The sequence below is a fragment of the Hetaerina americana genome, unplaced genomic scaffold (assembly GCF_022747635.1).
Source record: "Hetaerina americana unplaced genomic scaffold, ioHetAmer1.1.p SCAF_7, whole genome shotgun sequence".
NCBI classification, from domain to species: domain Eukaryota; kingdom Metazoa; phylum Arthropoda; class Insecta; order Odonata; family Calopterygidae; genus Hetaerina; species Hetaerina americana.
The window spans coordinates 32,381,820-33,535,252 of NW_027287316.1; the positions used below are offsets into that span (position 1 = coordinate 32,381,820).

Below are 1,153,433 nucleotides of genomic sequence, written 5' to 3' on the forward strand. Positions count from 1 at the left end.
GTATGTAATTTCCCATACACAACATACCTCAATACCTGTTATATAGTTAGACATACAATGGCTCTTAACTTTTTAGTATTCTTCAATTACATATGGTATTATTCAGTAATTTTAATGTTATATCTCTGCATTAATGGTAGTCTTTTTCAATAAAAGAAAACCTTAAAAGTTATTCTCGTTCACTGCTGTTAGTTTATACAAATTGAAATTCTTTCATGTATGACTTGAAATTTTTAAATTTTATAAAAATCGCACATGGAGGCCATTAAAAAATCATGGTTGCAGTTCCTTAATAATTAATTTTTGATAAAGGCAACATTAATAAAAGTATGGAACTAAAATTGTATGCTCATTGCGTAATTACATCTGTAGCATGTTTTCAGACTAAATTATCTTTTTTTTAAAACTGTTTTCTTCCACTGTATGTAGCCTATTAAAGTAGAATAAATTTGCTAAATGACTGTGGGTTTATATAGAGGAATGCAAATTTTTGAGGCATAAGTGGTTTATTTGGTGTGTGTGTGTGTGTGTGTGTATATATATATATATATATATATATATATATATATATATATATATATATATATATATATATATATATATATATATATTTATTTATTTATTTATCTAACATGCTTGTTAATAAAATCTGTCCAGCAACATTCGAGTTGCTAAATAATATGTCAATTGGTTACCTGAAATTTTATAACCCCTGAATTCCCTGTTTTCATTTCTCAAACTCAAATTTGGATGTGGAAGGCCCGTGAAGTTTTGGATATATGCCAGACTTGACAAGATTTGCTTCATGCATCCAATTTTTGTGCGAGAACTACTTGTAAAGTTAATTTTCAGATAATTAACATCAAATGTGCAGGGATGGTTCAGTGTTCTCATAAAATATTTGGACAAGATTAAGTTGGGGGGGATTTCTCCTTAGTGGGGAACTTTCATTTGATATCTTTCAGGAATGTAAAGCATTTAGGTCCTAGCTTCTATAAAACGCCAGAAGTTTTACTAAAAGGATTTCTTGCCCTGAATGGATTCCCAGGTAATTGGCTGAGGTAATGAAAAATTTGTCTCAAAACATTGCATAAATATACATATGCAGATTGTATAAAACCTGTAGGTTCATGCTATGAAGAGGAGAGGGTTGTATAATTTAACTGCCAATGTAAAGCACAAGAAAGTATTGCTTTATTGGAATGGCTATTTGTAATTACAATCTGGAAATAAAGGCATTAAGTAAAAAATATATTTAAATATTTCTTGTCTAAGGCAGCATACATAGTTTCCTTTTTAAATGTTTACTTGAAGTTCATGATTGATGAATAAATATTTGTCTGGAGCAAAATAATTCGCTATGTTATGTATTCCTAATATTGAATAAGAGTGAGGCTACTTTGTATGTAGATGCAGTTTTCGAATTAAGGAAAAATTAAACATGACAATCAACTTAAAGATGCAATTAATGGGAATACAGATTGTAAAAAGAGGTTAATTCCAAATTTATTTAATCATCCAGTGAGTAAGTAGACTGGTATTCAATTCTCTGTCTTATTTGGGAATTCCCCTTTGACATGTTTATTGTTCATCACTGTGGTAATGTACAAATACAAATGGCAAGGAAAGTACGTCAAGCATAGTATCATCCATTTCAAGGGGTACCAAAATACATATAAGAGAATGAAACGACGGTATTCCAAAACACAGCTATATCCATAATAAAATTGGATCATATCGTAAAAAAAGTTATATCCAGCTAAATCATGTTCCAAAACCATAGCATTAAACAAACGAATTCTCGAAAACGTAAGTCTGAAATTCTTCAGATATCTAATGCACAGCTTAAAAAAATACATAATTGTAGACTAAGTTAAAGAATTTATATGTTGGGATGCAGCATTGTCTCCAAAATACACTAAAACGATTTCAAATAAAGTAATAGAATTAAAATCTCGGTGCAAAATCCAGCCAAAATAAAAATTATTACTATTACAAGGAAAATTAATCATATTGCCTTATGATTGCTATTATTCATTGGAAGATTAATCTATGGTTTGAAAAAGTACAATGAACACTAAACTCTGCCCCATAGCACTCTGATGAGCCAGAGAAATTTGATAACAACCAACATATGAAATTCTAATTAAGTGAAATTTAATGTTCGACAATCCGGAAATCTGAAATCAGGTTAATTTAAAAAGCGAAAGGCATATCCGAGTTGGTTTGGCGTAATGCGCTCGGTACATTCCAGAGGAGGTGGCAATACAAGCGACATTACCGAGTTTCAAATTTCGCGGTACAAAAAACCCGACGGATCTCGAAGCAACGAGCCCGAAAATTGGATTGCCGAAGACTCCTACCCGGCGCGCATAGCATACTAGGAGGTACCCTCGTAGATTGTCCCTCTTGACTTCAGCTCCTGGTACCGCGGGAAATTCCCCTTTGCTCACGCCCTAGCGGAACCTCATTGGCCGACAAAAACCTGGGAGGAGGAGTTGAAGGCAGAGGGAAAAGGGCATCAGCCAACCCGATGGTACTTCCCAGTTACCACCCCGAGAACTTGAAAAAAATTATGATTGGGCATTTTCCATGAGGAGCCTCGTGGATCCGCCTACTTGACCAACTAACCAATAGCCATCGACGAATGCCCGCCAGCGACCGGTGGTGGAATGGTGTGAGGAAATTTCCCCGTGGTATCAGGAGTAGGAGTCAAGTGGAACTATCCACGAAGATACCTCCTAGTATGTTATGCGCGCCGGTTAGGAATCTTCGAAAATCCCGATTTTTAGTCGCTATTTCAACTCTCCGGTTGCACTCTCGAGCATTTCCCCTTAATATTTGCCGCCGAATCAGTAATTATTCTTCTGAACTACACAATTATTGTTATTCTTTATAAATTAGTAACAGGATACGTATTATACGGTTAAATATTGTTAAAACTATTCTCGATTGCTACCATACTGTATCGCCAGAAAATACTTAAATGGACCATTTCAGATAAATATTACTCGTATAAACTTGTAATGTTCATAATGAAGTAGACGTAAAATTCATAATTTTGCATCTAAAGGACCAATATTATTTTGCAAGGTTGTTTACGCTTTTGAGCAACATTTTTTTCAGAAATGAGGAATATTTTTATGAAAAAATTATTTTTATGTTATATACAATGTTAGAACAAATATTTCTTTACCACTTTGCGACTTTTAAACGTTCGTTTTCGAGTGACCTAGTGTCAAAATCAGTCATTTCAAGTCGAAGAAGAATGAATAGTCACGTTAAAAAACTAGTTACTACTCATTTTAAATAATTATCGTTTTTTTAAATGCTAACCCCCAATTTGTTACGTTCATGAAATATTTCGTCCCTCTGCGAAGGAACAACTACATCATTTTAGACGTTAAACAAAGCTGACTAATGGTAATTATAGTTTTCATATTGTGTTTCATGGATTATTGCTCTTATTTGACATTGATATTTAAATTAATGCCAAATACTACTAGTTAGAGAAGAATAAACTCTAAATCGGGGGTAATTAATTACAAAGCAATACGCCAACATTACGAGGTCAGAGGGTAACCGTGAGTACCCTTCAATTTCGAATATCCGGAGATCCTACCCGGCGCGCATAATATCCTAGGAGGTACCCTCGTAGATTGTCCCTCTTGACTCCAGCTCCTGGTACCGCGGGAAATTCCTCTCCGCTCACGCCCTGGCGGGACCTCATTGGCCGACAAAAACCTGGGAGGAGGAGTTGAATGCAGAGGGAAAAGGGAATCGGCCAATCTGATGGTACTTCCCAGTTACCACCCCGGGAACTTGAAAAAAATTATGATTGGGCAGTTTCCATGAGGAGGCCCGTGGGTCCGCCTACTTGACCAACTGACCAATAGCCATCGACGGCTGCCCGCCAGCGACCGGTGGTGGAGTGGTATGAGGAAATTTCCCCGTGGCACCAGGAGTAGGAGTCAAGTGGAACTATCCACGAAGATACCTCCTAGTATGTTATGCGCGCCGGTTAGGAATCTTCGAAAATCCCGATTTTTAGCCGCTATTTCAGCCTCGTTCTTCTCCGGTTGCACTCTAAAGCATGCATTTTTGCATTTCCCTCCATATGTATTGCCGAATCTGTAATTAATCTTCTGAACTACATAATATTGGATGGTTGTTGAACAAGAGGTTGTAACAATTCTGTATCTTCTGAAACTATAATGATTTTCCATTTAAGAAAAATATTACTTAGATAAACATTTAGTTTTCATGGCTAAGCAGTTTTGAATTTGCTTCCAAAAGTATCCTGATGGCTTTGGCCATCCAACTTTATATGATGCCACAACCTTGCATATCGTACACTGGACTATTTCGCCTCTAATAGTATTTTCCAGCTTCAATGTTGACCAATGTATGTATTAAAATTGACGTATTCCCCTGACGAATAAAATTTTTCCAAAAATATAATTTATTTATTTGTTCTGTAATTTTGTGTAATTTCATTTACTCCCATATCTCCCCTTTGAAAATTGCTTACTAGTGAATTTGTTCTTCTGACTTTCATATGAAAGCTGATGCTGTTATCTTGCTATTTTAGACCAATTTTCTTCTGAATTCAGAAAATGTTATTTCAAAGGTGCTTTTAATTGGTTGCGTTTATTTTTTAGAAAATTTTTACACATCACAATTAAGTAATATAAATAAATAATATGCAAAATAAATATTTGCGTGGTTTGATGAATGCGATACATTCAGCCTTCCACGGCAATTTTTTCACTTTCCAGGTACCTTATTTATCACATTGAAAAAAAAATAATTTGTCATGGATGGTCACTTATGGCTAAATGATTACCCATCGCATCACAGAGAGAAGTTATAAAATGGAATCAATGTAAATGGAGTAAACTGTGATTAAAGAACATAAATGTGTTAAAAAAAAGCTAATCAATACTTTGGCTAAATACATATAGCAAAAATAACACAATTGTTACATGAATTATGAAGTCTGAACTGCATGATTGTTGTTTTTTAACAGTGCATTAACAAGATCTTGATCCGGAGTATAGAGAAATTGAATGGTTATGTGACCAATACATCAAAATTTAGAATATTTCAGTACAAAATTCTTGATATTGCTTAGCTTTATTTTACCATTCACTTGAATGAACTGAGTGCAGTAAGAGAGATTTTCTTTTCTGCTCTATTGACCACCACCAGAGCTACAAAAATGGATAACAATACAATGGATGCATATACCACAAATGACAGTAAGGTTCTTTAAAACAATACAGTTTCATTAGAACCTAACTACAATTAACCACATTACTTTTCTTGCCAAGACAGTTTCCATGGTCACATTATGCTTGTTAAAGTACGCATGTATCATTAAAAATTTTTTTCTTTGGCTTCCACATTACTGAATTTTAATTTTAATGGTAATGATTCTTAAATAGGAAGTAATACCAGTAGAGTAGTAGAAATCAAGACAGCAACTTGCTTTATGTATACAAACTCAAATGTCTATTTACAAAAAAAATATTGCTTCTTTACCAAGCAAGTCAAGCAATCAGTGGTGCTCATCATTTACTTCTTCATCGCATATAACTTTTTTTTTATATTCCTCTAATTAGAGGAATTTCCTTGAAGAAATATTGGCACATTTTTATGCTCCACACATTGATGTGGAAAACTCATTTATTTGGTCCATTTTTGTGAGACGCAGTGAAATCCACCCTTTCTCAAAAAGTGTATCTCATGAAATTGTTCCAGGAATTTGAAGTCCTTTTCCCTGAAAGGCCTGGAAAAACAAAGTCTCCTGACTGCTTAGGATGCACAGGGTGATCGCGTTGTGTATAAGAATCTGGGAACACAAAGTCCCCCTGCTGAGTAGGCACTTGGCGGTTGTGTTTTGTATGGTCATTGATTGATGGGTGATAAAGTTTCGGGGGCCTGTAGACTTGGTGGAAATGTGGAGTTTTCTTAGGGAACAAAGGATGCATTTTCATGGGTGCACTCATACTGCCTACAGAAACTGGCGTTGATGGCGTGCCTCCAGTCTGCTGGTCTAGTCAAGATGGTGGACCCTGTGGCCAGACTTTCTGTTCAATCCAATCTAGGTAGGAAGACACCCTTGTATATACACCTGGAAGACTTTGTCCACATTTACTGCCAAAGGATGTTATGCCGACCACAGTCAGAAGGCTTGATGATTCCTTACTTTTAAACTGGAGTGGACCACCAGAATCACCCTGAAAACCATAGTTGCTAATGATTAAAAATATATTTGATAAATAAATCACAAAAGTTTAACATTGAATATTCCTTTCATTTTTATAAAGTAACTTGTTTTGTCATTAACCTGATTATCTTAAAACAATATTGATTTGATCCTTCCAACATCAAAATGTATGAAATAACATAAATCTGATGATAGAATTTTCAAGGAATATCCAATTCCAATATAAATACAGGAAACATGAAAGTCACAGCTAATTTCATATTGTGTATTCTGTGAAGGACGTAAAGAAAAATTTCCCTCGGAAAACATCTATGAAAACTGAATCTCTTTGTCTTTTTAAAGATATCATTTAATTATATTATTAAAAAATGAACAGATAAGGGACATACAAGTTTGCTTTCTGAAATAAAATTCACCCCTATCCCATTCAGTATTGCCTCTTATTTTTCCACCTTGCTTTCAAGCTTCTCTGTGTGTTATTGAAGTACTTTTGATACTGTCCACAGATATCCACGAGGCACAGGTGTATGTCACATGACTGTCATATTAAAGGAGGGTGGGAAAAGAGAGAATGGGACAAAGAAGTGATGGTGGGAGAAGGAATGAAAAACAAACACGATGGAATGAGTAGGTTATGCATGGAAAAAATAAAAAAAATGAGTATCCATTGCAACATCATTTTCGGAAAAACTAAATTTTACAATATCTCCACAAGGAATTACTTTTGAAATAATGCTCAGAAACCATTTCTTGAAATAAATACATATTGCAGAATACATCCTATGAATTGGGAGTGACTTCTAAGAGCCAACTTTTTATTTCAATTCTCTTAGGAGTATAAATACGTGATACAGACTCCTTTAATTGTATTACTACAGTATAAATGCAAAGTTTGCAAGAGTTCAATTATTTCTCAATAACCAATCATCAACTATGATATTTAAAAATAATAAAATTTTGATGAACAAAACCAAAGTTCTTTAAATGGTAGTGTCCTTCGATATACATGTATATGGCCATTATTTGTTGAATTGGTTGATTTTAAATTAAGCTGTGAATTATTAGAAAAATGTCTCATAAAGACAGATGATATGCTACAAAATTCATGATAATTGGTAGGTGACTACCACTTGATGTGCCAAATAATGGATAACATATAGGTATTAGTAATAGAAAAACCAAATTTCAGCATAATGAGAAGTAATTTTAATAAAATGGATACCTGAAACAACCTAGACTTTAAAAAGTTTCTGGATAGGTCCACAACATTGTATTGACTATTATGAAATGCTTTGATATGCAGCTAAAGCTTGTTTTGGACATTAATCAGGGATATTTAACTTTGGAAAGTGAATAATATATAGTAAACCAAAAATCAGAGCCGACATATAGTAAGCCTATACACCTTGAGCATGTACATACCACACAAGTATCTTTCTTTCCATTTTTGTCTCCTGCGCACACCTGGACATCTGGGAAGATTCCTCTGGGAATTAGAGGAATGGACCGCCCAATGGCTTCAAAGAGACTAGCATTACATTCACCAGAGGAGAATGGCTCAATCTTGGCCATCAATAGCACTGGGCTTCGATCACCACCAGCTGAAAAAAGTATGAAAATAAATAAGTTTCACAGGGACAACATTTGAAATATATAAAGAATAAGAATATCAACTGCACATAAAACTATTGTACCAAACAGAGCTATACTGGACAAATCTGAAAATATTCTTATCTTTTAAACATTATATAAGTTTATCAATAGAAGTATTTACAATACACAGTAGATACCCAAGATTTTAATTCTATCATAACATGTTGTAAGCATGTGGTGACATTTTCTTGTAACTATTTTCTGACAAATTAGCTTACATCGACTTTTCTGGTATAGAATTCTGATATGGAATTCTGTTATTCAGCTTCTATAATTATGTAATAAACTTCAACTAATAATGTGATCAGTCAGTTTTATATATGATGGTAAGCATATTGGCAAAAAATTGGAAATAGGTGAATTGATGTTTCATACATGAACTTGCTATCATTGTACATTATTGTGCAATCTCTGTTTACAGAGACACTGTCAAAATTGAACTAATTTTCAAATATATGAATCAGTTGTCTGAGATTTATTCTCATAAAATTAATACTCACGAAAACTGGTTGCTCCCCATCCTGAGACAAAAAGGTTTTTGTCTCGCAAATCATCCTCATTATTTAACCTTGGCCCAACTTCCTCCCCATTCCACAACAAACGATTGCTCAACTCATAATCTGACGAAGCAGGTGAATCTTGTTGGAAAGAATCTGCACTGGTATCCTCCCCATTCTCCAGGTTAATACGATCAGCAATATCAAAATTGCCCCTTCTCCTGACACTAGAGGCTTCTCCCATGTAGAGGCATGCTGGGCAAATGAACTGCGAGAAGTTGACTGACCTCTCCAAACGCAGGAGAGCAATGTCGTTGTAGCTAGTATTAGATGAGTATGAAGGGTGCATTTCAATCTGGAAAAAAAATGACTTTGTTACATTTTCCTTTTTCTCACATGTAAGTAACCATGTCAGTACACAAGGGAATGACTGATACAAAAGATGCTCTCAAAATATCATATCAGTTCAAATCTATTTTTCAACAAATATTTTGTGAGGAAATAAAATTATATGAGACATGAATATAAAAAGAATTTCACTCTGAAACCATTTCTAGACTTTCACTTAAATGTGATGAGAACTTGAAATCACCTGTGTCTCTGCAAGCCATCAAAATACAAAATATGTCCTCAATATGGTGATATTGAAGGAGCATAATTTCTTGAAACTAATTGCCTTTGATACACAAAGGAGTTTTAATCAATCGATTAATTCATACAAACTTTTATTTGGAATAAGTTGAAGATTAAATGTCATTACTTTATGATGCTCAAGCATTTAGCTCAAGATTTTAAGCAAAAAGAATTCACATATTGTATTAGATTTTCTAACCTTCTCAATTGCAAAGTCAATGGGTGTGGCTCCTTCATCATCTCTTACAAGATCTTGATCTCCTAGCCGCACCACAACAGGGGCCCTGAAAAAATATAAGCAAGAAAATTAATTAGATAAAATATATATTGCAAAAAAAACAAGTAAAATTTTAAATCTTCTCTTCACTTTAACTCACTGAAGATCTTTTTTGTCATGTTGAATTCATGCAAGTAAAAGTTCCGCAGTATGTACTTATAACTGCCAATATAAAATACATTGGTAAATCTTTGTTAATATTTTATTGATAATTATGGATGCCATCATTCATGCATACTTATCAATCCTTAGTCATGATGTGCACTATTTAGTGCCATAAGGAAGAAATCCACCGGAAAGAAACAAGACGACTTTATGGAAATTTTTAAGGTTCCCCAAAGTATATAATTATTTGTCTGAAGGTTTAGTTTGAAAAATCATCCAAAAAAGTGAAATGGGCAGTCTTTATTGAAACATTTGTTTGATTAAGAGAATGGTAGCTCACATGAATGGAGTCACTATTCTTATGAGTCTTTTTCCACATCTGTTATGAAGTTAACATGTGTTAAATTTGATCTTAGACAACAAATAGGTGAGAAAAGTCCATGATTGCTTGTTTTTACACCTTATATAAGACTCAATCCAGTAGGTATACTGTGAATCATAGGTTCAGCTTTTTTTTGGGAAATACGCTCTCATGAAATGCTAAACATGTAACAGTCCCTCCATTGAACCTAATGGGTGTTTTAGATAGCATATATTTTGATTACTTCTTGAATGTGAATTTGGAAGTAACCACCTCCTTAGGACTTGTCCTTCTTCTTTGTCTCTACAGAGGAGGCCAGCCTATATTTGTGACATTAAATACTATACAGTGCACAACTAGATTCAACCGAAAGGTCATGATATATGAGTTCATATGATATATTCATATTTACTAGATTTTATGCCATGTGCTATAACATGAAAAACTGCTATCTCTCTAAAATCAGCAAACTTGTTGGAGGTCCTTATACTTTGACACTTGGATATGGCTGACCACACTATTAGTGTCTCGCAATTCTTAACGACCCCAAAATAGACACGACCAAAAACCAGTATTGGGAGAATTCGAAGAATGAAAAGTCCAAAGTTCAATTCTTCCTAAGACTATTTAATGGGGAATCGAATTCAAGGCCCAAAAATTCCAAAATGAGGTAAAGCTATAACCTTTGCCAATACATATACTTCTGTCAAAGAATTTGAACTCCTCCCATTGTACACTGCCAAAAATAGCATTTTCAACTAAAAAGGAACCTATGAAAAGGGGAAAATATGAACAGAAATGCATAAATATGTAACACTTATGATTTAAAGAAACTAACTGCAATCCTGAAAAAAACTGTTTATCATCACAGATTAAATTGAATTTCCCGGGAGTCTAGTATCTTCAACTTTACCATTCTATGTAAACATTTGTTGTAGATGGTTTAAATCTGGACAATGCGCCAATTCCTTTTATATCACAGTTCAATTTTAGGATATATAAAATATAAATTAGTTTCAGAGTGTCACACTTACCCATTCACCATTCTGGTGCAGTGAGCAGCAGTCATAACGTATCTGTCACTGATGAGTGATCCACCACAGTCCCATTTTAAACTTTTCTGTCCCATGACATTTTCATTATAGCCTAATGCAGCCTAAAAATATAAAAATTGAAATTAAAGCCTCAAAATCGAGATCCTCTACTTTAACATGCAGTTTTTTTAAGATACTCGTAAACACCCTGGGAAAATTGATTTTCTTAAGGATATTATCAATAAGAATATGAAAACCATTTAAAGTAATAATTTTATGATTAATCTGATGAAATCTTTATTTAAATCTAATTCGAGCTACTAGCTCATGGTCACAGCATGCTATATTTCTTAGGAATTAATGCAATTCAATATACTGAGAACTAAGGAATTGAATGAAGACTTATACTATTACAAGTAGTAGTCCACTGGCTTAGGGTATGTAATGGACCCTGGGAGCACACACTAATGCAGTCTTAAGCACTCACTATAATGGTACATCCTCAAACTCCATATTAAAATAACTCATTCTGTAGCTGTGCATACTTTCTATTTCCCTTACTTTTATCTAAAATGTCTGTTCTTTTCCTCCCTCTATCTTCACTTCCCAGCATTCTCCCCTCTATCACTGTCTTCAGTATTCCATGCCTCTCAGTATCTCCTGCAAACAGTTTTCCTTCTTTATTCAAATTTCTCCCAGCAGCCATCACCTCTCCTTTACGACACATCACTTTATCATTTATTTTCGTTTCTGTCCATTTTATTTTTTCCATTCTTCTCCCAACCCACATCTCTAAGGCCTCCAATCTACTCTTATCTTCCTGACTCAATGACCAAGTTCCTGAATTATATATTACTACAATTTGTATTAAACTTTCCACTAGTATTTTCTTAACATCTCTATTGAAGGTGTCTGCTATCAACTCCCGCCCCTTTGTAAATGCTTCTTTACCTAATGCAATACTCCTTGTAATGTCCCAACCACTCTGCTCATCCTCATGCAAAACAAAAAATTCCAAATAGGCAAACTGTTTACATGTTCATATGTCAAAACTTTTATGCTTATCTTAGCCTTCCTATTTCTTGAGAATCTTATTTCCTTTACTTTCTCATGATTAACTCTCATCCCATACGTATCACTCTGGATCTGAAATGTGCTATGCAATGGCTGTAAACATTTGGTTGACTGCCTAATTAAATCTTGATCATCTGCGAATGTAATTGATTATAATAGTTCCCCACCTTTTACTCCAGCCTCCAGCTCTTTGCATACCTTCCTCACCATTTTATCCACATGTATAACAAACAGAACAGTGATAATGGATGACCTTGTCTTACTTCTCTGCATAGCACCGCCTACAATCTCTGTATTTGACTCTCCATTCACCACTCACAACAGAGCAGTCTGGAACATGTATAGGTTTCAGATACGTTGTCTATCTCTCCAGCCTAGTCCACCTATTTTTTGAAAAATATTCATTAATTGTGCTCAAGTTTACTCTGTTCAATGCCTTCTCAAAATCCATGAAGCATTCAACATGATCTTGGTTGTACTTTTTGTTTCTTTCCATTAGTGGCCTCATTATTTCTATTGCAACATGCATTCATATCCTTCCTCTTTCTAAATCCAATCTGGTCTTCTCTCTCAAAAATTTATAGGCGAAGAAATACTAAATACCCTTCAAAATATACCCACCTATTATCATAAGGTTCCTCTTAAATGATGGATACATCATGAGTTAGAAAATTTTGTAATAAGTAGACATTATGACAACATTTACCGCAGTTTGGAACATTTTTCATCTTTGGAACCAATTCAAAATATGAAATTATAGAATTTTGAATAGAATAGAAGTCAACTATGAAAAATATTTACCATGTGAGGAATTTCACCCAAGCCAGCAACGGTGCCATCAATTATGTAGGGGCTGACATTGTTAGGACATTGGCTTGAATAGACACGGCAAGCTGAAATAAAAGAAATTATGTTACTTACAGTCATAAATAAAGGATAAATTAAAATTTCACCAAGTCAATTTCATTTAGAAGATTAACAGTTTTAATGCTTTTTCTATAAATCTGTGGGTTTTTACTTTTTGGGAGAAAATTATCCAACTAAGTGGATGAATTCAAAGGAAAAGTTATTTTTGAGGACTAAACTCAGTGTTTAATTAATGAAATCCACATGATCATTATTTTACTTTAATTCAATTTACATAAACTATATACTTTCATTAATGCCAATGCCTTAAAATATTATAAATCATGAAATATTAGCATTAAATTCCATTATCTCATTTTTATCAAATCTTACTCTGTCGTTCTTTATCAAAATCCATGAAGCATACAAATCAAATAAATCCCGGTTTTACTTGATGTTCTTTCCTATTAGTGGCCTCATTATTGCCCAGACATGCATATACATCCTCTTCCTAAACCCAAGCTGATCTTCTCTCTCCAAAATTTATGATTTATTCATTCACTGTTATGTCTGTTGTCATCATTATCTTTTAATCTGGATTCCGTGTTATTTTAAAAGAAAAACCATCTCAAAAACGTTAACTGCTCCCCCATAAAATGTGTCAAATTTAAATTTATTTTTTGAAAGACAAAATTGAATCTCAACATTTTCTCAAAATTCTTAAGTTTAAACCGTAATTGAAAATGTAAAGCATTATAAAAGGGGACAACACAGCTTTGCTGGAACTGCAGCGAGGAGTCAAGACATATCAATATCTGGGTACCTCTTGTAAATTACTGCATGCTACAAAGAAAATTACTATTTAAAAATTGTTTGGCTTCATTTTTCCAATGTTCATAATTACCCAAGCATTTAATCAAGGAAGCAATTTCTTTAGCTAAAATATTCCAAGATAGGCATCAGATTTCTTTAATTTCACTGTTGTTTCATACATGTTTATTATACCACATTAATAATTAATGATTTTAATTGCATTTAAATTTTATTTTTTTCATTCTTAAGGAGAAGGATGGAAAAGGTGAAATGGATACAAAGAAAAACAAACAAGTCAGTGAGTGGGTTGGGGGAGAGGAGATTGTTGGGATGAATCTAAGGGTAGCAGGAAAGATATACACAGAGGATTTAGATTGGCAATACAATGCCAAAGACGGTGCCAAGAGGGGAGAACGTTATGCAAGCATAGGAACAAGGGGTAGGAATAGGATAGTTATGTTCGATGGAATGAAGGGAGGAAGTATTCAGAATTGAAGAGGGTGTAATTGTAGACTAGGATTTTAGGTCATGATTTGTTACGAGAGACAGGGAAATATATCATTCCACAATTGTAGAGCATGTGATAATTGAAAACCTTCTGTAGAATACCAATAATCTTATTTCACCATTAAAATCTGTTCAAATTAACTCAATAAAGGAAATTAAACGATCCTAATGAAGTTATGATTCATAAAATGCATTATTCTTTAGTTTTTGAATAAATGATTTAATAAAAACTGATTTCATTGGAATTGTTTTTCGAAGTTCTAAAAATGCTTCATGAATCTAATCGAGTGACAATCACTTTCATTCCCACTGGAAGGACAAGCTGGAAATCAATGCTCACCTGCAGCCGCCCTCCTTTCTGATGTCTGGGATTGATGAGTAGTGGTTGGTCTTCCACCCCTGTTGGTGCCCGGCAGCCACTGGCTGTCATACTGGGGCCTTCCGCCACCCCCCTGAAGCCACGGTTTCCTTTGGCCCAAGTTGGGATCCCTGCTGCCCGGATTATATCGCACGCCTCCCGACTGCCGGTTACCCGAATCAGAACGAGGCTCGCAGCAAACTATTTCTATATTGCCCTTGAAGCCGCACCTCGGATGATTTGTGTTGGGCTGCCCTTGTCGGCTTGTTCGTCGAATGGCAGCCAGAGCGGAAGGGCACTCGGTGATTAAACGACACTCACCGCGGCGTCCACTCCCCAGTCTGCAAACCCCACCAACTATATGGAGTGGAAAGGAAGTTGTTAATATCAAAATCTAAATCGAAGGAGGGAAATTAGTCCGACGCTGATTCCACCACAAGGCATCGGTTCTACAAACCCTAAGCTGATCACCAATCTTTTGTTCAACGAATTTTCTGCACTAATATTATTGATTTTCTATAAATGCTAAGTAATTGACATAGTTCGTATTCTTTCATTATTGGTAATTAATGGTTTCAAGCGAACAATTCGATCGCTAATCACCGATCTCTTTCATTGATGTAATGAAAACAGTGGTCAAGTTATAAACTTATCAGCCATCAAACATTGAACGCTGTTGGTAGAACCAGGATTCGTAGGTCGCAGACTAACAATAAGTGATATCCAAATAGGGAATTGAATTGAAAAGGAACAAGGATAAGGTTATTACAAGTGTTTTGGGACAGTGGGCCTTATATCAGCCAGTTGGTATCATCATGATTGTAGGGGGTCAATAAAAAAGGAGTGAGCAAGCTCAGTGACTTCTCTTAAATTAAGGACCAACTTCTGGGAAAGATTCAAATCGATAACTTATTCATAACTGCGTTTTCCTGCGTAGACAAGTAGACAGCTAAAATTGGGGGAGGCGGCAAGTCCCCTGAACATACACGTACACATCAATACGCCAATGTTTCTTTAAATTGATCTGTAGCTATTAATAAGCAAAATAAAACTCAATTAGCAACCTGAAGATCGGGGTTGGATTGCGATTTGAAATACCTCCGGAAGCTCAATTTAAAAAAAATACAGTTGGGAAATGCTCGCATGCAAAAGTTAAGCTGAGGCATATTTCTTGTGTGTCAACCCACACTGAGTAATGGTCCAGAATTTGGGAGCTTACCATAGAACTAAACAAGATCCAAAGGAAAGCTGCATGTTTTGTTAAAATCAGAATAAACAATTGCAAAGCGTCACATGATGATCGGAAAGCCTAGAGTGGGAATCGCTGGAAGCATCGATGATGAGATGAACGACTACATCAACGACTTAACGCCCTGGAACAATACACATAGCATGAGCTCAATGTTGACTGAGAGGGATTAATTCTAGTCCCTCATTACATTACCTGGCGAGACTACTACGAGAAGTTGATTGTCGGGCCGACCGATAAAAAGGCTGTTCTATACAAAGCATTAAGTATACACCATGCACAAATTTATTCTCATCAATCCCTCCCATCAATGGGGCTCGGGATGGTGCGTTGGCTAATGTACTGGCTTCCAACCCCGAGGTCCCGGGTTCGAATACCGGTGTCAAGTTCCTTCAGTGGTATCCGGATCCCTCCCTGTGGTGCAATGTGAAGAGTATAAGTGAAGAACGCGGTCCATCGGAAGGAGCGTTAGACAGTGGTACCCCTTTGGTACCTTTCGTTCAGAGTGGGCTATTGCCGACGCTGGGTTTCTCTCTCCACACTTACTTCAATTCCTGACTATCTTACCTCTACCGCATTACCCGTCTAGCTGAGGTTAGCTGTTGTTTCGTCCCCCTAATAACGACTACTATTACCAAATATATTGATTATTATGTAGTAATGCTTGATTATTTTTTTATCGAATACAGAATGAAGTTGAACTAAACAGTCGGATGTTCAATTACTGATGAATTCCGAAAGAGTTAAATAAATTTTTATGCATTTTTTCGAGTCAATAACATCTCGACATTTGTGTGTATTGTTTTTTTTTAGTTTAATCACTCAGGCGATAAAAACGTGGAAACTATAGTAAGCACGAATGTAAACGATGGACGAACGTCTATAAGGCGTTTCTCCTAGAAGGAACGTATAGTGGTTACCAATGGCATTTCACCCACACAAAACCCGAGTATATAAAAATAAGGAACGACCAGCTGCGTTAAGGTGAGTTATCTTTGAAAAAATTGAGACTGATGGATGTTTATTTGAAATTCCACGATGAATATTTGAATTGATCCAGAACAAGATAAATAGAGAACTCATGCGCAAATGATATGCTGCGATATTTCTGATGCAACAGTTGTGATGTAATGAATTCATGGATGCCTCTTTTTATTGCCGACTTTCAGGCTGCCGGATGATGTCAACGGTCGTTGCGACGTGATGATAGGACACATGATCGAGTACAGTGACAGTGGAATAAAAGTATTAACGGTTCAAGGGCCTACTGTCCTAGACCTATTTAAGAACATTCATTTGCTTCTCATCAACTCTTTCTTACACCGCCCCTTAACCCGACTGAAATATCCGATTTCCATTCCGTTACTGAAGATATCCCGGCAGAGGAAGGTTTATCCAACGTTGGAGCCTGTTGTTGACGCCTTCGATGGCCTTGAACTATGACTTTCCATTGCGAAGCTCTTAGGCTAACCTCTTTATCTTCTTGCTTGGAGTCGGCCTTTTCTCTGGCTTTATCTCTCAACTAACCGCTAATCTTCTACCGCACTCTCGACCACACGCATTTCCCAGCGAAGAGGCGTCGCTTTCAGATATGTATGTATAGGTTCTTGGCTTACATGTAAGTCGGACACCAGCTCTTGATAAAAATTCCAGAGATGGATTAAACTCCCTAGGGATATCCCGTATTTCGCAGAGAGAATTTGTTTGAATAAACCCTGTAGTGCATCTTCATACAAAATAATTATGTAAACGCTCGTACACACTGCACAGGATGTAAGACAGCAAATTTTATCTGTAAATACACAACTGTTTATGGAAGATATGTTGCTCAGAGAAATTGATTACAGGTAAAAACCTCTTTTTTCGCTGCAATTGATTTATTCATGAAATAACTCCGATGCATGTCGAGAAAAAAACTTCATTATATACCCGGTTTGATGCAGTAATGAACCTGGATACTGTATCATTATACGGGAGAGTGAAATCATTTGAACCGTAATTACTTTGCAAACCGAACAAGCTCTACAGAACTATAAGTTCATTTCTAAACAAAAAATAATATACATCATGCCTCTCGAAAGGAATATGTCAATATTTCTAAAGACATTATCATTTCGCTGCATAATATGGTCTAGTTGGTCTCGTGCATTGCACATCACTGAAAAGTTAATGTCATCTTATACAACTTTCTTTATAAAATTTCTGCGCAATATTTATACTAGAAGTACGACGGGAAGGCGGTATACTCACGGCAAAATGTGTTGGGACAATTGACCTTGCACTAATTGTGTACCAATATCTTTCTAAAAATTGTAAGATTTCAAAAGTACGGAATCCTTACTCATATCCTCGACCCCTAGGCTACGCACCTGAATTTCAATCCGACCGACATGAATGAAATGTTTTTCAATTGATTAAAACAAATTTAATGCATGATCCAAGACTCCACATCACAACGAACTAAGTATTTCTCTGAAAGGGCACATAAATTGGAAAACTTTCTATTTTTGTAAATAAACCACTTTCTGAATTGAGCAGCAAAGACTCTTTTTAAACAGATGCAGGCCTTATGGGCATACTGTAAACCATTTCTTTTTCATTATAATTCATATATGTTTCCATTCAAAGTACATATTTGTGACATATTCTCTGAAGTAAATTCAAAAACGAAGAGCCATTTTATGTGTACTCGTACACACGTAAGTATTCTGTCCATAGCTGTAATTAAATAAGACGGTTCGTTTAGAGTGAGTGTAATATTATCTGTGCAACCATCATTTAGCATGCATTCATTTTGTCTGTAAATGTTAAAGCATTCGATTACCTCATCTCAACGAAATGTGTTTGAGTTACTAATGGTATTTACTTGCGTACATTTTCCGTTTGCGGACGTTCGATTCGAGACTGGTATTTTTGAATTTTTGAGTTCTTATTGACAATGTAAATTCAGTATCATGAAAGCTCCAAAGAAAACACGATTAAGTATTGAGGTTTTTAAAGTTTAGCTCGATGTTTGGAAGAGTTTCGCGGTCAAGTTTTGATGGTGAAACTTCAAAACTATAAAACTGATCCAAAATCTGAATACACAACTTGGCGCATTCATGTAAATCGAGAAACCACCGACTAGAGTAATCAACCGTAAGGTCGATTTGAGCGGTGAGGTGACCTCTTAGTATTAAACGAAGTCTAATGATTGAGAAATTCACATAATCAGAATAACGCGGCGGGTTTCTTTCCCCAATCCGCCCAATTAAGCGTCGATTCGGTAGGCCCGATGAATGTTTGGCAAAAATGTGAAAATGAACACTGTAATATTTCGTATTCCGTGTAATCTAGTGAAAAGGTCCATTTCATTATAAAAGATAAAATCATCCCACACGATCTGCAGGTAATCTTGTGGACAAATATTATAAATGAAGAGAAAAAGTACAATTTTAAATTAATCTTCACCGATACCAATTCAGCTAAAATTCATTCACGGACATATAACTTAACGGAAGAATGCTCAACGCCATAAGTGTAACCAGTCCTCTTAAATATTCGAAAGTATTTTCAGTCACTTTGGTTTGTCCATCTCGTAAAAATTGACTTGGTTCGAAACACACCCTCCATGTGTTAAACGCAGTGCTAACAGAATATTAATTCATTTCGGACTACCTAAGAATAAAGAAGTCTAGAGAGTTAAGTGGTCCTCAACGTTCGGCAAATTACCATTCTTAGTGATTCTTCTACCTGGCGATTCGTCCAGAAATTTGACGTAATCATCGGATATATTGAAATATTCCATTAGAAGATGACCGAAGGAGCATTTGCGGAAATATTTCTTTCGCAGTATGGAAAACACCAGGAATGTTAATGATATACCTAAGAGTTTGCACAAAACGCCATTGAAGTTTCATTCTAGAGATGGGACATATCGAAGATGTGGTAAGCGGCGCCCTCGCCTGGGAAAAGCGAAGGTCTTCCCACGATGTCTCACCCAAAAATAAGACTGCAAGGTTAAGGCATCGCCTAATTGCATCGCGTCCTTAACATGCCGAAAGTTTAAATGCAAATTTCGAAGTAGCACAATATCTCGGAATCGCACGGAACTCGGAATCCATTCCATTGGCACGTAAAGCAACCTTTTCCGCGACGGGAAAAACAGAAGTTAGCCACACAGATCGGGAAGTGCTCGTATATGAAAAGAAAGGCACACATCCGGAGGGTGGACGGCAGCGTCCGAAATTTGCTAAATGTTTGAGAGACAGAAAAATTTGAAAAATATACATGCATTCTTCGAGAAAAGATTACAACCCTTTGAGATTGGTCCTTTTGTCAAATGGGCTAGCCAATTTTTTTCGGACTGTTTCGGACGGACAGCAAGAGGTATCGTTCATTAAAGCAATTAACCCACTAGCATTTGATCCCCCTTGATGGTATCTTGAATATAGCCTTGTTAGTTCGTTAAACAGTCATTGAAACGGCAACGATATGTGTGTGCCGTAAGTAATTTCTGGGAGCGTTTGCGGTATTCTCCGAAAACGAGTAATAAACGGCGTAAGGAACTTATGGAGCATAGTGATGTGATGGAGGAAACTAAAAAAATACACTCTAAAGGCGGTAGTAACAAAAACGAAAAATATAAAAAATGGCAGTAAATATTCAGGAATTGAACACGAATATTCTCTTTTTAAAAATTTAGAAATGTCCAGATTCACTCTTAAAACATATTTAATTTTACATGTATATTCTCCTAAAATTAGAAATTTCTCTGCGACTAAATTTCGAACGTGTTTTGCACCTATTTTGGATTGTACGAGGTAAATGAGGAGAAGCGAAATGAAATAATACGAAAAAATGCTATTTTCGGCAAGGGAAATTTTATAGTTAACCACAAAAAGAAATTATTTTGTTTGACCCCAACGAAAAAAACAAATTCAGCCTTCAGCGTAAGAAAATTAGTACTGGTAACTCAATACGGCCAATGAGACTTAAAAATTTATCAAGCTACGCACCACCACAACTTTAAACATTTTCCACACGCGCCAAGAGTAAAAAATGATATATTCATCCAAAAAATAATTGGTTTGACATATCACGTTGCTGCGACAATTTAATGGCATAATAAATTTTTATCAAAATGCCATAGATTTGTTCGGATAATTACTTAAATTATCCAGTGGGAATCTAATAGACAGACATCGGGAGACCTACGTGAATTCCGCAGAAACAATGCGATACCTGAGACATTTTAATTAAGTATACGCACTTACCTCATTCGTTTCACAAGTAATTACTTGCACTTTTATAAGTTTATTCTTACGTGAACGATAAATTCTTTCATTGAGTCAATTTCGATAGCTATTCGTACCGCCTTCGAGTAACGGAAACAAAATTTGCATTTGACTTGAATGGAATTTTAGTCAAAAATAAGGATTTTATTTAATGGAAATGAACAAAATACAAATTACCTAGCACAAGTAGCACTACGTAATTGAGTGGTGGAAAATCTAAGCGTTTCCTGGAGTTATAAAAACGATTTCTATCCCCACCATCCCCAACCTGCCGCAAACTGAAAAATACTCTCCCCGAACACCGACATGAGACGCAATTATCCCTAGGGTCTTTCGGTTTTTTTAATTCCGAGTGGTCAAGATATCATTTGATTCAGAAACAGCGAGCATATAAGCAAACCTATCAACACTTTCAGCACTTCAGCATACTGGAATGAGACAACCACATCGCGAAGTTCTCCTACCTGAATTGTCCCTTGGTGCCACGAAGCGAGCCAGGGTAACCGTGCTGCAAAGGACTAGGGCCAGCAGCAGCGTGGTGGCAGTAGACTGGGAGGAGATCCGACCGGCTGGAAAAGCAGTCCCCATCGTGGTTTAAAGAGTAATCACTCTCCCGGATGAACCAACCCTCTTGACTTTCCAGAGGGATTGCACTTCTCAGTCGCTCTTGGGGATAAGATAGCAAGAGAGGTAAGGTCGGAGGATTTTACACCCTCTGAGTAGAGTGGGTCCGAGGAAAGAGACGAGTCGACTGGGCCAACGGCACTGGCTATGTTTCGACGCACGTGTCGCGGAGTTCTTTATAAAGGGAGCCAAGGCTTCCGGCTCTGCGGAAAGAGGATGGAGGGGGTTACCGGGCGACGGAAGGGAGGAGCACGAGGCGCGGAGGAGAGATGGGTGTGGGGGGGGGGAGTTAGCTGAAGTAGTGACGTGAAGAACGACTCACTCATCCATTCCCTTGCTTCGCTGAGCCGATGACGATGGTGAGCGCCCGGCAGTTTGAAAGCAGCGCTCCAGAGAGCGCGGGGAAATCCGCCACCGCCAAAGATATAAACAGGAAGCGCTCATTATTTCCCCTCCTTCTTCTGTTACCGTAGCTTCTTCGATTTCCATTTTTTGGACAGTTGTTCGGAAATTGACGCCTTTGGGCGAAGGATTTTGGGAACGTTCCTTAAATTCGAGGGGTGAAAAACAATAAAGGCCCGTAGTATTGATTGAGTCGGCGATTTATGTTCACTGAACTACATCCTTTTTCATTCACCCGACCCTTTCCTTGTTCGTGTGCAAAGTAAATTAGTCGCTTTTAAATCGATTAATTTGCTTTGGAAATATTTTAACCAATCTCGAATGAATGCTACGAATTTAAATTAAGCCATTACTTTAGAATAAATTATTTATTTGAATCACATTCCATCATCACCCTTAGTCATTACCCATTTTCCAGCCGCCAACCGAACCGATGATAACATTATGCTAGAAGAATAGGTTAGAAGCAATTATAAAATAAGGATACGCCACTTAACTCATCGGTGTGATTGCATTGATTATGTGAACCAGCGGAGCGCTAAAGTTTCAGGTCGCTAGTTGAGAATTCTGAGTATTCATCGACAAAAAACTTTTCCACTCGGGTTTTTAGCAATAATATCTCTAAGTCTCCCGGTTAAACCTCGGTTTCTCGATAATAGCCTCACATTATTTCTTGAAACTGCATGAATAAGTCGTCGCAAAATAAAATATTTCATGTTGAGCTATTGCATAATGAAGAAAACCTCCTGATACACCTCCAACATGTGGACAACTTTTGCATCAAATTTTTTTTTCAAGGGGCGAGCCATTGATTTTGAGAGAAAACAATGAAAGTTACGCTTTGTCGATTATTATTTTGACCCTTGCGGTATAATTACGACTTACATGGATTGTCGAACTCGATAGTTTTTGATAGAACTTTCAAGAGACAAGACTACAGACTTGGTCGTAACTTTGTAGAAATGAACTATTGTCGGTAAATATGTATAAATTTAAGAATTAGAATGAAGAAAATTTATTGATCGGGGAATTGATGGAATCCAATTCCTAAAACATAACTCTGCTTAAATCCCAACTTAGTGTTTTTCATTAAACTAAATTATTTTATTTTTAAAACCTGGATTTCAACACAATTATCGTTTTAGGTGGCCCCTTGTGTCTAGGAAAACTTAAAAATGGTACTTTTGTGTTGAAATCCGTGTTATGAGATCAAAATTAATTAGTGGAGAGTATTTAATTAGTAGTGAATAGTATTTTTTACATAGTCTCAAGGGAGATGCTCAAATCAGAAAAGAAATACGTCTAGAGAGCTTCTTCATTGTTTTATAGCGGCACTTATTACGAGGTCTGTTTATCTGAGATTTGCATTGATGTGTTTCAACCATTTAATAAGTGATTTAACTGCATTAAACCTCGGGTATTATTTAATATGCGTAGTTTGTAAGGAGTTTAACTTCTCATCGGAAGGGCCGGGGTTAAAACCAGGGTTCTACTACTAGCTGAACTCAATCTGTGTAACCAGCAGGAGATTGCGGATGGGACTGGGATTTTATTCCTTGATTTCTGCAATTTTTCGAGTCGTAAGGTTTTTACTCAGAGGCAAGAACTACCGTTCTCTCAACAAGTACTCCTCCAGGACAACGACCGTTTTTTAACCCGGCTAATATTTTTATCAGGGGTATTCTTAAAATGAGGAGACCGCTTTGAAACAGCAAGTTTTACATTTTGCATGTGGCCTAATCGAAAACATCCTTTTCAACCGTCTAGTGACAACGAAAGAGACCATACGAGACATCAAGTGCGCAGTGTGGAAAGATTAAAACGTGAAGTCAAGCGTCTGATTGTTGCTTAGAAGGTCATTGATGACGAGTTTCTTCAAGTCATCACCGAGGTATCTAAGTATTTGTGTTGCATTAGCATTTCGAAGACTATATAGTGGCTAAAATGATAGCGAAGAGACCAAATGCTACGGGATAAAAATGTCGGAACAAAACTCGGCAACCTGACTGGCCAACGGGATCTGAAAATAATTTTTTGACGTTTTTGGGCTGAAATATTTCCATGATTTCTGAAAATTATTTTAACTTTTTCCCTATCTCACCTTGATAGAATATTTTAGGAGTAATATTCGTGAAAAATAGTCCGAAAAAAAGCACCGTGGTCCTTAATTTTAGCCATACGGATAATTATATGCGATATATTGCGTTTCTATTGGCACGTTTCTTAGATGAGAAATTCCAAAAGCTTCAAATTTAATGTACAGCTGTTTACTACGTACAATTTTGAATTTATTTTACATTGCTCGAACAACTTTATCGCAGATAAATTCAAACGTTTGGAACTGAGAGCGGTGATCGATTTATTAAAAACTTCGCGTTCAATTTTTTATTCAGAACAGAAAAAATTAATACAGTTTATACTTTAAGATTACTCAACGACTAAAATTGTGGTAGATTAGTAATTATAAACTCACCGTACGACAGATTGCCAGGAATATACAGGGTTCGTCCGGAAAATAAGTGTACTGACTCCTGGGCTGGGCGCGCCGCTCCAGGCGCGCCCAGCACCGCTCTGACGGGCTGCGATTGGAGGGGGGTATGTTGGCAAGCGACGCTGATAAAGGCAGTCGGCTCTGAGCTGTGGTGTAGTGAGGAGCTCTGTTAACGCGAACCTCCACGCTCGACCCACGTCACGGAACGCGATGCCGAAGTTTTTGGATTCCATCAAATTTGCGGTAAAGCTTGGGAAATCGTCTACCGAAACTGTCGGTATGATTAACCAGGCTTACGGGGAGTCAGCCATGTCCAGAAACATGATCTTTCGGTGGCACAAGATGTTCGTGGAGGGCAGAGAAGAGGTCGACGACGAGTCTTCGAGAGGTTCCCGATGATGGCTTCGCGGGAGCGTTCCAGGAATGGGAACGCCGCTGGAACAAGTGTATCGACTCACAAGGGTCCTATTTTGAGGAATATTAGTTTAAGATATGTAAAAGTGTAATAAATTATTTTTTCCTGAGCTCAGTACACTTATTTTCCGGACGAACCCTGTATGTGCCAGTTGTCAAATAATTAAAGTGAAATGAACGATGATCGATCGGAAAAGAAACATTGTACGTCAAAGCTTTAACGTTCCATCCGTCGAGTAAACTGAGGCATTATCCATACTTACGAGAGTTGTGAGAATGCGAGCTATCTTACCGAACCCAGGCATCGGTAGAACAAACCAACGCAATCACTAATGTGATTCCCATTTGTTTAGAATATGTCCTCATGTTGTAAGAGAAAGAAATTTTTGTCAGCAGAAAAAATTCACATAATAAATGAATGGCAAGTCTTCCAGTTAAAGGCGATCTGAGAGATTCAAATTCATGGCTAGGTACCTGCCTGTGGGTATTTTTAAGAGCTCTAGTCTGATATTGGTACGTTTATATCGTACTATTTATTCGTACTTATTAAATTTGTGCTCTTAGATATTATTCATCTGCATATGGTCACGATAGCATCTTAATTTCATTTTATTTTGGAATTTATATACATATATTATATTATAATTTATGTTTCGATGCGAACTCTCTTTCTTTGTTTCGAATCGTACGAATTCGTACCGTTACCTTGCCAATTAAAAATAATATTTTGATCCTTGATTCATTCAAATACAAAGACATAAAATTTCATGGCGATTCTGTTTTTCCCATTAACTCACCATATTTTAATTATTATAATGGTCTCAAAGAACAAAAGATGTCCACCTATTTGGTGAAAATAATGTAAATTTAATCTTGTTTTAAGATATCGAATACACATAAATTCATGATTTAGCTTACTCTTCCCTTAAAACCACTTCCAAATTGATTACTTAAATGTGACAACTGTCATTTCAAACGCTATGACATTAATAGAATCGCGCTAGAGTTACACCGCACGGGCGTAAACCCAGCCACGCCGGTTGTGGTATAGGGCCTCAACAGCGTCAAAGAGGCAGAATGGAATCATGATAGTTGCGGTTTGTGGAAGGACTGAGTGGCCAATGATTTCGTGTTATGTGTGCGTTTTTTTCCTCCATAAGAGGTTTCCTTCATAAGAAATTGGCGTCATTCGTTGGCTGAAGGCGATAAATGGTTTGATGAATAATAATATGAAACGATTCCATTACCAACCCACATACGTATTTAGACCACCTCATAAAAGGTGGAAAAATAACGCATCGGGTAGAAGTCAACGGATTCAATTGGAGTGAGGAGAAAAGGAAGGAAGTAGGACTAAAGAGTATGTATAGAAAAAAAAGGTAGAAAATAGAAAACAATTAAGGAATTAGGAAGTGATTTACTCAGTAGGTTTTATTATATTTGCTAATTAATAATAAACGTTCATTAGATCATTTAGCTAATTTTAATCGAATAAATTGAAGTTAATCAATTAATAATAATTAATGTTACTAAAGTAATGTTTATATTTGTCACTGAGGCTACACTAAAAACTATTTCAGGTAACACATCTTTTGCCAATCATGAGTCTACTGAGCAATAATATCGTATTACTACCATCTCTTTTTTTACTTATTTAGTTGATATTTTTTAATAGTTTTTTTTAATTATACGTATGATGTTAAAATTCAAACACCGCGCATTCCTACCCACTACATTTTTGATATGAAAGCGCTTTGTGTATTTACAGAAATTGGACACAGAGCGTAAGGCCAAAACGTGGACCCTGACCAATAACTCCCGCACGCCGTATCAATTTTGATTAAACCAAGAGTCCAGATAGAAACGAGCCGGGTGGATCGGAAACAGTGACCTCGTGTATTTGATCTACAGTAAATGTCCTGTGATAAGAGTGCCTTAACGGTCTCGGCTGTACAAGTATATTTAACCAGCCAGGCCAAGTCGAGTGCGATTATCCAAATATTTTTAGCACGCTGAACGTTCACTACATTCCTCAAAAACTTCACAAATATATGTATTTTTTATTTTAGAATTACGTTGCAATTAGGCGATTTTCCGGGTGGCAACGGTTAAATTTGGTCAATGATCACTCATACAACGAAAAATACATGCATACACGCACTATAAAAACAGATAGGAGGCAAAATATTCTTACATACAATGACACTTCCACATCATATACAAAAAATATTTTAATATTATGGAGAAGATGAAAAATAAAATTGACATGAGTCCAAAGATTCGCGATAAGTGCACAGATTACATGAAAACATGAGCGATCTTTGACTGCCTAGCTTTGCTATTTCTCAAACCTAGCCTTAGTTTCTTGGTTTTGTGGCCACCATTCTTACTAATCCTGGATCCTTATGAAGGTAGTACCGAACAATTCGCCAAGGTTGGAAAAAACGTAAGAATTCTGGAATATTTTCAGTTATCTCCTGATTTCCTTGATTATTACAAGTCCGTCGTGAATGCTTGGAAGGTAGATAAAATATATTTTCATAAATACGTTTGTTTTATATTTCCGTTGTTTAATGCGTTTGTATTTTAGTAGCTTAGGAGATAAGTGTTTGTAACACTACTCTCTTTAAGTCCCTGCATTCGAACTAAGAGAACAGTGAGAGCTGGGGAAAAATAGTCCGGATAGAGTATATTAATGACCGTCTCCCACGAGATACCAATTCATGTTTCGTGTTAGCTGAGATAATTCCTTAAGGACGTTCCCTTGACCAGTTATACTATTGCTCAGTTTTTTGTTTACTCATTTGTTTTGGAGGCTCCTTCAAGGTGGTTCGTTCAGAAGCGAATACGATATTTCGTCAAGTGAATTCGAAAAATACTCAAACTTGGGCCAATATCTAAAATGGAGGGGCGGCGGTAAGATTGTTCCATTCTCAAATTACCCACCTTCTTCCCGTATGGTACCTGTCATACGATTTCAAGTCAACTCGATTAACTTTCCGCTTAATCTCCGTCGCCATGGAAACAGCATGCTTCCTTTATAAGAGGTTTCCTGAAGGTGATAACAAAGGGAGATTACTACATACTCATTTATAGAGCAATATTAGGTCAAGTATTATTCCTCTGTTTTCATGATTAAATGCATGAATTGAAGGATGCTTGTCTACATAGCCTTTTCATTTGCATGGTCATATTCATCTGGAAACATTTTTCAACAAAGTTTTTCTAAGTAGCTTCTGCGAGGAACATTCTTTAAGGCAGTTCATCACCATATCTTCTGAAACACAACGGGGTACAGAAGATAGAAGAACTCATTTAATTTATTTGAAAATGGTATATATTTATAAACAACAATTTAAAATATCCATAATTTTATGACCTCTCAGAAAACCAATTCGGATTGAGAAAAAACCGAGGAGCAAGAAAGGCAATTCTCAGCTTGAGAGTTCTGGCCGAAAATGTTAGACACGTAAATGAGCAATTATATGTGACATTTGTGGACTTGGAGAAGGCCTTCTACAACGTCGAATGGAACAAGATGTTCTAGACACTAGAAGCGCTTGGATTGGACTACAAAGACAGTAAAATTATCCATTACCTCTACAAGGATCAGGTTACAACAATGCAAACGAAAACTGGAAGAAAAATAGGAGCCAAAATAAACCAAGGAGTAAGACACGGATGCAACCTCTCGCCAGCAATATTCAACGTATATCTGGAAGAAACAATAAAATAAACACAAGAACTGGGTTTCAAAATAGTCAAGGTTAATGGAGAAGAAATCAACATGCTCCGGTTTGCAGATGACATCGCAGTAGTGGCGGACCTGCAAGCAACTCTAATTGCTATGAATCAAGTACCAGGGGGTTATAATATGAACATCGACAAGAAGAAAACTAAAGTTCTTGTGTGCGGAAGAAAGAAGCTGAATGCAGATATCACCATTCGAGGGGTGAAACAAGAGCAAGTGGAATCCTTCATCCACCTGGGCAGCAGTATAACATGGGATGGAAGACGTTCGACCGACACCAAGCGAAGAATAGCCCTAGCTAAGAACGCATTCATGAAGAGGCAAGAGGCACAGTTATGGTGATTTACACTTTCCCCCGCACCAAATGGCACCCAAACGCAGGTAAGAGGAAACTTCCGCGGGAATCTAACACACCTGACGGCCCAGGATGCTGCATTTCAAGGAGGATTGAATTCTTTGGGGTTATATGGTTTTTCCTTGATAACATCAGCCATTGCACTTAGTCTATGTTTAATATACGATGCTTAGAGGATATTGCGATTTTGGATCTTGAAGTTCTCAACTATGGTGCCAGAAACAATGGATAATTTGTAATTTAGAATTATTAGGTGTTAATTTTAGGACTTGATGTACGAGAGGTGGAAAGATAGGTCAATTTTACACGGTGCTTAAATATTGAAAGGAATATGTCTGTCCCTATTACCTTTTCTTTGATTTCTAAGAAGTTTTTTGTAACAGATAAAACAAAAAATATAATAGAAAGTACCTTTTCTAAGTCACAATGTTTTATTTTATGTAATGTAATAATTAGAGAGTTGGGAAAATCACAGAAAATCCGCATAGCCTGTGATTTCTTTGCCAGTTTCGTGACATTTGCGCTTCAACCACGTAACTCATTCATTAGAAAATTAGCTCCTGTAACAGAAGCAGAAGCGCACAATTTGTCGTGGTAGATATTATAAACCTTTGTTAACGTCGGCAGGTAATAACTTTGGGGACACTTGGATTTCCCTATTCCGTGCAGCCGGGCAAATGAAGGAAGTGGAAAAATACGTTACTCTTGATGGAAAGGATAAATGACTCGTTAAAATCACCCGGAGGTAATTTCACATCCAACACGAGAAGGAAGCGCTTAGAATATTTGAGAGGTTAAATTATGGTCTGTGCGGTGATAGGCATGTTTTTACACCTAAAGGCCACCCGTACCTCCCTCGGCCATGCACGTAAGATGGGGAAGTGGAGATCGGATTATTCCTGATAAATAGTATGCGCATGGTGGCCATCATTCTAGTTCTAGCATGGCTAGTTCTTAGTAAATTACGAATAACAAAAGTTTTTATAATTACAAGCATTGCTGAAAAATTCCAATTTTTGTAGTGCCAGGGAAAACTTTGATATTTGAGGTATTTAACTGGTCTAACTCGTTCCATTTTGTATGATTTAAGCAAGATATTTCCCTGATTTGTACTGCTCACGACGCATGAGAAAGTATGCGTGAGAGGAAAAGTCAGGATTGCTCTCTTGGACTCTTGAATATTAATTTTCTTATTTTTAATATGAAATATTATATTTAACGGAAAAATAATGGTCACCAAAATGCAGCAGTGTTTCCTAGTAGTAGATTTTATGGGAGGCGACCGACAGCTAAGGTCGTTTGCGCCATTAGGGATGGATGGGAAAGGAAGGATGGAGAGAAACCCGGCGTCGGTATTAGCCTACTCTCGTCGAAAGGCGCCAAGGGGTCCGCAGTTTAACGTCCCATCCGACGGACGTCATACTCACTCAAAGTGCTCTCCACAAAGCAACTCGAGTAGGGCCCGGGATACCTCTGAAAAATATTTGCTGTCAGGATTTGCACCCGGGCCCTCTCGGTGGGAAGCCTGTACGTTAGCCACCACACCATCCCGATCCCCAGTAGTGTTTCATTAATGCACACAAAGCATATAACACTGTGAATGAGGAAAGGTAATTTTTTATTTATTTATACTCAGAATTGTTAGAAAAAACTCAATAATGTATTGCGTTTGTACGCAGTGTTATTTTTTGTCTGTTATAGGGTAGGAGTTTTTATGAGGAAGATTTTTCTCGGAATGGGAATGTTATAAAATTCAACATTTTATTAATTTCAAGCATATGCCAAGATTTCGGTCATATAACAAATTTTGATTTTCCCATTTACATAAAATTTGAATTTTAATGCTTCCAAGTTTTATATTTCAGGAATGTTATTGCATGGTATTTTTTTACATATTTATAATCAAAAGAAGCTCACAGGAAATCTATTAAAATGATTAATACTTCTTAATCAAATTTTATAATTCATTTAGAAAGCCTTTATCTCCTTAGATAAACTCATAGACTCCTTAGACCAAGTGCAAAATCGGGCAGAGAGACAAACTAATGAAATTTATATTTTGCATCATAGATTTGCTAAAAGCATTAAATTACTCCGAAAATGACCATTTGATCCTAACAAGGTTCGATTGATTCTGCAGATGATTTTGTGATTAGAGGCAGGTCCTAATGTCTTGAATGATGGGCATAAAAAAAATAAAGAAGAAAGGTAGGAAATGAGTAGGTTGAGGGAAAACTGACTCGGAGAGAGACTACGCGTACTCGGATTTGCACACGTCGCCTTAGATTTAGAATTTCTTTAATAAATGAGAGTCACGCGTGCAAACATTTTGCGCACCACACTTCGAAGCCAAATCTCGTCCTCAAGCCACTCTTATCCCGGAGAGCTTCGAGGTGTAGGTGAGCATGGGAAACTTCCTATAGCTGGTGGTTTTGACCATAATTTTATGGAAGCCATTAAAAACATTTGATTTTTTCATTGAATTCCACAGAAGGGAAACTTCCTTCTGATATGTTCCTCCGATGAAAAAAAGATGTTAGACGCTCAAACCTCCATTGCTTTCACCTCGACCACTTAATGCCTCCAATTCGAACTGTGATTTTGAGCGCTTGGTTAAGGTTTCGAGTGTATAGCAAAATATTACCGCCCTCATCGCATTATACGTAACTTCGCATGTATAGCCAAGTCAGATTGAGCCGATCAGGTGAAAATTTTGACGAAAAACCGAAAACAGTATGGACCAGAAAAGGGAGTCCAATCCGGGCCTTTCTATTTATTGGTGCAATGCCCTTAGATCATGAACTTACTTGGAGTATTGAAGTCTTAGCGGATAGACCAGCGGAAGGAAAGTAAGCGGGTCGGTTTTAATTTTTCTATTTAAAGTAAGAGAGGAAATGTAAAACAAGTTGATTCATGAAGTATTCAATTATAGTGAAAATTGTAGAATAAAATATATATATCGAATAGAATTTTTTTAGTATGAACTTGTAAGGGCATGAACTGATTTACCTTCTGGATTATTAATCATTTTTAGATTCTTTTTCACCACCCGTTTTTATATATATTCTCATTTCTATTTATTTCTATGAAACCAAAAGAACGCTGGGAAAACGTGGCGGAAATTAAATACAAGCCAATTGAGCTAAGGATTGTGAACACTACTTGGGCCAAGCCCATTGTAAAAGTTTTTTTCCACTATATCCACAAACGTTGTTCAATGGCAACACATTAATATTCTCATCGAAATTCACTCATTAGTCTCCTTAAAATCAAAATATAGGCAGTCGTCAAAGGATTCGGATTTCCACACAAACATTACCCTTAAGTTCATCTGCTTGATGACACCATTATTTCTTGCAACCATCCTCTACATTTATTATGCATACAAATAAGAACAAGAATTTTTGAAACTTAGTTTTTTTGTCTGATAAACTGATTGCCTTATTGAGTTGGTTCTTAAAGGGAAGTACTTTAATATGTTTCTTTAAAATTTTGACCGAAGAAGAGAATTCCCACTGAGCTCTTCTCGAGGGACGATCGATGGTCAAGTCGTCATACTAAAAACGACTTTTATATCATTAATTTTAACACACTTAAATGAAAACGTGGAATAACAATTGTCGACAAGAAATAGGATCAGAACAACATGTTTATGCCGCTGTAAGTTAGCAATACACAAATGAGTATCATTCATCTTCGGGAAGTCAGAGGACCCAACCCCTGAGCGACGTATTTTTTGGAAAGTTAAAACCTTTTGAAATATTACTCTTGATAATCAGTTCGTTGGCCTATTCTCACTTTATAAGATATCTCGTTTGTAAAGGTACTCATTTGATTGCCCATCGTGCTATCTTAGTTTCGCGCCAGATAGTACGATGTTTCCATGGATAATTAGTATATTACTCAACACTATCCTATCGTCCATCACCAGTTTTCACATCCACTTACATAAATTCAATTTTCTACCAACTTCCAAAGTATTCTTCGACAAATGCTTCAACTTGCATTACCATTCGAAGAAAACTTGCACTTGAATCGTTCTTCACATGGTTCATAGGCGGAAAAGGGATCTAGACATTTTTAGAAAAGTTTCTATTACCGGAGGTAGAGATCTTAGACTGTGTGAAAGTTTTTACACATTACCCAGGACCACTTAAGCTCTTTTGCATGATGTAAGCACACATTCCCCCGTTCAATATTTCCTCCTTCGACCCTTCATACTTTATTTCCCCTTCGCGTCCAAAATGCATAGTCTTTTCTTCCCCCTAGTTCGATTGCTCAACATTCTCCTTTCCTTCGTAGCATTCATCATTCCATCACCCCTCCAAATCTTCTCCTAAAAACTTCCAATCGACGATTTACGGCTTCAGTTTAAATACTTATGATTATCCCGTACTCCCTGTAAATTTAATTCTTACTAATGCAATTATCCCTTTGATTCTTTCTCTAATATGTGGGTTTTCGTCAAAAATACTCAACGTGAATACTGATATGAACTGCTCAATCTGTTCTAATTTATCCCCCTTTTATATAACACGTAATGTTTTTTAAGAATCTCATTAATTTTGTCCTGAAGGCAGACCTTCATCCCATTATTCACGCAGTGACTGTAAAACTCTTGGCTGACTATCTTAATAAAGGCGATAAATCTAAAGGGCCTGACCAGCTGCACTCCTATTCTCGTTTCCACCCTTATTCCAGTAATTAGTAGTTTTTAGGGGAGGCGACCAACACTTAAGATCATTTGCGCGATAGGGGATGGATGGGAAAGGAGGGAGGGTTGTAGGTAATCCGGCGTCAACATTGGCCTACTCTTAACGAAAGGCGCCAAGGGGTCCGGAATTTAGCGTCCCATCCGACGGACGGTGTACTTACTCAAAGTGCTCTCCACAAAGCACCTTAAGTAAGGATCGGGAGACCCATGAAAAATATCTGCCGTTTCCAGGATTCGAACCCGAGCAATCTCGGTGGGAAGCCAGTACATAAGCCACCGTACCATCCCGATCCCCTTAATCCCTCTCTTATCATTCCTCCGATGTGTAAGTTAAAAATTGCTGTCAGTCCTATCTTATTTCTTTACATTTTCCATCATTTTCAATCATGATTATACATTCATTTCTCTTTCTTAGGGAACTGATTCATTAGGAGGTTTCAAATAGCTAGCTATCTCTCTAATTAGCAAAATTGACTAATCCCTTACTGTTGCCAGTATCAGGAAATTCTGCCACACACGATATACTGTGGATCCATCACGGGCTTTGAAAGAAGTGTAGACCAATACAGATGCTGCTGCAACAATTCGTTCTCACCCGTTCCTGTGGAAAATACTTCGTTTAGACTTCCTGGACAGTTTTGTTTTCTAGGGATAGAAATATCATGAGGGACGTGGAGGATTACGTTCATAAAATCGAACGTAATCGTCAACGGGCAACGTATTACGAAGACTGATAAACCTCTGAACTGGATATCAAGGGATGAATCAGGAAGGATGCATTGTCCTATTTTCTCCCTTCGAAGTGTATGCCGGCAGCGATTAAAATACATAGGTGGATATCAAATCACTCAATAAAATTCAAATCAGCAATGTTTGGGATGGACTCACTAAAAGTTGTTTTAATGAAATATTTATGAACTCTAGAGCACAAAATTACCTCTGAATGATAGTTGGTAGAAATTATATTATAATAAAATTAATTAAAATACGTAACTCTTCAATTCCTATTAACCATGAAAAATGAAAAGGAATCGGAAAAGGCTAACTACCACTTTTTCGAAGACGACACGGCACAGTTAAGAACAACAAATACCAATTCCCCTTCCAATCTTGTAATTAATATAGGCATGTGTACGCTGGCGGAAGTGAATGGAGCGTTGATTATCTCATGAAATAGTCGCTTAAGAGTATGTACGAGAGAATTAAATAGCATACAAGGATAAACTAGCTTTAGACATTCGCCGTTTACAGAGTCGGCTCTTGGGTCAATGCGGTTGAAATTGAACACATCACAATCCATCACTACAATTCTTCTGATGATCTGCCATTATATCATATTTTAGCTTTCCGATTTCCGCATCTTTCCGATCCAGGACATGAATGCAGTTTGCTTGCGGATTTATTTTCCTGAGTGAACCCGAATAGAACTCCCCCTTCAGAAAATATAGGCAAAATACTTAAGTAAGGCGCTCTCTGGAATATTCGCATATTCATTCTATGCCTTTAACAACCCAGTACAGAAAAATTACGAAAGTAAATTTCCCACAAAATTTTATTGGCGCAGATTTTAGTAGATTCCGCAATTAGTTTGAGATCGGGGAGCTATGACCGCGGTTCTATCCTAATCTAATAAGTTTCTTGGTTTGACACTGTTTCCAACTTTTAATGAAAAAAAAGCTATTACAGTTACTCGCTGACACATATTGCACCATTTGCTCGAGTAGCCCTTGTTCGAGTACTTGTTTGTTAACTGAGCATAACCAGGCAAGTGTCCAAAAATTAATAAAATTCTTAAAAATTATTTATCTTCAGGATTGTTTTATTTCCATTGCGGCAGCTCAAACTACCTCTATCGACTTTGATAAAACTGCGCGTATATCATGAGCATAATTTTTCTGCAGCATGGTACACCTCAAATTTTTATTTTCATTGCAACTCGCACATAAGCCAGATTTTAGAGAATTCTGTAAGTAAACTCAGTCGAAATTATGGCGAAAAATATAAATATTGTGTGATATAAAGGCAAAAATTTTGAAGCAATTATATTCAACAGTCATGGGTATGGCCCTGTTGAATTATAACCAGGACAAAACGATGAAGTGAATAAGAATGGGTATTGATACAAGTTTAATATTATTACTGTCTCATGGAGGCATCCATTGTGCTAATTAAAAGTATGCTGACACGTGAGTGTGCCGGCACATGAGTACACAACAAAATATCAGACACGGTACCAATGGAGAATGCCGTGGGTATGGAGGTTGGTTGTACTTCCCTGCTGTTTCTGTTGTAATCTCTATAAACGCGACCAACTCGGCTATCAGAGCTATTTAATACGTATTCGTAGCTCATCAATGAGTATGAATAATATTTATAACAATAATGGAAACGCATGTGGTCAACGAAAGTAAGAAAAATCGTCAAATAAATAAATCTTGCAAATAGTTTTCAGAAAATAGACTTAACAGATAATATTTTAAAAATCCAGGAAATATGGGGGAGTGAGAAAATGAAAGGATAGTTGTGCGAGAATCGTATATTGAGAAGGAAAATGCAATGAACTCTATAAATAATAAAAAATTGAATCCCATGATTGACATTTGGGCTAGATCAAATTTTACCCCAACGACAACGCCATGAATAAGTGATACTTAGTGATATTCACTATGAATTTCCTTCTCCCGACGGAAAATATCCTGCAGAAATAGAATTGAACCAATCAATGTGAGAATACATATGTATATTCAAATGTTTATTCATGCGATAAGGTATTCCTCTAATGAGGTTACTGGTGAACCTAAATTGGTTTCTTCGACTGGGAGTGAGAATCATTTTTGTGGTGATAAGTTGTGATGGACAGTCTTTCTTATCACCTCAAATTTTACAAGGACTTCGGCAAACAGCAGTGCTTCGCAAGCACGATGCACAGAGAGAGTTATCATAAGAGGCCGTTCTGTTTAGAGACGCTGTGTACAGCATGTCGAGCAGTCTCGCATATCGGGGTTTCCCCGCGCCTTTGTTCACAGTTTATTTACTTTATGGTGTTAATGGAAGACATTATTAGCAGTTTCTCTCAAACGGGGATTTCCAACGTTTTGGAAAAAAAGATATGCTCGTATTTCAATGGAATTCGGTTCATTACAAAAGACTCGCGGGTAAATTTTCCATTCTTTCATGTATTTTTCAAGAAAAGGAGTACACGTGGCCTCTAAAATAGCGAGGTGGTATACAATTTAAGTAAAGTATCAATAAAAATAACTGGTGACTTCAACGAGTGATATGAAATTTTAGTATCAACTCCTCTTCAAATTCAAAATTTAAATAAAAACCACTAAAGGAGACCATTTATATTTTAATTCCACACGAAATCATAACAGAAAAGGATTGAATTGTCGGGAGTAGTGCGGTAAATATTGCAAATTTCCAATGTTACCAGATAGCACTTTTTCAAAAGCATTTTCTTCGGAAACCTTGCATATTGATGTAACTACGTTTTTATTAAAAAGAGAGTACGGCTAAATATTTTTGTAGCCAGATAAGACGAAAAGCAATGTGCTGATCATACGCTTTGCTCGTGAATTCAATGTAAAATAAGAATGAATTAGATTAATTCAAGCATCGTAGTTCAATAGTTTAATATTTTAAATGTTCAAAGAAAATAATCTGTGATGTTCCAGACATTTAGTCCAATCTGATCAATTTCATCGCCATATTGTCAATTTCAAACAGTACGAATAAATCATAAACACAGTAATCAACCTTCGAAGATCGGTTTGGTGCGTAGCTGATAGAAAGAGTTCACCCAATACTAAGTCCAACGGCGTGTGATATTCATACATAAGGGTTGTGGGGTCAGCTCTGTGCCCTGTGCCGGCTATGGTTTTCCAGGAAGATCTGGAATCCACAGAAAAATCATACAGTTTGGGTGGAGCTACAGGTGCCCAAGATGCGTGCCTGGGAATCGAACCCGGGCCCAGGTCAGCATTCAAACGCATTACCTTTTAACTGCCGGGTCCCTAAAAATAGACTCGTGTTTGTGTGTATATATATATATATATATATATATATATATATATATATATATATATATATATATATATATATATAATATTTTGCAATGCTCACTATTCTTTTTCCTTTTCTCTATATATTCAAACAGATGAATATATATATATATATATATATATATATATGTATATATATATGTATATATATATTCATCTGTTTGAGTGTATAAAAATTTATTTATTAAAAATACACACTTGATTTACTTGAAAATGAGGATTTGGGGATGCTTAATGATTAGATAGAAAAAAGTATGGTGAGCATTGCAAAATATTTTATTTGAAAAATGTTTTGAACATTTTTCAACACAGTTAAGTATTAAAGAAACAAATATATTCGACATAGCGGAAAATCGTTGATATATTGCGTGGTTTAATTAAAAAAAGCGCCATTCCTTTGCGTGAGGAGAACTTCACAACAGACACGGTAAAGCTGAATTTTTCTAAATATTCTATATTCGTCGGTGAAATGAATAGAGTAAAAACTTCAAGAAAAATTTTTGAAAATAAGGTATATAAACGTGAAAAATGTAAAAGAGGGACGCATTTGCACGGACCAAGACCGCCAGTGGTATTACGACTCAAGGCACGCCCCCTCACAACAACCCCAACCCTCGCCGAGAGGAGGGAACCTATTCCTTCCTATCATTACGTGAGACGGGGGGAGGGGTGAGGACTGGCTCGCCGCCTTACCTCCAACTCCTAACCCTCCCTCAATTCCCCCCCCCTTTCTCGCCCCATCCCTCCTCCATCCGACCCGCAAAATCACCCCTCACCCTCCTGCCGTTTCCGCCTGGCTCTCTCTCCAATGCTTTGGACGCACGCGGAACCGGTTTGTGGAAAGTCATTCGTCCGTCTGACGCGGGTGCAAGTGACTGAAAAGTGAGTAAAAAAAAGTCAGCGGAGGCAGGCGAGCGAGGGGAACACCCTAATTCAGAGAAGAAGCATTCACTCCGTCACTCCCACACCTCAACAACACGCGAGGCTATTTTTAAGATAAGTGCGTGGGACGGGATACTTTGCACGCACAGCATACATACGCAAGTTTGCCCGAACGTTTCATTTCCTCTCCCTGTCTTTTTACCCCCCCCCCATCCCGAGCGTTCCCTCAATCCTTCCGATTGCCACCTGTTTCATTCTCCCTGACGTCCCCTCCCCATCGGCGGTTATTCGGTCAGCCAGCGCTTTTAAGACCGCCGTCACTTTATATCAGCGTCGTTCCATTGGTTCATTTATCGCTGCATAACAAACGTCAAGCCCATTCTTCAAATATGTGGAAGGCTTCGGTTTCAGATGCTCTATCGTAAAGGCTAAGGTTACGTCTCACCATAACCGATTTTAAAGAGGTACTTTGAAAAACGATTTGAGTGAGTTATTGGCTGGCATTAAGGCCATGAGAAGATACTCCTAAGTAGGCATATACGTGGATGAAACAGTGAAATATTAACAATTAGGAAACCTGGTGACCATATTTAGTGAGGAGGAAAACAATACCGAGTGGTGCTTAGGAATTAGACATCCAATTGGACAAAATGCATCTTTCATATACATATATAAATTCTTCACTGAATAAGATCACTAGGGGAACCGATACACTAGTATTTGTGTATTTTATTTAAATATACATAGAGTTAGGAAAATCTTCTATTGATCAAAACAAAAGGCACTTCATATTTCTCTTATGTTGATTTTGACCATATATATTCGGGCAGATTCGACCGCTTGAGACTAAATAAAAACAAGCTTCCTCTATGATAGATTTGCATCGTCGTTTCTTCCTACACCGTTGGCAACACCAACAAAACTAACACTATGTGCTGTATGTATGGGTATGATGTAGGTTAAAAATATAGAAAACAAGGAAAAAACATTCATACCCAAGGTCAGATTCGAAGCCAAAACCACTGGGCTACCGGTCCAGACTATTTACCCAATTCCAGCGGTTGGAAAGCAATTCCCCTTGGAACGGATATCGCTCCTTACAATTATTTTAAATTAAAATAAAAAAGCCCTTAAAGGTGGGAAAAAATTTTAACCTATAGAATACACTCATTTCAAACACGTTAGTATGTATATTCGCATAAAATCCTTCCGAAAAAGCTGTCCTTCCTCTTTTGACAGGGTTGGTGATGCTTTGACTACTGCTGCGCAACTTGATCTGTGCATATGAGTAAAAGGGAACAGCAAACTGTCATTGTCATTATTCAATGAAATTGCTGCATTTACCATTCATTTTTGTGCTCATTTAAATAGTTCTTACAGTTGTTATAAAAGTATTCTCCAAAAAGTGGTAACATTATGAAACAAAAATAATTAACGTTACTAATATGTAAATCTGAAAACCTCTTTGTTTGCTTTTTTGTTCCACCCTAATGTAAAAACAAATGCAAAATATAAGGCGTGATTTGTTATCTCTCTTATTTAAACCGTGGCTCTCTTATTTAAACTGCTAATGTAATGTGAGGGCTTCACGGAATTAATAATTCCCACAATGTCACAAGTAATGAAGAATTAAAGAAGAGATGTTTATGGATATGTAAAAGAGAACGCAAGAAGGGGAGAAGATGACAGGAGAACTGAGTAGTTGGCAAAAGTGAGAGAGAACTTAGATATAGAAAGTGGGTTGAAGGAGAAATTCATGGTTATGGAAAATTTTCATGCACGGCAAAATATTAGAATTATATAAATATTTTTAAATTTAACATATTTATGTTTACAAAGGAAAAACGATATCAGTTTTTGAGATAAAACAAGAATAAATTAAGGCAGCTTACATATAGGTTTAAATAGATAGATAGAACGGATAGAGAGATAAAGGATAGAGGGAACATGTGGAAAAATCTACATGGTCAAGTTACTTTGAACGTCAAGCAGGAATCTTTCTTGCGTTACAAAAATTCATTTCTGTACTTTTTAATCACTGAATCTTTGGCGATGTAAAATGAAACATATTTTTCCACTAGAAGAGCATTATATTTTTTCAAAGAAGATGTCATAGTTGCCTAAATATAGGTAAGGTCTAAGTGAAACCATTAACTCTTTCATTATAATCCCACCCGGCCGATGTTTAAGTTAGTATTACATAAACCGAAACAATTAACCCTTAGGTTGTTTTGATAGGTAAGGGTAGAGCTCTCCTTGGACAGCCCCAAGGAATTTCACACAGGCCTACGAGTGAAATTCTGTGGGGCTATCGTACGTGTGGAATTTCCGCACCATGGAATGAGGGGAATAATGGTGGCCTTCCCTCAGGATCTACTACCTAGGAGGTCATAAATTGGGAGAAGCTGGAGGGGTCCTCAGGCATCACCCAGAACTTCACTTCAGAAGACTAGCGATCAGAACAATGGGTTACCTCATGGCTATATTGAATTTTTAAATTCAAATAGTTCGCAGTGAGATATGGCACATGCATAAATCCTCGTTATTACATCATCTGAGCTGGTAAGGTATGCCCTTAAAAAATAAATGCTGGTGCTATTTTTTATTTTATATAGTAACCTTAATATTTAAATTTTTTCTTTTTCTAATTTGTCCCTTTCCTGAAAAGTTGTGGCAACGAGTTTCGTAATTAAAAAGCATGGTAACAGTGTCCGCCTGATCGTTAAGAGTATGAAAATTTCAACTAATCTGTATTAACTAATAATTGACTCCATTAATTCTTCGGATTCTGAAACATCCATGCTATCAATATATCCAATACAACGGCTCGTCAGGAGTACACCACTACACTAAGCTAAGCCAACAGCACAGTGCTTTATTCATTAATCAGGAAACCGAGTAATATAACTGTCAAATTTTTCAAGATGAATAATGTCAAATGCCTTTCGCTCGATATTCCGTTATAATACTTGCGTAGCGCCTTGGAAGGATGTTAATTGCCATAAATTGCCCAATACCCAATTCTTGATTTTTCCTTCATGTCGTAGAACACGTGATCTCCAAGACATCCTTCAGGGGTTGAAATCATCTCTCTCTTGGAGGGCATTGTCGATATTTTTGAGGGAATATTGATTATGAGAATCAATTGCAGAGAGAAATCAGAAAATAACGGAAAAAACGACATGAAATATGCCTTGGTTTTTTTCCTGTATTTATTGATTTTGTTTATCCGGAGCGTGCAAAAGTTGCTGCAACACACGCTATAATAATGCTTACTTCTTACACCGTTTTTTCATCAAGCAGTGACACATTTTCTGTGAAAATCGTACATTATTTCATTTTAATTCATGAAACAAATTTCATTTTATTTAGAATTTTATGAAGCAATCGTGTAATTTTTATTTTCATTGCCCATTGAAAGTTTTAACTTAGCTTTTAATATTAATGAACACATCCAAAAAACCATTCACTCTCGTGGACAAATGAAAAAGAAATTCAATCATTACCTATTGCCTTATATTTGGAATTTTAGCCATTTCATCCTTTCTCCATGGGGAAATAAATACTCAATACTCCTTTCCACATGACATCTAACATATTCGAATGAAGCGATGAGACATTACAGTTCTTGTATCTGTATTCCTATCCCTGAGTGGGGTTCAAATACCGCACAACTTTTAAAAAATGTTTTAATGGCATACAAATCCTCGTTGACACCATTTGAGGCACAATGACTTGATAGAGACTATTGTTGAAGTTGAAGTAAAGGAGGAGATCCACGGAGGAAGATCCTGGATGCGAAACACGTGGCATATAACGGCAAAAGTCAAAGCGAAGAAATATGAAGACGTTAAAGGTTAGCAGGTAAGGACAACTGATAGGAGAGCTGCATCAAACAGCCCTGAGTTGACGACCAATGACTATGGGAAATTTGTTTTTATTAAACACTCACTGAAGGTAGGTATATATGTTTGTCTTAGTCCGATATGGTATGACTTAAGGACTTTAGGGTATACATTTTAATCTAAGACCGATAAGAAATACACTTTGACGTAAAGAGCGAACTTTTCAAATTAATAATGTTAAATGATGATTTAGGAATTTATGACTTTCTCGTTAATGACGATAAACGTATAATAGAGCTATGGTACCGTAAATTTAACGCAAGAACTAATACACGGAGTAAAGAAAAGAAGAGTTTTAATATGCCTAAAGCATCACGACAGATTCATGTACTTATGTCTTCAACCTCACTTCTCAGCCAATTTACGTCCACGAAAAATACTTTTTTGAGACCTATAACGTTCTTCGTCTTTCTTCGATTCGGCCGAATTATTACGAAATGAATTCTTGTTTGTGTTTCGGTCCAATGACCTTATGAACGTGAAATGCACTTGTTGTAAGACTTGGGTCTAAGCTATTAGCATATTTTGGCCTTGGTATGACCTCGCTTTCCTATCGGTTCCTCCTCCCCGTTTCCTTGAGACAAGACCGCAGGATGGCCATGGAGAACGTTCAGTGCTGAAACTGACGCAAGAAGATTGGTTGGATCCATAGCCAGAAACTATTTCCCACCTTTTTGCCATTTCTCGCGGTCAGGTTTCTCACTGAATTTCGTTCAAGAAATATTCTCTGAAAATTTTTTAATGTGACTGAGTTCATGATCACGGCCATGTTTAATTCGGATATACTCGGGTGATTCAATTTGCATAAAGCTATCGAATGACAGTTTATATTTGCACAGCACGAACAGCGATACTTGAGTACTGTTGAACATCTCTGTAAATTGGAAGTGATTGCCTCTTTCATAGTAATTTTCCGGCGTCTTGAGCCAAAACTTATCAATTAGAATCGTTCTTCTGTCGTGTATGTTTGAAAGTCTCGGCAATGAGCAAATCACCAAACGTTTGTCACGTACAACACGCTTGAGGCCAAAGCAGAAACTATTCTCATCAAATATCCTTTGACCATATGAAAACCTAGTTGCGATTCGATCCTTTGAAGTTGTATACTATAGCATAAAACCTACTCTTGCATCCAATCAAACTTTCTCTTCGGATTTATATTGTACGGACTGAAACGGCCTTTAATCAAGCATCAATAGGGTCATCAGACCGAAGTGCAGAGGCAAGATCTGAACCCGCAACCACTAGGAAGTTGGTGTGTACCCTGGTTACTAGACCAGCATGTGTGGTCACTTCATGACCATTTATTACCTCTGTCAATGATTCGTGCTTTTGAGTAATGGGGATGATCTCGGTTATATTTCCTTTCATCAGATCAGTTATACAATAAAGCATAGGAAAGAGCTTGGAAAGACATTACAAGTGAGTAAATTATCAGAGTATTTATTATTACACGAGTGTCAGTGTTAGAATACCTTCAAGCATGACGTTATAAAGTCGTGCACCTCAATAAACAATATGAAATTTCCTTAAATTGTCATAATTTTTACAATTAAGATGAAATTACACCAAGTTAAGGACTTTGGAGTGAACTATAATATAATGTATAGAGCTTTCGTGAAAAAAGGTCCTTGTAAAAAATCAATTCGTTATTCAATCGATTCCAAAGAAATTATAGGGAGTGAGGGGGTAGTCGGCCATAGTCTTCAACCCATGATTGTCACTTATTTCATACTATTCTCTCAATAATCATATATGGTTCCTTGAGAAAAGATGGAGACCATATAAAATATCTCTATAATATTATTAATTTATCTTTATGAAAACTGTACTGAATATCTAATGGTATGTTGGCTTACGGGCAGGATATTCCCGTAGCAATATATCTGTAATTATGATCCACCCAAAAACATTAAAATGGCATTAATGTCAAAAGACAAAGTAGAGTCTATTCTCATTATCCGTATTCGTGTTTATATTTATTTTTTTAATTTTACGGATTATTTTTTATTTTTCAATGGATGCGTAAAATTATCAAACAGAAAAGGAGATAAAATTCTCTTCAATGTAACCATAAAAAAGTCTTTAACATATGGAAGCTAAATATCTAGGGAGTCGAATTACTATAAAAGAAGTATCATGCTACCTAATTATCATTCATGAAATTATTAACTCGATATACACAAAAGACTTTTTTTTCTTCGAATTTTCAAAGTGAGAGACAACAAAATCTGTGCTCTATTGTCAACTCCCCCTAAAGGAGAGGTTTGTACTCCGCCCCGAGCATAAATATGATGTGACAGGTTTTATTCTGTGTCCCTTGCAACGTAATATCTCCGTAGCCACTGAAGAACATATAGTAGATACTACGCAATGCAACTAGTCCATTTACATTTTGATGAATAAACAGCACGGGCGACAAAGAATTTTGGAGAGGTGAAATGTTGCCCGTCATTATATTGTGAAGCTATGATGTCAAAGAAGTTTTTTTCTAGGCGAACATAAGAAATGAATGAACTATTATTACCTACCAAGAAATCCTATTACTGGCTATATGTTTTAGTAAAGTGGCGAGGTAGCCCAGTAAACATTCGGCAACTGATCAGTAGTCTCGGGTTCAAATTTGGCGAAGCATTTGGAAACCGCCAGGTAAACATGTATTGTATTTTTCCAAAAATCAGATCCTTTTTAGGAACCGCCAAAATTGCAGGGAAAACCTTAGCTGCTCTCATGTGTGCAAATTTAATACACCTTCCGACTTAATACCAGGGGGACGTTCCTCGAAGCCACCATAGTGTAAAGTGCATGTAATTTGGATATTAGAGTTTGCTAGTGGTAATAATTTAGCCTTATTAATTGCTTACATTATACCATATTCGAATTCGAAATCTTGACATACTGCATTTAAGCTTGGTTTCTGAGGACTCTTGAGGTCAGAACTATGAAGCCAATGTTTGGGTTTGGCTGTGACAATAACTGAAATACTGTGGTTTGGCTTTATTTTTAGGTCTCAAATAACAATCTCATTAGATATGAGAGCTATCAGTTTCCATTTATATCGGCAATAATCCTATTACATTTTTAAAAAAGTAACAGCCGTTGGGCCTAATTATTATAACGGTCATACACTATTAGAGGGAATGACCAGCTGAAATCTTCCATTGTTGACTGATTAAGCCGTTAGATTTGCAGACAGAAATTACAAAATACTAAATCAGTACACATCAATCACGGAAAAATCTTCTTAATTCCAAGAAAGAAACGTACACAATGAGTGAAATAAATGCAAGAAATGACAAATCTTTTCCGAAACCATAACCAATAACACTCAATGGCCCAGAATTATTTTTCACTAGTCAAATATCACATCAAATTAATAAAATTTTCACTTTTTACAAGGTAGTAGTGCCGAGAAAAGTAATGAGATTGACGGAAGCAGGTTTGAATGTGACAATTACGGAGCATTAGCGTATGAAACATTCTTGTACTGGCAGCTGAGATGCACATTGTAATGGAGAAATTCCCATCCCTCACGGGGTAGTATCTTTTTGCTCATCATCACAAGCAATACATTTATTTTAACCTCACTTTTAATGGCATCACCCATCCTTAATAAAATTAGTAGTTTTAATACATAGTGCACCTGCTTCAGATAGACTAAACGTTAACTCGGTCCGAATATACAATATATCAGATTGATAATTCAGCTGAACAGAAAAAAATATTTACATTATGTAAAATGAAGGCCTACGGAGGTACGCCTTTCCATTTCCAGTGGAATACTTTTACCAACATCATGTGAGTTACTTCTTCCTTAATTTAATCTATGCGAGAAAGAATGCTGGTAATAATGTTTTTATTCTTCCTAGGCAGCGTCTGTTTTCTTAGTACATCCTTGGGTATTGGGCATTAGGGTATTGGGTATTTTCTTAGTACATCCTTAGTACATCCTTGGGCATTTCTTAGTACATCTCTATCTAAATACTGTCTCACCGTCTTTCCCTTGGTCTGCCCACACTTTTTCTTCCATCTAAAAGATTATCTCTGGCCATCTTAATTATTATTCTGTCTTCCATTATCTCAACGCGACCATTTCATTCCTGTTTTCGTTCGTTTACCAATATGTTGGAGTTCTCTGTATTGCAGACCTTTCGAATAATACCACTTCTCATTTTATCCAATAATTTTTTTCCATGAGATTATACGAAATGCATTCATTTCTTTGGTTTCTAAAAGTATTTTATTTTAGCTCATGGTAAATCCTTAACGACGTCAAATTGATTAGAGATATTCGAAATTATTGAAGACTTTTATCGTTCTTGATTTGATGTTATAAGGAGATAATTTTCCAAAAGATGACGAAATTAGAGATAGAATTTGAAATAAGCCTACCACTTCCGCATATCGTGTTCAATAACCATTTGCGATGGAGATTCTCTGAGGCGAAATTTTCCACGCGTCTTCTCTCCTCGCTTGAAACTCCAAGCAATTTACTCCTCCGCTGCGCGTTGATTTCCCGGAACGGATGGTGGCGCGCAGAAAAGGCATCAACTCGCCCGTCTCCTTTCAACTCGGATAAAAGGAATCCACTCGCCTCTCTTCTGGAAGGAATCCTAAGCGGACTCGTCCAACATGCCAGGACGAGTATTGTTCGCAGTGGGCAAGTGTGAGTGTTCGTATTGCAAGGTCACGTCATGGAGAGATGCTCACGGCCCTCGGCGATGGAAACGTTGACTTTCTTCGTGAATAGTTTCCAAGTTCAAGTGCTGTCATAGGACGCATCATGGAAACTAGTGGCTCTTTTCATGAAAATTATGAACTTTTTTTTATGCGTAATGCCTACCAGTTACATCAAAATGGATGTCAAACGAGGTCCGAAGGTTGTGAAGGGAATTTGTGCGACTCGGTATTTAGCTCTTGAAAATTGATGCGTATTAGAATTGATAATCCTACACGATAGCTGTCATTCATGGAATTCAGGAACAAAATGAAAATGTCGACTCTTTTGTTGAAGTAGCGCAGAACAGAGAGTACGATAAGTAGGCAATAGACATTTAGTACTTCGAGACATCTGAGTTCAAAATGCCTAATAACATCCCTTTTTTATTTAGCACGCTTATATATTAAACTTTTGCCATAGGGAGTGTCTACATAGGTCGTTCAATAATTCCTTAAAAAATTCAAGAGTTGGCCCTCGTAGTATCGGAAAAGGTTTGCTTTTAGTAAGCCCCTCTCTATCTAGCCTGTTAACGATTCATCGATATTCATCACGTGTTTTCATTTTCATATTAGATTGAAGAAAAATAATTTAGTTTACTTAGGAAAATGGAAAACATGAGTTTCGTGCGGTGAATAATTACTTTTATGTAAAAGACTTAATACTGAAAGAGATCAAAGCGGAGATGGATGAGGGGATCGAGATGGTGCGGGGGCTAACGTACTGGCTTCCCACCCTGAGGGCGCGGGTTCAAATCCCGGCGGTGTTGAATATTTTTTCAGAGGTATCTCGATCCCTACTTGAGGTGCTTTGTGGAGGGCACTTTGAGTGAGTACGGCGTCCGTCGGATGGGACGTTAAGCTGCGGACCCCTTGGCGCCTTTCGTAAAGAGAAGGCTAATGCCGACGCCGGGTTTCTCTCCACCCTTCATCCTTTCCTGTCCTTCCCCTATGGCGCAAATGACCTTAGCTGTCGGTCGCCTCCCCTAAAAACTACTACTACTACGGAGATGGATGAAGCTCAAGACACATTTGCTCCTGTGTTTGCGACTGTTTACAATTGGGTTAATGTGCTTAAAAGCGGAGGTACAAACGACGAATATCGTCCGTGACGTCCAGTGGATATGACATCTCCCGAAATGGTTGAAGAAATTTACGACAGGCTTTAGAGTGATTGACGAATCAAAGTTCGGGAAATTGTTAAGGTCACAGGCATATCAAAAGGTTCGTAGGTTGTTTTCCATTTTGCACGAAAAATAAGATGTGAAAAAATTTTCGGCAAGATGTGTGCCTCATTTTATCTCAGGTAAGATTAACCGCAGTCGTGTGGTCGATTCGTAGAATGGTTTGGCACTTTTAGATCCCAAGCCTTACGAGTTTCTGCGTCGATAAATAACTGTGGACCAAGTATGGGTACCCTGATACACTCCAAAGACAATGGAACATTTTTAACAGAGGGTTTCTAAGGCGATTCGGTTCCGAAGAGGGCGAAGACGGTGAAATCGACCGAAAAGGTGATGGCCACGCTTTTAGGGATGCACAAGGAATCATGTGCATCGATTAATTGCAAAAAAAGACTAATGGTGAGTATTATGCGCCGTTATTGTATCGGTTGAGCGAAGAAATCAAGAAATGACGTCCTAATTTGACAAAGAAAAAAATCTCTTCAAGCAAGACAATGTATGGGTGCACACCAGTGCAGTTTTAATGACGAATATTGTGGAACTTAAGTTCGCATTATTGCAACATCCACCGTATTCACCAGAATTGACCTCCAGTGATTTATTTTGGATTTCCAAACTTATTAACGTGACTTGGCAGAAAATGATTCACGTCGAAGTTCACGAGGAGTTCATGATAAAAGCCAATGTCTATTTTAAGGACCTTCCGAATTTTCACTTTTTGGACGACTTACAAACACGCATTTATATACCTACTAGCTGAATGCCCGGCTTTGCACGGGTTAGGGAGAAACAATAATATAAATATACTACATAAATGAAAACAACAAATTATAAAGTACAATAATACACTACTTCATACAAATTTAAGAATCTTTTTTATTTAACACCTGTTTATAAACTACATTTTTTGTTTCATATCCAGGAGAAAGAATATATAAATTTTTAGGCGAACCTACTCTGGAGCAAGCAACATAAAGTTGCCCGTGGCTAAAACATGGCGATCTTAGATCAACACCACAAAACTTTAAAGACTGTCCCTGTGATTTATTAATGGTAATTGAAAAAGCTAGCCGGACTGGAAACTATAATCTTTTAAAGTTGAAGGGAAGATCAGTTGGGATTAGAGGTATCCGTGGAATAAAATTTATTTCACCTTTTCCTTTTCGAGTTAAAATGACTGCCTGGATTATATTTTTCATCAATTTTGTCACACACAATCGTGTCCCATTGCAGAGTTTTGGTGGATCTAAATTTCGCAATAAAATGATTGGAGATCCTACTTTAAGTATAAGGCGATGTTGTGGCAATCCAGCTGGATCAAGTGAATTTAGGAATTCCGTTGGATAATTGACGGCTTCGTCAGCATCCACTATGGTATCAACCGATTTATATTCAATCACGTCTCCTGGCAGCATGGCTAGTATCTCCTTGTTAATTTCATTAACATCATCGTTCTTAGGAGCAAGAATGGCTCTTTCTCGAAACCATTCTAAATTTTTATAATTTTGATTAACGTTAGGATAGACTGCTTGTATCATATCGCGGACAGTTTTCACCGATACACATAAATCTGATGACAATTTTATCATACCAGATGCTTCAATAACTAATGTATCTTCTCCAATCTCCAAAAGTTTATTTGCAAAATTTTGAGCATTCCCATCTCTTAAGAGGATTCGCATGTTTTGTTTAAGGCTAATTTCTTGGACATGATTCCATAGAACAGAATGTTTTAAACAGGCATAAATTTCATCGGCTGGAGTCGATTTTGGAATGACAGGCAGAGTTTGACGGAAGTCTCCACACAGGAGTACCAGAGCTTCTTCCATTAAACTGCAGTTTCCTCTAAGATCTTGAAGTGTTGCGTTGAGGGCCTCAAGAGATTTTTTATGAGCCAACGTACACTCATCCCATACTATCAATTTACATTCTATAAGAACTTGTGCCTGGCCACTTGTTTTATTTATATGACATGTGGGATTTTCTTCTCGGGAAATATTAAGAGGCAACTTAAGGGCAGAGTGGGCTGTTCTTCCTCCTTCCATTAATGTCGCTGCAATACCTGAAGATGCAACGGCTAGAGCAATTTCTCCATGAACCCTGATTTCAGCGAGAACTAAATTAATTAAAAATGTTTTTCCCGTGCCACCAGCAGCATCAAGAAAAATGATACCTCCTTCTTGTTTATCTACTTGATCCATTATTGTTTCGTACGCGAATTTCTGATCTTCATTAAGAAGTGGCTTTTTATCCGCGATGTATGCTTCTAAGTCTAAGACATTGTAGCTAGTTTCACGTATATAATCTGGATAAAATACACCCTGTTGATCTTGTACAGGTGCAAAAAGACCGAGTTCCACTGAAGTCTTGTTAACCATGGTGATACACTTTTCCTCCAAAATAATCAAAGTTTTATTAAAAATGTCAGAGTTAAACGTAATACCCAATGTAGGATTTTCTCTTCGAACTTTAGTCAGTATATCCTCACTCATTGATTCTTTATATTTTTCCCATAATGTTTTTGGGTTAGATGGATTACAGGAGGTTATTATGATGGCAAACAAAATTCGGATTTGTCCTGGAAGAGAAATCAAACTGGCCTCTCGCAATGAGTCATCCCAGTATTGATCTCCTTCTAGCAACCCTAAATTCTGGCAAGCTTCTGTGAATGTCTCACATATTTCTCCGTTTACCGTTCTTAATTCTGCAAATGAGCGAGGTCCTCTAATGGTATGTAGAAGCATTCTTAAAAAATAACATTCGGCGTTGTTAAGATGGACTGTGTAGACTCGGCCCAATGCGTCACATTAATAAATATTATTCTCAGGATCAAAGTTGCCCATTTTTCTTCTACAAAAGACTTTCCTTGATGTATTCCACGTATAATATCTCGGCAATTCTGAATACAATAGTGTTCTTGCAAAAGTATCCTGCTGGCATAGTTGGAAAAATGCTGTTTCTATGACAGCAAAAAAGTAAACAAATTACATACATACAAACAAACACTCTCCTTTATATATATAGATAAATGCTTCCGAAGGTATAGCACATTTTTAAAGGGAAGTCTACCGAGTTTGATGGATATTCGAAGGTCTCTCGTACAACAGACAAAACCGCATCCCAAGCCCTGATTAGCATGACAAAATATCTTAACAATATCCTCTAATAACTCCTACTTTAGTTCTATATACTTTCTACCCCCAATTTCCATTCAATAAAAAAATTACTAATCTATTCTTCCTCTACCTCATTTCCCCAGCTTTCTCCTGCCATCTCACTGCCTTCAGCATCCCACTACCTCTCAGAACGTATCTCTTGAATCCACTTATCCTGTCTTCGTCTTATTTCCCACAGCCACTTTATCCATCCCCTACCATGCCCCAAACTTAATCGTTTGTTTTCCTTTCCGTCCGTTTTATTTCCTTCGTCATTCTCCTCGCCCACATCTCAAAAACCTCCAATCTACGCTAATCCACTTCCTTCTGCTACCGAAGTCCGCACCAAAAAAACAACTTTCCATGCCAAAGTTTTCACTCGTCTTTTCATATCGTCTGAAGGTGTCTGTCACCAACTCCCGCTTCTTTTTAAACGTATAATAATGGACTGCGAGGGAAAATAATGCATGTAACATATTTTTAGCTCTCGTTACTCAGCTAAGGGATTACAAGGATTGCTGAGGGTATTGAAAAATCAGTGTGATAGATATGGTATAAGAATCATTCTAAAAAAACGAAGTTTGCGAGATTTTTGAGAAAAAGAAAGGCTTGGTTAATCGTTAGAATAGTACCACGAAAACTAGACCAGGCATATCAGTTTACCTACGCAATCTAAGCGTAGTAGGGACATAGGAAGAAAAATTGCGTTAGCAAAGAAGTTTACACAAGGAGGATGGCATTAAACCTTGTGGATTGATGATAGGGACGTCAAGTAAGAATGTTTAGAAAAGACTCGTGAACACTTTGACATAGAACGTAGTTTTGCGCGGCGCGGAAAAATGGTTGTTGAAGCAAGCTTTGATATTACCACCAACGAAAATTATGATATAATATTTATGATATAAATAATGATATGATGATGTTAACCGAATGCTTGTGCTTTTCATGAAACATGTTGTTACAACAGCCAATTCATAGCTAGTTATCACTAGCCAGGAAGTCAATTAATGACTCTAATATATCATAATTTAAAAACTATGATTCGATTAATTGATCATTTCTCTATGGGTATTCATTTAATATTACTAGTATTAATTGTATATTTTTAGAAAATAACTCCCTTCGCACACCACTAGTAACCATCCGCACCAATTTATAGAGAAATATATCGGTACAATGCTTATTTTGGTAAATAGAGGAATTTATTATTTCAAATTTCTGGATAATTTCAAAGAGCAAGGATATAAAAAGTTGGCAATAAATTACACATCCCTTGACGTTTTCACTCAAGTGGGATGAATTTCACTTTTCTTCATATGATAATTCAAAAATTTCTAACATGATAGCTTTATTAAATTTTTTAAATTTTTCGTTCCTAGTTATAAAGATTTTCATATATATTAAAGAAAATGATGAATTGGATAATATAAAACTGATTCCGAGCCATCTAATATTTGGTCTTTCAAGTAATTAAAGTTAAAATTCAATCCTTGATTCATCTTTATATTCGGTCATTATTTTCAAAGGATAATTTGATATACGAGTTCATCGTGTGAAATTAAAAACAATGGCATACGCTCAATCTCTAAGAAAAATATGTAACTGTTTGTCAGCTAACCCCCTCCCGTGTTGATGGAATTCCAGCAACGTGGAAATGCACAGAAGAACCCAGTCACTGTATGGATCTGATTAATGCGGTGACTAGTGCACCAGCTTCCCATACTAAGGGCTTGGGTTCAGTCTACCGGGTTATAGACCTTTTATTGGTCCTAACTTGACTGCCTTACGGAAAGCACTTCATCTTAGTACTCTGCCCTTCTCATGGGATGGGATATTTTACTGTGGCATTTTGTTAAGAGCAAGCTTTACCTTCCTTTCCTCCTCATTTTCTAAAACCCCACCTATTTGATTATACACATATTCCAAAATCATAAATGAGTTCAGCTCTCGATAATATTTCCATAATATTCATTAATTCCACAGTCATCGGCATATCGGTGGTTCTCCGGTGCACGATACTTTGATGGGGCGGGTAGTAATATCAATTAATCGCTGCCTTGGCCCTCAAAAAGAATTGTGGCGGGGAAATACCTCGGTATCCGAAAAGAGATAAACTTAAAAGAGAATTTAATGAATGCCGGAAATAATAAAATTCCCAAAGCGTTCATCAGGCTTCATTAAACTCGATAAAATGTACGCGTACTACAATCCTCTCGTTAAAATTAGTCTCGGCGACTCATGCCTAGTGATTTTAAAAGAGCTTATTTATTAAAAGAGCTCTAGCTGCAAAACTGGATTTTTTTCATGGCATTAAACTGGCAAATGCATTTTCCACTATAAAAACCTGGTAGGTCAGATCTAAAATCAAGCCAAAGACACATTGCCTCTTTCAGAGGTATTCTCTCTCAAATATTAAAAAAGAATATCATATGGTTTATTTTATTTATTGATGTAACTTTGATAGGTGAAATGTTAAATAAAAATTAAGCATTATTAAAGGTTCTATTTCTGTAGGATTTGTTTCGTGGATAAATATCCTTTTTCTAGGAAATCACCGCTAAAAAAAAACTAAAACTCTTTAGTCTTACCGCATTGTAAATGAGTACCTATTTCGCGTGTTGAGTTCGTAAGTTTAGACTTTCCCTTGTCTTAATGTGCCATAATTCTTATGCGTCACCTTCCACGTATTCTGTCACCAAGAAAGAAAATCCACATGGCCAGGTGACACATGAACACCACGCCGAACGTCTATCCCCTTCATCTACGCCTAACGGTTGTCTATCCTCGAGATAGGTGACATTTTCGCTGCATTCGCTGATGGAGTGCCACTTTCGAGCAGTTTGCTCCTTTGCACTTAGCGCAAAATCCATTGTTTCCTTCGCGACTGACTATGATCTGAGAATTACATTCACAAACCATTCACCATCGGCAGCACTCGTTTTCTAATACCTTCGTCCGCCTACAATTGGTGTACTGTAAATAAATTAGTCTTTCCTGGTATGTAAAGAGTGAAGATGGGTTAAAAAAGTTTTGTAAATTGTGTGGGTGCTAAAATATTAATCAAATTTCAAAGTGCATGCATTTGATACCTCATTAGTGCCATTTCTGCAGAAAATGTTTCATGACAGAAAGAGACAATTCAATTGTTTGCCATAAACTTGATATTGAATACGTAAATATCATGAATACTTAAATATCATGAATACATGCTGAAAAGTAAAGTAAGTATAGTAACTATCAATGAAGTAACTTGACAGCTAGAAGAAATGTCAACTAATAGCAACATAGTTACCCAGTAAGTTTCCCCATGAAAATTTTTAAAGTTTAAAAAAAATACAGTCGGATTAAAAGAAAGACATTTAGCATTTGGTGTTTGGTCATAGACCACAGATTCCAAGGAAAAATATCTACAGCAATAGCCATGAAAATCAACTGCAGAGCTCAAGAGCAGCTCAGTTCAAAATTACTCAGAATACTGTAATTTGCCCATTAGGTGTATTCTGTGAGAGGAAACTACTAGTTTTTATCTTGAAACATTCATGTCATCATTTAAGGAAAAATACTATCCCATTTTTAGCTAAAAGAACTCGTTCTCAAAACGATATTTTTCACCATCTAACGGGTAAAACGTAGATGCAAACATGTTGAACTTTTCTATTTCAATTCCGGTTTGATATGATTGATTTTTAGAAGGAGCTCCTCAGACGTAAAGGTCGAAGTGCTGTTTTCGGACTAATGCAAAATAAATAAATTCTTTTAACATATTTCTTAAGTGTCAAGTTTAAATGAGCAATAGCAATGAGCAACTTGTTTGCCCGAGGAAACGCTGGATGCATACATGAGTCAAAATTACCCACGCCCTTCGAACGATCGTTAAATCTAAAGCGAATCCGCGCTACGCGTCCGTCCCCGGCCGATTTATGATCGCTCTAGGATCTCCGGGTAAGCGATTGTTATGCAGCGCCGCCTTGACTCATAATTCTGCTTTAAATTTGTAACATGATCCAGATCCTGAACGCCCACCCTCATTGACCATGAAAGAATGCAGGATTCAGCGGTTAGTCCTCCTGTTCGTTAGAATTTAACGGTGCCTTTTGAGTATTGGGCCGGAACTTAAGAAAGTCCGGCTTCGATTATCGGCAGCATAGATCGAGATATTAATAGGACAATTTTTTTTGCACTTCGTTCCGGGATCTTTTCTTCTCCCTTCATCGATTCAATCAATCAGCAACCGAAGGCAATTTCATGTCGGTCCCATGACCGACCGGCACCACACCCATCCTAATGGGAGAGTGACGTCCGAGATGAGAGGACGTCACCGTTTCGTATAACTGACGTCGTTCCCGCCTTCTCCAATGGCTTTGCAGGATGCGGCCCGGATTCCTGCGAATGGGCCAGAGATCGAGGAGCGTTCACCCCGCTCCCATCTACGATTTTTTTCATGTGTGACCTTGCTGATGCCCAAGAGCATGACCTTGATTGCCGCGGGATGGAAGAAAGTGGGGTCTTTATAAAAAAAAGTGGGTTTTGTGCTCGTGGCGGATAGCAATTGATGGTGAGGATGTGGTGGCCAATGGATTTTCGTCAGGTGAGAATACGTTCTTGGTTTCATTGTACAAGGAAAAGACTTACTGAGACCACGTTAGTAATTGTTAGAGACAAATTTCTTTCATTCAAACGCGGCAAACTCATCTTTGACGAGGAAAAAAATGAAAATAACGGACTAATTATGAATTGATGACGCATTTGTTTCGTTTTTTACGACAGACATAACTAAATTATTTCATGTATCGTGAATTTTAAATGTCTTATACATTTGAATGCTGCATTTTTCAGGGATAAAATATATTTATTCTCACTTTACTTATTCATATATCACTATTTTATCTGGAAATTAGCTCACAGTGTTAGAGGGTTGCTCGACTATTGACCTATCAGCGACCATTTTTCGCAGTCCCATCAATCACATGGCTTGCGGTCGCATCACTGTAGCGAAAAAACTGATATGCTGATATTCTAACTATCGTCAACGATGAGCTATTCATTCCTGTCTTAAAGACATTGAATTCGAGATTTTATTGAGCATTGTTGAACAATAGAAATGTAACTGAGAAGCACTTACTGCGGACTTCCTTTGAAAATGTAGCAACTTATGACGCTTTCCCAACAGCGGATGTAATGTTTAAAAGAATCCCTTCATCCATCCTATGAATCAAAATTAACTAATTATGAATGCAGGCAATTAAGTTACCTCCCTGCGTCTGCAGTAGAGGATGTCGTGTTGTCGAGAATAAAATTGATGACCTTGGCGATAAGGAATACATATTCTAAGAAATATCTTTGCTTTAGTGACAATCATTCAAATTTACCCATGACGTATTCAATTCTCCTGTGTCTGTTAATGTCGCAAAAATCTGCAGTTATTCCAAGATCAATACATATTAAGAGGATCGACATAATCAGGCATGGGCGGAATGACCAAACCGTGAAAATTTTACATGGATTTATGGTGATTCCCTTGAATCTGTACCGATATCAAGAAATTAAGGCAGATTCTATAATCAAATGTGGAAATAACATGTTACCCTAAATCAATTCTCGAAACAATAAAACAAAAATAATTTTAAAGAGTAATGGAGTGAAGTATTATTATAATAAAATGCAATTAAAATCTGAAGTTGGCATACACATAAGTATTCATCTATAGTGAAAAAAATAATTTACAAGACTAATGGATTAAGTAAGTAATGCTGGTAGTACTCACAAATTCATTCATATTCATTTGACTCAGATAGACGTCTGTATATTTTATTTAAATTTACATGTGTGCTGATACTGGCAAGAAAGAATCTTCAAGCACAAGGTGGGATTACAGATAGCGGTGCTCTTTAAATAAATAATCTATTTTAATTTAAGCAGCACACAACTTAACATCATATTTTCAGAGAGGTCATGAAAATCATTTAATCTCATTAAATAATTAATCTCGTTGAATAAACAATAAATCCCTTGTGAGCACATGTCAGGATGTTATGGAGGCAGTCTGCTTTCTATAGGCCGAAGATCAGGTAAACCTTGTGTGCGATCGTCCACTTCCAGGCCACATGCTTTCCGTGTGGCCAGGAGGACTGCGACGAAGCTTAACGATGTTGCTTCTCATGAGCTCGCGGTGATTAACCAGGCTTTTCCGAAGAGGAAGCACAAGAAGGTGAATAAATCAATTATCCAGAAGAGCGAGTAAATACATATTAATTTACTTAACAATTATAAGTGAAAAATATTGTGCGGAATGAAATACAAGTTGTATTCATGACATCGACCATTGAAAACTCCGACCAGAGGAGAAGAAAACCTTCAAAACCTGGCTAGTTGATTGCAAAGATACTCGTATGTGCATATTAATAGGTACATACATACAAATGGACGAAAAAGTGAGAAACGAAGAATTATACGGAATTTAAATAAAGCTTATTGTGGAGCCCTACAGGAAAAGGAAGAACCTGGTGGATTGAACACACATTTGGACAATACGAATTCATCGAGAGTACGATAGGAGAGGGGTGGGAGAAACACTTAGGCCAAAAGGGAGAGGGATGCAAATCGAAGGAGCTATCAGGTTGAAATAGAATTAGCATTACAAACGTAGAGAACTATAGATAGGAGCAGTTGACCCATCTCGGAAATAATAATTATGATAATTTATTCCATACTGCTTTGAAGAACAGTAAAATTGTCATATTTTTCCTCTCTCTCACCCTCCGGCGTTCTTTGGGACCTTGGTCACTGGTGCGAATCAAACTTCTAAGGTCGCTTCGTTCCTCATGTCCTCTCAACTCCATATTTTAAGCGCTGTTTCTTAAATTGACTAAATGTAAAATATATCTTATCGTTTGCAATCGAAAGTTGAAATATTTATTATGAAATCATCTTATATGATTTATTCACTTTTTCAAACACGAAATATTAGGGCAAAGACGATAACAAGTCTCTCGATCAAATACAAAAGGTCTAATTCCGTACGTACCCGTAAAATTGATTGATCACTTTTAAATTCTTGCTTTCCTGTATCTAAATCCCTGGGTCGTCTGTAGATTTTCAAGAAATGTATAATGGCCAAACTGTAGATATCTGCAAGCAATAAACGTGAAGTTGAATGTGAAAAAGCTTAAAGATAAAAGTAAAACATTTAGTAAAAACTATTAAATTGCTGCTCAATCAGACACTAGCCCAAATTTTTCATAATTTTGGGTTGCAGTGATCTCAACTTGCGCCTATCTACGAGACCTATAACACACTGGACTAACTCGAAAATTGAAAAAAATAAAAACCAAATAATTCCAATACCTTAATTTAAAAACCATTTCGTTAAATTGTGTATAAAATGAATGAAACAAGAGTTTGGTCTCATCGCGGCTCTACATTGTGAGGTGTGAATATAATGTGTCCCAAATATATTTTGAGGTTGTGTAAAGGTAGTTATAATTATTAATGGTAACCTACTGGTTAAAGAATTTTCTGATTGGAGACAGAGAATAACCACCGCTAACCACATGTCTAAGCCTCAACTAACAAGATATAACGTGACACTCGTTAACTGCAATAGAACCTCCATCACTTCCGCTTACCTTCTGACTCCCTTCATTTCGTGCAACATAGCTTTTGCACTACTCCAGCTACCTCGCTTGCCTGAAATCCCCCCCCCCCCCATCACAGACCTCAATGAAATTCCCTGCAATTCAGCGTTTCCTTCCTACTTCACTTTTTTCCCAGCAACCCTCTCTTCTGCCCAATCACTTCTTCATTTGTTTTCCTTTCCGTTACTTTTTCTTTTTCCATCCTACACGCCCACATTTTAAAAGCCTCCAATATGCTGATATTACCTTGCCTTAACGGCTAAGTTTCTGCACCGTATAAAACCTACGCTCCATATCAAATTTTCATTATTTTTTCTCAACATCTTATTCAAGGTCCTTGTCAATTATAACTTTATAGTGTTTGTAAGTGAAGTGGTTATATAGTGTGCCCTATATGTTTTCCTGGTAAAAGCGTTTTTACCTAAAGCATTTCTTTTTCTTATCCCTTCAATACTCTACTCGTTTGACTATTTAAACACTTCCTAATTAGGAAAATCGCTCTACCTGTTGTATTAAATACGCTCTATTTTTACTTTTCAACTCTTGTCTTCCTGTTTCTTGAAAACCTTACAACCTTCATTTTGTTTACATCGATTCTCATCCCACATCTATGAAACTGATTTTCTAAAGTATCCAGTCATAAGCTTGATCCGTATTCGACTGCTAAATCAAGTTTGATAATCCACAAATGCACATTAGATTGATGAAATGAATTACTCACCTACTCTCATTCCTGCCTCTAGATCTTTGCATGCTTCTTACACTATTTTTCACCACATATACACTGAAAACCACTCGTAATAATGGACAGTCCTATCTTACCCCCCTGCCCAACTCTACCCAACCCGGTTATCGGATCTTGTGCTGTCTGAAACAAGTACAGGTTTTGTGTAATTTGTCTATCCCTCCTGTCGATTGTCATCTTTTGAAATACATTCTTTAATTATAACTGATTCACTATGTCGAGCGCCTTCACGAAATCCATGTAGCAAACGAATAGACGCTGACTGTATTCTACATTTCTTTCAATCAGTTCGTGATCTTATAAATGTTATGGCATCACACCTACCCTGACCCCAAGCATCTTAATCTTATGTAATCCCCCTTCTCCACTCTTTTTATTGTTCTAAATGCTAAGTGGCGGTTATCTATTCCCGTAGCCTTTACTATTGGAGTTAATTTCCTTTACTGTATTTCCTATCCTGCAATCAAGTACTTATGACTGAATCTTAACTACTTCCATCGACATCATTTGCTCTTTCTTTTTCTGAAACCATAATATCTCTGCAGTTGACTCATCTACGTATTGTTTTCATCTCTCCTGAATTTTTTCCTGAGTCGATTAATAATTTTCCTGCCGGAGCGCTGATAGTGTGTACGTATTTTCCCATCTTACTTCCTGGCAGTGCTTTTCCTTTCCTGCCAGGGAACTTATTTACCCCTTTCTCAGCGAACTCTCCAAATCCTCGCACTGCTTCTTCCGCCATGCTTCTTTCACCTTATAAGTTTCTCGCCTCAATTTATTATGTATCTCTTTGTACTTTCTAAATCCGTTTTTGCACTTTCCCATTTCCTTTTCCTAATCATTTTTACTACAATCCATGGGTTCCGCAACATTTTTTCATGTACTCTTCCTACTGATTCGTTTGCGGCTTTGGGTTTCCGTTTTTTTTGTTGCAGGCAGAAGATGTTACTATGTCCGTGACGGCATAGTAACGTCCTCACCTGCCCACCCAGAGATCGCGTGTTCGATTCCCGCCTAGGTGAGTTTTCCTCCACCCAGGGCTTGGGTGTTTGTAATTGTCTCCGATGAAATGTCTAAGGGTAATGTGGAAGAAGGGACTATGAAATCTCAATCTCGCCCCAATAAAGTCTTTAAATACGTAATATTTTATCTTATCCAATCCCATTTCTCTCCGTCCGGATCTTTTGAATCCCTTCTGGTACGCCTTTAGTTTCGTCCCGATCAAAGCTTCTGCAATTAATTTCTCATTCGTCTTCCTTTATTTTCCCGAAATGAGAATATTTAATTGAATAATACGAACCTCTCCCAATGCCTAATTTTGAACGTAATGATCCAGTTATAACTGCGTCAATAAATGGAAATGATTCGCTTTGTATGTATTTAAATAAAAGGTGACCAGATGATTCTATTTGTCTACACAATTCATCACGACGTCTTGAAAAAAATGAGTGATAAGTAGTTTTTGAATACTTATCCCGAGGAATTGGACTTGTGCGGTTGCTATTGCACTGGCTATTCCTACCACGTGTGTCCAGCGTGCAGAAATGACGTCACTCATCGGATGATACACCAATATCACTACTAGTATTACTTCAGAATGCTAGGTGTAATAGAATTATAGTTGGTTTCCACGAGAAGAATAGGCTTCGATGCACACCTCTGGTCATAGTGCATTACGTGACGACACCAGGCGCCAGCTATTATTTTTAATCAATAAATTACATGGTAGGAAAACAGATTTAAACACTATTATTAGGTAGTACGACGCAGTGCTGTGAATGAAATATCACAAAGAAACCGACTCTCGTTTCCCGCGAGGGGAAAAGCCTGTTTTTATATTATTCATCGTCACGAATGTCAAGGGCATCACCGAGTTGCACGTGACTCAATAGCCGAGGGTTTCGCGACTTTCTTTCAATTACATAAATTTTACACAATAGGGGCCGTCCTTGATGGGGCCAGCCCATCCATTTAGCTTCGACAAAAGTACGCATGATGGCTCCCGCGACTCAAAGAGGTAAAAAATGGTAGCCCTATCCTTGAAATATGCCTTCCAGTAATACCGTCAAATATTACGCGTACATTAACACTTAGGAATTTATGAACGGTGGGCATAACTAATTCCCACGGGAGAAAGTTCGTTCTTTTGTAAAGTTTATTTTGGTAAAATCATCTAAATCGTCGCATTTAATTATCAATTCGGGAATTTTCTAGTGGCAGTACTGCCAAGCTTACATCTCATTGCCAAACTCTCCATTACTTCAACCCTAGGAGTATTTAGAATTAGTATTTCTAGTACCCTGCACGCCACCTCTAGGGTGTGCGGCAGGGGGTGAGTACATACCAGACTAGTTTTGAACCGAATATTTTCCCCTGAGAGCGGTCGGACGCTATTCTGATCCCTTATCGTTCGCGGGAAAAATGGCACCTTAAATGTATCGGTTCTACACTTAATCTCGGAACGTAGGGGCTAATACTACATTTTCAACATTATTTATAAAGGGATATCCTTCCAATTTATGTCAGAGATTTCATCGGTAATATAACCTTCCCTCCCAGCCTAGCTCCTCTAATAATTTTGAAACGCTACTGTGAAATTCAAGCAGAAACAACTATAATACAAAGATTGGAAGCATTTATCCTCGAAGAATTCATCTGGGGAGTAGATAGATAGATAGAGGTCTTTTTTAGGGAGTAGTAGAGCTTTCCAAATGAAAGTCTTTATTTTATTTCAAAGGAGCATGTACTTTCACACCCTCATGAAGATCATATCCTAAAGATTTTTGGTTGAGGACAATTTTGTCCAGACACATAAATGTATAGTTTCACGGCCACAGCTATGATAATGATACACTTCCGAATTTTTACGAAAACATTAATTGTCCGTAACATAGAAAAGTAAAGATATTTTAAAAACGCATGGGAGTGAGAGAACATTTGAATTTCTTGAAAATTGGACGCATGGAGCACTTGAGGCGAGAAGGTATTAGGCGAGCAATTTTCTTCTGCAATCTGATGAGTTTCATCGCTGTGGTAGCTGGTCTCCAGAAGACAATGCTCGTATTAATGTCGTATTTCCAAAGGCGATGATCTTCTTTTCGACGCTCCCGTCTTTACCGCCTCACAGTATAAAAAGTAAAATCTCTCAAATTAACTGCGATCTCTGAATCGTCCAGTTATACTCAGGATAGTACAATTTGTCTTTAATACTTGTGTCCTCTAAAGGAAACCCTAAAACATTCTACCATAATGCTTGCTATTTCATCATTATTTCCTACATCGCTGAGCCCCATCATAAAAAAATTCTTACACATTTTCAATTGAAAATTTTACTTCCCTAAAATTTATTTTAAAATTATCTTTGATAATAGAAAAAAAGATATAGACTTCGCCTTCTACATAAAATACAAAGATAAAGGTAAACTAGTTTCACTACACTGTAGCATATTTAGGACTAATGTTACATTCATGATAAACACACAAAGATATATTTATATAATTCGTCCAGTGGCAATGGCTGGAAGGATTGGGAGTGGGGGTGGAAACAGGGTGGGCGGGTGTTGTTGTGAAACTAGTGGGGCCAATAAATTATATTTTCTGTGGCACACAAAGTCTGTGTCATTTTACAATCATCATATTGTAAATCCAAAACGTATCGGCCTAAAATATCTATAAAATCATCTTTCTTACTTTAGATTAGCATTATTTTCATAATATTTTTTAAACCTCCCTTTTACATCCTTTTTCTATATGTTATTCTTGTGAGTCCTTCCTTCTCTGATTATAGGGATCACTTGATAGAGATATGAATGTATTTACATGTGCATGCTTCTTATAAACCACGTATTTAAGAGCTGTGGTTAATTTTAAATAATTTTTAGCTAAATTTAGGATTCCTAATTGATAATTCTGGTATGTGTGTATGCCAAAATTTCTAAACCACATACCATTATCTTATTTATTATCCAAAATCATGAAGTTTATTGTAACCGTATTTATTTTTAACAAAATTATTCTGGGCGACCTAGAACAGGGTTGAATATGTAACACATATTCGGTTTTCTTCACTAGAGCGAAATTTAGGACGAATTGTTTTGGCCAAAGTTAATAGCCTGGTGAGACTGGAAAGCTGGTTTTTGTAAAACGATGGACTTCGGAAGATTGAGGGGAGGAGAGGGGAAAACGGTAGGCAAGGGAGGTAGGGGTAGGAAAACGATTGGTTTAAGGGAATGAAGGAAGGCATAGTGTACGCGGAATTAAAGAAAATTGTATTGTTGTATGGGGTGACAGGTTGCGTCACGATATGGAATGCTTAGAAATGTAGAGGGTGTTATCTGTGTTCACGCAAAACCTACCTAAAACACTAGGCCAACAAATAACGAAAAAAGTAATAGCGTAGGGAACTGCGTAAGGATTATAATGGGACACTAAGGTCAAACCTTGGCCTGAGTTGTGAAGTTGTAAGGTTTTCGTTAACTAAATTTTATTGAAATATATTACTTCTAATCACATTTCCAAATTACTAGAATAAATAATGTTCACACTAGTTCATTAATTTTTAACGCTAATTACATTTGAGTACCAATTTGCACTATGTTGCACGCGCCTTAAGTGCCTGAAAAAATCACCACCATTAATTTTATCCGTAACCCCTGGGAATAACCCCGATATTTATTGTAGATTAAATTTAACTGCACTGCCAAAAATCGTTGAGAGACTATCTAAAGTAGGCTATGACAAAATTAATGATTATGCTCACTATAGGTATCGCCCAGGACTAGCCAAAGACAAGGTCTCGAGATGAAACAGATTGAAAAACCCCCAACATTCTACCGTAGATCCGAATTTCCTTACGAAAAGGTAGGTTCAATAAAAATAGCAACATCTAAAAAAGTAAAGAATTTTTTTTACACAAATGGATGTCTTAGAGTTTCAAAGATTCCTATTCTCGTCTGATCTGTCTTTATTTCTGGTGATGCTATTTTTTATTTGGATCGTCGTTTTTCTGTGCCAAAAAATTTGAGTCATTCAAGAACGAGCATTATATGATTATTTTAATTTCGTTCAATATAAGCTCTCAGTCTTTCTTGTGCGGCGGCCAGCGATGCCTTAAGTGCTCTTTAAATCGTCTCTCAGTCAGCAAGAAGGTATCTCACCACCAGGATAAACCATGGCAAGGTCCATCTTGCAAGAGGAAAATTAATATCTCGTCCAGCTAGCAACGTCTCCGCGTGCTGACGCTTCCTCTTTCCGCCGTCCTCTCGCAAGAATCACTAAATTGGTGCAGGAAGGTGTCTCCCTCAGACCGCATCTTTGAGGCGACGCCAGTCAAACGTAGGAACGGAAGTTCACGAAAGTGTCTTCCTCGAGTTGCGGTGGGAATGAGTGTGTGAGAAGGGGTCTCCACCTCTAGTTCCTGCTTCCTCGTTCCGAATAACAACACCAGTGCAGCCAACGCAAGCGGAGGAAGGTTTCGGCGTGAGGAAGAAATGCCACTTCCGGAGGGTTACTCTTGCGTCGCTGCTCTTTCGGGCGAACGGACCCGAGCAGTTCGATATGGATTCCCTTTACGGATCAACTCGAATCAGGTAGTTTTACGAGTTAGCGTCCCCGGAAGTTACAAGAGGAGAGGAAGGTGACGTCCAAATGGAGAAACTATTCATCGCGGCTCGCCTAAATATTTTGAACTTTTCCGGGAACTCCCTGGGACCTTGCCGGTTGCGTAAGAAAGGACGACGTAGAATTTTATAACTACATGAAAGAAATCCACGAATTATGAAGAGGTATTTTTTTTCGTCTGATCTCTATTCGAGAAATGAATTGAACGGAGGACTAACAGAGTTAACATGAACACTTCCGGATTTTAACGTTAATTTCGATGGAATGGTCGTTCCAGAATTAAACATGCACTACACCTTTTATGTGTTGAAATTTAACCCTGTCACAAATAAAATCCATTGACAGCAAAATTACTTCTCCAAGTTTCCGCAAAAAACGTTGGTTCTGTCTCCGAAATTTTTCAGGCACACATTGTCCGAATTTTCCCAAATAATAAATTCTTGATATTTTTCTTACTTAAATAATGAGACGAATCATCAGTACTAACTTCATAAACGAAATCATTGACGATATTTTTTTATTTCTGAGGATTCATATTTTTTTCTAAACTATGAATTACTCTCCCCCAAATAGCTAATCCCTCTAAAATTATCCTTGGTTCTACGATATTAGGGAGTGGGTGTATGCTTAAATATTCGAATTTTTCCTATAACTTTTTACCTTCGAAATATTAAATGGATATTTTACAACAAAATACAGGTTAAGGGCCAATAATCGGCAAAGGAATTACGTCACTTCCTTCACCTATATTTTATTTTCAGCGAAATTTAGAGCACTTTTATGTGAAAAGTAAGACCCCCATTCTAAGTTAGTGAAATTCCCGAGGTAGGCATAGAAGATCCGATGCCTGTATGATCCGTTTGAGTCTTCAAAGCGCCGGGATGGGAGGTAGCTGCCGTTCGGGAGACGATTCGGGTCATTTAGTGGTGATCTGAATTAGTCTACTCAAATCGTTGAGTTACTCCCTCCATCCTGCCTCCATTTCGCTAACTTAGCAGGCTGTCGCCCGGAACATCTCGGCAAGATGGGTGCCACGTTCGCTCTTAGTGAAGAAAAACGCAATCGTGTGTTCGATTTTGAGGCTGGTTTGCGCTTTTTCGTCGCAATCCTGACGACTTTCTGCGGCGATATACAGTATAATTGTGGACGAAGTATAGACACACTAGTACACTCCAGAGACAAAGGAACAGTTGAATGGATGCAAGCGGAATCATCCGCATCGCTTACTTGGAAAAACGACAAACGATAAATGTAGAGTATTATGCGTTGTTATTTCACCGTTGGAGCGAAGAAATAAAAAAAGTCCTCATTTGAAAAAGACAAAATTCTTTTCCATCAAGACAATTCACAGGTGTTCACAGGTGTACACCTGCCCAGTTTCAATGGCGAACATTATGACATTAAAGTTCGAATTATTAAAAAAAATTCACTGTGTACATCACATTTGGCTATTTTTTTGGAGACTTTTTTCATTTCCAAACTTGAAAAAATGACTCCGCGGAAAAGGATTCAAGACGAACGAGGAGGTCATTGCCAGCACAGATGCCTATTTTTAGACCGTTCCGAAATCCTACTTTATGGACGGCTTGAAAAATTTGGAGAATAATGCTGAGAATTTTTTTATCCACCCAAAACAATTTATTTTTATATTTTATTCTAAGAATTTATTGAACGACCCACGTTTCTTGAACATTTTGTTCCATTCGATATTTTCGAAGACCTCAAAACATGCATATTCAATATAAAATGGCTAGTTCACATGTATCATTTTTTCATCCAGTACCCTCAAGCTAAGCATTGCCTCTTGTTCCTCATTTTTTAAAAAATCGGAATTGGTTTTCCGCGAGGATTTCTTCTATCTTTCCTTCTATTTTTCGGATAATTATCCGAATATTTTAGATGCCTGAGACATCAGACTCAATGTTATGGTTCTTATTATATACCGAAAGAGTTTAAAATGAGGGAAGTCAAAAGGAAAGAAAAGTAAAAGGAGGAAAATAATCCAGATACCAGTTCATTTGATCGCAAGAGAATAATATGATGCACTGCCGGAATGGACGAGGGATAGATGGGGACGGAAAAGAGGCTTGCGCTATCGAGCCTCTTTTATTCCTACTTTACGTTGACGACTTCGACTAATCACAACTGAAAGCTCTTTCGTGAAAAAAGGAATTCAATCAGTTTTAATCAAAATGCCTGTGTTATTCTGAATTAAACTATACTACATTTCAGGGTTGTCTTGTGGTGATGTAGTGAAGTGGGTTGAGGATTAGGTCAAATTCGGGTGATAACTTTGGACGCCTCTCCTAAACTCAAGCTAAATGATTTTCTGGTTATCAGGAATTACAGGGAGACCATGCTGTTGAAAGGAAATGCCTGCCCTGATACATTGAATGAATGATTTCCGCACGCCGCAGGGTGTATGACCAAGTGTGCTCCGACCAACAAATCGACCTATTGGTTGAAGAGTAAGATAACTCATTTCAAATATTTCCACAAACTCGCCCTAATGAGCCATCATATGCGTGCATTTATAGTTGGTACATATGCACAAAATCAAACTTCAGTAACTCTAACCAGGAGTCTAAAGAAAAAGCCAAATAATTGGCCTTCTTTTTCGGCCTAAATTCAATAGAGGTAAATGAAGGTAAATGCACTAAACATTTTATTTGGGGATCGAGATGGTGCGGGGGCTAACGCACTGGCTTCCCGCCCAGAGGGCCCGGGCTCTAATCCCGGCGGTGCTGAATATTTTTCAGAGGCAATCTCAATCCCTTCTTGAGGTGCTTTGTGGAGGGCATTTTGAGTGAGTACACCGTCCGTCGGATGGGAAGTTGAGGACCCCTTGGCGCCTTTCGTAAAGAGTAAGCTAATGCCGATGCCGGGTTTCTCTCCACCCTTCATCCTTTACTGTGCATCCCCTATGGCGTAAATTACCTCAGCTGTCGGTCGCCTCCCCTGAATACTACTACCACCCATATCATTTTAAGTGTCTACGTTGGACTCATCGATGGTTCGATAGGTCCACCTCCACCTCATTAAAAATCCATTTATGATCATCTTGTGGGCTTTAGAAAGGAAGAAAGTTTCGAGTTTAAAACATGAACCTACTCTTCATAGAATTCTTCTTAGCTTACATTAAGAGGTTCCACTTACCAAAGTTCAGCGTGCTCTACCAGGTTGAAGACTGCGGTTTACAGCATTTTATAAAATTACTCGTCAACTCATGGGATCGATGCCAAACTGCGTGAATTTCAAAAAGGTAGATTTTCCTAGATATACAGGCCCACGTAACTGTACCAACGAACTGTTAGAATATGAGGCACGGAGATGACTCATGAAGAATTTGAAGTCAGGCTGTATGTACGGCTGCTCGTTCCTTTATCTTCCGTAAACACTCGTAAGCTGCTCCTCCAGCCGAGGACATGATTTGCGAAATTTATACAAAGGTCCAGTTTTCGCTAGCAATATGTGAATCGAAATTACAATGCAAGAATTTGCGTTGTTCAAATTTTAAAATACAATATAAATTGTCTTCTCATTACACATCACATTCACGTAAGGCCTATATGACGTTTAAAAATCTTGACGGAATGTCGATTTGTGCCCTCAACTCATGACGTAGCTACATTGTAAAGCTGAATTACGAAGAGAAAGGGTGAACAACACTACCAAGTTATTATATCGATTTAATAATCCAAACCCGAAATACCTCGGTAGGTTAAATAATAATGACACGATTAGAAAGATATAATGTCTAACCGTTAGCTCCCAGTCTTTGTTTTTCCTTCTGGAAAATTTCGATCAATACCTTGGGAAAGCTAAATACTAATTTATCGATCAAATCTTCCCCTAACGGAATGTGCTCACGATATCATTATGGCTGGTATCCAAACACCCCCTGTCACACGCCCCTGCGACAGCTCGTGGATTACTTATTTAAAAACGGAGACAAGGAGGAGCCGAGCAATTTTAGACCTATTTCCCTCACATTCATTTCGTGCAAGGTTACGGAATATATAGTTGCTCTTTCGATCTTGAGACACCTCGATAATAAGGAGTTATTAATGAAAAATCAGCACGGTTTCCGAAAGGGTAGATCCTGCGAGACACAACTTCCACTTTTTGTTCATGAATTCTTATTTCGGGAGAGGGCAATGTTCCAGTGGACTCCATTTTTCTAGATTTTAAGAAAGCCTTCGGCAAAGTACCTCATAGTCAACTACCCACATGGCTAGAAGCATATGACATCGATAAAAATATCCGGGATTGAATTAAAGACCTTTTGAATGGTCGGGCTCGAAGAGTAGTGATAGATGGAGATAGCTCAAATGCAATAGAAGTTACTTCAGGCGTTCTCCAGGGAAGTGTTATCGAGCCTCTTTTATTCCTACTTTACGTTGACGACATTGACTCCGTAGTCACTAGTAAGATACGTTTATTTGCCGATGATGCAGTGGTTTACCGAGATATCCGTCATCCTGAGGACACAGCAGCTTATCAAATGATCTTAATACTATAAAACGCTGGTGCGATACTTGAGAATAAGAATGAAACTGAAAAAAGTGCGTAGTCATAAATTTTTGGAAAAAGAGCAATTCCCTCCCAAATGCCTACTACATAGGGAACACCGAAAAGGAATATGTAGACTAAATTGAACACCTAGGCGTTACCCTCACTAACGATTCCTTCTGGGTAAAACACAAACAAGGAATATGTGGACAAGCTAACAAAAAATTGGGATGAATTAGAAGAATACTGGGTGAATGTGATGATAAAGTCAAAGAGAAATGTTATCTGTCGCTGGTTAGCCGTAATTTAGAATATGCTGTTAGTATAAGTGATCCTCACGAAGTTGGATTGATTACCGAATTGGATCGCGTGCAGCATAGAAGAGCTAGATTTGTAAAACGTTGCCATGATAAACTTGGTAGCTTATCCAAAATATTTGAGCAGCTACGCTGGGAATCACTAACGGCTGAAAGGTTAAATTACAGATTGAAGTTCTTGCATTAATTGGAAGGACGTCTCTTTAGCAATGATGTTGAAAATGTATTATTATCCCCAACGTAGGTATGTCAATAAAATTAAAGAGATCAATTGAAGAACATGTAGATTTAAGATGTATTTTTTTCCACGAACAATAAGGGATCATAATGACATTGTCCGACTGCCGTAGGGTCATGTTCCGGTAAAAATTATTCTGGTGTGTATTCACCCCCTGCCACACACCGTCGCTGTGGTTTTCAGGGTACATAAATAAATAAATAATGGATAGTTATAATGATTAAATGTGGAGTATTACAAGAAAATTTTATGGACATGCCCTTCTGAAAAAAACTACTTGAAGGTTGTTAAATTCGTCGTTAAGCGACCACAAATGCGAGGACTAAGCATTAAGGTATTAGAAATCCACGTAAAATGACTCATTGTTGCGAAATCGGATTTCTCCGAAGAGCGGCAGTGGAAACCTTGGCACTAAGTTGGATTTTAGAAAGTAAACAATAGTTTTCAAACTGGCCTGGTGGCAGAGCTGTATGACGACTCGTAACCTTGATCGTGGTGCCGAATTTCCCAGCTTCCTCTGGAAGTGGTAAAGTGAAAATGCTGCATTCTCTTAACTCCTCTGGCTCAAAATATTATTTTCACATAACTCCTAATTTTTCTTATCATCAGCGCCATTTTTCAGGGTAATATATTACACCACGCCATGTGTTGCGACATACATGCTTCCTAAAAGCCAAAAGGAAGTTTTTTTTCGGAATAAGACAGCTCTTCAGACGCATTATGTTGCGATATTAGAATTTCCGAAAAAAGTCAAATTCTGCAACCCCACATTTGAAGAAATATAGTTGTTTGCTCAGTCAATCGAACTTTGAACTCATCGTAAAATCTCTTATGGGTGATCATAATATTATTTAATTAATATAAATCAATATTAATATGAATTATCGACGTTAAAGGGGCCACCTTTTACCGTGTTACGTCCCCAGTGAATAATCGATGATAAAAGAGGGTAATTATTTCCCTTTCGATCTTTCCCTAGGTACATAAAGTATGTAAAATGTAAGACAGATATGTTGAAAGATTAAGACCAACTAATGCATCACGTCTTCGCGGAAATATTCATGCTAGGAATGGATTAAGTGCATGAACTAGACTAAAATATAGAACGTTATACTAGTATCTTCATCTTCCATTGATGGATTGGAAGTGTAGATTTGGATATGTTAAGTTCATTATGTACACCATTATTGGTTATCAATCCTTGAACCATCTTTTCTGAACGTTACATGAAGTAGGCGGAGAATTTTACTGTCAAAGTAAACCCTTGAGTTAAATGTATGCGATGGGCGTCCTGAATGCCATCCTTGTTTGCTCATAGCACGAGGGTCGCATACGATATCCTGAAAAAGAGAAATTATGTCTTCAGCCACGTGTTGGCATGTCTCATGGTAATTTTTATATTTATTTAGTGACTTTTGCAACTGTAGTGATTGTTTTAAACGGCAACGAAAATTGGCAACCCGGAAGCGTACGAAGTGCGTTCTTTTTATCAGTTTTCTGAATGCCCAAAAAGTTCGCTTAAAATAAATTCACCGTCAAGTTGCGGCATTCTCACGCATATGATTAATGATGGCTCAGTTAAGGAATCAATAAGAGATATTCCAAGACTGTAACCGACAGAAAACGTTGAGAATGAAAAAATGCTATAATTTTACGAGAACATGCAAGCATGGATATATTTAAGATTTTCCGGGACAAAATTCTTAAAAAAAATATGATGTTTTAGCGAAACTTGCTAAGGAAATTATTATTCTTGGAAAAAGTGATGTATGTGGAGCAGTCGAAATAAAATTCTATTCTATTGATACGTTACAGTTGATTAGTGCCTTTTGCTAACCGTAAAAACAATCATTACATCTCATGTGGACTAGTTGCATGAGTTAAAAAAAAAACTGATCACCGAAATGACTTCAGCCAACAGATGCCCGTTTAAAACGAAACACACTTCAAGCCGCTATTCAGAAGACACTATAAGGTCTGAGAGCTAAAATAAATATGCAATAATGTTTATAGCTTCTTCAAGATATTAATTTGAATGGCTTCCATATTATCCGCTTTTTTATGGACATATTAATGAGGCGTGGGCAGAGAGAAATGGGTGCTGATTCCCATAAATAATTCCATGCACTCATTTGAGGGTGTAAGAGTCTGTTCAAAAGACTAGCCACTCGGTCATTCAAGTCGAAACTAAGCTGTTTCGTCAAGTCTCGCAATGCTACCATCATCGTCAGCGCTTCTCCTCAGAAGGTCCACGAAAGGAATTTATTTATTTATACCCTGAAAGCCACCGCCAGGGTGTGTGGCAGGGGGTGAATAAACACCAGAATAATTTTATCCGAACATGACCCTACTGCGGTCGAACAATGTTATTATGATCCCCTATCGTTCGCAGAAAAAATGACATCTTAAATCTATCAGTTCTACTTTTAATATCTCTAATTTGATTAGCATATCTCCTACCGTAGTACGACGGGGGTAATGATACATTTTCAACATCACTGCTAAAGAGACCTCCTTCCAATGAAGAGAAAGACCAGGCGATCCTGCCGCCATATTAACTGACTTGGATCTGGCAAGGAGTTGGCCATGCTGAACCGAAACCCAATTTCGGGACTCCGGTCGAATTAACTTTTGGTTACAAGTAGTAGCAGCAGTTGTGAATTAGGTGATCGACAGCTGAGGACACTTGTGCCGTCACTTTCATACATTCACCTCCAAACCACCAAATAAAGCATGGGTTGCTTGGACAACGAGCATTTGGGGAACTTCGTCATTAACATTCGATTTCTTCACTCTTAAACATATTACTTACTTTCACCCTGGCCTTAATTTTACTCGTGGTCAACTTCTCACTAGTTTTATTGTTCTTCCTACGAGAATGAAAAATGGCAGATCTAATCAGAAATCTTATCAGGATTAAGGAATACTATATTTTCCCTCACAGTTTTTAGATAAAGGGCGAGCCGCCAATATGGTTTAATTTTAATTTACTATAAATAGCCACTAAGGGGTTTTATAGCTTATAAAGTATAACGTTCGTCAATACAGGGTTCGTCCGGAAAATAAGTGTACTGATTTTTTCCCGCCGCTCCAGGCGCGCCCAGCACCACTCTGACGGGCTGCGATTGGAGGGGGGTATGTTGGCAAGCGACGCTGAAAAAGGCAGTCGGCTCTGAGCTGTGGTGTAGTGAGGAGCTCTGTTAACGCGAACCTCCACGCTCGACCCACGTCACGGAACGCGATGCCGAAGTTTTTGGAGCAGCGTTATTCCATCAAATTTGCGGTAAAGCTTGGGGAATCGTCTACCGAAACTGTCGGTATGATTAACCAGGCTTACGGGGAGTCAGCCATGTCCAGAAACATGATCCTTCGGTGGCACAAGATGTTCGTGGAGGGCAGAGAAGAGGTCGACGACGAACCACGGCCTGGACGCCCATCAACGACACTCACCGACGAAAATGTGCGAAAAGTTCGCGATGTACTGAACTCTGATCGTCGTCTTAGTGTTCGGATGATAGCAGAGCAGTGTAATGTTCCAAAAACAATAGTGCACGAGATTATTAGGGAGCAGTTACAGATGCGAAAAATTTGTGCAAAGTTGGTGCCGAAAGTGCTCAGTGATGATCAAAGACTCAATCGTTTGGAAATCGCGACACAACTTGCGGATCACTGCAAAAATGATCCACATTTTTTAGAGAACGTTGTTTCGGGTGACGAGACGTGGATCTTTGAGTACGACCCGGAGTCGAAGAAACAAAGTGCGGAGTGGCACACCCCATCATCACCCCGTCAAAAGAAAGCTCGCATGAGCAAATCTCGGATCAAGGTGATGCTCATTGTCTTTTTTGACAAAAGGGGAGTCGTCCACTACGAATTTGTACCTGAATGACAAACTGTAAATGCTGCATTTTACGTCCAAGCGCTCGACAGGCTTCGAAAACGAGTCGCCCGCGTCCGGCCAGCGATCAAAAACATCTGGCGGCTGCATCACGACAATGCGCCGTCTCACACCGCGCTTGTCGTGTCGGACTTCTTGGCCAAGCACGGCGTGGCAACGCTGCCGCACCCGCCCTACAGCCCGGACTTGGCACCACCGGACTTCTTTCTGTTCTCGAAGATAAAGAGGAGTTTGAAAGGAACGCGATACGGGACTTTGGACGCCGTCAAAGAGGCCGTGATGACGTGTCTTCGAGAGGTTCCCGATGATGCCTTCGCGGGAGCGTTCCAGGAATGGGAACGCCGCTGGAACAAGTGTATCGACTCACAAGGGTCCTATTTTGAGGAATATTAGCTTAAGATATGTAAAAGTGTAATAAATTTTTTTTCCTGAGCTCAGTACACTTATTTTCCGGACGAACCCTGTAGACTTCAGGACCCCGGTTTCAAAACAGCCAAGAAAATATCACGGTATTAGAAAGTACGAAATTTATAATGCGTATGTTTCAAATTCGAAGACGCCGTTTTTTTTAGCATTTATTTGGGAGCCATCAATAGTGAACGTTTCAGTGGATTTGTGAAAATGGAGAAAATTGGTCATCGTTATGTGATACAGTACTTTTATTTGGAAGGCCTCAGCCCAATCAATATAAAAGCTGAACTGGATTCTACTCTGGGTGAGTCTGCTCCTTGCTTTACAACAGTTAAATATTGGGTAGGAGAGTTTGAACGAGGCCGTACGAGCTGTCAAAACGAGCATCGCATTGGTCGACCAAATGAGGTGACAACTCAAGAAACGATGAAGAAAATCCACTAAGTGATACTGGATGATCGGGAATGAAAGTGCGCGACTTAGCAGACATGGTAGGCATTTCATAAAGTGTGGTACATCGCATATTAGCTGAAAATTTGGACATGAGAAAGCAATGTGCAAGATGGGTGCCGCGTTTGCTCACACTCGAGCAAAATTAGTGTCGTAAAGATGTTTCAATTGAGTGTTTAGCAAAGTTTCACAGCAACAAAGCAGAATTTTTGCGCCGTTTCATAACCACGGATGAAATGAGTCCATCACTTCGCACCCGAGACAAAAGAACAATCAAAACAATGGATTCAAAAGGGAGAACCCCCTCCAAAGAAGGCGAAGACCGTTTCATGAGCAGGCAAGGTCATGGCGTTGGCTTTTTGGATGCACTTGGGATACGTTTCATTGACTATCTTGAAAAAGGAAAACCTTTCAACGGCGAGTATTATGCGAACTTATTGCGGCGTTTGAGCAAAGAAATCAAGCAAAAGCGGCCGCATTTGGCTAAGAAGAAAGTGTTGTTTCATCAAGACAATGCACCAGCTCACAAATCCGTAATTGCAATGGCCAAAATTAACTCGCAACTCCGAGAGGTGTGATCATTTGGTTACCTGAACTTCCTTAGAAATTACAGGTGGCACAAGAAAGGGGAGAATTGGCCCTTTCCTGTCATTTTCACGTAAATTAAACATGCTGTTGCTCAGTACAAATTGAACATCACTTAGGAAATCGGCCTTCAAGTCGAGCTGATAACTGTCGCATTTAAATATTGCCAATGTCCAAAAACAAAACGAATCACGTTTCACGTATATTTCATGTTTAGGCTAATTTCCCTCCTGATTCGCCAAACACTGAGGCTATGATAAGAAATAGGTCATTTTGGCTGCTGACTCAGTTGTCACTGACATCACACTTGTCACTTACAAATATGAACGACACAGTTTCAACGTTTTCACAGCAAAAAACCAAGTATTAATGACTATGTATATGCTGGCAACGTATTACCCCATATTACCCAATGAATTTCTTGCCGCTACAAAATGTCTCCTTAATTGTATGTATAACCCTCGCTGCTTCTACCATATTATAACACGACCATTTGACCATGTTAAACTTTCAAAACATCCCACTATTTTATTTATAGTCCACATTAGTCTCTTCAAATTTTCAACTTCTTCATAAATTTACGCAAATTTGAAAATTCGAACTATTTTTTAGAGCTTTGGGAAATTATCGTGTAATGGGCTCGCGGAACACTAGCGTCTTGTGAAATATTATATCGATTTATTGTCATCATCAAACTAACATCGGAGTAGTACTAGAATAAAAAAGTTAATAGAAAGGCATTAATTCACGTTAGATTCCTCCTCAAACACGCGTTGAGAAAATGCACAGGACCTAATTTCTGAATCAAATGAATACTGAGAAAAGCTGATCTTATTTTAGTGAAATCTTTTAAAGGACTTATCGAAAACGTCAAATATTGAAAATGCTAATCTGGGAGACCGCAAATTGCATGCAAGACTTACACCTCTTGACGCATGCTAATTGTATGAGTTTAACGCAGACAGCGACAGAATAATGCCACTCCCCATTTTCGCAGGTAAAATCGTGGTCGTAGCATTAGAAAACAATACGTACAACGATTCGGACTATCCGAAATTAAACTGTAATCTAATGTTCCTAAATGATAAAATTATTAAATGCTAATTAATAGTTAAGGTCTTAACCCCCCCCCCTTCGGAATAATCTTTTTGGCTGCATTCAGGACAATATGTGAACGCAAACGAACCCTGACTGGGAATGACTGCTTTAGATTGACGTCGATTTTAGCTGTCGCAACACTCCTGTGGCTTTTCAGTTCGGGACGACTATTTATTATTTTCGCAGGAGAGTGAGCCACCTTCCCCCCCCTCCTCTTGGAATTTCCTCTCCAGTGACAAAACGTGGCGCGGGTGATTTATCGCCCGAGTGAATTTCCGGTTTTCAGCGCGTCAGCCGAGGGGTCCCCGTGGCGCCAACGAGGGACGCCCCTCGCTTGCGCCAAAGAGCAAAGGGCGCCACGCAAATCGGAAGTGACCAAGAGGAAAAACGATGGAACGACTTTGAAGGTGACTATTTTTTTTAACAGTTTACTGCGTTACCAATAGCAGACGTGGTCCCATGAACACGTACGCATTTCGTTGTTCCCTCAGACCCTTAATCGTGGTGACAAAGGAAGCTGTGAGTGAGTGAGTTGTACCTCAAAGAGGATTATGACTAGATTCGTCAAATATTATTACGATCAGATATTAAGAGTTACAATTTTATTATAAAAACTAAGATCCCCCCCCCCCAGTCACGAGCAGACTATAGTACTAGGGCTGCGAAGTCAGAATAAAGTACAGGGCTGTGAAATATCTTCTTACCCTTAAGGAATTATAATGTTCCAATAGTATATCGGCATATCAACCCTAACTAAGATAAACAGTCTTCCACAAGGATATATATCAACACTCATTCTTCCCTCACACGAAGCCATAACAAACCAGAGTCAAACGCCTAAATATATTTGACAGGAAAGCCTTGTTGTCTGTTTTTTTATGAACCCTTCGAGAAGCTTCACCATTACATAATTACAGGTTTCCCTGACACCCTTCACCAAATTTCCTGTTACAACTCAAGTAGTATCATTTATTTATTTGTCTTTGGAAGGCAACTATTGGGACTTCAAACATGTCGCGCGTGTCGCTATGACAACTGCTGAATTTAATGGAGATCGAGTTATCTATTCTATACGCGGGAGCAGTGCACATATTTACGTGCATATGTTCGTATGTGCATAGGTCTAAGCGGTGTAAGTTCTCAGCACTTGTTGGGGTACATTGTCATTAACATGCATAATAATCCCATTACTACCTTAAATAAAAACCTAGTGCTCTATCAAAAATACTCATGGCCAGATTTATCCATAAACCAAACGAGTTACAGTTGGTTAGTTTTCACAGTATCACCAGGAAAGTCACTCTCGGTAATTTATTCTTTTACCGCATGTTTTATTCCCTATTCTCTGACGCCCTTATTTCAATATTAGTAATATTGAATTTCCTCTCTTTACATTTTTTCTCAAATTTTTCCGACGCTCAATTAATAAATTCTATTGGCAGACATACGAAGAGCTCCAAGAAGATGTATTTGGCCGGAGAAACCTTCGGCTGAATAAATAAAGAGTATGAAAACGAATAGTGAAAGCGAGCCCTGCAGTCAATGATGAGACATCGTTGTGTACAATATTCATGATGTTTTAAACAAATACCGTAACATTGAGCGTATGCAACGCATTGAATGTATGCAACGCGATGCTGTCAAAGGTTTTTATGTTATTTTGTTTATCAAACAATTTCAATTTTCAACCAGAAAATAAATATTTTCGAAGCAGGTGTCGCCTTTGCTTTGTTAACAGGAAAATTATTAGTTCAAACATTTTCTAAAAAATCAATATAACGAAAGCGATTATAAGACCTGGGATCTGAGATGAATTTGAGATCAAATACATGTACTTAGGGTGAGCTGCGTCCATTGAGGAAGTAGTTACTTATTCCTTCATGTGAAAAATTAAATTTGAAGATAGCAGCTTAAATAACAAGAAAAATAAGTTATAAAATAATTACCTACAAGGGAGGAGAAAAGGAAAAAATAGGTATTTCAATAAACCATTTGAAAATAGCCCACTGATCGCCACAAGTCTACTGCGGGAAAATGAGTCTAAAAGTTATGAATTTCTTGGAAGAATTCCTATGAAATGCTAAGTAAACATTTATAGAACCAAAAAGAATAGTCAATTAACAGAAAAAACAATGCATACGTAGAGAGCGTGCAAAATTCTTTATTTGAGGGACAAATATGCGAGGTTCAGATAATGGCATAGTGTACACCTGTGTATTATTCTATCAGTTTTCTATTAAATTCATTCTTTCGCCCTTCTTTCAGGCTGACATTCGGAATACTTGCAGCTTGAGCTCCCTACATCAGCACACGCCACTAAAAATGCACTTTGCAGAAAAATGTTTCAAAATTCCCTAATATGTTTTTACTATTAACAAGGCTATTTAATGGAGGCCAAATAATTAGAGATGGGCCTCGGGGGTTTTAAAGATTACCGATGCCTTTAGTTGCACAAAATGAACGAGAAACGAGAAATTACCGCGTTCCGTCAAGACAAATCCTAAACATTCCCACAACTAAAAGACCACGTGATACTTCAAATTTGCCCAGGAAACTAGAAACGGAAAACTAGAAATGGGGCCTTATAGTTAACACATCAAAAACGAATTGTGCAGTTGTGGGAGGAGAATCCATTGATATAAAGCTTAGTTGTGAGACTGTGAAAGGAGCTGACACCTATAAATGCCTGTGAGTAAAGATAAAAGATGGGGTGTGCGAAAGGAACATTAACGGCTGAACGGAACGAGGAAGAGTCGCTACTAGACAGGTGAATTGTTGGGAAAAGAAAATTAAGATATTTAGAAAGTGTCTCTAGCTGAAAGTATGACAACACTGAGCAGAAACCGCGACACTTAGCAGAACGAATGAGAGTAAAACTTCTTGCTACTGAAATGGGGTTCCAGGGAAGAGCGAGTGGATTGGATGAAAGAATAGACCCATAGGCTTAAGGACCACGATATTTGACACTATGCAAGCAAATACCCCAAAGCATATAAGACTCGTGAATCATGAGCGATTGCAAAGCAAGGTAATTCATTGAAGACCGACGCAAAGGAGAAAAAAAAGGATGCCCGAGAAGAATTTGGAAAGATAAAACACATGAAGCTAAGGGCATAAAGAAGAGCATTCTACAAGAAAACAATTAAGTTGATCGCAAGATATTGGGTGCAGTGCAGAAAACGACTATCGAAAACTATCAAAACCCACTAGATAGAAAATGCTACATAATAATTAACGTTCCTCGCATAAATAGAGAAGTATTTTGTTTTACTAGATTAATATAAATGACATCATTTCTGCATGAAATGACAAACATTTCTTTCTGGATAATTCTACCCCGATTCTCCTTAAGATACTTTAAACATAGCTTTTTATCAGCAACAAGATCACTTTTAATGCAAAAAGCACCAAGCACTAAGGAGTATTAAAATCGAGCGTTGCAAATAAATTAAATTATAAATAATAAAATGCCTCACATAAAATCATTCACCATAGAATATAAGAAGAAATCAGTAGTCAAAATAATTCATGAAAAATTTAGTTGCTAAAAATAATTTGATTTTATGGTATAGACATATATATATATATATATATATATATATATATATATATATACACTCTTAAAACTGATTTCTCCTCCTAATACCCTTAAAATTTATTTCGTTGACTATTAATCATATGATGGGCAGTCACTAATAAATGATTTTCCTATGCATTGCCTAACGTTAAATGAACTTTCGCAAAAAATGTAAGGTGTCAACATCTTCAGCCTGATTCTCCCTGCAAACTATGAACTCTTTTTTGCCCTATTACATGTCAATGCATTTTAGGCTCAGCAGAAACAAAGAGTGTAAATAAGACACGAAGTCATACAGGAAGCGGTTGAAGAGCTTTGTAAACTTTGACTTGTGAAATGAATCGCTCAAATCCGTTCCGAAAATCGAATTAACGAAAGAGTAAAAAGTAAAGTTCACAAGTTTGTTGCTAATTCGAAGTATGTCGTTGGGACAGGTAAAGATATTTGAGAACCAAAGCCAACAACTGTTCGATCGTATACATATTTTTATACTCCCACAAATTACATCAAACATTGAAAGGGCACCTAGTTCCGTGACTTCCTAGGCAAGAGGTGAACGTGCCGACTTCAGATAATGTCACGCCCTTGATTAACTCTCTATGCATCCCGTGGGGCACGATATTGAACCTCCACGGACGAGTAAATGCAGGGAAAATATTGAGTTCGTGCTACAGCACTGTGGAACACACGGTGATGATCAATCTGGGGCTAAAACCTTACAGAAGGTAACAATTAGTCAGCATAAATCTTATGCTTCGCTAGCTGAACTTAATTTATGCTCCTCAGGGGAAGGATAATATATATAATGAGCATAAGAAGAGGCGAAGAATGAACGACGTGAACAAGAATGGAAATGCCCATAAAATGATGTTCTGATTTTTTCGGCAGGTAAGATCTTATGACGAACGATTCAAGTCCAAGGCAGTAGCGGATCGAGAAAATAACTCAAGTAAGAGGGCTATCTTTAATAACGAAGAAAAATAATTCTATAACCTTAAAGAAAGTTGAAAATCATATTAAATCATGAAACGACTGCACTAATTCAGAGACTGCACCCTACAGTTGATAATTTTATGCTCGGGAGACAACAGGCATTCAAAAGTAGTTCCGGCTGTCTAATTAAGGAGGTTGAATCGTTACTTTACGATTTGATGTATCATATTAGATAATGAATTAAAGAATGAAAAGTACTATAAAACCCATTCATGCGCGGCAAATAAATGGATAGGATGCGAATATAAATATTTTAAGTAGTCTGAGGTTCATACTCATTTTTGAAACATGCTCTAAAACGTATTTTGAAATAATAATATAGCGCCAATTATATAAACTATACGATTTCGGCCGTTTTTACCACAATTTATTTAATATCATTTTTGAAAGAGAGAGGTGCTGATATGTTAACTCCATTTCAGCTATTATATAATTGCGGACGTGATATCAGTTTTTCGTAAGAACTACAAGTACATCGTATTTCTGCACCATTAACCGATAAATTCTTCTGTTATCAGTCCTTCACTACCATAAAAGCATGCCTACAATCTTGGATTTCCAACGTCAGTTTCTATAAAAACCAAAACATGTTTAAGATCCTGTTTTATCATCGCCACTTGATAGCATATTTTAGGTGATAAATTCAGAAAATGTCATTAAAATGGCACATACCTGACATCATGATGCAAACTCTTTAATATTTAATTTAAATATAATATAAAACCAAAAATATATCTGAGGGCAATCCCCTCCCCTTGAATCTACCCCTGGTCCACGGTTGCAGCCGTGTGGCTGGGAAGAAGTTCGGTCGTTTCTTCTCATTTCCAAGTGATAGATTAGTTCCCCCTCTTTTTAGCCCTGATCCTCAAACGAGTGTGGATAAGCCTAGCGGTATGCCTATAACTTAGAACCTTGCAGCATGATGGTAACTATACACTATAATAATTTCGTAGAATTTTCAATTTTATTGGACGATTAAATATTTCTTCGGAAAATAGCAGCAGGATACGCTTTTAATGACTATTTTTAGAAAGGTGCCTCCTAGAACAAGAGATTAAGGGGAGATGGCGACCCTCCTCTCCATATCTTTCAACGGGACATCTTCTCATATATCTTTCGATTCCTACTCGCCATACTCCGTTCGCGTCTTCCTTACTGTATCCACTTCAAGGAAGAATTTTAGTGCAGTTCATTGGATTGAGTTACTTCAAGAGTGAAAATACCAGCGTCCACCCATCTGATTGACCGGGGATTATGGAGAAATTAGCTTCGCAAATTCAAGTGAAATATATTCAATATGTTTAACGGGTGAAAATAATTCACGAATTTCACCTTAGCCATTTAGAATTAAGTTAAGCTACTACAGGCATTTCCGAAGTCTCTTAAAATTTGAGGAAAAAGCTAGCTTCAATGAAATGGACATGTAATTAAAAAAATAATAGTTGCACCGGAGTAACTTATTGAAATAACTCGACTTCATGTATTTCAAATTTAAGTAAAAATTGAAAACACCACCTTAGACAAAGTAAAAAAACATTGAACATACCATGGCACAGAAATTCAACATATAGCATGATTAGACGAAGATGTAAACAATTTTATGTTTCTCGTTATTTGACTAACCGAATCTAAATGAAAATACAAAGCAAAAGGGTTTGGATGTCTACGGCGCTGAGTAGACGAGAAAATCTCAACTTTTCGCTCTCGCGGATTCGTATAACTCAGATATCAGAGTGATATCAGAACAAATAATTAATGAATAATAGCACATAATACGCAAAATAATAAAATGTAATAATTTCACATCATGAAAAAATTTCTGTAAAATGTACACAAAAACCAATACATCTGAGATTCATGATGGACAACGCCCATATGTTAAAACTGAGATATTTGGAGATAGCTAATCTATGAATGTCAACGGATCCAAAATCATCAACCCGGAGGTTGGTTTGATCAATCTGACACAATTTGGCTTTCAAAATTAAGAAACAAAAACGGAATTTCATTGATGTTATCAGATGTACATGGGTTGTATTAGTAGGGGTGGTAAGGGAATACAGACTTCCTAGAAAAGGCTGGAAAAAATAAAATTTTTCAATTATCAAGGGAAAAAGAGTGATTAGGGATATCATTTTTCTGGATTGTGGCCACTGTTACCATAGATTTCCACCATATATATATATATATATATATATATATATATATATATATATATGATATAGGTATGTATATGATATATGTATATACACACACACACACACACATATATATATATATATATATATATATATATATATATATATATATATATATATATATACATGTACACATATATACACATAGTTCAAGGGTATACATTTTTATTATTAAGTATTTAATTTTTGCCCATGGGAAGAACTGGAGATAGGGATGAGAATAGGAGGGAATTTATAAAACCAGATTTTTTTGCAGATAATCTAGCCTAGGCTAGCAAGTCGGCCAAGGGGATTGTCATTACGCATTGAAACATCAGTCTAATGGGTATCAGATGAAGATCAATGTTCACAAAGCAAAGGTTACCCTCCATAAAGTTTCTATTCCCTTCATACCATGCGAAACAATAATTATCAATCACTTCAACACTCTCCATTACTTACTTGACAAACCGTTATATCACAACATCTCCTCCATCTACCCTTCCAGTCTATATCGAATTTCCTTCACAAACTTCCCACACCATTCCTAATCTTACTTATGCACTTCCACTCTACATTAGGCTTATTTTTTCCATCCTTTTCCATTCCCACATCGCAACAGTCTCCATTCGACCCTCGTTTCATCGAATCGCTGGTCCTTGAAAACAAACAGAACCCTATATAGAGGATATTCATAATTCTGCATCTCGTAAATGACAGGATCGCTCGCCCTTAAGACGATCGAACGAACGGCTTAAAGGAAAGTCGAGCGAGGCCACGCCTAGTGGAAACAGATGCCGGGGACAGGGACGACCATGAGGACCGGAAATTCCAGACCGATTCCGGATGCCCCATGAAAAGAAAACATTCGACAGGATGATGGGCAATTCAAAAGGAGAAAAAATTACAGGAGAGTACGTTGAAGGAAAACATTTCTTTTACATGCGAACCCACAATTTAAACTGACGCACCGGAAGGCATTCTCCATGAAATATGATGGAAGAGAGCACCGAGGTTAAAACATTTCACTCTTGGGATACACAATATACGGAGGCTAACCCAGTGCCTTTCTCTCGTTTTTCGTGTGCTTTATGTGTAGAAGCATTGGCTGGACAACGGACAGTCATGTGTCCAAGTTCAAGTGAGTCCTCACGACACGGTCATCAAAACCCAGGCAGTTTGATATTACGGGTGTCAAATTTATCTAAGTTAAAACGGGAGACAGTAGGAAAAAACGGCTCTCCGTGATTTGAATGATGCGTAAGGTAGTGCAATGGGTTTACACAGCGACGGATCAGCTTTGCATCCGGAGAATTTTTCAATGTTATCACCAATGACTTCTCTATCACTTCACCCTTCCCTCGCCCCCTGTAATCCCTTCTATTCCCAAATGACGCAAATAACCTAATCCACTGGTCAATTCAACTAGCAGCTCCCCACTTACCACAATGGCGGAGAAATTCAGCTAAGACTGACTTCCTTTCACAAAGTGCTTATCACACGAGAATTTCCTCTCCCTTTTACCATCGGGTATTTTCACGCTACCCTGCGATTTTTATGATTTTTACCTTCGACTGTTGACGTCAGCATTCCTACTCTTTGGTCCCTTGGAACTCTTGTCAAAGGTGGGGACATCCACCAAGAGCTTCACTTTGGCGCTGTCGTCACGGAATAGTTCGCCTGGAGGGAGATGTGTAATTATGTGGTCATCGGGCGAAGAGCATTTACCGCGCACTTTCCCCATTGAACCTTGGCCATCTTAAGATCTGAACACAAATCCGCTTGCCATTTCCTTTAAAATTTTGTCACTTCTACGCTTGATTTACCTTGGAGAGATAATATAGTATATATTAGGTAAAGTGATAGATAAAGAGATAAGAGAGACCTAAAGTAAACCCCAAAAATAATTTATGAGAGAAATTAAATTTTAGATAATGTAATAACAGTCAAGTACGTTTCAATTGAAAAAGAGGTGCTATAAGAAATTATCATTTTGAAAATCTAGACTCGAGAAAATTTTCGAAAATTCTTTTTTCAATTCAATTAAGACATAAAAAGGAAAACAAATAATTGCATATTAATGACTTACTGGAATACGCGTGAGTATTCTTTTACATGTGCTTCCCTATATTCTTGTTGGCTAATGCCATCTCGTTCCTCTGTTTGAATTATTAATCACATCCATGAGACTTCCATACAAGATACATGCATGTTGATTAATTTCATATGATTTGCTGTAGAATATTTATTGTGGCTTTTGGCTATACACATTGTACAGGCATTGCACATTCCTGTACATATATCCTGAAGAGTATTTTTCATATTCTTCTATTCAATGTGCATTATTCAATGTGCAATACCTCTAATAAAAGCAGGTGATATTAAATTCATTGAAACTTTAAATAATATTTTAATAAACAATAATTTGTCAGAAAATATAGAAAGAAATAAGAGAATCTGCTAATTTACCAATAGGGAAATGATTTTGAATTAGTACTTAACAGCTAATAAATATCTTAATGATTGATGCCCTTCACATATATTTGCGATAGTACGCACTTTCACTCATTTTCTATTTAATTAAAATCTTTTTCAATTGCATTTTAATATTGCTCAATATTGAAAATTTATTTATAAATTCAGTTTTGAAACTTACTATTTCCATATTTTTTTCATCAGTATCTCTTTGTCTTCATGTTTTAATTTCTGAAGAAACATTAATTCATGTGCATTTCAATGACTTAGGCTCTTTGAACTAATCAACTGATTCTCCTTATGGAAACCTGTCAGAAATATAAATTCAAATAAAATTTCATTGCACAAAACAAAGTTAAAAGTTTAGCTAAAAAGTAAAATACATCAATAGCCTTTAATCTAGTTTTAACTTAACACTTTCAAATTACCTTGTAAAACACTATATGCTCGGCTATTTAATATGTAATATTAAAACCATTTCAATAGTTTAAAAATATTTTCATAATTAATTTAAAATGAGGATGAAATCATGAAACTGATTTCAATGGGAAACTGTGTCAACCTTAATCACTGTTTTGCTAAAAACATTGCTCAAGTTTTGGAAAGAAAATTATGAAAATGGAACATTAAAAAGGAAACTTTCTTCCAAAACCACTATGCCTGTCTTCTTATCCAGTCATACACCCAACCAACCTCCATTCATCTTTTCAAAATCATCACCCCTGCCATAAACCCTCAACTCCTCACATTTCTCTTCTGATCCTACCCATTCCACAGCACATCCCTCCTATGTGGTTTTCCATTTCTCTCTAAATGAATATTAAAAATGATTTGACATGGCTCAGAACAACCATTTACCTTTCACATTGAACTAGTATCTCCATCCAGGGGTATATATAAAATGTATGCACCAACATCAAAAAATACTACCTCATTAGATATGTTTTCCAAATAATTTTTAAAAACACAGTCTTTACGCACTGACAAATTTACCCTTCATAAATCTTAACAGCAGTCTGATAAAGAAAGAATTCCTCAACATCTCTTTGTGTGTATAAACTATTAGTCCTATCACTGTGCAGGAAGAAATGGGAATCTTAATGCATGTAGATGTGTAAGATAATTATTATGATATCAAATTTCAATGATTTTAACTGCAAGCCGATTTTATTGTATTTATTGTAATATCATTATATTTAATTTGCATGGAGCACCTGCAGCTTCACCCAAGCTATGTGATTTTTTTGGGTACCAGATCTTCCTGGGAAACCATAACTGGGACAGGGAAAGGAACTGGCCCCCCTACCCTGATGTGTGAATTTCACACTCCGTCAGGCTTGGTACTGGGTGAACCTATCAAACCAACCTTTGGGTTTGTTGCTATGTTTATGGTTTATATTAAATTTTTCATTTTAGATCTGTAAATATAATGACAACATTTCTGTAAATACATTTAATTTTTAAAGGTAATGAATTTTCATTTAAACTTTGGTTCCTTTCATGAAAACACTAAAATTCTCCGTAATTGCACCCTAAAAAAGTATGATTAGTTTTTCAATGATGCTAAGGGTCAACAAGGAATTTTTAATGGGTTATAGATTTAACACACTGCTGATAGCAGGATTTGCATGTTGCATGGGTTTAATAGCAACGTCTTGGTTTGAATCCCTAGTTTATAAGCTTGGCTACAGTACTGAACCTGAAGGAATAACTCTTGAAAAATAAATAACAAAAAGATACTTTCTTAGCAATAGTGCATGGATTCCACTTCAATAATTGATGCGACACAACTTTTCAATTTCTCACTTTGATGATACAAGACAAAATAGATGTTTTCATGGTAACTATACAAGGAGGAGAGTTAGAAAATACAAAATTCACCGGGGCCTTTTGAAAATACACACTGGGCTAACTTCTTTCTTAACATCCCTTAACAAAGAGAATGAAATCTCATTTTAAAAAATACTGGGTCGAATGAAATACCTTGATATATTTTAAACTTATACATGGAAACCTACTCTCACTCTCAGTAATGAAAATCACACATTCCGAGTCATTTATCCTTTCATTAATTTTTCTAGCAATGATAAAGAATGGGCTGAAACAAGGGGATACACCATTTTACAAATAAGTACTTCATGAAGACTCGATTGAAGGTATGATTGCTCCTAATAGTTAATTAACTCAAAGGAGGAGACCAAAAGAGGGGAAATATGAGTTTATTTGCTTTTTGGGGAATAGTATACTGATACCCTGCAACCCATTTTTGCAAATATGCATGGAAAATGATGAACAGCCAACCCTGAATTCTTCAAAATTAATTGATGCTCAGAGACAATATAAAATTCTGATTATGCCTTTCTTTTGTGATGGTGGGCCAGGTAGTAATAACACAAGGAAAGAGTAAAAATTCCAGAAACTTAAATAAAAAAAATACAAGTAATTCAAAGAAGCCTGATGACTAATTTTTTCACCAATCTACGAATATGAATGGTGATCCCCAACTGCCTTCCAAACAAAACCTTTTTAAATGTGTTGAAACCGATTTATTTACACTTCATGGGCATAATAATATTTAAAACAAATTCATACAGATAACAACAGTTTTACACAGCTGTAAGACAGGCAGAAATATTCTTCTTTTAAATACATTTTTCATGCAGGTATTAAATATGCTTATTCAATCACTACTAATGACTCCATTCGATTCAAATTAAAACTTCCAACAGCATTTCCCTACAACCTCTAACCAAATAATGGCTTTATCCGCTGCCTTCTAGCAGATGCAAGAGCGCTCTTCCCTTCAGCTGCAACATCCATGAGCTCCTCATTTGCACTGCTCAACATATTCTTTTTTTACAGAGTATTGTTAGGATAAGGAGAAATATTTCAAAAAACAGAATTGAATAAAAATGTATGCATAACAAACTGTTCACAAGAAGGCATAGCCATTGTACACAACTCCTGCAACAACAACTGATATAACACATCCCTTTGGCTTGTTTTGAACTTCTTATTACAATAATAATAATAATAATGATGCATATGCTTTTATGAAGGTTTGTAAGTATACATATGCAAGTTCATATATATGTGTGTGTACATACATAAAAATACCTACGCACACACGTACATAAAAATTAAAGTCAGTGCGTCGCAACAGCATGGTAATTTTAAAAATGCTGTATACAGGATAGGATGGAATATGAGTTAGGATGGGACAGATGGGGGGACAGATTACATGCTTGGAAAAATTACTATAAGCTTTTAAATAATAATAGAATCTCTCGGCTAGGTCTCCCATTATTTTTCATCAGAATCCTCGAAAAAATTACTCGTTATTAATTTACAATGTGTTAAACTCCCTAAAAATTATACACAATGGTCGAACTTTACACTTCAAACCTGGATCCAACAGTGAGAAAGTAAGAGAGATTGACACTGTGTACAAAGACAGGAAAATTGAAAGAGACTTTTATTTTTCAAAATAATGCGGGGAAAAAAGAGCATTTGCATTTCCACAAGCTTCGAAAGCAGGGTCATAAGTTCTGAGTTCAAAAGCCCTTCAATTCCCTCTGCTAACGTCTAACAATTCCCCACAAATGTTCTAAAAATATTTCACCATGCCAGAATTAACAGTAATGCGAGACTAGCTGTGATAATAACACGTTGGCCATATTGCAATCACTGTTACTGTAAGCAGTCTTCAATGATATTTCTCTATAAAAAATATAACAAATTAAACAACTTCCTAATATGCACAGCAAGCCACCCAAAACAAACCTGAACACAGATCCTTCTGGCTTTATAGCATTCCTGTACCTTAGTAGAGAGAACTGATGTCAACTTTCAATGCTTAACAGAGCAAAAACATTGCCATATATAACACTCGCATTTTACATCATATTCTCAATACTTACCCTGCAACAGGAAAAATATTACATAGGAAATAATACGTACACTAGTTAAGTCATTCTGGGGGAAAGTATACAGGTACGCCTATAGAACCAAATTCAATTGATAAAAGAGCAATGCACATGCATTACTTTATCAAAGGACTGGTTCAATATTTGACATTAAATTGATGGATACTTCAGTCACAAGCACTCAGCTTGTATAGTTTAATTATGATTTTTGCCAGCAAAATATTAAAATATAAAAAAACAGTCGATGAAAATAAACTTAAAATTTCAGTCTGCATCTGGAAGAAGAAATCCTAAAAATGCATAATAATTAAAAAAAAATAACAAGTGTCAGATTCAACTTCTAAACAAGGCCATCATAATAAAGGTATCAAACAAATTATTGCTAGTAAAACGCTAAAAATGTATTGTGTGGACTAATTTCCTCTAATGAATGATTAACAGAAGCAAAAAAAAAATACTACCGTGAATTAAGATGCCTTGCTGTCAGCTGCAAAGTAATTTCATCTTAGCCAAAATGGAGAATACATTTACATTACCAAATCCGAGGACCTTCTGAAAGATTGGTAGCATGTTGGCAGTGAGATATCTTGGCCAGGCCATAATGAAAATTTTTTGTTGGCATAACCTTTATTTCATTTGCAAGAGAAGTAGAAAATGATAGGTAGTTAGATAGATGAATAGTTGGTACTAGTTTGTGAGCAGAAGCAGACTTTTTTTCTTAAATACAATGCAATACTTGATTGATGCAATTGGCAATCTCCATTCTCATTCCAAATGGTGTGAGGAGATTAGATTTTAAAACGAGATGAATGGAATAATGCAGTGAATGCAACTCTGCATCCAAAGTGTTTTCAATCCGATGTATTATTGTGTTTGGCAATCAGGAGGACAGAGAAAAATAATTTTTATGTAATTGGTTCTTAAACACTGCACTTGATTCTCCTTTTAACATACGTTCACACTCTCAATCTCTAATGCACCACATGGTGCTAAATAACATTTTCACCGAACAAGCACCAAAGAGATTGGACAAAAGGATGACTTTCATTTTTACAAAAATAATCCTTTTGCCAATCTAAATTTCCTACACTTTTACAGTCATCATCACAACCCAGAAGAAATTCCTGGGTCAGCTCCACGTTGACAGATCCATGATTCCAGTAAATTTCAATAATTCCATTTTTTTAAGTGATGTACATCATATATAGCATTCATACGTGACTTTCCACTCTAATGAGGAAGGTACCCTAAGTATACAACAGCAAGATAATTCACCACATATTCCATGTCATATTCCCAGTATGCATTAAAAATCTCTGGTTCATATCTTCTCCCTGCCAAGAGCACAGACTTTTAAGGCTGCATCTCACCAACTAAAAGGAGTTCATTACTAAGGGACCTTATTTCCTATGGGACATATGTGATGTGACCCATTAAACATCAGAGGTTTAACTTTCCTACATTAAAAAAAACACTCCTTTGTGATGGCAATTGAGAGTCATGCAAATCCATATTCCTTTGTGACTTATTTTCCGTAGAGTACAAAGATGGTGGGAGATGGGGAAACTGTCGGAGGCAAAATAGTCGTGCAAAAGGCTTTGAAAAGCCTCTCATTTGTACTCTAAATTATGTACAAAGGTAAAACAAAAAAAAACAATCATTCCTCCTAGCAAAAGGACAAAATATTTATATTTATATATATATAAACATTCCTGCTCCCCTGAAACCTAAGTCTAAAAAAATCTTTTCAAACCTTGCCACTTCAGAATTGCTTGCCACCACTCAATACAGCCTGTAATTAGAGTTTACCAACAGCATAAAATGAAACTTAAAAAAAAGTTAGCAATACACATAACTCTTTCATAGCCCACTCTTTCCTTTTGTGTTCTTGCTCTGGCCAGTCATAAAGCTAGGGTCATTTGTGGGGGGGAGGGCGGGATCAAGAGAGAAATCCAACTAGATTGGTCAACATAATCCATAATATATATATATACCACCATTTTCACATCCCAGTCGAGACTAATACTCAGGTATGACTGCTAGACAAACAAGTGGCCACGCCTGAGAGCAGGACAACTCACTAAAAATTGTTCCAAAAAGACACTTTCTTCCATGGTCGCTAACTCATCACCAGAGGATTTTCAACAAACATTTTTTCATTATAACTTCATTACCTTCTCCTCCCCCCCCATCAGACCGCTGCAAAACACATCACTCACACAGTTAAAAAAAAAACCTCACACGCATGGGGACTCGCAACTTCACCTCACCTGACTAATTATTTTTGAGAGACGAAAATCACAAGCATTCTTTTAAAAGAGTACAACTGGGTGCCACGTGTTAATAATGCTCACTCAAAAAAAAAAACCACCTCAGGTGCGAACTAGCAATATTGCACGACAGCCTCCATCAGTGGCGGCAGGTGAGGGACGCTCCACAAACACAGTTTGAGTGACCACCGACCTATCATCCGAGATGGAGGCCTCCTCCTCCTCATCCTCCTCACTAGTCCCTGCATCTTCCTCTTCCGCCTCACTCTCGCCATCCCCCAGCCCCACCAATCAGAGTCTGTCTTTCGATGGGACCCATATGGTGGGTCCTGACTGCTCATGAATCACTTCTTTAACCTTTGTGTATATCTCCTCAGGGGTGTCACCTTGAACGACAGCTGTCACAGGAACACAGCCAATGTTTCAGGAGAAAAAAGGGCAGTTTTTGATTAAAAACAAGAGTTTTCCATAAAATTACTCTCAGTCGAGTATTACAACTTTCGAGAACCTTCTCATACTATTTTTTGGTTTTAACATTATGCTCTACCATAGTTTCCCGGAGACAACTCATGAAAATCAAGTCGACAGAAAAATTAAAGAATGAATAGCTGGACTGGACATACAAAATGACATGCTCATTCACAAGGAACAAGTGAAAGTGAATGGAAATCCACAAGAGGAGGACCAGGGGATGAATACAAAGAATTACAACATTTAAGAATAAAGAACTTTCAGAGGGTAAGGAAATTATTAGGGAATAAAAAAGTATTGAAAATTGCCTTAAAGAAGAATTGGAAAAAATAGATGTTTCAGTTACTAGTCTTTAGAATGTAAAGGTTACACAATTGAACCAAAAATTGTAGACTTCCAATTACTTATTAGGTTAGGATGCAATAGTTCCATAGCAGTCACAGCCCTCATCTAGCTGCAATCCAAAACAATCTTCAACGAGTAGCACTAATACAATTTAAAAATATTATTATACAAAAGTATAACTAGTTAGAAAAGTTCACTGATTTAACAAATTCATTGCTCTTTGAGAAAAAAGCAATAAAAGTTGATTTTATTCTTGCTAGACCACCCCATGAATAGTAAAGTAAAATGCAACAACATTGACAAACAATGCATGAGTACAGACTTGATTTAATTTGAAATACCCTTAATCTATTATGTCTATTCTATTTATCCTAATAGTTTCTAGTAAGGAGAGAAATTGATGATGTTGAGCAATCATGAAAGAAGGAGTACGGAAATAGGTGTTTAGACCAATTGATGTGATACCTAGCAATGTTCAGATACTGAAGAAGAGAAATGCTGATTCTGAAGTTTTATTAAACAGCCATTCATTTAGTTCACTCATCATTATCCAACTCCTCTCCGTAAAATGTCTACCAGTCAATCAATATATAAAGATATATCTTTTCCTCAGGTCATCATGAGAGAATAAACAAATATCAACCAAATCATTTGGCAAGCTAATTACACAACCAACCATTTTAACATCTACAAATGCATATTATGAGTAATGGTAGAGTGAATACATATTATGAAGTAAATTTTCAAGTTATTTTGCTGCCCAAGAGATAAAAGTTTTCATCTTCTTCAACTTAAAAGCAAAAGTAAACAGAGGCCTGGCACATTTTCATAAGGTATAGTAATACCGACAGTAAGCTATTTTCTGCAAGCTTCTTCCTCTTCTAATTTCCTTTGACAAAAAGTTCTTAAAATAAAATCATTGAATGAATTCAAATCAAACCAAATTGAATCAAAATTCCAAATAGAAAGTAGAGACAAGAATCATTATTGACAACTAACAGACAAAATGGGCGCACATAAACCTCTTAAATGGCAAATAGAATGTTGCCATAAGGAAGAAGTACGACAATTTTTTCTTGATTCTTGGTTGAAGTATTAAAATATGTGACTACATTGATTTAGATGCTATGCAAACGTGAAAACCATTCATTGACACAATGATCTTCCAACCCACCTGTAAAATACTCCCCAAATTCCTGCTCCATCTTCATTGCCCTGTCAAATGTTTTCTTTGCAAGTTCTTCTGTCATCCGCTTGTTCATTTCCCTGTGAGCACAAAGATAAAAATTTACCACCATGATAGGGTAATATGCATATATAACAAGCAAATGTATGCCAATGGCAGGACTATTTGAACATATTTAGGCTAAATTTGGCAATATTAAAAGGAACTACGGTTTCTTCATTAAAAAAGATACACAATTATTTAAAACAATATAGACTGCACAAAATATAGAAATAAGGGTGGATTGGGAAAGAAATATGGGCATTCAATTCATATTAAACCATAAAAAAATAGACATAAACAACAAACCACTACTATTACTGTCAGTCAATTCAATGTGAATATCACATTAGGAGCCAGATTTGTAATCCATGTAGATAAATAATTCATTTTATTTTCCATAAAATATTTAGATTTGCTTATGCTAACATGATCACAAACATTTCAACAAGTACTATGCAACTATTATTAATTCATCTAAAGAGCTATTGCATGAAGCAACATTTCCCACCAAAACCAAATGAAAAACATTTTAGGAAGCTGATAATACTTACATAATGGACTCCACAGATTTAGGTTTAATAAAAATTGCTATTGGATAAAGCTGAGCGACTTGCAACCGTTTTATAGCATTCCCACTAACATCCAGTATGCAATGTTTCCCCTGGAACAGAAAAAATACAAAAAAACTTACTTTCCTCCAATTACAAAATATCTTTCTACATATTTCAAAAAATTCCAAATTCATTTGCACATTCTTTTGCTTTACATTTTCGTCACTAACAAAAAATATATAATTTCATTATTATGGTGGGTAAAAATAAGAAATTTTCAGAGCTTTTTACAATTTTCTTCTAATAAAAGAGTCCTGCATACTAAGATGCAGGCTATGCTTGTGGGATGTTAAAAGGAATATAGAATACTGAATGTGATTCTGGATCCACAGGACCATGGTAATCTAATTCATTCCACAGGGAAGGGCAGTGTAGCTTCTCTTTTTTCAATGCACATAGACATACAGTTATAGGTAAGCAACTAAATTCAACCATATATTTGTGGCAACAACTCAATATATTGGGAACACATTAGCCAAGTAGACAGAGATAACTTCATATAATTACTAGTTTAACTATCCCAGGTCTTTAATTGATAACAGAACATTTCCTTATGTATTAATAATCAGATATTCATAATCCTCAAAAGATTTAGTAACTGCTCTTGTGCTGGTGTCTTCAATGTTAAAATCACAACAATATGGTAGTGTTTGAAATTGAAAGTTGTGGACCATATCACTCATGATCCCAATTTGCTGGTGATTTCAGTTTGCTTACTTCCCTTAAGCAAAAAAGTAGAATGCAAATGGTTTAACAATAACAAAAAATGAGATCATTCCTCCACTCTAGCTGAAGAGAGCAGATTTCTACAACATGGGCATACAAATGTTCATCCCTAGGGAGAAATATACTCAATAATGACATGGAAACTATTTTATTTTCATATCTATCACTTCAAAAATTTTCAGATTAACTGCCAGAATTCATGAGGAATGATTTTTTCAAAGTTAATATATTCTATGACCATTAGATAAATAATTTTCAAGACTACCATAAACCCTGTTTATGTTAATGCAGTTGTAATTAGTCCTTACCTTCTCTGCCACCTGCCTGACTGAAGCCACTGAGGTTCCATACAAATTCTCATTAAACTGTCCAGCTTCTATGAACAAATGATTCTGAATATCACGCTCCATTTGTTCCCTCGATGCAACAAAATGGTAATCTCGACCATCAACTTCATATTCCCTTTTAGGACGTGTCGTATCTGCAAGAATGCAATTAATGAAAATAATAAATATGCAACTGTTTAAAATAACACATGGAATAAGTAATTTTAAAATGTGAATTGCATATCCTGGTAAATGAGTTGAAATTATTATTTCACACAATATTTTACTACAGTAATTTTTTTTTAGTCACCTCTCTGGCAGTAACAATGTGATTGAAATTTCAATATGCATTTCATGATTTATACCAGAGTGATCACAATTTTTAAAGAAGATTTAGAGATGTGAAATGAGTAAATTCTCTGAATGACGTTCACCAATGTACAAATGAAAACTTAATTTGCCGGAGAAAATACTTCACTTTGATATCAGAGGTATGAGTCACATTCCCAAGGTACTGTTCACATTCACTGTGATGATCAATAAATATGTGAATACAGACTCAATAAAATTACAAGAGCTATCTTCAAGAGTCAATCAAATTGGGAAACAATAGTACTTTTCTTAGATATGAAATAAGGAATGATCATGTTCATTTCCTTAAATTTTAAATTATTAGCTTCCAAATTTAGCTTGAATGAGAATTTAATCATCTTAAACAAAAATTAAAACTAAAGAAATTTCAATTGTACAGAAAAGACTCGTAAAAACTTTGATACGGAGCGTAGCTATGTACATGGTGGAAATGTGGTCATTGAAGCAGGAGGATAGACGTAGACTGGAGGCTTTTGAAATGTGGGTGTGGAGAAGAATGGAGAAGGAGAAATGGACAGAGAAGAAAACAAATGAGGAAGTACTTGGTATGGTGGGCGAAGAGAGGGGTTTGTTGGGAGAAATCCTATGGAGGCAGAAAAAGTGGATGAAGGAGGTATTGACCGGCAGTGGGATGTTGAAGACTTTAATTAAGGGGAGAATGTTGGGTAAATGGTGGAAAGGGAAGGACGGGATGTTGGACGGGATGAAGGGAGGAAGAAAGTACTAAGAGATGAAGAGGGACCTGATTTAGAGTAGGATACTGGATTTTGTGTTTTGTTAGGAGTCACAAATTATTTAATTAGTAGCTATGTCCATCCTAAAACCTACCTTAACCGGTAGATTACCTTATAATAATAACCATACACAAAAGTATTACCAAATGTCATAAAATTTAATGCTCTCTGCCTATTATGAGTAGGGCTCCAGATATAACAATATCTCTATTTTAGATCTGACTGATAATTTTTATTAACTGAAACACACCAACTGCTCCAGGATAATACTAATTAACACAATTTACTCATAAGGGGATACCATTTTTTCAATTAACTCATACATAATGAATTGCAAAAAAAGCTTTGCATTCTTTTTCAGCTTGGAGAATGAAATTTTATCGTGAAATTTCAATACTTAAGGTAGAGAAATATAATAAAAATTGGACGACAAAATGGCTATAAAAATAAAAATTTTTGACAAGAATCTTGCACATTTCAAATTTAAGGAAACTGTTCAGATAAGCACAAATACATTTAAGAACAAATAGATGTCTCACAGAGACTGGTTAACTCACGTGGGACACAACTTCCAAATTTGTCGGGGAACTCGGAGATGAGATCATCATTGACACGGTCTTTCAGAGGTCCAAGAATAATCACTGGCCTAGTGTAACTAATCTGAAGTTGAGTAACTGCTTCATATGAGAGCACAGCTTCCTCACCACCTGTGATAGTCACATTTATGAATGGGTCAATACAATAAAATGTTCCAACAATTTAGCAAAACTCAATTATCTCAATTGTAAAAATATTCATGACCTGATATTCAACACCTCTACAAACTACCATGCATACCATAAAGGAAAAGAGTACACTCTAGAAGAAATAATGATATCATAAATCCAAATCCATCTTCATGCTAGCCTTCCCAATAGGAAAATAAAAACAACACACACATTAGACAATTAATTCACCTTTCTGTTTTAATAATGATACTATGTTACGTTATATAAGTTGTATAATATTAATGGCCCATTTAATAGTTGTTAAAAATGTCCACAATTTAAGTTTTCCTCAGTACTGAAGCCTTAATAAAAAGCTAATTTCAATCATTAAAGAAAGTTTGCATATTACAATTTTAAGAAATGCTTTAGTGTTTATGAATTTCAATTGTTATCATTGCAAATTTACAAAAAAATTATGATAGTTTATAAAAATAAGTGAAACAAACATGTTAGCCTTCAAAACTACTGGTTTGCTATTTTGAAAGAAATTGTACTCATGCAATAGTTGCACATATATTGTACCACAATCTCATTCAGAAGAGCAACCAATGAAGCATTAATCACTTTTCATCATTCATAAAACAATGATCAATTAACTTCACTGCAATAATGTGATCACAATTAAACATATTTACATATCTACAAGTGAGTACCATGTGTACATCAATATAATGATGATAACCTGAGGATCTAAAGAGATATTTTTATTGCAATCTTTATGGAGCAATTCTAAAAAGTTCCAACCTGATTCTACCAACTTCAAGAATTTTTTTCTGGCATGAAAATGAACTGGGGCAGGGCTTATGCTGTCCATTGGAAGGCTTTACGTTGCTCACACACACACACACACACACACATTCACATTCAGCCTTTATAAATTTATTTTTTCCTTAAAGTATTTTACGTTTTAATATTTACCAACCTTTCATTGTGAAAACCTTATGAAATTCCCAACCTTATAACAACATTCCCTGAATCATTACCAATTCCGAACATCACAGTACAAACTTATCGCAAACATCTGAAATAATAATTACTCCCTTAAAATAAAACATGGAAACTCGATAAAAGGTTGAAAGAAGATTATTTAACAAATAAAAATACTGCAATGGAGGAAAATACAACAAAAAAGCACATGGAGAAGAATCTAGTGAACATAAAGGTATTTCTAGATTCAAATAAATTTAGATGCACATAAATATGTCATGATACATTTATACCTTTTCACAAATCAATTTAAACTAATAGCATTCAATTCAATCAGGAATTTTTTTTATCATTAATGGAATGTTATGCCCAGAGCAGAAGTACATCAAAATTTTTTTTCATTTTTTTGGCATTTTTTACAGTTTCATTTCATTTTGTACCATTAATTTGAACATTTTATGTGAACTGAGAAAAATTAATTAAATTCATCTCAAACTGGGAGGTTGATTTTACTATGAAAGTATTGGCTTCTCCATTTTTCTACATTTGACCAATACAGATAAATTGAGACAGTACATCAAAAGATATTCTTTTCACTGATATTTCATCATATAACTGGCAAATTGCAACAAAAGAGAGAGAGTATTTTTTCGTTAATTTGTATCTTTTAATATAGTTTCAGTATCCAAGGTAAATGATATGAGATACCCAATATGATCTTATGAGTACAGAACACGAAAAAAAAGCATTTAAATAAACTTTACCTTTGATTTAATTCATAAGTTCAAAAGAGAGATCGAAAATATATTACTTATGTATGAAATAGCTTCATAATAGTTTTTTTTGACCGATTCACTATAGTAAATTTAAGTGGATTGTTACACATCACTTACTTGACTAAAAAATAAAATTAAGTAAAATAGAGAAAAAGATAAAAATAAGACTATTAATGAGGTAAATTGACACACTTAAGGGATCATTAAGTCATGCTGGTGATACATAGGGATATGAAAGAATTTTACAGCTACATTGGATGAAAATAAAATAATATTCTCACACAGAAATTGACTTTGCATTACCACTGATCACCACTCCTACCCACTTTGAGGAAGAGAAAAGTTAACATTTCAATTGATTGTTATTGGAAACTTGTCAAGCAATTAATTCAATTCAAGTCAAGTAATTAAAGGTAACATATACACACAAAGTCTACAAAACATTTTTCACATATGATCCTTCAACATAAATAAAAATAAATGGTTAGCAATGACACACTATAAGTAAAGCTAAACCTCACAAAAATAGGTGGATCTGTCATGGCAAAATTTTACCTTCAGTCTCTCCAAGTATCACATCTTGCTGCTTGGCATTTGATTCCTTTGATTTTCACCACTTTTTAAACATGCTCTGGTGTTCAGTACTTATGTATACATACAAGTGCACTACAACATTATAATAATAATTTTTGAAGAATATCATATATTAAATTAGAAAAAAAAAAGGTTCGCTGATTCGGAGTAATATTCTCATTTAAATTATAATGTAACATCCCACTTACAGTAGGAGTTAGGAGGGAGTGAAATAAATTATGCTTGAATATAATTACACCAGATAAAAGCAGATGAAAGCTAATATTCCAACTATTTTTCATCCAAGGTGATGATACAGTACCATCTCTAACCCCACCAAATATACTAAAAAATCAATTGATAGATAAATTCGCTGTTTTCCATAAGGATTTAAAAAAAATCCCAAACAGTCTCAAGAACTAACTAAGCACAAAGTAGACATTGACAGATCTACTCCTTAAATAAGGCATTAAACTAATATTAGTTCTGACTGTGGAAAATTATATTTGAGGTTTATTGTATTGACGTGTGTGTCGCAGGAACTAATGATTAAAAATGGTGCTAGTCTATAATGGTCAAACATAGTCCTTTGAAATTTAAAGATTGTCCAGAGAAAACATACCTAAAAATAAGAACTGATTCGTTGAATGTGTAAAGTATGGACTAAAGGCTAATTAGCACCTAAATAGAGTTAGAAACCTACTTCTGGCTTGCTCCTTTAAAATTCTTTTGTAAGAACCCTTAGAACTTAGCAAAAGCATATCATAGGCTCTTCTCACCAAATAATAAGAAATTAAATTGATTTTTAAGTAAATTGAAGGGAAAAATAATTACAAAGCCTTCCATAGGAATATGAATGCATAAAAATAAAGATTCATATCATTTAAGAAAAACAAAATTTGCACTTTTCCACAGATTTATTGGTAACGTTCAATGCATTTCAGTACATCGAACCATCTTCACGTAAAACTAGAATAAAAGAATATGAAAGATTCAGAAGGAATTCTGTTGAAACATCACTCGAAGCTAAGCATCTACTAAACTAAGCATCTACTAAAACTATCCCACTCATGTAAATTTACTCCAGAAATTCTACGCAACGAAAACAAGGGCAAAAGACTTGATATTTTAGAGCAACTTGAAATTGTAAAATTAAATATGAATGTTCTTTTAAATGACAATATTTTTGTAAACCACTCTCCTCTCCTCAGAATCCTATTTCCACAGCAAACTGTGAAACTCCCTATCTCCTATTGACTCTTCCCATATTTCCCATCTAACCACCCCCTACCCTCCACTCTCCATACCTGTCAAACAACCCTTCCTGATTATGTCCTCATTAGAATCACTTATACCTCATCCCTAAACCTGCCTCTATCCCTTACATGTCTTCTTCCCGCTTGACCCTTCTTTATTCTTCCATCCTTCCTACCACTAGGATACCTGCCACCATCCTCTCAAATAATGACCACAAGTGCTTATCTCCTCTCCCACCTCTTTTTTCCTCTGCATTTCTTTAGTTTCCCTGTTTCTTTCAGTTTCCCATGATTTCCCTCTTTGTCCACAGCCACCTTACTCCTCACTCTTTTCTCCCCTTCCCTTCCTCAAACACATATAAATATGATGTATCACATGTTGAATCTTGTCTTGTACCTGAAGATGGTTCGATGAACTGAAACGCGATGTAAGTTACAAATAAATCTGTGGAAATGTGCTAATTTTGTTTTTCCCATAATGACAAACTTCCACTACATCTTGCCTGAATCTATAGAATATATTCATATCGCAACCCATGTAGACTTCCTACCGCAGGATGACTAAGGGTCACTAGCAATTTGAGGCACCTAACTATTCTTGTTCAGCTTCTGGATAAATTCAACCCTGAACCCATATGACATTAGTAGGCAGGTGTGAAAATTTACTTATTGAAAAGAAAAATGTATCCATACCCAATTTGAATACAATTCCATGAGAAATACTGTATTTGGTAATGCAGTGACATTCAAAAACACACTATCCCAAGTTAAATTTGCTCAGCACGAATTCATGTCAAATGGCAAACTGGAAAAATGCATTTTGTGTCAAGCAGGAAAAATCTATACATACCACATCTCAGGGAATGCAATCAAGAAATTCTACTCACGGACAGAACATTTTTAATGCAGCATAATGACTTAGCACCATTTTTGTGAGGTTTTAGCCTAAAAGCCAGCACATACAACACACACGTTCACAATCACACACATATACAAGCCATGTCCATACAAGCATGTGCAAAGAGGATTTCTCACAAAATTCCAACAATAGGAAGGGACATATATGTAGAGGCAGAACACAGAAAATTTAGTGCATAATAAATACATGATAGAGGTCCAATACCTTCGGTGTGGGAATCTTCCTGAGTATAGCACAGCATGAAGGCTGCAAGTACAAAAAGTAATATTCAATAAGTGGGGAGCAAGCCCCAAAGGAAAATTGCAATCAACTCAAACATTTGATCCATGGGGCCACGCAGACAATGAGGGAATAACATATACAATCCAACACTCAACCATCACATCACAAATGCACTTACCATACACTACTACACTACTCCCACTAAGAACCACTACAAATGCAGGCTGCCTCTGAGGCTTGTATAAGAGCTAAGTGATGTAGAATGGAGATCACATATGATGTCAGATGAGTGTGCCCTATGTGGACAGACAATGATCACACTTGACTGGACTAGTGATTTAATTATTTTTTTCTCCTCATTTCTGATACAGTGTATCTATCAAAATTGGGTAAATGTATTCCCTTTAAACATCCTAATTTTAACTTACATGCTCTATCCATAATTTAGCATATTAAAAACCTAAGAGTAGACAGTACTAACTGTCAAACAGTGGTGACGAAGAAAAAAAATAAAATCAACTAAATCCACCATTAAAGAAATGGCACAGCACTCATCAAAGCCATTCTTCAGAGAAAGGAAAAATTTTTTTAATGTGTATAATATTTTTTAAATTATGTATATACATCCATGCTTCCATCAAGTGCCAAAGTAAAGACTAGTTACACCACTTGGTGAGTGCATGTATAACACGCATTTTTGATTCATTGAAATTTATTAGAATAATCGTATTGTAGTGACGTAATAAGAACATATCTCAGATAATGATGTTCAACAATGGGACAGGTAATGGAGAAAAGCAGATTGGGTATAGAGGAAAATATATAAATAAGCATAAGGGTACAAGAGCTTTCTTAAAAAGGAGGGAAATTTTTCCAACAACAAAATAATTTCCCTCAAGTTAACTTAAGTTCATTTCAGTGGAATGGATTCCCAATAACCAAATACACATGCTTCACCAACCCTTATAGAGCTATGTAAACAGAAAATCAGCGATCAATATTTACTTAAATTTCAGGCTCTAACCTTGCTTGTGAAGCAATATCAGAATTTCTTCATAACTACCAAAAATGATATGGAGCATCACAAAAGTAAATAGATGGGCTCCATTATAGTTACTCGAACAAAACTTGATAAATTGACAATTCTATAAATAGAAGAATGTTTTCCATCATATTACAGTTAAAATGACAAGAGAATTGGATATTTAGAAACCTTAACTTGACGAAATATAATAATTAGGAAATAACAAAATAGTTTAAGAAAAGGAGATAAGGATGCAGTAATAAATTTTTGAGAGAATTGAAATAGTGAGCATTACAAAAATCCCTGACTATTACATTATATCACTTAATACATATTGCAGCAAATTATTCAATCAAATATAATTAAATTACAATGTTGCATAAAGAACCTAAAATACATTGCTACTAATGCCTCATCCATTAAATTTTCCAAAATGATTATTAAGCTGGAATCTGATCACCATAAACATGACTGAGCAGGTGTTCTTCACATATTAATGACAAAAACAAAAAGGAGGATGGGCTGATTGATGCCTTCAACAAAATATTAAGAGGAGGAGCATGATAGACATAAGGGTGATACAGGGAAAAATCCCAAATTCTGACCATAAAGTTCACTTTAATAGGGCTGCAGTGAATTCATATAAATAGATAGCTCTTTGGGAAGACATGGCGCAGAAAAAGACCCTAAGTAAGGGGCTGAGAACAATCAGAGTTAATGGTCTTTATGCCACAAAACATCTGCCATCAATAAAAACATGTTAATGACCATGTCATAATTGATATATACATGAAAAATCAACTAACCATTAACTGGTTACAGTTAAAATAAGAGATTTAGTTTGTTCTATTTAACTATTCTTTTGATTTCCATATGTTTTGATCACAATTTCTAAATACAGTAAGCACCAGCAGGTTGATACCTAGGTGGGAGAGGAAAGGTAAAGGCAAATGAAGCTTATTCAATGAACATTCCATTATCTTTCCTCGATTTCTATTAGTATATGTGTATCATTTCTTCCAGCATATAGCTGCGTTAACAAAATTAATAATTCAATATCTGAAACCAATATGCACACCAAAATTCAAGGAGGGAAGAGGAGAGCATGGCCCACACTTCTAATCCCCCTTTCCCGTCCCAATGTTTTCAGTTCATCAAGCTGCTTGATAATGAGATAAGCCTCAGAGCAAAACTTCAATTCCACCTTTACTTATGCTGAACCCTTTTACTGTCGCTGGTATTCATAAAATTTTATTTATCATTGCTATTTAATGGCACAGATCCAGAATAAACTGTGATTGGTGATCACTCTCTTCTTCTTTAACACTGTACAATTATAATTCCACTTCATATTTGTAAAATAATTGTGATTAATCTAAAGGGAAGCTGGATTTCTATTACCAATGACTAAATATATCATAATATGAAAATCTAAATGCATTTAGCTGTGATCAAATAGCAATAGAAATTCATTTTAGGTTTCATGGAGGGCAAGGGATTTTAAGCTTCATCAGGCTCCAGTTTTAAATGGCAATATAGTCAGCCTTAACAATCACGACCAAAACTGAATATACCAATAATACAGAGGCTTCTGAAGAAGAAATTCTATAGTATTAAATTGTTCTAGTGCACCAAGGATGTTAAGAGTTACATACTTTTCATTTTAGTATGGTAGATGTATAACTACAATTATCCTATATGCAATTGTCATTGTCATTTAACAGGATAATTACAAAACTAAGAAAAACACATTGATTACTTGGCGCGTTTCCTTGATTTTGGCACTCCTTGAGTGTGTAACACAATAGTCTTTGTGACGTACAAGGCCAAAAATTTTCTAACACTTTCCAGAAAGGTAGTTCTCCCAAAAATCCTTCAGTGCCCAGAGAAATACAATGAAAGCAAAAGTTAGCATGTTAGGGTATATCAGCTAATCAGATCCAAATCCAACTGTCTCACTTCAAAAAAGAAAAAAAAAATGCCACAATGACACTTCTTTTTGCACGGAAAATCAGAAGAGAAATAATAATATATGGCCATTGATAATTAATGATCGGACAAAAATTCTATTAAAAAATGCATTATATTGCCATTTTTGATAATGATCAATAATTGAATAGAAAGCATGTCTTCCCAGAGTACATAGGTACTTTTCAATAGGAGTCGAAAGAATCACTGTACACCAGAGTGAGCCATGATCTAAATCCATTGATTAGGTAATCAGAATGGGTCTTTATTTGGAATAATACAAGTGTAACAAATAACCTCAGAATCATTAGCACTATTAACCATGTCTGGATAATATGAATGAACTCTAATGTATTTGGTCAATGATTAAATACTGGATGTAAGTACAAGATAATTTAACTCCTGTTTTAGTTTTGAAGCAGTAACAAAAGTTGCAATTGAATTTATTTTTACCTTAATTCATACAGAGTAATAACTTACAGTAAAGCAATATTAAAACATTTCAAGGTTAACCATATATTTTTCTAATGCATTCCTATCTAATAGTGCTTTAGAAAACATCGACTTTGTTTTCCACCCTTAAAAATCATAAACATTCTTAGCACAATCCTGATGAAAACTGAATTTCAAAAAGTTTCACTGGGAAGCAAAACTTCCTTACTGGAAATTCATGAAATTATACATGCCTAACTAGTCACTTTCTTTCAGATGGAAAAAATTGCCTAAATCCATAGATTAAAACCAGCCACTAAGTCAATTAAAAAGTTCTTACTACTATATAATATGGGTTCATACAAATCAGGTTTACATAAAAATGAAAATTCTAAATCATTACATCTCCAAAGAATGATGAAGAAATGTTCTGCTTCTGTAAATATAAAAAACACCCTACACCCCTCTAATGATGAGATTTTAAATTTTTAAATTATAAAATGAATAAAAAGGCAAAATGTAATGATTATCTCTAGCAACAATTTCAGAGTGTAAAAATCATTTGCCTTGATCGGGATTCGAACCTGGATCCCTCAATGTCCGTTTGAGTGCTTTAGCCAGTTAAGCTATTGAGGGGTCCTCTTAAACTCTGAAATTCTGGATACGGGTTTGAATCCCGGGCGAGGCGAATTATTTTTACCCTCTGATATTGTTGCATTGAAATGCACATTAGCGGATGACTCGGTTAAAAGTTACTGTTGCGGCATCTCCTGCAGTTTCTTTGGATAATCTCTAACTTACTGAAAATACATAAATACATACATACCTAGATTGAAATCATAAGAATACATTTCATGAACAAGAGCTCTAATACTTGACTGAGAATAAGGGCTAACTGATTACCAATAAATTGATAAAGCATCTAAAAATAGAGAATGCTGGGTGCACACTAAGGGGAACTTCAAATAATGACTTAGGTTGAAGAAACATGAAACTGCATTCCTAATGCTTGAATGACTAAAAGTAGAAGTATGTATCCAGTATAATACCAAAAGCAAACTTGTTAGCACAGTAATAAAATGAGAAGGCTTGTCTGAGCAAGTTAAAGGCAGAAGCTCACCTACTAGAGATGATTATACAAGAATTAAGAAATTACAATGCATGGTGATCATATAATCTCACAAATACATTGTGCACAAAAATTTAAAAATTTAAACTTCATGTTAACTATCTCCTAAGGTAATTGTTATAAGAATATAATACAGATCTTGGGTAAATTGAATATCTTTACAAATGTTTGCAAATGATGCAAATGTCAGTCTACTAAAGATGAGAAATACTCTTTTTTTATGTTTTATAATTCAATAGACTATGGTTTCTGACTAAGACGTGTTTAATAGTGCAGTATTAATTGAATGAATCCATAGAAAGTTTTGTATATTTTAGATAAAATATTCATTTGAAAAATATGCAGGAGTGACATATTGAAGGAAATACAGTTTAACAAGAAACTAAATTGTCCATGCCTCTAATCTACAGGATGTATATTTTAACATAAAATCATAAAAGTTTAGCGAGAAGACGCATAGTGATATTTCATTATTTTAAAAATACATCTGTCAAGTTTTCTTAAGGAAAAACTGGTGAGAGAGTAAAAGTTTATCAATCCAGGTTGTCATCTTAAGTACAGTTATAAGAGATGATGAAATATAGAAAGAGGAGGAAGAGGTGGCATTCCTTGCAATAACAAAATTACACAGAGTAATTTACAAAAAAGTAAGCATCATATTACATTTTAATGCTGATAAATAAAAATATCACAAAAAGATGAAAATTTCTTCTAGGTTCAAGTCATTTAATGAGTGTTCAGCAACAATAAAAATTATGATTAAAAAAGTTATTAATCAACTATTAAAACACTATACAATGTTTACCACAAATAAAATCAATTAATGCTAAGGTCTTCTATACTATGAAATAATAATCCAATTTTTGAAATAAAATCAAGTACAAATTATGCATAAAAAATCATATACATATAATAAGTTGAAAGTGAACACATGCCCTTTTCGCAAGATGTAGGTGACATTTAATTTGAGATCGCTTCCTTGATGCCATTTACTTTCCATTTTTGACTACACAAAATGGAAATAATTTAAAAGCTATCAAGTGTCATGCATGTCTTCAGAACAGTAATAACTCAAGAAGTGACTAATATTACTCAAATCTTGCCCAAAACAACATTATATATTATATTAACTTTAAAAATTCGTAAAGTGTCATGAGAATATATCTTGATTGAATCCAAGTGCTCGTCAACACTGTATCATTTCTGAATACTGCATTTAATCAATCAATGGGCAATAGTTTCTGGTTTTATTTAAATCAAATGAATGCCTACCTTTGAATTAATTTGTGTACAGAAATAAGTTTACTTTTCCTGGCTAAAAGCAGTTGATTAGTAAAATTTTTAACTCAAGTTCAGAAATAAAAAAGTCTTTAAACTTTCAATGGATCTTTTCGGTTGTTTTTCACAGCTTTCAGAGTATTTAAAAAAAATAATTACTACTGTCTTTCTATATTCCTTGGTGTAGTTTTATTTTCATGGCGCATTATAAGACACTGATTTTTGTTCATTTTCTTCTCTTAAGACTCATAGAAGAACGAAGAATTTTAGTATGTTAGGCTGAATGCTACATGTATACTTTAAAAAAATGGCAAATCCATGGTAAAAAGCATAAATGAAGTAGCTATAGTACACACACTGTGAAACCTTATTGAGATAAATTACTTTTAATAATTTACCCATTTCTTCCAAAAAATGAGTAACAGAGAATATACCAATGCGTTTCTTTAGACATACTTCCTGTAGTAATTTTGGATGTCACTTGATAGCACTGTTACACAATTTATGTAAAAACCCTGTGTGTTACAGCTAATTAAGCTATGTTCAAATCCTATTGACTGCTTCAATAGCTGAAATTCATAGAATGCTTAAATAAATTATGATAAAATGCAAATGAGGTACATTCAGTATAACATCTTCCCACTACGTCTCTCTAGATACAATTATCCTCACTCAAAGAGTGACACCCATCACCTCAACCTATCAGGTAGTCTACTTGTTATTACATATGTAGCCATGATATTAAACTGTACCTAAATACACCCTTAAAAACAAAGTTTTGTTACTCTACCTTCAGTGAGAGAAAAATATTAAAATCAGCATTCAAAACTTTAAAATATAATTCATAACATCCCACAAGCAAAAAAAGAAATTTCATGGTGGCTACGAAGCTACAAATACAAAAGAGTGAAAAAGCAAAGCAATAAATAAAATGCAAAGTAGAGGAGAAGCTACAAAAGTGAAAGTAAAAAACAATGATACGCATGCATTGAAGTGTTTCTTCCATTACAGGGAAAATAGGATGTACTTACGCATTCCAGATGGGTCCCCTTCAACTGGTGTGGTTGGAGATTCTGATATGGTCGATTGTTTGAATCATGAAGAGGGTTAAGGCGAGGAATTTGGTGGGAGGGAAGAAAAAAATGAAAAACATTTGGTCACACAACGAGCAATGCAAGCAAAGTGTGGTTCTCTGGGGAGAGAGTGTAAACACAACAATAAGACAGAAACTAAACACGTTTGGCACAATATTTCGGCCATGATCCTAAAAGTAGGGTTTAACTAAGACACAAATAGTAACTATTTACGGACAGATACACAGACAGAAGATGTAATTAAGATTTTTCAGAACTAAACATGAGAGAAAAATTATGCAGCAGACTCATTCCTTATACAGATTACTAAAATATTTGCTCCGCATTTTTATTTGAGAATGAAAAAGCGAGCGGTAAAATTATTTCCATCGTGGCTAAGGGTCAAAGTTTCCTTGAGGACTTTAATACCAAGTTTTTCTCACAGTTGCACATCACAGTCAGAGAGGAGCGAAAATTGGTAACAAAAAGATTAAGTTCGACAATTCTGTTTTATATTAAGTGTAGAAAAACATATATCTTGAGCATTACATTGGTAAAATAATATAAACTATAAATTTGGAATATATTTAATTTTAGTAGCCTGAATCTATTTAGTACTTTCCGTTTCTAGATCAAATATGATCATGTTTTAAGAATGTTCTTTTATTGTAGGTAAAAAAACCCAGTTGATTTCTTATAAAAATTTTTCCTCTAAATATTTAGTCATCCATAAGGGAATCAATCCTTAATAGCAATAATTGATTTCCTGAGGCTCTAAGCTCTAGTGGGTAGAGCATAAATCTGGCAACTGACTGGTGAGTTTTTGGGATCTAAACTCTCATTGAAGCTTTTGGAAAGGTGCATCTAAAAATAAAAGTCTGATGTCATGGTAACTAGAACTTCAATGGTCCCAATGACACAGGGAAATTAACTGCTTCATTTATTAATTCACATGTCTTAGGGGCTTAATTCAGGGTTAAGCTCCACCCTAAACCAATCAAAATCAATCTAGTGGCTGATTACAGCAACTGAGTTGACAGATAATCCGTAAAACCAAATGCAGTCTTTTAGCAAAAATATTATGTTTCAAAACTCTCTCTCATCATATTTAAAAACAATATCTAACATTAGCTTGCGTATCGCTAAAAAAGGGGCACCAAAGTAGGGGAGCACTGGTGTCCTCCCAAACAAAAATAACAAAGTTTATAAGCGAGCTAGAATTAAATGCCATGGAAAGTTGAAAAAAATTAGATACCCCCCTGATTTGTACTGCTTATATTCGATACACTGAGATACCAAATAAGACTTAGGTATAGGTGGAAAATATTCATATAAAAATGAATTAATGAATGACCTAATGGATTTATGACTGTAGTGCCTTCAAGTAATCATACACCAAACCTTAGCTCACCAATTACAATCATAATCACAGGATTCGATAGCCCTGAAATCATTTTGGGCACACCACAAACAGAAGCATTAGCAAAAATTCATGTGAACAATAAGTCAAAAGGTAAGAGAAGAGAAAAATATGAATTTGAAAGTGAAAGCTTAAACATTATTTATGCTGCCAGAGAAAGCATCCATTTGGCAAGACAAAAGCATTAGTTTTTGTACCTATATCTTGAAATTGGCTAATTACTGTCCAATTTTTTGCAGTTATATCAACTTGATATTACTGCTTAACTTATAAACTTTATGAAAAATAAGATAAATATCTATGCTGCCAAACATACTATGCATTGGATACTCAGAAAACATCCTTTTGGCAGCAGCCATTCAATAGGAAAGGTGTCACAGTTTAGCAGTAAAAGGAATGACAAAGTGAGTGACAATTATTGAAAGTTATGCTATAGCAACAAAGACCATATTAAGTGATAACAGTTAAGGTGCCAATCACTTTGAATTACAATAACATCATGCTCAAAGGACATATATATATGAGAAAGTAAGCAATAAAAGGAAGCGATAAAAATGCCTTCCAATAAGACATTCTCTGTCTTTCGGCATAGACATACATGAGGCAGCCATTGGACAAGCAGAAAAATGACCACTGACCCTTGCCATGCATGGAATTTCATAACTAAATGTCGTGGTGCAATGGCATGGCCTTAAAAAGTATCTCTTCTGGAGAGAGTCAAAGCAAAGGGCACAGAGATGAGACACCACACTACAGAACAGCAACTAACACATTAATCAGTGACCTTCATTAAACGAAACAACCACCCCTTTGAACATAAGCTATTTGCTAAGTTTGAATGGAGAGACTAGTCTTCATTGGTATAGGAAAATGAAGTGCCTTTGAGCATGTATGAACTTGAAAAACGTTATGTCAAAACAATTAGAGAAATACAAAGTAGTATGGTAATGTTGACAAGAATATACTTAAGAATTTATGCGTGTTATAAAACGGTAAATTATATACTTATAATTTTTATATTCAACAATCAAAAAACTTTTCGTTGACTGACTAAGCAAAAGATTTCATTTAATCTATTTAAAGAGCTGAAAAACAATATCCCCCTTCTACATTGTTATGCTCATCAAGTTCATTCTGTAAGACTATACCTTTAGTAATTACATACAGAGTAAATAAGGTGCAAGACTGTTTTCTTAATCTATATTAAAAATATTTTGATCTATACATGCCTAGTTAAAACAAAGAAACAAAATTTTACTTAACATTTAATGATATTCTCTGTAATTGGCGTAAAAACCTTGGAGGTTCCATAGTCCCTTTTTAGCTTCCATTTTTTGTAAAACTTTTATACGTGAGAAGTTCTTCATTTCACTAAGTATATCGATCAAATACTGGCCCAAATATGAGGCGTAACTGAATTATTTTACTAATGAATGTCCAAAAATATCAGCCCACTTATACACAGATACATTATCCTAATAAAAGTTTATAGGCTATCCATGGGCAGCAAAATAAATTTCATTAGATATTACAAAATTTTACAGACTTATTTTTTTAACTATTAAAGAGGCAACAATGTATGTTTGCTTTATCTTAGTCATAAATCTAAAATTGACTAACTGAACAAATTTCCATCATTGCCCGATGGAATAATACTCCTACATCCTGAAGAAGCCCATCTTCCATAAATTTTCTAGATTAAAATGAAACCAACACCGTACTAGGTAGCAATTGAGTTTTTCCAAATATTTTACTAATTTGGAAACCTTTTTCAACGATTGTATTAGCCAGCAGTAAGTCATTTTCATCGGCATTTAATTTTCCTGTCTTAACCCAAAATTAAATTTGAATAATTGTTGCCAAGTCCCTTAAAAAGAATTTGAAGTCAATATTTATGTTCTTCACTGAAATATTTCAAGGTAGGCAAAATTTCATTTTTAAGAGAAAAAAGTATGCTAGGGTTAAAATCTAAATGCCACTTTTTGCTGCTTCCAGTTCATTTGAAGGGGTAAAATGGATATCAGTTAAACTTACGCTCTTGATCAGATCCATCTTCTGACTTGTCATCCTTGCTCTTCATGAAGGGGAACTTCCTGCTAAATGAAAAGTTCTTCTTCTTCCGATCAAGGGTAGATTGCTAACAAAAAAAATATGAGCACATTAGTGCCTATTACAAAATTAGTACAGAATCATTGAGGCAAAAGTTTAATCATCATGTTGTACACACAAGGGTAAGGAGCTACTGTAGGTTACAATTGGAAAAATCTTGCCAGTGGTCTTTCAAGCCCACACACGCACACATTGGTCCTCTCACCAGAAAGAATTTTTACCAAACAATAAACTTTTTATCAAATTAGAATATGCTTTCAACACATTTGAAACAGCAGTTGAATATGCTTTCAAAAGATATTAGAGGTTTTAGTTTTATAGGAATGATAAAAGTAGCAGTATAAAAATTAAGGGTTTAATACATTATAAATTTGCATGTATATTATATTTTCATGGCATTGGTATTTAACTTTTCCAAGTGCAAATTTGGCAATTGTTGCTGAAGAGCTGATGGAGATTGGATAAGTTTTACAGAAAACATTGAATAAATTTCCATTTACAAACAATGCTATACAACTCTTTCAACCCTTATCAGATTTTTCTGGTCATTCTTATGCCCCTGAAAAACTAGATTTATCAGATTCTTATCAGATTCTCGTGGGGGGGGGTTGAATCACCTCACTACAACTTAGCAGGTGGTAACCCACCAGAATAATACAGCCCGCAACCAATATGCCTGAGAATTTTAATGATGAAATGCCAAAATTCATACACAGTTGATTCACCTGAAAGAATACATATATACCTTATCCATTATAAGCGGCACATGCCCCTGGAACTTGACCGTGCGATCTCGGGCTCGCTGCTTCCTCTCCCACCTCCTCTTTGAAGGCACGATTCCCATCCAAGCTTGTGACACGCTGCCTCCTTGAGAATCACCATCCATGGCCCCACATGACGCACCCAATGCACCCGATGAAGTGGCTGGCATTGCCACCCCTGATCCTGAAGATATCCTCCTTGCCTGCCACCATTCATCATCGCTTGCATTCACTACATGCAGGATGTCTCCATGGCGGAAGGCTAGGCCTCTGCTGGGGAGGCCATCATCTTTGTTGGGGTCATAGTCAAAGAGAGCACTGGGAAAAGACCAAGTGAATTAGTTCCTTCTTATGAGAGTTTACCCTCTAAACCTCTAAACATTGCATTGAACTTTTGCTAATGTCATAATAGCACCCAAAACAACCATAATTCTAAATGAACTAAGTACAGCTGAAAACTACCATGGAATCAAAAATGCAAATAAAATTTGTGCCAGGCAATGGAACCATAAATTTAAAAGCATTAAAATAATGAAAGCATATGAAGTCTCCTCAGACCTTTGCACCAGGTCATTATTGGGAACCAGTCCCAATAACTGATCCGGTGGGAAACTCAAGACTTCACAGACATAATAAAGTGGGAAAATACCAATATTCCATACAATGAAAGTATTTGCATTTCCAATTATTTTTTTAACTTCATTAAATTTAAAGGGCAAACTGACATTGCTATCCTTGTTCTTTATTAAGGAGAACTTCTAAATGAAAAATGTCCATTAAATTAAGAACCCCATAGCCTAAGAAATTTGAGCATTGAAGTAAATTTTGCATTTATAAAGACAGACAGACTATGATAATCATTCCCTTTGCTCCAAGTTGAGAAATAATTATTCTTCATTATTAGTACCCTTTTTCTTCATCCATATTCTCATCTTATGGTGGATAATTCATTTCTAATGGAAATGGTCTAATTACAAAGTTAACCATATATAAGTTTTGTTTAGGAATTACCAGTCTAGATTACATGTTTTCAAAACTACAGCTTAATGACTGTATTTATCTGCAGGTATTTATCTGCAAGGTGATTATATTTGTCTACAGTTTCTTTAGATGTCTTAGATTGTATTCAGAGTTATTGCTGAAGAGGACACATAGCTATTAATATTGTGGCAGTTCAAAAAAATTGAGTGTTCACATTACTTATTGACAACTTTATTGCATTTCATACCACTCTAAGAAAACTGACTTGAAGTGTTGAATTTATTGAACTAAATGCCCAACTAAAATGTATCGGTGATTTGAATCTATTCAGTTGTATGATTTGTTTCTGTTAACAACGCTAGTAAAATAATTTTGTGTCCAGGAGTGTATGCAATAAGAATTAGTCTTAAACATTGCATACTATGACAATTTCTACAAAAAAATTATTTGACATCTTGAGCAATTGAGACCTCAATGCTGGTCATGTTTCCAGGAAAAGTCAACCATTTACTCTTAACTTACCGAAACACTAAACTGATTATTATTCATACATTCTTATTTGAAGGTTAGGAACAGATCTAAAATGGTCAGTCGCCGATAAACTCTTTTTGGTTATAATATTTTGGTGCTTGGTTTTTACTGAAAACCCTTTTAACAGTTCTGTACTATTTGTCACTATATATGATTGGAACAAAGGACGTCAACCGCTGAAGAAAAATATTTTGTCACCTAGAATTCAACATGGATATTCAATACATAATTCAACAGTTTCCTACTCACCGGACATAGAGTGACCTCTTTTGAGAAGTCCTGAGTAGTGTTCCGCCTGTTGATGGTATGGATGAGGATGAGGGGGCAAGGCAGGAGGATGAGGTCGATGTGGCATGGCCAGGAGCATGCCCACTTTGAAGAGATGATGAAGAATGGTGCAGCTGAGAGTTGCCATGGGAACCACTCGCAGAGAGTAGTATCTGCTGAGACATCTGCTGCTTCAGGTCGTGAATCTTGGCCTCAAAGCGGTTGTATTCTTCTGGCATGTATTGTGCAACCATCGTCACAGTTTGACCTGCTCCCTTTAATGAGAGAAGTTAAAATTTAGAATGCATTTTAATGAAAAAAAATTCTACAGCCTAATTTTGTGTTTCTTCTCTTGAAATCAGATAAATGAAAAAAATCATCTGTTTCAATAATTATGGCATAACGCTCATTTCAATATAGCAAATAATAAAATATTTTCAAGCAGATATCAATTTTAATGGGAATTCACATCTATCAGTCAACTATGGAGACATTATTAGACTTTTGGAGCATGTAAAATAACAATCTAGGACTGCCATTATGGTCTGAAATGGATGTTCGATTAACTATAAAGATTAACAACTATAAAGTTGAATTTCATAAGCTGACAACCTTCCAACAAATCACACTTAAGGTTAGATACATCAAAGGTGTTTTATCTCAAATTCCCTGCATACAGGTATTGACCAAAAGAAACCTGATACCCATCTAGGCCAATGCTATGCTATACCCATTTAGGTCTATGCTATCCTATATTATGCTAATCCATTTTTTCCAGATATAAATGAGGATTAAGACCTAAGTATGCTGCAAACAATGCTAAGTTGAATAGTCAATTAAAATAAAATAATGCACAATTGAATAAACACAATGCTTATATTTAACCAAATATAGTGCAATTTCATGTATTTTCAAAATATAGTATATTAAAAAGTGGAGCACTCTATTTTCTAGATTCCTATTCCTGACAAACATGGTGTCTTTTCCTTGATTTCTCTCCAGACTGAATGCAATCTAATAGGTAAATAATTATAGCGAATCATCCCTCAGCATTGCGAGTGCCACTGGTATCACCAAAACAGGCACTAGTATGACTATGGTCTTCGCCAGGGCTATCACTGGCCATAGTCAGTATCAAACACTAACTGGAGACAAAACTAAAAGGAACATCATCTCCATCGGCAATTCCCGATTCACAGATCATGTTCCCAATTTTTTTTTAAACGAACCACTTCCTAATTTTTTCCGGAATTTTTTTAAGAAGTCGAAATGCTTCCACTTTTTCTCCGACTGAGTAGCAACTCTGGATTAGTAGAACAATATGGATTAGTTCATGTGTTTTACCTTGAGAGCTTGGGCAGCTTCCTCGTGGGTGGCATTACGCAGATCGATGCCATTCACCGAGAGGATTTGGTCTCCGCGACGCAGTTCGCCACTCATGTCGGCAGGACCACCAGCCAAAATGAACGAAACAAAGATACCCTCACCATCTTCCCCTCCAACAATGTTGAAGCCGAGACCCGAGGATCCTTTAGAAAGCACCACAGTTCTGGGTTCTCTGCAATTATCAATTAAAAATATATATGTAATGAATGATTTAATCTTTACACTAGTATGACGAAGATTATTTAAAAGTGATACATACCACACAAAAAAATAAAAGGCTAGCAATTTACAGGAAAGAAGTTCTTATAAATGTAAACTACCACTATAATCTGTAATAAAGCCACTTGGTTACTCTGCAACTATTCAATCGATTTTTCCACTACCCAAACATTTCTTTTAATGGAAGGTAAAATTTCCCGCTAAAATCTTCACCATACAGCTGAAAGAAACCTTCTTACCTATAATTGCACACACAGATTTGCAATTTATTTCATTAATTATAATTTTCCGAAAGTTTTAAACGAACATTAATGTCACGAAGACAAATATTTGGAGTCATTATAAAAGGATTAATTGGTGGGAATGGATTTGCAAATACGTTGTTCTATTACTATTTATACAAATAATTCATACATCTGCACTAAATCAGTCAACTTATACTGAGTGACTCAAGTATCAGTTGACGAGAATGTAGTTCATTGGAATAACAACTGAGTTATCATGCAATCTAAGTAAAAAAAATTGGTTTTGGTACTGCTTACTCGCATTCATCTAATCACTCTCTGAAGAGTTTTAAGTTTTGATAAATGCTAATATTCGTATGCAATAGTTTATTAAAGTCAACTAGCAGAAGAAAGTGAAAGGTATTATGTACGTAGATGGACATCAAATGCGTACACCAACGTATACAGAGATATGGAAATTATTTAAAAAGTTAAGAAAGCATTTCATTAAAATTAGAAGTACTTATTGGGTCCTCCTATCTCAACCTCATAAAACAATCCTATGCGTATTTTCGAAAAATCAAAACATTTAGAAGCAAACAACCAAAACAGCTATTTAAAACAGTGAACATGAGCGCAGCAAGGAAGGGCGATTTCTTTCAATTTTCTTAGTTGTTAAAAGTACTTGATTTCGTGGATAGTGCACAAAAGGTGACCCGCGAGGAAATCATTCCCATTTATTCTCTGTGCGAAGAATGGAACCTCGAATAAAAGCCTATTGAGAGGTGACTTTTTAAAAAAAAAATCCCAAATTACGCTCGCCGGTCAACGCGTAATCACCTCCCTCCCACCCTCCCTCGCCCCTGCCATCCTAACCCTCCGAAGACACCGATAAGGTAGGAGAGCGTGGTGCGTGCGGGGGAAGCCCTCCCTGACGAGTGGGCGGGGCTCCACCCGAAGACTTAATCTCCCAAACATGTCACGCCCACTTTTAATGCCGTTAAAAGCGGGAGGAAAAAAAGAGGACGAGGGTTTCGGGTCTGGGGCGGGGGGAGAGAGGAATTTACCGACCCCCGCCACGTCGAACCCGAGCGGCCGACCACTTCGAAGTAACGTTAACGCGCGTTCCACCTCCCCTGACTTTACCCTCTCCCGGTTTTCGCAGAAATGCTCCAACTTGTCGTGTTTTTCTTCTTCACGGAACGAAATAATAAATCCCAAGGGAACGCAACTTGAAACTTATCGAAAAAATCCTATTGCAAATACTAAGGAGGTGTGTGTGGTACAATCACGAACGATTCGAAAATTTGGAAAATTTAACCGCTCGCAAAAACAATATCTTTTCTCACTGTCACCACTTCTTAGAACTCAAATAATAATTATTTCGAGCCCTTGCAAAAATCAATTCCCCGATGGAGAATATGATTGACCCTCTAATCGGGTTTATGACGCAATTAAGAACCCTCGTCATTTCGAGACAACCTGTCACAATCCAATTATGCGGAAAGATTGTGAGTGAGGGGAGAATGACGGTTCGGCACGGGTCCCCCATTAGGGTCAGGGTCTTTACTGGGGGCCGCTTTCTTCTTCGAAATCTAATTCTAGGTAAGACTTGATAGATGCTGTGATTACACTAATCCCATTGCTTTCGTAGTCTTATCTCAAAACAAAAATATTAGCGAAAACAATCTTCGAGTAATCACGACTACTTTCGCGTATTAATGTCTCCTTTGTTCCTGCATAGGAGAGCGGTGTCATGATATAACCTTCTTATGCATAAAAAAATACCATCCGGGAATTGATTTCGCTCACAGAATTTCGCGTCGTGTTGAAATCATAGCCTCTCAACAACCGCACACGTAAGGGGTTGTTTTGAGCCAAATTCACAATCCCATTCACCCTAAAGAAGAGGCAAAATTGAGATCGAATACGAAAAAGCAGGGGAGTACAGTCGGAGGAATATTTTTCGATAGAGATTAGAGCAAAGCTGTATACATTTCTAGAGAATACCGTCTCCACTCATTTGCTAATTGAAAGTAATTAACTTTAAGATCACACTCAATCTGCTATTCTACGTGTCGTTCGGCACGCAACAAATATAACCATCGAAAAATATGTTTAAATGAGGAAATAATGTTAAAATTAAAGTATTCTGCCAAACCCTACGCTGCTAAACACTTGCGGCACAAAAACAGACTTTGACAAGACGACGGTAACTCTGTAAAATCAACTACGACTACGCTACCACGATTGCTCATAGAAAATATGAACTCAATTAATTACATTAGAATCTTGAATAATTAAACATCAAATTCAATTCCGATCACCGCTAATAAAGAGTTAAGTCGTCACAAACATAACCAAAGGTCGCGGATTCGAATCACGCCAGCGAATCTTACCTCTAATTAGAGCATCGACAATGCCCCCATACTTTCTAATGTACTTCATTTATGTATTCCGTATTAAACAACCTTTGTGTTCAATAAGTTCAAAAATTACTATAAATGGCTAAATGAGGTTAATGAAGGCAGGCAGGCAGTAACTGGTAACTTGAAAACTTCATCGAAAACACAATTTCCTCTCCACATATTTACATTTAGATATGTGCCGTTCATTCGTTGACGAAATGCTGGAATTAGGTTTTCCATACTTTAGTCGAATCTTAATCTTTTAGTAATACGTATCGGTTTTTCTGTTGTCAAACTCGTCCTGATGGTCACCAAAGACATCCTACACCAGTGCATCACAGTGGCGACGGGGGGCGACGCAGAACGTCCTTTCGCATTCCCCCAAGGTAGGTCGACTCCCCTCCACTTCCCCTTCCACACTTGGCAAGAAAGGGAGCGTCGCAGAGACGTCCTTTCGCGACAATACCAAGGGGGTGGGGGGCTACGTCGGGAGTCGTGTCGCTCAAGGCAGGGTCCCCCCCCCACCCAACTTAACTATCCCTCTCCATCTCTTCCACGACTTCCCTCCCTCCGTCGGGTACTACACACCAGGCGTCGAGCTCCAGGCCCTAGACGCGCGCATACCAGGTGGGGGCCGCGGAAGGAATTTTCTCTACCGCTCCCCTTCGACCTTGCACAACCTGAGGTTTCAAAGACGCCCAGGAATTCAAAACCGATTATGTCACCCAGGTAGGGAGGAGGGGGGGGGGCGTGGCCCGAGTAGAGGAATCGGCGAAAAAGGCAGAGCGCCTACGTGGGCTTTCAAATAGTGTGCCGAGACACGAGAGCTGCGCGTAAATCTCGAGTTGGGGGGAGGGGGTGGGGGGCGAGAGGGAAGTACGTCGACAGCCACCAGCAGTTTGCCAGCGGTTGAACACATAATTATATGTTTTGTTTTATGGCTTCTTCGACTTTTCTCTACCGAATAAACGACGACGAACCTCCGCGTTCTCGGTTCCGAGGTCGAATTTTTGTCACCGTCATGGCCTGAAAACCCATTCGCAGCGTGAAACTTTTCTTGAATTCCAGTAATACATCTACATCTACATAATACCCCGCAAGCCACCGCAAGGGCGTGTGGCGGGGGGTGTTAGGTCACCAACCGTAAAAAAGAAAAATACCACATGCAAAAAAAAACAACACGGAAAATTACACCCACAGCAGCGCACACACTCATGCAAAAATCCCTTCATCCAATACTCATGCAAACACATAAACCGCAAAACAACTAAAAAACTGCACCCCATGATGCAGCACGAAAGACATCCTACAACACGGAAGCCAGGACACAACAAGCAAGAAATTGAAACATCACTACCACATGAAAATGCACCACGAAACACTCTACCCCCAAAGAGTCTCTAAATGGCAGGGAATGGGACCCAACGTTGCAGGTAGCAGGAATTTGCCCCCGCGGAGAGGGACGAGGGATTGAAAGGGAAACTTAAAAACAGATGAACAGAACATGAATGAAGTCATTCGGAAAGAATGGGTTATTATAGCAAAACACATAAGGTTAGTGGAAGAGCATGTATTTAAATACAACTAATTATTTTTTAGACGCTGAGGGTGGCAAGTGGAATTTTTGCTATCTATAACCCTGCAGTTGCTATCCCGTATTGTCCGTGGGAAGAAGGAGTCCTTGAGTCGGCTAGTTCTGGCATCTATTTCCCGAATTTTATATGCATGATCCAAGCGACTAATGTATGTAGGAGTACGAATAATTTGCGAGACCTCGGTGCTGAAACATGCGGATCTAAATTTATTTAATAATTTCAATCTTGCATTGAATCGTCTCTCAGCCAATGATTCCCACCCCAAATCCATGAGCATTTCGGTGACGCTTTGCGTTTTATCGTAGGAATTTTTTACAAAACGGGCTGCCCGGCGTTGAACCTTCTCAATTTCCCGAATGAGACCTTTTTCACTCGGATCCCACACGCTGCATGCGTATTCTAAATGAGGCCTTACAAGAGCGTGGTAACAACGTTCCTTGACCTTCGAGTCACTTTTGCCGACAATGCGTCTAATTAATCCCAATTTTTTAAATGCTTGACCGCAGACTTTACGTATGTGAGTCCCCCAAGTTAAGTCTTTGGTGAATGTGACACCTAGGTATTTTACCGTATCAACTACTGCTAGGTCACCTCCAGCTAATTTGTAAGCAAATCCCGTTGATCTTTTAAAGAAATTTATCACTGAACATTTATTATAATTTAGAGTCAATCCCCAGTTAGAACACCATTTAGTAATGCAATCTAAATCCTGCTCTAGATACTATCCAGGATACAACTGAAGTGACGCCACATACGCGACCTTGCTAATAAAAAGACGATCAATCTACTGAGGTCACTTCCAATGAAGATTATAGTCCCGATTTCACATAATGAAATCTGATGAAATCTTTAATCCTGTAAAAGGAATTTTGGAGGATAATTGGCATCAACGTACCTCATATAATAGGACAAAAAAGCATAAATTCTGACGAAAAAGAGAAAAAAGGTGAACACTTTGTTAAACTAATTACTTACTACACTCGTATCTCTCATTTCAAGGGAAATTTTCAACCAGAGAATAATGATCTTTCGACGGAATGAAAGAGAACGGCAGCAATCAAAATGAGAAAACGAAATAGAAGAATACAAGGGTAAGAGTTCACTTGGAAGTTTAAAAGAGGAAGATTATGATGATGGTGAAAATATAGAGTAGTACAGAATGGGCATATAATGCACAAATATGAAGACAATACTTTCATGTTCAACTGCATATTATGGAGAACTGCATCCTGAAGTAAAAGGTTCAACAAATGTACAATTTTACAACCAGTAAGCCAATCAAGAACTTACGACACTTTTAGATTTTGGCACATATCTGGACCGAGATCATTCTGAACACCATGAAATTGAATCTATGGTCAACAGAAGCATTAGAAAGAAGAGATGATTGGGGAATAAAATTCACAATAGACCCTTCTGTGTATAAAACTTACAGGGCCTGCGAGAAATGAATGTATGGATGGAATGGACTACGGGATCGTTGGAGAACTGCCTAAGCCTTCCCATCCTTCTCCGCACTCTATAAGGCTTGCAGGATTAGGATAATGGCAACCCTCCGTTAATCCTCCTACCACTTTCAAACCCTGGCCACGCCATTGAAGAGGGTTTTTGCCGCACCACTAGGCAGACTTGATCCTTTTGGCTGCCAGTACACGCAATTTGGATGGGAAAACCGAGACAAATGTCCGTTTATAAGATCTGGTTTCACTTAAAACCACACCCCAGTGCGTGACAGATGGATACCCCCTTAATGCAAACCCCCCTTAATGCCCGGGAGATGCCGTGGAAAGCCGAGGAGGACAGCACGAATGATCACCCTTGCAGTGGCTTTCACGGAAATTGCAATCCACAGGGAGGGAGTGAGGCTTTTCACGAATCACATAGATACTCGCTCTGAAAACCACAAAAATATCAGAGGTTAATCTGAAGTAGTCTATTCCAGAAGAGACGAAAGATAAATTGCAGTTTGACAAAAATAGTCATCTATTAATTCATTTGCCAGAATCGAATCGGTGCCAAATAGTTAAGGATAAGAGGAACAGAATAATTATGAAAAAACAGTATCTCAAACTATAACACACAACCGATTGCTGTTCATCTTAATTTCTTCAAGTTGTGGGTTTTTATTTTGTAGCTACGCTAAAGGCACGACAAAGGAAGCGGCCGTGTCAAATAAAATCGTAATTGAAAGGCTAATAATAATTTATTTCCACTACGTAGTGGAATGTATTTCAAATCACAATATATTTTGTCTTTTCATGAAAAGGTTTGGCATTAGTATGACCTAATTCTCTTCCAGGTTCTGCAAAATTAATGGATTTTTTCCCTCTTTGTCCGTTTGTCTTTACTAAGATGGATTTAACTTAGGATGCAAAAGAGACCTTGAGGTTAAAATTCAGAGTATACTTTGCATTTTCACGCATTTCTCTCTCTCTCCTTCAGATTATAAGTTTCCAAGCAAATTAACTAGCCATGTATGGTGATAGCCAAATACATAACATAAAATCGTATCATTTCCGGAAAGTTCAAAATTTTTTCCTGAAATTATTACAGCTGCTAATTTTTTGTACTCGTGTGTATCACTGAGCTATTTTCTGTTAACTGACCTCCGCCTTAATATTTGCAAGCACAAAAAATATTTTAAATCTCACGATAAGATATGAATCCTTAACAAAGGGAAACATAAAAAACCAGGTCCCATAAAAATTCTTAATTCATGACAATATATAATAGCCTAAATAAATCTGGGGTTTATTTTTGATACGCATTATTCGATGATTTTTTAGTTACATAAATTGAATTCATTGATATCTCGTCGATTTCATGAATTTCCATTTACGTGTCCCAATTACAGACTTCCCTGAGATATTTTTTTTAGTTTCTGATTCTGTCATCCCCTTCTATTATCCAAACTTACAATAGGCAGACAAAAATGCCCACATAAATTGAAAGGAAATATTTTTGAGAAAATAGATTAATTCTTTTTCTCAATAAGAACAAATTGAAATTTTAACTTACAATTAGTACTTATTACTTCTTATCATTCGTCTTATTATTCACAGTGTAAATATGACCATATCGGTGTAAGGTATGCTTTGAACAACCCAGAAAACCAATATAATTCGGCCATAGCACTTGTCTTATTTAAATATGAATTATTAGAAACCAACTCATTAAATTAATCGTTAAAAAATGAATCAACTATAAAAATTTAGCTCCACAAACGAGGCCATCAACAATAAAAAACAAAACACCAGGTCAGGTGACGGATGTACTTCCGTCCGGTGGTTTTCAAGAGAGATATTTTTAATAGAACATTTGTAAATATCCACTTAAGTTTATATCCCGAAAAAAATTCCGATATTCCTCGAGAATTGTTGACTTTCCGAATTTTATTGGCAGTCATACGTGCCGTTTTACATTGTCCTTTTTTTTGAAATGAAGAAAGTCATGATTCGCTACCGGTAAAGCGCTTCTAGAAACGGCAAACTTATTCTTCCCAAATGCGTATCCTGTCGGTGCCTTTTAAGAGCCCAATCAGTGGAATGTAGGGAAACCGGTTACAACAATATCAGCTCGGGCATTAGACTCCTGTAGAAACGATTGAGGGGGTGTGAGGAGGGGTAGAGTGCACGGCTCTGGCAGTGAAACAAAAAGTGAGCACGAAATTCGATCGAAAAATTCGTTAAATTCGAGTGCACAGTTTTTTTTACAACCGTTTCCAGGCCCAGAACATTCGTGCGAGCGATTTACCCGGCAACGGCATGACTGCAAAATTACTTTGGACTGTTATATCAATTATGGCGTGCAAATCGAGGCCAAGCGGATTGCACCCTTACGTGAATCACGCGATTCCACACGGGAATGCTAAATTTACATATGCATAAACGCGAAACATCGACAAAAACACCCCGAAAAGTTATTAGGTTACCTAACGGAAGAATCATTCTCGTTTTTCGCTCCGAGGAAAAAGCCTCACAATTTGAAGAGATTTGAAACGATCAATTGAAGGTAAAGATATTCACAATTACGAATGAGGCGGAGACCACTTAACTAGGTGACAAGAGAACAACGCCATCCATTTGGCTTTTTATTAGTTATTAAAGAAGAAGATTGGTAATCAAGATATTCGTTCTGCTAATAGTCTCATCCTTGATTGTGCTCTCAGTCGGAAAAAGCAATTTGGATGTGAGGTCGTCCAACAAATTTATCGCCAACATTGGCCCATTGAAGCTTGAGCCAGCTGATTAATTATCGGTAACTTTCAGTTCCAGTCTCAAATCATTTCGACACAAACTGCTTTCCGAGGGACGCTTGAGAGTTGAGGCCAATACTACTACTACGTTCATTAGGTTTATCATCAAAAGTAAGGAGAAAGTAGTGTTATCTGATGGTCGTCTCCCGCGTAGAAATCGAATTAGCCCTACGTCAGTTGGGGCTGCAAGACGTGAAAAATAACACTACCGAATACATGCGCGCGTCGAATTCCGGCTCATCACCGCAGGTAATCAGCGAGGAAATTCGTGAAAAATAACTTAATTTCAACGTAATTCGTTAAACAAGCAGAGCTGCAGACCCCCAAGCGGGAGAGTGGTCGGAGGGAGGTCAACGAAAAAATGGTCGAAGCACAGTGACGATCTGTGATCAATTCCTAATCGTGGATGTAAGTCCTGATTTACATGATGGAACAAAATGAATGGTTTAACATAAAATGTTATGCTTAAAATTTTATACCGGCATTTCCATTTTAAGCTGGGTAAATAAGGAACTTACTCGCAAGTTGAAAGTGAGCATGAAAACAAATATGTACAGTTGGGCGAAGTATTTCAAGAACCCTGTACCAAAAAATATTGTATGATTAACTACTAGGTACTTTTCTTACATACTGCATCGTCATCTATCAGACGAAGTTATTTTCACCCTTTTAATACGCATAATAGAATTTAAATAATATTTAAGCAATTGTATCTTCCAGCACACTGACAGCTAACAATTGTTTACGAGGAGAATTAATTCATTTTCCTCGGCTTTAGGTAGATACAAAAATTTCGATGCAAATCCAAGATAGTTATACCACATAGCTGTTAAGCGGACGTAGAATGAGCCATTGATGAACTCGCACATGTCCTATACTATTGTTTGGTATTCCACACCCTCAACACGACTGAAGAGATTTATAGGGTGATTTTATCGAGTATTCATAAATTCTAGGGCGGGATTATTAACCTCCACCCTTTGAATCCAACCATGACTGGCCATTTCCTTCGTGGCTGGGCGAATCTTGTTCACTCCCTGCGCCCTCACTTTCGAAGACGCCAGTGTTAAGGGGAAACTCCCTCAAAAACAGCCGCGTGATTTAGACCACCAAGGCTAGGACTGAGATGGGTCAACCCGGGAAACGATGCGCGGAGTAGGAAGGTGGAGGAAGACGTAAATTCACGTTTTCCAAATCCTTATTCGCTCTTCTGTGTAGGAAACGGGGCGGTATATTGTTTTTTGAGCACATTATTTTATGAGAACTCGTTAAACACATTTTACTTAAAACTAACATTAAGTTACACTTAATAATAAATTATCAACTTACACGATCATGTTAAACTACTTTAATTAAGACATTACTAATGAACGAATGTCACTTCCCAAATGTTCCACACTTGGTATTTATTCCAGAAAGATATAACATCTTTTCTCACGGGCTAATTGCCTTTTTAATTACCCCGACATTTTTTTTCCATTATGATACCCGTAAATTATCAATACGATGCTCGGGAAAATAAGAGAAAAAACTTGCGTAATTAACGTGTTTTTTTTCTTTCACTTTTAAGGTTAAAAGATACACACTAATTTTGCTGCAATGATCGCTCCAGGCATGTGAACATGGGAGTGATAAGGAAAATGAAACGTGGGAAATTATTAATATTTTTATCAATAGTCGCATTTCACTCATTTAACGGATCAAAATGAATTGAAATAATATTATAAGTACAGGTTCTCGAAAACTTTATGAAGCAAAAGTCGTATAATGAAATTTAGCATATAAAAACTCACTATTGAAGAACATAGCTCACAGTGAGCGATAAAAGAATTGCCTATATGCTTATTTTAGAAGAAATTAACATTAAAATGGTATAAAGCATTGCAGATACAAATTAAACCAACATGTTTTCAACAACTTGAAGTCTTAATCGAGAATAACAGCAAGGATAATGGATAAACGTACAGTCCGCTCCAGTGGAATCGGCCGAAATTTTAGCCGTAGTACATTTATTAAAATGATACATCGTGCGACGCAGATTATTTTATTACTTTTTCAATTAACTTTCCCCACAAAATCCTAATGATATATGCACATACACAGCCACAGGAATATGGTCAAGGCGTGTTCCCCCAAAACGAGTTCCTATATCTAATGAAACCACGATCGATATTTTCCACGAATACATTACTTTCCCGCACTCTACTCGAGTCGAAAGTAAAAACATCACAAAGCGAACTCCGGCTCTGGTCGACCTCGAGACAGAGCGAATGACGCCCTATGCATTTCAGAATTTCCATTAGGAGGAGAATCTTTGAGAGGCGGAGGGTCATGCACTCCCGTGACCCCCCTACCCCTCCCCTAGTGTACCCGCCTGCGTGTGCGACGGCGGGCAGAGAAGTCGAAAAAGCAGGGAGCTGAGAAATGAGTCTTTCCGTCCCTTGGATTAGGCCATCGGGGTCAAGGAGGAAGAGGCAAACAGCGATGAGAGTAGGCGGGGGGTCGAAGAGCGAGTATCCCTTGCCTTCCACTCTCTCTCCACCTTCCCCCCGGACTCTGCCGCAAAGCATGCGACACACGAGAGTGATTAGCACACGGCACGCAAGCTTTTGGGTCACCTCGGCCTCGGGCTGAAAGACCCCGGCAAAAGGGGAGTGTGCCCAGGAAGGAAACACCATCTTCACCATGCGGATATTATTAAAGCGTTGATTACAGTCTGGGAGTGGAGCGACCGAGCTAGACCAAAACATTTCACAATGCTCCAGCAATGGACTGATGATATTCTCAGAACATTCAAGATTTTCAAGTCGAAAACGTCACTTTTTCCCTATTAAAATTATGGTGAGGATGAAAATAATGTATTTGAACCTCCATTACTTCGTAAATTTCAAATACAAGCCCAATCACGATGCAGTGGCAATGTAAAACTTTAAAAACGAATACGCACTAAAACGTATGAATAAATATTTTTTTCAGTTTAAAAAGAATGAACCAAAAGTGTCGACGGAAAATATTTTTAACTATATTTGTTTTAATCATTGGTATACTACATTGAAGGTTGCATTTGGGTGGTCACAGACTGAACGAAGATACTTTTATTTACCTCTCTTAACAAAGCACGACCAGACAATTCCCTACAAATATTAGAAACTAAAACAAACCCATTTTTGACCCCACATACTTGTACTTCCTTCATCCCTTCATTCTGTCTAAGGTGCTTGTCCTATTCCTACCTCTCCTCACTTGCCTACGTTCTTCTCTCTATCAAAGTCTCCAATATGTCATTGCCAATTAATATGCTCTGCATCCATTCTACTTTTCTCCTTGGGATTTCTCCCAACCATCCAATCTCCTCCCCTACTATATCCAGCACTTCCTAATTTGTTTTCCTTTCTGTCCGCTTCGTCTTTTCCACCCTTCTCCCCAACCACATTTAAAAAAAATCCAATCTACGCCTATCATTCTACTTTTGTGACCATATTTCCTCGCTGTACAGAACTACGCCCCATACCAAAGTTTTGAAGAGTCTTTCCTTACTCAACGTCCCTGTCATCAATGCCCTCCTCCTTGTGAAAGCTTCTTTGCGTAATGCAATTTTCCTCCTTATGTTCCAACTACTTTGGCCATCATGGCACAAAAAACTGCAAAAATATCGTAGGTAAACTGTTCCACCTGCTCTAGTTCAAGAAATTCTATTTAAATATTTAACTCATATTCCCCCTTCTAAAAATTTAACTTAATTAATATATATCCTGCTCCTGCATTTCCCTTATTTTGTCTACTTAGATTCTCATCCCATACCTAACACACTGACTTTCGAACGTAATTCGTAGAGTTTGCAACCCCTTGGCTGACTGGCAAATAAAAGCTTGATCATCCGTAAAACTGCTTTTATCAATTGTCCTAGTACTGCCCATCCACCAATTGCACCTGAGCAGCCTGAGACAAGGTTGCGGATAAGTCTTATATCCCTCCCATCTACTCCTATCTTCTGCAGGATAATCATTAATTCTCCTCAATTCACTCGATCAAACACCTTTTTGACCCCCAAGTAATAACCATTTGCCCTCCTCTCATTGATGATCCTGAATTCCACTTAGCTGCGTGCGAAATCAAACTTATTGCTCTACTTTGCCCTCACACATTGTTGCCTTTCTTTTTTTTTGGGATGGGAACTAACACTGATTTGATAAAATCTACCTGCCAAATTTCTCCCTCATAAACCCTGCGAATTAGTCCATAAAGACTCTTCCTCCCACTTTTTCCTCAACTATTTAAGTAGTTCCGCGGGAATGTTATCCACTCCAACGACAATATTTGATTTCAATTCCTTTAATACCCTTTTCATTTCTACATCAGGTATACCTGGACCTAAGCTATCGTTATACTTCATATTCTCTTGCTCTCGAAACGATTTGGCAAATATTTATTATTATAAATCACGAGAAAGTTTGGGCTTGTTTGGGAAACAATAGCGGAGGATAGAGGAGTTGACTAAATAGGATATTTCGAAAAGGTATGAGCAATCGTCATTCGCACTAATATACATTACAGATTCAGGTGCGATGTGGTGGAACCGTTCCATGATAAACAAAGACGATCCACTTGACAATGATGCAGCACATCGAAACTAGTCGATAACAAATCTTTATTTAGTGGAAAATTGCAAGAGTTTCCGTCTCTGTTGTCATTCCCACTGCTGCCGAAATAAGATAGCGTTCATCATAGGCTAATGTTACCTTCCTTTCACAGGAGAACTATCTAAATTCCGTGTTCAAGTGATTTCTTTTTTTACAAAAAGGATCAACTATTAACGAAGAAGAAAGTGATAGAATTTCACAGGGATCATTGGGCGTTTCTAAAATACGCTCCAGTATTTTATTACTTTTAGTCACAAAAGTGAAGAGAAAATTAACCATTGCATAGAGTCCTGGGCGCCTATGATGAACAACATTAAGAATAGTTTTGATAAAAAGCATTTCCCCGAGCTCGAAGTAATTGGTTATAAATTAAATAAACTAAAAACCGGAGCAACATTTAGAAAATAAAACTATACACTTGATGAAATTACCAGTGCGTGAAAACCAAAATATGTAGGACGATATGTAGTTCCGAAATTAAAATAGTGACATCAAGTGAGCTCTTTTATAAATTCCCCGAATTCCGGGAAAATGTCTGCTTCACACGCATGTTACTGAGGGACGAATTCATTTCTATGTAGACTCAATGCCACGGCAAAGGATCCATAACAGTCTCGTCACCGCAGGAACCCTCCCTCCTCCAACCGCGGGTCTGTCGAGCCACGCAGCCTTTTTCTGCATCTGCTCCAAGAGGGGAGGGAGGCAGGAGGACTCGACTTTAAAAAGGGCCACGAGGGGGCATCTCTCTCTCTCAAAGGCTTTTGGTCTGGGGTGGGCGGAGGCGGTTCACACAGATAGGGAGGGAGGGTAATGCTCTGAATGGGTTCTGGATGGAGGCACCTTCCCACGGGCGGGCTGAGATTAGAAGGGAAAGGAAAGAGGGAGGAGAAAGGGAAACCGACCAGGCCGATGCATTCCAACGGATAACGCCGGAACTTCCTTCTTCCGAAAGCCTAGAGAGGATCGGAGCGAGGAGAAAATGAGACCGGTCGGAATTACATGGCGTGGGGGGGTTGCTGGGTGAGGAGAATGTAATTGGAGGATAAGGGGGTGGGGGAGAAGTTTCCGCCCCTCCCCCTTCCGAGATCTTAAGGGTCGGGAGAATCCGCGTTGCGGGAACTGCAGATTGAACCGCAACGCGACGCACAGTGCGTTTTTTAACAAAAAAAACACTGCCAAAAACCAATTAGTATTTCACTTCTGCAACAACTGATACATCAACCTTCTCATTACACAATAGAGAGAATTAAAAATCACGAAAGCATGGATTAGGTGTTACAGACTTAAAACCGAGACAAATTAACTCACTAGATACTGGAAACTTAAGCTAATCCAAGTGGAGTATACACCGCAAGAAAATAAAATTACCCTTAAGTTTATAATTCACATAAGACAATGGTTCCCACGCGTCTCGTCGCATTCTAAAGTGAAGACGTCGAGTTACACCAGGGGAATCGCACCAAATTTAATATGTCTAGGCTATTATAAGTTTAAATCCCTATTACATTAAAATTCATACGGCACCTTTCAGAAATGTTTTATGCATTTTGAATTAATAGTTTCTCATTGAATTAAACTCGTGTGATTTAAGTTTCTGCTGTCGCACCTGCTAATTACCCATTATATTTTTCAAAAAATATTAATTTTAACATTCATTTAACGTGCAATCAATTATTATACTTTGTGGACTCTTTGTTTGAACTCTACTTCAGGGAGACCTGCGCTTATATTTTACTTTCCAAGTGAAGTATCAGTTTAAAAGATGAGGGGAGTCCTAAATGAACATTTTTTTAGAAGCAAACGATCTATGACGTTGATGAATATAAGCTACGAGACCCTCATGAACAATCACGTAAAGCGAATATGTTTAATATTTGTAAATATTTACTCCATTTGGGTTTTGCCCTTTTTTTTGAAAGACTAACGGGTTTACAGCCCGGAAGTATACCGCTATATGTTCTCCCGTCACGACGGGAGATAATTTGCTCCCGGGGAGGACTCTCCAACCCCAACTGGTTAGCCGCCGGCGTATACGACGCCCGCGCTTCACCCCCTTCAGAGCTCCCATCATCCAGGGCCAAGAGGGTGGGACGAAGCGATCCGAGGGAAAAGTGTGCTCCAATGTGCAACGATGCAACCGGAGCACAGTACTAACGGTTAGTATTTTTTTTACAAATAAAATGGGAATATCTGGACAAGATAGTTCTCACTCCACGCTTTAGTACGTTGGGTGGCAAACATTTTGGCTCAATAAAATTGCAAGAGAAAATATGGTCAAGAAGAGTATGGTCAAAATTAAAAAACGAATGATGAAAATGTTCTTATACAGTAGTATTAAAAAGTAATAACGACTGGCTAGATGAGTGTACATTATTAAGTTCAGCTCACGCTTCCAACCTCAAGGCCCAACAAATCACACTATTACTATGTTTTTAAAGTTAACATATGCACTTAATATGAAAGTAATCTCTTAGTTACTCATTAGATGACAATATTGAGTTATTCCAACAGTTCACTCCGTGTTCTCAAATAAATATAACGAAACTAAAGTTAACTACACGTTAAGTGCCACAAAGGTCTTTTTTTAAATTTAAATACCAATCATTTAAATTTCATCAGGCTATTTAAGATTCTAGTTCTCCGTGATCATGTTACTTGGCTTATTCTAAACTGTTGGCGAAGAGGACCAAGCATCACAAAATTCTATTTAAAGTTGAAAGAAAAAATTCTAAATACTAATATTTATATCATCAAGAAATGACACCCTGGTGAAATTAACAAGAAAAACCCAATAACCTAGTTTGGTCCCTTTGATAGATTATAGACACAAACTATTGCCAAGCATTGAAAACAAAAACTAAATTATTCTGGTTACACATGATACAACACCGCAGGTAAAAAGGAGATAAAAAACTTATTAACTAGAACTGGGACTGGGAAAAAATATCTGCCACTTTCATGTGCAATTTCACACCACTTCCCTGCTCCCATATAAAATTATCAATGACAAAAAAATCCAATTTTCGCAGCAAAGAACAGGAGGTTCCATAATGGACAATTTAAAACACTTTGGCCAAGAGCTATCCGAGACTATTTTAATTATGAATCAGTTTGAGTTTACTACGTTTACGAAACCATTATGATGGTAAGGGTAAGGGCTTACTTTTTAACACTTTAATTTGAAATGATAACAATTTGAACGAGTTTTTAATATTTTACAGTTAACTCATGCCATCCAAATATGAAGTTACGGTATACTAAAAATTAACTTACTCTGGTTTCTTTGTTACGTACAAGTAAACGCACAACAAAATTAATTTTTAATAGCGTACCTAGAGAAGTATACTACGCAAATTCCCCCGACTCAAAAGAGATGGGTGATAGTAACATCACGGAGCCTCTCAACCGTAATGCGCAACAGAATGAAGCACATTCAACGGTGAAAAATCAGAAGACACCTCAGGATGGGCAAACCATATCCGACCATGAAACTGTGACGCCCTGTCAAGAGAAAACTCTACGATTTCCCCTTCTCACCTTGGAAACAACTTGTCTTTGAGGAGGCGCCGAGCCAGGGCGCCGTTGGGGGCCATTACTCCGTTCTCGGCCCCCACAGCACCCTTCTTCTTTTTCTTCGAGTCCATACGGTGGCTGTTTCGCGTCATCCTCCCGCCAGAAGGGCCCGAATCTGGGCGAACCCTCTCCAGAGCCGCGGACGAAAGGGTGGCGAGGTGAGAGGGGGTGCGAATGAGAAGGATTCGCCCTCACGACCGACGGAGATCGAACAGGAGACACAACGCACGGTCCGTGGCGGGCAGCGAAGGGATGATCGCACTCGACGCTCGCCTCTCCCTCAGGTCGGGCGACAAAGACGTATCTTCCAACGTTTTTTCCCTCACGAAAAAACACGGGCTAATGTGCGGCGTTCCCAGGCTTCTTGATCCCCTTCACTCGGGCGAATATACTGACGGAAAACGCAGCCGGTTCGACGCCGAACTCGAAAAAAGAGATTGGTTAAAACCTCGTTATCGCAGCGTGTTGGAGAGCTGACGTCGTATAGACGTAGGCTGTCAAGGAGCACGAATGCTGAACGTTGTCCTAATTGCTGAGGGGAAGCAGACCAAGTCGATGAATCAACACAAAAGTCGACACGAAATCGTAGCACAGCTTCCCCAAGTTTGGACGGAATTGGAACACTTTTTGACCGCACAAAGCTGCTGACTGACAGGTAGCCGTGGTCGAACCCCGCCCACCTCAAATACCACAGCGGTCAAGAACCGTGGAACTGAAGAAGTAAACAGTACTCTTGATCCCCCCTACCCTCTCTTGGTTTCCTTCCTGGGCTATTTATTTGGCTCTAAACTTCGAGCACGAGAGGGACTCGAATATTAAAAAAAAAACAACCCGGAGGAAGTGGGATTATTTTTTTTCTTCCCTTCGGGCTTTCCAAAAGACGGGACCCCACAACGAAATAACCCCCCAACGAGACGGGTTTGGAAGGTAAGACGTGGCGGGAAAAAACTCTCGGAAAGCCGCCAGGTGGGGACGGGTGGGAGGAGGGATTTTTGAGCTTCCCACTCTCCTCTCTGCACACACCGGCCTCTCCCCTCTTAAGCCGGAAGTGAATACACTCCCCCCTACGAGTCCTCTCCTTATTGCCCTGCGACTCGAAAAGGACGCGGGGGCGACGACGATTAAAGGAGGAGCGACGTCCACGCTGCTGCTATCGGGCAACTGAGACGTCACTGGGATGCCATTCGCCGGTTACACGCAGGCCGGCCGATGCTCGAGTGTGGAGGGCCCATCGGGTCCTAAAACGCACCAGCGGGTGAAACACCCTTGAGATTAAACACAGCATGGAAATTGTGAGGCGGGAGAGGGAGGGATGAAGGGGTGGGGTGCGGGGGGGGGGGGTGAGAGAGATGAGGGTTTTGAATGAGGCGTATTTGGCAGTCGTTCACCTGGGTGGTCCTCTTGCGGTATATTACGCATTCAAACGGCGGATTATTAGAAAATACCGCATTGGTTGCGGCTGAATCCATACGTCACGCTCTCCTCACTGATGTAGGTGAAACGGAAGGGTTCCGGATCGCGTGAGGGAACGTGAAATGAAAAAAAAAATATGAGGGGGTGGAAATGGGGAGAAGATTTCGAGTCGGACACGAATCCATAAATACGAAATTATTCAAATAAAGGAATTCGACGACAAGGTTGAATTTCATACGAATGAAATTCACGGGATATACGGTTAAAACGAATCCAGAAAGATTAAACATTGATTAAGTAATGTTTAAACATAAATAAGATCAATATTTATGAAGAGCCTTAACAAATTCGAAATCAGCAGTCAAATTTCAACACAGTGGTTGTGATGCTAAAAGTTGGGCAATATTTATCGCAAATAAATATTGCCAAACCTTAAGCCAAAATTTATCTCAATGTCCATCGCTGCGTGAAATTATTCATATCTTACTCTCGTTTCATTTCCAGAAAACCTCTACCAAAGAACACGATTATTAATGGTGTCTGTAAGCCTGTATTTGCCATTATCGAGAATGTTTACACTAAATAATTGGCAAACGAAGTACGCACCTAGTAATATAACAGCGAACGCCACTTCACTAAAAGAGCATCCAGAAATATGGAATTCGCACCGCGAAAGAGCATCCCCAATCACATTGACACAATCAACCACAAAAATAAGGGCTTGATTGGTTCAAATCGACATCAAAATTCAATTCCAATTCTCTTATCATGATTTTTAGTTCAAATTGGAAATATATGAAAAAGAACCTGGCTGCTTAAAGACTCCGTTTGGAAAACAAGTGAGGAGGTTACTCCGTAAAATTGTTAGAAAAAGACAAAATCTAAGCAAAATTGAGTCGACTATCTGAAGAAAGATTAAAATAAAACGTGCAACAATTTCCGAGTGTGAATGATTTTTACACTCTGAAATTGTTGCATTGAAATGCACATTAGCGGATGACTCCGTGAAAAGTTACTGTTGCGCCCTCTCCCGCAGTTTCTTTGGAAAAATAAAACGTACTGGAATTAGATAGAAAAAAATTCTAATGCTTCTCACTTTCTGTATTCCGCATATAAGTGTAGGTCGTACAATTATGTAGAACTTCAAAAAAATCATATTCTACGGTCACCCCGCATCAAAAGGACGGACAAAGTTTGGAGATTTCAATATTAGTATCTTAATATGTCGATATTTATGATACGACCCAATAATTCTAGTGAAAAACAACTCGAGCAATTTTTCTAATCGGGTATGAATAATATACTCGTAGCAGGTCTTACTCGGGAAGTTTGAAAGAGTAATTGAGAACAGAATCATACTTTAGGGCTAAACATGGGCATCGATTGGATTTAAAGTGACGGTCTTCCCGTATAGACCTGTTTAGGTGAAGTTCTGGAATAATCTTTGCATGAAACAAGTGAAAGAAGTTGCAGATACACATTTACTGCCGTGCATAAGTATTCATTCGGTCCCTTCATTGACTTTCTCCTTGCCCGCTATGCATCATTTACAGTTGTCTCTTGTGAACGGAAGAAATGGAGGTATGAGTCCACCGCTTTTAAAATCATTTTCTACGAGGCATAAATAAATAAAATTGAGCGCATGAAACACTTTAGAAAATTAAACATACCACAAAAGGATCAAATTCACTTACCATATGTAATTTTGACCCGATTCAACCAAAGATCGTTTCAATCACATTTCGGTAGAAACATTTAAGGCTACGGAAATAAATGTTTCTTCCAAAGAAATCAAAACATGGACATGGGATACACAGAAGAGAATAAGTCTATCATTATAAACTAATCCCGCTCGTGCTATAGGCCACTCAATTCCAACGGATGGGTTCTTTCCAGGGCAATAATTAATGCGGTGGGAAAAAATTACCAATAGGAGTGACTGTGAGATTCGGACATAAAAAAGAGGGGCCGCCTTCATTTACCCTCTTCTCATCCAAAAAAAATTACCCTATCTTGAATTTGGTAGAAATTTATAAAAATTATGCCGGAAACCAGAATGTGGACGTGAGAAAATCTGTTATTACCGAGCCCTATGGTGTACGGGATGTTAAAAAAAAATCTATTCTACGGTTGGTTGGCCTCATGAATATTCACACCTGGAACGCACCTCATATGAGAAAGTAGGCTCTCTTTTTCTTTCTAGGCTTCCGTAACATTCCAGCGTCTTCATGAAAACGGTGATGTACGAAGAGAAAATCAACGGCTTCTCTAAAGTATGGTAGGTCTTTGGAAATATTCTAGGGGAGCCCGCTGGACTGGCCATCTCCGCTCCACCGCCGTCTGTTTGTCAATTGCCGGGCAATTTAAAAATTCCGACAGAACGCCGGGGCGCTTCGAAAGTTTTTCTTTAATCGCATCAACAACTTCGTTCTGCCATCGACATTGGGCGGCCTTCCCGGGGGGATTCCGCATTAGAATCGGACGCCTCTTGCCCAAAGGCATGGGGAGTGGTGCTACAGATGTCGGCTCACGAGTCACGAGAGATCCATCCCGAGTCATTTCATGCCACTATATCTTTCCAAATCCTCGAGAAAATAATTATTTCAATGCATGCCGACGGAGAGATGGCCATTAAAATGAAATGTCCACTGGATTCCTCCATAGAGTTTTACGTCGCCGTTTTCGTGCTATAAACCCTCGAGGTCACTCTTTGATTTGAACAAATGAAAACTGTTTTTATTGACACTAGTTATGTTGTGGCATTGATTCGGTTTCATGAAAAGGAAATTCACCGCGAAAGAACTACTTTTTGTCGCGATTCCACCAAGAAACATGGCAAATTTCGCTGTTACTGTCGTGCTTCATGGTGCTACGTGTATGTAATGCCAATAAATCGCCATTTATTCGCATCGCTAGCTCGCCTTCATCGGAATCGAATTTCATGTATGCAAGGCACATGAAATGCATAAACCGTACATAGGCTTCATATGTTATGTTGATTTAAAAGTCAACTTGGTGCAGTTTCGAAAATAAATATTAGTATTATTTTGGGTCCGCTTTTTAAAACGTGATTCAAATACGTAGTGGGTATACGGACCCACTTCATCACCCTATACAGAAGGACGAAATCGCATGAAACCATTAAATTCCAAAACGAAAATCTTAGACGACTTCTTAAAACCCATATGCAAATACAAACAATGAATTTTTAAAAAATTAAAAAAAAAATAAATTCGATCGTGACAAATTTTATTTTTTAAATTATTTTTAATCAATTAAAACATTCCACGAACTACATTTCTCACCCATTTCCCAATCCAATGCACTCTCCATACTTGCAATCCAGATGTACCATCCCAAAATGCCTTCCTTGCGTGCTGTAGATGTTGACGACCATTTTCATTAAGTAGCGAAGATAACAGATAAACACAGTTCCTACTAGCACCCCATTTCTTAAGGGGGATATTTCAGCTAGTCATTCCACTGACGCGGTCAAAGATTGGAAATTGTCGACAAATCTCTGAGAATACACCAGACCAAATGCACACAATATGCTAAAACTATTTATTACGTTTATTATTTTTGACTCTCCTGGCCAAGTTCAGTAAACTACGATGAATAATAGAGAATATAATGGACCAAAAAGGGATGGAATTTAAATTATTACCAGCGATAAAACTACTGAACATGTGTGCACATCGTCCATGCCAAAACACATTGCAAGAAACCAACAGTAAATACAACTGGTGCGAAACTGAAAGAGCATTTCAACGGTAAGAAACTTCATACATCGGTACGCACCACATTAAAAATCCAAATGAAAAACGTACATGGATATCATATCCTATTACAACACGTCAGACATACCACAAAAGCATTGCAAATGAAATCAGTCCATCACATAAGGGACTACAACTAACGAATGCGTTCAGAGACAACAATAAACTAAGTTCAATAACTTACTCAAACAATCAAGAAGACACTGCTAACTATTTTTTACTGCATTGGTCTTTTGAGGAAATTTGATTTATTTCCTAAATGCCACCATTTAGGGATTACAAGTGCAGCATTGTGGAATCCAAGAGACCATCAAATTTCAACCCTAACGCGGTAGATAAATGCTGATGATAATCACTGGCATACTTCCGATTACCATTTAATGATTTTTAAAATAAAAAATTATAAGCTCACAAATTTAATCAATTGAATAGAAACGATCGCGGTTTTGACGATAAAAGGAATGTCAGTTTCAAATGAAGATAGCTCGAAATATAAGTGTTTTCAAGGCGCATCTATCGTTCCACTTCATATCACTGAACTTCCAAAATAAAAATACCCTTAGAATATATTATAATATACTATAAAATATGTCTACAAAAATGAGCCAGAAGGCTCGATCAATCCGATAAATAACATCCCACCTTCTCTCAATCAGTTTTTAGCACATATGACCGAGGGTTCGCCCCTCGGAAACTAATCTTGTATTAGTCTCAATATTCTAGAATCACGTTACACGTTGCGAATAAACCTCAGCTAAAGGAAAACACAACATTCACTACTGAAAAGCTTTCGTTTATGGATGTGAACCCCTTGATTTTCACAGACTGATTTAAACATTTGCTAATCTGCCGACATAAAATCGAGATGTAAATTTCCATTTTAACACAAAAGAACCCCTAATGCTAGGTAAACCTGATAATGCTGCTTATTACGAATATGTTTCCAGGCTGTAATTTAGAATCTGCGCTAGAAACGATGCATTGCGGAGAGGATGTGACAATTTAGCACCCGTGAAAGAACGGAAGGAAACCTTTAGCAAGGGTTGTCTGAGTGGAGTGCAGAGAAAATGACATCGGAGCCGCAAAGGACCGGACGACAAAACACTTAACATCGCCAAGTCGTGAATTACAGCAGGGAGAATTGAGGATGTGGGTGCAGTGGCCAGTCGTCCGTGAACGGAGTTGTACTAAAAAGTGCCTCCCACTTCAGGATAAAGTGAATTAGGGCATTACACCGAGGGTTTTTTGCAGCTACCTACCGACTATAACGTGCATACCTAAATTTAATCAATTACACTGTATCCGGCGAAACTTCGTGGAACTGTTTCATGATGAAATGAATTAGAAAATGTCACTTACTCTTTGCACGTAAATCATACAGAAAAAACATTATGTAGAGAGGGTACGTGAAATTTCCAATTTTTAGGTTTAGCATTTATTTATTAATATCAACGCCTCAGGATAAATGGGAAGATTGAGTAGCTTGGACAAAAGTTTTTGGATGAAATAAACTTAAATAAAATTAAATAAGTCCACGAATGCTTTATTCTCCGACTTACGATATATTATTACTATTAGGTAATCTACCGGTTAAGGTAGGATGGGCAAAACTACCAAATAAATATTTTGTGACTCCTGACAAAAAACACAACCCAGCAACCTAGTCTACATCAGGTCCCTCTTCATCTACGTGTACTTCCTTCCTCCTTTCATCCCATCCAACATCCCTAACCTGTTCCTTCTCTTTCCTCGTTTGCCTAACATTCTTCCGTCTATTACAGTCAACATGTCACTGCCGATCAATACGCCCTTCATCCATTTTTCCTGCCTCCATAGGATTTCTCCCAACAAACCCCTCTCTTCGCCCACCATACCAAGTACTTACTCATTTGTTTTCTTCTCTATCCATTTCACCTTCTCCATTTTTCTCCACACCCACATTTCAAAAGCCTCCAGTCTACGTCTATCCTCCTGCTTCAATGACCACGTTTCCGCACCGTCCATAGCTACGCTCCATATCAAAGTTTTGACGAGTCTTTTCTTAACATCCTTACTCAACGTCCCTGTCATCAACTCCCTCCTCCTAGTGAAAGCCTCTTTGCCTAGCGCAATACGATATTAATATAATTCAAGGAAGAACTATCAGAGAGATAGATTTAAATAATAGGGGTGTCAAATACAATTCCAAATGCTTAGAAATAAATTACGAGCATCATCATTGATAATATGCGGAATTAAAGGCAACCTTTCCAAGGTCACTAACAACTACGCAATAGGTTTCGCGCGGAAGTTCTATTGTTTGCCCTGTTTTCCTTTCCTCAGTTCTTCATACTTTCTACATGACTTCATTCTGTCTAAAAAGCCTACTCTCTTACCTAACATTCTCCCAGCTCATACGAACCGTAACTCCCTTCTACCTCTTAACATTACTTCTACCCACTTCTTCTTCTGACTTCACCTAGCAACGCCCTCCCTTCTCCTACCATATTTAAAAATTCACCGTTACTCTTCCTCCATGTCCAACTTATTTTCCGCTGAAGGAAAACTGTTTCATATGCATCAAATAAAAATTAGTAATGTTCACCTATGTTCAGATTATATGTAGGTACTATAAATACCTTATACTCTATTCATTCTATCGTATTATTGATAGAAAAGTAACTTACGAGTAATACAATATATTTTCGGTCAAAATAGACTGATTGTGAAATATACAAACTTTTAATGAACTTGAGGTTCGAAAAACAACTTTACCAATCAATGGAAATATCCATAAATAGTACATAAAAATATTCCCGCGATCGGTCCATCATGAGTATCTTTTCGCATCCTTTCGTTTGCAACGATCGGTATGTGACTATTTCTTAGTGGTCAATCTTTTCCAGATACGGAGAAACGCAATTGAAATTGTACATTTTGAAGCCAATTCAAGTAATTATGGCCGATGTAACTGTTATTTGTGGAGTAGTATATGATCTTCCAACATTACAAATTGTAATGAAAGATGAGGGCTACGTAATAAATTGTCTCCTATCGATTAGAAAGCAAATTCACAGAGACACTAAAGGTTAAGAGATATGATCGAGTCTCTACTCGAATACTGATAAACAATGAACATATCGTGCTTACTAAAAAAACACTCCTCCAATTTTCAAATGAAACCAATGCCTTTAGCTCGAGTGTTCGACTATCAGATCTCATTAGCGTAAATAAACGTAATACATGAAAGTATTTTTAACGCAAGCAAGTAACGGTATTCCGAAATAATAAAAATCGAGGGGAACATTATGGGATTTCATGGGGTTAAATATGTATTTTCGGTGTCATGATACATAAAAAACAGAGAAATAACAGAAATGAAAAGAAAGATGTAACGCAAATACGTTTTTCGTATACTCTATTCCCCGTATTTTTCCACAGCGCCACCTTGAAGCCATCACAATGTCAGCGCCGACGGAATTGAATTAATTCCAAGGAAATTAAGGTTTCATTCACACGAATAGAATACGAAGAGGGGAAACCACTGAAATGAATTACATCTCACAAACAGAACGAAGAAGCCCCGAGGGAAGGCTTCGCCACATGATAACATGAAACGAACGTCATCCGTCGACCAACGAGAATGAATGATAAATCATAGATTTCGTTGAATTACTAACATTATGATAAACTTAAGTTAATTCCTTAAATCAAAAAAATGTTAACATCAATGAATTCACACTTTTTAAATAAATATTATTGATGAAATATGCAACAATAAGATAAAAAAACAACTAATAATTAAAATCTCGTAACAAAGTTTTGACAATGACTACTGTTTTTTTTACCTTTTGAATATGACTCGTGCAGTAGCAGGAGGGAACTGCGGATCGTAAGAGGAATTTGAAAAATGCAAAGAATTGAGTGAAATACTTCCACCACAAACAAGGAAAAAACGACTCTGAGAACTTGTGAACCGCAGTAGAAAATTATTTCTTTAAAAAGAGAGCTTTGCGACCAAAAACAATACTGAAAAATCTATTGCTGGTTTTTCTCCATTATCATGAGACTAATTATATTTGCACTTATTTTTTTATAAAAATTACCCTACAACCAATACAAACTTTTTCAATTAAATTCATTACTGTGCATTATTATTGAACTTGGTTCAGAAAAGAACATTTCCATATCATACATGATTCAGTGAGGCTCTGCTTTTCAGCGAATGACACAAGAAAATCAATATTTCTCTTATGTTTATACATAACAGCTACCACCAATTCTGGTCGGTAAAACATTTTTATTCGATGGTCCCCTCATTTAAATCTATGAATATGTTTCCCACTTGAAATGAATTAGTTCCAATTTGACATTAAACCTTAAGATCTTTTCTCGATCAAAATATCTTCGGAAATTTTGGTCCAGAAAAGGAAAAGAAATGATCGACCTGGATCCGAAGTGGTTAGTTGAAGAGTGTCTCCCGAATATGAACCAGATATATTAACCCCATTGCTGCAACCTTCATTCTCATCTTGGATTTCATGGCAAACAAAGAGGTTCTTTGTCATGCCCGAAAGAGTAGGGGAGTTATTTTTTTTTCCTTTTTGCTTCGAACCGAATTCTTCAGACAATATAGCCCATCGCACTGGCACGGTCAAAATATACGATGCTAAACAACGAAAACAGTTCTTCGACACAAAAACAAATGTGCGTGTAATCTTTCATAATAAGTACAGTCGGATTTTACCATAACTATTAATTTACGTGTCCAAGTGCAACAATGTAAGTTCATGGCTGTTTCTTTATAAGTTCCGTCATTAATATTTTTAATTAATATACCAGATAAGAACAGAATTGTAAATAAAAATAAAACTCAATAATATCCAAAACGCATTCGCAGAACATTCATAGGTCAGCTGTATTTTACGAACACATCTAATATACTACCTTGATCAAAAATTTCCCGGAATTTATTCAGAAAATTAAAAATACAAGTTTATTCATCTAAATCTATATTGTCCCCTTCAAAGTAATCCCCATCGACTGCAACACACTTATGCCAGCGCTTGATCCAATCCTCGAAACATTTTTTATATTCGGTTTTCGGTATGTCCATCAGTGCTTCCTGCGATTTTTCCATTACTTCCTCTCGGCTGCTAAAACGCGTTCCCCGTAATGGTTTTTTAACTCGATTGAACAGAAAGAAGTCACAGGGAGCCAAATCAGGTGAATTCGGTGGCTGTTGGATGGTATTTGTTGCATTTTTCGTAAAAAAAATTACGAATAATGATAGCACTGTGCGACGGTGCGTTATCATGGTGCAAAATCCACGAGTTTTCTGCCCACATTTCTGGTCTCTTTCGGCGAATTGCTTCACGCAAACGTCTCATAACGCCCAAATAATACTCTTTGTTTACTGTCTGGCCTTCTGGCAAAAATTCATGATGCACTACACCGTTGTAATCCATGAAAACCGTCAGCATTGCCTTCTTTTTTGACTGAAAACGACGTGGTTTTTTTGGTCTCGGCTCATTTGGTGAACGCCATTCACTTGCCTGATGTCTGGATTGCGTGTCGTACTCATAAACCCACGTCTCGTCTCCAGTAATGATCCTTTTGATGAATGTGGGATCGGATTCAGCCTCGCAAATCATGTCTTTTGCGACGTCAACACGGTCTCTTTTTTGCATGAAATTGAGGTCTTTTGGCACCAACTTTGCTGCTACACGACGGAAACCCAAATCATTAACCACAATGTCTTGGGCGGATCCATAGGCAATGTTCAAGTCCTCCGCTATTTCTCTGATGGTTAATTTGCGGTTATTGACCAACATTTCTTTTACTTTATCAATTTTTTCACCGACTTTCGATGTCGATGGTCTGCCACTGCGTTCATCATCTTCGATTGACTCACGACCACTTCTGAACCGCTCGTGCCACTGGTAAACGACCGTTTTTTTTAGAGAATCGTTGCCGAAACACTTTTCCAACATTTCCAACGTCCGTGCGCCACTAAATCCGTTTTTTACGCAAAATTTAATACAAGTTCGTTGTTGCAAATTTAAATCCATTTCTGCGATTGTAAAAAATCGCCAACACACACAGAGATAGATGTACTCTTGGCTACGTAACTTTTGCAAATGTCAAGTTATGACACTAAGATTTAAAGGGAATATCAACAACAGATGTACCAATTTAACAAAAAAACAGAACTCAAATCGGAACGATGGGAGCGCCACACGGTGGTTATTCCGGGAACCTTTTGATCAAGGTAGTACATCTAAGCCGCTAACGGATACCCTGCAGAACACAGCCAATTGAGAAGGGATTAATAAATTAGAAATACTTTGGCGACAACATTTTACTGAACATTCCCCAAATATTTTCCCAAATGTAATGTTGAAAACTCACTCTAAAACACGGGAACTACCATCATATTTTCATACTGTACTTATTGTCAAAGGGATTTCTGTTTTGTGTCATTGCTGCAGAGATCGAAGGTCAAATATCTAAAACTGTCCGCAGTTCCAGCATAAGACACTTCGATAAATTTAAGCCAGCTACCTTTACTGCAGTAGTAAGAGACGTATAATCAGCATCTTTACGAACGTCAGATAAGAGTCATTGACTCTATATCCCGATACGAACTGCAGAATCTGCACTACAAACCCTGAGCTACTTATTGCACCGTCATGGCTAATTACGTTACGCAATGCCTGTTGAGAATCAGTCGAGAAACAGAATGATCTTAAAAGGCTTAGAACATTTGGAGAAGTAAAAAAAAGGGTCTAAATGGATGTCGCCTATGAATTCGGCAATTTTATTTTATTTTGGAAAATTATCGACAACAGGTGGGATTGGAAATTTGAAAATTGAGTAGATTTATACTCATAACGAGTCGCTGATGAATCCGGTTGAAGCAACAGCGAAAAATTATCACGATTTAACGAATTAAGTGCAATATGCGAGGTCGTAATAAATATTACCGATGCGTCTACCAATACTGAATCGTACACGAGGTCGTGTGCACTGTAATTTATTTCTACCGGAAAATAAATATGCAATAAAATCTTTTATCCACGCTAGATCGTGAATTAATGTAAGAGCTAAAATTTCAGATTATTCCAATAAACAACATACTTTACTTTGCTAAAGTGACGAAATGTAGAAAGAATTTCGATGATTACTTTCTTCGCAAAAACAAGCATCACCGTTACATCTACAACTATAAAAATCAAGATTTTTTCAAAATTGTTAAATTTTAAACCAATAAATTTTAAAATAAAAGTAATGAGATAATAAAATCTTCAGATTGGTCTTAAAAAGGAACTTTCTAGCCAGGCCAGTTTCAAGTTCGTGAATTATAAACCAACATTACTTCAGAGCGTTAAAAAGACAACTGAAGCACTAACCAGAAAAATTTGATATATAAGAAATTCCACACGATATTTTACTGATCGAATCCGCAGCAATGGATGTTTTCCGTGCAATTTCGGAAATTTCAGTAACACGAGACTTCCTATATCAGCCAGCACTGCAACTGGAAGCTTGATAAAGCATAGAAGAAACCTTTAAAAGCTCTTGTGGCCGTAGGAAACGATGGAAATGAACTGCTTTTTAAGGAATGGGATGTGAACCTAAGTACGACGAACGGATAAATAATTTACGCTGTCAAGTAAATATTTTTCTCTCAGATCAAACCTATTCGCAAATGTTACAACCACCGATCCATCTCAGCAGGCCAAGTTTTTTCTTTAACCACAGAAACAGAGGGCTATCAACGGCAAAAAAATATGATTCTTTTTATAACGAGCTCTACTTCCGGATTTGGTCTGTATCATTGAATAGGCCCAAGAGGCAAAAGCGTGTCTTGTACGAAAAAATTGGAGCCCAAAACAGCCTGCCGATCTGGTTAGGCCACGTCCACACCTGGAAATATTTGCCCGCAAACAATTCGGAAATAAGAAATATTGGATTGAAATAAGGATTCGGCCGGCAATGATCATGTTTTCTGAATGCAATTTAGTTACTAATGCCTTACAGCCTGAATGTAAAACCAATACATCTGAGTAAAATTTGTGGAAATCTGCTTGACACTGTTAGTCGGTCAGCAGCGGAAAATGGACAATGCAAAAAATATATTTCTAATTTCTTCAGAATACTGACGGACATCCGAACAAATAAGCAACACTTTTTGGACGGATGTATGTGGAAAATCCTTGATAAGCATTCGTAAATAATATCTTGGGGAAAATGTTTCTAAATGTGGACGAGGCGAATAAGGCAAGTGCTCATCAGAATTATTTATTAAGGCCCTCTTTCGTACTTCGTAGCAAACTCCACCGCGGATTTCGCAAAGCAGTGACGGAGCCGAAAGTGTTTTAATGTCCTCGGACACCTCAAGAAGTGATGAATTCTCGAAGTTATCTACTCAAGTGCCTTAGAAGGTATGCGAAAAAATTGGTTCAGAATTTATTGCCTCCAGAACTGATGACCTTGAGGTCTTCAGCTCAGGCGGCCATTGATATAAACGGCTCACCAAATGCTATAAAACGAACTTTCCTCTGGAAATATAAATTGCATTTTAATGGGACACGTTCATCGTCCAATGGAATATCGGCCAAAAAGATTCGATAATTCATTACCTTGAAAGTTCCTTTGATGCCAAATTCAACAAAGTAAAACTTGCAAGTTATTACGAAATTGAGATCCTTCACCCAACTCTCCGTGCTTAATAACTCTATTTGAAGCGAATTAAAGTCATGGTTCAAACATGCTTTTAGATGAACGATGAACGTTTTATTGCCTCTCATGATCATTCAATTACATCTACTTAGATCGAAAGGAACAACAGAGTTAATGAGAAAAGAATATCACCATATTTAACCCAATGAAAAGGAGGTAACAAATAAGGGTTTGCGTTTCCACAGAAACCTCGATTATCTCTAAAACATATTTTCTTGAGCCTCGAATATTGTTACAGTTAACCTATTCTATTAAAATTCCTCTCTTCAGCACTTTTCGTATTCTTTAATTCGTCATCCTTTCCCTCAATAAAATAAAATGGGTTAAAAATTTGGATCGTGAACTCGCACTCTTCCGTCGAATGGACGACTTACAGGGGAAATTTAACGGAAAAATGAAGCATTTCTTTGGCATGGGCTAGGACATTTATTGCCACTAGGAATTATTTTTCACGTTTGCAGCACGTCACGACGGAAAACGTTTCGTGTACTTACGCAGAAAATTGAATGTAAAAAGTACGTTGACCTCAAGAACATCCGATAGTGAGGTGCATCAAAACCTAACGGTATGATAATCACGCAACGGAATACTGGCACTTCCAAATAGCGAAATGAGTAAACAGTTCGCTCATCCTATTATTTTTTTTGCTTTTCTTTCCCTCTCCTTCTTCTGGTCCTTCTAATCCTTACATATTCCTCATCTGTGAACCCGAGTACGCGGAGGAGAGGGTGAAGCACTTGCGATACACGCCACTGACATCGCCACCGTCCAACAGAGATATCTGAACATTCATGACCGCGACTAAATGGAAATTTCCGAGCGGAGATTAAACACGGCCGAGGGGGGAGGATGGTATATTTCGGGGGAGGATGAGGCCGGGAGGTGGGCCAGAAATGACCCGAACGCGACCGGAATGGCCTTTCGACCGAGCTCGATTTTCAAGGAGTAGAAAATTACAGCCCACCGAGAGGAAGTGGAGATTAAAATCGAATCGCCTTGGGTTGGGGATTGGGTGGGGGGGAGAGAAAGAAGGAAACAGAAATATAAATGGGGAAGTGAAGGTTGAATACAATCACAGAATGCCACGAGGGTTAAGTCACACAAGGAGAGGCACTCAGGATATGCTCCCTGGCGTTTCATCCCTTTATCTAAGCAGCAATGAAATATCATAATTCGAATCTTGGGCTGTAATTGGAAGAGGAGGAGAAAGGGTTAGGTCCCCATAAGGGGAGCTCCTTATGAGGAAGTGACCCCGCTTCAAAATCTCTTGGAGTTTTGAACCACTTTTGCGAGAGGTTAGACAGGGTAGTCCCTATTATGTTTGAGGGATTTCAATGGCCAACGATAAGGACAGGGTGGCCCTTACCAAAAAAACAGGGTATGGCCCTCGTCTTATTTGCAATTCATTAGGATATTATCGATTCCCATTTCTAGCATTTTCCCAAATCATCCCCAACATTTGGGATCTGATCACGAATTTTTCGTGTGCTCGTGCCACTAGTATAAATTAAATCGGGCCCACTACAAATTCCGTTTTTACCCGAGCCTAAACTTGCGATGGCCAACACCAAACATTAACCAATACCAACACTCAAGACAGCACCGTTCCCATCGGTAATTCCAGATTAGCACATCAAACTTGAACGACTTTTCCAGAAAATTCGGATATTTTTCTCCCAAAATTAAAGAAGAAAATTGAGTAATTCTCGACTTTTTTCCCAATATTCCAAGTAAGTGGCCAACTTGTTTTGGGACAGAACGAATTGAAGTCAGGTCTCGACTGTGGCAATTTTTTCAATATTTCTCCGTTCCCTACTTTGATGTCGCTGGGAGAGCATTATAAAGTACATAAGTACTTCGCCGTTGCACCGGATGGGACTCGGAATCTAGTAAAACCGTCGGCGATTTCTGAAAAGAGGCCGTGGTAATGCAGGGTCTTCCTCCGCACTTCCTCCTGACCTTATACTTCTACACGCCCTGTCTCCCCAGTTTGATATACACATATTATAGAAGCCGAAATCTTCCATCCATACGTTTCAACTGAAAAGATCCACTGTTGCCAAAGTTCACACCGCATGGCCTCAGACTCTACGAACATATGAATGTTTACGATATACGTGCAACAACAATTAACAAACCATGGATACGACGCCATTTCCGCCGATACCTTACGATCGAAACTTTCCGTCGAAAAAGTTGAGGGGGAAAAGCAGAAAAAACATTGATCTACGAGGGTCATCCGGAAAGTAGTACCCGTTCGTGCCGCATGAAGTGCTGACGACGCGAGTAGCCGCTGGACGAGGTCAGATAGCTTCAGTGGCTTGTCTGCCTTCTCTGAGCCAAGTTGCGTGACGCTAGCATTGCCTGTGTTGTTTCTGTGATTGTTTACAATGTTTAAAAAAATTGAGAACGCCGCCAGTTGTGAAGTGAGGGCAGTGATTAAATTCCTCAATGCAAGAAACGTTCGCCCATGTGATATTCATCGCCAATTAAAGGAGGTGTATGGAGACAATGTAATGGACGAGTCGTCTGTTCGGCGGTGGTGTCGCAACTTCAACATGGGGAGGGGGAACACACACGACGATGAGCGTTCGGGGAGACCGTCTGTCATTACAGACCAACTGGTGAGCTCAGTTGACGAATTCGTGAGGAACGATCGGCGCGTCACAATTGATGACATCTGTGAGCATTTTCCCAATGTTTCTCGAACAATTGTTCATGAAATTGTTAAACACCATCTGCATTATGCAAAAATTTGTGCAAGATGGGTCCCTCGCGTATCTCAATGAGCTGGCGGCGAAGGACTATGCAGCAGGAATACAGAAACTTGTCACACGTTATGACAAATGCCTTAATTTGCTTGGAGATTATGTTGAGAAGTAGTTTAAAGTATCCTCTTTCAAATAAAATTTTTTATGTTTGTTAATATTTACGTTTGTGTCTTTATTTCACGAACGGGTACTACTTTCCGGATGACCCTCGTACATAAGGTGTGAATCCACAATGTGTTTTTTCCCCGATGGAATCAAAAGCAGGCACCGCAGGAAGAGAACCACGAGGATCTGCACGGGGTCAAGTGGTAGGTGGTTTGATCATCCACATTGGCGAGCACGTGCTAATGAGAACAGGTGGGGGATGTGGTATACCTGAGAATCGATCCGAAAGATCGATTGGCGAGGTGGAGGGTGAGATGCAGATGGGGGGGGGGAGAGGAGAAGGAGACCTTGGGGGATACCATCAATCCTATCCGACGACAAAGAGAGTGAGGAAGCGAAGGGTGGGATGGAGGCGGAATGAAAAAAGTAAGAGGGGGGAGGGGAGGCAAGGAGTAAATGGGTCACAGGACAACACGAATTAGGAAAGAGGGGGTGGGGGGGGAGGGGATTGGTCGGATATCACGACACCGCACCGCGGCTTTCCCCCACCCACACACAACCCCTTGACACCCTTTGGGGGAATTTGACGAGACGAGATTTCTTCGTGCGGCTGGGGACGAGAATTGGCCGACCGACAAACGGACGGGTCGGAAAATTTTCAAAAAGTTATGAACGAACGACCCTTTCATCCTTAAAACTTGCGTGCAGCACGGCGAGTAACGAACGACAACCCAAAAAAAACAAAAAAAGACACGTTCGGGTGCGCACTAGGATTTTTTTCGTGGAAGGCACTGCCGAGAGATGCGTTTTCACGGAAAAATGAGCAAAATCCATTCTTCCTGACGAAGCTACTGAATATTTCCCCTCCCCCCCACGGTCCCAACTCTTGCATCATTGCTTCTGTGTTACGATAAGCCACTTTTGGCTACCTGGTTTCACAGGGACGCGGCAGTTCTCGAGCATGTGTGCGACCCTTGGGTCAGCAGTCGGGTGCATTATTAACCACTAACCGAGCCCGAAAACTGAATTCTAACGTTCAAAGGAAAATATTCAGTCACAGGCACGTCTCCTTTCAGCAATGGACTTAATCGCCAAATATACCCATCACAAAATTAAAAAAAAACAATGGATATAGCACAAAAATATCCTTTGAATTACTTGGGATTACATAATATTTTGAAGGTCCCGCTTATAAATACTATTTCCACAGTTACGTTTTATACCTAAGAATGTAGCCCATATTGTCACCTGCAGTGATTTCTATAACTGTAAAAATTGGATTAAAATTAACTGCTGATGTAATGATGTCCAAAGAAGAAAATTCTAAGCAGTGTGGCATTCACTTTCAGATTCAAAATGTAGAGATTCAAAAGAAACTAGAAGGAGCGTACAGGAAGGAATACGATGAAAAATCGATTAATCGAGTATAACAAGGAGCAATAATGGTGACCGTTGAAACCGCGATCATTAATAATTATAGCAATGAATCAATATTCCCCTTTACCTTAACAAAGTTTCGAAACCGCTTCAGAATCCATCGTAAAGGGATAACGACGAGTTAACCTTACAAACGAAGCAACAAGAAAATAGATCCTAGGACATATCGGATATGAAAAGCTCAAAAAGGCCAATTTGGAAGTTGCTGAGAACCCTCTGAGGTATCTGTCGTTTTAGGAAATGCCCAATCTGTTTAAAGGCTTTTATCGACCTCTTATTTCGATTATACGGCATAAAAATGAAATAAAAAGAAGCCCAAGAAGGAAGTCACGAAATTCTTTGCCTTGACGGAAAAAGATGCGTTTAAAAATATATTTCCTTGGATTGCTACCTCTGGTTTTACAATTATACTTCACTTAAGGATTATACCATTGTAACAATAATTGCGGACACGACACTCTGCTATTAACAGAACATTTAGCAGATGTTCTAACTAGATATTTTTGCATATGGGGGCAGATAATGACAATGAACGACGATGTTATGAAGATTCCAGTAGCAGGGTCGTTGCGACCGGCAGAACATCAGCTTTTCAGGAGCCACTTCATTAAATCCAATGATTATAGTTAGTACTAGATATTAATCTAAAACAATTCGGCACCATTGCATGCATGGGTAAATTATCAGAATTTCACACGATATTATCTACGGCATTATCGTAAAAATCAATGATTTGCACCATAATTTGAATCAGTCCAAGGCAAAACAATGCCGATGATTCGAGGACTTTCCTAAATGGGATTTAAAAGAAAATGCATACATGTATGTATAGCCAAAATGGTAAACGTATTTATTTTTCGACAATTCGCAGCAAAGTCTATCTATTCTTGTTCTTTCAATGAAGCCACAATGAGATAGCGAGAGAGAAAGAGTTTAGCTAAATATTATAATCGAAGAAACATGATTCCCGGAATGCGAATGGATGGCGGTTTTGGATCAACGCAACGGGTAAATTTATCGACAGGCTTGATTCATCATCCCGTTTTCATCGAACAGCCTCGTAGAAAATATGCGATAAGGGGGACAGCTGTCACACTGGACTCTAGGGGTCTCAAAGCTCTCGTCTCCCTCATGAATCACGATCGGCAGAAATAGCTGTGCTCACATTATGGCTGTTATGACCGTAGAAAACTAGCATTAACCTTGGAAGTGCCAGACCGCTTAGCTCGATGGGTAGTAACATCTGTCCCTTCGACTGATTCTTCAAATCTCACTTACGTCTTCAATGTGGTAGAGTTCCAGGCATTTTGTCTCAAAATGAGTTAATGATTCGACGACCAACTCAACCGTCGGAATACCTTAACGACCAAATGATTACCATTACTAAAAGTGCTCATAGATAGAAAAATAAGGAAAAATAGAAAAGACATAAATCAACTTACATTATTTCTAAATCGCAATAATCTTACCCAACAGTTTGTTTCGTCGGCAACTTATTCCAATTAGACGAGTACGAGAATGTAGCCTGCACGGGTGCTTTTAAATGGTATACAGCTCCTTAGTAATCGATGGTTCGAGGGTTTTCACCCAGGGTCGTAAACGTTATACACAGATTATGGGGGGGGGGTAAAAAAATCGATTTTCGACTACCATTAAATACCTCGGGTCTCGCAAAAATGAGACAATACCTCTCACGCCAACACGACAATTTTATGAGAAAAAATTGTGAATCGACGCAATGATCGGCAAAGAGAAAAAGGGAGCAAACACTTTAAGCTCGTTTTTATCTTGGATCTCAACTAAGAGGGAGAACAACAGACTTTCTCAATTTTCAAACATGATCCACATTCACGATTTTGCGAGCGCAAATGTCAAGGGATTTCCAAACAACAATGCGCAACGATTACAGTAATTCCTAGGGCATTATTATAATGGACGAAACCTACTTTAATAGCAAGCTTCAGTAACACGCGAAAACACACGTGTTTTTCTAATGTAACCCCACACATCAAATGGCAATGATTAATAAAGGAAACTTAGTGATGGCATAGCATAAAACAGATAAGGAGATATATCCGCAGAATGGATCTGTAGAAGACAAGCAAAGGATAAGTAGATACGCACACTCTAAATTATGACATACTCGTAGCTAAAGGAAACGCACCCAACTCGAGGGTAGAAAGTGGAAAACTATAATTGGACAAGTCGTTCTTTCCGCTTTGTAACATCTATAGCGATCCAAAACTAGAGATTAACGAGGTTTCAGACAAAAACTCTCCGAGTATGTTTTTAAAAGCAATTCAAGTCCATCATTACCTTTCTTTTTCGCATTCAGACTTCGATATCATAAGTAAAATCCATTGGGAGTCCCCAAAAAAAAATGTTGAAAATAAATCCATTCTTATCCTCCCTTAATTCACCAATCGAAGTATAATGAGGTCCTAATGATATCACCGTCGTTAGCGGAAAACAATTTTGACTTCAATTTCCCCAATTTACTTCCGTCAACGATATTCGTCTTCCCCTAGAGATTCTAATCACCTAATGACTCACCCAACTTACCCTTCTATCTCAACGTTTACCACGAACTAAATATCTTTCCTGAATCGACGAAGTCGTCATTTAAATGTCTTCGCTCAAGAATTTCAATCGACTTTTCTTGGAAGAAATACCCCAGGGACGGTATCAAATGAACAGGATGAAGTTTATTACCTGCACGCCAAGACAACAAAAAATATGTGAATGAATTAACGTATCCGCTTCGTATTTCTTCACGAATAGGAGCTTAAGGTTTTGAAAAGTACGGATTTTGATTGGTTTTTCGAGGAAAGCAGTAGATGGATTAGGGGCGCGAATCATTCATTTCTCTCGTTCACTCGATGCACGCTGTATCCTTTCCTTGCGTTTTCGACCACGATACTGACGCCATTGCGTCCATCAAGGCTAAACGACAATCTGCATCGACACTCTGACTCGATTGGAACTCGAAGAAACTCCGTTACAGTAGCTCTCGTAGTGGGTGGTGGCTTTGAGGTGACGATTTCCGCCCTTGTAAGCAATAGCGAACGCACGGGACGAGTTGAGAATCACGAACAGGAAGGGGAGAAGAAGAAACCAGGCTAGCTTATTCTCAGTGAATCATTTTAAAAAGGCCACATCGAACAGATAGATAATTGACTTAATTCTTCGGGGCGAGATTGAGGGTGTAAGGATTCCTATCTCACCTCACCCTGCACCATTTCAGCTCTCTCAGTCAGCGACAGTTTGATTTCATAAAAGACCCTTTTGGGCCATTACCACCATCTTCAAATGCTTATATTAAGAGGACTCAGGCGCGATCGATTACGCCCGCGGAATCATTATATTCCAATTAAATATTTAGCGCAAATGGGTCTATTATCAATTTTTGTGTGAAATTGAAGATTAAATTTAGGAAGGAAGAATATCCAATCTCAAGAGGAATTAGAAAGTCTGCGGAAAAAAGCAGAAAATCTGCTCACCGTTTCACGTAAAAGATAAATGTTAACTAGAATCAAAATAGTGTTAGCCGATTTTCCGAAACCAAAGACAACGATGATACAATGATTTTCAACAAATTTGAAGTTTCTGCAAGATGCTCTTATTTTATCCGATTTGCGATACCAATCTAACCCACGGAAAATTATCAAGCGGAATATATAAAATAGGCTGAGCCACAATCCGCCTCATCAGGGTGAGATATGAAACGTGGATGCTAACATGACGGCCGAATTAAACTGATCCTTAAATAACAGTTAAGAGCTGGCAATTAAGTTAATTTCAAATTGTCAATGATAAAAAGTTGAAATGGCAAACGCACTATACGAATCTCCAAGTTAAAACCACATTACAGTCAACTGGAAGAAATTGAAATTCCCATCAGTTATCAAGCCTCAAGAAAATGCACGATGACTCAATGACTTCCAGGTATGGAACACACGAGAGAATGGAGCGGAAGGGTGACGAAGGAGGGGACGACACCGCCTTTCTTGGATAGTTGACTGGTCAAGCAGAAATGAACTGTACGATCACGGCTTTTTAATACTAAAGTCTTAAGGGTATGTTTTCAGAGCGCTGCACGCTACTTATACATACTATATATCGTCGAGGGAATGTAACGAAAGCACATGTGCACAATAAAAACATCTCTCTCCTAAGTTATTTTGAGCTTTCGTTCGGGTCTCGGCGCGGCCAATGATCGGTATCTCGAAAATAAATATTTTTGTCTGTTTACATTCAAGAGGCTAAGGTACCATGTACTTCGAAACTTTTACCTCGAGTCCTCAGCCGTGACAAAGATAAAAATAAGTCATAAAATGTTCGGAACCTTATAAAAGAATGCATCATTTCTTTTCCTTTCTTGGTCTCAAAGCTATCAAGCAAATTCCAAACTACTGTGATTCTAAGGTAGTGTGGGGAGGCCGATCACGCCATTCACCCACTCCTAGACTATGCCTATGCATTATTCCCTTCTTCGGTATCTCATGGTTTCTGCCACCTTCGCCAAGTCCCCAAAGCCACCTCTATTCCTTCCTTTCCCACGATCACCTTGAATTTCCTCTTCTACTAGACAGCCTTTCACATCATAATACCTATCAAAGTCTCTTCCATAAACTTTTACTTTCTTCCTCGAACTTCAACTTCTCCCCTTCTCCCGCAACTACATCTAACAACCTTAATTCACTTTTAGTGTCCATTCGGCTCTGGCTATTTAAATATTAAGATATGACAATCACCTTTTCATAAATGAACACAGCTTGCACTGATCATATGTGTGTGTGCGCGTGCATATACAGGGCGCGGCAACTTGACTTCCTTTTTTCACACGCAAAACGCTTTCAAAAAAGGAAGTTATGTTGCCGCACCCTGTGTGTGTGTATATATATGTATGCATATATATATACATATATATATATATATACATATATATATATATATAATATACTTTTATATATAAATGGTATTTTCTTACACTCTACCCTACAGTTTCCTATCAGTCATCAGCTTCAATCGTAACGATAATAATAAATAATATACGGATATGTTTATATAAAACGCTTTCAAAAAAGGAAGTTATGTTGCCGCACCCTGTGTGTGTGTATATATATGTATGCATATATATACATATATATATATAATATACTTTTATATATAGATGGTATTTTCTTACACTCTACCCAACAGTTTCCTATCAGTCATCAGCTTCAATCGTAACGATAATAATAAATAATATACGGATATGTTTATATAAAAAAAACCATAAACACAGCAATTAACCCGAAGGTCGGTTTGGTAGGTGATGGTAGAGTTCACCCAGTACTAAGCCCGACGGCGTGTGAATTTCACACATCAGGGTAGGGGGGCCAGTTCCTTTCCCTGTGCGGTTATGGTTTCCCAGGAAAATCTGGTACCCGAAAAATCACATAGCTTGGGTATATGTTTATATATATATATAACATTGAGATCACAAATATCGTCAGGCGTCAAGACGTGCGTTGAATACTAAATGAATACTTAAGAGGACATTGATGGTCGATATGGAATTATTCCCCGCCTAAGTGAACAAATAGCCTTTAATCTCATACCCTTCCCCTTCATGAAGTTTCTATTTCCGTACCTGAGGTCCGCTTGCACTATTTTTTAAATTTCTCTCACCAAGGTAGGCAAGCCTTGAGCGAAGAATTGTTTAAGAAGAAGAAGGTGGGTTTGATTTACGCTCGGGTATTTTAGAAACGGTATCGGAGTTCCGGTCGTCGTTCTTGTGTCCCTCCCATAAATTCGCCTTCTTCTATTTGATGAGTCTCCTCGCCTCCTTACCCCACGTCTCGATTCCTTGTGACACCCACGGCCGGAGTTCTCTCTTTCGCTCAACCTTTCCACGCCCTCTTGAGCACCGACCCCTCTCAACTAGAGCCACACTTCGAACGAGAGTCTTGTCACGCAGATGAATGCCTGAAGAGAACTGATCGTGAATTGAAACACACAAACACACACTCTGAGTAATTAATTTCAGTTGCGACAGCCGGAATTTCACGCACCATTAAAAACGGGTGCAGAGATTACGATTCCTCGCTCCAAGAAAAAACTCAATTCCAACAAGGGGTCTACTGTTCAAATGCCATTTCGGCGAAGGAATTAACGAGACACAGATGGAAGGGGTGGGGTTCAGATTTAACGGAAACTGCCAACTTGTTCACAATCTAAACAAGATAAACAGCAATACGTCTTAATGACGTATGGCAATAATGATAGAAGAGCATCGATTAGCCTCTTTTAAGTTCATGACTAAAATTGATTTTTGAAAATATCCGTTTCCAAAACGGAACTTTCAGAACGTACATCCAGTCATTTCAACGACGAGTTTAATATTTCTTTTTTAACAAATACCACTCACTTCATTTTTAATTTACATAGCACTCTGCAAGCTACCGCTACGGGGTGTGGCAAGGGGTGTTTTCACACCAGACTACTTTCGACCCAAAATACTTTACCTCCCCTATCGCAGTCGGACAACATTATTCTTATCCGTTATTGTTCGTGGTATAAATGACATCTTAAATTTATCTGTTATACACTTAATCACTCACACTTTACTGGCGTAATCTCTCCCTCCGAAATGCGATGATGCTAACAATAGATTTTCAACATCATCGCTAAAGAGACATCCTTCCAATTGACCTAAGAGATTTAATCTGTATATGAATGATCTTTCGTTATAATAATGACCAATGAGATGCTCTTTCACAAAGATGAGATTCAAAACCTGTCAAACATCCTGGAGTTTAATTATCTGCCGAAGTATAAGAAATATATATTTCACACTCAATAACACAATATGATTTTAGAGCACAATTTAATTCATATCCAGCACACAAACGACCGATTATTAATAACTCAAAAATATGAAAATGTCATTACGTAATTTGATAGTGGTTCTCCAATTCGTTTTTCTGAAACTAATGCATGAGCTTTTAGCTGTTATGTATTAGCATGTATCACACACCAAGGGCCTATAACTAAAGGGAACGAATGATCACCTCCAAGTTCGGGTACCCCACAAACCCGCGTATAACAATGCTCTCCATCAATTTTGAACGCCCAGGCAATCCAATTAAACGCGTCGAGCCGACATTTCACCGCGACCCGCTAATACCGCGCGACGCATCCGCGTGCCTCGAAGCCCTAAAACAACTCTTTTTTTCGGGCTCTTACGATTAGGTGTTGAAAAGAATCATGACCGGGACCCCATAGGCATGCGACCACCCTCTCGTCACCCATCCCCCCCTCTTTAGCTCCCAGCATACGAAGGCGGGCCGAAACGGTACGGGCGCCCGACACACAACGGTGGCACACCACCGGGCGCACGAATCCGCTGGGCGTGAGATACGGGGAATGACGACATTCCGAGGGAGGGACTGGGAGAGGTTCATTGGCATGGGAGAGAATGGGCATAGGAGAATGAGAGAGAGAGAGACATAGAGGCCCATGCCATATGAGGACGCCCATTCAAGGTGACGCGAGAGAGAGAGTGAGTGAGTGTGAGCGAGTGAGAGTGTGAGCGAGGAGGAGAGGCGTAGCTTCTAACTAAACGTTCTCATGGGATGCCGTGAGAATTTCAATTAAACCGCCAGTGTGACCAGCCTTCCCGCGAGTAAACAGACGCAGCTAGAAGTATTCCCCCGAGCCCGGGCGTATGTGTTCGAGCAGGACGAGGAACGGCAAGAATTTGTTTTTTTTTTCAGGCGCTTCGTTGTGAAGAGGAGAAGAAATTTTTTACCATGGACTAAATTGTCAACTGGTCACAAAACGGAGGAACGTGTACGGGAAACCTAAGCAAGATGAATAATTTAGAAATATTAAAAATATTTACCGCAAAAATAAAACGCACAAAAGGGGGGGGGGAACGTATTAAAGATCAGATTAAAGAATCAAATAAAAATCGCTAAAAAAAATTGGTGATGGTCCTCGTTGGGTAGCTCTCGATCCTAATTTTGCGCCTGTAAACATTGCTGGTGTCCCATGTGCCAATTGGATCTCGACATGGCTCACGTCAGATTTCCCAAGGGCTGAACGGCCAGATTATAAAACAATCACGTCTATTCTCAGGTGTCATAAAAAGAGAGGAGTGTGTTTGTATTCAAATTCTGCAACATTTCACACAAATATTTACTAAGGGTGAGAGAAAGTCAAAAAAGCTTGAGTCCTCATTCTGTAAGGAGGCAACAGATAAGGAAGTTTTTAAAAAAATCCGAATGAGACTGAAATTAGGAAATATTTTTCCTGAATTCAATAAAAAACCAATGGACCATTTTCACCACCGATTGGGACGATTTAAGAGATTATTAATTATTTAATTTCTGAGGTATTTGGCTCCAGCTCCTTCAAAAAAAACCTTCCCGAAAGAATTAAGTTTCGATAGAGCGTTCGGTGATGTAGCACGGAATACCGTGGTACGTAGTCAGATTACAAATTACGCGGGGTAAAGATGAACCAGGGTTTATTTATTCCATATTGTGTTTCTTATTTGAGTGTTGTTGGACGTAGTTAAAACGCATTTCACTAAACCAAAGTGTATTGCTAGAGATCGCACGGGTAGGGCACATCATACGATATTAATTCATTATTTGAGCAGATCAAGTTTTTCAGGAAACACAATATGGACATCTATGAATCTTTTTTCACAATCATGCGAAATACTTGTCCAATTACGTATATTCGGTTTATAATGCACATTATACCCCAGGACTCACAACTGGCATTACTCTCGTCTTACACGAGCAATAATGCATAAGGTCAACGCTCATCCAATTAAAAGCAGAATGCCTCATCATCTTTCAACGCAAGCCATAGATCCTGTTCTCGTGCACGCATTATCCAGTCTCATACCTGGTTGAAAAAAACTAAAACTCGAGTTTTTAGTCAAACAAGAGTTGAGGTATACTTGTTTGAGACTTGGGTACTGACATACATGCCCGGAGAACGCAACCTTTCTCGGGGAGAAAAAAGTGAAAGTTCGTGATACATTCGCTAAAATGGAATGGTAAATATTTAGTTGAAATGGGAAGCGTAAATTTCTGACTTAGGTTTCAACACCGTATACGACGTTATCCTCGAAAGATTTATACTGACGCCTCCGGAATGTATAAGACTAAATATGGTCACAAAAAAAATTCAACATCCATACATAGAGGTTATATGTACAAAATTTCATACTTACGACCACCTTAAAATGAAAATTCTTAACTATATAACATAATACACCAAAAATAACGAACTGATATGTCTGTCTTATCAATGCCATAATGGTCTGGAAGTCGACGTGAATTTCCAGCCCAAGGCATTCCGCATCGTAATCGCGACATAAGTGACTGACCCAAGTAAAGATAAAGAGTATGCGTGCCGGAATGGGAAACTTGAAGGAATTGCAGAGAGAAACTCGGACAAAGCGAAGTAGTTCGGGCACTTCGGTATGCAATAAAGAAAGGAAATAGAGGGATTAATAGGGGAAGAAAACAAGTGACGCCAGAAATAGATGAACAGGGAAACGTAGTGAACATAATATAACGCTATCACCGACTGGTATATAGTACACCGTTCGGCGAAAGGTAGCGGCCGATGCGCTAGTATCATCGTCAGCGCCAAGTGTCGCATCTATTACAAATAACTTCAACGGCTAGTCCAAGACAAGCAAACCTGGGCAGAATGAACGACTTAGGAATATTTCTCACAATGTGCTCATTCCATTGTATTATAGAGAAGGGCACTCACTCACTGGCGGTATAGAACGGGGTATAGATACATATTCATTGAGGATACGCCCGGTTTAAAAAGTTCTTCGCCATTTATCTCAGAAGTGGATACTCTATCGTATACAAAGGAAATAAATGATGGTTGACGCAACCAGAATGAAAAACGTCGAAGTGCATCATTCCGTACCGCCATGAAACCTGCCACATTTCATCGGGTCGCTAACTCGTCGAATGGCCTGTCGATTTCGTCGTCCTTTCCGAGGAGAGGCATTAATTTAACCCAATAACTGGATTGCAACGAGTACAGAAACAATTGTCGAGACTAATTCATTATTTATTACGTAAAAAGGCCACACATCAAAAGGAAGAAAAATTCGACCAACAAAAGCGCTATGACAGACACGACTTTCACAAAAGCCAAACAAGAACGCTCACGGTGTGTCACCTCTGGAGAAAAACGAAGGAAAAAAAAAAATCCAAACGATCATTTGTTCGGTCACAGGGAATTCCCGCGATTCTGAATAAGCCATTCCTTTCTTGTCTTCACTCATTATCCCACCGACCTCCAAAAGCAGAAGTCGCGACTTCCCCGCATGCCGCGAGTGAGTGAGTAATCGAAAACACGAGAAGCGTGGATATGTTCCGGCAGTAGAATCGATAATATTCTCGCTATTAACTACGCCTACGGTGAATCGCTAAGCACAGTAACCAACTTGAATGCTTATTTGAAAAAGTGAAACTTTATGGACATGCTGTACAAACCCAAAGTTTGCTCTTACCTCACTTTCGAGAAGTATTGCTTATAATTTCATTTCTTGCAATTGGTTGACGACCAAAAATACGCAAATGCGACCTGGAGGTACCCTTCCCTACCTATACGTCACTTTTCGTTTGCTGCCTATCATGGCTCATGTTGAACATTAGATTCGATGTTGCTTTTATGGACATTTCAATGCTTATTTTAAAACTATACTTTTAGCATGGGAAATTTAAGTCACGTACAAATTCTTCAATTCATAAACTGATGAAAGTCGAAAAACAACTTGGAAGACGCAATTCAACGATTAACACAGTACGAATATTTGTATTCGTTTATCTGTCATCAAACATTCCATGCTTTTTCACCAAGTGATATCAATCACCTTCGACGGCTAACGGAACTCACTAGTTAGCTAGCTAATAGGAGAGAGCTGGTATCTAACTCCAAATACCGAAATGAAATCGACACCAGCTTCAGGGTCTTCGCGGATTGCTTACTTAACAGTAGAATTTCTTTTGAGCCTTTGTATAAAGTTAAAATTTAACATTCACCATTGCGCCCATTTAAGCAGCATCCATTTCAATGCGCTATTTTGCCAAAATTATTTCCTTTGCTATCAACTTAGGAACTAAAAAATATCATAGCGATCGATCGGAAGGTTAGTTTTGATTATTGTAGAGTTCAGCTCATTACCAAGGTTTGAACAAAAGGTCCCTTCGGTGGCTGCCGAACGAATGGACCACAAGGCTCCCACCGATTTCTAAATTCCTAGAGATTTGAAAAAGATTACTGTATGCATGAATCTCTCTTCCGCCCCTCTCTTTTGAATCTACGCGCATGCTTGGATAGAAATGCCTCGTAGCATTAAAATAATAAATCCAATTATTTTTCCACATACTTCCAGCGATAAAGTCCAATATATAATCTTCACCTAAGTAAAATTGAGGAGCTAGGAGAATTCTTCAAAGAAAGGCCAATTAAGACCAGAAAACTTCGAACGAGGGAATGGAGTGTGGTCACAAAAAACATGGAACACATAAGCTATAAACGCACAGAGCGGCAGCCAGCGCACTTATCTCTTTTTGGGCCCGTAGATACTGATGCATCAGGCCCTCGTGCCCAGCCAGGTGTGCTGCTGCAGTTGGGGAAAAAAGACGGTCTGGGAACCCCTGCATCACCTGATGGAGATAGCACACATTGCCACCCTGTTGCCAAATGCTTAGTTACGGCGCTTCCTGAAGCCATAAGAGGATGAGGGGCAGGTGGAGTGAAAGACAACATCGTAACAAACGCCAGGAGTCAGTTGAACACGGTCAAGGCAGTGTGGGGAGCAAAATCCGTTTTGCGGACTGAATTGTTCGTTCAAATTGTTCTTAACTTTGAACTGCCGACTGCTCCTATTTTATGACAAGCGCACGATAATTGTTCGCAGGAAGGCGTGCGGCAGGGTCAATCGAAAAATTGTAACTGGTTGAAAATATATGTCAATCCCGCCATTCATGCAATTCTAACCAATTTTTCATCGATACAAAAATATCCATTTACCGCTTTAATTTCAGTCATGACTAAATTTCACTCATCACGGAATGAGCAATGGCAAATTTCAATACGACATAACTTGAACTCGAAGACAATGAACAACATGGTACTTAAGCCTTTTAAGGAGTTTGTAAATATTAAAGGACTATTTATAAACGACACTAAATTATACTTAAACGTCTTTAATCGATGAGCCTAAAATTAAATACAACCTAAATTTGTCAAATATATATATTAGAAAAACGTATATCTATAAAAACCATAAACACAGTAATTAACCTGAAGGTCGGTTTGGTAGGTGATTGCAGAGTTCACCCAGTACTAAGCCCGATGGCGTGTGAAATTCACATATCAGGGTAGGGGGGCCAGTTCCTTTACCTGTGTTGGTTTCTCACGAAGAGCTCTTACTCGAAAAATCACAAAGGTTGGATGGAATTACGGGTGTCCTAACGGGTGTCCTACGGAGGAATCTAACCCGGGACCTCCAGTCTATAGTACAACGCTCTATTTCTGGACTACCGCGACCCGCATACATTTATATACGAGGGCGGTTCAATAAGTACCCGTGCTGTGCTGGTGCGCAATCGCGGCACCCATCGTGTCGACAATTTTTTCATCGTCAACTTATCATGTAAAATATTAATTGCCGTTCCGGTCGACACACCCACGGCCTCTGCTACTTCGCGCACTTTCGTTCGTCGATCAGCGAGAATCATGGCGTGGACTTTTTGAATGATTTCCTCGGTAACCACGTCTGACTGGCGTCCTGGTCGCTCCTCATCAAAAACAGATGTTCACCCACGTTTAAATTCGTTGAACCAATATCTAACTGTGGTCATAGATGGAGAAGTGTCCCCATAAACAGCAACCAACTTAGCTTTTATCCCCTCACATTTCTTCCCATCCAAAAACAAAAAGCGAATTACCGAACGATACTGCTCTTTTTCCATCTTAGCGAAAGTCACGAAACACGTCTTACTCGAATGGCTGTCAAATCCAAACTGACCTTTAAATCAGTCTGAAATTTGTTTAACCGTCGTTTGATAGATGGCAGCACACGATGATAACATAAACTTCCCTCAGGAACGCCCTTTGTCGTCAAACACGGGTACTTATTGAACCGCCCTCGTATGTATGTATGTATGTGTATATATATATATATATATATATATTTTATCCATATAATTTATACCATCGCCAAATTATAAGTAATTAGCGAACAAAGCTTATTACTTAGAAGCCAAAATATTTGTTATCGCAATAAAATGATTCGAGGTTGGTCTACCTAAAACCGAGAAGCTAGTACAAATTCAAGAAGTGTAACTAAATTTTATGACAAAATCAAAGACAAAATTGGTTACTTGAATGGTCCTCGGCTTAACTTAAAAGGGACTTCATTTTTGTATTGTGAAAAATAAAAACTTTGTAAGTTGCACTGAATTTCATTTAAAAGGACCGGTTTCGTCGTACACTCGATATCATCAGGACCTAATGATGTCGACTGTTCGACGAAACCGGTGGTTTTAAATAAAATCCAGTGGAAATTACAAAGCTTTCATTTTTCGAAAGACAAAAATGATCTTCCAAATAACGCTTAAACAGGCATATTTTTTCTTTATAAAAACAAATACATTGAATCGATGATAAAATATTTAATAACACAGCAAAGCAGTAATAACTTTAAAAATTATGGAAAACTACATCCATTTATAAATATTACGTAAAAGAAGTCGTCATAACATATCCCAGGGAGATTTATTGCTATTTAAAAATCAACGTAGATACAAATTTAAGACAGAAGTGGCCGCTCCACAATTTGGCAAACACATGTAAGCAACTTCCCATTCCGGATTATTGAACTCTCGGATGACGCATTCCTACCTGAAAGGTGACTGTCGACACTCGAAACTTATTTTTTTTAGCATTTCTCGATTTTCTGATCCGGTGGTCGCGGTCTGCACTCGTTTCTTTTCAATACCTCTCCTCAATTCTTTCACTCCTGATTCATTTGTGCTGCTGATGGGCGTCACATGTCATTGGCACAGCGAAAGTAGAACCGACCGACCGAATCGCGGTTATAAATTTCCCCGAGCGGTGAACCGACGATACGAAACGAGGGATTTTTCGGGTCTGGGGAGCGGCTCGCGTTACCCAAATTACTGGGTCCACTTTCACCCGCCATTCAGTACCCAATCCATAACGGCAAAGAAGTCGTGGAAGTCACACATGATTTCCTCTTGCGGGGAACACACCGCCGTGACTTGGTGTTTGCTAAGATACTTGGGAAAAATTTTAACGAGGGCGACGTTTACATCTGATCGTTTTGCAGAGAGTAAGATAGTAAAGTAGAGAGAGTAGAGTGATTGCTCGGGAAGAATTCTCCCACAAGAAAACATTCGATTTCAAATTAAACTCACTGAGTCAGCGCTATACCTGGGGAAAAAAACTGCGTTACAATGGAAGCGTTAACTACAAGTAACCCAGAAACATTCAAGAAATTGGAAAGCTTTTATCATCCACGGACGTAGGACTTTCCAAATGACAGGAAAATGCTAATTAGGCGATTATGTTTTTGAGGTGGAGAACCTGTAAGCCGATAGTAGAGTTTCTCCGGTTTCATTGCAATTTCCAGAAATTATAATGAGATAGAGATTATAAGGGCAATATAAAGCAAGAGGAGAAGTATAAGGCATTTTTTCCCGAGTAATTATCAAACAAATTTTTAAAGACGGAATTAATTAAAAGGAAAATTTTACGTCTAATTAAACTGGTGATATTAAGCTGAAAAATAAATATTGCGCGGGGAATGAGGAATTTCCGTCACTTTAAATTCAAATAACAGTTTTTCTTTAAATTTAGATGCTTAATAATCACTCATACGAGATTTAATAAATACAAAATGTAATACTTGACATTACCGCATGATAATTTGGGTAATATTAAACCAAATCTTTGAATTAGCGGGCTCTTCCTCCCGAGTTAACTCCATGGCGTTGCCCGTGTTCGTAATTTTGCCTCTACACATTTTACTACCAATGGGGGACACTTTTTAATTCTCACATGTCGCAGATTCCCTCAGACGATGAGTCCATTTAACAATATCATAAATGCGTTAACCTATTTAAAACTGCTTTTAACGATAAATCAGCAGCATTGAAGGAGATTAAAAGGCTCCTTTTGCCAACCACATCCTCCATTAAGATGCCATTATCTAAAAATCTTAATTACTACTTTAAGAGCAATTCAAGTAATGCCACCAAGTGGTCGAAACGCCGTTTCCATTAAATGAATAAGCGATTTCGTTTTCATGGCGAAATATATGATGCCGGCATCATATTTAGTTCCATGCTCACGCATACAGCCCACGAAGATTTTAAAAATAGGTTTATTTAAGCGCACATCCGAGGACGCAATTCCAATGACTCATTTCAGAATCCACCTCGCTATCTACTCTGCCGATGGCCGTCTTGTCATGTATGTTTTCAGCAAAGGGTCGTTGGACTAAGCTAGGACAAAGTTTCACTGATAAATACGAACGTACGGTAGCGGGACGTTTAGGTTTGACGCGTGAAGGTGTTTTTTTGGGTGACCCGAGAAGAAAGGAGTTTATGAACGGCAAAACTGGGGCAGCTAATCTAAACTCTATCGCTATATGAATGTTATCACTTCTTCAATATATGAACTAGTCCAGAGTGGAGCGCACCTTAAACTACTTCATGACATTACTTTTCTGGGAATTCATACTGTCAAAGAAAACCTGATATGCAATTATGAAAGTAAACTTGTTCATCTAATATCTACAGATTAATTAATGCAACTGTGACTTTCCATTCTATTTCAATTTGCCTACAACACTGACCAACTTCTCATGACTTTAAGTCGTGTTACAGTACAGACGGGACCACAGGGGTAAGTGAGATTCTGTCTACATATAATTTTGGTCATTAGAGAGCCGAGATCATTGATATTAAAAAAAAACAACAAAAATATTAAACGACTCGAAACAAGTTTATTGTTTAAGTTAATGAATTATATGAATGACGCAACATCAACAAGTGCTGCATTTTTTTGTTTGCGATCGTTTTATACGGATCAAAATAAGGCACGCCATCGTACATGAGGTGAAAAAACAACCCTGTTTCGCCTAGAGGATGTCAACTATGACGATACAAACGGGAGGAGGCTGAAGGATTAACCACTAATGCGTTTTGAAAAATAAACAGGACATTAGTCCATCCACCCAGAAATATTTGCGGCGACGGAAGAAAATCGAAATCAATCACGGAAAAATCGTTATACAAATCTTTTATACGATGTGTTGCTTGCCAAATCAATTTTAAAGGACAAGGACGATTTGGCGTGTCTTGATCTCGTCAAATACCACCGAGAGAAAAGGTGGAGAAAGGATACTCTCGAGAAAGTTTCCGTTCGCAGCACCGAAAACGATCAACACGGGAAAACGGATTCGTTAAAAAAATTCTATACCCGAACGACAAGCATCACGTATCAGTCAATTTGCAAACTGGGTTGGGAGTAACTAAAGAAAAGAATATTTTTACGCAAAATTGAAGCTATCAATGAAAGGTTACATCGGGTGGGGTATTCCATGAAGTACAATCAATCATGTTATGTGAACTACATCTTGGGAGAAAGGTTTGCAAATAAATCCATTCGCAATTCGATAAACACACACCAGGACAAAAATATTCTAGAGACCTATTCATTTTTCCGCGAACGGCACGTGACGGGAATCAAGTTAAAGGGCACGCATATCTTAATCCACCCCATCCCCTTTAATAGGCACAAGCATACACGCATTGAGTGTGCCTCATTGATGTAAACACAGAACCCGGCGACCCTTATTTTTTTAGTCACTCGAAGTTGACGCCGGCGTCCATGCACAACGCGGCGACGACTCATCCTCGCGCTCTGTGACAAGTGACGCGAAAGTTCCGCTCCCTTCGGAGAAAAATGAAGCGCACTTTCCGCGAAGAAGGGAGGCTTTCAAACATTCATACATACATAAGTGAGCCGTATTGGCGGATTTGAATGAACAGGAAGGGCGCTTGGTAGAGGGAGGGACAGAGAAAGAGAAAGAGAAACGCCCACCTAAGTTGGGGATGGGTAATTGAGGGGGGGGGGGTGAATCTGAGCGATTTGGGCCATAAAACCGAGGCCATCAATGAAGAAAAATTGACTCGTCTCCTCCCGAGGGGTTGGGGTGGAGAAGAGGGAGGGGTTCCGGAAACACCCCTTCGGCAAGGCCAAATGTGACAGACGAAATGATCACTCGATGCGTCCGTCTGCATATCGATATCCGTCAACATCGATTACCAATAACAAACTCTTTCAAATTCCTACAAACGTAACCTGATGGGGTTTTCTAGGACACCATACGATTTTTACGAACAGTTAACATAGGATTGGATAAGATTTTTTTCCGTTTGGTGGATTGTTGAGGAAAATGACAAAACGAAACAAATTATGAAACGTTATCAGGATCCCTGCTACCATAATATACGGTGGGAGGCAACTCTTGACACCATTAAAAGTACAGAAATTAACAGGCAGTCTATACATTCGTCTCAATAAAACCGCGACAGTTAGTCATCAAGAATATTGAAAGAGCAGCCATTGGGAAACTTCTGAATCGAGTACCAACTGGTTTTTACTCGGTGAACACCGATGATCGTGGAAGACAGTAGACCCAAGAATCCTGGAAGACTCAACATACTACGGTCACCACGCCGACCGTAGTGTGGTCATGGCAATAAAAGTTTAATTCACTTCAACGTCTAAGGTGATATCGAACCAGAAACTCAAACTTCACAGCATAACATCCTTACGAACGAGGCGGAAATCGAACACACGACCTTCAATTTGGACTGTGAGCACGTTACCCACTGTGAGATACGTGGTTAGCCGTATCATAATAATCAGAACCGATTTTTTATTCTCATATTTTTTCATTTGAAACGTCGGGAGAATACGTATACGAAAGAAAAAAAATTGTATTTAAATCTCTTGTTTCATCAGTCTCCTATTGTTCATGAAGTCAGAAATGAATGAACTCGAGCGACCTTTCGACATACGCTATTAAGAAGAAACGAGATTGCAAAATTGTAATAAGTTCTCTTCTTACTACTACAGGAAAAAACGTCGCACATTCAATGACGATGCAGGTACAGAAACTTGAACTTGCAACTTCAGATCATGACGAAAGTATACGTCTCGGACGTCATGGGGTCCCATGGATCCCAAGTGAAAAACCCTGTGCACACGTCAATGATTTCAGGGCCTGAATTCTCCTCGTAGGTACGCATGTACATTATCACAGCATTTAGTTTCGGGATAATAATACCGATATAATACCACGTTAATGAGACAACTCGATCGCGTAGGTACGTGATTCGCATTTCACCCGAAAAGTTTCTTTCGATGCCATCATACCACTGGAATGGATCTAAACCATCTAAAAACAGCACAACGGTGTAATTAATGTTTATACAAGGCACTCATAAACGCCCATAAAAATTAAAATAAAAAGACGAAGAACGTAACGAAATCTTACCGGCGATAGGATTGGCAAGGCAGACTAATATTTTCAACAATATCCCAACACGAGCGGCGAACACCGGCGCCACTACTATAACACCATACAAGTTTCTACCCTTATTTCTTTAATTTTTCTCATCCCTCATGATTAAGGCATCCCAGAATCCTTGCCACATTAACACAAAACATTTGGAGAAGTGAATTAACAACGGCGATTCCCAATTCATCTTCTACTCTGTAAAACCACGTTATTAAAAACTCAATTAGCAATGATTTGTGCTTTTCAATGGATTTTGCACACTAAAGTGAGGGGAAAAATTTCATTGAACTTGACTGGGATTCGAAACCGGATCTCCGAACTCGACTTGAATGTGAAGCAAGAATCTCCCACACAAATTCGCCTGATAGAAAGATGGATTGGTGGTGATTTAACACACCCGACAAACATTTTGGGGATTCGTTCGAGTCGTTACCAAATCGAATTATTTTTTCTTGAACGTCGACCGTAAATTTACATAATTCATTTACATCGGTGGGGGCGTGATTGCTTGCAACACATTTGAATGTCATCGCTTTCACTATATTATTATTTTAAGTACCTATGACATAGATGAACAATTCTGGGGCAAAATTCGGTTTACCCTATTGCCAACACTTGGAAATGTAATCGAAACTGCCTTAAAGATGTGCCAACCTCAAACGTCATGCATGGGCTCACCACCTGGTGCCTATTAAATAACACGTGCTCCTCAACGAGCGCCCCAATAAAGAGGAAGATGATGATATGAAGTGCCGGAGATTCCTATTTATAGAATGACCTTTCATGTAAATAGCGGACAACTTCTCGTAACGGATATTCTTTCTTTTTCCAACTCCTTCCTAAGAAAGTCTCCCTCCATTCAGGGAAAAAAAGACCTCCGTAATCAGCCGAGAAGCCACCGTGCGTCGGTCTGCCAACGGCCAAATACGCCCGGAGGTTTGAACTGACTGCGCGCGTGAAGGCAGGCAGTGGGGCGGGATAGTTTGGTTTGAAAGGAAAGGTGCGAGTAAGGGATTGGGGGGGGGAGAACAGTCATCGTAAATGGCATGGGAAAGAGCTTACCTCGAGTATTTACGACTGGACTGCCGAATCCGAGAGGAATACCCGAAAAAAAACGAAAAGGAACCTTCGTTTTGTTTCGGATCACTATTTAAATACCTAATTTCTTTAAAGGCAAGGCGGAAATAATCACACCCGCACAGGCAGGGAAAAGAAGGAAATTTTGTAAAGAGATATCACTTTGAAGGCTTAAAACACATCTTCCAGGACACACAAGGGAAGCACACGGAGATGACACACGCACAACAACAACAACATCAACGACAATGGACAATAGCTATGCACGAACGAGAGATACGCGCGATCGCCCCAACGACCACCGGCCGACTGCGACTCGGGCACACACAACGAGTTCCCCGCCTGCGATACGGTCGACCGTTTTCCTTTCCCGCCGAGGGGAGGGCGTTTTTCTTTCCGATCCCGTCATGCACCTCGTGGTCTCTCTCGCAAGCCGGCTGAGCCTTGTAGGGCGGGAGGGAGGAGGGAAGTGTAGGGAGGAACGTGAGGGGGATGGGGGAGAGAAGGGGGACGCGTGACGTGTGATTACGGACGGAGGGGAAGCGATGGCGAGGAACGGACAGCGGGGGGGGGGGGATAGGAAGAAGAAATGGCGGAAAAAAAGAAGAAAGGAAAGGAAGGAAAGTAGGGAGGAGAAGAGAAGGTGCGTGTTCGAAGGAGGATATCGGGGGTAGGAGGGGAGAGAAAGTAGCGCGAAGAGAACGAGTAGCCCTCGCATGGACACTCGCCTAACTGGGGCCGAGACAAACTTTTCGGCGGAGGATATCCCCTAAGGCCGGAAAAGACCCCGACGGGGGTTATGACGGGGCGAACGATCTTTCGGCAATAACTACGGAATCTCCCTCATCTTCCGCGCGGGATCCCGTAAAGAAGCGTTTCGACGCCTTTAAATTTCGAGCACAAGATTGCAATTATTTCAATATATGTACAACCTACTGTTTTGCGTTTCAATTGCAACAAATTATTCACGGTCTAATTTTGTTTGACGAATGGATAATCGATATAATATTAGACAAAAACAAAAAAGTAAGAAATAGCAACAATTAAGACTTCACCCTCTAGTTCTGGAAAAGATAAACGGAAAAGTATAACACTATCTCATTCACCACGTTTTCACTTGCGCCAGCAATCCTTGCCAAACGATTGGGTGGCTTGTAGGCTATGCTTGTAGATCTTAAATGAATGATTTGCTTAAACCGCACATGGCTTTCAGTGGGTTGGCAATTCAATGAATAAATTGTTTAAAAAATCAAACTGAATGACACCCAGCACGAATTGATATTTTTTAATCGTTTCTATCATCATATGTTTGCATTTTTAACCACCACAGCGTGAATGTCACCTTGAGTGAAGGTGCAACCGGGAAACAAACCCGGGACCTCTCGTCGATAAGCCCAGCCTCCTCCCTCATGGACGACCACGGCCCCCTTTCACGTGCTAACGTGATATCAAATTCTTACGGATGATTCTCATAAATTTAAACACGATAAGCGTTAACTTAATTTCTACATGGAAATAATTTCTGTTGGGCCAATGAAGTTCGGAGCGCACAAAAATAGTCCTGTTTATCACATGCTATAATACCATTTTTTATGACTAAAAAATAAAAATATTTAATTATTTCTACCATTCAATCTGCGGCCTGGTTTATGCCATAGGGGGAGGTACATTAAAGCCCCCCTACAACCAGAGGGTGTGGCCATTGCTTATTACGTCATGAACATAATCAAGTAAGTCTATCCGAACCGAGTATTACTCAAAAGGCGCGATATTCCCTCTCCTTTCGCTTCCCTTCGCGTTCCCTCTCGCTAACGCCAAAGAGACCGATCAGGAAAACGTCTGATGACTTAATAGTCGAGCATTAGTGGGAAGCCCTCAATGGTATTTCCATTTTATGAGTCAAAGTCTGTCTTTAGAAGAAAAAAACTATGAAAACTATTTTTTGCGATCATCTCCAGAACTGGGAAATAAAAATTAAGATTTCGCATCAAAATGAAAGACACCACTCCTTTCCATTTCTCAAAGGGGACCTAATGGAACTCGCGATAATTTTAGTGACAGCCGACTATCAGTGCCAAGGTCATAAACGTCAGAGATCTGCAAATGTCGGCCAGGAGTTCCCTCTTTGGGTTTATTAAATTACCCGGGAATGTAATTAAAATATTCATAACTTAAGTTTTTTGCAAATGTTAACGATTTAACAGAATACTCAATTTTTAATGGGCTAAAATTAAGTTTATGTTAAATTGGTTGTCAATAGCTTTTTTCTAATTTTCCGGCTTTTGGTGCGGGTTAAAGTTTACAAATTGTGGTCCCAAAAATGCTTTTCAGAGCAGCAAAAGTTTTGCGGGCAAACTAAATTGTAAAAAAACCCTACCGCGAAGAGTTGGTAAAGCCGAACGAATTGCAGATAGGTTCAATCCTGGAAACTCCGGAACTGCCAAGAAAAGGTAAACATTTTCCGTATGCGAAGTTAAAACTCCGCTTGTTTAGAGGGACAACTGTAAATCGACCCATTAAATGTAACAAAATATTAAATTCAAATAGAATTCTCCGCCAAGGATTTTTATAAATACCATAGTCAAGGGTTCAAACGATCAAAAACTTAATTAATTTTTCTCGAAAATTACCAATGATGCATTAAAAATTCTCTGGGGTAAAGATAAATGAAATGGAACCATTGAGCTTTTGGATGGAAACGTATTGACTGTATTTCTTCTCCTAAAATACAAACTCGTAATGCAACATGGAGTGATGTCAGGATGGAACCATACTGCGAAACTACATAAACCACAAACAACAACCAGATGCCAAGGATATAACCTTTACTAGCATTGATGCCTTTCAACAATGTGTGCACTGTGAGATATCACGAGTCCTCAAACGGTTGTCGGTCGAAGGTAGCCGAAAGTGTCACCACCCACATATCAAACACAAGATGCGGGAGCCGAGGCCTCGGAAGCGCCGGAGTCACGCCATGTCCCGTAGCAGTCTGGAGAGTTATCTCGTAAAAAAAAAAATGGCGTTACCTGGCAAAGGAGAGAGGGGACGGAAAACGTACTATGTACATGGAGCACATACGCACGCACTCGTGCACCGTCTGGTTCGCCCACGCTTTGGTTGGTGGGGTTTGAGGGGGCAAACATTTCGCAACCACGTTAAGTGTGCGTGAGAGGGTGGGGCACGCATAAAACCTTCGCGCAACTGCACGACGCGCCGGGGTAGGGAAGAGGGGGGGAAGGGAGCGTCATCGAGACAAGTACGGCCGTAAATGTTTCACCGCAATATGACCCGCGCACACTTCTCGTGCCCAACCCCGAAAATTTTGGTCGAGTGCCGTGTTAAGAGGAGAGCAACGGCGGCGAGAGGGCTGACGTCCGACTCTGGTTGCGACAGTCCTCCCGCGCGACTATTTTTTCCCCTCCCGAAAGGAACTGGGAAAGCGATTTTTTCCGTGGATTACAAATCACATCTCGTTTGGTAACGTCACGTGTTAGGCCGTGTCCAACGAATGACACGGCGACGAATTTGGCCCGACTTCGCTCAAGACAGAAGAGTCAAACTCGAAATTAAAAAAAACAAGAAAAAGGTAGAAAAATAAAGCTTTGCATAGATCATTGCGATACTTTCAGATTAATTACTGACGAAGAAAGAGCTGGAGATCGCAAACATCATTTTCATGTAATGAGATGGAAGGCAACATGAAAAATGAAAACGTTCTTTAAATTCATTCTCCAACTAAACGCCATAGCTAAGCATGTGTTGGAAATGACAGAAATTAGAAAGTTTTTCTCCAATACAAGGAGCAGGGACTTCATAGCAGCCGTCTGGTATCTCTCCAAGTTATAAATTATCCCCCTACAAAATTGTCCCTTGAAGGCGGAGAAATAAATGTTAAGACGAAGAAATAAATGTCACTGTACTTGAACATCATTCGATATTACCAATGAAACACACATCTCCATTACGGAAATACATTGGAAAAGTGAAACAGCGAATAATAGACTGGAAGATTATGCAGAAGATTAAATGGATATACAAATGAGGTATGAGGAAATATAAAGAAGAGCAGAAGAGGAAAGGGCCACGTTGAAAACTCTACGATATAGAAAAACATGACGGATTGGACACACTTTGAGGGAAAATGGATTAATTAGATACATAATATAAGGGAAAATTGAAGGGAAGATCCCGTGAGGAAGACAAAGAGGCAACTACACAGGAAAAATTAAGGACGCAAAAGGGAGAATCAATCAGGGGTGAGGGAACTAACACTGAATAGAGAAGAATTGGGGGTTGCAGTGAAAAACTAAACTCAGGATTGAAATTATGATGATAACACTAAGGGAAGAACTGCTCCAGTATTAAATCAGACAGCGGCTTATACGAGGCTCGCAAAATAAACGTAAATAATCCCAAGTGACCAATTCCATTGCACTAACAAGTAATGGAATAGTGAATATGAACGAATTCCCTATTCAACGCGTAATTAAAGCTATACATGCATCACCAAGCATTAACTTTTAATGAAATAATATTTTGCGGCGAATTCGACAACAGAAATTCACGGATGGAAATATCTAGGACTAAGACATCACGCTAGGGAACGACCTTTTATGTATCTTAATATTCCTTTGAAAATGATGAATAAATTAAAAGTTAAAATTTAAAAATAAGTTTTTCCAGCTGGTGACTGAAGTTACCTTAGTGCTAGAAAGTGAAATACTTAACCCAACACTGTTATTATGATAATAGGGATGGGAATACCGGGGGATTCGATTATCTTGGGACTAAAGGCAGGGATTAGCAAAATCATATAACAAATGCACGGCAAATTAAAGTTAAGAAACATTTTCGCGCTACTACCAACTAGCACCATCACCGAAATGGAACCTAAGACGCCATATTTTCAATAAATTTCGTGTGGCGGAAATGAATAATGATTAATGGTCAAGTAATGGATGGAATTAGGTGAACATGCTAGTTCTTTCCAAGCCGACTGTGGCATCGTCTTTCCTGTTAATAAAATGCGGATATGCGCGAGTAAAGGGAAAAAAAGAGAACATTACACCGCCACATGCAGTCGTTCAAAAGCAAGTAATCAAGAAAAATAACACTCAATATTCCCACTAACAAGGTTGGCCGAATTTTCAATAACCAAACGAAACGGAACGCGACGAAAGAACCTTCAAAGAAAAACTGGAACGGAGTCATATAAAAAAAATTGGTGCTGACGTGAATTTATTGTGTCTGTTGGTTACATGTTGAGGGAGTGAAACGAACACATTTCTAAGTTTGGAAATTTCAATTTCCTTGCCATTTATAACTTTCTTACTCAGGTACAAACAGCAAACTTCAATTTATCTACTCTACTTTAAAAGACGGCATCAGAGAAAAAAAATGGACGAAATCAGCACATGGGAGACGAATTACGATTTTCTTTTGACTACCTGAAGTTATAAACTGCACAGTCATGCCTTGGAAACCTACATTTGGACTATGTGGAGTTTCTTTTCACGAGCAGGCTAGTCAGTAAATTTATTACATTTTGTTGAATAAGACATTTGCAAAAAAACATTTCAAATCACACGGGAAATTGACAAGAGAACATGCAGGCTCGTGGCGATTCTTTTTCTTTGGCATTCCGGCGATATCAAAGATAAAAATGAAATAACGGCTCTGCTGCATTGCGCAGCGCCCTTTCTATAAGAACACTTAACTGCATCTACGTAATTTCCTACTAACAAGAGACATTTCATCGTAAGAATTTCTGGATCGTGGTATAAAATCAAAGCAGAAGGTTTGCGATCCAATCGGAAGAGATACAGTGCACCTGATTTATTACTTTAATCATTAAGAAGCACTAAATTCCTTGGCGGAAATCTGAGTACAATTCAACAAAATGAGCGTAGGCTAAACAACTTCTATCAGCTACCAGTTGTCCCTCTCGGGAAAATATTATATACTAAAAAACTACCAAAACCTAAAACTTAAAATTAATGAACTTAGTGCTGTCTCGCACTACTTACGGAACAGGATACACTCACGGAATTTATGATTTCTCCGGATTGGGATGAATCCCCGCTTTGCCACGTTGTTAATACAATTAAACAATAGAGTGATTATAAAATCGTTGGGTATCTGCAAAGTGCTTGCCAAACAATTTAATTTTCACTGCAAATGTGGGTAATATAGGGAAACCAGAAATGAGGAAATAGAGAAGAACTGCAAAAACATGCGGCGTCGGCCATAATATATTAATAAAGTACCTATCCACTCAAAGATTCATAAATAAACATCGTATTCCACGGATGATGCACTGGACTAAAAGTGTCTTTTGCAAGCCGCGGCGTCTTAAGTGGGACTTCAAAAGAGGTCGTTCGTCAACTTCGTCGACGGAAATTATGCACGTTTTTCTCCAATCCTTACCAAGGACACACACATTTGGGATACAGTGCGATAGGGATCACAGAGGGAGGGGGGAAGGATAATAATATTCTGGAATGACTAGAAAATGTGGACTCTTTGACGGTGATGACGTCAAGGCATCGATGAATCCAGGATTTAATGCCACAAGGTTGGGTAATTATCGAATCTGTGACGTCAAAATCTCGGTCTTGTCGAGGGGACGACAATTGCGAGACCTAACTGAATGACCCACCAGGATCACTTCTTGACTTACGAGGGACGTGACTCCTGAAACCTTCGTGATATACGAACAACCCCACGGTGTGCTTTTTACTAGGATGAAGATGGGTTCCAGAACGTAAGAAAACGCGAGCATTGGAAACAGCAAACCTTATAAAGCTTCAGAATCCAATTCATTAATGTGGAGACCTAAGAAATTAACGATTATGGTTTCACGTCAGTGGCGGGAACAACTAAGGCCTTCTACTATTTTCAAAGAGTGCAGGAACGACAAATCGTGGTACACCGGAAATTTTTCACGTGGATTACGGGTGTTGCAACAGTTTCCGGTCCGCGAATTACACAACTTTTTCCCCAGTCTCCAGACCGAAATTAATATTTTTTCCCGATTTTTTTCCACTGGGGTGAATTCAGAATAGATATTTTGAACTCCATAAGCGTTTTACCAAACGAAAATATAAAAAAATGAGGCAACTAATCGAGACTAATTGTGAGAAAAATGGGTGAGCAAAAATTAAGAGAGTCCCAGTCGATATTACTTGGGAGCATATGATATTGAACTTCACCAACAAAAGAATCAATAAAATTCAATTGAGTTGCAGAAGGCTTGAAAGTATCTCATAACGTTCAAGAATAGATGAGGTCCCACAACAATATTTAACCATGTAGCGAGACATTGAATAATCACGAGTATTTTACAAGGGTTAAACTCCCAGTATCTCAGAATTGTAAAGAATTAAAATAAAACAATTAGACCCTACTCTCCAAGTTCCTCAGGACTTCCACCACATCATTTTCCTTACTTTTTCCGTTTTCCAGTAGAGTAGCGATCCTGATATCGCACGGTCCCTCATGAAAAGGAGAAAAAGAAAAAAATACGCACCATAACAAAATCAAACGGGATCTCAGGTGTCGAAAATCGGTGCACAGAGATGACCGCATTGACCCTACACCTAAGTCGTACTCAAGAGAAAAACGCGAGACGCGATCCATGAAAGGTGGACGAATAACAAAGAAGAAAGGGTGGGGCGGGAGAGGAAGTGCGAATGCAGGAGGGGGGGGGAGGAGATCGAAAGAGGAGGGGTAAGAGGCTTTCAGGGAGAGGAGGATTGGGTGGGGGGGTGCGGAGAGTACCTACGGCAGGTGAACGGGAGAATTGTGTCAGGGCCGACACGATGGCTGAGCACCAGAGCGAATTATGTCAACAGGGTGGGACAACAAAGGAAATGAACACAGAAAAGAAACTCAGTGACGGCAGGATTTAAGAGCATGGATGGGGGATGGGGGGAGGAAGAGGAGAAGTGGCGGAGGGAGAGAAACAAACCTTCGGACGAAACCGTACGAATTTTAAAAACGACTTTCGAAAGTGCAAACAGATTTCCCGATGTCTGCCTCGAAGTTATTTTATAATGAAAAAAAAGGAGGCGTCGGGACGTTCAAACATCATGTTTGTCCCGTCGCCTGTGATAAAGAGGCGAGTGGATCAACAATGTAATATAGAGCCGGGACCAAAGAGACGCACGGCCGTTCTCGAGTACACAATGCCGACCGGCCTGGAGGGAAGATGAGAATCCGTTTCAGCAAATCACTCCTTTCGTCGTTCCAATGGTAACATTTGCGAAATATCTCTGATGCTGCGGCATGTGACGGAAAAGCGAATACAACAAAACGGGAGGAAAACGCCTTAATTCTTCTTCATCCTTTCTCATTGGTAAACTGAAGATCATTTTACAATAAACTCCAACATACGTTCGTGTAAATTTATGATCATGAATCAAGAACATTCTTTGACCTCTCGGGAAAAAAGACTGCCTTTCAGAGTGTTCATGAAATAGCAGTGCAATGATACAATAAATAATAATCTTTGATAACCGATGCATTCATTATCGGATATGCGGGCATTGTTTAACGAAATTATAACAGGATAACGTCGGTTTCACCGTTTGGGTGAGACTGAGGCGCCGTGTTTTCATTTGGGAGTTCAATTTGCGTTCGAGGAATTAAGAACGTATTGGGTTGTTGGCACGTAATTGCGATAGTCGCTGCGAAATGATTTGAACTAACCAAGTACCATGTTCAATTTATTTAAAAGAAGATACATGTCATACCATTTGATAAAAGGTTTGGGAGAACGAAAGCTTCTAAAGAGCGTTCTTTGAAATGTAAAATACAACCCAACACGTAAGTAAGTAACTGGAACATAATCCATTAATACATTACTTTAGGTGCATATTCAATTTGCAGGTATTTTCACAAGCGCAGATTCGAGACAAGGAGCCCCCGGTCAGGGTGCCCGCATGTGCGTATCCGGTCTTCGGTTGTCCAAGTATTCGCTTTAAAGGGGGAAGCCCGTGGTTACTCGCAGTCCTTCCAACTCGCAACGCCAGTTCTCCAGAATTAAAAACTTCCGCAAAAAAGCCGAGTCAAGAGGTATTTCGGCGCCGTGGAGAGAAGAGGGGGAGGTGGGAATAGACAGAAGTCGGCGCAAAAAAAAACGTCTCGCTCCTCACAAGTTCCGAGAAAAGAAAAAACAGAGACGTGGATTCGCTAAATTACTTTTTCCCCTGCAGGCTGTAGCGGTTCCTAAAAAAAAATTAATGCATCAACAAACTGCCACCACCGTTACAAGAAGTGTTCCCAAAGAGCTTACTCTTCGCTTAGGAGAATTTGAGGCTTGGGATGCCTCCGCGGCGCACGCCGTAATTTCATAATCAGCACAAACAGCCTTTTAATGTGTCCTCTGCAGCCAAGCTCATTTTAAATATGCATCAAGGGATTGCGCGTTTACGTCCGGTAGACGTTGCGTGCAACGTAGTTAAACCAAATAAGGTTGGTAAAATTGGATCGCAAAAAAAACATTTTGCTCACAAAACGGTTGTGGGCAAAAGACTGCTAAACCGTTAAGAATTTTGGCGAAAGAAAAAATTTTGAGTGATACTCTACGGTAGTAAAAAGGAAATTTGAATGAAAGAAACGAAGGATAAAAAAAAAAGAAAACCTGTCCGAGTGAAGAAATTAGAGAATGCTCGCAGTTCAAGAATCACTAATTTACTCATATTTTAATAACTTTCCAAAACAATAATATTCTCACAGAAGAATACGCAAATGTAATCCAATTAGAAAACAAATATGTGACGAAATTAACGCGCACATCAAATAAGGCTCTATAACATAATCATTTAACTAATTAAAAGTACGTCTCTGATATTTTCGCGTTAAGCAAAATATTCACCGCAAGAAAAATACATAGTTACTGAAAAATGCGCTTCAACAAGAGGAATAAAAAATGTCAAGGCTACAATGAGGTGATTAAAATTTATCGGCGATTATTTTTTATGAAATTAGACAAGATTGGCACGAAACTCATCGCATATGTCTCACCTAAATAACCCTAGTTTTCAATGAAAAATCCTCTTCAAATCAAGGCTAGGATTGTGGATTATAAAATCGTAGGAAATAGAAGTTCTTTACGCGCAGTGGCTTGGCGATGTACTCGGTGACCTTGGGGTATTCCTATGCTCCAATGAAATTAAGACAAAGAGAAGCTGCTGGCGGAAAGTGAACCTTCATGCATGCACGCAATACATGACGTTCCACACACTTGGAACACTAATTCCTTTCGGAAATAAGCATGATTTCGAACGCTCAACGAGAGGAGAGGGACGCTATGCACGATATGACAAAAAGCACATCCGCTAATTGTCTATGAGAGTACAATATGCTTCAATCGCTCTTCAAGGCGATAAACTTCGGGAGTGTTCATACGCATATGGGCTGAAACTATTACGAAAGTATATTCTACTTTTCAATACGCAAATATCAACATGAGAACTCGGAAAGAAGTTTCCCTATTTAAGGCACGAATAAAAAATATTCACTTGCCCTAGCTATATTTGTTACAACAGAGTTGAATACAAAAGGCAGCCATTAGACTTTAAGATGAAAATACTAAGCGCATTTGGAATGTTCACTGGCCATAAGTAAACACAGTAACAGGCGCAGAAATAACTTCTTCGTGATCGGTTACCTCAGTATCAGTTAATGCATATTTTAAGAAGAAAATACTTGTAAAAGTAATCTCATTTATAAAGTGCTCGTACGATTTTGAAGAGTTTTTTTCTGGAGTAACATAATCCCAGTGCAAAAGAAGCTATGAACGAATTTTCGCCAAAATACGGAGTAACCCCTTTTGAAGAGGAAAAAACGAGCACAGCTGAAAATAAGTATTAACAATTACTATCTCAAGATAAATGATGTAAAATAAAACAATAGTAACCGCACTGGATCAAAAAGGGGAACGAGTTTGGGAAGGACAGAAAGAGTTAGGGACATCGAGGAAATCCACTAGACTAATTTCGAAATAAATATCGATTTATTCATGAAAAAACCAACGGTCATGCAAGATATACTCGATAAGCCGAGATTAATACTTTCAGAGGAGCAAATAAAATATCCCTAACACGTATCAGGTATAGACACGCGAAGCAGATGCAACGTTAAGCAACCGAAGAAATCACAGTGCGCGTTATCACGCCACGACGTCCAGCGAAAGTAGCATAACAATATGCAGTATAATTTACTACGAAATCCACTTCGAAAAATTTCCCAAAGTTTGGTAATAAACATTCATCCGATAATGGACGGTGACGAAACTGATTTTTTTTCGGAAAGAACGAAAGGAAACGGAAGTTTTACCCGGCTCAACTACACTCCATTACCAATCAGAAATAAACCACAATCGATAACCTTTCTTGCGACCCGAACGAATCCAAGAAAAGGGGAACTCCTGACAGCTGAACACAATTTAATTTCAAGGCCCATCGTGTCCACGGCAAAAGTTTGGTGCATTTCAAAGTAAATTGTAAGACTGGTGTCACTAATATATTCGAGACATCGAAACAGGAAAAACCATTATCACGATTTATCGTGATGAAGACGATACCCTGCATATTGAGCCACTATGTGGCGAAAAAGTAAGCACCATCTTGCTCTCAGATAAAACCCTAGACAAACAGACGATCGATCGCCTCCGATACTTGCGGCGGAATTTTTTTAATCGAAAGAACTCTGACGAAATAGAAAACACCGCTTAGGTGGATAACAAAGGATTGATATGGAAATCTGGCCAAAATTCATTAGGAAAAACTACCTACTTAATTATTTTTTCCACTATTCAACATACAAGTGGTTCATTTGGACCGATAAAGCAAGGTAACTTCAAATTTCTTCTTTTTTCGGATTTCAAATATTTTCATTTGCGACAGGCGATAACTGTGTCCATACTAATAATCCGTCACTGTCTGCCTTACTTTCGATCCCAAGGGAATTACTCATGCGTCTCCAACGGAAGAAGGGGATGATTCCCATCTCGAAGGTGCCGGTCTACCGGTTCACGTGGGAGTTTCACCGAGCACCCTATTTTCATTCCAGTACTCCCGATTTTCCCCAGATTACTTCGACGCTTTAAGATAAAACTCGACTCAGAGAAGCAGTCATCATGCAGCCGAAAAAAGTACAGATGTAGAAGTTTCAACGACAGTATTTTTATCCCGCAGAGTTAATACCTGCATATACCTCTATACTCGTATGCCTCATCATAATCAGTATTTCAATTCTAGGACTGGTTTACTGCAGCCTTCCATTCGACTCTATTTAATGTCAATGCCCTCAATCCTCGATACCCTCTCTGTTTTACGTCCTTCTTAATTTGTCCTATGTACATGTCTCTTGGTCTTCCTCGTGGAATCTTCCCTTCTATTTTTTCTTCTATTATACTCCTAATCAATCCATTGTGCCTCAATGTGTGTCCAATCCATCTATTTCTTCTTTGCCGTAGTAGAGTTCTCCATATGGTCCTATCCTCTTATGCTCTTCTATATGCTTCCTAGTTCGTTACTTTGTCTGCCCATTTAATCTTCAGCATTCTCTCCCAGCACCGTGTTTCAAAGGCTTCTATTCTTAGCTACTCCACGTTTCCAATGTTCCAAGTCTCGGAACCATAGAGCGCCATGCTCCACACAAAAGTCTTGACGAATTGGTATTCCTATGAACAAATAAATTCTGCTATTCGTCCAGTAACTCCTAAAAAGGTTCCTCAACAGAAGAACAAGATATGAAAGAATTCAAATGCTGGGATTGATTAGGTTCAGCAGAGTGAGATTCCTTGAAACTCAATAAGTTGTTGAGTTTCGGTCGAAAGCACTGTAAATAAATCAAAACTGCAGTTCCTTCGGCTTTTGCCGCTGTTTTCACAAAAAAGAGACAGCTCTAACGATTCTTATGGATGTAATTATATTCGTTTATACTTTTTTTGCCTTCCACGTTTTTCAAACCTTCTTACGAAAGATTTTCCAATCCAAGGAAACCGATGCATTAATTGGTAGTACGATTGACTATTTCTACGCGAAATCAAGCGCGAGAGAATAATATCTGTCGTAGTTAACGTATTATTCACGTAGTACTATTAACGTCGACCATTATTTAGCCATAAATGTTTTTTCCACGAGATATTCAAGAGGAGACATCAACTATACAGAAAATTGGACAAAATGCTAAATAAATAATAGAAACTGGGCCGTTAGAAGTAACTTAAAGCGATTCCATAATGCGCGTGTCCCAAAACCAGAGGAGGTAGATCACCGTCCAGACAAGAGATATTCCTACTACATGTAGATGAATTCCTCTTATTTACATTCTCAGAACATGAAGATGCAGATTCTCTGACCGAGTGGAATGCAAAAACGTCCCAATTTTTCCTTTCAAACGGGCAAGAACCGAAGAGATAATTATTCGATGCATTCGATGCTTTCCTGTGGGAAGCCCCCGGAAGCGTAACAAGCACCTGTTAGACGGGTTTGCCCCAGAATAAGGCGATTTATGTAGTATGGAAAGTAAGGCGAACGGTGATCATGAATTAATTCACTGCTTTACCCATCAATTGTCACCTTAGTAGCTAATCAATCGCTAACTAGATTTCATTCGGAAAAAAACGGAGAAATTCGAACTCGGCGGATGTCGTGAGAAAACAGAATGGTCCACCCAGCACACGATGTTATTCACGGGCATATTTTAGAAAGTCTGAAAAATCGTGAGAGAGAGAAGATCTCAGTCTCTGCAGCACGATGCGGATTCAACCGTGCGGCATCACGCGCAGATGGATTAAAAAAATGAGTGCTAAGCCAAGTTAGGGTTCGTATAATGAGATAGCGCGGATGACAGCCCCACGAAAAGTTTGCATAAAAATTTTAGGCATGAATAAAGTTGACAGGAAACGAAACTGGCGCCCGACGTGAATTCTCCACCGATAATTGAAATAAGCTAGTGCAATTCCCAGATCACGAATCCAGTTTTTAACTTTTTGAGAAATGAAGTTCTAATGAGCTACAAAACTTGATGAAGCAGTAAACGTCGATAAGGGAAACCTAAATTGTTTCACGACGAATAACCTCTGGTATTTCTGTCACAAAAGACTACTCTAATTGTACTCGTTTATACTAAAACTACGCTAATTTCTCATAGAGAATCAACTGTTAAGTTGAATGCCATTGCAATGATAATAAAATTCAACGACTAGGTGGATCAGAAGACAAAGAGACATTTCGGGGCAATCTGGGCGATAGAAGATGATAAACCTACCCGAGAGTAAGCCAGAAGAAGCTTGAACTTCCGACCTCTTAAGTCAAATCAAACTCAAACCAACTTCATCTCAAGGTAGGCAATTTATACTTTTTGGCAACACTGCCTTATTTCATGACTCAAGTCATTCAAGACCAAAATTCATTGAGTAATTTAATCTCAGTTGATTCACGAGGCGTGGACATTATGATGAACAGTTCGAACCTTTTGTTGATAAAATAAGTGGGACACCATTAAAGTGCTCTTCTCAAATAAACGGAAGCTCGTCAACTCAAACTCTTAAGCCAACTCCCCACAAAATACCACTTTAAAACCGGGCACTAATGGCTAACTCTCGCGAAAATAAAAAGGTATATTTTGAGATAACGTTTACCCGGAAAGGGAGTAATGCGCACAAGGACCCTAAATTCGCCAAGCATCCGCCGGTGTCCACGCCAAATCTACGAGACAGGATATGACCGTGACCTGATTTCATGCATCGCTAAAAGGTCCACTGCGACAGCGTTCACGGTACGTACAGTATTATGCACGACTCGGGGGGTTGAATCAAAAATAATGAATCGAGGGGGGTCGCTTCGGCTCTGATAAAATATGCTCAGAAATAATAAAAGTGCTTCAAACACGGACTGCATCCGGCCAGCTGCCCCTATAACACTTTTTACCCGCTGTAACAAGGTCACACGCGTCAATTTCTGAACTACCCCTGGGGGGAGAGGGTGGGGGGGGGCTTTTAAAGGAGGCGAGCTCAGAGAGTAAGAAAAGTAAATAAAATACATAAATGATACAAAGGAGAAAAACGTCGAGCTATAGCAGCAAACATAAAAAAATGAATTTATGCTGAAGGCATTCCCGTGAGAGTCAATAAATCAGGTCTTTACAGGTCTAATACAAAAAAAGGACTCCCGAGTGGTGGGTGGAGGGGGGGGGAGCTTCTGTTTCCCGGATATTTTTTCCTGGAGATAAAGGGATTCCCCTTTATGAGGAAGTCATTTGAGATTCCTTCCAAATCGGAGATGCCTTACACAAGGGAGCGCCAAAAAGGATTTTCTTTCTTCAATTTACCACGCGCTACTTCTGCTCAAGTCGATGGAATTTCTGGATGAAAATTACGGTATGATGGCTAGGAAACTGCTTTCGAATTCCCCTTCCCAGCTTACCGAAGTAATCCCAGGATATGCAAGTGAGCGAGGAAAAAAACGAAGAGAATTAAACGCATTATTAAGGTCGGATCTCTATTGGAAAATTAAAGTTGGCTCAAGTAAAGTTGTTACGTTATGTAGGAAAATTTTCCGAAGCTTAAAATTAACGAAAAGAATGTTTTTAATGGTGTTATTTCGAAAGAAGATTTGGTACGTTTTCACCGATATCTTTGCGCAAGACTTGTAGCCTCATACGAGGTAAATTAGAAGAATGTAAAGTCTTGAGTTTCGTATCATATGTACTTGGGCTCACATCGATCCTTTCCTTAAACAATGAAGAGCCTTTAATCAGAGAGCAAAAAAACCTCTCCCCCTTAATTGCATATATTATTGGAAAAATGTACATGGCTCGACTTGGAAAATGAAGCAAAATAAGATAAAAGTGGCCCCCATTCACATTTCCCTTAAATATTCTCATAATCCTTTGATTATGTGAACAAGAACAAGAATCCTCTGGGAAAGGAACAAGAAACTATGCTATCACCTAGAGCACGATCACGGATCATCATGACGCACGCCTGTCAGATAAGTCAACGAAGACGCGAACCGAGTTCTTCAAAATTTCGCGATATTTCTCAGCGCACCCATTGCAACGCGGGCCGAATTATCCGAGACCCCAAATGATGCGCTGGGGAGGAAATCGGCGTCAGTGATAGCGTTAGCAATTACATCGCAAAAGAAAGAACCGTGACAGAGCTCCAGGGACACATAAGCAGTTCTTATTTCTCGTCTTACCAGCCTAAATAGATAAAAATCGATGCACCACCAACAGTCTTAGACCTGGCTATAAGAAAAGAAATAGTCTTAATTACTATTTGGTAGTCAACCGTTTCAGATAGGTTATGGATGGACACCGACTTAACCTTGCTACATTTCTTAGCTTCATCTAACAAGAAACAACCTGACACCCCACACTACATTAAGCCCCTCTTTAATTCTGTACATATATTAACCTTCCTACCTTCATTCCGTCCCACATGCCTATCCTTTTCCTCCCTCTTTTCGTCCGCCTTGTTTGTTATCTCCTCAGGCAGAGGTCTTCCACATTCCATACCCTTTCAAATGCCGTAAGCTTAATAAGAACGAACGCTAAAACAGACAAACGATATATGATCAATTGTGGCACCTACTAAGAGAAAGTACGGCACGAATCCGAATAAGGTGTAAGTCCTTTGGTTTCCGTTTGAAGGAGAACGGATAGTCGATTATGATTTGATTCACTTGAAAATCGATTATTTTAATACTATGCTTGATTTTAAATAATTACTTTAGATTCCCAACTCGATTGGGCGATACTCCGATTCGCTCTGTTCTCGATTGGAATAGACGCGATTCGGAAAAACGGGATCACCCAATAGAAAGTCGTCGATTAGCAATTATCAGTATGAGGAAGTACAATGGGCCAAATTCGATATTTTACATTAATTTAAACATAACACTCCAATTCGAGCGATGTTATGTTCTTAATCAGAGGGAGTCAAGTAGTGGACTGCGGGTGGAAAACGGGCAACTTCTTCATAAACCTCATAGACATCGATATGGAGTCGATAATCAAATGACCATTAGCGGCCGAGGGCGAAGTAAGCAGAACTGGCTGCTGACCCCGCCAGAGGGCGGTGCGATCTTTCGATGTACAACTGTATGTACAACCTGTATGTATCAACTGCAATTCTCAACTCTGATTCTCATGGACTTTCGATCCATTAGTCGATGCGATGTTTCCTTGAGTTGTGCGATATTTCATTTACAAGAACAAACTTCGATATATCAAGGAATGAAGATTACTTTTTATGGAGTAGTTTGCCGGTCAAGTTAAGTTTTCTGATAGGTACATTAACTAAGCACTGGTACACTTCTAAGTATCTCTAAACTGGGCACTAAATAAAAATTTTAAGACTCCGCTTTATACCAAACCATTGGCCCCGTTCAATCCGTTCCACTTGCTTCTTCTTTTCCCTCCAGTAACTAGCTTGCCCAAAAATTCCACAATATGAGTAAATATACATTCGGTACATCTACCGAGCATATCGAATTGCATATTGAATTCTATATCAACATTGTAAACTAAGAAACGATGTTGGATGGAGCCAGAGCAATTCTATACAATTTCGTAAAGCTCTAATTAAGTGGCACATGAATAAGATCTGTAACGTTAAACGCGAAGTACCTTGGATTCACACAAGAATTACCAATTTTGAGGGCGCCGAATTAGACCTATCGCGAGGATTGCTGTGGTAAACAGCAAGGCTAAAAAACAGAACGAGCACGGTCCATTACTCCAATTCGAACGATTTTCCCAAAATGATTGGATTCAATCGAGATTACGGCTACGGCAGCAGGGAGCTTCATGAAAGCAACAGAACACGGATGCACTCGACGGCGAACTTGAGCAGGTAAATGGTCTGATACCTAAAGCCTCTAAAAGACGGCGGCCCCTCCGACGTGGTAGTGAGTTAACTCTTGCGAGTAATCCGCCCCTTTGCGGGCGCAGTGCGTCAAAATACCACCAACGGGAGGGGGCGGGAGACTTCCTCTTTTTAATTCGCGGTTTTTCACTTTCGGCTCTTCCGCCGGAAGACTCGTGGGGTTGTCTGGCAGAGAGGGACATGGGTGGAGAAGGGCCCACGGCCCGGCCGGCACGCCACTGCCTTCCGCCATCGGCGACGTCGGCGGGCGTGGAGGTGCATTCCTAAGTGGGCAATGCACTTGGCAACGCCGCATAGTCCCGACTCGAGGGAGGAAAGGAGAGAGAGAGGGATGGAAACGGAGGGAGGGGAGGTGTATCAGTACGTCGACCAACCGAGCAATCTCCCTGCGATGGAGAGCCGGGAGCGCGCGAAAGTCAACTACAAGCGGCACGGGAAACAAACGGGAACGCATTCCCGTATCGCAAATCAAATGTTAAGACAAGGTATAGAGACGTTGACATTTATAATAAAAATATACTGGAAATACCAGGAGGAGAGAGAGATAAAATGTAGCGATGAGAAAAGGAGGCTTAAGTCCGCCTATTCCAAGAAAGAGTAACTAGTTCCTCCCTGGGCTGGGGAGGGACTTCGCAACAGGGGCAAAACAAAGGCGTGCAGTCGTGAAATTGCTAATGTCTTCAGTAGTTTTTATACGAAGACTGATCTCAATAGCCGAGGGAACGAGTTTCGCCTACTTTACGACACTTATCTGTGCTGGAGCTGCCTAATGAACCTCGTGCTCATCGAGCTTCGACTGATTGGTAAAGGAAGTGCACTCACGATGGAGTTCATTGAAAAACATTTGTTTTCCAATTTCAAACAGTTTTAATACAAAACTCACTTTCCCATCATTGATATAATCTTTTTTTGTAACCAGAAACTTCCTCAATATTATTATTTTTTTAACTGGATTAAATTTTAAAAATTACTATCGACAACATGTGAAGTTTTAAGATGTTTGTGATACATTTAATATGTTGTTTTTCCCTCAATAGCTCTCTCTTGATTTTCTTTAATCAATAGATTTCCCAAAATGTGATATTCACACCACAAATCCAAAAGAAATAAACCACGGCAAAAAATATGTCACATAAGTTGTAGAACTATCATGAGCCCTACTCATATTTGTACGTATTTTCAGTATCATAACAAGTATAGTGTAGGTGAGGTATAATAGCAATAATTATAACAGGTATAGTGAGTATATCTTAGTGGCACAAGCCCCTTAATTATGCTCCCACGTGTAATAATCAGGACTTTTGAAAGTCATTAAAGAGATTTCAATAGAAATTTTTTTACTAAAGATGGACACTTGATTTTTATTGTAAAGGCCATTGCCAGATGTACAAGGGAATTTCAAAAGCAGTAGTTTGACTAGAGCGGTTAAGGTACAATGATCGCTCCTATTGTTGTTAACAGCCTACATATAGCAAACTGACTTCTATGGGATAGGGATGGTTAAAATTTAGCACCCAGCTGGAAATTCATCAAATCATTCAACTGTCGATTTAAATATTTTAAATGAAATGTAAGAGGCTAAATGCATATGCACGGCATAATGCATCTTTTTGTAATCATGGCAAAGCCAAAAGCACACACATATGTGCACATAAAATAAAAATTACTTTACTCAGAAATTGCCCATTTTATTTTATTGTTTCCCCAGATGCTAGAGGCTGCACCACAAGGCAAAATGAGTGGCAAAATATAACAATGAAAAAGAAATGCAAGATCACAGGAATAAGATCCAGTCTAATGTGGAAAGATTGATTTTTCCCATAAGAGGAAAATTTATTATTGCTTTGACCTGAAAATACTTCTTAACTGCACTCAATCTATGCTCTCCAGGTCCAAAAGATCATATCAGAAGAGGGAAAGGCAAGAAACCTGGAGCAAAAAACCCAAATTTCTCATCCATTGGGGGGGGATTTCAGTTGAGGAATATTAAGTCATGATCAACTTATAACACTGAAATTTGTAAATAAGTGTATGGTGGCTACTAATCGAGGACTTTAAAACAGAGTATGGACGTCATGCAGCCATATTCTATGGGCTATAAATCATATATATGGAGAAATGTAATGGAATAATTGACTTTGTAATTCCACGCCTGAGACAACAAATATATATGGAGTTTTGTGTTTCCAAAAATGTTTCCTCAGACGAAGTAGCCATTCACAGAGTTTCTGTTTATGGTATAAACCGTTGCTCAACCCCGATAGTTTATTAACTATAATGTTTATTATCATTTGATTCCAAAAGATTTTCTTAAAATATTTCAAGTTAATGAAGTCAATACTAAAGTATGAAGAATGATTATCAACTAATATGGCATTTAATCACCAAATACATAATAACAGCATTTTATGTACCCATTTATGTAAGAAGATAATCAAAACTTTCAATTAAATCTAGCGTCCAAACTAACAGAATTGCTCCTATGTGGTATTCTTGACTGCTGGTATTACATTATGGTATGGTACAAATAATATAATAGTATATAAATGTTGCTATAGCAAATAGTTTTTAGGATTCCTTTCCCTCACAACCACTAAGAAAGAGTGAAAAACATCGCCATAGGAAGTCTAGGGCCCTAAACTATTGTCTGCTCACAATTGCTTTCTTCTTTAGTTCTTCATACTTTCATGGCACCGGAAAACAATATTCTCTTTCATCCTGTTTCCTGCTCACCTAATATTCTCCACTACATCATGGACTGAAACATCCACTTCCTCTTGATATCTCATCCATTTACCAATTCAGCCTGTTCACAATTTTACTGAGAATTTACCTATATTCCCATATCATACTAAATAATGCATTGCTTGTCTTCCTCTCCATCCAACTTATTTTCTCTAATCACAATGAGAAGAACAGACTGTAGAAAAAATTCAGCCTTAAAAAACTTGCACTGATAGAAAAAATCAACTCATTAATTCATGTTTTTACTTCTGATTCAATGTCTTCAAGCGTTTACCGCTTTAATACCTCTCCAACAGCACTGTCTCCACCTCTTAAGAACTACCATGTGCTTGGCCGGGCTAGAATGTAAATGTTCCCATCTATTCTCTACTACAATCACCTTGATCTTGATGAATCCTGGGGAATAATTACAGTAACTGAACAGAGGAATTTGAAAGTGTGAGTACTTACCTAGTAAGCTCTTCATCACTAATGGCTCTAGCGGTTGTGCCTTGCAAAACTCCAAGGGACTCCATTAAGTTTCCATCAGTATTGGAGGCTGCAAATAAAAGCGAACACCATTTAGTACAAGGAGTTTCTCAGAGACACAAGTCTATTCTCACATGAGGGAGAAAAGAGTTAAACCTTCTGAGGCAGCAGTTGAAATTACACAAAAAAAATTAAAATTGATAAGGACTTCATTGATAACAATAGAATACATATGGGTACTCACAAAATAAATGTTAAAAACATTTCCACAGGATCACAGTCATCTTTCAATTTCCAATGATAATATCGTATGTATCACATAAGGATCTAAAGGCTGTTTACTTTTAGCCCATGAGCAATACAGAAATATGTATTAACTTTTACAAAGGTTAACTCAAAATGATGGAAAGAAAATTTTCTCTCATTTCACTAAGTCTTCAGTATTTTATAATATTTTAAAGGTCTCTTTCTAAAAACATGCTTTGCAAATTTAAAAGAGATATTGATTAATCCAGGAGGAAAATTGTATTTTAAAATAGATAATTTATTTTGTAATTCAAGAACAGAAATCGGTTGAAAGTAATTCATACACGTCATCGTTGGAAACAGCATACATCTGGTTTTTCTCATTAGTGAAAAAATAACTCCTTAAAAATTTAAAATATTTGTTTCCAATTAGCAGTTTTCCACCTTTACACTTCAACACTTACCATGATTTCCACAGTTAACTGTTTTAACCTGGCACAAATATATGCATGTGCAAGTATATACATATAGGTATATGCTTCAATTTATAGAGCAAGATAAGGAGATGAAACGAGGCTGGGAGAATTAAAAACAATTTCTTTCCAAAATGTTTCTTCTCATTCACAATGCATTGAGGTCACAAACAATAATGGCGAACATTTTTTAAAGGAGGCAGAAATCATTATTTTGCTTATTTTTTCCATCTCTAGCACATTACAAACATCTTAGTAGTGGAGTTATGGCATCTCAGAAATTCAACTTGGCGCCACTGATTGTAACCATAAAAACATTTCATTGTTTCAATAACTGCTCATACTTAAGTGCTGAATCTTATTTCAGACCTTACTAAACGTCAATTTTCTACAAAAGATGCACTTTGTTGGATGCTGTACAAAGGTTCCTACACAGGACTCGAATTTCATTGAAATTTCTTCAATCATCAAAACTGTTTTCTTCATAATTTCTAAAACTGGGATGTTTGGCAGCAAGACACTGTGACAAAATGGGAAAGCTTATATAAAAAGAAAGTGGTAATAAAATATCATTAGAGTGCATGAATAATCCTCTTAAGCCAAAATTCAGTTATCTGGTATTTTATTTTCTAAGTCTACTGACTCAATCAACAAAAATGCTGGTCTCTCATGAATATACCTTAATTTAACATTAATAATGTTAGTGCATTAATTATACATAGCATTTCAAAAGGAATATTGTGGTCTTTTGGAGAAGCAGCAGTAACTAGTGTTCCTTATCTTGATGCACTTGAACTATGGCTCTGTCCACAATTGGAAGAATCTGAACCAGAGAACTTCTTTGGCAGCAAGATGGTGCACCGCTTCACTGGCATAACTCATAACCGATTAGTGGAACTACGTTGTAACTAACCATTGGATTGGTTGCAGGGGGCTGACGACAGAGTTTGTTTCACATGGCCTCCGCATTCACCCAATCTCATACCATATAATTTTACCTTTGGTGGTTTATTAAGGATCATATGTATGTGCCACCACTGCCAGCTGACCTACCCGACTTAAGAAATAGGATTGAAGCAGTTGTGGGGGCAATTACTCCTGCCACACTGATAAAGGTTTGGGAAGAACTTGCCTATTGACTCGATGTGTGCAGTATGACAAAAGGTCACATTGAACACTTGTAGGAGAAACTACTAGAATTGCTCTTTCATTTGATATATTATTTATAATAGTAAGCTAAATGTTATAAACACCACAAAGTCTTAAAATCCCAATATTCATTTTGAAACACCCTGTACATTAAAATACAAACAACAAATGAACATTTCAACAAATGAAATGCACTATGCAATTCTATTTCCCAACAAATCTGAACCTGTGACACGCCAGGTGTCTATCAGAAGAGAATCAACATTAATGCCAGATGCTAGTGATGGTACAACAGATGTCAGCAGACCATAAACACATAGTTGCATGTCTGAGAATTACATGGCTATTCGTGGCAAATCAGGACTGATCAGAGATATGAGTGTGGAACACTTGACGGAAAATACTCTTCAACAGTTTTAGAAAATTTTCTCTTGATCAGACATTACAACTGGGATGAAACTATGCATTTTGCCAATTAATACCAGTAAAAATACTTGCATAAGATTAAGGTGGCAGAAAAATGAGCTAACGGTATGAGAGAGTGCTTCTAGAAACCAATGCAACCTGGTTTGATAAGCTGAGTATAATGATCATAGAAAAATCATGAAATAATGCCTAAAGGTGTTGGGTCCTCACTTGTGGAATATAATTAGAATAAGACATGAAGGGCGCTTAATTAGATATTGGAGAACCATTTTTCAATGCTATGAATAGAAGTGAGGTAAGAGAACCACAATATATTGCTCCTTGTGGATATTTGTAGCTCATTAATTAGATCTAACCTAGGATTGGTCTTTCATCCAGCTAATTGCATCAGCAAAGCGGCTCAGAATTACTGCAGCATGAAGGCTTGGAATCAAAGAAAGTTGGTCAAGGGAAACAACCAAACTGTGAAATAATAGCCAAATGACATGCCAAAGACAGTCTTTCATAATTTGGTACACTTTACACAACTATATCAAATGTTATTTGATGATTGTTTTAATGGAATTCCCATTATTTATGAAATGGCTGGGCTACCTTTTTAATGATTTCATTCAAACAACTTAGCTGCAGTTGTCTAGAAAGAGGTGAAGCAAGTCAAATTCCAATGATGACGGTAAGCATTATTAAAATGACAGACTAAGAGAATAGGGATGTTGGACAGCATAAAGGGAGGAAGGAAGTATATGGAGATGAAAAAGGACTTGATGTAGAGTAGGTTGTTGGATTGTTTTGTTAGGAGTCACAAAATATTTATTTGGTAGTTGTGTCCATCCAAAACCTACCTTAACCGGTAGATTACTTACTTAAGTCTTGACCTATGTGGCATGGTAAGCAAAATTACTTATAGTTTTACCTGGTAATACTCTGAAAACCTTGAAGAATAGTCAACAGAGATTTTACAAAATTTCAATTAATAACTGTTTTTGGAGGAAATCTAAAATAAGATATGTTATTATAAAATTAATTTCTACGCAAAACTTTAAACACAATCACTCCTTAATAATGAGGACTAATCAGCAGATTACAATCTAATAAATCACTAGTCATTTTATTAAAATGAGTGGCTACGGCTGATTAATTTAATTACCACAACAACAGAGAATGTAATTGATCCTCTAAATATAACTGAAAGATGCCAGGTATAATAAATACCCAGAGATTACCCTGACATTCATTTATTAGGTTCTCAGAAAGGAATCTATAGGGGTAGTGTGACTATGTTGGTCACTCAACCCATTATCAGAAAAATGACTGAAAATGCAAGCTTTACTATAAAATATGTGAAATGAAACGGCCTTGCAAAGTGTTCCACCGTAGAATTCTTTTTAAGGGAACTTTGAACATAAATAGCATTTAGGAAAAATTACAAGTTTACACTTAGCAATACAAGAGGTCAAATGTTAAACTCACAAGGTGGAGGTGGAGGGGTTGACGTCAGCTCCGTTCTCGCATCCACAGCATCCTCTGGGGGTGGTAAGTGCGGTTTGGGGTGGTGCTGGACGGGTGCTATGGCTGCTGGCGACGGAGAGCGAGGAGGATGAGGGGAGGGGTGGGGATGGTGCAAAGACGTAGGCGTGGGGCTTCGCGTTGGCGCATGGTGAGGCTGTTGGAGGTATGGCTTTGCGACCAAAAGCACAACCCTGTCGTGGGTGGCTTTCAAGGTGGCCACAGCCTCCTCATGAGTTACGTTCTCCAAATTCTTTTCACCACTCTGTAAAAACAACAAAAAAATCAACATTAAGAAAGTGATTATATTGGAAAGAGTTGACCTAACTTTCGCATAATTGGGATATGGTATCTCTGTTCAAGACATGGCAGCTAAAATTCAAATGGTAACAGAAAATTATTGCAATATGTGAGGAGGTGAAATGAAGAAGTTAGAGGAAGATGAACATTTCACCCCCAAATTGACATCAATTGTTTGTTGCTCAAATGTTTTTTTTTAATTCGTAAGAAGTTGTTAAAAAGACTGAGACCAAATAATGCTTAAATTGTTTTGACTTCAACTTAACCTTAATTTTATTCGTAGTCAATCAAGTTAAATACTTGGTGAAATAAGACACATGTATAGCTATGAAAGGTATTTAGTCAGATAAAATTAGAACTTAGAAGTTTCCATCTGGTTCATCAGCAACTTATCAACACGAACATTTAAAATATCACTTTTTTTCCACCTTTATGGGTTGGAGCTGGCAAATAAATTCATTTAACAAGAAACTGCAAGGGAAAATCTACAACTTTATCAATCTTAAATGGAGTTAATTTACCTACGTGAAATTTCCACTGATAATATCCTTATTATGTAAATATTAGAAATCAAATTTTCATAAAATATGCAGTCAGAATTATAATGTGCATTGATTTCATGAACTGGTTGCCTACCTCACATGACAAGCTTGAGCATGATTAAGTGGTTAATATGGGTCAATGCAAGAAATTGCATTACTATGCAATTGCAATACCTTACATGCCTCTGGGTATGATACCGGCCCTATGATCACACGGAGATTTTTGGATAGCACCAGAAGAGACTCACTAATCTTCCAAAAAAAATCTGTGATCCTCAAAAGCTTCTACAAAATTGAGAAAAAATGACCTTTCCGGAGAATAAGAAACTCCTAAGCGAATGCTGTAACTAACAAAGCAGCTTCAGAGTGCCCTGGATGTGGGTTTACATTAAGACCATTGAGCCAACCAAAAAGGGCATTGAGGAAGATTTGTGTATTATGACTTTGATTTGTTCATTATTTCTGAATTTGAATGTTTTTCCATGAACCAGGGAAAACTTATACCTTTTAAAAAAAAGTTTTCATGCCTGAGAGATCATTTCTCAGGCATAAGAATAACAATGAATTCTCAATTATCCATGTGCACATTATCCATTTTGTGGATTATTCATTCTAATCACTCTTCCCAGTACTGCAAAATTAAAATTATAATCGTAAAGATAATTAACTGCTTTGAAACATTGATATATTTAAAAAAAACAAGTTTGAAATACCTCAGCTTTCTAAAGAGTTTTTAATTTTCATCACAAAATCAAAAGTTTTAAACAGTACTTGATGTTTTAATTGAAACATTTCTGCACTAACCGTACTTTCCCATTAAGGTTTCCCTACAATTCAACACAAGAAAATATATAGTTTTACTAGGAAAGAAATAATTCATTAGCTATCCAGACTGCATTTTAATTGGTATCACATGACGAATATGAATTTGTATTTGTGATCGTTTGCTAACATTCATCTTCGCTAATTATTTGTTTTTTCCTGACTATGTGATTGGTTCTGCTTTCTGAGGAAAATACATTCCATTATTCCCTTTATGATAGTATTCTTGCAAAATTATAATTTAACCCAATTGAAAATGGCTGAAAAATGAAAAAAAAAAAACTTTCTATTGCCTAAAAAACACATTAATCACACGAAATGAAAAGGGAGCATTCATTTGTTTCCTAATTGCAGTCACTTATTTTTTATATGCATTTGATTTGTACAAATAAATCAGTTTATATTGTGATCACATTTTCCACATATTTAGGTTATCTGTTTTTTTAAATTACTCATACATCATTGTGCATCCATCAGCACAGATAATGGAGAATTTCCTGTACTTTTATAAGGAAGCATATAATATATAAGAAGGTTTTTGGAATGATGCATCATTTATTTTTAGGTTACTAAGACCTTGCACCTAAAATGACTTCAAAGTTTTCACAAAGACGAAACTTTAGACTCTCTGAGAATTTTGCAAGAAATAATTTTGGAATTAAATAGCTTAATAACTGAATTTTAGACTTTCCTTTTCTTTTCAGTACAAAATTAAATTAACCAACCACTACCTAACCAATATGATCATTTTTAATAATTGTTTTAAAAGAGCAAAGTGTGTCCAAAGAAGGGTGCCTTCAGTTTACAAAGAAATGATAATTTAGATAATTTAAAAAAAACATCAAAAATATATATTGGACAAGGTAAACACATGTGCACCTTTTTCTGAAATAAACTTTACTGATATGCTTGCACAAAAAAGGTATTTGAACTTCCCAGATATGTAATATACTCTAACTATTTCTAACGTAAGATCTTTTCTTGTTGAATTGATCATGTTTATAGAATATCACATACGATACTTTTCAATATCACCTGTATCTACTAAAACTAAATACCGAAACATAATAAAATCATGTATTCAGAAGGCATTTCTCGTGCAAAGAGGTTGGAATTGGAGTACATAAAGATACAAAGAAAATACTAGCAAAATCTTTAATTTGGAACACAGTCCTGTACCACTTGAAAACTTGGTTACCGAGAAAATATAAAAAGCATTGATTTGGCACTTTTCAGACATGGGTGTGAAGAAGGATGGAAAGGAAACCAAACAATGAAGTTCTATACAGGGGAAGAGAAGTATGGCCATAGGGAGTAATTCAGAGAAGGTATGACAAGTACATAAATGCGCAGAAGATACTGAGAGGCAAAAGGACGCTGAAAATGATAATAGAGGGGAGACCTGGAAAACATGCTCGAGGGAATAAAAGAGCAGGAATTTTGAATGGAATTAAGGGAGGCATGAAGTGTGCAAATTCAAAATAACAAGTTACTGCAATAGTTATTGAACCATTAAAAAAACCATAAAGACAGTAATCACGGTTTGGTAAGTGATGGCAAAGTTCAGCCAGTACTAAGCCCGACGGCGTGTGAAATTCACATATAAGGGTAGGGGGGCCAGTTCCTTTCCCTGTGCCAGTTATGGTTCCCCAGGAAGACCTGGTACCTGAAAAATTACATAGCTTGGGTGGAGCTGTAGGTGCTCAGAGTTCCTTGCCCAGGAATCGAACCCGGGACCCTCTCGACAGCAGTCCAATGCTTTACCCACTGGACTACCGCGATAGTTATAATGGGTTTAAAGATATTTTATGCCATTTTAGTGACGAGGTTAATAATTATTACTGTAATCCATAACTATGGGCTGTACACTTATGAGGATGAAAGGTATTTGATATTAAGGCTTATTATTTCCATGGATAATGAAAAATCATGAACAAGCAGGACGGAGTGGAAACATTTATGAATAAGGTCAGGGAGTCAGGTACATTAACAGAAAGATGGGGTAATTTCAAAAAAGAGATACTGAAAGCTGCAAACAAAATTGTATGAACACTAAATATGAAGAGGAAACCATAGGCTACAGGCAAAATGAAAACTGTGATAGGCAAGGGAATTAATGGAAGAATGTAAGCACTGAATTAGGTCAAATGCAGTTCAAAGAGATAAATATTAGATTGAGGTAGGCAACTAATAGGGCAAAAGAAGTGCGGTGGAATATGCAGCGCACGAGAAAGTGAAACTCTTATCAGGAAAATTAGAAAAAAAAAGTCCTTCTATACTAACACAGATATTCAGGAAAATTATTAACTGCCCCAGAAGATTCAAGAAAGATGGAAATAACACACAGGGGATATAGATGGCAAATATGTTAGGCCAGCAAGCTAAGTCAGCGAAACAAAATATGTTATTCTTGAAAATAGCTTAGGTTCAAGCATTCTTGATTGTTATTTAGATAGGGTGTAAAGGGATATAAAATTAAATAAGGCTATGGGAATAGATAACACACTTGCAAAACTACTTGAGGGTTTTGAAAAGCATGGAAAGAAGAGATTTTATTAAAAAATTCTCAGCATTAATGAGGGAGGAATTTAACTGGAAGACTGACAGATCAGTATCAGTTCCTATTCCAAAAAAGGTGATGACAACAAAACAATAAAGTTGGTTTCACCCACAGTTAAGGTGATACTTAGGATTACAAATAAAATGATGGAGAGGAGGGAAAATCATTACTCAGGTAATGATCAGTTTAGGGTCTGAAATGGGAGAGGTGTGATGACATAAAAGTCACTAATATACTAGTACAACTAAGATGTATTTGATTGCACATTTTGAGAAGGCATTTGACAGCGAGAATTTAGAATTAATGAATATATTTTGGAAGATAGGAGTTAATTGGAGGGATAGGCGGCACCTGCAACCTATAAATGCCTCACACTACTTAGCCATTGTGTGTGGGAGCTGGGAAAGGAAATGTTAGAATGAGATTAAGAGATGCCTGTCCACCATCACCTGTGTTTTCAATTTAATGTGAAGGAAAATATAAAAGAGAAATAATGGGAAGTGCAGAAAATAGAAATGAATATAAGGGGAGTTCAGAAAATCAATTAGGTTTGCAGATGACAAAGCTTTCCTTAGCTCATCAGTGAAAGGGCTATAATTATTGCTCAGTTCATTAAAAAACAGTGTGATAGGCATGGGATGAGATTTACTTTCAACAAAACGAAGGTTATCAGGTTTTTGAGAAAGATTAAGGCTGAGTAAAACATTAAAATTGGAGGGCATACACTTGAGGATGTGGAACAGTTTACCTAACTTGGAAATATTGTGGACCAAAATGGTCAGAGTTGTTAAGGTCAAAAGAAGAAGAATTGCATGAGGCAAAGAAGCTTTCACAAGAAGGAGGGGTTTTATGACAGTGACTTTGAGCAAGGATATTAAGAAAAACCTCGTTAAAACTTCAATATGGAGTATGGTTTTGTATGATGCAGAAACTTGGTTGTTGAAGCAAGATAATTGGCATAGGATGGAGACTTTTGAGATGTGAGCTTGGAGGAGGATGGAAAAGGAAATTGGGAGGAAAGGAACACCAAGGAAGAAGTACTAGGCATGGCGGGGAAGGAGAGATGGTTACTGGGAGAAATCCAAAGGAGGCAGGAAAGATAGATTCAGAGCATCTTGATTGGAAATGGGATGTTGAAGACTGATAGAGGGGAGGATAACAATCAAGTGAGGTAGGGGGATGCAAAGATTGGCATCTTGGATGTAAAGATGGAATAATCAGAAAGTGGTGATTGTAGCGTAGGATATCAGGTTGTCTTCTTAGGCGAGTCTTAGAAATGTAGGAAAGTTCAGTCTGTGTTCTTCCAAAAACTACCTTAAATAGTAGACTACCAAAACAACATTTCCAATCATGAATAAAACAAAAAAAAAATTTTCAACCCACTGACGATTTTTTGTTAATACAACTCAAATTTTGCCAAGTAACACCATCAACACCTGAACATGGTTCCTCACCTAAGATCTTCACTCAAAGATGTTGTATTGCAACAAAACTCGGGGAATATTGATAAAAAATCTTAAGTGGATTCAAAAAAGATTTTTTCATTAAATATGTGATAGCTAACTTCTGCAAAATAAAGCTTCAATTTCCTTCATTTACAATTCCTGCAGTTTTCTTTATGAATCGTGCGAATATGTGATATTTTAAATTTTAGAATTGAATTTATTTTGCAGCATCCAAATACAATGGAAAAATTGAGCAATTTATGGACAATTGTTTCAAAAGAAACTAATCATGTGCTTACATATAAAACTTCTATCACCAGAATTTCACCATCACCATGGCCAATTCCATTTATGCTTTTCTTGAAATCCTTTTTATGTCTTACTTTGAAGAAGAACAATGTAGGAGAAAATTACCATACTTTCTCACAATCCGGATCTAATAAAGTGGTGCCTTGCAGCACTACAGGCATTGATGCTCATCCAACGTTTGACAAATGTCACCCTAACAAGGAATATTTCATTTAAAAATACTCTATGCTAACAAGTGATGTATCATGATTAGTTATTGTATGAAATGCTCCCTGTGCCAAAAACAAACTAAATATTAATTACACACAGCTAATTTGTAAATATTTATCCCAATGATCAATTTCTACTCAAATCCCTAAGCAGCTGAATTATCAGCCTGGTCACCACTTTTCACAGCATATTTATATTTAAAATGGATGAATTCAAACATGCTTTGAAGAATATTTTGAAATGCTCTTAAATGCTTCAATATCAAAACATGGATTGGATCAATAGACATTATCTATTGATAAGAAAATAAGCTAATGCTGAAAAATATTTAACTTACAGGAGTATTAAGAACGGCAACCAATTTATCTCCCACGCAGAGACGTCCATCAGCCTGAGCAGCCCCCCCATCCATTATCTTTGTTACATAGATGCCATTGTCTCCAGGTATGTGCTGGTTACCAATTCCACCAGCAATGCTGAATCCAAGGCCTTTTGTCCCTTTGAGCAGTTCCAGCTCCAGCAGCCTTCCAGATCCAACTATTGATGTGTATGGAGTTCATAAGGGGCAATGATGATGATGAATTAGGCATAATTGAAAATATGTGACATTAACACAGTTCTTTTTACATAATTTGTTTAGGGAAACAGCAATAATATTAATTTGTCTGAATCCTCTGACACCAAATGTTCTTTGTAAACAAAAAGAATTTTCATGAAATTTAGTAAAATACTTTAAAGCACTGAAATCGTTTTCAGAGAAAAAATTCCATACTTTGATCCTATAAATCTATTTAAAAATTGAGGCTTTCCAACTGAAAAATGTCTAAATTATGGCTTCACATATAGCATGGGGACATCAAGACAAGAGTTAATAGTGAAACATAACTTGGTAGACAGTTTACCTGAAAGAGCTGTTGAAGACCCACCACCTGCACCGGCTGAAATAGGATGTAATGCTGATGTAGATGATGCAGATCCAGGTATGGGTTTCTTTTTTCTGCGAACTTCCTGCAAGGTTAACATTAAAGGCACTGCTTAGATGAGGATTGCTAATTTTTCTCTAAATACAAGAGATTGCTAAAATAAGCATTTGCTTTATGATTTTATGTCAATGGATTGAAAGATACTATTTTGTAAAGATATAATAGTTTCATGAATGAATTTATTACATCCCAAGCAGGAAAACTGAAAGAGCATTAAAGATTCTAAACTTTAAGCAAGATGACAGATGGAAAAATAATAATTTATGGATCCACATCTGGCTCCTGGTAATCCAGTCAATTTTGCGAGGAACAGCATTAAATATCTGCATAAGTAGACTAGGTATTACTCATTTCAATTCAGAAAAAAATGATTGGATGATACACATATGAATTATGAAGAGGAATGTGCTGAACATAATATGTAAAGACTCAGGTAGATTTTAATTAATGATATTAGGATAGGAATATTTAATGTGCTTCAAATTTTATTTGCTGTAATTTTGTAGTATCTTTTCCAGTAGTGTTATAAATACCAAACTTGTGATCAATGGCAAGGAAGCTTATATTCAATTTCAGCTGTGAGTTTTTTCAGTAGTATGATTCAGGAAGGTTCTGGAATTTAAGGGTCTTCTGCAGCTTGGGTCCCCAGCTGCTGTGCTGGCATTTTGAGTCCATCCCATGATACATCCTTACATCAAAGTCAGACCAACAGACAAGAAGAACAAGGAAATGCAGAATCTCCCCAAAGCAATATTAAATTAAAGATTGCTTGAGTAGCTTACTAATGATGTCTCATCCAAATGTGTTCATTAAAGGAAAAATTAAGAAGAGAGAAATTAATGCACATTTTCACCATACAGCTGTGCACAATTTTATAAATTTCCACTTAGAATAACACACTTTTCCATTGTACCTAACCCAAATTTGTGTGTGCACAAAAAAACCTGACACCCTAATCAAACTGGAGGAAAACATCCAGAGAGAATTAGATAAACCCATGGCATCAGGTTATTTCTATGAAACACACTATGTTGATATGTAGGTGACCCCACACAAAAAACTGACGAAATGCCACAAAATGATTATTATTTAGAATTACGTTTTTCTCAACTATGCCTCCTTATACAAAATACATACAGTGCTGAAATCAAAACACAGACAAAATCGACCCTTACGAGGCGAACGGTGTTTCCAGCACGTTTTAAGGCATCAACAGCAGCTGCATGGGTCACGTTAACCACTGACGTGCCATTGACAGCCAAGATGGCATCGCCGACTCGAAGGCGCCCATCAGCACTGGCAGCACCGCCTGGTATGAGTTTTGTGATCCAGATGGAGCACCAAACAGTGGGGTCCACGCCGCTCCCCCCTCCACCCCCTCCTCCGCCGATTCCATCTCCTCCTATCAATCAACCAAACAACCAACTATTAAAGATCGGTAAACATTGTTAATAGTACGTAACAGTAATCACAGAGGTGATTGCGGGGCCGGTTTCCGAGGTAATTTGTTTCAATGACGATCGAAATCATTGGAAGTATCGAATCATTAAAACGTCAAAAACCATTATCGCCACCGTCATCAGTTTAATCGATGATAACTGCAATGAAATTTCGATTTGAAAAAAAATCATTTATCGAAAATCGATCAATCGGACCATGGAGCATCATCAACTTATGACGGTCGTGCAAGCGACCCACGTGCGCAAACTAACATGAGGATAATTGGAATCTGGGAAAATGATTTTGTTTTGAAGTGGTTTCCGACCGCGATTTCACATGGCGGTGGTCAGTGCTCACCCCCGGCGTCCGTTGCGTGGAGAGGAGGGTGGGGATTGTCCGTTCCCCCGGCGATGCTGAAGCCCAGGCCGGCGCCCCCTCGCTCCAGCGTGATCTCCTCGTAGTCCCACTCGTCGCTGGCCTCGGGAGCGACGATGGCCGCCACAGTCGCGGCCCCATCCTCCGCGGGGCGCCGAACCACCTTCTCCTTGGCTCCACCGGGTTCCCCTCCATTGACCTGGCGAACACAACGGGGAAGAGTGTTAAAACCTGGTCGGATGCGCACATTGTACTTACTACTTCCAAAATCTAAATGCATAAGTGCCAAAACCTAGGTGACTGTTCTTGCGCAGATTACCTTATCCGCGCAATTCCACATATTTTACAAGAACACGCGTAATTTAAAAAAAATTAAAAAAGTAATTAATACAACGTATTTGGGAGAAATCATTTGTTCAGTAGAGTTAAGTCAGGCACTTGCATTTTGGGGAACTCTATTTGAACACACTTAAAAATATTTAAAGAAACTGCGGGTAACTCCGCGACGGTAACTTTTAACTGAGTCACTTGCTAATGCGCTACATTTTTAAAACCTTGTAAGACACTGCTAGTGTGTGTGGCAGGGGGTGATTACACATTAGACTAATTTTGACCTGAAATGCAATTATTTTCTTCCTAGCGCGGTCGGACAACTTTATTCTGATTCCTTATCGTTCGTGGGAAAAAGGACGTCGTAAATATATCTGCTCTACGCTTAATCTTTCTAATTTTATAGACGTGATCTCTCCTGACGCAGTACGATGGAGATAATAATACATTTTCAAAATCTTTGCTAACGAGACATTCTTCCAATTTATGCAAGAGATTTAATCTGCAATTTAACCTTCGGTCCGTTAGGGATCCCCAGTCTAGCTCCTCTAATATTTTGAATACGCTACTAAGTTTATCATAACAACGTTGTACAAATCTAGCTCTACTACGCTGCACGAGATCCAATTCGGAAATCAATAGGATCCCATGCACTGAGGATTCCATATACTAGCATCATAATCTAAATGTCTAACCAGCGAAATGTAACATTTCTCATTGACCTTTTCATCACGTTTACCAAATACTCTGCTGATAAATCCTATTTTTTGGTAGCCTGTCCACATATTCCTCGCATATAGTATGTTTCACCCAGGAGAGGTCGTGAGTGAGGGTAACGCCAAAGTACTTAATCGAGTCAACACTTTCTATTTCGATGTTCCTGATGCAGTAAACGTTCGTAAGAGAGTTGCTATTTTCCAAAAATTCATGAATACGCACCTTTTTTAAGTTAAATTATAATTGACAAGTCGCACCAGCATTGTATAGCATTAAGGCCATCTGACAAAGCTCCTGTGTCTTCAGGATCACGGATATCTCTGTAAACAACTGCATCTCCGACAAATACACGTATATTGCACGGATCGGTATTGCGTCGAGGAGGTCCAGTTCCTTTAACTTCTATCTAACTCCGAAAATGCTGATTTTTCAGAAATATTTAACTGATTTTTCGCGAAGAGTCGGCTTACTGGTGTCTGGCAGTCTCCAAAACGGTCGCGGGGGTGCGAATATGAACCACGCTGAGGAACGATTTTCTTTTACAAATTTGGAAAATTAGTGCAATACAATTTTACGTCATTTTGGAGTGGTTCGCTTTAACGTGAAGGAGTAAGAAAATTGGAGATGAATTAAAATACCCAAAAGTAGTATGAAGTGAGTTACGTATGAACGGCACCCAACAGTATCGGGTAATGCCACTTAATGTAACACAGTGTTACTTAACCTTTTGTTTAGCTGGAATTATATTATTATTATTAGGTAATCTACCGGTTAAGGTAGGTTTTGGATGGGCACAACTATCAAATAAATATATTGTTTCTCCCAACAACCAACTCTGCAAAAAGCCCCTCTTAATCTCTTTGTACTTCCCCACCCCCTTCATCCCGTCTAACATCCCTTTCCTGTTCCTGCCCCTTCCTCATTTTAGAACATTTTCCCCTCTATTACAGTCTTCACATCCCACATCCGATCAAAATCCCACTGCCGACCAATACGCCCTTTAAGCATTTTTCCTGCCTCCTTACGATTTCTCCAAACAATCCCCCTCCTCCCCCACCATACCTAGCACTTCTTCATTTGTTTTCCTTCCGGTCCATTTCACCTTCTCCACACCAGCATTTCAAAAACCTCCAACCTATGACTATCATCCTGCTTCAATGACCACGTTCCCGCGCCTTACATAACTACGCTCCACACAAGTTTGGACGAGCCTTTTCTAGACAGCTTTACTCAAAGTCCCAGTAATCAACGCCCTCCTCCTTGCGAAAGCCTCTTTGCTCAATGCAATTCTTCTCATAACGTCCCTGCTACTTTTAACATTTTGGTCCAACACTTCCGAGATACGTAAACTGTTCTTCCTGCTCTATATTTGGCCTTCTTATTTCAATTTTAGAATTAGCCTTTCTCTTTCCGGAAAACCGCATAACCTTTGTTTTATTTATATTGATTCTCATCCCATATCTATCGCAATGAATTTTCAGCGCACTGAGCAATAAATGCAGCCCCTTGGATGACTGACAAACTAGAACTTGGTCATCAGTAAACCTAACTGATTTCACGAATTCCCAGCCAAATTTCATTCCTATCTCCAAAAAATCATTGATCATTCTCACACCGAATTCAAAAGATTCTCGTTACCTTATATCGACGTTATCCAGACCACCAGCATCTAGCAACGGAAGGAGGTGGGAAAGTGGTCTGGTGAAAACCCAGGAGGTGATGGTAGAGACAAAAAAATACTTGCGGTTCAAAACGAGACCTTCATTCGCTGCTAGCTATTGTTAGCATCAAATAAGAAAAAAAAACACTACAAAATGAATGATAGCTCCACTCGAGTTACATGCATCAACACAACACTCCCGACGCACTGACATTTCAATATTTCTATTCGGAGACTTTGGGGGGGTCATTCCCTCTGAGATCCCCACTTTATACGCGCCGGGTCGATTGACCTTTTGAACAAAGGACTATATTTTTACTACCCATTGTCTTCCTTAGTTTCCTAAAATTGTTCCTATTGATAACATTAAAAAAGACTCAACTGCCTTCAATCACAGCCTTCAACATACTGCTAGCCCTGAATTTTTCCTGTTTGCATTTACTGACTATACTCCTTTTGTGCCCATTTTTACTGAACATTTTTGACTTGATAACATTGCTGAAATAATATATATTCCCATGAAATGGTCAATGTCAACAAAAAAATGGCGAAATGTATATTGCACAAATAGGATACACCATTTAAAGGTCTTGATGATCTAATAATAATGATGGTAGTCACGGAAAGACCCCATAAACTTGTCTTTTCTCGATCGCGTTCGTTTTTTAGAAAAAAATCACTCTACTTTTAATTTTAATTCCCAACTCACTATTTATAGTGAGTCATCAAGCTTCCTTTCCAAAGGTTCGATAATAGATAATAAAGAATTAACTTTCCCCTACATTTCCTTATCGGATACGCTAAAAGCTGATACTACTTCACCTTCGCCATACAAGCGCTAAGAACAAGTCAATCCACGTGCCACATTTTGTCACTCCAATCACATTGTGCAATCCATTAGCACACTTGGGATTTTTATCACTGCATAATGAACGGGCGATCTTTAATATCCTCGACATCCAAACCATTTAGCGAACTATTATAGCGTGGCATCATGGGGAAAGTTAAAAGAGTCGGCAATCATCGCTTCACAGGCATAAAACAAGAAAAGGAAAGGAAACTCCCGACTACTACGATCGATCGCTTATCTCACAGACCTTGAACGGAACGCCCCCAAAAGTTTTAATGGTTTCGATTCCAAAATTCGGGAGACTCTCAGAAGCACTCCTACTGAATTGCCCCTGGCTTGGAACAAGAAGTTCCCTCAGGGATTACTCTAAAATTACCGATTAACGCTGAGGTGGAAAACAAAGAGAGTAGCTAATTCATATATGTATGCTTGTGACAAAATATAGAAAAAAAGAGAGAAGTAAACCTTTAAATGAAAAATAAAATAACGTTTAAGTGGGTTCACGCATGATAGAGGCGAGAAAATAATTGCCATAAGTGAATTTAAGATAACTCCCAAATGAAACAATTTTTTCCGACGCGTTGGTACTCTCCTGTTCAATCTTGATGATTTTGAGTGAGACGATTGAACACATACAAAAATTATGTGAATTCTAAAGCAATAAAGGGAGCAGAAAAGGGAGTGATTTTCCAGATTAAATTTATTGATAAAATATTACTGTAGAATTAAAACAAATTGAGTAGTTTCAGGCGTGATGTGATGGAATTCGAACCTATTAAAGAACGGGCAGTAGCAATTCTCCACTTGATTACATTAATTGTACGACCGGGCGATGACATCATCTTCAGGTACCAAAATGAAGTCAAGCTCTGTCTTATATGAATTTAATCTAATGCATATAAGACGGCTTCATTTTGGTACTTGAAGATTATGTAAAACATCGAAGCCCGGTCGTACAATATATCTAATCTAGAGAAATATTACTACTATCCGTTCTTTAATAGGCTCGAATTCCATCACATCACGCCTGAAACTACTCAATTTGTTTGAATTCTACAGTAATATTAAATCAATAAATTTAATCTGGAAAAACCACTCCCTTTTCTGGCTACAGCTTTATTGATGCACCCAATCCTCTTTCGATGTTTATACCACGAATAATGTACACACGAAAAATTGGAATTCCTCCTAAATTTTGAACATGAAAAACCACAGAAACTGCGGGAGATGCCGCAACCGTAACTTTTAACGTTTAATTTCTAAAAATTAATAAATATAAATGGGAACGCGTAAATAGGAATTGAAATTGCTACGAGCGCAAACTAGGAAGGACAACCACGTCTTTTTCTTCTTAAATAAATAGTGACGTTATGCATGAACATTATAAATAACAGACATTTAATTATTTTCACATTTTAATCCAGAAATATCGAAACCCTTCGATGGGTATTCAGTTTCTATTTTTAACAAATAAATTAATATGCATTTTGGAGTGTGAAAAGAAACAATTTATTCAAAAAACTATAAAATTGAGGGGTTTGCTTCAGTTTACATTTAATGTATTCAATCCCCGCGGGAATGCGGCCCACCATAGACATGATGCTGTGTAATCTCTAGTGGTTGGAGCAGTGAGAAAACTTGACAAGGCAAAGCACGTGGGTAACCAATATTCATCAAAATAAAAACATGCATAATATATTATTCATAAAAACAGTACGTTAACAATCAAATCATATTATGGGATTCTGTTGCTGTTAATCATGCGCACACAGCATTAGATATATTCTTGACATATTATTTTTGTGAATTCTTATTTATTCAAATTTTATTCACTAAATGCACGTTCGTGGAACAATTGTTTCCACAGATGGGCAAAATGAATTTAATTTGCATATAATTATATTGTCGATGTGTAACATTGCCAAGGATAATATATTTTAAACACAAAATAAACGTTTTCACAGTGTATTTTTAATTGAAATTATTCTAAACAGGTACCATCATACTGTACTTAAATACTGTGCCTCAATGCTGTACTGTAATTCAGTGAAAACAAGTTACAGAGAGGAGTTTACTAGATGGAAACAAATACAGTACGATGCTAGTTATTTTCAAATAAAAATGCTTCATAATCTGTGCATTTGCAAAATGAATACAGCTTTGAAAGCAAAAGCACTTTTACAAGATGTGTATAAAAAGTATTGGTAACATCTTTTTCTTGACGTATACGCGAAGTGCTGAATTCAGACCGTCGGTTAAGTGTACGCACGATCGCAGATTGTATTGGCATTGAAAATATGACAGTGCACACAATTATCACACTAAACCTGAGGCGAGTGTCTACTTGCGAAGACCATCTGCAACGCGTCAAAGACCTTATGTAATCCCCATACAGTCCTGACTTGGCACCAGCAGACTATTTCCTATCCCCAAAAGTGAAATCCTCCAACAAAGAACACCATCATGGGACTAAGTACCGTCAAAGAAGCTTTTACGTGTACCCTTAAGGACCTTCCGGAATCCGCCTACCAGGGAGCCTTCGAGATGAGGAAAAGCCACTGGCAGAAATGTGTCGACACTCAAGAGATATACTTTGAAGAATGTTGAGGCATTGTAACAATATTTGAAATGAATCTATTTTTCAGAAATGTTCCCGATACTTTTTATACAAGCCATGTTTAAGTCATTAAGCGCATTTAGAGTTTGTTAAAATAGTAAATCCCCTCAGAACTTCAATGTGGACATAAAAATTATTTGGAATTCATGAATATGACACTATCATGTGTGTTGTAATACATAGGGAACATCAATGCGAATTTTATTAGTGGAACAGCCAAGGAATCACAAATTGTACATTGATTTAATTGACATAGATGCAGTGTCTGTTACGGATGTGGATAGGCATGCATCACAGCTAGGAATAACGAACGCTGAAAATACCCAGGCTGTTTCCACAAGGATGATGAAGTTTCCAAATTTAGTATTGATTTTAGAAAATACAAATATTTCGGTAAAATTTATTTTATGTATTCATTTCAATGTTCTTTGGATTCGATACGAAATGTAATTGCGTCGAAAATTTATATCATAGTACCTAGCTACTTTTTCCTTTTAGTTAATGCTCTTTCTGTATTTATAGCGTATAGAATTCATAATTTTGTAGATTATTTTAATTGATGACACAGATTCAAATCAATGTACGTAACAGCTTAATTAAACAATAAATAACTTCCCATTTAAGTAAGTTTATCTATTTAGAAACAAAAATCAAGGCCTAATTTTGGCATTGGTGAGATAAACACTAAATCCAGGCAGGCAATTTCATTTAGCCACTAGTTTAGCCAGAAAGAAATTAGTGATATAGAGTAGACAATGGTGCATTAACATTAATTAAACAAGGGCGAATAATTATATTCGAATCGAGATACATTCAAAAGATACGGGAAACTAGATTTTCCTATATGAATTTCAAATGTACGGAAGGAATTATTTAAATGAATTAGTTTTATGCTTGGTTAATTTATTCCTGTAAGTGAATTATAACCCACAGGTAATTCGTTATGACTCGAGTAGTAGTAGTAGTTTTGAGAGTTTTAGGGTGCGTCGACAGCTAAGGTCATTTTGCACCACTCATTAAATATAAAACTAAAATTCCTTTTTACTTAGGAATAAATAAATAAATAAATACGATTAAATATAAATAAATAAATAAATAATTGTTAAAATCAAAGGCCATTAAAATTATGAGATCAAAAACTATATCTGCCTCAGTTGCCCTTAAAAAATTTAAGACTCGATTTATGGACTCAGAGTCATCCCCTAAAATATTTTTTAAGTCTCCCCTTATCTTCAACATGTCTCTGGTCCCTTGGTATCTTCTACATTCTGTCAGGATATGTTTTATTGTCAGGGGTTGGAAGCACTCATTGCAGCGGGGCTGTTCTTTTACCTCCGCAAAGAGGTACGAATGAGTGAGGGCAGAGTGTCCTATTCTCAGGCGCGTAATCATGACCTCTTCCCTCCGAATTTTCCGGATGGAAGAGGACCATGGTGAAACGACCGGTTTTATTGCCCTGAGTTTATTATTTTGCAGAGACTGCCAAGCCTCCTTCCACTGTTGCAAGACCGAGTTCCGCAGGGCGGCCTTTACGTCCTCCATTGGAACCAAGGTGGAGTCGGTCTCGGGTTTTCGAAGGGCATCCTTCGCTGCCTGGTCAGCTTTTTCGTTACCTCTTATGCCGACGTGACCAGGAGTCCATATAAAGGAGACCCTGTTACCCTTTCTCTGAAGGGACAACAGGGTATAATGGATCTCCTGGACTATCGGGTGCACAGGTGCAAAGACCGATAAAGATTTTAGGGCGCTCAACGAGTCGGTGCAGATGAGGAGAGAGCCTTGCTTTCTTTTATTTCTCCTAGGGCCGTCCTTATGGCTGACAGCTCGGCTGTGAAAATGCTGCATGAAGTGTGCAGTTTTTTCCTCACGACTCCATGGTAGTGGGACACGACCGCATAGGCACTTGACAACTCTGACTTTGACCCGTCGGTGTAGACGGGGACAAAGTCAGAAAGTGAGCTGAGGACGGCACTGAAGAGCTGCTGGTATTCGGAATCGGTCGTCTTGGCTTTGCGGCGTGCACTGGCAATTAGTTTAATATCCGGCATTGGCGTTAACCAAGGCGGATACTTAGCATAGGAGACGGGGCATATTTGAGGAAATGTAAAATTTACCTCATTAATAAAATCATTAAAACGAACGGCAAAGGGCCTAGTTGCCCTTCTCCGCCTGTTAAATAAGTCTAAAAACCGTTGGTTAAAAACTATGTTAAAACAAGGGTGGTTTGTCTCTGATAAAAACAAGGGTGGTTTGTCTCTGATAAAAGTTTACAGGCATAATTGCCCATTAAAATCATCCTGCGGGTTTCCAACGGAGGCTCCCCTGCGTCTGCAAGTAAGCTTGGGACTGGGCTTGTTCTAAATGCCCCGGTGGCCAACCGTATCCCAGCATTGTGGACACATTTAAGTGGTCTCAAGTAAGACTCTCGTCCTGAGGAATACACTATGGAACCATAGTCCAGTTTGGATCGCACCAAGCCTCTGTACAATAAAAGCATGGTGGTGCGGTCTGCTCCCTAAGTGGAGTGAGTTAAAAACTTTAAAACGTTGAGGGTTTGGCGACACCTCTCGCGTAACACGCGGATATGCTCCCGCCAGTTCAGCTTTTGGTCCAGGATCATGCCGAGAAAGCTGACGGACTCCACAAATGGAAGGATCCTACCCAACAGGGTTAGGGTCGGGGTAACGTGGTAACCGCGAACACGGTGAAAGTGCACGCATTTCGTTTTCTCCACGGAGAACCGAAATCCGTTCTTTCGCGACCACTCTCCAAGTTTGTTTAGAGTCACCTGGGCTTGCCTGGAAGCGTTTGGCAGTCGTGTCGACCGGCAAAATATGGCTAGGTCGTCCACATAGAGCGATGCCATCACCGGGGCATTGATGCATTCCACCACGTCGTTGATGGCGATGGCAAATAACGTCACGCTCAGTACTGAACCCTGGGGTACCCCGTTCTCCTGTGTAAGAGATCGGGAAAAGTGCTTCCCAGTCCTTACTTTAAAAAGGCGGTTTGTTAAAAAATTTCTGATAAATAGGGCCATGTTGCCTCTAAATCCCCACTTGTGGAGCGTGTTGAGGATTCTCCATCGCCACACACTATCATAGGCCTTCTCCAGGTCGAAGAAGACTGCTATGACGTGTTGACGTTGGAGAAAGGCTTCCTGGATGAAGTTCTCAGTGCGAACCAGATGGTCTGTCGTGGACCTGCCACGCCGAAAGCCGCACTGAGCGTCGGAGAGCAGGTGTCGACTCTCCAAGCACCACATGAGACGTCGGTTTACCATCCGTTCCATCACCTTGCACAGGCAGCTGGTGAGAGATATGGGACGGTAGTTGTTCGGGTCATTTTTGTCCTTGCCCTGTTTTGGGATTGGTATCACGATGGACTCTCGCCAGGCATTTGGAAAACTGCCCTCGTTCCAAAGCTGGTTGAGGGTATTTAGGACCTCCCCAATCGCAGTTTCCGGAATGTTCCGGAGAAATGCGTTGTGGATTTCGTCCGCCCCTGGCGAGGTGTAATGGGAGTCTTCGATGGCGGATTTAAGCTCCCAGGGCGTGAAAGGCTCATTGTAATATTCCCGTGTAGGACCTGCACCAAATTTGAGATGGACTCTCTCGCAACTAAGCGATCATGGGGTGGCAGATGAAATAATTTAGTTGAATGATAGCACGCACATTTGTTTTTTTATAAGTTTGGTAGAGAGAATGATTAGGTCATTGTCAAACCATGGAAACTGGGAGTTTATAATGAGTATAATCTTATATTTTCTATAGTTTGGCAAACATCTAACGCTCTATGGCACATTTATAAAAAAGAGATAGCGGTGACATCACATGGCACAGTGTGTAAATAGTGTATTTGTACAGATCAGAAGAGTGCCTGCTTATGAGCTCCGCATGAAAGGGGTTACCAAAAAATGCTCGATTGACATCTCCCTTGAAATTTAAATGATTGCCACGCCCAGAAGTAAAATACAGTTTTAGGGAAACAGGTATTTAACTCTGAGGAGTGAGAAATTATGACAGTGGAAATGTTTCATATACTTTTGGGAATAAACTAAAGAGGAATTATACACGAAAATGAAAAACAAAAACCAAAAGCGACGACTTTTCCGATTTAAAATAACTGGTGAAAGAAAAGTACTCAGCACAAAAATGTAATGATTACATGAGGGCTATAGGAGGCAACGGGATTCATTCAAGAAACAGAAAAATTCACTTGAAAATTTATAGTTTATTCGGACATACTGAAGTAATTATAATTTCATTGAAAATATAATTATGGTTTTTCTCGCATGTACGAAATAAAGTAATATTTTTTGGTAAAACTTGTATCGTATATCCTACTTTTTGATAATTGTTAGAAAAATGAACTAAGCCACAATCTGCCTTTGGCTTACATGAAATAATGACTACAACTGGACTTGTTTTACATGAAATTATGCTTCATTTTAAATAGTAACTTTGAATGGACTTTTAGTAATTGTTTAGGACGAATACGCGTGGACACTCATACACACAAGAGTGACGTGTATAACTCGAAGGTGAACAATGTGATATTCTGTCATCTACGTTCTTTATAAGTTCAGCGCCCCATAATAAAAATAAGATGATTGGGACAAGAAAATTTGGATAATAAACATCTTAGGTTAACATACGGAGCAATACATCTTAACAGGCCACAATAATATCAACTATACTAAGTTTATAGAAAAATACTGGTAAGGACTCTAGAGATAGTTCAAATTATGTACGGTTTCTTAATAATATAGTATGATACAGGTTAACGACAGAAAAGCACATACATACGTGGAGGGCCGTTAAGACTTAAAAAGTTGATTAATAGCTTTCCTAAGTGAATGACAATTACAAATGATTTTGAGAAACAACTTTAAAATAACTACGAATACAAAATAATAGGATGGCAACAAAGAAGCTAAAGATCACAACGTTAGATTAGAAAATGACCTAATTTACTCAGAGATTGGCAACATGATAAAGGACTCGTATAAAGATGGAATTCGTCCTCGAAATTATTATTTCAGTGAAAATCCTGACACGATTTTATATCACACTTTCTGGTCGTTCTACGGAGGGCTCACACTGCTAGAAATTATAAGTAAATTACTTTTGCCCCAAATATTCGGAAGTATACGTTATGAGGTATAAATTACTCTCAAAAATCTCACGAAACCGAAGCAGATAAACAACGACCCTTCATCAATCACGAATATGATAACCGAAAAAATTTCCATTCGAGGGTCCAGTAGATAAATTTCATATAGACAATCATGCAAGAAGGAATTATTTTCAAACGTATAATGGTTTATTTTCTTCGATGATTTCGTTTAACTATGTAGAATACGAGTATACTGCCTCAGGACAATCAAGATTGAATTTTGAAGACAGATACCCCAATGTCAACATCACCCTACCTCAATCTACAAGCATTCGACCGAAAGGTTGGCTAATGATAGGCGAGGACAGAGACCACGCTGAGCTAAAACCCTAAGGCGCGTGTAAATTCACACATTAACGGGAAAGCGGGGTCAGTTTCGCCCCTTGTGTCACCATTCCATTTCCCACGAAGTTCTAGTCGACAGAATATCTCACAGATAGGATTTTTAGTTTGTCCAAAGGCATTTCTTTCCGAATAGAATCAATTTTTCAGTAGATGTTACCCATTAGGCCATCGTGAGTTTGTACCCTGATACCATTATTCCACAACGAGAGAATTTTCCCCGCGCAAGGTTTTTGAAGAAAGGAACCATAAGGGCAAGCAAAGGGATTGTTTGCGGATTTGGAAAACTTATATCAATTGAAACCATTAAATGTCAACCTTTCCTCATTTGCAGACTAAATTCGTTTAATTAAATGGCCTAAGAAACTGGATAACTCGACTCGATGAAAACATACTTTAAATTCGGGGATACTGGAATGCTTAATCGAATTTTGAATTTTAAATCACATGTTATTCCTATTGTCAACTTATCACATTTTTCCGCTGTAAAATGTTACTCTCTACATGTGGTTAGTGAGAAATTGAGGCCAGGGCAATTCTTGCCTGTTTTAGCCCCCTCTTCTCCAATGCGAGGTAACGGGTGGCCCGCCTCCATCCTCCTCCCTCGTCGCGCCATTATCACGTTGAATCAAGCTTGTTTCCCTTTGGCTACGTGACGTCTTTTGTGCACGAAGGGAAAGCATTAGGTATCTCGGTGTTAGTTGAACGTTATCACCGCAGACAAGTACGTGAGGGCCGGTGTTGGTAATATCTTTACACGAGAACTAACGTACGGTTACCGTGATAATGATGCTCACGATCGCCGTGGGTGCAGGAAAACACATTAGGGAGTAAAAGATGGAGAACCGGAAAAGATGATTACAGATTGTCAGAGAGAAGACTACGAAAGTAGTTTAAGCAAAGAAGCAGGATATGCCATAACCAACAACGAAGAAAACTGGCAAGTTCAATTAAAAAGCAAGCAGGACATGGCTATAAAGGATGGGAGAAATAAAGATAGAGGAAAGAGTTGGTAGAAAGGAACCAGCAGACTGATACGTGGACAAAGTGTTGGGAGTGGGAGAGGGAAGGGGTTAATTGGAATGATGCTCAGGGTAATGAAAGATAATTGAGTTGGGGGATTATAAAAGGGTTACGGAAAGGAATTAGGGAGGATAAGGGCGTTGGATGAATGAAACGAGACCTTTCATAAACGCGCATCTCCCCTATGGAGGCATCAGAAAAAAATTGAAAAGTTCTTTCATTTTTCTCAGTTTTCAATTGAGTCGTATGCAAGAATGGAAATACCTTGAAAACGGTATTCACACACTCACAGCGGCAATGACGAAAATAATGTATTGTGAAAGTTGTAAAATTTTCACATATTTTCCAAAATGTCCCAAGTTTTACTCCAGGAGAGAATTATATTTTACAAGCTGGAACCTTTGAAATTTTAACGTAGGATGTGAACATCGTGTGAATAGCGATACGACCGAATAAATACGCATTCGGTGTAGTTAAGTACCTAAGCGCAATCATGGGACAGGGCAGTGCCCACCTGGTTTTAATGAGATGGTGGTTTTATACTAATGCAGCTTATGCATAGCTTATATACAATTTTCTGCCAATTGAAAAAAATATCTCCGTACGTAAAATTTCTATCTATCAGGCGCACCAGTGGATTACTGAGAGCTGAAGCAAATGACTGTAGAAACTCGTATCTAAAAGGTAATCAGGGATTGATACATTGAACGACTCCGCCATGAGGCACAAAACCTACTCAGGTCCTATCTCTTCAATGTCTAAGCATCGACTAAATGCATTTGAAAGCATTTATTAGGAATAAAATAGATTTACACATTTTCAATTCAATATATTCCTTTCGAAATTTCAGCATAGAATCAAATTTGCATTTAAACTGGAATAATTCTTAAATTTATTATTACGTTCGAGAAATTCGCCGTCGATATAGTTTTAAAAACTCGAAATACGGAAAATTCATTAATTGTGGTAGGAATGCGCTGGAGCAGATGTGGTAACAAACGCATAAATGTCGGATAATGATAATGAATGGATTGATTGTGGGGAAAACGTCGTTTTTATTTTGTTTTTCATGTGAATAATTAATACTCTTGGAAAATATACACATACTTACATATGCCGACCGAATATGATAGAAATTTATGCAGCCACCTCGAAAAATTAAAATTCGAAACGGGAGCAAAAAATTCGGGAAATGAGCCGATTTTTGTCATTTTAAGGAACGATGTGCAATTATTTTACTGATTAAATTCTTTTTACGCCCGTTATTCACGTCAGTGAGTTTTTTTTTACGGGTTTTAACTCTAAGCTTAACAGTCCGCCACTTCGGATCCAAAAAAATAATTAAGTATGAGGTAGTCAAAGTGAACCAAGAAGCTTTAATCATGTACATTAATCGTAAAAAAAATAGATGAGCCACCTTGTATTAAGTGCTTTTTCCACATAATAGGCTGTCTATAATCATAGCGTCACAAGGCAGTTTCAGTTAACTTATAACCTCAGGGTGAAAGTGAAGAACCAAGGGATTACAGCGGGCCCGCATTATCAGGGGAGCATGTAAACGCGCCAATGGAATTTTAACGCACAGAATATATCCAAAGAAAAACGAGGCAAACGCCGGAGATTTCATAATGTTGCTTCAAAGATAATGAGTAAATTTACCTCCAAGCATTCCGAAGAATTATAAATCTCGTACTTAGAATCGAGAATAATTATACTTTCTTAATTTCACCCAATGCAGAGGGCTCAAAGGGGATATTCAGAAGTAAAAACTAATGAAAAACCTTAAAAACAAGTACGGATTAAAACGAAAGCGCAGGCAAACTAAATTGGATTATATTAAAATAACACAAAATCGTACCTCGTACATTTCACCAAGTTCCTCAGATCCAGAACGTGTAAAATAAAATGATGGAAGCTGAGAGTCTGTGCAGCTGCGATAACCCTAAGTGAGATTGAAAATTCACTAACAGGCACTCCGGCAAAGCTTCTTCTTCCATTCGCGCTGTAGCTGTCACACGCTCCAGCCGAAGGGCGCCGAGGACGTGAGTGAAACAAGACGGAAAGGAAGTGTGTTTTTGTGCCCGATAGTGGGGAGGGTGCTAAAGGCTGTGCATTCTCCCTCAAGCTAGGGCGAACCCCGCAAGAGCGGTTTAACGAAGGTGCACCTCGCGTAACAAAAGGGGTCGCGAGGGAGAGGGATGTGAACTGCGAGAGAGTTAATCAGTCAAATAATGGAACTGAGCGCAGTTGTGGTTTCTACCTCATGCCCAGGGGTCGCAAAAACGAAGGCTAAGGATACAGACCAGAGTTCTTTCAGTTTCACGACAATCGCCTCGCCCGGAATGAAACTGGTTTTAACGCGGGATAGCGCACGAAGGAAAAGCTTCCACAATGCAAGCGCGATTAACAAGATTAACTAGGAACGGTTTCTGGAATGATGCAATGGCGTTCTCGCAGCCCGTCCACCATTCGAATTCTCATTAGCGCAAGGCCCTCCATAGATTAAAATCCAGGGTGCTCCAGCGGGACAAAGGAAATGAAGGGTAGCCCAGCCAGGGCTCTACGTTTCCATTGTCTTCTTTCTATAGCTCTTTAATAGCGTTTATAGCGTTTATTACGCATCTAATATTCAAACCGAACATTTCGATTTATTTTTCTCGATACCAAGATAAGCATGAAATCGACTCAAATGTTGGTAACAACCTAGAAGAATCTAAGAACTTGAGGTCTTTCCTCACACCACCTTCTGAGCACAATCCAACCACCCTTAACATCAACCGGCAAAAACTATTTTTATCCCTTTGTATATTTAAAAGCAAAGGCCCAGATTAATTATCTTTCATTTCAAAATGAGTGGAATTATATTTAACGATACTACTTGCAGTCTAGAACAATAAAATATTGCAGATGCATCATTCTGTTATCATTTTAAAGCCAAAATCTTGGCCATTGCAGACAGTTAAACATTCCCGATATGTAGGGCACGAGAACTAATCATTAGAAAATAAAGGCAATGAGATTCTCAAGAAACGGGAGGGTTATGATAACAGTTGGGGTACATAGACTAGAACAGGTAGGACAGTTAATCTATTTAAGAAATGTTTTGCAGGGGGTTGTGCAGAGTAGATGAGCATTAGAAGTAGAATGGCTTTGGAAAAAGAGGCATTTCGAAAGCGGCGTGTGTTGACGACAGGCGTCTTTTAAGTGAAGATGTAAAGAAAATACAAATAAAAACTTTAATCTGGAACTTCGCTTTGTATGGGTCTGAAACTTGGTCGTTGAGACAAGGGGGGGAGGAGAAGATTGGAGGCTGTTAGGATGAGAACTTGGAGAAAGGAGAAAATACATTGGCCGGAAAGAAAATAAAACGAAGTCCTAAGCATGGCAGGGGAACAGAAACGGCAGTTTGGAGAAATTCGAAGAAGGCAGGACAAGTGGATGGAAGAGCTGCTGCGTGGCAACGGGATGCTGGAAACGGTAACAGAGGGTAGAATGCTGAGACAGTGGAGAGAAGGAAAGACAAAGGCATTTTGGATGGAATTAAGGAAAGCAGAAAGTATGGCGAGGTAAATAAAGAGTTATCATAATATGTAGTAGGGAATTAAAAGGAATTTTGTGCTAATTTAGTTGGAGCTTATCAGTATAGTAGTGTGTAGTGCCATGGCCTATCAAAAATCTACTCTAAGCCGTTAGACTACTGATAATATCAATAATCTTCACCATTCCTCTCGGACAAAATTAAAGAGCCCATTATTTTGTTATATAATATATATTACGTGTACACTAGAGAAAATGGCACACAAACAGGAGACAATTTGGACGGGAAACAAACTCAGAAACACACCTTGAAGCTAAAGAAAGAATATTGACATTCTGCAAGTTAAAGGGAATGGTGTTCAACGAATCTTATACGGGATATGGAAGAGCAAGACTTCATTCTTAAGAAATTTTGCGGATTTACTCGCATTTTAACGCTGAACCATTACGTATGCTGTTAACTGCATATGTGATCTCAATATAAATAAGTCAAAATAGGTAGTTATAACGAAACTTGAACTAAAATCTCACTTAAATCATGTTTAACTGCGGATATCTCGATAGAAATTGGATCCAAAAGGGGAATCATCATGTATACGAGAATCTCGTATATCTGCAGGACATGGCGAAACCACCCAGTAGCATATTTTATATCATAATGTATTTCGCGTTGCCATGCCGACATTTACTTTTCAAAAGTGACCCAAAGAATTTACTGACAGCATGCCGTCAAAGTTAATCTGATTTTTTGGAGAATTGAACATGAACACAAAAAGTGTATTGCATAGCCAAATGATACATATAATAAATTACAAGGGGAAAAGTTCATCGGGTACACATTTCTTGTGGTAAGAGTCTACTACTAAATGAATACAGTCATTGAATAAAAAATGTATGCAACAAAATCAATTGAAAAATGTACACCAGTATTTATCCTCTATGTTTTCCTTATGAACGTTTCTTATTTAAAACATAAAAAAATAATTATTAATAAAAAATGACAGAAAGAAAAACAGTGAAGGCGATGTAAACCCATATAACCACTATTTTTTAGCGGAGGAGGGGTCTAACTCCTTCGCATGCTTCTCCAGGGGTCGGTTTTGCAAGTCGTGGATTTCCCACAACCTAGGACTCAAGTGTTTGAAATCGTCGATTTCGTTTAATAACCTCAATGGCGTTTTTAAAATGTACCTGATTGGGTTTGTACTCGTGTGAATTTATTAATATATTATTTTATAATCGTGTATTAAGATAAAAAATATTTCTATCAATCTAATTCAACAAGAAAATTTAGGGAAAGTGCAATGCTGGATTATCCATCGAAATTGAAACCTATGAACGCTCTAATATTAAAATAACTGAACCACTAAAGTGGAAGAAAAATCAAGTACTGCGTGACACTGCAGAGCTAACATTTTAGGCCAAATTACCTATATTTGTAATATTAGTCAGACCATGGATGCTGCCTTTCAATGGACGTTCGTTTAAGACACGTCAACACAGCGTTATGAATATCTCACCGAGCTTTGGCTTGGGAAATTCGGTTTCCGAAAGAGAGGGATCGTGTTTACATCCTCGCGTCACCAGACAATAAGAGCAAATGAATGCTGCCTTTTCGTGTTGCAAAAGCGAGGCGCCTGCATGCCTTGGACGACGGCACACCGTGCTCCCTTCGAATCATATCGCCACCACCAGCTTCCTTCTCCCATCGGGGGAGGACTCCCAATAGAACTCCGCAACGTCACATCTCTCTTCGCAAATAATACCCTGCCCCAACACAAATTAGGACAAACGCAGATGTGAAATGGGAAAGGGGTCAGAGCCTCCTCCTCCCACTATGAGAGGACATCACTATTTCGCGAAAACCGATCCTCTAACCCCTCTGCGCGGCTTCTATTGCTCCGCAAAAGACCGGGAGGGGGGAGAGAGCCGGAGGGGGAGGTCCCACGGATTGCCGCGGTGAGGTGGTGGTGCGATGGGAAGCGTAGAGCGCGTATTAATCGTTTCGACGTTGGCGGACGAGTAGGGGGGATTGGGGGGGAGAGGCAGAGAGGGAACGAGGAGAGTCCGGGCAATTGTTCAAGGAGAGGAGAGAGATGGAGAGAGGCGGCTAGAAGGGGTTGAGTTGAAAAGGGGACGGGGGGGGGGAAGGCGGGGAAGAGTAGAACTTGCAGAGGTGAGAAAGGTGGCGGGGGAGGGAGTTTGAAGTGGCGCGGGGGGCGAAGGGGTGTGGGAGTGTTGTGAGACGAGGGAGACTCGCCTTGTGCATGGGGGTCGGGGTCTATAGAGTTACCAAGGTCGCGCCAAGGTCAATACAAATAGGCAGGACGATGAAATAAAAAAAAGGAGGCATAAACTGCATTCTCCGCAATCATAGCAAGAGGGAAATGGGGGAAGGATAGGGAGGGATCGGGTTAACGGCGAGGCGAGGCCGGGGAGTTGGTGGAAAGGTAGTGAATTTGAAACGGAAAGACATTCAAGGGATTGGAGGAAATGGAAGGAGATGGAGAAGTCACGCCATGGAGGTGCGCATCAACGCAGACGTCGCGTAAACCACGCAATTACTCTTTAGGTGCGAAGCACATGAGTGTTCACCGATTGACGAAGGAATAATAGGTCAATCAGTCACTAGGAACCGGAAACCTTTCCAAAAATCAGCTGCTACATCTATTATGATCCCAAATGGAAGTACAATTTCCCAGATCCAATTGATTAGCTTCAATTGTGTGATCCATGGAATGGCTTGGCAGAAAAGGAAAGATTTTCGAGTGTTAAGGTCTGCATGCGTGCTCCGGGGAAACAAACAAGCTCTTCTTAAACTGGTTCCAGAAATAAATGGGCTCTCATGGAATTGCCGAAGAGATGAAAAAAGGCATCTTTTGAGAAGTTTAGCCAGCTTTCCATATCGAGACTAGTTGCATGAGCGGTTCGGCATGAACGAAATCGAACGTGCTCACAGGTAGGCACGACTCAAAAATAAATACCATTACTATGCTATATGATAGCCGCCGATAAGTTCATACAAGCCTAAAGAACTGGGAGACGAGGAAGTTAGATGAAGTGCACGATTGGAATCAAGGGATTCTCGAGTGGTGGGGGTAATGCACGACCACACACCTGGCGCATAAAACGTATTTAATGATAAACATATTTAAGGTCAAGCACACGGAAATTAAAAGGATAATCCTGAAGCTGAGGTCAACCCATTGTTTGAATAATGCTAAAAAAAACCATCTACTGCTACCGACCAATTTTGTCTTACCCACACATTGCTATGCCCTTAAATTTTCCCCACATATTTTCTCACACGCCAAAATAATTAAATGTAAAATAATTAAAATTAACATATCCAATTTTTTCGGTAGAGGTTTTTTCATAACAGCATTTAAACACTTAAATTATGAGCGTAGTGTACAATTAACACCATTAAAATAATCTTCACTAATTCTTAAAAAATATTTAAATTCCATGGAAATATTTTGAACACATTATTAACAATAAAAATCATAGTTCCACGGAAGCAAAGTTAAGAAAAAAGTGCTGCAGATACATGTTTTTACTATTAGTATTTATGCAAGTTTATGCATATGATTATCCAGAATAATCTACCACCAACGTTGCGCTTTTTCCTCCAGTTGCTCACTACTATCAAACTTCCCTGGAACCTCTTTTGACACAGCAGAAATCTCGAAAAAATAAAATAAAAATGGAACTCCGCCATTCCTTTTCTTACGGTAATAAGAATAAACTCTTCAAGTGGCATGGAACCTCTTGTGAGCAGAATAACAGCAGAAATCTCGAAAAAAATGGAACACGGCCATCCCTTTTCTTAAAGTAATATACAACTTCAAGTGGTATCATTTATTTGCAAATTCAGACTAATCACAGAAAATTCACTTGGCTTAAATAATAGTGAACGCTGAACGAAGAAAAATTAAGAATGATTTAAGGCAAATGGAGAACAACAATATATTCCATTAAAACGTTTCTGGTATCTTTCGGGTTCAGAAAAATAACGGTCGTTATCTAGGAAAATCTTAAAAATTAGTTTTTGGCCGTCCGTTTTTATGCTGGTCGCTCTGAATGCATCATAACTTTATCTCTACGCTCTAAGGAGTATGGAGGGCGTTGGGAGGGTTGAAAAGGCACTGCATAACAAGGAGACACGACTTCCGTCACAAAAGGAAATTCGCTGTAGTGAACGGATATATTGTGTGTGTCTGTCCTCGGCAAATGAATAGTCGGGTGAGAAAATTGTATCGCGCCTGGAGGGTCATTTGTTGCGTGTCGGAAGGTATAATTTCTCTCGGGGTTTCCCCCCGTTAACAGTACATACATCATCAAATACATTAATAGGAGACTGTGACAGAAGGAAAGACCGGCGGACGACTAAAAAAACCCTTTTCAGGTCATGTCCCTGTACTGGCGGAATATTGTCGTGGATTAATGAATGCTGTTATTCGTCTGCACAACGCAAAACAAAGGTTCTGCATACAACAATTACAAAAACTGCGATTCTGTGAAGACATGCGTGCGCTTTAAATGAGTGAAAATCTATTATTTCAGTTTCTACTGCAAATTTTTTGCAACGATACCTATCCTTAAAACCATTGAATAACAAATTAGCATTAAAAAAAACAAGTTTCCAGCGTATTTATTACAAGTTAGCATAAACAGATACCTTGATGACAGCTTATTACGTCTCACCTGAGACTGGATGGAAATACCACTGAACAAGGGCATACGAAATTTTCAATAAATAATAACTAGAGTCAAATTTAACCGACTTAATCAAAATAAAGAATATATTAACGAAAAGAGAGTTCTATTTTTTATATTTGAGTATTAATAATTATTCCACAAAAACGAAGCGTATTGGGATGTCTATTAACAAAAATTAACATGAAAAATACCATCATGTGGCATATAAATGCCAATGAATTACAGGAGAGTACCCGATGAGGTAACCACGAGACCAGTTTCTATAAACTACTTTTTGGTAAATTCCTAGGAATACAACCATGCAAGACTTAATATTACTCGGTAATATAGTCTAAATATTTCTGACGTTTTTTTTTAAATGCTACTTACTGAAATGCTGGTTACTAGATCAAAATAGACCTTCATTAACCCTCATTTATTTCTTGAACATGCTATCAATTTCCATCACTTGAAAGCAAGTTCCATAAAGTCACGCCTGAAACACTCACCTTTATCGACTTTCCATTATTTTAACACGAGTAGAGACAATTGCTATAACTCAGTACACGTACTTCTGAACACAGGAAAACAGATTAAAGCACAACATATTTTGTCTTACATTGATGTCCTGTTAATCACCTCAGAATTTCTAGGCCTCACCTCGCCCAATCTTATGGAATGAGCTCTTCTTTTTCTCTAGTTGAGGAGTCGAATAAATGTTACATGGCTGGAGAGAGAGAGAAAAAGGGAGTAGGTGTGGCAAAGCGACATTGCCCTGGAGATGACGACCGAGTCGTCCATCGATACGTCGGCGGAGATGGAGGACCTAACTTAGCGGAAAACCCAAGAAGACTAATTCCGTTCTTTTACTCTCACAGCCAGTAAACTTGCAGTTACTAACATCCTCTCTTTCATCAGAGATTTAAGTATCCCGTTGACTCTCAGCACCTCCTCCGTCTGCTCTTTTTGTCTTCTTAGAACTCTCACCACCAACTTCTTCTCTCCCACAAATCATCTAAAAAAAATTTGTCTGTCGTTCTCCCTGCACAGCTTATTATTTTCATCATCCTCCACACAAAAAAATCACAAACGCTTCACAATTACACTGATTCTCTTTTCTCGACGGCTAAGTTCCTAAACCATACAGCGTTCTTCATAATTTTCCTTTTTCAAATAACTTTCCTTTAAGTCTCATTAGCGCACCCAACAGTTTACCTCCTTTCCGTAAACAATTCCTTGGCGAAAGAATTTTGTCGACAGCCGCAAATCTTAAGGAAAAGCTTCTAAGGGCTAACTGCAAGCAGTTATCTTCATTTACATAATAACAAAAATGTTCACCTTATAATAAACATTCAGATATGAATTCATAACAGCTATGTATTCATATTTTTTCAAAAAAATATTTAGTAACTCTGACATATATAGACAGGTAAACTGCCCACGGCTGGAAAATTTGGTGCCTCTGTAATGCAAAATAGAGCCCAGGCCTTAATTATGGCACACATTATTTAAAAATACGTAATGTAGCAAAGTAAGCCAACACTCATGGAGTTTCACTTCACTCTCTGGTTATTCTAACAAGGCTAATTCCAGTAATGATGCCGCTATTATCAAGAAACTCGTAGTTTTGGAGTGTTGAAAAACGCCCAAACGTTTGCTTTCAAAACTTCAAAGAAGTCTGGCATTATGACCACTTTTCGTCTAAATGTATTCCAGCGATCCCATAATTAAATACAGTAATACAACTTTAAAGGGGACGTCCTCCTGTCCTTTGCTCGAAAAATATCGAAAACACGGACACAACCAAGAAAATGGGCCCATCACTTACGGCAAACAGGTTACGTATCTCGATAGCTAAGAGAAATTATACTCTGAAAACAAATGAGGTTAAGTCAAAAGAAGTCACTTACGTGTTTTTCTGCCGACGAAATGAGAGGTGTGTGTGCCTGGAATAGAGAAGAGAACACGTTAAACACCAAGAGTAAAGATCATCATGAAGAATATTTAATGACATTGCTTTAAAAAGAGAAGTGGAATAGTGAAATATAAAAATTATATCCAATATCTGAGAAGTCATTAAACAAAAGTAATAAAATAAATATAATAATTGTTCTATAAAGCATCATGCATTGAAAAAAAAATCTTTCTAAATTATATATTTTCATTCAAACAGTCGATATTACATTAAGCGAATGTCAGTGCGTAAAATCAAATGGAAATGGGGTAAATATATATAAGGGCTCGATAAGGCTGCATCCGCCTTCACTTCCAATGAATGCGATTAGGGACAATATGGAAGTCATAAATATGGCAAGGGTATTGGAGTAGTAATATCGTTTATCTTGTTCAGGATTTCTAATGACAGCATATACACAGATAATCCTCTTTTATTTGGGTGAAATTGGGACCAGCAGAAACATTCACCCATTGAGTTTTTAAGAGCAGAGGATAGAAAAAATCTCGATCCTTATAGTCTGTGTCTATGCTTATTAAGGTTTTGAATCTCATGATATTCCAAAGGAGATTTTCAATAAAAAGCCACAGTTATATACCCGAAGGTCGGTTTGATAGGCGAGGACTGAGCGAACCAAATATTATAAACCTAACAGCAGGTGAAATCCACACACTCCTCAGAGTAGGAGGTCTAGTAGCAATCCGTGTGCCACCTATGGTTTCCCTGGCAGATTTGGCAGCCGATAAGTCACATGGCTTGGGTGATGCTAATGTTAACGAATCGCACCCGGGACTTCCAGAGAGTATTCCGGCGCTATAACCCCCGGACAACCACTTCCCTTTTCAATGCGTGGTGATTTTATTTTCCATTATTAATCAAATCCAATCATTGATATTTATGAATGGCATCTATTACTTAATTTAAACATGCTCAAATACCCTTTACTACAGCATAAAGTGAATATGCATGGGCGCACGAATCGTTTTATAATTAAGATTGCAATATTGAATATCAATAGAGGATGACATTTCAATATCGCAATATTGAAATGTCTTGCTCTTCGTAATGTTTCCGGCATGAGGGAGTCGTTTCAACTATCTCCACTAACCGTTTCAACCTGTACAAGGGGCTGGGACGGCTCGCGCGGTGGTAGTAAAGGGATAATTTATGTTTACTCCATTTTTAATAGCCATCCAATTCACAACAGTTTTCACATCCTCCTCCATTAATGACTAACTCGTTCTCTCCTTGAAGTTCAGTATGGAAGTTAAAAACTGTTAAAACTTTGACAATAATAACTATTATTTCCTTACAATTAAATGGTTGCGGATTATTACTTATGCAAAACGATTACTAATTACATTATATAAATGGTTTATTAATTAATGCTCATCAAATTTAAATTAAGTCTCCTTTCAATCAAAGTTTATGCATGTATTTGCATGTCAATTAAAGTTATAGAAAAATTGCTGCCCCAACTTTCACGGATGAGAAAAGAATAACGGTGTATAGATAAAACAATGACCTGCAGCCTCTAAGTTTGCATCCTAGCAAATCGCTCGTAGACGAACTAAAGGATACGATTTAAAATATTATTAGGTTATTTTTAATTTTCTTTAACCGTGGAGTTGCGGTTTTTCCAGACTTAGAGCCCTATAATATTACAATGCCTCTTTCAAGGAGGAATATATATATGTATATATATATATATATATATATATATATATATATATATATATATAGACACACATTCACACAGAGAAAACAACGAAATCACTTAAGTTACATCTCAGGCCTGATCTGTCTTTCGAAATTGAAAATAAGCAACAGGGCTTTTCCATGGAGAACATTTTTTTTACGACCTAGGTTTCGTCATGGTATAACATCGTCAGGTTGTACCTTAACGATACCTAGGTCGTAAATAAAAAAGTTTCTACGTGGAAAAGCCGAGTTGTTTATTTTCAATTTCAATGCGAAGATTTTCCACCAGGTCACGCCAGAAACTGTTTCACTGATGCCTGATTTTGCCGACATCACGTTAAAATAAAATTTTCCTCGAGGGAAAAGAGGATGAGCTGTAGTTGCATCCTTTTAACTAGCAAGCATTACGCTTTCACCACACTTTAAGAAGCGCTTTCAAATTTAGCACCTCACCTAAATCTCAACTATCAATAAATTAAAGGATTTATATAGTAATTAAAGTAATGGTCAATAAGCTACTTTGCAAGGAATATAGTAACCGTCTCGGGACAAAATTATTTTTCCGCTAATGATGAATTCATGGATAGTATTAGCTACTTTACATCTGAAACGCTACACATTAGATTGACACGGAGTTACAGATTTTTGCTTGCGGGTACCATCCAGCCATTTAATCAACTGAAAATAATGAGGCATCGAAAATAACGAAAATCGACATATGACTGCGAAATATTGATTGAAATCGGACAAGTCCCAAAGTTTATTTAAAAAATTTTTAATTAACTTAAAATGTTACCAATAACTCCCAGAACAACTTACATGCTCAAAATGTAACACATGAATAATGACCACGAGCATTGCAAAATGAAGATTACCTGTGCCTCAGTTGATGTTCAGTTTACAGAATATGCACCGATACTCATTGAGTATTTCTAAAATGTTTCACCCACCCTAATGTGAGTACCGATAAAACATCAAGTGAAAGAACAATTACCGTAGCACCATGACAAGAGCGTAGAGGATAAGATTTAGTACATTATTAATGTATAATTTAATATGTTAGGAAAGGTATCAGGGATTGGTCAACACTTTGAAAAACACTTTAGAAGCAAATAATGCGATAACGATTACTTTAGAAATGAGACTGAGCACATTACGTTGGCAAACTGGACCAATGTCAAGATGATTTTTGCCCATAAAATATTTGTGGTGTGATGGTAAATAAATCTTGCTTCACTTACGAAAATACTTATACGAATGAGAAAAAAATCCATTTCTACCAGACACAGTGGTTTGCTATCTGGCTTCAGTCGGCATACAATGATTATTCCATAATCGTACCAATTCGTTCGGCAAAAGGGAAATGATAAGCACATTTCCACGTTTTTCGTTATCAGCTGAGATAAAAGCACTCAGGAAAATCGTGGCGTTGCCGTAATAAGTCGTGGTTTATCTCTTTTACTTCAAATTGATAGAATATTTCCTACTTTCCGCGTCGCTTACCGGTATGATTAAGCAAATGTGTGCTGACCGCGGTAGTCACGTTGGTAGCCGGCCGGATGGCAAGCTAAATGTCGTGAATTCGAATCTCGCCTCGGACATGGATGTTACGTTTGTCCCACGATTAGCTGAATGGATAATGTTCAACAATATAAGTCGCTGGAACACCTGATCCCAATACCTACCACAACCACTTACATGCATGCATTGATTTACATCACTTAAATAAAAACTGTGCTCACATCAAAGACATTTTAGGCATTTGGAATGATGTACCTATACATTCGTCATCCCGCCCACAGGATGCACGTCCAAAATTATATCTTTTGAGTAAGGTTGTTTTTAAGCAAAAAATTCGTCAAATAAGGGAATCTACATAAAATCTAAGACAAAGTTCACTAGTAAGGCAAACGCACGGGGAAAAATAACCACTGAATTTTGAATATGAGACTGTCATGTAAAACCTAAACAAATTAGGAAAACATATTTTCACAACCAGACGCCGAGGCCAGAAACGCAAGAGCCATATGACGTCAATCGATCCGCTTTGAGCATCAAAACCTTGAAGAAAAAAAAGGCGACAGCGATCCGCACCAGCAAAACAGAGACAGCTTGCATGATGGAATTAAAAAAAAACATGATGAATTCTTTTTGTCCACACTTGATTCAGATATTTTCAATATGCACTTAAAAATCATGGTAATGAGGCCCTTAGTTCTATGAACGTAATCGAGTCAATAGGGAGTCTTGCAACTGGTTATGCTCTCTAAATAAACCTGATAAGTTCAAGGCGCATTAGCATTTATCATTTAGACGTTGAAACGGTTATGACCAAAACGAGAATGGCCCGTCAGGAATAGTAAAACAAGCAATGAACGGAATTATTATTATTTCACGTTTATGACTTCGCTGTGACTTAAAAACCTGGTCGATTTCCTTCTAATTGTAATAAACTAACCATTATATCACTATTCATTTCATGATGGATGAAGAAAGGAATTATCACATCAAAAGCAATCATAAATATTTGGAAAAATCAAAATTTTCAACTACATAAACAAGAAAGCTACAAGTCCTTTCAACTTCTCCCAGAGCTAATATACAAACATAGTTTTTTTCCACGGTAAAAATAGCACCTTGGAGTAAGAAAATTAACATACAGGTATGATTAAATATTTGCCCCGAATATCTTACGCTTGATTCAAATACACTGTGGGAACTTAATTCAGATATAACGATGTCTCCCGCCAATCGAGCAGTGGTCATCACATCCCATAATGAATATTTCGCTGTATTTCAGCGATGAAACGAGCCTAAACTCATCCAACGCAATAAATTAACCAATTTGCATAAGTATCCAGGGAACTGTAAACTAGAATATGGTCAAAACAAATTTAATCATTGAAGCAATTCTTAATATGTCCATCTCTCGAAGTTCCATAACGTTTAATTTTGTTGATTATGGCAGCAAAATGAGAGGCGGTGGGCCCCGTATAATATTATGCAGAATAGAGAATTTTATCTTTCGAAACCTTAATGACCGGTTGTGCCGTAGAAGGTGTTGTACAAAGGCGTGAGAATTTGAAATGTTTCCACATTTAAAATTAAAATCCCCCTCGCTATTACGATGGATATTTAGCATCTGTATAGTGACTATCTCGTGTACCGAATTAATCTCTCTCGAATTCCTCTTTTCGTGTTTCGCAGAGCAATAAAATGTAATATTATTCCTATGAAAACTGGTACACTGGAAGACCATGGGATATAACGTACTGTCGGCCTATTCTGATTAACCGTCACCAAAAAACTGACGCGAAGCGGTTAAAGCCAGATAAACATGGAACCATAATACTTTGAAAAGGGAATTTGCTATTATTCGAACAAAGTAATCATTTTCTGAAAGTTACTGTACAGCAAAAATGTTTTAAAAATCAGAATGAAAACGAGTTCAGCAGTCCTTCGGTTCGGCCTGTGTGTGGAATCCTCGACACGCAGAGGTGTAAAGCAATGGTTTTAACAACGAACAATAATTTACAAATATTCATGCTCAAGATTTTTTAACGTATTTTGGCCACTGTCCGAAATAGCTTAGAACACAAGTTTAGTCAATTATTCGCGGTGTAAGTATTTATTTCGATGGCTACGGGAAATTGGACAAAAACATAATGAATAAAGATATGTGACATCATGATAAAACCAAAGAGATCAAGACAGACGGAGACTTTTTGCAACCAACAAAAGAGTTCTCTCCTTGTTTTCCCAATGTAATGACAGCTTTCGTAAGAGAACACGCGCACAGGATGTTGACACCTTTTCGAAAATATGTACATTCAGTGCCTCGGTTACTGCTGTGTTTAATAAGATGCCTTGAGCGCATCGCACTCCCCAAGGAAACAGATGTATGTCCCATTTTTAGAGCATAAATGATAAAGAACACCTCTATAATCTACCGTTTACAAATAAACATAGGTTTAAAAATAGGCCCAAATAGAATGTCTCCCTGAAAATAGGTTAAAAACAATATACAAAACTCATACGGTTATCTGTACGTTGCGTCTACACTTCCGTCTATATGCTATGCGTAAACTAATATATTCGAGGTACTCTGCCACAGAAATGAGAGTCTTATCGCGTTGCGATACATCGCGGTGTCGTATGACTAAGATAATACAACCTTTATTGCCTAAGCTTCTACACCGTTTTTAACAAGAAAAAGGCAAGCGTGGAGAAATTAAAATTCGAAAATTGAGTAAATCACCTAACATCAAAGACTAACTCAGGGGTAAAATGTCCTGAATGAAATTAGTAGGTGGGTGTATGACAATTGGTGCAATTCAAGCTCGTTTACAGAAGTATTCACCTTCCAAGTGGAAAACTGTAGCCTCTTGATACATTCTCTTTCTTTTTCTGACCTTTCCAGTGGAAAAGGATACAAATGTAACTACGAGAGACTCGTTTTATAACCAGTATTTACACGTAAATATATAATTACCCTAACAAAATATTGGCTTAGCTTCTTTCAAGGCAATCCTTTTAAAGATATGATGAATCTGGAATAAGTAAAGTTGAAAACTATTGATTTTGTAGGCTACATCCAAGGATTGTTACATCAACGCCAAACATTAAGCCACCTTTGTTAGAGAAATGATTGCGAGGCTTCAGGCTCATTGTTTCACCAATCAACAATTTCACCATTTTGCACCCTGCACATAATGCATTTAGTGTAAATGCCACAGCATTGGCAAAATTCCAGTTTTGATTGACCTCTACAAATTACTCTTCACTTTAATTCAATCTGGAAGGGAAGCTGTTTCAAAATAAATTCGACAAGAAGACAAGAAATTAAGGGTGACATGACTATAAAATTAATTAAGAATAGGTCTTAAAATAGTTAAACCTAGTTGTTACTTTCAAGTTTTAAAAAGCCTTGGGAATGAAAAGACTAGCTTTCGCTTCATTAGCACAGAACTATGCCAGCGATTACTCAGAACTCTCCCATACGAACTTCCCCAATTTACGCCCAACAAGAGCTAAGGCTTTTATCCTTTCTATTACAAGAACGAGAGTAAATGTCACGATGGAAGGACGGACGTGATGACCTGGTTTTCACCCGGACCGAAGACCAGTTGACTAACTTCTACGTGCATCGTAAAGCCTCGTGACAGCCCCCCCTCCCGCCTTCGTGAATATCGCCGCCCTGGCCGATGGTCAATTAAACTAATTAACATAAATGGGGGAACGAGGTTACAGAGGGCGCCACCCACGTGACAGCAGGCGGCTTGCGGTCATGCCGCTTGGAAAAGAGTTCACGGGACGGAGAAAGAAGAAGCGACCGGATGAACAGCAGCATAGAGGGCGGGCCACTTCTGGCGTCACCCTACCCACGGTAGAAATAATTTTGGAATTTTTGAAACATTTTAAGGAAATAGTAGGTTTTCCGCATTTCTGGACGTATTTCTCCTACTCCATCACACCTTATGTTTTCCTAACCGAGATTAAAATTTCACGGTAGACAACTTATCAACGATTGTGGATAAGATTTCCAGAAAGGGATAATATCTATTACTGTACTCCACAAATACTCTGTGTCGAATCTTATAGGGGATTGGGTTGGTGCACTGGCTAGTGAACTAGCTTCCCACCCAAAGGGCCCGGATTCGAAACCCGGCGGTGGCAGAATTGTTCAGTTGCCTCTCGATCTCTCCTTGGGGGGGGGGGGTTTGTGGACAGCACTTCAAGCGGAGTATGCCGTCCGTCGGGTTAGAAAGTTAAATTGAGGACCCCTTGGCTCCTTTTGTTAGGAGTACATGAATGCCGACGCCGGGTTTCTCTCGACACTTCCTTCGCTCATTCTCTGAAAATTATACAAGGTGTGATCAAAAAAAGACAGGACTTATTTTATAGCTTTTTCATTTCGACGGATACAGCTAAATCGAAATTGTCGCCCTCAAAGTACATGCCTTGGCTGACGACACACCTTTTGCCAACGTTTATTCCAGCTCTAGAGCCTTACTTGAACTTCTAACAAACGAAGAACCTAGGCCTAATGCGCAAATAACCTTAGTTGTCGGTCACCTCACCTAATAACTACTTCTTCCAATGAATCTCAAAGTTGTTTTTTATCCCATTACGATCCACAGGACCTGCGCGTAAGTTCTACAGCAAGAAGAGATGACAGTTTTTCTTCTCTAATTAAAATTATCCAAATTTCTGCTTTTTTTGTTTCTACTGGCTTGACAAGTATACTACTAGTCTTCTGTATGGTTCTCATTCTTATAATTCGCGTGATACTGCGAAGTGAGGGAATCCAAGACAATATCATGGAAAGTCGCATGTGGGAAAATTGGATGGGGGATACCTCCATCGAAAAAAAATGCATGATTCATTGAGGTCCTGCACAAAATAATGACGCTTATAGCTCACCTTCGCTCTTTTCCGAAAAAAATGAATGAATCACAGACACGAAATGAAGTGCTCTTAGGCTGTTAGATTTCCTTAAACTTTTAACTGAATTTTTTACTCATTTTTGCGTTACAAGATATTGAATTATCATTTTTAAAATGCATATTAGATCTGTGCAATGACTCTGGAGCTCGCCGGTTTATCTTTGCCGTAGGTTCGTATCCCGACCGAGAGATGGTTTTTGCGCCGTCACGTAATTGTTATCCAGGATATTTTGGAGAACCTTAAAATCTCAAATGGGCAATGAGGATATTACGCAGACGGTCGTTCTTCAATTATATAAATTTTCTACTCATATTTTAACCGTATTTGAATGGCTAACAAGCCAGATCTGGCATAAATTAAATCATAAAAACCTTTTTTCTATAGGCTAATTACGCTTAGAAACTCAAAGCCATCCTATTTAAACGCCAGGGATTGAAATTTATATATATATATATATATATAATTTATATATATATATATATATATATATATATATATATATATATATATATATATATATATATATATATATATATAGGGTACGCTTCTACCATCCCAGGTTGGGAGTACAACCCATTACCAACTTTAGATAGGCTCTAAGACGAGAAGCGTCGGAAGGAACTTCTTACTACGGCTCTCTTTGAAAGCAAACCTTTCGTAGAAAATGGATTAGCATACCAAAGTCCTTGATGATTATCATTTGAATAACCCAAACTTTACAAAATATGACGGGCTGGAGCCAATGCATAACTTCTTGGCCAAGGGAAGATTGGGTTGAAAGGTCACAGAAAATTACATGATTTGAAAGGATCACCTCAAAGTAAGGAGGTTTTTTCAAGGTTCACTCTAATCTACCCTTTGACAGAAGATTTTAAAAGCTCCGGGAGACGTAAGCAAATTAGGCATCCGACCATGAAATTATAGACTCACCTCTTCTAACTTGATACAAAAATTACACACAACCTGCACTAAGCGGCCCACAATAAGAATTAAAACTTCTACGGTCGTTAATGGCTTGCTGGTTGGCGCAATTACTCACAGAAAAGATGGCGGGTATTGATGAGTGATGGTATTAATAGATTTAATGACAAACCCACTCAAGCTGGCTGTCCGCAAAAAAATTCAGCGAAGTGACAGATGATATAATGTTAAAACCGTTCGCTGCTTGAGATCCTACAAATTGATATAACTTGCTCGTGAGAAGGAGAAAAAGATGTTCCTTAAAATAGGCAGCAAAGAAACGCCATCTCCTCAGGTTTTATAGAGAAAAATTATTCATTAATCTACATTATGCAACGACTCAAGTCCTGAGGACAAACACTGAAACGCATTAGCGAACATCTGGAAGGGCCTATATTTGGGCATGCTCAATTTTATGTAACGAAAACACACGTGTTAAATAATTATCGACCATAAAATTTGCATTAATCGTAAAGCATAATATTTGGTAATAAGCTCATTTGGTCACCATCAATCCAAAGACCTTCAATAAATGATGACCTAATTTTTACGGAAAACTTGTTTCGGCTATAGAGAGAGGCTAGAAAATGGAACGCCATTTGTTCCATGGGTTGACCAACCGGAGTTGACCAAACAACCTCTGCCAAGAGGTAGGGACTCTTCTTGACATGAGATTTTTCGGCTACAAATACTAAACCGGCCGATTTACACAATTACTTGAGCTAAACAATACTATCCAATACTTCAACGGATATAAGATCCCGTCAAAAAGCGTGCTTTTTTATGCAGTCGTGGACAAGAGAATCCAGATACATCGTAGAAATCTGTCAACCTTGACTGTCGCTACAATAGAAAAGAAGTGTTAGAAAGTTCATGTGATAAGAGCACTGCCAATGAAAATTGTATACTCTTACTGCACTCTAAAATAACGAGCAACAACTCAAACACTGGAGTGAGGCAGCTTAAAATTACATCTATACGTAAAATTGCTTCACCTAACACTAAATTAAAATTTTAATGTTCCACGGGATCGCACATTTTAAAGGAATTATGAGCCCCAAAATACCTATTCTATCTCCATCCATCATATGCATAAACCTTAAAGAAAAAAACATTTTTATTCCATTAAAACTCGTCTCAACTTCATGGAACTTCATGATGAAATTTAAAAAATAAAAACTTCGTGAGTTCCACTGAGTTTTCTATAAACGACCGGTTTCATCGAAGTCGACATCATACAGTGGAACAGGAAAAGTTTTTAATTTTCAAATCACATTATTTTTGTTATTTGTGATAGTCTAAGGAGGAAATGCTGTTTGCATTTTGCTTCCCTTTAAAAAAAGCTGAAAAGGCATCGTAATTTTAATACCAACTTCGAGTAGTCTCAAACAGATGAGGTTAAGAATACTTCAGAAAGTGCTTGGAGGAAGGAAATTCGAAGGTGGAATTTGCAGACGAACCGCGTTGCCTTAGGTCACGAAGGAACGCGTCAGTATGTTAGTCACCGCTGAGGCAGCAGCCGACGAAGGGAGTTCGTCAAAAAAATATATGACTAATAGCTTCAGAATATTATGCTGAGAGTTGTTTAAGAAAATATAGCGTACCTCGCGAAACTTCTAGACGGGCAAAGTTAACTTGAGGCAACTACATTGTTATTTCAGTGGTGCTCGAGGGAATTAGATCGGTAAATATTTAATGTTAATGTTCCGCATTGCTCTTACAGATGATCAACAGAGAACGCAATTAGCTATTAAGTTGATCTGCCTGGGCGTCGGAAACTTCTCATTTAATCAAAAGTATATTTCAAATAAGGTGAAAGGTGAAAATAAAATATTAACATCAGATTTACAGAAAAAACTACGTTTTAATTTTATTTTAAATCAACTATGCTAGTCCGGGGTGACAATTATTACGATTTGCATTTTGGAAGAAATCGAAATTTGAAGCCGAGATACGAGAATTATTGGTAGTAGTAGTAGTTTTAGGGGTTTGTAGGGTGCGTCGACAGCTATGGTCATTTTGCACCACTGTCATAACGTAAAACTTATGTTCCTTTTAAACTAGGAATAAGTAAACAAATAAATACGAATAAATATATAAATAAATAAAATAAACAAAAAAAAAAGGAAAATGCTAAAATCAAAAGCATTAAAATTATGAGCTCCAAAGCTAAAGCTGCCCCATTAAACCGGTTGACCTTAAAAAACTTAAGACTCGGTTAATAGACCCAGAGTCATCCCCTAAAATATTTTTTAAGTCTCCCCTTATCTTCAACATGTCTCTGGCCCTTTGGTATGTTGTACATTCCGTCAGGATATGTTTTATCGTCAGGGGTTGAAAACACTCATTGCAGCGGGGCTGTTCTTTTACCTCCGCAAAGAGGTACGAATGAGTGAGGGCAGAGTGTCCTATTCTCAGGCGCGTAATCATGACCTCTTCCCTCCGAATTTTCCGGATGGAAGAGGACCATGGTGAATCACTACAAGTTCCCTATCAATCCCAACACACTAATTCCTGAAATGAAGCGAAGAGGAGAACATAAATATACTTTCAAGAAGGTTAATCCGTGTCAGGAAAGTATTAACACAAAAAATAAGAATTGATTACACGCTATTATTCGACCGTTGCGAGTACTTTTGATTAAGTAATGCATATATATATATATATATATATATATATATATATATATATATATATATATATATATATACATATCTTTCCTGAGGTAAAGTCACAACACAACCCTATCTTTACAATCCAGAAGTATTCTCTTCTTAGCTGAATTGAACCCCGGTCCTTCCTTAAGTCATTGCCTTTACTTATCGAATATTTCACGTATTCCGCATTCCTGTTAGCTACCAAAAGCGATGTTGGTAGAGGCTAAAAAAGCACAAAGTTGAAGGTATTAGGTTCAGAATTTTATATTTGATAAGAGCAAAGCTTAAACGTTTTCTTCCAGGAAGTTAATTCTGAACCGCGCACGGTACATTTAGTCTCTACTCGAGACCAAATTAATATCCAGAGTGGAAATGAAAACCACAGCTACCACCCGAAATTAAAAGTCTCTTTTGTCTTGAAAACGAGAGTATCAGATACGGTACCAATGGAGGTTGCATTGGGATAGCATATATTTAAGTAGGCCAGAGAAAACTGAATGAGCTCGAAGCATATTTTAATAATTTAACATCAGACCACTTCAGATAATAATGATTAAGCAGCCTATCTTCGCAACTGCTAAAACTTAACCCTCGAAGTGCGAGTTTCTAATTGAAAAATTCCGCATTGCTGGACCACTTCTACTGGCACATTCCACAGAATGTTAAAAGTGTCAGTTTGTCACGTGGAATTCGGGCAAACCATTCCTCTTCCAGCTATCGGTACTTTGACATTCACGAAAACCGGAAGCCAAATTGCGGTCAAGGGCGGACATTGGTGGCTTCATTCACTCCCGCATCCTGTATTGCGTCCCCTACCATCTGGTGGTCACTGGCATGGGCAATTGCAAACATTTGGTGGGCAAGAAAGACTAAGTTTCACAATAATGCCATCAACGAACGTGATTGTACACGAGGAAATTCATCACACACTATCCAATCATGCATTCAGATAATTGATATAGAGGGAGCTATAACATTAATAAAAATACCTCTTTAATCAATCAATAATCACATTAAGTTATCACTGTCATTTTGTTAACCGGTGTCGGCGAAAAATTATGCATGACCATTTCGGAAACAAAATTATCAGTGGAAATAGTTGCCTCCTACCTGCAGTGAAAATTGAGAAACCTGAACATACCGTTCCGCCCGCACTATGCTAAATAGGCGAAAATATTACATCCATATTTACTGCTTTGAAATACATTTTTACTGCCCGCAGAGCGTATACCTGGAATGTAATTACATTCTTTACCAGAAGTGCACCCTCATTGCGGATAAAATTACATCTGTAAATGAGTAATCAAAACAATAAATACATATAGTACATATTCAACGTTAAATACATACATGTACATATTCAAATAATGATACCTGGTACCGACATTTCTACCTTCGAATATTGGGGAATGAGCTGATAGATGGACAAGAAGCTTCATTTGGCCTCGACTTCATGAAAAACAGATTTGAGCCATGAGCATAGTATTCATCGCTCATTTATGATACAAACAGTTCTCAGATAATATTCACTTCTGAAAATTTATGATTATCAAGTTGAACGTTAGCATTAAATAAAATAGTGGGCAGAATGATACTTTCATAGGAAATTTCGACAGGCGATTGCGAAAAATTTCATTGAAATTAAAAGTCTTATTTTATCACTGCAACGATTTTAAACTTCTAAGGACAAAACAATGATTAGATTGTTTCATTTTTATTTAAATCTTGATACAAAATTCTAGAAAAACGAAACGATTCTCATACATTATGGGAATTTCCCGTTGCACAGCCACAACCACGACTCGAAGATTGCTTTCAATATACTGGGTGGTCCCAGAGGAAGGAAAACCTTTTACTATGTACTTTCCCTACGGCACGTGAAATTCGAAAATTCGAGGAGAGAGACATTTCCCTTTCCCTGCACCGCCTTCGGCTTTCCAGAAAGATCTGATATTCACATAATTGAATAGTTTGTTCAAGTATGCATTCAAATGCATGACCCAAGCTTAAAACCCAGGACCCACCGGTCCATAGCCAAACGATCTGCTCGCTGGGCTACCGCACCGCTTTACTGGAACATGCTTTACGACAAAAGGTCGTTAAATTATTGAGGAAACCCGCAAATGTTTTCGGAATTCCGTTGCGCTGGAGAGAAACCCTGTTCTATGCATTACCGCCGTTTGAGAAACTTCGCTCTAAATCTCCCACTCCCGAAATGTACGAGTTTCCCAATAAACTTCCCCACTGCTCCGTTTCCTTCCGTTGCAGTTTGGGTTATGAATAATGCATTCGCCTACTCCACCGAACAGATCCAGTCATATATTACCCCTTCAACCTATGCATTTTTCATGATGCATCTAACTATTTTCTCCTCACATCTCTCCGCGCAGTAAATTTACTTTTTTTCCCCCCCGAAAAAATTGTAGCCGCTCGCGGAAAAGAGAATGGGTTAAGTGGATGAGGCCAAGGGCCCCGCGCAGCGAAGCCCTAGTGCCGTAAAGTATTCAAGTTGAAGTTCTGACGTACTAAGGATGCCACGGAGGTAGTCCAAAATGACAAATCGTCCGCACTTCCACTGAAGAATTTCGGTGCACCATTAGAACGACTGGACATACTATATCGACATGGACATAGTATATCCAAAAATGGATCACTACTGAAAAGCTTACAAGCAGTCTTCAGTCGTTCTCCAAGGATACCGCTAATAGTGAACGGGGATATTGAAACTACTTTTTACCTTCCGGATAAAAGCTTTGGAAATTTCAGCCGAGTTGGAAGATTATAGTTCCCAAGAGGTTTACTTTTAAAAATTAACAAGAAAATGATCCAAAAGTGGATGACTCAAACTAAGTTTGACACACGTGCGACTTTTCGACCTGAATGGATCGCAATTTTCATCGCTAGCTTAATTATCAGTAAATGTTGCATTATTTCGACCTTGAACCACTGAAACTTTGCGTAAACACAAGATCGGAGAACTATAAATTACTATCTGACGAAGAATTTTTTTGTACACATAGCTTAAAACAATGAAAATACTTTGAAAGAGGTTATTTTCACTTTTCTTTTTCAGGAGCATATAGGGAGCACGTATCAGGTTGGGGCAATATTCCTCACTCACAGGCATCGGGCGATCGTTCACATGACATGAGGAGCATAGTTGCGCATTTTAACATCGTTTCTTTGACTTTCTATTGCTGGGTCCGTGACTCAATGATCTCATGCATAAAACATCTTAGGCATAACGCACGTACACGTTCCTAGTTAAAGAAACTATTCCACGCAGCGGGAGTGGACAGTTCAGTCTGGTTATTCCAGGAACGGCATTTTACACGAAATGCATGTACTATATTTCATTTCCAACTAGGGAAATCTTCGGACGTGCAACTCACTTGTATTCTGGTCCCATCGGATCAAGTCCTCGTTGACAGAGTTGGCACACAACAGTGATTGATCCATGCCATCGGAAAATCCAATCGCCATAAAGCGGAAGGCTTCAAAAGGCAGGCAAAAAAAATAAGACGACTCTACCCAATGAAGATAAAATAATGAAATCCATAAGTGGTTACTGAGGAGGAGCGGTGAAGCATTGGGAGAAAAGTCAAAGTATTTTAAATTATCATTTCCTTTCTCTGATCGATGGGAACAATAATGGTAGAGGGAGACTATTTTGAGAGAAAGATGGTAAACATAGTGACGATTTAATATACCGCTTGTATACAAAATTAAAACGAAGATAAGAGTTCCGCATCAGTGTGAAAAAAAGTCATTAAAATTGAGGCATTTATCATTACTATACGCAAGCTTTTCAATTCTGTCTCTGAAGATACCTGCCGCCTAACAAATGTTAACCACTTGTTTACAATAGCATGCAATTCTGCATCATTGTCAAAGCGTAGTGTTGCATTCCACGACTAGCAAGATACACGTAATCGTAAATCGGTGATTTTTACGAATTTGTTCGTCGATTTTCACCGTCATTTCATCTGTCACAAGGCTAGGCCGACCACTGCGGTCCTTGTCGTGAACATTGTTGCGGCCATTTTTCAACTGAATGCACCACTGCCTCACTCCGCCTTCACTCATTATTCCGTCTCCGTGCACTTCACAAAGTTGCCTATGAATTTCAATGTAATTGCGGTCTTGTTGCTAGTACAAATGTAATCATAGCTCGCACGTCACAACTCGCGAGATTTTCTATTTCAGCGTACATTTGAACAGTTCGCAGTGAGCAAAGTAGAAGAACCACAGTCTGAACATTACCACAGCAGGGTGCGTACTGAAGAGTAGGAACGCTCAGACTCCATGATGATGGCTCTGGACCTATCCACCGTCACACATCAGGGTATGGACCCAGTTTCTTTTTCGGTGCCTACTGTGGTTTTCCAGGAAGAACTGGCACACGAAAAATCACACAGCTTAGGTGAAACTGAGGGCACCCAGAGGCGTTCCCGGGCCCTCCAGGCAGTATTCCAACGCTCTACACTCTGGACTACCACGTCCCCAATTGAAATGAATAAGAATCTAAATTGAAATAAATTTAATTTCGATTTACAAATGGCGCATAAATTTACACTGATATGTAGCTGAAAAAAATTAAGGGAAAAAGGGGTTTGGGATCAAAGTGCATGTGAGTGGTAAGGGGGAGTTGTAAGAAGAGAAGGAAGGGTGGAAAGAAAGCAGTGGTTGGAAGCATCCTCATCTTAAGCTGCAAAAGGATATATCTACTGTTAAACTTATCTTCCGAGGAACGAAATTGACGAGCTCTTTAAGACAAAACCTAAATAGTGATGAAATTCACATCGAAACAATTCCCACCGCTGAGATATGAATCCATACCCTCGGCTTGATGATGCGTAGATAGATGATAGAAGCCAGGACGGAATTAAAAATGTAGAAAAGAAATACCATTTGAAGTAGCTTTGATTGACTTTGATTTGGAATGATTTGCAGTTATGACACCGAGGGTAATAAGTCACTGAGGATTGGTGACATCGAGATGGCTAAATATACGTCAGTTCGATACGTTAAAACTTATCACAAAATAGTAAACGCCATTACAACTCTTGCGTGGGAATCAACAAAGGAAATATTCAGCTTAAAAATATTTATCAAAATTAAATGGGATTAGATTTTCCCGTTGGTTCAACCGTAGTACACTTGTAGCTGGTCTCTTATCTGGTCTCGCTTTATCTACTCTACGCTTTATCTGATCTCTGTATAATCTTAGGATGACTCATAAAAACCTTATACACCATTTTTATATTTTCCATACTTTCATGAGTTCTTCGGGAAAATAAAATCTGGAAAAATACAGGAATGGTGATGGTTAGATGTTGACGGTTGTGATAGAGGAAATAATGTCGAGCAAGTGGGGAAGAGGTAGGAAAGGAGACAAATTCTCTCTTCGGACGGCATAAATGAGGGTAGAAATTAAGCAGGACTAAAGAAGCAAATGAAATTGGACGAGAGAGAGAGAAAGGTATTCCAGACCATGTTTAATATATTATAGTTGCAATCAAAATCAGAAAACTATTGCCTCTAATAGGTAAAAATACTTATAATGCGATGGGGGCCGTTTCCTACCCATCGCTCAGAGGAAAAATATCCTGCCGCCGCTCCATCTCGCTAGAGTTGAGTATGTATTGAAGCCTTAATTTTTGGATTACTCTCTTGTACGTATTAGGGTAATCCAAAAATCAAGATTTCTATTTTTTATAAATGTAAAGAAACGTTTACTTTCAATAGCTGATACATCAATGTAAACCTTGAACATTCCTCTACTTTTCTACATAATTGACATATCGGCCAATGAATTGTTGTAGGCCCTGGGGCAGTTTTTCTTGGCCCACATCAAACCCTCTCGCCACTATGTGGTAGAGGAAACATTGGATCTCATATTTCACTTCGTGGTTGTCGCGTGATCTCCCATCCAAACTGTTTCAGAATAGCGAATGTTTCAGCGAAGACGTGGGGGCAAGCGTTGTCGTGAAGACGGCTTATGCCCTTACTCAACATTCCTCTTCGCACCCGTCTCAGTTGTTTAAGAGTCACACAATACCTGTGAGCATTTATTGTGATGCCAGGGGCCATGCAGTCGACCAACAATACCCCGTATAGATCCCAAAACACAGGTGCCATGATTATGCGGGCATACTGTGTTCTCGTTTAAATTTCCGCGGCATGGGCGAAATGGAATGCCACTCACGTGATTGCTGTTTGGCCTCAGGTGAGAAGTGGAATACCCAGGTTTCGTCACCCATAACAAGCGACGAAGTGAGAGGTGAGGTCCAACGCTTCCTCAACGTCATGTCGGATAGCTGGGCATATAAATGCTAGCATGTGCTTAAATAAAATAAATAAAAATAAAAGCCTGGGCATGTAAAAACTAGCACAGCGCCTACTAAAATGCATCGACCGACATTACGATTATGTAGAATAATTGAAAAACTCTTTCCGATATGTCTAGACTAAGACACTTGTAGAAGTAGAAAACCTTAGCGCGGGCAAGAATATGAAAACAACAGTTGCTAGTAAGAAATGATGACGAATGATAATGGATAGCATTCAGCAAGGGAAATTTATCAAACCCGCAAGTACACACGCAAAGTCCTATCAAAGTACTCAGGTAAGATCAATCCACAAGAACTTTTTAGCACGATACTAAATCATTTGATATTAATCCTAAAATAATTTAAACTCTTAACACTGGCAAAAACTTCACATGTTACTGAGGAATATTCATACTTTTTTTTGCCCGAATTTTTACAAGGATATGTATGCTTTGATAAAGAGGATCCAGGTATTAAGCTTCACGCAAAAATTGAGCCTATTTGACTCGGGAATGCGAAAAACAACTTAAGGACTAAGTAGTGCATTCAGGCGTCTCCTCACCAACTCTCGCCGCACGGCGAACAAAAATATCCCCATTTCCCAGCGGAATCGCGCGACTCCGTTAAAGCCTTGCCCCTCACCCCCTCCCTCACTCGCCCCACGGGCGCGAGACCTCGCCCCTTTCACACGCGGCGCGGCTCCATCCGTGGCGCGTTCCTTCGCGACCTTTAGCGCGGCCGGCAGCAGCCGCATTCCTCAAAGAGAGCTGCCGGCACGGCAGGCAACCTCTCTCTCTCTCACTTACACACTCTCCCGCGCTCTTTGAGGAAGGGACGACGGGGGCGGGAGGTGGGAGGGGGGGGTAAGGGAGGCGGCGGACTGGCGGCAGGACGGTTGAAGCCGCAAGGGAGGAAGAAAGTAGACGGCAAAGACGGACAGAGACGACATGACCCACAAAAGCGGATTACGCACGCGCGGTGGAGGAGGCGATGCGGCGAAAGCGCACCCATGATGGGAGAAGGACGTGTGTGAGGCACGGGACGAAAATGGAGGAGGGCGGCGGCGGGGAAGGGGATGACTACTGCATCGTGGGTCGGTGTGTCGGACGCAGGAAAGCGTCCGCCTCCCTACCATCACTCACCCTAGGCATTAAGGCGTAGGCGTCGCGAGGACAATGTCGATTACAGAGAACCATTAGTAAGTACGAGTGTATACCCTTCCGGCTGCTCCCATTTCGGAGCGGGCAAAACCAATAAATTGCCTTATTTTAGATCATTTCACGAAAGTTACATATTTTAAACAATTTCTTCCACCCTCTCCTGGAGTAGCGTATTAAAACTATTAGAGGATCAAGGTTGGGAATCACTTACGGAGCAAAGGTTAAATAACAGATTAAATCTCTTTCATAAATTGGAATGATGTCTCTTTAGCAATGATGTCTGAAAATACACTATTATCCCCATCGTACTACGGCAGGAGAGATCATGCCAATAAATTCGAGAGATTTAGCGCAGAGCATATAGATTTAAGATGTCACTTTTCCCACGAACGATAACGGATCAGAATAAAATAACGTTTTTCCGACCTCAATAGGAGGAAAGGTTTTTGGTTCAAGGGTAGTCTGGTGCACAATCAACCCCTGCCACCCAACCCAGCGGTGGCACACCATAGCAACGTACTATGTAAATCTAAATCTAATCAATTCTGTATTCGACAGCTTCACTTTCATAATTAGTTTCATGCATGCATTCCTGCACCTGGAGAAGACTTCTATTACTAAAAATTCAACAATTTCAAAGTGAAAAAAAATCATTCGCCTTGACCGGGATCCGGGTTAGTATTCCATTCGGGATACTGAATGATTTTTACACTTTGAAATTGTTGCATTTAAATGCATATCAGCGGATGACTTCTTTAAATGTTACTGCTTTGACATCTCCAGCAGTTTCACACAATCTCTTTAAAACTCTGGATACTTTGCCAAGCAGATGTGGTAATAATAAAAGGTAATCTATACGTACTACTACTTTACTGCAAGTAAAATTAGGTAAGTACAGAGACAAAGTAGTACTAATTTATTATATGACCACCATTATATCAATGATTGTCGGTTCTAGTTCTGGTACTTATCAGCCCAACAAACTATCCTGTACTCAGCTAGTCTCTTCATTCTTTCGTAATTATTTCCACTTGTGTCTTCGACACTTCTGTGTCATAATTCTTCCTTGGCCTTCCTCTGAATGCCTCTTCTTTCACAGTCCATGTCATTAAACCACTTTCAGAAAGCTTTTGTGCTTTGGAATTCGTCTAATTAGTTTTCATCTTCCGTTTGTCAGTATTTTCAAAAGATCGCTGCCGTCACTAACTCTTCGGGGATCGTCTTTCCTCGCTAAATTAACAGTATTTTTTTCAGCATACGTAACCCAGTAGCAATCCAATCTTTGGTCCTAATGCTGTTTCACGTTGAAACTTCAATAGATACATAAGTGTCCAAATGGAGCAACACCTAGTTGACCGCCGAGTAAAGCTTATGTCATATAAATACTTACGAATGAATCATTTTTAAGCGTTTCAAATTTGTATGATTAAATAAAGTGTTCATGTTTGTTTTTAAAGTTGGGAGGAAGGGTGACGAGTTAACATTCACGGCGGATAGGAACGGACAAGCGGAAGAACTTTGGGAACACGAACTCAAGTTTTCCATGTGTTCCACTACGTCTGGCCGAGAAAATATATATGTACGAATACGAGTGTGCGACACGAGTTTAGAACCGTAGTCAAACGAGCGCTGGCTTTTCTGCCCTGCCTCTCGCTAACTGAACTCGATTCATCAAACTCTGTAATGCTGGATCCCATCAAGAGTGCAATCACGACTCTTTTCAGGAATAAACGTTGTGCACGGCGGGCGTTGTTACATCGCTCAATTTTTTTTTGTAAAAAAATGGAATGTCCAAAAGAAATGAAGTATTTTTAGATAAACGCCGTCTGCCAAGCAACAACACCTTGCTCATCGCTGATACATATAAATTTGCGGGATGAATGATATTAACTTAATAATTAAAATATTCAATGGAATACACTTACTAACAAATGATTATTTCATTAAGGATGGATCAAACATAACATAGAGTGAACATTATCAACTTAAAAACTCTATTTTCATGCCTAAACAATAAATGCATCTGCACATATAAAATAAAAGGCTAAAAGAAAGATCATTGTTTCACATTTTCATCAGAGCGCAAGTATTAAAACATAGATCTGAAGCTATTGGGAAAAAGGACTAACTTCATTTAAAACTAAACAATGCTAAGGCAACGTAAATCAACGCTTTATCGTCTCCCAATTAATCCATTGTTTCATTGTTTATTTGATTTCACCGACGAAAATCAGAGATAACTAGAGGTGGATTAATGGACTGTCTGCATGGCATGACCGTTGACGAAGAAGTGAATGTCAATAAGGCGATTTTCAATTAAGTACAGATCTGCGGAAACGATTTTACGAGCGTAAAAGTCTCCGCTTGCTCTGGAAATAAATTTCATTAAGTTCATTCCGGATGTAGCGGTAGGCTTCATTAGACAACTCGCGCAAATAAATTAGCATTCTTTTGGCATGAGAAGCTCAATAATAAATTGATACTAATCACGTGTCGATTCATTTTCTATCCAAGAACTGATTGGAATTAAACTTGGTTTAAGCAATATTTTAGTGTACTTACTCCCAATTCCACCTCGTAAAAGGATTATTCATTTAAGATGATAATGTCATTTTGCTGTCTGCGTCAGGGAAAATTTAAGTGCCTCCCCACTAAAATGAAAAGTTAATTCGACACACCACGCCATTTTCATGAATAAATCGTATGCGTGGGTAAGTTCGAGGACCGGCTGTACTACAAAGAAGCCTGAGTTCCACGAAAGTTTTTATTAGCGAGGGAGTTCAAATTGGAGTACCCACGTTCATCGTGCGAACGCAGGATATTTACAATTAGAGAGGCACTGGGTTCTTCTTTGCATTGCTTTTAACATGCTCCGGAGATGCACGGATTTTCGCTCGGAGAGCGCGTCGGCCGGCGGACCAATTTGCGGTTTCCGTCGCGCATCGGCAGTTTCGGTCACTTTTCACCACGATCATGACTCTACGCCGTCAACCCATCAATAACGCAAACATGGCCACCATCTCCGACATCGCACCGGAAATAAAAGAAACCTGACACGCTGATAGACTGAATGTAATCTCTCCCATTCTACATTAAAATAGAAGGATGTAACCTGTTAATCAATACAAGAGAATGATTAAGCGAAAAAAATTTTGGGAAATAATATTCAGCAACGTACAAGATATTATTCTCCATCATCATCTGCCTGAATCTAACGCTTGGGAATATTTCCTCTTGATACGTACGATCCTCTTTGACGTATGAGCAATGTGCTTCGGCCCGAAATGTTCATCATGCGAAAACCCAAAAGAAACTGACGAAACCATGCATATCACCCAACACCAAGTTTTCCAATGTTAACATTCCCACTCCACCCCACCCACAATATTTTGTTGTTAATAATTACATAAAATCTTTTAATGCGAACGATAATATGATGCTAGATTAATTATTTTTAATGTAAGTCTCAAGTATTATTCTCAAAAATGTTGCTGAACCTTTTAATTCTTTGCAATTTCCAGGTATAGATGCATACCTATACGAATGACTGCATGACTAAACGAAGTTTAAAACAACCCCATGAGCATATGGTTTACCTTCAAATATAACTGAATCAATAATTACCCACGGTATGAAATTTATTTGCTTGAAGGATCTAGAATAATGTCGTCTTTTTTTGCACAGCAGTTTATGCCCACGGGTTCGAATGAATGTTTGCTCATTCTTCAGGGACAATTCTCGCGGTGACAATGATAAAAATATGGAATTTGTAAACAGTAATGTTGCAGATAAAATGAAACAAGTTTTAATGATCAAAAAAATTGAAACAAAATTTTAATTGATCCAAATGAGGCGACCCCAAATTGTTCAATCTGGTGCGACGAAACGAATACGCCAATGCGGATTATTTTTGCAAAGGTTTCCAATCTCCTATAGAATTTACACCTAAAACCTTTTTCCTGAGATAAAAATAGTATTTATTCGTCAAATAATATATTATTCCGTACACAACTCAACATTTCTCAAATTAAGCCTTATTTCATTCCAAAAATCATGGGTTGATATTGATTTTTACCCTTACTTAATATATCTGAACTTTCTGAAATACCATCCTCTGTCGGGATAAAATTCATACAGATTACTGAAGAATATATGATTATCTAGGACGTCCTAGACATTCCTTCGCTTTGAATGGGATAACGTGCTTGAAAAGTGTCTTATTCACAGCTGGAGATCTTAATGCACGGCAGGTGAAGGTGCCACCGTGGACGACACGAATACAAACTGATATGGAAACAATAGACGACGAATGAGCTGAATTAGAAATGAATGGTAGTGAGATGCGAAGTTAGTAGAAATGAATCCGATAGGAAAACTCACTTTGGATTCGGGACGCAATGGGTGGACCACGGAAAGAATTCTCGAGCGAACTGAGCAAATCACTTAAAGGACACCACTGGGTCCTTTTAAAAGAGTTCACTCGCGTAAAAATGAGGAAATATATGATAATGGGAAGCAATAAGTAAAAAAGTGAACTCATAAAACTTTCCTTAGGGTAACAGGAAAGATCCCGAGATATACTTCACCATTAAAAGTACGGGAGATAACACGTCTATTCTTACCAACGTCGAAGTAGTACGTAATAAACGAGATAAGTACTCAGATATTACATACGGATATATATAGGACTATCCAAAAATCGTGAATTCATAGAAAAAATCAAAAATGAAAACAATCAATTTCGCCCAAATATTCCTCAACGAGGGAAAAAATAATGAAATACAAAAAATATGGCAGTTAGGGTGTCTAGTCGAAAATATATCTCTGTGTCACTCAAACTTGTTCACATTTTCCTCATGTATTTTGAATGTAGCCTGTAGTAAAATTCAAAGTGGAGGGCGCCTAACAACTTAATAACAGCAACATAACTTAATTCCTCAATGTGGTTTAACTATGATGCCAAATATCCTAATTACGTCCCCATCAACTTCTTGGAACACAACTAGCAACAATGACCTTGCTAATTAATCGATGAAATCGCTTTCGTGGATGAAAAGTAAGATTTTAGCTACCAAAAATGAAAGACTAGGATAAAAATGGTCGCGAATCATCAAAAAAAAAGAAAGAACATCAAAATTTGGATAAAAATAACATAATAATCAAATAGGTGCAATCCCTATCAGGCAGTTATAAAAATAACATACATTTGTAACCTGACAACTTCTGACATTTGTTCGACTCATCCACTTAGCAAGAATTTGAACATTCTCCCTCTACCAAGCTGTTGCAAGCCATCCCAATAAGATATGAGTGCATGCAGAAAATCCATGCAATGACGTACGGGCACGGAGATACTGAATTTAGCGACAAGAGATCGGAATTATTAATAGATATTTTCCAATGATTTCAGATGAATGCCAAAGAAATCCAGATATCATTTTCTCAGAAGATAATAAGGATAATCGCAGGTGGGAGATACGTGGGAGGTAGAGTAGGGAGCCGTCCATAAGCAAAAGCGCGTCAACTGAGAGCACGCCCACCCCGTTATCCTCCAATCCGTTCCGCTCGAGGCGTGATGGCATCCCGTCGCACGTTCCCGCTGTCGGCCTTATCGTTCGCAACTCCTTCCTCTCCGCACCTGCGCCTCCCCCCGGCCGGCGGCGGTTACGCATCTCGTCTGCCGGCAAAAAATGAAATCTGGTCACGGTCGCAGATGAGTGAAACGACGAAGACGTCCTCGAGGGTCGAGGCGCACTGCTCCGATATGAGCGTCAGCGAGGGGGTGGGTCACTCAAGAGGGCACCCACTGGGAGCGAACCTTCTCATCACTTCGTACCGGTGCGAAGTACGGCCGAACTACCCGACCGCTCGGCTGCGGCACACCTGCGTGCCGTGGTATGGTTTGACTTCTCTAGCTGTGTGATGAGGCGGCAATGCAAGTTGCATGCCCTGTGCCCTCAAAAGATGAATTTACCACCTTAAATGATGCAATTAATTTTCTCTGTGTAAGGATTCTTGAAAAAGAAATGTTTTTAGAATTATCTACCATATTTCAACGCTTTTGTTTGCGAAACAATTTAATAAAATAAGTAATGAGTCTAACCGCCATAAACTCACTGCACACACACTTATTTTGCATGAATCTTCCGTGTAATTGTAAAAATGAATACATATGAATAGATCAGTGATACATAGGCCAAACTGATTCACCTATATCTACACCGATTCTTTGATGGATTGTTCATAGTTTGCTAGGAGCCTTACAATTTAACGCTACCACGGAAATATCTATAGAAAATTCAATATTTCCTATGGAAATTCCGTAAAGTTAATGGAATCACACGAACAGATTAAGTCGCGTAATTAATGGATTATTATGAAACTGTTTCGAAAAATGACTAGGCCGAGAATCGAAGGTATCCTACCAATTAACAAGGAGGAATATTTTCCAGACTTAGCGGCGTAACTGCGATACGTATACATTTCTCTTTATAAACGAATTCAATGTCATATAAACACCACTTAAAACCTTTTTCACACCATCTTTTGAAACTGGGACAAACACAGTCTCCATAATTATGCTTGTAACCCTGGTTTACTCGGAAGCAATAGTTCTTTACAATAATCCGGCCTCTAACAGCTGGACAAAAGCATGGAAAATAATTATACGTTCATAAATATTCTTAGTTTGTTCCCTTCGCCCCTTTAGGTCACAACACAAGCTTCCGTTCCATGGAGCCAAGAACCAAGGGCCAAGAACCAAGCTCCCCACCAAACAATTTACGACATTTTAAATAACCCTGGGGCCACCGAAAGCCGAATTAATTTGACAAGGGTATCTGCACATTTCTAGAAAGAAAAAGGCCAAGCTTAACATTAAAATAGGAGGGCAAAAACTAGAGCAGGTAGAACAGTTTACGTATCTCGGTAGTGTTTTGGACCAACACGGTCAAAGTAGTAGGGACGTAAGGAGAAGAATTGCGCTAGGCAAAGAGGCTTTCACAAGGAGGAGGGAGTTGATGACAGGGACTTTGAGTAAGGATGTTAAGAAAAGACTCGTCAAAACTTTGATATGGAGCGTAGCTATGTACGGTGCGGAAACGTGGTCATCGAAGCAGGAGGATAGACGTAGATTGGAGGCTTTTGAAATGTGGGTGTGGAGAAGAATGGAGAAGGTGAAATGGACAGAGAAGAAAACAAATGAGGAAGTACTTGGTATGGTGGGCGAAGAGAGGGGTTTGTTGGGAGCAATCCTATGGAGGCAGGAAAAGTGGATGAAGGGGGTGTTGACCGGCAGTGGGATGTTGAAGACTGTGATAGAGGGTAGAATGTTGGGCAAAAGAGGAAAGGGAAGGAACAGGATAGGAATGTTGGACGGGATGAAGGGAGGAAGAAAGTATTCAGAGATGAAGAGGGACCTGATATAGAGTAGGATGATGGATTTTGTGTTTTGTTAGGAGTAATAAAATATCTGTTTGGTGGTTAGTTGTGTCCATCCAAAAACCTACCTTAACCGATAGATTACCTTAAAAAAAATCTGCACATTTAACATCACCGCTTTTATGGTACCTTCTTCAATTAACTAAGGTGTCAGTGGAATCAAGGGGAAAGTTGTTTTCTTATGCCTAACAGAGATTATTTAAAAATTACATCTTACCATATTTGTTCACAGTATTGTTTTTTTAATTCTTATTTTTTAACAAAAGCAACCTTCAAGTTAAAAAATAAAAAAACTAGCGCCAAATTGTCTTCTTAGAACAGAAATTGGAGAGTTAAGGAATAGGGCTCCCGCGGTACCCAGCCTAAAGACACGAGGGATTAGTACATTCAAGGTAAGGTCAGGAGATGATCTTTGGACATCTCCACGCAACTTGTAGCTTTTCAGAAAGATTCTGGTCTAGATGTAATACAATCTCCGTTTAGCTGAGATTTGAATCAGAGGAAGTCCAATCATTGGTCGAACAGACGGGGCTAACGAGCTACTTGCAGAAGTGTATAGCGGAAGGCACGTATTTTCCGGAGGAAATGCATCATTGCGCCTTCTCTAATTACGAAGAATAGTTAACCAACAACCTGGAGGAATTAACTTCATTTCCCAGGGAATTTTCTCTTCATATAGTTTCGAAGAAGCACAATATGGCGATCCAGGAGAAGAATATACGTCACTCCTAAATAACAAACATATCACAACGGCAGTTGAATCGGGAGTTGGTGGACTGGAAACAGCGGATTTGAATTTTTTTTCTTTTGTCGTGGTTGAATGGGACAACACAATCATTCTCCCCCCAGCACGGGGTACATTAAATAATTATTTAAAATTTGAAGAAAATGTGAAAACTTGAGTAAAAAAATACGAGAATTCTTCGATTCGACTGACGAGGTGTAAGTACACTTCGTGAAGCATATGAATGAGCTGCATCTTCATATGCCTTACCCTAGTTACTCAATTGTGTAAGAGAGGAAGTGCAATCACTATCGAACAGGGATTGAGAAATGAATTTTATCGGGAGCGGATAAATTTTAAACTTGAATCTGGTTTTTTTAATGCTTGCATGAAAAAATTTATTTCATTAATTAATCATTTCTGTATACCTAATTCTTTCATTTTACATCCATCGTCGGGACGGAAAACATAGACTCTTGGCCGGGAATAATTTATCGCAGTGTTAATGGCAACTCGTATCCTACATCCTTTATAATATAGCGTAAAATCGCTCTTACAAATTAATATTTTACACAAGCCTAAAAATATTTTAAACAATTTTCATCTTTTATCAGTAATTTTTTAAGTATCAAGTTGTTTTACGCTCAACTTGCTCGATATCAACACCACGAAACAAAACAGGAACCAAATTTGAAAAACATCCATCAATAATATGTTAGACTAATTCAAACTTTGATTCGACTATCCCCCTGAAATTTCGACGCATATGAGGAAGCATAAGATGAATTTTAGCATTAGTTACCACCAGACGGGACCGTATCTATCGATTTTAAGTGAACTCTTATCAGTTACCTACACAAAAACACTTTCACGGAGACTCTCTTTTACAGAAATTTGGCATTTCCTATCTAACAAAAGTGTCGAAAGCATTTAAGTCGAAGGATGAGATATAGGCATACTCTCGAGGAATGACTTTGACACCGAAGTTTGGTCGCGCCAAGAGTTTCACAATGAGGGTAAGCTTCCCAAACAAAAGGGAGGCATGCATTTGAAGGCAATTACGGAAGAATGGTGAGTATTTGGGAAAGCATTCTCGAGCGAGAATAAACAAAGAAAGAGGCTTGACTCGACCACAATTTGAGCTACCTGCACTTCAAAAGTGGATTCGCAATTAGTAAAAGGGTGAAATATTAAGGTCTCTGCCCTGAAATTCAACCACGAAATAAACGTGCCAAGGCCAAGCTTATACACTAGCATAAGGAAAATAGCCGGGAAGTCAACTGCATTGTCGGTGTTTCCACACAGTCAATGAGATCAGGTTATCAACGAAACTTCCTGTAGCCCAAGATAACAAAACCTCGCTCTTCGGTGAGCATTCGTTACGCAAGCCCCGATCTATTTTTGCTTACACTTCAATTTCTATCGCTCGAGACAGGGGTGTGTGTGAATTAATATACAGACAGAATATCGCAAAGTTGTTTATGCGTCAAACAAGCCAATGAAATGGAAGACATCGTATTTTAAACTAATCAATGTCATGCTAGGATAATGTGCATAGAAATTTTTCGTAGGGTTCAGATTTACACCCGTTTTTATTAATTGCGAAATATACAGTGGATTTAATATCAATAGGAACGACATTCTCAGCATTCATACTATCTTGTCATTTTTTAAGATAAAGAGTTAATAAAAACTGTACACAGCAAAGGCCATGCATAAATAGAGTACCGTATTACTTAGCGGCTCGATATCGAATCTCATTCGATGAATTAAAATATCTAACTGTTCTTGTTCGATATACTGGCAGCCTCGTTTTCCCTGCTTTAACGCGAGAGCATATACAATTTAAGCATTTTTTTAAAAGAAAATTACGAGTTTTTATGGCAAAATTTCTATATTTTAAAGCCAACTTTCAGGAAACACTTAATTAACATCAGCCACATAAGCGAACTTAACACGTGTAACTAACACTAAAATGGTTCTCAGAAATATACGCTCCTGGTTCAGTTATAAAAGCGATTTTAATTAAAACTCTTCGCCAAACAAAAGAAAGTTTGGTCAACATCCATGATTCACGCGCTGGCTGAAAAAATGATAATAAAAGAGCTCTCGCGGTCAGAATTCTTTTGTTGATGAATGCAATGCTTAGCTTTTCCCCTTTGTTTAAAACCTTCATCCTTTTCCAAAGCAATTCGTTGATTAGGTCAAGTTACGGACCTCTCTCAGTCTCGCTTTCAGTTCTGGCTGCGTGTGTTTCCGGGATCATTTTTCCGTGAAAGGGAACAAAATACTCCCTTCCGAGTGGTTTCTAAATGTCAGAATCCAGACAAATTCCAAGTTTTATTTAAAGAGGTGACTTATAAATTGGGGAACTTCATCACTTCCTAATTATGACGAGAGAACACAGCAGGAGCAGACGATGCATTCGTAAATAAATCAACCCAACGAACCTTACCAAAAAAAATATATTACATTGAAAAATACACACTACATGCCTAATGGGCGATAAGTTTCTACGATAGTTAAGTCTCAAATTCGACCACTTGTTCTACATAGATAAAAAATAATTGTTTTTGAGAAAGCCTACAGCAAATGACTTTAGAGATGCTATTCACGTCCACGATATTCATTTCCTGTATATATTGCGAGAGAAGTTTTTTTTTTTTAAACTATCGCTTCAGAGTTAGGGATATTTGGTGCTCCCAGAGAAAAAATTCAATTTTTAATTTTATCCCGTCATGCACATTAGAATAGTACACTTAATGAGGAGTTCATAAATATCATACTATGTTTCTCTGTGTTTTCATTTTTAAGATTTGCACAATAATTTCAGAGTGTAAAAATCATTCACCTTGACCGTGATCGAACCCGGATCCCTCGATATCCGTCGAGTGCTTTAGCCAGTTAAGCTGTCGTCCTCTTAAAAACTCTGAAATACCGGTCAAGGCGAATGATTTTTACACTCTGGAATTGTTGCATTGAAATGCATATTAGCGGATGACTCCGTTAAAAGTTACTGCTGCGGCATCCCCCGCAGTTTCTCGGAATTTTAGAATTTGTACGTATTCGGATCAGAAACGAGGTTATGTTTTCACTGTCCTAATAGAATTCGAATTCGGATCGCGTGAACACGAGACCTATTAAGAGGGTATAACAAGAATCTCTCGCGACTTGATACCGTATTCAAGCAGAAACTACGAATGTTTCGAAATGCTTTTCGTGTTCATCGGTCGTCCAAATTCACAGCGGTTCCCACTTAACTGTTCTCGAGCATGCGCCAGGACCATGAGATCGAGGAAGAAAGGATCACCACGGTGGACCAAACGGACGGCTTTCAAATTTCAGTGCGCAATCCGGATTCCATTCAACCGTTTCAGCTCCAACGTAAGATGGGCCACAGTCAAGTGTTTGAGGTGACGTTAAGTTCACCTTTAAATTTTAGCTGAAATTTGAGCACCAATCAGGTCTTCTGGAGACCATCGAGGCATGCTAATACTAGTTGCCTTGGTCAGCCAACTACAGCAAACGATTCCAGCAATGAAAATCACTTCTGAAAGTTCCTCCACAGGTAGAATTACTGCATTGAATTACACCGTCGCTCTTATTTATTTAATATGGAAACGTAAAAATGTTTAATGATGAAATTGTCTCAAGATCATGAAATTGGAGGCAATAAGTAGTTCTATTGTGAGATCAAAAGGACCCTTCAACTTTGCAAGGACTCCCATATCCAAAACCATCCCATCCAAACATTATTAATATTAATAATGTTTGGATGGGATAACATTATTAATTATGTGGAATTATAATTTAGAATGATTTCGGATGCATCCACTTCAATTCTAACGCAGCCAAATTTTGGTTCCCTATCCACTCCAACCCGACGCTGGAGTTCTCAATGTCTCGATCTGTCAGTAGCGTTTTCAATCCAGGAGAGCCCGGCAGTCGAGAAACTTCGGACCGGAAGTGCCTCAACTAATGACGCCGGATTCCGCTATTTTCTTAAGGACCGCTATGAATCATCCTTCGAGCAGACTTATCTAACGGAAATATTTTTTTGGCGCGTGAGGTTTGCGTGCCACGGTGGAATGCTCTGTTTACCCGCACCAGACTGAAAAAGCCAGAACGAAACTACATTTTGAAGATGAGAATTCGAAACAAAATAAAAACAGGAATCTGAATTCCACTTCCATAGCGAAATGCACGAAACCCAACTCAATAAAAAGAGGATCCAGGCCAATCCAAGAGGAAAGATACATTGCTAATAACATTTAAATATGAATGCTTCATTGCGCTTAGTAAACCTTAATGCGCGTAATAAAGGCACAAATATCATTATTAAGGCATTATCATAGTTAACTTAGGTAACACCTAGGTAATTTACATCGATTTTTTTGGAGTCAATGACGTTCTATACAAAAGAGTTTCTCACGTTGTAGTATGTGCGCCATTGGAGTCAAAAGAGATGTTATGGCAAGTCATATGGTTGATGGCTTTTATTGAAACAGCACTGTGAGCAATGTACCGCGAACAGTAAAACCGCTGCAACGAAAATATTATCACTTCACAATGAAATTTAGTATTCCATTTAACGGAAATAAATCACATGAAATCATATCTGAACCGACCTTCTATTGAAAAAGAGCAAACGATAACTTTTTCATGGGATCTTTACAGGAATGTTTCCTTTCAAATACGGAACACTTTCACATTGCTTTTATGAGAAGGCAGTAAAGCAAACAAGGTCCTGTTTTTTAGAAATTTTAACGAGAGAAACCTACGTTGAATGACACAAATCAACGGGAAGTGTTTCGAAACCTTTAAAAAGAATCTGGAGGGGTTATGAAAATCAAGCATGAATTTAATTTTTGGCAGAAATTCCTCTTTTACCTTTCTCCATATTTCATGAATTCTTAAGTATTAACAGATTTCATAGTGATACATTTATTTGCGTATAATACAAATTAAATTCACGACTTTTTGTCTGCATTTAGGTTCTACAATAATTTATCATTCTAAGGTATTTAAATACCACTACGTGATGCAAAAAAAGGGCAGCACGCTGTACTTGTCTTAGTGTGTCTATATCAATAAATTACCCTGTTAAACTATTTCAAATACGTATTTATAGTGAATAAGTATAAACCGAAACTTAATTCTTGATGTTGCATGCCTGATGTTGAATCACCTCCTGCCATTCACCTTAGCGGTTTCTTGTTGGGTACTACAATAAGTAGCAGTTCCTGCAGCAGCTGCTAGTAACATGTGATGTGTATGGCAAGGGGTGGTGTTACCGGGCATGTAACTACGAAATTAAATTTAAACTGGTTAAATGGTAGTTAAATATATTAGTTTAAATAATTCAAATGTTTGAAATAATTTTTATATATGTTTACATGATTTCTTTTAGAAAAGCTCGGGAGAAAAATGATATTTTAAACTTGTCAGTTTTATAGTTGAGCTCACTAATTTGATTTTCATAATCTTTCCTAACGCAGTGCAAACGATGGGGCTAATAATACATGTTAGCGTCATACAAAAAGGGACGATTCCAATTTCTGCAAGAGATTTAATCTGTAATTCAACCTTCAGTCCATTAGCACTTCCAAACTTAGTTTCTCTAATAGACTAGATAAGAATCTAAGTTAAATCAAAAAAACATTTTACGTACGTAAATCCTTTTCGTTGCACACGATCTCATTCGGGAATGAATCGGACTTCGTGAGGATCTCATTTAGAAGAGATATATTCAAAATGAGGCATAACTAGTGAAATCCAGCATCGCTCTTCTACCCTTTCGTTACATTTACTCTGTGCTCTTTTGAGAAATGTCAATTTTCTGCTACGTTATCCACACATTCCCTGCGTATGTTCACCCTCAAGATCGGTCGTGAGTCACATTCGGAGGAGACCTACGTTCGATTCCATAAATTCATTACTACGAAGTTGAGTTTAACTCTAATTGCCACGAGCCGCACTTACGCTGCGATGTTATCTATTAGGAGCTTCTTAACTGTGATCCTCAGAAAAGGCGCTTTTTCTGATGCTAGTTTCATACAAGTGTGCGAGCTGATATTCAATTAGATAGGGAAAATTTATCAGAGCTAATGGATTTCGCAGGTGCTCCATTCCGTTACGTGAAATTTCAATGACAGGCATCGGCCGGAGGACATAGCTAGCAAGGCTATCGGCGATATTCGGTGAGAATTTATTGAAAACGCTTTAAAAGAAGGTAGTTAGATACGCTAGCCTTTTCTGAAATCTTACTCCTCGCTACGTTACTCTCACGACTTAGCGAGGGTTGCCTCTTTCATTTTTGAGAGAGTGCACCACCCTGACACAGGAGCAAAATGTAAATGTACGTTATAAATATGAGAACACTAACCATATGGTTTCATTTATGCAATATATAAGGTGTCCGATATTTCCTCACATCAAATAAATAGCACTCGGACCCGAAGGTTTCCTTGTTATAATAAATATAGGTATTTTGATACGCTTCCAAGTGATGACTCTCCTAGTGGATAATAACACTCAATCGAGAGGAAAATTTCATGAGTAATCATTGTTTATGAAATATGACTCACTGCTTGCCCTTGAAGAACCTTTTAACTCCACCACAGTGAAAAGGAGGCAGCAAAAACTTATTTACAGCATAATTGTTGGGATTTAGCATATTTAAATACTATGAATTTTATGTGTGAATTCGGTGAATAACTCAGGAAATAGAATTCTTTTTTACCAAAGAGACAAGAATAAGTAACCAACTTTACGAAACTCTGCCTGATTCGGAATTACAGTTGAAATTTCAAGTTCAGTAAGCCAAGAAATGTTATTATTATTCACACAAATCTTTCGCCGTTAGCAACAAAGTAGGCGTATTTTCAAATAATGGCGATTTTTATCAGTGATCCATTTCCAGTTTCTTCAGTTCCCGGTGCAGAGTGCTGGATGAACAGACAGATGAAAGTAGTTTGTGACTATGGCGTCTGGCCAGAGATAGAATGAGTTTTTCTTATGAGGGTGAACTTTCCCACTTGAGGCATCACGCACATGAGAACAGATACATTTTGTCCCATTTTATAAAAATATCCTCTCTCTTGAAGTAATTCACTTGTCTCACGCGTATGGCTAAGAGACGACTCAGTTGAAATATCGTGATATTAAGTCGCCTTTTAAACAGAGAATCGACTTGGGATTAGGCCAAGGACATTTTGGAGTAACTATTCTAAGCTCTCATCTCATAAGATCCTCCTCAAACCGCTAATATGCGTGTTTTAAAACTTTACATCAAAAACATGTCTTTAATTATTGTCAATTTCACTAAGCAAATATAAATCGGATAAAAATGATAGGATTAAAAAATGTTCCAAAGGACAGCGAGAAATGTTGAAAAATATGCTGGGAAGAATAGAGGATTCTTCAATGACCCGACGTAACGAAGCATAGGCACTTCAATCACATAAATCCTAAAGTTTAACGTGATCTGCTGCCGATTCGGAACATTGACGACACAGAAAATAACTCTAGAAATGACCGAATACACTGCAATGCTCAATCATTACAAATAATTCACTGTCGAGTTTACTTGAAGTTTATTCGTCAAAAACGAAACCATGAGCCTCCAAAATGCATGGATCACTTAGGTGACATCTTCACTCGAGGACAGCGGGGGAAAACTTTTCAGGATACTATTTCCGCGAAGCATCTACATCTACATAATACCCCGCAAGCCGCCGCAAGGGCGTGTGGCGGGGGGGCGGGGAAGCATATCTCTACAAGTTCAGCCAACTGGGAATGTTTAAAGGAAGTCGCCACAAACTTTCTCACCGAACTATTTCATGCCAAGGAAATGAATACCAGCTCTGAAAAAAACTTTTGAGTTGAGCATATTAGAGTGATTTTTAAGATATTTTTCCCCACTTCCGTTTGCAGAATGATCGTACAATCATGCCTTCGCTCCCCAAGATGAAATTAATTACATTCGTGACACCAATAAGTTACAAAGAAAATCATTATTTAACAAGCTGGTAACAATAAATGATTAATTCTTATAACGATATGCACTGCCATTCGGATAGTCTGTCTGGGGCTTATTTAAGCTGACGAAATAGTTCACTTTTTGTATTTGGATGTTAACTACTTGGAAACTTACAGCAGCGTATTTAAAATGAGGATTTCATTATGCTACCAATATATTATATTATTTCCGTGACAAAAAATACCCTTGAAACAATTTAACTGCTAACAACGGTATTTAGTAACTTTAAGGTCCCTGGTATCATTGCAGACCAGAGATTACTAATTGAATTCATTGTCTTCAACAAAAGCCCCGCCATCATGCGAATTACATGTCTTCTAGTCGTCCGAGTATTCCAATTTTCCATATCTTAACGTTTCCTATTCCAGAGAATCAATTTAATCCACCATCAAACTCAGAAAATAATACCTTCCCCCAATGATCAATGATCTCCCTTCCCCTTCAGTTTTTCAATTGCCAAGCTAGGTCCGTCTATACACTTAGGCTTCCCATCCTTCAATTCCATATTTTTCAATATTATTTCCGTAGCCAAAATCATATTTTTTGTCAACAATGATTATTCAATTTTTAAATATCTAAAGGTTCATTTAATTATTATATTAGTCATGGAAACCAATCATATACACCATAAAGACCTGCGAGAGTCAATTCGTGATCATCACAAGAAATAGATTAATAATAAGACACTAATGTTATTATACTACTATTGGACCACATAATTTTACGTGGTTATTGACTCGTAGCAACATTACCAAACACCGGTTTCATATGTTTTCCCTTTACCCTCTTTCAAAAGTTCTCAACTTTTTAAAACGTAAATTCAACGACTGCACAGACCTGAAACTCCAGCCAAACTTACTACGACACGATGTATAGTATGCGAAAGATTTTTGTTTAAGATTTTTACTTTGACGACGATGGCATTTAAACTGCGAAGACCAATGGGAATAGTTTTGAACGTTAACCTCTAATATTGTGACTGCGGAAATTTGAAAGTAGGCATAAAACCCACAGAGTATTTCACGCGATGCGGTTTTTGCGGCCAGCGAGAACCCTGACATTCCCGAGGGCGGTGACGCCGGGCCGTTTGGCAGCGGCACCCGAAATTGGTGGGGCTGGAGAAAAGGACCGCGATGAGGTCCCAGAGGCCTCCTCGACATTATCGGCGCCATACATTTCAGTGAGACTCACCTGAAAAGCGGGCCGAGGCCTGCCTTTCACGGAGGGAGGGGGGGGGGTGGTGTTGGCCACCGTCCAGTACTGCCCGAAAATTGAATGGGACCACAAGGGAGGTTCTATCGATTAACGCTCGTCCACTAGGGCCCTTTTTATTTTATTTTTTCCTTTGAAGAGTTGGCCACCTGCCGAACTCCGACCTCCCACAGACCATGGGGTGTACCATGCCCCCAACCCCAAGTCCCAATCTGCCCATAGTGTCTTCACTTGCCTCCGCCCCTCAATACGCCCTCTTTCCAGGGCAGTGAAAAACCTGTTGGCTTATTGACGTAACCACGGGCGTAACCCTTCTGGGGGTAGGTAGGATGACCGCGAAGTGCTCGCATCAAAAAATCCAGTATCCCTCGATACCCCGAATTGACTATGCCACGTAATGCTACAAATACCCCCTCCAAAAGTCACCCGAATGAATACCATTCTGGTCACTTCGTAAGCGACGTCATTATGCTCTCTCATAATCGGATTAATAGACAAACGTTGCCGGCCGATTATTTCAAGGCACAATGGAACGGAGCATGGCGTACGAATGAAAACAATGTCGGCTCATAATTATGGAAACCTAGTTTGAAGAGACAAATAATAGGAAGACCCAGACTAAAACCCCGAATGGCGATTCGAGGTAAACTACATAAAACCACATAAACTACTCGATTTTTCTTTTTACTTGGGTCATTGCTCGTTCTTATTTCTGGCACAAGAATGTAATTTTTCCCCCACCCCCCAGAACCCCTGATTTTGAAACACACACGAGGGATTTGCACGAGGTGAACTACGTCATCACTTTTTCAAACCAACCTTCAGGCTGATTTATGTTTTTTTAACGAATATCTAATCAAGGATGAATTATTATCGTTATCAAATAACTTCATTATCAAAGAAATTCAATTAGCTAAATGCAAGGTCTAACTGATTCCCATCATGCCAATTGGCGAGATACTATTCACGCACTACACAATAACTTTGCTATCCCTCGACACCTCAGGTGGATTTACATGTCATTCTGAGCGTTTCAAAAGAGGGTTCACATCAGCGCTCTCGAAATCGAATTTAGAGGGCATGACCCCTTGGCTATATTAAATTATTGAGAAGGGTGCATGAATCAAATTTGCACGCACCAAGCAAAAAATGGGGTCATTGAAGCTGCGAAGCCATTCTTTATCATACAAAACATTTCCATTTTGATCCATGACGTTAAAATGCTCGCTGATTACCATGGGTTCAGAGTAAGATTTATCGGAAAATCTGTTTTTTACTGGCTGGAAGGAACCTGGAGACTAAAATTTCGTAAAAGCTATCCGACTGTGGACGCGACTTCTGATGAATTAACTCCTCGTCAATTGATTTGCGATTTTCTTCCAGTATTGGTTTCCGGATTAACTACGAATAAATGATGACATTTTGCCTTTTTTTAAAGAAATTCATTCGCCCAGAAAACTTCTGCGAGCAATGATTAGATCGATTAGACATTATTTAAATGAAAAAAATGATATATTTCTGCGTGTGCTGTTATAAAATTTAATTTCCATTATTTATATCATTAAACATTTTTACTTAACTAAAACTTAAGAAAGACTGATTTTACAAGCCACGTTTTGATATAACTCCCTTCCATACACCCTAAAGGATGAGTTAGATGTGGAACCAATGCGAATCATCACCTGTCCTTTAAAGTTTCATTAAATTCTCCCACAATTAATCTAATGAAGAAGGTATAGGGTGGGCAAACATATTGTTCTAATAAGTCAATATTCATTCGGGCTGAAACGTTAACTATCCCAGGATTTCTCCATTAGTCCGTACAGCCACCGGTAGCCGCTGGGAGTGAGATCGAGTGGGGAGTTCTGAAATAGATCGAAGCAAAATTCGCGAACTCATTTCTATGGGGTTTGAAGGTCATGTTATTCGCAGTGGGAAACTGTGCGTTACAATATTAAAACAAAACACAACTTCTTGAGCACTTTTGAAATAAATGTTTATTACTGTAGGCCTAAAAATATGTAAAATTATTTCTTGAGACATTCACCAAATTAATGTATACCACAAAGGTGGATTTATTACATTCTTCATTATCATAAATTACAGGTATCCTATCTTTGAGAGATACTTGAAGCCAAGACTTGGGGGAAATTTAATCATGATATTAAGAAAGTAACACAATAATACATGAAACTCGGAATAGGACGGACTACCCTCACCATCAATCCCACCGCTTAAAAAATATGTAGGCAATGTTCAATTAAAAATTTGATAAAGAAAAATATTCGGAAATGCGCTACTTTGGTACATAAAAGTGTCACAGTTAAGTGCAAAATCTCAAATGACAAGTTCTCCAAATGATACTTATAATATGTAATGGATTTAAAGACTGGAAGTCATTGCATAACCATAGAGTGCCTAAGGATCTAATATTTGTGACTTCCCGCTCGTCACAATTCAGAGAAAACAAGCCTTCCCCCACGGACGAGAGATGAGCCTGCCCATTTTACGTGACCGCTTTGAAGTTGTCGTCAACATTAGAATGGTGGCGTCACATTCTGAATTTAGCCGCTAATAATGTTTTGCATTTTTTTCTTCTTTCCTATGCGGTTGACCTCCCGAAGGAACAGAAAAACGACGCACGCTATAGCGAAATACAGCGGACTCTTTTGGATGACCTATGCAAAATCTACTCCCTTAAATTCGCTCGATTTTTTGCACACATTTCAAATAATTCACATTCTTTTCCACAAAGGAATCATTAGAAATGGCAAAATTTAGATTAAAATATAAATCTACCAATTTTTGCAATTGCATGCCAGAAAAAAATAAATTATATCCTCCAGCGTGGATAATATTTTGTTGAAATACGAAATTTCTCGCAGAACTACGTCAATTAATATTTCAATCGCATGTAAATATTTTAAGCGCTTCAGCTAAGCAATTGACCACATTTCCATGCATCTGTCAGACTTAGTGATCCTCGAATAAAATACACGACCACTAAATGTTACGCATGATGTTGTTAAAAAATCTTGTGACAAGTTTGGAAAGAGAATTAATAGAATATGGTACACTAAAAGCATGAAAATATAAACAATGGGAGCAGACTTGCGGACGGAAGCTAAGACAATAGAGGAAAAGATTAAACAGGATATCCAACATTTTGGCTGTATACGTCCCGGTTTAGGTGCAAAGAGAAGGAAAAGAATGGCTGAGACAGCATTCAATAAGAAGAAAAGATTGCCCTGGGGGCCATTTCACAAAGGATTAAGGAAGAAAATGGTACAATAGTTGGTCTTGAGCGAACTTTTACGGTAGCAATATGGGATATGAATGTGGCCATTATGAGCGGAGGATTGAAGAATACTGAAGTTACTTTAAACGTTGACATGAGGAAATACTGAGAATATTAGCTGGATGGGGTGACAAATGAGGCGGTCCTCAAGGGATCTGCAGAAGAGAGGAGCATAATAAGATTAGAAGAATAAGGAATTGGATAGGGTAGGAAGAAGTGCTTACTGGCGGATGCCCTGGAGGGATATCTGAAGGAAAAATTGTGTGTGGAGGCAGAAGGTGCCAGATGGTGGAGGATATCAAAGTTGAATGAAAATATGAAAGAACGAATGTGCTGGCAAAGGAAAGAGAGGCATTGAAAAATAGCGTGTGGAGACATGCCCCAATGGCAGATCTCATTCAACGAAAAACTCATCGTCCAAACGTAATGAAATGCCAGTGCACAGTGTACATTAAAATGCTTGATATTGCCAAAATTTAAAGACTCGACGATCCATTTACAAAGCTTGAGAAAGACGGATCCTTCTCGTTCTGGGAAAATCTACGACGAGTATACATGTAGAGAGCATTGAAATAGAACTAATACATACGTACTATCGTGACCCTCTGTCCCATAGAGATAAATGAAACTCTGATGGTGGAAGCTATACCTAGAGCATTAGTCAGTGAATGGATGGTTTATATGATGGGAGAATGAGGATAAATACGATTCAATGACATGAAATCAAGCTGCCGAAAATGAAAATTCGAATCAAGCCAAACTGGAAAAACAGTGGGCTTCTCGGCTCAGCTTAAGCGAAGATCACGGGTTCAAATGTTTCCGCACTCATGCACTGTTCTTTGTTTAATTGTATCTGTGATAATAGGACGCCCGCCATCGGAGCAGTCAATATGTAATCAGTACATGCTATGACACAATAGAATATATATATATATATATATATATATATATAAGACACGAGAGAGATTATCAACAGACGAACACCAAACTAATGACAGACTTTATCTTGTTATTACAAGTACACGGGTGCAATTATTTTCAATGAAATGCGCAATCTTATGCGTGAATTTTAATCTGAACAGGAAAGCAAAAATACTCAAAATAAATAGCAATTATCTAGAAATTCCAGAAATGTCTTCGGGTTAAGTAATTATTTACTCCTATTATGTAGGCCACAGATAATCAACTGAAAAAATTCTTATAGCTATCAGAAAATACCAGTCGCCAGGCGGACAGGAATATTACAACCGGAGCGTTGTCGGCCCGTAGAATAAAATAAAATAGAATTCCAATTCTTAAAACTCGATCTTACAGTTGATAATATTTATCAATAAGGTATCGACATTTATAAGTCCGACAAGTCATTTCCTCAGATCCATTCTAAAGCGAGAAAAAAATAAACGAAGCTTTTTGAAGTTTGTGATAAAGGTGTTCTCTTTTATCTATCATATGAAATTTTCTTTATAAAATAATTAAACAAGGGTGAATAGAACCATTAAATAATGGAAGAGAAAATAAATGCCCATGAGGTGCAATCAAATAAATAATTAAACTATGAAATGACCGCAATTGCTTTCGAATTTAAGAAGATTAAAATTTCGAAGGAAGTATTTGTCCAACTGGTTAGAGAGGTAATGGAAGTAGAAGATGCCTGCATTTTCATGTACGAAAGCCTCATGTCTCGCAGTAAGCATTGAAACCATTGCTTTGATGCTTCAAATCCACGCCCAGAGAAGCATCATGTAGGCAGCGTTACTTGCAGACAGGTAAAAAATTCCGACAGCTAATTATGATGTACCATGTAGACCCTAGTGAATTCTGCAGCCATTTTCGCGATATTTAAAGCATTCTTAATTCTGTTGCATTAAGAATTCTTTAAATATCCCGGAATCGTAAACTTTGGCTATTAATTAGACCTGGAATTAATATTGCTCAGCTGTTGTTGAGTTCAGAAGGGAAATGGAAACGAAAATTTTAAATTGCGAGGGATGCATTTCTCCGCGGTAAAATCATGTGGCGATTCCTTAAGCTTTTGCGCAATACGCAGCGAGCGCCATATTTAATCGCACGCAATAGTTTACTTTAAAGCAATTCTCTTAGCCCAGTTTTTGGTTAGTTAGGAAAAGAAAGCTGAATGTAATTGGCGAAATAGTTTCTTTTGTTTTGGGATGATGCAGAAAGTCTCGAATGCAATGAAATTTTTTCTTCATAATGTCGACTTTTATTAAGCTACAGAGTTTATTTTCGTGGAATATCTTGTATTTTTTTCGTTATTAAGTCAACATTTCCCAATGTTTTCGATTCCACCTATTTTTTTCTAGGAGATAGACAGTGAATTTAGATTTCTATAAAAATGTGCGAGGTAAATATAATTGCATAATGTGACACTAGCCCTTCGGGTGCGGACACAGTTAACCGCAAAAAATTATACCAACAAATTGAACTGCACAAACCGTATAGCGTCGCAACAGAGAGGCCATCAGCTTCCCCGAATGGGAGCCTCTTAAAGGAAGAAAGACCAGCGAAAGTGTTTTACTTACTCAGGAGATATTGACGCGAGTGCGTCTGCAGAAGAGGCCGCAACATAAATATTTCAAAACAATTTCAGTAAGTATGGCCAATACTTAGAAAAGATAAAATACACTGCATGGCAGAGTTATCCAATGCCTTTACCGACTATGATAGCTCAAAACTTAATCCAAGCAAAAATGGTGGATATTTATACCTAATGGTAGTGGTAGAGTTCATTCATGTAGCCGTATTGTAATTCTCCGCTCAATATTTCTGAGGTTTCTGTGTTTTTTTAGATTATAATTTATCCAATTTATTGAATAACTTTCATCCTTGACTTTTGAAATGTTTCCTCAATCACATTTAGGTTTTTCATAATTCTTTCCTTAAATAATTTTTACTTCTCACTAATGCAGACGCTACAACAGCAATCCATGCAGATTAGAGATATTTGATATTTACGTCAATTAACATCCCTGAGGTCATCAGTAATTGATCAAGCACAAAAATACAGTTTAGGTAAATTAAAGTTTGAAATAAAACGAGTGAAATTACGTTTACATAAAATACATACAATCAAGATCCAGAAAAATTATTATTTTAAACCAAAATCACCGCACGGCAGTGGATTAAATGCGAACGCTTCGAGGAAATTTCGAAAGCTGACCTCATATGACTAAAACCATCATTTGTTCATGGCCGGGTAAGACTTGCTTGGTATGCCAGACCTTCAGCAGCTGGAGAGTAGGCTTTAAACTGCTGACAACTTTGGGACTACGCATTCAAAGTGTGGTAAAATTAGGAAAATAAATGATTCGACTGAAAATTAAATATTCGAAAAAAAATACTGTGGTACTTTCTTAAAACTTAAGGGTTGATGCTTTAATAAGGCGTGGGTTACCATTTCACCACATCTTCAGCATTTTAAATCCACTAAGAGAGCGCTCTGAAGAGTTTCACCGCGTCTGTTTCAAAAGCGCTGTTGTTATAATGCGTGTTTATAACAACTCTTCCCACTTTGCTGGAATCCGCCGGCCCGAACCCATTCTTCCCTTCAACATTCTACTTCTCACTCCCACGCTCACCCTCCCCCTCGAACATCCCCTCCCCCATCCCACCGTCCGCTAGTGCCTCGCAGACTTCTCTCTCCCCGGCACCCTGGCATTCCCTCCCGCACCACATCAGCGCCACACGCTTCAGCAGCGCTTGCGACCGGAACTTCCCATCCTCCCCAGCCCCCCCTCCCGCCGAAACACGCCGCCCGGACGCTGCCTTGCCCCGCCGCTTGGCCGTGACGTCACGAATCGGCCGGCGGGCGGCGATCTTCTCGTGTTACGTGACGCCGGGTTGAGGGAGGGGGTGGTGGGAGAGAGAGACAAGAGAGGAGGGGAAACAGAGGTTAGGGAAAGGGAATGAGGAGAGGAGTGTGGGCGGGGGTGGAAAAGAATCCGAACGCGGCGCACGAAATCCTCTTCTGCAGCTCGAAATAAGCGATAATAATGGACGGGGGAGAGGAATGAATGGTTATCATGGGAGGGGAAACGTATCCGTTAAAATAAATTGAGCAAAAGCGCTTCGTCGGATGATGGCGACAACGATGGCCGGAGGTTTTTTGCACTCAATTCGGGAGGGTCGAACGGGATTTCCAACGGAATTGCGTTACAGCGTGATTTATTCATCGGTTACGGAATTGGCAGAAAATCATACGTTTTGTGACTAATCTCCGAGATTTCTCGATGAAAATTGGGCGCGAACTCGAAAATGGCTCATATCGACAAGGCATGGACAATTTTTTTTACAGCTAACACGCTCTTCGGAAGTGAATCTTTGATAAACGTGATTTTCGCGATAATACCACAGCGTTGCGATCTACTGGCACTTATTCCTACAGAATGCAATTTAAAAATTTTACAATTTTGCTTCTCGTCCACAAATTATATGAATTATGTCTCGAAGACGCATTTCCCCCCCCCCCCATATTCTTTACTAACATTGAATAATAATAAATATTATATGGAAGTGATAATGATTCGTATATGACTTAGAAATGCAATTTATAAACCGGTTATATTAATTCTCACTGTGTGCAAAGGTTAATAAACAAGAGACGATTTTAAAAGGTCTTGTTTGAATCCACTGATATTCTTACGAATACGTACGAGACGTTAGAAGAATTCAACCGAAACCGTTCAGCCCCTTGAGCATTTTCCCCGGTAGCATGATCAATATAAATTCCCTGATGATTTGCAGCGTAGTGTCGGTAACCGAGGTCATTCAGATTCCCATATACTGCCCGCTAAACGGAATGGTTAACGAAAACAATCAAACGCTCACCTCGTGCTTAAGGCCCAAGTCTTCCTGTCGTGGAATTTCACGCAGAAATGCGCACAACCAGATCCCCTTTAAAATAGCAAATCCAGCAGACATTATAGTATACAGACCTGTGCGTAGACCGCATATAATAATAGATTAATTTCGCCGGACTCGATGTTGTCTTCAAACGCATTTCAAGATATTCATACGAATCAAGGTGATCTCTGTCTCTGCCACGTTCGTCGAGCCCAGGATAATACAAATACTGCTATCTTGTCGTGCCAACGGAAGAACGTCTACAAGATGATAACTCAAGCGAATGTTTTTTTCTCTGTTTTCTTGGCATATACAATTATGAACCACGATAAGGAATATTGATGTTCGGATGTATCCCATTAATAACAAATAAAAACTGACACATTTAGAAGTATATAACTACGAAAGAAATAATTTCTTTGTAGCAAAGAGGCGCTTCTTCGTAGCAAAAATAGACCTTCCGCTGACAATATTTTTAATATTCACCAGTATTTTTTTGATCATTCAAAGGAATTTTCTTCAGTAGATCTGTACTGGCGCGCAAAAATTCTCCTGTTGCACCGCATGGATTTATAGTATTGACAGCAATTTTATGCGTTTCGAGTCTCGGACATCGGCCTTAATAGTACGTTGTGTTGAGATTCCGGTGTTATGGGAAAAAGATGCAATTAATTGGATAAATTCATCCCAAAATACATCCGATTCCAAAGGACGAAGGAAAATAATCGAAGATACTTCGTTTTGGACTACGATAAAAAACATCTATATGGACAGTGGGATTTATTGATTTTAACAGAAATCGAGCAAGTATACTGTACGTATACGCATGAAATATGAATTAAAGAAATTATAATCATAATTTAGGCACAAAAAGGAAGACAAATATTTATTATCACCATGAAACAATTGCTACCAAAGTAGTTTAGTGAGCAAACGCTTTACTAATGCTAAGAGGGCTATGACGTCCACTCTCTAGTAATATTACTGCGAGATAGGTCGGACAAAGTTAAGTTTTTATTACAAAAAGCAGTCGCTGTGAAACAAGATATAAAATCATTTTGAATATCATTCGATATTCCGAAAACTGCAATATTATCTATATGATTTTTCAAGATCACTAATAAAATCGTCATGTTATTGAAAAAATTAAACGAAACTTCCATAATTTGGAGAGTATCAGACATCCTGGACTCACGGTACTATCCCACCAGGAGAAGACTATGAGCGCTTCCCATATCGTAGCTTTAGACTCCAAATGCTGGGTTTGTGCCTCTCTTGCATTTTATGAAAAATGTTCATACCCTCAAATTCAATGCTAGTCGTACATTTTTCCGCTAAGAAACACAACGCAAACGGCCAAAACAATACTTTTTAAAATTAACACAATGCCATGGCACTAGGCCAAAAACGTTTTCATGAAAATGACAAGTTCATAAATTACATCCATTTACTATTGCGCCCAAATCTATTCACGAATGTAGTTTAAGCCATGTCACATACCGATAATGCTTCATTTTTCTTGATGCGGAAGTGAACTAAAATTAACACGGTTTTCAATAATAAACACATCTACAATCACTTTCCACTTGGTAAAACTGGGTCTTCTCTTGGCCTAATTGGTCGTACACTGGCGAAATGTTTCCCCTCGATGAGATATTTCGGTGGAAAAGACGTTATACATCAAAGGGAATTTAAATCAACACACCCCTAAAGGAATGCTGTTCCGATTTCCAATTAAACCCTGTTTTTAATCGTGATAGAAACTTATTTGTGAAGCCTGTAAAAGAAACATTAGTGGGTAACCGAGCACATCCAGTTCCCCGAGTACCGTTTAAGGATGGTGCAACTGAATCTGAGATACTCGAATTTGGTCTTACGGATAGCTACGATTTACCATTACTATCAGCCTATTAATGCCAAGTCGCACATTATTCTTACGTAAACATCGATGGGATTAGTCCTAGAATAGTCCCTAATGGTCCAAGAACACTCTTACCAGATCTTGACTAAGATTCTGTGGGCACGAAGGTTCAAAGGAAATAAAATCATGAACTAATTCCTAATTTGATCAATTCCTTTCTATGACAGGCTTCAAGAACCCTCCGTGTTTACCTCACTAAAAAAATCAACGGAAGCGGTATTTTCACCACTAACATTGACGCATACTCCTGATCATTTTGTATAAGAAGATATAAACGATGGGATTATCTATAGTAAAATGATCGAAAGAAAAACTATACAAAATGGAAATACCTCACTTAGGAAAACATTAGAGATAGATGGTGCTGCGTCAGACAAAGAATAAATCTATTGTGATTTCAACAAAAACATATAACTTATCGAATTTCAATACGTTCAACAATTCAGAGAGATTTTAATAATGAAACTACAAAATATAAATCCTGGATTTGAGCTTCACCTTCTAACACTAATTTATTCAATAACTGTGATGCTTTGACAGCGTAAAAAAAAGTTAAATGTGAAATGTCGAAACGAATGAAAAACTAATCTTAAAACTTTACGGATAATACAAAAGGATTTCCGCTCTCTTGAGTTTCTCTAATCGGACTTTCCTTTTCATATGGTAAAAAAATGCAGGAATTAATATTTTTAACAAGCAATTCTCGTTCTACAACAAATGTAGGACAAAATATTATTACAAAATAATTATTTGAATAAAATATATCATAATAATTATTATAAATATACACCATACGAATAAAGAAAAGTTTTCGTTTTCTGAGATCATTAAAACGTTTCCCTGACATTTCTCATGAGTAAAATTTTAATCAAAAACCAATAATAGTTTAGAAATTTCGATCGTACAAGAAAAATATTTCCCACCACAATAATCGAATTTGGAGTCGTACGTCAAACGAAGAAATGGGACTATTACAATTGAACGCTTAAGGAATGGAACTTATTTTGATTTTTTGCTCTTTCGGGACATACTGTTATCCGTATCCATCTAAGTTGAAGACAAGAGCGGGAAGTACTCCCTACATTTGCTTGATGAAGTACTCTTAGAAGAAGCATACGGAGAAAGACACACAATTAGAAAATACGAAATATGCTCAAAATATATAACCATACGTGGGGCTCTCGGTAGAAATCGACACCGTTTAAGTCATCATCCAATTCAGAAATCCAGAAGAAAGCGAGGTCGAGCGGATCAAAACTCAATACGATCCGAATCGTCCACACATCTCCATCCGATGGTCATAACCTTCACTTCATTTTTCACCTCATCGATACGATATTTGAGGATCGGTAGTCAAAGTTGGCTATCTTTCACACAGTACTTCCAGTTAGCGAATGAACCATTTTTTCATGCAATGCTACTCCCCGCATAAGACCAATAAATAAGCCCCGTTAAGCTTAAGGTCCCAAAAACATTCTTAAGGGTCTCAATAATCTTTCAAAGATCTTGGCACTGCAGCATTTTCCGCCGGATACTAAAAAAATCGATAAGTAAGCATTCGCATGGTTTAATCGTACTAAGGATGTGGGACCCTCGGCGAGGAAGAAACACTCCTATTTAGCCACAGACGCTGATGATGAGCGCCGACCACAGCATTCCGCTTAAAACCACCACCACCACCACTACGCCTTTCCTAGAATTACATTTAGTAACACGTTCGACTCCCCTTCCCATTCGACTCACACCAGAACAATTAAAGTACGGATGACGAACACGCAAACCCACCACCAATGGTGTTACAAATGGGGTGCCGAGTTCAAAATCGCAGGCGACGCTGAATGATGACGAAAGACGCATTCATGAGTAGACACAGAAAAAAAATTATTTTGGAACACCGAAAGAGCGCTCGATTTGGGATCAATAGAAGATCGGATAACACACGTGATAAGACTTCTGAGCTATCTCCTTCCATGCGAAAAAAAACGAAGCCCAAGGCGCGCTTGTGGGCATAAAAAATGAATGAATGACGCACCCGATTTACGACGACCATGCATTTATAAAGGAACAAGGAAAGGGCTGGCAAAGGAAAACAGGAAACCGTTAAAGACGAGTTTCTCTCCTCCTATGTCTCTTTTCCAAGTCAATTATTGCATTGCCTGAGCATAGCCGAATGCGCAATGATCGACACTAACCTAATAACCCAGTCAGGCGTGAAGGTCGACGATAAAGGTTTGAATGGACTGCAAAAAGAATAATGGAATAATAAGGCAAACGTTTCAGTTTATTACTATTAAATGTATTGTTTTTTCATGCGCACACCCTAAAATGTTAAATATGGGCGTATAACTTATGAAACATGCATGGATTTCCCGAGAGAAAAAAAAACTATGATCTGGTTCAGGGGAGGCGATATCTCCCAGGACAGCCTAAATCTTTAGCAGGCTGTATGCACCTCGGAAAGCTTGCAAAATTATTTTCCACCAGGTTGTCCATATTATGGAACCCAGGGGGGGGGGAGTAGAGTGCTCTGGGGAGCGCAGGTTAATTAGTCCTGGTGAAGATTTACCTTGGGAAATATCGTCATCAAATTATTATTTCTGGAAGTAATAGTAGGTTTGAGAAAATTTGAACAAAAAAATCATATATAGCATTGAAGAGAACTCCATTCGTCAGAAAGTATGAACACTCGTCTACATCAACGGAGCGAGCAGCTGTGAAGGTCCACACAGTGAAAATGAAGCAGACACAGGTTGACAGAAAAAATATTGATTGTTTATGGACCTCGCAATAGCTGTGATAATTTATGCGTGAATAATTCATGCTGAAATCGCTTATAACTGCTATTTTGCGTGTGCATCATTCTTACTTTATACGGGCCGTCCAAACCGTTCATAAGTATACCGTGAGGTCACGATAATTCCCTCGATCTAAGGACCTACCTCGTGTAACAAGGACCTCTTCAGAGGACTTACTGTCGTAATGACTTGCTCTCTTCGTGACGAGGGAATTCCGTCATATTTTTTCAACAACAAAACTTGCATTGCGTCAAAAATATTGGGTATTTTGCGGATCGTCTTCAAGATTTTTTTCATAAAGTTCCGGGCAGCATAAATGTGACCTCTCCATTACTTTTCAAGCCAGACATACCATTTTTCCCGCTGACGAAGACAAATTTCGGTAGCAGGTGACATTCCTGCTCAGTCTATTAAAAAATTAGAATCAGAAAAACGAATCTATCTTAATCCTCGTGAAATTAATTAGTTTATCCAAAAAATTGTTTTCATTGAAACATTCCCCGAAACCAGACCAGAAGTCATCCCGGGCTCCAGCGCTATTAATAGTTCTTAATTCCAAGGCAACACTTCATGGATTTAAACAGACCATGTATATTATGCATCTAGCTTTGCGACCAGTGAGGAATGGCTTGCACATGGGGTGAAAGACCTCAAACCCATCAACTTGACATCACAACGTGCGAAAATTCAAACAGAAATGAAGTAGGTACACGTGCACTTATTCAAACCCCCGGAGCACGTCTTGGAAAACGCGTGGATGCCATTCACGCAAAGGTGCGCATCTAATGTCGACTCAACAGAGAGAGGACGTTTATGATCTCCAATGGAGTGACCGCTATGGCTGCACTGCATCGAGATGCTTACGGCGCACCACGAAATCGACCACCGCCTTCCTGCCGACGGCGACGAATCGACGGCGGGATCAGATCACAATTGCCTCATCGCATACGTATGGCGACATCGTTCTCATGGGCGAAGCTGATGAGAACGGCACGGAAAACTGGCACAGGAGAACTCGATCGCCGCACGTACACGGGCGGGCGTCTCGGTTTCTTGCCTTCAAACGGAACGCGATCGCGACCGGATCCTAAGAGATTACCGGTGTACTTAGATGTGAGGGTAGGATCATCCCCCTCCCAACCCCTCAACTCTTTCTCGTAAGGTGCCTTTGGTGACTGAGACTCGACCCTTCTGCTGCACACATAGAATTCTTAACAACAAAACCAAGCAAAAAACAATAAAACATGTGACGCAGTTATAAAACAATTATTTATGCCAAAAATGGAAAAAACACCCTATAGACCTGAAAATTTTGGCGACAAAATGTGATAACAAAAGCTATGAATCAAGCTTAATTTAGAGACATCCTGGTTAATCCAAAAATTACTTAAATTGGATTTCAATGCAAAATAAAAATGATTGCATCAAATTGGTCAAGCATAGATTTATATGCTTTAAACATTCCGCGCCTTGCAACGAATCCAGTCGACGAATGCGGACTTGTGTAACAACAAAATATATTAATGCATCTAACCAAATAAAAAACCAGCATACCTCAAACTGATATAAATGATTATAATACAGTACAAAGGTATTACGTTGGGTTACGCTATATTACCGGGATCCCGGTCAAGGCGAATGATTTTGAGACTCAGAAATTGTAGCATTTTAATTGTTATGGTACTCTTGATACCAAGTAATATTACTAATAATTATATAGAATTTCAAGATGAAAGAAATAAAGGAATGTATGAAGACTCGAGTAGTGAATAAGTTGAATTTTAGTTGGAGCTGAATAACAGGAAAAGTCTACATTGGCCGAGTAAACTAACGCTACTACCATTATAAATTCTACAGAAATAAAAATACTTGTAATACTCTATCCGGAGACAAAAGGCGGTCATAAAACTCGAAAATTTAAGTCTACAAACTCTCCCGTAATGAAAAATACGCAGATGCAATAATTTTACAGGGAACATTTTCAGTGAAATTCGGTAATATTTTACATTGATTTAATGTAAATATAATGTCTTCCGGTAAAATTCTCCGAGACCAAACATTTTCGGAGAAATTACACGTGTTTTGGTGCACTATACATGGGAACTATTCATTCACTGACGAGCTTAACCATGCAGTACGATTTCACCAAACCCTTGCGTTTGGCACGAACACTCGCATATTCTTTGTATTTTAAAGTCACCAATATTGTCTAATTAGAGAGGGACTCACACATTTCGACTTAACCGAACTTATTCTTTCCAGATTTATATCTTAATATGTAAAGCAAAAACAGAAGGGTAGCATTTTCTGGGCCATTTGAGATATGATCGATGACACAGCCATCGTTATCATATGACGATTTTTAACACGTCATGTGAATGTTGTACTGAAAGCAATATCCTCCATGAGACATTCATATCTTTTGAGGTATATATCGTAAGTATTTTTTTTCAATACAACGAGGAACTGTGGGAGAGAATATGCGGAGGAAAGATTTTATCTCCATTTTTCGCGAACAATACGTGATAGCAATAAGTTAAGGTCTCCACCCTAAATCAAGCCCGTTATTCTGTTTCCCATTCACCCCTCTCTTTTTACTGTCGCTGAACCCCACACAATATATCACTTTACGATTTACAGAGTCAGGATTCAGATGTAGGTGTTTCAAAGTTTAACAGATATGAATGAAGGCAATTTTACTATTTTTCGATTTAAATAATAGAAAATTCGCATGGATCAGGTTTCATTGACAACGACACCGGCAATTTCCCTAGGGATTAAAAAGTGGAGGTGTTTCTCGTGAGATTATCACAATGGCCGAAGCAGAACATCTATATTGTATAGGGAAAAAAGCTGACGGAGAAAATCACCGAAAATTCAAGAAAAAACAGTTTAGATTTAATACTACAATTTTTATTTAGCTCTAGTAAGATTGATTCGAAAGGGTTTCTATTTGGATTTTCATTATTCCCATTTTCACGACAAATAAGCGAATAACACTAATGCTTCAATGGGCCTAAAAATAGAAGTGGGATATTGTCTCCAAATTCGTTTAAACAACAGACTGAAAGCTTAAAATAAAGAAAAAAACCGCGTATTTTAGCGTATCAATGCAGGAGTAAAATTATATGTACTTTTAATATCGAAATAAACTGCTTTAATCACGAGTGCCTACAAAGGCGGGCCGAGCAATATTCATTGCCATCACTTGCCTTTGTTGAGAGCAAGACTGAGCACTCTGTGACAATCTGAGAATATGACATTTCTTCACTGTAATCGTTTTGGGTAAGCATTCTGATCTCCAAGGTGTTCGCAGTCCCTGTAACGAACTAATGGCATGAGAAGCTGACTGGAATGGCTGGAGTCTACATGAGTTCACCACTTCACTGTGAAGGAGAATTTCCCATTGATTACAACGTGTACGTCAACCGGTCCCTCATTTATCCCAATTTATATAAACAGCAAAAAGTAATTAAAATTTAAATTCAAAGTGATTTTAATATTCACAGATGATTACGATCAAAACTATCTTGGATTCAACACATCATTTTTTTAGGCGAAAGGATGAGCTTATTAGATAAAAGTCTTTGGAGATGTGACCAAGGAGATCAATAGAGGAAACAATTGATACAGATGACGAAGAGAAAGGGTGACGCTTTGCCCGTGGACGAGAAAGAGAGGAAGCTTTTATGTGAAATACGAGGAACATGGAAAAAGAGGATGGTGGGGGTATCGAGAGGTAGCAGGGAGTTGAGAGCAGTGATAAATGGAAGGACGTGATCTCGGCGGGGAATTGGAAGGCAGAGAATAAGTTTTGTGGGTGACATGAAGACAAGGAAAACATTATCAAGAACCTAAGAAGAAAATATAGAGAAAACAAGGATTTAGGCTGGAGGAAGAGCATGGTGATACAGGGTTCGTCCGGAAAATAAGTGTACTGAGCTCAGGAAAAAAAATTTATTACACTTTTACATATCTTAAGCTAATATTCCTCAAAATAGGACCCTTGTGAGTCGATTCACTTGTTCCAGCGGCGTTCCCATTCCTGGAACGCTCCCGCGAAGGCATCATCGGGAACCTCTCGAAGACTCGTCGTCGACCTCTTCTCTGCTCTCCACGAACATCTTGTGCCACCGAAAGATCATGTTTCTGGACATGGCTGACTCCCCGTAAGCCTGGTTGATCATAACGACAGTTTCGGTAGACGATTTCCCAAGCTTTACCGCAAATTTGATGGAATAACGCTGCTTCGGCATCGCGTTCCGTGACGTGGGTCGAGCGTGGAGGTTCGCGTTAACAGAGCTCCTCACTACACCACAGCTCAGAGCCGACTGCCTTTTTCAGCGTCGCTTGCCAACATACCCCCCTCCAATCGCAGCCCGTCAGAGCGGTGCTGGGCGCGCCTGGAGCGGCGCGCCCAGCCCAGGAGTCAGTACACTTATTTTCCGGACGAACCCTGTATGTTATAGTTGTTAGTCACCGTTAAAAGCCTATCTCTAGTCATTAGATTTTTAAATTGATCAATCTATAAATATTTCTTTGAACCCGTAACTCGTATAATGGATTTTTTGTAGAAACCGCCAGTGGCCACCACACATCACAACTCTATCATGCACTCTGGGTTTCACAAGCGCTTCGCCGATTTTTTCAGTTCGGAGTTCGCGGAGCAGTTTAACGAAGAACATAGGACATGATTTAACAACAAGAAAATATTACGTTATAGCCAAGTTGACTCAAACGAAAGCCACAATTTTACCTCGGGTACAACGTTGCTGTAGACTTTAAGAAGCGGAAACACCACGCATGCCTAATATACACGTAATTTCACTTTAATTTGACGATTTTCTAGAAATAAGGTCCAACCAAAGCCCATGGCCCTAAAAATGAATATTAATAGGGAAGATATACGCGATAGCTCAGGGATTGGAGCGTTAGGCTATTGGCCGAAGGGCCTGGGTTCGATTCCCGGGTCTCTGGGAACCCTATAGCTTTATCTATGCTATTAAACCGTAGGCGGCACAGGAAAGGACACAGGACACTCTTATTTGAGTGTGTATTTCATATGCCGTTAGTCTTAGTACTACGTGAGCCCTACCCTCACCTATCAAACCAGAATCAATCATATCAAAATAGAGAATAACACGGCAATAATCCCCGAATGTGAAGCCTTATCGGGTAGGATACATTTCTTTCAATTTATAGTCGGAATTTTATTCATGAATTCAGGTAGACTTGCATCATAACACACATATCATTCTTCTCAACGCATAAATAAAATTTGAAATGTTTAAAAGACTCAAAGGTTCAAAACAGGAGAGATGCCAACGTTGGACGAGATCAGAAGAAACCGTCGTTACCTAAGATTGAACCTATAAAGCATTTCCTAAAAACAATGCCGTAAAAATAAAAAGTCAAGCAAGCCATTAATTTATCAAAGCACTTTCCTACTGCGGTGCTTCTGAGAATTTACAACGGGGATTAATACCAGGCCGTTTATGATGGAGATATGGATAGCGAACACTTCGCAGAATGCTGAGAGTTATTGAAACACTCCCCTTCTTCCTCTCCCTTCCCCTTATTTTCTCGAAACTCTCCCTGCATGCATGTGTTCCAAGAGAATATCGGCGGGAAGAGGTTTAAATACACAATTTATGCCTTCCCATACCGAGGATACACATCACGTTCTCCTGATACAACTGTGGAGGTGGAGAAAGAAGGAAACATGAATAGGACGCTGGGCAGAAGTTGATGAAAAAGAACCGCCTTAAAAAAAAACCATAATGATCAAAACATTATTCTGGAGAGGGATAGAACATTTATATGGTAGAGTTAAAGTTAAAACTGGAAGAGATTTATTTCGGGAGCAAGGTGGAAAAATTGAGGAGGGCACAGCAGAATATCATAAGGAAAAACTTTAAGGAATCTACCATAAACAATCCACACAAACGGCTGCATAAAACATCGTTGGAAACAACGTGTATATGATATATATACACACACAAAAGTACATGTATGCGTGTGTGTGTATATATATATATACATATATATATATATATCCGTAGTATTTATGAGGAGGGAATCTGGCCGGAAGACTTTGTTAGATCAGTTTTAGTTCCTATTCCGAAAAAGGTAAAGGCCACGTCATGTGAGGACTATAGGACAATTAGTTTGATATCCCACGCAGCTAAGGTTGTTCTCAGGATCATAAACAAAAGGATAGAGAGTAGGGCAAATGATTACTTAGGGGATGATCAGTTTGGGTTTAGGAAGGGGAGAGGTACGCGTGATGCCATTGCAGTAGTGAGATTATTAATCGAGAGGAATATAGAACACAACCAGGAGGTATTTGCCTGTTTCGTAGATTTCGAAAAAGCGTTTGATAGAGTAAATTGGGAAAAACTAATGAGTATATTGCAGAAAATAGGAATAGATTGGAGGGAAAGGAGGCTTATCCGCAACCTGTACATGTCTCAGACTGCTCAGGTGAGGGTGAGAAACGGGGAGTCAGGATGGGCAGTGTTAGGAAGGGGTGTAAGGCAGGGTTGCCCATTATCACCGTTGCTGTTCAACCTGTACGCAGAAGAAATGATCAAAGAGGCATGGGAAGAACTCGAGGTAGGAATGAAAGTGGGCGGGGAATTCGTAAAATCAGTTAGGTTTGCTGATGACCAAGCTTTAGTTTGTCAGTCAGCCAAGGGACTGCAAGCATTGCTTAGTGAATTGGAAATTCAGTGCGACAGGTATGGGATGAAAATCAATATTAATAAAACAAAGGTTATGCGATTTTCTAGAAAGAAAAAGGCCAAGCTTAACATTAAAATAGGAGGGCAAAAGCTAGAGCAGGTAGAACAGTTTACGTATCTCGGTAGTGTTTTGGACCAACATGGTCAAAGTAGTAGGGACGTAAGGAGAAGAATTGCGCTAGGCAAAGAGGCTTTCACAAGGAGGAGGGAGTTGATGACAGGGACTTTGAGTAAGGATGTTAAGAAAAGACTCGTAAAAACTTTGATATGGAGCGTAGCTATGTACGGAGCGGAAACGTGGTCATTGAAGCAGGAGGATAGACGTAGATTGGAGGCTTTTGAAATGTGGGTGTGGAGAAGAATGGAGAAGGTGAAATGGACAGAGAAGAAAACAAATGAGGAAGTACTTGGTATGGTGGGCGAAGAGAGGGGTTTGTTGGGAGAAATCCTATGGAGGCAGGAGAAGTGGTTGAAGGGGGTATTGACCGGCAGTGGGATGTTGAAGACTGTGATAGAGGGTAGAATGTTGGGCAAAAGAGGAAAGGGAAGGAACAGGATAGGGATGTTGAACGGGATGAAGGGAGGAAGAAAGTACTCAGAGATGAAGAGGGACCTGATATAGAGTAGGATGATGGATTTTGTGTTTTGTTAGGAGTAATAAAATATTTGTTTGGTAGTTGTGTCCGTCCAAAAACCTACCTTAACCGGTAGATTACTTAAAAAAAAAAAATATATATATATATATATATATATATATATATTTTTTTTTTAAGTAATCTACCGGTTAAGGTAGGTTTTTGGACGGACACAACTACCAAACAAATATTTTATTACTCCTAACAAAACACAAAATCCATCATCCTACTCTATATCAGGTCCCTCTTCATCTCTGAGTACTTTCTTCCTCTCTTCATCCCGTTCAACATCCCTATCCTGTTCCTTCCCTTTCCTCTTTTGCCCAACATTCTACCCTCTATCACAGTCTTCAACATCCCACTGCCGGTCAATACCCCCTTCAACCACTTCTCCTGCCTCCATAGGATTTCTCCCAACAAACCCCTCTCTTCGCCCACCATACCAAGTACTTCCTCATTTGTTTTCTTCTCTGTCCATTTCACCTTCTCCATTCTTCTCCACACCCACATTTCAAAAGCCTCCAATCTACGTCTATCCTCCTGCTTCAATGACCACGTTTCCGCTCCGTACATAGCTACGCTCCATATCAAAGTTTTTACGAGTCTTTTCTTAACATCCTTACTCAAAGTCCCTGTCATCAACTCCCTCCTCCTTGTGAAAGCCTCTTTGCCTAGCGCAATTCTTCTCCTTACGTCCCTACTACTTTGACCATGTTGGTCCAAAACACTACCGAGATACGTAAACTGTTCTACCTGCTCTAGCTTTTGCCCTCCTATTTTAATGTTAAGCTTGGCCTTTTTCTTTCTAGAAAATCGCATAACCTTTGTTTTATTAATATTGATTTTCATCCCATACCTGTCGCACTGAATTTCCAATTCACTAAGCAATGCTTGCAGTCCCTTGGCTGACTGACAAACTAAAGCTTGGTCATCAGCAAACCTAACTGATTTTACGAATTCCCCGCCCACTTTCATTCCTACCTCGAGTTCTTCCCATGCCTCTTTGATCATTTCTTCTGCGTACAGGTTGAACAGCAACGGTGATAATGGGCAACCCTGCCTTACACCCCTTCCTAACACTGCCCATCCTGACTCCCCGTTTCTCACCCTCACCTGAGCAGTCTGAGACATGTACAGGTTGCGGATAAGCCTCCTTTCCCTCCAATCTATTCCTATTTTCTGCAATATACTCATTAGTTTTTCCCAATTTACTCTATCAAACGCTTTTTCGAAATCTACGAAACAGGCAAATACCTCCTGGTTGTGTTCTATATTCCTCTCGATTAATAATCTCACTACTGCAATGGCATCACGCGTACCTCTCCCCTTCCTAAACCCAAACTGATCATCCCCTAAGTAATCATTTGCCCTACTCTCTATCCTTTTGTTTATGATCCTGAGAACAACCTTAGCTGCGTGGGATATCAAACTAATTGTCCTATAGTCCTCACATGACGTGGCCTTTACCTTTTTCGGAATAGGAACTAAAACTGATCTAACAAAGTCTTCCGGCCAGATTCCCTCCTCATAAATACTACGGATCAGCCCATATAGCCTCTTCCTCCCACATTTTCCCAAGCATTTCAAAAGTTCCACGGGAATGTTATCTACCCCCACGGCCTTATTTAGTTTCATCTCCCTTAATGCCCTTTCTATCTCATTGTCTAGTATGCCTGGACCTAAGCTATCTTCCTCTACGTCATGTTCCTTTTCAATGTCTAACTTTGTTGGTCTAAGCTCTTTACTATACAGTTCTTCTACATATTCCTTCCATCTCTCTTGGATCTTTCCTGCGTCAAATATTACCTTACCGGCCTTATCTCTAACTGCTATCGTTGATCTCCCTTTCTTACTTCCCGATAAAGATTTAACTATGCTGTAAAGCGCACCGATTACCCCCTTCCTCTGCAGACTTTCCATATCCTCGCACTGCGTCTTCCACCATGCTTCCTTTGCTTTATTTGTTGCCCGCCTCAATTTATTGTTCAATTCTTTGTACTTCATTTTGCCTAATTCTGTATTTATATTCTTCCATTTTCGCCGCTCATCCATTTTTGTAATCATCTCATCCGTGATCCATGGTTTACGAGTCCTTTTAGCGTTAACGGTTCCAATAGTGTCTTTTGCCGCTTTAGACAACCCTTTTTTGATACATTCCCATTTTTCTTCAATAGTACTTAGCTCTTTACCGTCCTCCATGATTTTCTCTACCGCCTGTTTGTATTCCTTTCTTTTCAACCCATTTAATGCTTCTACATTCCATTTTCTAACTCGCCGCCCCTGCCTTATCTTTTTAAAACGTACGCTACATTTCATAACAACTAAATTGTGGTCTGAGTCCGCATCCGCTCCCGGGAAGCTGTGGGAATTTATCACACTGTTCCTAAACCTGTGTCTAACCAGGATATAAAATAGCTGATATCTTCCCGAGTCACCTGGCATTTTCCATGTATACCTGCGTCTTTTGTGGTGTCTGAACCAAGTGTTGGTGATAACTAAGCCCTGTCTCCTGCAGAACTCAACTGCTTTCTCCCCGCGGTCATTCCTCGTGCCTAAACCGTAGTCCCCCACCTCATCACCATCTCTTCCTTCGCCTACCGTCGCATTCCAATCCCCCATCACTATCAAATGTTTCCCTGCAGGAACAAATGCAATCATGTCCTCTAACTGATCGTATATCCTATCGACCTCTTCTTCCTTATGGTTGCTCGGTGGCATGTATACCTGGATAATAACTAAGTTCGTCGGTTCTGCTTTTATCTCCACTAGTAGTATTCTATCCGTTACCTGCTCTATGTTGACTACGCATCTTCCTACCTCTTCATTTAATACTATGGCAACCCCTCGTTGGCTCTCGTCCCCACCGCTGTATATTATTCTATACTTATCACTCCAGTAATCCCCGCTATCTTTCCATCTCACCTCGCATAGACCTAAAATATCTATATTTCCCCTTTCCATCTCTCGCTTAACATTCTCCAATTTCCCCGTCCTCATCATTGTCCTAACATTCCACGTTCCTATTCTAACTAATTTGGTCTTCTTCTCCTGCGTCTTCTGTCCTGCTGCTGCTGGTTTTCCCTTGCAAGGGTTTCGTGGGATGACGACCGCGGAAGCCTTGCCTCCCCCGCTGCCGGGCACGACACACGGCCGATTGGGCCGAGCCCCGTGGTTGCCAGGACTCAAAATCTCTCTATTGTCCATCATATTTTTCTAGGGAATGATAATTGAGGTGGTTTCCCGTTGCCTTCCTCAATAGTGTTTTTAACGTGACACCATCACTTACTGGCCGCCCCACTGGGGTCAGACGCCATTGCAGCCGCCTCACTGAGGAACAGACGCTGCGTGGACTACCTTTCGTCTGGCTCCTAACCTTCGACCTATCTGGCATGGGTGACCCTACCAGGAGCAATTTTTATTACTCCCGCCAGTACAGCTCTAGGGGTCATCGGAACGCACAAGCCCTTCCACCACGTCAAGGTTGTAGTCCGGGGAGGGTATATATATATATATATACACATATATATATATATATATACATATATATACATATATATACATATATAAACATATATATATATATACATATACATATATATATATATATATATATATTTTACATATATATATTTTTATAAACACACACAAATGTGTGCCCTGTCTCTCGGGACGCAAAGAAATGGCAGGTGGCATTGGTTAGGGGAATGAGTCAAAGCAACTGATATGAATAAATCTAAAGGAGTATGATCAAGATAAAAAGGACAGATAAACTGATTAACGAAGTTCTGCTGTAAGTGTGCGAGTGAAGAAGTGTCTGGAAAACACGAAAAATAGGTAGGAATAAACTAATCGGATAATATTTTTCAAAGCCTTCGGTTGAGGCACATAGAACAGACATAATGACAGTCGCAAAAGCAAAACAAAATATCGAAGGCGAGAGAAGATTACCAGATGAGAGAAGTGAGCGGAGATTTGCGTCGAACCGATCTCGGGATTGATGACTACAGATTACGATGTCCGCGACCCTCTTTGAAAAGAAAACAAAAACTGATTTATCTTCGAAATCGCAACCTTCACAAATTCTAGCTTCTCTTGGGTTTTTAAACTCTCCAATAGGTTTGTTAGGAAATAGAGGAAGGCGCTGAAAGCGCAAATCGTTCGAAAATTTGCTTACAAATGACACCATAGAATCCTCGGAATAAAATACGCCACGTCTTCAAAGAATGCTTCTACTTTTGCTTGCCGGCACCCATTCCCTACGAGCTGCTTGGCAATCTCTCCAGGTTCTATTGCCGTGCCAAAAAAATGTCCGCAAGTGTATGGTTATGTATTGCTGGAGCATGGCCGTTACATGAGGTGAGTGGAAAAGGTTGAGACCTTAGTGGGACCTTTCTGAGGAGTGGCACCTACGTCCTTTGAATACAAAAGCGCAGAAATTGGAAACACAAATGCTAGGGTGTATGAGAGAAATACTGCTGGATGATTTTGAATAAAAAAATCGCTGTGGTCACCACACCTTCATCAGGAATACATTAGATGTTCGATTCCTGTTTCATGAAAATCACAACTATTTTTTGTCACTATGCTGAATTAGCAATCGAGCTAAATTACCTTGCATGAAAACTGCGGGCTCTGCAGGGATAACAAAGGGAGAGGGAAATTTATCCCCCGATTGATCGCCAAGTAATTATTTAAAATTTCTGCTGCTTTTTATTTATTTTAAATTCATGCTGCTGGTTTCTGCTGTAAAATATCTACAAAATTACTTCTTCCCCACTTGATTTAAAAAAAATTAGTCCATGATTAATATAATTAAATCGCCAATTGGAAGACAAAAAATATACCACACAACAGGCATAATTATTAGTTGATGAAACATTTTAATACATGATTCGAATAAATGAAAACATGTGCGCATAGTTGGTAATAATTACTCCTCGCTCTAAGACGGACGCAGGATACGACAAAGAAGAGTCAACAGTCGACTATCAACTACGCCATCGAAATAAGACTGAGGGGATGCGAAATGATAGCGATAACACAAAAGTAGCAGTATTGATGGTTTTAATAAAACAATTCTCTAGTAATATACAACTATCACAAATTTTAATTTTAAAATTAGTTAACTCATTAATAAGAATGGATTACAACACATATCAGTGGAAGGGTGAGGAATCGAAAACATTGATACACCTAATTGCCGGTATTTAAATGATTGCCACCAACTCAAGACTTCTGATTACAAACAAAATTGATCAATTTCATCTTTTGGCCAACGTTTGGTATTTAACCTTTACGTCTCAGTCCGAAAATCGTTTGATGGCAGCCATCCTTTCTTTCCTATCTAACGACTATCCCCAAAAGCTCTGTTTCAGACATTCCACTTTATCTGGACAACATAGTAATCCCTTGGTCTTCAGCTGGGGAATATTGTCTTCTCTTTTCCATTAGATTCGTTATCCAATTAACTTGCAAGTATTTACTAATCTACTGTGATTCAAGTTGCGCTCAATCCATTTTCCTTTTAGTGTGTACTTGCACTTCACGACGAGTCAAATGAATGAGACAACCAATTCCGTTTTCCGAAATACAAACAGAATGGATAGCTATCCCTGGGGTAATGGGCTCAGTAAATATCGAAGTATCAATGAACAAGTGTTTGTAATTGAGTAAAAGAGGCCGTTGGTTCGATAAGGCCCAAGGTCTGTGGTTACAACCTATCATCTTCGTTACCTACTTCCACTTTCCATTCTCATCTGCGATCTAATAGTCTCATCAAATGGTGCAATACAATGCTAACGTAGATTAGTCCCACCGCAAGACAAGTTGACATTATTGGTTCACATGAAAGGAGTAGAAAAAGAGAAAGTTATTGGAATCTTTCGAGTGACGACACGTGAGATAATAAGAAACGGCAGGTCGCAATCATCTTATATTAATGGACACGTGAATTTTCCTCGAGACCCGTTCTCTAGAAATTTACATAATTTCATTATTTCACCGCAAGCGAGTGTCTTCGGCAAAAATAATCTTATCCAAAGCTAATCATCTACGAATGATGAACCCTGATTAGAATGACCATAAAAGATTTAAGCGCACTTGCTTGGACAGCTATATGAAAATAATTCTAAATGGAGTAACAAGGACCTTAAAATGAAATATCAAACGGTTCATTAAAACAAATAGTTGCAAGATTTCGACAAAAAAGTTTTCACAACTACCAATTTCGATGTAAAACTTGATATCATAAATCGAAATAGGCAGTAAAAAAACTAACATTGACTTTAAAATATGTTAGGCTTGATTCCACTTTATATATTATATTTTATATATATATATATATATATATATATATACATATACATATATTCACATACATACATATATATACACATATAATACACACACACACACACACACATATATATATATATATATATATATATATATATATATATATATATATATATATATATATATATATGTAGAAATATATCACTCAAAAGAGCAATATAACGACACAATAGAACACAAAATAAAACAGGTACCCCATTACACATAGAGGACACATTGTTGATTGTTTGAGCTTTTATATATAAACATAACACACGTTTATAGCCTCATCCCGCAATGTTTATCTCCCAAAAAAGTGATTCTATCCACGATAGTACGCCTTTTCAGAAAAACTTTGATCTTTACGCCATTTACTAGAAACAAAATGAGGTAGAGGAGTCTCACGATAAAATATCATCGGGGCTATTTAACTGTTAATAACGAAATGAATCAGCAGCACATCTCCTGTCAGGAGGATGGTAAGCCGAATACCAATTTTAAGCCAGCCAGGTGTCACTGGCATTTTTTTCACAAAGATAGAGATTGTTTAAATCCAAATAGAAATTAGAAAAATGAATCGGCCGGCTAGACACGATGACACTTTGCCTCGTAGTTCTCGAGTTGGAGATCCCTTACCTAAATTTTGGGGGTTATAGATACTCCAAGAAAATATGACTTAATGTCACTTTCCTTTAAAGAGTGTAATCTAATATGTTTTATGACGCATGAGTCTTTAATAGCCCCTCGCACTAAATGCCGAGTCAGTTTAAGTCGAATAGCAATAGTAGCTTGATTTACAAGGAGCTCAGACGTCTGAGGTCACCTTCACCATTAACTCAGCAGAAAACCCATTGCATGACACCACGAAGACCATGCCCGAGACGGTATTCCACAAGTCCTCCTCCGGTACGCTTATTAGGGAATCTCACATGCTAACCGCAGAAATAAAGTTTGAAAACGAATAAAACAAAGTCAGCTTGAGGGAGATGGGCGGACCAATTAAACAGAAGGGTTAGGAGCAAAGCCGCAATGAGTGGAATGGATCTTCACACATGAACTTTGCGTTGTCCTACTTAAAATGCCTAATACTCCTCCACTTCATTGCTTCCACAGCCATCATTGGGAGCTATTTTTTTAACCTCAAGTATGTCCCAACCTCCGATTCATGTTGGGTGTTATTTTAAGGGACATTCATCCATTGAAATATCTCCAAGGGTAAGTGCAAATACTTGCGCAGTGTCGTGAGGTATCAGCTACCATCTTAAGGAACCGTATATTCTCGTTTCATCTCACACATTCTTCGAGGAATATATATATATATATATATATATATATATATATATATATATATATATATAACGATTGTCCGGAAAAACTCATACGAGCGGCACAATAATGGGCTGACACAACATAACACAAATAGAAAAGAATAGACACATATAAAAGAACACTTACACGGTAAATTGTTCGAGCTTTCGGCCCTCTCAGGGGCCTTCTTCAAGAGAGACTGTCTCTTTTGAAGTCTCTCTTGAAGAAGGCCCCTGAGAGGGCCGAAAGCTCAAACAATTTACCGTGTAAGTGTTCTTTCATATGTGTCTATTCTTTTCTATTTGTGTTATGTTGTGTCAGCCCATTATATATATATATATATATATATATATATATATATATATATATATATATAGCGTTTAAGTAATAATAATTAACGGTCCATACGAATGAAAATTTCATACTGTATTCCCCTATTACTTTCCCCAAATTTTTAAATATTACTGCGACAAAATTGATCTCCGAATCTATTCACTGAGCTATAAAAAAATATTTACAAAAAATAGAAGATTATGGCACAACAACTGATTTGGCATATTGCTATGATTAACAGAACAATACTTTTTTTTACAATTTTCGTTTCGTGCGGGAGCATTCCCTTTGAAATCCACGACGAATCATTCACCTTCTGAAAACAAGTGCTTGTTGAGCCTCGGCAAGCCAGCCAGTGTTAGTTGAATTACAGTGTATTAATTGAGTTTGTACTAAGACCTCTGATCAGCGAATAAATAGTCTAGCCTGCTCGTGACACTATGGGTCACAATGTGCGATGACCCTAACGTCAATCCCAGTCCAGGACCGGAAATAACGCGCACAACCCTTTGGTGTGCTACGCATGCGATCTATTTTTTCTGATGGGGCACGTTCAGGGAATTAAAGGGGATACTCACACTCACAAAACAAGAGAATCCACCATTTTTTTTCGATTGTTTCGATGTATCCGGACGAGCTTTCCCCCCACCCGTCTGTTCGTCAAACAAAGCTCGGACTGAATGGGGGACGCTGAACCGAAATAGGAGGACCGACCCACGATGTACCGAAATATAGAGATATAAAGGACCGACGATGCAAACGAAATTGCGAATTATTTGGAAATCCGGTAAAGGTCTTCGAAAACATACCACAATAGGCGATCGTCCACGACAAATGGGCGGGGCTCCACAGCGTTCTTCCCTTCCAGAATACTGTTTTTTTTTCTCGCAGGAGAATTGAAAAAAAACTACAGAACACCCACCGGTGAATTCATCAAGACGAAGTAAAAGATGTGGGGACTCAAAATCGAAACCAAACTTTTGTGCCATTGGCATTCGAAACCACTAATTTCGAAGATGAAACATTTGTGCTAACGATGTAATTAACAACTTTTAATTAACTCCAAAGAAAAAAATTAGATTTTTTTAAAAATCTCTCATTTTATTTAAGAATGCACATTTCAATCTTTCGCAGTTTGGACCATACATTTTGAGTACTTTTACAAGAAAATGATTCGATGGTGCTGACTAAGACCATCGCTGTGACCCAAGTGTATGCCCAATTAATTTAATTTTACCAAAAATATCTTTAAACATCACAAACCAGTTCCACAAAGCGAAGGCAGTCGGTGTTGACTTTTATTTGACGACAGCGCATTTACGCCTCTGCGTCTTGTTGTTTCTTCGTCAAGTTTCACCTTGGAATTTTCCGCAGCAACAAAAAAATCCAAGCTCTCGTGAGCTTTGAACTAAATATATGGAATTATTGAATAGCATTCATTGACTATTAAAAAACTCGTCTTTGAATAATTTATGAGAAATATGAAGTCGCGAGTTCCTTAAAAACCAATTTTCTTCATTTAGCAAGGAATTCTTGAAGCAATTCCTAAGCGAGGGATAATTGAACAGAAAGTTAAATAAGTGAAGTTTAACATTAATTCATCAGACGTAATGAAATGGGGGCTACGAGAGTATCTTCATGAATAAATCAATCACTGGGATAGAAATGACGTGTCTTGGAAATACGGCCCTTACTCTCTCTAACTGCCATAACGGAAAAAAAATTGACTGAAAAAGGAGTTCGTAAGGACATTGTTTTCAAACAACGCTTAGTATCACAGCATTTGGATTTATTTCGAGTAATCGCGATGCCGTAGTCAAGACTTCGTGCAGAAAGTTGGAGCTATCATCATCTGGATTAATGCTGAATTAATCATGTTATTAGCACGGTCGAATCCCTTCATCGGGATAAAAAAAACCACCGAGTGAATAAAAAATGTATAGGTACACCATTAGCCACATGAAATTCGCTTAACTGATATCGCCCTACCATATCAGCAACAGCTTTATTTCATTACTGGAAGCTAAAGAGTGAAGAAGAGTCATTTCGAAAAATTTCTCTTTTACCATCGGAAAATATCGCATGTGGGCTCCAATTACAGGTTTACTTCAAGTGGACGTAGGCTTTCATTTGAGGGAAGATGAACATTCCAAAAATGGTTGATATATATTTTTTTCAAATCTAACAACAAAATTACGCGGCAGGCCTCTTTGCCATCTTCACCTTATAGGGAAAAGTATTAAAGACTACCTATCGACTTCAGGCTTCTGAACTATAAGCAGATGGAATGGAGTGAAATGCAGAGCAATAAACAATAGCTATTCTGTTACGTGATCTAAATTCTTTTTGTTTATACTACTTCAAATTACTTACTTAAAAATATTTCAACGTAATTGATACGGGAACTTAAATTTACCAAAGACACTAAAAATAGATTCCAGCTTTTACACTCGCAAATGAAACCAATGAAACTTATTTTTTCGTTATCAACTTAAAAGAGATATTAGATATACAAGAGATACTACATGTTATAGGTGAATTTCCGAGTGAGGGTATCTTTGGTACCTAAACAAAATACATGTGAGTGGTTTAAAGAAGATATTTTGAAAATAACTAGAACGCAAAAAATAAATCTTGGAGAAGGAACATGTCGGTCTTGTAAATTTTAGAAGGGCTGGTCGGGTTTGAAGCAGAATATTGATGACAATGCAAGGGCCTCGGAACAATGCGCCATCACACAGTACGCATTCACAGAAGTTTTCGTCAAATGGAAACATCTCATCAGTTCACAAAATAAACACCAGCAGAAAGGAAGGAATTATGGGCCCAAAGTGGGGTAGTTCCACGTTCCGAAAGAAAGAAGAACACTAAATATTTTCCACAAAAATGTTTTTACGTGGTACATCTAGTTCCTCAGGTGTGCCTATGCATTTAAACTGGCTGTCCTTAATAAAAAGTTTTGTGGAAAACACCTACTATTACTCTTTCATTCGAAAATGAATTTCCACGTGGTCAAGCCTGATGATACCAACGAGTGTTCCACGCTGATTCACGCACACTACCGTTCCAGAAACTGAGTAAAAATAATATGCATCAGGAGTAGGTTTATTTTAATTTATGATACGTGGGAATTTACCGAAAAAAATGAAAAATATTCTACAGAAGAAAGGAGACTGAAAACAAAACAAACAAAAACCAAGATCTAAACACAAGAGTATTTCCGGTACGTATACATGCCTTGTAGTTGAGCAACATTATACATTAAAACTACAAGAGTCACGTATTTCAATTTCCTTATACCGTGTTCCATTGTGGGCTGATGAAACTACGTTACTTCCTAATTACAGCGGTTTTACTTCATATAAGAAAAATCAACTTCACGGTATACTACACTTTTCGGTTTAACATTATATATACTACAGCATTTGTTTTCATTAAAAAATACAAAATATAGACAATTGCACAGAAAAAGGAATAAGCTCATCATAACAGCAAAGGAAATCAACTTGCATGTTAACTACTCATACTAGTCCGAACCGTTGCAATCACTAAGTATATAAATGGATTTCCCCCTCCCCCATTAACATAAAGTACACGGGGTGGGAGAAAATTCTTACAAATTCTCAAATCCAAATAATACATTTTCCTCTAATGCAGTAAACGTTCCAACTGCTTCAACAATCGCAGGATTTCCAAATGTTTCGAAAAGGGCTTGTAGTTTAGGCTATGGTTTTCTGTTCCCTCACGCAAGAAAAAAATTATAAAATTGTAAACACCATTGCAAAACAATAAATAAAGAAAATCAAGACAGAAATAAGTTTACTCATTTCCCAAATTCAAAAAAAATACACTAAAAGATAGCTTAGAGAAATAATACAAATTTATTTGTTATCGGCGTTCACGCCAACTTGGTGGAGAAACTCCAAAGGCAACACCAAAAGAGAATATAAAGGAATTAAGTTTAAATGGCAGAAATGAAACACCAATCACAAATTAAAAATAAGGAACTGTTCAATCGAATCAAAAACTATAAAGTAAAACAATCATCTATCCTTAGATGCTCTTTATCTATGGCCAAGTTCATTCTATCTACCGCCAAAGAAGCACTGATTAATGCGAAAACATACAACGTCAGTCAGTGAGAAGCAAAGGTAAGCTAAGCTGTCTTTCAGCTTCCTGTACCCACATACGATTCTCAGATCGAAGCCATCCTATTTGCCGGTTTGGTTTATCTATGAAACATATGCAAGCATGTCCCCCATTCAGATGCATTCCCATTTCAAAATATGAACTACATCGAAGTACCTCCGAGGAAAACGTCAAAAGGCACTCTGGGAATTGGAATATTTCTTCGGAAAGCTGAAGGTCCACTTTATAAAACTTTAAAGGGAGGAGTGGGACATTCATTACGACGACTCTTACTGAAAGATATCCCCTCTCTCACGTAGCCTTTCCATTCCATTTTTGGCACGCAAACTGGAAAATAAAACTCCAGCCTTGGCTGGCCCAAGGCGAGACGAGCCCGCAAAAGCCGTCGTATCAAAAACCTATCGGTGTCATTCACCTGATTCGCACCGGCTCGCCCTAACCGGTTCCTGGTTGCATTTATGCGATAAAACGAGGAATGAGCGGGAAAAACTGAAAATATCCAAGCGGCCAAAGCGAGATTTTCAAATTCCAAAAGGGGATGCATGTTTGGATGGCGACGTTTGAATAAATCAAACAAGAGGAGGGTTAGGAATTAGAGGCAAATACTTGATAGAAGAAACTGAGCGAAAGGAACATCTTAAACACATTGGAAACACCTACGATAACAAATTAAATAGTACACTCAATGGAAAGGACAGGTCCCCGGCGAGACCGGAAGCCTACTTGCACGTACAATGAACAATAACAGTTTATTCAGGTGTGACAAGTAATGGGAGCACTAATCATGGGTCTCGGGCGGCAACGGATATAAACACATTTCTCTCCTACTCCACATGAGTGTGATTTCTAAAAGTATACGAAATAAGCCAGTCTAATTACATTTAAACAAACCTCTTTACCAATCAACATGGGTCACACATATCTAAACCACAAGATCCTTTCATTTTCAATTTTAATAGGAAATGAATTCAAGGTAATTAAACATTCCTGTCCAGCTAAGAATAACATAAAGGACAGTCTAAAGTAAACACCATCCTCAGACCGCAGCTCATTCATCGTGCTCCCATTTATAAGTTTACTTAGGAGAGGACTGCTATTCAGCAAAGCGGTAAGCACTGAAACTAGCACTTAATGGTTGTGTCAGACATATTAAGTGGAAGAATTTTGTTTACGCTACCAAAGTGAATGTTACTTAACACAAATGTGGGCCAATTTTTCCACGCGTAATGAACGTGAATTTCATAACAACTCTGAAAGACGTCGTCTGCGCATGCAGACAAGATTTATGAAACCACAATATATCCCAGTAGGACGGATAAACAAGCAATCTTCTCAGAAGATTGTCACCTGTAACTCTGAACTAAAAGGATTTTGAAGATACCCATCGAATACATTAAGGGTCATTTTCAAAATCATTTTTCATTAAAATCATGAAATTTTCCCATTCATGAAATCACAAATGATGCTTTTTGACTCCTATGAGACTGCTATTAAGCAAACTGGACTCATTTTCCATGCGAAAATATTTATCTTCGAAAATTGAAACTTCTTACGGGGCAGTAAAAGCAAAATTATTTTTATACATTATTGGGGAAATTGTATGTATGTATTTACAGTATCAAAGGAAATGCAACATTACACTGCTCGATTAGACTAATTTTTTAACAATGAAAATGAAAGAAGGGGAGTATAACTTGATAAGTGATTACACCCTTGTTTGCAAGAAAATTATTCAATTGGTCTTGGTGAGCCTTCGTCATAAGTTTCCAAAGATAAAATCCACGCACAATAAAACTAAAACGATAAGATTTAATAACAGCGGTACCGGTAGAATTATACTTGGGCGTAAAACGCGAGGAATGTGCACGTAACCATTTAACATCGTTAAACCACAGCCTAAAAACAGTAACTTCAATCCCGAGTGAAAAGCGAACCTGTAATCATTTTAGCGAACTATTTAGACTCATAGAAACACGAATAGGCACGAATATGGTTTCCTAAAAAAAATAATGTTAACAAAACCACAAAGACCAGAAGATTTAAAAACAGCCCAGAATTCTCTCCCATACACACATGACAATTCGAAACAACTAGCCCGTCAGAAATAGTTTGCTGAATTCGTATAAGAGATTTGGATCGTCTGCCACAAACATGCCGTATTTTTAGAATGTATAACCGTGGCAATTGCCAAGAAGGTATATCTTTCGCATAGAGCCGGGGTTTGAGATCACTATAGAGATCTTATTTCGCTTACCATTCCAGCAGTCCGCAATAAAACTTTCAGGTAAAACGAAAGAAGTGCGAGGAAGCTAACGTGGATGGAATTCGACGCAAGTCAATGGGGCGGTCGTCCTTCGCGCATACACACCCCAACCGCCACGGCAACTTTTCGGGAGGAGGGGAGGGAGGGAAGTTACAAAAAGGACCAACCCCTCTTCACCCGGCTCGATTCAATTCGCGGGCGGACTTACCGAGTCCAGGTTGAACAGCGAGGACACCTTCTTGATGAAACCATCTTCGGATTCCTTCCTCTTCCTGCGGGAAGTCATGGCGGCCACACGCTTATCGACCTTCTTCTGTTATATATCCCTTCTGCCGAGTGTATTTTGGGAGGGGCGGACCGGGGAGGAGGCAGGGCGGCGTCAACGCCTGCACCAAAACAAACTCGTCGCGGAGGCAGAGGGGGCAAGGGGAGGGGCAGGGCGGGGGGCAAAATAAACTTCCAGGGAAAAGATTTTCATACGCTGTCACGGTGAACTGATTCACTTCGCCGACGCCCACAGCATTGATCTCCGTAGAAAAAAAACAAACGAAAACCGACACGGAACACTCCCGCGATGCCGACGCACACGCAAGCCGATGACGGCGATGCACCACCACCGAACCGACAACAGCGGAGAGCACCGCAGCGAACACTACGGAGCGATCACGGAGAGGACGCTCGGGAGCGATGGCGAAACGGCCCAAAGGGTGGGAGGTAAGTGTCCCCCCTTCCCCTACCTAACCCCCACCTCTCTCACTCCCCCCCTCCTCTCTTATTCCCTCCCAACCCACCCCCCTTCGTATATCCTCGCAACCACCAAACACACTTACCACCCACCTTCCCACACTCTCTCAGCGGACGAATTCCAGCCTTCCGCGGGAGGAGAGGTGGGCCGCCGAAAGTGGAGGCGACAACTGCTCCTCCATTTCCTACTCCCTCGCGATGGGACTGAATGAGAGAGTTCAGAGCACACGCGCCTTTGAAATCGAAATTCCTTATCTTGGGCAAACAAGTCGAGTGGAGAGGAGCTTTTTTCCCTTCTCTCTCCTGACTGCGAGCAGAGCGGAGAACACCGCCGCCGCCGCCTTTGCCGTTAATAACGAGCCCTCTCGCCCTCCACCTCCTTCTACAAAACTCCCCGCCCCCCCCTCTCCCTCTCTCTCACCCGCCACTCCCCTTTCTTCCCTGCGCGGTTTAAACGAGAGGTCGAGAGAAGAGTAGATCTTAGAGGAATGAGGAGAAGCGGAGGAGAGAGGAGGAGGGATAGTAGGAATGGGGGAAGGGGGAAGAAGGATTGGAAAAGATCGCGCTCCGAGAGCCAAAGCCCGGGGAGAGGTAGGCAGGAGTATACCGCGAAAAAAAAAGCACACGAGAGGCGCCTAGCGCGTGAGGACGCGAACCAACACGTACGTAAGCACGGGAGCGGGCGCGTTGTCCGCAAGACGAGGCGAACTCTTTCACGAGCGCGGTGAAGTGACGGGCGATCGACGGAAATATTCGACACGATCGGTTTCCGTCGTTTGTTGACGTGGCAGTAGTTGGGAGGGGGGAAACAATTGCTCTACGGGTTGTGTAGGTGAGACGAGGGGGTGGGAAGGGGGTTGGGGCGAGGACAGGGGACAGACATTAGGCGTTGGCGATTTGAGTGGTCGTCGAGCAGGAGATAGCGGCCGGAGATGGTGTGTTGTTTTTTTGTCGGAGATTCCCTTTTCTGGAGATACCCGTTAACCGAACTTCCGTCACTATACCAACGCCCCTCTTCCACTTAAGACGAGCGGGAATGGAAACTCCTGAGAGGAATATCGACGGATAGGAAGCGCAAAATAGCGCCGACGAGAGCTGAGGGTGGGAGGGGAGTTTGAATCACACATTTGCTTAGCACAAAAGAGGAGACCTCAAAGAAAACGGTCGTATATTTTTTTTGTCAGTGGCGGTTAAGCCCCCGAATCCACGTCAGTCTCGATGCAGTGTCAACCCAACGCGTTCACGAGCAATCACGGCGAAGTCACATCCTCCCTCTCCTGCCGTCCGTGAAGCACACTGGAGGGAAGCGACCGGTGTGCAGACGCGAACTCTTCCCCTTGGATATAAATACATTCGCATTGGCGGCTCTTGGAAGGAAAATCGACTCGTATCCACCGATACGCAACCCACAGTCTCTCTCACATCCGGCACAAGATGCACCAACAAGAAGAGCACTCTCCACAACGGGGCTGGAAAACAAATTTAGCGCGAAGGCACAAAGTCACGAAAAAACCGCCGGAGGAAGTTGGGCGAGCTGTGGGAATAGCACACCTGTGGGATTCCTCACCTCTCTCTCCCTCTCTACCTCTCTCTTTGCCCACGTAGTCTCTCGCTCGAAGCCGCGGAAGACTATCGCTACCTCCGTTCGTGTGTATGTGTGTGTGGATATGTGGTTACGTCAACCGGCGGGGGAGGCGGAGAGGGCCGAGCGCGGGCGGAGAGAGCCGAAGCGACCGGTCCGCGGAGCGCGAGATTTTGAAACTTTCACAACTACTACTCTCGCTCCGCCCGACGGCAGGCTGAGGAGACTGACAATGAGATGGCCGCCGCCCACCGATCGACTCGGCGGCCTTGGGGACTCCGGCCGCCGCGATGCAAGCGGAGCTTCGATTCGGAGGGAAGGCGGGGTCACAAGGAGGGAGGGGAAGGCGTCGTAGTCGTTGAAATGCAAGCTATGGACGTGGGAGGAGAGGGAGGTTTGGGAAGGGAGCGATTCTTTTCCTCATAGCTGGTGGGATACTTCAGAATTACTCCGCATGGCGATTGGGGCACGTACCACAAAAATCATTCGATGAGGGAAGCATGAATTTCAGGTGAAATGCGCGTGGTTTCATTCCCAAGTATGACTCAATCGCGCTTGTCATAACTACGTGAACACCAATGCCAATTAATTGACCGCTTGGTGGAACTCTCTAGTTTTTTTCACACTTATTTAGCAGTGGCGAACATATTCCCACAAAACGCAGTTTAGTGAGTCCAAGTGTCGGTTAAGACCAATAACCCGTGGAACGCTTGAGCGCATTACCACATAAAACACTACAGCATTTAACGGACACGAGTCTAATTTAATTTCTATACAATAGGTATCACTGTGTTTAATTCCAAAAGAAATTTAATGTCTCTATGGTGCACCTTTAAGAAGGATTAGCTCTTTTTTAGTAAGCAACGACTGGCCCCAGAGAATTTGCTGAGTATAAACGAGGCAAAAAGAGAACTCAAACACTTAGGTACGTGGCGTCCACTCGTACCGGCTGGAAACTTGGACAACAAGCCAAGAAGATAAGAGAAGATTGGAAGCTTTTGAAATGTGGGTGTGGGGGAAGATGGAAAAGTGCGATGGGCAGAAAGAAAAAAAATATAAAGAAGCATCAAGTACGGTAGGAGGGTAGAGTGGGCCATTGGGAGCAATTCAAAGAAGGCAGGAAAAGTAGACGCAGAGCATACTTCGTGGCAATGGAATGTTGAGGAAAGTGATGGAGGGGGAAAGGCTGGGCGAACGAGGCAGAAGGAAGGAAATAATTTGGTCGGAATGAAGGGAGGCATAAGGTATGCGGACTTGAAGTGCAGTGCAGAGTGTTACGGTTTTGAGGGTCGCGTTAGGCGAGACATGGAAGCTCAGCAATGGTTGGGCTCCAGGTCCAATAGAAACTTACCTTAAGCGGTACAATATCGCGAATAATATTCTCTTCCGATGCTCTCCCTATATTTCCGTTCTAATTTTACCTTTCATTATCTAATTCCTTTCTCTGCAGTGCATATCATCATGGACCACGAAAACCACCATGTGGGGTGGATTAGCAGCTGGAATACGCTCCACAGATTTAATTACTTAAGCCAATATTAAGTTTGGGAGAAAGAACAGTATTCAACCTCACACAGATACATTCGCATTCGTGTAGGTAAGTATGCAAATCATTAGTGATAGTAACGATTCTGATACAAATCTCTGCTTGACAACGTGTAATTTCGCATAAAATCATTCCATGAGGCATAATTATTTTAGGAGAAACAAGTAGTCCAGAATTAATTGATTCACGGATGAACTGTGTACTCAAATATGTGGTAATGCATCAAAAATAAAAAAAATAACAATAAGTGATATAATTGTGGTAAAACCCAGCAGATTTGCGGAGCACCTTTTAGTACTGGCTTATAGAGCAAAGAATCATTTCAAAGAAGTCATTTTTTTCTCTGACGAATTAAAGGTCAATCTTTTGAAAATTCCTCGACTCAAAACACATTTTATTCAATTTTACATTGATAAGCTCAAATTATCACGGGCGTTTCCATAAGGGTAAATTCAGATCTATCCGCTTAGTCAAGGCTTAATAAAGAAATTTAAGAGAATTAAGATTCAAATATTATCACGTCTGGTATGAATTGTTTCGTTTTTCCCGTTTGTGAATTATTCAACAGAAAGACGAATGAACGGGACAAGAGACTTGGCAGTAAATTCGCATGTGAACATAAAAAAATACTATTTTTGAATTTATAAAATATCGTGTATTTTTTGATGGAAATAAACACTGCAAGAATGCCCTGTCATTTTACTATTGCAAAAACGGAAAAAATGACGATGAAAACAAGATTGCGAATACTTTATAATGAGTGGTGGTAAAGGGGTCAGCTACTTTTTACTTAGGATCCATCATTCCGGAAACTTTTAACGGAAAATGAGGGGATTTTTCCTGTTTTATTTCGGCTCTATAAAGTCAGATGAGCCTAAAAACTAGGTACTAATGAACCAGATATCTCCATAAAATATGAATGGCTAAGATAGTTTGGAGGTGGTTCGATTTTCGAAATATCACACATGTTAATAGCAACAGTTACTCTACTGGAAATTATAATTGATAATAATTTTTTAAAAAAAGTTCTTTTCTAAATATGAAAGAATTTAGAATACGTAGAAATTTGTGGTTAAATTTATGATCTTGCAACGGAGTTGTGAAAGTGTTTTCGGATTCATTAGTCCGTATCTTATCCGATCACGGATCTGCATACGCAATAGATGAATAGGAAGTTCACCGTATCCAGATTGGTGAATCCCATCAGTTTCGTCTCAGATATTATGATATGGACACCTTCTCTTAGTCCTCTTTAACTCTCTTCGCTTTAACGTGCTTCACCTTAGTACTCACGAAAATGTTAATCACTGTTCTCTTATTCCTGTACATCATCTTATCATATTGTGCGTTGAATTTGCGAGCGTATGAAATAACACTCATAATTATTCCCGTAAATTATATAAAGTTGACACACCCGAAAATAAACTCACGCTTACCTATTAACCATGAAATGACAACATCGTCCATGTCAGATGTATACGCCTTGCCCCACAGTACAAACCATAACTGTGCTTAAAAATAACGGCGTAAAATGGAGTGGAGTTGATCAAATTGGAAGAAACCACTTTTAAAGCGCCTTTCTCTCAATTTCTTGCATCAAAGGAGAAAAGTCGCAATAACTTCATTCCATTTATTGGTCATAAATTACGAAGGTTTATTCTCGATTGCGAATCGAAGAAATTAAATTCATGCCTTTAAGAGGTTTTGAAAAAAATTAAGAACGAAATTTTCCAAATAAAAGAGAAACTTGCAGTGACAGAACATAGCATTTGCACTTCTGCATAACAATTCCGCTCGCAATCCACATTGCGCGAAGCGCTCGAACAGGAATGCCCAACCCCATTACTTTGGAACGATGCAGAAAATATGATCTTGGGTTCCCAGTCGTCGTTCGCAGCTTACATCCCCTTTCCCCCAACGAAAAGATCTATATGGTACAGAGATTATTGTCGTCACATCATGCATGGCATACGTAGTCCACGGAACTACTATAGACAACAGACCATCAGTGGAAACTGCGTGAAGAATCAACGGAGGGGTCAATAATACTTCATGAGGTCATTCTTATTTAAAACAAATATTTTTCGAATTAGTATTTCTTAGTAACTTGCTTTCTGAAAAACTGAGTTATCTCGAATAAATTGTTGGAAAATAAAAACTCTAGTGGCATCAGCCAAGTTAATTCTTCCTAATTTATGTTAAATATGAAAGACCCACCAAGTAACGCCTAAGATTTTGAGCTATGCGTCAGATTTATGGATTTGAAAATAAATAAGTGTTGACTCCCGACTTTTATGAATGGAATTTAAACGACAAGATTGCCAAGCAATGCAACGTACACAGAGCAAGGAACACTCTCAGGTGGAACGATAACATAGAGTAAGTACTCAGAATTCATTCATAATTTTCTTTTGAAATTAAGGCAAGCAAAATTACCATCAACATGAATATTTTAAACAACAAATATGCATGCCATAGCATGTCCCGAAAAGAAAAGAAATGAATAGAACGTTTTTTTCTTAAGCGATTAGAACGACGACAAGAAGATTTTACTTAAGAGTGTACATTAATTTAAAAGATTCATTTAAAAGAAGAAATCGTTTTACACGGGCGGATTTGGAAGTGATATAACAACACTTGAAATTCATTATTCATGTACTCACACTATTTGTATGTTAATATTTATCTCTTATCTATTATTTAGGAGTTCGTATATCTTACTTATGAATAAAAATACCCATGTTCCACACCACCGTGATACTATCAGAGGAGGCGGAAAGCAAACAATAAAGCACGGCTGAGTGTATGGCACGCTACTCCACTCAAAATACGGAAATTTACATTCATTTTCGCCTCTATTTTAGAGATTACGAGGCGCTATATTCCCGAAGGCAGGCATAGTCATATGTTACGTGACAATCAAACAAAAATAATAATAAATAAAAATTAAATTTCTCGGTTATATTTCAGTAATAATTATAAGTTTGCGATACCCTCTCGTACTTGCACGCTAATGGTGCTGGCAATATCGTCGGACATGACTGACCGAATTTCAATCGAGGCTTCAGCGTTGATTGGAGATTAAAAAGATAACGCACTTCAAGTGTCATGCTGGTATTTGTAAGATAAGACCAGCGTTTGATTTGTCATTAATGCGACACTTCTACCACACTTAATGTCTCCTATCATAGGTTATATGATAATGCTAGCAATGATAATCATTATCTATATGTATATTGTAGCGCTGTCGTCGATACCATTAAATAGATAGGAAAAATACAAAAATAATCACAAGGTGTGTTTGTAGCATTAACACCACTCTCCTGGCTATCTTTATTCCAATCTCTTAATTCTGCCGATGAAAAATATATTCCTATTATATTTAGCGAAATGATTGCCGAAACGAAAATGTAACCAGTTCTTGATGTCAACAAAGGTATTTTGCTATGTTTCATGTAAAACAAACAAGTATCATTTTTAGCAGTTTATATTCTATAACTTGATGAGTTTGATTAACGTTTCTCGATTAGGGTGTTTCAGCTACAAAGATTTTGCCGAACATATTTTATCTCTAATCATTTTAATAATACTGACAGCCGTTAATATTTTGTTTTCTGGTAAGAATCACTTCAAGTACCTAGTCTCATTACGATGGACACAGTTGGGTTGTATTGTATTATAAAATATAACAAAAACGGGATTAAAATTAATGCTAGGCAAGCAATCATGACGTCCTGTCCTTAAAGACCAAATACAAATGAAGAAGGTGTAAACAAGATACAAAAAAATAGTTTAAGTAAGCTTACTGCAATCACTTTACTGAATCATTACCACTCGCAGTTAGTTATGATCTGATTTGAATAAAAATAAATATGCAATAAAATTTATTTTATCTTGCAATGCAGAGAGGGAAAGACCAAGTTAAATCGTAATTTCACACCGGAAGCGATGCATATTTCGGCCGAAAGAACATTCTGATGCGATATAATATGATGCCATATCATCTGAGCAAATGCCTTTGAAATCATCTGTATGGATCAATGCTGTTCAGTTGCCTTCGAGTGAAACAGTAATCCAATTAATATAAATCCATAACATCGAATCGATGACTCAACCAGGCAAAACTGTACCTGCTCATCCTTAATATAAATGTTATAAGCAAGCTATCAGGCGAAATACCTGTATGATACCACAATGTATTGACAAGTATTCTAATAATGTTCTACGGCCCACGAGACAGAGGATAGGTTGCATAGGTGATAGGTAGTTCTATAGTTCTTTTTAGTGTCTATATTTTAAGCCCTTATTCCTTGATAGCATTTTAATGTTTTTTTCCTAATAAAATCCGCAAATTTTTCTTATTTAACAATGTGATCCTTAAAACCAATTGAATAATTTCTCGAATTGTAATTTGTACATTAAAAAAAACTATTATGAACTCATGAGGATTCGTAAAAACAACTAACTCTTAATGGATAAGCAAAAAAACCACATTTTATGTTTTTAATTATGAGAATTAAATTAATAACCTCGCGGTATTTCGCGAGTAATAGGATTAGCACAAAAATTTATTTTGTAAAGTTCGGTTCTTCAAGAGTACAATTCATTCACATTGCTATACTGTCTCCAATCGTCTTAGACGACCAACCGCCTCAAAGGCCATTAATTTCAGATACCGTCAGTGGTCACCATAGATAGGTATTTTCTATTCATTTAATTTTGCTCCAGCAATTGGTGAATATCCTTATGTTAAAATCTGTACACCACATAACAACTCAAAAACATTTGACAATCGCGGCAATAGCGTCCATGGAGATCATCAGCCATATTATTTGTTGTAGCCAAAGCCATTTCACTAATGCACGTTAAAAACTCGCTCGTTATGTCTCGCACGAGATAATAACAATTTTTTTAACACCATTCACAAGAGAAAACGGTTTTAATCGTGCATTTACTACTTTTTTCAAGAGATTATCAGGTTAAATTGAAAAAAAAATCGGCATGGAGGAGGGAATGCCAATCGAAGGAAAGCCTTTTACCACCAGTTGATTAGATAGAATCGCGAGTTCGACCGGGAAAATCAATTCAAAGTGATTCATGTGATTACTGCGCACTTACTGGAGACACGTTATTCGAGTGGATAGACTCAAATGCCTACTTCACGCACTCACCAAATTTCTATTTGCTCTGGAGCATAAGTGACGTCAAGGCTGATTCACTTAGTGGAACCTCCCTTAAGTCTACAAGTTAACAACCACCGTCATGAAAGAAAAAGCACGAACGACAAGCGTTAACTCGGGCGCTAAAATTTTCAAGGACTTTCTTACTATGGACAAAAAGAAGGATGGGATTATTGCACAACATGGCAAAAGTTTTCATCGAGTGATGCACCAAAATGATTAAAACATGGTTGATTTAACTTCATGAAGGTAGTTGACTAAATTAAATGACTTCCACTGTAGTACGTTCAGTTTTCTATACTGATAGATAAGCGGCGGATAAAGAGAATAAAATTCCTTCAGCTACCATTTTACGACTAAAAGAAATCTTAAAAAACTAATTTGCTAATACTTCCTCCATAGAATCTGGAGTTTAAGTTTTTCTAGGCATGCACATCTGCTAGGTACGAAATAAATTTACAAAGATAATATATTTCGCTTATTCGTTGGGCATGGATTTAATTAAAAACCAAGTGATCGGTGGTTTCGAAAGATTCCGAATTAGATATATCAACCTAAAAGTGTCATTTTACTTCGCGAACACGGGTAGGGGAGGTAGAAGTTACGACATAATAAGAATTCATTTTCGCATCCATCCATAATCCCAGATGACCTAAAGCGTTAAAAAAATGAATAAAAAATGACATTTTCATTCATTTGAATGATATTGATAATAAAACAGAAATTTAAACCATCTGCTCGAAATGCCATAAAACTGGAAATAATTATTCAACTGACTTCGCAATTTATGGAAAAATCAATAAAAACGATCAAAATGTTATGAAAACAAAAAAATGAGAGGCACAACAAAATACCACGCTGTGTAACGGAAGTCCGAGTAGACAATGCAAATTTAAAACACGCAGGGATTTTAAACAGAAAAATGTTCATGCTGTACATGTATATTTCAAACACAATATGCAAATAAGGGCGAATGAAGATATTAGCACGAAAGATTCCTTTTTGTATAAATCCATTTTTTATAAATCATTCCTCGGATGAAGAAGTCGTTATCATAATTACGCAATTCTCTTTCTCACGTACCATACTTTTTCGCTTTTAGTTCTACCTAACTTTATACGACGGTTAATGAATAGAAGGATCCAACAGAGGAGGTCCCAAAGAATTATTGATTCATAAAAATTTGACACTCTTTCATAAAATACTAGCTCAATTTATTAATTTTACCGAAATATGAACACAAAGTGACCCAAACTTTGATGAAAGGTGGATGAAGAATAAAATGAAAATAGAGATGAGGTTGAGAAGGGACAGTTAAGCAATCAATCAGTTTCTAGTTACGTTATTTCATCAACGGTTGCATGATGAGTGAACGGGGGCAGTTGGACCACCAAACCTTACATACGACATGATCATATGGCTATTCAACTATTACTACTTGAACTGGTGAATTCATTACTCCATCAAATAAACAAAATATTAGTAATATTCCGAAATATAATGGATTTACACACACATACACCCATATTTATCAAAGGTTTCACATTAGGTATGTTGGTAATTGGGCCCACTTAGAGAGTATTCGTTTTTAGAGATTTGAATAGATTTTATTTTGTTTATAGGATACCGATTATCCTGAAATAATTATTTCCTTTCAAAGTCAAATTTTCAATATTGAAATATGGTAAAATTATGTCATAATACAATTTGTGTTAAACTTTAGATAATAAACGCACTAAGGTAAGACAGTTTCGGAAAGGGTGAAAAAACTTTTCCACGCTACAGAGTTCGCAACAAAGCTACATAAGATTAGGAAAATAAGAAAAAAAGATCAAATTAAATTGTACCCCTCAATTGAAAAATATCGGAGATTGAGAGAGAAAACTTGACTGTACATAATTACATTGCTGAATCGTCAAGAAAATTTCGTCAGAATCTTATCAAATTACGATACCATAGGTGAAAATTTAAAATCACCATTCTAAACAAAGCACAACTGAGAATAAACTAAACACAAAGTAAAATAACCAGAACCAAAGATTATAGGTTCGTACTTAGCCTCCATGAAGGATGTGATCAATCGAACGTGAACCAATCAAAGCCATTGGCCCCCATTAATCAGTGCGATTGATTACGGACCTTGCGATTACATTGGATAACCTATAGCCAACTTTTGAGGACGAAGTTTGCATCACTATTTCACAAGGATTTCCAGGTCAGGGGAATCCTTGCTCTCTGAGGAATCTGGGATGCTAAGGGCAGCGGAAGAGGTATTGCATTGCATTGGTTTGGAACGCTAGTTAGTAGCTCCGGGGGTCGAGAATGGGGTCGATTCGGACGCTTGTAGGCAAACAACGGTCCATATGAATACAGCAAAGTCACCGCGAGCATGTGGATGCGGCCAACTAAAATTGCAAACACTGGAATGGAGTATGAGAAAATCCAAGGAGGTACTCACCTGCTCGCTGTCGGAGCCCTGCCAACTCTCGCTCGCCTGAAAAGAAAAAGAGAGAGAAGTCAGTCACAAGGAGTTAGATAAGATTATAACCAAACACAACGCTACACATGGTTCAGTGAGGAAAACTTAAAAAAAAAAAGAAATTGTTTCAGGAGTGAAAAAATACAAGACATTCGATTAGAGCATCCATTCAAAAAACACAAATCAGAAATTTCAGTTTCAATAGTTATGCATAAGGAACTCGCTGATCAGACCATTAAAAATTTCCTACAAAATACGGTTTAGAATTCATACTCAAATTTAATTAAAGGGGGATGCAAATCAAAACAGAGAGAAAGTTATTTCGCCCTCGACTGAATGAAAGGAGGCATATTTTCCTAACTACCCTCGGCATATACGAGGGTCATCCGGAAAGTAGTACCCGTTCGTGCCGCATGAAGTGCTGACGACGCGAGTAGCCGCTGGACGAGGTCAGATAGCTTCAGTGGCTTGTCTGCCTTCTCTGAGCCAAGTTGCGTGACGCTAGCATTGCCTGTGTTGTTTCTGTGATTGTTTACAATGTTTAAAAAAATTGAGAACGCCGCCAGTTGTGAAGTGAGGGCAGTGATTAAATTCCTCAATGCAAGAAACGTTCGCCCATGTGATATTCATCGCCAATTAAAGGAGGTGTATGGAGACAATGTAATGGACGAGTCGTCTGTTCGGCGGTGGTGTCGCAACTTCAACATGGGGAGGGGGAACACACACGACGATGAGCGTTCGGAGAGACCGTCTGTCATTACAGACCAACTGGTGAGCTCAGTTGACGAATTCGTGAGGAACGATCGGCGCGTCACAATTGATGACATCTGTGAGCATTTTCCCAATGTTTCTCGAACAATTGTTCATGAAATTGTTAAACACCATCTGCATTATGCAAAAATTTGTGCAAGATGGGTCCCTCGCGTATCTCAATGAGCTGGCGGCGAAGGACTATGCAGCAGGAATACAGAAACTTGTCACACGTTATGACAAATGCCTTAATTTGCTTGGAGATTATGTTGAGAAGTAGTTTAAAGTATCCTCTTTCAAATAAAATTTTTTATGTTTGTTAATATTTACTTTTGTGTATTTATTTCACGAACGGGTACTACTTTCCGGATGACCCTCGTATGTGGCATGCATTTGGGATTCTCAATTAAATTATCGATAATATGAAAATGGATTGAGAGATAAAACACACCTAGATTTGCTAAAATATATTGAGATAAGAAAGTAAGTGGTACAAGTCAGCCACAAAAAATAAGATGGAATGTGTACATGTGTAGAATATTGTCTGAGGTATGCTTTTTGTCGTTAGTCTTGACATTATTTGAAATAATCGTTTTCAAATACAGAAGTGTCATTATTACAAGGCAAGGAGCTAAGGACCATACACCATGGTTCCTAAGGGGAATTTACAAATTAATATCTATTTAAAATGAAAATGGGACACTACTGGTATCGAACTGGTCCGCATGAACCAAGAAATTGGTCATCAGAAGTTAAATCCAGCTTGGCTAAATTGGGAAGTTAATTAAACGTAAAACTCCAAATAAATGAAAGCGTGTGAACATTGCGTATTATAAAGAGTACGTTTAAAACGTCATATATATGAAATTCTTTCTAAAATGTAATATTCTATGAAAAATTTGCATTTGGCGCATGAATAAAACATGCATTGAATTTATTTTTTTTAGGCATACGACATCGGTTTCTATATCGCATTTAAATTATCAACGTCAACAAATCCAGCAACATCTCGAATTTAAAAAAAACGATAGAAATGAGATAATAACAATACGTTTTTATTGAGGCAAGATTGAGAACAGTCTCTTCTTTCAGCTAACCCCAAAATTAAAAAGAATGATTAATGGATACACTCAAGAAATAATTAATCTACCATTCTGAAATGTACAGATTACTCTATTGGGTGAAATAAATAACAAATGGACAGGTGAACAGCTACAGCAATTCAATTCAATAAGGACGTCAATAGTTATGGTGATTATCCAATACTCGCATCATTACTAATACAGCGCATCATTTTTAGTCGAGATATTTTCAAGGATAACAGCTACAAACATATTCAACGGAAAAAGTTGTCATTGAATCGACGCTTCGGTATGACGCAGCAATTCCTCAGCTAATTACCACGTTCAACTATTGCCCATGTGCGTCAGTTCCGAGGTTTGAAATCACCGCTTAAGAGAACTTTTAAAACACTACAGATTCTCGAAGCTCCTGCTGCAGTGAGAATCTGCCGGAAATTTCACTCCAACGTAATAAAAAATGAAAGTCCCCCTCCTCCCCACTCCCATCGAGTAAATGTGGAGAACCACGGACTCTGTCACGCACCGAAAGCATAAAAGAGTGACTTCCTCGCCAAACAGCCACGGAACAGGAAGCCTGTGAATGATAATAAAGCACTCGAAGGCAAAAGCATCCACGTCCCTGTTGCGCTAACGCTGCCGGAAGCACGAAATTAGAAAGGGGAAAATATTTAAAGAGTAGATCGCAGAAGGGGAGACGAGAACATTCAATCAATCACGCTACGATGAAGGCCCCATTTTTATCTCATTTCGCGCATTTCCTCCGAGGGAAAAAATGATCGGCATTCTCCAAACATGTGAACATACATTCTTTTTTAAAGGGATCGGAATGAAGTGGTGGCCGGCGCTTTGTCTTCCCACGGCGTAGGCTCTGATTCAAAACTTTATGCGTTAGCTGACTTTTTCTGTGACAGTTTGGTGGTGTCCACATTTTCGCTTGGATGATGGTCGGAGAACAATTCAAACTTAGACAGCATCGTCATCGAAACCGAACCCTAAACTCAAGAACCGTTACATTTGTGTCCGGCTCTTCGAAATACTTGAATGGAGAAAAAGGGAACACGACAACATGGAAACTCCGGAAACCGAATGATGAGATTTTCCATTTAAAAAGTGTCACTGTTGCGTTCAGTTTCCGAATCAAACTTCAACTATTCCACCATTTACTGCGAACGATAACCATAAGAAGTACAGATTAGTTACTAAGAGGAAAGCAATTTTTCAGTTACCTATGAAATCGAATACTTTTTCATCTTTCGGTTTTCACTCTGAAGCGAAATACTAGTACTAGTATAACGATAAAACATCCAAATTGAACTCAGAGCCGTATCCAATGGATATATTCATTTTGGTTTTAATCCATTCTTCAAGCGCAGTACTCGGTTCATCCAATAGGGTAACAAGTCGTTGGAGCTTTAGCGTTCACATTGAAAGAGTAATTATATATATATATATACATATACATACATACATATATATATGTATGTATGTATATATATATTTATATATATAATATATATATATATATATATATATATATATATATATATATATACACATATATATATATATATACATACATATATATAAACCTCAACATGACATGAACATACAGATACATAATACAACAAAATTAACAGAACACTATGCCAGCTGAAATACTTCATCCAATTCATACCTCTACAAATCCGTAAAAGGCTAGTTGGAGTACTACTGTATACATACTTTGATTATTGTTTCATTGTTTAAATATATTTTTGTAAAATGAACCTTAAACTGCAGAGACTGCAGTACTCCTGTACTAGATACATATTTAATATGGGTTATGATGAACATGAAATACCATATTATCAGCGATTTCATTGGCTCAAAATTGAGCAGTCACAAAAAATAATTTATGCATAAATTAAAATATGTCAAATTATTGTTGGAAAATGTCAAATTATTTTTGGAAAAATGTTCAATGTAATGCTTATACTGAAATGAGTCTAGCCCGTAGCGTAGAGAAATTGTGCGTTACTAAATTATGAACTGTTTTGCATGAGAAATCACTCTCTATTAGCACTGTAAGATGTTAAACACATTAGCAGTACATTTGAAAAGTGTTAAATGTTCAAATCTACGACGCGTTAATTACAGATGAATGCTGATTATTATCAAGAAAATTTCAACATTGATGACAGAAACATCCAATTAGTCTTTTGACGAAAATGTTACCATGTACTCATTCGTACCTAATGACTCTCAAACGGGACCAGATTGGGCCACAAAGCGATGAATACATCTTTCATTCAACTATTCCAACAATTACTACCAATACTAACATGCATACTAATACAATTCTAATTATAATAACATCTTTCTGCTAAATGTAATCGATTTATCATTCCGTTACTTTCCACGAAAATCCGCCCTCAATCAATTGGTATAATGTGCTTATTTCCTTTTAAAATACTAATATCCCGGGATCATAACATATTTTTCATATTTTACCTAAATAATATTATCTTTCTCATCTCCGGCAGGTTTTTTCTAATAACATATTTGTGCATCTAAATCTCCCGAAAATTGACAAAAATCAGAACCCTATCAAAATGGCAATAAATTATTATAAATTGATTCGTTTAATAAGAAACCATTATTAATATACATGCCAAAGGCAATAATTTTCATCCACTTAAAAGGTGGTGGGTAACGCATCTTCAGCGCTCATCTTAGGTGACAAATGTTATTCTGTGCAGATTTTTTAAGAAACGAAAATAAAAAAAATCCATTTATAATCCATCGCCAAGTTATTTATTGCAAGTATTTCGACGGATTTCCGGCCAAGAGGGCTGAATTCCGGCATTTCTCCGCTTTGAAACGATTCTGTGACCACCATATACGCAGGACTCATTGAATCTAAGAAATTATACAATTATCTTTATCAGTAACTTAATAGTGATATTTTAGTTTTGGTTAGAATTATACGCTTTATGAATCCGTTTACGATATTTTCGTGGAAAAAGAACATTTCGTAGCCGGACTCGTGTGGAAGAAAAAATCCTCACGACTCCGAGAGATATTAGCTGAGGCTGTGAAGAGCTGAATTTATTTACAGCTATATTCATTGATTAATGTCAAAATGTTCGGGATTAACACTGCAAGATCACTTTTGCCCCTAAAAAAGAATGAATTCGCAGGTTTATAGACGTGAAGTTCTTCGGAGTAATACCCTTGAAAGCCATAATTCCAGTGGGTATCCGTAAAAATCGAAAAAAAGAAACAAAACTTAAAATGAACTGGCGCGCAGTCCTACTACGGCTGGGTACGCAAGCTACTCCAATAAACTGCGCTCTGAAAAGGAGGCCACATTTCACGAAGGCAGCATACATAGAAGCCGGGCTTCCAACAGCGGCGCGCGTTACCAAACTTATTGAACAACGTAAAATCCATGATTTAGGAGAGTATCCTCGGGAATAAAACCCGCATGAGGGGATCGATATAGGACTCACGGGGATTGGATGTGGAAAGTAACGTCCTCGGTGTGAACCGCGGTAAACGTACCGATTTAGGGGACCACCTGGTTCTCAGATAAACCCTAGCCCTTCCGAACAGCCTCGGTCGCCTTAAGCGGTTGCAGTGTCGCCTTCGGGGGAGTTGCAGGAGGTCGCCGTCCGGCTGCGACGGCAGCAGCGTCCCCTCGTCTTTCATGGCGCGTCCCGATTTCGACGAAGGGAACGTGCGCGAAGATCAGAAGGGAGAAAGCGATGTGGAGGACGACGGCGGAGGAGGATCCACCCACCCGCCACCACCACCACCCTTCTCTCCCTGGTCTTTTTTATTCCTCTCCCCCCCCCGCCCCAACTCTCTTCTCCCACCCCGAATAGAATTAGAAATCCCACCACTTGCAGGGTATCATCGAAACAGGACCGTTGGTCTACCCCGACCACACACCACGCCGGGTTTTTACATAACGATCCTCGCTGTTAAGTCCACAGTACACAGTCCGCTGAAATGACAATGTCAAAGATAGGAACGTGGGACAACACTCAGGCGAATATTTCCACAGAAACAAGCAATGGATCCCGCCAGTTTTGTTTTGTTTTGAAGGGGGTTCCACAACGTGTTGATCTGGTCGCCAGCACTTTAGGATAAGTTTACTTCGTCACCAAAGGAATATGTCCTCTCCCTCCCGAGTTTGCGCGGAAGGGTAGCCTCTACTTAGAAAGGAAATGGAGAAGTATTTATGAGTATTTTTTAAAGTGTGGGGCGAGAAACTTGGGAAAACCCAAGTGTATGCAGGGAAAAATGAGGTGTTCGGATGAAACTTTTTGAGTTAGGGAAAGGGAAACCGTGATTAAAGAGCAGCGATAGAGGGAAAGGTGAACAGGAATACCAACATAAACAAGCAATACGTTTTACCGAATGGATAATATAGATCAATATTTTATCATCGCATCTCCAAAATGTTTTCAAACGCAAACTTAAAATTTCATAATCATCAGAAATTACGATTGATCAACAAAAAAATAAGTATCAAAGACGACGTTCCGACTTGGTAGGCGGACAAAAACGTTATCACCTCTCTTGATTTTGAGCTAGGATAAAAATGAAAGAAAAACGAAGAGGACTATTTTCCCCTAGACGGAATACTCAAGTAAACAGACCTGCTTACTCCGTTGTTTTCGTGCACAACCTCTAATTTCACTCGGAAAGGCTCTAACTAGGGTGGAACGAGCCGACATTCATTCCCCGTTATCACCGAGAGCTATCCGTGAGCTTTAAGTCTGCTCAAGGCCCGAGGAAGGCTGATATTTTATTCATGTACAGCAAATTGCATCGCGAGATTCACGGGTGAAAAGGACAATCCAATAACCACGAAACCCACGTGTTATCCTGTTACGACCAGGAGGCTACTCTGTTGATCGACGGAATCTCTCCGGGGATCTAGTTATTTTTTCAGGAAGGGTAATGAAAAAAACTGATATAAATGCTTGATTAATACCAAACAAGCGAACAAAACCAGTACGTAGATTCAGTCAATGCCAAGTCGCTTCCGTTAAGTTGCTAATGGTTCTTAACGGTTTTCGAAGGATGTAAACAATATCCTATGATTGCGTTAGAAAAATGGAATTAGAATGTCCTCTTTATGATTTATGAACCACTTCACAACTTGAATTGGACGTAGGGAAGAATCTGGAGACTTGAAAAAATAATAAAGTGAAAGAGTTTCGCTGTTGCACCCTAGAAAAAGTATTAGAACGGCTCAAGAGAAATTCCGACGGAGACATTTGATAATGACGCTCGGATGCGCACGAAAATGACGTACTATCAATTAAATAAAATATATTCATTCGACCTCAAAATAAAAATAAAATATCTGGCACATCACACCGCTGTTATTAACTAATTTCATCTAACAACGTCATCGGAATCCCAATAGACAATTTTAAGGCATTAGTCGAAAAAAAAATTTTTTTTTCAAAATTTCGTAAATTGGAATTTTTTACTCGTGAAAGAAAGAAAAAGAGAAATTAATTTTTTTAAACCTCACAAGCTGAGCCCATATTTTTAGCGTTATTCATTACATAGAGCAAAATTACCACTAAAAGGAATAGAGAGCACACTACAAATTATGCTCTCGAGATATTCAGGGAGAAGACCAACGCTCAGCGATAAGGTTTTATTTCACGCGGAGGAGCAAGGCCTGCTGCAACTGCGATGCGGACAAAGTAAATCGTTCGGTCGCGCCGGGAATTCTCTCCCTCAGAGAGAGAAGTGCTCTTCTTTTTTAACTAAAAAAAGGAATAAAACACATGCGGAAGGCGGTCAAATGAATGGAACGGGGCCGAGGGCGTGGTGGCAGAAGGTATGTTACGTGTGGTAGAGACGGGGGCGACTAGAAAAGGGGGAAGGGGTGGGGGAGGAGCTATGCGACGGCAAGCCGAAGCCAATTCACGCGCTATGGCAAGTCGTATAAGGAATTAAGCGCAAACGACCGAGCGTAGCTGGGAGCGCGGCACTGGGAGCGGGAGGGGTAAAAAGGGGAAGGGGATGGGGACTGAAAAAAATAACACAAAAGGGGCGAATTTACTTTCCCTGCAACGAACAACGGGGCAAGAATTACTCGGAAGTTAAACTTCCATAATTTATCACACCCTCGCCTCCGATAGAGTTCATTTAATAGGATGCGCCTAGTTAACCTTTTAGGCGAAAAGGAAACTTTTAAATGGTTTGGAATATTTGCAACGACAGCTATGAAAAACTAACCCAATTATACAGTAAGTAAGGAAAAAAGCCGTCGCTTTTGAGAATGCTACTTTCTGACAGTAGATTTCGACTCTTAAATCAGAAAACTTGAATAGATCTAATCAGATGACGCGCAATGAAGACTTAAAGCTGACTGTCTTTCGCCACACACGAATCAAAAAAAACAACAAAGAAGAAGAAGAATATTCGCAGTCCTAACGTGACAATTGTTTCAGTAAGAAAATATTGGCACAAATATTAAATAGAAATGCGTATACACTATGATCGATGACCACTGATCAGAAGTACCATTAGACAAAACGACAAGGGGAATAGAAAACTTAAAATTTAGACAAAAATCCACGTGCGTTGCAAGCAGGAATTTATATTAGGATGTGTGAATAATTCAGAAACAGACCCGTGACGGAAAAGTTATGTAACCTACCACTTAACATGTAAATTATTCAAATTTATAATATAGAAATTTTATATTTCCTTTCATCCATAAAATTGGCATACGATTCTATTAATCAGTACACTTAGTGATTTTCGGTTACTTAGGCTAACGATGCTGAATGATATTGCTGATGAGCGATACTAAAAAAACTGTCCTGCTACTGTTATGCTCATATTTATTTCGATTCATTTGTTCTTCGATATGAACTGATTTACATCGAAGCAAAAAAAATAATTCTATAAGGTTATTTTACGTCAACTATTATCGGAGGGATAAACTGATGCTTAACACTATATTATATTTAAACAAATTCTTCCCCTCAGATTAATGAACTCAAAACTTTGGTTACAAAAAGGATCATATCACATCTGACGCCACTTGGATGGCTGCTTGTTTACGAATACTCGCCGTGTGCTCGTGAAACAGAAGGCGGATTCAATGCGAACAGGGAACGAAACTCTCCCTCATCGAGATATCAGTCATATCATTGAATATTGTTCCGAAGAGAAATTGAAATAAGTCGCTTGGATATCCACGGAGTCGTCAACAACTAGTGGCTTTTTGTGACGGAGAGAAAGGCTGCCTGGCGCCCAGCTTCAGCGACTTCCCGAAAATAAGAATGTATCAATTCTCCTGTCGAATCAAATGTCAATCGAATCCTTCGTAGCAGTTTACAAGAGAGGGATTGTTTTTGCCATCGAGTGTCGTATCTCAGGCTAGCTAAAACGTCGGCGAGACGGGAATGAATCAGAGACATCGATCAATTCTCGGAAAGAACGTACAATCAGGGTTTTCCCAGTAGTTTGGGGAGCATGTATCACGTGATACGGACTGAATACGATGAATGATAGAAGACGTTATCAATTATTTACAGAAATCATGCAACGAACGCTAGACTAAGATGCAACAGCGGCGAACGATTCTTGAAGCTCTAACCAAAACGTGAACATTAAAATTACTGGAATACATTTCAACAGCTATATCCTTCGAGCACAAATTTTAAGGTCGAAATATCTTCCGGTAATATCCGCTGAATTCATATACAACACCACTAAAAATGCACGAAAGTACGCACACTCACAAGGAATATGACGAAAGCGGAAATTTACGATTTAGAAGCGAAGTAAACATATTATGGAAGAGAAGGACGGATGGCTAAAGGTAGCACGATGGTGGGAAGAAGAAAAAGGGTCTGGAATATTGTGCAGTAGATTTCAAAGCGATGGAAACACCAGCAACCCAACGGAAGCACTATATCCGAGACGCGCCGCCGCTGAGAAATATTTCGGCACAGCTCTCCTTCCGATCCGGTGGCGAATGGTAACACTATTCTTGAAGAAGGTCACTGCGAAACGAAACGGTTCCACGCGATGGAATTCATTCCTCGGGAATAGCACTCTGGTGGGAAAACAACCGTTTCGGACACCCAACACTTTTAACACGTCACACACGAAGGAGGGAGAGAGAGAGGGAGTAAGAGAGAGAGAGAGAGATATATATATCGAAGAGGTGAAAAAGTGAATAAAATTCACGCGGACGAGAGTTCCTTTTTCTCTTCGAGCCAGTCAGTCGGTCGCGGAGAGTGCAGTAGAGCAGAGACGTCCCCTACAATCGATAAAACACACTTCGGTGTGCGCCGAGCGGGAGCGGTCGAAAGAGGAGAGAGACGGCTGTGAGATATTTAAGACGTATGGACGTCCGTCCCTGGGGAACGGACGGGGAAGATGGTGTGTGTGGAGAGAGAGATCGGGTGGGAGACAGTTCTAGGGTTCGACCCTTTCGGATGATGTGGGAAAACCTCGGTCGCCGGTGGAGGCTTTCCACGGACTGGAGGAAACACTGCGACGGGCGAGGGGATAATCCCACGAAACGGCAGAAACAAAATTTTCCAGAGTGAGAGAGAGAGGAGGGGGAGTTGCGAGGGGTAAGAAGCCGGAGGAGACGAGGGAAAGGGAGGGGTGGGGGAGAAGGAGGGAGTTAGGGAGGCTGGAATCCTACACTCCAGCTATGCACGAGTTTATGATGGCGGTGGTAACGGCGGAGGAGTCCATCGTGGAGATTTTGGACGGGTACCAAACCAGGAAGTAGAGCGCACTGGATAAGCTTGTTGGCATCTGGGGGAGGGGGTGAGGGGAGGAATGGAGTGGTGTTGAGGGGGGTTGAGAGAGGGGTTGAAGAGAGAGGAGGATTCGAAACGATCGAGCCGGAAAAATCGGTCGAATCTTCTTCCGAGGGTCAGGGAGGGAAGTGAAACGGGGAGGGGCCGAGCGCGACGCGGGAAATACGACTCATTTCCAAACCTACGGGAGGCGAGCCACGAAATGTGGCGAGGGATTTTCGTATGCGTTGAGGAGGAGAAGGGGATATAGGAGTGAGGAGGAGGAGAGGCAGGGAGAGGTGGTGGTGTGGGACGGGGGGAAAAACTACATCGATTAATATCGCCCGCGCCGATTAATATTCATATGCGACGCAATCAATTTGCATTATTTTTTCCCCCTTCCCCTTTCCACAAATGCAATCAAGAGATCCCGTCGCCGCCGCGGACGCAGTAGAGCCGTAACCACATGCGCGCGCCTGGCGAGGAGGGTAGGGGGAGGATCTGACGTCCCGAAAATAAACGGTGGGAAGGGGAACAGGGGGGAGCGATGAGGAGGGCCAACCAGGAGAGGAGAAGGCAAGGAGCGGTCCACGCGATTGGCGCAGTGGGCCCGGGGGGAGAAAGGGCGGGAAAACGCGTTTCCATGACAGCGGCGTCGCAATGAGGGTAAATTGCGGAAAACGGAGGGAGGGGCGATGGAATGGGGTAAAGGAGGGAAAAAAAGATCGGGCGGCACAAGTGGCGACGCAAGTGGAGCGGAAACAAGTGAATGAGGGAAATATGCGATGGCGCACTCGGAAATGCAAAAGAGAATACTCGTTCGGATAAAATTTAAACCTCTGGCTCAAAAATAAATTGAACACATTTCTTTACGATTATTCATAAGCGCTCATAATCATCGATTTCTATGCAGACGAATGAAATGAAAAATGATCGATAAATTCATAATACCCGACTGATTATGACGAAGGTTTTTTGAAATTCAAATAATAATTCTAGGAGATTGAAGTTCACAAGAAGAAAGCCGAAAATAAACAAATTTTCCAAGGACTTTTCAGTATCTCAGCTGAGGTAGAAGAAATACCAGTAAAAAGGAGGTAAAACGTTTTCGACTAAATACGTACCACATGCTCAAGATCTTTGAAAATTACTACTCAAAAGAAATGAATTCCAGCGGAGATTTGTAGGCCTTTATGATGATTAAAGGGTCTTTGTTTATACACCATAAGACTGAAGGATGTAGACCTAAAAATTCCTTATCACAGTACACCAAAGAGATGAATAAAAAATTACCAACGATATAAATACACAACAATTAACTAAATGTTCTTCCTCCTAACCTAAGTAGATACACGTACAGTGATTTAAGATGACTCAAATTTCACGCATCAGCCAGTTTTGTCTATTTTCACCGTAAGAGAATGCTTGAGAAATATTAATCGAATTATACGAGAACAATTATAAATTCGGGTTTCACATTTGACCACTTCGGATCAAGGTTCGGATCAAATTCGTAAAATGCGTGACCATAAAATTAGCAAAGAAATTGCTACTCAACCAAGAAGTCCACATTAAACAGGTTTAAATTCACTAATCCAACTTTCCTACCTAAAGTAAACATTTTGATGAAGTGACATTATATATCTTTTATTTGAAAAATTATTATTTAAAAATATGAATCATGATGCATAAGAAATGTTCACTTATAAGCAGACTAACATTCTCAAAGAAGTATTTCTATTACTAATAAAAGCTTAGATTTTTTAAACTTACAATCTAAAACATTTAACAAGCATTCATTTACTTTGGCAGAAATAGTTCATAAATGCTTAAAATACATTTTTTTCAGAATATGACATCCTAAATTATATCGTAATCCTACAACTTGGGGTAGTATTTTCTTGGAGAAAAGAATATCTTCTTTTAACATAAAACATTGGTTAATCTGTACATAAGATTTCAATGAGTCTTTAATTTTATCATTTATCGTTCTTGGCTGTAAAAAAATAGGCAATTGTAATTCCATAGGGAAGAAATTAAGTTTGACGATTAATTAAAAAAGCTGACTGGTCCTCCACGATTTAAAAGCTCGGAGGACGAGTCGGAGAAATTACGATCAAAGTGAAGAGTTACGTGATGATGTTAAAGCGAACTACTGTAAAAAATTGATAATTTTTTCCTGGTAATTGATATTATAAATGAACGGAAGTACCAAAAACATTTTTCCAATATTTTTTTCGTAAACCTTCAGGAAGTATGCTATTATTTAGAAATGTTTATTGTTTTGCAACACTATACATCCCTAAAACATGCGTAAATATAAATATGGCGTGTAATTTGAACGGAAACAAAAAAATATCTTTTATAATTACAATTTAATTTACTATATCGCACAATGCTACAAAATAATCGACTGTGGCACTCCTTGTCAGCGGAAAAAAACAATTGCCAAAAGTTCCAAATTATCTCCTGGACTAGTGAAAGAAACACACTGGAAGCCACCGCTCCCAGTTCAAATGCCGCGCCATTGACTATGGCGATAAAAGCTGGAGCTGAGACAAACACATCGGGCGGAAAACGTAGTTCATACCTTGACCGCAAAGGCGCTGAGCGACGGGGCCAAACCGCGAGGCTCAGTGGTGCACACGTCCGCCGGCAGAGGCGCGCCCGGGTTTCGCGACCCCGGTGGCGGAAGATGCTGATAATACTGGTGGTGGTGATGAACGGAAGGGAACGCTGGCGGTCCTTCGGGAGCGGAGGGTCCGGGGGTCATGTCTCCGGCCCGGGGCGGGGGAGAGGAGACGGCGGGGGGCGAGGAGGGCGAGGACGACGGGATGGAGGCCGAGAAAGTGTCCACGATCGAGTCGAAGCGCACGACCTTCTTCGGGGACCCGCCGACGGCGACGCCGCCTTGCGACGGAGTGGGGGGAGGAGACCCCCCCGAGAGAGGTCTCCGCTTGGGGCAGAGGAGAGAGCACATGGGGCGCGCCGCCGCGGGGGAGGGCGGTCATCACGTGGGCCGATCGCGTGGGAGGAGACGGGGGTCCGAGCGGGCCGCCAAGGACGACGCCGCGCGCCCCCGCCCCTCTGTGTGCGCTCCGAAAGGTCCTCCGCCTTCGTCCGCTTCCCGTGCGATGATGATGATGGCCTCCTCCTTCGATGCGGGGGTGTCGCCTCATCACCACGGGGGGAGTGAGGGCAACGGAGTTGGGCTGGGGCGCCGTCCTAACTCCGCTTCGTTTAAGCTACCCCTGTTCACGGACGGGGGAGAGGAAGGGAGAGAGACGGGGGCGTTTTTATTTTGATATGTCACGGCTCGAGGACTTAGTCGCACGCTCAGACTATAATTGGGGGTGAGGTCTCGTGATGACGTGCAGGCCAGGCGTCTTTACGAGACTGGAATAAATGGGTAGCGGTATCTCCCCACCAGCGGAGGCCAGTGAAATCAGCTGAGACCGTAGCGTCCGTTGATTAATGAAAATCAATAAATGTAGTAATGTTTAAACTATCCGATTCGACTTTTTCTTTAAAAATAATCCTGCTATATAACAGCTACGAGTCATACGAGTATTTTCCGCTATATCAATAATTGCACGCCGGATATAATACATTGATATATTAATATGCAACTCTTTAAGAGTGTAAACATCATTCGCCCTGATCGGAATTCCAGTCAAGGCGAATGATTTTTACACTCTTGGTGCATTGTAATGTAAATTTAGCGGATGACTTCGTTAAAAGATACTGTGGTAATTTCATTGATTTTTTCAAGTATTAAAAGATAATATTTCATACTTCACAACATGTTTCCTATGTCAGAACTAGAGTCCAAAAAATAAAAACGTGAAAAAGAATCGTCAGAGCCTAATGAAACTTGATCGCTCCCAGGGACATTATTTATTTATAGACCCCTATTCAACGTGGCACGAAGTTAATGTTAATTAAAACCTACCTGAGGTTATAAAAAATACGAAAATTTTCATCAAAAGTCGACATTTTATCGACATAAGTTATCAAAAAACACGACAAACAAACAGATCTCTTCCGAATTTAAGTATTATTTATACACAGGTACCTATTTCTTAATGCCATAGAAAGACGCGCATGATCATGACTGAAAGACACATGCTCACGCGCCAGTTCATCACGGTTTCTCAAAATTCAAAAGAAGTCTCAAATGAGTTGCGAAAAATTATATTTTTATTACCTGTTAGGTGAAAATGGCGGGATTCCTTAGCGAAACAAACACTTGTAACTTTCAAGGGTAGTCATCGGAACCCATTGGGACTACCACGTGACGCCAAAAAATTAAAATTTTTTAAATGAAATTTTTCAAAAAAAATTTCGTCAAAAAAATTTTTTTCCAAAAGAAAAGTTTCGTCTTTAACCAAGAATTTTCAGTGTACTTACACACGCGTGGGAAACGACCTATTCTTACCATTCCCTCACACAAATGAACTCCCATTAATGCGTTGATTTTTTCCCCAAACTTTCGATGATTTAATTTCATTCAAAAATGGTTTTAATGAATTTAGCATTGACGCTATGTTGGTATTTGAAACATCACATGGAGCAAAAATTACCCTCTCCACCCATCAGCATCCATCCGTTATCATTTTGGAATGAACTCATTCAAATCCTCTTTGAATATTAACTCAAGGAATTTATATTAAAATCCCTGGGAATACCATGACTACAAGAAAATCTAAAATTCCTCCAACGAAGATAACTTATTAATGAAATGCTGAGTCAACTCCACGGATAACGATTTGCATTTGATCTCAACATACTTCCATGCATCAATTCACAAAGTACTAAGACTTTTTTTAACGGAGGCACGCTCCTGTTTGACTGCAGAAATTGTGAGATTTTTCACTTAAACTGTAACTCAGTATTACATTATTCTCAGAAATCTGGGGGATGATGGTAAAAGAGAATTGAGATAAGCTTCAATGTCAGAATACTGACCCCTTAGAATACTGAGCCTTACTGACCTCATCAATGCTTTCCATATAATGCAGCCATCGGATCGGCAGAGATCACCGGACAATTATTTCACGAATATTAAATGACAAATCTATACAATTATCCATACTTCAAAATACGAAATTCAAAACACAAACGATACAATTAAATAACTCCCTAGAGAGACTACATCCACACGCAATATTTTTCTGAACTTATCTTCCGCCTTGACTGCTGGGAATCCCATTTAAAAGGAAATGGTCCGTTCCCTTTAAAATGTACGGCGTCTTTCGATCCATAATTCCAAGTTTAAGAACATTAAAAAACGAAATGAAGATTTACTACGTTGATATAGATGAGACTGTATATACACTATTAACCGTGTAAAATATTTGTAAAACAGTGTGTAGGACCAGGGATAGACCCAAAGGGGGGGGGGAGGAAAACGACCCACCACTTAGGGAATAATTTTGGCTTCAATAAAATCCAAAAGTAATATTACTCGTGCCCGCGACACTACTTCTGTTTACCTGTTGTCCCTCGAGCATGAAATTATCAACTGCACGATGCCAAGCAGTCTCTAAATAGGGCATTAGTTTCAAATTTAACATAACATACAGCTGTCATCGTAGAAAAAGTTATAAAATTATTTCCGTTCATGCATGAAAACTCCCCTACTACCACTTAAGGCATCTTACTAAATTTGCTACCATATGGAAATAAATTTCCCCTGCAGATTGGTGAGCAATAAGCAATTTAAATAAAAGGCCTTCACCGATACTCAATCCAAGGTCTCAAAATGGATTTAAAATTTTTTAATCTAAGAATACGAGAAGTAAAATGTGGACAGTAAAACACGATTCCATCGGAGAGCAATAAAAGTGCCAAAGGCTTACGATGTGCAAAAGTGGATAATGGCAACATAGGCCAAGATATAGATCTATCTCACCATCATTTTCTCCTAAATTAAGCAATGGAAGACAAAATACTTAAACTAATTAAAATTAAAAAAATACCCGAGACGGCAACCATTGGACTTCACCACGAGGATACGAATTGGTTTCCGGACCCAAAATATCCCTCTGCAATCTCGTCAATTACTTCCCCTCGGGTTACCCAGATAATCCGCGAAGGGAAGAACCCTTCTTAACAACCATTCAATTCCGGTTAGAATTGCAAAAAAAATACCACGTTAAACCAAATGGATTGAGGAAGCACACACTTAAGCTCACCAGCCCTTGCTCGAAGCTTTAGCTGGAATTGCTTTAAGCCAAAGAACCTAATGGACATTAATAACTTCTTGAACCACCGGAGTCGGATGAGTCGGAATGCCGCTTATTCCTAACATACCCACAAGGTAAGGAAAAAATTGGTCAAGGAAATGGGGAAGAAAACTCGGTCATCAGGAAAAAGAATCAGCCGTATCAAAGGATGACGAGTTAAACGTCAAATATTGCCTCCAGAAGGCTCGCAAAATAACCGTAGGAAATCAACCACGGTGCCTCAAATTTCTGAAAGCTGCAAAAATACTTAACTTCTTATGCACTATTAATCATTTGTAATTGCTGTACCCTCCAAAATAGTCAGAATGACAGAAACTTGAGCGCGACTATTAATATAGGAAGTCTACAAACATATCCACAATTTACACCCAAGTAGGTTACGGATGAGTCCTAAAAGCTACCGACCTCACAAGCACTTCCAAACGACAAACACAATATTTTCCCTACGCCATTAACTTTTTCTTCATCTCTCCACTCACACCGTCCAATGCCCATTCTTTTTGTTCCTTCCCACCCCTCAAGAGCGCACTAAACATGCTTTCTTTTGTCCCGGCCATCAGCACCCCACCACCCTTCAGCATCTTCTCCATCCACCTTTCATAACTCCACCGAACTTTCTCGAGCTACTTCCCCGCCCCCCTTCCATATCTAACACTTCGTTTGTCTTGCCAGGCCCTTTTTCTTCACGTTTCTCCATATCCTCGCACCAAAACCCTCCAAACTCTGACTCATCTTCTTTCCTCGAGGGATTGAGGCGGACTTTAGGGGACTTTTATATCTGCACGTCTCGAGTGATAAGGCTGAGGTCTAACTGATGCGAAATTCCGCAGGCATTGTCTTTGGTTTGAAGTGCATATGTTTCCAGACAAAGAGACAAAAAAGAACTCATTTCATTCGATAAAAAAGAGAGGAAAATTTCTGAGTTTCGGAACTGCAATATACTCTGCAAGTCTTTCGTTTACTAACCTCAACTAATAAGGCTAACAGTTAGAACGTATCTCCCTCCGCCAGTGTTTAATATATACATATATATATATATACATATACATATACATATATATACATATACATATATATATATATATATATATATATATATATATATATATATATATATATATATATATATATATATATATGCTTTCGTAGACGTAACACGGAAGTGCCGAATAGTACATTACACAGTGACACACAATATAGAACACAAAAAAAGGAACACTCACACGTTATTTCTTGATAATTTCGATGGAATTCTACTCCGTCTTCATCGGAAGATATAGAAGTAATGACTGCTGGAATTGTACTGCTGGACCCCTCACCTCTACAATTCCAGCAGTCATTACTTCTATATCATCCGATGAAGACGGAGTAGAATTCCGTCGAAATTATCAAGAAATAACGTGTGAGTGTTCCTTGTTTTGTGTTTCTATACTATATATATATATATATTTATTTATTTATTTATTTATTTTGCAACCATAACCAAACGAAGCACACTGTGCGACATAAACATTAAATGCTCGACGAATAATTCTACTGACCAAGAGAGATCATTTTGGAAGAGGTGTTCGATTCTCGTATACATATTGCGAAGACCCTCATTTTGGATATTTGTTATCAGAATAACTCGCTGGAGTTATTCTGATAACAAATCATCACTAACTAGATGGAGTTACGCTCGCAATATATATACTTCACGCGTGTCCACACATCCCGTTAGAGTTAGCATATTTCCTTTCATACGTGAGGGTATCGTTTTTTAATAATTATTACTGGGAAATAACCGAAAAATTTGGAAGAAATTTATTCCACGTATTAATTGATCCTAATGTACACAATGCTGTAAATTACAGCTATTGATGCTGATTTGTTTTGTCTCAGGAAACCATAGGTTGAAGTAACTCGAAATACGGGGAAGACAGAGGATCGCAGTGTGATCAAGTTTTTTCGTTTGAAAGGTAACAATTCCCGGCGAATCCACGATGGAATGACGACTTTTTGCGGAAATGATAGCCCTTCACATGATAATATGGTTGTGAGGTGGAAAAGGACTTTTCAAACTGGTCATATTTCCCTGACAGACGATCGAAGAAGTGGAAGACCATCACTCACGGACGATGCTGCCGCAGTGAAGTAAGTGAAGGACTTCATCCTATTTAACCAAACATATCATGCAAAAGATCGTGAATGAGACAGCTCTTAGTTAAGGCAGAGCGTAAAAACTTATTCACAAAGAACAGCACCAGTCAAAGGTGTCAGGTGTCTCCACGACTCCTTTACAGAAGCAAACACGGCGCGACCGGCAATCAAAACAAGATGTGGTTCTGGATGGTGACTAAGTAGATAGATAGATGAAATTATTTAATGTAGAGAAGTCTTAAGAAATGAAAATAAAGTTTCTATCTCGATTATATTTAGTAATAATTAAAAGTTTACAATATACCCTCGTATATTAGTGCAATAAAGGTATTGATTAATTGCAATTTATAAAAAGTCAAATAATAGAACAGGATGTCTGTACGATGATACATTTACAGTGCTACTAAGATTATTAACGCGTTAGACTGAAGACGCGCTTGATCCGACTCTTTTTAGTCCTAGTAATCTTGGGAAAGGCTACCCCGGAAATGCGTAGACATGATTTTATTGCTACGATTTAAAATTCTGCGGTTAAAAAGCTCAAATACCAGCCAAAAGGGAAGGTTATGAGCATTTTATTGGATTCTGTTATCATTACTTTCATATGAGATGTTTTCTACGGGAATTTCACACTTAAATCTCCACTCGACACAGAGATTCGATTAACAATACATCTGTGAGCACTATATACGAGGGTTAATCAATAAATAATTCGCAAACGTCAGCAAGACAAACGCAGGAGCTGTTACGACCATTTCATTGGAAACGCTAGGAACATCCACCGTATATTCCCAACTTAGCCCTCCAGGGATTTTCATCTCTTCACTTCCTTAAAAATCATTTGGGTGGCTGATATTTTGAAAGAGATGATGCCGTAGTCAAAGAGGTTACTCGTTGGTTGCGACAGTAAACAAAAAAAACTTCTTTGCTACCGGATATCGACGACTTTTAAAGAGATGGGATAATTGTCAGAACGTACAAGGTTTATATGCAGAAAAAGGACATTAATTTCAGGAAGTTATCTTGATAATTATTGTCTCTATTCAGTTTTGCGAGTTATTTATTGACTAACCCTCGTAGAATGAGCTGGGAACTACTGGTAAGGATGGTAGATGAGGTGAAAATTTCCTTGTAGTAAATGGCGGGAGTTGAAGAGATTTCCAATAGGCACAGTCTACACACCCTTCTCACAACCCACCAATGTGTTCTCTTCACTCTACTACAGGATAAGGGATAGAAACCTGAGCTCAAAACTCAAGTCATCTGGCACTTATAACTTTGGGTCCGGAAGTACAAAAAAAATTCCAACGCCATGGCGGGGGAGGGGGGGGGAGAATTTTGCAGGAAGAAGGGGAAAAGCTCTGCTTTAATGAGAGCAATGGGTGTGAGTTAAGGGGTGCCTCTGATGTCGCCCACTGGCGCCATAATGGCGGCAAGAGGACGAGAGGTAGGTGGGGGCGGGAGAGTGAGAGAGGTTCTGGCTTACGGAGAGAAAGCATGGAGGGAGTGAGAGCGTGAAAGGAGGATGGGAAAAAATGAAATCGGAAGGGGTTGAAATGGGCTAGGGGATGGGGGAAACGACGGCGGGGGTTGACTTCCGTAACGCAAGAAATGCTGCCTTCTCAAGAAAAAATCCTCGTCCTCGAATTCTTCCTTCGACCGAAGAAATGCCCTCCTCAACCCTCCACCCACCTCCCTCCCAAAATGCGAGCCAAGAATTTTCGGAAAGGTGAGGGAATTGCAAGTGGGAACGTCCAATAATGCTGAAAAATTACAGTTCAATGTCGATACTCGCCAATGGTAGAAATTTTACTTTAATACTGTCAAATTACCATTACTACGCCATTCACAATCACGATGCTACGGCAGAATTGATTGAAACCGAGTGCGCTTCTTTTTTGACTCCGATTTCAGCATCCATAGGTAATAATTTACACGTTATTTTCATCGAACGAGTTAATCTTAACCGAGTGGAATGCCTTCACGTAGTAAATAAATCACTTAAAAAATTCAACATTCATGTTTTACCCAAACATTAATTATTTGCCGCGATATTTAACAAAAAATGTTGAGGAATTGCTTAGGATTCTTCCAATCAGATTTTAGTGTTACTCCAAAAACATAATATGTGTTTTTAGTAAAACATATGACTTATGAAATCTACCAGTTTAATAACATTTATTTGTAAAAATTAGTCACTAGCCTTCTTATCGAATATCAATAGTGCCCCTGTTATTTGTCTTTGGGCAAAGACAGGACATTAATTATTTTTATTATGGAGAAAGGAGTGAATATACGTAGACGGGACCGGTGGAAAATGAGGTGCCGATCAAATTGAGGACTACTTGGAAAATAATGGCTTCCTCCAGGGGTAGAAACATACCAGAAATGTCTTTAAACAGGCAAGAAACTGGAATAATTTACCTCCACCGGAGCTGCGCCTGGACAGGAAGTAACGAAAAAGACCTACGCACCCCGGCGATCAATTAAGGCAACAAGACGCCTGAGCGGGAATAGGGTGACGAGGGTCGTGGGACGCCTTCCCCGTCGATACAAAAATCGATTCTCACGAATTAGTGGCACGAAATAGTTTCTATTTAGGGGCAGAAGATAAATAAGCGGTCCCACTTAAAATTTAGACGGATAGAATTAATTTCAGAACGAGAGTAACTATGATCATGTCGCACATGAAGAAGAAATTTAAATTCACCACAAATACAATGCGCAGGTGCAATTTAAAAGTAAAATAGCGGTGTTTTTCCTTAACTCAGTTCCATTTAGAATATGCGGCGAATATTTTGATACGCATTAGATTTTTTCACTCCAGACGTAGCATATTACAAAGTTAAAAATACTCTCTGAACTTGTAAAATTTGTTCCGAGATATACATGAAGTCAGAAGAGAAGTTTTTGAAAGCTAAAATGCATTATGGTTTAATTCTAAGCTGAGCGAAGGAAATGGTAACACATACTATATCGGCAGATAAGAAATTATAAAAAAAGGCTAATGCGAGTAGGAGTTGATAAAAAAATGAACGCCTATGGTGCCATAAACAGCGGTACATTGTAAAAAGCACTCCTCGTCACATTAATGAATATGCATTGAGCGTGGCAGGTTGAGCATAAATTTAGACTAAGCGAGGGGAGTATTGGATAATTAAGCTATTCATACGGCTAAAGTTCGGAGGAATCCGATGAGGAATTAATGAAACAATGTGCGTTGGGTGCACCGATAAAGACAAGAACGAAAGAGGTGGCGAAGTCTCGTTGAGAGAATGGTTGAGGGTCGAATCACCAAAGAATATATTGAATAAGTGACAGGATATGTTTAGAAAGGAATGTGTAGACCGTGAAAGTCATGCGTGAATGTGAAAGAAGAGAAATGGGAGTCTCAGGAACAGAAGAGTATGTCTGCAACAATGTATGACTGTGACAGCAGCGAAAGACGTAATGGAAGACATTGCCGTTTAGGTGAAGTTAGTCATGGGGAGCCAATTTCCAGATATAACTTTAAAACAGGCTTTTATTTTTACTCTGCCCACTCCGACAGGGAGAGGTTTTAAGGGCATATATGTAAGTTAGGGAAAATGACAGATTCAAACTTGAAAAAACCCATATTTCTTCATTTACTGACCTTTCTGGCATGAGCTATTTGTTATGAATGAATAGAATGAAAAAAACTATATTACTAATGGTTAAGTGTTGCAATTATTAAACCATATTATACCCTGAATTTCTTTATCTCAGGATATATTGTAAGTGTAGTAGGTGATATATAAACTCCCTTGTTACGTAAGTTTCGGCACTACACACCAGAGTAAATGCAAACATTCTCACCGAACAACGCCTTACTACGTTGATCGAAATGCTTTCGGGAAACTTGAACGGACAACTGCAAAACCTTTTGGCGAATTTTCGTAAGCGATGCTTTAGTGGCACTCCACCCGAAGTGTAAAATGATTGATAAGCCAAGCAAACCGAGTAGTCCCTTAGGCGAGACTGACATTATCTGGCGATTCCATCCATCTCAGTTTTCCGCACAAAAAACTTGCCTTTTGGGTTTCATATTTCTTTAACCGCATAATATGAGAATCTCATGCCAAAGTCATTCACTGCTCAACACGAAAAACCTCCGGAGAGCCACTTTGTATGCAATGTGGCTTTGAAGGGAAGAATTAATGAACTGTGCAACAAAAAAGAGTAAACAATCAGCTTCAACTCGATAAATCAGCCCCGAAGAGTTTAGATTCTGACGCAAGACAATACGATGCACCTTCGACAATTAAACATCTCCTCTGGTCGTATGCTAATATTTAATTCTGTCACAACTCCTCTGATAAGTTACTAAAATGCGTGAGAGTTATTAAATAAAGGCCAAAGTTGAGATATAAATTCGTTGTGGTGATTAGTGCAAGGTGGGACAGAGACGGAGTTATAAGCAGTCTTAAAAAAATACTTAAAAAATTGAAATTTAATACCGAAACAATACAGCAGTTTTAAATATTAAAATTTTTGTAATGCAAATGTAAATGAAATCGAAGAGTGGGCATTTCACCTGCCAGATAGATACGCAGGCCACTATGAAACCAACGTTTATCAATCCCATGACGATCATTATGCGCATTTATAGCTAAATTATCATGCATTTTCCTCTGGGAAACATCCAAAATGTCTCTAAACAGTGGCGTCGTAGCGACTAGCCATCCCCCGTGCCCGGAGGTAAATTACCCGTGGGAGAACAGCCAGGAAACATATGGAGAAAGAAACAAATGTTCTCCATAGCCAGGTATTATTATAAATTTTAAACTGGATTGACACTGCCATTAGGAATGCGTCGCGTTGTGGTCAGTGAATTAAGTCCCCGATTCGATTGAAAAAAATCTTATCCAAAGGATCGAGTTTTCAGTTAAAGTTATTATCATGGCTAAATTGCAATATTGATAGCAATGATTTTTTGAACATTTAATAAGATGACATTACACTCAAGTTACATACCTATTACGTCCAAACAAATAAACATGATTAAAGCAAAATTTCTCATCAACGATATACTCGATTATTCGGGAAATCTGACAATATTATTCTAGAGTTTTCACGAAGCCAATTATTCTGGAGGGCTTGGGATTGAGTTGAGGCCGAGCAAATTACGAAAGAGTACCAAATGTAACGATAACGATGCATCCCATTTTCCATTGAAATCAATACGCTTATGCATATACGCATTTCAATTGGAACTGAATGTGTTTCAAGCGAATGCAGGCAGACCTGTCCCAATGCGATAACAAAAATCAAAATAGCCAAACTCATGCGTCCAAAGCTAAAATAATATTTTCGATAATTTCCAATTATCTGATTAAAATAACATGAATGATTTTTACAATCTGAAATTGTTGCATTGAAACATTTTGAGTCTTTAGATAATCTTATTATGCTCGCAATCTTCAATAAACTGAATATCAACAGATTTTAACGCATATGATTATTGACCACAAAGCTTTTTAACCTAGAGCACTATTGGCATTAGTCTTTATCAGTCAATATACGAAATTTGAAGTGAAACGTAAAAGGATAGTTAGAACTTTACCATCACGCAATGGACTACTCGTGTTCTATGACCCGTCAGCAACCAGGTTACCACAACGTGCTAAATATTGTAATTAAATTAGTTTCGATTGCCGTCCACTTCACCATTAAAACTCGATAAATCGCACCTTAAAAACTGTATCTAAAAAATTAGCGCATGAAATTAAAAAGAAGGCAAAAAATCTGAACCCTTAAGGATATTGGATTAACGTTTGAAGTTTTATTGGATGTGACTGGCGGCTAAATTCACTTTGACACTATTATTTTCAGTTCAGTAAAATTCTCCACTTTAAACGATCAATTTGATTTATGAGGAAGGTACTCATAAACAATTGATCGTGAACACTGCCTGTGGAAGGCTGACCAAAAAAAACCACTATTAATTTCGGTAGGTTAAATTATTATAGCTTATTAAAAAATTAAATCAATCAATTCCAATTAAAAACAGCCAATTTAGCAGATACAACATGTGATTATTAAAGAATTAATTCAATCGATTTTGATTAAACTACAAGCCACATTTACAAGATTAAATTTGAATTTGGATTTCTAACTCATTGTGTTAAACCAAAATAAACACACAGAAGGTATAAATCGTTCCCGATTCAGCCATCTAATATATTTCAATTGAATCAAGGACAATAATTTACATGTTACATGACGGTGAAATGAAATTTATCCAGAACAAATGTCCTTAAAGCGTTCTTAAAATAATTAAATTTAAATAAGAATTAGAAAAATAATTTTTTCATTTCACCAAACTTCAGGACGCTACGACCGGTTTTATCACATATATGATATCCTCAGGTACCTATGAGACAATTAACGATATGTGATTAAAACGGTCGCACTGCAAAAATATTTAGTGAAATCTACACTTTTTTCCATGTATATTTTCTCGCAAATCGTCAAGTTACGATTTTATAAGGTGGAGACTAACACAAGAGAATTAATATAATTTCATGATTAGTCTACGAGCGCAAATAGGTTCCTCTATAAAATAACGTTTTTATTCAATTGAGTAAATGAATTTTTAATATCCAAAAATTACCTTGGATATACCCCAACTTTTATTTTCGAACTTGAATAAAAGTGACGCTGAATCTCAGGTGAATAAGGTTGCCAAAACAATCTTAAATCACATGACCAGACGATGTAAGATAAAATATTAAGCAATAATGATGAAATTGATTTCATTTTACCGAACTTTGAATATTAAGTTTCATTCACATATTTGGCCATTTGTTTGCATCGCATCAACATTATAAGGCTTAAACAAGACTAACTGGGCTGCCTATACCAAAGGTAAAAAATTCCAAAGTTAATAATCAATACCAAAGCACACGGACTATATATGCGTTAGGTGATAATTACGCGGAAAGATTAAGGATGAGAAGGTTTAAACTAAACTTAACGCGCCAACACATACGGTGAATTTCAACATAGTACTTTGTAAGAATTTTTTTACGATAGTTCGCGATAAAAACTATCGGGTCGGGTCGGGAGTAGAATTTGTGGAGCGACTCCGAAATTCGCCGCAAGCCTAACGCGCAGGCAGATCATTGGAGGCGGTATGAAGGATTAGTAGCGTGTTCTGAGAGAGCTCTGATGGGGTTCACCGTGAGAGATTAACGCCACAATTTCCAGTAGGTAATCGAAGAGACCGGCTTGTTGGAAGCCTGGAGGTGAAAATTGGCGAGGGTGGAAGCGTCTCTGCAAGAGAATCTCGCCCGACATACTGCGCGGAATATCTAGCCCTGAAGACTAAGGGCACACCAAAATCACCCTTCTCGAGCGAGGAAATACAGCAGCAACCAATCACGATACATGCATAACTTCAGGAGTCTGCCGGAAAACTTTTCCAGAAATAGCTCAACACTTTTTATGCATTTTAGAATGTAGCTTGGATTTTTAAAATCATGCATGAATCATTAATTTTACGTTGAAGAGTCACGTCTAAATGTCATTAAATGTTAAATACGAGTAATTTTTGCGCACCAGAAATTAACTGATAGTCCACAAAGATTTAGGGACAACTGTAATTGGTGGGTAACTTTAAAATAATAATACAAATATAGTGCAGTGATAAAATAATATTTGATAGTATTTTTCTTGGTTTTGGAAGTTTCGTGTATAATTTATGAATACAAATAGATCTAGTGCGATCTTTATAAAACATAAAAGTACACTTAAAATTACACCACTTGGCTTTTCCGCAAGAAAAAATTTTTATTTACGACCTAGGTTTCGTTATGGTATAACATCATCATGTCTATGTCATACGAAACCTATAACATCATCAGATCTATGCCATCAGGTTATACCATAACGAAACCTAGGTCGTTAATAAAATTTTTTTCAACGTGGAAAAGCCAAGTGGTTTAATTTTAAGTTCAATATGAAGAATTTCCACCAAGTGACGCCAGAAACTTTTATTTATAAAAGTACAGGATAAAATTAACGCCTGCGATCGGGGTTCTTACGCGGTTCGCGAATAAATACGCACCATGCTGAACTATTTTCCCACCAAGGGCAAAAGTAGGGACTCATGGTTCAATATTGAGAACTTTTACCTTAAATTACTAGAACATTTTATGGCAAAGTTTATCTATCATTTGCTAAAATTTGAAAATCAAGACCCTGTTTTTAGGAAGCGACGATGGCAGACAGTTTCATCAACTTTAATAATAAAGAAGACTGCGAACGTATGGGGGAAGCAATTCTCCGGTCGAAAAGCCAAATGATCGATCCCAATCGATGCGATTCGATCGATCCGTAAAATTAAGAGGACGAGTGGGCAAAAAAAAAGATGGCATTTGCGCACAGCACGTCGGCAGCCATTTCTCTAACTCCACCAAGGCATCAAGGTCAAGGCTGAGGGCTATATTTTCCGATTGTCACTTGAATTGGGAAAAGGCGTGGTCGCGAGCACTCGCAGAACTATGAAGAGTTATTGCCTTCGGTGGATGGCAGCTCAAGCTGGATTAAGCCTTCGAGCTGTATTCCAAAGCGATGAGAAATCGACTAATCCGAAAATAAAACTAATAAAATCCAAAAACATCGTAAATACTATAAATTCAAATGATATTACAGCACGCCACTTTTCAGTTGAGTGCCCTGTTGAATATAATAAAAGTCTCTTCAGTTATATGTATCACCACCGGCGGGTTAAAAAAATATTCGTCACGGCTGAAAAAAATTAATAAAACAATGAAATCTTCTACTTAACCTAATTAAATTGAAAAAATTGAAGGTTCTGCTGTACTCAAAATATCGATTGAAACTTGAAAATTAACACGTCATTCAACAAAGAAATGGGATTAACGAATTTAACCATATAAAACTCGACTAATATGAACCGAAGTGCCAAGAAATCGAAACGTGTCGAATTTTCACGCACAATATCAGAATGTTAAAAAAACAGTGACCTATTTTCTTCACATTTACAGCGTTAGGTATTCTGATAAATTTAAAGCATCTCGTAAAAGATCCTGCAGCACGCATTTTAAATCTGATTGGAAAACATCGACGCGGATTTTATTTCTCAAATCTCTTCAAAACCAATATCTTGTTAGCAGTCGTTAAATTATATTTACCAATGTCAAGGACGATTTCAGAAATCCCCGTGATGCATGGATAACGTAATAAATTCAAAAGTTATTGGAATCACACCCCGGCAAAATAGAACGTTCGTATTTGTTGGTGAAAGAAAAGTTATCGAAGTCACACAATCTTTTTTTCATGGGTAGTAGAACTGTGAAATCAGTTTTGGAAGTACAAACCAGCATGGCATCATAGCATCCTCGAAACAAAAGTCCGATCAACCTGATTATCTATCGGAAGATTAACCTCATTGGATACCGAAATAGTCATCAAGAGTAATGATAGGTTTAACTAACATATTTAACAAACTTCCCAAACGGTCAATCTTTCGATGCATATTATTTTTTCCCTTTTATTTCCTGAATTAATTGCCTAGTACATCAGTTTCAGCGCCTTCCTCTGTCATTTCTCTAAAGAACTTTGCCTTCCACAACTACCTTCAACAAACTCCCCTCCAAAAATCTCTCCACTGTTTCTGCGCTTTCAAAGGTTTATTTCTTCACCACCTCTTCGTGGAAGTCCCTTAAGACACTCTATCCGTTCCATTTATCTGTACCCATCTCTTGTGACAAGACATTTTACAACCCTTTAAATTTTCTTTAGCTATTCTGTTGCTGCCAACATCCAAAAGTTAAAGATTCCAACGGATGGGCATTTTCTATTTTATTCGCCAAATTTATTTTCTATTCCATTACGTTATTATTTTATGATAATAAGCGATTCCTTACAAGAAAGTTTGGTGAGTAACTCACTGATGAGATAACCCAAAGGTCACGGGGTTTAATTTCGCCTCGGGGATGCCATTATACCATCGCATGTTGAGTTTTCGCCGCTACGATACGCGGTGCGATACCAACATTGTGCTCCTAAGTAACTTGAGAAATTCAAGATAATCTACGACTACCATTAAATGCTATAATATTGACCAAAAATGTTTATTTTCATCTCCAGCTACATTAATTACTAATAATTTTACCCGAGGAAACCAGTTTTGAGCAGTCTCACTCTTCCGCTCCCACCTCTAATATTCCCTTCATTTCGGCGTCTCATTTTTCGATGAAAAGACTATTCGTGTCCAGAAGTAATAACGGAAAGAGTTGGCCGCAATCAAAGTCGCAAAAGTGAAACCAAAAACTGCCCCTGAGCTGAAGTTAATACGAGAACATCAGGACTAGCGAGCTCTGGCCGAGAGCACTCCCGTTTGTGAGGCGAAATAAAACGAATGGACCGGAACCAACTCCGTCGGGGGAGACCGCAAATTAAGAAGCCTCGACCAACCACCCCCTCCGGATATATCCAACCGCACTACCTTCTCCGTCCGGGGAAATGGAAATGTGTGTGGAGAGCCGAGGGGGAGGGGCACGGACGATGAAGGAGACAAAGTTTTGACGCACGCGTGGCAGCATCGAATTTTGCGAAATCCAATTTTCGGAAAAATTCTTCCCGGATCCACCCCACATACGCTCTCCCTTGACGCACGAGGTAATAGGGGAGGAAGGAAATTCCGAGGTGTCTCACCTTCCCATCCCACTCAAACCCTCGCTGGGGAACGAGCGGGGGTTCCGCCATAAAAGAAGTGGGGAAGGGGGAGGAAGGAAAAGGTCAAGGAAAAGGATGTGAGGGACAAGGTCACAAGGGATAGGGGACAATGAGGGGAAGGGCATGCGGGCTATGTGCTGGCGAGCCAAAGGAGATACGTTCCACGGACGGTCATTAGACAGAGATGCTCGCTTTAACGAAAGAAACGACCTTTAAAGATCCTCCACTCATCCAAAACAATTTCCACTTGAAAGGGTTTTTTGGGATGTACATCCACATCACACAAATGCACTCAAATCGGGTAATCAGTACTTGTAAAGGCCATGCCCTCTCTGAGACCCGTCACTGTAGGCAGGCCACGAAAGTCCCTCACGGAATGACCATAGCGTTAACGTTTTTCATTATAATTTAAATTTTATATAAAAATATTATTTGGATAAAAAAATTACGAACTCCGCATTTCAAGTATTTTAATCCCACACTACCGGTGGAGATTTCATGGGAACGAACCATTTTACACTGTTACTCACAGCAAGACTCATTATTACGATTTGTCCAGTTATTTCTGTGCCCAAAGCCTTGAGATTACACGAAGGCAAGAAGAGAATTTTCTTTCCTTCCCATCCCTCGAAAATTACGCCGACACGAACTCAGCGTTATCGTAAAATGAAAGATCGGTCTAAGCATAGAAACGATCAGACAACTGAGAAAAATTGGGCGATGCTATTTTTGGTCGGGGTCAAAATCAGAACTTGAGATTTACTTAAAACCATTTTAATCGTTTGAAAAACTGCACAATCCAAAAAAACGCTTATACTTGCCGTGCGAAAAACTTTGGGAACAATATCGCGATTTTGCATTTAAAAAAATCATTATGGCCAAAGAATATTCGCTGCAGGGACAGCATTTTTCACGATCTCGTGCCATTCGCCCATGTAGTTGGAGGGAGAAGGAGGCTGGATCGTATGCCTTTGAGGGCACAGGGGTAAACTCTCAACCCCACAAACCCTTGAGTAAAAGCTTTTGGAAAAGCCACGAGGAAAGGGCGACTCTCTCTCTCTTCGCTATCCCTCACCAAACGCTCTCCGCACCTCTTTCTCTCGCACTATCTCTCTCCGGGATAGGTCGATAGAGCCATCTCACACAAGAGAGAGAGGCGAGGGAAGGTGGTGGGGACTGAGTGAGGAGGAGGAGGAGGGGAGAAATAGCGGGGGTGAAGGACAGAGTAGAAGTGAAGGGGGGATTGAGAAGTTGACTAGCACAGGCGTGAGGAGAGGGGTTTCCGGAGGGGGAGGGTGGAGAGGAGGTTGGAGTCCACCGAAGGGGGCAGCGACGGGGACGAACAGCATAAATGCACTGGCTCAAAAGCAGGTGGTATTTGCGAGGCATTAAGGCCCAGGCATGCGCGAGTCTCGGGCGTATCTAGGAATCCGCCGCGTCCACCCCCAGCGTCATGAGGGCGAGGCTCCCCGTATTGACTGGGGAGAATTATCGTCCCGGTGACCCCAGCACTGGGGAGACTGAGTAGCCTACATTTTCCGAGCAAAAAATAAACAAATAAAAGAAAAAAAATAGGCTGAATCAACGTGGAGCTCAAATACTTTATTTTTTCAAGTTCACGATTATTTCCATTTATGACGATAAACTTTCCATCATTAACTAATTATGGGAAAAATACTAATCAAAATTGGGTTTTCGATTTTTATGATACCATTTGAAATTGCGGTTGTCACATTAAGGTCATTATGCTCTGGCCGATAATAAAATCACATCATTAAGTTTTAAGTTATTAAGGGTTAATAAGCAAAGGGTGAAAAATTAGAGCAATCGTTTTGAAGTCATTACTTATTCATCGACGTTTTAGTTCGGGTGGTTTATATACGAAAATATATTACGCCATTATTGCTCTCGATAAATAGAATCCTTAGAAACAATATCGAAATATCATTCCCTGATTCCTCGGGGAGCGGAGGACATTACCAAAAACACGAAGCAAACATACTATTTAATAGCGGTAGTCTACTGCTCAGGTAAGTTTTTTGATGGACTCAATAACTTAACACCTACAAGCCGCCACTGATGCGTCAATAAATAATCTAACACCATAAATAAACTATTGAGGATTTCGCCATAAATTGTACCACTCTTTAAACCGCCACATTTTTTTCCATTTATTTCACTTACCTCACATTCTCCCTTCTATCGTAGCCTTCAACAATCCAGTCCTGCATTTCTTTCCATTCCTCTCCTATCATCCTCCATTCTTTTCCGATCATTTTCCAATTTTTTCGAACAACCGTATCTCATTCCTTAAGATGACTGACACTTCTAATTCTGTTTACCTATCCAAAAATCTAACTTTGTCATTCTTCTCAACAAACCCGGTTTAAAAGCCTCATTTCTACGCTTATCCTCTTGATTCAACGTCTTTAAGTTTCACGGTAAAGCAAAACTTAAGCTCCATATTAAATTTTCAATAATAATTCACCTAAATCTCAAATGAATGCCCTCGTAAACAACTAACTAATTTCTTTTTTTAAAAAAAGCTTTTTCCCTTAACACAATTATCCTTTGATGTTCTCACTTCCTATGATCATTTCCGTTCAACACATTTGCGAAATAATTCAAAAGTAATAAAAGCTCTAATTAAGCCTTCCACATCAATGGAAGCAGACATAATTCAGATGTAACAAATACACACAAAAAAATAGTCATGAAAATTCAACCTTGGCAATTTGAGTACAGACGTGAAGTTTCATGCATTACATCAAGATTAGGCAAGGATAAACACCACCTCTCTCCTCTGATTTCACTAATCCTGTGCTTGGGGAACCAATTAACGCGAAAGCCTCCAAAATTGACCTCTTAAACTTTCTTCCACAAAAAATCGATGCAGTCATTCGTCAGAGAGTGTAATTATAGGATTAATAATTAAATCAGATCAAAGTAACCACCAGCAGGAAAAGGGCTCTTTAAGTGTAGAAAGTGTGCACACAAATTGAAGCAGTATTTGTGGTCATCATGGTTTTTATTAATAGCCAAACATTGCCTAAAATACGGAATTCTATTCACACCATTATCAGTGTAGTCTTAGGTCTTGAGTTAGATTACGGTAAGACCTTTGGAACCATTATACATCATTAATGACTATAGAAGCACTTTCTCCCTTACTTATCTTAATTTTTCCTAAGCTATTTTATATAAATATCCTTCCTAGGTTACCCATATTTTCTACACCGGTCGTGTCAGGCATATCCTTTTACAGCCTATTTCCCAAATATCCCTCTCCCATTGCTTTCAACAACAGTTATTCCCATACTCTTCAATTTATTTTATTTGAATTCCTACCGCCTTCATCGAACAACTACCTCTAATTTATTCCCAAAAACTACTTTCCCTCTTCCCAAAATATTTATAACATCCGTTCACTTGAATTTTTTTCACTCTGCCTATTTTTCTATTCCTCTCCGTCCTCTATTGCTATTGTGACCTTTGAAATTCTTCTTATCCCTTTTCGAAGCCTTTCATCTCTTCCATTCAAATATTTAATATCCTACACTTCCTTAAAAGTTTATGAAGCCTTCACTCTCCTGTAATTCTCTACAGTTTTAAGTTGCACTTCATGAGCACTGAATCTACACGAATTGAATGAGCACGAATTTTCACACGCGTCTCCGAATCTGTTTGAATTAATGATGCTGCTCCCAAATTAATTCCAACGAAAATGTAAAATCAATGATGCCCTCTGTATCTACAGGGATTATCAATGTGTACCGTGTTGAAACCTTTCTCTTGCAAAATCGATTTTTGCAGCAGTTTAAAACCCGCACCTACGTGCCTCACATCACTTAATTCACCCATCATTCAGCTTCAATCTGTCATTTTAATTAATTACTTTTAGTCTCTAAAAAAAAGGCGAACGAAAACCTAGGAGAATAGAGGCTAGTACTGAGGATACTAGTATAAGAAGAAATAATTCAAATAATAATTCATCATGGTGTATTCCATGGCGGCTGAAAGCGCTACTAATGACGTTTTACTATTCACGTATGAAAAATATAACTATAAACGAAAACTCAGTTTAAATAAGTCAATAAAACGAGTTTTATCTCATATGGCAACCATATTTCACAGTGCAATTTTGGGAAGTTCCGCCGAAAATATTTTTCTGCCAGTAAACTTCAATGAAAAGACTTGAAGGATAAAATAAATCAAAGGATTTGTAAAATACTCTTATACTTAACTTAAGATTTGACAAAACACGAGAACATTGATGGTTAGCAATGTACAGTTTTCGAGAATTTAAAAATCACGCGAATAATTCAAATCACTCAATACCTATTGTCATCTTCTCTGCTAAACACATTTTTTGCGCTTCATTCATTCAATTTTATTTTAGTCTCTTTAGGTTTCGCACTATGGACGAATGTAGAAGTTTTCCATTGGATGAAGGGAAGGATGAAGACATTTATCAAGACCACTTAATTGGGTAACTTATAACGTGATACTTGTACCACACCTTGTCACAATGAACTTTGAACTCATTACTCTTATAATACCAGCAAATGATAATATTATTATTACTACTACCTTTATTGAAATATATTTTTCGGAAAAATATTTCTAGTAAAGAAACAGGGGAAAAGGCACAGGGAAAGGGAAAGGATTTGAAGGCAATAGAAAAGAGATATTAGAGAAGGATAAAGCAGTCCTACGTAGAGTAAGATAGAAAATATGTCTTCCGAAATCATGGTGACGAACTAGCTCATTGGCTATTAATATTGCGTAATAGCCTAATTAAGACAGAAATGAGATGAGGAACGGATTAAAAGAAAAACCATCGTTCTATCAATGAGGAGGAATTAATGAAAACGAGAGAGCCGAGACCGTAAACTTAATCTCGTTTTCACTGCTTCGCGACCGTGGGTACGTTCATTTTAAATTTACAAAGCAAGGAACTAAACCTAAACACTTGGTGATGATTCCTCAGCGTAATGATAACAGGGGCACGTTTATCGAAAACTCGATTCAAGATACATGCTCTCTAAAATGTCGAAAAACTGAATCCATAACCGATATACTAGTTTTGTGTCGTTAACTGTACGGTGAGATTTAAGGTCGATAAGAGAAAGCTCAATTTGCGCACCAAATTTCAAAAATATTCCTCTGAAACAGGAATTTTCATGAAATATATGGATAATAACAGATTAAAGTTGATCCTTCTAACAGAAAACAAGTCTGTAGAAACAACTGAATAATGAGAACAATTAGGGATACACAATTAATTCGTTGAGAGGGGAGAAAGGTAATAATCATTGCAAGCTGTGAAGGCAACCGTTCATTTGAAATCCTCTGAAGAACATCGCAACTCAAGAAAATAATAGTCACAGTACATTAAGTGGCAAATTTAGACAGGATTCTACACGCAGTAAAAGTCTGTGAAACAGTCAAATCGACATAAAGAGAACCCCAGTAAAACTTGAGAGACGCGATCTAAAAATACTTGAGATAAAACGATGGAAATCTCCGCAGAAGGGAGAGAAGACTTTGGAAGATATTATAATTACACTACCCGCACAGCTTGCGAGCCATTACGATGTGGGATAAACTTCAGACAAATGAGGGTGGAATTGCATGGATAAATCCCCGAAACACCCAGTAATGCCATTCCACCACCTTCTAGGGAATCAAAATTTCCTCGTACTAACTCGAAATTACTGCCGTTTCTGGTAATGAACTAACTACCTTCCCTAATAATTAAACAGTTTGAAATTGTTGCCTTGCTAAATTCCATTTTTGGCATGATAATAACAGAGCAGGAAAATTTTAACAGGCTTGAGAAAAGCAACCAGAACAAGGAGTCACTTAGCAGGCGCAGGATATGACAATTAGGATATTATAATTGATAAGATCACCTCTGTGAATGATTAAATGGAAATAAGATGCCAATACAAGTCATCCCATTCACAGGAGAGCGTAAGGGAGGAATTTGGCCACGACGTGGAATTTAATATTGGGGAATTATTTACGGAAGTGTAGTAGTTCAGGGAGTGAAGCGTTGGGATACTGACTGGAGAGACCGGATTCTATTCCAGGTGACGCCTCTGGGCGCCATCAGGTTCATCCAAGCCATGTTATTATTCGGGTACCAGATTTTCACGGAAAACCACTCACGGCGTTGAGATAGGAACTGCCATAATGTTTGAATTTCACCAGCCTATTATAAGCTAGACTCTACCCACACCTTTCAAATCAACCTTCACGCTGATTATTAAGCATTTTTTCGATATAAATATTAGCAAAAACAGGGTAACGATGACTAGTTTCCTATAAAAACTATAAAAATTGTATGCATTTTACAAAATTACTTTTTCAACCCCAAACCTTCAGTTACACCGTAATAACGGGAGTTCTTTTTTTTTTTTTAAAAGACTAATACTTAATGTTTACATAAAATAATTTAAAAATAATGGATAATTTGTTTTATAAAAAACCTGTGCGCGGTCCATTAAAGGGATTTCCATCGCACACGCCCTATTCCCAGGGCTCTTTCATCGATGCACGTACCGCGCTCCGCAAATCGAATGGATGTCAGACCATCCCGGATGATGCCACAAAAAGCAAGAGATGCGAGTCGAGATTAGAAACGGGGGAAGAGGCAAACACGCATAGATAGCGCTCAACCAAAACCCTATCGTTTACATTCGATCGGGGGTAGGAACCGACTGGTATCCCCGCGCGCGGAGCTGGCCGCCTTGAATGGAACGCACCCGCTGCGGGACGGCTGGGCTCGGAAGAGTTGGGTCAAGGTCGCATGGAGGATCCTAAAAACGGGCGATGACGGGGGAGGTGGGGGGGTTAGGCAGGAGGGAGATTTCGTGGGGGGCAAATGGGAGGGGAAGCGTGGAAAGGGGATCGTGACAAAATCACACTCGTTGCGATGACGACGGCTGATGGCCGGAAAAAGGAAAATGAAGGAGTCGGGGGATGCTAAACTTAATGCTTTCTCACTTTCCTTTCCAGCGCTGGATGACGTCTCCGGTTACCTTCCGAGATAAAAATTGGCGAGAGGAAATCCCTGATTTCGCTTTCCGGGTTTTTGATGGGGTTTTCGGAGTGAAGACGATTGTACGAAAACGGAAGGGTCAATTCTTGTTCTCTGAGACGGTCGCTTTTACATACGCATATAGTATTAATCTCGGTGCAAAAATTGTCGCCGCGCAGTTTCGCTACGATGTACATTACAATTTTTGCCAAAAGTCCTTAAGCTGTGAATCTTGAACATTATATCTGGAGAACAATACTATTAACATCCAGCAACATATATATATATATATATATATATATATATATATATATATATATATATATATATATATATATATATATATATATATACTAATTAATTATTGAACTTGAAGTGTAAATAAGGACAGAGATGCAACGAAATCATACCTATGATATAATAACCCTTTCATTAGAATAATTTGCAATGATATTAAAAATAGGTATTAGATTAATTCTAACATCGGTGGAACACGCATAGCATTAATTGGTTGACTCTTTTATTTCCTCGTATCTTCTCACCAGTTCCTAAGATGTATCAATTTATTTTCATAATTTTCTATATTAATAAAATTTCTGGTGTAATTTTGGCGGAATTAAGGGCAAGCTGATCCGTTTGCTCCTAGAATATACCTATTAAAATGTACTTTCAATAGGAAACTACTAATAGCTCTGTTAGGAAAATCTGTAAGTGAATACGTCGTTTTGTGTTTCGATAAACGCTAATACGATTCATCCGGTACAATTTCCTCCGATTCAATTTTGAAAAATTAATCTCAAAATACGATTTTCATTTATATCGTTTCCAACTTTTCCTTTTTTTAATCCAACTTTTGTATTAAAAAATTCAAAATGTGCATTCATTTTCACAATCGCTCTTTTTAATTGGATACGTTGACGGATATACTTTTATGCATTTATTACAGTATTTTATAACGAATTACGATTTTTCAATAATCTCACAAAAGTTTTAAACACGACGGTTATCCAGAGGTATTGCTAATAATTGAAGCCATACGGCAGCTTATTGCCCATGTTCAACTGGGAAATTCAATAGGTCACACCATTGTGTTGGCCAACGTGTAGACGACCCACCACGACCTGCAAAAACAGCTTATCTGTCAATGGAAGTGGTAGGTCCAGGTGACACTGATAGGGTAAGTCGTGAATTAATGCTTCACGAAAAATTAATCCCATTTATATTTGGGTATTTAAAAATATCCCTTTCATTAAAATCCAACGATACGAGGTAACAAACAGCGTCAGTAAAAGGACAACAATTCAGATAGTTTTGATGACAGCAATAAGAAATATTATTGACAAAACCAAACGAAAAAAGGAGATATCTAAAAGCACAACAAGGACTAACAACTAACACAATGAGGTAGTGTGCAATAAATTGTGCAAACGAACACTTCCCCCAGTCCATTGAAACACGTTTAAAAAAAGCGATGAACCAATCAAAGGAAATTCCTACAAAGAAAGGAAAAATCTGGAACTGTAAACAACAACAGTTAGATGATATCTAACCTTTAAGCTTTCTGTCCTATTGCGTGAGTGTATATATTTTTTATTTTATTTATTTCCGCAAGAAAAATCACAAAAGTGTGAGTATGGTAAGCCATGGGCGTGACTATTGAATAAAACACTAGAAAACGAAACAAATTCAATCGCGACATTTTAAATTTCAATATTTAGGTGATTGTGTCACCGATGCTTAAAAAATCGTGTTCTTTTTTTGTTTTATTTTACTGTTTTATATGCCTATCAATCTATTCATATACATACATATATAGGTAGAGAGAGAGAGAGAGAGAGAGAGAGAGAGAGAGAGAGAGAGAGAGAGAGAGAGAGAGAGAGAGAGAGAGAGAGAGAGAGAGAGAGAGAGAGAGAGAGAGAGAGAGAGAGAGTATATAAGCTTTTAGTCATATAACGTCTTACAAAATATTTATATTATTTGGATACAGTCAAAGGCATGTAAAAATGAGTAATAATTATAGGAAATAAATAAAAGCTGTATACTACACCTTTAGAAGACGTGCACAATGAAAATTGTACACCTACGGACAGGCTTGTCTTCTAACTCACATAATGACATTCTGCGTATGAATAAAATTCTATCAGTGACAAACCAACGGTACAACATTGAAATTTATGAAAAAACGCGAATCCAAAACTACTTCACTATTGTTCCACCTCGTGGCATGATAATTAATTTCCAACTTTACTAAAGCCTTTGAACTCCAAGATGTTTTTGAGACGAGCGAATTCAATATCCGTTATTTGGAGAGTTCACCTTTGAAGTAACGCAAGGGAATGATGACGGCGACGTTCGTCAATTTGCTTTCAAAGATGTACATTAATCAATTTGACCGAGCGGAACGAATCTCACTTCGTTTTTTATAAGTTACTGAAGAACTGGGTTTCAAATGTCCAAACTCATTTTTAATGAAGTTTGGCCGAAAAGTTTGCGACAGGTTCTCATTTATTTCCCAGATTCAAACCTGATGGGCGTACTATCATGGGAATGCCGGTACGAGGGTATTAATAGTTCAAATGAACGATAAATGTACGTAGTCGAAACATGGGATATATTATCATTAGTACGAGTACGTAGCTGAAGCACAAAGCGGTTGTCTTACTTGGATTATTCGAAGTATGGTTTACTTAATTTTGGAAAATAATAACAGGGAATCTTTCAGGCGAACCATCATATGCAAGTGCGCCCTATCATTGATGTGGGTTTTTCATTATCTACCCCGGATATGGGAAGATATACTCAAGCAGGTAATCATTAAATCAAGCATTACTATAAGAAAAGAAGAGAAAAATTAAAGTCACCACTCTGCATTTCTGTACGAATGTAACTGACATTTCTCTTAAGAAAAAGCTCATTAAAACTTTGATATGGAGCGCAGCTATGTACGGCGCGGAAACGTGTTCATCGAAGCAGGATGATAGACGTAGATTGGAGGCTTTTGAAATGTGGGGGTGGAGAAGGTGAAGTGGACAGAAAGGAAAACAAATGAGGAAGTACTTGGTATGGCAGGCGAAGAGACGGGTTTGTCGGGAGAAATCATAAGGAGGAAGGGAAAATGGATGACGGGCGCATTGATCGGTAGTGGGATGTTGGATACTGTTATAGAGGGGAGAATGTTGGGCAAACGATGAAGGAGCAGGGATAGGATAGGGATGTAGGACGGGATGAAGGGAGGAAGAAAGTACACAGAGATGAAGAAGGGTTTGTTGTGGAGTAGGGTAGGATGATTGGTTATGTCTTGTTAAAAGAGACATAATACGTATTTCTTTGATTGCTATGTCTATCCAAAACCTACCTTAACGTGTATAACCAAAATTAACAATAATAACTGATATTTCAGATAGAAATACAGGAAATACCTGTATACTAAGAGGGGAGTCATAAAATTGCTTTAGATACTCTGACCTCACTATGTTTTTACCAAATTACACTGTTCGAACAGGAAATAGATAAGTAAGTAAATGGGGATAAATATGGCCCCAGGCATATACACCGCCTTAAAGAATACTTTTGTGTGAATTCTATAAGACGTAGTCCTGATAATAACCTATAAATTAAATAGCCAATAAAAATACTTTTTCACACGCAGTCATAAAAGCCGATCGAAAAACATTTAAATCGTTTAACAATCAATATTGGTCAATATATCGAAAGGGATTCAAGGTGATAGCTTTTAACATTTCATTTCGCGCGGTATATTTATGCTTATAAAGTGATCAAAACCTTTTTCTGCATTAAAAGTCAATACAATATGATGGAAAAGCCTTTAAAAGATAACCTGAGCTGCTTTCTACATTGAATTCATAGAGACATTATGCATTGAAAACATAAAAATTAATACCTACATATTCAAGATTGCTTCAAGGTCCGGATATATTTGGTGCTCGTTCTATAGTAGTTTAAAACTTGCATTAAATAAATCAAATAATAAAAAATGTATTTGAAGAAGAATCAGATTTTTTGAATGGCCATGGTATTTGGTTTGATACAACTATTCATTCGAAAACGCCTCGCCTAATGACAATTTGATAACGAAAAAACGTAGAACACACCGTAATGCAGTTTTTTAAGGTTGCAGGCTTCCGTGGATTTACCGATGGCAAACACTTCTGCTTCATTGACTTCGATTTCATCAGAAATCACTACCTAATCCCACCGAATTCCCTCAGTTTCAGGAAAAAGTTCAAAAACCACCCACTTAGAACGGAAGCCAATAAATAACCAAGCATGGACGCAGCGAACTTCACACAAACAGAGTCAGGAGAGCGTGAACGAGCCAGCCAAGACATGAAGCATATCGACTGCGAGGGAGTTCAAAGTCGGATCGACGGCTTGACATGAAAAGGCCATCAAAAAAGCAGGGTACGTATCGCGAAATGGAAAGAATATGCTGAATACAACTTAGGTAGGTATTTCAAACTCTAGCGTGAGCGTCAAAATGGATTATAGCCACAAAAATGCAAGAAAATTGCGCCATTTCCACGAAGGATAACGAGTAATGAGAAGTATGAAACAAGAAAAAGAAGTAAGTAATTTCACGTCATACTTGTACTATGCACCTGCATCAACACTCAAAGAATGAAAAACTAAAAGATAAAAAAGAAGACAAAAAGACCTCACCTTACCAACATAGATTTTATTAATATTTATTCTTACAAATGCAAAATTAGTGTATAATAAATAAATACTGTCTAATAAATAAATCTACTGTCTGTACTAATTTTTAGAATACCTATATTTTCCTACGTGAATACATTGTTTTGATATTTTAACGATATTATCTTTTTGTGACTACCCTAAAAAATATAAATTTTCCAAATGCATGGAAATGATTGGACTTCCCATCTGCTTCATTTGCAGGATTTTGTAATCCTGCAATGTCCAAATAAGTGACTTCAAATACCCCCATACAAAATTTAAAATAGTTATCTAATAGGTTCAACCGCAAGGAAGGAATTCGTCACCGTCCTACCAAAATTATAGTAACTGGAACTTGCTGCTCACAGATAGATTACAAGGCTGAGAGCATTAGGATACAACATCTTGGGAGAATATGCACGATGCGATAAAAAAACCTCGCAAAGCATTAGGTTGGGATAGAACAAGGATAAAAAAATTGACAAGTCATCAATTTAAAAATAATCGAGAAAAGCCTAGAGAGAATTGACGAGATATACATGGAGATTTCCATTTAATACTTGTAATTGGTATCAAACGCACTGAACCATCAGGATTAAAGAACTCGCAATATAATAGGTGTATGCTAAAATATTACATGAACCAGATAGCTCAAATCCATTTAAAACAGTTCCAATGGATATGAACCATATTCTGTACAGTAAAGCTTTAAGACCCTCATGGCATTACTCAAAATGGCATTTCGGTACCTCATCCCTATTTCGAAATTTATCTTCTTGACACGTGAGATAGCAGGCTGAAATCTGAGAAATGTCAGAGATGTCATAGAGGGACCGCAGAAGGCTCATTTAAAGGATCTCAATACAAGAAACAAAGCTCGGGGGGTCCCTATGGAATGCGAAAATCATTTCGTAAGAGACAAGGGCCGACATTCCGTGAATTTTACACCACGCCAACTGTCCCCCAACTGTCTGAAAGCGGAGAGGAGAGTTCTTAAATATTCTCCTTTACTGCCCTCTTCAGTAAATGGCACATCTTGATATCGGAAATTAAGCAGTGCAAGAATACAAAAAATTGTTACTCAAAGCGAAAAATTAAAACGATAAATCACACCCGAGTGAAATTGGATTATTCAGCTGTTCAGTGAAGAAAATAACCGTCACTCGAACAAAAAGGTGTCCCTTGGATGTAGAGAAACGAAAACTGCACTCTGAAAACCTCGCACCAAATACTATAATTGAAAATTCAATAAATATGGAGAGGATCCCAAAAATCACTTAACATTTTTGTGCTAATAGTGAACATTGATATAGTCACAAAAACCCATAAAAAATCATCGCAATCTTATTTTCACTAACAACAATCTCAGATAAACGGCAATTTACATAAATTTCGCGGTTTTTTTTCACCAGGATTAATAGTTGAAGCCAATCAACTCGTTCATTAATTCTACACCGATGAATACCACGATACCAATTAAGCCCTTTTTTCACTTAATTCAATTCACTTAATGTAGAGTGTATTCCAGTTATACAATTTCGGAGTAGGAGACTCAACAAAAGAATCTAGAATGAGTAGTCCCTTGATCCAAAAACGAGATATTGCCGTGGTTATTGCAAATGACGGAAAGCCGATTAGTGATCTGGATTGGTGGGTAATTTGAGAGAGGGGAAAAAAAGGCTTGAAGTTAACCATCAACATGAATTATAATAAAAATTCATAAAAAATATAGAAAAAAGTAGAATTTTTCAAACTCATAAAATTACAACAACCTTTCAATTGCAAGTAGTACTGATATTTTTGGGTTTTTCGTCAGCATAACCGCTTAAAAACAATAAAATTCCGAAAATCACCTATTGGATACACATTCACGGTCCTGCAATAAAAACCCTTGACCCTACTTATTAAAGTCCACCCAATCAGCCTTAGCTTGGGATAAATTAACGGTGGTAGATACCAACTGATTCACTAAATTGAAAAATTATTTTTTTCACTGGTATTATTTAACTTCCAGAGAAAACCGAAGTACCGCTCCTCTAAGAACAACTCGTTTCGAGGATGATATAACGAAAAATCGTAAGATTGGGGATTGGACCCAACGATTGAACTATTTTTTCCTCAAGAGGTACGTGACGGCCTTGCATCTGGTCGTTGCGTCAAATTCCAGGGTAAATCCCGGAGAGAGTTGAAGATGAGCCTTCGGTTAGTTTGGAGGAGGAGGATCGTTGTGGGGAAAGAAGGCTTGGAAATAGGGGCAAGGGAAGGGATCGAAAACGGGAGGATTTGGCGATCAGGATGGAAAGATTTCCTTCCGGGGAAATCTGGAGACTAGGCTGCTCCGGCCTTATATTTAACTCGCCGTAAAGATAACAACAACGACACACGAGAAGGGGATATCGTAAAGTAAAAGGAAATTTCGGGACGGACATTAAGCGCCGGAGTTGGTGAGAATGGGGAGAGAACGGCTCCGGGGGGAACAGGTGCGAGCGGTGGCGGTTTGGAGGGCACGAGGGGGGAGGGACAGCAATGGAGCAGGAAATGGGAGAGAAAGAGAGAGGGACGACGAGGACAAATGAAGGGGTGTGGAAGGAAATAGATGGGCGGGCGAGGGGTGGAGAGAGGAGACGGATAGGCGGAATTTGTAGAGAGGGGTGCGGGGATGACCGGGTGCTCACGAATGAAAAATGCGGACGAATGAGGCTTGGGGGATAAAATCCACATCTAAAAGAGGGTAAGAATTGGACGAAATCAAGAGGAGTCGAGAGAGGTTAAACTTATGTGCTGTTCCCGCTACGAGATCCATCCGTTTCAATCCAACCGATCTGCTACTGCCCACGACTCTACAAACAGTAATTACGCTAACACTAAATAAACAGTTATCTACATTAATGACGATGGCCTTTCAACAGGAGAGACGAAGAACTAGAGAACACAGACTCAACGATGAAAGCTGAAAATATTTTTGTACCCATATAAGTGTTTCGCAATCGCACTGACAGAGTTACTGAGGTGTTATGAGCTGGAACTGCTGTGGCCCGTAAATGTGCTGCGATTTTTATCCCGCCTCTCACATGTATTTTGTTTTACGCCTAGAATCATTCAACTGGGTTAGTTGTGACAAAAGGACCTACAGCCTAGGTCTATAACTTAGAAAATATATTTTTGGCAAAATATACTAGGAATATTATGTGCAATGACTATCTTAATAAGGCTAAGGTTTGGACGTAAGATTAAAATATTTATTATTAAATAAAGGTCTTCACGTCTTTAAATAAGCATAGGTGAGATTTTTCTCCCAAGAAGACGAGAAAAATAACTTAATTTTTAGATTATTTTTTCAAAATACAAGATTATATAATTATTACCATTATTACCATTTTGTAATTATTACCATTTTCCCTCCTTAGCTTCTATGCTTTACACATTAAATGTAAATTTTTGAAGAACTTTCGAGACGAAAAATCGAGTGTTTGAGAGAAATTCAAATAGTTTTGTAAATAATTTTATTTATAAATAACCAAAGTACTATCCTTCAATCAGTAAAGCAACAACTCATACAAATAAAAGTTATACAAATCCAACTGACGTCTTTTGAAAATAGTTTTTAATAGCCACTCCTATCACTTCCTTTACCACAAAGAAACAGTTTTGCAACAATGATACTTCGTCCTCCAAAAATGCCCTCCGTTCAGAAGAGTTGTGACAATTTCTACTAAATATTGAATCCTAGAAACGTTTTTAACTCAAAAACAATTTCAAATATTCATTCCGTAAGTACATGAGAAGTAAAAAGTGAATGAGATATTAGAGACATATCACATCTTCTGGAGGCTGAAACAAAGGTGGAAACCAAAGCAAATATATAAAATCGGAAAATTCTGAATTCAAATTCATTTGCGAAGAGTAGGGACGATATACTTATAACAACGAAAAAGTAGTCGCGCCAAATATATAAAGGGAATTTCGACATTATATCAGTTCTCAATGAACGCCAATCTGGAGAGTTATAGTGGATAATCTTCATTTTTATCGATTCGGTGATTTATCAATCTTTTTATGATTCACCCTTCGCACGAATATATCACTCTTCGTTACGAATTAAAAGTTTTTCACCTTCCTCAGCGGATTTTCCGTTTTAACTTCATAGCATATCAATTGACGGGGTGTTATCGAAGTTTAATGACAGTGAGCTTGTCATTGGTAATATACCAGCTAGAGATCTGGATGAGCCGAAAAGCCACCGTGATCTGTGACCCATTGAAAAAGCATTTGCAAGATAAGGTCTTAGTCATCAATTCATAACTGCAAATTATTCTTTTTCTGGAGAGATTCTTAAATTAAGGCCCTGTGGCTAAAAATTATAACAGTCATCAGTTTTGAATACTTTGTGCTCTCTTCATGCCGTTAAAAATTCTTATTATTTTCTTCCTCGTATTCGATTAACCATGCGTTCGCCATTGCGTTGCAGCCTTTACCATATCACAATTCTACTTTATTACTTGTCTTCTCTGTATTTCTCCTTTGAAGTCTCATTAATTTTATCCCATTAAGTAAGCTTAAATATTTGAAAGTGACAATATACTGATTAAAAAATGGAAAAGAATCGATTAAACACATTTGGTCAAGAGGGCCGTAATTACGCGAATGTCAGCGACTGAGAACCTCAAACTAAGGTACGAAAAGCTATTTAACCAAACTGTTTGGAACAGATGTTAGTACACCGCCCTTCACTACCAACAAACAAGAGTCAACTGTCCAAAGATTAAGAGAAATGTATTGTCAGTGACATTCCATTCCTACGAGTTTACGGTAAGTACGGTTCAACAGAATTGCGCACCATGCTCCCCAGATGATATGGGAAACTATGCAGCCCTCTGATAACTTTCGTTAAAACTGATGCAGTGTCACGGCTCGGTATCTGTTTGCCCTTCGTTCCACCCCATAATAACCATGCTAACACTAATTACACAGCTACCAAGAACGTGAAAACGACTTCAGACCTGAAGCACTTCCCATAAAAATAATTCCTCAGGAGCTCTTCGTTTGCGCTTACCCTTAACACGTTAAATTTATCAGTTAAGCCTCATTTTGCGTAGTACAAAGGAAATCAACGCAATAACATTCCTAATTGGTCATAGTGACGAAAAATTAGCACAATTCCCCGCCGTTAGTCGGCGAAAAATTAAGTCAGCAGAGAAAAAGCCTTGACCAGCCCACACAGTCAGCAGACATTAAGTTAGGGAATATTTTATAAGAAAGAAAAACTAATGACTCATCACCTATCCTGCTTTAACCATAGATCTTTCCTTTGAATTTCAAAAACACGAGATGAATAAAATACTATCCCTTGATTGCAATCAAATACTCGATTCCATAATTAATCTTTAAATGAAAGAAATAAAAATTACGACAAATAAGAAGTTGAAGGTGAAAAAAATTCCATTTTGTTTTAAGGTATTCATACTCGAGTAATGCAAAAATACGGGTTGTGAATCATCAAGCAGAGTACTCCGAGCTAATGATTATTTTCTTAAACAGGATACAACTTCAGATCCGTGGTTAACATAGCTAAAGATGACTATCTGGCGACGTGCCTAGCTGCCTCTAGCCTCCCCGGGCTACGCCAGCGGTCCAGCCCCCGCCGAAGACAGTTGCCTCGCCGAGCGGATAGTTTTGAGTATCACCAGCTTGAAGGAGGGAGAAAGGATGACGGGACGTAAGGAACGGGAAGGAGTGGGCAGGGAGAAGAGGTAAACAGACGGAGTAATACAGAGAGGATGAGTGGGTGAGCGAAAGAGGGAGGGTAGAGAGAGAGAGAGAGGGAGAAAATGACAGGTGTTCTCTGGCGCACCCTCGAATCGATACTGCGGAGTTTGCTTCTTCTACGTTCCCCTCCTCTCGCTCCATTCCCAACGCTCTCGCCGGACCGCGTCTCCCAGTCCTAACTCCGTAGGTTCCTCGTTCCCGCTCTCCAACGAACCCTTTCCGCCCTCTCCATCCCTTTACACTTCTTATTCTACCCTTTTCTCATCCGCGACGCCCTCTTCAAATAACCCTCTTCGTCCTCCCACCTTTAGGTTCCTCCCCTTCCGGCCAAACCCCCCTTCCCCCCCATCCACTCCTCTTTCCCCTCCGAGTCCACTTTGTAGCTCGTTGATTAAAAGGTGATATAAGAATTGATTTACGCAAACACTTGGCACACGCGGAGACAAAGAGGACGTTTGCAATTTTGTAGCCCTGCCCTCTTGCCTTTCGTACAGATGTCCCATATTATTCCCAAGTCGGTCCTATTCAATCGTGAAAAATTTCAAGTTAGTCACATTTGAGTCCTACATTATCTTCGGACGTCCTGAGGAGAATATTAGTTATACACAACGAAAAAGATAATGCTAGGATATTTGCTAACTCAGTAGGTGGAGTGTTCAGCTACTAACTAGAGGGATTTGGTTTCCAGTTTGGGTTATTTTTCTACCCAAGTCTTCCGATTCTCTACGCACAATAACTTTCTGGTGAACCACAAGATAAATAGGAAAAGGAACTGTCCTCTGGACATCATAGTTTTCACATACGGATGGAGCACCGAAAGACACCTACCATGACTGACCACACCGAACTCCTGGTGTGGCACCAAGTTTCGGATGGATTAGAAGTAATATTTAATTTATATTATGCATTGGAAAATAATTTTGGCATTGAAAAGACTTCAGCAATGCTTACTTTGGGTACTAATACAATCGTATTATTTAACAAATATTCTCCTAAAGTCCTACGGTACGAGAGTCACCATAGATCTCTTTAGCCCACCTCAAAAGGAAGCAGAAAGAAGAAGAAAACAATGTAAGTCTGCATTATAATCTTCCCACTTCACCTCAATTATCTTTCCTTGCTCCACATCCATGGACGGTATTTGCACCTTTCAAGATTTCAAAACCTGATATTTTTTTTCAGTCTTCGCTTCCCATTTCCTTTGTACAACCCTTTTTTATTCTCCTTGGCTAACGCGTTGAAGAGCCCCCATCTCAACCCCGTCTTTCACCCAGCTCGTCCGAAAAAGCAACGGGGTAAAGAGTGAAGAGGGCCCCCCTATGGTCTTAATCTGACTTATACAAAAGCCGTTTGGTTTCCTCCACCGTTGACTTTTGTTGTTTGGTTTTTTTGTGCTCCGGCCGACTCAAAAGTTTTTTTTTACGCCATTCGGAAGAAAGGGAGCCTTTTGGAAGGATTTTCTTTCAAGTCAAACAGAAATGCTCCGGTCCATTACTTCCTTGAAAATAATCTTTTTCGGTAATTTCGTTCTCGTTCCACAGTTCCACAGGAGGAGCTTGGTTGCCCACCACAATCTTCAACGTTTCCGTTTCTTGCCAAACCTTTTAATCTGCCGAAAATCTCTCCGCTCCCCCCGGCGGCGCTTATCAAAAAAAGGAAGAACCCAATGCCCCATTTGGTAACTAGTTGAGTAAACGGGGGACGTAAATTGCGAGGAGGACACAAGCTACTGAGTCGCAAAATACGGCGGAGAAAACAAAAAGAAAAAAATAAACATCTTCCTCTTTTCGCTCAAATGGTAAGGACGCGAAGCTTTTGGTGACGGGAGAGAGGGACAGAAGAGCGAAGCAAATATTGGGAACGATGTCACAAAGGCGTCAATCTCGCCATTGGAATGGTCACTTACAATCGTCTCGACGCCCTATTCTATATGCTCTATCTAGTCCCTCACTCTCTCGCCTTCCAGCTTTGGCTCACGCTGACAAACGAAAGAATACTTTTTTTCGAAAGGACCCTTTATTTGAATGTCTCTTTCCCATTTCATTTAGCTTTCGATTGTCTTCGCTGAGACATGACGTCGCCCAAATTTGCGGCATCCCTTTCCTTTGATATTTCTGATATTTCCCACCGGGAACGTACGTAAAGATGGGCGTTATTTCGTTTCTTTCTTCCTGACTTTTCAAATGCATATATTCTAATGTCCACCCACCTGTCACAACGCAAGCCGTCATACGATAGGAGACCGCTAACGGTTACGTGTAGGCTAATATGATTTGTGAAAGGGGGAATTTTTATGAGTCCATTTTGCAAGCTTCACTTTATAACACTGACTCATTCCGTGTTACTTGGACAATAAATATTCTCCCTTCTCTTCTGCCGTTCTCTCTTTTCCACTAAGTCCCTCTACATGCTTGATTAATCCCGCATCTTTGGACGGAAAACAGGCCATACACAGCAGTTTTGCCATTCGTCGAGCGAGGAGAGGATGGGAGGGATAGAGGGGAGACTAAAAAGCTGTACGACTACCCTCGTTTAAGAGCAACCTAATGCCGAGGCCCTGGTTTCTCTCCCTACTCTCACTCGGGCGTGTTTCACAGTGAGGCATGGTGGTCGTGCGACGAGCAGGGCAGCCTTTTCAAGGCAAAGCTTAGAAAGGCTAATAGCAGCAAACATTCTCGACGTCCGATAGGTTGAAAAGGGTCAAGACTACGGGCACGTTACGTGAGCAGTTTTAACGACGAAATAAACCCCCGGCAACTGCGAAAGGGAAAAAAAGAGGCGTATTTTTTTTGCGGAAAGAAACGAGCTGCAAGCAAGCTCGCGAACGATTGTAATTCAAAAACGTTCCCCTCGAAATGAAATTCACCCTAAATAAGTGGCCTCAATTTACACAAAATTAGTCTGAATAATGAAGAAAATGAGTAAAGAGCTCCTTCACATATACAACAGAAAATTAACTCACAATGCCATCCATCTAGCAGAAGAGGCAGCAGGTGTCCGACAAGGGAAAAAACTACCAAAACCCTATTTGCAGTTTTTAAAAATCCGACATTACAAAAATTATGGAAGGCGCTTCAATTAGCATGAAAGCTATATAACATAGATATATAACTATACATAGTGCTGCAATGCGTAAAGAAAGAATGACAGATTAACCATATTACATCTCTGACCAAATACAGGTATCTCAGGTTTTTTTGATAAACCTGAGATACGGATAAAACTTTAGTTAATAATTTATGAGCACGGGTTTAATTAATTTTTACGAATTAATACAGCTAATATTTATATAATAAATTGCAGAAATGTCACGAATTATGATAAGAAGATTACGTTTAAAGGCAACTGTAATAATTGCCACCCATTTAAGCAGGGAGAGGCCACCTCTATTTCCTTATATCACAATAACTAGCTTAAAAACGTTTCAGACTTAACACTGTAATGAGTTTGATATTGCATAAGTAGAGAAATATTAAGGTCGAAAAATATCCAACCAACTGTGGCACTTCGAAACTTAACAGCAACAGCAATCGAAAATTTCATGGAAATCGATGTATAGAATTGTTTAAACGGACGAAGCATGGGAAGATTTGTGGAAAGAGATAGAAAAGCCTAACTTTAAGGGAAAAAAACGACCATAGTTTCAAAATAAAAATAAGGACGCCAAAAACAAATAAGAAAATACTCTTTTTTAAATAGAACTATAATTGATTGGAACCAGCTGCCTGGAGGTTTGTTTGAGCCCTTTCCATCCAATTTTAGAAGTTTTAAGTTGAAATGTAAAGCAGCCATTGGGTAATAAACGTCATTGTAGTTATTAAAATATTGTTTGGATGTGATGTGGACGGCATTTTGTATGAGATGTAGAAGTTTGTTTGTATGTGATGTGGAAGTGTCATTGTATGTAAAAATATTTTGTCTCTTACCTGTTTTTATAGTGCGTGTATGCATGTAATTTTCGTTGTAAGAGTGATCTTTGACCAAACTTGACCGTTGCCACCAGGAAAATCGCCTAATTGCAACGTAATTCTTAAGTAATAATAAAAAAATTGAATACTCTGCCGATGGCATCGTTTTGTATTGGTCCTATATTACCCCTAGTATTGGTACGTTGTATTTTTACTACAAACCTCTTTCCCTCCTCTTTCATACAATGTTGTCGTGGGATTATTAGGCTAAGTTATAATGGTGGGAATGGCTATCAAACCAAAACCTATCAATACTTCTATACACAGGTGGCTTACGACAGTGACATATAACAGAAATTAAGGGTGTCAAGAGTGCATTAAAGGAGAAAAAATATGGACCTGTTTTGGAGTAATTATGCATTAGTATTCGTTTCCCATACGTATCAAAGACCTAGTTCCATAGTACCTTCATGATATATTCACACGAAAAACAACCAACCTGACACTATTAAATTGGTACATTCACTATCATGGGTGTGTCGCAACAAAAAAGACCCAAAATACAAAATTCATAAGATTACAACAATCTCGATCGATGCAAGATACGAACTCGTGACCTCTGGGCAATTCGGAAACCAGAGTCGACACCAAAATGCATTTCTAGAGCCAAAGGCTATTTATACATAGACGATCATCTGCAGGAAAGGGAAATGTATCATGTTATGCTCGAATTCATCAAAGTCTCTTTCTCTCAAGATTTCATATTTTTCGACGGCTAAGAATAATTCCTATTTTTCACTTCATGTCTTTGATGCAAACCATTGAACATTGGTGTCCACAAAGACGAAAGTAAGGTTGCAGATCAACGGTAAATATACGCACTCATCCTCATAATACTCTTTATCAAACTTGGAACCATTCATAAGTGTGTTTAATTTTCGAAAACGTGTTTGTGATCAACATTTGCACACAAATAATAATTTTCTTAGATCTAAAAGATAACACAATTCCATACTTCAAAATACCAAAATCTGGTTTCAAATTTTCTAATCTCCCTTAGCAACTAGGTATTGTTAAAAAAATTGTAAACTGATAAACTTAAGAATAGAAACCTTGCACGTCTCTGTTATTTAACTTTTCAGTTTTCAAATGCCCCATAATGCCCGTAAATATTAAAAAAAATCAAATCACGTTCAAAATCAAAGAAGCAAGTATGAACTGCAGTGAAAATAGTGAGGGTATCTATTAAAAATAGATAAGAGAACAATGACATTCAACGATTTGATTCCACTCGGATCCTACACGAAAATGAATCTATTTTTTTACATAGTTTTCTCTTTCTCATTTAATCTTTCAAGTTAATGTATTTCAATTAATGATACGCAATGTATATTTCCCATGCAACTTAATTTGATGACAAGTATTACGCCAAGGAATTATTTCCAATAGAAACCCAAATGAGGTCCAAAAATAGCAAACAAACCGGGCAACAAACCACTTTTTTCCTCTTTCCCTGACTTCCACCACTCGAGGCATTATCCCATGCGACATTTCCCTTTGCCTCAGCTCTTCTTACAGACCTGCCCCCGCCTCCCCCCCTAGGCCCTTTCACGGCCCCGCCCTCCTTTTCCTCCACATGGGCGCACACAATATTCCCCTCGGGGCGGGAAAAGAAACTTCCCCCGAGTCCACGGCCTTCCTTACTACGCCCTTAATTCTCACAAGCCAACATATTCACTCTCCAGATTAATGAGGGAGGTGTGTGCAGGGGGGGGGGTGCCCTTTAGGCCACTACTTCATTACTGCCCTCTCTAAGAATACAGCGTTGTACTTTATGCAAAAAAAATAGACGAGGAAAACTCTTCCTTAAAAGCTTTGAACGTTGTAGGGACGGGGGGAGGGGTTTTGGATGGGAGGGAGGCACTTTCGCACCGAGGGAACATTATACAGTTCCGCTCTAAAGCCTGGATAAACTAGAATGGCGGGATATAATGAACGTTGGTTAATTTTAAAGCACACCTCCTTCACCGCCCTTCCTTTTGTTCTGAAGATATTCTAAGATCCCTGCGGTTACAGCGGTTAAAAAAAAAACTTGTGGCTTGTGTAAACGAAGCGAGAGCAATCGAGTGCTTCACTAGTCGGAAAAAAAACAGTTATATTTTGAAAGAGTTGAACCAAAAGCAATTCTCTTTGTGCCTCCCAATTCTTATTGCCAAACGGAAAGCGGAGAATGGACTATTCATACCCTACCCCAGACAAGGTGTATCTAAATAAGACCTCTAGCTTAATGCCCCTTAACTTCTTACCTTGATTCTTAATTCTATTTTTATTCCTAGCAATGCACAGACGGTGACTGTCGCATGCGTTTTGAGCGCCTTTGTAATACCTCTCCATAAATTTATTTCTGGCACTACAATGAATGCATAACAGTTAACACTTGCGTGAGAAAAATGAAATAAAAAGGAATAACTATTAAGCGAGCTTTGTGGTACACTGGAGAACGTGTCAGGACATATTCTAGAGGAGGGGGCATTTGGAATTCTAAAACTTCAGGATTCATAGAATGTTGAGGCAACTCATTTACATTTGAAATACGAGTGCGGCAGAGAGGCAAAAATAGAGTTGGAATCAGTTTCCCATTTTTTTCTTTTTGCTGGAAAATAATATACGGGAATCCGGTAGGGTGGGCACGAAAATTAACATCCGGAAAAATGACGCTCGAATCTCTTTCAGGCATCCAGAATATTACAGCCCAGAATTCCTTTTTATGATAATATGGAATCCCCCCAAAAAAAAACCAAAGTTGAGTTTTGGGGAAAGTTGGCATGATTTTTAAACTGGACTAACTTGGGAAAATTCAGCATATTGAAAGTAAAATACTAAAATTATGAATTAAATCTCAGTTTCATTGCCAACACGTAATCTTCAATCATTACTATCATGTCTTTCTTCAATTGAACATAGTTATGAATGGAAAAATTAGACATTAATTAAAAGGTGCAGGAATGTATATTTAATTTAATGGTCACTTATAATATCGTGCTAGCATCATGTCTGTTGGTAGTAAATGTGGAAGATCACCCCTGCTTTAATCAACTCCGTTATATCTGATAAGTAACCTGCGCTAGGTGAACAATAAGCAATGCCTAAACAAGACCATACAAGGATACGGGAGGAATGAAACGACTTTAATACGTCTATTCACGGCAAAGGGCACATTGGCGTTGCGTCCCTTCAAATATGACTATATATCAAATACACTTACATTAGAACATGGATCCATATTTAGAGCTATTGATTCACCTGATGCCGTTCCCAGGGATTAAACTTGAAGCCTTCGTGCAGAAATAGAGTTCACCTTTCTCCGCATCAAGTCTATAGCCGCTATTTAAACAATTATGACTAAGATATAGAGCCAAGAGGAACGTCTTCGTTTGATAAGAGATGAAATATCATTTCAAACCATTGTACCACTTGATATAAATTAATTATAAATAAAATAGTGAATATGCGGACACAAAATTAGGTGAATTCGGAAACAAAGCGAAAATCTCGATTTTAAATAATTTTGACTGTGGTTATTTCAAAAGCTGAAATGAGTGAAATTACAAATATCAGTATGATCCATCTTAAAATACGTCTTCTACAGATGATTCAATAAGTAACAACTGATAGTGATTCACTGTAATTTTACGTGAGTTTTTAACGATTGTTTTTCACCAATCAACTGAATGTTTATTTGTCAACATGCAAATTCGTAGCGATAGAGATAGATAGATATGGTCTTAATTTTGGGGTAAGAGTTTTACTAAACACTTTTCAACCACTTTAGCCCTAAATCATCACTAAATTTATAAAGCGGAATCACCACGTCCAACACTGCCAGTGAAAGTTAAACCTTTATGAGGCGAAGTGATGGCACGAAATTAGACATTAATACGTAAAACTTAGTGAAGTTAACAAGGAGGTTGGTAGGATAAGGTTGTATTATTTATAAGGATTTAGTGCTATTAGTGAAAAATACATCGTTTCTTCATCAAGGTCATCTTTATGAAGATAAAATAAACTGTCAAAAAATAACTTTTAATAAATGCTCATCTACTTCAATAAGGTCTCAAATAGTAGAGGCATTAAGCATGTAGCGAATAATATGGAGGCCATATCATGTTTTTTGGCAAACTAAAATAAATTCAAAAACCCCGAATTTATGTATATCTACTATATGTAACGTCAACTAATGGCTTATACGTAAGAATTCATGGTGTCCTTCCGCGCCTCCATTTTGGGTTTCTTCCACCCAGAATTGGCCGAATTTATGCACAGGAGCATGAAGGACACGCCGAGGGCCAACGAAGGAGGAGCAGCCTCCAGAAAAGTCCAATTTTAGGCATGGGAGACTGCCAACGCGGGCGCTCCTGCTGCTCCGTCAGCTGAAGGCCTCCTAATTGATCCATGTGCCCCGGAACCCTGAAACCCTAAATCCACCAGGATGCTGAAAGGGAAAACAAATTCTGCAAGGATGCTCAAATAAGGGTGTGAGCAGCGACGTGAAAGCACGGGTTTTACACAAGTGCGAATTCACAGACTCGTGGTTCGTGTGTTCCACGGAGGGAGAGCGGGCGTAACTCGACGCTCAGAAGAGTGAAGACTTCAAGAGTCGTGTGAGATGGCCAGGGTAACATATTCGTCTCGACCTCCACGTTTTAAACGCAAGATCCTCGCACGTTACTTAAAGAGGAAAATCAGTTCGAAAATACCTGGCTATAAGAATCACGTACTACTTAACATTGAACTACAAACGTAAGTTCCAGGAATTGAATGTTGAGGAGCACAAAGGTCCAATCAATATCAAGAAAATTTTTAAATAATGGCTGAAAAGCAATTAAGGTATGTAAAATGATGATTATGGAATCATCAAGAGAAAAAATCGAGATTAGAAAAAATTAATTTCATAATTTTAGATAAGTTTTTCGGTTAAATAGATAGCCAAGACCCACATTGGTTTTGGCCACAGCATTGGTGGCAACAAAAAAAAAAAACAAAATGGAAATAGCATCCGTGACACACATGATACTTTTTTTTTAATTTCCGGCGAAATAAATTAAATCTGCAAGTCTATGAATGTATTGAGCCCTTTGTCATTACGGTCACATGATAGCACGTTCAGTAATGTTAGAGACGAAGAGAAAAGGTAGAGCAAAGGCAACGGAACTGCTGTTGCCGAATAAGACTAATTTACGGGCGTTTCGGGACCGGAGGGCAGAGCCCTTGTCAACGGACGAATGATATGCATCTATGTGCATGAATAAAGTATAGAATATGGTTAATAAAAACTTTATTCCGGTGAACTAAATTAGATAAATATGAAAATATAATAAATATAAAAATATAAAAACAGAATAAATATAAAAATATAAAAAATAAAAAATATAATAAATATAACAATATAATAAATATAACAATATAATAAATATAACAATATAATAAATATAACAATATAATAAATATAAAAATATAATAAATATAAAAATATAATAAATATAAAAATATAATAAATATAAAAATATAATAAATATAAAAATATAATAATATTAAAATAGCTTTCAAGGTTCCAAATGGAGCTTTCAGACGGATTAAATGAACTTCACCGCCCAAATGCAGTTCTAAAGACGGTAAAAAATTTAATGCAGCAGACGATAAAGCTGGATCAGATCAAATTCCGATATAGCACCGGTATTTTTTTAAGTCAGCGAATACGTAGAACGCAAAGAACTGAATTAAATCCGAATGAACAAAGAAGGGAATTCAAGGGATATTAGCTCTTCGGTTTTTTTCAATTCCGGAGTTAGATAACCGAGGCAAGACTAATGAAGGCTAATTTACTCACATATTAAAGCAGAAAGTCGTGACCAGAAAATACGACTGCGCAATTAAACACTTGGCTGCCGTTTAATTTTCCATTCTAAATCATTAAGTAGTAGAGATGAAGAACTGAAAAATACCATCAAATACGTTAAGAGCAAGGCTACTCGTTATCTTAAATCTACTTCATTCCATCCAAATTAATGAACCCGAATTTGGTCTTGATAGGTGAGGGTAAAAGACGCCCCAAATACAGCCTTAAGGAGCGTGAAATTCATATATCCAAGGTTCCTTTTCCTCTACCGCAATCCGGTTTCTCATTATAAAAATCATAAAATGCCAAAACTAGAATTTTGAATGGCGCTTTCGAAATGCACCCTGGTATTCGACTCCCGTGACCCACCGGTTACTACTAGCTACTACTCCGGTTGCTACGAAACAATCTTGCTCGTATACTAGCTGACCGCTCCACCCATTGGTGTAAAATATTGTCCTAAATAAATATATATTCATATTAAAATATTTAGCTCACTAAAACCTACCCGCGTTTCAATGGTTCAGCTTAAATGTTCCTCTCCATAAAATATTTTCAACCGTTACCATCGGATCTTACTACATCGATGGTTTGAATATTCTATAAGTCAATGGTAATGATCGAAATCACCAAAGAATTCAATTATCTTAACCTCTTAGATAACTTTTTTCTTCTTTACCTATATGTTTGTCGGCAGCCAGCACTAAAATTTCAGATAACCTCAAGAAAAAGACGTGTACTGAATGCCTTCATTTCGTTAGTATAAATAATTGACTATTTTAGACATCACCGAAGTAATAGACACACAATTATCCATTTAACTATATTCAAACAATTTCGTATAATTAAAAATGTAACATAACTAGCGGGCAGAAATAAAAACAAGGAAAAAATCTTGATGAGATTTTCTTTTCTCATGCCGTTCTATAGGCTGAGCAAATTATTCATACAGTCCAACGAGAGTAACATATTCTGTAAATATTAGAAGGCAAGCGATATATTAATTATGAATAAGCAAAGCACAGGGACAGGAAAAGTTAAGCTACATCTAATTGAAATGAATTTTTACCAACGCCAAGAGTACAGCAAAGGAAACTATTGTTACATAAACGACTTTGCATAGTGTCGCCATCATTATATCTCAGTGGACATTTTTAATTGAAATGTAGAAGGAATTCAAATCTGTTCTAGCGTTCCCAGGTGCAGGGCAGTCCCTATAGCCATTCATAATGAAAGGACTACACCGAAGCGGTCTGAAAAGAGTCCGAAATCAAACTTGCAAATTTCTTTTCTGCTCGCAACCGGTGCTCAGAAACGACAACTGCTTCAGAAGATACGGAATGATGAACTACCAGGCCAGCACGTAATGCCGAGCAGTCGAATAAAAATGTTGACCACCTCTGGGTGCAGAGGAGAAAAGATAAAAACAAATGCCACATCATATGCAGATTAGACCGATGGAGGCGGGTGAAACATTTTCAAAAACAAAATGCACACCTTGTATTAATTATGACAAAGGAGATTTTCCCTTAAACGTTAACGTTATTCCAGAGGCACGTGCGAAAGAATATCACGCAAACCATTGCAAACCTTTTCGAAGGTACGAAAAAAAGAACGCGGAGTCTCGCTTGAAAATTTTCCGCCACCTCTCTCAAAGAAATTAAATTCTGTCTCATTTGGGTAAACAAAAAAGACGCCAAAACCCCTGAAACCACCCTCACCCTTTTTCCACTCAGCTAACCGTCACAAAGGCTATCCTGGATGGGTGTTTCAGAAAACATCCTGTATTCAAATTTGAAATGAAAACAACACACGGCACAATACCTTACTGGTCATGAAAAAGGATTTAGGACTCCAAGTAAATACGAGATATATATGCAAGCAATATAATAAGGAAGCATGTAAGAGTGAGATTAATTTGCTAATGTTTCGCTTTCTTTGAATTATAGTTATGGATTGTACGAAGGATGAAGAAGAGGGATGAAAAAACCATTGAATCCATCTACTCTGTTCTCGCTAATTTTTCCATTTAGGCATAATAGACCGATGTAGCGCGGGACTTGCATTATATGACTGATTTCGCTGGTAAAAACGTGAGACTGATTCGGAAAAGTTCGCAAAACTCAAAACAAGTCCTGAAATCCATTTATCTAAAAGTCCACCATTTCATTCAGAGCGTCTACGTTGTGGATATAACGGGATGTATAAATAAACTAGCGTCGAGAGAATCTGTGTCACAGTCTCACACAGTAACGTGACTAGAAGCACAAGTTGTTATGACGGACGAGTTCACATCGAATAATTAATTAAACTAATGAAATAATCAATAAAATACAACAAAAAAGCCATGCTTGCGTCAGAACTTGAGTTTAAGATCATCTGGTGAGAGCGTATCCCAACAAGCAAAAACTTCTAATACCCGTGATTTTTTCCCCGGGACCTGAGTCTAGTTTTTTTTGATAAATCCTCAATTCTGTAGCCATTAACATTTGGGAAAGACAAAATGAGAGTTTTTCCAACGAATCTTCCCAGGAAATTCGTAAACGTTAGTAGCCCTACACAGTTTCATAGTGGTACGAGAGTCGACAAATTCAATTTGGCCGAATTCTTTCGTCGGCAAAAAAAACGGCATTTTATTCTCGCATTGCTGGAGCGCATTACTGTTCGCGCAGCGCCCTACCAATTTTCGTCGACGTTTTTCAATTAAGGGAGGCCAGTGCTAATGCTTCCCAAGCTCCCTAGAATTCTCCCCAGTTTCTGTTTGCTCGCAAAGAGCTTTGCGAAAAAGTTCAGAATCAATACGAGAACTCCAACTTATGCCTACACGTGCTGGTGCAACTTTTGTTCCGGCCAGGCGGATTCATACCAACTTTAGTATTAGATTTTCGCAATAAAGGCTATCCACGGTTTTAGAAACAGGCGATGTATCCAATAAAACATAAGAATCCGGGTGATTTACAAGCATAACGTCACTAATTTACATCATCTAGAGGAAGCATGTCGATGACTTTACATCATCTAGAACCTGAGGTAGAGAACGACAAAATTTACAAGTACAAACATACAATATCGTAGAAAAAATGAAAAGTTTACAAAATAAATGAAAAATATACCTCAATACAAACGTAGAGAATACATTTTTACGCACAGTTACAAACTTAATTTTCACTTGGTGGATGTGAAAATGAATAATTTAGTTTCATTCATGCATCCGCGGCGGTCTGCATTTTAAAATTTTAAGGATACTCGTACTTGCTCCATACTAATTTGAAGAGTGTCACGGTTACTGCGCGCCTAACGAAATTAGATATAACGACACAATAATTTTGCCATGGGCGTCGTTGCATGCAGTAAAAATTCAATGAGAATACAATCTCAGTAATTCCAAGAACAACTCGCGTGATGACATGCATTTCCGTAGAATTTATCTGTCGCAAAATTACACAGCATTGCGATCATGTGGATCAGAGAATTTCATAGCATTGACAGGACAATGATATCCTGTCACAGATAATATATCACGAAATGCCCACCTATGGTTGCATAGATTCATTTGGTACTAAGCATACAACGTATTAATTACTTTATCAATTAAGAAACCAAAAAGACACCAAATTACTAAGATAAATTTTCAAAAAGGTGATCACATTGAAATTAAAAAAATATATATTTCCGTTCATTTATTGAAAAGATCCCATGATTGACCCCAACATATTTTGCCCGAAACTATTGCTTATGTAATTTTGCACAGATTTATCGAGGTCACTTTGGTATGGAGCATGAAGATACTGAAAACAGCATGGTGGTGGAATCGCATGTATTTCAGTGCATGTTACAGATCCCATTCCCCACATCGCCCTCTTTACGTAACAGCCTCAGACTCAACTAAGGCCGAACGGTTCCATATTAGTCCATTCCATACAAGCACCAGCCAGTCTCGCCCAACGACGTCTCACTCCCACTGCTCAAAAACGCGCGCTTCCCCTTTTCTTCCCTCTTATCTCCTGCCTCGCCTCTCCCAGAGGTCTCTAATGCCTCGCCACTCTCTTCCCTCGCCTCTCAAATTTTCACGCTGTGATCACACACGACCCTGACGACGATGCCATTCACTCCAACTCCGCCCCGCCCGTCCACCCACTCCTCCGTTCCCGGATGGAAAAATGTGAAGTCCATGTGCAGCGTGCATATTCCATCCCCAATCCCTCTTCAACCCCTCTCGCTTCTCTCCCGTTGCCTGCCATGGAGGGAGAAAGAGAGAGAGAGACATTACACGTCGATCGATTCCCCTCGTGGGAGGGAGTTCTCTCTCTCCGCCCCGGAAGATGTGCGCTTCAAGGCAAATAATCAATTCGAGTTGCACGGAGAGAATCGGTTTTCTCTCGTAAAATCGTCCCCATATCCAATTCCTGCAGCAGGATACTAATCGATAATCACCGAATGAGAATTCCACATTTAAAAAAATCAATTGCTATGGGAAGACATGATCTCACGAACGGGAAGGAACGGAGAGAAAACGGAGAGAAAGAGAACATCCGGATATTTTTCCCACGAAAGATAAATGTTGAAATATTGACTAAAAAACGACCCAAAAATTGAGAGGAAAATATATCAACAATTTTCAATTGTTTTTTAACGAAAAAAATCTACATTTCATCAGAATGTGTCAAACCATTTTAACATCAAATTAATCCATGCATGCTCATATCTGGTGCACCAAAAATACGCAATGACATAACATTCGGTTAAATTTACGGGGTTTTGAATTTGAAAACACCAGCAATTTTTATTTGAAAACCTAATTAATATCCGTCTCAATGAAGTGTTCGTGCGTGAAAAAAGTTGAGAATTTTTCTTTTTCGGAAATTCATACTTCCAAGCGCGTATTAACATTCTGTAAAAATGAGTCTACTTGTCACATTCAGTGATTCGGGAAACAAACACAATAAGAGTCCCTAAATAAATAAACTTATGCAAAACATTGGTATGAAAAGTGCATTCGAGTCACATGGTTTCCTCTGATTTATTGGGCCATCGCGCTGCCTCTTTCGACTACTTCCATCGTTCGGAGGAATACTCAAAATCAGTCACTATACATTATCTGAGAATAAATATTTGTGAAACGAATTTGGGTTTTCTACCATCCAATTTCACCTCGCTGCGAAATGTTCCTCATTAAAATACATTTAATGTATTTTTCACCTCATATTTGAACATTCCAGATTTTACTTCAGATAGTTTCATTTGTCACTGACTAGCTTTATTCTACTCGAGTGTCCCGTCTTATCAACAGAGACCTCTTCATGACTGAAATAGCTCCATCCTTGTTTCTACAAATTGGGACACGAGAGATCGATCCAGAGATCGATATATTCGATAACTAACACAGAAACCTCCGTAATTATTAAATAGAACGTGAAAATTTTCTTCGACTACTTCGTATACCTAGAGTAAAATTCTTGAAGCTACAAATCTAATTACAAGACCAAAAAAAAGTATCATGAGAGAATAGAAAGAATTCCTAAATTAAATCACATTCAATGAGTGGATAAGTGATGGCTGTTTATTTTAACATAAATGCGAAACAAGTCTGGGTGTAAAACCTGCGAGCATTGTTATGAAAAGAAGTTCGGACTTATTTGATGAATGAACTTTCGGACAGATTTCAAACCCTATTTCAATCTATTTCCACACTAAAGAGCATGATCTCATCGAGGATAGGAGAAGAGAGGTCCACATGCGAAAGGAAGCGAGTGAAATAGTTTGGGGCAGGCAGTTATCAGCGCAGAATGTAAAACAAAAGACTCTCTCGACGCGAGTTTCAGTGGAAAGGGAATCGCTCTGGGGGAGAAAATGCAAAGGACGATGTTGAGGACGAGATGTACAGTGTTGCCAGCCGTGGGAATTTGCAGCCGGTTTCAGCGCCTCTGGCCGGCCGGCCCAACCCTTACAAAAAAAAAGTGCTGGCCGACGCGACGTGCCGGCAGGAAAATCTATAGCGAAATGTCACGATTCGTAGGACTTGTAGGATGCTGCCACACAAATACGTAAGTGCAATGAATTATGCACAGATCACGTTCCTGAGAATGGACTCGGAGTCAACGGAATATAACCCTACTTTCGCTCCTGACATAAAACGCCAGTTAAACTTCCGCCAACGAAGGAGATATATTGATACATTTTACAGCGTGTTCATTACAAGTTCGAATAATTGGGATTACACTGACATATATAAATTTATGTATATAAACACACAGGGGGCGGCAACATAATTCCCTTTTTTCAAACGCAAAACGCTTTCAAAAACGTTATGTCGCCACAACCTGTGTGTATATATATATATATATATATATATATATATATATATATATATATATATATATATATATATCTATATATATATCTATATATATATATGATTTCGTCAAAGTAACACGGAAGTGTTGAATAACAAACTTGGACAGCAACAAACAATATAAGAACACATCAAAAGATCACTCACACGTTATTTCTTGATCATTTCGACGGAATTCAGCTCCGTCTTCATCGGAAGAAATAGAAGTAATGATTTCTATTTCAGTAATGTCTCCTATTTCAGCAGTCATTACTTCTATTTCTTCCGATGAAGATGGAGCTTAATTCCGTCGAAATGATCAAGAAATAACGTGTGAGTGATCTTTTTATGTGTTCTTATATTGTTTGTTGTTGTCCAAGTTTATATATATATATATATATATATATATATATATATATATATATATATATACATACATATACATACACACACACATATATACATACATATGTATATAACTTTAAACGTTTATGTATATATGCATATATTTACACAATGTAACTTTAAATATAGATTTTAAACACAAAAGCTGCGGCGTTTTGAATAAATAAGAGAAATTTTAACAAAAATAAATCGTCATACATACATTTGCCTTTGTTATTAATTCTTAATTCCATTCCGATTACCCAGTTTCATTTAATAAAATTTTTTCAAGCTTGCATATCCGATGCAAAATTTATTTCAATATTGTTTTGATTAGGCTGTGAGTAGTCCCCATATGGGTTTTAAAATTGAGATGCACGCACCACTGAATCGATTCGCCAGCGGTTTTCCAAATACGAACTGCACATTACCTAGCGACGAGGATTCGGAAAAACAATTATGAGGTTAATGACTAAGGAGTGTACAACCGTGAGTCCCATTCCCTCCACCTCGTCGTCTTATTTCTCCATTGAGAGATACCTCTGCCTCGAAATCATCAGAGGACACAAAGCGGAACACTTCCTCCTAAAAATAAAATAATAAATACACGCGCCTTCTTCTTTACTCCAACCTTTTCGCATCGCCAGTTTTAGCTCAGTATCAGGCTCAGCAGCATCTCGAGTCCAAACGAGAAAAAAAAAACACGGTTAGTGGATATGGAGGAACAAGAACAAAACTGGAGGGCGAAAGAGCTCAACGCAAAAAACTAGGCGAGAGGGCATTGAGTTCCGAAATGATGGAAAAAAACTGTCGCAGTCGAAATTCACGAACTTCACATTCGAGATATGAACGGCTTAAATGAAGAGGTTAAACATAAAAATATGTCATTTTTATTGAATACATTATTATAACAAATATATTAGCCTAAGCGTTAAACTAAACTGAAATTTTATCAGTGGAACTTCAAGTTGAGATTATTTGATAAGGCTGCTCTGAAACAATACCCTTATATTTGTCAAGTAATAAATAATCAACACAAAATCTGGAGCGATGATACAGGGTTTTCATATTGTTTGAGATTTTGAACAATGTTTCGGATGGAATATTATCCTATCATCGACTGGGCAAATTTGAAGAAAGGTATTCAGCTTGAAAATTAGAGAAAAATAATCTCACTCTCAAAAATCACTCCCATAGAATGGAAATCACAAATAAGAAATACAAGTATTATAATGATGTGGGATTCATATGGGTTGTACAAAGACATCTCAGAAGTCTCTTTTCACAAAGTTTGACGAAAGTACTATCAATTATTATTAAAAACGTTGTTAATTCGTACAGCCTGTTTCGGATGATACACTAAAATTTTGTCCACATATAATGCAAACACAAAGTAATAGAACTATTTTTTATTAGCTCCATATTCATAGGTAGACCAGGCTAAACCTTTATTAGGATATTAAACTCTTAAGCTAGTGAAACTCCTGCTTAACCCAAAAACCCCTGCTTTGAAAAAATAAACCAATTCGAAATTTTTCAAAAATAAAAAATCTTTGATAAGAAGAGTAAAAAGAATTTCCTTTGCTGAAAACCCCTTATTCATGTACGAAAAGAATCTGTTAAAAATGCCTAATGCAATACTAAGGCTTTAAGTAGAATCTATCAGGTAAACCAAATTCACTCGTTTACCATTGGGCAGAGAGTTTAAAGTTTTGAACTGTTAATCTCACAGCAGATTAAATATTATGAGATTGGGTCATTTCAATTTTAAATGCGCCAAAAACGCAAATGTTCTCCTGATTAGTATTTTAAATTGAACACTGATATTATATATTCCTTTACATACGGCTAAGGAGAACTTTGTCTTGAAGGAAAAAAAATGACTGAATATGAAATCTCATTGACTGAATATTACAAAATTAAGCCGGATTAAACAATATCGGCATGCTTATTTAAGCGCGCCCTTAATTATTTAAGTATAGTTCCATGATGGAGAGTACGAGAATGGAAAAGGATACTATAAAAATACAAAGATTAGGAAAATGACAGCCAATGAAGAAAATTTAATATTGAAAGAGACAGTTCAGAAGGAAATATAAAATAAAATTAAACTTCACTGTGAGAATTATAAGCCATAATCGCTTGGGGTGAATTACAAGGCTATTTTTTTACAGCAGTCAACCGTTAATCAGATAATATCAGTAGCAGAGAGAAAACTACTACACGACCCTAAGAGCGCAAGATTTTCGGGCATTCTTATCGATTCAATTTTAAACAAAGAAGTTTTATATTTGCCTTCGGAGACATCCCACTAATTTCATAGAATAACGGAGAATCATATTCATATTAATTTCATTTGCGAATTGTAATAAGAATTTTCTGATGGATTCGCTAACATTTTTTAGTGATTATATGCACCCATTACTATTCTGTGAAAAAAAACATGTTTATGGGGATAAAAAATATTTAAAAACTAATTAAAAACAAACATACAACGGAAATGCCCTCAAAAATATGAATTCTCAGAAATTATAGGCATTAAATAGTAGCACATATGTTGATTTCATAACCGCTACCGATGCATACAATTTAAAAATAACCCTATGAATAAAAAGTGACCAAAGTCTATCACAGAATGCTATAAATATCAGACTTGTCTATGATGCACATGCACTGGAAAATCGAAAATGGAGTCTGAAAAGAAGACCCATCACAAAAGTATACACCAATACTTCAAGATTTATGGCATAGGCAATACGGCCATTTCGCGAAAGGAACTCGCATGTAAACATCAACTATTCTAAGCTAAATGAATGATCTTCCACTTCAATAACTCATTCTACACTGGAATTACGACCAAGTCGTAAAGACAATGTGCCACAAATTCGAGGGGAAGGGTTTAACGGCGGTTGAGAAACCAGCTTGGGCCACGATCCCTCCGCTATCGACCGCGAGGGTATAAACGCAATTTGGAGTCATCCACGCAGCTGCAAACACCGGAATATCTAGTTCTATCGACTTAGGCCTCGAATGTGACCGCTACGGGCGCCTTTCAAGCCGCTCGAAGGGTTGGCAATAGGATGTGGTTGAATGCTTACAAGGTGAAGCGGATCCGAGCGATAACGTGCTTCCAGTTAATGACGTGCAAATAAGATCCCAGCAGTCAACAAGCCGGTGGCGGCGGGGTAACGTCCTCGTCTGCCATTCCAAGGGTCGCGGGTTCGATTCCCGCCTGGGTGAGTTTCGCTCCATCTAGGGCTTGGGTGTTTGTAAATGGGACCATTGTTATCATTGTTAATAGTTCGATGTAAAGGCCAAAATGTGCTGTTTTCGGACTTATACTGAATAAATAAATAAAAATAAATAAGTTAGAGAATTCAGAGGATTTCATTTTATATGCAATCATTTTATTTTCCTATCTAGGTTATAAGTAAAGGGATAGCTGATAAACAGACATATTGGATTCTATACGATGAATATTAGTGAAATAGTGTTACGAGCATTTGTCGGTATGCTGTGTGGGAGTTTAAATGAAAAAGCCAATGTAATGACAAAATAAATATAAACAAGATTATTCTAAATAATGCTATTACTAGCACTATCCGTTCAATTCAGCTATCAATATAGTATTTTATAAATGGCCATCTTATGAATACGTCCTGGTATATCAAATAATATTATCACTTATAATATAGTATAATTTGGGTGTTCAAACTTGTTTGCATATAATTCCCATGCACCGCAGGATAATTAGGCGTTACTGATATACAAGGGTATTGACGAAAAAAAATTATAAGTTTCCGCGGAAAAGCAAAAACGAAAAAAAATAAAATCGATCTAAAATTTTCACGTGACTGCCATTTTGGTGTCCACCATGTGATGAATGTGAGATAACGAGGTATTTTCGTGTGCCTTTCAAACAACCAGGAAAAACATCGAGCCGCCAACTCAAAGCACTATTCAATCGGAGAGTGATCGAGCCCAAAAAGCGTTCTAATTTTAAGCCACGTGTTATGCTCCAGGTAATTACGCGGATATCGAAGAATCAAAAGGTTTAATTACTCAATTAGGTTTATCATGTGGACGCTTACTTTACATCTGAAATTCATTCACTCCTTCATCAAAGGCCTAAAGAGCCAATTCGGGAAAGAGAATTGTCTCCCGCAGAAATCCTTTCATGGCAAGGTAAAAACAAACCACGTGGCGTGAACCCAATTCAACGAATGCGGCTATTGAGTTAAAGCACATTTAAGGCCAATTACTGGCGTCAACTCGCTAGATATACCTGCTAAAGGCGCACTTCCACTTTGTAAGTTACTCCGCTTGAATTTTCACGTTGTCGTTTCTGCTAGTGTAGCTTGCAAGCACACTCCTTTGGGAATTCTAAAAAAATCACCAAATAAGCAGTACGAATTTGTAAATCAACCAACCTATACCAAAACCACATTGATTGACGTCATTTGACGAAATTTCATGAAAAATGTCGTGAATGCATCCCCAGGCTCAGTCAAAGCAGCGAGATATATACCGCTTCTCGCATCCCATCATTCTCCCTTATTTTTCCGGCGGCCTCCTGCACTCCTGGGATGCCAATTAGCCACCCTTGGCTAACCATCAGACTTCCCAGGGGCCACATCACTAAAGTTTACCGAGCCCGAAGTCACTCTGGAACCGGCGGGGTTTCAGTCAGCGGGCCTGTGCGATTCTCACCTGACTGGACTGGATTAAAATAAAAACCACTTTGGCCCTTCAAATTGGAAACATGGTTTGACAGAAAAATATAAGTGAGCTTTGGCTACAGCTTATAGCCCGGTGATCATATAGAACTTAGTACCACCATCAACATAAATATTTTATTCATAATCAATTTTCTTTCTCCTCTCCAGAACTAAGGATTACATTTCACGTTTTTTCAGAGTATTTGGTGCATGATCATTAATAAACAATAACAAACAAATGGCTTAGAAAGACTTCTTTAAAGAAAAACTTATGACTTGGCCAAAAATTAAGACAGCAGCAGGATAGAAATAAATTAAATCGAAGAAAAACGAGGCCCATGGGAAAATGGTGAGGGGTTTCTGGTTTTTACACATTTATACTATAAGGTAAAGAACAGGAAGGTGGAATTCCCTTGAACGTGAAAAACTTAGGAATTCAGAGCCCCACCTAGCGCGTGGGGCCATATAATTATCACAATATTGATCCAACAAAATAAAAAAAAAGAAACAAGGAGTGAAGACTTATCGCTTTTCATATATTCTCCAAAAAATGCATACTTTTCTCGATCCCAGCGATACACGTTGCGTGCCACACGCCACGGGATGAGGGAGACCTGTGCTTTTTTATCACTCCTGGAAAAAAGAGGTTATTCCGACACTCCGACCTTAAATTCGTATTTATTTCTGGACAAAATGCGCAATCGACCTTTAGGGCTATTAAGATGCCCACGCCTCTAAAAAAAAAACAAAATGAAGAAAAAAAAACGTAAAGGGAAACACGAGGGATGGTGAGGATTTTACAGTCAAAACACATTGTTGCTGAAATAAAATGCCTCCCGAAAAGTTATTTTAGCATCCACAAAAATGTCCGAATTCGAAGTAAGGAAGTTTATTCAAGTTGCCGGGGGGCACACAGGGATTTTGGGACTCCACGATCCCTCCTGAGGAACGGCAGATGCCACATCGTGAGTATTATGTACAGTTTCGGGGATTAACAAGAGCGGAAAGGTTTATCTCACGTTCAATCATCACAAAACCAACCAACCATCTCTTCGATTTTGGCATCCAGACTTGGGCCCGGATTATACGAAACGATTCTTCCTCCGAAACGTTGGGTGAACCTCAATAGGGAAAAAATCCTATTTTGGTCAGCCATGGAGTTGAACATATGCTAAACGAAGGTCGGAGCAGGGTTTCTCCCAACGCTGGACCTATAAGCGGTCACAAAACCTAGGTGACCCCGAGTTCTGCGGATCGGGAAGCGCGCGCAGGCGGGTTTTTTACGACTATGAAAACCCAGTCTATTTTGAATGAGTACCGACCGCTTTCAGCATTCGGAAAATGCGTTTCATTGTTTCTAGCATTCCGTTCTTATTTTATTATAACATAATGCGCACGTATATAGTCATTGAATTTAAGACGATGTTCTCGGAATAAGAAAAAATGAAAATAATTAATAAAACACTTCATTTATCAATACAAACATAGTTATAACAAGTCAAGAAAAAAAACCCGAGACAATTTATGCGCAAATAAAAGACGTTTTGAGAGATAGTTGATGTCGAAACTTAGGGGAAATCCATTTATGCAGCACGAAGGAAGAATCGTAAGGTTTTGCATTCCCACAGAGTCTATATAAGATGTTTCTGCAGGAAAGCGAAACTAGTCGACAGTAATGAATTCTTTTCTGGGGAAACACTATGTCTTCTGATTCCTCCTTCGTGATCCACAACAGATAATGCGCTTCAGTGTTGTGGACTAGTTCTCTTTAGTTCACAGGATTAAAAATAAATACATAAAGATATCTGGGTAATTTATGCTTGGTGAGTGTGTTTTTGACTGCATACGGAGCGTTTTTCTAGAGAAGAGCATTATAACCACTGTCGAATTGATAGCCACAAAAGGTCCTCTACACCAATAAATGAACATGGACGACTGTCTCAAAAGATGACTTCAACGATATATTATCAGATATATTCAGTCATTGAAATTCACCGGGTGACTCCACCATGGAAACGTTAGCAGCTAAATATCGCACGTTACCTAATGAAACCATTCCCATACTCTCCGTCAAGAGCGTCTAACACTCTCTCATTATTTTATAAAGAAAAAAAATGATAAGGAACAATTGAATATGGAATAAATGATTGGAGATGGGACATAATAATAGGTAGAGTCTACCTTTTTTATAAAAATTAAGAAAATATGACTCACATTTATGAATGCTTTCAATTGACCATTGAATGTCTCAGCAAGTCTAGTTCTTACAGCGAGTGTTCATATTCGAACTTAACCAGGCTAACTCGCCAGGCAAACGAAAATGGCAAAAACAAACCAATCGACGTTGAGGATCAACGAAGAGTTGGGAGGAATCGGGGCTAACTGGACAATCTCAGAAATAAAGATATGAATTTGAAACGAATTGTTGACGAAAAAACATTCTCCATATTTGCCCAAATTATATTACTGATGACTTACCACTTTCATTCGAAGAACCTATACGGATAACTCAGAAAATTAATAAAACCAGCACGAGGGCGTGGACTGGATTTCAATACAATCGGCGATGCGGAAGAATTCCAAAACAAATAACCCTACCGCAATAACAGAGAACCGCGAGAACTCTCTTTCGTTCCCACACTAAATTTTTACGCAAAAGTTCTCCAATTCTACATATTCAGCAGAAAAAAACTGTAGTGGTGGTGGATCTCATCCACCAGATTCTTGAAAAAGTATTGATTCCAACGCTTAGAGTGGGGCATATGAGCCTTTCTCCATCCATTGTACGAGCTCCGGGAACCATGAGGGCTTGGGTGAAAGCATCCTGTGCCCTATGGTACGTGAGCGAGGCGGGGGATGAAGGGGGAGTATTTCCCTTTCACTCCGCCGCCTTTTTTGTCGACAGAACACTGTGCTAACCATAAAATCCAACCTTCACGGTTTACCGTGACGCTACCTCCGGAATTTAAGCCCGGGGCCTTATTGAGCGACAGTACTGTAAGCTACGCTATCACTAAGAGGGGGACTGAAAAATTTGCAAAACCTCCCTACAAAACTTCTTGATAATGACTTGCACACATTATCGCCATGCAACGATAAGATTCGCTAAGCCAAACGCTCCAATCGATCTATCTCGCCGTGCGCCGTTAGAAATAGCGGAATAAGACGGAATTCTCTAGATATGACACAGCACCACAAAAACACGCAATTAAGGGATAAAAAACTACATTCAAACTCACGAGGAAGGGAAGCGGGCAACTTCGCATGCATTATTTAGAATTAATCGAATTTATCATTTGATGGAATTAAAACATCATAATGGATAAATCAATTGTAGGAACCGAAGTAGAAATTCCACCAAAAAGTTTTTTTTCAGGAATGTAGTTTTTTATATAATATATATACATCGTTTGGTTCATCCGATTTAATTAATTGATTCCCTAAAACCAAAATGTCCTTCAGTTATACCTACGACATCAATGGTATCACAAAAACACTTTTTAATCGATGGAGCAATGAAAATACAAACGAGTAAGATGAACTCTCGGCTTTCACTCAATAATGGATATCAAATGCGACAAACGATGAGTAAGGAAAACATATTTTTAAACGTGATATAGGATTGCAATTACCAAAGGTTACTAAACGCACCGAACAACAAAAGTTACTTAAGGTCGGATTTACGGCTCATTAGAGTACAATTTACAAATTCGAATGTTATTAGACAAATCTTTTTTTCTTCCAAAAACCATGGTTATCAACCCGAACGTTGGTTTGATAAGTGAGGGTAGAGTTTACATAGTACGAAGTTAGCGAGGCTAGTTTCTTCCCCTGTGCCGCCTATGGTTTCCCAGAAAGGCCGCCTATGGTTTCTCAGAATGGGTGAACCTGAGGGTGCCGAGAGGCGTCACCCGGCATCGAGCCAGATCCTCCGGTCAGTAGACCAACGATCTACCTACTGGACAGTTAAATCCCACCCTTTTTATCTTACGCATCGTTTCTTTCTCATAAGTGGATCACCGTAAAACAAAGTGATAAAAGGAATATTAGAACCAGGCAAATAAAAGAAAAATAAATGGAATTATGTTCCCTTGAATTCAATTTACAATTATGAAAATTTGAATGCCATTACACAACAAAAACCGCATGAAAACAAAACAACATAGTTATCACGGTGCATCAAAAGACTGGGAGAAGGGTAGAGGAGAAAGTACTATTTGGGAATTATTATTAACAGGAAACTTGTTGATGGCCCTACGTTTAGCAGGAAAACACCAGTTTAGGTGGAAATAATATGGTAAATCTACATAATATTAATAAAATTAATTGATTCTTCAAAATTTAGTCTACAGACAGTTTTTGTGTAAAGCTCATTCCTATTCAAACATAATGATAGTGTATTTCTTTTAGAAATAAACCCTCAGAAACGTTTGTCGAAAACTTTCCATTTTGAAAAATATAAACTTATATTAAAACATTTCTGTAAGGTATTCAATTACACGTTTTATTAAAAAAAGGCTTAGTATACGGAATGCATGTACGCGAAATATACGGGATGCGTGGATACAAAAGGAGTTATTTTAGATGGACCAGGGTGGTAGGACAGCTTACTGCAAGTGCACTCATTTCAATGCCCCCTTTCATATTTCCCATGCCGTGCAACCACTTATCCAGTTCAATTTATTAGACTGAATTGACGACGATTTTTGATAAGTTATTTATTGCGTGCAGAGCTGGTCGTCGCATGGCGAGGGTGAGCTAAGCGAGGAAACGAGAACGTGAAATCACGCACCAAGAGTGGGGTATCTTGCATTACTCCGATGAAAGGGTTGGAAGGGATTGAAAAATTCCACCGGCATGGGATGAGTCGGGGCCCTTGAGAATTGATTTGACCGCATCGATACGGTTATAAATAGCGGAAATAAGGTCAATTCGATAAAACTGATTCCCGGTCACGTTATTTTCTTTTTCTAAGGTTACCCACGCAAAGTATGCATGCACGCAAATTCACAACCAATACTGTTGCAAGTACCACAGAATTATTTCATTGCAGTTTCTTCTGAATTACAACCAACTTGCGAGTTTTTCCTTGCGAGGAAAATGGCACGAAACCATCAAATGTGGAATACCACGACGGTTGTTAAAAAGAGGGTCGCGCACTAATTTGCAAATAGTTTAATAATGTCGGTTTCGTATTTCATCGAATGGGACACCCATACGCATTTATAATAAAGACTAATACTTCAACTGTGATTTGTTTTGAATGAAACTCTGGTGTACTATTCATTTTGAGCACTGAAGTTAGTTCAATTTCAAAAATTCAAAGCACACCACAAGAATTGATAATCATAAAAACACGTCATCGCAATTCACGATCAAAATTGTGGCTAACGTTTTTTTTAATAAATGATCGGCTATTTCCACTTCAGAATAACGAAAATCGGAACACCAAAACTGTAAATCCACTACGCATCTCATAGAAAGTGGTGAACTGAAAAGCTATATCTTGCACCGGAGAAGCTAGGGGGTTCGTGTTTAACGTCCTACATGACGTCTAGGCATCCATTTTGCACACTCGAATCACTCAGAAACGTCGGCAGAGTGGACCGATGAGAAACTAGAGGTTCACTATCAAAATATCACCATCGTGGACGCTCCGTCAAAGACTGGTACTTGACACGTGCAAGCACAAACATCTATTTTCGATGAAATGGAAAGGACTTTCCGTAAGAACTTGACGATCCTTCGAGGAAATTCCTCGGAAATAAGAGTAATATGTTATCCTGGTATACGCGACGGAAGGCGGTGAATACTACCGAAGAATGACGATGCCTACACGAGAAAATTAACATTAAGTATAGCTGATTTTAAAAGGGGATTTTCAAGATTCTCTAATGTAGAAGCGACAGCACGTCTCTTCAGTGACGTTCAAGTTTTCCTTAAGTGATGTGTTTGCTCAAAATTATAAATGAAGAGAAATTAATGGGAATAATAAATATCGTCAATTTCAACGCTCAAATGGGAGAATTAATACTTTCCTCTTATTATTATCCATCATATACAATCACGGGCAGAACTCTCTCAGCTGCAGAAAGCCATAAAAATCCATTAATTGGAATATTTTTAGTTTGCCTTTATATACTGCTAATACTAAACTGAAGCAGTGCACTAAAACTCCTTTTTCCTTCAACAATATACGGAATTTTCTTCATTAATTTATTCGGCTAAATAAATTAAGACACACTAATTTAAATCAATAACAATCAACACATGTATTTATGAAAGACAATAGCGACGTTCAAGAAATACAATTGCAATGTAGAACGAAATACTTTTAATGTGAATGAAAATATAGGGATTTGACTCTACTCTGAACGTTTCTGATTTGACCCGAAACGAAAATGTCCGTTATGACGATCTATAGAATAAGCGCCTAAAATTGTTAAGGGTATTATTTGTGCGAGTTATTTGAAAAATAAACAAAATGCATCAGAGCGAAATAATTATAGAATTATGTACGCTCGGATGGTTATGAATACAGTGAGGGGTGGGTCTAAAGAGGGATGCTATCGACATCCTTATTCAAGCAACGAGTGATGAAAACAATGCTATGTTTCTTTGTATAAATACCATGAAAACAATTTTAACAAAATATCGCATCCACCGGCAGATGAAGTATATCAAAATTAAAATAACCATATAAACGTAGCTAAACGGCTACCGACTGCGATGACGGGTAAAATGCAACTGTTTGATCCTATTTGTGAAGATTCGATTCTTTCCGAAAACATATTTTAATTAGAATTATTTCTCCAATGCAAGGTAATTGTCTCTTTTAAATTTTCATCCAGGACATTTACCATTCTTCAGGTTTCTCCAATACACAAGACGATGAAAATCAACTGCTGATTCACACACAGTTTCCTTGGGTAACAAAATGAGAGTTTCATTTGCCTTTGAAATCGACAGTTTTGCTATCGCAAGATTTATTAACGAATTTCATTAAATTAATACCGAGTATGAAATTTTACAAACATTTTTCAATTCGATTTTCTAAAATCGATCCAATTTTGATTTCAATCAGCTTCAAAAAATGGAGACAATGAGCTGACTATTTCAATTATCAGTTTAAAAAAAATATTATCAATAATCATTTAAATTTCGAAAATTTTCTAGAGTAAAATTCGCCGGATGGGGAAGTGTCCCCCCACACTGACCGCCCAATTGGAAAAATTCTTTGATCGCTCTCCGCCCGTGGTTAAAAAAACAACATACACAATTGAGAGAGCTTCTCGTTTGCGTAGTAACTGCATGCGCGGGCTACACAATCATTTTATGCAGAACTAGTATTGATGTAATGCGAACGAGAAGAAATTTTATCTCATCATGAGTGCCATACACAGTTCATGAGAGAACACACTGCTGTAGTTACAGCATCCTACGTCATTACACCCGAACGCTCAACCAATAACACCGCTATCGCACGGAAGCCACAATTTCAATGCGCAATAGGACGGTCACTAACGTTTTACGGAAATAAAGCAACAGGCAATAGCAAGTGGATCCAATCAATAACGCGAACACCCGAGTCAAGCAGGTACCATATAAAAATACTCGATGTCACCGATGACTACGAATGGCGGACGTATATTTGGGAATCTCGACGCAAGCACAATTGAATGTGCAAATATACGCAAGGGTGGAAATGGGTAGGTATTGGCTGCACGTATGGCGGGGAAAATCCACACACTGAGCACGGTGCAGCGAGAGGTCATGTCATAACGACGAAGTGATGCCTTCCTTATCTGCGCAGCCGCAACACGGATGTACGGGCGAGAACATGACGAGAGAGTAACGTAATATTAGAATCAAGCAGAACCCCGGAGGTGAACAGTTGTAGGTCTCAAACCAAAAAATGCGTAGTTTATCGAGAAATATTGGCAGAACGGTCGCAATTATCGCACCCGATCAAGTTCACATTTCCAAAAAATCTTTTTCATTTTTCTTTCTCAAAAGCATGGTATTTCCTAATCTGATATGGCATTCCTTTTCGGCTACATTTAAGAAACTGCGGGCATTTCACGACGGTGCTTTGATAAGAATCTGGAGAGGTTAATAGCAATCGGCAGGGAATGGGGCGAGTTGGGATGGATTCAAGACGAGTTACAGTTGGATGGATGGATTTTGCTTCCAAAATTCAATCCCTAGCATTTCTGTAGCTCAGTTGAAACATTAGAAGCTGAGGAAAGAATATCAGGTGATAAGCATTCAATGTATGTGATAATCCATTATGCACATTAAGGTAATTTGTTAAGGCGCTTCTTCGTGCTAGTAGACATTCCTCGGCCATAAAGCACATACGTAGATACGAGAAAGAATAGGACTGCCGCTCTTGTGCATGAAGATTTTAATTTCACTCACATCAGTGTCCAATCTAGAGTCTTGGATGTATTGAAAGCGTCGACAATTACTGGAATAATTTATCCCACTATTACAAAAGGGACATTTCAGTCGACATTTCGATTATCCGCTCGATTAATGCCTTCAGGGCTCCTTGTGTCATATACAATCATAATTTATGCAAGCTAAACACACAGGACAGTTTCTGGAGCAGTAAATTACTAACGCTATTGTGTGTTAGAAATTAAGATATAATGTTTTTGGAAGAAAAAACATCATTAGTCATTAAGTATCACGCTTATTAGACAAGGGGGATATTTGCACAAGAACACTAATGGCACATTATTCCGGATACATGTCATGAAATTATCTCCCATAGGTGGCTCCTTTGGGCATGACATTTATGCACTTTGACCCAACACGCCTCCGTGCGGTTAAGCTCGTATGACCCAGTATCGCCCATCAGTCCGCCCTAAATTCTCCCGTCTAGCCCCGCCCCATTATTGCTTCGCGCAACATGCGGAGAGAGAGAGTAACTGCGCGGACAAAGAACGCTTCACAGCCGACGTGGAGTGCTGAACGAGGTGAACCCACCTCAGCACAACGCGTCGTTGAGACGGGAGCCTATACCGAGGGTGGTTAATCGTTTGCAAAGGATTTTCCAGACCCATACATCCTCGAGAATTCCAGGCATTTTCTTTAGACGTGCTGAAGGTGCAATATATTCTCAGGAAAACGGATAACGATAAAATCGCTCCCATCATATAAGGCTCTATTTTATACCGCGACGTTTAATTTTATATCCTATGACATTAAATAGATAAATTACGTGAACGTTTAAAAATAATAAACTACTTTCCACAAAAAAGAATGTTTCATTTTTCTTCCGCTGACTCATACTTGTACATTGTCAATAGATAACAACCGCAAAGCTGGGTGAGTTCGCCTTTCAGTCTTTTCTCGTCACGACAGAAGGCGATTAAAAGAAACTAGAATTTCCGTCAATCATTTAACCAAGAACAACACGAAGGAACCTGCTCTCTCTAGACTATGGCAATAATGAATTCTGAACAAGCGGGTGAAGACAAGACATTAAACATTTAGGACATACTTCTTTCCGGGATTTTTTAATGGCGACCCTCGTTTTTCCTAGACAATGGTACTTAATAGTTTATAAAGGGATAATTTCGCAAATTAGCCATTTTTAACTATGATAAAAACCTCTTTCAAGTGTAACTAGTTTCTTAAATAAACATAAAATGCATTATCAGATAGAGTAAAATTGAAAAATAACATTAGGTATTTTACATAATAACATTCTATGAATAAAACATTATTTTAAATTTAAGACAGTTACGTAGAATGTTATCAATTATGAAGCCAGTTCGCGACTACGTTAACTGAAAAGCTTTAAATTGCCAAAGTTGATGGCAAATAAGAATGAATTCCTAATATTTACAATAGCAATGGTCGATCTGACAGGATGAAGAACATACACGTGTGTCATAAGTTTCACATTGTGTACAGAGCAATTATGAGAATATATCACGTCCTACTAGCAAACGTTTGATGGAAAATATCATGGAATTTCCCGTTTAAACGAGCGTATACCATAATAAATAAACACATCCAATGACTTACCAAAAAGAGCACGTAAACAGACAAAACGTTTGGCATTGAAAGGAAGTAAAGTAAGAAAAAAATTTAGTGATAACAATCTTCAATTTCTAAAAAACATTGCCCGCAGCCTTTTGAAGTGAACTGAATTCGTTTTCCTTTTTTTTTACACATACGTAAAGGCTACAACACACAAAAGGCCGATATTTTTGCTGATTCTCTTCATGACGAAAAATTAAAATACCGAACAATGGCAATGTGGAATAAATTTCTACTGTAACCTCAGGTTTTCCGTAAATCATCGACACTTTCCAAACTAAACATTGTAGAAAGACTTGCATGCATTTTACATTAAGCACTCTAACACTACAATTACTGGAAAACTTTGCTATCACTTACTGCTAGGGATAGGCGATTAGGGGAGGATAATTAAATAGGGAAAGAAATTCAATTTATCCCTTTAAGTGGAATTAATTAGATGCCTGAATATATTTTGAAAACTGGATTTGATTTATCAACGCGGAATGAAATCTAACTGCCGTTCCAACCAAATTTAGTAGCCATCTCGTCGTATCACAGTATTTTAAGCCATCTTGTTTTACTGATGGTTACAAGAATATAATTTGAGATCGTAAGTGATCGTTTAGTAATAAAAATACTTATACTATCTTTGAGTAAAATCGTAATTTCCTTTACAACCTTGTAACTAATTTACTTCAATTTGAAAACGGATAGAACAAGTGAAATGGAGGTGCACAAGTAGACTACACCACTTCCAGCTGATAAGCGCTCCTTTTTTTACAGACGTAAGCATTTCTCTCCGTGACTGCTGTGGTTGAGAGTCGAGGGGGATTTTCAGTGGTGTCCAAACGTACCGCCCCGTCGGATTTTCACAAAGATATTTTGACTAAAGCATAACCTTTCCATTCTTGTCTTTTATTATATGCTAGAATCCCCCCTCGATCACATTTCGAAGGGAATTTCGACCGACCCAACTCATACGGTTGGGTGGGAACGGGGACGGATCCGAATCAATTTTCCGGACCATGCGATGCAACTCGGAAAGAATGAAACAAAAAAAGAGAAAATAAAACATGAATAAAAAAGATTACGGCTCGCTTCAATCACCCGCGGGGACCGAGACTGATCGAACACGGGACATCTGAGCAGATGAATCGGAGGAAAAAATGGAGTCGGGCGTATGAGTATGAGCTAGCGGCGCAATAAACAAGCGTCAGACTGAGGAGGTTGAGGAGAGTGAGAGAGAGAAAAAGAAGAGGAGGAGGCAGCAGTAGTCTGAGGGAGGGGAAGGGAAAAGGAAAGGGGCGGGGGTTGTTTGGAGTGGGGAGAGGGGTTTAGGGGGCGGTTGCGAGACGTGAACAATGGAACGTTTTTGCCCTGCGAGAGACAGCTCCATGGAACTGGGTGAGTAACTCCCCCTCATTCTGTTATCTACTTTCTTCGGGGAACGGGGGAGTGGGGGAGGGAAATGGAAGGAGGAGGGAGGATAGATAGAGGGAGGGAGGGGACCGGGGGGGCTTGCCATATGAAGATACCCAAGCCCCACGATTCCACCCCTCTCCATTCAGCTTCAACCCTACGCTTTTTGGCAAAGTGCCCCCCTTTCTGTATAGTTGAAGGGCGCAAAAATGTCCGATGCACCCTCACCTAAATTTATACCTTAATAATCTGTCATGTAGTTAAGTGAGCTTCCGTCCCGGGAGACGGGCGCAATTGCTCCCGACGAGCAGACGAATTAGTACGCGACAAGACAAAGTAGTACCCTACGTAAGAATTGAACGCCAAGGTTCTCCGTACCGGATTTCAAAATGCTAGTCAATTGCGGTCATTTAATTCAACGTACCGAATAAGAGCAAAGAAACGCAGTAACAGTTGTGAGTTAGCAAAGGCGTAAATTACATGCCCAAAACAATTATGCATTCAATTTTGGCGAATGATAAGCAAATTAAACTGTCACTCAAAAAAAATAACGTGCGAATTTATTCTACGAAAAGAGCTGACGGAAAAGACATCCCACATTTTTATGTAGTTGACGGCAAAGGCTCACATCCCATTTCCTATTACCATCAAAACACAGACAAAGTGCATGTAGCTAATTTTGAAAGCTATAGGGTTTGCATAACAAACATTGAGATGTGAAGTAGGAAAATGACACCGAAAGATATATCAAGCAACAGAAATACGAATCACCGGTTTTAAAAATGCTTCCATTTTAAATTTGCAAAAATAAATTCCAGAATCATTATATTCTCACATTACCGCCTAGGACTGCCATTGAAATCGCTGATGCCATCACATAAAGAATAATAATTAAACCCCTTTCGCTTTTAATACATTAGAGTTTTACATATAGTTTCATTGTAGTGAGTCAATGTGTTATTTTTAAGAGGATTTATAACCAACTGCATGAATTAGATGAGTTCTCCCAGTTACATGCTTAGATTAGCAGTTTACAGGAAATGTTAGCGCAGCAAGCGATAAAATGCGGACAATGTGACGTATCTTCATCAGTCCACCTCGGCACACCACTGGTCTCTCTCTACCTACGAGCAGCGAGTTCCTGCGATATCAACTTAATCGACACCGTTAATAATGCGAAGAAAAAAAAACAAATTAATGGAATAAAAGTATCGAGATACGTAGTTTCCGAGCGTTCACTACTCAGGAAATTATGAAGAGACACGTCCCACTGTGCTTGTGCTGCCGAGACATTCACAAAAGAGATTGGAAGGAGAGAAATGGAACGAGGAGGAACGGAGATGAGACCAAATGGGAAAGGCGAGGAAAGAGCTCGAAATAAAACACAGCCATCTCTCTGTGGCAGTCGACGTGGCAGTTGCATTCCCCAGGGTCCTTCGTCCTCAAGAGAATTGTCAAAGGCGTCACTTAACCTAATTGCCTCACAAAGACTGAATGACGAAATTCGATTTTTTTTAAATTAAAAAAAGGCTCACCTAGGATTTCCAGGAGGACGAACCTCATAGAAATTGGGTATATTTCGTACGAACACAGACTTCTCGTGATTAATATGAATGGAGAAGGAAGGAGGGATTGGATGGACGCAAGATGAAGACCCAAGTAAGTAAAAAATAAGTGAGTCGGATTGTGGAAAGACGTGACAGCAATAAAGTACGAGCACATGAAACCATTTGGAGAAGACGGGCCAGGATGTGTGTATAAAGCCTCAGCGGACATTTCGAAAGGAATTTTAAAGGTTACGAAAAGGGCACCGTCCCTCAGGGGACCTTCAAGTATCCAATTCAATTGCTCAGTAATTCTAATGTGCTTACATGAATTAGTCTCAGATGTGTTCCTTCTAAACGAATGCTACAACTCGAAAATTAGATTTTTACTCGAAACATACTTGATAATATACATGAAGTATGACTGCTCAAATAGCTTACGCCTTTTAATATTTTATGAATTTAAAATACCTCAAAGATTGCCCTATTTTACTAACATGCTACATATTACACCTAACATAGCATGAACCACGAAAATAGTTATCAAAATGTATGGCATACAACAATTGAAAAACTAATGCAAAATGAAAACGAATAAAGCACATAATATAAAACGCATTGCTCCTGTATATAGAACGATGAACTTTATATAATGTTAATAATGACAGTCTGTTGTCTAGAGCAGAAATAGAAGGCTGATATTGAGGAAAACATGATCAAAATTTGGAATTACCAGTACTTTCATAATTTACTACACGTATGCATATTACCCTACGTTAATGACAACCCATTAACATGGAACGAAGACGAAGAATGGTGAATTAAAGAGATATTAGGAGATGGGGTCTGTTACGATAGCATATGAATTATATTCCTCCCTAAAGATACATACGTTTTTAGTCCTTTAGAAAAACAAAATTTGAAACTGAGAATCATTCTACACATGTCCATCAAAAGGATATACAAACCTGTAAGACACAACAACATTAAAAATACATTCAAAATAAAGTAGTGTATGACATCAGGATACTTGGTTACTGAATGAATCTATTCAATAAATTCGTGAATCTTAAGCACATCCTCCTCTTAAATTTCAAGGTTTAAAATAACTTCCAAGAGACTAAGAGCGATTTCACACTATGACATAAACTAATCCGACCATCGGCTTACGAGCAGCCCCATAATGAACCACCAAGCTGAGTAGTACATATTTCCCACTTGATGCACTGATAATTAAGGTAGAAATACTAAACTAATAATTTATTTTGCGCTTGATTATACGACTGTAGCACATGAAACGGTCAATAGCAAATAAAGCAAATAACGGGCGAATCGAAGAATTAAGACATGAATTTATATTTATTATGCGATTGGGCAAATCTTTCAAATTATCAATTATTCATTAAAAATATACCACGTAGCCTCATTTTAAAATTAGAAAAAAGTGACTGACGGTCACGCATACACCATAAGTGCCTTAGCTATGGTAAGTATAATATATATATATATATATATATATATATATGTATGTATATATATATATATATATATATATATAATTTTAAGCTACCATAGCTAAGGCAATTACGGTGTATGCATGACCATCAATCGCTTTTTTAAATTTTAGAATGAGGCTATATATCTATATATATAAATATAAAACTGCAGACCAATACTGATAAAAAAGATCAAAGTGAAACAATATTAATCATCTATTACTCGAATTAAAGGGAAGATATTAATCTTAAACTTTAATAATATAAGCACTCGAAGAAAATATCAATAAGAAAAATAAGACGAACGCAAACTAAGTTCATTGGCGCTTTTTGCAACAAATTGAAACTAAACGAATAGCGTTCATATTTAAAAAAAATAATCACCATGCATGAAAAATTGTAGAAATGGTTTGAGCATTATTGTTCAAGAATATCAGCTGGTCGTTCATTCGTAAGTGGCCACAGTAAGTGTTTGCAGACACAAACATTAACTGCCGAAGCGGAATGAACGAATACGCTGTGGATACCAGTGATATATCTGAGGAAGCGATAAAATACGTCACTCGAAGACAAGCCATAAACTTAGCTTACGAACGACTGTCACATGTTACATAACGCATGGAGACGAAATATTTATTTCAGGATATCACTCCGCGAAAAATTATTTCTAAGGAATTACGAGGCCCATGAAAGGATATTTTTTTTAAGGGCTTGAACGGCGACTGAATCGAAATCGTGCACCATGAATCCCGTTCAAAACAAAAAGCCCGGTCAAACGTCAAGCCCCCACCCCAAGTCCGCCTCACTACTCTTCCCAAACTTAACATCCCCCCCTTCCTCCCCAGGTCTCCTTCCCCTCTCCTGTCACTCCCACCTCCCCCTACCCGATTTTCCAAGGCTGCACTGCGATCCTTGCCTTCCGCGCGGAGGATTTTCCGTGTGGATATTTCCAGGGGAATACAACCGCTCGGCGAATGAATAATAGAACGGGGTTTTCGGGCGAGAGGCGCCGTGAGAGAGGTGTGGCCAGCGCGGGAAAGGAAGAGGGTCGGATGTATAAGGTAGAAGAAAATGGAGAAGAATCGAGCCACGGGGATGGGTTGGAAAGAAGGGAGGGCAACCGAGAAGAACCCACCGGAGCAGGAGGTGGAGGAGGAGGAGGAGGCCGGGGCTCAGGCGGCGTCGGCCGAGGCGATGGCTACGACGACGGCGGCGACTGCTGCTCCGGCCGGGGATGAGGCGTCGCCGGTGGCGGAAGTGTGGAGGAGCGCGGCCGGCGGGCGTCGGTCACGAGAGGCGCGGTGCCAGGGGAGAGGGGGGCCGACCCCTGGCGAGGGGGGGACGCGAGGGGACGGGAATCCACGAGGGGCGGCCGCGGGGGCAACACATGGCCGGAGGGCCGGCCGGATGTGGGCCGGCCGAGGGATGAAGGCGAAGGGCGATGACCAGTCTCGGGAGTTTGGTGAGGGCGGGAGGGAAGAGGGGGAGGAGTCGAAACAGCCCCCGGGAACGTGCACGAACACTGTGATGGGGAAACAAAACACTGGTGGCGGGTGGGCGGGGTGTGGGGGGGGGCGGGCGTGAGATTCCTCTTCCTCTGAAGAGCCGATTCGCACGAAAACGGTCACACCGGAAGCGGAGCGGTGAGGATGGTAGGATTCGCGGGAAGAGGAGTGAAAGGGTTGTGGTCGGGGAGCACTTCTTTCTTTCGATACGTCGGGGATTGAACTATTCCGGAGGATATGCGAGTCAAACACGAACAAGTCGAGTGTTAAGGATGATTATGGGTCTTACGGATACGAGGACCGCCACTCGCATCACAATTTCCCGAAGAAACCCTCCCTCGAGGTGCCGAAAGGGAAGAAAAGAACTGATATCCGGAATGAGATTGGGGAACGGAGGCGTAGCTAAAGGAAGGGATTAAAAAAAAACGGCGAGGACTAAAGGGAAAGGAGGAATTTACCAGGGGGGAAAAGAGAGAGAATCTATCGGGCGATGTATAAACACACACACTCACAGGGAAACGGGGCTGGGAATGCGAGAGAAATGTTTGTGTGGGTTGAGGGAGAAGCGCCCTTCACCGTCAGACTCCGCGACGCAACTGGTAGGGCAGCCAGGGGGAGCGAGGGAGTGGCGGGAGGGCCCCGGGAGGAGGAAGAGTGGGGGGGAGGAGGAGTGCGCGAGGGAGGGAGACCCGAGAGGGTATCGCGAGGGGAGGGTGAGGCGGCGGCGGGGGGAGGGGAGGGGAGAGGCAAAGGGAAGGGGTTGGAAATGGACGACGAAGAGGGGGGAACGGGGGTGAGGGAGGGTAGGAAAACGGAAGACCACACGCATTTAATACATACATTTGTATATTGGATTCCCGATAAAAAGGAGTCAGAATTGATGGTGGCGGTGAGGAGTGTGGGCCACACTCGGCCTCCTCTCATAAGGAGGGAAAGGATGGATATTACGAGTAGTGACAGTGCGGAATTGATTCGCCGGGAGGACGAGATATTTTTAATTAATATTTTTTTAAACAAATCCCGTCGAGATCTATGGTTGAGAAGATTCAAGAGATGATATTGAGATGAAAAAATTTAAAATACAAGAACAGTCCTGCGTGAATTATTAAATGGCTACTCTGTCCTTTACGACTAAGTTCTTTTTTTTAAGGCCCAGCTCCCTGCGTTGTCTATTCATCTACAATGAACGTTTCGCATAATTTCAATTAGATGGAGTGCATCTGAGTATGAACAAGAAGAGGAACTGTCAGTTGGGCATTCCATTCTGAGCGTTAGCTGTCATCGCTAGCAGTTAAGGATGTCCATTTTTAGTAACTAAGGGGAGCACTCCAGCAACGAAAATCAAGATATTAAAACAAATGGTCGAAGATTGCTGGATTACACGTTGAGTTACACGTGCTTCAACATTTCTTCGAACGAGGTTTCGCTCAGGACTACAAAAAAGTCTGCAGGCATAATTCTCAATAAAATAATCTGATCGAACGAAATTCAGTCCATTTTAAGTAATGAAATTCCAATTCAAACATGTTCCTGCATAAGGGGTTCCGAATATTTGGTTATCCTTCCTATGTCAATTAACCTATTTCTTATTGATTGAATTGAGCTCTTAAGGCTAGCAGTATTGAATAAATGAAAAACTCCAAAAGCTATAGGAGTTTTTTATTTATTCAACCTAGTTCTTCATGAAAACTAAACGACTCAAATACTACCTTGATCAAAAATTTCCCGGAATTTATTCAGAAAATTAAAAATACAAGTTTATTCATCTAAATCTATATTGTCCCCTTCAAAGTAATCCCCATCGACTGCAACACACTTATGCCAGCGCTTGATCCAATCCTCGAAACATTTTTTATATTCGGTTTTCGGTATGTCCATCAGTGCTTCCTGCGATTTTTCCATTACTTCCTCTCGGCTGCTAAAACGCGTTCCCCGTAATGGTTTTTTAACTCGATTGAACAGAAAGAAGTCACAGGGAGCCAAATCAGGTGAATTCGGTGGCTGTTGGATGGTATTTGTTGCATTTTTCGTCAAAAAATTACGAATAATGATAGCACTGTGCGACGGTGCGTTATCATGGTGCAAAATCCACGAGTTTTCTGCCCACATTTCTGGTCTCTTTCGGCGAATTGCTTCACGCAAACGTCTCATAACGCCCAAATAATACTCTTTGTTTACTGTCTGGCCTTCTGGCAAAAATTCATGATGCACTACACCGTTGTAATCCATGAAAACCGTCAGCATTGCCTTCTTTTTTGACTGAAAACGACGTGGTTTTTTTGGTCTCGGCTCATTTGGTGAACGCCATTCACTTGCCTGATGTCTGGATTGCGTGTCGTACTCATAAACCCACGTCTCGTCTCCAGTAATGATCATTTTGATGAATGTGGGATCGGATTCAGCCTCGCAAATCATGTCTTTTGCGACGTCAACACGGTCTCTTTTTTGCATGAAATTGAGGTCTTTCGGCACCAACTTTGCTGCTACACGACGGAAACCCAAATCATTAACCACAATGTCTTGGGCGGATCCATAGGCAATGTTCAAGTCCTCCGCTACTTCTCTGATGGTTAATTTGCGGTTATTGACCAACATTTCTTTTACTTTATCAATTTTTTCACCGACTTTCGATGTCGATGGTCTGCCACTGCGTTCATCATCTTCGATTGACTCACGACCACTTCTGAACCGCTCGTGCCACTGGTAAACGACCGTTTTTTTTAGAGAATCGTTGCCGAAACACTTTTCCAACATTTCCAACGTCCGTGCGCCACTAAATCCGTTTTTTACGCAAAATTTAATACAAGTTCGTTGTTGCAAATTTAAATCCATTTCTGCAATTGTAAAAAATCGCCAACACACACAGAGATAGATGTACTCTTGGCTACGTAACTTTTGAAAATGTCAAGTTATGACACTAAGATTTAAAGGGAATATCAACAACAGATGTACCAATTTAACAAAAAAAACAGAACTCAAATCGGAACGATGGGAGCGCCACACGGTGGTTATTCCGGGAACTTTTTGATCAAGGTAGTATAACAGAAAACGGATTGAGAAAATGGTTTGAGATAATGTGAAGATTCTTCACCTACTTCGTATCGACGATAACGATTACATGCTGTAGTTACCTGAGCAATGAGTTTAATAAAATTAATATTTAGAATCATCCGCCCTCTCCGCCCAATGAAATGTGTATCACATTACATAAAAGAGGAAAATAGTCGCATTAAACGAATATAAGTTAATAAAAACAAAGCGAAGTATTTCAACATGGGGTGTTCGTTGTTAGCCTAAAACGATCATCGTAAATCTGAGCTGTAATTGCATTCTTCACGAGTCGTTCAACAAGCTACAATCAGAGTAGGATGCCATGGCATCGCGCGTTTTTATATAAATATTAATAATGTTAATGAGAGAAAAGTTAGCAGGAAAACCAGGTGAAAGATTCAATAGAAAATGACTATCTTATGCATTTTATATGCTCCAATTCAACTTGCATGAAGGTTTTTATTTCTTGTTTCGACTGATTTTCATTATCTAAAAGGCCACCGTTATGAAATATGTCTATAGTTGATATTGTAGCGAGTGCATTTAAATTATTATTATCTTCGAATCGTAGGCTCTTTCATTAATCGGGAAATATAATGATACCAGTAATAGACTTCGACACTCAAATTTAATCATTCGGAATTCAGACCGCCAGGAACTGTGACTTTAAAAATTAGGTAATCTGGAATACTTAATTCTCTTATCCCTATTATTATATTTGTGACAATTTTTATCCTCATGTATTTTGAGAAATATTCTAGTACCCCTTGATGATTAAAAATTTCACCATATGTTTAACGGAAAACAAAATTTATCAGCATTTAAGATTGGCAGGTAGGTTTGGTAATTAGGTTGGCACGATAGGAATAGTTAACGTTATTTGATGTAATAGCTGTACCACCATTATATTAGGCACACAAAATACAACATTTTAGGGAAAGAAGTCCATATGCTTCCCATAACTGGGCAGTCTCATTTTTTCCCGATAAATTTTAGAACCAAAAATCTCTCTGGTTTTAAAGTCTTCAGTGTAATCACATGCACTCCATCGAGTACCCCTTTGACCCTCAATTAAATACTTGACAGAATTAACAACCAAATAGTTTCAATCAGGCTGATAGACCCACTTGCCGGACTTTCTTTTATAAAACAACCGTTACATCTCTTGACGAAACACTGTTAATGCACTGAACTATCAGACAGAGTCCCGATTTTAAATCGCGGATGTAAATCTGGATTCTATCATTGGGCAATTAGTATGCTTTCCGTATATGTGTTTATAAAAAATGAGTGGCAGTAAGAGTAATTATATGATCTTCCTATGGTATATACGATTCGTATTGTGGTAACCAAAAGAACCGTTAGATCTATTTGGAAGTAAGCGCTACCCTCTTATTTACTAAAATAAAACTCAGGTTTGCTATCCATTGTTTACTTTTGCTACATCTGGTCATTTACTATTGGAAAATTTGTGAAGGAAATGAATTAATCTAAAATAGAAAACGTCATCTAAACGACTTAGAAACTCCTCAAAGTAATAAAACTTGATATCAGAAAAAGAAAATGGATTACCTGTGACGAAAGAAAATGAGCTAAAATGCTTGAAAAAGTATAAGATTCAACAAACCATGTGACACAGCACAACATGATATGGAGAGAGTAACCGAAATAAAATTAAAAAGGCAGTTTAAACAAACCTAATTGAATACCTCGGAATTATTTTCCGAGCGCCTTGGACAGAAATACAGCATGAATAATATCTTAAGCAACCTAAGGCAATCATGAAAAAAATCGGAAGTAATCTCACAGATTCTTGACCTTTCGGAAGAAAAATAAGCCCGGAATAAATACTTATTTCAGTTCAATATCCATCTCACCTAACGCTACTACTTTTGAGTTACGAGAGAAGATGAAATTCTACGAGATATCCGTCAAGGAATTAAAGATTCAAAGTGAAATAATAACTCCTGATGCATACATCAACGATGTAATGGAAATGAACCTACGAGCGGCTCGCGATGGGGGAATATTTTTGGTACGAGTATTTTTGGTCTCGTAATTATCACGGTGAGGGTTCCACGAATCAATTACCGAACCGCTGGGAATGACTATAAGGCAAGACATTTGCCAGGGATTAGGTTTTAACATGTAACCTACTTAAAAACTCATTTCTCCTCACATTGGATATGCTAAGCGAATTCCAAAGCTTAAGTGCGTAGCGGAGCTGCTCTCCACGGACCATTTTCGCCGCGATTTGATTTGTGGCGTGTTTTCCGAGAGAGTTGGCGAAGACGGTAGGAGATGGACATATTACTACACACCCCATTTGTTCGTGGTGCATTGCGAGATCATTAAATTCCCATCCGCGCTTGACCAACAACAAGGCAGAGTAGCCAAATAGATTTGCGCCCGATATATGCCGGGATCCGAGAATAAGTCTCTTTCGACAATACAACCCAGGCACGACGCCCTCAGAAGATAAAGATAAACCGACTTGTGAGTTCATTGAGCTTAAAGAAATATTAAAAGTGTCGTCAAAATGTGAAGGAATATCTATTACAGCTAGCCCAAATAAATGCTTGTCTATATTACCTGATCACAATACAATATTTTCGCCTCTCCATAATTACGTATAAGTCTTATGCGGTTTGACTGGGCATTACAGATATTAAAATATAATGAGAGAAAGAGAACTTATTTGAAGGATTTGAAAACAAAACCAACAAAACATTTTATAACATAATAGAATACGTATTAGCCAGAAATAAACAGTGGTATTCTTGAAAGACTTGCTGGGACAACTGACGTCTGTTTAGCGTTGATAATATGAGAAAGAATATATATTATAATATATTTCCGAACAACTTCGGCGAATCACCTTGAATGATAACTTACGTGGTGGAAGTAACCTCAAGTCTAACCTGTGTTTATCATCTACCCGATCTCTCCTTCCACAGCCGTGACAAAAAATTCAACACATAAAAATTGACCATCGTAGAAATGGACTAACACTTCTGAATAATCTTAGTGTTTCCTGCCATATTTTGTTAACAGCGCTGGATATAAGAGCTCCCCAGGGAAATCCTTGTAACTACTCCCTCCCTTCACCGCAATCATATCTAGGCTTTCCTCTGGCACCCGACACTCCCGCAACACCTGGGTTTAATTTACTTCTCGCGTCTCTTGAATGTCTCGAGATGTTCTCGTGTCAAGTCGAGGATTTCACCGCTCGTTGACGTTACACTTCCTAATGTTTCTGGGGTAACTGGTGGTGAATCCTCTGTTGGATGAGAATTTTATTTCAGACAAAGTCATCATCTACTTTGTTAAAATTGACTTCAATTCAGTGGAAAATGATAAAGAAAATTGTAAACTCATAGCGACTGTAAGAATGTAAATGATCTCATTGCCACATTTTAGCAATTCAATTATTAAATACGAGAAAACGAATACGAATACTATCTTTTCGCTCGTAGAAATATGAAGTGAATGCTGAGATCTGCACGACACACGCATAAATCAAAATTTATCTATCTATTTATTTAGCATTTGTCCAAAAACAGCACATTTCGGCCTTTTCATCGGACTATTAAAAATTATAAAAATGGTCAAATTTACATACACCCTAACCCTAGTTGGAGGAAAACCCACCCAAACAAGAATCGAACCAGCGACTCTTGGAATGGCAGACGAGGACGTCACCCCGCCGCCACCGTGCTCGGCAATCTTTCAATATTCCGTGGTTAATTGGGAATTAGCTTATTCCACAATTATCGTACACGTAAAAGGCATGGAAAATTTAAAATTATTATCATCTTCTCATGCTCCTTTCTTCTGAAGTCATAGCTTTGAAAATAATAGTTTTAGTAGCATATATGCTTCGGTATTCACTTAATAATGCCAATAATAAAAGAATGACTGGAAAAACAATTAATATTATGCACGATACAATACAGAAAAGTCGACAGGATAGCAATATAAATTTTCATCTTCAAAATTTTAAACAAAAATATTGAGAGGAACTAAAAAGCAGAAGTATACAACATCAATGAGAGGATATTGCTAATTTTGTAATAAGATGGCTAAGGAGAAAAGCGACCTCGGATTAATCGATTCAGAGAAAAATACGGGAAGTCGTTTCACTAAGCATTCCCTCCAATCAGTACTCGATGTTTTCTATTCCATGCCAAGTAATTAATATGAAGGATATTTGTTTTAAAATGTCAACATCATTGACTGGGAAGTCTAATAACCTACCCACTCTCACAAATTAACGTTTGCTTCTATAGAGTAAGCTCATTAAATAACGCGCAATTCAACGGCTGCAATGGCATAATTATTCAGCAAATAATACTTAGCACGTGATGACTCACAGAAAATCATTCATAAAAGGTTGTCATTTATCAGAGTGGTATTCTATCATTAAAATAATGGGTTTTGAAGGTTTCTAGAAACTATTATAGCTCATATACTGCAAACTTCCTTTTCTTCGTCCTAAATTTTTTTCTTTTTCATTTCAACATAATTTCTACCCGCCTTCGTCCTGTCCAAAGAATCAATATATATCCCTTCCTCTAACGCGCTAGCATATCAAATTGCTTCTTAGCACGGCCTGCAACAAACCCCTACCTTTAAATGTTTCCTCAGCTCACTTTTTCTGCCTTCTTCAAATTTCACTTGGCAACTTCCACTTTGCACTCACCATATTTCAAAACTTTATCGTTTGTATTTCTCGCTGTCCAACTTAAGTCCTTCATTCTTAACCACACGTACATAACCATATCCTTCAAAGTACACCACTTCCCTTACTTCAAAAACTACATTTCAGATCCATTGTAAAACAATATAAAGATAAGATAAAATTTATTACATTTAATGTGAACGTAATATAAAAGAATAACTAAAAGAAAGTTTCGACCAAATGCAGGGGAAATACTCAATTTTATTATTGTACTGGCTAAATAAATACTTAAACGCTTCCTTTCCCTTAGAAAATTCCTTCATTCGATTGCTTGAAAAGCCGTTAATATCCTTGATACCCTGAAATGGTTACTCACAACACAAAAAGATGTTTTAAATTAACTACAACAGCAGAAAAAGCACAACTTGTGACTGTAAGACAATATTTTTCATCATCACAGTAACTTTTGAGAAGCAATTAAATATTTTTACCATCATTTGTATTAATTACGTCAAATGCTAAAATATAGGTTTTTAAAAAAGCCCCGAGTTCTGATTTATCGTGGAAAGTTGGTAGATAAATGTAAAGTTCGTGGGTATAAATTATTATAGCAGCGATAACCTTTTTACAGAAACTCCAAAAGTAGGTCAATTTCACGTGTTATACCACGTATACATTTCAATTATTAATTACACATATTAAATGATTTCATAAAATCATGTACAACGAATCCTCATCATGCACCAAATGTATGCACTTCTGTACGCTATGCATATGTGCCTTGAACGCAGAGCCGTTCAAATCAATCAAGGCGTCCGAGAAACCGGGACTGCCGTTTGAACATTCCTGTAGCAATGCATAATTTATTACCCCTCGACGTATCATTTCGAACTCATGCACGAGTTCGCACGATGTTGTGATTTAAAAAAAAAACTAGCACAATTTGAGACGAAAATCGCGGCATTAATTTGGCTACGCAAATAGTTATTCGTACTCCATATTCACTGCTTTGAAATGTAACATTTGGAATTCATGTGCGTTTGCCGACTGCTAATGACGACATAACAGTATTATTACTAGGCACGTAATTATCGCAAGCGTACACGGACCTCAAAACGTGTATGCAGCATCAATTACATCCGCCAAAAAATGTAAAAACTAAAGCGATAGATCAATTAGCTTCAATATTTTCACTAAATCATGGTTCATAAAATCATCATCGATTTCATTCAAACACATACCTGAATACAGTCCTGCCAGTTACGTAATATTTTTCATAATTATGGTTATTCAAACAACAATATTTTTCAAACAAATTTTTAGAAGACTTCCAGCAAAGAACTTTGACGAACTCCATATCATTTAGCAATCATTTTCAGCATAGAATAATGTTTATAACTCATTAGTTTGTTCAAACCCCTTGTATTTAAGGAATTCTAATTCCCCTTGTAATCTAAGGAATTAAATATCTTTGGGAGACCAAAACGATTTCGAGAAAATAAAAGAGACATAAAAACTTCTTTTTAATGAGCACATAATGTTAACATAATCCAACATTAATACTCAGTTTATGACTGTTGGGAGAACAGACAAACTATGTTCCTTATTCTTCCGACCAATCACTGCTCTTTGATTCCCGATTCCTCATCGAAAATGCAAAAGAGATAAGTACTGAAAATATATACAGCGCTTAAACTTTTAGCAAACCATTTTTTTTAAACCAAGACTCCCCAAAGTTAAGATGCACCCAACTACACTCAACTCTACAGCTACTTTCAACACAACTTTCTGTAATACCGCAACTTTTCACGAAGAAAATTCGCAATATGAGTATACCTGGAGGATACGTTGTTTACAATGAGCTGCAATCCATTAACCAAATTTATTTAAAAATACATCCCTAGTTAATCGTCCAATATTTCAAATCGTTCATTTCACTCTATGGATGGCAAGATAAGACCAACAATACCCAACTATTTAGCTTTTTAGTAAGTTATTGATGTTGTAAATTTTGCACTTTATTTTTCGTTTTATACATTCAATCATTTTAAAATCTTAGATAAAAATTTGGAGTCAAAGTGAAAATTAGACAATAAAGAGAGAGGGGGGGGTAGTCTCCAAGGAAAACCGGTATAAAATACAATACAACATCAGAGAAAGGAAACATAATAGAAGAAAACGAGAAATATTCTAAATTCGGATTCATTCACCATGAATAAATTAAGAAAACAACGAAGGGTTACCTAATTCGCATGAATATTATATTTAATACATTTACTGATACATAGGGAGAGTGATTGAGATGTTAGAAGAAAACTGCGATAGTTACAGAGGCGTTTTGCAGAGAGGTGGGAGTTGATGACAGGCTAGTTAAGTAAAGATATAATGAAAAGATTAGTAAAACCTTTACCATGGAGCTTGGATCAAAAACTTGGTCATTGACACAGGAGAGCAAGCGTAGATAGGAGACGTATGGAGGTGTGGACATGGAGAAGAATGAAACAAATGATACGGACGAAAAGGGAAAAAAATGACGTTGTAGGTATTGTAATACAGAGTATAAAATATAACGTAGAATAAGAGAGAAATTTGGGAGAAATAAGAAGAAGGTAAGGCATAGGTGAATACGGCAGACAGTCCACATAGTTATAGAATGAGTTACTGTATGCTATGTGTATATGTTTTATGGGTCTAAGGGTATTTTTTTCATGTTATTTCGCACTCTGGAAAAGAATAGTGTGCACCCTGGCGGTCTGTCAAAAAGCTACCCTAAACCGGTAGAGATTACTTCTAGTAATGAACTGATAATAAACTGAGAAGTGAAGAGAAACCAAAACGATTAACCCAAAGGTTGGTTTTAATGGGCAAGTGTAGATCTCACAAGTCTATCAGGCCCGTAAAATTCATACATTAACGTGGGAGGGGAAGCCACGGGTACGATTCCATGCTCTGCACCGAGGTAGATAGGTTTCGTTTCACGGCAAATTGTCACGGCAATTCAGGAAACGAGAGTGTCAATCACATAGCTTTTGCACAGTTGGTTGTGCCCAGGGGTATCAACTGAGATTTGAACCCGAGACCATCAAGCAGAAAGTTGTACCCACTCGACGGCACGGTGACCTCAGAGTTAGTTGAATTTAAAAATATTTTTTCTCTTTTTCTTTCCTTTCGCAATGTGTCCACATTCAGTTTATTCATATGGCGCCGGAATATAAAACAAAGAGAACATGCGTCGAGAATCTGAACAATGCTTCTCCCCTATATTGAAACAAATGCCGGGAAATACCTTTCCAGTGTTAATTCAAGACACAATTCGCCACTGGTTCACTGATTCAATTGGATTGAAATGGGAGTGCAGAATTATTGAGCACTGATTTGGTTCAGTGGGCGAATAATAACTGGTGCCTTACAGAAGGAACTAACCATAGAAATAATCTTAAAATGAAAACAAAGTCAGTAATATAGCGAGTCTCGTACATACTGCTGTTCAACATTGAGGGATAAACTCTTAGATTTCCAACGATTCTTGAGACTAAAATTGCTATGGAACGTGTTTGCCTGTTGACGCTCCCCAATCAAAAAGAACACTTTCAGACCATTATTGGGTAGATAAAGTAATAAAAAGTACTACTATGATAGCCAAGGAGACGAGGACGTTCCGGCAAAAGAAAAATCTATTCATACCGAGCATCAATAGTCTAGAAACAAGGGAACGCTTTATCGAAATATACTTTTGAATCGTGCTATTCTATTGTAATAACCTGTGAGAAATAACAGCACCTGGAAAGAGAACGTTGAAAGAACTGTAAATATGGTATTACAGGCGAATGGGTGTGTTTTAATGAACGGATCGTATTAAAAGAAGAAAATCTAAGAAGAAAAGGAGAAGGAAGAAGCCCAGTGAAAACTCCGAAATAATGAAGGGATACCCGAATCGAACGCCTTGAGATATGGTGACCTAATGAAGACAGCCGTGGAGGGAAATGTGAACTAATGATAAAAATTGTCAAATGAAAGATACTTTCTTGCATGAAGATTTTACCCGAAGAAGGCATTGGATAGAGAGCTACATCAAACTAATCACACTATTGATGACAACTACCATTGTTCAATGAAGCGCTAAAACACTAATAACTGCAGTTATGTAGTATTTACGAAGAACGGACCCACGGAATATTTTATCACTTTCCAATGGAAATGATACAAAACACTTGTATTACTGTTTAATTTAATATTATTTATTTCATTATCACAATTATGTCATAACAATTCAATGAAAGAGAAGTTCACGTTTTAAACCCCAAATCGATTTTTTAAACCTTACGCTGAAGCATTTACATTGAATGAATGCAGAATTTTCTAATTTAATCCATCCGTTTATGTGTCGTGAAAACAGCATGAGTGCAATAGTAGTACTTCATTTGATAAAATCTACATGGTTGAATTTTACAAACGACCCCTTGTTTCTCAAGGAGCCATGTCTACCAGGACGTTCAATTTTGCTACATTGTAACTAGTTTATTATTTGCGTAATTTGGGCGACTCATTCCACCTTTAAAGCCAACCCATAGCCATTTTAAGGTTCCGTGCCCTTTGAGCATCAGAGCCGAAGTGAAACTTTTTGCTTTAGATCTAATCAAAAACGAAAGGTCACGAGAAAAATTCCAGGATACATAGTGTTACAGAAAGTTCCAATCGATAAAAACGAAAAATGTGCGACAAATATGATCGAAGAAAAGGATAAAACACATTAAATGAGAGAAAATACAGAGGATTTGACTACCCCGGGAATAAAGTATGTCACAGGAAAAAAAAATACGTGCAAAGAAATATTTCACTCTCAAAACCGGATTAATTACTGAATTACCGAACTTATCTAGTTTGATCCCAGAAGAAATGGTAGCAGATACCGCCCAAGAGGCGCCTACCATATCGTGACATTGAAATACATTTCCACACAATCTTGTCTGATGAAAAAATTTATCGAAATACTTCGGTGACACCATAAACAGAAAAATGCTGAGAATTCAGTTTATTAAAATTCACTATTCGGGGGAAATATTTCGCGAACGTAAATGGATGACTCAAAGGAAAATGCGAGATATACCACGAAGAGAACCACATAAATTGACACTGTGAGACGATAACTCGGTGGCTCGACTGATTAAAGCAAACGGGTGAATCGGGGAGGAATCCCAATTCAGAATACTATCTTTTCGCTTGTAAATCCTTCGTATTTGAATACGTATGCGTGTTTGGATTATGATTACGTTCGAGATTTGTCTAACGTCGAACAAAAACATACAACTTCCGTTCGAAATTACCAAGCATGGAGATATGTATTTGAGGAAGTTAGAGAAACGAAATCAATGAAAAAGATTGGAAACAAGAAAAATAAGGACAATATTCACGCTAATTTTTTCCTTTCAAGTTTTTAATGTGATGATTAAAGGGGACAATACTTCTAAAAACGACAATTGTCGGGTCATGACAACATCGGACAGATCGATACGAAAATGAACGCCTACGAATTCAAACTATTTCAAACTCAGGCTGTAAAAATACAGGAAACAGTCGATGAATATGCATTATTTCATTTTTTATTCCATATTGCTAGAGGAAGTTACTGCTTTTGGCGTGCGAATTAACGATATAGCTGTGGTAAAAGAAACGTGCTTCGAGCTCAATGCATTGACTCTATAGCTTGAGTGAAAGCACAAGAAATTAAAACGAATATTATTATACTGTCTATTAACCGCCAGTAAAATATTTTTCATCCTGCCAACAGAAAAGGAAATGCGCTAAACAATAGTCATCCGAAAACTACGAAAAATAAACTTGAAATCAAATACTTCGATCCAATACAAAATGAGTCATGTAAACAAGTATAGGTGCGACCTATGATGGCTCTATAAAGGAAAAGCGAATCTTTCTTAAAGATATTTCACATCTACATACAATAACCTACCAGAAAGTTGGTTTAATATTCTAGGGCAGATCTCACTCCCAACTAAGCCGTATACCATTATACATCCAAACATTTAGGATGGAGGATAGATTATTTCCCATTCTATTTAATAACAATTTTACTGAGCGTTTTGGATACGGAGACAATTTTACGCCTCGTGACCCGCAGTTTTAAAGCTGCTATGAAATACTAGGCGTGATACAAAATTCGAACCAGGCAGCTAAAATAACAAAGCCTCATGGGAGGCAGTGGCGCATTGAAAAAGGGGCAGGTGAAAGCGCGTGGTCACTGAACCGACTCGCTCGCGAACCGAATGGCTCAATTGGCAGCAATCCAAAGGGAGCGAGTATCACCTCGCCTGATGCATATTTCCAACGGATCACCTCCTCGCAGCAACTGACTGACGGCTGCCGCATGCGTGAGAGGCACACATCATAATTTTTTGATCAAGTACATTCACCCGAAGACTGAAACCTAACGCGTTTTCCTATACCGCCAAAATGCTTACATCCGGGATCATATGGGAACACTTGACAAAACCTTAGGTAAGAGCCAGAAACATGAATTTTCCCTGATGATTGGGGTTAACTTCGCTCTGGATTTTTAAAATGTTCACCAATCTTCTGACTTATCGAAAACAAAAATTAGGAAAAGGAAACTGAAAATACGGTTGATATTTGCCTCCAGTACAATAGTTCACAGGATTTTTTTATGCATTCAATTAGTAAAATACTAACTAATGTACAAATACACTAATGTCACTCTGAAAATCTTTAAGTATGCTGACAAATATATGGCCAAATTATGGTTGATGAGAACTAATACATTTAAAATTGAGAAAAAAATACACTAAATGCGGGATTTATAGGACTTCGCTCCAAAAAAATCGAAAATTCAGGTAAAATAATGAATCTTAGCCATGAGTTCCCAACAAGGATCCTCAATATTGCAGAAATTTTTCAGGCATACATCAAACCTATCTGAACATTAACTTCAAGTTAGTATTTTAAGCGAAATGAACATCTGGAGGTTTGGTGGAATAGAAGGACCAGAAGCTAATAGTAAATCCCCTGCTCCAAGTCCAATTAGTGGCGATGGGCACTTTCAGCTTATCATGCATGGCAGGCTTTCCAGTCATCAAATTTACCGAGCAGAGTAGTCCACCAAGAAAACGAGTTGACCACCCCAACCTGATGATGAAATTTCACCCGTCGCCGAGGCTTTCAATTCGCAATGCTTTTAATCTTTAACTTTTAATTCTAGCCCAAGGGATTATAGTTAACCTCTGAACACAATCAAAAGTTAACGTTAATTGGCTATCGCAAAAGAGACGCAAAGAAACGTATTTAACAGCACATTTTGAGATGGAAATTGTAGAAATAAACATCTATAATATTAACAAACTGAATTAATTGAAGTCATCTACAACCTCCCCTCTGAATTTCCCGAAATAATCACAAATGCTTTGTGAGGGTGATGACCTTTACTGTACTTCCAAACTTAATGCGGTATTTAAATGTTGGATTGCGGTGGCCTACTAAAACACTGAATATATTTTTCCTTTTGTCTAACTCTCCGAAGTCTCGTAAATCCATCTACTTCTGTATTCTGCAAGGCACTCAACCAAGAACGGTAGATATTGAAAGCTCCCATAAAAGAAATGGAGAATAGGGAATGGATTGAAGAGATGGAAATTGGAGTGCGGAAATTGTATAGGTAATAGCAACAATGAAGTTTATTTTCTGTCTTTGAAATAGAGGAACCCCTAAAATTATTTCTTTTGGTATCCCTTTCCGTAATTCTATATTCGAAGGCTGAAGGGTATCCTATATTTGGTTCCAAGCAATATATTTCAACTCAGACCTACACTCACTACCCCAAAATTTGACAGAGTGGGTTTTTTTTAACATTTCCTGTCTGAAAGCAATTTCTACAGCTTCATTTATTCGTAAATCACATCCACACTCACTTTCATTTTCCCCACACCCAAAGACGCATTTTTATTATTCAAGTAAAAGAATTAATAGAATATTATTATTCTGAATTTAATTTTCTTTAACTCGCAAATGAAGTTTCTCAGGGGTAGCCCTCACACCTTGGGGGAAAACTCCATTTAGGATATTAATAAAGTAAGAGAACAAATATTTATATTAGTTGATTGATTAGTAAAACGTATATAGACGGGGATTGGGTTGGTGCGAACGCTATCGTTCTGTCTTCCCACTCTGAGAGCCGGAGTTCGAATCCTGGAGGCGAAAGATATTTTTTCAGTGGTATCCCGATCTCTACCTGAGGTGCTTTGTGGAGGGTGCTTTGTGGAGGGTGCTTTGTGGAGAGTACTTTAAGTGAGTACTCCGTCCGTCGCATTGGACGTTACGCTGCGTACGCATTGGTGCCTTTCGACAAGAGGGCCGACGCCCGGCTTCTTTCCACCCTTCCTTTCCCATCCAACTCTAATAGCGCAAATGACTTTAGCTGTCGATCGACTCCCCCTAAAAACTACTATTACTACGTATAGAGATTGTTATGTAGTAGGTGGGAGCACAAATGAAACGTTTTCGTTTATTTTATCAATTAGAATTAAATTAATTAAATAAAATAAATTAATAATCAGAAAGATTGTCACACTCATGAACTGATTAAAAAATATCAATACCACTGACAAAGTGCACGCAGGAAACATAACATATATTTCCAATTACAAACGCAAAATACTCTAAATATAATTTCAATTAAAAATCTCCTAGCACGACGGTAATACACTCTGCTTGATAATTCCTATGTCATAATGGCCTGATAAGAACTCCGTCCTGAACCTGACGTGGCCGCCTTGGCATTTATTTTAGACGCGCCTGCTTTCCTCGTTTAAATTTTCCGGGAATATTAAAATCCTTATCAACTCTCCAATTCCAAGGTGAAATGCCGTTCCATAGTGGAATTTAAATGATCTCATCATTTAGCGGAACAACAGAAACATTTACAAGACAAGGTGAGATTGTATGATATTATAAGCTCAACCACTGCAATTTCATAAACCTTAGTATGGCACGGCCGTTGAATGAGACACCAACAATCTTGTACGCCGTCTTCTAAATAGACAGCGTAGAACGTATCACACGGATATTGACATGTTCTTTTAATTTAGTTATTGGCGCCGGATTAAACATTTTGCACGTCCCAAGTCATCATCAACTGCTAAAATTTCACACATCCACTTAGAATATTTTTGGACATGCTCACTCGCATACCAAATCAAGAACGAAAAATAAAAACAGGACACGAGAAGGATACCATTCGCAGAAAATTTTAATTTACATTTTCTATGCGCGAGGGGATTTTTCCCTCCATGCGAACCCGCGAGATTTAATGACAACGGCAACCACACCACTTCAGGTTTGAAGGGAAGAAAAAAATCAGAACACGTTCCATTCGAACTGGAAAAGATTCGCCAAATTTAATTCGAGCTGTGCATTTTTTGAGAGAGAGAGTGAAAAAGAGAGAGAAAAGAAAAATGGAGCGAGATTGAGAGGAAGCATCCCCGGGGGAAAATAATGGAGAGAGGAAACAAATCACGAAATCGCAAATATATAAATGCACCACCCTCGCATGTAATTCCACGAGAGATACAGAGAGAAAGAGAGAGATGAAATATCTACAGAAAAGAGAGAAGAAACCTGGATGAAAGCCCAGAGGGCGGGGGAAAAGAATAGAGTGGATTTTTATAGAATCAACTCTACCTAAAACGTGACTCTCCCATTATATTCTTAAATAGACCCCCCATCGTGTCCAACAACGGAGAAGGGACCGTGATTAAGAATGGAGGCACTGTGATTGATGAGGGAGATAAGGGCGTGGGCGAAGGAATGGTGGGAGAGGGTTGGGGTGGTAAGACGGACGTGGTTAGAGACCTCACGCGGCGGAGGGCTAGAGATGGGAATGGTGGCAGCGTCGAGGTTGTAGGGAAGGACGAAGGAGAGGAAGGACTTTAAAGAGGATATGAGAAGCTGTCAGGGTGTAGCGATGGCGACGCCGACGAATATTCAAAAGGGTCCCTCTCCTTGTGCGGGTACGGAAATGCGGCTTTAAAAAAAAAAACCAAATTAAAAATGAAATCCGTCAAGTGTTTATGCGTCTTGTTATGTGGGAAAAATGAAAGTGAGAGCGAGGATGTGGTTAACGAATAAATGGGGAAGCCCTAGAGAGATAGAGAGAGAGAGGTTTCAGACGGAAATACGTAGGAGAAGGGGGAGGTGGAAAGGAAGGGAAATGAAGGAAAAGCCATAAGGATTCCGGAAAGATGTGTGCTTAGTCGGAATGAAACGAAGCATTCCGAGAAATTACGTTTTCAGAGACGAACAGCGAGTGAGCTGCAAACATAATCTCGTTGGCGCTACACACCTCGGAAGTCGAGGTAGCTATGACGCGAGGATAATTAACAACCTGACGGTGGCCATTTCACTCTTGCTTTAATAAAAGCAGCACGAAGAGAGAGAAAAAACACAATTGAACCACCTAAGAACAAACCAAGAAAGCACTGAAAGATTCAAAGACAATTAAGAGAAGGGAATACTTAATGTCCACACTTGGAGATTACCATTAACAAAAAACGATTTATTAAACAATGCAAACAAACTTAAACAAAAGTTTTTCAACATTTTTATCCAATTGTAAAAAAAACACTTGTGAAATGCTCAGAACTGGAAATTTTGACCCCATTATGATTTGAAGTGAGTTGGTTAATTTACATTTGTGATAGACGAGTGGGCTCTTTTCGTAGAGCACCCAATTATAAATCATACGGTGAAATCGATACAAAGCGGGTGTTGTAATAACCTTTTTGGAAATGTTCAATTAACAACGATTTAGAAGCATCACCTTTTCATACACAGTCAATAAACATCGAATAGGGTTAGAAAGACATTTTGTTCAGCTTTTTCCTATAAATACCTAACAAATATTTAAAGTCTCCTTCAATCCGTCCAATAGAAAATTGAAAGTGGATAAGATACGAGCCAATGCGTAGTTTAGTTATATATTAATGAAAATTTAAGGATAATAATTTATAGACCATTTATAGAGAATATCCCTTTAAAAATATGACCAGTGACTTGGAGAAACGATAATGACTGTTCAAAAGCTAAGACTATTTTCTTCATCACAGGAAATAGTTCTATGCCAAGTCTATAAAAAAATCATTGAAATATCTGAGAAGACAATACTATATTACATGCTTTAATTTTAAAGCATTGATGTACAATTATAACACTTCATAAGTATTAATTAGGAAGGCAAGAGAGAGATTAAAAAGAATTCTGATACAAGAACTACGAGCGATGACTATATTTCCTGATGTTTCAATACTTTCAATTAACTTTAGCAATTTTTCTAAAGTTTAATGAAATCGTCTCAAAGTGTGATGAAATAGTGGCAATTCAATCCATTACCCTTGGATTTAAAATTTTTCTTGCAAGTTTTATTTCGTTCCTTTGTAGTATATCCTACAAACAAATGGGAGAGACTCGTTCAAGGACAAGATTTTTCAAAATATACATAATTGACCAATTATCAACATTGATATTGATGATGGTCGATCTGATAAATAAAATGATTTACTCATCTATGCTGAAAATAGTCACAAACAATATTTTATATCATTGAGCAACATTTATATATCCCTTAATGTTGCAAAGGTAGAAAAATATTTGCTCCTTTTTGCACAAAGCAATGAACAAGAAAAAATACAGTATTCAGCCATGAATGAATGTTAAGATATGGAACTATTAACTCGACTAAGAGGGTTAATGCTTTGAATACAACGGATTTGTCAATCGAAATGTAATAACAAAGTACAAATTCACAAGGCGGCATTTTGTCCAACGGTTTCTAGGAAAGAAAACTTCGAGAAGATTAATTATGCATTCCATCAATGTTTGTTTACCACGAATCTAGCAATCGGAGCGATTCGCTTTTCGACCGAAGGGGAACGTATTTTTTAATAAATACAGGAAATGCTAATTCTTTTTTATGAAAAAGGAACAAAATATCAATTACTCATGTTTCGGTTAAGAAGAAATGCAATGCTTCGAAAAATTGTTCCAGGGAACTAAGTTAGCAACAACCTTACAAAGTTACACCATGAATAATTACGCATCCATAAAAGAGTTACGCACTACATTATCGCTTACTCATAACAGAGCAGAAATTATTTCTGCCTATATTAGCCTAGATATTTGATATTCTGGAGAAAAGCAAACAATTGTTTAACGATATATATTTCAAATGTAATCAAAAAACTCGATTAGTACTTGTCTACTTGAATAGACGGCATGGGATTCATCTTAGTAACATTTTACCTTTACGGTTAAATGAACACACTGTAATCAACCAAACCCAATATTTTAACATACAATAAATGAAACTGTTGGTTAAATCGACTGCTTCAATCCTAGGAGAAATAATACGATGCATCGATTCTACAGGATGTAAATCATACAAAGTTTCCATTTATTTTTGCACCACTTCCGTCTTAATTAATACAGTTTGTTTAATTGAAATGTAATAATTGTGAACTAGTTTACCGAAAAAACATCTGCAGGAACTGTAAATAATTATATTCGTCTCTTTAATCAACACCATATACTTTCGAAGTTTCCGCAGATTGCACTTTAAATGACCTCGAGATTTCTCTACCGTGACACGAATCAACGAAGTTATTACATTCGCCAATCCTTTCATTATTCTCCTTCATATACAATTTCCTCTCCGCGTCTTAGTTGAGTGAATCCTCGAGAATCTCATTTCCAGCTACGTTACCTGAATTTCAATTTCATAAGACTTAACCTGGTCCAATAACATGTTATTGAATAAAAAAGAAACCCCTTAAACACCGAAATTCAATCAACGAAATATCAAGTAAAATGTATTATGTGATGCCAAATAATCATGGATATTGTACATACTCCTATATTCCGTTGACATGAAATAAACGGAGTATTACATCAATAATATCTGGATTAAGTTAGAAGAAAGACGGAAATAAAGATATACCAGATTATTTATTCGTAGGTAAAACAGAATTAAGGGAAATTAATAAAAGAAATTCACAAAAAATAACCGATTTAAAAATTTATGTCGATATTGGGCGCAAGTATTTTCGATGAATGCAACCTTGCATATTTTTTCCATTGTATTATTGAAAAGACTTTCGTGGAATAAACTGAGAAATAGCATGAACTCCAAAACTAGGACGGTAAAAATTTAATCATGGACATGCCACACAATCTAGGAAATGATATTTAATGTTTCTATTTAATATCAAGTAACATTCTGCGTGAAAAATCGTAGTCATATACAGCCTACAGCAAAATAAAATCACAATAGTAACCATAGCAACTCCTTACATTGGGTAAAATTCCATATTATATGTCCCTTTTCAAAACCATTGACTAGAATTATTATTACAACAAGGATACAGCTATATTCGATGTATCCTCCACATAAGGTAACACACAACACTGATGCGTACGTTATGCTGCATAACACAAAGGCGCCAAATTCTGTGATGACCTCAGCGAATTGATTTTTGTATCTAACTGGTTCCGTCGTTTGCTAACAGATGGCGGTAAACTCAAGGTTCAGCGCTAGCGCCGCACACTGGGAAGACGTGGAATATCCAGCGAGTGATAAAAACTGTCACTGCATAGCATCCTTTCAAAAAGTGAGATCATCTAATCCCAAGGGATTTATCAACAGATTATTCGTATCTGGTCGGCTGATAAAATAATAAAAGTTACAACGATTTTTAAGGCTATAACAGACAAAACATTAGTCAGCTTAAACCACTACATCCCTACAATAATGCAGAAAACCAACCCATTGCCCAAAAGGCCAATCTCCATTGCGTTTAAAAATTGTAACTTCAATGAAAATTTAAAATATTTCATACGATTGACCATTAAGACACCCGTGTTACGCAGTAATTTTGGCAAGCAATCGAATTCTATTTGCAAAGTAATGACAAGATCATAAATTTTTATATTTACGCATAATTTTTGTAAACTATAAACAATATTCCAAAATAAAACAATTACCCTAAAGAAAAAACAGCATTATTCGAATGTATCGTACAACAGAGTATTTGTGCAAACCAATAAATACGACGAAAAATGCAATACAGATAACACAATGACATAATCCATTACTGACAGAAAGGTGAATAGACTCGATTCAAGACCTGTCTATTAGCCTTAGAGACTGTACCGTGTGTCGTGCTTCATAAGTGCTACCGTTGATATTAGGTGATTGGCATCAAAACACCATAATCACCTATACACGCAATTTATATTATTTTGAGTTTTTATTGAATAGTAAATAGGCTATAAAATTAATTCATAAGAATTCACGGACGCCGCACGTGTCCGCACACGAATGTACCGCTACCCGAAAACATCACTTTGCCACGTCCATTAAGCCATAAATCATTTGAAAAGGAAACAATTTAGGTTTGCGTGCCTGACGAGGTTAGCTGCGAATTTAAGTCTGCCCAAGGTCAAGGGGAGAGCAATTTTTGAAACATGAAGGTAAACTCAAGTAGCGAAGATGTCAGCCAGATAATTATCGATCGTGGAAAAATATTCCGAGTCACAGTTGGATAAGAAAATCATTCATACTAAAGCATTCAAAAATCTGCTACAAAAAATTGACTACCTGTGGTCATATATTCCAAAAAAGTAAAAAATATTATACAACAGGAAGTGCTAAAATTTTGACACTTGAATATCAAAATTAAATAGAAAAAAAAATGTCCAATCAACGTCGATTACATTTATTGTTATAGCACCAAACTCTACAGCTGTAAAACAGTTATAGTTCCAACGCTAGGGATTTTAAGGGAATTTTTGTGAATTATCTTCCTATTTTCAACTGGGAACGCCTATGCCAAAGGGTTCTATATACCCTCACTATATCAAATGACAACTATTAAAAATAATACGCATTATTTACCAAAAATACTCAAAATAAAAATATTTAATACGAAAGATATTTACGCAAAGAGCCAGTAAAATAAGAATAAATTAATCTTTCAAAAATAATCCTTTCTTGTACCTGAAGATAGTTTGATGAACTGAAACGCGTTGTGCGTCACAAATACATATGTGAAAAAGTGCAAATTTTGTTTTTTTTCATAATGACGAACTTCCACTACATCTCGCTTGAATCTGTTGAATATATATCAAATATAACTTATATATTGGAGGAATATCATGGTATAATAATAACAGCCAATCAAGGATAGCCTTAAACATGAGTTAAGTAGTGATTAATAGTTGAAGAGAGAGATTTTCTCTATCCCTACGTCATTGGCAAAAATGAAGCACAGCTGTTATTCTGGGGCCTATTAAAGTAGAAACCCAACATCTATGTTGAACGAGTGATAATAATAAAAAAACGAGAATATGGTTACTAATTAAACGTAGATTAGACAAAAGATACCAGCTGAGCTTTAATGCATCTAACCCTTAAAGCCAATACAAGAGCAGAAACAATACGAGTCATTCTGCAAGCATCGATTCTTATGAAAACTCCTATTAGCAAATTCAAGTAAACACCAAAACTCTGTTAAACACTTCCATTCTCAAACACTACCTGAAATGCGCTGTAAAAAGATGGGAGATGGTTATTATGCCCGCTAAAATTCGAGGTCAGAACGTAATCTATTTATGCAAATTTCTTAGAAATCGTGAGCGCTAGCAATAGATCTACCTGAATGGGAAACCGGGAGAAAAGGTTATCTCTCAAGTTTACAAAGGCGAAAGGAGAATTTATCGCTGTGCTCCAAAGGCCACTGAAAGAGAATTGCACTCGAGGGAAATCGCTTTAGTCTCATGGAAAAGAATACAATTAAAGCTTACGGAAGAGCGTTGGCTTAATGGTAACTTCTGTCACTAGTTCACACGCCATAATAGTGAAATATATGATAAAGAAAAAAAGGTATGACGGAGTAACCTCAAAACGAACGTAAAATACTAATTTCAATTAAAGGAGGGGGCCGGAATATTTCAGGAGAATACCACTCCAAAAGAACTTTACCAACAATACACCAGCCCAACTTACCTGGAAATGCAACTGACTTACCTCCGGCTATCGATGAACACAACTGGACAACAACTGGAGCGATGAATACGGATTACGGTTGTTCTATTTCTTAAACTTTGTTTGATATTTCTCGGAAATGAACCGTTTTAAAACATATAATTCTGACAACTCAATATTACAAGAAAGCATTATATCAGATTCAAGGTCCAAAAACGTATAATATTGAATAAATTAACTCAATGAAATAGCTCTACATCTTCTAACAAACGTATATAATGTACCCCAAATGAATGCTCATTCAAATGTGTTAGAAAAGATAATCATTAGCCAAGAATGTAAGTAAAGAATGGATTACGTATTCAATATATAATTAACACCGAGTAAAAAAATTAAAACAAATTTCTTAAGTTTAATTTAATCAGTAAATTATCAAAATTATGAAGAAAGATGTAGTGAAAGTTGTTCCCATTCGAATCGAACCGATTGCCTAAACCCAGAAATTAATTCCAAGTACCATAGGACACACACAATTTGAAATGGCACGAAAAATTCTTGACCTGCAATGTAAACAGCATAATTCAACACAAGTTAATGAAGAACCGCATCACATCATTTCCGCTTATGGTAAATCATACGTAAACCAGGTGCGGAATACAAAAAAAGCATGGAATACCCATATCATTTAGAAAAAAAATTCTTAAAAACAAATGCACGAAGCAGATATCAAACAGCATATTTTACGAGGCATAACCTTGTTATTATTTCAGCCCATGCATGGTTCAACCCATTCATCCGGTTTCTCCAAATTATTTTTTTTTCTTGGAGATTCAAGCAAAGATTCAAAAGCAAAGGTAAAAATCATTAAGTTTTACTGCCGCGATGAAATTTTCCACCAACGAGGCTATTCATAAGTATCACTCCCCATGAATCACACAGAACATCACACAATTAGCTCCGTAACCAGCACCGTGCGAAGCGATTGCGACGGAAAACACGGCAAGCCGGATTAAAGGGAAGCCCGCCTCGACCATAAAGAGTGGTAAAGGAGGGCCGACCCGGAAAAATACGTACATATATATCAGCTAATGGAGTGGTTAAAGGCTCGGCGCACAGTCCATGCTTGTGAGCGGGCAGCAGCCAATGAAGAGTGGTGGGCAGAGGCGACCGGAGAAATTGGCGAGAGTTAATGGGGGAGGGGAGGCGTAAGAGTGGAGGGGGGGAACATAAACATCCGAAGGAATTGAAAAATGAAATGAAAAATATGACAGAGGTGGCGAAATTGAAGGCACCACGTTCGTGTGAGCAGATACGAAGCTCAGATCACAAAAGTGAGTACATCGGTAACAAAAATTTTAATTGATATTTTCGTTCAAATGCAGCCAAAATGTTTCGAAATATTGAGGGTTTCGAACAGACATCCCAATATTTTCCAAATTTTATTCACTTAGGGCAGTTAATTCACTCAATAAACACGTGTAATTTAATATCTTTTCGGATTAGCTGATATAATACGAGGACCGTCAAGAAATTAAATTACGTTTCGGCCAAACGTAGCGGTGGGTGGGGCTAGATCCATCATCTTGGTGTTTGAACGTCCGTACACTCATTGTGTATCCTGCTGTGGTAGTGTACAGACTATGGCTCTTCTCCTTTGCTCAATGCGAACTGTGAAAATTTGCGCTTATTTTTGCTGAAGATTTGGGCAATAGAAAATCCAACGACTTGTGAAGTGCGATTTGTGATTACGTTTTTACTAGCAAAAAACCACACGCCAATTGAAATTCTAGCTTAGCTGAACTTAGTGAAGTGTACGGATACAAAATAATGAGTGAAAGCGGATTGAGGCAGTGGTGAATTCAATTTAAAAATGACCACACCAATGTTCACTACAAGGATCACAGTGGCCGATTAAGCCTTGTGACAGATGAACTTAAGGAGAAAATTAACGAAAATATTCGTAAAACTCACCGATTTATCTCTTTCCAGCGATGAAAACGTGCCTTGCAACACAGCTCTTTGACACTGACGCAGAGTTACAAGTTGATGTAAACAAGTGATTAAATTGTACGGCGGAAAATTTCTTCATAGACAAATCGAAAGGCTTGTGTATTGTTATGATAAATGCCTCATTTTGAAAGGCGACTACGAAGAAAAATAGTTTTAATATGTGCCTTTCAAATGTAGATAATAAAACTTTGTCCTGTCACTATCTGCAGGTTTTATTTCAAAACGTAAGGGACTTCCTGGACAGACCTCATATTATTTAAGATCTGAAATTTGTTCAATTAAAACTTATTAATACGACTGTGAATTAATTGTGATTAAGTCATCACTTTTTCAGGAATTCTCACTACAGAAATGTAAAAGAAATCAGCAAGCTGATATACCAATGTTTTAAGTCTTTACATATACATTTGTGCAGGAAAAATGTGGTGTCAGATTTAAGTCAATGTTAACTCTTAACCGCAAATTCGAATCAGGTTCATGAGAATGTTCCATTATTGAGTGGTTTAAAAGAATATTTAATGATGATCGGGGAAAAATGTCAGAAACCAATCCCTCGGGATAACATGCTCCTGGGACGGGCTTACACCCTTTGTATGCAGTTTGACAACAGCGAGAGAATACCCAAGATAAAGAAAGCGAAAGAAAACTTTCGGAATAAAAATGAAGCGAAGAATAACATGTAGAGAAATTCAGAAAATGAAACACGAATTCAAGAAATACCTACGCAAAACTGACCGTTGGGAAAAATGACAAAGAGAAGGACTGTGGAAGGAAAAACGAAAAATGACACGGAAAACCGAAGAAGAAATATAAAAATCGCAAGAAATACAAAAAAACAACTCGGCCAACAAGGGGAGAAAAGAAATACCCGTAGGGAATATAACGACAAATTGAGAGAAAGGAAATTGACAGCGAAAACAGGCGAAGAAAGAGTGGCCAAGAGGGATTAGGAAATGCAGGAGAAAAAAAATAAAAAAAATAAGGGAGAAAAGAACTTGGAAGAAAAAGACAGAGTGGAAGACGATATGAGGGAGAGGACGGAACGCGGAGGGGTGGGGGGAGAGGGAGGAAAGAGGGAGAAGAAGAAAAGGAAACAATAAAAGGAAGAGGGGAAGGGATATTAATACACTTCTGGGGAATGAAAGGGCCGACTGACAAAAGACCTGACAAAATGAGTGAGAGCCACCTACCGCCGCAGAAGAGATCGAAAGAGCGGATAAGAGCGAAAAGAAAGTGTCTGGAGGAAGAAGGGAATTCGTATATAGGAAGGCGGGGGAGAGCTTTGCAGATGACGGAGAGAAATACACTCGAGAGTAACCGACTGTGAAGGGAATAAATTCAGACGAGGAGGAGAGTTTATTTTTAAACAAATTCCTCTTGAGTCTAACTTTTGAGAGATAAAATGGAGCCAGAGAAAGAGTCTGGATAGTAAGAGAATTAGATCGGCAACTCAGTGGAAGGGAATGATTCTCAAGAAGGTCGGAAGAATGAGAAATTTCTCGGACGCAAATGCACGGCCGAAGTGTACTCAGGAATGCTCGTGAAAAGAACTGAGGCGCAGGGGATATGAGGACGATAATGAATGGAGGAATGCCATAAAATATACTCCTCAGCCCGTCCCCGGAGCAAGGAGGCAGAACAAAGCCAAAGACAATATCAGAAAGAACACGCGAGGAAACGTTTCCAGGGAGAAGACAGATGACGGTAAAAAAAATAAAACTGTACGCAGGAGAAAAGTGGACTGTTTCCTTAGAGCCAAATCCATAATAACAACGCAGAAGAATGAAAATACCAACCTTTTTAACTTTTATAAACACTCTCTTGGGCTAATTTCTGGAACATTTTCATAATTTGCAAATGATTAGTCAGGTGAAATATCGTATGTGGAAATAAATCCAATTGTATACGCATACAGTGAAGAAATGTGCCCGATAATACGGTTACAACAAAAAATTGTTTTCATGTCAACCTTGCAAATAGAGGAGAATGTGTTTAAAAATCTTAATGAAGTGAAAATGATGCTTGATTATCCACTAAATATGCATTCTGTTTTATGTTTCACGTAAGATCCTCAAGTTATGTCCAGCTATTATGTTTATTAAACGAAACTCCACGAAAGCGGAAATTTCTGGTGGCTTTTGGGAAGATAAAGAAAATGAACATTTTTTTTTAAGCTTAATGATAAAAAGCCCTGGGTGGTGCGCTTTCCTGGCCATTAAGTTGAAACTAAATTAAAGCAATTATAAGACGCTGGATATCAAGACTTGAAAAATCAAAATAAAAAATAATACGGCGGTTATCTCTTATTAAATCTTTAAAAAAATACCTCTCCAACTACGCAATACACCAACATAAACACAGGAAAATGTTTCTACTTTTAATTGGGTAACATTTCGTTAAACACTTCGGGACTTGTTTTACGTAGAGAAATTCCGCAATATTTGAGCGAAGCATAGAAATTCTAACCTTGAAGCTTACCAGCTAAAGCATTGATAATAATGTGAGGAATATCACCGACAAAATTATCAGGGAAAAAATTGGCAAAATCGCATTTTATGCAAACGAAATCCCTCTTTACCTTAATTGAAATAATACTAATACGTGCAATATTATCATTAAATTAGTAGAAAGGATCAGATTATTAGTTCGTCATGGTTTCTTCTCCTACAGGGAGCACGAAGATTCAGCACGGGACGCCAGAGGCGTGGCGAACATGGGATCCAGGCGGGTTACACTGCCAGGCAAGGCGGGCGAGAAGGTCGTTCAAAGCGTTAGCATGAAGCAGCCACCAAGCGAGGGACGGGGCGTTAAGAGGAGGGGATCTTGCGGCACGAGGCACAAAGAGAGCGAGAAAGAGAGAGAGAGAGAGGAAGGAAGGACACTTACTTTCTTAAGGATGACCTGTGGCGTGTTGGTTATATTGTGCGCGTGGTGGAATATGTGTTCGGCGGTCGCGGGGGTTGGGGTTGCCTGGTGGTGGAGGTGGGGTTGCCTGGGCACTCCGTCGAGGGCGGTCGCCTCCCTCTGCTGCGGCGGCGACGGGGGCGGGGGCATCGTGGGCGACGCGCGGCCGCCGCCACCCCCGGGCACTCCGCCCTCCTCCGCGTCCTCCTCGCCGGGTCCCCCGAAGCGGGACTTCTGCGTCAGGTGGTCGGGGGTGCAGGGGGGATGGCAGTGAGGGGAAAGGTGGGAGGGGGGAGAGGAGAGAAGAAACTAGGCGTCATTTTACGGGGCGCGAGGAGCAAATCGACAGGTCGGTCTACATATGCCCCCTACATGCGAGGCTGGGGGGGTTTACAGGGGGAGGGAAATTACTTTGCTGGCTTACGTGAAAATCAACAGGGAAGGGGGGTAACACAATCAACTGGCTTGAATGACTGGAAAGGTTACAGGCGTACTGGGAAAAGGGACTCCTGGACACATGTCAACTCTGGACGGACGGCTGTCATGCATTCGGGAAGCATAAACACGGCCCGCAAATGTCGAACTCCCAACATCCATTGATACATTTCGAAGCTTAGATGCATCCCATATTGGCGTGACATTATGGATCGTCGCAGCATTACGGCAGAAAGAAATAAGAATCAGCAGGACCCACTTCTAACACAGTAATCTTCAAAGCAGTTTGTCAAACCGGCCGCAAAAATAGGCATAATCGAGCAGCGGCCTGGTATAATGCCATTATGAATAACTTTATACAATTCATGATATTAAAGTTATTACTTTAAATTTAGATTCTAATACTCATATTCAGCAATTACTAAAGATACTACCATCAATGATCGGTTTAGATCCTCCTAAGTTTATAAACAGAATAGGCCAAGAGAGAGAGAGAATGAGTTAACTAATGTCAGAGCGTTTTCTGATTGCCTAAGCCACTTGAAGTCAAAGCCGGGAAGGAAACTAAATCAGTCCCACCAACATACTTCATAGTAATTAACATCAATAATTTATTTTAAAGAATCCAACTTATGCGTTCAAAATCTTCGGTTTTGATTTCGGAAAAAATCGCAAGAAATATTACATTGAATAATATTTTCAAATATGAAATGTCATGAGAATATAATTTAACAAGTATACATAAAATTGTCGAAATTTGTACGACGGATTAATTTGGCGGCCAAGGGAATAAAGTCTCTAAATAAAAAGGAAATAAAAGGAATAGCAGATGGAATTGAGCTATCCAGTTTTGAAAGAAAATCGGTGTAGGTAAGATCAAACTCTTCGTTGAGGGGCCCCAATCCCATTTGCACTGTAAAGTAATATGTTAGCGACTTCAGAAACTCACTTCTGTTGTAAGCTTGGCCTTCATCAATACCAACTGACACTGTTTACCTCAGCATCGTAATGAAGACAGCCCTCATCGAAGAATGCACGATTCTAAGTAAACCACAGAGATTGTTAGATTTTTATTTTTTTTACTGGAACGGGTTGCTGCGATCAGCTGACAGTGTTTTCGGGTCTTGTTGGGCACGAAATTTAATCTACCAAGAAGTACTCTTTCCTTTGATAAAAACGATGCGACGCCCTCGAAACGCCTGGAATCCAATTTGCCTTCAATGATGTGGAATCCGGAAACTCATTTCACGCTAGACGCGAGGTCTATAACGTTATAGTCTATCAAGTTTTAAAGACAAAATACCTCCGTGATGAAAACATCCGCACAATACCGTTGACCGTTCTGATATATTTTGCACTCGTATTTAAAAGGGTCAAACTGATTTTCATAGCATTATTGCACTGACATTATAATGAAAAGTTTTAAAATATCTTTTAGAGCTGCATTTGGCATAAGCTGAAGATATTTTATAAAATTTCAACAAAAAAGATCTTTCTGAAGTTTTATTTCTATGCCAGTATCGACATTTCATATGCTACAAAAGTATATGCCATCTGGAGTACGATGTAGTTACAACTTTTTAACCGAAGATGTAGACATTATTCGTAATATTTTATACAATTTTGGACGGTCTTGAAAATATTTATGATTTAAGGGCAATAAGAACATTTGTTCAGAAATTTACCACACATTTTAGTTCTTAGCTCTGCGTTTTCCAGATTCTCGTCATTAATATTTGTTATAAACTAAAGTAAATTAATGAGCTACTATAGCGAACACTCCGCCGTTATCATTTCTAAACTTCAGTTGGCGTAGTGTGAATTCTACTTAAGAGATTATTTGCATTATAAAATTACTAGATCTTTACCGAACTTGTAATTTATGTTTTTACAATTCCGCACTGCTTGACAATATACTTTTTTAATTCGTAGGTTCTGTGGGCATCATGGTGTATGCAGTATTTTTCAGTTAATGAGAGAATGAACGAAAATTGGAGATATTGATCAAAATCTTAATAGGGGACCTCGTTACCTTTGCTTATACATCTAAATACGTAAAATACTAGGAAAAACTAATATGTGAGATAGATGAGGCCGCCACTTCGTGGAATTCCATTGTAATAAAAGGGAAGTAACACAAAGGACTTTACGTTTCCACGGAATAGATTTTTATTGCCAACTAGTTTCACTACGCTGAAGCATCTATATCATACTAGTCCCGATGATCCTACAGTACCATTCCTGGCTCATCACTACAATGAAGTGAAACTTGCCAGAAATTAAAATCTATTAAGTGGAAACGCAGTCTTGCTAATTAATCACCTTTCAATCATTAATATTGAAAATTGCAATGAACGAAAAATTGATAGTTCGAGATCAATATCCTTCTTTCTAGCTTTCTAGGTGAATGAGGTGTCAAAAACATCGTTCCTTCAACAGGTTCTTCCCGTCTCCTTCGTAACACCTCATTTGATAACTAAGTTCTGTGAGGTAAATATCCTATTAAATGTAATCCCTACTCCTAACCACCTCATCTGACTGTATAATGAAATATTGTATCAATACAGCTTCATGCTGTGCACTCGTAAAGAAGCTCAAACCAGTGCATTATATACTATAATGGTACAAGAATTTCAAAATAAAAAATCATTCGACATGGCCGGGGTTCGTAGCGGGATCCCTCGGTGTCCGGCCGAGTACTTTAGCCTTTTAAGGAAGACCAGAAGGCCTCGGGAGCTTAACTGGCTAACGTTTTCGCCTGGATATGAAGGGATCCGAGTTCGATTCCCGGTCAAGGCGGATGATTTTTACGCTTTGGATTTCTCTCATCGAAATACGCAGTAGCGGATGACTCCGTAAAAACTTACTGCCACGGTATTTCCGCAGTTTCTTTGACTATTATAATTGTTATTAATTCAAATTTTTGAGCAAAATAACTGTTCTTTTCATTCATATTACCTTTGATACATTGAAGTCTACATTACTTGTAAGGTATATTCTTATTTAAACCTTGAGGGCGTGACTTAAGGATTGTTCTAATTCAACTGTAATAAATTACAAACTTGTTCATGTTCAACAATGCCACCTTCAAAACCATTTAAATAATTATAAATCACCACCAGTTGGCTTTAGCTGTTATTTATTGGCAAATACTCGTGCTTTTGGCTGACGTATAACCAGGAATCAGTTAAGAGGGACATTGGATAAATGTTCTAAAATGATAAGAAGCAAAATATAGAACGAGCGATGATGAGCTAGATCCAAAATATTTTTTTTATGACGGTTCGGTGACATTTCCGAATCTCCCAAGTACAAAAAAATTACAAACAACGATTCTGCATTTTTGACCGCGAAAGAAAATATTATTTCAATGTTTTTTTAAAACCAAAGAGTAATTAAAAAAAAACCTCTTAAAATTTCGAGTCTGCAAAAGACCCTAAGGGTATACCCCAAAATTCACTCGTGCTATCTCAAGGGACGTCTGCAAAAAAACCTTCCTCCATTAGTGAAGTTTTTCAAGCGAGCAACGAGGGAGTTCGCAGACCACAGTTTTCGCACCAGCGCACCGTACCCAAGTTAATTTACCGGCATTGACGCTATGGGTTATCGAGAAAATTCGAGATAATTCATGCTCTGGGCTCTCTCGGGTCAATATATTCCGAGATTTTGAGGGCAGAAAAAAAGCGGGCACTCAACAGGGGTTTCTTGACATATATCTGCCGGGGTTATTAAGTTATACAGCGTCGTCCTCTCCTTCCCAAACATAATTAGAGAACTTAAAATTAGTGATCATTGTCCGTTTGTAAAAAAAAGGGGATCGATTTAAAATTACCGCAACCTTTGAACTGAAGGGCAACGGATTTTACCAAATTATTCGACAATCTACCATTTTCTAATCCGAGAAAGTGAGTTTCGATTAATAGGACCACAGGCGTAACGAAGGCTCCTGGAAATTGAGAAATACAGGAGCACCATCCAAAGACAACAGATTATTGATATCGTCCGAAATATTAATTTTTTAGCATAGAAAACAAATTATTGCCTCTAAAAACCAGCAATATATGCATTATTTAAAATGTGTTAGGTACGCCCAATATTGGAAGGCGTCTTTTTACAAAACTCAGTAATCATGAGCCCAGATTTTTCCGTCAAACTCTTAATTGAATTAAAATTCGACACGTAATGGAAGATGAAGTTCGGCGCCCATAAAATATTATGGTGAATCCTGTTTTTCTCAATTTAGAATTATTCTGGGAAAGCGCAGCGACCAAAAAATATGGTGACATTCAATCTACTATGAATGAATTTGAGCAGTGGATTAACCCATGTGGCAGAAGTATTCATGCTTTGACATCTAGATGTCTGCGGCCACATCGCTACGGTTCACATCGTCATCAGTCATATAGTAATCTTCACTAAACACTACAACACTAAATTTATATCACATTACTTTCCACCGAAACTTCAATGCGACACCCAAACTTTAGCCAGTGCGTAGGAATACCGCGCAAGAATAAATAAATGTTAATTTAATTACATAATTGCAACTTAATATTGATTCCTTTAGTCACAGGTGTATTTCATTAGCTACAAACTAGAAATTCGAATACTCAATACACTGACTACGAGGCAAAGGTAACGCAAATAGTACCAGTGGAAATTATAGGGCCTTCTGTTTAAAAAAGCGTTAATTAATTACGAAGAATGCGGAGTCGGATTGTCAGAATATTCCCAGAATCGAGGAGATGCCGTTTTGCTGCGCCTCTAATTAAACTCAGATGCTCCAGTGATTATTCTTTATATGCGAAACGCACAATGGGCGATAATTAAAAGTGACTTTAGAGCAATCGAAAATACATCCGTCACCGCTCCAGTGACAAAGCGGGGTATTCCTCCCAACCCTTTCGCAAAGGGTAGGGATACCGTCAAACAAAAGCCCGTATCATAGTGACCCATTCTGGAACCTATTTTGGATGAAAAACGAAAAAAAAGCCCTGCGTATCCCAAGAGGCATTTAGAAGCAAATAGCGCTGCAACGGGAGACAAAACCATTTTTATTTTTACTAACGATCCATGATTCTCAGCCCCGCCTTGACAACATGTTAATGACATGCGAGTTGGACTTCCTGAAGTACCCATTGAAGACGGATTGTTTGGTATTTTGATTGGGTTTCCAGAGAAAAAGCGAGTGAAAAGAGACGTTAGCCATTAAATATATCACATTAAAACAAGCTTTCAGGCCATGGCGTCAAAGATTTTCTTTTATTCGTATTATTTACCAATGAATACCATTCAATTACGAGCCAAATGAAAAAGCTGAAACTAAAGAGCCTCGACCGATATTAAAATCTTTCTCTTAAAAAATACTTCCAGAATTCAAAATGAATAATTACTATTTTTTCAACTAAAAACAAAAAAAATGTTTTCATCAGTCGAAATAAGGCGCATCCTATAATACGCTAATATTTGAGTGGAAATCCTAAAGGATGAGAGAGGCAAGCAGAAAATTTTGAAAATAAACACAAGAGGTCGATGTCAAGTGAGACCAGCGAGCGACCTTACTAGTTTAATCCTATTATCTCGTACATGTTGGGAATAGCATCGTATCTTACCGAGCTCGAAAAATGAACCAATAAGTTCAAACCAACCTTGGCGTTGGTGGCAAACCTAGAAGAATGGAGACCAAAGACCTGAGTAGTTGTCTCCCCGATTAACACTCAAAGTTACCTGCGACAATTGGATGGGTGCACTACGACACTGTAACTAAAGCCATAATACCCGAGGAACAATTGGTGCTCTTTAAATTAGGATAGGTAGAAAACACTTTAACAGCTTAAAGGTTCATTGCCATTACGATCCTGTAAAAAAAGTAATGCTATGCTATACTTAGGAGGCCGCTGATGCAAAAAAACGAATATTTTGAATCGTCAATTGGCACTGTTCGATACAAATTCATAATAGCAATTTAATATTTTTGTTTTTTTTTACTTGAAGGTGCAATTTTAAAATTATTTTAGGGAATCTATACGTTAACGCTGAAAACGGTGATAAGGATCCTAGCATGCAACGCCATGGCGAATACGGTTACGGCTTCAGCAACATGCAATATTCACCCCGATACAGTCTAGAGAGAAATACATTTTAGCATTATTAGAGAAATAACGTGGGGATCAACTTATTCAAGTGTTCAAAAAAATATTAAATGCCATTAAAAATACATAAATGGACTCTCGAGGCGGAGAGTATTACCACTTCGAAATAATTTCCTTCAGATTTAAGTCATACGGCACGTCAAAACCAAAACCTTAACATTTGAGGCTGTTGAAATGTTAGAAAAAGATATAGAAATTAAACTCAAAAGAGGCATGAGAGATCATTGATTTAAAAAAAACATAAATACATAACAAAACAATTATTATAATTGAGTTATGTTCTATCATAAGAATTAGATCGTACGCGGCCCATTAATCATATTTAGCAGTCGCGAATGATTTCGTTTCGCGTAATGACGATTCTTAAATGAAAAAGGGACTTAGTGTTAAAAAATTACATTAAAATTATCTTAAAGGCTGGAATGACAAAAGAATTTTTGATACCATACGATGTTTATTGAACACGCCTGACATTCCCGATTCACTGCGAGGAATACTCCACGAACAACAAAGCCGCGACGAATGAATAGGGAACGATACGCCCTGTGCCCATTGAATTTCAAATGTTACGTCCACGTTCGAGCGTGGTGTGACTGACACAGATGTGCATCGTTCTCGTTGAAAAATAATTAACCACTTAAATTCATCTTCATTGTTTCTATTCCCGTCAACGAATGCTGACAGTTCATTTGCTAACGGAACAATAACTCGTCTTTGCAAGAAATTCTCATAATTTCGAACCTCAGCGCAATCGACAAACCGAATGGTAAGCGGAATGAACAGGTTGTAACAATGGTAGTTGTTGGCAATCCATGATTATGCATTAATTTCCTTGATGTAGGTACAGTAGGGGTATTTTTCGATAATTTTAATTCAATTTTCGAATTTCGACGTAATCAAAGATATCGATAAATACGGTTAACTCATATACTTCAATCTCATATTCATCTATATAGGAATATGCATGCTTAATATACGACTAATTCTTATAATCTATGGTCGTTTAGAGCGTAAGTTTTTGGAAGTGATGTCTATTCCAAAACTTGACAGGTATAGAAACACACTATTTATTTGAATTAACGTACAAAATAGAGCCCTTTTATTTAAATAAATAGTTTGGTAAAATACAATGTCTGTAACCTCATTGGACTTAACACTTCGTATTAACGTAATATCTTATATATATATATATATATATATATATATATATATATATATATATATATATATATATATATATATATATATATCGATTATCGGTAACACTCACACGAGCAGTATAATATTGGGACGGCACAATAGAACACAAATAAAATAGTAGCCCTAATCAGTCTTACTTGAAGAAGGCCTCTGAGAAGGCGGAAAGCTTAAACAATTTACCGTGTGAGTGTCCTTTTTAGGGTTACTATTTTATTTATATATATAATAATCCCTTGTGTTCGTTTTCTCACTTGTTTTTCCTTTATCTCCCAATGTGTGTCAGCATCGAAATTACGCTGATGTCATAGCAGGAGTTGCCCTAATGTATTTTTCAAATAAATTAGTTAAATTAAAAAATCACAAAATAACAAGAAAACAGTTATTGACACCAAACTATTTTTCTAATGCGCATCAAAATTTTTTGATCTGACCCAATGTTTTAACGCACGAATAAATTTTAAACGAGACAAGTGAATGAAATAAAGCAAGGTTCTGTGAAAAAAATATATTTGAACGTCATTTTGTTCTCCTAACCCGACACATGAGCAATGAACGAAAATGATACGACGACCGCAAACGGGTTGGAGACAGAGAAAGAGGGAGAGACGTTGACGACAGGGAAAAAATATCTTCCAGACATTTTCCGAGATTGTCCCGGATTTTTTATTAACGGCGAAAATTCCACTAATGCAGCAAAGAATTTCGCTCTCTGCCCCGACATGAGAGCTCGAGGGTATTTCCCTTTAAAGTTAAACGATCCCCTTTCTTTTAACGTTACTCGTGGGCATATACGAGATCGAGAGACGGCCGCAAAAAAGCGGTTTGGCAACTCTCGGCGAAGGGATGCTGATAGCGCGCGCTAAGGAGAAGAGGGCTTTGCTGCTGAAGACGATATCGGCAGGAGGGAGGGAGAATGCGGGAGTGGGGGAAAAGAGTGGGGAAAAGGGTTTAGCGGGCCAGAAAGGGGTCAAGTGACCCCTCCTCGTCTTACTCACACAGCATCTTTCCTGAGACCCACCCCTACCCGCCCTCCCTCCAACCAAGCCCCTTACAGTCATTCTCTCTCGACTTCCCCCACACCGAACTCGAGAGGCGACCGAAAAATAAGTAGCAGAACGATATAACGAATCGATTCCTCGAATCGATACACCTTTACGCGAAAAACTTGCGTTAATGTGACTAAATGAGCATCGGAGCCGAATTGTAGATGGGATAAGTGACAAGGTCGGTCGATGAATTGTACATTAGGAATTTCTCGAAAAAATGTTTACTGAAGGGACATTTCAAATACATTTCGTTTCTTCATTTATTACTATATATTATATTTACATTATGAAATGCAAAAACATGAGATAAAGAAAGAATTTTAAACGTTTTTGTATGATCTCAATTGCATGGTATCATTAAAAATAGTTAAAATGCATAACGTTTAACGGCATAAGCGCCATATCGTAGTTGCACTGACTCACGGAAGCGGTAAAATATTTATTTTGAATTAGTACCGAAACAGCACTTTGGTCTTTACAACGGATTTTAAACAGTTATATAACAATTTAACTGTTACATTCAAGCCCTAGATGGAGGAAAAATTATTTAGACAGGAATCGAACCCTCGACCTCTGAATCGGCAGGCTAGTACGTTACCCCACCGCCAACGGGAGCGGCCAAAACCTTACCCAAGTGCAGTGAATTTTCCCTACACTATCTCATCGACTTCCAGCTTTTAGTCCTAAAGTCGCCTAAAAGAAATATTAAATGTTCCTACGACTAGAAGTCCATTGGATTTAGATTAAGGGATGCCGAAGGCACGGAGTTAGTTCACCTCTACGTACGAGTTCATCGCACATACGCAAATAGAAGAGTTACGTTCGATCGAACATTTATGAGCATCGACGTCAATATTGGGGGTGTAGTTTCATCAATCATGACATATGTTTAGTCAGATCATTAATGCATCGTGTCCTGAAATAATAAAATAAAATTGAACAAGAAAATTTTTAAATTTCTCCATTAACTTTAAGGATGATAATAGTTTTCTAGGATCTCTACTAGCAAATGATAACGGACTAAAGATCGACTTTTGTTTTTCCATCTTTTGTATGAGAAGATAATTCTCCGAAAGGTTAGCATTGAAATTAGGTAATGTCCCTTATGCAAATACCATCGTTGTTTAATTTGTGGCAACTAAGTTTTTTAAGGTAAAAAATAATACTAATAGCCGGTAACGTAGCCGATAAGTCATAAAAAAACAAAAATGTACTTCCAACTGCATAACAAAAAAATATTTTATTCCTCAGTACGTTTTGAAAAGATTAGGAATGGTACGGACCATAAAGGTACAAAATTTACTAGAAATAAGAAAAATAATTATTAATAAAATAATCACATTAGGTGCATTGTACACCGCTTGACTGTTCATTTAAATGTCATTCATAAGAAATGCAAGAGAGGAATGGTAACAACAAACAACGCTAGTCTCTAGAAACCACAAGAGTTTTTATGCACAAAAGCAACGATACAGCCTCTAGAAAGAACATCGATTAATTTAAACCACGAGGGAGAAAGGAAATAGGCAAAGGAAAGAACCTTTTGGGACAGTTACAGATAGAGAAATAACTTTTAGAGATAAGTCTTCTTTTACTATCGGATACTCCGTTGGACGGCGAGTTTATAACAGTACTCATGCTGACATGACTTCACCTTACAATATTAACAAACTCTAGTCTAGCCCCATAAAAATATACGTAAATATTACAATATATAAAGGAGACTATTTCTAGAAGAGCTAATTACTTCTTATAAAGCCATTATTAAAAGGACGAACCAAAATATGACTGAATAGTTTCAGTCGTGAACCTTAGAAAGGCATTCATCATATAAATCAAATATTAAGGGGAAAAGTCATTAAACATGATGCTACACTAATAACTGCACTTATCTATTTTATACCAACTTTTATTGCTTCGTACATATGGGTGCCAATGCCGTCCTCTAAAACCTTAAGAGCCTCGGTTTGCAGATGGTATTAAAAACCTTCGAAACCTACTGATTCTCAAAGTAGCCTCATGGTTTTTACAGGGGTACCTAAATGTCAGTAAATAAACACTTCCTTCTTGAAAGTGATGGAGAGGGAACGGCTCAGCACGATCGCTGGACATGTGGTCGTCGGATTAACGGGTGTCTGATGTATCTTTGGCGTATGCATGAGAAACATTCAGCGTTAAAGATTCATCCACGGAAAGGCAGTTTCATCCGTTGGAGCGCAACAGTACACCAACGGTCAAATGTTGACGGACGCTTAAAAAAGTAGTGTTAAGTATTTTAAGTGCAATAAATTGGAGAAAAAATATTTCCACTACCTCCAGATATTTCAATAAAAATATAAATGAGTGTTGAAAATTAAATTATTTTATTATTTTGATCAATAAAAGTCAGAAAAATTATATATATATATATAAATAAATAAATATATATATATATACACACACATTCAAACACGAAATCCCTATGTTCGTCCTTTATGTGTGTTCCTATCCCTTTTCCTTTTATCTTTTTCTATATAGTTGAATATATATATATATATATATATATATATATATATATATATATATATATATATATATATATATATATATATATATATGTGTGTGTGTGTGTGTGTGTGTGTGTTTGTGCGTGGGTTGTGTGTGTGTGTATAAAACGTACATGGGTACATACATTGTAATTGTGTCCCTTATGACATCGTTCCACCGTCAATATTTCGTTGGTCAAACAAAACAAGAAATAAATAAAATTTGTCTTCTCTCGCACTTTTAGGAAGTTAACGAATTTAACTATAAGTTAAAACACTAAAATAGATCTTCACTTGCTCTTTTGAAAATTTGTGGCATTCTAATCAAGTTTATTTTGGGAAACATTTATTTTACTTTTTAAAATGGAAACGATCAATAGCGGTTCAGTAAAAGTTTCACAGGAATAAAGTCCGACACAATCAGAGTTTATGGCTATCGAAAAAGAATGAGTACTACTAGACATACACATAAACAATATTAATAAGCAATCTTGTCGGTTAGGTGATTTTCGACCATACTATCGAGAATGCAGTTATGAAGTTTCAATCAATTTGTACAAATGTAATAATTTTACCCAAGTATTTTCGAAATGACAAGATACATACATATATTTCGAATTCCGGTATTTTTGCCCTTTTTAGGATTGGTACAAAACAATTCGAGTTTGAATGCAAATCCTTCCTAATCGGGGAAATTTCAGCTATAATAAATTGTAAACGAAATAATAAACTTTCAAAAAAAAAAAAAAAAAAACAAGTAAAACGAGAGTAACAGCTTTCGAATGCCATCAATGAGACACAATAGTACCCATTAATCAACGAAAGCGAAGTACGTATCATCGTTTATCCTCTCATTTGTTTTGTTACTCTGGATTCCCAGTCGACCGGCATAACTCACTTATTCACGGGGAAAATAAATATCTGTACTTACGCCTGCACAATTAATTCCAATCTTCCCCAAGGATTTCTCAATGTTAACGATGGCTGGTTATCGCCGTTTTAAAATGTCACCCAGAAAATTATTTAAACTAAAAAAATGAAGTCACTATAACATCACTCCGTCCAAATTATTGTTATAAGTATTTCATATTACTCACAAGGAATACTTCAGATTGCGAAAACGATGCCCTTGTAAGAGATCAAGTAACGATAACCACGAAAACATATAATCAAAATTTCTTCAAACCTCACCCAAGTTTTCAAAGAAGAAATTGGGATATTATATTTTATTAAAAAGCAAGTTAACAGAACACTAAGTACTAATTAATAGCTCAGCTAAACTTTCCTTTGCAGTTGTATGTCATTCCCGATACAATTTATCGGAACATCGCTACTTAATTATATGGATCAACAACGTAAAAAATTGACCAGAATATTTTAAAAAATTCTAAAAAGAACGTCACTATCCTTCAATCTGAAAACCACAATCTCCTTGTCACAGAAAGTTGGACAGAATCCATTAAAGTTTTAAACCAACAAGATAAATTGGCAAATATTAAAGTTTCATTTAATATCAATATTAATACAATAATACGCGTAATTTGCTAAATGATACAACGGTAGCTCAAGCCCACTATAAAGTTGGTCAGTGTACTCCTATAGAGCATGATATTCGATAAATGACGAAAAAGTGGTATTTAAAATAGGATTATAAAGGTGCTTTAAACTATAACCATATGATTTAAATTAATACAAAATATTCACATATTTTCGTTCGCCATAGTAATGTTTATTTACTTGGTTTAATTGCCGATACATGAAATACAATTCTACCGGAATGAGATTTATAGGAACAAATAGATAAGGGGGAAAACAAATGCAAGTATGGTGCCATTAAATAAGATAATTGAAAAATCCCTCATAAATCACCCTTTCTGTATTTAGCAATCACCTAAACAAGTGCCCAGGATTAGATATGAGAATTTCACGATTTAACTGCCTGGAGGAAGCTATCAGAAATAATAAGAATGTAGCACTGTCATCGTTGCAGTAATAAAAAGTTTGAAAATTCTTAAAAATACACCATCATCCTGGGGATCGAGATGGTGCGGGGGCTAACGTACTGGCTTCCCACCCTGAGGGCGCGGGTTCAAATCCCGGCGGTGTTGAATATTTTTCAGAGGTATCTCGATCCCTACTTGAGGTGCTTTGTGGAGGGCACTTTGAGGGAGTACGCCGTCCGTCGGATGGGACGTTAAACTGCGGACCCCTTGGCGCCTTTCGTAAAGAGTAGGCTAATGCCGACGCCGGGTTTCTCTCCACCCTTCATCCTTTCCTGTCCATCCCCTATGGCGCAAATGACCTTAGCTGTCGGTCGCCTCCCCTCAAAACTACTACTACTACCATCATCCTAAACTGTCTTAATATTGAGGAATAATTTGCGTTATTAGGTCGAGCTACATTTCCCGATATTAACAGCATATATGAGGATACAGACACGTATATTGCTAGGATCTAGATACGGATATTGGTGTGATATAGATATTACACTCACCAAAATACAAGCCTAAAGTCAATCATTCTTTATTCATTCATATGTACGAGTTATTCGTATAGTCAATCATTCTTTAAAGCAATCATACTTTATTCATAATCACGGCAGAATTCATGAAAAAATATGAACGTCAGTCGAATTCTGAGCAATGATATAAAAAGTTGTAAAAAATCACAATAAAGACCCTTTATCCGAGGATAATATTTAGACCTTAAATTCACTCTTGAGGATGAGAATTCGGTGTATAACTTCCAAAGAGTGGAAGTTGCGGTCAAAGAAATTTAAACAAATCTTCCAATTTAAAACTCTCTCTTCTTTGTGGGGAGAGAGAATATTGAGGAACTACATTACTTATAATAAGAATTAGACCTTAGCGATTTTAGGTCGACCGATGATTTCCAATAACAGCTGATTCGGGCAAATTTACTATTAACTTCCTGTCACCCGAGTGGTCCTTAATTTAGCGTAGCCATGTAAATATACAATGCAAAGGAGAACAATATCGTCCCCACTTCAGCGTGCATTGAAAATTACAAGGTTTGCCGCGAATTTCTATATTATTTATATAATAATACTATATTATTCTGCTCATAACAAATAACTTGAAAAAAGTAAGTATCTTTCTAATGAAATACTATACAAAACAATAAATAACGTCAAATAATTTTTGTTGAAAGCCCTCGCTACTAATACTATGCATTTTTATCCGAATATACGTATCCATACGGCACAGTCAATATAGTATGCATGACGATTTGAATTCTGGGCATTGGATTTACATTTCTGATGAATGGAATAAGGCAATTTGGGGCAGGTCGTCTATTAAACTTCCAAAGAGCATTTGAATAAGTTGTCGATTCTTTAATTGCTGTGCAAACACATCACGATCGCAATCTCAATCCAAATATGGCTAACAATCCGATCCCAACCCGAATCCCAATCCTCAATATCCTACAATGATCACAGAACCGAAGAATCGGATATAAAAATTAAAACTGGTTATTTTTTCATGACTCGACCCAAACCATATAAATAAATATCAATCCGCGCGCGATGTATTGATTGTTTGTCTTCCTTAACAAAATTTATTTCAAAACTATCCCCTTCTATTGCTCCATAGCGTCCTTCCCTACGATTTCAACTACATCTCTGACCGAATTGAAAATAATATATTCCGAGAGCGGGGGAATATAAACCCTCCGAAAATTCCCCAAAAGGTCGCAATGCCTATGACGACTGATGCAGCGGGAGGATCCTAAAAGGTGACAGACCCCTGCCCTTTCCCATTCTCCCCTGGCCCCCCGGGATAAATATGGTCGGTTAGGAAGACCTCCCGCACTTCCCCCACCCCACCCTACCTACCGCTCGCGGTAAGCCGAACTTCCGAGCAAGCGCAGGCAGATGCAATATGACAAACACAAGATCGATTAAAAAACTTGGGGGTGGGTGAAATCATAAATGCGGGGGGTAGACGAACAGGTCCGGCGACGACCTTTTTCACGAGACTGCAACGACGCGAGTGACACTGCTCGCTGGGAAGAAAATAATATCTCGTAAAAATGATAAAAATAATTCAAAATGAAAAAAATAAACACGTACAAAGAGAGAGGATCCACCCCCCCTCCCCTTCCCACCATAATCCCATGACCTCTCTTGACGGACGGGTCGGGAAGCCACTGGGAGGTGGGGAGCGTTGTAAATGGAACGCAAAACGCGAGATATACGCCTCTCGTAAAAAGAACGGAGAGATCTCGCGAAATTTTCATTTTTGCTAGTCGAGAGAGAGTGGTGGACCTCACTCGCTCACCTCCACTTTCCTCGCCCCGCCCCCACTGCTCCCCTGTTTCCCCATCAGACCTTACCCCATCCGACCGAAATGTCACCGTCGACTTCCAAACATTATGGCGAAATGTAATCAACGTACGTAAGCATGAGTGCGTGCGTGCTTCCATTTCAAAGGGAACTCCCCGGGTCCAGTCCATTTGAGGATAAATTGAATGAGACGGGACCGGGGAATACACACACCCCTTCGTGCCTTCCGGCCGAACTCTTGAAAGAATCTCTCTCAATTAACGGAAAGGGGATGGGGATAACGGCAGCCATTACGCCACAATGCAGCTTTCATTTGGGGGTAACGGTGGCGGATGGAAACGCGTCTGCAGAGGGAGAACATTAAATACATATACGAGTACATATAAAAAATTCCAAGCGTGAAGTGAACATTTTTATTGTAGAGTTTGCCCTAACGAAGCCAACGAAACTAACAATAAAAGACATTATTGACTAGAGGCGCAAATGATCTCCAATAAAAAAGGTCCATAACGAAATGAGTAAAAATATAGTATTCTCAATAATTTGTTAAAATTAGGATTGAACCGTGTTATTTTGAGAAAAATCCACGCACATTTTTTAGTGAAAGTTTGTCAAGCTTATTTGACCGCGATAATCTTATTTATGGATTAATCGTTGGCGTGCTATTAGAATCAAACTAGAAGATTATCTTCGCATTATCTTGAAGCACCTTTAATTCGGAATTGCAGTTAATTAAATATTCTTGAGCCCCGATTCGAATTATTGATATAGTTTTAAAATATATAAAAATTAAAGAAACCCTATTGCGTAAGTAAAACAATCCAAAGAAAAGGTAGAAAATTAAAACTAATTCTTCAGCGTTAATTCATTGTAAACTGCTGGCTAATAAATAATTCATTGAAAAGATGAAATAAAAAGGAAATTGAAAATTGGTTAAGAAACTATTAAGAATGTTCGCCAAAAAGTAATGCAAAGACACCTCACGACCCAATGATAGCAAATTAAAAATCGATTGCCAGCTGTTCATTGAAGCTTATGTTCTACGACATAAGTAATTCAAAAAATATTCTACGGACTTTCAAATATACGCCAAGCATATTCTAAAATGTATTTCGAATTGAAAATTATTCCCCAAAACCAACGGGTTTTATTTAGTCTCAACTCGGGCATTAAGGTTCTTTATTATTGAAATGACAGCTGAATTAATCCCAGAACAGGCAATTTTAATATTTGGTCTACTAACTGACACCATAAGATCATACGCCGCTTTTCATTTCAAAAGATTTAAAAATTTTGCGATCTATAATGACGTACGTGGTCCATACATCGCCATGCCAATAACAACGTTCTTAAATCGATCAACTGGAGCTTATTTGGGGATATTCTCAATTTTCTATATTACGCTGAATGAAAACAATTCCCAACAATTTACTAGATATCATAAATTACTGTCAAACACTAAATACACATTAAATAAAGAGAATAAATCACTCAACATGGACGAAGTGCTTTGAAAATTAACCTGATGTGTTTCCTATGATTAAAAATATTAGCACATATATCGAATGTTATCCTAAATTAGGATAACAACCTAAACTCACTCTAGTCCACACATTATCTTATTTGATTTTCAAAACGAAATCACTTTTAATTGATGCAATACTAATTATCGTAAACTTTTGTCCATTTCAAGGATAAGAGAGATCGTGAATACAATGAAATGCATTGCATATTTCAGCGAAATCTTAAGGAGAACAATTAAAATAACACGGAAATTCAATTTGTTATTGCCAATAATTTGATTAATTAAAAACACAGAACATTTTTGACGTTCATGTTGATTTGGTCCTGAAACTAAGCTGAAAAGTGCATCATCCCTATCATTGATTTAAAAATATTTACCCTCGTTTTGAGTTTTTTGAAATTTCAATTCGATTGCTGAATGAAAATTCAAATGTGAGACTGGAATTCCGTGCAATATTCATCTGCCAAAATCCCATAATGTATTCACTGAATAGAGACAAGTTGAATTCGTCCTTCTAAATAAAGATTTATTCGGCCAGATAAAAGATAGACTATACACACACACAATTAGCTTTTTCATACGTAAAAGCGGATTTTATGCGATGTCGCCCAGTTATATAGGAATAATGAGGCAATAAAATGGATAAGTAAAATTAGTGCTAGGATGTGCTTTATTTGACTAAATAGATGTGCAACTCTTTGGAGTGTGTTACCTTAAATAAGGGTGTGGGGTGGGTGTGATCAAAATGCGCGTGCCTTGGCAGGAGTCCAGCCGATACTAATACTTTCAGGCAGTAAGACGGCATGCACGGTGCATAGGAAGCCTCTTTGTGAAGTGCAGGAGTGAGTGGTAGGGCTATTTGTCAGGATGTTTTACAAGAAGTAGAACATCTGTTACAGCATTACCTAAGAAACCATATACATCCTTTCCTTTCTCTTTCTTAGATTTGGTGCAAGCATATGCTGTTGGTAGTAAAATGTCTCTCGATTGGAAATTCCCAAGGCCTTTCAGATTTCCCCGCATCCAACTCCAGTTTCATCATCAACAAAATTGATATATATAGAAGAAATCAAAATTATGCGAGGGTGAAAACAAGGGCAATCAGGGAGCTCTTCAATTGAATATTTTCACAAAACTTTGACTATGACCTTCTAATAAGCTAAAATGATGTAACCCAATAAACAGCGTGATGTGACAAGATCAAGAACGGATGCAATTTCTCAATTACTATGGATAATTATTTATTAGCACGCAAGCTATTCCTCTAGACAGCGTACAGAAGTTAATACCACATAATATGAAGAGTGAAATTGACATGAATATTTTACGGACCAAAGAAAGCATCAATTGACTCGGAACTCAAAATATTTGGATATTTGATTTCCAAAACGATAATCAGACCAAGGACTCATTAAATATAAACTTGGAAAAAATTAGAAAAAGAAAAGCTCGAACTTTATCAGGCAAAGTGGTGGAAGAAACGATAAGAAGATAATAATAAGATTTGAAAATGTTTATTCTATCAATTAATTTTTCACCAGGAATACAGAGAGTTACAACATCTGTGCAAACGAGTTCCTAAATTATATGTCCGTATTAAAAATCTAGCGAAATAGAAACCATTTTCTGGTAACTAATCATCAATTCCTATTTCGTAATATATATATTTAAGTCACTGCCCCGTTGAAAATATAATCTGAGACGAAAAAAGAAGATACTTTGTGCAAAGATAAAGCGTAGTGATTTCGAGCATCTAAAAATGAAACTTACCCGCAACACACAGATCGGAGAGCACTAAAGAGGACTAGAATTAAAATGAAAGGGTGATTAGTAATTTACGTTTCCTTTAGGTGAAAGTCAGGGGTGAGAAGTGAGGTTAAAACTCGCTTTCTATCATGGTCTACTGCGTTTGACAGCCACACATGGTTGCCAGTAAGAGGAAGTCCAGAAATTTAGCAGAACATAAAGGTTCCTAGAGACCGTGAAAAGGCTCCCTTTAATAGGCAAGAGTACCTCAAATGAAAATAAAAGGACCGCCAGTTTTTTTTTACCTCTGCCTTTTCGTAGAAAATTAAAGGACACAGAAAATAACGCACTTTGGTTTAAAATGGGGATGCTACAAGGCGTTTGTCCCTTATTAAGTATCCACACCTTCTAGCCAACAAGATACCACGACACTTCATGTTATTTACACATTATATTCCTTATATATGCCCAAAAGAAGACGCAATTAGTGTGATGTATCGGAAACCAATTATTCCGACCAGCGAAATTCTTTAAAATCGTCTATTCATCCAAGTAATTTTCCTTTTCACTAAAAGCTAGACTACACATGTAGTATACCTAATTTTATAGTTTGTTGGTAAAAACAACAATGAATCAAACTCACAAAGAGGGGATACACTTTTACAGAATTACGCATTTCATTTGATTGCATACAAAAACCATAATGAGATATCCAAAATTCGATAGTTGTACTCGCCCTGTAAACTTTGGATTAATCTCGTAAATGTAGACCAACACTCAAATAAATTTTAAAAATATAAATACGAAGCATTTTCCAGCTAGATGATGTTAAAAGCTAAAAAACCATTACAAGCAATATAAATAGACCATATGATAATACATATTTCTTCCCCGGAAAAACTTGATTACTTTTACTGTTATGAGATACGACTAACTATAAATGAAATTAAATAGCTATTATCCTTAATTTGAAATAATATTATGTTTAATGCTATTTACAATACTTTAATCCCCACGCTTAAAAATCAACAGCCACGTATAATTATTACAAGATTTGGATGATGCTGGAAGAGTTGTGCCCTACTCAAAATAGTAATCCATTAAGGTGCTTCAACGGTTTTGTCACACATCAGCATAAAACTCGGAGAAAATCCATTATTCCAGCAAACAAAATTCCAACCCGGAGAGGGCTTCAAATCTGCTCCATGCTAATACAACAGTGACAAGAGGAACAAAAAGAATAGGTTCCCACTCTCACACCTCAATCAAATGCATTAACTTTGAGTCGTAATATTAGTAAATGCACCTGACAACACTTCCTTTTCTATTCTTATTTCCTATCCTTCAAAATCCATGAGCACGTTAAGCCTAAGGCTTAGTAAAATACTTTGAATTGAAAGTAAATTAATTTCAGAGTTAGTTCAATATGTTAATGGTATCATTAATGAAGCGCAGTAATTTTCTCCGTGCCTAACATTTTTTAAATTTGCAACATTCTAAGGATTTTCCTAGTTGCTTACAAAATATTGAAGTAATTTTTCGAAAAATATATAAAACATGTCAATAATAATAACTTCAAAACGTCTTTATTGGGACGAGACTGAGACTGGATAGTCTATTCTTCCATTTAGGCCCTTACTTAGTGCAACTTCAATAAATATACCAACTATTTTAACTGCATAAATACGTAGTAGCTATTTCTGTCATGTTTATTACTGTGAGCATCGTTATATATTTCAATTACTATTATTTTGAAAACGATTTTATAAAAACTAACTGTCACAAAAATATACTTTGGGATGGAAAATAGTGGCAGTGGAGCAACTATTACGTAAAGTTTTTATATTGATGTAGGAGTTAACATACAATCACAATTAATACAATTACTTCCATCCATAATTAGGCTTTCGCACTGCCAATTAAACGCTTGACTGCGCGTTCTTAAACTATATTCCTTATTTACAAAAATTTGGCCGTCGAAAAATAAATAGATTATGTGCTCGTAGAAGAAAATAAGATACCTAACAAACACAAGGTGTAATGTATATACAAAAATCTTTCATTTTCTCTAACCTTCTTTGGTTACGAGCACCAAATTGTACAAGGGAAATATTAGGATTTAAAATTTATAGGCCCAGGAGTCTATTTCCCTAACCTTATCCTGGAGGTCTGGCCTGCCGAAATAGTGTAGGGATTTAATAATTCCCCTAAGTCTCCTTTAATTAAGTCCTAAAGTCACAGCGTGGTTCCCACGCCCTAGGCGTAACTCGCACGCTCCGAATGAAGCCTGAATGAACAGGAACAACCAGAAGTTCGTTAATCCTCACAGCTCTTCCCAACCTCTGAGCCAAAATTGCGGCTCCGTTTAATTTCCAATGATATACGTGATAAATCGGCGCGCAATATTTTCAAACAGCCCAGCAACGAATTTTGCCGGTGTGGAAAATCTTTATCAGTATCCAACGTATTGGCAATTGCCATTCAACCTGCCTCGTGAATTAACATTGGATTTTGATCCATGAATACACACTATCCCGCGGCATTATTGTAAGTTCCAAGAAAGTTGATTGCTAAAGACACGAATAAAACATTTTTAAAATTACAGCTGACACTTCGATTTGGAAATTTCTCCAATTTTCAATGACAAAATTCAATGAAGAATTTATAGCATTCAGTCAGAAATCTATCACTGAATTAGCAGTTTGATTTTAAGATTTATCTCAACATTGGGACGAATTTTGTTGAATAAAAACATTTGACATTTTTTTCCTGAGACAGCAATGCTTCTCAGAATATTTTGCAGCAACACAACGTATATGTAGGAGACTTGTTTTATTTTATTGTCCATAACAATTTCCGAAGATTATCATAAAAAATTAGCACCTCTCTCACAAAGGACTACTTATATCTCATTAAACAAATTAACTGAGGCGACAAAACTCCCATTTCCTTGAACCTTAAGTTTATGATTGACACTTCGGAAAACATAAGATTATACAATCAAATTCAAAATGGTACCATCCACTGAACATATTTCATACACGCTGTCGGGTTAGTGAGGTTCATTCATCAGATTATTCGAATTCACCCAGTCCGACTCTAAATCATGCTACAAATATTCTTTTGCATACTTAACGTCATAAAATTACCGATTAAAATAAGTGAAACCAGAAGTTGTTGTATGGGAGAATTTTCGCAAAAAGAAACAATGCACGTGAGCTTATTAAATCATGGAAAGAGAGAGAAACCTCTTTTATGTTACTCTATTGTTTTAATTTATTTTTTTACGCATTAGTTAATACCCTATTATATCTGTAGAAATAAAAATAGGTTAATTTTGCTGATGAGTCATTTAATCTATTCATACCTTATTGAAAATTATGGAAACGATCAAATGGTGAAACCTTAAGAAATAAAAACAGTTAAAAACATTGTCACTAATCATATGACCTCTTATCTGGTATCGAAATATAAAGTATCGAAATGGAGGGAACTAATATTACCTTCAACAAGTGTACCTGATATTCTAATATTATATATATTTATATATATTGAAAGTTATATATGGAAGGAAGGGAAGTCGGACGAATCGCCGAGTAAGCGTCAGTGCAGTGAGTTCTGACTTCCCATATCCACATTTCATCGGCGGCGAACATTTAAATAGCACCTCTTTCAACTTAGTTTCCGTAATAGAATAGCGTCTCAGCCTTCCGACATCGCCACTACCCCAAAATTACTGTCCGTATAAGTTCGAGAAGTCTAGAACAAGCGGCTGCTCTCCATAACGGCTCCGAAGAGTGGGCTGCCGCAAAGGCTCTGCACGAAGGCCCAAATTACACTTCAATGTACAGGTATATAAGATAACCATGGTTATCCACCAGTAGGTTGATTTTGATAGGGGAGGGTAGAGTCAACCAGTACTAAGCTCAAAGGCGTGTGAAATTCACACATAAGGCTAGAGTCGCCAGTTTCTTTCCCTGCGCTGCATATGGTTTCCCAGCTATAAATAATGCACGCACACGTGAGTCGAACCCGGTTCCCTTTGGTCAGTTGTCCATATTTGTACCCACTTGACTACCGAACACCTCAATATATAATACAAAAGAGGAGCATTTCTATTCTTCCAGACGAACAATTTATCTTCATCAACTTTGCGTAACGATACCACAAAACTTCACAAGCATTAATCCCGGAAACTTAAAGAAATTTCTAAATATCCAGCGCATTCGTACGTACAACGGAGATGCAACTACTGTCCTTAACTATTTCATTTTTTTATTTAACCTTATTCCGAAAACAGCGCTCTTTGGCATTTACATCAGAATATTAACAGTGATAACAATGGAGACGATTACAAACACCCAAGCCCTAGGTGAAGGAAAACCCACCCAGGCGGGAATCGAACCCGCGGCCCATGGTTTGGCAGACGAGAACTTTACTCCGCCACCACCGGGGCCGGCAAGGAACAGAAAGCATCGAATATTCTCCCGCAACGAATACAGTCCAATTTCAAAAAGGCACGATTTCTTTTCAACGCCGACAATTCGCCGACGCTCCGACGAACGAACGGGTATATTTTTGAGAAAACTAACACGAACGAAAGATTTGAACGATCGAGAGACCCACTAGTTCCGCACAGATTCTCACACCACAAGCATCAAACGTTTTATCATATCTCCGATCCATTATCAAATCAGCCTGAAAACCTATTAAAAATGGGGGGGGGGGGGTCGGATTTCCCTACCTGCCAACGCACACACACTTCAGATGAACCGAGACATCACAATCTATATCCCCTAATAAACGTTAATTTAGAACGCAAATACCCTCGCGCCCTTATCGATTGAGCGCTTTAAAAGCTTCAAGGAGGGTCGGATTATAGCAACAAATCCACGGGACCGAGTAAGAAAACAAGCTAGTCGACCCATATGACGCTCATTCCGAAATTGGAGATACGCCGCCTCATCGTCAGGACGTCGCCAAATTACTTTGCCGTTCTAATTGTCCCCGCACATGAATCACCAGGGTGACAGAAAACTGAGGAAACAGCAATATAAATCGCTCGAAGTTTTGGTGAGAACAGGAGGCGATCATTGGAAGAGAAGAGGGCATTGGCCCGAAGGCGACCCCCGACCCGCCAGAACGAATTTGCTCGACGTGCTGCTGTTTCACAAAGCTCAAGCCCAGCGTCAAAAATGCTTCGAGCTTGATTAAAAAAAAAGCCGCGGTGGATCAGTGACGGTTGAGAGAAACTGCGGTGAGTAGTGAGGCGAGTTCTCCCCTCCAATGCACAATTGGCACAGCAGTCCTCCTTTGCCAAATTACTTAGTCGCCTGAAACAAAGCCGGGCGCAAATAGTCACAGAGCCACCGTTCCGGGCAAACTGGATTAAAAACCTGCGGTAGAGTAAGAACTGCGAGGGAGTCGACTGCAGAGGGCAACGCCCTACCCAAATGCAACAGTTCCGAATCACATTAGTAGTCCCCACTTCGGGCAGACGGTAAACGAGCCCCGGGAATGCTTCTCAGGTCAACGGTTATCTCCCAGAAGAGAAAAGAAAGGAACGTGGGGGGTTAGTACTACTACAGAAAAATTATTTTTATATCATATCGAATGAAGCGAAAATTCCACGAATGGCGCTTGTTATTTTTTAGAGAAAGTGGAGGAAACATGTCTCGCGGCTATTAACTGGTAATTAATTTTGTTTCTTGTCAATTTCATGACGCTGGTATTTTTCGGTGTAACTTCCACTCACAAAAAAGTCGGCAAGCCGTGATTTTTGCGGAATGCTGCTTCTAATATTACATTCTGTATTGCCCAGTCATTTGCAAAATCTACTGGTGGGTGGATAAATAATGAGCTTTATGAAATTTCATAAGGATACTTGATTTTATCTGCAGGTCGAGCTATAAAAAATCGATCCGGGTTAACAAATCTAATTCGCCTTTTGTCGTAATCTTGAGAAAAAGCAATTGAAACCACGACAGCCCCAAATGTCGGAAATTTAATACAGTTTGAAAAAACTCCAACTTATCGCGTGATTTAGAGTAGGTTGAAAATAATATACACCCTGTCATATTTGATTCCCGAGGAGGCAATTCAGTATTTTCAATCACAGATAAACACATACAAGAGCAAACAAAAATTTCGAGAAAAGTGGAAAAAACGCTCCATGATTATATATGTATAAGTACTAAACGACTGAATAAATAACAAATAAAACTCAAATATAGCACCATATTATTAAGTTTGATCTACAGAAATCGAGAACAAGGGATTCAAAAACAAAATATTTCTTTCATTTGTTTCAGAACGCTAAAGGCAGCGAGATTGCACTCGCCTTTTGCCTAACGTGCATTTCGCATTACTTCAAATTATATTAGGATTATTTACAAACATAGTGGCTAATAATTGACGCACAATTCCTTGTAAGGCCATTTTACAAAGCACCGGTCATTACTTACTTACAATTGTAGCTTCTGAAGGTAATTGCTATAATACAGTACATCATAAACGATTTATGCCAAGAAAACATATTTCGGAATAGCACGCTCTTACGAAATAGATTTTACGCGACCACTACAACCATCCATGACTTGAACGCACAAGCATGAATCAAGTCATATTTAAAAAAAAACTACAAATAGAATATTTTAAAATTCGAAAAAGTCAGAAAATATCATTTCTAATGCACTCCGAAGACCTACATTCATACGAACGTACAAAAGAAAAATTAAAGGTCTTCTTTTTTGACATTATCCACACGCGTTATTCCACAAGAAAAGAGACGAGTCAGGCAAGACAATTCATTATATTGCGTGACCTGCGCTCATAAAGTGCAGCGGAGAATTGGCGGACTAAAAGGACTCCCGAGGGTTTGCTAAAATCCCAGAGGGCACCTCAAACATCCTAATAATTAAAAAAATTGACATTCTTGCATTACATTCCCCGAATAAATAGACAAGCTCCTCAATCGCGATCAGCAATTTACCTAAAAGAGTTCTCAGTCAAAGAACTGGTTTGAAGAGCCCTGATTGGATGAAATCGAAGCTACATTACTATCTCACAATGACCATGGAATTTTCCACCTATATCACAGGATATCAATCAGTTTAAGTCAACACAATTGCTAAAGGAATTGTAAATCTTCTTTGAATTCTTTCTGCTTCACTCACCTTAAGGTGATGACGCTGCCGAAAGTTTCCAAAAAATAAATAATGACTTAAAGGGGGCCACGGGTTAAAGTAATGCGATATTTTTGCCTTCGCGAAATTTTGATAACATCATGTAAGTAGGATTTTCACTACATTAACCACAGATTTCATTTGCAATAATACAAACAAATGAATTGCTATTATTTTGTCAACACTCCGATGAATAAAGATGTCTATTCCATATCATAATGTTTCACGCTCATTTACCAAAAAAAAATAATATGGACACTAGCTTAATGATACGCATTTGTGACCACGTGAAAAGAAAAAGATTATTAATCTCATTGAATGACAAAATTACTATTAAAGTAGTAGTTACGGTTAGTTTAAGATTTAGCGATTAGTTTATATAAAGTTATTCTTAAAGTAAATCCAAATACGTTATTTAATTGAAATACAGTTTCGGTTAATGGCTATTATTAATGAAAATAACAATTATTTGATGAAAAATCACACGAAGTTATTGAAATTTTTCTTCTGACATAATCCAATACAATATATTCACGAAATAATAATAGTAATAATGAAAGAAAGCAACAGGGCCAAAACAATTATTTCGATCAGAGCGATGAATATTAAGTGTTCCGTGCGAAACAACACTGCCTAAAGCTGGGTCCTTACAGCTAGGTTTTTTGTGTGTAGTAAGAATATCACGTACAACTTGTAATTTTACGATAAAATCTCAATAATTACGGTAAAAATAATATGAGAGGTAATACAAAGTAAAGATAAAATACAACGTTAATGAAGAGTTGAACGGACATAGTAGAAATTCCACCGCTATTTTCAAAAATTCCGACATAAGACGCACTTCTAACAGGTTTGAAATTCCACCGATATGCACCAAGTAACAACCAAGTTTCAGCTTCCGAAACAAAGAGAAAGAGTCTGTGAACTGGTATGGCTGATATGATACAAAGCGTAAAGATATAAGAAGGGGAACTAACTAAAATATGAATATTCATGGAAGTCCTGGATAGAAATTGACGTGATTGCGGCTGACACAAGTTTAATAAAACCTAATTTTCTACTTCTTGATTTGCATAAAGATTAAATGGTACCACTTTCCACTGGTAATCACCTATACGAACGCCGAGAAAGACCTACTGTCAGTCTCTTTAGAATCCTTTCCCCGGCAACCACCTATCGTTTTCTTTTCGATTAAAAATATATTCAGAAGAAAATGTGCTACGCTCAACAAAATTGGCAGGAAAAGTCGTGTGAAAAATTCGTAATAAACGCTTTGAAAGTAATTATCATTCCTCATGTAAATGCTTTTCAATAAATTCGAAAATCAGTGCGCCATCTGCGAAAATTCTTTGAGCCCAAACATCAATACAATATTCCCAGATTACTTTCATCGATATTCAACTTGATAAACCGTCAGCTATAAAACATTAATGGACAGTGCAAATTTCAATACTATTTTATCGCAACAAGAAAATCTATATGGGCAGAACCATCCTGAGACTCGTCAAAGAACCGGTGCCACTGTTCAACAATGGTCGCTAAGTTGAACGGGACGGTAGGTGATGATAGCTTCCGTCGTAAATTTTTATCACAGACCGTAAAAGCGTTGAGAAAGCCTTCCCGTGATATCCCGAACATCCAGTTCATCGGATAGACGGACCTTCGAAAGGATGTGTGCACACCACACTTTCTTGCCGCCGCGAGATTTTGTCAACGCTTTTATGAACTCGCCAAACAGGCCATTGGAAGCACTTGAACAAGCGCAAGTTTTGAAATTCGTAGGTGCGAACTTTTTTGTCAGTGAAAGGAGAGATACGTTCGCGACGTGATGGCTTATGAAATCGCTTTCTCGGATCGTGAATCAAGGTTTTACAGATTCAAGCGGAAGCAAATATTTTGCTTGAATCTTCTCCCTTATCGACTGCCATGAGTCAAGCATCCGTAAAACGACCGTCGTTAAATAGTGTCCGCTTGGCGTGATGCTCAGCCAGCAGGAAGACGTCGCCGTCTGGATAATCTCTTCCATTTATGTGTGTGCAGGCGTGAACGTTCGCGTGAGCTTTTGAGTTCCGGCGGTTTAAAAACCGAACGTCGTGAAAACATGGGCTGACAACCGCACGCTATTCCACGAGAGGTTAAACCGTCATTGCATCATGAAGTAAAGCGTATTTCGAGCTACCTAACGTTGCTGATAAGCATACTGATGGTTTACGATTGAACACGTGTCATGCTACTAAGACGTTGGACCTTGTGAAATACACGCTTCAGTGACTATTCTTGGAATTAGGATGTGTACAAGGTCTTCAACAGTAAGAGTTCATGAATTACAGCCTATTCGAGGCATCCTTCAATGTAACTGGAATCCCTTCATTAGAATTATTCTCAGTGGCGTAGATTCATACTTCCATCTCATTTCTCATACATATTAATTAGTCAATATGAAATATTGAAATCCATGGAGTTTTCAATATATGTGACCACGCTTCAGGAGGAGTCACATGGGACAAACATGGCCAACGTTATGAAAACGCGGCTAAACTGGATCTCCCGCTACTGTGCCACTTTCGTTATGATTCGAGATTTACCTCGAAGATATCCAAAATCCAGTGGCCGCGTGAACGTTTTCAATTTGGAAACCCCCGTCATTACTCCACCCAGAGCGAGATAGTCATAAATACGAAAGGACAACAAGGCGAGACATTAAATCAATTTTTAGGGCTTTCAGAGACAATAAAATTCGTGATAGGTGCACACTGTTGCATGCTAAGCAAACGGGAATTGGGAGGGAATCATCATTCTAGGGGGCTTATGGGCAGGTTTCAGAGGATGAGCATTCAAAACATTCGTCGAAAACCACTTTTGTTCACACACATAAAAAACAGCCAGCTTTATATAATAGCATCATAATTCAAGCATCACATTGGGTCATGTCATCAAAGTACCAGAACGGCTCCCAGAGAGCCAACTGGTAACGAGGATCCGTGCAATTTTTCAGAGACGACGAGCTTCGCCTCGCTGACAAGATGTAGCCCGATGGGAGGAAGTGTCGTCGACCTCCGGACTACGACCTCAGAGGAAGTAGCAACATCGGCCACGAGGAAGCCCCATACATGCGGAGGTTCTCGCTATCTCTGTGACCGGAGATCATTAAACCTCGCCACCAGCATTTACTTAGCGTCGTGGATAATTAGGAAACTTCAGGAGTTTATGGACACCAATGGTGCCTCGGGTTGGTTTTAAGTTTCCATAGGCGCAAGCAAAAGCCCGACGACAGAATCCATGCCTTAAAGCGGAGGATAAACAAGGAGATAGTTGCATGAGACAGATGACAGGAAAGATAAAAGACCAGTAAAATCGCGAGGATGGTGTCATGAGTGGTGGCTTTCTTCGGAAAAGGGGAATGCCACTCGTTTCGTGGGCCATCGTTTTGGCAGCTAAGCTACGGAATCTCCGGTCTCCGGGATACCGAGCGTCCGTGAGTTTTTAGGGGCTCTCTCTCAGGCCTATCTCTCGGACCAAAAACATTCCCGACGTTCCAACAGCATGCTTTCGAAAGACGTAAACATTCATTCCCATCCCCCTTTCGAGCTAAAGTGACGCTTACATTGAAGTTGTGCGAAGGAGTAAGAGGCAATAGGGAGAACTGGCTGGAAAGACGAGGAGGGCCAGGGCGAACGAGAGGATCTCGTGTGCCGGGAGTAGGACCCAGAGAGAAAGGGTGGGAAGAGAAGAGGAGGGGCGAGGACGAGTGCAGATAGAGAAGAGAGATAGAGAGAGAGAGAGACAGTGCGAGAAGAAGAGAGAGATGGGGACTTACGGGGTGCGTTGCCCAGCAACAGGCGCACGAGAGGCCCCCCTGCGCAGCAGCCGCAGACGCCCTGCCCCCGAATCTACCGCCCCCCCTGCCCCTCCTCTTGTCCCCCGACCCTCCCCTGCGGCCCAACCTCCCCGTCTCCTCCTCCTCCTGGCAACTCCACTCCTCCCACCCGCTTCCCTCCCCGGCCCACTCCTCGCCCCCGCTCTCGCTCCCCACCCCCACTCTCTCCTCCACCACCCGTATGCTCTTCGTCGACGCCACGTAGTAGTGCTTCTTCGTCGTCGTGTGGTGCCCTCCCCGTTGGGAGGAGGAAGAGGAGGAGGGAGGGGCGGAGGAGGGGTCCTGGACGTTCGCCTGGGGGCAGAACCCTATCTTTCGGGCCCGGTGGCCACTGATGCCGCCCCCCGCTCTGTTGCCGCCGCCCACGCTGGGGCCAACTCCCGGGAAGAAGCCGACGCCGGTGCCGCGGGTGCGGGCTCGCCGTCGCCGCACCTTGTTCGGCACGCCGTACATGTAGTTGGAGAAGCGGCGGCGGGAGTGCCGGACTATGGAGACCCAATCGATCATGCTGGAGGAGTGGGGAGAGCAACGCCGCGCGAAAGGGGAAGAAGGCGAGCTGTGATTGGCGGGTGCGTGGGAGGGAGCCGAAAAGGGGGAGTGAGGGTGGGAGGTCGTTCGAGGGGGAGGTGGGGACGGGAAGAGGCGCGGAAGGTAGGGGAGAAGGGCGTTGAAGAGTGTGGGGAGGAACCGCGGATGTTAGGCGAGGGGGAGGGAGAGGGGTATGGCACGCCCTCGAGTGTGCGGATGGAAGAGGAGGGAACGGGACTGATGCAAAACGCGTCGCCTTGCAAACTCTCTCTCCTCCTCTTTTTCCACCTGGAAAACACTTGCTGCGCAGGCACCCCACTCCTACGCTCAATTCGGGTATGTACTCCAAACCCGGTGGATACTTTCCTATCTCTTCGTCAGTCCTATTATCCCTTCTGCGTACGTATCCCTTTTCCCACCGGCCTGCGAAATATCGAGTCTTCTGGGTTCAGCAACACCTGGACTCCGCGAAGACTAAATAAAACAATAGCAAGGCACTGTCCTCCCTTTCTTTTCTGTTTTCCTCCTCGAAAAACCTTCCCTCGAGACCTTGTGCTCATCCAAGTTTTAAGATTCGCCAAAACCCGTGGAGGTGGGGGGAGAGGGGGCGAAACTGTATATATATCTTTTTATCAGAGTTTCTGCTTTTCCAAACAAAAATCTCCAGGTGCTCGTTCGTATCCTCCCATCACAGTTTTCCTGAGAACACTCCGAGCGAAGAGAAACACGTGCGAAAGGGTCTGTGGCTTCTGTTATGGATAGTGATTCTCCCCGAGAAAACTTGTTCCTTTGTTTTCTTCCCTTTCACACTCAGTTCATCTCCTAGCAAGGGAAATCAGACTTTGTTCTCCCTCGTCTCATTTCTTCTGTGAATGGAAACACGATGCTCTCACTTCGAGAGTCAAAAATAATATGTCCAAGACGCCCTCGGTAAAAAATTCATGGGACCATTCTAAATTCACACACTCCGTTTCCCATTTGGCACCGATCCATTCATTCAAAGAGCGCGCGGCAGATGTCCTCCGGATCTCTTCGATCCGGTGGAACGTCCTCTGCCGCGGTGCCCACGTGCTTTTGTGTACGCGCGCTAAGAACCTCAACTGTATCTATGTGAGCAAAAACACCAGATGTAAAGTTTTTGAGATGGACAGAGGGCAAAGGAACTCCCAGAAGAGAAAGTACAAACCCCTATCTCACGAGCCAGACCGACTTATGAGCTTAAATGTCATGCGTCACCGCTAGATTTTACGCGATTTCTCCTCAAAACGGGGAGAATTTCTTCGGCAATGGAATTTGAAGATTAATAAGGATATGCCTCACGAAGCATTAAGCGTGGACAGAAGGGGCCTTGGCCATAGGGAAGTATTTTTTGTATCCTCTCAATTTCAAAGGGGATTATATTTCTCGAAATCACATGCGCGACGAGGGGATAGGGTAAGGGTGGAAGCGGTGGAGCCTTCGGACGGGAGGGTTGGGAAAGGATTGATGGGAACGGAGTCGATTTTTGAGAGAGGGTGGTAGCTTTGCTCGTACGTGTGAAAGTGTGTGTGTGATGCCCCCACGCGGGCGTAGGATGGTGATGACAGGAAGGATGGAAAGGTGGAGAACAAGTTAAAAGACAATCCCTCACTGAATTGGGTTGCCAACCGGCGGATACGGCGAGAGGAGGGAGGGGGCGTGACGACAGCCTGACTTCCGACGAAGAGATGGGAAGAGCTGCCAGCTGAGGTCGCAAGCAGCCACTCGATCAAGGGAAAGATTCTGTCCTCCCTCTCTTCCTCCCCCAGCCCAACCCCGTCAGACGGCGGCACCGCTAATAAGAGCTAATGGTCGTGATCAAGAGGCTGGGGTTGAAACAGCGAGTGAAACAGCGAGGGGAAAAGGGAGCGGAGGAAGAGGGAGAGAGAAGCACTTTTCTAGTGGGAAGAGTGGGTTCCTGCGAAAGGTGGGGAGTTGGCACTTCGATCAAGAAGAATGAGTGGATGGAAAGGGTTGTCGGGAATCTTCTGGATGAATGGGAGCAAAGAGAGGGGATGCGGTAGGATAACGCAAAAAGAGCAAAATGGCTAACGGGAGCTGAAGGAGTGACGTAGCCGCTGTTGGCTAAAAACGAAAGGTTAGGAATACTCGAGGAGAAACCGCGATGATGAGCGTATTAACAACACATATGTCACTGGCGTGAAAACAACTTTGGCCTTAACTGAGTTGTCCCCGCGGGGTAAAGAGCGACAAATATTACTTTCCTTGGTTTTCAGACCGTTAGGTGTAGAAATTGAACGATTCTCCGAAGATACCGAACGAAATCGAGGCCCATTCGCGAAAGAGGAAGGAATATTTTGCAATTGTTTTCAAGGATGAATATTAATTTACGTTAAACTAATATCGATAAACTAATATCGAAGAAGTACTGAAAAGGGACGAAGTAGACGTGATGAATTGTTTGCTTCCGTCAAGGCTTAAGAAATAACAATATTTCATGCGAAAGCGTAGTGTACAAGAATATGAGTTAACTTGGATCATCAGTACAGCCGTGCAAGTTACGGATAAAAAAGTGAAGAAATTATTCGTTACACAACTGGACGCCGATGATTTTCAGACTTTTCGATAAAGACGGGATGTAATGAGGAATTTGCGAAAGCTGGCCACTTAATCAAGTCGGGGTATTAAAAATATTTCCTTTCAGTCATACACGAAAATAATAATCCAGTTTAAGCATTAGATACCTATGCATTACTCTTTTGGAACAGCTATTTTCATTGAGGTATAAAAAGAGACAAGTGAGAGTTACGAAAACAAAGAAAGTGAAGAACGTTAATATGACGTCTGTTGTAGTGACGAAATAGGCTTAAAATTGAAATGAACTCAAAATGAATAAAGAAATGGAGCTAATCAACTTTGAGGACTACTCATGAGTGTCTAAACAACCAGGGATGAACTGAAGAGTCAGGCCAGCGACAGGGGGAGAAGATTTCAACTTCTACACGTGGTACGTGTAGAAGTTGAAATATCAAAGGTAAGATGAGCGAAGGCTAGGTGTCCGCCACTACGCGACGTTTGGCGGCAATAAAGATTAGGCGAAAGTGCTGGTCTAAGGTCGCGTAGTGAATAGTTCCCAATGAGGCCAATTACTAGGCATCCAAAAAGTCAAAAGGGAAAAATGAGTGACTGTACTTCCAATGGAAAACTAACACAGTGGACCCTTTCACTTTAAGCTCGTTACGATTTAATTACTGCTCGGTGAGGAATTTTTCAAAGGCATCATGAGTTTCTAATGACGAATAAGGAATCTTAAGGATACAGAATATTACAAAAATATATGCATGCATATGAATGAGCAACGGACAATAAGCATTAAAGACACTTATTAGATCGCATTAATATTTATCGAACGTCAAAAAGGACGTGCCAATAGCAAAGCTTAATTATACTTCTCCGCAAATGATTGACCCGCTGGGGCTCCTATGCCATCCTTACACTCTAGTACCTAAGAAAGAATATATGGCGACAGTATTGTTCCCTTCTGTAAGCTGAGGGTAACGAGAGGAAATGGGATTCGAATTGGATTGAATCTCGTAGGTTTCAGTCGAGTAACAAGAGAGGAAGGAAACCCAAGAAAATCCTTGCGATATTATTTCCGCAGTGAACACCGCGAAAGGCTAGTTCATACTCCCTTAATGAGTAATAGATACGCGGGAGATGTGGGTCAGCAAAAACAAAAGAGATATGAGATGGTGGCAAGTAGAAAAAATAATATAGAGAGCACGCGTCCCTCGGTCAAATCCTTAATATATCAGCCCCTCGCAAACCTAACTACTGCTTCCATTGCAAAAATGACATCGGGGCACACACATATAAGGCTATAGGATATACAGGAGAGCGAAAATTCAAGCGCTTGCTTTAGATTGGTGCAGTAAACACGTTCTGTTCATGTAAAGTCAAACGTATTAAGCGACCCTTAAAATAATTACGAAATGCTTTGCCTTATAAACTATTGTAGCATTCCTGGGCGATAGAAAAAATGCTAGCGAGACAAACGATGGTTCTAAATAAAGTGCCCTTAAGTTTTTCTTGCTCAAAGTCTTGAGTATTACGTCAAGAATAAATACATCAGTAAGACATATATTTAAAAAAAAACAAGCTTTAGGTGATTGGCGCAACAGACAACAAGCACTTTATTTATAATGGACGGCGAACGATTCAAATAAGCTGGATTTATACTTTAAAAAAAGTTCAACAGTGTACGGGTAACCGTAAAAATCTCTTTCAAAATTTGTGTCGCAAACTCACAAAATATTGATATTTATTATTAACAGAGTTAATAACAATTAATGGGTCCTGAAATGGGTTGTAATGCATACAAAGTTAGGCAATGTCTTTAAAGACTATTGCTAACATAGGCAAATTTCGAAACCCTGTATAACACTAAGAAGTGGATAAGCTCGGATTGTCAGGTACTTTAATGTTTTGCTGTTTTCAATGCCTACTAAGCCATTTATTAACTGCAGCAAATACGAAGGCCTAAGAAAAGAATGAATTATCGAATAATATCTTAGACATTCGCTACATTGCGATACCTGAGAGACTACCCTATGAGCAAGCTCAAATTCACCAAAACCAGATAAAAAATCTCTGTCGGCTTAGCTAATGGAGTTAATTTACAGTCGCCAACGATGGAAATTATTGAATCTGAAATTTCCTAGAGCAAGCGAAGAAATGCACTATTGCAGCAATATCGCAGCAAAGGAGAAAGCATTATATCGCGAGAAGTTCAACTGCTGAGCACGTGTTCGAGACAGCGTCGTATAAAAATAGACGCAGGCGTAAGCGATTGATCCCAAAAATAACTTTCAAAGAAGATTTCGATGACTGATCATCAACAGAGGTCTACTCTTGGAAGAAGAGTTAAAAGTTGAGTAATTTAATTTAGCTCGCAGAATATCGCCAACGTTGCCTCTTAATTAAATACCCATTTCTTCCCAGATGAACGCGAGCTTGTTGAAGGGAGACCCCTGGACCAAAACTGTCACCAAAAAAAAACACACCCCTTGTGTTTTAATTGAAAAATGGACGGCGGGGGAGAGGGATATATTTAAAGAATGGCGGCGTGGAAAAACGTGACGTCATGGGGGGCCAGGACAATAGCCAATCGCTCAAACGAGAGCTCCGGGGGGAGGGTGCCAAAAACGGCCACGAGGACGTGCCACGGTGGCGCCAGTCGCGGTGCTTGTTCGGGGTCGTCCGAGAGGTCTCCGGAGGACTCGAGGAGAGCGGTCGAATCACCGACAAGGGACAACAATCTGACTACCGGCAGCTGAGACATGAACGAGAGAAAACACTCTTCCCAACGGCCAACGTGGCGAGACAAAATGGCCCCTCGACATGAGGTTTACCTCTTGGCCTCCTGCCCGCATACAACCGAGTTCTGGCCCGAAGCACACGCGAAGATATTTTTTTCCTATGCAACTTCCCTCACGGAGATATCTTCTTCATTCAACGCGGGAAAATTATGCGGGACGTATACAGTAAAGCACTACGAAATAAACAGCGTCGACTGGGAACAGTTTGGATGACTCTTTTAAGTGTAACGTCTAAGGTGTCACGAGTTAAAAGATTCTTTTCTACAAATGTTCCGAGGGCACGGACATAAGGCGTCGCAAATGACCACGGGACGTTAAAACGCAAGTCTCGAAGTAGTTTCTCTACTCAGAGGGCCACGAACAAAGCGATCAACAAAATGGAAACGAGAAAGGGACGAAGGATCACGAAGGTAAGCATACACCCAAGCCTACGGTCGGTGGGAGAGGTGTTGGTGTTTTTGGTAGTTTTCGAGCAGCACGAGAAGAAATTCGCCTTTCGGAACATTGCGCCCGGGTTTTAAAAATAGTCGGCTAAAAGTGAAAAGAAAGCAGTCAGAGGCGCGTTAATGCGCAAGGACCATTTCTTTTTTTTCGCCGCTATTTTATTTTGTTCTGTGCAACCGTAGCGAAGGAATTTTATTTTTCACGTGTGGTGTGGTAAGAGGTGTTTGGGTGCGTGTGTGTGTGTGTGTGGGACAAAGGGAAAAGAGCGACAAAAACGTTCGGCTACATAAATTTATTTTTATTTTATTTATAAACATAAAAAAAATTCCACGAGTTGTGCGCAGGATCGAGGGAAGTGAAGGAAAAGAGGTTACACGAGACCCGTGAGGAATTTCTCTGAGACGTCCAAGGAGACTGAGCAAGGTGGAGGATGTGTATGAAAAATGCAAAAAAAAACAACGAAAGGGAGAGGAGATATAGCGAGACAGATGGAGGAGAAGGGAGGGCGGATGGAATTGAAGTGAGAGGGGAGTGGGGGGGGGGGTCGGAGGTATGAAGGAGCCGAGAAGAGGTAGGGAGAGGTTAACAAATCGATTGCCTCTTTGGCCCCCTCCTCTTCCCGGCCTTTCGCCCGCCCCCGATCCCTCAACCAACCCTCGGGGCACTTCCCCAAAAAGAGAGGACGAGAAAGAATAGCTATAAGCGGAAAAGGGTAGGCTGAGGGAAGAAGGGTGCGGAGGAAGTTGGGGGGGGTTTATAGGGCCAAGGCAGGAAGGTCGCCGGCAGGTCGGTGAGAGAAGTGGGGAGGGAGAGCGATAAAGAGAGCGTGGGGGTTAGCGGATGGAAGTGTAAAGAAGGTAGGGGGATGAGTGCGGGGAGGATAGGCGAGAGTGGAGAGAAAGGAGAGAAGACGGCAAAAGGAGAAGGGTGAAGAGGAACGGAACGAAAGGGTGAGCCCTCCGGGGAGGAAAGTAAAAAGGTTAGGAGGAAAATGAGAGGAAGTAACAGAGTCGTGAAATGAAGACGGAGAGAGAGAGAAATGGAGCTCAAGAGTTAGGAGAGAATAAAGAACGAATATAAAAAGAAGAGAGTGACGAAGGAGTGAACAATTATTGAGAGTGCGAGAGGGACTTGCGAAAATAGAAAGCACAAAAGATGTGCGGGAAATGTCACAACAAGACAGGGAAAGGACGAACTTTGTGAGAGAAACCCAAGGGTGGAATCGGCGTGGAGAGACGGTAGGATATAAAAGTCAGAGAATCGGTAACAGGCGACAAGAAGTAATCACCAAATGTACGAAAAGTAAAAGTCAATTGGGTTAAAAGCATGCGACGCAAAAGGCGACGAAAGAGAGAAATAAATAATGACTCAAGAATAAAGAGTGACGAGAAATATTCGAGGCTAACGTAGAAGTGAGTGGGAATACAAAAATAACCAAGCAGGACACGTGGAAACTATTCATGTACACAGAAACACTTTGCACAAGAAAATGTAAAAATAAATCTATCAGGACGCTATAATAAGGAAGAGCATTTGTTCAAAGATGAAAATGAAATAGCTACAGAGGAAAGTGAAGAACCGAAGGCCCGAAAAAAAGGCATATAAAGAAATTAATACAAAAGACAGCTTTCACACGATTAATAGATAAAGGAAAGGAAGGACAAATACAATGTCAGCAGAGCGATTATTTGAAAGAGTTGAAAATAAACTTTACGTTCTCTTACGTGATTTTTTACGTCTCAAAAGAATTACCGTAAATGAAGGTGAGATTCAAGTTTGAGGACATTGGAATGGGCCTCGATTTCTCGGGATGCCAGCCCTGACGAAACAACAGGCTGACTTGTGGGAAGGGAAGGAGAGGGGTGTGAGCACGGAATAAGACGAAATTCGCAGTGCACAACAGAGTGAAACTTTCGGCCGTCTTATACGTGCTCCCCTCCACGTTTCGGGGAAGAATGAACGCTCCACTGGAGGGAAGGAAGAGAAACGGCGACGACGACTCTCCAAAAAATGTGGTGGCGTCGTCAATTCGAGCTTCTTTTTTTCTCCGCGAATCGTAAAAAGGGTGGCAGTGTGTGGTGTGAGGGGAGAAGAGAGTGAGAAAAAGAAGGAGGGAAAAGGAATACGAAACGTCCACACTGTCCCACCCTCTTGCTTGTACACAAGCGTGAATTTTTCAGTGAGAGGACGAGTCCGAAGGTGATGCGAGAGTGAACGGGAGATCCGAGGAGAGAAGACAACGCTCGGGAGAACCGATTCCCGCCTCCTCAGTCGGCCTCGCGTGGAATCGAATCGCCCGGGAGACGCGCCTCTACAAACCCCGCCGAAGGGGGCGCGGGAAATTCGGGCCGAGCTCGATTTAAAATGTCCGCTAATGGGAGATCCGCATGTGCGGAAGGCTCGCGTGTTTGTTCGGCGTTGGCGTGCGAGCAGCCTTTTAATTACAGGACTGCCGACCGGGGGGTGGGGCACAAATAGGATGAAGGAGAAAAGTTAAGCGAATGGATGAAAGAATTAAAGAGGTAAGGAGACCACTCGCTCCGAAACGCAAATATCGAATTTTAGTGAGATCATGAGCTGGTTAGTCGGGAGGCCTCAAAAATGGGTTCGAAACTAACACTTAAAAATTACCCTTGAGAACGGGGTTTCATTTATTAAAAAAAGACACCCATGGGATCCTGACAAGAGCACGAGAGCGTCATCGAACGGACCACAAGGACCATGTGCCACGTGGGAAAACGTGCGTGCGCTGGGTTTTGGCGAATCATGAGCACAAGGGGGTGGGGTGGAGAGAAGCGTTTTATGCGTTGCGGCAGCGCCCGAAGCGTCCCCGTTCATTTTATCCCAGCCGGGAGGGCAAGCTGCCGGGGCTCGGCTATTTGTCTCGCCCGAGAAATCATCCGATCGCCTCGCTCATCCGGGAGGACAAGGCGGAAGGCGGCGACGTCGGCTTCGGTCTAAGGGGAGGCTGGGGGAAACCCGCCACGGAGACACTCGAAGAGGAGGACGGAACACACTCGCGGAACGGATTCCGGGTAAACAAAACACTGCACTGGAGAAACAGACGCACACGACAACCACGACCCTCCACACTCGCCGAGGTAAGACTTGGCACCGCAAACTTCTCGATGCGCACGACTCGGTCCGGGAGAAAACATTCACATGGGGTCACCGCAGACGACTCTAACATCCATAAATCCCGGGGAACCTTGACGAGATATTTCGAGTCCTGTCCCACGACGGGCGGGCGGACGCGCTTCCTTGGATCCTCACAAAACAAAACAAACAAATGTCTCGAAGCGACACGGACGTGTGTTGAGAGCGTGGGCTAATACGTATGGAGGAAACTCTGGTAACACCACTTTGTATGTACACACCGTCTGTCACGCAGGGAGGCGAGGTGGAGCGGCGAGGATATCACGAGAACAAAAGAGCCACGATATTCTCCGCACCATCTGCCGACGGGATCACGCAACACGTCCACGCCGAGTGGCGCCGTGGAGAGGGAAAGATGACGAGCGGAAGATGGCAGGGAGGGTTTCGGGAGAGAGAGTGAGAGAAAGGGGAAAGGGGGGGAGAGGGCGAGCGATCCCCTCCGCCTCCTCCCGCTATTTCCACCTTCACCCTCTTCTCGGATCCTGCTCCCTCCACTCTTATACACTCACGGAACTCCTCCCCCTAACCACAAAAAACCCCCTCCTCCTACGCCACTCCACTACCCATGTCTCTCTCTCTCTCCCTCCCCACGAACTCTCTTCCTCCCTTTCTCCCCTTGGGACTTATATTCTCGCCAGCCACGCCCGTCAGGAGAGTGAGTTGGAAGCGGCGAGGGAGCAGAGAGCACCTCACTCACGAGTCCACAACCGACGAGCCACAACGTGCACACTAGAATTATACGGGGGAAGAGAACGGAGAGACAGAGAGAGAGAGCGAGCGATGGAAATGGAGCGGGGGGAAGGTAAAGGGAGAGGGGAAGGGCTCGAGAGTGTGATGGTGGGAGGGGTGAGACACGTTGGGAGGGGAGGGAAAAAGGGAGAGGGGAAGGGCTTTCTCATCCCTCCCAGGGGCGACCGGGGAGAGTAGGGATAGAGGGATATAAAGCTGGAGAGGAAGAGAGGGAGGGAGAGGACGGGGAATGCGGAGTCGGGAGAGTGGGGATAGGAGGATGGGGTGAACCGGGGAGGAGGGAAGAGGATGAGGGAAGTCAAGAGGGAAAAGGAGAGGGGGCGGGAGAAAAGAGGAAGAGAGAGAGAGGAAAGATGCGAGAGAACAGGCGCCCCCGCACGGTGTAGCGGACGGCGGTAGACTGCAGGAGTAGGGAAAGAGGGATAGGCATGGGGAGGAGGAAATAAAGTCGCGGAAGGTAGGAGGGAAGGGATGAAGGTTCCGGGGAAGGAGAGGGAGAGGTGAACCGGGACGAAATAAGCGTCGGGTGGTGAGAAATAGGGAGATTCGGAGAGGGCGAAGGGTGGAGGAAGAGGATGCCGGGAGACGGGGAGGGGATGGGATGAAGAGGAAACGAGTCGGGAAAGGGGAATGGTGGAAAAAAGAACGCGAGGGTGAGATCAGGAAGAGAAATATGGGAGAGGAAAGGAAAGGGAGAACCGAAGGGATTTTGTCCGGAAGAGAAAAAGATGGCTGGAGAACGGGATAGAGGCAAAATAAGGCATTTGAAACTGAGAGTAGGGCAGGACAAAGGGAGAAGAGACGCAAAGGGATGAGCGGGAAGAGACGGAAAACCAAAGGCGTTCGCCCGGAAGGAAATATTGTGGCTACGGTGGAGAGGCGCTAAATAATTTTTTATCCTTCTCCAGTGGGGAAGAAGAAAAACAAAGGAATAAGAAAAAGAAAAGGAGCGAGAAGAGAAATGGTCTCGGAGAGAAAGCAGCGGTGACACTATGGATATTTACCAAGAATGAAGACCACGGAGGAATGGGAGAACCCCAAGTATGAAAACCTAAGGCCATCAAGAAAGAAAGGAAAGGAAGACTTAGGATTAGCAGAAAGAAATGCAACCGAGAAAACCCTACTGAAGGGAACGGACAAAGGAAAACTGCACGTGGTTCGAAAGAAGAGAAATTCTTAAAAACAAAACCACAACAGGGAAAAAGAGATTAACGACATAATGGAGAAGTTCTAATGAAACAAAAAAGATAAAATGACGAAAAACCTTCCAAAAAAATATAGAAAGCACTTCAAAATGAAAGAAGTGAATATGAAGAACCGCAAGGAAATATTTATGAATTCGAGAATTGGACGAGAATGGGTAATTGATGATATTCTATGTAAAAAATGGATTGCAATAGATCATACACGACGATAATAAAAAGTTCGCTTCTTTGAACAATTCCTTAAATAATAAACAATGTTTTGGAATATATACTAAATTTATGTGAGGCAATGACTGCATGCATTCAAATTGTATGAAAATGCTCTCAAATAAAAAACTCTGTCAATAAATGTGAGTTATTTCTGAAAACCCCGGTGGCGGCGGGGTAACGTCATCGTCTACCATTCCAAGGATCGCGGCTTCGATTCCCGACTGGGTGGGTTTTCCTGCACTTAGGGCTTAGTTATTTGTAAATTTTATCATTGTTATCATTGATAATAGTTCGATGTGAAGGCCAAAATAAGCTGTTTTCGGACAAATAAATAAATAAACAATATCCCATTTACCATTTACTACGTTTCCGATGTAAATTCAGAGATATGATCATACCACCAGAACCATTACCATCTTTTCCACTACTAAGACTAAAATTTTAAATTAGAAACCAGACGTACCAGTACAAAAAGAAAAAAAAACATTCGTGTCACCAATTAAAAATTCTAACTATTATTTATTTTGAATGTGGAAAGATAATGCTAATCAATGTTGAAATGAAGCAGGAAAATGAAACGGAGAAAAAATAAGTCAGAAAAAACAACCTGAAATCATTCCAAACAAATTTTACATTAAACAAATACTGCTGCACGTAGTGACGGTGACATGAAACTGATATTTTTTGGGAAGAATTGTTGGTGTTTTAAGCATGTGACAGCGAAGGAAATAAAAGGGAGGGATTGAAGAATAGGCCACTGAAAACGTGATGAAACTGAAGACAAAGATCAAAGTGGCGGAAATAATCTCAGAAGTGTATGGATTTTGGAAAGAATTTACGAGGAAAAAAAATCAAGGAAACACTCGGTTTGGAAGAGAGAACAAATCCTTGGGGATGCCTTAAAGCGCCTCTTGAAAAGATATTGCAGAGGGGGAATCAGTCGCGTTAAGCGGCAGAGGAGAATCAAGGTAAAATGCTATGAATGAAATTCGAAATATATGAAAATTTAAATATGAAGAAAAGAGGAGAGTTCGGGAGAAGGGAATGTTATTAGGCGTAAAAGAAGACGAGCGCGATAATAAACGCATAATTTGACGGTGGCAAAATGGCAGAGTTTACTCCTGCTATCATTTAAAGGTAGCAGCAGAAAAAGTTTAATACAGAAAATGAAAATAGTGAAAAAGAGCATGGCAACAAAAAATAACTGAAGAAAGAGACGAACAAAATACATTCCAAGGGGAACAGAAAATAAATATTCGGAAAAATGAAAAACAAACATGAAAAAAGGCTTTATTCCATCCCAAACAAATACACATAATAACAATGTGGGGAACGCATATGAATTTTTAAACATAGTGGAGGGCATTACTAGCACAACAAAACAATAAAAAAGGCTGACGTGTGAGAGAAGGAAATAAACGTCAAGAAGAAAATTCAGGAAAAAGAGGGAAGCATTAGGAGCAAAGAAATGAGCAAAAATAATAAGAAATAGCTTCAGGAATGTCACATAAAACATGATATATATAGACCCAGGGCGGATAATGCATTGAAAGAGATAGCCAAGTTTATAAAATCAGTATAAAAGTGGTTCAATAATTTAAGTAGCCATACGGTAGCGTTAAGATAAAAATCTGACATTATTCATCAACTTTGAAAACAGATGGAAAATAATACAACAGTAAAAAAACAGTGTATTGCGGGAAGAGCAAAAATTAGATTCTGCTTCGATATGATAGTCAATAAATTTAATTGAAATAGGTGGGAACATTAATCAAGAAAATATTCTTAAGGCAAAGAGAATCCTATCTAAGCACTGTAAAATTCTATAATTTGGTAAATTACTGAAGTAATGTTCTTATGAAATAAAATCCTGAAGATAATCCCAAAATATATAAAAGATAGTCATCATTCATTTATTTAATTTGGTAAAGACATCGCATGGAACCATTTCTATTTTCTGCCACAGTAAAAAACAAATGATTTCGAATAATAGTAACGAGTTGAAACAAAAGTTAAGACACCAAATGAAAAATGACTCCTTCGAAATTAATCAATGCCTTGACCGTTGTTGATGAGCTCCCTTCCTGAAGCCTTATAATTCCTAAATGCGTCTCAGGGAAGGGACCGGATTCTAGAATGCTCGTGAGAAATTATGCGGACGTCGTACACGCCCGTTTGTGGGAAGAACATGAGGTAAAACACAAGTACATGCGACAGTTTCATGGATGTGATTTTCCTTCAGAAACCGGTACGAAAATGGTGGGTGAATAGTAATGGCTGGATACAGTGGATTTGTGAGAGGAGACGCTAGGAAACACGCAGAGAAACAGCTTAATGCCACCGGAAATTATACTCAGGGGTTCCCTTCTCATATCCCGTGTGGAAGGAACTGAAACGGCGAAGCGTGAGCAAGAGGGAAAGAGAACGAGGACCGAATAACCCTAAGGAATGCTACTGAGAAATGATGATGAAGGCGGATGAAATGAGGAGAGTAAGGAGGCATCAAGACTATGGGGTGCGGTCGAGGAAGTTCCCGGAAGGGAGGATGGATATATGGGAGAAAAAGATGCCGAAGGGGGGTTGACTCATTGGGGAGAAGTAACTTACGATACACCAAGATGTAGACCTAAGCGCAATATCGTTCCTTCGAGTGTGCTTGCCAAAGGAAACATTTCGCAGGAAACCAACGTATCACTTCCAGGTTGGCAAAAATGAGCATATCATTAAAGCCGGCGAGTTTAGGCTTGGTAAATGGCCGAGAGGTAGTTTGCTACCCGAGTTGATTCAAAGGGGCGCAACCGAGGTATTCTGAAGCCCGGAACGGAAAGGCTCTCGTGTAACATCCAAAACCGCGCATGAATTTCCCTCAATTATAAATGGACAAAGGGAATTTTAATGAATTCATTTTTACGCTAAATAAGCCTTAAACTGTAAAATGTACCTTCAATATAGGACACAGCACAGGCAAACATTATTCAGTCAAATTAATAAACAAGGGATTCAACTAGAACTACCCAGGAGAACTCAACATAGTTCACTGTTACTGAGATGAAAGTTGTAAACGGTAGGAAAACAGTGCATACAAATGATGCGCGAGGCCGAAAGTCAACGTACTTGATCTCGCGTAAAATAGTTACAGGGGTATCGCGAATAAATTTAGGACACCTAACTCATTTCACAACTAAGCTACATAGAATGTAAAGCAGTGAGTGACAGAATGAACAGTTCAGAATTTCGTTTTCGTAGGGGATCATAAGGCGATGGTTTTATTTCAAGTTGAACATCGCACGGGAAGGAAAGCTGAGGCATTGCGAATGGGCGGAGCAACTATGGCGGGCGTGTGGGGGGCGAGGCATGATCCTCGAGCATGCGTGTATCATAAGGCAGGCTTTCTGCTCACTCTTCTTTGGCGATGAGGCGAGAGGGGGATAAATGAAGGCAAAGGCGGAGGCAGAGGAAGGGAGAGGGGAAGAGGGAGAGAGAATGAGACTCCCTCCTCCCTTATCTCTACACGGACCTTATTTCTTTCTAAGCTATTTTACGACGTGTTTATTTATATCCGGTCTGGATTTTCAAAATAGATTGCACGTGTTTCATTCCTGAAGCCTTTTGTGTTTAGTTTATGTGTTTTCCAAGTGGAACGCACACACGCTGGCCTTAAATTAGGAAGGTTAGTTTTTCGAAAAAGGAATAATGTCCTAACGCCAGAGGTCCGGAACTTCATGGAACCTCTTTAATAGCATTTACCGACAGGTATGTGGGACTTAACTCAAACAAGAGCGTGGAAATGAGCAATGATTCTGGTTACAACACTTTCCCAGAATTTCTTCCTCATAATATAAATTAAGTCTCCATGGGAAACAAAAATGCCATTTTCCGTTCATATCAAAATTGGATTCCTCAAGTAATGCTTTTTCTCTCGAGTCAAACTCGGAAATATATTTTACGATCAGTGCAGGAAAAATAATGAACTTGTCATTTTTCATAGCTTAAAAAAATAACTATCAAAGATGCTAATATTGAAAGGATACATTTGAAAAAAATGTTATGTTAACGTATGCTATAAGATGATTTATAAATAATACAATTACCGCCCATATATTCATCTCAAATATAAAAATGTTTAAAAAATAAAGTTTATATAGGATTTATGAATTCTAAAACGCACTAGAACTCCAAAATTTTACAAATACGAGTGTAAAAATGGTGACAAACCACCACCAATTTTAATACCTCTGATGTGCTTGACAATAATGGTTTAGCATACGCTTGAAGGTACTTCTAAATTTCCCAAATTGACGTTAGTCCAAATTAAAGTGAGAGAGAGGGAGAGATAATAACGCTGTCATTACGCAGATCCTGTCGATACAATTTTTAAGCTCAACCTTTCCCACAAAAATCATTGACTTGTGTGGTAGCAAAGGAAGGTAGTCAGAAAAGTTATGCGAAAAGATAAGAGAGAGCAAGTAAAAGCGATGTGGACAAATTTTTCACTTACAATTCCTTTGATCTTAATTACAATGTTCAAACTTAATCTATTAAAGAAACCTCGAATAACTAGAAAAAGAAAACCTATACGAATCATAATGAGATTATTTTCATCGGTGCTGAATTATTATGATAAAATGGATATATTAAACATATATTACCGCAGTAACTGACCCGAGGGGTTGGTTTGGTAGGTGAGGGTTGAATGTGGACCCGAAATGAACCTTATAGCGAATGAAATCCACTAATTCAACGTTGGGGTACCAGTGCCTTTCCCAATCTCATCATTAGGGTTTCCAGGAAGTAGTAGCGTCCATAAAATCACACCGACTGGACTGTCCAAAGGCCCAGGATGTTTTCCCGGGTCCAACCGTTTAGTACCCCAACAAACCCACCATAAAGCTACCACGCCCTATCAATAGATTTTTTTACAATTAAACTCTTCAAGAGGACAACATACAAAGGATACACCCAGATCCATAATGCTTTGATCGAATACTTTGTTTGTCGATTTAAATTGTCCATCCCAAGGAAGTTAAACAGTTCCACTCACTCAATAACTCCCACGCCCTTGGTAAATCATCTATATACAAATATTTGCTGGATCCTCAAACAATTCCACTTCCCTTCAGCGAATTGAAAGAATGTTTTCGTAATTCACTTTCGGAACCCTTAGAGTATTAATGGCTTCATGACACTTTGACATCCCTCATCTAAACCCGGATTTCATCTCCTCCACACGAGGTAGTTTCCTAGACTAGGCGAAATGTCAAAATTCTCGTGGCAGGGCCAAACAAAGCTCATTAAAGGGTCTGAACGGGATGGACTAACTCTGATGGATTCGGATCCCTAAGGAACCCCAAAAGCTACGCTTAAAGACACTGGAATTTTCTAGTTCCGATAAATATGCTCCGCGTGAGAAAATCATCCGCCCCAAAATACGCAGGGGTATTCTCTAAGCAACGCCTGTTCCTACTTTGATTATGATGGTAATCCTAATATCTAATGGAACTCAAAAATAGAATATTATAAATCCTATCCGAGTGGGGTCGACAACTTCAGCTTCTACTCTAAAGGGTAAACATTTGGTGTATCATTCGATCTGATGATGACAATAAACTGCTTTTCTAAAAACTTGTATTTTGAACTTAAAAAGAATAAAATACTAATGTTGAACTCTATTAATTAGAACTTCACAGTTTCAAGCGATGATTCCGACTAAAAGAAAAATATGACAATTTAATTATCTCGGCCATCTTAACACAGGTCACGTCGGTTCTGACAATAATCATTCAGATAGAAAAAATATACGGACACAAAACATATTACATACTTATACTGTAAGTTAATGGCTTCATTAAAACATAAAACTGACCAAATATGATCTCAATATACTTTGTTATGCGTACAATAAATGTCGTTTAATTAAAATCCTGATGTTCAAAATACTGAACCGGTGCAAATACGTGACTCATTTCTTCTCTAAATTTGATTACTCAACATATTAAATAACAATAATTATTCATTACTGATAACGAGAGCTGATGAAATCTATTTAACGCTGTTATATTGTTTTTAACAGACCACTGTAGCGCGGTGATTACAGATAACAAGCACCTTACAATTACAATGCTATAAAAGCAAGCACTCGACCGCCGAGATTTAACTGCAGCCGAGATAAGTCCCAAAGGACGATCTCCTGATTGGGAACACGAACACCGCCCGTAAATTTCAGCGGATGTCTAATGGTCTATTTCAGTGACTCGGCAGTAAAATTATTTCTAAAGCTTCTCCAACATGGCCTAATAATGTGCACGAACGAAAGAAAGGTGTTGTCATGAAACCAAGACAATGACTAACGGAAGATGGGTCTAAGGAAAGGAACACGTTTTTCGGTTCATGTTTTTGTAATTAGAAAAATGCATGATTTCTACATGAAAAACTAAATAAATATACATGTAGAAATTATCGACCATATACGGTCTCAAAATATTTCTTTCATAACATTAAAAGCGTACATTATTCCTTGTTCGGTGCATAGGTGAGAACAGTTTAGCATGTAAAAATATAAATTATCAAAATATAATACCGCGGAGAAGATCTCTCCCAAGTAACTTGGGTGAAGTATAAGGTGAATTAATTAAACTCGAAACAATTCTTTCATCTTAAACCTTACGTAAATAGAAAAGTTAAATATTTTATACGAAAGAAATGAAGTGCAAATAAAGTATTCGCTTAATTTTTATTGTTTGCCGTGGTGTTCAAAAGAATGTGAACCACTTGGGAAGTAAAATGCAAATCACTGGCGATCGAGACTTCCAAAAAACTACGTTTGCAGTGACAAATATAATTCCTAGCGATTCGACCTCTTGCGTTTAGTTTTAGCGCCAAATCAATTGCGGAAGGTAGAGTAGACATAGATTAAAGAAACGCCTTAGGGGAGCTAACGGTTTCCAAATCTAAACGTAGCCATTTCTGGACAGGAATGCTTTCAAAAGTCTTTGTGCCGTAACCATTTTTCCAATGTCTATTTCCTGGAAGATAAACTCTGCTGTCAAGCCCCCATGGCTTCGCTCTCCATGTCGAAAATAATTTGGTGCGACTCCAACAAAAACAAATGTTCTAAATTGGTGCTAGTTATATTTTACATCTATTTTGTTTTAATACTCCCACGCGTAATATAAGTCACATTCCTCTTCTGTACCTAACAAATGCCCATATAAATTCCATCTAAAGCATATGGTGTAAATATTAGTGCATTTTAGTGCAAAAAACTAATAAAAATTAAACATTTCTCAGACTCATTACGATGACCTTACCTAGCCAAAGAAGTGAGGAAATATAATGAACTAATTGGTTTCCAACAGAGTTTTTCACTTCGCTCACAACAGACTGTTTAACATCATTACTCATCAATGCTAGGAAAGTGAAAAGAAACCAAGAGTTTGGTAAGAAAGTAAGAATTAACAGTGTTAGACATAAGAACAAACACATATCCCGAGTCAGTCAAGGAAATAACTTAGAAAAGGTAAAAATATCACGAAAATAGCTATTATCACATTGTAAAAGTGATGAAAACCTAGAAAGATTTAAAGTTATGCTAGAAACAAATGATACGCTAGCGATAAAGGGACATCTTCGCTTATGTAGAGCAAAATTAAATATAAACAAGTACGATATTATAAGAACATGAGTTATCATTGCATTAATAACATATTCAAGCTATAACCATCATACCCTCTCTATTTTACTTGCAGAGCATAAAATTCGACCTTAAGAATCGAGACCGACCTTACAGGTACAAACTTAAGAAAATCTCAAGACCCTAATGCAACACTTAGATCTTTTGATATCGCGCGTCGTCATGTAAAGACTAAAAAGTTCACATGAAAATCTTTTCGGTCGTAAGAGGATACTCTTCAAACAATGAGAACGAGAGGATCTATCTAGATGACCTTTCGCAGAGACATTTTGCTTCGTGACCTTCTGTGAGCGGGTCATTCCCCCGTGACACGCTTTTTCTCCAATTTCGAACTACCAAAGAAATTTATATGCACGTGTCGTGAATATGTGCCAGGAAAAATGGAAATATTACATACTATTGAACTCGGAGACACTTAAGAAAACAGCAAGCCTAGGTGGTAAAAAATGAACAGAAAACAAATGATTTTAAGGGAAAATGGCTGGCCTATATTTGGCCAAACCTATACTATAAATATCGTTTATATAAATGAAAAAATGAATTAAGATTTTTAATCAATTTAAAACAGAGATTAGATAATAAGAAATTTATACTGTTCAATGCACTTGAAAAATCAACATACCAAGATTTGCATGTTTAGAAACCAATCAAATGATGGTTGAGGACAGAGCACTCGTGAAACTTGTTATAAAATTAATAATATAGGGATGCCGTTAGCACATAAGCAAAATATAAAAAATCAACGCACTCGGCGACGCACACGGCGACACAAACGTAAAAGTAACTTTCTTTGAAAGAATCAACAACTGAGCAAATTATCCACACTGTAGCGGAGTATCTGTCAGGCAAACGCCAAATGTAGGCAAATGAAAGGAATAATTAAAGTCAGTTTTATTATCACTTTGGAAACTAAGTGATTAATCACCTCTATCAAAGCGCACGAGGGAAAAGATCTTCTTTGGAGATATTACCCAGAGGTAGGTCAGAGCAACAAAATTTGCGAATAGCGTGCTGGGATAAGGCATTAAGCGAACTAAAAGATTTTTCCAGATCAAGGAAGTCGTAAAAAATACAATGGAGTGGAGAGCAATAACAAAGAACTCTCCACAGAGCATTAAAAAAAAGTAACATCTACTGATCACGCATGAAAAGGCAAAGGTAACATTAATAAAAACTTACTTTCACCAAGACAACGATAATTTTATAATGATTTACGAAATAACTATGATACTGACATCGATAAGAATCTTTACTAAAGACTGAACTGTTTTTTCAATCAATGACATGCGAATATTCAATCAGAGTATTCGCCATTTTAATTAGCAGACAATTGCAATAGCATTAAAAAGTTAAAATAATAAAAAATTATTTTTCATAATTGCATTAGCATAACATATCTGGTAATTAGAGATTATGCTGCATTTATCCAGCTCTGAAGTACCTAAGAGGTGATTCGTGGAAAAAATCGGGGGATAATGATTCCTATTTAGGTTTACCTTATGATTCCATGTTAGATCTAAACGCATAATTTCATCATGTGAAAAATAAGATAATGAATAAGAGAAAATTATTTAGAATACCAACATTTACATGAACCTAGTTCAAACTTTCACATTATATATTTTATTTGTAACATCTTCCAGAGGTGGTTTTTATAACTTTTCAATATTTCATTACTAATTCAATTTTCCCAAGAGTTTCTTTTTGATGATAACACGCTGGGCTTTAGACATGGTTTGAAATAACCAAAAGAACTAAATGTTGCTAAAAAACAATGCGAACCACTGGTGCATTCATTTGAACCACAGGTGCGCTTTGAAACAAGATTTCCATCAAACACAAACCAACACATCATTTATGATTGAATTTATTTACCATAAAACGCAGGGTCGAGAGTTAAATTTACGTATCGAAACTTCACACAAATATTAAAAGGAATTTCAAAGAAGCCCTTGCTGAAAATATTGCGGTACATCTGTGTAGTTTTCATCCACTATTATAATTTTGCTGCTCAGATTATTCAGTCCCACTAAGAGACTATATTGGTTTACGAGCAACATTGGCTGGTGTGGCTACAAAAAATCAAGTAAGACTAATATAAATAAATAGTAAAGTTCGATAACAATCTACACCAATAATTAATTAACAGACAACAAATAATAAAGATAAATGAAATAAAAGTAAAAGACAAACCTTGTAGAATAAGGAAGTCCATGTATAATATAAAAATGTAAAAATCGTAAAAAGAGTATTAAAATGACCATGTATTCACTTACGATTCTCTACCTGTTGAAGATACCGTTCTCATAGAATTATTATCATTTAAATACCGCGAGAACGTACAGTTTGCCCAACATTATTCCCATTTTCTGCTCTTCGTAATTCAATGAAAATACAACTCGAGGCTAATCTACTTAGAAATGGATACACTGAGCGTAAGATCAACTCCCTCTTTGAAGAGCTATGAAATAGTAAATGCTACTGAAATGTGACGAATGGCATAATAACTGTAAACAATCACATTTTCGAAATATAACGCTCCCTCCTTAAAGAAACACGTTTCCCTTCTAAAACCTTGCGAGAAAAAGCAATTTAGCCTGATACACATCATTTCAGAGGGTAAACACAGGGTTAGTGATTAAAAAATCACTTATGTGTAATAAGTGCCAGGAGAAAATTTGAAATTTGATACCAGTTGAGATTAAACTTAACGAGAGAGCATAGGTAAACGTTCTTTCGAAAATTTATGTTGTGGGCAACACATGAAACAAGCCAGGCACCACGTCAAAGCATTTAAAAGACTCGTCCACGAAGGTTTCGGAATTTCACCGTGGGCTGCGCACCGCGAGGTTTCGCAAACGGACCGCAACAGGCCTTTGTTGTACACGCTCTGAAAGGCTTTTATTCATTCACGGCCGCTGGAGGATCAATCTGACGGTAGCTCCACACGCGGAGGGAAACTTTTATCGCACGGGAAGACAAACAAACCCAGAAAATAAAGCCACCACGATCAAACTAAATCCCGTCCTTAAAAAAAAAATCAGCAAGGGCGGCGCTACCTCATTTCATTAAGTATTGAAGCAAAAGAGCAGTTGTGTCAAATCACTAGTGCTCTCGCCAACGGAGTGAAATATTAAATACTCTCTTGCGTGAAGATGCTTCAAAGAATATGCCGATTCAATGCAGACTTTTAAAAACAAAGGATAACTTTTAGGACACTTAATTTTTTCCCTTAAATGCAAAACTGATGTCACTCAATACCTTCACTACACCAATTTATTTATTTATCGTACCAAATCATATCAGTATTTTATAAATGAATCTGTTTATTTATTTAATTTGTAGAATCAATACTTTATTCCGTTTTTTTCCGTCCATCCATATACTTATAATTCTAGGGTCAATAGATTATTCTATTCCATTGCATTAGGCATAAAATTGTTAAATCGCATATTTAATGATTCGAAAAACTTAAAAGATTTCACCAAACTGTGACAAAGAACATTTCAACGTATTTGCAATATATTCACGCACCTTACAACAAGGACATTTCGTCCATATCTTTTCATAATTTTGCCACAAGTTGGTAAATAAATTAATTCTTTCATTAGGACAGCAAGGACCACAATTTGGCCTCCAAAAAAATAAAGAATCATTACTTATTACTGAATTTTCACGACTCTAGGTGAATATTTTTATTAGGTAATCAATCTACCGATTAAGGTAGGTTTCGGATGGACACATTACTAAATATTTTGCTACTCCTCAAAAAATAAAACCCAACTAACTAATCTACAACAGGTGAATAGGCGAATATGTCAAAATGAAAATGGACTATGACTTGAAATGGAACAATGGCAGAAACAACAAAGGTATATGCCCATTTATATATTTGCTGTCCTTTACTCAAAAGGGGTATGTAATAAATAATGATTAAAAGTATAAAAATACCTCACGTTTAGCATTTACTTGTCTATAATTAAGTAATGATTTCCATGCATCAAATGTGATTGAGATGAAAACTGTGTCCAAACGGTCCTGTGTCATTACGGAGTAGAGCCTCAAAGTACAGGTAAAATGCGTTTCAACCCACAAATTATCATTACTACCCAAAAGTGAATTCATGATTCTTCCTAAAATGAATTTAAAAAAATATGATGTAGGTCAAGAGGTATGCAGCTTAATTTCTATGGACAAAAGAATATGAGCGGTCGGAGACAAAGATCTCGACATTCTCTACTCTTTGACATCGTGTACGGTAAGTATCAGGTGGAATTAATGGCTAAGATCTTTCCGAATATTCATTTCCGGAGAAATTACTACTTCATGAATACTGCCAAGGCGATTATTGCTTAGGATAGGATGAGATATGGCGTTGAAAGACGCCTGCTTTACGCTTATAAATGACTGCGATATAACCCAAAACGTCATTTACGCAGCACAGCGAATCGCTTGGGCGAAGTCCAAATCTCAAGCGCCCCTTATCCAACTCAATTCTCGTATCATGCAGCGGAAGATAAAGTATGAATTAAAAAAGTAGTTTACCGTTTTAAGGTAGGTTTTTGGATGAACTTAGGACTCAAAACTCCGACATTACCGCTCCTAACAACCCCACACTACAATAACCTGTTCTTCAATTCCACATAGATTCTATTTCCCTTCATTACGTCCAACACTCCTAATCCTTCATTACATCTAACTCGTCTGTATAGCGTCCTAATCTTTCACATAATCTTCGGAATTCGATCGCCAATCAAAATCCTCGGCACCCATCTTTCCTGCCTCCTTTGGATTTTTCCCATAAACACTCTGTCATCCTCTACAATGTCTAGAACTACTTCTCTCGACTTTCTGTCCGGCCATGTTAACTTTACCATCCTTCTCCATGCCTATCTCAAAAGCCTACGATATAGGCCTATCATCTTGCTTCAACGACCAAGTTTCCGAACCGTAAAAATTTTCACTCCATAGCAAAGTTTTCACTGGACCTAACCTCTTTATTTAACATCCCTAACATCAATTCGTTTCTTCTTGTGAAAGCTTCTTTGCCTAACGCTATTATTCTTTTTATGTCCCTACTATTCTAACCGCCTCGGTCAAAGCCACTTCCAAGATACGTAAACCTACTACAGCTACTCTACGTTTTGTTCTCCAATTTTAAAGTTCACCTTATTTGCTTATTCAATACGTATAGAATTAAAAAATTATTTAAACTGTACCACAACAATTTAATACAAAATTTTAGAAAAATCAAACCTACGCCAAATCAAATAGCTGACGACCGCATTCGACGCTTGAGAATGCATGATACTTTCTGTGGATTGGGTAACGTACATAGAAAGATAGATTAAAGAGCAGTTTATCAGCGCCTGTCCTTGGCCACTCCTGAAGAAAGATATGTGTGAGAAGTCCGGTTGGGGCAATTCAATCTGGCCAGAACTCAAGATTCATCTGGGCTTCATGAGAGAATCGAGTTGCAGACGCAAGTTGCATGTTTATGAGGAAATAGTAAACAAGACGAGGCCCAGGCCCAGACAACAGGGGTTCGTAAACGAAAAGAATTGAAACAACAGCATTCTGATGAGGAGAATTGGCCAACTTGCAACTAAGCTATAAATATAGTACTCTTTCAAATACATATCATTACGTTTGCATTTGAAGTGAACCGTTGGAGAGTACTCAAACAGATCCTCTTCAAACCCGAGATTTTTGAATACGAGCATGAAAAACACATACATAAAATCGACATACACGCAGTGAATGTGTTTAGTTTAATAATAGTAATCTGCCGACTAAATCTTTACTTTATTTCGGCAATCTATCAAATAGTTAACGATTAAGGTAGGAACTCAAAATAAAATGACACAACAGCGCGAGGGAAACACTCTGATGAACGCATTTGTTGCTTTAAGTGAAATTTTATAGGTTTTGCTAAAATATCTAGCATTGAAAAAATATCCAAGGGTACGAAATGAATACATTACTAATCCCTCAGATGAAAAACACCTCAATACTTGTTGATAGCCTCACCAGAACTGATTGAGAAACCCAGGAACGAAAGGTAAACAAGCCCATGAGCTCGTTTATACGAAGGCTCCTTCATCTCCGGGCAATTAAAGGGATTAACCTCATACACCGCTGAATGATTGATAAAGCCATTGTTTCGGACTTAACCCAAATGCTCCATTAGCAGGAAATAACTTAATTTTACTCCCCGATGAAAGATCAGAGAGGAACTTTCACGGTGTACAATGGACGGGAGAAATAACGCTAGAAATGGAATTAATGGAAACATCACTCAAATATATTTCCGGTACTTCCTCGTTCAAGCGAAGGGCTCAGATACCGTTGCATCGCATTAATGTGATATATCCCTGTGAAATTAGAATACAATTCCGACGCAAACGACTATATAAGTTACGTTTAGATTTCAAAGAGGTTCAGTACTGCATTAGAAAGGAAAAGCGCTAATATAATTCCTTCATTTTCCATCCGATTGCAAGAGAGGCAGATAAAAGAGGCAGGCTCAATATTTTTCGAGGAAGAGGGTTAGGAGGGGGTGGGGACGAGAGATCTGGGCATTTTAAAAATTCCAAACGAAGAGCTGAGAAAAAATGGAGAGCCTTGAAATCCTTATTTTCCCTGGAGAAAATCACCATACCATAGCGATAAATATTCCAAAAGGCCTTGAATGATCCATACAAAATTTCAAGCTCCACAACCGCGGGAGGCGACCGGAATATTTAACGGGAGAGACTAGATTTTTCTCGACGTACCTGAGTGACGCAAAGAGTGAGGGAATGACAAATGGGCTGCCGGATTTTCTCGCGAGCCAAAGGGATTCCAAATTTTATTCGCATAAGTGCTTTAAAAAGGATTGAAGTAGAATAGCGACAAATTTAAATTACAAAACAGCTCAGTCAAAAATTCACTAGGAGAAGTAAAACAAAAATACGGAATATCCAAGACAATCAATATACATCAGCAGAAAGTTCAACCGGGTAAACAGGTAAGAGTAATCATTTGACCATTAAATTTGAGAAAACCAAATAATATGGGCAATTTAATGGCTATCAATTTGATCATGACAACTGATTATTCAAACTAATGGCACAATTATTTTCGATGAAACAGAAATCATTTCCTATTCCCTACTGGGAAGTTTGATTTACCAAGACACGAGAGAGTAACATAATGAATGGTTAATAATCAGAAGACGAATAAGTTCAAATTGTTAAAATATCAAACTATTTTTTATGCAAAATCATCATCCATTATCAATCTTGCTGAATTTTGAATGCTACTAGTCATTCAAGTAAAATGATTAACGAGGTTGTTTATTGAAAAAAGTACACGTGGGTGACGGGAAATGAATAATTTTGAATTTTAATTTAAGACAAATAAGGAAATGAAAAGCATCAAATTCCATCTAAATATATCATATCACTTTTCTGATTTCCCAAAATTCATATCGACCACCAACATCGATGGGGGTCACAAAACGATGAAATGATCCCGATCTTGATGAAGACATCCATGGCCTCCTACGAAGAAGGCCCGAGTTCGAATCCCGGCGTTGGCTAGATTTTTCAGTGGTATCACGATCCCTAACTGTGGTGCTACGTGGAGAGCGCGCTTTAAGTGACTAGGCCATCCGTTGGATGGGATGTCAAGCGGTGGACCCCTTGGCGCTTTTGGTTTAGAGTAGCCTAATGCTGAATTCGAGTTTCTCTCCACCCTTCCTCTTTTCCGGTCCATCCCGAATGGCGCAAATGACCTCAGCTGCCAGTCGCCTACCCTGATAACTACTACTACGAATAAATATAAAGTAACAAACTTCACACCTAAACCTGCCACCAGTGTCCACTAAATCACATATCTAATACTATTTATGCACACGCATATGACCAGACGCTCACGTACATAAAACACACATTTATATATATTTATACCCGCATAGTGTCTCATCCTCTCACACACAATTAGTTAGGGTCATCCAAACAAGAGTTCTTTTTTGGCCGAGAACCAATGATAAGGGGGGAGGGAGAGAAGGAAAGCCAAAGGCACCTTCAGGAACTTGTGTTGGCCGGGGATAGAGGGGATACATCGCGACAAGGGGGAGCAGGGGATAGAAGAGGAGATCAGGAAAGAAAGATCACGGGGGAGAGTGCGAGGGGATAGAGTGACGCGGAATTGGATAGGGACATGGGAATGGGGAGAGAGAGAGGAATAGGGGGCGGGGTATGAGAGGGAAGGGGGAAGAAGGAGGGAGGGTGGCGGAGGGGAGCGAGGTGATGGAGGGCGGTAGCGAGCTATTCTCCCTGGGAATTCTCTTGGCCTCCACCATTGCTCCTCCGGGGTAAACAAGGGAGAAGCAGCAGACCAACCGAAGTTAGGAAATAGTCGGGAGGTGCAAATGGCGAGGGAAAGGGGGGGATGAGATGCGGGCGGGTCTCTGGAGGGACCACAAAGAGAGCCGGGGAGGGGACAGGTAGGGGTGGGAGCCGTAGAGAGAGAGAGAGAGAGAGAGAGAGAAAGAGGGCAGACAAATGCGTTGGTGCAGCGCAACGCGTTGATTTAATAGCGGTCGGAGTTCGGATCCGGATGGGGTGGCCTCCCCCGCCAGCGTATTCCGACCACCAAAAGTTGAGGGTTCACGCTCCGACTAGGGGTTTTCACTTTTCTCTCTCGTCCCTCCCCCCCCCTTCTTCCTCCCGCACCCCTCTCCCTCCCCGGGGCGCTCTACTTTTTTTGCGGATGACGGCTCACGAAACTTCCCGTCGGCGAGTTGTTCTGATCAACCGATCCAGTTTTAGAGTTTAAAAAAAACAACATAAACAGTTACCGATGACGAGAATGAAATTACGACCACCAAAAAGTTCATCCGGTTGAGACCGGGTACACAGTTTGAGGTTTACTGTTCAATTATTGTTAAAGGTTTTCCTTACACAACGTTTTGACCTTTAATGGAATAAGGAACCGAAAACGTACATTCCGGCGGTCATTGTTCTTAAGTTTCCCAAATGACACTAAATGACATAGAGCATGGAGAATGTTTGTCTACAGTACTATGTGGTAGTCTTCAAGAAAAAAAGTGTTTCCAATCTCTGTCATCAAACGACGTTTACATCTGACATTGTCGATTTTTAACTATTCCATTCAATTACATCTTAAATATCTACAAAAACCACAAGTATTCAGCGCATGCATGCAAAAACAAACAATATTTAAGACCACTTCACAAAATATCTCAAAACTCATCGGATTTCTAGTCAGTTCGACTGGCCAATAAAAACATCAGCTGGAATAATTTCCTTCGGGAACACACAAAAGATTAAACAGAAAAGCCGTGGTTTAAGTGTTAAACAAAAAGCAAAGATTATAAGTTTATCGCTTCTCAAATATAATTTACACTTTCAGGCTTCACTTCTTGGAATTGTTTCATGTCCATATTAAAAGAGATTAACTTTTTTAATACGGTTATACTTTCAGTTAACGTTTGGGAGGGAAAATAGCAAATGTATAGTGAATGGTTTTGTCAAGGGGCAGAGCAAAAAAAGTGTACATATTATTTAGGTGCTCTATTTCATCCGAAAATAATACACTACATGGTCAATTAAGTATGCGACTTGTTTAAGAAACTTAGCCTCAAATTTCCTATGAAGGCTTTTCAATGTACTTTAAACTAAAAACCACCCATATCCATATAACCCACGCAGTACGACAGGGTGTAAACGATACGCACATAGCAAAACTTCTGCCTCTGCAGCAAAGAGATATATCCTTGCAGCACTTATAGCTTACTTATAGAGTCTAATCAATATCACACATTACTCGAAAAGATAATATCAAACATTTGTAGCTTACGTCTTCCTTAATTTACCCCACAATGAGATGGCAAATGCGTGGGAAAGTAGAAATACTTTAATAAAGAAAAGATGGTAAAAACTTTCCACTATATAAGTTTACCATCTTTCTTTATTATGTTCGAATTCCACCACATCACGCCTGAAACTACTCAATTAGAAATGATCTTAAGTAATTTCCTTGTCTTGTCCGTTAAATTAAAGAATATCTACGGCATTATTTTTGCTCCACCTCTGCCCTCTCCGATCAAATATGAGTCCTGGCTAGGCTTGCAAGGACGCCTGGGAATCTAGAACAGATTAGAGCAATGAAAGGGTTTTGGTTAACTAGCTAGAAGCTGGAATCTCAATTCTTGACATACGTGGTCTGTGCAATAAATGCGCGAACTGGTGCAATCTGGCGGCCGTGACGCGGACTATAGCCCCTCCCACTAGCGGCGCCTGTTGCCCGAGACCCAATGAGCCGTTTGTGCTTGGTGGATCGTCGAGCTGTGCGTATGGTGCCAGTGATGTTAATTTCTTTTGTCCTTGTTTTTACTGTTTGTCGAATATGGAAATTGACGAAATCACGGAGCAACGAATCGACATCAAGTTTTTTGGTTAAGTGCGGTAAAAGTTATCAAGAAATTACTGACAGCTGTTCACAGCTGTCAGCTGTTGACAGGTGTTTACGGTGATAATTCTCAGAAGAAAACGTCCGTTTTCAAATGGATTAAGCGTTTTAAGGATGGCTGACAAGACGCCACGGATGATGCAAGGCCGGGACGACCTACAACTATCTGTGTTGACGACATCGTGTGCGGTCCCTTGTCCTTACCGATCGTCGAAGAACTATCCAAATGACAGCGGATGAACTAAATTTAGAAAAAATTAAGAGTGCGCATTAGTTTACTATTTTTTATTAACTATATGCGGCCGAAACAATTTTGCGCACGACGATAAAATGTTGTTAGTTGAAAGAAAACGAACGAGAGATATTATCGAATACTACTTAAAAATATACAATTCAATTCTGTATAAGTGCCCCATTTATTCTCGCCTTTTAATCATTATATCAATGTAAATATGCACACAAAGTTATCAGTCAATCTCCTAGCTACCATCAAAACTCTTAATCATAGAAAGCGTGCACACAAATTGCATTCGTCTTTGAGACCCTTTCGCCTTTATCCTCGTCGGGCTACTTAGTGGAGTTACATCATACCAGCAAACTGCGGAGTTAGAACACATTTCACCAGAAGTTATTTTTTTAAATAAAGTAAGCAGCAATAAAACCGGATTATGTAGGGGACCTAGCTACAGTTGTCTTTTAGCGCACACCAGGTAAAGTTTAAATCATATTATTCAACGGGTTTTCCTGGATATATTTACAGCCATATATTTGTTTACATTTCGAGGTGACATAATTTAACAAATAATATATTTAAAAAAATAATAGATCGTTGAAATAATTCATGTAAACTAATATTATTTTCTTCCCGTTGATTTTCAAATGTGAATTAAATTATGAAGGGCCGATAAAATTGTAGACACACCATTAAGGCACGCAGAAGTTTTCACAAGAGCTCATCAGCGACAAAAATTGCAAGAACAACTGGGGATAAAGATCAAAATATTATTGAACTGCCAAATGGTTCTACCACTGACGGTGACACTGCAGGCTTAAAGCATAAGACTTCTGCAGTCAATTCTACATTTCATTATATTTATTACGGAAAAAATATTTTTCCACGCAAAAATTGCACTACACCCGAATTTTCAGAGGTTGGCTCCCGGCAGATCGATCTAGTGCAATGGTGATATGGCAAATTAACAATGCGATTACATTGTGCATGACAAATTGCAGCATCAAATATCTACGTCATACTGCGAAAGATGAAATATGTAAACCTATGCAATATTCATGACAGCACACTGTTCAATTTTTAAAAAAGTATCAACCGATTGACATTGTGTAATAATCACATCAATGATGCAAGATATTTTTTCAAGGCTTGACTCTCATATAATCCTATTTTCAACGAGGAATTTCTAGTTTTCTCAATTGTATTCACAAGACTATTCCAAATGTTTTATCATTTAATACACGCACCTCGGAGGACACATGAGAATCATTTGTCAAAATATGGTTTTGAAACCAGTAATTTTCCTTTAAATTCTCATTTATCAAGTCAAACTCTACTGAAAGCATACACACCTTACACGTATGATATGGATATTTTGAATTTTTTCAGCTTGAAAGGATCCTCACATTTTTATCCACAATATGTGATTGTATTTTCCAGTTTCCATTTAAACGACAAGATATGTTGTTATACTAATGTCCTGAAAGCAAATATAATTCCATGACGACTACTCTTTCCGTAATACATAAACGAAACAATTCATTTATAAATGTAAATAGGATTTTGAAGTTCAGTCTATAGATGAGGGATAGGCATCGTAAATTCGTTTCAATTGAAAACTAATTTACCCAACGCTTGATTATAGACAACAAAAGATAAGAGCTAATTCATGGGCGAAATGATCGCTGATGGAGGAAGCGGAACGGGATCGCCAACGCCAATAGAGAGTTTAAAAAGAATCTGATGCGTATTTACCAGGAGTGACAGCGCAAGTTGCTGGGGTAAATAGTAAAGTTTTTTTTCCCTTGGATGCTTTGAAACACGAACGCGTGAAACGCCAAGAACGAGCGAACCTTGAGGTTATTTTTGAAACAATCGGTCAACCCTTTCTTATTTGCACACAATTGAGACTCTTCCGGGAAATTTTATTTTCGCTCCGAGAGACGAATGCTTTATCTTTCACTGTTTATAGACCAAGCGAAAACATTTTTCTCCGCATTTTTTTGAAAATTCAGTGAAGAAGTACACTTAAAACGTGACGCTAACATTACAGGACTAAAATAATATGCCAAAAAAAATCTTCGAGGAAAATCGTGGAAAAATAACGTTATGCTAAACATAAACTCGAATCGCACCACGGAGGAAAAAAAATTCTTCTGCGTTTACTGAGGAGTTAAGCAAGATACTCTACTCTTCGTTCCATATACAAGGATATGAATTTCCTCAATGACAGTCGAAAATGCAACACCATAAAAAATGAATAAAACCGCTATTTAAAGAGAGACGATTCACAGCAGAGAGATGATGTTACGAGATATAAAATGAGATTGTTTTCCAATCCACCACTCAATTTCATGAATAAAACAGGCGCTGCTAACGATCTCACAATGAGATGCGCGACGGATGACATTCGTTCAACCCCTTTTCAGTCCACTATCATGATTTGCATCGACTTTTGCCTCTAATTAGACGATTCATTGCTCGTCAACTCTTCAAGAACTAATGATTTAGTATTCAGTGTTGATAAAAACGTATTTTCAAAGAGTCATACGTCTAAAAAATCTTTTATACTAATTATGGTGATACTTGTGATTTCGTTAAGTTAAAAACCAACCGGCAGAATTCAAATTTGAAATCATGAGCAGATTTACAGAGGCTTTGGATTTCCTGTTGGTGCAAAATTAAAAAAAAACGCTTCTTTTCTGCATGAACGAAAAAGAGTACTCAAAAAAAAACTCCCTGCCATGATGATAAGGAGCTTCCTGCACGTTTCATGGCTGAATTTACGCCGGTTTTATGAAATAAAACTCGACATCCTGTGAACCTGCATTAGCAATTTTAGTTCAGTTCGCCGGAAAGTGAAAGGAATGTTTGACGAATCGCTCCTGAAACAAAAATTAATTCAATTATGCTTTCAGATACGAAACTAATTTCGGAGAGAGAGAGAATATTAATCAAACTGCGACGAAATTGCGTCCTGACAATCACAAGGTTGTAATGAACAAGAATACATTATAGGACGAAAAGTTACTTGTACACACGACAGCACAGTTTAACGATACAAGTATTTTTTTAAATTTCAGACAAGGAACAAAAGTAACAACTACCACAGTAGTTTGAATAGCAGATCCAAAGTATTACGGAAAGATGTTTAACACCACATAATTGTTGTCTTGTTCAAACGTTAGTATTACCACATCTCGACTATTGCTCAGTTGTCTACTCTGATGTGAACAAGGAGCTAAGTACAAAATTACAAAGGCTCCAAAATTCTTGTCTACGATTCATCTTTTATATGCGTTTTAATGAACATGTAACTCCTGACTATATAGTATTGAATTGGCTAAAACTCGAACAGAGGAGAATGCTTCAAAAGGCCTCACAATTATTTAAAGTTCTGAATTTTATATTCAATTCACTTACGACAAAGACATCAACCCGCATTACAAAAACATTCCATCTTCCCAAATACCGCACGGCTACACATGAAAAGTCATTCAGTATTTCATCCTGTAAACTATGGAACTGTTTGCCTAATAAAGTAAAATTATCCAGGAACACATCCCAATTCAGCAGGAACATGTTTGAATATCTGTCTACCACACTATCAAAATGACCTTATTACTGTTCTATCAGGCTAAATATTTAACTATTGTTCTTTGTATTTGTATGTATGTATTGTACTATATGTTTCGTTCAACTGATGTGAAATTATGTATTGTGACTGGTTTAATTACCTTATTCTGTGCATTATGTAAACCTGTTTCACTCCAAAGGTTTCAAAACCTCATGTAAAATGTCTTCTACTCCAAGGGACTTTGCTCCCAGAGCAATAAAAATTGTTTATTATTATTTCTTATTATAATTAGACTACTGAGTTCAAATCAAACAAAAATTGTTAATAATTACCCACATCTACCGCAAAAAAATAAGTCAATTGCAGCCTGATCGAAATATACGAACAACAGAGCAAGACGGTTTAACACACTTCAGAATGACTAATTAAATGAAGAATGTATGCATTATGAATCATAATTCAGTCCGCCTAAATGCAAAACAAGGAATACGTCGAGTGGAGCTAAATGTTTGTTCACGTCGAATCCGCGTGAAAAAAAGGAAACAATATTCAAAATTTCACCACGGCAAAAAGTGTGAAAAAGAAAAGAGGCAGATGGTAAAGAAAAAGAAAATACAAGGATCAACTTTCATAAATCCCACGTGAAACATCTGAGTCATATGATTACAAAGCAGTTAAATACACCTAATATCATATATTCAAATATTTACGCTAAAAAACCTGCAAATAAATTAAAACTCAAGCCAGACGTAGAGATAAATCCACCCGACTCGGCTTCAAACACTAAAACCGCGAAAGCTAAATCAAGGATCTACGTGTGCCATTCTTTCTAGCTGAATGCTGGAGCTCACTTCTTACTAGATATACAACTTTTCAAAAGCATCTGTGCAGTAATTATTTTTTAATAACCAACCAAAAACACTATTTTTTATTATAATTTACAAAAAGATTACGACGCATCCCTTGTTCGATCACACGAAGACGTGACACGTAAAAATGAGTCGACCGGAAACGGTTAGCAGACTAGAATTTCCGCTTTCCGTATAATTCACCCTCCTCAATCTTTCACCAGAGGCCGAGGAACGGGAAACAAACAAGACCCATGATTACGGCGGCTGCGAAGGTTTATACGTCGACAGCGGAAAGAAACGGAACGCGAATGGCAAGCATAATCGAATCACGGGAAAACAAATAAAATAAAGCACTAACATTTCGGGAAATGACACGGCAGGTTTTATTCCGCAGCAATAGGTAAGCTGGTATAGCATTCTGAAGAGGTAGATGCATATAATGTGTGTATGTGTTAGGGAAAGAGCGAGATAGAGAGATGGAGATATGTGTATGTGTGGCGATAAAAATATACGGATTGAATAACCAAGGGCTTCCCCCGCGCGCGACCCGATTTTTCTTTCGGGGTCAGGAGGTGATGGGATGAATAGAAAAGCCGAGTCGGCAACTCGGTGGTTTAAGCAGAGGGGAACGGACGATGTGGCGCTGTGGGGCACCGCGGTAGCGGCGGCTGCAAGCCAACTCGAGACTTAAAAAAAAAACAAATAAAAAAGTCGAGGGTGAAAATAAAATGGGGAGAGAATAAGTTCCCGCCATGGCTTTATTTCAACGAGCAGCAATTTCAACAGAAAGTTCTTCTTATCTTCTTTTTCATAGTTCCAAATTGTGCCCAAAAATTCTTCCCACTACCTCTTATCAATATTAGTTTATCTCACCTTCGGAAGAACATTAATTTTTTTAGCCATTAGAGTTAAGAGACACTAAACATTTTAAAAAAGATAAGGATTAGCTTTCAGTTCATTGGTTGACGTCTGAGGCCTGTAGTTGAAAAGCGGTAATGGAGCTTTCAATCGGCTTCACAAACAACGCCATTACTGAAGCACTATTTTAACACGGGAAGTTTTTCTGTGAGCCGAGAGCAAACCCACAGGCAAATCACTCGGGACTCGCCAAATCAAGGCACATTTACACTTCCTCTATTCAAAACCTTTTCCATACTGGATTTCGAGTACAGATACGCGAAGCGCTCATTATTTTAGAGGAGACGTCAGGCAAATCAAATGAGATACAAGGTACTAAATAAGTTTTTCATTTTCGACTGGAGTCAAAGCTCCGGCAGGCAACCTAACATGACTTAATGTTTCACCTAATCGTGGTGAAATGACAAGGTTCTCTTGGGTAAACTATTAAACTTGTAAACTACACAACCATACTTAGTCCTCGTATTGCATTCGACAGGATTTAAATATATGGTTGATCGTGATGCTCCAGCAAAATTTTACCATTCCAGCGAATACGAGATAGAAAAATAAAAATAGATGTGCATACAGGCCTGTATAAAAAATACCCACCAGACAATGACACCAAAAGGTTCCATTGCAGTTGCAACGTGTTAAAAGAATTTTCCATCAAATATATCAGTGTTTTATTTCCAAGCCAAGGCTACGGTTACGGCGATAATTCTTTTCCGATAAAATATTTACCAGATTAATTCACTACGCATATAAACCACCTATTCAAAATATGATTACAAAGGCGGATAGAATCAGATGAATTATGCTGGCAGAAATAAACGCATGATGTATCAAATTTCATTTCAATGTTTGTACTTTTCTTTCTACATTCTTCGCAACACTATATCGACCAAAAATAATACCTCGAGGTAACTATCCCTTTGTTGGCTATCAATTTTCAGCAACAATACGACAATTGAAAAAAATATTGCATGGTGAATTATTATTCAAGTTAAATTCTATTATTCAATAAAAAATTACATTAATTTGAAACTGTACTTAAAAGAATGAAATACCAAATTTCATTTCAATATTTCATTCCGAAATTTGTTTTGCAGGAGAAATCGTGATTAATATATTCAGGTAGAGTATATATACCTGAAGCATCCAAACAAGCTTCGACTTGGCATAATATCTCAACGTTCATATCGGGATTAAAGACTTGTTGAAACACAAAATGAAATCTAAAGGTTAACCGTAGGTGGTGCAATTGAGCCAAGTATTTTCCCACTGCTTAATTCCGAAGACGGCACGTGTTTGCGATTATGCCTCGGAGCGTAGGAGAGCGTCGTGATACCTTAATGCTAAACAATTTCTGTTTGATGTTAAATGCATTGTACTTAAACCGATTTTTTTCCAAGGCAGAGGTTAAAATGAGTTTTATCTAAATGCTAGGGTATCATAGCAATAATAACTTAAAATGAAGGAGCACGTGTGGATCTATCAGACCTTTCAATATTAACGTAGAAAACATGGAAAGTACAGGACGAAAGAAGGAAATATTTTTTCCAGAAAGAAAATGCATGCATGCAAAAAATTTCCATTTTCGGAAAATTACGAACTATCCAAATCCTGCCGGAACACTTGTAAATAGTGCACACGTAAGAAAGAAACCGAAGGCCATATGAGCACCCACATGGGGATAACTATCGCTATTACCGACTGTGATGATGATTTCATTCTGTGTATACAATCAAAATAATTAATAATTCTAACAGAAAAAGTAGAATGGAAACAGGACAAGGAAAAAGGTGAGTTATCAGAGAAATAAATTATGGAATATACTATTATTAAACTTTCCAAACTTAACCACAAAATCCTTTCACAGACTATTTATTTCACATATATTCGTATTATTATTATTATGGATTCCGGGACATGTTATAACTACAGAACCCATCGAGATTTTTCTAGAATTATTATTGCCGATTATATGAATACATGCCGGGAAAAGTAAACTGCCAAAATAATCATAAATTATTCCAAATCAAATCTTCGTAAATAAATCTGGAAATTATTCCCAGCAATAATTGTGATTCAATCTAAGTGTAGACATAATTTCATATGTAATACCATTGATATTAGAATTTCAATTACTACAACTTTAAAAATTAAACTCACGTGACAACTTCAACATCGAGCAGTAAATTATTTTCCTGAAAGCTTTTCCGTACGTCTGATACTTAAAATTTCGCGTTTCCAATCTGATGTTGCAACGCTCGTGTTTCCACAGAGAGAAAATACAGCGGAAGCACGATGAAAATCCCGAAAGAATAAGCATTCGGAAAACCAAAAGGTAAACTCACACTAGGTACGTAGAACTTTTTTAAAACCTAAAGACTGCATACAAACAACGGTGCAAAACCCACGTTCATTATCAGAGGACTTAAAAACTTCATTACAAATGGAACATACTAACCACAGAACATAAAACATTTATCAAACACGTACGGCTGGCCATAGCTCAAGACTTTTGGCCAAAGAAACTTTCCTTCATAATTCCCAAATTAAAATCATCCATAAAAAAATTCTTAGGCTTAAGACTGTTGGCCAAAGAAACTTGGTATTATTATTGCCAAAGAAAAATCATGCATGAAAAATTCAATTTTTTCGCGAAAACTTTCGAAGGAAAAATCCTTTCAAAGAGATTTGCCGATTGATTAAGTAAAAATTAGGATATCAGTTATAATCATTCACGTTGAGAGGATAAATGCGGAATACAAAATTACTTATATTTATTAATTACCACAGAAAAAAACTTGAAAACCGGTTGTGACTATTGGTAACGAACTTGCAGCATTCCATGCAACAATTCGAAGTGAAACGGAAGAGATGGCGAGGAATCGAGTATTTGTGTTATGTTTCTAACTCAGTTACCCGTTCACAATTGCTTTCATACGCATACCCTACCCTGCCAAACTCCATGGTAGAATTTTATGGTGCATATGTACTTCGGAGGTATTGATGCATATTGCTGCAACGATGCCACACACAGGAACAACATAAAAGGCCGGAATCTTCCATCACTGATGGAGGTTAGAAGAAAACAACTTCTGCCTTCCTCCGGTTCCCCCTATTGAGCCCGTCTGCTTTGAAAAATGCAGCACAATAATGCGTGGGGGACGGTCTCAAGACCGTGAGCAGGGCAAAGGAAGTCCTCAGAGGCTTCTTCTCGGAGGAAGAGCCGAGCACTCGAGCGGCGTCCAGATTTCCGGGACTATTTCCTGCCACAGTCACAAAGAGACGGCCGGAGTCTGCCGAAAACTATAAGGAAAAATGGACCGAGGAAGAAAAAAAAACGCACGAAACCACTGCGCAAGAGTGGTGTGAGGAATGAATATGGAAGTTACCCCTGTTGACCCCCCAGTGCGGGAGGTGCCAGCCGCCAACTGCAGTGGATGAGCTATTTTTAAAGAGCACTTAAGGAGATTACGTCACAATGTTGCAATTTATAGCCACGGTCTCGAACCCTCTGAATCTTACATGATGTTTGTCTGTCTTTGGCTTGTTGGTCAGTTCATACCTCCCATTTTGGAAAGTTGCGAGCGCTACCCGAGCGAATCGAAGAGAAGATTTCGCCAATCGAGGATGGAAAAGCTTAAAATTCGGTCTTTGGTTACATAAGTATTTCTCACTGATGAAAAATCGCAAAGTTGATGATTCTTCGATACATTTTCACTCGATCAAGTACGTGACTTGTAAAACCAACTCCTCGGACAAAAGGAAATGGGTTCAACATTTTCATTTTCATCAACAGAGTTAAATAAGAAGAAGGGGAAACAAAGATATTTATCTGGACATTTTTTTCCAATCTGAAACGCTTATGGCTTATGACACGAGCCCAAATTACCTTCACATAAAATTCTGACATCGCTCGAAAATTCATCGGCGGAATATAATGGGATTAAATTTTTTTTCCAAACTTTTCGATAAGAAATTAAATTTTTCGATTCGAAACTTTTCGATTTCGAATCGTTTCGATTTTGACCTTTCATTACAGCAGCCAATAAGTTAAGTGAATATTTACATAAACTGATATTTTCACTTTCTACACTGATCACGATTTCCTATGCATTAAAGCTATCTAAATCTACAATATCACAATTTATAGATAGATAGATAGAGGTCTTTATTTGAGCGAAACAATTGGACAATTTATTGAACTAAACGAATGCTATTCCCTGTTTTAAGGATTAAACCTTTACTTTTTATGCTTTACTTAATTCTACATTCAATTGAAATAGCTAGTTATCATATTTTTATATATATTGCTTCCCAATGGACACATAAGTGAAAGAGCAAAGGTTCAATAAAACGTCAATTTATTTTTCCTCCAGCGGTTCAGTATTTCAAAACAAACACAAAAAGAATTCTACAGAAAATTGAGAATTATTTAATTACAGAAAAAAGAATTCTATCGAAAATGCCAATTAACTTTGTACTACGATTTTTTTTCACAGTTAATACAGAATCAGCGGGAAAAATATGTTGTTCCAACCGACGAATTGAATGATAATGGACACATAAGTGGTAAATAAAAAATCTGAATTACGTGAGTCAACATGTAACAGTCAACTACAGGAGAGAGAGAGAGAGAACGCAGCCTCATGAGAGGAAATACATATCATCCTGAAAACGTTAATTAACAATTCACGGGCGACGGTCGACATTAATCAAAAAAATTAAAATAACTCCCTCAATCTCTCAATTTAACGTTTGAGGTTTGGGTGGGATCACAGATATAGCCGAGGGAGACAGATATAGTCCACCGAAATGTGGAATAACTTTTCGACTCGTTAACATCACTCCATGTTAACTGTCGAAGCAAATATGCGCAATTATGTGAAGGTATAAATGATATACGACCTTTACTCGTGTCATATTTGCTATTGTGAGAAAAACAAAATTTACACTTTTCCACAGATTTATACTTAACGTACCACGCGTTTCAGTTCATCGAACCATCTTCAGGGAACAAGACCTGAATATGTACCTGAAGATGGTTCGATTAACTGAAACGCGTTGTACGTTAAAAATAAATCCGTGGAGAAGTGCAAATTTTGTTTTTTTCATAATGACGAACTTCCATTACATCTCGCCTGAATGTGTTGAATATTTGCAATTACCTGCATTTTGCTTTACGAAGAAAGGTACATAACATTTTTAAATGCAAAATTCTGTAACTCCTTGTGATGAAAACTACTTAACTTCTAGTCGTAGCGACTGCCCTTTAGCGGATGTCCAATCCACTAAATTTACGAATTTATTAGCGAATGAGATGAGTCCGATGAGAATGTACCAAGATAATTTTCGGACAAAGGATAAAATTATTAAAATTATTCCAGGAAGAAATAATTTTAAGTTCTCGTGTAGCCAAACAAGATACATGTTAGAACGGAGGCATATGAAAATTGTAAATTTTTAATAACGGCATGACATACCACAAACTCCAATATTTTATTCGTCTGCTTCACATTCAGCACCTAATTATAGCGGGTCCAATTTAGCAATTTAGCACATGATCCAGGTGTCTAAATTCAACTAAGCCAACTAAAATTACTAGTATTGTCATCAAATGATAGCTAAGGAAGTTGAAATCCAAAATTTAATATCTACGATAACCAGAGCCCAAAAGTGTTTCAGCACTCTATGCTGAAATTTTTTGCTCCGTTAGTATTCAATCCAGTTTCCATACTAAAAAACAATTGAGTAGATATTTGGCGTCATTTGTGTGAGTTATCAGGCCGAGCATCCATCTCTACCTTGAAGGTTTCCATACATGAATTTCTTTAACTCAGGAGATAATTTCTGTTCCACTTACGGTTAATTTAAGAAACAGAAAATTAAGCAATAGATCTTAGCGTACATTTACATGTCGAAAAAAAATAATTCTAAACAACAAACACCATAAAAATCTATACAATCACTTATATCGTCCATATGTTATATCGTGCGACCCTTAACAACAAAGGTTAGTCTGCACCTAGTAATACAACAAAAATAAGTCGTAAAATAAGGCTCAATTGAGCAATAAAAATTCTTGGGCATTAAGAAACGATATCGCTGAAAAACATAGTCACTTACTGCTGCGTGGAAGGATACCACTTCCTAGTAGCCGAGCATCGGAACAATTGGTAATGCACCCAATTTCGCGGTGGACGGAAAACCAATTACACTCACCGACCATTATATGCTAGCATATGGCGCTGATCGAGAGGTCCGCTTGGACGGATTCATTGTCGCAAGCGGTGACAAAAGAACGTTCTGACCGCTTCAGATAGGACGAAACGCAGAGGCGACAAACGAGCCTCTCCTCCGCCACTGCCTCATGCCTATACTCACTCACCTGGGATGGATATGTGACCGCTCGGACGTCATCTGGGCTCACAGACCTCCTCTCCAAGTTGAGCAGGGCGTGGGTGAGCGGCAGCAAGCTCCCGCCCTACGGAAACAAATGGAAAACATTAGCGTGGACACGCCAAACACCCACACACATGCAGATGAACGAGTTGAAAGGGACGACCCGTCAAAATTTATTCATAGGGTACACGACCACTGAAGCGATCGTAACTGAATTATCTCCTGACCAGAAGGCTTTCTCGCCGTGACTGTGCAAAGTGCACAAACGAAACAATGAGCTTAGGAAAAATATTTAACAATAGGCCACGCTGAGAACTACACAACCTTTCCTGCCACGCGACAATTTGATTAATTCGAAAAAAACTGGAAGCAATAATGTTTGTGATGTGAGATAAATTTCTACTAGAATACGTCGTAGCGAGACAGTGAAAACGCTATCATGTACACATTCAAAGAGCATCATATGCTTGGTATTATTTCAATGGGAGGAACGGACGACAGCGGTAATAAATCGACTACCTTTCACACCAAGGGACTACTGAGTTCGGGTGGATTTTTAAGCCACTCTCGAAATCCACCAAGGTTCTGCGACACGTTGAAAACATTCGAAGACCGATCCTCGTCTGTCGCGTTGTGAGTTAAACTACGAGGATCTCGACTACTCCACATATATAAGTCCAATTTACCATAATGATTTACAAGAAAACAAAATATTAAATAAGGAAACGATCACACGCGTGGAGGAATCGGATCTTACGACCTCGGATTAACATTTTTCTTTTATAAATCCACAGTAAACCCTCACACTGTTACCAAGGGATGTCATAAAATAATAACAGAGAGTGATCCCTGTATGTGGATGAGCCTGAAATCAATTCAGTGCACACTTCATTATTATTCACTTGAAGACCCAGGGGAAATATTTGCCCGATGTGATAGGACACGTTCTGGAGATTAAATAAACGTTATGACTCCATATTTACAATGAGATATATAACCAATATCCAACAAAGCTTGTGCCAGTGGAACGAATACATATTTAGTTTTTAGTGGATTCGTCTAGATTTTTCATAATTCAAGGCTTAGACAGAACCAAGAGCATATTATTTGATCATTTAAAATTATCACTACCATCATTTATTTCATTGTTTTAACTTTGCAAACGAATTCTTGAAATGTTTTTCCAGGTTATCACATGATTTACCAGTGAATTAAACAATGGAAGGTTACAATAATATGTTCTGCACCTGAAAGTTTCGCTCAATGGCTTACTGAAACCTGAGATTTTAAAACAAAGGGCAGGAAAAAATACAGGCCACATACATTACGGATGGTATCAATTCCCTCGATGTTTCCGAACACTCCATACCACCAACTCTCACAATTTTAGGCAATGCAAGGGAAATAGTCAAGGGCCAGAGGCACGAACATTGTGATCGACCTTTTCTCGGTATTCACGACAAAATAACGATCCATTGAAACATTTACTTCAGTTCTATTCGGTCGGGAAAAATAAATCTTTCGATTCCATCGATCGAAAACAATACATATGTCGATTGAAAATAAAGTTTCAAGGCAGTTATTTGATTTTTAAAAATCGAATGTCATTCAAATCGTCTGGTTTCCAATCTTTTGGAAAGAAAAAATTTTTCATTTCGTTAGCATTATCGCTGTAACCAGGTACGAAAATGAGACCAATCGCACAAGAAAACCGTAACATAATGATTCTGAAGTTATTATTTACAGAGGTCAAGTATAAATGCCACCCGCATTATTAATAGATGACGCCCTCTTAAGACTAACGCTAATAAGTTCCCCGATTTAAATAACGGAAAAAGAAATAAAAAAACTATTTTTTTAGTCCTTAAAAATATACTTAAATATGAAAATACCAAAGAACGATACTTATTTAAACGAGAAATATATCCATTGTGAGCATTTCTTCATGCACCAAATTCTTTGTAAATAAAAGGATTGTGAGTTTCACAATAAAAATAATACCATTTTTGTCCCAACCAAAAAGCCAGAAAAATCTTCAGCAAGTCGTTTACAAACAGGTTTATGAAATTTTTCGAACAAGTCACGCACAAATATAAACGGATTATAGAATTGTAAGGACATTTTACTCCACAGTTGCTATTTCATTTTTAGCCCCACGATAGTAATTCAAAAGCGAATAATTGAAAAAAGGCAAACTCAAAAATGCATTCAATTCGTTCTAATTGTGTGTATACTCTACCATTGACCGAAAGGGAGCATAAACAATCCTCTAGAAAAAAAATTGCAAATATTACTGCAATATTTGTTAGTTCTGATCAAATATGTACTTATCTACGTGGCAGATTTTCATTTTCTACCTCGACTCGAAGTTCGACAATGCACAAATTTAACTTACGACGTGACACCATCAAGGTGGCGTTTTACTTTATATTTTTAAGGATGAATTTGCTCTTCACAGCAGGAATTACAAAAGGGAAATGAATGCTTTTCCTACAAATATTATATAAGGTAAATATTTACAAAAAGCGTGAATAGAAAATTCAAAAGGAAATCTACTTCAATACTGAAACTTTTGAAGGAGTACAAGTAACTAGAAATTGCCCCTTCCTTGGGATTGAAATAAAAAATTACGTTTTTTATCTAACTGATTAACATGGCATTAACATAGCCACCAATAACCAACGATCCTTTTGGTCAAGTCAAGATGACTTTGCAATATTTAGAACCAATGAACGTTATTCATGGTTAGTGCCGGTTTCCATGTTTATACACAATGGTGCGAACAGGTAATAAAGTTCAACTTAACACAATATAAAATTAATTAAAAATTATTAAAGATAAAAATTAATACCTGTCTAAATAAATAACGAAAATGACCTTTACATTGCCTAATATCATCTGCAGACCTGATCTTAAAAGGATTATGAATGCAAAACACAAATGTATCTCGATTAATAATTTTCCTTAGCAGCTTTATCATTTCGTTAATATTACAGTTTTCAAGCCTTATTGTTGCATATATGATGTCCGAGAAGAATTAAACTCCATCGGATACTGTCGAAATTTAATTTATAGCAAGAAAATATAACGATACAAATTGACAATATTGAGACTATGAGTAAATAATAATACGGAAATAGGGAATCGTACATAATACATTTTTATTTCCGCTGAAACACCAGTTTTTGTTGCTCGCATAAAGCGGGCTTGCTTTTGTGGTGATAACATGAGACTTTTAAAACAAAATTACAAAGATTGAGCGGATGTGGAAAATTAACTCACGGGCAGCTTTCTTAAGCCGTTTTGTCACAATCACCATTCGTAAAGCGTTATAACTTCGTCTCAATATACTAAATTAACACCAGAAAATGGGAAAATGAATCTCATTTCTTGAGTCGACGCTAAAATGTTCCCAAAACACTCTTGTGTAAGCAGATTACACCTTGATTGCGAGAAAGGAGTACACTAAAGTGCGTTGAGGATAGAAATTAAGAGCAAATACTTAATGATAACACTTCCAACTCCTATGGTGTTATTACTTTTCGATGGAATCTTTTACAAATTTTATGGAAATCTATAGACTGAAACACAATGGTAATTGTCTCCAAATGAGAGCAATAGAAACAAATCAATATCACACATCTCCTCGGACTCCGATAATTACCATTGACCATTTATAAGGCCAAATAGAAGAATTAACGTTCCAGGAAATATCTCTAACGTCTCTATGTAAACTCTTCGAGTCCATCGGACTTCTTGCTCTTACAGAATGAGAAGGAGATAAATGGTGACAGACAAACCGAAACCAACCCTATTTTTGAACAAGTACAAGCAAGTCTAGAAGTAGGCGACGGAATAAATTAAACGAAAGAGTAGCAGGACATATATTGACCAGCAATAGTGGAGAGTATTGCCAAAGAAAGCCCGATACTTCTACTGATTATATTCGATAGTGAATCGGCAAGTAATTTTTTTTATTTGCGCCTCGGAAGAGGTGGTTTATACGTGAAATTGAGAAATTCATCGGTATTTCCCCAGAAAATAATTCATCCTACGGTGAATCGTCCCAAAGCTGGGTCGTCTCCTTCTAGGTCTCACATTCGACGCAATGCGAAAAGCTAACAAAAGTGATTCGGCCATTCATGATATTTTCACGGCCTGGGCGCCAGCAAAGGGTAAAGATTTAACGACATGGTAGTTTTGTCTTTCATGGAAGAAAATTTAAGGAATTCGAGAAACGTTCCGGGCGAAATGTTCGGAAGAAGGGGAGCAAAAAGACAATGCAAAAAAAAAGATAAGAAGACAGATGGGAAAAGGTGGGACCGTGTATTTGGGAGGAATTTAATTAGCACCAATATTAGAAAGTAAGGCCAAGGGAAGATGAAATAGTCCGTGGAGGCATTGAAAAAAAAGAATCATAAGCAATTGGAATGAGAGGGGAAGGATGATTGGCAGTAAAGATTAATTAATTTCATGTAATCTACCAAAAAGCATAATTTAATTTCCACCTTTCAAAGAATATTGACCGATTGAAAAACTGACATTTTTGTAAAATTTGGACATATGCCATTATCAACATCATAGGAATGCGTCCCTAAAACAAAATAACAGAATTGGACGGAGCGGCCAAGTATCGAAAACGTAGAATTTCATTTATAATCACAATTAAAATCATTACATAAAATTGTACGGAATTTCCATGTCCCTCTCTACCCCATACCTATTGATAATAATGTATTTAACTAAAATAAATAAAAGTAAGAATCGGTACTCGAGCCTATTGGTCCATAGCTCAAACAAAATTGTCACAATCAAAAGTACACAAAGTAGAACTTTGATAGACAATTGGTGGTTTTGAGAAATTTTATTAACATAATCTAAGTTGGCTTTACTTTCCACTTGAGCGCTCAAAGGCTCAAGGTTTTTTTCCCCCTTGATTGAAAATTGAAAAGATTACAAAGAAGAAATGTGCCATTTTTTTCCCCACAGCTGCTCATAAAATTTTTGCGACCAAACACTGTAACATTTAATCATTTTAGAGGTGACCGCGGATCTTTGTCGGGGAAAAAGATAAAAATAAGCAATTCATGGAGAATTAAGACGCATGGTATGGCGCGAACAGAGATTGAACGATACACTGAACTAATGGCAACATAACTACCCCCACATGCAGACGCAGTCTATGAATGGAGACATTTACGGAAACGTGAATTAGCTTCATCATTTCACTCTCGGAACGAACCATGAAATAACGACTCATTCCGACGCTAATTTCCGCAGTATGCGGGAGCAGAGAGAACCGTCCCGGGGGCAATATTTTTAAAACGACGGGTCAATATGCAATCAGTGTTCTCGGGTCGAACGCTGCGGTGCGTCGTGGATTCTCCGCCACCTGTTATCAACTGCAATCATCAACTGCCATGGCAGCGAACACGACTGCCATGAGAGTCAGGGACACAGTATTCGTCCACCTCATCCCTATAACAGCGACGCTTATTGCTCCACCGCACGAAACTTGGACGGTAATTTCCACCGTTCAATGACTTCATAGGAGAAAGCCAATAATAGCTTTATCCCATTCGTCATTCCCTGGCCATCCAATTACTAACCGCATTCTGTGCCGCTATTTATAATCTTCCCACTGGCATCATTTTCTCACCGCTGGTATTGGATAACGGTGCCGATTTGGAGGGGAGGGGATTTTGATCGATCAACTACTGACCTATTAGTGCCAAACGCGAATCATCTGAATGATCCCCCAAGGGCCTATTAACAGAGCACCGTTAGTTCAGGTATTTGAGCAAAGGGTACACATTGCATGAACCTAGTTGTTTTGCATCTTTAAAAGCCCGAACTCATTATTTTTAATTGCTTCACATTTGAAAATCATTACGACAGTCAACAACAAGTTGAAGGTCGGTCTCACGAGACTTCAGTGTTAGTGGATAAATTTTTTGTGAATCAGGGACATTTCAGGATGCAGCTTTTGCTTTTATTTTATTTATTTATTTAGCATTAATACAAAAACAGACTTTTTGGCCTTTACATCGGAGTATTAACAAATATTAATATAACAATGGACACAATTACAAGCACCCAAGCCCTGGTTGGAGGAAAAGCCACCAAGGCGGGAATCGAACCCGAGACCTTTGGGTTGGCAGACGAGTCCCCATCGACACCAGGGCCGGCGTAGTTAAGATGTAATTGATCGAAATTGCTTATTAAAGATTACTATTGAACGAAAAAATAGGGCTTATCTTATTACTAAAAACCTTTAACCATTAACAAAAAATTCGCAGCTGCATGCTAAAAATAAGAATTATTCCAATTCCTACACTCTTTTGGACTACTAGACATAATAGCATTTTGGGCAAATAATAAGCTTAATTATCAAAATTACTAATTTTCATTATTAGTCATGTGAGACGTTATGCCACGATGAAATGTATTGAAGACTAGAAATCACGTATTATACAATTACGTGATGGTGTAGCGCGCATACAAAACCTAAGTATCCTTAGGAGGTACATACACCTACCTTTTTGTTAACAAGTAAATACAATTGAATGATTATACATCACATTCCAAATGCTAGTCATATTGCTTTGTCTATATAATTTTCTTTTAACTTCACGCACTTCCTCCTGCCGTCTCAAAACACACGTATCTAATAAAACCGTTGGACTGTTGATTAATAGTGAAATTTCAGTTCACTGCAGCAAACTATGTTTTAATTTTTCAAGACAAGAACTTTTTTATTTGATAAATAAATATCATTGTTTTGCTGCATCCAGCCGCTTACGATATAATAAAGTCTAATGGTTGATTTAATGCCCGGCGGTATATGATGGTAGCGGCGTCTCCTTTACGACTTAAGAACGAAGGGGAGTTGTTGGATATATTGCCTCTCGTAGTGTATACCAGGGGGCGGGGTTTCCTAGGTGACGCAGACGCTGAAGGCGTTTGCGAGGAATGTGGGTTGCTCCATTCTCAGGAGCAAAACTAAAAGGATAAATAGCACATGGGGCAATTTTTGTCGGGATGCTGAGGTGGATACCATTGACCTGCAGCCTGCCACATTCATCGTTTAGGGAGCCTCTCAATCATTCTGGAGTTCATTACACGGACGAGGCATCGCAGAAGTTAGCGCCGAGAATACAGTGACGCGACATAAATAATAACGACAGCCGTACCACTCAACGTTAAATTCCTAGTGCCTACAAACATGAACTATTTAGATGGAATAAATATCACATCACATTAATCTGTCAAAGCATTACATTTAAAAAATCGGATACAGAACACATATTTGAAAATACAAAGGCAGACATCGTCAGAGGAACGGAAATTCGGCTCACAGAAGATATAGCAAACAGGAATATTTTTCGGAAACGTTTCATCATGTAGAGAAATGACAGACCTAATAAAATTAGTGGAGTAGTAGTCTTCGCAGTGTACTCACATCTCAATAACTATTGCTATTGATACGACGATAGCGAGACAGTGTAAGGTAAAGGATTATCATCACAGAAGCTTATGAATAAGTTTATTCCAGACTACCTGACTACAACATCGATGTTTTCTTCAAGTTCAATCGATAAGTATTCACATTCTCACACTTTTTCTTCAAGCAGAGTAACAATATATTCATAGTCACAGGAGACAATCTTCCGATATTTAATTGGGACAACTTTTGCTGAAGGAAACAGGCAAAAAGTTGCGATTCATGTGAAAGCAATCGGTATTTATTAGCCAAATTCTCGTTTGAACGAACAGTTAAATTACCAACATTGAGTAACAGCATAGTTAACATATTTGAGACTATTACGCCAAAGTGAAAAAAAATGGACATAACTGACTGTATCAGCAACCATTAAGCTCTATCTGTAAAGATAAGTACTAAGTTCGCGAAAGTGATTAAGGTAAAGTGTAAAGTATATTCATTCAATAAAGGAAATGTTACTGTGCTTCGAAATAAAAATACGTATAGCAATCATTCACTTCGGAATATCACAGCCCTGATCCAGAACAAACTTTAAAATTATTAAAAATATTGTAAGAGACAGGATGAAGAAGTTTATTCCATAAAGACGAAAAACGTAATAATAAGATACCAATATTATAAAACAGGATAAGGGCAACGTCAAGGATACGAAGATAAATTCGCGAAAATCTAAACAATAATTTGAAGAGCAATGGCGCAATTCTAATGATTACTTCAGAAAAGAATCTCGCAGAATGTCGTACAAAGACGTAAAAGATCACGCGTAAAGCTTTAAATACCTTCAATGCAAAATTTTATACGATTATTTAGAGGTTAACCCAAAATCATTTTGATTTTGTGTTAAAGAACACAAAAGAAACGTTCAAGTGTACATTTTTTAGCAGTATAAAATGGCGAGATTTTTGCAAGCAGCGTAAAAAGGATAATATCTAAAACAATTTCTTCCGGAATGTATACAGAAGAAATCAATGCACCAAACGAAGTACTCCCACACATCTTAGGATTATTGTTATCTCAGGAAAGAAAAGAAAAACAGCTCCGGCATATTAAAACACACAAAGTCAGAGGTTTGAAAGAAATCTCCGCTAGAATACCGGAAAAACTCACTGAAGGCACCGTAGCTAATTTAAAAGGCTTTTACAAGTCGATGGAAGAAGGTACACCACCTCGTGAATGGAAGATAGCTCTAATAAGTAATTACTATCATCCCTTCAAAAAACTATACTCTAATATCTTTGAAGGCTTAATATTCTTTGATACGGTAGAAACTTACATATTTTCACCCCATGGGATAGTAAGACTGAAGAAAATAAAAAGGTGAAATAAAATAAATGCAGAAGAGCTGTTATTTCATCACTAGCTTAACAAAGACATCAATAAAAATAATCACCCCAAACGCTTACGTATTCATTTCGAAAAACATCCTTTGGAGGCCATTGAAATTACCAAACTAATATTTTAATATAACATATCAATAATATTTTCTCGCGTACAGCAATTTCGGAACAATGAAAATATCTCAACCTTGCAAAACTATACAGTCGTGTTTTTCCCCTTAACTTTCTATGGCGCAATTATCTTGTTTCATGACCATATATAAAGGATATTCAGGCAGACGCAGAATAATCCACTCCCACTAGGATGCTACGGATTAAAGTGAAGATTAACATTGCATGAAATGCAAATATTGCACAAAGATTGCAAAAATTGGGGAAATGTGATGAAAAGTTTAAAGAGAAATTTTATTTTTCGCTGGTTAGGCCTCATTTAGAATATGCTGCTAGGATATGGGATCTTCATGAAGTTGGATTTATTGCGAAATTGGATCGCGTGCAGCGTAGAGGGACTAGATTTATAAAACGTTGTCATGATAAACAGAATAGCGTATTAAAATAATTAGAGGAGCTAGGTTAGGAGTAACTACGCAGCGAAGTTTAAATTACAGATTAAATCTCTTGCATTATTTGGAAGGATACCTCATTAGCATGACGATGAGCATGTGTTATTAGCCTCATTGAACTACAGTAGGCGAGATCATGTCAATAAAATTAGAGAGATTAAGTGTACAACAGATGGACATCAGATGTCATTTTTCCCATGAACGATAACGGATCAGAATAATATTGTCCGACCGCACTGCGGGGAAAAAGTATTAAGAACCAAAATTAGTCAGGTTAGTAATCACCCATACACCACAGTGGTGGCTTGCAGGGTAATAAAAAACTAAAACTAAAAACTATATCACATAAAGAGTGGTCTGGTACCCTAAACTTGACAGAGGTTCAACCAGCTTCTTTTACGAGTCAATATATACATTAGAATGAAAAATTGAATAACGATAGGTCTGATGAAAAGTACATTTATACTTAAAATTTTCCTCTTAGTATGTTTGAAAAAAATAAATTATCGAGATATGGTATGCAGTTTATGAGGATGAAAAAATTAAATTACAATAGCAAAAAGTAACCAACAAACTCTATCCATGAAATAAAAAGTGTCAAATTTTATTTTATTAGCATTTATTTTATTCCGATCTTCAGCATTCTCTGAATTGGGTTTGGATTTTTCAGATGTGCAAAGTGCTTCTCATTAATTGATATTCATCACAAAAATAAGACCGTTGAGCATTTAATACATAGTGATTACTTCTCCTAATTGATAAAATATTAAGTTACGCGGAGTATATCAAGTCAACATTATCAGCTACTCCCAGATGGTCTTGTCTATCTGTATGCTGTTCAGCTTTTTTACTTGACAATTTACCTAAGCCATTCAATGTTTATAGCCTCATAAGAAATGGTAAGAAAAACAACGTAAAAATTAATCTTAATTCCTTGTGACAAAATAACAATGAAAACGACTTTCAAGTTATGAGGATAGTTACTTAGCACAGGGATCATCTTGGAATTTTATACTCACTATCGTTCATTCACAATATGTAACATTGCTATCTATTAGAGATTAAGTGAATTTATGTAAAAAATGTACAACCCATCTAGATTCACGTTACGATCCAAAAATGAGACAAGATTACCTTGATATTTATAACCACTACAAACAAAGAAGCACACGAAGTATTTACGCGAAAAAAACTCAATCCCTAATTTAGTCCCAAAGTTCACGCATATATTAATTAAAATTCAAATATCATATGAGCCGTTTTCAATTCAACTGAGAAAATTAATTTCTAATGGAGTCCAAGAGTCGAAGATAATTAAATAATTTAACAGAAACAATACACCAATAAATAACACCCGAGTTATTCAAATAAACAAAAACACAAATAGTGGCAGTGATACTAATTACATATTTCTACAAGTATTATGCTTTTAAAATATTTTTTTGAATAACCACGTATTGATAATATTTGAATTTTTAATTCCGTTAAGTTATTAACAGATTCAAGCCACTGAATTTTTCAATATCTAAAACTGCTTATATTAACGGTGTAATATGATAAATTTAGTATTGATACCGACATGAAGTACTTACATGAATTAATAAGCAGAAATTGTTATGTTACTATGATATGCATATAAAAATCTGTGGAGATCTCTTTCTTTGACAAAGTACCTGTTAAATCTTACACGTAAAAAGGGAGTATCGTTGAAATTCCTACGGAAAAAAATACCATTTTTTTAGAGTATAGGGCCATCAGAGCGCCAATGCGACCATTTTTTTGCTGTATCTCGTGGGAGATATATTGGAACAAATCCATCCAGCTGCTGCCTACGTGTATGGAATTCCATTGGCCGCTGTGCAGGCAAGCAGAGCGAAAGTGTGCCCAGATTTTCTATTGACGTGCTCAAGGAGTATTCCTCAACCGTATTTCACATAAGTCGTCATTTCTCACCACAAGGTCAACATTTTGAAGCATTGATCACATTTCGACGCAAAATTCTTCTTCACGAGTCTGCGATACAGCACGAGCGACAGCACACTATTAATGATTGCCCTTACCTCGTTGGTTTGACATCAGAGCGTGCTAAAAAAACTACTTCCACAAAGTAATTCCCAGTAATTAGAGAAACTTGTTAGCTGTAGTGATTGTTGTATAGACGTTAGTCATACCGCATTTCATCGATTTCATATTCAAAGAGGCAGAAAGACTTCTGAGATGCATGGATATAAACTTAAAAATGACCAGCAATATCCAAGCCCCATCAGACTTAATATGTGCGCACAAAACAAAACTCTAGATATATTAGGTACGTGGGTTTTAAATTACATAAATTCACAACGGTAAAAATAAATATGAAGCACATAATAGGTACTTGAGCGTTGCCCTTTCATGTTGATTTAGGAGATCGTTGACCCCGGGAGCAGTCTTTAAATACAGTACAGAAATAGGCGATATATTAGACATTTAATTTTCTGTCCATTCTATAAATAAAGGCTGTTTTGTTTATTTACAGCACATCGAAGTCTTAAGATGGCCCTCATTGTATGTAGCTACATAAGGATTTCAGAATTAGTTAGAAAGGATCAAATTCCGATAAAAAGTGGAAATGACAGCGCCAATCTTCCCTTGTTCGAGGTTACTCACGAAGCCGTATGTAGTAGTAGTAGTAGTAGTTTTGAGGGGAGGCGACCGACAGCTAAGGTCATTTGCGCCATAGGGGATGGACAGGAAAGGATGAAGGGTGGAGAGAAACCCGGCGTCGGCATTAGCCTACTCTATACGAAAGGCGCCAAGGGGTCCGCAGTTTAACGTCCCATCCGACGGACGGCGTACTCACTCAAAGTGCCCTCCACAAAGCACCTCAAGTAGGGATCGAGATACCTCTGAAAAATATTCAACACCGCCGGGATTTGAACCCGCGCCCTCAGGGTGGGAAGCCAGTACGTTAGCCCCCGCACCATCTCGATCCCCACGAAGCCGTATGTATATAGCACAAAGATCCATCAAACTTTTTGCTCGACTTTCCATGAATAGAATTTCACGGAATATCTATCGTGACAACGTCGTTTTAGAAGCCAAGCACATACCAACAGCTCCAAAAAACTCGCGGGAAAAGACGACAGACACATTACGAGTGGCGGATTCGGTAAGCAGAGATATTTTGAGATACACATTAGCTTGAAGGACGCTAGGGGTACATAAATTCTTTCAAGAAGACAAGAAAGCTGACGGTGAATTTGGATCAGGAGAATATTTATACTTTCAGTATATTTTCTTTCGCAATTTCATAATTTCCGAATGGATTTGAAAAATAGATAGCTACCACATTTTCCTAACCTAACCCTCGGTAAGAACCTCGGTCTCATAAGCTATTTAATCCCCTACATGTGGTAAGGTACACCAGAGAACATAAGCTTTCACTATCATCAAGCGATCAATCTTAAGACTGCTTTGACGCAGCTGTTCAGTCAGTCTTCTATCCGCTAACCTTTCATATTTATTCCCTTCGACGTCTTTCATTATTTGCTCCACATATCTCGTCCGGGGTATTCCTCTATAATCCTTTCCGTTCACGTTTCCATCAACGAATGTCTTCATCAGATCATCTTCTCTCAGAAAGAGTCCAATAAGGTTATCCCTTCTTCTTTTCAGAACATTCATTAGACTTATTTCTTCTCCAGCTACTTTTAGAACTTCGTCGTTACTTACTCGATCCATTCATTTGATCTCCAATATTTTCCGGTTATAATAACACTTCCCCCTTCCCTACTATTCACATTAGCCTTACTTTATCGATATAGAATACATATTTAAGAACAAACTCGGCATTGACAAAACATAAGCACTTTCTAATCATTTATACTTCTCTGTATCCCATAATAAGAGAGGATTATCCTCGTTTTCCATGGGGTCTGTTCGAAAGTTTAGGTCAAAATTTAAAACTTTTCGGACAAAATTTTCAGTGAGGACAACGCTTAGCTAAGATTAATAGGTAATTTGGATATCCATTGTTAGTTTGGTGACAGTACCAGAAACATACTCATTCTGTAAATTTGCAAGGGTGTTGATTCAGTACCATTCAAGGCTATTTGCCACCGAAAGTTTCAATACAATTCATTGAAATAGAATTAATATTTATTTGCAATGGTTATTTAACTTTTAGCGAGCAAAAAAGAGTGAATTCACGATTTATTTCATGTATATACGATATCATGAGTAATGATTGCTTATTTTTTCATCATGATTCAGCCTGATCGAAAAATCATTTGGTTTACAGTTTCAGAGATTGGACCAGAACAATACCCAAAAGTCTTCAACCCCATTTGAAAATCTCTCAAAGGTTATCCTTGTATTCTCTCAAAATAATTTGTAAGAAGGTCAACCACACATTAAAGTACGAAACATTTTCTGCTTCTTTACTTCTTTGAAATAAACAGTAACCCAGTTTTTTTTCAACTACGGCAGTCATCAGCCGATGCTCGTCTTTGACCATCGTCTGTCACATTGGATTTAGTCGGGGCCGCTGAAGTTATATATATATATATTATATATATATATATATATATATATATATATATATATATATATACACACACATACATATACACATATATACATTAAACAAGACAGCGGCAACTCATCGTTTCCTCCTCCCGACAGCAAGTCTAACATGCAATCAGACAATTTCCAATCTCCGCGTCAATCAAAACAGCTAAAGGAAGACTGGCAAAATAAGTTCAAAACGAAATTACCTGCCTAGCAAAGAGATGGTCAAAACTAATGAAATACTCAAAGCGACTTTTATCTTCTTCTAGCGATGTTTACAAAACCGTTACGAGCATTATTCCAAAAAAATACGAGAATTATTCCGAATGGAAAAGGAGAAAGAAAATAAAATTAATATTTTTATAGAAGAAGAAGGCGGATGCCACACATTCCTAAGCATATTTGGTTAAGAGAACCTATGTTTTTTAAAAGATATTACTTTTATTTCTTTTCAATGGAGCTTGAGAAGCTGCCACTGAAATTGCTCGGCTCACCATTTCATGAAGTATTTTCATGTCAAGTTAACCAGCGCCTGAGCAGGTGATTACCAGAGAAGGATGACACTGCTAATTCCTATAAATGAGCAGGAAAGTACATGCAAGGCTATCAAGACGCGAATAATTCTTTCATGTCAGTTAGATTACAGCAATCGTAGCAAAAATGCAACTACAAAATCATACAAATACTTTTGGGTTATAGCATGTTTCTGACCACCAAATTCAACTTCTTTTTTCATTAAGTACAAAACGAAAACTCGGTAAACTTTGAAAACAATTGTAGAAAAATAGAAGTTCCCAAAAAAAATTATTATTCCTGATTCTACATCCATTCATACAGCAATTCGTTCGTCCCAAAAATCGGAATGATAAATAAAACTACAACTGTGGCATAAATAACCCACCCAGACAGATCCAAAAGATTAATAGTGTACACACGGTCACTGCAAGTATATTGTACACGTCTAAATTGCCCTCAGGGCATCCACGACAAGCTTGGTCATGAAAGTTCCGGAGGTACTATTAAGCAAGATAACACAAAACAGGAAAAAATGATGGAAGAGCACTGAGCCTAATCCAAAATGCATCAACAGATTTTTCTACAAAAAATAAATAACGATAATAAAACTACCGTAGTTGCATGCAGCATATTTGCATTATCTGTTGACTCCATAAATCGCCTTGCACCCGAGGAGTATTATTTTACGTCACAACGAAAAAGGACAGAATGTTTCCATTAAAATATAGATGTTTCCTTTCACTTGCAGTATGTCTTTTTAGAGCCACCCAGGCTCGATGGCCTTGAAGTTATATCTACCTCATAAATTCTTTTACGATAAACATCCGGTCGCATGTCCACCATACTTTGACGATAGGAAAGGGCATGATACGCGCAGTACAATCGAAATGCGGCAACAAATACAAGCACAGAAGTCATAAAAAAGATTCGAGATCACCACGATTCGAAGTTAGGGAGATGAAATAATACGGGAGGGTGAAAGTGGGCGTGTCGTCAGCGGAAAGAAACCAACGACCTAATGTACGCGTGGCTAACGTCCCTTAAAAATATATAAACGCAAGATACGATATCGCCACGAATGCTTTTAGCGTCAATACGTGACCTCTCAAGGCTCCTCTAGCTCCCATTCTATTTGCAACGCCTAATGGGGCGATAGTGGCCACATTCCACACACGCACTAGGATTGCGTCACCTCGCCAACCAGCGTCCCTTGCAAAATCCCGCCAAACGCCGCCATCTGCTCCGAAACGCGAATATCTCCCGGGTCGGTGATTCATGCTCCTAAGCCTTGCGGCCGCATCGGCATTCGTAAAGGGATCCTTCCCGATAGCACTTCTCTGACTCTCCCCATTCCACCCCAACCCACCCCCGGCCTTTGAAATAAAGCAGAGGAGAAAAACAAAGAGGGCTGAGCCCCAGGAAATATAAAAATGGGCAGCATGACCGGCATACGGCGGCGCGGAATGCGACGCAAAACAACTGCATAGTACCCGAATCCTATGGTCGGCTATTCCATAATATTATTAATTTTGATATTTTTGCTTTCATTGATTTATTTTTTGTACACGATAACTAAATAAGAAAATCGATGGTATTTAAAAAATAATAATAAAATATCTTATAAAACTTCCAAATTTTATGCACTCAAGAATTTGAATTTTGACAAATCAACTGAGCAAATAAAATCGAGAAATTAAACGGCTGAACTCAGAACACGAAGAAAACTAAATATTAATTGAAACTAAGAAAACTAAGCTCCCCATAACATTACTTAGCACAAATTTGAAGATAGCATTTAATGCACACGCACAATATAATCCACTTAAAACTAATAAAGTAGCAGAGTTATTTCCGATCGAACATCATTCCATCCGCTCGTAGAAAAATTAAGAGACGATAGACTTGGTTTGCGCTCAGAAATCATAGCAGAATACTCAGGTTAACTATGAAAATATGGCAGAAGTCTAAGATACTTTGTGCAGGTGGAGTTGAACAGATGTTTTGAACAGATATTAATTTATAATTAACACCTTCATAAATAAAAAACAGAAGTTTCATGCAGAGCCATCGGTAACTATCGGTGGCCCACTAGTGATTTTCTCACTTACCGCCAAATACATTGATCATGTGAGCAATGTTCCTAATTTATTCTTCTGTTAATGATTTTTCCAGCAGTTAAAATAACCTAATTCATTAGCGTTTTAGGAACGAATATTTTACTCTAAACATATTTTACTGTCATTATCACCTATAGTTTTGAGGGTAACGAATGTAATGATTATGTACGGATCCTTGAAGAAATTGAGAAATCAAACATTACGGCAAATATACATTTATTGTAGTCCGACGAATTCGAATAAAGCAGCACTCACCATGCAATACATTTAATTAGTAGTTTGCGGTACTAGAATAACATTACCAACGGAATGGTTCAAAGTAATTCAATAGAAAGCTAGTCCTTCATAAATAATTAAATGTTCCAGTTGTAAGTAACTTTATGCAGCTTATTGCTCAGTCTTTAAAGGAAAATATCTTTTCATATTCCACTTGAAATATTATTAATCGACTAAGGATTTTACATTTCACACTTTCTTTCTCAAAGGTCGGCATTTAAATGTCCTTAACAATGAAAATGCATAGAAATGTGGGTCCGTTAATTAAGTTTTAGGGTATATTATTTAAATCACACACGTGATTATGAGGCTAATCTTTAAATGTCGTTCATTAAACTTATAATCGGTTGAATCGGTTGAATGAAGCCTTCCATTCTTTCCCACCCGATCCAAATTCTTTAACCACAATAAGCTTTTCACACTACATATATCCATTACTTAGGATTTACATTTATTGTAGTACTATTTAAATATTAATTTTATTAACACAGTATTTATTTCTAAGTCCGAATACCGTAGGGGAAAGTCTGTTTTAGCTTTCATTATATTATAATTTAGTTCCAATAGGGTAAAATACGAGGGTCATCCGGAAAGTAGTACCCGTTCGTGAAATAAAGACACAAAAGTAAATATTAACAAACATAAAAAATTTTATTTGAAAGAGGATACTTTAAACTACTTCTCAACATAATCTCCAAGCAAATTAAGGCATTTGTCATAACGTGTGACAAGTTTCTGTATTCCTGCTGCATAGTCCTTCGCCGCCAGCTCATTGAGATACGCGAGGGACCCATCTTGCACAAATTTTTGCATAATGCAGATGGTGTTTAACAATTTCATGAACAATTGTTCGAGAAACATTGGGAAAATGCTCACAGATGTCATCAATTGTGACGCGCCGATCGTTCCTCACGAATTCGTCAACTGAGCTCACCAGTTGGTCTGTAATGACAGACGGTCGCCCCGAACGCTCATCGTCGTGTGTGTTCCCCCTCCCCATGTTGAAGTTGCGACACCACCGCCGAACAGACGACTCGTCCATTACATTGTCTCCATACACCTCCTTTAATTGGCGATGAATATCACATGGGCGAACGTTTCTTGCATTGAGGAATTTAATCACTGCCCTCACTTCACAACTGGCGGCGTTCTCAATTTTTTTAAACATTGTAAACAATCACAGAAACAACACAGGCAATGCTAGTGTCACGCAACTTGGCTCAGAGAAGGCAGACAAGCCACTGAAGCTATCTGACCTCGTCCAGCGGCTACTCGCGTCGTCAGCACTTCATGCGGCACGAACGGGTACTACTTTCCGGATGACCCTCGTAATATCTTTTCAACTACGCTCAAGTATAGAATATTATATAAAATTAATATTGTTTGTTAAAATTCATACAAATTAATTCATTTAAATTGATAGCATTTATTTTATAGGGCATATTAATTGTGTCTTTTATCCTGGAGGGTGTAATCTCATTTTAAGAAAATAGGAAAATTTGTTTATCGAAAACGGTTTACATTTAAAAAAAAAAGGGAAGGAACATTCTTGAGACCTTCCATTATTCTCTTAACAAATCCATTGTCTCTAGGCATTTCCATTTCATCTAACTCTAACTCTCATAGGGCTAGAAACTATTTCTCCTGCGTGCTTCTATCTCGCTTTAGCTATCCATTTGATCTTCTGAACCGATATTCAGAAAAATTTTTCGAAAGCCATCCATTCTTCTTTCACCTTCACGTGCAACACCACACGCACACACAGATACGTTTCTTACGATACAAAGTCGCAGAACTGAATTTGTAAAAAACTAAAGTGATGAGAAACGATCATAGCATAGCCTTCCAGGTGTTGACTTCGGTTCCCACGGGCGTTATAATGATAAAATATTGAAAAAACCAACGACATTTCCTTGAGTTATGATTTTTAAAAACATTGAAAGATGAAAACACCCTATTCATTAGGGAGTTCCCATTGGTAAGAAAAGCATTATTAAAATATTAATTAAAGCTATAATCAATATTGGGTATATATAAATGTTCATTCATTCATAAATTCAATTGACATCAGATCACCATCATTTGTTAGCAACACCTGAGGCTTTCTCGTATTCTAGGATTCTAGGAAAACTGCGATAAGCCAACACATTTTGGCATACACTAGAAAATTATTCGATTCCAATATTTATGTATCGTCATTTTTATCGATGCACTCCCGAGTCAGTACATTTGAAAAAAAATGCATAATAAGGCGAAAAGATGATATCTTCTTATTTCACTTCAACATATTATATCTCAAGGTCATTCCAATTCGATTTTTAGCTGATTGCGGAAAATTTTATACGTGTCCGTGTTGATTTCAACGCACGAAATGCTTCTTTTTTCCTCACGCACTGACTGGTTCTTGTAATGGATGCCAATGAAACGGACAGGCGCGTGCTTCTTTGCGTTTCACTGCTATTAATAGCATCATGTTCTCCAGATTTATCCGATTCCCCTTGATGTTTTCAATCAGTATTAGAAGAGACACTGGTGTCAGAGAACGAAACCGCGTTCTCACTAGACTCTCTTAAAACTCGACCCGCTTCGAAGTTTAAACGAATTTATCTAATTACTCATTAGCTACAATTGCTATCATTTCCAGCCTTGAGGAAGCCCCCTTTTTCAAATCAATGCTTTAAATACTACCAATTCGTTGGAGGGTCAATAAAAAACATAACGATGACAATCCTAACAGTAAAGAAGCTTAGCATGGCTGGTGAAAACTCTAAAAGCAAAATAAATTAAACAGCTAGCCGAAATTTATGCACTCACAATTTACAATGCATTAGACTATTCAGGGAAAGGTGACCTTTATTTCAATCTACCGATGTGGATACTTTGGTGTAATTCTACTCACTAAATGAAATAATTTGAAAATTATCACTCAAAAAGTAACTTACATATTAGTCATCAAAAAATAACTCTTTCTTCATACTTCCCAGTCTTAAATGAAATTTTACGGAGTCATATATACTCATAGATAGTCCATAGTTGATCAACAACCTAAAATCTAAAACTTTCATTCCACCTTCATTCCATTACCCTTTTTTATCTGTCCGAACTTCTCCCTTCAACCTTCGATATCACTTCAATGAATTCACGTGTGAGTCTTTGGCTCTCGCCCCTTGATGTTCTCCCAGCCAAAGGCGGCACTTAAATGTTCTCCTGATATTACAATGCACTTCGTCATACTGCAATACTACGTCACAATCCCTAAAGCAATACCTATTATAGTTTCCAGTGTATGCGCATCGTCCCTGTTAAGCGCGTCCACTTCCGAGCCTTTTGATGCAGGACACATATTCCATAATTACTCTCATATTAGGGAAATATTCCATAATTTCAGAAGTGATATAGGTAACGTCCTACCGTCGTCAACCACGTGCTCAGCCTTTTGTTGAATAGAAATCATATCTTTATAAAAACTTTGAATTGTGGGTTAAGATCATACACGAAATCAACAGAATCGTAAAAAAATGTACGTCTACGAGAGTAGCACTGCAACCCGGGAAACTAAATAAAAGTAACAATTCTATGCTTTTGAAGATCCTCACAAAATGAAATGACTACGAAAGAGGTTATTTCTAAAACTATCCAGACTTTGTGGCACGATCTAAAGCTCCTGACTGTGGCAAACCGACTCCAGTAATCACCGTACAATGAAACATCAAAAAGGATGTACGAAAAGATAACAAGGCCGAGTAAATTTACGGATAATTTTAATTCCCAGCCTCCAAATATAGAAAGCACTCATATTAAACACTACACAATTGTTTTATATAAATATTAAAAAAGAATGGAGATTTCTAATTTTGCGCAAGAAAGTTTCTATGCAAGAACACTCTCATATTTGCCATGTACTGATAAAAAATCACTTAAGTCTAATTCGAATTAAATGACAATGAACTCCGTTTAACTTCAATCAGAAAAATTCAAGCGACCACGCTGAGCTCTGGTATTTATATCGAAGGAAGGCCCTCTGACGTTAGAATCTCGTTATCAAACGTCTTTAAACTAAAAAATCTCACTGAATCACCAGCTCGAAATGTGCTAACCATAGTTAAACGTGGTTTACGGCATGATTTTCATCAACCGGTCCCTGTTAACCGCTAGGCGCAGAGGAGGAGGGAAAAAGGTGGATGGGCACATTGCGCAAAAAAGCTCCCGACCTTTACTACCCATCTGCCCCTGTTTTTCTTTCTCCGTGGACCTGCGCGTATCTCACGGGAAGGTGGGTCTTGGATGGGAGGGGCTCATGTTTCCTCCCCCAAGCCAAAGACTCCCCATAGCCAAGCCGCCAAGCCAAGGGCAAACCTCTTTTTTTTGAGCAGCAAAAACATCTCTTTTTTTCTACTACAGGGGCTTAATGTTAGCAGTGTTTCTTTCGACGCGGAACTAAAGTATGCATGGCAGAATGACGTAACAATTTCTGCAGACCAGGTGCGAATGAATAAAAATCGATCCGTTTACGGACGATATATTTGCTGAAGCGAGACGAAAAAAATATTTACATAATTTTTTGTTCCCCAGGCCAAAGTCCGAATACGCATTTATAACCACCCAGAACTTAGATTAAGCCGTATGCTATTACGTTTGAGTCTAAAAAAAGCACCAAGTAAATGAAGTATCCACCAATAGGATTTTAATGTTCGGGGGAACTACACTGATCAACCCTCAGCACATCATGTTTGGTGCACGAGCTTTCCAATGTTAAATTACTTTTTTGTGACTCAAGGTTCACCATTTTTTATTTTTGCTCAGATTTTCATTGGCTAATAGTATACTAATTGGCCCATTCTGGACCATAAAGCGGGCTCGATTTATTTTAGTAACTTTAAAACTGGGCATGGCTGAAAAAGCCTAATTAAAAAAATATATAATATATAAAATATCAAGTAATTAAAAAGCGATCCTTTTAAGCTTTCCCTCAGCCTATTTAATATTTAAAAAGGGAAAATTAGCTAAGTGAACGAATGTGTTAGGTATCTGTCCGCACAATTTTGGCTTTCCAACCGAGTACATAAATAAAACCCGTGCTATATTTTACATCGTTCCCAATTAAAGCTAATAAATTAGTAATGTTACTTAAAAATAAGTCATCATGGAATTTCACACTGGTACATTATTCGATTATTTATTGTCAGTTATACCAAACCATTCTTAAAACCAGTGCTACAGGAATCATTCATTAGTCCACGGAATATTAAGTCAAAGAGAACAAGAGAGAAAATAGAACAATAACCGAATTCTAAGTCGAAAGAAATTAGACAGTAGTAGCGGGTGGACGCGCTTAAATTCGTGCACAGCTAAGCACAATTTACCCGGACATTATTGTAGCTACCGGGCATCAATCACGAGAAAGACAGTCATTAACTATAGGAACCTCTAAAAATTCTCTTTCACATCAAATTCAACACCACATTAGAAATTTCCCGAATTAAGGAAATTTCATAAAATATGGGATACATACGCGCGAATGTTACCTGAATTTAATTCCAGGAAACTGTCATCACTGGTCAAAAGGACTTGGATCAGAATGGACGGAAGATTATATTTTACATGTCACCATTCAACTTTTCAAAGAAATATTACATTCAATTTTCTCAGAAAACTGAGAGCGGGAACCCACTTACAATACACTTTTCCTCAGAGATCTATACCGCGTAAAGCACGAAGTTTGCTCCAAGCTGCTGGGGAAAAATTACGCATTAAGCTCGACAATGACGTGTTACCTTTCTTCTCGAATTAAAATCATTGAAAAATTATTGGTATTCACCACCCGCGCCTGGAATTGTGACAGGTCGGAATTTATGGCGTGAAATTTGACGATTCCACGAGGGATTTCGAAGGTGGGACGCTAATTACATTTTTTTTATCCTTCTTGCTTTGCCTCGGAACCAATTCACTGCCCTCTTTGGAAATGAGGGTGCGAGGTAAAAAGGGGGTCGTAAAAAAAATCTATAACGGCGTTAATGCCAGCAGTTTCTTTGCCCAAACCAATAAGAGAAAGGTCGGTAGGAGAGAGAGAGAGAGGCGGCGGGAGCAGAAGTGATGGTGGGCGAGTGAGGGGATAACTGGGGAGGCGAGGGGGAGTATGCGGGAAGGGAATGCAGAAGTGCGGCAATGGAAGTCCACGGGGAGGAGGGAAGATGGAAAAGAGAGAGAGTTTGAAAGAGAGAGAGAGATAAAAGGTGCAGAACACATCACTCTCCTCGAGTTTTACCTCCCAGAGGTTTTTTCTCGTTAGCAGCGGGATTTTCCCCTTCCGTCAAAAGTGAATGAATAATAAACCTTCCATTCTCATAACAGTCGTCCGCTTCCTCCTCGCCCACTCCTCCCTTTAGCGGTACCCGAAAAACTCTTTATGAATCCTCACGATCGGAAAATTTCCGCCCTAATTTCGTGCAAAATAATAACTTTTTCAAACTGACGCATGCTCCTCCGCATCGATGTTGCTCGTTGGACTGAATAAATTGGACTGCGAGTTTACGCATATTTCCGAACCGAAGCATCGCCACACTTCGTGGAACATTCCTTTTATTGAAACTACTGCCGCTGGTAACTAGCAGACAAGTTCTTCTGTCATGACACTAAATAATAAGTAGGAATAGGAAAACCAGAGACTACCACGCTCAACCCGACTTGGCACAAAGTAGCAACATGAACTTTACGCGTCATTTGATTACCTACTCGATGAAAAACTGGAAAAGTTAATAATCACTTCTTGTGAGCAAAGTTCGAAGTCATGATGCCCACGCTTACAATAGATTTCCGCTCGCTAAAGCAGACCAGAGCAACTTCTCACCACTCATACCCATCCTCCACTCGGGAAGAATCCCTCGGTCGGAAATAACCTTTACAAGAAAACCACATCCTAAGAATGAGTATTTAGGCATTAATCACCGGTACAAGTTCCTTATTGCGACTTAACACTTTACACGGAAGGCGTAAGGTCCATAAGAAAACCCATCTACAAGGATTTAGTAATAAACACCCATCCCCTTCAACGTAACTTTTAATTTTTAATTAGGAAGGACACCCTTCGTCGAAATAGAAAGGGTGTACTGAACTACGAAGGCAAACATTAAATGCCGAAATGAATGGAGGTATTGTTATTTGGTTTTTCTAACGAAAATTGCCAATTTTCAGGATAAATCAACCGCTTAAAAGTTTTGGCATTAAGAATGAAACGTATCAACTTTCTTTTTGAATTCCGTCCGCTCTGCAGAGAAAAACACGAACCAATTCAAAGTCCACAATGTAAAAAAAACTAAGAGTTAATGAGCCAATGAAGTCCAACTAAGGAGTAATAAACCTGCAAATGTAAATGGAAACCCTTTAATGGGTTCGTTTGTGATGATTGAGGAACACGTGCGGTCGCATTTTCCCTCATCGCTTCATCTCAAGAGTTAAAATTCTGCTCAAAGAATGGTGTGCTCGTTCAGGTGAAAGCACTTCATTTAATGCCCTCTATTCCTTTTTAAGATTCTGATAAATAAACTCGCTGAAGTTGGTTGAAGAGCGACCCAATAAGCTCCCTCACAGAAATTTATCGACGATATCAAGTTTACGTTAAGTTAAAACGAAAACTTAATTCAACGATATGCCAAATATTTTCGTTGCTTGCACAGAGGACTTAAGAGTTCTCTCTGAAAACAAAAAAAAAACCCACACAAGACTATGGCAACACTAAAGATGTATTAATAAGTTTCGTAAATGTGAGGATGATGAGGCATCGCGGCTTTTAGAGGGAAGGGTGCTTGTGTGCGGGGAGGAAATTTTAAGACGAAGAAAATAATTAGGAGATGGCTTCTTGCGTCAATCATCGATTTGTGTTTCTCAGTCGCACTCGCGCAAATGCAGTGACTTCACACGGATAAAAACGAATTAGCCTTCGGTTCCGCTGACGCCGATAGCCGCTGCGAAATCAAAGTGTTCAATAAGCTGCTACTTCCTCGTGTGTGCAAGATATCTGCTCTCCCACCAATATTTCCTCCCAACTAAAGTCCCCCTCGCAAGAGCTTTACACAACTTCGTTTAATAAGAGTTCAGGAAGATATTTCACTTTGGAAAATAACGCAAAACAATGCACACTTAGTCAATTTTGAAGGGAACCAAGGAAACTAAGAGAACAACTTGCTAACCGAACCTTCCATACCCAAAGGTATTAACTTGCCGTATGTTCACTTACTTCAACTGATTAAACTGACTTAAATATATGTCCTTCTTCAATTGAGCCATTAGGGATTGACTTAAGGGGTAGGAAAGTCATTGCACAAAATTTACAAGAAACGAAACAGTCTAAAATATGATAATTAATAGAAAATAAAATAAAAAAAACAGCAATTAACTTGGTATCCATATCAGGTGGATACTCCAACGTAACAACTGTACATTAATCATAATCAGAAAAATCAGGATTAAAAATTAGGAATACATTGATAGGTTAATAATGGTTTTCGAAAATAGAAATAAAAATAGTTATAGAATGCGCACGTTAAAATTCTTCATTTAAATATCTGCCGAAAAACATACACCCCGTGAGACTTTATATGAGACTATTACTATTGAGAATAAACGACGCTATTTAATTTAATCTGACATTAATCGAGGAGACTTTATTAAAAATGCAATTAAACGTAATTTTTATTATTAATGGGTGATTAATATTCCCTCAAGTATTTCGATTAAATTGTGATTAACTTATCTAAAAAAACTATTTTTTTTTCAGATAAGCAAAAAAACCAGGAGGTCAAAAGGGACATAATCCAAGAGTTATTACTACGCTGGAACGGTAATAAACAAAAAACTAGAAATAATTCCAGGAATTCGGGTGCTTCCATTTATCAATTTATTTACCCAGGTTGCAAACAATTAATTGATAAGAAACATGTCTCAAAGAAGCAATAATGAGATCTGCGATGGGAAAGTAAAAAGCGACTTTCTCCGAACTAAATTTCTCGGAGATAAAAGAATGTGTGGGCACCGAACTGATCACATGATACCGGCAAATGACTGAAATCGAAATCACTGCATGCCCTTCACTTCGATGGCAAAAGTGACTCAGATAACGAAAATTGAGACAACATCGTGAGATCTTACGAAAGAGCCCTCCCTCCATCCCCCTCAAACTTTCAAGTCAATTAGAAAGTCTGGTAATTTGGAGGTGGAAGTCCTCGAGACTTTTTTTGCGGATCGGAGAGGAAGGTGGCGCCACGGATCGATGGTGGGCATAGCAGGTAACTAACTACGCGTCAGATCCTTGGCGGAGAAACCTTGAATGAGACAAAGAGGCGTCGGGGGTAAGTTTGGAGCCCACTCAGATCGTAATGATGGAGAACATCATAAGGGAAAGGACATCAGACGATTCACTTGGGGAGCATAAATTTAATTCTGACATCATGGCTATTCAAACAGCCTCTAGGGTTTCAACACACGACGATCCAATTCCCAAAAGACAATTCCTTATAACTTGAGTGACAAATCTAAAGGCTAGTATAACATTCATCAGTCAACACTAGAGAAATCAGCTATGACTGCTCTAGTTTTTACATCCAAATGATGAAATATCACGGCAAAAAATTAAAGAATATTCCAAAAAAAATTCTGAATTCTTTATTGATTTCATCTTATATTGCACCTACCAGACGAATGACTGCATATTAATTTAAATTTTTAACTGAGATACGCAATTCGAAAGAAGTGTTTCATACGATTAGTCATTTCGGAGATTTTTTATGTTTACTTTTGATCCTGTCTTCAAATATTTGGTGATAGCACTGATGGCAATTGGATTTTTAAGCGTCTGCAAAACCTATGATTATATTTCGCCGTAAAAACATAAGATCCGTTAGTCTGATCGAATAGTGTGTTCCACAATGCGTGCAGGTAGGGTAGGAAACCGTTACATCACAACTTATGGCTCATCAAATTTTAAATAGCCAAAAAGCTATAGCAATTTGAGGAAATATCGCATCTAATCTCAACAGGAAGGCTACAACAAACTGACCTACAAATAACTGCTAAACACATATTAACCGCAGCTACAAGGTACCATAGATTGCGTCAAACCTGTTGCGCACATGACTTAAGGCTGTTTCATTGGAATGATAAGAAAAAGCCTAGACTGCTGCAAAGTTGACAAGAGTTTCGGAAAATTAGGCTGCGAAAATAAAGATGAATTACGAAGCTCACTTAATTGACGACTAAAGCTCCTCTTATGCTTTACATATATTATCAAGCTGAGAGCAAGTGCAAACGAGTAAACCCTAGCATACGTCACAGTCAAATGTGTACCACCAATCACGATCATCAGCTCAAACTATTCCATCTCTATCCCATTTAGGTCCTCTCACGCACCTGCTCCGGCAGCATTAACTCATGAGGGCTCTCTACTGCGCCTTCTTGTGTTAGTACGGTAGGACCATCCTGGGTATGATAAATGGAAACGCTGAAGTATATGAATAAAACAAAATCACCAATCAAAAACTCGAAAAACATTATTTTCTTGAGGTTCAGACCTTTTCGCTTGAGTAACAATAAGCCATGATATAAAAAATTAAATCATTTCTATCCACCGTTTTTTTTAACTAAAAAATAACATGGCTAGAAGTTGAAGCTACACCTCCACAAATAATCGAAAATTACATTTTAACTCAAATTTAAATGACTTCTGACAATAGCGCCCCTCTTAGCATTAGATATTCAGTTAATGATATTTCGCAAAAAACGTTACCGAGGAAGAGGATAAAAAGTTTAGAAAAATTAAGGGTTGAACCAAAGAAAGGGGAAAAACCGCCGCACAAATCGGCTGCGGTAAGCAGCAAGTCTGCTCCATTGGGAAGAATAATATGAATTAGGATTGAAGAAGACGAGATAAGGATAAAACAAAACTGACATCTTTACAAAAATCTCATAAAAAAACCAATTAACATCATTAACTTGAGATACCTGTATAAATACAACCAAAGTTCCTTCACCGAATACCTTTATTTTTTTGTGGAAGGAGCACCTAACGAACTCGCATAAAAATTTATCAATTCTCTCTTCTCTTTCGTAAAATATGGTAAACTATGCGAAATTCCGTGATACGACGCTCGCGCTATCATGTGAAAGTAAACTACAAAAACAGGCATTAAAAGTTTAAGTAAGAAGCAGAAAAACCACATGCCCACAATATATCCTGTACGTCTGTTTCTCCTTAATACACCCATATCTATACAATTGCATATATTAACGGCGCATTCATTCCCTCGCCTGGATTAAATTCGATTTTTCAAGAGAAAGGAGGCTTGGGGATATACATCTAGATAAAAAAACCGCAGAACTAATAAAATGCCTCTTTAGTAATGAAATGCTAGCCCATCCGCAACGCAACGCATGCCATCTGCCAATACCAATCATTGGAATTATTCTCCGATGCATTACGGAGGCACAAAATCGATAGGTTACATAAATGTAAAGAAAACAAAAAGAGGTTTCGCGCACACCACAAAAATTTAAAACGCTAATAAAATTCAGTGCATTGTTGGAATATTTTGACCCTTCATTTTAGCGTAAATAAAAGGCACAATTTTTTAAATGAGTTTTTTTTAACTTTTGTCATTTCCATACACTTAAAATACAAAATGGTAATTTTAAATTACTATGGTTGATGCTAATTTTCATGGTTAATATAAAACGAGACGATGCCATACGTTGGAATCAGAAACACTTACTAGCTAGGAGGAGGCAAGAATTCCGAAACGCTTCCGATTCTCATGAAAATTCAAGGCCAACTAAATCGATATCGGTCCGTGTATTCGCATGAAGATGAGTGAATAGAAGTTTACCACAAGAGCAAGCATTTACATAGTCTTCTGGTCATGAATTATACAAGGCACAGAAAGCGAGTGGTTTTGTGGTAATCACTTCTTAGAGAAAAAGCTACTGGCGTAATTAAATGAAAATTTAAAATTAGAATGAACCTTTCTATGTATTAGTCACGAGAAATCTCTATCAAATGCTTAAAGAGTCGAGGAAGAAATTAATATTTGACGGAAATCAGTAAAGATAGTTCAGACAACACGCCTTAAACTGCAAATCGGCGGACTTATAATATCTGAAAATCAGCAACAAATTTAAAACGCTCAATAAAAATTTTAAAGCCCAAATAAACGAAACTCATTTTGCAAAAGCATTACATTCCACAGCGAGGAAAATTCTTTCTCGATATTCGACGAAGTTCCAAAAATAACCTTCGGCGGGCTATACTTCAACCGCTAACTTTCAAGGCGCTCCATATCACAATAAAGTTGAGCGCGACCTGGATAGAATAAAGAGCATTTTCACGCGGAAGTTGGACAGTCTTGAAGTACAGTTAGGAAAGTCAACAATAGCGCTTCCTCTCCCATCCGATCCCGTTGGCACTTAAAACCTTTTTTCGCTCCTGTTTTCCCTCTCCCAACCTCCTGGTAACCCTTTTTCCCAGGGACCTCTTAAAAGTTGTTCAAGGAGCGGATAAGTGGCCCTAGAGCATGCATGAACTCACTTCGTTGTTGGGATAAGGCTGGTGGTGAAGAAGGTGCTGATGGAGGTGGTGCGCTGGGGGCAGAAGGGGTGGCCCTCCCCCGCCGGGGGGTGCCATGGGGCATCCGCCCCCCTCGCCTCCCGCTATCTCCCACTTGTTTGCGATCCGAATCGTCTCTGCCGTCTTCTGCTGGACTGACTTGCTCTCATCCAGCAACGTGAGCTCGTAGAACTCCTGGATGTCTGAAATTGGAGAAGGGAAGAAGAACACTGCGGTTACAAATATGCCACTTCCTCAAGTGCACAACCCAGGCGACCAATTTCGGGGCGCACAGGCTTAAGGAGCCATAAGGAACCTTCTGATACAATTAACAGATACACTACAATACAAATGAAACAGAAATGCACGAAGTGATGAATATGATACTAAAGCAATATCTAGTTTTTACACTCTAGTCTCTCGATTTTTATTTGATGCGTGCCTAAAGGGTCCAAAGTAGGAGACTCTTGAGACGAGAGTTTTGAAGTGAATATACATACATACACACACACATATATATATATATATATATATATATATATATATATATATATATATATATATATCTCAGAAGTAATATGATCACCAAATAATACTTATCCCTTCTGAAAAACTTCAATAATTTTAGCTAATACTACTGCTTTACATAAATTCAATAAAAAGGAAAAAAATAACTTCATCAGATCAAATTTAAAATCAAGAAGTTTATCCCCGTTATTTAGGAGCCTAAAAAAACTCATAAATCATGTATCACGTTTCAGACTGGGAACATTATACCCATTAATGATGCATATTAACGAAAAAACCTTAAAGAGCCAAAAAGGAAATAAATATTATAAGTAACCATATCAAGATCGGTTTACAACTCATGGTTACGGTAGGCAACTTCCAGGAGAAACCATGAGTTCTCGGAGCTCTTATGCAAATTAAATAATGAGGGACCCTTTATCACGGTTAATAGCTCAAGTCGTATGGGGTTAAGGAAGAAGGGATGGAATTAAAGCAAGGAAAAAGGGAGGAAAGAAACCCGACGCTTAATTGGCCCGCTCCTAACAAAATACGCCAAGGGATCACAATGCTTTGAGTCCCTTCCACCCTTAAAACTGGCAAGAGCCAGAACAAAGGTCAATTTATGGCTTCCCTTTTTTACGAGAGCCACTACGCAGAGAGTACAATGAATAACCCATGACGCAGTCCCTCGTGTGGCTAATCGCCCAGGGTCCGTATGCTGGCTCAAATATTATGGAATGTGGAGGAAAGGTTTCGGCATGCTATTTCACCATAGAGCACAAAACATATCTTTTTGAGCATTTGAACATAGGGATCACATGACTTACACCATGATAATCATTTGGGATGTAGTCGACAAAGACAAACGTGGAACACAAAGGATCCGGGGTAAATTAAAATTTGTACCGCTGAAATTCATCATAATTCTCACATCCACCAATCAAATTAAGGAAACTACATTTTTAAACATGATAAATTGAGTCCACCAATTAAAAATGTGAAAAATTATAACTGTATCGGTGGATCTTCTCTATTGAAGTGGCTTGATGGAGGCTCAAATATACGAGTTAATGGCGAGTTTGTTTCGCTTGACCTTTTAACTATAGATGCAATGGCCTCGGTGGGCACTCCATCGCGGGACTATTTTCTGCCCAACCACATGAAAAGGTAACGTTTGGGGAGAACAAAAAGGAAAGAAGCGCCGCCAGGAGACTTATTTTTAATCAGAATATGAAACTACTTTCATCTTCATTTATACTTGGCTGCTTCAAAAATAAAATATCATTTATTTCACAATTCAAAGGATAATTCCTCTCTCCGCTAAACGTTTGCCCTCGCATACGAAAGTAATTCGTATTTCGTGCCCGACGGATTAAAAAAAAAATAATCACAGAGAAAAAATCTATTTGAAGACATTGACGTAACCATGTGTTATATGCCTATGAAAGCTGAAAATAAAGGCAAAATAAATTTATGACATGAATACGGATTAGAAATATAAATATAATCACTTTATGATCACCCTTTAATTCAAATATTGTGAATATTTTAGCATAGTTCTTAATTGAGGTGTTCATTAAATTATGCTCTATTGAATATTACATGTTACTAAAGAAAGTATAAACGTATAAAATACATTTTTCTTTTCTCATTTCATGAAGAACACGTTTATGTCAAAAATCAACATTTTTTCTCCTACAAACGACAAACGTTTTCCATTATTTTTATTTGAAACAGGAAGATTTTCGATTATTTTAGTTCTGCACTGGAGATCTTTTCAAAGACGAAAATATGAACCATAGTATTGGATGGTCAAGGAAATTTGTCATCAACAAAAGTAGATGCGTGGAGATTATGTACAGCGAGAGATTAAATAAGTACGGAAGACAGAGTGAACAGAAGAGATAATACGTGTATGCATCATATTTTTCAGGGATAGTGCTACTTACATCATGCCATATTGATGGATATATTCATAATGGTATCAAATTTGTATTAACTTTGAAATTGAAGAATATCGTAATAATATGAATGATATAGTGATAACATAATGATAATATTCAAGTATTTAATATATAACAATAAATTAATGGATGACGGCACTAAAATGCCCTTCTAAATATAGTAACGTAATTAGGGTTTGTTCAAGTTAGACGCTCAGTACACTTAGAATACCTTAATGATAAATAAATTCATTCACCAATAATGAAGCACCATTTGACACCATTACTGGGGAGGGAGTAAAACAATTTACGTGAAATTCGACCATTAAGATTTCATTCCAGCAAATAATAACTAATACTTAACGATTATTTACTTAAAAAAGATTTCACGACTCGAAAGGCATCCATTCAGCCGCTTTATAAAACAGATATCATCAACAATATTTTTGTAATTTAAACAAAAATAAATGAACTCGGATAATGATAGATTATTAAAATATTTTACAATCTTGTTGCACTTCAATTTATGGCAACAATTGCACATTTGAAGTGCGATAAAAAGGTTTTTAAATATTTCTAAAGATAACAAATTACCAAATAAACATCAGTAAAGCTTACTTATTACTTTTGTGAAATTTTCGTTCGACTTAGGACGTCAAAATTTTCTACAAAATCGTATTGAAAGCGGAAAGTCATGTTTATGAAAATTGTGAGGCGAAAACAGAACATACCAATTTTTGGAAAAGCTGAATTTGTAATTATCACTGGAAAGGTAAAAAAAAATAAGCACTGTGTTACATTTAAAGGCAAGAATGTAATTTTTTTAATTAAATAATTTTTTTTTATTAAATATTTTTTTTTTAATTTTCTTCTTGTCTTAATCCATCATTAGTAATTGCTTAACCAAAATACACAGATATCTACAAATCTCAGGCATGTCGACGTACTGCTGTTGTGCCTATATTTTGCGAACCTTTTATCCCGCACTCTCAATTATACAAGCGAAACATCATTTCAGTAGCCACATATTAACAATTTCCTTAAGAGACATCTGTGTAAATTCACGAACGCATAAATTTCTAATTCCTTCCAAGACTTTCATGAGGGGTTAAGAAACCTTACGAGGGAAAAAAGGTGGACCTTTTGGAGAAACGATTTTATCCCAAGGAGGATGAAAGAAAGTAAGTCTGGCAGGGATGTCGGATGAGAACAGAGTTTCTTTAAGGCAGGAGCACCACGTCTTAATAGTAACAAGGGAGAGATGAATGAATAATAGCCATTGTGAAGAACCATTCTTGTTTCGAAAGTTTTAGAACCGTACTAGAAGAGAAAAACCCTTCAGCTCAAACTCGACGAACATACATTTCGACGTGAATACCGTGAAACCAAAATACAAAAAATAAGCTGCATCCATACTTTGTAATGGTGGGAGATTCACGAGCATATTACAGGCTATGAGATGGTGCCGTACTTGGAAGCTGGTCGAAAAATATAAATGCACTATAAAATATTTTCCGCTTTGTAAAATGTATTTGGGAACATTGACGTAGCACAATGGAAGCTCCACACGAGCCTTTCCTCTGTTACTAAAAATTCGAAAGAGCACACACAATTTTTGGGGATAAATAAAATGGATTTTTAGAACTCACGGTACACGTAACACGGTCAAGCTCTTTTTATAGAAATACAGCAGTGTATTTTCAGAACTAAAAGCAAGAATAGAGAAATACGTTTAAGTGGACGGATCTAAACTTGATCTATGGTTTTTTATACACTTGCATACGGCGTTGAATCATTAAATAACCGCTAAATATTGATTTAATAAAATAATGTCTCCCGGGAGATAAATATTTACTATGTAATGGCACCGCTGCGAATGATATAAGAAAACACGCTGTACTATCCTCCTTAAGGAATCAAAGTTATCACATGATGCCATAATAACGTAGAAGTACTCGTAATATACGTTTTGCAATACAGTCATTTTTTTCATTTTTCAAACACATAAAAATTAATGGACACAAATATGGCGCAAAGGATGCTGCACCACAATCTAAATCTGCGACAGCTGACTGAGTAAAAACATACACATCCACCTTAAAGTAAATAATTCATTCTCTTTAGCATGATGAGGTTCTACGAAGATTAAAATCGAAAAAGTATTTTTCAAAATTCATCGCAACACGGAGTGCTCACGGTTTTCGAATGTAAAAAAATTGGCGAACTTACAATTTGATAATTGCCAGTTCAATACATGTATTTTATAATAGAAATTATGAATTTGCGCCAGCTACTAATGCTTTTTTAACTGAATTTTTTACAGAGAAATTCCTGATACTAATATAAATCACCATCATTTACCAATTGTTGGCATAACTAAATATTCTATTTCAAACATATCTTATTCCATTAATCTCAGCAATATTTACGCACTCACAGTTAAATAAAACAACACGTTGAAATGAATCACTGTTTCAATGTACGTTGCATCATGTGAGTTCTTCATAAACAATAGATGACGACCTTTGCCTAACAAAGTGAAATCAGATCATGTTGAGTCATTTGCCATTGCGGCAAAACACAGATGTATAGTGAATGGCAGGGAAGGGTTTTATCGATATTACTGTATGAAGTAGAAATTGACGTATTCTATTTATGACAGGCAAGGAGTTTCTCATTAATTTACAGGTATCCCAGATGAATTCTTTACATGTAGCATTATAATATCGAAATAAATTAAATAAAGCTCTATTTTAAAGTTTATTATCAAAGATGCTAAACAAAGCTTAAACAAGAGGACACGTACACATACATTATACCATATATATATATATATATATATATATATATATATATATATATATATATATATATATATATATATATATATATATATATGATGCATGTGTACGGGTCCTCTTGTTTAAGCTTTGTTTGTATGTGTGTGTGTGTGTATATATATATACCTATATATATATATATATATATATATATATATATATATATATAATTATATATATATATGTATATATATATGTATATATAGATATATACACATAAATATATATACATAGATCTAGACCTATATTGCTAATTGGTGATATCCTTATCTCAGTAAAACTGAACTTAGTTTCATATGATGCACCGATGGCGGGACCTGTTTGGCCACGTGGCCCGGCTTCACTCGCGTTCACTTGAGAATACGGCAGGCTATATTAAATCTATTATATCTAGAAATGAAATACCTAAGTTCACAGGCACAATTTCAGACACATATTAAGTAAATTCCGAGCTTACTGTGCATGTAATGCGCTACCATAGAAAAATTTTCCTTCTGTTTCATTAAATTTTCAAAAAGTATGACGATACGTAGTAAAACGGATGTAGGCGGCCGAATGATGTTCCACAATACTACCTTGATCAAAAAGTTCCCGGAATAACCACCGTGTGGCGCTCCCATCGTTCCGATTTGAGTTCTGTTTTTTTTGTTAAATTGGTACATCTGTTGTTGATATTCCCTTTAAATCTTAGTGTCATAACTTGACATTTGCAAAAGTTACGTAGCCAAGAGTACATCTATCTCTGTGTGTGTTGGAGATTTTTTACAATTTCAGAAATGGATTTAAATTTGCAACAACGAACTTGTATTAAATTTTGCGTAAAAAACGGATTTAGTGGCGCACGGACGTTGGAAATGTTGGAAAAGTGTTTCGGCAACGATTCTCTAAAAAAAACGGTCGTTTACCAGTGGCACGAGCGGTTCAGAAGTGGTCGTGAGTCAATCGAAGATGATGAACGCAGTGGCAGACCATCGACATCGAAAGTCGGTGAAAAAATTGATAAAGTAAAAGAAATGTTGGTCAATAACCGCAAATTAACCATCAGAGAAATAGCGGAGGACTTGAACATTGCCTATGGATCCGCCCAAGACATTGTGGTTAATGATTTGGGTTTCCGTCGTGTAGCAGCAAAGTTGGTGCCAAAAGACCTCAATTTCATGCAAAAAAGAGACCGTGTTGACGTCGCAAAAGACATGATTTGCGAGGCTGAATCCGATCCCACATTCATCAAAAGGATCATTACTGGAGACGAGACGTGGGTTTATGAGTACGACACGCAATCCAGACATCAGGCAAGTGAATGGCGTTCACCAAATGAGCCGAGACCAAAAAAACCACGTCGTTTTCAGTCAAAAAAGAAGGCAATGCTGACGGTTTTCATGGATTACAACGGTGTAGTGCATCATGAATTTTTGCCAGAAGGCCAGACAGTAAACAAAGAGTATTATTTGGGCGTTATGAGACGTTTGCGTGAAGCAATTCGCCGAAAGAGACCAGAAATGTGGGCAGAAAACTCGTGGATTTTGCACCAATGATAACGCACCGTCGCACAGTGCTATCATTATTCGTAATTTTTTGACGAAAAATGCAACAAATACCATCCAACAGCCACCGAATTCACCTGATTTGGCTCCCTGTGACTTCTTTCTGTTCAATCGAGTTAAAAAACCATTACGGGGAACGCGTTTTAGCAGCCGAGAGGAAGTAATGGAAAAATCGCAGGAAGCACTGATGGACATACCGAAAACCGAATATAAAAAATGTTTCGAGGATTGGATCAAGCGCTGGCATAAGTGTGTTGCAGTCGATGGGGATTACTTTGAAGGGGACAATATAGATTTAGATGAATAAACTTGTATTTTTAATTTTCTGAATAAATTCCGGGAAATTTTTGATCAAGGTAGTATACCGTACTAAAAATTTTTGAAGCATGAAAAAAATTAGAACATTCTACTTTTTTAAATTAGTATTTGAAGACCTAACTTGAATATAATATAATAATAATAAATGGTTATTAAGCCATGATATTGGTCCACAAAGACATACTATATTATCAATAATTGTGTAAAACGGATCACAAGTCGTAAAAAATAATCAGCAAGTAACATATCAGTCCTCACGTAGAGAAGTGTATTGGAATTAAAAATGGAATCATCACGCACTGCATATTGATCGCTGCAAACCAGATATTCTTCTTCGTTAAGAATATTTTTTCCCTCATTAAATTTAAGCGGTTGGCTAGAATAAAGATTAAACTTCCCGGGAAACCCTCACGAAAAACCATCTTTTGACAAATATGCCACGGAACTAATATAGCAGCTCTGCAAGACCACTTTCCTCCTGAAATGTGATGGAGCGCTAGCCCATGGGCGTCTCTGACGGCGTCCCCGCCGGCAAACGAACGGAAAGGAATGAGGGCAAAAATATTGCATGGATCTCCAACGACGGCGAAGGAATATAGGATTTATATCCCATGGGAGGAATAACTCCTCTCGGATTCGAGAAAGAGCGACCGAGAAATGAGCGAGTGACCCGTAAGGTTAACAATTTTGGGAATGGCCAATTCCGAAAAAGGTTTCTAGATTAATTAAATTAATGTTTCCCACTCTGAAGAGTAATAAGCCCTTCCGGAATGATATCCAGTCCTTATTGGACCAAAATATACTAGGTTCTCTTCTCGATAATATTATTCATTGGAGATTATTTATTGCTATAAACTATTTGCGTGTGGAATAAATAGATTCCCAGACATGGTGGTGGGGATTTTTTTTTTAATTTCGAGATGAATAAAAATTGAATGATGCGGGAGAAAAATAATGGCGGAAGAGAAATCGAAAGCATAGGCACGGAAAAGTTCTTCACAGGAATAAATATTCTTAGTATACATGGTACTGATGGCGATTACGATGAGATAAAACTATTTGTTTTCTATCAGCACACACAAACATACGGGTACGGCACTAATATGGCGGAAAGGTAGAGGCAGCCTACGTCAATCAATCTGACATTTGCACATCCATATCAAGCTATACTATATGCCACACCATTACTCAAAGTTATCTCTCTCCGAATGGGATAACATTCTTAATAGAGAGTGATACGAGATTGAAAATGCACTAACCTCATACTTCGAAAAGGAGGAAATGAGAATGAACGTTTGCTTCCCAGAGAAGGTCTATCAGTAAGCTGAATTTCGATATTCAACCTTCATGAAATCGCACAAACTCCTTCAATGAAAGGGAAATTCTACGCATACTTCGGAACGACTGTGAATATCTACCTCCTCAGATCTTCATCACCAAATATATTTGGCCCCTGGGAAGCTCTGGGCGACAAACGCGAAATGGCGTCACCGCCAAATATTTCGCCGGGGCGCAAGGAGATTCAAAGAATCCCTCCCACGTTCGTACGTTTCTCTCGTCCTCCCGATTCGGGCTGTCTGGAAGGATCAAGTTATTTTCCGTCATGACCAGAAAGGCATATTCAAACTGCCGAGTGTGGCATGACGCTTTCATGTCCAAAGCTGGGGGAACGACAAAGCACCACCGATTTCTGCTGCTTGATTGGCATTTGAGAGTCCTTTCGCTTGGCCCTCTCCCGAATGTTCAAATTTACATCAAACAGCATGACAAATAGGCACAACATTTGAATTTACACAGTGAATTGTGGAAAAAAAAGTGACGTTCTCCATCACTCCCATTAAAAGATTTCACTGGTCAACGCTAAAGCGATTAGAAATGAAACGAGAGGACAAAAGTGGTGGCCGAATCGTTGGGCAAGAGATTAGTGGAGCGTTCGCAAGAACAAAATGGCGACCAACGTTTTTGGAATTCGGCCAATTTCACTAAACGTGAGAAGCGACAGCGTTAACAACCACCATAGGAACACCAAAAAGATACGCCTTACTATATTTTTTAGAGAAAAAATATCCGGATACAAACTTTACACGTCAAAGAGCGCATACTTCCGCAATTGTGCCACCCTATAATTAAGAATTACCGTTCCTAGATAACGTACTGCTTCAACTACGTTTGGGCTACTCAATACCAAATAAATCACAGTTTTGTGTTCCTATGGATTGGATATCATAAGTACGGAAGTAGACTAACCCTGGATCTTTCAGATATTATTTTGAAAATATAAATAAAAGACTTTTGAGTTCTTTAAATTTATCAAATTGTTATTTCATTTCTTTTAGTTCAAATCATGTGAAAAAAACAACTGATGATACTGATTTTTTCACAGTGATTACCCTGCGTTTCTTTTTAAAAAGAACTACATGTGACGCAAGCATGGCAATATAAAACACTTCCCTCCGTAATTAAATAAACAAACTGAAGTTCAAGGACTTCCCAGAGAAGTCAGCAGATATTATATTGTTCTCCATAAATAACGCGTATCTTACATTTAATGAAAAACAAGTGTTCTACAAGCAATTTTTTTTTCGCTCAGTGAGGGAGTAAATAATGACTAAGACGAAACAAGGGCGAAAAAAAGTCACGGAATACTAGTATTTGGATAAACTTATATTACTGGATGGATACGTGTACACATTTTTAAGTGCGACAAAAAAACAAAATCTTTTCCAAGAGCTTCCATCGCCGATAGTGAAATAGATACTGCCGTTCATAGTTTATTGACGACAGTTGTAACTATCCGGGTCTACACCATGAGATATTAATTTTATCATGGATGTGACATATGGTGATACAGTTAAATGAGCAATTGTAGGCATTTGTGTATTTAGCGAATCCGTGAAAGAAAAAGGCAAATGACTAAGTATAAGCAACACAATATTGGAGTTTATATCACTGATCATGTCGTAATAACTTATCTTGCGCCGGAAAAACAATCATTTACATTATCAGAGCGAAATCTGTTCCCCTTATTTTATGAAGGTAGTCTTATTTGTGGCTTTTTTTGGATTACATTAATTTTTTTACACTTAATAAATTGAAAACCCGGGAACCTTTATATAATTCTGGCTGTCTGGCTACCTTCGGACCAAATAGGTTCCTGCCCTCGCTCCTCCAAATGCCTAGAGAACATTTTTTGCTGTAGTTACAATAATTCACTTGTCTACTTGAGCTTTTAGTGATCTTTATCTAATCTCTTAATAAAAACTGAACGCAGATGGTCACCAAATACCTGCAAAGTTTTAATAACGTGAACAAACTACGGAGGGAAAACTATCATTTACATTTTTAACACATTCATCAACATTTGCGAGATCCTTATATAGCATGAGCATGATCTACTTTGGTAGATGATATGTTCAGTTCCAGGAATACAGAGTTCATTAACGCTGAAATGAAAATGGGACTTTAATAGAAAGGGATTAACTACACCACGACAGCTCCGTGAATCCACTTATTCTGAGTGTTCCCTCACACAAAAAATATCTTCACACTTTCGAAAAAAATTTAACCTGTCCCACCGACGAGCCAGAGCCAAGAAACGTAAGATATACTCTCCCCCTTCCCGGCTCACTTCCATCCACCGTCCCCAAGAGACCAACCTCCTTCCGCGGGAGGCGACAGGCCTCCCCCGGTGTACCCGTGGACGGCGCAGTAGCAGTCGGCCCTCCTGGGAGGCGGGGGCTCCGATTCGTCCCCGACGGCCGTGGTCCAGCAACAGGGGCCAACGCGGCCGCCCCTCGCACCACCGCCGGCCCAACCGTCGCCCACCTCCCTCCCGACGACGCCGTCGGTGGGGGGAGGTGCCGTGGGGCGGTCGTCCCTCCGACCGGATTCGAAGGGCAGCGGCGGGGGAGGGGGCGGAGGCGGGGGAGACAGGATCGCGTCGATCGGCAGGGGAACCCTCTGGAAGAGGTCGTCGTCGTCCAGGGGCGCCAGGGCGCAGGCGCGCCTGCACTGCACGCAACGGCGCATTTCGGCTCGGATCCTGAGGAGCCAGACCATGCCGAAGAGGGCCATGGCCAAGGGTCGCTGGGTGCCGTCACGCTACGAGGGAACATCACCCCTATTTGGGGGAGGAGGGGAGCACGGCAAGCGGAGGAGGGCGGGGGCGGACGAACGAGACGGCTTGATGGATGGGGGTCGGAGGGAGAAAGGGCTCGGGAGATATCACGGAAACTGCGACGCAGTCCGGGAAAACTAGGGCCCAGAGCGGGTAAATTGAGGAAGGAGTTAGAACACTATAGAGGATACCGCCTCTGGGTGTTAAATCTCTTTCCCTCGGAAAGAACGAGAGAGAGGGCAGAACGGAGCCGACGATAGACTCTTCGATAGGAGGGGAGGGAGAGGAGAAGATCCGGTTGCTATGGGAACCAAAAAGTGGCAGCATCAGGTGCACATTACACCACAAACCGGATCCCGTTGATGCTCTCTCCCTCTCTCTCTCCTCCTCTCTCCCTTTATCACCATCGATTCTCAAGCGTCCGCATTATAAATCTCTCCTCATCACATCACCATAACTGATCAAAATGTTTATGGAGAGCTTTCCGTGATAAACTGCCGGTTGCCGGGCCTTATCAGCCCCTCCTATTCAACCGCATCAATTTGGTTCAGGCGCAGCACGTTGGGGGAGGGAGAGGGCTGCGCTCAGATAACGCTGACGATCTCGCAAATCATCATGATCACTTGCGTCATACATGATAATGAGAGAAGGGCAAATTAACCAGGATGCCCAAATTGTCTCCTCCACCCAAACGCGTACTTCCGGAGAAAATTCTGTCACGCAGCTACTGGATCCTGCACTCGGGGGGTCCCCGCTTGGAATCCGTTCGCCTCCCGACATTAACGCGACCGAATTCCTTAGGCGTAACTACTTCCGCTATCCTTCCCATCCGTCCCATTGACGGGTGACCAATCTTGGATGCGTCGGGGGAAGCGAAATGGAAATAAGGTCGGCGGTCAGATAAAAAAAAAAGGGAGGAGAGGTTGGACTGAAGAGAAATAAATGTCCTCCTCCGAATGTTCCGACGCCATGCAAAAATCGCAGCGAGGTGGAAGGGAGGCCGTGTCTGGCGGTCGCCCGGTCAGAGGAGCCAAAAACGTCGAATTTGAGATTGACGCGCGGCTTCTGCGTCCGTCGGATGCTGGTTAGTCGTCGTCCCCGCCTTGGGCGAGCGTCCATTACATTTTGGCCGCGAGGGGCGATGCGAACACCTGCGGGCACCACGAAAACGGTCACCAAAACACGCAAGCAGATAGGGTGGACGTATTTACACACTCACATACATTCGCGCACACACATTCACACACGAACGTCGACCTGGGAACCATCGGAATCTTTAAAATTACATGTTCGCCTAACCCGCGAGACTAATGTCTTGATGTTTTTCCAATGAATCTGATGTAGAGGAAAATAATGCGGACAAATTACTGCTAAGGATTTATCCCATCAGTATGAGATGGTAATATATTCGCCTTCGGTTTTAAGATGATGAGGCTGCCATAACTCAACGCATGAATATTTTAATCCCGGTTAATGGTTAAGGTAAACAGACTCGGATTCCTCGATTGAAAACAGACGACCTTCACTACTTAAGGCATTAAAAATGTCTATTACAATCCCATTATGGAAATGCAAACAACAATTATAATGATGAAATAAAATTGAAGATACACGATGGAACTTGTAAAGTGAACATAAACAATTCTCATTAACATCCAGGAAATGTTCTCACGAAAGAGGTTTCACTCTGAATGTGATATTCACAAGTGTATATATACTCTGATAAAGTACGCAATTATCGAAAAATCTAAAAAAAAATCGATTCAATTACGGTGATGGAATCATATTTCAGCAACACAACTAGGATTCTGGTTGTCAAGCGTCAGCTAGAAACGATAAGCGTAATGAAAAGATCGGTTTTCCATTTTACGATTTTTATTTCCTTATTTGCATGTTTCTCCATCATTCAATCTGGATACTTACGGTACTGGTACCGTGGCAAAAAATACGGGCGTATTTTCCGTCCTCCGCTATAGTAGCATTATGTTTGCATTTCTCTTGAATATGAGAGATGTTAATGCCCATTTTTACGCTAGATTACCAACCAGGGAGTTTTATGACGTATTTCGCTGCATTAATGGGACAAATATCGGGATGGATTTCTTCCTATACAAAAGAATAAAATACACTCCAAATGCCTTAACCTGAGTGCATCAATCTCTTTTATGAACAGTGTAAATCTCTAAATTCTGAGCTAATAGTTACGGCGAGTTGAAAAAAGAAAAGAAGTAAAATTTTACAAGTAACTTATCTATATGACGCTTGATCTAGATATTTACCTCAAACAAGCTCAATTAAAACAATTAATTACGTATATGACACATACTTAAGGTGCAGAAATATTTGAAGAAGACCATGATTGCCTAATTATAATCCAAGTATTCGACTAAATTCTACAATATACCATTACCTGGGAAACTATACCGGGTTTAGAAGCTCTTCAGAGAATACTTCGAAAAATCCATTGCGTCCTTAAAGGGTATAAGTTTGTGAAATAAAATGAAACGAGCGAAATAGTAGGCAGTAGGCTCTGTATTATGTTTGGACATAAAATCCTACAACATCGGTATGAAATGAGTCATTCGCCCTGAGAAATATTTTACGACCAAATTCAAAATCACTTGGCCCACACACGATGGGAATATCGAATCCGCTATTTTACGGCTAGCAGCCGGGTATTCTGCGGTCAGAATAAACGCTACCGGTGAACACGAGTGCAAGGAAAACATCAACTTATAAACAAAAGTAAGGCCGCCGGCTACGTTCGAAATTCAATTTAACCTTTAATTCGTGGATTTTTCAATCCAAAATAGTTTTAATATGTTCTCAAAATATATGCTAATAAATAATTCAATGACCTGAAAAGTAAGAGGCAACATTAAAATAGCATAACGAAGAGATTTTTAAAACAAGAGAACCTTCCAACAGAATATTTCGAACATAAATCTAGTGAAAACCACTAGGCTACATTCCGCATCAATATGCATCGAACCTTCAGCGATCATTAAACTACTGTAACTGCACTCCGATCCGTGAAAACGTAATTCCTTAATAAAATATAACGACTAATTTGTATGAGAGTTACTTCATCCTCCTTGTAATTAAGGTTTACACACTTCAAACCTTCACTAATCCTTGCCTTCCACGGATTACCCTAAACGTCTTATCTTAGATTCAACCAAAGCTACGTAGTTTATTTAGCTATGGAAAATCTGGGAAGCTTCTCGAAGAAAAGGGTAGTACTATAACCATAAAGTACGAATTCAAACAACCCACAAAGTATTTTGAGTTCTGCCTTCAACTGCCTTCCTACTCGGTCAATCCAAAGCCATGAACATCTCCAAAGAAAAGAATCTAACATATCCATGTACCAGTTCACGTCAAAATGAATACAAGACAATACATGCCTATACTTCTGAAATGCCATTTATAAAGTAAATGAACAAAACTGGAAATTATGGATAAAGAACATCATACTACTATGAACTAACCCGCAGTTTTGATTAGATGGTCGGCTTGATTTGTTAGGAGTCATAAACACTAACGCGTGTCAAAATTTACATCATCTTAGGAAGGAGCCCATCATTTTCCCATGCCGCATGAAGTTCAGGTGTCAAGAAAGAGCACGCAAGTAGGGTTGAGCTACAAGGAGTCAGGATGTCCAGGTGCATCAACTAGATTTGACCCCATAACTCTGAGGCTGATAGCCGAACGCTCTACACCATTGCGCCCCCTACTATGAAAGAATTTGAAAGTACGCACACTAGTGAGAAGGTCAGAACGCTGTTCTCCCAAATTTACTTTTTCAGTCTTGATGCAATTATCATTTTCTATTAGCAACATTCCCGAATATAGGATTTCTGGATGTAAACTCAGTTTTAAGACGGAAACTACATTGGAATCTTGGTTTGTTTGGCCACGAGGCAATTCAAAGTTTCGTTAGTTACAAACCAGGCATTATAAATCTCTTCCCTACTCGTGGATCACGTCGCAGAATTTCGTTTCGCTCCAGTATTATCTTTTCATCACATTATTAGTTACGGAATAAATCATTTCAATTTGCAGCTACCCATGGTCTCGGGGAACATAACTCAAATAAGATCTCGTTCGAGCTCGTATAGCTCAAAAGACTTCGACAATATTTATCTTCAATATTAAACTCCTATATTCTCCACGGAAACGAAACGCGTACATCAAAAGAGCTTTTGACAACCGGAAGCTTACAACTAGAGATGGCCGCCCGATCGGCAATTTCGTTTAGGGGTTTTCCGCGTTTCCACCATATATATTTTTTCACGGAAATAAATAAACAGCTTGGGATATTAGTTCACGCCCTTTGAGTCGCAGCACATGCCTTCGGCACTTACCGTATAAACACCGATAAAGAAAGGAAGAGAAATACGGGGGAGGGGAGTTAAAGGGAGCGGGATGAGAGAAGAAGGCGAGGGCGCGAAGATAATGCGTAAAATATCGCGCCATTCCGTATTCCTACCTTGGGGACCCCCCTCCCCTTCGTTCAACCCCCCACCCCACAACCATTCGCGGCGCGCCAGTCGCAGATGTGTTTTCGGCAAACACCCTCGAAGTTACGTCAAAGAAAAGCATTTGAGAAGCGCGGGAGGCCTTATCCTCTGACGGGGAAGGAGAAGGGGGATTGAAGAGGCAGGGTGTAGATGAGGAGCGGGGGATGGGAAACAGGATTGCCCCGGAGCACTCTGAACTTGGAACCCTTTCCTACCCCTCGGAGAAACCCCTCCTTTAAGCACTAGTGTGGTGAAAGGAGACACGCAGCGGTGTGGGTCCACATTAAACATCATTTCTCCGGGTTGGAGAAACATACAAAATTCACGAGCGGGACCTTTCCTTGCCGACCCGGCGGCGACGAAATTTTCTTTCTTTCGACGGAATTTCACGGTTCAATAAAAAGGACCGACTCTCTGGGGTGTCCTTCCCGTCTTTGAATCCGATTCGTATCGAATGAAGCCCTTTACCACTTCCCAGAGCCTTCACATAGCCGCGCGAAAACATTAACCAGAATCCCATCCAGATGCACCCCACTCCCCCCACGCATCCTCCCCCCTTCGCCGAACAGCAGTTTAATTAGTTCCCTGTAGCTCGTTAAGGGGCGCCGCTGCTGATGTCAACAACTCGCCGTTCTGTTCAGTTTGAAAAGAAAGAGTCTAATGTAACGGAAGCCATTACGTCTCTAAAAATAGTTATGGAAAAAAACAAGACATAAGTAGATTGTCATTACATGAATCAATGGAACGCGTATCGCACGCACTGCCGACCAAATGTCGCTTTTTGAAAATTAATTGGACTAAAAGATCTCATTCCCTCAAGCATTGAAAGATGACGTGCGATCATGTAAAAATAATCCTAAATTCATATTCATGATCCAAGACATGTTTCAGATAAAATGTAAACAGTCTCCGTAAGAGTTAACCCATAACCTGATTCGTCAGAGAAAATCAAGGAGAATATAACAACTAACATTAATAATTTTGAGTTTACGCTGGTTAAACTGCTAAAATATGCGTCAGGACATCAAAAAACTATGGGATAAAATTAAAATTTCCGAAAATTCTTCGGTACCAATTTACGACTTTAAACGTAAATATTACTTCAAATTTGTCTATTTATGCGACGACTATGGATGTGAATGCTTTAATATTATTATTTTTAATTATTAAAAGCATACAACGAAAGAATACCTCTTCAGAGTTACTTAGAAACATCTTAAATTTATACTAGGCCTTCCTCATTACATGTGTGTCTATTAGCAACAAACGTGGAATAATCTTCCCAATTACTCCATTAACCAACGTTATTAAAACTTCTGTTTTGATGAACAAATAGAAAAGATTATAAACTGAAGAGAAACTTGCCTAAATGCCCGCACAATTCCCTACTAGACAAAGGGGTCTTCTTGTCTCCATCCAAGCTAAAAAAATGTATTAAAATTAGAGACGATATATTTATGATTCAAAAATTGATCTTTAAATCATACATGAAGAATAAATACGTTTAAATCTCATTTAAATACCAGCCGATAAAAAAAAACTCGTTTTAAACGCGTATTCACGTCAATTTTAGAATTTTAACAAGTCAGCAATGAAACTGAAATATTTCTCCTTCGACCCTAATTTTTATTCATTTATATATATATATATATATATATATATATATATATATATATATCATCACGACGCGGTAACCACTGTTATTAACATGTACGTACGATTCAATTAAATCAGATTTTGAAGGACACACAGGCGAAATGATGAAGCCTTCAATTGTACGAAAGCGGGAAGAAGTTGGCCGGAAAGTCGCAAACGACTAATTTTTCTCTCAAAGAACATAAACCGGGCCTCTCTGCCCGGAACAGAAACTCATTTAACTCAACGAGGGGAAAGAGAAAGATATTTTGAAACGACAAACTCCAAGCCGATGCCAGGAAAATGGAGGTACTCTCTAGGATGAGGCCTTATAAAACAGACCTTATTCAGCAGATTTAATTTTATCACGCTTCAATGCTAAAATTTCCCCAATAAAGGCGGAGTTATCTCTCTCTCTCTCTCTATCCTGGAATATGCCCAAATGTTCCTCTCACGACGAAACGTTACGGCAGTCCTTATCCCTGGCACACTAATCAGCTATTTCTAAAGACCTTGCGAAACGCTCGTAAAGGCCCGCGTCTTGCAATTTCCACCGGTAAAATAAGTTTAAGTTTCCGCAAGAGCCGTAGTAATTGAGCATTTATTTCCTGAGTCCAGTAGGAGGAAAAGGAAGAAGAAAAGGACAGCGGGAGACGAGACTTTTTTTTTCCAACCCCTGATACTCAAAGCGAACGTCATAATTATGTGTGGTGGAGGTGTAGGAGGAGGGGGAGAGAGAGAGAGAGTTTCGGTGTCGGCGAGTGGAACCGTAACGAGAACCATTAAAAAAAACACACGAAGCGAGCTCATTCGCAAGAACAAGAGAGGTGCTGGGGAGGCACAAAGCCCTGGAGTGGCGATTACGCGAGTGATCTTGGCAACACTCCCAAACGCCGATATCGAGTAAGGGCCTGCCCGCTGGGACGATCAATTAGCGACGAAAGATGAGAGACGAATCGTTCGTCGATTCGCCAATACGCCCCTGTTCGCCGACGCGTGTTCCGTGGACAACACCACGACCGCAGGACGGAGGAGGACGACCTCCAAAACGGACCCTTACATTCAATCGCGGCCGTAGGATTCGAACTGGAAACAGGAGGAGGAACGAAGAGGGGGATGAGACGGAGGGATTTGGGTTGGATAAGGGCAACATCCATTGTTCGAGAGGTCGAAACATATAGTAGCTCCCTCCCTACCGCAGCTCTAATCCCATCGCGCGGAACTTGGGGCGGAAAGGGGGTGAGCCGTGATCCCCTCAAACCTACACGACCGCCTTTTACAAAGGGGGACTACCTCTCCCTTGTCGTCACACTACAAAGGGGTACTCAAGTCTCCTCCTTTGCCCCTATCCATCATTCTCCTCTTTCCGCTGCACCCCTTTTATACGAGTCCTCGTTTGGAGGAGCGTTATGAACGAGGTTATTTTCCAAAAAAAGGAATAGAACACGAGAACTAGAGCACTAATTGAAAACACGAAAATAGCTCCGCGAGATAAGAACGAGGTTCTTAAAGCTTACGTTCTGTTCCGCTGTTCCGAAAAATTCTACAGGAGTTCATTACGCGGAATGTTCTAAAATCGAAGGAAACTTTGCTCATTTCTTTCACCTGGTATGAAGATGTCACTTGGGCAATGCATCAATGTGAACATAATGCCATTTGGTAGGATTTAAAATAAAGTATTACTTCCAGGACCCATAAAAATGTAGCCAGAATATGTTCCTGAATTTTTTTAGCGATTTAGAATCGCACAAATTTCGAGGAAGGTTCTCAGACACCAGTCGCCTTTCGTTGTCGGGCATATTTACGCTATGCCATACTGAATTGAGGCCCTGCTGAAAATATAGGCATAAGAATAAACCGCACTTGATTTTAATATCTGCGTATTATATTTTTAAAATGGGATTGGGTTTTTTAATAATATTCAGCATACTCAATGTGGAATGTCATTATTGTGACAGCTCTCGTGATACTTTTTCTGAATATTTTATAAACTTCTACGTCATTTTACCACATTCTGACGTGTTTTACATTTTTCCATGTCGCTAGAATCCTTAACCATTAACAAGTTGTCAGCATGTCCATCATCCATGCCCGAAATTCAAGTTTGCTACCTTTGAAATTGCTCAGAAGTACACTCTTGCTACACTTCGACAGATCATGAAGATTTTCTAACTGAGTAGAATGAGAGCTGCATTTATGAAAGCAGTGCTTCACCGGACGCCTTGTGGTTTAACCACACAGTCCATTGATTAGGACGTATTATGCGCCGGCGGCTTCACCCACACAGCCTGTTGATTGGACTGCAGTGTCCATTGGCGACAAGGAGCACAATCAAGGGAGGAAATGAGCGCTGTGGGTCTCAAAGGTGACCACGAGTGATTTCTTTCAAACATAGAAAGGAAAAGTTTGAGTGTATCCAACCAACCATACGCATCAGCCATTCTCGTGGATGACTATGAAAGTTTATAACGGTACTTTTCCATCTTTCGAACAGTGGACCCTACGTTTACTTCGCAACGAGTGAAAACTAAGCGCAGAATTTGGGATCAGAATTACCTCAACGCAGGGAAAATCTATCAAAATGTTGTCTATTTAAAGTCTATGTAGATGATTTGAAAGAGTTTTTAGTTTCCCATGAAAAAATAAACATTCAAAGTGTTTTACACAATCCTATCATCATGTACCACTACATCAAGATATTTATTTTTGTAAAATTTGGATGAATTCCGTAATAATGGTGTTTGTAATTAATGTTTTCGTCATAACGCCAATACTTGCACAATGAGGGACGCATTTTTTATGCTGGTAAGAATTTGAGGTTCACGCTCGTGACGTTCATCACTCACTAAAAGGATGAAAATAAACGAAAAGGACTGACGACGCATACCATGCAAAAGAGTAAGCCTTTAAAGGGTTTCCGTGTTTTCAAAATATGGGAATATTTTTTAGACTAGTGTCTACAAAAAAAACAAAGGTTTCCTACATGAAAATGCTTGCGTGTGCACGTCTGTTCCGTTTCTATCTTCTATGAAATCGATAATACTGCAAAGGTAAAATGAAAACTTTAGACGCAATATTTCTATAGATGACAACGCATCTTCTATGCGTTGTCATCAATCGAAAAGATAATTGAACGTTCATTAGAAAGGTTTGAGCTCAATTAAAAACTAGTTAATCAGGATCCACCTGATTATTTTACTAAGAACTGCGGCCGGCTTCACTAAATACCGATATATAATATTTAAGAGAGCATCTTTAAAATTTCCGGCTATAGAATCAGGTACCTTCGTTTTGAAGCTCAATACAACCATAGCACGTATGGAACTTTCAAGTAATTTTTTTGTCATTTAATTTGAAATCCTATGAACTTTTAAACTTTCTACGGTGGAAATGTTGGCACATTTCGGTGAGTGGCCTCTCACTAACTCTACCCCTCCGCATTTCCAAATCATGATTATTTTGTTAAAATTTAAAAATACGAGAAATCCTATTTCGACGAGTGTATTCGTACTGATGTAATTACGGGAGAATAAAATTCCGAGGACAAAGTTCCGTGTCGTATGCCTATTTCCAATACAGCTTTACATGTAGTAAACTGGTAAGAGTTTCCAGAAAGTTAGATTTCAAAAAATTAGATTTATTTACATATTATATTGGTAAAAAATGAACTGACTCCGATTCTATGGAATTTTTTGAACGAAATCCGATGAAATATTTTTCCACGACGAAAGGTTATATACGTTGATAGGGAAGAACTTGTGCCACTAAACTTGGACATTACTCGAAAAATTACGCGGCGATTAATATTATCTTATATATTTCACAGGAACATTAAAAATTTTTCTGACATTTTTTAATGCCTAAGCAAGTATTTTAGAGACCAAAAATGCATTCCGCGTCATTCACTTACGACTTATCTCTATTCTTAATTATCGTAAGATTTTTCTGAATCTCAATTCTCTAAGCCTAGTTTATTTTGAACGACCTTATACTCCCTTTGTGATATCTCAAATGCGATTTTACGCTGTTTCCCACAGTTAAACAGAAACTTGATTTGTTGAAGATCCATTTGTTTTATTATTCTAAACTTAAAGCGCATATATAAATACGATGGTTGTAAGTTCTAAATATTGTTTTAAGAAAGTGTTAGGATCTAATTCTAATCTACGTACTCATTCAAAAGTAACGTCCACCACCACGACAATCACTCTCTAACGAGGCTCAACTATCAATAACATTACATTCTTTATTTATTCGAGGGATATTCTCATGAATTTTAAAATCAACGGAAAATAGACCAAATTTGTCTAATGCTGCATTACATCTGGCATCACTGGGAAATTACGTTTAAAAATGCATGTATTTCATTGAAATATTCCCGGAAGTGTCACCGATCTTAAAAACCCAAATATCAATTTATCCGCTTTTAAAATTGTAGTTGAAAATGTCATACTTCTTCAAAATATCTTTGGGGGGGTTTCATAAAGCTAAAGTCCAATACTGAATACTGACGTCAATGAGGGAATTAAAACTGATTAGTTCATAGAAATACAATCAAGAGATAGAAGTGAAAGTAAAATAACGTGACGATACTTTTCTGCAATTTCCCTTCTGGATATACCAAATTTATATTGGACTCATACTAATTATGCCATCTCTACTACTGACAACAGACCAGAAATAAATAACGCTTTGATTGATTCTCATTCACTGGGGGAAGCAAAAGTGTTCATCATCTCGTGATAATGCATGTTACCAAATTAAGATCGCTAATATCGATCGGCCAATATACATACACACACATGTATGACACTTGGACGGTATATATGAATGAGTGTGTGTGTGTGTGTGTATATATATATACACATATACATATGTATATGTATAATATTGGGACGGCAAAAAAGAACACAAATAAAATAGTAACACTTAACAGGACACTCGTGTGAGTGTCCTTTTAAGTGTTACTATTTGTGTTCTATTGTGCCGTCCCAATATTATACTGCTCGTGTGAGTGTTTCCGTGTAATCGACATCTATATATATATATATATATATATATATATATATATATATATATATATATATATATATATATATATATATATACACACACACACACACGCGTGTGTTTGTGTTGTGTGTAGCGGTGGTCCAGGGGGTAGAACGTTGGACTACTGACCGGAGGGCCCGGGTTCGATTCCCGGGCAAACCCATCTGCAACTCCACTATGTAAATTTCTGGGTGCCAGATCTTCCTGGAAAACCATAACTGGCACAGGGAAAGGAACTGGCCACCCTACACTGATGTGTGAATTTCACACGCCGTCGGGCTTATTACTGGGTGAACTCTACGATCACCTACCAAATCGACCTTCGGGTTGATTACTGAGTTTATATATACACGTATACGTATAGACGATACCTCGAGATGCTGAATATTTCAATGAAATACATGGATTTTTAACGTTAACGCCTATTTATGCCGAAATTAATCTATTATTATACACACAAATTTCTGTGTCCCTCTCTGTACACCACCTGACAGCACAAGAGCACGTTGAAACTCAACCTGGTAGGTATACAGTTCGCAAACAGAACCACGCTCTCCATCTTCTTCAGGTAATTTTTTTTTACCTTTCCCTGCTTACGAAATTCCGCATTTTCATCTCCCCTTTCACTCTTCATCGAGCCAACTTAATCCAAATTCTCCTCGTGCGAAGCAAGCCCAGGGGAATCGTATTCCTGAAAATGACATATTTTTGCAGTTCTCGGCTTGGGAATCACAAGCACTGTCAGATACATTAACGTCAAACTTAGTTCCGCGAAACGCCTCCACAAAATAAAATATCCTATAGGCTACCTACACATCTAGTGCAGGGAAATTTATCGTGACCGTTCGTCACATTTATTATATGTTATACTAGCGTTGAGAATATTGTTACGTGATTTAATCTGAAATAATATGAGCACGATCGTGAGTTAAGAAGACGGGTGTTAAGCGAATGACTTGAAGGAGTGATCCGCAAATGCAATAGAGCTCGCGAAAATTACCACACTCGGAATCTCACCGCCTCATCTCCGTTGGAACCTATCGAGCCCGAGCCCTATCAAGTGGGTTTGGAACGAAATAAGCTGAACCGTTTTTATTTCAAGATGGAAAATTAAAATTTTCCCCAGTGGCGTAAAACCATCTCTTGCCCTCTTCTTTCTGCCGCGGGGGACTCGATTCTCGCTTTCGTCTGCGGAAATGAATAAGCTACATGGGAGAAGGCACTGCGCAAGTTAGTAAATGTGGGGGTGAGTATAAGAACGCTGATTTATTCTGCTGTAGCTATAGCGTTCACAACGAGCCCATTTCCACTCCAAAACGATGGGATCCCGATGAGGAAACGTGTATTCGATTATCGTCCTCTTTCCCTCTTCCTAGCTGCCTCTTCTGATTGGTGCGAGCGCCGCTCTGTGAGGACCCCGCACCACATGTTGTGCCGCTTTTTTTCCGCGCGGATGAGGCCCGAGCAGGTACTAGAGCGAGTGGGAGTGAGGTCGGCAGAGGATTTAACGCCGCGAGCGCCTCCGGAATTGATCTCTCTCGAGTGGATGTTTCGCAGTGGTTAGGATCGTCAACAAAGTTCCCGGAACAAATACCATTCCGGTGAAAACTTCACCATGTTCTTCGTTAAGAGTGGCACCACCGAGTTAACATTCCGGATTATTTTTGCGAGAAAAACCTGACGGAAATGTTTAAGAAGTTTCTTCTATTGCAAATAGGTTCCCCTCGATTAATTATGCTAATTAAATACCTCGGTCGTTTTATAAAATGACAGAGGAAATAATTATAAGTGTCACATTCGCATTTGTTTAATAGAGAAGCGTTAAATATTATAAATGTATTCTCTATAATGCTATTAACAAAGCGCATTTAATTTTGATTAGCTGATTATCCTTTTTACAAAAGTACTACCCTAAATTCCCTTACTATCAGGCAAACCTGAAGATCGATAGAACGACAATTAGCTACAAATTATATGCAATAAACAAGCAGACCATATTGTCAATATTATAGATCTAAATCTAAACGAATTAAAACGAAGGATGGCAGAATAACCTACAGGAAAACTTCTTATTTAGGAGTTCACATGGAGTGTTGGCAACTAATTCTTTCGTGGCCAATTTACTAATGGGAGAGCATTCAACGACACATCAAAATGTCGTCCATGGAATATATTACAGGATTTTTTTAATCCAGGTCCACAAATTATTATTATTATTACTTGACTTTTAAGTTTTAGTGGAATAACTTCGAAAAAGATCCCACGAAACAAATGACGCAAATAAGAGGAGAAAAAATGGGCATTTAAAAACTCCAAGAATCAAAACAAGAAATAACTTCTGAATTCCTCATAAGTAAATTCAGAAGAAAACAAGAATGAAGCCTAAAAAAACCCATTAGCGGTACGAAAGAATAATGCTGGAATTATTACATTCTTAAAAAATAACTGTAGGCCTTTTTAGAACATATTGTTGTCAAGCATGTTGAGTTACACAATATATCAAATGGAATCGAAATTAAATATACTAAACAGTATTCACAGGAAATGCAATGAACATTTAACGGAATAATTTCGTTGATTGCAATTTTTTGTAAGAAGTATTTTATAATGCTTCATCGGCTTCGCCCGGATAAAGATATTCAATGCGTATGATTAATGTGTCTCATTCTCGCGATAAAAGAGGTATGCCGTCGACCATAAATTAAACCCAGATTCAATTCATGTAGCCAATGAAAAGTTTGAGACAAAAAGTTAGAATTGGAGCATTTATGTGATCCATCGCTAGAATAACGAGTAATATATTTGCGCCAGGAGATTTTTCCCCGAGTTTCTTGAAACAACTAACTGAAAGATACCGAGGATACTGGGGGGCCACAACAGAGGATTAAACCGAAAGATTTAAGCACCATAAAATAAATTTCTTTTCCTTTGCTCGAAGACTGAAGGATATAAACACGCTTTTGCCCATTTCTTATATAGCTCAACAAAAATTGTAAGAAAAAGTTCATAACTGCAGGAAGAAAATACAAAAGGTACGACCAGTTAAAGTAAAGTCGATATAAAAGTTGCCACAAAACTTCTGTCTTATCTTGTACTAATATAAGGAAACCTTTTTGCAGGGGATCATCACTTTAACAGAAGGAAAGGCGCTACGTTCGTATATGAAAATGGTAGTCACAATAAAATTGCGAGTTTCATTGAGCCGACTACACTGGATGCCAAAAATAAAAAAGTAAAATACTCCATAAAATTTTATCAACGGTAAATGATAGTAATAATTCAACCTGAAGCCCGGAAAAATGAAGTCAAAAACCGTCGTTTCCGGGTAAAAGCCGGAGTGGGGGTGGGTGGGAGGAAAGGTGGATGGGAAGAGAGGGGAGAATAGTGGGTCATCAACCCAGCTCCTACCACCAAAAAAATATATATGCCTATAAAATATATTACGGGGAGCAAAGGGAAAAAATGGTGAGAAAAAAACTGGTTAGGTTAGGGAGATGGGTCTATACGATGCCAACTTGGCCCACTGCGGGTAGAGGCGGTCTATATAAGTCTCCCTCTAACCCCCTCGTCAACCCCCTTATCTTTTCTCTTCCCACCCTTCTTTCACCCCTTTCACCCTCTTCGTCTCCTCAGAAATGATGCACGAACTCGAGCCGACGTGAAATCCAATCCCATTCCAATCGCCTTCGCAGAGATTTGAAATCGATTGCATCCCCATCCACTCTCCCTCCCACCAATCCTTCCCACCTCTCTCTCTTTTTCTCTCCTCCAACCACCCGACACAACCCTTTCTCCCACACTTTCCTCCTCCCCCTTCTTCTGGCCCATAAATCCCACCCTCTACATTCCCACCCCCTTTAATTCTCAATATTCCCTCCTTTGGTATCGAAATACAATCGATTGTCGATTTCCGGATTGGAGGCGTCGACAGCCAAGGTCCTGGAGGGAGGGTGGGGGAGGAGGGTGAAACCCGGTGGGGAAAGGAGATTGGGAGGAGGCGGAATGGGAGTTGGGTCAGAGATTCCCCGCTCTGCACTTCATCTCCTGTTCTTCTCCTCCCCCATATCCCACTTTCTTTTCCTATCTCACCCGTTCGCTTCATGGTCTGAATGAGAAAAGGTCCACCCAGCACCGCTCCGACCCCCTTGGACTTTTTTTTTAGGCTCCCCAAAAAAAATAATAAGAGGAAAAACCTCTTTCGCTCTTTCGCACGTTCTGTTGGCCGACGCGGGGGATGGAATCACACGCCGGACCAATTACGGGGGACGCACCCGGAGGGGGGTTGGGTAAGGGGGGTTAGGAAGGAGGAATTGGAGGGGGGAAGAAAAGAGCACACAAAAAAAGTTGCCAATTCTGAAATATATTTCCCTTTTTCACACCACTCTCCCGTCGACTTCGGCGACAGGGATATTCGTTTTCCTCGCTATTCGTCGTTGCCGAGCGCTAAATGACCCGGTAGGTCGTGGGGAAATTGCTCAATAAACGGATGCGAAATTAAAATTTATCCTCGGGTGGTGCGAGTTCATAGATCCGTCGTGTCGGTCTCTCCACGCACTCCGACAATGGAAAATAATAATCTGCTGCACGATAGACTTCGTGTGCAGCTTAAATTACGGCGCACTTCATATGCCGATGGTCTGCTGAGGCGGTCAAGATATGAAGTAACGTAATAGCAGGACGCGGATGTTTGCCATCGAGTTCCGGTGATTAAGTCCGCGTTGCCACCTGTGGCAAACGTCGAAATATTTTCGGGCACTATTGGTCAGAAATCAATTTTGACAAAACAAATCATTCTGCGGCGTTTTTGTTTTATAATTCCGCAAAACAGCCACCGTACTGATTTACCGACTTATCCCCCTCCATACAAATGAAGATACAAATTCCTGGCACAATTGAACGGATCTCGCTATCGGAAATTTTCAGCAAAGATTTGAGAAACCCTTCCAAAAAAAAACAGCACCTCGCATTTGTGTGTTCTGGATTCGGCGCCGAATTTCCCAATTACTTTTTTACAAGTCACTAACATTGGCGAAGTTTTCTAAGAGAGATTGCAATAATTTAACTACTTTAAGTATCGAGTGGGAAGAAAAAAACACAAGAATATACTTCTATCGAGTGGAAAATTTCCAAGATTGCATATGAGTACTTGTATTTCTACGGCATGGATCAGCCAATTTAGCAATTTTTAGTTTTCCATAAGAAAATCAATAAATTAGTGTTATTACGCGTAAAACAGTTTTTGCTCTGCTGAGGACAATAAATGGGTGATACAGTCATTAAAATTTAGGGCAAAGCATATGTCACAGGGCAGGTTATAAGAAATTGGGAGATCGATCCACAATCAATAAAAATTTCAAATCCTTTCGATGAGTGAAGTAAAGAATCTCGCACAGAGGAATGTTAACGTCGCGAAAACCCATATTTTATCCATTTACACAGGCCAAATTACCATCAAATGTTTATAGTAGCCCTACATTTCTTTCTGCAAAACGTGACCCATTTAGAACAAACATTCACGTCGAATCATTTGCGTAATTTACAAACAAATTTTAGATTGCCATGGAAATTACCTAAAAATTTGGTAATTTGACCACATTTCATTCTTTTAGAAGTTCCAAATCCATTAGAAATAGTAATCGCACATAATACAGAAAAAAATAAACGCATACAACCAACAAAACAGATGACGATGCCATAGGCGTATACAGATATGTTTGAATTAATTTCATACTTAGGCGCACAAAGGCGCACTACGAAATTAATTGCATACGCTTCCCAAAATTCAGCAATTTAATGCCTCGTAATATAATGCCCATTTGCAGTAATTGCGAAAACATCAGTGGAGTAGGTATCTCGAAAATCTGTTCCTAGTTCATATTATCAATATTGAAATCTTCTTTGTGGAGATACATTACTGAATACACATTCTTTGTTAGCCGCATTAGTTCCGAATCAGCATTGGAAGGTGAACTACCAACGATAAACATGTAGGCGGGAAAATAAACCTTTGCAAAGATGGACTGAAATTAATTAAAATACATGCACATCAACCGCTCTATTAATGAAACTATTAATTAGATTTTCGCAATGTAACAGAATCTTTTCAATGTTGAAAGTTCGCAGTCCCAAACTAGATTATATAATGCATATATGAGAGCAGAAAATGAAGTCAGCATTCCGTCGGACTGATAGAGGAGATCAATGGGATGTTTATTCCTAATGGAATTTGATCCAATTAACAAAGCACATTTAATAAACTTCAATATTATGGATCACCGAAGTAAAAATAATTGAAGGAACACGGAGGCACACTAGATGGACATCAAATCAATTATTTCAGCTCCTGTTAATAACATCTCTGAAGCAGATAAATCTAGAATCGCCAGGCGATGGGATTAATGCACGAATACAATTACGTTAACCTAAAAGTAAGTATTACATGTAATAAAAGATCGATTTTCACATTATTTTTCTATGATGAAATTATTCTTTCAAATGCATTGGAACTATTTTCAGAACATAGCATAAAATGTTTTTGATCTCTAATAACATTTACGATACCGGTTGAACAAAATATGCGACACTTACCATTGATGTTAGAAATCCAAACTCTTGAACTGTGGCATATGGATTTATCAAAACTACGGCATACAATACAACTTTATCAAGAGCTTATCTGCTCTTCAGCATCTGAGTACTTACTAGTCCGGAGTACTTACATACGAAATAATTTGCGCGGACAATGGAATGACAGTGCAAGGAATTGTTTCTTTTTCAACAGAGAACGAAATTTGAAAGTACATAGCCAAATTACCTTATCTGGAGTAAAAATCAATCACTACACGCAATTAGCATTCAAAAAAATCATATCAAAATTTGTAAGTGGTGAAAAGCCTATGAAGTGTAGTTTTATTCAGAAAATAGCCTTAAAATTCCTTTTGAATCCAAATAAAAGGCGAATTTTTGAACGAAAATAGTAAAATATATGAAGTCCGGCAAAACCAATCGAACTGTTCGTCAAATGGTGAACTGCAAAGGATTATATATCACATCACAGTGCATCACGCTTTCGTTCAGGCACACTCGAGGCCTCTTCAAACTTTTCAAACGCAGGCAGCGAGTGGCATCACTATCCGCCGAGAGTTTCCCTCCCGGCAGGCTGTGCGCGTAATGCTTACTGACCGCGGGTTTTGCATGTAACAAGAGTGACACACAGCCGACGCACCCCCTTGTTTCCAGAGATATCCCTCACTCGTTTTGCCAGAGAAACATGAAATCTTTGAAATATGAACGTTCGTGGCTCGCTCAGACAAATACCAAAAATATTCCAATGAATATCACCAACGAAAAGTGACAAAACATCACACCAACGGAAGGAAAGGAAAACAGAATTCGCTGGTACAGCAAAAACGTTCCAAGTATACACTAAGACCTAAAGTAGAAGAATTATATGACCTTCGGTTTCATATTCGAATGCTTCAATAAAATGTGTTCATAATTTTTGTCCATATAGTTTATAATGCATACATTTACCATTATGTTATATTGTTGACTTCATGTATAAAGCATATCTGGCACAAAAGTCATTGATTTGACTAAGGTACAGCGCCTGAGAATGCCGTTGCAAGTTGAAACATGATCAGTTCTCCGACTCCTGCTTCTAATAATGAAAAGCGCTTTACACGTAGGTGTTTATTCACATGGTGGAACAGGAAAAAGACAAATGGGGTAAGGTTTAGACTATATCGATACCGAAGAACACAATCTACTTTAATTTTAGAAAAATAACCAAAATTTCTAGGTGAGATTTGCGGAATCCCCCGCGCACAAACAATTCTCTAGGGCAATTTTTTGTTACCAAAGTGTAAAGGGAACCCATTGAAACTTCTGCTATTTCACATAATACTCCAAACGCTTTTTAACAACCTCTTCCCTCAATGAAAGCAGCGGTGTTAATGTTGACTTCAGTAAGTGCGGTGACTGGAGCTCCGCGTCAACCTTGTTTGACATTGTCTCTCCTCTTTAAACGATTAAAACCTTCTTCTATACGCACACTATGAAATAACAGACTCTCCATATTCCGCCTGTAGCATTACATAGACCTCGGCTGACGATTAAATCAGGTGAAAGCAAAATTAAAATGCAGTGTCGTGTGCTACGTCTACCGTTACCGAAGGCAAACTAAATATGATTCAACTTGCAATTTGCGTATGAAAATTAATTAATAAATTATGCGAAAAAATATCTAAGATTACTCCAGAATCGCCCTAGTACATTTATCTTTCTTTTTCCCGAAAGACTACAAGCAATCTCTAATTATAAGTCTACAACGCCGACAATCAGACAATGTGAAAATGAGCTTGGCAATGCGACGCCGTAAAGGATGGTACTGAAACTTCTATTACGGAGCTTTTGGTTCGATAGGCATCAATTGAAAATGTTCATCATCGAACCTCTCACATTAACACTGATCTTTTACTTGAGCCAGAGGTCTTGAGTATTAAAAACTGGCAACGATGAAAAAGTTTTCATTCGAAATGTTTCGATAGAAAAGTTCTATGCTGTTGTACCAATCCTCTCTTGTAAAGACTTGCATGGATTTATTTTCCGTCGGCGAGTTTCAAATCTGAAATAAGAATAAACCACGAATTTCAAGGAAAAGCCGAGATTTCTTTAGCGGCATTAATATTCGAGGGACTTGTAGCATCACTGTGAGTAGTTCGAAGGGATTCTCTTGTTTTAGAACACCCGAGTATTTCTTCAAATATGAAACGTTACATATTTTCTTCTAATTTCAGTTGGCTCAAAACCAGACGCCTAAGGCCGCAAGTGTAATAGTGCCTCTCACTCAGTCTGGCAAATGATCTAAAGACCCGGGGACGAACTAGTTTTATGACTGTGTGAACATCTGGACTGAATAACATTTAGACTAATTTAAGGTGGGTAACCAAGCAATACACGAACCAAAGGTCTTAACGCTGTACGTGCATCAACTTCCGCGTGAGCATGCAATATGGTTCTTATAAACTTGACCTGTTTCCGAACTGGGATTTTTTAACTAACACTTTTTATAGCTACACATGGTTAAACATTAGGGGTCGAAAATGACCTGCTAATGAACTCAGCATTAAGTGATTTTGACGCGTACTTATCACACAATGTTCTGCATAACAGAAGATTAATGGCTCTCCCATTTAAATCTTTAATTAACACACTCTTGAGCCTGAAGTAAATACCTTTACTTAATGCATTTTTATCGCACATTTTCCTTATTGTAAACCCCAACTGGAAGGTTCGCTAAACAACAGACGGTTGGAACAAAAAATATTTGAAAGATCGAACCGAGAATAATGTTTATTCGATTCATCCCTAATAAGGAGAAATGACAGCATTTAAATGTATGAACGATAAGGTATATTTAAAAACACAGAGGACGCTCTATTATTGATACCATGGGAAAAAGTTGTTTTCCTCAAAATTTTGAACCTTCATTTTCAATTTTCGACTGTTAGAATTTGAAATCACAAAACCAATTAAAAGTTTTCTATAAATTTTTGAAATGCCGTTCACGTAATGAAACTCTATCCAAAACACCTCTGCTAAAGGCGAGATTTTAACCTGCGACCTTTGCGTTCGTAGGCGGGAGCATTACCAAAGAGACTAACCCAGTTGGACTAATTGAGCGATATCCCGCTCCCTATGCCCGCAGAATATCCTTCCAATGTTCGCAGAATAAAAACATACTACGGCATTCTTCGTGCACTTAATACGCATATCCTATGTAAGTTCATAGCTGAATGGATTCTCATTTTATCTACTATCAGTTATGCAGATATAAACGCAGTTTATCGAGAGGTTTTTTTATTTGACAGCTTTATTTAGTAACTTTAAGAAGATTGCAATTTTATCAGTCATATCGTCCATTGGATACGTCTTACCATTGTAGTTTAGGTAAAATACTTACTCTTCTATTAAATATTTTAAAAAAATAATTATTGCTATTTCATAATATTAAATTTATGTTCGAAAGAAACTTTTTAAGCGAAACACTTACGGTTTAAAGCATGATTTTAAGCGTGGACAGAAATGGATGGAGTTAAATTTGGAGCCGGCGATATTAAATGTTTGAAGCCGGGAAAGAAACATGCCTTTACGATTTCACAATCATGTTTACCACTTCAATGGATTTTCAATAATAAGTCTTCAGAAAAATTGCTTCTTCCTCTTTGAAAAGCCCATATTTTGCGGATTCCCCACGTATCGTTACCTCCGTTCCCTCGAGCTTCATCGGTTCACAGAGCAATTATACAAGGTGACGTCGAAGCAGTGTAGCACGCCGGTAAACACGCTTATGTTAACGCTGTAGTCGTGACAGGGGTCGATAACGCTGATCAAATATCCTTCGTCGTCCATCTGCAGGTACTTTTGAACCTACACCAGCTTCGGATCACGTTTACACAGCATGCAATGCGCTCACGGTGAAGTGATGCGTCATTCTGAACGAAGCGGTCTAGTTCGATTTTTTTAAATACCCTTTCCTATAGGTATCACACGGATCATAAAATTTCTGAGGGTCATCAACTATATGATTCAGATAAAACTTTATACTAAAGTCAGAATTAATTTTATTTTAGCACGTATTCAATGTAGTACTTGCACTCCCATGAATGTTGACTTTTTGTCTTTTGATCAAGTCAAATGTAGATAGATCTATAGTATTCCTTGGATAATTAAAGAGTCTTCGCCGTTTTGGCAAAAAAAATTTGAAAAACTTACAACAAAAAAAAATTGCTCATAAAATCTCGTAGTGTTGGCAAGCACTACTAGTGCAATCACTTACGCAGTCAGTCCTTTTTCACCAGCATGTTTTTGGTGAAAGGAAACAAGTTCATGTTGATTCTCCATTTAAAATTCCCAATACTGACTCATTCCATTCCCACCACACTCCCTACCTCCTGCCATTAAAAATAGGAAATGTTCTACTTTTTTTGGTCTCATGAATTTTAAATTGTGACATTTTCTTTATCACGCGACACAATTAAGCTATTCGAATAAACTCTCATCATTTCAAATTAACATACGCAACGTAATGATCGATAATAAATTGAATGACCTTTTTAGAGGGCCATTAATTGCTAATTTAAAGCAAAAATTCCCGCAGTAATATCAAAAATTATTTTCAACCCAAAATAACAAGTGACATGAAAAAATCTCGTGCCTTCGTCTAAAAAAGCTGGAAAATTCAAGATAGAAGTCACCCCGACCAATTCTTAACGAGGAATCCAAGCTATCGTAAAAGTCTAACGACATCTTCTCAAAAAGACTTGCCACACCGAAAAATTCTGCGATACAGGCTACGGAGGGTTATACACAATTGGAATGGAAGGATGTTAAATTTATCGATACAGGCGTCGCATTGATTATTTAGCTTTGCATGAACGGTGTGAGATAGCAAGTGAAATAAACCAGAGCTGAAAGTACCAAATTCAAAATTTTTCTGCAATGGCACGAACAAATTGGATTTTAAAGTTAAAGAAGATCTGATGTTCAATTATAAATCTCTATTTTACTTATTTACTCACGTCTTTGTGTGAAGTAGTTGCATTAAAGTATAGAGTAACCAGGTACCCGGGTACTTCATAATGAAATCCAGCGAATTTAAAATGTTCGTGTTAGTCGTTGCACATTTTCACAATAAGCTTTTGGAGCGCCATGATATTATTTCTATACCTATGTTTACAGATTAGAGATATTTCTACATTTAGGCAGTTTTCCTTATTTAATAAGCCGTAAAATTTAAAACTAATTCGTTAAGTATAAGGTCATGTATAAAATACGTTTAATTGTATTTGTTAGCTTCCGACATAACTAACTGACGCCACCATTGTTCTATTCGAGAAAACTTATGCTTCTATCCGAGGAAAGCATTTCTACAAGTGATAACCGCATCATCACGACGAAAACCACTCAGTGCGAATAAAACTATACTAAAATATAGTACAGACATGACTGTCGAGTTTGTGAATACAATTGATTTTTCAACAATACTTATTCGTAAGTAATCAAGGTTACTATCTCATTTTTTGTTAATTCTGTACTACTGATTTTGGAAATAAAATAACCATAGGTTTTTAATGAACAATTACAGGAGAATGAAAGATCGCCCTAGCAAACAGCCTATGTTATAATTATGAGTTTAATAAAATAAGGGACATTTGTCTCAATTTCGCCCAAATAAATACCTCTATATATCTATAATTAAATATGATGTTTACTAAGTAGGCATATTGTAAAACGGGAAGTGAGGCAGAGGAAACTGTGTCTTGAGAAAATAATTAGGGTACTCTTTGCTAGTCGCGCAGAATAATCTTTGAGAGACCAAAAACATACACGTTTCCACGACTTTGAGGAAAGAATAGGCCATTTACTTTATGAGCAGTAGAATGCGAAAACATTGAATCTAACCTGCAGAAAAAACTTATAGACAAATTCGAAGATGTGGTGTATAGGATGTTACTATTGCTTTCAAATAATACACAGCTGCCTGCTTTTTAATCAGATGCTCTAAAATGTGAGACACTACCGCTAATTTTGCCTAATTTATTCGTCCCCCCTCCACCATCTCTCATGATAAAACACATTTCATATCGCTATAAATGTAGGCCAACGAGAATTTAATCAGCCCGTTTAATAACCCGCTCCTGTAGATATTCGTCCAAATAAATTTGGGTGAATACACTCGATGAAACAGGATGTTTGCCCTGTTGCCGGCAAGGGAAATAAAAACTTCAAAACGGAGCAAATGTTTAACGTTAACTTTATGCCAAAACTCCAATCACCCCTACACCAAACGAATTAATACGCATAAATCCCCATGACATCAATTCATTTGGACATTTAGTGCTGCCCATTAGGCACCTGGAACTTCTGGTCGCACGGGGCTCTACGACTGGCGACAAAAGTGTCTATATTTTGATATGTTAATGTCCACATCCACTTTGGGACTAATTTTCGATGGATTTCGGCTGATAAAGGGTTATATTCAATTTAGAAACGCTCTAGAGGATAAAACCATTGCGAAAAAAAATCTTAAGAGCATGAGACAATTGTTTACAGTGAGCCCTTGCAATCAGGAATCAAAACCAAACAGAAGTGAACATAAGCGTAGGAGTACGCATTGGTTCCAACATTATCGCAAGAATAGTAAACAGTTCCTCATTAGCTCACAAAATATACACCTAAGTCAATCTCTTCGCAGAAAAACCCTCACTGTTTGGCGATAACTGTGAAAATAAGCTAACACTCCAGAACAGGTGATTATAATTACATTGTAAGACTGTCAGATAAGAGAAAGCTTTACAATTTTTCCGTCAATTACGTAAATGTTTTACTTTATTTAAAATTATTCACTTTCTTTTTTTTAACTTGGTAGCTGTTTGAAATTATTTTAAGTTATATTTTTCTCTGCTTGAGACGCGCCATCAAAAAAAATTAAAGAAATAAGTATCACTCTCGAAGTTTACATAATTCTACTCGTATCTATAGTATATATATATATATATATATATATATATATATATATATATATATATATATATACACACACACACAGTTTGACCTACGACGATGAAGGTATTTCTCACATTTACCTCTCAATGAGATATTTTGTCCCGAATACGAATAATTAGTCACGCCACCTCGCAGACCGCTCTTGTGTATACGTGGTCTCGTCTGTTGACAACAAACTGTTTATATAAGCAAGGCTTTTCAATTAGAAACTTTTATACATGCGTCAGCATCACAATTAAAAATTATTATGTAAACCGATTACAAATTAACCACAATTTCTCACAGACCGAAAAATTGAGTGTAATACCTATTATTGAACAACGCACAACCCCGATTATTTCAACTGAGATGATTCACGCTGATAATGAATTGGCTTCCACAAAGGAATCGCTGATTATTGGAATCAATATCATAGCACAATTATTTTCCGTCTCCGTGCTCATTTTATATTCCCGAAACAAAATGAATATGCAACGAAAATTATCTACAGAGGATGAAACTCATAACCGATCCTATCTCATACGATATACATGTCTTCAGACTTTTGTGCTAGACCTCCAGCCTGAAAAAAGAATGATTTTTCAAGGGCATTCTCCAAGAAAATAATATGATTTCAGAAATTGTCTCTTCCAGTATAAAAATTCATTTCCCGTAAATATTCAGCTATAGCAACTTTTTAAGGAAAATTGCCGCCAAGATTAGTATCTCCACGACAAAATGGAACGCTTGGAAACGCGAAAAATATTCACAAAGCTGGTCATTCTCATCAGCCGTGACGCTACCCTGATGCAGCGTCATTTTAATTGAACTCACTTGCTCTTTCTTTACCCTGTTCACAGTGATTACCATCATCTGTTCGTCAATGTTTTATTCATTTTCCGCACGACGCATCCCTGGCAGGGATATAAATAACGGAGTGGCAGGAAGGAGATGGGGACGTTTTAAGGAGGAAAGAGTGAAAGTTGGAAGTGAATGTTTTTATGGGGAGGAGCAGCGGTGGCAGCGCACGAAAATGGGAAAGCGCTTGAGGGACACCTTGGAACCGAGAGAGGGGATGAGCAATCGATATAACTTAATTTTCGATATTATGATTCGATATTTCTGTGATACAATTAAAAATGTAATACTACCAGGATGCCCGTTACCTTAACGGGCATCCTGGTAGCGTTAAAGAAAGCATTTAATTACGACTATGATCCCACGATTAAAGAGAAACAAACTAGACGGGTTAATTGTAAAAAGTTTTTTTTCCGTAAAATGATACATTTTAGAGCTAATGAAATTTTTCACCGACTCAAATTAAAGCTGGAATCTTTAAAAAAAAAAAACTTACGTTTTCAAGGTTACCTTGAGCTTTGAATGATTTATCACGAGCCGCAGTGACGCTAGCGCTAACGTTTTGTATAGGCAATTTACATTGAATCCTAAAAAAAAAAGTTCAAACGAAACCTGAAACTGTAATTAGAACGCGGCTAGTGGAGCTCTTTGGGTTAAAACCCAAAATTCTTCATTCAATTACAAGGTTTTACATAATATAATTCCCTGAGCCCTGAGGATCAAAGAGAAACTCAATTTCAGCCCATGTGTGGTCCAGCCTATCTTATTCGACGGTGTGGATGATCCCAAGTTTTCTGTGAATTTGAGTAACATCGTTTGGAAGGGTGGTAAAAAAATTGAAGAGTTACTTCAGAGAATCCCGATAGTTACGGGTACCTAAAAGTCGAAGTCCGCATTTTTACTCTTACATTAATTAGACAATGGAGACTAAGAGCCCCTATGAAGGCCGATAGCGGCAACATATCGGTTTTATCAAGTTTCCATCGGCTAATCTAACATTTTATTAAAACAAGGAGCTTGAGACCAAAAATATTTCCCTGGAAACAGCAAATACTTTTAGTTTAAAGGAATTTGGAGAGGATACGAATTAGGATCGGTTTAAACCTCCCTGTTTCTACTTAGACTGGTCAGTTAATCGGAGATAATTAAGGTGATCATTAATCATTTCGGCCGATGGTACGACAGCAATCGTTTTTATCGCATTTATAAATCTATAGGAAGAGTACGATGCTAAAGTTTAAAACATCGAAGTGGAGTGTATCGATGGTTTTATCGATATCGCTCATCCTTTTAGCAGGAAGGAGTTAGGAGGTGGGATATGAATGAGCCGTGGGGGCGGAGAGGAAGGAAGGAGGGATTATCTCGGCTCGAGCAGATCCTTATTGACACGGGGCCCAAGCTGACGCGGAATATAAATCGCTACGGAGAACACTCACATTCCCACACCATACTCTATTCCGGCCCGTGCCCCTTCTTCATTCCACGCCTTCACTCTCCTAAACCCTTCCCACACGTAACCCACCACCGATCCAACCAAGACTGCTCCGCACATACACAAGAGTTGGAGAAGGGGGGGCGGCCGGGGGAGGCAACCAACCCAACCGGCGCCAGCAATCATCATCACCGGCGCACGCATTCCATCTTATCCGATCCCGCCCCGCACAAGAAGAGGAGGGCAACACAGTGGTAGAGGGGAAGGTGGCATGGACCAAAATCCCTGGATCACATTAATGGAACATGCACCGAATGGGAAGCGTGCGGGGTGGGAGTAGGGTAAGTAGATGTTGAAGGAGAGTACGTGGCCCTGGTGTGGGAAGCGGGTTTTCAGGGAGCTGAAAGGAGCAAGTGGGATACGGGACGGTATTAAATAAAAGAAAGAGGAGGAGTCGCATGTACGTCCGCATGAAAAAAAATGGTAAAGGAAATAGGACGGACATAAAAAGGGACAAATGTTGCCGAGGCACGCTGCCAAAAGCTTAAAAAGTCATTCAACATTGAATAGGGGGAGGACTCCCGAAGCCAAAAATAAAATAAAAAAATAATAAAAACAAACATCCACCCCCAACTCGCTTCTCTTCTCTCCCCTATGGTATCCTTAAAACCCTTTTCCCAGTCCTCCCCCTGGTACACTCCGCGCCACCAATTTCTCTCCCATCGTTCCTACCTCGCCTTCGGATCGATTTAGGTCCCGCGGATGGATGGGCGAAATCGGAAAATTCCATTTGCGACGCGAACGAAACGTACACACACAAACAGGATCCGATAATTCTCTCTCATCGCAAAATGATTACGCGCGACGACAAGGAATGCCGCCCGGAAGTCTGACGAGAAAACAGGAGGCCTCGCCGCGCCCTCGGCGGATTAATTATCGTACCTTCCCTCGCACATCGAGCTCTTTCACCGAGAAATCTCCAAAAAAAAACAAAATCGGCGCCACGAAATAATTCGCGACTGGTTACGAGAATTTTTTCCCGAGCACAATCAGCATGCTCAATCTTCCGATAAAAAGGAAACGTAGCCATGGAAATGAATGCATGCTAAAACGAACACGACCAGAAATACATTTTTACTTTTCTTTCGGGAAAATCCACAAGGTGCCCGCGAGCCAAATATATAACGTATCGCAGGAAAAGCTTGGAAAATTGAATTAATCAAATTAGAAAACTTCAAATATTTCACGAAGTATTATTCAGTTCCAAGGGACGGAAAAATTAGGTTAGTGCGGAAAAAACATGAAGTTACTTCAGCTGAGTTCTAGGTGGAACTGGCTGTACATAACGAACTAATTTGCAAACAAAATGAAGCCCAGAAAATTTCGAGAAAAATTAAGCGGCTGTTTATTGTAGATATTCCGGGACCAGCAAAGCTCGCCGAATAGCCCTTACCATCTGCATACTAAATGGGTCGTAGTGCGTTTGAATCACCAAAGCACGATGCTCTCACCTTATGAAATATTAAAGCCACTGCCCAACACAATGGTTCTTTCGAAAGTTTTGTTTCATGACGAAAAAAATGCATTGCAGCGTTTGCCATGCTTCAAATTATTACTTCCGAACTCTGAAGTAATGAGCTTCCTCTAAAAACGAAAAAATATTTTAACATTATTATAAACATCAAACACGTGAATTTCAATTATTTATTACATTATGCTTTTGGCTATAAGAATCGAACACTCGCATAACCTAATTTCATACATAATTACTGCCCGAAATTAAAGTCTTTTAAAACCTAGAACTAACATTGAAATTCCACATCGTGAACTCCATCGAAGTACAACTACTTTGTAAGCTACAGAATAATAAATATTACTTGAAACCCTTACATGACGCAATAATACCTTTGACATTACATCTCTATCGTGACTATAATGATAGAGAACTAATTGACAAGAATTTCTGCAAATGATGAAATGACGTGAGCGTTGAATACTTGAGCACCATCACGTGAGGGTCTCAAACACATTCCCGAGTGAAGGGCGCAAATTGCTGTCCCTACTTGCCGGGAAAGCATTAACACAAGTACGGGAGGATACGGTTCGAAGGTCGAAGGTCGTCTATCTGTATTCCCATCTTTCCAACTGGGACTCCATGAGATCCTTTGATACCCGCCTTCCTTTCATTCCCATAGCATCATTTTTTCCGAGTAAAAAAAAAAAGTAATATACGGATTTTTACAAAGAATCCTCTCCCGTCGCATAACTTCGAACGACTCGTGATCCTTGGGATAGAGTCAAAAATGTGTCTCTGGACATTACACTCGAGCAAAAAATCATTAAGACTAGAACCGCACACCATGCATCATGAGGGCGGATTAAAAAGAGAAACGGGAGGGACTGAACTGACGTTCTAAGATACAGATGTTTCGTTCCTTCCTCCTACTACTACTACTACTGAAAGTTTGAGAGGGACGCAGCAATACTCCCCAAATCCGGAACGTTACGGACCGCAGAGGTGGCGGATTAAGTGATTTGGAAGACGTGGGCACCTCAAGGGATACCTGATATCCTCATTGAACCGTAAGGTCTACTTTCGATGGACAGCATGGATGCTTATCTATAAATGATTTGGAAAAAGAATTTTAGTGCCGATCCAATGAACGGAGTTTAGTGACGTATATACAACTTGATCTAGGTGAAATTTCGGACGTGAAATACATTCGAATAGTTTTTTGGTTCTTTCACTGATACCGAGAATTCATTCAAACTGCATTCGTACGTTTTAACGAAGGAATAAGAGATGAATGAGAATTACACATACTGTTTTTTACTTTCTATAGGAACTTCTAAAACCAGATTACACCTAAATTCTAACACGTTGTAGATCTTTATCCTAATTTAGAAATGTATTATGTATTTACGCCATATGCTTGCATTTGCCTTCAGTCATCATACATAATAACGGCTTAATTAGCCTACGTACATATTCAACATGGACATTTTTATTCAATTCAATCCGTGAATCTGTTATGTTGCTGTTCAAAAATCGAATGCACCTACTTTACGAAACGGAATTCCATGTCGACTCAATTCAAAATACATTGTTATTATTGAGCATCGGGAGAATGAATAATACCTAAAATTAAGCATATTTTTAAAATTGAGCACCGTGCAACGAAAACGAATATCACCCATTAGGATATAAATTCAAATAAATTAAAAAGAAATGGATCATCCAGGATAAATAGCAAAACAACGAGCCACCGGAGTCATTCCTGTACCTAGAGGAAAATAAAAGGGCTGGATATTTTAACAGAAAGAAATGTCTAAATGAGAATATCATAAAAGGAGATATAGAATTTAAAAAAGACGGTCATTTAACTCTCAATCTAAAAATGATGAGTGCCAATTTAAAAGCGATCGACTGATAAACCAATACAAATTATGTTTGGCGCTTAGCTGAAATCAGGTAAATTACGAGGTAACAATCAATTTACTCGACTGAAAGCACTGGCATAACAGGCATTACGTAACCCTGCTACATAAATGGTGCCATACCATAAAAATTATTATCCACTGACGAATAATGCTGAATCTGCAAGGGTACGCCAAAAGAGATACACAACGCAGTCTTTACCCTCGGTGTTATCCAACCACTATTTACTGTCCGCAACTCAAAACATTCGCACCCATCGATCCCAACGTTTATTTTCCTTTTGGATTCCATTCATTATGTTTCGACTGATTCGGGACGCCGTATCTCATCGATGGGCGTGAATTAATTCAAACCCTGGACACTGACATTATTGAATCATTGACAAAGGCCGTTCCGACAAGACTAACTATCCCCGGAGCTTGGGGCGATCGAGTAAATCTCTCGCAGATAACGCGCTCACCAAAGAAGAGTTGAGGATTCCGTTTTAAACCATTAGCAATGACTTTCCCAAAATCCATCTTTCGATTCGTTCCTTCCCATCGCCGTCCCTTATTTTCCCTTCCTTTGCCGCGCCCTTTTCCTCTCCCATTCCTCTTTCCTCTTCCCGTCTGGCCCTTCTCGGCCATATCCCTCAACTCCCAAGTCAGGCACTCCAAGACCTATTCGCCCCGCGCCGAGCCAAAATGAAAGGCCGACATTTCATTCGAAACCATTGGGATTGCTTTCTTTGCGAGTAAACATTTTTCTGCGCCTCAGAGTAAATTTCGAAACAACTTAGACGGCCGAGATGTAATTTCCTGGCAAGAGTGAGAACGGGGATTTATTCGCGTCAACTAGGGCGGAAGAGAACTTCTTGGGGGGAAAATGATCGAGCTAATACCGCATCGTAAATAGACCACGCGCCAAGGCCAAAACTACCCAGCGTTTAACATTCCAAGTACGGGATTTTTCACCAAGGTCCGAGATTTTTCACGTCTGCTAGTATATTCATCTCGGTGATTTTCCTCAAGCTTTTAAGTAAATTGCGGAGGTATTATTAATCATTTCGCTTAAATTTAAAATGAAACCTGGAAAATTTATAACGGAATTTTCATCAATAAAGCTGATGGCCAAAATGCATAGTCATTCTTTATTCTATGACAACTCTCTCACTATTAGTTATTAGTACAAAGGGAGCAGCATGCATGACAAAGATTTACTTCGTTAAAGAGAATTACATTGTTTTCTGAGTACAACAAGAAGTTTTAGCAAGGTATGCTTGACTGACATACTGTATAATTTTTAGTTTAGTACTCTCTACCAGAACGTTTGCCTGCATGACACTGCGAGATATAATTAATAAAATGGAAAATTCAAAAAAAAAAGGCATTGTCCTGTTGAGTTTACAAAAACTATACTAGCCAACGTTTAAAAAGAGCATCAATTGTCTTACAAATTCCAAGAAACTGCGAGAGATTCCGCGACATTAACTTTTAACGGAATCATTCGCTAAATATGCATTACAATGCAGCAATACCAGAGTGAAAAAGTCATCCACCTTGACCGGGATCCGAACCTGGAAACCAGCGCTTTAGCCAGTAAAACTACCGAGGCTTCCTATTACACTTCGAAATGTTGGGGGCTTTAGAGGAATAAAACGCATAATTATTACCCTCTGAAATTGTAGAATTATAATACAAATGGCAACGAAATAGTATAATTTTATTTTAATTTAATTTAAAATAATGTCACATGAGTATCGCTACCTATTTATGCATTTGGAAGGTGAAGAAACAATGAATAATTCAATGATTTAAGCAAATGCTGTCATTTAAGCTTACGTGATTTGAGCTAGAACCGTTTAGATACAATACATGTATTCTAATGTTGATGGAAGATTTATAACAGATTTTTCTATCCATCCTATCTGCGTAGCATTGCATAATACTTGATGAAATAATAACAACGAATTAATACTTTCAAAAGAGCATAGTTATATTTCGTTGGCAATATCTTAAATCTTATACATCTAACCATTCAATAACAGAACATATGATCATAGAATTATGCGAGGGAACTGATAATTCTATTCATAATTCATTTCAAACTATCTTCAAAACACTTTCTAATGATTCTTTCCATTTTTATTAATAAATTCCTCCCTGCTCAAAACATTTTAGTTCTGAATTGAAAAAGGCGAGCTATTTTTAACGAAATGGTGTTCATTCAAGACGCTCTTCTTCAGTTATATTGGCAATAAATGAGTATTCCCTCACTTAAAATAATTTTTCGGTATCTTTGATTAACATTTAATCGAAAATCTGTCAGATTGATTCACATCACTCGACCCTGGATGGTGTGGCAAGGGTAATATGAAAATAAACTATAGAACATTCCTCGAGGAGTTCAAAATGATATCGTTCAGTCTCTAACTAGAACAACACTCATCGTGAAAAGAGCATTCGTCTAGAGTGCATATGAAAAAAAATTTTCCTTATTCGATCGCAAAGACTAGCTTTGTCACGGGGATGCAGCACGAGATGCGACAACTGTCCGCGGAACAGAATTCGCAGTTTACAGAGCTACGCCGAACCCACCTCATCCCGTAGGCCGAGAATCAAACGCTACGTGCAGCTTCCGAGAGCTGCCAGGCAGATTGCGACACGGAATTCACTCGCATGTTTTTTGAATGCCAACGTTTATTATGAGTGTGCGGAGAAAATACCATTTCAGAAAGTATTTTTTTGGCTTGAATTCGTACCCATAGAGAGAGCCTCCCCTCTTTCTGACCCTTACCTCATTCTCATATACCGTTACTAACTCCAGTATTCATAGTTGAAACAGTGCCGCGTCCCGAATGACAAAACTCATAAAATGCCTCACTTGAAGAAGAAAAGAACCCTTTCAAGAGCGATTGGAAAAACCCTTTTTCAAAACGTTAACCTCTCAACAGTACAGCCACTTACTGAAGCCCATTGCTCACTCAGGGATAGTACGGCAAATAATACGGCAGAGCGAAATTTAAAGCACCATCATAACGTTCCCTTTTGGTTTCGTTTTGAGCGACAGATTACTTTCCTTCGACAGGGAAATTTTTAATAAGGAAATGCTTACGACATTTGAAAGAACATCTACAATGCTTCCCAATTATTTCAATAAAAGTCTTTAGGAACATCTTACCGATTCAGTAACTTAATTTAGGAATTAAATCATTGATATTAACTGCATAAGATCATTGGGCGACCTCTGTGATATTATTACTTGTTTCAACATTCAGCTATGAATTGCCGATTCTTATCGCCGCCTTTAAATCCTTTTAATCGATATATGTCTATCTAATGGAGTAAACACCAACGTTATGATGGGAAGATCTAAATTTCACCCATCGTTTCAAAGACAGCCATCTTCATTTGGCCTCTTTTGTACCATGATGCAAACTTTGTTCTAAGTACGAGTCGTAATTCAAGGATTTCTGAAGCTATGCTCCCCAAAGTTATGGCAGTTGCCATAACTTTAGGGAAGACTCAGCTCACTTAACGTGAATATATGCTAATATATATATGTTTATTTTTCAATAAATTCTAGTACATATATATTGTCTCACAACGAAAAGATATCTTTTTCAATAATTATAAAAGTTTCAATAAAACAATGGGCTCGCCTACCATAAGCACAGCAAATGTGTAATGAGTTATTATGACGATGGATTACGTAGAAAGCTTGGAAGAAGATAATGAATGAGTTTAAGTCACACAATACCGTTACATTAAGCCAAGTAAAAGCAACAACAATGCCCAAAGGGGACTCCAACCCGCGGCTGAAGGACCAACCTGCTAGCACCGAGTTAATTTAGTCAGGAAAAGATGACGTCGGTTTTTTCGACAACATAAAACCACTTAAAACAGAAGGCAAACAAACTTCTTTCAAAAAACATATTTAATAATGTCTACGATATGCTTTTCCCCCAATCAAATTTTCAAAATATTTTGGGAAAAAAACTGTAGTAAACCTTAATACAATTCCTCCAAGGAATACGCCACATACGACAGCATGATACAAAACCTAGCAATGTGGAAGACCCATATTTTTATATTTCCATGCTGGCCATCACCGGCTCCATCCGATTCTCCATCGCAAATTTAAGGGAAGAAAACATTTTAAACTGAATAATTACCCCAGAGGATCACCATGCAATCAAGAATCTCCGTCAACTTGGGACCCATAAAGTTAGCTAGTCGGAGGAACCACGAGAGATCGGTGTCGAAAAGCATCGTCAAAAGGTGGCCTTAGTATGGTAACCGCGCGACCCTGAGGCTTTTCTACTACAGGAAGAGACGGTAGACGAGGGCCTGGGGCAGCAAGCCCTTGGGAGTTAGATGCCACTAAAGACACGTACAAGCCCCGTGCTTGCTAATTAGAACACCGGAGTTGCAGCCACCTGGGGTCTCGAATAATCTCGGTCTGTGGCCAATGGAGAGAGAGGCTGAACAAATAAGTAATTGTAGACGACCATGAGTCGAGCCGCTGTAACGCAACAATATACTTTACTTCCGTAAAAAAATATCTAGAAACGAGAGAAATACAGTCGTAATTATGCATGTAATATTTCTCATGTATTCCTTTTTTTAATATCCACGATAATTGACTCGTATTGCTGATCGTAGGTGTCCAAAGTAACATTCCAGTTACTTTAACCCCAGCGCTTAACGGGGTTATTTATGCTAACTGGGTTTAATGCAATGTTTCCTCTTTTGTTTAGTCCTTATTAATGTTATATTACCCACTCTCTCATGGATTTCATACTCAATCAATGCTAGAGGAATATTCATTTAAGTTTTTCCAATAAATCACCCCTGGTGAAACATATCATAAAAAAATTGATTAAGTGACATTTGTCGGATTTCTTAAAAGATTTAACGTGGGACTTTTTGGGAAATTTGCTCTTACGCAGAATTTCCGCACTCCCTATCCAAGTAATTATTGAATTAAGAGAAACTTATAGTGTGAAAAACGTGCACTATAATGGGCCGACGCCTTTCCTTTTACTGCATTAGAAAACGTGATAGCAAAATATAATACGTATAACATAATTATTAGGTCGGCCGGAATATTTCGATGGACAATTATACCTGTAGCCCACCAGATAAGCTGGAAGCCGCGAATGCGAGCACACCCAATATGAATGGACCCCTCGGGGCCTTTGAACAAACTTCATGGAAGGCAAACAAGTTATGCGTACTCATTGAAATCCGAAGTAGACACGAACCAGCAGCGATGTAAAACAACATTCATTTACAATACAAATTCATTTCGAGATATTTTAATAGCTAAATTCCTTATAATATATTTTCTAAAGATATATTAACAGATGATACCCACGGAACAAAATCGGAATAGTAAATTAAAGCACCGCCTCTGCTTCACAAAAACGTTCCTTAACATTTTATTTAATGTGTGCCCTTAGCGCATTGAATGACTAATGTCGTAGGCCGGATTAAGGGTAAAGCAAATATTGAAGAGGCGATAATCGAAAATGTCCACATTGGGTATAAGAAAGGAAAACCTCCGAAATTTACTACTTTTTTTACAGATGACGCATATAAAATAAAGAGGAATAAAATTGATTCATTCATACAATTTTAAGGCGTGGCAGCCGCTTTTTTAATTCTTAAAAGAATGGAATCTGATGTCCTGTGAGCTTGCGCATTGATGTTTTGATTGAAAAAAACTGTAATAAACCTGTGCATTTGATGTCTCGGGTGTTCAGTACACACACTTGTTAACCGAGTAAATTTTTTTGAGATTTCAGCGCCATTTGCGATTTAACTTTTTTCGCTACAGGAAGTTATTAAGTGACACATATAAAACGTACCCAATCTATACCCTTCTACACCCTCATTAGCGGAGATTAGGACGTCAACCGTAACATTCCAGGCCCAAAGAGCGCTTCCAATTTCTCGAAGCGAAATCCTCCGGGAATTCCATGGAGTTGGTATTACCTGCCAGAGTAGCAGCATTTAGTAGGCCAAAGGGAAACTAGGTATCACTTTCTGATGTATTTCGGAATGAATAAGCATGCAGTGCATTGCAGAAAACAAAACAAATGTCTTCATTGCAGGATCAATACAGCATGACTGAATGTTCTTTTCGTGAGCATAAGTTACATGTAAAAAAAATCACAATAAACTTAAAAATAATTACTAATAAAGCAGGGTAAAACGAGAAAAACGTATGCTAAAACAAGAGACACTCAATTCCACAAAAGAGGACTAATAAATAACACGAGCAGTTCAAAACATGCCCAATTTATAAAATGCCGAATTTCGACTACATTTACTCAGCACTCTCTTAGAAATGTAAATTGTAGGGCAGTTAAGAGTTAAACTAGAAAATTGGCAATTAAAAAAATGATTAACTAGAATGTGTATCCTGAAACTAGAAAAAAATTTAAACAATTTAAAAAAATATTACTTACATTACATAAAGCAATATTTCGCGAATTCAATTTTTTTACAACCTGGAAACTACAGTATTTCCTGTACCTGTATTTCTGTGATACAGCTATGATGGGTAAACCTTCCTTCTCCCCACCTTATCCTCCATCCTCGTATATAATTGAGGGAAAAAATATGACGTTTCTGTAAGTAACTACACGAGACTACCATTCTTCACTAAGGGCTCTTTGTGCAGGAGCCTTATTACTGAAGAAAGTTCGTTTCGCTCCTTTTAATAAAGGCAAACGCTACCGATTTTTAATATGAATAGTGAGAAAAATTATAGGAAGTAAAATGAGTCAACCAACTCGAAAGCGACAGCAGCAAAAACGAAAAGATAATCATATAGCTTCAACCAATCATAATGTATTCAAAACGACCCCTACAAAGAAAAGCACCATAGCAACTCTGGGCAAACGTCATCAATGACGGCTTAATATTTACTGCAGACATAAAGACCCCACTACTCCTAAGGCATATCATAATATGAGTGTTTGCATTACGCGCTGAAACACAAATTACCACCACTCGAGAGAATTAGTCTCACTGCTCACCGAAAACCGTACGTATTAATGCGATTGCGGTTCGCCGCTATTCCTTGCTGCAGCACGAGAAACCTTAAATGTGAATGAGATGAAGATCGCCTGAAAATTTGCAAACGCTACGCATACATATATGAGGAATTCATTTACATGAACGCCCGTCTTCCCTTAAGAGAGAAACATTCTTCCCAGCCTGCGCAGTTCGCAAGGAACTCACGTTTTCATTGCCCGATTAAAATTTCCCGTGGGTAACCACTGGCTCGTGGCAGGCGTAGCTTTCCTTGCGATCAGGAGAGTCGCTTAAAAGACTCAACTTAATCAGAGATTAGACCAGTTTCATTCACGCCTGTGCTGTCTTAGGAAACACAATAAATAAATGCACTTAACTGAAACACATCATTGCCGATGCCTTTAATGAAATGCAACTACTAAAATGAGATTTGTGGCATACACATTCTTTAATTTCAATTTTCCGTTTATTCTACATGGTAACTTCAAAGAAATAATATATTTATAATTCATAGATAATTTCATAGAAAAATCAAGGGGTATCATATTTATGACAGAAAACTCATGTTGTGCCAATCAGCTGATGGTGTTACTCGAGCCAACCGTTTTGAATCAAAGAATATTTTGTCCCATTAGCAAATTTTCATTTATTTAAAATAAAAAAAAGACAAAGCAATTGGGAAAATTCAAACATCGAACGATGAATGAGTAAATCGATGAGTTCTTAAAATACTTGTACAGGTACGCAAGATTCCGAGGAATTATATTCATCCAACATTTGAAATAGAAGTAGGGCCAATTACTCGTCCTATGACGCCATTATCGTCAACTTCCAAACGCTTAACATTCTATTTCAAGCTTCATTCACGCATTTATTATGCTCGCGAGAAAGCTATGGACATATGCATTAAATATTAGCAAGTACGCCACGAAAATGGCTGTTATCGTAAAATCTTACTTTCCTAAAAGTTCTCAAGGATCCTGGCTCCCCATCACACAAGTTGTTTTCAAACTGGATCATGGCAATCTGACTACTTCGAATTCCACATGCATTACAGCATTTTCTCGCGATTGCAGCGCAAGAAAAATGACACAAACAGCTCAAAAAAGCAAAAATAAGGCTTAGCTTGTGGCGAAGTCTGCGACCAAAGATAGCATTTTTTCGAGTGGGATAAAAGAAAAGGCGTCACTGCGTGTGCAAGATGAGTGATGGGACGGGAAAACCTCAGAAACGAAATGGCAAGGCGCCAGAACTGATTTCTTAAACTGAATGCCCATAATGTTCGCCAGGGAAATGGTCAAATGGCGCCTCCAGAGTCGGAAGCGACTCTTTACGATGCTAATATACGTCGTCTTCAACCTTTAGAAACTACTTAGGTTCTCCAGGGGCCAATCTAATTTCGCCAGCATTTCTTGATATGAGAAAGAGGTAACAATATTCTAAATAAAGCAAAAGCTATAATATTAGAAATATATGTATCGAACTTATAAAATCTCAAATATTAAGGAATAAGACTGGAAACAGAAATGATATGACGCCCTACAGATGCACTCATTCATGTACAAAAATATATTATATTACGTATATATAATTCACTTCGAACAATGAAGCAGGACAAGCATAAGAAGAATGACAGGATGAAAGAATAAAGCAAAACTATGTGACTTGCATAGGCTCCATTCAAATCAAAGTTTACTTGATGAATGGTAGGAAATTTCATAGCTGCAGCATGAACACTAACCAGCCTGCATTATAGTCACTCACGATTAAATTATCGCTACTAAATACAACTATCATTCCCAAAAAATACCTAAGAAAGCACAAGCCCCACGAATAAATAGTTAATCGTGTTAGATTACGACAACTTGTAGACGCTCCAGCCTCAAGGAGTACCGGAAAACTATCGCAACCCAACTGTCTGCCAAGCTATTAATGCCACATAATGAAGGTTTTCATCTTACCCCGATTGTTCGAACGTCAAAGATTGCTTTCAGAATTTTAGAGATTATACTTAGTCCCTGATGATGGCTTGATAATCCAGTGTTCATTATATATATAATATATATATATATATATATATATATATATATATATATATATATATATATATATATGTATAACCATAAACACAGTAATCAACACGAAAACACGAAGGTGGTTTTGCAGGTTATTGTAGAGTTCACCCAGTACTAAGCCCGACGGCGTGTGAAATTCACACATCAGGGTAGGGGGGCCAGCTCTTTTCCCTGTGCCGGTTATGGTTTACCAGGAAGACCTGGTACCCGAAAAATCACATAGCTTGGGTATATATATAAATGATGTATAACACTTAGCACTAGTGGACACAGACGAAAACACACAGAAACACACAAAAAGGAGACTCACTATTTAAAAAAAAAAATAGTGAGTCTCCTTTTTGTGTGTTTCTGTGTGTTTTTGTCTGTGTCCACTAGTGCTAAGTGTTATACATTATTATATATATATATATATTAAGCGTGAAATATTATATTAATATTATAAGCGTGTATGTGCGTATTGATATATATATATATATATATATATATATATATATATATATATATATATATATATATATATATATATATATCAATACACACATACACGCTTCAAGGCGTTTACAAAAGTCACTTACAGGTAGGTTCCATTAAATTCCGCACGAAAATCAAAAATGTGTATTGTTCACTTCCAAAACCCAATTCCAGTCTAGGAGCGAGGGCTCCCCCGGGATAGATTATTTGAAAACAGATCAATTGCACAGTACAAAAACGTTTGGTGGATTTTTATTTTAATTGTCGAATTTGGTGAGCTTCACACGAGGCTATTAAATTACACGTCACTCACTGAGCTTTATCCGACTTGTGATCATCAAAAACATTTAAAACTACCCTACGATGAAATTACAACCGAAGGCACGCCGCCTCCCATTATTCGGCAACCAAAAAAAAGGAAAAAAAGTAATGTTTCAAAGCCTTTGTATCATCCAATGCTATCCAAAACGGTAATGATTGGTATGTGTGTGTGTGTGTGAGGGTAATTCTGCTAACGTTTCCTCGCGTTAACTAGAGATTTTTTAGGAAAAACAACTTTTTTTACTCGCCCAAAGGAGAATTTTAACGCGTATCGAACAAGCATGTAGACGAGAAAGAACGAACGGAATATTCGCAGTAACTCCGAATTACTTATCGTTTAATTTTATCATCTCTCACGTCTGAAGTGAGAAGTGAGGCTGAGAGACGATAAAGTTAATAAAGTCGTAAAACAAATTCGCAACACCGATAGGGGGTTTTTCGAGCATCGCAACCTCTGTGTTTAGAATTCCGCCTCATTGATGGATGTTCTGTAGTCACACAACATTTTTTCAGGGACTGAAATTAGAGTGCGATATGATCTGGACCGGAACGCTTAACAATACAGCTTTTGGATCCGCAACTCATGCGCCCTCTTCGCCAGAATTGAACGCCTTTGTGTATTGGATGCCCTATTCATAAAGGTGTCTTATGCGCAAAAATTATGAGGAATGAACACAAAAAAATATGAGGCGAGTGCAGAAATAATATGAGGACGGAGAGTAAAATAAAACTATAAGTGTGTTGTAATTACTGTAATGTAAAATGATCCTAATGCCGCTCATAGATTTACACGTAAGTGAAGCAGGGTGATGTACAGAGAATACATCACGGTATTGATGTACTATAGCAAACACTAAGAAGGAATCTATGTTCAAGGGATTTATAGGAAAGTGTACAGGATATATATGAAGATAAACGAGTTTTATAAAAATATTTAAAAAGGTGAAATGGCGAGAATACGCACGATAATTTCTACTCGTGTGACTGGTAATGGAGTACGTGAAACAACACAGCGAGATAAGAAGAAATTATAAGAAGTAGGAGACGGAATAATTATCAGAAGAGAAATATAATGCCACCATAATAAGAACGGATTCTTCAAATGGTAAACCGCTGAAAGGTTCATGGAATTATGGAGGAGAAAATGGAATGAAAAAGTTATATATGGGAAAGGAGGAGGAAGACGGAAGAATAATTTTGGACAAATAAAGGAGCTGAGATAAGTGAGTTACGAGCACCCGTCTTGAAAGCGTGGAATTAGGTAACCGGAATCTTTCAGAACCCATTAATAGGAGTGAAATGTAATTTGGGATAAGAGATAATGTTGAAGTATGAAAAACAGAGAAAATAGTGACTCGTGATTTTAGTGGATTGCATTATACAGCGTGCGTATTTAGCGAGTGACATGTCAAGAGAGGGTATATAACTCACAGAGCCTAAGCTGTCTTAAATAGGAGTTTCTCCGAAATGCTGAACAGAGGATTATCACACCTGTGCTCAACGATAGCACACAATGCCTACGCCTGAATATACCTTAATTTAGATCGTACACGATGGACTGAGGAAGACAACGGGTACCGTTGTTTCTGGATGGCTGCTGATTAAGAGGAAGCGACTTCGACGAAGGGACTTCGCGACACAAACATCTTGTCATGTCAAATCAACATGTTGCCCCTCCGCTGGGAAACTATGGGACCTCGCGTTTTAAGGTCCTCAGCTTTGGCCTTTAAAAATTTGAAAGCATAATTTACGGAGAAAACAATTTTTTAGCTCAACGAAAATATTCGTAGAATATAATGTAAACGTGAATACGTACGCGTATGCAGAAATGAAAAAACTATATACTCACTAGAAAAATAGTCTGTATAAATGAACTAATAAAAATAGCCCAGGGATATTTATGAAATGTAAAATATGAAGAGTCAGTGTCCAGAATAAACACTATTGAGATTTTTTAATATTAGACAAACGGGTAAAATGAAATCTCTCGGTCGCTAGAGCCCACCTAAGGCTATATGTTTCCTGAGACTTCCTGCTACGAAATATGCCACCGAAACAGAAGTTGAAACTCTTGGAAAACGACCTGTAATATCAAATTGAAGTAATTCAAAATGCTATCCACAGAATTAGCCCACGGTTGCCAAGTCTGAGTTTGGCATTCACTGTATTCATCCGACTGTGAAACTACCACAGCTACCAAATGGACCCGTTTCGTTTGACTAATTCCATTCAGAACCCGAATAAAATTCCAAAAACCATAAAAAGAGAAGATATAGCAAAATATAAGATTTTCTGGTTAACTAAGAGTTATTTGAAATGAAAAGAAGATGAGGGATAAAACTATCTGTAGATAACAACTACTGCAGAGTTTTCATTGTAAACGCCACTACTTGATGTAATCTATTAAACTAGTCAATAACTCGTAGCAACATTTTTGACCCGAAGTGCAAGCATTTTTTTATTTTATTATACAGATAAATAAATGCAAAAAGAAGTCTCCATTCCCAATCACGTATTAGGGAGACGTATTTATTTTCAGCTCTTCCATGATTAATTTTTCTTCAGAATAAATATGCTCAATAATTAATAACATATTACCGCCTTTTCTTGAAAATATCCAAATTTGGAGGAACAGAATAACTATCAAAAACCAACTAATAATCACAAGGTAGCTACGAAACGACCTAAAGGTTGCAACTAATATTTATATTTTGATCTAACACGGAAAAATAACACAACGACGATAACTAACACAACCTCACTTACCAATAGTAGAAATATATGACTTCTTTCAATCATGAGTGACGTGCTATTGGCAACTGTAACTACGTTCAAACAATTAACCCAGTTACTCGTGACAAATGAAATTGGAAATATCTCATCTCAACCCTTAAAACGTCGAAAATTCCGAGCGGAAGATTCAATGCGATATATCTCTCCACTTCTGGGAGACGAGAGGAATCGATGTATAAATGTGTAAAGCAAGATTGATGGAGCATTCCAAAAAAGTCCTTTAAGAAAACTCGGAAGAATTTTCCCATTAAGTCACGCCAAACGATAAGTAAATAAAAAATCCCACTGAAATTTCCTGGGCATATATTTATTGGACAATGAGGCCCCATCTATAATAGCAGCGATCTCTTGTTTGCTCAGCACTCGAATAGCTGGGCTGACATTATATCTCACCTATCCACGGCACAACAAGTTAAAAAAAAAAGATTCGAGAAATTTTATTAAAAAATGAAACATACGATCGCTGAAAACACTAAGAGATTGCATTTCTGCGTTACCAATTCAGAGAATTAGTCGGACAACCGGAGTAAAATAATCCTGAGACACTTCAAAATATTTTCCTTCGCTTTTAGAATTTAATTCAACAATCGGTATGAGTGGAACATAGATTTATTATATATAAAAGCACAAAAAAAATAAATTAATCATATCATAATGTTTCCCGCTGATAATATTATTTACAAAACCATTTCAAATATTGCAACTCTATTTAGTTATCTGCCTCGCAAAAGTAATAAGGGATAATTAAAAAGATGGTTCACACTTTCAAGCGAATCTGATCAACTATTTGGCGATAGAGAAAATGGTTATCTTTATACTAAGTCGTTTGTAAGTCGTACATCAACAACAACTAATACTAGTTAGTCACAGTGCCAGTTAGTTCTTGGGAGACTCAATAGATTTCAAGTTCGCTGGTTAATTTTGTTAAAACGTTTAAAAAATTTAATAACCCGATTTCAGACATTTTCATAGCTTTGTTCCAGGCCTTGCCTAAATATGAACTTTTTTTTAGTATTTACTGTATATTCTCTCCCAAATCCGATATCCACATTCTTCGCAATTCTATCAGGATTCCCAAATGCGACACCTTCGGGTGGTGAGATCAAATAGGCAAATGCGTTCGTCTACTGCCAAAGAGGTCTCGGGTTCAAATCCTGGTTATTCTTCTGGAAATCCTCAGTTGAGCCCAAGTTGTGTGATTTTCTGGGTACAACAATTTTCTATGCTAAGCAGTAGGTGGTAGAGAAAAGGAAACTGGATCCCATTCCCTGAATGTGAGTGTCGCACGCCGTAGGGCTTAGTCCCAGCCGAGCTCTATCCTAATTTGGTTTTTGGTGGCAGTCTATTCACTCACGTGTGTACCAGTTTGACAGAAACTCCTGTCCCGGCCAAGGCATACGATGGAGTGCCCTCTAACCAAGTCCTCCGCACTCCGAGTGAATTGTGTTTGTTTTGCAGTATTAACGCTCGGAACTGTACGTACCCTGAAAGCCTACGTAATTTCACATCGAAAATCCTTAAGAAAAATTACAACATTACATTTTACCTACGGCCTTCAACTCGCCCTGAGCTTATTCCTAGAGAGTTTCTATTGCGGAAGTCAAGACGCTATTCGCAGACTAAACAAGATTGAAATCTTTTTTTAGCGCTATAAAATATGATCCAAACTAGATGAAACAACCTAACGAGTTGCATACGAATCGATTGTTTTACAAGATAAAAAGACCTAAAAGTATACTTTATGTTTATTTTCCCATTCCTAGCAAAACTATCTTCCGGAGAAAATAAGGACAACTAAATTTCTGAAAAAAAATACGATTAGAATAAATTCATCCCCAAACAAATACGTCGCAGACAAAAATTATATTGACATAGACAAAAGTAAGTTAAGAATTCAAATTCACGCAAGGGCACATCGAATTTATTACTCAGGAATTCCACTTGTTCCATTCGACTTTCTGACCCTCTCATTTACTCATGTGTTCATGCATCACACTGGAGAAGAATCGAATGGGATAAAAATGCAATACACTATTGAGGACGGGAACTACAGCGAAACGTTTCGCTGTTAATGGACGAAGAATTTTTTTACGATTTCAACGCGAACTCGGACGTAAACCGACGGGGGCCGAATGGACGGCAAGCCCCCTCGGCGATGCCGAATCGAAAATACCTCCTATTAAAGGCGAGGAGAATACGCTACAATTACAACGAGAGGTGAGGAGGAGCAGTACTTCGCGGACCTTCGCTCGATAACCACCACTCTCGCTCACCACATGGATCAAGAGACCCAACGGTCCGTAAACAAGTACGGCAGGGCACACACACACACACATACAAGCACAAACACACAGAGGGGGGACGAACACACGCACACACGCACGCACACTGCTGCAGTCGCATGCACACACAAACACACAATCACACACAATGCGACACAACAACAACGAGTGCGCACAGACCGGCGTGGGGCGCTAGCGCCACCACCCCTCCACTCAAACCCCCTCCCCCACCCTCACCCCACACTCGACTCTAAAACGCGCTAAATGTATTCTCCCTACTCTGAGGAGAAGAGACACTCACCACGAATCGCGGAGGCGGAACACAATTGAAGCGCAGCTGGGTGGGCGCGAGCTGGGGGGGGAATGGTTTCTGAAGGAGTGGGCGGGGGAAGTGTGGACGTCGTCTGAGGGGGGAGGGAAGTACCATGGGGTTGGGGGGGGAGAGAAATGGGTGGGGATACGGGAAGGTAGGTGCGTGTGTGTGTCTGTGGGGGGAGGTCTTGATGCGAAGCTAAGGGTGACGGGAGGGTCCTTAAAACAAGTAACGAGGGGGGAGGGGGGTTAAAAAGGGGGGGGAGATATGGGAGTGGCGTGGGACGTGTGCGTAGCCGAGTTTTGGAGTTGTCCGAGTGGATGGGAAAGAGAGAGAGAGAGGCTGCGAGGGGAAGGTTATAAAACGCACACACTATCTCATCCTCTTCAAAACACTTTCACAGTCGTATCACACAGACCCCCTCTATTCAAAATATTCCGGCGTTCCACACTTGAGGCGGGGGAGACAAACGCGGCGGAGGCGGCTTCCCCACCCCGCCCTTAACATCTCTCCCGAGTGCGATCCCTAGTCTTCTTTCTTCCGCTCTTCCGGATGCGCACCGTTCCGGTAACAGGGCGGCGCGGTTCAAAAGTGCATCAAGGCACGGTTCTCTCAAGGCTTCGTCGGCAGTACTTTGTGCCGGGGAAGGGAGTGAGGGGAAAAACTGATGGCGGGAACAAGACCACAACCCGCGAATCCACCCTGGAGGCAGTGGTCGCTATGCCGAATGGAGGAGCTTATTGACGAAAGGAATATAACGAAATAATCAATGAGTAAAAGCTGAATTTAGAATGAAAAGATCGAAGGGAAAAGGGAAAAAACGATGAGAAGGTTGGATGAAATTAAAAAAAAAAGTGTAGAAGGTGTTGCCGAAACAAAAATTAAATTAGGTCCACTGGGCCATTAGAATATTAACAAATACATCAGTAGTCAGGAATGAAAAAGTGTGCATTCCGAAAACTAAATTCGCAAACAAAAGATAGATCCTACAAATAATCACCCAAAATTGTTTTTTTTTCCTTCGGAGGGGTTAACACACACAGAAAGAATTGTTTACCATTGTTTATGCATGCAATAATTCATAGGAAGCGAATGTGAGAAATTGACACGAATAAAGGGAAAGTAGTGGTAAAATTGCAAAGATCTGACTTCCCGGCTGACTACACAGAGCAAAACACGAAACAATTTACGTTACGCCGAGAGTGAAAATGACGAATACTGGCAAAGAAAAAAAAATTCGTTGGTGCGCGCGTGATTTACCAGGGGAAATATTTTTCACCGAGCCCGTAGGGGGAAAAAAAATTTATTTGCCAGAAGTAGGTCCGCAGGAAACATTCCTGCCGCAGAAAAAAAAGGAATCTCAAAAGAAACGCCCCTCAAACAAAGGTCACCTGGGCAGAGACGTGAAAAAATGCTGGTCTACGAAAAAATATAAGTAAAAAAAACAAGCGTCCTCCCAAGTGTTGCCGAACTACACTCAAGGGACTCGGAAGACACGCGAAAAAGAAAAAAAAAGAAAACACAGGGCAGGCAGACAAAGGCTTGAGACGATTTTCGACACGGAGAGAAAGAGCCCAGGTCGCACAGGGAGTTAGCGAGTTTAAAAGGGGAGGAAAAATATCAACAATGCTACACAGCTAAACTCACACACATCCACCAAAATCACACACGTGATTCTTTCTTCTTTTCTTCTTCAATCTCTCTTCAATCAATCTTTCTTTCTTCAATTTCTTTTCTTTATCGAAACGAATTTTGTAGTCCGGACCGAGACGAACCGGCGACGACGCGTGAATTTTCGATCGAGGACGAGAAGGGGCGCGGACCCGGGAAGCACGCGGGAAACAGATGAAGACGGAAATGCATCGCTCGGATCGGAGGAGGGAGGTGAGCACCCGCCCCAGCTCTGTGAACGGAGGCGAAACGCCCACTGGGCACCTCGGATTCCCTCTGCTGCAGGAGTCTAAGAATCCGCGCAGGCGCACCGACGTGGGGGGTCATGACATCCCACTTGCCTCCTCTCCTTCCCCTCCTCCGGCCCCCCTCGCACTCTCCATCCCCCTTCCCCCCTCATCTCTCCCTGTGTCCCTCCCAGCCTCCTCCTCCCCACTCATCATCTCCCAAATCCCTCACTACCTTCAGTCTTCTTTCTCTCCCTCTTCCTCCCTCTCCCCAACAAAAGGCCGTGTCATCCTAATCCTACCTCTCTCTATCACACCCCTCACGCCCCGTCTCCCTCAGTCACGCCGCAACCACCACAGTTCCACCAACCCCCTTCCTTTCCTCCCTGCACCTCTTACCCTCTTACGCCCTCTCTTGCGTTAAATGGAAGACGGAGCCTAACGGCCTCAATTTCGCCCGTAATGACATCCTCCCCGTCCCGTCTCCCTTACTCTTTGTTCTCTTCCCGCAATCCCCCTCCCCCTCTCCCATATTTCCATTCCCTTGAGTCTGTGTTTGTTCGTACGTATGTATTCCCTCCCACCGAATCTACCCCTTCCAACTTTCCCTCGTGTGCCCAAGTTCACTGATCTCAGGGAAAGAAATTGGAAGGCAACGGTCGCAATTTCGCCCCCGCTATGCCATCTACCGGCTTGAAAGGGCCTGATGGATCTTTAAAAGAACGGAAAGAGCGAGGGAGAGTTCATTGAAACTTGTTTCCCTTGGACAATGTTTTCCACGTGTTTGTTTGCTGGTTTAATTCACCTTATTTTAATCCGCGCGGCACTGCAGTGGATGTGCGTCACTGATGAAAAAGAGCGATGAAAACATTTTTTTATTTTAACGGTTTCAGTAGATGTAAACTCCATTAGGTTGAAATTGGCACCGTGAACTGAGAATATCAGGAAAATCCATTTTAAACACAAATTAACCGACCGATGCATTGAAAAAATGATAAGGCTAAACATATTATCCGAAAATGTACCCTACGGTGAAGAAAATATCGTGCTAATAGTTAATGATACAGCGCAGCTGTGCGTTTCCACGCTTAGTGACTCATTACCTTTTACGAAAGCCGTAGAAATGAAAAGTTAAAGGTAAAAACACTTTGTAATACCGTTGACACTTTGGTCGCAAAATACCAATAATTTTTAATTTAATCGATTTCTCAGTGATCAATGGAAAAGAAACTATTTAAAAATAAAACGATTCCATTGCGTTTCAGCATACGATTATTCCTATTATGTATATCAAGTGTGATTTGGAAACAGTTTTCATATTTTTTTTGAAAGTCATTCACTGAATTCACACTCATGCAACAAAGTTAACTCATACTCGCACATCTATCCGTGCGCTAATGATGCTCTAAACTTAGATGCAGAAATTAAACAGCTCTGTAGCATAGGATCAAATTGGAGGCAAAATATATTATACGGTTAAATATTTATAAACTTCTTCTATGAGCTTAATTTCAAACCTTTCTAATCTATGTGACCTCGAAATAAATTCATTCTATAAATTTAAGGGGAGAAGAGTTCATGAATGCAGGCAAATCCTCTTGCCTAAAGCACAACTATCAAGTCCTTTGAACAACTTTTTGGGAGCGGTATAAGCCGTATCAGAGGTTCACAGCGTACCTATGGGCAACAGTGAATTCGCAAGAAACCAAAATGAATACAAACAGGACAGCATAACTAGAAATGGAAGGGCGGTGAACGCGAAAACTATGATCAAAGAGTTCTTCCAGTAATACAGGGAAAAAAGTGCCCTAATTTTTTGTATTGCCCATACCCCACTGGAGCAAAGTCGTCGATGGAAACAAGTGACGTTGCTCTGAAATTCTGCACCGCGATAAGGTGAGCTTGCCAATCGTGACGAGAGCGTCACTTGGGTGATTGCGAGATGCCAATGCAGTAGGAAAGAAGATAACTTCCTAGCACTAGGCGACCGCTGCCAGGGATGTTCATTTTTATCCGTTTTTTTTTTTTTGGTAGGACCATGGGACGCGAATTAAATGGAACATCCGAAACTTCCGGAATTTCCCGTACCTACCTATTCTTGCCCCCCCCCCATTCGCACACAGCTCCTATTTTCTCATTTCTCCGCCCCTCGGCTACTTTTCCCGGAGGCTTTCACCCCTCTATAAGGCTTAAAATGCACGGAGGGTTCCTAATGGTTTCCATTTCGTCCGAAATTAATTCCCTCGCGGTGTTTAAAGGCACACCCGGGGGCGTTACTATCAGCCCCTCATCCCCAGAGCGGCTTAACGAAAATAAACCTGTGCTTTTGTGGCCATCAACGAGAAACCCAGCACGTATGAATAGTTCATAGTTGGAGTGGGTCAGAGTCTAGAGGGAAAAATTGAGAAGTATTTTGAAAAGCACGATCAGAAGGCGAGAAAACAACACAAAAGTTCAGATCGACTAAGTTAACATTTCCTGGTAACTCTGCGTCGGGTTCGAATTGGAAGTTGGAACAACACGAGTACATAAGAATACTTCTCAGCTCATTTTGGTAAATCTGATGATTATTTTATGGAAAACGTTAAAAATGGCGTCTACCACCTCTAATATCTATTATTTAATATTGCTCGAGCGAAACAGACGGCGAAAACAAGAGAGAGAATTATGGTGAAAATTGAAAGAAAGAAAGACGTATCAAATATAGATGGATACAGCAAAGTCTAATTGAAAATTAGTAAATTTGTAATGAGCACTGAACATTATTTCAGCTTATCAAACTTTTCAATGGAGCCACTCAAGGATTATATTTCTGACGATAAATTGTTGACAAAAGGTGTTACCTCCGGTAGCTTAGGTAAGATTTCCTTAAACACGGTATTTCTCATTAAATTTCATGTGATATTCATCTCGTGGCATGATTTTAGGAGTCCCAATTAGATTGTCCAGCCTTAGTGTGAATTTATATCCTACAAATGAGGAATGTGTTATACGATCTTTTTCAGATCATCATCATATTTTTTATCGATACAGATTTTGATAAATTATTCTTAAGTTCTGAAAATTTCTTAACACAATTAGAATAGACGTCAGGCACATAAACTTGCCTTGCGCCTTTAATGCTACAACCGAATAATTATTTTCACACTTAAAGGTGCCACATTAATAAAATATGCACCAATCACGTACCGTTGAGTCAACAAAAATGCTGCATTAGTTATCATCGATATTCCTAGAATTTCCGATCATCACCTTATGTTTCATGAGTAAGTTTTATAAATATTTTTTAACCCTGAGAAACAGCTCCGGAGGAAACGATAAATATGTATGGACTCTTGCCCTGCTTTGGTTCCTTCCAAGTGGAATTTTTTCATCACCGAACCAAGGAAATTGAAACCAAAAGTGAATTTATCGCCAAGTTTGTAGGAACTTAAAAGAGTTACTTTGCACCTAACTTCACTTAGCTCAGACTTCCTTTATAATGTCAACCTTGAGCTCTACATTATTTAAATGTTACCTTCCGGTCAAATTAAATTTGACGTTTATACCTGTTCATAAATGGGTAACAAAAGGCGGGGGTGGAACGGAAAGCAGGCGACAGACGAACAAGGGCCTTTTCTTTCGGTGGCTGCTTTACTTTCGGGGTAGGTTAAAGCCACTTGACGAATGGAAGGGGAAATGGGAGGGGTCCAAAAGTAGGGCGGTGAGTCGAGGAGAGAGGGTGGGTGCCACAGAAGACGCATGGACCACAGTTGCCTTGCCTTTCTGGACGGGGCTTTCGGTGGACTTAGAACAGGCCCTCGGATTGAATAGCATTCGAGCCAAGGGACAAAAAGGGTCCTTTTAAAAACGTCGACTTTAGCGGGTGAAAAGGCAGATGGAAAACAAAACCTACGCCATTTAGTCTCCGAAGTTACAAATATCTCATGAATAACATCTGTTTAACACCGAAGTTTTATCGGTAGTTACACTTCCATATTTCATCCAGAAAAGGTCGTCACGTCGTAATTGGAAGGGAAGATAGCCAGCAGAAATTCGGGAGATTGATCTCACGTCCAACTTTCATGATATGAAATTCAAACTGAAAATTCTAACGGAGCTGCTGTTCCAGTAATTTTCTTTTACATTTTCAGACCCGAATCTATTGAAAAACGCAATGGAGAACCTGATAATTATTGGGACCGCCGCGACTCAGGAGACAACAGTACAATTACGCAAACATACGTAAAGTACAAACACTTTTCGAAAGAATAAATAATTATTGATGCGTTAATTATATGGACGATGAATCAAAGAGAATTAAGAGAAACTATATTAACAATCTAATTCCCGAACATTTTAAAACAACATTTAAACCGAACCATTTAAACCGAAACCAAACATTAATAAAAATGTAACTCATAAGAATAATGAAGTCACATTCTTCCTGTCCTTAAGTAGTAACATGCTGAATGCTACTACTTCCGGAAAATTATTGACTGGGATGATTGCCCTAGACCGTAATCTTTTGGAGTTTTGCATACGTTTATAATATCGTATACGGAGGATTTTTCAGTGCGTCCAAATATTTAGCATAGAAAGTGTTCTTTAAAGCGAATAATACGTTTTCCACAAATCTGGCCTATGCATTAAGAACTGATCTTAAATCATACAGGATATCATTTTAGGGTTGTTAAAAATATTTTTGCTATTGTTTTTTGACGCTTGTTGTATAAAGGTTTTCTTTTTAATTGAGTGAATTCCTCCTGGGTTTTCAGGGTATGGGAGCAAAATACAATTTTTATCACGGAATGAAGTTTGCGTTTTGTTTAAGAAAATTTCCCTTTAATTTATTTCTTAATAATGCTATACATTAGTACCTGAGAATGGCTATTAGAAATTACGATTAGTGTGACGTAGTCTCGTGCACTTAGCTAGACCTTGGAGTGTATGGGAACATTAATTAATATAGTATATGTTTTAAAAGAATAAAAAACGCCATGTGCGTGTGTTTGGTGATCAAAAGAGGAGCTATCAATGTATTCATTACTATACGCTGGTCTTTTGTACCTAAAAAAGATTACATTACAATCATTAATATTCTCTTATCAGTCCAATGTAACCCAGTACGCATCTATGTAATATAGAGTAAAATTTATAAGCGAGTAGCAAAAAACCTGCTCCTCTATCATCACGAAAAATTACACAGCATAGGATGAAACTCATGCGTAAATGATCCGCAAAGCGTAATCAGTGAATTGAATCGCTCATTGAAATGAGTTTTGCAATACATTTTTAGACACACGTGTACATTCAATCAGCACAGATTTACAGGGATAAAAAATGCGGTACCTTTTAGTGCCATTTGGCACCATTCTTTCCTCGACACATTTTCGAGCTGCGAGCTTACAGAGGATTACTTTGAGAAGTATGGGAGCCGGTGCCTCTTGAAGGTGACAAACCAATATGGCAACAACAATCGATTCATTTGGGCGCGAGAACGTGTGTGTTTCCCGCCACCGGCACACGCCATGATATTTCGTCCCAAAAAAACATACGCGGTGACTTAAAAGTTAAATAACCTTAACAAGCCAAGCTTCGCTATTCCGAAGTGGGAAATAACACCCTGTGCGAAAAACAAGTTTCCGAGGTTGCAAGAAAAGACCTAAGGCCGGCCACTAAAGTCACCGGAGAAAATATATTAATGGCCTGCCACCACTGACTTAATAAAACCCCGCATCAGAGAGACACACCATGGTAGGAAAAAAACAAAGGGGAAGTAAGAGGATCGGTCCTGTTGTTCCGGCGAAAGTGGGAAAAAAGGGATTCTCTGGAGTATTCAAGGCCTTGCAGCAAGGCGTGCAAAAATGTCGCGCTCTAATATTGCTCAATATCACTTCCCCATCGTAAACAAAACGCACACAGGTCAACAATAGAGCCTTGAAAAACTTGCTTCACTAAAGTGGCGACACATGGGTTTTCAACACTAGGGGATGTTATTCTGTCCCTCGAAATCCAGCACTATATTTGATCACCTCCTTGCAACTGAGCCACAGATGTCTTCAGACACTTCACCCAAACTTCAGCCACTCTTTAAAAGTTCAATTCAGGTGTATCCAATACCAAGTAATTTCACTCATCATGAACTTTAAACTTTTAAACCCACCGATAAATGAATAATTTATATATCGATTATGTAGAAGCACTCACGAGAACAATAGAACATTTTGACGGCACAATAGAACACAAAATAAAATAGATAGCACATAAAAGGACACTTAAACACACATACATACACACACACACACACATATATATATATATATATATATATATATATATATATATATATATATATATATATATATATATACACACACACACACACACACATATATTTTTTTTTCACGTACAATTTGATATTTAAATATTAACAATGCATGAATGAACATGCTAAATAAAAAAATACTCGATTTTCAAAAACTTCTGAGATAATAAGAAAATACGAGCAGATATCCAATCGCAGGTCCAACAGTTTCAACCGCAACACACCACGCTTTCACTAAACATAACTTTCTGTCGGTCAACAAATGAAATTCATCAATTTGGTAATTTAAATAATTCACTCCCAAAACTTTTTTTGTGAAAAACGAAAGTTAATAATAAAACTAAAATGATTGACAGTATGCGATTCTTTAACACGGAATTTACCACTACTCGCAAAGGATTGCGGAAATGTTTTTTTTACATCTCATTGAATAATTATGTATAAAATACTTCCGACCATAAAATTATTCAAATTTACGGCTTCATAGAGAAAATACAAATTGGTAGGTATATAATAATATTTTAAAGCACGGTCATCAACGGATACGCACTCACACATCAACAGATAAACATGTATGTAAAGGCACATTTCATTCCTCGATGGAAAACATACTTATCTGTTAGATACGTATCCAGCAAATTTCTACCGATAAGATGGAGTCAACATTACATTTTTAATGCCGCTGTTATACAAAATTGAAGAAACAAAATGGAACTATGTGAGGGAAACCGAATAATAACAGATAATTCAAAATAGATCTTGAGGTTCAGAGCGTTAGTGAATTACAGAATGGCACTAAATATTACATCCAGCACACATGGATATGACAACAGATTACATTCTACGTTTCGATTTTGCTCTTGTTCGATTCTATTTTAAGTGCCTTCTAGTTAAGTATACTTACATAAAGCTTTCGTGAAAAGTTTAAATTAAGGCACAGAGAAAGTTTAGCATTGAAATTCGCCATTTGGACGCATGCAGACTTGGATTGTAAATAATTAGAGAAAATAAGATTGGCATTCTGGAAAAAATTACCAACAACTCTTTTTTTAAAGATCTTTCAATTAATCGTAGGCCTACAAACATTTTAGGATGCGATCAATATATTTTAATATAAAATTGAATAACTTGATGCCTAATTTAATTTGTTTACGGATTCCCTGAGAAAAAATTACGTAGGTGTATAAGAAGAGCTCAGAACTCTACTCTAGTCCAATCCCTAAAAATCCTTACTCTTCGCCCAACCCTTTCTATCTGGGATTGTACCCTCTTTGTTACACCGTTCACTTAGTTGTTTTCAGGACATACAATTTGGTGCGCTTCATTTTATAGAGAAGCTCTATTCTTCATCAAGCGCCAAAATCCTAACGCAAAATTCGCTGGTAAAGAAAATGAAGAAAGAAGATGACGATCTGGATAGAGTTTCCCTTCCGAATACCACGAGCCCTTTCCCCAAATCTGGAGACAGAAAATTACTTCCCAGTAATAGGTCACACGAAGGGAGTAAGAAAATTGAAAGAAAAAAATCGCAAGCTACAAGATGTCACCAGTAAGTTCGGCGAAACGTTTTCGAACTCTGAGAAAAGAGCAAAACGTAGCGTCACTAATTCCGAACCAACAGCGGGGGAGAAGACGTCGTTCCGATAATGACAATAGTTAGATTACAAAAGTTGAGCAGTGTGGATAGCTCACTAAAAAACCCCAAGACTCGGCGGTTCAAGCACACTGTAAGAACCGATGGACTTGGGAGGATGGAAGAGGGAAAAATAAGGTTTGCGAGCGAAACCTAAAGGCGAGGCACGCTTGGCAAACTACTAAAAACCCCACGCAGGAGAGCGCGTGAGAGGCGAAGGGGAAGGGGATGGTGGGTAGTGGGGTTGAAGGGAAAGGGATGAGATGGCCGGGAGGGGTCACAAAGAGCGAAGAGCATGGGGAGATATGAAAGGGGAGGAGTCGGGTGATGGCCTGATTGAGCCAGGAGCCGCCACGTCGCCACGTGGGTCGCCCCAGAAACACTATAGAATTACGGCTGGAATAAACCCCGGTGAAATTTGAGCGTTTGTCATCCCCTTTCAGGTCACCTAGCCAATTATAACTGCAAATGGTAACTTGGATACATGATATACTCTTCATGTGTGTCCCCGACTCATTGAAACATTTCAAGATTTCTTTATTCATCAAAATGAGTAAAGAAACAAGAATTGTATTTAGGGGGATCGTGGGCAGTTTTACGTCATGCAATACACGATAATAAAATGAGTGGGTGGCAGATACATATTTTTCGGCGGAAGGTCGTTTGAATGGGCGATGAGAAAGACGATGAATTCATATGCATTCGGTTTCGGAATCACGCTCTTTCCCTCAGTAACTGAATGGTTTAACGGTAATTTTAAAAGAGCTATCTCGATGGTATCCCGTCTTGGACAGAAGATAATGAAGCGGTAATAACAGTAGATGGTGATATTAAATATACTTTTATATCTTCGAACTGGTTAAGACAATGCTGTTATTTCTTTGGCGTCGCTAAAGTATCTGAAACTTCATGTTTCCAGGTTTCTTTGACACTTCTAAAGAAATGTTATTTAAATTTTTGATCTCGACGTCCACGGAGATGACGAATAAATAATAAAATAGCCGCAGCAATCTTAGTGCAGCTATGTGTGGATAATGGTCATAGCGTTGACGTTTTCTTTTCCTCGAAACGGAACAAAAATACACTCTAGGCTATGTGCACACATTTCACCAGTGGTTTGCAAAAATAAAGACATAAAATTAAGAGATCCTTGTTGCAGATTTTCATTTCAAATAATCACGTTGATTTAAACTAAACTATACAATTTGAATAATTAAATCTGATCATTCTTAATTTCACACGACGCAGACTATATCATGCATAATTCATGGGGTGCCAGAGGTAGTAGCCCACATTTGGAGTGGTACTGACAAAAGCATGCTCGAAGTACTTTTAATTAGGGTTTCCAATCCGAAGACTGTTCATTCAAACTCTTCAATTATTACCTACTAAAGGCAAAGTTATGCTGAAGAGGACCATTTATTATGAACGTCATGCATAAAAGGACATAAACCTTGTTTCGTGGAGTTAAATTAATGCCATGACATACAAGGGTTATGCTGAGTTTTAACACATATGCCCATGCGTTTCTCTAACAGAAGCACTCCGTGAAACAATTCCATTTCCATGACCACAACGACGGCTTCTTGTGTCTTAACCTCCCCTCATGGCACACGCCTTGGCGGCGAGCAAGGGGTGGACAAGACGGAGCACACTTTTTCAGCAGGGAACAGAGCGCGGAGAGAGGAGGGGATTGCCACTCCCTTCGTCCCAAGGGGGGGTGCATGGGAGAGGAGGGAGAGGAGGGAGAGAGAGCCCGAGGGATGCAACGATGAGGGACGCGCTGAGGAGAGGAGGAAAAGGCGTTGGTCGGTAAAGAGGAGACTGGGGCAGGCGAAGGGAAGGAGGCGCGGGCTGAGATGGAGCTCGGATAGTGTGGAAAGGAGGAGGAGGGCGTGGCTCTTAGATGGCGAAAAGAAGAACCCGATTCGCGGAAAGGGGGCGAGAGCACGAAAGTGGGGTTTTGGGGAGGAAAATGGGGGAGGAGTGGGGGGGAAACGAAAGAGGAGTGCGAAGCGCGTTCGGGAGGAAGGAAGCGGGAGCAACGCATCCGGGGACGCCACTGAATTGCAGATAGCAAGTGTTACATTCGTCGCAGCATATGAATAATAGAAAAAAAACACGGAAGGCTTTTGCACAATTCCACAGTTAACTCCGTGATACGACGCGCGACTCCGGTACCCTGAGCGTCATCTCCACTCTTAGGGGACGGGATGGAGGGTGAGGGGAGTGACGTGTGGAGGGGCTATGAGATACCCTCCATGCATGCCGAGGGTCTCATGTTTTTAAGGGGGGAAAAAGATCAACCTTCCGGAATTTTTTTTCCACGAGGGGCGAGATCATTTTCGTCATCGCTGAGACAGGGTTACGCTCCTTCTCGTTATGGTGGAGCGGCACTGGTTTATTTTATCAATTCACATCACGCTCGTGGCATGCATCTCACAGCACCCTTAGTTATATAAAAACTAATAAAATGTAGCCACGGTCTCGGTTGATAAGGTACCGCCGTGCAAAATGGTCCATGTACACCTTTGGCGTAAGATATGACGTCCTCTCCTCTCTTGATGGACGCCATAAGACTATTGATGTCTTTGCACAACCGCCGTTATTTTTTATTTCATTTTTTTTCGGCAGAAAACCAGGGAAAGTTATGACCAACCTCAATATCGCAATTTTTTTCTTCCATAGCGAGTGCGATGTCAACAGCCTTCACAGTATTACAAGCCTTAGTATTATGCATACACTTTTGATACAAAGTTTACTTAGCACTGGACTACTTAGACGAAATCCTTCAATACGGTAAACAGCTAATAAGGTAGAAGTATATTCAAATATATCCAATGCCAATAAAGGACGAGGGTGGTCCCCTTACATCTTTGATACTTTGCTCCAATGACAATCGCATTCGGTGTCATTCAAGAGTTAATATTTAGGATGATGCTTTTAATTTCCGATATTGAGAAATGCTAATAAATTGGGAAACTGAGAACAAATTTAATAAACAGAAACTTTGAGCTAAGTTTGACGGATATCAATAATTAAAGAGGGGACCTACATTAATATCATTGAGTTAATAACGAAATTTAAGATGGTTGGCACATAAAAACCAATACCTTTACTCCTATTACTGAATGTGATAAAAAGGGATCATAGCAACGAAATAGGCATCCGCGAGGAGACCATTAAATCGAATATAGCAAAATCGAATCCTTAACTTGATTTACTTCGGCGAAGGGAACCACATTTTTCATGTGGAACCGAAAAATATAAATATGAACGAAAGAGAGCCAAGCATTCCATCCGATCCAACATGTGTTTTCCCCGCCTTTCAACCCGAGGGTAAATAACGTTTCAAAGTAATTGAGACCGTAGTGTTTTGCAAAGAAATAAAAATGTCCATATTATTGCAATCACATTTTAACACGTTCGTCTCGAACATTTCATCTCCTTCCCCGACCCTCTATTAAACGTCGAGGAAGAGACAATTCCTGGAGAGAGCAGTCATTCTCCCCCGTTGTCCCCTTCAGAACGCTCGGAGGAGCTGAGGCAAAAGGAAAAAAAAAATCATCTCCCTCCCGCATACATCCACGCAAACACCCACTTCGACTTTGGTACGAGAAAGGTGGAGGGAGAGAGAGATTTACCACCCCTCTCCCACCTCCCCATGAACCCATTTACCATCCGCTTCGCGCACACCGTACCGTACATATTTCACAACCGGGCGGCTGACGACGCTTTAAACGTTTAAACACTTTCGGGCACCCTAGAAGAAGGCTGTTTGGGTGCGGGGGAGGCATGAGGAGATGAGGAAATGCGCAAAGTGCTCCGTATTTCCGCGAGAGGGGATGGAATTCCAAGCTGAGGAAGGAAGGAGGAAGGGAGGAGCTGCCACTATTGACAGCAGCATTCGTAGCGGCCCCGAAAAGCCGCTGCCGACGCCGTCCTCTCTAGCTGACGGTCCGGGAAATGGGAGAGGGGAAGACCGTGGAGGAGGGAGGTATGGAAAGGATAAAGGAAAAAAAATGAAAGAACGACGTCAGCCGACGAAGACGACGACGCTCCCTTCCGTTCCATATATAAAAAGACTAGCCGCGTCGGATATGCGCGCACGGAGACACATGGACACGTACCCATTCACACACACACACGCGCGGGACCACATTCGCCCACCTCTTCCCGTGGCGATGGAATAGGGGAGTGAACGGCGAAACTCATTGTGCGAGAGGCACTCACAGGAACAACGTGCTGCTATATCGTGACCTCCTTTGACGGCTTTTCCCCAGGCCGACGGGGAATTGGGGCGGGGTGGAAGAAGATCGAGGGTGGGGATGTGGGGAGGAAGATCGAACGAATCAAGGGGACGGGAGGGCCGGAGCCAGTGTCTACAACGGGGGGTCAATAGCGCATCCCCGCCTCCCGGGGGTAAAGGTGGTCGAACGGCGGAATGGTTTTTGGGGTCTCCCCCGACCGCTCTGGGATCCAGTCCCCAGCGGGAAGGACGCATTCCTTTTTTTTATATTTACGCGCACGCAAATTTATTTCGCAGGGGATCATGTCTGAACCTTGTGCAATGGCCTACAACGCCGAGAGTCCTGGGTTCAATATGCCATGGGTGGCTCATTTTTTGTGCATGTGGCAAGTATCCAATAGGCGAGTAGGCTCTTGCCAGGGATAGATTTGGTGAAATGGCTTGTGTACGGGCTTCCCGCACAAGTGGCCCGGGTTGGATTACCAACGACCAAGATTTTTTACCGACGACCCTCACTTGGGTGGCTGAAGAGGATTGTAAGCACCGCACATTCATCAAACGTTAAATTGTGGACCACTTAGAAATTTTTCGTTAAGAGTAAGACCAGTGCCGACCGTAAGGCTTCCTGAAACCTTTCCCCGCCCACATACCAACAACCTGCTCACGTACATGCAATGGCGTAATTAACCTAGGCATCGTAAATTTCCGCTAATAATGACTAAGTTGACTTCAACGACTGACTGGTCTCCACTCCTCTTCCCCTCTTCCTTTAAATCCTCCCAGGACCAGTTCTGGGTTATAAAATGTCCATAGTTTTCCAATAAAAATACATGATTTTTTTACGATCAACATTTCAGAGGACACAAACTGTCAAATTGAAAACTTGACTTTCCAATGCTATAATTAGAAGGTTACTAATCAGCTCGCCATCAAAAGAATTCGCATACCGTGGATTTGGATTCTGCCCCGCGTCATTCCATTCTCTTAGAGAAAAAACCACTTTTTACGCGATCAATAATAACCGCCCCTTTTTCATTGTTTAAAAAAATTTGAACCGGCCACTTGCTTCGAATATCCAAGTGGTTTAAATTGAAATTAGCTGTCTATCGCCGCATGGAATAACTACTGAACGAGGGTTAAGATTTTCACAGAAATATTCATGATTTCGCTCATAAAGACACTCGAATCTAATGTTCAAGAGTAACGGGAAAACTATTTTACGTCATATACGTGAAATGCAGACGATAAGATCCTGCTAGAAGGACCCATGGGTATACCGCGAATCTTAGAGTAGCGGGAGAAGATACTTTCTCTGCCCATACAATATTTTCTAATTAATTTACGAGATGGCGAAATGACAGGTTAATAACAAAAAAAAGTAAAATGTTAAGATGTTTTTTGTGTTCGAGATGATTTTTGCTCGAGACCGAGCGGTCCGCAAGGGAAAGGAAATAGGGTTTGTTAGCAAGAAAGGTTCACGAACCGCGGGAGGGCGACCCTTCGAGGATCGCGGTGGTGGAATAGCGGCATACTTTATGGCCGCCATTCTTTATATCACAAAGCCTCCGAAATGCGTCCTTGTACATGGCAAAATAAAGCGTCAACTTCGGACTAAAGGTAACATGGGGAACCCTGGGCATCAGACAACTTTCAAATTATTAAAATATCAACGTGGAATAGAACGTGATATACTTTGCGTAACTCTTCAAAATGACACCAGCAGGAGAATTAAACGTCGTCATTACCCATCTACATATATTACTGCTACGAAGGGAAAGTGATAGCTTTACCGTGGAGCCAAAACCAGTTGACGAATGATTGGAAATATTAATAAAATATTATGAAGTAATGTCACGGTTAGGTAATCTGATTATTGGAAACAGTTAATCAGTACGCACATATTAAGTAAATGAGCCAAATTTGACTTCTCATAAATTTAAAAATAAAAATAAGCCTTCAGTGAATACATATTTGCTTGATGAAGTGTTGCAATTATTTTTTTTTTTTTAAACGCCTCACCTCGAGGAAGGATTTGAACATATCTTCAGGAAATTTCTTCCAATATATAGTGTCTCTTTTAATGAACGAAAAATTTATCTTGTGTCTACGAATAGTTTCAACTTTTCATCATGGTCATTTTTTCCAGAAGTAGGCTCACACATGGCGAAACAAGGAACAATTTAAATGGCACTATTAAAAAAAGTGGCTATGAAAGTTATAACCCAAAGTGATCATCGCGACTGCATTTAAGAATGGGGGAAAATATTTTGGACTCTGAGCGTACCTCAATGCTCAATTTAAGGCTTGTAACAGCTCCAATGCTATGGATGGAGATGACCAGGTCTAGATTCCCGAAAGTGTTTTTAATTAATAGTAATTCCGATCTATACTTGGGCGTCTTTGGAGAGCTCATAAAGTGTAGACGGCCAACAGCTGAGCGCAACGTTAAACAGTGCATTCTTTTCACCTTTCGTCAACTTCATGCTAAGGGCCGTTCCGGTTTCTTCCCCATTCCTGAATTCTTACCAACCCCAGAATTATTCATTTAGCCCTGATTCGTAAATGTCAGCACCATTAGTTGTCTCCAGTAGTATGCTTTTGTACAACTAGGAAATTTGCCAAAAATATATATAAAAAAAGCCCAGAGAGAGAGGAGAGATAATTCATTGCTCCAAACTTTCAAAGCCGGGGAGAAAAATTCATAAGCTAGGGATATTAGCTCAATCATGAAGCACTGACTCGAAAAATTGGGAACTAACACTTAGTTGTAATGAGTCAAATTTCTTCCCATTTCCAGAAAGGGTCACACAAATAAGTCGTGTATACGAATCGAAATTTGCTACGGTATCACAGAACCGTCAATTTCATCCGTTCTCGTCAGTGTGGAAATATAATTCGAGACCTACTCGTACTTTAACGATTCGAATCATAAGGAAAATAGACGCAGTGAATCGCCGGAAGCATATACGAACATTTCAGAGGCAGATGGATAAGTACCGTTTCCTGGCACATCTCATCAATGTTTTCCTTCAGCTAATGAGAAAACTAACTGCATAACATTAGTCGCAATTAGGTATAGTGCTTACTGAAGCGGGCGTCTTTATTTGACCCAGTTGGGTACATGGGCATAAAGAAAAACTAAAGACATTATTTATTGTTTCGAGCACTCCAACAAAAGGAGTGAGACCTATTTAATATTCAGTTCAAACGCTTGTAACTTTGCCTCAAACGTAGAACGAAAGTAACAAAGTATAACAAGACATGACTAGAGATAATGACATAGAAATGCTTCCCCAACTCGTATATGTGTGTGGGTACGCACATACATACATATCAGGGTGTGTCGCTTACATTCGGACGAGCACGCGTTTCTTCGAATGAGATTTCCTCGCCAGGTTACCCAAACCTTCCCCAGACTCCGGTGAAGCTTTATATTTAGCCAAAATTACGTAAAAAGTTGATCTGGGGTACCAGAAGAATCGAACTATTTCGAAATATAACGCCCAGCGCGAACACTGTCGATAATACTCCGCAATTGGACGTAACATCTCGGCCATTTTGAGGTAATGACTGTTCAGTAGATGCCTATAGCTTCCACGAACGACAATCAAGACCTCCAGTGGAACTACGATATGGCGGGAAATTCAAATTGAAATTTTTACGGATTTAAGCGCCGCACCCTGTATATGTATATGTGTGTGTGGACGTGTGTGTGTGTGTGTGTGTGTGTGTGTGTGTGTGTGTGTGTGTGTGTGTGTGTGTGTGTGTGTGTGTGTGTGTGTGTGTGTGTGTGTGTGTGTGTGTGTGTGTGTATATATATATATATATATATATATATACGTATATGTACACACACATACATGATTATTATTAAGGCTTCATTTAAATTAGGTATGTTATTCCGAGGATCAAAAAAATTCAAGAAATTTTTGATCATTATTTGGTCTGTGAATATTCTTAATGATACACAATTTATTTATTTATTCGACAATCAAGGAGCCATTTCTTTGAAGCTTGTTTTAGACTGTCAGAAGTGGCAAGGAGAAGGAAAATGGGCTGCTTCGGAATCACTAAAGGATACAACTTTCAAGGCCTTTAAGGGAATTCCACAAAAAAATGAAGAGCGGACTCCGCTGGAGTTTGTCCTTGGCCGCAGAGGCAAGCACCATAATTTATTGCGTGAGAATCCTTGATCTTAAACCTTTAATCTGGTCAGTAACTTGGGTTTCTCCAACAAATACCAGCCAAGGGCTTAACAAAAGCAAATAGAAATGACGTGCAGCGTAAATAAATTTATGAAAGGAAAATATATTTTCCACTAGAGGTTCTAACAATGACACAATACTTGTATGCCTTAAAATTTTTCGTCCAAAGAAAAAAAGTGGATTATTAAGGAAATAGAATAACATTTATGATTCCATAATGCATGTTGCTTTAAGGTTGATGTAATGGGCATGGGAAGCCTCCATGCAGACACTTGATTTAGAAGAGGAGATACCTTGAATATGTGATGGCTCAAAACAATACTTTGTACACACGTTATAATTACACTCACGCGCGAAAATATAATGGATACATTACACAAGATTGCGAGTGATTACAAATTCCAATGAATTTCGTAATTTTTTTTGCGTCAAATAGGTATCATTACGAGATGTCAAATTTGGATGGTAGATGAGTTTCTCGCTGCGATGGGCTTATTTCATCACTGAGAGGCGAATCAAAAATTATCGCCCATCACACGGAAGAGTGAAGCGACGTTAAACTGATTGACCCCTTTGAAGGCTACGGATAAACATGCTTTTATCCACCCCCTCCTCCTGTCCTGGTTGCATCATTCCACCAGGAACGGAAATATTCAGACAATGCATTGGGATTTGCTCAGTCCGAAAAACGAACTTTTGTACGTATCTTTAAAATCAATACGAACATTTTATTACCAAATTTGCGATCTTGTCGAACGGTTTGTATAAAATACATAGTTTGCTACACATTTGAAGCGGTGCGCCTTGAGATGCGACAGTGTCGGGAGATGAGAGCCTAAGGTATGAAAAGCATGAGGCATAAAATAGAACTGTAAGTAAAACGAAATCGTTCGCAATATAGAAATGGTGGTTCCTTTTCCAAAACAATCCATTCACTGAAGCCACATACTTTGGGAAAGCGGTACTTTCCTATTTCTCATAAAACATTATGAAGTTCTGAAGGGTTGAAGTTTGAATCACACATATACGTATATATCAAACCATATTCATCTTGAAAATCACACCATTAAATAAAAATAAATATTATTGTCCACGAAAATACACACACGTATAGTATATCACTTAAAAGACAAAGTAAAGCATGCGTACATTTACCGCCAATAAAAACTTGGAAACAATTTAAATTGATATCACAGTGTAATTACACCGATTATTTACGGGAATTGATGATTATCTTGTATTCCCTCCTAATTTTTATTCGGAGTAATATTTGAGAATCAAATAATTTTTCTACGCCAAATTTACCGATTAGCAAAGCAGATGTTTTATTCAAGTGCCAAATTGTTCCTTTAACTGCCACTGTTGCGCCCTGCCAAGAAAGCCAATTTAACATGCTGAGATAACACTCAGAAGTAATTTTCTAGCTGAGTCCGCGAATTCAACTCCTACAAAATAAAAAATTAAAACCAAAGAATGGGCGAAAAAAGGAGAGATTTCGTGAAAAAACTTGTTTGGCTCAGACATATGGACAATTGGGAAAGTGGAAACTTGTAATTGGAAGTATTCGAATACACAATTCGAATACTTTATACGATGAAGCGTACGAAAAAGGAGAAACTTATATAAAATACACTTCGAAAAAGTATTTAATTGAAAACATTAAAAGGTAATGTATTCGTTAAGAGCATGGTGGGAGGGACGTACTTGAATAAGGGCGAGGGAAAATACTGGCGAGAAATTAGGACGAGCAGGGCAGGCTATACGAGGTAAAAGAATTGACATGACCCCACGGGAGCGGAGGGTTGCCAATGAGAGCGAATGGGAAAGAATGAAGAGCTGCAGTCACTGAAAATCGCTTGGGATAAACCAATGAATGAAAAACATTATGATATAAACGCATTTGAATGAATATGGGAGTTACATTTCAATTTTAATTGCAGCATATGTGCTTTCACGAAAAAAAAAACGGCGAGGCGCATGAGAGCGAGTTATAACGGGAAAAGGAATAAAATCACGGGTTCATGTTGAACGAGACACGACCAATGAAACTGTACAGTGAAATTTTCCATGTTTTCAAAATTAGTTACATATACAATTTAAAACTTCCTCATGGAAAAACCACATGGCGGAGATAGGAATTTATCGTGTCCTTATTTCCAAGTGCCAGGTCATCTGCGGTCAGGCGGGTCCGCAATTCACTCGTTCTTCCCTGAGGATATGCAAGTTATCTATTAGCACTTCACTAGTTATGATTTGATAAATGAGATAATGAAGAAAAAAAACCCTTGACTTTCCCATTCCGTTAATTTAGACCCACTAAATTGGGCACTTTTTTCTCTTATTCTCTGCAAATGAAACACGTTTTTTTGGAACTTTCCCCGGCAAAACCAAGGGTTGAGCATCCACAGCACTTTACGTGATGGACCAGAAATATGCTGGAGCCAGGCGCCTGGTGACTCCCTCAACTCTCCCTCGGTAGTTTTTTCACGTCTCATCCTTTCCCTCGCACTCCCTATTACCAATGACTGAGCGATGTGATTTGTCTTTTTTAAGGAAAGCATTACGTGAGCGGAATATGTGAGCACCCGCGGTTCTGAAGCTTCCTTATAAGCGCTGAAAACCATTTTGGAGCAATCAGGGATCAGCCGGAACAAGTCTAACTTGACATAACACTAACGATCCGTCGCAGTCAATCTTCATATATATATCACCAGAGGGTTGGGAAGTGGTCATAATATTACAGCATTCTATTTTCTCCGAGGTGTAAATCGTCAGCTGGAACTTTTTTCCTTAGATTTTAATAAATGTTCGGGAAAACCAAAGGCACCTTTGTTAAGCGGCTGGAGATGCAAAGAGGAAAATTGTAACTAATCTGTTGAAGAGAATTAGGCCAGCTCTAATGATCTCATTAAAAACATTTTGTACATTACATTCAAAAATGTTAATGACAGTTTAATGTTCCAACTTCAACGAAATTCAGCAGAAGAGGAATAACAGTTTTGAAAAATTTAAACCGGGCCATCAACAATTAACGATACAAAATATTTTGTGCCAGGACGCTGACATTATTATAACCCATGAGAAGACCCTCAGACAAGAAATTTAGTCATTTTTAATACACTGATTGAAAATATTCAGAAATTGCGAAATTTCGATCCAAAAATTTTATGAATAATTGCACTCTAAGTTATCTTTATATATCATCAATCGCAATAAAGGCAAGAGATTTCTGAATATCGATAAAAAGGTCCAAATTGTAACGGCGTCAAAAGGTGATCGATAATCGCAAGCACAATTGACAAAAAAATTCGCAAAAAGCGTGTATTTTCTGGTTCACTTCATACAACGCAATTGCACTGATGGGCATGTAGTACATAGCTGAACTAAATGGCATCAAGAATTTTTGGTGGTAAGAAGAGCCTCAATGCTTGTGAAAGCGACAGCTTCAGATTGGTAATTGGGACTAAACGCCCCATCAAAATTACTTAATTCAATGCATTCGCAAGGCAGCATCATGTGCATTATATTGTAAACAATGACACATATTGATTACATAAAATTATCAATGGGCGGCCCATGCCATGGACTTAGCATAACAACTGTATGCATCTAAAAATACCTTTGACTTTGACGTGGCTTTTTGGATTTTTTTAAAGCCCGATTTTCATTGAATTCCCAAATATTTACTTGATTCAATCCAGAGTTTAATACAAAGCATGCAAAATGGCAAAGTAGAAAAATACACTGAATTGCAAACTTGGCAATGTCCTTCAACAATTGAATGAAAATTTAGGGTCAACAGTTTTACGTTCTATCTCTATAATTGAGTATAACTTTCGACCCTTCGGGCAGAATTCTTGGGATATTCACATACTCCCGAGGATTTACATGCGACTCGGCTTCACTGGAGACCTCAAAGGAATATTTAAGATCTTTATGAACTTGTGTCAGCGAGGAATTCGATTTAGCGTCCTCCTTTCGAGCCTGCCGATCCCACGCACGGCTCAAACAGCACACATTAAGGGCAGCTGGCACAACATATTAGGCACAAAATTAGACCTGCCAAAAAGAAACCGTTAGCATTGCTGTTTCGGCAAACAGTTGAATACGTGGATAGGGCGGCTATCGTTCAAAAGGGTAATTTATAGGCGGAGGTAACAGAAATTTCTCGGAAGGCTCACCGGAATAAAAATGTGAGTGACGCAAAGAAAAACTGGTTTAAGTTATGAGTTTCAGAAATCGGTGAAATTCTTTCAGCACCAACTTCTTCGGAGCCTGTCCCTTACTCCGTCTCCCTCTTATGGTGATCGATCTATTTCGAAAACGCACTGTACGGGCCATCAGTTTCTCGAACGACAGGAGCGAGAACCTCGTTGGTTTCCACGAGAGGTTCTCCGCAACCGTTTCCTTTTCTGAAAGAATTATTCAAAGTAGTTCCGCGAAAGAGTAATGTGAAGGGTTTCCACACACACCCCTCTCCTCCAAGTCCGAAAGTTTTCCACCCACCTGCTGAGGGTTCTTCCACTTCGTGAACGCGACCAATGGCGCATAAACCAATGTGAGTGAGATCTGACCCCTCTTATTTCCCACAGGAATATGAGTACGGATACACATTGCACTGCCACTTTCCCCTGTAATTGAAACTTATAGGTACATCCTCCATCCTACTAAGATAGCCTATGCGAGTACACCAGAGCCGAGCGAGAAGGAAAACTTAGGGAGTCAAACTCCCCCTTTTTCATCTTCCCGAATGACTACATCAACCCCTCGCCCCTTCCCCAATGCCTTCTCCCTTCGCCCGTCAGATTGACTCCAAACTGCTGGAAAGTTGCTTGAAAAACAATTTCAACTTCTGAATGTACCGGCCATGGATCATAACTGCTAGAAAACTTATGCCCCGTTTCGTTCATCTCATCCCGTCGCCCGGGGAAAAGCACCTCGACGAAATAATAAAACGACATACTATAATTATTAACTTTTATCTCCGACTTCCTCGGAACCGAAGAGTGTGAGGGAGAGGAATGCACTCACTCTTCCTATAACGCACTGACGACTTCCAAAATGAGGTAGGGGAAATGACAATGGCGGCAAAGACCAAACATCCTGAATCTCCATCATTTTCCGCATGGCAAAAAATTTGGGGAGTCATAATTACAACAATTCTAGGTCTCTGTTCAACTTCAGTGAGCGAAGGGAAGACGGGGTTTCTCCTACTCTACCATAACCCAAGGGAGATGGAGGTCGAGGATACGACTTAGAGGGAAGGACGCAATGCTCATCATACCGCCGCCCCCTCCTAATCCCCCGCCATCCTTCCCGCACAATGGTCGAAAGAAGCCCATCCTTTGAAGATAGGAAGTGTTGAAGCAAAAAAAAAGAGGTCCGCAACTACGGGGGTTTTCATTCAACTGTTTTTATAAAACGCACCAAGGACGTGGGCCGAATAGTTTGCACTCCACTGCAAGGGAAGTATACAGGAAGTCCCTTTTCAAATAAAAAAAATGACCCGTCGGGTTGAACGCAAACACTGCCTACGACAAAGCCCTTGTCTTCCTTCCTTACTTCTGAAATATAAAAATTCATCCGCTTCCCTTCCCATTAATTAAATAAAAAAAACGAAAGGGACTTTTCGCAAGCGTTGCGTTTCCCGGAATCAAGTGCCTTTCCATTCTTGATTACTGTTGAAAAGGGTTTCTACCGGTTTGGGTGAGTATATAACATCAAAAGGGCAGAGCTTCTTGCAATTGGTTAAGAGAGAAGTACTACAAAGCACACACCATGCCGTACTCACGCCAAGAGATCCCATCCGGCAGAATTCATCAGCCTTTGAATCAAGAATCTGGAGAACAAACCTGAAAACCTACCATGAAACTGGCGTATTTTCGCTGTCATTTTATGCCTGGATCGTTTTCGCAAGCCGCCTTTTTGGCTGATTAAATCAATTGGTTTTGAGAAATTACGCTTCACTTTTTTGTCAACTAAGAAAAGAAATTTAGCAGAAATTTATCAAGGTATTTAATATTTTCGAGACAGTTTTAAATGTTATGTAATATACTACAAAGAAATAGACAAATATGTCACAAAATATTAATTAAGTTTTACCTGCATCTTCACTAATTTATGGATTTTGTAACGCAGGTTACGCGGACAAATCCCACCGATGAATGTTAACGGGTTGAGTTTCATAAATATCTTTTTAAAAGTCGCCTTTCAACGGAGTGGTCTTTCCCTTTCGCAGAGATGCCATAAGTCAGCCATTCAGTAAAAAATGATAAAATTCAATGGTTGTTAAGGTTGATGAGTTTCATTTCAAGCACTAACAAATAAAAATCGATAAGGTAACTCATTTATGTACATATGCCTGATTGCGATATTAATTAAAGTTCATTTAACAAAATTAATTTTTTTTTATTATTTACACACTCATTTGTATGCGAAAACTTAACGCTTCAATGATAAAATAATCCGTAAACAGTTCCCTGCATCAAATTTGCTAGATTTCTACAGTTCGATATCTTTTCTCTCGGAGCTACACGAACGAGGTTTCGCTGCAAGCCAAACAAAATATTGAAGAGTTACGTTCACCAAGAGTTATCACATATATGAACGTTCATATCTAAAAATAGCCTAAGATGATTTTTCTGTTATTGCTGAAACATTTTACAACGCTTCTGCTGTTATAATGTTTCAAAAGAGAGGAAAGGCAAAGTTATTTTTTACCAGATACGTATCACCGAAACCAACATGGTTTTAATGCAAGCCGAAATGTATATATTATCAAGTAAACTTTGAATTTTATTTTACGATGAATATTTATCGGTTATAAGAATGCATGGAGTTCGTGAAAAATATAAAATTTTAAAATATTTTTGCAACCACATCTCTTTCAGCGAGAGCAATTAAATAGATTAGAAATTATACATAGCTCTGGCTTACTCTTACGAGTAATATTTTGCTCCTATTAGTCTGAAATTAAAATTTTGAATACTAAAAGTCAAATTAAAATAAGAAATTCGAGAATTGGGATTCTAGTTTCCACTGAGTCAAAAGAAATGAGAGCAGCTACTAAACAAATGACATTCAAATAATTAAAGGTCATTTAGCTCGATATATTTTATAATTTATCCTACATCACCATGAAATAAACCAAATATTTTTGACACAACTTAAAAACGCCATTTGATAACTGGTTTTAACTAAACAAATCATACAAAAATATTCCCGAAAAAGGTCTCAACTAATATGTTATTATTAAAACGAAACCAACTTTTAATTTTGATTTTTATAATTAATTACAATTATTTTATTAATTTATAATAAATTTTATATTAATAATATTTTTAATTTCAATATACACCTGGTTTATTCGTTTGTCGGTGTATGTCAAACACTGGAAACAGACGAGGAAAGAGGTGCGCAGTGTAAATTGGTTACAACGAGAAAACCAACCTGGACCAAAGTCCTGGGACAAGGCAACTTGAAAAAGAAATACAATGAGGCATCTTCAAGAGTAAGCTATACTGTTGTAGGGACTGAATTCCGATCATTACGCGAAACAGTTAATGAAATGGAGCGCATAAGGAAAACCACAATTATAATTATTATGAGTAAGGATTACACAATACAATTTCGTTAACAATGCAACTAAATGAAATATATATTAAGAACATAGCAATTTCTTCACAAACTAACGCAATGATAGTGTTTTAGTGTAGCCATGGAATGATATAATTAATAAAGAAGAGAGTAACATGGCTTTATTTTGTTTTGAAATACGAACCAACATTAATCGTGGATTATATTCTTTTTCATTTAGTCCAATGGTATTTAGCTCTCTTTCGAGCATTACCAACGATTTTTTAGATTTGAAATTCCAATAACTCGTATACAAATGATAATCATTGGAATAGTTACATCAGCCAGCCCTTGAATTATTACCTTTACTAGGTTAAAATGGTGTCGATTAAACACGACTCTGAGCGATGTACCGACATCAGCGGCGCTCGTTCGACCAATTAGGGAAAAGGGTAATTTTCTGTGTGTGGCGGACGGTGAGTCCACCTCCGACAACGGAAACATTTGATCGTTCGGCGAATTCACGAGCCCGGCTGGGATGGCTATAGGCAGAAGATATCGTATCTCACTTAAGAAAACTATCTCGATGGGCCAATGAGCATTGATGGGGAGCATTATATTTTTGGACCCATGTGGAAGTTATGAAAATAATTCTCGACAAGAAATTGAAATTTTGTATCAAGGTTACATTGTGGGTATTTTCACTTCAGACATTTGTTTGTTGGTATTGTTTTCTCACGAGGATAGTAATCAAATATGGTGTTATCTTTAATTTAAAAAATTCATGGATAGTGAATTTTTTTCGTGTTCTCCTCTGAGCATTTTCTAATCTAGGTATATGCCTTCATCAAAAATCACAAAAGGCTCCTACGGACGATAAGCAAGGGTTAAAATCATCCATTCGAAATTCAAACGCTGATCCAATTGTGGGGTATACTCCTACGATTTCATTGTTAATAATGAGAGATATTGAGGGAATTACACAACTGAACGGGGCCTTAGTTCCCAAAGCAATTATTTTGTATGGTAGCCTCCAGCTGGTCAAACCTAGTTTAATGCTACCTAATGATGGGGGTGGGGAGATCTGCTCTGGCAAAAAGTTAATAGAGTCATGACTGGAGAAGATGGGATGGGGAGAAATCTGATAAGGAACACTTTCAGAGGAAATATTATTTTAGATTTGGCAAGAATTCGATTATTGGAAGTTCGGATAAATATCAATAATAATACGATTTTCCACAATAAATTTAAATCTACTGATATCTGTCCCATTCAACATTAGAGCATATCTCGCTTACATTTTTCAATAATTGTTTAATCAATACGATTTATGGCAGGTCAAAAGTCACCGCAATATCAACTTCATAGAATACATGCATCAGGTCATTCTAACAGCTTGATTATTCATTCAAGTTAAATCGGAAAATAAATACATCTACCTTATTTATTTGCGTATCTTTAAGGCGTTTACCCAATGAGCCGTGACGAAGCAAAAAAACCAAACATTTTAAGAGATAACTAAAAATACATACACAGTGGTTCCCCAAGGAGATAAATACTCAATTCAGAAAAGCTTAAATTCTGCCTTGAAAAACGTTGCCGAACCCACAGCTGTACACTCGTCACAACTAATTAAAATTCTAGAATTAATTGAACGATGTAATAATATAATCGTACTTCCTACTCTCCTACGCCATATTCCAGTCCCAAGTATGCATAAGACATTTTATTTTATTCTAATTTACCCTCTCGCGCCGAGTTAATCTCATTTTATGAGCGCCACACGTCATTAAAATCCGATTAAGAGCTCAGGGTTAAAAGAGACAGTAATACAAAGTTATAATTCGGCAATGAGGTGGTCCTAATGGACCAATAAAGCTTGAAAAATGTCTTGAATATCAGTTTGCAAACGCGCTAATGCTGCTTTAGTGGAGACTGCGTACCATGCATCCCTTCGCTCATAAAACATATTGTAAATCATTGTTCTTTTGCATTTAATATTCGGGAACATGGACCCCGTAATTATACTGATTATGCAGAAATTTTCAAAATGAAATTTTTAGCCGCAATATTCATTAAAACTAAATAAACATAGAAATGTTTGGTTTAAAAATTGAGGGTAGAATTCGACTCTTACTTTGCCAGTCGGCGTGTGTACACAGGTTTATCATCATGCGTTGTAAAATCAAAGTTGCATTGGAAAAACCAAAGTACTTAAATTACATAGACGAACCTTTTAGTGCGTTCTTTCAAATACTCACGATGGACGTGGTTTACCACTAACTACTTCATTTAGATTTTTGCATGGAAATACATTTTTAAATGGGATTTTGGAGCATGATGAGACCCCTTTCAAAATGAATTATCCGCAACACCGACGGGAAAATTTCGAAACAAGGAGAAAAATGTACTTTTTTTAATAAAAAATACTTTTTCAGAAGGTGTACTTCCGTACGCCTTCTGAAAATCTTACAATCAAACAATGCGCCTATAAAATGTTGCGCTGCCAAGTTTTGACAATTTCCTTTTTGATCTTTACTTTTCCAATCATCGAGGAAATATTAGCGAAGATTTCCCATAAGATATAGATTGGAAGAAAACGCAAAATACTGCTCGAGCTTTTGGATGTAAAAACTATCAATGGAAAGCTTTAAAAAATTAAGAAAAATTTTGTTTTTCGACGAACCGAACGCCGATGGGTTTGGAGCCTATATTGTGAAGTGCATTTTTATTTCGCACTCGACGAGCGTGACCTCATACTCTTTTATTTCTCCATCGAAACACGTTCTTTTGTTCACGGTACCTTAGAAAAACGTATCAACACTAACCAAGAGAAAAGCAAAAAAGGTCAAGTAAGTTCGAAAATATCGAAAAGCTGATAATCAATAATTACGAATAAAACAACTATGTATCATAGTTACTTCCCCAAAATCCTTGGATTATCGAATCTGGTTTTGCCAGCAACGAAAATTCACCACTCGACACTAATCAGAGGTCGCTAATTCTGCGGCGCATTTAATGTCGGCCCACAGCATTAATTTTAGAGTTGCCGCCCTTATATTCTGTTTATATATCCAAAAAGGTTCCCTCTTCTCGCCTGGGAGTTTTTTAAAGTTTATAACTGCGATGCAAAAAGTGCAAAGATTGAGGCATACGTACATACATATACACCCGAGATAACTAATTTTAAGGGATTTAAATAATGAAATTCCATTTCATGCGGAAATTATATAAGCTATCAATATTTTGAAAATGTCGAATATGTACATTGAACGCAAATCAGTTCAGAATTACACTGGCATACACATTCCCTTAACTTTTATTCACCGCGTGTCACAATTTCTATTTTCAATTTCATCTAACCGAGACGACACACATTGAAAGCGTAATGGATATATATTATCAACCGTGTAATGAAAAACAAAATCTTCATAAATTCATGCACTAAGTACTTTTTAAAGGCACTGATAACTTCCCTGCATATTAGGTCACAAGTTACAGAATAATATGTGGTTGTTCGTCCGACATGGCAACGCTGCACAAAACAATAAACACTGCATATTCAGAGTTTTGATCCATGATTAATGAAATATCAAAAATGCACTTCAACGCAAAATAAATAAAATGCACTTTCCGCATTTAAGGCCGGATATGATTACATAGGAATAAAAAAACCTTTTTGGGATACGAAATGCGATAAAAGCTCCATTAATAAACATCGCACTGTTTATTTCATCAACGAATGGCTCCTTGAAGTACCAGTCAAGCACCATGATATCGTTTAATGCCCAAAAAAAATAGATTTAGGGATTTCATTTTATCTGTTCCAACCTCTTTCATCATCATTCGGTTTATAATGCTAAAGGAAGGTTGAATTACACATTTGAAACCAAAAGGGCTGGGCATCATGATATGCAGATAAGGCGTTATCAATTCGACAACACATTTCATGGGAGACCACATTGCGCATTTGCCTGAATACAATTTTGGTATTCAATAGCCAATCCCTATTTGCTTCAAATAACTGTGAAGAATGGGCCTTTTAACAATATTTTCTTCTGGCCATGAGACTAATCGCAACGAATTTCGCACTATCCACGTACCTACAACTTGAGCTGCACACTAAGAGCCCATGTGAAAATTAAAGTATTACGCTGCGTCTGACTTTTCCAGGAAATTTACACGTGCTTTACCTCAGCTTTTTCTCGGCTACCAGACAGCTAGGTCACGCGCTCGCCGCCTCAAAAATTTCACCTTTCAAAAAATCCAAATGGGCGTGACTCCGGAGGGCGTGCGTCGTGAAATGAAAGGAAGGGAACACGTCCAGGATGTTTTCGCTCACCGAAAATTCCACCAGCTGTAGTTTTAAAAAAAGAAAAAAATAAGAATATACTCACAGCAACCGAGAGTGGGGGATGATTCTGCACGCATCACAAAGGAGTTAAGAGAGAGAGAAATAGCGACATAAAAGTTTCCCGAGTCGAGGGGAAGCATCAAGCAGCCGAACACGCGAATGCGACCTCTCTTTCCCCTCAGGCGTAGGACGCGGAATTATTTTAAAATGAGATTACTCTCCGACCACTTAACACTTAAGGAACGAAACACGCTTTCGGTGACGGGTTTTTATTCCTTTTTTTTAATAAATATTCATTTCCCTTTTTTTTCCTCAGTGACTTCCGAGACTTTTCCGCGCGAGTGACCATACGGTTTGACAAAGATTTATTAAATACATTTAGTTTCCGTTGCAGCGTTAAAACTTTACTAGCAGGGCATATTTCCGGAGAGGGCCAGATTTTATACTTGTAGCCCTTATCAATGGGGCTCTCACAGTTTCACGAGCGTAATATGGCCTCTTTCGACCTTTTTTTTATACGAGTGGTCACATTGGAGAACGATTGTGGGAGCCCCATTGCGCGGGAAGTTATCGCAGGTATTTCTCGTCACTACTTGCCGGTGAAACGTAGCGAGCAGTAACTGACGTAGATAGTTCGCCAGTAAAAAACACAGGGTTTCAAGAGAGGGTTTTTAACTGCCGGCCGGTAGAAGTGTTCTGCGCAGATATAGCATCCCCACTGTATGATTGGGTTTTATTCGATTCCAAAAAACTAATGTTCAAAGGATTTTACACTGAGAGCACGATGATTTCAACGCTGACAGATTGGAGCATGGGTAACGCCCGATCGAAGTAGCTAACCTAAGGGATGCTGTAGCAGTAGTAGTAGATGATTGGGAGAAATAAAAAAGGATAAAAATTGTTCCAAACAACATGTTTAGGGCGTTGAAAAATAAATAATCGATATTGATATAAAAAAATGAGGCCATAAAACACAAATTTATTCCTGCTGATAAGAATAAAATCATGCATAAAATAATTATGCATTGTTTTTAAACGCTAAAAAATGAGGAGGGCAGAATGGAAATCCAAACGCTAAGACTTTTACCAACACATGTTGCGTGGACTACCCTGAATGCAATCACTAATCTAATGTAATAAAAAAATTAATAAAACTCTACACGAAATCACTGGAATTAATACCATTGACTATTATAACTCTCATAACTGCGTTCCGCATAAGGATACATAATCACGGCACTAAAATATTGCGAATCAAGTTACGATGGGGTTAATTTGCTATTACGAACCGACACCGAGCCAAATAACCGTGGGGAAATACCGCCGGGATTTTAACAATGTTACAACGTCGTTATTCGATGGGAAGTCCCAAACCCTAGCAAATTAACATTTTCATGCAAGAGATTGAGCTGCACCAAATTCGCATCGCCTCTTTAAGGGCTGTCCCCAAAGTCGCAAAACTTTTTATCACGTCATTCCGCAGTTTAAAATTCAATTAATCTGAATGGGAATTCATGAATTCATTCCACGGCCGGGCAATCAAAGCGAGCAACCAGTTCTTTCATCCGATATTGAGAAGAAATTAATTGCTGGATCAATAAAAGGGTATAATCAAAATAGTTCTTGATTGAAACCTGATCTTACAAGACAGCTTGGTGAAAAAGGTAAAACCTCGTTCACAAATACTTTTTCTTCCAGCAACACTGGCATATTAAAAAAAAATATTGCCAATTTTCTCCGAAACAAAACATTCCGCGACCTTTTTGGAGTACGAATTTTGTGCACGCAGCAAGCCCCGGAAATCGTGTAAATCGAGATAGCCGAAATAAATGCTAAATGAGTGCTATTAAATGATTGAGTACTGTAATTCAGTCAATTTGATTTTAAGGGAAACCTCTCTTAAAAAAGGCCCTCGAAGATTCACTTACATATTCGTATACTGTTTTATGAACGGTGATAAGGGCTAAGGCTTATGGAAGAAAATCCTTCCGAAAGAAGCGACACGGAAACTTAATTATTACTTTTTAAGAGATTTTAAAGACGCAATTTGCGTTTCCTACGATTACATTAACTTTTCAAACGAAAGAAAACATTATCAAACTATGTTAACAGAAAACTCTCATGTCACGTTAATATGAGATTAAATCAGAGATCCTCCATGAGGCAAGATTTTAAAGAATGTTCACTAAAATTGAACACGACTTTCTCATCTTAATTAAATGTTTCTTCCTAAATTAAGATCCCATAAAGTACTCTTCAACTAATTATAAATTAGGGATTTAAATTCAGAGCAATACACCAGTGAGTGGAGTTTCTCTATAGAATTAATTATTAAACTTAAACGGTGTTCGAAGACGGGATCTTTCAACTGTCTGACCTCTTTGTTAAATGATTACGCCGACATGACGTAAATCTTGTCTCAAGGATATTTTACGAGGGAATTTCCAGAAATTAGATCATACCACTCAACGATGAACACTGGTGAGCCAATCCTGCTTCATAACCCACTGAAGATTAGCTCATATTATAGAAGAGGCCTCTAATTATAAAAAAATATATAAAATCCAAAACTCCAGAAAGAGTTATTTAAATGAAGAGGAAAGGCAGCAATATCAACGTGGTACGCAGCACTTACACGGGTGTGCGTTAACGTGGAGATTTTTCATGGATTTGGAATTGGATTTTAAATTAAGTAATTAATCAGTTATCCCTTTCACTAGTTTCCTCAAGTTCTTACTGTATGTTACGTGAACGCGGAAAGTTTTAGGGCGTTTTGAACTAAGGAATCAGAAAAGGACGGCACTTCAGGTCCCGATCGCCGCCGCATCGCGTCTCTCCGTTTATTAACGCCACGTGAATCTTGATAATAATTCAGGAGTTTTAATCTCCAAGATCTTTAATTCCCAAAAATTTTGCCCAATTGCAAGAAAGATTTACGCACCTCTCGGGTTTTTTTAACCTGCAGGTCATTGGTGACCCCCTCCAGTATTTCTTATTGCGCAATCTCGCTGAGGCTGGGATATTTCCTCCTCCCTCTCTAAATGTTCAGCAGTTCAGCTGTGAATCATCGACTCTCGACGCAGCTCGAGTTATCCCTCTTTATTTCACCCCTCTGGCTTTTCTCGGAAAAATATTGTCAGAATCACAAGCTTAAGCTAAGAGATACGTTGCCGATGGGAAATAGTCGATCGCTTGCAGGATCAGATAATAGATGGTACTATTTTGAAAGAAATAAAGAACTACTGTGAGGTAGTGGCGGGCAGATGGTAAAACGATGACATCCGACTGTTGATGAACTCGACTGGAATTTACGTTCGTGTTGAACCTGGGTCCAAAAGATTTGACCGCAGTGGTACCGTCTCCCTCTTATGAAAGCAATCCCAATGCCCAATACTACGCTCATTCTATAATTCCATGAGATACCTAGGAGATGCTGTGTTATTTTATCCATGAATATGTTGCACCGAAAAATAACGGCTGGTTTCTTATTACTTCATACTATAATTATTTTTTCAACGTTGTGGACTTTCTCCTGGGAGCTATCCATTTTAAGAAGCAGCTTTGAAAGAAAATTGCATTTTTTCCTCCGTCATAAGAAAGGAGAATTGTAAGCGATGTTAAGACGAAAAAAAACACACCTGCATTATTTCATTTCTCAGGGCAAATTAGCATCATGCTGATCTTATTATTAGAATTTTTTTTAAGAATCCCGGAAAATACAGTAAATCATTCCTACTACACATGACTTTTACGGAACGTGTCGACGGGCGGAGAAATAAGAGTTTTCCTTGTGAGATATTATTAACACATGACAGAAAGAAAAAGTTACGGAACAATGAAACATGAGTAAATATTGTTTTTCGTCACTTGCAAATCTTCACCTTGATCTCTCTCATATTATCAACAACCTGAGCGCAAATTATCTGTAGGAAACTTTTGTTTCCATAAAAATACCTGCATCTATGTGCATAAGGAACTCAGTGAAAACAAGCCAAGTACATATGTGCTTTAAGGATTGGAGTCATTAACTTTTGTAGAAGTATATATGTAAGGCCATGCGAATCATATGGCAAAAATGGAAATTTTCCCATGAGATAAAATAATGGTTAAAGAAAAAGTTTTCTTCAATTCAAGGTTCGCTACTGGTTGTCGCGTGCCAAAAATTAAGGTTTGCAACTTTGTATTTTTCCATAAATGTTTTTAAGAATATTTTGACGTATTTCATAAAATATATTTTCTGCGCATGATTAATGGTCATCAAACAGAGCATAAATTTGTGCGGGGATAGTAGGAGAGTGAGATTAATTATAATATAAGGATATTTGGATGAAAACAACAATGGAAGTGGAGACAGTTCAAATAATATTAATTATTGAAATTATTTTTAATATCTTAGGAATTATAAGTGCACAAAGTCCAAAAATGCTCAGTTGAGAAATCTTACTCCAGCGTAAATATAGGTTGCACTAACATTAAAAAGATTAAGTTTTCAGATTTTATCGCGGAGATATGCTATTCCGGTTTTCAAGAATTCAAGTGATACACACGGTTGAAATATACATTATACTTTTAAATTGCGTACACATGTCAATTTCGGATAATCTATTAGTTTCTCCCAGCTATCATATTTCTGCTTTTCTTGGCTAATTATGAGGAGGGAACGTGGCTAAAAATTAAGGAAATATCATAACGTCATACAATAATGATGGCTTTGTAATAGGGTAACCCTAAATATCACTGCAATTTAGCTATCCTTCAAAACACAGTTCCGTGAATAAAAAGATAAAAAAAGGATATAACAAGATCTCAAGGGTGTCATTATACCCCTGAATATTGCCCAACCATGGATGAACGCATACGAGACACACCGTGTTGGCCTGCTTGTTAGGTTACACACAGACGTCAATTTAAGCTCTTTAGCGTTTCTCTTCGAATTACTGTCACCATCGAAACGCACGAAACACGCCAAAGGGAACAACAATACCTGATTTTTTTTTAGAGTCCTCCACGTCGAGAATGAAGTGGCAGAGGCAACGGGTGATTGTCAATGTCGTTCATACGGCGAGGCAACCATCTCGGGCGTCCAGTTTGGAGTGTCTAGAAACAAGCGCCAAATGCGTTGCGGCGAGAACGATTGATGGCTACACTCGAGCCTTTCCCCTCGCACGGGTGAGGACCCTAAGAATTAAAGTGCGAAAATTCAGTCCATCTTCAGAGAATTCGGAGCGATGTAAAAGGGGCGAGAGGTGTTCAACCACACGTCGACTTCTCTACCTAACAACTCGAGAAGACGGGATGTGGGTGAAAGGAGCTGGCTGACCAGTCGGAGCCCAGTGCCTTAAAGAGCTTAATCTCGAAGATTCTTTATGAACGTCTGGGCGAAGAGGGAGAGCTGGTGAAAAGATGCTGAGGACGTGACTGAAGGGCGTAAAAAAAATTATCAAGCATAATGTCCCGCATTCAATGCGAGATATTTTCACACGGTGCGTAGCTCATTACGTCTAACTTTAAGATGTAAATTGAAAGGTAACGGTGTAAGGCCAACCACCCTTGGAGGTTACTTAGGTACGAACATTTCTTCGACTCTAAAACCCGCACAACGAAAATTCATGAGTGCTTTCCCTTTGATGTCGGGTCGAAAACGATGGTACCACCTCGACCGCGACTCCTAAAATGTTATAAATTTTATTTCCTGACTCTGATCCACAGCCAATTCATGAAACATACATTTTGAAATACCGGGTCTTCTCATTTCATTATTCTTTAAGAACTATTTGATGCTTCAATGAGCCTAATTACGAAAATTCTCTTGTAAATGCGATGCAAAATTTGGAAAGCGGTGAGTTAATTGATGCAGTCACAAACAGCAAATTGTACGCGTACTGCAACACCAATTAAGCAAGCTACAAAACGTCCCGGTTCACTCAGTAACTATTACTTTTGACTTAAAATTCTTAAATGACAAAATTAAGCGCGTCAAAATTGTTGGTACGTTCGAGTTAATACAGAAAACGTTTGAAAGATGACACCGTTTCGATTTTCTTGTTGCTCACTTAGGGCAGCGTAGGATAAAATAATTTTCACACAATTTTACACTGAAAATCCTCAAAAGGCCAGTTTACAAAAAAGGCTACGGGGCACACAATTAGGTCAAAAATTCGAGAAGAATTAAACCCTAGATGGCCTCCACACTCATTTAAACAAAGCTTAAAGGCTGATTCAGACCCCATGAGGCTCATTAATGTCGAAAAGTTTATCGAAACTTTCCTCGCCCTGGTTTCCTAAAAAAATATCACACATAAGATTTCAAAATAGGTCACTTAAAGCAAGTTTTTTTTAAGTTATCCAGAACCATGCCTTTTTTCATCATATATTAAGGGCATCATGAGAGGAAAAATTACGACACAAGGGATTTAAATTACGGTTATGAACTCAAATTGTCATTACGAAGCAAATACTGGTTTAAACACCACCTAAAAAGCGTGCGTCACTAAATCGGTCGAATCCAATGAAATTGCGGCATGCCAAAAAAAAGTGGTGATAATAACCTACGTTTATGCTGATGGACCGTAAAATACCAATCTAGTGACACTAAAAAAGTAACTAAATAACCACAATTTCTGAAATTTCCCTCTTAAACTTTCAGGGTGCTGTGACAAAAAACCCGACAGGGGTTACCCGTGGACATTATGTAATTGAGATTTTTTATGTGCACTTGGAATCTAGAAATATGCCGCATTAAAAGCATCCTTAACTTAGAAGACTACGCGTCATAATTACGAAAACAATGAGAAATCGAAAGTATCGACCCCCTCTTAAAGGTCACATGAAGGCGAGAGATTGAATCAGCCCTTTCATACTCCACCTAAAGCCTGACGCAAAGGCACTTAGTAAAAGATTCCCTTTGACAAGGTAGTGATTTTCTGCATCCGTCGACATAGGCACCGAGGTTAGTACCCAAAACTCTCCCTTCGCAATTTGATGATATGTATTATTACTATCTACACATATCTATCACGTGAATTATATGCAGGGATGGCTTTAAAGCCTTGAATTTCGAAGAGGAAATAACATCTCCCCTATATGGCCGAGGAGAGGACCTGAAGGTTTATTACAACGCCAAACATATCTCTGCTCATTTCTGACAAAAAAGCGGACGTAATCGATTTTCAAGCGCTCAACAAAGCTCGCTATCGCCATAGTCACGAAAGATCCATTAACTAATGGAGCATAGCTCGGAGAGATAATTTATCACCGATTTCTGCTTGGTGTGACCAGACTTTTCAGCTACTTCAGCTCAAAAATCAAATTCAAGTATACCAGGGTCAAATAATTCATAGAAAAAATCGTCTGTCAAGAGTCTTATTCAGAAAATTAATGAGAAGCTTTAAATAATTTTTTCATCATACATGTATTAAGGATATCGTATCTATGACCCATGCCATAAAATATTTGCTACCCGAAATGGAAAAAAATACGATACTGAGAAAAGATCCCAATTAGAGTAGGTACATATGATTTGCTTTAAAATGTTTTGCTATTGCTGATGGAAGGGCACCATTGAGTGTACTTTTTCACGGCAAAGGTAGGAAAATGTTATAATACGTTTAATGACTCAAAAGGAATACCGTGAATTTCGTACTCATGAAAAAAAAAGTTCACCTCGTTGAAACACCACCAAAATACTCGTACTTTAATTTGGAGGAGTTGTAAATACTTCTTTTGTTACACCAATACAGCCAAGTCTATCTAATATGTTACTATAGATTAAATTTAAATAAACGCAGAAAATGAAAACAACTTCATATCATCATCCATATACTTGAGTGAATCAACGCCAACCAAATTCACGTATACTCTAATCCCATAATAATATGGACATCCTATTTAAATATTTCAAAAGATGAATCTTAGGTAGTTAAAAGCCAAGTAACGCGGAAAAAGCCGTAAAAAAATAATGAATAAAGATAAAATTTCATATTTGGACGGGAGATGCATTATCGCATACACCCTCCGCTGACAATATTAATTGAGAAAAATTTGGAGAGCGGGGAACATTTTGCGTGATCATGAATAAATGAAGGCGATTACATACAGCAATCACATTAGATTCATTCTTTACACCGTCCTTTAGGGTCAATTAGGGTAAAGTGCTATTATACTGGAATGGACAAGATCAAGAATTAATGAGAGTGCCGTATAATAATCAATCATAAAATTTGAAATATTACGACTTCTTTTGATAAAGTTGTCTTTTTCCATTATCCTTACGGGAAAATAGAAGTACATCTTCCCGGTAATAACTTTAGTTTTTAGCTCGTTTTCGTGATGGCGTATTTTCATTAGTCTAAGGGGAGAAAAGATTGGAGAATGAAGAACAATAACAGTGTTACAGTGAAAAATATGTTAGACCGAGTAGCACAGAGGTGTAAGCGGAGATTTATCTTTTCAGAGAGGTAATACATTATTCCGGGAAAAATTTCATGAAAACTCCCACCCAGAGGGCGCGGGTTCAAATCCCGGCGGTGTTGAATATTTTTCAGAGGTATCTCGATCCCTACTTGAGGTGCTTTGTGGAGGGCACTTTGGGTGAGTACGCCGTCCGTCGGATGGGACGTTAAACTGCGGACCCCTTGGCGCCTTTCGTAAAGAGTAGGCTAATGCCGACGCCGGGTTTCTCTCCACCCTTCATCCTTTCCTGTCCATCCCCTATGGCGCAAATGACCTCAGTTGTCGGTCGCCTCCCCTAAAAACTACTACTACTTCATGAAAACTTGTGCATCTAGCTATACATTATGTCACTAGTCGTGAAACCATGGCAAATTTCGAAATATTTTTCATGATAAAATTAGTCTGATCGCACATGGCATAATTATTTTAGATAAATAAGTTGCCGTACAACTTGAATACAGCCACGGTTCTGAAATAATGCTGCTTTCAATGGTAAAAATACTCCATGCATTTCATATTTATGAATTTATTAATGAAAAATGACAAATTAAATGGAAAAATACATATATGAATTAAAGATATTGGAAAAGTAGAGGCAACACTTGAATTAGCCGAGAACGAGGTTATTACCGCAGTTATGCAATCGCCATTCTGGTGACTTTTAGATTTAATTTAGTACTTTTTCCTAGGCAATTTTCATATTCATACGAGAGCCACATGTAACTGAAGGTCGGAACATAAAATAATTTCCCCGCGTACTATAACACATATCTTAATAAAATAACGAAAAAAATAGTAAATCAAGCCCCACCATAATTTTTCAAGCTGCCGTTAAACCGAAGAAAACGAACGGGAGGATTTTCTGCTTATGTTTTGAATACATCACTGATGCTTCTACCAATTATGAAAGTAATACGAAAATAAAAATTCGATTAAGTTCTGAAAAATGAGAAGTGTGTTATATCACTCACAATTTTGTATTGAAAATTTTTGATAAATGTACAATTTAGATTTTGGCGAAAGATCTGTCGATTCTACACGAATTACTCTGGTGCCATGAAAGTAATACCTTCAAATGAAACGAAGATAAGCTAAACAAGGTTTTATAATACTCAAAATACTATGCTAAAGGCTTGACGTGCTATAACATTGATGATAAAAAATAAAACAGCCTAAAACATTTCGCTGGTAAGAAGATTCACGCTATTTTACACTGGCTATATTTATGTAATGACCAATAGAGTTGATCGAACAGCTGAGCAAAGAGGGATCCAGAGAAGTGGGAGCTATACTGAAGCGCCTAAAACACGGTCGCGGGTGAAAATATATACAAAAATGGGAGAAATACTAAGGATGTCCACGTGTTTTAAAACAAATGAAATAAATTATTAAAGCCTAAGGATTCGACTTATTTAAATTAACTACTAAATTACTTCACATTAATAATTTATATAGAAACGATACTTAACATCTGTTTCTTCGCATTTAATCAGGGATTTTATTGATTCATGCATCGAATTCCAATTTTGTCAGTATAAATAAATATATCTTTCAATTGATGAATTATACGCAAGTATCCACGCAAAATTCCATCTAAAATAGTGGTTCCCAGCCTGAAATTCACCGAGTTAGTGTAATTCGTCACCATTAGTGAATGTACAACAGTGTAATCTGTCATCAGAAAATCTGCATTAATATTGTTTAAAGTGCGCATTAAGTAAGAGGCAGGAAAAATTAAATTACAATTTCTATAAGTTAAATGAAGAACACAATGTATTTTTCCACTGTTCTATATTTTGGTACTACTAATTTCAACGCTCAGGCGTAGTAGTACCTAGTAGTTGGTACCTCAGTAGTAAAAAAATAAAGACCCATGGAAAAATACATTGTGTTCTTCATTTAATGAGCATAAACTTCCACAAAAATAAGCCAGAAACCATCGAATGAATTCTATTACACTCAAACAATTGAAATTTTGAAAAAAAAATCCAATCTCTCAAAAATTTCGAGCCCAATCAAAGCATCACGCATTTATTACATTGGCGTTCCGGATGAAATATTCTATAAAATCAAGTATATAGTATACCTGATGCGATTCGTATTAAAATGCTGAACTTTCTAAGGGCAACTTGCTACGTATTCTTGAGCGCACATGGCATTAAAAATTGGAAAAGGAATCTCACAAACGCATTCGATCACGATATTCATTCCTAAATTTACTATCTACACTTTTAACGTTCCTACATAAAAGTTCATTAAGGCCATTTTAGTTGCGTCAATTGCATATAGCCAGTATGCCCACAATAAACCAGCAGTCGCCACTCGATTACGATTAGAGAAATTTCAAACATGCAAATAATTTGGTATCATTAAATCAGCTTTCATCATTTTGTTTCAATTACACCATTGCAATTCAAATTTCGTTAAATATAAGGGAAATTATATGAACATTATTTTATATTAAATATTTGTATCTTTAATTAAAAAACCCCTTGTTTGTGGTCCGCGGTGACCGAAACGTGAGTTCGATAGATCGGCGAGACTCAAATGGTTGGCGGCCGCTTCCCTGAATCTTTCTTTCGAACCGTAATGTTGGACAAAAATATTCCGGTGTACTTCAGGAAATTTGTCACGACATCCAATATGACTCCACCACATTCACTATGTGCACTATTTGACCCTACAAAGTCTCAAGTCATGTCCAAGCAATCAACGCAGAAGAGATAAAAACAGACTTACGGTGCACAGAGTGGAAAAAAACTATGAAAAGGAGCGAAATGAAAAAGTTAATAGAGGGATATAGCGTTGAACTAGTACGCTGGACTTCGCTTTTTGATGACTTTCTTTATTTTGACTACAGAAAGCCTAAAAACGTCGTTTTTCGTACATTATTATATTGCTTAGGCAGTCCCGAATTTGAAGTTCCATACTACGACTTTTTATGTGCTATCTGAGACGTAAAATTGAGGTTGGAGACCTTGCTTGGAATCTGGAAACTAGTGGAAGACAGGCAAATTAGTATTCAAAGATGGAAAACGACGAGATTTTTTATATTACCTGCCTCAGGACGTTTATTGAGCCCACTGAGTTTACGGTACAGAAAGCTAATAGAAAATTACTCGCATTCTGAGAGTATCCTCTAATGATGAGACGAACTGCTACGACGGGTACTAAAGAACGTCATCGCCAAAATCCATAGGAGGTTTTTTGGTTTAAACAGAGAATCCTCGTACATCCATCATATGAAATAAAACTGACCATAGTTTTGAGAGTAACTAGATTTTCCACAATTATCACGCTTTTCGATATAATAGACATCCAGGATTGATTGCTCCTCATTAACAAGATTTTAAAATACTCATAACCCTTTTTAGATATTTTCATGCATCGAAAAAATCTCCATAGAAATGTTAGCCAGATTTTAACATTGTTAGCATTATATTCCTTTTTATAATTATCAGACAGCAAACGATGAAATAATACAAACACATTCGGTATTTCTATGATGATTAAAATGCATGCATTTAATATTATTGGCACTCATACGTACCAAATATGTTTGCAATTTATCCAACACGCCATACTAAATTTATTTTTTTATGATGAGGAACTTCTATGACTACGGATGGATGATGGCCCGATAGCGTCAGGAATTTCAAATAAATTGGCGAGATGAAAATTTCATAAAAGAGAAAGAATGCTTGGTGATGGTGTGGCTTTAAAAGAGGATGAAACGAAAATAAGTAGGGGAAGGGAGAAAGGGGAGGCGAGTATAAGGACCATGCTTGGATGGCGGGGAAATTCAAGTCGAAGAGGGTCATTTTGAAGGGCATTTCCTATAGAAAATAGGTGATCTCATGAAAATATTACAAATCAATGCTCTTGAGACATTTACAGTGAAGCATTTACGGTAATTAAATAATAATGACGCCCAAGCTCATTTATCATTGAATGCAATAATGTTTGTAATCTGATGCAAACACCAGAGTAATCAACCCGAAATTCGCACATCACGGCGAGAATACAGCTCTGTTAATTGTGGTGCCTCTGGTTTCCCAGGAAGATCTGGTACCCGAAAAAATCAGTTAGGGCGAAGATGAGATTGCCCAGAGGAGTTACCCGGGATCAAAGCCAGTCGCCCATCCCTCTATCCATTGGACTACCACGCCCTCCAATAATCTGATACAGAAGTACATTGGGAAATGTTTGATATAACTTGAGAGAGCGGTGGATTTGGTGAGGTTGGACCTTTAATTATAAGCAAATTGATGTATTATGTTGGGATACAGTTTACAGGTTTTGCATATTGCAGATACGAAGTTTGCAGATTATAATAAATGATGCAGAACCTATTACTGGCCTAGGTTAGACAATAGGAGTATCGGAAAATTTTACATTGCACTTAACACTATTTTCGAAGGACTTATAAATCAATTTGTATATTTCTTAGAAATGGGCCCCTGGAGTCGAAACCTACCCAAATATTGATCTAATTCGATTCCCAAAGGAAACATCGGAAATATTATGAATTTTGCTCTTCTAGGTACGTTACTAGGAATGCTAACGATTGAACAGCCATTACTAAATGAAATCCGTTATCAATTTCATACCACAATAGGTTATTGGTTATATAGCTATTACGCCAGACACTCCATATCATAGAAAGAAGATACCAACTCTAACAAATATTAAAGAAAGTATTGGGTAACTTAAAAAAAGAGTAAAATAGTACTTCAAATCATTGTAGAAATGACAGAATGGTAACGTGGTCAAATGTAGTAACACAATTGCACACGGAGAATTTCTACCTTTTGGTTACAATCTAATGAACAGTACCTTTTGAAAAAATACAAGTCCCCAATTTAGTAAAATGATTTCAAGTTCGATTAGGAACAGAAAACGGCAGATCTCTTTCGGGGTAGGATCACCTCGAGTCTCCGTCAGTTATCCCTGTTTTAACTTATCTATTTCACTATTTTCCCATAGAGTCAAGGGAAAACTTCCACGAGAACCTAGAAAAACCTCATAATTATGAAAACAAATGTGGAAGGGTACATTGAAGGTGGCCAAAATTATCTTGTGCAATAGGAGCATCTAAAAGAACAAAAGAAATGATATATCTCGCAAGTTAAAAATACGTTGAATCATGGCTTAAATAAATGAAGCCATTCGATGAAAAATGTGATTATTTAAGTATTAAATCAAATTTTAACCGTTAAAACTCATATCAAATAACACGGAGAAATGCCCTAGATCTTTTATCCCAGTACCTATTTGTCAAGGAAATCCTATCCTCAGGCGCAGGTAGACAGGGCAAAATTTCATGTCGAAACGTTTCCCCCTACGAAATGCGATATAATTTATGTCGATGGCGACCATATATTATCAGCATCAAAACCACAGCAACAATGAAAAAATTAATTTTAGCTTGGGTCTGTCACATTTGGATATATTTATTAAGCGTGAAGACTTATTGTGCGGGGCCTATTAATTATCTTTCCACCTCTGTCCGTTTTTTTCTCATCCCTTTTGTAAGATATTTTCATCACACTTCAGAGCCTCACGTATCCAAAGACCATACTAATACATTGTACAAAATATTTATCTGAAGGCAATAAAAAATAATGGAATTAAAACAGCAAACGCCTTTGTATTTGAACAAGAATAGGGAAATAGTTTCACGGAAAGTAAACGTCATATAATTCTTTCAATTCATATCAGGACAACAACATTTGTCAACAAAGGGACTTGTTACGGAGACTCAAGCAACCATACACGTTTCGCAACTGGATAAAAAGGTAAGCAAAAAATAGCATACGACCAAAACAGAAAAATTCACAACGTCACACTATTCAATTAGAAATTAGCGGAATGGCGACAAACAACAAATAAGGGCGACCACATGAAGAAGGCAAATTTTTATTGGCATTAAATACGGTGGCCACAAATAAGCAATCGGGAGTGACCATTCATTCAATTGCGATAAAAATGGAAGACAAATAGATAGTATGCAAATATTGCTGTAATATTGTTTGAGCTGGATTAAGAATGCAAGGTCTGTTTTCACTTGCTTCTGCTGAAACATAAAATCTAGAAGGCTCTCGTAACCAGCTAAATTGAAATTTTAAGCTCTCCAAATAAGTAAAAGCTTCCTAATTTACCTCAGATTATCACCCTTTTCTTTTTCGTTTAAAAGTAATACTACATATTCCCATATATATAAAGCACCATGCCACATCATGTTGTGCCGTGCATTGAAACCAACGCTAAACTTATAACACAACAACAAGTAATATTTTAAACCTTCTCTAAACAACTTAACTTAAAGACGATTCCTCATTTCATTCACTAAAAAATTTCAAATATAATACATAATTGTTGTAAATTCCGATTTCCGATCAATCGAATTCAAGGTATCTCATTTCCTAGTTTCTCCGGTGTTATACTGGCCTAAATGTGTTGTACACTCGTGAAAGAACGGCTATTTCTTGAATTTCTGTTTCCTTCTCTCCACCAGTACAACTGCTTTTGTACTTCCTCAGAAGTGAATGAAATTAGAAGGAAAAAAAGGTTCGTCTTTTTTCACTTCAATACCGCGTATATTAGAATTCATTGGGTAAAAAATATGTCCTTTCCAGCAGGATAGAAATTCGAGTAAAAATTCAAAAGAGGTAAGCCTTCAATTTTCCTAAGCAATAATTTAAAATTGTGTATTATCGTGGATATCAACACACAAATTATGTATGGTGATATGAGCCAAGGGTGGTGTAGTTACGTAACGAGTAGTGTTCGGTCACTGATATCCGAGTTCGGTCAGAGGTCCCTGAAAAAACCCCGGGTTACACTCGTATTTCTCAACTGCTACACCTAAAATTGCCGAATCGGATCGCGTGCAGCGCAGAGAAGTTAGATTTGTAAAACGTTTTTATGAAAAACTGAGTAGCGTATCGAAGTTATTATAGGAGCTAGGTTGGGAATCACTCAAGGAGCGAAGGTTAAATTACAGATTAAATCTCTTGCAGAAATTCGAAGGATGTCTCGATATCAATTATGTTGAAAATGTATTAATAGACCCATCGCACTACGGTAGACAAGATCATGTCAATAAAATTTGAGAGATTGTGTAGAACAGATAGATTTAAAATGCCATTTTACCCACGTATGATAAGGGATCAGAATAACGTTCTCCCAACGCTCTAGGAAGGAAAGGTGTTTTGGTCAAGGGTAGTATGATATGTAATCAGGTCCTGCCACACACCCTAGCGGGTGGCTTGCAGGTTACTATGCAATATAAAACTTTTTTTTTAATTCTAGCGAGACGACTTTATGTACACTACTCGTAAAGTTTCGTGGGGGATCACATGAGAGCAGTAAAACAGGAACTACACTGATATGCGAATTTTACACATCTCTAGTCTTAGTTATACCTTACTTAAAAATGTCGATTAATGTGATGTTGGTTATTATAAAATGACTCTCAAAGAATACGGCGGATTACAAAAAACCGAATGATAAAATTTACCCGTAAGAGCAAGATAGAGACGTCTTTTTCTACGAGAGATGCTGTAAAAAAATCACAGCATTGAATAGGTGGATAAAATGGCATGCTACTTTATGCTAAGATTAGAATTTTATGCTATGCAAATCTTAGAAGTTTCCCATTTTCAAGTTCCGCAGCGGTGTCTGTGGTACACCTTACGCGGGATTAGTACACAGGCTAGGTTCTGCAATTTACCTAGCAAGGGCTTAGGGATTTCCTCGGGAAAATAATGCAGAGAAATTTGCAAAAGAATGGGAAAAAAAATTACGATCTTCCACACGCACTGCAGGAAGAGAACCAAGGAAGTTGTTTTCTGCAACCTCATTATCTCGCATCGGCGCAGCTTCGTCTCGAGCCGTCTCCTGGTACATGGTCCTATTGAACAAGTCTTGTGCCGTGAGTGAAAGAAAGAATAATGAGGGGCGGCGACGTGTCACAAACTTACGATATAAATCGCGAGTGTCACCGCATTGCTAGTGGAACTGGGTTGGAAAACGTCAAAGGAATGATGTTATACTGAACCATCGATTAGGACGGCTTACGCTGGTTCTTGTTTATCAAACGTCTCTACCTGGAATTCCGTATTCCGCGTTGAATTTTAATCTAGATCAATGGACGTGAATACGAATGGAAATGAAAAGCGAAAACTTGATTAATTCCTTCCTCCTCGGAATATCAGTAGCTCTAAACAAATTACATGCTTCGAAAAGGAGAATCATTTTTGGTTCACGTAATAGCGACATTAGTTTGACTAGTTTTCTTTAGCTCGCTTTTCCTATCCCATATTTGCCAATTCCTATCGGAATACAAAAGTTTCTCAGAGGAGTTAATACAACCTTTTGAGCAGATTTGGTTTAAAACTCAATTCATCCAAATAATTTCCTTTAATGCAAGTGTTGAAATATTAACAATCAGTATTTAAAACAAATATCTTGTGAAATCTTCACAACAAAATAAATAATTATTATATTTGCCTTTCGTCCAACAACTCTGCGACTAAATGCATGGATTGAAACACTTAGATAAATCAACATAGTGGAAATTACTATACATTTGCTTAGTTATAACAACTAAACTCGCAGTACAGTTCATCTTCACCATAGTTAAAAAATTTACCCTTGAATTTTTAACTTATAGAGCAAGTAAACAAAATTAAACGCTTACAGTTGTTAATCCCTCAATAGCGTTTTCAGTGAAAGAAAATAACAGGGTTAATTTTGTGTCTACTCCAAGAAATGCATAGAAATGACAGCAACCACTAAAACTCAAACTTAAAATGACATATCCTAACGGTGACACAAAATTTTCTGATCCCTTCTGTAAAGAGCAGGGAAGGTCCACGTCATCCTACCCAGTCTAACGCCGTTCTTCCTCTTAGAAAAGTAGTGACACTTATGAAGATGCCAAGTGTTTTTGGAAATCCATCAAATGTTCAAAAACGTCTAATTCCTTCCTTGCGCGTATGGCTAAAATAATAATTGCCACATTGTAACCATCAAGAGTATTACCTTCAAATGGACTGCATCGATGCCAACTTTACCCAAAAATTAAATGCAAACCTTAAAGCATCCCGTGAATTATTTTTTTTATTTTACTTTAGCCAAGTCAGCACTTCTTCCTTCTTACATAGTTTCTTGAACTTGCTCAGTAAACTTCTAGATACTTTAATCTATACGGAAGTGTTTGCTACAGGTGAAATATTTAAAAAAATAAGGAGTTCCGTTTATCATTCATGAAAGTACCAAACGAAAATTCCATACATCTTGAGCGCAAAACTTTAATAATAATACCATTAAACAATAAAATGCCGAAAAGAATGAATAACAATTCCATAAACTGAAAGATAATTATCAAACCATCCAAATAATACACATTACTGCCATTATAACCTCAAATAAATCATTCTCAAAATAGGTAACTAGCAATACTACATGTAAATATCTGAGGGATACAGTTCGACGGTATTACGCTGAATCATCGAATTGCAGAAATTTTGGTTGTGCCTCACATTCCAGCCAAAGTTTGTCGCTGTGTTGCATGAAAGTTAATAATAACCTCTGCTGATTCATCACGACAACATCCAAATGTGATCAATGGACGTACTAGACTGCGAGCCTATCGTCGGGGTTTTTTTTTCAATACTTCTCTAAATGCACGAGTGAAATGCTGCCACATATTCCTTCGGAGAGAAATAAAAGGAGAAGACGTTACGGCGAATGACTCGAATGAAAAATATCGTCAGAATATTATACGGAAGCGATACGTGCTTTTTTTCGATTTACCCTTCGGCTTTTACAGATTTAACAAACGTAATCGTAAAAGATGTGCTTGCCCCCCTAGTGCTCCTCTCAAGGGCTCCTCCTATGGCGTGGAATGAGGTGAGGGATTGGAGGAAGAGGAGGTGGTCCCTTCGACTTTTTGGCTGTATTGATCGTATCTGTATATAAAAAAAAACTTCCCTTTGAACCGGTAAATTATGTCCGGGACCGCGTCGCCAATTTTCTGTTCCTCTAAAGTCCCCAAAAAAGTAATCTTAGCACCGGCCTTGATCGATGGGATGAGAAGAGCGCGTGGGATAGTAGGGAAAACAGGAGAAAGCGGTACGTTACAGAAGAGAGATGAGATAGGGTGAGGGAGGGAGAGAGGGAGCGGACAGCAGGAATGGCTGGAAGGACGGAGGAAGGACCCGTGGGAACGACGGCATAGGGAGAGGCAAAGAGCGAGGGGAAGAGAAAACTGCTCCAGCCCAGGGAGGCTGCGGAGGCCAGCTCGCAGAACCTGCCGCTGCTGCCACCTACCAGGGATTCGCGGAACTACGAGAGCAAAAGGGCGGGAGAAGATTTCATTCCAACTCCGTCCGAGAGATGGCTCACTGCCCGGGAATCAAATGGAAGAGCAGGCCGCAGCGTGGTGTTGTGGCGCGGCGGGGGCCCCCACTCTCCCCCTTCATTTCCCCGCCGCAGTCCTGACAGAAGAGGCGGCAACGGGGGTGGTGAAATCGTGGAGGATGGGGGGGGACTCGCGGGGGTGAGAGAGAAGGTATGTGCCATGCATTACACCTCTCATATAGTTCACCGTAGTGGTGGTAGCATCTGGATCATAGCAGTCGGTTTCACAGGGCACTTCCCCGCAAGGTCGGCGAAAATGAAACACGCAACACTCACCGGCTATCACGGAAAAGGATCTTTTTATATGGGTGGGGGCTGTGACCCCCCGCGTGTGAATTGCGGTCTGGGGGCTAATCGTGTACCCCCCCTCCCCCCCCCCCACACTCGGTTCACCACTTTTGGAACTCAACGTTTAGGAACATGGGATCGAATGTGGAGGGGGGTGGGGGGCAATGCGGGATAAGGAGGGTCGAAAATCCTCGAAGGGTGAATAGTTTATCCTTAGGAAACGCCTCCCAACTCCCATAAACGGGCAAGTGAGGCATTGTGAAGGTGCTTTCCCACGGAAAAGAGGTGCAATTTATACCCGGGGGCCCTAACCCCGTCCCCGGAAAACTCCTGAACCAGCCCTAAGAACAGTTTTTGAGAAAAGCAGTAATCGTGAAGTTATTTCCAACCCTTTAGGCTACACCAGGATAATATATTTGCAAGTCATGTGCCCGGAAAGAAACAGATAAAACTGCCATTCACAACAAGGTAATTCGCGCGGTGAAAAAAAAATACTTGCGAAATTCTTATGTTAGCACAACATAAACTCTTCTGATGTTTTATGTATGAAAAGGATATATTGTATACTCAAGGATTCAAATTATATCCTTAGAGAGCAGATGAACTTCGTGTTGAGGAAGTCTGTACTCCCTGTTTGACAAACAGCGGATTATTTAAGGACAAAAATAATATTTGAAATTATATAACCTTATATCATTCATGCGCTGACGCTATACTAGTTACAATTTTGAAATTTCGAAGTAAATGAGCTTTGATGATTTCGTGCGCAAATCTCGGGAGATCGTGAATTTACAAGGGTTCCATTCACCGACTCAAAGCCAGAAGGATAATCTTCAAGATAAGAGTTATTCTCCGAAATGATAACTGTGAACCCCCGGGCATCTTGAGTTAAGATCTGGCTAATGCCGATCAGCTCTTCACACTATTCTTCCCCCTTTTCCAATTTAACACCTCGACCCCAATAACCATAAATTGCCTAAATTACGCTAATTGGCTTAACGTACACCAAATAACAAACACTGCTAAGCACTTGCACTGTCTCGAGAGATTGTCCTAAAGAGGCCATTTAGGCCAGTGGAAATCACATCTACGAAACGATGTGTGAACAAGGTTGAACCCAAGTATGTCCCATGGGTATTATTAAAACTGTTTTAATTACAATTGCACTCATTTGGCCAATGGCCTATTAACACCAAATTTAACCATATTTCACACCGAGAATTAAAGTGGAAATTACAGTGAGGTCTCATTTACAAAATTTATGGGATTTTATTAATTATGAATGAGTTGGGGAAATTTTTATTTGTTTATTACAATTATTTCGCTCTGCCAGTAAAATCGCAATTTAGAACAAATAAACACCGTACACGTGAGCATCAGTGTTGAGCTAATTACATGCGGTTACGAGTTTACGGCAAGTGGAAAAAAATACATTACGGAAAATGACAGTCCAAATGAAAAACACTGCTAATAAAAAAATACGAAATATACAAAGGGAAATTTTTATTTTTGTTGAAAATATCTGAATAATTTCAATACGAAATACACAAAGGGAAATTTTTATTTTTGTTTAAAAATATCTGAATAATTTCAAAAATCGATGGATTAATCGTTTGAGCTGACATAAATTAATGTCAAAGGAAGGGACTAAGTTATCAAAAGAAACCTTTGTGTGGATCCCTACTTACCGTGCTCCTGGATTGAATTTCATGACAGGCTTTCATCATAATACTATTTCAATACAATGGTATTTCAATATGACTCCAATGGTTTACGTACGGTTAGTTGATGAAAACTGGTAGTTTCTCAAGAGAAAGGAAATAGAGAAGAGGGTTATTCTGAACAAATTTGAGTTAAAATTAAATTAGCTTACTACTTATACCCCACTGATTTATCATCCCTTGACAAAATAATTTGAAACGTTAAAAAAACACTCATCTAAGTAAATGCTTGGAATTTGTAACAAAATGTAATCCGAACAATGGTTTTGTACGGAGCTGAAACATGGTCGTCGAAGCAAGATGATTAGCAGAGATGGTAATGCAGATAATCTTGATTGGAGTTGGAATGTTACATTACAATACACAAGCCACCGCTAGGGTGGCTACACACCTCACTACTTTAGACCACAAATACATTTCCTGCCCTATCGCAGTCGGAAAACGTTATTCTGATCCCTTATCGTTCATGGGAAAAATGAAATCTTATATCTACCTGTTCTATACTTAATCTCTCTAATTTTATTGACATGATATCTTCTACCAAAGAGCGATGGGACTAATAATACATTTCCAGCATCACCGCTAAAAAGCCTTTAACCTTATGATTTTCACCCCATCATCCTTACAATTAATTCAAGAGATTAAATCCATAATTTAACCTTTTCTCCGAGAGTAATTCACAACCTTCAATAATTTTGATGCGTAACTTATTACAACTATGTCTTACAAATCTAGCCCCTCTTCGTTGCACGCGATCTAATTTGGCAATCAATCCAATTCCATTAAGATCCCATATACTAGCAGAATATTCTAAATGGGGACTAACCAGCGAAAGATAACATCGCTGTAACACCTTTTCGGCTCACATCCCTAATACTTTTCTAATAAATCCTAATATGTTGCTAGCTTGTTCACATATTGGGAGGCTATAACAGAGGTAAGGACGACAGACAAGCGAGCAGGAGATAGGAAAAGGATAGGTAAGTCAGACGGAATGAAAGGAATGGTAGAGAGTAATCGGAATTGAAGAACCGTTTAATATATTTTGGGATGTCAGGTTGTGTCTATCTAGATGAAGCTAAGAAATGTAGCGATGATTAGTCTGTATTCAACCAAAACCTACTTCAAACGGTGGACGACCAATAATAAAAATACGAATCAAATTGAAGTTTAAAATCGGATAAAATTTAACATATTGATAAGTATGTGTTCAATATAGCGCTACTTGAATACGTCTGATTCTGAGGAGTATACGAGAAATAACTTGCAACATAATTTATAAGACTTGATAAATATCAATTTCAGAGAATTGTTGCGAGAAACAGTAAAAACAAAGCCAGAAATAAGTATTAAACTTTGCAAAAGGAACGCCGAGCAATAGTTCACCCAAGCAGCGATAGTTCACCCAAACCAATTACGGGACCCTCGGAGTCATTTGGCATAATTCAAAGGACTTAAAATCTTCTTCCGTTTTAATGAGTGTAAGATGTGGAATAAACGAAGACCGAAGTGGGGTAAGTTATAATTGCATCACACTCAGAAAAGGAAATTACTTCCATCGGATATTGCAAGTCCTCTCCTGCTCCAAATTAACGAAATTAGGCTCCGAAAATTCGATTCCCGTCACGATCTTTATACTTTTTCATTCGGACATTAATAGAAGAGCTAATCATGATCAAGACAACTGCTCCAGTCTCTGCAGCGCATCAAGATTCGCAGGTTCTTAAATTAACGCAGCTCCAAAGGAAAGGCGTTCTTTTATTTGGAGGGTATAGTCATGATGACTCATCACCAGCTTTTAAGACCTCTCAGACTATAGGAATGGTCGTAACTATGTGCTTGGACTCGGTCCAATTTTAATTCATTCCGAAAGTATCATAAAAAAATCGATATGGTGTACCCGAGTCATGGAATATTAATCCTCTCTAAGGATTCGATTCGACCGAATTCATGTGAATCGATTCTTTTGAATAAACATCACGATTTTACTTCGTCCCATTCGAATTCTAAAATAAAATCATTTCACCGACACTACAGCAGTAGTTAATTCTAAAGGTTTTCCATCGTTCTGACTGAGAATGAAGACTGAAAGACATTCTCCAATATTCCGATTCGCCGCTATTCATTTCTTCTCCGGCGAGAAGATTGAGCTTTTATTTCAATCCAAGTAAAATGACTGGCGAATAATTCAGATGGTGGGTCCCTTTTCCACGAGTAAAAATTAAAGAAATTTTATCTGACTAACAGAAAAATGCCTGATGAATGGATATCCGATACAAATGATATGTTATGTGAAAACCATACTTGGAAATTGCACACGAGTTCAGTCAAATGAATATCCGCATTTTTGGCATCCCCTGCATTAGTTACGCTAAGCAGCTACAGAAGAAAATGAGAAGAACATTCTGAATGAAAAACGTCGATTGAAGTATCAGAATTTTCGTCATGTATCGAAGCATGAATTTTCATGTTGCCCAAATCGTCCTAAGAATAATTTCAGTTCCGACCCTCCACGCAACGGTCCCCTGTAATCGTGCAAAATCAGTACGCTTGCTGGATCATCGCCGTGAAGAAGACTGATCATTTTCTATGATCGTTTAATAGTAATGGCCAACCCGAACCATATAAAAAAACCTACTAATAAGCAAATTTAAGAACATTTAGGTTCAGGATTCTAATTTTTCTTTCGTCGGTTATTGATGGTCGTGTAAAATACAACGGTTGACACTTCGTTTAGCGGAAGCGAATTTAAGAATTCGCTATTTTGCAGGCACAGAATAATACTAACTGTCGCTCTTTGCTCTCGTATAACAATCACTGCATCGAAATAAGGAAAGAGATTCCTAGACACTTCAATTACCGGATATCGCGTATCTACTCAAACATTTTATGAGGTCTTCTAAAAACTATGGCCTATATGTTTCCCGAAAGCCCTTTGAAGATCTCTTTTAGCTTTTCATTCGAAATTGTTTGATATTCGATTCATGTCATCTTTTTGACCTGTTTCAGTGATCGGCAATTTCAGAAAACTGATGAAAATATAATCGTACCTACACACGGATATCAACGGCGTCACATCAAATATTTTTACTTCAGTGCCAGTAATCCATAAGTTTCGAGTGGCTTAGTATCTTTATTTTTTTTACGTTACACAGAAATGTACATTTCTTGGGCAATGACAACTGTCGCGGCACGATGTAATCCATTATAAAGAGACATTCCTAACACCTTTCGATACGACGCTTACGTTCGGCAGCATTTTTGTGCACGATAATTTCTATGATCACTTCTTGGAAAATATACATTGGCGGGGGGTGGACCAGAGGTAGCGTGTCTGCCAGTCGAGTCCCGTGACCGGCAGACATTTTTCAGCATAGAAAAAAATTCGTTGATGGTTTTTCGAACGAGACAACCACACATTAACAGAAAAACACAATAATCGAATTTCGGAATGAGACAACGAGAAAAATATACTCCTACTAAAAAGCTACCCTGAACCCATGGTGAGAGGCAGCAGTTTCACCATTAGACACTGGTGGCACCGACTGAGTGGGTCGGCCCGGCATCAGCTACCACAGCTGCGGGGAGGAGTAAGTACACGGCATCGGCCAAAGTACGCCGATGTGTAAGACAACGGGAAAATACCACATTATTCTCCCTAGAATATTCAACCTTGCCTTTCATTCAAAGAAAGTAGAATTGAAAGATATGTGCTGCAGTAAACCAATCCTAGGATCGAAAAATTGATGATGATGAATTTTTTTGCCAAGGTTATGACTCAGGCGCATGAAAAATGGTGATACTAGGGGTGAGTCTCGTATTTGCAAAAATAAGAAAAATCATCGTGGACTGCATTCCTTACAGACCGTTCGTTTTCTTCATCTCTTACCAAATATTCGTACCAAGACTATCCAAGGAGCACTTCCTAGAATTAATGGCCAATCGCTCTTGCGATACCCACTTAACTCAGAAGAGCATGTAATTAATTAATCTAAATGATATGTATTTCGCCACATATGTGTACTTATGCGAGGAATTACAAATATTTTTAAAAAATGATCAATCGAGAGAAATTGGATTGAAGAACGCTGTCAGGCATGTGAACTCTCTACAAGAAAAATTGGGCATTTAATGACTCCAACCCCTCTCTCCGTGATTAAAATCAAAGGTAGAGCCCACGTGGCAACTGATAAAATATAGATTAGAGGAGACCCCGGAGAAAAATAAGAAAAAAACAAAATAGACAATATACGAGTGATAATGATTTCGTAGGAAGAATAATACATCGAAAAATTGAAAAGGTAACTTGAAAAAAGAAGAAATGATACATTCCATGAGCAAAATGAGAGGTAATATGGATTTTACAATAGGGAGATGCCAGGGGATAAAATAATCACACTATAACGGGGAAGATGGATGGTTGCCAGTTGGAGTAAATAGAGAAGAATGAACAGCCCACTAATCTTCGAATCGGAAAACTAATGAATGAATATTTGATATGGAGCATTAACGAAACGAAGAATGACCGGCCGACACTACATTCTGAGCTGCAACCGTGTCTCGCTCTGAAGGAGCCTCTCAAGACGCTACTGGCATTAGCGACAAATGCACTTGGCAAACGGCCTTCCCGAGGCTTTAAAACCCCACTCTCGACGGGAGGGGGATATTTCCGATCCTCTTTAGGAATCTTTTCCCGCATCCGAAGAGACAAGTGGAAGGCCTAGTGGAAGGGAATGGCCGGGGAGTAGAGAGACCCCTGCCCCAACCCGCCGTCCCCGGTCGGAGGAGCCCGAGACCCTTTTGTTTCTCAATGGAGCGCCGGGGGCGAAATCGAACGGTCGATGGCGAAAGATTCGTTGCCCAAGGCGTAGTCTAATTTCGAATCTGGGAGAACTTCAAAATACTAACAACAGTTGGCGCTGCTTCCGCCCTCGCTTCGATTACATCAAATCGCCTGACGCACGTATTTTATAAAAAGCACGGATCCGTAACGAGGGCCGGAGGGGTCTAAGAATTAGGAGGGGGAGGCAGCGGCAGACCAAGATTAATTTCTTAAGAATACGAAAAGAAAAAAACCGAATCCAGTGCGAAAAACCAGTAAACACTAGACATAGTGTCAATATCCCGCCTGGTAATGGAGAGAAACAAATTTGAAGATGTCTGCATACAATTTTAGGAACAACACGAAAAAGTATTTGGTATTGTGAAAATGGAGTTAAAAGTAATTAAGACTTTCTTGAATATACTAAATCTTCAAATAGGCAATTTAAATAGGGACACTTTTAATACAAGCTAATAATTTATTATCAAAATAGCTTTCCACTTTGGCTTTGTATATCATTCTGTATTAAAGTTTACTTAGGTTTTGCGCATTTCGTCAAACACTGAAATATTCGAGTCAACTCGAACCAACCCTCTGCTAGAATAATTTTTTGCTATTTTATTCGTAACAGCATGGAACGAAACACTCCTGCGGAATCCTGCCCACTCCTGTTCTTGTGAGCAGTATCTAGCTTATAAAAGATAACAATCGAAAATTCTCATCAAAAGGATAATAATATCTCTGAAAAAAACCAGATGTTTTTTCAATGATTTTTTACAGGGAAGTTTAAGAAGAATTTACATATATAACTCTCTTAATCGCCTTCCTCTCTCTAGCACAGCACATACTGGGTGCTAAAATCATTTGCTACCGCTTATGCCACTCTCTCACTCATAATATTAACATTAAAACAAGAAGATTAAGTTGAAAATTTAGAGTATGTAGCGGGTTTAACCTGAACAATACTTATAACTATAATTACAGCATATTCATATGTTACACCAATGAAATCATACCGAAAGTACGTATCCTAATGAATTCAGTTAAGGTCTAGGGACCGTAGGAACTAGTTGGAGCAGTTTTAAAAGTGATTAACTTTATATATAGTGGCGTATTTTTCCTCGTTTCATGGCCAGAATAACTCAGTTATGCCGGGCTTGAAACTTTCCTTAACTAAACTGATTGAAAAGTTTGCGTCACAAAGTGTTAGCAATCACTTTCCCAAAAGAGGCTTAAGAAGCTCGCATCAAATGCAATGGTGAGGGCTCTGCCAACGGCCAAATACCGTTGAGACTCTCCTACGAAACTACAATCATTTTAAATTTTTATCGAGCAAGTCAAGGTCCTAAAGCAGGGGAGAATTAATCCCAGGGACCCTGACCCAAGCTCGGCAAGACATGAAATTAGTGCTTTTACTCATCAATGATTCATTAGCACACCACGCTTAGCGCTGAATATCGAGAGGCACGCAGTAGCAGAATATTTTAAAAGAGGTGGCGACAGAATTAAAGGAATCATGGAAAACTTCTCAGTATATTTTTAATTATGTTAAACAAATGAAAATAACCATAATTTTTCCGTTGTTGGCAACAACATTGACGAAATATATTTCAATATAATGCACCATCTCGATTAGTTCCCAACTAAACGGTTCCTAATAATAACAATGAAAGGTTGCTTGTTGCTTGTTTAGTTCATTTACATTGATAGTGAACAATCTACCCAAATTGAATAACGTCGGTGAACACATGGCCAAATTGATGACTAATTACTGATGAATACCGGTGATAATAGAAAGAGCAGAAAAATTGACGAGAGAGGATCAGAAGCAATGAACGAGAACCGACGTAGGAACAGAATCGATGTAAATGCGACGATGTAGAAGAATGATAGAGAGAAAATCGATACGCCGAAGAACTGATGAAAAAATCCGTCTAAGAGACCGATAAATGGGAATTCAATGGAAAAAAACGGTAAATATGAGGAAAGTGAAATTGAAAAATCTAACACAGGCAAGATATATTAATATTATTATACTATTTGTAAAATGCAATGGAAAAAACACTGAAGGGAAGAACTAGAGAAGGAGGCTACGGATGAATTATAAGAAATTAATCAAGCAAGGTATCAAGGGAAGGAAAAAACAGGACAGACGATTTAAGCAGTGGACAGGATGCCTTGGGGCGCTGCTACAATCCTAGGACAAATAAACTTGCGATGAAGATGATTATTTGATCAATGAACAAAATTCAAAATGAAACAGAGAAAAATGAGAACGCGGAGATCAATGATAAACCCATTACCAAGGGTTGTGGATCACTTGATATGATATAGCTGGAGGTTCCGGAACAACTCAATGGTGAATAATCCGCGGCCATAGGGCTATAAATGCGAGTGGATTCACCTTATTTTGCCTTCTTCCGAGATCAACCCAACACTAAAGCTAACCCACCTTAGCTTCCTCAAAAGCTGCTACTTCACTAATACGATCAAGGGTTATGATTTTATGATCGCAACCGAAGAGCAACCAGGAATCTCATTAATTTCTAGCTTGATAAAGTAACATTATTTTACTTCTTCATTTAGCTTCACTCCATTCAAATTTCATCATTCATCATTATTTTCATATCGATAATTTCTAAAAATTAGTTGAAACAAAAGATGGTCAAAATTACACTCGTTTTAAATCAACCCTTTCATTTATTTTCCTTCGTAACCAAAGAGGACTAGAACACTGATGAAAATGGTTCAAGTCTCGCATGAATCAAAAGCGCTAATTACATCTACTTTCAACGATTTCTTTTGCAAATTAAGTTTTTTTCGTCATTGCTATGCGAAAAAAAACCTTTATTCCAATGATGGAACGCTGAGAAATATTAAACTCAATGAGTTGATTCTATACGATATGATCCCTACACAAGGACCTGCAAATTACAAAAAAACATTAAATATCGGACGGAAAATCATGAATTTTATTCATAAAGGTGGTGCACTTTTTAAAGATGTGCTCAACCTAGCAGATATTATCACAGTGGAAGTCCATTTATCATATCTCCGTAATTAGGGAAGAGAAAAATATTTTGGCAAAAAGTATGGTACGCTTAAGCCATATAAGCTCCAGATGAAGTTTTGCGGAAGATACGAGAACACTTAAGGGGTTCGCCACTTATCAGAAAGTCTGCAAGTGAATCAGACGAAAGGGTTAAGATAACAGAGGTAGAATCGGATACGACAATGTTAAGCGGGCCAGTATGATAGTATTATCCGTTATCGACAGTAATATTGATCAATATGCCGAGGAAATGTTAAGGCTGCCATTGGAATGCTTCAACATAGCATGAGTGTGGGAGGTGAGGTGAATAAGTAAGGTTTGGAAATCATCAAAAAATAGTAAATCCGACAGCCAATAGATTTTCAATACGGTTGAATGCTTTACAAGTGCAATCCGAGAAGTATTGGATGTAGATTTATCACAAGAAAAAACGACAGTAATCAGATTCGCCTAATAAAGAAAAGCTGAGTTAAACATTCAATTATCAGGGAATAAACAGGGAGCAGGTCGAGTAATTTAAGTACTAAGGGAATATTTTGGGAGCAAATGAACACTGCGGACCGCAGGCCAGAGACATACGAGAACTGATTTGGCAAAAGGAGCGTTTGCAGGATAATAAGTTGATGAAAGACAGGTTAAATCAAGAAAAAGAAAAGATTAATTACATTTTTTCAACATTGAGAGTAACGCTCCATGATTCTGGTACCTAGTATTTGAGGTATGTCGATGAGCGTACAGCGGAGCCTTTTGAGACGTGAGTACAGAGAATAGAAGTAAATTCCGAACAAGGTAAAATATGTGGCACGCAGAGAAAGGTAAGGAAAAAAATAACTATTTGGCCTGAATGAAGGTAGGTAGAACAACTAAGGAAGGAGATACAAGGTCTGTCCGAAAAATAGTAGTACTTATTTTTTTCGGATATAGACGGACGGACGGGGGAGGCTTCCCTGGCTGGGGAGTCAGGGGAGTCTTAGAAAAGGTTGGAAGCCGGTGGCAGTTGGCTTCCAGCCTTTCCGGAGTTCGGATCGATCGTTTGCGAAACATCTATGACGTACCTCGTTACGCTCTGTCATGAACCGGTTATTGAAACAGCACTAAGCCATCTAATTTTCCGTGAAAATGGGAAAAACTGGGAAAGAGACTCATGACATACTCAAGGCAGCTTAAGGTGATGACGTAGATCGGGTGTTTTTGAGTGGGACAAGTTGCTTAGGGAGGGAAGAGAAGAAGATGCTAAAGACGCCGAACGTTCAGGACGCCCTTCAACCTCAAAAAGTGACGAAAATCTCGCAAGAATGAAGGCTTTTTGTGACAGCAAACATGGGCATGAGGAAGGTGTGTGAGAAGGAGGTGCCGCGAGTACTCTCTGAGTACCGCAGTTAGTAACGACTAACGTGGCAACCCTGCCTCAGCCACTGGTATAGCCCTGACGTTTCCCCAACAGGTTTCTTCCTCCGTCTCAAATCCGTGCTGAAAGGACGTCGCCATGGCACGGTGGTAGCGTTACAACAGGCCGTGACGAGAGAGCTTAGTAGCATTCCGGGCGCCGCCTTCCAGAAGGCGTACGAGGCGTGGAAAACCCGCTGCCCGTGGTGTGTGGACGCACAAGGGTGCTACTTCGAAGACGTTGGAGCGAATGTATCAATTTCGACAATACATTTCTTTTTACCGGCTCGGTCCTCCTGCTTTTGAGATAAACCATGTAATATGGGGTACTAAAATTTGGACGCATTACGTACGTAATACATGCGTCTTAGCTTTTAGTACCATATAAATCCTAACTTTTATAGGTGGATTACGTCTGAATGAATGTTTTTCCGCGTGAACTTTTAAAAAACACAATAGGGCTAAGGCACTTATGGGACAAGAGAACATATTTCATTCTTCTATTGATACCCACGATGCACAAAGAGCCAACTTCTGGACTTAAGATGATCCTTCTACACGAATTAGCGAAGTTCACATTTTTACTTCATCTCAACAATATCCCTAGGGGCCATGAATAATAAGGAAGATATCTTACTGTCTAACTGAAATAATCACAGGGGGGGAAAACAAAAACTCATCAAATATTCAAATACCAACAGCTTTTTATTCATAATTCCTAAATAAATTTGGCTTGATATATGTACCCTTCTTGAATTCCACAGACAAGTGTTTTGAACCCCACTGCAATGAACGACATAGAAGAAATGAGAAAGTAATCCAAGATAAGGAATATTTCACTCGCAGTAAAAACATTATATAATCGATTCCCTAATGGCTCTCGGAAATATTTAGAATGTTAACTAGAGACTTTAAACGTTAGTTCAGGCTTAGCTGTACACCTAGGGACGAGGAAAGGGTTGACGGCAATCAACTGGTTATTACTTCATTCTAAGGTCAGTAGGGTGAAGCCAATTTTACATAACTTAAAAACCCACGGTCAGAGTCAGATGACAGACACGGTTTTGAGGAGAATTCATCGATACAAACGGTAAAATTAGTTAAATGATTAACTGGTTTCGAACGGTGATGGACGACGACACCTTTAAAAATTGCTATCGAAATTTTTGTCTCGGGGTAAAATAAATTAAAGTTATGCATGACATTACACGACCATTTGCGGCCATTCTTACCATAATTACATCATTTTAATATTTGGCCAATGTGGCTCTTTTCCTTCTGGCTATGTGTGCCATCAAACGCACTGTTCCTATCCTTTATGACACTGTACACGCCTGTGATTGCTTTCCCTAGTATCCTTTCCTCTTGTGAGGATCGGGAAGGTGCAGTAGCTGATACACTAGCATCCCACCGAGAGGGCCCTGGTTCGAAACCTTAAGACGGGAGATATATTTCAGAGGTATCCCGATGACTACTTGAGGTAATTGGTGAAGACCAAGTTGAGTGAGCACGCCGTCCGTCGGATGGGACGCTAAACTGCGGACCCATTGGCGCCTTTCCGTTAAGAGTAGGCTAATGCCGACACCGGGCTCCCCTCCACACTTCCTCCGCTCCCACCCATTTCTAATGACGCAAATGACTTCAGCTGTCGGTCGCCTCCCCTAAAAACTACCCATTACTACCATTCCCTTGTGTTCTCGTCCATTTCTCCTTACGTGGGTGAGATAGCTCCCTAACGCCATCTCCTGGTCAAAGAATTGGGACAAGTGGTTGAATGAACCCCCGATGGATTTCGGGTTATTTACGTTTTCTCGATAGCTCAATTATTAGAGCATCGGCCCGGCAATCGAAGATTTGATTCGAGTACCGGTCAAGAAAATATTTTTGCGCTTGTTACCTGCGCGATTCCACCTTCCCCACTACTCTTGTATTCGTCTTTTACGTGTGTTCCTATCTCTCTACCTTATATCTGTAACCAAGTAACTATATATGTAAATATATATATATATATATGCCATTCCTCTCTGGATTATTAATAATACTATGGAAACCAGGGGACACAAAACCCATTGCTTATCTCAGACTTTAATTTAAAACGTATAGATTTCATACATTTATAAACGGAGAAGATCGGTGCGGTATTTAATCTCAAAAGCTAACATCACCATCAATCATAAATTAAGAGAACGAATGTTGTTCCGACGAACTAGTACAAAAACTATCGACCCACTTACCTTTTTCAATAATTCAAACCGAAATAGAATTCAATTCACTTTCGAGGACGACCCCGTCGATGGGAAACCGTCAACTTAATGCTTGATTATCATCATTGGGGCGGTGTTTGCCGACCTCCATTCTCTACAGTTTACACAAGTAATAGCGAATCTCTCCGGGGATTGATTGACGGCATGCGATTGGGGAGATTTTCCTCGTCGGGAACTTTTCATGGAGCAGTGGAAATCAAAAGGGAAGACGTGCCCCTTATTTAATGGGCCAAATCGAAATGTTAGGACAAAAATCGCGGCCACGGAGAGATCTGATCCTCGGTGAACAAGTCTTTATCGAATTTGAATTCCCGACATTCACCCATTTTACCAGCACTAACGAATGATTCACTCATTTCCGCGCACTTCGGTCAAAACATAATTTCATGACACATTGAAATAAATTCACGGCAAAACCAAATATCTACATACATCTATGATCATAAATGTAATGTACGACGTGCATAATAAGCAATATTTATGGCATACAAATTTGATGAGAATGTGCCCCACTACGTTGGCAAATAGCGCATAGTGAAAAGTCCATCATAATACAAACTGGAATTCCTTTTTCCGTGGAATAAAAAATAATCAAATGACCGAATATTCAATCGATGACTTTAGCCTAGATATAAATATGATGACTGGTTTGCATGGTCATAACGATGCGGAAATAATAAACGTATTACAATACACCTACAACAAGATGGCATTAAATTTTTATTTTTGGTTGAATAATATTTTGGAATCGATGAGGATGACATTCGTAAATCATGTTTGATTGTATCACAACTTCATACTTTGAATTCAGGAGAAATCACTGACAATATTCAGTGGCGAGTTTTACCTCAAGAAACCAATCCCGGAATCAAAAGTTCAGCTGAGTTGCTATACATGTTTATATTAAACAAAACATTCGGTTTAATTATATTTCATTATAAATCAAAACAATTATCAAGTTCAAGAAGAATGCAACCAGAATCAATATGAGTATTAATGTATACATCCCACTTCATTGCCCAAACCTCTTTTTTATCAAAACATTGAAACTGTTTGACTACGATAAAAAATACGGTGGACATTCGTATTCCCCATTCCGCTATGAAAAATCATAGAATGCAGAAAAACCACTCGCACGAACCTAATGGCAGAACACACAGAGAAATAACCAACCTTTAAATTAATTTGACCTTCACTTAGCGGTAATAACTAGCCATTTAATCACTTCCCATGTTCCTTGGGTCAACGAAGATTAAGAGCTAGATTATTTGATATTTCTCACCAACAAATGAAACCTTTTATTGGATGAACGGAGAGATAAATTCTCATTACACACAGATGTTTAAGGTACTATCCCGTCATCTTCCTTGTCTTACGTTTACTTTAGTTACGTCTGGAGGCATCTCAGCCTCAAGAAGCTCTTGTGTTTTCCTAAGGTCCGAGTCACAAAGCTGTCATCAAGGGTCATGAAAAATTCAATCGTACATCTCACAGAATGGTGTTAAATTGCTAAAAGCGACCTAACTAGTAACTAGTGTGATTGTTACCTTCCAAAAACATTCTCGCGTTTAATTTTAGATATCCGCTGAGAGGGTCAGGGTCCAAACTAAGCAGGTAGGCGTAAAAGGTTGGCACATTCATAGGGGACTTAGGGGCTGAAAAACAGGAGGCTGGGTCAATACGCGGAAGAAGCACTCACTGTTTTCCCGGCAAAAATAAGGGTGGGTCTCCCACTAATGTGAAGATAACGTTCCAGAGCAACAGCGGGACTGTTTGGATCATCAATTTCATGGATTGAATCCGCACCCAAAATAACCAAAATTTCACAAACAACATATGCTTGTGTATGTTTATAAAACCATAAACACGGAAATCAACCCAGAGGTCGGTTTGTTAGTCGTAGGTAGAGTTCGCCGAACACTAAACCCAACGGCGCGTGAAATTCACAGGTATGTTTATGCTTAGGATTTTTTCGGTCCAGCTTTGGTAACCTTCCATCATCCTCTCAAACTAACCAACGTTCGTAATTTAGTTTCCTATCACTTTCTTTTCGATACCATATAAATCAATGGGAGTATATATAAATACATTTCGGTGTGGGGTCTAAGGAAGGTAGACTCGAGACTATGCAGCAACCCACCCATGACGCTCGAGTCACAACAAATTTTCTGCAATGGCGAAGAGCTCGTCAAAATCCGCTGAGGCGGAGGAGATTAATTACTCTGCGGAAGGATGCGACGGAGATAGCGGACGCTTCCGCACTTTTCGCGGACTGCTTTTTTTTGGTTATTTCTGTAGAGAAAGAATAAGAGACGCTGACGCCGCGGGCGTAACGAATGTGAAATGAGCTGTTTAGGTACCCCCGGCTCACTCTGCCAGATGCATTTATCAACCCTGACGAGCTGAAAAAGTCCAGAAATCCGGCACTCTCGTCAGCCTTTAACACTTTAATATCTAGAAAACTATAAATTACGAGTTAATTCCGGGTGTGCAGTTTTTCCCTCTGCGCGCCACTGATTCGAATGGATTCGCTACTGGATTCCATTCCATGGACCCCCCATTCCCCACCCTTCCTCTTCAAAAGCGATAATTAAGCATTTAAGCTTGAGCAATGGAGCGGGAGATTATCAATTAAACACGTCACATAATTGATCTATTAATCCCACGAGTTATTATTTTCTCAGAGATGGATTAAATGCAGAGTCATCTCTTGACTTGACTTGATTGATACTTTTGGGATTAACAAAAAACTAATATCCGTTGCATAATAGTCACTGCGTAGCGCGGTAGCCAAATAGATCAAATGCTCGGCTGCTGACCAGAGGGCATTGAGCTCGAATGCGAGTAATGCCTCTCGTCACACCCATATGATTCCAATATGTGTAATTATTTGGACGCTAGAATATTCAGTAAAATTGCGGTTGGAACCGTTGTAGAAACTTAATTTCCAACAAGTGTGAACGCCACAAGTCAAATTGCTGAATACGATATTAGCACTCTCCCCACCTACCGAAGTGACCTTCGAGTTAATAGCTGAGGCTAGGGTTATTTTTTAATACAGTATATTCATACATTAGTATTAAAATTAATTATTTGATATATCTAGTTGACATAGCTTCAATTCAAGCTTAACTATCCTCTATTAATTTTCAATTCATACTTAATATACTAGCTTACTTCATACGATTACATAGTTATTATAAACCTTAATGTGCATACACGTTTCTTATGTGCATTTTTTTTCTTTCAAACGCCTTTGTATTGACAATCTTCCAAAATGTTCGCATCAAATGGTCTCATGTTCCAAAATCTATTCATGGCGTTCATCTCACGTACCACGGGACTCCGTGGGTTAACAGTTATGTCGTTACACGTGATCATTGTATCTCGGGAGGTATGAAAATCTAGTCACTGCAATCGAAATATTACCTATATTTAAAACAGATTATGACATTGGAATACCATGTTCATATTACCACAAGAATTGACGCAAGAAAACGAAAATAAGTCATGCTTACAATAATGTGACAGCCAGCAGTTTGATTAGAAAAATAACCTCTACATGCGACCCATCCAGAGAATTTTAATGTCTCTCGTTCGTGAGAATACCGATAAAATGAAAAAAATGCCGTATTTGATTCTTTCTAATAAATATATACCATGGAAGTAGGACAATAAATTCACCGTTGACATTGATTTTTTTAACCTAACACATTTAAAAACTCTCTGACGATAACGCATACTCATTTCCAATAATATTTTAACACCCTTTCACAAAGAAGAGTAATAATCGAGATAGAAATGTGTCTCAATCTTATCATAAATTCAGGCAATTTAGAATTTATATTTCACCATGCATACTGTTCGTACAGCTCTGGTCAGGACATTGAAACCTCAAACCCCATTTTACGGAGATCGTCACAATATCAATACGAAAGTAGGAATACTAAAGGAAGTAAAAACTACATTAGTTCGATTTTTTATCGAGAGCTTTCGGCGTCTTAATACGTGGAAGAATTACTCGGAGAGCATTCCTGTTGGAGGTTATCAAGGCGGAATCGTACATTGTACGGTTCTTGGAAAATCTAGACGACCGCGTGCCCTCTTCGGAAGCTGTGTAGACAAAGTTCTCTATGTAACGGAGAGTCACGAGTCACGGCCGTTAAGTAAATCTGCTGTCTGAGGATATACGAGGGTCTGGCGAATCGACGCGGCCACCTTGGGCTTAGTTTCAAAATCCCCCACCAATAGTACACCATTGAAAACACGACCTCATAGTCAGCGCTAAGCGTGTGAATGCTCCTGGTGACCTATGGCGCGGCAGCACTGACGCCATACTTCAATCACACTCAGCGTCCTACAAGAAACCAATTTTGAATGGATAACTTCATATCCTTCCATGGATTTTAGATATTTCTTAGTGGCAAAATCAAAGTAAGTATGATCCCTCCAGTGTTTCTGCACTCCCACTTGAATTGTCTCACCCGTTACGATTCGCGAGGCATGCCATCCGCAGTCACTGCATCAGGTTTAATACAGTTCACTTTAAGGAAGGGTCTCCGAGTCAGATCCCATTCACCAATTTTCTTTGAGACGAGGGGAGAAGAGGGAAGAGCGGGTGAGGAGATAAGGGAACGACGAGGCGTGGGTCGAAGAAGCGACTCAAAAGGGGGGAAGGGAGGCGAGGGTAAAAGGGAACGGCAGGCCGGCTCCCTATCCGTGAGCAACGTTCTAAAAATGGTCCACTGTCCGGATGAGAGCGTAGGAGTTGCGTCTCTCGTAGATCCGAAGTTACGTTGTCAAATTCACACATAGCCTCTCAATATTGCTCGAATAGTTATAATGAGCAGATGCACGGGGGTTAACGATGCACTCTGCCCCCAAGTCGAGAACGTGCATTGAAAAAAAAACCAGACATGAGCGATAAAAGGAGTCTTTTGATTACACGGACGGAGCGACGATGACTTGGGCAAAGGCTTCGTCCATGGGAGAGGGTTTCGGAGAATTTATGAATGAAAAATGAATCGAGTGTGGATGAATGGCAAGAAAAAATAAAGTGCAGTTTTCGAAAAAGGGACATTAAGGTAGCCTAGCAGTCAGCGTTACGGTATACTTTTCTGAGAGGACTTTTCTATTCTAATATATACGCACACACACACATATTAAAGGGAATCATACCAACGGTGATACGGCCATTAACATTACGCGCAATTACTTACACTTACTTATTATTCAATTAGTCTAATTGCAGAAAAATGCAATTACCAAGGACCAATTAACAGTAATTATGAAAAATAAAGAATATAAATATATACTATATATATTCAACGCATCAACAGTGCAAGCAATGAAAGCAATATGAATATCAAAATTGACAATGATAACGATGACACAATGAATGAAATTGCTATGAAAATTGAAAGTGACTAGGAAGGAGGGTTTCCAGGATGCTCCGACGGCATGTGACTCAAGTCATTAATTCTAGACCCTTGACGCGAGGGACGAGATTATATTTAGGTAAAGAAATTCTAAATAGAAGGGGGGGGGAGGGGTGGCAGAGAAAAAGGGGCCATAAGCCATGTTTAGCTACAGAATATTGTGGGAAAAGATAGGTGCCCCTGTCACTCAATGATCAAAAGTCTTCCGCACCCGATGTCGCGACGAATCGATTTAAACACAGGCCATCAACGTTACACATAGAGGTATACCTGTATAGCTAGCTCGATACGCTACGGACCGTAAATTCGAAGCGTTCATACCTCACGCACGAAGCGTATTCTGTATCACTCTGTACTATATCAACCATTATCTACATCAACTCTGCGAAAAGATTCCGCACAGACAATATGGACGCCACTCCGGTATTTCACTAATGAGAAATGTCCTCGGTATCTCCAAATGATTCCGTTTCTCGCAAGGTGGCCTTACCAAAGGGGTTCAGTCATCTCATTATGAGAGAGAGAGAGAGAACAGCGGAGTTATTTTATTGCCGTGTTCATATCTCGTGTAACAAATTCCTTTGCATCAATTACTACATGTGAACAAAGATTTAGAACTGGATCTCTTCACGGGTCAAAGGAGGGACCTATTCAATGACGTAAATAACGATCCCGGGAATTGGAAATAGGTATAAATTGTTATGGCTGTGGAACTTATCACACGTAAATTACGACCGAGTATTCCGAGGAATCGTCATAAGTGGTTTTCTGACCCAGTTTCATGCCTTATAATATTTCTTAATAAATAAATGATCATCAGCACCGGCGGTGTTACAGAATTTCGAAATATTTGCCACGTCTTTTTTCACAACGACACTCAAACCCGTTGGATACGTATAACCTAGTCGGAACGCACCGATGAAAGAGAAAAGGAGACGGGTTTTTATTACACTCAGTTATATTCTTCTCCGCCTTTCCGGTTTTGCTAACAACTCTTTTGATTTTATCAGGCTTAATTATCATAGAACAACTAGCTAGATTGGAAATTTCGGACACACAAGTCATTAAATTGCTCAAAACCACTACAACCAAGTAACTCTGGAGACTAATAAACCATGTTACCAAACATACAGTATATCAGTTTCTTTATTATAGGGTTGAAAAATGTTTTTGGATTGTTAATGTTTCGCGGTTTTTCTCAGAAATCCTAATGGTTCTAAGAAATTTTAACGAATTTCACTACTTCCCAGACTATCCTAGAGACTTGCACACACTAGATTATGGAAAATTTATAGTTGAGGTTAAACATCCCTGAGTACACTGACTTTTACGTGGATATTTTAAAAACCAGTTTCAGGATTAACTTTGTGGAATACCTTCATAATGAGGGTAGAAAAAGAAACTTTGCACTTTCACATAAAGATTTAATACTTAACACGACCATGGTTTCAATGCTACGCATCATCATCAGGTGACATACATAATAATTTTTTTATGCACGTCACCTGAGAGTTGAGAATAAGTCGAGAAATGTTTCATGTACCTCACCTGATGGTCGTGCTAAGTATTAAATCTTTATGTGGAAGCGCAAAGTTTCTTTTTCTACCCTCATCGTGCATATTTTAGTCAGGGTTAACACTAATCACTGACTAGCAGGAAATCACAACTCTATATAGACTTGTTTTACACTAGGTTGTGCGGACGAAGTTTTTTTTCATCCTTGAAACAGATAGCCACAGGGAGAGAGAGTATATTGAGGAGATAAGTACGCGTGCGAACGAGTGTGCGGTGATAAGGGGTGCGAGACGCACCACGAATGCCTCTCCGGCGGTCACATGTGGAGGAGGAGATTGCCAACGGTCTTCCTAATCCGCTCGCTCATATGATCATGAGAATTTATTTCGAAGGCGTTTTTGGGGTCTCTCAAACACCAAGGTGAGGATTCACGACACCTCGCAGGGCAGTCCTGCCCTTTGGACTGTTGTGCGGTGGGAGGATATTGTTTCAGGGAGGGTTAGGACGCGCTACCGTCTGGGAGAGAGAGTTGAGTGAGGGGATGAGGTGCGTCTGGGCGCAGGAGACTCGGAGGCAGAGGGGGGTGAGGAGTATGGGGAGAGCTTCAGACGCGTGCCATTCAATCCGGACGAAGAACGTCTGGCATTTATTACACGGCGCTGCACCAGACCACGCTTCACTCTCTCGGTGGGGAAGGAGTTTCAGGAGAGGAGTTAGACGCGGAGAAGGGGGGCGTCGTCATGTCAAACTGTCTCTGGACTAATGTATCCATAGAAACTGCTGCGGTTTCACTTTAAAAAATTCCCCAGAAACGCAGTTGCGTATCAAATTGAAAAGTTCATCTTTAACAACATTGCTTCAAAGAAAAATAGAATATTGTCGCCACTACTGAGATGCACATGTATGCATTAAATCAACACTCTAAGGTGTTTACCACTAGTTAACTCGGGGTAAGGATGGAGGGTCAAAAGTTACGGAAAATAAGTTAAATGCAATAATTCCTAACCAACACTATTTGAACAGATACTCAGGTCGCTTATTACAGAGAGAGAGTGATATATGCAAAATGACATAAAAACGATCTTTGAGTTATGGCTCATCATAACGCAGGGTACAGTTCCGTAAAAATATAGAAGTCTTTGGAGAATTTCATGTCTTCTACGTTCCCCTCTCCAGGGCTTGCATAAGCACTTAATGTTAAATCAATATTTGAAAACGACTGATTAAAGTTACACTCTTAACGATCAACTAAAATTCAAATTGGATAGCAATTAATCACAACCATGAAAAGAATTAAAATGTCTCTTGGGAGCACCTAACTTGCTCTAATTACTCGTAAAATATGAACTTTCTACAACTAGTTCTATTGTACTTCAACGAATCATATTATGCAACGGAAATATAAAAAAACTGAACGAACAAAATAAAATTTATCTTTTAGTGAGTATTTTAGATTAGAATGTAACTCTGTACGATTAAAAATCCAAGTTTAGGTCAGGAGGAGGAGATGGATATGGATGATTTTGCTACATGGATTGGGGCAAATGAAGATGTTATTTGGATAGACAGAAAGTGTAACGGTGTACTAGATATTGGCAAAGGAACAGGATGAAGCGAATTACTGAAAAGAAAATCATACGTAAAAAGCTGGTGGTATGATGAAAGCTGTGATGTAAAATGTATGTTAAAAATGAAAATGGAGAGAGAGAAATGAAAAATATCGTCTCGCAGATTTCCGCGACGTTTTATCCCAGATATCTCCTTTCTTCCAAATGTGCTAGGTTCAATAGAAAATAGTTTCGCTGATATTACAATCAGCAAAACTGTTGACCACTACACCCAACGAGCGCGGCGAAGACCCGGCAGAATGGAGATGCATATGGAGTATACAAGCATTTTGGGCGACATCAAGGGAGTTAAACCGTACATATATGAGGTTCTGAAGAATGAAAAAAATGAAAAATTCAAAGGTTTTCCGAATCATATAATAATATCTGAAATAAATATTTGGACCCCACCCAAATAAAGTCTCTACATGGAACAATAGGATATTTTGTAACAAATATGGGTGATCATATTTGGTCACATTTTTAATCTTGAATGAATACATGCTGAAAATCTTTAAATGAAAACTAATTCAATATTCTCCATAATAATTGGTAGAAGTCGAAATAAAAGTTTTCCATACATGACTTCCAACTTACTAATCTATTTTCTCAACTACCTGATAGTATTCACAGCAGCGGAAAACTATTAAATATTAAACGTTAATGACATTAATATTGGCTATTCAAATTCCAGCCAGCCTAAATTAGTTTAAATTACGTCAATATCGACATAGAAAACTCTATTAATGCAAGAGTAAATTATGACCGCAGAGACATGTACGTTTTAAGAAAAGATGGTTGCTATTACATTCATAGAATTTCATTTACCACTGTTTTGCTACAAAGAAAGATGGTAAGAATGTAGAATAGAAATGTATTTCATGAAACGTTTTGGACTGAAACCATTGCTTAGTAGACGGATAGGTTGGCACGACTTGTTAAGTTGGCACGAGCCAGATAATGAAAAGACAATTAAAAGATACCAGCATTGATACTTCGGTGCCAGGGATTTCTTTAAATCTTTTTTATTCAGGCCGTTTGAGGTCCATAGATTTACTCCTAAATACAGCCATCGAGTACATTCAGAATATCCTTGTAGCAGTTTTTTTTAAACTTTCATTTCGAGCTGGGTATAATCTGTATTTTGAAGTGGTGAATATTTATCACCAAAATCATAAGAACCCCAGGCAAGAGAGAATCTATTGACGACAAAAATTTCCAACGAGTGGATTGCCACAATTTTTGCAACGTTCAATTTTCACGAAAACAACATTCGATGAGAACGAAACTTTTCAAAGTAAACGCAAGTTTTACAATTAACAGGAGGAGAAGGAAAATCTTCGCCATTTCAAATATTTACTTCCACGCTACTTCATTTGCATACCACTTACACTAAGGACAGCACTCCTCTACTCATCTCCTTTAAACCGCCATCATTTTCTTCCCTCTTTCCGTGCTAATGACTTTCACTTCCTCCTGAAATTTTTATCCTATTTCAACATTTTCCCTCCCTCTCAACGGTACAGAAAGTTTCAGCTTCGTTCATCAGTATTAAAACTCACCACTACGGCTCAAATTGTCCCCAACTCACATTTTTTTCCCTTTCATCTTACTTCTCAAGCAACCTAAGGTTTGAGCCTCTTTCACTCGTTAAACTTAAGCTCTTCCATAGACCATAGATCCCTCTTCTATCATGTCTCACACACCTCTAGTTCCTTTGTGGCAAACGCCCATTTCCCCAGAAACCCAACGCCACAATTTCACCGCACTTCACGAGCAATAGTGGTCACTGTGGGCGGATCTCGACAGCTGAGGTCCTCGGAGCCATTTTGAAAAACGGGTGATTAAGGATAAGGAGGTGGTGACGAGGGAATACGACGGAGAAAAACTACGTCGACGCTGGTCTATCTAAAAGTCAAAGGGATAATGGGGTCGCAATTCAACGTCCTATCAACTCACACGTGCGCGCGTACGTACTCTGTCGAAGAATCCTCCATAAAACACTCTTGGTTCAGATCGACATTCCACTAATAAATTACCATTTTCCGAAGTGGATAAAAACGCTGCCCCAACATGAGCCGCAGGTATAATGGTGTGACGGGGTAAGACCCTATCTGATGGAAAGTGTACGCCTTTGCTCCAGAAGAGCCCTTCGTAAGACAGCTCGAGAGCATATCAGAATTCCAACGATAAATTACTCTAGAGAGACTCGAAAATATATCATCGGCGGATGCCAAACAAAGCCTTTACATCACTTCCTGTTCTCGTACATTTTAAAGAAATTACACTCAAAATACGAAATGTTCCCTCGGCGACTTCAGGCTCTTATTATATTTCTTTCATTTGCATTTCGTCGAAACATCCATCAAGCCCTCACTTCACAAATAATCGCCTTTTTGATTACTTCAAAACTCCATTCAAAGATGGGACCGATGTCTACAGGTATGGTGATATGATGTTTCAAGGGTGCGTGATTTTGGACGTGGAGTAATGCTGGGCTATGAATGGTATTACTTTGTTTTTTTTCCTTGATGATTACGCATATGTTGGTTTAGTATTTATTTTTTTGAATGGTTATGTGAATTATTGATTTTTTTTAATGATCACTTTTGTTATCGTTCTGTGTAAAATAAATTACGATTCTGGGGGCTTGTGCGCCACCTGACAATTACTATATACACCTTTTAATAATAATAATAATAATAGTATAAACCCCGCAGACTGTATTGGTTAAACAAGGACTAAACACCTCCTTGCCTTGTACCGTTCATCACAACGGAAATGTACAGAATTTAGAGAAGAGAACAAACCACCACCGAAGATATATTGAATCAACTACTGCCCATCCAATCATGTTTTCTCTTTGGCGAACAAAATATCTCTCTCTGAAAAAGGATCGCCTTAAAATCGAATTCCCAATAATCTCATTCCCACTATACGGATTCCATCGAACAATGCAGACAAAATAATTAAAATGAAACCGATCTCTGGTAAATGACATTTTATTTCACCAGAACAATTAAAATTTACCAAAAACAAAATAAGAGAAAAGCGCATCGTTTCTAAGTTAACGTAATCAAGTTACTACAACCTAAAAGGATACAAAAAACTCCTCGGCGAAAAAGAGACGCAAATTTAAAGCCTTTAAACAGTTAATGCCAAATTCGCCAATTTATTCATAAACAGGCACTCAATACGAATTAAAATACAGTACTTACATGATTATGTGAAACCCGGTTCGCAAAGCACAAAATGACTTTTTAATTAAGAAAAAAATTGTATTTCTTTACTTCAGCATGGTATATAAGAAGTTACAAATATTCGACATATTTTCATTACCATTTTTCTGCATCATAAAACATTATGGAATTTGTTTTAAGTGACTGGATTCTTTTAACCCCCACCTCGATTAAACACCCAATGCTCATAGTCTATATTCGAAATATAATTCTCTCGTGTAAAAAGCGAAAATTCTCGACATTTTTACTCAAGCTGTCAATACAGGTTACATTCAAAATGGCTTTATCCGCAAGAAAGATCATACATATTTTATGATCAGTGTATAGTCATTTGAACTTTTAGCCCATTTGAGCTCCATCTCTAGAAACCTCAATATACCATCCATTAAAAATACCAAATTTCACCGAAGAATGATAGACGTCGTGACATAAAAGTGACCCCAGTATCTGAGCAAATAGAAATTCACCTAGAGATCAAATAGCTGTACCTGTCTTGTGCTTGATTTAAACTCAAAGGGTATCTTTCTTCAAAAGTATAATGATGAGTCTTACCTAATATTTATTTCCTCATTCTGACAATCCGAGCGTATGAATTCACCTAATGAATGAACTTTGGAATGCAATAAAGATTCATATTTTATATAATATGAGCCATAAAACCATAGTAGTAGTAGTTTTTAGGGGAGGCGACCGACAGCTAAGGTCATTTGCGCCATAGGGGATGGACAGGAAAGGATGAAGGGTGGAGAGAAACCCGGCGTCGGCATTACCCTACTCTTTACGAAAGGCGCCAAGGGGTCCGCAGCTTAACGTCCCATCCGACGGACGCCGTACTCACTCAAAGTGCCCTCCACAAAGCACCTCAAGTGGGGATCGAGATACCTCTGAAAAATATTCAACACCGCCGGGATTTGAACCCGCGCCCTCATAAAACCATAAACAAAGATATCAGACCGAGGGTCGGTTTGGTAGATGATGGTAGAGTTCACCCAGCACTAAGCCCGACGGCGTGTGAAGTTCACATTTCAGGGTAGGGGGGCCAGTTCCTTTCCCTGTGCCGGCTATGGTTTCCCAGTAAGATCTGGTACCCGAAAAATATCACACAGCTTGGGTGGAGCTAAGGGCGATCAGAGAGACATGCCCAGGAATCGAACTCGAACCCTCAGGCAGTAGTCCAACCCCTGGACTACCACGACTAAATATTTTATGAACATTAAGGTATAATTTTGAACTGAAGATTTTGATTGTATTAGCTATTCAAAATCAATTTAAAATCATTTTAATTGATGACATTTAGAAAATGCGCCGGCTTCCATTTTTACAACAACACTAAATTTTTCTCAGCTTATCTAATACGAGGGAATAAAAACCATTATCGAAAGACACGATTAGGAAAAGACTTATCTTCTTCGCTGTCTTAACCAGAGACCTTTTCGCCTCTCGATTCGATGCTCGACTAACCCAAATGAAATGGTCATGTATCAGAACAAAATGTCTGGGTAGGTAGCGTGCTCTGGCAATACGTGCGCCAGAAGAGGCCACGAAGCCTAGCACCATGTGGTCGTCCCCTCTCTATTGGATGTAATTTTGTTCGAGGAATTTCACCACAAATTTACCATCGCAATACTGCGACATAGCACAGTAGGCACATCTATCGGCCAAAAAAAGGACACTACTTTTTTCTTTAATACTTGGCTACACGAATATCTTCCTTTTTATCGCTGGAAATAAACTTCTGAGGCAGCACATAAATATGATCTCACCATCGCTTTGAGTTATCCTGTATTTTAATTTCTGGAGAACAGCCACTTAAACTTGAGAGTTAATTAGTTATTTTATTATCAGTAAATAATAACGAATGAAGTATTTAGATCTCACCTCCAGGCAATCATGGAGCACGAAATACTTGAAAGAAACGAATTGGGATCCTGAAACCCTTCAACAATAATAAACCTTAATTCATTCCCTTTTAAAACTCAAGGGGATGGTGGTAGTACGAGGCGCCAGTTAAACAGCCAACGAGACAGAGCGACAAGAGTTTGGGCGCCTCCCCCCTCGTCGTCGACCTACCCAAGCTCCCTTTCTTGAAGGGTCCCTCCGGGGAAATGTGACCGAAGAAAAGGAGGCTTGGTTGACGGAGGGTTAAGGTTGGAAACGCGGGTGGCCAGGACGATGTAAAGCGGGGGAGTTGGTGGTATTTGGGGGAGGGAGGGGAGAAACGATTTGTGTCGGCATCGCCTCATTCAACTCCCGCATCTCTGACGCTTTCTCAGAGAGCACGAACCACGACCAACGCCCCTCCCCGGCCCCTACGGCCAAGCAGCGGTAAGGTACACACACACACACACAGGCGAGATTGGGCGGAGGGGTGAGCTGGGGGGGGGGGAACTTGGATGCGTGGAAGAAAAGAGAGAGTGGGGGAGCGAGAGTTGGTGCCGAGCGAAGGGGAGCAGAGAGTGAAGAGGCTTCATGAAAGAGGCGTCGAATCCATTAATGCGAGATGAGACGCGGCCACTGAGAAAGCACACACTAACTCCGTCGCCGTGTTATTTGCTCGGGGGGAACCGAAGGGGACAAGGGTAGCATGTGATGGGGAGCCTTGGGAGAGTACGCAGAGAGAAGTCCGGGTGTCGGGAAAAGGGGAATAAGAGGGCGGCGATGAGGGCCGCCAGAGCCCTCAAAAAGAATGATTTCGCTCCCCCCCCATGTCCTGCACAGAAGGTTAGCGACCTCACTCTTTCCGCCTGTCGATGGATTAATCTTCCCCTTTTTACATTCACCCCAGGGAATATGTGTTAAAGTAAGATACCCTTTCAGGGCTCCCTTAAACTTACACCCCCACCGAATTTACTCCTCTCCATCTTAGCAAGACTACCAAAACTCCCCTCGAAATAAGGGGATGCTCCTCTCTCGACCCTCCATCGCCTTAACAACTCTGTCGCCGCGGGGACCACATCGCATTCGGGGCGTTTTATTAACAGGTGATTAAAACCTACATCCTCGTTTCCGTTTGAGCGACGCACGCCAGCGTAAAAAAAAGCACTCCACTTAAAGCGAAGCACGCTTCCCCATTCCCACATCCCCCTACCTCTAATTCTGGGGAATGCGAGAGAGGGTGAGGCTTTCCGACGACTGGTTGGGCAGAGAACCCAGACCGGAACTGATTACTTTTGGGCTACATCAGCCGCAACATGCATGTATTAATTACGCGAACGGAGTTACAGTCAGAATGTCATGTAAATTAAATTTTGGAATGTCTGGCTGAAAAATTAGAAATCTGAAAATTTTGAAAATTTTTAACGTTCTCTTCATGTAAAAATATTTTCGATTTCATTTCGTTCCTTTTCTGCTTCTGAAATTGATGCTCCACTTCGTCCACCTCTTCACGTGCAACCATGAGTAAAAAAATACGCCCATCGGGTGCAATTTCTCGATTTACTCGACCGCAACGCTCGAGGGTATTTCCGTGATTTTGTTTTAGGTGCCACAAAGTTCGTGGTCAATGGATCGGCCTGAAGCGTCCAGAGTAGCGGATTAGAAGGTGGGAGAGGGAATATAGTATCTTTTTGTGTATTCGCAGAATATTCGGGGAGAAGAGAATAGTTATGCAAACAAGCTTCCACTAAATTAAAGACAGCAACGAATGTTTTCCAGAAAACTAAGGTCCTCAGCTAGGTCTCGGCCTTATAAATAGGCAGAAAATCACATATTTGAAAATACTGCAAGTTTTTTTGAGTGTGTAAGGTATGTAATGATTATTTTAAATATAAATAGTGACTCGAGGTTCAAGCCGCCTTTACATGTGTTCAAGACGAGAATAATACATATAATTACCCACAGTAATCACAACGAAGTTTGATTTGGTTGGCGAAAATAGAGCTCACCCAATACAAGACCCATCCGTGGATGCAATACACACATCTGGGTAGAGGGGTCAATTCCTAATTCCACCTCAGATTTCTCAAGGAGATCTGGCGAAAGAAAAAATCACGAAGCTTGGGTGAAGATGAGTGTGTCCAGAGGCGTCATCCGGAATCGATACTGGAAAACTACCACGCCCAATCAATATGCATAATAACTCTGTTAAATGAAAAGTCTCACGAAGTGTTTTTAACTGACAATACTACACGGTAACGATACCCGTTTTGCTATTTTTCCAGCTCATTTTGACTTCTCAAGGTGCATCGACAAATTTCTTTCATAGCGTAAGTGTGTTAGAGTACGTCTAGATAGCTTAACTGGCTAAAGCACTCGGCCGGACAACGAGGTATCCGGGTCCGAATCCCGGCCAAGACGAATGATTTTTACACCTTGAGACTGTCGCATTGTAATGCAAATTCAGCGGATGACTCCGTAAAAAGCTACTGTCGCATCATCTTCCGCAGTTTCTTGTGATCTTTCACAGTGTTGGTGACACTTAAAATCATGTTGGAAAATGATCGACAACTCTATGGATATCTATCTAAACGCCACATAAAATCCTACGATTAATTAGGTAATGATATTAACACAAATGCAAGTCGAAATAAACTCTTTACGAGAAGAAACGGCGATAAATAGCTTTGATCCAATGAAAACATATTTTAACGATTCGTTGAAGCAGGAACGAAAGTTTTCATTGCCCCTCATTGTTTGAAGAAGTAAACGAAAGTCTTTAAAACGAGATCATTCCGCATAAAACTGTATTGGACATATTAAAATAAGTAAACTTAGTAAATGTACAGACCTCCGAATATGAATCCATGAATGATCATTATAACTTAATATTTTACATTCGATGTAGATTTGCCTATTATAGATTATTAATATAGCTTGCTGATATAGATTAGGCCATTCCTCAACACTTCATAAATAGGATGTTATAAAGCTTAAGGCTATCAATAAAGGAACTGGCTCACCCTCAATGGGAAGAAAAAATGTCGACAGTAAGGACTAGAATGCACGTTACAAACAATTCGACACCGAAATCGATGCACATACACGAGTGGGTATATACCTATTTGCTACTTACTGGAGTCACGTTAAAACAAAACGCAAAAAAAGTCAATTTTCTCCACAGAGAACACATATTTAACAATTGGTGCGCCAGAGGATGTGAAAGGTGACCGCTCGCAACACGCGGACCGACTCACCGAGAAGCGCCTGGAAGAGCCGAGACTTGAAGATGCGGATGACCCTCTCGATGGCCAGCCTCAGCTGCTTGTCCTGTGGCCTCGTCAATTTTGCATGGTAATCCTCCAACAGCTCGAGGGCTCTATGGGCTTCTGCGAAGGAATAGGAGGATATATTTAGTCGGTGGAGAAAGAAAAAGAAGCATTACGACGGCATAACTACTGATGAGCAAACAACAGAGAAATGTAACGTATATGTTCTAAAAGATAGCCATATACCAAGTAATAACATTGAATTAAAACAAGCACATAAAACAGCGTAAACAAGTGAGGAGTCTTATAAACATCCTTAAATGAGCCTCCTGCCATTGAATTAAAGTGGAGTTTCCGTCTGGTGATTGGGGGAAACGGGAGGCGAATTACGCTTGAGAAAGGTGCAGTGCGTAAAATATTCCACGAACATCCACCGTTTACCCCTTTCGAAAAATATGGTACACGATGACTTTACGAGCGATAACTGTGCTGTCATAACTTCCGGTAATTCTTGAATTAAGATGTAGTCAAAGTTTCCAATACTGTCAGCTAAAAGATAAGGTCACACAAGGCAGTAAAAGGTAAAATTAATGATTTTTGTTTGGCTTCGTGAAGAGTAGAAGTTAATCTACATTCATTTATCAGTATTAATAATTCTCAAAATATATTAATGATTCTTTTCATTACAAAAATAAAATAACACTAAAAAAATGATGGATACATTCGTTGTAATTAAACGAATATTTTCCCCCATAACCTTTAAGCAGGAGTCCGGCTTTGGTTTAGGAGTGTTACGCTAATGGAGTTGCCGATGGATGCGATAAAACGCAAGACCTGTTTCAATAGGGATTTCAAATTTGAACCAACCTGGGATATAGGATCGAACATTTACAGGTATGACGCAGTCCACCAGAAGTCCTCGTCATTTCTATTCAACACAAAAAAAAACCAAGCGCCACTCGGTGCGTGACGTGGAAGAGCGACATTGTTCCAGACTATGCAACGCTAAACATTCTCGCTCGGAATTCATTTGTCCGCGAACAGCAGCTTTTAATAAATGCTACTAATTAAAAGCTGGGGTTTTCGCTCAAATTTCTTCCATGAATTCTGAGTAAAGACACTTCAGGACGTCTTTAATTCGGGCTAATGTTAACATCAAACTCAATGAAACCAGTCACAAATGGAAAATCAAAGGGATGCCTAAGTAAACCTCTCTATGTACCCCACAATGTGCAAATATTACCATGAACTAATTACGGCCTTCCAAGAGGCCAATTTTTACAGCTAAAAGTCCCTTCATAAGTTCTCTAAACACAGCCACAATCACACAATGTGAAATGCATGTTTGTTTTTAGAGATTCCACTGAATTAATGTTACTAGGTTAAGTTCGAATTAATGTTGTTTATGCGTGCGTCACCATGTGAGTATGCGATACTAAGAGTACATAAGAGTTCGGTAGCATCTAGAAACGGGTCTCTAAAATTAAGATTCCTTGGAGTAGTAGTAGTAGTATTTAGGGGAGGCGACCGACAGCTGAGGTCATTTGCGACATTAGATAAGAACAGGAAAGGATGAAGGGTTGGAGAGAAACCCGGCGTCGGCATTAGCCTACTCACTCAAAGTGCCCTCCACAAAGCAACTCAAGTAGTGATCGAGATACCAATGCAAAATATTCAACACCACCGGGATTTGAACCCGAGCCCTCAGGGTGGGAAGCCAGAACCATAGCCACCACACCATTTCGATCCCCACGATTAAGAAAAAGTGTTTAATTCCCCTTAGTCTTTCACCCTTTCTCGTGTTCCTGGAAACGTTGTAACCCATGTTCTACCCGCACAAGCCACCTTGGTATATGATATGATTAAATAATAAAAACAGGCATAATTTACAGTCCAAGAATTCATTTCTGAAGAGTGTAAGCAGTAAAATAACGCTGAAACTGCAAAATTTAACGAATGCTAAGCAATGAAATTTCTAAAAGGGAACTGTAGGTAAGATCCGAGAAGATATAATTTATGATTAGAAGTGTGCGGTTGGCCTGGAACAAATTTTACACATTACTGTTGACGTTGCCAAAGAAAAACGTATTCTGCTACCTTTACCGTTGCTTGTTTAAAAATGCAGCTTAGCTGCATAATACAAACCAGTAATTCCATATTTCTGTTACAAGAGAGTCAAACTCGTGTACCATTTTCTATCGCATCAAAAAAAATGTTCACTGAAGACAAATACAGTTATCGGTGGACGTAATACCTATTAATGTTAATTACTTCATAAGAATAGTATTAATCTCTCTCGCATCACAAATTTTAAGCACGAAATTACACAACGAACTCAGGAATACAACGCAGGGAATGATATATTTCAGCAGTCCTATAATCCATCCTACTAAAGTGTACCAGCCCCTTGGAAGAACACCAGTTGCTTCGGCGATAAACGTAGCGAATGAAGTACCTTACCGCAGCCAAAAATATTTTCCACACACTCATCGCATCCAAAATCAAGTCAAATGGCCAATAACAAGTACAACCCCAAGAAAAAAATTCATATCCCACTCGAATGGATATTGCAATATTGATAGATCTCATGATGACACATATCAACATTAACCCCAACTTGTGGGGACGAATTAATCATGTGGTATTCACTCGTATGCACAGGTACTTTTACTACGTAAATCCTTCACCAACAATGACAATAGGGATAGGCAGGTGAGAATATGATGGGCACTACAGCATACTGCTGAGTTTCAAAAGGCAGTAATAAGAGGCTAATATTACATTATAATTAATATGAAATAATTAACTCACAAGATTAATTACGGCGTACGAGGGTCAGGCTAACTTAAGGTATCTTTCGAGAGTTGACCCTCTCCTCACAGCGAAGCAAATTACTACCGGGAACCATTAACACAGAAGTTCGCCCTATTTCGAGATTAATTTAACTAATCGATAAAGGCTTCTCAGAGAACAGGGACTACCACTTCCGAGTCCTCTACCTAATACAGAAAGGCAATACGTATATTCTCCTTCAGCCATACCTCAAGCAGATATCGTCCAATCCTTTCACCTCAAAAGCTGTATGTAAAACGTATTATTACCACCATCGTACTATGATAGGCGAGATCATGATAGTGAAATTGGAGAGATCAAGTGTAGAACACATAGATTTAAGATGCCATATTATCCACCAACGATAAGGGATCAGAATAACATCATTCGACCGCGGCAGGGGTAAAAATATTGGGGTCAAAATTTATCTTATGTGAATTCACCCCCTGCCAGACACCCTAGCGGTGGCTTGCTGGGTACTTACATATCTAAATTATCTGAGCACTTGGGTCACTAGAAGTAACTAGGGTAACGCTCGTTTCCCGCTCATACAAGATGGACGCCAGAAATGAGATAACAGCAAATCAACAACACTGATATTTAACAACCAAGATAACGATGCAACAGTTTCAGAGTGTTAAAATCATTCGCCTTGACCGGGATTGCATTGAAATGCATATTAGCGGATGACTCCGTTAAAAGATACTCTTGCGGCGTCTCCTGCAGTTTCTTGGAATTTACCCAAGATATACATGGCGTCCAATCGCATCGCATCTTACTAATCAATACTATTTCACTCCCTCCTGTAATGCCACAGATCGTCGATAAAAATATCAGCCCCAAGGTTTTATTGGCAAGAATATCTTAACTCAACAACAAAAAAGTTGGTTGCTGGCTAGGGTAATCGGAGCCATATTTACAGGTGCCTATTTTCAAATGCAACTTACATTTGTCGTAAAAATGAATAATAACGGGAAGGTAGTAGAATTGAGTTAATTTAAGATGATAACTAAAACATAAGATAGAAAATTTCTTCGAGAGATTATATCATACAAATTAAATCTAAAAAAGTGTTTTGCTTGCTTCGAAGATAATTATTTAACAAGTTCGAAACAGGAATATGAATTACAAGCAGAACTTTTTCCGTTAACTTTTCCATGAACATTATCAACATTACACACCAGAAATCATTAATAATCCCCTCTTTTTTTTCTTCTTTGGCGTTAATTCCATAAATCATAATGAAACTAACTCGTCACCAGGACCATCATCCGCTGCATAATTATATCATGCCTGGGCATGGTAGAAGAATTTGATGAATCCATCGAAATTACATTAAAATTCAGGCACATAATTACATTTTAAACTTAATACGCTTCAAAATATTATTAAAACGTGAAGTTAATTTGGCGCGGTAGTTAATGCGCTCGTATGCTATATTGCAGGCAGTGGGTTCGAATCTTGCTCTGGCCATATACCAAGATGATTTCCTTTAAAAATTACATATTACGTATTTTCATGTATAACCATTAATTAAAATTTTTCTTCTTAATTAAATTAATTAAAACGTTTCTTCAAGTAATGAAAACCATGCAGAAGTACTAAGCATGAAGCGGCCGCCTTCTACGAAACGAAAAAATACACGTGGGCCACGATTTTGTAACTTTACGTTTGATCGTTAGCAGCTGTTTGGGCTCCCATCTTGCACAAACTGCGACACTTGAAAGGAGCAATTTTAAAACTTACGTTCGAACAACTGGCTGATGACTAAAGGCATGTGAATACGTCCATTTACATTTGAGAAAGGGAGTTATTTTTTTGGTATTCCGTTAATATTCATGAATTAATTGGTCCGGGACATTTTATATGAATATTAAACGACGTGACTCGTCGCCATATGTGACATTTAACATAAATTAAAAAATTAATTGAGGTTCAATTCAAAGTATGAAGAAGGATTGTGATAACGTGATAGTAGTTATAGCGATAGGCACGCTTTTAATTTACCTTGTCTTTCACATATATGTGTATTTATGAGATCTTATTACTCCCGTAGTATATTTCGTAAAAACGTTTCAACAATATTTAATCGAATTTCGTCAGTATATACCTCAAATAAATAAATTACAATATAGTGCCATAATTTAGGCATCTCGATTTCGAGTCTTAAGTTGTGCTTTAATCATTTACGTGGAATACCATTTTTTGTTTTATTATAAAAAAATTATTGCTTATCTTAGGAACCCTCTCAGGCAAACATACCGCACACACACTTTTCTTTTGAAGTTCTCTTTCAAATACTTATTATTAATGTTGTGGATTAGTACACGGTAAAAAGTACTTTAGGTGTTGCAAAATTATGTTTGTGGAATTATGCAACCAAGTGCGCCGATTATTTGGCCAGAAGATGGCGCTCGAATCGATTACGTGTTCAAGAAATTATGCCTTATCATGAAAACAAAGATACGTCCCCCGGAAGCAAGCCCGGGCCCTCCGGTCAGTATCCTAGTGCTAGCGCTATACCCACTGGGCTACCACGTCCGATGCTACATTTACAACAAGGGAAAAATTCTACTTTCATAATGTAGCTATAGCTATAACGAATCCATCACGTACAAAATCACAAAATATAGTTATCAAATTCGGTATGCGTATCATAAATAAAGGAAACAAAATCATAACCCTTAAATTGGTCCAGGAATCATGTTAGGTAAGTCGTACCGCACATGCCTATGACTCCGAAAACCTGTAAATTTGACAACACGGTAATTTTCGATGGGCCACTAAACGATCGCACACAATCACCCAAATCGGTCTCGGCCGAAGAGCGTGAGGGGGGTGTCTAAAACGTTCGATCGTAATCGAGTTACGAAATCGAGGGCCTGCATTCCTATAGGAACTTCTAGCTGAAGGTTTCATGTAATATTATCGCAGTATAGCTAATTCAAAATAAGCATATATCAGAGGAATACACGGGTCCGCCTCAAAGAAACTCGGCTTCATTAAAAGGGTGGTGGGGAAATGTAAAATGTTAGTTACAGATACGGGTCGTTTCGCTTTATTTAGGCCACATTTGGAGTAATCCTCAAGTATTTGGGATCCTCTGGGAGAAAGCGTTAATAAAATAACTATAATAACTCTAGAGCCATAAATTCATTCTACCAAATCGCTATGATAAAGCAGAGTCTTGCCATTTTAGTTTTGATTGAAATTTACATCGAAAATCCAAAGATTTTAAGCATGGTTTCGTATCTGTGGAGGACTTTCACCCGAAGAATACACTTATATGCATGTATTTGCATGAGTGCAAGGTTTGGAATGGGCTTTGAATGAATATATTCTTCCGCTTTGGTGTGAAGGGGCATGCTTTTGTTTGTTTTGCATGTGGTTGCATTCTATTTTACGGGCGAATTCTGTGTGGGACACAAGCCCTTGCGGCGGCTTGCGGGATATTTCGTAGATGTAGATTACATGGGAAACCATGAATTAGGATTCATTAATTAAAATAGAGCTCAATATTCAAATGTGATACGCAATTTAACGAATATTTATGGACTAATTTTTTAATAACATTCGTATTATGCGTGAATGCAAGTAGCTACATTATATACGAGGGTGATCCGGAAAGTAGTACCCGTTCGTGCCGCATGAAGTGCTGACGACGCGAGTAGCCGCTGGACGAGGTCAGATAGCTTCAGTGGCTTGTCTGCCTTCTCTGAGCCAAGTTGCGTGACGCTAGCATTGCCTGTGTTGTTTCTGTGATTGTTTACAATGTTTAAAAAAATTGAGAACGCCGCCAGTTGTGAAGTGAGGGCAGTGATTAAATTCCTCAATGCAAGAAACGTTCGCCCATGTGATATTCATCGCCAATTAAAGGAGGTGTATGGAGACAATGTAATGGACGAGTCGTCTGTTCGGCGGTGGTGTCGCAACTTCAACATGGGGAGGGGGAACACACACGACGATGAGCGTTCGGAGAGACCGTCTGTCATTACAGACCAACTGGTGAGCTCAGTTGACGAATTCGTGAGGAACGATCGGCGCGTCACAATTGATGACATCTGTGAGCATTTTCCCAATGTTTCTCGAACAATTGTTCATGAAATTGTTAAACACCATCTGCATTATGCAAAAATTTGTGCAAGATGGGTCCCTCGCGTATCTCAATGAGCTGGCGGCGAAGGACTATGCAGCAGGAATACAGAAACTTGTCACACGTTATGACAAATGCCTTAATTTGCTTGGAGATTATGTTGAGAAGTAGTTTAAAGTATCCTCTTTCAAATAAAATTTTTTATGTTTGTTAATATTTACTTTTGTGTCTTTATTTCACGAACGGGTACTACTTTCCGGATGACCCTCGTATTTTAGGTCCCTGCTACTACTATAAAGCATTACATTAGATAGCACACAAGCAGAACTTGGGTGTAGAAAATAGTGACAACCCGCAGCTCGATGATAGCAGATTAAAAAAGAAACACATTCCAGAGCCATGAAACAATATTTTATCTGTTCCTATTTATCTTAATAGGTTCAGAGAGAAATGAAATTTTAACAATCAGAACGCTGAAGATGTCAATAAAAAGCATATTGACACGGATATTGACAGTTAATATTTTACCTTCAGAGGTGGACCACCAAAAATCCGCTCTCACTTGAGTTCACAGAAATACGTATTATCCAATAACATATCTGTCAATGTGCAAAAATGTTTCGCAAAATGTTATCCATTTCATGATTAAAGAGCAATCGATGTAACTACGTACTTTACTGCAGAAATATTTACAAAAAGAAGAAATCAATTTGATGTACGAATAAGAATGAAATAGCGAATAAAGTAAACAAAATTAATTAACATGGTTTAATTATGTCGAGCAAACTAAGGCAAATAATTGTGGTTGAATTTCCTCATCACCATTCACAATATTATTTCAACGTAGCTTTGACATCATTAGCATGTGTTTACATTTTATCAAATCAATTTGATCTCAAAAATATTCTTCCATTCAACTCAACCGGAATGCAATAGTTTGAAAGAATCATTCCTTCATTAACGTAGAAACCTCAACCAATACACAAATATCTACCCCAAAACCAATTTTACACGTGTTATTTCATGATTAACAATAATTTTTACGAGTCAAAAATGTTTGTAAAATGTCGAATACGACTTGAGGGAGTATGTTTTAGTTTGCTTATTTGTATTTTTTACAGAGTCCAAACCGAGCTGGTGACAGAATGGAAAACCGATCTGCTGCGGTAAAGCTGCCCGAAATCATGCCTGGGATGGTATTTTTCGGCTAAGGAAAGTATGTGCATTCCAAAAATTTGTGGAAAAAACTCTTACGAAGAGTTTTAATACAATGACACGTATGTCTTAATAATCGATGTGCCAACATAGGTAAAATGGAACATTATAACAAAACTAAACATTTTCTTGCAGACAATTTTTAAAGTTTAAAACGGCTTAAGTAAGCCCACTCATTAATACTTAGGACAGTTATTTTATTTACACGGGCAGAGTAATTAGCGCTGATAAATTTTCGTACTGAAGCAAAAGAGACCACCCACTCAGCGAAAAATAAAACTTTTACGAGTATGAATTCGCTAATCTTTCTAAAAAGTGCAAAGGGAAAGAAGGTCTATGTTTGTTAATTTAAGCAGATTTGAAACATAATATATGCTTTTATATTCCATGATAGACTAATGACTATTCGGGGAGATTTGGCAGAGACGTAGAGGAATAGCCCGATGGATTGGTAATTCACTAGAAATAAAATCTTCATGTCTCACTCAAAAATTCACATTACGCAAATATGAACGAAAGTCTTTCAAACTCGGAAGAAATCTCACAAGAAATAAATCCTGTAAAGGTTCTTATAAGCTTGTACTAGGAGTTAAGGTAACCTTTTGGAAAGAAAAAAAAATGAAAAATGAGTGAAGCTGAAAATGAAGAACTAGGGATTACTAGTCGGCGGTAGAAAAAAGCGAAAGGACTTAGAAGAACCATCAGCTCAAAAAAATCCCCATCGTATCAGGCGCCACTTTCTAAAGATATCACCATTTCCAGCCGTATTTTTTACTCAAATAGGAAGGCCGGCGTGACCTGTCTCTCACACTTTCGCCACACACCAAGTGTTGAAAATATTGCCCCATTTACCACAGTATATTCATTTTGCGTGGGAGTCGTGCTTTCTTGATCCGTCAATCACCACTGCGGCAAAGCAGACTCTCATTGCCCTGACAGTGCACTTCTATTGAAATGAATGACGCGAACGTCAAACTGCTATGTTAATATAATATATGAATTAGAACGTTCTGATAGACAGAGAGGAAGCTAAAATGGTACTTTCGTTCGGCCAACGGTGTACACTATTCTACGGGACGAGGTTGCCTTGGTTTCGATTAAATAAATAAAATTAATGATTAGATGGACTCAAGACTCGATATCGAGAAAGAGTTAAACCGAAGAAGCATTGGCGATGCAGTACTATTTTATGCAAAAAAAATTGCGCAGTGATAATAGTTAAGTACCAATCAGATAAACGCAAATTAACAAAAAATAAGGCACATAACGAGCGGCGGTAATTAACTTCGAAAATATTGTATTAAATCAGTACTTTATGCAGCTTTATATGAACTGGTGTCTTAAAGTTGATACCAAAGTTTCCACAATAATATTATTTCTGAAATAAGCGAGTTAAAATCCAACAAGTTGAATGCGCTTCGCCTCACAAAACATACGAAGTGATACTGACTTCAGACGGAGAGCCTCAACTATTGGAGTACCTAACAACACTTGCCAGTGAGCTAGATGGAAGTGCAATGCCTTTCTCTCGGCTCTCGATTATTTTCTACGAATTATACCATTTATGTGTGTGTACTCTATAATTTACTGATCGCTAAATAAAATAGCATGGAAAATCAATATAAACGAATGTGATTGGAGGCCTCCAAGTTGTTCCTGCGTATTTTTTATTCGCGGAAAAAAAGAGTCACTAAATATTCCGCATCAAATTTTCTAATTTTCCACCAGTCCAATCGACAAATACAATTTGAGTTAGTAATAACTGATTGATGGCCAGGAGCGAACCCACTCTGTTTGTTTTACAAAAAATTCAGTTTATCATCAAATATTTTGTCAGATAATTCCTATCTCGATCCAACAAGCATCGTGGTGACATCTTCATTTCATCCTATCAATTTTTAATGAATTCCTAAGCCGACAATGAATATTTTTCTCCGTTGGATCCCGTCCACTCCACTTTTTTTACTCACAATTGGATTTGGAAGAGTAAGATCGCAACGCTCGACACATTTTAAACCCATCTGTCAACTATTCATTTGAAATTCACTAGTTTTAAAATTACACTTATAGGTAGAGACGAACATTTTAACTTACGAATAATCAATGCTTCTTTGATAATTAGTACAACAACGAGGAGGCATAGTTCATACCTCAAAAAAAAGTCCAATATATAGACCGTGGGATCTGAAAGTTTGAATTTGATTATAAGAACTATTTTTTTATGACCCGAAAGTAGTTCACACACCCGGTACTACCTCTTCTACGTCGATCTATACATTACTCTCACATTAAATGTCCCGCTCTCACCCCCCCTCGGTACTTTAAGCACTTTGCAGCAAACCTAGTTCCAGAGAACCCTCAGGTTTTCTCAAGTGTGAATGAATAGGCGTTCAGTGGGACGAGAGACATAAATGAGACACCTGGCCGTTTACTGATGGGGAATGCTTACACACAGTGCAACATTATCTAAATCTTCAACATCCGCCACTAATGGATCCGAGATTTGATTTTTATAACTTTAAAAAAGAACAAGTATTTTTCTCGTAGGACTTATTCATATGTACTACAACTTGTCCGCGATTTAATTCTCTGGTAGTAAACCAGAAATCTCAATCATAAGTTCCTCGATTTCTTTCGGCGTTGCAACGTTTCCATTACCAAATGAAACTTAGAAGCGCTACCGCACGGGATTACACTCCGTCAATGCGGGTCGGCTACGCATAAGTCTCCAAATTAAAAAAAGAATCCCCAAATCAAAAAACGAAATGAAGTTTTGGAAATTGAGGAGAAACACTCCCAACAGCAGTAACACTCGTGCTCTCGGCTCCGATGGCAAAAATGATAAATATGCACCCGCCGTGTTGGCCATTTGTCTCATTTAAACCCTGTCGCGGCCATTGCGAGCAGGCCAAACGCTCTTAATAAGTTGAAAGACCTTAAACACGTGGTCCTCGGTCGGCACGAAGCCCGTTTGTTTTATATGTCCCGTATTTCTCGTTTGAGAGCGAAAGGGATGATGATGAGTAGGGTGGACTCGCTCCTTTCACTTGGCTATCAAAGTCTTGTGATTCACCGTTCTTGTGGACCATCACTTTGGACGATCGCGTTTCCTCTGACAGGAAAGCATATACAGTCAAATTTAATACTTTGTCAGTATAAAGTCGAAGATAGATATGTACTTTCTATCACCAGAGTCACAAATTGAAAAATAACTGAAACACTCATTTGTAATATTTCAAAGAAAAAACCGGAGAGCCTTAAATATTGAGGTGAAAATTGGCGAGAAAACACACGACTAATGGATGAGGAAACATATGCTGTGAAACAAATATGGGTGCTAATTTACCTCCAATATACCGACTATTCAAAAGCATTGTGAAGCACGAGATAATTAGTTACATAATTCAAGAGATTTAAACTCACTTGTCGTGATCTTCAATCGATAATTTGATCCTGAATATTCCTATTTCATTCCTCTAACTTTGAAACCTAATTGTCAAGGAAACAGGATCTCTATTTGTATTCAACTGCCAGAGTATAAAAAAAGAAAATCTCTGATAATCACTCACTTATTCAAAGCAGAGGCTTAGACAAAATTATTACAACTGAAGGGTGGCTGCAATAGCTGACAGTGAATTTTACCAAAATCATTGTCCGTTTACAGATATGTCGGAGTGAATAGAATCGGTGGCGGTGTGTTTATAGCAGGTACGAACTCATGCGTCAGCAGGGGAGATAAAATACCAGATAACGATTCAAGAAGTTTATGGTACCAAATTAAAAGTCCTCATTCCGAAAGAATCTAGGAATTCGCATCTTACAGGCCACAGGAATCATTCAGAGTGTGGCACCATAACTTCATTTTTGGAAATCGTTTTGTGTTTGAAAAGAGGAAGTTTTGTTGCCGCCCTCAGTGCAAGAATGTATTTAATTGTATTCTATTACAATTTTATAGCAAGGATGTATTCAATTGTGACTTGTATTTAATATTAGATCTGGACAAGAAAATCAAAACCTTCTCAACCCAAAACAACGACCGAGACAAAATAATCGGCGGTAATTTTTATGTCCAATTTATCTATTGGAGAACATTTAGTTTTAAAACATGGGGTTAAGACAAAGATACCCAAGAATCATTTTTATTTTCATTTACACTGATCTCCATTCATGAAATTGTAAAATTTCCAATTGGAGGTAATAGAACTCTCAATTTATTAGCTACGAACAAACACATGACGGCCATAAATACGTACACCAAAAGAAACTATCAAAGGAATATATGCGGCCCTTGTTTTATTCCAGCAAGATTCACGGAAATACGTCTACAGTAATTCACTCAAACACGATAAACGTAAATGTTAAATTTTACCTATTTGTGGCCAGAAAGTAAAAACATTAAGGAAAACAATTACGTGTTTAAAAACGCGGAGTATAATGACCAAAAACGCGTTCTGGAGATTTCATTTATTCATTTAAAAAAAGATAGTTAACACCCAAACAATGATGATATTTGGAGTTCCTAGACATCACGCGCTTAGCTGCCAACAGGTTTATTACGAGTAAATTTATAAAAGATAACACAGAACGTAGATCGCCCAACGCGGAAGTTATAAAATTGTTAAAATGTCAAAGATAGTCACGGCATGATGAAATACACGAAAAATACACGAAATGATACCTCAAACGACGAACTAGATGAGATCATTGATGACTACAAGATATCTAGGGCAAATGTCAGGAAAGAATTCCAAAACTTCACAAATCGCTATCAACTCCAAAGTTGATACTGAATGATTCACTGAATCGAATAAACCGGTTGTCGTGACGGCCCGGAAACAAAGCGTAGCACCCACGAAAGGCAATCAGCATTAGAGCAATATTACACCTTATAGGGCGGAAATGACGAGATTACGGAAGAAGGTAGACGTGCCACCAACCAAAAAATTAAAACTGTAAAATATGTTAGAAAAATAAGAATGGGAAACGAATTATTTTTCCAAATATTTGGCAAATAAACTGATATTATTTTTAAATGTCTACAAAGTAATGCATGCAAATTTTATCGACTAATCTCACAATAATGTCCAAATTGGTTTTTGCAACTTGCAAAAATACGTTGAGTTCTGTCAACAGATAACACCCAAGTATGAAACGAATTTTGTACCAGTATTTATGAAAGAACTCCATTTATGAATGGCTTAAGTCAGTAACTACTTAGCTTGTAAATGTAGAGTGCTGTTTAAAAATAGGAAAAAGAAATGCCCAAAATCGAAAAAGATATAATTGGCTCCTTTCATATATTCACGAAAACCTTTGGTGCCGTAAATGGGATAATTTTACGAACAATAAATACATTGAGTGGAATTCAGTCTCAAGGCTAAGCTTATTATACGGAAGAAAAGCTCAGTTTTCTGAATAGAAATAGGAGGTGCGACAGGTCGTTAATCATAGAGCGAGCGTGAAAATAGCAGAGCATAAATTTCGACTGCGAAGTCATCAATCAAAGTCGTTTAATCATTTCTCGACATTTCAGAATGATTTAATCTTAATCCACGGTATTCCGAGCTCCAATAAAGAAGACGATCGCCTCACTTACAAATGAACTCCAAATTAAACTTATGAGGGAGAATTCGGAAGTTATTTTTTCTCTAGTGAGTGATCATTCTTTCGAAGACGGATGATGCCAAACCATTAATTTTGAAGCGCGTGGAAAATGGAATATTGGTTCACAGAATGAAGTCGGTGGGAAATTACCACTTTCATATCGCCACACGAATTTCGGTTGACCGAAAAAGAACAACTCACCTAATGGTAGATTTTACAAAAGAGAATCATGTGGATTCTAACAAGTAAATGGCCAATTCCTTCATTGCGAGCGTAACACATACACAATTCTTCAAAATAGAGCATGTCGATCATAGCAGAGCAATTGCCTCTTTGGAAAGGATTCATGAAACCTTTTTCAACATTTACATGTTTTCTGAGGTCATTGCAGCCCCTCATTTTTTTACGCGATCAATATTCCCAGGAACTGTAATAGTGTTTATGGGAGGCGACTCACAGCTACGGCCATTTGCGCCGGTAAGGGTGGACGGGAAAAGAAGGGTGGAGAGAAACTCGGCGTAGGCATTAGCCTACTCTTAAAGAAAGGCAACAAAGGGTCCGCAGTTTAACGTCCCATCCGATGGACGCCGTACTCAAAGTGCTCTCCACAAAGCATCTCAAGTTGGGATCGGGATACCACAGAAAAATATTTTTCTCCAGGATTTGTACACGGGCCCTCTCGGTGAGAAGCCTGTACGTTAGCCACCGCAACATCCCGATCCCCATATTCCCAGGAACTGTCATTTGGTAAATAATTTGAAGGTTAAATTCGGTCCTGGGTATTACCTGTCGCCAGTACGAATAAAATTATACCACGTGAAACAACGCCGAAGTAAATACCGGCGTTACAAGGTAACCTCCTCCTTACATTAATTCACTCTAATACTATTGAAAGTACTGAAAACATTTAACTGTAACGTAAAATATTAACCACAAGAAAACGAACGTAACGAGACCAGCGAGAAGTATGGAAGTTAAACATAAACGAGGGAACAAACTTGAGCTGGTGGAGCAGTTTATGTACTTGGACAGAAATTTAGAGGAAAATGGGCCCAACAGTGATGAGTAGAAGAAGAATTGCGTTAGCGAAATAGAGAATTGCACAAAGAAGAGAAGAACTGACGGGTACACTGGGTAAAATACGCGAAAAAATATTACAAAAGACTATTATATAGAGCATAGTGGTTTGTAGACTTTAGACTTTACTCTTTGAGGCAAGAGGATGAGCGTAGACTGAAGACTTTTGAGATGTGAAAGAGGCGGAGAATGGAGAAAATAAGTTGGACAGAGAGGAAGACAAACGCTGAAGTTTTAAATAGGGTGGAAGAAGAGACGAGGTTTTGGCTGAATGCGAAAAAGGCAAGGAACGTTGATGGAGGAAACAGTGAAAGGTAGAGAAAGGTAATTTTAGAGATGTTGCATGCCGTCATAGAAGCGACAATATGATAGGTAACGGGGTAGGGGAGGGAGGAAATAGGCACGCTAGAAAACAAGGAAGCAGGTAGAAGTTACGAAGAAATGAAGAAAGAAACAATACAGGTCAAGGAAAGAGGAAGTTTTCGCACCACTTAGAAGTAAATAGTCATTGAAGACCGTCCGAAACTTACCTTTAAATAGTTAAAATACCTTGGATGAATGAAACGGTAACAACGGATAAATTAAAACGTTTGTTTGCGCAAATATGGAGGGAAAATGAGAGCATTAAAGATGGTTCCTAAAACTAAGAGAAGTACTGATGGGAACGAAAAAAAGGAAGACAACTACTGCTATATTTTATCTTCTGCTAGACTGCTCCCGCAATTTTCTCCCTTCCTCTCTGACGTCACTCACAAAGTCGCTAAAATGTGCCATGTGCCCCCCGAGCATACACACATCCCCGTTAGCTGAAATCAAGTGTTCGCCCCTAAAAGCTTTCATTGTTCATCTCAGCAGGAGCATGAATAATGGAGCAAGTATTCCATGACTTCTGGCCGAAATACTCTTCACTAGAGCGTGCGTGCCATTAGAAATGATTTTTTTCCCAAACGCAGAGACGTGAGAGAGACTTCGTCATTTTCGGAGAATTTTTTGCCACGACGATGATTAAGTTGCTTAGCACAATGCTTAAAGTTGACATCTTGAAAGTTGATGTTTGAATAAAATTATATTTATAATTTTTTCTTGGAGCAGATTTACGTATTTTTAACTTTACTATTTGACGCGTGTACCCATAACAGAATCGTACGAGAAATTATCTATAAATAGTTTCCCGAGATTGTTTAGGCATGCAAGATAGAGGGAGGTCGCGTATAGGCGCGTTGGATGGAATGAAGTAACGAAGAAAGCACGTGTGATTGAAGAAGTGGTTATTGTAGTGTATGCGCGATGTGTCGCGTTACGTGATGTTTGGCAGCGTACAGTTTTTAGCAAGTGTATCTAGCCAAAACAATCTTAACCGGAACGCTACCTTTTATAATAATTACGAGAGACATGATTTAAGTCCGCTTTACCGAGGAACTTAAACACAATGGGCTGAAAGCACCATTTAGAGGGGATGATAAGTGAATATAAGAGTAAAAAAAAAGTTCTATGATAATTATTAGTACATAATACAGTCAGCCACGGGTAGAAAGTGTGTTAGGGGATGATCACAAACCAGACTAATTTTGAAACAAAATACTTTTTCCCCAAGCGCTGTCGAAAAGCGTTATTCTGATCCCTTAATTCTCGTGAGAAAAATATCTTAAATCTATCTGTTATGCAATTAATATCTCCAATTTTATTCACAGCATCTATCCTACCGCAACTACCGTATGAAGTGTTTAAAAATACATTTCTAACATCATTGTTAAAGAGACATCCTTACAACTTATGCAAGAGATTTAATCTGTAATTTAACATTCGCTCCGGGAGTGATTCCCAACCCAGCTCCTCTAATAATATTGATACGTTTCTCAGTTTTTCAAAACAACGTTTTACTAATCTAGCTATTCTACGACGAACGCGATCTAATTCAGCATTTAATTCAACTTCATGATGAGTCCATATAAAATAACATATTCTAAATGAGGCCTAACGAGCGAAAGATGACATTGCTCACATTCATTTCTCACCTTTTCCTCATTTTTACCCTATAAATCTTCTTCTAATAAATAAGAATAAATCTTCTAATACATCCTATGTCTTTAGCTTGTCCAAGTAATCCCCGTATATGTTTCATCCAGTTGAGGCCGTGAGTGAGGGTAACGCCTAAGTATTTAATCCAGCCTACACTTTCTCTTTAGGTATTCCTGATTGAATAGGCGTTCGGGAGGGAAGTGGTCCATTCCAAAAATTCAACTGTTCGCACTTTTTTAATTCTTATTGTCAAGAGTCGCACAAATTTTGCATAGCACAAAGATCATATTCTAAAGCTACTTCATCCTTAGCAGCATCCTCCGCAAATAAGCGTATTTTACTTTTAACCACGGAGTTAATGTAGTTAACATTAAGAAGAAATATTAGAGTCCCGATGACTTTCACCTTGAGAAATCCTGAAGTAACTTCCACAGCATTAGAACTAACACTATCTACGACTTCTCTCTGTACCTGACCACTCAAAAAGTCTTTAATCCAGCCCAGAATATTTTTTCGAAATGCTTCTAGCTTTGTGAGTGGCTAACCTAGAGGTACTTCGTCGAAAGCTTCTTTAAATCTAGAGTCACGAGTGGGCAAATGAAAATATTGTAGCAAAACGGAATTTCTGGACAAAACTATTTGCGAATAATACCACGACGACGTTTTGAATTTTTTTTCAGCTAAGTTTTATTTGCGGAAGAAATTAACGACTGTGTTTCTACTGAGTGAGCCGTTTCAAACATTCTGCTATAAACTAGTGTATCAGTCAGAGTTATAACAATAATTATTACAGGGCGAAATTTTACCGATGCTTCCGCCCAGATGCCTGCAAGAAGCTTAAGCATAAGAACCGTGGTAAAACTCGACCAACCGACTTGGAAATAACCCTCACTCAAAACTTTATTTGGGACGTTTCGCCAACTTCGGGGAGGTCTTCTTATAGTTGTGGAACGCTCGTCCGGGATTGTTACGCACTCTCAAATCTCACCCCCCCCACACACACACACACAAGCGCGCGGGCGAACTCACCCCGATTTATTCCCTAAGCTGTAAATGCTTTTCACGATGCCCACAACTTTGCAGGCACTAGCAACTTTCGAATGATTCAGCGAACAAGCAAAATCGTGGGAGGAGGATGGTTTTGATTCAAATTTGACTCCATAAGAATATTACACATCGGTTTTACCTACTTTCTCCTTAATGTCAATTTCTCAATCTAAAAATACAGTTCTCCTCCTCCTCCTCTCCTCGCGAATATTATATTTTTTCGGGGATATTTCCTCACGATCTCATACTTGTAGGTGTTTGAAAGAGAACATTTCTGCGTCTCGCAACCCTCTAACGGAATAAAGATGATAATATTCTATTTCGGATTACTCAGATCAAGTCCCCTCATTCTTTTTCCCTTTAAACCTCGTCGTAAAAAGTCTTGCTCAAACCATTGCTTTCAATCTCTTGCGATGCATATTGAGAATTTTAATAACCGCAAAGTTTAATTCTTATTACCGAGGGCACCACTAGGAAACGATTTTTTTAAATTAGATGCCTTCATATAGGTTTCTCTGAGATGGACGTTGATGACGAAGCACGCAGAGAATGCGAAAGAAAAAAAGCGTCAACCGAACCAAAAATCTCGAACCGTTCGTAATTGTACCGCGCGACTCATTAGTTCCCTAACAGGAAATGCGTCGGTCGGTTTCGAGAACAACCCCAGGGTCCCAGTGAACCTTAATGAAGCAAGAAAATGACTTTAAAAAATGGCAGATATGCCTCCTCATTACCCAATGATTATCGGTGGAAATAGAGGGGGAAATCAGTTCAGTCAGTCCTTGGATCATCACGAAGTGCATTATGGACCTAGCACCAACCTTGGCACGATATCACGTTCATCTCCACGACTACCAGGGCTACGTTTCTCTAAGAAACAAGTCAGTTTACAAGTAATTGCTATTTGCCCATACAGATTCTGCTTATAGTATTAAATGGTGCAGCACTTATGAGGCTTAGTCAATTAATAACTCGCAAAACTGGATCAAGGCAATCATATTAACTTCCTGATATTGCTTTTACTTTTCTACACATTCACCCTGTACATTCAGACATCTATCCCATCTCTTTACATGACCATGACAGCAGGCAGAAAAGAAGTATTTTGTTTCCTGCCCCAGCCAACGAGTAACCTCTTGAACTACGGTCCCCCCTTCCCGTGTACACTCATGCAATACACCCGCCACCATGCTCTCACTGGCTGCCACTGACTGACTGACCGCGAGATGTCACGCAGCCTTTACGACAAGTGTTCATACATGCATGCTGCTATCTGCTGGCAAAATATGCACGCGTGATTTGAATATGGTATGAGGTACTCTGATTTTTGCCACTTTTTGACTTGCCATTAATTGCACGGGATGCGAATTCATAAGTCTTATACCACATTTAAAGTTGACTTAGGAGTGGTTGGAAATAGACTTGTAGTTTTGAGAAACGGCCCCTAGACCGACAGATTTAGCAACGCCGCGGCATGGAGAGTTGACTTTGTCACAGCGCAGTCACGATCCTCCTCGATGTAATCCTCCCGCGCACGTATGTAGTACGTGGTCGTCGTAGATGGCGGCCGTCAAGACGTCCTTCTTTTCGCTTCGCCCAAGTCGCTGTCGTAATAGCGGCGAAAGCCGCGGGAGAAGTCAATGGTGGCCATCGATTGGAGGGTTCCTTGCACTTTCTCGACAAACGGCGAAGGAAGCCATATTTTTACGCACCCGGCGCGACTTGGACTACGACGGAGTGTAAGGGAGAGGAAGCGGAAGAAAGTAGTGGGGAGGCGTTGGAAGGGAGTTAAAAGACACTCGGTGGACTTCGCGGGAAGAGGTGTGGCATATGGCGAGGGAGTGCCCAGAGGGGGATTGACTCGTCGTCACACAAAGGCTGCGAAGGCACTTGCATAATGCAGGGATTCTTTCTGCTTCGCTGAAGGAGGCGAGGCTATGATTCCCCATTCCGCGCATCGTTGCGTCCGACACAAAGATGCGACTGTTTTCAGTGTTGAGTCCAATCGTGTGTAAAACGTTTGGTGCATGTTATCAAACATGAAAATAAAAACAAATTCCAGCTAAAATATCAAGTGAACCAAAACGAACAGAAATGACCAGCAAACAAATTGGAAGCAATGAAATCAACCTATGAAAAATTTTGAGAACTTAATTTTCTTAAACGTCATATTTTTGCAAACATGTAGAATTTTATTCTATGGCCAAACGATAGCAAAGAAAGGTGCCTCGCGGATATCACTGGTGATAACTACGAAATAACATCAGCCCAAGTCGCAAAACAATTGACCACAGTTATTTCATAATTATCTATCCATTATAAACGAATAATTTCGAAAGTGACACCGGAAAATTAAAAATCCTCTTTGTTATGGAAATATCACGCGTTTTATATTCTCGTAAATACCCTATTTACGATAAAAACACATTGCTTTCCTATATCAGCGAATGCTACAGCTGAACTTGGTAACTCATTTTTCCTTCGGCTTCCTCATAAACAGGATAGCGGTATGCGTGGTCAGTTTAAAATGTTCCCGAACTTCATTTAATACAAAAAAAAATACTTCACTAACAAATTACTAGTCAGGACCCCCTTAGACTCTACGATGAATACGGGATTAAAACATAGTTAATACTATACATAATAGTTAGAAATGCCCAAAAAACTATTTTTAGATATCAACACCCCTAAATTGCGCACACACTGCAGTGAAAAACATACGTGGAGCAGACGCAAATGCCCGTATTAACGGGTGAACATCCCCTTTAATGTCGCGCAACCTCGTTCACGAGGGATATTGGTTCCTTCGAATGATTACGGTGCGCTTTAACGTAATTATTTGAAATGGGGAAAAAATCATTTTTGGTAACGAGTCATTTTGTGCCAATACGACCAAATGAAGTTACAAAAATAAATTTCAAATTGGAAATAATTAATCACAATAACATCGGCATATTAATCAAATTAAGCATTTGCGCTTTCACTATTCATTCCTTGTCTCCATCAAAACCGCCGAGAGTGAATAGCAAAAAAGATCGTCCGGAGCTTACACGTTTTCTCTGTAATTTTTTAAAAAATTTCTACATTCAAAACGAAAAATTAAGGGTATTGAAAACTGAATCAGAGGTATAAAAATAGAAATTTAAAAACGTAATTGCGCACCAAAAAGGATGTAAAAACATCTCTTAAAAGGTATAATTTACGTCGGTGACTATCTCCCGTCAATAAATTATACCTGTTAAAGAAAATTCGATTCGAAAACCTTTTCGTTTACTTATCAAATCGGTTCGCAGATGGTATATGCAAAAAAGGAGATTACGTGAAATTATACGCCCATATTTCAACAGAGAAGATGGAAATGTGGAATAAAATTCACATTTTAGAGGATGCAATGACGTGATATCAGTTCAATCAAAATCAATCATTATATTTTTGAAAATCAGACAATTTTATTATTTATTGCGGATAATCTACCGGTTAAGGTAGGTTTTGGATGGACACAACTACCAAATTAATACCTTGTCTCTCCTAACAAAACACAACAACATCCTACTTTACAAAAAGCCCCTCTTCATCTCCGTGTACTTCCTTCCTCTCTCTATTTCGTCCAACATCCCTATCCTATTCCTGGCCCTTCCACGTTTTCCTAACATTCTCTCTTCTATCAGTCCTTAGCATCCCATTGCCAATAAATATGCTTTGCATCCATTTTTCCTGCCTCCTTATGATTTCTCCCAGCAATCCCCTGTCCTCCCCCACCACATCTAACACCTCATTTGTTTTCCTGTATGTCCATTTAACCTTCACCACACCCACATTTCAAATGCCTTCAATCTGCACCTACCATCCTGCTTCATTGACCATGTTTTAGCAACGTACATAACTACGCTCCATATCAAAGTTTTAACGAGCCTTTTCTTCAAATCCTTACTGAAATTCCCGGCATCAAGTCCCTTCTTATGAAAGCTTCTTTGCCCTACGAAATTCTTCTCCTTATGTCCTTACTACTTTGACTATTTTGGTCTAAAATCTTCCGATAAATGTAAACTGTTCCAACTACTCTAGTTTTTGACCTCCTAATTTAACGATTAAGTTAGACTTTGTCTTTCTGGAAAACCGCATAGTAATTGTTTCATTTATATTTATTCTCACCCCGTATCTTTCGCACTGAATTCACAACTCATACAGCAATGGTTGCGATCCCTTGGCTGACGGACAAACAAAAGCTTGGCCATAAGCAAACTCAACTGATTTCATGAATTCCCCGCCGACTTTAATTCATATCCCCAGTCTTCCCATGCCTTTTTAATAATTTCTTCCACACAATTATGTCAAATACATTAGCGCTAAAACGTAAGAGGAAAAAACTACTGGACGGCAGGTCAAATAGATCCTGTCTATTTTGCTCTATAGTACTTTCGTACTATAAAAAAATATCAACAGCATAATCACAACTGGTACTGGTTGAATAGCTGGTTAGCTATAAGAATTTTAACCACAGTTTGTCCTATTTGCAATGCGAAAATAGTTCAACGAGAGAAAATACGCAATGCATTTAATTTTCTAAGTCCTACGAATTGCTGCACCTCTATTTATAGGTTTTACTGTCAAAAAACTTTCGTTTTCTGTTGTACACGACGATTACATAGAAAACACACAAACATATTTTGCAGAATAATAAAAACTAAACTGGCTCTCTTTTACATGAAGTACTGTAAGATAGCAGAGGGAAACCTTTCAACTGATTCGCATTTTGCACACAAGAAATATAGAAAAAGACTAAGCTCTCCCTCTTCTCTTTCTTCTAACGTTCACGGTCTCTCGGAAACAGCTGACGCTCCCTTAATTACAAGTCACACAACATATTTCCTCCTGCAGATGCACTCCATAAAAATTCGGCCATGAGACGTGGAAAAAAAATAAAATTTCCGTAGCAGATTTTCAATGCATAAAGTTTCCCTTAAGTCGCAAAATTACGTCTTCATTTGCCGTGGAAAGTTACAAAGTACCAGTTAAATTTCATCAAGTTTCAAGATCTTTTCTTTTCCCTAGAATCAAATGCTAATCTCATTGGCAGAGTTTTGCGGAATATTAATTTGGAATTCATAGAAGATGCACTGATTGCCGCTGAAGACCTTACTTTCTGGTATTTAGGCACTCGAATGGGGATTACTTGTCGACATTTCCTTCTTAATCTCCCAAATTTGAAATTAACTTTACCAAAACAAGACAAGATGTTTCCATGCATATGGCAAGAGGATGAATAGCTGCCTACCTATGCGCCTTGATCACCAGAATTCCCGAATCATTTAGAATGAAAACATATTTTTGTTTATTTTTAAAGACTTGACTTAGGGTGGGGACTTCACACAGATTATGTGGTAGGCAAGGCCTTTAAATCGCTCCACTGGGCCATGCGGAGCCTCAAAGGAAGCACTAAATCAACTAAAGAATTGGCCTACAAAACAATTGTAAGGCCTATTGTCGAATATGCGACCACAGTATGGGATCCCTTTGAAATAGGGCATGTGAAAAAATTAGAAGCAGTGCAAAGGAAGGCTGCCAGGTACGTTTTAGGGCGACATAGGCAGACTGACAGTGTAAGTGACATGCTAGGCTCACTAGGATGGGGGTCACTAAAGAACAGACGGAAGCTGAATAGACTGTGTGCCATTTTTAAAATATTGAAAGCTGACGGAGGCTGGAAAGAACTGAACGAGAGTGTAAATAAGCCATGTTATCTCGGCAGGAATGATCACCCGCTTAAAATCAAATACATGCCCCAAAGGACAAACACCGCCAAGTTTTCGTTCCTAAATATGGGAATCAAAGAGTGGAACCAGCTGCCTGATGAACTCTTTAAGCCCTTACCCAAAAGCATTAAATCATTTAGGCGTGAATGCAAAAGGTATACATGATGGGATTGTTAAATGCAATACGGCAGAAGGTGTATGGCTGTATCAAAATATATTGTTTTTTCTCATTTTTTTTATTTTGTAAGTCTACTATACGACTATTTAATGACACTGTGATATGTTTTAAGAATGACTACTGTTTGTTATATCATGTCATTGCCACCCGGCTTATCGCCTAACAGCAATGTATCCCAAATAATAATAATAATAATAATAAATGTGTTTGCACGTGCTGGAATACTACGCTGGCACACTTTCCTAACGGCGAAAATAGAGCACAAAAAAGTCTTTTGAGAAATACCCCGTCTCAATTTCCTTCGAAAACTTGCCTGCAACGCATCTCGACATTGCTCTATAAATACAAGAAAACAAAAACCTTTCTCTTATAACTAGAGAAACAATTATAACGGCAGAGAGTTCTTGGTTGTCATGGCTGCCGAGTATGCCAACAGATTTGCACCCAATCCTGCCGTCACAGGCTGTAAAAATATTAATCATTCACTTCGCATCTTCTTCATTGCAACTACAGCTGTGAATTTAAACCGAAAATACTACACGGGGAAAGAGACTACAAGGAGACTTGATGCCATGGATCAGTTAGCTACAAGGTTAAAAAAAGTCAAGTAAAAACTTGGTTAATAAACAAGTTTATCATTATTGCTCACCTCTGCATTTTCCTACCCTTCGAAAGCCCCAATCAACATACATGAATGGATTATTCCTTTACCCATCGCTCAACAGCCCCCCCTCTCCCCCGCAGAGTTTGCTGGACTTGACTCCCTCGACCAAACCGCCCCCAAATATATGGACCCTCTTCAGCAAACTATACAACCTAAGAAAAAATAGTAAATATCTGCCACACGATGATACGCTGTATAAAAAACGGTTCAAAAATTAAATATATTTTATGGAAGAGCGAACTTTTCTTCCTTAAGCATTTTGAACAAGAAGCACTGGGATCATAACAACTGAAATAACGTTAAACAATTTTTACACTAATTCAAGCAATTTTTTTCAGCGCAATGCGTCTTTTTCTAAGCCGATATTTTAGTGAACTTCATTACAAAGAATGGACAATACTAAGAATAACAACATTAAATACGATGGAATCAATTATAATGCAAGTGGACGATCAGAGCTCATGGGCCATCACAATACTCGGCCGTAGGAGAACGTACATATCATCATAGAGTACAAGCGTACATTGAACTAAGAGTACAAGTTCAAATTTAGGTCGACGTCAAACGTAAATTATTCCTCTTGATTGATGTGACTAGCGCCGCAACCTACGTCACTCATTTGTGAACATCTAATAGCCTTCGCCAAATATTTCCTGTCTTAGAATGAATTCCTGCGACATTTTCACGGTCGTAAGACTCACGATTCCCAACCGATGCACGTGCGTCCCAATGTCCAAACGATCAATTGACTTCCCTCGACGAGGACACCTTCTAAGTTTCCAATCGACGCCAATGCATACACAGTAGACGCTTGTTTTTCGAGCTATCCCCTCCCCTACCCCTCCCCCCCCCCAAGTCCCCAGGAACCTCCGCGTGGTCCACTCCACGGCCTCGCCCCACGCATTCCACTGCCTCACCCCTTGTACTCTCACTCGTGCGGGAGTCGTCTTCTAAATCTTTCGCCGCGCACGCCTCTCCCCCCGGCGCAACCACAACCTCTCCCCCTTCACAAAAGACGACCCTCCCGCCGATTGGGGAATGAATCCTCTCCGGAAGCTAAATCTCTTCTGTGCCTCTATGCGGGTCGCATGAGTCTTCTGAAGAGTAACGTCCGGTCGGACCAAGACTTCGGTGCGCCTTTGGCTCGGAATATATTTACTTTGCGAGAAAACCATGACAAGATAAAACACATTAAATGAATATGGCTATGTAATTCACAGTTAAGTAACAAGCTCTTTGAACCAACTACTAAAATATTCGAGAAATGTTACCAGCATGGGAGAGACCTAAGAATATTGTAAAAGCTAATTTAATGGGCCCTCGCTGACAATCTCAAGATTAGACTTCGCGGGAAAATTATGTAAATTTAAATAAAAAATTGTGGAAAATTAACCTGGAAAATTTTAGTGGCTTAAATACCAACTCACTCAGTCAATCAGTATTATTATGAAAATATAATACAAATTATGGGCATATGTTATAAGCCCCGATTAGTAGAGGTAAATAAGTACAATATTAAATTCTAAGAAACTGCGGGAGATACTGCAGCAGTAACTTTTAACAGAGTCATCCACTAATATGCATTTCAATGCAGCAATGTCAGAGTGTAAAAATCATTCGCCTTGATCGGTATCCTGGTTGTTGTACTGAAGTACAATATTAGACTGAATAAGTACGTATGTATGATAACGAAATCGTTAATGTTGCCATAATTATGATTAAAGGCTGAGCTGAATGTTAACAATAATAAGCGCATACATAAGACTGTAGCATGTAATTTGTCAATTGACATTACATAAAAATGATTGATATGAAGCAATGATTTTTTTCAAATAGGTATTCTACGGGAAAAAACTAACAAATGAATACATATCTTATCTCACCTATCAAAATACAACCCAACATCCTACTCTACCTCCCTCCCCTCCTTTCAAAAGCAATGAATATAATCACAAAAAACAAACCGCATCTTCCACTCAAAGGTCGGTATGATCTGCTAGCATATTTAGTACGAAGCCCTGGATGAGTAAGTACACAGTAATCACGCGGCCGAGCTTTAATTGGAAATGTCCGTAGGCATCATACGAGATTTAACTGGTGACCCTCACGATCAACAGTTGACCGCTCTACTCACTGGACTATTATGTCGTCATTCAAATATCATACCAGATCGTATACATAAACTACTAAATGAATGCTAGTTTCCCTGATGGCACATTAGAGGTCATGAAAGTCAGGAGAGAAATGACGGGAATAGTCCGCGATCCACTAGTTTTTACAACGACGACTGAAGTTATCTGCGTAATTGATAAAAAACAGACAATTTAAAAACAATCACTCAGCAACGACAAAGTGCCGCTGGAAATTTTGGTAAATGAAATACGATAGTAATTTATTAGCATTCACATCTTAATTTTGGCACCTAACCAAAAAGTTAGAGGATAAGTTTTGAAGCCTCTGCACCAGTACTAAGCATGAAATACTATGAATATTTCATTTTTCATGGGGGAAATATAACGATATATGACTATTTATTTGCGCATCTCTATTACCAAGAGAGAAGAATAATTAAAGAAACAAAAAATTATTTTTTCAATTTAATATGCTTTAATTCATAATGATATTATGCAATTATTGTGATATCGTATAAAAAACAAACCTTGGTACTGGAGTAGAATTACTATGAAGTGCTCTGCTTATTTTTCAATTATGAAACAGTTCCATGGAAACACGCTTACAGATGTTTCCTATAAAAGAGTGTTAGACGACGCCTCGATAGCATAACTGGCTATAGCACTTGGCCGTACATCGAGGGATCCGGGTTCGAATGTCGGTCAAGGCGAATAATTTTCATCCTCTGAACTTGTTGCATTGTAATGCCCATTTAGTATATGACTCGGTTAAAAGTTACTGCCGCGGCATCTCCCGCAGTTCTTGGAATTTGTTTCCAATATGTTGAGCTTAAGCCTCGGGATTGTTGGGGGACAGGATTTTCTTTCCATTGAATGTTGGGTATCATTTATTTCCATTGCCCAGTTCGTCACTTAAATTATGTTTGTAACTTGTACATTCACTAAATGACGAAATAAAGAAGTAATTTTGTAATTCCACACACACTTTATTTAAAACAAGACCTAGGTTTCGACGTCGGACATAATCATCATTCCTGATGATGAAGTTCGAAGTCGAAACCTAGGTCGTGTTTTCAATTGTTTGTGGAATTACAAATTTACTTCTTTCTATCAACATTTTGTGTAAATACCATAAAGCTGCACCTGAGACAAAGAATTTCATTAAATTTTGTTTCAACTCTGCTCTACCCCATTAAAATTTGAACAAACAATACAAATGCGTAGTAAACGAGTTTACACAGTACTTTCCATCGAAAAAATGACAAAAATATGATCATAATGACCGGAAGCATATCTCATATTATACCTCTTTCAGTTAAAATCCATACGGAGTGGATGCAATTAAATCAGCATTATCTCCGGTACCATTTGACTACCTAGCACATTAGTATCATGAAATTAATAATTTAAGTTGTATCCAGTTGCCTTCCACAACAGTGTATTTAACGTGGAACCACCGCTGAAATGGCCACCCCATTGGGATCAAGATGCCTTTGCAACCGTCTAACTGGGAGGAACAACAGCTGAGGGAACTACTCGTATCTATCACCTGACCTTTTGACCTATCTGGCATGGGTAGAGTAATTTACATTTTCCCTGCCAGTACATTCTAGGGGTCAACGGACTAAGTTCGCCCTTCTACCACGTCAAGGTCGTAGTCCATGGGAGGAACTTAACCACGACGGTTTTCTTTTAAAATAACTTGGATTTTAAAAACGCTCGACTACTAACATGCTCAAATTGAGTAGCTTCAGACGTGATGCGGTGGATGTCGAAAATAATGAATAACTGATCGTAGCACTTTTCCACTCAGTAAAATTTATTTTTACGACCGGGTTTCGATATACTATATTACACCTGATGATGATGTAATACTTCGAAACCCGGTCGTAAAAATAAATTTTATCAAGTGTAAAAGTGCTACGATCAGTTATTTATTCAATACTAACACGCTATTCTCTCTTCCGTTCGTACATCATGATTCGTCAGCACAATTGTAAAGATTAAATGAAGTCGATAGACACACAAAAGTCGAATTGGGTATTTTGAGTCTCCCGTTGTGTATACGTAAAAACGCACACGGCCGCAGCTGTCAGGGAACTTTTTAACTTCCGTTTCTCAAAATGAATGTCATCAGGGGATTTTCTTTTTACCTCCTCCCGTAACCTCTTCTACCTACTTCTTACTTACTCGTCCTCTACTTACTTCACTCTGCTTACCGTTAGTTGTTTCATCAGAAACGCCAATCCTTCCCATCAAAAACCAAAACCCTTCGTTCTTAAAACTCATTTTTCTCATTCCCTCGTTTTTTCCCAATTATATTTTCATTGGTCATTTACCGTATCTTGTACATCCTGTCAGCCAACCTACGGTATTTCAGGAGGCACGGGCACCGATGGAAAGATAGGAAGGAATGAAAATGAATTATGAAGATTTTAGGTAATCAATGCGGAAATGTTAAATGAATATGCATAATCTACTTTTCGCGGAAAAGGATAGTCACGATTTTATGTATTCTTTCTAACACCCTTATTGTTAATTCTATACACTCGTGGTTTAATCTGCGAAGTTACACAATTAGGATACTGAACCTCAGAGAGTATATAGCCCGTCCACTACATTGTTTTTGATAATTTCCCTCTAACATAGAACAGTATCGTGTATATTGGACGAAATGATAGACGTCTGAAAATAAATAAAATTTAGCTTAGTCATAGAAAATTTAGAAACATAACTAAGTTGCTGGATGAATTAAAATCCTAACGTTACAGGAAGACCACTCTCGCTAATAATATCTACTCTAAAACCCCAACCCAAGTCGGCGAGTAATGCACCAACCCTTTCCCGACTTACCACATTTTTAATGCTGCCGACTGCAATATTACAAAATAAATCGCACTTTCCATTGTAATTTAATGTTAAATGCTCCCGTACAAATGCGCCAATCAATTTAATTCCACATTACTTTTTGATAGAGATGTCTTGAAAAGAATTATCGAATTAATAGATTAAAAGACATAAAATTGAAAAATTGATCTGATTTGGCACTCTAGCGGAGCAGAAAATAAAGGAATATCATGACAAAGGCCAATGGATGTCTTTTGAAAATCATGCGTCATTGCTTTCACTTTTATGGCGGTCGACCGGAGGGGGGTGGAAGGAGAGGGATGGGTTTCTGTTCTCGGGATGGATAAAAGCATGGAGAGTTGACAGGGGATGCACCCTTATTTATTCCAAACTGATCAAGTACGTAGTCTCCCCCACCTACATGTGCCACTGCTGCTTTAATAGAAAAATAAATTATCGAGTATTGGGATGGAGGGTGTGTCAAACAATATATTTTAGTTGAATAACGTATGTTAAACCTAAGGCGATGAAACGAAGGACACGAGGCCATAAATCGAATGAGAAGAAACTTATGCAGTCCAACGGGTAAATACCGCGCGAACGTTTTCGCGGAGTCAGGGAGATATGCTGGCTTTAATCAGGGCTATTAAGTAGAGACGGGCCAATATTGGTATTAACCAGTATTCGGTAAGAATTACTATTATTCACATTTTACAACGGTCCTACCATTTGTATTTGAAACCAGAAATACTGAATTCCAAGAAACTGCGGGAAATGCCGCGACAGTAACTTTTAACGGAGCCATCCGCTAAATATGAATTACAATGCAACAATGTCAGAGTGTAAAAATACTGAATGTACCATAAGTAGATTAATGGTTCCTGAGGAGGTTTGGCATACCCTTCACCGTTTCACTAACTTGTCAACATGATGAAAATATGCATGAGAGCCAAGGAAGACCACTGAAACTTACGAGTACTGCGCACGTACCACATTCAAAATCGTATTTGTTTACGCTCGACTCAAGAGACACCCAATTTTCGTTTTACAAACACTACAACAAAATTTTCAGACAAATCAACAATTATTTCAAGATTTTGTCTCAGTTTAAAAATTTGTCAACATAGACAAAATGTAATGAAGTAAGAACACGCATACAAGTCGACCGTTCTAGGCTAAACTATAGGCACAATTGAATGACCTATTTGGTACTCCCGTAGCTAAGACACCCTTTGGCTAGCCCGAAAAGGTTGCAAGTTTGATTTTCGCCTCGAGGATAAATTTTGTGTGTTCCTGTAATATTCTTTATGTATTGAGCGAGGTTAATGTTGAAATGTGAGCGCAGGACTTAACAGCATGCACGAGGAGACCGAATTATCGCCACATACATGAGGCACCCCATTTCAAAATTATGAAATACCCAAAGACATAACGGTACACATAATATTATTTTCCTTGCTTTGAAAAAATTATGTAGCGAGGTTTGCAATCTTTCCACGTCATTTTTTACAAGATCTATGATAGAGTCGCCGTTGATAAGACAGCTTAGAATCACGGAAAAAATTCGGCAATCAGTTAGCGATTACGAAGATTGGGTTTACACTCGCTGCAACCCTACGTAGGGACATAAACCAATTCCAGATTTCAGAATCGGCTACGTACTTCGAGATAGGAATGCGACTAAGCTACCCTTCAGCAGAATTCCGACGCGGACAGTTAGGCGCGAGACGGTGCGTTTTCTCCACGGCCAGTAGCCACCGCAACTCGGAGAAGATATCCTAAGTCCCATTCTGAAAGGTGTATGCACGCCAATGTGGAGTTATTCTTTCAAGCAGCAGCAATTTTACCTATGTTTCACTATAAATACCCTAAAACTACCAACGGTTGATTAAACCCAAATCAATATAAATATTTTCCAGTGATTCTAGAAAAATCACGAGAATAATTCAAGGTACATAGGATTATGAATAAGATATAATGCAGTAATTTCAATTTTCATGATAAATTTCCACTCTTTTTTATCTTCCTTAATGCACAAGAGTGATACATCTATTCTGAAATAACTCCTAAACGCCCTAAAGCATGTTACGCAGTGCAAGCATTCAATACAAACATTTATCAGTAACATCCATTACTAAAAAAGAAAGAAAGACTCGTACTTTTCCACAGATTTTATTATACGGTACAACGCGTTTCACCGACTTGCGGCATCATCAGGTACAAATTTGCACACACACGACTTGCCTTGCCGTTTTTAGGCGGCTTTGTTTATCAGAGGTCGCCTAGTTGGGCTTATGCTCTGTCTCTCAGTATATAATTCCTTTTTCTTTCTGGAGCACCACCAGCATCGTTGTTTTTGCCCTTTTTATATTTATTTAATTATTTTCCGTATTATTATTGGAGTGTGACATTATTAGGTCTCTTATATTTATCATAGGGGCCTATTTTATTTATTTTTGTGTATGTCATAGCCCTATTTGGGTTTTCTTTTAACTTATCATAGTATGTTTTACACCTTGTTAGTAAGAGATCTGAGAGTTTTTCTATGCCTGTTTTTTGGTATACATTCTCATTTTCTTCCCAGGGGGGGAGCCCAAAAGCCAGCCTCAGGGTCTTCCTTTCTGTGCTATTTAATTTGTCCATTAGGGATCTACTGAGTAGTCCCATCCACGCAGGGGCTGCGTAGGTCAATGTTGGTCTTATTATTGCCGAGTATATTAGAATTTTTATTTCCTTAGGGGTGGCGTTTTGTCGGATAATCGGTGCCAATTGCGACCTTATTGCGGCCGCTTTATCTCGTATCTGTTTGATATGTATTTTAAAGGTCAGTCTGTCATCTAAGTCCACTCCTAAATATTTGATGCTTTGGCTCCATTCAATCGGTTGTTGTCCAATCCTGATACATTCACAAGATGCTTTACGTGATCCTGGGTGGACGAAAAGTATTGCTTTGGTTTTTTGGGTATTTATCTGCAATTTCCATTTTTTATACCACGATATTATCTCGTCCAATGCATCTTGTGCTCTTTCTTTTACTGAGGTCATGTTTTTCCCTTTTACCAGGATTGCGGCATCGTCAGCATAGAGGGCAGTTATACTTCGCCAGTCATTTCTGTGCTTTGGAAAGTCGGCTGTATAAATGTTGAATAGAAGAGGGCCTAGTATGGATCCTTGTGGGACACCAGCTTTGGCAGTTTTATTGTCGCTTTTTTCTTCGCCCCATTTGACTTTAAAAGTTCTTCCGTCTAGGTAAGACTTTGTCCAATTTATCATCCATTTGGGGAATTTCCAAAACTCCATCTTTTGAATTAGGCCCCCATGCCAGACCTTGTCGAAGGCCTTAGATAGGTCAAGGAAAATACCGATGGTTTTTTTCTTTTTTGTTGTAAGCGTCACTTATGAAGTCTGTGACTCTGTGAATCTGTTGTTCGGTTGAATATCCCTGGCGGAATCCGAACTGTTCTTGTGGTATGACTTCCTTTAGCTCCGCGTATCTCTTGATGTGCGGTGCTACAACCCTTTCAAAGAGCTTACCCAGGCTCGAGAGGAGGGATATTGGTCTCAAGTTTTCCTCTTTTAGCGTTTTCCCCCCCTTTTTAGGGATACATTTGATCAAGGCCTCCTTCCAATCTTTCGGGTAATATCCGAGTGCGATTGACGCGTTAAAGATCCTTACCAGATACTGGCCGGCCGCTTCCGGAAGTCTTTTTATTATTTCGTTAGTGATGTTGTCCTCTCCCGGGGATTTCCCGTTTGGGAGCTTGGCTATTTCTTCAACAACATCATCCAGTGTGATAATTAGTTACCCCTCCGGTGACCCGGCGTCGTTTTTGTTCAGTGGTTTAATTTCGGCTTTTTCGGCCCCCGGGTCGTTGGTCGTAAAAATGTTTTCATAAAATTTTGCCATATGTTTGGCCTTTTCTAAGGACGTCGTCAGGGTCTCTGTTTTTGTTTTTATACTTGGGTCACTGGTAGGGGATTTCCGTAGTTTCTTTGCTAACTTCCATACGGAGTGATTGTTTTTATTTAGTTCTGCTAGTTGCTGATTGAATTTAGCAGTCCTAGATTCCTCAATTGAAGTCCTTATTTTTTTGTTAAGATCTTTAACCCTATTTTTAAGTTCTCGGGTGCCTAGGCGATAGTATGATCTTCTAAGAGCATTTCTTTCTTTAATGAGGGTTTTTACCTCGTCGCTTAGCTTGAGGTAATCATACGGCCGTTTCTTTGCCATCGGTATTCCTTTTTTCATGCCTTCCACAATGGCATTTGTTATTTCTGCTACCATCTCGTCTATCGTCTCAGTCGTGTCTGGGCTGCGGCTCTTTTCTAGGCAGTCTACGATAGATTCCCTGAAGAGTGGCCAGTTTGCTAACCCGAGAGAGGGTCGTTTAGTCCTTTCCAGGTTTATTATCGGTTTAGTCCCAATGCTTAACAATACCGGGTAGTGGTCGATTGTTAGGTTTTTATAGGTAATGGCTTTCGCTGGGCTCCTTATATTTTTTAGTATTGCGAAATCGATGACATTTTGGCCATGTACCCTCGTCGGTTCGTTTGGGGCTATTATTTTTGCTTTGAGATCATTTGTCCATTTTCTGATAAGTTTCCCGTTTTCGTTCTTTGTCGGGCAGTCCCAGTCATAATGTTTAGCGTTAAAATCGCCACCAATAATTGTTGGTTCGTCAGAGTCTAAGAGGGCGTCAAATTCTGGTTTTACCATACTTTTTCTTGGTGGGAGGTAGCAGGAGTATATTTTTATCTTCCCTTTGTCCATTAAAATTTCCAGCCCTATGCTTTCTAAATTGTTAGAGGTTAAAATCGGCAATTCTGTGGTAGTCAGCTCTTCTCGTACTGTGATTGCTACGCCTCCTGCAGCTTTTTGTCTCTGTGTAAGAGCTCGGTCATTCCGTCTTATTTTATAACCGGGGAGTTCCCAGCTAACGTCAGTTTTTAGATGCGTCTCTGATAGAAGACATATGTCCACCTTATTCCTTCTGAGGAAATGAAGAAGCTCGGGCGTTTTATGCTTTAGCCCTCCGTTAACATTCCACAGGCAAATGACCAATTTTTGTTTATCTTTATGTCTATTTTCCATGATAGTTGGCGCTTGTAAGTATTATGCCGCTTATTTTGGTCATCATTTCCTGTAACATTTGCATTTGTAGTTGCATCATTTTCCCGAACTCGGACATGGTTTTTATAAGGTCGGATATTTCGGGGATATGTCCGTATGTTTTTTCGGTTTCCTGGCTCTCGGTCCTAATAGTACCTGTCAAATCCTTTCCTTCTTCCGTAGATTTTCCTCGTTCTTGTGCCTTTTTTTGCCATGGGTTGATGGCCGGTGCAGGTTTGAAGGTTCTATTTGCTCCCATTTTCTCCGTCTCTGCGGGCGTTTTCTTTTGTTCGTACTTTAAACAGACAGAGCAAGCATATATACCCTCAGGACAGAGTGGGGGCGGGGAGGGTTGGAAGGATTTGAGAGGGGTGGGGGCTCGCAGGTGCGTTGATGCATTGTTTTGACCATTTCCAGGCTAATTTCTCGGAGAGGAGTGGGGAGGGGTATGGGAATAATTGCTCATTACAAAGTGTCGTGTTGGGGTTCACCAAGTGCCTTCTAATCTCTAATTGCTCGAGAGCGTCCATTTTTAATCCTTTTGGGAGTGTGTGTAATATCTCTGGGACAAAGTCACTGCTGTGGTTGAATTCTAGTAAATGCTTGGCGAAGAGAGAGTTGTTATTCTGATTTTTGTGACACCTAGCGTGTTCCTTGACTCGTAACTTGATATTCCTGCCGGTCTGAACGACATAAACGCTGTTGCAATCCTCGCATTTCAGTTTATAAATGCCTGATTTGAGAAGGCTATCCTGGGTGTCTTTTCCATTGGCTAGAAGTTTGGAGAGGGTTATGGGTAGGTAGAAGGCTGCTTTGAGTGAGGTGGGTAGGCAGTTGGAAATCCTATATGAAAGATCTCCCAGAAACGGGATCGAGCATCACTTAAAATCTTTAGATACTGCGGGCTGTGATACGAAAATGCTTTTTATGGCCATTGCTTTTTGTTTTTTCCGTAGTAATGTGTCAACTAGTTTGGGGTTGAAACCATTGTTGGTAGCTATATTAGTGATATTCACGAGTTCAATTTTGAAGTTTTTGGGGGAAAGGGGATGTGTAGGAGGCGGTGGATCATGGAGTGGAGGGCTGTGAGAAAAGTAGTGCGCGGAATCATTAGAAATTATATGGTCTGTATATGTGGGTTTCCTATAAATTGCAAATTCGTGTCTATTATCCCTAATTGTGATTGTCAAGTCGAGGAAGTTGATGGTGCCGTTGACGTCTTTTTCCATGGAGAAGGAGATATTCCGATGAAGAGTGTTTAGGAAATTAAAGAAGGAGTCTAACTGTCGGTTGGTTCCGGTCCATAGGCATAGTATATCGTCAACGTAACGAAACCAATAGCCCACGTTTTTGTTATGCTGATTGTCAGCATTAAAAAGATGTTCTTCTACAGAATTGAGGAAGACTTCGGCTAGGAAGGGGGACAGTGGGGAAACCATAGCTAACCCATCCGTTTGGCTGTAAAGGGTGTGGTTGAAACTAAAATAATTCTGGTTAACTGTCATTTTGATGAGGGGGACCAATTCGTCTGAGATATTTTGGGCAATGGTGGAATCCTTGAGTAGTTCTTCCGCCCTAAGCAAAGTTTCCGATATTGGTACGCAAGTAAATAAATTGCTAATGTCGAAGGAGACTAGCCTCGCTTTTTCCGGGACATCAATATCTTTCAATTTTCGGGCTAGCTCTATAGAGTTTTTAACTCCATATTTAGGTTTTAAACCTGTGAGATCTCGGAGCAATACGTCTAATTTTCGTGCCAGAAGGTGTGAAGGGGCGGACACAGCCGAGATGACAGGCCGAATAGGTATGGCTTTTTTGTGTAATTTGGGGAGTCCGTACAACCTGGGGGCGGAGGGGTTCATTTGGATTAAACTAAATTTTTCCCTAGCATTTAAAAACTTACACTTGGACACTGCACGTTTCACTTCACTTTGGAAACTCGCGGTTGGGTCTTTGGATAACGGAGTAATAGGATTGTTGTTGATGAGCTCAAGGCACTTTTCCACATACACTCGTTTATCCAACACTACGACATTAGATCCCTTGTCAGCTTTCTGGATGATGAGGTCTTCCTTGCCAATAGTCTTCCTCAGGCGTCGGAGGGTGGACGTATGTTGCTGAAGGCTGGAAAAGCGGGTCGTTGTTGGCACTGCTTCCTTCAATGAGGACATGATGATTTCAGCAACTTGGTGTTTGGTAGCCAGAGATTGGTTCCGAAGGGCAACCTCGCAATCTGCGGCTAGATTTTTAATGTCGGCTTCGGAAACTTTCTTAAAGGGAGCAAACTTCAACCCTTTCTTTAAGATATTACTCTCCTCCTCAGTGAACGTATGGTGACTAAGGTTGACAACTCTTGCGGCCGGAACAAATTTCGATACTGTGCGGGGACTGTTTTCTTTAGTAGTGCACTGGTAATTTTGAGGTGGACTATTAATAAGGTTACTCAGTTTTTTCCCCTGGGTTACATATTTGCGAGAAGAGATTTTACTCACTAGTTCTTTTACACCATCCACAAATGTAATCCATTCCGCAAAATGTAACTTAGAGCAAAGTTCTAGGTGCAGACACTACAAATAATGTGCAAAGGAATCCCTTCTTGCATACCACAGTTTCAGTTCCTCCCTTAACCACTGGATTTTCGCCTTGCGTATCGCTCTGACGGCCGTTGTGAACGACGAAGTGGCACGAACCTGGACGTACGCTGGGAACACTCCGTTTTTGAGGCAACTGCTATTGAAGAGAATATTCAGAGATGCACTGCTGTATTTACCGACAGTTTTAATTAACTGATACAAACACGAAAGATATGAGATCGTGACAGATCTTTAAGGATAAAAACAAATACTTCGAGGTTCACTTAGTATCTCGTAGTACACCCATATCGTAAATGTGTGTGCGTATATATATATATATATATATATATATATATATATATATATATATATATATATATATATATATTTTTTTTTTTTTTTTTTTTTTTTCAGAGGTATCTCGATCCCTACTTGAGGTGCTTTGTGGAGGGCACTTTGAGTGAGTACGCCGTCCGTCGGATGGGACGTTAAGCCGCGGACCCCTTGGCGCCTTTCGTAAAGAGTAGGCTAATGCCGACGCCGGGTTTCTCTCCACCCTTCATCCTTTCCTGTCCTTCCCCTATGGCGCAAATGACCTTAGCTGTCGGTCGCCTCCCCTCAAAACTACTACTATATATATATATATATATATATATATATATATATACACACACGAGTGTGTGTATATATATATATATATATGATTTCGTCGAAGCAACACGGAAGTGTTGAATAAACAACGTGGACAGCAACAAACAAACAATATACGAACACAAAAAAAAAAAACAACTCACACGTTACTTCTTAATAATTTCGACGGAATTTAGCTCCGTCTTCCTCGGAAGAAACAAAATATATGTATATAAATACATATATATATATATATACATACATATATATATATATATATATATATATATATATATATATATATATATATATATATATATATAACTCTTGCATAAACCTATGAAAACATATGAGTTTAAAAATAATAAACAGTGATGAGGAACTTGATCGCTAACTACTAATATTTAATGCATTATTAGCAAGGTTCCCATACATAGAACCGGTTTATAGAACAACTTTTGGTGAATATTCAGCTAAAGTCATCAGAAAACCATTCAAATCAGCGTTGCTCCACTGGGATCACACATTCACTCATGAAAAATTGGCTTCAGAAAAAAATAAAGACTGCTTCCCGAAAGTTTCTCTGAACTCGGGAAAAAAATAGAAACACACTTTAATTTTTTTCCGTTAAACGATTCGCTGCAACGCCAGTCATACATTTCCTAGAGGTAAATGCGTTTCAATTAAATTAAAGAAAGCCAACACTGCGATAAATACAACATTCCCAGATTACAATAAGGTTTTTAAGTCACAAACAATGCAACAAGGCAACCCCGGAAACGCCGATAATTTATCGCAGTCGGCTGTTATAGTACTCGCATTCCATCGCCGGTCGGTCTCAAACTGCGAGGCTGGAGAAACGGATGCCTGCTGCAAGGGATCTTATCAATCCGAGAAGGCTGTCCTCCTCTCTTTTCGCTACAGCTTACGCAATATTCGCAAAAATTTCGCTTTGTGTTAACGGAGTAAATGAGGTCACTGAGATCCCTGAAACCACAAACCAATACAGTGAAATGAGTCGACCATTTCTCTTAAAACAGTTTTATGTTATATAATATACGTATGAAAGGTGAATTTGTAATTAAATCTCGAACACCTAATCGAATACCAAGTTTCTTACTCGTTGCAGAAAAAACAGAAACATTTAGCCATCCATAAGATTTCGTTTCGACAAGATGTTTGTGAAAGACAATGACAAACAAGCCTATTCAAATTGCCAATTCAACAAAGGGATACAGTAACAATAAGGGATAACAGTATCCTGACTGCAGCTGAAGAGGGAAGAAAGAATTTTTTAAAATACGTACCACACACATGGTATTTGACGAACGGATAATAGGATAAGTGCGTTTATGGATCTAGGAAGGGATGGGAAAAAAGGCGAGAGGTGAACTAAAGTTCATTTACTATCGAATTTATGACTACTGATGACGAGGCATGCATTTAGACAAGGTATGCATTCACGAACTAGAAATGTTTGGCCCGATACGGCAGAAATTTCAAATGGGAAAAGTGGTATCTTTGCAAATCCACCAAAGGGAACTTGATTACATAAATTTTCAAGGAGTAAATTTAGCAAACGATATATTCAACAGCGCATTAGAGTTTTATCAGCGTCACGCCCACCGCACACTAAAATCCTACTAAATATTTTTTCCCCACAGACTAAACTCTGGAAACCAAGAATAGAGCTATCGTGGGTGGAACGTGAACGTTTTATCACAGACCAGACCAGAGTTATTAAAACTAAAAGGCACGCCACGAAAGAGGAAAACGAGCGAAGGAGAAAAAAAACTTCACCAGAGTTAATTAGGAATAGAAGTGGAGTGTATTACACGCGTGTTATCATTTTTTTGGACGGCTGGACACCACATTTACGAATGCGAAGACAAAATAAAAGATTCCAATGCGTTGGATGACTTGATAACGAACGTCACCCGCGACGAACTACGAAACGAACACGGCCGCAGGGCCGACGCGAAGTTGTTGAAATTCACGGTGCCAATGATCTCTCTCTCTCTCTGCCTCTCTGACTCTTGACGGTGGTGGGCGTGGGGTGGTGGTGGGCGTGGGGTGGTGGTGGGCGTGGGGTGGCGGTGACGCGAGGGAAGGGGGGAGGGGGGACTTCCCGTTCCGATAAAACTCGGTCGGCTGCCGGGCGGCGCACCGGGGGCGGGAGCTCTGGAGGTGGTGGCCGCCGACGACTCCGCCCTCGCGCCAGCAAATCGCCCGCTCTTTTCACGGTCTCCTGACTCGTGAGCGCACTCGAGCGGGCAGTTGCGCCTCCCGATCCGCACGTCCGTTCCACTTTTTTTGACGTTTTCAAAACTCCAACGCGTTACCAACTCCGCCAAAAACCAGATCGGGCGATTTTAGTATGCGTTGCGAAGTGAATGCATCGCATCTCTGAACGTAATTTTCACGTGCTGATGACTTCATTAACCTACTAGTTGGTAGTGGTGGTGGTGAAAGATCGGGGTTTCCCCGAGGGCAGAGGTGATTCCACACCGTGAACTCATCTCCTGAGAGAGAGAGAGAGAAATGGTTTCAGGACAGCACAACTCTTATGCATGGAGTGGGATTTCGAGACAGCCCAGAAATTGTACTTCCGAATGGACAAATGTAATTGGAAAAGGAACAGACTTTATGTTACGTTTATCTCCCTCCTCACGCTTGTAGAACCCTCCAGAAAAACAAACGGCGAACTAAAGCAAAAAAAAACAAGGCCAAACTATGCGTCATAATTATGCATATAGTAATCCACACACAATTCAAAGAAAGTTTTCCCAGAAGAAGAAGCGACGCCCCTGCGTCATTACCAATATATTACGCGGTAAACCAACTTTCATTTTTGCTTTCAATTACTTTTTAAGTTCTCGGTGAGCCGTAATTACTCCACCTCTCTTGCCAGGCTTATCAAACTACAGATAATATAAAAGTAAAACTGGACAAAAAAACGTAATAGTACGATCAGGAATAAAATAGAGTTACTATAAGATCGCAGATGAGGAATGAGTGTTAAATATCCGTAAAAATAATTGTGAATTGAGCTGTAGTGAAATAATCTTCCGACTCTTCGGCTAAAAATGATGATGAACTCCTTGAAATCACAGCCTAAGAAAGTAGGAGAAAGAGAATTGAGATAAAGACAATTCACCCGGAGCGAGATTCCAATAAGGTGATCTTCATGAGGATATACAAGAGATGTCAGCAAACCAGGCAACTGAGCCAAGACTTTGGTTTATGCCCAACCCTCGACGAAATGAGAGACGAGAGGAAATTCCGATACACTGATGCACATCCCCTCGTCCATTTCCAGGATGCCACGACCCCCTTTCGCAGGCGTACGGAGAGGAAGGGCGGCGCGCCGTCCGCCGACCGAACAGCAGACAGAAAAGTAGGGAGTGTGGTATTGCGATTGTGCCAAGTGCATCGCAGCGTGAGTTCGATCCGCCGAGGAAAGCGGTGTACCGAAATATGATGATGCAGGGTACCCAAGCTTCTACTAATGATTATAAGGCCGTCGTCCTTATTTAATGAGCATATTTGAAAACCATGACGCCTTCCATACTATCAAAACACATAAAAAAAAACAGATTCCCAGGACTAGAACCCATGACTTTTCCGTGTGCTATAATAGATTATATTTTATAGTCCATGCGATATTCCACTTCCATATCAATTTTCGACCTCAAAATATTGAGCCAGGAGAAATACAAAACGATCGATAAATAGAGCATTCATTCATAGCGTGGAGCTTTTACCCACGAACATAAATATCAACATAAAAAATTATGATGAACCAAGACTTAATTGTTATCCTTCAACATAACGTTCAAAGGGGGTTACAAATCGATAATCATATCGCATTGTCCAAAGTTATATTTCATGTGCAACGTCGCAACACCACATCGGAATTTTAACATAAGATTTACATTGCAGCGCGATGCTCAAAATCGAACATCGTCGAGTCATCACGTGAAACACAAAAAAAAATTCTAACCCTCAGCTTCTATCCATTTCCCATCCTCCCCCGCGCGCCGAGCTGCGCCCCACCCTTCTTCCGGGAGACCTTCCTTTTTATAGACCAACACCACCACTCCCCCCCTCCTAAACCCCAAAGACTTTTCTTCCCTCCACGCCCCTTCTTCCTCTCACTCCCGACGGACCCCTTCCACCAGCCACCCCGGCCCGTCCCCCGCTGACGAATTTCTTCCCGCACCGACCGCTTGCCCGCGGGGGGAGGGGTGGGTGGGGGCGGGCAGTGAAAACGGGGGCAATGGGGAGGAGGAGGAGATTAAGGGGGCAATCCCCCTTGTCTGCGAAACAATAAAAATGGCTAAATCTGTACGCCTCTCCGAAAACAGGCTGGCTGGTGCGCACCGACCCAAACAAGCGACGTTTCTCTTTGAAATGCGTACTCATTTGTAGGTGAGTGTGTGCGTTTCTTACATACATATATAAATATATACGTGTGTGTGTGTGTGTATATATATATATATATATATATATATATATATATATATATATATATATACATAAACATACATATATATATATTCGGCGAAGTAACATGGAAGAGTTGAATAAAAAACTTGGACAGCAACAAACAATGTGAAAACATAAAAAGAACACTCACACGTTATTACTTAATAATTTTGACTCCGTCTTCCTCAGAAGAAACAGTAGTACTGAGTAAGATTACGAAATAAAGAGTATATTGTTTGTTCCTGTCCAATTTATATGTATATATATATATATATATATATATATATATATATATATATATATATCTATATATATCCGTCATTACTTCTATAACTTCAGATGAAGACGGATTGTTTCCGTCGAAATATCAAGAAATAACGTGTGAGTGTTCTTCTTTTTTGTGTTTCTATATTGTGTGTTACTATGTGTATTGTACTATTCGGCACTTCCGTGTTACGTCTACGAAAGCATATATATTATATATATATATATATATATATATATATATATATATATATATATATATATATATGGGGTCGTGGTAGTTCTGGGTGTAGAGCGTTTAACTACTGACCGGAGGACCCGGGTTCGATTCCCGGGGAAGCCTCTCTGGGCACCTGCAGCTCCACCCAAGCTTAGCGATTTTTCGGGTACCACATCTTCCTGGGAAACCATAACCGGCACAGGAACTGGCCCTCCTACCCTGATGTGTGAATTTCATACGCCGTCGGGCTTAGTACTGGGTGAACTCCACCATCACCCGCCAAACCGACCTTCGAGTTGATTACTGTGTTTATGGTATGAATCTCACTCACTGTTAGTCACAATGGTAACAGCCACCTTTATGTACTCACTTGTGTCACAAGTGCGCCTCCCACTCTCACATTGTACTCCTGTACGCTTAAACTCCCTGTGTCTTCGCGCTCTTAAATATCAGATCAAGGAAAATATTGATAAATAGTTAAGTGTCACCCCATGATATCAAATATTGTTTTCTCATCACATCATCATAGTAATGTGTGTGTGTAAATACCACACACACCCAAATCATAAGTTTAACTTGTTGCCACGTAATATGAAATACTTCTTACAGAGTAGAATAGCATGGGCTTTTTTCCTTTCATTGCATCACGAATGTTGCGCTTAACATGATTGCTAAGAGAATACGATAAACACGGGAATACAATTTTACATAATCGTTAGAAATGCCCAAAAAAATATTTTTAGAAATCAACATCTCTAAAATACGCGCACGCTGAAGTGAAATACACTTCGAGCAGACGCAAATAGGATTGCCTGGAGTTGGCTTGGGAACCTCTGCGAAATTTTAATCCGACGTCATGGAAAAATAACGTATGAATTGAAAAATGGGAACAAAATAAGGTGCAGATGCTCAGCAAATAGCAGGAACACGTCTTAAGCCGTTAGGAACGATGTGAAGAATTCTTCCAAGATGTAAATACTGTCACTTTCCTTGAACCAAAATAATAACACCGAATGCCTGTTTCCATATGCATGCATATATATTTGCCTTCTTTTTCTCTCCTCAGTTCCTCTAGTGACGCACCCAGCTTTCAAGAAATGAGTTGGAGAAAATAATTTTTTTCTTTTATTCTTTGATCTCGAAGCACCGGGAGAATTTTGGTTTTAAGGTTTTGTGGAGAAAAAGTGTGTCTCAGATGCAGGGAAATGGCGTATCTGAACGCTAAAATTAACTGGGGCTTAAAAAGAGAATTATGATCTTATGCGTGTCGCATGTTGTAGGCGAATTTTAAGCTTAAGGGAATGAAATCCCGGAGGAGTTGCTCATAACTGCAAATAGACGTTGCGTAATGCCCAATTAAACGGCCACTTCAAACTGCAGTAATCCCGACGTTTATATCGTGACTCCGAAATATTTTCATTTCAGCCGGTATGCAGTTGCCCCCGCAGTACCCAAAGTGTCCAGGACCTATGGCAATTTTGACGATTTATGATGCGTCCTAACTTACCAGAACTACGAAAACATTTCCGGATGCCAGAATACGCGAATGTAGGCTGGTTACATGATTACCACAAATTATAGAAGCGGAAACAACAACAGGGGAATATTTATTGAAACCACATAATATAATGAATCTTTACCAAAGAAATTATGACTAAAATTCTAGGTGAAGGATTAGGAGCAATTAATCGGAGAAATACTCCTATATGTACGGGTATCCTGCACACACTAACACCTTAACTACCGTGGATAGTAAATGAGGTGGATCAGTTGGCTTAATTATCACTATAAGTACTATAAATAATCAAATATGATATATGTACCCCCTTGACCTAGTTATTCTATTAAAATTATATTATAAATTAATATATTATAAGGTAATCTACCGGTTAAGGTAGGTTTTTGGATGGACACAGCTACTAAATAGAACATTTTGTGAATCCTAACAAAACACAAAATCCAGCATCCCGTGTTTTGTTAGAATTCACAAAATGTTCTATTTAGTAGTAAATTAATATATTAAAAATAAAATTTTTATCGAACTGCACGAGCGATGGGAATCTTTTTTCTTAAATGAGCATTAAACATAAGTCTTAACTCACACTATTAGGTATAAATGCTCTTTAAAAAAGTCAGTTGCCGTACAAATAAAATACGAACCAGTAATACAAATGTATGTATGGCATATGACATTTTTGTACATTGAAGCGCTCTTAACCACGAAATATTTTCTTTAATTTTGTCCACATTTCCATCTCATCAGTATCGTTTATCATTCTCGTAAATATAATTTCCTTGAATCGAGAATAATATTCCACAGAGCTATTTGGCAATTACGACAAAGAATTTGCAGAAGCAATTTTCACTTAAATTCAATTTATCGTATGTAACTCATAACAGAAAATCCTTGTTTGTTATTTTCTCATCAATTACAAATTAATTCAGCATGACGAAAATTTTCAGGCAGATTTTCGATCAGATTTTTCGACGCGACCAAAATGGTTAAGAAAAAAAATAAACGCATAGTTCGCCTCGCGAGGAAAATGGTATGAGTTTCAAAAAAATACCATTTCGTCAAAACATGACGCAGCTAGTTTTTGAAATCTATCACATCCATTACGTCGTTCTAACTTCTTGCGCGACGACATCATAGAAAACGACTACATCGTTTTCCGTGATAGAAAATACTCCCTCGCGCATTTCTGGAAGCCTCGCGCCACCGACTCTAGGGGCCATCACTTTTAGGGTCCCAACTTGACAAGGAAGTGGAAATATTAGATGCACACATGGCACGCAGCGGACTGGCGCATCGCTCCCGAAGGATGACTTAAGCCAGACATGAACAGAAACACGAGGAGGCCACTCTGACGACTATTCACTCCAGGCATGCAGGCAATAACGCGAAAACATCGCCCGGGCTCTGAGCTTTTGTTTCACTCCTCACACAACCCATCTCTTAGACCAAACGGCCTCTTGAAAATACTCCGCTGCAGCCCTTGTACGAAAATAATAAAATGCCATACATTTAACCTCCCGCAAAAGCGAGTGCTTTTGCGGGAGGAATCCGTAAAGATGGCACTGAATAAAAAAAGCGATCGTCATAGCAAAACTGACGATTATGTACGCAGCATGCTTTTCCTTTCGGTCCGAAAGACAACTGAAAAATATCATTTCGTGCTCCACAGATTGGGAGATTACACTTGAGGATTCGTCCATGAATCCCGGAACACAATGTTTAGAGGTTTTTCGCATCCTTCCGTCTACGTAGTAACAGAAAAATATGACGCCCGTCCACCGGTAAAATTACGAACGACTAAATTTATGAATACTTGAGTCTTTTTCCACTCGCGCACCAACTTGGTTCGTTGACCATCAATAATAATATGACCGAGTGCCTCAGAAAACCCTTGCCTGTCCTGTCAGTACGTTGAGATGCGTGCATGACGGTGAAACTGAAATATTTTATTCGTACATACTGAGCATCAAAATAGATATGAATCTCGCTTTCGAACGGCCTCTTAGCATTCCAATACCCATTTAACACAGTATAACACGCTGACCCTCAATACCCCACCAAAGAGCGTACCCTAATTAATGGACGACCCCTTGAGTAATGCTTGCGGTTATTTCATAAATCTCCATCCACAACTCACACCATCAGACAAGGAAAGAAGAGGTATTGGCTCTCATCAAAACATTCGTTAGCAAAAGAGAGACATTACTGGGACGTATGAAATGTGAGATGACGCTTTCTATTTGGCCCATCTTGAATGTTTATACAACTAAGAGGAGTCAGTATTGATATGTTTTCTACTACAGCAAGGGGACTTGACTTTTGTTACAGTTTTATCGAAGATAGGTCTGTTTCATGGGTCTGGATGGTTGCACGCAGACTGTTCATACATATAAAGAAAAAATCTCGACCCATAAGGCTGGAATTCCTCCCCCCCCCCTGCCACACACCCTAGCGGTGGCTTGCAGGGTACAAAAATAACTAAAATCGAAAGTAAAAACCATGCCCCTAGCCCACCGGTATTTCCTGGATGCAAATTTCAGTATTATGTGATTTTGTTACCACTACTACTTAGGTACTATTAATTTAATTCATTTACAATCTCCGAATGACATGGAATAATTACATGGCCTTTCTCCATGACAGAAAACGATTTGGTCACTCATTACTCTTGGCTACTCATCTCTAAAGGCTCAGGCGGTTAACTACTCATCCGTAAACATGAGTTAGTTTACCGCCTTGGAGCATATTTATACTATACGTTCTGTTGATAGCAATTTCAAACGAATGAACACATCAGCAGCAGGGTTTATTGTTATCCACCTTTATCTTTTTTAACCATGACTATTATTTTTTTCCCAAAATACTAAGCGAAAACCTAACGCCTGGACTGATAAGAAAACTAGGTGTCGAATTAATAGTTGTCCCTTACCTCTGGGATCCTATAAAGAGTCCCGCGTCATAATTTCCCAAGCGATTTTTAACGTAGAATACTCATCAGAAGTCCCAGCGCCGCGATATCACATGGGGAATTTTTACGCAGCAGACCCGTTAGAAGATTTCAGAGTTGAGAGAGAGAGAACTATTTATGCGGGCTTCGTTCTATTGTTTACATTTAATCTCAAAGCATACATTTTTCCCAGAGGCAATTAAAAAAAAATCTAACGTCTCATGAATTTTACTGCACGCCTCGGAATCACACGGGAAATACGGGCTACACTTGGATGCAAATGAAATAAAAGCAAAGGAACGACTACATGCAATGCTGGAGTGCAAAAAACGTGACTAAAATTTACGATAATGCTAAGATTATTTCCCTTCCGAACCCCACTGTGCCCGTGCAGAATATTTTCCTGTATATACTGCTACTTGCATATATTGTTCTCAATAATTTTTCCTATATTTTCGTTTCCACATGGCTCACTTCTCTATTGGAATCCGTCTTAAATTCTTTCATCTAAAAACAACCACTTAAGTCAGGCAACGCCGAGTATACGGACGTCTACATTAATGTTTTCTTTACAGCCCAGTTGAGGGGGCCATATCATTAACGCCCAACATACATTGGGGTATGCTGACAGCACGTTGACAGGTAATCGAGTAATCACGGGAGTTAAAAAAAAAAAGCTTCCTCCCTTGTGCGATAAAAATGGAAAACCACAAACGCGCACAGCCCTGAATTTCAACGAACGCCTCTTAGGAATCCGGATACCAAGTTGACTTTTCTTCCAGGAGGCAAACGGGCCTATAATAAATAACCCCGCCACGGCGCAGTACTATTATAAACATTCACATTACCCCCGTCTTCCGTGCCGGACATTATGCGGAAGGGACATAAATTCGGAGCATTTTTTTAACGAGGAGGCATTTCCCGGGGATTAGCGCGAGGCCTTCGAGTCGAGAGGGCTGGAGGAGAGAGGGAGAGAGAGAGAGATATAGAGGCAACAGGGGGGAGGGGGCAATTCCACGGGGGACGTTTCATATGCTTCTGGCCAGTTTTCCCAGGTGAGAGGGCATTATGGATAGGGGGGGGGATGGACGGGGGGGAAGGGAGACGGGATCCCTTCGACCCACTGGAAAGAAAAAAAGAGCTCCCTTCGGTCACGCGACCCCTCGCGTACCCTAGCGCGTCCGGTCGTCAACATGAAAATCCTACGCAACTGACACGAACCCCTTCTCCGCGTGGAAAGAATTGCACCGAAGGGATACAGGGAAATATAAAAGCTAAAAGAATTGAATGACGTGAGTGGAGATTCGACCGAGATTCCGGGAGTGCTTAACGACCTTTCGCTTTAAATGTTTGGAACGGGCCTTAATCCGGCAGCTTGAGATTCATTCAATACGCCTGATTAATAAAAAACAGTGATCAACACAAAGTTTCATTTCCATAGCCTACACGTCTGAACTTCCCATGCATTAGAATCTACAGCGTGTGATACACCGTCAAGGTACGAGGGTTGCTATTTATATTTTGAGCCTAATTAAAAAAAGACAGTAATTTATTGTTGAAAATGGATTTATTGCTTTCCGAAGTACTCTCCGTGATAATCAATACACCTTTGCATGCGCTCGGACCAAATTTCGTTACAATTTTACCACTCCGATTGCGGTACCTTCAAAACATGGTTTTTTAAATGAATCAACGGCTTCTTCAAGCGCCTAAAAACGTTGCTCACGCAATTTTTTCTCGATAAACGGGAATAAAAAGAAGTCACCTGGTGCAAAATCAGGGCTGTACGGAGGATGACCCATCAATTCGACGTTTTGGCCAGTCAAATAAGTAGTTGTTTCAGCCGATTTGTGAGAGCTTGCATTGTAATGATGAAGAATGACCCTTCGTTGCCGCTTCTTTTTCCGTATTTCACCAAGCACTTCTGGCAAACAAATGCTCGTGTAACATTCAGAATTCACGGTTCTACGTTGCTCTAACGGTACGGTTGCCATTTGTCCGGTTATTTCGAAGAAACAGGCATTCATTTACGTCGATGTGCTTCGTGCACAAATCACTGTTGTCGGATTTGGCTCGTCTTGGAAGACCCATACAGTGGTTTGCTGTTTTTTTGGGCTCATATACGCATAGATCCAAGATTCGTCACGTATTTATATGTTATACACAGCTTTTGATGCACCGCGACTGTATTTCTTGAGCATTTATTTGCACCAATTGACAAGAGCATCATTTTAAGCTTTTGTCAAATCATGCGGGATCCAACGCGAACATATTTTTTTACAGCAAAATGCTGATGCAATATCTTATTGATGCTCATCATACTAACCCATCCCCAAGGATGCCTTAATCTCACGATAACTCACATGACGATCTCCCATTACTACCAAATGTTCTGAAGAAAGTTAGCGTTAGGGTCAAATTTTCGGATGAAAACGTCAGATGGCGCCTAAAACACTTAGCGTTGTCAAGGCTCAAAATATAAATGGCAACCCTCGTGGGGGGGAGATTATTTTCTTTTCTTGTGGCGCTTGCCAGTTATAAGGTACTCCTGGGATCCGTTTCTCAAAGATAGAAGTCGATTTTCAATTACTCTTATAAAAAACAGCCTTCAATGCAATATAAAACTTTCAATGCCGCACGTCGTGTAACATAGGAAAGGAGCAAGAGCTCTATCGCTCATCCATATTACCACCAGCAGACTCATTTTGTGTAAATTACAAAGAATTGTTTAATGGTTAGTAGTTTTGAGAAGCGAAAGCCCTTTGGGAACAAAAATATCACTTATGTTTCTCGAATACCAGCTCTTGTGAGCAATTTTTGGATCAAGTTAGGGGTGTCCAGAAGTGTCATCCGGTTTCGAGCCCGGCCCCTTCGATCAGTAGCCGAACACTGTTCACCCAAACTACCACCACAACGCCTTATCAAATTACATTTCAAAACTCCATGAACCTGCTCAACAGCTGATCTTGGCAAAGAACAACAAAATACGAATATAAACGGTGACGAAGGACTTAAACCTCAGTAAGAACACATCCCATTACTTCCACAAAGCGCTTTCTTATCCGTGCAATAAGTTTTGTGAACTAAGTCATGACAGGGGGGGGCAGATTTTCTAACAAATTTATGAGAGTACATGGGAAATGTACGGGATTGAAATACTGCATCATGGAGAAGAGGGTAGGAGAATTTGATGGAGAGGGGCATGGATCTCGTCCTCCCTCCTACGCATACGAGGAGAATGAAGTTATACCGATGTGGGCAGTGGGAAAGTCGAATATGTGAACACACTCTCGGATGTTGAGTGCAAGGAGCAAGAGAGGAAAGGGAACACGTTTTCGGGGGAGAGGTTAAAATTCCTACGGAAGAGGTTTTATAAATACTTCTATCTTGTGCTTTAGACCAGTCTGAATCCAACATATTCAACGCAGAGTGATGTGGGGTCAAGAATCTTAAACAACCTTTCCCCATTGTTTTGCGAAGCGGGGTTTTTTTTCTGTTTTCATGCATAAATATGAGTGGCTCTACTCTGCGTTTGAAAATTCCTCCATGGCTGACAAAATAAATGGCGTCGCAGCCTTCACAAAGAAGCTCGAGAGTGCATCCGGATGATGCAGGACGTATCGTATATCCTCTATACATCGTATGGGAAGTTTTCCAGATTTCACCCACTGCAAAAGTGAATTTATAAGAGCTTTTACGTTAAAATCAGGAAATAATGGGATACTAAAACGTCTAATGAGGGTTTATTTTTCATCTTTATGTTTAAAGTGAAAAGGAGTTCGCTCATCGCTATCGAATTTCGAACCTAATGACCCTTGGATTGAGAAGAAGATCAGTTTTTACACAGAAATTTCACAATAGTGGGTTATTTTCCAGAAAAAGCATACGGATTGAGGTGGTCCATAGCATGAAATTCGGCCTCTTATGTGGAACACTTCCATTGTTATATTTCAGGCGAAAAGACGACCATTGTGAGCATTTCTGTCCAAGTACCCGTTTGACCCTCAGACAAAGGCAATGGGGTGTGAAATATGACAGTAAAAAAACCCGAAGCTAAGGATCGCAGCAGAGTATCTAGTCGACAAAGGTTACTTTTTGCCAATCGAGCTTAATTTTCGGTCCAAGGGTGGGTTCTACGAAGAAGTCTTTTAGTAATTTTGGTGAGTTTCGATTGTAATTAAGTATTCGATACAAGCGATAACTACTTCACCTATTGTTAGTTGAGAAACAAACCAATTTAATATCATCATAATGCGATTTAAGTCTGAATAACTTTTTTTTCATTCCAAACACATCAGCTGTGCAGACCTGATCCTAGCTGAGCAGACGGATGTTTAAAAAATCATATCTACATCGATGACATACGTCACGTGACTACCACGATGATTTACTCGTTCAACTGTATCACAGCATTGATTTTTCACTTACTGAAAATTCGGATTAATATTATCTTCAATTAACTTCAATAAAACTACCTTCAATTGATTTTTTGGAAGATTTATGGGTTCCTTGGGACTCATTCTCTAAATTACTACGCCTCACTAACCCTTTTCCCATAAGGTCAATATAAAAAAGTCGAAATTTTATTGGTCATATTTCTATGTGGGTACAAAGAAAAATTTAATTTCGTTCTTTTCAATAAAGGGAGTATCAACTACCAGAGTTGAATTAAATCTGTTCAAATAGGATGTTTAAATCTTGTGCAACGCGGTGATGGGAGTGGTCTTACACACTAGGTTCTTCGTATAATAAATAATGGTTGTCCTGGATAAGTACTTCCACCTTAACTAAGCTCGTGAGGGCCTTTAGTTAAGAGATAAACGATTCAAAGAAACATTTTTAGTTTACGAATTTGTACCTATCAGACCGCAAATTAAGCTTATCAACGCAAAACTAGTAATGAAAGACAACAGAAAAAAAAATCAGTACCAGCTGGAGATGGAAGGCATAATGTGATATAAATTGGGGTAAATAAATATTTTAAAGCAATATTAAACAGTTTCGCACACTCCTTCTCAGACTACTCAATACATTTCACGTATTTTTGAATTAACTTCTCCACGAGACTCAACGCTGTTCCTAGAATTCCTTCCACATACTTAATTTCGATAGAATTCATATAGATTTATAAAAATATCAATCAGTGAGAAAAGGGATTAAAATCAATACAAAGCGCATCAGAAAATCAGATATATATGTATGGGAAGGAGATTAATGAAATGAAAACAAAGGTTAAGAGGCTTTTGAGAAGGATGAAGGCTACGTTCAACGTTAAAAGAGGAGGCCCAAAATTAGAGCAGGTGGAACAATGTACATGTGGTAAATGTATCTTGGAAGTGTCTTCGACCAAGATGATCACAGTGGTTGGAACATCGGAAGAGGAATTTCGTTAGGCAAATAAGCTTTCACGAGGAGGAGAGTATTGAAGATAGGGATGTTGAGTAAGGATGCTCAGGAAAGATTAGAGAAAACTGATATGGAGCGTGGCTTTGTACGGTTCAGAAACATGGTGATTGACGCGAGATGAAAGGCGTAAATTGGATGCTTTTAAGACGTGGATGTGGTGAGGGATGGGAAATGTAAAACAGACGGGAAGAAAAACCGACAAAGAAGTACCAAGCATGTTGGGGGATGATTGTTAGGAGAAGTCTAAGGAAGGGAGGAAAGGTGGATAGAGAGTATTTTAGATTGGAAATGGAATTTTGAAGACTGTGATGGAGGGGATAACGTTGGGCACGTTTTGTAGGGGGGGGGGAAAGAAATGAAGGGAGTAAGGAAGTATACGGAATAAAAGATGAGTTTATTTCGGAGCCGGAAGTCAGGTTGTGCGTTGTTGAGAGGCAAAGAAAAGTATCGCTGTTAAGTCTTTGTCCATTCAAACGTACCTTAAAGGGTAGCGCACCTATAGTAATAATGATTAATACCAATAAGTATTAATTCATGTACATGCAATACACTGCACTTGCACCAATTGAATAATTCATAACGGTCTCCATTGCTTCGTAACATAATAAATGACTTTAACGGGGACATCCTGGAATTCAATTTCATACGCCAATATATATTTGTGCACCTGTGGCATGACCAATTTTAGGTGTCCGCGAAATTTGGTCAAAATATGATATTGAGGGAATTTTAAAGTGAATATAATATGCAATTTTAACAATTTAATGGAAATTAATTTTTCTACACGAAAATTTTCATTACAAAAACACCTGTGGGATTAATTAATGAAATTTATTTAGTGGTTGGACCAAAAATATAATAACTATTATATCCATTAGAGCCTCATACCATCGCAACCTAAATGATGCTTGGCGGATAGCTTTTTAATACGAGTCATTTATCACTACTATGAGGTCATTTGACTCCCGAAATATTGATGAGAAACAAGGATCAATGAAGCATGCCTACGAATCGCGTTTTTTTTCATTAACTTAGTGTGCCAAACCTTGTATTTCCGAAGAAAAAATGAGTTCAAAAATGTGTTAACTCTAAAGACTACTACTAAAACTTTATCCCAATAACATATTTTTAATGATGGGTTTCGATAAATACCTGAGAGTAAAAGCAAAGTTGAAAGTAGGAAAGCTTCGCCTTGCCTGTTCTTTTCGATACTAGTACAACCATTGTTGAAAGCAAAACTTCAGAGACTACATGGTAAATAACACTTAAATGGGGAAAATTACTGAAAAATGTTAGCATTTTATTGCAATTTTTAGGGTAATTTTAGCAAATGACGAATTACAGGGTAACTGTATGGCTTGGGTAATGACGGCTTAAATTAAGGCATCAAACTTGAAGACTGGACGTCAAAGCGCGATTTTACCACCGTTTGCGATCCATGTCATAAGATATTTGCGTAGTCGTCTATGAGACATTTGCGATAATTATATCACCTACTTCTTTTCTTCCTGTACGGTTGCACTACTGAAAAAAGACAGTACAAAAATGCTAATAAAACCTATGAAAAGTGCAGGACACACAAAATCCCTTCTCCCCACGTCTAGAAAGCTTCCGGCCACGCTCCGAATTCCAATGCTCGCGGCAAGTCTCGTCCTAATTCTGACCCCTCAAGAGCGACCGAAACCTCCGCGGAGCACGAAGCGATCACCCGCCTCAGACGTGAGTTCTTTCTCCTCCGACGAGCGACGACACCACCCTGACGCAGGCACGCGGCCGGGGCCGGCGGGGGAGGGTGGCGCACAGGGGAGGCGTGCCCGAGGCCAACTCGGGAGCGGGCCGTGCATCGCCCGCTCCGCCTTCGCCGGCATGTCTTTTTGGCGAACCCCGTTTACGATCCGAAATAAATAGCCACGGCGGGGGGGGCCCAAATGCCACGCGGGTTAATTTCGGTGTGAGACGCCACGGATGGGCAGGGGTGGGGAAGGGTAGAGGAAAAGGGAGACGAAGAAGGGAGGAGTGGCTGGAGGAGAAATACCTTGGAGGGCCCCGCCCCTCATCCACCATCCATGGGCCCATTTACGTCACCACTACTAAGAACAGGACCGACCAACTCACTTCTTGAACCGGCCTGGATTACTCTGAGCTAGCCCACGGGTTTTGTCTCCATCACATCTAGAAAACCCGTCTTGGAGGAAATTCGCGAAAAGTCAAATTGAATATAAAATTAAAATTAATATAGCAAGCTTGCAAGGTAAATAGCGTGGATAAACCCCTCCCGTTTAAACTGAAATTGAAGAAAATGATGACTCTTTTTGTTTATTGAAAGTGATGATGCGTTATGATAGACGGTGCAATCTGCTGAGTATTGAAGTCCATTCACTCTCTCGTTATGAATTATGTTTAAACTTCCCATGATTCACGCGAAGCCATTTAACAAGCGAACAGAAGACTGCAGCGAAGACGAACAATACGAAATACCCATTGGAGCTCTTTAGGGCAATTTAGCTTTGGTTCAAACGCAACGGAATCTTTTTTTGCAACTCTACAAAAGTTTTCAGATTAATCTGTCCGAGGAACGCTTCAACTGACGTCAGGGAATTGAAATTTCAAGTAAAAATTTAACTTCAATCTAATCTAACGTTAATTTTTGTAATCAAGCGACTTTAACTTTGTACGGACGCTCACCCGCTTTCTCGATTTAACTCCTTTCGCAAACCTACAGAATCAATTAAAATTTAATCCATCTGAAACGTGAAAACAGGATGCTCTGTGAACCTTTTTTACACATGAAGTTGACATTCTAGAGGATTTTCAACATTGGCCTTGAGTGTGACAAGCAGAGAGACAACGTTTAGCAATTACGAATCTATCACCTTGAGATGCAGTAATAAAACTTAATGGGAGCGATAAATAGCGTTTTATGGCACGTTCGAGAGAAGCCGTTCTAAAATCAAACAATTAAAAAAGTCTTAAAAAATAAACCTTGTTCGGACTGAAATTCATAAATCACGACCACGGCCCTTTGCGGAGTTTTCAATTACTTAGACCACGAATAAATTCCACCACAAACACCGGAACCGCGTTAATCTTATCTAAAAGGTTATACTATTTTTAATAAGCAAAAAAGCCATCGTCGTGCAAAACTCCGCAGGCATATCTTTTCGCAGCGGTAAGTAAAGGGGTAACCTGATCAGAAACATAAATCTTTATGAAAGAGGGTTGAATTAATCCGTACGCATTAACACTGAGATTACGGCAATTTCTTGCATTACAGCTAGAAGTTCACGCCTTTCACTTCATCACTCAATTTGAATTGCCAACGCGGCAATTAGGTGCAATTTAAGGCGTAATCCGATTATTAAGTGGTGCCCATGGGTACATTTCCCGAGTACTAAATCATTCATCTTCGGCTCCACGGTTTGATGAATTGGTTTTAAAGTTGCAAAACGTTTCAATGAATATTTACACATTTAAAGGCGGTCGCACTCTATTAATTTTTATAATATCGTAATCATGAACATCCATAACATGTGGAGAAGTTAAATGATTCATTTATTCTCCAAATTTTTAGCGCACAAAAGTTAGATTTCCTTTGGTGACGAAACATTATGTTTCGTTCTTTGGACAATAACGAGATCCCTCTTTTAAGTGCACACTATTACACTAAGAAACTGTGTCTCAGATATAAATGGGAGTGATATTTCGAAGAGTAGATATTACTCGGGTGCGTCGACAGCTAAGGTCATTTTGCAGCAATGATTGCTTCGATCTGGCAGCGTTGGTCAGGTTAGTTGGGCTGCATACAAGAGTTCGAGGGTACTGCCCATAGAGTTTCGCCTATACCTTTGGTGCTTGGTGACTCGTATCGGTGATTTGCCCCTCCTCGGAAATCTGAACAGGAGTAGGACAGTAGATTTTCGGAATCTCAGGGTCACTATATGGGTTCAGGAAAATGCCAAGAAAACTAGAGAACGACCATTTAATCCCAATTATATAGATGAAATTAAGGTTTAAGATTACACTTCCTGGACTTCACATGGCACACGCCTGGCTCGTAATATCCAAAAAACATTCACATTTTAATGCTCCGCAGCATTCCGGAAATAAGTTTTACGCAAGATTACCAACAAATAATACACAATTACCGACCTCAGAGGCGGCGGGATAATTGCCTCCGGCAGCCCAGAGGTCGCGGGTTCGATTCCCGCCCGGGTGGACTTTCCCCCAGCTAGGACTTTGTTGTTTGTGGTTATCGCTGCTCTTATTTCATTTTTATAGTCCCATGTGTAAATGCCGTAACCTGGCTTTTTTCGGCTTGGTACAAAATAAAAAAATGAATAAAACAATTCAATTCCTAAAATATGGTTTTATGGACAATTCTGGAAGATATGGCACCAGCGTATTACTTTTTGCGATGAATTAACCTTAAAAAGGTTATCGGAAACGAAATTTCTTCCGCAATAGCAGAGAATAGGGGAAATGATAGAATATTTTTACGACAATCCATCACGTTAAGCTCACATAGAATCCTGAGGTAATCTAGGTTCCATGCGGGACTTGATTGTCGAAAAATAATTGATATTCTCCTCGGTTCTTTCCCCGTTTTTAGCCGCGTTAATTTTCGTGAGAGTGTTGATTTATTGCAGCAATCCCTGGGCGCTAGTAACCACCTTGCGTGCTTTAGGTGCTCCATCACCCCCTGACTCCTTGGCTCCTGGTAGTCTTTATACCCCCTTCCTTCCCTTCGTTCTTCACCCAACCACTTTCTCTTCTCCTTCAACCCTGGCTCCCCTTAATTGTCCTCCCCTCCCCACCTTCACTCTCCCTTCGTCCCCCGACCCCTCCCCCGAATCCTTTAGGCGCTAATGGCCTCGTCTGTTGACGCGCGGCTCTAACGAACAACGAACGCGAACACTCAAACGCACACAAACACGACGGTCCATGCCGAGATCCGGCTAACGCAATTCGCAAAAAGAAACCCCATGGACGCTATAGCTGGGTCCACAAGATGCCCTGTCCTCAAAAACTTTTAAACGACAATTTCAATGATGGAAATATTCGTGCGCCACGTTCCTAGCGTATTTCGGGTTCCCAGACATCCCGAGCCGAACCAGAATGGATCCTGACGGTGATGCTTCACAAATCAAATATAGGACGAGCTTCAAACGGACAGTCGACCCAGTTTGAATCGCCGGGCGATGCGCACGCCGGGGAAGCCTCCGAGAAATCGTAAGATTTAGGGCCCCACCCAAATCAGTGATGCTTACGCTCTCGTCCCATGGCTCACAAGGTTTAGAATTGACGGAGTAAAGCATAAAAACATAATAAATTCTATATCGTCAAGGAAATAATGTAAATAAAAAACAACAAATCCTGAGCAAAACGCTAGTTAAATGAACAATTTGGACGTATGAAAGAAATGTTTGACCTTCACAACCTTTAAGTCATCGAAAATTGTTGTTCCATACACAAATAACTTGACTCGTTTTTCTTAGATGACCAAAATACGCTTGTTACCAATTTCCTGCACAATTCAATGATTGAAAAACGAACTAACGTTCGCAGGATTTTAGTATACCGGCAAGTTTCATCACTCAATACCGGAGTACCTCACTTTTCCGCCGGATATTTTAGTAGGGTCTGTCAATAACCATTTTCAGGGCTTCGTGATCGTCTATAAATTACAGAATGCTGATTGTTACTGCTGGGTTTATGGTGCTCCGCCACATTTGTCGTCTTCTTGCGACGACAGTTTCGTTCCCGTTCCAGGGAGACATCTCCAGGATGCATTGATTGACTTTATGTCTTCGACCCCTGGAATGGGAACAATACGGTTGTTGCCAGCTGATAACCGACGCATGGGAGCACCGAGAGCTCTGCAGTGTCAAGCCAACAAAACACGACAGAATCCTACGGTAGAGCTACGGTACAGAATTCTGATCAATCTGGAAAATCTTATCCCCTCATTATACTAACACATCCTTCACCATGAAAAAATTAACACTGGATCATAAAACAACGAACGGATCAGCATGTAATTTCGTGCAATCTGTTCTAGTCAGACTTATTATCGCGTATAATGTCCTTAGAATAAAAAATATAAGCAACTAATCTCCCATTCATAGCAACACAACTTTAAAAAGTTGCGTAATAACAGAATAAAGCCCCACAAGACCAAGTGAGAGATTATGGCAGTCTCAGGATTTATGTGATATATTTAAAAATATTGAAGATCAAGAAACAATCTACATCTACATCAATACCCTGCGAGCCACCAAAAAGGTGTGTGGCACGGGGTGCAGCACCAGGAGGAAAGGGTGAGGGATGGGGGGGTTAGGGTTTTTCAAATGGATGGGAAAAGGTGGGGGGAACGTGCAAAAAAAATATAAATTTTCTAGTATAACCATGCGCAGTCGCTACCTTGTAGGTTAATACTTATTATGTCGAGCCGACTCCTGGGGGATTTCGATTACAAGCATTCTACCCCTACAATACCTCAATACAAAAATTATCGCCGATGCGAAAAATAATTTTGCAGCTCTTGCAAAATAAATTCGAGCCAAACTCGGAAAATCAAACCGTAAGACAAGCGAAATGATCCCTCAATACGTAGAAACCCATCATTTAATTGATAACCACAAACTGTCAGGGACTACGTAGATTGACCTCCTTCCCTGACAGACGGGATGATCTTAAACAAAAATCAATCGGGAGGTACGTTGAACTGAATTAATCCCACAAGCAAAAGAACTTTTCGAATTCGTCGACAAGCCCTTTGGGACCAACTCATTGATCGAAATTCCGTCCCTAAAAGACACCTCAAAACGTAGATAACCAATCACTTTTGTGGGTTTTCTTACGCCTCGGTAAACTTACAAACCTACACACACACACATACAATTTTAATCTGATACCCAGTGGGACGAACGAAAAAATTAAAAAAAAAACTTTCAAAGGGTTTGGGAAGATGGGCGTATCCGACAGACTGCGTCTAATTCAGTGATAGCAATTATCGGCCCGAAGGGCGTGCGCGAAACTGCACGCAACCTGGTGGAGCAACAACGTACGTAAATGGTGCCGCATTCAAGAGCGTGGGAATGGAGCCGGTCGCTTCCCCACGCATTTCATTCATCCGTGAGCGCACAAACGGTAGCGGCTCAATGAAGGAACGGCGCACCTCACCGCGGTGCATGTCGGGTTAAAAACCATGCGACTCCCTGCTTCACCCACTTACTTTAACAAATTATAGGTTCATTTAATCGACGGAGTGGTTGGTGCACTCCTACTGATTCGTTCCCTTAAAATAAAATGCAAAAATTGATGACGCGTAAAAAAAAAGTTTAAACTGCAAGGTAACAAAAGGTGTCTAACGGTGAGTGGACTCAATATGAGAAAATCTCTTCTCACACGAGCGGCTTACACATTCACGAGACCAATGGCGCTTGAAAGTCTCGTCGCATTTCGAATCATACTTAAATGAGCCCATGCGTTTCCATGGGTGCATTTTGCAGATTTGCATTTCAACTCCTGTGTCCGTGAAGCGACCGTTTCGCTATTATTATTGCTGATATTCAGTTAACAAGAAAATGCCTCCGTCCAAGCTCATACGAGAGCGTATGGCATAAGAGGGCTTTGCAAATAGTTAGACAATCTTTAGGATCGAAGCAAATTTTCTTTTCTATCGCGAAAATTAAAAGTTGATTAGTTAAAAACTCGGTTTTCGAATAGCTTGATTTCTTGTGCTCCTCGATTTATGCTGATAATATCGCGAATTTCGTGTTTCTCTGACGCTAGGCTCGAGAGCATATTTCTTTCCTTATCTCCTCATTTCGATCTCGCCTACCAATGCTTACATGTTGTCAGCATTAGTTACTATCAGGCTATGTTCTCCTTGCACATAACCTCCGTGTATTAATGACTTTCGCCTTAGTTTTTCTAATAATCGCGAGACTCAGGGCAATTTTTACAAATATTCAGCATTTTATTTGTATCTTACCTAGTTCGTAGTAAACATTTTTCATTTCCGAGTCCTTAAAGTTTAAGAGCCAATCAAGAGAGCAACTAATTGACAGCGAAATAAAACCCCCTGACTTAATTTTTCCTCAAATAATGTCTCACCTTTTCATTTTTTCATGCAAATTTCGCGTCCTTTTTTGAGGTAGTTTTGGACTGCCTCCGGGAATTATTACTTCTTTCACGACTTATAATGCTGAAAAATAAAAACGACATTTTGAAAGGGAAAAAGACACATAAGACTTTACGTTTCCATAAGTTAGATTTTCATTTGCAGATAAGTTTTACTGCACTGTAGCATCATAGGCCCGTAGAAACGCTTAGTCTTTACGTGTAAGTCGTAAGTGCGACTTCCCTATCATTATTAATGGAATCCAATTCACAATGGAATTACGCAAAATAGCGACAACAAATATCTCTCAATAATATTTTTTTCACACGCCTAAATCATTGAGACTCATAATCCACCCACCCTTCATTCTCTCCAAGACGCCTATTCTCTTTATTCCTCTTCCCCGATCACCGTATACTCTTCAATATCCTCCAACAACTCTTCGCCTTTCCCACACAAGATTGCGGCCCCGTTCTATTTTCTCCCTTCCTTTCTCGTTTCCCCCCAATTCTATTTAATAGTACTACACTCGTCTTTCTCTCCATTCCGGCTCTTTAAATCATTCTGCATTCCCAAAATTTCAGAAATCTCATCATCAATCCGAAAATAAAATTCATCAGAAACTTACTGGTATCATGGAGTCGCGGAAGTCAGAAATAAATAAATACAAATACAACACATCTCATTAAAAAGCTAATTTTGACGCTAGAAGCTAGTTTAAACTTCAATAGGGGCGTGGTAGAATACGGTGAAGAAATTTGGTCGCTGGCTAAAGAGGATAAGAGTAAATGGGAGGCTTCTGAGATAGTAAGGGATGTCCCATAAGTACCCGGGCTGACCTAGAAATGGCGGTAGTTGTTTGGAAAATATCACTGTATTAGAAAGTACGCAATTTATAATGCATATGTTTCAAGTTTGAAGACGCCACGTCGTTTAATATTTGTTTGGCAGCCGTCAATAGCGAACGTTTTCAGTGAATTTGTGGAAATTTAGGAAATTGGTCATCGTTATGTGATACAATACTTTTATTTGAAAGGCCTGAGCCCAACCAACGCTCACACTCGAGCAAAACCAATGTCGTGAAGATGTTTCTATTGAGTGTTTAGCAAAGTTTCACAGCAACAAAGCAGAATTTTTGCGCCGTTTCATAACCATGGATGAAACATGTGTCCATTACTTCACACCCGAGACAAAAGAACAATCTAAACAATGGATTCAAAAGGGAGAACCGTCTCCTAAGAAGGCGAAGACCGTTTCATCTGCAGGCAAGGTCATGGCGTCGGTTTTTTCGGATGGGATAATTTTCATTGACTATCTTGAAAAAGAAAAACTATCAACAGCTAGTATTATGCGAACTTATTGCAACGTTTGAGCAAATTGATCAAGCTAAAGCGGACGCATTTGGCTTAGAAGAAAGTGTTGTTTCATCATGACAATGCACCAGCTTACAAATCCGTTATTGCAATGGTCAAAATTCATGAATTTAAGTTTTAATTACTACCTCATGCGCCCTATTCGCCAGATTTAGCCCCCTCGGATAATTTTCTTGACTTGAAACTTGAAAAAATGGCTCGGTGGTCAAAGATTTTCCAACCATGAAGAAGTGGTGTCGGCAGTTAATGGCTATTTTGAGGAGCAAGACGGTTCTTATTATAAAAAGGGTATCGAACTTATAGAACATCGCTGGGAAAAGTGTATAGAGCTGAAAGGAGATCATGTTGAAAAATAAATATATTTTTTCCAATATTGTTGTGTTTTATTTGTTAGGTCGGGTAATTCTGGGACCACCCTCGTAGGGTATGGCGGAAGATGTAAAAAGTGAATTGAAGAGAAAGAATAACAAATGAAGTTCAAGCTTGGCGAAGGAAGAGGTAAGGCTATTCGGAAAAATTCAAAGAAGACGGGAAATGAATGATGCAGGGCATATCGAGTACCAATGGACTGTTGAAGTCAGTTGGCAAAAGGTAGAATCTTGAGCAGACGACGCAGAGGCAAGAAAAGAAAAGGAGCGTTGGACGGAATGAATGGAGGATAAGAAAATATACTATAACGTATTATAACGATGGATGACCTTAACCCCTACTATTCGTGTAATTAAAATATATATTATATAAAAATAGAGCTTATACCCTATAATCTTTACACCAAAAAATAATTACTTCAATAATAAAGTAAATAAAGACTTGATATTAAATTAAATTTGTCTCTCAAAAACTTGGATACATTTATAAACGAATATAATATCTTTGCAGAAAATTATTTTTGATACTTACGAAATAGTGACCAAATCAAATTTTCAGCTCTTATAGAATCGAGACATTAATATAAATTAAATAAAAAATGGAGGCAGGAAATATGTAGATTTGAAGAATGGCTTATTGTGAAGCAGGTTTTAAAAATATTCATCTAGAATTGTAGCAGAGAGGTGAATCCATCACAAACCTACCACGATCGGTAGATTGCTCTTAGTAAAAATAATAATCATTTAGAAATATATGCGGTGAGAAGTACTGTTTTTGATAATAAGGTGATATTGTTGAAGTTTATCCAAGTCAGGTATTTGATACAATACGTTCAATTTAATGTTTAACATTTAACTGTTGAAAGACAAGAATTAGTCATTAAGAGTTGAAGCGGGGGTCGACTCTTAATACCTTGTCGGTGAATGAGTTTGTGAAAATTGGACCAGATGAGTGACTGAGATCAAGTGATCCTTCAGTCATGATTGTTACATAAGCATGTAATAAGCTAAGGCACTGAGAGTACGCTGCACTGAATTGTGAAACTTAGGGCGACATTTGATCTATAAAGCACACAGCGACCAATACAATAAGTTCACCAATTACAGGCTTGAATAATTGTATTAAAATAACTTTGGTTTAAAGAATATGATGAAAGTAAGCTTTTTTTTCGTCTGTAGGAAACAACTGCAATCGAAAACACATTTAAAAAGGATTATGCTGAATTGTTCTTAGAACAGGAGGTTGCCTTAATACATATATCATTTTATAAAGAAGAAAATTGTGCATTGTGATATGGCCATTGGTTCGATGAGTTTTGCGTACACATTTGCTAAAACGAAGAACCAACTCTTACGGTGGCCAAAGATTCCGGTGTTGTGCCGACCACGAATAGCATGAGGAGAATATTTCCACCGCAATACTCAAACCACCGGATGAAACGTTTCACTAGGGGCCGTTTTTTGTCATTTATTATGAATAGGGCAAATCCCAAAGCCGAGTTCCTGCTCATTCTTCCCTCATTCCCTAGAAAGCCGTCCAGAACAAAATTACTCACCTATCTCAAATGATCTCAGCTGCCTCCTTTTACAATTACGAGGCTACATTAAGTAATCAACCCCCAAGACTCGTTAAATAGGAGAAGATACGCCTTACCTCCTAGCTATTCGTACTGAGTATCTATCCACGAAACCAAAGTAAGGGAAGGTAGTCCCTTTCCTTATCCCGCTTGCAGTATTTCTGTCAGCTTCCCGAGTTCTGGTTCCCAGAAAATCGCATGGCGCGCTCATAGACATCGTCTGTGTTTGAACCTGCAACTCAATACCCCAGTTTGCTACGCTTCTACTATGTGTGACCTCTATTTGAAATTACACCGTTTTCATTTGGGAAAGTTTTTTTTAATTATGAAGAGGGGAAGATAATATTTAATTTTGATTCCATGAATAAACTGGCTGACTTCATCGCACATAGGTAACACATATCTGGCGTTTGTACGGTATTTACGGTTGGTTCGTGGACTTGAACCATTCTTAACCATCGAAGACAATAAAATGGTCCCATCATCTTCTTCTGAGTGGAGTTTGATGACAGAGTAAAACGATTTTCGCGTAAGAAATATCAAAAGCAATAAACAATAAACCTATAGGGAGCAAAGAAAATTTAGGAAATTGAAAGTCCCTCAAACGCCTACATTTCCATTCAACGATAAATCACGGAACATTCGATTCGATTCATGTTTCGCGTATTATAATTGTCGGGACTTATCAATTTCACTATCGACGAAAATAATTGAATATCCAATATTCCGCCTACCTACCCCTTTTATTATCCCCACGCTATTTGTTTGGCAAGTTCAGGACGAGCGTTATCGCGCTCACGTGCCAAAATTTAATATCGTCGCAATGAAATAAATCATCGCGTGCCAAACGGTCACAAACCTATTTTTCAAAATACCCGAAATTAGCTGTAATTACCCAAATCGCAAACGGGAGCGCTAGAATTATCACTGGCGGCTCTTTGAACATTACCGTTCTTTCGCGCCAGCTTTGTGGACGATGAACAAGTGGTTCCAGTTTTATTAACCAATCGAGAGGGAAGTCGCGACACACGCACCATCGATTTTCGATTGTTAGAAACGCATCAAAATACACGGAAAACGTTTCTTTTACGCATAGAAAAATGGAGAGGGGTAAAATTTCCCACAAATTTTGGACTTGCGCTTGTATTTACGTGGTGGTATGCAACCATTTTGGGAGAATTCTGGGAATGGAAACTTGAATTCATTAAATAGATATTAGATAAATATGAATAATAACAAAAGAATACTATTTTGCATTCATTTAGTTACAGGGGCCGAAATGAGTAGGAGCTAACAAACGAATCCGATTATATACCTAATTGATATCGAACCCGTCATCTATCGAAACCGGTGGTACCATGATAACAAAAATTTGGAATATATTTGTTAATTACTCGTTTATAGAATTCAATTTAAGTCTACAGAAACGTGATATATTTTTGAATGTTTTATATCAAACGTAAAATAAGAATTTTAAGTATTACCCGCTAAAATATTTGAAAAACTATGATGGATGCACCTTCACTACTGAAGAGAACAGGCAAGAGAAAAGTGCGGAACCCTTAAGTTTACTAATGACTCGGAGAGATGAATTTAGAAGCATACATTTTGTCGACATATGAGATTACCCAGAAAAATACAACCCAGAGAAAACTTAACAACACGTTTAGGCTCAACCCTATGAGCTATTGCACATTCGAGAATTGAAAACATGGCAGTTTTCATTAAAATTCCATTATGGTACAATCGATTTCATCAAATGTGGACTTCGCCTCCGTGATGAAACCGGCGTAAAACTCATACAGTTTTCGTGATACAAACGAAGCGTTTCCAAAATCCCATTAACATACTCGTCATTTCCTCGCACATACCACAATAGCAAGCACAGGATTCGACAAGTTATAGCACATTTAGGTATTGGGGTGCATCGTAGGTGTTTATCACAAGAATAAACACACGCAAATAACTTAATCTCATTTGTCTTTTAATCGATGCGCTGAAACACGAACACAATTTACATTTATTTATTTCCAAATTAATTGCCATAAAAATACATTCTTACACATCCAACAACTATTGTACTCAATACCCAGTGTCCAAACTCCCCTCCCCAATGGCAATTATTTTATGGTTCGTCAAACGTGATATAAATGTAGGATATTATATCTGAGTTTTCAGTACACCGACTGGGCTGAAATTATTATTCATTTCCACGAGGGGGACAAGAAATTAATTCTACAGCTTTACGATGGAAGATTAACTTTGGAACACCGATCTCAAAAAAGAATTAAAACTTTAAGCTTCTAGTACATCACAATTTCATTTTCTCTCAAAACAGTTATCACTGACCTCAAGGATTAGTATGGAAAAATTCGGAAAATCAAATACCCATCACGAATTTAGTTATATTTTTTCGCAAGGCCACTTTAATTCAAGGAAAAATATACTCGTAATAAAATAAATTTGGAAGTACAAAATGCAATAGAATCAAAAATTCTAATGCCAATTAATGTGTCTGAAATACCTCCAAACCTTAAGAATAAAACAATAAATAGCTTCACAATTATGAAGAACTGACGTTTTTTCGTGTTTTTATTGTGTCACTATGAAACTAAAACCATGCATGCATGTTGCAATTCACATAATACAACTTACAGGTATATAATCGGGTGTACGCCAACCATGGCGTTTTCGAAATTATGAATACTGTTAAGTTAACTCCACCGAATTATTTTTGATTATTAATTCAGAACTTTTCTAAAATGCTTTCTATTGACTACTAAGTACTAAAATAAATTCAATTGAACGCTATTGACGGTGGTTATCAAGTTGTAAATAATCGATTGTGAGTTTTCGAGCGCGTTCCGAAAACCACCGCCAGTGGCGTGAGTACTGCCCAAACGGTACATATATAATTGTTTAGTTTTACTGCTATGACACAACAAGCAGGTAAAAACGGCAGTAGTGTTTTCGGGGAAAAAGTCATAACCTTAGCGTTATCATTAAGTGATGGCAATGGCAGTAAATTTCAGTATGCGATTTAATATAAGTTAAGCTTACATTTCAAACAATATTATTTTTTCTAGGCCGCGAGTATATGTCTACCGTAGATTTTTTTAATTGAAATTTTGTATTTTACGGTTGAGTCACGCAAGAGTATATAAGGGTGAATTGAACTTAAATTCTTGAAGCGTAATCATGGTTTATTTATGCTCTTAGAATTTTACCTAATCGTAAACATCCTGGAATTTTAGTAAACACATCGAAAGATAAGTTATAAAGCAAAAAAGAAAACAGGCTGCAACCGTACACGTGGCATATCCCTGCACCGGAGCAAAATTCACCGAATATGTTTCAGAAAACTTTCGCTTAGCACGATTGTGGCTTTTGAATTTGGAGTCGAACACTATGCTGCAACATAATTTATGAAATATGTCGCAAAATTTCGATCAATATTTTGCCACGGGTTTGCCCTCTTACTTACGCCGTCGTCACCAAAGGAAGGGTTTCGTCTTTTATAGCTTCCTAAATTCTAAAGCTGATACTAAATTGGCCGAACGAACTGAACTTAAAACGTGAACTTTCCGATTCATATTCATTTACTGTGATACTTTCCACAGCAAGTCGTTTCTTTGGTGTTTAGAATACTGAACACAATACATTATCCAGTTTCGCCTCTACAGAGATAAAATATGTATTATTCAACCTAGATCCAATGCAATAAGTCCGTTTACGGTTCAAATAGTCATTGATGCCCTTAACAAGTAACATGACCAAATTTCATTCTAGCTGGTTGACTCCACATCTGCGGTCGCTTTGATGCAAGCAAATTTGATTCGACTGTTTCATTATGTAAGGCAATCATTCTTCCTAGATATCGATAACATTGGCAGTATTGACCATAATTCAAAAATATTGTTCACCGAAGCCTTAAAAAAATGAGAAGATGGGAGCAATTAAATGATGGAAACATGGATGCATTCGATGTTACAAACAAGAGATATCAATGAAAATCTTACGCAAGAATAACTCTATTTCTAGTATTTCAGTTCACAATACTTTCATGAGCGCAAATGAATCAAGTATTAATGCAATTACTGATGAAATGTACCTTGAAGCTTTTGCGATATGCCTGGGAAAGAGAAATGCGCAGGAAGTGTGGGAAGGCGCAGGGAACTCGTAAAGGAAGTGGTAGAGTACCTCGAGGGCCATCAAAAAGTTTTAAGGGCTACAGTAGGAGGGGTGAATACCGGGTCAGCGAGGGGTAAGCCTTTCTCACTGCCAGGCAGTCGAATGGAGAGATTAAAAGAGGGTATTCGACAGAAAAAAGTACCCAGTTCGAGCCACGATGGTCAGTGTTATAACCAAGTGGTGAAGTTTTAAGTGCCTGACGTCGCGTTGTTCGGGGGTGGTCGATGTCAGGGAGACGAAAGGACATCCTGGGGTGGGTACTCTTTAGAGAACAAAATACTTTGCCACGGAGCCGAGCAAGAGACGTATTTACAGAAAAAACAAGTTATGTGGTTCCTTCGCTGAAGCAATGCGCAGAGGGGACGGAGATGAAAGATCTTATGTCTAATTTGGATGGAATCCATCTTGTAAAACGCAGAACTGGCGCTCATTCTAAATGCACATTGCCCCACGGTAGAAAAACGGAGAGAGACGAGAAAATATCAACGAGGAAATGAAAATAGCCAAGTAAACAGTAAGCTCTCTCGAGGATGAGGATTGTTTAGTCGAACAGTACGCCATCCCACACGGAGCAGAGGTGATCATTTTAAATAAAGATTAGCGAGTGAAAAGGAGGCATACGTTAGGTGTTAGGGGGTAAGAAAACTTCACGGAGAGGGCCAAGATTACATTTTTTACTTTTTGGCCCGTGGTAGACAGCAACAGCATGCAAGATTACATGCAAACAACAGACAAAGAGCTTATCCGTAAAAATCCAATATCATTCGAAGAAGTTAAAAAGTGCCTTACGGGACACCACAAACAACTTGCGAGACATTTGCGCTTGATTACTCCATTTCAGCGGTAATTACAACGGAAGAGTCAATTGAAATAAAGTATTAAAAACTACGACGGTTGGCATTATCTACTTAATCTCGACGGGGGAACGGCGTCTTGAGAATAACGCTTTTCAAATTCGAATTCAACGAACCCGGTGTAATTTACGAGAAAATGAAACTCCTTTCTTTGAATGCTCTCTCACAGTCCTATGAGATATTGAAGCCAGCTTATAAATGCGCTGGGCAACTAAAATTTACCAGAAGTCGAAATCAGACCCTGAGTCAGATCATGAGGCCATGATTAATAAACTGATAATCCAATCAAGAAAAATATCACCCTTAAATGGCACTGAAAGTTGACTATGTTGAGCGATAAATAAAATTAGTCCAAGAATTTCTTCCACGCAATACGATTCACCATAAAATGTAAAAAGGAGTGAGACAACTACTTCCAGGGAGTTCTTTGCTTCCATCCACCTTAATCCACCAATCTTCGTGCTCAAGCGTTGCGAAGTTGAGGGGATGTAGGGGAAAGACTCATAAGATCCGGAAGACGAAGCTGGAAGCGCGACTTCTTGAAGGGGACCAAACAAATACGCAAATAATATGAACCCCTGAGGATATTATTTTCATTAATTATTCAAATATATATTTTTTTACCCATATCCTCGCTGTCACAGAAATCCCCACGTCACTCAGAATTGAAACAAATGAGCTCGGGGAAAAAGGCGAAGGAAATAAGTTTTCTCCGAGTCTTCTGCTCCGGGGAGGAGAGGGAGGACAAAGAACCACTAATTTCTTTTCGCTCCCGAGACGCTGGATGAGCTACCCCGGCGTCTCCGACATTTCCCCCCGCCTTCCCCTTTTTAAGCCTTCCCCCATTCCCTTCCCGACTTTGTTTCCGTACGTACAGTTACTTTTGTCATCTAATCCACTTTTGCACAGACTTCCTCCTTGAACAAGAGAGGGAAGCTGGGCTCAAATCAGAGCTACGGCTAAATATTCCACAGTCCCGATTCCACATCCGCACTTGTGTTCTCCTTAAGATCTGTCAAAAGGGAATGAAATGAGCCGAGGGAATAAAATACGTCAGCCGCACGGAAGAAAGAGATGACTGAATTTTTTTTGTACGCATTTTTAAAGCATTTGAATTTTTTTTTTCCAAACCTTAAGCTCAATTTCAACGTAATCATTCTTTTGAGTTTCCTCCCAATCACGCATTAGGGTAGGCGATGAGGTACTTGCCTCATTAGACCAAAAATATGACGTAGACAACAGAAGACCGATATTCCTTAGCCCTCTTGATTTTTACTTCTTAATCCGAAACCGAGTCCCGTAATTAAATAAAGTGCAGTGGTACCAACTTCCAAACAAAGATGAAAATAAAATGGTCGGAGCAATACAAAAGGAAAAATCTCGGATGAGTTGAATTAGAGAAAGTAGACTAGAAAAGAGTCTAAAATTAAACAAGTTTGTTGTTCCGATTAATTCAGTAGATGATGTATCATTTAAGTTAATTAATTCTTAATAATCATAAAAATAATCATAAAACTTAATAAATTCAGTGGTATTCGTGAAAAATAACGTAAAGAGAGATAAAAGAGGTGAAACAAATTTGAAACTACAAGGAAGGAGCAAATGTGAGGGGGTATGAAAGAGAGCAAATAATTTGGAGGAAAAGAATAATTTCCACATTTTTCCGAAGATTATTGATAATGTTGGACGCGGTGTAGATCGCCAAAAGTTTGAAACAAGACGGGTAAGCAAGAGGACGATGGAGAGCATTCCTCCTCCATTCGTTCCCCACCGTTGCTCGTTGAATTTCCTCAGTATTACCTTTAGGATTGTTTTTCGGCATTTGTGTAAATAATATTGCTCTTATTTTGAGGAAAGGAAACACCATTTCCAGTTTAATGCAAGCATCCAACTTAGACACACCGCTCGAATACAAGCCTAGCCTATGCATAATAATTCTTATCTAGTTCGGGACATGGCTGTAAAAAAATGTGTGTGCTCTCACAGCCACTGCGGAGAACGGTTTTGAACGAAAATTATATTCTGAGTTCAGTCCACATCGATGTTCCTGCTCTCGTTTTCTCTCTTACAGTGAAATTTGAGTTCCCGACAAGTTTTATCCGACATACTGGACCAAATATCATTACGGGCCTGTATTTTCGCTGGATTTCTGAGGTGACTATTAATTTTCGCGTTCCGGGGTTTCCTGATTACCAGCTTGAGATAACCATGGTCTTATTTCACTCGGTTTTATTTAAATATATTCAGAATATAAATTAATATAACACTTGGCGCTTACGTACCGGTACAATCTACCGTATTTTAATTCCATTAGCACAGTAATATAAGGATCAAACATAAAAGTACAGAGCATCTATGTATGAGACAAAAATTCGAGAGTACAATAGCTCTCACTAAGGTTTAAAGCAGTCACCGTGTAACAAATGGCTTCAAATAACGTTTTTTAACAACATTTTTAAAAATTAATGGCTTTTAAAAATAATCAGCATGATGCTCTTCTTGGAGCAAGCATTGTTGATCCAAGATGGGGTTGTACATCATTTAGAGGCAATTATTATTATTTATTTAAAAAAAATATAAATGATATAAAAATATTGACCAGTTTCTATAATTACTCCAAAGGATAACAAGGATAATTTTTTCCTCAACGCGCTGAATCTCTGCTAATTTAGTTCTATCGCATCGTTCCAATTAGTCTAGTATCTGGGTAACTCGTTTGTTCGCCCACGGCAACAAAAGTTGCGGATTCATATTCCGCTTCGGGGATTTTTTGCTGCTATATCCCACCGGTTAAATGGTGAAGGTAGATAACAGAGAAAAAATTAGTGACGATAACCAGATGGAGCAACGGAAAAATTATGTAAATCTAATAGACACACTGAGGGACAAACTTCCATACCCTTTCTCTAGACTAATGACTGGTGGACGTCACAGAGCGAGAGCCCAATGAAAGGCATTTCCCCTTCCACCTCACTTTCTAGCTCCGACGAAATTCCTAGCAACCCGAACAGCGTTGTCAGATTCTGAGAATCAATTTAAGTTAAGCGGCGAGAAGTAGGGATAAACGCTGGTTATGAATCTATTTAAACAACACAGGCGACAGGAGCCCGAAGCGAAGCTAGACAGTCAGAGAGAAAGAGAGAGAGACTTGAGTCCTCCTCAAATGTACGTATTCCATGCTCATCTTCTGAGATAGGTTGGAAAGTGAAAGCTCTACCACTGCATTCAAGGTCAGCCGCCATGAGTTGACAAAAAGAGTATAGGTACGTAAGTCGAAGGGTGAGTAAAGAGTGTAATCCATGACACTGACGAGATGATGGAAAAAGTTATTGGATGCATCATAAAGCTTGATGGAGACGAATCGAGCGAGCGAGCACTCGAACATCCTTGTAGAAGGCAGGAACCAGAGAAGACAAAGGAATAATTACGAAAAGAAAGCCATGGAGAGTCTCAACGGATAAAGAAATGAAATTAACGGAAAGAACTGAATATACCCTAGGGCTCCTACTAACCGAACTCAGTAATTTACAGCCCACGTCAACTGTAAACAAAACCATCCTGGAATCGATATCATACCCCGCAACTTTCTTGACCGGTAGCCTGTGAACGCTTTACCCCCTGGACTAAACGTGACGTTCCAATGTAAATACCAAATTATAGTAGATTCAGCCAGTTTTAGAGAAACCATACCTCCAGTCATTATCCTTGGTAATGTTTTCATCATACGCAGTATTGGGATGTCCCCTCATTTATGCGGAATCTATACAATAGCGTGGTTTGCAGCAACGGGTCCAATCAATATTATTTTCCAGTTGAACTCTATGAGTTGTCTCACTCAATACGGAGTTAGACACATGCGTTCACGAACTCAATAACGGTTAAGGTAATTTTTAAAAAAATAGTAAATTTGCTTTGTCTTCAAAATATATTTTTTAAATAATCCTCAATTATATTCTGATTCAATAAAAACATCCCTTACAAACAAATAATTCTGTGTGACTAGTTTTTAGCTATTCAGAAAAGTTTACAGATGAAGACGACATATTTAGGCAAAATTTCGTCTGTAACTCTGAAGTTTTTAAGTCGAATATCTTGTAATAGAAACTAAGTCAACTTAAAATATTCATGGTATATGCAATGACTTAATTATAAGAAGATACTTTGAAGTAAGCGAAATTTTGAAGTAAGCGAAATTTTGAAGTAGGCGCATAGTAACGAGATTTCGCTGATAAATCTTAACTCGTTAATAATTTTAAGTTTGATCATCCATAAATTTCGCATTTTTCCTTGGGATCATTTTCTTCCGAAAGCAATATTAAAATTTTAGGAATATTTTTATGCTACAGGTTTTGATTAGACGCAAACAGCGTATTCCCTTTTAAGTTAAAGGAAGCTTGGAAAAAAATGGATGTAATACTCGGGTCCTCTACCCCAATTGTCCTGGCTTTTCAGATGATGAATATTTATCGATTCTTCAACCAGAGCAACCCTTCCCTCCACACCTTTCATTTTGTGCAAGTCCTCCTCCGTCATCCCTCAAGCGCCACTCAGTCGACGCTCCTAAAGAGTACCCCTTCATCTTGACTGTTCGATATTTTCACGACAAAGAAAAAAAATACCAATATCAATATCCATCAGTTTAAGATACTCTTCAAAGACTAAACTGGAAATTTACAGGGAAGTATGAAAACTCGAAGACGGAAAATCAGCACAGACACATATAATATGAAAACGAATCTCGCACTCAAATTTCTGTTCAATTCCAGGATGGAATCATTCACCTTTTGCATAAAAAATTGTTTCATTAAACATTTTTAATACAAAAACTCAATACACGTCTCATCTCAAGTCTCATTAGATTATTTTGAGGAATAAAACAAAAAATACCGCGGGATGCAATAACCGTGTCTTCATTAAAACCATTCCATTTTCACGCCCAAATGCGACTTTTTTCTCAGATCACGTTTTTTCAACGTTCACAATCGCAAATCTTGACACAGTGATTAAAAGCACATCCAAGATCAGGGGGATTCAACACGCATTACTTCAGTATAATTAGCAACAATCATTAATTTTTCATTCAAACCATTAAATATTACACTCGCGTACAATGTAAGATCGTGTTATAGAATGATAACCTTTTTGGAGATCGTAGCGATCGCAGGAACATTCGCCCACGATTTAATCTTAACAAACTAAATTGATCGAATACCTGATAATAACAGTATTTTTGTTAAAGAGCTCATTTTTCAACTTATTTCAGTTCAAATTTCACGGTAATATGGACCAGAGATATAGACCAATAGAATTTGAAGAAGAAATATTTCAGAGAACTTAATCAGAAGACATTGCAGTAATTTGAATAACACATCCAAAAATTTCATTGCTTGTAAAATAATTCAATAGTCCAAAGTCAAACGCCCTTTTTTTAAAAAATAAAACTTTAATCCAATATTTCTCTTAGTATTTTGAATAGTTTTTATGAATCACTGTTGGGGAACATTCTCGGTGCGATAAGCACCGTGCAACAAATTGGAACACAGTTGAGCGCACAACAGACTTTTCCACGGAAGCGTGAAAATGGATGATTCAACTCAACCTGCCAGATAATGGCCAATTTTTTTTTTAGGTAATGTTACATTAAAAACTGCGTTCAACTGAAAATGACGCCAAGATTAATGGCTCAGGCTTTTTTCACGTCCGCCAAAGGTGACATCAGCAGCGAGTAAAGCCACGTAAGGTGATCACGCTCTATGACACATTTCGACGCCAGTCGGATTACGCATCGATAGGAATTCGACTCGGTCATCCTGCACAAAACATCAAAGCGGCCTTTGGCGCAAGGAGAGTACATCTAAATTAACGAGAAAAGGTAAGGCGGCGTGCGCAGACGAACTTCTTAAACGCAGGTTTACCTATTGACCTATTACCAGGTGACCTATTCATATCAATGTCAGTGTTACAGACTGATACCGTAGTTGAACTTGGTAGGCGGTAGAGTGTAATCACGAATCTATCGAGAGAAAATATATACGAATCAGGTTCCAGCTGGTGTAGACAGCTATTTCCATTGTCTCATTCCTCCTGGTTGACAATGCCACGAAACTCAAACGAGTTACAACTTAGAGGGGTTTATAATTACACGTTCCTGTTTTGAGAAGATATAAAAAAATACTTTACACTTTCACATTTGCCATCTAACTTCCAACATGTTTCCGTGTGCCTCCTACGTATACGTAAACGTTTTTGGTATTCTTTATTTTCTTTCTATACATTCATTGGATTCCCCTCCCATATTTCTACGGTTATTTACAAGTGGTTTACATACGTAATTTTAAAACAGTATGATCTCAAGAACAAGCCTCAGTGACAATCACAGATATACACTGTAATGAAGGCTCCTTATTAATGTTCAGCCACTCAAATGCATATTCAAAAATAGAATACCCTCTTTACATAATGTGCGTCACATGTTAGAATTTCTATTCCTATTAAATTTATTTTCACTTCCATGAGACCTTCATTTTTTCTCACATCTAATAAAAATGTAGTAAAAAGAAGAAGGGAACCTGATCTTATCAATTTCTAGCAAATGTAGACGTGTATCAAATCTGTTTATCAAGATCCTCCATTCCCGACTTATCTTCACAGACAAAAAGTTCTTCAAGCAAATTTCAAGTGAACCGTGTTAAGGAACGTGAACATCTTCCTCCCTCATCTTCATCATTCCGCCCGAACAAACAATTCAATAAATCCCAATTACTTCATTTGCAGCAACTTGGAAATGACATCCCTTTGTGTCCTGTTTGAATTCTCCCACCTAAAATATTCACCATGGCACGCTCGGTCACATCGGATTCCAGAAGCCACTTATCACACACCGCTCTCCTGGCTGGAAGCAATTTCGTTCCGCCGTACACTCACGGAAGGACTTTAAATGAAAAGGCGATAGCCTTAAACGATCCGCCCTCGATGAAACGGCTTCAAAAGACGCCATTCTCCAACATTTCCCTCCTCACCTCAACTCATCCCTCGCCCCCCTTTTCCTCCCCTCCCCGACCGCTCCCTCCACCAAATTACGTCTCCTCCCATCTCACACTCCTGCTCCTCTGCAACTTTGCTTTCCACACACCCTTCCATTCTTTCCCTATCCCCACCGCACCCCTACGTCCCTAGTCAACCCTAGGAGAGGAGACCCACGCCCCTTGCCTTCGCCCGCCGTTCCTCGTCTCTCACGCGCTCTCTTATCCCACCGCAGCCGATCCCCGGACGCCCTCGTCACTACACGAAAATAGAAATAGAACAAGCCGTGGGATTCCTCCTCGCGACATTCTCGCCCGCATCTACTCCTTCTCCACCACCACCACCCCTCTCCTTCCCTCCCTCACTCGCTCACCTCGGCTACCCCTACCTCCGCCCCTCGATACGCACGTACGTGCCTATTCATAAATGCGTGTGCGCTCATGTATTTGTCCATATAAACAATGTGTGCAAGTAGGTTTTATGACGGGAAGTCCACCACCGGCAAGTGGGATGGCACGGTGGATGGAGTGGTTAGGGCGATGGGCTGGGGAAGTGAGGGCCATTGATTTGAACCCGGCTGCGGCATCGGAGCGCGCCAGACTAAGCCCAGGTCTTGTATCTTTCTGGCTAGCATGATCTCACATGGCGTACCGCACCAGCCAGATGAAAAGAATTCGGCCTAAATTTAAAACGTTTTACGCTCTGTTAGATGGATACATAGCTGGAAAACACTACCATTATATTTTTGGAAATAGTCTCGTTATGGTGGGCTTTAGATAGAATACCTACAGTGCTCCTGAACCCTACTTATACCCCATTGTACTCTTGAGCCCTCAATGACATGACATAAAATATCCTTAAACCCCATACCGCATATTAGGTGGTATGGGGTCTAAGGGATTAGGGGTAAGGTGGAGGATTTAAGGGGTTGTAAGGGTTAGGTGGCAGAAGGGACTATCTCGTCTCAATCACGCCCCAATAAAGACGTTTTTTTAAATATTTTTATTATTATATTACAATAACTCCATCTTTAGCTCTGCGTGCCTTCTTTAACTCCCTAAATTCCACCCAAAATACCTACTCTTTCCCTCCTCTTACCTCGGTTTCCCGAGTATCTCTCATCTAGTCTATTACCACCTTTAGTACCCCATTACCTCTCTCAGTGTCTCCAGCATCCACTTATCTACTTCAAATTTATCCCAACAACCTTCTCTCTTCCCCTACCATGCCTGGAAATTGTCTGTTTGTTTAATTTTACGTGCATTTTATTTTTTTCCATTATTTTCCACGACCACATCTCAAAAGCCTCCACTCTACACTCTTCCTTAAACGACCACGTTTCCTCGCCGTATAAGACTACATTCGATATTAAAGTTTCCACCGGTCTTTTCTTCGCCTCCATACTTAAGGTGTACTGTCATCAACTCCCATCTCTTTTTTTAAACTTCTTTACATAATGCATTTCTTCTTTTAATGTCCTTACTTCTTTGCCCAAATTCTTCTGAAGCAAATCCTAGATGGGTGAACTGCCACACCGAGTACTACCTTGCCTCATTAAAATATATCAGTTGTCTAAACTCAGAGCTTCACGAAAATCTTCCACAGCAAAATGTTTCACGTTCTCGTAAATTTTGGAAACCTTCGGTACAATATATGATTTTTCCCTTAGCCACTGAGTTTTTAAGACTCCTCATAGTTTAACCGTCATACCGGCAAAAATTATTATCAAATAACGTAGTCGTGACCACTTCTCTCAGTCATAAACTCCCCTTCTATCAGAGCCTTCTACGTACGGCCACGGTTCAATATCTCCCACACCAACTTCGCCGACCTTGTCTCTACCTCCTCGCTCGTATCCCTCTCCGTCAAGCTTAACTTTTTCATCATTAACCACACTACGGTAGACTACAAGCGCAAGTCTTCACCAATGCTTTATTTACGCTTTATTTAGTGACAAGTCGTCAACTAACTCCTTTTCTCAATCAAGAATTTCATTAAACCAATTCTCCCACCAAATTACTCACTGCAGTGCCCATTTTCGGCGTCGTAACGTCGCCAAAAGTGCCACAATACACCTCCAATAACTTATTACTTTCAAGCATAATATCCAAATTATCCGTTATGGATATTGAGAATCTAATCATGTACCGTTTCTCCCAGATGTCTCTCAATGTCTCCCGTTACGCGTCCAAAAATGACGGCGATCCCTAGGTTTGCTTTCAATGTCGAGCTTTAACATCCAAAAATCCAAGTTAATCAGTTCCCCCTCCCACTTTTATTCCAACTTACTTAAAGCCGAGGATGTAGTGCGAGTCCGTAGCAGAGACAGAGAGAGAGAGAGCACTTACAAATTTATGTGCACGTGCGGGCGCGAGGCAGGGAGCGAACGCGGAGAGGCGGATCGAGCCGGAGGTGACGTCACGGTGCGGCGGCGGTGGCGCCGCGCCGACTCGCTCGCAATTATGCAAATGAATTCACGTGAGCTCCCATCTGCCTTCCTCTCTCGGAACCTGTGAACATACTCCTCGTCTCGATACTCCCAGCAGCCGTATCGAGGGAGATAAGAACGTGTGTGGAGAGAGGACTCCGACTGAAGGCTTTCATTTTTTTTCTTCCTAACGGGCCGAATGAATGGGGAAGGAAGGGTGGGGAAGAAAAAAAAGAAGAAAAGCGAAATGGGAAAACAAATGGGAGCATGGGAGTTTACCGAGTCATCCGTTCTCCGGTACGCCGCACGCCCTCTCTTGAGCATATAGTGGATTGCGGGGTGGTGGTGGCCTCTTTTTTTTCGAAGAGGGTGGTCCATTTAATCCAGTGTTTCCCGTCCTCTTCGTCGTTATATATATATATATATACATATATATATATATATATATATATATATATATATATATATATATATATATATATATATACACATTTCCTTTCCTGACCGAAAATCCCTTTAATGAATTTACACCTGATCGCGGAAACCCATTAGCGATCACCACTCAATAAAACCTCGCCTTTCTCTCCGGCTCCCCGAAGTTTTCCCTGAGCCTTCCGCAACTCGAGCAGAAGGCACATTTTTTTCCTCCCCTAATGTGGACTCGTCTATATAGCCGAAAGACGAAAATACTTTCGCGTGAAAGTTTAAAAATAAAAGTGCCTTACTCAATGCAAGTCCTAAACTCAGTGCCATTTGTACTGAGGGTACATTCTTACTGTAAATTATAAAGGAATATATATATATATTTTAAGTTATATTTTTGTCTCTGCTTGTGACGCGCCATCAATATATACATATATATATATATATATATATATATATATATATATATATATATATATATATATATATATATATTTGGCATAAGATCACCAGATTTATGATTCACTGCGTAGAACCAAAGCCAAAGTTGGATGGGTACAGGTTCTGCGTTTATTTCGCAACTGACTCTATTATTATCGCAACACAAACGGCATCTTGAAGGTGAACGAGCTGATGTTATCATGTTACATTACGCTTCACCTTTGGCATTCCGCAAGTACACCATTTATTATTTTTTTACTATAAACTAGGAATCATGAATAAAAAGTATTACATTTTTAGAAACCATTTTACTATTTTAGCAGGCCAGTGGGCCAATTTTAGTGGGCCTGACCATATTGAAATAACGCGATCTGACATCAATGATACTCGCGCTGATGTGCTACGGCCTATTCTTGCGGGGGCCTGAATTGAACCACAAACCTGACGAGTCTTTTATCATAATCACTACGATGCCTATAGCATAACTACCAATTTATGTTTCAAACGCATTTTGTCATTTACATGAAAATGGTTTATTTTTCTCCCCACCATCGTATCATTATCCGCATGTTATTAAGCTGCTCTCGGATACTTCAGTACACTGAAACGTTGATACATGAAAATATATGTCCTAATCTTTGCATAATTAATTCGAGATTATGACCAAAAGGATTCGGCAATATCTATCATGAAAGTCTACAACTGCAGCCTACGTGCAGCCGATCTCAATATCGTGATAAACTTCTCCTTGGGAGAATTCCTTTCTCGGGGGTGCCCATTCACGGCATTGTTACGTCTTACAGAAGCCGAAGAAAGTCAAGAGTCGCCAGGAAAACTATTAGATTTTTTTCATAAAGGAGTGAGCTACGTCGAAACTAAAGCTAACCAAAGTTCTCCGTCAACTTCGACCGTGTGTTCGTACATTGGCATCGCCTCACGTGTGCACGAATACTCAGACTTTTAAAAACATGGGCTCAAATCATTGATCGTCTACTACTTCAATTTCCCAGTGCCTCAACTCCCACCTCTGTGAGCTCCACTCTCTTCATATGAGCACATCCCCTTTCAAATCGCCAATGGTATTCCTCCCCGTGCCGTACTCTCCAATACATCTCTAAACAGGCATTCCCTTCTCCCCACACACGTCCCATCCACTTTCATTTCCGGTCTTGTTTTGCGTTCTGCAGTTTACACTCGCCTCCCATGCTATTCGTAATATCGCACTTTTTTGACTTCACTTGATCATCCGATACTTAAAATTCTCCTCCGATTTCTCCAATCTCTCTCATCTCTTTTCAGTATCGTCATTTTTCACGTCCACATTATGAAATGCTTACAACAATGCACTCTTTCATCCTATTTATTTTTACAATCTCGCATTAATACCCAACACCTATATTTTCATTCGAAAGGCTATGGCCAGACTAATTTCAATGTCATTTTTATTTTCCTGCATATATGTATTCATTTGCCCCATTAGTTCGTCCATCAAACACGATTCGTTAAATCCCCCTTCCCAACTTTCACTAAAAACTTTCGTTTCCTTCTTTATGGATTTTTACTACAACATATTTTCACATAGCTAAGGGGCAGGAAAGGGTCAGGAAAGGGTAGGGAAGGAACAGGATAGGGATGTTGGACGGGATGATGGGAGGAAGAAGGTACTCAGAGATGAAGAGGGACCTGATGAAGAGTAGGATGTTGTGTTTTGCTAGGAGTCACAAAATATTTATTTAGGAGCTGTGTCCATCCAAAAACCTACCTTAACCGGTAGATTACCTAATAATAAATAATAAGGGGCAGGAATATGATTGGGATGTTGGATGAAATGAAAGGAGGAAGTATATGGAGTTGAAGAGGGGCTAATTGTACACAGGATGCTGGGTTGGTTTGTTAGGAGAGATAAGGGAATTATCGCTACACCGTTTGGTAACTTGTGTACATCCAAAATCTACATAAACCGATAGATTAACGATAATAATAATATGAATGCATATTTCTAAATGAGAGGGATCTAAGATTGCTGATTCTAATGACTGAAGGTTTGTGAGGAGATCGAGATGGTGCGGGGGCTATCGTATTGCTTCCCACCCTGAGGGCGCGGGTTCAAATCCCGGCGGTGTTGAATATTTTTCAGAGGTGTCTCGATCCCTACTTGAGTTGCTTTGTGGAGGGCACTTTGAGTGAGTACGCCGTCCGTTGGATGGGACGTTAAACTGCGGACCCCTTGGCGCCTTTCGTAAAGAGTAGGCTAATGCCGACGCCGGGTTTCTCTCCACCCTTCACCCTTTCCTGTCCATCCCCTAGGGCGCAAATGACCTTAGTTGTCGGTCGCCTCCCCCAAAAACTACTACTGAATGTTTGCACTAATTGAACTCTACCATTACCAATCAAACCGACCTTTGGGTTGATAACTGTCTTTATGGTTATAGGTTATGATTTATAGCTTATACGTAAATTTATAGTACAATTTTAAGTATATATGTTTATACATACACACATACATAATATCATATGATACAATGTATAATATTGTGTGTGTTGTGCTCTTGTGTTGGTGCGTCATTAAGCAACACTTTCATGCTTTTTCATGGGCAGCTGACATAATTGCAAGAATGAGATTTCCCAGGATGCAACGCCTCAGGAATATTGTGCGCGAACTTGTCAAGGACAGACGCAATTCGTCCTCGCCAGGAGCGGGTGAGCAAGCACCCTTGACCTTCGTCCCAGCGGTTACGAGCAGTATCCAACATGGCCACATGCCACGCGTACGAATCAAAGGATACTTGAATCCCGTTTCAAACAAAGCTTTACATTTCAATGGTGCTCAAAATAAAACTGAAAAGATAATACGTAGACTTGTACGCAAAGAAGGAACTAAAGTAAATAATTATTCAACTTAAAATATACTGGCCTATAATAAATTAGCAACAGTCATTTTGACTAGCCGCGCCAGTTATTTATCGAGATTCTTTGAATAAGCAAAGCTTCGAATCCTGAATTCATCAATGAAACGAATGCCTACGACAGAATGTCATCATATCTCATTGCACACGCGACGTTTCAGTGTCACGTGAAAAATGGGAATTTGGCACGGATTTAATACTTTACATTTATCTTTTGCGACACCCAAAATGGATATAAAATTATGTTTCACGGATCGTTAAATTCTCTCGTCTATTTCAAACGAATATTAAATTCATTACACTTTGACGAGTCCTACAGAGAGATTTTTTAATTTGTATTATTTTCATCGCGTCGATTGATTCACTGCGTAATGAATACGAATCCAACATTATTCAACACTAATTGCCCAACGTAAATACCAGAGGAGCATTTGGTAGGTTGCTGTCTCCGCGGATTTGCGACGTGTTCACTTGGGTGGCATACGAAGCTTAACGCACGCGCGTGCATACATACCATCCGCCGAGCATGCGACTTCTCCATGACGACGGGCGCAAACCATTTCCAGAAAAATAAAACAACAAAGAGTCGAGAAACTCGCCAAATGGCCTTTGGAAGAATGCCCGCGCTGGATTTCCAGGCCGAAAATATTTCCAAGGGAGGATTTTCCGCGGGCGGGAGGTGATGCAAGCGACATTTATGAGAAAACTCAAAGCGGGGGATGGGGGAGAGGAATTGAATTATTGCGTCACCCTGAGAGATAGATTGATTGATTTACGTCTCCATTTAATCGGCTGGAAGGCTGGGACTTATTCTCTCTCGGGTGGAAAAAAAAGAAAAGTTTATATAAAAAAATAGGTGAATGGAGTGGACTCCAGCGTGACAGGTTGGCACTGGAGGGAAGGAGTGTGTGTGTGGGTGTGGTTTATCTTCGCGTCCGAAAAATTTGCTGCCAAGTCCCGCACTTCCTGTAGTTCCCGGTCACTTCACGGCCCACGCGTACCGGTATTTTCGCACCCCAGCTCGATTCCCATCGATTTGGCTTCCCATAAGCCGAAGATCCGGACTCGAATCCCGTGTAAGGGGGTGTTGGGGGGAATTTGCAGCGGTATTTCGAACCCAGCTTGGGTACCTGACCAATCCACGAGTCCAATTGCAGAGTGTGGGACGTTCATGTAGAAACAGTCGGGACTCCTTAAGAGTCTTTCACGGAGGAATAATTTGATTTTTAAGGTTGTGGTCGACTGAGGGGTATTTTTCCATGCGCATTTCCTTACTTGAAACTCAATGGTAACGCCGAATTTCTTCAGACATCTCAAGCCAGTTCACAATGCATGTAGAAACTCAACGTAAGAGCATATCGTGACTGCACGAGTCAATGTGTCACCTTAGTTTACGTATTGATGAGGAATGATAAAAATTAATGTGATGCTCATCCATGTCCATTTCGTAAAAAATATATGACTTCAATATGAAGTTCTTACGCAACCCGAGGTTCTTATTAACTTTTGCAGGGCGTACTATGACTTAATTTGGACTAGTTTTTGAGCGCCAATTTTTTAAGCTATTTCCGGGTGTTTTATTACTCAAAATTTAATAAATGTCAGAGACACGAAGACAGGCAGATGGCGCATGGTTCGTGCCATCATAACTTTAACATGATTGCGCACAAAATATAATATCAGTTTTTCGTGAGAACGAGTATTTCTGCGCCATTAATTCATATATTCTTCCGGTGCAAGTCCTCTACGGATATGAGAACATGCATGAAATATTTGGATTCTCGATGTAAAATAGAGGAAGTTTTGCAAAAGTGGCATTCACATAAAATGCCGATGAAATCTCCTTAACATATTTAATTTGGTGTTACGGAAATTGATGAGAACGATACCGTCCATATTTATAACTTGAAAGAACGCGAAAGATAACCCGTGTTCATGTTTTTAAGAATAAGTCGCAAAATTACCGAACCACGGGGTGAACAAGTACTCAAGTTCTCCAATCAGGTATGGCTGACACACTAGCGCCACGAGCGATTACAACGCACGAAAATGATATGAATACACGAGTTATTTAACATAGATGCGAAGTTAATTGAACTCATTAAGGAAAAGACGTTCCTTTGCGATATTTAAATTAATAAAAGAGAAATTAGATAAATTCCCATCAACTAGTCCTCATCCATGCTTAGGCAGAAATTTGCATCGTATTGCAAATGACTTATGTTGTTCCTACAGCTGACTTTCATGATCCGGTATAGACGGGTTGTTACCATTGGTGAACTCAGAAAAGGCAAATCAAAGCTCTGAATGGTTGACATTTTTACCCTTTAGGTAATGTGAACGACGCACCGATTTCTGTTAATTTTACGGGCTAAGTTGATTCTTACGTTTATTGCAAATCAACCTTTCTTCCGGCCTGCAAACATCCTCCACATTGCACTCTTCGTATCAACTATGACAAAACAAAATACACACACTCAGGGCAGGAGAGGAAGTTCCCACCCCCCCCCCCTGTACCACGAGCGATTTTTCCTCAAAGTTCTGATACCAAGAAAATCACAGAGCTGGGGCCCTAAAGCCTTGCTTCAGATTGTATTAAAAACTTATCCCTAAGCGCAAATGGCCTCGACTGTCGCTCAACTCTCTTAATAACCGCCTCTATTCCTAATAATCCCACCAGCCTGCCACTGGTCATAACCATGATTCCTCTTGTTGTCCACTGATATAAACTGCTTGGTTAACTTCGTCGAACATCACCTCTAAACGCGACGGAGAGAATGAAGAAACATCGGCAACTGAACTAATAAGACAAATATACTATATGAGTAATCCACGGCCGTAAGTAACATCACATCATAGAAAAGCTATTAAAATGAATTGCGAACAGTTATACACATTTCATAATCGGAGAATGCCACGTGCTCTCGCCCGAATAAAACCCGAAAAACTTTCGAGGACAGGGGAACATCCGAAAGGACGACAAGAGCATATTTGTGATGGAATTGGCCCGTCAAAAAAACAACAAACGAGGGAAACATAAATGTAACTTCGGAGCAAACACTTTTAAAGTTAAATAGACAACCAGTAATCAACATTTATGGGATGCAATAGGATGTCCTCTTCATCAAATACAAAGGGAAAGCAACGAATTTGTATTATTGGTTTCTGCGCCAAAAGAGCTAAGTAAACGGCAGGAAGAAAATTTCTTAGCTCGAAATTTTAAACGCAATTAAATTTTCGATGCAAGTCACCGTCAAATATTATATTAACCTAAAGTAATAACGTTATAAGTACTACTTAAGTGTCGATCTATTTTGAATGATTTGCTAAGCCACAACCTAAAAAGAATCAACACAAAGTTCGCATCACTTATCAACATAATACATCTTTTAATATATTTTCCGAATCAATAAATACCGTCCACAGTTAAATAACTTCAAATATCTGGTACGATACAGTAGCTGCATTTTTGCGAATTGTGCAGAACTAGAGTTATATCGATAAAATGTGGACCAAAATATAAAAATTGATTATCCACTGAGGAGAGAAATGAATCATTAGTTTTAATTCGTAAACAGCCACTGACTTTAACAAGAACACGCAGCGAGTAAAGAGCCATTGTCGAGGTCAAGTCGAACACGGCATTGAAAGTTGCGTGTCATCAAGGGCGGCAGGTGAAATAAAAAAACCAAACGAAGTATCCCTCTCATTTGAACGCGTTGGATTATAAGCCCTGAACATTTAACGGCGAACATTTAACATTTGAACATCTAGAGCGGTGAGCACTTCGACTTAATTTCTCTCGTTAAGTGCATGTGTGTACTACTTGGGGTAAAGAAGGCCATTGGGGGAGGCGGGAGAAACAGGGGTGGAGGGAAATCAAGACTTCGGCACAGAGTGACGAACGGCACCGAAAATTAGTAAAGTGTATAAAATTACCTCGCCAGCTGTTGGAAAGGATGTTAAGAGCAGAACTGTTTACTGCCGCAAAATCTGTCCAGTCGAGGGGTGAAATTCCGTTTTTCGCAACGCGACAGCGACGATCGCAATGCGACAATAACGTTATTTATCCGGTTGTAAAATGTCAACGCTCTCGTATACTCTAAGGAAAATTTCGCCAGATTTTCGCGACGTTATTACTGCTGCACATGTCCGCTCTGCGGAAGAGGGATATCGAAAAACAAAATTAGCTAAAAAAAAGAACTATCCAGACTTTTCGCTAGGCTTATTACGCTTGAAGAAAGACGTTTCGAGATCTGGGAAATAAATCCTGTTTAAAGATAAGCGATAGAAGAAATACGTTTATAGTGAAGTTTTTTTGGTAGACCTCATCATCAGAAGAACCATAAAAGACAATAACTACTGAGGACGCCACGCCGGTGACAAATAACTGACGGAAGACATTATTGAGAAAAAAACGTTCGTAAAACCAGTCCTCGTACAGGTCGATCATCAGAATGTCGACGATGGTTCGTCAAATTTCCTCAAAATGACTAATTTTAAAAATATTTACTACTTTTGAATGTTTTATTTCGATGCTCATTTGCAATCTTGTAGGCTACGTGCATACGCCACCAGAGGCTTATTCTCGAAACCACAAAGAGAGGAACACTTCAATAAATATATGCACGATATCTTACTAAAGCCGATTTGAAAGGAAATCTTAATCAATAAAAAAATCAATTCGTCATTCAAGGAGACCTTTAAGAGGCAAGTTTTCTATGAACAGTTCTCGCACGATTTAAATACTCAAATTTCACCGATAAAATTCTTCAATGCCCCCTAAAAAACAAATTAAATTCCAGAACTCAAGTCCAGCTAACAAAGCACGAACGACCGGTAATTTATACTAAATTATTTAAAAAAATCAATACTGAGTACTTTCTCGACTTGAAAAGAAGTTCTATTTTCTCTGCTTACATTTCCTCTGGATCTTTTAAGCAAATAATTCCATCGAATCACTTTATCTGCACGTGGAAAATTCTTCTGAAGTGGAATACGTCCTTAAAATACAATACTATTCATTTCCTTACCAGATTACAAATAAAATTCAGTCGAACCCTTTTGATCTCTTTGGTGGTATCAATGCGCCACAGTTTTAAATCCTCCACAGGCTAAGCAACGGTAGAAAATTGCTTTAAGACTAAAATGAAAACTGAACCATCAAAGGGCAATATGTACTAGGATTTTTTTGCAGCAGCTTTTCGTCGTACTCCGTTAATCTTATCATTTTTCTTGTAATAAGACCCAGCAGCGTTCAGCTGTTTTCACGCTATTCCATCTCTTCGCATTTTTTCTCTTTTTACGAGGATTCCGTTTCCTTCCTTTCTTCCAATCCATATTGCCTTCTTTCATGGGCCTCATTTCGCCAGTGTGCCACAAAATACCTCCGTCACTCTCTTTTCGGAGCTTTCCGTGGGGTTCCTCTTCAACCGATCTTCGAAAGTGCTTCATCATTTGTCACTCTAAACATTTACTGTACCTTCATCAATCTTCTGCAACACTACATCTCTACTTTCATTCCCAATACTCCCGTTTCTTTTCAAAGAAAATTAAAAAATAAAATGGATTTTTTAGGCATGACTTAACTTTTCTTTTAAATTATTTTTCAACCTATTGACATTCGAATATTTGCACTCGTTGTTATAAGGGCAATGGTGAACAATTCCCTCCTATGCGCTCACTGAAATATGTATCTTTTTCTATTTTCGATCGCCGAAAGACGGATATATTGGTGAAAAATAACTATTAAGAGACATTTTCAAGGACAATAAGAGATTGACTCCTTGTGCTTTCCACTGAAATAATTAAAAGGCTTCAGCGTTTCCAAAATTTAGGATATTACTCCAATTTTACAGCTTTTATAAGAATCACTTCAAGTTCGATTCTCACTTCTGTATGTCCGAGTCACGCTTCCGCTAGTGACGAAAACTATGATGGCAGTGACTGCAAAAATCCTCCCCACTGGCTGCGGTAATTTCAAGTTTTAAGGTTTTCCTTTTCCACTTGTTTTATAAAACCTTGGGTGAATTAGTTAATACCACGTTCCCTCTCCCGGCTTAACCCAAAGTTCTCCCTCTACATCCCTCGCAACAGCGTCCCCTCCTCCCCCATGGCAATTTAGAATGCGGAATTAAAAGAGCTGTATAACGGACAGGAAAAATCTCTTTCGCTTTAAGACGTGATCCCAGAATTCGCATGCACAACGTAGGAATCGATTACGCAGCTCCGGGTACCAGCGGAAGGATTTATACAACCACATTTTCAACAGAATTACGCCTTAAAAAGAGTGAATATTACCACTGGAGTCCATTTTGGTATTAAGAAGTGGAAGTATTTTACTTTTGCAAAACATATTGTGAAGCAAAAATGCTAATGCCTCATTATATGTTCAAGTTTAATATTTTCTCAAGATTATCCCCTAGAGGATTTTGAAGTAGTTTCTGGTTGTTAACATGATTAAAACAAGTAGCTTAAATAATCAGGGGAATATGAAGGAAAACAATATCATGATGAAGCAATTCATTGTTCTAATTTTTTGAACTAAACAAAGTATCCTTCTACGCTACGAGGCAAGATTATCAGAAAAGCTTCATAGTATTCCTAAAGATCAAGTTTTCCCTTCCATTGCACAACCATGAACTAATTCCATTGCATATTTGCGAAAAAAAAAGCCACAGGAAAGAATTTTATTGAACTGAAATTCCATTATAACTAATCCACAATGACTAGTTAAGATATGAACTGGCCAATTTCCATTAAGGAAATAAAGTTGGCCTTTTGCCAACATAAAGCCTTGGGTCATTTTATCCGAGAGCGTAGGTGTATTTATTTGGTGGACTAATTTAGAAGTGGCATCTGTCGTAATATGGGCATATCAAATATTTAGGAGTAAGCTCTCTTTGTGATACATTGTGAGTACTTGGATCACAAGACACGAGAAAATTTCCGCAGTTCCTGGCACTGAAAAACCAACATTGCTCCAAATAAGTAATATTCTCTTCCCTCTTCATGCAAAATTATACTCAATTACCTACATTTCCATGGTCATTGCTCGTCCGCCATCTGAGCATTTGTCACAAGAACACCATCACTTGATCCCTTCACGCGCTCATACTTACTGGGACGGCCCATTAGGACGCGAAGGGCTTAAAGCTAATTAAGTACGATTCGGGGGCAAAGTAAACGAATATGCTGATGAAATCATAGGAGACGAGTGATCCGGAGGAGAGGAAGGAGATGAGAAATACCGCGCGGAGCTGTCAGTTGGGGAGAGGGGGGTTTATATTTATCCAAAAAAAACTCCATGCAATTAATGGACGCTCCCGTATAACACCGTCGGACGGCGAGAGGCCCCTTAAACTAATGACGGTATTTTAGGTTTAACATTCTGCACGAGGTGGGAGGAGATGAGAGCGAAATGCAGCGGTGACCTCTCACTTGTCGCACTTGGGTCCAACAGGACATGTCTTCGAATTAATGTCTTCACATGACACGATTTTTGAGCCTTTATTGAACTTTTCTCTTCAATTATTATTCATATTTTTACTTTCCGATGCACGCGCTACTTGTATTTACAATGATGGATAACATCCTTCTATAACCTTGCAACATTACGTTACTTACTTATTGCATGACTTCCCAGAAAGAAATGCATTGTCTTCAGGGTTGTATGTATGTGAGTTTCTTGACTCAAACTTAGCAGTCAAACGATTTTGATGAAGAAAACAACGTTATAATCCTTACTCCCATCCACCTACCATCGGCTATTTAATGCCGCACAAATATCAAAATATAATTAAGAAATACTGATGTAGAGATAAATAAAAATTATGAAAATTGATATGCATACACAAACACGCGAGCATATGTTGTCATTTATTTATTTTTGCGTGGCATCGCCTATCATCTGGTAGGTACTTGAAATTAAGGGATTTTTTTTCAAATATCTCTTCTTGTTCTAGATTCGATTGCCGGAATGGTTTATAAAAATCCGATGATATAAAAAGTAACTAATTTACATTTTTAAGGATATAAGTGACGAAACTGCGTTATTTTCAACAAAAACCCAGTAAATTTAGCGTAACAGTAATAAAGTACGGATATTTCAGAACCTAAAAACGAATACGGATACAGTGTTTGAGCCCCTGTACATAAGGGCATAATTCCGGAACTGAACAAGACACATGGAAAGCTACCGTTTCCCTAAAGAATCTTTATGACCGAACAGACATATTCATAACTGATGGATTGGGTAGCGATACCCTGGAAGCACGATTTTACAAGGGTGCCTTGACCATTAATGTAAAAATAAATCATTCAATTGAGACGTTGATAAAGAAGTAATGATTCTAACACCGAAATACATTTTTAGGCGAGGTAACGGTGATAAGGAACAGTGATTAAACGAACCAACCGATACAAGAAAACACTTTTCCCACATACAATTAGTGGCCACGATAGCACGAAGCGCGACAAATTGATCTGCCCGAATGTCCTCAACGAGTAATCATAAATTACTCTAATGGCTGGTGGCCTAACACCCTCTGCCACACTCCCTCGTGGTGACTTATAGGGTTAAATGTAGATATTATTACTTAGATAATAGAGCATTTTCAAGCTCCATCCCAACAATCGCATGCGTCAACGCATTGTTCTCTTAACGCTACGATGGTCTATCGACGAATCCTTCTACTCGCGCAGTCTCGGTGTCATTCTCTATGTGCGCCACAACCGTGCAACAAAGCACACGGGCTCGGCACGGGCAAACGCGAGGTCGAGGCCCACCTCGAGACGACTCTTCCCCTTTCATCGACCCGACTGATGTTTAATCCCGCGCGTTCCATGGCACCTTGGCATCTCCCCGTTTTAATCCCCTCTCTCTCTCGCCAGCCCTCCACCCTTCACCGAGAGGCGATTTAAACTCCCTTTCCAAACATGAATCACTCCGGCATACCGTTCCCCGTGAGGATGACTCGGTCCTGACCACTTAATGGAAGGACGGGCCCTCTTGGCGCCCCTTTCCACTCCGCGCCAACTGTCTCCCTTTCTCTCCTACTCTCTCTCTCTCTCTCCCAAGCCCCTTTAACAGACCGCGTTCCAGCGCTTAATTGCGAAGGAAGCAAGCCTCCTCCTCCACCTCGAGCTCCCGTCATCCTCGTCTCTTTCTGCCTTACCTTCTTCTTCTCTTTCGCTCCCCTCCAACCCATCCACCCACACAGCAACCACACAATTTTTCGATCGGTGCCTCGCCCGGGAATCATCTCCCATCCTCGGGAGTCTTCTCGCGATCGAAACATACAGAAGGTTGACGGACGGGAAAAAAAGGCCTCGCTGAAACTGAACGACTCGAACGAAAGCGAACGTTCGCGTTCTTCGAAAAAATATTCGAGAGTGGAAGAGAACCACATGATTGCGATTCTGTACCTTGTACCCTATTGAGGAATAACTTCCAAACGTGTTATCGTCATTGCAAAGATTTCACACACCGGTTGACCCGTAAAAAAAATTATTTTTTTAACTTTTAACTTGACTTGGCGTCTTATTTTTAGTTTTCAAAGCATTACTGTGCATAATATAAATCTCTTTCTAGCTCGTACAAACAATGAAAATCATCCATAAGTGGGAAATATCAGGTAAGCGCCTCATCGCCTGCATATATTGTTTTGGAGAAATTTAAGTTAATTGTGGATGAATGCCGCCAAATGTACTACGGTAACTGAGGAATGCACTTGCAGCATCTCTTTCCGGTCCTTTTTATCTGCGTTTGCCAGTTATTCGTGGAATTGATGCTAAAAACTTTCACTTGGTACAATAAACGAGATGTGTAAACAAAGAGCGCGATTAATACCAAATACCACTATCTCTTGAAATACCTACACTCTTTTGTGTTTAACCGTGCCTTTTAATCATGGTGAAAAGACCGGACCAAGCCAGACAATAAGCAACGGGCATCGATTCCATCGATGTCCGATTGAATTTTTCATCACACGTACCATTGTACGACCATTATATCGATGTAAAGAGTTATGGGTGAGGCGGCAGGCTTCTCACGTCCAGAGTTTTCGAATTTGCTGGCAAGCAAAAATAAAATGGCATACAGTCATGCGCCCTTCACAAAATTTCAAGCTGTTTGCTTATTACTAGAAACATATAAAACATTACTAGAAAGCATGAATACAATTAAAATAATGATCTACGTCAGACAAATGTTTGGCAAAATTACTAATGATGCAATAATTATTCTTCAAAGCATTAGAATGTTCCTTCGTTAAAACATGACGTCTGTCTGTACAACTTAGACACTACTTACAATCACCATACTTAAATACAAATATCCCACTTTCCTTCCCTGGGTCTAAACATCTTTGACACTTCATGAAGAGGTTTTTTATGGTTGAAGTGTTACCTATACAAGTAGGGTCATTTTTTTGTCACCGTACCAGTTGCCTGTACAAAGGACCGTCAGAAGAAGTCCAGAAAAACTGTCACGACTGTTCTTCAACCATGACACCACCGCGTAAGAAGTCAAGTATTTATCTATCCGGATCTTTTCTCACAGAATTAGTCTTTAAACACATGAAGAGGAATTACTCACTAAGAATCAACGAGAGAGTTAGATCCTGATAATATCGCCCGCCATTCATACTTCAATTTTATCGAATGAGAAAGACTGATAAGAAGACTTCAAGGCCTGGAATTTTTATGGTTTGTTCAAAAACTTGGTGGATTTTTTAATATACAAGTAAAAGTGTAATTCAAAAATTACTCAACAAATTATTAAACTGTTTACATAAATTGGATGATGATGGTAGTATCAAGTGATTAACATTTGAAAATTTCAACAAGAAAAATTAAAACAACTTCTACGGTGAATCCCTTTAACTTCAATGCGGGAAAATGATGATTTATCTTCATATCCGACCTAATAACCGTCAAAGCAAGTAAAGTACGTGCAAATCAAACTAAAAAGTTGATAAAAAGTAAATTCAAAATCGAGATCTTTAGAATGCACTTGAATGAATTTAAAGGCCTCCACAAGAAAGCTTTTTTAAAGCTGAGAAGAGAGCGACATTTTATCTTTTCAATTTCCGACCACAAAGTTTGCTAAAATTTGATTAAAGCGTCCTTATGAATGAAGCACTATTCGACGTCGTACATCAAAAGCATCGACATTTGACAGGATTTCGTCACATATGCACATTTTTCAGACCACTTTCAAATACAAAGGTAAATTAAGATTCCATCATGAATTTTCCTTTGCAAAATTCAGGTTTCAGAATCCTAATTTACTCTTACACGACAGTGAATGAAGGAAATATTATAAAATGAGAAAAACATTTACGCAAAGAAAATAAAATTTTTTTAGTCAAATTTATATATATTTCGTTTCATTTTGGAATAGCATACGTACCTAATGATTCCGACAATTTAAAAAGATAAACACCACCCTGAAATAATGCATACAACTGCCCAGGCTTCATTTCACAGACATTAATTAGGGCATATCTACCGTACACATCGAACCTTGTGACTTCCCAATTATCCCTCTACTTCAATAGAATAAATGCGGCAATTTGAAATGTGAATAATAAGCATTCTAATATATGCGGCAGGTTCACTCTGGCGCGTTACTCTCGGAATGTTTTATGCGAGCCAGATCCCAATTGGATGGATGCAAATTTATAGGACATAATAAACCTAATCAGCATATCAAGAGAGAATTACATAAATTTCGATAATTTAAGAAATAAATTTTATTAATATTCTCATTTCGCCTAAAAATTTACAAAACTGCAAATCGCACGTGTACCCCAACTTCCAATTAACCAACCAGATTTCATTTTAATAAATGAAAAGGTTCCTTCATTACTCTGTGTTCTTAAAGGGTAGAGAGAGACAGAGAGAAAGAGACAATATCTCTTGATGGTGATTTTCTCTAAGAGCCCCTTTTTCTATATACCCATCGCGAGAGACCCATGCCTCTTTCAGGCATAATTTGCGCCTCCCAGGAAATAAATCAAGCCACCGTCAAGAGATTTTATAGGTATTCTGCCTCTTAAATTTCTCAAAGATTAATTCAGGCACACCTCCTTGGTTACATAGGTTTGTCATCTCCCGAAATACATCTTCAGTGCTTTCAATTAATTTACAGAGCACTAAAGCACTAAACGTGCTCTAAAACTTAATTTCGGCTAATAGCATGCATTCAAAGAAGAATCACATTACAAAGAAGAAAAGACAAATGCTTCGACAAGGTTTGAGGTAAGAAGGATTAACTTCTATCGACTGAAATTCTAACTCCCATCATACCTACTGTATCCTGAAATGGAACTTGATTCTTTTTTTCTGAACGAACCTTTAATTAGTCCTTATGTTTACAGTCATTCTTGAAATTCGACTTAATATACGATAAACTCCCAAGTTCTGCAGCTTCCATCTTAAAGATGTTGTATCGATATGTATAGTTTAAGTCATTTTAATGCACGTTCCTCAATTTGTGATCTAAAGCGCAATCTATCAAATGACGTTGATAAAACAGAATCACCCCGTGCTGGTTTTCATAAATGTTGACATCGGCAATCCAATATATAATGCATGCTATTAGCCGAAATTAAGTTTTAGAGCACGTTTAAAAAATGAATAGGGACTATTACCTTAAAAACTCTACACTTACATCATATTTTTACATAATTACACATAAATGGAGTTAAATTGTTTTTCATTAATCTTGTCTTTATCGCCTGGACTAAGGTGACTTTCTGACTCGTAGAGTCACGATTCGATCTCCAAAAGGATAAATTGTCTTCAGATTTTCGCAATTCTAAATTTCGCTCACGTTATTATCTCATTTAAAAGATTACAATTAAGCTATTATTAATTGAACAAATGACTGAAACGAGACAGCGAGCTATTTGTTTCTAAGACACAGGTGAATTTTCAGATGGCGCAACAAACTCAAGGCATGAAAGTTGTCAACCCTAAATGAAAAGACAGAGGATATAATTTAACAAAAGCGAAAATGACTATTAATTTATAGTGATATCCATTACGTCCCATTGCTAAGACTGATTCAAAGTAGTCATTAGTAGAATGAACAGAAAAGTATGCACATGCCTGGAAAAGAAAACCGACAAAGGTACTTTATTTCGATTTCTGGGTAAACATACGTACTGTCGAGTCGGTGGTAAAAAGGTGCAGGTAATCACGTGAGCGAAAATAAGACATTTAAACATTTCAGGTAGTCCCTAAGAACGTAGCAGACGAATAGACACTTCCCGCTGCGACAGAAGCGGGAGGTGTCTATTTTTGTGCTCTTCAAAGCACAAAAAACCTCCTTAAATACCTTATTTCAGAAAAGAGACAGATGCGCCTGGTTGAGTCGTAACTCCCGACTAGGGTAGCTAATCTCTCAGGAGAAAAATGGTGCATATCCCGTGGATACAAGAGATTAAAGTCTTTTGCAAAAACAAATCTTCCATCATAAAGAAAAAGAAATTTTACACTGAACTGCACGTAATCTCGAATTACCGAAGCATTTAAATTTGCGATAAAGACTTCAAAGAGAGAAGAGAAATACGTGGTCGCTTACTTCGCTTGAGATTGAAACATATCTATGGACGAATAGTTTTAGCCGGCTTAAAATGTTTGCACGTTGCAGTACATAGGACAGCATTTCGAATGGAATCACTAGAAATCAAATTAAATTGAATAACTACAGCATAGTCATGCCGTACTTATTCAATGGAAAGATTTTACGTGCACTATTTGGATCATCTGGATTTTCCTTCCCTACCTGATTCGAAAAGGTACACCTTCGTGAGCCGTAATTTAAATATCAAAATAAAATATTTAAAACTCCCGCAAGCGATCAAATGTGTTGGTCTGTGCCACCCAACGATCGGTAATCTTCTGCCAATAGCTCGTTCTGAACATCTAAAAACATGATCACAGGGTTACAAGCGGATTGAACATAACCCGCTCGATTGACCATCGATCCTAACTGTCCCTTATTTAATGGTATGGAATTATCAACTATGTAAAAATGAATGGAAATGCGATAAACGGAAATTAAATGGCTGGTTATTGAACGGGGTCCGTCTATTTTTTTTTCGTATCCCTCTGCAAAGCGTACCTAGCGAATGAGCCGAGCAACTGTTTGCAGTTACTTAGGCCCTTATCATCATCACGCAGGAATGGACTGCCATACCCTTCCCCCTCTGTCTCCTCTCTTAAATTCACAACTTCCAGGGATTTTTTTCCCCATCCCGCCGAGTGGCAGCTAATTGGTTTCGGCGCCGCAAATGGAATATTAGCTTGTTCAAATCCACCAAGCAAACCGCCGACTCGAGCGTCGTGGTACCCTGAATGGCGTCTCAGCCACGGGGAAAGTTTCATTACTGGCTGTTCAGTTCACTCTTTGAGATAGGAGAGAGGGAGGTTGGAAAAAGCGACCGTAGCCGCACGAAGTCGAACTAGGAATTCATTTATTCTGGATATGAGGCTTCCCCCGAAGTGATGAATTCACACGCGTTTCACTTACGGAAGCTTTGATGTTAATTAACGCGGAAACGCTCAAATTAACGAGATGACAAGGGAGAAAAATTAAAAAAAAAAAATATGACGCCGTCGGGGAAACAATTCCAGTCGGTGCCGTTATGGAGGAAAAAACGGGTCATCAGATTCTCTGACTCTCGACCAGCGAAGAATGGAACACGCACTGACGTTTCCGGCTTTTGTGTATTCGCCGTTCAGTTCGCTCCAAGCCTTAACTACGAGGTACGTATGTCCTAAAAATAAGTAGAATAAATCTGGGGAAAAAAATGAATTGCAGATCAAATTACAAAAATTCTCCATAAGAGCACCCTTATCTATCGACACGCCAATGCCAGTGTCTCCACCAGTTGTGGTATGCTTCCTGTAAGGCATCAACAGGACCCTCGTTCAGGCACCTCGTCATGGCATCTTTGACATAATCCAGGGGCCCGAAATGGAAGTCAAAGGGGTTATACTTAGGTCGTACTCAAAAACTTATGTCTCGTCACCAGTAACCACCTATTCCAAAAAATTCGGGTAACTTTAACAGTGGTCCAAGAGGTCCAAGGCAAGATTGTCACACAATCAGTCATCTGACATCACCTTGGGAACAATCTTGGTACACCTTTCTCATGGCTAAATCTTCAGTCGGAATGCAATGCACTGTGGTTTTCTGAATATTTCACTCTCCTGCTAACATCCTGACACTTTGAGATCAATTGGAATTGAGCATTTGCCTCAGCTTTTGCACATTTCCATCACACCCATCATGTTTTTGATGGATTTCCAGGGCATTCCTCATCGTCAATCTCCTCGTTTTCCCCTCCCAGAACATCCTGTGCAAGCAGAAAATCATCACTTGGTACATTTCTCCATCCTCATAATCATCCTTAACCATGGTCATGGTCTCCGAACCAAATTGTCCAAGGTTAATGTACAATTTTATCGCACATCATTGCTCCATGGAAAGTGGCATCGTGAATTCGTGACATGACCGTCGAACAGGGGTCCAGTCTAGCAGCGTTCCGCACACTGTAAATGCCCACAGACAACTGACGTGGGTCACATTGCTTTCCCAGGATCTACCTTAACCCTTCCCCACCACAAATCACACCACTTCAGCCATCTGCATTGGAGGCAAAAAGTCATTCTACTTATTTTTGGGTCGGACCCTGTATAACTTTTACATTAGCTGTACCTTTATTACTCATATTTTTAGGAATTGAACGTAATAATAATGTCACCTAACAAAATATAATTAGCTGCTTTGATGCACGTATAAAATGTCGCGATAATAATACATGACACATAGTAGTTTTTGAGGTAACCCTTTAGAATAGCATAGCTATCTTTCGACTGACAAACCGCCGGAATCCAATTGTAGGTTTTCAGATAACCTTAATTCGATATTACAACGGCGATGGCGATGACTGCGATAGTCACATGAGAACAAAATAGGGTGACAATGGTACCTATGGCTTCAATTTGATTACATCCCCTTCATGAAACAACATTTTCCATGAAATTCAGAAAAGCATGATCAACACTCACGTCGAGAAAACGCTCTCACACGTTTATGTGATCAACACTGCACGTATGAAAGCGAACACGCTGCAGTGAATAGTAAGGGAATTAACAAGATAGATAAAGTGAGAAAAAGAACCCACAAAAAGAAGGAATTCTAACAGAAATTAAGTTTACTAACAGCCAATAAATAAGATCTGTAAGTACGGAAGCACTTCACTTAAGAATAGGCACGATTATATGATTGACACATTCTTTTCTAATAAATTAGGCCAAAAAGGCTGGTTGAGTGCAGATAATTATGGAGGGCCGTAGGAACCAAATTTTTACATTCGGATTGATAACTATTCATAATGATAACGGAACTAATACCATCACCTATTTTTTCAATAAATAAAATATTCAACGCCCCATAATCCCGTCGAGATCGACTTATATTAAATCCGCGATCGACGTAGTTGGCCAGTCGTCACAGAATTGGGGTAGATTGGGAATAAATTTCATTAGAACCTATCTCAATTCAAATTGAAGGATCAAAACATAGTTAAACAAGGGAGTTTACATTTTCAAGTTATGTACAAAACGACATCATATCAACGCGCATAAAAGAGAAAAAAGGAGCCATAAATAAAAATTTATTACGTCCCTTTTCGGCGTGGATATACGTTTCTAGTACCCTTGTAAACCACACTCAACCGACTATCTTTGTAATCAATGTTTAACTCGATTACAACGTCAAAATGTATGAAAAACTCATAAACTTTGGCGTACTAAAAATCATTATTGTTGACTATCACATGGAGATTTAAATCTAATTTTTGGTAAACACCACAGCTTCTAGTAAAGTGAGATGGGATAATAAATGCGGAGACAACCCTTTTTTTGCGCCAATGCAGAGCCATATCTAGTCATAATGCGGAGAACGCGCCCGGCGAATGCCGCGCGGGTGGAATCTCGTTTGTCGCTTGAGGTTAGTTGTGTGTGTGTGTGAGAGAGCGCACGCGCGCGTGTGTGTGTGGCGTACAATTTAAGTCGGTTACGGGGAAAAAGGAGTTAAAAGGGTGGATAGGAAATGGGAGGCAGTGTAGTGAATGAGGTGGGAGGGGGGAGTTTGAAGTAGAGGGGGAGAGGGGAAGGAAGAAGGGGGTTCCGGGAGGGATAAGAGATCACGCGGGAGGGTGAGGATTGGCCATCCGACCGCACACATTTGGCACGCCCGCCGCCTACTTATTACAACCCCTTTCCCCCTCTGCGAGACCACCCATCCAACACTCCTTCCCCTCCCACCCACTCGTAACCGAAAAACCCGAAGCAAAAGGGGAGGAAAGGAGAGGGGAAAAAGGGGTGCAAATCCCCTCCGCAAAAAAAGAAACGATGCGTAGCCGGTCGACGCCTAAAACCCTTTCCCCGCTACCATGAACCGACGACACCCCTTCCGCCATCCCTCCCCTCCTTGCATGAAAAACCGAGGAGGGGTGGCCGGTAAAAGCCACCCGCCGCCCCTTTGACACACACACATTGACGCGAACACAATGCACACCACTCCACCATTTGAAGTGGCCCGGTGAGGGGGGAGAGGGGGGTGGGGACGACGACGACGCACACGGGTGAGCACGCTGCTCACGTTGGATGGAAGGGTGTGGATGGGCAATGATGAGTTCCCCGAGTTGGAGTCGCGTCAACTCCCCTTCCGACGCTCCTTTCGACCTGTTACTTAATTAGGCACTTCGAATCGTGGCTAGCGTGCTCCCGAAGAGTCACTCGCACTTAGCATAGGGGCATTTTGGTAAATAATCTATTTGAAGACGCGACCGGAAAATGAATATAAAAAAAAATAATATAAAATGTATTCATCCTCGACCCGGGACCTAATTCATTAGGTTAAAAAAAAACCCCGAACGAAGCTCGCCTTGGGGTTTCCGATTTTTGTCTCTGACCCAAGAAAGCCTAAAAAAAATAATGACGAACGAAAAAATAGCAGTCCAAAAGCATATTAATGAATGTTTCAACGCGCAGGTCAAATAAATGCAAATCCGTGTCGGTGAATACAAATCGTAAATTTACTCGGTGGATCCCGGATGTCCAGATTCCACGGCGAGGCACCGAGGCACGTGTTCACTCAGCAATTGTATCAAATGGCTCGAAAATAAATGTGAAATTGAACGATATATATATATATATATATATATATGTATGTAGGTATATATATATGTATATATATATATATTTAAATTATTCTATATCTTTTAATTATTCATTATAACCTGATTTCTTAAACATTACTTCGGATTGATAGAATCTGCGCCAGCCCCTTACTTATCAAACATTTTTTAAATTAATGGTAATTCTAACTGTTCTAATACTTTATACTTTCTATATGTTTAAAATCTACGACTGCCACCTGCATAGCTCCACAAAGAGTACGTGGTAACATATAGTATATAAAAACACCCATTTCAGTAACTCAAGCTCGCTGAGATATCAATTCCTCATTTTTTTAAGATTGGCTACGTTACTTCTTAAAGCGATATTTGGCGGAGACGCAAGAATTTTTAAAATGTTAATCGTAGCGTGAATCACACAACTTTGGTAACCCCTTAAACAAAGTGTTCCGCAACGAACTTTGATTAATAGATACCCTAATATCAAGTTCAAGTATCGAACTTAAACGATAGGAAAAAAATCTAAAGCAAACAGAACCGAAAAGATTTCCGTAATAACTAGGATTCTGGCTGGAAGTGAAAAACTCTTATGATAATATTTAGGAAATATTTTGCGTTTCGAATTTGAGGTGTCTACGCTAACTTTTTAAATATAAAAATCACAATAGAAGCAAAAATATAAATATGCTCTTGTTCTCAATTCCTCTTTAAATCTACTGCAAACTGAATGGAAACTTTTTATTCGATGCTTTTTTTTGGGATCTGAGAAACCCTTTGGAAGTGCTACATAAATCTAACTACCAATAAGATTCGATTTAACACAAGGATAAAAATCTTCTAATGGGCTCAATAGAGAGATTTTCCAAATGGCAGGGAACGAAGGCAAGATATTGGAAATTATTTCCAGTTCAACTTTCCCAAAAGAGTTGAACATATAATTAATTTAGATTAATAAAACGAACCTCGGTGAAGAAGAAAGCATAACTTTCGGAGTACCATTGAAACTTTGAGAGAAACTAAATTAACTATGCCACTAGGTAATTTACGAGGCGTAATATCATCATCAGCTTCTGTCCGCTCCACTCACGCACGTGAATTTCTCGTCGAAGTTAGCGTTAAAATCTACGACTACCGCACCCCTTATTGGATGATTTAACTTCAAGGGCCCGTTTGCCTCAATCTTCCCAGCTGTGATGCAGCTGATGCATTTACTACTGGGACTCAAGATCGAACGTGGTTCCCGTCCCTCATTCCTAACCGTGTGGGGACCACTCACAAAACGAGTGCAGTTGATTTTCGGATTAGACCTAAGTGCAAGGGCTCCGAACATTTCATTTACGAAGGGGCTAAGGGCGACGGCAAATTTAATGTGCACCATGAAAGATAGTCGGGTGATTAGGATTGGTAACATTTTTAAGCGAGGAATTCAAGCCGTGTTGGCATTAGCATACTCTAATCGAAAACCCCATGGCGGTATGCATTTTAATATCCCACCCAACGCACGGACAACTCCATCGGATAACAAAACACTAGGCACTTCTGTGTGGAAAGCCATCGCATTAGACACACCACTCTTATTTGATCACCAATACGAAGTCGTCCTTGATTTGATCACCTATAAAACAATAGACTAAAATAACGATGACAGTAGGGAATGAAAAGACAGCGCCTAATCGCGAATAATTTCGGGGATATGCAAATTATTACTCCCTAATGGACAAAGTATTATTCCCATATACGATATTCATATCTTAATCGAGTAACATGGCTCCAACCAGATTCTAGTTTACATTATCCGAAATATAAATAACTTATGTATGGAATTAGGTCCTCTGGGAGTTGGATTGAGTTGAAATTTCATACTACCAGACGGCTGACTATGAATCACAAACTCATATAACTTCTCTGGCATTAATAATATCATTCCATCCTAATAGAATCTCAATTAAAAATATCATTTTGGTGTACAATAATAGATTCATTTCGTCACATTACGTTTTCGGATAAATCTGTAAACACTTTTTGTCTTATGGTAGGCATCGAGAAACAACACAGGCAGACTTTGGCTTTGCGAGATGCATTCGCTAGTAAAACAATTTTCTACGACAAGTGGAAGCTCTTCAACTCAAATTATACTCACTTTCGTAAACTCATACTCACTTTCATGAACATCTGTTATTTAAGCTAGAAAATCTGGTGAATTGTTTTCATTGTCGGACAGAGAGAAATATTTCCGCTTAGTATTTGCAAAAATATTCAAATTTATACATGATGCAAGATGACATGTGTAGATCGTATTCTTTTGAAATGTAGGGGTGGAGAAGGATGGGGAAGGGGAAATGGACATACAGGAAAACAAACGAGGAAGTGCTAGGCATAGTCGGGGGATAGGAGATTGTTGACAGAAATCCGAAGCAGGCAGGAAATGGGGATACAGGGCTATTTAATAAGCGAAGAAATACTGAAGACTTGTGACAGATGAGAGGATGTTAGGAAAACGAGAAAGGGTTAGGAATAGGACAGAAATTTTGGACGGAATGAAGGGAGGAAGGAAGTATACAGATTTTAAGAAGGGCTTGTTTTAGAGTAGGACGCTAGGTTGTGTTTTGTTAGAAGAGGAAAAGAAATGTATCCTTTTATAGTCTGTGTCCATTCAAAACCTACCTTAAACGGTAGAATAGCAATAATATTAATGTAACGGGTTTCGAAATTGTATGCTATAGTTAGGAATTAAAAAGGTAAATAGAGAATGAGATGGATTCGGCGTTCAAACATTAACATTCAGTGTGTTTACTGTTCATGTGAATGCATATCTTATTCCCCTTACTTAAGTAATAGGTATAAGAAGTATGGCCTGAATTGAATTCACAGTCGAAATGCTTACCTCGCGCCAGTTGTTAAACCACCATTTTTAAATTGCTACTATGCTATTTTTAAATTGCTAATACCACAGAATATATAAAATGAATGCAAGCATTAATCAATCGGGAGGTTCTCTGATTTACAAGATTCAGAATTATCTCGTATCACCTCGACTCCGTGGGATCATAATCCATTAATTCATTTCATAACTAAATTATATTAGCACAGCATGACATCGATTGCTTTTCGAAACATGGTTTATTACTTCTGAATTCCTGTAAATGATGGGAAAAAATTTAAAAGTACTCAGGTTGACGGCACGTCCATTATATATAGCCCACACATAGGAACGCGATCTTAAGTACCTACATTATTCGAGTATCCCGTTTTTGCATGACGCAAACTTAGCAGACATGACGGGAACCACGAGGGCGCAAGCAATATCGTTGACTATCTTCCGTTTGAAGGTAAATGATTACTGAAAAAGTACATATAGAATGCTGAACAGGTAGACAAAAGGAAAACCGGGATCGAAGCTGACCTAGAGGAGGAAAAAATATATCTTCGCAAGCGGAAAACCAACCGCGGGTCTCGTAAAATCTAATTGGTTACTGGACGGAAACGAAAATCCGCTCTCAACAAATCTTACCTCGGATTGCTCGCTAAATCAACCTGTTTAATACGGAAAAGGCCAAGGTAGAGGTAAATGAATAAGTACGCGAGAAATTTTCCGGGTCCAACGTAGGATAATCACATTATCTTCGGAGGGGGAGCAAAGAGGCTTGGCTTCCATATCTTCCCTTCCCCTTAAGAGCACTCCCTCAATCCCCTACTTCAAGTCTCCCAAACTTATCAACTCTCCGTCTTCCCTTTTTAACGCTGCCTCTTAATGTTGCGAACAGGGCGCTAAATTCTCGCGCTGATATAATGAAGGCGAAAATATGAAGGGATATATAAGACGACCGGGTGCCATTCTCCTACGCAACAATTCCATTATATTGCTCATAACACCGTACTGACGGCAATATCACTCATCCAAATTTCTTGGGCCATCATTTTAACGAAGCAGAGATAGGAGGTCAAGGTCCAAAGGAGCCCAGAGTCAGTAAGGGAAAGCCACACCTAAATAGTCGTAAAAGGCAGCAAAACGCATATCCCATCCTGGAGATTTACGGAGTTGAACGAAACGCCCTTTATGAAACAGATATTCAATGAAGAATCATCCAATTGGAAATCGATCCCCAAGTCTCGGCGTGGGAAGTTAGCAAAGGAGCTACCTCACTAATTTGATCCCGGCCAAGCCGCCAGTACAGCTTGCATATACGGCCAGGAAAGGCGTGGGAAATATCCGTATGCATTAATACTACAATATTTAAAGCGAGAGGCACTGAACGAATTAGCGACCATTTTTGCATTTTTTAACTATCCTCACAGATATGCAGTTGGTTCGAAATATAACGAGCTGGGACACCTGAAATCAGTCGTCGCCATTTGTTTGAAAAGTATGCATCGAAGATTCTTATTTATTTTTTTTCCTTATTTTAGTACCCTGCAAGCCAACGCTTTGGTGTGTGGCAGACGGTGAATACACACCAGACTAATTAAGATTCCCGCTGTGGAGGGAGCGACATGGAGTATCAATTACTCAGCAAGTGATTATCTAATACTATGCAATTGTGAATGCATTCTGAGACCGTCAAAATGAATATGCATATGACATCGATGCCTAAGCAACTCAGGTGTTTAGCATTGCCCACTGCCCGTGTTGTAGAACGAAATGCAAAAGAGTAAAATGAGCATATACATCTAATAGTAAGTCGCAGTAGTCCAGTGGATAGAGCGTTGGACTGCTGATCGGAGGGTGCCGGGTTCGATTCCCGGGCAAGGCACTCTGGGCACCTGCAGCTCCACCCAATCTAAAGTGATTTATCGGGTACCACGTCTTCCTGGGAAACCATAACCGGCACAGGGAAAGGAACTGGCCCCCCTACCCTGAGGTGTGGATTTCACACGTCGTATAGGGCTTAGTACTGGGTGAACTCTACCATCACCTACTAAACCGACCTTCGGGTTGATTAGTGTGTTTATGGTTTATACATCTAATATTGCGGAACTCTCGATATTAGATGGAATAATGATAATCCATACTAAAAACATAGTGCAAGAGGTTATTCCTTTAACACTAAAATCCACTTTAATACCCGCGGCTAACCAGGCACAAAGGCACAGCACATAATGGAACCCATTTACAGTGATAGCAAAAGTTTGGCCCACAGTGAAGTTTTCATATGAAATACATCATACTCCGTTTCGTCCTCAGCCGAACGGTCAGCGTTTGGCAGTGGTGCACCTCTAACCCCGCCAAAGCCTCCCCTCATCCCTGGCACCTTCTCCTTCCCACTATCACATTCACTCCTTGGATCGACCACCGGGAAACTAAGACCCATTCCGAGTGAATGGGCCTCAAACGCCCCGGAAACACTCCCCGAGATAACGCACCGCCGCGGGAGGGGTGTGTGTTGATGAATAAAAATCACGAGCTATCATGACGCACAAGTCGCCGGCGCCGGGGCGCCTCATCCCAAGTCGGGGTGGGGATGAAGTGGGTCCAACCGCACGAGACCTGCTGGGATTGATGCGCTGAGTAATGTACCCGACTCTTCCCACTCGCCGCGCACTCCAGACCGGTCATTTCCACGCAAAGCGGCGCTGAAACGAGCCCATCCGTACTGCTTAAGACCCCCCTAACCCGACCCGCCGGCCACGTCCGACTTTGCGCGTTCGTTAATTAAGAGTTAAAGAGTTTTTTCGCCGCTTGGGTTTGCAAGTTCATTAACGCATCGCTGACTCTTCCGTTCCCAAGAGAAGATTACACAAGGGATGTAAAAACTCATAAAAGATCCATTATTATCGAATCCAATACCAAATCGACTCAATCAAATGAAAGAGAGAACGTACTTTCCCAAAGGATTTATTTGGTTTGGTACCACGCGTTGTTTCGCCATTATACAGCATCTTCAGGTACAAATTTGTAATAAGACACTTATGGGGTACTATATAGGCAAAGTTTGTATGAAAAGTATCGGTACTAACTTTTTCCTGACGTGTCCGTGAAGTGCTGAATTAAGAACACCAGTTAATCGAGCGCATGCTCGCAGATCATTTGGCATTGATAAGGTGACAGGAGATACAATTATCACTGAACATTTGACGATGCCAAATATCTGCGCTAAACTTGTCTCGAAGGTCTTGACGGACGACCAAGAGCAGAGTCGAGGGTCTGCTTGCGAAGACCTGCAACGCGACGATTCCCCATCCCCCTTAAAGTCCCGACCTGGCACCAGCAGACTATTTCCTATTCCCAAAACTGAAATTCTACCTCAAAGAACACCACCATGGGACCTTAAGCGCCGTAAAAGAAGCTTGCACGCGTACCCATAAGGACCTTTCGGTATCCACCTACTTGAGGGAGCCTTCGAGTCGTGGAAAAGTCTCTGGCGACGCTCAAGGTATATACTTTGAAGAATTTTGAAGCATTACAGAAATATCTTAAATAAATCTATTTTCCGAAACCTTTCCCAATATTTTTTTATACAAACCACGAATAAACACTGTGATGTATGGAAGTAAGTTGGGAGCTCAAACGGAATTGGTTAGTTCGTGGAAAACAGTGACCAATAGGGCGTTGTAACATTGTTTAGACCAATAGTAACACTGCAGTGTCTTATTACATATCTGTATCTGATTTTACCGTATCACACTGAAACGCGCAGTACCAAGCCAAATAAATTCTGTGGAAAAGTACGTCACCTCATTCATTTGAAAAATGGATATGCATAACTTCCACGAGGTGAAGCATGACCGTAAGGTTTAAATCGACTCAGGCAGGGAGTTGAACCGAGATCACCAGTTCGTAGCCATCGTCTAAACAGCCGCAGGGTCCACAGCAACTAAACCAGCCAAGACCAAAAATTACTAATCGTAGAATTTTTATGGTACACGGCTCAACTCTATGGAACTTCATGATGAAATTTGAAAAATAAAAATTTCACAACTTCCACTGAATTGTTCTTAAAACGACTAGTTTCGTCGAACTGAGGTGATGCTGATGATCCTGATTATGTCGACTGCCCGACGAAATTGTCGTCGGTCGTTTTAAATGAAATTATGTGGAACTTACAAAGTTTTTATTTTTCAAAGTTTATTAATAGCATATTACATTAATATTTTCTTTGAGCTCTAAGTAAACAAGAACTAAAAACTGAGCTTCACGTGATGTTTTCTTATCCGATCAGAAGTATACGAACGAAGCAATCGAACTCAGTTGTATCGTGAGTATGACGTCGGCAGCTAATCCCAATGTCGAACTCGGACTGTGATCGACAACAAATGAATCGCAGCCTTAGGGCTGTGCGAAAGACGATACAGCGACATAATGTTGATGCTTTATGCTATACGTAGAACGCCTACTCATTTAGCAGTAGTATTAGTAGTTTTAGGGGAGGCGACAAAAAGCTGAGATCACTTGCACCATTAGGGATGAACAATTAAGTGTGAAGGGTGGAGAGAAACCCGACGTCAGCATTAGCCTACTCATAACGAAAGGTGCCAAGGGGTCCGCGGCTTAACGTCCCGTCCAACGGACGGCGTACCCACTCAAAGTGCCCTCCACAAAGCACCTCATGTGAGATCGGAATACCACTGGAAAATATCTATCGCCGCCGGAATTCGAACCCGGGCCCTCTGGGAGGGAGGCCAGTACGTTGGCCACCGCACCATCCCTAACCCCGTCTACTCATTTATCCACGACCCCAATCGTACTCCATCCATTCTTATTACAAGACCTGTCCATACAATCTGATCGCCAAAACGTAAAAGAAGAATGGCTCCAGTGATGGTTTCCTTAACCAATAGGACCAAGTGATACGATCGGATCTGTGAGGTGGAATACCGAATGACTTCCCAAGCCGATGGACAAGGTTCAAATTCCAGCAATGGGGTCTTTCTTTAATTTGAACTCCACCCTCTCTTTCGAAACTTGAGGATGACATTTTAAGCACAATGCACCGTCGTAAAATGGGACGCCTAACTGCTGACGCAACAGGACCCGTTTCTCAAAGCTACAATTCCATTTACGAGTCCTCTGAAAACACTAAGATGAGAAAAAAATCCAAAGTTTACAGATCGTGTAATGTAGTCAAGTAAAAAGTGCAGAACCATTAATTACCATCAGTAGACTGCGGATGAGCAAACCACAATGACATGCATGTACAAACTGAATTGTAGCTTTGAAAAACGACCCGCCCTGGACGTCAACAGTTGACGAGCTGGCAAATCTCTGAAAATTTTTCAACAGTATGCAGGTTAAATTAATATCATCTGTTGACGGTCTCTCCTCTTTAACCGCTAACGCTGGTACATGCGATAAGGCCTTTAGTTTTGAGAGTGAATACCCTCGATAAGGGCCCAGCGTTGTCAAATTTCTTCCATCTCTCCCACTTTCATTTTCTCTCTCTCACACTCTCTCCTCCGCATTCGAAATCCTAGGGATGTGAGCGAAGAAAAGTTTGGCATCGAGACACGTCCTTCTGTCTCATTGGAAGAAAGCCATTGTGACGTCGCCAAAATCCTTCACGTCACTACACTCACAGAACTCACATGATGTGGTGAAGACTTTCCTGATTACTGTCTTAAAAGTTTTATTTCGTTATAACTCGGAAAAAATAGCAAATTTTGGAATACTTCGAATTGCGTTTTCTATCTTCAAGGCCACCCAAATCCAACCCCGCCGTTTTATTCTACGTTTCTATATCCCCCTTCATGTATTTGATGAACGGATACAATTCATTATGTATGTAAGACAGGGCAACAAGTATCGCAGATAGGTTTAAATCTAAAATGGTAAAATGATAACATGGGTGATTCATTCTTTGGTATTCTATTTTTTCCGCGGTTCGTGAAGGAGCGGTGGGTTGTACATTATATTACATGACCGTAGACTTCATGTTGGCATTAAATGTATCATTCTTAATCATATATGAGCTCCTGCGTATTAGCCGAGCGTGTTTAATCCTAACGGCTATTTAATTGTATTTAAATCAATGGTCGTTTGATCCTGTAGGTACCATAGTTCGTAAACACGATTGAAAAGGAAAGACAGACGCTTGATTGAATTTTCACGAGGTTCTGACCAAAAAAATCGGAAACATTTTTTCTGCCAAAACAGTAAAAAAAAGAGCAGTTTCACCACACGATGGGAGTCGAATTTGTTATTCATAAACCAGGAAAATTCAATGATTTTCAAGGCCGAATTGTCTGCGTCCAAGCTCTACTTTTCACACCTAGATAAGCATATGATGAAAACAAATCCTTGGATAATAGTGTAAAATGAGGACACCAGAATGAGATGAGAAAATATAAAAAAAAGCCAACATGGCAGGGGACATACGTAAACAATATTGTCGAGGCACGCTCATTATTTACTTTAACGTTCTCAACAGAAAGGAAACGAACTAGCAAAAATCAATTAAAAAGTAATAAACGTCAAAAATAATTTGATTGATGTGCACTGATAAACAGTAGTAGATAAGTAAACGGATATTAAAATTATTTGCGTTCGCATAAAACATTGTGACGACGCGTGATCACGTAAAACGAGTTTCATATAATAAAAATGTGTACGAAAACCGCGTAGACCTGTTTTATTCAGGTTCGAAAAAAGCGTATTGAGGTCGTGTGCAGAACTGTTCCATAAACGTATAACCTATTAATGAGCACACAAAACACATACCTCTGGGTACTAATGGTCTAGTCGATAATGTGTTTTGCAAAGCGCTAATTTCAAGTGCACGCGTGAATATACTATACGTGTTCGTGAAACAGCGAGCCCTATTTCATAATCATTCGCATACTCACCAATAAACACGTGCACAAGTAAGACCTCCCTCGTAAGAGCCCATATCACACGCGAGGCGGGTAAAAAGGACTGCAAAGCAGCATGTCCACGGCATGGGTTAACCCAAAATTCATCAGGGGAGAGAGTGGAGGGGGGATGCATGAATGAATAATGAAGTGTTTTACCTTATCTTTTAAACATATATTTTAATCATAAAAAATTAAATCGAAAAATAAATGGCAGAATTCATACGTGGTGAATGTAAAGCAAAAATGAATAAGCAGAAAAAAAGAGGAAACGTTTTCGAAGAGAACAGTTCGGTGTAGCGGCGAAGGATAAAATAGACTAGTTTCCCCTTTTGCATCCCAAATGGTTTTTCTATTCACTCGTATAATTTATAAAATAACACCAACGTAGCCTCTCAATTTAATACAAAATTCATGTCTGTATAATAAATTCAACGACCTCGAAACGAGTGAAGGTATTTAAAAGAGGGGGCATTTTTTGGGAGTACAGAATTTGTGGGATACATGTGGGGAAAATCAAACTTTTTATATCCTCATTAACTTCAACCTCTTTTTCACCTCCCTTATGCCCGGGGGCCGATTCGAATCCGTGTGGGAACATGCGCTGCGAATTAAACCAGCCCCGGTCACTAAAACGCATGAATGCACCGGAGAAACGATGCAATGTTACAAGAATTCACCTTATGAGCACCCCATGGAGCGATTAATAAATGATAATCAACTCCCTCGACAATTTATTTCGACTTCGTAATTTCGCGGATGAAAATATTCGCTAGGAACCCTGTCTCGACTTAAAATTTCGTCAGGGATTCCCGGTGGTGTGGGAGACGGGACCTAATCTTTTTGTCGAGGTATAAAACGTTGGACTACCGCGCTACGGAATGCTCCCTGAGAACATATTTCACGTATCATAAATTATCATAGAAATAAGGGTCTCAGTCCCTTTCGGGCCCGCCCCCCTCCCCCTCCCCTCAGGACCACTCGTTGGCAGTGGGTTTAGTTTTCCGGAAATTTATGGACATCCCGTATATTTCACCCAATCTGCCATGTGTAAGACCACATCGAGATGGTCAATATCAACCTCCGCTGAAACGGTTTGGTGCACTCGAAGAATCGCACGCGAAAATAAATCCTTAAGCATTCTGTGCCGTCCCCTCACTCGATTTTCGCTATCGTAACGAACCGTGATGATGAAGAATGAAATCCGATTGGCCGACTGGGCCAGGAGGATTTAGGGGTCAGAGAATTCATTCATTTCACTGAACTACCATTCCAATTTCAGGCCAAGCCGAAGAAAATATTAGCTCACTCGAATTTTTTTTATTCACGAAACTAGCTCATTCATTTTCGGCAACTCTTCACGCTATATATTCACCTCTTCTATGTGGTACGTGCATTTGCCTCACGAATTCCGATTGAAATTGATATCACTTCAAGATACCCGTGTCTAATGTGGTCCATGTGATGATTTATTCGTAAAGAACATCATGACTTTATTCATATACGATAAACATCCCATTCGGCATCTCTCTTATATTACAACTAACAACGCCGGCTATTCAAAAATACTGCGTCTGCGATCACTATGGTGACCTCGATTGAATAAATGACTTTTCCTTGAAAAAGCTACAAATATAATTTTACTAAATTCAGTCAATACAATGAACTATTAATTATACCATAGCAACGTATTAAGTAGACTGGAATGATAGGGAAATACTGGAGGTAGAATTGAATGTTGACTGGGAACTGATTAAGACAGTGGGACTTCTCTGAGGCTGAAGTCAGAGATTTTGGAATTCTCACGCACTAGCCGTCTAGTTAAACCAAATAATCGCGGGTATTGAGCGCATTCCAAATAAAGTGCGTCAAACAGAATGAAAATATAAAGTAACAAAAAGTATCCTCGGGAATTAGAAAGGTTAATTTTTACATTGACATTGGAGTTTATCAGATCAATCAGGAGAAAGACTTCACGCATTTGGGCGATACTGAGTAAATAAAATCGACGTGGTTTTATGGACATTGGGGAAATAATTATGGGAGAAAGAAATACTTACTAGGAGAAGGGAGCCGTTTACCCACATTCAGAGGGAACACATAACAATTATTTGGAGTGGAATATGATATGGAGTCTACGGCCAAAACCTTGTGTTTGAGAGGAAGATGAGGGTAGATTGGAAGCTTTATTTGGATGCGGGTATTAAAAAGGATCGGGGAAATAAGCTGGCTCGGGAAAATGACAGATATTTACTGAATAAATTCTAAGAAAGTAAAGGAAAAACATCCAAATTCGCAGAAGATTGAAGAGGCATTTGTAAGACGAAGGGTGTGACAAAAAGGAAGATATCAAGTAAGATCAAGAGGAAGAAGGAGAAGAGTCAGTTTAAATTTATGTACCTATAGTAATTATGATGTTAATTATTTCACTAATTTGAATACATATGGTAAATAAATCTTAATTTTTGATGCTGCACACCTGGTGTGTGTAATCAACCCCTGCCACACACTATACCGGTGTTTTTCAGAGTACCCTTCGGATAGACATTTATTTAATGCATAAAGGGTAAGGGAATAAAAAAGGAAATAATAGAATTTACACAAACAATTTAGATAATGGCGACTTTTCGGTAAGATGTTTCGCGAGCAATTTGTAGAGCACCAAAATATACCTACTCTCTTAAGAACAATAGAATGCCACCATGCGCAGTCACCACATCTGCGCTGAATCAATAAGACAAAAAAACACTACGCTGAGCCTTATTTCAATGGGAGTTTCGAGTAAAAAATTAATACACCCCGAATGTAGCCATAATGCCGCCAGAATGATAAGCGAAAAACTGAAGAGCTAATAAAATTCACGTCATCATTGTGCGAGAATTGAACATTTTCATATGGGGGGGGGGGGACAGAGACACAAACACACAAAAAAATCACGAGTAATAATTTTTTCAAATTTTTTCCCCCAAGCAAACAAGCCCTCCACTCCAATCTGCTCGCAAAAAGAAATTCTACGAACTAATTTTCACTTTCTGTTATTCCCGCTTGCCTTTCGTTTACACGCAACAGTGCTTCGGGGGTCTGGCAACAACCTGCCGTCACAAAGAGGCAGCTTAATTGTTCAGCCATTGAAATGCATCCATAGCTTGAGAGAAGCGTGTTCGCGTGCAGTTCTCGTACGTAATTTAATACTTTTTCGCGCTCATTTCCCAGGCCACAAAGCTAAACTTTATATTTTCTTCTGCCCTCATAAAAGTCCGTGACCCGAGGAGCTGCCTCGGCTTTCTATCGATTTTTTGGAATGCGAAGGAAAAATGCAGGCAAGTCCTAAATGGGAAGATTTTTCAAGTTCAGTTTACTAAGCTGTTTGTTTCTTATTTGATATCAAACACTCTCCCCAGCCTATGTAATGCGTCGTCAAGGGGTCAATCCAAAGGCTAATCTCGTGTTTTCAGGGATACACGTAACACTTACTGGCCCAATTTCTTTTCCTGATGATAGAGACGTTACGGAATCGGAACGGGGCCACTAACAGGCGGAGGGCCGGTCATGCACGTTTTTTTTTCTCTTCGGCAACAAAGGGCTAAAAATAACTGGGTTATCTTCCAGGAGCACATTGAAAGTCAAATCGTGTCCATCGATATTTTCTCCCAGCTCTACCCCTCTTAAAGGCCCTGACTTCCTTCTTCATTTTTTTATTGATTAAACAAAAACAACAATGGAAACCACCATTTAATGAGTGAGGAGGATTAAACACGGAGGACTGGAAACGGGCAAAAAAATAAATAAACCTGTCAAACATGCTGTAGAAGTTCCTAAGAGCTGATTACCAGGTCTGAAAATACCATAAAAAACGATTCTGAATAATTTAAGGGAATTAAATAAACATTAAATGACATGTCCATGGAACCATTTATTATTGGAAAGCGTGATTTAACGGTATTTCCTGGTAGGGATTCGCTTCACTGATGAAGATAGGAACTTTACTTATTGGAAAAATCTCAACGACAACAGCAACTAGTCAAAACGACGACGGACATGTTTTTGTGGGTCGGTATACTTCATTAATTCCAATGCTACAGCTGCAATTTAATGTTTTACAAATGAAACGTTGCATTCTTGGACTCTTGACTGCCGTTGGGCCTATTCCGCCTATTTTAGTTTTAAGTGTTTCAACTTCTGAGGTTGTATCGGCGGCAGAAAATATCGTAGTACAGTTCAGACTAAGGACTAGCCTTTAACGACAGATATAAAATGCGAACAACACTACCCAGGTGTGTTTGTCCCCAACGTTTTCAGGTATTATGGGCGTTTTAAATTTTCAAAAGCTGTTGCAATGTAATTTATAGAATCTGAAGGAAATACATCAAACCTCAACATGACAACATAGCGAATGGCACCTCATTGAGATGGGGTACGTATTATCTAGTATCGCTCTAACCAGCTGACGCATTATCCTGTCGCAGTTTCTCCATTTGCTGGTTCGCAAAAACTGGGCTTATAATTCCTCCTTGCTGAGTTGACGGGTCTTCAGGAAAACAAGCTCCGGGAAACATATCAAAATGGGATGATTCTCCCTTCCTTTTTTCCGCTCAGAACGCTGTGGGGCCAAAAAGAAAGTGCTTCAGAATTAATAATACCTTAAGTCTTCGGGTAGCACTCAAGGACACATTACAGAGACTTGCGGATCCTGCAAAAGAAAACCTGGTTTCGCTAGATCCGAGGTGACAGGGTTATATGGCTAGAAAGTGAAAGATGGATGCCATTCTGCATTGGCTGGGCCACACTTGTAATATGTGGCTGTTGTATTTGGCATTCGCATAAGAAAGCGTTGAACGGGGCAAACACCTAAGAAGAACAGCCAGATTCATTCGAATTTGAAACGATGACAAAATAAGTGTGATGGGGCAACACGAAAATCTAGGATGGGAGTTCATACAAAAACGGAGCAGAGACACCGAGAGAAATATTGGGTCCCCACATTTAAACGGCAGATTAGCCCAACGGGAGTAAATATAAAATGAGAGAAACGGAATGCGACGAGGGACAGAGATTCAGATAGTCTCTTTCCCTCCTCGCACAATTCGCGATTACAATAGGCACAAAATGAATCTCTCGGGTTTTATCCCTTTGGGAAGAAGGGAGGGAGGATTTCTGGTCCCGTCACTCCAACAACAATAAGAATACGGCTAATTTCCCCACCTACAATGCTAAAATAAATCTTATATACACATGAAACCCTTATTACGAACACTTAAGATTCGCCCGAATTTATGTGATAAAAGGTAAAACACGACCCTATGGAGGCTCCCAAGGTATAATGCAAATAAAGCGAATTTCGAGAGGACCGTATGCAATGAGTTATCGCGTACAATTCGTGTATTAAACAAATTTGTCCATTGCCCTTCCTTTTAATTACAAAAAAATTAGCGACAGAGCATGAATCATTTTTTTCAATTTACATTTAATAAATTATATTCGGGAATCTGTTTTCAGATTAACCTCCATTCGGTGAACCTGCCATCAGAGAGGATGACTGACAGCCTAACTGTCATTGCGAGGATTCGTACTCGATTCTTCAGTCACGTCGTGAAAACCACGAAAAATCAACGACGGCAACGCTAAACTGAAATGAGATGGAAGGAAAAAAATACCACGACCGAACCATCAAATCAGCAGAGTAATTAATGATTACAAAACAAATAACATCCGTAATTCACGGACTCCACGCGAAAGAAGGGGAAATGAATTGACACTCGGCCTGAGTCACGGCACAAATTCACGAAACGATAAGACACGTTTCCAAACATCCTCGCCGTTATCAATTATTATTACGCCGCTGCCCCGTTCCCCATGCGACGAGCAAGTTGCGAAGCGTTAAATAGGTCTCTCAAGGCACGCTGCGTCAGGACTTGATCCACGGGAGTTCTCACATGCGATAAACCTGAATGAGATTCCTATTAGTCATCTCTCCCTCGAGAAGTGCACCAAAGCACCTCGCATATCAGATGCACCAACGCTGGACGTGCCTCCTAATTCGCAAACTGTAACTTCCGCAGCAACATATCCAAACTTTAAGGGTTTAAAGATCACTGTGTCTCGGGCAGCCAAAAACTACGGAAAAAAAGGCTGGTGACTCTCAACTAATTCTCCTTGCTCGTTACGTTCCCAATGCATTTACCCAAGTTCTCAAATTTAATAATTCCTACTCGTGTAGTGACATTAATATTACTCAAATTTGTATCCATGAGAAGTAGCAATACCATGCTTAAATAACATACAGGTTAAATAACATACCTGTATCTCAACATTACATTAAGACTACAGGTTTTCTGCTTCAATATGCAAGGATAATACTTGTACCGATTAATTTTGTAGTTTACATGGTTTTACTACATTAAAATCTAACACTAGTAGTTTTCACCAGTCCAATAATGCCGATGACTTCTCTAAAATATAATGTACAAGTTTGCATCCAAAGTTTCGATTGCTTGCTCAAATTTTTCCCCACAAAAGCACGCGTAGAAAAGACCGTAAAAAAACAACAAATTTTACTGGCCTCATTTCAAAATAATTGTCAAATTAAAATATTTATATTACATCTCTAACATACCCACAAATACAAAATAACCTTGCGATTCGCCCCTAATGCAAGAGATTTTTCTTCACGATAGATAACACAAGAATAGAAAAGGAAAGAGAACAAAGAGAGAAGGGGAAAAGTATTGTATTGGCCCTAGGAATGCTAACATGCAAATTGATGCCGTTGAAAAAACCTGGGTGTATAAAACTTGGGTCTAAAAATAACCGGATATCCGGTTCACCGCTCGGGGGTTCATCATGTCCCGTTCTCCACCTGACCTGTCAGGTGGAGAACGTGGGCGGATAGACGGGTAATAAACCCAGATTTCTAAAAAAATTGTGAACACGAGTAATTTAAAACCCCTCAAATCCAGGTTTTAAAAATATCGCTTTTTATACAATCCAATGATGGAACGGTTCTTCTATCAAAATTTTCAAACATTGCAGAGTAAGCCTTATTAACAATTCATGACTATCAACGTATCAAGAACTTGTATTTCTAGCGCTTATAATTTTTCAATTAATTTTATCCTGCTAGTTTCAGGCTTTGTGTGCGTTCAAAACTGTAATCGTTGCAAACAAGTAGCAGCGCTAATTAACCAACGCCAATGTAACATAACTAGCGCGGTCAACCATGGTTTCATATTAGGTTATTCAAATGAACGTTTAACATATCTTAATCCTTAAACTGGCGCAACTCCGTTTTCAAGCATAATAAAGTAAAAAGCTGTAAAAATTCATCGCGTGCACGCTTGATGACGCTTTAAGGCCAAAACTCTTGAGACATGAGAATAATTCTTAAAACTTATATCGCGAACTTTTGCCGAAATCGTACAATTTATCCTCGTGCAGCGTTAACCCTGCACATTAAAGATAAGGAGTCTTTCCTCCTTCCCCAATCCAAAGAGTGCAAGATGGAGATTATTCAACAATCCTTTACCCCATGGCGTGCTTCGAATAAAATCACCGTGCAACCATCAACGGTTGCTCTATTAGCGCTAAGAAAGCGGGATTAGGGAAGAGAAATAAAAGATGAAACATAAGTAAAATTCGGCGTGAATCACAGGAGAGTTTTTACAGACAGAAGCTTGTGAAGTACGGCGAACTAGGGCTTAAGAATTTTCCCGGAGAGTGAGAGAGAGAGAATTTTTCCTTTTTCCGAAGGAAGCGACCCGTCCTAAAGCAAAAGTAATACTAACTTAATATTTACGACCATCAGATGGGAGAATGGAAGGGATCGTTCCGGGTATTGCTGAGGAGCAAGCATGGAGGAAGGAAAATACGGAGGATTCTTTGAGATGACGAAAACACTAATGTGGAACCCAGAGACTAGACAGACAATGCGTGACATAAACATGGATGATTCGCTTCAAGTAAATTTAGCAACAAATATAATGTTAAATCGATGAACTATGCACATTTCAATCACTTTTTGCGCAAATTTATCAACCAAATATCCAATTTTTTTTTATTTTAACCAGAAACAACGTGACCTGTACACCACTGGACAAAGCGTGAGAGAGATTGGTCTGCCATCATCTTAACGATCCCCATTTGTAACAAGGAAATATCGGGCTACAATTACGAAAGGCTATATATCTACGTTCACATTAAAGTCCTTTTTCATCACGTCTGACTTTGCTGTTATCCTTATTAGCCATGTCGACCGATTCCAAAGGCAGAACACCTAATTTCCCAAAGCACATTACGAATGACAGATAAAGAATACATAAGAAAGCACAAGAAAGCCTATTACACTTATGTCATATGCTTATATCAAGCGATGTAAACAATGCCCATTTATCATTAGGTGCACCTGCCTTATTGTAAGAGGAAAAGATGTATTTCTTTCAACATCACCCTTATTAATTTTATACTCGAAATGCGACGAATCGGAAACTCATTATTTGAAAATACTCACGGAACTATTCAGGAAATTCGGTCCTGTAATACTTTTTACTGCCCTTGAAGATTCGCCAAAAAGTCAATATTTTCAAGGTTGGCTTTCCCCACAACTGATCCCTGAGTCTTCGAAATTCCAACGAAATATTTCCAGTTATTCCTATTTCAACGGACGACCCTTCAGAGCAATTATGTTCCTGAGAGTCACTCAGATTTACTATTGGCTTTGGCATGCTATGCTTTCAGGACAGATATGCCAAAACATCGAGCGAATTTGCAGGAATTATTAATGCCTGATAAATATACATAATGCAGTCAAATCTTTAACGAAACATCATTTTCGCGATAAGTTGGATTCAACGTTGAGAAGAGCACATAAAATAAATCTCAATAAAAAGATTTACAATACAGATTGCCGTGAACAAATTCATTATTCCCTTGGATCGTGAAATAAACTACGGTCCTTCCGTTTGCTGGGTTAAAACTCCCAATCAGACCGCTACGCTTACCAAGCTCCCGTTTCTCCAAGCTACTGGTTAATTTACAAGTCCATGTAATTTGCACATTAGGAATCTGTTAACGATATGGAATGGTATAAGCACCTTTTAATTGCCCACAGTACACAGTGCGTTAATTTGAAAGTTTTACATAACATTTACGACTGTAATCAGAGGACCTGTAAAAGGACTTTTAGCTGTGAGAAAAAGTAAGATACCTTATTTTGGCAATGTTTGGTGGAGACATTTTACTCTGAGATCCAACGGAAAGAATTTCGCAACGCCTAAAGAGCCAAATACAACGCAGTCACTTGTTCACAATGTATGTACAGCGACATTCTACAGCAAGAAATTAAATATCATGAGAATTTTTCAAAATAAAAAAAAGAAAAAAATTCCCTTCCTGAGAAATAAATTCCTGGTTTACACTTTTTAACTCGCAATGAAAACCGAAAATAATTATGATATCGAAGCGATAGCATAATTAATTCTAGAAATTAATTTAAGTTCTGGACCCGATCCCTCAACGGAAAAAATTAAAATCAAATATGCAAGGAAAACGATTGGAAATCCAATGGGAACAAAATTACTTTCTTAAAAAAATCAGCCTCTTGCTTAAATTATTTCATCTTATTGTAACCATACCACCGTAAAGGAGTTGTGGACGGTATTTTGTATTTTTAGTACCCTACAAGGCACCACCAGGGTGTGTGGCAGGGGGTGACGGTACTTAAAAACAATGGTGTACCTCAGTGGACTGCCAAGAAATCTATACATTTTTCCCTTCACTGCTTTCTTATTCTACTTCAATTTTAGATATCATAGATAACTAGGCTCTTTGAAGGCACTCTCCACTTCTCAAAAGCCAACAAATTACGCATTTTTTCGTTAAAGTGTGTATTTTTTTGTATAGCATTTTTCTTGCACCCTAGAAGACACTGCGATGGTGTCTGGCCGAGGGTGAATACACACTGAACTAATTTTGACCAGAATATTTTTACCCCTATTGCGGTCGGACAATGTTATTCTGATCCCTCATCTTTCGTGAAAAAAATGAAATCTTAAATTTATCTGCTCTACACTTAATCTCTCTAATATTTATTCACATGATCTCTCCTACCGTAGTACGATCGGGGTAATAATACATTTTCAACATCATTGCTACTGAGACATCCTTCCCATTTATGCAAGAGATGTAATCCGTAATTTAATCTTCGCTCTGAGAGTGATTCCCAGCTTAGCTCCTCCAATATTTGGGATAAGGTAATAAGCATAGAACAACAACGTTTTAAAAATATAGCTCTACGTGACACGCGATTCAATTCGGTTTAACAGTCCCAATTTCATTAGGATCCCATATACTAGCATCACATTATTAAATGAGGCCTAACCAGCGGAAGATAATATTTCTCTTAAAGTTTAAGAAGTCTGGGAGAAATCGCGAAGAAGTATTAAGCAAAGTATGTTCCCAACGAAGTCTCTTTGGCGACTGAACGATAATGTCAAATTCACCCCAGGTTACATTCGAAAATGAAATTACTTGAAACTTCATGCGGCAAAGACGGGCTTAAACTAGTTTGATGGACGACGTATTAGAAATATCAGGGGGGGGGAGAAAAAAGTAGTAGCGGAAGGAGCGGAACGCTGCACAGGAAGGCCGAGATTAGAGCTAGTGACGTAAACTGTGAAGGTTGGAGGAGCCAAGAATTACATCCGAAATAAGTCGAATGACATCATAAAATTTACGTAGACTGGAGGCTCCAGCATCAAAGTTTAAGGATTGGAGAAGTGCACGGTCGTTGGTTTTGCTCTATTAGAGTCGCCGCCGCTTTCCGAGAGATGTCGCGACGTTTGCGTGACCCGCCTGTGACATGGGGATTATAATTCTCCTGTTATCGAACATAAAATTTACGTGGGGCCATAATTTTTCCCCTTGATTTCTTGCTGATGAGATAACATGTCTATCATCGATGTAAAGTACTTAGTGTATCATTAGTTTCACTGAATTCATTAACAGAAGCCAGTGATTGCACAAAAGAAACATGTGACGCGACAAAGATGGAAGTGAGATTAAAACCTGGACGCTGAACGAACTAATGGCCGTCCGTAACACGAATATACTTCCTGTTTTGTTAATCTGCATTGAAACAAAGTTACACAGTTTTCACAGAATTTACAATTTTAATAACTGCAATAGATTTTTTTACGCGGCATTCAACAGCCATCATGACTCGTACATAGGAACAACATAAACATCACGATATCCACTTTTTTACAGCCTTTACCGGGAAATAATGTTAAATACCTGTAGTCTATCGAATACCCCAAACTAAAAAAATTTTTCCAGCAAATAATTGTCATTAGCAATACCGCAATTTCATAATAATTCAAACATTTCAAAAGGTTTCATTAAATTTAATAGCTTACGCGGTTTCCTCAAACTATACCGCGATATGTTTAAATTAATACAACAAAAAACTGCAAACGTAACACTGTTTCACTTAAATTTTAATCCACTTTGTAGGATGAAATCAATATTTCGGATAAAGCAAAGTACCAAATTCAAGGATACGCACTAGGTCTTGGTGCACCTTCTCTCTTTCTAAGACGACTAAGATGGAATATTTGTAAATGAGAGAAGATGAAGAGAAATCTTTCGATCAATAATACCCAGATATTAAACTATCCCTAAATGATACAACAATCTGAAATTCTGTATGAGAGTAGTTTCGAAACAACTACAGTTTGACATTTAATTGACAAATAGCAGTTCCCAGGGGTTTTGATTATGACAATGTGCCAAAATGTACTATAATGACCATCTAATTTCTCAGCACAAGTTCGAAATTTCCCAGAATATTCCGGTTTTCGGATTATCGCCAAAGGTATAACCGCCAAACATTGCAATGAACGTAAACCTTCGTGATACCTTACCACCCCGCCATACTGACCTCCGGCACGGAGTGTAAGAACCAAAGCCTTCATTTCATGAATTTGCATGGAATTTTTAATCCGTTTAATTAAGCGTCCGTTAAAGGCAAGGCAGACGAAAAAATGTTCCTTTCGAAAATGCTGGCGAGTTTAGCAGTTGTAGCCACGGGCCGCGCGACGAAAGAACGACCATTTAAATCAATCAATGTGGCAGCATATCTTTCTTCTTATGTCCAAATAGATGCATTTCCGCTAAAGCAAGGGATATGAAATGGTTCTCTCGGTTTTAGAAGCAAAATAAATGTTGTCCGGTTTACTCTCCTCGTGACTGCAACCTTTCCAATTCTAAATATTTTAAGAGCTCAGTAACAATAACATCACCCCTATAATTCCTATAGACAAATCAAGAATGTCTTCCTTGAACTTGATCTAATAACCCTATCTCCACACTCTTAATATTTCCAAATTCTGATCAAATTATCGAAATGAGTCCCGACTAATGCAATACTAAATCACTCCAGTCATTCATTTCTTTATAGAAGACAATTTAAATATGAAGTTTGAAAAATAAATTAATTTGTATCCAAGAACGAAGCCATGCGTCATACAGAGGTCTAACCGCATTAACTTCCAAACTGCAAGTTTTATCATTTTCCAAGCTATGCTTACAGTTTCCACTAGCCCTTTCCAGTAACGAATTCATCGAAATTTCATATAGCGTGATAGTATCACATTCAAGGGTAGGTTATATTACGTAAAAGAGTGAAAAATGCGGATTTGAAGACAAAACTCACGATTTCCTAGCTAACGTAAACATAACGGGCGACGTTATGGTGGCAAACGGCCGAAGGCGTGAGACAAACTCAGCTCAGTGAAATGGCCGAGCCCTATCCCGCCGCGTACAGGAAACAGGAGGAAATTACTTTAAACCCCAGGCGAAAATGGGGCATTCACTTATTGGGCATATAACCAATAAGTCAAGTTCCGCAGGCACCTGAGGGCATACCTAAACAACCATACCAAATTATATTTTTGATACAGGAGGAATAGATCCCCTAAATTAATGCAGAAGGAAGTCACTTTTGTTTGGACTTCCAAATACAATGCTATACCGTGGTTAGTTATCTGAGTCAGGGACCGATCGCAAGGAATCAACCCATTTCAAATTATATTAAAATACGAGTGAATTAGACACGAATTTTTGATTTTTGCCACATTAGCAAGTAACATAAATAAAATACCCTCCTCTTTCAATTAATAAGAACATTTGCGGACCCAAAAACCCCGTTCAGGTACATTCTTTGGATTAATGTAAGCTTTAGAGACGCCAAAAAGTAAGAAATTGACGAAATTTTACTTGCAATCGAGTATAACTCATTACAGCTAAATTATTTACGAGGTAGGGTACCTGAGGAAAGGGTATGTAGAGGTATAAAACATTTAACATGACTTGATAACAACCTGTGCCCTTTCGGTACCGTGGGCCCTAGGCGTCTGACGAGACACGCATTAGGGACTGGTATATTCAACAGTCACAACACTTAAAGCCGTAACCACGATTATCCTCGAGAAAAACATTATGTAGAGCACTAGTTCACAAGAATAATACAAGTTATGTATTCGTTAAATAACACACAGCATAATGTTAGACGCGAGGTACAAAGGTTATTTCTAATGAAGAGACCTTAATTCAAATTTCATTTCAGATAACAACCGCTCATATTTACGGAGAAAAATATGATAAGTATGTCATGCATAGGTTTTATGAGAGTCCTATTCAAGGGAAATCCGATAATCAGCTAAAGTTTGCCAATATCATGTGGGATCATGGCTCATTTGATGTGTCGCGACGGGAATGAAAGCATATGATTAAATCTTCAATCCACCGCCACCCATCGGACTACTTCCTGTCCTCAGGAGCTTCAATGGATTCGCGAAGCCCGAATTGTGCATTTACTGCATTACGACCCATTGCCACTGCAGAGGATAGTTAAGGCCCAACCAAGGTCTTATTTTTAAGATGCGCCACGTCGCCTGTCTGCATGTTCCACTCGCAAAAGTAAACATTCGGTTGTCATGGCAACGGGCAAAGAACGTAAACCGCGATTACTGTACGCTCGGCTTAGTCGGGAGAGCCGCACAAATTAGGAAAATAATTTCGAGCATTTAAAAAAATATATTTCCTCTGCTCCGTAAATGCTTTCATCGATAATGAGAATTTTTTAAGAAAGTTTTTTCTTAATACGCTTACCTCGAACTTTTTTCAAATACACCAAAAACGTTTCTGTGCAAAATCTGTGCTGAGATTTCATAATAATAACAAAATAACAGCATAAGTATATAATAATTACAAACTAATAGTACAACCTAACAACTCCAATTTCTTATCAATATTAGAGTGAAACAGCTCCGCAGATTGCCATTTATATATATATATATATATATATATATATATATATATATATATTCATAAAATAATCAGATGGGCCTTTCACGGGGAATGTTACGTATTTTCTACGCTCGGGAATGAACGGTCTTCCATGTACCGATTCGTTTGTTACAAGCGATTTGATTTCTTACTACCATCCATTTTGCCAATTACCTGAAGATTTATTGCCCTTTTCTAAATTTTTCACGAGTGGATATAAATAGTATCCACTCGCCTTTCCCGCTCGCTAAGGTAGTTACAGACGATCGTACCGCCCGGAAGATTAAAACGTCAAAAACGCAATAATGTTCCTGAGTGCTTCGTTCAGCCCTCTCTTTAGTCTCCGGCCCGAATGTGCAGGTAAGCCCACCCTTTGTGTCTGCCCATGACCTAATTCCTTACATAATATTCCTCCGAGATTGCCCAATTTCATTCTGCAAGACGCTATCACTGGTGGAAGAGGCCGATCCTCCCCTAACCCCTCCAAATCTGCTCATTCACGAAGCGCTGGTCCAAATATCACGCGCCCTAGAGCGAATACTTCGAACTTAGCCACCTCAAAAAAAAAGTAATTTCCGCATATTTCGATCCGGGTGGGGAATTAAAAGAATTAATACGCCCGCATATTTAGATCCCCAAAAAAGAAATCAATGGATTGCATACCCGAGAAAAATTTAAGTTTCCCGAAAAAAAGTAGACCAACTTAAATTCTTTTACACGTCAGGATTTACATTTATACCAAAAAGCAAAACTTTTTTTTAGCCAAGTTGCTAACGAACACCCATGACCAGAAAGCACTTCAATCATCATTAAATTAAAGAGGGATAAGAGTGTTGACGCATGATGACTAGATCCATTTGGTTCCGGAAGGAAGGCAAGATAAGTCAAATAATTGTACCAAATGAAAGTAGCGGGAGGCTGTCAATTTGCAGGAAAACTAAAAAAAAATCAGAGCCTGGCATGAAAGTAGAAAAAAAGTCTCGGATTTTCACGTTAATGCCCTAATTTTTTCCTTCCTTTTTTTTAAAAAAAGAATTAACTTTTTAACGACTTTTAAATCTCGACTGTACAAAACTTTGCGAATAAAACTGCAATCAAAATTTAAATACCCCTCCCTTCGAAAATATTTCCTTTTTTTTTAATGAGCCTTATAATTAGAACTCATAATTGGCCGACATCAAGGCCATCTATGAGAACACATCTCCCTGTAATTACGGTTCACCAACTTTTAGTTACGCATTGGACTGGGTATTAACTTATGAATGTGTTTGATGAACGGCCTATAAAAGGAAAGGCAAACGAAAATACTTATTGTCGTTAAGGTTGGTGAGTATAGAATTGGCTTCGTCGTATATGGGACACAACGAATATCAATCGATGCAGCAGGGTATTTCTTTTAATATATTCCATCAATTAAATTCCGATATAATAAACGAATTTAAATTATCCTAGAAGAAGAATGAATAAGTACACCTATTTGCACCGACGTAACGCAAGTTAGAGAGAAACCAACCACCTGGATTCATCCGAATTTTGATATATATATATATATATATATATATATATATATGTACATATATATGTATATATAAATATATATACATACGCCAATGGAAATTCCTTGGCTTTAAATTACTACTGGACCCTCCTCTAACTCTTCAGCACGCCTTTGGTACGTCAAGCCAGCGGTTTCCGTGACCAGTCAGCGGCATTTCACCAACGAATCAGTTGACAACCTCGGGGAGAAACGACGTCGATAACCCCGAGGGAAAATAAAAACATCACCACTCCGGTCTTAGACACCTACTCCGAGACTAGCGAAACGTCGGAGTTACTGAACGGTGACCGCAGGCATTAGCATCCCGAACTTCGCGATATAAGGCAAGTTAGTAGGCAGGCTTCCTCATCCGAATGCTGAGAGGCCGCTTTAATTATTCAGTCCACATCTACTGCTGGAAATTAAGAAACGAACCTCTTTTTCCTCGCTACTGTTTCCAAATTCTCTTAACCTGGATTTCTCGCGGCAGCCGTATCCCCAGGGGCTGAAAATTAAGGACTCAAATACGTTTCCGTAGCCGGTCAATTACGAATACGTATTCCAGTAACTAACGAGAGCAGTAAAAATCGGTAAACGATCCGTATAAATACATCAATGTTTGAAGAACTATCAATTTAACTATGTAAGACATTAGTCATCACAAGTTATCGAATTTAAATATTGATGAGATAAAAGTTACTGGTATCTTTAATACATACACTAAACCTGGCACTAGAATTATAGAAGCAAATCCTTACAGGCTGTTATCAAACATAAATCCCGTGGTATTGTGCAAACTAGGGCCCAGAATTATTAAAGTCTTTATGTCTTCTTCCTTTGTGTCGCGCATCATTTATGCAAAATTAATTTTTCCTGAGCTCACTGACAAAATGAAATATATTCGTTGCGAGAAACTGAAAATGGTGAGCTCAACAAAAACTCGCTACAACCTATCGCTTCTCATATTCCGCTTCGCAAGCGGGCGTTGACTTTTAGGGATGAAATCGACTCTATGCGTCGCAAGAATCCAAATCAATTGATGAAATTAGAATAAAAGGGCCGCCGACATGAAAGCGAGGAATAAAAGGATATACAACTCAGTGGAAACGGACAGATTAACGCTCAAGCTAGAATTAGAAAGGCTGAGACGTAGTCTAGGTTATACTCGTAAATCTCCATGGTGGACGCCTATCGAGCCGTCAATATAAGAAAACCACTAGGACCATCAGGAACATTTAATTGTCCGAAATCGATTTTTCTTTCGAAAAAATAACTTTGTGCCAGGCGATGAATCCTGGATATCAAACTTGACAGGTGGGGGAGGGGAGGGAGGGGAGGACTGAAGGCAAAAGAGGAGGAGCGGGCGAGGGAGGAGTCGAAAGAGGTCGCACAAAATTAAGCGGAATTGAACTGAAGAGGATTTGTTGTTTCCAGAAAAGGGTCACCAGATAAAATAACCAATGAAGGAAAACGGAGACGATGGATATTTTCCTGAAACATTTTCCCAACGAGATCAGAAAAATGTATCTCCAAAACGGAGAGAAAGGCATTAAATATCGGAGTGTCACGCAGCAAGAGTTCGGGGTTGTACCTCTAAAATTCTGTTAAGTTTCGAATTTGCAGATTCTAGTTTATTTCTTCGAGACCAAAAGGAATTTCCTTTCAGCGTCGTTTTAACTGATTAAACCTTCCTGAATTAAGGGCATTCAGTCCGGTCGAGTTGTTCCTGTGGGGCCAATTCAAAATTATAAATCCCCTTTTAGAGGAAGCTACTCCAGTCACGAAGGTAACAAGCCGAATTAATTACTTCTGACACTTTGGCATTATTAAGACTGCAGGCAATGTCCCCACGGACAAAAGTTCTTGGCGTGGTGGCGAGACTAGCCAATTCCATTGGCCTCCAGCCCTGTAATGACGAGAAGAGTCATGATTGCACCTTGTTCAAACCCATGTCAGAAGCACAAAAGGCAGGAGTTAGACGAAGCGTCTTTATTTATGTTAGATGAACATTTAAGTGAAGAACCTACGTTTTAAAAATTATGGCGAAAAGAATCAGAATTTCCCATCATTTTTTTCCCTATAACATTATTAAGTACCTAAAATTTCGAAACTAGGGAGAACAGCTCATAAGGACGGGGGAAGCAAGGCCTCTGCAGTTGTCATCACGCGGTATCGCGGACAAATCATTCGAAAACAGAATCAAATAAGACGTATGAGGACATCAATCGGTGGAATGAAGACTAAGTGCACTGACTATGATATGATAAGAAAAATCACGTAAGATCTAGAAAAAGGACGTGTAACTTTCATAGATTTTCTGAGAACTGATGGAAAAACAACGATGACTTCAGCAGTGACGTTTTAAGAGAAATTTATAGGGGGTGGGAGAAAGGTTCAAGTCGGGAAAATAGAGAAGAGCAGTGGATGCATAGTAGGGGAGGGTTGAAAATCAACAATAAAATAAAAGTAGACACAACGAACATAGTTTTAATCCTAGTGTTCTAACCGAAAAATAGTCTCAAGGAATATGAAGTAGATGATAGAGATTTACGATGAACTTATTGGTGAGCGGGGAAATTCTAAGAACTAAAAATAGGTGCATAAGATATAAATACTACAGTGGGGGAAAAAATGATTTTTTCAGGAGAAAGATTTGAGGTAGTAAACACATGGCTCAAACACCATCAACGACGGGTGTATGCATGGAAAAATCCGGGAGAAACAGAAAGATAATGGTTGAAATAGGTTATGAAATGGTTAGAAATATTTCGGAACTACATGTAAAAAGGTGGGATTATTTTACAAAATTGATGACAACAGTTGCAGATGAAACAACACGGATAACAAAAAAACAAAACGAAGAGTGATTGTGTAAAAAAATTGGTAACTAGGATTAATTGTGTGATGGCGAAAAATATGGAAAGGAAAAGGAAATGCAAGAAGGTGAGCATGAGGTTGGGGAGAGGAATTCACAGAGAGATAAATAATAAATATATACTCGAAAAGCCAACGACTGGAAGGAAATCGGTGGCGAGACCATTATGATCATATGGAGAAACTCTAGGAGGCAAGAAGAAGAGGACTTGAGATAAAAGGCAGCGAAAGAATTGACGGGAGATAAAAATAAAAACGATGCCAACTAGAAATGATAACGCAGAATAGTAATTGATAGTACCGAAGATACTCCAGGAAAGTGGAATTAATAGGCGGAAATAGTTTACGGCAAAGTGCACAAATACAGAAAAGGACTCGGCGTGGACCTGGGACCTTGGGATGCTAGACGGCGATATAAAAAACTTACTACGAGAAATGAAGGCGCGAATTAAAACATGAAATATCCTCGAAGACCTGCTCAAGGGACTGGCAAGAGTGAGAGGAAGAATTATTTGGATTTAATGGCTTTACAAGAATGGAGCTTGGCAAGTAGATTTATTCAGGTCATTTTTAATCCCTATCCAAAAAAAAGAGTATTACGAAAAGAATTTGAGGATTAAACGCCCATAAGTTTCACTTCGCAGGCGGAAAACGCAGTGCTGAGAATGACCAAAAGAAGTTTCCAGCACAGCGCTCACGACTAATTACGTGAACATAAATTTGGGTTAAAGACTGCGAGGAGTAAACCCGACCCCACAGCACAAAGATGTGGATTTAATAGAAATAAATGAGGAAAATTAGATAATTCTGTTAATATCGTGGATTTAGAGAATACGTAGAGCAGAGCATATTTAGCTCATGAAAGTATTGTAGAAAACAGGAGGGCACTTTAGGTATTAGCATCGTACTTGGAACCTGCAAAAGAATGAGACGACACCAGAGTAGAATAAATGTGGCTCGCTTTATGTAGGGTGTTCGACAGTTCGGTATCTTAAATTCTTTTTCATTATCACGCCAAAGAATCCTTAGATGATGAAAATACTTTGATTCACTTATGAGATGAGGCTGTGAGATTACATTAGATTTTCGAATGCTAGAGCTCTAGCCGGAATATCACCCAAGGAACAATATTCATTGCTGAATACTCTACAACGTCATTGAATGAAGTCTAGGAAAAAGAGTCATCAAAATAAAGTGAGAGAAATGAGATTATCAAGAAGTAGAAGGGCTAATATCGTATAAAAAAATTACGACGAGAGCGCCCATCATACTCAGATGAACAGTTCATATATGTGTCGAGTATTTTGGAGAATAATGCGTGCAGAGATAAAGGCATTGGAATAGTAATTGCATTACCAACAGATCGGGTAACACGCGCTCTCCTGATATTCTAAAGGATGGCAGTTCAAATCCTGCTATTATAGGTCGGTCCTTGGGAAATCCAATGGATTACCAAAAGTGACTTATCGGGATCCAAGGGGCAGACGGAGCATCAAATGTGTTCAGAGAGAAAACAGCAAAAGGGAAAAGAGAAGGAAATTTAGATCAGGGATTCGAAAGAAAGAACTAGTAAAAATATTAATCACAACTTTGATATGAAGCACCATTTAAGGGCATGAAGGGAAATGGGTGTAGTATTAGGAACGGAACTACGTTGGCGAATAAAATTATTCTCAAAACAGGCGAGAATCAACGAAAAGTAAACCAAGTTAGGACAGAAAGAAAAGTTTGACGAAGAATTATTTATGGAGCCAGCGTGGTACCCTTCCGAACACGGATTCTAATAAAAGCCAATGAACATAATAACATGAGACATTTGAGGTGATTGTTTAGAGAAGGATAGAGAAAATCATCTTCTTAGAGGAAGACAAACGATGAAATGATTCAGTAGAGAAGGAGAAGAATTTGCTATTCTTGGTAAGACGGCAAAGAAGAGCGGATATTTGGAGGGGTCTTAGGGTTTTTAAGGATGTGATAGAAGTGAGAAGAGAGGGTAAGAGAGGTAGAGAGAGGAAGAAAATAGGTATTTATCGCGGCATTTAGGGGATGAGAAAGTATGAAGAGCTGAATAACGTAATGATGGGGGACACAAGGGGTTTAAGCTGGGAGATTTGCTTTAAAATTTCACGAGGACATGAAATAGTTAAAGGAGAACGTACTTCTAATCAGTAGAATGCATAACATCATCATCAATATTTCAATCCTGAGGTTGATTTACAGCAGCCCTCCATTCATCTCTATTCAGTGCTAATTCCCTTTCCCCCTGATAGCTCCTCTGTCTTAATTCCTGCTTAATTTTTCCAATGTAGTTGTCTATTGGTCTTCCTTTAACGGATCTCCCCTTCAATAATCCCTTTCTATCACTCCGACTAATCCATTGTGCCTGAAGGTGTGTCAAAGCCATCCAGTTTTTCTTTGCCACAGAGTTCTCTCAACATGGATTTCTGCTCCCATGTTCCCCATTTTGTCTTTCCATTAATGTTCAACATTCTCCAACAGCATCATGTTCCAAAGGCTTCTATTCTTCGATGGTCCATTTTTCTAATGCTCCACCTCTCTGATCCGTACAGTACCATGCCAAAATACACATGACGAAAAAATGACGAGCAACATCGAGCATGCCTGTATATTAGAAGATTGGACTACTCGGATCAGGTAAAACGCGGTATTACTTCATATAAACGCTCCTTTAATTCTCGATCGAATCGCGATCTAAATAAAATAATTTTTTTTTATCCTAAAATGTTTCACGGAAATATTTCTTTTCCACCAACTTTCAATTAGGAGTACCCCATAAATCAACAATTCGTAATTCCTACAAATATTTCATGCAAGGCTGGTGTTCTAACGCGTCCTAAGCACGCTCGGGAGGCTCTGTTGGTGGTGGGCGCGTGCTAAATAGCATAGTAAATTTAAAACATTATGAATTTGATAGAAGCAATATTCAGCCAGCGGTACAAATGTAGAAACTTGGAACTGCATTAATAGCTACTTAATTTTATTCCAGGATGCCTTGCACCCAATAACATGCGAAAGGAAATGAACATTCGTCCTATTAGGAGACGGATTCAAAAGTTTAGTCATCCAAAAAGACCAATGCGAAACTGGATTCGCTTTTGTGAAAATCACCCAAAACCACGACGAAGAACGGTCGAGTATGAAAGCTTGGTTGACCAGTTTCAACAGTTATCTGATTTTTTTTAAATCCATATTAATTTCATAATTTGACAGGTTAACCTTTCCGTGCCCATGAAACTTAATCCGCCATAAAAAATTCATAAAATGTAAGCCGGGCAAAAGAAAAGGGCCAAACAGGTGACTCGCGTCAATCCTACACATGAAGGTTTGCTAATTTAAAAAAAAATATATGAAAATCATGACATAAAACAAGTCTCCAAATTAACGCGATTCTCGTAAATGAGTTAGTGTTAATGCATCTATCAATAATTCTATCATAATAATTAATCGCTTTTACAATTAATTAGGATCAATCAAATTGCAATAAATGTAATTACTATAATGGCCTTCGTTCATTCAATCCCCTATTCAGTGTTCATATTTTGCTCGAATTACAAGATATTCCATGATTTTTCAAGATTTTGAAAAAAAACTGGATCTCTCACTTGCATAACGTCTCACATTATCCGATTTTGCTCTAAGTATACGTGCCGACTGATGAAATAACTAACTCTCTTGCGTGGAAAAGTGGGCGATTGTGAGACATACAGGGAGAATGTAGACTGGGAGAATTTTATACTTCGGTACGACTGGAACCCGAACTTATTCCCAAATTTCCGTCGTTTTCACTAATGGAGAATTTCGAGGTCATATGCACCAATGTTGGAATGTGTGTGATTAGGGTTAATCATTCCCCCCCCCCTCTAAATTAAATATATGACGTATTTCACTTGAACTGCACTTTATAGGTCCACCGAAGAAGATATTGGAATGCTGGAAAAATTCATCTGATAACGAATCCAGGCATTGAACTTTGTATGACTGTTTATATAGTCGCCAACATAGTACGACATATTTTAAGTTTGTGAGTATTCCAAAGATTGGTTTTGATGAATAGATTTACTTTCGGTCAACATCAATAAAATACCTAGTACTCTCACAATTTTGAACAATGGAAAACAGTCACAGGGAAAACATTATTTATACGTTTAGGCATCACGATAAACGCTCGATGTCCCTGAAGTAATGCCATTATGAACATGGAATAGTAACTTAAAACCCGTTTCATTAGAGGATAACGGAAATGATACTTTCAGATATTATTTCCAAAGATTGGTCTTCAACTTAAGCCACCTAAATCATAAATGTTTTCACCTCAGCATGCCGACAGTGTACATCTTTTTTATATTTTCCCCAAATATTGACTTTTTCGCGCCGATGTCTTTTGCGCTTCATCTCAAATTCATCGATATTAAGAATACGAAGGTTGTCTCACTTGAATGATGAAGTTTACATCAACATCGTAAACATAAGTTCTCCAATATTTATCCACTTTATGTCATTTTAAGAAGAACTGACAACCTTATCCAAGTCAATACTCCACCCTGAAACTTGAGGAAAACTTTCTCGTCATCCTTTTTAGCAAAAAAAGATGCTGTTTAAATATCATCCCCAACTATATATATATATATATATATATATATATATACATATTTATTTATTTATATATTTATATATTTATATATTTATACATATATATATATATATATATATATATATTTATATATACATTTCTATATATGTATATTTTTTTTATATATATATATATCAATTGAAACCACAAAAGGTTTTCAAGAAAAATTAAAACACAAAAGCTTTACATTTATGTGAAAAGGACAGAAATACACGGATTCATTTTTCTTTAAGAATTCGAGTCAACTGCTGACTTAAAGAGTGAATAAGGATTCATAGCACAAATCATAGGCGAACAATTAGGAGCACAAATGCAAAATGCTTACCGGTAGAACTTAAAATCCTTAACATTTTTGTGGGAAAAACTACCCTTAAGCCGCAATATATTTTTTTCGCAAATTTATTTCACGCGACGAATCAAATCGTTCCCATAAGTAAAACAAAAAATATTTCTTTTTGCCAAGAAGGCCGGGGACAAAAAAAAGCCACTGCCTCTAACGTCTCCGCACAATTCTCACGAGGGAGGCAATTGTAAGGACAGGAGTAGGCCCTAAAAGAAATGGGATGGAAATGAGGAGAGAATAGACAGGTGAGATAAGAGGGAGGAGGGCGAAGGACGGACAGCGAAAGAGACGGGAAGAGGAAGGAGAAAGAATTGGAAGAGGGCTCCCGGGCCGCATGCCAAGAAGCACTAGTCCCGCGCCTTCGATCGCCACAGGTGATAGCGATCATCCCTCTTTCCCGCCCTCTCCCCCGCCTCAACCTCCACTCCTTCATCCGCTAACCCCTCCCAACTCCTCCGCCCCCGCCGGAGCCATCCTCCAGGGATGACGTGAGAGAGGAAGGGGAAGTGAGAAAGGAATAAAAAAAAGGATATATATATATATGTGTGTGTGTATACATAGAGAGAGAGAAAATGCTGCGGGGTGGGGACTAAAAATGAGCAACATATCGATACCTTCGGCTGTTCATCGTGGCGGCGACACTCTCCGTGGGACCGCACCGGCGCCATATCCGATTCAATCGGGGGCGACGGGGAGCAGTGGGGGAACGGTGCGGAGGGAATCCAGCTCCGGGAGATGGAGAAAGGGAGGGCTAGAGAGAGAGCGAGTTGGACGAAACTGCGTGACGTCCCACAGTTTTTTCTTCGAGAATTTTTTGCAGACTTTACGGATTAAGATACGATAAAAAGCCTTAAATCCCGTTCACCCTACTTTTGCTGTTGATTCCGTCCATATAAGATTCCCTAAGCGATGGGGCATCATGAAGAAGTTCACACACGTCTTCAAGAGTTCTCCATGCGTCGATTAGCGTGTCAAACGAGCAGGCATAATCGTCAAATTCAATAATGAAACCGCGGGAAATGTTCCGAAAAAATCTTGTAACACTGTGATTCTAAGTCGTGCGTGAATTATATCTCGCAGTAAGAGCAGGGCGTGAGTGAAAAAATGTTCAAAATAAATTGGTAGAGTAAGTTCTCTGTCATGACCAAAATTTTTTTTCCTTACTGTACCTCATCCAAAAAGAAACAAGGTGACGAGTGGGTACGTGGGTACATGCCTGTATCATACGTACACCGTTGTCGCGTTGTTAGGCGTACGAGTGTACGTTATCACACATGGGAGTGTTGCTTCTCCATTAACAGGGTCAAGATCCAAATTTAGAAAGTAACTGACAACAAAAATTATCGGACTATCTTTAATAATAATTATTTTTCCGTTTCAGCCAAACGTACATGTGAAACTATTTCTTTTCGCCAATAGAAAAGGCTAAAATACCAAGTCCTATTATAAAACTAAAGCTCCGGAGCGTTTGGGTGTTCGGGAAGAATTCCGGTCCACCATAATGACATGGGTTTCATGTTTCCAATGTACAATGGACATCTAATTGCAGCCATCTAGATCTTATGTCACAATTTACTATCCTTTGGTTGCAAATGAGATCCATTTTTAAATTACGAATGACGTAGTCAGTAAGAAGTCGGTGTAAAAATAATGCATTGTACAACAATTTTGATTCTTCGAACTTAAGTCGACATTCACAAAGTTATGTTCGCCTCCTAGCCGGGCATAAAATCTCGCTCTCTCATGGAGCGAACTCTCCAAACACGGCCTCAAACCAATTCCATTACCAGAACAATGTACATTGCACCTGTTTTCCTTGATAATACTTGTAATGACCCACCATTGAAATAACAAGTCACCATACAGTTATATCTGCCCTAAATCCTACACTTCCGATTACACCTCGCGCATGGCCAAATCCTGTGAAATAATGCGTTGGACGTTGGATGCAGACAGGCCCAACTGGTCTGCAATTTCTTTACTGGTTAAGCGTCGGTCTGTGTTCAGCAGTGTCCTCACTCTGTCCACATTCGCGTCGGTTCTTGCCGTCGACGGCCGTCCGGAGCGATTGTCGTCTTCAACGAGCTCCCTACCCTCTTTAAACAACTTGTGCCACTCATAGTATACTGTGGAACGGCTTAAGGCAGTGTCCCCATAAGCCTGCTTGATTATATCGAGGGTCTCAGTTGCCGTCTTCCCGAGTTTCGCACAAAACTTCACGGAATAACGTTGCTCTAAATTCAGATTCATTTTGTTTTTCGACGCGGACAGAAAGCTTGCTTCACTAAAAACGGTGTCCTCACTCAACGACAGCCCGCAGGCGACTGAGGTTGGTGTCGGTCTGTTGCTAAGAGCCCCCTCCACCTTACCCTGCCAGGCAGACCCCCCTCCACCGCTCCGTTCGCGCCAGAGAAAATCAGTCCTACCACTTTTGGGTGCGACCCTGAATAGCTATTTTTTGTTGCAATGTAACAAACGACAAAAAAATATGCACTCAAGATTTCCTGCTCAAATGTTCCAACACGCAATCGGCAAATCAATAAGATGCAAGCATTAATCATGAAATTTCTAGTTTACTGCGTATTCTGCACAGCACACGGAAGCGAAAACCAATATTTGACGAAAGAAAATTATCATTAAAAAAAGGTTAACAAGGCATCCCGATTGAACGTAAGCTATTTAAGAGAAAACGGCCGGTATGTACGATAGTGTAACCAGGTCATCTTTAAAAGGGTGTCAAAAGTCAATAACTTAATATTGGAAAAGACATTTTGTAGCAGTAAGCGATAACCCTGAGAAATACGTACGATATTGGGGAGATCCTTCATTCCCATGCTTTGAAGATAATTATTACAACAGAATCGGACGAATAAAATATTTTGTCATCATTCACTGCCTGCCATTTTGAGCAAGTTTAATCAAGTTCTGATAATAGCCATTTAAAATATTTTTACCATGTGCTGAGTTTGGAATCGAAATCCTTTAGACGCGTGAATCCGAATTCATAGAAAAGCCGCAACGGATTTCCGGCACTTCACAACACTCTCTCCCGGACTCTGATTAAAATAATGGATCAGTGAGATAAAAGCGAAGATGTTCAAATGAAGACACGAAAATGAATCAGCAATCGAAGCTATGTCAGTCTCTCAGTCTTTTGAGATTTTTCGTGACACAGAAAAAAACACAATATGCCAATAAATGATAGCGCGCAAATTTGGATTAAAATACAAGGAGTTCCGAAACTTAAGAACGAGTTAGTTAAATTTTTAATAGCTCTGAATTTTTTAAATAAAAAAACTAGAGATTGTGGAGCGGTTTACCTATTTAGGCAGTGTTTAAACCTAAAGGGTCAAAGTCGTACGGACGTAAGAAGCAGGATTGCTTTAAACAAAGAAGCCTGCACAAGAAGGAGAGAATTGGTGAAAGGGGTGTTGAGTGAGAATGCAAAGAAAAGACGCATTAAAATTTTGATGTGGAGCGTGGTTTCGTATGGCGCGGAAACATGATCGTTGTAGCAAGATAGGCACACATTGGAGGATTTTGAAATTAGGGCGTGGAGAAGAATTGCAAAGGACAAAAAGGAAAACAAATGAAGTATTAAAGAAGATTGTTGGGAGAATTGCAGAGGGGGAAGGAAATATGAATGCAGAGCGTTTTGATTGGGAATGGGAAATGTTGAAGACTGTGTCAGAGGGGATAACATTAGGCAAACTAGGGTAGGAATAGGATAGGAATGTTGCACGAAGTTAAGCAGGTAATGAAGTAAGACTAATTGAAGAAGGGCTTATTGTAATGTCGGGTGTCATGATTTGTTTCGTTAGATGAGGCAAAGAAATGTATCGCTGCCCAGTCTGTGGATAGCCAAAACCTACATACGGTAGACTACCAAATAATAATTCAAAGTTTAGTCACATACATTGACGACATTAAGTACATAATTTGGAAAACGAAAAGAACCCACGCTCATGTGAGTAATGCCAAAATATTTACCTACAACAGAGTTAGTTGGCACACGTGTTACATTACTATTGCACGTATTTATTGTAGGATTTATTCAAACACAATAGCGAATTGTCGCGGGATTTAATTTAAAGTGCGATATAACATTAGACATCACACACATATTAGCAAATCATTTATTAGTCCTGCTATTTCCAAAACACCAAAAATATTTATAAAGAATAAAAATTTGACCCAAAGAACAAGTTACACCATAGTGGGATTTCCGTGACCAACACTGCATATTGACTAAAATGTAGTGATGTCATTTTCCCAATGAAACTAAACAGTAAAATAACGCACTTAATACCGAAAGTTTCCAACAAATGGTTCCAAAAATGGCTGATGCTGAAGGCTTATTGCAATTTTTCCTCCCAAGTCTCTCTTTAAAATAATATTATCAGATTAAAGTTATGATTAGGTACGTTTTTATAGATTCGCATCATAGTTTGCTCACAATTACAACTGGTAAAACATCTGGTACTTAGAGCGGACGGCATCATTTACTCGGTACGAGAGGTGGTGTATATTACAGGAAGGGCACCAGATCTTCAGGTGACATTTCTCCCGAGACTTTCAACTCTACCGCCCCTAAACGCATTCTATATATGCGATACAAAATTGAGTAAATGGGCACAATGTTCCATCCTTCATTTCATGACAATGAACTCGCTCACGAAATCATCGTTTTCACCCAAGCGTCACCATAAGGAACTCCATTTCACCCTCCGTCGAAATACACCGCAAAATTGCAACCTCCCCTCAAAGGCGTGACGTAATTTATGGACCACCGAAAACTCATAAAAGAAGTTTCCGCTCTTTATTTACAGGAGGAGTGCCTCTTAACCGACTCTTAGTGGACCGTATTAACTGCCCATTTTTGGCGCATCTTTCTTTATGGCAAGGGAAGATTTACACCCATAAAATAAATGGAATCGCAATAAAAATCCCCTGAAAATTTCACTATCTTTACATTTATATTAAGAGTAAACTCACCTATGACACTTTAATTTTTCGTTTTAACTCTGGCCACACATGGCCTGCATGTTGGGGGTTGATATAATATGCTAAGTCGCTATGAAACACCATATGCTAACGTTATTAAATTATCCGACACGAAATATCGATTTTTGCCGCACAAGTTTTTTTTCTCATTTGGCGTTAATTTCTTCGCAAAACTAAGGACACCAGGACACTGTCATATGAACTGAATGAAAAGAGCTCGATCTCTGGTCACCTCGAGGCTTTCCTCCTCTCCTCATTAACATTAACATACTGGAACCCTCCACGCCATTGAGTCACATAACATTGAAACAGTGGATTTCATTATTAGCACGGCGCTGTATTCCAGCAATGGATATGAGAAATGAGCACGATGCAAGCTTAAGCGTGCAGTATTGATTTCCTTTAAGGTAACACTAAATTCTCAATGGGGTAAAAACTATTTAAAAAAAACAGCGAGCCATTTGGGAGATCAATTTTGAACCGACCCCCCCTCCCCATGTGAAAGAACTTTAATCACTAGAAACACGTTAAGTGATTTTGAACGACCATGGTAACTACGTCCAGAGAAAGGACCCAAATCAATGAGGAAGAAAATATACTTTTTGAAAGAAGATGATACATTAGCCTTTTGGGTGATATACGTATCTCCCATAAAATTCCATTGACTATGGCGGCACAATGAAAAAATTAACATACAGAAATTTGTTCAACAGTTGGGCCCAATGGGTTTTGCACCCCAAGGGTGTCGGACAAGTTTTATTTGTAGAAATGAATACTAAAATCTTAAATGATGCTTCATGATCAAGAATGATGTTCTTACAGATAAAATGTAACCCATCAATTTCACAATTAAATAATTATTCTAACGACTATGGTTTCATCACTGTGTTGTATCTTCAGGTAGATGGTGGATTACAGGATAGCACATGATGATGTTAGACAGTGGTGTAAGCATGATCGTTTATAATTAATATTAACTTTGGAATTGTTGTGCTTCTTATAGCTGCACTATGAAAAAAACTCCACCAAGTAACGGTTAAAAGTCTAACGCGCAGAATAATGACAAAATAATCGCGCGTAACAGGAACTTGACAGCGCATATTGAGCTCTTGCCCTTAGTCTCGCCTCACTGTTGTTTAAAAGGTCTTTACCCATTTAGTGGTCACATTTGATTTTCTTGACATGGGCACGATTCCTCTTCTTCTAATATGTAGTTACTAATAATGAAATCATTAATTAGTGTAAAATATTTGAACAGTACATACTATATTAAACATCTCTTTCATCGCAGCCCCATCGAAAATCCGATTATAGGATGACAGACTTTGGTAATGTAATTGAAAGAATAATCGAACGATATCAAGAGATTCGGGTTCAACTGCTGACCACATCGCATAATGGCATGGCAAATTCTCGTCATCTCGTTTCCTGACCTCAATAGAAATCGAGGCTGTGATACGTCTTTTGAGTGGAGAATGGCGACGGTCAGAGAGAAAGGGAACCTTGCCTCCTACCCTGAATGGACGATTTCACACCCCCTTTGAACGGCGTTCCCGAGCCCCAGGTGGTGCTGCTCTTGTTGGGTAGATATTTTATATTAGATGCCCTGAGATATTTCGGCAAAATATGCAATATGGTGAGCGGACGGAGTCCCCTTTAAGAGAATTTATGACGAAATAGGAGATAAAAGCATAATGTCGAAGCAATACGAGCTCCTACTTTACCTTTAAAAGCAGTGCTGCCCGAATGGCGATGATCTGAAGTGCTACCACTAGAGCGAAAATGACATTAAATTACGGGCGCATGCGCGTTAACGGCAATAGGTCAATAAACAACAGCTATTAACGCGCATTACAAAATTTAAAAAGGCCACGGCAAACAGCTCGACGACTCCTTCTGAGATGGTACGAAATGGGACTTCTAACTCACCGATCTTCCATTTAAAAAATAGGTGACTCCCAATAGTCGACGGATTTTCAACTAATTCAAAGATTCTACCTCAATATTCAATGATTCTTACTCAATTTTCGACCGCAATACAATTAAACCGCCGGCTCAATAACAACTGATAACATACCAGAGCAAAAACAGGTATGTTAGAGACCGGAGATTCAAATCAACTTACCGTTTAGTTTGAAGGTAATGTTTCCACCATTGTTCTTTATTTCCGTATTATCGATTCATTCACAAAGTCTCAGTTATAATGGCGATTATGAACATTACAATTTGATTCGTAAATTGATAGGGCGGAATGCTCCTTGAAGGATGCACATAAAGTAATGGAAAACGGCGTATGACATTCAACTGTTCAGTATATGATCGCCTTCGGATCGAACGGATCCCATTCCTAATAATGGGCGTGGATGTTATGTATTTAAAAACGCCATTTATGTACCTATTCAAGGAAATGTAACTGCAATGAGTTCATTATATTCATATAAAAATGGATAAGGTTGTATTATTACGCAGTTAATTTTCATCTCCATAATAAAGCTTGCGAGAATTGGGTAAAGGTGGGAGGCAGCAAAACAAGCAAACCAAAATTTTATATTATAAACACTTAATTTGCCAATTAAGTAAATTAATACCGTAATCAAGTAATTTGACCGTAGGTACAATATCGATAAGTGTACCGGAATGTATACAGAGGGACCGATTAACGAATTCATCGTTGACATAATAGTAATTAGAGGTGAAGATAAACTACTCTCACAAAGCTGCTCCAAATATTACACGGTAAACTCCGTTTTTTTCTTTAAATTCTTTCAATCAATTTCCTCGTTTGTATTGAAAACCTATATCAAATCGCAAAAAAACTCTACAATAGCACGAATGATGGCTTAAAGTGTGTTCTTAATTTAGAAGAAGTGCACAATCATAACGAAACAAGATCGGTATCTTCATACTAATAATTCTGATTTACATACCTTTACTTTTTATTCTTTTGACAAGGATAATAATGTGTCCCAAGAAGTAAGGATGAACTCATAGAATCAAATTCTTATCGACTTCAAAAATTGCCTAGATTGCAAAATCACAATCAGCATTCATGACTTCACCAGTAGTTCTGACACGAAGAGTAAGTTCACGTTGCAATCCAAAGAAGCTCTTTTTTTTCTTGAACCCTTTCAAAATAATTACTTTAAAAATTGAAAGTATTTCAAGCAGGATGAAAAGAAAAGTTGAATTCTCAATATCTACGCTATTTAATTGCTCAACCTTAAAATCCTAGAGGATTTAATACAATTTTTATAAAAACGCTAATTCGGGACGGGATATCGATAATCCACTGACAGACCCACGGACTTTATCTCCATAATTACATTCCGACGGTACGCCAAACGAGGCAACTTGCGGAGAATACGGAGGAAACTTGTTTTATACATTGCAGAAACTAGAGTTTGCACCGAGCTAGGCAAGCAGACATAAAAGACTAAAGCTAAAGCCCTTAGAGGTATCAAGAAACCCTTCTATGTTACTCCATCACTTCACCATACAATACTAAACCTAAATTTGCTTTTGACAGGTACCTCACTTACGAGTACACAGTCCTCGGGTGGATGTATACACGAAAGGGTGTTTAACTGGTTCCCAGATATACAGGTAATTGTAATACCCAAATTTAAACCTAAGACTCTGAGGCCAGCAGGTAGGCAAAGATTCTAACCACTATCCTAAAACGCCAACAGTCAATCAAATAATCGAACAGATTTGGAGATACGAAAAGCAAACAAAAGATAAAAACAGGTTAAGCTCCAATTAAGCGTCAAGGACATAGTTTGTTTGCGCGTGATTTTTCACTCATGCGATTCTTTTAAGCTACCTTGCAGTTATTAATAACTAATAATTAGAGCGATCCGTCCATATTCACAGATTCTCCGTTTTATGGGGATTTGATTGGCCAACAACTCGACTATTTGATCGAGGATCCGTGTCATTTTTCGCAGAGGCGAGGATCCCAAACAAAGGCCTCATATTCCTAAATGATCGCAGGGCAAACATTGAATTTTGTTGGTGAAGCAGAACCTACGTGGAGATGAGCCTACGCCGCGGCAAGAGAATTATCGGTTATTGATTAGGTGTTTCCGAGAGCAGAAGGGTAAATCACTCCTTTTCTCGTCGGCAATTGGAAAGGACAGGGTGGGATAATTTACCAGAGTAACTAGACCAAACGCCTAAGTCCTTTCTCAAGATCGTGAGAAGGGGATAGTCTACTGCGGGTTTCCAAGCAGGCCTCCTGTCTCGGAGCCCCTTCTTGAAATTTCTTGGGCGTTTATTGATCTCGATAGCGCCTCTAATGACCCTCCTTCCGTGGCGGCTCTCGTGCGAGCATATTTTTATCTTCGTCCAGGCTTATTGTGTGCAAGGGGTATAATGCACGTCAGCCGCAGTCTCTCTTTTTTTTTCATTTTAATATTCTCCCGTATACCCCGCCGTTACATGTATCATCATGCCTTTCTTTTTTTTTATTCCCATTTACTTAATGGCATGCCCACGGCTCCCAGTCACAGCCTTAAATGTTGCTTACATAGCTATTTTCCGACATTACTGTCAACCGAGCAATCCTTCCAAACATGACGCTACACAAATAATAGAATTTCAGCGAAAAGGTACTCAAGGGAGGAGATCGTGATCCTTGGTTAACGAAACACTGCGAACGCAATTTATTTAACACATCGTAGTTGCAAGTTACTTTCTAGATAAGGGACCCCGAATTTCTCAAGACTCCCATCAGTGACTAACTGCAAAGTATTTGATATGGTGATGTTGTACTCTAAATCTCATTGGCTTCAACATTCGAAGCGCTTTTGATTTTCCAGGAAGGATAACACAACTATGTAACTGCCTGAAAACTACCAAAACGGTTTTATCTTACCTTTACATCGAATTCACTCGTTCACTGACCTGTTGGGTGGGACTCGTGCGACCAGGACGAACTTATCGAACTAACTACCCATCGCGATGAGATTCGTGTTTGGGGTCCTTGGTTCAAGTAGCCTTAGGACTGCTGGAGAGAAATTCGAAGTGGAAGAGAGGCTGAGCTTAGTTGTACTAGGTGTACTGATTTACGGCATCGAACCTTCATCCCTAATTGAGAAGGAAAAATCACAGATTCGCACAAGAATTGACCAATTCCATTTTAATCGAATCGAAACGGACTAAAACTTTGAGAAAGATATTGTTTATATGTTAAAAACCATCCTTCATATTAATTCAATGACAGCAACACTGAAAATATCTGAAATAACCTTCGAGAGTCAAAACATTATTGATACGTACATATTTACGTAATTTTTTATTGCATTTAATGTTTCAGAAACAAATATAACGAGCTCTGTGTACATAGCTATTTGCGATGTTCAAGAAGAATTTTATAGGGGACGTGACAGACAGCTAATGTCATTTGCGCCATCAGGACAGGAAATGATGAAGGGTGGAGAAAAACCCAGCGTTGACATTAGCCTACTCTTAACGAAAGGCTCCAAGGGGTCCGCAGTTTAACGTCCCATCCGACGGACGGAGTACTCACTCAAAATGCTCTCCACAAAGCACCTCAAGTAAGGATACCACTGAAAAATATCTGCCGCCTCCGGGATTCGAACCCGGGACCTCTGGTTGGGAAGCCAGTACGTTAGCCACCACAACATCCCGATCCCCATATTATTTCAACCAGCACAATCTAATCGAATTAATTTGGATGGCGAATCGGACAGCGGGTATCGCACTCAATTATTGAACCCGGACGTGGAAGATGGTACTCCCTTGCAGGATTTGACGTGATATTAATAAAAGCTGATCTCCCAAATGAGCTCCAAGAGCCTCCAAACCTTTAACACCCGCTCAAAATGCTAGTGAAATTTAAATTTTCGCTGTGTGTTATTCCGTTTCCAATGTACAGCTTGAATATAAAAAATATACAAGTTATGTGAAAGTAGAGCTAAAAACGGAAAGAGATAAATGTCGCCCGTCGCAGTGCCGTCAACAGAATGTACCATTGCAGTCAATAGGAGTCGAGGGAGAGAGTGTTTATAAGTTTAATATTAATAATTACTATTTAAAATCACGATGTATTTTATCCTAAAGTAGATTTGATATCCAGTTGACGTAGGACTAGAATGCACAAAACTCAAACATCGAAGAACCCTCAGTGAAACGGTTTCAAATTCCTTTCATTTGATATATTTTCACTGGTGGTACTGACATTTATGCGCCTATAAAACGGGACGTTAACATAAAATTATGTCGTTTGCCATTGAGGGGTTTAATAGTGAAAATTGGCAATGAACTACTGAGCAAAACAAAGAGATAATCCAGCAACGGATTACTATTGAAAACGAAATGTATTTTCCCCGTCGAAAGAAACTCATCAATTTAGCCCGAACAACATGGACCCAGCTGTATTTCCAGGTCTTTCCATATCTGAAAACAACTTTACGAATAAATCTCAAGCAATTACATACCGGAAATATTTTTATCCTCCGAAAACGGTTTATGCTTTCATTCAATAGTGTTTGGATGAGTTTCAAAAGTAACGAATGAAGGCTATACGGACAACCTCGTCCTTTGAAAGCGAAAGGTTTTCGAGCAGAAATGATTGGACAAACCAGCTTTCCCTGTGAGCCGTCCCTGAGAGGGACCCATGTTTGTTTCAATTCATCGAACATATCTCGCGAATAAATCGAAAAATACGGCGTGTCCGACATGGAATGACCGATAAACCAGCACACGGCAATTGAAATGCAGAAACAAAGGTGCGACCATAATGCGAACCGTGCAATTCGTTCACACCAACACATGCGACTGCTGCTGCGGAATTGGCTCTTAACACCGCGATTTATCAGAAAAACAGCGGTAATAGAACTGGCACCAAGCGTTGGTGACACGTCATAGTGATCGCCTGTAAGAAAAAGCTTTACATCGAAAGGAAGCAAATCGTAATGAAACGGTCTATTAGATGAGTGTCACGCGTGATAGAGGTGTTTCGCACAATCTAGGGGCGCACAAGGACTTTTAACGTCCAATCTAAATTTGTGAAATATTTTCACGAGGAGATAACAAGTGTTGAGGTGTTTGTTTTACACGAACATTTTAGGTTACTCGACGACAAAGGTAGTGAAAAAGCATTTTTATAACTGGGAGAAATGTTCAAATAAGAGGAGGTCGCCTCATGGGTATGTACGTGTGCATGTATAAATGCAGACGAGTGTAAGCACACCTACTCCATTTTAATTTTGAGGAAAATTTCGAACAACGGCCAAAGTTCCGACCGGATGTCTCGGGACGTTCTTAAAATTACGTGTACGAGAAAAGTCAGGAAACAAACTCTATGCATGATATTTATAGAGGAGTTAAAATCACCTATACGTGGTCGGTGTAATAAATGCGCGAACTGGTGCAATCTAGCGGCCATGACGCGGACTATAGCCCCGTCACTTTCGGCGCTAGTTGCCTGAGACCCCATGAGTTGTATTAGTGTTTGTTGCCCTTGTTTTTACTGTTTGTCGAAAATGGAAATTGACGAAATTACGGAGCAACTAATCAACATCGAGTTTTCGGTGAAGTGCGGTAAAAGTTATCAAGGAATTACTGAAATGTTGACAGCTGTTTACGGTGATAATGCTCTGAAGAAAACATCCTTTTTCAAGTGGATTAAGCGTTTTAAAGATGGCCACCAATACACCACGGATGATGCAAGGCTGGGATTACTTTCAACCACCTGTGTTGACGACAACATTGATCGTGTGCGGTCCCTTGTCCTTACCGATCGTCGAAAAACTGTCCCAATTATAGCTAATTAACTGAATTTAGGAAAATCAACAGTGCACACTATTTTAACCGAACATGATGGATGGATCCTTCACCATGACAATGCACCTGATTGTTCGCCAATTTCTGTCAAAAAAATGTGCATTTTAATTTCTTCTCGTATACCCGGAGAAATCATTCCAAAAGAAAATTATTTAAAAAAACAAGATAATCGAGTTAACAACTGGCACATACGGAATGACTTTACCGACAGATTAAATCACTCGAATACAAAAAGAGACGTACATTTCCCGACTGGTACATACAAGGGTAGTGATGATATGAGCTGTTGTTTGAGTGTTCATTTAAATACTATGTATTTAAATAAATACTCATTGTTCCAGCCTTCGGATTGACTACTGCAGATCGACTCGTTCTTTCGATTCTGATAGAATGACATTCTCCTTTCACTCACATCAGTTTGCGAAATGAGCTCATTCTATCCACAATTAGGTAATTAAAGACCGGTGACTCCCCCTTCTTAATATATGTACTCTCAGGAACTCGCCCACACTATGATCCGCAATGTATGACGTTTACGTCAATTATTCTGACATCAAAGAAATTTTCTTCTCCTCTACAAGTTTGAACTCTTATTCACCTCCAACTCAAAATTCAGCGCGGCCTAGTCAGAAAATCTGCCTATCTTTATTCCAATCAATGACGCACTATACGTTGAAAGTCGAGATGGACGACATAAAATCGTATTGATGTTTCATGACGATGAATAACAAACAATTAAAAATGTGTAAGTGAAACCTCATAATGAAAGGGAAGATGACTAATACGTGTGAATACCAGGCCTGTGGCTCGTTCATTTAAATGCGATAAGAAAACTAACTACTTGCATATCTACTTTACTGACGAGGCAATCCTAGAAAATTTTATCAATTGCAAGCTTAGCTCAGGCCTGAGATAATATGAGAATAAACCAAAGCAAGGCAAATGAAAAGATAATTTACTCCGCGTCAGGTAAATATTGACGTCCTTTCGGCTCGAATAACTCCAAGGAGGGAGAACGGGGATTTCTTGACCATAAATGTAACGGAAGAGACGAGTGTCTGTGCTTTAAATACTTAACGTGTGAGGTTTAGAGAGGGTCAAGTGAAAGTGACAACAAATTCCCAAACGTCAGCGGTCGACTTATCACGGCCCAGTCCTCCACGGGTGATTTAATCTGCGCCGCCATTTCCAATCGCTTATAGGTTTTTGACCGCTTTTATTCTGCAATGTAAGGAAATCAATGTTTTCGAAAGTATAAGTCCGTCGAGCAATTTACGCCCTCGCCATTAGATGCGACTCCTCCAGCTGCGATACCATCACTTGCTCGAGCCCACTTTCAGGTAAGGTTTATACGTTTACGTACATTTCTCTTATTTTAGCCTGTATTCTCACATTTCGTGAGATTTATAAAAAACACACCGCTTATTTAAAAAATGCATACCCCTTATTTTAAAAAATGCAGGAAGAATTGAGCAAGAGAAGGACGAATATACTTGGCATTATTCTTTTTAAAGGCTCATTCCATACTCTTATCTCAATTCTACAACGAATATTTACAATGAATCAAATTTCAATTCCATATGAACCAAAAAAAATTCTCATAGCTTACAAGTGCCCAGGTGGAAAATAGTAACGGAAGTTTCAAAACTGTAAAAAAAAAACAATTTTTCATTCCCGTTAAAGAGGAAAAAAATGATTCTTTAAGAATGATTGAAAAAAATAAGTTTCTCTATTGTGTGACAAAACATTTTACATGCATTACCTTAGAATTAGTCTGCCCGAAATACTCGTAAGTAAGTTTTACACGGTCTCTGAAATATAATGTAGCACCTAAATACTTGAACATGAGCTGAAGCCTGTCTCCTTTTCAATGGATTTCTTTGATTAATGACACTTAACTCTAAGTAAAGCCAAAAACCATTTCCAACTTCCTCATCTGGTACTTACCTGAGGTTCTTTATTCATACCCCATTCTCATCATCGCCTGCTAACTCTCAGCAGTCCCTTAATCCACTTCTGCCTTCAGACTCCCTCTACCAACCTCTTCCCCCACGCCACTACTTCGGTTCTATACATCACTGGCAGCTCTATATCCATCAATATTTAACTGCTGTTATCCTCAAAGTGGTGCCCACAATATTTCATCAATACTTGTACCAAATACGCAACGTTAATAAATCTAGTCATGACCTAATTGCAATACCTTACCAAGAACAAAATTAGTATTTTCAAAGGAATAAGTGCATGGAATGAGCGGGTCTCAGTCATTTTTGTTGTCATTTCAATTATATATCTAGAGATGCTTTGATTTTACATTTTTACATACAATACATTGGCATGTGATACTCTCAGTAAATTCAACCCTAGCACTGGCTCAGAAACTGACGCTCTAATGCTATCCCCTGGGAAATTAAGGCGAGTTCCTCCCGAAAATTATCACGTGACGGTGCTTAGGGATAATTGTGTCTGAAGAAGATGAGAGAGTCTAGGCTCAAAAAAACGTCATTTTTTAGTCTGCTCCATTTTGAATAAAGTGTAAATGCAACATTAAGCATCCATATAAAAACATTCATAATGAACAGCAGGACCACCATGAATAGATACCAGGTGCACTGCGGTAGTTCACCAAAAAAAGCACACATTGCAAATGTAAACAAATAAATGTACACAGAAATTTTAGCAAGATAAATATAAATAATTAATTTGAACTATTTTTCGTCCAGGTGGCTAGCTGGTCTCCTCCTCGCTCCACTTTCTTATATCTTACCTATGCACGAATTTCCCACTTCAACTGTCAGTTCAGACGTCGGCCACATTCGTCAGCCCTAAGTTTTCTAAACACAGTTTGGATGCCGATTTTACACCATGAATTATTCATTTTTTTCATCGATCAACAAGGAAGGTTTATTGACAAAAAGTGTCCAAAGGTATCATCTTTTCCCGAACTGACTCACTCGTATCATTGCGAGAGCATACGAGTAGAATATCTAATCCTTCATCAATCGATTCCCAAGGGACCCGCCCTTGAAGGCTGTCCCTCTTGGTCACTCCCTTCCTCGCGTCCCTCACCCATAACACCAACCCTCCCCCTCTGCCCCTCGAGGCCCTCCAACACTTTCCTCGACACCAAAGCATCCGATATCCGCTCCCATTCCGGTTCCCTTTTCCCTCCCTCCCTGGAGTGAGCCCAACGAAGTATCCATCGCCCGGGGTCCCGAATGCTGCTGGGCCATCCGATAGCGACTACATTCTTCCCACGACCTATTGCCCGACTACTTTTTTATCAGTTCCTTCCTTCCTACATGAAGCTCGTCTCAAGCGAACTTGTACAGGACTACGAATTCCTCTTGACCAGCTACGCAACCTATCGGTATTCAATGAGGCAAGGCTCGACTGGTGACACATGGAACGCAGGTGCGCTGAGAGAAAGAGCAGGGTGTGTGCCAGAGGGCCACTGAGATGGGGATATCTCGGAGAGAGAAAACTTTCCTTTCCGGGGATGCGGCGGCCCTAGTGGTCCGACCCCCAAGACACGCGGAATCACCATGGCAAAGGACTTTTAAAGGAATGACGTTTTTGGGTAGAATAAATATCAAGGAATTTTGAGGCAGAATGAAATATAAACCACATAAATTTCGTCATTGAACACATGAATACATTACACGCGTTTCAGTGTCGATGATTTTGACATCAAATTACATCCACTCTTCCATAACACATGCCGATGTTTCATTTATTCATAACATTCATGAGGGCATTGGATTATCGTGCCATATAAACATAATTGCACATAAAAATAAGATTTCTCGGCCATGCTAAAATTAGTATCAGCCATGTCATTTATTGAAAGCTATACATATGTGCAGTTATGTTAATATTGTACGATTACACCAATGCCATGATGATACAAATAAATCGAAAAAACGGGCCGCATTAATAAAGAGTTAATGAGATTCTGTCCTTCACACACCTCTAATAGTTGTTGTAAAATTCAAAATTTATTCACCTACATTTAGTGCATGACACGGCTTTACATTATTATTCAGGGATTCCTAAAAAAAAAACATTTAGCGATTCATGACTGATAAAGAGTTTTCGATTTCCTCCCGCGCTAGTACATCTCGGTTGAAAGCAGTTGCGCTGAGATTGCAGGGGACATCTTAACCATTATCTGGAGCAAAAGTTCAGTCTTCAAGAAGTTCTCTCGGGTTTCCCACCGGGTCAGGTTGCAGTACACCGACGTTTCGAAGGCTGACTCTGCCATCGTCTTCAGGGTGAAGTGACACCTCACCCTGAAGACGATGGCAGAGTCAGCCTTCGAAACGTCGGTGTACTGCAACCTGACCCGGTGGGAAACCCGAGAGAACTTCTTGAATACCATACGCCGGGAAAACCTGAGATCCTTCAAAAGTTCAGTCTCCTTACAAGATGAACCAACCCAAAAGTAACTCGAAAACCCTCGACTCACAACATCGCGGAAGCCTTTTGCAGCAACATTTAGCGATTTATATCTACCCAAAATAAAGTAATCCTTTAAATCGAGGTGCTCAAATTTAATGGGGCAATTAATATTTTAGCCTACAGATCCCAATCTCGTGATAAGCCCATCAATGTTTTTCTTAATACTACGATGACTGCATGTAAAGAAGACTATTGCGTGATAACGATCAAGTTCGCCCAGTAATAAACGTAATTAAACAACTAATTGTACATCATGTTATCCCAATGGCCGGACGACGCAGCTGGAAGTTCTTCCTTCAATTGATCGAAAACATCTAAATTGCGTGAAGATTAATGCCCTGTCATTGTTAAGACAAATCATCTGTTGTGTAATCAAGGACGCGTTAAATTCTGATGGTGCATAAATAATTATCACAAAAAAGAAATGAAATAGAAAACACCTCCAGAAATTTGAATACCTAATAACTTCGGAGCGGTTAAACGAAATTGGGCACTAGCTTGTCCTAGAAGAAACTCACTACTGCCAACCTATATTGAAAAGTTTTGCTTTGCTTTATCACAACACTCACTTTAAACAGAAATTCTCACCAATGCGACTGATAAACAAATTCAGGTGCAGTTGGCTTTACAGCAATGATAAATTACATGGAATAAGCCCGAAATAATTTAACAAATACAAATCATTCGAAAACATAAACAAAACATTCAACATGGAAGAAGGGAACTTAAAACCATATAAGTTCTTATCAAATATCTGACTCAAACACGAAAATAATTGCTCGGTGGAGGGTTTCTTAAAGAAAATTTCTGTTAACCTACTGGTTAGGAATTTAAAGAGTAGCCTTAAATATTCGGTGTTGAAAAAATATACAATATTGCCGCATTTACGTTTTTTGAGATCCACGTGAATATTTTACAACTTGGGATCAGTCGGATAATTGGAGGAAATGTAAATAAAAATATTCGCTACTCAGAAATGAAATGAATTCGAAGCGGTATTAAAGTTGGATATTCCGTCCATCGGTCGATAGCATTAGCGGCTAATCCCTGTGGCCATCAATTCTCCGACCCGCTAAGTCGATGTCGGGAATTCGACACCGAGGCCTTCACACTCGCAACCAAGTTGGTAATTGACTCCTGAATATGATGCCTTTTTCAAAATGTGACCCGTAGCGGATTCTCGCGAACAATCGAAAAGCTCAGTGGAATTGTGGATATTTTTTTTTCACATCTGCGGAAGGCTTGGTGCAGAACAATTTAGCTCCGCAGAGGTCGTCGGCCTTTTGGGGGTGGGAACATGCTGGTAAAAATATGAATGACAAAAATGTTATTTCGCTCGATCGTGATGATTCTGGATCTCGAATTTTATCTGGATTCTCGATTGTTAACAGCAAGGTGACTCGGCTCATTCTTGGGGAAACGATTTGATGAAACATTTTTTTTTTGGGCTGCACAAGTTGAATAAGGTTGCAAAGCCGAGTAATTCAAATCATCAGGTGGGAATAATATGGAGAAAGATAAAAACAGCAAAATAAAATCATACGCCGAACAATAAGATTCCAAAATCTCGTCGATTTCTCAGAGAAAATTTCGAAAGAAGAACGAAAGAGAACTAGTTTTAGACGCACAGACGAAGTATCTTACCTCTACAAAAAAAGCTATTCTTCCCTTCTATCCCCCACACCACTACTTGTATTCCTCTTCAAGGGCCATTTTTTCCCTATTTTACGGGTGGTACCCTAACACACTATATCGCATGCCTTTCCCAGCATACGCCGATTGAGTTTTAGCCTGTGATTTTTCTCGAAAAGCCCAAACAAAAAAAAATCAAAATAATCAAGATGAAAGTCGCTGACCTCCTTAAAAACAGCACGAGGAGGGTTGAAGAGGGTAGATTTTGTATATTAGCCGAAATATTTTTTTTTCAAACACCAATACACATTAGCAAGTATAATATGTGACAAGGATATATTCTTTGACTGAAAGTAAGTATCGGATGAAGACAACTTAAGATACGATTAAGATATTCAGGCATAATTACTTAGAGAGATTCGCATATAGATATTTCCTCACTTTAATTTCCATTCCTTTCAATACCTCCGAGAACATTAAGATCCCCTGAGGAAGACAGAGTAGGGTGGTCAGATGTATGGGTTTTTCTCTCGAGACCAGACACAAAACCTACGTTTGTAAACCTGAAATGAGGCACGCAAAATACCCCATTTCAATTATGCGAGCATAATTTTTTGCTCAGCGTTCAATACTTAATTAATAACTATTAAATATTGCCTTTATTGCGATCAGTCTAGCCAGTACGACACCAACGGAAAGAGATAAATAATTATGTCACATCTATATCCATTTGGAAACATGAATAAGGTTCGAAAATCGCAAGGGAAAATACACATTACTTTTTCCTGAGTCATAATTGGAGAAAAAATAGTTCTTTTACAATTTCTCGTTTTTGCATGATACGTGTACAACGGAGCTCAATAACGAATGCCCTTAAATTGACCTATGACACCTTAAGACCAAATTTTAAATCCGGACGCCATAAACAAGAGACAAGGGCTTAGACCAAATAAAGAAGCACATAAGCAAGACGGTTTACAAAGACATAAGGGAATTTATCCTGAATGTGGAAGAATGGAAAACTGTTATCCGCAATCAAAGGATAAACACGAACGACTAATGGACCATAAATAACTAACAAGTTTTCCATGCTTTTACCGAAAATGTGCTTCTTAAACCACGGCATGATGGATTGACTTTGCCAATGGCAGCCCTTGGCGTAGAATGCTTGCAACTAACTCTTTAAGCTAAAATGTGTATGGTCTAATAAACATTTCCCACGCCTCGTTCTCCTCTTGATGCCAACGCCATTAATAATCTACATGCGTTGATTCACTATGTTTATAGTCCATGTAAGTTATTTCAAAGTTAAAAATCACAGACGAATGGGAGTTTAATTACATTTTCTTATATTCGTAGTGCGCAAGTTTCAAAATAATTTTCGTCACATCAGTGACTGCCTCAATAAATGCAGGTTTTTTTCATTTAAACTTCAAAAAAACACTAATTTGCAAGTTTGGTTAAATTTACGAAAATATTCAGGTTTATTTCAACTATGCATGCTTGGAATTTAAAAGAATTACCATGGGTTCCCACGTTTCCCCAGGGTTGATATCCAATTAAAATCATGGGTATTTCATTTTTCTCTATCCCGTAACCAATATAGCAAATAATTATGAATAGATTATTATGGAATTTACCGATATTTAGAAATGGCACAAATCACTCCGAAACTGATATCTAACCGTTAGGATTACGATTATTTTGCCTTAAAAACAGAATAAAATGAATGTTCAAGTGAAAGGAAGGGTGAGGGAACCCGTCTTCTCTTCCCTCTTCACTTCCTCGGTGAGACGAAAATAAAACTTTCCTCCAACAAGACCCTTCAATTATCTCAGTTAAACAATAACTCCACTCTGAATACCTTGATCTGACATCCCAAGTGTAAAATTATAACAAGCCTCACCTAGGTCGGAGTGCTACGACCTCTGGTGAGAGCGCATCACTTCCGCCTAAGAAAACTCGAAAGGAAAATACAGGCAAAGCGAATCACGAATGTCACTCGACTCCGCAAGGGGGAGATTTCCCTCGACTGTTACTCAACGGTGCTTGACTGAGCGACGTTTTTAATGTAGATACACAGGGAAAAACAATTGACAAAACACGCGCCAATTGTAGATTGTAACCGATATCAAATCGATCTTATCGGTAGTGTTTGATAAATTGCCCTTGATAATTAGTCCTGTTAAATGATAAAAACAGTAAATTTGACAACTGTTTTTAAATATTTACCAATATTTTTCAAGGCTCAAATTAATACCCAGGGAAAGTGAATGCTGAGAAGAGAAACGATTCAGAATTAACACGTTATGAGAGTCAAATCTCGTCAAATCTCATTGTCGTAAAATTTTACCCATGATTTTTTTTATAAGATGCCAACGGCTTACAATCATTGAAGGCTGCATAATGTAGTAATGATAAACTTCTTCCTCATTAATCGGCTCTTCAACGAATATTTTTCCGGATTACATGTGTTTAAACGCATTCGAATTTCACTAATACCGGAATGTTCTTCCCTTTAGAATTCCCAACTCTTCCCACTAATGTGGGAAGAGTTGGGAAAAAAGCAAAACAAAACGTCAAAGAGTGATCCGATTCGATGGAATTTGTCACTGAGAGAGTCAGTCCTACAATTTCAAACCCATAACATTTTTAATAGAGTATTATGCTACTTAAACAGAATATTGGGAAGTGATTCGGCTTTTCAAAGCTACAAAGTTAGAAAACAAGGAAAGTTTGTTTTCTGAGTATTAAGATGCTAAAATCAATTTTGTTCCTGTTTCAGTGTTAGTTTAATTAATAGAAAAGCTTTGGGTTCAGTTTAAACGAACGAGCATTTTGCCGATTAACCTGGCACACCGACCCACCAGGTGATCATATTACTAGAACCTGAGCGAACGACAATCCATTAGAGGAGATCATGTCGAAAGATTCGAAGATTAAGGGTTCCAATTCCTTCCGGAGTATGAACTTATATTGTTCCCAAGCAAATTATAACTGTAAATGAGTTTGCGGCATGACATTGCACGTGGGAACATCAATGGGACAGTTATCAACGAATTTTCTTCCAAATCTAACGGAGAAAATACTCAATGAAATAATTCTCAGTAAGTCATAGGTACATGCTCCGTAAATTGGACCGAAAATGACAAGGAAATACTTATGTGAATCGGAAAGACAATGGGCTCACTGAAGGTGAATTTTAAACAAAACCGAGGTCAATAAATGCATAATTGATTAGGGATCAATGATTAGTGTAGATCATGATGAGCAGAGTTGAGGGCACATACTTCTCTTCTTCACAATCTTCAACGAAGCGTCACTGGGTTCCGCGTAATCCCTATAGCCCACCGATTTCGACACTTTAATTTCAAAATCTCTAGAAGAACTAGAATCTACCACTTTCCTGAAGATGAAAACGATGATCGAGAAAATACTCAAGGTATTGTGTGAATGTAAAGACACTTCATGAAAAAATAATCATTAAGATCTACCACCTGTGGCGGAAGAAAATAGGTTTACTGAAGATCCACGCCTGAATGAGAGACGATAGTGTTAAATGCATGCTGCTCATATATGCATGTTCAATTAAAACTTCAGCGGTCCAAGGGTTGTGTTAACCCTTCGGTCAGGGTAGGGGAAACTTATCGACGCAAGGGCCGGATGAATACATGTCTTGGAGGACGTTATCAAAGCCCTTAAAGTTCATACCTTTCCCAGTCCCTATATTCCTTACTTAGCAACAAGAAAAGGGAAACCTGGAACCAGTAATGGCCTCCTGTACATCGTACGTTTGAAGAAAATATAGGTATATGTACCGTAGGGAAAATTACTATGCATATTGGAGGGATTCTTAATAATATTTACCGCAAAATCAGACGACTTCGTGGCACTTTCGCAGTATTCAATCTACACACGATGCCCTCCTCACAATAGGCCTTGCTTAGAGTACTGTGTATCCTTGCGAATTCACTGCTAGCCATTTTATCATTTTCAAGTCGTCACCTGTGAGTATCCGCAGCTATGCTTTGTACGTGCCCCAATGTAATCTCGCTAGTTTAGCTCAACTCACGAAATAAATAAACATGGTGACACGACGTAAATACCCGAGGTGAGGTTAGAACCCGCGATAATGGACTACATGGGCACGCGGGATGTTTTATTGTCATTGCAAAAACGGCGATAATAGGATATAATAAATGACGCATAAGCATTTAAAAAATTAACACAAGCTATTTTATTTGAAAGTGAATGGAATTATTTTTTTTTTTAATTTTACTCCCAAAAATATCAAAGTAACAACTTATCTACTATTAAGTTTGTCGATTTTAAGGCTTGTCCGACGGTTAAATAACGTGACGTTTCCCGGTTTAATGTGTTTCTCAAGGTAGCGGCAGCCCTGGCCCTCTTATTCGATCGCACGCCCGTTCAAAAATCAAAGAGAATTCGCAGGGCTTTGTCGCAGGAAGGAAAGGGAAAGTGAAGGCCTCCGCAACGCCCTAACATGTGGTCCAATGCGGAAAACGTATTCACGGCAGACCTGGAGTGGAGATGGATGTCAATGCTACCTTTACTTATTCCAACATCTCCACGAAAGAAGTACAGGGTCTGCGTTCAGATAACCCCAATACTTCTAACGTCAAAATTATTCTAACACCTTGCTGGGCACGTCTCAAAAATAGAATTATAAGACGACTTCTTTTTTCTAGTAACTGCTTCTCAATGGTTACGGATTCTACAGCGCATTTCGTGGCCAAAGAATGACCAATGTCTCAATTCATTCTAAGTAGTTTCAGAAAATACATACCACAATCCATTTCCGAATATCACCAGTGCGGATTTATATGCAGATGGAATCGGCGTGACAGAAGTAATGGGAATCTATTGCCGCAATTTAAGCTGTGGTTGCAAATCTGCATGCTAAACAATCAACATTCTGAGGATATGTGCTTAACCGTCAAAAAAAAACAAACGAAATAAGTTCAGTGCAAGAAAATCATTTATTTTTCGGTACTATAATCATCCTATGCTTGATCTGCGGATCGAAGCCATAGAGGTCAGACCCCGCAATAGAGGGACAAAAAGAGTTCTCCACAGTCTAAATTATGAAAGACGTGAACTTTATTCGTTGAACAATAACAACGGAAATTTAAATATCTTGACCAATCGTACGGAACTAACCTCCTTTAGAACAGAGAAATCCTAATCAACCAATAGAATATGGAAGCATTAGTAAGACGCTGTTTTTCAATTGTGAACGGTGAATGCCAAAAGTAACAGGAATACTTCCTACAAAGGTTTCATACTGCCATTAATATTTCGACTATAAGATAGAATCTATTAATGGGACACACCACGGTTGGGAGTCAACTGCAACATTCTACCAAAATGGCAACCGTGTGCTCAGTCGCAATGAAATGAAACTAAGCACACGGGATGCATCTGACCTTCCGAATACAAGAATGATCGAAGGCGATACAAAATTGTACCCTGAGCACAAAATGTTTGGCCGCTGACTTTAATTCTATGAAAAACCAGAAAACAAATGAAAATTACTCTTCAAAACGTCAACTGATTCCCTTATTGTCACAAAACAACGTAGCAGAGAACGTCCCAGGTCCCGTTCATTTTAAGTGATTTCAGAAAACAACATTAACACAGCGCGAGTGAAAAAAAATCACATTTTCAACGCTAATCCTACGAAAGAACCTTTAAAGGGACAAAACACCTTGGAATAGCATGACCATAGGGAGTCATTAAAATGGTACAGCTGCTGGATTCCCTTTGAGCGAGGACACTCGAGCAACGTTTCGCGGCTTTAAGATAAAAGCTTAAGTAAAAATTACCACGGCAACAACTTCATTTGCCGTTTGCTCCTAAGTTATTGTAGTATAAACTGCTGCACAAAATGAATTTTTTTCCGAAGTCGCCTTGTCGTCCCACACCCGGAACCGAGCTTGTATTAGAGAGGACTTAAACTTAGTCCTGTGTAGCAATTTCGGGAAACACGGACTATGCGGCGGCAAAAAAAATAAGAATAAATAAATCCTCCTACTTAATAACGCGAGCGCAAAAGAGGGGAAGGGTAAACACGTTCCAAGAAGTCAATTAAACCTCGCAGCTCGCATGATGGGCTGAAAAACCAAAGCGCGCTCCTTATGTCGCTTATTTCCCCCCAATTATTTTTATCCAGCTTTCCCACCTTACAAATTCTTCCTGTGCTTATGGCCATTTTGAAGAGTCTCCTTTCCATTTTATTTCCTTCGTGGCATCTCCTTCAAATTAAAATGCTAATTTTCCTACGGACAGAGAAGTGGGGTCGATTTCGGAGTTGTTATAAAAAAAATCTCTTTGTTACCAATTTATGCGGCAGATATGCCAGGGAACGTTGAGAGAGTTTTATGCGAGCCCGTGGTGGTAAATGGACGCAAACGAAATACAAAAGCGAATGAAAATGTATTCCCCAGCCATAAGATCTTGAACATCAAAGTCATCAGATGAATAAAAAAAATTAATGTGTGGGAGGTCGGATTAAATATTTAACGGTGGGAGGGGAGATTTAATGTGGGATGCGGTCTTGGGCTGAAATTTAATTCGTCTGCAAAAAGTCATCGTTATTTTTTTTTGTTGGAATCGTATCTGGTCTTTTCGACGATCAAATCCCGGTCGATACGAGAAACGTGTTTAACGAGCCTTTTTGAAAAGTCCGAGCGATTCTCCGATTCCAGATAACATTGAACGAACGAAATGGTATTTATTAACGACAAAACAGTAAATTAAACATTTGACTGTGCCTAAAGAGAAGTTTGTCTTGCTCCGATTGGGTTGCTGGCAGTAACTCTCCATCCGTACAGTTCTCCCTCTTTCTCTCTTGTCAAGTCTTTCTAACGCTAAATATTTAGTTCTCGCGATGGAGGCAATTCCCATTATCATCTGTTACATTAAACAATTAACTATAACTTATTCAATCCTTGCTATGTCTAGTCCCCGTAGAAGAAATTTATGATCGTACGACGTCTGTGATTTACCTATAGAATCGCTGTACATGAGAATTTAACAAGTATGATACATATCTGCCATCGCTTTAAGACAACATGAAATATTAACGCATATAATGCCAAAAATTTATGAGGTGAAATTTCTGCGGCTCATGAGCCTATTGTAGAAGTCCTTTGACAATAGGCTTTCATTTTTTTCTAAACATTGTCAGGTTCATAGGGCAGGAAAAAACGAATTTATTTCCCGAGATTGTTCATATAACTTTTCGATCGTAAAATGAGAATACATTAATGTATACAAAGAGTGTGCGGAGATTATACGGTTTGAGACGATGACTAACAACAACAAATTTGTTTATATATTACACGATAAGATTAGGAAACCGAATTGAAACGATATGTTTCATTTCTTCCCAAAAGTAACTAGAAACTCACAATTTATTTCTGCAAAAAAGTTTACCAAATGAACTAAACGAGCGGAAAATGGGAGTCAAAGCCATGTTGAAATTACCACTCGGATTCCCTAGTAACTTGACCCTCTATTGCAATTAAAAGTCAAGGTAACACAAGAAAATTCTACCTGCGTGTAGATAATAACAGAGCCAGGACTTCATACACGTAACCATATCAACGGAATTCCATTCGGCCCAAATTTAGAAGATGACTTCATAAACACAAACATTCAATGACGTAATGAAAGCTTTTCACTTTCCCGCAAAACTAATACAAGATAAGAACATAAAACGTTTTTTCTCCGATTTAAAATTGAAATTTCATAAAAATCGGACGAATTTTTCTGAGGTTAATATGAACACTTAGTTCGATGTTTTGAAACCACAACTGTCCCATCCCACTAAAGATCATTCCACCGATATTCTCTCCCCCTCACTCGCATCACCATCATGCCAATAATTAATTCCCCATCCATTAAATATCGATTTATCCATCGCCTTACGTGCTTATTGATACTTTTTATGAAAGATCTAATGCCCTGGGAATTTCGTGCGCATTGATAGGATGTTCACGCGAAAGCGGTGTTACGAACTTTATCCGCGAGAAGAGGGAACGGATGGCTATCACACTCGTTCCTCGCTTTTTCAGATTTTCTCAAACATACAGAAAATATCACATACGTCGACAATGCCGCGTAATTAATTGCAAGTGAAATGGGTGAATGAGCAGTGAAGGACGAGCAATCTCACATAGTAAAACTGCAACGCAGCTGAGCAAATACTAGTATACGATATTCATCAAGAAAGGAATTAAAGACAGCTGTTTTTCCTCCAAGTCCTTATTACAAGTATAATATTCATATACCGGTCTGTGCACAAGTTTATGCCCTAATATCGTTTATAACAATGACAATAATAATCATTTTCAGTGTTTGGGATATTTCAGCGAGATTCCAGGCTTAAATTGTGGAGAGTGTGCACATTATGTAACGTATTGGAATGGGAAGAATCGCAAATCTTAAGGGCAAACTAAATATTCTATACCTAAAGATGGGGTAAAAGTCCAAAGGAAATTACAATAGAGACATGAAACATACACAAAAATAATAATAATAGGATAAAAAAAATTTTAAATAGTGCTGATTAAATTTCTCAAATAAAACTCGATAACTCAAACGGAGTACTTGCAGCATGAGATGAGGAGCTTACATCAAATAACAGAAAACTCCAGCACACACTCTTTTGTAGTGCAGAAAAAACATGGGAGTTATAAGAGGTCCTAGGTTATGGCTGTTCATAGGGCGCTATTGCCATTTAATTGTTAAGTCCAAGTCCAATTCTCCTATTGATAAAATAAGTCTTACTATCACAAACTTAATACATTATGGAATTCTCCATGGAGAGTTGGGAAAAATGTTATGAGAATATAAATACAGGTTTAAAATTCACATATTAAGGAAACAAAAAAGTCAGAAAGTAAGCTTGAATTTTACTTGCCTTAGTAACTATCAGGCGTTGGGTTTCCCCCCGGGGGTGGGGGGGGGCAGAGTCGCTTTTGAGAGCTAAATAAATCCTATTCTGTGACTTTTGGAGCAATGACTAATCCGTTGAAAAAAATTATTGTTGTGGGCAGTTCAAACACGCCAAATACTTGAATCGTCCCTAATTGCCCCACGTGGCTCATTAGTTTACCAAAAATAAATACTTCAGTCGGTTCACACACAAACTCTGTGTGTGTGTACATATATTTTGTTAGGTCGGAAACTTTTCAGACCACCCTAGTATATTTGTTTGTATACGCATTCCTGGAATGAGGAACAAGAACAATCCGAGTAGTTTTGTTCCGTTATTGCGCTAATTTTCTCAGGTTCAACTTGATTGGCGATCATTTTCCCAAGTGTAAAAAGTCAATTTACAAGTCCTCTAAAAATAGTCACGAACTTAAGCTTACATTTAAGCTTAACATAAGCAAAATGACGCTGCATTGTAGTCTACAACTAGTTTCAACGCTCAAGCGTCTGATGATGACGCTTGAGCGTTGAAACTAGTTGTACGTGAATAAAGGACAGTGGAAAGATACATTGTATTCTTCATTTAATAAAGACAACTTTTATTTACACTAGAAGGTTATGTACGAGCAAACCGCGAGGATTGCCCTTGGCGGTGGCTTAAAGAAAGGGGTCCCAGGTACGTATACGTGGAAGGAAATTCAGATTATACGGCGAGGCAAATTACATTTTACCAATGCCTGATGAAAAATTACATATAGTGAAAAGGAAAGGGCATGCATTTCTAAATGTGCCGGGAGTTACCACACGATTTCAAGGATGGGTGGGTCGAATATAATTTGTATGCAATTCTCCGTCAGTAATATTTCGAAAAAACACATAAATTGAGTAGCTTCAGGCGTGATGTGGTGGAAGTCGAACATAATGAATAACTGATCGTAGCACTTTTCCACTCATCAAGTGGAAAAGTGCTACGATCAGTTATTCGAAAAAACACGTTTAACGAAAAAAACATTTAACGAAGGAGCACGCGGAGCGGGGATCCTTGAGATTGCAACTGAAATTCAGAATGGCATGCCGCCGAGCGACGGCGGGCCGTACTCGAATAACACTAGGGATCGGGATTGGTGCGGTGGCTATCGTACTGGCTTCCCACCCAGAGGACTCGGGTTCAAATCCCGGCGGTGTTGAATATTTTTCAGAGGTCTCTCGATCTCGATCCCTACTTGAGTTGCTTTGTGGAGGTGCTTTGAGTGAGTCCGTCGGATGGGACGTTAATCTGCGGACCCCTTAGCGCCTTTCGTAAAGAGTAGCCTAATGCCGACGCCGGGTTTCTCTCCACCCTTCAAACCCTATGGCGCAAATGACCTCAGCAGTCGGTCACCTCCTCTAAACACTACTACTCGAAAAAAACTACTCTCTTCTCCGTCACCAAGGTCACGTAAGGATCAACCCTAATACTCGGGAGTCAAACCCAATGTTTCAATGAGTCTGCTGATACTATTTTCATTTCCTTCGAAACAAAGCTTCGACCTCGGTAAACGACGGAAAGTAAATGTGGTGGGAGAAAACCTATAAAATACGAATCCCATACCGAATTAATGCTAAAGATAGTATATAATCGGTTTACTCTTAATGGCATTAACTAAGTAGTAGCCACCATGCAAATTTAACGCTGCGGAGAGATAAAATGTTCGGATTATCTAAAAAAAAAAGACTCGCCATGCAGAACTAAATATCTTCATGTATTTTATTGTGATTCAACCAGCTCAGCTGTAACAGAAATGTCAAGAAAAAAATAAAGCGACAACGTTTTATTTTTCACCTAAACAAAATTTGCGAAGACACTATTGAATTAAAACGATCATCCCTCCCCATATCCAATGGAACAATTAATAACGATCGTTCGTCTCCGAGTCATTACTGTGTCTGCGTATCGAATGCACGAAAATTGTACGGGGACTTACGCTGATATTGAACATATTTATAATGTTTCGCTCTATTAACAGAGTACGTCATTAGTTTCGAAACCCAACACATGGAAAGATGGCTTCAACTCCATAGTAGAAAAAAATTAATTTAGCAGTCAGAAATTTGGTGAAAAGAGGCGTTTGGCGGTAGATTAAGAGGATGGAGCTTGAAATGTGTGAATTAAAGAGAACGAAGGAGTTATAATAAGCTTTGAGAGTTAGATGAGAATAACATGGGATAAAACCAAGAGATGGTCCCTAAACGTCGCTCAACGAAATTCTAAGGTCTGCTCTCTCCTTTCTGGAGATGAATAAATTAATAAAGATGGATAACGGAATGGAAATACTTAGTTATTCCACATGTATTTTATGAAACACGACCGAGATTTCGACTTACAAAGTCATCATCAGGTATTTTCGACTTAGTAAGTCGAAACCTAGGTCGTGTTTAATAAAATATATGTGGAATAACAAAGTATTTCTTTTCCAATAAGAAACGCTTCCACAAAGTGACGCCTCAAACCATTCTATTTAACAAAGATAGATAAATAAATGATTCTATCGCCGCCGCTTTTCCATATTCGAGAGCAATGCGTTTCAACCTCCTCAAGATTAACCCATGCCTACGTATACTCAAAAATATAGTATGAGGAGAGGAATAGAGAACACATAAAAGGAGAAACACAAAATTATTGAGGAAGGTGGAAGGTAGAGGATTGAGAACAGAAAAAAAGGTTTTTGAACAGAGAATTGAACATATTCTATTGTTTCAGGCTTCACTTCGTGGAAGTATTTAATATCCATTACTAAAAAGCAAGAAAGACTCGCCGCAAGTCGGTGAAACGCGTTGTACTGTATAATAAAATCTGTGGAAAAGTACGAGTCTTTCTTGCTTTTTAGTAATGGAGAGAATTGAACCACGAATTTTCGGTTTTCCGAACTGATGCCACGAACCATTGGGTCCGTGATTCGATTCCCGGTTAATGAACCTTTTTTTCTGTTTTGTAATCCTCCTCCTTCCAACTTCCCCACTAACCCTATGTTTTTCCTTCCATGTGTTCCCTATCCCTTCACTTATCCTATATCCTTGAGAATATGTTTTCACCGCTGAGTGGATTTCCCTGTATGAATTTGCGCATGTTTATACATACACACACACACACATACTTGATCCATACTGAGGGAGTAAGGGAAAAGTTGATGGAAAGATGAAAGGCAGCGGACGAATGCACAGAGGGAGGATGAGCATGCTGCGGTTTACGGATGATTTGGCTATACTTGTTGAACAAGTCCTGAAAGGATTACAATGTACGGAGGATATAAATTAAAGTACAACCTAAAGATAAACAAGGGTACTACTATGGTAACCATATGCGTCGACGTACGGTAGATGATCTTTAAATAAAATTAACGAAAGACACACCTCATAAAGAAGATTCAATAAACTAATTATGCACGGAGTGGCCAGCGATGGAAGAGGCAAGAGGAAACATATCTTAAGCGACGAGGAATTTATATAAGAAGAAGCAAATACCAACAACATTAATTACTAGCCTAGGCGTAAGAAAGTGGTTAATTAAAAAAAATCTCTTTTAAAAAATTATATCTGGAGTTTACTTTCATGATGCAGTGAACCAAGGATGGCGTGAGGAGAGAAAATACTCAATGTTTATGTGGTGCTTATAACGATTGATGTCAAATATAATTGATAGGAAGAGTGACGAATGAAGGGGTACCTAATGTAATGAATTAAGAGAGAAAGCCCAAGGAAGCCAACGAGAAAAATAAGCTGGAAACTAACTAGACATCCTGCGGTAAAATGGTTAACTAAAGACTAAAACGGAAGGACCGCGACAACAGGGAAGAGCTGCAGCGGAAGGTCAATGAAGACCTACCGAGAGGGAGATGTTGGGAGACATCTTAACAGGAGTCGTGAATAAATTACGAGAGTGCCAACCAGGATAAGGTTGGAGAGCTGCAAAAAACCAATGGTGACGACAGTGAGCGCAAATAGGGGTAGGTGGGTGAGGTTGAAAACTGGCAGTAAAGTAGCTAGGGTCTTGTAGGGTTACGATTTTAGGAAGGGAAAGAAACATGGGAGTACGACCACTTTTAAGTTGAGACCCAAAAGGGTCAACGAGCAGTTCCGAACTTGAGGTGGTCTCCCAACGGAAACGTCAGGTAAGGATTGAAAGTCCACACAGAAATGCCCAAAGCTAAGGTTCGACCCCAGACCCCGAGCGGGGGAGCTCGTAAACTAGTTACCACAACCGTCCTCGCGGATGGCGTTTTTTTCCTTTTTGATAGGAATTCGATATAACCTCGGCGGCACCCATCATTTAATTTCTAACCTTAAAGGACGAGAGTAACCATTTACTGGTTTTTAGTAGACTTTAAAATATATTCTGAATTATGTCGAACGATTAAGCCAAATGGATACGTGAGACAACAACTGAAAGCTTTTAGTACATTAATTTGGCATTAAAATTAAAAGAATAGAGACTTATGGAAGAATATCTTTTTGCGAACACGACCAAATTAAAAAAATATATCGGAAATCTCTAAAAAAATATACAGGAAAATTTTTTTTACTGAAAGTGGCCTTCCTTCTCGGCATACTACAAGGCACAATGGAAAATAGAATTAACGAAGACATTGAAACGAGATGTTCAGGGAGGAAAAGTTAAAGGTGTTTCTAAACAGCTTTTCCGATTAGAAAGAAGTCACTACGAACCCTGCGAACACACACACAGACATCTCTTTAGTCAACCTCCTGCGATGCAATGCTAAAACCCAGCTCGCAATTAATGCGAGCGCTGCTACAGCCTGCATTTCAGACAACGCTTTCCCGACCGCCACACAAACTTGGCTATAAAAAATATCGAGTGGTAACAGAGAGGCCAATTATTATGCCAAATTAAAAAGCGTATTCGCGAGAAACAAAGGGAGAACTGCAAGAAGAAAGAGGCAGTGGGGTGTACAGGTACAGTTGCATTTTCCTTCACAATTTCCCTCATGTTAAAAAAAAAAACTTTACAATGAAGGGAAACCTAAATTCAGATAAAATTAGTAGGCTAGACAAATGTGAATACCTAGCCCATTTCGCACTTTTTCAAGTGAAAAAATAATTATTTAACGGTGAAAATCGTCTGTAAATAAGCTACTTTAGACAACTTAAAAGAAATAACAAGAGAGTAGACTTTTGATACAAAACATAAGGGATTATTTAAGCGATATGCTATGTGAAGTTCAGAGTTTGTTTCAGAGCTCTCTCTAACTATGACTACTTTGCCTGTAAAATTCCTCGATTGCTTACCACTTTTGGAATTCCACATTTTGAAATACTTAAGTGGAGGGCAAATGAAGTTTCTGTAACGTGAATAATTTTTACAATATATGTAGTTCAAAAATGATAAAAAATTTGGCAGAGCAGCACTTTAGCCACAAAAATACTTTCTAGTTGATGCCTCAAAAACACTTTCTAGTTGATTTAAATTGAGTGTTTCTGCTTTCAAATCTATTGTGAGTAACTAGCCCTACAGGTCAGTCCCAAAATAGATAAACTATCGACCACTGGTCCGGGATGAAACCAATGATTAACTCAATTCAACCTCAGATTTTATATGGAATACAGTACTAATAAGAGGGCAAACAAAACATTTACATATTTCAACTGAAATATTCTGACTTGGAAGATATATTTTCATTTTTGGAAGAGAATATTTTGTCTTACAAAGCTGAAATTAAATATTTGTAACAACACAGGCATGTTAATCAATGGTATAGGTTTGACTTCATGGAATTCTATTTTTCAAAATAAAAGGTATCCAGTAATTTTCCATTTGATTATAATTTGCCAACCACAATTTCAATGGTAACACAACATTACTTTCATGGCAAAATCAAATGCTGACATGAAAATATAATGTAAAAGTTGAAATCGAGTTCAACAATATATATAATGGTGTGGATAATCATTAGGCATCTTTTATTTTTAAACACAGCCAAGAGATGATTGTGCGAAATTCTATCAATTACATACTTAACTCGTACTTAGAAGACCACAATTTAAATTAAAGGAAACAGAGATGTTCCTTATTATTAACAAAAACACATAACTCATAAAAATGCAATGAATAGTGAGACCATTAATGAGACAGAGACAGAACCATTTAAATGCAACACCTAACAGGAATACTAGAAATTTAAGGCTACATACAGAATTTCAATTCAGATCAAAATGAAATCAGAACATGTTTTTATTGTACATGTATAATGTTAGTAGTGTAAGCCTCGCCCCATCTTATTTGGAAGAAATCAAACAAAGAGATAACGATTAGTTACTTTTTTATGTTTGCAGAGAGGAGAAAACTGTGACATTAGTCATCAGAGAATGGGTTGAGCATTTAGCTACAGCCAGAAGAGACTGGGATTAAAATTGTGTGATTCTTCTGAACACTCCCAGTTTCAACCAAGTTGATTGATATTTTTGGGAACTTAATGTCACGGGGACCACTCCGGCAACGCTAGAAAAAGAACACCAGCCTAGGAAAACACAGGTAGTACATGGGAAGGAAACTCAGCTCCTATTCTCCAATGAGAAATTTATTCACTATCAACCTGGGTACAAGATATACTCTACCCTGAACTATCAGACCAATATTCAGGTTGATTGATCTATCATTAGGGAGCCTAAGGGTTATATAATTATCACTGAGTCCCATGATTCTACTGGTTTATTTTGCCACTATGAAGAATTCATAACTTAGAATGCTATTCATTTATTTGATTAACTATAGAAGAATAATGAAAAAGAGTGCTGTGTAAGACTGACAAATCACCACTATCCCATCAGCCACTAGGACAATGACAATAAGACACAACCTGAAGCACACTTCCAAAAAAAATTTCCCAGATTTTAAAATGTTGGTAAATTAATATGAAGACATATGTATAAAATATTATATAAATGCCTGATGAGCGATTAGTACTGTAGCTAAAATGTAGCATAGCACATAGAGTTTCTCGAACCCTTCAAGAAATCTAACATTGAAGCAGTATTCCCAAATCATTGCACCATGGACTAGCAATATGGCTCAAATTTGACTGATTATGGCTATTAAATGGTCAGCCTATAAATATTAGTCAATAATAAATAATATTGAGATGTTAATGCCTATAATTTAGCATAGTCTTCTGCAGTAAAAGACATGGAAATGCCACTAGTGAGACGTTACAAAATTATTCAAGAAAATCACAACTGACAATCATTCATCTGCATTTGGATTCATAATTAATCATTCATAACTTATTGGTTCCAGAAATCTATTACTTTTAAACTATATAAAAACAACTGACCACCAATGAAGAATTGAAAACATTTCTCAAAATATTTTTAAGGATAAACTAAAATGACAGAATTAATTGAAAAAACATCAACTATCATCTCTCCATCAATGTCACTGAACTTTATCTAACACAGCAATTAGGTTGCCAAATAAACTAGAAATTCAAAATGAAAAATCTTTTGAGGCCAGGATCCGTGACACTTAATATCCAGCTTGATATGTAACCAGTCATACATAAACCCTTTCAAATTCATGGCTAATTACCATTGAACGACTCCGAGTTTTCCAACGACAAACATTTTTTGCTATGTAAAAGTTTCAATTTTTTTTCAATAGTTATCTTTTCATTGGTGAAAACTACCAGTTTATGAAAACATTGGAAAAATATGGTGCATGTAGCCAGTTTACTCTGTTTAGAATACAATTTACTTTAGTAATCCAATACCGAGACATTAAAGCCTTAAGACGGTACTCAAACAAAAATATTTCCCACAGAATTATTCACCATCCCACAATTTAGAATTGCAATTCCTTATGCTTCGTATGATGTTAATAAACAGTATTTATTCGACATGAATACATGAATTTATTTGAGTACGAAAGGCTATCATTTCAAATAAATGCAGAAATCATCTGACACTAGTTATCAATTTATACTACCCGCAATACACCCGTGCATAGCACGCAAAACGACAAGAAACGAAAACTCCGAGCATTTATAATGAAACCATTCTTTACAATATATAAAGGTATATTCTCATGACGGGATAACAAGAAGAAAAAGAAATGCATCCACTTGGCACGATAAAAGAAAATGTGTTTAAAAAGGGGGCGGAACCTAATAAAGGCACTGCATCAGGTAATACACTGTAGAACTCGCTTTCCACCGGCCTTTTACTTTCCACAAGCACATTTACTTGTAAGTGTAATCGATGTACATTAAAACAGAAGTATTTCCTGTAATACATGATACTCTTTGAAGAATCTGCATGAACAATGAATAATATGTAATGACAAGTATTAACTGATCTCGCTTTCCACAAATAAATTCGAGGCCAGCCGACTGGGGCAAATCGAGGGTAAAATTATTTGGGCCCAATCACATAATATCGTACGGATTCGGTATATTTATTAACAGAACCTTTCGAGTAAGATAATCAGTTTCATGAGTTGCAGCACGTTTATAAACTGGCATTGTATGCGGAATTATCACTAGCAATCCTTACTAAATTCGATGAAGTATCAATGTGTGTCGTTAAATGGTAACTTTGTATTTAATCCTTACAAAAAATGTAAACATTCAAAAAGTGAATCACTTTAAATACAGATAGAATCAATTCGGTAGGGACAAGGGGTTAAGCGAAAAGAGATTTTTATTGACAATTGATACTACACATGCATAACATTTTTTAAAAATACACTACAAGCATGCATATTTAGTTTGACTAAAGATGTTATATTCAAAATACACTAATTTTAGGCATGTATAAATTGGTTGCTAAAGTGTTTTGCTCACACAACAACGTTACATGCGACTTCACTGTGCATTTCAGGTGACTTTTTAATTTTTGATACAAAACTTCAGACAGGATAAGTATAACAAAATACAAATGACATTGGTTCTTATGGGCGCGTCTGTTTCTATTATTTGCGCCATCGCCAAGCGGTTTACTGCACCTTTATGCCGTTACCACTTTTCAGCACTTTTATTAATCTAACGTACTGACTGGTAAGTTTTTGATATTCACTACCGATGTAACTAAGACAGCAAAAGCTGTGGATTATAAGGTCAATTCCTACTGCTGTGCAATCTATTCTACTGTAATGTTATTCATTGATACGACAAAACACAACAACCAACCAACACCTAGCCCTAAGTAATTTGATCTTACCACCTTGCTTACGAACGGGCATTTTTGATCACTTGCAGAAAATACTGCCCTCAGCAAAGACGTTTAGTCCAATTTGGGTAGCCCTGGATCTGTCGGTCCACCACCTCCCGCGCGGAATTATTCTTATGAGAAATAATGTACCACTTTCAACAAGAGACGTCTAGCCACACTCCTACATAATTGTTAAACCTCCAGGATTTCTTCTTCAATGAATAAATACTTGGGTAAGCTCAAATGACACAGAAAAAATTGAAATCTCGAACATAAACAGATCAAAACAGGTCAATATGGCGACCCCGTACCGCAACTACAGACCGACTGGTAGTAGACTGTTCCGATTGGTTATCAAGAGTTCCTTACGTACAAACATGGCAGCAGCCGTAGTAGTATAGCAGAAGACGTCCTTTGCTAATTAGACATAATGCTGTAAGCAAACAAAGCCACCATTTCATTTAAGGAGAGCATTAATATACATGGCATACATTACTAAAATTTAATGTTACTATTATAAAGCATATCTTTTGTGACTATTAAATCATATTCCCGTATTGATTACGAATTCCATTGCGGTTGCTTGCATTCTGTTGCTCATTCTGACAAAAGAAGAATGATAGTACTTAGCGATCGTTATGAAGAGTATGTTGTTCATGTTCATGTAAAAGAAGTTTGAAGAGATGGCCTTAAGGAAACAATCTGGTGAACTTCCTGAAGGATCAGTGAGACTTTCTGAAAGTGAAGCAATACTATTTCAATGGAAGAACATCTCCTCGTGGGAATCGCTTTCAGATGTGTTCGTCACTTCCTTATACTCTTGCCAACTAACTTGCTGAATACGGGTCGAATTTTTAATGCTCTAATAATTTTAAATATTAATTATGAAAAACTGTGAAATCTTTATGTTAAGTAACTGGTGCTTTCGTTTGTCATCCCTGTAATAATTCAATAGGTGGCCTCTTAAGTATGGCATATCCATAGCAGCCGTATCCAGCTCGTTGTCAGCCTGGTACATCAATCGTTGCTACAGAAGTATGTTAAAACTTGGTGCCCATGGCCGATTAGTGTCATATTTACCAACTGTTGTCATTCCGGCCATAGCTACATCTATTTATCATCAAGAGGTATTTGAGTATTCAGTTACACGTGGAGTGTATTAATGGTCATTATAATTCTCTGTTTATAACTTCTGAGTTCTACTAATAGATAATTCCATATTTCAGAAAGTATTGTCTGATGTTCTGATCATGAAAAGTGAGTGCCCAGTTTGTATTCAAATACGGTCTTCAGCTATTCAAGCAATTTTCGGTGGGCTATATCCAGCAGTACTTGCTCCAGTCGCTGGATTTATGGTATGATATTATCGCTATCAATGAAATCAATATACCAATATTATCAAAGTAGTATTTAATATTAGTTTCAGTTCCAAGAAAAATCCTGTTTTCGAAAACATGTAACCATTAAATGCAAGTAATATCCAGAGGTCTAGAGCCAGCGGTTTTTTCAATCCATTTAGGCAGTTTTTCACTAATTAATTAATAATATTTGACTCTAGCCTTTTATTTTTAAAACATCTCAGGGTAATCATCCCATTTGGCAGTAGCTATCTAATGCTATTCATGTTCTTAGCCTATACAAACATGGTGGTCATGTCATAAACTATGTTCTTTTTGTAATGCCACATCAGAGATGGGTATTTAATTTATTTATGGAATTTATATCTGCCCAGAATTCAAATTAACTTGAGAAAGGGAAAATATGCTAGCCATTTTATTGCAGAATTAATATATCCTTCTTAAAAATACAATTCTTGGGCAGAAAAAATCAAGAGAGTGTGGGATGTTATTAAAGTTGTAGCACTTTCTATTTAGGGTGAATTTTGACAGTCATTAATCTTAAGTGTTTAAACGGAGTAGTGTTTTGATATTCCTTCATTCGTTTTGCACTTTGGGTGATTGATTACACATGCATTAACAATGATTTTCGTATCATAGTTAAGCTTGTCTATTTCCAAAGTTACATTGAGACCAGTGAATATGAATAGCAGTCAAAATTATGAAGTTATACAAAAGAGTAATTTCCGAAGCTAAAATTTTAGTATCAACATTGTGTTGATTTCATTGTACCAGTGATATCTAGCACTGAATGTGTAATCAATGTCAACCAGATATCCATATATATGTATTGATGGCCATCTAGCAATGATTATTTAATGAATATCTGTAATACTTTTGCATCTGTTTATATGTATTTTGTGCTGCATATTATGTGTAATCAGTAAGAAATATATTTACCAATTCTCAAAGGTTAATGAAATAGTCATGTTAATCATGGATTTGGTCCGCCAATTATAAATTATTGTGGAAACGCGTACTCCAAGTTGGGATTTTCCTTGGTCACTTCGTAATGGAATCTTACAGCTGACTGCTTTCATTCCTTTCTCGCCACCGGATGAAGTTCCCTGATTTCTGGAGGAATGAAGCTAATCCTGGAAAATAATGAATTCTTGCCAAATATTGAAGTAAAATTTGATAGGAGGAGGGGAGGTACAATATGTTTGTAATAACTTGACTGATGATAACGAGAAAAAGGGAAATGGCGTAGGGGAGAGAATAAGCTACTGAGTGTCAGCCAGCTCATCATGAAAAAATATTTAAACAATTTAGTGTGGATGGATTCATTCCTAAAGCTCATTCATAGCAGTTCTATGTAGCCTTAATTGCATTTCCCCTATTAATTTATCAGAAATAATAGATTAAAGGATGTATTCAGAGGATAGTAAATTATTACAACCACTTAGGTCCGAATCCAATCTTTAAGGTGCTATTCCATTGCCTATTCTTTCCTTTGATGCTTGCAAACCCCCACCATACTCTTTTGGGTGGCTTGTAGGGTATATCCATATAGACGGAGATCAAGATCCTGAGTCAACATAAAACTTAAATTATTCTCTAACATAATTCTCTCATTTATGGAATTCAGGACTCTGTTATCGCCCTCAAATTTCTTGCAGTAGTATGGGAGATGTATGTGGAAATAAATCAGGCAAAGGTTGAGAGAAGGTATGGGTGATAGGAAGAATTGCGAGTATGAATGAATTAGAAAGACAAAAAGTCATCTTTTACATGGTAAGACCATAAATTTGTCTGAGTTAACTCCCTGCCCATGTCCTAAATCTCCCATGCCAACCTTAAAAGCATCTCCTGTTCGACCTCCCTTATGTTGCACAGACTTCATTCCATTTAAAACCTCACCCTTTCCCACTCATCATCTCCCTCTACTGGTGCATTAAATTCCTGTCGTATGCCTTTAATTGTCTCTTAGGGCATACATGTAGACATTTAAATTGTCCCATGTTTTTTAATGTCTTCTTGATCTCAATATTTTCTATCTTAGTTGTGTATTCATTCATACCAAACTGACTTCTTACAAATAATTTTCTGTTGTAATGATATTGCATCCCATTGGCTAGTAGTCCACTACATTTATTGTGTTAATTGGTACCAAAAGTAGTGCATATTTCTGTAAGCAAAAGTCCTTTGGTAAATCATAAAGAAAATACTCATTTGATGAGATGTGCCTTGTTGAGAATAGATTCCATGCATGGTATGCTAAGTGAAAATCCATCTGAGTTTAGTCTAAGCTGTGTAGTCCAATAGATATTGAGCTCATTGACTGCTCAAATAATTCTAATCATATCAGAGATAATATGCTATCATTTAATAGATTTTCTTATGTGGTAAATTTTCAGATAACATGGTGTTTGATTCTTTGAATATGTACTCAAAATGCCTTAGATTTTAAATTATCAGAAAGTGGATTAACAAAGCCACATTTCACTTACTACCTTCGGTTTATTTTGTGAAAACTGCTGCATGATGTTGCGCAACTTACATATTAAAACTAAGGAAAACCAGTGCCAAAACATCCAAGGAATTATAATTTCCCAAAGGGCTCCTTGAGAGATCAGATTTGTTCTTATCAGGTGCTCTCCCATACAGCATGTAAAATTGAAAGTAGGGTAGCAGTTATTTTTCCCATGCGGCCTGGTGTAAAGAAATATCTGGATTCTGGAAAATTGTGTGCCTTGTGTTTTAGCTGTTACTCTCCAAATGATCATCATTGCCATCACATTCACAAAGTGATCACTTTGAATTGACCCCAGGACTTGCTGCATTATAGTCAAACACTATCTAATGGCTGTAACTTGAGGCTATCTTCTATTTGAGGCTCTTGTTCTTGAATGCTATGCAAAAAAGAAAGCCTCTATGAACTCCTTTATAATTGAGATTCAAAAGTTTTTCTCCTATAACTTCACATGTTCATTTCTGCATATTCATTTCATTGAGCATAATTACTTAAGTACACCTCTCTTTGCAGACATTTAACTTTGCTTTAATGATGTATGCCATGCTAACCTTATATTCTGAGATCGCCTGGAAGAAAGAGTCTTTTGGGGTTGATGTATTGGTAAACTATTCTCAAAAGAGTGTGAGGAAACATCAGTTCTTCTCCACACCCACATTTCAAAAGCCTCCAATCTACATCTATCAGCTTGCTTCAGTGACCATGTTCCTGCACAGTACATTACTATGCTCCATATCAAAGTTTTGACAAGTCTTTTCATAACATCCTTACTCAACGTCCCTGCCATCAACTCCCTCCTGCTTGTGAAAGCCTCTTTGTATGATGAAATTCTTTTCCTGGCATCCATACTACTTTGACCATTTTGATCCAAAACACTTCCGAGATACGTAAACTGTTCCACTTGCTCCAGTATTTGTCTTCCTATTTTATTGTTAAGCTTAGCCTTTCTCTTTCTGAAAAATTACATTACCTTTGTTTTATTTATATTTATTCTCATCCCATATCTATCACATTGAATTTCCAATTCACTCAGTAATGCTTGCAACCCCTTGGCTGGCTGACAAACTAGAGCTGGGTCATCAGCAAACCTAACTAATTTTATGAATTCCCCACTAACTTTTATTCCTATCTCGTTCTTCCCATGCCTCTATAATCATTTACTCCAAATATAGGTGGAACAGCACTGGTGATAATGGATAGCCCTGCCTTACACCTCTTCCTAACAACGTTTATTTAGACTCTCTGTTCACTCGCACCTGAGCATTCTGAGACATATATATGTTGCGGCTTAGCCTCCTGTGCCTACATTAAATTCCTATTTTCTGCAATATACTCGTTGGTTTTTCCCAATTCACTCTATCAAATGCCATTTCGAAATCTACAAAATAGGCAAATACGTCCTGATTGTATTCTATATTCCTCTCGATTACTACTCTCATTACCGCAAGGGCATCATGAGTACCTCTCCCCTTTTTAAACCCAAACTGATCATCCCTTAAGTAATGATTACCCTTCATCAGTTCTGCTTTTATCTCTATTAGTAATATTCTATACGTTGCTTGCTCTATGCTCACTATGGGTCTTCACATCCTTTTATTCATATTATTGCAACCCCTCATTGGCTCTCGTCCCCCCGCTGTATATTACTCTATAACTATCTCTCCAGTAATCACTGCTATCCGTCCATCTCATCTTGCAAAGACCTAAAATATCTATAATTCCTCTTTCTATCTCTTGCTTTATATTCAAATTGAGTAGCTTCAGGCGTGATGTGTTGGAAGTCGAACATAATGAATAACTGATGGTAACAATTTTTCACTTGATAATCAAGTGGACAAGTGCTACAATCAGTAATTCATCTGCTTTATATTCTCTACTTTTCCTGTCTTCAACATTGTCCTAACATTCCAAGTTTTTATTCTGACTAATTCGTTCTTCTTCTTGGTCTTCTGTTCTGCTGCTGTTGATTATTTTGGAAGGTTTTCGTGCGATGACGACCACAGAAGCCTTGCATATCCCGCTTCCGGGCATGTCACATGGCTGATTGGACCAAGTCCAGTAGTTAGCAGGATTTTCTCTACACTGTCTATCATAAAAAAAATGTGAATAATAATTTAGGTGGTTTCTCGTTGCCTTCCTCAATAGTGATTTTAACATGACACCATCACTCAATGGCAGCCCTATTAAGGTCAGATGCCTTTGCAGCCGCCTCACTGAAGAACAGACGATGCGCTGACTACCTTTTGTCTGGCTCCTAACCTTGGACCTATCTGACATGGGTGACCCTACCAAGAGCAATTATCATTGCTCCCACCTGGACACCTTTTGGGGTCATCTGAACGCACAACTCCTTCCACCATAGCAAGGTTGTAGTCCATGGGAGGGATTTCAGCTTACTCATCATTAATGTTACATGCCTGTCCCCCAATAGGGTTGCTTCTAACACCTGATTAACACCATACAGCTCCAGATCAAGATCTTTGGTGAATGGAATAATGAATTGGTGGTGAGTTACTTAATAGTGACCAAGTTTGGTAAAACTTTTAAATTTTCCCTCATGGGGGAGATGAAAAAAATATTTGGGTGGCCCAAAATTTGAATTTACTAATAGATGTGAAAACCAAGGCAGTTATGTGGTGATAAACACCCTTCATGCATATGCATAAAACTCTACATTTTGGAGTAAACATTACATAACACTTTCTTAGAATTAAATCCTTATGGATATAAATGCATATCCTTAAATTCACGTTCTATTCTGAAGGATGTTATTGTTGTGAATTCCTTTAAAGAGTTCCCTTTAAGACAGCTTTGCAAACTATTATTTTGTGCTATGATGCTGCTTCACAATTATTTTTTTTTGTATTACCTAAGTCATAAAAGTGTATGTATTTAAGCCCTGCTCATTCCTCTCTTGATATTTTATGAGCTTTTATTTATATGCAGAGATGAAAAGAGTGCTGAAAAAAGTAACTAAGCTAATTTACATACTCTTAAATGTAAAATGCTTCAAGTATGTTACATTTTTAAAGTTATCATTTGAATTACAAGCAGATAACAGTTTAATTTGATTACATTGGAACAGCAGATCTAGGAGATAAATTCAATGCAAGATGCCATTACAATAATCTTCTTATGCAGAAATTTAGAGGTTTAATGAACATTTCAATGTAGGTCCACAGAAATTTTAATAATTGATTTATTAAGGTATATGAGCATATTCAAAAATGAAAGTGTTAGTTACAAGCATTTTACTTGTCATGTTTTTGCAGAAAGTTGGTTTTGAAACTTCCAATTCATTATCAATGCTGCGTAACCTCCAAAATCAGGAAGGAATGGTGCCAAAACTGATTGTGAAGGTATCATGCAAGATTGAAATGAATGTAATCATGTAAATGTAGATTACTTCCTGTGGTATATTAAAAGAAATAATTACCTCTTTTTAAATGTGACAATTGCAAACGCTAAATTCCTAAAATGTAGGTAATTATTATTGCCAATTCAAGTTACTCCTCTTATTATAGTAACTGAGAAATCCAAATTGCTGAGATACTCTTATGCTGGTGGTTCATGTAACTTTTTCTTCTCTGGATGTTTTATAGTGGCTTGGATATATCTCAATGCATCTTAAAGATATGACATGAGATGTCTCTGAAACTAGCCCAGGAGGACATAAAGCATCTGTAAATATGTCTTGAGTTAAGAGATCATGGTACTGTATATCTCTGAGTGACGTACTATGATAAGGTGTATCCGAGGCATATGTGTGATGTGTGCATGCTATGTGGGATCACCCTTTATATGGATAACATTTTTGTCTTGCTCTCAATTTTTTTATAGATTGCCACACGTCATTACACCTATGATGTTCCGCCTATCACTGAATCACCCAAGGAAACCTTCAAGTTGTGGTTAAAGTTGACTCGTCGAATCCAAGGATTTCTGCTAGCAGCAGTGTGTAGCCAAGCCTTACTGGGAGCAGGACTGGCTTTCTTTCAAGTTAAGTCCATCATCAAAGTGAATGAGAAGATACTTTCTGCAGAAAAGAGTAGTTTACCCCCCGGGCATACATATGATGACAAACTTTGATTGAAGCAAAGTGTAATCATGAATTGTTATTTTCCATGATGGAATGAATGATAATGAAAGCTTTATATGATATAGATAAGTTGTAGTGACTTAGTGAAGAGAGAATAATGGAATAGCGGGCTACAGATAAGTTGTTTTAAATTGGATTTGCTCTGTAACATCTGCTTCAAGGAGCAGGTGCTTTCTCAGTGCCCAATAATATTTATCCGCATTCACCAGTGTAAGGAGCTGGATAATAATAAACTGTGTATCAGTTGTGTTGTGGCATCCAGATTCCTGAATGTGAGGTGAATTTCAAGGTTGTTCCTGACACTGTTGACCGGGTAGAAATATTATTTTTGGCCAATTTAATGAATATTTTCTGTGAAAATTATTGTGGTTCTGAAGCAGACTCCAGCTGTCTCTAAATGAACATATTTTATTAAACTATAAAAATATTTTCAACCAAATTAAAATCATTTCCAAGCATGTGATGATCCAATTATAATACCTGTCATTTCCTTTGAAACATATATTTTACTACACGAATAGAATTTTCATCTAGTTGGCTTTCTTTCAAGTTAAGTCCATCATCAAAGTGAATGAGAAGATAATTGCTGCAGAAAAGAGTAGTTTACCCCCACGGGCAAACATATGATGACAAACTTTGATTGAAGCAAAGTGTAATCATGAATTGTTATTTTCCATGATGGAATGAATGATAATGAAAGCTTTATATGATAGAGATAAGTTGTAGTCACTTGTTGGTTTTGGTGTACTTTTCTTTGAGGTACTACAATCAATTGGACCAATCAAGTTCCCTGAAGTCAAATGAAAGGTGAAGTGAAAATAGAATTCTCTCTCCAATTGTGCCATTAATAATAATAATTTGGGCTCTATAGGGTTTATTGCACATGGATCTAAGCAATTTCTTTTCAATATATTTTAGTTAACTTAGTTGATGACCCACTTCCCCAGATTATGATACAAGAGAATAAAATAGACCATAGTAGTGTTTTTAAAACAGCCACACTAACAGTATGCTTCAGAATTGAAAGAAGATAGTACACATAATTTAATTTTTTACTCAGATGTGGCATGTACTAGTCCCATTTCAGGTATTTATCAAAATATATACCCAAAAATTTATAGTCATTAATAACTTTACAGTTACTTGTAATAGGCTGAGAATTACTTTTATCAGAATGGCAGGTTTTTGCAGAGAATTTCATGGCCTGAGTTTTAATTTCAAAAAGAATAAGATTATTCCCATAGCACCACGTGCCCATGTCATGAATAATGGATTCACCTAAGATCATCAGATCTTCAAAGGATTTCTGATACCGCACAATGCTCACATCATCTACCAACAAGACACAGTTACTGAGAGGATTTACATGTTATTTTCTAGGTAGATCATTTATATAAATGAGAAAAAGAGTGGGACCCAACACTGAACCTTGAAGAATGCCTTTATCAACACCTAATGGGGATCAACACATTGCACTTCTACCCTCAATGGCTTATTATATCTTGAATCCAATCAAAAAAGTCACTTATCGTGGCTATGACACATGCACTAGCAACTTCCCTAAATAGTTAGCATAAAAAATTTCAATGTAGTGTAAAAGTTTTTTTGATTTCCTCAAATAATTTTCATGTATTAGGTTAACAAAATTTAAAGTTGACCCCTTGGATCCCATGAAACCTTTAAGATTTTTCCTAAGTAAATAAAATCCAGTATTCCCAGAGTTGGTAGATACCCTTTGCAACTCAAATAAAATGACTGATTGACAATTTACATACTTGCCTACTTATCCAGAAGCTGCTGGTTCATGACCTGCTTAAGTATGGGTCCCTATCAAGGCATAATTCTATAATCTAATGGAGATTTTTTTTTAAAGTGTACACATTATGAAGGAAAGGTGTGGATTAAAAAGGTAAATGGTAACTCATTGGGCTTGATTGTTCACTGGAGTATCCCTTGGTAATGGGTGCCTATATGACCAGGTACATATTGGTGGCACCTTCAATATATCCAAATGGCCACTAGGGTAAGTACGTGGTGTAAACGAAGGCAAGGATCGGTTGTGATGGACAAAATGTATTCAAGGACAGAGAAAAAGAGAAACTTGCATCATCATTACGATAACAAGACCATCCTCATACTGCAAAGTATGACTATGGAAGCACTGCACTACAGATCATAGAAAAGTAAGGTGGAAATGATGGGTTAATTCTTAAGGATAATTGGAAGAATAGGGGAGTGATGATCATTTTCCTATTCTGCCCTCACTGGTCCCTAAAAATACGAGTCTACGAAAAAGTCAGGTTTGGCAAGAAAGAAATTCATCTTTCATCAAGACAATTAATAACCACACACGTGTCGTTTCCAGAGCAAAAATACGTGAACTAAGTTACAAATTGTTGCCATGCCTGCCTTATTCACCTGATTTGGCTCCATCAAATTTCCATCCCGCCAAAAAGCTCAAAATTTCCCTCCGTGGATAGAGATTCTCTTCAAACAAAGATCTTAAAGCCAAAGTATATGGGTGTTTGGCAGGCATGAAGGAATTTAATTTTTGAGATGGGATTAAGACATTGGATCATCTCTGGACCAAGTGCATTAGTGTACAGGGAGACAAAATTGAAATATAAAAAAGTTTCACTGAGGTGCTTCAAAGTCATATATTTCTATTCCATTCCGAGAACTTTTCTAATTACCCATGTAAGATTCCTCTCGTTGTTTAATTTTTCTTCAAGTCACATCTTTTTCATTCACTAAGCTTTTAATATGCTCTGCGGTACCATTGCTTCAGTAGTTGTATCAAGGGAAGTTATTTTATATAGGAGTACCCAGGTAAGAAATCCTTGTATTTGGGATTTCAAGAGCCTTGAGCTGCAATTCACTCAAATGGCCTGCTAATAAACATAATTTTTTTGGTTATCACATTAACCATCTTTAAATTTAAGGTTTAATTGTGTACTTTTAAACTGTACTGAATATACTGTTTAAATTTGCAAGAAAAGTAAGTACTGGTATTTCAGTACCAACATTTAAATATATAAAACTCTTGAAGAAGCGTCTAATTAGAGACAGAATACTAGTTGTTTCTGGGTTAAATATTTTTATATTGCCAGCACCAATATATGCAATAATGTGGTAATAAAATCCAATAATCTATCAGACTTTGCATTTTGGTGCATACAATTGAGTATTATTAAAGAGATGATGAACTTTATAAACAAATTTCGACCCATGTCACTCTCATGTGAACTAATAGCATTTTATTTCCCTATTATTACATCAGATAACTCTTTCATACTGTCATTATTTAAAGTTCAATAGGCATGCAAGCATTATAAAACAAGGCTGAAATGAGAAAATTGACATTTAGTGTTGCTTATTTATGAAACAGTATCTCTTTCTCTTGGTGGTGCTGATGGATCCATGGATGTACTTTAAAAGATAAATTTATTACAAACCATTTTTCATTTGATTAAGTATTGATGATATCATACATTGTGGTTTCACTAGGTCATATGTTCTGTGAACATAAGTGACACAGTAGCATATTGTGAGAATAAGAACATATTAACACTCAACTATCCAGCAATTTTGAAACACAAAATATATCTTTGGTGGGCACTGAAAGGAATATTTCTGTAGATTGTTCAACCAATGCTCAATGCCTTCTTGAATATAAGAAATTGCATGCACAGTCTTACTGAATATGTTCAGCATATAAGATTTCCACAAATTGCGAGCCAGATTTTATCCAAGAAACTTAACTATTACCTATATGAAGAATAAAGCCAAGGTAATATTATGGGTAGTAAGGAAAGGGCTTGAGCTAGGAATAAAAGTGGGCGGTGAGATGATAAAATCTGTTCGCCAATGATCGAGAAATAGTGAGTAGGATGGCCAAGGGATTGGAGTTATTATGGAATGCTTTAAATGGGCAATGGGAAAGGTATGCAATGAAAATTAACCACAAGAAAACAAATTTAATAACATTTTCAAGATATAGGAAACCTTAGAAAACATTTAATGTTGAGGAGAGTAAACTATCACAGTTACAAGCGTTAATGCGTGGGCAGTATATTGGAGCAACATTCGCATTGTAGTGGAAACATTGAAGAAGAATTGAATTAGGAAAAGAACCGTTCACAATAAACGAAACGATGACAATTACACCAAGAGAAGTTGTAAAGAAAAGATTTGTAAAACTTTAACGTAGACTAACACTATCGATGTGAAGCATACCTGTAGTCTAGTAGTAGGCAAGAGGATGAGCGTAAACTGGAGACTTAAGATGCGAGTGTGGGGGAGAATCGAAAAAACAGGTTGGACAGGATGAAGACAAACATTTTATGCCGTTGTAGGAAGGAGAATGTTGGGTAAGCAGAGTATTGGGAGCAAGAGAGTAGACTTTTTTGACAGAATCAAGTTTGGCAGAATTATGAAGATCCAAAGAGAGGAATAATGTGGGACAAACAAGAGGAATTTCTCAAAGACAAGGCAATTCGATACGAAGAAAAAAGACGCAGGAAATTAGGAGTCAAGTATACTATACTAGAAAATACAAACTGATATGTGCTCTTAAGTCGTAAGAAGAATATATAACAAAAATACATAAATTAATTTCTTGAGTAAACTATACGATATAACACGCATGATAGTGCGCTGTAATATAACCCAACTTTGAATACCCTTGCTGTAAGGAACAGTAAAAATTATAAATGTTCTCCGATATAAATCCAGCGGTAAAAATTTAAGCAGGAGCACAGATGTTCAATGAGTGCATTATAGCGTGGGGAATGAGATAATAATGATAAATATAGTGTATCGGAATTTTCACATTAGAATTGAAATAACGGAACAAGACAAGGAAGGACTCTGACATCGGTAATAGAAGAATTGAAAGGTCTGCTAAATACTCAAGCAGATAAATGAATTTCTTTTAACGCGTACAATTTGTTTAATTATTACTGTGGAAAACCTTTGACTTAGTAACCCATAAAATGGTAAATATACACTGCTATGTACTCATACTAAAATGATGCTTCTAATATATCGTCAGACCTATCTTTACAAAAGTTAAAATTAATATTTACTCACGAATCCGCGAAAATTAATATAACGAGATATAATTGAAATAAATAAGTCTAATGCGGAGCAATTTCTGGTCGAAAAATGTTCTACGAACTGTTACACATACAGAGAAACATAAAATCCAACTTTTGACATAATCAGCCATTCCCAGTCCAACCATGGTGGTTTAACACCTGATATGAGTTGTTGGGATTTGGTAGGACCCACCGATGATCCATAGCAACGCAACCCCAGATCCCGTTGCTAACCGCCCAACAGCTGATTCCTTGGCTGTTGACACTGCCATCTATCAAAAGAACTTTGGTACTACCCGATTTCAATGCTAGCTTTCTATTGTTATCAGTCAGTAGGAAAAATGGCTGCTGGGTGTTGTGGTACGAAGAAGCAGAAGCTAAATAATTCGTCTAGTATTACGTGCAATGGGACTACTTCTATTCCAAATGGAATACGAAATGGGATGGTGGCTCATCCCGAGATGTGTTTCTTCTGCTTCGATGTTTTGTACTGTCATCTGCATAGTTTGGAGCCCCCAAAGAACCCGAACTTTAGCAACGATCCATAGTGAGCATTCCTTTGTTCTGAGTGCATTGGATATTTACCATTGGTCATTTTTTTGTGGTCTTGTGATGATTAACCAGTAACATTTTTTTTCACTCCTCTCTCTAATCCAATACACCTGCTGTAAATAACGTTTTTTAACATGGACATTTAATTTTGTTCTGCCCTAAGTGGGTCATATATAATTATGATTCATTCTGGTGTAACTTAAAAATTTCTCTTTCATGTTCGTCACAGAGTAAACCTGTCGTGGTTGGGTGTTTTTTTGTTTTCGATTAATTAGCGTTTCATTTTTTCTATTAAATTAATTCCTTTTTTAAATTCATTTTTGAAATCAATGTATTCATTTAACGTAAACATTTATTTGTTGTGATATTTTTAATTATCCCTGCGCAGACGTGTTCAGGAAGTGAAAATAATATAAATTTGACCATCGTTATAGTAGTCCATGCCACAGTATTTTATTTTACAAAGGTGGACGGTTTTTATAAAAAAAAATTTTGACCATCGATAATTACTTATAAGTTACTGGAATGTGTCAGACCATCTAATTATATGTTATTTAAAAGAAGAATTTTTTGCTAATGCTTATTTATTGTTTTGCCCCTTTAATTTTCGTGCGAATGTTTAGCAAGCCTTGATCTAAAGCGTCTTCAATGTAGTATGTTAGATAGTCTACCTATTAAAAGTTTGTTTGAACCGTTACTAGCACGTTACGTATTGCGTGACCTTCCATCAACCTAAACCATTGTTTGTTTTTATTTTTAACAGCCATCGTTTCAAGAGATATATTATTTTCCTTCCTCTCCCTCTCTTAATTAATATTCTCCGTTTTAATATAACCTTGTACATCTGTTAATCGTAATTTCCAAGTTTCCCCCAACTTATCGTAAAGCTTTACTGCTGGTCTTCATATCTAACAAACGTGTATTTGCACATCTCAGAAACCTCTTATCCACCTTCATCGTCTTCCTTAGAGAACTAAGTTTCAAAATTATACAGCCTAATGGTCCCTATTTAAATATTTCGTTATCATATTTGTCTGTGATGAAAATAAATCCCATCATTTTTTGAATGCGTCTTTTGCCTGCACAATTTGTAGATGTAATCTCCTTACTGCTATGCCAATCGTCTTCTGCCTGATAATCATGTGATTCAGGTACTGCCCTTCCACCTTAGCATTCAACTTACACTTCATATTAATAGATAATTCAGTGTTGTCGTTTTCCAATATTTTACTAAACGTCATATCATTACTCGAAAACTTTCCTGTAATTTGCTTAACAATGCCTGCAATACCTTGACTGTCTGGTTTGGTGATTTGCGTATTATCTCTTTGTATTCTCATCATCACCATTAATTCCTATTCAGCCCTCAGTAGTGTAAATGCAAATGTCAATCAATATAATCTTCATTGAAATTCATTTGAAGTAAATAGCAAATCTTGATCATTGAAATTTCATACTTAATGTCTTTGTTTTTTTAAGGATTTTTTATTTATCTAAATTGTTTTTCAGTAACATGGGACGATTCGTATGAAAATAATGTTTTCTGTGGTTTATTAACGTTTTATTTTTATAATACCTATGTATTTACATATTCAGTTTCAGGGCAATGACAATTTTTTTTGGATTTTCCCAGAAGCAGTGGCTTCTGGGATGAAGCTCATCATATTATCGTGGTACTTGACCATAACTAATTGTATGAAACTTATTACCCTGTAGAAATTTTTTATTGTTTCCTTGGGGGTAACGTTTTTTAACGTACACATTTAAACTCTCTCTAAAACTTATTTTTTTTTACTGTAGAGGACTGACTTTATTCACAAATGTACCGTTGTCGACTCTCATGAATTCTACCTCCGGTTAAATTTCTTAGGAATTGGGAATATGCATAAAAAGCAGATGAAGCCTGCAAATTAGTTAGGAATTCATGGAATCAATGTTTACTTTAAAGATGGTTAAGGTTTTTTAGAAGGTCTGTTTGTTTTTTAAACAGAGTATGCCTATGAAATTTAGAGTTTGTACGATGGTAATTTTTAACAACCACCCATTTTAACAGGAGTTTCAGAAATAACTTTGCAGCTTCCACATAAAATAACTTATTTATTTTCTACTAGTTTCGCTACACTGTAGCATCTTCAGGAACGTACAAAAGTACGTACGTTTTTGTACGTTCCTGAAGATGCTACAGTGTAGCGAAACTAGTAGAAAATAAATAAGTTATTTTATGTGGAAGCTGCAAAGTTATTTCTGAAACTCCTGTTCGCAATGGATTTCCACAAAGTCTCGGCCTCAACCATCAGTCACACCCATTTTAAAATCACCCTCATTACCTTTAAAGTGGATTTGTTTGAGAGAACCACCTTATGTATTATCCATTCAAATTATCTGCATTTTTAGTTCAGTAAGTTCAATTTTATGCTATTTCAAGGATTAGTGGTCTTTCTGAGAACAAAATACATTTTTATACATATGCCACATGGTTGTTTTGGGAATGGAGTCTAATATGGTAATAATTAAGATGCATAAATGACATTTAGGTGATATAATTTCATGTTCATTCGGTTTCCCAGTACCTTAATTAGTCTCTGTGAACTACCCACCAATGTGCTGTCACCTCTCACAGAATCTTTAACTGTTTTAATTTTATAGGGTTGCATTTTTTTGAAGTATCAACATTAAATATAAAATTTGCTTCCTTGTAATAATATTCAATTAATACTTCAATATAGTTCATTAGAATTCTCTTTGGTGTTGAGAGGTTAATATCCTTGGTTTTCCCTTTGGTTCCCTTACTACCCCACATTATTAAGATTACCTGTAGGGCCTCAGCTCAACCTCAAATAGCATGTAGGTTTTTGGTAAACTTTTCATACTCTTCATTTGAATTTTCAGTGACAAATGTTTGATTGCAAGGATGCAACAGCTTTGTTTGCCAGCCTTATGTTTTAAATTTCTAACATTATTGATAGGAGATAATTTTAGCAATTTTGAGCAGTTACCCCACTTCCGTTAGGGTAATCATCTATATTGTTTTATTCACTCAAAGAGTTTCAGTTTTATTTCAAACGCGACTTCATTATAGATATTTTTATATTTTTACTAATCCTATTCAAATGGGAAATCATGTTTTTGAAAGCTATTCAAATTGAATTGAAATGGAATTATCAAATTAAGGTCATGAATTAATTTTGGCACTCATTTTCAATATCTGTTGAAAGGTATAATTGCAAAAAATAGTTGTATTTGAGAAATATTTGTGTGACCTTAGAAGATATCTGTTATGTATTACAATGCATACATAATAGGGAAGTCTTGCCTTCTCAGAAAAAATATTAAGGTAATTGATTTTAATGCTTTTTTTACTGCAAGCACTTGATATAAGGTATATATATGAGCTTTTTAGGTTTCAGATTATATTGTGGTACTGTCGTCTGCCTCCTTTGCTATGCAACTCCTTCTGTTGTTAATTCATTATAGTATATTTGTTGTGGAAGGTTCTGATAAAACTAATATTATCTTATTATATTTTGTGCTTTAGATATCCCTTTATCCTTTGTCTATCTGAATACCTATGCATTCAGAAATCATCAGCATTTAATCAAGTTTTGGACAGTTTATGCTGCCATTTCAATGGATAAAAAACTAAAATTTCTGTAGCCATAATTATTTGAACGCTTATTCTAATAACTGCCAATTTGCTTTTTTCCTCTAACCTGACCTTTAATGTAAATAAAGTACTGCTTAAGGGACTTCTAATAATTTAGGTGAATTTGTGGGTTGCAATGTGCATCATCTTCAACCATTATCCAGACAATATTCTAATTGTTTAATTCTAATGATGTTGCATATGATGTGTATAACTGCAAATCTGCATAGTATATGATTCTACACAATTGTGCAATAGATTTAGGAATATTTTGTTAAAACTTTGTTACAAAAAGCAGGTAAGGAAAAAGGAGGAAGTTGGGCATCTCTGTACCTTAGCTCATTCTGAGCATTCTATGTGCAAGTTGAAATCTTTCTTCCTCCAATTCTCCCTCCTTTCTTTAGCTTTAAAAGAACAAGTGAAAGTTCATGTTCAAATTAAAATTCTATCTAATTACCCTAGTAGTAACCTCAAGAATGCCATTTTACCGTGAATACCACAATGGTGGTAAACATTTTAATGTACAAGGATGTTTAATACATATGTAAAAAAATCCTGGAACAACTGCATTTAGGAAAAGAAAAAACTTTGTTCTTCCTCATATATTTCATTGTACACGCTAGGTTTCATCTTACCAAGTCATCATCAGGTCACCGGACAATGACTTTGTAAATGGAAACCTGAGTCGTGCATGGTAAAATATATGTGGAAGAACCAAGTTTTTTCTTTGGCGATATGAATTGCTTCCACCAAGTGATGCCTCAAACCATTCTGTTCAACTGCATTTAAATGAAATATCAAACATGTACATGTTCCAAAAGATAAGGAATTTTCAAGTTGGCAAACTAAGGGCAGTATGACCAGCCAAGTTTTAGAACTGTTTTTGAATGCTCTTAAATAGCTCTGACATATCCTGGTATTACACAACCCAGTTCAGAAAAATGCTTGCTACTAAAGCAGTATTCACTTTGAAATGGCATTCTTGAGGTTATTGCAAGGGTATTTTGAAAAGTCTTTTCAAAGGGGCGACTACTTTATTTTGTGGATAACCCATTTATATTTTTCAACGTACATGGTTTATATTTAGGCTTATACATTTTGTACAATGCTACTTCAGTTTGTTGGTCCCTTCCAAATAATACAATTGTTTCAACTTTGAGGAAGAGACTTTGGTTTCCACATTCATTGCCTCACTTGAATCAAATATTTTTAATGCCAGGCATTTGTTCATGTTAGACAGTTGGTTGTAGTCCAACAGGGTCAGATTTGGAGAACAAAGGAGATAGAAAATAGGATGGAATTGTAACTCCAAAAATTTTGCCTCCACAACAGCAGAGGGGTGAGCTGGTTCATTGTTGCTGGAAAAGGACTTTTTTGTGGGACATTTTTTGTTATTTTTCAGGTACATACTATAGTGTTTGAAAACATGATAGTATAAACCTGAAATAGTATGAATCTTTTCTAAATATTCAATGAAAACTTTTCCTTATCAATCCCAAAGAAAGGCCAAACTTTCCATCTGAAGGAACGGTCTGCACCTTCTTTTTTGCATACACACCTTAGACATTAAGGGCTGGGCAACCCTGTGCGAGGACATTTCTTTGTTTTCAGGCATATTGTGTATGTTTAAGTTTCATCTTGTGATAAAAGGATAACAGGAAAAAGGATAAAAGGACACCCTGTGGATTTGCTAAGACATTTACAAACCTGCCTTGGAAGAGGCCGCATAATTTTGTTTTTGGTCCACTATGAATATTTTTGACCTCATTCTCATGGATAGCTTTCTCATGTCTACATGATGGTGCAAAATGTTATGCACCCATTTGCTCAACATGCCTGCAGCATTAGCAATCTCATGCACCTTCATTTTTTGATCACTCTTCAGTATATCCTTGATTTCACCAATGATTTTTGGAGTAGTTGCTTTACTTGGGCATCCAGAATGTTCTGCATATCTCCAAAAATGTGAAAAACCTTACAAACCAATCTATCAAAGATACAGATTCACCATTTTGTTTATCTAGTGGTATGCCTATGGTCTCCTGAGGCATTTTGCCTTTCATAAAATGTTAGAATAAAAATTTCAAAATTCTCTTTCATCCATTTTTTTAAAACTCACTCAACTTACTTGATTTATTTGAATCTAAACACCGAGCCATTGACTGATATGGCTGAAACATGTTGGTTGTTCCTTCCATTTATATCTACCAATTGAAAATAACTTCGTATGCACCAGTGATGCCATATCTTTGACTTTGTACAAACTTTTTAAACTACCCTCGTTATTGTTGAAATGGTTTCTACCAGGCTATCTTCACTCAGCATTTTGATATTTGATTGCATCAGATCAACTTGTGGAATTCTGTATAATGAAGATGGGAGTGACTTCAGAGGAAATGCGTACTTGGTCATTCTGGGTTGAAGTTGACCTTAGAATGATAATTTTATTAATTAGTAACTTTGTGGCACTGCTTTTGCCAGTGTTGGGTGAAGCTTTGTGTAGCATGAAATATCTTGGGATATCAATATCCCATGATATTTCATGCTGCAATGTCTTCATCGTAATGCATGTATATTCCTAATTGATTCACATTAGTTAGTCCATTTGTTCCTTTTTCTTTGTCCTTGGCAATTACTACCTTGTTAGATATTTTGGCTGATGGCCAGTCAGCACAACTTACTGTTTGAGATGTTACAATTTTAGAACAAGACTCTTGGTGGCATTCCAACTTTTGTTGCCTGTCCTTGTTGAAATCAATTTGTCAACATATTTTTGCATAGGGCTAATGCATTCAGTATAGTTATATAACTCATTGTATTGTACTTATTCAGTAAGTATGTTTGCAGATTTTGCCATTATTATGTTCTCTAATCATAGAATTGCCATGTTTCCTCATTGGATTTGGCCATAAAAAAGTCACAGGTAGGGATGTAATCAACAGGACTGTGTTTTTAATTTAATTATGAGAAGGTAAATGAGGAACATAGATAATAGGAGATAGGTTTATATATTTCATGCTGAGTTTAAGAATCACTCTTAAGTAAGTCTCTAGATGTGTGATCCAATCCTGCGAACAATGCCCCCAAATCTGTCACCAACAATGCATCTTAGGGGTTGAAAAAGAAATTCTCTTGCTTAAAACTGCTAAATGTGAAGCCGTTGTCGGAAAAAGAGTTTAAAGTTCTCCACTGGAAGTTTATGTATAATGCATGTCTGGTTCGGATGTTTCCTCTGAAGGTGTGCAAAGGTCCCTTCACGTATGTTATTTTTGCTGTTTAGAATAAGTGTTTGTGATTTGGATTATTTATTCATGAAGGTGAAGGATTTATTTTGGCGAAATAAATGAGAACACCACTTTTTAATTCATATCACTTAGGATATCATTTCAGAAATAATTTAAATTTCAATCCTTTTTCTGCCAGGGAGCTGTTTATGTTGCCTTGTCTAATTCCTTTTGAATTCATTTGATTTAAATTACATCTGAGTATCTGTATCTCAGTGAGTTGCAGCAAAAGCAAATCTTTTATAAAAAATACACATGACGTTTGCAAGATATTTTGATTTGCTGTAAGTCCTTGATTTATGTCATGGATGCATTTTCGTTGGATGTGATTCTAACACAAACAAAAAAACTGGTAGACCCAAAATATGCATGAGTATCTAACAAAATTATATTTTCTAGCAAAATTTCCCAAAAATGTTTTGTATTGGAAGTACTTATGATAAGAGGGGTAGTAAAAGGAAAACTATTAATTCAGGAATTTATGCCCCCTTGTGTAGTGGAGAGAGGATACCACCCAGGAACATACTCCAAAGAATGACCTAGGTCAAGGGCTTGCTGTACTTTCATGTAGCTTTGAGTTTTAAATCGTGCTTCAGTTGTGAAAGAGCAGAAAAGGATAATTTCTGAGTCCAATACTATGCAAAGTGGTTGGTTCAAAGTTAAAAATCTAATGATACTGATAAGATGGTGGTTTCCACACATCTGATTGCTGTGGCGCGTGTAGTATGCCGACTGACTCTCATGGGACTCTCCTCTCACCCATCCCATTGCCAGCCCCCTCTTCGTCACCTGGAAGATAGGCAAGGATCGGCGCTTAAGGGGCTGCATCGGAACCTTCAATGCGATGAGTCTCCATTGTGGCCTGAGGGAATATGCTGTCACTAGGTATGAAAATAAAACCTATTTTTCTCAAGGCAATGTGGTTCTAAATTCTGTGGAATTAAAGTAAAATAAATTTTTGAGTTGTTGTCTTACCAGATATAATTTCTTATTTTCTCAATGGTTTGAGCTATAAATGTCATTTCACAACAATTCAGCCAAGAGGTAGTATTAAGTCTGGGTATGTAATTTGCTCTTATTTGTCATTTTTTCTCTATTTAAACAATTCCTGTGGAATCTCCAAGTTCAAAATTAAAGTTATATCTGTAAAATCCTCCACATTAAAATACTGGAAACAAGATGATTCAATCATGCTCATTGTTGCATTTGCCAATATGGTCTAAATGAGCCTAAAGTAATACCCCCTTCATTCCTGCATACCTTGTCAGTTTTATATGATTGGATCGTGGGTTTAGAGTTCCACCTTCACATGAAGGTCAGTCACCTTGTGTTGGAAAAAGTAGCATAGCTAATATATTTATTAAATTCCAGCCGAACGGTAAAGAAACTAGCACTTTCTGTGGAGACCTTTTTCTTTAATATTTTCCAATTCTATTTGGTAATTCTGTGCTATGAGATTTGAATATAGTCCTGGAAAGGAACTCTACTTGATGATTGAGTGAAGTAATTTGAGTGTCCTGAGAGGTTGTAATGAATTAAAGCAACCGTTGATAGCAGCATGTCCAATTGTAATTAGTATGTTTTGTTAGAATGACATGGATTTTCCTTTCTCAATAACTGGATGTAGCTGTGTATGAATTTATTGTCCAATCATAGGGACGCATTTAATTGAAATACCCTTTTAACTTTGTGTAGTGCATTCAAGGACTCCCGATTTTCACCGATAACAAGAGAGGAATTCTGCCGTCTTCATGTGTCTGTGTCGATCTTGCGACATTTTGAGGATGGATCGGATTGCTTGGACTGGGAAGTTGGTGTGCATGGGATTCGGATCGAATTCCATAACGAGAAGGGAGCTAAACGGACTGCCACCTACCTTCCAGAAGTGGCCCCTGAGCAAGGTCTGGGCGTGATTTATATACGGCGTGATCAACATTTGATGTTTTAGAATCAAATTATTTTAATTGGTTACAGTAATTTAAATTTTATAACTACGAGAATTAGAACTAGGTGAGTATAGTGTAACTATAACAAAGAATGAAATGAGATAGTCTCATCTCATATAACACATTAACTGCTGACTCTTCAACTTATTGAATATCTGCACTCTAGTAATGGCTATGCTATGGGGATACCCCCCCCCTACACTCAATACTTTGTCACTTAATATCTTCTCAGAAAACAACTTTTATTCCTAAGTATTTAATAATTTGGAGATGGCTTGGCATAGGTGCAAATACAAGCCATAATCACTGAGAGGATGCTGGCTGCCCGGCATCTTTACACGCCCACAACTGTGGAAAAGGTTAATATCCTCCATAAGGTATTTCACATTATTATAAAATGAGGTTGGTAAATTTCCTTCAATTGTTGACACCGATACCAGAGTATTCAGTTTTCAATTATTAATATAATAGATATTATTAGTGGAACTATAATATATTCTAAAACAAGTTGCACAGCTGAGATTTCACAGGAAGGTGTAGTGATAGTATGACCAAAACTCCAAGAAATTATTTTAAATGCTTTATTGGTTTTCAATAATACAATACGACAGAACTATGAAAATCAACTTTAAATTGAAAGAAAAACTTAATATGTGGCAAAGTCTTTGTAGATTTTTACCAGGTCAGGGTTTCAACTGCCAATGTTTCCATCACTTATCGTTTCCATCCACATCCACAGGGAGTTGATACTGGGGTCATCCCTTTTATTATACATATATCCTCAGCGTGGGTAATAGAAGCAAAAGAGTAATAACATCCTCATTGAATAATAGAAGAAAGACAAGTGATGTGCCTAAGTGACCTTATAAACAATGAGGCCAGTGCTAGCGCAGAGATGCTGTCCTAGCCAACTTCTTCTGCTGTGCAGGTTATTTTGACTTGCACAAAATTAACTAGTTCCTAAATGGTTTACCAATTTATAAATTTTAGTATGCCATGATTATTCAGCATTCATTATTTAATGGGTGTATTGTCCATTGGTTCCAGCTAGAGACATTCCCTGCTACCCTGCCGCATTGTGGCATTGAAGCAAATGATTTGTAATCCATTTTTAAATATGTTCTTGCCACTATCAAGTAGTTGAGTCATTTAATTTTTAAGTGCAAAATTGTGTTATGATGAGTCATCTTAAGAGTTGTTTCATATTAGAATGACCCAAGGGGTGGCTGAGTATGCTGCTCTACCCAAGATTCAAGGAAAGAAATGGAAATATTATGTGCAGTTCCTTTGGAACTATAAATAAAAGATAAATAATAATTGTTGTGCATATATGTACTGCATTAAGACCTGAATAGAGGATAACTTCCAAATTTTGTGTGTGGGAAAGGTTGTTGACTCTGATTTGTTAGATTTGTGGGGATAAGAGGTGGTTTTATGGGTTGAAAAGGCTGGAACCTCTGGATGGGAACCTTGCATTTTAATTATTACTGAAAAATAATCGAGATAGAAACATAATTTTTATTTCTTATTCTTAAGACTTCCCCACGTAATAATTGTTTATAGTTACTCATTTTTCTCAGCATTTCTTCACATTTCAAAACCCATCATTGTGGAACTCAGCAGATTACATCAAAAACCATTAATCCGCCTCTTTAATGACATAATTTGTGTCAATTCCCTGACTCGACAATGGTTTTTTGAGTTCTGAGAAAAAGAAAAAGTCACTTGGGGTGAGATCAGGGGAATAAGATGGATGTGGCAAAATTTCAATGCCACATCACTTTGATTGCTGGTTGTGCCATGTTTACTCCTGGAAATGAGTCGGTAGTCATAGAACTCAGCATGCTGACATCTTTGACATGTGTAGTTCTTGGTGAATAATTTTCCACGCACTGCTGTAGCTAAGATCACTCCTATATTTTGCGATTATTTGGGACTTGTGTGCCACCTGACACTGTCTATCAGCACATGTGTATTTTTAATAATAATAATAATATCGGAAACGGTTAATATTCATAATCATTTGGATGGTTGCTCTTTGGTCTAATAGGATAAAGTCCTCCACTTTCTTCACTATGGCAGCAATTCGTGATGGTCTTCCACTTCTTGGATCATCTGTGAGTGACATGTGACCAGTTTGAAAATTCCTTTTCCTCCTCACAGCTTTATCATATGAAGGGCTATCATTTCCATAAATAGCCATCTATTCAATGTGTATTTGCCAGGCCCTGTAACCTTTCAAATGAAGGAATTTAATGACACTGAGCCTTTTCTCTTCATCATACTGGGAGATACTTCAACCTATGGATTCCTGAAACTAAACAAATCAACATTAATAGTGGTAATTTACAATGTTACGTAAATAAGGATTAATCAATATGTACAATGAATTTTATTCAGATATCTCGGTTATTCATAGTAATAATTACTGAAAAATGATACCCCTTTCCAGCCATGTTGGAGGACCTATTTTTTGCTACTGATCTCTTTTCATCTGTTTTTGGCAGTGAGCGGGCCCTGATAGGTAACATTGGTAAGACTAGTGCCTGTTAAATGTATGACAGTCTTAGTGTGGAATAAAAGTAAAAGCCAGTGGGACTTTTTAGAATTCATAAATATATTTTGTGAGTTAAAAAAAAATATTTCATATAAATAATGCAATTCAATCACTGCCAGACTTAATTGGCATGAATATGTTAATAATAACATAATGTGCTTCAGTGTTGATTTTTCTGTACGATAATGAGGATTGGAAACTGTATAAATAGGTTAACTAGGTCGTACTTTTAGAAAAGAAATGAAATAGTTGACATTGTGTGGAATTACAAAGTCAATAATTTCATTTCAATATGTCATGCAAATTCCGTAAAGTTACGTTGGAGACAGCAAGTTTTGTGCTTTTAGGTTTATGAACATTTTCAGAAGGGTTGAATCAATCACCAACTTCCAGGAAATTGTGAAAACAATCCGAGTAATTGCAAAAACTTATGTGATATGTTTATTTAATATGCCACTAAAAATAAGGTTATACTAGCCCAGAACTTGTATATAATTGATTATCCCTAATTTTTTATCATACGCTGCCACATTCCCATCAATGGCATAGCTTTGTACAGATATGGACTCTGGTCTTGGAGTGTGGAGTGTAGATTCAAGAGTTTAAAATGTAAGTATGGATTAAGTGAAAAAGAGAGGAAGGTTAAGAAAAATTTTTTAAATATGATAGAAGATAAGAAAGCTGCTAGGTGTAATCCAAAGAAGCGAGGATAGTGTGTGGAGGAAATATTGCAGGTAGTGGGATTTTGAAAACCACAATAGAAGGGAAATTATTGGTTAAGTAGGGCAAAGAAAGAAAAAGAATGAGCTTTTTTAATGGTATGAAGCCAGGTAGAAGGTACAACGAACTGAAGGAAATAATGTAGGATACAGTATTTTTATAAATTAATAATTAAAATTTTTGTAAATTATTTCATAAATTTTATCATGATATACAGTAAATTCAATGTACTTAAAGAGTTCCCTTTTGACCTGGGCTCCTGATTTAGCTTCATAAGAAAGAAATGTCATTTATAAATTTCATGGCTATAAGCTTTTACTGTATTCATCAAATGTTTCAAGAAAATTAATCATTTATGTTTAATCAAATTTTGTGTGTGTAACTGCCTTATTATTTTCTGAAATAAATGGTTTAGTGGGTAGCCATGCTGTTCCCCGAGGCATTTCCAAATTGACTGATGGTTGGCTCTATTAGCAAGTGATCATCAAAGTGTGCGCATAAGTATTTTAAATTTCACTCATGTCAGTGTTAATCTAATTAGACATGGTCATTGTTGTCATACATTTCTCCTTTGAATGTAAAAACTTTTTCCACCAACAGTAACTAGTTGACCTGCAAGTTGTGTCATCCTACAGTAGCACTGGACATGAGTAGGATAATTAATCATAAATTGTTGGAAGGAGCATTTATTTCTATGTATAGTTATAGTGTCAATATATGGTCCATGTTGTGGAATGTGACATCGTCTCCATGTCACAAACAGAGATGCTCCATGTATCCATAAATTTGGTTGATTATGAAAAAAATTACTTTTTTTTTACAAGTTAAGAAGGCTTGATTAAAATTTTATCCGGCTACAGCCAAATTTTAAATACAGGGTCCGTACATTAAGTAACGGTACTGGTTCGCTGTAGCCTCTGGCATGGTGGAGGGGGTCCGACCAGTCGGCTTGGTAGAGGGGTCCTCCACCACTCGGGTGCACTTCAGTTCAGTCATCTCCGGGCATGCGTTGAGCAGGAAGTGGATTTGCGTGACATGTGGTTGTTTGTGGTGTCTTCACGCTAGCATGGAGCACACCATCGAGCAACGCTATACTGTGAAGTTTTGCGTAAAACTCAGGAAATCCGCATCAGAGAACCTTGAAGTCATTAAACAGGCTTATGGGAATGATGCCTTAAGCCGCACAAGTGTTTTTGAGTGGCTCAAAATGTTAAAGGAAAGCCGGGAGCTCGTCAAAGACGAGCACCGTGTTGAATGCCCAACGACCGCTCGAACTGATGCTCAGGGGGCCAAAGTGAATAACATTTTGGACTCTGACAGGTGTTTATCATCGCCCTTATCAGTGAGGAGACTGGCCTTTCAGTTGGAACCATCCATACCATTGTAACAAAGGATCTTGCGATGAGGAGTGTGCACAAAGCTGGTGCTGAAAGTCTTGAGCGAGGAACAAAAACTAACGGCAGCTGCTGATGAAATTTGGCATGGCAACATTGCCTCACCCCGACAGCCCCAACCTGGCTTCACCTGACCTTTTCTGGTTGCCATGAATAAAAAGGGACCTCAAAGGATATTGGTTCGACTCCATCAAGGTGGTTCAAGCGGCAACAACAAAGGCTCTCAACAGTATTCCGGAAACGACTTCCAGTGGTCTTTTGATGACTGGCAGACGCGTCTATATACCTAGTTATTTGTAATTATAAATCAAGGATTAAGTAATTATAGAAGCGTCATGATGTGGCAGACTCCTTTAGAGCCACATACCTCTCTGTAATGAAAGTTGCATGAACTATGATGTTAACTAGATGTTCCATGGGCATACATGGTGAAGTCTACATAATGCACAATTTGATCATTTTTTTTTCATAATATTTAATGGCTCAGTCTGAGCAACTATGAAGTGCTGATGTGATATACGTATCTATATATACATAGAAATAAATGCTCTTCCCAAAAAAGTGATTTTTTCCTTCAGTTCATAGCCATTGCTACAATAGGACATATCAGAGGTCAGATCAATATCATTGTGATGGTGACAACAATCAATTATAGAAGTGTTAGCTATTGTATTTTGTCATAATTAAAATTGTGCTTGGCATCCGTAGTGACATATGATTTACACTGGTGATTGGCAATTCATTATTTAATTATAATCAAAAAGAAAAAGAATTAAAATGTGTAGGTGGAAGTTAATAAGGTAAAGCTCTTGTCAGTTCCAATATGTTACCTACTTATAAAAAAAAGAAAAAGCCAGTTGGTGAACTTTGGTTTGACAGTCTAAACATTTGATCCACAATTCCAATATTAAAGCCATATAAATTTCTTCCTTGAATCTCATTTTTCCAATAAGCCAATACGTGAATAGGTAAGGATGCTGAGAAGGAACTGCTGATGTTGATTCCCTCTGTTAATGCCGAAAAAATTAATGTTTGGCGAATGATTAAGTTCATTTAGTTCAAATTAATCTGCAGTATTCCCATAATTACCAGCATTCCTCTCCTTGCCTCTTTTCAGCGGTGATAAATGAATTATAAGAGCAGTGCCTTTTTTTCCTCCCGCTCTGAAAGTATTCCAGGTAGTCCTTGAAGGTTTAAAAAAGTTAGCAATGAATGGTATTTAGCTACAGTGACAATATTGAGAGAGTATGATCTAAATATCAGTTGCATCACATATTTGAATGAAATAAGTTTATACATGATGATAACTCATCTCCAAATACTACCATATTCCCAGGCTGCATTCATTGGAGAGAAAATGTTATCAATGTCAATTAAAATGAATCCAAATCCATTCCTGGAGTTGTTTTAGTTTATCAGCGTGCATAGGTGGGATATTTCAGATATTCTATTAGAATCATTTGTTCCTGTCATCATATTTTATGATTTTGAAAACATAGAATGTGTCATGTGGCTGGTTCTTTGTGTCATCATCATTCTTCACTTCTGCCCTTCAGACATACTCGTTCAACTTGTGAGTGGATCGACTCATGGTGTTGCCATGAATTCTTTAATTTTCTGGTTTACAGGTTTATTATTTAGTTTTGCTCCCTGATAATTTTGCACTAATTATGCATTTCATCCTTTTCTTATTTAGGATGGGACCGCATCCAAACTATTGACTCACTCCTTCGCAAAGGAGGCTTCAAAGGTTGTGTGACACCTGAAGTTCGAAGAGCCATCAAACTCACTAGATATCAGTCTGAAAAAATTACGGTTTCTTATCAGGTAAATTGTTTTTTTACCTCATAAAAATTGGTTTGCATCACCAAAATGGGTAACATGTATGTAAGTTTGTCTTTTTGGTGTCTAAATTTGGTTTTCAGGTTTCTTTGGTGTTTCAGTGTATAAAACTGCTAGGATTTCAGTTTTACTTCAGCCCTATGCTGTTTCAGGTTTACACATTGTCAACCAGGCATCAACTTTATGTGGAAAATAGATTATTTTTTAGTCGTTCTTTTAAATTTCAACATTACCTCAGGGATTTTCTGTAGGAGTCAATAAACTTCTATTTATTTTGCCTATAGAAACAAAAAAAGTGACTTAGAATCAGCTTGCAAAATTGGGTGACTTTTTTCAGCCATATGACTTGCAGAAATATGAAATGCATAATATTTATGCTTAGGCTAATGAAGATACTCATTGCCTGAGAATTTTTCAGCCTTGTAATTGTCATTAATTAGACTTAAGTTTGTTTGTACCTCTGCTGTTAAATAGCAATGTGTTTTGAAAAAGCACCCATACTCTTCTCATTTTAGGTTTTGTGTTTATATCATACTTTTCATCAACAAAAGGATGAATCAGAGCTGACTTAGAGGATGATTGTTTTGGGTTTAAGAAGGGGAGAGGCATGCGCAATACTATTACAGTAATGACCACACTAATCCAGAGATATATAATATCCATAATATAATAATAAAATTAATATAATTAATCCATAGAATACAGTAAGGGCGTATTTGCCTGTTTTTTAGATTTCAGAAAGGCTTTTGGTAGAGTTAATTGGGAAAAACTAATGAGTAAATGGTAGAAAATAAGAATAAATTGGTGGGACAGGAGGCTAATCTGCTACCTGTGTATGTTTAGACTGCTCAGGTGCGATTGGGGTATGAAGAGTTTGGATGGGCAGTGTTAGGAAAAGGTGTAAGGCAGGGTTGTCCATTGTCACCGGTGCTGTTGAAGGTATATGTGGAGGAAATGATTAAAGAGGCATGGAAAGGACTGAAGATAGGAATGAAAGTTGGTGGGGGATTCATAAAATCAGTTAGGTTTGCTGATGACCAAGCTCTAGTTTTTTAGTCAGTCAATGGGTTGCAAGCATTGCTGAGTAAATTGGAAATTCAGTGTGACAGAAAGGGGATGAAAATTAATATGAACTATACAAAGGTTATGCAAATATCCAGAAAGAGAATGGCTAAGCTTAACATTATAATAGGAGGTCAAAAATTAGGGCAGGTGGAACAGTTTACTTATCTCGGAAGTGTTTTGGACCAAAAAGACAAAGTAGTAAGGAATTAAGGAGAAGAATTGAACTAGGCAAAGAGGCTTTCACAAGGAGAAGAGAATTTAATGGCATGGGCATTTGGTAAGGATGTAAAGAAAAGGCTCGTCAAAACTTGGATTTGGAGTGTGACTATGTACGGTGCGGAAACGTGGTCATTAAAGCAGGAGGATAGATGTAGATTGGAGGCTTTTGAAATATGGGTGTGGAGAAGAAGGAGAAATATGGGTGTGAAATGGAGAGAAAGGAAAACAAGTGAAGAAGTGCTAGATGTGGTGGATGAAGAGAGGAGATAGCTGGGAGAAATCATAAGAAGACAGAAGAAATGGATGAGGGTGTATTGATCGGCAGTGGGATGTTGAAGAGTGTAATAGTGGGGAAAATGTTAGGCAAATGAGGAAAGGGCTGGGATAGGATAGGGATGTTGGACGGGATGAAGGGAAGGAGGAAGTATACAGAGATGAAGAGGAGCATATTGTAAAATAGGATGTTGAGTTTTGTTTTGTTAGGAGAGAGAGCATATTTATTTGGTGGTTGTGCCCATCCAAAACCTACCTTAACCTAGATTACGGTAGATATCCTAATAATAATGGTCATACTTTTTTACTTCAATTGATGTACAATTTTTAGTGATTAGAGTGGAAAAAATAACTTAAAAATCTGGGATGACAATTTCTAATACAAAGATAAGTCCTTAAAGGAATTGGAAAGTTTTTTGAAATTAATGTGGCTCTAAATCTCAGAGTAGACAAGCAGGTCTGTGATAAAACCAGGGCACCCACCAGTGAATTTTCAAAATCAATAATATATGCATTTGACAAATATTTCTATCATTTTATGACTGATATATGCATTCACGTTTTATGTAGTTCTTCCTTTTTTTTCTTCGAAGTCCTAATTCTAAATTGTTGCTTTTTTCGGATTATTCTCCCAGTTGGTAGATTCTCATTCTCACTTGTGATCATAGCCATGCTGGTAATTTTAGCTGGGTATTCATGTGCAAGTCTGTAGACATGAGCTAAAGTGTTTGTTAAGTAATTTAGTCAATGTATGACCTCATTTGATGTGAAACTGTGATGTGATTTTAACTACTCCCACCTATTGAATTAGTTACATACGAAGCACTTTAAAGGCTGTAAAATTATTCGTAGTACATCAGCTTAAAACAGCTATCACAATTTACAGATATCCAGAGTTTCTATCAAAAGTTTTATTTTCATTATTACTGTGACTTGTTTTTTTGGTTTCACAGCAAGATTTGGTACCCAAAAAGTCACACAAGTTGCATGAAGCTGAATCTGGGCCCTACAATCAGTTTCCCGGCACTCTACCCACTGAGTTTAAACCATCTTCATTCAATCTATTCTGTCCTTTATATTTTTATGTAACACTCTCTAAAATTATTTTACAGCCTTTGATGTTTTTCATGTTTCACCATTTAAACTACTTACGACATTGCTTCTTTGACAAAGACATTCTTCCTTCCACCAACTCCCGGGCATCCCATTCTCTCACAGGACTACCTCAGCCACTGGCGATCGAGGAGAAACCACCTAGGGCACCCTCTGCCCATGGGGGGCAATGGGATCTGCCTCCATGGGGGGCCACCACCAAGTGGCGGAGGAGGCCTGATGGGTGGGGGCCTTGCGGGGGGAGGTCTCTCGGGGGGGGGTCTGGCGGGGGGAGGTGGTGGAGGGCATCACCACCACCACTTCCCCCCCGTGTTACCCCTCGTGCCAACCCCCCGCCCCCCATCTCCACCCCCACCCCCACGTTGCTAGCAGCAGCAAGGCCCCATTCCTCCCTCTCCTGCCTCTCCCTGCCATGGTGGTTGTGTTGGGGAGGGGAAGAAGAGGAAGAGGAGGAGGGGCTGTAGGAAACGCAGGAGGCGAGAGGGGAGGCGACGTTGCAGGCGGAGGAAGAATCAAAGGCTGGCCTGAGGCCCCCTGTGCCACTCAAGTGGCCAGTGATGGTGTGAGGACTTGTGCATTGTCTCCCTCCTCCCGTGCCGCATTGGACTCACCCATATGGAGTGCTGCTCTTTCACAAGCTTATTATTTCATGTTTCGTCTCATGGAGTTTAAAAGCTCAGGAACATGGCAGCTATGGGTTAGATAAATTTGTTAACAAGGATGGTGACGGTAATGAGTCTATGACTTAACAGTGGCATTAAAAAGAGGAGCTCATGGGCATGTTGAAAGGTTTAGTTGGTAATATCAGAAAAAAATCCAATGACTGATGTACTCTCTTATTCTAGGCAATTGATTTCTAGGAATCTTTAAGCTAATGAGGTATTTAGAAAATAGCTACATTCATTTTAGCATCATTTGGCATCTTCTTTGGGTTAAAAAATGGCAAATGTTTAGCCTCCATACACTCTACTTGTGGATGGTCTTCTAAAAGGGATACACCCATGATTCTGTAGTGGAACAATGAATGTTTTGTCTCATAATGATCAGTTGTCATGCTCTTTGAGAGGTATGGTTACAGCATAATTGTTTGGTTGAGATGAGGTACTCAATGTTTGTCTTACCATGGAAGCGTAATGAATCCATTAAGTATAGTTTTGAAAATGGTGTTTGGGAACAATCTTAACTCTTGTTTAAAATCATGGGGGAGTGTATCATGATACCCTAAAAAAAAAGATGGGTTCTTGTCAGTGTAGGTGAGAGAAAGAATTGCCAAACAGGAATGTAGTAAAACTTTTCTTTTGTTTTGATTTATCAACTATGTAATTATCAGTAAACAGAGCCGTTCATGTGCTTGAGTTAAACCATGGTCCATAGTTTACCTCACTTGATGGCCTTGTTCATCTCATGCTCATAACTACTGTCCCCGTTCAACAATGGATCTCATGTTTCATTGAGCCTCATCCACTGCATTTGTGTGTGTGGATTTTTTTACTGCCCTCAACATCTCATTTTTTTACGGTTTAAGTCTTCCCCTTATAGAGGAATATCCTAAACTCACCATTAGAACATTTATGGGATTAAATTCTGCTAAGTATGGGTGAAATTTTATCTCAAATTTTTAAGATGTTCATTACTTTATTAATCATCTTAGTTTATGTCTTTGAATACATGTACTCTTCGAGTAGAGATATTGATTGGTAGTTATTAATATATTAATTCTATTACTATGCCTTAATATTATTTTGATTGCACCTTCACAATTTAATCATGAAATATTAGACAAGCAATATATTTTCTAATTGACAACTATTATTTTATTTGCTGAAATATCTTTTTTTGCTATTGGTAGGAGATTTTGCATTCTTTAGGAATCACGATAGCTTTCATTTTTTATTATCAAGGATTCATTGTTGTATTTTCCAATTTTCGTAAAGAATATGTTTGTGTGTATGTGCATGTACCATGTTATTTCTATACAACTAATATAAACATATTGTGGTTCATATATAATTTTAATTTTTTCTTGGGAAATTTGTGCAGCAATGATTTTGTTAAAATCTTTTCTATTAATTGATTAATGTTAAAGCCTTAGGAAACTATATTCTTATCATGCATTCATAGTTCTCATAAGAATCAGTTGTCTTGAAATATCATGATGTATTGGAATGCGTATTCTAAAATTGATAAATTTGGACAATAAGAAAAAATGTTTATTGGCTTACTTCTTGATATCACCAGTTTTTGCAGTCTGATTTTTTCCTGCCAAATATGTAATTGGCTTATTTTGTGCTAATGTCAGAAAATAATACCTATACCTGATGTATTTTGTAATAAAAAGCATGCTTTTTTTCTGCCGGACATTTTGTTTTAAATTTCATTGATATGTACTTACGAAATACATATGTGTTTAACTTCATAATATGAAAATTTTATTGATATTATAATAGCAGTGTGTTGTATTTAACTGCAAAAAGGGTTTACATTAGTAGCCAATTATTAGGGTGAACTTTCAAATATAAACCCTAAAAGTGCCTTTGACCATATATTCCGCTGATAGGAAATGATGAAAGTAGGAAATGAATGCATGATATCAATAAAATTGCTGCACAATATTTTTCCCATTTGTAAATGCTACACAAAGTCAGTCATATTATTTCGGTGGCCTATAGAAACATTGTTATAGATTAATTAGGGTGTTGACAGTTTCTTATGGGGCCTTATTTTTTTCTTCACCATGAAGTAATTTCTTTGAAATTTTCTGACTAGTTTACATATCCATGATCATTTTTTAATCGAATTAATTTAAAAAAGATTTCTTTAGTTATCTCTCATCATTTTTCAATGAATTTCACCCATATGTCTAAGGTTTAATTTTTCATTCCATGTTAGAGGTCCTATTTTACGAAAATGTGAATGAATTTCATTTTGAATTCATTAATTGATGTACCACCCAAGATATTTTGATTTTTTTGTTGTGTGTATGTTGTTTTGAGATCAGTTCGTAATTTTGCAGACATTTACAATATTTTGATGTCAGAATCATAAGTTAAGATTATATCAACTTTTCTTATTTTTCTGATACATTTAATTTAGCATGTTTGCTTTGTTGCAGTTCATTTCAATATGATATTTGGGTTCTGTTTCAGTTTGAAGTGAAACATTTTTTTTCTGCTCTTGTGAACTTTTTTTTTAATGTGATCCGAAAAAACAATTTTCATAGCTCAGCACTTTGAAGGAAAACAAGCAAACAATGCAGTGATACGTTTTTATCTCATTACACACATACTTGTAGATGGTTTGTGTAACTTTCCTACTATTTGTGTTGATTCCTTCAAATGTTTTTCTAATATTTCAAGAAGTCACCCTCATATAGCGTTGTAGTATCCCAGATGTTAAAATTATCATTTAGCCATCATTGAAATTTTCGTTCACATACCCTGCAAGTCTGGTTTTCATAAGACTTGGTTGTGACTTCCATTAATATTCACAACAAAATATAGTATGCATAAATAGAATACCGTTTTGGCTTGCTTATGGAATGACTTAGGTTATATGCCCTTCTAAATATGAAGGCCACATTTGAAAGTATTTTCTGCGCTGGTCAAAGAGTTAACTTGAGTGTGGACAGGAATGAATGAATCAAGATCAGTTGACCTCATTTTGTTTTGGAGAAAAATTACTCTATTATTTCATCATCATCTTAAACATAAAAATTCAACCTTGTTGGTTAAAAAAAAATTCCCAAATTATGGAGATTTATCTGATTAAAATTATTGCAAGATAATTGTTTTTTTTTAAATCCAATGTCACGTTAGGGAATGTTTTCCTGGCATGAAACACCTCAGTTAAATACTGTAGACTGCTAAAAGTTAACCGGTCAAAGCATGGCATCTACCCACACTCACCAATCTTTGGCTTGGCCCACGTCATAGTTTAGATAAAAACGTGCTAGGTGATATGGAGTGGTGGCCTTTGTGGCTTGCAAAGCAAGAATGATAAGCAGACCAACACGGTATGATGCACTGCCAACTTCTCTATTAATAGACAGAAGCATGAGGAAATTATTGGATTCTTTCTTTTGCTTAGATCGTCAAGATTGAATTCCCTAATGACTGGTAGTGCCTCAATGATCTGCCAAAATTTGGCTCCCCTTCCAAGCATCTTGTTGAATACCTTGAATATTTATATTGAGGCATAGGGGTATGCTTGAAGGGTTTAGAGCCTTCAATTTATCTTCCTCGTCAAATGAGGCATTGCTAGCCCATGTTGCTCCTCAATTAGACTATGAGGATAAAAAGACTGCTGTACTATGATATTAGATACCAGTCACCCTTGTTCTCTTAGTTCATAATAGTGTAGTGATAACAATTGACTAAAGGGCTCTATGTATTGCCTTGGTTATGATAAATGGGTGTGACATGTAACCAATTTAATTGTGCTTTATGATGGGAGTAATCCTTGAAAAGGATTTGACTGAGCCCATCTAACTGTTGCCAGTTTAACTGTGGCAAATAGACACCTACCTGCCAGCATGCTGTTATATGTGTTTGAAATAGATAGATATATTAATTGTGGAGGAAGAAAAGCTTTTTGTGCATCTCCAAGAAGATTTGCCCTGGAAAAGTAATTTAGTCTGAGATAAGCATATGGCAAAACTCAAAGGTGTCTTTGTGTCCCGAGCCAAGATTTTTTTTTTGCTAGTTCAAAGTTTTAGTAATTGTGAAAATATGAAGATATTATTAAAATGGTTCAAAGAAAGACTAGTCTTTCAGCAAACTTGATGAGCTCAGGTAAAAGAAATGGAGCACTTTTCCCCACCATATTTCGAAGTTTACTTCCAAGTTGCAAGATTTGTGCAAGTTGGTAGGGCTACATAAAAATATTGTTGGAAAATTTTTCTCAAAAGTCATTCAGCATTCCATGTTTGATGGGAGAGAGACAAAAAGCTGATCTGATGTTAAACAAAATATATTGACAGAATTTGGTAAACATGCCATTGCATACCTGTGTTTTTTTTTAAATGGAATGCCAATGGTATCTCAGAATGATTGATTGACAGAAGCATTGGCCCTGAAGGATACATTTGTCAGATAAATATATATAAAAATGTTATCCATAATATCACTATTTTGTCTGTTAAATTTTCTGAAGAAATCTAGATTTGAATTTTAAACAAATTTTTGGAAAGTTTCATTCCTTTACCCCCTAAATCAAGTTTGGAATATGGCCTGTTCTAATTACAGTTTACGATGCCTGTAACGATGAGCATTGTGTCATTTTATACCATGTTTGCATTAAATTAACTTTTCATATGGCATGTTGACTGATTAATTCATTGCTTAGTTATCGTATTGAATATTTTAGTCACATTGGTCACATATTTTAATGCTTCCTCAAACCCATCAATTATTGTGTGCATTGTACTGCAGTACAATTTAAAATGTATGTTGATAATTGTACAATTCATGTTTTGTGGAAATAATTGAATAATGCCGTGAAAATATTCAAGTTTGAGAAAGGTGTCTGTTGCTGTCGGACATTTTGCTCATACCAACAAAAATTAAGAGAAATCTTGTTTTTCCTGTGAAAAATTTACAAGTGAAGTACTCTATACCTATTATTAATGTGTGTTATTGAAGTAATTACTGCATAATAGCATCTTTATTAACTACATGTTATGTATGTTAAAAATTGAATGGATTTTTTTACAAGAAGGATGATAATTTACTTCCCATGTACTGATGTGCATGTATACTTGGCTACCTAGATGGGTACCCCAACGTTTTATTAGGAAAAGTGAGCTCAGCAAACATTAATATTTTCTTATGGTATGATTACATTATTTTCCTCTTGAGTTTGAGTGGAGAAATTGTCATTAATTTTTATAATCTACCATTCACCCATTGTTTTTTCATTGTTTCAAATTGTATTTTGTGTTTTTCTTGAATCTCTTCATCGTCTATGCAAGTGTGCTTAATTGTTTGTAGTGATGCTAATTATTTCACTTGGATATTTGATACCTCCATATCAATAATAACGAAAGATGATAAATACCTAATGAAAATTTGAAATAAAATAATTTATATAAATCTTTAAATGCCATATTTCATCCTTGGTAAATATTTACTGATGTATGCAATCATTAACATTATTTATTCTCCACCGTTTTTCTCTCATTGAACTCTATTTTATTTTTAATCTATACCTTCATAATATGTTTACACGTGTGCTGCAATTATACTTAAATCAGAGAGAAATCTCTGTGTCAAACTTTATTGTTTGCTATGAAGGGTACTTAAAATTGTCTTCGAGTAATTTTTTAAGTTTCAACAAAGATACAGGTTTATAAAAAGTTTGCAGTGGCCACTTGGCATTAATTAATTCTATCTTCAGTTTGAGGTTTGTTGGAAATATATTTTGTAATTTTTAAATGTATAGTCTTTAATGCTTGTATCTTTATCATCTTTCAATAATTTGTGATAAATATGTGATTGAATGAGAATAGCATCTACATTGATCATAGATCATTAAAAAATGTCAATCTGCTCATATTTTTCAGCAGCTCTCTAGAAAAAATTTTCTTTAAAGTTTGTATTAAGGCTCAACCTGAATGGAATAATGTTTTTCATTGATCTCATACATGCAGTTCACTATTTTGTTGACTTGACTCAATTGAGGGAAAGATTGAAGTCCTAAGAGAATGAAAGAATCGCCAAAAACTAGTTTTAATTATAAGCTTGAATCGCACTGGGTCGCCACCTACAGGAAAATTTGAGAAAGCTGGAATGGTAGGAGACTTTTATTTTGGGATGGAATGGTGGGTAAAGTTGGAGAAATGACTGTTAAAAATGTGTTTTGGATGCTTGTCTTTCTCCTCTCTGAAACTTTGGTTCAAAATATGTCTAGATTTTTTATAAAGACAGGATGAGTTTGTAATTCCTCGGGAAGCAAGAAAGGAAATTTATCACCTCTTTGCTAAATTACTTGAAATAATTTTTACCAAACTTATTGAGCAAATTTTGTTTTTTGGTCTCTTTGTTTGTCATGCAATATGCTCTATATTGTATGGTGTGTAGTTGTAGGTTATTTAAGGCTATACTGCTTGGAAGTAGTGTAATCATGTTGCTTCCTGGTTCAATCTTATGGAAAGTAACAGAATAATGTGACTAATGGTCAGGAATATGTGAAGAAGTCAGAATCAAGTGGCAACCCTAGTAAGGCAGAATCAAAATTTCAAATACATTAACGCTCCCTCATTTTAATTAGGCTGCTTTTAAATATGGAGTCAATAAATCTCCATGATCAATGGAAAGAAGTACTAGTGCATCTCGTGGTGCTATAACTCCCTCCTGCAACTGTTAGCAAGTTATCCAAAGATAATATCAATTTCTGAATGTGCAGGATATCTATGTACTTGTTTTTAACATTTCACCTAAGTATATATGTATATTTCCTGGCATATTTCATACTATGAGTATTCATGCATATATTATTACCTTATTACACCTGGGTGAGAAAATTTCTTTAAAATTATTAAATCTAATTTTCAGTAATCATTTTTCAATATTTGCCAGTATTATATGCCCGTGAAAATATGCCTTCAATTGGCCAATATTTACAACAAAAATATGTTACGCATGCATGTTTTTCTGTATACATATAAATATACATGCATGCATATATATTAATATATTTGTATGTATGTACATGTATGTGTGTGTGTATATGTATATAATTAAATGAAGGAGGGAGAAAGAACTAGCCATCAGAAACACATGCAGAAGGACCCTACAACGCATTCCAAATTTTCAGTTTTCAAACGGCCTTCCTCTGGGGAATGAAAGAAATGTATGTTTTATTTGGTGTTTTTATTGGCTAGTGCTATCTCACTTCTTCATTTAAAATATGATTCACATCCGTGAGTCTTTTGTAGAAGATTCATATGTATACATACATATGTATATGGTATACACACACATTGGCATTAATACATATGTGAAATGCATCGCAGTAATTCTGTCACAGTCTTCAATGATTGGTATGCATATTTTGTTGCAAAATTACATTGAATTCTCCAATTTGGTGCCTTATCTTTGGGAATCGTGTGAACAATGTTCAGATGCCCTCAATAGATAATGGTGGATGTATGTTACCCCACTTGCTGGTGATTAGCTATAATTCCTATTTTAATGCAAATGCCTCCCAAATGTCTTTCTGAGTGGACAGAAATGTAGAAGTTGGTAATTGAGGGCTGCATAATATAATTGATCTAAGAATTAACTTGCCTTACTCTTGAAGAAGTGTTGCTGTATATCATATCCTACAAGTAAGGAAGTTTTGTCCATTACCTTGAATTTTTCAGATGTGACATAATTATGTATTCATTCTGATATTGTTAGATGCTTAGTTGAAAGTTAGTTGTTCATTGCAGCGTTTTCATACATAAACTATAAATATTAAAATAAGTGGTAATGGAAACAAGCCTATCCATTTTATAATTCAGGATTTAATATTGTACTAAAACGTGGCAAATGTATACAACATATTCTAGGCATACTGTGTAAGGAATTCTCACTAATAATTGATTTAGGATTTTCAAATATCAATTGTACTTTAAAAGTATAATAATGTCACCATTGGCAATTTTTGGTCATTTGCAGAAACAAAATATTTGCCTTTTTTTAATACCACGTAAAGGTGGAATGGTGGTATAGGTCTATTATTATGCTGGATATACTTCATGCTTTTCATTCAATTGAATGTATCTGTCTTCGGTTTAAATTTCCATATCATAATAATTTAATTCAAAAAATTGTTTTGATCCGATGGAAAGTGTGCAGTTAGTGAATTAATGCTAATTTGCTGGCCGCTTAAAAGGATTGAGGTTGTATACATGAAAGATACATTGGAATCATTTTGCTCACTGTCATGGTGTTTATAATACTAGTATATTTGTGGTGGAAAGTATTTATAATAAAGACCAAATTTTTTAGTAATTCCTTTTATTGGTAAAGTTTATATAAAGATAAACTTCTAGCATTTAAGTTAGGAGTTGAAATGTACAGAGGTCAAAATTTTAAGGATATATCTGGATTAAAAGTGTCTGACACCAACCAAAATGGGTACAACGTATGAGTCAATAAAATAATTTTTACAAAAGAAATTTTCATAGCACCCTTAAACTTCATTGCTGAAAGAGAAGACTCATTGAACCACCCGTGTCAATAGCATATGATTGTTTCTCTTGAGACTCCTTGTGTTGAGTGTGCCAAATACGACAATTATGAAGTTTGATGCTTAATTGATAACCCTCATTCATTATATTCCTGTTGGGCAGCATCATCCTTGGACTTAAACATAGGTAAAGTATTTTTCCATGTCCGATTACTCTATACTGGCTTGTTCTATCTCTTGTTCTTGTTCTCCATTGTCATTTGTTGTATACTCTGCTAAGGTCTGCAATGAAAAATATCAAAAAATAATTTTTTCTAACATTTCATGTCAGTAACTTGCCAAAGACAAAAAGCATGATAGCACTGATATTTTAATGACAGAACCAGCAGAGTTATTCCATTACATGCAGAGCAAAATCCTAGGGTAAGAGTTCTCAGCTCTTACATGCATCAATTCTATTCTATTGTAGTAATTTGCTGAAGTCAGTCTTCCCTTACAATTGGGAAACAACTCTTTCAATTGGAGCCAAGGCTGACATTCTATGAGTCAATTTGATGACATTAAATTTGGGGTTTTGTTCCTTGAGATGTATTTTTGGAAAAGTACATAAGTTTTAACGGTATCTAACGCTTTAAATTTTGAGTTTGCTCTAGTAGATAGTTGTATATCTTTAAAAAAAATTTTTTTTGCTAAAAATTAAATTAATTTGACTTGCACCAGTAGATCCTTAGTCATTTGCAAGTCTGTCAACATGGAAGAATTTCCAAAAGTTTGGAAGCCAGTAGCTCAACTAGAATTTTTTCTTTATTTGAGATTAATATCATGAGGAAACAAATATAGCATTTCCATAAGAAGTTTATCTTGAGCAAAATATTCCTTATGTTAAATGTTAAAACAAATTACATATGTAATTGATGTCAGTCCATCATAAGTTTATCCCACGGTTGCAGCTCTCAAGAATGAGGTAATCTACCAAATTTTAATCAGTACTCAAGAAGTATGATTTTTTTTTAATTTTCTTGCGTTTCCATTTTTTCTATATTTTTAAATACTGAAATAAGCCATCCAATTACTAAATTATTTATATTAGACAATGCTCATTTGAAATTTTGCCTAATTAAAACCATTAATTTATCCACCAACTATGACAGTAGTGCTTTATATTAAAGTCTCTCGTATATTTTTATAGTACATGTACAAGTAGTAGTTTTTAGGGGAGGCGACCGACAGCTAAGGTCATTTGCGCCATAGGGGATGGACAGGAAAGGATGAAGAGTGGAGAGAAACCCGACATCGGCATTAGCCTACTCTTTACGAAAGGGGTCCGCAGTTTAACGTCCCATCCGACGGACGGCGTACTCACTCAAAGTGCCCTCCACAAAACACCTCACGTAGGGATCGAGATACCTCTGAAAAATATTCAACACCGCTGGGATTTGAACCCGCACCATCTGGGAGGGAAGCCAGTATGTTAGCCCCTGCACCATCTTGATCCACGTACCTATACAAGCTTTTATAGTATGCATTGGAACTTTTCCTTTTATGATACCATGGGTGAAATGATCTTTGATCGGATTAATTGCACCCTGAAGTTTGCACTGATAGCTGGAGATATAAATTTTTCAATAAAGATCAGTGTATATTTGTGGTTTATCTTTGAGCTTTCTTTTTATTTGTTCATACTCATAATTTTTTTTATACATTTTGTAATAAAATTGAATGGATCAATATTTTCAACATTTTTTGTACATTTCCTCTTATTGGCTGGTTGAAATTAATGTAGTATTTAAAACATAAGTTCTAAATCATTTAAAACAAATCAAAGTGATTTTTCTCAATGCTGTGATTCCATATGATCAGCAAACCTCTAAGTTTCTATGTCAGGGCTCAAGAGAGCATATATCCTCATATTTGTCTCCCAAAACATTCCAGCAGAAGCTGTCAATGAGCACAGTGGATACAATACAATGGACCTGTATAAATGTTGGGGATATCTGATGAAGAAATGGAACAACAATTTGTTGAGCCAGTGCTCCAAAAGTAATTTTATATCCCCATCTAAACTTTCATCTTTTTCCCATTTTTCCTCTAAAATATTATGGATCCAATTAAACACCTCTGGCCGATCATCTCTCATCATTTCCCATTCAGTGGTCCCACCAAAGGCTGTTCTACTATGGTTATGGTTTTTGCAGGGCCAACACTCGTGATGCCTTTACCAAATGTGAACAGGTCTATTAATTAAAAAAGCAATCTCCAACACAAATTCTCAAATGGCATATCGCATTCCCATCTTAACCTGTTTTTTCTACAATTTTTTGAAGAAAGTTGAGGAATTCCTCACAATCATCACAAATTTCCAACTATCCAAATTGGGATTTTTTTAAACGGCAATACTTGTGCATTTTATGCACCTTAGATTCTAGACCATACTAATGGATAGCAGCCTTATAATAGATAAATAAAAATGATATAATTAAACACCTATCAAGTGTTGGTGAATCCAGAGGAGCAAAATCCTAAGATATCTAATCCTATCACTATTATATTTCAACTTGAACTGAAGTGTTTTTTGAAGAATTTCAGTTCTCCAGAAATCAATTCCAGGACTATTTCAGGTTTTTAAATTCATTTCAATGTTCACAATTCTCCCAGTTTATTTTAAGAAATGGAGTATTGAAGGGATTGAAAATTATCTGATCAGATGTCCCATCTGGTGATTCCCGACTAATGTGATAGGTGTCATAGGAAGATTTTGGAAGCATTTTAGAAGAAGAATATTGGCCATTTCATGTGTAGTAAAAGGATAACTACTATCTGTAGTGCTTAATATAGGAAGCAGTCCAGGAGTATTAGATACTAAGGGGCCAGCTTAAAGTTCATGTGACCCCCAGTAGACCCTGGCATCTGTGGTTTCTCTTCGCTTACCATGGACCAGAAAATTCCCTTTGGCATCCACACCATATGATTTGAACCTAGGCGTTTGACTTGCTGTTTCCTTTGTTCATACAATTTTGTGAGAGACACAAGTTCACCTGAGCTTGTGAATTCACACTTATATGGCCAAATTTTTTTTTTTTGAGAGCAATCAAATTCCAGTTAATATAGGATAACTTTTTGGCATTTTATTTAAACCAAAAGGTTAATGTGTTACTGCACTCAGGTGGATTTAAATGAGATTTGAGGTCTCATTAAATGTTTCTGTACTCTCATGATTATGTTAATATTTTTAGCTCAATGAGGGCATTTTTAGCAAGTGGAAATGAACTGCCATATCTGCCTGGAATGTATCTAAAGGCCTCATGATGACACCATTATTTAATAGTGATGTAGCTACCTACCTTTCTTTTGAGAGATTTCAGCTCCTCCTTTTTCTTTCTTTCGAAGAACCCAGCCTTCAAAGAAAAAAAAATTCATGCATCAATGCTTGTTATCAAAATTTCAAATGATAAATAATACATTTACTTTCTTTAGAATTAAAATAAACTGATTTATTGCAAATGTATATTTCTTTGGTGCATCATGGAGTTTTAATACATTGTTTTCAACGTACATACAGTGTTTTTCTGCCTATGCAATGTAGGGAGTATTTTGTTTCAATTTAAGTTGGCCAATTCGATCTTAATAGTGTTGAGTACATAGTTTAAATTATTAACTCACTGTTTCACTAATTCCTAATTTCATTAATTCACATTTTTTTCTGTCCAGGTCATGGTTGTTACAAGCACCCTTCCTCATTTTTAGAATATTAAATTCTGGGAAAAATGTTCAGTTTTTATGGCCATATTTTCAAATTTAATTGATTTATTATCATTTTGTTCATTGAAGCACCAGACATCAATGGTATGAATGTTAGTATGATAGGCAGAATTAGGAAGAGGAGGACTCAGAGATACTTAGTTTGATACAATAAGCCTTTGATGATAAGGACCAGTATTTCTAGAAAATAAGCCTTTAAATTAAATAGTTAGCCTTCAGGAGAACATAATTTACCTGTAACTCAAAACAGAATCATACAGACAAATACTATTAGATGTGTCAAACACAATCTGCAGCACAGATAAAAATATATATTTAAAAGGTTAGCCTATTGTGCTCAGACAGTGAAGTGATCCAATTACATATCCATATTACATCCTCGAATGTTATTAATATTTAATAATATTAATAAATTTCATTTATACCTACAGGTTATTAATTCCAAATATTTTGTAGCCGAAAGAAACACCTTTTACTTACCATTAAAATACATAAGTCATAATCTCAGGGTTTAGAGGGAAAGTTCTTGAAAATCACGATACCAGATATGCCCCCATGTCAGATGAATCAGAACCGTTACATTATTGGGTTTATTTGTTTTCTCAAAATGTAGCATATAAATGTTAAATGATAATGTCCTTTGTACATTCTACACTTTAAGGAGTTTGGGAAACATCAAAACAACTAAAAAAGTTACATTAAAAATTTTTTGCAATACAAATAAAGTAAATAAAAACAATAAAAAGTTATTCTCACTATCTTAAAGTTAATGTAGCATCTAAAGCTCACTTAAACCTTATGGGTATGAAGTAATTGTAGACACATCATTGCATCAAAACTACTGAATTGCCTCAAGGACATGTTGCTCATACCTTTAGGAAATCAGGTCATAAATTAACAAATGTAGTGAAGTATACATATAATGAAAAACACTACCTTATGCATTGCCATTGCTACAAAGAGCAAAAGCATAAAGCCTCCTGCAATGGCTAGTGCCAAAACCCAGGATTCCACATGCTTTTTTGGGATATCGCCAATAAAATATGTAGATGCCCATGATATATCAGGTCTGAAAAAGAAAGTAAATGAAATAATGATTTCTGTAAATGAGTCATTGTCTGTTTTTTTTTTAAATTCATATGGGGAATAAACTGCTTAATTAACAGTTCACTGGTTGTTTTGATATTTCCTGAAAAGGTGTATGCTGCACCATCCATGTTTTAAAGTAGGCCTCTTAATAAATTCACTTGCCATTGATATTCAGATACTCTTAGGGGAGACTAAGTTTGTTTGTTAGTGAGAATAAATGGCATCAATAATTTTGCTTAAGTGAGAATAAAATCAAATTATATGCATGAACTCTGGATGGTGCAAAGACAAGCTTGAGGGCTCTCACCTTTGTTTGAACCCCACGTGATTCTGATGACTTAAAAAGTATCTGCATTTTTCAATCAAATTTTGAGAAATATTTGACATTACATGAGTTAAAATTTGCTCAGAAAAATATTAAAAGCAATCAGGGCTCTTTAGACTGACACCTACAAAAAATGAGCTGAATGAAAATTGTCCACCACAGTAAGCAAAAGTTCACGAACTTAGGATCTGTTCTTTCAACCTGGTTGCATCTAACCCAGCCAGTTATGTTTAAAAACATAACACACCTGACTTTATTCAGATCTTTTGGTCTTTACCTTTACCTTGTTTGATTTTAATCATTTACAATTAAATACTAACAAAACTCAGCATATTGTGTGCAGTCTTAAATCAAAAATAACTGATATTGAAACTGCTAAAATACTAGGAATTTATATTGATACAAAACTTAATTGGGAGACTCACATCAGTCAGACCTGTAATAAACTTAGTAAAGCTCTTTATATGTTAAGAAAGCTCAACTTTATCATTTCAAATGAGTATCGTTTAACACTTTACCATGCCTTCTTTCAATGTCATTTGAATTATGGTGTTGAGTTATGGGGTCATTCCCCTCATGTTAAACAAATTTTGCTACTGCAAAAGAGAGCTATTTGCTCTCTTGCTAATATACCACCACGTGATTCCTGCAAACCTTTTTTTATTAGGTATAGAATCATGACTGTATTTTGTTTTTATATCTTTAAGGCTCTGATTCATGTGAAAGTTAATCTAGAAACTTACCAATTAAGATCCAACCTCCATAACTATTCCACAAGAGGTAAATCGAATCTAAATACTACTTATTGTAGATTGTCATCAACTTACAACACATTTCACAATATGAACATATGACTGTATAACTATCTGCCTACTCAGTTGAAATCAGATGGTATTCAGAGTTTCAAGAGATTTTACCTGGTTACTTGCTCACCCACTATACTCATTGGATGAATTCTTTTGTGACAATTTTCATCACATTTAAGAAAGTATGTTTATATGTTAAATAATACTTATTTTGATGACATTTAATATGGTTGTACCATTTTTAAAATGAATAAAGTATTATTATTATAAAATAGATTTTCAGTCCTAATGGTATTTAATCATATAAAGGAGTATTGAGGTTACATGTGTAGCCTTACTTATCAATTGTTGGTTGTATCAACCCAGTAGGTTCTACAACCTCCACAATGCCTTGGGTTTCCAATAAGATGATGTCACGCAGCCCCATTAGTTTTTCTGAAAGACAAAATGCAAACTTCATTGACATCTATTTAATTGTTTACATAATCTATGACTGTTATCATGAACATTAGACATTAAACCATTTGTAACATGGGGAAAGAAATCCAGAAACCTTTGCTTTTATTTCTTAATGCACTTTTAAAAGACATTGATTGTTATGAATGAAATAAAAAAAGGACTACACTGCACCAAAAAGGTTACCACTACCATTGCCACCTGAAAGGTAATAGTGCAGAGGTTTATTTCTTTGGGGAATCTTGAGAAAGTCAAGGCCTGGCATTCAATTGTTATTGGGCAGCAATTGATTATTTATGGTAATGTGGTACGTTCATATCATAGCATACTATTCTGTTTCCAGTACAGTTAATGATATACTGTTTAAATTAATGATTTTCTTTAAAGTGTTTATTATTTATGTTCTCAATAATTGAGAGCTGATGTAAAGATTATATACATACCAAGAGATCCTACATCAAGTTCCATTTCAAGGAGGACTTTGGCTACAGTCAGTGAGTTTACAAAAGGACCAGCTGCACAGCTGACTGACATACATCCCACACTATGCTCATCCTTCTTTGTTAGAGAAGAACAGTTGAGGTAGAGAGTTCGATTACTCGGTACCTGAGATGAAAGTGAAAGAGTATACCTTATTCATGTTATGTACTTAGATGTGACAGTTTTGAATCACCATGAACAAGTATTCATTCTCCAATCTAGCTTGCTCAGGTATGAAACAGAAACAGAGTCAAAATAGATAGCAATCATCAATGTAGCAACAACAGGTTTCTTTCTGTATTGAGAATTCCCCAGATTTCATACTTCTTCTTTAATTATTTCAGGTTCACTAATGATAATAATATTTATTGATCCAAATATATTACATGAATAAAATGTAGGATAACTTATGTGCAAACATGGCATAATATAGGAAGTACAACTGGCCCCGGTGGCGATGGGGTAACTTCCTCGCCTGCCAACCCAGAGGTCAATGCAAGTAATAATGCTATCCATGGGAGAGGCTGCCCTAACCACCCTGGTAGTTATAAAGTCACTCTCATTAGGGTTTCAAAAATGTTTGATAAGTTGGACAGTTAAGTCACTGGATGTTAATTGCATATCTTGTCCTTCTCCCCTTTTTCATGAACCAATTTGATCTGTACAATTTGTTGGTAGTCTGGAAATTCATCACTCATGATGAAATAATCATTTATTATGAATCATTAGGATTTGATTTGTCCATTTGCACATGTTTTTAAAATCATGACAGGAATGTCATCAATTCCTACAGATGTTTTGCATTAATGTTTCCTTCACTTCAATACCTCTTCCTCTGCGACAGGAATTCACATGTATGGGTTCACATGTTCATAATAGATTAAATTAACCATTAATTCCTGTCATTTTAAGTAACTTCAGAGAAACATTAGCAATATATTTGTTTGTGTAATCTGCAACCTCATTTGGATCAGGTAGGCTGGCTCTCATATTCATTTATTGGTATTAAGTTTGAACCCTTCACCTCCTGTCATATTGCTTGCTACATTTTCATGTTGTTTTATTTACATTGACAGATTTGAGAATAATTTTGTTATAATAAGATTTCCTTAATTCCATATGAAACAAGGTAGCATTTTTTATATATCTGAAATTGGTTTTTGAAGGCTGTATCAACCAGCTATTTTTTCAATGCACAAAATTTCCTAAATTCACTACTGGTTGCCCTTACCTTATTTGTCACCCTGAATTTACTTTTATTATTGCACTTGATATGACTTTATGAAGTTAATTTTTTTTGTGCTTACATGTAAAATAAAAAGAAAAATTCTAAGCGCTTACTCATGGAAAACATAGGAGGAATGTTAAGTAATTCTAAGAGCCAATACTAAGTGCTACCTAATGCTAAGTACATTTTAAGGTATAATTTAAAGTATTCTGTTTAGTATTAATTTGAAATTATTGCGATAATTTAAAGATATAATCAAGCTAGAAAATGAAATCAACATCAATGAATAAAATATTGGTCCAAGTGATTTTGTCTTAGTATTACTTTAACATATACCTCCTTTGTCTCCCATGAGCTCGCACATAGAATTTTCCTTTTTGTTTTGCATATTAGCATAAGGAAATTATTTCCATAAACTTAACAATGCATGTAATTGTATACAAACAATATTTTTTCCCCTTCTTATGGACTACAACCTTGACTTGGTTGAAGGACTTCACTCTTATCACTAGATTTGTGCAGGTGGGAGCAATGATATGTGCTCCTGGCAGGGTTACCCATACCAGATAGGTCAAAAGGTAGGAGCCAGATAGAAGGTAGTCTATACAATGTCTGTTCCACAGTGAAGAGGCTGGAAAAGGTATCTGACCCCAGTGGGGTGGCCATTGAGTGATGGTGTCACTTTAAAAACACTGTTGAGGAAGGCAGTGGGAAATAACCTCAATTATTAATCCCAAGATTTTCAGGATAAACATATAGGGAAAATGAGTCCCGGCAACTATGGGCTCTGCCCAATCAGCCATGTGTCATGCCTGGCAGTGGAGGAGGCAAGGTTTCCGCAGTCATCTAATGAAATCCTTGCAAAGCAACAGCAGCATTGCAGAAGATGCAAAAAACAACCATATTAGTTAGAATTGAAACTTGGAATGTTAGGACAATATGGAAAAATAGCATATTTAAAGCAAGAAATGGAGAGAGGAATGACAGATGTTTTAGGGCTGTGCAAGGTGAGGTAAAGCAAATGACAATATGCTAGGTATGGTGGAGGAGGAGAGAGGATAGTTGTGAGAAATCAAAAGGAGGCAGGAAAGATGGGCTCAGAGCATTTTGATTGGCAATGGGATGTTGAAGACTGTGATAGAGAAGAGAATGTCAGGCAAACAAGGAGGGGAAGGAATAGAATACACATTTTGGATGGAATAAAGGGAAGAAAGAAGTATGCAGGATGAAAAAAGAACTTACTGCAGCGTCAGGTTGTGATTTTTGTTGGTAGAAGCAAGTAAATGTATTGGTGTACAATTATATGGGCTTTGTACATCCAAAACTTAACTTGACCTGTAGGATACTAATATTAAAATTTTTTTAACTGTTTGCATTGGGTTTGGTGTCCCAATCAATTATCGTGTTACTATGATTAGATCCCTTCAATATTAAGGTCTTGGTACATACCTGTGTAGAAGAGTGGTTCAATTTTAACGTCATTTCTCTGCTATTGTAATCTGTGTTGACTGAATTCAGGTCATCATCTGCTTGATTTTGTTCTGTATCTCCTTCATCCAATACAGAGCATGGAAAGGACTGCCCACTTTGACTACCCTTCACAAATTAAGCAAATAGAACTCGTAAGAAATTTAATAATTATATACAAACTTATATCACTGTAGTAAACATAAGTTGATGAATTTGAATTAAAGAAGACTGAGAAACTACAAACTTTTGTGCTTGTTCGAATATGTCCTTTAAAAGGGCATATTTATACTCACTTTATAGCACTCTGGAGGAAAAAACTCTTCTTTATTGCTAAGATGTCCATCTGTCAAGAAACTCAAATTTCTAGCCTACCCAGTTCAAGATTCAATGGATTTTCAGTGGTTATTAACCATGAAAGGTGGAGATAAGAGGAGTGAGATGAAGGATAAGTAGGGAACCAAAAGGGAATGGTAACTCTCACAGGGCTCCATCACTCCCTAAATAACCTGTTGGCAGATGGACATCTGCAGGACCAGATAAATATTGCATTCACTTTCACTTACAAATGAGTGGCATGAGATATTGGATAGTTACTGGGGTAGGGGTTTGGTCTAATAGAAGATGAAGGAAGTGAAGGTGTCTAAGTCAAAGGATCAAAGAATATTGTAATCAGACTAAGCTGATGAAGATTTCTTTGTCTTTAAAATGTTGTTCAAATTCCTCTTTATTCTCTCTCCTTTTCCTCAAACTCTGATCCCTTTCTCCAGATACCTTGCATCTTTCATTATTGTCAATCATTATCATCATATTAGATACTATAAATAAAATTTAAAGAACCATGGAAAATGTCGCAGAAGTTACTTCAGCCGAGCCTCCCATAGATGCGAACACGAATGCAAGAATTTCACAACTTAAAAATCATTTACCTTGACTAGGATTTCCTCACTCTTTGAATTCACAATATGACAGGATACCTGGGTAGCTTAATGGGCTAAATCAGAAATAATGATAATAATTTAACTGTCGAAGAATTGGTGTAAAGCAGCAATTTATGAGATGTCATAAAAAATAGGGATTCAGTAGGTATTTAAGAATTCTTATGCTAAGAAAAAATACAAATCTTTCTTGTAATTATGTACACATAGGTCATATCTAAATAGGTTTTATTTTGCATATGCATGTCATATTTTATCATGGATAAATTCAGGCATGCGACAATAATATTTCTCGGTTAGGAATTTTTTGCCTTTTAAACCGAGTTATGTCTGTGTGTCTAATCTTGAAAGATTGGACAGGCAGATGATATTGAGGGCTTAGATGCATTGGCGCAAATAGCCTTATTTTGCAGTTTAAATATGACTCAGGAGAGAGAAGGTCATCTAAAGAAAATAAATATCTAGCAGTCAGATAGATATCAGGGCTTCTGGGTTCATATCAGGCAAATGAGTTTTACGCATTGGAATTCTCGCATTACTATTACCTCCATGATCCACTATACAGTGGAAGAGTTGAGATATATAATTAGCCAAGTCCCATTGTTTACAACTGAGAATCTTGAGTTAAAGCAAGTGTTTTCATGAAAAGCAAACTATATTTTGGAAGGATAAAATATGAATGCAAAATATACAAAAATCAAATGATACATGTACGTCAGATAAATGATTCCTATAGAACATCATGGATAACTGGAGATTAGATGCAATGGTTATTAGTAATTCAATGAAACATTTTGGATCAACTGATGCATTTCATTTCAAGGTATTACACATATTTTAATGTAGGTTTTGGATGGTCTTTAATGACTATTTCCTTTTAAATATCTGGAGAGCTTACTGATAAATTTTTAAATAAACAATTAAGCAATGTTTTTTAAAAATGTAAGTCAAATATATGCTTCCCATATCAGGTATTTAATCTAGGGCAGCCCTTCCTTTGGGCACAATGGTTACATTTTTTTCCTGGCTTCTGTTCTGTCAAAACCCTCCTCATTAACTGCAACCTTGACATGATTAGAAGGGCATTTCACTCAATAATACTGCAACTCACCTCAGTAGCAAGAATTCGAAGGAAATTTACTTGATCAATGAATCGTGGAATCTTAAATATGATGTTTATCTTTTCCACTGGACTATAGCCATATTTTTTCACCTGTTTGAAAGCAAGCATATTGAAATTCCATTTAAAAGTTTCTATTGTTCAGAGAAATGTGCAAAAAATTGACCTTAGCTAGAATTTGAATTTAAAAAAATAATAAAAAGAAGCAGTACCATCCTGTTATGGATAGAATTTTACTAACCTGATAAATGTGATAAAATTTAATTCTACTTTCACTCTCATTTTGATTTTCTTTGAAATATGTGAAAAGATCATTCTTTCCTGCTGACCTGTCAAAAAAATAAATTATTAGAACACGCATTGGAGACAAGAATGTTGTTGTTACCTATTAATAAAATATATCATAGGCTCTATTTTATTTCATCTCGCTAAATCCCCTGTCTTCTTTTACTGTGGACCAAATTTTTGAAGGGACTTGCTAACATTCTCACAGCACTAAAAGTTATATAAGATGAAAGCAGGTGGAAACTGCTTGCCAATTTTCTCTCAGTTATAATTGTGCTTTCTGATTAAGGATAGGTAAACTCCAATATTTTATTGAATGTGAATGCCTTTTCTGTCAAATCTCAAATATCAAATCCTTATTAATTTTTTCTATTTTCTAAATTGCAAATCCCAATTTTTTAAATGAATTCTATATTTTAATTGAATCTATATTTACTTGAACATTTTAAAAGATATTGAATCCTCATTGATTTTTATCTTTTCATGTGAAAAAACCTGATTTTTTTTATTAGTTGAAAAAAGAAAACTATCAATAATTTCAAATGCAAGTTTATTCACTCAGAATTTCAACATTTTCTGTTGCTTTTCACTTTTGCAAGTCATCCTTGTGTGTGTTAATTCCTTACTTCCAGCAATTTCCATTCCAACAAAAAAGTCCTTAAGAATATATTCACAGAGAAAGATGAATTTAGATACCATTTGTGGTTGCATGTTCTATTTTCAAACTCTCTCTCCATTTATAATTTTATCATCAATGTGGGTCATAGCCAGGGTCAATATAAGGAGTAGGTGAACCGGCAATTTTTTACAGAATGGGAAGTTACATAATTCTCTATTAATAAATAGTTAACAAATGAAATCATACATTTTTCCTGTTAATCTTATTTTTAGCTAACTATATATTAACTAATTGAGGAAAAATGATAATCAGGAAATAGCTTTAACTTTGAATTATCAGAGTTGTTGGCTGATACTATGTAGAGTAGTAACTCATTGTCTCTTTATTGTCATTTAAAGTCAATCATTTAATGAAACCAACAGAAATCTAAGAACACAACAGGAAACCAACACCAATCTTTCCAATTGTATTGATGTAATGCTTCACTTTTTCCCAAATTTTTTAAGGGCTCCATACAAAATGCAGCATGTTTCTTGTAATGTATTAATGCCTGATTTTTGGCTTCTTTTTAATGTTTCATGGCATCAAAATGAAAGAAATGTTCCTCTAAGGAAGTTAAGTATGCCTAAATTATAAATGTAGATATTGCAATATCTGAATACTATGTTGATGAAACCTAAAATATAAGTAAAATTTCACTACCTTATGAGATGATTACTTGATTATTATTATACTTTTCCCAGGTTTAATTCATAGCTCTAATTTTGATGTTTTTATTAAGCATGAAAACCATAAGCACAGTAATCGGCCTGAAGGTCGATTTGGTAGGTGATGGTAGAGTTCACCCAGTACTAAGCCCAAAGGCATGTGAAAATAACACATCAGCATAGGGGGGCCAGCTCTTTTCCCTGTACCGGTTATGGTTTCCCAGGAAGATCTGGTGCCCAAAAATCACATAGATTGGGCAGAGCCGCAGATGCCCTGAGAGGCTTGCCAGGGAATTAAATCCGGGCCAACTGGTCAGTGGTTCAATAATATCACTGTTTTTAGCCCGTAATAAGCAATAGAGTTTTAATATTTCCTTGACAGAACTTAGTAAAAACATTCCCAAATAAATCATAAATGTACACAATGTAGTGTGCATTTAGTTACATCTTGCATGTGATACCGCTACAAAACTTGTATGCATTGGAATATCGGGATTATCCCCCCTCTGCTAATGTATTGCATCTCCTCTGATAATCCAAATCCACAGGAACTTAATCTAAAGTATTCTGAGAGTATCTAAAAGGCATAGAAAATTTTTCCCATTGATACAAATTTTGATAACATCAAAATAATAACTGAAACTAAAGGTTGCATGAAAAGTTAAAATCAGAATAATCTTATGGAATCTATTCAGAGAATATTATCATGCAGCATTGCATTTAAACTTGAAGTTGTGAATTATGATTCCAATTGGAAACAACTCAGCAGAAAGGCATTTTAGCCCATCTCCAGCTGAGAAGATGATACGAAAATAGAGGAAGCAGAAGATGGATTTAATAAATACAGACATGAGTAAAACGTTTTGCCAATTTTTCTAGAGCAACATCATGGTGCTAGAGATTACATTTTTGCAGGTGCTGATCATAATTTTGGATACAACTTGATTTCACATCTTGTCCCCTTCATAAAATAAAATTTGATGTTTCGTTTTTTTCTTGGATCTGTTTTTTAGATTCCTGTTTGAAATCTTATTTTCACAATAGTAGCAGTAGCATAAATATGCTTACCCAATTATTTCCATATCTGCATTGTAGATAAATGGTATATATCTGGCCCAATAATTATTTTCTGGAGTAGATTCGTTACTAACTGTTGTTACGTAGGCAAATATATGCATCCCTTGACTGTGATATACATTCTTCATATCTATTTCCACAACCTGCTCTCTCTGCATTAAAAGAAATTTATTATTGCAAAAACCAACTTATGAAAATTATTTCATACACATATATTTGTGTATTATACTAATATATTTATATCTGGTCAATCATGGACCAGTACAACATTGAGAAATGTGGAATCGGTGATGAGATTACCAAGAAAAGATATCCTATATTTTGATACTGGCCTAAAGTGATAGAAAACATTCCAAAGTTAAGGAGCTCAGTTTAAAGACCCTAGTATAGAGTATGTGCATGGAAAATATGATCTTTCAAAAATATCAATTGAATGGAACATATATATGGTTTTTATTATGGATCCATGGCAGTGCATTTTGTTGAAAGTTGAGGGCTATGCCATCAGTTTTCAAGTGCCATTAAAAGGGCTTTCTCATGCAATAAAAGTGAAGGTTCTCTGGCAGTATTTCTTAGAATATTAGAAACTTGTCATTTTTCACTTCCCATCTTCACTTTAAAGCTTATTAGTCAAAATAAGTTAGTATTAGCTGCATTAAAAGAATTTAATTCAGCTTAAGGTAATAATAAAATCCATCTTAAATTTAAATAATACACCAAGAAATTAATTTATGATTAATCTCCCCTAATTTACAATCGGTTGAACCTTCCAAATGAAGGCACCAGGAAAATTACTGAATCTATTGCCTCATTGAATAGTTGCTGTAGTTCTATTATATGGTACTTATTGAAATGAACTTTATTGTAACACATGTACACTCACAGTCGAATTTGTTGGTAGTGGATTGTCCAGGTCACACCGGGTATAGATGGAACTAATATTCATCTTATTATCTGTACCAGTCTCTCCCAGCACTTTATCATCACTGTGATTTCCATGGCTCTTATCATTTTGCTGTGAGACAGTTCCATTTAATGTAGCAGAATCTCCTTTAGTGTCAGATGTGGTCTCCATGAAAGGAAGATGTGAAATTTCATGACATTCTGGTGGTATCCTTGCTATTTTTGCTGGTGAACCAAGCTCGATGTACACTCGTGTTAGGTATGCTGACTCCCCCTTATTTGTAATATGAACATTAAACTTCAGGGTTTTATTTGAACCAATTACAAATGTAGGTTGTTCAGATTCTTCTCTGAAAAAATAAAGTAGCATTGTTAAGTTTATCTCATGGAGAATATGTAATGCAGTATTACATAAACAACATACCTTATTACACAGAAATAAAAGACTGACAAAGAATATAACTGGGGACGAAGTTCCTCAAAATTTCTGAAGTAGATTCCTCCTCCAAATACTTACTAACTAAAAGTGGCTTAGGTATATATCTAATTGTACCAACTTAAACATAGTATTTCTGAGTTGAGCAATCAGACTGACTCTATGTGGAGCAATGAAAAAAGGATTTAGAATGATAAGTGGATCCCTACTAGTTTACAACAAACCTCAAACATTTAATCCCATGTAATTTGGAATAATGTTTACTTCAAAGCTATGAGCAGTTCTCATAAAAATTCATATGCTTTTGCATACATTTTAGCATGATACACATTATTTAAAATACATTTACAATAAAACTTGAAGTCATGGTTTGTACCAATAATGCACAAATAAAATTAAATTGAAATAGGAATTTATAATATTGCATAAAGACATTGCCTGTGTATGCTTTTGTGAATTGGAAATTTTAAAACATATTTTTTTCATATGAAATGCCATTCTGTAAAAGTTACCAATGAGATTTCTGGAAGCTGAGTGATGGGCTCCCACGGCTGTGACATAATGGGATTGTTGAAATAGCATTCAGAAGCACATTACTCTGTGGTTTTCATTTGTCTTTATCATCGTACAACACGTACATCAAGCATGAAAATGCTCATGGCTGATTTTTACCCACTGGCAAGAGGATGTAAAATGATGAGTTGTAATAATTCAAAAGAGAAGGCTATGGCATCAATCAAACCATTTTGAGGTGGGCGATAAAGGTTTCATCCTGTGTTTTTGAGTTCCCTATGAACATGACAATGTACATATAACAACATACCTATGCCAGTAATTCAAGGCATACCATAGATTCACTGATCAACAACTTTTAACTCAAAAGTTCACCTAAGATAAAGATATTCCATAGCACACGATAACCTGCAACATTATTACTGCTTAAGATTATTACTTGATGGATATATGTAATTTAGATATTAATATTTGATGAAATATAGTTCTGTAGTGTTATAAGTTTATTATTTTTTTGTGGAATGCTATTTGAATTTCATTATTGTTTGCCACATCAAAAAAAACTTTTGCACAGAAAAAATGTTTGCTCATGACTTCTTGTTTCATAATTTCATATCAGACTTACCTACTACAAGCTATCCATAATATGAAATTGCTAATCATAAAATATGAGTAAAATGTCAGGCTTATAAGACTTATAATGACAGTGAATTCATCAATATAGAGAGAGTTGCATATAGTTACTCAGTAGTTATTTGGCGAACCTAAATAATCCATGCTGCTTTTAATTGCTTGGAACTAATTTCAACCAATAGCATTGATGCAAAGAAAATATTTTCCTTTTGTCAACTCTCCATTGACTTGATCTGTCATGCATAAGGTATTAACTTCACTCTTCATGAAGGCTTCTGCAGTACCAGAAATGGCATTGGTTGTCACCAACCTAATGTTCTGATGTTGATGCCAGGTGGTTTAAGGGAATAAATACAGATGCCATCTTTAGATGCCATATAAAGACTGGTATCAGATGACTTTCAAGTAATGGAATAACCTCCCTGAAGTTTTTGTGCGATATAAAAATAATATAATGTATTTTTTCATATTATACTCGAAAATACTTATGAAAAACCATGAATATATCAAATAGAAAAAACAATAAAAAAAATAACACTGTCTCCCTATTAGTGAACATAAAAACTGCCTTTCTTTGGGAAATATTTAACTTTGGGGTCAAGCAACATAGAATTAAATTATTATTCAATACAGATTTTTTGTGGACAGATTTAAGAAAGATGTTCCATCTTAACCACACCTTGCTTAGAATTTTCTCTTTAGTCAACTGTTTCAGTACATTGGGGAAAAATAAGTGATGCCTTTTGAATCTAATTTTACTCTAGCATTCTCATCAGGAGCAGTTTTTCATTTTCTCCAGCTACATCTCCATTTTGCTCCTCTCTTAATTTCATTGTGCCATAATTAATATTTATCTTGTAAATTGCTTTTTTATTGCTCCAGGATTTAGTTTTGCCTCTTACAAAGTCAACAATTATGAGACTTAAGCACATTATGTTGCTTCCCTCTCAAATAGAGCTTTCCTTTACTGTGGTTGATCCAGTCATCAACAATAAGTGGGGAAGCAACAAATTCATTTAGATTTTTCATGCTAATGTTACGTTCTTATGTATACACTAGGGTTGAGTAAGAACTTACCTGAGCTGTGGGAGTTCTCCAGTGATTTCCAAATCAGCAAGACATATTTCATCTAATCCACAACCAACTTCAAATGGTATTGATATTGTTATATCTGGCGATTCCTTGGCAATTGGGCAAGTTTGGCAAAATCCATCTCGACCTAAGAAATTAAATTAAATTTATGTTCTTCTCAATATAGTTAGTTTCATTCTAAGGAAAAGGTAATCGATAATTTATAATTCAGGCCCATGCTAGCAAGTTCAGGGATTTGTGTTATTGTTTGTGATGTTGCTTATCATGTATATTGAATAAAACATTTTAAAAAAAGCACAAGACTCCTCTCCCTATTTTAGTTTGATTGGGCAGATGCAGTTGAAACTCATTTATGAAATGAGTACACACCCTATGATCACTGAAATATCTCATGTGAAGGAGAAGATGACCAAAGCTTGTATCAACAGCTTAGTTGAGCTAGTTGGACAAGTTGACCTTAGTTGAGCTAAGTGACTGAATATCTACTGTTTCTGGGCCTACCGCCAAAAACTGGATTAGCAAACCAATTTTTAAAGACTGGCATTAAGACCATTGAATCAGGATTTAGACATTTGTTTTGTTTGCCATTGCAGCATCCCAAATTCTAGACAAGAATTGTGTTATCTATGTCTTCTTGAGGGCTGGGCAAAAACTAAACTAACATGACATGGTGGTGTTCAGGCAGAGGATGATAATTGAAGCTGCAGCATCTTTAAAAATAAATAATCCCCTCCTGCATACTAAAGCTCAAAATTAGCTAATAAGTTGTTGGGGATTATTATTTTGATTAGTAATAATTTCTTAACTGAGGTGCCTTTGTGGCATAATTAGACCTTAGTTTTTCATTTCCTTCATAATTATGTAGTTTGCAGCATATTTATTCCTTTTAGTATGATTTAGAAAAAAAATACTTCAGAGTAATTTTAATAGCATTACCTCATGAAATTAGCAGGATAACCTTACATACAATCAATGATTTAGACTTAGCAGCATTAATCCATATGTAGGATTGAATGAATTTTCATATTCATATTATAACTTCATTTAATGGCTGTCTAATTTATGAACATATATTATCATAGAATGAATGTGAACTTACCATGGATTCTATCAGCTTTTACCAATATGGGATGAGTTTGAAATTCTTCTCTTGTTCTATTATTACCCAGTTTTTCCAGGAGTACTTCCTCTTCTAATTGATACCTGATTCTGATCTTAACAGGTTCTATGATATTTTTTGTTTTTGACTGTAATATAATAGAATTTTTATCTGAGCATATATGTCATGAAAGAGTTATGTCAACTATCATAAGGTCTTTTGGAAAATGTGAAAATAGCAATGCACTAGAAGGAAGTTAAGACAACATTGTGTATGAGGAAAGTGATAACTCCAGCAAAAATAACTACGGAAATGATTTAGCAGCAGTGATGATGAATTTATAGGATTCCCTGATGGGAATCCTATAAATTCCATTTTCTTTGTATCAAGTGTTAACATTAAAATACTTCGATCCTTTTCCGTCTGATCCAAGTTTTTCCATGGATTCTAACCTGAAAATTCATAGTGCATAATAGTGTATTCATGGAGGTTCATTGCACATTTCATTGCAACAGAATGTACATTTATTTTTCAAATGAGCTGATTGTTTGCATTGATCATTTCCTCTCCAGTCACATTGCAAAAATAATATGACAATCATTTATTGTTATAATTAATGCAAGAATTTATGAAAATTCTCTGCTTAGCTTCAGGCCAACATTAGGTCTCACTGCAGTCATTATAATGCAAGACTCAGGAAGTAAGGTGTACTAGGGTAGCCATGTCCAATGTAACTGGATAGATGGCTTCTGCACCCAATTTTTCATGCCGAAGTATTAGGAAAATTGCCTCTACGAGGACAGTCATCTATTTTCCAGTGCATCTACCTGTAGGCTGAGATGTATTTGATGTTGTCAATCCAAACTCCAATCTAAAAGATTTTGTTTGCTAGTAGTCTTTCTGCTTATAATCTCTTTTTTTATAGCCTTTCATAGGGATCCTAATGGCTTTACTTTAGGTCCTTAATGTTTTACACAGTTGAAGATATGGCACTATATATCTTACTCAAGCTCGTCACTGATGTACCAGTATCCAGTTTTCCTATCACTCCTACTTTCTCAGTGCTTGATAATGTTTCATGCTGATGCTTTACTCCTATGCTGTTGCTACTGCTACTTATCTTAGGCATTTTCAGGGGTAATGATTGATAAAAACAAAGTTAACTATGCGTAGTGGCCTCAGAGTAGCAAGACACAATATACACACCATCAAATATGTGTGAAAGTGACCAGACAAAAACTCAAAGTATGTTTCTTAAAATGTTAAGGTAAGGTATTTAGCTGGATATTATCGATATCACCATTATTATAATCATAATTATTATTGTAGTCTATGATTTAAAGTTGGTTTTGAATGGACACAGACTGATCATTGCAACTTTTCTTAGCTTCATCTAAAAAGACAATCTTTTACCCACACTATATTAAACTGTTCTTCAATTTGGAATAATTTCTATCCCTTTGTTCTTTACAAGATGCCTTATTCTTTTCCTCCATTACCTTGCTAGCTTAATGTCACCACCTCTATCGCATTATTTAATATTCCATCACTGATCAAAATACTCTGCATCCAGCTCTCCTGCCTCCTTTGGAATTCAGTCAACATTCTCTTCATTTGTCTCCTTCTCACTATGCCAGGCACTTAAGTATTTGATTTTCTTTCTGTCTGTTTTATCCATCCTTCTCCATAGCCACATTTCAAAAGTCTCCAATCTAAGCCTATCATATTGCTTCAACAATCATGTTTCCGCACTATGCAAAACAAAGCTTGATTTCAAAACTTTCTAAGCTGGATAATGTGTAATGAATCAATGTTAATTTGTTATTTGTAATTTTGTAATTAATGTGTGACAAATCATGTATTCAAAATTATTTTTATGTAATGCATATGTTCAAATTGATTTGATTTCTGGTGTTGAATGTATAAAAATATACATTCCAATGGTGGGCAAGTTAAACAACACCAGTCTAAGACAACATATACTACGTAATGGGCCGTACAACAGCATTATTAGGCTATGGATAATTCATGATCATGGATTTGTGGATTAGGGATGCTAAAATATACATTAGAATTTATAAAAATAATATGAATTTGCATTAATGAACTTACATCTTTAAGGTTGATAATTATATTCTCACAATGTTCAATACCTCTACTTAAGGGTAGTGCTTCTTTTAATACATGGTGGTTATTTATGTGACACCTTTTGTACACAGGATCCATATCTAAAGTTCTCCAGATAGCTGAAATATTAATGACATTCATAATTATAGCAATGTGGATTAAAAATACCAGCTAATGAGGCCATTGTGACCTTGAATTAGTAGAAAGTAGTTACATTTTCAAAATACAGTAAATGCTCACGAGTCCAATAGCAGTTGTCTAGATATGTCATATCCTGGTGATCTGGGTCATTTGAATTTCATTAGATTTTAATGAAGCTAGAAAACATAAATATGCTTAATGGAGTCACTCTGATGTTGACCAATGAATATCGCCATGAGAGCATCTATTTGCATTTTTTGTGACGCATTATTTTAATGGAAACAAATGAGTCAGGATTTTTACTTTTTCCTGGCAGTTAAAAAAAGCACATCTATTTTCTCCTCAGGAATTCCCAGAACATTTATTTGACAACTAAGAGAATGAAATTATTATGGATCCAGATTGTTGCAACAACCCCATTAAAATTTGCATTTGTCAAATTATTTTAATGGAGAAATAGGTCATTATCAGTTTCCTTAGAATTCAAGGTTGACAATATTATCCCATGGCAATTCTCTTCAACATGTGGCTACGATCAGAATTATCACCCTGAAGCATTTGCACCCTTTTCTTTAGTGATATTTCATCCCAAAACCTTAGATTCACTTCACAAAGCTTGAGTCTTTTTTGTCAAAGTTCTTGAGTGCACACCCATTTTATCGGGCTTATAGATGTGAGATTATTGTAAATAATATTCAGTCATCATTGCTGGCACAGGCTCAGTAAATGGTTTCATGGTTTCTTTCATCACTAATGATGAACTTTCATCACAAATATTATAGCTCCTCCCAAACTGCCATATTCAACCGCTACTTTCATTGTAGTTCCCCACCCACAAGCTTTTGGGATGTTTTGAATGATGCTGTGTCTTGAATATCAGTGCCATGTATTTCTATTCCAGGTGATCATTTATGCACATAATGTGCGTGGTTGACTTCTTGCTATTTTACTAATTCTAGTAACATAATTTCCTGAGCCTGCCAAACCATTTTGTGGAAACTTTATTCCAATCTTAGGGCAAATAGATGGACCATAGTCTTCTTCTTCTTCTTCAGTTTGGATAGAGTGTAAAGTGTTACCAAACTCTCGGCAGAGACCTCTGCACCCAATTCTCAAGAAATTCCACTTTGAATAATGTCAAAATAAAACTTTGTCATTCCACATATAAAATAAACGTTAATGTAACCTATGTTTTTCTGCAGTGCAGGCAGTATCATCAGGCATAGAAAATACAACCATACAGGTATAAGTATACATATTATTGGCTGTGGGGGTGGGTATGTAATTGGAAGAGGAGTGGGTCGAGGGTTGAGGGAGGGGTATAACATTGTCCTAGACAGCTGATTAGGTTGTTTGGGGCAAAGGAAAGGGAGGGGAAGGGGAAAGGCAGAATGGCAAGCTGGAGGGGTTGGGTTCATCCCCTACCCCCACAGCAAATAATATGTATGTATAATGTATGCCTGTAGGTATATTTATTATACACCCATATACCTGTATGGATGTAACTTCTTTGCCTGATGACGCTGCACCATAGTGAAACTTAGATTATACCACATTAAATTATATTTTATAGATGGAATCACAAAGTTTTATTTTGACATTATTCATCATGAAACAATTCCACAAAGTTACACCAGAAATGATGAATTTAACTCCACCTTGTGTATTGCTAGGTAGTTCACTAATGGTTATCTTTTAATACCACCCTTATTTGGTGCTGTTGTTAAAGGTAATTTCAGTTTTTTTGCCAAGAGACATCATAATCATAAAATACCTAGATATATGGAGAGTCACCAAAATGCATGGAATGATCCAGCCATCTATCAAGTATATGAGCCATGGCTGCAAAATGTACCGCATTAAGATGAACATATGAATTATGTTTCATGCAGAAATGGTCCATTCATTATATTGTATGTACAGCCGGAATAATGATTGAAATATTTTAATTGTTTTCAACCATATTTGCAGGACTTGCTGACTAATCTATTTTTTGGCAGAGTACAGTAGTGCTGACTCTTGTGACCCCATTATAAACCATCTGTCCAGATTATGCAGAACTCCGGATTAGCCAGGTTCAGATTAATGAGGATTCTGTATATTTATATATAATTACATACTTACTAAGGTTATTGGGAACATAGTTCCCCAAATAAGTGATGCATGCTCCAAATAAATTGATGTGCGTAGCATTCCTTGGTAGACGAGGCGTTGAATATGGGGTTTTAGTTTTCCATCTCAACACAGGCCTTCCTCTATAAACAACCACATGACCTGATTTATATGCCCCAACAGCAACATCTAATTAAGAAATACAGAAAAAATATCAGTTTCCTTTAACACAATAAACAAATTATATTTTATGTGTGTGGTTGAGAAATTTGGGGAAATATTTAGTGTTTTCATATGGATGAAAATGTCTGCTTACATGCTGCATGTGAACACATACCCAGAAATACTGTGAAGCCAACTTTGTCATTGACACTCACAGATACCCTGGGATCCAAAGTTCAAGGGCTCCAATCTTAGGAGCAATTTACAAACTGCAGCACTATGAGTAATGCATTTTTCAAATCATGGGTATTCACTATACATGGTGCTATGTATATTTAAATTAGTGATAATATGAATTTTTTTTATTTTAAACAACCCAAAAGTATTTAGAGGACTTTAGATTTAAGTTGTGAAATGGGACCCGCAGCAGTAAAATAAATAATTGTACTGTAATATTTCTAAATCATTATTTGTATGAGTTAAAATATTTGGTAAACCAAAAATATTTATATGCCTATTTGAAAATTTGAACAGTTTATTGGGCACACATAAGACTTGCCTGTACAACCATTTCTATCTATGTCTGCTGGATGAGGACTTATGCTGATGCCAAACCCTCTTAGGAGTGGATATGTATCATGGGCAAACAGCTGCTGAACTGGTTTTGTGATTATACCGTTGACACTCCCTGAGTATATGTAAACTACTCCACATCCATCATTTTCATATGGTGCTCCAACAGCAATTTCTGTTTGAGGGTAAAATAATATCAACATTTTCTGATCCAACTATTCAATGAGAGTTAATTTACTAGTATAGTCTTACTCATATAAGTGCAATTAGTTTCATTTCAAAGTATTTAGAGGAAAACCATATTAATTTTGTAAAAAATACACTTGTTAAGTTCAAAGTGACTTCTGAGTATTTAAGTTGAGTTCAACTTTTAAAAAATCATTTATTTGTACACCAAATTATGACAGTGAAAAATACTATATGTGCCATAAAAAATCAACTGTATACCAACCTTTTTTTCAATAGAAGTCTTTCATTTTTCATCAGTTGGCTTAGAATAAATATATTCAAAGAAATTAGAATTTACTTCCTGTTATAGCCCAGTGTGTAGCTAAACTGAATTTGCAGAGACAACAGTGTATATGCAGAGGCGAATGATTATGTAGGTATGTAATTGAGTGAGAATAATTACATGCTGTAATGAAAAAAATAAGAGAAGGCAATCTGTGTAAACCATGTGCTTCCCGGCATAATTGATAGAAATGTAATGACTCCATTCCTCAATATTAGGAGGTATATTTAAAAAGGAAGGTCTGCTTTCTTGTAGTTTTTTATTGGATCAGATGAGATTGGTTTAAATAGTGGTTCAGAACAAATTTGTATGCATGCGATTCCATCTATTTATTGTTTTTGAAGCCCATGAGTTTATTATTTTGATTCAGTAGTCATTTGGCTTTGGTGAATGCAGATAACAATTTCTGTGAAAATCGTTGCCCCTGTCAGTTGCAAAGTGCATGCTTACTCAAGTTTGGAGTGCAAAAGGATCATAATAAATAGCGGTGTGCCCAAAAAGAGGAAATTTATCAGCGAGATCACTATTATCAATCATTGACCAGATCACAATTCTTGGTCTACTTGTTGAATGGTTTCATTGGTCTACATACTGGGCCTAACATCCCGCTCTTCATCATGCACATTTGTGCAGCCTTTGCTGTAGTCAGGACACCATCCTATGACCTTTCTTTTTTTCATTACTGTAGGTTCATAAACTTGGTATAACCCCAGATGACTTTGGGCAGTTTATGATGCCCAAAGTCATCTGGGGTTATGCCTAGTTTAGTTCACAGCAGTCCCAGCCTGTAATACTGTTGTGTATGTGCATGCAAATTTTTAAATTCTGCTATTTATATCGATAGCTTAAGTGGCTAAAGCACTCGACTGGATATTGAGGGATCTGGGTTCGAATCCCAGTCAAGGCGAATGATTTTTAAACTCTGAAATCGTTGCATTGAAATGCACATTAGCGGATGACTCCGTTAAAAGTTACTGTGGCGGCTATCTCTCTTGTTTTGTTTTATCTTATTTTGTCCTGGTGGTTCTACCTGCCAATATAATGTGGGCCCATAATAATTCCCTCAGCATCGCAGGTAAACTCAAATGACCATGACCTGTACCTTTCTAAAAGTTGCAGTCTTGACAGCTATCTTCATGACTCGAGGGGTTCTTGTTGTAATCCTCCAGCTTACACTCTTTTCTCTTATCAATTTTTAACAAATCTAGCAGATTTTCTCTCAACTTTTTCTAATTCAGCAAATAATATGTTCTCTTACATATTCCAAATAAGGCCTAACCAAAATGAAGTAACGTCACTCTTTTACATTTGCATTTTATTTTCTTACAAGCCATCTGATTGAACCAAGCTTCTTTAAGGCTGATATGCATATTCTTCTGACCTGTTTACACCATGAAAGATTTGATAAAATATAAGACTGGAGTGTTTGATTTATTGTGATTTGAATTCCTCTATTTTATAGTTTGTTTTCATCCTCTTTTCTTTCATAGCAAAATTTTATTATGGTGCATTATTAATATTTAATTCTAACTCCATTCTTCAAACCACTCCAATATCTAGTATAAATTGTTTGGGTAATCCACAAACTGCCGAGGTTCTTATTGGTCCTGTATTATTCAAAAATTATCCAGGGGTGCTACTAGTGTGGGCATTTAGGTCATTAAGCAAAGTTGGGGCTCTAAAATAAATACCTCCCTGGGGTGCAATCTAAGTCACATCTCAGTCCGATTAACTCAAGCCAATGAAGACTACTTTTTGCTCTCAGTAAGATAAAAGGTTACTAATACTTTTGATCACTTTCTCATTAATACCATAATATTTTAATTTGTGTATTAGTTTGTTTTGAGTGATAATGTAAGATGGGTTTATTTAAATCTAAATACCAATCCCACTTATATATTCCCTCCCCATGATCTCAGTATATCATGAATACAAGACCCAGTTGTTTCACTTGATTTACCTTTCCTAAAACGATGGTGGCTTAAGATTAGGATGTTCCAACTCAAGAAAGAACATTATTAACATTGATATGTTCTAAGATTTTGAAAGTTAGCAATACAAGTATGCAATTACTGGAATTCTCCCTTTTACTGTCTTTGTGAAGGGGTGTTCTCTGAGTCACCTTCCAAGTGTTAGGTGCTGAACCTTCTTCCATAGAGTGGTGGAAAACAGAGGCTTTAATTGTTCTTATGCATGGGAGCATTTTTATATTCCTTCTTTGAACAATGTTGTATCACTAATGTACTGTTCACATGTGAGATGGGTTTCTTTTTGTGCACTAATATTTTTGGCATAGATGTTCTGGAAAAATGTTTAGGATTTTGGCCTTGTTTAAACCATCTGTAACAGTTGTACCATTTTCTCCCTATGAAGGGTGAGTATGTATGGATGTTTCACTTGTATTTTTTCTCCCATAGGATCCAAATACTTTATGGTTTTCCTCTAAATATTGCAATAGCATTTTAATTTTGAAGGTACCCAAGGCTCATTATCTTTTTTGTTTGGCACTCAAGTGATTTCATGGGTTTCCCTTTTGAGATTTTTATTTTTTCACCATTATCTTTCAAATTTGGGTGAATTTTTATATACCTCCACAACCCCATTGAGCCATATTGGTTCCTTATTATCACATTCGAGTTTACATGGAATAAACTTCTTTTTTCCATCATTTGTAATATCTTAGGGTACAATGTGTGACAGATGACTCATTGGGTTTCAGTTTCTAGGAATGTTTTTTTTAAGTTTACCTATCATGCTCTAAATGGCATTAATTCTGTCAATGACACCACATAGCAGCAATAGCAGTTTAGCTTAGGTTTTCCCTTCTCATTTTGGTCTACATATTCTCAAACCAATTTCATGCTCCTACAACAACCAAATGAAATAAACATACACAGCTTTTGACACAGAAGTTCATCATTCAAAAAGCATGACTTCATTTACATGGTAAGGCCATGGCTACATTGGACTGGGGTCTGTCATGACCAGACCAAATTAACTCACTTCTGAAAACCAATAAATTCAAACGTCTTTGACTCTCAGAGTAATTTCTTACTACATTAACTGCAGTAAAATGTTGTCAATAAGGCTCTTTAGTGTCCATGAACTTGAAAGTTTTGTTAACATTACTTACCACCAAATCCATCAGAGTCCAGATCACCTAAATATGAAACAGCTGATCCAAAACGTGCACCTCTGGCCTTGCCCATTATCTGGACCTCTTTCATTTTTTTCTATAAAAAAGAAGTCAACAGTGGATTATTCATTGCTATGAAATCTTTCTCCATTCAATGAAAATTCACTTATGTGAATTTTGCCACAATGTGAACCTTGACATACAGGGTCGCACCCAAAAGTGGTAGGACTGATTTTCTCTGGTGCGAACGGAGCGGTGGAGGGGGGTCTGCCTGGCAGGATAAGGTGGAGGGGGCTCTTAGCAACAGACCGACACCAACCTTAGTCGCCTGCGGGCTGTCGTTGAGTGAGGACCCCGTTTTTAGTGAAGCAAGATTTTTGTCCGCGTCGAAAAACAAAATGAATCTGAATTTAGAGCAACGTTATTCCGTATAGTTTTGTGCGAAACTCGGGAAGACGGACACTGAGACCCTCGATATGATCAAGCAGGCTTATGGGGACACTGCCTTAAGCCGTTCCACAGTATTTGAGTGGCCGAAGTTGTTTAAAGAGGGTAGGGAGCTCGTTGAAGACGACCATCGCTCCGGACGGCCGTCGACGGTAAGAACCGACACGAATGTGGATAGAGTGAGGACACTGCTGAACACAGACCGACGCTTAACCAGTGAAGAAATTGCAGACCAGTTGGGTCTGTCTGCATCCAACGTCCAACGCATTATTTCACAGGATTTGGCCATGCGCAAGGTGTGCGCCAAGATAGTGCCGAAAATTCTGCCATGGCGCGCTCGTCGTCAGCTCCTGGCCAAATACGGCGTTGCCACGTTGCCGCAGCCGCCCTATTCTCCCGATCTGGCACCACCGGACTTCTTCTTCTTCCCCCTGATGAAAAGACAGCTCAAGGGACGACGTTTTGACTCGATAAAGGCCGTTCAAGAGGCTTCGACGAGGGTCATCAACGGCATCCCCAAAGAAAATTTCCAGCGGGCGTACGGGGAATGGGAGCAATGTTATACTAAGTGTGTAGCAGCTCAAAGAGCATACTTTGAAGATTATTAAGTCGATGTAAGTATATCGTCAATAAAATTCTTGTGAAAAAATCAGTCCTACCACTTTTGGGTGCGACCCTGTATAGCTGAGAGAAACTTAGTTACAAAATGAGGTTTATCTCAAGAATAGTATAAATACAGGCCACACTATCAATCTGTATAAATACATACTTTTTTACCAAAAAAGTTGGTAGCTATTATGAATGGTAACAAATGCACAAAGTATATTTTTTTATAGAGTATTACATTATATTTTTACACATATTTTGGCACCTAAAATCTTATGTTTGATACAATTTGTTTAGAGAAAATCATTAAAAAAATAATTATATAAGTTAATTTATTTTAATAACTAAATCTTCAACTACTGCAGCTGATTGCAGCTAAACTCCATTACTTGTGATGGCTTTTCATCTCCCTAAGAATGATGGCAAGGTGATTGTGATCTTCTTTCAAAATCTCCTTAAAGCATGGCATGCAGTGGCATTGAAATACATGAAGAAATAATATTTGACGCCTATGTATTAGGTCTTGATACCTTGCACCTAATACAAAAATATGAACTGCTTACCAGAAAGTAAGACAGGAAGAACCATCCACTGGCTGTGAATATCAATACCATGTCAAGCAATAAGGGGGGCAACACAAGAGGGAGGGTAATCAACACAAGAGAAAAGGCAATCAACAGTATAATAGGAGAAATGTTTTCAGAACTGCATTACGGAGGTCCAATCTTCTTTATACAAAATACAATGGAAGCTTGAAACAATAGGAGCACGTGGTTCTGAAAAATTTACTCATTACATTGAGCTCTCATTATTGCTGGTAGTAATTTAAAAATCCGACCTTAGCCAATTCTCATAAGTTTTCTAGATATTATAGTGTCAATGCAAGCATTTCGTTACATCCTGTATATATAAGGATATCTACCAGAAAAGTATACATAATTTCCATATTTTTTATTTTTGGAGAATATCCATAGCATTTCCATATTATAATAATATGCATATATATTTTTGATGGTTGATCTTGGTGACTACACTAGTTTTATACCAGGATCATTGTGTATGATTGATTAGAGAAAACAATTTAAATTTTGCTCCTTGAAATATTGGTGTCTGTATTTTATACTGGATGTGCATGCACACAGAAAATTGCAGTAAGGTCATTATAACCTGGAAATTTATATATTTATCCAATTATCCATCACTTTCAATCATCCACTGGTACCTTCCCCTTCAGAGATCTCACAGGAAGTCCTGTGCGAGTTCCTAATTGAATTACTAAAACCATGGTGACTGCAAGATAACATTTTGGCACTCATTTTGGGCAGTAGACTTTATATAACATCAACAATTGAAGGAGATAACTTTCTGACAGTTCTATTCACCATTCAAGAAATTCAACTTGCCTTCAAGGATGGGCTATTTGAAAACCCTAAGTTTAGTGCCATCGGGCAAGAGCAAGGGTTAGGTTAAATGTTAGGTGTTTTAAAAATCAGTAAAATAATTGCAATAATTATGCATGCAAGAAATAATCTCTCATTTAAATTAAAATAATGTTATACTGACCGTTTTACTGCCAAAAAATATTGATATTCTTCCCTCTTCATATCCAAAATCCATATCAGCTCTAGGTATTCCTTCAATGGTATAGAGGGGTGCACCAACAATTAAGTCTTCATAGTCATCGTTATTTATATCTCCTGCTGCAATGCTTGCACCAAAATATTCTCCGCATTGTATTCCCATCACATGATGATTTGTATCCACCATAATGTGTCTATGAATATTATCCAAAGACTTTTTATAGAAAATTACCTGTTATAGAATAACATACTTATTAGCTTACTAGATCAGTGTTTTGGAAAATTATTCAACCATCCAATATTTTGATGAAATATCAAATCACTTATTACAATGAGTTGAAAAAAAGACTATCAAGATGAAAATATAGGAAGGTTTCACTTGAGCAAAAATGTAATCAACCTGAATGTATGTAATCAAAATGAAATAATGACTTATTAACCAAATGGAGGGAGCCATGTAAGAAATTCTAATCAGACTTGAAATTATTTGACTGGTGATCTCTACCTAGCCAAAATCATAAAAATATCATCAATGTATAAAAATACTGACTTTAAGATTTACTAACTATATCTATATTCATGATCAAATATTATTATAATGATGCATTCCAAGTGACTTATATACCAAGCATTTCAGATAAAATTGGGGATTATGGGGACCCTATTGCGAGAATGAGACATTATTAGTCATTATTTCCATTAAATTAGAAATTATCTTGGCTAATACCATAATCCAGCAACTCTGAAAATCGTTAAAAAATGTGATTGCTCCCATCCCATTACTTGATCAGATTAAATGCAATGCTAACTGCTTCCAGTACAGGGAGAGATATTGCAACCCTGTTAGTAATGAAAGAAAGACAATGCATTGAGTGAAGGTAAAAACTAAGCAATTGAAAGCCTCAAAAAACCTTAACAATTTAAAATTGTTAAGGCTTTTTTAAGTTTCATTGAATTCACAATTCAGTATTTAGCTATGAAGCCTGATTGGCTGGAAACCTCATTAATCTCTTAAGAGTTAGTTCAGTTTCACAGTTATGGTATGGCATGATACCTTCCCATGAGAAAAAACAGGTATTTTTGGAATCTAATTTTTATGTGTTATATGCTATCCATGTCTAGTTGGCTAATGCTTCAAATTAAACAAAAAAATATTATCTAATGTCCACAATAAGTGTACACAAATGGCAATTGTTTTTCTTATTAGTCCTCTGAAATTTAAATATGGGATTATTAATTACCTTTATCTCAATAATTATACCCAGAAAACTTCTTATTTTGTAAATGTAATCATTCTACTTCATCGCAAAAATAATGTTGGCTTTATTGATTTTCACATACAAGAAAAAACAAAAGAAGAAATAGTTTCTTTTCCTATGTCCACGCTTGAAATTGTACTATGTTTGCTGCAAGTGGTATAGGTTGAACAAGAGTAAACATAATAGGAAAAGAAAAGGTCATTGCGATTAGGCCAATTTCATGTGTAGAGAATGGCTGTCTGGTGAGCCTTTTTTTCCAAAGCCAGATTTGTTTGTACATTTCATGGATTACAATGTTGATTAGATCATCAGATTAGTTCTTTGCTTCCCAAATCAAAGTTACAGCCTATTTTAATATGAGTTGATTCCACAACAACATATTTCCTAAAACTTTCTTCATCATCCGTGGGGATGTTTCAAGACCAAATATTATATAACAATAAATTGAAGCTTGAATAAATAATTAAATTTGGTAGTTTTGGGTTGTATAGGTCCTTTCCTTAACACTGTTATCAATTAATGTTGTTGCACAAATATTATGATGGTCATTGCGGTATAATCTATTTTCTCATTTCATTCAATAATTTATTTATCTGAATGTATCTTAGTACCTATATAAGTGGTGTGTTCTCCAATGAGAATCAAGGCACTGCTATTTGTAGCTAGAGGGGAACAGTACCTGCACTCAGTTGATGACCTGTACCTTGTGAACTTTATGAAAGTAAAATATGGCTCAATTTTCATTTCTGAATGTGAACTTTTAGGGTGTTAACCTTCTTTAAAAAAGAACATGTAAGGAAACTAATTCTTTTTATCGGTGAACTTGGGAAATAGTTGCAATATCTTGACTAAATCTTAGACTTATTACCAGAATCAAATACATGTGACTTTATTACAAATGAAAAAAATCAACTTTTCATGTCATGCCCCCTTACATATTTGTATTAGGCCAGTTATGTCGGCTAAAATGTGAATTCAGTTCAGGATAAATGTATAAATATTGCCTTCATCAACTTCAAATAGACATTTTAAATAAAACAGAAAGTATAGATTCAACCACTCTATAATTCCACTAAAATTGTTGAGGTTGGTTTCTTGAATAATCATTCTGGGGCCTCCAAATGTTATGAAAATTTAAGAAAATGTTTTATAATCAATTACCTTTCCCAAGATGTTTGCAGCTCTAGGAGCACTGGTGGCATACCAAAGTTCATTCTCATCAAAGAAGTAGCCAGAACTAACTTGATAGCCTGTAAAGTTTTTAATATTCACCGTAATTCTGATCAATATTTAATGATATTTTGTCCATATACCTTTATATTCTATGATAATATTTTATGATGCACATAATTGGTTATTTAACCAGTTTTCCCTGTGAATCCATGAGTATTTCATAGTATGTAAATGAAAATACATAGAAGGATAAAATGAGATTAATTTATCTATTCATTTATAAATACTAAAGTATCCTTCACTCAAATTAGATATTTGTATAATATTTGTCAATTTTTAAAATTTCTGTATTAAAAATGATGCTATAGTGACTGAAAAAATGAATAGATATTAAATGCAAATAAAAAATGTAGGTGGGTATTGTGTATTGAATTTAAAGTTTAAATTCACTGACACATGTCCTGTTCAAAGGTGGCATGTCATCAAAATAATATTTATGCGTTCTTGGCAATTAATCTTAGCATATTATATGTCAAATTCTAAATGACAAGGTTAAAGGAGACATTATAGTGAATCTTGACATACACCGTATTTACCAGCCCATAAATTGCTCAAGGGGCATAAGATGCATTTTGATTTTTCAGACTAGAATTTATGAAAAGTATTTGGATTAAACAGAAAAGAATCAAAATATTTTGATGTTAAGACATAATACAAAAAAAATAGAGTTGTTTCTATGAAAATTAGCATCTATGTCATGATTATTCATCCCAGAATCTCAGAAACTTGTCATCATTGCAGCTAAATTATTTTCACTATCCTCATACACCATGTAATCTTCATATCATTTAGAAAATTCCTAATTTTACAGTTTTAATCGGAAGCATTAGATTATGGCATTTTCTCTGATGTTTCAATACAATGGAACCATGCTTAATGAGCATAACTTGTTCCGCTATCGTTCTCGTAAGACACTTATAAAGTGAAACAATTTTTCCCATGTGAATCAAAGTAAAATACGATGATACAATCCAAACCACAAATGTACATTATAAGAAAGGTTTATTCAAAGAAAATTATACACTCATTATTTAGGATTGAGAATCATTTTCATCTTTCTTTTATCATGGAATGAACCAACCTGGAATACGAATCCGATTTTTTGGAAACAAAAAATTATTGCAATAAATAGTTTATTATTTATGATGCATTCATGATTACTTTTTACAAGAAACCGGTCTAGAGACATATATTCTTGGGATACTTAAAAATTTGTGGATATGCATTACAGGATTATCAGTACACAGATTTATACAATGCGTACCACTGACATGCGTGCCACTGACTTATTAGGGTGATGCTTCTCACAAAATGATACTACAGTTTCCCATGACCTACACCTCACATTAGGCCACTCTATTGGAATTAACATTTCTTGAAGGCTAGTGGGGTTTTTGAATGGTAAACAAGACATGGTTTAGTTTTTAAATTTCCTTTTGTTGATTTTACCATTCTTTTCTTTTGTTATTTTTATTCTCTTATGGTTGTCATCTTGTGGCTTTTTCTTTGGGAACATTTTTTAAACTATTCAGAAAGTATAATAGAACTTTGCACAAATAAACCACAAATAATAAGTCTAAACACAAGATTGAAAAATGAGTAATCACTAGTGGTACTAAAATGCTAGCAGAATGAATGCTAAACACAAATTGGAGCAGTAGACACGCACTCACTCTGGGAATCTCCCTCTTCAAATAATTCCTTAAGTGAAAAGTCACTTGTTAAGCAAGTCATTTCTTTAAAATTATTTTTGCTCGTTATGCGAATTACTTGCTATACAAGATGCCTGTTAAGCAAGGTTCCAATGTACTTTTTAGTATCTTCTATCTGTCAAATACTGATGCCTTCATCATAAAGAACTTGTTTGGTCAAATAGAAAATGGTTTGTAATTTCATTGTTATCTTGACTTGACTGCAATAATTCACTGATTGTGAAGTGCATTTGTTTTTATTACTGATTCCCTCCAATCATACATTATTCATCAAAAAAGGTAATTCATGGTTTTTGGTCATGCAATGTAAAATTTGAATAACAATCTGAGGTAAATATGATGCTAATGGTAATGTTTTATGTTGAAAATTATGCTGTGAAGTACACACCAAAATGTCACAGTTAACTTAAGTGGTAAACCTACTTCCATACTGAGCACCATGACATTTTTGTCATAGATCAATTTTGAGTAATTTTGACCAAGTATTTTAAATCAAATTCTTGATGATCAGAACTAGATCTACTTAGCCAATGCAAAGTAAATGTAAATGTATACTTACCAAAATAATCAAACGAAGCAAGTTTATTATTTGGTGATGGATTTGATGGAGGAACATATAGATTGGCAAAGTCACCTGGAGATGCTACTGATCTTTTATTGAACCCACCACTTGGTAAAGCATCTTTATCTTCATAAAGGACTGTGCCTCCTACAGAAATACAGAAGGGAAATATATCATTGAATGCAGTAATATTTACATAATTCAGTTATGCTGTTTGAAGACAGTTGCATTTCACTGATACTACACTATAATTACGGGCAAAGCCAAAGCATATGGCACTGAAATACATGAAGAAATGGTGGAAAGAGTAAGGAAAAATAGCAGACATGGGATGGAAGTGAGAGATAAAAGGAACTTAAAGATAAAAATATTTAATTAGCAATAGAGGTGCCAATCAGAGAGACCTTACAACATAACTGCTTTATGATGGAGTCATGTAATAAAAAGTTAAATTGTTAATGAATGATAACAAAGTTTAAGTTTGACACAACATTCGGTAAAGTTTACCTCTCTGCCTTCATCCAACCAATCCTACTACTTTCTATTCTTGAGAAGAAGAATCAATATCGTTGGTGGTATTAATAAGAAATAGAGCTTAAGTATGATTTTAACCAGCATGTGAATTTTAGGATACCTTACCTCTCCAGTTTAATATTCCTGTGGCTCCCAATAATAATTCAGAAACTTCCTGTAAATGAAAAAAAATCCATTTTAAATTTCCAAGTAAAGAAGTATACTCCAATGTCGAATAACTGACTTCTCCATGCAGTATGTATGTATTTGTTTGAAATGTAAAAAATATAGCCAGTGCATTGTTACCATGAGATCATTGGACACAAAATTCATGGTAAAACAAGCCCTTAATTTTATTTTATCAATGGCACAATGGGACTCATTATGAGACACTATAACGAACAAGGTACTAAATATAAAAAATCAGATAAGAAAATTCATGGATAGGTCACAATTCTTCCAGACATCTTAATTTTATGGATAGAAAACAAGTAGGAGGGAATGACAATAGAATATTCTAAAATCATGTTTTTTAATATCAACATGTATTTTTATGTCCTTGTAAAATGTTACATTCATTATAATAATTGGTTTGGAACTTTGTAACCAACAGAGTAAATGTTGACATGAGGTGCATACATATTTTATTATTATTATTATTCATTAACGCATTCGTTATTTTATCTCTAATCAAAGCTTAAAAGCTTTGGCATTAGAGGTCTTCAAATTACTGGTTAGAGCCATATACACTAAACAGCACACAGTTGAAATTGCAGACGGTGGAGCCTAGTATTCATCACCTCATAAATTATCCACTGTTTTTGTCAGCAAAAAAAATCAGCAGAGTAGAAGATTCACCCTCAGTATGGCATATGCAAGAAAAAAAGTTCCAACAGGCTGCTTGAAAGCACAGGCAATTTATTAAAATAACAAATTACTTATTTTAATTTTTTTAGCAAAGGTAATAGTAAAAAAAAAATTCCACTCAGTGAGAATACCACATGTTGTTTTGTTAGGATCATTTGTGTAAAAATAATATCAAGTTCATTCAATATCTCACTCACACCTCTTTCGACATCGTACAATCAAGCAACATGACATTCATGTCACATAATAGCAATGAGCTTAATAATAACAAATCCCAACTATTAGACTCTTCAATTGAATAATTAATATTTTATTATTATTAGGTCTACTGGTTAAGGTAGGCTTTGGATGGACACAACTACTAAATAAATATTTTGTTTCTCCTGACAAAACGCAATCCAATATCCTACTCTAGCATACAAGCCCTACTCTATAAAACAAGCCCTTCTTCATCTCTATGTACTTCCTTCCCCACAACCACATTTCAAAACCCTCTAATTTACCCCTATCATCCTTCAGTGATCATGTTTCCGCACTGTAGATAGCCATGCTTGATATCAAAGTTTTGATGAGCCTTTTCTTAACATCCTTTCTCAAGTTGTCCCTGTCATCAACTCCCTCCTTCTTGTGAAAGTCTCTTTGCTTAGTGCAATTCTTCTCCTTACGTCCCTACTAATTTGACCGTGTTGGTCCAAAGCACTTCCGAGATACGTGAACTCTTCTACCTGCTCTAGTTTTTGCCCTCCTATTTTAATGTTTAGCTTAGCCTTTCCCTTTCTGGAAAATTGCATAATCTTTGTTTTATTTATATTGATTCTAATCCCATATCTATCGCACTGAATTTCCAAAACGCTCAGGAATGCTTGCAACCCCTTGGCTGACTGACAAACTAGTGCTTAGTCATCAGCAAACCTAACTGATGTTACAAATTCCCTGCCGACTTTCATTCCTATCAATAGTTCTTCCCATCCCTCTTTAATCATTTCCTCACATATACGTTGAACTGCACTGGTGATGATGGACAACGCGGCTTTACACCTCTTCCTTACACTGTTCATTCCGACTCTCCGGCCCCACTCAAACCTGAGCAGTCTAAAAGATGTACAGGTTGCAGATTAGCCTCTTGTTCCTCCAATCTATTCCTATTTTCTGTAATATACTCATTAGTTTTTCACAATTCACTCTATCAAATTCCTTTCAAAATCTATGAAACATAAGTAAATATAAAGATCTAAATATCATGGATTTAAAATTGGTAGTACTGACCATCTGGGGTTAAAATAACGTTCAATATTGAATTTTTAAACATGGAGTTTGAGCCTTCACATGAAGATGTGGGTAATTTTTTTAACAATAATTTTGGTGCATCTTACATTCTTTCAAATATGGAATTCCCTGGGTTCTGTTCTATGCCCAGTACTTTTTCTAGTATACATTTATGACTTGATTGGCAGGATTAGTTCTATTATGGTTTTGAACCTATTGGGGTTGATTATACCAATGTTTTTTCCTTGATCTCTTAATACTGGAATGAATATCCTTTAGCAATTCAGCGGTGGATCAATTCTTACTTTGTGCAAGGACAACTTATAAACCTGAATGCAGAACAATAACAACTAATTTACTTTGCCAATAAGAACAAAAGGACTTTCATAATGAATATGGGAAAAATGATTTCCTCACATGACCTCAAAAAAGTCCTTTGAACTGAAATCAACAACTACCTTTCATGGGAAAGACATATAAGAACACTGATTAGACTTTTCCACTCCAGCTGTTACATGGGCCGTCCAATAGCTCCTTAGCAAATCCAAGAGATGGCAGTCATAGTATTGGTAAAAGTTTGCTGTTAACAAACCTCATCTCTCAGTAAACTGTTTTTAAAGTGATATATTTATTGAGTGGTCTCATTTTGATTGACAGGACACTTTTTTGCATACATATTTAGGAAAATGGAAAAAATGTGTATCATACTCCGATTTCACACTTCTATTAAAAAGAATTAACTCTATTACCATTTTTTAAGAAGATATAAATTATTTTCAGTCTTTATACTAAGGATACTTACTGGGAGGAGCAGGTTGACAGGTGAAAGAATTCATTGAAACTTGGCAGTCATATTCCCCTGAACACAGAAATACCCACATTTGGGTGTAGCCAACCTATAGGTCATGAGAATATCATGATTAATCACTGAGGCAATTATACAATTGATCATATTAGTTATTTCCATTCGCCTTAGTTGTGACATTCTAGTCTATCATCCCAAGGTCCATAAATCAAATCCACCTCATAATGTCATAAACTATATTTAATAAAATTTTGTTTATTTTATGTGAGAGTTTTATTGTTATTTCTAAGATAATTGTTTCCAAAGAATACAACCTTTTGCTATGTTTCTAAAGGACCTTTAACTTTCTTGTATTTCATTCTCTGACACTACAATTTACTCCATTTGATTTTTTAATTTTTCCCTTGCCAAGCATCATATTAGCAGGAAAATATGATATTTTGCATTTGGAGCACATGGAAAATCTCTGGCACTCAAATGACATAGTTCTTGCTTTTTAAATTCAATTATATTTTGTGCATAGTTTTAAAAATGTCCTTGAAGAAAAATCCACAAAAAGACAGCCATAAGAGAGTAAAAATAACAGTAGAAATGAAAATATGATCATTTAAAAGCAAGAATGAGGTGTTATTATGGCTGGTCTAACACCACACTCATACAATAGGTCTACATCGGAGATTTGCACTATCCACAGAAACAAGGACAAGATTAAGGAGATAGATCTTCAGAGGGAGTGTCAAGAAATTCTATGCAATGGTTACGTATCTTCAACAGTGTTGAAAGGCGGTTTCCATATGGTTAAACAAAAAGCTATTGCAATGTGACACTATTATTGAGAATATCCTTTGTGAGAAGGCGATGTGATTTTCACGAAGACACTAGGATCATCAATGTCCGAAAAAGAAGTACTTGGGAAAGTCATGGGTGATTCAATAAATTTTAGAGAAGAATCAGCATCCACATCAATGTGAGGTATGGTGAAGCAGAAGGCTCTGGCACAAAGGCAGCAGAGAACTTCATCAGCAACTTCAAAGAGCTCATTGATTCCAAGCGTTACCCATTGCAACAGGTTTTCGATTGAGACGAAACAGTCTCTTTTAGAAAAAGATACAAAAGAAAACCAATAAAATAGCAGAGGAGATTGCGTAACCTTGCCAAGCCAATATAATACCATCTCACCAACATTGCTATTTTGTTCCGATTCAAGTAGGGATTTTAAAATTAAACTGCTGCTTTTTTACCATTCAGAAAATCCACAAGCATTCAGTGGAATGTAGAGTCCAAAAGAGCAGCTAAATGTGATTTGTTTTTTATTCCAATTGAATTCACATACCGCAATAGTGGAAAAAATGAAGACGATTCACAATCCTATAAAATGTACATATAATTTCCTTTGAATAAACTAATACATAATTAATTTTTTGGCATGGAATTCATTAGGATTTTTTACATTAATTTATTTGGGAAAAATTGTTTCACTTGATGAATGTTTTGCATTACAAGTAATATTCTGAAAGGAATCATTCTTGGGAAGCAAGGTTTCACTGTATTGACAAGAAAAATTACTTTTAATGAATAGATAAATACCAAAATTTTCAGTCTTTGCATCATTAGATTACATCCTCAATCCATTCTGGTTTTTGACGTGTAACCAATGACTCCATAAGTCTCAAGCCAATGATGTTCCATGTTCAAATTGTCAAACTAGAGCAGCCATCAAGACCAACCACGAAAGATTTCTATGCATATATTTACTGCATGGCGATGCATGCATTAAATTCTGCAAAATCATAAAAATGTATGATTAGTTAATATTAATACTTTCCTGGTTTGACATCTTTATTCAGTGGAACCTTGCACAGCAAGCATAATTCATCCCATAATCTTACTCATAAAGGGTAATAAAAGTAATCTTTCAACACTGTTGAGAATCGGTAACCATTGTGTATATATTCTTGTCACTATCTTTGACACATCTGTCTCCTTATCATAGGAGAAAATGCAAATTTTTTATGTTGACCCATTGTATGTGTGTGTTAGATCAGGCATGTTTATACCATGTTCTTGCTTTGCAATGATTTTAATTTTCATTTCTATTGTTATTTTTATTCTCTCATGGCTGTCTTCTTGTGGATTTATTTGGGGGCATTTTCAAAACTACACCCAAAATATCACAAATAGCTCTGCACAAAAAAATCACAAATGATGCCTGAACTCAAGTTTGGAAAAATGCGTGATCACTAGTGACACTAAGATGCTAGCAGAAATAGTGCTAAACACAAACTGAAGTAGCTGGCATGCAATCATTCCAGGAATTCACCTCTCTTCATCACTCATTATACAAAATGTTGCTTGTCAAATTAGTCAGTTTTGGTGAAAATGTTTTTGCTAATTATGCAAATTACTCGCTATGCGAGGTGCTTGTTAAGCAAGGCTCCATTGCACATATGATATACAATACCCGCAATTACAACAACCTGACCTGACAATACCTGAAAATAACCTGAAAAATCATGGAATTAGTTTATCCAAGTGATCATTGAATCAATTGATAATAGCAATAACTCGATATTGCGAGTGATTTGTTGGGTTTATGAGCTCTTGTAGTATCATGATTCCACTGTGTGTCATAAGATCTGCTTTATTTTGTTAATATGTTATCATAATTCTCTCATAATTATAGAATTTCTATACCCAAATGGTGATCATGGAGTTCAGAAAAAGTATGGGTGCCAAGTTTCAATGAAATCTCAAATGGCCTGAGCCTCTTTGTTTTACATTACATTCAATAAAATAGAAATATTTCAGATAATAGGTATGTACTAGTTTCCACTGGGGTCCTTAGGATCCCAAAATCATAGTAAATTAAAAATTTAAAGGTCATTTCATTTGTAAAATGAGCCCAGTATTTGATGGAGGCAATGAGAGGAAGATGGATTTCATATGATTGTGCAAACTGCTTTTCATGGCAGAGAAAAGGAAAACTAAACTCATAGGGCTCACATTCTCATATTTCCTTTATTTAAATTCCTACTGAAGGATACAATTTGAAAGAAAAAAACCTGCATGCTAGATTATATTCAGGCAACACTTAATCCATTATTCACCTTAGTTAAAATCCAAATTAAGTAAGGATACAATTTGAAAGAAAAAAACCTGCATGCTAGATTATATTCAGGCAACACTTAATCCATTATTCACCTTAGTTAAAATCCAAATTTTGGAAAATAAACAACACAAAAGAATTTTAAAGCCCTGACACAGAATACTTCAGAATCTTTTTAATTTCTGGTATTTCTCATACCTGCAGAAACAATGGCAGGTAACTAACTACAATATGGCTACATTTTAACTGCAATGCCTCTTGCAGAGTGATTTCATAAAAACAGTAAAAAAATATTCATTCTTGTGGCTTACAAATCTAATAAGTATAAGTCTGTTCACCTACCTGGATTTGAAAAGAGACATCATATCACATCTATCCTGAAATAAAGCATCATTCCTCTAAAGACATGCTACTTAGATAAAAGTTCAAATATTGAACAAAAAGTACTATTGATATCTATTTCTATGCAATTCTGAATTCCAAGAATCTTGATTTCCCAAAATTCTCCATCCGAAAATATAAAATACCTATATCTTATAAGGATGTGTAATTCTGAAACAGTAGTAAATTATGTATAATCTAAAATTTGACTGCGTCAGTGCTAACAAATTATATTTTAAGATGGAAATAGAAGAGAAGATGATCATGCGGAGAACTTTAAGGTAAAGAAGAGCCAAATGGATTGGTCATACTTTGAGGTGATATGGGTTACTTTTATACATAATAGGGGAGGAATTTGAAGGGAAGAACCCACAAGGAAGTTGAAGAGACAAGTAAATAAAACAATTAACACTAAATAGAGAAGAAGGAGGGCTGCAGTAAACCAATCTTAGGATGGAAGCACTGTGATGATGGATATCATATGGATACCTTCTCTTTTGATGGGCGGAATCATGCATTACTGCAGCTCCAAATTAGTCCATCCTGTGACCCCCTAACATGTTGTGCACAGTTTCTGCCTTTACAGGACTAAAACTACTTTGTGTAAATAATGCAATCTAATCATACCTTGGAATACAGTTAGGATCTAAGTAACAGAAAATTGAAATTTCCAGTGGGAAATGAAGTGACCACCATTCTCAATGGATAAGGTTTTGTGAACACACTCAATGTAGACCAGGAAGAATGTGTAAATAATGAACAATTTAGCATGAAGGAAGATACTCCATATATAAAACTAATTCATAACAGTAGTCATTATACAAGTTGTGATAAAATGCACTCACGTCAGTCAGATAATTCCATTGTTGGGAGTCGTTGAATGTATTTAAAATATTTGCAAGGACTTGTGAAGGGTAATAAAACCCATTATATTATTTTTGCATGGGAACTTTTATTGAAATAAGGAACTGATGTTAAAGGCAGTTATGTAGTTCAATTACGTGAAATTATTTAGAAATGAGGGTAATTTAAAAGCTTTTTTGCCAATATACACCACGGCGCAATCTATAATAATGAACCTTAGCAATGGAAAATTTGCACTTGATATTGCATATGGCTTTTATGGTCATAAACTATGACTTCTAATTTAGTAGATGTTGGCAGTTTTGGTTTCATCATTGCTTGCTTGAAAGTGGGTCATTTATCTTATATGGTTCTTATGCAATATTCCATCTGATTTATGTAATTATTATTATTAAATTATCTACCAGTTAAGGTAGGTTTTAGATTGACATGAGTGCTAAATAAATGTTTTGTTTCTCCTAGCAAAACACAACCCAACCTCCTACTCTGCAGCAAGTCCCTCTTCATCTCTAGTGTACTTCCTTCCTCCCTTCATCCCGTCCAACATCCCTATCCTGTTCTTACTCTTTCCTCATTTACCTAACATTCTCCCCTCCATTACAGTCTTCAACATCCCACTGCCAATCAATATGCCCTTCATCCATTTTCCCTGCCTCCTTAGGATTTCTCCCAACAATCCCCTCCCCTCTCCCACCATACTAGCACTTCCTCATTTATTTTCATTTTGGTCGATTTTACGTTCTCAATCCTTCTCCACTCCCACATTTCCAAAGCCTCTAATTTACACCCATCATCCTTCAGAGATCATGTTTCCGTACTGTAAATAACCATGCTTGATATCAAAGTATTCACGAGCCTTTTCATAACATCCTTACTCAATGTCTCTGTCATCAACTCCCTCCTCCTTGTGAAAGTCTCTTTGCCTAGTGCAATTCTTCTCCTTACGTCCCCACTACTTTGACCATTTTGGTCCAAAATACTTTTGAGATACTGTCCTAGTTTTTTCCCTCCTAATTTAATGTTAACATTAGCCTTTCTCTTTCTGGAAAATTGCATAATCTATCTATTTACATTACATTTACATCCGACCAATGCTCTAATATATTGATATCATGCCAGGCCACTTTTATTTATTCACATTTGCAAACTTAAAATGTGAAAATTTGATTATTAATTATCAGTGACTGCATTAATTGTGGTCTATTTATAATCTAAAAGGGTTGAGAGAGGATCATAGTGTGGAGTGTAAAGCATACAAAAAGACTCAACCAAATGTGCAAAAATATAATAATTTTTTTGCAAGGTATGCAACCTTATTGGGTCATTCACAGAATTGTAAGTTGGTATTAGTGCAAAATATAGAATAACACTTCCATGTACAATTCAGATGGCAGCCACAATTTGAAGAGTGTTGCTTTGCTAAAATGTTAATAACCTTGAAGTCTAGGGAGTGCTATGCCTCTCCGCACTTATACAGAATCCAGCAAATGCATGGTTAACTGGAGTTATCACTACAGACTGATTTCACAGTCATTTTCCCTGTGAAGGGAAGAAATATAAAAACTAAATTCTTGTTATTCCAATGGAAGAAATATAAGTTCTTTTGATATTGGGAAATGCCCCCACATATCCTTATACTGAGAAATTGTGCAGTGGGGTTGGCTGGATTAGGTGCTTTGCATTGCCGCCAAATGATACCTTTGTTATCAACTGCATTCCTTTGTTGAAGCCTGCGGTCAAGCGGAATTCTGGTGCCCCTAATCAAATTGTGTTGCAAACAACTTCAACTGTAATATTCTTAAATATCTTAGCAACACCTATTAATTATATGCATGAATAAATTTGATGAATAATAACATTTAGGTATGCCAGAGAGCAGTAGCGATGATGCATTGCATGATTACAACTAAAAATTACCAAGGAAAACTAATGCCATTTTTCTCAAGTTAGCTCTCATTTATTTAAATAAAAACTTGATTTATTTGCTATCTTAATGCATGAATATAGATAATGTAAATGGGATAATAGCCCTGAGTATGATTACTATTGTCCTGTTCAAAGTTCGTTGGGGATTATTAAATAGTTGATTTTTTTAAGGAATCTGTAATATATTTTCATTAAATAATTTATTTCATAATTAAATGGGATTATTATGTACTTAGGGACTCTATTCTATCGTGTGAAGTCATTTGAAGTCATCAGAAATCAATCATTTACAAGGATAAGGGGGTAAATTGGAATTGAATGGGATCACAGGTGTCAAAACCAAGGAAGTCATATTTTGACTAATCTGGATTACCTCCCAACCCATATAACCTGGGAGGGTTTGAAATTTCATGTCAGATAGGTTAAAAATTGTGTAGACTACTCAATAACTGATTCAACTCTTTTCTTGGTAATTTTAGTTAACTGCATAAAACACCTACCTCATTTCCTTTCTTCAAAGGCATATGTGCTGATATTCCACATTGTCCAACTCCAAAATCAAAAATTGTATTCACTCTCCTAACCTTGACTACTCGATCTGAAATGCAAAGAATATTTTTCAGGCAAAATATACTACGTATCAACATAAGGTTTGTCGAGACTGATATTAAATATTCTTTACGTGACTTTTTTTAAATTTAGTTTTACATATGTGCATTTGAATGCCTGCTATATGCCTCAATATGTATTCTAGCACATAAAATATTAGGCTCTATTAATACTAGATAATTCATATGTGGCAAAATGCAGATGAAAATTCTAAGGTATTCAAATACACCATCTATTTCAAAGAAGCATAAAAAAAATTAACACATTTACATAAGTTTAAATGCTGAATTATTTTCTGCTGGTAGGTTATTGCATGTTTATGAAATATATACAGGTATACTGTATACTTCTGTATCCAAGCTATTGCTATATCAAAGAGTTTCCAATACAAGAATATAACTCACTGTACCCACTATTTAATTTGCTAATCCAATAGTGCCATTTCCCAAGACATGGAGTTTCAAAGAATGTAACCGTCTTGCTATGTAGAGGTTTACTGTATCAGAAGTCATATTTTTTAAGCTCATTTAGTAGATTATTTACTTGAGAAAAATCAATCAAAAATTCTCAGATTACCATCATTTAATAGAGGTAACAACTTCACAGCTTTTCCATCAATGACATCATCTTCTGCCTCAAACCAGTAACATACTCCCAATATGAAAAACTCCTCTCGTTCATATATATAGTATTGGTTTGTCCACCTTGGGCCACATACCTGAAATATGAGAATAAGTTCAAATAATTCCATTTAAAAAATTAGCTGGGAAGTATTTTTTGTAGAGAAAGATAAAAATGATCTTAGCATTTGAATAGCTTCTTACACCAACATGCAACGGTCATTACATATGATGTGGCATATTTTAATTCTAGTAGTGTCAAAAATTCCCGCTTCATTCTTCATCCCTCTTTGGACATATCTGTCTATCTCAATGGACATCCCTCTGCAAGCTCAAGCCTCTTGAGCTTAGCCATACGTGGGTAGTCTCTGACCAAACAAATAAACGAGACATTTTATTCTACAAATATATTTTTATTTTTTATCATCGTCTTCTTTTAAGTGTATACATTTTTTCAGTGATTCTTTAATTTTTTTTAACCCTTCCAAATAGTAGTTGACATCTTTCTCCGAAAAATAGGCATTTATGTACGCGAAAAAACCTGTCCGATGAAAATCTCTCTCCTCCAGGTGAACACTAAAAAAAGTTAGGAAAAAGGGAAAAAGTCAATGGGGGCCAGATCTGATGGATATGGTGAGTGGTCAACCAATTTGGAGTGCAATTAATGAATTTTTGCCATGGTGGTCACCTCCAAAGTATGGGCAGGTGGAATTTCTTGGTGGAAAAGTACTTTCTTCTTCTTCAAATACGGTCGTTTTCTTGCAATTTCTGACTTCAGCTTGTCAAGTGATGATGTGCCATACTCTACCATTATTGTTTCACCTTTTTGAAGATAATCAATGAACACAATTCTGTGACTATCCCAAAAAGTAGTTGCCATCATCTTTCCAGCCAATGGGACCATCTTTGCCTTTTTTGGAGCAGGTTCTCCCTTTGCAGTCCATTGTTTCCACTGCTCTTTCATTTTAGTAGAGTAATGGTGGATTCAAGCTTCATCTACATTTATGAATCAATGCAAAAAATCTGACTCGCTATGCTTGAACTACTCCAACAGGGTCTTTGAAATTTTCATTTGAATGCATTTTTGGTAAAAAGTGAGCAAATACTACAGGTATGTCACCCAAGGTGAGGATATTATACACATGTTCAATTCCTCAGTCACTATGTGATAAATACATTCCTTCTATGCCCATAGCCTCTGCTATATCTCTAACCTTAATTTGATAGTCATGCAGTACCATTTGGTGAATTTTTCCTTGTTATCGGTGGTTGTCGCAGTTTTTGGCTGTCCCAAACACTCAACATCAAGTCAAGCTTGTACGGCCACATTTACATTCAGTTGCTACAAATTTCATGGTTGTAAATGATGCTTTAGAATCCTCGTACACAGCATATGCACACTGCCTTTCAAAGACAAATATTCAATGACAGCTAGATACTCAATTTTTTCCATTTTCACCCAAACCATTAAAATGACTCATCTAAACGATTGTCAAACAACAACTGAGGGTCCAAAATGGCTGAAATTTTGGTGAGTCCTTTTCAACCCATACTAAAATGCATTCTCCAACTTTTGTTTAAGAGTACTGCCATCTTCATGTTGAGGTCAAAAAGTTTTCAGATGACCCACACAAACCTGCACAAGGCATTTTTGAGATATGAGAACTAACTTACACCAATTACCCTGCAATGCTGCATCATGGCACTCCTTGGAGGTTTCACCCTAAACACTGGAACCACCCCCTCTCTTCTCTCACACACACACCCAGCCCCCATATCCAAACCTCATGTCATACTCTAACCAGGTGATTTTGGAATTATGTAAAAATTGGTAAAAGAAGAAGAAATCTATTCCACTAGCCTCCTGACATGAGGCAAAGTGTCTCAAATATTACCTGTACCAAGTAAATTCAGAGATAGTAGCACCAGGATATTCAATCCTAATGCACAAGCAATTTTTAGCAAAATTCATGTAAAATTTGGAAGTTTTGACAGATAAGTTAAGCTTTGATGTTTGCATTGAAATTGACATTGCATTGATGTTGCATTGAAATTACCATTGCATTGATGTTGCATTTGAAAAATAAGCTTACCCATTGAAATATTATAAAATTATTTCCAACAAAAGTATTGGGAACTTGCAAGTAATTTGTCTTTTTGTGGTAGAACCCATCATAGAGGCATTGCTACCCCTCATCACCTCCTTATCAGCCTCCACATGGTCAGACTCAGCCAGGATTATGCATCGGACCACCAGATTAGCGAGTGTTTACAGCATATAACCTTTTGTGGCATTTCACAATTTTCTCAAGAAAATTGATGATGTTAGCTACCATAAACATTTGAATAAATATATTTTCTTTGATTAAAACATATCAATTCTGAAATGATTTAACATTGTAAGAGTTTTTCCCATACTTCAATTTTAAAATTATATGAGAATATTAGATGGTGACACATTGTACATGAGTTTGAACAATATGTCACAACTTTCTGGCTCATTTAATGCTCTTTCAGTGTTCTATAATGTCTGTTTTGAAATTATTATTAAATATTCTGATGGTATCTACTTTTCCAATTTTTCTCCAAACATACAAAAAAGCCAAAACCTGCATCATTAAAGTGATCGCAAAAACCAGATCCAATTAATGGATTTTTTAAGAATATGAAACTTTTGGGCATGTATCTATTGACATAAAGTAGGAACTCCTGCTACATAAAATGCAATTCTTACAACAACACGACCGTTAGGTCCTGGCTGGACATCCATAGCTGCTCCAATCCAAGCTCCATCTTTCAAGTCCCAGAAGAACATTCTCCTGTATTTGTATTTATCATTCCCTGGAACAAAATTTAGGTCATGAGGCATTTTGCAATTTAAAAGGTCCATGCTCTCTAAATTGATTATGCACAAAAAAACTTCACTCATTATTAATTCTTTCATTAACTGACACATTACCTGTTTTATCGAGTAGTAATGGTTCACATTTCTGTGGAGGCCAAAATGGGCACCTGTAGACCACACCAGGCTCATTTACATTTAGATGTCTTTCATACGTGGAATTTGCCCTGGGTGCTCCAACCATAATCCTGTGACAGAGTCATTTTATAAAATAATAATCAATTGCCTAAGCCATAACAAAGCATAACCTTCATTTTAATGAAATATAAATAGATAAAAATTATTAATATTTTTCAAGCTTGTATTTTAATATTTAATAAGTTTTTAATTCAATAATTTTGAAATGTGGATTTGAACTACAGCTGAATTAACTATTTAATATTGCAGTAATTAAGTAACATTATTGATATAATATCATTATTTGGTATCCTACTGGTTAAGTTAGGATTTGAGTGGACATAAGCTGCACCATGGTATAATGATAACTCCCATGCCTCTCCAAACAAAACACAATGTGACATCCAACACTACCATAAGCTCCTCTTCAATTCTGCATACTTCCTCCCTTCATTCCACCAAACATCCCTATCCTATTCCTTCCCCATCCTTTGTTGCCTTATGTTCTTGTATAAGACATTCACCCTCTTTTTAAGCAAAGATATCTCGGGGACAGTTAGGGTGTGTGGTAGATGGGTTTAATTTGTGAGCAGCACACTCTCATATGTAGAGTAAATTACTGGAGCTGGAGTTGAGAAATATTTTTCTGATCCTAGAAGCCTTGGTCATACTTAAAACCTATGGGTTTTTGGTGAGCGTTTTGAGGTGCCAAGGGTAAAGGTGTGGCATCTAATGTCAGGAAGGCAAGGTAGTGGTTGGAAGTGATGGCATAGTAAACAGAATAAAGAGTATAATTGGATGATTATGTTATGCATACAGAAGTTAAAGAGGAAGAGAGACTGACTAAATACTCACCAAGATTTAGTGTTTAGTGAACCATACAAGAGCACACTGTAACCAAAATATGTCTCACGTGTGGGATGCACAGTGGGGTCCTCAAACACAATAGGGTATTGACTGTCCAAATTAAATGGTACAGCAACCTCCAAAAAACTCAGCACTAGCAGTCCCTGTAAAAAAATGATATATGTATATCTTATATAGGATTTTAAATAATATGAAATCTAATTCGTGTGCATCATGCATTAAAGCTACTGTATTCAAACAAAAATGCTGTGGAATAGATTCTTTTAAATCATTGTTATAATCCTGAAAAATCAATGCTCTCCCTCATAAATTTTTTTCACGATGGTTAATGAGACAACCATTATTGTACCCTTCAATTTAGATAACTTTCAGAGTATCTAATTATCTGTGTTACAACTCATATTTATGTGCAATTGGAATGACTCTTGAGATAGCAAATGCATATTTTTGCCTTTTATATCTGATTGACATAATACCCCTAGCAATTAAACTGGTAATGTCAAATAGGTAATGCAAAAGTTATACATTTTTGTAGCTATGGTTCATCAGGTACTCTGGTTCTTCATGACTGTTCAAATAAATGACAATGTAAATGATTGTTTAAATTAATGAAATCGAGCAATAATTTATTGCAATATAACGCTTAATATACACTCCTTAAGAGTGTCATAACCAAAGTAGCAGATAAGCAACTTGTGAGTAAGGTGGTAAAACTAAGCAGCCATGGATAACTACTCAAATAAGAGACCTCAGGGAGGCAAGAAGAAAATACAAGAATCTAGAAAATGAAACAGAGGAAACCCTTCATTGAAAGTTATGGAACCAAGTCATACAAGAGTTCAAGAAGGTCAAGAATGCCAGATATCACAATTCAAGGAGTAAAACAAGAGTAAATGGAATCCTCAATCTACTTTGTAAGCTGTATAACTTGGAAGAAGGAATCAAGGAAGAATAGCTCAAGCTGAGAACAAGTACCAAGTACTATCAGTACTAAGCCCAATGGCGTGTGAAATCCACACATAAGGATAGGGGGGCCAGTTCCTTTCCCTGTGCTGGTTATGGTTTCCAAGGAAGATGTGGTACCCAAAAAATCACATAGCTTGGATGGAGTTACAGGTGCCCAGAGACTTGTCCAGGAGTCGAACCAGGGACCCTCTGGTCAGTATTCCAAAGCTCTACCCCCTGGACTACCTTGACCCACTCATTGAGTATATCACTCAACAAATCAGACATAACTTTGTAAAAGTGGACCAGCAAAGAATTGAAGCCATTAAAATATGGTTCTGGAGTAGAATGCTGAAGATTGAATGAAGAGACAAATTGGAGAATAAGAAAGCATTAAGAAGAGCAGGAGAGGAAAGAACAATATAGAGAACTTTATGGCAAAGAATAACTGGATGGATTGGATGGACACACCATGGGGCATAATATATTATTCAGGAAGATAATAGGGAAAATGGAAGGGAAGATCTCACTAGAAAGATCAAGAGACAAATTTATTGGACAAATTAGGAGAATGTAAAAAAAAGCCATCAAGGGATGCGCAAATCAACACTATATAGAGAAGAATGGAAGATCGATATTAACCAATCTTAGTATTGAAACACTGATGATGTACTCAATATATGACAAAAATATTGCATTAATAATGGTAAGAAATTGCAGCAGAAGTAATTATTTTTTGTACCTCACATACAACTGGTAGTATGACTCATTAATGATCACTAAATATCTTACCAGAATATTAATTCTAACTATGGTGGCCATTCTTTTAGAATATCCAAATACAGCAGCAGCTCTGGGTCCCACAGGAAGGTTGAGCTTTCCAGGTCAGGAATATTTGAAAAGCAGCACCTAAGGATATATAAATAGTAAAATTTAAGAATATATTTATCTTTTTTAGTGTTTTACACTCCGGATGAACACCATCAAGAGAATACTTAACAATAGAAATGGCTAAGGGAGAACGCAAACATTGTAGATTAATTCAAATACCCACAGAGAACAGATTGAGACTAAATAAGTGTAGTAATGCCACTGAATTTTCTGAATTTATGGCTTCAAAAGTGAGAGAAAATCAGTATATCCTTCAAACTTTGTCTAATTCAAAGATTAAGACATGTATAATAGACCTATAGTTATTAGGCAAAGGCATGAGTATAAAAACTGAGCAAATTAATAGCAAATCTGGTCACAAAAAGGTAATTTAATTTGTGAAACTTTAATAATTATCTATAGAGTATAATTATGTTCTGAAATAATTATTGGATGCAGTGGAACTATAAATGTTTAGGCTTACGTTAAACTGTAGCCAAAGATTTTTTCAAGACATAATAACTAGAGCAGGTGGAACAGTTTATGTATCTCAGAAGTATTTTGCACCAACAGGGTTAAATTAATAGGGGCATAAGGAGAAGAAATGCATTAGGTAAAGAAGCTTTCACAACGAGGAGAGAATTGATGACAGTTATGTTGAGTAAGGGTGTTAAGAAAAGGTTTGTCAAAACCTCAAAAAACCTCAGGCATAAATTTTAGGCTTTTGAAATGTGGTTGTGAAGAAGGATGGATGGAGAAGGTGAAGTGGACAGAAAGGAAAACAAATGAGGAAGTGCTAGTATGGTGGGCGAGGAGAGGGGATTGTTAGGATAAATCATGAGGCCGGAGAAATGAATGCAGAGCATATTGATTAGCAATAGGATGTTGAAGACTGTGACAGAGGGGAGATTGTTAGGCAAACGAGGAAGGAGCAGGAATAGGATAGGGATGTTGGACGGAATGAAGGGAGGAAGGAAGTCTGTGGAGATGAAGAGGGATCTTATTGTAGAGTAGGATGTTTGGTTGGGTTTGTAGGAACAGGAGTTGGAAGAGACAAGAGAAATATTTGGTTGTTGGGTCCATCCTAAACCCACCTAAACCGGTAGGTTAGCTACAGTAATAATTTGCACCATACAGGAGACAAGGAAAAAAGTGTTATCCATCGTCCTCACTAATAGCAGTTGGGTGAGAGGAAGGACTTGTTTACTCAACTGCAGTGGTCATGGAACTGGGGTAAATACCCTCAATAGGGTAAAAAATAAAATTCTGGGGGGGGGAGTGACAAATAAACAAAAGAATGAATAAACATGTAAATTACATTTGTTATGCAGGTGTACTCAGATTAAATACAGGCTGAATTTCTTGGATCCATTTTTCTTTTGTCTAATTCTCTCTGCTATTTGAGGTGTAGACAAAGACTCGCAAATTATTCGCAAAAAAGAAAGATTTTATCGCACGTATTGAATCCAACTAACCATCTCGAATGCGTCGTAATTCCCATTTCCCAACGCCTCGTCCCTGTTATACGAGGGAGATTCGAAAAGTAAGGTCCCTTCTTCTTTTTAATGAAATCATATTTATTCTCAGCTTTGTGCTCATCGTTGGAAAGGTTGAGCATTTAGCTATTTTTCTACATAGTCACCTAGACGATCAATCACTTTTTGCATCCTTGTAATCAGCTTTTTAATACCGGCGTCTTACCTTTCTCCCGCCGCGTCACGAAGCCAACTGACCACTGCTTCTTGCACTTCCTCGTTCGACTTGAATTTCTGTCCTCCAGGGTGTTTTTTGAGAGCGGGAAAGAAGCGGTAGTCGCTGAGGGCAACTTTCGGGCTGTAAGGAGGGTGGTCGATGATATCCCAGTCGAATTCATTGAGGAGGGTGGTCGCTTGATGTGACACATGTGGACGTGCATTGTCATGATGCAAACACACTCCTTTGATGAGACACCTTGTTGTAACCGAGGACCTCCGACAAAATATTCTGCACGGCGATGTAGCCACTCTCTTCATTTAGGCCTTCCTTTATCTCATGAAGGGTAATTCCCCGGTTATTGCGCACCATCTTTTCAATTGGAGCCGCTGATTGCGGCAAACTCGGCCGCCCCGACCGCTGCTCATCATGGACGTTTTCCCGGCCATCGAAAAACTCCCTGCTCCACTTCCGCACGTTTTTGATGCCCATACACTTCTCCCCGTACACTTCCAATAAATGGCGATGAATTTATATCGGAGAAACAGTCGTCAGTTGGCTTCGCGACGCGGTGGGAGAAAGGTACGACACCGTTATTAAAAAGCTGCTTACAAGGATGCAAAAAGTGATTGATCGTCAAGGCGACTATGTAGAAAAATAGCTAAATGCTCAACCTCTCCAACAATGAGTGCAAAGCTGATTAAAAGCAAAATAAATTTGATTTTTCATTAAAAAAAAGGAGGGACCTTCTTTTCGAATCGCCCTCGTATTTCGGCATCTCACAAGGCAGTATTTTCGTCTCTTTTCCGATTCTATTGATTGATTTGACGTGAATTAAGAGAGGTGGCAAACTCGGGGACTATACGGGCGCACGAACTTAATAAAACGAAGGTAATGCGTTTTTCTAGAAAGGCAAAGACTAAGCTTAACATTAAAATAAGAGGGCAAAAACTAGAGCAGGTGGAACAATTTAAGTATCTCGGAAGTGTTTGGAACCAACATGGTCAAATTAGGGACGTAATAAGAATTGCACCAGGCAGAGGTTTTCACAAGGAGGAGGGAATTGATTTTATGGAGCGTAGTTATGTATGACACTGAAACATGATCATTGAAGCAGGATGATAGGCGTAAATTGGAGGATTTTGAAAAATGGTTGTGGAGAAGAATGGAAAAGGTGAAGTGGATAGATAGGAAAACAAATGAGGAAGTACTTGGTATGATGGGCGAAGAGAGGGGTTTGCTGGAAAAAATCCTTTGGAGGCTGGAAAAATGGATGAAGGGCGCATTGATCGGTAGTGGGATGTTGAAAACTGTAATAGAGGGGAGAATGTTAGGCAAATGAGGAAAGGGCAGGAACAGGATAGGGATGTTGGACGGGATGAAGGGAGGATGGAAGTACTCAGAGATGAAGAGGGACCTGATATAGAGTAGGATACTGGATTTAATAGGTATGGTGTGGTAGGAGAGGGGTTGGATAGGAGAAGTACAAAGGAGACAGGAAAATGGATGCAAAGTATATATATTGGCAATGGGATGCTAAAGACTGTGATAAATGAGAGAATGTTATGCAAACGGGGATGGGGCAGGAATAGGACAGGTATGTTGGACGGAATGAAGGGAGGAATGGAAGTACACGGAGATGAAGGGGGATTTGTTGTAGAGTAGGATGTTGGGTTGTGTTTTGTTAGGAGACAAGATAATTATTTTGTAGTTCAAAACCTACCTTAACCAGTAGATTACCAATAATGATATTTCATTTAAAATATACGTATGTGTGCATATATATGTGTGTGTATGCATATTTTTTCGCAGAGAACATGCATAAGTAAACACTTAAAATAATACCGTCAAACATGTTAATGCTTGTTCATCGAAATTAATGTTTTATTTTTTTTCTGTCTCTTGGTGAACTCACAACCATTGTTTATAATTGGAGACTTTTGCAAAACCAAAGTTAAAAAATCCCTCTATAAGAGTTTTAATGTGTAGCAAAGGAGACAGCAACTCTCCTTTACACTGAACAAGGAGGGAGAAAACAGAGGGGAAGAGATGAGTATGTAACTCTAGTTAAAATGTGCGAAAGGCGGGAAACGTATATTAATTGGCAACGGGCACAAGTTTTTTTTTTAATTTCTCCACGGTCTATAATGCTAGGATCCCGCTTTTTGCTAGTTGGAAGTCAAATGTTCGCATTAAAATCCCTGTTGTGGTTTTACAGTTTAAAAAGTGTTTTGTTGAACTGTTCTTTTCATCATGACAATAATTTGTAAATACGCTTAAATTTTCTCTAATCCTTGAGTTATAATTTATGGCCACCTGACTGACGTACAGACTGAGGTGTAGTCATTGTGACAGGAGTATAAATTGAACTTTACAGTCTACTTCCATTCAGTGTGGTCTCAAATGATACATCAGTTTCTTCAATGGAAATTCTTTTAACGATGCAATTGGTGAATTTTCCAAAAACTGGATTCAGCTTAATTCTTTTGATCTTTATTTTAGGGGTACGGTCTGTGGAATAATTAGGTCAAAGGCGGTTTAACATTTCTTTTTAACCACGAGTGAATCTATTAAACAAGGTGGATAATCACTACCACAGGAAAATAGCTTTATTATATTAATTTTTCTACTAAATTTCTCTTTACACAACTGCACATTAAAGAGGCGATGAGTACACGAAAAAAAGGCCGAAAGCTTTTCATGAAAGCAATATCTCGAGTCAGCAGGATTAACATGATAAGTATTGGTAGGCTAACGAAATATGGAAAAGACATGTCTATCCACCAGGGTAATTGATAACTCTAGATCTTAAGTGCGGTCACAATCTCGTCGCTAACTAGTAATGGCATTTTAGGGTGAATATTATTCCCTCGTAAAAATATCTCTCGTCTCGTAAAAATATGAACCTGAACTGCCAACCAGGAACATGGTATAAAACTAAAATATTGCCTACATACCTAAACCAATAAATGAAAAGAGTTTAACAAATATTTTCTCAAATTAAAAAGGTCATTTTCAAGACGATCCATAAATATTTAAGCGCACAGAGAAATCGGCGATACCATCACTAAGCCTTCTTTCTTCTGATAAATACGATAAGTACTCGTAGTTCAAAACGAAGTCATTTTGTGAAACAAAATCAAGAGAGTTAACAATTCTTTAATGATACTGTCAGCAACAGTCGTTGTATTCAGTAGTCTCAGAACACTTTCAAAAATCTCTGCCGGTTCCTAACACAATTTACCTAATTTAAACCAAGGAATGGCAAGTAATATGAAAGAAAACGTCATTCCCCGAAAGCTAGCGTATAATTTGACATTAATAATTTATTCAGAAATGTTCCATCTTATGAAGCTCTAGAAGATGCAATTGAATTAGAAGTTAATTTAAGGGACATTTACTGCAAAATCTGCCTTTATAAGGAAAAAATTTTCCCTCTTACATTTGAAAATCGCAACCTCAGGAGACATGACTCACGACACGTTAAACTTCTAGATAGCCTAAGGCCTATAAGTGTGTCACTTCTAGGTCAAAATAGAAATAGGTCAAAATGGAAATGGATTAATCTACAAAAGCCCTAACGTGTCACTTGAATTAGTCACGTTTTAATTAGCTGAGAAAGTGACCTCAATGCTCTGCCAATGAAAAATATTTGCATATACATTCTTTAACCAAAAGATACCTTTGACAGTTCAAATTGGAAAACAGGAATCGGATTTCCATCAGTCTTTATTGAATTTTGACATCAACTTATCTAATAAAAAATCATTGTAGATTATTGTTAAGACAAGGTTCAACCCGAGATTAAATTGGGAACTAATCTCATAAAGCACAGCTTTCAGACTCACCTTTTGATCCCAATCGTGATCCGGTATTCCGGTTTTCTCTGTATAATCTTTCTTTCTTATGTTTTTTATTCTCGATTCTCCGGGAAATATAGCATAGAATTGGCACTTCTTGTGAGACCCTGCTAGCTCCCTTATCGACCTTGTGAAACGATGCAATTTTACACGAGCAGCAGTCCCTTAGAAGCCAATTTCGTTAGTTTGGCGGGACGGGAGAAAACGCTGGTGTGGGCCGAACTGTAATTTCTCCGCAGCAGTCCCGTGTTTCTCATCGTTGTGCATGCCTTGGTATGCAGCCATGCTCCCCTAACTTCCCGCCTGTGTTTGGGGACCTTAGTGAAAGGCCAACTCCTTACTAATGGTTGATATAACAACGCCGATAAAAAAATATTTCCTTTACCTATCGTCCGAAGTCACGGGAAGTTACTCGCAAATCCAAAACAGCGATCTGTGTCCACATTTCGTCGAATGTTTCTATTTTTAAGTGAAGAGTGCGAAATGAGAACGGGACTTAATTTTCACCACCTCGGTCGTTAGCGATACATAAAAGACTTTTTTGCTCAGAGGCATTTTGATTCGCGGCGAATGCAAGTGCCGAAGATGCTGGAAGGAAAGGGAAACACTTCCGGGAGGGGAAGTTTAGTTCTATCAGTGGTGAAATTGGGGGCAGGAAGGGATGGATGTTAAAGAAACCACACTGATGAAAGGAGTCGAGCGGGAAGGAGATAAGTAATGCTTTGTGTCTGGAGAGTCATGTCAGCCCAATGCCCTCAAATCCTTCTCATGAAATGATTCAAGTCGAAGTAGTTTTTGGTTAGATTTGACGCGCTTCGTCCTTTTCCTTCCCCTGCCTTCCGTTCCAAGGATTCAGGGGATCGGTTCGTTTCCCAAGCTCGGGCAGGGTCTCCTCTCACACGAAACAATCGCTGGAGTTTCCTTTCCGAAGAAGAGGCAATTATTATGTAAGCGCCCACGCGTTCACCATTTCGCTATCCTCCCTCCTACAAACTTTCTTCCTGTGTGTTACGTGTAAGGGAAAAAATTATCGCTTCTTTTTCGAAACTGAAAAATATTTTATAGTATAGTTGGCCACTCCCTGACCTCACCATGCATTTTAGCTTGTTATCGAGTGTCTTCATTTACGCTATCGCGTACGTTTAAAAATACGTTGATCATGTTCACGAGCAACATACAGCGGGAAGCGTCACAAATCCATTCCCATGTTATCATGGGGATAGATTTGTGACGCTATGTGTGAACAATTGCTTTCGTACCGCAAAAACCACACTCCATATCAAAGTTTTCACTAATCGTATCTTAGCATCCTTACTCAAAGTCCCTGTCATCAACATGCTTCGCCTTGTGAAAGCTTCTTTGCCTCGATGCGGTGGTCGTCCCAATTTTTCGCATCCATGAGGGCACCTCTCCGCGTATTTTTTTGTGATTTATTCCTCGTATCCAAGCTAATTATAGTAAGGAGTCGTTACCTATTGTTACATGATATATTTGCGCCTTATATCTCACTTTCTGGTTTTAATTTACTTCGCAAATGCGAAACTTAGGAAGATCACACAAAGTGAATTGTTGACGATGTTTTTAAAGACAGAGTTTATCCCAGAGCTTTCCCTGAGTCTCTCAGTGTGACCGGGTTTCATAATGTCTCGTTAAATCGGAGGTTAACTTTAACCTCCGGTTAAGGCCAACACTCAGTTTATCCGATAGCTAAGTTCAAATCCCACCGTGAAATAGCTCAATAATTGACAGACGATATTACTACGGCTACAAGGGTCACATTCACTAATGAGTAATTTTCTTTGTTTATAAAATCGGATTTGTCATGATCTCCAAGTTAAGTTAATGTTCACATTGGATTCAACTAGATATTATAAAACCGGGCCTGAAGGAGGGAGGTTGTTGAAGGAGGGAGGGAACAACCTTAAGGACATAATATCTTATGCATTGACTGAAAAAGGGAAGTATATATCACGAGTTCTTTGAAATTCAAACTGAATTACTATTTGAATCATTCGGTTGCGCGTCCACACGTTAAAGTCCATTACGTAACTGGATTCTCGTAACCGACAACTCATACACGGACATTTCATCACCGTAAAATTTATTAAACGCGACACTTGGTTCATCAGAACCACTTAAATTCCTCTTGGCAAATTCATTTTTTCATAGGGAGACACCTTATAACCGTAAATGAGGTCGAAAGAGGGCCATCGAAATGGAAGCTTTGGAGAAAACTTTTCTGCATAATTTTCATTACTTGATATTATCTTCATAGCTGCGTCTGCAATATTATTACACCTGCAATTTCTTTTTGTTTAATGGATGAAAACACGACGACTAAGAGATAGAATAAAACGGTAACCGGCGTCCTGCTTGAGATGACAAAGGCTATACCATGATTAAAAGTCATGTGACTGTGGTCGCGGTGTGCGATTAGGGATCGATCTGTAGGTCGATTCGGTCGCCTCCCCTAATTCGTAACTTCTACTGCCATTATAAACGAATAATTTCAAAATATTGGAAATTTCCTAAGTGCCAAACAACCGGTCAAAAAAATAGCAATTGAAAACTTTCATAGTTACATGACCACCTACTTACACCCTCTTTCTCAATCGCATCTAAGCATAAAGTTACAGAAATTATGAGTGGATAAATGGAGATGCTTTTTAAAACCTTGGCTTTGGCTTTACTTACTTGGCTTTTTAATTACTTGGCTTCTTCTGCTACGGGATTGCTAATAGATAGATACTTTCTTGACATTTGAAGGCAAAATAGGGTGTGGTCAAATCGGGAGTGACATCATTAGTTAGTGGAAACTTCGTAAGAGGAAAAATAAAATACGGTGGCAATGGCGGCGTTTTATATCCGAATTAGATTTAAAAAATATGGAAGCATAACTTTTTCCTTTCCTTTACTGTATGCCTACATTCACGGCTATGGTGTGCATACATTCATCCAGGGAGGGGGGCTAGATTTGCCAACAATTGTTATGACCAACGCAGTAGCACAACTACTTTGATAGAAAATTTAAGCTGGGATTCCCTTAAACAGCGGCGTTTACAACATAGATTAAACTTATTAAACACATTTAAAGATGGGTCCTTTTCCGATGACATCAAGAACATAATACGAACCCCAACTTATTACGGGCGGAGGGATCACAAATATAAGATTGTAGAGATAGACTGCAAGACTGACAGGTTTAAATGGTCATCTTTTCCGAGAACAATAAGAGACCAGAATGCTTGTAATCGATATCCCCCACTAGTCGGCTCGACATAATAAGTATTGACCTACAAGGTAGCGACTGCGCATGGTTATACTAGCATATTTATATATTTTTTTGCAGGTTCCCCCCATCTTTCCCCATCCATTTGAAAAACCCTAACCCCCTCATCCCTTACCCTTTCCTCCTGGTGCTGCATCCCCTGCCACACACCTTTTTGGTGGCTCGCAGGGTATTGATGTAGATGTAGATCCAAAATATTGTACATTTTGCTCCCATTTCATGAAACATATCGTATGGTAGATAACTTCGTAAACAAATAAATTTTATCAACTCGTTTGACTTCGTGAAAAACCAGCATGTTGGTGTATCCAGTACTATATCGGTACCCAGTGCATACATGTGCTTACTTACTTCATGTAAATTTTTGCTCTAGTATATAGAAATTTAAGGATAACGACTAGTTAGGTATCGACTGGCCTAGGAGCTTCCCTTCTTCGGCCAAAGCCGGGTGTTGATAATGAACGCAGATAAAATAATTAAGTGGTAGCTGCTTCATTATTTACTCCGTGGATGAGGGAAGGACTCCCGAATATAACCCGCAGATTTTGGGGACTCCGGGAGAACCCGGTGATTTTGGTACCAGAGTCGTTGATTTGCGGGGGATTAGATAATATCTTGGTGAGTTTGAGAGACTGAAAGCAATGGCTAATTTTAAGTGACCAAGGTTCATAATTGTAGAAAAAAAATTGCAAAGACCCGAATAGCTCGGAAATCTCATAGACCGAACATCCAAATTGAAAACCATTAATTAGCCAATGGAATCGTAACTCAATGAATCACATTGCAATGTATTGAAATGAAATGTTGTCGTGTAATAGTAGTACTAATATGAAAGGATCAAAATACGTCTAAACTCAACTCCTTTTACCCCGAATGCTATATAAGTGAGGTAGAAGGAGAAAAGTAATGAACTTTTGATGAGAAAAAAACGCTGAGCTTTTGGACGGAATTGCTAGCAGGTAAAAATGTATGCCAAGTTAACACGTGGTTTATTTTAATATGATACCCTGCCGTATTAATGTAACCATGATGCCCTAACACGCAGGGTGTTATTGTATTTACTCTTACTTCAGGCGATGTTCATCAATTCATTTACTCTTACTTCAGGGTTCATCAAAAACCTATCTAGATCGGTAGATACTCTTAATAATAAAAATAATAGCGGAAGTGCAGGTAGCAGGCTGCCTTTTTACCCACCTTTGTGAAGGCCTTGGGCGCTGCGGTCCCTTCCACGAGCGTCCACGATGAATACTCGGAAAGAAATAAATTCTCCGTCAGGTTATCACATTACACAAAAGTCTCACGATTGGCCATTCAATGGTTTAAGGATATCCCAGCGTGCAGAGGGATTCGTGGGCGCCAACGAAATAAGTTCCCACTCGGCTCGGTCACTGCCCGGACTATGGGGATAAAAGTTGGAGCAAACAGGAGGGGCTTTGGAGTTCTGCAATTCAGTAGTGCCTACCGATTGAACTGGCTCTGTGCGGAGACCACTCATAGGTCTCTGGGAAATCTCTTGTATGTCTTACTACGGGGAGGTTACGAAGGCGGAAGGAAGCAAGCACTTAAAACCCTCGCCGCAAGCATCCGCTTTTCAATTCGGAATCGCTTAAGGCAGTCTTCGTTTCGAAATACGTAAAATATACATGGCTCGGGGAAATTAACATGAAAGAAGACTGCTTCTGTTTCTCACAAAGCTTTCTTATTTATTTATGCTACCCATGTTTAATTATGTCACAGACCTATAGTCGTTACGCTGATACAAGCCCTTACACTGGTACGTCAATTTAAGGACTGCTTGTTAGTGTAAGGCTTTCGGTGCTTTATTGCATTATTTTGACGACATTTTAAGAGTTTTGACGGCTGCGTTCAGACAATGTATTTTTTGTTTGATAATTTGAATATGCTGTTAATTTAAACGTAATATAATGAAACTGCAGCGCCGGTAGATGATGTCTTTTGGATTGGTATGAACATTCTGAACTCGGCTACTAAAACAAATTATGCTCAGGAATTTTTATATTCACCAATTGATATTTTTTTAAAGTAATAAAATTATAAGTGAGAGTTTTGCTGGTTGTTTTCAATTCCCAATAAACCACCTTATTCTTTCAAAGTTCTGTCATATGATGCCTCTGTGAGGTTAGCTCAAAGTAATACCAAGAGGTCCAAATGCTAGTACATTTGCTCATTAAAGAGATTTCGACGGGGTCTTAAAGAGAGAACGTTCTCTTCTTGTAGTTTTTTTAGTTTTACTTAGTGCCCTGCGAACCACTATTGATGTTTGTGGCAGAGGGTGATTACACACTAGACTGCACTTGACCTGAAACACTTTTCCCTCCTAGCGCCATCAGACAAATGTTATTTTATTCTGGTCCCTTGCGTACTGTTCGCGGGAAAAATTACATCTTAAATCTATTTGTTATGCCCTTAATCCGTCTAATTTCACTAACATGATCTCTCATTAAGTTTGGATTTGCTCTTCTAGTTCTAGCATTGACTTGAAAGTACTATTACAATTTGTGTTTCCTTTGACATCCGGTAAATTGTAAAATGCGCACGCATAGATTTTTTTTTGGATTCAGTATTTTTATTTAAACATCAAACCCTTTCCAAACCATAATCTGGAATGTACATAGCTACTCCATCGCCCACTGTTTACTGGAAAGATTATGGATCCCTTTCTACTCCCGAGCACTCGATGACTTCAGGAAGGGGCAGGTATCTAGATCCAACAAGAGTTCTCTGCTAAATTATGATACTGCTATGGATATATGGCCTTTTGCTGAATACCTCAGGCGTCTAAAAGATCCTTCTGGCACCCATAGTATCGGTAACGTTTTGACTTCCGGCAAATATGGTGGTACATGTCAATCTACATCTGGACCGTCTCAGACAAACCCTCCTTGACGTTCGAGCCCAAGTACAACAGTTTAAGGAGCTGAATCCTCGACTACTACGGGGAGATGAGAGCAAGGTTTCTCTAGGGGAGAAGATCGAAAGAATGCGCTTTGGGGTTACGTCGGGTTTCCTTTGATCTCCAAAAATTTGACTCCTTGTTTTTCAGCTTTACTAAAAGAGCCTATAGGAGTTTAATTAGCGAAATGGAATACTGACTTCATTTAATTCCAGGGACCGTTATTGACGCATAGGATAGCCATCTAAAAATGATACTGCGTCGCTGGCAGCGCATTTAGAAAAACCGAAATGATCCAGTCACATTAATGTAAGAACGTTTCAGCTAGGTTACGGCGTCATGATAGAATGGCTGCTCAAGACATCTAAATCCCTTCAAGAAGTTCACGGCATTTTTATTAGCATAGAATATTCCCTTGCTAGCACTGTTGCCAACTCAAATTATTTAATAATCAGTTTTAAGCCATACGGTTCAGCTATACATCTATTTCACACCATCAACGTTAATTGAAACGCACTTACATAAGTAACGCACCATATATATGATTGCGGAGTCGGGCCGGTTTCATTCCTTCATCCTCCCGTCTTCCCAATTTTCCTTATTTTGGATGGTCTCAAGGTGGCGCCAATGCGTTTTCCTTATAGCAAACATGGGGCAAGGGCACAGAAACCACGGGAGAATGATCGACCTTTAAATTCGCATCCTATCGGTTTGACCTAGAGGAGAAATCACGGTGGAAAGGCTTGCGACCATTGCCTTCTGACGCCAAAAGTCGAGGTGCGGCTGGAAAGTGAACTGGTTGTCTAGAATGGCATCAAGAAATCGGTGCGAAGAAGCTCTCGGTATAAGGTGTTGCTGGAAGAAAGGAGGAACGTGGGGTGTGCGTTTTCGTCTGCGGGAAAAATTACTTTGTATTCCGCGTACGAATTCGCTCACATTTAGCCCACATCACTGAGGCTTGGGGGTCGGGCTGGCGCGGTAGCTAATGTACAGGCTTCCCACCGAGAGAACCCGGGTTCAAATCCTGGATACAACGAATATTTTTCAGTTGTATCCCAATCCCTACTTGAGGTGCGTTCTGGAGAGCACTTTGAGTGAGTGCGACGTCCGTCGGATGGGACGTTAAACTGCGGACCCGTTGGCGCCTTTCGACAAGAGTAAGCTAATGCAGAGGCCGTGTTTTTCTCCACCCTTTCTTTAACATCCATCCCTAATGGCCCAAACCTTATCTGTCGGTTGCCTCCCATAAGAACTACTATAACTCGTTGAGGCTTGGAGAAACACCTCGAGAACACATTGAATTTCTGTTTATCAGATTAAAATGCACGGATAACGTTTCTTCGACTTCAAAATTTAAAATTACTTCAGGTGTTCTCTGTAGGAGTGTCATCGGGCCTCTTTATTTCCTTCTTTATGTTAACGACCTTAACTCCGTGTTTAGTAGTAGGATACGTTTATTTGATGACGATTCAGTGGTTTACAGAGATGTCCGCAATCCTGAGGATACAGTAGCAGATGACCTTACAGCTAAATTACGTCGGTGCGACACTAGGCAATTAGAATTAAACCTTTAAAAGTGCTAGTGATGAATATTTGGAAAAAGAGCAAATCCTTTCCGGACGCCTGTTGTATTAGGATTACAGCTAAGGTGTTACCTCCTGGGTGAAACATATACGGGGAATGTGTAGAAAAAATAACAAAAAATTAGGATTCATTAGAAGAGTCAAGGGTATGTGTAATGAAAAGGTCAAAGAAAAATGTTATCTTCCACCGGTTAGGCCTCATTTAGAACATACTCTAATAAATTTGATCCTCATGAAGTTGGATCGATTGCCGAATTATATCGCTTGTACTGTACAGGAGCTACATTTGTAAGACGTTGTTATGATAAGCTTATTAGCGTATCAAAATTATTAATAGGCCTCGGCTCGGAATCACTCACGGAGAGAAGGTTAAATTACGTATTAAATCTCTTGCATAAATTGTAAGGATGTCACTTTAGCGATGGTGTTGAAAATAGCCCCATCGTAGCACGGGAGGAGGAATCATGTCAATAAAATTAGAGGGAAATACTCTACGGTTTCAGGCTTCACTATTTGGATATATTTGGTAACTATATTAAAAGATTTTCTACTTTTCCACTGACTATATTATGAGATACAACGAGTTTCACCGATTTTCGGCATCATCAGGTACAAAGTTACTTTACGTACAGCACTGGAATATATACGCTAAAGGCAGATGGGAGGGGGTGAGGAAGGGAGGGAACTTGAGGATGGGGTGGGGCGTCGGGGTTATCTTGGTAGCGCAAGAGATGGTGATGCCGCGGCAATGACGTAGCATGCGGGAAGGGTGGGGGCAGGGGATCAGGTGCGTTGAAGGGTTGGTTTTGTCTCCCCCTCAAGGTTAGTTTCTCAGAAAGGGGTGGGGAGGGTACTGGGTACCATTGCTCGTTACCAAGGGTCGTTTTGGAGTCTGTCAAGTGCCTTCCTATCTCGATTTGCTCGAGAGCGTCCGTTTTTAATCCTTCAAGTAGGATATGCAGTATTTCGGGGAAAAAATTGCTATTGTGGTTGAATTCTATGAGTTGTCTTGCAAGTCGGTGAAACCCTGCGTTTATCATGAAATAATATCTGTGGAAAAGTACAAAATACTGTCATATGGAAATTAGAGGGATTAAGTGTGGAACAGATATAAGATGTCATTTTTCCCACGAACGATAAGGGAGCAGAATAACGTTGTCCGAACGCTCTTGGGAGGAAAACATTTTGGGTCATAAGTAGTCTGGTGTGTATTCACCCCTTGCCACACACCCTAGCGATGACTTCCGCCAGAGAACTTCCTGGATCGTACCCCTTAATAGAAGCAGATTATAGTGATATAAAATTTGGTTCCTGGAAAAGTAATTAATTACTTGATGGAAATAATTTCATTCATGAGAGCGTTTTCAATTTTGTCCTTTGTTAGGTAATCGGACCCACATTGAGGGTGGGCGGGCTTTTGAGGATCTGATAAGACTAAGATTGCGGGTGAGAAGAGCCTTCTCAGCATTCCCTCATCAGCCTGCTGCAAGGAGGCTTCGAAGGAGGGAGGGCAGTTTGAACGGTCCGGTGTACTAAGCGATGTAATGGGCCCACGTTCTGATATCCTTTCAAATTTTTAACCGGCGACTTCCTCGTCGGTGACCAGCCACTTTTGAGCTAACTTTCGGCTGCCGTAAATAGCAATAAGACCCGTCCTAATGGAAGCCAGTTGAAACGCCGGCGAGTCAATCGGACGCGAGTGAGTGAACTTTCATCTACTCGTGGTCGACCTGAAGGGGGCTGTTATTCAGACATAGGGATCAATATCACGCCGCAGACTAAACGAGCGCGCATTAGACTTTAAGGAATGGAATAATATCCTAGGATAGTTGGGGAGTATTCACTCTTTCGATTTTAATATCGCGTTCTGAATGATAATTGTAGGAATTATTCATTGCCCAAGATGTTGTGTGCCCATGTTCTTTAGCAGCTATTGGTTACAAGTCTTTCGGCGAAATCTCGTGACCGTTTAGTTTTTATTGTTATCAACATCTTTTATCTCTCGCACTCACTGTCTTTTTTATGGAAAAGATCTAATGGATTTTTGTACTCTAATCTAATGTATTTTGATGGAAATCGAAGACCTTGTGTAGCAATGAGTGCTCTGAAATAAGAACATTGTGCTTCAATCAATGCCGTGACATACTTAATTTTTATCACGCATTTGTATTTCTTATATAGTTCCATCAGCTGACATTCGGCTGCCTCCACCACATTCTTTTGTCATCTCCCCTATCCTTCGTTCTACCCGGTATATATATATTCCACGCCCCCCCCAATTCCCTTAATCCCCATCCTAAACCACAAGGGAATTGGGATGGTTCGGTGGCGGGTGGGTTGGAATCCCTGAGGCGGCGGATAAATTTCGTCGGGTTTCTCTCCACCCTTCATCCTTTCCCATCATCCCCTATGACGCAAATGACCTCAGCTGTCGGTCACCTCCCCTAAAAAAACGAATCCAGAAAACTAACCCCTCGCTCTTCCCCTCCCCCCCTCCCCCAGGCAGCTCAAAACCTCTCCTCCCCCTTCTGTTATCTTCGCCCGCCAATCCCCTTCGTCCGCGGAACCATTCTCGCCCCTTCCCTCTACATTCTCTGCTCTAGAATTCATTTCTTCGAAAGCTCTGGTCAATGAAGGTGTGCTGCTAAAGAGAGGGACCGTGGCGAGAAGAGAGGAGAAATCACAAGTGTCTCGGATAAGTGGAATAAATGGTCATCTATTCTTATTTCTCGGTAATTTTCCTGGAAAATCAGTTCACTGGTATTATATTATTAAAACGCAATACCCGAAATTATCAATTTTGCCTGGAAGTCGAGTTATTTCTCTCTTAACCTTATTCTTTCTGCGATGTTTAATGTCGTAATAATTCTGGTTCACGTTCAAGGGGATAAATTTGTCTATGCATGCTACCGCAATTGAACTAAGGCATCGCGGAACATAACGCTCGGGAATTTGGGGAAAGGTGTAATTTGACGCGTGGTTACGGAAGGTGTATTCTCTTCACTTTGAGTGACTGTATCGTACTGTTCAGACGTTATATTTTACATTTTACTCTGGAGTACCGGATGTGTTCATTAAAGGTTTATTACACATTTATTCCTTTCAGGTATCCTCAGCATTCGTGGAAATGAGGTGGAATAAGTGAGCGGGGTAACTTTTCGTTCGGGAGTTCTTTTGGTCAAATTTCACGCGCCTAACATTAATGTTCAAAAAAAAACTTACGAAATATGAGTTGAATTTTATTCCTAAGAATACGTGATTAAACTCATTTTTTTGTGTGACTTTCCTTTTTTTCAGTTCACTAGGTGGTGTGATGACGCAATGGGAAAGGCAAGTAGTATCTTGGAAGACCAAAAGGAATCTAGTGGTATGATTTTCCCTGCTCAGTGCTTCTATGAATGTGTATTAAGCGTCTAGGTTTTAGTTGAAAGAATGAGATAAGTCGAGCTTAAGTTAGTTGCCATACCACTCTGTGAACTTACTAATTTTAAGACTGATACTTAGAAATAAATGGAAATTGTTTCTAAAATAAGCTTATTCTTGTTGCTTTAATGCCTTGCAGATGCTTCTACTTCAACATACCGGTCGTATTACTTGGAGTACTGCGACCAATTTCACTGCGGAAGAAAACATCGCATCGCCATTTCATCAAATCGAGGGGCAAGCTTCTAAGACAGATCTCTTGTGATCAACTTGTGATGACTTCCCGATTGTTTGGTAAGGTAACCCAATTTCAACGCTTAAATTTTAGCCTTCTGTGAAATTTATAACTTTGAAGATAAAATAAGCTGCGTTCATTGTCATTTCGAGTGGGATTGATATCGCGAGCTCGCTGCAGATTGCGGGATTAATTCCGGCTCTATGTTAACGTAGTTTCTTTGAGGAAGAAGAGTTATTTACTGCATCGATTAAGGCTTTTATATGCCTGCTTCTCTACCCGATGGAGATCTTGTTATATTCAAATCTCGTATTTAATTGTTAATCTGTCGGGAATATTTGAAAACAATATTAAATGCCGGCCTCGGTGCCAGTGGGGTAACGTCCTCGTCCACCAATCCAAGGGTGGCGGGTTCGATTCCCGCCTGGGTTGGTTTTCCTTCATATAGGGCTTGGGTATTTATAATAGTCTCCATTGTTCTCTCGGTCAGATGTAAAGGCCAAGAAGTGCTGTTTTCGGACTAAGGCTAAATAATTACTGTGGTACTTCTTACTAAATATTTTTCCTCGGAATTTTTAGTCGACGATCACCAAATTAAAAACAATGTTAAATCATTGAATTAGGATAGTAAGCGATGAATCAATATTTATTTGCATTCTTGTATTTAATTGTTTTTGCGTCCTAAAATATGGCTTTATGTTACACGCATTATCACCCGTGCCATGATACGTGAATGCATTGGTTATGAGAAAATAACTTCAATAATTTTAATACATTATTGATGCGTTGGTGAATGATTTTACTGAAACTAATTTTTAGTCCTGTAGTATCTATTATAGAATGGAATTATATAGAGTAGATTCAAATTATATACTGAAATTAGAAATTCTTTCTTTTAGTGAATTCGAATGTAATTAAAGAGAAGCTGATTATGAAATGGAGCAGCAAAATCTTTGAGAAAAATTTGCTTATAACATAGCAAATTCCTGCGTTGGAGAAAGTGGGAATCCTCAGCAACATGGGACTACATCTCGTCGATTTCTCGTCTTTGTAATTTCGAAGATTCTTCGAAGACTCGCCCAGTAAACTGAGAACGCCCGATTCCATGGATCGGGCGGGAGGTGGCCACTTGAACCAACTTTGGTGGACCAAAGAAGCTCGCAATTTGCCGTGCTAACTGCTGACGCCGAGATCGTCTCCCAAAACCCTCGATATTGCAGAGTCATCGTCTCTTTTGAAAGGTAGTTTCCATTCCATTATTTTATCTACTTAATTTTATTCACTATTTCCCCAATGGTGACTGAATTCACACCAGGTGTTTATTTGATATCAGGTGTCCTGAACGATTTTTGCTCATTGAAAACCCACCATTGGAACTTGGGATTTCTAGGAAATTTAGAATGTATTTTTTGGTTCATTATAATAAAATAAGGGAAAAGTTCCGCCTTAGTAAAAGTGGGCGAATCGAATTCGTATTCATACAAATAGGCGTCAAGCTGTGAAAATTTACAGGCTATATATTCGTGTGCCCTCGGCGGTTTACCATTATTACGAACACCAACATAGCGGTGGTGTTCGTAATAATGGTTGGTTTTTCCAGCTTTTTTCTTAGCCCTCCATATGTAAATTTAAAAAGCGGAAATGAGGAAAATTAAATTATTGAAAATGAATCTAATCTTAACATTAAAATGAGAAATACATTTGCTGCTTATCTAATACAGTATTTCAAACTTATCCTTATTGCTCTAGAAAAGTCACACGCATACTAAAGGAGTGGAGGGTTGAACTACTGACCGGAAACATAAGGTTCGATCGCCGGGCGTCTAGGCATCCTCAGATTCACTCGAACTGATTTTTCGGGTCTGAGAACTTCCTGGGAAACTTGGGGCTCCTACAATGTGTGAACTTTGGACGCCGTTGGGCTTAGTACTGGGTGAACTACGCTCACCTATTAATTCGACCTTCTGGTTGGCAACTGTGGTTTGTTAGCGTCTACCACCGTCCCCTCCTATCATGGATAGGGTTACTTCCTTCACAAGTCATTCTATGGCTCGCTCAGTATTTTAGATAGAATCTTAATGTTCTAACGTGTTTCTGGGTGTCACCGGGCTTGTGCGAAAATTTGTCACTCAAAACTTTAGGAAAGTTGGTAAATTGAGATCTCGTCGATATTTCTCGTTCATTGTAAAATTTCTCATCCTATGAGAAAGTAAATTATTTTCCTATCCCGAACTAGAATACCTTTTTCATTGTTTTCATGGTTCAAAATGAGCGCAAAGCGTCGTATTAAATATTTTTTGCGCGCAAAACTGCCATTATCTTGCATTTAGAAGTTTTCTGATAATTACCAGAGCTTTTCCTGCTTATATTTTTTGTTGTTCCAAAATCTACCCTCCATTGGTATTCTTAGTAGGGTTTTGTTTTATTTTGCATTAATATACTTACATATTCCAAAAAATTATTCGCTAATCTCGCTGCATCTTGCTCTACCATCTAAGAATCGTACAGATATTTTAATTTTTGAATCTTTACTAAATATTTGTCTATCCCTTGTCGATGACGTACAATCTTAATCTGGCACAAATAAATTTTTTTATTGTATTCTGAACTTAATCAAATGTCTTATCTATTAAAATTGATATATTTAATTTGGAAATTTGATATCGTGTATAGCACTTGAGCTTCACCTTCACTTTCCTTGTGTATTTTATTGTAATGTTCATCAAACTACCAATACTACTTGATATGCAGAGTTATCGGTTGTTGAAATTTGCTTTCTAATTGTATTAGCGTTTCTAACTAGGACATACGTGCACTTCAACCTTAAACGGCTGACCTCTGGTCCCCTAGAATTACCAACCTTCACTTTTTAGCATTAATACAAACCTTCGAATGTAAATCTGGTGCTTGGTTTTTTTCCTTGCCGTTTCTCTGCTTCCGTGTGACGCATTCAGTACACCAAATGTTTGTTTTTCATTAGTTTATTTGGAATTTAGTGTAGTAAGGGTTATGCCTCTTATAGATGAATTAAAACCTGACTATGAAAGTAGTGTCTACGGTGAATTTTATATTAAAATTATTTTCTCATAATTATATTCCATCCACTTGGGTAAAACAGCTCGTTCGCCATATATTAAGCGAGAATCACTTGACAGTCGTTCCAGGGACATCCGTACGTATTTGGGTGACGAGGCGAAAAACAATTTGTGAAACTAGTTCAGGGTTAATAATTATTCGATGGCATCCATGATGCGAAATATAGGGTAACATTATTTTCGATTTGGACATATCCTTCTGGTTCACTTCGGACCGTAAAAAATAAGCTTAGGCGTCAGCTGTGTAGGCTATATAGTCCACTAGACTGGTGAATCGGGCAGCTTTTTAAAGAGACTTAACTGAAAATATCAAGTGGAATTCCACCACAAATATTGCTGTTTAAAGCTATCGGCGTTTTTACTAACTCAACCTTGCCACGAAGAGATTATTGGCCAGAGAGATTCAGCGGACATAACAAACGTTTTTCTTGCGCACGTTTAAATTTGTTTCAACATAGTTCTAAAATTTTTGGTGTCTAGCGTTAGCTTTGGTGTATGCATTAGCGGTGGTGATATCTGGCCGAGCTGAATGAATTTGGTACTGAATTCTGGACTCTTCGCAGGGGCTACCATTGTTATGAAAGCCCCCGGCGTTCAGCCACGAGTACCCCATCTTTAGATACGAATAGTGTCTGCTAGGAAGTAAACCTAGGAAGTGGCAGGCTTATGAGTTCAAATATTGCGGTACTTGAATTTCTCACGCATGCTTGAAATTTTTGGCGCCTCTTCTTTCTCTCTTTGTCGATTATCTTCATGGGAATAATAATTCCATGATGACTTTAAAAGACATTCCTCCGTATGTCTTTGTGTATTATCTTTGTAGATTTCTTGAAAGAAACGTGTACGGTTAATTAGTCGCTATCTTAATTCCAAAACAGCAATATAAAACATCATTAATTAAATTGAAGATTTAGCCTTTAGCTATTACGGTTTTTCCGATATTCCTGTTTTTCGAAGGACGCCTGTCATTAATATAGACTTGAGTATGCTTTGGCGGTCGTCAGTCCCTAAAATTGAATTTTGGGACCTGGCTTTCCCGTGCAATAAACCTTACAGATTTTAGTAAGGCAAATAACTCATTCCTCTGAGCTCAGGTTTATTTCCTTCAGTATTGTATCGACGAACGCAACCTAGGGTCTCTCAGGCTAATAACTAGACCCACTAATTAGAAATGGAACAATCTCACTCTTAGTTACATTGTTGCGCCGACGTTACTACTAAGCATTGTGATGAAGCTTCAGCGGTAATTCATGTGGTGGAAAAATCCTTGACACGGCTTTCCTCCTCCCTTGATAACACTCAAAGAATCTCATCTGGTCTTAATATCAGTTCCGTCATATCCCATGGGAGCTAAGATGAATTGTCAATTCGGTGATCTTAAAGAAATATAACATGCTTGACCGCGTCCTTCAAGGGCTGGTATTACACAACCGAATTTACCAATTTTGTTCCTAGACTGATCACACGAGCCTTGATCCGTCACTAGTGTAGAAAAAGATGAAAGCATACGAAGAATGTTAACATTTCCAACATTGAATTAAGTTGCAGTTTCGTGCTGAAATGTGGCGAGGCAGTCGAGTGCCTGTGCGGCCGACGCGGTTAGTCCGGTTTTAAAGGGAAAGGAGGAACATGAAGGAATTGTGCGCATCCAATATTTTTTAACTCAAATTTTTCGCATTAGTTTCCGCAATGGCCGTAAATTTCACCAGAACTGATGCTAAGCCTGCATGAATTTCATATACTGCAGTTTTTGCGTCACCCTCACCCGGACTTATTTTATCTATGTGGTTACTTGACCACACTTGATCAGAATGTGCATTTCAATTCACGTGGTTAAAATCTACTAACTACTCGAATGACCGTAGCATATTATTTTTGTCACGTGCTAGTTTGGAGTGATATTAGTAAACCATATATTCGAAGCTTTAGAGAAAAAGTTAGAATATACCTTGGATTATCCTTTGAATCTAAACAAATTTCGTGATTAATGTCGCCAATGATGCGGCTAGGGTAATTTTTTTCGGAATTTGTTAAAATAATTCCGGTTTTATAGTATTGATAGTATTTTTAAAACATGGCTCGCCATTAAGGTGTATTAATCAAGAATGAATTTGACTTCAAAATACTCAATTTGAAGAAACAATTATACAGAGGTATTCGTCATTACTTCAAATTTGAGAATACATTAAAAACAATAGGAAATCGATACTAATTTACATGTATTTGACTGTTTGTTACTATCGGGTTAACTTAAGATCATTTCTCAGTCTTAGAATTTTACGTTCCACAATTGTCTGCATATTTTTCGGCTTTTTTTGTAAATGTCATTTTATTGACATTTTTACACTTGTCAAACCTCATATTCCTTGTTCATATTTTGATGTATTTGGCATGCAAGGTATATACAATAAATGTTGTCTATATTTAATATTTCTGTGCAATTTTTTTGTTATACTATGCCTATCCTGCCTCAATACTCGGGTTAGACATTTTGTCTGTCGACTCTCCCACTTGTTTAGTCGACATATGGAGTGTCATTGCAGAACGATAAGCGCAGTACATTTGGAGATCAGTATTGATTTTTAGACTACAACGCCAAGAAAAACATGCCAATTATTTTTAGCAATTAAATTTTCTTTAGTCAAGGGTTGATATTTACTGGATTACTAAACGCTGCAGTGGAGAGGTTCATACATCTGCACCAATAGTTCATCTACATCACACCATCTGCACCAATAGGAACTTAAAATACTCGTATTGGAACACACCAGGGAAATGGCTGGGGTTTCCGGGCGAATAGGCGGTCTGTCGCGAAGGTGGTTGAATACATAGTTAACGGGGTAAACATTTAGTCCAGCTTCTTGTCTCGGTACATACTTTCATATTTTAATAGTTTTCTGCTTAATTAGTAAAATTCATTAGTGTTTTTCATCTATTGAAATTATGGGTACTCACAGACTATCATGACAGAAATACTCAGCGTTCGAAATGCTAAAATTCTTTAAGATGTGCTGTTCCCAGGACTCTAAAAAAGTAGTTAAAATCTCGAGACGTTCTTAACTTATCAGTTATTCTTTTCGACAATAATTTAAAGGTTTTGCTCAACATTAGCTTAAAATAGTGAAACTTAAAATCATTCTCTGATATCTTATAGAAGGTCCCGAATGCACAGTCGGTTTATGCCAATGAAACTACGATACCGTTTAAATATCCAGATATATTAGCGGGGGTCCACTTTGAGTTGCTAAACATTTTGATCATTAATTTCGGCATTTAACTATATAACCTTTCGGTTTATGCCAAAGAAATAATGGAGTCGTTTGAACTATGTCGAGGTTTGTGAGTAATTAGTCTGCAATTAGTCGCGTTGATTTTTCTAAAAGTTTTTAAATCAATTATTAATGAATTCTACTCTTTATCTTAAACTTAGTTGTTATTGTGGGTAGAAGATACAATAATCGCGATTGCAATAGAAATCAAGAAAAATGCTTACGGAAATTAACTCCTTAGTAAAATCTTAATATTCCGTAGATGAATCGTTGATAGACGATTGATAACTTTAACATTTCAGTGCAATGTAAAAAAACCTTGATATAGACAAAGCCCAAATTGTATCAATTTCATATTACTCGAGCCGGAAGAGAATAAAAATATGAAGTAAATTGGCGTAAAACGGCCAGCTGAATGAGGCACTGCAGAAAAATCAATTCTAATGATTTTTTTCTTTACAGGCATGGATGTTATCAGCGTACATGCTTTCTTCCGTATGACGCCGGGTCCAGGTGGTAGAAACTCGCCTATTTGAACTGCAATTGAAGCATGCTGTGAAGTGTCATCTCAGTTATCATTAGACGTTTCTAATGCATTGTTCTGTATACCGCCACGCCAATAAAGTACTTTAGTAATTTTGACTGAATGTGTTATTAAAACTTGTTTTCGTGTGGAACTTTGTACTTTTTACCAATGGGAATAAATAAAATTGTTTCTCTAAATAACTTTATTTTTTCAACCCTGGCCATCGAATTTTTTGATCTGGACTTAGTACAATTTTTTCACGCTTTTTCCTCCAGCATTTGAATGAAATTCATTTCCTTTTGGTTTGTTTTTTTTGTATATATCATTTAACTGCAATAAGCAAATTTTGAGAGAAATTAAAAAATTCTCGCTTTTCACCATATTTCGATCAAATTTTACGTTGAAAATGCCTTAAAAATACCCCTTAAGTCCTATTTGCTAAAAACTAGGCTCTGTCCAGCATCGAGATTTAGGTAATTAAAATTTGGATAGGGTTTGCGTTAAAATTTTATTTTACCTGAAAAAGAGTTGTTTACAAAACATTTTCACGGTTTTGAATTTCTTAACGTGCACACACTTGTCTGTCTAGTAGCAGTTGATTTCCACAGGCGTACATGGAAAAAGTTCAATCCAGTGACTAAACAAGAGATCAAAGAAGTCCTGTTTAGAGCCACTGTATTATTGCACTCCTCCCAGATGTCCGCCTGCAGAAGTCAACTACTCTCGGAATATGACCCACATTCAACAATTGTTTGTTTTCAAGTCCCACCAATTGTTGACAGCTGGCTCACGGAGGAGAAACTTGCGCCCAACATAATTAAATATGAACTTGAATTCAATCGAAGATTGTTCTCAGCGAGGCACTCTTGTTGAAGCGCCAAGGGCCGCCACTTTCTTTTCCTCCCACGTAGAACAAGCCCGGAATACACACCCAAGCAAGTGTACTACGACTGGCATTCAAATTGGATCATGGGGTTGACTTATCTGTCCAGAGGATGATGACATGCAACGAAAAAAAAGAAACACCGTGGAAAACATGAGACAAATATCACTCCTAATTTCGTAGGCGTCGTGTGTTATTTGAAAAAATTCCATCACCCTTAAATTCTTTGAAATTGGCGTCGCAATTTAAACACATAAATAGTTGAAAATTGTGGAATGCACGTGACGTTATGCAATTGGTTGAGGATTCTCGAGGAGATTCTCTCGTAAAACGATTAGAATTGTTCCTCTGGGACGACGGATGCAGCAACAGGGGAATGAATGCCATGAAAGTGTGTGCAGAGAAAATAATCAAATTTGAAGGAATATGCAAATATGGTGCAAACTAATATCTAGCTCATGAATGTGGGTCGGAGATGGTGGAAATAGCACGTTTTCTAAACAAGGAGATGTGTTCTGCGGAAGGAGAACACACGATGATTAAGGCCTAAAAAGTCGTGGGGGTTGGATGCAATACGAGTACTCGATGGTAACGATAGACGAAAAGGTACAATAAATAGTGAAAGAGGATGATGAAATAGATATATCCGTGAACAGTCAAGGTGTAACATGTGAGTAAGCACATAGGAAGCTTGGAAAATCTAATAAAGTCAAAGGATGAGACAAGCCTGTCAATTAGAGTACATCATACCTGACGAACTTTGAAATTGATAATGGGAAAAATGTAGATATGATCAAATGTGCTCCTTCATAAACTAGAACTTATTTCCTACGCTAGACGCTGTAGGGACGATGGTCGCATGATCGCCCATTTATTAAGACTAATTTGATTAAATATCTGAAGATAATTCTGAATTTGTACCATTTTTTTCCTAGAGTTATATCGACTCTTTGTAAAAACAGGACTTTATCACTCAAATTCCTCACCAGCACCCACGATCATGAATCCCAGATTTGGTGCCACTTCGTAAAATATAAAAATTGTGCGCTAACTTAAAAATATCTTTCATGGCAAAAGGAAAAAACGTGAAAGGTTCTTGAAACAAACACGCGGCGTAAAAATTAAAAACCAAGTGTGAATATTACATTAAGATTTTTGTATTTGTCTGGTAAAAATGAATCAACAACCTAACCTTCCATTTTACAATTTTATTAATTCAAACTCATTAATTCCACGCAAATTCCTTTGTTCTAATTGCGACTGTCCAAGCTTTCTGAATCCGTCTCGAGTCAATTAAATATTCCCGACGTTAAAAGGGATACTTATAAAAATCTGAGGATTCCATGAAATTAGAATAGTAATTGAATTTGGACCTTACAGCCTCCTGTGTTAAGGAAAATAGAACATTTAATGAAGTTGATGGCTCCATTTTCGCACAATCCCTCAAATATCTATTAATTTCTAAAGTTGCATTTCTTATTAAATTAGCACAGTGTAAAAATGTGGATTGCAATATATTAAGTGATAGAGCTATTTTTTTATCAATCCACCGATTGGAAAGATAAAAAATGAGGTATTTTAACCTAAACAAAAACTTAGCAAGCCAAAACATGTATTAGAAATATTTATTATACGAGTTGAGGTCTGACTGCAATAATATCCGAGTAGTGATAGTCCGATTGTAATGAATGATACGCATTTGAAATAATGGAATTTGTGCTGTTGAAGAGTTATGTGATATAAGACGGGTGAACGATGGAAATCAGAATTCTCGAGGAAGAAGGAATCTCAAGAAGATGAGGATGAAATTAGTCCAAGAAGTACAATAAAAACAAGAAGCAAACTTGTCGAGTGTAAACGTAATAATATTTTTATCTCAGAAATATGATGAAAAATACAAGAATGAAATATGTTAAAACCTCAATTATGGAATGAAATTAAAGGAAGTGGAATGATTGAAAAAATGGGGAGCTAATGAATAGGAAGTTGAGTAATTACATGTTATAAAGAGCTGTGTTCTTCTGGTCAACACAATTCTCCAAATACAAATAAGTCTGCATCCTTAACTATAGACTTGGCATCACATTTATAATTTTTAATATGGAATTATTAAGACATTCCAGTTCAATATAACTATTCATACTTGGGTAATTTGCTACAATGACAATTTGGTGACCAGTGAATGAGATGTTCTTTGCAACCAGAAAAGTTATTGTATTTAATGCACACCATAGGAGAATGAAGGGTGATAGCATTTTAACCCACTCTATACACACATACACATCATTAAAACATATAAACACACAAATATGCACACAAAAAACATGTAAAAGATTAAAAGTAATATGAATAAATAGCCCTTAAAGATACTCATCATCATTTTGTACTAATAACATCAAATATGTATTTTTATGATCTAACATCATGTTAGATCATAAAAATATTAATCATTAATATTAATGATCATAAAAAATTAATAAATGTGACAAATAAAATTTAAATAAAATTATAAAAAATATATATGAGCCAGTGCTAAATTTAGAAAATTAAATTTTCACATATTGCCGAGGAAAAACTCAAAGAATTGATAGATATTTTGCAGATATTTGACAGATATCTTGCTGTCTGATATTGTGTCCTCAATTGAAAATGTGCGACACTCATTGTTCCCAAGAAAGAGTAAAATGAATCCAAATACGATAGAATAAAGGACGTTTCAGAACGGCCGTGCGTTGATTTATTATTTGGGTAATTTATTGTCTGTCACAATATTATGTGGAAACAGGGCTGTGCATTCACCACCAGCGAGTGCCACGACAGTATCATTAAGTAGCACTCATTTCATAAATCTCTTATATGTCTGATATATTTTCCAAATATGTGTACCACTGCCAGAATGTATTTCAAATGAGAGTTACTTGAACTAAACTCCATGAGAAGGAAAAATATTCCCCCCTATACTGTTGCCCTAAAGTCCAATTCATTCAAGCCAAAAAATTTGAAATTAGTGAGGTCTAATAATCCTGTTATCTAGGAAAAATTGAAAATAATTCTTTTTCACAAAGAATTAGTACTTCTAAATGAATTACTTTTAATTGAGCTTTATTCAAATTAGCAAGTCTTTATATCTAGCTCAAAACTAAACTAATTTGAAACTTATTGCACCCAATTAAAACTTGTTAAATGCCATGCTATGTTTATTTACCAAATTTTGTGAAAAATAGAAACATTCAATGGTTGCTATTTTTATGATAGATTACTGCTGAAAAGCTAAGTTTACCAAGCAGTCAACAATAAATTGAATGAAAGTTTTCATTGACCTTAACAAAAATACATTTTTACTCGAGGATAAGCAGAAATGACAGCAATGCTAATTTGAAATTATTATTGATTGCAATATGTTCAAATAGAAGAGAGCTATGAAGTTGCCTTAAGTTAAGTTAGATACAAATTTCTTACTTGGGAGAGTAAGATGAGGTTAAAAATATATATATGAATGAACACTGTCAAATGAATATTACCAAACAAATTATTGCACTATAAATTAATATCGGATGTATATTGGAACACCATTCCTTGCATCCTAACTCATGGTATATTTAAAGTATATTAGCTACATCACTAAAAAGAATCATCACTTGAACTCCTTGATAATCATGGCATTGAACTTCATAAGAGTACGTATGTAATGAAATGGGTATTCATTGATGATCAGTAAACTTGACATAGGAATTTTTCTGCAATAATATGGTCAATAATGGTCACCAAAATCATACGTTTAATAGCCAATGTTCACCATGCAAAAAGGCAAGGCATCTAAATTTTCAAATTGCATCAAAAAGTATTATTAGTTGCCTAAGCAATACACTATGCTGGAAGCTCCGTGTCTTCCAGGATTTCTCCTGTGCACAGACATTTTTGTGGACGGTAGTAAAAAAATACAACAATCATTACATTACCAAGAACTCAACATTTTTCAAATATAGCACTGACTCATTAGTACATTGAACTCAGAAAGAAATTATACAGATTTTGAACAGTTTATCACTAATGTCATTCCTATATACCTTCTCTACATCAAAGTACTTTTTAAATGCATTATTTATTTGAATGTATACATAAAAATAAGTGCTTTACACATCTAGACTTTAAACTTAAAGCTTTAAGATTGTGAAAACAATTGAAAAGTATCAATTGCATGATCACAGATACTAAGTCCCTGAAGTTCTTCTATTCATGAAAACATTTTTAATGATAGATTTTCAATTTAAATTTATTTAGTTATTTACCATCAGTGCACTTTACGTGCAAACAGGGTGTTTTTAAAATTGTTCAGTTAATTCCTTATGCTAGCATAACTATATACGATATATTTTACTAAACAAATATTTCTAAATAATAGCAAAAAAGGAAAAATGTCTATTTTGGCCAGTGTTTTAGATGTTTACTACTCTTGGGCACACTCAAAGATATATGGACTGCGAGAAACTAAAGTCCAAGAAAACACACTGTACGTAAGGTGATCAATTTCCATATTGTTGAAAAAAGTATCTTTGCTTTCTTTGGAAGTGACTTATTAATTTAAATGGACCCATAATATAAACATCACGATTTGATGCTTTGAAATGCAGTTTACATGAGTACTTAATATTGGGGAATCACTGAAATCTACCCTTGAATGGCTAGCGTAGACAAGGCAATAGACTCACAAATACTTGCAGGAAACATGTACAATCGGGTCCACTTTATGTGATAACTGATTAGTTCTATCAATAAATGGTTCACAAAACCAAATTTAAGTGAAGTCTAAATGGTTCTCCCATTATCATAATGCGATCTTATTCACCGTTTATTATTATTATTTTAAAAACAAACTCATCCCAACAATTCCAATTCACATCTAGATCTTTCATTGATTGACAATTCATTGAGAAATATTAAGATTTCTTTGGCTTTATGGATATCATTGCTACATGTACTTGTAGAGATGATAGAAGATCTGACGAGAACACTACTAACAAGTTTGGAGGGGGGGTTTGAAAAAAAAATCTAACTCCAAATGAAATGTATACAAATAAATCAATAGCTTGTACGAAGATGATCTTTAAATGAAAGTCAGGAAAGATACGCTGGAGGAAGTGGAAGAATTTAACTATTTATACAGGTAAGATCACATACAATGAGTGAGACAAGTAAACATGGCAAACAGTTCAACCAAAGACATAAGCTAGAGATTCATCAAAAGATATCAATGAAATCCATGAATGACGGAAGGAGGAGAGGAAATAAGATTGGGGGATGGGGGTGATGGAAATCTGATGCTATGAAAAAAATGCTGAAAACAAAATGGTTCGAGTAACACACAATTAAGTACATGGCTAAGTAAGTTAAGTTGGCTGCATGACATGGTGGGAGAAATGTATGACGCCGGTACTAAAAGCTGGTTACAAGGATGCAAAAAGTGATTGATTGCCAAGGCAACTATGCAGAGAAATAGCTAAATATTCAACCTTTCCAACAATGTACGCAAAGTTGAGAATAAATTTCATTTTTCATAAAAAAAATAGGAGACCTTACTTTCCGAATCGCCCTCGTACTTAACCTTCATTTTTTTATTATGAAAAACAAACCTATAGGAAATACTTGATTTAATTTTAGGTAGGTTTAAAAAATAGCAATTCTTTCATACCTGCTTAGTCATTCAGTCTTTTGATATTTACAATTCACACTTTGAAGTATGCTTTCTGACTATTTCAATCTTCCTTTTAAATTAAATTAACATGAAGAGAGTGTAAAGACACGCAAGTGAATGAACCAAATGAATGGCACTCAACTAATTTGCTTGTGAACTTTATGTATAATTCTCAAAATAAAAATCATTATTGTCATTCCAGAAAGAATTGAAATACCTAAAAGTATATCACTGAAAGGGCAAACAAATTTTTGCCCCGATTCATTGTTGGACAATCCAGGGAAAAGGCAATGCCATTATGGAACTCAATGTCATTGGATATTGAAAAACAGCTGATCCAATCCTGTGATTGCACACAAGCATGGATAGTTTTTGCAGTTCATAATGTCCTCTGACATTTGAGTCATGCCTTAATTTAATTACCTTAATTACTTCAAACGAATAAGTTGACATGACACCGAAGTAATCAGGCTGAATTAGAACCAACAACCTCTGTGGTAATCAGTGGACTCATTGGTCACAGGCAAAGATAGTTCATCCAGAAAGACTTGTCTCTTCATACAGAAAGTGAGAAAGTCCTCATCATAGAAAGTTTAAGTCTCCCATAACATTTGTATAGTAATATCTCCTAAAATTGACAAAACGAACGCAAAGAACTGGTATCCAATATTTTGTAAGAAAAATGCATGAGTAAGTCTCTTGAGGGGATTTGAAATTCTATTTCTAAAATTTTCCAGTATATTGTCAAGAATAATTAATAGAAGGAATGTGTTTGTTGGCCGGAGAAGTAATAATGCAGGAAAACACGTCATTCCATTAAATCGACTAAATATTAAGCTCAAAAGAACAGACTTACATTTAAGACACTCTGCACCAATAGAATGAAGTTCCTCGGAAGCACAGGATTAGTAAACACCACCTGATGCTGTTCCAGACGAATTATCACTTTCGGAAGTACTTGACTCGAAGGCTGGAAAATAAATGCCCAGAGGTCCCGTTCTCTATAAAAAAATAATCAGGAGAAGTTTATCGTTAATACAGGAAGCAATGACCCAGGGGTGGTTATTCACATAGTAGTTGCCGTTACTCATAATATTCCGTGTAAATAAACGTATCAGTGAAACAAAAATATTCCCTAATACAAATTTCTTGGCTCAGGTGTTCCAAACGTGCTCAATTCATCATCCATGGCCGTTAACCTTATTCAAATTCAATTTTTCTTCAGCACAAAATGTAAAAAGAAGTTTACATATATCGTATGTAAATATAACTCGGGTGCTTTAACACAGCACGTAAAATACTTTCAACATTCGATTTCGTCAAACCAAATCCATGTATGACGTTATGATTACTTCTTTTGAATCTTAAGCAGAGTGAAAATTCTCAAGAGCGAATGTTATATTTTGCTAAAACCAGTTAAGGCTTGAAATATCCGGCGTACGAGGCGAGTGCTGTATTGCGTCTAGGACCGTTAGACTCGCCTTAAGATTCACGTGTACTGGAGTTTAGGCAACTGGACCTAGCTGATCAGGTCTATCTCGTTGGCTTAGCAACTGATCCAATTCCACACCAGTAAAGATCACACTCTCGACCTTGGTGACATGGAAAACGTGCGATGGGATATCTGCCAATCAACTGCTTCGTAGAGAGGTTCCCGCAACGTATAAACTTGAATTGGTAATACAATGTGAATTAAACGTGATGACGAGAAATAATGCTCCCTTTGGCTGATTTGAATTAATTTTCGTAGCTATGCAGCGAGCCCCGTATAAAGGCTTTGAAAGTGTACGAAAAATTGAAAATCTGCAGATTTAAGCTCTAGAAATAAAAAGGACACTAAAAGACAAAATAAGGAGATGTAGACGTTTGAAGTAACATTGTATACGATCGCTTGAAGGCATCAATAGAGCCTGTGAGTAAATATGGTCAATTTTGATGATGGTCAATATGATGGCTAGTAGGTGACAACCATAACGGAGCGCTCACCTCTTTTCTCTCTCTCCTTCCACTTGCAGCTATCGCATGCATTGTGTTGGATCTAATTCCAATGGCTGACGTTTGCACACGCGCCAGTCTGATACGCCACGACCGAGTTTAAACTGGATAGTATGCACTCTGACTATGGGTCCCTCTCACTGGTAGCGACTACCACTTCCTCCCCTCTCCGGCATTTTGGGGATCGTCGAAGGCATTATTTGACTGGGCGGCTAGATCTCGAGTCTGACGAACGATTACTGGGACTCTAATCAAAAAGAATTTAACATTTGAAATTAGAGCAAATCATTGACTGCAACCGTCTGAATGAGGTTCTATGTAACTGCGGCGGGATTCATATGAAATAGGAGGAGGTAGAGCGCTGTCTCAATTTTACCTCTGCGAAGCCCTACTTGGACCTCAATTTTGACAAAATCATAGTGTTAGGAGGGGATTATGTGGGGAGCCGGACAAGCGAGGGACGAGGGCAAACCGAAAAGCAAGTCCCGTCGCTTATTGGAAGGAGACTAGTGCCGGCAAGGTTAGGGAAGCGGTATCACTCCTCGCATTTCGAGATTTCTTCAACCAAGGCCTAACTGGGAGGCGAAGAGGAAGAGGTGACGGTAAAGAAAGCACCCCTTGTGCTCTAACCTGAAGTCTGATTCTTCGCATCACCGAGACTACCTTCGTAAAACACACTACCCTCACCATGGTTGCTTAACCTATTCTAATTGGAAACAAGTGATCACCACTCCACTTTGAGCGAGGGAGGGGAACCAGGGGAATCGACGCGAAAGAGTAAGGTTGAGTGCTTGGGAAAGGTAATTGCATTTAAAAAGAAGCCACACTCCATTGCAATATTTATTTCGTAATCCCCGCCCCCAGGCTACACGCCAAAATTTCACGACTTTCACAGAATGAACATGGCCAAAATTTTGGAAAATAACTTTTTATAATATTGATAGTGCAGTTTACTCACCGATGTCCAACGGAGTCATCTCCAAACACATTCCTCCGAACTTATCATTCCAATTATATGTGAAGTTATGCTCGGCTCTTCCGAGTACAGCATGTGATAAGGAAGATCTCAAATTAGATCGAATAAGAATTGAGCTCTCCTACACAACGCTAGAATGTTTTCTCCCGAAGTTAAGAATTAGAATTTCTAGTTCTCGAACCGATGAAGGCATCCGATATGCTCCTACCTTTCCGCGGTTTCGCGAAGGGAAGCTCTCACTGTCTCTCTCAAAGCGGACTAACCGATTGGGTGAGTGTTTCACCCGTCAGGCGAGAGGTGGCGATGCGTGCGTACGTCTCCGCCCTTCCACAATTTTTTTTTGGGAGAGGGTACAATGCGGGGTGTAATTCTTGTGCACGCCTTTCGACAATTCTAATGGCTCCACGCCGCTAACCGAGGTCATCATTCTGAGTCCTTATGATTCTGATTCGGGTGAGGGCACACACTGACGCGAGCTCGGAGAAAGTGCAGGAAGGGGTAAACAATTAGGCGAATAAGTCGATACGGCGATCAGGAAAAGGCGGGACTGGAAAATGCGGTGGGATATTACTTCGAATGACACAGGGATTCAGCGAGCCACATGGACTCAATACGTATTCAGATTAAAAAATAAATAAAGAATTGATTTATTTCTATTTATTCATTACTAACTAGTTTCCTATTTATTACGGTAGAATCATTACTGATATGTCACAAACATTTTTTAAAAGTTTCACCTTTGAATAATCGTCAATATTTTTCTGATATAAAGTGATGTTCAATTCAGAGAAAGATTTTGATAAATACAAGGCTTGTAAAATCATGTCTATTTATAATTACACAGAGCTCAAGACCATCTTCTTACTCAATAAACACTACCCATTAGTATTACATCCCTTACAACAACTATTCACACTCACGAAACCCTTTAATTAGCAGTGATAAACATGGAGCACTACCCAGACAGAACCGTCAGAGTGGGAAGGGGGAATACTAGTGATAGGTAGGAAAATAGAATCGGGGGCAGTGTCTTTATTGCAGTTAAGAATTCTTCTATCAGCAGGGCTGAGGTAATTTCAGGTAATGGTTTTGGAAAGTGTTTGTTATTCAATTAAAAGTTCTACATCCAAAAGAATTTATGCATGAGCATTTTTATATAGAATACGTCATACGCCACGTGATCACAAAGACAATTCAATACTAGAACTAGATCAGCCAATCAAAAGATTATCATCCCAAAACAACCTTTGTGACACTATCATCGGTGGAGATTTCAATGCCACATCTATTGATTGAAGGACATATAGTTTTAAAATGGGGGGGGGGGGTTAAGACGGCAAGATATCTGCGAGTCGCTGTTACATTCCTTTACGTTGAACTCCATGCATCAACTTGTCACTGCAACAGCTTGGGGCGATAATTTTCTTGATTTCTTAGCAACGAACACACCCGAAAAAGTCTTAACTACAGCAACTTTCAAGGGAATTCGTAAGCATAACGGAGTAAATGCTAAAATTTCCCTATATTGGGTCCGAAAGAAGAAGATTGAAAGAGACATTTACTTGTTTCAAGTAGGGGATCATGTTTTAGTTCGTCAGTCGCAACCAAGGGGTTGCAAACTCTGCTGAATGCTTCGGAAATTCAGTGCGATAGTTATTGGATATGGGATGGAAATATATAAAAATAAAATAAAGGCTATGCGGTTTTCCAGAAGAGAACGCTTACATCAAGCGTTAAAAAAGGAGAGCAGAAACTAGAGCAGGTGAAACAGCTTGCGTATCTCGGAAGTGTTTTGGACCAAAAAGGTCAAACTATCAGGGCCATTAGGAGAAGAATTGCCTTAAATACGAGGGTCATCCGGAAAGTAGTACCCGTTCGTGCCGCATGAAGTGCTGACGACGCGAGTAGCCGCTGGACGAGGTCAGATAGCTTCAGTGGCTTGTCTGCCTTCTCTGAGCCAAGTTGCGTGACGCTAGCATTGCCTGTGTTGTTTCTGTGATTGTTTACAATGTTTAAAAAAATTGAGAACGCCGCCAGTTGTGAAGTGAGGGCAGTGATTAAATTCCTCAATGCAAGAAACGTTCGCCCATGTGATATTCATCGCCAATTAAAGGAGGTGTATGGAGACAATGTAATGGACGAGTCGTCTGTTCGGCGGTGGTGTCGCAACTTCAACATGGGGAGGGGGAACACACACGACGATGAGCGTTCGGGGAGACCGTCTGTCATTACAGACCAACTGGTGAGCTCAGTTGACGAATTCGTGAGGAACGATCGGCGCGTCACAATTGATGACATCTGTGAGCATTTTCCCAATGTTTCTCGAACAATTGTTCATGAAATTGTTAAACATCATCTGCATTATGCAAAAATTTGTGCAAGATGGGTCCCTCGCGTATCTCAATGAGCAGGCGGCGAAGGACTATGCAGCAGGAATACAGAAACTTGTCACACGTTAGGACAAATGCCTTAATTTGCTTGGAGATTACGTTGAGAAGTAGTTTAAAGTATCCTCTTTCAAATAAATTTTTTTATGTTTGTTAATATTTACTTTTGTGTCTTTATTTCACGAACGGGTACTACTTTCCGGATGACCCTCGTAAAAAAGCTTTCACAAGGAGGAGAGAATTTATGATGGCGACGTTGAGTAGGGATGTTCAGAAGAGACTCGTTAAAACTTTGATATGTACGGCGCAGGATGCTTGGAGGTTGAAGCAGGATGATAGGCTTTTGAAACGTTGGTGTGGAGAAGGATGGAAAAAGTGAAGTGGACAGATATGAAACCAAATGAGGATGTTCTAGGCATGGTGTGCGAGGAGGGGGGATGGATGGGAGAAGTCCGAAGGAGACGGAAAAAATACATGTCAAGCATATTGATGCGGGAAATGAACAACAGCTACCCACGCATCACATTCACACACGAGTAGCTGCGCTATTCCATACAGAGCCCATGAGACCGCGATATCGGTTCTTTACCCTTTGTTTCACTTGGCATTCCCATTCGGTCAACCAAGGTTCCTCCGGGGACCATTTCGCGGAACGCAATAATTACACCACTATGATTTAGAGTTTTTGGTATAATAGAGAGCACTAATAAAATAAAAGTTTTTACCTCAAGAGAATAGCTCTTCAAAGAGTGTCTTCCCCAACTCAAACAAGGAAAAGCTTATTCCCATTTGAATTGGCCCTTTGATCAGGTTAATGGATGATCCTTTATAAAAACCTGTCCATGAACCTTTTTCCCTGAAGGAGCGAGAAGATACAATAAAGTTATTTTATATTCGATTATTAATATGCTGGTGAAATGTAATATGTAAAAAAATCCAAATCTATCATTAGTATAATTCTAAATCACGAGAATCGAGTAAATAACCTGAATAAACGGCAAATATAATCTATAAGCATATTCAAATGCGCATTTTTCAATACAGATAGTAAAAGAAGTAAATTAACGGTAATAAATAGAATACTCATGTTTAATAAATAATTTGACTACTCGTTCATTGAAAACGTTCGAGACCGTCTCTTCAGCCAATTTGTGGCAAGTAAGAAACTAGGTATTGACTAGAAATATAGATTTATATTGAACTCTATAATCTAATAGAGTATTTTCAGATGTGATTCGGTAGAAATCGAACATGATGTATAACTGAAAGTAGCACTTTCCCACCGGATAAAGTTTATTTGACGACCGCTTTTCGACGTATTACATCAATGTAATACATCAACTCTATATTGTACGTTCGACTCCATTACTTCTTACCTAATTTCCAGTTTAAGTCTTAATTATGACCGTACTGAAACTAGTATAATTTCGTTGAGCTGCTTATTCGAACGCGAAAACACATTTTTTACTATGACGTAGTTTATTCTTTAAGGTAGGTATTCGATGTGCTCAGACTGAACAATGATGCGTACCCTTCTATAGTCTAACGGCCACATCCGGCCTTTCTGCAATACAACATACTTCCTTCCTTCCTTTATTCAGCCCAACATAACTATCCTTTTCCTCCCCCTACCTCGCTCGCCAAACGTTTTCCCCGCTATTACAACCCTTGACAACCACTCGAAACTTTATATACATAACAAATGATTCATCACCCTCCCTCCTTTTTTTTAATTTCTCCCAACGACTTTCTCTCTCTCTCCTCATCCAACACGCCCAGTACATCCTCGTTTGTATTCATTTTCATTTATAACCTTTCCAATTCTCCTCGACTTAAACGCCTAAAAAATCTCACATCTACGACTGGCACCTTGCCTCGACTGCTGTAATTCCGCGCGGTACTAAACCACACTCCACATTAAATATTTGATGAGTATTTTCCCATCATTCTTAGTCAACATCCCAGTCGTCAAATCCCCCCTCCTGATAGCGTCTTTGCCAAACGCAAATATTCTTCCTATAATCCCACTACTTTGAAGACTTTTTGTCCAAAACCCTTCAAGATAGAGTATACAGGTATATAGTATATGCAGTATACCTGTATGTTTCACCTACTCTAGTTTATGATTTTCTAGAGTAGCGTTGTGCTTCTCCTTCTTTCTCGAACACCTCATAAACTTTGTTTGTTTTTTAACTGATCTTCATTCCACCCCTATCACAGTAATATTCTAATGCGCACAGCAACGATTGCTACCCCTTTCCTTATAGTATAACCAAAGCTAGAACATTTTAACCTAGCATTCCCAACTCCACTTCTTCCCATGTTAATTTTAAAACTTCTTCCTCGAATAAATTTAAAAGCATAGACCAAGATGGACACCACTGCCTGCAATTGCAACATCCCATTTCTCAATTTACCGTAATGATAATTCGAATTCTAATTATATCAAGCCTATGTGATTTCATAAATTTCTAGAATTATTTTTAAAGATAATTATTGAATTTAGTCAACTTAATTGAGGCTATATTATAATTTGGGTTGCCTGTATATATTGACATCGAACGGCTATCTTCGAAACAATATTTTATGAATTGCCACGTTCTTATCGAACTATGAGTGAAATGGACATCTACATGTATATCGTTAAAAATGTCCATTGTGTTAATTACAAGATGAGAGATATGGTGCACCTTTGCTATATTATGAATAATTAACCGACGTCCTATTAAAAATCAATAATGGTAGTTTTGAAGAGGTTTTGTAAATAAATAAGAAGTCCGGACAACATGACGGAATAGTTTAAACGAACGCCTAGTCTATTCCTTGGGAAGGACTTTGGCAGTATGGCAAAATGAGTGCGTGCATTTAAGTGAAGAGATAATGGGAATTGGGGGAGTGGGTAATCGGGGGCCTACTAAACCTACTTGTGGATGCTCTTGAGGGTCTCGAAGATCGTCGTCTTTCTCTTCCCCACAATGGCCGCCGCCTGGTGTCTTCTGCGCACTATCTCCATTGGGTAGGAGATGGCCATTGCCGTCGCCCCGGACAAGGATCCACAGGCACTCTGTTCGAGGGCATTCAACTCCCTACCCTTGTATTCTGATGGAAAAGAAGCAAGCCACATTTACTTGGCCATTCCCGGATTAAAATTACTCTTACACATCACACTGTAAACGACACCGAGCAGTTAGTCTTTCCCATGATTTAAAAGGGGCACCATGGTATTAGTATGTTGCAGGTGCATTCAGTATGCTGCTTGTTTTTCGTTTGTATAATTGGGAAATTGTTCAATATCAAATAAATCAATTGAAAAAATGGCAGGAATGTAGAAGCGGAGGAAATACTACAGGAAAATAGAAACAGAAATGATCTCCAAAACAGATAAGACTATACCTTGTAATTTGATTTATAGAACTAATTAGTACAAAAATGGTTTTGATACGGTCGTTTATTACTAAAGAAATATAAAATAATCAATAATAGGGTGTTGAGTATTTTGTCTTGAATATATGTTAAATGCGTATGTAATTAAAATAACACTTATATAAACTATGTGTTCAAATGTCTTACCACCGTAGGTCTTCTTCAGTACACCGTACATTCCAAACACAACACCAGAACTAGGTATGACACCGACCAGCGATGCGGTATATCCCAGGTAAACGCTTCTCCATCCTTCTTTCTTCACCATCTCTCTGACTGCCTGCGAGAATTATGTGATCGCAGAGATTTAGTACTACAATTGGACGGGGACCATAAATGATGATTGGGATTGTGCTAAGTAGATGGATGCTTACCCGATATAGATTCCCGTAATACATCTTATTCGTGATCGCCATCCTCGTCCTCGCCACATCTAAAGGATAAGTTGTGGTATGGGCGAGGAGGCCAGCCATCGATCCCGCCAGGAATCTCCGGAGAGGTTTCGGACTGAGAAAAGTATTCATGCACTTAGTTGCTTATTCTGTTACTCTACAATGTTTTTCCCAAATGCCACAGTGTCGTTATCAGAGGCTTTGGATGGGATTTTTTCAAATGTACGAGTGAGTCAACAGGTAATTCACCAAACTTTAATTCCGGTTTTCCCCCTGCTTTAGGAGCCAACAGATCGCGCAAGCTCTTTCACCACAAAAAGGGTGTAAATCTTTGAGGAGACCAAAGTACCCAGTAAAACTAGAAGTGGTATAAAGAGAAATAGTTAACCGATCAGCCAAGGGATTGCACGTAAAATTGATTGTCACGAATGCCATTTAGTCTGCGTTCGAGAACAATCTTATTGTTCTAGCCCTCAAATTTGGTTGCCTTTCCATTTCTTTTATTAAGAGCTAACCACTGATCTGACGAAGCCTTCCGGCCAAATTCCTAGCTGACTTAGCCTTGCAATTAGTTTTTATTTAATTAGTCATTAAAACTCTTCCTTCCACGTTCTCCTAAACCTTTCAGTCGTTCCGCATGGAATGTCGTTTCCTCACATGGCCGTATTTTACCTCCTAAAACTTGACCAAGAGGGCAAACAAATCCAACGGTTCAACGTATTCAGTTGCATCTTGGCCATGATCAGACCCTATTCAACGTCTTAACCAAGACAACACCGTTAATTCGTTTTGTTTTCTCTTTCCTCGACCACCGACTTTCACTTCCGAAAAATCCTCAGATTCTACACCGCCACCCTCCTCCTACATCTACATCTACACAATACCCCACAAGCCGCCGCAAGGGCGTGTGGCGAGGGGTGTTAGGTGACCACACGTAAACCGGAATAAAACCACACACAAAACCAAATCATGTTACCCCCACAAAAATATTACTTTGTTCATGCACTCGACAAACCTTAATTACACGAAAGAAAGTACTTACATGCAACAATATTGCAACAACAACAACAATATCCTCATAAGAGGATACGTACATTCAAATGATGCTGTAGAACTGTTAAAAATATGGGTCTATTAAATATAAAGAAAAAAATGCAGGAAGAAACATTCGAGATATCGACAGATATATACACTAACAATTCTAATTATCTCCTACGAGATTGCTGTCGTGTTTATTATGATTTCTAATGGTTAGAGGAAAAAAAAACATTTTAAATATATCCATTCAATAATAAATCTCCCTGATTTTACGTTGTTGTTCTGATCTCTTCTAATTCTTTCAATAGTGTCGTGGCACTGCTAACTTGTTCATAACAACTTTTCACAAACCTAGCTGCTCTTCGTTTCACTCGCTTTAGTTTCAAAATTAAGCCTACTTCATGAGGATCCCACACGCTTGCAGTATACTCAAGGTAGGGGCCTAACTAACGTGAAATAGCAAAACTCCTTGACCTTTTCATTAATATTTCCAAGTATTCTTTTTATGAATCTTTACTTTTTATTATCTATTCCCAAAATTTCATAAATATGTTTTCCCCAGGACATATTCGTAGTTATCGTTACACCCAAGTATTTTACCGATTTCATGCGTGGCATGTTGGTTCCCTGTTTAGTGTGTTCTCTGGTAAAGTACTTTTCATTCAAAACTTTATCGAAACACATTTATTCCAACTTAATTCTAACTCCCATGTCTTGCACCACTTTTGAATTGAATTTAAGTCATTAGTGTGTCTTATGTATTATGTCATTAATGTATAAAACGAACAATAGCGGACCAATTACACTTCCTTCTAAGACACTCGATGTTAAGTTTACTGTGCCGTCCAAAACGACCCTTTGCTCGCAGCCTGTTAAAAAGTCGTGAGTCCAATTTATTATACGATTATCAATCCCGTAGCTTGGTCCAATTGGTCGAATGCCTTTTTAAAATCTAGAAACACAGCATAGCCCTGAACGTTATTTTCTCCCAACACCAAAATATCATGGACGAAAGGTGCCAGTGGGGTCCCGCAAGAATTACCCTTTCGGTGTAGTAGTAGTAGTTTTTAGGGGAGGCGACCGATAGTGGAGGTCATTTGAGCTATTAGGGATGGATGAGAAAGAGGGTGGAGAGAAACCCGGCGTCGGCATTAGCCTACTCTTAACAAAAGGCGCCAAGGGGTCTTCAGATTAACGTCCCATCCGACGGACGGCGTACTCACTCAAAGTGCCCTCTACATAGCACCTCAAGTAGGGATCGAGATACCTCTGAAAGATATTCAACAGCTGTGTGTGTAACTTGTGCCTGATGATGCCGCATGTCAGTTGAACGCGTTGTACCGTGAAAAATTACAAACTCATTTAATATGGACATCAAACAATTCCATAAGTGAAGCCTGAAAGTCTAAAGCATATTTATTTCACTTCACTTCCTTTCTTGCCGTATCTCGCCATTAAGCATGCCAAAATCTAAGATATGTCCGTCCACGTCATATTGCCTGTGTATGTGTAAGTTTGCTGGCCTAATGTCTTAATCGTGTAGCTTCTCAAATATGTCTTACCTTAAATATCTCTTTAATCCTCCACGGTTCAATTAATATTTTCGTTTCAAACTGCTGTTTTAGCATTCACTCCTACGTATATTAATCTATCAGTCGCTTGCTAATAATCATAAGGAAGCAGGAAAACTGGATAAAGGGCATATTGATCGGCAGTGGGGTGCTTAGGACTGTTATAGAGGGGAGAATGTTAGGCAAACAAGCAAAGGGCAGGAATAGTATAGGGATGTCGGACGGGATGAAGGGAAGAAGGAATTGCAAAGAGATGAAGAAGGGCTTGTTGTAGAGTGGGACATTGGGTTGTGTTTTGTCAGGAGAAATAAAATATTTATTTGGCAGTTGTGTCCATGCAAAACCGGTAGATTGCCTAATACGTAAATAAGACATACATGTATAATTTTTTTTTCTATATGCGTATATAGACAATCTGTACTCACTCTCCAGCAGGTGCCTGATCCACTTTAAGGAGTTTATTGAAAACGTCGTTACTAGCGAAGACGATCCCCGAGTAGGGGACTGCCCTCGCCAAAGCTGCGGTATTCCCTCTCCACAGGCTTCCAATTCCCTCCTTCTGTTGGGTTCTCACCATGTAATTGAAGGCGTTCCTCAATGTATATTGTGTATTGGTCACCTGATTGAAAATATCATGCTAGTAAAATCTTGTAGTTTCATTAACGGTATGAGGATAACGCACATATCCTTTTCGCGCCATTCTCATTCATAGAATGAAATGTTGACGAGTCTGAATTTACGTCATTTCATATAATACACACATATATATATATATTACCGGTTAATTTATCAGTTAAGGTAGGTTTTTGATGGGCACAATTCAATTATGAATTACTGGGTCTACCCCTTCCACTCAAAACGTTTTTTCTTCTCTCTTATAAATCCTAAGTGTCTCATCATAATCATCATTCTCATTCATTTTCTTTGCATGATCCCACAGCGTAAATCATGTCTTTCATTAATGTTTTCAATGGGCACATCCAATTCACAATCTTTCATCACCCGCGTCATGCATCAAAACCATCAATCCAATATTTACGTCAAATTATAACTTACTCAATGTCCTCGCTGTTTAAAAAAAACGAGAATCCGGTGATAGATGCTTGAATGGTTGTCACGAAAAGCATCAACCGAAAGCACATATATTAGAACTAAAACCAACAGGGAGAATTCGGGAGTCAGCAATTCAAAAGGATCAATCTTCAATGTGCCTACATCAAGATGCTTTATTCCGTTCAAGCATATACACCGTTGTAAATACACTTCTTAGATCTTCATCCCCCCGATACCATCATTCGCAAACATTCTTCCAAGATAAGCAAAATCATCCAGTTGTTTCATCTTTTCAATATTTCCCCGCACTGTGCAATGTTGCTTCACAATCTCCTCATGAAGAACAAATACTTTGGTTTTGGATGAGTTTTTCCTCCATACCAATTACTATCTACCTCAAAGACGTTTACACCTGGACTCCTAGGGGTATTCAATAAGCTTTAAGCAATTAAAATTGCCTTGGACTAACTGATAACTTAAACTGTTCGATTAAATTAAAATATTTAAAAATTAAATAATTCAAGTTGAAGAAAGCATGGGTTTGGAGTATCTTCTCTTCGAGGACTTCTTCAAGTGCACACATTTTGAGCCATTGCCATTTAAAATACTGAACACCAAATGAATTGATAAGACTAAGGAACGAGGAAGTACGAGTACATAGAAGAAAAGAAGAGGAAAGGACCATAGGGGGAACTCTACGACAAAGATGAACTAGATGGATTGCACACACCTTGACGCACAATAGATTAGTTAGACACAGTTTAAGGAAGAGAAATTTAAAGTGAAGGTCCCGCGGAATATAACAAGAGATAGGTAAATGGGACAGTGGACAGATTGAAGGAGTAAGCAAAATAGAAAAGCCAATAGAAAGTGAGCGAATTAATACTGAATAGAGTAAGATGGAGGGCTGCAGTAAACCAATCTTAGATTTATTATACTGATGACGATGAGGCTTTCTAATTAATCAAATGATTATCTCATTTTTTATGTCATTGCATTTACATATAATTGATTTTCTGAGTTGACCAGCTTTCGTTGATTTTTCAATGCCAAATTTGGATGGAGTAGTTGAATCAATGGCTACTGAGAACAGACCTTCATCTAGTAATATTAAACTAACCATGCTGCATATTAACAATTCTAAATTTTGAGAAGTATCTTCTTGTCCCTATGGTAATCATTTCAGAACAAAGAAGTTTTACAAACACCTTACTTCGGGTTTATAACTTTTCCAAGATTTTCCTGCAATAACTTGCAAGGCAAATGCCGCTGTGTTATGCCAGCGTTATTTTTCTGCTAGCATGTAATCATCTTTTTCCTTTTCCTCCAGTATGTTTTGCTTCGTCCTTGCACCCTAGTTGTTCGTCGTATAATAACACTCATTTGCGGCGAATACTAGGCTTCAGGAATGCGAATGTGGATATCATCACCCCGTGTTTGCAGAGGCCATATCTGATGGTTGGCCCACCCGGATCCTTCAACAAGTAGTTTTGCATCACGTTGAGCAAGCTTCTTTAATCATCTTCGCTTCGTGTTTATGGCTCGGTTGAAATTAACTCCATTATATTCTGTCCGGATTACCACCATATCTTGGTGGTAATCCTGATGGTGAAACGATGAATCATCCAGCTTTTGCGTTTTAAATGAATACTCGAGAGGCGTCAATATTAGAAACCTCCGAATAATAAAAATTCTCCACAATAAATTTGAAGAACCAGCAATCAAATTTCCACACTATAGACATCACGAGCGATCGATTCATTATGCAATATTATTCATTTTTTTCAGTCAATTCTAGCGTAAATGGTGTCCATTCGAGAACAATACAGTACATGCATTAGTTTGAGCCGGCTGTATCGTAGCATAAATAATAATTCGAAGTTTCTAACATTTTGTAACTGCTTGGCTGTAGCCCTTTTAAATTGGTACCTTAACGCAGAGTTAAACATTAGGAAAGTGGTTTTCTTACCTGAAAATTGATCTTGGTTCTGTCCAAAGGCGCGACGATGGTTTTACTAAAGCCTGAGGACATAGCTCCGGATAAGAAAGACGCCAAAGCTGTGCTCGCCATCTGAAATGAAAGAACAATTGAGGAGTATTAGGTATCTCTTAATTCAATGATATGTACGGAATGGTATTCATTTACATGATGACGTATTGGTTGTACTTTTTAATATGAATTGGGGTGTAGTTCTCAACTGGTAAAATTCGCTCAGGAATTACCAATTAACACTAATCACTAAAACATGAAGTAAAATTCCATTTCCACGCAGTTCTATATAATTGTATTAAATTTGTTTACGATTGGGTAATTCAATTATTATAAAGCTCCCTAATGCAACCATCGAAGAAACCTTTATGTCATCAGCATGCGAAAACGGATCGGATAAACACAGTGATATTTTCGTCAACCAATGATCTAATATCAGGTTAAATTTACCAACTTAAACACAACCCTATCCTGAAATTAATATTTTTCTCGAGTCGTTCAAAGCAAACATTGCTTCACACACATTCCACAGTTCCTTTTCACAATATAATATTTATAACACATTCGCCTACTATTTATGGAATCAAAAATACATCAAATTCATTAACTCATATACGGACGGCAGTGATAATAAAGAGAACCGAAAATTGGATTATAATTGAGAGTCTCCGCAGTGATCATAATAACTAAGTCAAAATTAGGCCGAAGACTATAACCCTTGAAAAATAAAGTCACGCAAATATAAATACTGGGCACGGAAATGAGAACAAAAATCAGATTATAGCTTACATATGCATAATTATTTAACATTGCAAATGCCCGACATTTACAATTTTTGATAAATTAATTCTTACAGTTACTTTGACAATTTTAACACATGTACAGATGAGATCCTTAAAAAAAAAATATACTTCAAGGAAAGTAATCATATTTCTAAATTTAGAGAATATTTTAATCCACAATCAAAATACGGCTCAAATGCACGTGGTAGATAATGAGGTACAAACATAAATAAATAATAAAAACAAATGACCTAATAGAAAAATAAATAAGCATACACACTTGAAGAATTAAGTTTAAATTGATTTTTAAAATATTTTTAAAAATGCACATATTGCTTGTCGAGGAAACACAAGCAATACGCTCTTAGGTTTAAAAAAACACATTGCTGATTGAAATTACGTAATTAACAAGATGGCACAAACCAACCTTCTCGTCCGATTTGTCTGCCATCGCCAGGGCGGTGATTTCCTGCTTTTCTTGTAATATTTGCAAGCGGAAATATCTCAGTGAACTCTCAGCAAATGCGAAGACTTTAACAGAATATATTTTACCTTGCTACTCAGTATACAATACTGAGTAGCAAGATAAAAGTAGTACTTTAGCAAGGTAAAGAGTATACTTTACAGTATAAAAAATAGTAAACAATTGGTCGCTAAGGTGAATTTTCTCGTGAAAATTATGAAATATATTTCAGATTTATTTTATTTTTATTTTTTGTGGTTACTTGCCTAACCGATGAATTTTGCAAAGATGACAATACATAACAAAATATTACACTCTACTGTATTTCGAATACGAGAACGAAACAAGATAGCATTTTTTTACATCGTGGCAGAATGGTTTGGGAAAAAGACAAAACTGGAGCATTATTCTACTACTGTTAACGTTTGCTTTATTTCGAAGTTTCTTTTCATTATTCTCTTCCGGAAATCCGCAAAACACATATGCTTTCAAAATAAATTATGAAAACTTCACTCTAGTGATGAATTACTGATAATGGCACCATTCCACTGGGTAAAATTTATTTTACCACCGGGTTTCAATGTATTACGTCATCATATCACCTAATGATGATGTAATACATCGAAACCCGGTCGTAAAATAAATTTTATCCAGTGGATTAGTGCTACATTCGGTTATTCATTATGTTCGATTTCCACAACATCACGCCTGAAACTGCTCAATTTGATTATCGAGTTCAATATAAATCTATCTTTCTAGTCAATACCTAGTTTCTCACTTACCTAAGATTGGCTGAGGAGATGGTAGTAGTGCTACATTCAGTTATTTATTATGCTTGATTTCCACCACACCACGCCTGAAACTATTCAATTTTTTCACAAAAGTGATATGGAATTCCAACTCATTAAATAACGATTGAAAATAAACGCCCAAGACCCAAGTAGGGGTGTGTATAATGTCCTTTAAGTCTTTCTAAGAGACAGGGTTCTAAATGTTCGTTCCGTTGGCTAACTATGCAATCGTCCTCAGGGCATCGAGTGATTCAGGCCGCTTGGTTACGAAAACTTCGAAAACAAAAAATGATTTTCTCTCTGCATTTGTAGATGTTGATTTAATTTTTAGATTTTTAAGTACCCCGCAAGCCACCGCTACGGTGTGTGGCATCGGGTGAATATTCACCAGACTAATTTTGACCCGAATATAACCCTTCAGCAGTCGGACAATGTTATTCGGATCCCTTATCGTCCGGAGAAAAAAATGGCACCGTAAATCTATCAGTTCTACGCTTAATGTCTCTAATCGTGGTACAATGGAGGCAATAATACATTTTCAACATCAGTGCTAAAGAGAAGTTTTATTTTATTGCAAGAGATTTAATCTGTAATTTAACCTTCGCTCCGAGAGTGATTCCCACCCTACCTCCTCTAATTATTTTGTTTCGCTTCCCAATTTATCATAACAACGTTTTTCAGATCTAGCTTCTCTACACTGCACGCGATCCAATTTGGTAATAAATCCAACTTCATGAGGATCCTGTTTAATAGTAGCATTTACTAAATGAGTCCTAATTAGCGAAACATAATGTGTCTCCTTAAAATTGTCACTATATTAACCCAATACTATTTTAATAAATCCAATTTTTTTGTTAGGTTATCCACCCATGTTTCAGCCAGGAGAGGTCGTGAGTGAGGGTGGCGTATAATTATTTAATCGAGGCTAGACATTCTATTGCGGTGTTCCAGGTGCAGTAGGCGTTCGAGAGGGAATTGCTCTTATTCCACAAATCCATCGCACTTTTTAAAGATTAATTCAAATGTCCATGTGCCCCACCAGCATTTTATAGCATTTAGGTAATCTGCGAAAGCTGCTTTATACTCAGGATTACGGATATCTCCGTAAAACTGCATCGACAGCAAATAAACGTATCCCACTCGTGTACTTAGAAACACAATTAGGTTGCAAAGAGCTGAAACTTCTCATTTAGAATAAATTATAATCAGAGTTCAATTCTTACTATCTCCAAATTTTTCCACTCTTCTGTTGATCAGCTGTCATAACATTTTGGTTCAGTGTTCAAACAAAAGCTATTTATTAAGCCAATAGGTTGTGGCGAGATCGCGATTATATAGTCCCTTGGACTAGAGACTTCGACACTATACTCGTATACTTGGACCCACGACCTCTGGAATCGAAGCGGGCTAACTCGCCGCCACCGGGGCTGGTAAAAAAAGTGCGACGGCCGGGAATCGAACCCGGAAGGCAACTATGCTGACTATTACACCATTGACCCTTATATAACTTTAAGGAGAAAAACAATATTATTTCAATAAAAATAAATATAAAAAACGGAAAACGGAATTTTCAACGTTCACTAATTATTTATTCTTTTTCTCTTCACATAAATATTTACCAACAAGCTTGAAATTTTAACGCCATTTTCCCACATGTGAACATATTTTTCGGGAACTTACATCTCCTTCCAAATATTTTACTTTGATAAAAAGATTGCTCAATGGAATGAGCAATGTCCCACAAATGCTTCCCTAGACAAAATGGGACTCCTCTTTTGCGAGGCCTTTGGGCCCTCGGAGATTTCGGAATTGAGCGCCAGAGATATCGCACGCAGAAAGGGATAACCTTTTCTTTCGCACTTGTACCAAGGGACTCTAATTTGATGCCTCAATTAGCTTCAACCTGTGAGAAATTCAAAGCACTCATAAACTGACTCAGGCACAGACATGTCAAAATAGATGACTTATGTATCAATGAAAATATGAAGGAATGAACCACCTAATTCCTCTTTTCTTCATTCCATCCAAAACAAAGTAAAAGAAGGAATTCAAAGTGTGTGAAATTATACCAATAATTTTGGAGGACATCAGTAAAATACACTCCAATATCTCCCAATTTTATGCAGCACCTCTGTAGATATTAGAAGACCAGTTACTTACTTGTGTCTCAAGAGATACTTTTAGAAAATTTTCATGACAAAGGTTCTTGAAAGACCAGCACAAAGTACTGTAGGGCTATTACTTCAATTCATACCTTGACCTTGAATGGAAAAGAAGTACAGCTGGAAGCATTTTTTGAACGAAAGATGACAACTGTTGAAACATAAGTACTGATGTGCATTAGTTGCCTTAATATGGACAGATCTATGGAGTTTACCTTTGGAAAGGGTGATGTTAACATCTAGAAAGGTAATATTTCAGGCATCGATTGTGGAGGGGAAGAAAATAGAAGAGCTTGCATTTATTAAGGAGTCAATGTCATTGTGAGAGCCTTTGCCATGTTACCAAATGAGGAAAATGTCATCCAAATATCTGAGTAACAAAAAGAATTTGAAGGGATTAATGGTAAAGACTCCGGAAAGGTTCAGATAATGGCTAGCATATGAGGAATTTATAGCAAAACCTTAGAACTGCAGGTAAAGGATATTATCATAAGAAAAGGACTTATGGGTAAGGGTTAAATTAAAGAGATCTTGGAAGCATTCAGTCCCAAAAAATTTGGGAGAAGGCACTGGCTGAGGAAATGCCAAAACAGAGAAAACCAGCCCATTGCGTGGGAGACGGTGACTTAAGGGATGTTCTATCGATGCCCACCATAATGATACTGAATTCATGAGGGGAGGTTGAATTGAGTTGATTAAGGATATGATAATGTCCACAATTTTTAATAAATCTACATACAACTGAAATGAAGAAATTGAGAGTAAACATGTTATTTCATAAAATATAAATAAAATATAGAGATAGGTACAAAATAAATACATATTAAATAATTATCAATGGTGGTCAACCATTAATATAAGGTAGGTTCTCACCGTGTGACGAGTTAATTGCACTACATGAGATAACTTTATCTTGGAAAACAAAATTTGAAACACCCCACACTACACTCAACTGTTCTTCAATTCTGCATACTTTCTATAAAAGTATTTTCCCTCTCCCTTCAATTTCTCTAACGTACCTGTCCTTTTCTTCCCTTATCTTGTCTGTCCAATGTTTTCCCTTCTATCACAGTCTTCAACCTCCTCAATTAAAATTCTCTTCTTCCACCATTCTTGTCTCTTTTAGATTTCTCCAAAAAATTCACTCTCCTCCCCAAACATGCCTGGTGATTCCTTATTTGCTTTCTCTCTATCCATTCTACCTTTTCCATCGCTCTTCAAACCCGCATCTCAAAGGGCTCCAATATATATATACCTTTCATCATGTTTCAAATATCATGTTACCGTTCTATACAAATCATGCTCTACATCACAGTTTTTTAGTATTTTCTCAACATTCCTGACATCAATTCCCTCCTGCTTGTGACAGCTTTTTTGTCTAAAGAATTTGTTATTCACATGTCCTGACTACTTTGACCATCTTGGGCCAAAATCCCGCCAAGGCAGATGAGATGTTCCGTCTACTCTAATTTTTGCCTTCATATTTTTATTTTTCATTTAGCCTTACTCATTTTGGACATCTGAGACGTAGATAGGTGGGTGCCCTTTCAAAATCTGTGCAGTTAAGAAATACCTTCTGATTTTACTCTACATGATTTCCTGTTATATATTTCCCAAATGTAAAAATTTCCTTTCTATTATTATTATTAAATAATCTACCGGTTAAGCTAAGTTTGGATGGACACCAATACCAAATAGATATTTTGTAACTCCTAACCATACACAATCCAGCATCCTACTCTACATCAGGTCAATCCTCATTTCTGTGCACTTCCTTCCTCCCTTCATTTGGTCCAACATCCCTATCCTGTTGCTGCCCTTTCCTTGTTTGCCTTCATCCATTTTTCCTGCCTCCTTATAATTTCTCTCAACAATCCCCTCTTCTCACCTACCATACCTAGAACTTCCTTAATTGTTTACCTTTCCCTCAATTTTACTCCTCTCACACCTGAGCAGTCTGAGACATATACAGGTTGCGGATTAGCCGACTGTCCCACCAATCTATTCCTTTTTTCTGCAATATACTCATTAGCTTTTCCCAATTCCTTCTATCAAATGCTTTTTCGAAATCTACGAAACAGGCAAATACTAGTCAGGCGAGAGGTGGCGATGCATGCGTACGTCTCCGCCCCTCCACAATTCTTATTTTTATTCTTATTTCTTGTGCACGCCTTTCGACAATTCTAAAGGCTCCACGCCGGCAACCGAGGTCATCATTCTGAGTCCTTATGATTCTGAGTCGGGTGAGGGCACACACTGACGCGTGCTCGGAGAAAGTACAGGAAGGGGTAAACAATTCGGTGAATAAGCCGATACGGCGAGAGATCAGGAAAAGGCGGTACTGGAAAATGCGGTGGGATATCACTACGAATGACACAGGGATTCAGCGAGCCACATGGACTCAATACGTATTCAGGTTAAAAAATAAATAAATAATGAACTGATTTATTTTTCTTTATTCATTACTAACTAGTTTCCTATTTATTACGGTATACTCATTACATATATGTCACAAACATTTTTTTTAAGTCTCACCTTTGAATGATCGTCAATATTTCCCTGATATAAATTAATGTTCAATTCAAAGAAAGATTTTGATAAATACAAGGCTTGTAAAATCATGTCTATTTATAATTACACAGAGCTCCAGACCATCTCCTTACTCAATAAACACTATCCACCATCCCTTATAACAACTATTCACACTCACGAAACCCTTTAATTGGCAGTGATAAACATGGAGCACCACCCAGACAGAACCGTCAGAGTGGGAAGGGGGAATACTAGTGATAGGTAGCAGTAACGTCAGATGTGCCTTGGCCCCAAAGCGGGAAAGGGTTTGAGCTGATGCCTGACAGCCTGGTGCATTCCGAATGGCGGTGTTTCCCAGGTGATGAAGGCGGTTGGAGCTGCAGCTTGGGTAAGGAATTGAATTCCGAAGTTAAGCGAGTGGGTGGCGTCGAGAGGGGTAGATATGAAGCTCTCCATCTGCAGCCTTGTCCCGAGGATTTAAACCAGAGGCGTGAACCTCTGGTTTGGAGCCGAGTGGAAGGCATCAATCAGATGTTGCGTGCTTTATGCTGGGGTATGGGGGCGTCCTTCATCGATCTTCAGCCGGCAATCCAATCGCTCAGGAACCCCCTTAGCCGTTCTGGTGTTCAATACGCGTTTGAGGCGGCCTGTGTAGCGTATAGAATATTCGAGAACCGCAGGGCGTTTGTGGATTAAAGTGTTGGTCAGCGTGTACGCAAATAATGGGTCTCTAAAGTCTAGCGTTGACAAATAATTGAGCTTTAAATGAAGTGATAGTCAGCAGTAGAGATGCATACAATAGTTCACTTAATATAGTATGAATCTAATACCATCATCTGGAAAATTTTATAAGTGATTCAATATTTATAATAACAAGATTTCCGTTAAATACACAAGCAACCTTAATCCCAAGGAAACATTATCTGTATTATTTATTTGGAATAACATCAACTTATTCAAAGCACAGACGCAGATATAATTATTGTAACATAAAGCTGGTTATCCACAGATATCGCCAACAGTGAAATTCTCCCAAAATCCTTTTTCTTTTACAAAAATGACCGAGAAAATCGAATCGGGGGCAGTTTCTTTATTGCAGTTAACAATTCTCGCATCAGCAGGGCTGAGGTAATTCCAGGTATTGGTTTTGGAAAGTATTTGTTGCTCAATTAAATGTTCTACATCCAAAAGAATTTATTCATGCGCATTTGCATATAGAATACGTCATAGGCCACGTGATCACAAAGACAATTCGAAACTAAACCTAGATCAGCCAATCAAAAGTTTATCATCCAAAAACAACCCTTGTGACATTATCATCGGTGGAGATTTCAATGCCCCATCTATTGATTGAAGGACATATAGTTTTAAAATGGGGGGGGGGGGGGGTTAAGACGGCAATATATCTGCAAGTCGCTGTTACATTTCTTTACGTTGAACTCCATGCATCAACTTGTCACTGCAACAGCTTGGGGCGATAATTTTCTTGATTTCTTAGCAACGACCACACCCGAAAAAGTCTTAACTACAGAAACTTTCAAGGGAATTCGTAACCATAACGGAGTAAATGCTAAAATTTCCCTATATTGGGTCCGAAAGAAGAAGATTGAAAGAGACATTTACTTGTTTCAAGTAGGGGACCATAATAGCTCATCACGCGCTGAGCAGTCAACAAGTTCATTCCCATTATATCTATAGCATATAACACGGACGGCGTTACCCGGCGTCGGCATTAGACTACCCTTGTCGAAATGTGCCAAGGGGTCCGGAGATAAACGTTCCATCCGACGGACGTCGTACTCACTCAAAGTGCTCTGCACAAACCACCTCAAGTAGAGATCGATATAACAATGAAAAATATCTGTTGTCTCCAGGATGTGGCCCAGGCCTGTATGTTAGCAGCCGCACCATTCCGATGTCGGATAGCTTAGGTCCAGACATACTCAACAATGAGATGGAAAGGGCATTAAGAGAGATGCAATCAAATAAGGCTGTGGGAGTGGACAAAATTCCTACGGAACTACTAAAAGGTAATGATAATGTGAAGGGAAGAGTTTTCATTGACTGAATGGTAGCATTTATGAGGGAGGAAGTTGGCCGGAAGAGTTCGTCAGATCAGTTTCAGTTTCTATTCCCAAAAAGGTAAAGACTACATTGTGAGTACTGCCGAACAATACGCTTCATTTCGCTGGCAGCTAAAGTGGTTTCAGTTTCATCAACAAGAGGATGGAGAGCATAGAAAATTATTCTTAGGGGATGACCAGTTTGGGTTAAGGAAGGGGATAAGCTCGCATGATGCGATTGCAGTAATGAGGTACCTCATATAGAGGAGTCTAGGATACAATCAGGATGTAGCTGCATTCGAAAAGGCGTTTGATGCAGTGGAAAAGCTAATGAATTTTTTAGCAGAAAATATGAGTACATTGGAGGGATAGAAAACTTATCGGCACCCTGTAAATGCCTCAGACAGCTCAGGTGCGAATGGGGGAATATAGATTCCGGATGGGCAGTCTTAGGAAGAGTGGTAAGGCAGGATTGTCCATTATCACCTGTGCTATTCAACAAATATGTGAAGGAAATGATTGAAGCGCCATAGGAAGAAGTGGACATAGGAATGAAAGTCAGAGATGAATTCATGAAATCAGTTCGGCTCGCTGATGATCTAGCTTTAGTTTGTCAGTCGCAACCAAGGAGTTGCAAACTCTGCTGAATGCTTCGGAAATTCAGTGCGATAGTTATGGGCCATGGGATGAGAGTAAATATAAATAAAATGAATTGGAACAGCTTGAGTATCTCGGAAGTGTTTTGGATCAAGATGTTCAAATTATTAGGGCCATTAGGAGAAGAATCTCCTCAAATGAAAAAGCTTTCACAAGGAGGAGAGTATTGATGATAGGGACGTTGAGTAGGGACGTTCATAAGAGACTCGTTAAAACTTTGTTATGGGGCGTAGTTATGTACGGCGCCGAAACATAGCCATTGAAGCAGGATGATAGGCTTTTAAAATGTGGGTGTGGAGAAGGATGGAGAAAGTGAAGTGGACAGATATGAATCCAAATGAGCAAGTTCTAGGTATGGTGTGCGAGGAGGGGGGATGGATGAGAGAAGTCCGAAGGAGACGGAAAAAATGCATGTCAAGCATATTGATGTGGGAAATGAACAACAGCTACCCACGCATCACATTCACACACGAGTAATAGCGCCATTCCATACCGAGCCAAGGAGACCGCGATATCGGTTCGTTACCCGTTGTTTCACTTGGCGATTCCCATTCGGTCAACTAAGGTCCCTCCGGGGACCATTTCGCGGAACGCAATAATTTCACCACTATGATTTAGATTTTTTGGTATAAAAGAGAGCACTAATAAAATAAAAGTTTTTACCTCAAGCGAATAGCTCTTCAAAGATTGTCTTCCCCAACTCAAACAAGGAAAAGCTTATTCCCATTTGAATTGGCTCTTTGATCAGGTTAATGGATGCTCCTTTATAAAAACCTTTCCATGAGCCTTTTTCCCTGGAGGAGCGAGAAGAAACAATAAAGTTATTTTATATTCGATTATTAATATGCTGGTGATATGTAATATGTAAAAAAATCCAAATCTATCATTATTATAATTCTAAATCACGAGAATCGAGTAAATAACCTGAATAAACGGCAAATATAATCTAAAAGCATATTCAAATGCGCATTTTTCAATACAGATAGTAAAAGAAGTAAATTAACGGTAATATGTAGAATACTCATGTTTAATAAATAATTTGACTTCTCTTACATTGAAAACGTGCGAGACCGTCTCTTCAGCCAATTTGTGGCAAGTAAGAAACTAGGTATTGACTAGAAATATAGATTTATATTGAACTCGATAATCAATTGAGCAGTTTGAAACGTGATGTGGTGGAAATCGAACATGATGAATAACTGATAGTAGCACTTTTCCACCGGATAAAATTTATTTTACTACCGCGTTTCGATGTATTACATCAACTCTATATTGTACGTTCCACTCTATTACTTCTTACCTAATTTCCGGTTTCAGTCTTAATTATGACCGTACTAAAACTAGTATAATTTCGTTGACCTGCTTATTCGAACGCGAAAACACATTTTTTATTATGACGTAATTTATTCTTTAAGGTAGGTTTTTGGATGTGCTCAGACTGAACAATGATTCGTACCCTTCCATAGCCTAACGGCCACATCCGGCCTTTCTGCTATACAACATACTTCCTTCCTTCCTTAATTTAGCCCAACACAACTATCCTTTTCCTCCCCCTACCTCGCTCGCCAAACGTTTTCCCCGCTATTACAAGCTTTGAAAACCCCTCGAAACTTTAAACACATAACAAATGAATCGGCAACTTTTTTTAATTTCTCCCAACGACTTTCTCTCTCTCTCCTCATCCAACACGCCCAGTACATCCTCGTTTGTATTCATTTTCATTTATAACCTTTCCAATTCTCCTCGACTTAAACGCCTAAAAAATCTCACATCTACGACTAGCACCTTGCCTCGACTGCTGTAATTCCGCGCGGTACTCAACCACACTCCACATTAAATATTTGATGAGTATTTTCCCATCATTCTTAGTCAACATCCCAGTCGCCACTACTTTGAAGACTTTTTGTCCAAAACCCTTCAAGATAGATTATATGTTTCGCCTACTCTAGTTTATGATCTTCTAGTGTAGCGTTTTACTTCTCCTTCTTTCTCGAACACCTCATAAATTTTGTTTTTTTTTAACCTGATCTTCATTCCATCCCTATCACAGTAATATTCTAATGCGCACAGCAACGATTGCTACCCCTTTCCTTATAGTATAACCAAAGCTAGAACATTTTAACCTAGCATTCCCAACTCCACTTCTTCCCATGTTAATTTTAAAACTTCTTCCTCGAATAAATTTAAAAGCATAGACCAAGAAGGACACCACTGCCTGAAATTGCAACATCCCATCTCTCAATTTACCGAAATGATAATTCGAATTCTAATTATATCACGCCTATGTCATTTAAGAAATATGTTGAATTATTTGTAAAGATAATTAAAAAATTTAGCCAACTTAATTGAGGCATTATTATCATTTCTGTGGTCTGTATATATTAACATTGCACGGTTAGCTTCGAAACAATATTTTTTGATTTGCCACGTTCTTATCGAAATATGAATGAATTCGACATCTGCATGTACGTATAGCATTAAAATGTCCATTGTGTTAATACAAGATGCGATGGGCCCTGTCTATATTATGAAAAATTAACCGACGGCTCAGTAAAAAAATCAATAATGGTAGTGTATATGAGGTTTTGTAAGTAAATAGGAATTCCGAAAACTCGGAGGACATATTAAAGGAATAGTTTGAACGAACGCATATTCCATTTCTTGGGACGGACCTCGGCAGCATGGCAAAATGAGTGCGTGCATTTAAGTGAAGAGATGATGGGAATTGGGGGAGAGGGTAATCGGGGGCCTACTAAACCTACTTGTGGATGCTCTTGAGGGTCTCGAAGATCGTCGTCTTTCTCTCCCCCACAATGGCCGCCGCCTGGTGTCTTCTGCGCACTATCTCCATTGGGTAGGAGATGGCCATTGCCGTCGCCCCGGACAAGGATCCACAGGCACTCTGTTCGAGGGCATTCAACTCCCTACCCTTGTATTCTGATGGAAAAGAAGCAAGCCACATTTACTTGGCCATTCCCGGAATAAAATAACTCTTACACATCACACTGTAAACGACACCGAGCAGTTAATCTTTCCCATGATTTAAAAGGGGCCCCATGGTATTAGTATGTTGCAGGTGCATTCAGTATGCTGCTTGTTTTTCGTTTGTATAATTGGGAAATTGTTCAATATCAAATAAATCAATTGAAAAAATGGCAGGAATGTAGAAGCAGAGGAAATACGACAGGAAAATAGAAACAGAAATGATCTCCAAAACAGATAAGACTATACCTTGTAATTTGATTTATAGAACTAATTAGTACAAAAATGGTTTTGATACGGTCGTTTATTACTAAAGAAATATAAAATAATCAATAATAGGGCGTTGAGTATCTTGTCTTGAATATATGTTAAATGCGTATGTAATTAAAATAACACTTATATAAACTATGTGTTCAAATGTCTTACCACCGTAGGTCGTCTTCAGTAAACCGTACATTCCATACAAAACACCAGAACTAGGTATGACACCGACCAGCGATGCGGTATATCCCAGGTAAACGCTTCTCCATCCTTCTTTCTTCACCATCTCTCTGACTGCCTGCGAGAATTATGTAATCGCAGAGATTTAGTACTACTATTGGACGGGGATATTAAATGATGATCGGGATTGTGCCAAGTCGATGGATGCTTACCCGATATAGATTCCCGTAATACATCTTATTCGTGATCGCCATCCTCGTCCTCGCCACATCTAAAGGATAAGTTGTGGTATGGGCGAGGAGGCCAGCCATCGATCCCGCCAGGAATCTCCGGAGAGGTTTCGGGCTGAGAAAAGTATTCATTCACTTAGTTGCTTTTCCTGTTACTCTACAATATTTTTCCCAAAAGCCAAAGTGTCGTTATCAGAGGCTTTGGATGGGATTTTTTCAAATGTACGAGTGAGTCAACAGGTAATTCACCAAACTTTAATTCCGGTTTTCCCCCTGCTTTAGGAGCCAACAGATCGCGCAAGCTCTTTCACCACAAAAAGGGTGTAAATCTTTGAGGAGACCAAAGTACCCAGTAAAACTAGAAGTGGTATAAAGAGAAATAGTTAACCGATCAGCCAAGGGATTGCACATAAAATTGATTGTCACGAATGCCATTTAGTCTGCGTTCGAGAACAATCTTATTGTTCTAGCCCTCAAATTTGGTTGCCTTTCCATTTCTTTTATTAAGAGCTAACCAATGATCTGACGAAGCCTTCCGGCCAAATTCCTAGCTGACTAAGCCTTGCAATTAGTTTTTATTTAATAAGTCATTAAAACTCTTCCTTCCGCGTTCTCCCAAACCTTTCAGTCGTTCCGCATGGAATGTCGTTTCCTCACATGGACGTATTTTACCTCCTAAAAATTGACCAAGAGGGCAAACATCCAACGGTTCAACGTATTCAGTTGCATCTTGGCCATGATCAGACCCTATTCAACGTCTTAACCAAGACAACACCGATAATTCGTTTTGTTTTCTCTTTCCTCGACCACCGACTTTCACTTCCGAAAAATCCTCAGATTCTACACCGCCACCCTCCTCCTACATCTACATCTACACAATACCCCACAAGCCGCCGCAAGGGCGTGTGGCGAGGGGTGTTAGGTGACCACACGTAAACCGGAATAAAACCACACACAAAACCAAATCATGTTACCCCCACAAAAATATTACTTTGTTCATGCACTCGACAAACCTTAATTACACGGAAGAAAGTACTTACATGCAACAATATTTCATAAGAGGATACGTACATTCAAATGATGCTGTAGAACTGTTAAAAATATGGGTCTATTAAATATAAAGAAAAAAATGCAGGAAGAAACATTCGAGATATCGACAGATATATACACTAACAATTCTAATTATCTCCTACGAGATTGCTGTCGTGTTTATTATGATTTCTAATGGTTAGAGGAAAAAAAACATTTTAAATATATCCATTCAATAATAAATCTCCCTGATTTTACGTTGTTGTTCTGATCTACCATAGTAAGCGTGGCCCGTAATATGTCCATAGCATCCTCTGATAAGTAACCAGCCTCAAATTTAAGCAGTAAATTTAGCCTGTATTTTAGCTTACGGTCAACTAGTAGCTCTCATTCTAATTCTTTCAATGGTGTCGTGGCACTGCTAACTTGTTTATAACAACTTTTCACAAACCTAGCTGCTCTTCGTTTCACTCGCTTTAGTTTCAAAATTAAGCCTACTTCATGAGGATCCACACGCTTGCAGTATACTCAAGGTAGGGGCCTAACTAACGTAAAATAGCAAAACTCCTTGACCTTTTCATTAATATTTCCAAGTATTCTTTTTATGAATCTTTACTTTTTATTATCTATTCCCAAAATTTCATAAATATGTTTTCCCCAGGACATATTCGTAGTTATCGTTACACCCAAGTATTTTACCGATTTCATGCGTGGCATGTTGGTTCCCTGTTTAGTGTGTTCTCTGGTGAAGTACTTTTCATTCAAAACTTTGAATTGAAAGGAATTGAAATTGAAAGAGATGAAGAAGGGCTTGTTGTAGAGTAGGATATTGGGTTGGGTATGGTCAGGAGAAATAAAATATTTATAGAGTAGTGGTATCCTTGCAAAACCGGTAGATTACATAATAAATAAAAAGCACATATAATTATTTGTTCTTTATCCGTATATAGAGGATCTGTACTCACTGTCCAGCATGTCCATCATCCACTTTAAGGAGTTTATTGAAAACGTCGTTACTAGCGAACATGATCCCCGAGTAGGGGACTGTCCTCGCCAAAGCTGCGGTGTTCCCTCTCCACAGGCTTCCAATTCCCTCCTTCTGTTGGGTTCTCACCATGTAATTGAAGGCTTTCCTCATTGTATATTGTGTATTGGTCACCTGATTGAAAACATTATGCTGATAAAATCTTGTAGTTTCATTAACGGTAAGAGAATAACACACATATCCTTTTCGCGCCATTCTCATTCATAGAATGAAATGTTTGACGAGCCTGAATTTACGTCATTTCATGATATGTATATATATATATATATATATATATATATATATATATATACACACACATGTACATATACATATTACCAGGTAATTTATCAGTTAAGGTAGGTTTTTGATGGGCACAATTAAATTATGAATTACTGGGTCCACCCTTTCCACTCAAACCGTTTTTTCTCTCACATAAATTCTAAGTGCCTCATTATAACCATCGCTCTCATTCATTTTCTTTGCATGGTCCCACAACGTAAATCATGTCTTTCATTAGTGTTTGAAATGGGCACATCCAATCCACAATCTTTCATCACCCGCGTCATGCATCGAAACCATCACTCCAATCCTTACGTCAAACTATGCTTTACTCAATGGCCTCTCTGTTTAAAAAAACCAAGAAGCCGGTGATAAATGCTTGATTGGTTGTTACGAACAGCATCAACCGAAAGCACATATATTAGAACTAAAACCAACAGAGAGAATCCGGGAGTCAGCAATTTAAAAGGATCAATCTTCAATGTGCCTACATCAAGATGCTTTATTCCATTCAAGCATATACACTGTTGTAAATACACTTCTACTGACTAGACGAGAAATTGATATAGTAATTTCTCCCAATGCTACCATCAACCTATCTTCAGGCATCCGGCTATCTTCTTAGATCTTCATCTCCCCGATACCATCATTCGCAAACATTCTTCCAAGATAAGCAAAATTGTCCAGTTGTTTAATCTTTTCAATATTTGCTCGCACTGTGCAATTTTGGTTCACAATCTTTCACAAATACTTTCGTTTTGGATGAGTTCTTGCTCAATTTCTATTACTATCTCCCTTAAAGACGTCAATACCTGAGCTCCTAGGGATATTCAATAAGCTTTCAGCAATCAAAACTGCCTTGAATTAACTGATAACCTAAAATGTTCGAATTTATGATTTTTTAATTGATTTTATTGTTTAATACCTACCTACAACATAAAACAGCATTCTCCAAACTTCGCACTTATTTCCCGTTGTTTCTAATGAAAATTGAATCATTTATTCAAGTATAGCAACCAAAAATTAATAATTTCGGTTGAAGAAAGCATGGGATTTGATTATCTTCTCTTCGGGGCCTTCTTCGAGTGCGCACATTTTGAGCCATTGCCATTTAAAATACTGAACCCTTAATGAATTTATAAGACTGAGGAACGAGGAAGTACGAGTACATAGAAGAAAAGAGGAGGAAAGGACCATGGGGAGAACTCTACGACAAAGATGAACTAGATGGATTGCACACACCTTGACGCACAATAGGTTAGTTAGACACAGTTTAAAGAAGAGAAATTTAAAGTGAAGGTCCCGCGGAATATAACAAGAGATAGGTAAATGGGACAGTGGACAGATTGAAGGAGTAAGCAAAATAGAAAAGCCAATAGAAAGTGAGCGAATTAATACTGAATAGAGTAAGATGGAGGGCTGCAGTAAACCAATCTTAGATTTATTATACTGATGACGATGAGGCTTTCTAATTAATCAAATGATTATCTCATTTTTTATGTCATTGCATTTACATATAATTGATTTTCTGAGTTGACCAGCTTTCGTTGATTTTTCAATGCCAAATTTGGATGGAGTAGTTGAATCAATGGCTACTGAGAACAGACCTTCATCTAGTAATATTAAACTAACCATGCTGCATATTAACAATTCTAAATTTTGAGAAGTATCTTCTTGTCCCTATGGTAATCATTTCATAGCAAAGAAGTTTTACAAACACCTTACTTCGGGTTTATAACTTTTCCAAGATTTTCCTGCAATAGCTTGCAAGGCAAATGCCGCTGTGTTATGCCAGCGTTATTTGTCTGTTAGCATGAAATGATCTTCGTCCTTTTCCTCCAGTGTGTTTCGCTTGGTCCTTGCATCCTAGCTATTCGAAGCATAATAACACTCCCTGGTGGCGAATACTAGGCTTCAGGAATGCGAATGCGGATATCATCACCCCGTGTTTGCAGAAGCCATATCTGGTGGTTGGCCCTCCCGTACCCTCCTACAAATAGTTTTGCAACACGTTGAGCAAGCTTCTTTAATCATCTTCGCTTCGTGTTTATAGTTCGGTTGAAATTAACTCCACTATATTATTTCCGGTATTGAGAAGTATATAACGGTGGTAATCCTTATGGTGAAACGATGAATTATCCAGCTTTTACGTTTTAAATAACTACTCGGGAGATATCAACATTAGAAACCTCCAGATTATAAAAATTTTCAACAATAAATTTGGAGATGCATTTGAGCTGCCTGTATCGCAGCATAAATAATAATTCGAAGTTTCTAACATTTCGACAGTGCTTGGAAGTAGTTCTTCTAAAATGATATCTTAGCGTATAGTTAAAGATTAGAAAAGTGGTTTTCTTACCTGAAAACTGATCTTGGTTCTGTCCAAAGGCGCGACGACGCTTTTGCCTAAGCCTGAGGACAGAGCTCCGGATAAGAAAGACGCCAAAGCTATGGTCGCCATCTGAAATGAAAGAACAATTGAGGAGAATTAAGTATCTCTTAATTCAATGATATGTACATTATGGTATTCATTTACATGATGACGTATTGGTTGTACTTTTTAATATGAATTGGGGTGTAGTTCTCAACTGGTAAAATTCGCTCAGGAATTACCAATTCATACTAATCACTAAAATATGAAGTAAACTTGTACCCAGTTCAACATGATTGTAAAAAAATATCAGATTATAGCTTACATATGCATAATTATTTTACATTTCAAATACCCGACATTTACAATTTTTGATAAATTAATTCTTACAGTTACTTCGACAATTTTAACGCATGTACAGATGAGATCCTTAAAAAATAAATAAACTTTCAAGGAAAGTAATCATATTTCTAAATTTAGAGAATATTTTAATCCACAATCAAAATACAGCTCAAGTGCGCGTGGTAGATAATGAGGTACAAACATAAATAAATAATAAAAACAAATGACCTAATAGAAAAATAAATAAGCATACACACTTGAAGAATTAAGTTTAAATTGATTTTTAAAATATTTTTAAAAATGCACATATTGCTTGTCGAGGAAACACAAGCAATACGCTCTTAGGTTTAAAAAAACACATTGCTGATTGAAATTACGTAATTAACAAGATGGCACAAACCAACCTTCTCGTCCGATTTGTCTGCCATCGCCAGGGCGGTGATTTCCTGCTTTTCTTGTAATATTTGCAAGCGGAAATATCTCAGTGAACTCTCAGCAAATGCGAAGACTTTAACAGAATATATTTTACCTTGCTACTCAGTATACAATACTGAGTAGCAAGATAAAAGTAGTACTTTAGCAAGGTAAAGAGTATACTTTACAGTATAAAAAATAGTAAACAATTGGTCGCTAAGGTGAATTTTCTCGTGAAAATTATGAAATATATTTCAGATTTATTTTATTTTTATTTTTTGTGGTTACTTGCCTAACCGATGAATTTTGCAAAGATGACAATACATAACAAAATATTACACTCTACTGTATTTCGAATACGAGAACGAAACAAGATAGCATTTTTTTACATCGTGGCAGAATGGTTTGGGAAAAAGACAAAACTGGAGCATTATTCTACTACTGTTAACGTTTGCTTTATTTCGAAGTTTCTTTTCATTATTCTCTTCCGGAAATCCGCAAAACACATATGCTTACAAAATAAATTATTTAAACAAAACAAAATATTCTATGACAAGAAATGACTTTCTCTCAGCGTTTGTTGACATTGAGTTATTTTTTAGATGTTACCCGCAAAATGTTTAGGTGTACCCCGCAAGCCACCGCTATGGTGTGTGGCAGGGGGTGAATATACACGTGACTGATTTTGACCCGAATATAACCCTTCAGCGGTCGGACAGTGTATTCTGATCCCTTATCGTCCAGGGAAAAAATGACACCGTAAATCTATCTGTTCTACGCTTAATGTCTCTAATTTTACTGACATGATCTCTCCTACCGTAGTGCAATGGGGGTAATAATACATTTTCAACATCACTGCTAAAGAGAAGTTCTAGTGTATTGCAAGAGATTTAATCTGTAATTTAACCTACGCTCCGTGAGTGATTCCCAACCCAACAATCCTCTAATTATTTTGTTTCGCTTCCCAATTTATCATAACAACGTTTTTCAGATATGGCTCCTCTACACCTTATGCGATTCAATTTGGCTATAAATCCAACTTCATGAGTATCCCATATAATAGTAGCATATTGGAGATTAGCCCTAACCAGCGGAAGATAATATTTCTCCTCAAAATTTTCATCAGATTCATTCAATACTATTCTAATTAATCCTATTTTTCTGTTAGGTTATCCACTCATGTTTCAGCCAGGAAAGGCCGTGAGTGAGGGTATCGTATAAGTATAGTATTTAACCGAGTCTACACATTCCATTGCGGTGTTCCAGGTGCAGTAGGCGTTCGAGAGGGAATGTCTCTTATTCCAAAAATTCAACAAGACGCACTTTTTAAAGTTAATTCAAAATTTCCACGTGTGTCACCAACGTTTTATAGCATTTAGGTGATCTGCTAAAGCTGCTTTATCCTCGAGATTACGGATATCTCCGTGAAACTGCGTCGACGGCAAATAAACGTATCCTACTAGTTGCCCCTCGTGTTCTTAGAAACACAATTAGGTCGCAAAGAGTTGAAACTTCGGATTTAGAACAAATTATAATCAGAGTTATATTCTCACTATCTCCAAATGTTTTCCAATCTTCTGTTGCTCAGCTGTTATCACATTTTCGTTCAGTGTTAAAATGAAAGCTATTTATTTTGCAAATATGTTGTGGCGAGATTGCGATTATATAGTCCCTTGGACTAGAGACTTCGACTATATACTCGATTACTTTGACCCACGACAACTGGGATCAAAGCGGACTAACTCGCCGCCACCGGGGCTTGTAAAAAAAGTGCGTCGGCAATCGAACTGGGAATCGAACCCGGATGAACTGCTTGGAAGGCAACTATGGTGACTATTACACCATCGACGCTCACATACAATAAAAGAGCAAAATAATATTATTGCAATAAAAATAAATATAAAAACCGGAAGAGGATTTTTAACGTTCGCTAATTATTTATGGTTTTTCTCTTCACATAAATGTTTGCCACCAACTTGAGATTTTAACGCCAATTTCCCACATGTGAACATATGTTTCGGGAACTTATATCTCCTTCCAAATATTTTACTTTGATAAAAAGATTGCTCAATGGAATGAGTAATGTCCCACAAATGCTTCTCTAGACAAATTGGGACTCGTTCTTTTGTGAGGCCTCTGGGCCCTTGGAGATTTTGGAATTGCGCGGCAGAGATATGGCACGCAGAAAGGGATAACCTTTTCTTTCGCACTCGTACCAAGGGACTCTAATTTGATGTCTCAATTAGCTTCAACCTGTGAGAAATTCAAAGCACTCATAAACCGACTCAGGCACAGAAATGTCAAAATAGATGACTTAAGTATCAACGAAAATATGAAGGAATGAACCACCTAATTGCTCTTTTCTTCATTCCATCCAAAACAAAGTAAAAGAAGGCATTCAAAGTGTTTGAAATGATAACAATAATTTTTGAGGACATCAGTAATATACACTCCAATATCTCCCCATTTTATGCAGCACCTCTGTAGATATTAGAAGACCAGTTACTTACTTGTGTCTCAAGAGATACATTTAGAAAATTTTCATGACAAAGGTTCTTGAAAGACCAGCACAAAGTACTGTAGGGCTATTACTTCAATTCATACCATGACCTTGAATAGAAAAGAAGTAAAGCTGGAAGCATTTAATGAGGGAAAGATGGCAACTGTTGAAACATAAGTACTGATGTGCATTAATTGCCTTAATATGGACAGATCTATTGAATTTACTTTTGGAAAGGGTGATGTTAACATCTAGAAAGGTAATATTTCAGGCATCGATTGTGGAGGGGAAGAAAATAGAAGAGCTTGCATTTATTAAGGAGTCAATGTCATTGTGAGAGCCTTTGCCATGTTACCAAATGAGGAAAATGTCATCCAAATATCTGAGTCATTAAAAGAATTTGAAGGGATCAATGGTGAGGACTCCGGAAAGGTTCAGATAATGGTTAGCTAGGTAGATGAGATGTACCACCTGCTCTATATTTTGCCTTCATATTTTTATTTTTCATTTAGCCTTCCTCATTTTTGACATCTGAGATGTAGATAGGTTGCTGATAAATAACTTAATCCTCATCATATTCCCATCACCCTAAAAACATGATTAATTCTAGATAATTTACCCTAATGGATGGACACCACTACCAAATAGATATTTTGCCAATCCTAACAAAATACAGTCCAGTAACCTACTCTACATCAGGTCCCTCCTCATCTCTGTGCCCTTTCAAAATCTGTGCCATTAAGAAATACCTTCTGATTTGACTCTACATCATTTCCTGTTGTATATTTCCTTCATATAAATATTTCCTTTCTATTATTATTATTAAATAATCTACCAGTTAAGCTAAGTTTGGATGGACACCAATACCAAATAGATATTTTGTAACTCCTAACCATACACAATCCAGCATCCTACTCTACATCAGGTCCCTCCTCATTTCTGTGCACTTCCTTCCTCCCTTCATTTGGTCCAACATCCCTATCCTGTTGCTGGCCTTTCCTTGTTTGCCTTCATCCATTTTTTCCTGCCTCCTTATAATTTCTCTCAACAATCCCCTCTTCTCACCTACACTTCCTCATTTGTTTACCTTTCCGTCAATTTTACTTTCTCCATCCTTCTCAGCACCCACATTTCAAAAGTCTCCAATCTACTTATATTAACCTGCTTCAGTGACGACCACGTTTCCGTGCAATGCATAACTTTGCTCCATAAAAAACTTTGAAGAGTTTTTTCTTAACATTCTCACTCAACGCCCATGTCATTAACTCCCTCCTCCTTGTAAAAGCCTCTTTGCCTAGTCCTTACTACTTTGACCATTTTGGTCCAAAACACTTCCGAGATATATACACTCGTCTACCTGCTCTAGTTTTTGCCCTCCTATTTGTGTTTACCTTAGCCTAGCTTTTTTCTTTCAGGAGTATCACATTGCCTTTGTTTAATTTATATTGATTCTCATCCCATATCTATCGCACTGTATTCCCAATTTACTAAGCAATGCTTGCGACCCCTTGGCTGACTGACAAACTAGTGCTTAGTCATCAGCAAGCCTAACTGATTTTATGAATTCCCCTCTGACTTTCAATCCTGTGTCCACTTCTTTGCATGCCTATTTAATCATTTCCTCCGCATATTATGTTGAACAGCAACAGTGACAATGGACAACCCTGCCTTACACCTCTTCCTAACGCTGCCCATCTGGACTCTCCGTTCCCCTCTCACACCTGAGCAGTCGGAGACATATACAGGTTGCAGATTAGCCTCCTGTGCCACCATTCTATTCCTATTTTCTGCAATATACTCATTAGTTTTTCCCGAATCTCTCTATCAAATGCTTTTTTGAAATCTACAAAATAGGCAAATACATCCTTATTGTATTCTATATTACTCTTAATTAAGTCTGATCTCATTACTGCAATTGCATAGTGCATGGACTGTCTTTTGTCTGGCTTCTGTCCTTTGACCTATTTGGTATTGGCGACCCTGCAAGGAGCAATTATTGTTGCTCCTGTCAACACAGTTCTAGGGATAATCGGAATGCACAAGCCCTTCTATCACGTCAAACTTGTAGTCAATTGGAGGGTCCTCTCTATTAGTGACCTGATATTGCCATGGCATCATGAGTACCAATTACCCACATGAACCCAAACTGATCATGTCCTAAGTTATTATTAGCCCTCCTCTCAATGCTTTGCTGATGAGTCCAAGTACCCTCCATGCTGTCTTTTCTATTTATCAGGTTGATAATAAATTACTCTATTGAAGTATTGTCCAAATTACTCCCTCATAAATTTATGATTCAACTCATCCTGATTTTCCTAAGTATGATGCTGTTACTTCAAGATCTGCTATATTCATGTGAACTTACCTTCTTGTGATATACTCAGAGTCATCAGGAGAGGAGAACTGCATGGAAACTCTTGTGGTAGCATATCTGCAGGAGGCATAAAATTAAAATTTTATCACCTTGGAAATACTTCTTAATGTAAGATAAGCAGTGGCAATGTGAAAGTTACCCAAAATCAGTGAAAATTTTGATAATTGGAAAAATATTCTTGGCTTTTATATTGCAAATGATTACAAAAATATATACACATATTGAATCCTTAAAAATTAACTTGAGTCAAATCTTTACTGAACAAACAAAATCTAGAGCAAAAAATCATTGCATAAATATATACCCAAAAGGCCTATATACATTTTTGGCAAATAACAAGGGTTTTTGCTCTGAATAGGCAAAAAAGAGATGAAAGGAAGGTGGATTCAATTTATCAAATTTGAGCCAAAGAAATGCAACTTTAAAGTTTAGAGCATATGTTTACTCGCTTATAATAATGATATATAACACATAAATAGATGAATAATAATGGAAGGAAAATTAACCATTGCAAATTTGAACAATTGTGTGCTCCCTTGTTTTGACTTTTCCAATCTTTATCTAGGATAAAATACCATCATGTTTCATACAATTAACATAAAAATCTATTAGGTGGTAATGGAAAATTTACATTCTTATCCTAGATCAAAACAGACAGCAATGAAATTTGATTTGAAGGAAGATTGTGTTGAATTCCGAACACCGTTGTGAAAATGGTAATAATTCAAATCCTGTGCAACAACAACAAAGTAACAATATCCTCATGTCTCTCTTCTCAAGCTTTTATAATAACTTGACCAAAAATATTCCCTTTCCATTTTCAAGTATAGATTTCAATAATTTACACCTAAGGCAAAGTTTGCAGAAATCTTGAAAACATGCACACAGTAACAAGTGGAAAGACTCTAGGCATATATCGATAGATGGCCACAGAAGTTGTTACTCATCAATTTGATCACTGACAATTTTGGAAGGGATTTTGTGTGCTTTGGTCACGCTAAAGCAAAATGTATAATGCTCGATATCTTCATCCATGAGATTGTCAGTACCCTTTCCAGTCAGATTACTTCTTTCCCAATACCACTCCTTCTCATTCCTCTCTTACAATACCTCCACATGTACATATTATTATTGTTTTCAAAAGCCCTTGGGCAAATGGAAAGGCACCTTTAGCCCACACACTTCTTCAAATCTAACATCATTTCCTTCCCTAATGTGTGAATTTCATACTCCATTGGGCTTAATAGAAGGTGATTTCTTGTCTTATTTATCAAACCATACTGTGCGCTGATAACTGTAGCTATTCATGAAAAATAATGCAATAAATTTGAGGAATTCTTTAAAAATTATGTATTTGTAAGCTGCAACCTCACAACTCAGTTTTCTCTAACTCTAAACAACTCAGTTTTCTTCCTGTAAACTCATGTTATAGTTTATATATAAAGTTCACAGTTTAGCAATTGTATTTTTTATATCTGTTAATGTAAAAAAAGAGGAATGTCCTATGGAAGGACTTATTGAAGGACACATGTAAATTATCACCTTAATATACGTATGAATGGTCCAAGCCCTTTCACACTCGTCAATAGTCCTTTGAAATGTCAGAGCTGCATTTCTTACGCCCAATGGTTTGCTCAAAAATTCAAACAGTCTGATTGGCATGATAATTGCAGTTTTTGGGATATCATCCAGATAAACAGGTATTTGGTGAAATGTGTGTATTAGGAAAATGAACAAAAATAGTCTTACATACAAAAATACAATCTGCTGGGAAGCCTTATTACTTAAACTTTCCATTTCTGAATAAAATAAGAAAACATATTGCAGCATTTATTTATTTCCAGTGCTTTGATAAAAGTGAAATCATACGTATAATCATCGCCAGTATTTTGAATGTTTGGAAATATAGAAAAAAAATCCAAAAAAAATTAAAACCATTTTCATTAAAAACATTCCACAACACTAAGTAATCACGGTAAATGTAGATTCATTGAAACATGAAACAACTGTAACAAAACCTATCGAGGTAATCATCAGAATAAGTTTAGCCTCACTCAGACCTCTGTCCTTAAGGATTTCAAATTTGTTTTCCAGCTGGTTGCCTCCAGATTTTTGTACCATCTGTTGACTGATTATTCTTGTTGGTATATTGGATTCGAAATTGAAAATTTGGAAAATTAAGCATACCAAAATCCAACCAGCAAATATTAATGAGTACTTTTGCTTGGACATGTGAGATGTCATAACCAAAGAAAAATTAGCTGGTAAGTTAGATTGATAGTTCAGTTTGTAATAAGTCCAATGGCAAGTGAAATCCATTTAATAGGGTAGCAGTGTACAGTTTCTTTTTAATGCAGTTTTCCAGAATGATTTGAAACCTGAAAAATCAGTTTGGTCAAGTAATTCTAATTGAGTAATTTATAGTGTGTGCACCACTCTGCCCAAGCAGTAGAAGATAAATGGTGATCGCTGGATTATTGTGGTGTAACAGAGCAAATCTTGGATAATAGAAAAGAAAAAGTAGATAATATTATTAAAAATTAAAGAATAAGCTCAACTATGCCAATATTAATGTGAGTCAACTTGGCTATTAAGCATTATCACATTGTAATACGTGGTTTGAAAAGCCCAGCGTTTACATGGTGGCAATCAAGTTTGCCAAGAGATGGCAGGAACACATTTACTCGATATCAGATTAGTTTTCTTGCCTTAATTGATAAATAAATAGCATCACAAAATTTATATAGATGGTAAATTAAGAAGAAAGCAGTTAAAAATAGTTTTGACTTTCAACTTTGCTGTATATTGTGAATAATTAAATTTATGACATTTTTTTTAAGTGCAGTCCTCACAATGTGGTTTGTTCGCCCACCAAAGATCACTTAAAATATCTTGCGAATGTATCAGGATTGGACAACAACCTATTGAATGGATTAAAAGCATCAAATATTTAGGAGTGAACTTAGATGACAGACTGAACTACAAAATACATATTAAACAGAAACGAGATAAGGCGGATGCTATAAGGTCGCAATTGGCACCGATTCTCAGACAAAACGCCACCCCTTAAGACATTAAAATACTAATATACTCGACAGTTATAAGGCCAGTATTGACCTACGCAGCACCTGCATGGATGGGACTAGTCAGTAGATCCCTGATGGATAAATTAAATAGTACAGAAAGGAAGACGCTGAGGCTGGCAACCCCTTGGTACCTTTTGATAAGAGTAGGCTAATGCTGATGCCGGGTTTCTCTCCACCCTTCCTTTCCCATCCATCCCTAATGGCACAAATGACCTCAGCTGTCGGTCACCTCCCATAAAAGTACTACTAAGTTAACCTGACAGAGCTGGATTGGTGCCCACTATAACACAGTTTCCACCATCTCAGTGCGGCCGCAAGGTACACGCAGGTTCCTAGGTCTGTACAATGGATCATGTGGCAAATGCCATCTAGTGTGTATCCATGAAGCCATCCGTTCTCCCAGGTGGTGGTAAATTTGCCATAAGAAGTGGTATGGCATGACTCAGAGGGGCAAAGAGGTTGTCGCTGCTCTGTGAGGGGAGATTGAGGAAGAAGGGAAGAGCAAGGGGGAAGTTGCCCAAAGGCACTCTCTCCAAAAATGAGGAGGGGAGGATTTTGTCTTCTTTCTCTCTCAATATATCTCAACTGTGTATATCTAGAACGTCAGGAAATTAAGATAGTCGAAATTAAGGTAGTGGAAATTAAGAGGAAAGACGAGTTCATGTGAAAGAAAGTTGATGAAGGGGTCGGTACCACCACACTTCTTTCTTCCCATTTGTTTCCCACCTAATTGTATTATTTATATCCTTCTTTCTAATTCTGTTTACATTCTTCCATTTCCTTCTCTCATTACACTCTCACAGCCCCAAAATAAAGACTACTATCCATCTATCCATCTTCCCAAACATTTTGCCCATGGCTTCCTAATCCTTTTCTTATCAACTCATGATTTATATTTATTCGTGAGTAAAAAAATCGCTACTTTTTTTAAGAAAAATTATAAACTTTGAAAACACAGAAATACTGCTCTTTTATCAAAATGTAAAAAATGACACAAAACACAGAAAACCGAACTGAAATGTAGAAAGAGCAGGTGTTCTGAAGCATGCCAAAGGCAAGATATGGACCCCATGGTCTTCAACATGTCTCCTTTCATGTCCCAACATGTGGTGAAAATGAAAGTTAGACAAAGGGCATTAACAGTGTAACAAAGTATGTCATCTGCACACTTCAAAGTGCTTGCACAATTTTGTCTCTTAGGTTTGCTTATCATGACAATTAAAAGTTATTTGGTTGGTTTTTTGTATTATTTATATCACTTTTAAATAATTCATACATACATTCATTATAAACTATATCAAATTTAATGACATCAGATTAACAATATCTATTTGAACTTTTTCAGAATGTACAACAGAGCGGAATTCATTGGGGACAAAGGTTTTTTCCTAAGGAGTGTTCAACATCATGTATCTTTTGGAAAACAACCCTGGCAGTGACTTTGGCACACAATATCTCAATTTATGCAGTGCATATATTAACTTTCTTTACTAAGAATGAGGTTAAACTGGAATATTGTCACCATACTCCATATCCACTGTTGAATTACGTTAATAGGCCAACCAGCTGCTCAAGGGCTGAAGCTTTCCTTTCCTCAGCAGTCGCCGTTCGTAGGGCTGCTTCTGCCACTTTGCGATGTGATTCCGCTAACTGTGAAAGTGCTTCAGCAGACTGTTTTTGATACTCAAAGAACTTAACCAAATCTACTTGTGGAGGTGGATGTTGTTCTTGGACGCTTTCGTTCCCTAGTGAAGAGAGAGGTCAGTTAATATGACAAAATTTAAAATAATTGGAGTAAAATCTGGAATGAAGTTTCATATGACATTTGTTTTTATTGCAGGAAGCTTCAGTGGTGATGAGACCATAAAACGTTTTTGCCCTTATTAAGGACCAAAACTAAGTTTTGATGTACATGTAAGTAGTATCTTTGGTAAATAAATTAGCCAACCCTTCCAACATGGAGTGTAAAGAATGGCAAAGGACCAAACTGTTAGACATGCTGGTTTACATTAACTTTGTGTTAAAAATTTTTATGATAGTTCCAAAAATTGTTACATTAAAATAGGCAATTTTGCTTCCCTCTATCTTATAGGGATGAATAAGTCTTTGGAGAGTTTTGTAATATTAACAAAAATAATGTCTATTTCAATAAATAATTTTAAAAGAAGGCTTTTCAAAGATGAAGTGGGCAAGCCACATCATTTGTTATCTCCAATCATAAATGCATGGAAAATATTTTATACCTGAAGATCTCTCTCTGAAAGTTTTCCATCTACAGTATACCTATTTTGGAAGTTACCACTGTTTAAAGTGGCATTGGAGTGGGTTGGACTAAATAAGAGCAACAACATATCTTTCAGACAGTACATGCACAGCAACTAGGGTTCAGATTAGCCAGTGATTTCATTATCGACTGAATTAATTGCATTGAAAAACCAAACACAGTTATCAACCCGAAAGTCAGTTTGTTAGGTAGTGGTAGAGTTTTCCCAATGGTGAGGGTAATTCACATATCGAGGTAGGGAGATCAGTCCCTTTCCATGTACCGGTTATGGTTTCCCAGGGAGATGTGGAACCCAAAAAATAACAGACCTAGGGTGAAGCTGAGGGTGCCCAGAGAGACATGCCAGGGAATCGAACCTGGGCCCTACGGTTAGTAGTCCAATACTCTATCCCTCGACTACCATGTCCCGATGTAATTGGATTAGTGCCATTACATTTCCCACCAAGGTTAAGTGTGAAAAACAAAAGTTATCCAAATTATTATTGGATCATCATTATCTAAAGGTTGAGCCTTGTCTTTGCAGCCATTGGTCTCTTCCCATTGCTGTTCTTTTCAGTTCCTTGCATCTTGTTACTCTCATAGTACTTTTTATATCATCAATAAAATTCTTTCTTGGCCTTCCTCTTCCTTTTTTCCAATTATTTTCCCCTTCAGTAGATTTTCCAAGAAGTAATTATGGCAGAGATCATGTCATACAAATGCAATTTTCCTTTACTCCATCTCTTTTATTAAATTCCATTCCTCTTTAATTTTTCTCAATACTTTTATGTTTCTTTTCTTGTCTGTCCATCTGGATCTTGTTATTGTTATTCTTCTCCAAATCCACATTTCCATTGCTTGGATAGCCAGCTGATGTTTGTGATGCAATCATCACATGAAGAACAAACAGAAACATTTTGTGATGGTCTGATAAGAAGGATGTTCCTAATCATGATGAGGCTTTCTTCTTTTCAAAAGCTAAGTCAGCATAACTTTGTGTACTCAAAAAGAAGTATAATTCAGATAGAAAAATGTAATATAGAGAATTAATGCTGATGCAATAAATAAATATGATGCATGAGTCTGAAGATCTTTCAATTGTAGGGAATCTTAGTATACCAAGGATGTCTGCTTCAAACATTTAGAACTCACATTGAGTAGAACAAAAAATTAGAATAAAAATGGAAATAATGAAAGGCTGATCGAATGCTTTTCATTACATAATGAAACGACTAAAGTATTATGCTATTTTATTTCCTTGCCATTCCACTTGCCACCCAAACCTCCAGCATGACATACAAGCATTGTATTTAAGTTGATTTTTTAGTCTCAAACCTCTGGCTACTTCATTTCATTAGTAATTTCATTTAGGGTGTCATTGAGTTTTTCAAATATTTGCATACTACGAAAGTGCTTCAACATTGTTATTTTAAATAAAGTTAAGCCTTGCAGTTATAAAGCTTTCAGGTGCCTGCCCTACTTGATGTCTTAGATACTTGATGTCAAAATATAATCGACTGGTATATGAGGTGTGCAATTATGCAATGATGTGAGCTGAACTTAAACAGCTGTCGAACATAGCATCCATGGAGATAATAATAGTATCACAGAGTATAAGTTTGATTACATATGGCAACATCATGTAAAATTACCCTGATAAAAAAGCAATTCTAAACTCTTACCTATCAGTGAAAAGAATAGAGAAGGTGAAAAAGAAAACAAACCAGCAAATTAATTGTTTGACCATGTAAGTGAACAAGAGACATAATACCAATTTATATCAGTATACTCTTAAACTATACAGAAATACGAATCGTTCATAATGAGTGAAAAAGAAATGAATTCTTAAATTATCAACAGATGTTAAAATAATCTGAGAAAAACAAAATCCCACTAGTTTACCTAAAATATTAACAAAAGTATGAATCCATTTTTTGAAAAAAATAAGACAAATTTTATGCATGTGATATTCAATTGTGTGCCATTCTTGTTTTAAAATAAAAACGCACATGCATACAGTTACATATAATCACAATATGCAATACCTCATTTTTTGCTAGACATGCTGCCCACTGGCCCGACATCAATATCTAGCATAAAAGATTCTATCAAAGGAAAATAGCTACTTTCCAAGAATAATCACAGAAGTAGTAGAAATAACTAAGACATCTAATAATTTGAACTTGGAAGATGGTCACAGCATCTCCTCCATTTGGAAGAGTCTTTCATGCAATAAATCAGAGAACTCCTATAGACAATGAATGGACAGCTGGACCTACTTAAAAGGGGTCAAACTGTGAACTAGCACTTCAATCTAAAGATACTTCAAAGCCGATTGTGAAACTATTGTCAATAAAGCCAACTTCGAAGAAGGAACCCAGAAGAAGAGTGCCCTCAATAATGGAAATAATGTATAAAAATTATACTATGTTTCACTCATCGCACAATCAATATCATCCCATTATGGAAATAAAGAAAACTATTAACAGTTACATGTTTGAAAGAACAACTACAATCATGCTAAATCACCATATGGCAACTTCACACAGAGGTGCTACTGTTCAAATGATTATTTGAGACAAATAACAAGGCAAGAATCAGAAGCAGTATTAAATAATTACAGATGGTACATTTCATAGATTTGTGAAAAATTCCATTCAAAACAACAGAAGACTTAGAAGAGAACATACATGGTCACATATTTTCCAATTCTTCCACAGCATGTTGGAAATAATAATCGTTACTCACCTTCAGTTTCTGATGAATTATTCCACTCAACTCCAATGGATAAATTATGATCAACCACCATAGGTTCACTCTTCTGAAAAGTAAACCAAAGAGTGAAATCACATAAAGTGAAGATATAAAATTGGATTTAATAAGTTAATGTAACCTATATGATAGTGATGTTGCCTTGATAATTACTAAGTTCAAGCCCCTAACTTTAGTATCAGTAAAAACCTCCTAATATATATATATATATATATATATATATATATATATATATATATATATATATATATATATATATATATATATATATATATATATATATATATATGTGTGTGTGTGTGTGTGAAATAATGTATAAAAAGTAAGATCAAGATTGATAATTAGAAGACTAATAGCTTCAAGTGTGATAATTAGGATATTTTTACCAATTGCTGATTCGCAGAAAAAATCATGCTGCTTTGAACCAGGTACAGAGTGCATTTAAATCTCTACTGCACTTAACTCATGTCTCATTTGCATTACTAGCATCTTACGACATTCATGATTCTGTCAAAGCCTCAGATTAACCAGCCAGAATTTTAGAGAACTTGGAAGTCCATGGTCCCTTGCTTTGGTTATGCTTGCTTAACTCAAACAAACCAAATCTATTTCCAAATAATGTGAATTACCAAGACATTATTATGACAAAAGCAACAACTGAAATTTGTGAGAAGGAAAGTGGGTTTTTTCCATCCCAAGTAGTTCAATGACTTTGCCCCTTCTTCTAGATTCTCTCTTCTAAGTTTGTTTTTAGTTTTCCCTTTCCTTTCCTTGTATCCTTCTAATCCTTGCCTACTCTATCTTATACCACTCTCAGCAATCCTCCAACAGGGAGTGTAAATCATTCAGTAATTACAGGAGTTACTAATTTGCAAGAGAATGAGGTCTCAATACAGATTTTTTTCCATACTCATTCTTGGAAGTAATTATTTCTTTGAAGGACAAAACATACCCTTTGAGTTGGAGATGTGAGATACTTGTATATGTTTTCTAAGTTTGCGACTGCTTTTTAGAGATATTGATGGGCCTAATGACACATTGCTATAATGGATAACAATCAATACATCACAGTGGTTGTTTATTCAGGTACATATAAAGGTGCAATAAGAATACAGTGGAAATTTAAAAATTTAAGTGTTTACTTTGGAAAATGAATGGAAATGAAGGTTCATCCACACATGAACTTCCAGGAATTGAGAGGAGTAGATTAGAGAGTCAGTAAAAAAAACTCATATCGCTAAGTGCTTTTTAATTCTGAAATCAATGCCATCAATGATAATCAAGAATTATGGCAAAATAGACTGAGTAGCTGTAACAAGAAGTGTTAGCTATGAAGAATCTAGTTAAAGCTGCTGATAAAGATTTTGAAGAGGAAATATTGGAGTGGTTTAATCGTGCGCGATCGGATGATATGTCCTAAAGCACGTTCATTAATCAGGAGATGGTGATATCTGTCACCATCCGGTACAGTTTTGACTTGAGGACTTGAAGTGCTCCACTTATTGGCCGTGGTAATTCCGAAACAATCGATTCACTTCCCAAATAACTGGTAAGAAGTCAAATAAAGCTGATAAAGTCAATGCACATGAATGGCTGAGTGATTTTAAATGTATAAAAGAAAAGGATAAACCTCAATATATTTTTTATGATAGGGATGAAATTGACATTTTTTATAATCACCGGAGCAAAGAGAAAGAGAAACATCAACAAGGCAAACAAAGCAAAAATAAATTGACTATGGTACTCGGTCAAAGTTTTGGTGGGAGTGAGAAACTTGGAGGGCGGGTGACTGGAAAACTGAAGGGTAAACACTGTTTTAACCATATAATTAATTTAAAGTTTCCCTGTAATTACACCCACCATAAGAAGACATGAATTAATGGCATCACAGTCCAATGTGATTCACACAATTAAATCATCAGATGGTTGGTTGCTCATGAGTTTTCACATTGGTCATGACCAACATTTATGGTTTGGTTCATTATGCCAAACACGACAAGCTGTTGGCAGCAATTACACCCCGAGGAATCATCACTCTGATGATAGCTTATTGGATTCTCCTTCTACAAGTTGTAACCTGCATGGTGAAAGCAATGATATTCTATGATTGAGTGTCTTAGGTCCACACTGAGAGCTGCATATCTCAGGATGCCTCCATATTTGCTAGTCATGATTCATGGTAAAACTAAGGTGAAGGCACACGGATATTCAGAACCATCAGTATAGGCCTTGGATCCAGCAAGAAGCATTAGAGGAGCTTAGGAGGCCACACCAGGAAAAAATATTAAAAATTACTTTCAAAAGTCCTGGAATCATTCAGAATGAGATATTTCACAGACACTTATTCCAATGGAGGAACAGGCTGTCATTTGAACTTTAATTGTAATTATTCTTCAAGAAAGTTTTATTTATCCTCCATTTTTCACAAGTTTAGGCTAACTCTTAAGATTTATTCAGATCTCAACATTGATGTCACCATTTGTTTGTTGGAGTTAATTTGATCACAGCACCCACTCAAATAGTGAATTCCAATTTAGGCCATGTAAAACTGTGTTGAAATACGAGGGTCATCCGGAAAGTAGTACCCGTTCGTGCCGCATGAAGTGCTGACGACGCGAGTAGCCGCTGGACGAGGTCAGATAGCTTCAGTGGCTTGTCTGCCTTCTCTGAGCCAAGTTGCGTGACGCTAGCATTGCCTGTGTTGTTTCTGTGATTGTTTACAATGTTTAAAAAAATTGAGAACGCCGCCAGTTGTGAAGTGAGGGCAGTGATTAAATTCCTCAATGCAAGAAACGTTCGCCCATGTGATATTCATCGCCAATTAAAGGAGGTGTATGGAGACAATGTAATGGACGAGTCGTCTGTTCGGCGGTGGTGTCGCAACTTCAACATGGGGAGGGGGAACACACACGACGATGAGCGTTCGGGGAGACCGTCTGTCATTACAGACCAACTGGTGAGCTCAGTTGACGAATTCGTGAGGAATGATCGGCGCGTCACAATTGATGACATCTGTGAGCATTTTCCCAATGTTTCTCGAACAATTGTTCATGAAATTGTTAAACACCATCTGCATTATGCAAAAATTTGTGCAAGATGGGTCCCTCGCGTATCTCAATGAGCTGGCGGCGAAGGACTATGCAGCAGGAATACAGAAACTTGTCACACGTTATGACAAATGCCTTAATTTGCTTGGAGATTATGTTGAGAAGTAGTTTAAAGTATCCTCTTTCAAATAAAATTTTTTATGTTTGTTAATATTTACTTTTGTGTCTTTATTTCACGAACGGGTTCTACTTTCCGGATGACCCTCGTACAATCATAAAACTGAGTGGTTGTAGCTTAATTAATTCGTGTGCTGTTTCAATAGTTTGATTTGCATGAGAAACAAAACTGTAGACAATTGAAGAATAATAAATATGCATTTAAACTCTACTTGAACAATGGCACCATGGCATTTTACCAATTACCTTGAGTTTGAGATATGTTTAAAGGTCATTTCAACCTTCTCCATATATATATATATATATATATATATATATATATATATATATATATATATATATATATATATATATATATATATATATATATATATATATATATATATATATATATATATATATATATATATATATATATATATATATATATATATATATATATATATATATATGTGTGTGTGTGTGTGTGTGTGTGTGTAATCAAATTAAAGAGAGAACATTCTTTTCCACAGAATTTATTCGTTTGGTACAATGCATTTCACTGTGATATGGCATCTTAAGGTACCAATTTGTAGTAAGATACGAGACATACCTGTACATGACATAAGATACTGACACGTACATGTGATGTAGATATAGAAACAGTTTGATGAGTGGAGTAAGTTGAAGCTCAAACAGAATCGATTATTTTGTGGTAAACCAAATAAATTCATTGGAAAAGTATGGTCTCTCTTTCATTTGACATTTATACAAAACTTCCACAGAGTAAAGCTTGACCCTGTAAGATTTATCTATTAATCAGTTGATTATACATTGTAGAATACTTCCAGGTTATTATGCAAACATTAGATAAGATGTGAACCTGTTTCTCCTATTCCTTTGATGCCCTTATCTTTGTATGACCAAAGGGAAAAAAATATGGCGTGAGTGAATAGAATGAAGGGAGGTCAAATTCAAGAAAACTTGTAAGAACTATTATAATTATAACTACATAACCACTCCTTCTACCACGTCTTTTCCTTTAATCTTCTTAGCACAATTAGGGAGTAAATACTCAGTGTAATTGGAAATAATCACATACATCTATTCCTTGAACATATACTTCCATGAATATAATGATAATTACTTTTTATTGTACCTAAATATAGGCCCAGTTTAAGGATCCGTGAGGCTGTTGGCACTGCTAACCATGGGGCCTTGTCCTTAGGTAGTATACACTTCGTGCTATTTTTGAAACCAAACATTGTGTCTATATATAGGAAGAAAAAAATTACAAATATCATAAATTCAAATTAAGTCATAAATACATCTCAGTTTATTAAAAAAAGAAGCTTTGTATGGTCTGTCAAATTGGCCTCAATATTAGTTTAAAAATAAATACAAAAAGTAGATTTGCAAATGAAAATAGATAAAAAGTTGAGTCATTCCATACTCTCCAAATAGCAATAATTAGAAACATATCAATAAATCATATACAAAATAACAAATGATAAACATCATCTTACAAAAAAAATCTTCAAGTTCCAACAGAATTTAAAAAATATTCCAACATATTAGAATCAAAATAATTTTTCCTCAAAAAGAATTTCCATTGATGGGCCCCTGTCAGCATGGAGCTCATAGTACATGCCACATACACCACTCGGATAAACTGGCCCTATTTAAATAGGTATATTAATTATACATTATTACTCACCACGCAGGTATAGTTGTTGGGCTCGACTTTAGGTATAATAGGTATTATTGGGTCTGGCATCATATCAACGGCTCCACAGTTTCCATTCACTGGGATACTCATAGGAGAGCCTTCATCCAAACAAGTTTGAGACTCCTGAATTGAGAGAATTAAACAGACTATAAACTACAACTAGAATTAAAAAGTTAGCAAATTTTGGAGAATAATATTTTCATTTGAAGCATATGCAAAGTTAGAAATATTATTAATTATGGTATATGCATTTTAGCATTACACAATATTTTGAAGTTCCTCCAAATGATACAAAGAGTGGAAATAAAATGAATGAGTAGAAGTTTTATTTCTTGATAATTTACTGATAATGATGGCATATCAGACACTGCTTTATTGCAATACGGCAAACACAAGAAAAAAAGCTTTAACAGTCCACTCAAAATATTTGATTCTTTCCAAAGGGTGATTTTTAAGTAAATGCAAAACAAAATTTGGAAAAAATTTGGGATAGCTGTTTGATTGGCATGTACTTTGCAGCCAGAACTCATAACATGTTATGTGCCAGGAGAACACAACATGCAAAGAATACTCAGAGGTTTGTGACTCAAGCCAAGGGGTCAATTTTTTTCACTTTGAGAGTGACCATTCTCGAGATTTTACACCATTCTCCACAGTGTTTAATTATTGCAATAAATAAATCAACATATATGAACATAAATATATATTATTATTAAGCAATCTACCGGTTAAGGTATGTTTTGGATGGTCACAACCACAAAATAAATATTTTGTGACTCTTAACAAAACAAAACAATCCAGCAACCTACTCTCCATCAGGTCCCTCTTCATCTCAGTGTACTTCCTTCCTCCCTTCATCCTGTCCAACATCCCTAACCTGTTCCTACCCTTTCCTCATTTGCTGAACATTCTCCCCTCTATCACAGTCTTCCAAACTGTGGGCGCCCAGAGGCAGCACCCAGAATCGAACCCAGGCCCAGTGCTCTAACCACTGGAATATCATGCCCCCCAATAACAATACTATACAGTAAGTGGGTAATAAATATCACAACTGCTTGCCTACATTCAATGGGTCATCAGGATTATTCAAAATTGTTTAAATACCCAGTAAAGACTTACTAAAGTCACCTCCAATCAACAAGGATTTTACACTCCTGTATGATACTACTTATGGTTAAATACTCAATCATAACAAAGTGAATACTTGCAGTTCTATTTGCTCTGCTATAGTACTGACACGTTGGATTTTCAGTGAAATAACAACTTTTAACAGCAAAATGCTCTGTGAAAGCTTAATGACATTTTTGAAATGACAATAAATATGAACACATATGAAACAAATATGAACATGTAAATATGCCAAGTTCACCCTTTGGAACTAACATTAAAATGGATTTAAGGACATTTTAGGATGTAATGAAAGAACATGTAAAGACTGGGGTTCAGTTAAATGAAGGTTTGAATAAATGAGTTATTGAGGTGGGATGAGGTTGGTCAGTTTTCAAAGAGTTAAAAAACCATAATGAAAATATTTCAATGCATAGCTTACGTAGTAGGTGGCATTTAATGGGTCCTGAGTTGTGGTGGAAACAGTGCATTTTGAGCGAAATATGCACATGAGTCCTGCAATTCTCTTCTGAACTGGGCTCAATTTAACGAGTGCTCCATCCACTCCACCTGTTCTTCTCTGCAGAATTTTAGCTCTAGTCGTTTTCTTCATGTCATTCCATGTCTGAAAGAAATTAATATTGGGGAATCAAATATAATTACACAAAAGGCTTGTTGAAATGGGAGAGCCAAGAATGATAGAATGAAATTCTTCCACGTTTGCACCAGCATGTACAAACATTTGCTACTAGTAGAATTATAGCCTTAAAGAAATACCGAATTTTTCAAGATTTTACAGACAGAAATTTCCTTGGGCCAGGAATGGTAACAAAACTGACTTCTGTGAAATATGTGCTAGTGCTGAGCTGAGTTTCCAATGAGCAGAGCTGACGAATAATGACCAACCCGAGCTGATATTCGTAATACTTGGGTTAGTCTGTGCATTTTTGACTACAACTGGGCACATGTTCATTTCGCAAAGGTGTGATACCTTCTGCTGAGCAAAGATACTGCAATTTATGGAAAAATTTGGAATTCACCATTTCTACATCTCGAATTGGAAATCTGTGAAGCATTAAGTTCTACACCGCCATTCAAGTCTGAATACTTAAGAGTAAGAAGTTCAAGAATATCATTCCAGCACATTTTCCCACAAACACTGTACCTCTATCTTCTAAAGCAAAAACAGCAACTAGACCTTCTACCACAGTCTATATACGAGTATATTACTGGAGTACCCGATAACCACAACTTAACGTATGACCTGAGCAGTGCAAAATAATTCATACAATTGGAGATGTAATGAATTTATGATATTTTAATTTAGTATATGCCGAGGGAGAAATTGATACATTCATACCACATAAATAGTCACGCCCTTCATGGGAAACATGGTAAAACATTGCAACAACAACTTACGATCCGTAAAAGAGCAACAATAGGCTTTCTCTGAAAAGACATTGCCAAGAAATTGATGTTGCAGTTCAAGGAACAGCGAAACTTTACCTGCCGCCAGTACACCAAATTTTTTTTCGGTCCGTTTCTGCATGAATTTAGTTGATGAGTAACTTCTTTCCACATTCTCATGAAATCTTCATGGCAAGATTTCGCCTTTAATTTTCCCCTGGATAAGTCAGGATGCGTTTCCATGTACCTGATCAATACCATTTTTTGCTCCATACTGATAGTGTTGCTTTTTGTTGCCATTTTGGAAGGATACAAGCTTACTGCAACAAAAATACTTTACACAACAAAAGATGAATTTAAATGGGGAATACAAAATATTTATTTCACCACGATTTCCTGTAGCGTCCACAAATCAAGCTAGTCCACCTTTAGCCTGCGAGAGGACTCCGCCTTCACCTCCAGTCACTTCCTCTCTCTAGTTGGAAAATATTAGTACTTGAAGCATATCTTATATGAAAACGCGGCAAATAGAAAAGCCGCGAGTTTTGTAACAGCAAAACCATATTTTTAAACCATATATATATACTTTCGATATATTTTCTGTTCAACTGTAACTGTACACACTTATTTTATAAAATAATATCATACAATATGACAGGTCAAATGTTAATCGGTCAGACGAAAGTGGATACTCATAAACTTATGTTGGTATCAATGCTATCCAAAAGGAGAGTGAACAGAATTCTCCCATACCATTTAGAGAAAAGCAACTTTTACTCAGCTTTTATAATGATATTTTTTAAGAACGGGTAAATTTTTTACATGTTTTTTTCGCGGGGGAAAAACATAGTTTTGCCAATGACTAAAAACTTCATGAAAAAAAATTTAATCGGATTCATTTCAACTAAATTAAACTTATCGGACTTAAAATTTTATCTTAACTGAGATAAATATATGTCACATCTGAGTTTACAGTTAACTTCTTCAAGTTTACAAACGTTTTGTTCTGTGAGACGCCAATACAGCAGGTAGACGATGAGAAGGTGAAGACGCGAAGAGAGCAGTTACAAAATAGAGGAGAGTACTGAGTATGTTGGCAGCGGGTTCTCCCTGGAATGTTGTTAAAATCCTAGATTTTAAATCCTGTAAAAATATTATTAAAAACTAATATCCTAATAAATAAATAACCTTAAAATTGATAATGAGCATTATGATACGTGTAAAATGAATGTTTTCGATTGTTAAAGCTGGTTAAAACATAATTATGAAGATGTTTATTTCATAATTAGATTATTGCTTGAATTTTAATAAGAAAAAAGATCAATCTAATAGGTTACAATCAGTACTTAGCGCATTTTAGAATCATTGTGATAGATGGCGAATGATAATTTATAAGAAGAAAACGAAGGTAATGAGCAATCTCAACAATTACGAAGGCTAACATAAGTATTTAGGTTGTGGAACATAAACTAGAACTGGAACAGGTAAAACAGTGTACCTGTTTACTAAGTGTTGGAGGTGGAAGTTGATGACGGGCACCTCAATTAAAAACACATGGTAAGAAACACCTAGAGTAAGATTTAATTTAAAGTGTATTTTGGTGGCTTTCGAGACGTGGGAGTGGAGAAGAATGAAAAAATGAAATGAAAGAAAAGGAAAACCAGCAACGAAGTTCTAGGCATGGTAGTGAAAGTGCTGTTGGAAGAAATTTGAGTAGGGTAGGAGAAACTGAGAGGCAATATGGTGTTGCAGACGTTAATGTAGAGGGAAAATTTAAAAAAAGTGAGGTGGAGGGAGAAAAAGAATACAGAATATTTCTATGATGAAATTTAGGGAGATAGAAAGTATGCTAGAGCCAAAGAAGCAGCCTTTGTGATATGTGGTATAAGGTTTGAGATATGCTCTAATTCCTTTTCTTGGTGGAGCATTAATTGAGTGCCACATGGACTTGATTTATTTACGACTGCTTTGTATTTCCAATGTAATTTTGCACAAAATATAAACATCATAATAATATTTATTATTATTTATTAGGTAATCTACCGGTTAAGGTAGGTTTTTGGATGGACGTAATTATTAATTAAATAATTTGTGGCCCCTAGAAAAAACACATCATCCTACTCTACATCAGGTCCCTCTTCAGCTCCGAGTACTTTCTTCCTCCCTTCATCCCGTCCAACATCCCTATCCTGTTCCTTCCCTTCCCTCGTTTGCCTAACATTCTCCCCTCAATTACCGTCTTCAACATCCCGCTGCCGGTCAAAACCCCCTTCAGCCACTTTTCCTGCCTCCATAGGATTTCTCCCAACAAACACCTCTCTTCGCCCACCATACCAAGTACTTCCTCGTTTGTTTTCTTCTCTGCCCATTTCACCTTCTCCATTCTTCTCCACACCCACATTTCAAAAGCCTCCAGTCTACGTCTATCCTCCTGCTTCAATGACCACGTATCCGCGCCGCACATAGCTACGCTCCATATCAAAGTTTTTACGAGTCTTTTCTTAACATCCTTACTCAACGTCCCTCTCATCAACTCCCTCCTCCTCATAATAGCCTCTTTGCCTAGCGTAATTCTTCTCCTTACGTCCCTACTACTTTGACCGTGTTGGTCCAAAACACTACCGAGATACGTAAACTGTTCTACCTACTCTAGTTTTTGCCCTCCTATTTTAATGTTAAGCTTGGCCTTTTTCTTTCTAGAAAATCGCATAACCTTTGTTTTATTAATATTGATTCTCATCCCATACCTGTCGCACTGAATTTCCAATTCACTCAGCAATGCTTGCAGCCCCTTGGCTGAATGACAAACTAAAGCTTGGTCATCAGCAAACCTAATTGATTTTACGAATTCCCCGCCCACCTTCATTCCTACCTCGAGTTCTTCCCATGCCTCTTTAATCGTTTCCTCTGCATACAGGTTGAACAGCAACGGTGATAATGGGCAATCCTGCCTTGCACCTCTTCCTAACACTGCCCAACCGGACTCCCCGTTTCCCACTCGCACCTGAGCAGTCTGAGACATGTACAGGTTGCGGATTAGCCTCCTTTCCCTCCAATCTATTCCTATTTTCTGCAGAATACTCATTAGTTTTTCCCAATTCACTCTATCAAACGCCTTTTCGAAATCTACGAAACAGGCAAATACCTCCTGGTTGTGTTCTATATTCCTCTCGATTAATAATCTCATTACTGCAATGTAAAACAAAAATCAAATCATCAATGGGCATATTTTATTATTTTTCAAAAGGCCGCGTAATGGTCAGACTATTAATAATTAATGTCTTCATGAAATCATATTTATGACGAAGTCTTATTACAAAATATTCTTCCCTTAAATTGCTAACAAAATAAAACAACTCTATACTTGTGATCATTATGCCTGCTTTTTTCGCAGCATTTCTTCTGATGAACTTTCCTGTTGACTGAATCTAAAATAAATTAGGAAAATAATACGAACAGGCTTTAGCAAATAGTTTTTCGAGACTTGCTGGGTAAATTTTCTAATATAATTCTCATGCAGGGCCATTAATACTCAGGGAGAACTGATACATTCCAAATAAATTATCTATTAGAGTAAGTAAAATTATTAAAGGTAAACTGAATAAAAGTATGATAATGCACTTGACAGTTGGCTTGAAGGAAATGACAAATAATTTCCATTTACATGAGCCATCAACTTGATCCATGGGTGTAAATACTGCTAAAAATTACTGGAAGGAATACGATGTAAATTAATCGAGAGACAGCAGCCATACTTCAGGATACTGCGCCAATTTGCTGCGAATAATAGTATAGAGGATCCAATGAACGATTTTGGTTCCTTCTACACGGACCTCGCATGGAAAATACATTTGAAATAGCTGCGAGACTGAAATAAAGACCACCTCGTCTAACACAAAGTGGAGAAAGATGTAAAGGAGAGGTGATATCTCTCACGATCGACATCTCATCTTCTTCCATCATCCCACGAACTGATGAGACCCAAAGTCGAAAGATGGGACAAAAATAGTGTTGATTCGAACGCTCCGCTCTGACCGTCGAAAATTTACGTGATAAAAAACTGCTCACGTGATAAAAAAATTCCCTGTTGTCAGAAAACACACGATGGGAGTCGATCAATGCACAAAGATTTTCTGTAAAACATAACTTGTCGAAAAAGTCGATTTTAAACCCCACCCCTCGGGGTGGGGTTTAAAATAGTACGCGAAATCACAGTGAGATTAAAAGGGAAACAGAATGTCGAATCAAACCAACAATAAACTATCAAACCAAATGAAAATTCACTTTCTCCTTTTTCCCCACCAAGTTCGCGATTCGTGGTACAAAAACGAAGCACAACTATTCAAATTAATTTATCTATCGTCCAGAGTTAAATTAATCGTCTCAATGTCTCAGTTATATTATGAAACAATAAAGTTCCCTTGATAGCTAGTATCCCAATACCACCCCGCCTTGCCTGCGTGGTCTCACAGGTTAATATCTACTCGTAGACATAAAATCGTACTTACTTCAGCCATAGGCTGTGCACAATTTTATATGACACCACAAACCTACCTACAGATATTCGACGGAAATTTTTTCAATTATTAGTGCATGACATAGAATCCTTTATCTTACAAAACCTCAATTGATCAGTCCATTACCTCCTCCAAACTTATATATTTTCATTAAAAAAAGGTGAGGCTCATTCTCTTCGATAGGGAGAATATTGAGTCCATCCTAAAGAAAAAAAATAGATTTCTAAAAACTACGCAATATTCAATAATAAAATGAGAGAAGAAATGAGCTTGAGTTCATTTTTCATTTCGCTTTCCAGAGCCACAAAGGAAAACTTTTAATAGACCTAAGTAATCCTCGACGATCGTAGTCTAACAAATTTAAAATCCTCATTCTTTTTTGGGCTCTGTACAACGGTTAATAAAGCTGTATTATCGCCATCTTCACATATTTAAAGTCTTCAGTAATGAAATAAGCTACCGCCAATTAGTAAATGTTGTCTTTTATCTTTGGTCATAAAATGGAAAATCGTATGTGAGATGTAAAGCTCTGGCCACATGATATTTTTTTCTATCACTCTCGCGAAACTCGCTGGTTCTCTGCGGTCTACCGAAGATTGTAAAAGATTTCTGAATATCATATATTGAGAGACGCAGGGACGAAAATACCGCAATCGTGTTTAAGCAGACACCACATTTCGCTTGAGGCATTTTTCTCTTCTCGCGAAACGTTACCGCGGTCCATCTGAATCTCTCTCTTCGGGAAGAGAAACTAATTCTTCCAGGGTTACTTTCCATGCCCAAAGCTATTTCCTTTTTTTCATTGAAAATCCTAAAATTTCCTATAGCTAATGCGATGACGAATATAGAATTTTTCATCCAAGCGGATAATTCGTGAATTAAATATGCGGACTTTATGGCTCTTGCTCAATGCACCTATAACATAATATAAAGGAAATGCAGGTGTTACTTAAAAAAAAACTCTGCAGTTTTCAGTATTAGGAGTGGTTGAATGTCGAAAAGCAAGGGAATTATTTTTCAAAAAGGGGCACGCGGTAGCTTAGTAATTGGTTTTATAGGCCAGGTGGCTTATGAGAGAGGACTCAAAATTTTAAATCCACAAGAATGACGAAATTTTGATTTTACGGCCTCGACCAGTTCCGTTTATACCCATATGCGAAAATTTGGATACGTCAAAACCATGAAGTTAAGTCTTGAAATTGCCGGTGTTCAGTAATTTGCTTTCAATTGCCTAGCAACAATCAGTTACGCACATAATCAAACCCAACACAGGAAACTTCAGGAATTAACAATCTTTCCAAAACTTTCATGGTTTTGACATAAATGAAAAAATTGCAGTAATATCTTGTCGATGAAAGTAATACACGATTAAATTTGACTATAATAAATCTGAAGTGATGAAAAGATAGCGTTGAGAGACGTGGTAGATGTAAACTCAAAAAGAAACTGCCAGAAAAACTACCAAATGAAGTCCGTAGGCCGATGTACAAATACTTGGTTCGGTCAATTCAAGAATTATCGGAAAGATTATCTGCATGGAAAAACTATCCAATACATGTCATTCTACCGATTCAATGGTTTTATGAAAGTATTAGAAAATGAAAGGAATTGAATGTAGAAAAGCTCAACATTATAATCCATGGCTTGAAAAAGGAGCAAGAATTGAAAGAAGCAAAGAGATTGTAATGACATATTGAATATGTAATACGTCGTAATTTTGGTAGGATTTATGCAACTAACACTGCCACAAAAAAAGGTTCATCGTGGACATCTAAGAAAATTCTCCAGTTGGGACTTACTGACTCTATCTAATGGGACTTCACTGAATTCATACCCAACCTGTATTAATTATATACTCCAAAAAAATTAGTATTCCATAACAGTCTGCGTATCAGCGGTCTCACGCCATAGAAAATTTTCTGAACCTAAATTTACTAAAAAGTTAGCTCCACCGTGGATTGGAATACATTAAACAGCCTTGCCACTGTATCCGTAGAAAAAAAAACCTTATCTGCCGAGGACTGATTGCGTAGTTGGCAAATAAAATGAATTGAAAGCTAGAAAGCATAATTTACCATGCAATTTTAATTATTAGTTAGAAAAACTTTTTCTCATCCCTCTTAACTAATCCATAAAAATCAAACCTTTGGCTGAATTTAAAGAACTGCGGGAGATGCCGCGACAGTAACTTTTAACGGTGTCATCCCCTGATTAGCATTCAAATACAACAGTTTCAATCTTTGGTTGTTATTACTGTGGAAGAAAATATAGGAAAATGTTCTGGATTCATGTAATTCACTACTATTTTTACCAGCAATGGACTTTTTAAGGTTTGCTTTTGATGAACCAAGGGACTGAGCACTGCTACACCTCAAAGACCCCCATAACGCGATACTAAATACCCTACAGAACCATTACCCATTTTTAACTCCACATGCCTTCCACCTACCTCCATTCAGTCCAGTAATCTTTCTTCCATTTACCTCATCTACCCAAAGGTCTCTCCTCAGCCACCACCTTCAACATTCCTTTGCTTTTTAATATCTCCTGTATTCGATTTTCTTACCTTGTTCGAATTTCGATTGCCTCTCCAGATTTTTCGACGCTAAATTACTTTGTCGCATTAAAATTTCATCAAGCTCGATTAATTGTAGTTATACTGTTACAATTCCGGGCAAAGAGTAGGGGATGCAAATTATTTCAAAAATCTTTAAAAAAATTAGAAAATATCAATTAATACGAGACGTGATAGAACAAATAAAAACAGGCATCATGGATGATAAAAACGTACGTAGATATGGAGCGGCTAGCGGATAGAAAAATTATTAGGTGTGCTCCTTGAAACCAAGCTCAGAGTTGATGCTTATGGATTGTGAGGAGGATTTAATCAATAAATGAAAATATCTATACGGTGGAGTCAAGCAAAAAGTCACAACAAAATAAAAGCATATCAAAACAGTGCAGTCACATCATTGAAGCATTAATAAATTTGAACAATTAAATTAACATTGAAATCTATCATTAAAAAGTGCATGCTTCTTCATTTTCACAAAACCATTCAACCAAATAAAATTTGAAATCATCGCATCCTATGTTTTCTTTTTAGAATTATCTCCGAAATATTCCTTAGTCTCTTAATATTTAAGACCGTTGAACTGAACTGAATCGTGGAAGTCAGTGATTGAAAATCAAACGAAACGCGTCTCATCGGTGGCAGAGTTTTCGCAATTTTATGACTCGGGAAAATTCACCGATCTCACTTCAGAGATTATCCGTGACCAATATTACATTCTTCATTCATCTCAAGTTTTATTTTCCATTTTCTCTCAGACTTTCAGTAACACTCATTGTGCATTGGAGTGTTGAGAAATATTTGTAGTGGGGTATATAACCCTATTATCCCTCACTCCCGCGTAATTTTTCATGATTCACAAATGAATCAGTTATCCGCCTGGAGTAACCCATCAGCCGGTCGACTGAGGAACGCCGCCGTCCGCATGAGATTGCCCAACGGACGTCCACGTGGGTACCTACACTCATGTCGGAACGGGTCTTAATGACCCCCCCCTCCCCCAACTTCATACGCAAAAGCGGTTATTCAAAATCGATCCGAGCTTAGTGATTATCATACTTAAGGCCTTGAGCGAACAAGGTCCGCCGAGCTCAAATTTGGCGGTGGTGAAGAATTATCACAACTTTTTTTTTCTGTTATTTTCCAACTCGCTTTCCAACTCCGCTGTCGGCGCCTTTATTTCACTGGGTCTGAGAGTCGTTTTTGGCATTAAAAGTGCCGCCAGGATTGACGTCTTTACGATGCCGAAGTTCGATGTTTATGCGAGGACATCTTTTTGGAACGATTTTTCTCACGCAGCCCCGCAGGTACGAATTCGGTTCTCTCCGCTATTTATTTAGTAGGTGAGCGCACTCCGTAATAGGCTCATTAAAAAGCATAACCTACGCAAAGAAAAGATCGGCCAGGACTTTAAATATGGACCGTTGCCTTGTATGGTCCGGAAATTTGGATGTCCCCCGAAGAGTGGAGACAGGCGAGGGGTGGGGGCTTTTAATATGTGGATACGAGAGAGGACGGTCAAATAGGTAGGTAGAGAGGAGTACTAAATGAGAGAGCCTTCTATATAGGGCCAAGGGAAGACGGCGAAGAAAATCCAAATGAGACTGAAAGTGGATGGAGGAGAAGCGTTGATAATTCAGTGGAATTATGCTACGCGAATTTACCGTCATAACACGAGAGAAAAAGAGAAACACTGAACATTTTGCATAGGATGAGTGAGTGAGGATTTGCAAGAAAAAATAGTGTCATTGTGTTTTTTTATGAACCTGAACAGCAAAAATTGGTTTAAAAACACAAAATCAAAAAACGCTCTTGAAAGATCGTTCAGATTCCAGAAATTGAATGCTTAATCTCTTTTTCCGATTCACAAAAGCCCTTCTTAACCCTTCACTACTCACCTTTGCCAACCGTAAATTAAAATGTCTACAGCGTTATATAGTATGTCATGAGCGTCATTCCTTCCTCACGCAAAAACACGATTTTAATTCCCAGACAAGGTCTATCACACGATTATTGCAACTTCCTCTCTGAGAGAACGTAGGCAGTTGATACGAGGGCGTATTGAAAAGTAAGGTCTCCTATTTCTCTTTCATGGAAAATCAAATTTATTCCCAACTTTGCGTACATCGTTGGAGAGGTTGAGCATTTACTTATTTATCTACATAGTCACCTTGACGATCAATCACTTTTTGTATCCTTGTAACCAGCTTTTTGATACCGGTGTCGTACCTTTCTCACGCCGCGTTGCGAAGCCAACTGACGACTGCTTCCTGAACTTCCTCGTCTGACTTGAATTTCTGTCCCCAAAGGTGTTTTTTGAGAGCGGGAAACAAGTGGTAGTCGCTGGTGAGCCCTTCTTTTGTTTTGGATGGTTCGCTGAAGTTTCTTTAGTCTTGCAGTAGCTTTCAGAGTTGATTGTTGTTCCTTTCGGCATGAAATCCACCGACAGAGTCCCCTTCCTGTCCCAGAAAACGCCAGCCATAACATTTCCCGCTTACTTCTCTGTCTTGAACTTGTTGGGATTCGTAGAGGTCGAATACGCCATTGTTTCGACTGTTCCTTCGTTTCCGGGCTGTAATGATGTGCCCATGTGTCGTCTCCAGTCACTATCGAATCTAGAAATCAGACGAGGAAGTGTAAGAAGCAGTCGTCAGTTGGCTTCGCGACGCGGCAGGAGAAAGGTACGACGCCGGTACTAAAAAGCTTGGTACAAGGATGCAAGAAGTGATTGATCGTCAAGGCGACTATGTAGAAAAATAGCTAAATGCTCAACCTTTCCAACGATGTTCGCAAAGTTGAGAATAAATTTGATTTTCCATGAAAAAAAAGGAGACCTTACTTTTTAATACGCCCTCGTAGTTTGCCGCCATATCTGCGCAGAAAGGCACTTAGTTAATGAACACCATTGACCTCTGCGGGAATTCTTAAGGACTATTTTAGTTAATACGAGAGCTCCTAAGATCGACGAAGGTATTGAGGCCAGGTTGAGAATTTGTTACTGATCACCGAAAAGGAAATTTGCCATGCAAACATTTCTTTTTTAATAATTGTTGTTTAATTATTTATCGCGAATTACTGTTTTCCGGAAGTAGTCCAGCAAATTGAAGTTGTTTCACATTCATGATATGCGGATATCAACTAGTACATTAATTTGTCAATAACGTGAAAAAGAGACCACGGGTGGCCCTGGAGAGGAAAGAGTTGTCAGCGTCACGGAACTCAGCACGAAATACTCCAAAAGATCGTCCATTTTAGCGTCAAATTCCAAGGACGAGGTACTTGACTAAACTTTGATCGAATTAAAAAACGAATTAACTCTATTTCTACTTATTGCTATTCGATGAACTCGAACTCAATCACTGAGCTCAAAACATCGAAACTCAAGTGTTAAAAGTGCCAGAGAAATTCCGAGAGAATGAAAAATCAATCATTGTAACCCAACCGTCGCAATAACGAGAACCTGAGCTCCGTAAAAAAAGCCAGTACATGATGTTGATCAACGAACATTTAATTTCGAATTTTAAATTGAAACTGAGAGTGCAGCATTATGCAAGACAGTCTTCATGCAATCATTCACGACCATATGTGAAAAATATCATCTGTACGCTAAGAATTGTAATGGTATTTTCAAATAATGAAGGGGGATCCACCGTGTATTGAGAAACCATGCTTGCCCCATATAGAATCCAGATTTTATACTCGTCATTTTGATAAACGAGTTATTTCGAACCATAAAGTTAAAAGAAAAAAGGAAAAACTTCGCATCACCAAAGGCATCGTGATGCAGTGTAAATTCGACATCGACACTCAATCCATGTTTCATGGAACACAAGCTGAACGTTTATAGGATGTGCGTTCTAAGTTCTAAGGTCACCCAATTGTTTTCTCAGAACTGTGAGTGGATAGAAATACATGATTTAGCCTAGAATACGCGAACAATCTTCATGCGTGGAAGATGTACATAGGTACAACGATCAAATGACATTAATAAAGCTTCAGCTAAAGCAAGAAGGGTTTATCATAATTAAATTGGCGAATTTTACCGAACACGAACTGCGCGATCACTCATTTTCTCCTCTACTGCGTTTCAATGCACCCACCGAAATTCATCGCCAATCGAGTGAGGCATGCAGTAACGGTGCTATGCATGAGAAAAATGCGATTTCGTGAGTGCAACAGTTCAAAGGTAGCCGAACGTTGAGTGAGGATGGGCTCAAGAAATCTCGGCCACGGACCAGCCGGTTTTTCCGGTGAGCAAAACTAACCATTAGAACAGAAAATTTTTCGGCGCCCATGGATTCATGGCATCGACGCTGTGAAAAATGTGTACTGACACGGTGATACACAGTTGAGAAAAAAATTAATTTTCAACTCTATGCATTCTGGAAAATTTCGACGTGAACGAACTTGGGACGGTCCATTACTGCATTGCTTATTGTTACAGCGATAAACATAATGCAAACATTCTAAACGAAAGGAAGTTAAGTTCTATGCAACTCTTCCCCGGACAAATACATAAAACAGAGTGTAATCTAATTGTAACGACATTTACAACTCATCATGAAATCATTTAAAAATAGTATAAATAATCCTGTAATTAAAAAATAAAATAAAAAAGTAAAATATAAATAAACCTGTAATTCTAGGCACAATAAAATGAGTAATGACTCCGCAAATAATGGCGATCCCTTTCTTTTAGCTTTTACCTAAGGCCTTTATGACATTCTTTTCGTTTGTAACAGGCATTTTTTCAATGAGAAATGCTGTTATATCTTCCCACCATCAAACTGCCCTCGCAACCCTTTTCGCAATTCTTTCCTTTTCATTATGATGTCCGGAAAAAGTAAAAGAAGTACACCAGTTTTTTTTTATTTCTCCCTTAATTATGGATTTATTTTCCCTTCCATTTCCGCAGTTTCGTACGATCTATTTCCACTAACTACTACATAACGAGTGCATATCTTTTTCAATTTTCGAGCTCTAATGCTCCAGGGTATTGATATTCTGCGATCAACAAACCCATCTACATCCAGTAGTCCCCCCCCGCTCCCGCCATCCCGCGTCCCCAGTGAAAACCCTTGACTACGCCCACCGAGTCTTTTCCCAGTCTTCGTGAGCCCGAAGACCTCGCCTCCGTGGAAAACGTGACCATTCGACCCGCCCACTGATTCACGGCCCCGGCCCGCACACAGGGCGGGTTTGGGATTTGGCGGCCCAGAATAACAAAATCCATTCTATTCCGCTCCATCCAGACTGACGACGCCCACGTGTTACTCTTGCCTCCCCCTCGCCTCCCCACCCCTCAAGCATACCCTCTCCCCTCCTCTCAATCCATCCCACCACCCACGCCCCGAACTGTTTGCTACTTGCCTCCTCCCTCCTATTTCTTAACCACCCCATCCGAGACCAGCTACACCCTCTCAAGTCTTTTAAGTGTCTACCATCCCCTCCTGACGGCCATCCGGCTGATCCCCCCTCCTCCCACAGACAATGATACCAACCACCGACGCTGTGGTTTCCCAAGGACCCCGGAATATTTTATTGAACCCTTTCGTGATTCGCGCTGCTCGCGGTTGGTGCGACTATGTCAGCCCGTTGCAAATCGCTAGCTAATAAGTACGAGGGTAAGTCAGGAAATAACTCGGAAAACTGTATAGAGGCTATTATAACCAAAATGACGTCCTGAAATTTGATAAAAGATTTGCTGTTTTTCCGGCGTATTAGCTGCGTAAATTCCTCTCGGGTCCTCCACCGGGTTATAACGTCCATATCGGCCGACGTTTCGATGTCCGACTCGGTCATCGTCTCCAGGGCTTCTAAATGACGATGACCGAGTCGGACATCGAAACGTCGGCCGATATGGACGATATAACCCCGTGGAGGACTCGAGAGGAATTTACGTCCTGAAATTTATTTCACTTTTCCGCATTTTTACCTTGTTCATTCTGACACTTATCCCATCTCTTTACAAAACCTTGATAGCCGGCAGCAAAGAAGTCTTTCGTTGGCTGTCGCAGCCAATGAATAAACTCTTCGACCACGGCATCATCATTTTCAAAACCTCGACCCCCCGAATAATTTTTCAGGGGCCCGAAAAGAAGAGAATAACTTGGGCTAAGTCGAGTCTGAAAGGTGAATGTTCCAAACTTACCCAATGAAATTATCGTAACAGCTCCTGCGTGTGGTAATCTGACATTTGCGACTTATTTACTGACTTACTCTCGGACAACTCACTCGCATGGATATAATTGTAATCGATGAAATCGCTCCTTCAAGTATAGCTTACGCCATCGTGACATTTCGTACGTTTGGCACGACAGAAGTAGAGGAAATTCAAATGAATCGTTAGTGAAACAAAATAAATACGTTCCGGGATTAAATCGTGATATTTTTTCATTTGGGATTCCGAAAGAAAAAATTCTTCGCAAAATCTCAGGATTAATGTAGTACTCATGGCCTGTGTATCTACACTTCAGCATCTGCTCGGGTTGAGTGTAGAAACATCGGTCGTTGTATTCGAATTAGTCTATTAAGCACTCATATTTATTTTCCGCTTATTTCCCACAAATGAAATCCAAAAGTAGATATGAACCGAGCGTAGCCTTATGTGGTAAAAGAAAATTGAAACTCTAAGAAAGAGGTATTTAATTTGATTTATTATGGAAGAAGTGATTTGAATGGAAGCGAATGCAAATGATGAAGGGAGGAGACGACATAATTTAAAGGTAAACAGGGAAAAGGATAGTGGAGGAGAAACACTAAAGTACATGTATGCAGCAGAAGGGAGAATGTTAGATAATCGGGAAGAGAGTGGAGTTGATAATAAACATTTGAAACAGCATTATGTGGAGAGGATATTATCTGAACCATGAAAAAGCAAATGGCGCAGGTTAAGAGTGCTCTGTATTGTTTCATGCATCCTTAATTTGTGTAGTAGTTTTCAATGAACATACAAATAATCTTCTTTGACAGAGATCAACTCAGTGATTGATTTCCTGCAATCCGCCGTTCCATTCTCCCAAAAATATTGAATTCCTTCTTTCCTGATATTAGGTGTACAAGTACATTATAAATGCCTTCGCAGTCCTTGCCACAATTCTTTCCGCTATGAAACCGAAAAAAAAAGAATTCCAGCACCTTTATTTCTCATCACAATTATGGATTTTCCTGCAATTTCCAGGGGAAATGATAGATCTTTTATTCCATTCCTACATTTTGTATTAAATTGTGCTTTAAATTTTTATATACTTCCTTCTTAGAAGAGAAGAACTTTTAGTGTATTAGGGGAGGCGGCTGACAGCTTAGACCATTTTCTCGCAAAAGGGATAGCTGCGCTTATAAGGGTAATTTGGTAGGGTTAGAATTTTCAGGGTGTGAAGAAGGAAGGGTTAGAGAAACCCGGCTTTAAAATTAGCCAACTCTTAAAGAAAGGTGCCAAAAGGGTCCGAAGTTTAACGTCCCATCTATGGACAGCATAGTCCACTTGAGGTGCTCTTCATATAGCATCTCAATTGGGACCAGGATACCACGGAAAAATCCTGCCACCTCCGGGATTCAAACCTGGGGCTCTCGGGGCAGGGACCCAGCACATTAACCTCAGAAGGATCTAAAAAATTCAAACCCAATGGTCAATTGATTTTCCTTCAAATATTAAATTTTGGGATCTGACAGAAATGTTCCCAACTAATCGTCATTTCTCACCACTGAAATATGTTTGAGTTATTCAGCACTTGAGTGAATACATGTATTTCGGACAAGGACGGACAATTAATTCATTGACATACCGGGAGATTCCGCAGTGTTAACGGTTTAACGCCAGCGGCAAACCGTCTCGGCGGACTTTCCCGAGAATAAACTTGACGAGACAATCCCCACCCTTTACGTGTCCACACATATATTTACCCACAGTCACTCTCACCCTACTGTGACCTTATTTTATTATCATATTCAATTCCTGAGTTCAGTAGATCTGCAGATCTTGTGCGTATATTGCAATGCCCATAGCGTGACTAGGGTTTTGACACAGTTCAACGGGGCCCTCGGCCCCATTGAACGGGGCGAGCCCTCCGTTTTGTCCCCGCCACCATTCCCTCCAGGGTGGAATTCGCGGGGGAGGCGAGTCGGCTGAGTGGACTTTGACATTTTCCCGGCTGTTTATACATATATGTATGTTTATAAACGCACACATACATATAGAGAATGAATATTTTTCCGCCATATGGCGGGTTTTTCGTGGTTGAATGTGTGTGCATTATATATATATATATATATATATATATATATATATATATATATATATATATATATATATATATATATATATATATATATATATATATATATATATATGTGTGTGTGTGTGTGTGTGTGTGTGTGTACATATATAAATAATCATACATACACACACATATATATGTATATACATACATATATATTTATGCCAGAGATGAAGAGGGACCTGATACAGAGTAGGATGATGGATTTTGTGTTTTGTTAGGAGTAATAAAATGTTTGTTTGGTAGTTGTGTCCATCCAAAAACCTACCTTAACCGGTAGATAACCTTTAATAATAATATATATTTATGCATACATGTACCATATCTACGCTACCGCGGTGGGAAATTCCCTCGCCGTTGGCACTACTGCCTCTCGTCCATACAGCTCCTTTCATTCAAAATCCCGCCTCGTAAGAGTCCCACGCATATCTCCATCGCCCCCTCCCCCTCCTCCGCGCCATTTAAAACGCCCTCCCACTCCCAACTGTCCCTTCCCCCCCTCACACGCACAGACACACGCACACACATCCTTCAATGTTCCGCCAACCGGCGCCAGCGAGTCTAAAGCACACCTGCATCTCTTTCTCCCTCTCTCTCTCTCTCCACTCCCTCTCCTGCCCCCAGACCGGCACACACATACACACACAAGTCCGACCGAAGAGTCGCCTCTGGCGGGCGGAGGGGGAGGGAATGCTGGAAAGGGGGTCGGCATCTCGACCGCCATCCCTCCCCCCCCATCTTCTACTATCCTCGCTATCTCTCTTCCGCGCGCTCTCTCTCTCCCTCTCCTTTCCTTTCTCACCCCCTTCTCCTCTCCATTCCAGTGCTAAACTCACCCACCCCCCCTCCCTTCCGACTGACTCGCGGCCCTCTCATAGAGCACGCGGACGGCGGCGTCTCTCGGTGCGCGCCGCTGTGGGTGCGCTCCGTATTTTTAGATGCCGTCGCCTCCGGATGGCTCGCGCGCGAAGGGATGTGGAGGAAGGAATCCACGCACCGGATTCTATCGGAAAAATTCGTCATTTCCTCCAGCCGTGCGTCCGTTCTACCCACGTGTGTCCGAAGGCCGGGGTTCACCATCACCATCATCCGACTTAATCATCCAACGGAATTCGCTCATGAAATCAAGAAAGATGAATCGTAACATTACCTAATCATTGGCTCTCGATTGGCATGGTTGAATTGCATCGTCACCAGTAATGTAATCCGAAGAAATATTCACCATATCCTCATCCTTTGGTTTTCCCCATGTGCCCATCCCTTCTCGTATCCTTGCAATTCTATCATGTTTAGTGGGGGCAAGTATTTTGTGTCAAAAGTAGCCAGGTGCGTAATCAACCCCTGCCAAACACCCTATCAGTGGCTTGAATGGTACCATGTAGGTTAAAAAAAGGTCCTAACTAATCTACTGATTCCAATAGATGTCCCTGTTCTCTTCCTTTGAGTGCTTCATATTTTCTTTTCATCCTCAACTTTTACGAATCCTTCTTCATTTCTTATTTTATCTGCCCGTATGAAATTCAAACCCCAGGTTAGAATTCAAATAAATCAATCAATAATCTAACGCAGTCCCGGTAAAAATCAAGGGGCGATTATATTTTTATACTATTTAAATAAAAACTTTATGGAATATCAAACAAGATATCCTTTTGCATGGATTTTCTTTATCGTTGAGTCGTCGATATGATTTGCAAATTTTACACATTCATATGATTACAATGAGAAAGTGATGGAATTTTGCTAATTAACTGTAAGATTATCAGCAATGGGATAAGTAAGCTGAATGTTACACGCGGATACGGCTTTCTATCAGATGAAACGACTACCAACGGCAAAATAACACCAGTCCAGGCAATGCGGAAGTAGCTCATTAAAAGTTGCATAAGGAGTTTACTTTCATGCGACTGTTACACATGGACGATTGGAGCAGCAGAGAAAAGAGGAATAGAAGCGATGGAACTGCGATGTTACAGATGAAAGAGAGAATAAAATGGAGATATCGAACAACAAATGAAAATTGTACTTCCCGGAGTAGGAGAAATGGGATCCCAATGGAAGACTTAGAAGAAGAAAAGAAAAACCAATGAGAACGCAACCTGAGGCAGAAGAGTATACTGAAGACCATAATGGAAGTAATCATAGAGGGGGAGGGAATTACAGTGAGAGAGTAAAGGATGAATTACGAAAGCAAAGTAATGGGCAGACAGCAGGGCTAAGAATTGTGAAGAAATGAAGAAACTGGGAGTAACAGGAGAATTCTGGATGCTGCTGCATTCCAGTCCCAGGATTGACAGCCCACGATAGTGATTAATTTTTATTTTTGATATTTTAGTGCCCTGTAAGGCACCGCTAGGGTGTGTGGCAGAGGGTGAATACACACCAGACTGATTTTGAACCGAATATGACGCTACAGTGGTCGGATAGTATTATTCTGATGCCTTATCGTTCGTGGGAAAACTGACATCTTAAATCTATCTGTTCTACACTTAATCTCTTTAATTTTACTGGTATGATCCCTCCTACCGCAGTACGATGAGGGTAATAATACATTTCAAAATCACTGCTTAAGAGACATCCTTCCAATTTAAATATGTGAGAATCTTGGTGGTCTTTTAGATAAACCGTTGATCCAACGCATAGCGCATATGCGGGAGAAGTTTCATAAAAACATTAAGGGGAATGTAATGGGCAAGGTCACTCGGTCCATCACATCGTGACTTTCTCGGATCGGACGTGGGTGTAGGGCTAGAAATTAAAATGGGGATTTATACCAGAGAACTAGGAAAAAATTACTGGTAGACCAGATAGAGTGGGAAAATAAGACGAAGTCATAGGAGTTAATGCAAAAAAGACAAAGTGGAGGATGGAGATGGACGAGTAAGGGGGTGAGGAAGAATGTTATGTAAAGGACAAAGCGGAAAGAAGGGAGTGAGAGAAGAAACGGTTTAGATGCAATGAAAGTGGGAATTAGGGTACTGAAGAAGTTCGTTTTGAATTGCTTAGTAAATTTCTTAGAATCAGTACTTTTTAGGTTTTGCAGGATGTGAATTAAATTTCACTGCTATAGTGAGAACTAACTAAGCGTAATCTTCATACATGTATAAAAGCAAAGTTAGGGTAGATCGTACTTTATTTTCCTATTCAAAATTATCAGTGATGTTGAGTTATTTTAGCAGTCAAAGTATACTCACATTGATTATTACGACTTTTTTCTTGGAATATTGCTAATTTTTGAAGGTGTTCTTTACTGAAATCTAATTATAAATATACCTAAGAAAGGCCATAGTTTCCAGGGTTTCATAGCTTTATTAGCTCTGGCTTCAATAACCTCGCAATTAACAAGTAAGTAAAAGATACTGTTTTTTCAATGCGTTTCCGGTTAACGATGAAAAACCCTGCATCAATGATTGACGGTTGAAATATTACACTAAAAACTGTTACACTTACATAAGTAAAACACCCCATTAATTATCCAACTAATACTATAGAATCACCATTTAACTCAAGTAAAGAGCCTCTTAGTATACTTTCGAGTTTTCTACGATGAAATTTTTAGAATAATCCCAGCCTGGATTTTACATTCCGTCAACAGTACAAATGAAATATCTTTCGTTTTTGCACATCCCAAAAATTTGACTTATTACGTTAAATTTTATTTCTGGTCCGCGTATCAATAATCTTGCAGACTACTTAACGTTACCGGTTACACACTTAGTAGCTCAGGTGATATAAATTACCTAGTACTCAACTAATTAACAGCAAAGAACATACGCTAAAAAATGTTCTAAAATGAACGATGAGCCATAAAATAATTAAGGATTCCTTAAATATTTTTTTCCGGCAAGTATAATGGAGTAAATTCACTCCGAAAAAAACTCCAAACTGACATGTTTAATACTATAAGCACCATTTACCATCATGTCCTCGATAAAGTTAGCCTCTTCGGATGGACCACTCTTCTTAAAGTTATGTTACACACTCTCACACTTACAGCAGTTATCGTAGCATTGAACAATAAAAGTAGATATTGAACAATAAAAGTATTATTTGATTTGTAAAATATTTTCTCTCGAGCTACCATATTACATTCAATTCTTTCTACCCCTCATTTTAAGACGATTCTCAGACCCCAAGTGTTGCCTTGAGAACACGCAAACGTTAGCGCTATCGTCTTAAAGAAATCATTCTCCTTTTTACGCGATGATAAGGTTCATTCAATTTATTAACAAGTAGGTATTCATGTATTTAAATTGATAGAATTTTACTAGATGTCCAATTCGCCAATCCAGGCGTGAGAAGAACCAGCTTACAACTAATTTTACATGAAGATAAAGGTACATTTACATACCACCAGTTGAATATCGCAGTAGCCGATGGTTGGTTCGATAGGAAAGGGTAGAACCCATATCGTACCAAACCTAAAGGCGTACAAAATTGAATGTGCTAGCATTGTGATAGGGGAACAAGCTTCCTACACCTACCGCTTTCTCGTTAAGATTTGGCACCCTAAAAATCAAAAAGCTTGTGTATAGTTACCCCCAGATGCAAATTCAGCAGGAATCGAACCCGGACCCTTCGTTCACAACTTATCCACTAAGCTACCATGGTCTATGGTCATTCTTAGATCACACAGAGTATGCTGCAGGGATATTTTTTAAAGTAACACTAATGCATTACTCTGTATTTTAATTTCACATGCAATATTTCAAGTTTTACTATAAATTATTACTACGCTGTTAACTTTATTTTACTTTTTTTCCATTCACCTTTTACAATACGTAGGTCATTCCTTAGAAAATCTACTCAGAAAATGATTCCTCAGAAAATTAATTAGAGTTGCATGAAGTTCATGGCACATCTGCTCCTGAAATTTTGACTGTTTACAATTGGGTTAATGAGTTTCAACGTCGCCGTACATCCACAAATGATGAACATCGTTCGGGACGTCAAGTGGAAGTGACTTCCTACGAAATGATCGACAAAATTCACGATAGGGTTTTGACTAATCGGAGAACTTAAGTTCGCGAAGTAATTGAGGCCACACGCATATCACTAGGTACAGAGTTTTCAACTTTGCATGAAAAATTAGACGCGGAAAAAATCTCCGTAAGATGAGTGCCGCGTCTCACTGGAGAATTAACTCAATCGTTTGGTCGATTCGGAGGCTGGTTCGATGCTTTTCCATCGCAATCCTGACGAGTTCCTGCGTCGATACATCATAGCTGGATGGATACACTGCTACACACTAGGGATAAAGGAACAGTAGAAACAGTGGGTTTCTAAAGGGTCCTATGAAGGCGGAGACGGTGAAATCGGTAATGGCCACGGTTTTTCCGGATGTAGACGAAATCATCTAGAGCTATTACTTACAAAAAGGGCAAATGATAAATGGAGAGTATCGTGCTTCGTTAGCTCACCGGTTGAACGAAGAAATCAAGAATATACGTCCTCATTTCGAAAAGAAAAAATTCTCTTCGATCAAGAAAATGCATGGGTGCACACCTGTGCAGTTTCGATGACGAAAATTATGGAATTAAATTAAATCCTATCGGGTCTACCATCGGGTAAGTGTCTCCATTGCTGCTGACGTTTCAAAAGTCCTGAGGAAGACTGAACCCCTTAAAAATTGAGGATCCCAATACATTCGATTTAAATTCATCACGTGTCTGGTCATAAATTCAACAATGACTGAAATCACTTATCAAACCTTTATCTTTCACACATTTTATTAATTGCGTCCCCTTCCCGAAGTGAATTCATTCTTAACTCCAGCCTTCCATCCCTCTTACCTCTTCCATCGTCTTATCTCTTAAAATACGCTAAAAGCTAGGAGTTTAAATTTGGATATAAGCCACAGTAATCAAACCGAAAGCTGATTTGATAGGTTAGGGTAGCCCACCAAGTCTAACAGCATTTAATATTCGTGCATCAGGATAGATGGGGCCCAGTTCCGTTCCTTGTGCCACCAGCGGTTTCCCAGGAAAATCTGGTACGCGAAAAATCACACAGTTTGGGTGAAGCCGACGGTGTTCAGAGACGTTACCCGGACTCGAATCCGAGACCTCTGGCCAGAAGACCAGCGCTATTTTCCCTGAGTTACTAGGACCCATCAATAAATACACCGGAAAGACGTATAGGAAAATAATATGCACCGGATATTAGGAGGAAAATTGTCTTTTGGTTGGAGTAGGGCAGTAGGCTTTATGAAAGTTTTATATATCCGTCGAAATATCATTCAGATTTGTTAGGAAACAATCCATTTATTTTGAGTTAAGTGAATCGAGTGTGTTTAGATATGAAAACAATAAAACTCAGATAAATTAAGTTTTGCACAATCTATCAAGACGTTACAAAAACACTGGTGACTCCCGTGTTCAATATAATACACAGGGAATAAACACTCGACCCTATTATTGCGTAATATTTTGGATTACGGAACTAGCAGGAATAGATGCGAAGAAAATAAATCTCGCTGGCACGGACGACGGGGTGCGTGGTTGGTGCATAGGGCGTACACGAACGCGATCTCCGATTCATCAGCTTCTTCCCCGCCACCCTAATCTAGTCGGAATGGGGGCGGGGGCAGATGGATGTCGAGAAGGTTGGTAGTGGCAGTGGAGGGGTTGGAATGGGTGGTGTCCCCTCGATGGGACGAGCGGACGTCCGCACCCCCGCCTTCCCCCCCGTCTTGGCAAAAGATTCCCCCCCCCCCGTCACCCCCACCCCCACCGCGCCGGCCTCGAAATCTCTCGCGTCGCGCCATCTGGGCGCTTGGCCCGAGAAATGCATCAATGGGCCGACTTACTGGCTGGCTCCCTCTCCCGCCCCACAATGGGCGAGTTCTTGTCTGGGCGAAGAGTCCGCCGCCCGGGGAATTATAGAAGAGGAGGCTGTTAAAGCGGGGCGAAGGGGAGGCGGCGGATGAGGGAGGCACGGGGTCCACGAAGTCAGGTCCGTATTAATAATCGTCTCCCAGCTCTCTGAGGCTCACTTGGGAGCCTCCCACGTCAAAAATCGCATGGTAATTTTTTGATGCTGGAGACACAAGAGGAAACAGACTTACCCTCACGATCAGCGACGGAAAATGAATGCTCACGATGCTGTATTCATTTTCAACAGATGACTGAGAAAAAATAACACACGGAAAGCGTAACCGATGAAAAATATACCAAAATCAAAAGTTCAAATGCAATTCTGTTTTCAGTGACTCCGTCAGCTTTAAACAGCGATAAACTTTTAGAATGAGTTTGTAATGATTGGCTGATTATAAAAGCTAGATGCATATTATTACGTCATTAACTATCGTATGTTTTCGTTTTTTCTGAGTCACCCTTGTTTTTTTGGTACCCTGCAAGCCACTGCTAGGGTGTGTGGCACGGAATGATCACATACAAGACTGATTTGGATCCGAAATACTCATCATACCTCGCGTGGTCGGAAAACGTTATTCTGATCCCAAATCTTTCGTGGGAAAAATGACATGTTAAATCTATCTGCTCCTTACTTGGTATTTTTAATTCCATTGACATGATTTCCCCACATAGTACGAAGGAGCTAATAATACATTTTCAACATCATTGCTCATATGACATCCTTCCCATTAATGCACAAAAAATATTTTCTCGCATACATTGGATACTCGGGATATATTTAACAGTTGAATCGTAACTAATTAATATTTATTTGATCGAGCATACATTCACATTGGCACCCGATTCCATTCGCTGGACCAGTCTTGATTGGCTTCACTGACTACGTATCTTAGATTACTGTCCCATAATTCTCAGATTACATGCATTGCATTGATGTTCCAAATTGTCGCATAATCGAGAAGCTAGAAGCATATAGCATAGATAAAAATATCCCGGATTGGATTTAAAACTTTTTGAATTGTCAGGTACAAAGATCATTCATAGATGGAGTTAGTTCAAATGCAATAGAAGTTACTTCAGGTGCTACCCAGGGAAGTGTTATCGGACCTCTATTGTTCCTTATTTACGTCAACGACATTAACTCCGTAGTTAATAGTAAGATACGTTTATTTGCCTACGATACAGTGGTTAACAGAGATATCTGTAATCCGGAGGCTAAAGCAGTTTGAGTAGATGACCTAAATGCTATTAAATGATGGCGTGACACTTGGCATTAGAATTAAACCTAAAAAAAGAGGGTATTGATGATTTTTTAGAAAAAGGGCAATTTTCTCCCCCCGAACGCCTGCTTCGTCAGGAATACCGACACGGAATGCATACTCAAATGAATACCGAGGCGTTACCTTCACCCACGGCCTCTCCTGAGTGAAAAATATACGTACGTACAATATGAGGACAAGCTAAGAAAAACTTAGTATTTATTAAAATAATACTGGGTAAATTTGATGGAAAAGTTGCAGAGAAATATTATCTTTCGCGGGTTAGGCTTCCTTTAGGATATACTGCCAATATATGTGATCTATCGATGTTGGATTGATCGCTGAATTGGATAGCGTGCAGCGTAGAGGAGTCAGATCGGTAAAACGCAGTTATGATAAACTTGGCAGCGTATCCAAAATACTAGCGCCGCTAGGCTGGGAATAATTCATGGAGAGGAGGTTAAATTGCAGATTAATTCTCTTGCATAAATTGGAAGGATGTTCCTTTAGCAGTCGTCTTACTACGATAGGAGATCATATCAATAAAATTATAGTGATTAAGTGTAGAACGGATAGATTTAAAATGTCATTGTTTCCACGAACAATAATAAGGGATCAGAATAACATTTTCCGACCGCGATAGGGTCATATTCGGGACAAAATTAGTCTGGTGTGTACCCCCTGCCACACACCCTAGTGGTTGCTTGCAGGGTACTATGAAATCTACCTAAAAATATCTAAATACCTAAAATACATATATATCTGCACGATATGATGTCTACTATATGTATCTAAAACAGCCAATGGTAATGGTAACGGTAATCAACCATAAGGTTACTTTGACCCAACGAAGTTTTTGCGACCAGAAAATAATACCACATTTCTATTAGAAAGGGCTGTGAGCCAGCCGTCCAAAGATTTATCCCAAAATTTAAAGCCCTGGACCTTTCGGACAGGAGCGGAACCCTCTGTCTACCACGACGCTGACACTCATGGCAGCAGCACCCGATGACTCCGATTCAGTCAACGGACCCAAACCACTGAACTCGCGTGCGCCACGACGGCTTAGGGAAAAGGCCCGGACCAAAAGGATCGACCCCGCCCCGCCGATCCAATCGCGTTGGTTTGTTCCGCCATTTGTTTATGTTTTCGAGCTAGGCTGATCGCGGGGTGATAAGTTCCCACCCCCGCACAAAGGAAGCCCCCGCGCGTCACGGCGGGGGAACGGCTGGCGGGAGAGCGATTCATCGTCGGATGAATGGTGGGGATTGAGAGGGAGGGAGGGAAGGGGGTGGCCCACCCCTACAGAGAAGTAGTGGGGACCCTTCAAGGGACGTTGGGCGGAGGAGGAAGAGGAGGGGGGAAGGCGAGCGCGGACGGCCGAAGCGACCTCCCCGTCTCCACCCCTTCCGCTCTCCACTCACTGAGGGCGGGGGCGGTCGGGGACGACGCCTCAGAAGATGAGGGGCGGCGGGGGTCAAGGGGGCGAGGACGGGGTGGTGGAAGGAGGGCCGTTAGGCGTCCGCCAGTCTGGATTGCACCTGTGCGGCGGCGGACGGGGTCAAGGGGTCGCGGGAGACTCGAGATCGCCCGTCGCGAGTGTGCCGCGTGCGACCGCAGTAAGTGGGCGGGGGCGGAGGTCGCGATTGGTGTGGGGGGTAGTGGGAAGAGGGGGGATGGCGGGTGGAGGAGAGGGCGGGGGTTACGAGACCGCCTTGATGACGGAGACGATCGACGACGACCGACGTCGCGCAAACGACAAGGAGACCTCATCGTCAACCGCTGACCGTGATATTCTAGGCAGGCCGTGGCCTATAGAGAAGCGGTGCTCATTCTTTTTTTTTAATGCTCCGTGAAATGTGTTATCGGGTCGTTTCTCTCTTTGGGAATGTTCTGCAACAAGAATAACATCGTACCTTTTAAACATGTTTGCCGATAGACCTTCACCGCTGATCACAGCTGCATTGTGAATGATAAACATGGTACGTTATGTTACGTTCCGAATAAAACCTTCGTCAATCAAAGAATCACTTTTGATCTCGGATTTACATTGGTGGAACACTTTGATTGGAGCCTTGAAAATGATGAAATAGCATTAAAACTCGGAGCACATCGAATTGCTAAGAAACCGATTCAATTAAAAGGTTCTGAGAAGTAGACTCACGAAAAAAAAACTAAAGAAAAAAATGCAAAAAATAAAAAAAAATGCCTTTGGGAGGCTAGTTTTCATTTATAGTTGGATGGTTGAAGTTAATACGAGTTATATAGATTTGCACGCACGCGCATACGCATTATATGTAGGACAATAATTCATTCGAATCCGGCGATGCACACAACTGTGGTCGCTCTTGGAAAAAATCGGGATCTAATGGTCTCACCTTTCGTATTTCCTATCTTTTTATGCCTTACTCATTTGATTGGACTCTACCCCACCTCTAGACACAGATACTAGTTTTAGGCTGACATACGACATAAGACACATACGGCTCGTATGCGTCTTAATTCTCCGTGCCTGGGAAAATATTTGTGTTTCAATATAATTTAAATGGTATTTCGTGAATTAAATCATAAATATTCGCTTGTAAAAATACAGTTAATGGTCGCTCATTGCCCCTTAATTCTTCCTCGAAAGAGTGTTATCATAAATGATTGTCAATAGTTTTTTGAACTATGAGGGGCTGCATTATTAAATGCCACGAAGGCAATGATTTGGGGCGGTCTTTCGGCGGTCCCTTGAGGCCGTTCCCTTTCCACGCGGCCCATGAACAGAGTTCCGCATTTCACCGCGAAAAGGATTCGCTGATAAACACGATCATTAGAGAAGGAGGCACAGGTTATTTTTGAAGTGCGAGAGGTCAGCTCCAATGAGGAAACGGAACGGGATGGTGGCCCGCGGCGAGGTATCGCCGCTTCTAATTGCAGCAAAAACTCAACGGACGATCTCTCATACTTATACGCGGCCTTTGGAACTCAATTTCAAGCGATTAAACACGGTAGGCGGAGACGCGGAAGTCAACCACCGACGTCAATGAATGCACCCCATTCCAAAAACGAAATATAAAAATATTTTGAAAACCACCTTTCCGAGCGTACAAAACAGAGAAATTTGCAAACTGGCTCTTCATGGATCAACATAGACTCTCTGAACATTTCACCAAAGAAATAACTTGCTTGAAAGATAATAGCAAAACTCCACTAAGTTCCGTAAATACGAAGAACAAGTAAATAGGATAGTACTAAACTTAGCAACAGAGGGCATGCATAACCTTATTAAAAAAATGAATATAAAACCAATGGCGTATTATGTTATTTGAAATAACATCAAAATTTCACTTTTTTCCAAAGAAATAGAGGAACCACACAAGCCATTGAACTAGTTGTGAACAGTATCAGAGATGGAATGGATAGATGTCTTAACATGGTAATAACATTTATAGATCTTAGAAAAGCTTTTGACCCTGAAGATCACAATATATTGTTTAAAAAAATTATGCTAGAAAATTGTATAGGAGTTCGTGGACCCAGCCACCTTTGGTGCCCTAATAATTTAAAAGATAGAAAATTAGTCACTAAAATAAATGATGCATGCAGTGAAGATCATTAGACAGAATCAGGTGTGCCACAAGGATCTATTCTTGGTCCCTTACTATTTATAATATATATAAATGACATATTCAAGGGCTGTCATTTCTGCGAGTTGATATTGTATGCTGATGATGCAGTACTCATATCGAAGCATAGGGAACTAAAAGCAGCTATTCAGGGCATAAAACTTGACTTAAATAATATCTGTAAATGGGTACAAGATAATCATCTCGTTATCAATGAGAAAAAAATCCAAAGTCAAGTTTGTGAAACACAAAACCTTTGACATCATAGATATTCAATTTCAGATTCATTCACATTACTGCCTACATTACCCCACTAATAACTGTAATTGTCTCATTCTGGAACAAGTAAATAAATATAATTACTTGGGGGTAATCATTGATCAAAATATTAACTATATTAACTTTGGTGAACATATTTTAAAAATAAATAACAAATTTAATTACATCCTTCGTCAAGTTCACTAGATTACTAGTTTTTTAAGTTTAAATGTCATCAAGATAATATATTTTGCACTGGTTGAGAGTATTTTAAGATATGGTGTAGAAGTCTGGGAATCAAATGATTCTACAAAAATTAATATACTAAATAATGAACAGCGAAAAATCCTAGAGAAAATGTATGAGGCGAAATAAAAAAATACAAATATTCTAGATGGAAGAAAAATCTTTCAAAAATTATGAATTCTGCCTGTAGTCAGGCTGTATAAATAAGTCATCATAATAGGAAACTACTTTTGTCACAAATATAAAATACCTGATTTAATAAAAAGGAATTACCATTACGGGAAAATATTAATTATATAACAGATTAATTTCATACGAATCAAGGTAGAAGAAAATTGGAGGTTACTGCACCTCTAATTTTTAATGAAATGCCTAAATAGTATTTAAGAATATCACAGTCAGTAAATGCTACGAAAGGGAGAATAAAAGACTGTCTATTACACAGAATGAATCAGGGCTTGGAACAAAACTTGACACATAATCTATGTAGCTTTATGATTGCAACACTTTAAGATATAGTTTATAGTTTTTGTTTATGTGACACCTGCTGTCAAGCCAGAACCGACTGGCTTAGCAGGACTAGAATGAGTATTCCATTTAGAAATTTTTAATATATATATATATATATATATATATATATATATACTATATATATATATACAGAGACAAAAATCATGCTAAAGCAGAGGAAACAATCGATTTGATCACTATGTTAAAGGAGAGGTAATATACTAAACTCTCTCGGCATAAGAGTAAAAATAATACCGTACACAACAGTGTAAAGTTAAATGAATTTATTTTATCTTCTAGTACACGTACGTAGCACATCACAAGTAACATTTTCACGGTTTATTTTTGATTTCATCTTGGTGTTTATATTTTTGCGTCTACATTTTCATCCTCGACTTGCAGAAGACTCATTTCTAAGAGTAAAAGAGCTAGTAAGAAGTGATACCTGGGTTTCCTCATATAATATGGTCTTAATGTGCAATCGTAAAACTAAAAACTGGTAAGAAGAATAATGTTTCAGAATAGGATAGGCAATGGTACTACATTTGCATTGGGGAATGGTTTCATTTTCCATACCCACGCCGCTTATAGTTTCAAGGATGCATGCGATTTTTCGAAAGAAAAACGCTAGTTGGTTTCCATGAGTTAAATTTGCGTCCATTTTCTCTACCACAAGGCCAGACAATTTTTGTCGAAGTCATAGCAGATATAATTAAATGAGGGAAAAAATCAATGAACAACCTGATGACGTTTTCAATTACAATAGTAATTACCGTAGACTAAGTGGCGTTGGAATTTTGTTCGAGTTATTTCTCTCCATCCGAATTTATCACGAGTACTCGTACACATTGTTCCTAAGACTCCTGAGCATATCCGAAAGGAGTCTTGAACATATTGCTGCGACTCACAGTTGGTCTCGTGTTGTAGCGAACGTCTTTTGGAGCGATGCTCTATGTCACTTAAAGTTATCACATTATTCATCGAACTGCTGAATCTCTAATACATAATTGATTTGTACGAAAACGCTAATTTCCTATTTAATGATAGCATGGATCAGTGATTTGGCTATCGTTTAGTCTGATGCCTCCCTTAATGTTATGAAAACATTCTCCAATCTCCTCCACGGTCTAATGAAGGGACGCAAATAGGTGTTAACCTATCGGGTAAATATTAAATGAGTGTAAACAGGCAAAAACAGTGGAGTATTATGAAATGGAATTGCCCTTAAAAAATTACCATTTTTAGAGGAACGTTGTTAAGTGACTGAGAGGAGTAAGGACACCAATTAATAACATTACTTTAAATTGATGATGTATTTAATAAAACTTAAATAGATAATTCAGCAGTACCAAAACATCATTCCGTAAGAAATAGAATTCGGCAGTAATTAATGCGGATGATTTTACCAAGTCATTTCGTTCCCCTTCTATGGTTATTTGCCTACCTCCCCAGCATCAAACCCTCGACGCCCAGCGTGGGAACCGCTACAGCACTTCTGGGCTGAGGTTGCTAAAGGTTCGATCCCGTTTCCCGAAGTTTATGAGGTCCATGATGATCATCGTGTGGCCCGCAGCACAAAAGGACTGGGTACCACCGCTGATTACACCGCCACGCCCAGACTTTGCATTCCATTATTAAAAAACGTGGAAGTAGTAATTTAAGCGTATGGAAATCAAATTTTTATCAACAGATGAGCATCTTTTCATTCCTGCATTCCCCGGAGGAAAGAGGGATGATTTACGCTCATTACGAAAAACCTCCGACGCAAGTGCGTCACTGGCTTGCTCTTCCCGAATGTGAAGTCCCGTCCCTCTCGGCTTCCACCTGACGCGGGTTTGACGAACCTCTCAACCAAATAATAACTACGGACGGGGTCGATCACCGGCCACTCTTCCCGCCTCTTCCCGGCGGACTTCCCCGGGTGCGAACTTCGGGGGCGGGGTGGGGCAAAGGGGGCGTGTGCGCGGGCAACACGGGAGGAAGCCGGGGGTGGAGCGGGATCGGGAGATTCCCGTTGGTTGTAAGTGGCGTTGAAATTAATTAGGCGCCGAGTTGGTTCGACGGGTTTCGCCCAGATCGCCGGCGGCCGGACCGTCGCTCGGAGTGGCGTCCCACCACCCGGGAATCCTCCCAACCCCGTCCCCCTTTCATATCCTACCACTCATTCATGAACTGCCGCAAGTGATCGCGGTTGCGACGAGTTCGACGAACTCCCGCGAGGAGGGCGGCCGAAAAGTCTTTCCGGAGGGGGTGCGGAAGTCGAAGGATGAGAAATAAAAGTGAATGAAGGCGCCAGTGATTCCTCGTGGGCGGGGCATCTCCACCTTCCCAAGCGCCACCGGAGGTGTCCGGGACTACCTTAGAGGCAAGGGTTTATTTTTATACATAGCACGCATTCCACCGTCGACGGTGATTGTAACGGTGACAATTATCGCGGGAGGCAGCTGGGAAACTGCGGAAGGGACAGGCCGAAGGAAAAATACGTGGGGGAAGTCAATAAATAAGTCGCAAACGTCAGTGAGAGCGGGGGCTGTTAAGAAAAATTTCATTGGGAACGATTGGAACATCCACCGTATAGTGCCGACTTAGCCTCAAGTGATTCTCATCTGTTCGGACCCCTAAAATATCATTTGGATGGCTGACGTTTTGAAAATTATGATGCCGTTGGCAAAGAGTTAACCCATTGGCTGTGACAGCAAACGAAAGACTTCTACGCTGCTAGCTATCAAGGATTTAAAAGGAGATGGGAAGAGTGTTTGAATGCACTGGGTAAATATGTAGAGAAGTGAAATAAATTTCAGGAAGTTACTTTTGATTATTATAGCCTTTATTCAGTTTTGCGAGTTATTTATTGGCTTACTCTCGTAGATTATGCGTGCAGAGGACCCGGGAAGATCCTTGAACTACCCCCTCACACTGGCAGTTCGCAAAGTCACCTCCCAAGGATGGCTAACGGTTTTCTATTCAACTTGTGATTAACGCATTGCTATAATTTCAACGTTGCAATTTATATTAAGATGGTGTCAGGTGCACCTATTAAAACGACTGAAAATTCATGTTATGCCATGTATAACAGAACAGACTCATTTTAGATGAGACCTATATAATATAGCAATGGGTTCAGCTGCAAAAACTTTGGCCCAGAGATGAGTAGCGTATTTGTTAAAATGGCTCCAAGACAAACTCTTAGAAGACAATGCATCTTATAACTATTCGTTTTAGCTAATTTAAATGTTTGATCTTGTACTCGCACATAATATCACGAATGCAATTGGGGTTGATGATGATTGACCTCGGACATCTTTTCAAACTTATACCCGACCTTGTTGAATGTGGATCGACACGTTTGTCCGCTAATACAGACGTAAATGGTTCGTTTCTCGATTGGGTGAGTTTCCTTCACTTAAAGCTTACGGCACTGTGGGTATAGGTTTGCATGGATGTGTTGATTTTTCATGTGGTTTTGTTCCCTTTTAGATGTGGTGACCTAACAACCCCCGCCACACCCCTTGCGGCGGCTTACGGGGTATTACCTAGATGTAGATGTAGAAAGCTCAGTTATTTTTTCTTGGTTTCCTGCTGCACATATAGTATCATCCAATGCAGGATGCCAACTTAGCTGTGGTCGGATTATTTATTACATAAATAAATTATCTTTGATAGATGAGGTCTAAAGCCTGTGGGAAAAGACGATTTGAAACGATAGAAATGACGTGACACAGTAATAACGATAAAATTCCAATTGATGGTAGACACTGAAAAGAATAGTAAGGAAAATAATTTTCAAATACTTATCTGTATGTAGGCACCTTCTGATGGACAATGTTCTAAAGAAGACCGTGAAGGAAGAGAATGACAAAGGTAGGCCAAGGAAGAATAAGGAATGAGTGAGTGATGGGGATTCCCAGCATTCCCGCCTGTGCTGCGCACCGAGAGTCAGAGAGTTCCGTATGAGGAGAGAGCAAGTACTTAGGTTACGTGTGTCATGATAGTCTGAGGGATTCCCACCGACCCTTACTGGAGTGTAGATACACTTAAGAATACGCTTTCTAATTCGGCAGTGAATGCCTTCAGCGTGAATGAAAGGTTAGGCGAGGCATAATAACTCAGTTTCGCACTGGAAGTCGAATAACTTAGTGACAAGAATGGTGCGTGCACACAGAGGGAAAGGAGACAAAAGGTTACGACCGCAATATCAACATGAATACATGCATTATCTGTAAGAATTTACCGCCTAGCTCCTACCACCTAGAATTTTTCACCTCTGCTCTCCACATTGTTTGGATTTAATCTGAAGTATCTAAATTAAAATTTTGTGATCTCGCATCCAATATATTTTGTGATTTGACGACGGACAATGACAGTGAACAATAGTTTTCTAAATGAAGAATATTTTATATTTTTGAAAGAGTTCATACTGAATAGGGTTTCCGAATTAAGAAGGGTAATATAATGCCCCGTTAACATAATGAAATTCGAAAACTCTGTTCCATTTTGCACTCATATAGTAATGTAAGTACTGTGCTTGTTGTTTTAGAGGGTTGTTGAAGTTACTACAATATTATTTTGAGGCCAGGAAGAGTAGACATAATAGAATATGACGTAGGTGACGGTAGCTTTCGTCTAGGCTTACTCGATGGCGAGAGAGGAAGGACATTAAAGGAATTGAAATCGAAAAAGGCCATGATATTCCTGAGAAATTACTTAAAGGTTTAGCAGAAGGTGGAAGGAAGAATTTTTATGGACTAATTTGCAGCATTTTTGAGAGAGGAAGTTCACGTATCTCGGAAATGTTTTGGACCAAAATGGTAAAAGTAGTAGGGATGTAAGAAGAAGAATTGCACTAGGCAAAGAAGTTTTCACAAGAAGGAGGGATTGATTAAAGAGGTCTTCGAGTAAGGACTGTAAAAAGAGGATCATCAAAATTTGATTTGGAGCATATGTTTGTTCGGCGCAGGCACATAGTCATTGAAACCGGATGATAGGCGTACCTTGGAGGTTTTTGGAATGTGGGAGTGGAAAAGGATGGAGAAGATGAATTGGGCTGATAGAAAAACCTATGAGAAAGTGGTGGGTATGATGGGGGAGGAAAGAGGATTGTTGGGAGCAATCATAAGGAGGGAGGAAAAATGAATGCAAAGCATATTGATCGGCAATGGGATGTTAAAGACTGATAGAGGGAAGGACGTTAGGTCAACAAGGAAGGGGAAGGAATAGTCTCCAGGGTGCTTTTGAATTTTTCTTTATTTAAAAAAAAAAATATTTTCAAAGAGTCTTAATATATGCATATGCATTAGATGGTTTTCAATACCAAAAAGGTGCAATTCCTTCGAGCAAATATATGCAACTGTTAAACGGTAAATGTGAATGTACACGACAAGTTTATGTACACATATATATTTTTATATGTTTATGTAATTTTAAGGATGAAACCTAAAAAGGCATAATTTTCTCTCAACAGAAAAGATTTGTGAGAAATGTTTGGGCTTATATTTATTCAGACGTTTTGGAAGCAGATTTATGTTAATCATTCAAACATAAAAAGATTTTGAGAAAAAGAGATCGGGAACTTAAAGAGAGTATCTTTTAAATGATGTTCATAGAGCTATATCTTATTCCTATAAAACAAAGAAATCTGAGGAATAAAATCATACCGGAATAACACAACGCCAGGTATATAACCCCAACAACAATAACGATAGACTTCAGAGATTGTTACCACTCAATTTATTTTCGAGTTGAAATCACCTGCATTCTTGAGAAGACATTACACCCGACCCGACCCATGACAAACGCTAACGAGTGCCTTGATTGCATTAAACAGAATACACGTTATATATATATATACATATATATATAATATTATATTATATCTTACACATATATATATATATATATATATATATATATATATATATATATATATATATATATGAGGAAGGCAACGGGAAACCACCTCAATTATCATTCCCAAGAACAATGTGATGGACAATAGAGATATTTTGAGTCCTGGCAACCACGGGGCTCGGCCCAATCGGCCGTGTGTCGTGCCCGGCAGCGGGGGAGGCAAGGCTTCCGCGGTCGTCATCCCACGAAACCCTTGCAAGGGAAAACCAGCAGCAGCAGGACAGAAGACCCAGGAGAAGAAGACCATATTAGTTAGAATAGGAACGTGGAATGTTAGGACAATGATGAGGACAGGGAAATTGGAGAATGTTAAGCGAGAGATGGAAAGGGGAAATATAGATATTTTAGGTCTATGCGAGGTGAGATGGAAAGATAGTGGGGATTACTGGAGTGATAAGTATAGAATAATATATAGCGGTGGGGACGAGAGCCAAGGAGGGGTTGCCATAGTATTAAATGAAGAGGTAGGAAGAAGCGTAGTCAACATAGAGCAGGTAACGGATAGAATACTACTAGTGGAGATAAAAGCAGAACCGACGAACTTGGTTATTATTCAGGTATACATGCCACCGAGCAACCATAAGGAAGAAGAGGTCGATAGGATATACGATCAGTTAGAGGACATGATCGCGTGTGTTCCTGCAGGGAAACATTTGATAGTGATGGGGGATTGGAATGCGACGGTAGGCGAAGGAAGAGATGGTGATGAGGTGGGGGACTACGGTTTAGGCACGAGGAATGACCGCGGGGAGAAAGCAGTTGAGTTCTGCAGGAGACAGGGGTTAGTCATCACCAACACTTGGTTTAGACACCACAAAAGACGCTGATCATCCCCTAAGTAATCACTTGCCCTACTCTCTATCCTTTTGTTTATGATCCTGAGGACAACTTTAGCTGCGTGGGATATCAAACTAATTGTCCTATAGTCCTCACATGACGTGGCCTTTACCTTTTTCGGAATAGGAACTAAAACTGATCTCACAAAGTCTTCCGGCCAGATTCCCTCCTCATAAATACTACGGATCAGCCCATATAGCCTCTTCCTCCCACATTTTCCTAAGCATTTTAAAAGTTCCGCGGGAATGTATCTACCCCCACGGCCTTATTTAGTTTCATCTCCCTTAATGCCCTTTCTATCTCATTGTCTAGTATGCCTGGACCTAAGCTGTCTTCCTCTACGTCATTTTCCTTTTCAATGTCTAACTTTGTTGGTCTGAGTTCTTTACTATACAGTTCTTCTATATACTCCTTCCATCTCTCTTGGATCTTTCCTGCGTCAACTATTACCTTACCCGCCTTATCTCTAACTGTTAGCATAGCTCTTCCTTTCTTACTTCCCGATAACGATTTAACTTTGCTGTACAGCGCACCGATTTCACCCTTCCTCTGCAGACTTTCCATATCCTCGCACTGCGTCTTCCACCATGCTTCTTTTGCTTTATTTGTTACCCGCCTCAATTTATTGTTTAATTCTTTGTACTTCATTTTGCCTAATTCTGTATTTATATTCTTGCATTTTCGCCGTTCATCCATCTTTGTAATCATCTCATCCGTGATCCATGGTTTCCTAGTCCTTTTAGCGTTAACGGTTCCAATAGTGTCTTTTGCGGCTTTAGACAACCCTTTTTTGATCATTTCCCATTTTTCTTCGATAGTTATAAGCCCTTTACCATCCTCCATAATTTTCTCTACCGCCTGTTTGTATTCCTTTCTTTTCAACCCATTTAATGCTTCTACATTCCATTTTCTAACTCGCCGCCCCTGCCTTATCTTTTTGAAACGTACGCTACATTTCATAACAACTAAATTGTGGTCTGAGTCCGCATCCGCTCCCGGGAAGCTGTGGGAATTTATCACACTGTTCCTAAACCTGTGTCTAACCAGGATATAATCTAGCTGATGTCTTCCTGAGTCACCTGGCATTTTCCATGTATACCTGCGTCTTTTGTGGTGTCTAAACCAAGTGTTGGTGATGACTAACCCCTGTCTCCTGCAGAACTCAACTGCTTTCTCCCCGCGGTCATTCCTCGTGCCTAAACCGTAGTCCCCCACCTCATCACCATCTCTTCCTTCGCCTACCGTCGCATTCCAATGCCCCATCACTATCAAATGTTTCCCTGCAGGAACACACGCGATCATGTCCTCTAACTGATCGTATATCCTATCGACCTCTTCTTCCTTATGGTTGCTCGGTGGCATGTATACCTGAATAATAACCAAGTTCGTCGGTTCTGCTTTTATCTCCACTAGTAGTATTCTATCCGTTACCTGCTCTATGTTGATTACGCTTCTTCCTACCTCTTCATTTAATACTATGGCAACCCCTCGTTGGCTCTCGTCCCCGCCGCTGTATATTATTCTATACTTATCGCTCCAGTAATCCCCGCTATCTTTCCATCTCACCTCGCATAGACCTAAAATATCTATATTTCCCCTTTCCATCTCTCGCTAACATTCTCCAATTTCCCTGTCCTCATCATTGTCCTAACATTCCACGTTCCTATTCTAACTAATATGGTCTTCTTCTCCTGGGTCTTCTGTCCTGCTGCTGCTGGTTTTCCCTTGCAAGGGTTTCGTGGGATGACGACCGCGGAAGCCTTGCCTCCCCCGCTGCCGGGCACGACACACGGCCGATTGGGCCGAGCCCCGTGGTTGCCAGGACTCAAAATATCTCTATTGTCCATCATATTTTTTCTTGGGAATGATAATTGAGGTGGTTTCCCGTTGCCTTCCTCAATAGTGTTTTTAACGTGACACCATCACTTACTGGCCGCCCCACTGGGGTCAGACGCCATTGCAGCCGCCTCACTGAGGAACAGACGCTGCGTGGACTACCTTTCGTCTGGCTCCTAACCTTCGACATATCTGGCATGGGTGACCCTACCAGGAGCAGTAATTATTACTCCCGCCAGTACAGTTCTAAGGGTCATCGGAACGCACTAGCCCTTCCACCACGTCAAGGTTGTAGTCCGAAGAGTGATATATATATATATATATATATATATATATATGTATATATATATATATATATATATATATATATATATATATATATATAATATAAAGGCCAATTGTTATTTCATATTAGAGTGAAAAATTCTCCAGAAACAGATTGAACCGACCCGACCCCTGTACTACAACCCTATAATAAGAATCATCTGTTTTATATGAAAGAAGTTTGGTCAATTTCATTTTCCAGCAGTTCCATAAGTGCCACTTCAGTCTTCGTAAGCATAAAAAAGTGAAGTTTTTAAGCTTCAAATTAAGTGAAGAAAGTATGTAGAGTGGATAATAGTTGATGATGCAATTTCTAATGGCAGAGAAATATTAAGTAGGGCTTAAAACTTAGAAGTGAACCACAAAACCAAGTCAGAGTTTAACTCGATCTATCAATCTAAAATCGGCAAATCACTAATAATAACAGGAAAACAGGCACTGCAAATAATACAGTAGGTAAAAATACACTGGCATTTGGAAGATTAATTACCAAGGTTTGAATGAGTTTTGAGAAGTATTTCTTTTTGCCAAGTAATAACCTGCTTATTAAATTTTCAGTCTTACTTGCATTGGAACATTAGTATATTTTATTTTCCCTAGTGTAGCCACATATGACCCTAAACATTGATTGCACTCTGAAAACATTATACGCACAAAAATATCAAAACTTTATTCCAAACTTTGGAAAATGTAAACTTCTATTGCCTTCACATTTTACATTTTTTATCATAATCAACGCTCGCTCCATAAATAGCATTGGGGAACTTGGAAACGACAGTGCCGACATATTTGAAAAGATTTGAATACGCATTCGAAAACAACCGACTCGAGAGTAACCCGGCAACGGCCACGCCAAGGCGTAGAACGACCCCCTCGATCAATCGGATGGCTGCCGCGAATCGCCGACGACGCCCGGAACGAATCCTATGTCGGAGGAGACGACAACGGGGGCGACTCGCGGACCGCCATCCACCGTCTACACGGTCTCCATGCCGTCGTCTCGCATAATGGACCTTTTCAACCGCACTGGCGCGCGTATTTTATTCTTCCCCGTCGCAATTCCGAAAGGAAACTTGGAGAAAGAGAGAGAGAGAGACACACATGCGCGCAGAAAATAAAATAGATGAAAATCGGACGTAATGTTCGAGCCACGTGCGCTCCACCCTTCTCCCCTCGTTGGCGATTACTGCGGTCCATTCATGGGGGGAGCCGCCGCCGGGCGTCCAGCCGGCCGTTTTCGCCGAGAGACTCGCGGATCCTCTTGGAACACAAGGAGACTGTTGCCTCATGTCCGACGGGGGCGGAGGGTTCGGTGGGGTGGAGGGGGGAAGGGAATCGTTTTAAATGATGAGGGGAGGGTGCTAGATGGAGGGGGGGGTCGTTCCCGTCGGGGAATCTTCCCGGGAAGATAAGGGAAGGCGCCAGCAACGGCGGCGTTGTGGAGGAGGGCGGGGGGGTCGGGGGGAAGAGAGAGAGGGAAGGGAAATGAGATACGCAAGCGAACTGACTTGGCGGATCCCATGCGATGATGTTGCGTGGGTAGAACTGCTCCGTATCACCGGACACTGGTGGCGCCGAGAGCCCGCCTTATGTGAGCGAGGGAAGTTTACATTTGCATAGAGGCGCCGTCGTAAAAAGCGGTAATGGGACGGGAAGCTGGACAAAAGGGTTTTGAAAAATTTCACGCGAGCTAAAGGCAGATTCAGTAATTCCACTTACCAATTTTGGGTTTGGCGCCAACGCACCACAACACACGAAACGTATTCCGATGGTCGAGTGGTTGAAGCAATAGACTGTTGACCACGGTGTCCGAGGTTTGAACCCGATTAAACCTCCTGAAACTTTCCACGCAAGACCAAACCCGCACAATTTTCTGTTCACCAACACCAAACGGGCAACCGCAGGTTACACGGTGAAAGGAATTGGTCCTACTGGGTACATTTCTCAACCCGCAAGGTTATGATGATCTTTTAACTGTAAAAAGATTACTTCTAGGTTGATTATTGGGATGTGTACAACATCCATTGAGCTATCAAAAAACTTAATAAATTCATTGCGAATGAACTTTCTCCTAGACTACATGTAAAACCATCTATAATCAAACCTTATTTGCCCTTGGGTCAAACGATTTCATGCAGAAATAATATTTAAAAATGGAAACATTTCAGATTTGATTTACGACGTGCTTTTACTGAATCTGCAATGGAGAAACTCTATTGACCTATAGCAAGATAGCTCTCATTTTATTCTTATAATGGTTTATCATGCATCTAATAATTATTAAATGGTTTACTGGAATATAACACCAATTATATCGTGGACGACACATCTCCGTAATATTCAAGCCTCATTACTTTATGTATCTTCTCCGGTAGCAAAAATATGCATAATTTTCTCCACAGATCACCGCCAAAGAGTTATCTTTGGAGAAACCTTAAGCGGTTAGTTTACTGGAACAAAGTGCCGCAAAAAATAATATTGCTTGTTTGAAAAATGATGTTTTATACTTTGATATGCCAGGAGAATATCTTATTAATATATTTTGTAGGCATTTCAAAAGGGGGAATCAACGTATTTGATAGTTATCAGGGCTTTTTAGATGCATGAGTAATATATTAAATGCCATTTAAAATATTTTGTAAACATTTTTGGGAGGGATTCCATGGAATGGGGTTTATTGTGATTTCAACCGCGTATAATGCTATAGTAAAAAACAGTTTATACTGATTAAATATAGGAAAAAAATTTATTCCTTTTGCCAGCTCCGCTGGCGGCAGGGTAAAGTCCTCACCTGCCAATCCGGTCGTGGGTTCGATTCCCACCAAAGTGAGTTTTCCTCCACATAGAGTCAATTGTTATACCATTGTTAAAAGTCCAGTGCAACGGCCAAAGTGCTTTTTTCGGACTAATGAAAAGTAAATTTAAATAAATAAAAATATGTAGACATTTTTAATGTTTTATGCTACGCGAATGAAGAAGGTTTCACCACATGGGAGGATAAAAATAAAATACTGACACTGAATAAAGGCAACGATCTCCGACTAACCATTTAAAAATTATAATAAAAATATATTTTTTAATATTTTACTTCTCGGACGGGACTCCGGTGGCTGAGAGCTGGCTTTGCTTACCTTTACCTGTTGACTGCGGGATAGAGTCCCATCTCGGATGTGACCTGCGTAAAATTTGGGTGGTTCAACCTTTGAGAATTCCGATCAGGGGCTAAATTGGCCAGTTGTGATCACAGAGGCAGACACATCACTGGAGGCTTTTTGAAATACAAAAGATATTGGCTTACCTCCAGTTCATTAACCCGAAAAACCGTGAACGGTTTTAAACAGCGAGTTGGGCAAAAACACTTCTCAGTGAACATTCCTGAAGACGTTTTCAGCCTATTCTATAGGAATATTGGTAATGAAATTCGAAATAATTCTATAGAAGTCTGAGCAACATCTGATGAGTAAAATGCGGGTGTCAGAGCTTATGAATTAGAAATATACAATGCCTGAAACATAACACAGACCTTCCATTTACCTGTATATTTTTGCGGAAGTATAATGAAACCATTTCTAACGATACTGAATACATTTTTTTTACAAAAGTAAACAGAGGTAAACAAGAACAATTTCCAAGGTGAGAAATAACAAAATGGCTTTCTTCTGATGGTAAATTCCGACACCGCTGCAGTAAGTAGTCAAGACTCTCGGGTCTTACCCCCGGCATCACGCAACCCAAAATACACCCCTGGATATCCGTACACCAGATCTCACAGACACCTCTGCCTAGCCTAACTTCACCGAGGAGTCTAGATTCAGGAATGCTAGTATGAAACTTTGAAACTTTGCAAATTTCATTTTTACAGCAAAATGTTTGCATTATTGTCGCATTACAGTGTAAGCACTATGCTCCTAGAACCAAAATAGGACCATGAGGTCCAAAATTTGACGGAAAACTACCTTTTCACTCTCGAAGGACATAGATCGAAATACTCGTATTTCCATAGAAAAGACCATCGCCACGACATATCCCATTGGACAGGGTCACGATCGTAACCCGCATCGCTAATTTCAAATCCCCTCAGATATTAGAGGTTGATTGTTGGAAGCACGTCACGCGCCAACATTACCGACACAAGCTTCGATTGAGAATTCTCCTTCTGGGTTTCTTCCTATACTACCTTGATCAAAAATTTCCCGGAATTTATTCAGAAAATTAAAAATACAAGTTTATTCATCTAAATCTATATTGTCCCCTTCAAAGTAATCCCCATCGACTGCAACACACTTATGCCAGCGCTTGATCCAATCCTCGAAACATTTTTTATATTCGGTTTTCGGTATGTCCATCAGTGCTTCCTGCGATTTTTCCATTACTTCCTCTCGGCTGCTAAAACGCGTTCCCCGTAATGGTTTTTTAACTCGATTGAACAGAAAGAAGTCACAGGGAGCCAAAGCAGAATGGATTCGGTGGCTGTTGGATGGTATTTGTTGCATTTTTCGTCAAAAAATTACGAATAATGATAGCACTGTGCGACGGTGCGTTATCATGGTGCAAAATCCACGAGTTTTCTGCCCACATTTCTGGTCTCTTTCGGCGAATTGCTTCACGCAAACGTCTCATAACGCCCAAATAATACTCTTTGTTTACTGTCTGGCCTTCTGGCAAAAATTCATGATGCACTACACCGTTGTAATCCATGAAAACCGTCAGCATTGCCTTCTTTTTTGACTGAAAACGACGTGGTTTTTTTGGTCTCGGCTCATTTGGTGAACGCCATTCACTTGCCTGATGTCTGGATTGCGTGTCGTACTCATAAACCCACGTCTCGTCTCCAGTAATGATCCTTTTGATGAATGTGGGATCGGATTCAGCCTCGCAAATCATGTCTTTTGCGACGTCAACACGGTCTCTTTTTTGCATGAAATTGAGGTCTTTTGGCATGCTTCTCGACGGAAACCCAAATCATTAACCACAATGTCTTGGGCGGATCCATAGGCAATGTTCAAGTCCTCCGCTATTTCTCTGATGGTTAATTTGCGGTTATTGACCAACATTTCTTTTACTTTATCAATTTTTTCACCGACTTTCGATGTCGATGGTCTGCCACTGCGTTCATCATCTTCGATTGACTCACGACCACTTCTGAACCGCTCGTGCCACTGGTAAACGACCGTTTTTTTTTAGAGAATCGTTGCCGAAACACTTTTCCAACATTTCCAACGTCCGTGCGCCACTAAATCCGTTTTTTACGCAAAATTTAATACAAGTTCGTTGTTGCAAATTTAAATCCATTTCTGCAATTGTAAAAAATCGCCAACACACACAGAGATAGATGTACTCTTGGCTACGTAACTTTTGCAAATGTCAAGTTATGACACTAAGATTTAAAGGGAATATCAACAACAGATGTACCAATTTAACAAAAAAACAGAACTCAAATCGGAACGATGGGAGCGCCACACGGTGGTTATTCCGGGAACATTTTATCAAGGTAGTATTTTCATCCACACAAAATCCCGAAAGCTGCCGTAAGGGCATGTGGGGAGTGTTGTGGCACCAGCTATACGTGGGCAAACAAGAATTAAAACTTATAATATTAATATATAAATACTCATATTTACAAATACTGGAAAAACGTATGCGCCAATATACATTGTTAAATACTTGGTGTGTTTGAACGAGTCGTTTAATTTGAGTCTTTAAGTTAGTTATTACGGGCACTTTGATTCAATATTGTTATGAATGGCCGTCGTACGAGTGAAAAACGAGTACTTGAATCTGTTTGTGAGAGTGTACATCTCTCTAATTATATAACGGTGGCCTAATCTAATTGTGAAAATGTTTTCTCTAAACTCTTTCCAATTTTTTAAATGATGTTTTCTTCCAAAGATCCCAAATACTAGTCGAGTATTCCAAATATGTTTTGCCTAAAGTGGAGTAACACTTTTCTCCACCCATCTTATGAAATCTAATTTTTTTGAGTCTACTTTTTTATATATGTAACTCATAAAAGTAATGTAACGCACAAGTATTTGACAGAGTTTCTTAATTCGATGTCATTTATTTTGTAATTCATTTCAATAGGTTTCTGTGTAATCGAACAAAAAAATAAATTTAATAAATTTTCGTTAGGAATGCATTATGCAATGCAAGTCAATTAGATTAACAAAAATATGTCTATAAATACTAAATTGCTTTCGATAATCTCTTGCTGACTATTTAACTTAAAGATAGCTTACATAATTGAAATCTCATTTTAAAAGATTTCCAGATTCCCACAATTGGACCTATCAAAGTGAACACGGACATCGAGATTTAGAAAATCCCCTCGGTTAAATTAACAAATTTAAAGTATAGCTTTCGATGAAAAAATAGCCGTGTTGAGCACCTAAATAGAAACCTCAATGAGAGAAAATACTCTTGAGTTATAAACTATAAACAGACAACAGTGGATCAAATTCATTGAAAAACATCAATCGTGAGACCTAGCTCCAACCTCTGTTATCTAAATCTCACACTACATTAAGAAATTTAACTATGATGGATAAAATAGCGTAAAGAAACTAAAACAAAAAGTAAAAAATTGAAAGACATATTTTTTCAATCCTCTCGCAATCGTATGTACTGGCAACGCTGACACAGTTATACAGCTGAAGTCGATAAATTTAATCTTTTCGTCACATCGTTCTTTTCAATTTGACCGACAATCTTGAGAATATACTATCCTCTTTTCAAAACGGGTACCCTGACCTAGGAGGCTGGTTCCATGGAATTGGTTAAATGTATCTACATTCGCGGACTTCTGGTTGGACGGACTTGGTTCGATGGATTTACGTTGAGAGGTTTCCAGACGATTTTTGTTTCATATCTATGAACCGTGACAATATGGAATCACATGCTGCCCTTTTTGTTCATTGAAAGTGCTAGACGCTTATAAAATCAGTAAAATTAGTCATAATTTGATAACTTGAAATTTTTTTCCAAGACTTGACGATTGAATTTCCGAGATTTTATCCACGAATGGGATTTTTGTTGAAAATCTTTCACAAAATGCATTCGTGTATGCGGTTTCCAACTTAGCGGCTCAAAACCAACTAAAATACTTGCATTCCTTATATTTAGTTTCATTACAGCAGTATTTATTTCAAACAGTGTTAGATTGGAAGTGTAATGAAACTTAATTGCTTTTCGGACGAAATTCGAAGGGATTGAGAATTTAAAGAAGACAATAGCATACGGGAGGAGTTTTTTCAACTTCCATCATCCCGGAAGTCCTCAAGAATGTGCAATTTTTCTTCGAGATGCTCCATAGCTACCGAAAAATAGTTTTAAGAACTGATTAATGTAAAACACACTACAGCTTGAAACTTTCTATTTTTGTGCATACACTTGAAATCACGTAACACCTGCGTATTACTTCAAATCATTTTGATAAATAAACACTAACTAAATACTGATTCAACTCTCTCTTAATGACGTATACTGATTTTATTTCAAACAGAGTATATTTTGCATTTGAGCAAGTAGCTTTTGATACGTATTTTATGGTTTTTATATCATAAACTTTGATGCAAACAAGATAAGTAGCTAGATCTGACTAAACGCCACATGTTTGAGATTACTGGAATGCGTCATTGTAGTTGATTGACTCAGAAGTGCGCTACAACTCTATATCTCTAAAATAAAAACATTATTTCAAATAGGAAATTCGTAAATGTATTCAGATTTTCTAACGAGAGACAAATTTAGACGGATGTAGTTTTCTGCGGAGAGTACGACTGTTCCGCCTGTTTTTAGAGCTAAATATGCAGAACGCATTATTTGCCGTCGAGTTACGATAAATGAGGACCTTTACTCTTGCAATGACGAAGCTAAATCTTTGTCATGGCTAGAGAGACAAAGGAAATATCACGTGCGAATGCGATAATTTCAAATAAATTTTAAGTTGAATCCGTGGTGGGTAGTTGAAAAGATAATAAGGATTCAGACAACGGTGTTAACAGAAAATTAATTTACTTTGATCCTTTAAAGAGTGTTACATTATTCTCAAACTTCTATATTCATATATTCAGATATGTATGAAGATCATAATACTTGTTTTTTCTATGCATATTAAGCATGTTAAAGTGGTATAGGTAATATGTCCTTGTAAGCTGTTCCTTCGGACGTAGCGACGACATAGCGTAGAGAAAGGTCCCAACTCGCATGATTTATCAATTAATTTTCCTTTTCATATCACACACGAGAATACTACCTTGATCAAAAATTTCCCGGAATTTATTCAGAAAATTAAAAATACAAGTTTATTCATCTAAATCTATATTGTCCCCTTCAAAGTAATCCCCATCGACTGCAACACACTTATGCCAGCGCTTGATCCAATCCTCGAAACATTTTTTAAATTCGGTTTTCGGTATGTCCATCAGTGCTTCCTGCGATTTTTCCATTACTTCCTCTCGGCTGCTAAAACGCGTTCCCCGTAATGGTTTTTTAACTCGATTGAACAGAAAGAAGTCACAGGGAGCCAAATCAGGTGAATTCGGTGGCTGTTGGATGGTATTTGTTGCATTTTTCGTCAAAAAATTACGAATAATGATAGCACCGTGCGACGGTGCGTTATCATGGTGCAAAATCCACGAGTTTTCTGCCCACATTTCTGGTCTCTTTCGGCGAATTGCTTCACGCAAACGTCTCATAACGCCCAAATAATACTCTTTGTTTACTGTCTGGCCTTCTGGCAAAAATTCATGATGCACTACACCGTTGTAATCCATGAAAACCGTCAGTATTGCCTTCTTTTTTGACTGAAAACGACGTGGTTTTTTGGTCTCGGCTCATTTGGTGAACGCCATTCACTTGCCTGATGTCTGGATTGCGTGTCGTACTCATAAACCCACGTCTCGTCTCCAGTAATGATCCTTTTGATGAATGTGGGATCGGATTCAGCCTCGCAAATCATGTCTTTTGCGACGTCAACACGGTCTCTTTTTTGCATGAAATTGAGGTCTTTTGGCACCAACTTTGCTGCTTCTCGACGGAAACCCAAATCATTAACCACAATGTCTTGGGCGGATCCATAGGCAATGTTCAAGTCCTCCGCTATTTCTCCGATGGTTAATTTGCGGTTATTGACCAACATTTCTTTTACTTTATCAATTTTTTCACCGACTTTCGATGTCGATGGTCTGCCACTGCGTTCATCATCTTCGATTGACTCACGACCACTTCTGAACCGCTCGTGCCACTGGTAAACGACCGTTTTTTTTAGAGAATCGTTGCCGAAACACTTTTCCAACATTTCCAACGTCCGTGCGCCACTAAATCCGTTTTTTACGCAAAATTTAATACAAGTTCGTTGTTGCAAATTTAAATCCATTTCTGCAATTGTAAAAAATCGCCAACACACACAGAGATAGATGTACTCTTGGCTACGTAACTTTTGCAAATGTCAAGTTATGACACTAAGATTTAAAGGGAATATCAACAACAGATGTACCAATTTAACAAAAAAAACAGAACTCAAATCGGAACGATGGGAGCGCCACACGGTGGTTATTCCGGGAACTTTTTGATCAAGGTAGTATAATCCGAATGCATAACTGTGACAGCTAAAATATTTTATCATTTTTTATTTCAGTTAGCACACTCAGAATACCGCAGTAGAAGCTTATTGGTCTATTATCATTTTTAGAAAGAGATATAAAAGTATCACCTGTGAGAACAGCTTCATATGCTTTTCAGGCATAACATTTCTTAGTAAACATGTGAGTAGAGCGCCGTTATAATAGATATCATTGCTTTTGAGTGATTTTAATATGAATCGATCGGTCTAATCGATATTTTACTGTAGCACATATGGCAGACATTTGTAGCATTGATATGGAGAAGAAGCATGTTTAAAACATATTTTTATATAATTCCTTGCCTATTTCCATATTTATGCTGTGAACTGTTAGTATACAGAATAAGTAGGAATTTCTTCTTTGCCCAGGCTATTTTAACGTTAATTTCCCTCTTTTTCCCTTCCATCACTGCTGATCCTGATCCAAAAATTTCAAAAAATATCTTTCGCCAAAAGCTCTTGATTCTTAGTTTCTTGGCCTGTTTCTCCACTTTTGATCCAGGCTCATCATATCAAACCAAAAACTTTTGGTTTATTACTGTGGTTTCGTCAGAGGTTCTCCGTGAGTTATAAGATACGTCTCTAGAAACACCTCACTTAGCCATGTCGTCGTCTCGACTAAAGGCAAAATTCTACGCCCCCGTTCGGAAGGTGAGGTCTAATTACTTGCCAGTGGCGCCGCATTCTTTGCTTCCTGGCCGCTCGTTCGCAAGCCCTTAGGCCGCGGCGCGTGGTGTGCATGGCCTACGCGACAAGTGGGATCCTCATCCTCCTTCCCTGCGCCCCCGGTACGAAGTCCGCACGTGCAAAGGGAGAGGCGCCGCCGCCGCTGACGCAGCGCGCCGAGAGGCCCGCCGTCCATTCCGACCCCACTCCCGCCCTACCCACCCCGCAGCCAACCACCCATCCGCCCTAGCCGGCATGCATACACTCTCGCACTGTCTCCTTACGTCCTTCCGGAGCACACGCTCATCGGAATCTTCTTCTTTGTTGACCCGAATCTATTTTTCACACTTAATAGTTTCTCCCACTCCCCTAGTTTTTTGGGAATACGAAGGTGATCGGCCAGCAGCACATAAATATCCACTAAACTCCACCCTTAAGTGAACTCCAATCCTATTAACTCGTTCCAATGAACTGATCCTACGAAAACCATGAGTCGATTGAACTGAACGGTTTTCGATAGAAATTTTTCAGCGCAAAAACTATGAATTAAGGTGCAGTGAGAGTGATCGTTGCTTCCGTTTTTCTATCTACATTTTTTTTCCCTGAAACCACATGGTAAACTTACATAAATTAACGCTCACTGCACAGCAAATAATCGTCCGTCGTCATCAGGCAACAAAACCCAAGGATTATTTTGACTCCACCTAGCAAGCATCCCAAAGCAATAGCCAAATATTCAGTATAATCCAAATACTTGAGAAGTCCATCTCTTCGCCCAGAAACCTTGCGCAGATCTCTTACGAAATATTGGAGAAAATGAGTGATGATCTAAAGCTTAACGAAATTATGATATAGGCTGTTCTGTGATTGATCGCCTTTAGTCATATAACAACCGCCACCCTCTAACCTGTACCACGGATTGTTATAATTCACGACTGATTTTGCATTGAATGAAGAAACAAAATAATTAGATTGGTCGGTTGCGTGGAAGAAAAACTAAGAGCAGAAGAAAATGGAGAATATTCAATTAGGTTACTCGATTTGAGTTCATTAATTCATTTTTTTAAATATTCGTTAAGAGTAGGTATTCCTTCAGAACCAACTCTCAAATTATAGATAAATTGTCATGGCAAAGTTAAGTTTAGCACCGTTATCCCCTAAATTAGATGAATTTATTCAACATCACGAAATTGAAAGAGGACTGAAATGATATCAAACACCTCACGCTATACCTCCCACATGTTAGGGCACAGTCTAAGTCGCCCGGTAAAAAAATTGTAGAAAGGATGGCAGTGCCTTTCCAACTCACTGAGAGCAAATGTTTTGCCAGCGATTACGCTTGCTCAAAATATTAGCCTTAAAAACGAACGCTTTTGATTGATTTAATTTTCAAAATATCCGGACTGAACTTCAGCGAAAGATGTCCGGTTACGTCCTCTTTATGTTTCGTACACCACTTGAATTTGATCTCAAATGATTTCAGACCGATCGAAATTTCAATTTAGATGGTCAAAAGATATGGATAATTATGTTACTGAGAGAATGGCGATTGCGGGAAGATAAAATCGCGATGATTCATGATTGGAATAAAGGAGTTAATTGTAAAAATGACTTGAAAAATTTTTGCGAATCAACCACAGACAAAAAAACGATTTAATTTGTCCACGATATTTTCGTAGCTAGGCGTATATACAGGGTCACACCCAAAAGTGGTAGGACTGATTTTTTTACAAGAATTTTATTAACGATATACTTACATCGACTTAATAATCTTCAAAGTATGCTCCTTGAGCTGCTACACACTTAGTATAACGTTGCTCCCATTCCCCGTACGCCCGCTGGAAATTTTCTTTGGGGATGCCGTTGATGACCCTCGTCGAAGCCTCTTGAACGGCCTTTATCGAGTCAAAACGTCGTCCCTTGAGCTGTCTTTTCATCAGGGGGAAGAAGAAGAAGTCCGGTGGTGCCAGATCGGGAGAATAGGGCGGCTGCGGCAACGTGGCAACGCCGTATTTGGCCAGGAGCTGACGACGAGAGCGCCATGGCAGAATTTTCGGCACTATCTTGGCGCACACCTTGCGCATGGCCAAATCCTGTGAAATAATGCGTTGGACGTTGGATGCAGACAGACCCAACTGGTCTGCAATTTCTTCACTGGTTAAGCGTCGGTCTGTGTTCAGCAGTGTCCTCACTCTATCCACATTCGTGTCGGTTCTTGCCGTCGACGGCCGTCCGGAGCGATGGTCGTCTTCAACGAGCTCCCTACCCTCTTTAAACAACTTGTGCCACTCAAATACTGTGGAACGGATCAAGGCAGTGTCCCCATAAGCCTGCTTGATCATATTGAGGGTCTTAGTAGCCGTCTTCCCGTGTTTCGCACAAAACTTCACGGAATAACGTTGCTCTAAATTCAGATTCATTTTGTTTTTCGACGCGGACAAAAAACTTGCTTCACTAAAAACGGTATCCTCACTCAACGACAGCCCGCAGGCGACTGAGGTTGGTGTCGGTCTGTTGCTAAGAGCCCCCTCCACCTTACCCTGCCAGGCAGACCCCCCTCCACCGCTCCGTTCGCGCCAGAGAAAATCAGTCCTACCACTTTTGGTTGCGACCCTGTATGTAAAGAATCCAAGAGTAGCGGCAATTTCATTCTTATTTTTTAATACATTTGGATGAAAACGGGGTGTTGGATATAAATAAACACTGACTCATAAGATCTGTGATGGCATATCATTATTTTACTTGGTTGTAACTTTCATACTGAGCTATAATTTTCATAATTCAAAGTACCATTTTCAATCTCTCGTCTGTTCATTTAATTTAAGAAGCACCAGACACATTATTACACGTGAAAAATCCACTCTGTAATCCGAGAAATTCTATTTCGAGAGTGCTCATTTCGATTTTGGTTAATTTCCGGGTGAAAGTGGAGAGTCTAATGGTTAATTTAATGTGCGAAACGCGGCAACCGCGCGTTCGAATCTCGGCCCGTCACCTCCGAAAGCACCTTCACCCCTTTCACTTCGTCGGCGTCCCGCTTCCATTTCTCCCTTTTCAAAACGCCCCACGCGCGCCATGCGCCGCCGCTGTCTCCGAAGACTCCGCCGCCAAGGCTGATTTCTCACCCACGAGTCAGTCGGAGAGCGTAAACGCGAGCGGAGGGAGAGCCGCGGAAAGGGCTCTCAGGCGGCGTAGTCGGAGAAGGGGGGAAAAAACATCGAAGATTTTTTTCCGATCGGGTTGATTTTCTGCTCCCGTTAAACAGTGCTTGCGCGATCATTAAAGGCGATTGGCGCTTCTTATATTTTTACGTTCCCTCTCCTGGAGCCCGCGTGTGAGTGGCAATCGTGGGTCATTCCAAGTGTGCTTGACTTTTGTTTTTCATTTCAACCACGGAGGAAAATGGTGGGACCTCATTTTTCTCTCTGTGCTTTGAAACAAGCGAGACTTATTATCATAGCGATAAATTTTCAAGGAGTAAAGGTTTTCAGTTTGATGTATTTGTTCATGTGAAGCATCATTCCCTGTGAACATCTTCAATAATCAAATTACTAAATCATACCCGTATGCTTATAGTAGTAGTTTTTAGGGGAGGCGACCGACAGCTAAGGTCATTTGCGCCATAAGGGATGGACTGGAAAGGATGAAGGGTGGAGAGAAACCCGGCGTCGGCATTAGCCTACTCTTTACGAAAGCCGCCAAGGGGTCCGCAGTTTAACGTCCCATCCGACGGACGGCGTACTCACTCAAAGTGCCCTCCACAAAGGACCTCAAGTAGGGATCGAGATACCTCTGAAAAATATTCAACACAGCCGGGATTTGAACCCGCGCCCTCAGGGTGGCCAGTATGTTAGCCCCCGTACCATCTTGATCCCCCCGTGTGCTTGCGCCATTCTAAGTCACAGTTGAAACAAAAATGAAGTAATCAGAAATAAAACATTGTCTATTGAGAATAGACCGTTGCCTAAAGATGTGCCTATTGGTTAAGATTTGAAAATTCGTGGAATTTCCAATTAAATCTATTATATAACAAGTTAAATGAAAATTTCTTTACGATTTTTTTTACTTCGATACATAAAAAAGGCATTTGAAAATAACCATTTCCAAACACAATTGGAAAAATACGCAAATAATAATCTATCTACGCATTTACTTTTGATAAACTATTCCTAATAGTTAATAAAGTCAATTCCAAACTAAGTCAAGTATATTGAACAACTTTCATCAAAGAATTGCGATTAAGTAAATATGCATCCAGGTCATTCATTTTCCTTTGATATTCGAAGTCAGAAATCGATTGGCAGTCCTCATTGGGAATGCTAAGCATTTGACCCAGTACCACACATTAATAATCTGATACATGAATTGCCTTACATATGAGTGAACTTCCATTCACTTAGAGAATTTATTGTTTGCCACTCTTGTATTTACGTTTGCTTATTAATTATAATATTAATTACGATGCATTTAATCACTGATTTAGGCACTGTGTAATTCAATTGGCATTGATAGGAATTCAATTACATACATTTTAAGCCTTGTTAACAAATTGTCCATCCATTGTCATGAACCTTAAGTTTGGCTTAAGAGGCAAATGTGGGGTTATTCTAGTTGTGAGCTATGAGTTTGGTGAATTTAGCATGCACAGGGTAAGAGGCCCAGTTTCTATTTTCCTACCTTTCGCAGTTTCCCAGAAACCTCCGATGCCCGGAAAATGCCCGTGCATCTCATGCCTGCATGTTCGCATCGTAATTTAGTCTGGGGTTTGTTTATCAGTGATATCACCTGAATTTGACTTCGGAATCAATTTCCACCGTCATTGACTCGAAGTCACATTATCAGTATCACTAATACAAGGCCAAGTTAAAACCATCACTAAGACACGACGTAATATCCTAATATTTTACTTTAAAAATCATAAACCTAAGTCATTTTTTAATCATATGGCATCAAAATGGTAAAATTAATGGGGACATAAGGAGAAGAATTGCACAAGGCAAAGAGATATTACAAAGAGGAGGGAGTTGATGACGGGGACGTTGAGTAGGTTAAGAAAAGACTCATCAAAACTTTGATATGGAGCGTATTGTATTACGGCGCGGAAACATGGTTACTGAAGCAGGATGATAGACGAAGATTGGAGGCTTTTGAAATGTGGGTGTGGAGGAGGATGGAGAAAATGAAGTGGACAGAGAAGAAAACAATCGAGAAAGTGCTGGGCATGGTGGGCGAGGAGAGGGGATTGTTGGGCGAAATCATGAGCAGACAGGAAGAATAGATGCAAAGCATATTTATTGACAGTATGATCTTGAGGACTGTAATAGAGGGTAAAATGTTAGGAAAACGAGGAAAGGGCAAAAATAGGATAGAAAAGTTGGACGGAAGGAAAGGGCGAAGGAAGTATACGGAATCGAAAATGAAACTGTTTCAAAGGGTTTATCGCAGTGTCTGATGTCAGGTTGTGTTTTGTCAGGAGAGGCAAAGAAATATGTCGTTGTCCAATCGCTTTCCATCCAAAAACCACCCTGAACGGTAGAATACCGATATAATACCCAACCCTCACCTTTAGAGCTATACGGTTTCCGAATTCAACGCAATTAATATGGGGTGAAGCAGCATAATTTGATGATTGGAACTGAATTGAAATCAGCAAGTTGTGCTGCCGCACCGTGTTTTTTTGCCCTGCGTTCAAATTTCTGAAAGTATGGCCCATGTTTATTTAGCACTTTTTTAATTCTCCGTCAATCACTCACAAATTGAAAACATAATATGCTAATATTCGTCATTTATAGCCTCATACTACAACGTATTTTATGATAACAGTTCTGATCTCTTTGCCTTCTTTCAAGTCTTCCTGTTCGTATCTGCCAGGGATATGCTACGTCGTTTTTCTCGGGATCAACTATCGATGGTAACTTCATGAGCAAGCTGGAGAAAGTGAGTGGAAGTAGAAGTTGTGGCAACATCTCTGTGCCCTTCATTCAATGAGGTGACATCTAACTCTTTAGTAAAGGCATCTGGTTCCACTCTGCCGTTACAATGAGTTCTCGCGATTGGAATTTTACTAATCAAATTTATGATAAAAAGTTTTCCGACGGAAAATTTCAATAAAAACTAATTCTGCTGACATCATTGCGCTCAAATGAAAACTTTAATTAAAACTAGGTGCTTATGGTTATTTCACTATGGGGAAAATTAGCCGAACTTTCATTTTGAAATTTGAATCCGTAGCTTAAAAATAAAGTTTGAAGGTCCAGAAATGAAGGATTTAGAGGTAATGTCTCATTAGAATAATTTAATAATTTACAAAGGTAGCTGAAATAGTCTTATCATTTATTCATAGTCGCCCTATATTCTACTAATATGAGACTGTTTGCCAATAACATTGTCTTTTCATTAAAACGCACATTTGGAGATTGAAGATTTTAAATACTAAGGAATTTTATTCGTTTACAACATTTGTGGCAAGTGGAGGGTGAAAATGTCAAAATAGTCCAATAAATCTGTTTTTCAATAATAGATAATTATAAATGGAAAAGTTATCACTTAAGACATTTTGAGTGTGGAAGGAGGGTCGCAGTATGTTATGAGTTCTACTTCATGCATTGGACTCGAGGATTACATTCGTATTTCATCAAATCAGGCATTAGCAAATTTTTTTATACCGTAATGTAATGCTACAAGTTTTGAGGTTGTATTTAACTCTGGCGTAAAAGCAATAAATTAGCGGACGGAATCAAAGAGAGAAATATTTTGTATATGAAAATTGTTACCGGCACTTATTGACTTCCAATAATGTACCATAATACCAATTTACACATTAATATAAATCATTGGTGCATAGACAGTATCAAGATAATGTTTGCAACACCGATAGTGCCAAATGAAATATTTATTGCTATCGGTTTGTACCATTTGATAGTCAAAAGTAATTTTCGCGAAAAGAAAATGGGTTAATTAATTAGACCCCTTGCCTTAAAATTTACCTTAGTAATCAATGCACCAGGTGACTGGCCCAAAGGACAACCACCGATAACACACCGATAACGAAAACTTATTCTCCTCGTCCGAAATATATTCCCCATAGGGAACCTCAGAGACTTTAAAAGATACAGCAATGCACACCTCTCGTTTAACCATTAAATTATAATTACCTAAAAAAATCTTTGTGGTTTTCGGTTAATTATACGATAGGACTTGGCAAAATATCAAACGACTCACCAAGTGCTCAAAAGAATGGTTCCGCATCATTTGCTTGGTCACTTAGGAGGCATCGCAGGCTGCCTTCGAAGACTGTTTAGTAGTCGGCCTGTTACTCCCGCAGTGAATACTTCCATAAATAACGGGCAATCATTACTCGCGGAGCTGAGAGAATGGGACCCGCGGCCTCCTCTAAAGCCATCAAAACACTCTCCTGCTTGGCACGCAGTTAGCGCAGGCCCATATTTCATTGTTCGGTAATCATTTTTAGGCGTACCTGAACAAGCTGGTCAGAAGGCTGTCATTAACGTCTGTGTGTGTGAGAGAGAAACCCTTCTCGTTCAACCGACATAACCTCTATCCGCCAATTTGAGAGTCAGGAAGAGAAAGGCTTAATCTTTCCTTCCCCTAAGTTTCATGGAAACACCGTGAGAGTTTCCCATAGGATTAAAAAAATTCTATAATTTTTTTTTGTATCGACGGACAGAGAATTGTTCACATCGTGGACAATAATGAGTGCCCCCATCGACCCTTGAGCAAGGAGATCTCTACAGCGGCTCGATTAGTTCAGCTACCCGGAGACATTGTGATAGATTCGCTCGTGACGGAAACTGATTTATCGAATGGATATTACTTCTGAACGTCTCCCACTCGAAAATTTACGTCCTTGAGATGATATACGATCCGTGCGGGGATCTTCTCATGAAATTCACCTTGGACGAATTAGGTGAAAATTAGCTTTAATATAACACCAAATTTGAGTGCTCTTAAAAGGCTGTGCCTTTGGTTTTCAGGACTTCCCCATGCTGTAATTTGGCAATTGAATACTCTTTCTCTTTCGCTCATTTCATTTTAACAAAGCATGAACAATGATTTTATAGGGTAATATCGGAAATGTGAAATGTTTACTGTGAATTGACCCCATACTAGTGAAAACATATTGAGTGATGCCAGTATTCGTACACCTGAAACGCAGCCAAATATTGCTTATTTCCAGGTCACCTTGACATGTGGATATTTTTTTCTGTCCAGTACCTTTCAATTTCATCAAATCAATCCTGAATCACCTCTATTTGTTCTTCAATGAGCCGATACGCCAAACGCGTCGGTCGTACTAAAATGGCTATACTAAAATTGTTTAAAATTACTAAAACTACTAAATTACTAAAACTTTTTAATGACTTACTAAAACGACTTCAGGTAAAGGAATTTTCGGTACAGTCTAGTTGGTTTAATCTGCTCAATTGTTTACAGCGCAAGTGGGTATGTATGTAGTAATATGATTGCTACTTCCTAGCACCACACAACTTCGCAATTTTTATTAAAAGTCATACTCTAATTCAGAAAATTGGTAACTCTCTTTTGAAGACCATTATAAGAAATGTAAAATTCTTACTTAGCCATTTCCATATGAAAAACGCAATGCATTTATGGAGAAAAACCCTGAATTATTATTATTACCTTAACAAGTTGACTAATATTTAAAGTGATATGGAAGATAAAGTCGAATAAACATGACACAACACCTGTTTAATAATAGTAAGTATGAAACGGACTAGTCGGAACGGATTTTGGCATTATTCTAGCACTTTTAATATCACTTAAAATGCTGTCCCCAATTTATACAGTACGGCTGTTTGTTTGAAACATGTATTCGGGTTTTTCTCCATGAATTTCCTTGATGTTTTTACGATGGTTTTTCTTTGCTATTCATGTTTAGGATTCAATGCATTGCGCTGATTGTTTTCAGCTCTGTGTAATGAAAAAGCTATTATTACGTAGGTCACTATTATTTTTTTGCGTTTCTGGCGAAAGTGGTGGAAACGATTATTAGTATATTAATCCAACAGGACTGATAAAAAGAATGCCGTGAGAGCAAAAAGTAATTGAACAAAAATTTAGCAACATTTTCTAAATTCAAATCAACGGTTACTTTCTGAATAAATATTAGTGTAAGCTATAGGTCACTCGATCGCCAAGTTAACTGGCGGTAGATGAAAATTGAATTAATTAACGCGAACAGAAATCCACGCGTTACACACGTCTTATGCAGCGCATTCATCCTGAATGCATTTCTTTTTCAATTGACGGCTGACTTAGTCTGCGGAGAGAGATTAGTTCCACCGCATTCTTCGGGTCTCATTTTTCCTCCTCGCCAACGTTTTCTCCCTCACGCACTTCCCCGTCCAGCATCCCCCCTACCTCAACCCCTTGCACACCTTCCATCCACCCCAGCACATTTCCCCGGAACCACATCCCCCCTCTCTTACTCCCAGCCCTCCTCACCTTCGCAACCCCCACCATACACCCTCCGCTGCATCCCTGGGTCGTCCACCCTCCAACCCATCCCGCCAGTCAACCCAACACGGTGGCAGCACCCTCAACAAGTTGAAATGTAAAGCAGTGGGGAGAGGACCGACCGCACTTTTTGAGGACGGGAGGAGTGCGTGTATAAGGAGTCTCCTTGTTTCTTGGCAACAGGTCCCTGCCGTGTCCACTCGCGGAAGGGGAGAGGGGGAGGGGAAGTAAAAGGGGGCGAAGTGGGAGTGGAGGGGTGGACGGAGGAGCACGGAACATCCCACTAGGGCTGAGATACGCCGACAGACTGGCGCCTCCTTGTCGAGTTCCTCTTTCTTCCCTCCTCCTCTTTCTCTCTCTCTCTCTTTTCTTCTCCCCTTCATCCCACCTCTCCCTCCCATGAGACGAACTCCTACTCCTTCAGACGTCGGAATCATAAGGAGTTCGCGAGGAGTCTGGCGGGGAGGAGGAGGAGTCTCGCTTCGCGACGGAGGACGGAGCAGTGGGGACGAGATTGATAAAGAATTTCAACGACACGAAAGGGCACGTCAAGGTGGAGTGGGAAACCGTCGAGTGTGGAGGGTAACTCAAGAAAATTACGATCGTTAGCAATACCGCATTAATTTATTTATCAATATGTAATGAGAGATATATGAGCAAATAATAATTTTATTCACCGCGGAGGCTTGAAACGTAATATTACCGTAGGGCAAACATTTTGAAATGCGTCCACATGTTGTTTCACAAAATATTGCGAGGGATGCAATAAAATAAATACAATCCACGCACCCTTACTATGGCATGCTGGGTACTAATATGTAAATCAAGCCAACTTAGAATATCCTCGTGCAACAAGTGGGAAATGGATAAGTTTTACCAAAGCATTTCACGAGCCATATTGGATAGGTAGGAATGGTGAGGAAAACACTACAGGCTACGATTAATGACATGAGACGACGCGAATCAAAAATATTCGCAATAAGGCGACAAATATCCTGTTTATGCAATTCAGGAGATTTATCAGAATAAATCTTACGATGAATCCCTGGACTGGGCCCCCCATAAATTAAAAATTAAACTTCTAATAACAGATGGGATGCGTGAACACACATACATACAGGGTGCGGCGTTTAAATCCGGACACGCACGCGTTTCTTCGAATGAGATTTCGTCGCTGGGTCAGCGAAACATTCCCAAGACTTGTGCGAAGCATGATACTTAGCCATAATATCATAAACATTTGATCTATGGTACCAGAAGAATCGAACTATTTAGAAATATAACGCCCAGCGCAAACACTTACGACAATAGTGGCTCTTCGATTGTACTCCGCACTTGTACTCAACATCTCGGCCATTTTGAGATTATGACTGTTTACTAGATGCCTATATCTTTCAAGAGCGCCAATCGCGGCCTCAAGTAGAACTACGATATGGCGGGGAATTCAAATTGAAATGTGTCCGGATTTAAGCGCCGCACCCTGTATACACATTCAAACACAAATACACACACATGCATGGTTTGGTTCTTATCAATCACACCTCTTATACTCAATGCCAAAACGAAAGAGCATACAATTATTAATGCATATTATTTATTATATCCATAACAACTTATTATGAATATAGATCTGTTTGCTATTGCTTTGGTATTTTATTCCGTACGTATTGCTGAAATAGGACCATAGTTGCATGTATATCTAGTATTTTAATTTTAACACGGCGTAGGAATTAGTGCGAAATGAGCTCCAACTCCCATATTTGAAATCAACGCTCGGGTTGATGAATCTGATTTTTTGTGTACTTGTTATGAATGTTTTCTCACCACTAATGTAAATAAATGTACGAATACAAAGTTTTACTTGACTGACTATTGGATGCATAAAAGTAATTGCAAACGAATCCCCATCGGTCAACCAGCTCCACGAGGATTTTTAAAAAAACCCTGCGGCCGTATGTCCGAGCGCACCATGTAATTTTGGTCACACTTCAACTATATAAGGAACCTTTAATAACTTAAGTGAAAGGTGGCATACAACCTGGAACGATAATTGCCATAAAATAATTATTCAATGATAGAACGAATATGACAGTGATTACCAGCAATGGATTTCACTGACACCCCCCGAGCAAGACATTTCCTCCCTTCAAAACCTTCAAATTGCTGCGGTAATACAACTTTAATTTGAGCAATATAAAACTTCTTCTCTGCAATTAAATCGGATATAAATTAAATGTGCATGGTTGCTTCGACAAAAATAATATCTAATGAAAATGACCTCTGAATGTATGCAAACTATTTCTCGTGGTACATAACGCGTACGTGTGACGACACTGCCCAAGGAAAGAAATGAGATAAAAAATTCAATTCGTCCAGTCATTACTCGATTAATTAATAATATAAGCCATAGGGCCCGCTCTTCTATGCTTACAGTTTCTCATTTATGAGATGGTAAGAAAGTGAAAAGAGTTGGAATAAATAAAAAAAAAAGCTGCCTGGGATTTTACGAGACCCTAACCATTCGAGTGATCATCATAGATGGAGAAAGTCCATTAAAAAGTGTGCTATCCTCGAATGAATCATAAAAGAAATATCGCTATGCTAAGTACACACTCTCTGTCAGTTTCTTCTTCCCTAAGAAAGTTCCCGTTCGTCACGCTGAATGAAATCACCAATTCAACTAAGAGAGACACTCGTCTATTTAAAAAAAAATCGTCTTGCAAATGTAAAATATTTGACATTCCCACACGAAGTGGTGAACGAACGCACTGAGTCATGGCATCAAGATTTGCACGCAAATCTTTACCTGTATATGTGAAAAAAACTCGAAGAACGTAAGAAACCGCTAGGGAGAGAGAGACAGAGATGATAGCCGTAACGAAAAAGTGGGGAAAATCGTTTATTTGCTATCTCTCGCATGAAAGCAAACGAATCTCACTTGATTTAACTAGAGGGACGAAAAAAATAAAAGAGATTGAATATTTTTATCGCGAGGAATTTTTCACATACGGGTTTTCGAGAATTTCAAGATCCAAAAGATTTTTTTTTCAATTTTATCTATTTGTATCTAAGCACGCAATGAAAAAATTAAGAACACTCAAAGCGGAAAGTTGATCAAAAGCAAAATAGTTGTTCGGGGAAAATATGCATGAAAAAACTGTATGGCGCGCTGAGTTCTCGTAAAAAAATTCAGCGTTTTTTCTAAGGTTCGATTCTTAATCTCATAATGTCATATGATTCGCAACAATAAAGCAGAAATTACAAGGCATCGAGTAGTTGTAATCACTATTAAAACCACAGAAAAATAAACTGCTACCGAATCATTTCCTAAATTTCTTCATTATAACATTTACATTCTCAATCGATTATGACTGATGAAAAAGAATCTTCCATACATATGAAAACGGAAAATAATACTCAGATACAAATAAGCTCAATTGATAGGCTGTTCTTTCACTTTCTCGAAATCGAACATAACCGTCAAATAATGTTAAATGAGAAAGGAATTGTAGGACAGAAAACTGCGAATTGTGAATGCATTTTACCTTTCCACGTGTGTTAAAATCGTATAAACATTTCTTATTTCAGCCCAGCTTTCCTCTACAAAGGAAGAAGAGATTTAGCAAACAAATTACTTGCTAAAAAGATTAATTGCTAAGTTGAATAGGGTAGAAATTTTCCCTCTTTAGGACGCCGCGACGGGATTCAATACTTCCTGATGAATACGAGGATAAACAATTGAAATGCAAGGATCACAACTATCTAATGTCGCACTGTCCAGGTGTAGAAAAAATGCATTATTACATGATGTAAAACTGAATAGCCGTGCTTGAAACAATCTACCGACTGGTCTATTAAATTGAAAGTAACCCGATAGCTTTACCGTTTCGAGGAAGAAATTACATTCTCTTCGCCTCTCACGGGTAGGGATAATGGAGCGCATTTTGCAGCCCAATGAAATAAACACGATGAAAAATGGCCGTCTCGTTAACGCAAAGAAATTTCCGCACTAAAAGCATATCCAGCATGGGAAACGGTTCCATTATGATGCAACCTCATGGGGAAGAATGTAAAGCTATTCCTGGAAATGTTCTTATTTAAACTCGGAACAGTGCTGCGGTATGACAGTTTCTTTTTATTGTCACGGCACAGCTGCACTTCGAATAGACGGCAAAGATAAAAATACTTCCACTTGATTACGACCGCGGAGGAATCGCGCACAAACTCAACAAAAACAAATGGCGACGATTCCCTTCGCGACTGTTAGAAATATTGAATGTAAAAGTATAAAAACGTGACTCATGAATTAAACTTAGATTCCTAGGGGTTAACGACAGAATCATTTAAAAACTACAAGTTTATTTACTGCATTTGATGTATGTTAACTTGGAAGTAATGAAATTAATTGATCAATTAGAAACTGATGAATTCAAAATAAAAAGAGGGATTAAAAATACCCAAAAACTTCACTGAAATACTGAGAATGGACTAAATCTGCAAAATACAATGCCTGCATACTCTAAATATTGGGCGGGCAACCAAATAAAAAGTTGGGATTTATCAGACGCATTGTTGGTAGGGGTGAATACAAGGTCCAGGAACGTTGCTACCACGCTCTTGAAAGGCCTCTTTAGAATATGCATGTAGTGTATGGGATCCGACTGAAAAAATCCTCATTCGGGATATTGAGAAGGTTCAACGTCGGGCAGCCCGTTTCATTTGAAACTGTTTCTGTAAAACGAAAAGAGTCACGGAAATTCCTCTGGAGATGGAGTGGGAATTATTAGAAGAAAGACGATACAATGTTAGTTTAAACATACTAAATAAATCCAGATCCGCATATTTCAGCGCCGAGGTCTCGCAAATTATTCGCACTCCAACATACATTGGTCGCTTGGATCCTGAATATAAAATTCGGGAAACAGAACTAGTAGACTCAAAGACTCCTTCTTCCCACGGACAATACAGGATAGTAACTGTAGGGTTAAAAATAGCAAAAATGTCACTTTCCACCTAAAGCATCTAGCATCTGGGGAATAATTAGTGTTACTCAAATGCATGTACTTTCACTAATTTTGTGTGTTTTGTTGTCTGGGACTGCCATATAAGTACGTAGTGCTTGTTATACTATTGCTTGCCCTGCTTTGTTTATTTTCAAGCTTCTCCTTCCATTGGTTTGTATGAATATGTTGATTTTGCATGTGATTTTATTCTCTTTTACGAGTGGTGACCCAACTCCCCCCGCCACACGCCCCAGCGTCGCCTTGCGGGGTATTATGTAGATTTAGATATAAATAGCAGTAGCCTAGCCAGGTTCAGGGTATGTTTTTGATGAACATCAAACTAATACACTCCTAAGATCGAACTATAATGGTATAAAATATTCTCAAAGCACATATTACAATAACTCATACCTCAACTCTGCATACACGTACTTTCTACTTCCCTTAATTTTATACAAACTACCTATTTTTTTCTCCCTCTACCTCACTTTCCCAGCATTATACCCCCATTTCACCGTCTTTAACATTCCATTGCTTCTCAGTACCTTTTGCGCTCACTTGTCCTACTTATTTGGACAGAATATTCCAGAATTATTATATTTGACGCATGAACAAGTAATACACCCAAATGTTTTTTGCAACAGAGAAAAACCGAAGGCAAAGGGGGAAAGGGCCGGAATTGGGCCAAGTAGACTCCTTCACATACTTTGAAAGTATGATAATCTTCAAAGATGTTGAAAGTTGCAAGGCGTGCAAGAAGTATAGTCAGCCTACACAAGGGTAGACAAGGTGAGGAAAGAGGAAACGATCTGAGGCAGTATAATATATTCAACGGTAAAAAGAACCGAGGTGTGCGTAACCAGTGGTATAACGCCTTTCCATTAAAAATGTAATGAAGGCTATCTAAGAGGCGTAGATAAGGGAGAGTTGTTTAGGGCAGGTTGGTCCATAAAGGGATTGAGTAATTAGTATGACAGAGAGACAAATGGTCAGATTCCCCAGGCGGAAACAGAACAGGATGGAGGGCAGCTAACGATTTGGGATAGCAAAATAAACAAATGAAGAAAAGCCTCGGGTGTTTTTTAATTTTATTGTACACGTTTACTATTGTTTAAAATATGTGAGATGTGCTGATTCTCGACGAAAAAGGTTTTGCGTCCCTATTATCAAACATTTCCCAGTCCCATTCATCAAATTCTTAATTAAATATTGACATGTGATACCACGGTTTGAAAGTGAAAAAGTTTGCGACAGAGGATAAAACTTAGAAATATGTTCCATAAAAAACTTTTGATTTGTCATGGATTTCCCAGTTTTCCAGCAACAAATAAACATACTCTAGGCATTTTTTTCACATCATTACCTTAATATGTCAATTCCTCAGTTGCTATGGAGAAAACATTTACACTTGAACTAAAATGTCATTGATTTAGCGTCTTTTTCCGTATTGAACGATCTAAAGAAGGAATTCTAAATTGGCCAATGCTTGGATGTAGTTTCTAAGTTGTTCTCAGAAAATAAAATTGAGAAACTAACAACATCTAAACAAAATTCAAGAGTTGAAACATTATGACTCGATCTGTGCTGCTGAATCAAAGCCAATTCTGACGTGCTCTATCCTCTATAGCCCTATGAGCTAGTGAATGAGTCTTCTGAAATCAAATACTTAAACCAGAATTTCACACCGAAAAATCATTCGCCTAATGCTTTAGTCATTTCAACTACCCATCTTACCAAAGTGGATTTCTAAGGTCTTAGCTCATTGAAGTGCCATGAGCAATCGTTATGGTGCACACAGCGCTAAATGATTGCAGCCACAAAGTTTAAACACGGCCTATCACCAAATATCTACATTGACATATAAGACGCGCACTCGCGAATTATTTTGAGCAATCTACCATTATTCTTCTATTTACGAAGACTAATTTCAAAAGATGAACCTGAACCGGTTTAACATGCAAGTGTACATTAACATTCAAAAAGCTTCCGCTCGTAAATTCTTTACTTCTTTCCGGAAATTAAAAAAAACATCTCCTAAGTCTCAAAGAAATTACTTTAAATTATGCAATGAAGGTTTGAAGATAAATTATTTTAGTTTGATAACAGTGGACATTCATAAATATCCGAAATTCACGTAAACCGACGACATACCAATTCTATACTTCCATAACTCGTAACATAATGTCGAGAAATCGTCGACAAGCGCGTCCCGTTTCTCAAAGCTACAAGTTCTCTGAATGCAGTCTTCAATGTAATCCAAATGTAATATAAACTATTCTCATTTGCATACTATGTAATGTAGGCGGGTGGAAAGTGCCACACCCTTTATTATCATCAGCAAAAAACGTACGCATGCGCAAATTACGAGGCGTTGCATAACGAGAAGAAACGGACCCGTGCTCGAAGACGAGTCGCTATACCATTATTCGCATATTGCCCAGAACTAGAGTAGGTGTGGGAGGGTGTTGGAAAGGGAAGCGGAAGGCAGTTAGTCCGACTGAGAGGGAGAGGCTAAGGGGGGTTTGGGGAGTTGATGTGAGAGGAGGAGGTCGAGTGTCTTCGCGGGGTCGGATGCTGCGCCTAAGGCGAGACGGCGAGGAGGTAAGCAGGGGGAGGGGGGAGGCGTGGAAAGGGGAGGACGGTGGGAGTGTGACAACCGGGCGGAGGTGTGGGGACTGAGAGACTCCCTTTCTGTCTCGACCCACCCCCCCTCCCACCAACTCCCCACTCTTGGAGCAGGGCATTGTTGCCGCCTACATTCTCCGCCTCGGCGTCGCCTCCACCGGGGGGGGGGAGTAGAAGAGGGGGAGGGGAGCTCAGGGCGGAGATATCTTCCGTCTCTGGTGCGGGGAGGGGAAGGTGTATGCGGGAGGGTGGGGGGAGGTTATGCGTAGTTGTAATAGGGTATGGGGTGGGGGAGATTTGAAGGGGTGGGCGTGTCGCGGGGCGGAAACGTGTCGTAGCCGGGCTCTTGCTCGGCCGCGAATGCTATTCGTGTGAAAAGGGGACCACGGCGGTCAGGGGAGTAAGGATGCATTTCGACGAGAGGTTAGGGGTAAGAACTGCCGTACATGTCTCGCCGACAGTTGTGCTTAATTCTTCGGCAAGGATAAATTTATTCCGTAGGCGGTTACTCTTAAAGAATACAGGTAAACTATGGCTATGATCCCGTACCAAAATATTGTCAACTGAGTGAAATAAACTAGTATTAGGTATAAATTACCGAAGTGATCACTGAAACAGTGGTGAGCAATTTATTTTTTAATTTAGCCACAAATTTTCAAGGTAAAATTGGGAAAATTTTATTTCATTTCCCTAGGAACCTCATTGGTGAACAGATGTGCTCTTGGTTAAATGGGTAGAGAGTTGATATTGAAGGATAACACCTTAAGCGATAAGACGTCTTAAAAGAAGTACTCATGTACAAGTGAGTAATGATTCCATCGGTGAAAACGCGATGTGTAATCGTGCATTGAGTGTTGAGATAAATTTTGTGGTAAATGTTGTAAGAATTGAGAATAGCTGGTGAATTCATGAACAAATATTAATACTACGGCAGCGTTACTCTCAGAAAAAAATGAAGGAAAAGAGGACAACCAGCAATTTAATATGATAATGTCATCGCCTGGATATTTTCTATTGGAAACATCTCATATCCTTATGGTATGTGATTACGTTCTGAGGCTTTCGATAAAGAGGAAGACAAAGTTAAACGTTAAAAATAGAATGGCAAAAACTAGAACAAGTGGGACAGTTTGCCTATCCTGGAAGTGTTCTGGACCAAGACGGCCAAAGTACTACTTAGGGAAATGAATTGCGCTAATCAAAGAAGCTTTCACGAGGAGGGGGGAATTGATGGCAGGGAGATCGTTTAAGCAAGATGATAAACGTAGATTGGAGGTTTTTGAGATAAGGTTGTGAAGAAGGATAGAAACTTAAAATGGGCGGAAAGGGAAATAAACGAAGCAATATGGGCGAGGAGAGAGGATTGTTGGGAGAATTCCAAAGAAGGCAAGATAGGTGGGTGCAGATCATTTTCATTTGGATGGAATATTGACGATTGTGTTAGAAGGGGTAATGTTAGACAAGCGATAGGCAGATTAGACCAAATGAAGGGAGGCAGAGATAATGTATGCCAAATTGAAGAAGGGTTTATAGTAGTGTGAAGTATCGGGTTTTCTCTTGATAGGCGAGGCTAAGAAATGTAGCGGTGTTCAGTGTATGTCCATCCAAAACTTATCTTAAAAGGCAGAATACCAGATAATATTGACGAGAGCGAGAGAAATGGGTTGTGAATGCAAAATGGTGCTTATAGTGTGATTGTATTGGGAGGCCGGCTGGTGTCAGACACGAGTGTTCAAATTCCAGAGGTCAATTCCTCATAGCTGCAAGTCAAGCCACAAGTTCTCCAATAAAAATTGTATGTGGAATGTGAAAAACACTAAAATACGACTTATGAGTGCCATTCATCTCATCAGATTCGGTACAAATCAGCAAAGACGAAATAATCACCTTACCATGGTCTTCAAGATACATTTAAATTTTTACAGACAGCAATTTCAATTGGGGGAATCCGCAACATTTTCATGCTAATCCAAAAAACAAAGGACGAATCGACAGCGAAACATGATTTTCCTTTCTCCTTAGCCGAGCCTATAGAGCCGGGTTTAACTTCTGATACTTTTGGTAATCTTCATTTTCCATCGAGTAAAAATATTTTATTCTTATGTAATACGTACATCAAATTTCAGATTTTGAATGATTTTTTAAAAGTTAAATTAAATTTGAAAGTTGAAACGACTTCAACCAAATTTTTTCCATTACTGATTATATAGTTTTAAATAAGATTAAAAGTATGCTTTTTAGTACTATCAAGTCCCGTGGAACAGAAAAAATCCAAAATACTTAGAGCCATATTTCATTCCAATCAATTCTTGTACACGAATTGATGATCTTCAAAACTAAATCAAAATTGAATTACCATGCTTATTCAAGTTTTCCCTGTCTAGCGAGTCCTCCTGTTGTACGTACCTGACAATTGGGGCAATTGCATTTATAATTTCAATGTCTAATGTACGATTTACACGAACCTGATCTACTGCCATGTATTCATTCCCTGATATTATCCCCTTTTCTGAGAATGCGGTTCCTTTTTCGAGAATATTTTTGTGAACAAAATCATTTGTTACAATATTTGCTTATGACAAGATTTGAAACCTCCAATGAACACATTTGATTTGACATTATCTTTTGAAATAACAATTAGAAGTTTTCATTCGGAAATATTGAATGAGGCTTACGATATTTTATTCTTTTAAGTTGTTCAGGGCAGGAAAAAATAGCTCGTCGTTCTAACAGAAGGCTGCACTCATGCATAATAGAAAGCTTTTTTTCAGAGCAAAATGACCTTATAATTTAAATTACAAAACATTTCCTTGGTTTTACCATTTGCATCATAGCTTTGTTAAGGTCTCCTCCACCTTACCTTGGGAGTATGTGCCACCGAAATCCGTTTCGGCATGCGTAGTTCTGGTTCTCACAGCCTGTCATGCAGTTTCCTGTTATCCTGAATAATCAAGTTTGACACGACGACAGTTGGGAAACAGTCGAGGATCACCTCCCGACTTTTAACTCCTGAGCAACCGATCGAGGAAGGAACGATTTTTAAAAGTTAAATAGAGACACGGGTGCGTTTTGCATTCCGAGATGTCGCCGCCGTGTTTATGACCTTTGCGTGCTTCGCTTCCTCACCGTTGGAAGTCAGTGCGACCGATGACGTGGGCGAGGAGAGTTGTCACGTACCTCTTATTTCAATTGAAAAGAGTCGCTTGCTCCAGGCTTATTCCCTTGCGCATTTACCAATACTTAATGAAGGAGAAAGCAAGAGGTTATGCATGTTTTCCAGTGATGTAGAGTCGTGGAGAGATAGTTTGATCTGCTTCGAAATACGAGAGAAAAAAGGGAATTTTCAAAATTCGATATTTCAGTAATAATTAATTTTCCCTGAATTCAAAAGGAAAGGAAATGATCAGGGTCCTAGATCTGCAGAGAGGGAAATAAAGTCAAAATCAAAAAATGTGTAAGTAAGGAGCAAGTGAAATTCTCTTACCTGGTAATACGTACCTTGATTAAAATTGAAAATGAGATCTAAACATGCCAAATACCCCACGAACTTTCTGCACATATACGAAAGGTTATTATGGAACCTGTTAATAATTTCAACTTTTAAGGCACATTTATTCACAAAAAACAACTCATTCTTAAAACGATGCACAAACATTTTTGCTTCTGGCACTTCCAAGTATTTGTTTTCGACTTTCGGTAAAAATTGGGCCCACTAATAGTTATTGCTCCATTTTAAAAATATAATTGTTTACTCTTGGCTTATAAGTCCTATAGATTAAAAAGAAAGTAATAGAGAATTGAAACAATAGAAAGATAATGCACGAAGGAGGAAAATAAGAGTAGGAAGGCCGAGGACAATTTGGAGAGACAGCATGTAAATGGCAAATCATACGAGGGTCATCCGGAAAGTAGTACCCGTTCGTGCCGCATGAAGTGCTGACGACGCGAGTAGCCGCTGGACGAGGTCAGATAGCTTCAGTGGCTTGTCTGCCTTCTCTGAGCCAAGTTGCGTGACGCTAGCATTGCCTGTGTTGTTTCTGTGATTGTTTACGATGTTTAAAAAAATTGAGAACGCCGCCAGTTGTGAAGTGAGGGCAGTGATTAAATTCCTCAATGCAAGAAACGTTCGCCCATGTGATATTCATCGCCAATTAAAGGAGGTGTATGGAGACAATGTAATGGACGAGTCGTCTGTTCGGCGGTGGTGTCGCAACTTCAACATGGGGAGGGGGAACACACACGACGATGAGCGTTCGGGGAGACCGTCTGTCATTACAGACCAACTGGTGAGCTCAGTTGACGAATTCGTGAGGAACGATCGGCGCGTCACAATTGATGACATCTGTGAGCATTTTCCCAATGTTTCTCGAACAATTGTTCATGAAATTGTTAAACACCATCTGCATTATGCAAAAATTTGTGCAAGATGGGTCCCTCGCGTATCTCAATGAGCTGGCGGCGAAGGACTATGCAGCAGGAATACAGAAACTTGTCACACGTTATGACAAATGCCTTAATTTGCTTGGAGATTATGTTGAGAAGTAGTTTAAAGTATCCTCTTTCAAATAAAATTTTTTATGTTTGTTAATATTTACTTTTGTGTCTTTATTTCACGAACGGGTACTACTTTCCGGATGACCCTCGTATGTCTAAAACTTTTAAATAACAAAGAATTAATATAAAATGCAAATAAATTCATTTCCCCATCCATTTAAGTTCCATCATTTTTTTCAATTCTTTACCTAACCCATATTTCGATGAATCATTGAGTCGTTGTCTGGACCATATCCCACGACGACAATTGCTCATTTACTGCGGCCTCCAATTTCCAAAAACGAATCACTAAGTATGTCTATAAGTAATCGTAAAAGTATAAATAAGTCATATGTACAGGTCTGTAAGTAATCACTAAGGTCGTCGTGATATGAGTAAATATCTTACGCAACTTATCCTTACCTCTAATGAATTGCGACACCATCATAGCATTAAGTTATGACATGATGCAATCCACTATTGACAACATAATTATTTCAACCCGAAAATTGGTTCGACTGCAGCCCTACACTCTTTTCTTTCTGGCGTTAACTCCCTCGTACCTTCATAAGTCTTACCTAAGACATCCTTTACGGGATGTATTTCCCTCCATCGTATTTTTATAGTGTACATTTCATATCCAGTCATCTTTCTTCGATTACTTCCGCGCAATCTTCCACTTAGACTACCTTCGTCGTCTAACTTCGTCACTTTATCTATCTAGTATGTACAGGAATTCCCTCTTTGCGTGGAGGGCATTCCAGGTACCAATTCGGCTGTGTTAATTGGCTGTTACTATCGATATCCGTTCCCAGATAACTAGTCTCGTCTTTTAATTCATTCTCAAATCTTCGCTTCACAAGGGTACAGCCAATTCGACGGTACTATTGCACCTTCAGGCGTACTATACCTACATCTCCTTGGTAAATGGCTTTGAAACAGCGTGTTTGCTGAGACTAATTTTTACTCATCGCGTACATTGAATAGCCTTTCCCTGTTTCATACTGATGCTCACTACTTTCTTACAAGTGCTTTTCTTTCAGGCCTCCTTTAGAAGGTAGAAGAGACTCCACTGTCTAAATCTCGCCCCAAAGTAAAGACGACTATCTATCTATTTATCCTCCAACGGTTACGTTTCAGTCTCCCAAGATTATTATATTGATTCTGTTTTACGACTATCTCATTATTTTTCTATTGCTCCAGGGGATAATGAAAGGTGGCTTCGTGTTCCATTTAAACCGCAATATTCTTCCCTCAAAACATGAGGCTGAGGTTTTTGCTTCTCTAAAGCATTGCTCTCTCTATCTTATTCTTGTTATTCCTATTAATCATCGATTGTGTGCGTGTGAGAATACAAGTTTCCCAACTTCTCATGAGTAGGTATTCTTCTACACACTCAATTACGATCACCAAAATATTATACGAACAATTTTTACGGACGAAAGAATCTTGAGTTGCAGATTGTGAAAAAGGTTACCGAAATAAAACTATATACTCGCAGAAAAGCAACAAAATTAGTAAATAAATGCATCTGCAAAAAAACGAAAACGATTGCAATTTGAGGAAACGAAGCTTTTAACCATTACATAGAATTCAATAAAATCGCATTGATACGCCAGTTAAAATATTTTGCAGTGAAATGACTGTTTCCATAACTACCACCGTGGTGCCCACCCACACGAATATGGAGGGATGATGATCCCTTCCAGTGGGTTTTTGGTGGTACCTTGGTTCGTCGCAGTTACTCATCGTGTCACGATACTGTCACAATATTCTATTTATTATGCATGTAGTATTAAAGATCATCTTCCTCAAGTATGCCTTCCAGCAAATTCTTTTGTTCCCAACTACATATTCGTGTAGTGCACTTTTATTTTGGAAAGTCTGTCTTAAAATTGACCCATCACCCGCAACCACTGGATGTACTCCATAACTTGTTGTCAAAGGCTGGCGTACGAATACCAGCCAATATATGCCATTAACTAATTAATTCCCTCATTATCATTTTCGTAGTAGTAGTTGTCAGGGGAAACGACATAATACTGAGGCAAATTGAGTAATCATTTGCGTACTAAACTTAGTCCAAATGCTTATTGACAGCTTATTTTCCTTCCTATTATGATAGTGATTTTGTTGGTAGGGTATGCATTTTAGGTTTTGAAAGGGAATGATGATTACATTTCAAAATTTTCTCCAAAAATACCATCGACGGCCAAAGTTTTACTTTATTTGTGCCGAAAAATTTCGGATTCCACCGCTTTGATTCACGTCCTGCCGATTCAAAGGGAAGGCAATGCATATCACTCGATGAGTCACTCTTCCCCGATTTTTCAAGAAGTGCTCAGTTAGCGCAGGTTATTTTTCGTATCGGGATACTAGGAAAGATTCTCGGAAAGATAAAAATCGTACCAACGGTTCCAGCTAGCACCTCCCTTTGCCACTCGTTTCTCACACCTGACCCGTTCCTGTTCTCGACGCCGCCTCGGACCGTTTTCTCATGACTTCCGGTCTCCCTGGGGCCTTCTGCATTCACGATCCGAATCGCAAAACTTCGCACACGGATTTAAATGTAGAATTCTGGACCCCATTTAAGATTAAAATAAAGTATTTAAAAAATCCAAAACGAAAATATTAGATTATCGTTCTAAAAGTATAGCTGTTCTAGGGAGTGCGCTGTTTGTAGTTTAGATGATGAAGTTATGTGGGATATGGTGAATCTGTCAGCCTTGAAATACCACCTTAAGTACATTTATCGGTTACTCTTTTATAATGTTTGCAGGAATTGAACATAAGGCTAGATAGGACAATACAGTCGTGGGAATAAAGCCAGTCCTGAACAAATATAATGTTTTCTACGGACGATAGGGGATCAGAATAACATTGTCCGATCGTAGGGTCATATTCGGGTAAAAATCAGTCTGGTGTGTATTCCCCCCTGCCACACACCCCAGCGGTGGCTTTCACGGTACTAAGATATTTATCTAACTATCTAACAAAAAACGGTCCCTGGTGGTAGCCGAAATAGTGGCGATTTTTGTATAAGGAGGAACAAAGTTTAAGTTTCCTATTAGTTCAATTCAGCGTAGCAAAAACTTTCAATTCCGTGATTTAAGTGAAGAAAAAATTTGGAACGGCTAATAAGGGGATTACTATGGGCTTTGACCCAAAGGCAATCAGGTAATGATTTTTGGCGAGTGGGAGAGCCAATGTGTATTGTCAGTTTAGCCTCATCAGGGACAGGACACTGTTCACGACCGCCAATCTCTAATTTGACGGTTCGAATCCTGTTCATATGAATTTATAAACAAGTAGTCTTATGAAATGGAATTTTAGCTAGTCTAAATGTTTTCAGATTAAATAATTTTATTTTAACATAAAAAATTGAGAATTAGTATCTGTGCACAAAAGAAAAAGCTATTTATTTTGCAATTCCAACCAGTCTAGCTCATATATATTTATCTCGGCTTGCGAAATCCTTATAATAGAGTTGAAGAGAGATTGCCGCCGCCAGTATTAACATGTAAAAGAAAAAATACACAGAACAGCATGGACTTGCATTGGAAGAAGAGGCCTTTCATGCTGAAATAATATTAATTAGCCATTACATTGCGATTTAATTCTGATTCATTGGTAGTTTCATTGAATGAGGGAATATCAATTTTGTTGAGAAATAGTTCAAGAAGCCCCAAAAAGTGATTAACCAGGAAATGAAGGGGAAAAACCGAGAGTAGAATCACTCGGGGTAATCTCCCTGCTTTAATAAAGAGTTCGGCGCACGTTGTACAGGAACGTTGAGAATTCTCGACGTCGTTTGATTTCGCGTACATTTTAGAGAAGAAAAAAACTCTTAGGAAATACTATGAATCCATTTCTTTCTAAATTAACTATCATGATTAAAACGGTGTGATAAATATTTCATTGGGGATGTTAAGAAACTGAAACGTAAAAAAATGTAACGTTTTTCTGCCATCTACTGATCGAGTGTGCAATTTTGAAGAATAATACAATTGAACGAAATTTTTGGCCAAAAGCCACTACCAAATATCTAGCGTTCATTTTTGTTTTGACTGATTGGCAAAAAACCGTTGCATATTGTTCTTTGAAAAAATAAACTCATAATGATATTAAAAAAACAACAATAAAAATTTTCGCGGGATGATATTCTTTCTATTTATCCTCTCTGAGCAGTATATCTTTGAATATTATGCATTTAATCCAGATACTGATCTTATTGCCAAAAAAAAGCCCGCCGGATGCTGCCACAGGCTTTCGCGCACACCGTCACGCAGCTTCGATTTTCGCTTATAAAAAATTAAATAGCCATTAAAACCAGATATTTTCGTCTGCATCGAATTTTAGACTGGTTCGGCGATACTAAAATTTTATTTTTATCAAAATTGTTAAGTCAAGCTTCTTAGCACTGCAAAAAAACTGTACACGGCTTCTAATTATAGCAATTTGAACGATTTCCATATTCTTATGGTCATGTCCCTTAGAAAACGACTCTCTAGAAAATGTCGATTGCACTTAAAGAGAAAGGAGAATCTTTGTTTATTGGTTGCGATTAAAAACTGCAAAACCGGTCGAGCGCTCAGGAGAAAATAACTAACTTCAATTGCAAGCCATAATTGAAATCATAATAATTAATCTGGTACTGGGGCACATGTCAAGAGAACCTTAATATTCAAATATATTACACATTTTCTGAAATAAACATTAGGTATTCTAGAATACGTATTATAAGCTCAGTCGCTGTTTCGATCCAATACTCATGAATTTAAATCTTGGTAAAATACCGATAAATATTGACCCAAGTGCCTTCATATAAGGCAAAGGGATAAGATTGGTAAAGTAGTGTACCAGCTTCCTATTCCGATGTCCTATGTTCGAGTTCCAGTGAGGGCATGATTTTTCATCAGCATCCCGATCCCTAATTGGGTGCTACGTGGAGAGCACTTCAAGTGAGTACTCCATCCGTCGGATGGGACGTTGAATTGTCGTCCCCTTGACGGCTTTCATAAAGTACGCTAATTCCAACGCCTGGTTTCTCTCCATACCTCCTAATTTCCTGAATATGCTATTATATCTAACATCACAATTAACCACAGCTGTCAGTTGCCTCCCCTATAAACAACAGCAAACCTTAGAAAGTAAACCATAGAGCAAAGATTTTATGTAACCTAAATATTGAACTTAATGTGTTAGTGAAAAAAATGAACATGGAATGTAGGATAATATCAATTCTCTGTATATCATCCTTCAAGTCATGATAAATATTTTTTTTTTCTTTTGAAAAATAAATGTTTTTCCATTTCCACTCGTACATTTTCCACATAGATTGGCACTTTAACCTTGGAATAGAATCAAAAATATGCCCTAGATTCGGAGTGAATTAGCATCAATTAATCTGTGATGGTCGACTGTTTTCATGGCCACAATCAACTCAACTGCATTGCCAGCAGGATGAATCAGTGTGCAGATTATAACCAGCTTCGAATCTCCTAGAAGAGCAATATTGACTCCTCAGCGATACTAACTTCCCATCACCAGCCACTCCCCCGACTCCTTGAGAAGACTAGTCCTTCACTCCAAGTAGAGCGACTTTTGTTCTCTCCTGCTATCTCCCAACCCCCACCTCTCCAACCCAACCCCCCTCCCCCGCCTCATATCCTACCCTACGATCCAAGCGACCGAGACTCTCTCGGATGAACGACTCAACCCCAACCCCCTTCCGTTCCACTAACCCGTCCAACCGACCCACCCCCCACTCCCCCAACGGTCTTAACATTTTTACGACCCCCGAGGTGCCTTTCCCCTCGGTCTCTTAATGACCAACCGCCCTGAGATAAAGAGCTCACCGCTCAATATCGGAGCACTTGTTCCATCATCATCATTTTCATCTTCTCCTTGCTCGTCGTCGCTACCTCCCCCACCCCAACTCACTCCTCCTGCCGCCTCCCCACTTGTTCTTTAGACGGGGGGAGGGGAGATAAAGGGGGATGAGTGCATATCGGCGGGGGAAAATAGGGGTGGGTGTCCCTCGGCGAATATGCAGCGAGCGCTTGGCGGTAAAGTCAGCCGTTTCTCCCCCCTCCCTGGTTCTTTCCCGCTCCCTCCCCCACCCCCTCGCCGCCCCCGTGACAACGAGGATCTCTAACGAGGCGAAGCGAGGAGAGGAGACCGATACTTAATCGCCGGCGGAGAGAAAGACGAAGCGGCGGATGGGGTGCCAGTTCGATTCCTCATGGCGAACATTTTTTTCTCTCTCTCTTTTTCTGTTTCCCTCTCGGCGCCATCTCGGCGCAAAGCCATCTCGAAACATAGAAGCAAATTCAGTATCGCAAATTGACAATGTATGGGCATCGCGATGATATCACTATGCGTATTAAAGTAGTCAACTATAGATTTCAAGATTTAATTTTATTGGTAGTCTTTCGAGTAATTTATCTTCGTTCGCTGTGTTGGTGCCTTAATGATCCGTGTTTTTCATTTGAAGTTTTCCTCTTAGTCTTATGCGTCTTGAGAAGTTTGGCATCAAGCTTGGAAGCACACGAGACATGTGTTACCGATACAAATGAAATTAAGAGGAAAATGAATGACTCGAAAATCTTTAAATTTAATGCTGTTCATTTTTCCACCAAAATTCTCTTCCCAAATCACTTTGATTAATATGAGATGGAAAAAATTGGGACAAATTAATGCATGTATTTTAGTGTTTTTTTACGTTATAGGAATAAAAACTCTAGAGTTAGCGACAAAGATTTAAAGATCGACCAACTTGCATTTTTATACGTTTTTCGATGGCCACTGGAAGTTTAAAAAAAACATAATAAATTGGAGGACTGATATTCATACAGAACTTCGCGTTTTTAGTGAAGGGGGCCATTTTGGTTGCAGTGCCTGTATTTATTGATTTATTCATCATATAATTTAATTTTTTTCCATAAAGTTAACGAAGGAAGACTTCAGAAAAATAAGTATTCTCAAGACACATCTAAGAAAAGAGTTCATCTTACCAACTTTCAAGCCTAATAGCCTCCGGAGCAATATGAGGAAATGGGGATGGAAAAGTCTACAGATCATCTTTGGTTGCTCTGCCTTGCGGCATGTCCTCCACTCTAACACAGTATCTAGAAAGTACTCATTCCTCATACTATCCCCTCAACCAATTCTTCCCAATTGCTTAATTTTCTTTACCAATTCTCTCTTTTCTCCAATTCTTCGTAGGACCTCCTCATTCTTTACTCTATACCCACATTTAATTTCTTCCATTCTCCTCCATATCCACTCTACTGAGGAAGAGCGAAAACGAAAGACGTCAAGCAGACAACGAGAGATGCGCAGGTGGGGACTCAAAGAAATGAATAGGTGGGCTGAAAAGAGATGGGGTGGAGAGAAAGCTTTACTAAACGCATCCTTGGGTATAAAAAGTACTTATCTTCAATTTATAAACGTAAATACGTTACTTTCTATTTGTCTTGAACACTCTAACAATCATCTCTTGTAAACATACATACAGTATCCCTCTTGTGATCATTTTTGTTCACCAAATTGCAATAGCATTTATGGAACCTCAGACCTAGCCGAAATTTCAGGGAAGAAGTTAAAACAAACACGCAAATAGCTTCGGACGAAGTAAAATAAAATTACTATTTTTTCAAATTACAGTTATGATTCGAAGTGTGATGAGGAAGAAAATCAGCGAAAAAAAAATGAGGGGTATTTACAGTAGTGGATGGTGCCAAGTAACAAAATACGGAAAGGAAAAAAAACAGTAGGGTATGCCATGAGAAACTATTTTTTCGTAAGTAGCATGGCGTGGTGAAAACATATTGGTGAAGACTGCAGGAACAAGGCTAAGGGATAAATACTATGAGAAAATTAAGAGAGATGCTAGGAAAGGACACAAAGTAACTACCTTGGACGTAAAATTGTGGGAGAAAACCACGGAAGAGGGGGATTGTTTTACTACAATTATAAAATATAAATTTAGACAATTGCCTGATCAAAGACCGCCGAACAACAAAAAACTTTGTAGTCGAAAAGAAACAATTTAATTTAACTGATAAATAGACCAATAGACACTTGAATTAATATTCTGTTGCATTTTAATTTTTATGAAATTGCCCAATTAGAGAAAAGTGGTTCTTTTCCGAAGTTAGCCCCGCAGAGGTTTACAACAACAATAACATATAAGATATTTGCATTTTATTGAGAATTGAGCGAAATCATATGTTCAAAGCATGGATATCTACAAAATATGCATGTACGGTGATTTGCTCCAACACCGCTGCCAACCGCCATTCCGAGCGAGGTTAGAGATAATTATTAAAGTAATGCACTGATATTCGAAAACTGATTATAAGAAAAGTATCAGTTTATTTGCTAGAGGAATGCTTTTAATATTTTTTCTGCTATCTCCATCTCGTCCAGCGATTTTTATATCCATTTTTAAATCACTTGCCCAACCCTTAAACAACGCTTAGGTTTCAAAAGCATTAGAAAATTGTAAGGAAAAGTGTGAGAAAAATAGGTGAAATAGGAAATATAAATAATGAACACTTATTACTCATGCTTAATACGAGCACATTTTTGTGAAATAAATTGGTTTCATTTTTCATGAATAAAATTTTTTTCAGTTCGCTTTTGAAATAATAAATCGGAGCTGAAATCTAAAATTTAAAATAATGAACACTCACTCAAAGACATCAAAATTAAATAATATGTTTTTTCGGTTATGACTGAGTCATTCATCAACTAAAATTTTGCTAATCCATTAATTAGCTTTTATGCAACGGGAACAATACATTTCCCAAATGTTTTTGGCTTTGGTAACAGATAAGACCCGTGGGAAGAATCCAAAACGATGGACAAAAATCAGTATTAACCACTACTCTTTTAATCCATCTTTCGTATCTCTTGTATTTCTGCATTGTAAATATCTCGCTAGAGGGCATCACAATTATACTTCATCTGAAAGCACTGGGCCTCGCTTGAGAGGCCTTGTATTTGTTGTTTCTTACAAATCCTTGTGAAAATAAAATCATCCTTTCCTTTTTGCGATGTTTTCATTTGATATTATCTGATTACTTAGAACATTTCCAGAACCTCTTTTTCAGGGGAAACGATTTTAATCTAAAAAATTACCGGGGTTTAAAACGTTTTACAGCCATTACGAGGAAAAAAAATCATCGGTATTACCAGCTAAAAGGCACTCTATGCATTTGAATTATGATAATCTTTCTTAAATTCATATTTTTTGTTCGAATCGCTTAATTCTAGAACATCAACCAACATTATATCTATTTCCATTGGGAATCCAAAGCATACTGTTGGCGATCAAGATGATGAGATAATTACGGATCTCTTCTGAGGCCCTGTTTTTATTAAGTTCAAAATTAATGAAAAACATAAGCAGTGGCCTTATCCCATGTAGGTTCATTTGATAACTGGAGATTTTCTGCAAAATAAGATACTTTAACAATGTTTCTCTTCCAAATCATAGTGATGACGAATAATGGACAAGTCGAGTCACCGCAGATCAAAACCAGTGGCACGCTTCCTCGGTGCTTGCGACGGCCGGATTCTTAATCGGATCGGCCATCTTTCCGTGTAAGACCTTTCCTGAGAAACTGGATTTAGCGGTAATAACTATCAGGGCAGCAAGTGTAGATCGCTATCGGGCGTACCGAATGCTTACAGGATTTTAAAGGAAGGCATTCGGGCGGAAACGTTTCCACAAGCAAGGATAACATCATTAATGGGGACGGGTATTTTTTGCGAAAATTCTAAAGTAACAACCTACATTATCGCCATTACCAATTGGTCTCATAATTAATAAGTTTCCTGCACCGTGTAGCAGTTCAATGAAAGTTGAATACACTGGGGATGTGGTATAAAAAATATGGCGGGAGATCTCAGCGGCAATCAAGTTCGGAAGTTAAACGAGTAACTCCCACAACTTGGTTAGAAATTGACGCGGGTCGCAGCGCACACTCAAGATATTGTCGATTTTTGCAGTCGCTAGATTGCTTTGAAGCACTTTAAATGTTTTGGAGAACGAATTCCCTGGAATGTTTCCTCAGCATTGTTAAAAATAAAATGTTATTCCATTGATATTCACATATATATAAACCATAAACACAGTAATCAACTCGAAGGTCGGTTTGGTAGGTGATGTTCACCCAGTGCTGCGCCCGACGGCGTGTGACATTCACAGATCAGGGTAGGGGGCCGAGTTTCCCTATGCAGTGGTTTCCCAGGAAGACCAGGCACCCGAAAAATGACATAGTTTGAGTGGAGCTACAGGCGCCCAGAGACTTGCCCGGGAATCGAACTCATCAACCCGAGGGTCGATTTGGTAGGTGTTGGTAGAGTTCATCCATCGGGGAAGGGGGGTCGGCTCCTTTCCCTGTGCCGGTTATGGTTTCCCAGGAAGAAGATCTGGTACCCGAAAAAGCACATAGCTTGGGTGGAGCTGCAGGTGCCCAGAGTGCCTTGCCCGGGAATCGAACCCGGGACCCTCCGGCCAGTAGTCCAACGCTCTACCTCCTCGACTACCGCGACCCATAGATAAATATATATATATATATATATATATATATATATATATAAATGAATTTATGAACGCATCATTAACCTTAAAATGAATATACATTAACATTATAAAGTAATCTACCGGTTAAGATAGGTAGATAGGTTTTTGGATGGACACAACTACCAAATTAATATTTTGTGACTACTGACAAAACGTAAAATCCAGCATCCTACTCTACATCAGGTCCCTCTTCATCTCTGAGTATTTCCTTCCTCCCTTCATCCCGTCTAACATCCCTATCCTGTTCCTACCCTTTCCTCGCTTGCCGAACATTCTCCCCTCTATTACAGTCTTCAACATATCACTGCCAATCAATACGCCCTTCATCCATTTTTACTGCCTCTATAGTATTTCTCCCAACAAACCCCTCTCTTCACCCACCATACCAAGTACTTCCTCATTTGTTTTCCTTTCGGTCCATCTCACCTTCTCCATTCTTCTTCGCACCCAAATTTCAAAAGCCTCTAATCTACGTCTATCCTCCGGCTTCAATGACCACGTTTCCGCGCCTCAACGTCATGTTCCTTTTTTATGTCTAACTTTGTTTATCTAAGTTCTTTACTATATAGTTGTTCTTCTATATATTCCTTCCATCCCTCAAGGATCTTTTTTGTGTCAACTATTATCTTACCCGCCTTATCTCTAACTGTAAGCATAGATCTTCCCTTCCTACTTCCCGATAGTGATTTAGCCTTGGTGTATAGCACATAATAATGTGTATTTTTCTGTGTTTGAGTACATGCAGTCATAGGCTTAGCCGGTGGATCGGCATTTTTATAAGATTGGGGGGGAAAACGTCTGACATAAAACTTTGAAGAAAAAATAATGTCCCGGTCTGATTTTAACTCTAGACTCGCAACCTATATTTGAGAATTTTCCCAGAGAAGTGTGTAACATCTTCCTACGAGAGGAAAAGTAAAAAGTTACCCAATATAAGGTTCATTCTTGTGTAGAATTATTGGAAGACAGTTTTCTGCAAAAAAAAGATAATAGCACCGTAAAATGTTTTGTAAGTTTTTATAATATTAATTATAAAACCAAATTAGAAAATTACTATTTTAATACTCCTTAGAATTGGTAAAAACTCTAGTACAAATAGGAATCAGTGAATTAGAAATGTTATAAACCAAATAGAGCATGCCCTATCATCAACCATTATATTACCCCAGCCTACGAAATAAAGGTAATTAAAGATAGTCTTGATATTTTTAGTGATGTGCAAAGTATTGAATGACAGCTGATTTTTTTAAGTCAACTCCATTTTCCTCCAATACCCAAGCATTTAGTACCACAACAGTTGGAAAAATACGGAATGAAATAATAGCCTTATGGTACGGTAGTGGCCGATACCTGAGATGCCGGTACTTTTTTTACAGCAGTTACCTTCTGTCGAACTAATTGTGAATAATCCACAGTACTAATAGAATAAAGCCATAATAGTACCCGAAAATTAATGCATAAAGTTTTATTTCAATTTATTCTCGGTCTGTGCCTGGTTTTTCCCAAAAAAGAGAGCAGTCGGTAATATTACTCCATCTGTCTAAAACAGAAAGATTCAGAGAGCGCATATAGTTTTGAGTTTACACGTTAAGTCTCCAAATAAAATTTCATCCCGTCCATGAACTAATAACAAGAGAGTTACGTCCTAATCGTAGAGGAGGACTGAAGGGAAACCTAGCGTGTTGAATGACCAACTTCGGATCGTATTTCTGGTTCATTTTCACAGGAATCGATCAGTATCTGAAAATTTAACGCTAGTGGACTCAATAAAACGTGCAGAAAGTGAGAAAAGCAAGTGCACGTGTGGTGGCATTCAGTCACGTACGCCATACAGTTATATAGGTACTCAAAAGAAACGGACACAACACACGCCCGAGGTACTCCTATCTGCAGGATGAAATGCACCGTGAGCCTTTGTCTTTACTGTAAACGTTGACGAATTTATGCTCCTTTCACGGAGGAGAGAAAGATCCGCATGCACTCTAACCTTATCTAACCATTTATATCCAAAACAAAATTTATATTCCGAGACATGAAAAATAGAGAGAGAGAGAGAGGGACCTGTTGTAACAAAACAACGGACGATCAATAAATTTCAGTTGGGTATCTCGTCCAAAATATCTGAGTGGGAAAACGCAACGGTGAGAATGTAGGCATAAGAGTCTACGGCAGTGGAATCGAAAGATCCTCAGCATAAGATAAGAAGACGCACGAAGATCACGAATATGACGGCAAACGTCTGAGATAACGAGCCATTTCGAGAGATCGTAAAGGAAATTTGAAAATGGAAGGAAGAGAAGAAACCTCCCTATGGTGTTGGTGCTGCGGATTTCTTTTTGCGCTAATTTATTGAGCAATGATTCGCAAACGGGAGGAGGAGGGCAGGGATCGTGATGAGTGGGCGTGTTAGGGACCATCCGCGGACCTCCAGTCTCCCGATTACCCCCACCCGATCCCCTCCTGCGCTCCCAATATCCCGAGCCAGTCCTCCGCGGTCACGAGCGAGATCGCCTGGGAAATGCGGCGGGATATGATGATGCACCTGACGGCCGTTAAAAGAAAACCTGATCGTGGTGAATTTGAATCGAAGGAGCGATAGGAATGGATTCCATGCAATTACTATCCGCATATGTATTCCAGCCACTGGGGCTACTAATGTCGCTCAAAAAGAATCAAGAGACGTTGATATCTTTGGAAAGTGGATTGAGGAGGTGATAACGAACACCATTACTGTTCTTTAAATTCCCCTTGATAGCACAAAATATCCAATGGACTTAAATAAAATGGACAAAAACATTATAAATTCAAAGATCTTAGGCGTCCCCCAGTAAAACTCAATGAGAATTTTCGAAATAAAATTATGGTTGCCTGGTCCACTTCAAAAGTGTTTATTTACCAACCTAGATTTCGGCATTTATTGACATTATCAACAACATACGTAACCTGGGTCCCAATCCATAAGCATACCTATATGTAACGAATATATATCTAGCGGTATATATTCAATACTATATCCAAAGAAATATTTTCTTGTTAAAGTTTTAAAGCTTAATTGCTAGTGAAATTCGCCAGTCTCGAATCAAACTTAAAATTGAACAATCTCAACTATGGTGAGAATGCTCTAAGGTGCAAGCGAATTCCATTGCTCTAAGGGCATTTATCGTACACTGAATGTATAATGTTCAATATGCATCCAATGGCTACTTTAGGGCACATAACTGCGTGTAATTTATATATATATATATATATATATATATACACACACACATATATATATACACACATATATATATATATATATATATATATATATATATATATATATATATATATATATATATATACACACACATACACACCTACATGCTAAGACAATCAGGGTACTTTTGGTTATTGATTTCTGGCGCTGTCGAGAATCATTGGAGGTGGGTCGCCATATCTCTGATCACAAAATCTAGGATGAAACAAGTATCAAAAATCAATCAAAATCTAATTAAAAAGAGGAAGCCGCGTTTTGGATAGCGTCGGCAGTAGAACCCAAAAGATGATACACAATCGAGGCGGTAGAAGATTGAAAACGTGGTGGTAGAGACAATGGTGAAAGTGAACTGGAAAGTCATACAGGGAGATGAAGATGTACAACGTATCCAGAAAAGAAGAAGACCACGGGAAGGGTCAGATGGATTGAACATGAAAAATTATAAAATTGTAATATACAGACGCCATTTTGTGGTGCCTGTGAATTACAATTTTTATTTTAAGTGTTTATGAATTGAAAATACTTAGTTAAGTGCAGAACAAATTTTTATTTTTGACCCAGGTTACGTGTTAAATAAAAGTAACCATTTCAATATATTCCTGCAAATCGAAATCTGGGTGGGAAAATTAAAATAATGATGCGGTCATTGAATTCAGTGGTTTCAGACCCTACTAAGAGAAAATTTATGATCACTGAACAAGTAAAATTTTTATTTTTTCGCACTTAACTTAATAGCCTCACCAAAGTTTAATGTGAAAAAAACACAAGTTTAATTATTTAGTGTTGTGGACATTATTCATCATGGCGAATTGTCATGAGAGAAATAATTCTTAAGTATCATGAAGGAAAGAAAAACTGGAGGGAAGAGAAAGGGTCAGAGAAAGAATAAAATTCACGAATATCAAAAGAAACGAAGGAGCAAATCGATACCGAATAACTTGGTAACAGGGTCCAAACTCGCGACCAGAAAGATCGAAACGTTATGTCTGGAATTGAAATTATAAAACATGAATGAGTGAATAAACGACCTTCGAAGTGAAAAACTAATGAATCAGCTCCCGGGAGGATGGGTAATATAAATGAAGAGTAGTTTTCTAAGAGTAGGAAAGATGTATTGCAAAATCAGGGGATGAAAGAGGAGGATGTTATCGAAATGCGAGTAAACTGACGGATGTTGGAGAGGATGGATTTGATTAAGGAGGAAAGGAGACTGGTGGGCAAAATGAGGAGACAGGGAAAAACGTGTTCGCGGACGTGAGGAATTTAAAATAAGCGATGGGAGTGAGAATGCCAGGTTGGCGAGGAAGAATGAGGAAGGGAATAAGTGCATTTATTGCAAGAGAAAGAGTCACGACGGATCGCATGCAAGAGCGAACAGATTACTCATCACGTCACATCGTTGATTAACTGGATGTAGCATGAAAGGAACCAAGATGCGGCATTGCAGAAATATTGCTGAAACTTTTGAGAATGCACAATCGGCCATACTGGTATCACTGAATAATAGATACTTAATTCGCAAATTATAAACTATTAAAATAAAATTTGGAGCGCTAAATGAAATTATCGTTTTCATATGCAGATTTTACTCACAAAATTCACACTTCACAAGAGCAGAGTATCATGTATCATTTTCCACACAATTTTCAAATTTTGATAAAAAAACGTTACTATTCATAGAAAAATCCTTTACTATCGTACACATTTACGCAATCTATCTATTTTCTCACTAAATCTGTGCGTAAAATATAGTCAATTTATAATTTTGTTTTTCTTTTGGAGCACATAAATTCAATTTTGCACAAATTTGCAAAAAATTAATTATAGTATTACACAGTTATTTTTTCCTCACAATTAACACCCAAAATGATCTGTGATACGCTTAGATGCGTCATTAAGCTTAGGTCTCAACGTTCTCCTGTAATTCAAAAAATGATGGTCTAAGAAACCTAAATTTTTCGCCGCTTTTTGTTATTTCTTACAACGCGTTCAATGATTGCGCATCATCCTCAAATACAATACGAGTAAAAAAAGTATACAATAAATTATAATGCATGGTACCTTATGATAATTTACAAGATCTATCCCAAAAGTAGTAGGACTAAGTCATTAAAACAAAATTTATTGCCAGAATTGATAAATTCACTTAAAAGTATTCGAAGTAGCAACCTTGTGCGTCCACACACTGCTACCAGCGGGTTTTCCAAGCAACGCACGTCTTCTGTAAGGCGGCGCCCGAAATGATGCTAAGCTCTCTCGTCGCGGTCTTTTGTAACGCTTCCACCGAATCGTGGTGATGTCCTTTCAGCAGGAATTTGAAGCTGGGGAAGAGGAAGAGGTCTGGTGGGGCATTGTCTAAAAAATTTGGATCCTCACTCACATGGTCGAGAAGCTCTTGGCAGATCCGTGTGTAAGTTTCCTTTCGTTCATCCGAGAGCTCTCGTGGCACCAAATTTGCACACCCCTTTCTCATGCCCATATCTTTGGTCACAATGTGATGCACATCACTTTTAGGGATGCCAATTTCATCAGAAACCATGTGAATACTTAATCTGCGATTCCTGTTCTACAAAGCCTTTTTTTTTTGCAAAATTTTCGTCACTTTTTGAGGCTGAAGGGCGTCCTGAACGTTCGCCGTCTTCAGCATCTTCTCTACCCTCTCTAAGCAACTTTTTCCACTTAAAATATCCCAAATACCCATGGAGCTCTCACCATAAGCTGCCATGGGTCTCTTTCCCGGTTTTTCCCAGTTTCACGCAAAATTTGATCACGTAGCGCTGTTCCAAAAACCGATTCACCACGAAGCGTAACGATGTCACATTATGGATGTTTCACAAACGATCTATCCGCACTCCGGAAAGGCTGGGAGCCCACTGCCACCGGTCTCCAGCCTTTCCTGAGATTCCCCTCCCTCGAACTCAGCCAGAGAAGCCTCTGCTTGTCCGTCTATCCGGGAAAAAATATGTCCTACTACCTTTCGGATAGACCTTGCATAAATATTGAAATCTGCTCCTTATTAACTGACTACGGGACAAAGAGTTAGGTGGGAGTGAGCGGAGGTCGAGAATATTCTGGGAAGTTTCACATACGAACGTTCACCCAATTTTACTCTTATAACATACAAGACTTACAGAGAGGAAAGAAAATTTAAAGGGGAGAAAAGGTAGCCCCAATGAAGAAAAGTAAAAAATTTAAAATGAAAGGCTACATCCATGAAAAAATATATAACCAAGATCCTTGCTTCGGCTATACGCAAATGGGTTATCGCTAAAGCATGGAAGATAACCTTAAAATAAAACCGAGGAAGAACTTGGATACTCGAGACAGTAGGATCACAACCAATGGCGGTAGTAAGGGCGAAATGGTAAACAGAGTAGCACATGCGAAAAAAGCTTCCCATCAGAGGCGATAGCTACTAACGGCCAAGAGCACTCACCTGGACTCGAGGAGGTGGTTCATAAAATCCTGTACAAGAAGCTCACTTTACTTATGGTTATGAGAACTGGATGAAGGTACAACAGAGAAAAGGAGATAAGAAGCGATAAAAATGCTGTCCTGAGGAAGCATGATTAATATAAAATGTTCTGGCCGAGTATCACATCAGAAGACGTCCTCTGAGTAGTCAATGAAAAGAGAAGGAGGACACTAATAAATGTTTGTAAAAGACAAAGAAATGACCAAGGAAGGAAACTGAAGAGAAAGGCAAAGGATAAATAACGAAAAACCAGTGACGAAAGATGTCAAGAGATTGGATAAAGCTGCTATTACCAAATCCTCCTAGGAAATAACCTATACAAATAGAGATCTCAAAAACTTAAAAAAATATATATAAAATATTTCGGAAGTTATTTTAACAGTAGTCTTCGGATTTAGCGTAGGTTTTCGATTAATCCTGGAACCACACATCACTGTACTCCACAAAATATCCTTAAATACTACACTAAAATCACAAAAACCCCTTTTAAAATTATAATTACCGTAAAACCATAAAAAACACGTTAAAGTCCTCCTAATAACAAGCGTTCCAGTCAACCAAGGCATCATAGTAGATGAAGAAACAGCACTGTAAAATTGACCGCCATTGAAGCCTAGCCATCAGATTAGTGCACGACGAAAATCAATTCTAGATAATGTCGAACTAAATAAATTTCCCAATAAAATCGCTGGAAATAAGTCAGGAATGAATCAGCAGAAGAAACTAGGAAGAGATGAAAAGATCGGATATATAGATCGAGATTTTAGGCTTTATTAGGGCGGAATTGAGACCAAATGGTCCCTTCTTCCATTTAAGCTATGAGGATAAGGCGAAGTGGACGGGTTGGACTGCTAATGCAACTCGATCCTTTGAATGATTATTGAAATTTAGCGAGGGTGAAGTGAAAGAAATAAAGTATAGCTGAGGCTCTCTTGCTTGAGGACGGCTGATGTCATATCATGCCGTTCCCCTGGAGGGCAATTCGCCGCAGGCACCACGTGGCTTACGCAGATAAAAGGTAAACGAGGGAGAGGACGCGGTGCGCGAGGTGGCGCGTAAGGGCAATGCTTCTGGAGAGAAAGACTCTGTGGCGGTAGAGCATTTCCGCGTTTACTCGCGATAAGGCCTTGCATCCGGATACTCTCGGAAACGCCGCGATTCTGTTTGCTTGCTCGAGTGCGGAAGTGACGGAGTGGGAAGCACCCGCGGGGAACGTGGGAAGAAGAAGTAGCATTCAGCACGCACGTACTTACACTTATTTTTGCATTATTTATCACTTTTTCGTCGACACCTGCAGCGCGATGCCATTGGGGAACGCGAGAACGTTTTCCAAGTAGGTAGGTTATACGACAAGCGGACGTGCTGAATGTCTACGCGCGTCCTCCAGGAAAACTTCATGCTTATGTAGAGTTTGAAAATATTATCTCCTACAGCCATAAACGGCAGATTAAGGAATAAAAACTATGCTAGCATACTTCCCCTTAAAGTATGATAGCAAAAGACAAAGCAATTAGGAAGTCTCAACATTTTTTTTCTCAGTCTTCGTCTTCTATAGAGGATATTTCCGGAAACTTTTTGCAAGGGTTCAAAAGTCAACGAAGTTCAGCAGTCAAGCATATATATATATATATATATATATATATATATATATATATATATATATACATAGATGATTTCGTCGAAGTTACACGGGAGTGTTGAATAACAAACTTGCACAGTAACAAACAATAAAAGAACACAAAAAAATCACTCACACGTTATTTCTTGATCATTTCCATGGAATTCAGCTATGTCTTCATCGGAAGAAATAGAAGTAATCATTACTACCATATATATATGTATATATATATATATATATTTTTTTTTTAAGGTAATCTACCGGTTAAGGTAGGTTTTTGGATGGACACAACTACCAAACAAATATTTTATTACTCCTAACAAAACACATATTCCATCATCCTACTCTATATCAGGTCCCTCTTCATCTCTGAGTACTTTCTTCCTCCCTTCATCCCGTCCAACATCCCTATCCTGTTCCTTCCCTTTCCTCTTTTGCCCAACATTCTACCCTCTATCACAGTCTTCAACATCCCACTGCCGGTCAACACCCCCTTCATCCACTTTTCCTGCCTCCATAGGATTGCTCCCAACAAACCCCTCTCTTCGCCCACCATACCAAGTACTTCCTCATTTGTTTATATATATATATATATATATATATATATATATATATATATATATATATATATATATATATATATATACACACACAAACACGCACAATGAAACACAAAAACCCGCCTTATGGCGAACAAATATTCCTCATTCACATGGAAATTGATGTAAGGACAAGAGCTAGGAACAAATATAAAAGACCAACACAAGAGAGGGGGGGAAGGCGGAATGAAGCAGATCACAAGTTCAACAACATTTCCTTGACCGGGATTTGAACCACGGATCTTTCGACTTTCTGGGCCGAGGTCTGATCCATGAAGTGGAGGAAGACCATTGTTGATAGTTTTACATACAAGAATAACCTTAACGCCGGTCTCTTTCGGGTTACTAATTTTGCCTGCATAGCCCAACCTTGCCTGCATAGTTCTTCCACCACGTAAGTTAATATTTTCAAAAACGCCCTACTCTTCCTGACACTTATATTCATAGCCTAGAGAGGCTCCTATGCCATATTCACCTTTGACTTTCTCGATATATCTCTTCCTCTGAAGCCATTTACTCATCTCATACATATGTTTATGATTAAACTCTCATCCATTCTCTCAACATGACCAAACCAGTGTGCCGCACTCGTGCACACCAGTGCAACCACTTTACATTCTCTTAAAATCAGCTAATTCTTAACTCTATCTGCACTATTTTTACCGACAATACTCTTCAAGTACCCCATACATGCGACACAAGCAAGTACCACACAACATGCACGCGACATTTAAGCAAGGCCTATCATAACTAAGTTTAATCTCTAGATGAGGGAATGAGTATAGTTTCATACTCTGCTGCAATTTTTGCTTTTATTCATTGGTAAGCTTACACTTTTTGATGCATTCCACTTTGAGTTGAAAAAAACTTGTTGAATATCCCTTGACATATAAATTCCCCGTACAGTGGAATTGAGCAACAAACTTCCTGGCAGTGTTCGCCGTCCCCTTAATCTACATCTATCCTTCCATCTTTCGCAAACACTCTACCAAGACACACAAAATCATCAGCTTGTTAAATTGTTTTTCTGTTAACTATGCAATCATTCTTTCCTTTCTCCTTATCACGATTACTTTCGTTTTTGGCGCAACGAATTCTATTACGCAAACCGGTATGTCTTTTCCCTCTAACTTTAAAATAGAAAATAACACACCGTGTGGGTTTACATTCATCAGAAATATGTTTCGTGCCTTAGAAAAAGTAATTCATTCACATAAAGTACAACCAACAAGTTGTATAGGCAAGGACCTCTAAGGGAAAACAATGTTTGGCAAAATATCTGGAATATTTACCTGTAAATACAACTTATAAGATCAGCATTCCTATAGTGATGTCACTTTTGTTACAGGGCATTTTATTTCGAAGCTGGCAGTTTAAGCGAATATTTTACTATGTTGCAGATGGAATTTCAGACATTCTTCTATTTAAATCGTTTTGCTATTAGCAATTTGCTCCAAATACACCAGTTCTCACATGCCAGATAGTTCTACGCTCCTCAGTGGCAGCTTCGTAGATTTCAATTTAAAATGGTCCATTATATTCAATTCTCTCAGTATTTTGTCAAATTCATGTATATTTGTTTCACAGACGTGGCTTAATGCGGTGCAAGAGCTGACAAGGCCACCATACGGCACTGAAGCTATTCATAGACTATTGAAATGGGTATCGAATCACTTAAAATATTCTACGCATTATTATTGAATTAATACGATGATATTCGAAGTTATGTTCTCCACGCAATGTATTTTTATATATCATTAATAAATGATGTGACTCCACCGCAAGTCGGTGATATAACGAATAGACCACATTGTTTATGAATACATGTATTATGTTATTTACATACGTACATTCATGTTAGCGCATTTAATAAAGGATCAGAGGACCCTAAAATGACAATTTTAAGTCATATTCAGAATAATTACACAATGCGTACCCCCTGCATTTACTTATATATCCCACGCTGAACTTTGAAGTAACCATGCCCCTGACTACAGAATATAAGAGTTTAAAGGCTCATAATGTCTTTAAGTTTCCAAAGGTGTTTCGAGTATAGTGCATAAAAGCGCTGATTTTGACGCAAAAAACTGTATACAGGGATTTCACAACAATACCCTTTAAGGTCGACTAGAAAATTCATAATTACTTAAAAATTGTAATTTACGGATAAAATTACCATAAAAATGTTTTTTTATTATATTTAAGTCCAACGCATTCAAAACACAACAATTTTGTAAAAATATCCGGGATATTTACAAATTCGGGACCTTACCGTCCAAATTTGATCATTTAATTTATAAATAAATGCATTATTACAATAGCAAAATTTTACTTTTAAAATTTATTTAATTCAAAATCATTTTTTAAAACTAAGATCCAATCGTAATAATAATCTTCAAGCAGTACTGCGGCGAAGAGGCAACTAATTTCAACAGGTGAGGTTTGCGAAGCTTTTTCGCACAACATTATCTCCAAAAGAAGTCACTGAACTCTAAGCAACGCGAGAGGCATAATTGAGTCGATAATTACGAGGCTACCTTTTAAGTTCATTTCAAACCGAGCCCACTTATGTCTAGAGTAATGGGCGATTTAAGTCAGGCAATTGATTATACTTTCATTATTGCAGATATGATAATGTTATGGCGTGTCCTGCGCTTAGAAGGGATCTTCTTTTCAAGTTTACAGGGTTCGAAATGCCTCTCAGCCGCAAGCGCATCTGCATAAACACAGTCCACAATGAAGCTACATGAAATCTCTGAGCTTTCGACCCGTAATTATTGGGTATCATGTCACTTTCTAATGGAGACGTTTTCGTTTGAACATCCACTGGTACATTTTCTAATGATGCCATAAAACGACGGAAAATGGCCGCATTAGGGACAGTTAAACCGGATTTACATCGAGATGTTCCATTCCTTCGTTGTAACCATCAAAATGCACTCTGCTCTTGCTTTCCCAGTGTATAAATTTTTTTCGTCGGCTCACGAGGTCATTTTACTACAACTGAGGCCTGCGTGAGAAGCAAGAATGGCGGATAAATTCATACTCTTGACGGTTCCGCAATTCATATTGGTGAAACAAAAGAGAAGAAAATTTCCAATACATTGGATTCAAAAATTGGAAATTCACTGAAAAGCAACAATTGCAACGCCATTGGAGTTTAGTTCTCGACAAATAAATTCTAAATTAAATTAATTTCAATCAGCTTTCCAATAATACTGTCCTTTCTTGTTGAATACAAATAACTTAAGGACGAGCAATAGGGCGGATCAGGATTGGTGCGGGGGCTAACGTACTGGCTTCCCACCCAGAGGGCTCGGGTTCAAAACCCGGCGGTGTTGAATATTTTTCAGAGGTATCTCGAGCCTTACTTGAGGTGATTTGTGGAGGGCACTCTGAGTGAGTACGCCGTCCGTCGGATGGGACGTTAAGCTGCGGACCCCTTGGCGCCTTTCGTAAAGAGGAGGCTAATGCCGACGCCGGGTTTCTCTCCACCCTTAATCCTTTTCTGTATACATATGGCGTCTCAGCAGCCGTTCGCCTCCCCTAAATACTTCTACTACGAGAGATAGGCAAGGCAATCTTCCAGATGAGAGGATTTCGTCTGAGTGGTAAACATGCTTTGATTGATGGTACGCGCCCTATATTCCCTCTGTAAGTACTTCAATGTTTTCTTTCGCAATTCATGCCAGTGTTTCATCATCAATTTCCGAAACCGCATCAAACGTGCATTGTTAATATTTCGCAAGACTTACTTTGCATACATTTTTACCTCCTAATAATAACATCGTCTTCATTAAAGGCAAAATTAACAATTAAAGAAGGACAATGAAGTTCATGGAAAGGAATTGTGAGAAAGGCATTGATGTGAGAATGGATAACGGCTGGTTTGATGGATGGATGGACGGCGCACCCACACATAAGTTATTAGCCCTGGCTGAAATGATTTAGGACATTGTATTAGTATCGAGGAAGTCAACAAAAAGTAGTAAAAGACGGTTCAAGCTCTAATCATATACAAGTAACTTCTGGCCTCCCTCGTGGTAGTAGCCTCATAAGCCCCTTACTCTCTTTTATTTACATTGATGGTAACACCTCAAAAATAAAAAAAACTCATTAGACTTTCTGGCGACGACACTGTAATCTACAGGGAAATAGCGAAGGATTCAGATTGTCTGATACTTTATAATGACTTAAAACAGCATTCAAAATTGGTGTAAAAAATAGGGAATGGAAATAAATACTATAAAAATCTAAGATTAAACAATTCTTAGCAAATGAGAAACAGAAGCAGACTTACACACTCGGAGGTGTTTGGATGAAATTTGCATAAACAAGTACTCAGGTGTGACCAATACATCCGATCTCATACGGGGAAAAGCCCTATTAGCGGTGAGGCCCTAAATACGCTGACTTCTGTCAAAGGTAAAGTTGGAAAATGTAGCTATGAAAAAGTGAATGAAGCGTGCTATTTTGGTTTAGTAGGAACCGGCACAGAGTGCACGGTGAGTATTTGGAATCCAACCCGTAAAAAAACTGTCTACAGAACTGAATCAGATACAGAAAAGGACTGCCAAATTCATGGCAAATTCTTAGGAAAGAGCACAAAGCATCACACATTTACTTCAAGATCTGGGATGGGAGGTTTTAAATATACGAAGAGTCAAAGCTAGATTAAACCGTTGCAAATATACGAATTTTGTGGTTTTGCATCCGACGCAGAGGGTATGATTTATTTGTCCAATTACACCATCAGAACAAAAAATTATCACAAAAAAGAGAGATGGGTGCACGGACGGAGGGATTAAAGCATTCGTTTTTCACTTACACTATTCACGAAAGCAATATACGGGGATTATACTTATAAATGGGTCAGCACTGGCGAAAATATTTACGGAACATACAAGTTACATTCCCCTTCAATAAACTTAAAGGCTGTCGCCCTAACGCTCCCCTCCCCGCGCTCTTGGGCCTGGCGGTTGAGTGTCGAGTGAATAAACTTTTAGATTTCTGGATCGCCTATTCTGCATGAGCGGAATGCTACCTGATATTTGGGATCTACATTGCATTTGAGCCCGTTCTATTTAATGGGTTTCGTTATTTGTGTTCTTAGCGTAGTCAGTGGAATAGTTGCTAACAGTATAATATTTGTAATATGTAGAACGGATCTTGAATGAATGGTGTGCTTAGTCGCTCCCCTTCCACGGACCCTTTCGATGTATCGCGGGATACCATGTTTATGTGGCCTTAATTATAAGGTAGTATACTCGTCACCTACCAAACCAACCTTTGGATTGATTACTGTATTTATGGTTTTTTATGGTTTATATTAATATATGTGCAGTCCCTGCAGCGTCTATCCCTCAGTTAAGAAGCTGTAAATGCGTCTGACTCAAGTGGTGCACCATTTCAGCAATGGTGTCACGCTAAGACATTTATTGAGGAAGGCATCGGGGAACCAATGATTTATCCCATTCAATAATGATGAGCATAGATCTGAGAATGAGTTCTGGCAACTACGGAACACGAGTGTCGGTCATTCCATGTACCGACAGCTGATGAGGCAAATATTCTACTGTTGTCTTCTCCCGAAATCCTTGCAATTAAAAAGCGAATTCGACAGCAGCAGCAAAGAAGACACATTAGAACCAACCAGTTAAAATACGGACATGGAATGTTAGGATGATGTTGATGACAGGGAATTTAGAAAATATAAAGCGAGAAATGGAATGAGGAAATATCGATTTTTTAGGGTTGTGCGAGGTGAGTGAGATGGATGAGAAGAAAGCGGGGATAATTGGAGCGATAGTTGAGTAATATACAGCGTAGGGGAAGAGAGCCAGCGAGGAGTGACAGTCATCTACATCTACATAATACCCCGCAAGCCGTCGCCAGTACTTGTGGCAGGGGGTGGTAGGTCACCAGCCATATTACATGCATTCCCCCAACTTCTTCATGCACCTGGCACCACACGGTCCAACAAAAACAGCATGGAAAGGGGACGACCGAACACCAATCATACAACATGCCTACACATATTACGAGCATTACATGCAATTACGTGCAATACTATTGTTTATTAATGTACTACACAATTGGGCCAATCGTAAGAATAGCTATACCAAACATAAAAAAAGCGTTTGATAGATGGTATAAGGATGTAGAATAAATTAGCGGAAAAAAAACTGGATCAACAAACGTGGTCATTGCTCAGGTCTGAATGCCACCAAATAATATGAAGAAAGAGGTCTACAGGGTATGCAATCAATTGGAGGAAATAAATGCGGGTGTTCCTGGAAGTAAACATTTGAGAGTGATTGGAATGTGACGGTGGGCGAAGGGGGATGAGTGAGGTAGGGGAACAAAGAATGACCGCGGAGAGGAAGCAATATAATTCTGCAGGAGACAGGGTCTAATCAAAGCGAACTCTTGGGTTAAACGCTACGACAGGAGTAAATAAGAATGAAAAATGCCCGAGGGTTCAGAAAGATATCAGCTAGACTAATTTACGGTTGGGCACAGAATTAGAATCAGCGTCACTAATTCGAACGGTTTCTGGGATTCCCGGGGTTCTAATGAATTTTAAGAAATAGAAAATAAGAAAAAGATGGATAAATAAAGAGCGTTTGGATTGGCGATGGGATGGTTAAGAATGTGCGAAGACCGTTGGGCAAGCGAGGAATGAGAAGGAATAGGATAGGTATATCAGGCGGAATCAAAGGTGGAAATAAATATACAGAATTGAAGTAGGGTTTATTGCAGTGTTGAATTTCATGTTTTTTTTGTTGGAAGAGGCAGGAATAATGTATCTTGAAACTGTTTTATGGTCTCTCTCCATCCAAAACCTACCTTAAATGGTAGAATATCAATAATAATAACACTGATATTAGTCATTGACTTTACGATTCAATTTTTTCAAGATTATCGCGGTTTTTTGCTCTATCATGATTTTACAAAGGCTTTCAATTAATTAATAAAACGTGCTCCTCTTAATATAATGAGTCAATAAGAATTCTTATATCTATAATTTCATTCATGAAAAAACTCCTGAAAAACAGTGGGGCAAAAAAAAACGGCTCAACCCTCGACGTACGATAAATAAATGCGAACATTTTATAATTAATCGAAAATAATGTTATAAATTCATTCCAGTTTGGCTCTCAACCAAGGTTCGAAATATTTTTAAATTATCTTAATCAAACCATTAGTAAAACATTTGAACCAAACGAAAAAATATATTTAAACAGGCTTCAATTTCCAGATGGACCAAACAAGGATTCTAGCCTGCATACAGAAGGGGATACAATGCTTCAACCTCAAGATAAAAAGAATATGAATCATTATGTACGTCTGTACCTTCAAATATGACTAGGAAAAGATAAATTGGTGCAGATGAAAGAATTTTTCTTTTTACCGGGAAGAAGATAACCCACCAATCAAAAAGCATGGGAATCAGAAGGGTAAAGGAAGAGATCTTCATCCATAAGACATAACTGCGTATAGTATTAGTCTCAATAAAAGCAAATAATATTTGAAAACCTACGCATAAAGTTTACTTTTCTAGGACCGTGGGATATGGGCGATAAGGAACAGCCATAAAGAGGAAATCAGAAGCAATTTTCACAAAATGCCACTGAATAATGATCAATATGAAATACACAGAAAGTGAAACAAAAAAAGAGAATAAGAAACTCGAAGAGTGGGATAAGAGAAAAGATTCTGGAAGCCACAGATTAAGAGGAAAGATAATTGGACGCAACCTGAGACACGATAGCTTACTGAAGACCATCATTCCGAAGCCAGGTGATGGAAGGCGCCAGCTCTGTAAACCACAAAAGAATTGAGAGATTGGCAGGGAACTAGAGAATTTGAGGGGCTGCTTCAAGACAAACCTCAAACCGTGATATTTTGGGTTTAAATTTTAACCTTATTCGATGCCATTAATCTCTCCTCGGTGGGGCAGCGTAGATCTAATTAAATTCTACAAAAATTGATAGTTCCTTGAAATAGCATGGTAAAACCACTGGCTTATTATATTTTCTTCTGAAAATTAAACGGTCCATAATCATCTAGAGTGTCCTGGTGCTCGGTTAGGAGACTGGGTTGCCCTCCATCCACATTCCTACTCAGTTATTAACGCCTATTCTGAATAAATGGTATAATTTCAGCAGTCACAAGCCCCAAGCAATAAATCTGCGGAATTGTAACCTGATTTACATCTACTAAGGACACAGATACATACGCATGTACATTGCATGGAGATGCAATGGCGTCGGTTTCAAGGCATACGGGCATGCCATAAACTGAAAATTACATCCAATATTTTATCAAAGTGGAAAAGGGAAAATCTGCAGGGACATCGAAACTTTGATAGATGCTCATACAGGTTTGCGTTCATAAAACCTGATTTCATAGGGTACACTATTTTATAACCGTGGAAGCGCATGGCAGATGGTATCAGCTGAGAGAATCCGCTGCATGCCTCGGATTGAGGAATGTGAGTTTCTGAAGCATATTTTCGTGCTCCTCAAAGAGTGATTTCATTAGTTTCTCAGAGCGGGAATGAGGTTTGCTAAACTGTGACACTAAATGGCAAATCCTTAACTGTATTAAAAATCCGATTGATTTTTTCCTGCCAAGCAGCATTTTCTACAAATATTTGTTCTCTTTCCACCATATATTGTATCTCTTGTATCTGTCTATCATACTTAATATTTGAAAATATCTCTGATTTTGTAGAATTATTTAATCAAAAAATCATCCTCTCCAAAGCGGCCTAATCTGTGTGTGCACAGCAGAAGGGTGAGAAGACATAAAATGGCTAAGGCCCAAGTTTTAACAAGAGTAAATAGCGAAAGGGAGAACATATGTGAGTGGAATAATGAAGGCGTCAAGACAAATGAACGCTTTAACGATTCCGACTGAGAATTGGTGAATAGGTGAGTGAGGGACTTAACAAAAGATGAATGAATGCATTAAGGGATGGAGGAACGAACGAATAAAAGAGCCAGTGAACGGGTAAACTAAGAAACAGAGGAGATGAACAAAAAATACTAGCATCAAGCTTGGCACCAAAGGAACGGATATAAAATAATACTAGACGTCACAAAACAGAACGAGGCAAACGCGAGAATGAATTAGTGAAAGAACAAAGACAACAAAAGGGGGGTGGAATGACCCTAAAAAGAACATTCAAAAGACAGAACGAACGCAGTGAAACAAATGAAAGCAACACCGAAAGAACGAACGATAAAAAAATATACGAACGAAGGGAATGGAGAGCGAAACGAAGGCTCTCCGAGAAAGGGTCGAGCGGAGGAGGATCCACGCGGTCGAAGGGACCGCTTATACGGAAAAAAAACAAGAGGACGACAAACAAGTAAACAAATACATATCGATGATGTTCTTTGAAAAATACCACACCGTGGATGATGGGGATCTTGAAAATAGGAAAGCGAGAAAAGGATAGAAAGAATGAAAAGCGTTGTAAAAAATGCGGAGAGATAAAAGGAGGAAGAGTGAGAGAGGGAGGGAGGGAGAGAGGAACAAACAGAGTGGGGTGGAGAGAGAGAGAGCTTTGAGGGGGGGAGATGGTGGGTGGGCAACGGTGGAGGAGTAGGGGAGGGATGAGGAGAGCAGATAGAGGCGTGGCCATATTTGAGGTCTCACCGGTAAGGGGGAAGAGAAGACGAAGAACAAGGTGCTCTCCCGGTGTGTTCCCACGGGTCAGGTATGGAGAGAGAGAGAGAGAGAGAGAGAGAGAGGGATGATGTCGGGGGGGAGGGGGGACCGCCGCTCTGTGGCTCCGCTGGTCACACTGTGCAGGTGTCTGCTGGCGCCGTTCTCCCCCTTCCCCCGCTACCTCATCCCCTCATCTCAAACCACCCCCTCCCAATCCCGCCTCTTCCCTCCATTTGGAGCAGGCATCCCACTTCACCGAAGGACCCTCCCGGAATGCACGGACGAAAAAGGCGCTCCGTACCTAATACCGGATCCCTTGACTGTGGGACTCGAGAAGGCGTGCATGTTTACTCACGATCTGGGATTTGTCCTCGGGAGGGTTTTTTTTTCAAATAAAAAAAAGGAGCAGTTTCGTTTAAAATTTTGGACCAAAAGTGTGAACAATTTGTGTGTATATGCATATATACTTGCTCATGATGCGTTGCTCAGTGAAAGTGTATTTGGTGTTTCAGAGGATCATGTAAACGCAGGTCAATCATGAATTATTTACACATGTGGTTTCCCATACGAGGCAGTTTAACGCGAGGCTTCGGCGACAGCGTGTCGCGCGCGATAAAATGAGGTAATTGCTGATGAGGCACGACGAAATTCTAGTGCACACTCCGGAAATCCATGACTAATAAAATCTCCGTTAATGCGTGTCTCAAAACCTGATGCAAAAATTATCTCAAGTCTAGAATTAGTCGTGATCGTAAACTTTTAGTATTTTAATTTACCTGCAATCGGTCACACGACTGCGGTTTCACAGTTACATAAAGAAAAAAGATGCAACGTAGTGGAAGCCTATTATGAATTGTTTTTTCTGCGAAAAACACTAAGTTTATTTACCATTTCCACAGTACATTTCCACAAAGTTTTTCTCCAAAGGACATCTATTTCAACATCTCAAAGATACTCTTGCCAAAGTGGAGAATTTTAGAATACTATAAGGCTTAAAATTATACAGGTTGGCATAGTTTTAATATGCAGTGAAGTACCCAAAAAGACGACATTTACAAGTTTCACAGTGCGTGTGCATGATCAAACTCACAGAATACTCTCAAATGGAACATCTTGTGCGTCGTTATATCAAAAACAGATACATTTCCGAAGGAAGGGTCGATAATATGACTCCAATTTAGTGCATCGATTTAAATTTAAACGTGTTTTCCAAAATACTTCCGAACTTCAAGGTTGAAATATTATCGAGGCAAAACTTAAACATTATTATAAAAACTCAATGATAAATATTCAAAAGTTCGACAAATGGGCCAAATCCTAACTACTCTCTTCCTTCTATTTGGTAACATGAATCACATTGAAATAGATAATTATCATCAATTTCGGATTAACCAAAAAGATTTTTAACAATCAAATCCAAACATGAGATTTTATGCTGAAGAATCTATGAGGGTAATTTTCTTCAACATTACATTCCACGGCGAGGACCCGAGTTCGATGCCCAACGCAAGCTGAACTCAATAGCTTTGTCGTCTCCCTTCAATGGTTGATGAAGATTGACAGCATAGGTTAGGGAGAAAATAGAGAGCCTGTTCAAATTATTTCATGTTTCTCTTCTGGAATCATCTCCAAATCTTTCTCTTTTTAAACTTTTTTGCCACAAACCTTTTTACTACCACTTAATTACCTACAAAATTCCAGTGCTAATTATTGCAATGAATTTTAATCACACGCGTATAAAACGTTATCCTAATTGCGGCAGCTCCCGATTCACATAATAAAGTCAAATGGAAGAAGGGACTTTATGATCTCAATTTCGCCCTAATAAAGACGTTTATCTATCGATCCAAAATTGAATACATTCCCTGGTGGCATACCTTCTGATGAGGTAGATTTCTCGAAGATACTACCAACAGAATACTACAGCTTTTTACATCATGTATTAGATAACGTGCAACATGACCGTACATCACATTTTCACTGGTCTAGAAATACATTCAGTGTAACCTCCTATAAATAGCAGAGCTCTGTATTTCTGTTTTACGAGTGTGAAACCGACAAAAATGATTCTGACTCAAGGCGTTCAGTTGAAAAAGGCAGCCCTCCACACAGTCCCTGTTAAAATTGCTGAGAGACAAATAATGGTAACTTGATTGAATCCAGCATGCTTGCGAGGCAAATCTTAAACCCCAGTATGTGGGGAACATATAAGATAATATCCCCCATCCCCCACCTCTGCTCAAGGCGTTGCAAGGGATGTGATATATATTTAATTCCTATAAAAATATTCTATAGCATCAGAAAGTTATGATGACATTATTTTAGTAACAATAGTAATTAGTCTTAAAAATGGCCAAATAGATATCAAAAGATATTTGGCACAATCTCCCCAGTGTTAAAATAGGGATATCTAATTCATTTAAGTCATAATTGGCATAAAAAAAATATTTTTTTTCAAACTTAAACGCGAAATAATCGGTTGGGAAACATGTGTTAGTCTTATACGCCAGCTCTTTATTACACGTATCCAATTTCGTGCATTGATTCCGCATAAAGCGATAACCGCAACAGTATTTCTTTTCAATTTTATGATGGTATCAATTACAATTCCACTTTAATTCGTTAAATGGAGTTCATTGTCACTCGGCAACCCATTCGGTTTCAAAGGGAGTCAAGGACCAACACACAAAAGCATCGCTGCCTGAAGAGATTAAAATAAAATGGCAAATGAAGATTGATTCTCGGGAATTCCTTAAGGGAGACTACGACTCCAGCGAGGTGTCAAAGGGTGGGAGAGGGAGGCGGACGGAGCCATAAAGGGTGCCACTTTAGTTTCCGAGAAACTCAATCAAGCCATCGTCGTAGGCGGCAAGGCATGATGGCATACGTGAGGGAACTGCCAAGCGCCGTACAAACCAAGACCTTTGAAACTAGACGACGGACCCATATTTTATTTTCTGAAGGAGCCGAGTTCACGAATGGTTCCTATCTAATTTTTCATGTGCGGCAAGTTCACGGTACGAGTGGAAATTATAACCGTTGATGAAGCGATTGATTTTCGTTATGTTTGAAGAAAACAGTAATTTTCCTTATTTTTGACTAAAACGAAGATCGAAATGCACCACAGTGAGCACTTTGCCCATAAGAAAACGGTTCTGTCGATGTCTTCAAAAACTAATATGACTCTAGACTTAGGACCTCCAGCTATGCGGATACACAATTGGGTAATCTAATTTCTAAATCACATCGAAGTGATCTGAAATTAGAATTCCGTTTCCCCATCAGCCCGCACAGGCCCTGTATGTCGTTACTTATACATACTATGCTGAAGTTTATATTTATTTTAATTTTGGTCATCATCGCCACATGCTACGTGTATCACTTCGAGGACTTTTTTAAACGCAACTCTATACTATTCCATGCAAATCTCTTCATTCCCTCATACGATACCTCCAGATTTTCCATTACTTGTTTCTAATCTAGCCTTTGGTCTTCCCCTGTGAATTCTCCGCCTATGCTTCTTTCTCCAATGGTCTTCAGTAAGCTGTCGTACCTCAGGTTAATGCCCAACCGATTTCCCTCTTCTTCTTGCAAGTGTTCTCCATAAGCTTCTCTCTTCATCCACCCTTCGAAATGTCTCTCTTCATTTTTTACTCCGTCGGTCTACCTTATTTTCATCATCCCCCGCTAGAACCAGATTTCCATTGCTTTCAATCTTCTTCTCTTTGGTGCCACAGTTGTGCACGTCTCAAATCAATATTAATGTAGACACCATGTTGCATATTTATTACAAGCTACTTTATATCTACGTTACCCGCTTGACTTACTCATGAAAATGAGCCTTTGTAATCTAAGGCTCATTTTCAGAAATCCTAAATTTCCATCGAGATGAATAGTTTCAAAACGTTGATTATAATAATTACACCTCTGGATTTTTTATAATCAGAAGCACATAAGGCAACTTCAATAAGCATCCTTACCCACCCATGAGGTTAAATCGAGAGATTTCATGTAACTCAAAATGCAGGTAATCCATAAAATTAACCCGGATTGCTGTCAAGTTAACTCGATGCGATAAATGGGCAAACTATAATTTGCTACTCTTTCCATTTCGTTTTTGTTGGCGCTTCTCTCTCCTTTGACTCCCACCACTGCTGTGCCCTTAACTATCAGTAATCGCCACCTGATCCATCCCAATCCCAAGGCCCTTCTGGCGTCTCCTCCACCTCCTGTCACGCCCTCTCTCAACCCTTAGGCACTTATCGGCCCGACAAACTCCGTCTCCTTTAGCCGGAAAAGATTTCAATCAATTCGCCGAAATTTCTTCATCCGGGCGTGGATCCGGGGTAAACCGTCCATTATCCGGTTGCTCGACTATCTGGACCAAATTTTTAAGTGCCATCCGTCTTACTGAGAAAGAAATTGTGGATGAGGCATTTTCGGCGAAAAGCTCGGCTTGATGGGAACCTGGAGGGATTGTCGTCTTTCAATCATCTGCTTAAGCGTGGGAGCTTGATATTACGCATTTACGCCGAAGTAGGCGTGCATTTTTAAGCAGGTAGTCTCATGGATAAAAAAACAAACATTTCAAGCTTCAAACAAGAAAAATTTTGGCGGCACTTTCACCACAGGAATCCTTCGCAAAATCCCCAATGAGCATTAAATCTGAACGGTTGTGATTAATGGCTCAGTTCTTTTACCCCACGGTTTTAACTCCTAGTAAAAACATGGAGGGGAAGTTGATGGCTTCGTCAGGCATGTCCTCTCGTCATCCTGTGTGATAAGTACGTGTCGGAAAGTTATGAGAGGATTTGCTCTCGTCTCATCGGAAGCATGCGTCACCAATGTACGTCACAAGCATGTCTCCTCCGTCAATGGATTTTTAATGAGGACCTTGATTCGATGGAATGCTAACGGCGACACCTTTGTCTGACGGATGTTGGGTAAGATTTTCTGCATTAGCCATCTGCTTTGCTAGGAGACGAGCTGAGCTCTGAGTCACCACCTCGAGAGTCAATTTATTTTTTCTTCACAGGTTACCTTTTTTCTGTACCGTTTTCCGTCGAAATGATCATGTGGGAAAATTGCCATTGTTTAGTTTGGTTCCACCCATCTTTTTGGCACGAATGAGATTCCCGATCGGATTCCAAGAACAACTTCTGCATCCATGCTCGATAATACCATCTTAAAGATTCGATTATGAGGAGTAGTATATTATTTCCATCCAGTGAAACAGAGAAAAATTTCGATAAGGAATCAATTTAAAGAAGGTGATCAGTAGTAATCGAGGCTCCTGTCTGCCTGATCATAAGTAATGGAGGCTCCTGAAACAGGTTTGCAGACGAGTGAACGCATTTACACAATTCTCTGTAAGCCGTCGAAAGGGCGCGTGGCGGGGGGTGTTCGGGCATCAACCATGTATATACACTTCCCATCGTGTCACCTTAAATCAAGGTGGCATGATTAGGCCAAATATTAATTTGATCATGCACTCGAAAAACTTAAATCACCCGAAACAACTTACATACAACGATATTTAAAAGCAGGATACGTCAAATCATGCTGTAGAACTGTTAAAAAGATGGATCTATTAAATAAAAATAAATAACATGCAGGCAAGAATATCAGGATATCGACAAAATATATACACTACCAGTTCTAATTATCTCCCACGAGATTGCTGTCATGTCTAATTTGATCTCTGATGTTACGAAGAAAAAACGGCATTTTATATCCATCCGTACTACTATCTTCCTGATTTTACGTACGTAATCTGATCTACCATAGCAATTTGGGGCTTATATTATGCCTTTAACATCCTCAGATAAGTAAACTGCCTCAAATTTACGCAGTAAATTAAACCTGGATTCAAGCCTACGGTCAACTTGTGGCTCACATCCTAATTCTTCCAATAATGCCGTGACATTGCTACCTAGTTCGCAACAATTTTCAACAAAAGTAGCTGATCTTCTTTGCACTCGATCTAGTTTCAACATTGAGCCTACCTCGTGAGAATCCAACACACCTGCAGTATACTTAAGGTGGGGCCCAACTAACGTGAAATAACAAAGAGCAGATATTGAAAGAAAACAATAAATGTACGGAAGAGTAGAAGGTACCATGGAACACTTAATGGTATAGTAAAACAGGGTAGAATGTAATACTATTAGATATGATGAATTCTTAAAGACTCTAACGCAAGGAAAATTTTAATGTAAAAGTTCAACAGAAAATCGAGGGATTAACAATTGGTTTTGGGTGAGACTAAGGTAGCATGCGAAAAGACGGATAGGAAAAAGAATTAACAGCTGGAATCAGTATACATCATTGAGGAAATGTTATGAGCTAATAGGATTAATCTATTGCATCTACAATGCATAGAATGGACTAAACAATGAACAGAATGAGTGGGAACAATCATAGAATAAAGTGTCAGTCCAGGGGAAAGTCTTGGGAGAAAGTATAGGCGATATGTCTGTGCAAACGGGCGTCTAAATAGAAACATATGTGCTTTAGTCAATAAATCTGCATGTAACTTTTATATTTGGATAACTGGGGAAATCCTCACCGTAAATAGTGTTGGGTTGGTAATTGAAAAAGATGGGTAAATAGAAGTAATTGTTTATTTCGAAGCGGTGAACCTAGTAATTAAGTTAGGACGAAAAATGAAACATTAAAAAAATAGAAAACGATATTTTAGTGTTGGAAAACGGTTCCATTTCTTGTTCGATGACCCTAAGCGGAATGCCGAAATTATTATCCTCGTTGACGTGACACTGCAAAAATAAACATTATCACCCTGTTGTTTTGTATTCAAAAGTTCGGAAGAAGTTACTAATATTGGAGGAGAAAATAATGAATTTCTTTTGTTAGTTTTATTTCAATTAATCCTACGTTAATATCATTTGATATTAAACATTTCGATTTTAAATATAAATTGAAAAAAAATTAAAAATATGTACAAAAACCTACAACGAAGATTAGAGCAGGTGTTGACCGATTGCTACCCGAATACGATTTCAGTATTTATAACAGAACCTTGAAACGATGAAAATTATAGTTCTAGCATTTTTTTATAGGTAAACTAACACTGTCATAGTCCCTAGTGGCAACCTGTACCCTTGCCCCAAGGCAGGTAGAAAATTAGACCAGGTAATAACGACTAATAGGGTGGCAAGGGATAGGACCTAGAAGGGCCTTTTTCCCGGAGACAAGCGTCTTCAGACCACTTTTCACCTTCTCGGCAGAAGCTGAATCACTTTTCGCACCATATCACTTTTAGGGCATTAATTTTCGAATGATGGGGTGTTTTGTTATAGTTAAGGAATTTAATATCTCAGTATGAGCTGTGAAGTCTGCCACCTTTCCGACACGACCATCTGCTGGATATTTTTCGTGGAATCATGGTTGATAACCTTTAATCCTCCCTGTCTTTCCTTTTACGCTTGGTGGAGGGGTAGCAGTGAGCAGGATTGGGCGTGACCAAATGCTTAACTATGAGGCTATTATTCACATCATCTAGTCCTATTATACAGGCTGGGATTGAGTGAGTGCCCTCACTACTCACGCAAGCGTACATAATTTTAGCCTTAGTACTTTCCCGTGAAAGATAATACTCAAAAGACCCGAATTTACTTTTTAGGCCGTGTAAATGTTTTAAAATTCAAACTGCATGGACGGAGCAGTCCGATCGGAAAAAATAAAGTTTCTTAAATTGCAGAGCTGACCGATTAAATGATGAAAATGAACTCGTGCTTTCGTTCTCAGTATTCGAGAGGATGAAATAAAACGTTTCATTGGGTCAATACTATAAGCATATCCTCGCAGTAATGGTTCACAAATAATACTCCATCTGTCGTAGCTTTTAAAATAAAATTCATTCACCGAATCCCGAACAATTTCACTAGTCCTTATTATAACCGTAATTAATATATGAATGACTTCACCTATATTATCCAATTATTGTTGTTTGAAATCCATCGCACACAACTCACACTCATGTTAGTGTAGCTCCTATGGGCTTGATGTAATTCTAATTATGCAGCCAGATTCTTTCTCCAGGTTAAAATCATCAGGTAAAGCAATTTCCCACACACATACGATTGAAATACATAAAGTGAACATCTTCCAGATAACTGATTATTTTCTAATGAATTCTCTACCGTGTAGTTGTAGTGGACAGAGTGTTTAGCTACTGATCGGATGGTCTCGGCTGTAATCCGGCTGACAGCTCTGGACACCCATGATGTGCGATTTTCCGGAAAACAGATTTTCCTCGGATACCGCAGGTGGTACGGAGAAAATGAACACGCCCCTTTAACCTGATTGTGTGAACTTCACATGTCGACTTGATAAGAGGTGTGTCTCTACCATCACTCATCAAGACGGGCTTCGTGTTGATTACTGCGTAGACGTAGGACTTGGACGGATTGAAAACTATGGTCCGACATCGTTAAATTTTAAATGCGCTGAGGCGGAAGATGAACACTTTTCGCCTATCTCTTTGCCCTAAGTCGGTACTTCGTAGCTACTCGCTCAATTATTGCAATCCATATTGCCGGTTTTGAAATGAAATGTTAATTTTTTTCTATCTCTACGTTCACTGACATACGAGGTATGTCCAGAAATTATCCGGCCATGCAATATTTTGAGAAAAATAGTCTACTTTGAACAATGAGGCCTTAGTTCCCTTCGAATTACTCCACTTGTGACCTCACACCATTATCCCAACGTCTCTTTCACTTTTCAAAACAATTGGCAAAGTCATTTTTCCGAATCTATTCCCCCTTCGCATTCTCCTTTATCTCGCCAACCTAGTGTGGGGAAGACTTCTGTTTCAGGGTCACAGCCGTAGATCCATCACTCATCTCCAGTTATGACCTTTTTTTGGAAACTCGGGTTGTCGCTTGCGGCTCGAAGCAATCTACCTGCAACTGCAGTACGAAATTCTTGACGTTGACAAGATAAATGAAAATGCGACGAGGCAGCTCATGACTATTCCAAAAATGTCTTGGCTAATTGTTTTGAAAATTGCCAGAGACGTTGGGATAAGTGTGTGAGGTCCCAAGGGGAGTACTTCGAAGGAGATTAAGGCCTCATTGTTCTAGGCAAGATGTTTTTCTCAAAATATTGTAGGACTGGATCCTTTCCGGACAGGCCTCGTACTTCTTTCTAGAAAAAAATTCAACAACCCCCGATCTTTGAGTATCTCCGTCAAATTTATATTTTTCGATCGCATCTTAATCCGATTCCTTTGTCTTTCCTTTTATCCTACTGCCTATCTTCTACGGTCGACCAATTACGACTTCATTTAAACTGTTGGCAAAGATAATGAAGCAAATAAATATTTTGGAAAAAAATATAAAAAGATCAGAACGAAGGAAACTTTGAAACATTCTACAAGAGGTACGCATACGTAATGAATTCAGGGAGAATTTGTTTCCATCACGGGCTATAAATATCCCTATCATGCAGAGAAAAGTTTGTTCCGAACTATAATGAGCCCCAAACAGTTGGGGAGGATTGACCATAGAAACTACGTACATTTTCGTCGGATGAAAAAATTAACACAAGAATCGGATAAAAAAATTGGCACGAAAATTGCCAGTGTTTTTCAACTTTCGAAAATTCACAGAGATTATCGAAGTGACTCATAACTACTAAATAAGACGAAGTAATTTCACCTAAAAGTACATTATGCATTCGGAATGCATAATAGGACTCATACCTTTCACATAATATTGCCGATCATTTCTACTTTTCATTCATTTCCCCATTTCAAGAGATTATCCCATTCGCGCGACAGTCGGCACGATCTTCATTTGTTGTTACCTTCCCAGAAATAATAACTTCATCGTCCCAAATGTCTGACTTTTACTGTTTTTTTATTATTATTAAAATTAACTTAGGCATAAGAAAATGTTTCAATCAAGCAAAGTATAAGAAATTCGAAACCGTTCAATGTGGAACAAAATTTCACGGATGTTAACTTTTTACTATTTCCTTCGCGAAAAATGACGACATAAAACTGCGACTCACAACATAAAGTTGCAACTCACGCCGTTTTATTGAGAGAAACTCCAATGTTACTTAGAATGTTATGAAAAGCAGGTGAACACACTAAAGGGAAGAGGACACGAATAAAATTCATTTCAAAATGCGTGAATACTGTGTTAAATCAAGGATGCGATGACTTCTAAATGCCAATTTCCGTTCTCAATGTAAAGAAAATTATTAAATTTCAATTATTTCTAGAACAGCCGCAGTTCTTGGAACGTGGTGATTTGACGGAAGGAAGACGGAGGCAAATGTCGTGCGCGGATCACTAGCGGAACGAGATCCATCCCGTCGTGTGTCTTGTTCATGCACAATCTAAAATAAAAAAAAGCTATTATTACGGCGGGAAAAACGCTTGTTGACATTGAAAACACATTAAAATCTACGCTCTCAAGAAACCTGCAGGTGTTCGAAGGTTATGGAAATCATATGATCATCATCTCAAAGAACTTAGCAAACGTCCTTATGTCGCAACGGCCTTAATAGTTGGCAAGGTGATACCTCAAGGTTTCACAAAAATGAGTTTATTAGTAGATTATCTCAAGGTGGGCTGGAAGATATTATTGCAACGGACTCAGTGCTAGAAGAGAAATGTCACAACCTCTAAGTTAATGGTCACCAGAATAAGTGTCTAGTACCATTAGGATAAGAATAACTTCACGGACGGCAATCTGTGTGGAGCGACTTAATACGGGTAGCGAAGAATATATAGACAGCTTAATGGATTTTCAGGGCCTCCAAACATGACTTTACAGATCGTTGTTGTTATGAATATCGCTTTAATGGAAATAAAAAGACCATTTTTGCATTTTTTTTGAGCTGAGAGTTATACCAAAAATCACCAAGTCATGAACAAAAACACAATCAGGATGACACATCCTGGTACCGGTAGGTTTACGTAATACCCTGTGATTCCATAATTTAAATACCTAATTTCCTCCTTTCCGTCACTGCAAACAAGAAAGAAAAATGGCGTAGAACTACGTATTGGGAATGAAAAGTAGGAAAAAATTCAGGAAAGTTCAATTTACGAGGTGGGGAGGTGCAGTCTCTCCTTTATCTTAGGCACAAAGGAGTTGAAAAGTCGAATTGGTAAGAAAGTATTAGACTTGAGTATTGTCACGGTTTCTGTGAGCAAAGTATGCCCGAAAGTATTTCGTGAGTAGTTTCCTGTTTCGGGAAGAAGATTGACGAATAATAGTCACTTTCTAAGACCAACAGGTGTGTGAAAAAAATGAAGTAAAAAAATGAGGTCAAGTGGAATCCGGGACGGAGCACCTCGTTTTTACCAAATTAGGCATTTTAAAAAAAAGTTATATCTGGGCGAGTAGATCATCTTCCATTAATGTGAAATTTTCCAGCAGACTTTCATACTAATTCATATATTATCAAATCATTATCGTCAAAAAAGAAAGAAGACGGGCGTGGTTATAGTGAAATACAAAATAATGATTTCAGTCATAATGATGATATTTTACTAATAATGCTGCGATTAGAAAATTCATTTTTTTTAATTTTCCAGCTTCAAATGATTTTCAAGACCTGTTTCCACTGGTAATTTTATTAATAAGCGCATTTGGAGGAATTTAACAACTAATTAGTTTTCTTGGATATCTATAAAAATATTGCTTCCAATTTTACAGCATATTTTAAAAATATAATTACAATTTTAATGAGGTAATTTTGCCACAAGAACCAGATTTATTCAATAACGTAAGATTTAACAGGAATATCTATACGTATATGACTCTGATGAGTGATTTTCACACGCCGTCGGGCTAAGTGGTATAAGAGCTCTCCCCAGGAAGGATCTGGTGCCCAAAAAATCGCACAGCGTGGGTGAAACTAAGGGTAAACAGAGGTGCCACGCGTCAAACCCGGTCTCCCTGGTCAGCAGCCCAGCGCTCCACCGACTGGAATATCACGTTCCCCTTAGGAGGAATACTAGATACACATTTGAAGAATATATATGTAAAATATAAAAATAAATATGTATATATACGAGTATACAGTGGGTCGCGGTAATCCAGGGGTAGAGCGTTGGACTACTGTCGGAGGGCCATGGTCCGATTCCCCGGCAAGCCTTTCTGGGCACCTACAACCCCACTCAAGCTCTGTGATTTTTCGGGTACCAGCTCTTCCTGAGAAACCATATCCGGCACAGGGAAAGGAACTGGCCCTCCTATTCTGATGTGTGAATTTCACATGCCGTCGGGCTTAGTATTGGGTAAACTCTGCCGTCACCTACCAAACCGACCTTCGGGTTGATTACTGTGTTTATGGTTTATGTATGTATAATTCTTTAAATGTTGATTTATTTTATGTTTTATATATATACGAGTATGTTGACCAATTTCATTAATATAGTGCAATAAGTTATATAATACTCGTAACACAAATATAATAATACTCGTCCTAATATCAAGTTCATAAATCTACTATGAGGGAAATATTTGGCAAAGGTTTTCGTGTATTTCAGATGAATTAATCCGGCCTGCGCGGGTTTCTCATACTGTTTATGGCATCTGAAGAAAATTTCTTTTAAGAAGTAACTTAAATAAAATACAATTTTCATTTATTATACTAATATATATATATATATATATATGAATTCTGCGATAAAAATATTGAATTTATTAATTTATATGTATCTAAACGCTCCAATAAACGTTTTTTGTGATGAATCGATCAAAGATTGAAACGAAAATTAAAATGCCACAATCTGTTAAAATTCGGCAACGTTGTGTCCAGGATGTATTTTCAATATTTTAAAAATTCATTGAGCTCTCATTATAAGTTAGTAATGACCATCGCCATCAACTTTGTGGCCAAAGTGTTTGCTTTCACTTTTCACATCCGTGTGGTTTATTTTTTGTTTCAACGACTAACGTCTCAAATAATTTCTCATGCAACAAACTGGTTGCTCTGTTCATTACAGAAAATCACGTAATGCCATATTCTCTTTTTTTTAATGGCAGCCAAATGTAAAACAAAAAATATCAGTTAACAATCCGTGGGTAGCAACAATATTTATTGAAATAAAAATACTTCCAGGCATCAATAAATAATGATAACCGAAGTCGCAAATCTTGAGTTCAGAATTTTGTCAAGTTAAATCACATAATTTTATGATCAAAGAACTCAGATCAGTTATCATAATATTTTTACTTATTTCGGTAAAATTTAAAAAAAGAGCAAATTCAATTAAAGGATTCTTAAATTCATACCGAACAAATTAATTTAAATGTGAATATAATTTTGAAACACGTGCTAAACTTCGCTCTGAATTAGAATAAAAAATTAAACACGGATTCTCTAACTGAACTTATTTCGACAAACACCAGAGGATTTAATTGACACCCATACAAAATATCCTCCTGAAGCTTAATTCCCATGCACTCGGCCAAAAACAGAGTATGCCTTGAAAGACTCAGTCAGAATATGAGCAGATTCAGCAACAACAAAATCTATCCTGATGTTTCGCAAATACTTAGGTTATTTAAAATAATGTACAACTACCGGCATTAGCTGCTCTCGTCCTCTCGACTGCGTAATTTTCGACGCGCTCGAGAGATTGTTTCCATCCTCAATTTCCTCTTCCGCCACTGGTAAGATGTGATATATGAGTTAGTTGCCTTGGCTCATAAAATCCCTCCGAAAAGTTCCGTACATTAACTTGCGTGACCTCATAAAGCAACAGGTGCAATGCACACCCGGAAGGCAAAATTCGAGAGGTTCCTTGCCGGTAACTGAATATTAAAACCTTTCCGCGCCGGAAGCATAAAATCTTAACGCAATACGTCCGCTACCGACCCTTTTTTACCTAACATCTTTGACATCTCCAGTTCGTCATTTTCCAAATTTTTCGAAGAAAAGAGGTACATTTACTTCAAAGAAACTATTAATATATACTCGATATACAATATAGTTTTAAATTAAAGAGAGACTTCCGTAGCCTATGACAAGTGAACTATTCTTATCAATCGCCGAGATAAGAGAGGAAAATGATGGATGGATGAGCAAGATGAAAACCACAGAAATCAACCCGAAGTTGGTGAGGGTAGTGCTCGCCTAGTACTAAGCCCAACAGCCTTACTACTAAATCGACTACCCCGTGCCCCTTCCAACCCAAAAGTATGTCGTAAATGTTACGTATTCTTTCGACAATAAATTGCGTACGAATTTTTGCAATATATTTCCGACTTTCTGTAACATTTAAGGGTCACAAAAAGTAGTTGATTCTATTTAGAAGATTTCGTGAGGTGGAAAGTTATCTTAGTGAGTGACTTTTCAAGTTTCCAAAGTATATAAGACAAGGCGGGAAAATAAGGAGCCCATTTTTAGCAAATCTTGGACACCAGTTACATCATCATCTTCCGAGTAACCGGCAAAAAATTTAATGCGATACACTTTCGGCGAAGTAAAATTTCCTATTCGGACATAAACGACTCAAATAAATAATTAAATTGGAGTTGAAGTCTAAAGAGCTAATAATCGCTACATTTTAGAGCAGAATGGAGATGAATCTTATCATTAATTTTATGGCAGATTATGTCATGTTTTTCTAAAGTTATTAAGCCAAAACAAAAAATGAACAGGACAATAGGCCGAAATAATCGCAGAAAAAAGCATGCCTTCCAATCATATGTAGCTCATTGTTGACTTTTCAAATTGCTTTCTACTATCAGTACAGTACAACCAAACGGTGGTATTTGACCAAGCCAAGAATATATGTGAATTAAAATTGATTTTAGCAGTGAGATTTAAGTGGAACCGAGGCAAGATATCACTTATCTCAAACTGTTATGGATTGTTTTTGGCGGTTCTTATCGATAGGTACTGTACGCTTTCGTTTAATATTTACTTCATTCGTACTTCACTTCGATAAAACGAGAATATGGTTAAAAAATCTTTAAACAAATATTTTTTCCACGATGTGCTTTTTTTCTCCTTCATTTGACGCATTAATTGATTTGGACTTTTTCATCGCGGTAGTTTAAAAAAACACTAAAAATTAACAGGATTCAATTTCATATTTTACATTATTACGAAATATGGACAGCCAATTAAATTTTAGTCGAAATCAAACCTTCGGAGAGACACAATATTCGGTGCCATGGAATTCGCCAACCCGGAAAAAAATCCAGTAAGTCAATCTCTGCAGATCAAGAGCAAAAATGTTAACAAAGCACAACAAACCTCGAAAAAGGGTAAGTTTTCCCAACATTTCCAAAATAACTTACATAAGAATGGAGCTGGGTTTATACCACCGCCTGAGTCATATGCTCTTCTAGCAGGATGATGATATTGCGGGCGCGACACGGGCCATTGAGGGCGTGGAGGGAGAGAACCAACTGTTGACGGGACGTGCTTCTCAGAAAGCGTCCTAGACGGACCTCGTATCAGCACGTGTCATTTCATGCTGCGGAGGCATGGTTAAGACGGCGGCGTCCCTAAAAATCTCATAAATGCCCCAGTCACTGAGACGTATTCTCTTCCTCGCTCTACCTCATTTCCTGCTAAATCGCGGAGTGGAGAGTTTATTTTTTTTAACGACTTGCCGGGCTTAAAAATAGAAACGAAGGCGACGAGCACGAATTTTTGTGGATCGGACATGAGCACGTCCGGGACGGCATTAAAAAGGAACCTTGGGTGGAAAAGGGCACGATTGGAACACTTGGCGGACCCTGTCTGACTCAAGAGAGGGGAAGTGGAGTGACAAGGGGCGGTGGTGGAAGGGTGACGGGATACGCGGGAAAGAAAGGAATTGGAAGCGAGAAAGACATGGAATTCAGCGAAACGATTGACGTGTTTTGATTTCTTACAACGAATGGAACTGGGATCGATCCTTGAATGGCAGGATGAAATTTTTTCGATGGACATTTAATGTCCTGACCACTGTCCGATGGATGCGCGATGTCAATAGATTAGAACAATTACCCGAAATTTTATGTACTAATATTCTTCAATAATGTTAGCAATGATGCAAGGTTATACTATATAGTATATCATCAAATCTGCGGTTAAATTAAAATAGAAGATGGTTGAGAATTTATTACTATTTTTCATTATTTCCATGTTCCGATTTAATTTTCTCAGATCGAGGCGACCTAAAGATAATATTGCATCACATTAACTTCATATTGTGGAAAATTGTCATCATTGGTCATTCATTCATCATGTTCTGATTCTACCATATCATACCTAAATCTTGCAATTGGCAAAAATAAATACTTGTGACTGGTTAGAATGCCAGTGACATGTCATAGCAAGAAATAAGTATCAACTACATTGTTTTATTCTGCAGCGAATAGGATATAAAATGTAGCCATATTAATCACTTACAACCGGTTTTCATATGTCGAAAATCCCATTAATTTGTGGCATCCTTATCTGGACACCGGCTTAGATCCATTAATCTTTTATCTTCCCTGAATATCAATTCAATACAAATCAAGCGGATAATTTTTATGCATTATGTTTTAGCTTCTTAAACTTAAATTATAACCGGAACAATGAAAAACCACTGTAATAAGAAACGCCTTGAATCATCTGGCGTCTAAAGGTATAGGTAATACCATGGAGTAAATGCTCGTATAAACATACCTTATGGTTATTCCGGCGCAGTATTTCTCATTTTTCTTACCCTGCTCCATGATCTTCCTAATGGCACAAACCTATCTATTCCTATCAACCCAAATGACTTCGGCTGTTTGACGTCTATTCTTACTACAAGTCCTATCGAAATAAAGATATTTCCCTGGCATGGGCGGCACATTAGCGAATACTATGATACTAGGTCACGATCGAATAAGATGATTTTGTGAATTGGCCACGAAATTGAATAGGCATTTGGTTGGTAATTCACTTTCGAATTATTTGAACAATTGCATTCAATATGCATGACTGCTGGTTGCGTTTAATGTGCTCGAGAAAAATCTTTTATTGTAACGGTTGGTGCGGCAACAAATTCATTTTGGCTTTATTGTAAACTCGCTCGCGTCTGAAATGCGCTATAGAGAGTAATTCTCTCGGTGTCATCATGAACTCGCAATATTCATATTTTTTCAACTTCTTGATTTTTCAAACGTACTCGCATATAATCTTTGCGTATAGAGTGACACCCACTCTCGATCTTTCCATAATCATGAGCGACCGTTCTTTAATGGAGTTTTAAACATATTTTTGTTAGGGATGATTTTTTTTTTAGTTTTGGCATGCCCTTCGATCACTTTCATGATTTTTTCTCTCAATTGCGACGCCCGTAATAACACGATGGTGAAACCGCTTAGACCTTGACGTGGGTAAAGGATTAATTTAATCGTTTTCATAAGAAAAAATGCACAATCGAGCTGATGATTCTTTAGGTGATGCTACTCCGGGTTGCCTCAGCCTCAGCCTCAGAGTGTTTGTTGATCATCTACGTAATCACTAAAAGAAATATGCGACGCTTGCACCGTAACCCGCGATGTCGACACCAACTTATTGACCCGTTTCCCGCACCCGGTGTGAAGAAAGGCTGTGGCAGAAAAAAAACGCTCTCAAACGTAGTTCTGAGGAAATAAGTCAGAAGCGCCAGAGCGCCGGGTGTTGGGAGGAGGGGGGGTTAAGAGCATCGGCCCAGCAATCAAAGCAAAAAAGCAAAAGATCCGTAGTTCGAGTCCCGGGCAAGGAAATGTTTTTACTCTTGTAATGGGCTCGATTCCACCTTCCCCATCATTCCTGTTTTGGTCCTTTATGAGTGTTTCTGGTCCTTTCCTTATATAGTATTGCATTTTAATGCAAGGAAATAGATAGGAAGACATATTGAGGGTAAACCTTTTATACAATGTATGTATGTATATATATGTATATGTATGTATATATATGTATATATATATATATATATATATATATATATATATATATATACACATATACATACACACACATATACTATGTTTATATAATGTCCCGGAACCTTAAAAAATATATATATCCCAGCCAAGGAAATATTTTTGCTCTTGTGATTTGCTTGATTCCGCCTTCCCCACCTCTCCAGTGTTTGTCTTTTATGCTTTGTGTTCGTCTCTTTCTTTCCCATATGTCTGCATCCGTGTGAATTAATATTTGTCCCCATATGGCGATTTTGTCGTGTTTGAATGTGTGTGCGTGTATATATATATATATATATATATATATATATATATATATATATATATACATATATATGTATATATATATATAAGGAATTTCGAGCCGTGACTGAGAGAAAACCATCTTCATTCGGGTGGAACCGGGGAAGGGGGTAGTGAAATTTTTCCGAGATAACTATCGACCACAGGCACTTACACGGAAAGAATCAATTAAGTATCCTGCGTTTACGATATAAATTAATGTTTTACTGTTCCTGAGAAATAAGTGCGTACTACGGCAGTTAACCATAGAAACTGACGTCCATCTCTTCGGCGGCGATACGATATTATATAATCGATGGGACAGACGGCGGTAGTCAGGAGATCCGAATAAATTTGCGTTTCGAGTGCTGACTGTGGTAAATGATCGCTCCCGTTAATTAACACTAGAGAGAGATTTATCGGCAACCGAGGCACTACGTCCCAAATATTCGATCCGCGTATCCATTGAACGATGGACTTTTCATTCCTATTTATAGAACCATGAGTCAAACATCAAAGATTAAGCAATTTGATTTTCAAATTGCCCTTTCCAGAACACTAATGATGTAAAGGGTGTGTGGCTCTTTCATTTGTCATCGATTGACCAACAGATTCAATTCCGTCATAAATAATCAAATAATTTTTAGTTGTGCATACGAAAAAGCATTTATAAATATATCGACCACGCAAATATATAAAAACTTAGATGAAAAACTCATCTGAACATCTAATTCACAGAATATATATATATATATATATATATATATAAACACAATAATCAACCCGAATATATATATATATATATATATATATATATATATATATATATATATATATATATATAAACATATTATATGTAAATATATATATAATACATTAACCCGAATATATATATAATATATACATATACATATATATATAAACACAATAATCAACCCGAAGGTCGGTTTGGTAGGTGATGGTAGAGTTCGCCCAGTACTAAGCCCGACGGCGTGTGAAATTCACACATCAGGGTAGGGGGGGCAGTTCCTTTCCCTGTGCCGGTTATGGTCTCCCAGGAAGATCTGGTACCCGAAAAATCACATAGCTTGGGTGGAAATGTAGGTGCCCAGAGTGCCTTGCCCGGTAATCGAACACGGGACCCTCCGGTCAGTAGTCAAATGCTCTACCCCCTGGACTATCGCGACCCACACATATATAAATATAATTTGTTTATCAATTTTTCCTTAGATTTGATAAACGACACTATAGAGGAAGCCAGGAATTAGTGACTAAACGTAGTTGAAGTTTAATAAGCATTCGCCTTGGGCTACTAATGTTCATTTGGGACTTCAATTTAGCATCCCAGCTGACGGACGGAATTCTTTACTCGGAAGTCCCACGACTCCTCAAATTACGAATATAGATATCTATTTAAAATCTATCTCCAACGAGGAAAGACGAAAGATCCCTAGGTGGTAGTAGTATGAAATGGTATATTATCCATAGCACAAATACGCGGGTAGTTCAATAAGTCCTTCGGAGGAAATAGAAAAACAAACTACCATGGCTAGATTTCTTTTATTATTTTTCAGCACAACCTCCTTTTAGCTCGAGAACCTTTCCCAGCGTTTCTCCAATTTCTTTAAGTCGTCCAAAAAGTAGAATTCCGCAAGGTCCTCAAAATAGGCCTATGTTGGCGATGACCTCCTCGTTCGTTGTAAATCCCTTTCCGCGGAGCCATTTTTTCAAGTGTGGAAACAGAAAAAAGTCACTAGGGACCAAATCTAATGAATACGGTGAATACTATAAAAATTCTAACATAAATTGCATAACTTTCGCCATCGAAACGGCGCAGGTGTGCACCCATGCATTGTCTCCATGGAAGAGAATTTTTTTTCCATTGGCAAGATGAGGACGTTTTTTCTTGGTTTCTTCGCTCCAGCGGTGCAATAACGACGCGACGCAATAACGCGTACTAAGCTGCAATACGATTTGCGAAAGTTACTAATGTACACTATGCTTCCCAATCACTTACATGTCTTGATTTCTTTAGAGTTCACAATTTTAAAACAGCCTTGCAGAATTACAATGTCGACATTTTGACCCACTACTGCCGGAAACGTATTGTCACCTCACAGAGATCCAAACTTGGATTCTTAAAAATATTCTAATAAAAATGTCAATCATCTAATCGCGACTTCGTAATTTAATGGCTTGGATAGTGTCAGAGTTACGTAACAAAAATTATGCAACGGGTATGTATACGTACCCTTTAAGTTTCGAATGCCACTCGTCACCTCAGTTGAGGTTCAACGTATATGTTCGTCTTACATTATTTTTACAATTACGGCGGTTATGAGCCTGCGTGAAATATTTTTTCGAATTAGCTTTATCCGAATTGGTGCCTATGGCTAGAGAGATGAATTATAGAGGTATATAGAGAGAGGTATGTAGAGAGAGGTATATAGAGAGATGAATTATAGAGGTCAATCAAAATGAGGGTGAGACGGAGCCCATGCAACAAATGAAATCACAATGGAAATTTTATATGCTAATAGTATGTGAGACTTTGACTCAGCTGACTAGCTGACACTAAGTACAATTTCGTTCTGTATAAATAGTTACCTCCCCATGCAAATTGCAAATAAAACGATACAATGTATATTGAAGACGATCGGGGTATGCATTTGCGGTGGATAGGTTTAATGTAGAAAATTTCGGGTGTTGAATCCATGGCTATTACGCATATGCATGATTGTTTCCCATTAATTAAAGTTATTAATCCACTTTAGCGTGCACTAGGTCTTTGAATATAATTGGAATATGAATATTAGTTTTTATACTAAGTAAATTAACTATTCTTTGATATATTTTCTCACATACATCTTCAGTGTAGCTAATAATATTTCTGAATTTGAAGTTTCTCTGCCAAACTAGGAATATATTTGGATGACACATGGCGCTTCGCTTTTATAGTACATGTATTTACGCTAAACAATGCAAGTACCCTCTCTGCCTCATCAATAGCAATTTCCCGCCCGATTCCACAAGCTTGAAGATAAACTGATTTCTCTCTCCATCGCCCACCATGTTGTAGCTGAGCTGCAGTAAGGTCATAAATCCGAATGATTTTTCTCCTAATGGAATAACTTCACGAGACGACAAAGTAGAGTTCTCACGTAGTAATCAGACCAATGCATCAACAAAAGCAAGTTAGTCAGCAGTGAATTTTGCTATGAACTTCGCTAATTTCCATTTGTTAGACTTGATCGCTCAAAACCCATTGGCACGTTCATGACCAATTTAATGAGGGAACCTTCACCATCATTCAGTTAGTGTTGTAGTATTTTGCTTGCAATAAGACGGCGCACTTACTGGAAAAATATATTTTCTCTTTTTCTAGGGACCTAATAATAACAAGGAAAGGTATTTTATTGCATCAGTTTCAATTCTTACTGATTACTTTTATTTAAGTTCACAAAAAGTTCTCCCTTGGACTCACCACAGAAAATAATTTTTGTGTTTCTCACCTTATATTGTCAAGGATGTGTACATATTCATATGGCAGACTTATATACCAAAGAGTGACTCGCGAGCCATTCGAGTCCCTATTGAGCCAATTGTACGTAAATATTCTAGTCGACTTATCTGTTATTTATTATCAATAGGCTTAATTGGTATGGACAGTCGAACCAACACTACAACAGATTGGTTATGATATGCAACGCTCGCACTCCAAAGTCTACAGCGAGAAGATAAATGAAATTTCGTGCATTATCTCAATTAAAATAATGTAGTGTTTGGTGGATTATGATCTGGATAACGTGTGCCATGACGCATTAGTGATTTGATGATAAACCTGATACTTAATTTATCTACTAAAAGAACTGGGTGTTTATCGGACACACGCCCAGCGAAATTTGATGAAGCGCTTTTAAATATTGCGCCCTCAAAGCAGTTTAAGGACTAACTATTTATTACCACCACTCAGGAGACTATGAACAGAACTAAATCAACAAAGTTATTTGCAATTATACAGAGATAACATTAATATCATATGCATTTGTTTCTTGTCTCCTTGATATGTGATCGTGATGTTAATATTCTATACTCTTCGGCCGAGAAACGGGTGCGCATGAATCTCATGATTTTAAAAAGTAACCCGCATTTTCTTTTTTTTAACTTTACTCCTCGGCTGACAGCGGAGGGCCCAAGAACACGCAAGCCTTCGCAAGGTCTCCTGCGTTGCCCCCCTAGTCAGCATCAGGTGATGATGGAATTGCTCTCGCTACGAATTATTGAAAAACCGAAATCCGTTCGGCGCACGTGAACTCCGACGCCTGACAAAGCTCCGAATGTCCTTCTTCCCCGCCGACCCAGCGCGGATCGAGACGACCGTGGCGTACGCATGCGCTCATGAGAGTGCGCGTGTGTGCGTGCGTGTGTGCGTGCATGTGTGCGTGAGCGTACGTGTTTATTTATTGCCCACCCCTCGGTTAGGAGTCGGCGAGATGGAGAAGAGAAGAATGGTAGCGATGGAGGTGGAGTGGGAGTCGAGTGAGGAGCCTTTTGCCTTCGAGGAGAAGTGGGGCAATTGAGGGAAGAGGAGGAGCGGTTTAAGAGGAGGTAGGAGGAGGAGAGGCCGCGAGAGTAGAAGAAAGACGTGGGAGGAGGGGGGGCGACGTCTCTCCGGGGAGGGGAAGGAGAGGGAGAGAGAAGGGGAGTGAGTGAGAGGCAGAAAGAAGGAAAGAGGAAAATCTGTCATGGCATCCGTGACGTCACGAGGCCCAGGTGTGCTGCCGCCACCTTGTCGCCAGTCGTCTGAGACTTGCGGGGGAGTGGGATGGGGCGGAGGGGGAGGGGGCGGAGGGAAGGGACGGCGGACCAGCGCGGAGAGGGGATGAGGGACGCGACGGATCTTGTGCGTGTATGTGTGTGTGTGTGCGACTGACTGCCGAGGGTGGCCGGCGGAGGGAGGGAGAGAGCAGCATATTTAGAGGTGTTGTGGATCTCTTTCCTTCTCACAACCCCTCTCTCTCACCCCCCCCCCTTACACACACACCTACACTCCTACACTGAAGCTTTTTCCCCTCTCTCTCTCTCTCGCTCCCAAACGAAGAATCACTGCATATGCGCTAACCTGAGAGATCGGTGTTAACACTGATGTTTACACAACTGCCACGAAATCGAAATTTCACCGCTATTTTTTCCTATAGAGCAGTAGTACGCTTTTAAGACCGTTATTTGTTTCGCATTCGACTCAACTTGCTTTACCCATTAGATTCCAAATAATTTTCTTCGACGAGATAATAGTGAAATGATCCCATTGAACGTGGGTATAAATCAAATTACAGTTAAAATTACGTAATGGTTCACTACTACCACTACCTAATTGAAAATGACTGGATATCTGGGCTACCACTGGAGTTACCGCGTGTCACACAAATCACTTGGGAAATCGAAATTTTCGCGAGTGAACTTCTTGCGTTCGTACTTACCCTTGCCTCTTCAATACATGTAAATTATGAAACTAAAACATGCGTGATCTTGACAGAATAGCTAACCAATGAGCCGCGGAGAGAAAATAAATTAGATAAGCTAGATGCCGTTCTATGAATGCCAAAGAACTGCACTTGGAAACAATTTATTACACCATTTATTATTGGACCACACACCGAGTCATTCGGGAATTTCACACTCTGTATATCATTTTGTTTTGTCGGTTGTTTAAACATTTCCGGGCTTAAATTGAACCGTATATGGTGGCTAGGGAGCACGGTTATAAATATCCCAACATGTTAAAGTCACATGAAACGCTTTGTGTGGAAACACATCCTAACGTATTGAAAGCGAATGAAAAGTTTCCGGGGGATATTTGGTGGTACTGCCTCATGATTTTGTAATAGGTACCAAACCTATTGTATCACATTAAATGCGTTCTAGTACCTGATGGGTGGATGTAAGTAACTTTGGTGCGGAGGGATGGAGGACCACCAACCTCGTATCGGGTCGAGAAAATTTACGGATCTTCATGCCACCAGCCTCCACGTGATTCATGCTTCAATAAAAATTCCTCCACATCTAATGACAAAACACGGGGGTCAAAATTAGAAGACGCTATATCAAAACGTAGTGGGTTTTTCTTACCAACAAATGTGAGGGGCGGACGGTGACAGCAGGAGAGGAAAACAAGATTTGGAAGGAATGAAAATGTGTTGCTACGGGAGAAATGATGAAGATCAAACGGTTGCGGTGAGTGAGTAATGAAGAAGTTCCTGCACACCGTGCGAGGAGAAATAAGACCAAGGTGAAGAGAAAAGAACAAGAATAATACAAGGGCACATTTTAGGGCATGACAGCTCGCTGAAGCCGTTGGGGGGAAAGCAAAATTGAACGGAAAGAATTCACGGGATGAGTGCAGGAGTTAAGGGAAGAATGAGGGAAATAATAGCAGACGTGAAAGCTGAGGATAAATATTCAACGAAAAAGAGGTTGACTAGTGGGAGGATTTAAGTGTGAGCTCTGCCAAATCAATCTCGGGATTGATGGCCATTATTGATGACGATAAATAAGTTTCTCCGAGACAAAAACTGTTTACAAAATGAGAATCGACTGGAAATCTAAGGGCCAAGGTTATAATAGTATTCTCAAGCCGTGTGCATAAATTCTCCTTTAATCCCCCATCATCACTTGTGAAGCTCCTCGCCCCGTGGCGTTAGTGCTTTCAGCAGTACACGTGCAAAATACGCACAGGGAGAGGCAACGGTGAGGCGACTGGTTTACGAAATTCGTCCAACCAATATCGTGGGAAGAATTTAACCAGAAGGGAAAACAGAAATTCATCGAAAATCATCACTTCTTCCATTACTTTCCATCTCATTCCAATGTTTGTCTGATTTTACTCTTTGAATTACATGCATTAACGGTTCGTTTCCTTTCCAATTGAAAATAATCGCTCGAACTATTTCACAGGAGTTTCCATAGGTTTTTCCCCTTCCCCATTCCTGGCATTTTCCTTTAGATTCTTTTTTTAAGTGGACGCTTTCCAATGCATTCTCAACTTTTTTTCCCACACGATTCTAATATTATCTTTCCTCGCATGAATCTATTGAGTTTGTTGCTATCCCGAATGCTTATAAAACTCGCCGAGTCACTTTCGCGCATGGCTGACGCCTACAAGTACTATTAATAAATATCCAATGAGGTGCGCAACCTCCAAGGTCATTTGCGCTATTATATACGTGATATCGGCAACTTAGAATGCGTAGGTGGTGGCCGAAAAAGAGGGTGAAAGAATTTGGAAAAATATATATTAAAAATTAGTTATATTTAAAAAGTATAAAGATTCCATTTAAATAATAATAAAATAATAACAATAATAAATTTATAAAAATGAAACAAATATTTTAATAAAATTAGAAATGTTCAGTGTAGAACAGATAGATTTTAGATACCTTTTTTCCCACGAACAATAAGGGATCAGAATAACGTTGTCCGACCGCGCTATGGGGGATATGTATTTTGGGTGAAAAGTAGACATTAAATAATCACCCCCTGCCACACACCCTAGTGTTGGCTTGTAAGGTGTTATGTGATAAAATAATGAATTAAATATGAGTTTGAGAGGCACGAATATGGGAAAGAATGGTATGAGTTTACTAATTAAGGCATGGACATAAGTGAGGAGATTATACCGTCTCATTAGACGGACTACCTGCTCTACAATAGTTTCAGCGGTTGGAGAGATTAAAATAGTCGAAATCTACGGCGAATCAATTTAAGCATTTTAGGATATGAGTAGTTACACTTTTGGACTCCTTAGAATGTATTAGCTAAGAATCATGGTAACTTTCTCGATATCCGTATTGGAACATAAAAAGCGAAAGCCATGAATCCGAAAAACACTTCAAATTCAACATGTATTTGCAAATTCGTATGCGTCGTGGTCCCTCTAATGTGGCACTGGTATGACAAACGACAGAATGAAAACTGCGGTCTATCCCGACCAAGGACTTGTGATTTTTTTTCAACCATATAAAATATTCTACCGCCAAGTTCATTTTAAGAATACTGATTCACTGCGCGGCTAAATGAATTCAAAACCAGGACATTGCCATCAATTCCCATTACACCAAAACTCTCATCTCACCGCTAATGAGAGTAGACAATAAGAGAATTGCATACCAGTTACTTCGTGAAATCAATGGGATAATAATTTGCAATTAGCGTGAGAACATTATTTGAGATGACTTGAATCGGGTTGGAAAGGTACATTACCATAATATTAACATCATTCCCAGGTGAAACGTTAAGGGCTGAACTCCCAACGCGTCAATTAGCATACACTTTAATCGGCGTTTTACTTCAATTGATTTTTTTGCCCGACATTTATCTAGGAGTTTTGATTTTTTTATTGAAGAATATGAAATAACTTCATTCTCATCAAGATTACTTATTACAGATAAGCAGCGATAGTGAAATTCTGAAATAAATAAATAAAAATAAAGATGCAGTAAATGACGAATAAATTCGTTAAGGGAAATGTGAAAAGACTTTTTATAAAAGGGACGAAATGGGACAAAATTACTAACCGAAAACTTTAGTTTCTGACATTTTAACGCTTAAGTTAACGCCAGGGTCGGATGGGAGATTGATATCCTCGAAGGTGGCTTGTTACAGCGTCGGATGGTGGAACTGCTCCGAAGGTAATGGGAGAGGGTGGGGAATGGTTGCCAATGGGCGAGGCGAGGGGGCGGTAGGGCTCGGGAGGGAGAAGGCTTTAAATATGGATTGATGGCTACGGAGAGTACGTTTAAATAAAATCTTGGCAGTCACTGAACCTATTCTGTTCGCCTTGACTCCTTCTTTTGTTTCCACCCTTCCCTTTTCCGATCCCCCGACGGAGAGTCGTAGATATGCGCGGGGGACGCCTTGCGTCTGCCGCCTGGCGGCATTGCGACGGGCCCAGTCGCTAACTAAGCAACTAACTATGCAAGGATTCTCATTCTTTTTTATACCGGGGCACAGAAACGATTGCTCCTTTGCCTCATCCAGACGACTCGTGTTCTTTTTAAACTCGTTCGAGTCGCCTGAGGAAGGAGGCTTAATATATATATATATATATATATATATATATATATATATATATATATATATATATATATATATATATATATATATATTTTTACGTTGACTCGATTCTTAATTTATCCTCTTTTTTTTGAGCGGGGTGATAACCGCGTTGGGAGAGTTGGTCGCCTAGCGAAATTTGACGGAAAATATGGCCGAATCATTTTGAGCAGCATTGAGTGCATATCCAGGTAAAAAAGATTCCTCCTTGAGTTCCTCCTTCGTTTGGAACTCATATGTTTTGTGTACCAAGCGATTTTTCTTAGTCTCGGTAATTTACTTGAAAAACGATAGCTTTGAATAAAAATGCACGAAGCGATTTAAAAAAAACCTGTTCATTGGAGAAAACTGTGAGTGTTACGACTGACCTGAAACTCTTGCAAAACTAATCATATCTTTCACACCTACTTTCATTTATAAATGTGGCTTTGTTTTCATCAATATCGGCGTTAGGATATTGTATTTTTAGTTCATAAAAATCTCAAAATTACTTTTGCATGGATAAAATGCTCATTTCAGCCATGCAGTAAATGCGCATTCAGTAATGTGATACATTATGGCATTTTTTATACTACAATTAAATTTAGTCAGATACGGTTATTTTGCCTGTGTTTCGTTTACATCATTTATGGTGTTTCTGATTCATTAGGTTCGATGAGGAATTTGGTTTATTAATTATTTTTAACTTCATTTTTTAAAACTATCACATTTCAATTAATAAAAGTCAAAAACAAACTTTTGGCAGATAAAGACTTATGAGCGAGATTGCTTTACGCCTTGCTTTTCCCAGCACCTACGGATGCTGGGAAAAGCAAGGCGTAAATTGTTTAATTCGAAGTAAATATTCATGTTAAGATTACAGTCATAATATTGGTAAAGCCGCCTCCGTTGCATCGCCAATTATATTACTGAATGTTCTCTACAGTGATGAGAGGGCAGGGAAATTCCGATGAAAACGCTTCCAGGAAGAAGGGGTGAATTCAACCGACAAATTTTGAGTCAAAACGGACTGATTAAAACAATCAAGTGTGGAAAAAGTATTCATGGAGCAAGTATTGGGAACGGTAACGATTGTGAAGGCAATACAGGTATAGGAGCGTATTAATGAAGATATAGGGTGAAAAGAGCAAGGCAGATAGTGTAATGAATCAATATTCGGATTAAGAGTTACCGAATATCCCTTGGCTAACAGAATCGAGGGCTGCATCACAATCGACGCCACTTAAAATGGAAAGAGAAGTTTTTACTCAATTCAAAACCAAATTTTCATCTAATTGAATCTTTTCGTCGTGGAACGTCTTCAACGCGGAGGAAAATGTGAAGAACATCATTATTACGGCAAATAAATCAGTATATTCAGACATCTGGAGTGATGGCTCCAGGGACATTCACCTCTCCGCTATACCCCAATACGTTTTCACTTCCCTCATCAAAAATTTGGATCTCCGGGGTTCGACCGAACCATTTCACTCGAAACTCTCACGGGAAACGAAGGTGGCGCTGCTACACAGTAGCCAGATGAAGCTTAATAACTCGCAACAATCGCCCGGTATTGGATAATCACAAACCCTTCAACAAGGCAATTTCCATTCTCGCTCCCACAGGACTATCTTTTTTTTTTGACTGGAACGATTTCCGTCGCTGTTATTATTAGTTTTTTTTTCTTTATCACCCCTTCCTTTCTTTCCGGAGGGAAATCATAATGAAATGCTGACGCGCCGTGGGCGCAAAAGGGGCGTTGATTTTTAAATTTGTCCTTTTTGATAGAGGGCACGCAACGGAATATATATATTTTTTAACGTGTCTTCTCCTCGCGCCCGAGCGTGTCGACGTCCTCAGACAACTCTCAGGGGGGGGGCGTAAATATATATATAGGGATGCTGTGTTGGGGGAGGGGGAGGTGGGTATATCGAGAATGTGCGGGGGACGGGGGAGGAGGTAGGAATAGGTCTCATTTGACGAATCAGACAGGTGCTCAGCTAAGAGGGAGAGAGAAGGGGGGGCGGGGTTGTGAGAGAGAGGGAGAGAGTCAGTCAGACATGAGTGTGGGAGATTCTCAAAGTAGCATCGTAACTTCCCATATGGAGGAAAAGGGTTAAAAGTAGAGGTAGGCCCTCATGATGCTCAAGTTCTCCTTTTCCTCTTCGTCTGCCCCCTCCTACACACCCCACACCACTTTGTCCGAAATTATACATGACTCCGATGCACCGCTATTACGATATGCAACAAAAATGCACCTAAATCTGTTTTTTAACCTTAGCTCCGTGAGTGATTCCCAGCCTAGCTGCTCTAATATTGTGGATAGGCTACTCAGTTAATCATAACAACGTTTTAAAAATCTAGCTCCACTACGCTGCACACGATCCAATTTGGCATTTTGGTGTATAGGTATGTATAGAGTGAATTATCTTACTCTCATATTAATAATTATCAATATTATCCGCAAGCTAATATAATTCAAACATCTATGCAATATCTTCCAAACGAGAAAAAATTCTACGTTAAACCAGTCATCACTAATTTTTGAGCATTTCGAAGCAGACTGAAATGGACACGGCTCTACATATGGGAATAGAAACAGGTCTCATCTCTAATTTACACGGCAAATCTAACAATAAATTATAAACTTGCGCGTATATAAACAGTAAATTCTTTGTTTTTCTTGAAAAAGAAAGCCTGTGTCAGAAGAAACCTCAAATTCTATGATGGACTTTCGATTTAATCATGCGCTCTTTCAAACAATGACCTTAAAGGGAAATTGATTTCAATTCAAGAGCAGCTATTTCACTTTTATGTATGTTTCATGGTGCACCTAGTCACTGTACTTTAGCTCAAACACCAAAAAAATGGCTTCCACGAAATAGTGTGCGCAAATAAAATTAAACATATTCGCTTACATCCACGCATTCCATGCGGCGTGGGGAAAGTAGAAAGGTTTGAATTTAAGTATTTTTCCTGAGACACTACTCCAATTGAGGCACTCATTTCCTCCATACTGTATTTTCATACTTCATTCGCCTCTGCGACAGTCTTGCATTGTTTTTCACGGAATTGATTTGAACATCAATAACACGGGAGTGAGAGCAATTAACTCTTCGACCCCGCCGCCCTCCCGCCCATGGATTGGACTCGCGTGTGGGAGACCGTTGCTGCAATCGTCATATTAAAAGAAAAAATCTCGCGCTATCCGTGTGTGATTGTTGTCGAAAGGGCAGGAGGGGTAGGTGGGGGCGAGGGCAGCGGCCTGGTGTGCATTTATGGGCTCTTCGGGACCCTGGGCGTGACCGCCGTGAAGACGTCACATTCCTATATCGAAGCTTTTGAAAGATGATCCTCGTGGCCTAAGGAGAGAGAGAGAGGAGATGAGGATGATGGGCACGGGCAAGGGGTTTTGGGGAAGGAGGGGAAATACGCGATTGTTATTCCGTCTTTCTCCCTCCCTCCCCCTGCCCGCCACCCTCCCCTCACCGCAACCCCATAGAGGGAAGGGGGAGGGAACGAGAAAGAGACCGGAGTCGTGTCGGGGCGGCGCCCGGCATGCGTGACTGCGGCCGCGAGCCACGTGAGTTCAAATCCGATGGCGGAAGGCGTATCGCTAATTTCGCGAAGGAATACACAAAGCGACGCAGTTGGGGGAAAGGAAAATGTTGAGAAATAATGGGAGTGTTTGCCGACGTAATCACCGCGAGTGGTCCCTAGGATTGAGTGGGTGAAAGCCAAAGCGCCCTAATTACGATCGTCATTCGATTAGTTCGGGCTTATGAAATCCATCGCTTTTCGTTAATCGTCTATTTAAAATGTGCTTGTCAACGAAGGTAATGTTTTAGTCAACGAAGGTAATGGTTTATGTTCTCTTTCCACATATCCAAAGGAAAATTCACTTAAGTCGTAGGTATTAGAACACTTTTTTCATTCGCATTCTCTCTCTCTGTGGCATATCAATTACAAAAATGATAGTAAAAAACAGGCAAATTTTCACATAAGATACCACATTCCTTCGATCAAAATCGCTGGAAACTGATCAAACACGTTTCATTTCATAGGGCGACGTTATTTTGAGTGGTGAAAGCCATAACATCAAAATAACTAAAAATACACCACTGGAAAGGGAGGATACGAGGCTTTGGAATTTATTATTACATATTTATAGATCATTTACTGATGAACATTTGTTTTTCACTCTCCCCAACAAATTTAAAACTTTCCGTGGACTTCTATAACGCTTCCCGGTGACATTAAACGACTTTTATCACAAAATAAATTCTTTTTCTCCTTTCAAAATCTCTATTCTTCTTCATGTCTATCCTTAAATTGCTCAATATTTTTGTCTCCCATTTTCAACGCTTGCTCTACCTTCTACCTTGGAAATCTGGTAAAAATTGATACGAGAAAAGAGTAAGCATGATAGGTATGCTGAAGGAATCAGACTCTGAGTCCCCAGAGTCACGAAGAAGGCAAGCAAGACCAAGACTTTTAGAAAGGTACAGAACACCTGTGTTTACTTAAGACACAGAGGCAACCATTATGGCCCCACGTTACATTGACAGACTTGATCCCAGGATAAAATAAAAGAGATAGACATCAGTACTAACAGGTTCAGGCACGCATTTTCTCCTCATACGATACACATAATAAAATTCAAAGTAAGCACCCTTGCATTTCTAATCCAAAAAGCAAGCTGAAAGCTTTACTCGGTCATACCCGTAATATAAATTTATATACATATATATATATATATATATATATATATATATATATATATATATGTGTGTGTGTGTGTGTGTGTGTGTGTGTGTATATATATATATTTATAATATCGACGCTCATTGGTAGAAGGCATTCCCCATCATATTAAGTGATCTCCACATTACACTCCAAGTAGGTATAGAGGTACCAGTACAATGTCCTGCCACCTCCAACATTCAAATCCGGAAAATCCGAAATTAAATTGTACCTATCTGTAAGAATTGCATAGTATCGACGCCGATTTTCTATCCACCCTTCCCCCATTTTTTTATTATCAGACCTCAGCCAAATTACCCGCCTTAATGGCACAAATGCCCACAGCTGTCGGCCGCTTCCTCTGATGCCTACACTAAATGCAATTACTAATTTTTTATAACATTCCAGAATTTCTCGTGTCTCTCGCATTCAAGTTTAAAAAGTTATTCCAGGTATGCTAAACAACTTGCTCTCCCTTTAACCTCAGGAAATAATTCTTCTTTGGTTCTTCTCTTCCTGCTAATTTCCCAATCTAAAACAAACCATACGTCCCAATAAGAGTAGCCTCCATTTACCATACTTTCCATTAAATTTGTGACCTGCAACTTGAGAAAGTACGACTCATTTCGTTGCCATTCCTGTACCTTTTTTGTAGCGCAATATTTTGATTCTTACTAGCAAGAAATACCAAAATAAATGAAGCAAAATGAATGCTATACGTAACAAAAAGTTTTTAAAATAAATTCTTACGGCTAACGAGGAAAAGTATATCTATCACATGAAACCGAAGTGGTGAAATAATCTCTATATTATGTTCCTTCTCTTGGAGTGCATCCACAATACCCATGAGTTTGATCAAGTTTAAACTCCACAATGCCTCCCTTATTCTAAAATTCTTTACGTTTCTACGGATTAACTAATTTCTAGATAATTATTAATCCCTAATGGCTAATATAAAATCATTCAAGTACACCGAGGAAAATTATTTAATCCGCATTATAGTGAATGGCAAGCCGTAAGATGAGGCATGTATTGCGTGTTCTAGGTTGGCATGGGGTTAATCGAAAGGTGACGGCACCAGGAAATTCCGGAATTCCAATCAAAAAGTGTATTTCTTACAAAGAAAATTAAAGAAGGAAATATTCATACCCACCTAGCAAAATCCATTGTAAAAAAATTTGAGGAATAAGGACGGGGGCAAAGAGGAGACAGGTGGGGCAAAACATTTTTTCAGGATGAATATTTGTGCCAAGGAATGGCTTTGATGAGCGGAAAGGAGAGGGTTAGGGAAGGCAGATAAGGAAATTAGTAAATAGCACATGGACATCCCCATGGCTCATGTGAGAGGCCGGGAATTCCCCAATTAATGTGATCGTTTCCGGGAACATATTTCTTCCGTGAACTATCGGGGAAATGGGATTAGGAAGACCTCTGTTCCCGACTCTCTCACTTCGTGAGTAACCAGGCAGGTCTCCCGCTAGAATGGGCAGGTCTCCCGCCTTCGGAGAGCTATTCAGTAAGCAGAAGTGCCCACGCCCCCCATCCGAACTCTATGACTCACGCCCAAGCAACAAACCTGTCTACCCAGAAAATCAGACCCACCCTTTAAACATGTACAGCCTTTTCAAAGTAATACGTTTTTATTTGTTAAATTAATTTTAAATATGTTTGAAGATCAATCAGAATATTTTATCTAACAGTATTGTACTAGCAGCATAATCGCTTAGCAATAATATATTTATAAGCGATAATAACAATCGCAAACATTATTTTTTGAGTGATGTGCAATCATTAATAGCAGGGAAAGAAGCTGGCTGCCCCACCCTGGCGTGTGGATTTCATACGCCGTTGGCCTTAGTATTGACTGAACTCTGCCGTCACCAACCAAACCGTCCTTCGGGCTGATTATTGTTTATGGCTTAATGAAAAATATTATCGTTGAACTGCTTCATGTACAAATATAGTAATTATTAACCAAAATTTACCAAATTATAATGCCATTTTCTTTTCGACCAATTCGAAATATTTTAATGGCGAAGGATGCATCATTGAACCACTCCGCCCCTGTGAGCACACCTACAGTAAGGAATTGTAATTTTTAAGACAAGTTTAACTTAATATTCTGCGAGCCAACACTCGGATGTGTGCCACAGGGTGATTAAACATCAGACTCCCCTTGCCCGAAAACATCTTTCTCTCCTAGCGCGGTCGGACAAACGTTATTTTATTTTGATCCCTTATCGTCCGTAAGAAAAATGACATCTTAACTCTATTTTTTCTATACTTAATCTCTCTAATTTTATTGACATGATTTCTTCAACCGTTGTACAATAATAATAATAATAAGGAAAGGTGGTGAAGGATTTTCCCCGATCATACCTTTCCTTTTTTTATTACGGAAGCAAATACAAAAAAATAACATGCAAAAAAATTAGCATGATATATTGAGGGGGTTCCTGATCTCGCTTAACAATTGTACAATGGGGGTAATAACACATTTTCAGCATCATCGCTACAGAGACATGCTTCAAATTAATGAAAGAGATTTAATCTGTAATTTAACCTTTGCCACGCAAGCTATTCCACTCCCTAACCAGGTCATCTAGCCTACCATAGTAGCTATACAGAATAAATAATTTCGAAGACATATGGTGTCACTGAATTGAGGATTTCATGTACATTAATTGGTATATATCGATGACGTCAAGTCGCAACCTCGGGATATTCCTGGCACAAGATATTGTACGAGTATACCTCATTGAAGGGCGTAGAGGATCGGGCGGCCTACGGAGGAAGGGATGGGGTGCAGATCAACCTCGCGCTCCGCCGCCGTCGCCCGGGACCGTTCCCGGGAAGACGACGGGGAGATGGTGAGGCGTCGACAAGAACGGCGGCGGGCGTCTACATTCCGAGCCGCGCCCGGGAAAGTGGGGCAGCGAGCGCGAGGGGCAGGGGATGGGAGAGGGTGTGTGCTCGGAGGAAGCGCGGGTCCCCTGGGGCTGGTCACCAAAAGATGGAAGGGGAGCCCGGGAAGGTGGAGAGGGGAGGGGGAGAGACGAGAAGGGGATTAAATCCTCGAATAATGTTTACCTTTGCGCAAGGGTGCCGACATAAATCATCGAGGGGGAATCGTAAAGGTCCGATCCCCCAAGGGGTCATCGACCATCGATCCCACTTAGATCTGGAAAATTTGTCCGACACGCAAGCAGTCTTGTTGCAGACCAATTGGTTAGCATGCTTTGGTAACAATTTGTTCATTTCTAATTGAAAAAATATGCATGGAATTCATTTTGAAAACAAAAAGAGCAAATTTAAAAATAGCGCTGCTGACTCACGTCACTAAGACGTTTATGAGAATATTTTGCGCGCGAATGAGATTCTCGAGACACTCGACTCGTCTCGGGAATTATTAATGCACGTTTCAATTCATTACTCCTTCCTTACACTTCCGCAAATTTAAATATTATGAGGCATTAACTCTGAGAAACAGATTCTGTAGCAATTTATCTTCTCGCGATAATGTATGTGAAAAATATTATAAACGAGCGCAAAGTGAACACATTTTTATTACATACAAAAATCAACTAAGTTTTGCCTGCACTTAAACTCATTAAACCCTTGAAATCTTTTTAAAAGTGCGACGCGTTCTTTGATAATCGAAGAGTCAATTTAAATTTAATTTAATGTTTATTTGGGTTTGCAAAAAATTGAACAAATAAAGTTGGACTAAAATCGCTTTTCCCAATTAGTGATTTCCTTCATCTGTCGAAAAAATGGTCAAACAAACCCCACCACATCGTATTAATAGGTTTATGATCGGCATAATCGTTTCTCGGCATACTTTGAATTTAATAATACGATTCTGTAAATCTCTAACGTTTGAGTAAGAAAATGGGGAGTTGTACTTTTGTTTTAGGGTGACATCCGAAGCTTAATGACGACACTCGGTCACTATTTCCAAGAGAAAGATTATAAAAACTAACTAATGTAAATTTATTCCTAGAAACACCGTCAGTAAGGTAAAAGAAGGATGGAGCAGAGGTGAAAGGATGGGGATATTAGTCGACGGGGAATTTTTTGATTAAAATTATACTGCAACCTTGACTAATCGAGAAGCATAAATTGCTATCGAACTTTTATCGTCCAAGAACAAAAAATAATCCTGGAAATATTCAAAGGCATTCAGCCACGAACGATGGTCACAAGAGAGGAAAAGAGAATCATGATAAGATTGGCGGAGAAGGGAACATTCTTGAACACATGACACATATACTATTTTGCAACCTAAGGTCGGAGCAAAAATATTGACAAAAGCGATAATACAGAACTCCATCACCTAATTAATAATGTATTTGCATCAAAAGATGTACGTAGAACTACATTTTTCTGTTCTAAACTGTACAAATATATTGGAGCACTTTAGAACTCAACCTCCAGTATTTTCTATAATTTTTGTTTTCTTTTGAAAATATATTCTAGACGAGTGATGATAGTTTTTCTGGTCATTGATTACTAAAGCAATTCAATATATCATGAACACAAGTTTTAAAAATATAATTCATTATAATTTTTTTACACATTTCACGAAAATTTCATTCATTTCTGAACTGGTACTTTTCTTTTGTCTTAATTTCTTGCTTTATAAATTATTGCACTTGATCATCATACTTAACTTCTTTCCTGCGGTACATTTGCGCGACTATTGTTTGAATTTATAGGGTGCTTCATATGTTTGAAATATGTTTTTCTTAACACAATCTGTAAGATTACTTTCCTTATGATGAAATATTTCCCCGGTCTACTCTAAGGTGGCTAGCCATTGATCGAAGTTTTATTTGTGTTTTCGTCTTTCCCCTCCATAAATTGAGCAGTCTAATAGTCAATGGGAGACATCGTTTATACTACTTCCACATCTGCAGCCTTCGTTTTCTGACTTAACAAATCTTCTAAATATAAGATAAAAATATAGAAGGACCTACGGATTTCCTTAAGGAACAACGAACAGAAAGACGTTGTGCACATACTGTACACCGTGACGACTGGGCATAGGGGAAAAGAGCCTACCCGAAAACCAGGCTAGTAATTGGGCTGACTTAAACAAGGAAGTCGTCATTGGCTAAACATTTCGGCCGAGGGATAAAAACGGAAAAGTAGTCCTATTCAAACATACCTGCACTCAATACGAGAAGCTCAAGAAAAATATAAAAGTGCAAGCAGCTTCCATGGCAACTGTTGCTACACAACTAGTATAACCCGGGTACAGTCTGAATATTTTACTTAACTGTACTGCATCCTGAGGTGCAGTTGTTTGTTGGCATAAGGTATATGTGTTTGCGTGAGTGTTGGACGAAGGGATTTATGCATCAATGTGTGCGCTGCTGTGAGTGTAGTTTTCCATGTTGTTGTTTTTGCCTGTGGTATTGTTCATTTTTACGGGTGGTGACCTGACACCCCCCGCCACACGCCCTTGCGGCAGCTTTCGGAGTATTATGTAGATGTAGATGAACTGCCTAAATAAATGGCTGAGTGACTTGGGCGATCAATAATTATCCCCAAATAACGTGGCCATAAATCCTTAAAAATCCTCGTGTTCAAATTCACGATTTAGGTTCACACTGCGAGCACGCTACATTTTGATTTATATGACCCGAAATAAATAGGATAAATTAACACCACCCATGAATTCACCGCATCGCATTCCCTGCCTTTTACAGTCTCCTCGGGGGGTAGAGTGTTTTGTGGTGCATGTTCATGTGGTATTGGTGTTTCACATTCTTGCTTGTTGTGTCCTGGCTTGCATGTTGTTGGATGGCTTCCGTGCTGCATCCTGGGGTGCAGTTGTTTGTTGATTTATGGAATATGTGTTTGCATGAGTATTGGATGAAGGGATTTTTGCATGAGTGTGTGCGCTGCTGTGAGTGTAATTTTCCATGTTGTTGTTTTGCATGTGGTATTCTTCCTTTTTACGGTTGGTGACCTGACAACCCCCGCCACACGCCCTTGCGGTGGCGGCGGGTATTATGTAGATGTAGATGAAAAACCCTCCATGCTATTACGGCCGTAGAAGGATAAAGAAACTTGCGAGGGAAATATAAAATTCCTAACAATTTCTTCCCCATTAATTGATAAACCAGAAAAGCCGAAAAACTCACATCTGTCCAACTGTACCCAAATAAACATATTTCCCATTAAGGAGAGAACAAATGATAATCGAGTTTGTCACAAATATGACGAACAATGCTGCTTGAGGTATGAATGGATACGGCTATTGTGTTTGAAACAAACGAATGCGGTTGGTTGATGCCTGTCGCCACGACCCAGACGGGGGTGGGCTCCCTGAAAGAGATGTGTCGAGGTAGAGAGGTACTGAGTGGCCGACCCGCAGCAATTATGGAAAGTGTTTGTGTTTCGTTGATGGGCGGGGAGGAAGGAGCACGGGGGGTGATGAAGGGATGATGAGGAATCGGGTTAGGGTTAGGCCAAAGGTCGTCGTCAAACTGGCCGACCGTTAAAATCGTTATTCTTTATCCCTCCTTCCTAAATCCAAGGCGGTCGGAATTTAAGGCTTTAATTCTCCGACGAGGAGCTCTTTTTTTATATCTCTTCTTGACATAAGGGCGGTGCGAGTAGTATAAAGCCTGCTACAATTTATTGGACATTTTTGGACGCTTTTATGAAGTCAAAAGAAAAATATTTAGCTTGGATATTTTTCGAGTGCGTTGTGCTTTACATTTCTAGAATTCGCACGGCGGAAACCTCTTTTAACTCTTTTCCACTAATAACAATCACTAATCTGATATAATACTCATATTATTTCCTAATTCTTGCTATGAAATTCTTGTTTCCTTACGAGTGAAATCCTGAGAAGGAGTTCAACGAAACTATCCGGAAACACGAAGAATAATCCCTCTGACCTATTTTGAGCATTTGCATGAACTCATGTTTGTTGAGCCAATGTTTGCATGAACATGAGGATGATGAATCTGCGGCTATGAATGAATTAATATCTTTGCCGATCAAATAAAATATGTCGCATAAATGTGTGCCTATACGAACCGTTTTCGCCATTTCCAATGTCCGCTCAAATTAAAAAAGTATATGATATTTGATGTCACACTTCAAAACTGTCTATTACAAACACTTTTAGCCAGGTGCGAATGTAAAATCAAGAAAATATCTTGAAACCATGAACCTTTAATTTATACACCACGAATCTTCCGTCTTTTACGAGAAAAAACATAACCATTTCAGATACATTATGTTTATATATTCTGCCAAATATATTGTAACTATATTCTGACCATGGTTTGTTTATAATCTAATTAACTTAAGGTAATATAAACCTAATATATAGAATTCCGATACAATAAGTACGATAGGCTATGATTTCTTCTTCCTTAAAGGACAATTTTTAGGACAAAAAATTCAGCATACTGTCAGCTCCTAACTTAAAGATGCGTGAATTTTCAATTTGACAAGCAAAAATTTAAACACAATCATAAAAGTTACATACGATTATTTGCAATAATTACTTCCGAAAGAATAACGGTAAATCTATTTAAATGGTAATTTTTAACTTTATTAACTGAAGTGCAATGATTTCATTTCCATTTATAGAGAGAACATTTTGGTTATTAATTTTAAGCTGCTGTGTACTTTCGAGGATGATTTTATTCATTTTTGATTCAGCAATTATTTAAAAACATTTGGCATTAGTATTGTACGCTCAAAATTAACGTGTGTCAAGTTTTATTCAAATGTATAGCATGCCAGTAAGTAATAAGATGCATTTGACATGTGATGAAGTCGTATGAACTGATATATATTAAAAATAGGCATAAATATGACGTGAATCCAAGTTGGAACACCGAACCGCAACCGCTTTCACAGCAGAGACTTATATCCCTCAATATAAGATGGAGCACACGTCCAACTAAATTAAAACACGTGAGCTTTTCGAAGATGTTAAATAATGCGTATTCCTTCCGCCCGCCATATTTTTAGGCACCACCTGAGTGGCCCGCGGCTTTTATTTTAGCTGCGTAGGCATATGTGTGGCCCGCAAGCGATTAGAACTTGAGCCCCGGAACATCCTCTGCTGCCTTCCCGTGAGAATCCCGTAAATTTTTTCCACTCCAATAAATACCCCGGAGGAAGTTTTCGAGCTCTTCCACCTGAACAAAACAACAACAGCAACAACAATGGGGAAAAAAACGACCGAGATGCTGCATCCGTGTCATCATCGTTTCCTCGTCCATAGCAAATGATTTCTCCTTTAAGGAAGGAGGTACGGCAGGGATCCTATCTGGACCCACCCCCCCGGTCTCCTCCTCCTCCCCTCTCTCTCTCTCTTTCCCCTCCCTCCATGCAACAACCCCCCCCACCGCCAACGCCAACACTTCCCATGATTCCCAGAGCCGACAAAAAAGGTGCGAGAGGTCCATGCAACAAAAGAAACGGCCAAACTCCCATCCCTCCATCCATCTCCACTCACCCCTCCCCCCCTTCTCTTTTTCAAACTGGTAATTACAGGGCACGATGATGCGGGGCGAACCGAAGCCGAACCAAAACGATTTTCATTTATTTTTCGACTCACCAGCACACACACACACACGCACTCACTCACTCACGCTCACTCTCTTGGTCAGGTGTTTAATGGTGGGGTACGAACGCCACACCTATCACTCAAAAGCTTTAAAAAGTCAGCCTTGTGAAAAGACTGGTCTGCCCCAGTGTACCTACGTATGCAGGCGAGGTAGAGAGAAAGATGAGGGAGGAAGGAAGGAAGGATGGCGAGGGAGAGAGAGAGATAGCATCCCCTAAGGGGAGCCCTTACATTACCATAAAAAGTCTGCTATTCGGACGGGCCGAATCGTTTTTATAATCCACGGGCAGTGCTCACGGTGAGGATGGGATGGAGGGAGGGGTGGAAGCCGAGGAGCGGGAGGGATGGACACGGAGGCGTCCTGCTCGAGGCTTGAAATGGATAGATGCAGAAAGAAACGTTTAGAGGCGATGTGCGGGGAGGTATTACGAGGACAACTCACAGATGATGGTATACGGAGCGTAACCTAATACTCCCAAAGAGGTTCGTTGCTTACAAATCACACGATAAGGAAAAAAACTCGCTCCAGTATGACTTGAGTGCCACTAATTCAAACTCTCCAACTAGAGTCACTGCGGCCTCACACCAGTGTTCTTGTATCTGCAAACAGCAACTTTATGATATATATATGGTGTGCATAAAATGAAGTGCGGACATTTGTGTTTAAATAACAGGTTTAACTATTTATTGCATTCTAAGACGTCCTTATGGATTGATCTAAGGTATCGTGCTTTGATAGCAACCAAGACATAAAATGCTTCAATGTTTAAATATTTTCCTAAGCTTAAATATCCATTAAGATGACAAATCACAACTCAACTAAAATAGTGTGCATATTAATGCTATGTTGAATTAACCCGAAAATAAAATAACTAAGAGAAAAGCCTAAGAGAAAATCTTTTTGACACTGACATACTCATTAATCATACATGTACATCACTTATTTGCTGACATTTTCCGTCGCAAGAGCACCAAGACGGGTTTTTCATTTAAAAATTGAAAAGCGGTGGGGAAATAGAAGCAACAATAAATAAAGGAGTTAGGTAAGGATATAATCACTAGTCAGCAATATTCAACGTGCGAGATTAGTCTGAAAAATTTCCGACCTGACAAATAAACAAACTCAAACGATTGACAAACAACAACGGATGGTCCAGATAATTTTCAGACAATCCTCGCATATCTTAAAGAGGTAATAACAGAAGTGAAAGAATTGGACATAAAGAAAGCCTAGGTGAATGGTGAAGAAGTTTATAAGTTCGCTAATGACGTCGTTGTAGTCGCAGAAATGCGGGAAGGTCGATAAGCAAATTTGACTGCTCTGGACCAAGTGCTTCGGTGATATGGGAATCAACAAGAAAAAAAACTAAAATCCTTACGCGTGGAAGAGAGAGGCAGAAGGTATACATCACAATTCGAGGAATGAAACTAGAACAAGTGGAGCCCTTCATATCTACCTGGGCAGCAGTATAACTTGCGATGGAAGATTTCGACCGACATCAAATGAAGAAAGGCAACAGCTAAGATGGAATTCATGAAGAGGAAGAAACTACAATGTTCCAAGAACCTAAGGTTACAAATAACGAAGCAGCTCGTCACGACGATCGTATGGTATATGACACTCTTCGAATCAGAGACATGGAACATTGGAAAAGTGGACTAGCAAGAATATAAGCCACTGAAAAATGGTGCTGTAGGAGAATGCTGAAGATTAAATGGACGGACAAATTGAGGAACGAGGTAGTATATAGAAGAGTATAAGAGGAAAGACTATACTGAAAACTCTGCGGTAGAGATAAGTATTGTGGATTTGACCCACCGTGATTACACAACGGATTAGTGAGAAACGTAGTGGAAGAGAAAGTTAAAATGAAAATACCGCCATGAAGTCCAAGAGACAAGTGCATAGGACAAATTAAGAAGAACGTAAAAAGAGAAGTCATCATTGTGTAAGGGTATTATCATTGAATAAAGAATAATGTAGGGCTGCTGAAAACCAATCTTAGGATTGGAACACTGATTATGACGGCCTCAAAAGATGAAATAATAATAATAAACAGTTAATTATCGAAAAATAACATCTAAATCTATTAAATTCGATGTATGTAAAATATCTCGGGCGACTGCGTCTTTCTATTGAAATCAGCGAGGGCAATGTAGGAGACACAGATACGGTGAATATTATGGAATTAAAAGTTTCACTACAAGTAAAATAAACTGCAGCCACTGATTTACTTCAAAACTTGCTGAATTCATGGCGGTAGATAATTATATTTAGCACATGTGAACAAGAAAGGGATAATGAAATATGCAGAGTATGGGGCACGAATTTTGACTCAGCTGATGTCTATCGAATCGTTCAAATTCAGCCTGCTGCAAAATCTGCATCCATGTGTTGGAGAGGATTTCAAAAGATTAATCTATGAAATATTTTTTAAAATTAACCCATACTGCTGGATCTAAGCATTGACTGTTTAGCTGTCAACACTAGAATTTTCCGAGCACTTCTCGCAAGGTTCCGAACAAAGTGAACACTGAGGAGTAGGTCACCTTTCTCCAGTGTTAAATGATGGCAGAAGCACGACTCACGTGACAAATAGCATTTATTCGAGTTTGATGTAGTAAATATTGAAGTATACTCGAAATTTATCGAGTATGAGGATGAATATAAAATATCTAAGTGCTAAGGGAATTCAAATTGATGGCATGGTCTGAAAGAAGTGCTAAAAGACCCACTCGGATCGGCACTTCAAGTTTTAATGCGCTCTAAAAAGTGAATTACTACCACCTTTAAATACTGCTAAACCCTACCTAGTTGCTTACCCCAAGCATAAACATAAATTAAAAAGAAATAGAACCGTTGATGTGCCAACGGTTCCACTGATGGCAGCTAAGTTGAAACAAATGCATAGAGAAAAAACCAGAAAAGGCATAGAATCAGCACATGAAAGGTTGGCGGAGGGAGTATTAGGTGAGAGGCGGGAGTTTCGATGTGAATCACGTAGAAAGCATTAAAATAAACAACATTAGGATGGTCGATAAAGTCCTGGCAAGCAGCAAAATGAATCCCTGAACTATCGGGTGCGTTACTTATTACGTGGAGTGAGGCAATACTCCACTAGACTAACTGGAGGCAAGTAGAAATAGATCATTTCAAGAGCCCAAAGTGTGTTTTGGCTCAACGGTTCCACTAGTATGTCTCACCCTGCGAGGTCAAATTACATGCTGGACTGTGAGCTGTGAAGCCCTTTTGATACACTGAGTGAGACTAAATGCATTCCGAAAGAAATGTTTTCCATGCAAACAAAAAAAAATGTAGGATTGAAAGAGCAATCTGTTTGGACGTAGACAAAAAAGACGTTTTAAGACAAGGTGAAGTTTAAAAATTGTTGAAGAAAGTCGAGGGATAGCACGCATAAAAATTGGATCGATTATAATTTGAGAAGCAGCAAGACGTTGGAGCATATAAGGAAAAATGTCATTTGGTTGGCGAGACGGGCTAATATAATAGGGAGGTTGGAGAATATGATGAAAGATGACGCTCTGAGATGCTAATGAAGTTTAGAGTATGGGGAAAGATTTTTTGTACTTTTCAGAAGTATTTCAGGAGACATAAATGATTTTCGGAGATTTTCAAGGGCAGCACCGACACACATAGCATAGAGGCAAGCAAGTCGGTGTTGAATAAAAAAATGTTTAAAACAATTCCTGTGTGAAGCCTTCAAATTTTCAGAGATGATACTAAACGTAAGAGGGATTGAAAC

General features: G+C 38.3%; 8 protein-coding genes and 2 long non-coding RNA genes across 18 annotated transcripts; 3 read left to right on the forward strand and 7 right to left on the reverse strand.

Moving 5' to 3' along the window:
- Positions 1–4,631: 4,631 nt before the first annotated feature.
- LOC139696670 (serine protease persephone-like) lies at positions 4,632–21,673 on the reverse strand. Its single transcript, XM_071595485.1, has 8 exons — positions 21,380–21,673; positions 14,373–14,747; positions 12,668–12,759; positions 10,793–10,914; positions 9,215–9,299; positions 8,386–8,737; positions 7,655–7,833; positions 4,632–6,242 (listed from the first exon to the last, which is right to left on the reverse strand). The coding sequence occupies exons 1-8, from the start codon at positions 21,501–21,503 to the stop codon at positions 6,063–6,065; spliced, it is 1,509 nt and encodes a 502-aa protein (XP_071451586.1). The 5' UTR covers positions 21,504–21,673; the 3' UTR covers positions 4,632–6,062.
- Positions 21,674–88,824: 67,151 nt separating this feature from the next.
- On the reverse strand, positions 88,825–834,093 carry dlg1 (discs large 1). Of its 8 annotated transcripts, none has more exons than XM_071595636.1 (24): positions 833,835–834,093; positions 662,673–662,804; positions 526,049–526,269; positions 496,603–496,698; positions 424,813–425,064; positions 311,629–311,664; positions 228,763–228,798; positions 205,880–206,096; positions 205,258–205,484; positions 204,002–204,107; positions 203,437–203,636; positions 196,876–197,176; positions 193,094–193,181; positions 117,068–117,281; positions 115,706–115,998; positions 113,929–114,262; positions 113,109–113,211; positions 109,613–109,654; positions 102,733–102,774; positions 97,868–98,017; positions 96,187–96,359; positions 95,093–95,202; positions 94,488–94,579; positions 88,825–92,895 (listed from the first exon to the last, which is right to left on the reverse strand). In XM_071595636.1, exons 1-24 carry the CDS (start codon positions 833,851–833,853, stop codon positions 92,789–92,791), a joined length of 3,591 nt encoding a protein of 1,196 aa, XP_071451737.1. In that variant the 5' UTR covers positions 833,854–834,093; the 3' UTR covers positions 88,825–92,788. The 8 variants fall into 8 exon arrangements, with proteins under 8 accessions (XP_071451737.1, XP_071451736.1, XP_071451738.1 ...); XM_071595635.1 differs by having other exon boundaries at positions 833,832–834,093; XM_071595637.1 differs by lacking the exon at positions 109,613–109,654 and having other exon boundaries at positions 833,832–834,093.
- A 327-nt stretch (positions 834,094–834,420) lies between these two features.
- On the forward strand, positions 834,421–842,397 carry LOC139696382 (transmembrane protein 126A). The gene is made up of 4 exons (XM_071595130.1): positions 834,421–834,621; positions 834,778–834,949; positions 835,049–835,177; positions 841,533–842,397. Exons 1-4 carry the CDS (start codon positions 834,506–834,508, stop codon positions 841,779–841,781), a joined length of 666 nt encoding a protein of 221 aa, XP_071451231.1. The 5' UTR covers positions 834,421–834,505; the 3' UTR covers positions 841,782–842,397.
- Positions 842,398–847,231: 4,834 nt separating this feature from the next.
- Positions 847,232–865,867, forward strand: LOC139696621 (uncharacterized protein CG5902). The gene is made up of 5 exons (XM_071595430.1): positions 847,232–847,437; positions 855,144–855,254; positions 856,065–856,270; positions 862,683–862,813; positions 865,604–865,867. Exons 1-5 carry the CDS (start codon positions 847,232–847,234, stop codon positions 865,865–865,867), a joined length of 918 nt encoding a protein of 305 aa, XP_071451531.1.
- Positions 865,868–874,517: 8,650 nt separating this feature from the next.
- LOC139696915 (integrin alpha-PS3-like) lies at positions 874,518–896,212 on the reverse strand. Of its 2 annotated transcripts, none has more exons than XM_071595799.1 (14): positions 896,072–896,212; positions 895,817–895,950; positions 893,705–893,852; positions 892,591–892,732; positions 889,912–890,281; positions 889,020–889,180; positions 886,582–886,669; positions 886,332–886,433; positions 884,265–884,411; positions 881,551–881,713; positions 880,990–881,086; positions 879,368–879,500; positions 878,014–878,067; positions 874,518–874,954 (listed from the first exon to the last, which is right to left on the reverse strand). In XM_071595799.1, exons 1-14 carry the CDS (start codon positions 896,100–896,102, stop codon positions 874,883–874,885), a joined length of 1,842 nt encoding a protein of 613 aa, XP_071451900.1. In that variant the 5' UTR covers positions 896,103–896,212; the 3' UTR covers positions 874,518–874,882. The 2 variants fall into 2 exon arrangements, with proteins under 2 accessions (XP_071451900.1, XP_071451901.1); XM_071595800.1 differs by having other exon boundaries at positions 896,046–896,212.
- A 1,534-nt stretch (positions 896,213–897,746) lies between these two features.
- Positions 897,747–936,806, reverse strand: LOC139696623 (integrin alpha-PS4-like). Its single transcript, XM_071595431.1, has 15 exons — positions 936,562–936,806; positions 926,446–926,562; positions 924,697–924,851; positions 923,782–923,912; positions 923,557–923,663; positions 920,779–920,920; positions 920,094–920,191; positions 910,505–910,553; positions 909,863–910,012; positions 907,520–907,608; positions 905,083–905,331; positions 902,464–902,563; positions 898,806–898,994; positions 898,097–898,273; positions 897,747–897,814 (listed from the first exon to the last, which is right to left on the reverse strand). Exons 2-15 carry the CDS (start codon positions 926,473–926,475, stop codon positions 897,747–897,749), a joined length of 1,734 nt encoding a protein of 577 aa, XP_071451532.1. The 5' UTR covers positions 926,476–926,562; positions 936,562–936,806.
- Positions 936,807–943,123: 6,317 nt separating this feature from the next.
- On the forward strand, positions 943,124–944,739 carry LOC139696796 (uncharacterized). Its single transcript, XR_011702664.1, has 3 exons — positions 943,124–943,231; positions 943,427–943,581; positions 944,443–944,739. It is a non-coding gene; the product is annotated as an uncharacterized lncRNA (long non-coding RNA).
- A 6,184-nt stretch (positions 944,740–950,923) lies between these two features.
- Positions 950,924–960,177, reverse strand: LOC139696722 (uncharacterized). The gene is made up of 3 exons (XR_011702642.1): positions 959,941–960,177; positions 957,844–957,988; positions 950,924–951,396 (listed from the first exon to the last, which is right to left on the reverse strand). It is a non-coding gene; the product is annotated as an uncharacterized lncRNA (long non-coding RNA).
- A 23,843-nt stretch (positions 960,178–984,020) lies between these two features.
- Positions 984,021–995,306, reverse strand: LOC139696625 (mitochondrial coenzyme A transporter SLC25A42-like). The gene is made up of 5 exons (XM_071595433.1): positions 995,243–995,306; positions 990,368–990,471; positions 989,610–989,711; positions 984,671–984,803; positions 984,021–984,199 (listed from the first exon to the last, which is right to left on the reverse strand). Exons 1-5 carry the CDS (start codon positions 995,304–995,306, stop codon positions 984,021–984,023), a joined length of 582 nt encoding a protein of 193 aa, XP_071451534.1.
- Positions 995,307–999,700: 4,394 nt separating this feature from the next.
- On the reverse strand, positions 999,701–1,011,229 carry LOC139696706 (uncharacterized). Its single transcript, XM_071595542.1, has 5 exons — positions 1,010,918–1,011,229; positions 1,009,854–1,010,036; positions 1,008,293–1,008,427; positions 1,003,349–1,003,421; positions 999,701–1,000,082 (listed from the first exon to the last, which is right to left on the reverse strand). The coding sequence occupies exons 1-5, from the start codon at positions 1,011,116–1,011,118 to the stop codon at positions 999,883–999,885; spliced, it is 792 nt and encodes a 263-aa protein (XP_071451643.1). The 5' UTR covers positions 1,011,119–1,011,229; the 3' UTR covers positions 999,701–999,882.
- Between the last annotated feature and the right edge of the window lie 142,204 nt (positions 1,011,230–1,153,433).

What these genes read in the sequence shown, in the direction of transcription:
- LOC139696670 (XM_071595485.1), bottom strand. Translation starts at nt 21,503, where the DNA reads ATGGGGACTGCTTTTCCAGCCGGTCGGATCTCCTCCCAGTCTACTGCC. An exon ending in ATGGGGAGCAACCAGTTTTC is followed by an intron (nt 7,834 to 8,385) that starts GTGAGTATTAAT and finishes TACTTTTTTCAG; the next exon opens with CTGGTGGTGATCGAAGCCCA. An exon ending in GAAAGAAAGATACTTGTGTG is followed by an intron (nt 6,243 to 7,654) that starts GTATGTACATGC and finishes TATGGTTTTCAG; the next exon opens with GGTGATTCTGGTGGTCCACT.
- dlg1 (XM_071595635.1), bottom strand. Translation starts at nt 833,853, where the DNA reads ATGCCCGTTCGTAAGCAAGGTG. An exon ending in GCCCGTTCGTAAGCAAGGTG is followed by an intron (nt 662,805 to 833,831) that starts GTAAGATCAAAT and finishes ATTCCTTCGCAG; the next exon opens with AAGCCCATAGAGCCCTCGAG. An exon ending in TTTCGTCGGCAGAAAAACAC is followed by an intron (nt 206,097 to 228,762) that starts GTAAGTGACTTC and finishes TGTGTTCGCCAG; the next exon opens with GTCAATGGAGGGGAACCCGG.
- LOC139696382 (XM_071595130.1), top strand. Translation starts at nt 834,506, where the DNA reads ATGGCCTTAAGGAAACAATCTGGTGAACTTCCTGAAGGATCAGTGAGA. An exon ending in TGGGAATCGCTTTCAGATGT is followed by an intron (nt 834,622 to 834,777) that starts GTTCGTCACTTC and finishes ATAATTCAATAG; the next exon opens with GTGGCCTCTTAAGTATGGCA. An exon ending in CTCCAGTCGCTGGATTTATG is followed by an intron (nt 835,178 to 841,532) that starts GTATGATATTAT and finishes ATTTTTTTATAG; the next exon opens with ATTGCCACACGTCATTACAC.
- LOC139696621 (XM_071595430.1), top strand. Translation starts at nt 847,232, where the DNA reads ATGGCTGCTGGGTGTTGTGGTACGAAGAAGCAGAAGCTAAATAATTCG. An exon ending in AGAAGTGGCCCCTGAGCAAG is followed by an intron (nt 856,271 to 862,682) that starts GTCTGGGCGTGA and finishes TTTCTTATTTAG; the next exon opens with GATGGGACCGCATCCAAACT. An exon ending in AAATTACGGTTTCTTATCAG is followed by an intron (nt 862,814 to 865,603) that starts GTAAATTGTTTT and finishes ATTCTCTCACAG; the next exon opens with GACTACCTCAGCCACTGGCG.
- LOC139696915 (XM_071595799.1), bottom strand. Translation starts at nt 896,102, where the DNA reads ATGACATATCTAGACAACTGCTATTGGACTC. An exon ending in TTCGAATTCTTGCTACTGAG is followed by an intron (nt 884,412 to 886,331) that starts GTGAGTTGCAGT and finishes TAATTTGTGAAG; the next exon opens with GGTAGTCAAAGTGGGCAGTC. An exon ending in TGAAATCTCTCAAAAGAAAG is followed by an intron (nt 874,955 to 878,013) that starts GTAGGTAGCTAC and finishes TTTTCATTGCAG; the next exon opens with ACCTTAGCAGAGTATACAAC.
- LOC139696623 (XM_071595431.1), bottom strand. Translation starts at nt 926,475, where the DNA reads ATGGCCACCATAGTTAGAATTAATATTCTG. An exon ending in TCACTAAACACTAAATCTTG is followed by an intron (nt 923,913 to 924,696) that starts GTGAGTATTTAG and finishes ACTCTGTCACAG; the next exon opens with GATTATGGTTGGAGCACCCA. An exon ending in GACCTAACGGTCGTGTTGTT is followed by an intron (nt 920,921 to 923,556) that starts GTAAGAATTGCA and finishes CTCATATTTCAG; the next exon opens with GTATGTGGCCCAAGGTGGAC.
- LOC139696625 (XM_071595433.1), bottom strand. Translation starts at nt 995,306, where the DNA reads ATGCTACCACAAGAGTTTCCATGCAGTTCTCCTCTCCTGATGACTCTG. An exon ending in TCTGAGTATATCACAAGAAG is followed by an intron (nt 990,472 to 995,242) that starts GTAAGTTCACAT and finishes ATTCTGTTAAAG; the next exon opens with TCTTCGCATTTGCTGAGAGT. An exon ending in ACTGAAGACGACCTACGGTG is followed by an intron (nt 984,200 to 984,670) that starts GTAAGACATTTG and finishes CTTTTCCATCAG; the next exon opens with AATACAAGGGTAGGGAGTTG.
- LOC139696706 (XM_071595542.1), bottom strand. Translation starts at nt 1,011,118, where the DNA reads ATGGCAACAAAAAGCAACACTATCAGTATGGAGCAAAAAATGGTATTG. An exon ending in ATTTGGTGTACTGGCGGCAG is followed by an intron (nt 1,010,037 to 1,010,917) that starts GTAAAGTTTCGC and finishes AATTTCTTTCAG; the next exon opens with ACATGGAATGACATGAAGAA. An exon ending in TAATTCATCAGAAACTGAAG is followed by an intron (nt 1,000,083 to 1,003,348) that starts GTGAGTAACGAT and finishes TCTCTTCACTAG; the next exon opens with GGAACGAAAGCGTCCAAGAA.